The sequence below is a fragment of the Ambystoma mexicanum genome, chromosome 13, assembly GCF_040938575.1.
Source record: "Ambystoma mexicanum isolate Mex_15411 chromosome 13, UKY_AmexF1_1, whole genome shotgun sequence".
In the NCBI taxonomy this organism is placed as follows: domain Eukaryota; kingdom Metazoa; phylum Chordata; class Amphibia; order Caudata; family Ambystomatidae; genus Ambystoma; species Ambystoma mexicanum.
The window spans coordinates 376252068-377405500 of NC_090938.1; the positions used below are offsets into that span (position 1 = coordinate 376252068).

The 1153433-nt window shown below is 47.5% G+C and overlaps 1 protein-coding gene across 1 annotated transcript; it reads right to left on the bottom strand.

The window, feature by feature from the left end:
• Positions 1–129476: 129476 nt before the first annotated feature.
• On the bottom strand, positions 129477–708826 carry LOC138521228 (ciliated left-right organizer metallopeptidase-like). Its single transcript, XM_069633917.1, has 14 exons — positions 707880–708826; positions 618484–618577; positions 610343–610394; positions 545062–545211; positions 425266–425350; positions 351387–351526; positions 250693–250873; positions 248519–248588; positions 248037–248133; positions 209018–209140; positions 208756–208884; positions 171394–171677; positions 171042–171221; positions 129477–132043 (listed from the first exon to the last, which is right to left on the bottom strand). The coding sequence occupies exons 1-14, from the start codon at positions 708181–708183 to the stop codon at positions 131881–131883; spliced, it is 2052 nt and encodes a 683-aa protein (XP_069490018.1). The 5' UTR covers positions 708184–708826; the 3' UTR covers positions 129477–131880.
• Positions 708827–1153433: the final 444607 nt, after the last annotated feature.

Below are 1153433 nucleotides of genomic sequence, written 5' to 3' on the forward strand. Positions count from 1 at the left end.
ATGTCCAACTCATGTCTCCCACCGCCCTCACCCCCAGCCACCAGGGGCAGCCTCCACCAGGCCCCCACTCATGTCCCCTGCACCCCCACCCCCCAGCAGTGCAGGGGCAGCCTCCACCAGGCTCCACTCATGTCTACCACCACCCCCACCCCCCAGCAGTGCAGGGGCAGCCTCCACTAGCCCCCCACTCATGTCTCCCACCACCCTCTACCCCCAGCAGTCAGGGGCAGCCTACACCAGGCCCCCACCCATGTCTACCACCACCCCACCCCCCAGCCACCAGGGGCAGCCTCCACCAGGCCCCCACTCATGTCTCCCACCACCCCCATCCCCCAGCAGTGCAGGGGCAGCCTCCACCGGGCCCCGACTCATGTCCCCCTGCACCCCCACCCCCAGCAGTGCAGGGGCAGCCTCCACCAGGCCCCCACTCATGTCTACCACCACCCCACCCCCATCCACCAGGGGCAGCCTCCACCAGGCCCCCACTCATGTCCAACTCATGTCTCCCACCGCCCTCACCCCCAGCAGTGCAGGGGCAGCCTCCACCAGGCCCCCACTCATGTCTCCCACCACCCCCACCCCCCAGCAGTGCAGGGGCAGCCTCCACCAGGCCCCCACTCATGTCTACCACCACCCCCACCCCCCAGCAGTGCAGGGGCAGCCTCTACCAGGCCCCCACTCATGTCTCCCACCACCCACACCCCCCAGCAGTGCAGGGGCAGCCTCCACCAGGCCCCCACCCATGTCTACCACCACCCCCACCCCCCAGCCACCAGGGGCAGCCTCCAACAGGCCCCCACTCATGTCCCCTATTACCCCCACCCCCCAGCAGTGCAGGGGCAGCCTCCACCAGGCCCCCACTCATGTCTCCAACCACCCCCACCCCCCAGCAGTGCAGGGGCAGCCTCCACCACCCCACCCCCAACCACCAGGGGCAGCCTCCACCAGGCCCCCACTCATGTCCAACTCATGTCTCCCACCACCCTCACCCCAGCCACTAGGGGCAGCCTCCACCAGGCCCCCACTCATGTCTCCCACCACCCCCACCCCCAGCAGTGCAGGGGCAGCCTCCACCAGGCCCCCACTCATGCCCCCCTGCACCCCCACCCCCCAGCAGTGCAGGGGCAGCCTCCACCAGGCCCCACTCTGTCTACCACCCCCCCAGCCACCAGGGGCAGCCTCCACCAGGCCCCCACTCATGTCTCCCACCACCCCCACCCCCCAGCAGTGCAGGGGCACCCTCCACCAGGCCCCCACCCATGTCTACCACCACCCCCACCCCCCAGGGGCAGCCTCCACCAGGCCCCCACTCATGTCTACCACCAACCCCACCCCCCAGCAGTGCAGGGGCAGCCTCCACCAGGCCCCCACTCTTGTCTACCACCACCCCCACCCCCCAGCAGTGCAGGGGCAGCCTCCACCAGGCCCCACTCATGTCTCCCACCACCCCCACCCCCCAGCAGTGCAGGGGCAGCCTCCACCAGGCCCCCACTCATGTCTCCCACCACCCCCACCCCCAGCCACCAGGGGCAGCCTCCACCAGGCCCCCACTTATGTCCCCTATTACCCCCACCCCCCAGCAGTGCAGGGGCAGCCTCCACCAGGCCCCCACTCATGTCTCCCACCCCCACCACCCCCAGCAGTGCAGGCAGCTTCCACCAGGCCCCACTCATGTCTCCACCACCCCCTACCCCCCAGCAGTCCGGGGCACCCTCCACCAGGCCCCCACTGATGTCCAACTCATGTCTCCCAACCCTCACCCCCCAGCCACCAGGGGCAGCCTCCACCAGGCCCCCACTCATGTCTCCCACCACCCCCCACCCCCCAGCAGTGCAGGGGCAGCCTCCACCAGGCCCCCACTCATGTCTACCACCACCCCCACCCCCCAGCAACCAGGGGCAGCCTCCACCAGGCCCCCACTCATGTCTACCACCACCCCCACCCCCCAGCAGTGCAGGGGCAGCCTCCACCAGGCCCCCACCCATGTCTACCACCACCCCCACCCCCCAGCCACCAGGGGCCGCCTCCACCAGGCCCCCACTCATGTCTACCACCACCCCCAACCCCCAGCCACCAGAGGCAGCCTCCACCAGGCCCCCACTCATGTCTACCACCACCCCCCAGGCACCGGCCACCAGGGGCCGCCTCCACCAGGCCCCCACTCATGCCTCCCACCACCCCCACCCCCCAGCAGTGCAGGGGCAGCCTCCACCAGGCCCCCACTCATGTCTACCACAGCCCCCCAGCCACCAGGGGCAGCCTCCACCAGGCCCCCACTCATGTCTCCCACCACCCCCACCCCCCAGCAGTGCAGGGGCAGCCTCCACCAGGCCCCCACTCATGTCTCCCACCACCCCCTACCCCTAGCAGTCAGGGGCACCCTCCACCAGGCCCCCACTCATGTCTCCCACCACCCCCTACCCCTAGCAGTCAGGGGCACCCTCCACCAGGCCCCCACTCATGTCTCCCAACCCCCCCACCCCCCAGCAGTGCAGGGGCACCCTCCACCAGGCCCCCACTCATGTCTCCCACCACCCCCACCCCCCAGCAGAGCAGGGGCACCCTCCACCAGGCCCCCACCCATGTCTACCACCACCCCCACCCCCCAGCCACCAGGGGCAGCCTCCACCAGGCCCCCACTCATGTCTCCCACCACCCCCATCCCCCAGCAGTGCAGGGGCAGCCTCCACCGGGCCCCCACTCGTGTCCCCCTGCACCCCCACCCCCCAGCAGTGCAGGGGCAGCCTCCACCGGGCCCCCACTCGTGTCCCCCTGCACCCCCACCCCCCAGCAGTGCAGGGGCAGCCTCCACCAGGCCCCCACTCATGTCTACCACCACCCCACCCCCCAGCCACAAGGGGCAGCCTCCACCAGGCCCCCACTCATGTCTACCACCACCCCCACCCCCCAGCAGTGCAGGGGCAGCCTCCACCAGGCCCCCACCCATGTCTACCACCACCCCCACCCCCCAGCCACCAGGGGCAGCCTCCACCAGGCCCCCACTCATGTCCCCTATTACCCCCACCCCCCAGCAGTGCAGGGGCAGCCTCCACCAGGCCCCCACTCATGTCTCCCACCACCCCCACCCCCCAGCAGTGCATGGGTAGCCTCCAGCAGGCTCCCACTCATGTCTACCACCACCCCCACCCCCCAACCACCAGGGGCAGCCTCCACCAGGCCCCCACTCATGTCCAACTCATGTCTCCCACCGCCCTCACCCCCAGCCACCAGGGGCAGCCTCCACCAGGCCCCCACTCATGTCCCCCTGCACCCCCACCCCCCGGCAGTGCAGGGGCAGCCTCCACCAGGCCCCCACCCATGTCTACCACCACCCCCCAGCCACCAGGGGCAGCCTCCACCAGGCCCCCACTCATGTCTACCACCACCCCCACCCCCCAGCAGTGCAGGGGCAGCCTCTACCAGGCCCCCACTCATGTCTCCCACCCCCCCCCACCCCCCAGCAGAGCAGGGGCACCCTCCACCAGGCCCCCACCCATGTCTACCACCACCCACACCCCCCGGCCACCAGGGGCAGCCTCCACCAGGCCCCCACTCATGTCTCCCACCACCCCCATCCCCCAGCAGTGCAGGGGCAGCCTCCACCGGGCCCCCACTCATGTCTCCCACCACCCCCACCCCCCAGCAGTGCAGGGGCAGCCTCCACCAGGCCCCCACTCATGTCCAACTCATGTCTCCCACCACCCTCACCCCCAGCCACCAGGGGCAGCCTCCACCAGGCCCCCACTCATGTCCCCCTGCACCCCCACCCCCCAGCAGTGCAGGGGCAGCCTCCACCAGGCTCCACTCATGTCTACCACCGCCCCCACCCCCCAGCAGTGCAGGGGCAGCCTCCACTAGCCCCCCACTCATGTCTCCCACCACCCTCTACCCCCAGCAGTCAGGGGCAGCCTACACCAGGCCCCCACCCATGTCTACCACCACCCCCACCCCCAGCCACCAGGGGCAGCCTCCACCAGGCCCCCACTCATGTCTCCCACCACCCCCATCCCCCAGCAGTGCAGGGGCAGCCTCCACCGGGCCCCGACTCATGTCCCCCTGCACCCCCACCCCCCAGCAGTGCAGGGGCAGCCTCCACCAGGCCCCCACTCATGTCTACCACCACCCCACCCCCCAGCCACCAGGGGCAGCCTCCACCAGGCCCCCACTCATGTCCAACTCATGTCTCCCACCGCCCTCACCCCCAGCAGTGCAGGGGCAGCCTCCACCAGGCCCCCACTCATGTCTCCCACCACCCCCACCCCCCAGCAGTGCAGGGGCAGCCTCCACCAGGCCCCCACCCATGTTTACCACCACCCCCACCCCCCAGCCACCAGGGGCAGCCTCCACCAGGCCCCCACTCATGTCTACCTCCAACCCCACCCCCCTGCAGTGCAGGGGCAGCCTCCACCAGGCCCCCACTCTTGTCTACCACCACCCCACCCCCCAGCAGTGCAGGGGCAGCCTCCACCAGCCCCCCACTCATGTCTCCCACCACCCCCACCCCCCAGCAGTGCAGGGGCAGCCTCCACCAGGCCCCCACCCATGTCTACCACCACCCCCACCCCCCAGCCACCAGGGGCAGCCTCCACCAGGCCCCCACTCATGTCTCCCACCCCCACCACCCCCCAGCAGTGCAGGGGCAGCCTCCACCAGGCCCCCACTCATGTCTCCCACCACCGCCTACCCCCCAGCAGTCCGGGGCACCCTCCACCAGGCTCCCACTGATGTCCAACTAAGGTCTCCCACCACCCTCACCCCCCAGCCACCAGGGGCAGCCTCCACCAGGCCCCCACTCATGTCTCCCACCACCCCCACCCCCGGCAGTGCAGGGGCAGCCTCCACCAGGCCCCCACTCATGTCCCCCTGCACCCCCACCCCCCAGCAGTGCAGGGGCAGCCTCCACCAGGCCCCCACTCATGTCTACCACCACCCCTCAGCCACCAGGGGCTGCCTCCACCAGGCCCCCACTCATGTCTCCCACCACCCCCACCCCCGGCAGTGCAGGGGCAGCCTCCACCAGGCCCCCACTCATGTCCCCCTGCACCCCCACCCCCCAGCAGTGCAGGGGCAGCCTCCACCAGGCCCCCACTCATGTCCCCTATTACCCCCACCCCCCAGCAGTGCAGGGGCAGCCTCCACCAGGCCCCCACTCATGTCTCCCACCACCCCCACCCCCCAGCAGTGCAGGGGCAGCCTCCACCAGGCCCCCACTCATGTCTACCACCACCCCCCCAGCCACCAGGGGCAGCCTCCACCAGGCCCCCACTCATGTCTACCACCACCCCCACCCCCCAGCAGTGCAGGGGCAGCCTCCACCAGGCCCCCACTCATGTCTCCCACCACCCCCTACCCCCAGCAGTCAGGGGCACCCTCCACCAGGCCCCCACTCATGTCCAACTCATGTCTCCTACCACCCTCACCCCCCAGCCACCAGGGGCAGCCTCCACCATGCCCCCACTCATGTCTCCCACCACCCCCACCCCCCAGCAGTGCAGGGGCAGCCTCCACCAGGCCCCCACCCATGTCTACCACCACCCCCAGCCACCAGGGGCAGCCTCCACCAGGCCCCCACTCATGTCTCCCACCACCCCCATCCCCCAGCAGTGCAGGGGCAGCCTCCACCAGGCCCCCACCCATGTCTACCTCCACCCCCACCCCCCAGCCACCAGGGGCAGCCTCCACCAGGCCCCCACTCATGTCTCCCACCACCCCCACCCCCCAGCAGTGCAGGGGAAGCCTCCACCAGGCCCCCACTCATGTCCCCCTGCACCCCCACCCCTCAGCAGTACAGGGGCAGCCTCCACCAGGCCCCCACTCATGTCTACCACCACCCCCACCCCCCAGGGGCAGCCTCCACCAGGCCCCCACTCATGTCTACCACCACCCCCACCCCCCACCCCCCACCCCCCAGGGGCAGCCTCCACCAGGCCCCCACTCATGTCTCCCACCACCCCCACCCCCCAGCAGTGCAAGGGCAGCCTCCACCAGGCCCCCACTCATGTCCCCCTGCACCCCCACCCCCCAGCAGTGCAGGGGCAGCCTCCACCAGGCCCCCACTCATGTCTACCACCACCCCCAGCCACCAGGGGCAGCCTCCACCAGGCCCCCACTCATGTCTACCACCACCCACACCCCCCAGCAGTGCAGGGGCAGCCTCCACCAGGCCCCCACTCATGTCTCCCACCACCCCCACCCCCAGCAGTGCAGGGGCAGCCTCCACCAGGCCCCCACCCATGTCTACCACCACCCCCACCCCCAACCACCAGGGGCATCCTCCACCAGGCCGCCACTCATGTCCAACTCATGTCTCCCACCACCCTCACCCACCAGGGGCAGCCTCCACCAGGCCCCCACTCATGTCTCCCACCACCCCCACCCCCCAGCAGTGCAGGGGCAGCCTCCACCAGGTCCCCACTCATGTCCCCCAGCACCCCCACCCCCCAGCAGTGCAGGGGCCGCCTCCACCAGGCCTCGCTCATGTCTACCACTGCCCCCACCCCCCAGCCACCAGGGGCAGCCTCCACCAGGCCCCCACTCATGTCTCCCACCACCCCCTACCCCCAGCAGTCAGGGGCACCCTCCACCAGGCCCCCACTCATGTCCAACTCATGTCTCCTACCACCCTCACCCCCCAGCCACCAGGGGCAGCCTCCACCATGCCCCCACTCATGTCTCCCAGCACCCCCACCCCCCAGCAGTGCAGGGGCAGCCTCCACCAGGCCCCCACCCATGTCTACCACCACCCCCAGCCACCAGGGGCAGCCTCCACCAGGCCCCCACTCATGTCTCCCACCACCCCCACCCCCCAGCAGTGCAGGGGCAGCCTCCACCAGGCCCCCACCCATGTCTACCCCAGCCACCAGGGGCAGCCTCCACCAGGCCCCCAATCATGTCTCCCACCACCCCCACCCCCCAGCAGTGCAGGGGCAGCCTCCACCAGGCCCCCACTCATGTCCCCCTGCACCCCCACCCCTCAGCAGTACAGGGGCAGCCTCCACCAGGCCCCCACTCATGTCTACCACCACCCCCCACCCCCCAGGGGCAGCCTCCACCAGGCCCCCACTCATGTCTACCACCACCCCCACCCCCCAGCCACCAGGGGCAGCCTCCACCAGGCCCCCACTCATGTCTCCCACCCCCCCACCCCCCAGCAGTGCAGGGGCAGCCTCCACCAGGCCCCCACTCATGTCCCCCTGCACCCCCACCCCCCAGCAGTGCAGGGGCAGCCTCCACCAGGCCTCGCTCATGTCTACCACTGCCCCCACCCCCCAGCCACCAGGGGCAGCCTCCACCAGGCCCCCACTCATGTCTCCCACCACCCCCTACCCCCAGCAGTCAGGGGCACCCTCCACCAGGCCCCCACTCATGTCCAACTCATGTCTCCTACCACCCTCACCCCCCAGCCACCAGGGGCAGCCTCCACCATGCCCCCACTCATGTCTCCCAGCACCCCCACCCCCCAGCAGTGCAGGGGCAGCCTCCACCAGGCCTCGCTCATGTCTACCACTGCCCCCACCCCCCAGCCACCAGGGGCAGCCTCCACCAGGCCCCCACCCATGTCTACCACCACCCCCAGCCACCAGGGGCAGCCTCCACCAGGCCCCCACTCATGTCTCCCACCACCCCCATCCCCCAGCAGTGCAGGGGCAGCCTCCACCAGGCCTCGCTCATGTCTACCACTGCCCCCACCCCCCAGCCACCAGGGGCAGCCTCCACCAGGCCCCCACTCATGTCTCCCACCGCCCCCACCCCCCAGCATTGCAGGGGCAGCCTCCACCAGGCCCCTACCCATGTCTACCACCACCCCCACCCCCCAGCCACCAGGGGCAGCCTCCACCAGGCCCCCACTCATGTCTACCACCAACCCCACCCCCCAGCAGTGCAGGGGCAGCCTCCACCAGGCCCCCACTCATGTCTACCTCCAACCCCACCCCCCTGCAGTGCAGGGGCAGCCTCCACTAGCCCCCCACTCATGTCTCCCACCACCCTCTACCCCCAGCAGTCAGGGGCAGCCTACACCAGGCCCCCACCCATGTCTACCACCACCCCCACCCCCCAGCCACCAGGGGCAGCCTCCACCAGGCCCCCACTCATGTCTCCCACCACCCCCATCCCCCAGCAGTGCAGGGGCAGCCTCCACCGGGCCCCGACTCATGTCCCCCTGCACCCCCACCCCCCAGCAGTGCAGGGGCAGCCTCCACCAGGCCCCCACTCATGTCTACCACCACCCCACCCCCCAGCCACCAGGGGCAGCCTCCACCAGGCCCCCACTCATGTCCAACTCATGTCTCCCACCGCCCTCACCCCCAGCAGTGCAGGGGCAGCCTCCACCAGGCCCCCACTCATGTCTCCCACCACCCCCACCCCCCAGCAGTGCAGGGGCAGCCTCCACCAGGCCCCCACCCATGTCTACCACCACCCCCACCCCCCAGCCACCAGGGGCAGCCTCCACCAGGCCCCCACTCATGTCTACCTCCAACCCTCAGCCACCAGGGGCTGCCTCCACCAGGCCCCCACTCATGTCTCCCACCACCCCCACCCCCCGGCAGTGCAGGGGCAGCCTCCACCAGGCCCCCACTCATGTCCCCCTGCACCCCCACCCCCCAGCAGTGCAGGGGCAGCCTCCACCAGGCCCCCACTCATGTCTACCACCACCCCTCAGCCACCAGGGGCTGCCTCCACCAGGCCCCCACTCATGTCTACCACCACCCCCAACCCCCAGCAGTGCAGGGGCAGCCTCCACCAAGCCCCCACTCATGTCCCCTATTACCCCCACCCCCCAGCAGTGCAGGGGCAGCCTCCACCAGGCCCCCACTCATGTCTCCCACCACCCCCACCCCCCAGCAGTGCAGGGGCAGCCTCCACCAGGCCCCCACTCATGTCTACCACCACCCCCCCAGCCACCAGGGGCAGCCTCCACCAGGCCCCCACTCATGTCTACCACCACCCCCACCCCCCAGCAGTGCAGGGGCAGCCTCCACCAGGCCCCCACTCATGTCTCCCACCACCCCCTACCCCCAGCAGTCAGGGGCACCCTCCACCAGGCCCCCACTCATGTCCAACTCATGTCTCCTACCACCCTCACCCCCCAGCCACCAGCCTCCACCATGCCCCCACTCATGTCTCCCACCACCCCCACCCCCCAGCAGTGCAGGGGCAGCCTTCACCAGGCCCCCACCCATGTCTACCACCACCCCCAGCCACCAGGGGCAGCCTCCACCAGGCCCCCACTCATGTCTCCCACCACCCCCATCCCCCAGCAGTGCAGGGGCAGCCTCCACCAGGCCCCCACCCATGTCTACCTCCACCCCCACCCCCCAGCCACCAGGGGCAGCCTCCACCAGGCCCCCACTCATGTCTCCCACCACCCCCACCCCCCAGCAGTGCAGGGGAAGCCTCCACCAGGCCCCCACTCATGTCCCCCTGCACCCCCACCCCTCAGCAGTACAGGGGCAGCCTCCACCAGGCCCCCACTCATGTCTACCACCACCCCCACCCCCCACCCCCCAGGGGCAGCCTCCACCAGGCCCCCACTCATGTCTCCCACCACCCCCACCCCCCAGCAGTGCAAGGGCAGCCTCCACCAGGCCCCCACTCATGTCCCCCTGCACCCCCACCCCCCAGCAGTGCAGGGGCAGCCTCCACCAGGCCCCCACTCATGTCTACCACCACCCCCAGGGGCAGCCTCCACCAGGCCCCCACTCATGTCTACCACCACCCACACCCCCCAGCAGTGCAGGGGCATCCTCCACCAGGCCCCCACTCATGTCTCCCACCACCCCCACCCCCACCCCCAGCAGTGCAGGGGCAGCCTCCACCAGGCCCCCACCCATGTCTACCACCACCCCCACCCCCAACCACCAGGGGCATCCTCCACCAGGCCGCCACTCATGTCCAACTCATGTCTCCCACCACCCTCACCCACCAGGGGCAGCCTCCACCAGGCCCCCACTCATGTCTCCCGCCACCCCCACCCCCCAGCAGTGCAGGGGCAGCCTCCACCAGGTCCCCACTCATGTCCCCCAGCACCCCCACCCCCCAGCAGTGCAGGGGCCGCCTCCACCAGGCCTCGCTCATGTCTACCACTGCCCCCACCCCCCAGCCACCAGGGGCAGCCTCCACCAGGCCCCCACTCATGTCTCCCACCACCCCCTACCCCCAGCAGTCAGGGGCACCCTCCACCAGGCCCCCACTCATGTCCAACTCATGTCTCCTACCACCCTCACCCCCCAGCCACCAGGGGCAGCCTCCACCATGCCCCCACTCATGTCTCCCAGCACCCCCACCCCCCAGCAGTGCAGGGGCAGCCTCCACCAGGCCCCCACCCATGTCTACCACCACCCCCAGCCACCAGGGGCAGCCTCCACCAGGCCCCCACTCATGTCTCCCACCACCCCCACCCCCCAGCAGTGCAGGGGCAGCCTCCACCAGGCCCCTACCCATGTCTACCCCAGCCACCAGGGGCAGCCTCCACCAGGCCCCCAATCATGTCTCCCACCACCCCCACCCCCCAGCAGTGCAGGGGCAGCCTCCACCAGGCCCCCACTCATGTCCCCCTGCACCCCCACCCCTCAACAGTACAGGGGCAGCCTCCACCAGGCCCCCACTCATGTCTACCACCACCCCCACCCCCCAGGGGCAGCCTCCACCAGGCCCCCACTCATGTCCCCCTGCACCCCCACCCCCCAGCAGTGCAGGGGCAGCCTCCACCAGGCCTCGCTCATGTCTACCACTGCCCCCACCCCCCAGCCACCAGGGGCAGCCTCCACCAGGCCCCCACTCATGTCTCCCACCCCCCCCCCCACCCCCAGCAGTCAGGGGCACCCTCCACCAGGCCCCCACTCATGTCCCCCTGCACCCCCACCCCCCAGCAGTGCAGGGGCAGCCTCCACCAGGCCTCGCTCATGTCTACCACTGCCCCCACCCCCCAGCCACCAGGGGCAGCCTCCACCAGGCCCCCACTCATGTCTCCCACCACCCCCTACCCCCAGCAGTCAGGGGCACCCTCCACCAGGCCCCCACTCATGTCCAACTCATGTCTCCTACCACCCTCACCCCCCAGCCACCAGGGGCAGCCTCCACCATGCCCCCACTCATGTCTCCCAGCACCCCCCACCCCCCAGCAGTGCAGGGGCAGCCTCCACCAGGCCCCCACCCATGTCTACCACCACCCCCAGCCACCAGGGGCAGCCTCCACCAGGCCCCCACTCATGTCTCCCACCACCCCCATCCCCCAGCAGTGCAGGGGCAGCCTCCACCAGGCCTCGCTCATGTCTACCACTGCCCCCACCCCCCAGCCACCAGGGGCAGCCTCCACCAGGCCCCCACTCATGTCTCCCACCGCCCCCACCCCCCAGCATTGCAGGGGCAGCCTCCACCAGGCCCCTACCCATGTCTACCACCACCCCCACCCCCCAGCCACCAGGGGCAGCCTCCACCAGGCCCCCACTCATGTCTACCACCAACCCCACCCCCCAGCAGTGCAGGGGCAGCCTCCACCAGGCCCCCACTCATGTCTCCCACCACCCCCACCCCCCAGCAGTGCAGGGGCAGCCTCCACCAGGCCCTCACCCATGTCTATCACCACCCCCACCCCCAGCCACCAGGGGCAGCCTCCACCAGGCCCCCACTCATGTCCCCTATTACCCCCACCCCCAAGCAGTGCAGGGGCAGCCTCCACCAGGCCCCCACTCATGTCTCCCACCCCCCAGCAGTGCAGGGGCACACTCCACCAGGCCCCCACTGATGTCCAACTCATGTCTCCCACCACCCTCACCAACCAGCCACCAGGGGCAGCCTCCACCAGGCCCCCACTCATGTCCCCCTGCACCCCCACCCCCCAGCAGTGCAGGGGCAGCCTCCCCCAGGCCCCCACTCATGTCTACCACCACCCCAGCCACCAGGGGCAGCCTCCACCAGGCCCCCACTCATGTCTACCATCACCCCCACCCCCCAGCAGTGCAGGGGCAGCCTCCACCAGGCCCCCACCCATGTCTACCACCACCCCCACCCCCACCCCCCAGCCACCAGGGGCAGCCTCCACCAGTCCCCCACTCATGTCTACCACCACCCCCACCCCCCAGCCACCAGGGGCAGCCTCCACCAGGCCCCCACTCATGTCCCCTATTGCCCCCACCCCCCAGCAATGCAGGGGCAGCCTCCACCAGGCCCCCACTTATGTCTCCCACCACCCCCACCCCCAGCAGTGCAGGGGCAGCCTCCACCAGGCCCCCACTCATGTCTACTACCACTAGCCACCAGGGGCAACAGGGGTTGAGGTCAGATACTTCGTCCAACCCGTCATTGCTGGCTTTAGCAGCTCAGACTTCTAGAAAGAAAATGATTCATGACCAGATTTAATCACCCAAAAAAGTGGAACCATGTCTCTATTTGGTGAGAAAGAAAAACACCTGCTCCCTAGTTTTTCACTGCTCAACAAAGTACTAGCTTGCCATCTTGGGAATGGTCATGTTTATTCATAAAGCGCCTATACACAAGGCAAGTGTTTCAAGGCGCTCACCGTTTTACATTGGTTGCATCCACTCTCCAACAGTGTTTAAGTTTATCTCTCGCCTCGGCAAGGCAAACTTACAGCTAAAGCCCAGAAAAGGGCTCCAGATATGAAAACATGCCCGAGGGGACTACAGAGCATATTTCCATTGGTAAAGCGGCTGGGACCAGTACTCATGTACTTGTGTGCCAGCCAAATCTATGAAACGTCGTGATTGGAGGCCATGTAGTATTGCAGGTTTAAATATCTCTCATCCTCAAAGTCAAGTTCATTGTGGCATTTACAGCCGATAGACGTGGAATCACGAGGCACTACACGTGCAGGAATCTTTCCGTGGGTTTCACAGGGACAAACCTACACTAAGGACTTACACTGGCCACACTTAAAATGGTAAAAGGCTATCATCTCAAGCAATTGATCTTATTTCATTTATTTTCTCCAATCCCAACCTCTAAGGTGGAAGGCACCTTACACATATTGAACCATAAGAGTCGTTCCCTACTACTTACGCCCTGTGAAGGTCTTCCGATCCAAAAGCCAGGGCTTTATGGTCTCTGGTAATGTCAGCGAAGAACCACCAGTATCCAAATGGCACTCTGCCAAATGGATTGAGAATTGGCAGAGCTGTGCTACCAAATAAATCCAAACCAGCCTATTTATTTTTTTTATTTGATTGGGCTGAGTAAATCATCCTTTCAGGTGAAAAGAAACAGAATACAACTTTTCAACCATTACCAAATTGGCAAAAACATTCAATTCAATTTTACACAAATTTAAACCTAAAAGAAAAATTAAAATAACAGTAGAGCATTTTTCATGATAGTCAAGTTTACATCAGACTTTACATTTTTAGTTCATTTGGTGCGGAATCACATTCCCAACAAATTGAGCCAGAGCAATCTGAACAGAAGATGTGGTGTTAGTCAATAAGTAATTCCATATTTCTTCTGTAGTATGAAATAGTTGAAAATTACACTTTGTATGAAAATATTTTTGCCTCAAGCAACTCAAGGCTGGACATTCGACCACTATATGACACAATGTTTCAGTTTGTTGCTGATTGAGGCAGTATCTACAAAATGTTTGATCTTGGGGCACCAAATGTCTTCTTCCCAAAATCTGCCTCGTCAAACATAAGTTCAAATGAACGCGTAACATTTGAGCCCTTACAAAATTAGAAGCACATTTAATTAAGTAGGGTTCAGGGCAATGCATTTTTTTGTGAGATGATTTTACCGGTCCACAATCCACATATTCTAAACATTGCATGCGAGTGATTATCCAATCAAAACGAAATAGTTTCAGTTTGGCCTTCGTTGGATTCATCAATAATAATTCTAAGGAAATATCAGCCTTAATTAGAGTGTCTAGGACACAATCAACCCATTTCTTTGGAAATTTCATGTTAGAAATTATCAAGTAATTAGCTAATACGCCCAATATGTTGGGAGTTGAAGCACTAATTAAACATTTCCTATAAAGTAGACAGAATTTCCACAGTACTTGGGTAAAAAGAGAAATGATGCCCAGTTCATAACAATACAAAAAAGGTAGCAGGCGCCCCTCTCTCGAAAGAACAAGGCATGATAACCTGTTCAGTGGTTATTAACCACATTGAGAGTTCGCAGCCATTGCTTTTTGCTCACTGTACCTTCACAGATGGGAAATATCCATTTGCATATCAGTCTTTGTCCCGCCCACAAGGGCAGTCCAGCACCGAAATGCTATGGCAATTCCTCTCTGAACAAGAGTACCATCAGCAACCCCATACACGTGTTTCAGCCTTGTTGGGCATCATCAGTGAGGTGAAGCTGAGCCTCTCTAAGCACAGTGAGCAGGGAGCCCACGTCTGGTTGCCCCCAGGTAACCTAGGGTGACCAACCCCAAGTTCCTTTCAAAAATACAAAAAAGGTAGCAAGCGCCCCGCTCTCGAAAGAACAAGGCATGATAACCTGTTCAGTGGTTATTAACCACATTGAGAGTTCGCAGCCATTGCTTTTTGCTCACTGTACCTTCACAGATGGGAAATATCCATTTGCATATCAGTCTTTGTCCCGCCCACAAGGGCAGTCCAGCACCGAAATGCTATGGCAATTCCTCTCTGAACAAGAGTACCATCAGCAACCCCATACACGTGTTTCAGGCTTGTTGGGCATCATCAGTGAGGTGAAGCTGAGCCTCTCTAAGCACAGTGAGCAGGGAGTCCACGTCTGGTTGCCCCCAGGTAACCTAGGGTGACCAACCCCAAGTTCCTTTCAAAAATACAAAAAAGGTAGCAGGCGCCCCTCTCTCGAAAGAACAAGGCATGATAACCTGTTCAGTGGTTATTTACCACATTGAGAGTTTGCAGCCATTGCTTTTTGCTCACTGTACCTTCACAGATGGGAAATATCCATTTGCATATCAAAACTCCCTTCCAAAACTGAGACTCAAGACGGTCCCAAAAGGCTCTAGGTTTCGGAGCCACTGTTTCTGCCCCATAAATGATTATGGGGATTACTTTCTGTTGGAAGAAAGTAATAATATGGACCAATGTAAATTTCCCATATCTGAACAGTAGTATTTTAGCTTGAGATGTTAGTGAGCGAAGTTTTGCATCTAAGAAAAACGGAATAAATAGTCATTCATAGTTTCTGTAAAAGGAAGACCCAGATATTTATATTGTTGGACCGTGGTTAAATCTTGATTGTGAAGAGACCAGGTAAATTTACATGTTCTTTTTATAGCAGTTTTATGGCAGACTACTACTTGAGTTTTTTTCAAGATTAATAGATAGATTATTTTCAGTAACATATTCCTGAAGTTTGTCAAGAAGATTTTGTAGTCCACAAGGTGTACATGATAGCAACACAAGGTCATCGGCGTATAAAAGCCAAGTGACCTTCTGGTTGCCTAGTTTAGGTGCCTCTGCTATTGCATTCTCAAATTTGATACCTATGTCCAACAGAAACAAATGAAATAAAGTGGAGGCTAAAATGCACCCCTGTTTTAAGCCTCGTTCAGTTGGAATTATGGCTGAAAATAGCCCCTCTATGGACAATCTCACTTGCAAAGAAGTGTGAGAATGCAAAAGTATGATTAGTGTGAGAATCGAAGAGGGACAACCATATTGTTGAAGTTTTCGAAAAAGAAGTTGGCGATCAATCGAATCAAATGCAATACTAAAATCAACAAAGGCAACGTAAAGATTGTGATTTCCGTCAAGATATTTATGTTTAATTAGGTTGAGCATAAGCATGTTAGGGGCAGTGCCAATCCCGCTGACAAACCCAGATTGAAACGGGTCTCGTTTCTGTTCACATATTGTCCATTCATTTAACTCCTGTAAAATAATACGACTAAACAATTTACATGGGGCATCTAGTATAGCAATGGGACGGTAACTTTGTGGTTGCTGACAGTCACCCTTTTTAAACAGTGGTATAATAATAGCATGTCTCCAAGAGGCGGGGATGGTTTGAGTAAAAATTATATTTTGAAAGATTTGAAAAAGTATTTCCGCCCCTAAAATAGGATTGAGCTTGAATAGCTTGTTCGAAAGCCCGTCCTGCCCTGGGGCTTTTGATTGGCTTACTGTGGAGATAATGTGCAGTATGTCACCCTTCGTAAAGTTAAGATGGAATGGTTCCCTACTTCTACATTCATTCCCCTCATATGCCTTTGTAGGTTTTGCATATATCTTAGAAAAGTGATCAGTCCAGCTCTTCTCAGAGACATTATGAGATTGTACCATAGTCTGAGAAGTGAGTGTGGCCGTATTTAATATACTCCACATCTGAGCGGTATTTTGATTACGGGTTAAAGACAGCATGCTCTCACCATCCCTTTGAAATAGGATTGTTCGATGGGATTGAATCCAATTTTTGTATCTTGTTTTAATTTTAGTCAGAGCTGTTAGTCTTTGGTGTAAAGGGAGGAGGAGAGCATTACGTTTCTGAGCACGAAATTCCATTTTCTTTTTTTTGACCTGTATGTCAAAGACGTGATTTCTCACTACTACCTTCCTTTATTTTTCTAACCACTAGGTACAAATTTCTGCATGAGATCATAATAGCAGACATTAGGATGTTCATTGCTTAGGGAACTGGCATATTGGTGGATTGTTTCCTCGCACCACTTAATCCGATTTAATTGGACATGTGTTCTCATAACACCAGAGTAAGTTGGTGCTGGCTTTTGAGTTACTGCCACATGCGTCAACCATTGGCTTGTTAACAATTGCTGGTCACTTTCATTTGCAGGCATTACTCTAACGCTAGACGCTAGATTCCACAATCTTAGATACCACTGGGTCAGTAATAATATTTTGAAAAAAGGGTACTGCAAAATCGACATGATTTGTGTCGAGACTAAAACAAAACTCTTTTTTAGAATTATCAACAGTAAAAGGAGAAGAGGCTCGATCGCTATACACAGTTCTTGGGGGCGACGTGGAATTAGATTCCGCCAAACCAGTGGCCTTTACTTTAACAAGTTGGACAGTAGTTTGCCAGGCTATAATTGATGCGATCTGAGCGCTTTGAGTGTTTAGCGTTTCATTAAGCGAATCAAACAACTTGACCAGAGTGTTCATAGTAGTATTCATGGCTTCTAAAGCTAGTCCCATGACTCTACTACTACTCTGCAGAGACTGAGATTCTCTGTCTGAGGTTTGTCTAGTTTGGATATCTCTGTTTAGTGTGTGTCTGGGAGTGGGTTCTAAAAAAGATGAAGAGACATTAGAGCTTGCAAAGCTTACATCAGAAAACATTTTGGGAGAAAAAGATCATTTTTCAGAAATTGTTTGCGCTGAATAGCTGGTATGCATAGAGTCCAAATCAATCACCACTATGTCTGTCAAGTCTCTGGCAGAAGCTTTAACACCCTTATGCAGGCAGCTCCCCTGGACTTCAATTTTCTTTGGTGCACTATCAGGATGCGTCAAATTACAAACAGTGGGACATGACGTGTAGCTTGTTCGCACTGGCGCGAGTTCGCCATTTTCCCCTTCACAGTCGGGGAGTTTTTCCTCATGATGTTGAAGAGGCAACTTGTTCGATGCAGCTGCTAAAAGTCCCAGGTAAAAAGTCTGTATATCTGCAATTGCCATAGCTTTTGATGTCTTGGCTGTGAACAAGCAAGGTGGCTGCATGTAGGCACTATTTCGGCGTGGAGCAGTTTTTGGAATCAAAAAAGCTTTTCAGGGACGTAGTTCGTTGTTTGGGCTCAGACGGGACATTTTCACTCCCAACAGGCTGTGCCTGTGGCATGCCTGTGAGTAACGTATAAAGGGTCCGAGTCATAAAATGTGCAAATTAATTGTATTTCTTTAGCAAGTGAGGTTTGGGCTGGCTAAATATAAACAAGAAGTCACCGGCCGAGCCCCGAGCGACGCCGCGGCAAAGCGGGACTCACCAGGACTCCTCGGGTGCACGCATGCGTGTGCACTGTTTTATACACACATCCACTGCTTACACAACAATGCCTAAACAAAGAAACAAAGTGTGTAAGTACTCATTCAATTCAATAAAAGTAAATTCTGCGATACTTTGCAGGTTATCACCTTGTGGGGGAGGTAGTCCAATGTAGAACGTAGTAATGCACATTTGGAAATCCAAAAACGATCAGAGCGTTCGGGTAAACCGGGACTCACCTGGACTCCTCGGACCTCGGGTGCCCGGTGCGCGCGCGTTCGCTGTTTTATACACACGCCCACTACTTACACAACAATGCCTTATGGGGGAGGTAGTCCAATGTAGAACGTAGTAATGCTCACTTGGAAATCCAAAAATGATCAGAGCGTCCGGGCAAAGCGGGACTCACTGGGGGGACTCCTATACCCAACAGGCTTCCAGCCAGAATCTGCAAGAGAAACAGAAGCAACGTGTGCACTACAGTGCGACTACTTTCCAAAAGGAATCAACCAGATGCCAATACCCGCATTTTGAATGGGGTAGATATGAGCACAAAGCATGGAAAAAAACTTTCCACAGGGATGACTGCACCCCCTCCATCCTGATGAGGGTGGCAAGTGTCCATGCATGGAAACTTCTCACCAGAGTTTCCCTTCAGGGTTCTCTCATTGTGCAGGGACACCTTATGACCGCATGCAGGGAATCACCATTCGGATCCCTTTGCGCCAGCTTGTATACCATTTAATTATTAATTTATTGTGAACTAGTTAGGCACTTATACAATAAGTAAATTGTTTTTCAAAGCGCCCACATGGCAACAGGGAGGGAACATGGGATTGAAAAACAAAATATACACTGGAGGATAAAGACGAACCTACTATGCCTTGAGAGTGTATTCAGAACGTGCAAGTGCAGAGAGGGAAGAGGGGAAGAGTGAGTGGGGGTAGGTGCTGGAGTGTCCATGCCTGTGGGTGAGCAGCAGATGTAAGTGCCAAGTATAGTAAGTGCTAGGGAGCGATGAGCTGCAATAAGCGGGTAAGTGCAGTAGAGTGTGCCTGCTTTTCCAACACAAGTAAAAAATCAGGCCGAACTCTATTAAATAAATAGCACAATGACAGCTGCCCCGTTTCTCTTGGCAACCCCCATTGCACATGATTGCTGTGCACATGGCAGGGCATACACAAGACTCACCACATGCGCCTCTGCGATCCATGCATGCAGTGATTCAACAATCACATTGTGGCTGGAGGAGACCACCCCCTGGGATGCGCATTCTTTCAGCCAGACTCTCCAGGCTCATTGGTGTGGCCCGTGCACAACTTCACAAAACAGTACTGCCTGAACACAAACGCATCAGCGGTGTAGGTGGGCACGTTTTCCAAGCGGTGCTCAGGAACCTTTTGACATGATGAACTAACTGAGCCTCATGTGTTCCCAGGTAACCTTGCAACTACAGCTGTGTCCTACTCCGCAAAAGCATGCACTTCTATGCAAGTTCCAGTACTAGTTACTTACCTGCAAGTGTGGTGTCCATCAGACATGCACATGTCATCTGTCCTTCTCCCTAGAAGTTCCACACCCCCATGCTTTGGGGATTTTCAGCTTGATACCCAGGAGGTATTCAATCAAACCCCCGAGCATGACGTATGAAAGAAGCCAAGGCTGAAGAGCTACCTGGACTTGATGGCAAGTCAAGTATTATGAAGTGAGGGGACTGCGGCTGGTGGGTTTCGGCCATTGTGCATTGGGCAGCGCTTAACGGCCCAGCGTGTGTCTCTCCCACACACTGTTTATTCTAGAACAAGATCTAGCCTTGAATTTGTTCTTAGCCTTTATTTGTTCCACCGTCCCGCTCTACCTCCACACGAAGGCAGGTAGCGAAAAACTGGGCAGTCCTAGATAGCTGCCTTTGTATTTGTGATGAGTAGTATAAGTTTACCTCTTGCAATGCTTCTTGTTTCCGGTTGCTTACACCGTTGATAACAAAATTAGATGCATAGCATAAAAACATTAGGTCACAGAAGGTAAAGCTAATAGGTGGTTAGACTAATAGTGTGCCTGGTAGGCCTAAACATGCAGACAATAGAAACATTTGGGATATAAAAACACAATAAAGGGTACCAGCAGGGACCACACTCGCCCTTTTCTTGGTGGCCCCAGTGCTATTGCTGTCATCTTTCCCTGAGTGTTTAAGCTATCGTTTGGTCTGTCTCGCTATCTATTACATTTTAATGTGAAGATGCTTTTTTTATTGCTTTTTAATTTATTTTGAACAGGCAACAAATCCCCTCCCTTCCTCACGCCAGCTTTAAGGATCTACTCCATCTCATGCATGCCCTTCCTGCACCATTAATTAATCATGACGGCCTGTACATGACCGCTGGGAAGATCACCCCCATGGTTCTAGGTTTGAAGCGGTTCAGACTTGCCGATGATAGGTGGGGGATCAAGGCTCCCCACGATGCTTTGTATTTTGCTGATGTACCTCTGTTCAGGGCTGTTAGTTTCTCCATTGCAGCTATCTCCGAAGGTCTGTTCAGCCGCTGGGCCGTTGAAGAGGGCTCCTTTTCGCCCACATAGCAGTTATCACCAATTTAGATGCTATCAAAATAGCATTGAGCAGTCTGATGTGTACCCCTGATCTTCCCGTTCCTAACTTCGGTGCATCCCCAGCAGGACGAATTCTGGTGTAAGTGGTGCAGGGCACCCACCCACTTCAAGAATTACCCCTTCAATGACACGCCACAGGCCTGATAATTTCAGGCATGTCCCCATGATGTGAGTTAGGTTGCCTTCCTGCACTATCTGCAAATCTGTGTATCTTGCCGGGTGCATAGTACCACCTGGGCATAATTTTAATCTGCTGTTCCCTATGCTGCATGCATATAGCGCCCTGCCACGTCATGCAATATACCTCTCCCCATTCCTCTGGTGGGAAGGCCCTTCCTAGTTCTTCCTCCCACTTCGGCTTGAATGGCTAGTCCACCTCCCCTGAGGCATCCACTATACTTTTCTACCAATTAGCCCTTTCGTTCCTCCTCGACTCACAGCACCTTTCCTAGGACCGTGAGTGGCCTTGTGGCCCCCTCTTTAATGCGGGGGTCATGTACCAGTGCCGAAACTGGTCACGCTCTTCCAACCCTAATTTGAAGTCCTGAAATGAGATCATCTCATCTCCTCTTACCACGTCCCCTATCTTCGTACAACCCTTCCCCTGCCATCTCATGTGCCTCCATCTCTAAGTACCGGGATGAGGTCCTCATTTCCATGAATTGGTGTTAAGGGAGAGGGAAATGGCAGTAGATTACCCCTGCTACACACCATATCCCATGCAGTCATAGTACCTCTAGTAATTATATTCAGCACCACCCCCTTTGCCCTGTGATGCCTGGGAAGCCACAGATGTGTCCAGAGGTGTTGTCTCACCATTACCTGATCTATAAATAACCATGGCTTCTCCCTCTCTAGATGTTGCCATTCTGTCACTATCCCCATCTGGGCGGCTAGATAGTAGATTAGTATATCCGGGCAGGCTAGACCACCACTCTCCTTAGAGTCCTTCACCCTTCTGTTACCTATTCGAACCTTAGCTCCATATAAACTCCTGCACGGCTTGTTGGATGCCTTTGAGCTTCTTTATCAGATTGGTGAGAGGCACATTCTGAAACATGTAGAGAAGCCTTGGTAGTATGTTCATGTTGAGAGCGGATAACTTTCCAAACCATGTGATATAGAGACCCTTCCATTTAAATATGTCCCTTTGAATCTCCTTAAAGAGAGGGGGTGTTTGGCTCCGTCCAAATCGGCCCCCTTTTTTGTTATATTAGCCCCGAGATAGCACAGCGAGTTCCCCGCCTGTTTGAATAGGACAATCTGGGTTATCTCGTTATCTCCCTAAGCATAGTTTCCAAACCTGTGAGGTTTAAGATTTCAGAAAATTAACCTTAAAACCTGAGACTACCCCCAAAGCTTTCCACCTCCTCCATCATAGCTGTAACTGAGTCCAAAGGGTTCGAAAGAGTGAGAGAGAATCACGTCCTCCACGAAGAGACTTATTTTATAATCGCCCTTACCTACCCTAATCCCCGTAATTTAGTCTGACTGTCGGATTTGTTCCACGAAGGGCTCCATCACTAAGGTGAACAAAATGGGGGACAGTGGGCACCCCTGCCTCATTCCCCTTTCTAATCATGTTCGTAAGCTCTCAGTTTACGAAAATTCTAGCTTTAGTAGAGGTATAATTCGCCATAATCATGGCAATCATTTTAAAGCACAGATCTATTTTCTCCAACACCATTTCCATGAAGGACCAGTCCACTCGATCAAAGGCCTTTTTGGCATTGAGGAAGATGGGCACAGTCTGGTCCTTCCCGTTATTAGCTCTTTCCACCAACAGGTCCACTTTCTTTATGTTATCCCTAGCTTATCTATTGGGCACAAACCCTGTCTGGTCCGGATCCACTAATGTTTGCATAAAGGGGGCTAGTCTATTTGTGATAATGTTGGTAAAAATCTTTGCTTCAACATTTAATAAAGATGTGGGTCTGTATGATGCACATCTTTTACCCGCCTTAACCTGTTTAGGTATCAGAGCCACTTGAGCCTCCATCATGGAGGCAGAAACTCTGCATCCTTCCTCCTGGAAAGATTTGAAGAGGGCCAATAGTGGTTCAATCAGGATGTGAGACTTAGCCTTATAAAATGCCAGTGCAAATCTGACCGGTCCTGGGCTCATGCCAGAGGTCATCCCCTTTATGGCTTCTCTTATCTCTTGGGCTTTTATCGGTCTCTCCACCCTTTCCCTGTACATCTCTTGGATACTGGAGAGCTGCACCGTTGCTACGTATTCACATAGCTCCTGCCTCGACACCTTTCACCCTTTATCTAAAGCCTGATAGAAGCTCTGGAAAGCCCTCTATTTATGTGCCTCTACCCCTCTGTCTATTCCCTTTTCATCCACTATACTTTGAATGAAGGCCCTTTCTTCTCTAGCCCTCAGCCTATTTGCCAGGATCTTGTCAGCCTTCCCCCCCTTTCTCATAGAACCTCTGCTTGACTCTCAGCAGAGTCTGTCCCACTGGATCTACTCTGTGTGTTGAGGTCTCCCCTCTTAGCCCTATAAGGAGCCTGTTCTCTTTTGTTTTGTACTGGTGCTCCAGATCCTCAACCTCTGCCAGGAGGGCCATCTCCTGCTGCTTCCTAACCTTGTAAAGGGCTGCTGCGGACAATATTGTGCTTCCCCTTGCTATTGCTTTCAGGGTGTCCCAATGTTTTCTCAATGAGGTGTCTGCCGGGTCATTGTGATATATGATATGGCATTTATAACGCGCCTGTACACAAGTGTTTCTAGGCGTGAAAGATCTAGATGCTCTCAGGAGGATAGCTCAGGGGCAACGTGCTTGCTTTGGAAGCAAGATGACATGGAGCAACACAGGTTTGATCCCCGGGTCTGTGCTTAGAAACCTCGGGGTATTAAGCATGTTATAAATAACCTATCATATCATGGGCCTCATTACGAGGCTGGCGGTAGCCGTGCTTGTAATACAGGTACCGCTGCCGCCGGTATTTTTTTTTCCAGCCCCCAGGAATGGGCAATTACCCCTTCATTACAGCCTTGCCGGACCCGATAATTGCCCATTGCTGGGCACCGGAAAACATTCTTCCCCATTCGCATTTGAGCCCCACAGGGCTCAATGGGAATGGGGAAGCTGGATGCACCAGAACCATTATCAACGGTGCTGGTGCATCCGACATGCTCTGCTCGTGGGTGCCGGTACGGCCGCCAGGTCAGACCTGGCGGCCGCAATGGAACAAAATCGATAACTACATAGGGGGTTGCTAGGCTGCTCGCACAACATTCAACAGCCTGCCACTCAAGAAGTGTAACACCTAAAGCAGGTTCCAATACCCAATTGCTGAAGACTGCAAATATGTTACGGCAAGGCCCCTCATTAAAACTACTAGCATGGCTAAAGGTTGCCACGATGCATAAGCCCAATCTGAAAAAAAAACAAGCATGAATCTAATGAAGGATGACAAGAGACCAAAAGTTGGATTAGTGCTAGCTGATAACAAACGCCAGATGTTGGAGCGAGTGGCCTTAAGGTCAGCCTCCGTGACTGAAGGAACAGATGATGTCTGGACCCACGTAGATGCTTGGAAAGATAGAATTGAGTCGCAATACCACACTCAGCCCCCCTGCCGTCGAGACTCTTTAGTGATTGCCGACCAAGTGATAAAAACCTGGTAGCGCTCAACTCTAAACTAACACAACCTAAGAGAGTACCTCAATCAATTACTTGTGGAAGAACAATGCCTCAATCTGGGTGGTTGCACCATAGGGATAAGAGCATTCGAGAGGTGATGAGCCTAGAATCGAACACGCCATCCTTTGAGGCCCGAAATGATGAAATCTTGGCCTCCCAAAAAAGGACTAGGTGTGCCGAAAGCTCAGAAAAGGAACCTTGCGGAGCCAATAAACGTTTCAAAGGTTGGGTCAAAAAGAATAAAAATCTGAGTGAAATGGTGAGTGAAGAGTCAATGGCGAAGAAAGTTTGGGAGGAGATTTAATGGTTATCCTCCTCTGTTTCAGACGATGAAGACAGCTCTCCAGAGAAAAGAAGTAGAAGTCTGCAAGGCACAAACACCCCACGACTGAGGGATTCAAGAAGTCACCAAGCAACATCTAACCTCTCGGAGAATATAATCTCAAAATTAAGCCCAATTTTGATGTCTTCTACCACAATGGTGGTCGCTCCACTGATGAAACTGTATGAGAATCTAAACGAGAACTGTCGAGATCAAACGACTCTGATCGCTCTACTTAATTCAAAAATCCTAAAAATGGAAGCAGATCTGGTGGAGATGACGTCACAGATTGTGTCAACCAGAAGAGGCAATGACATCTCATTAATAGCTTTGAAGGAGTCTCTAAAAAACAACTCAGAAGACAAGAGACTCCTGGCGGAGGTCACAAGACAAGCACTGCTTATACTCCAAAAAGAACGAGAGCGAATGGATGCAACTGACCCTAAACAAATTCGAGCCACAAGTCGGCCCCTCACTGAAACAGTGATTGATCTGGAAGTACCTGATAACACGCAAAGCCTAAAAAGAAACAAACGGCAGTACGACGAAATGGCAGTAAAGCCCAAGAAAAAACGGCAACAAAATTGCTGTTACGAGAAAGAACTAACAATTAGCTTTGACAATAAGAACAGTCCAATGAAGGAGAATGAGAAAGAAGACAGGTCTCAGACAGTGAGCGTGAATGAGCACAGTGAATTGCACAAGTCACCAGCAATCGATGAGACATCAGATGCTCCGCCAAATGGGAAAGAAAAGGAAACGAATCAACATCAGATGGCACATTATACCGTTGGACCAGAAGTAAGTGAACCCCAAATTGCATCACCCGAAAACAAGCACTCATCCTCTGAGACAAACAGGAAAGATGTTGAATGGTTTGACATATTTGAAAAACCAAAATCGCAATTGGGACTCACAAAAATAAATAAAAGCTCAGCTGCTGAAATAAAGCAAGGCAAATGCAAAAAAAAAAAAACCTGCAACCACAAAAGAATAAAAACTCTCGAAACTGCAAACTTCTTCAGAAACATTAAAGCTCTGAACATTACTGTTAATAACACAGAGCAAATAGAAATAAAAATAGAGAAGCTATAGCAGAACCCGCTGTTACTGATCCAACCGAAAGTCAAACAAATGTCAGCAGACAAAAGAAGGATAATACAGACACCTTAGTGATCGAAGATGATGAGGATGAGACTGAGGAGTGTTGAACATGTCGACTTACAGTAGTCCTGCAGAAGACGAAACGGATGAGGACAATTTGACCACTACAAAGCAGATAAATGAGAGGAAATCTAGTCTGCCTGAATACGATGGTGGTCAAATTTCAACACTGTCGTCACCACCAAAGCGAGAGCATGGAAGAGTGGTGAACCAGACGGAGAAAAGAGTAATCTCTTGGCCAATAACGCCAAAAAAAGATTGCATTAAAATTCCGAGTGAAAGTAAAAAGGCGGTGGAAATTCAAACTTTTCGTACTTTAGAAGAGAAACGTGGGATAAGTTTACAGAAAATGGAAGTCAAGTCCTGCAAAGTCAAAGAAAGCTCCAAAGCGCCAATTGAAGTTCCATCACAAAGCAACACTATCAATGACTCACAAAAAGAGAAGCCGAAGCTCCACGAGAACACCAACGAGATTTACATGGAAAAGATAAAGGAGAGAGTACAGCAGGAGATGAACAATTCCCCTTCGACTTCAAACACCTCAATTACGCTTCAGCCATATAGAATTTTGGTTGAAGAATGGTGAACAGAAGAAATGATGCACCGTTGAACAGACACACCATATTACAGCTATTTCAATAAATCCCTGTTCTGAGAGATTTAAAAACCTCGCGATTTGAGCGTGTTGAAATCATCGCTGATATGAATCAAAAATGTGTCCTATTACATATAGGCGACAAGAAAGATGTTTAAGCGGTAATGATGTGCGAGCGACAGATGCTAGACGCTGGATACCAAGTATATGAGGTGGACAATGCTATGCCGACTCAGGAGCCACCAAAAATCATGGATCTAAACTCCCCAATCAAAAATGGAAAGGTAAAAATGCCCACCGATTCGTCATTGATGAAAGGGAGATGCGCTGACTCTGCGAATGCAAAAATAATTCCTGAAGAAACAGTGCTTCAATTATCATTCTCAACTGAGGAAATAAGGCAAAAGAAAATCAAAATCACAGTAGAGAACGCCCTGCCTAGAAAAATAGACGCAGAACAGAAAGAAGCAGCGAAAACTACAGAAGATGAAATAAACAACTGGGCATGGATAGCAAAATCTCTAAATGCCCCAACAAAGAGTTAAAGCCAAGACCAATTGCATAATGTTGTGCTCGCCACTTGGAATACGAGAGGCTTTTCGCCTCTCCTTATCTCCATTCCTGAAATCTTAGCGACGGCCGACTTTATATGCTTGCAAGAAACTTGGTTAGTAAAAATTCCATGTGTTGAGGGATACGATGTCGCCATAAATCCAGCCATTTGCAAAAAAAAAGGTCGCCCAATGTCGGGCCAATTGATCCTCGTCAAGAGAAACTGTGGATTGAGAATCAAGTCATCCGAGATCATTTCTCCCCATCTCCAGATGGTATGTCTTGAACCAGTAGAACAAATGTCGACGACCTTGGAAACCCTTCATTTGTTAAATGTATACTGGAATACAACTCCAACAACCTATCAAAAATTTGAGGATGATCTCTTAGATTCTATTGACAACATTCTAATAAAGGATCCAAATGCTCAGATTGTAGTATGTGGAGACTTTAATATGAAGCTGATCGAAGTGGAACAATCGAAGGTAGTGGTAAATCATAATGAGAGGTCTAAAAGCGAAAGATGGCATGAAGAAATAACAAGTAGAAATCTAATAATGCTGAATGGTACGATAAGGGGAGACATCCCTCCGATGCCGACCTGGGAAAGAGGCTCCCAAAAATCTATAATAGATTATATCTTTGTATCTGAAGCATTGGCTCAAGAAATTGGACTTCTCAGAGTCATAAAGACCAAACAAAGTGACCACAATGTAGTGTCAAGGTGTGGCAAAAGAAAAATCCACTACATCGTAAACAACGGAACCAACAAATTGCTGTTGAACCTGGCCACAACAGACTACGATTAAGAAATGACGATATTACAGCAATAATAGAAATTATGAGACCGAAACATGAGGAATGTCAAATGGATTCAATAGAATACCATCATCTATTTGAAATTTACAAAACAAAAAAGAATGCTCAAAATAGACCTAGCTATCAAAAACACCAATATGATCCGGAGGTCGCACAAAAAAAAAAAAGAGAACTCAGGAAGGCCCTAAGAGGAATCCTTGCCTCTAGGGAGTCGGACCGTAAGAGTTTAAGGAAAACGAAAAATAGATTCAACAACTGGTGTAAAGCGCATAGAGCAACGCTTGAGCAGAGAGATGCAGAGACAATGCTGACTGCGCTAAACCACAGAAACTTAAGAGGCTTCTGGACAATAATAAATGAGACAATGAATCCTGAAAAGGCTGTACTAATGAATATGGTAAACAAAAAAGAGTGGGAGAGTCACTTCACAAATCTATTCAAAAAAGTGAAAAAATCACTCTGTCCGAACCTGCAAACAATTCGACCGTGGGACCTTAAGATCGACCGAGAGGACATTCACTTATCTATCAAAAAAAGTAGCACCTCTAGAGCAGCGGGGCCAGATGGCCTCTCGAACGCCGATCTGAAAGATAACATCGATGAGTGGACCGATTTCTGTGATATCCTGTTTCAAAACATAATTAAAGAAGGACGGATTCCATCAACCTGGAAAATGGGTATCATAGTACCGATATTCAAAAAGGGCATCCGCACAGACCGCGCAAACTATCGGCCAATAGCCCTTCTGGATGTGGTGAGGAAGGTTTTTGCAAGCTTGTTGCTTGCACAACTGACGACATGGATCGGGCAACAGAAGATCTATACGAGCGTCAGTCTGGCTTCACTAAAGGAGTGGGTTGCAGCTTAAACCTCTTTATCCTAAACCTGCTGAAAATAGAAGCCATCAGAACAGGTTAAAAAGTTTACCTAGCGTTCATGGACATGGCAAATGCATTTGATGGTGTAGATCGAGAAACGGAAACGCTGTGGATAAAACTTAAGGAAAGAGGATGTAATGCCAGCCTAATTCAAGCTATTAAAGAACTATACTCAGGCACTCACATAAAAGTACATCTGCACAGCTCAGGAAACTTAACAAACCCCATACCAACAGAAAGGGGGGTGAAGCAAGACTGCCCCCTTGGAGCCACTCTCTTCAATTTTTACATATCAGAAGTCGGACAAAAACTAGAGAGTTTGGTGTCATTTCCACCAATGGTAAATGGAATCCATCTAAATCACATCCTTAATGCTGATGACATGGTCATTTTAGACCGCACACCAATTGGCCTACAAAGAAAACTGGCAGCTTTAGAAACCTACATTGAAGAACTAGGGTTGGACATTAATGTAGCCAAATCAGAAATTCTAGTTCTTGAAAATAAACGAGGAAGGACAAAGAGTAAGATCAGGTCAAGTTGGGCCCTTGGGAAGAAGAAGTTGAATACATTTCCACACACACGATACTTAGCAACAACCATAAATTCCAGCATCAATGATGAACCCATGAAGAAAAAACTTCTAAGCAACTGCAAACAACTGACATCACAGGGAATTATACTACAAAAAAGATAATGGAAAATGTTCTTACGCTCCGGTAAGAACATTTTACCAAAGTAAGGTTATTCCTATATTAACATATGGAGCCAAGAACATGTTTGGATTCGACTCTAAGCTTTGGTCAAGATGTGAAGGATCCTTTTGGAAGTAAATCCTCCAGATCCCGCAAGGCACCCCAAATGCGTGCGTATTGTACGAAGTGGGAATCTCCACGTTAAATGCTAGAATAATATGGAATAAGCTAGCATTATTCAGAAAGACCAATGAAGAAGCAAATCTGCCACCTTTCAAAATACTAATTGAGAGGAAATCGCAAAGGAAAACCGTATTGGTAGAATGGAGACAACAATGTAAAGATATCTTGAACCAGCTGGGTACTGAGGAAACAACATTATGGAATAACACAGATGCAGTCAAAAGAAAGTTGCTAGAACTTGACTGGATTGAAATTGGTGAGCGAAGATCAACCCACAAGTCTATGCAAAACTTGCTAACTGAAGCGAAAAGACTTAATAGTCTTCCAAAATATCTGACTATTGCACCCTGTAAATGCTTAAGAAGACTATCTGAAATTACGTCTAAACATTTTCGAAACTAAAGAAATTGAGATATCGACGAATGATTACATCAGGAAATGCGAATTGCAGATTCTGCTTAACAGAGGAAGAAAACTTAAAACACTTAGTTCTGTCTTGTGGTAACCTGAGAAGCCCAACGCGACAAATTTCTAAGGAAAGAATTGGATAAATAACCTGACTTACAGCACAGAAGATTGGTGGAGACAATTCCACAACAGCGAGTGTAAATCACTGATGATAGCAGTAATGAGGTTCTTAGAACAACTGCAAAAGATGCTTGAGTTGGCGTCAGCTACCAAGTAATGAAAGAGAACTCATCTAGCAGTGAACAAGAACTGATGGCTACAGTGCTGGTCTTGTGTTGTTTTTCTGTTTTCCCCTGCACCTTTCAATGCTCTTCTTCTTTTGATATTATCGGTAGAAAATGTAGTTTAGGATTTGGTATCTTTTGAGTACAGTTCGAGTGTATTTGTTTTGGAGTTTTAGATTTCAAAGGTTTGTGTAAACTGTATGAAATAAAAATACATTTAAAAAAAAGAAATTGACCCCAGAGGCGGCAAAGGAATTGGATGCCCCTATTACAAGAGATGACATTGCAACAGAAATCTGTGGGTTGCAACTGGGAAAGGCGCCAGGGGAAGACGGGTATACCGCAGGTTTCTACAAAACGTTTGCGGGCATCCTTGCTCCACAATTGGTCAAAGCATTTTCAACCATATCATGTAAACTGGAAGGGCCCCCAAAAGACATTTTTGAGGGTTCTCATAACGGTGATACATGAAGAGGGTATGGACTCCAGGGTGTCTGGGTTGTATTGCCCGATTTCGCTCCTTAATGTGGATGCAAAAATATTTACCAGAGTCAGGGGTGCTGCTGAGCAGCCAGCAAGATGGCTGCCTAGTGTACAAGCTCCACACTTAGTGCCGGTAGGTACCACACTAAAACTGTGTCGGCCCATCAACTCTTCAGCGCTACAATCTCCCGAGCCGGCATCCCACACGGCAGGGAATATTCTGTGCAGGTGGTGAAGGGAATTGGAAAGCACGCACCGTGCTGCACCAAGTGACGGAGGCACGGGGGAGGAGCCGCTGTGCCGAGTGGCGCCAAGACCTGGCAGGAGGCTGTGCCCGGCCTCAGCGCCTGCTGAACCGGAGAAACACACAGTGAGGGAACACCACACAGAGAGCAGATGCCGAAAGAGCACACAGCCATAACTGGAAACCCCTGACCCCTGATCCGAGAAGCGGATACACCTCTGCGCTCCTACCGTCACATGCAGCGAGTGCCCGGCTCTCTTTGCTAGAGCGCTGCCTGCAAACCCCCAACAGGCAGAGCCCGAGCACACTACACAACAAAACAACCCATGCTCTGCATCTGTGGTCGCATATGTGGACGGCGTGCTCTCCCGGACCTTGGGCCCCGCGGCAACTGTACAAACGTGTGTGCCCAATGTGAAAATCTGCATACCCAACGGTGAGGCCCTCATCTTGCAATCACCTGGGCACCTCCTTTTGATCTTGCGCCCCGGACCGGGAGGGCTGCTGGCACCGGGCCCGACTCAGACTCTTTCTCACTCCTGTATCCAAGCACAGCCATCAGGTGAGCTGGCGGCCCGGAGTTCCCCCTGTGGACCCGCTGGGACGAGCTTCCAACTTCCTGGGCAAAACCAGTGCCAGCCTGGCCTACAGTGACCCGCCTGCGGCTCCCAGACATCCTGCGACCCTCGCATCTGCGCCATTTTGATAACTGGGCTCCAGCAACTAGTGAACTAGGTGGCGGGCCGTCCTGGGACACCCCCAATGCCCCATGGTACCTGAAATTACTAACTGCCCCAGCTTAAAACATTTTAGGGGCTTGCAGAGGGGTGGGCAAAAATCTGGGAACCTATTTGATTGATTGATTGATTTATAGAGCGCTTTACACCAAGGTGCTGTACAATGGAACAACAAAATACAGAGTAATAACAACAAATAACATTGTGAGCAAAATTACAACTTGAATCATTCAACAACAAAACAGTGCAAAGAGCAATTGACTGAGAGGGGGGAGAAGTGGAGTGGAAACAGGAGTGATGAGGGAGGGGTAGGGGAAGGATTGAATGAGTGTAAAAGGAAGTGAGAGAGATTGTAATAGAGAGAGGGAAGGTGGTAAGGGAGGAGAGGAATTAAAAGAGGGGAAAGACGGGGGGAGTAGAGAGGGCAGCGGGGGCTTCAAGGTGGGGAATGGAGGAGGAGGGATTTAAGGGAAGTGCGAAATGAGGTGAGGGTAGTAGAAGAGCGGATTGAGAGGGGGAGAGAGTTCCAATGCAAAGGAGCAAGAAGTTGGAAGGAGCGGAACCAGGAGGAAGCGCAGGGGGAAGGAGGTACAGAGAGAAGGAAGTGGTCAGCGGAACGAAGGGAGCGAGAGGGGGAGTAAAAAGAGAGAAGGGAGGAGAGATAAGGAGGAGCAAGACCATGGAGGGATTTGAAAACAAGCCAGAGAAAGTGGAATTTTAGTTGTAGGTGGAAAGGTAGCCAGCCAAGACGAGAGAGCGAAGAGGAGATGGAGTCACGGGTGGTAAGGAGACAGAGGGTATGAATAGCAGAGTGGTATATAGATATACTGATGACGCACTTTTATTTGCGCCCCACTGGCACCAAGGGGCCTGCATCCATGAAGACCTTTGAGGACCTATAACCGGGACCTGATCTGCAATCCCTTGACTCTCTGGCTCACCCAGACCTCCTTGGGGCTCATGGAGTGCAGAGGAGGGCGACAGACAAACCAGGGTCTGTGTCAGTGCCACTGGCCACCTATCTGGGCAACCTGCTAGCCAGGGGTTCCCTCACTGAGCCCTGGACCCCCCGGACTTGGCGCAGACTGACCGGGCTAACTACCAACCTTGAGGGAATCTACACACAGTCATGGGCACCGATACGTGCTGAATTACAAGTGGCAATTATTGGAGGCTCCCTGCTTGCGATACCGGGGCCTACCTCCGTGATTGCCTCCCCGCCCATCCAGCATGACCAATGACCAGGGGCCCAGGCAGTGGGAAGAAGACAGGGGCCATGGACAAATTTGCTAAGGTTGTCTCACGTGAGGACCCCGGACCCTCAGCTAGCCCCCATTTGGATCAGGTGCAATCTTGCATGACCCCACCGCCAGATCTCACTCACATGATGGAAGCCATGGCTTAGGGCTTCGAGGTTGTCCACGAGAAATTGGATGACATAACGGCCCACGTGGCATCCATGAGGTCACAGCTCACAAAAAGAATCAGTGCGCATCACTGAGGCAGGGACAAGGATCGGTGCGACAGAGGATACCGTGCAGGGCCTCCAAAATACAGTTGCAAACCCGGCAAAGGAAATGAAAGTTGTGAAAACCAAATGCGATAACCTTGAATCTCGTTCCAGGAGGAATGATATTTGCATTGTGGGGCTCCCCAAGGATGCACTATTTTGGGGCATGGAGTAGACCGTGGAAAATATACTCAAGGATATGCTTTAAGCACCTACACTTTCCCCCTTCTTTGCTGTGGAACGGGCCCACTAGGCTCTTGCCCCCAAACCAAAACCAAGAGATTTCCACCACCCCATCATCGCAAAAATCCTGAGCTTCCACAACAGAGATAATCTTCTGTGTCTCGCCAGGGGGAAAAAGGAGCAATGCCTGGGCTCCTAGACAATACAGATTTGTCCAGATTTTTCAATGTCCGCTCAGAACGAGAGACGTCAATTTATCTGAGTTAGGAAAATGCTCCAGGCCTGTGACATCCAGTATGCAATGCTTTTTCCTCCCCACCTGAGATGACAGTTATGTGGCAAAATATACTTATTTACAGTTCCAAGCGAGGCAGTAAAGTTTATAAAGGCCCAGATAGCGCTCCCGGACCACCAGGAAGCCAATGAGAACTATCAACTGTTGATTTGAGGGAACTGGCCAGAGCCGCACTACAGTTGTCTCTGATTCACTGATGAGTGCATAGCATCTGATGTGTAACCTACTGCTACCACACGTACATTTAGATAAATGATCCTGCAACGATGTTGTGCGGGCCGAAGCAGCAGCAGTTCACCCCATAGCAGCTGCTTAATAAATATTGTGTTGTGGTTGTACGTTGTGGCCGTGTTTGGGTGGGCCATGGGCGGGGAATGGGGAGGGGAAGGGTTTCACACTGCTAGGTTGGGGGGCAGTGAGGGTGGACGGGTTGGGGCAGGATCTGTGCCATCATCGGGTCCCTTTAACTGTTTAAGGGCCAGTTGCGTGACTAGGGCATGTTGGGATGAAAAGTGGGAAAATGATTTGGCAGCAGTGTACAAGATTGGAACTGGTCCAATTTGCAAAGATGGAACTAATAATAACAGGTCTGTGGGGTGCCCATCTACTGCAACAGAATTGAAAGTGATGTGCTGGAACATTACAGGGGTAGAGAACGTCACCAAATCGCATAAGATCATGGCCTATGTGAATAGACATGGGCTTAAGGTTCTTCTCCTTCAAGAGACACATGCTAAGGAGGGGGCGTCTACAGGCATTGCACCGACATGAGGGCAAACAGGTTTTTCACCTCATACTCATCCTAATCTAGGGGGGTCATGACACTAATTCACAAATCTGTGAAATTTTCCTTAAGAAATACTTGGATATGTTATCCTGAACTGCTTCATAGATGAAATCGAGTTGCTACTGGTTAACACTTATGGTCCAAATATTGACTCTCCTGAATTCTTTGATGAAGTGGCATCGATACTTACTGGCTACATTGGGTTACCATCTTGTTGGGAGGGGATATGAACCTAATCCTTGACCAGACTGTGAACAGGACTGGTACGGCCCACAGACCACTGTCACGGGCAGCCAGAAACTCCTGGCCCACATGGAAAACCTAGAATTGAGTGATACATGGCGGTTACTGCACCCACAAGAGCGACAATACATGTTCTATCCCTCAGTGCATGACAGTTCATCACGTATAGATATGTACCTGACATCTATCTCATTGATCAGCAGAGTAGGGGACAAATCAATGCTACCTTGCACCCGTTCTGACAACTCCCCAGTGGTTTTGACCCTAAAAACAGACAGGCCCCCTGTGTCAGGTAGCACCTTGCGTTTCAAATCTGAAGCTCTAAACAGATGTAGTGTGCAAGGCAGAAATCCTCTCAGACAGAGACATATTTAGCCTGTAATGAGGCGGGTATGACCTCCACTAGGGTAGGTTGAGAAGGCTTCAATGTCTACACCTGTGGACTGTCGATCTCTAGGGACGCAGGGGTACTAAAAACCATTAGGAGTGACCTCCAGCGCTCCGAAACCAAGCTCAAATCCCCAGAACAGGAATACTCTAACCACTCGAACCCACAGGTGCTGGCACAGATACGCTCCAAACTGGAACTGGAACAATACGAGGGCATGCCCTTAGGGAGGTGCGCTACTTCTCGCGTCCACAAGCAGCCAGGGAATACGGGAGGGGGGGAAGAGACCAGGCAGAACACCAGCTTGATTAGCCAAATCAGAGAGCGGGTGCACCCAGGTGGACGGCATTAACGATATACGGGGAAACCTCCAATGGTAAGACCAGGTAATTCTTAAAGTTTTCTCTGACTTCTACAGTTCCCTATACGCTTCAGAGCAACAGCAAGGTGCACAAGACATACGCTCCCTTCCCTTATCGCGACTGATCCAGAAATCGGCAAGGGCCAGAGCAAGGGTAACAGTTAATTTGCCTCCAGAACTTTCCCCTCCACTCTGAAGCACTCCCTTGTGCAGCCTCTCCTCAAGAAACCCACAGCTGATCCCTCCTGTCCGGCTAACTATCGCCCAATTTCAATTACTCCCTTTTTGGGGAAGCTCCTGGAAAAGCTGGCCATCTCTCAGCTTAACCTTCATTCAGACTCTGTTGGCTCTCTCTACGAGCACCAATCTGGCTTCAGAGCTGCCAGAAGCATGGAAAGTGCTCTCCTAAACATCCGTGAAGACCTGCTCTCCAACCTTGACTCTAACATTCCCTCTGTGCTCATCCCACTTGATCTCTCCTCTGCTTTTGACACGGTCAACCATACCATCCTGCTCAATCATCTCCGTGACAACCTGGGTATCACCGATCAGGCTCTGGCCTGGCTGACCTCTTTCCTTTCTGATCGACCCTCCCAGGTACAACTTGGGTCCTCTTCCTATCCTCTATCTCCCTCTCTACCTGTGGTGTTCCCCAGGGGTCTAACCTCTCGCCTTGGCTTTTTAACCAATACCTGTCAACGCTCGCCTACTGGATTTCCATTTTCTGCTCAACCTTCCAGCGTTATGCTGATGACACCCAATTCATTTTCAGGCTTCCCTCAGACTCCTCCTCTCCTTCCCTCATCTCTGATTGCCTAATCGCCATTCAAAATTGGTGTGCCGCTAATGATCTTTGTCTAAATTCCAACAAGACTGAGATCCTCCTCATTGGTAAACCTTCACCATCCTTTCCCCTCTCTCGCTGGCCGGCCTTCCTTGGCCCTCCTCCTACCCTTACCTGCGAGGCTAAGAATCCCGGAGTCATCTTTGACTCCACACTCTCCTTCTCCGCACACATCTCTGACATCTCTAATAAGTCAAACTTCTTAATGCACCTCCTTAGAGGTACTCTGCCTTTCCTCTCCTTCCCCCAAAAGCTCATTGTCTCCCAAGCTCTGGTTCTCTCTAGGTTGGACTATTGCAACAGCCACTTTCTAAATCTACCTGCCTTCACTCTCCGCCCTTTACAACTAATCCAGAACAGGACTGGGAGACTTGTCCTTGGCCTCAAGCCCTGGGATTGCATCTCTCCATCTCTGAAATCCCTTCATTGGCTCCCAGTGGATGCAAGGATTACATTTAAAACCCTCTGCATTGTCCATACGGCTTTCTCGGGCATGGGTCCAAAATACCTTCAACTATCCCTCCGTAAATACCTCCCCTCTCAAGCACTTTGCTCCTCTACTTCTAACTCCCTTAGGGTCAGTTGTTTTTCTAAGAAACATGCTGGGGGCAGATCTCTGTCTTCGGCTGGGGCCTCCCTTTGGAACAGCCTCCCTGCCACCTTGAAACTTGAGGAGAACCATCTCCGGTTCCGGAAGCACCTCAAGACCTTCCTCTTCGCTTCTACCTTTGCCCATCTTCTCCCCTGCTGATCTGTGCTCTCTCCTGGCACTGTGCACCTGGCCACCCTCTGTTCTCCGGGCCCAGGTACCTGCTCACCCTGCCTCCCTCCTGCACTGCCTCCGGGCCACCCCTTGCACTGGCATCTGTAACTGTACCCCTACAGTCCCCCTTTTTCTTCTGCACTTATCAGATATACCCTATCTGTCAAACCATGCTCTTGCCACTAGCTGACTGCACTACCATGTTTTCAATGCCTGTATTTATTTACTTAGTGCACTTATTATTTATTCTGTTCTCTCCTCTGTTCCGCACTTTCCACTTCTCCCACCTCCACGCACGTTCCCCCTTTTCCATGCACTTGCACGTTCTTAATTTCACTGGGCCTAGTAAGATCGTTGTTATTTTTAATTCTCCCTTGTTCCCCTCCCCTTGCCTGGTCGCACTCTGAAACACCTGTGTATGAGCGCGATATAAATAAAATATATTATGCCCAAACCAATGAAAGTTTAGAAGCCCCCTGTTAAGATGGATTTCTGAACTCTGACCTGGTGGGCAGATGTTCAGAAGGCCACCCTAGTTTCTTGGAACAGAGTAACCTTCTGGACAAGCCAGACCAATTAATGCAGCATTGGCGGCGGTCAAGACTAGGTCTCAGGAGGGGTGAGAGTGAATGAAAGATCTCAATGTGCACACAGAGCAAAGGACACTTACAAATTACTCCCAGACAGGTGAATATATATTAAAAATATATGAACATTTTTTCAAGGCCTTTGAAGTTTAACACACAGTAATAATCACAGCAATACTTTTAAACCAACACAATCCTACTAAAATACATATTTAAAAAACCAAGTGGCCTAAAGGGTTAAATGCACAGAATTGGTCCACAACCTAGAAAGGGAATGAAGCAGGCAGGGCAAAGAGTCTTTAGGCAATTCTGCAGTAATCACAATCCTAACTGAAAGTCAGTCCAGTCCCTAAGAAGAGGGGAGCCTATTGCTCAAATGTACTTGCAATGCTGGCACACGCACTAGTGCAGATGGGCGAAAACGGGTCTCTTGCAGGGTCCGTAGCAGCTCAGGCAGGTGGGTAAGGTGATGCAGAATAAGTTCCCACTATTCGTGAAGGGTTTCCCTGAGAGGTCAGAACAGGTGCCAGGAGTTGGGAATAGTTTGATAGCTGATGCTATCTGTGGAAAGGAGAGGGGCCACTTGTGTGTAAAAATGGATGGATGTGCTAGGGGCCACCGGTGAGGGTTGCAATTACTCACCGACCCCTGGCGCACTCCAGACCAAACTTCAGCAGTCGAGTCCACTTCGGTTGCAGGTTCAAATGCGGCAATTCTGCAGCTTTCAGCGACAAAGTTACACCGTTGATTCCAAAATGGGACAGTGGCGATTTCTCCACTCCTGGTGGATGGATCAAGCCAGTTTCACTGTAGCAGGCTTCAGGGCACAGAGGGGCACAGCTGCAAGGCACCTGCAAAGTTTGTCACCACGGCTGGGCGACACAGTAACTGTGTGTACTCCGGTTCGGGCGCTCTTTATCCCAGACCTGGGAACGGCAAGTGTACAAAATTCGGTGTGAGAGTGCAGTGAACACAGAGCTTGTGATAAACCAAGTTTCAAGGGCCTTCTCGAAACAGCGGCGGTATCAGAGCAAAGGTCCTGCATAAGCTGCTCAGCCCACTGCTTGGCCCAGGGACACTTCCGAGAAGGCTTACTTGCAGGGTTTGATGAAGGTGCTGAGAACAGTTAGTCCCACTATTTCAATTGGTCGAAGCGTCTTCGCAGACCTTCTAGTTCGATCAGATGAAGAAGAGTCCAGCGGGACGACAGCGGGCTCAGGGTGCCAAACCTTCCTGCGAGTCACCAGCGGTTCCTTGACCCAACTTCTTAGTTTCCGGATACTTGGATCCTATCCTTCGTTCAGTGAGAACTCAAGAGATGGACATGGTATGGGTGTTTGGAGCCTTCTCTTATTCAGAATCTCCTTTGTGCCAAAACAAAGAGGACCCAATGGGAGATCTGCTCACATACAGGCACACCATACATGGACCAATCATGGACCATGGTGGTCCCAGGCATTAACAGCACACCAGACTCTCTGGCACCAGCCAGTCCAACCCACAACCTCGAAGCACACACACAAGGCATGCAGAAGCATGGTGTTTCGCGGGAGAACGCATGCCCAAATAAGGACTGACCTGTGTCAGCTCGACCTGGGGAAGGTGAAGGGGTAAGATGGCCAAAGGACAGGACAAAGAACCTTGTGACATGGCCATTTTGGAGCCAGGCCACCTATTCGTGCCACACGCGGTAAACGCTGTTTACCTGGAAGGAAAGCGTTACAAATACATGAAAAGATAAGCTGCCACCAGCCCTGTGCAAGGCGCATCTGCACTTCTCTTAAAAAATCCTTTGATGATATCTAGGGCATTTAGAATAACAGGAAGACCCAAGTGCACTGTACTGTAAGGTACATTGTGTACTTGCAGCATGTTTCAGAAAAGTTGCAACATTGACAAGGACTAAGGGAAGCTAAGTCTCCCAGTACTGACCATCTTTAAGGGCATGTCAGTTTCCACATAATAAAGTGAGCGAAAAGCCCAGGGGAGTGCAGCTGAAGGCTGTGCTCCTCTGGCAAAGTCAGACTATGGTGTAAAACAGCAGCAAAAAGTTGGGGGGTACAAAACTGGAGGGAAAACTTCACATAAATGGGAATCTTTCCTAACAGCCCCTATCTATGGAAGAGCTCCTTAAGGTAATGACCAACCTACCAAAGGGCAAGGCCCCTGGCCCAGACGGACTCACGTCTGAATTCTACCAGGAACACGCGGTCCTACTAATTCCTTGCCTGCTTGAGGTATGGGTGGAGGTGCTTTGCAACGCCATCCTGCCTACTTCCTTGCGCGAAGCCACAATAACTATCCTCCTCAAACCCGATACGCCAAGCAACACACGTAGACACCAAAATATATGGCAAGGCTCTCGCAAATGGACCTCTCCCACTGATGCCCCACATTATACATAACGACCATGGGGGCTTCGTCCCAGGCAGGTCAACATCGTTGAATATTTGACATAATGGCAAGAATTGACCCGGCGGCTGAGCCGGTGGCCATGACACTTGACGCCCAGAAAGCATCTGACATGGTTTTGTGGGAGTATCTATGGGTGGTTCTTGAAAAGATGGGCATCGGCCCCCAAAATGCTTCACTGTATTAAACTCCTATACAAATGCACCACAGCCTTAGTGAACTCTTATAAATCTGAACCCTTTGTGCTAAGCAGGGGCACACAGCAGGGTTGCCCACTCTCTCTGATCCTCTTTGCCCTGGCCATCGAAACAATGGCAGACATGATCCGTGCCCGGCACGGACATCAGGGAATCTGTTTTAGGGGCACGACGAGATAGTTTCACTGTACACAGACGATTTCCTGCTATATGTAAGGGACCCTCAGAGTAATCTTGATCCCATACTTCGGGATATAATCCACTTGGGAGACTTCTCCGGCTTCACAATAAATTATACTAAATCAGATGTTCCCACTCACCAGTGGCACTAAGCAACCGAGGAGCATATACCCCCTCCGCCGGTCCCCCAAAGGGATTAGATACCTAAGAGTGAGGGTATTGGGGGCAAAGATCTCCCTCTTGAAGGAAAACTATGGGGCAATGGATGACTATGTGGCGGGCAAGCTGACCAGATGTAAGCACTCAAACATTCGATGGCTAGTAAGCCATCACTAGTAAAGATGATCTTAGTGCCCAAACTCTTATACATATCTGCCAAAGTCCTGGTCTGGCCCTTCTTTTTCAAACTCCATGGACTCTGCACGCAATTCCTGTGGCACTCCGGTGCGGTCCAGAAGAAATGGTTGGACATGACCATACAACAAGGGGGTTTTGACTGCCCCAACCTTGAACTAAACTGGATAGCTACACAGGCCCAATATGCCTCTTACTGGTATGGGGAAAAGTTACAACCACCTCATGTCAAACTTGAGCGCTTGACAGCCGATAGATCGGACCTCAGAACGCTCCTCATAGACCGGAAATACAAAGATGACTGCCCGTTTAACCCAGTCTCCTCTACGCTGTTGGCCTGGCATCATGTATTAGCTGCAAACTCTGAGGTATATCCATACTGTAAATGGTTACCGCTGTGGAGGTTCCCCTGTACTAGATGCCACTTGGGAAAACCTCACTGAAGGCACATCGGGAACGGCTTGGCTACTGAGCACTTACTGACCTGTTTCCGGATGGGAAATTCATTACTCCACAAACATGGCGGCATGAACACACCAGCTCAGGGATAGAATTTACGCAATATTACAGCAAATGAGCGGCTATCCAATCACGGTTACCATGCTACCCACTGAAACCCCCAGAAAATGCTCATGAATAAACAACCCCTCCTTACCCTAAGGGCAAGCAATAGTTGGTCTGAGAACTCGGGGGAGGATCTATCTGATGCCCAATGGAAACGCATGTGTGCACACACTAAGCAGGTCTCCTTAAATTTCAGATTCTGGTGTATGCAATATAAATTGTTGAATAGGCTGTATTACACCCCCCCCAAAAATCAGTAGAATTTTCCAAGGTGCAGCGCTCCATTGCCCTAGATGCCGGTCTAACCCGGCTGATCATATGCACATGTTCTGTTCCTGTGTTCGACTGGAGTCATTCTGGGACAATGTACCAAACTCTTTCTGATGTTTTGGACACTCCTCTCGAGCACTCCCCTCTGGGAGTCTTATTTGGTATATAGCACAATCTACCGAACAAGAGACTCCGAACATTTGTAAATATAGGTTGCAGGATTGCCAAAATATGTATACTGCTGGGGTGGAAACAGGCTGCACTGCCCAACACCAAAACTTGGGTGGCAGCACTAATCTGGGCCCAGAGCTGCGAAGAGATGTATGTTAACTCACTAACCCTCACATCCCGCTCCAGAAACGTATGGTCAGAGTTTCAAACCTACCTATCCAACCTTCCCCCTGATGAGTAATCAATAGCTATTACAAGGTAAAGCCACTGATTAAATGTCTCCAGCGAGAATCGCAATATATGTACATCAGTTACCTCATGTCTGGAACATGTTGTAAAGTACTGTGTCTATGCCTCCCTGCCTGTCTTGAAAGCTAAATGTAACATACTTTACTCTGTCAAGTTTGCCAAATAAACAAAAAGTAAAAGAAATATATATATATTTAGCAGAGTCCTAGTGATGAGAATCGACATGCATATGTCAAGGTTGGTCCATTCCGATCAGGTGGGCTTCATAAGGGGGAGACAAGGGGCCGACACGATGCGTAAATCCTTGTACTTGATCGGAGAAGCCCGTTGAGGAGGGGGTAACCCCACGCTCTTATCTGTTGATACAGAAAGGCATTGGACAGTATGAACTGGGGCTTTTTGAAGGCAACCCTGGTTAAGTTTGGATTGGGAGCGGGTTTAAGGGGTTTCATGTCTTTATACTCAGACTCAAAGGCGTGTGTCACTGCTAATGGGAATTTCTCACGTTGGTTTGAACTGGGTCGCCGCTACTCTTTGCCCTCTCACTGGAGCCCTTGGCTCAGAAACTGTGGGGCGATCCTTTAGTGTAAGGGATTCTTGTGGTGGGTATAGAATAAAAGCTGGGCTTGTACACAGATGACATTTTGCTGCACCTTAGAAATCCAGGGTCCTCGGGTCCCCGCAGTAATTGAGATAGTGGCGGAATATGGGTCACTTTCAGGCTTCCTAATCAACAGGGGCACATCCATCTAGTTCCAGTTGGACCAGATGGAATCGAGTGATAGGCAGGGCCTAGATACATTGGGGATGAGAGTAAAGGAGGAACAGTTGCGCTACTCCTAGCGAAACAGTTTGAGGACTTGGAGAAATTGACGATTTCCTGGATGGGTCAGTTAAACACCATGAAGATGAACTTCCTCCCAAGAAACCTCTACTTATTTCAAAGGATCCCGATCCAAATCCCCTGCGGCTAGGTTCTGTGAAATTAAGGGCCGTCTTATAAGATTCCTGTGGCAGGGTAATAAAGCGAGGGTGGTTTATGAGTTCCTGGTGCTTCCAAAACAAAAGGGAGGGGTGGGATTCCCAGACATATTCTGCTGTTACAAGGCAATGCAGATGAGGGTTCTGGTATGGGAACAGAGGGATTGTCAGTGTGTGGAGTTGGAGAACTCTCATCTCAGACCGGCGACTGTAGGAGAATGGATTTGGGTGCCGAGAGACAAACTTCTGAGGAGGATTAGGGAACATCCCATTTTAGGAGTCATCTGGTATCTATGGCAGAAGGGACCGGAGAGTAAAGGGGTGATGACATGGCCCTCCCCTTTGCACCATCTGTGGGCTCTGGGGTTAAGGGACTGGATCCCGAACCCAAAGAGTTTCCAGACTTCGTTTAATGCCGGCCTCACAAGGATTGGTCAGTTATGGAGGGCGGGCCAGTTTATCTCATTGGTTGACCTGAGGGGGAACTGGGAATAGGAAACTTATCAGTCTTTTCATACTTGCAGTTGAAGGGTGCTCACGGCCGACGACTGGAATGACAGAGGGAGCTAACGCCCTGGTAGAAGGTCTTGGACTCGAGAAGTGTTATGAAATGGTTGATCTCAGCCTTGTATGGGGCCTCGGTGGAGGGGGGCAGGGGAAGTACAGAGAAACTCTGGAATAGGTGGGAAAAAGATGGGTGGGGAAGTAGACGAAGCGCTATGGCAGAGAATGTTCTATAAAGTGTACAAGACCTCTATTGCTTGCCAGTATAAACCTCATGCAATACAATTGCTCCATAGGTGTCAGTGGGACCCAGTGAGCCTCTCTAAGATGTTCCCAGAGACAAGTCCTTTATGTTGGCATGAATGTGGGGAACGGGCTGATTATTGGCATATGTGGTGGGGGTGTGCCAAGGTTCAAATCTACTGAGATGAAGTTCTTGGGTGGATCAAAGAGGTGGAAGGGGTCCCCAAACTGAAAACACTGCTCCTGGTTCTATTTGGTTTGGAAGCAAATGAGGGGGAATACAGCAGCCTACCTCACTTGTTGTTGACACTGTTACTGGCGTTAAGGGCCTGCCTGGCAATGCACTGGAACAGATCGGCCCTCGTAACTAAGAGTGAATGGATAAACACGGGGACGAATATATACGTGATGGAAAGGATCACAGCTGCATGCATGGTAGGGGGACGAACCTCTTGGTGGAATGGGCAGAATTCCAGAGTAGATATATCCATGTGGAGGCATAAGTAGTGAAATACTGAGGTTGATCAGGTGGGGCAGGGGAGGAGAGGAAGGTGTGCGGGTGAACAGAGGAAATTGTGCAGAGGTTTGACATAATCATATTTTTTTAAATGAGCGAGACATTCAACAGACATGGCTTTCCTTGGGCCAAGTGGTGGATTGAGAGGGGGAGGGAGGAAAGGGGGACAGGATGACGGACAGGACTAAAGTTTTTGTAGGCCAGTAGAATGTTGCCTTTTTTCTTGTTCATGTTCCGCGATGGGCCGTAATGTGTTGCATAACATTGTTAAATGTCAATAAAGCTGAATTACAAAAAAAAAAAGAAAACATTAGGTTCTCCCTCCCCCACCCCAAAAGCGGTTTCACTTTTTGCTCTGCTTTTCAGCCTGTATGTAATATACTTCTGAACATAGATTCTCCTTCACTAAACTAAAGATTATTATTCAATTTTTACCTTAAATTATATGCCTACTAGCTTTTCGCCATGGTTCTCTTAGGAGAACTTTGCCTCCATTCATCTGTTTTTATATTACAAATAAACTGCGTTCTCCCAGCCTTTCAAAATGGTGTACCCTATATCCTTAATTAGCGTGATGACTTAGCACATATCTATGTGAAGATGTCATTCGCATTTACAATTTAGTTCTCTTGAACATCATCTCCTGACTCGATTTCCTCCAAAGCATCCTGGATCCGAGGAGAGAGATGGAAGGATAAGGAGGACACCAGAAGAGGGAGATGGTCATATAAAAAGAGGATAATCCTTCAATCAAAAATTTTAGGAATGTGGAGGATCGCAATAATAAGGACAGAGATCAACCAACCACAAAAAAAGCATGAAGGACAAAAAAGCCCTAGAAAAAGATGTAGTAGACCTTCAAGCTTAAGGTAGCCCATCATAACCATTAAGAAGATATGTGGCAACAAAGATTGTGAAGAACTAAAATACCAAACAATCCATCCCTTGCCGTTACATCCAAGATTAGAAATAGTTGGTTAAGGGGTAAAGAACAAGAATTGAAGCCCATCGCGAGATGGCCCTTAGACAGTATTGAAATTCTGGAAATGAAGATTGAAACCATTAGGTTATGAAGGTAGTTATTGTATAATGTAACAATCATGTACATTTAGGAAATTATTAGATAAAGATGTAAAAAAACAAGTAATATAGTTGAAGAGATGTTTTGTATATTGCCCGACATTCTTTTTTTTTTTTTTTAATGATATAGTATATTATAAACTTTTCTTTTACAAGTATTGCATTTTTCTCATTAAGATTTGCTCCGAAATAAAAGGGAAATTCCTATTCTCAGATTGTAATACCGCAATGAATCAAGTAGCAGTCCAGGAACCCTCCTTGTGGTTCTCCAGTGTTCTGTTGTCCAGTCCCAAAATATTCTGCAGGAATTGCACAACCGTAAAAATGGGTTTATTTTCTTGTCCATTCATTAGTAATGTCCATCGAGCGTCCGCATCCATATGTTGGGCTGAAATATTCAAATGTTTCCCAAAAATAAGCCTTTTTTGCATCAGTTCTAGACACACCATTAGAAGATGGTGTATCGTTTCTGGCACCTCACTGTTTTTAAAAAATTGGCAATATATTGTTCTGTCTTGGAAATTAGTTGTGCCATAGCTAATTTTTCTCTAGTGGGTAGTGTTTTGAGGCGGATTTCCATATAAGTTGCGCGCACCATGCAATCAGGAAACTTTTCCATGTACTTTGGTATCTCATTAATAGATCGTATGTCAGTTTGACATTGGAGATTTGTACAGTACAAGATTTTGGTATGGCACGTCTTGATCTAGTTATTTTCTGCAAGTTTCTTTTTTGCATGCTGAGGTCTTTTAGTGAGCATTTCGACTGATATGTCTTCGTTGATGAGGTGACGTAATAGATATTCTTTCCAGGTTTGAAGGACTGCATTATTCATGGCTGTAGGGTTGCATCTCAAAATTTCAATTGCTGGTATTTTCTCTTCAGTCAAGAGTTTGCGCAGTAAATCTAGTTGCTTCTGTGCAACTATTGATGTTAAATATTGTGTAGGAATTTCATGCCGAATTCTCTTCATTGGATACGAGGCAGGTAATCTAAGGATCTTTCTCCAGAATATTGCCTCTAATCTTATCCAGTTCTTAGGTTACATGTGGAGCATTGCTTCGCTTCCATAGGTGATTGCAGGAATCACTTTCTGTCAGTAGAATGACAGAATAGGCTTAAACGAGAATTTGCCAAACTTCCGGTGGAGAACACATCCTTGCCTAGCTAGGCTTTGCATTTTTCCCTCCAGGCTGGTAAACCATTGTTTTTCTATTTTCGATTGATTTATCGTAATGCCTAGATATTTAAATGTTGTCACTTCATCAAGGGATGTTTCACCAGGGCCATCACTTTTGTTTTAGAAATGTTAATGCGTAGTTCATTTGCCTTCATAAAGACCCCCATGAGATGAAGGCTCCGTTGTAACCCTGAGGTTGTTTTTTCCAGTAAAATGATGATATCAGCATACATCAATGCTGGAACTGCGATGGAATTCAGTTTCAGGGGATTCAAGGCTGTGTTTGTTAGATGTTCTTCAAAGTATGCAGTATACAAGTTGTACAGTGTGGCTGACAGGGGGGAATTTGGTTGAGTTTGTTTGTCACCGCTAGTAATTGTGTCATGAAAGTGATTCAGAGCTTAGCATTCTGTTTTAAACTTGCATTCGTCAGACCGTCCGGTCCCAGGGCTCGAGAGGTGTTCAGTCTACGGAAGATCTCTGCTAGATCCTGCTTGTCGCAGTGGATATCCCATTTCTTGGTCGCCATCTGTTCTATACTGGTCACGGCTGTGGGCTGGTCACTGTACATGTCCGCAAAGTGTTGGGTCAATTTCTGTTGCGTGTCATTTGCCGTCAGGGCTAGTTGTTTACCATCGTCGTTGTTTAAGAGATTCCATAGAGCTCTTGGGTTGTGGCTCTCATATGACTTCATAATGGCTGCAGGACAGTCCATTCACATTTTTCAGGTTGCATATGGCTTTCCTTATCTCTTTTTATTTTCGTGCAAGTTCGGCATTATAAGGATGCTTATGCCACTTTGTTCCACTCGTCTTGTTCGGTTTTAGGAAAGGGATCAAGAAACCTTCATAGTTGAGTTTATCTACGTCTGTCGTCGTTGGTTGTTGCATACGGTTCGTTACATCCCAAGTTTGCGCATAGGTCATGCGTAATCTGAGATTTTTACCAGTAGCTTCTATCTGTGGGCATGGACCCAGCTTGCTGGGTTCACTCAGACAGTATCCTTTAACTGTTAACTGATGATGGTCGCTTCTTGTATTTGGCTCACTCGTTACTCTCATTATTGATTCCATTAGCTCTGTTGATAGATATATGAAGTCTAATATCGCTGCTGATTTGCCTCGTACCCACGTTGGTAAGGTTGCATTCAAATGATCTTTAGGCTGGTCGATTTGTCTGAGGTTTTGCATGCTGATTTCTTTCTGCCACCTCTTGGCGCTGATGATAAGTCTGCATGCTCCATTCGTTCTCCATGGTTTGTATATAAGAGGATATTTAAATCACTACAGATGATGAATTCGGCATGTTGGAACTCGGCAATTGTTTCATCAATAGTAAGAAATACCCCGTCTAGGAAAGTGTTATCATTCAAATTTGCGGGGTTCCAATATAGATTCAGAATGGATATCAATCGGTCAATTTTGCTCAGGCTATCGGTGCACTCATTTTGCTGAATTTGGACTATGGCGTTTTGCATCCATGGGTTGATGTTTTTTTTGCTAAGGATAGTCCATTGTGGTGGGATTTTAAATCAGGGTCAGAAGCCCCATGGAGGCTCTGCCATGTGTTCCTTTGAGAGCAGGGTTCAAAAAAGTTATGAACCCATCACAACTCGGTGTATCCATCAGCCATGTTTCTTGTAGGCAGACAATATTGGTTGATTCTAGTTCATGCAATGGCTGGTTGAATAAGTGGCAATTCCCTCTTGTATTCCAGGTGCAAAGTGACCAGTACGTTTTATTTTTCGTTGTTGGTTATGACAGAGATGATGCATCTTGCATAATGTTAGACGAGACTTCGTCGTATTCACGGTTTGTATATTGCCCGACATTCATTCTACCTTTCAAAGATCACGTTAGGTTACGATTTCAAAATAAATGAGAGAACATGTCAGAACCTAGAGAGAGGCTTAACCACAGAAGGGTTAAACTGTAATCAAATATGACACTTTTGTGTAGAACAGAAGCATTTCCCTGTGCTGAGCTTAGATGAAAAAACATGGTTACAAGAAGCAGTAGACTCAATGAAAACAAGGTTATTGTGGCATGTTGGCAGCAGAAAGGAATTAGGAAGACATTTGGATAAATATATTAGTTAAATCAAGAGTCATTGTGCTAGAAAAAAAATATTGAACAATATGACAAATGTGTACGAAGGAGAGACGGTGATTGGATGTACAGATCTGTATTAAAAAGATAGGCAGATCACTATGAGAGCCCTTCAGAGACAAGAGAGGACGAATTTGGACTTTGAGAGAGCAGAACAAAATAATAGAGAAGCTGCCTGCGTTTGCGACACGCTGGGCTGCATTCAGACTTGAAAAAGACAATTCTTCTGATATTAGAAGGGCCTGCATTCATTCTTTATTTATTTTTATTTATTTATAACAGACTGGAACCCACAGGAATCAGGATGCACAAGTACACAGAAGAGACAACATTATAATGGGACAGTGGACCAGGAGAGGAGGAGGAGGGTTGAAAGATTACTCAAAGAGGAAGGTTTTAAGTGATCTCCTGAAAATTCTAGTATTCGCCTCTTGTCTTAGGGCCAGGGGAAGAGTATTCCAAACTCTGGCTGAGCAGACAGCAAAGAATTTACCTAGGCCTTTAGGTACTTTGAAATGTGGGCAGCTCATCTGCGTCAAATTAGATGTTAGGAGCGATCTTGATGGCTCAGAAAGGACCATTAGTGATTTCGTATAGATGGTGGATTTGCTGTCTCAGAAGGGACCATTAGTGATTTCATATGGATTGGGGGGATTTCACGTAAAAGTATCAATGTACCATAGTGGCTGCCTTAAATTATACTCGGGCCTTTATAGGGAGTCAATGCAATGCTTGTCTGCAAAGAGATGAACAAGTTACTTACCCCTGGTAACGTTCTTTTGACTGGGTGTTCCTCCAACTTATTCCCCATCTTTGACATGTAATGTCCACCTTCAGCTGCTTTGGAAAACTTTTTTGGCAGAGGGCACTGTGCGTCGATGGCATTGAGTCGATGTCCCTCAACGGCCTCCGTCGAAGGCGGCGTCCTCAGAGATCATATATAGCATGTGCGGCGCCCGTTGGCCTCAGTTCTGTTTTTCCTCCTCCTCATGCAGCAGAGATGCCCATAAATACGGGCATGACAGTACTCAACCTTGGTGGAGCGGAAGCTGTTATAGCATGGGAAATTCTACCGAGGAGTAGGATGGGAGGACGATGAGGAATGCAATGGAGGAACATCTAGTCAAAAGTATGTTACCAAGGGTAACTTGTTCTTCAAATGGATTGTGTCCTCCAACGTATTCCTCATCTTTAACAGACTCCCAAAGCAGTGTTTATAATTGGAGTAGGGAGTAGAATTCTGCATATTATGCCTTTTGCAAGGCAGAGCAAATTACTGCCTTGCCAAAAGCAAGATCTTGAGAATGGGAAGCATTCAGGGCATAATGTTTTGTGAACGTGTGTATTGTTGAACACGTTGCAGCGTCGCAAATATTACTAATAGGAACTACCCTTTGCAGGACTGTCGATGTGGCCATGCCCCTAGTGGAATCAGTTTGCAAGCCTTCAGGAGGGTCTTTCCCTGTAAGCCTGTAGCACTCAGAAATTGCCAAAATGATCCACCTAGATAAGGTCTGTTTGGTAAAAGCCTGACCTAGTTTGTGTCCAGTATACCCTATGAACAACTGATTGTCAAACCGCATTTTGGATGTTCTTGAAATGTAAAAGCTTAATGGTCTTCTAGAATCTAACCTATGAAGTCTTTCTTTCTCCTTACCAGGGTAAGGTGGAGGGTAGATGGAAGGCAGGACCATTTTCTGGTTCAAATGAAAATTCAAAATGATTTTCGGTAAGAATGAAGGTTTGACCTTCAAGACAACCTTGTCCTTGTAGAAGACTGTAAAGGGTGGCTTTACTGACAGTGCCTGCAACTCGCTCACTCTGCGTGCTGATATGAAAGCATCCAATAAAATGGTTTTAAAGGTTAACAACCTTAGAGGAGAGGTGTGCAAGGGTTCAAAGGGTGCACACATTAAGAATTTTAAAACCAAATTTAGGTCCCAAGCCAGAACCTGGAAGGGAGATGGAGGATACACATTAGTGAGTCCTTTTAAAAACGGAGTCATTAAAGGGATTTTGAAATAAGAATATTCCTCTGATGAGTGCTTAAAAATGGATAGCGCAGCCAGATAGCTTTTAATGATACCAATCTGGCGCCCCAAATTGGCTAAGGATAGAAGAAAGGACAGTACATCCGGTGTTTTACACAGGGAAGGATCCACAATCTTTTCCTTGCACCAGTTGCAAAACTTGTTCCAAAAGCACAAAGATTTTGTTGCTGGTCTTCTAGCCGAAAGCAACACCTCCATAACGTCATCTGGGAGGTCCCAATCCTTACATCTCAACCGTTCAGAAACCAAGCGAGAAGGCTGAGAATATTGACCTCTGGATGGAGAACCCGACTCTCCTCTTGTGAGAGAAGATCCTCTCTCTGGGGAAGATGCATCAGAGGACAGATGGACATGTCCAGAAGGTCTGGCTACCACTTCCTCCTGGCCCAATCCGGGGCAATTAGGATCATGTGTTTCCCAAACTTTCCCAACTTCCCGATCACATGAGGAATGACGGGGACTGGAGGAAAGACGTGCAAGAGTGGAAACTTCCAGTCCACCCCGAGCGCGTCTCCTAGAGCTCCTCTTGGGGGAAATTCCCTGGAGCAATACAGTTCGCACTTTCGGTTGACACTGGTTGCGAACAGATTCACTTGAGGGGTTCCCCAAAGGTTGAAGATCTCTTGAAGGACTTCCTGAGCTCGTTCGCACTTGTGAGAGATTGTGCTCTGCCAGCTCAGAGCATCCGCTGCTGTGTTCTCTCCAGCTAGCTGAACAGCCGATAGAGATATTCCTTCTTAAATTGCCCAGTACCAAAGCTGCATTGCCTCTATGCACAGTGGTAGTGAGCCTACACCGCCTCTCTTGTTGAAGAAATACATAGCAACCGTGTTGTCTGTCATTATCAAGATGTTCTTTCCCCGTACAGAGGGCAGGAAGGCCTTCAGAGCTAGTCTGATTGGCCTCAGCTCCAAAAAGATTGATATGTAGTTTGGACTCCGATGGAGACCAACGACCGCTGTCAAATTGTTGGCATGGGATCCCCATCCCGTGAATGAGGCACACGTCACTACTGTAATCTCCGGCCATGTCTGACAAAAGGGTTTTCCCTTCAGAATATTTGCCTTGCAGGCCCACTACAGAAGATCCTTTGAGAACTTGGCTGGAATCTGAGGTTTGTCCGACATCTTTCCTGAGAATTGGGACCATTGTGTTCTTAGACCACATTGAAGGGATCTCATTCTCAGGCGGGCTTCTGGCACCAGAAAAATGCAGGATGCTATGAGGCCGAGCAACCTCAAGAAATCTAAGGCCGGAAGATTCTGGGCATTTTGAAATTTGGATACCATCTGAAGAATGTCTTGCTCTTTCCCAAAGACGGGTCTAACATAGCCCCAATGTATTGGAGCTGTTGGGAAGGTGTCATATGGGACTTCTTGTAATTGAGGGAGAAGAACAATCTGTGAAGGGAGTGGCAGGTGACTCAGACGATCCAGGGGTTGTTCGGGAGAACGCGCCCTGATCAGCCAGTCGTCCAGGTAGTGGTAGACGTGAATTCCCCCTCTCCTGAGATTTGCTGCCACTACCACCGTCAGTTTGGTGAAAACCCTTGAGGTGGAGGTTAGCCCGAAAGGCAGAACTCGAAACTGATAATGAGAACTGCCAACTGCAAACCTCAGGTATTTTCTGTGTTTGAGATGGATTGGCACATGAAAATAAGCATCCTGGAGGTCTAATGACACCAACCAATCCTGGAGTTGGAGGGCCTGGAGGATCTGGGAAAGTGTGACCATCCTGAATTTGTCCTTCCTGAGAAACTTGTTCAAGTATCTCAAGTCCAAGATGGGTCTCAGTCCTGTCTTTCTGTCTTTGGGGATCAATAAACATGGGGAGTACCATCCCTTGTTCCTCTCCGCTACAGGTACCGGTTCTATAGCACCTTTCTCTAGCAGGGTTAAAACTTCCTGCACAAGGAGCGGATCCGGAACCAAAGAGCAGCTCCCCAGTGGATTGTTTTGAGGTCTTCTTATGTTATGTTACTTGGTATTTATATAGCGCCTTATGTATCATTGGTATGATCTCAAAGCGCTGGTAGGTTGAACGCCCTCAGAAGGCAGTAGCGAGAGAAAGAGTCATAAGGTGTGGCAGTTGCACTTTAGCTGCTTCTTAGCGGTAGGTGTAGCGGTTGGGAGGTCAGGCATATGTGTTCATTCTGGAGGGATGACGCCCAGACTGATATGTGGTTGCGTTAGGCCTGAGGAGACGCTTAAGCTAGCGGTATGCTTAGCTGATGTTTATTTAGGATGATGGGGAGTATGTGGCGGGTGTTAGTATGAGAACAGCTATACCGAATGTGTCATAGTATTGCTGTGTTCTAGTTGAGTGTTGGTGTATAGGAGTAAGCGTGGTGGTGTAATAGGGTGGTTATCAGTTATGCGCTTGAGATTGAGCACTCCATCTGTACCATCTATTCTATCCGTTTTATTTACTCTGTCCATTCATTCCACTTTGTCGGATCATCCATTTTGTCTGTTGCATCCATTTGGTTATCAGTAAGGCGTTTAGAAACGGGCATTCCATCTGTTTCATTCATTTTGTTTATCCCGTCCGTTCGTTCTACATCTGTTCATCCATTTCGTCTGTTTTATCCATTTAATCTAATTAATCTTTCCATTATTCCAACCACTCAACTCATCACCCACATAGCTCACTCCATCCATTCCGTAGACTCATTTCATCCTTTCCATCCTTTTAATGTGTTCAATCTGTTTCATCCTTCCTATTCATTCGATCAGCTCTGTGTGTTCCACCCATTCAGTCCGTTCCATCCACTCAGTCCGTTCCATCCACTCCATCCACTCCATTTGTTCCATCCATTCCATCTGTTCATCCGTTCCCTCTGTTCATCCGTTCCTCTGTTCATCCGTTCCTCTGTTCATCCGTTCCTCTGTTCATCCGCTCCATCTGTTCATCCGCTCCATCTGTTCATCCGCTCCATCTGTTCATCCGCTCCATCTGTTCATCCGCTCCATCTGTTCCTCCGCTCCATCTGTTCCTCCACTCCATCCGTTCCATCCACTCCATCCGTTCCATCCACTCCATCCGTTCCATCCATTCCATCGCCGCCATATGTTTTATCAACTCTACCTGTTCCATCCGCTCTACCTGATTCCATCCGCTCTACCTGATCCCATCCGCTCTACTTGTTCCAACTTATACCTCATAGTGAAAACAGAGGAGGGGCAAACTGATTCAAACAGAATTGTGCACTCCTCCTGTTGTTCCAGTGTCAGATCAGAAGAGAGATTGACTCCTATCTTCCCATCTAAAGGTTGTCCCCTGCGGAGGGCAGGTAGAGGCTCACTCTCCTCCTCCTCCTCTTGAGCAGAGGCTAGAAGCAAATCTCCCAGTTCTGGTCTAGAGACTTAGGCCTTTAGGCGGTTGGTGTGACCTTAGGATTGCCCAAGTCCACCAAATAATTGACCTTTCCAAGTTTTCCCACAACCTTGAAGGGTCCAATCCATTTGTCCTGCAAGGCCTGCTGCCTTGTAGGTACCATAGCTAGAACTAGCTTGTCTTGAGTAAACTCAACCATGTTGGCCTTCTGGTCATGCCTATGTTTGACCAGAGCCTGACCTGCTTTCAAGTTATCAGAAGCTTCTGTCATCATTTGCGTCATTCTCCTTCGGAGACCTAACACACAGTCAGTGACTCTCACTGGCTTGTGGGAAGGAGCAGTCTCCAACCCCTCCTTGATTAGGGCCAATGGACCTCTAATCGGATAACCATAGAGAAGCTCAAAGGGGCTGAAGCCAACCCCTTCTTGAGAGACTGCTTTATAAGCAAAGAGAAGGTCCCACTTTCTTCTAAGGGGTTCTTTTAAAGCACCTATCATGCACTTCATTGTTCTGTTAAACCTCTCTACTAACCCATTGGTTTGGGGATGGTAGGCTGTTGAGAACTTGCAGGTCACTCCACAGTTTTTCCACATGGCCTGCATGTAGTCGGACATACTATTGAATCCCCTGTCTGGGATAACCTCCTTAGGAAAACCAACCCTGGTAAAAAAAAATACCATGAAGGGCCTTAGCCACTGCCTGAGCACTAACAGTCCTCATAGGTATGGCTTCAGGATACCTGGTAGCATGGTCTACCACAACCAATATAAATCAGTTGCCTGAAGATGTGGGAGGGTCTAAAGGACCAACAATGTCAATTCCTACCCTCTCAAAAGGAACTCCCACCACTGGGAGAGGCACCAAAGGTGCCACATTCTTGGCTCCACTCTTGCCAGAAGTCAGAATTTATCTACATCAGACCCCATCTTGGGCCAGTAGAAATAAAGAGAGATCCTTTCCTTGGTCTTCTTAAAACTTAAGTGACCAGCTAAAGGAATCTCATGGGCCAACTGTAGAAACTGGGGTCTCACCTCCTGAAGCACTACAAGTCTTCTGTAGTCCCCTGAGGTGGACTCTAAGGATCACTGTAAAGGAGGCCATCCGCCCAGTGTGCTTCCCTGGCTCTTGCCCATCCAGCTAGGAAGCTGCCTGTTGGCGAAGTCCTTCAAGAGTAGGACACTCTTTGACCTCTGCTGAAGTCTGCCCTACAGGGTCCACCTTCTGAAAGAAAAGTCTGCAGCTGAGGATGGTCTTTAGGATCCAGATCTCCAACAGGGGGAAGGTCTTCTTCCAGTTCTGTTTCACCAGTAACTGTTTCACCACCCTCTGGTTGGTCCTCTCACTCAGCCTCAGCTGGTGGAGGGGTCACAGGTGTGACCTTGGACTGTCCTCTCGGGGATGTCCTTGTTTTGTGCACAGGGGTGATACTTTTCTTTCTTCCTAAGACCTTGGGTTTCCCCTTTGTCTCTTTCTTCTTGAAATTAGAAGTGTGTTCTTCCTGTGGACTGGTTGTTAAAGGTACCTCTGCAACAACCCTTTGAGAGTCATCTAAAGTGAGCTTTCTGGTCTTCCTAGTCTGCTCCCGTTTCCTTTTACTGTGAGGCCTGTGGGTGCTTGATACAACTCCAAGAGCTTTTAAGTCATTCCCCAACAGGACTCTCCCTGCCACCTCATTCTGAACACTGACAGGTATTCTTACAGTCATATTGTTGCACTGGATGACAGCTGGTAGTATTGAAACCATCTGGACTGGGCATCCAGCAAGCTTAGTGGGACCTTTGGGTGCCTTGGCAACATCCTCAGGTTTGAAAAAGGCTTTGTCCACTACAGTAATCCTGGACCCAGTGTCTCTAATGGCACAGATCTCCTGTCCATTAACAAGTACGCTGTCCTTGTAATATTCTTTGGTGTTTTCTGGAATAGAGTTATACACATCTACATTCTGCTGTTCCCACAGACCCAGGGAGGACACTAAAGAAACACTGGCTGGGACTCCAATGCGGTCTTCAGCGAATAGATGAAAGTTTCCACTTGCCATATGTACTTCTCCCTCAGAGATGAAGGCTAAGGAGGCAGTGTGGACCCCTGAAGGTTTACCCTTGCATCTTGGATCCCCCTTCACATGGTCAGTAGACCCACAGGCCTAACATTTACCAAATGTTTTCTGGAATGGGGGTTTCTGCTGACTTCCCTCTGGTGTGGCACCAGAGGTTTCACTAGACTGACCTGGGTTTCCAAATGGTTTACCCTTTTTATGTTTGTGGCCCTCTTTTTGGTGGGAGGTCTTAGAATTATCTTTGTTATCCTTCTTGTGCTGCTTCGCCTCATCCTTTTTATGAGTGGCCCCAGACTCCTTGGGAGTAATCTTCAGCAGCCTTTGCTAGTTTCTTGGGAACAATCTCCTTTGAGTCAGCCAAATGCTGTCTCAGCTCAGGAGAGCAGGCATCAAAAATAGATTCCAACAAAAACAGATTTCTCATTCCTTCAAAAGTAGTTACTCTGTAACCCTTAACCCATCCATCTACATTTTTCAAACATTCACACACCCAGGTAGCCCAATGGGTACCATCAGTCTTTTTGATGGTCCTAAACCTCTTCAGGTTCTGGGAAGGAATTTTCCCAAATCTAGCTATCGACGCTAGTTTCACATTCTCATACTTCATTCTTTCAAGTTCCCCCACCTCCATTACAGCATCAGTTGCAACCTGGAGAAGCCTAGACAAATGCCAAGGGATCAACTGATTCCCTGTGAGACCCTGAATCCCATGATTGTATTCAAAAGCACTCAACCAATCCAAAATATAATGTTTTGCATCATACATGCTCACTGCTTCTTTGGGCAGGTAAGACCTCTTTGGACTGGAAGACTAGAGGACTCTGTGATAGAAACATTTTCAAGAGACAATTTTCTCATTCCAAGAGCATCTTGCATTTCTAGTTCCCTGAGTTTGATGTCCTGATGTTTGGCTTCAGCTTGAGCCTGTACTCTTTTGAATTCCAACTCAAGTCTCATTTTTTCAAGCAACACATATTCTGGACTCAGTGATGGACCTTGTGGGGTCCCAGTGGACACAGGTTGAGGCAAAAGGGCAGGCTGAGGTATTAGGGTTTCTATCCTGGACTCCTCCCCCTCTTCTGACTCTAAGACGTGAGACTCTGAATTATCATCCTCAATACCAAATTTCCACATTTTCCTGAATAGTAGGAGTTACAGGCCTACTATCCAACCTTTAGTGATCTAACGACCTTGTAATCAATTCATTTTTCTTTCCATTAACAGGGAGATTCCTGTCTTTACAAATTTCTTTCAGTTGTTCTACTGTTAGAATAAGCAGCGATTCCTGCTTGAAGTTATCCATACAAGGCATGTTACAATTGCTATTTCTAGTGGAGCTTAGCCTCGTGAAGGTTTTTAGTTGAACAAAAGTAAAGCAAACACTCTACGTAACAACTCTACAATAGATCCTCACCGCTTGCCACCTGTGTTAGGTAAGAGTGTATGCAGTAACATTTGGGTGCACTACAATAACCTTGGCCTCCTGCCAATAGGGACCCAACCTTTGCTATAAGTCTGAACTACAAGTGGGTAGTGTGGTCAGGTCGAGCAGCCAGGCTTATCTCAAGAGGGGTCAATGTGAGCAGTAAGGTTGTGACACAGAGTTTTACAAATACATTTATCCAAATAAACACTGACACTCAAGGTTTCTTGATAAAACAATGATTAATTTATTTTGCAGTCAGTTATATAAGCCTTCTTCAGAAAAGGAGCAAAACATGTAACACTTAAATATACTTCAAACACACTCTCAGTTTCTCTAAATCAGATGACACCCATTGGGGATGGCACACAGACACTTCCTACACCCTCAGGTGACTTAAATAGCTAGGACACTGTGGACATAGATGTATCACTGGTACCTTTAGAGCAATTCTGAATTAGGTGTAAAAGATAGAATAGGGGAATAAAACAAAGGTTAACAAATAACTCATAAACAGGCAAGCACTTTTAAACGCTGTTAGGCAGAAACCTGTGCAGTTCCCTTAGGGACCACTGCAAAAAGTTTAAGACCACAGGAGTAAGCAGTAAACCCAACTGGTAGCAGTCCGCACCACCCAGATTTACCTGGTAGCTGTGGCTGAGCAGTCAGACTTCTCTCAAGAAGAGTTAGGCAGTATATAGAGTATACACAATAGGGCCAAAAATACAATAGAACAAGCAAACACTGACCAGAGCTTTGGTATTAAAAGTATATAATTATTTATTTAACACACTTTATGGAAATACACTGGCACTAATATATCAAGCAAGTTCCAACACAGTCACTATAAGCATATACACCTCCCTAGTTAATTATTCGACAAGTCTAGGTTAACACACCACTTATTAACAACACAGAGGTGAGCATGTAACCTTAGATGGCACTCCAATAATTCGTTAAAAAGGGAGAGAAAAGGCAGAGCATGGAAATAACACAGTACCAACACTTTTAAGAACCCCCAACAAGGCAGGAAAGGCATGGTCTACTGTAGAGCCAAAGTTCATAGGCCAGGCCCACTCTTAGAGAAAGCAAGGCTGAATGTGCCCAAGATCACACAGTGGAAATGCACTCAAAGTCTTTGCAGAAAATGTCAAAAGAGGTTGGATCAGTTCAGAAAGATAAAGTTAGAAGGTTTGGAGGCCAACCCAGTTGGAAAGTCAAGGATTTATGGGACACCTTGGACAGTCCGTTGCAAGGGAGGCCAGGCGGGACACAGTACCTTAAATGGGGAGAACGTTCCAGTGGGGGCAGTTGTTCCTGGCAGCAGGTGCAAGTCGTGGCTTCGACCAGAGGAAGAGATGATCTCGACGAGGAAGAAAGCTGGAAGTCATTGCACTGCCAGGGATGAAACCAGCCGCGGAGTTCCCGATTAAAAGGTACAACCCTTTTATTCGCGGTCAGTGGTGAAGCGTGGCTATCCGGCCGCCGGGGTGCTTGGCACGGGCGATTCGACCACGAGACGTCCTGTAAGGCAAAAAAGGCGAACTGGTTGGTCCCACCAGCTCAAAGGGAAGAAGACTCTCCTGGAAGAAGATCTCCTCTGTCGTTGGGGAAGTGGTGAGTTCTTTACAGCAGGGCTCCACCGGTGGTGTCGTCGTTGTAGATGGCTCAGCTTCTCCCCTCTTCGGATTCTTTAGGTCCTGTGACGACTTCTGAAGTTCCAGTCCCCAAAGCCCTGCTTTTATGCAGAAAACCCCCCATTCAACAGCCTAGCTGTCACTCAAACATGACAAGTGGTGAGCCGGGCGGCTCACCACTGGGCCAATCACACAAGAGTGCGACTTGAGTTGCTGAGGCAACTCAGTCCAGGGTGCCTAATCCCCCTCCCACACATCCTGTAGATCCCAGACAGAGTGGCACCATTTGGAGGGCTTCTGTGCAGAAGCCCGCCAAAAAGTGGAACAAAGGGCTCGACTTGGGTTAGAGTTTCAGAGGCGAATACAAACGCCATTTTAAAACCGAGACCTGGCAAAAAGACCCAACCGGGGAATTAATATTAAATAAATAACCCGGCGGTATTTTTAACATTGCACCAAAAAGTGGTGCATTTAAAATCAATGGGAAAATCCCATAAGAAATATTCCGGTGGAATATATGGCGTGGTAGCCACTGCCACCAGCCAGAAACTCGACAAGGGGGGACTGGGCAGTGCCCCCTTGGAAAACAGACCCAGCGGCAATCGAATTACCCCCACCAGTACTTCCACAATATGATGGTTTGTACTGGTTCTGTTCACAATTTGAGACTAGTAAAGCCAATGGTGACTTTACATGCCCTGGGAGACAATAGTCAGTCCCAGGGTATGGAGTCTATGTTTGGGGCTCACTATGACACCCCTGTGTTACTGCACTGGGGGTGCTGTGTAACACACATACCAAAAACACATGAAGCCCTATGGAGAAAAAGACCCCATAGCCCATAAAACACATTCACAGTCAAAGGACATTCTCAAATCATGCCTAAGAGTGGGATAAAAAGAGTCTCACTCTTAGCAGGAGAAAAAAATAAACCCCAAAAAATCCAGCAAAGCTGCTGGGGGACTCACTAGGTTAGGGAAATTAGCCTTAACAGAGAATTCTCCCTAACAAACGCCTTCCAAAGCACAAAGTCAGAGGTAAAGAGGAGTCTCTCAGGGAGCCAGGACAGAATGTTAATTGCACAATGTCAAGGGGAGCTGGAGATCTTCTTTTGCAGGAAGGTAACAAGTCTTGCACAATGTTTTTGAAAATGTTTGTAGAAAGATAGAACACTTGAAGGGCCACAAGCAGATAGGCTTGTGAGGGGCAACACTTTAGCAATTCTGCAAGGTAACCAAGACAGATCTCAACTGAGAGCAAGTAAGGCTACACAACAAGAGGTGAGTTCCCTTAGACTTTACAGTACCCCTGGTTAGAAGAAATGGTTCCAGCTGGCTTCTGTACCTGTGCAGCTCTGCAGATCCTGTTGTTCCTGGGCCTCAGTCGTGGGGACAAGATGGAGGACGTCTGGGGACTCCTGCTCTGCAATGAGAAGGTCAGCGCAAGCAATGGGCAAACGTCAATTCAGCGGTCCTTCGGTGTTTCAGCTCCTAGCGTCTGACAGCAAATAGCAACACTGCGGTTCTCAGATACCACTTCAGACTTTACTTGCTTCTGGGGTCCAGCACTCTGTTGAGGTGGCTCAGGCTTGGTCAGTCCTGCACCAGGGAAGTCCAGAGGATCTTCTAAGCACTCCAGTTTGACTTAAAAGCAACGAACACAATCTGGTGTTCCTCTCCCTGGCTCTTCGGTTCCAGCAGCAACTGCAGTGGAAATGCAACCAGCTTCGAGAGGATGTTCAGACAGGCTTACTTTGGAGTTGATTGGTCAGACCAACTCAAAAGGGAGAAGTCGTCCTTGCAGGGCTGCACTAGTCGAGGTGAATTCAGAGCTTCAGCACTGCAGCAGGGCTTCACCAGGCAAACCAACTGTCCAGGAGTTGCAGCAGGCGTCTCTTCCAAGTTCTTCTTTGGATTCCTTCGTCCAGTGGTCGACTCTGCCTTCCAAGCCCAAAAGCCTCGCCTTTTATGCAGGTTTCTCCCATTCATTCCAGCCTAGCTGTCAATCACACAGCAGGGTAGCTGTCCTTGCTGGACAGCCAATCACCTTTGGGTGCATTCCTGTAACCAAGGAGATTAAGGACAGGGAGTTTTGGGCACCTCCCTCACTTCCTGCCTCTGCCAGACATACTGGTGCCAGAGGCGGGCTTCACTCGTGAATCCTGCCAAACACAAAACGAACAGAGACCGAACCTGGATTGGCACACAGAGTAAATCTCAAGAAGGACCTTCCTGACAAGAAATGGCAAAAAAAGACGACCGGGGCCATTTTGACAAAATGGGCACCCATGGGTGCCTTACCGTGGCTGTGAACGCAGCCCGTTGTAAAAATACACAATGGTACTAAAACGTAAACCACTGCCACCAGCCATTAATTGTAGGAAGGGTAACATAAAAATGTTACCTGAGAAGCTAGACAAAGGGGATACTAAGTAACCCCTCCAGCACCCTAAAGTTACAAATTGTAAGTAAAGTCAATTTCACTTCACTGCTCTTGGAAACAGTAGTTTCACCAAGAGAAGGTATTTAAAACTTTGGGAAATCTGAGAGACTTCCCTGTGCCACTGCACTGAAGGTGCTGGGTGACACAATGTAAAGATGATGCCTATGGAGTTTGTTAGACTCCAAAGTTAAAAAGAACACAGAAATTCTATGACAAGACAGGAGGCTCGCATTATGCTTTACTTTCTTTTATTTGCTGCCACACCAGCACTTTAAAACTTAACTTTAATACTGCATATTTATGTTCTTACAAAACCACAGTTATGGAAAACGAAAATGGACCAGTTTAAACGTTTGTTTCATATCTGAATGTGATCACTGTAATCACCAGGGAACTACTAGTCCCATGATACTCATGTCTCTGGTAGTCCAATCCTCCAAGCTCTGCACCTATCAGAGGGCAGCCTCCTGTATAGGAACCCTTGTGCCCAGGTCCTTTCCTCTTTGTTTTTGCTGCCTGAGATAAGGGACATATTTCTCTATCTTTGCTTATAGAAGGATTGTTAGTCACGTATATATTTCTATAATTTCTATGATATGTGTATATCAGTATGGCATTACACCGTAGCGCGCATGGAATTAGTTTCATTTCCCCTCAAAAGAGTTTGCCTTAACGCGTAGCGCGAGCGTTGCGCAGCGTATCACATTCAGTCAGCGCTCGTTAGACTTCTTTCACTAAACGTTTGAGTTGTGAAGAGCGGGCGAGGGGCCGGAGCCGCGAGCAATTCCGCTCGCTTCAGGCTGCCGAGCCCCGCGCTCTGTAGTAATTGGCGCCGGCGAACTCGGCGGCTGTTAGGACCCGTGGGAGCGGGACCTCCTCAGGTTTCCCAGGGATTCTAGCTTCCGCTCGCATTGCGCCTGCTGTCGCGTAGGAGGGAAGTAGTTAACCAGAGCTCCAGATTAATTTAAAAAAAAAAAAATATATATATATATATATATATATATATATATATATATATATATTTTATTTTTTTTTGGAATACTTTATAAATCGCAAGAAGCGATTTACAGGCACACACTACATTAATCCTCAGCAGGTGTGTAGAGCCTGAAGAGCCTCCATCTGCTGACTTCCACGCAGTTGGCCCAGCCAACACCTCGATTATGGCTCAGTTTGTCACCCCCACTAACACCCCTTCCACTTCTCCGGAGTGGAGTCAAGAAGAGTGGGAAGAGGATCCTTCACAGCAAGAATCAGACTTGTCACAGAGTTTTAAGAAAGTACTCGGAGACTCCTTGCAGCAGGCGGTCTATCAAGGGGTGCAGCCCATTACAAAGAGATTGGAGACTCCGGAAATGATAATGGCTGAACAACAGAAACAGATCACAGCCAAGAGAAGATGGGCTAGTAGCCCTGATGAAGGAACGTCAGCAGCACACCCCCAAAGAGGGGTTGAGAAGAAGGGGTTTAAAGTAGCCCGGAAGAGCAAGCACTCTCTGACCCCCCCCGGGCAACACTGAAAGGGTTAACACTGTTCCCCAATTGACAGGCGACCCTGTCGCCAGGCTTAAAGAAGCCTTTCTGGCAAAGAACAGAGACGGCCAGGATAGACCCCCTACCCCAGGGGTGTACAACTTAGGGGATGATGACGAGGGCTATTCGCCCGATGATGAAGGGAGCGAGGAAGAGGAAGACATCAGTAAAGGTGTGGAAGACCCCCAGAACATAGAAGATACAGCCGACATGTTCGACCCCGAAGCCATCCGGCACCCTAAGTCGTCAGAATGGGTACCCTCCCCTAGAGTGGCACTTTACATGGCTCAGCATATTAGAAAACCTCTAGAAAGAGAGGTAAGATTGAGAATGAGATCCGAGTGTCCTAGACCAGAGCTGCTGAATAAACTAACAGAAACCCCTGACTTAGATCCCAAGATGGTTACGTTTGTGACCAAAACAGCTAGAGATGTCAGGAAAGGTGTAGACCGAGCCCGGAAAGGATGTCAGGATAAGCTCCTAGACATTTCGGGTCCATTAGCCAAAATTATGGACCTCGCTGAGAAATCAAAAGATACAGGTACACCAGTAGACGCAACCGTCCTGGGCAACTGTGCACAAAGGGCATTATGCCTCTTTCGGTCTGTCCTCCGCTCCATGGGCCTTCACCAAGCTCATGAAACCGGTGGCAGCAGCCATCAGAGAAAGAGGCATACGTATCATCATCTATCTAGACGACATCCTCGTCTGCGGATCAGAAAAAGCTACTCTAGCAAAGAACGTTCAATGGGTATTCTCGCTCCTCACCTCACTAGGATTCCTAGTGAACCTAGAGAAATCTCAACTACGTCCTGTCCAGAGGATAGACTTTCTGGGCTTTACAATAGACTCAGTGAAAGCCTCCCTCGAGCTCCTGGGTCACAAAGTAAGAGCGATCAAGAAAGAACTCAGAGCAGTTCTAGCTAAAGCGACTATTTCCCTTCGCAAACTGGCCAGGGTAGTAGGTCTTCTAGCAGCCTCCATTCAGGCGATATTCCCGGGTCCTCTTCATTATCGAGCACTGCAAAGGCTCAAGATAAAACATCTCCAAGGAGGTCTGTGATACCATCAATTGGTGAGTTTTGACTGCGAAGCCCTCACAGAGCTCAACTGGTGGCTAGAGAATATGGAGGCCTGTTTCGAGTTGTTAGCGGGCTCCTTCGCAGTGCACGCTTTTACGAAAGACAAGGTGAAATGTTGCATACTGCTCAAGATGGACAACATCTCCGCAGTGCGATACATAAACAAATTGGGAGGCACAAAATCCAAAATGCTAGCCGAGTTAGCAGAGAATTTCTGGCATTACTGTCTCCAAAACAGAATCTCTGTATCAGCGGAATACTTACAAGGGAAGCAGAACGAAGTAGCAGACTGTAATTCACGTTATTTTGTGGACTCCAGCGATTGGAAACTACATCCCCAAGTCTTCCAGCGATTCAGCGATTACAGAATCTATGGGGGCCCCTACACATAGATCTGTTTGCGTCCAGACTGAACGCCCAGACACCAAGGTACTTCAGCTGGAGAATAGACCCGGATGCAGCGGGCACAGATACCTTCCTGCAACCTTGGACAGGGGCAGTACATTATGCCTTCCTGCTGTTCATTATGATCACGAGAGCTCTAGCGAACGTTTGCAGAGACCAAGCAGAACTTGTGATGGTGCTCCCCCTACGGAAGGCACAACCTTGGTTTCCAGTAGCGATGGAACTTTCTACGGATTTTCCGAGGATAGTGCCTCAGCTGCCGGACCTTCTTCTCGACCCATCCAGCCATCGTCACCCGCTAGTGGCAGCGGGCTTGCTACATTTGATAGCATGCAGGGTTTCAGGAAAAGATGGGACTTGCCAGGAATTTCACAACTCGCTGCAGATTGCATCAGAGACTCCTGGGCGCCTTCCACCCTTCGGAGCTATAGTGCGGCATGGAATGGGTGGTCCAGGTGGTGTTTAGAGCACGAGTTGGATCCCGTTTCAGCCCCTTTAGTAGAAGTCCTCAACTTCTTAGCTTTTAAATTTCAAGAATGCGGCGCCTTCAGAACGGTGGAAGTTTATAGGTTAGCCATTTCAGCGGGCCACGATGAAATAGAAGGTACCGCGGTAGGCGAGCACCCAGCAGTTGTACGTCTAACTCAGGGGGATGAAGCTCAAAAGACCACCTATGCCCAAGTACAAAGTGTTGTGGGATGTCAGAGACGTTTTTTCGCCTCTTTCTTACATGGCCCGATAACGAGAACTTGTCCCAATCACAGTTATCAGGAAAGCTAGCCATGCTGCTTTGCCTTACAGCCTGTAGGAGAGTTTCTGATGTTAAAGCTCTTGAAATCGATAGGAAAATATTCTATCCGGATGGCATATCTTTTACCATTACTAAAAGGACAAAGACAGATTCGAGAGTGATTGACTACCCGTAGTTCACTAGTAATAAAAAGCCTTGCGTAGCGCAATGTATCAAGGATTATGAGCAAGCAACAGCGCATATTAGGCCACAGGGAGTGTCCCAGCTACTCATTGCACGCAGGAAACCCTATCATGCAGTAGCATCAGCGACCATTGCTAGATGGGTGAGAGAGATAATGCATTGGGCAGAGATTGACTTGTCTCTTTTTGGCGCGCATTCGGCCAGAGGGGCGATGGCTTCAAAAGCTTTTACTACAGGGGTGTCTCTACAAGACATTATGAAAGCAGCAGATTGGTCCTCTGAGTCGACCTTCAAGACATTCTATTTTAAGCCTGTATCTGAGATACCTAATAGGGTGGTAAACAGCCTTGAACAAGCATAATGCGAGCCTCCTGTCTTGTCATAGAATAAAGATTGCCCACGCTATCAGCTCAGGAAGTCTTCATTCTATTAAAGACAAGGAGGCGAGCATTATATCCCACCCAGAATAGTAACATATCAGTTGCATTGTCATGTGGTTAACTTTGTAACACTGTTGCTCATTCCCACCCTCATAATGACTCTCCATTCCTTTTAGGAGATGACCAGAAAACTACAGGATGAAGAAACTCGCGAAATTGAGGAAAGTCAGTTCAAGTTGGTCGCGTTTGACCTTAAAGCCTACAGTTCCGAGGATTGTTAACAGTTCATCCCGAGAGGATCGCTTCATTGGCGAAGAGACTATTGAGTTCAAGGGCCAGACACAAAGAATGAGGAAAGGACCCGGGCACAAGGGTTCTTATACAGGAGGCTGCCCTCTGATAGGTGCAGAGCTTGGAGGATTGGACTACCAGAGACATGAGTATCATGGGACTAGTAGTTCCCGGGTGATTACAGTGATCACATTCAGATATGAAACAAATGTTTAAACTGGTCTATTTTCGTTTTCCATAACTGTGGTTTTGTAAGAACATAAATGTGCAGTATTAAAGTTAAGTTTTAAAGTGCTTGTGTGGCAGCAAATAAAAGAAAGTAAAGCATAATGCTCGCCTCCTTGTCTTTAATAGAATGAAGACATCCTGAGCTGATAGCGTGGGCAATCTTTATTAAATCACATTAAAATTACATGAGAGATAAAAAGTCCTAAAGTCCAACAAAAGAGTTGAGGGTTTCTAAGGTGAAGGGAATTGGCACATTTCTGAGAATTCTCCCTAACATCTGTAAATGAATTGGACGTAATAATTAAACAACAATGATGTCCACACTGCAATGCTCATTAAAACCTGCCCTCCACACTGCTAACTGCAATTTGCAAGTTTGTAAATGCTTTCTTTGAAATCAGGAACTGTTCCCCAGGATTTTAAAAAGGCCTGGTTTATGCCTATTCTGAAAAAAAAACAGGTCTACCAGCTGATCACAAATATAGGCCCATTACAAACACTGCCCTTCTCCTGAAAATCCTGGACCGAATGGCCTCGGCCAAAATCCGAGCACCTAAAAGCTCACCCTGTCCTTAATGACCATCAATCGGGCTTCCGTGTGGGTTTCAGAACGTAGACGGCTCTTTTAGAGCTTAAATCAAAATTACTAGCATGCATGGATAAGAATGAAGCTTCCTTATTGATGCTGCTTGATCTCTCAGCAGCGTTCGACCTGGTGGACCACTCCATCATGTCTACCAGGTTGAGCGAGGTTGCACATTTTTCACCTTTAGCTATCCACTGGATCACTTTGTTCCTTGTTAATCAAGGAAGCAGGGTCTTATTCAGGGAAGCTGAATCTGCTCCTATTAATGTTTGTTTGGGTGTACCACAAGGCACATGCACTTCGCCTTCGTTGTAAATCATTTTCACTACCCCCTTATTCGGCATGTTAGCTCACGAGGGTGTGATATTTACCAACTATGCCGACGACACACAGGGGTCGATTCATGGAATTAATGTGCGCCGAAAATTCCCGCGCAGAGGTGCCAAAACGTGCGATTCGCAGGAAAAGTGCGAAAATCGCAGTGCAAGTGCGAAAATCGCAGGAAAACCAGCGCACAGTGATTCATGGAAGTCCGTGCGCGAGAAAAACATTGGATGTGCGCTAAAAATGTGCGCCGCGCACGCCGGCGCACAGGTCATCCAACAGCGTGTGCCACGGCCACTGCGAAATCGCACATAGCGCGGCGCACATCACAAAAGTAGGCGGAACACGGGGCGTAACACTCGGAATGGGGAACAACGCGTGAAAATATGGGCGTCACGGGGGAAGTACAGGAGGCAAGTGCACGGAACGCCCACACGCTCGCCTACAACCGGTATTCATGCAATCGAATAGGGCAAACCAGCGCACGGTCAAAGACGCGCACAGGGCCAAACAAGTACGCCACAAGAAAGCAGGCGGTAGCGCCCCTGAGACTGAAAAAAATGTGCGCCAAAATGTGCGCTAACAAAAAGCACCCATATAAAGCCATGATGAATGGCCCATACAGTGGTCCTCTAGGACAAATGAGGTGCAAAGGGGCACCGTCAAACACGGACACCCACTGTGTGAAAAATAGCGTGTGCGCGTGTTCCTGGGTGCGCGGGAAGTTCCACACGCGATTAGCCTGGGTACGTGTACTACGGGGTGCGCGGGAAGTTCCACACGCGATTGGCCTGGGTAGGTGGGGGTGCGCGGGAAGTTCCACACGCGATTGGCCTGGGTACGTGTACTTCGGGGTGCGCGGGAAGTTCCACACGCGATTGGCCTGGGTACGTGTATTCCGATGTCTGCGGAAGATTCACACGCGATTTCTGCAGGGTACGTGTATTTCGGTGGTGCCGGGGAATGCTACACGTGATTTGGCCATGTGGGTCCCCCCATGTGTTCCCTCTACACCCTCCACGGCCCCTGCAGGCAGCCCACACCACAGGGTACTACCCTGCACCCCTGCTCATGTCCCATAGGCAACCCATCCACCATGGCCATGCCCACCAGCCAACCCACATGTCACCTTGCACTACTGATCACCAACACATGTCTCCCACCACCCCCGCCCCCCAGCCACCAGGGGCAGCCTCCACCAGGCCCCCACTCATGTCTCCCACCACCCCCACCCCCCAGCAGTGCAGGGGCAGCGTCCACCACGCCCCCACTCATGTCTACCACCACCCCCACCCCCCAGCCACCAGGGGCATCCTCCACCAGGCCCCCACTCATGTCTCCCACCCCCCCCACCGCCCAGCAGTCCAGGGGCAGCCTCCACCAGGCCCCCACTCATGTCTCCCACCACACCCACCCCCCAGCCACCAGGGGCAGCCTCCACCAGACCCCCACTCATGTCTCCCACCACCCCCACCCCCCAGCAGTGCAGGGGCAGCCTCCACCAGGCCCCCACTCATGTCTACCACCACCCCCACCCCCCAGCCACCAGGGGCACCCTCCACCAGGCCCCCACTCATGTCCAACTCATGTCTCCCACCACCCTCACCCCCCAGCCACCAGGGGCAGCCTCCACCAGGCCCCTACTCATGTCTCCCACCACCCCACCCCCAGCAGTGCAGGGGCAGCCTCCACCAGGCCCCCACTCATGTCTCCCACCACCCCACCCCCTAGCCACCAGGGGCAGCCTCCACCAGGCCCCCATTCATGTCTCCCACCACCCCCACCCCCCAGCAGTGCAGGGGCAGCCTCCACCAGGCCCCCACTCATGTCTACCACCACCCCCACCCCCCAGCCACCAAGGGCAGCCTCCACCAGGCCCCCACTCATGTCTCCCACCACCCCACCCCCCAGCAGTGCAGGGGCAGCCTCCACCAGGCCCCCACTCATCTCTACCACCACCCCCATCCCCCAGCAGTGCAGGGGCAGCCTCCACCAGGCCCCCACTCATGTCTACCACCACCCCCAGCCACCAGGTGCACCCTCCACCAGGCCCCCACTCATGTCTATCACCATTCCGTAGACTCATTTCATCCTTTCCATCTGCTTATTTGCCACCTTACTACTGTTAAACTTGTTTTTGCACTCTCTGCGCGGTCCAGTGTTGTTCCTCCTCCTGCTTCCTGATCTCGGCCCTGTTACCTCCTCCCTTCCCGCTGTCCTCGTCTGATTGGTCAGTAGACACTCTTAATACATTCTCCCAGGGCAACCCATCTGCCTGTGCAGCCCCTTGGCTAAGGGCCCAAGGCAAAGGGGCAGCTCCTAGAGTGGCGGCTCCAAACCGTGTCTGCAGGGGAAACAGCCACCCACTAACAACCCAGCCTAAACTGCCACCTGCCCCCTCAATCCTCATTTACATATATAACCAAACCTCCCCCCCAACCCTGCTGTGCCCCACTACCCAGTCTCTCCTGGACTATAAGCCAAAGGAACAGGACCAGCAATGCTTCTGCCTAGTTCCCTGGGCACAGCAGCAAGCTCCACCTATTTCCCCAAGCAACAGCCAACCTGTTCCCTGCTGACACCCTACTCATCTAGGTGGTTGCCAAGACATAATTCCACCTACACCCAGCAGCAGCAGCTCGCAACAGTATACAGACGTGCAAAACGAGAAACAAACTGCCATAAACCAGCACCAACGGACAAGGTAGGCACAACCACTGGTAATAATAACCAAACCAACATTCACTCCACCCAACACCTCCACCATTTACAATAATTACACCAACCAAACGCATCTGTCACACTCTGTAGGAAATCCACCATGAACACAAATTATTTAAAAACATCTTGTATTGTGAAACCTAGGCCTTTCTACCACTATACAGCAATCTCAAATCTAGGCGCGTTCTCCCTCATCTGCATATTGTATTGTACTGTGAAACCTAGGCCTTTCTCCCACTATACATGAATCGCAAATCTTGCCGCATTCTCCCTTATCTGACTATTGTATTGTACTGTGAAACCTAGGCCTTTCACCCACTATACAGGAAACTCAAATCTAGGCGCATTCTCCCTTAGCTGCATATTGTATTGTACTGTACTGTACCGTGAAACCTAGCCCTTTCTCCCACTAGACAGGAATTGCAAATCTAGACGTGTTCTCCCATATCTGCCTATTGTATTGTACTGTGAAACCTAGGCCTTTCTCCCACTATACAGGTATCTCTAATCTAGATGTGCTTCCCCCCTGTGTGCACCACTCCCTTCCTCCAGCAACCCAACAAGACCACACCCACAACGTCCTACATCACAACCACTACCAAGAATTCCAACCTGACAAAAACAGCGGCACTTGCAGAAAACGTCTGTCAACCAAACCCTGCCACTCACCACGCTACCTCAAACTGCGAAGTCAGAGGCATACTCTGGCGCTCCATCCACAAGGCCCAAACCCCCACGACAACACCTGCAACTCCCCCATAAACTCCACCCCCAACTCCTCAGTCCTCGCAGATCTGCTGTCATCATCCCTGCCCACATCAGCAAGGACCCCACTCAACTCTGCATCCAACTCTGAAGCCAGAGGATCATGCTGGCGCCCCTTACACAACCCCCATATCACCACCATTTCATCATCTCCTCTACCCAAAATCCCACCCCGTAGATCACTGCCAATGCCCTCATCCCACCACACCTCAGCCAGATACCTGCAGAACCCCCCTCCACCCAAACAACAACAATCACTCTTACAGTGAGAGGTCCATGTCACCCCACTAACCCCATCATCCCACCAATACAGCCACCCTCCGACTCCAACCTGCCTCACCTCCCACCACTAGCCGGCGTGCCGCCAGCACGCCCCACCGGCTTACACTGCCCAACCCCTAAATCCTCCCTCAGACAAACCATCTTCGCTCTCCACCGGATACTAAAATACTCCAGCCAGAACCAAGGAAGCCAAACCATCTTCACCCTCCTATGGCTATGCCCATCCTCCCACACACACACAAACACCGCCAGCATCCACTCGCCTGCCATCGCAAGACATTCCCCCTCAACCCCTTTCCCTTCTCTCAACATGGTACAGCTTGCTCTCTCCAGAACTATTGCCTCCCCCCATTCCACCCCTACACTCTCTCACACACCCCCAGCACCAAAACGCTATAAATACATGAAAAATGTCTGGCACCCACCCGCAACTCTATTTGCCTTTCCCCGCCTACATCAGTCCTCCCTCCCAACCACCCATAGCCCAGCACCAGCAACTCCCAGATTGTCCCTCTTCACACACAACCTCTCTCCTACAACTTCCACACCTACACTTAGCTTCAGTCCTGCAGCCCATCCACCAGCCTGCCGGCACCCACACACCACACCAACACCACCCTCCGCCCACCACCCCATATCCTCCCACCTACCTCCATCGCATACAAACCAGCGACTGCACACTCTTCTCTCTCCAACCAAACCTCACTGCCCATCCACACCACCAAACATCTTCCCTGCCTATTCAAACTTTTCCACTCTCTCCTACCACCCAGCTTGGGACTGTTCCCGACCACTCCCCACCAGCCACCCAGTCCCACCAGGCCTATCCGGCCACCCACATAATGAGAACCTCCTCCACTGACCAAGTCACCTGCCTCCTATTCAATGCCTGCCCCGTGGCCAAAAACCAACACAGCATCTTCGACCTACTATCCTCTGATAAACCCAATCTCATCTTCATCACTGAAACATGTTTTAAGGATGACTTTAAACCAATTGCACACAAAGCCTTCCCTCCTGACTACACTCTCATCACCCACAACAGAGCCACCAGAGGTGAGGGAATAGCCATCCTTCACAAGCACTACATATCCATCTCACTCAACGAAGCCCAGTCATGCACAGCTAACTGTGAATCTCTACTGGTCAGACTGTCGCTGTTACACACTATCTCTCACACTTTCCGTCTCATTTACAGGCCACCAGGATATGACACACTTTTTTCAAACAATCTCTGCGACTCACTAGCTAGCATTCTGCTCAACCGTACTTCACTCACCGTACTGGGGGATTCACTATCTGGTTCGTTATTCCCAACAACCCCATGACACAACCTTTGGTTTACCGCCTATAGGCACTCAACCTCTCAAGGCATACCACAGGCCCTACCCACACTGGCGGCCACACCCTTGATGCAATCTTCAGCTCCTCTGACCTTATCTCAGTGCCCAGCCCTAAACCACTCATCTGGACAGATCACTCGGCCCTACCGTTTTATATCCGCACTCGAACCACCCCCCTACCAGCTCCCTCCCCTACAATCCCCCTGGTCTCCTCCAATGACCACAAATGCTGGAACAGGGTCAAAGTACTACCTGACTTAGCTGAAGCCTTGCAGAGCTCACTCCCATCTTCAGATAGACCTCTACCTATTGAATCCCTTGACTCCTGGCTCAACAATGCACTCCTCCAACCTAAAACCCTCAAAGGACCAATTCCCAAATGGTTCACACCCCACCTGAAGACCATCAAAAACCATAACCGCTCCCTCAAGCACAGATGGCGATCATACAAAAAAATACCTTAGCAGATCCCTGTTCGCCGACCACCACCGTAACTATAAATGCGAGATCCGAAAAGCCCAAAAAAACGACTATAATAATAGAATACTGAGCTGCTGCAACAGTAGTAAAGAGCTCCACAGGATAATCTCGGAATTCGTGAAACCCAGTTGCACCACTGACCCCAGCACCCCCACGCAAGCGCGGTGCAACTTGCTCTCCCATCACTTCTACAGAACAGCACTGGACAGGAAAGCCAACCTTAATGCCAAACTCTCCATTCTCAAACCCCCCTACCGCTGGTGCTCAAGACCACACCCTCTCCCCCACGGCACCAACCTTCAACTCCTTCAAACCGATCTCGAGCGAGGAATTCCATAAACTACTGTCCAGCAGCAAACCCTCGGGATCCCCCCTTGACCCCTGCCCCGCCTCCCTCCTCAAAGAAATCTTCTCCACCTGTGCAGGAGAACAGGCCAGATCCATACTCAATCACTCCTTCACCTCTGGCTCCTTCCCAGGCGCATTCAAGATAGCGCACGTCAAACCCCTTCGGGAAAAGCCAGGCCTCGACCCCTCCCAACCATCCAATTACAGAGCCATCTCCAACACCAGATTCCTGGCGAACTCATCAACCGCTCTGCCTACTCTCAACTCAACCTCTTTGCTGAATCCAACAATTTACTAGACCCCGCACAGTCTGGCTTTCGGCTTTACAATAGAACTGAAACCACAGTGATCTCGATCTGGGACATCCTCAAGGTCACAGCAGACTCCGAAGGATGCGCCGCTCTGGTTCTCCTTGATCTCTCATCTGCCTTTGTCATGAACTGTCGTCTACGTCCTTTCTGGTCCTCCTGGTCCCTGACTCACTGAGGATTGCATGCAGTATTCCTTCCAACATGGCCTCTCGGAACGGAACGCTCTGGATCGGTCTATGCGTTCCACGCTGCTCATCCTCCACCCCCACCCCCGCAGCCACCAGGGGCAGCCTCCACCAGGCCCCCACTCATGTCTCCCACCACCCCCACCCCCCAGCCACCAGGGGCAGCCTCCACCAGGCCCCCACTCATGTCTCCCACCACCCTTAACCCCCAGCCGTGCGATTTGCCTGGGTACGTGTACTTCGGGGTGCGCGGGAAGTTCCACACGCGATTGGCCTGGGTATGTGTTCCTCGGGGTGCGCGGGAAGTTCCACACACGATTTGCCTGGGTACGTGTACTACGGGGTGCGCGGGAAGTTCCACACGCGTTTGGCCTTGGTACGTGTACTTCGGGGTGCGCGTGAACTTCCACACGCGATTTGCCTGGGTACGTGTACTACGGGGTGTGCGGGAAGTTCCACACGCGATTGGGCCTGTGAGAGTGGGGTACATGTATTCCAGGGGTGGGCGGGAATATTTACCCGCGACTGTGCCTGTGAGAGCGTGCTACGTGTATTCCTGGGGTGGGCGGGAAGATTCACACGTTCGCCTACGGCGTGCCGAAAAATAAATGGTCCAATCCTGAGACACGTACGCCAGCATGAAGCAGGCGTACGTCGACCCGCGCAGCATAAAAGTGCGTGCAAACAACAAACAAGCTCATACGCCAGGATGAATATACCATTCCTAGCAGCAGTGGCCGTGGGTTACCAAAGGAGGAGGAGAAGGATAGTGAGGGCCCGAATTTTCACTCCCAGAACCAGCCTTTTTGGGATGCCTGATGACCAGGTGTATGGGAGGTACAGGTTTCCCCCACACATAATACTGGACCTGGTCAGTGAGTAGGAGGATGACCTCACATCACCCACCCTGTGCTCCCAAGCACTCAGCCCCCTGGAGAAGGTCCTCAATGTACTGCACTTCTTGGCCACAGGATCATTTCAGCGGACAAGTGCCATAGTGGGTGGGGTGTCACAGGCCACGCAGCCTACACCAGGTCTTGAACATCATCACTGCACGCCCATCAGTCCGTAGGCACATATACCTGCCCAGGACACCTGCAGAAAGGCAGGCTGCCACCCTCGATTTCTACGGTGTGGCACAATTCCCAAAAGTGCTAGGTGTCATTGACTGCACCAATGTGGCACTACGTCCCCCCAGGGCATCTGAGGACATCTATAGGAATCGCAAGCACTGGCATTCCATCAATGTGCAGGTAGTATGTAATGCTAAGGGAATCATCACCTCAGTATATGCCAACTATCCAGGGTCCACCCACGACAGCTTCATTTACCGAATGTCTACCCTAAGCCGAGACCTAGAAGCTGGGCGGCATGGCGATACATGGCTGCTTGGCGAGTATGAATGCCACTGCACATGCATGCATGTCAGATGCAGAGTTATGTCACTACCCCACTAATGATACCCATCACCTCCTCACCAGGGGACAGTGCCTACCCTCTGAGCACCCACATGATGACGCCAATTTCGGAACCCCATCACGCCTCCAGAGGTAAGATACAACACAGCCCATATTGCAACCCGGGGCATAGTGGAGCGCACATTCGGAGTGCTCAAGTCACGCTTTCGCTCCCTTGACCGTTCTGGCGGGCAGCTGTTATATGCGCCCCCAGTAGTGTGCAGGATCATAGTGGCAGCATGTGTCCTGCACAATGTTGCAACACGCCGGGGCCTGGCTGTGGACATGGTGGTGCCCCCACATCCCCAACCACATGCACGCCCGCTGCGCATGGGAGGGGAGAGGGCACGGGGTGAGGCAGCCCGTACGTAGCTGGTGGCTAATTACTTCACATAGAAATCACCCCCCAGTGGAGTGCACACAGGCCTGGCACATACCATCTGATAAGCAATGATGACTCGACCTGACAATTAAGACGAACAAAGGACTGTCAACTGTCAGAACCATAGCAGCCTGAGATTGTTCATGTGGAAGTGTCACAATGTGTGCATCCCTACCTACACAAACACCACCAATGCAGTGTCATGAAAAGACACTTCCATGCTGCAGAAATGAATACCCACTTGCAAAATACTACATGAAAACAGTGCCATGTCACCCATCCCCTCCCCGGCACGGCCACACAACACACCATGGCATCAGTGGCGCCCCCAGCCATTTTTCATAGGGGTGGCCTGATGAGGCCACATGAAATCTTGGGGTCGCACACCAAAACAAACACATAACTGAATTTCAGGAAATCTCTTATGGTGATGTAGTATATAGTCCAGTTGAAAACTATGTGTATATGAGAGAACGAATTGCACGTCTCCATGTATTATTTAACATTTAACTAATTAATGTATCTGATGAGCATAGACTAATACCAGTACCACATTCAAGCATGCGCACAATCCCAAAATGCAGCCCACGAGACACCAAAATCTAAATATCCTTATGCTACAAGCAAAACACTCCACACACACATAGACCAGAAAATAAACTAAATTATAACAACGCTTGCTACCACTAATAGGGAATCCACATCGTTTCTCCTCTTGTATTCATGCACAGCCCATCCAAAGTGCAAAGAAATATGATATGCCATATGTGCAACTAGTCAACGTGAATTCACTAAACATAACGCAAAAACATACAGATGTTACATGTTGCTACCACACCAGGAATAGACCAGCCAAATCTGAGTGGCTACTCAAGTAGATGTACTTAGTCTACAAATTAAGTGTGGCGCCACTAAAGACCCAGCTAGCAGAGAATGTTCCACGTGGAGTAAAGATTGTGGAAGAGAACAGCTGAATTATCCTGTTTTGTGGAAAGGGACAGTTGTAGAAAAGGAACAAAGAATGGCGAATCTGGGAATAACACCTCCAGCCAAGTTGTTGGACAGACCGGGAGAACCCATTACAGAGTGGGAAGACTTGTTCAAGTTTTATTTACTAGCAATGGGTGGCAACACATTTTCGGATGGACCCAAACATACCACATTAATGAACTGTTCGGGCAAAGAGGCAGTAAGTAAGCCTTATTAAGAATACCTTGGATCCACTTCCAGCAGCGCAAGCTATAAAAGCAGTGGTGACCAAGAAGAACAAAGCTCCAAGTGCTCGAGGAAGTCCATTAGTGGGAACAAGCTTCAAATGTGCTTGTTTCCTGTATGAATTCATAGGTCACATGGTGTCGGACCCAGGTTGTTCAGCAATAAAAGGGGTGTGCTGGAAATATAGCAGGAGAGGACAGTTTGCTAAAGTGTCACAATCATATTATTCAGGGAGGAAGAAACCCGGACAGAAAGCTCGAATAAACATGGATGAGGCAAGAGAATATTCTATGGTGGTGGTCAGGGGAGTATCCAGCAATTGCAAGAGTGGGGGTGTGAGCCACTAAAAAAGTCCTGCTACTTCCCCCCCAAATGCAGTGCGCGCAATTCTGTACGGACTCATTCGCACCCCCAATCCACCCACACCTGCCCCAATCTACTTTTTTGGTAACATTAGTGGCAGATGGCATTTTAACACAACAAAAACAAGAAAATTGCAGAATCATTACAGATGCAGGGAACTCATCTATTAGAGCTCTGTCCAGGCTCTCTGGGGCAAAATACATGCAAACCTCCAAATGTGCATAAGGATTGCACCAATAGAAATGACTTGACAGAAATGGAAATTTCAAGGAATATCATCAGTCTTTGATACTTGGAGGCACCATGGAAGTTCCTTTAGAATAAGGTGCCATAAGCAAGCACTTGCAACCACACCAACAGATATCCACATCATGACAGCCCTGCTGAAATGGAAAGAACTGTACTCATGTTTGTATTAAGTAAAATGCATATCGTTGTTACAGAAACACTATTTTCAATTCAACAACAAAATAAAACCTCTACCTTTGGCGATGGTGAACCGAAGACGTAAACCACTGGCCAGACCCTGCACAATTGTTCCTAAAAGCCTTTTGCGCACAACAACCTACATGCAGTCTAGTCGAGGATGGAAACTCGGAAAATAAACACAGCCTGGCTGGAAGCATGAGCCAATGCAGAAATGCGCACATCCAGGCTCAGGATGTGTTTATTTCCGGGTGCGCATGCTGCCATTTTACTAAGGCCTGCGGTCTGCTTGTCTGCGATTCTGCAAGATGAGTGCCCGTTCAAGTGTTCTCACCTTTCGGCTTTGTTTAGTGTCACAGTGGCCTCTCATGTTCTGAGGATCTAGGTATGCACAGTGTGCTTATTCAGATACTTATTGGGAAGCATTGCAGGATAGTGGCTGTCATGGGTAGGCATTGCATGCACAGCCATGTCTGCAGTGAAAGCAAGGCTTGTTTCCTGCAGCCATCTGTGGGTGGAAGAGCAAATTCACAATTTTGAGATATACTGTACAGATGTTCCAATTTTTAAATGGAATTGAATTGAATTGCTTTATCCCTCTTATACATCTTAACCTGTGTTTGGGTCAGTTATTGCTTATAAATAAATCAACAAACATACATGCATTTTTCCTAGTACGTGCAGTGCAGACGCAGCGTGGTAATAAACATGTTCTTATAGTGCTCTCAGCATCACTCTTTGGTTCCAGCTCTGAACTGTTTTCACTTGGGTTCCCTACCCAAACCAGTTAAAGAATTAAATATCCATTATCCTTCATGATGGACAGGTACTGCATATCTATATTGTTTGGGGGATAGGAAAAACTCTATAGTAAAATGTACTTTTTAGTTTTCATGTAATGCTTGATACAGGGTTTAAGTTATTTTGAATGCTCCCAATTGTGCCAATTTAGGGGATGTAGGACAAGCGATATAAGGTGATTTGCCAAGAATCACACAAATTGCTTCAGTGGAGCTGGCATTAGAACTCTGGCCTCACTGTTCATACATCAATTTAGCAGCCCTTTGTTGAGTAAAGGTACAAATAGGAGACATCAATGCTATCATTTACATAGGCCGGGTGGATAGCTAAGGGGCAACTTGACAACATACATAGCAACACAGGTTTGAATCCTGGTCTTGCACTTAGAATACCTCTCTGGTGTAAAGCGCGTTGTAAAAGAATAATTATAAAGATACCCTGGTAACACATGCTCCCCACAGTCACCCAGGGATCTTTTTATTTTCCCAAGGGTATCATGAATTCAGCTATGGTATACATTTTGTAGATAGGTAGGTGTACAGGGGCCTTCACTACATGTTGAGTTGTAGTATTCGTGCTGAAGAATCTTTATGGTCCCGTTTGGCAGGGTAGATTGCAGTTTTCAGTGCTTGTGACTAATGGTGCCTCCCCTGTTCAATGGGCTAAAGGTTTGCACAGCTGAAGCAATGACGACCTGCTCAATGCGTGTGCGTGAGTGTTTGGGGGCAGAGGTGCATGGGGGTCTTCACTTTTAATCTTTCCTGCTATAGTCATTTCATAATCTTTCCTGCTATGTTTTAAAAAGATAGTTTAAAACCTGAGAGGGAAATAGTCCACGTGGCCGTGGTGCTTGCGCCATGCAAGGGCCTGTGTCTAGATGGGATGACAAAATGGCCTTTCGCCTAGAGCAACAACAAAAACGTTCACTGCCACAGCTCCAGTGCTTATTCTCGTGTGAACTCAGTACTAACAATAATGTGTAGCGTGGAGTGAAGGGTTTCATGTTCATACATCTCTATGTAGTGGGCTGAGAGAAAGAGAGTGTTCTGGAAGGACATCATAAATTCAAATCTCAGCAAGTTTTTTGCTTGTTTGTTCAGAATATAGAGGGACCCAACTCAAAAGGAAAATGTAACTAATTTAAGCCGTTACTTGGATGGAGTGGGGACAGTCACTTTCCCTGCTCGTGCTTTCTCTCCCCCCCGCCCTCTGTAGTCGCTGAATACCCAGTCCACTTGCTCTTGCTTCCTCCCTCTCATCATCTTTTGTGTCCTCTCTCCCACATGATGCCTTTCTACTTCTCCACCTCAGGCCCTCACTCGGGGTTCACTGACTGAGCATGTGAGATCAGTCAGTAATGGGGGGGCCACCATCATACGTGCCACTCTAACCCTGTGGCAAAAAAGCAAAAAAAAAAAGACATTTCTTTTCGCACCGAACTGTGCATGTTATTTGTCCATGCACAGTTCAGTGTGGAAAAAAAAGTATTATTTTGTTTGCTTTTTTGCAGGGTGGCCAATGGGGGGGCCAGCATTTTTATAAGGGTGGCCATGGCCCCCCTTGGCCACCCCCTGGGGGCGCCCCTGCTTGGCATGTCATGCAATGTGAGAGGAAAGAAATTATTCCCCACAACATGCCCCAAGTGTCAGCAGCTACAGTGTCCCTAATGGAAACATGTCCACACATGAAATGCTCACAGTAATGCAGGACCTACAACCCACATTACCAAATACTTACCAAGAATACCAATCACCTACACAACCTCCAACCTACCTTAAACATGACATTACAGACTTAAAAATTAGCTAGCCTCACCACCTGATGATGACAGCCCTCCCAACACTTCCAAGTATACAGTGTTAGCGCCACGCAAGAGTGTAGGTGCACTGCTTACAACATGGACTCCAGTTCCAAGGTGGACCGCATTGTGAAGACATGAGGAATGGACCTGCAAATATGGAGAATGAGATGGATGCAGAGGCACATATCAATACACCACGCAGTGTACAATACAACAACAATATGCACTATGAATGTATACACAGTATTGACTACAGACTGCCCACACAGCTCATGGGAGTCCAATGTCACCATGTACGTCAATGTCACTTGGGCACACCCTTTGCAAGCCCATGGAAACGGGAAGCAGGAGGGGTGTGTGTGACAAAAACCCAAGCATCTGAACCAAATCCATGACAAGCCTGCATGTGCCCAGCCACAATGCAGCGTATTCCCACGGGAGCCACACAAGGCAACACACTGTCCCAAAAATAAAAAAAATAAAAAAATAAAAAATCAAAAAAATAAATAAATAAAAAATGGCCATTAATGGGCCCGGGGGGTTGGGGAGGCCACCCAGGAGGTCCGAGGACAGGGTGCACACCAAAACCCACCTGTGTGGATCTTGCGAAAAAAAAACACCTCCATGGGCTCATGGCCTACATGGCTACCCTATTGTGGGAGTATCACTGCTGTCGCTATCCTCACCCTCTGCAGCTGCATCCGGAGGTGGTGGCACTATGGGAGGCAGCCCACGCAAAGCCCTAGTCTGTTCCTCCATGGCTGCAAGCATGCGGGTGTGGTAGGTCTCGTTCTGGAGGATAAGTGTGCGGAGGTCCCCATGCAACAACTCACGGGATGGCCGAAACTCCGCCCTAGTTGCCTGCATCTCAGCTGAGAGCGTACGGGTGAGACGCTCCAGCTGTTGTTCTGTCCTTCGGTTTGTTGAAGCCTCAAGCTCAACAAGAGTCGTCCTGAGGTGAAGGAGTTTCAGCCTCAGGGCTTTCCTATGGCCCTGGGACTCTATGGAGATGGCTTCCTGCAGAGTCGCCAGTGCTGCCCGCCTGTCCCTGTCGCACGCCAACATGTCCTCCCTGTGTGACTGGCAGATGGAGTCGGTTTCCTGCTGTAGTCGCTCCATCAGCCTTTCGGGGGGGACAATGGAAGTGGCCACCCTATCCATGGCCTGAGCCATCATCTCTGATGATGCTGCCTGTTGGGTTGCCATACCGTAAATGGATTGCTCCCATGCGGTATTGCCAGGTGGCGTACGGCCACCACATCGGCGGGCACCACACCTGTCTGGGGCAAGGCGAACTGCGCCTTGCTGTGCCGGCACTGCCTGAGGCTGCAGGACTGCATTCCCCCACTGATCTGCTGGCCCAGGAACATGATCAGATGTCGGGGAGTGTGACCCTGCATCCGTAACCACCAAAGGTGTACCTGCCAACACTGACATCCCCATTGAGGGTTCTAACCCAGGTGCAGGTGGGTCGGACAGAACAGAATCCCTCCCAGGAACACTCACCTGCGACGGCACGTAGGTCTCATCATCCAAATCAACACCTGAGTACAGCTCGGGGGAGGTGCAGCCAGTGACACCCCTTGAGAGCACGACCTGCAGCAGTTGTGGGTTCTCACCCACCACCACACCACGTCCCTCACTGGTGGTCGGTCGGCCCTCAGACCCCTCCTGGGTCTGCACCATCTCCACAACCCCAGCAGTATCAAGTGCGTCTTCCCCTGCAAAGACATAAAAGAAAACAAATGGAAACAGGCATAAGCACCATGGCACACAATTAGGGCTGAGAGGCTACAGAAACAGTACTTGATTGACACATGTCCCACATGACTAAAACACTCCCATGCATGCACCGTCACTGCGTGTGATGGGGAGGCAGATGGCACACATTGATGACACCAAGATGGAAGATGAACACATTTGCTGCATGCTGCCTAGCAGTGGCATCACACATTGGCCAGTGATTGGCAGGTCAAATACACATGCCATAACACAGATGGCATGTACCCTAGCCATGAAGTGAAGAGGGAGAGGAGGTCACCAATTGTTCATTCAGTCCAGTTTGTTCATATAATTGATTATTTTCATTGTAATGGTTCAAATGTTTAACCTGCAGCTGCCAGTCAAAAATGGTCCTATAGCACAGGGACATGTCCAAACTAATCATGTCCACGAAACTGAGCCAGTCCACTGTACCATAGCCATGTCAGACATGTGACAATAGGACTGAGAAATCCTGAGTAAAAGTGGTGGTATGCAAACAATCTGCCTGAATAAGCAGAGGTAAATAAGCAACAGTGTTGTGGCAAGATGACACTCCAAGGGCAACTGGCGTGGTGTTGGGCTGGATGTCTAATGTTGGCCGAAGGGATGCTGCTATACCCAAATGCTGTTGCCAAGAATGTATAGGAAGAGGCACATGGGTGAGCCGAACCACTCAGGCACACACACCCTCCCCTGGCACCCAAACAGAAGCCCTCCCACACACACCATGCACATGGATGACACACACGAATGTGCACTCACCGGACAATGCCTCGTAATCTGCCACTTCTCCCACGCCTTGGATCTGTTCCTCCATGACGTAGGTCCCAGCAACCTGCTCATGTGGAGTGAGTTCTATGTCGTCTGCTGGAGACCCACCTCCAGTCACTAGAGTTGCGGCATGACTTGAAGCCAGCTTATTCTTTGCCCTGCGCTTCAGGTCATTCCAGCGCTTGTAGCATTCATTAGCTGTGCGCCTCACGATTCCAAGGGCACTTATGATGTCCGCAATGGTCTGCCAGTGTGCCTGACGTTGTGCTGGTGTGGTCTTGGATCCTGCAACAATCACCATTTTGCGGTCATGTGCGGACACATACTCTACAAGTGCATTCAGTTCGGCCTCATTGAAGCTGGGCTTCCTTGACGGGCCGGACTGTGTAGCCGTGTCTGGGGCATCAGCCTCTACTGGACGAGCACTCTTCCTCTTCCGCTTGGAAGGTGGTGGGGATCTGGAGTGTCCCGCGCCGCTCTGGACACTAGGGGCAGGAGCGTGGGATTGCACACTCAGCATGGGAGTTGGTGCAGGCATTACCTCAAGTGTGATGGTGTCAAGGGGAATGTCAGCATGATGGACTTGGACCGACACTGTCCTGGATGGGTGTGTGAGAGGTGGGGTGGATGGAGCCGCAGCTGCTACTGCAGCCTCCCCAGCCTGCCTACGCGGGGCAGCAGATGACCTAGCTGCCCCTGATCCACGTGGCCTGATGACACCAACGTTCACCGGCGCACGTGGCCTAGACCTGCTGACCTGGAAGTCAGCCATGGAGTCACCCTGTGCCAGGTCTGGTTCCACAGTGGGCTGGTCCAACAAGGGCTGAGCATGGATAGTGTCAGCCACGGTAACCTCAACCAGGGGGTGGGGCATGGGTGTCCCTGACTGCTCCTCCACACATGGGGGGCTAGGGGCACCCTGCAAGTCACGGCCACGTCCCCTACCGGATCCACCACGGCCACCACTTGGGGCTCGGCCACCTTTGCCACCCTTATGGCTTGTTCGCCTCCCAGCCGTGGCACTGATGTTATTGTGCGTATGGGGGTCGATGTGAACTATTGTCCTGGGCAATTGGGGGGTCAAAGGGGTTGGAAACCAGATGGTAATTGTACCCTAGTGCTCTAGCAAGGCTGTATGTCACCCCTGGGGAAAGAGGACGGGTCACGCAACGCACAGGCACCCCAAAAAAGCGAAGTAAGGTGCACGCAAACCCTCCTAGACCACGTGCGTGGAAAAATAAACCTGCACTACGCTGTGGCACCCAGGAACACAAGAATGAAGGTATGCGTGTCACACGCAGCCTAGAATGACCTCTGAAGGGGTACGCGACACACGGGGCAAGCACAGATGTTAAATACGTGCGCGACTCACCGTCCGCCAGGAACAAAATCGTGAAAAATATGCGCGTGTGCGCGTTGGCAACACCCCCGCCAAAAGAAGAATTGTACGCTGTCTGAGGAGACAGGACAACAGTAGTAGGGAACGCTGTTTGAGGAAACAGGCCCAGGAAAAAGAGGAAAAGAGAAAAAGCTGTCAGAGGTAATAGGGAGTACGAACTGGAAACGCCGTGAAGTAAATTGCGTGTGAACCGACAAGAAGTACAGATTTCCCCCACTCGCTCTCCACGAAAAGCACGTACAAGGAAATAGCGTTCTACACGTACCTTTTATACACACGTCACAGACGCGCATACGCGATGAGGCCATTTCCACCAATTACGCGCTTTGACACTAGGACGTGTATCTCTTCATTTTTACACACGCCATTCTCTACGGCCATGCGCTTGACGTCACAGCTGCGCATGGTGGCCTTTGGGCCAATGAAATCGCATATGCGAGCACACGTGGTAAAACTGCACGTCCGAGTGTCATCGCGTGTAATCGGAGGGAAGTGAGCGTACATGCGATTGGCCTGGGTACGTGTATTTCTGGGGTGCGCAGGAAGTTCCACACGCGATTAGTGGAAATCCACGTGTGCTCTGTCATCACGTGTAATGAGGGAAACACCCATGCGCCTCACGTCACAGACGCGCTAAGGGCCTTTGGTCCAATGAAATCGCATATGCATGCTGACGTGCATACGCGCTAAGGGCCTTTCCTCGATTTACACGCAGACGTGCAGGATTTTCACGTGCCAAATCACTCCGTATCAAGCTGGCCACGCGTAAGCACACAGAAGACCACGCTCCTGCCCAAAAGGCCAAATTACTGCCCCCCAGAGCCCCGAGCAGCCTCCCACGAGCCATCTGCTGCTGCCTGCCTGCCTGCTGCCACCGTGCCCTGCCATTTGGTGCCTGCACATCAGCCATCTGCAGGGGTCCATTTGCTGTGTCCACCCCTGCTGGAACAGAAGACTCCCGACTGGAATACCATCGCTCCACAGCCCAGCCCCAGGACACAGTTGCCCACCCACTCCTGCCTCTGGGGTTGCCATGTCAGAGACTGCAACATCTGGCACCACTGGCAACTCCCGGCCAGAGAGGCAGAGGGGCACCAGCTCCACTGCCACCGAAGTTGGTGTCCTGGTGGAGCAAGTGCTGGGGCAGTATGATGCCCTCTTCGGAAGTAAGCGCGCCAACAAGGAAGGACGGACTCGGATCTGGACGGACATCGTGACTGCCATCAACGCGGAGGGGGTGGCAGTCCGCGACTACCAACATGTCAAGAAGCGCTGGGATGACTGCAGGTCCAGGACCCTCTTGAAGGCCCGGGGCCTCGTGGAGGGGGGTCGGGGCCGCATGAGTACCATCCAGATGAGGGTCCTGGAACGCGTAGGCCCAGCGCTCCATGCCCAGATCCTTGAGAGGCAGACCCGTCTGGAGTTGAGCGGTAAGTGGCCAAGCATTGCTGTGTGAGACAGGGCATGTCGCAGTGTGCTGGTTGTCTGATACTTGCCTGTATGTGTGACATAGGCCATGTATGCATGTGTGTGTGTGTGTGTGCAGGGACGTCATGCATGTGAGACCAGTAATGTGTGAACCACACGGTTGGTGCATGTGTTCAAATGCAACATGGGTTGCCCTATGCGGAATGGCCACATGAAAGCATGCCAGTCTCTGTTCCTGGACATGGGTGAGGGATGGGTGTTGATGCCATGTACATGTATGCTGTCCATGTCTGTGTGTCTGACCTGCGTGTCTGTGACTTGTGAATGCCAGGGATGCATGACACATGTCTGTCGCAATGTTCAGGTTCACTGATGCAGCCTAGTCATCCTTGTATCCACTGTGTCTGTGGTGTACGAGGCCAGATGGATGAAACTAGGGTGAAGTGTGTGCATGTGATAGGCATGGCACATGATGCATGTGAGTTCCAAAACAACAGTGTATGTTTCAAGAATCACGTGGACATGTATGCTAATGTCCATAGCATGCGCCATGCCTGTTACCGCATGTGTTTTACCTGCACTGAGCCATGTGTTGTGGAGGGACATGATGGAAGTGATCTTTGACAGTGCCACTCATCTGCTATTGCTTCCTGTCTAGGGGACCATTGTACAGTACCCTGATGCTTGTGTTCTATGTCTCCCTCTACACAGCGCCACGTGAAGAAGAGGGCGGAGACGGCTCTGTGGAGCAAAGCGACGGGGATGCCCCCACGGCTGCAGCAGAAGGGGTGGGTGAGCCCCCACAGGGGCTTGCAACGGCGGAAGACGGGGTGGAGCCATCCAGGTTGGTGGTTTCCACAGAGGAGGAGGAGGCTGCTACTGAGGCGCACATGGGGCCTGGTGGGGGCATCACTGCTGGTGCAAGTGTTGCAGTCCAGGGGCAGGGGCAGGAGGCAGCACAGGTCGCCGTGGAAGGGCCTGTGCATGTCACTGGCCCTGACACTGACTGTACCACCATGCACCAGCAGGGATGCCCCATCCCAGGCCCGTCCGCAGGTAGGGGGGATGTCCATGTCATCTGACTCCCCTCCACCTGCGTTCGAGGGGACCCCTGGCCATATGGAGAAGGTCCTGATTGGTGTCGCGTTGCGCACAGGTGCAATTCGTGATGAGGTGCGTGCTTCCCGGGAGGAGCATGCACGTCATCATGGAGAGCACCGTGCCGACGTGGCCCAGTTGGGAACGGCCATGGTCGGGGGTTTCCTACATGTGTCGGCCAATCTGGCGACCCTCTCCTCCTCTGTGGAGACTATGCACCAGTCGTTCTCCATGCAGTCTTCCGGCCCAGATGCCACCAGGGCCCCCTGTGGACCTGCCCCGACCAATGCAGCCGGCTCGGTGGGGATCCCATCCCTGCCACAGTCAGGAGTCGGAGGTCCAGCAGGGGTGGACACAACAGCAACAGGACCCCAGCAGATGGGAGGATGTGACGGCATCATCGGGCAGGGCACGTGCACGACGGCGTCGGTGGATACCATCAGCCTGGAGGCCGTCGTGCTGGCAGAGGCAGTTGCGTCGGAGACAGCGGCAGGCTCGACGTGGGAGGCATCATGGCTCGGGGCCATCAACATCAGGGGTGCAGGCATCGGCCGGAGGGCAGGAGAACCCTGGAATGGGAGTGGCTTCCGTGTGGGAGCGGTTGGGCCAGCAGTTAGGTGTGGAGCGGCAGCGGGCAGAGGAGGAACGGCTCACAATGGTCAGGGCGGAGAACTCCATGCGATGGGCGCTGAGGCGGGCTGAATGCCTCGAGGGTCTTCGCAGGGAGTTGGAGCTGGACACTGCTTTATCCCTGCGAGACCTCGGGGCCAGGGAACATGCCCGCCTCCAAGCCATTGAACAGGAGTTTGATGATGCCCTGGCCCATGACATCCAGTGAGCCGTTGGACTAGCCCGCTGCCCATGTAAATAGTTATGTAGTTAGTGTTAGTTTTCCTTTGTTTTTGCATTTTCTTTGGACCTTTTGGACAATGGGCCACATTTTTGTATATAGTTATTTTTTATTAGGTAGTGTTGTTAGATAGGTTTCATTTCTTTTGTTGGGATCATGGACCCTGGCTTGTTCACCTGTACATAGTTCACTGTTGGATTTTCTTTTCTTTTTACAATTTACCCATGGAGCAATGGCTTTCAATTATAATTTCCCATTGGATTTTCTTTTCTGGACTGTGACTTTGGACACCATTGCTTTGGATTCTGATTTTTGGTTTTGCATTTTTTCATGGACATGCTTCTTTTTACTTTTTTTACATTCCCATTTCTGTTAGTTTATTTTTGATTCAATTCATGTTTTCTTTAATACATATTTTTTTATCAAACTTCAATGTGTAGTATCATCTCATTGGTTTCATGCATATCATGATATGGGTTTTGAGATTCACTGACACCCATTGGGTGTATGTGAGGGACATGTGTTCGTTTCCAAACTTGCAATTGCAGTTCTATCATTTTATTGCCATTTCTGAGTGGGTGGATGCAATACTCGGGTGGGTGTTTTGCATTTGGAGGCTGACCATAGGGACCAGGGATCTAGATTGTGATGACATGTTGGCTGGGGAACATGAGTTGGACATGAGTGGGGGCCTGCTGGCAGGTGCCCAACAGTGATGGGGGGTGGGGGTGCAGGGGAACATGAGTTGGACATGAGTGGGGGCCTGCTGGCAGGTGCCCCACAGTGCTGGGGGGTGGGGGTGCAGGGGAACATGAGTAGGACATGAGTGGGGGCCAGCTGGCAGGTGCCCCACAGTGCTGGGGGGTGGGGGTGCAGGGGAACATGAGTTGGACATGAGTGGGGGCCTGCTGGCAGGTGCCCCACAGTGCTGGGGGTGGGGGTGCAGGGGAACATGAGTTGGACATGAGTGGGGGCCTGGTGGAGGCTGCCCCTGCACTGCTGGGGGGTGGGGGTGGTGGGAGACATGAGTGGGGGCCTGGTGGAGGCTGCCCCTGGTGGCTGGGGGGTGGGGGTAGACATGGGTGGGGGCTTGGTCGAGGCTGCCCCTGCACTGCTGGGGGGTGGGGGTAATAGGGGACATGAGTGGGGGCCTGGTGGAGGCTGCCCCTGGTGGCTGGGGGGTTGGGGTGGTGGTAGACATGGGTGGGGGCCTGGTGGAGGCTGCCCCTGGTGGCTGGGGGTGGTGGTAGACATGGGTGGGGGCCTGGTGGAGGCTGCCCCTGGTGGCTGGGGTGTGGGGGTGGTGGTAGACATGAGTGGGGGCCTGGTGGAGGCTGCCCCTGCACTGCTGGGGGGTGGGGGTTGGAGTGGTGGGAGACATGAGTGGGGGCCTGGTGGAGGCTGCCCCTGGTGGCTGGGGGGTGAGGGTGGTGGGAGACATGAGTTGGACATGAGTGGGGGCCTGGTGGAGGCTGCCACTGGTGGCTGGGGTGGTGGTAGACATGAGTGGGAGCCTGGTTGAGGCTGCCCCTGCACTGCTGGGGGTGGGGGTTATAGGGGACATGAGTGGGGGCCTGGTGGAGGCTGCCCCTGGTGGCTGGGGGGTGGGGGTGGTGGTAGACATGGGTAGGGGCCTGGTGGAGGCTGCCCCTGCACTGCTGGGGGGTGGGCTGGTGGGAGACATGAGTGGGGGCCTGGTGGAGGCTGCCCCTGCACTGCTGGTGGGTGGGGGTGGTGGTAGACATGAGTGGGGGCCTGGTGGAGGCTGCCCCTGGTGGCTGGGGGGTGGGGTGGTGGTAGACATGAGTGGGGGCGTGGTGGAGGCTGCCCCTGCACTACTGGGGGGTGGGGTGCAGGGGGACATGAGTGGGGGCCTGGTGGAGGCTGCCCCTGCACTGCTGGGGGATGGGGGTGGTGGGAGACATGAGTGGGGGATTGGTGGAGGCTGCCCCTGGTGGCTGGGGGGTGGGGGTGGTGGAGGCTGCCCCTGCACTGCTGGGGGGTGGGGGTGGTGGGAGACATGAGTGGGGGCATGGTGGAGGCTGCCCCTGGTGGCTGGGGGGTGAGGGTGGTGGGAGACATGAGTTGGACATGAGTGGGGGCCTGGTGGAGGTTGCCCCTGACTGCTGGGGGTAGGGGGTGGTGGGAGACATGAGTGGGGGGCTGGTAGAGGCTGCCCCTGCACTGCTGGGGGGTGGGGGTGGTGGGAGACATGAGTGGGGGCCTGGTGGAGGCTGCCCCTGCTGGCTGGAGGGTGGTGGTAGACATGGGTGGGGGCCTGGTGGAGGCTGCCCCTGGTGGCTGGGGGGTTGGGGTGGTGGTAGACATGACAGGGGGCCTGGTGGAGGCTGCCCCTGCACTGCTGGGGGGTGGGGGTGCAGGGGGACATGAGTGGGGGCCTGGTTGAGGCTGCCCCTGCACTGCTGGGGGGTGGGGGTGGTGGGAGACATGAGTGGGGGCCTGGTGGAGGCTGCCCCTGCACTGCTGGGGTGTGGGGGTAATAGGGGACATGAGTGGGGGCCTGGTGGAGGCTGCCCCTGGTGGCTGGGGGGTGGGGGTGGTGGTAGACATGAGTGGGGGCCTGGTGGAGGCGGCCCCTGGTGGCTGGGGGTGGTGGTAGACATGGGTGGGGGCCTGGTGGAGGCTGCCCCTGCACTGCTAGGGGGTGGGGGTGTTGGTGGACATGAGTGGGGGCCTGGTGGAGGCTCCCCCTGCACTGCTGGGGGGTGGGGGTGCAGGGGGACATGAGTGGGGGCCTGGTGGAGGCTGCCCCTGCACTGCTGGGGGGTGGGGGTGGTGGGAGACATGAGTGGGGGCCTGGTGGAGGCTGCCCCTGGTGGCTGGGGGTGAGGGTGGTGGGAGACAGGAGTTGGACATCAGTGGGGGCCTGGTGGAGGGTGCCCCGGACTGCTGTGGGGTAGGGGGTGGTGGGAGACATGAGTGGGGGCCTGGTGGAGGCTGCCCCTGCACTGCTGGGGGTGGGGGTGGTGGGAGACATGAGTGGGGGCCTGGTGGAGGCTGCCCCTGCACTCCTGGGGGGTGGGGTTGGTGGTAGACATGAGTGGGGGCCTGGTGGAGGCTGGCCCTGGTGGCTGGGGGGTGGGGGTGGTGGTAGACATGGGCCTGGTGGAGGCTGCCCCTGGAGGCTGGGGGTGAGGGTGGTGGGAGACATGAGTTGGACATGAGTGGGGGCCTGGTGGAGGCTGCCCCTGGTGGTTGGGGGGTGGGGTGGTGGTAGACATGAGTGGGGGCCTGGTGGAGGCTGCCCCTGCACTGCTGGGGGGTGGGGGTAATAGGGGACATGAGTGGGGGCCTGGTGGAGGCTGCCCCTGGTGGCTGGCGGGTGGGGGTGGTGGTAGACATGGGTGGGGGCCTGGTGGAGGCTGCCCCTGCACTGCTGGGGGGTGGGGGTGGTGGGAGACATAGGTGGGGGCCTGGTGGAGGCTGCCCCTGCACTGCTGGGGGGTGGGGGTGGTGGTAGACATGAGTGGGGGCCTGGTGGAGGCTGCCCCTGGTGGCTGGGGGGTGGGGGTAGACATGAGTGGGGGCCTGGTGGAGGCTGCCCCTGCACTGCTGGGGGGTGGGAGTGCAGGGGGACATGAGTGGGGGCCTGGTGGAGGCTGCCCCTGCACTGCTGGGGGGTGGGGGTGGTGGGAGACATGAGCGGGGGCCTGGTGGAGGCTGCCCCTGACTGCTGGGGGTAGGGGTGGTGGGAGACATGAGTGGGGGCCTGGTGGAGGCTGCCCTTGCACTGCTGGGGGGTGGGGGTGCAGGGGGACATGAGTGGGGGCCTGGTGGAGACTGCCCCTGCACTGCTGGGGGGTGGAGGTGGTGGGAGACATGAGTGGGGGCCTGGTGGAGGCTGAGGAAGACGTAGGTAGCGTAGACCCGGAGGACTGGATCCGAATCCTAATGCACCCCAGGGAAATTGCAATCTCTTCCAGGCTCCGTCTAGTCCAACTGAAAATCCTACACAGAATATACTACCCCAGAACCATGATATACAGATGGGGGCAAGCTCCAAACCTGAATTGCCTCTGATGCGGGAGGGAAACTGGAACATTTATACATATCCTTTGGGAATGCCCCCGAATCCAGACTTTCTGGGGTGAATGCTGTGAGGAGCTGTCCACAACACTGGGTCGTAACATAGTACTAGACCCCCAAATTCTGTTGTTGGGTAAACCCAAGGAAAACACTGCAAATAAATGGGAGGGGTTGCTCCTGGCAACGGCTGCAGGACTGATGAAACGTAATATCGCACAGAAATGGGGTGCCCCGGAAACCCCGACGTTGGATCAGTGGGCAGACGATATGGACTCCCATTTGGATTTAAGGTGATGGAGTTCCGGAGTGGCGAATGAGGCCATGACGTTATACAATGTGGAGGTACAGTTGGTGGGGATGTATGCCAGGAGTATGTTGTGTTCTATGGGTGTGCTTTCGGGAATAGCAGAGTCTGACTGGATATGTATTCATAGAGCATGAGCCAACTGAGTATAGTGATATTGTTCAGTTGTTGGGAGCTGGAATTTTATTCGCAGTGTTTCGAATTAGGCGATTTCCCCGCCCTCTAGGACGTCCCTGATTTTAGTGATACCGGCTTTCTCCCATTTGGGCCATGGTTTGAGTTTGCCAAGCTCGTTCAGGTTACTATTATGCCACAGGGGTTGTGCAGTGGTGATCTCGTCTTTCCAACCTACAAAAGCATGTGCCCGTTTCCAAACCATAGTAACATGTGCTGCCATTGTTTGTGGGGGGGGGGGGGGGGTTCCCAGGGGCTGATAGAGCAAATGTAGTGGTTCTGTATCGTGCAGGGCCGCTATTTCGTCCCTTATGTGTGGTAGCTCCCGGTCCCCGTGTAGTAGGTCGTTGACCACAGCTAATTGCGAGGCCCAGTAGTATGCTCGAGGGCGGGGCACGCTGATTCCTCCCTCCCACATCGATCTCTGCAGTGTGGCCAGTGCAATGCAGGGTTGACCCTCCCACCCCCATATGAGTTCTCTAAGGAGATTATCGAGGCGGTTGAACTCGGAATCTTGGATTTCAAGCGGGGCATTCTGTAATACATAGAGAAATCTGGGAAGAGTAATCATTTTAAAGAGGGCAGCCCTGCCCATGAGTGTCAGGGGGAGAAGTTTCCAGTGACGGACATCGTTTCTAAAGCGCTCCATGATTGGTTGGAGATTATGGGACGGGTAATGAGTCAAGTCCTCCGATATCCAAATCCACAGGTATCGGAATCCGCCTGCTTCTACTTTGTACGGGCAATCTTGGGGGATGACTTGTGTACCGCCCTTCACCGGGAAGAGGACAGACTTGCTCCAGTTAATTTTCAACCCGCTAAATTCGCCGAAGCGAACAAGCATCTGCGTCACTATAGGGCAGGTTCGTATCGGGTCACCCAGATAGATCAAAAGGTCGTCAGCATAAAGAGACGCCGTATCCTCATGTCCCTACGGCCATCTAAATCCAGTCCATTCTTTGCTTTGGCAGAGCCACAAGGCGAGTGCCTCTTTTGCCAGAGCGAAAATGAGGGGGGACAGGAGGCATCCTTGTGGTGTGCCTTTGCCGATGGGAAAGGGCTCCGAGGGCCACCCGTCTACCTTCACCTCTGACTGTGGATCTGTGTAGAGGAGTTGTACCCAGCCCGGAAAACACTGGTAAAAATAGCTCACGAAGGGCATAGGGGGATTGAGAATACCAAGAAAATCTTAAGAAACCACATATGGTTCCCCTACATGGACATCATAGTAGAGGACATCCTAGCACACTGTGGACCCTGCCAACAAGCGGCGAAAAGTACAGACCCAAATCCGATGCGACCAATACCACTTCCAGAAAGGGTCGCAATGGACTTTTATGGATCTCTAGAGGAAGGAGGATACCTACTTGTAGCAATTGATGAGTACTCACTATTTCCATTCATCAAGCAAATGCCATCGACATAGTTCTACGAGACAGCACCAATCATAGATGAACTATTCAGCGAATGGGGCATCCCAACCATTGTAAAGAGAGACAATGGTCCCCCATTTCAAGGACGTGAATTCGCCAAACTAGCAGACCACCTTGGCTTCCGTCACCAAAAGATCACGCCACTCTGGCCCCAGGCCAATTGAATGGTGGAACGCTTCATGGCAACCATAAAGCTAACCCGACAGAAGGCTCTTGCAGATCAAATACCACATACACAGGCAATGTGCTGCATGCTCAGGAGCTACCGGAACACCCCGCATGATGCAACAGGACAAACACCAGTGAAACTAATGGTAAAGTACAAACCCCAAACCCGCATCCCTCAGTGGGAAGACTATACCCCGGAACAAGATGCAGCCATAAGAGTATGAGATGCTGAGAAGAAATCAATGGCCAAAGAATGGGCCGACAAGAAAAGGAACGCGAAAGAATCACAGCTCGAGTTAGGGCAGACAGTCCTAGTCCGACAAAGACAACTGAAGAAAATGGACACTCGCTACAGCCCAGAACCCCGAGTTATCACTGCTATAAAAGGACCCATGATAACAGCAAAGGGAGAGCCAGGCGAGATAACCCGGAATGCATCATTCTTCAAAAGACTGTACCTCGAGGACTCAGAAGCACCAGAGATCATGATCGAGGGCCCCGAACCTGAAGAAAATGTAAGCCCTCCGACTGAAACAACTGGTGAAACCAGAGAGTCCCCGGGCAGACCCCAAAGAACTGTGAGTAGACCCGCAAGGCTCATTGAGCAAATGTAGACTCCTAGCTTTCATGTTAAGCACGGGAGAGATGTTATGAGTGAATAAAGGGAGGCGGCTCCTTTAAGGGGTGCAAGCACGCCAGGGCGGGAAGATGGCGGAAGGGGAGTGACAAAAAGGGAAGTTGAGCAGTTATGTGTTAGAGCGAATAAAGGAAAGTTGGAAACACGCATGGCTCCTGTCATCCTTGGGCCGTAGTATGCGGGAGCGAATGAAGTGAGTGTGAAGCCAACAGCAAGGATCTTGAGTATCGTTCCCGGTGAGATAACCTGAGGATCAGATTTCTGAAGGAGGGAACAGAAGGAAATGACATCACGGGCTGCATGGTTGAGCTGTTTGCGTTGCTGGCTGACGACTCTGCAAGCTCCCCGATAAGGATTGACAGAGTTCACTGGATGGGCATGAGAAAGAATCCTAAGGACATCTTGGCCAAGTTGCATGACTTTACAACAATGATAGAAGCCCTACTTTGTGAGGCAAGGAAGCAGGATCCTATAGACTTTAAAGACTCTAAGGTACAAATCTTACAGGATGTGTCACAGATCACCCTGGCAAAGAGAAGCATCATGAAGCTGATTACAGAAAAACTAGTAGAGATGGATATCCGGTACCAATGGACTTATCTATTGGCCTCCAATTTACATGAAAGGGAAAAGTGGTCATGCTATTCAAGCTGGAGGAGGAGGCAGCTTTACTGTATCTTGCCCTGGCAGGGAACGCTGAGCTTAATGGCTCCAAACTGTCTGATCAAACATAGGGGGCAGAGGATGGAGAAAGCAGCCGAAGGGCAAGCGGTGGTGAGAACTTATAGGAAGCTTGAATTGGGAATGGGCTGATAATCTTTCATGCCCGCTGCCTGGTCAAGGGTCATTAGCTGCCTTGCCTTTATAAACTCGTATACATTGCCTCCTGAATGCTTAACCTGTTCGGCGGTGTCGGATTGTTTTTTGTGTTGTTTATTACCTGGTACTATGCAAGGGGGATGCTGCCAGAGGAGGATGGGGGACTGTTATAGGGTAGTTTTGAAGGGAATGGGATCATTGGTTGCGTGAGGGAATGTTAAGAGCGCACTCGTTCTTCTATTTCGGGGTAGGGGCAGTTTGGGTTGGGGAGGGGTAACGGGTTCCACTGCACCAGTGAGGATAAGATTGCTCACACAGCGAGACATTGTAGATCAAACCTCCATGCATGGCCCAGTTAAGTGACAGACCCAGACTGGTCAGGGAATGTAAGGGGGGCAATACTCTGAATAAGAGGATACCGCTAAGAGAGTTGAAGATGGAGAGGATAGATATTGTGGCATACAGATGCTCTGCACCAGGGCTTTCTCGTTCAAGCTGTGACAATGGCGGTTCTTTTGCCAGGAGAAATTGGGGGGGGGGAATAGTTTAGAGAAAATTACTGCACCAGTTTAATAGAAAGAGCGTGTTCTTTGAATTTAGGATGGCACAGCCCAGAGGTGAAATATTGGCATTTTCTTTTACTCTATGGCATGGAGGCCTAAAGCGTACACTCCCTACCCCCGCTTTGCAAAATTCGTCTGTAACGGGCCTCGTCCTAGCTTCCACTCAATCCATTGGACCTCTGTGGGCAGAACGGTGCTCGTTCATCTGAGCCGTAAGGCGATTAAAAGGTATAAACGCCTTGAGTAAGACTTCAAGCCCTCCAATCACTCCGCAGCTCATCTTCAAGCATTGGTGTGGTGGAGGGGCAGAACACGACTTGCGTTTCCGCCACCACCTTCCTCTCCGCCAGAGGTTTTGCTAAGGGTGGGGTGGGGGGCTATAGCCGCGGGTGTTTTGGTTGTAGCCCCAGATAGAAGCTCAGGGGTTACAACCAAAAAGGCTAGCTAGCCCCCAGTCCCGACAGTCCCAAAATGAGCGTAGCCCCGGATCTTTTCCTGACCTAGCAACACCCCTGCTCTCTGCCATAAAAATGCGCCAGCATCAGCACGGATTTGTTAACATAGTGTGTTACCAGCACGGCCTGGGTTCAAATCCCTAGTAGGGGAGAAGTTAAATAAATAAAGGTGTCCTTCTCTGCTGTCCCGGAATGGTGCTCTGGGTTGAATAAGGTAAGGGAATGATGGCTGATTTCCCCAAAAAGTAAGGTAATGTTGTACCCTTTAGTTCCCTCGACTTTGACTTCTGTTAACACCTTTCAATCATGTTATGGCTCTGATGAACATGAGCCCCATAGTAGAACATGAGCTTCTTAATGCCCCAGATGTAAAGTGCTGCTTGAGAGCCCACTTCCATGGCACTGGGCGTCTACATAAAGGGGAAAGGATTCAACCCATCAATGATTGCGGATGTGGAAACTTTAAGAGGATTATCCCTCTGAAGTCTGACTTACTTTCATTGAATAACTTGTAGGAAAGCTTTAAAGGCTTTGGTAACTGCTTTGAACACCATGGCATTGACGTAAAGTGGCCTGCTCCTTGACGAAAAGTGCCCTGCTCTGTGGGCTTCCATGAACCCACCTTCTCAAAATTCATATGGGAGCTTCCTGTGAGGGGGCATCAGAGTTTATAGTTGATGGATTGGTTTCGGAATTGGAAGCAGAGATTTGCTTGTGTTTATTGAGCGTCTTCTAGCGTACACTTTCATTTGAATTGTCCCGCTGCCCACCACCTTGGAATGGCACAACCAGTTGTCTAATTCATGTAACGTTCAAATATACAATCCGCAGTGAGTAACAAGAAGGATGCAGGATGGCGCCATGCCTGTAAGAGCTTTTTTATATCCGCAGTGAGTAACAAGAAGGATTTAGGATGGCGCCATGCCTGTAAGAGCTCTTTTATATTCACAGTGAGTAACAAGAAGGATGCAGGATGGCGCCATGCCTGTAAGAGCTCTTTAATATTCGCAGTGAGTAACAAGAAGGATGCAGGATGGCGCCATGCCTTAAGAGCTTTTTTATATCCGCAGTAAGTAACAAGAAGGATGCAGGATGGCGCCATGCCTGTAAGAGCTTTTTTATATCTGCAGTGAGCAACAAGAAGGATGCAGGATGGCCCCATGCCCGTCAGAGCTTTTTTATTGTGTAACTAGCATTCTTTTAGATGGAGGAACTGTCCTCTGCATCATGAATTTGGATCCAGTTTTCCACCAAGGTTACATTGTGGATGGTGCTATTGAGTTCCTTCCCTTTAAAAATGCTTTAATAGGCAGTGAGCAGACTTTTCAAAATTAATTAACACATTCGCAAAATCGAGAACCACCGACATTCAGGAAGGCCCTTAAAACCTGGGTCATCCCAATACTCAAATATAGAAAATATGTAAGGGGCGCCTGCTTTTGAGTCTGTGGTCTATCAGGCAAAACGATAAGACTAATGAAAATTAGACCATCCAGACCAGAGATGACAACTGATTACTCTTTCAATTTGTAATCGTTAGCTATTTATTCTGCAACAACCCATATGTCAAATTACACAATAACAAATATGTTCATATAAAATATGGCTCTTGGAACTTAGAAAACAAACACATCCCTCAAACAAACTTCATTCACAACTTCTTCATGCATTCATCACATTCACAAACGATAGAAAAAATCATATTTTGTTCACATCACAATAACAATGGCAATTAAAGCGTTTTTTGGTTTAACACTCGATTAATTTACAATGTGTCCATCTGTCAACATTCAGAGGATAGAAAAACTGTTTGTCGACATGTTTCGGTTGAGTTCTTAAGGTGGGCAATGACTTCCCTTTGTGTATTATGTTCAACCTTCTTCAGGACAAGAGACGATCGCCAAATCCGCGTGGTCTCATAGAAGAGTGGGGGTGTGTGAAAGGCAAAGGGGCCTAGGTCTAAAAAATAAGAAAAAAATATATAAGGTGTCATCTCCGTTTCATAAAAACCCAGTACTTGAGTAACAGCTAGCTACTAAAGCTGTGTGTGAACCGGCTCACCTCCTCTGATTTTTTCAGTGGCTGACGTGTCGGTTCGGTGGAGTAAATCCCGGCGTGAGAGATCTCGAATAATGAGTTTCACGTCGTACGTCCTACAGAATAAAGGACATATAAACTCGTAAGTTTATAGGAAAAGTACAGCATACTATTAAAAAAAGAGCATTAATGAATCGGTACTCAGTAGGCGTAATGGGGCTCGCAAAATTGTCCGAGCTGTCGGTTCAATCAGACTGCAGGGGAGGAGACAAAGTGTAAGTGCTTCCGAATTATACACCCATTTGTCACGTAACTATTGTCACAATATAAAGCTTGCTTTAGGAATTCTAGTAGATGTCAGCATTGTGTGATGGGCCCACAAAAGGGAGCCATGAGTCTACACAACTATACATCAGAATGTCTAAGTCCCTGCGGTGAACTCTAAACCACTCATAAAAAATAGAAAAAATGAAGCTTACTTCTTAGGTTCTCTGTAATGAATCCCTTGGAAGAGAGTACCCGTTGCTGGTCAATCACGGGTCAAAGAGTCACGAAAACTGTAACAACAGTGCATGGTTTCAGATAGGGAGCCGAAAGAGCACGAACTGGCATAAACTCTATCTACTGCTGTCTACTTACTCGATGTTTGCCTCGGCTCTGTCCGTCAGTGTATGAATCTGTTGGCGCTCCTCCGCTAGTGATCGCGGCGATCCGGCGTACGTTCCAAATAGCACCAATGGACGCACGGCCGCTCGGGATTCTGGGTGGTATGCGGCTGCTCGGCATTCTGGTCAAAGTATTTCCAGAACACCGGCGGAACAAGAATGTACGTCTAGTTACCAAACAATGGTGAATATGCCGCTATGCGCGCTCACTGGGCGTAACAGGTGGTCCAGTATGCCAGTGCCCAGTTGCTGGAGCTAAACACTATGGGATATATCAAAAGGCCTCATTAGTTGTTATTAAGCTTAAATCATGAGACCTCTCTTCCCATGTCGCAGGGCTATGAAAAAAAATTACAGATGGATGTAAAAGTCTAGTGCTCATATTCGGCCACCATAGTGTTATGTACTATTTAGGATGTTCCATTCCACCGAAATATTTAACCCATGGCGGACCGTGTCTAGAGAATAGATCCACTTCTGTTCCAGGCGGTGTAGGGCACTGGCCATATCCCCGCCTCTTGTTTTAGTGCATATGGTTTGTAGTACAAACCACTTGATGTCTATATCTTTATGGTGAAGTCTGTCAAAATGGTCCACCAGAGGTTTGTCAGCTGTATGGTTTCTAATACACGAGCGGTGTTCCCCAATACGTATTTTCACCTCTTGTGGTTTTTCCAACGTATAGTAAATTACACGGACATGAGATGACATAGATTGCATTTTTTGTATGGCAGTTGGTGTGGTTCTTCATCGTCCATGTATTGGTCCTGTATTGAAAAGTATGTTTGGTCTCAGTAAAGGGACATACGCTGCAGTTCCCGCATTTGTAGTGTCCAATAATGGGTGGAAGTCCCCATTGATTCAGAACTGAGTTCTCTTTGGGTTTTTCATAATAGGTGTGCACCAACTTCTGTCGCAAGTTGCAATTTCGTTTGAATGCAAACATGGGTTTCTTAGATAATGTACCCGGGTTCTTGATTAGATCCCAATTCTTATTGATGATCTTCTTGATAGCATTGCTAACAGGGTTGTACGTTGTGACACAGACCAGTCTCTCGTGGATCTTTTTTTCTTGAATCTGTAGAATGAGAGCCCTGTTGGTATTGGCTGCTCTCTTCATGTTCCTTTTTACCAATTGTTTCAGGTAACCCCGTGTGTCCAGTCTTTCTTTGAGTTGTGTGGCGTGTGTTTGATAATCGACCCTATCTGTGTAGTTGCGTCGAATCCTCAGAAATTGTCCATATGGTAGATTAAATTTCAGACTCTCCGGGTGAAAACTTGAGTAATGTAATAGGGTATTCTTCTCTGTGGGTTTCCTGTAAAGTGAGGTGACCAACGCATTCCCTTGTTTTCTAATCAGTAGATCTAAGAAACTGACTTGATCATTGTTCCATTCGATGGTAAATTTTATATTGGAATCACACGTGTTGAGCAACTTGTGGAAGGTGAGTAGAGATGTATTGTCACCCCGCCATATGAGGAACACGTCGTCTATATAGCGGCGCCACATCTTTAGCTGTCCATGCGGTTGTGTTCGTAGAATGTCATCAATGTTTCTTGATTCGAAGTTGGCCATAAATAAATTGGCCACATGTGGGGCAAAGGTGGCACCCATACTTACCCCTTTTTGTTGTTTAAAGAGCTGTTTTTTTAAAGAGAAAGAAATTCTCTGTCATTGCTAGTCTCGAACACTCTAGTATAAATCATGTTGGTGGTTTATGTGGTTTACTATGTGTGTCGAGTACTTCGGCTAATACTTCTAGACATGCCATTTGGGGAATAGACGTGTATAATGCTTCTACGTCCATTGTGACCAGCAGATGTCCTCTTTCAATTTCGACATCTTGAAGAATTCGAATCATGTCCGTAGTGTCCTTAATGTATGAAGGCATTGCCAGGACAAAAGGTTTCAGGAAAAATTCACTGTAGATGGACAGAGGTTCCAATAGAGAATCTATTGCTGACACGATTGGCCTCCCTGGTGGATTCTCGAGGCTCTTGTGCACCTTAGGGAGTATGTAAAAAGCCGCTTTTTTGGGGAATTTTTTGTTCAAAAATGTAGCCTCGTCTGGGCAGATCCATTCTTCTGTCAGGGCGTGTGATGTAAGGCTTTTAATCTCTTCCTGTAGTCAGGCAGTTGGATCTTGATCCAATTTTTTATAAGATCTCGTATCATTGAGCAGTCTCAGGCATTCTTTATCATAGTTGTGGCTGTCCATGAGGACTATCCCTCCACCTTTGTCAGCCGATTTGATGGTTATCTTTTCTTGGCTGCTTAGATTTCTGAGACTCACTCTTTCGTCTTTTGTCAGGTTATCTGTACGATAGTTTTTCTTCAGACTCGAGAGCACTTGTTGCGTCACTCGGTTCTCGAACGTGATAATTTCCGGCGGACAAGTATGTGCCGTGGATTAAAATTTGACTTCATTTTCAGCCCGGTGATGTTAATATCTGCTGGGTCTTGGTCTTTATCCCCCATATTGGTTTGATTTTGACTGGGTAAATATATTTCAAAGAAGTGTTTGAGTCTAATATTACGGAAAAACCTCTGTAATTCTAATTCAATGCTGAAAGGATCGGCTTTGGTCACGGGGACATAAGATAATCCTCTCGCCAGGAGGCTTTTTTCTGCAGGACTCAAAATGTATGAAGAGAGGTTAAAGATCGGCAAGGTATCGGGATTCACTGATTCGAATACCATTGCCGGGTGCGTACCCCCTGTTGATGAGGTCGTTGTCGTGATCTTCCTCTTGGGCCCCCTCTGGAAAAACCCTCTTGTTGTTGTGGGAAGAAACCCTGTCCTCTTTGGGGTGCCCCGGATGGGCCTGCTGAAGAGGGGTCAGATCCGCTAGACGAACCAGACGAATTGGAAAAAGTCACTTTCCTGTTACGTCTCGGGTTCTGATTTGGGTTATGAGGTGGATTAGTGAAGAATCCTTCTTTCAGATACGGATAGGTTTTATCTTCCTTGTAGCCAGCAATATCTTTTTGCAATTTAAATACTTTACGATCTAGATTCAGTTGTTTGAATGTCTTGATCTCAATTTCTAAATTTTCCAGTATCTTTTTAGCGTCTTGTATATTTTTATTATCCAAGAATTCTTTTTCCAGGGTTGCTAGCTCATCTCCCTGTTTTTTTGTTTCCTCCTCTGCAGTATCGATTATTAATATAATCCAGTCCCGAGAGCAGCGATTACCGACACCACTAAAGTTTTTTGAAATGTAGGGTTATCAGTGAAAATACACGGTATGTGTATTTCTTACTTGGAGACCTTCCGGAATGATTCCAGCCCTGAGGTATTCAAGCATCAATTTGCCATGTAGTTCAGTACGGGTGATCTTTTTCTTTTTTTGTAAAATTATTTCACTTTTGTTTTGTTCACCACCTGTTGTTGTTTCGGCTATCTTTTCTTTTGTTAGCCATGCGGGTGTCTCTAAAAGTTTTTTATAGTGATCATCTGTGAAAGAAAAAAGGTGCACATTATCCATTTCTTCGTGAAACCTTCCAAAGACTAATAAGCCCTTTCAGCCGTGGGCTGTACTTAAATATAGAAAATATGTAAGGGGCGCCTGCTTTTGAGTCTGTGGTCTATCAGGCAAAATGATAAGACTAATGAAAATTAGACCATCCAGACCAGAGATGACAACTGATTACTCTTTCAATTTGTAATCGTTAGCTATTTATTCTGCAACATCCCATATGCCAAATTACACAATAACAAATATGTTCATATAAAATATGGCTCTTGGAACTTAGAAAACAAACACATCCCTCAAAACAAACTTCATTCACAATTCTTCATGCATTCATCACATTCACAAACGGCGGGGTGACAATACATCTCTACTCACCTTCCACAAGTGGCTCAACACGTGTGATTCCAATATAAAATTTACCATCGAATGGAACAATGATCAAGTCAGTTTCTTAGATCTACTGATTAGAAAACAAGGGAATGCGTTGGTCACCTCCCTTTACAGGAAACCCACAGACAAGAATACCCTATTACATTACTCAAGTTTTCACCCGGAGAGTCTGAAATTTAATCTACCATATGGACAATTTCTGAGGATTCGACGCAACTGCACAGATAGGGTCGATTATCAAACACACGCCACACAACACAAAGCAAGACTGGACACACGGGGTTACCCGAAACAATTGGTAAAAAGGAACATGAAGAGAGCAGCCAATACCAACAGGGCTCTCATTCTACAGAGTCAAGAAAAAAAGATCCACGAGAGACTGGTCTGTGTCACAACGTACAACCCTGTTAGCAATTGCTATCAAGAAGATCCTCAATAAGAATTGGGATCTAATCAAGAACCCGGGTACATTATCTAAGAAACCCATGTTTGCATTCAAACGAAATTGCAACTTGCGACAGAAGTTGGTGCACACCTATTATGAAAAGCCCAAAGAGAACTCAGTTCTGAACCAATGGGGACTTCCACCCATTATTGGACACTACAAATGCGGGAACTGCAGCGTATGTCCCTTTACTGAGACCAAACATACTTTTCAATACGGGACCAATACATGGACGATGAAGAACCACACCAACTGCCATACAAAAAATGCAATCTATGTCATCTCATGTCCGTGTAATTTACTATACGTTGGAAAAACCACAAGAGAGGTGAAAATACGTATTGGGGAACACTGCTCGTGTATTAGAAACCATACAGCTGACAAACCTCTGGTGGACCATTTTGACAGACTTCACCATAAAGATACAGACATCAAGTGGCTTGTACTACAAACCATATGCACTAAATCAAGAGGCGGGATATGGCCAGTGCCCTACACCGCCTGGGACAGAAGTGGATCTATTCTCTAGACACGGTCCGCCATGGGTTAAATATTTCGGTGGAATGGAACATCCTAAATAGTACATAACACTATGGTGGCCGAATATGAGCACTAGACTTTTGCATCCATCTGTAATCCTTTTTCATAGCCCTGCGACATGGGAAGAGAGGTCTCATGATTTAAGCTTAATAACAACTAATGAGGCCTTTTGATATATCCCATAGTGTTTAGCTCCAGCAACTGGGCACTGGCATACTGGACCACCTGTCACGCCCAGTGAGCGCGCATAGCGGCACATTCACCATTGTTTGGTAACTAGACGTACATTCTTGTTCCGCCGGTGTTCTGGAACTACTTTGACCAGAATGCCGAGCAGCCGCATACCACCCAGAATCCCGAGCGGCCGTGCGTCCATTGGTGCTATTTGGAACGTATGCCGGATCGCCGCGATCACTAGCGGAGGAGCGCCAACAGATTCATACACTGACGGACAGAGCCGAGGCAAACATGGAGTAAGTAGACAGCAGTAGACAGAGTTTATGCCAGTTTGTGCTCTTTCGGCTCCCTATCTGAAACCATGCACTGTTGTTACAGTTTTCGTGACTCTTTGACCCGTGATTGACCAGCAACGGGTACTCTCTTCCAAGGGATTCATTACAGAGAACCTAAGAAGTAAGCTTCATTTTTTCTATTTTTTATGAGTGGTTTAGAGTTCACCGCAGGGACTTAGACATTCTGATGTATAGTTGTGTAGACTCATGGCTCCCTTTTGTGGGCCCATCACACAATGTTTTCTATTCTATAAAGCTGACATCTACTAGAATTCCTAAAGCAAGCTTTATATTGTGACAATAGTTACGCGACAAATGGGTGTATAATTTGGAAGCACTTACACTTTGTCTCCTCCCCTGCAGTCTGATTGAACCGACAGCTCGGACAATTTTGCGAGCCCCATTACGCCTACTGAGTGAGTACCGATTAATTAATGCTCTTTTTTTAATAGCATGCTATACTTTTCCTATAAACTTACGAGTTTATATGTCCTTTATTCTGTAGGACGTACGACGTGAAACTCATTATTCGAGATCTCTCACGCCGGGATTTACTCCACCGAACCGACACGCCAGCCACTGAAAAAATCAGGAGGAGGTGATCCGGTTCACACACAGCTTTAGTAGCTAGCTGTTACTCAAGTCCTGGGTTTTTATGAAACAGAGATGACACCTTATATATATTTTTTCTTATTTTTTAGACCTAGGCCCCTTTGCCTTTCACACACCCCCACTCTTCTATGAGACCACGCGGATTTGGCGATCGTCTCTTGTCCTGAAGAAGGTTGAACATAATACACAAAGGGAAGTCATTGCCCACCTTAAGAACTCAACCGAAACATGTCGACAAACAGTTTTTCTATCCTCTGAATGTTGACAGATGGACACATTGTAAATTAATCGAGTGTGAAACCAAGAAACGCTTTGCCATTGTTATTGTGATATGAACAAAATATCATTTTTTCTATCGTTTGTGAATGTGATGAATGCATGAAGAAGTTGTGAATGAAGTTTGTTTTGAGAGATGTGTTTGTTTTCAAAGTTCCAAGAGCCATATTTTATATGAACATATTTGTTATTGTGTAATTTGACATATGGGTTGTTGCAGAATAAATAGCTAACGATTACAAATTGAAAGAGTAATCAGTTGTCATCTCTGGTCTGGATGGTCTAATTTTCATTAGTCTTATCGTTTTGCCTGATAGACCACAGACTCAAAAACAGGCGCCCCTTACATATTTTCTATATTTAAGTACAGCCCACGGCTGAAAGGGCTTATTAGTCTTTGGAAGGTTTCACAAAGAAATGGATAATGTGCACCTTTTTTCTTTCACAGATGATCACTATAAAAAAACTTTTAGAGACACCCACATGGCTAACAAAAGAAAAGATAGCCGAAACAACAACAGGTGGTGAACAAAACAAAAGTGAAATAATTTTACAAAAAAAGAAAAAGATCACCCGTACTGAACTACATGGCAAATTGATGCTTGAATACCTCAGGGCTGGAATCATTCCGGAAGGTCTCCAAGTAAGAAACATACCGTGTATTTTCACTGATAACCCTACATTTCAAAAAAACTTTAGTGGTGTCGGTAATCGCTGCTCTCGGGACTGGATTATATTAATAATCGAGACTGCAGAGGAGGAAACAAAAAAACAGGGAGATGAGCTAGCAACCCTGGAAAAAGAATTCTTGGATAATAAAAATATACAAGACGCGAAAAAGATACTGGAAAATTTAGAAATTGAGATCAAGACATTCAAACAACTGAATCTAGATCGTAAAGTATTTAAATTGCAAAAAGATATTGCTGGCTACAAGGAAGATAAAACCTATCCGTATCTGAAAGAAGGATTCTTCACTAATCCACCTCATAACCCAAATCAGAACCCGAGACGTAACAGGAAAGTGACTTTTTCCAATTCGTCTGGTTCGTTTAGCGGATCTGACCCCTCTTCAGCAGGCCCATCCGGGGCACCCCAAAGAGGACAGGGTTTCTTCCCACAACAACAAGGGGGTTTTTCCAGAGGGGGCCCAAGAGGAAGATCACGACAACGACCTCAACAACAGGGGGTACGCACCCGGCAATGGTATTCGAATCAGTGAATCCCGATACCTTGCCGATCTCTAACCTCTCTTTATACATTTTGAGTCCTGCAGAAAAAAGCCTCCTGGCGAGAGGATTATCTTATGTCCCCGTGACCAAAGCCGATCCTTTCAGCATTGAATTAGAATTACAGATATTTTTCCATAATATTAGACTCAAACACTTCTTTGAAATATATTTACCCAGTCAAAATCAAACCAATATGGGGGATAAAGACCAAGACCCAGCAGATATTAACATCACCGGGCTGAAAATGAAGTCAAATTTTAATCCACCGGCACATACTTGTCCGCCGGAAATTATCACGTTCGAGAACCGAGTGACGCAACAAGTGCTCTCGAGTCTGAAGTAGAAAAACTATCGTACAGATAACCTGACAAAAGACGAAAGAGTGAGTCTCAGAAATCTAAGCAGCCAAGAAAATATAACCATCAAATCGGCTGACAAAGGTGGAGGGATAGTCCTCATGGACAGCCACAACTATGATAAAGAATGCCTGAGACTGCTCAATGATATGAGATCTTATAAAAATTGGATCAAGATCCAACTGCCCGAGTACAGGAAGAGATTAAAAGCCTTACAACACACGCCCTGACAGAAGAATGGATCTGCCCAGACAAGGCTACATTTTTGAACAAAAAATTCCCCAAAAAAGCGGCTTTTTACATACTCCCTAAGGTGCACAAGAGCCTCGAGAATCCACCAGGGAGGCCAATCGTGTCAGCGATAGATTCTCTATTGGAACCTCTGTCCATCTACAGTGAATTTTTCCTGAAACCTTTTGTCCTGGCAATGCCTTCATACATTAAGGACACTACGGACATGATTCGAATTCTTCAAGATGTCGAAATTGAAAGAGGAGATCTGCTGGTCACAATGGACGTAGAAGCATTATACACGTCTATTCCCCAAATGGCATGTCTAGAAGTATTAGCCGAAGTACTCGACACACATAGTAAACCACATAAACCACCAACATGATTTATACTAGAGTGTTCGAGACTAACAATGACAGAGAATTTCTTTCTCTTTAAAAAAACAGCTCTTTAAACAACAAAAAGGGGTAAGTATGGGTGCCACCTTTGCCCCACATGTGGCCAATTTATATATGGCCAACTTCGAATCAAGAAACATCGATGACATCCTACGAACACAACCGCATGGACAGCTAAAGATGTGGCGCCGCTATATAGACGACGTGTTCCTCATATGGCGGGGTGACAATACATCTCTACTCACCTTCCAAGTTGCTCAACACGTGTGATTCCAATATAAAATTTACCATCGAATGGAACAATGATCAAGTCAGTTTCTTAGATCTACTGATTAGAAAACAAGGGAATGCGTTGGTCACCTCACTTTACAGGAAACCTACAGACAAGAATACCCTATTACATTACTCAAGTTTTCACCCGGAGAGTCTGAAATTTAATCTACCATATGGACAATTTCTGAGGATTCGACGCAACTACACAGATAGGGTCGATTATCAAACACACGCCACACAACTCAAAGAAAGACTGGACACACGGGGTTACCCGAAACAATTGGTAAAAAGGAACATGAAGAGAGCAGCCAATACCAACAGGGCTCTCATTCTACAGAGTCAAGAAAAAAAGATCCACGAGAGACTGGTCTGTGTCACAACGTACAACCCTGTTAGCAATGCTATCAAGAAGATCATCAATAAGAATTGGGATCTAATCAAGAACCCGGGTACATTATCTAAGAAACCCATGTTTACATTCAAACGAAATTGCAACTTGCGACAGAAGTTGGTGCACACCTATTATGAAAAACCCAAAGAGAACTCAGTTCTGAACCAATGGGGACTTCCACACATTATTGGACACTACAATGCGGGAACTGCAGCGTATTTCCCTTTACTGAGACCAAACATACTTTTCAATACGGGACCAATACATGGACGATGAAGAACCACACCAACTGCCATACAAAAAATGCAATCTATGTCATCTCATGTCCGTGTAATTTACTATACGTTGGAAAAACCACAAGAGAGATGAAAATACGTATTGGGGAACACTGCTCGTGTATTAGAAACCATACAGCTGACAAACCTCTGGTGGACCATTTTGACAGACTTCACCATAAAGATACAGACATCAAGTGGTTTGTACTACAAACCATATGCACTAAATCAAGAGGCGGGATATGGCCAGTGCCCTACACCGCCTGGAACAGAAGTGGATCTATTCTCTAGACACGGTCCGCCATGGGTTAAATATTTCGGTGGAATGGAACATCCTAAATAGTACATAACACTATGGTGGCCGAATATGAGCACTAGACTTTTGCATCCATCTGTAATCCTTTTTCATAGCCCTGCGACATGGGAAGAGAGGTCTCATGATTTAAGCTTAATAACAACTAATGAGGCCTTTTGATATATCCCATAGTGTTTAGCTCCAGCAACTGGGCACTGGCATACTGGACCACCTGTCACGCCCAGTGAGCGCGCATAGCGGCACATTCACCATTGTTTGGTAACTAGACGTACATTCTTGTTCCGCCGGTGTTCTGGAACTACTTTGACCAGAATGCCGAGCAGCCGCATACCACCCAGAATCCCGAGCGGCCGTGCGTCCATTGGTGCTATTTGGAACGTACGCCGGATCGCCGCGATCACTAGCGGAGGAGCGCCAACAGATTCATACACTGACGGACAGAGCCGAGGCAACCATCGAGTAAGTAGACAGCAGTAGACAGAGTTTATGCCAGTTCGTGCTCTTTCGGCTCCCTATCTGAAACCATGCACTGTTGTTACAGTTTTCGTGACTCTTTGACCCGTGATTGAAAAGCAACGGGTACTCTCTTCCAAGGGATTCATTACAGAGAACCTAAGAAGTAAGCTTCATTTTTTCTATTTTTTATGAGTGGTTTAGAGTTCACCGAAGGACTTAGACATTCTGATGTATAGTTGTGTAGACTCATGGCTCCCTTTTGTGGGCCCATTACACAACGTTTTCTATTCTATAGAGCGGACATCTACTAGAATTCCTAAAGCAAGCTTTATATTGTGACAATAGTTACGCGACAAATGGGTGTAGAATTCGGAAGCACTTACACTTTGTCTCCTCCCCTGCAGTCTGATTGAACCGACAGCTCGGACAATTTTGCGAGCCCCATTACGCCTACTGAGTGAGTACCAATTCATTAATGCTCTTTTTTAATAGTATGCTATACTTTTCCTATAAACTTACAAGTTTATATGTCCTTTATTCTGTAGGACGTACGACGTGAAACTCATTATTCGAGATCTCTCACGCCGGGATTTACTCCACCGAACCGACACGCCAGCCACTGAAAAAATCAGAGGAGGTGAGCCGGTTCACACACAGCTTTAGTAGCTAGCTGTTACTCAAGTACTGGGTTTTTATGAAACAGAGATGACACCTTATATATTTTTTTTTTATTTTTTAGACCTAGGCCCCTTTGCCTTTCACACACCCCCACTCTTCTATGAGACCACGCGGATTTGGCGATCGTCTCTTGTCCTGAAGAAGGTTGAACATAATACACAAAGGGAAGTCATTGCCCACCTTAAGAACTCAACCGAAACATGTCGACAAACAGTTTTTCTATCCTCTGAATGTTGACAGATGGACACATTGTAAATTAATCGAGTGTGAAACCAAGAAACGCTTTAATTGCCATTGTGATATGAACAAAATATCATTTTTTCTATCGTTTGTGAATGTGATGAATGCATGAAGAAGTTGTGAATGAAGTTTGTTTTGAGGGATGTGTTTGTTTTCTAAGTTCCAAGAGCCATATTTTATATGAACATATTTGTTATTGTGTAATTTGACATATGGGTTGTTGCAGAATAAATAGCTAACAATTACAAAATGAAAGAGTAATCAGTTGTCATCTCTGGTCTGGATGGTCTAATTTTCATTAGTCTTATCGTCCCAATACTCTCCTAAGTCACTCCAGCCGTAAATACACCATTAATAAAATCCACCGCTTTGATCATATTTCAGGGGCCGGCAGCTCTCGCAGCGTCCTCTCCTGACACACCACCACCTAATGCTCAGCAACACTGATCACTAGAACTCCAGGTACGCCAGCAGCTTTCATTGTGGCATTCCTGATCCACCATCACCCCTCCCACAACATCATTCCAATCCCTCAAGCACCCGAGCTAAGCCAGCAGCCTTCGCTGTGGCTACACTCGCATCCTACTCTCCCCGACCCTGCCCACCAGACCATTTGAGAGGCATATACAATTAGATGAGTGGCCCCCCACTAACCTATCTCCGAAAGCCAGGCTCAACAAACCAGTGATGACTGTCCATTACGGATACTTACTATGCAAGAGGCTGAAAACACACAGCCTATGGTGTGGGCCTTCCTTCAATGGTACAGGATTCTCAGTTCCTGCTGCGGATTCTCAAGGCCTGGTACCCAAATTGAATGGTTGGGAGTGGGCCTCACTCACACCATACGGGACTCTCAACTCTAGCTGTCCTTTGCCCTTATCCAAATATACACTGTTGGGGTGGGCCCCTCTCCCACTGGACAGGTCACTGATATTTACTCACAATGTGCTGTGAGGTGCAGGCCTGTATCCAAATATGCACAGTTGGGTGTAGGCCTCTCTCCCACCATACAGCATGCTAATATCTGGCTGTGCTTAACCTCTTACTTAACCTCTTACTCCCACTGTACTGCAGCTCTCTCACTATACAGGACTCTCGAATTCCAGGTGTAGCCTCCATCACAGCTCAATATATGCAGATATCTACCACATTATGAAAGCCATGCCCCCCTGGTACAGACCTGGAGCAACACCGCAGCCTAAGGTACTTATATCTCACACCACTAACGTGGATATGGGCCGCAGGCACGGCCAAGCATCCATTCATGATAGAATACGCCTACGGCAAAGCACAACCGGTCTAGTGCACACATAGCTGTCCAGACCGAAACATCTGACGAACCGCAACACCTCTGCCACTAGCATACGGCGACCACCACCTGAAAGGAACTTGGTATAGCTTGCCACACATAGACTCTCTCAACAATAGCAAACTATCTCTAACCCCGACCAGCACCCACCCATGTGTCTGTCCTCTCTTGGGCTGCTTAGTCGCGCCTTGCCAGCCACCCAAGTCATAGAACGGCAACCTGCACACACGCATCTATTAAACTAAACCCCCTAGAACTTTCCAACCACACCGACTACGGTCACCAAGGGCGTTCAACCGAGGAAAAAGCACATTGAGGCCACACAAGTGGGGAAAGAGCGATTATATAAATATACAATACAATCCCAAAGCCTGAGGAATGTAGAGTTAAGAGGCCTTTGAGGATTACAGCAACAGCCATTAACTAGTCAGAATATACTTCTACAAGACAATTTTCACTACACATAGATAATTTCCTTCGCTCTGGCATAAGTGACCAATGGAGTAACTTGCTGTGTGAACATTCTTGGAGCTAATGTCAGCCCAAATGGTGGGATACAGAGCTGATAGTAATTGTCTTGTGCATCAAGTGTTATACTTTCCTTGCTTGTAAAGGTTGGGGATTTGAACCTAGACCTCTTAAAGATTCAGTACACGTATAAAGTTGTGATGTTGAATCGACCATTGCTAAGCTGTTGCAATGTAAAGTGGTGTTATAGAGGCCAATAGCTGCCGTTTTGGTGGCTTGTTTCTGGAACGGAAGGGGGGGCAGGCAGGCAGGCGCTTATCCTGAGGTGTTGATGGATGCAGACCAGAAGTACCCGATTCCTGTGTGCTGGTATGTTTCTAGGTGCTTCTGACAGTGACATGTAAAAACATGCCTATCCAAAGGTGAGAACCTAGGTTCAATTTGCTACAAGCAATTGCATACGTGCAGAGCCACTGATCCGGAACATAGGGATGTGTGTGTGGCAGGGGGGGTAGCCGTTTTGCAAAGTCATACAGAGGGTTCTGCAATTCCCCACTGTGCTTAATGTTGTGTTAGGCGGCAGAATGGGGATCAGTATATGCAGTGAAAGATGAGAGGAGGAAAAGGTGAATAGGTTCTTGGGGAGGAGTGAGTCCTGGGCCGATGTAGTTTGTCAGATCAAGGGGTTCAAACAGTCCTTTGTTTTAGCCTTCTGATGATTGTCGAGCCAGTCTTACATCAGGTATGTTTCAGTTTCCTCGTCCCCACCTGATGATTGCTGCAGGGAGGCTCTTTGAAGTCCCATGCCCATGGTTGATTGGCAAGACCGAGCTGCAATGGTTTGCCCAATTGTGTAGGCATAATAGTATATTGCAATAGTTGAAAAGACTTTATATCCTGTTTCTGATGTGAAAGGCACTTAATGAGACTGGATAGGTTGTGATGGTCTATGTTATGATTGTCGTAGCCCCAGCCTGGCCCTGTTCTTGGTTGGCATTGATAATCCCTCATCCCTGTTATGGTGGATGCTTGGATGAGACTAACTTTGGGAGTGTGTGTTTTCACATCTTCCCGTCACTCAGAAAAAGCTGGTGTACAACGCAGAGGAACGAAGACTGCCTCACTTCAAGCCCTCACATTGCATGCACAAGGGACTCATCACTTAAGTCATAACTTCATATTACTTGTCAACCATCTCAGTGGTCGCTAAGAGGGGCAAAGCTCTGATCATGGCAGTCAAACTAATCCAGCAACCTGGTAAACCCTGAGTGTACAGATAAGCGCAACACTATTAACTTTATCCTCAAAAAGATGGATCACCTACAACAGATCTGTGCTGCAAAATCGGTCGCCCTGCCTGCTCTTGAATCCATGGCGCATAACACATACCTGGACTGCCTTAATCCCCTGCCACCGCCCCCTGCAGGATCTTGTTTACATCATTGCGTCACTTAAACCAATGGTATGCAAAGATGGTGTCCTGCTGCCAGGCAAATCAAGGGGGCCATCTTGCTCAAAATAGTAAATGCCCCATTTCCACAATTCATCTTCCGAAGCACACCAAAAACAGGACTAATCCATCTTCTCCACAAAAATCCCACCTTGAATTCAGAAGATCTCGCGACTGCTGATCAATCAATAGCCTCCAATTCATTAAGAAGATAATCATCAACCAACTCCATAATCAGGTTAACCAACATGCATGCATGCTCAATGATTACCAATCTGAGTTCAGAACAAAAGGTAGCTATAAATCAGCCACCATCCAGGTTATAGATGACGCTCTTCAATTCATAGACAAAGGCGACTCATGCCTCCTGGTCCTCTTCCTTATGTATACTGCATTCAACACAGTTGACCTCCTCACACTGACTAGCCTACTTCCGAAAACAATGGGCTTCTCTGGGTAGAGTTCTCAGCTGTTTTGTGTACTACCTCTTGGACAGGCAGCAAGTCATCCAGATGGGTGACGTCAGGTCAGAGCACCGGCCGGTCACTTGCAAAGTCTCCCAAGGCTCAATACTTTCATTGGTGAGCTTTGAGCTATTTATTTATTTATTCGCATTTGTTAAGCGCACATCAGACCGAAGGCATCGTGGCGCTAGTTACAGTGTTGCTTATACTTGGTTACATACAATTCATGTCCGTGCGGTTACATTGGACGAGATATACTTTTTTTACAGACATGCAAGATCAGCATAAAGACACGTGAGAATGGGGTTAGTTGAAAAGGGTAGTTTTGAGCTTTTTTCGGAAGGAGAAGAGAGAAGCATCAGCTCTGAGGTCCGTAGGTAGGGAATTCCAGAGCTTAGGTGCCAGGAAGGGGAAGCCTATGCCTCCTGCTTTGGTTCTGTTGATGCAAGGTATTGCTAGTTGGTTTGTGTATTGAGCTCTTCTTGGTCTTGTGGATTGATATTTACCTATCGTGTCAGATAGGTAAGAGGGAGCTGTGAGGTTGATGCATTTATAGGTGGTTGTGAGAATTTTGAAGGAGATCCGGTCTTTGACTGGGAGCCAGTGAGCTGCCTTTCTGGCTTGTGTGATGTGTTCTCTTTTTGGTATGCTAAGGGCTGCTCTGAGGGCGTTGTTTTGGGTTGTTTGGAGCCTAGATAGGTTTTTTTGGGAGGTGCCGGCTAGGAGCGCATTTCAATAGTCTAGTTTAGCTCCTATAGTTGCTCGGGCGATGGAGAGGCAGCCCTCCTTGGTTAGGAAAGGTTTTATTGCATTAATGAGTTTAGTACTCAGTGCTGCGGCCGAGACTGTGGCGCTGACTTGTTTGTCCATGGATAGTGTTGCGTCTATGTGAACCCCTAGTGTTTTGACTGAGGATAGGACTGGGATGATACAATTATCTATATTGAAGTTGGTGTACAGTGGGTTGAGGTTGGAGAGGGTAGATTTCTGTCCTAGAATGAGGATTTCGGTCTTGTCCCCGTTCAAGCAGAGGCCGTTAGTAGCCATCGATGCTTGTATGGTAGAGTAGATTTGCTGAAGGATAGAGGCGTCTTGGTGATAATTCCCTGTCAGGGGGAGGAGAACCTGCGTGTCGTCGGCGTAGTTTGTGTAGGTGATTCCCAGCGAATCTAGTTGATCAAATAGTGGCTTAGTGAAAAGATTGTAGAGCGTGGGGGCGGTACAGGAACCTTGTAGCACACCACAGTGGATGATGGAGGGTGCTGCATGTGCTATGTTGGAGAACACTTTCATCGCTCTTCCCTCTAAGAATGATGTTACCCAGAATGCTGCGTCCTTTGAGAAGTGTGCGGCGTGTGTCAGGTGACTGGTAAGGGTAGTGTGGTCTAACAGGTCAAATGCAGCTGAAAGGTCAAGGAGAAGGAGGAGGGCGGGCTTGCCTTTGTCTAGGATGTTGGTAATTTCGTTTTTTAAGTCTAAAAGGGCGGTTTCAGTTCCGTGTCCCTTGCGGAACCCAGATTGTCGTTTACCTAGGATTGCGTTCGATTCAAGGTAAAGTTGAATCTGTTTGTGGGCGGCCTTGTCGAGTAGTTTCAGGAGGAACGGGACTGTGGTTATGGGTCGGTAGTTATTGGGGTTAGCAGGGTCTAGCGTGGTTTTTTTTAGGAGGGGGCGTACCCAGGCCTCTTTGAGGCTGTCCGGGACTATGCCCGTTTTGAAGGATGCATTGATGAAGGCTGTGAGAAGAGGGGCGAGTGGTTCTGCGCAGTCTTTGATGACTTTAGGGGGGCATATATCACCCTTACATTGTGAGGGTTTGAGACGTCTGAGAATGTCAGTGACTTCAGTTTCGGAGATTTCGGTAAATGCAAATTTGGGCACTTTTCTTGTTTTTACATTAGGTTTTATCTGTGCATTTGCACTTTGCTTTGGTAAGGTGTTGAAGTGGTGGGATATTTTTTTTTGGAGGAGAGTTATTTTTGTAAGCATGGCTGATTGAATGCCTTCACACCATGCCTCGTCTTTGACGATCTCATCAGGGCATGTAGGTGGTACGGTTAGCTCTTTGAATATGTTGAAAAGTTCTTTAGAGTGGGAGTTGGCATTAGAGATACGGTGGTTGTAGGCTTCAGATTTGGCAAGGAAGATTGCGTCTTTGTATTTTTTTGCTATAGATTTAAAGTTAGCTTTCGTAGTGTCGCATGGGTTATGCTGCCAGTTTTTTAGGGCTAAGCGTTTGTCTTTGCGCAGTGTCTGGAGTTCCTCTATGAACCATGAATTGGAGTGGAAGGATTTTTTTTCTTTTTTGTTTTCCAATGGGGCAAGAGTTGACAGCAATAGTGATGGTGTCTTTGAATATTTCTGCGAGGGTGTTGGGGTCGGCGGAGAAAGGAGGCGCTAGGCAAGGTAGATTGAGAAGTGCGCTGATGTTGTCTGCAGTGAGTTTTTTTGCGCTTCTGGCTAAGGTCGCTGGTGCTTTAGTAGGCACTTTGGTGCTTAGTACGACAGGGATGTCAAATAGGAGAAGGTTGTGGTCTGTCCATGGGAGGCTCGTATTGGATGTGATGGTTGTGTTACAGTTGTGGTCTATAATCCAGTCTAGGATGCGACCTTTAGCATGAGTAGGCGAGGTGCTCTTTTGGGAGAAGCCTAGGTCTTGGAGGTCCTTGGCTAGAGAGATAGCAATTTTGTCTTTAGGGTCGTTGAATCCTAAGTTAAGGTCCCCTAAGAGTAGTGATTTTGTGGATTTTTTAAGGTTGTTTCCTAGGAGGTGATTTACTTGACCTATGAAATTAGAGGTTGGGCCCGGAGGACGGTAAATGGTATGAATATTTATTGTGCTATTTGGAGAGAGTGTTAATTTGACTGATAGGATGTCAATATTATCTTCCTCTTGGTGGGGTACGGTTCTGATGGAGAGTGTTTCTTTATGAATAATGGCTACCCCCCCTCCTGTTCTAGTTATCCTGTCTTGCCTAAGGATAGAATATCCTTGTGGTAGGGCTAGTGAAATGGCTGGGCCGGAAGCTTCGTTGAGCCAAGTCTCTGTGATCGCGAGTAAGTCTAGATTTTGGGTAGTTATTAGGTCATTTACTTCTAATGCGTGGGCATTGAGTGATCGTACATTGATTAAGGCGCATTTGTATATCGTTGGGCATGGGCAAGAGATTTTTGTGGGTATGGAATGGGTGTCTGTTTTAGGTATAGTAGTACAATGGGAGTCCGAGTTACTGTTCTGTGTCGTAGGTGTGTGTTTGGGTTTGTGGCATATGTAAGTGTTATCACGGGTGTGGAGAGTGTGCACTTTAGGGGTGCGTGAGCTAAGTCGTGAGCTAAGTCTGCAGTTTCTGTGTGGTAAGTGAGTAGGTGTGGCACAGCTATACATTGAACCTTTAGGATCGCTTCTCCATACCCCCAATATCTCACTCCATAATATGTGGATGATACCCGATTGTACTTAGAAGTCAGTGGTTCCAGGACATCTCATGCCTTAGGAATTGCCTTGCCTCCATTATAACCTGGATGTCGAACACTTACTTGAAGCTAAATCCCACAAAGACGGAATTTGCCCTAATCTGTTACCCATTCAATCAGGATACCAATCAAGGGTGGCTGAAGGATATTCACCTTGACTACTTCACACCTCACCCTGCCCGACTACCAAATCACTGGGGTTACTACAGACAGCACTCACTCCTTCTGACACCATATCAACACAGAGGACCACATTGCTTGGTAACAGCTAACCCCCTCTGGAAGATAAAACACTTCCTTGCACCCAAGGGCTTCAGAACCACAGTCCAGGCCCTGCTAATCTCCCACATTGTATGGGGGGAAATTATTAAACCTAGGTGTCACCTAGGCTGCTTGGGTTCCCTCATTACATCTCACTCACGTTGCCGGAACGTACTGTGTCACATATTGTAACCTCCCCTCTTTACCTCATATGTTTCCCACAACAACATGTACAGTGCTCTGTTGCTTCCTAGCTAGGTTTGTGTTATTTAAAACCCCTATACAAATGCTAATTTTCAGTTTATCTCAAGAAAAGGTCTTGGAGTCCTGAGTGCATAGTGGGACATTTGAGTTATAGCATCCCGACTGGGTCTAGTATTTGGAACATGCTTAGAAATATATATTTATAAAGATAGTTGGAGGGTCTTTGACAGCGCAGATAGCGTTGTATTTTATGTAAACATTTATCTTGATCAATCCTCAACCACTCCTTAACATCGGGAACCTTCCCGGAAGCCTTGAAAACCTCAAGCCCCTCCCCAAAAAACCTCCACTCGACCCACTCCTCCCCCAGAATTACAGGCCCATCTCCAACACTCCCTTCATGGCCACACTCATGGACCGCACAGCATACAAGCAGCTCAGCCATTTCACTGAAGCCAACAACCTCCTGGACCCTGCCCAATCTGGCTTCAGACCGCTCCGAGGAATAGAGTCCTCCCTAGTGTCCGTCTGGGACGACCTAAATAGAATGGTGGATGCAGAAGGTTGTGCTGTACTCATTCTCCTTGACCTTTCTGCTGCCTTCAATACCATCGACCACACCATTCTTTTAGACAGGCTCTTTAGGAATCAAAGACACTGCCCTCTCCTGGATCTCCTTTTTTGCGGTATGTGTACTTTGCACTACATCTGTGGACACAGGCCGCAGAGACGGCCACCCATCCATGCACTCTAGAATGCAGCTATGGCTATGCTTGTCCGTTGTAGCAGCTTGCATAGCCGTCCACACTGAAACCCCAGACCTACCTCACCACCTCTGCTATTAGTATACAGAAACAACCTATGAAACGATTTAGGTCTCTGGATACACATTGAATCTCTGGCACTAACATTCTATCCTAAACCACCAACAGCACCAGCCCACGTGCCTGACCTCCGGGCTGCTTACTGGAACCTAGCCAGCCTGCCTAACTCCTAACCTGGAAAAATGCACAGACACATCTTTAATTAACTCTTAGAATCCCTCACACATGGACTGCGGTCACCAAGGACTTTCCAACCATAAAGCGCATGGAGGCCATACAAACGTGGAAAGGGCGCTATATAAATGACCAATACAATACAATGTGAAACTAAAGGGAAGGCTCCAGCAGGAAATGGGAACTTGGAGAGTCAATATGTACACAGGCGGGGGGTGTTCCCATTAGACATAATTTACAAAGAAGAAATCACCAAAGAAGTTTAACATCAAGAGAGAGTTGGGTGACAATAAATCACATTATTTAGGGTATGCATGTGCCTAAATAGCTGAGAGCTAGGAAAATTAAACATTTAGATGATTTGGTAAAAAATACAATGATTTATTCAAACATAAAATTGCACAAATACAAGACAGAGGACCTTCAATGAAAACATGATCTAGACAAAACAAAAATATGGAATGCCTATATACAAATGAATGCAAGAAAAACAGGGTGCCAAAGAGTAGTACAATTCACATTCCCTAGACCAAATTAGACAAACTGACAAAGACAAAAAGAAAAAAACACAAATCCGTTCTTAATATAGGTAACGATTACAAATCAAAAATTGCTAAATTTAAATGAATTCATTCTCAGAGCATTCGTCAGATAGCTTTAGTCATCACATCGATCAAGTTGATTTAGACATAAATGAAAAAGAGTGACACTGCACTTGGACACAATTAATCAATAGTGATGGTTAGGGACAACGCCAAAGGAGAAGAAGATTTTCAAACACTAGCATAGTAATCGAGGCGTAGCAAGAATACATGTTGGCGTTTCGGCACAATGGACAGGTTCACCCCCTTCTTCAGGACCGTCAAACCACTATTGGACCCTAAAGAACTAAATGAAACATTGTCTCAGTCTAATTTGAGAGTGACATAAACCCAAAGGAGTTTATACAACCTGGCACATGCAGCCAAACAAAGGGAATGAATCACCAGAGAACGAGGAGCATCAACTAGTGTCACCTCCACCAGATAGACCCTATGCACCCAGGCACCAAGTTAAAATTGAATGAAAGAGTTACCTATAGATGGAGAAGGTGAACAAGAGGAAGGTAGCTGAGACTGCTGAAAAGGAAAAGGAAGGCAGAAGGAACAGCCCAATATGAGCCATTACTGAGCAAACCTTAAATTTCGAGGGCGGTATGCTTACCTCAGCACAGAAGTCAGAAGTGTCTGTTCTAGAAATGCTGCCTGCAATCAGTAACATTGCAAAGGGACTAGGCAGAGGTGCAGGGCAACAACCATATAAACATGAAGAACAAGGAGTACAGCAATAAATGAAAGGGCACAGGCGGGGGCATGAAGGCCAACCTATATATCGAAACAGTGTGCCCCCAGATAGTTCAGGTGCACGAAAAGAGCAGGAAATAGTGATGCCTACCTTGAAGATTAATGTTGTATGTAAATCTTGAGGCCTTTTAGTGAGACAGAAGCAAACCCACGTCGGAAGAGCTTGCTCAAGTAAGGGATAGTACAAACTTTTCCAAGTGTGCCTGCGTGATGTGCAGCCTGCTGAATGGGACTGAGAACAAGAAAAAAGAAAAACATAGAGGCAGAACCCCCTGATTTATAAAGTAGTTGTAAACAGTGCCCAAAGAGGCGGAGGGTCCTCGACGTGGGCTGCGTAGATATAGGTAACTGGGATTATTATGAATCAGGGTAGCGGGGCAGTACTAACCTGCAGTTGTGGTGAAGAATTTGCCAAGCAAATAGCCAGGTCAGAGTTAAGTAGAAAGGTGCCGTTCACAAGACCAAGTGGAGCATTGTGGTCACCGCTGGCCGGCAGAGCTGAAATAAGCGGGGGACCCATAAAAAGAAGAGAAAGAAAGAGGACTGGTTGATCCATGGACTATACTGGTAAGTGAGAAAGGGCTAGAATGCCATGGACTTTGCTGGTAAGCATGCAACGTGGGCGCCATCTTGGAAATAGAGGGGGCGAAGGTTCTGCCCTAAAAAAGGGATAATAAATATCCACAGGCAGGGTGCGGGGGGCGCCAGAGAGCCAAGTAAATCTGTGCTGGAAGGTGAAGCTCAGGATAAAGAATAACCTGACTCAACATGAGCTGACAATTGTCAGTTCAATTTGGCAATGGAACAAAATGAAAATCAAGTGCAACAGTCGTCAGGGAGAAGGATAAGAGTGATGCAAAGGAATTACCAAAACGGCATTGCATTGTTGAGGTCATGCTCAATGGTATTAATCATGAATATCCAACGGGCCTCTTTATTTGCCAAGATAGTGTGAGGGTTGGAAGCCTTTTTGACAGTGTCAACCACCCACCAGGTTATGTCATCTGCTGTGTGGCCATGCTCCATATAGTGACATACCAAGGGGGCTGTGGCATTTTTGCATCTAATCTGTGACCAGTGTTCAATTATACGAGTGTGTACTGGTTGTGATGTCTGGCCCACATATCTAAGGCCACAGGGGCATTGGATACAGTATATGGCCCATGTTGTCCTGCAATTGGTGTGTTGGCGGAGTTGCCACATTTTGCCCGCCACATTGAAAGTTTTAATTTTGCAAATGGAACATGTGCTGCATGGAAAATGTTACGAATCATCTTTTTGACTGCTAATGTGTCTGGGCTATATAAGTGAGCACACAGACCAATTCATCTTGTTTGGTATTTGTTCTCGATTGAAAAAGAGTATCTCGTGGGGTGAATCTAGTAAGCTTGAGTGAATGGTTGACCAGTTATTTAGGGTAGCCTCGCACACAAAACCTGGCTGCTAGTTGTTCTGCATTATAGTCATAGTCAGACAGGAGGGTACAATTACACTGAATTCTGAGAAATTGGCCACATGGTAGGCTCTCCCTCTGACTATGCGGGTGAAAGCTTGTGAAGTGCAGTAATGTATTTCTGTCAGTGGGCTTTGTGTATAGTGTACAAATGAGTTGGTTCTGATGGTGTTTAATAGTGAGATCAAGGAAATTAATTTCCTGGTTGCTGGCTGTCATGGTAAATTCGATGTTGGCATGGCATTGGTTCAACCATTGTAGAAACTCATTCAGGAGTTCAGCTAGGAATGGCGTAAAAAGATGGAGTCGAGCCTTGATTAGTATTAAGGAACATTGCTTCATTTTCTGTGAGACATTCACGTTGAAGTGCATAATCAGCAATTTCTTGGATTGTATTTTTGAGATCGACAGTAGGATCTTTATGCAGTTTCAGATAACTGCCTGGTTCGTTCAAGAGGTCCATCACCATCAGATGGTACTGGTCTGGATTCATGACTACAATGCCGCCACCATTGTCTGCGGGTTTAATGATAACCTCTTGGTTGTTGGCCAGGGAGCAGAGTGCATTCCGTTACGGCATTGGGTAGATTGAATCTCATAACATGTTGCCTCCTCTGTAACTTCCTAAGTTGTTGCAGGATGCATTTTTCAAATTTGAGAACCTTCCCTGGGCATTGTGTTACCTTGAGGCATGAAATTAGACGAAGGAAGGAGGCCTGTGTCACTCTAAGGTTCTAAAATGTCGTGGTCTTTAAAGAATGATTTGAGCCGAATAGATCAGAAGAATTTCCTGATGTCAGTTTCTGTTTGGAACCAATCAGTGGGACTAGTGGGAATAAAGGTCAAACCTTTCGATAAGACATTGGTTTCTACAACACAATAGCACATTTTTGGTGACCATAAAAATGCTTTTGGTAGACTTTCGAATAATCACAAAATGATCTTTTTAATTTCTGATTTTGCTTTTAGTTGTTTTTTTTCCTTAACATGTGTATCATTGCTAATCTGACTTCTTCTTCAGGATGAATATATGCAACAAAGCTGCATTAAATTTGCAACTGAAAAAAGGAAAACGGCAAGAAAATTAGGGCCAAGAGAGAAAAATAAACAAAAACAATTTATTTGTAATTTCAGACAACAATAACATGTTAAATCATACATGAGTCTTCAAAGAAGTACATTTGCATTTCCAGAATACCCCTCAAGAAACTGTCACACTAACAGCGAAAAGAGTCGAGGAACCAAATAACAGAACCTAAAAATTAAACATATCTAATTTATTGATTATAAAAGACAGAAAGCAGCTTTTCAATGATCGCCAAAAATTGGCAGTTGGATCAAGGTGAATATTTACCTAAAAATCTGAGCAATATGTGCAGTTCACAACTGTCTAAACATCTCTTTGCAAGTTTCTTTCTATCCCTAGTTAAGCTGAAAAACTGTGTTGGACGAGAGTGCAATGTATACTATCCTGTCATAAAATATGGAAGAACCCGGACGACACTTGGCTTGCTACCTTCTTTTCTATAGAAGTTAATTTGATGTGTATCCTCAAAACATTCTGTTCTGTCTTAGGGTGAGCCTCCGCGTGGAGCTTCTTGGCTCTGTGGGCATTTGGCACTTATTTGAGAAATACAGTGGGGATTACATTCTCGGGATGTTTTGGGACGCATTTGGAAAGGAGAGAGGAAGGAAGTACATTTAATGTCAATGTCCCTTTGTTTTGTTTGGGAACTGAGTCCTGGGTTGTCTTCTTTGTCTCTGCCCTCGTTGGGGAGATTTTTGCACAACCCTCTGGTGAGGGCTTTGTAACCATTTAACCTGAAACTAGAACTGTTTTACCGCCAACCACCCACCCACCCCGAAAATGGACTGTAGGATTAGAGCAGTCAGGCTTACTCGAAGGGAGGAAGGTTAGCAGAGAAGTATAGTTATTCCCAATAGATATCCTCAAAAAATACACCACACAGGTATACTGAAAATATACACCTTCATAACAAGGTCACGCATTTAATGTCTTTGAGATGAAAAAAGTACTCAGGGTGAACACAGCACACAGTAGAGCACAGCATAGTCTGATAGGGTCATGGGTCTGAGACACTACAAGTTGCACCTGTCCCAATGGCTAAGACCCAGATGGGAACAGGAGGAACAAACTGGTTGCCCTAATGGACATGAACTATCCTTCCCCATTCAGGAGTTCATCGGGGGACCCAACACCCACCCGAAAATCCCCAGACTGGCTACAGGGGAGCAGTGGGGCAGCCGAACTGGAACTAGAAAGAGATTGCACAGGAGGAGGGGAAACCCAGGAACAGTCCTTAACCATGTTTGAACAGTGACTCCCCAAGGACAGAAGAGAAACAACTACCGAGACTGCATGGCTGGCTGGAGGACAATGGAGACTGAGAAGGGGGCTAGACTAAAGGCCCTTATGAAAACATACATGCAAAGTTCCAGCACATAAGGGAAGGTGATGGGAAGAGTTGGGGTAGAGCATAAAGAGATTGTCCTATCGACGTTGTTTTGGACCCGCGCACGCATGCCCCACTAGGATGTAGCGGTATAAATGCCCCGCCCCTGCGGCTCCCTTCAGATTTCAACCCCTCCAAAGCAGAATGGGGTGAAACTTCGATATACAAGACGATTGCATTCCAGGGGAGGCCGGCGGGCGCATGTGAATCCATGAAAGATACCAATGCTGGTGAAATGGAGTTACAGGTAAGAAACTATTCCCTTCTCCAGCATTGGATCTTTCATGGATTCACATGCTTAGAATAGAATGCACAGCAGTGATCCTGAAAAAGAGGAGGTGTGAATGCAATCCGGTAACCTCCCAAGCATATGTATAGCGAACCACGCTTATGTAGGATGCCAATTTAAAATGCGTAACAGTACATGCACAGATCAATACCTATATACACACAAATATAAATAAATATATATATACATCCTTATATACATCCACATAAACATATGTCAAATTAAGCACAGACCCTTCTTGAAAAGGGCTTACCTTATTGAAACAGATGGCGCAAGACTGCTCTTCCCATTTGTATTTCGTCCGCATGCTGCCGTTCGAGGCAGTAGTGGCGGGTAAATGTGTGAGGCACGGACCATGCAGCTGCCTGGCAAATGTCTGTCAGCGGGATTCCTGCCCACAACGCAGTCAACGACGAAGTTGCCCTTGTGGAGTGAGCTCTCGGACGCCCTTGAAGCGGCTTTCCCGCTTTTGAATGACAGAAGGCAATCGTCGACGATACCCATCGGGCCAGTCCCTGCTTTGAATTTGCTTTTCCGTTTGCCGAAGTACCATATGAAACGAAGAGTTGTTGCGTAGATCGAAGTTGCTGAGTTCAATGAAGGTAAAAGTTTAGAGCTCTCTTGACGTCCAAGGTATGCAGGACTTTTTCTGCAGCCGATGAGGGAGTCGCAAAAAAGGTGGGCAGGACAATAGAAGAGTGCTTATGATAAGCCGTAGGAACTTTTGGAATGAAACGAGGATTCGTTGACAGAACCACTTTGTCCTTAAAAAACCTTAGGTACGGAGGGTCTATGACCAATGCTTGCAACTCCGAGATTCGCCTAGCTGATGTTATAGCTATGAGAAAAGCCACTTTCCATGACAAAAACCTCATCAACAACGTGGCCATTGGTTCAAAGGGTGGTTTCATTAACCCTGCTAGCACCATATTCAGGCTCCACGTTGGTGGAAAGCGTTTAACCCGGAGGGAACGTCCGGAACAAACCCCTCATGAAGTGCTTCACCAACCTGTCACTAAACAAGGGAGACTACTTCCTTCTCCTCGTGAACCTAGAGATGGCCGCCAGGTGCACCTTTATTGATGAAAAGGATAATCCGCTCTTCGCTAGGTGTAGCAGATACGGCAGAAGCTGCTCTAGAGTATTCCTTAGAGGTTGCACTCCCGTCTGTCCTTGACACCACGTACAGAACCTCCTCCACTTACACTTGTATGACTTGTTGGTGGAAGGGGCTCGCTCTGCCTGCAGGAGTCTCCGACAGTCGGACGAAATGCTTAAGGCACCAAATTCTGAAAAGTCAGGAGCCAAGCTGTGAGATTGAGACTGTCTGGATTGTGATGCCACACTGTTCCCTCGCTCCGGGACAGGAGATTGGGAACCTTTGGGAACGTTATTGGTTGATCCACTGACAGGTGAAGCAGGTCGGAAAACCACGGCTGCCTCGGCCAACACGGTGCCACTAGGATGACCCGGCACCTGTACCTGCGTATCCACTGTAGAGTTCTCTGTATCAGAGGGAACAGAGGGAAGGCGTAGAGAAACTTGTCCGTCCACGGAAAGGAAAACGCTTCCCCCAGTGAGCCTTCCTGTGGCCACCTGCTGGCATACGTTTCGCACTTCTTGTTCCTCTTCGTCGCGAAGAGGTCCAGCGGAGGCGTCCCCATTTCTCAAAGACTTTCGACAACTGAACGCTGTCTATCTCCCATTCGTGAATTTGGTCCATATTTCTGCTGAGCGAGTCAGCTTGCTCGTTCCGCAACCCCGGAAGATGATGAGCTTTGATGGATATATTGTGTTTCAGAGCCCAGTGCCACACCTTCTGAGCCTCGGTGGAGAGGATCGCGTGCCTCCTTGCTTCCTCAAATAAAACATCGCCGTCGAGTTGTCTGTCAATACTCTCACTATGGACCCTCTGATGTGCGGCAGGAACGACTTCAGGGCCCAGCGTACTGCTCTCAGTTCCAGCAAGTTGATGTGTAGGAGGGATTCCCTCTGGGACCAACGACCTTGCGTTTGTAGAGTGCCCATGTGTGCTCCCCAGCCTGTCAGGGACACGTCCGTCACTATGGTTAGCCGAAACTCCGGCTCCTGAAGGGGTACCCCTCTGGATAGATTCTGGAAGCTTCTCCACCACTGAAGAGCTAGTAGGAGCTTGTCGTCGTCGACGGTCAGTTTGTCCGACCAGAGGCCTTGGGCCTGCGTCCATCAGTCCGCCAGAAACTCTTGCACCGTCCTCATGAACAGGTGGCAGTTGCCCACCACATGAATGCAGGACGCCATAGCGCCCAGAAGTGACATATATTTTCTCACTGACAGTCTGGTATGGATTTTCAGCTGACTTGCCAATCAATTGAGTTTGGTGATTGTGTCGAGAGACGGCCTCACTAACCCTGACTGGGTCTCGAACTTGGCGCCCAGGAACACCAAGCTTCTCGACTGCGTTAACGAGGATTTCTCGAAGTTTACCGCAAAACCCAGCCGTTGTAAGAGGTGCGTGGTGGCCTGCAAACTTGTGTGAGTCAACATAGGGGAGGACCCCCTCACCAACCAGTCATCGAGATACGGTTATACATGATGGCCTTGTTTTCTCAGCCAGGCTACCACCGGGGCCAAGCATTTCGTGAACGTTCTGGGAGAGGATTTCAGCCCAAAGGGAAGTACTGTGAACTGGTAGTGAGTCCGCCCTACCACAAACCTTAGGAACTTTTTGTGTCCCTGACACATCGGTATGTGGAAGTACGCGTCCTGCAGGTCCAGAGACGGCAAAAAGTCCCCTTCTTGGACTGACCGTATCACTTCTTGGAGTGTGAGCATCTTAAATTTTAGGCTTTTCAATGATTTGTTTAGATCGCGCAGGTCTAGAATGGGACGCCACTTTCCGTTGGGTTTTTTCACCACAAAGTATCGGGAATAAACTCCTTGACCCCTCTGTGACGATGGAACCAATTCTATAGCACCTTTTTGTAGCATAAGTGCTACTTCCTGCTGCAACATGCTCAGATGGGGTTGAGCTACAAACGCCGGTGGAATGTGCGAAGGGTTGCTTTTGAATTGCAGGGAATGTCCGTATCTTACAGTGTCCAACACCCATTGATCCGTTATCTGCTCCCATTCGTTGATGTAGCACGAGACCCTGCCTCCCAGAACGTTCCAACGCCCGTCATTGCTGGTCCTTGGTTTGCTTATCCCTCGCCGACGACAAGTAACCTGTTCTCTTCTTGGGGGCCTGGTAGTCCCGGCGTCGTTTTGCCGCTTGAGAAGCCGTCTGTCCCTGGGAGGGGTATGCTGGCCTGCTGAAGGATCTGTCTCTCGATGCCGAGAATCTGGAATTTCCCGATGCTCCTCTGAAGGGACGAAAAGACCGGAAACTTCAACCACTTTGAAGGGCCCCCAAGGAACGCGCCGTGTCGGAGTCCTCTTTCATGCCCTTCAGGGCCTCGTCTACCTTCTCACCGAATAGAAGGTCTACCTCAAAAGGCATATCTAGCACCTTGTATTGCACCTCTGGTCAGAAGTTGGTGCATTTCAACCATGCCTGCCTTCGGAGAACCACACCGTTATTCACCTGCTTAAACCCTGATTCCGTGAGGTCCACCGCGATGTTTTATGGCATGATTGGAGGCCTCTTCACCCTCTCTGACCAGTAACATCGCCGCCTTACGATGTTCTTCCGGAAGATGCTCCAGCATAGGAGCCAGTCGGTGCCACGTCTCCCTGTTGTATCTGGCTACTATAGCCAGGGAATGGGCCGCTTTCACTGTGGTAGCACCTACCGACAGCACTTTTTTGCCGAAAGCATCCTGTCGTCTGGCATCACTTTCCGGGGGAGTCGTGCACTTGTGCTGGGCCCTCGTCTTTCTCGCCGCCACTGCCGACACCACTGAGTCAGGAGTTGGTTGGGAGGAGAGACACTTGGGGGTAGACTCCGGAGCCTTGAATTTTTTCTCTAGCCGACCTTTTATCGCTGGTTCCGAGAAAGGGTGGCGCATGGTCTGAAGCCCCTCTTGCCACACATGATCCAGGATGGGTACTGAAAACACCGACCTTCTCTTTCCCATGTGGTCGAAAAGAAAACAGTCCTTTTTCTCCTCTTCCTGGGCCAGGCCGAATTCTGTACAAGCCTTGGCCATCATGATGTGAAATTACCCAATATCTTCCGGGGGAGACGGCTGAGCTGGGCTTCTCAGGGCTTCTAATTCTGCTTCGGACTCCCAGGTTGGATCCCTGGAGGGGGAGAGCGAGACCTCCGATAAGGCTCTACTGTCCGAGTCTGAATCCATCAGCTCTCCTTCCTCGCGGCGTGGAGCCGAGCGGTCTGTAACCGCTGGCAATGCCGTGGGGGTTGACTGATGTGGCCGACGAGGTGGGCCCGGGTCGTCGATGGTTGACCTAGCCGGAGTTGCTTGAGGTAGTCTGTCGTCCAGTGTCTTCAGCAATGTTTGCAACGTGGATAAGACCTCCAGCGACAAGAGCGACTGTGGATTGAGCCGAGGGGTAGACCCCTGAATGCTCCCGGAGAGAGGCCTGGTAATCCCTCGCAACCCGAGGTCTGCAGGGCCAGCTATTCACACATCCTCCTCTCCAGAGGACACAGACAAGGCCTCTTGTTGCAGTAGTGTCTCCGGCAAAACTGGGTCGTAAACCTCTGGTTGCCAAGCCTCTTGCAGAATGTCTGTCGACGAAGCAATAGCTGGATTCGTCGTCGTCGTTTGCGGCCCAAGAACGGTTGAGGCCAATTGTGCCAGTGGCAGAGACGTGGTCGATGACTGCCCTGCCGTCGTCGTCGATGACGGCGGCGGTCGTGCCGGTCCTTGAGGCGTTCCCGCCTTATCTGAACTCGACCTGCGCTTCTCTGCATCTCGACTCGAGGTCGACCTATGATGATCGCCCGAGGAGGATTTAGATTTTTCTTTCCTGTCTTTCTTCGTTGAAGATGAGGATGACGTGGCTTTCTTCGACAAAGAGTCTTTAGAATGTCTTCTCGATGATTCCTTCTCCGCCAGTCGTGATTTCTTCACCGGGGGTTCCGACGATGTCGAGAGGCGCGGGGCCCCTGAAGATTTTGACACTGAGGCCACGCTGCGCGTGGAGCCCACCTCCGAAGGCGGGTATGCCCCCGCTCCATTGTTTAACTATGCCACAAGTCTCCGACTTCGATCTTTAAGAGTCTTCTGGGAGAAGCCCTTACATATGTCGCACTTGTCCGCCGAATGATGAGGGTGCAGACAATATATGCAATCCATATGTCCGTCCCCCTCGTACACCTTCAACCCGCACGTAGCGCACGGGCGGAACAGCGCTTTTCCTGACATCAGGAGAAACTCCACAGCACAACCTAGACAAAATAGTAGACTACACAAGGTGCTCCCACTACTTTGGAGACGGTTGAAATCTGAAGGGAGCCGCAGGGGCGGGGCATTTATACCGCTACGTCCTAGTGGGGCATGCGTGCGCGGGCCCAAAATGACGTAGATAGGACACAAAAGGCTTTATAAGTGTACCAAGGGTTCCCAGTCTGTCGACGGGGAATATTCTAAGCATGTGAATCCATGAAAGATCCAATGCTGGAGAAGTAAGTGTTTCTCATATTCGTTTCCCTCATAACAAATTGCCCCTTTGTACAGCTCATTATATACAAATTAGTAATTTGGTGGCGGCAAGTCGTTACGTGTTGACATACATGTAGGTAGCTCCCTGCCGCCACTTTTTGTCATTTGCTCAGTAAAGTGCAAAAGGCAGTGTGTATGCCGCCTTTTGCCCTGCACCTTTGCACTCCGCCGTAGCACGCAGCATTTACTTTCATTGTGAGCGCTGCTTGCAATTAAACCCTGCCCGATCAGGGTTTAATTGTGAACATTGCTTAAATTAAACCCTGCCTGACATGTGAGCATGTCAGGCAGCGTTTAATTTCAATTGTAAGCGCTTCCTGCCATGTGTGGCAGTCAGCGTTTACAATGAAATCCCTATACAGTTCCATAGGGATGTCCGCATTTGCGACGGCATGAAAATCCATGCCAGTGCAAGTTGCGTTCCACCCCTCCTTGCTCCCTTGCAAATGAATGAAAATGGGGGTAACGTTAATGGAAGGTGTAAAAGTCCCATTGAAACTCACAGGATTTTTAACCCCCTTTTGGAAGGAAGGCAATTTGAGGCCAACTAACAAGGAACTATGGGCGCTCTGAGGGATACTCTTTGTACTGCTTCAGGTGTTGTATCACAGAGGTCTGCCCCTCAAGACTTCCTTACCCTCTTCTCAGGTGACCTCATTTCATTGGGTGAAAGGGAATGCTGCCACCGTCTTTTTTTTTTACTGCCAGCATTTATTAAGTGGCAAATGGGTGCCCAAAGCTCTTTCCTGGTACATTTTTTCTGTCCATCTTTGCACAGAAAGTTTAAAGGTTATGAAAAGATCCAACACTTCAAAATGTCTCCTTTTCACTGAAGGATGAAAAGCACTCTGCATTTTCAGCAAATGTAAGATCTTTGAAAAGGAAGCCCATATCACATTTTTTTCCTCGTGAATAAAGAACCGTAGACTGACTGGCTACCTTTGCGAATGCCACATTGTGAACGACCACTCCCCTCACCCCCAACACTCCTCCCCAAAAAGTTTTAAAGTATGCTTGTATTTTGGTCAATTATTACACTGAACTGAATAAACTGAACTGTTTTTCAGAATGTCATCTTAAACAATGGCAAAGAATCCATGCAGTATATAAACACATGCAAGAATAAAAGGACAAGGAAGATGAACAAGACTTTTGTTTGAATCCTCGCTGGATGGCATCAGTCCAAAAATGTTTAGTCCCCCAATTGTTTCAGCAATTAAATGGTTGGTGTCTTTATAGCAGAATAATGTGTTGCTCTTCTATTGAGAGCGGAATTAATTGTTCTTCAGTGCAATGCTGCATCTCTCCTCTCCCATATCTCTGTGAGTGTCTCACGCCTTTCCGGTTCACAGAAGCAGGATTACCTGTGCACTCTACTAAAGACATTAAACTGATCACCAACAGCACAAATCAGGAGATCACCTTTTAACACGTGGGACAGGAGAGGGAAAGGGGTGAGGTGACGGTATTTGCAGGTATTTATTAATAAAGGGAAGAGCATTGAACTAGGCTCCAGAATGTGTGAAGGACAAATACACCTTGAAAATAAGTGTGAAACCTTTAGAGAAACTGGATCTCTAAACAACTTGACCATTCATTTTGAACACTCTTGCGCCTCTTGTAACAAAGTCCCATGCCTTCGGAAGGAGCATGGATGTAATCTTATGGGGGGACAGGGGTGTTTGACCCCCCCAACTTTCATGGCACACCATTTTGTCCCCATTCTTTTGGCTGGGGCACCTTTTGTTCAGATGTCGTGTCCCCCCAACATGTTCCGCAAAGTAACTCCACTGGCCAGGAGCACCAAAAGCCAATGAATATAGACATTATGTGATGCCAAGCTGGGAATTATCAATCTTTTCATAGTCCAGTGTGCACACTTTACAGAGGGATAACTTGCCCACAAAACCGTGTCCTTCTGTGATGAAAAGTGTGAGAGCGTCCTTTGCTTTGAGTGAACTCTGTGCTGGTTCCGCTCTAGAAGTGGCAGGGGAGTATTGTCTGGTTGTTCTGGGATTGGCTCCTGAGCTTAGATCAGATCTGGGAACAAAGCTCGACAATGATGTCCCTGGCACGCTCCTCCTTCCATGTGGGTTTTCTGATGGTATCTGGAGATGCTATTTCCATGGGTAGCCTTGTCTGAACACTATATAGTTTGCGCACTGGGAAGGAAATGTAAAGTGGCTCTCGGATTAATCTTAGCAGTCCTTGAATTCAAGAGTCGGAAAAGCATACAAAGGGGAATCCCTAGAGGTGCAGCAGGAAACGTGGGAATGTTAATCGGGTGCCCTCCAGACATCCTGGACCCGAGTAGGGGTCCTGTGCTTGCGGTGAATGATGGCACCAGCTGTCAGGAGGACCACTGCACCCAACCCCAGGCCTAGAATGAGAATGGTGAGGTGACCTGGGTCAGCCGACAGGTGGGCATTGTTGGTAAGCCTGGGGAAGAGAGAAAACAGTTGTTAGGAAAGCAATCCCTGCTGCCTACATAGGCAGTCACAAACAGCGAAAATGTGGATTACGTCATGCAGGTGGAAGAAATAAGTTCGCCTCAAACTAGTTTGCCTCAAACTATGATCCTCCATTCATAAATGTACCTGCTTTTTTTTTCACTATTGCGTGTAGTCTGGGAAATCCCAGAATTGTTCAAAAAAGAAGTATCACATGTGTGCCTTAACTTGTCCTGACCTATATCTCCCCACGCCCCCACATGGCACACATCATAATCCCCAAATAGGTGTACAGTCAGCAGAATGTATTGCAGAACATCAAGGGGTAGGTGGAAGGCACATGACAATCTATGAAAGACGTGAACACAACGGGACATATATAATCATCTATTCTTCTCCAACCTTGGATTTTTCATAGATTCAATATGCTTGTAGAGAGTAGGCATTTCGCAGTTAAACAATTAATGACTATCCTTTTTTTGGGATGGGGTGAAATTAGACTTTTGCTTCACCTGAAAAGGTTTGTCAGTACTACCTGTGCAAGTTTATGCTTCCAAGCAGTCATTCCTGATGATTACTTACTGCGAGTCAACATTCCTCATAGTGTGTTATGGGGTCCAACTGTTGCATATAGTTATAATGGGTCAATGCTCGTCTCATTGTCTTATGTATAAAGAAGGCTATTGCCCTGAGAAATCAAGATATCATTGTCAAAGTTCCTCTTAAAACTTCCACCTGGAATGTGTCAGTAGGGTGTTCCAAAGATAATGGGATTTGATTGTTAGGGTACTTGTCCCTCAACCTGACTGGGAAAGGATGCCACTTTCTTTTGGCCCCATCTATTCCATCCCCCTTTTTATATGTTTCCAAAATAATGTCCTGATATATGGGAGAGGTCAAAGGGAGCATGACCTTATGTTTTGAAGGCATTTTACGGAAAGATGATTTTCTCAGTGAAATCAAGGAAATAGAATCTGAGGACTAGAAAATAACTTATGTCCACTCGGGTTAGGTAGAATATTTGCAAAATGTGTGCAAAACCTTTTGGATCACACTCCAAAGATGTGCTTTCTGAACAAGATGAACATTCCGTACATATAGATCCCTGAATGTGATTGTGAGTTTTAGAAAGTGAAAAGGATGATTGCAGTCGCAGCTAGAGCCCTGATCCTATCCAGGCTCGACTACTGTAATGCCCTCTACATTGGTGCCAACAAATCCACCATCCACCAAATCCAAATCCTACAAAACAATGCCTTGCGAGCAGCTCTTTGCGTGTCTAAAAGATCGCATATATCCAAGATCAGGCACCAAAACAATTGGCTGTCTACCCAAAATAAAATTCACTTAAGGTTGCTTCCCTTGTACACAAAGCTCTGAACAATGCTGCACCGAGTTACCTCACGGACAAATTCCTAAAAAGAACTTACACCCGGCCAGCAAGAACTGCCAATGCCAATAGCCTCATCGTACCAAGATTCAGGCTGACAAAGGTTGGGGGAGGTAGCTTCCAGGTCCGAGCGACCCAACTATGGAATGCACTACCCCACCCACTACGCGAGGCACAGCCCTTCGTGAAATTCAGATCCAACTACATCAATCCATTGAAGGCTGCCGATGACTAGCCTGCTAGCACTAATTTCACTCCGTGACCTCCCAGTGTAGATATGTTTTATACCTACCTATTTGCTGTCCTTGTGTACATACTCCCATCTCTGGCCAGTGATTTAATGTACCTTAGTGCCTGTATATACCCTGTCTCCTTGTATTCTGTTATTGACTTTCTTTGGACTGTACATGCTTCTGCCTTTATGTATTCTGTAACAACTGTCTGCACTCATGCTCCTTGTTTGTAATATGTAACTCTGTAATTTATGCTTCGCATAATCTGTACTGCTGCGCCCGGCTACCCTGGGGTTTGGTGCGCATTATAAGTGAATAAAACAAACAAACAAACCTTTTAAATCTAGATTTAATTTTGCAAATGGGCCATGGTATTATATTCAGATGTGAATGATATTAAATTGAGCATGGCATTGTGCCAAATACAGAATGGAGAGGAAAGCTTTTGCTTCAAGAGTTCTAAAGTGGGTATATTTGAGGTATGCTGTAATAGAGAAAGTGGAGTTGGTTATTTGTGGGCCACAATGACATTTCTGTTATCAATTTCAGGAAGTCTGAACACCACCAGCTGTTTGCTGCAGGTTTATCAGTGAACCCCCCCCCCACCGTCAAACTTGTAGTCTCCTGGTGCAGTAAAAGGGCAGCTGCTGGAATTAGCAGCACTTTTACTGGCATGTTTCCCACACCAGGAAACGTATAATGAGGGCCAATGTAATTGCAGATGCGTTTCCACATAGTTTTCTGCTGGTAAGGGTTTGGTGAGTAATGCTCTGAGAATGTTGAAAAAGTCTTTGGGCCTCATTTCTAGTTTAGCAATAAATATGCCAATTTAAGGCCAAACTCTTTTACCGTTACTGCCACTTGGTCCTGTGATTTTACCACGAGATTACGAGTGGTTGTAGGGGATCGAAAATTCTCATTTTGTTTAGTCCATAGGACTAAATGGGGATTTTTGGTGGATTTATCACGAGCAGTAGTACCGTGCAGTAAATCTGCCGAATATGGGAGGTAAAGTAGAGTATTTACATCCAACTTTTTCTGGAGGTGAATTCTCCACCGTACCTCCAAACTCATAATTCAGTATTGCAGTAAAAGTGGCAATAATTCAATTACCGGCAAAAAAGTGGCAGGAATGGAATGACTGCCACTTTCTTACCACGCCGCCAAACTCGTAATGAGGACCTTTGCTTTGTCAAATGTTGTGGACCATTGGGAGTAGATGGGCAACAAGTTGAATCATTTCAACTAGTTAGGAATAAGTGCATCCTAATGAAGATTTACCTGATTGACCAAATAAATACACGATGGAACGTGAAGTAGCAAGGTTGCTTTGTAATGAGTAATACTTGTCTGATGACACCTCTAGTAATTAGGAAAAACATTTTAAGTTGGCTCATGAAGGTCATTTGGGGACCACAAATACCAAGGCTATGCTATTGGTTGATCAGTGGTGGCTTCAGATGGATTCCTCAGTAGAAAAGTCAGTGAAGTTCTGCAAGGCTTGTGCTGATATTGACAAGACTGTTCAAGGCAAGTAAACAACCATTTGGTGTTCAAAAGGTTGACTAATAATGGTGTGCAATTTGTCTTGCAGGAAATGGAGAGGCTTTTGTCATTCAATACAAATGTAGTCCTTATCACCCATAGTCTAATGGAGCCATAGGGAGGTTCAAGAGAACGTTAACGGACAGTGTAAACATGGTTTTGAATACTGGGAATGATTGGGCTTCTGAGTTGATGTGGTGATGAGTGGCATGTAGGCTAACCCATCATTCCATGACAGGAAGGGTATCGCGGCCTTAAGAGGACACAAACCTTGTGCCCGGGCTTGGATGAGTGGGGCTCGAGCAGTAGAGTGGAATGATTCTCGCTAGACAGACAAGGTTCAGCATGCACAACTTCAAGTGCAGCGGAGATTTGAGGAAACATTATTGTGTAAGGACAATTATGTAATTGTTGGACATTCAGTCAATCTAGCCATTCATGTTCCAAAGAGATCCTCAGTTGATCTTTAAAGTATTTAAATTGCAGAGTGCCAACAAATATGCAGCTAAATGGAGGACAGAAAGGTTTGGAACAATGTGCAGTTGTGAAAATATCTTAATGTCTGTATTTGTGTTGTAGGAGAAAAGAGGGAAGATGTTCAGGCAACACTCATGTAATTGTCATATGTGAAAACAAGTTTATCACCCTGCAGAATCGTGTTGAAGGTTCTGCCTTGACTATTGCGGGCAGAGCTCTGTAGATCCTGGGATTTCAATGTTAGGGCAGTTGCACCTGGACCCAACTGGGGGAGCAAGTTGATTTAATGTGGGGATTTTTGTACAGACTTGCTCTTCTGGAATAAAAGATCATGTGATACCTCCTTATTGCCAGAGCAGAATATGCCAGCACTTACTTCTTCGAGACAAGCTGCATTCCCAAAGGCAGTTTCAAAAGTTGTTACTCTTTTAAATAAACAACATAACAATGTACACTCTTTCATCCGTGGTATAAATATCTTCACTTACCCACAATCCTCATGTATTGTATCCATGTAGTCAGGGTAATCATACTCCATGGTGGGCTTAAGTACTGGCATGAGCAAGAATAGGCCTTGAAGTAATGAGCATTACTGTTACAAGTGACAGAATTTATTTCCATAGTGCAGGGTGCCATGCTAAGCATAACCCAAAATATGGAGACCAGCATTCCTTCTTAAAAGCAGTGTCTGAAACTATTTGGAGGAACAGTTGTTCTAGGATTGTCTTGCCCAGTCCTGGGCCATGTGAGCAGAGCTGCTGAGGATGGGTACAGTTTGCATACCAGATGTCATATGATTTGTAAATGGACTGCACCAGTTCATTGGAAATACTTCAACCTCTGATCCCTTTTATTGTTTTCAAGAACTTTGATACCATTTGCTTTCTCCGGTTTCAAAAGGGACATCTATTGTATGCCCATGTTTTAAAGAATGTATCCACTTGCTTTTGATGAAGTTCCTTCTGACAAAATCTGCTGCTTAACTTTTGGTTTAGAAGGTAGGCTGGCCCAAGGGGTCTGTTGCCACAACGCGATGTTGGACCCTGGGGTGGTTGGGGTGGTGTGGGCAGGAACCCCTGGCCAACCCTACTATTCCTGGGGCATTTGGCAGGGACTTGTCACATTGGTTTACCAGTTCATCTAAACCTATCTGAACAGACTTCAAATCTAATTTATCTGACAAAGTGACTTAATTGTCATTGTCAAATGGGCCTAGAATTGTTCTCCCTGGGTCATTGAGATCGCTGTATCCACAGGCCAAGTCACTCAGCCCAGTTTCAAAAGGCCAAACCCCAGAATCCATGACTCCAATATTCCACCTCTCGGGTGTATGGAAAACTTGGACTGGATCTATTAGTCAATTGCAGATTCAGGAGGCAGAGACTATGGAGGAATCAGTTGCAGGACTGAAATGTACGTGGGATTCCCTGGAACCAGTTTGAACTGGGAGACTAGCTGTCCCCCTGGTTTCAATGGTGGGCTCAACCAGTTTTCTTGCACACAAGGTGAGAGTCCTGGAGCTGAACCTCAGAGTCGACCACTGGACTTAAGATCCAAAGAGGAATTCATAGAAGGACATCCCAGCAACTTCCAAGCGACCGCCAGAGCCATAGAGTGACCACTGAAGACCCGACCCCAAATTCAAAGCGACAGGGAAGACCGCTTGAAGACTACTTCTTCCGCTGGACTGGTGGGCCTAGCCAGTCTGAAGACTACCTGCATTTTGCGTCATCGCAGGCTGCAAACTCCCTATACCCTGGGGCAGGGGTGTTGCTAGGTTTGGAAAAGATCTAGGTCTAAGCTAATGTTGGCACTGTCAGGACCCTCCCCCTTGCAACGAGTCTGTCCTGGGACCTGGGCCATTTTGCAGTGCACTATCGCGTGAAGCGCAGATTCGGCTGTAACCTTGTGGGCATCCTTCTGGGCTTGAGGCAACAATTTTCCACTCTTTGAGGTCCCCTCAGGTGAGTTGTGGACCGAGAACCGAAGAAGGGCCCCTAGGATGACAACCAAAACCTGTGAACGGCTCCAACACACCAGTGCCACAACGATCCACTGCTGGGCATCCCACTGCTGAAGTGCATTCATCTGTTCCTTTCAAATTTCCTTCTTCAGCCATCCAGGCAAAGAAATCTGAATCAGGGAAAACTGTCGCCTCTCCTTGGGGACCAACCCGTGGAACCAAGTTCTTCACTGAAAAGATACTGTCTTAAGCCTAGGCACTTACCTTGGTCTTGCTGCGTTGCTCAGGTGTTCTTGGAGGGCTGCAATTAAGCTGTTATTTGCACCTCCCTCCAGGACACCCTGAGTCCCATTGGAGTGAACAACCTATTGGGCTCTAAATTGCCAAAACTAACTATTACTTACCTGTAAACCTGACGAAACCGTCACAGACTATGCTTTGCCTCTTTCCTCCTCAGCCCTTGGTCACTGGACCCCCACTGTTGCCCTTGACTTTATGAGACTCATTTAGTATAGGATTGGACTTTTGAAGATTGTTTGGGCACGGGTCAACTAAAGTTGCAAGAGTTTATCTAAGTTTGCTTATTCTTATCAGTAGTTGTCTCTCACTTTTGTGTTGCTTTACAGCTGATTTAAATTGTGCTACCTTTTATTTCACTTTGATATTACTGTATGAATAGTACTTATCGTACCTTTTTCTAAAAGCTTTAGTGTATATAAAATAAATAACTAATTTGATATAATTGCTGGTGTGTCAGTGTTTCCTTTAACTGATTGTATGCTCCAAGTACTGTGTGCCTTACTACAGCCCTTCCTCCTCCTAGACTAACCCTGGCTGCTCAGCCATTGCTACCAAACCTTTGGGTAGTTCTTGCTAAACCTAAGGGGTTACAACCCTGTCACCGAAGGTGGGCTTTTCCAAGTTCTGTCAAAGACAGCAACTTCGGTAAAACCCCCCAACAGATATCCCGAGTTCTCCTCCATCCATTGTCTTCCTCATGAGACTGTTTTCTTTCTGGTTGGCTGGCCCTTTTGCTCCCTGATCCAACTAGCAACTTTTGCTTGGCCCTGCAGAGTATTATGTATGTGTCATGATGCCTACCCCCGGGGACCCAGACCAAGTCCAGCAATCCCGGAAGCAGGCATCAAGTTACCCCAAGCAAACCCAACAACCCCCGCTAGGGGCTATTTGGCTCATATGGAGATTCAGTCCTGGCGCCATAGGCGCCAGGCTCATAGATTAAAACTTACCTGATGCAGACCATGCTGCAAGAGCTCCAAGCCAAACGAGGCTTGGAAGGGACTATTTTACCTAGGGACTATTTTTTTACTCGGGTGGGGCTGGGGAGGAATACTTACCTGGGACTACTTTGGAGGCTATTTAAACCACGCTCGAAGAGCAGCACATGCTTCGCGTTATTCTGCATCCAGCAGCGTAACGCTCACCGTGCCTGCAAGTCTGCATCCAGTCTTCTGCCACGCCCGCCTCGAGTTTGGAGCTCCTAGAAAAAGGGAGAAAGAAAGAGAAAAGGTTAGAACAAGAGCAATACCTTTGATCCTTACCTGAATTCCCGATCCATCGCGCCTTCGAGCTGGAAGAAAGAAGTTATTTTATGCGCGTCGCCTCGCCTGCTGCAGCGCCGCGCTGAACTCACCGGCCTTCGCAGCATCTTCACATTTCAGTCTTCTTCACGGGTCGGCGCAGCTTCCACTGCATCCTAGCCGAACCCCGGCCCCTAAGGGGAAACAAAAGGACAGCAAGGTGAAACAAGGGCCTAAGAAGGGGAACCCTCCTCACCACAAAAGACTTACCTAATTTTACCGCCAGAGGCATTATTCCCAGAGACTTCATACTTTCTCTCAGCACCTGAATAAGGGAGAAAGCATAGGTTACATATGGACATTATTTTATCGAACTGTGTTGGATAATACAAATCCTTACCAGAACATTACCGGTTGCCACGAGGAACTCTTCAGTAGGGTCAAGCTGCAACCTGCAAGGAATCGGACAAGAGTGAAAGTCAGGCATTTGAACTCTTACGAACTACATACTTGCGGCGTCTTGCCGGGAATATCGGAGTCAATATTGTCCTGGAACTCACCAATTCCTTCGAGCCACTGAAGCAACTGGTTATCTACGCGCCCTGCACTCAATGCAGGATGGAGAGCTCATCTTTTCAAATCATCAGGTGAGACTATAAGAGGGAACATCCAAGGTGATCAGTGGGGAGAACAGCGGGGTGGGAGGATTTACGCTCAACTCCACGGGTGGTTAATTCCCTTTCTCCACTTGCAGAAGAATATTCCTAGGGGCCAAGCGAAGGAAGCTAGGTGGGCCAGTCCAGTCCATCATCTCGGCCCTACGCGTCACATTGGTGGAGACCGCAGCAGTCCAGTCCAGATCGACGCCTCTGTGGGAGCCAGGTGAGTGTAACAGTATGCTGCTGTCGCTGCTGCCATGTTCTTTCACTCGTGGGTCATCTTTCCAAGTGCCTTCATCATTGTGATTTTGCCTGGATCTGAACTGGGTGTTGGTTTGAGTCCTTCTGTCTGGAGACCCCAACCGCTGCTATCTGGACCTAATGCTGACTGGAAAATGTACCTGCACATCCGCCGATCAAAGGGTAGTTTTGCAGAAGCCAATGGTGTGATTATCTGTCCATGGGTTCTTAGAACCTGATCTCAAAGCTGCTTCCATTCTCCAAGGTCTCCTACGTCAGGGAGCAGTGGGGCTTTCAAGCCCCCTTCTAAAGTGGATCACAAACCTTGGCCTTGCACTGCTACCAGTTTTCCCTGGACTTCTGGTCCTCAAACCTTGATCTGGTTTTTTCTTCGGGGGTCCCTCATGCTCCCCATTTTGCCAATTGTTTCTACTGATGCACCTGTTGGTAAAAGTAAGAATGTACCTAACTTTTCATCCCAATCATGGACGCCTAATCGGTTTGTGTGAAAATCATTTGGAAGCTTCAAAACCTCCAAAAAAGGTGCTTACTTGGACATAGACATAGTTCCTGTCAACCACCACTCGTTGCACCGCTGCCTACTCCCGCCATAACTGTCGATGCCTTTGATTTTCATGAACTGGTATAGAAGATAACCAGTGATTTTATTAACATTTTAATAACTGCAGTTCACTCTTGTCCATAGCAAATAATGGTGATTGTTAAGATGGATTTCTGAACTCTGACCAAGTGGGCAGAGGTTCAGAAGGCCAGCCTAGTTTCTTGGAACAGGGTAACCTTCTGGACAAGCCAGACCAATCAAGGTAGCTATGGCAGCGGTCAAGACTAGGTCTCAGGAGGGGTGAGGGTGACTGAAAGACCTCAATGAGCACACAGAGCAAAGGACACTTAAGTTGTCCCACACTTAGGTAGAATTATAAATATTATAAATAATTAGATGGCCTGCGGTAGTGGCCATGTAGTTATGGTTAAGGTGCTAAACCCATAGGAAGAGCACTTTTTGGGCAGCTTATAACTTCGCTCCCCCCTGGATGAATCCTCACTAAACTTTGCAAAAAAAGTATATGGCCCACTCTGAATGTCATCTTTGATGTCATAGGTGTTATTCTTAGCAGTGCACGGTGGTGGCGCGAGTTATGGTTGCTTAGCTTACCATAGCTGGCGAATTTCAGGGTTTTTTTCGGTTTTACTTGTAACCATAACGTCCCCTCATCAAAGTTTTTTCACTGAGTTTGATAGGTTTTTAGTAGCGCAACTTAACCATAACGTCCCTTTAACAAAGTTTTTTCATTGAATATAAATATAAATATTAGCGCGTACCACACTTGGATGGAATTGTAAATATTAGCATGTGCAACACTTGGACGGAATTGTGAATGGTAGCGCGTACCACACTTCGATGGAATTGTAAATATTAGCATGTGCCACACTTAGAACTGTAAAATTTAGCATGTATCATGTGCCACACTTGATGGAATTGTGAATAGTAGCGTGTGCCACACTTAAATGAAATTGTGAACATTATCCTGAGTCGCATCTAGATAGAAATGCAATTGTCAGCATGTCCCACACTCAGATACAACGGTGAATGGTTGTATGTCCCACACTTAGGTAGAATTGTGAATATGGGTGTGCAGTTATATTTTCGAATGTAATAATTGCGAGTCATAATGTCGAAAATATTTCAAAAATATGTCGAATATACAAAAAGTCGATTTTATTTTCGATTTGTTTTCGAATAAATGTCCATACAAGGTAAGTGTTTATACATTTCAATATTTTATTAATCAGTAACATTGGTTTATATTTAATTATAAATACTTTAAATATAATAACATTATATTATAAATATAATAATATATAATAGCATACATATTTTATTAAAGATTACTACAATAAATATTTCATTAATAGATAAATAATTTTATAAATAATTACAAGTGTATTTTGCAGCTTTGAATAAACAGTATATGTTTTCACTGCTAGATGGTGCTATTGGATCACAAACGGTAATGTAGATTTTGTTGTTATTTGTTATTGTTATTTACGTAACGTAGCATAGTGTTACGTTGACATGGGCGCCATTTTTAAAGACCAGTTCGGATCCGTTTTCGTTGCGTTTGAGTCTCCGTGCTGCGTGTTCCTGGATTTTTTGGCCTTGGATGTTATTTCTTCTTGGATTTCTTGGACTTTATGGATTTTTTCATCATATGGACTGTTCCGGTTGGATCGTGTATTCCTTCTTGGGCTTTTTGTATTTTTACACTTTTTCTGGCTGGATCTACCTTTTTCACCGTGGATTTGGATATGTTTTTTTTTCTTTTTTTCCTTGGCTGCCGTTTTGACTTTGATTATGGATTTCGACTTTTTCTTCGGTGGATTTAATTTTTATTTTCCTTCAGACTGGGATACGGATTTCGGGATCGTTGGATATGCTGGGTTGGTGTCTTTGGTTATGTTTGGATTCGCTATGCCGGATCGTGGACTCTTCAAAACCATGAGTTTTTTAACATTTTAAATTGTATGCAATAGAATCTAAGTAGTTTTGTTTGTCTTCTGGGTTAAACTGTTTCATTATTTGCTCAATTTTTTGGTCATAGTCCCGGTATTTTCTCCTTTTTAAATGGGTGTTTGCAAGCGAAATGCTCTGTGATAGTCGAAATTCTTGATGGGATTGTTCACATATTAAGTCCTTTAAAAAGTGCCACAAATATGTTTTTTTTTGTGTTAAAAGTCTTGTTAATTCTGTTATGCATCCCTCGAATGTATTATTAGTTTTTGGTCTCCCTTCCAATACGGCTTGGTAGCAATTCCACCATTTTATGTTATATTTAGGTCTTCGTCTAGTGCCACTTCTTGTCAACTGTCCCAACCAAGTGTTTTCCATGTAGTCCAACAAGTCTGAATTTTCCTCTTCATTATTTTTTAAATATTCACTGTCTATTAAATGTTCGTAAAATTGTATAATGTTTTCCTCCTTTACAAATGCTAAAGCGAAAAGTTTTTTAATATTGTGTTGATATGCGCTCTCCTCTGTGTATTTTGAGTGGAGTCCTAGTTTTTGCAGTTTTTTCCAAATGGCTTGCGTGAAATGAAAAAAACATCCCTGTATGCATGTGTCTTCATATACTGAAGAGAAGGCCTTAACTTGAGCCATTTCAAAATCCATGATGATATTTGTAGGTGTTGTTTCTGGTAATGCGTCCTTAACTTTTTGAAACACAATTGTGTAGGTAGCTTCAGTTTTTTTGGGCATCAAGACGTATACTAGTGGTATGAGATGGTTATTTACGGATCCATGTATAGTAAAAAACTGTTGGAATGGCTGGGGGCATGTCTTGAAAGTCGCGTCACTTTGCCACATTTCGCATTCACTAAGTTGTTTAAAATTGCTTGCTGTTGAAAATATTAAAATGTTTTCATCTTTTATTTCTATTGTTGCATGATGAAAATGTTCTCGCTTTTCTGTTGCTTTTCAGCGATATAAACATCTGGGATGTTTATATCGCTGTAAATTCTGGGTGCTGGTGGAAGATTTTCTTTCTGTTGCTTTGTCCTGTTCACTGTACGCTGCATGTGCTTTTCTGCAGGCATTTGTGCTGAGATGTGTAATGGCATTTTGTCACAGATTCTCGCAATTACAGACCTGCTGGCCTCAGTTGGGTTTTCTACTGCCTTTCTCTTTAGTTCATTCAGAGTTTTTTAAATTATTATATTGGTTCTATCTGGAAGATGGTTGTGTTCTCCTTTTAATTTTATATTGGAAGTCTCAGTTATTACCCTTGCTGTACATTTTGTTTTCCCATATTCCGTGCACTTCCAACATGTTCGTTCATTTTTGTGGGATTCCTTATTATAAACTTATCCATCGTAAATTAGTTGTTGTCCTCCCTTCTGCGAAGTTATACATTCAACGTTTTCTGTCATTGTAAATCTGAAATAACGAAAAAAAACGTTTCACTATTTCTGTCACACATTACGGGTAGTATACTTTTCGAATTGACTATTTAGTTACATATTTGTTATGGTAATATTACCTGTATTTGCCTGAAGTAGTTGCACTGATCGTCCTTTAGTGTGCTCTGACGTTAGGTTCTGTCAGGTAGTGACGGTTTGGCACAACCATCATCTGTTCCTTGGTATCTAGGTAAGGTTCTTTACTCTTGGCTTTCATTTATTCGTTTAACCCTTACTAATCCCCATTTTGTGGGATTTTCGTTATTCATAATGTATTATATTCACGGATGGCGACACGGTTCTGTGGGGGGGGGTGGCTGGGGGGTTCGGGTGGAGGGTTTGGGGGGGAACACCCTCCCATAAAAACATTACTATTTCTGACATTTTACATTGGTATGTTAGCATTGCCTTTGAGTTTTTTCTTGACATTTTATTTCGTATAAGTGTCTTTTTCTATTGTATGTATATGATTTCTTTTTTTTCCGACATTTTTTGTTTTTCGGCATTATGTTTTCGATATTATCACTATAAACCGTGAATATGAGCATGGGCCACACTTAGAATTGTGAATTTTTAAACATGTCCCACTATTAGATGGAACTGGGAATGGTAGCAGGTGCCACACTTAGATGGCAGTCCAAGATAGGACTGTTATTGTTAGCAATGCCGTACTTAGCTGGAACTGTGAACTTTAGCCTGCCAGGACCCATATTAGATTATGAGTGTTAGCAATGCTGCACTTAGTTAGTTAGAACTGTGAACATTAGCCTGCCCAGTCCAATACTAGGTTGTGAATGTTATCAATGCCACACCTGGTTGGATTTGTGCACAGTATCCTGTGTCGCTTCTGGATAGGATTGTGAATGCTAGCAACCCTGCACTTAGTGGATTTGTGAACATTGGCCTGCACTTGACGCGGACAGGATTGCGAACACTGGCAATGCTGCACTCAGTTAGAATTGTGAACACTGGCCTGCACCAGACCGACAAGATTGTGAACGTTAGCCTGAGTCGCTTCTTGATAGAGATGCAAATGTTGGCTTGTCCCACACTTGGATGGAGCTGTGAACATCAGCCTGAATCACATCTGGATAGAAATGCGAATATAAATGTTAACATGCCCACACGTGCATCACTGTGTACCCTGCTTTCCTGTTCCCTATTCTGTTGCTTTATAGCCGCCCCCCCCTCCTGTCGCTGTAAGCCCAGCCCCCTGTCTCTGTGTCCGTGTCTCGCTCTGTTCCTTGCCATCCTGTTCACATGGCTGGTCTCGGGCGCTTTAAAGATAACCATCATATCACATCACTACGCTTACTCTCTACTATACACCATCATTCAACTAGAACACAGCTATACCCCTGATTAATTCGGCCTAGCTGTTCACATACAAACACGACCCCATGAACACCTCATCACCCTATAAAACGCAACTAGCCGAGCACATTCCGGCCTAGTTGCTCACATATGCGTCCTTCAGGCCTAACGCAGCCAAAGCCCAGTCTGGGTGTCCACCCACCAGACTGCACACATCCAACTGATATCTTCAGCACCACACCTAACACTAGGATGCAGCTACCATCCGGCAATCACATCAGCTGCAAACATATCTGGTGCACCCACGCAAACTACAACACTAACTACTGACCAGTACTACGGTTCCCGAGGGCGTTCAACCTACCAGCGCTTTGAGGTCATACCAATGATATTTGAGCGCTATATAAATGCCAAGTAACATAACATAACATAACAAATCACTCCCAGTCAGGCGTATATATATTAAAAATACACATACATTTATTTCAAGGCCTTTGAGTTTCAACACACAAATCAAATCACAGTAATACTTTTAGGCCAACACAACCCTATCTAAATACATATATACAAGACAAATTGGGTCTAAAGGGTTAATGCACGAAATGGGTCCACAACCTAAAAGGGGAAGGAAACAGGCAGTGCAAATAGTCTTTAGTCCCTTCTGCATCCAACACACTCCCAACTAAGAGGCGGTCCAATCCCTAAGAAGGGAATAGTTTCTTACCTGTAACTCCATTTCTCCAGCATTGGTATCTTTCATGGATTCACATGCTTGGAATATTCCCCGTCGTCAGGCTGGGAATCCCCGGTACATTATATAGACCCTTTCCCGTAGGAAAACTTTTTCGACGCTTATGCGTCCTATCCACCTCGTTTTGTATCATGCGTGCCCGCGCCGTCAGGACGCCATGATATAAATACAGGACGCGCCCCCGCGCTCCCTCAGATTTCGGCCCCCAAAGTAGTGGGGGAACCAGTTTGCATGGCCAGGGTTGGCAGGCGGGCGCATGTGAATCCTTGAAAGATACCAATGCTGGAGAAATGGAGTTACAGGTAAGAAACTATTCCCTTCTCCAGCATTGGATCTTTCATGGATTCACATGCTTGGAATAGATTACATAGCAGTACCATCCCGAAAAGAGGAGGCGTGCATGCAAACTCACATACTTTCCTCACAATGCCCGTTCCCTATGGTCATGTACCCATCAGCAATTGTTAACATAGAAAACGAACAATATTCAATCATAATTGCAACAAGATCTAACCCCTCAACCGGGGCTTACCTCATTGGAATAGGTGTCGAAGCACCGCCTGTCCCATCCGAGTATCTTCGGCATGTTGTTGTGACAGGCAGTAATGGCGGGTAAAAGTGTGTGTAGCCGCCCAGGTAGCCGCCATGCAGATGTCCCCCAGAGGGACTCCAGACCACAGCGCCGTCGACGATGCCGCCGCTCTAGTTGAATGAGCTCTTGGGCGTCGCAGAAGAGGCTTCCCAGCCTTGGAATGGCAGTACGAAATGGTAGACGATGCCCATCTTGACAGTCCTTGCTTTGAAATGGCTTTGCCTTTAGCACCCAGACCATAGGCCACGAACAATTGCCTCGTTTTCCTGAAAGGTTGCGTGCGATGAAGATAAAACTTGAGAGCCCTCTTCACGTCTAATGTGTGTAAAGTGCGTTCCGCTCCCGAGCATGGCTCTGGAAAAAACGTAGGTAAGACAATAGAGGAATGTTTATGGAACACTGAAGGAGCTTTCGGTATAAACTGTGGGTTAGTGGCAAGGACCACCTTGTTCTTAAAAAATCTTAAGTATGGTGGGTCTACCATTAGAGCTTGGATTTCCGAAATACGTCGGGCTGAAGTGATGGCCACCAGGAAGGCCAATTTCCAAGACAAAAACTTTAGAGACGACGATGACATTGGTTCAAAAGGAGGTTTCATAAGAGACGCTAACACCAGATTGAGGCTCCACACCGGAGGAAATCTCTTCTCGGGAGGAAAACTCCTGAACAGCCCTTTAAGGAAGTGCTTAATCAGGCGGTCGCTGAATAATGGTGCGGAATGTCTTTGACGTGTAAACCTGGAGATGGCGGCCAGGTGTACTTTTATCGACGACACCGATAAGCCCTTTTGAGCTAAGAACAGCAAGTATGGAAGGAGCTGTTCCGGCGTAATCGACTGCGGAACCAAACCTGGTTGATCCCCACACCACTGACAGAAACTCCTCCATTTGTACGAGTATGAAGTGTTTGTGGAAGGTGCTCTTGCCGCTTGCAGAATACGACGACACTCCTCCGGAATCGTTAGCTGGCCAAATTCGGCGAAGTCAGGAGCCAGGCCGTCAACTTGAGGCTGTCCGGGTCGTGATGCCAGACGATACCCTCCTGTCGAGACAGAAGGCTGGGGATCTTCCTGAACCTCATTGGCTCCGCCGCCGCTAAGTGCAACAGGTCTGAGAACCACACCTGTCTGGCCCAATACGGGGCCACCAGAATCACCCAACATGGGTACTTGAGGATCCATTGCAACGTCCTCCGGATAAGAGGAAAAGGAGGGAATGCGTACAGGAATTTGTTCGTCCATGGGAAGGAGAACGCATCCCCCAGTGAGCCCTGCTGAGGCCATCTGCTTGCATACTGCGGGCATTTCCTGTTGTCCTTCGTCGCGAACAGATCGATGGAAGGATGTCCCCACTTCTTGAATACATGTTGTAGTTGCTGGTCGTTCATCACCCATTCGTGAACTTCGTTCATTTCCCTGCTGAGGGCATCTGCCTCCACATTTCTCACACCTGGCAGGTGGAACGCCAAGATTAGTATGTTGTGTTGCAGGGCCCAATGCCAGATTTTCTGTGCCTCCGTCGACAGGGACCTGGAACGTGTTCCTCCTTGTTTCCTTAAGTAAAACATTGTAGTCGTGTTGTCCGTCATGACACGGACCACAGAGTCTCTCAGTTGTGGAAGAAAAGATTTTAGAGCCCACCGCACTGCTCTCAGTTCTAGCAGGTTGATATGCAGGGAGGACTCTTGTAACGACCACCGGCCTTGTACCTGTAACGTATCCAGATGAGCTCCCCATCCGCTCAGCGATGCATCCGTCACCACCGTCTTCTGGAACTCCGGTTCCACCAGAGGCATTCCTTTCGTTAGATGAGTAGAAACTCTCCACCAACAGAGTGCTTGTACCAGTTGTTCGTCGATGACCAGTCTGTCGGACCAGCGACCCAGGCTCTGCGCCCAACGGTCCGCTAGAAATTCCTGGCAAGGCCTCATAAACAGATGGCAGTTGTTTATCAACGGAATGCAGGATGACATGGTCCCTAGCAGGGACATGTATTTGCGCACCGACACCCTGGTACCGCATCTCCATTCCGACGCCTTGCTTTGTAGCTTCTGTATTCTTTCGCTGGATGGTCTTACAAGGCTTGTGTGCGTACGAAACTCCGCTCCTAGAAAGACCAAGGTCCTCGAAGGCTCTACGGAGGACTTGCTGAAGTTTATCGCGAAGCCCAGTTCCTGTAAGAGGGACATCGTGGCCCCCAGACTGTTTCGTGTTTGTTCCATGGACGAGCCTCTGACCAGCCAGTCGTCTAGATAAGGATAGACATGGTGACCGTCCTTCCTTAAATGGGCCGCTCTGGGGGCCAAGCACTTGGTGAACGTCCTGGGGGAGGATTTGAGACCGAACGGGAGGACCTTGAACTGAAAATGCTTTCGCCCGACGACGAACCTTAAATATCTCCTGTGTCGTGGACGTATTGGGATATGAAAATATGCGTCCTGAAGGTCTAGCGACGACAGATAATCCATGGGTTGCACTGACCTGATAACCTCCTGGAGCTTTAGCATTCTGAATTTTGAGCTCTTTAGCCATTTGTTGAGTACCCTCAGGTCGAGAATGGGCCTCCATTTTCCATTTGGCTTCTTGACGACGAAGAACCGGGAATAAACCCCTTGTCCTTCCTGTGCCACAGGAACCCGTTCTACCGCTCCTTTTTGTAGCATAATCACCACCTCTTGTCTTAGAACTCGAAGGTGGGGCTGGGCCGAAAACACTGGCGGAAGACTTGGAGGCTTGTTTTTGAATTGCAGCGCATGACCCATGCGAATCGTGTCCAGAACCCATCGATCTGTGGTGATGCATTTCCATTGGTCGATATGATGAGAGACTCGACCCCCCAGGACGTCCCGAAGGCCGTCATTGGTTGCTGGTTTGCTTGTCCTTCGTCGACGAGGGACCCGAGCCTCGTCGTCTGGAGGCTTGATAATCTCTGCCTCTACGTGCCGACTGGGATGCCCGTCTGTAACCTTGTGAGGAGTATGAGGGCCTATTAAATCCACGGTCCCTAGAGGCTCCAAAGCGGGAGTTTCCGGAGGCACCCCTGAAGGGGCGAAAAGAGCGAAAACTTCTACCTGTCTGGAGGGCGCCAAGAGACCTAGCGGTATCCGTGTCTTCCTTCATCGCCTTCAAGGCTTCATCTACCTTGTCTCCAAACAGATGTTCTCCTTCACATGGCATGTCTAGAACTTTGTACTGGACTTCAGGTCTAAAAGTAGCACATTTGAGCCACGCTTGTCGACGAAGTACTACGCCATGATTGATTTGTTTGAACCCAGACTCTGCTAGGTCCACCGCAATATTAATTGCATGGTTCGAGGCCTCCTCGCCATCCCGTACTAGCAACATGGCTGCTTTGCGATGTTCTTCCGGCAGATGTTCTAGGATAGGGGCTATTTTATGCCACATCTCCCTATCGTAACGTGATACAATTGCCAAGGAGTTGGCTGCTCTTACCGTCGTGGCGCCGACTGAGAGCACCTTTTTCCCGAAGGCGTCCTGTCTCCTTGCCTCGCTTTCTGGTGGGGTTGAACATTTTTGCTGTACTCTGGCCTTCCTAGCCGCTGCCGCCGATACCACAGAGTCTGACAGTGGCTGTGATGTTAGACATTTTGGAGTGGACTCTGGAGCTTTAAACTTTTTCTCAATACGCCCCTTAATAGTCGGTTCCGAGAACGGATGACGCATCGTCTTGAGGCCTTCTTGCCATACGTGGTCCAGGATTGGGATGGTAAATACCGACTTCCTCCTTTGACCCATGTGATCAAAAAGAAAGCAATCTTTCTTTTGCTCCTCAGGAATTAAGCCGAACTCGGAACACGCTTTTCCCATCATTGCATGGAAGGCTCCCACATCATCCGGAGGAGATGGTTGTGCCTGGCTCCTCGTAGACTCTACCTCTACATCCGAATTCCATGTTGGGTCTCTCGACGGTGACAGGGAGATGTCCGACCCTGAGTCACCTCGTATAGAATCGGACTCCGATAGCTCACCCTCCTCCTGCGCTCGAGGACGATCCTTCACCACCTGGGAGGCCGACGGGCTTTTGGTCGTTGAGCGCGCTGCTTGAGCTTGCTCGTCGACGGAAGGTGCAGAAAATATCGACGATGAAGTGCCAGGCTGAGGGATCTGCGTATCCAGACGCTGCAGGAGCTTCTGAAGTGTATTAAGCACATCCAGAGACAAAACCGTCTGGGGGGTCAGCAACGTCGAGGATATAGGGACCACACCCCCACTCGCACTCGTCGTCGACGTATTGGAAGGGCGTAGGCCCAAGTCCGACGGCTGCATAACCATGCCACATTCTCCTTCCACCGACGACCCCGGCAAGGCCGTGTCTTGCAGCAGGACCTCAGGGGGGGCCGGGTCACAGACCTCTGGCTGCCAGGCCATAGATTGAGTTACCGTCGACAAAGGAATCCCCACCGCTGCTGCCTGAATAGTAATAGGCATCGTCAGCGACACCGGGGTCGACGAGCAAGTAGCCGGCACCGAGCCTTTAGACTTCGTAGCTGATTTCGTTGCCGACTTCCCTGCTGAAGCGTCTCGACTCACGGAAGACCTAGGACGGTCCCCTGAGGAGGATTTTGATGCCACTTGCCTCTCCGTCTTAGAGGATGAGGAGGAGGAGGACTTCTTGTGTGATGAGGAAGACCCAGCATGCTTCCCCGTATGCTTGTCCGCAGGGCATTTTTCGACAGGCCGCACCTTCTTCGAGGGGGGTTCCGACCTGCTCCTGGAGGCCGTGGAGCCAACTCCTGATGCCGGATAGGCACCCGCTCCGTCGTTAAGCCAGTCGACCAACCTTCTTTTCCGGTCTTTAAGGGTTTTTTGGGAGAAAACCTGGCATATCTCGCATGTATCCGCCGTGTGGTGCGGGTGGAGACAGTAGATACAATCCATGTGGGCATCACCTTCATAGAATTTTTTGAGTCCACATGTCGCACAAGGACGAAATAACGCTTTTCCGGACATATTTTCTTCAGAATGTAACGTCGCCGAAGCAAAAATACAACCTAATTTCAATTAGCAGTAACCACGAGGATCCCACTACTTTGAAAGACGGTTGAAATCTGAGGGAGCGCGGGGGCGGGTCCTGTATTTATATCATGGCGTCCTGACGGCGCGGGCACGCATGATACAAAACGAGGTGGATAGGACGCATAAGCGTCGAAAAAGTTTTCCTACGGGAAAGGGTCTATATAATGTACCGGGGATTCCCAGCCTGACGACGGGGAATATTCCAAGCATGTGAATCCATGAAAGATCCAATGCTGGAGAAGAATGGAGCCTATTGCTCAAATGTACTTGCACTGCTGGCGCACGTGGTAGTTCAAATGGGAAAAATTGGGTCTCTTCAAGGGTTTGTAGCAGCTCAGGAAGGTTGGTGAGGTGATGAAGAATAGGTTCCCACTATTCGAGGAGGGCCTTCACTTGAGGGCAGAGTCGATTCCAAGAGTTAGGAATAGTTTGATAGTTCGCATTAGCAGTGGAAAGGAGAGGGGCCCTCACGGCCCACTCATGTGTAAAAATGGATGGATGCGCTAGGTGGCCACCGGTTAGGGTTGAGACTACTCACCGAGCCCCGGCGCTCTCCAGACCAAACTTCGGCAGTCAAGTCCACTTCGTTTGCAGGTTCAAATGGGGCAATCTTGCGGCTCTCAGCTATGAAGTTACAGCGTTGATTCCCCTACGGGGACAGTGGTGATTTCTCTGCTCCGGGTGGATAGATCAGGCCAGTTCCACTGTAGCAGGCTTCTGGGCACAGATGACCAGAGCTGCAATGAACTTGCAAAGTTCGTCACCACGGCTGGGCGACACGGCAACCATGTAAACTCTGGTTCGGGCGCACTCACTTTACTCCAGACCTGGGAACGCCAAGTGTACGAAATCCGGTGTGAGAGTGCCGTGAACACAGAGCTTGCGATGTGCCAAGTTCCACGGGCCTCCTCGAAACGGTAGCAGAACCAGAGCCCAAAGTCTGCCAAGCTGGTCAACTCACTGGATGGCCCAGGGACATTTCTGAAAAGGCTTACTTGCAGGTTCAGATGAAGGTGGCGAGAATAGTTGGTCCCACTATTTCAATGGGTCGAAGCAACTTCGCAGACCTTCTAGGACGATCAGATGCAATGGGGTCCAGCGGGACAACACCGGGCTCAGGGTGCCAAACTTTTCACCGGGTCACAAGCGGTTCCTCGACTCTGCTTCGTAGTTTCAGGATACTTGGATCCTATCCTTCGCTCAGTGAGAACTCCAGAGATTGACATGGTATGGGTGTTTGGGGTCTTCTCTTTTCCAGAATCCCCTTTGTGCCAAAATGAAGAGGACCCAATGGGAGACCTGGTCACATACAGTCATACCATACGTGGACCAATCATGGACCACGGTGGTCCCAGGCATTCACAGCACTCCATACTCTCTGACACCCAGGATGTATATTGGAACCAGACGTTCCAGCCTACATCCTGGGGGCATGCACACAAGGCATGCAGAAGCCCACGAAAGCTTGGAGCTTTGTGGCAAAATGCTTGCCCAAATAAGGACTGACCCGGGTCGGCTCGACTTGGGGAAGGTGAAGGGACAAGATGGCCAAATGACAGGACAAATAACCTTGTGGCGTGGCCATTTTGGAGCCAGGCCACCTAACCGTGCCAAATGCGGTAATCGCGATTTACCTGGCAAGAAAGGGTTAAAAATGTGTGAAATGATAAGCTGCCACCAGCCCTGTCCGAGGCACATCTGCACTTCTCCTAAAAAATCCTTCGAGAGTATCTAGGGCCTTTGGAAATGACTAGACCCAAGTGCAATTGTACACTTGTTACATGTTGCAGAAAAGTTGAAACATGGACAAGGACTAAGGGAAACAAAGTCTCCCAGTACTGTTTGTCTTTAAGGGCATGTCAGTTTCCCCATTAAAACTGAGTGAAAAGCCCAGGGGAGTGCAGCAGAAGGCTCTGCTCCACTGGTAAAGTCAGACTATGGTGTTCAGACATCAGGAAAAAGTTGGGGGGTTCACAACTGGAGGGAAAATTACACATGAAATGGAAATCTTTCCTAACAGTGATTCTGTAGAGAGTTGTGGTTACATGTTTCGTTCTGGTTTTGTTGGGTGAGTTGGGACCTCTGTGCTCAGTCTTGTACGTCCTGAGTTGTTTAACTTCTTCATCCTACCTCCTTTTTAAAACTACAGAAGAATAAGTTACTTACCCCTGGTAACGTTCTTTCGATTGGACGTTCCTCCCACGTATTCTTCATCTTATGATAATTATCCTTCCAACTTCAGCTGCTTCTGAATTTATTTTCGACAGGGGGCGCTGTGTGCCATCTCATCGAGTTGATGTCTCTCGAGGGTCTCCGTTCGACTGTCGATGTCGTCATTAGTATAAAATGGTGCACGCAGCGCCCATTGGCTTCAATTCTGTTTTTACCCTCCTGTAGAGGAATTACCAAGCGTAACATAAACTGTAGGTCCCAGAAAGCATAAATTGTAAAGACGCATACATTCTATGGTGGGGTAGGCTGGGAGGGGGGGGATGAGGAATACATGGGAGGACACAATCCATTTGAAGAACAAGTTACTTACCCCTGGTAACATTCTTTGAATTGGATGTTCCTCCCACGTATTCCTCATCGCCCCTCCCAGCCTACCCCATCATGGAATTAATGACCGACTCCCAAAGCAGTAATATTTTGGTGGTGGGAGTATGAATTATATGTTGTCTTAATTGTTATCATGGACTGAATGAAGGACCGCTTTTCCAAATTGTCCTTCTTGACTGGAAGATGAATCAAAGCAGTAGTGTTTCACCAAAGTGTGAACAGACGACCGACCAAGTGGAGGCTGCACATATGTCTTTTACTGGAACACCTCTCTGAAGAACAGTAGGGGTTGCCATGCCCCTGGTGGAACGTGCTCTCAAACCTTACGGCAGGTCTTTGCCCGCTAACCTGTAACATTCCCCAATAGCCAGAATGATCCTTCTGGATAGGGTCTGTTTTGTCACTGCTAAACCCAAATAAGAGCCTGTTTAGCCAATTAATAATTGGTCATTTTGACGAATTCTAGCCCTTCTTGATATATAAAAACAGAGCCCTCTTGGGGTCCAGCCTATGTAATCTTTCTTCCTCATTTCCAGGATGAGGAGGTGGGTAGAACGTTGGCAACATGATCTTTTGAGACAAGTGGAAGTCAGAGACTACCCTTGGTAGAAAAGAAGGTTTTACCCTGAGAACAACCTTGTCTTTATAGAAAACCGAATTTGGAGGTTTACAGGAAAGTGCCTGCAACTCGCTTACCCTGCGGGCTGACATTATTGCTATTAGTAACAGTTTTCAAGTTAACAGACTTAATGGGCATGAATGTATTGGCTAAAAGGGGTGCATGTTAGAAATGTTAACACCAGGTTAAGATCCCATATAGGAACTTGGAAAGGAACTGGTGGGAATACGTTAGTAATACCCTTTAGGAATTGAACAGAGGGATTTTAAAATATGAACGCTCCTCTGAAAGCTCTTGAAGATAGACAGCGCTGCAAGGTAACCTTTAATTGTTCCAATCTGCAGCCCCAGATTCGCCAGATGTAATTAAAAAAAAGAGTACCATAGGTGCTTCACAAAGAAAAGGGTCCACATTCTTATCCCTGCACCAACTGCTGAACTTGTTCCAATGGCAGCGGTAAAAAGATTTTGTTGCTGGCCTTCGGGCTGATAGCAAGATCTCCATTACATCCTCCGGGAGGTCCCAATCCTTGTATCTCAACCTCTCAGAAACCATGCCTGAAGGTTGAGTGTCTTGACTGCCGGATGGAGAACCTGACCTTCCTCTCACGAGAGAAAGTCCTCTCTTTGTGGAAGACGCATTGGAGGGCAGATGGACATGTCCAGAAGGTCTGGGTACTATGTCCATGTCCTCCTGGGCCAATTAGGATCATGGCTTTCCTGAACTTTCTCAACCTCCTGATCACGTGAGGAATGACTGGGTCTGGAGGAAATGCGTACAGAAGTGGAAATTGCCAGTCCACTACGAACACATCCCCTACAGCTCCTCTTCGGGGAAATTCCCTGGAGCAGTACAGTTCGCACCTCCGGTTGACACTGGTCGTGAACAGATCTACTTGAGGGGTTCCCCAAAGGGTAAAGATCTCTTGAAGGACTTCCTGAGCTAGTTCCCACTCATGGAAGACTGTGCTCTGCATGCTCAGAGCGTCTGCTGCCGTGTGTTCCTCTCCGGGTAGTTGAATTGCTGATAGGGAGATTCCTTCTCAAATTGCCCAGAACCAGAGCTGCATTGCCTCTCTGCACAGTGGTAGTGATGCTATGCCTCCTCTCTTGTTGAGGTAGTACATGGCCACCGTGTTGTCTGTCATTATGAGGCCATTCTTTCCCCATGCAGAGGGCAGGAAGGCCTTCAGCGCTAGTCTGATTGTCCTCAGCTCTAAAAGGTTGATGTGTAGTTTGGACTCTGATGTAGAACAATGACTGCTGATTGTCAGATCGTTGGCGTGGGCTCCCCACCCCGTGAGTGTAGCATCCGTCACTACTGTTATTTCCAGCCATGGCTGCCTAAAAGATTCTCCCTTCAGAATGTTGTCCTTGTAAACCCACCACAGAAGATCCTGTGCGACTCTGCTCGGAACTTGAAGGTGGTCTGACATCCTGCCTGAGAATTGGGACTATTGTGTCCTGAGAGCCCATTGGAGGGATCTAATTCTCAAGCAAGGTTGTGACACCAGGAAAAAACGGGATGCCATGAGGCCGAGCAACCTCAAAATATCGAAGGCCAGAAGATGCTGGGCACTCTGGAATTTGTTGACTATCTGTAGAATGTGATGAGCTCTCACCTCAGGTGGCAAGGCTTTTCCAGAGGAAGCATCCAGGACTGCTCCAATAAATTGAAGTCTTTGAGGTGGTATCATGTGGGACTTCTTGTAATTGAGGGAGAAGCCCAGTTTGTGGAGAGAGTGGCTGGTTATGCTGAGATGTTCCCAGGCTTGTTCGGGATCAGCTAATTGCCCTGGTAGGGTTAGATTTGAATCCCCCCCACTCCTGAGACTCGCGGTCACCACCACCATTAACTTGGTGAAAACTCTCAGGCGGAGGTCAGCCCAAATGGCAGAACTCTAAACTGAAAATGAGAACCGCCAACTGCGAACCTCAGGTACCTTCTGTGCTTGTGATGGATAGGCACATGAAAGTAAGCATCCTGAAGGTCCAATGACACCATCCAGTCTTGGAGATGGAGGTTCTGGAGGATCTGAGAAAGGGTAACCATCTTGAGATTGTCCTTCCTGAGGAACGTGTTCATGTTTCTTAAGTTGAAGATGGGTCTCAATACTCCATCCGTTTTGGTAATTAGAAAATACAGGGAGTACAAACCCTTGTTCCTCTCCGCTCCAGGTACTGGTTCTATAGCACCTTTCTCTAGCAAGGTAAAGATTTCCTGCACAAGGAGCGGATCTGGAATTTTGACAGAGCTGTTCCCCGGTGGATGATCCTGAGGCCTTTTTAGAAAAGGACGGCAGTAACCTTGGAAGCAAGACGATACGGAGCAACACAGGTTCGATCCCTGGGTCCTCTGGGTACTAAGCGCGTTATAAATAACCAATCATATTATATCATATCACATCATAACGATGGGCTACCGTTTCCAGTGCCCAAGCATCTGAAGTAATAGCCCGCCATTCTTTCAGATGCTGATAAAGCCTGCCTCCAAGAGGGGTCTTGTGGGTTAAGGCCTCAGAGGGGTTTTGAGGTGGCTGAAGCAGCGGCCGAAGGTAAAACTGCCGCTGCTTCAGCTGACTTAGCACCTCTCCCTCATCCACCACGAGGCAGCCTTTTCTGACATCTATGACTGGTTTGTCCTGTTCGAACTGACGAGTAGAATTGAAAGGACTTACCACTCCAAGATGATGAACCGGGGTAAGAGTGTTGAGGCTGTCTAATGGAGGCAGTAAGAGATTCAGCTGCCACTTTCGAGGTCTGCAGCTTTTTCAAACTTTCATCAGCCTTGCTGCCAAACAGCCTCGAGCCGTCAATGGGCATATTGAGGGGTCTAGACTGCACATCCAGTGCAAATCCAGACTTCAACCACGCAAATCTGCGCACCACGTTGCTAGTTGCCATGGACCTGCTAATGCTATCTGCAGTATGCAGACGGGACTAGGGGCCTCCTTACAATCCTTGATGATGGCCAGTAAACCGTCTCTTTCTTCTCCTTCTGTGATGTGGTCAGCCACCATAGCTACGCAGTCCCACAGGGTAAATGTAAACTTTGACAAGGCACAAGTTGTGTGAGTTGATTTTAAAGCCATACCTCCAGCAGTAAATATTTTTCTCACGCAGGCATCCGCCCTCTTATCATCCCTTTCGGGAGGGATAGAAGAGTATTCTGATTGCTTGGTTGATGTAGCAGCCTGAACCACCAAACTCTTTGTTGTTGGGTGCTTAGTTAAGTGCTCTGGGTCACTGCTGGATGGCCTATATTTCTTTGCTAAATGTGTATTTACTGCAGCTGCAGTCCCTGGTGTTTCCCAATTAGATTAGACCCTTTTTTGAAGGGCAATATGAAGGGGCAAAATTGGATCTCTCTGGGAACCCTTAAAGAGGAAGTGTCAAGTATTGCCCCCACAACAGTTGCCCCCCTCATAGTGCCCGGTACTTTCACGCAAAAATATGTGACGTGTGATGAACAGGTAAACCAGCAGAGAGCAGCACATGGGCTCTGCCCAGTACCTATCAGAATAACAGCACCTATTGAAGTACCGACACCTAAGAAAACATGGACAGTAAGGTATCCATTGAGAAAGCCATATTCACAGTCAAGACAATATGACGGTTGTCAAAAAGGAATACCTGAAAAAGCGAAGAAGATAATGAAGGAAGATGAATGGTGACGTCATGAGAAATCAGACTGACACACATATAGAAGAGATAATGACCTGAGAATGCTGACAAAAGATGAGACTATGGATGAATGACATCTTGAGTCCGCAATGAAGAAGTTGATGTCAAAAAATTAAGAAACTCATGCAACATACATGATGAAGATATTCAGTCCGTTTAAACGTGTACAGATGCAAATAACCGCAAGAAGCTAAGAAGTGGTGATGCTTGCTTATGCTTAATAGTAAATAGACTGTGGCAAGTGCCAACATGTACGAGCATATACATCAAAAGCACTTTATGTATAAATATAATTTCACTACGCACATGAACAGAATTGAACAAAAGGTTACTAAAGGCCTCAAAGAACAAGTTACTTATCAACTGGTAAAGTTCTTTCGACTGGATGTTCCTCCAACATATTCCACATCTTTGACATGTAATGTCCACAGCTGTGCACTTCTGAAACTTTTTCAGCAGAGGGCGTCCTGCGTCAATGACGTTGGGTCGATGTCCCTCGAAGGCCTCCGTCGAGGGCGACGTCACCGGATGTTACAAATAGGACGCACGCCTCCTGGAGATCACGATCCCAGACTCCTACCCAAGGACAGGATGGAGAGCTGCGCTGATAACCCAACCCCTGCTGGCAGCCAAAATCACTGTGGCACGTACCTGAAGTCCGTGGAGGGCCCCAGACAACCCTTTGGTGGATCAAAATTTGGGACATCCTAATTGCTGAAAAGGTCACTGCAGCCAATGCGGGCCTGCTCCATCGCTTTATGAACGCTTGGGCACCGCTATTAGACTATGACCAGAACTACCCGGCCCTGACTCATAAACCACGCCTGATAGCGAGAGCCCTTCAATCACCAAGCGAACATTCAGAGCCTGGCCAGACCCAAGAACATTGAGAGATAAGACCTAGCGTGGGATAAAGGCGTGGGATAGGGGTAATGCCAACCTATATGCATGATATGGGGTTGCATACAAATGTCAAGCTACATGTTCTCCTTTGCGCTGTGTTATAAATAAACAAATAAAAAAAAACAAATAGGATGCACGGCGCCCGTAGCCTCAGTTTAAGTTTTTTGCCTCAGAACGTGTGGCACCAGTCTCATGCCTGCTTGACTGCACTTAGCCTTGCGGAAACAGAAGCTGCAATCGCATAGGAAATTCTCCACAGGGGCAGGCTGGGAGGGCGATGTGGAATACGTTGGAGGAACATCCAGTCGAAAGAACGTTACCAGTTGGTAAGTAGCTTGTTCTTCGAATGGATTGTGTCCTCCAGCGTATTCCACATCTTTGACAGACTCCCAAAGCAGTACCAGTAAATGGAGGAGGGAAACATTTTAGAGTACCCAATTAGATTGCAGAATAAAGAACCGCCTTCCCAAAGGCCATATCCTGACCATGGATTGTATCCAAGGAATAATGTTTAACAAAGGTGTGGATTGAAGCCCATGTAGCAGCATCACAAACATTCCTAATAGGAACACCGCGCTGGAGGGCGGTGGAAGTAGCCACGCCCCTAGTGGAATGAGCTTGCAACCCTTCAGGAGGGTCCTTACCCACCAATCGGTAACACTCCGTAATGGTGAGGATAATCCACCTGGACAAGGTCTGTTTGGTAACAGCCTAGTCCAATCGGTGTCCAGCATATCCTACAAAGAGTTGATCGTCCACTCTGACCCTGGACATCCTAGAAATGTAAAAGCTCAGAGCTCTCTTAACATCCAACCGATGGAGTCACTCCTCTTCCTCATCAGGATGAGGAGGAGGGTAGAAAGATGGAACAACCACTTTTGATACAAATGATATTCAGACACTACCTTAGGTAGAAAAGGGGGATGTACTCGCAGTACAACCATGCCCCTGGGAAACACAGGAAAGGGTGGCTTTGATGAAAGTGCCTGCAATTCACTCACTCTGTGAGCGGAGGTAACCGCAACCAAGAACACAGTCTTGAAGGACAGTAATCTCAAAGGAAAAGAGTGCAAAGGTTCAAACGGAGCACCCATGAGAAATTTCAAAACCAAATTCAAATCCCAAACCGGCACCTGGAAAGGAGACGGCGGGAATACATTAGTCAGTCCTTTAAGAAGCTGATAACTCAAAGGAATCTTAAAGTAAGAAACATTCTTCAGAGGAGCGATAGGCAGCACCGCCAGGTAACTCTTAATGGTACCCACTTGAAGGCCCCTGTGGACCAAAGAAAGTAAGAAAGACAAAAATGGAGCACTGAAAAGGATCAACATTGTGACCTCTGCACCAGTCGCAGAACTTATGCCAACGGCAATGGTACAGGCCGCCTGGCCGAAAGCAACACCTCCATCACGTCATACGGGAGGTCCCCATCCTTTTACCTCAACCTTTCAGATACCAAGCGTGAAGATTGAGAGTTTTGACCTCTGGATGGAGAACCTGCCCCACCCCTCACGCGAGAGCAGACTCTCGGTAGGGAAGACGGCGTAGAGGGCAGATGGACATTTCTAGAAGGTCCAGGTACCATGCTCTCCTGGCCCAATGCCGAGCAATGAGGATCATGTGGGAACCGAACCTCCAGATCCTCTGCAACACTTGAGGAATGACAGGGACTGGGGGAAACGCATACAGCAATGGGAATGACCAATCCACCACAAACGTGCTCCCAAGGCTCCTCTTGTAGGAAATTCCCTTGAGTAAAATCCCTCGCACTTCCGGTTGACACTTGTGGCGAAGAGACCCACTTGCGGGTTTCCCCAAAGGGCGAAGATCTCTTGAAGGACTTCCTGAGCCAACTCCCAGATGAACTGCCGAGATCGAAATCTCCTGCTGGATGGCCCAGAACCAGAGCTGCATTGCCTCTCTGCACAACGGGAGTGACCCTACTCCCCCTTTTTTGTTGAGGTAATGCATGGACACTGTGTTGTCCGTCATGATTAGGACACTCTGTCATCCGCCAGGCCGGCCGTAGCCGAAATTGGCGGTTGCTACCGCGTTGGAGCTGGAGGCGCCGAGGTAGAGTTTAGTCCCCTCTTTGTTTCCGCGTCTCCAGCGATGCAGCACCGCGCGGCCGGTCGTATTTAAGGCCCCGCCTTCCGGCACAACGCTGCGTTGCAACCCTCCTCTGGATGTTTTCCTGCTTCCGGGTTAACACGCTGTGTTGTTTCTGTCCTCTGGCTTCGGCTTTCTTACAGAAACCTACCTTTGCTGTTCGGTGCCTCTGCTTCCCTCCTGTTCTCTCCGGATCCTCGCAGTCGGCACCTTCCTTCTCCCCGCTAAGCGGAGCCGGGCTCTGCCGGTCTCTCTCTCTCTCCTCCGCGGCTCCTGTCGCTTGTTTTCTTTCTCTCCTTTCCCCTCCTTACCTGGCCGCTCTGCTTCCATGAGACTCTTCCTCTTCCAGCGGTCTCAAATCCAGGCCTAGCCTTCCTCTCTGCCTCATTCTGGTCACTCTGGTCGCAGCTTCCCGTACTTCGACACTCCTGGCATCTGGACCATCCCTTCACTAAGACACCATACTCTGCCTCGGATTCGAACATTGCCAACGGTCCACACCGACATCTGGATTGAAGAGCGTCACTGCTCTACTGCAGGGTTTTTTCCTCTTGGGGGTTTTTCCCTGATTTCTGGCTTGGTTCCGGAAGGGAGTCGCGGGACAGTTGTTTTTACAGCGGTCACTGTGGCTTCCCTCCGTGACAAGCACCATCTTCCCAAAAAACAGAAGGGTTACCTAGCCAGAGGGAGTTGAAACCCAGGTCTGGTGACAGGAGAGGGCCTGGAGTCCAAAACAGGCCGCACAGACTTCGCCGTGGCCTTCCTAGGAGGATCCACCACATAGGGGTACTCCAAAAGGTAGATTGCGGGCAAAAATACCTGAAGGCGTCGAGAGCGCCAAAGGCTTCATCGTCGAAAGCATCGACAACCTTGATGTCATGAACGCTGCAAGCTTCGGCGTCTAAGTAGACACAGGTGCCGATGGCGCAGTGGGCTGATACAATGGCAAATCGTCGACATCCGAGTCAGACGGACATGGTGCCGACCGAGTCGACGCAGGCATTGAGCCCTCGGTAGGTTGCTGCGGTGTCGCTGGGGATGTGGACCAAGACCTAGAAGCACATCTCTTGCGACTTTTTCGAATCCTTGTCCGTATGTGAGTCGCGTTGTGGACCCGAGCCCGAAGGTGTGCGAGCCACGGTACAAAACCGATCCTGCCCGGCTTCGTTAGAAGGCGCGACCGGACCCGTGCCCTGCGATTGAAAAATCACTAACATTTGTTCTTTAAACGCAGCCCATTCCTCCGGAGTCGAGGACTTCGTCGGGCACGCTACCTTCCTCGAGGCACCATCCTCTGAGGAGGACGGGGAAGGCGATCGGTGACAGCGCTTCCTAGAGTGCAGGGACAAGGAAGAAGAAAGGCCGGAACCACTCCAGGACCGAGATCCCCGGGACTCCTTCCGATGCGGAGAGCCACCCCTCGAATCATTGGTGGAAACGCCCTTGGATTTAGATTTGATTTTTGGGACTTAACAGGCTTAGATCCCCTTCTACGTGGAGCTTCCCATTCTGCAAGGCCTTGGCAGTCAGCAACTGGCATTTCGAGCAGTCGTCGGTGTCGTGTGACTCACCCAGGCACCACAAACAAATGCGATGCAGGTCGGTGATCGACATTTTCGGCTTGCAGTCCCGTCAGGACTTGAAGCCAGACCGCAGAGTGGGAGGGGTTGAAGAAAAAGACATTGCAATGATGAAAACACACGAGGCGTGCCAAGTTTAACGAAGCAACACGTTCACAGAAAAAAATGGAACTGAGGCTATAGGCGTCGTGCGTCCTAGTTGTAACATCCGGTGACGTCACCCTCGACTGAGGCCTTCGAGGGACATCGACTCAACATCATCGACGCAGGACGCCCTCTGCTGAAAAAGTTTCTGAAGTGCACAGCTGTGGACATTACATGTCAAAGATGTGGAATACTTTGGAGGACACAATCCTTTCGAAAGGAGTGTGTCGCAGTAAGAAAATCAAGAATCGAAGCAGCACGAAACCCAGCTGAGGATGATCATGCCAAGAAGCTGAGGTCTTATCTGGCTAGAAAAGGCAGACATTGGATACAATTAAGGAGAAAAGAACAGATGATCCTGTTCAGAAAGCCAAGATAAGCCACAGATGGCAGAGGACTGGTAGAATTAAATCAAATATACAAAAATACACAGAGAAAAAGTAAATTTCACGGTAACCAGTCACTTGACAAGGCAGGCTGGAAGAGTGAGACTTTCACACCTATGTATGGATCCCCGCCATGCCCATACTCCTTAAAAGTTCTCAAGACCACAGAGCAGACTCAAGGCCAAAATACAAAGCAGTAATTGACACATGGCTACTGAAGTGATGATTGATTGTAACATAATTGGTGGGGAGCTGGGGTGAAGGCCTATGTTAAAATTACCTTCCTATAACCAATCACGTTGCATGTTAGGTTTTTACGAATTGCCATGTAGAATGTTGTCAGCAATGACGAATTATTGCTATAAATACTGTGTTTGTTCTAAAAGTGAAGAGAGCGAAAAGATCGAGCGGTTGCTGATGCTCGTTGTACTCCCCGTTTTATGAACTTGTCATTAAACAGATTCCCTTTGCCAAACTATTGAGTTGTCATAGTTATTTGATGCATGAGTATGAATCTGCATCCCCATCTATCTTGAGGGTACTGTTACTCATCTTAAAGGGCTGTTTGAGAGATCATCCAGTTCACTTGGTAGCAAAGATTGATGGTTTGATTAGATAAGATACCCATCGGCCGTCAACATAAGTAACTTCGGGTCCTCAGCAATATCACGAGTCCTTTGCCATCCGGCTGATAGAACGAGAAGCTCCCCGTAGATAGTGGTTAGATTAATTGAAAACCATGCAGGTTAGGTGCGACTGGACCTTTGCTTTCTCCCAAAAACCCCTCCCACATCTACGAGTAGCGGATCAGACGAGCAGCACGGAGAGGTTGTAACAAAGGCGGTGATCCCGAGTGTCTGTAAATTTAAAACATGCGAACGGTGAGTAAAAAAGACTAAATGTTTTGGCAAAGCTTGCATGCCTTAAAAACAAGTAAAGGGAAGGTAACAGAGGTAGGCGGGACAATATATAACGACAGAGTAAGAGTGTAACATAATATATAGAGAAGGGAAAAATATTGACTTGAGCGTGGCCGAGTAATATAAAGAGCTATCGTGAGTTAGGCTGCGATAAGAGTATACACCCAGTGCCTAGGTTTTAAAGAAAGCTAGCAGAAGCCTTCATCTTGGGTCCTGTAAACAGGATGACATAGGAGACCGGAATCGATTAAAGACGATCCGAAAGAGATGGGCTTAAATTCCAATTTTGGAATAAATATAGGGGCAAGATGCGCCTGAGGAAGCAGACGGCATAAAATGTGTGTAGCCGGCCAGAGTCTGTCTGTTTGTTTTATGTATTTATTTATTTATTTATTTGCATTTGTTAAGCGCGCTTGCAGCCCATAAGGCATCGAGGCGCTGTTACAGAGGATAAGAAAACTTAGGATTACAGACAGGTGCCAGGAGGGCTCTTAGTTACAGATTGGTAGGCATATATGCAGTGGACGATACAGGTTCAGGTTAAACAAAGAGTCTGGTTTTGATAGCCTTACGGAAGGCTAGGTGGGATTGAATGAGTCTTAGGTGAGGTGGCAGAGCGTTCCAGTGCGTGGCTGCTAGGGTGGGGAAGCTGGAGCCACCAGCGCGCACTTTCCGAGTAGTAGGCGTGATGATTGTGTTGGCATAGGGGGACCTGAGAGGTCTCTTGGCGGTGTGCCTAATAATTCTGTTGGTCAGGTAAGGAGGGGCAAGTTCGTGAAGGCATTTGTGTGTCAACTCGTGACGTCACAATTGAAAACTGTATTTGTGGAAAAAAAAGAGCATGAAAATTGCACGAATGTAAAGGGAAAATGTTGCACGGCATTGAATGATGGTTGTTTTTTTAGCAAGATTAAAATAAAAATATTGTTGAAATAATGGGATTGGAGCTTGCAACGATTGGTGCTCGCTCATACTGTTGATTTTTTAAACGCAAATATAATAAAGTGATATATAAAGAGGAGGTAACATGTTAAACATGGAAGACATTACTCTGCTGATACACTTGTGCAAACAGCTGCCGAAACATGCACCAAAACTTAAACAGTACAGTGCGGAATGGGTTAAAGGGACCACAGACAAAATATTTATGCCATGGCCCCAAAGTGGATCGCTATCTAAAACGGTCCTGCAGCACATGACGACATATTGGCATGCTACATACACTGGTAAAAAGTTAGACAAGCGCCTGGCTAGTTTAGAACTTTGGAAGATGTACCAAGAGGAAAAGGAGGAGGTGCCGCCGTTAGATTGGATACTGAATATATGCAAAGAGGGGGGTGAAGAGCCTTCTGCGCCACCCGCCCCGTCCGAAATAAAAAACAAAGTTAGTAAAGACGAAGGAATGTACCCACTAAGAGAACTTAAAGCAGCAACAGGATATAGCAACCCGTCATACGAGTCACCTACGCAGAGTAGTGATGAAAGCCCAGAGAAAGAGAAGGGAAAATATATCACCTCCAAAGTCCCGAGGGACAAGGAGAGACACGAAAAGGAAAAAGGTGCTCAAACGCAAACAGGTACATCTCTAGGTACAGGGGGAGAGGTAAGGAGATGAGAATAGAACTGATGAGATAGCATTCACACAGAACGAATGGATGGGAGGTCAGATTTTATTGAAACTCGATGGTAAAGGCATTGAGGACATGAGACAAAGGGGAGAACAAGACGAATTAGAAAGAAAAGGAAAGACGATTAAGAGACGAAGGGGCAAGGAAAAAAGATAGGCAGAAACAAGAGCAGTTATATCATGACGAGCAGGTCAGACATCAGGAAAAGGCGGAAGAGCAAAGAAAACGCGATAATAAGCAGAGAACAGCTGATGATCAGGATAGAATAGAACAAAGGACAATAGAAGAAGAAGAACAAAAATACGAGAGAAGAGAATAAAAAGAGAGATGAGGAAATGTGAAGGGCAGATGAACGAAGAGATGCGAGGAAACAAGAGGAAGATAGGTTTAGCGAGGAAGCGTAGAGAATTTGATGATGACATAGAACGTAAGTGAAGACAGAGAGCGCAGGATCTCAAATATCTGGAAAGAGGTTAAAAAACCTGATACAGTAGTAGAATGGGGAGATATAGAAGAATTATTTCCTGAGTACAATTCAGTACCAGGCACGCCTAGAGTAAATCTAGAAGATGATGTCGACACCAGAAGTATCGGAGAGAAAATCGATAGAATATACAATGAAATTGGACTAGAAAAGATACACCAAGGGAAGGGAGAGGATGAGCGTCTTGAAAGCACTCAGTTGTACGATACCGAGTATGCTTCCTGATGCGGCAGACATAGAGAGCTGTCCTTAAATAGGCTCACTCTAAATAGAAATGAGTAGGATGAGAGAAGCTGCACGAGTTGGGCACAGACAATATCAGATGCAGAGAGAGAAGAAAGAGAAGAAGAGAGAAGTCGCGAGAGACGCTTCTCTAGGGGAAAGGGAATAAGATGGTCGGATTCTACTGGGTCCACACCTAAAGCACCAGACTCAGTAATACAATCAGATCGGCATGAAGGATTGTCACACGGTCAGATGGGGGTGTCTCCACCGCCATATGTAAGCAGGTTAAGGACATTGCCAGGTAGACGGCGATGTGGGAATATTACCCCTGCGATAGACAGAAAAATGATGAGAAGAAAAAGAGTTTAGTGTGTTACAGTTCCCCTTATTAGAGAAAGGAGGAACAAGGCCACAATATATACCTTGGCCACAGATGGATAGAGAAAACCTAAAAAAACAAGCTCCCAATGTTGACATCTGGAGCTGGAAAATGGATACACGAGTTAGAAAAAATGACGGGAGGAAACACGCTGGCTATAGGGGATATTAAAGGTCTTTTGATCGCCATACTTTGTGATAGAGCTAACGATGTTTGGATACGTGCAGATTACCCTGGTGTGACTACAGTTAATACTGCGCATGACGGAGCACCGTTTAATTATTGCAGAACAGTGGTATGGCAAGCGCTTCAAGTGCTATACCCGGACATTTCTGATATGGGAGCTAAAATGACACGCAAGATGAAGGAGGGAGATGATCCATTGCTTTACTTTCAGAATTTCCAAGACGCATGGGTGCTGGAAATTTGTGAATCTTGGGGGAAATCTATACCAGTGTTTTACCATATATTATGTCAAGGGCTGCCAGAACAGGTGCAGAAGCAGTTCAAGAAACTGGTAGGAATCAAAGCTAAACCCTAGTCAGAAATACAACTGACCATTGCGCATTATTGCAGGCTGCTGCAAGAGAAACATCGCAAAAAGGATTCTGTAAGAAACGGCGAAGAGGCTAAATTAGTGCTGAAAAAACTATCAAAATATGCCCTTCAAGGGGCAATGATAACTAGCACAGACGGATCAAATGCACAGCAGGTCAATAATCAAAGACAGTTTGATCAAAGCAATAATGTGTTTAACCCAAGAGGAAGAGGCTTCCGAGGAAGAGGGCGGCAAAATAATCAGCGAGGCTTTCAAAATATGCAAGGCGGAAATCAAAATATGCAAAATGGGCAAATATTCAGACCACAGCCAACGTGTTGGACGTGTGGGATGACAGGGCATCTAGCACGTATGTGCAGAAGTCAAGGTATGATGCAGAACGACCAATTCACAAGAGGGGGGATGATAAATCCACCTGCGTTCTCACAGCAGGGTGGAAATGGAGTTGCGCAGAATCACACTGTACAGCAGTAAGCACCAAGAGCACAGCAAAGCTTGCAACTGCTGATGAATGTGACCAATTTTCCACAAGGACAGGCTCAACAGTCTCCAATGCAACTTCTACAAACAACAGGCACAGGACAGGTACTGAATTCTGGAATGGGAAATACCACTGGTGATGGAGGAAATCCATTCACTAATTGTGGGACAAGATTATATATGGACTAGGACAGCTCACTGGGAGACCTGATGTGTTCCGTCCTATCAGCGACACCAAACCCTCACGAGGAACCAATGGTAGATGTCTCTATAGGGGTTAAAGAATATTCGTTCTTAGTCAACATGGGTGCGACACACTCGTGTATACGTGAAGGCAAGTTTTCTTTGACCGGTGACGCTATGAATACTCTGGGCTTTACAGGAGCAACAAGTTGTGTTCCTTTCACAAAAGAACTTCCCGTTTTTATAGGAGAGTGTGACATGAAAGTGCCACTGCTGTATTCGAGACTGACTCCTGTAAATATATTGGGACGAGACTTGATGACAAAGTTAAATATGACGATCTTGTTCATGAAAAGGCCATAGTATGTTCAACTCCAGGAATGCATTATTTAAACTGTGCGAAATGATTGGAGCATACGCATGACAAATGGCTATGAGAGCTATTCCATTGGAACCTGAGTTATTCGCATATGGAGTGCGCATATTAATATTAGGGCTACCAGGCCTTGCAGACAGAATAATGAGAACACCAGATGAGTTTCTGTTCAGACCAAGAATACCTATGCATGAGGAAAAGGAACAAGTGTTTCCCGTAGCAATACAAGCAGTCATAGTGAAAGGTGAAATGGCTTTGCTTGATGGATGTGAGGATGAAGGCAGACAATGGTGTGCAATAATCGCCATTGGGGAAGTTTACAGATTGACATCACTGATGACGATCTATTTGAAGAACAAATAGGTGAGGATGAGATGAGATTTGAGGTAAATCTCATTTATTGGGTGGAAATGATTAAAAGAGAGGTGCCTCAGAGAATGATGCTGGCACAAAAATGTCCAGAATATTTTGATGACGACATGGCAAATGTGCCTGTCTCAGAATGGACTACAGGCCCGTATGACATAGGCTTACTGAAAGGAGTCGGAGAAATGAAGATTAAATTGAAACCAGGAGCAACTTTACCAAAAGCACAACAGTATCCCATGTCTGGGGGAGGAGATGAAGGAGTTTTTAAGACAATTTCTGCCATGATGGATCAGGGCATCTTAGTGACGTCAGAATCATCATGTAATACTGTGGTTTATCCGATTAAAAAATAAAAGGGAGGGTCTTGGCGTTTAATACAAGATTTAAGGCCAATAAACCAGATAGTCGAGGCCGAGTTCCCTCTAGTCCCTAACCCATCTACAATTCTATGTGACATACCTGTTGAGGCACAGTATTTCACGGTGATTGATTTGAAAAATGAGTTTTTTTCAATCCCATTGCACAAAGACTCACAGGATTTGACATCATTTACATTCAGACAAGTTCGTCTGAAAAGTACAAGACTGCCTTAAGGATATTATGAGTCCCTTTCAATTTTCAATGGGGTCCTGCAGATGGGCTTGAGCAACATTGCATTGGAGAGTGTTGTCTTGCAATATGTGGATGACATTCTGATTTGCAGCACAACAGAGGAAGAGTGCAGATGCGATTCCATTCAGCTATTGATGATACTTGCTGAGAAAGGATATAAAGTTGACAAGGAAAAGTTACAGTATTGTCAACAAGAAGTGTTGTACGTAGGCCAACTGATTTCACATGAAGGGAACAAGGTCACCCCTGAAAGAGCTGAAGCCATTTCGAAAACAGCTAAGCCACACACAATAAAACAAAAAGCAGAGTTTTCTAGGATTATGTAATTATGTCAGTGCATGGGTCTTTGACTACAGCTCTTATATCAGGCCCTTATTACAAGCCTTAAAGAAAGCACAGACAATGAAAGAGAAAATTGTATGGACTAAGGCCATGGAGGAAGGGTTTGATGAACTAAAAAAGGCCATTTGCTATTTTCCTGTCAGGCATTGTCTTCTATGTCTTTTTTTACTATATACGTCTGTAGGTGTTAGCATATGTCTGAAAGTATTTTTCTACAGCTTTTATTTATCTTAATGAAATAATAAATACATTATGTATATATACTTTTGCAGTATCGTAAGTGTTATGTATTTCATTGTCCATGTGTCTGCGGCTTCTACGAGTGTAGCCTTACTGTACTTCCACACTACCAATTCAGAGAGTTTCAACTAACATGAAGGAGGCACTGTTCCGATGGGACTGGGTTTGATTTCTAAAATACATCCCCAGAGCGTTTCTGAAAGATCTCTATAACAGGCAGAATGTGATATTAAAGTGACATTACTTACACATGCTTCTGGAATATTGACAAAAGCATGAGAATTGATTAAAGATCAAAGGTAGAGAACTGGACAAGTCCCAAATTTCAGGATATATGAATATAAACTAACCCAGCAAAACAATACAAGCCGTACTACAGCATCAAATAACATGTGCCTTCAGAGATACGCATGTGACGCTGTGTTGTTACTTTGTGCACCAGGGGCTTTGTGATGGGTAGACGTCGGAAACAATTATTCATATTCTTACCTCACAGGGATCAGTGCGAAGTCTGTGCCATTGAAATCAACCATGATCTGTGCACTGTGGAGGCTGCTCTGAAGTCTGTGAAGGGTTACCTCATCCAGGGAGTCAGGACAGGTGTTGGGCTGCCACAGCTCCACAGTGAACTCCAGCCTGGTGTCCAACACCAGTCCCTCAAAATGGCAGCTGAATGGAATAAGTATGTGATAAGTCACTACTGAAAAAATGAGGGGTGAGACACATTCATACCTTCACAATCCCCTTCCATACACCGCAGCACCAACATTCGGTAAGAGGGCTAGTCAATTATTTACTGTGGTTATAACTAAAAAGTTGATTTGCTATAACCAATACTCACCTAGTGACCCCAGAAAAGTTGGCAAGCGCCTTGACTGCCAGGTTGGCCAAGCGAGATAGCTCAGTCTCTGAGATCCTTTGGTGGGCTTTGCTCGCCTCCAGCTGTCCTTGCAGTTTGAAATGCATTGTTCTTTGGGTGGCAGTCCCGTTGGGTGTGCTCATGGAATCGATCATAGTTGGAGAGGGGCTGGTCACCCCTTCATTTAGCTGTGAGTCTGTGGAGCGTGTAGTGTTCTGGCAAAACAGACCAGTTGGACAGAGGAGTCGTCCATAGTATCCTGGTACCTACAGAAAACATCAAAGTGGTGCAGTTGAGACATGTGGCGGTGCATATAGGTTATTAGTGTAAACAGAGGTCAAACCAGCGGAACATAATTATTAGCACTCAAAAGGACGCAATCTGACCGCCAAAACAGGGAAGGACCCCTAAAGGTAACAACACAGATCACCCTACAAAGGACAAAAAGTCATTTAAAATACTATATTTATTAGAATTTGTACACATTAAAATCAGTATTAAATCGTCTGGAGTTCATGTGGAATATATACGCAAAAATGTAAACATTAATATATCAATAATAAAGTGCATCATGTAAAGTGAAAAAGTGCTAATTTAACTGTTGGCTGCAAGTAAGAGAGTCAGTGAAATAAATCACAGTGGGCCTAGATGCTACTAAATTGATCCCAAGGAGGGTTTCCCATACGAGCGAAGGGGATCACTCAAGTAGGGAAACCCCAGTCACCTATTCAGGTCTAAAGGCAATGGGCCAAAAATAAATCAAAAAATAAATCAAAAAGAGCAATCTGGTCACTAATAAGTCATGCACCCAACCGCAATAATTAGTTACAATAACGCAAATGGGATGGAAACACAATCATAGAAAATGATTGCTAAAATTAGCCAAGGCATGCTGTGCGTCAACTACTCATGTGTCAGGACAAGGACAATATAGCATACAATAGAATAGGCCTGACACAGTTAACAGATAGTAGTTTCGTAGGCTTCATACATCTTTGGAATTCATCTGTGTCTTTATATACACAATGTATTTAGAAAGCAAAGCTAAGCATTTTACAATTTATAAAAAACCACACAGTGATCTCTACCTGTAAGGCTGGTCCCGGAATCCTGTCGATAAGTCTAAGAAATATTAATCGGGCCGTGCCAAAAGCAGATCTCTATAAATTATACCAGTGGACAACTGGACAAAATCCATAGAGTCAAATCGGTTCCAAATGTAAGGTTTTTCTGGAATTCAGAGAGGGTAATATGGTATAATCAGCGTCCAAATTGGTGCCGCAAACGTCGCCGTTTCTGCTTTCGCAATGGAGGTCGACTGCGTTGAGCCTCAATGTTCCAGCTGGATTTCAAACGTATGACGTGCACTAGCGGAAACAGGCTGGAAATGCCAAGCATATAGGTTATAGCTGGATTTGAACAATAGCTTTCAGTAGTACACTCTGCTATGAGGAGTGTAACTGTGTCATGCTCTTATGCTTCTGTGATGTGCAAATGGGTGTGGATGATGATCATGTAACATACTAAATTATTTGCGTAAATAATTTACTCAGTTTGCAGGTTGGAAGAATATTACTGACCAATGCTCCAGACACAATTTTGAGATGGAAATAGAATAAGTCTATTTTTAAATGTTGGGAACAACTTTTTTATAGGAGTAAAAAAGGAAATGCTATTCTGTGTGGTGGTTTTGTTCTTAGATCAATATTCGGGAATGGGAACAGCATGGACTGCATTACACAACACAGTCTACCAATATGTGCTCAGGGACAATGGGTGTCTTTCTTGTTCTGAAGACATGGAAGTCTGGCCAGTTATTTTAGTAAAATGTGCTTCAGATTATTAGACACTGCAAACTCCCCATACATTGTAGACTGCCCTTTCGTAGACACAGGAGGCATTGTAAAAAGATGGGGCTGGGGGCATGGGGATGGTGTTGTTAAGGTGTTTCCAGATTCGGTTTATTTGTTTTACTAAGCATGCCCCATAAAACACATGTCCGGCAGCAGAGGTTTCACAGTGTGGGCGAGGGAAAGATGGAAAGCAGGAAGGATGTGTCTGCTGACATTTCGAGGTGACAGTCCTGAGTACTGCCTCTGTCACCCTTTAATTGTAAGTTCTATCCCTAAGGGTGAGGATGATACCTAGGGACGGTCAGAATTTATAGCATTAGAAATGTGAGTTACTCTGTCCTTAGATACTCGCGGGTATTCGGACTGGGCAAAGGAAGTAGAGCCTAAAAACTAAGACCTGCCATTCTCCCACCCCCCCCCCCCCCCCCCCCCAACATAAGGGGGAGGATAGCACGCCTCACTACTGTGAGCACTCAATCACTTGCCTTTGAACTCCTAGTGGCTCATGTTCATCAGAACCATAAAATAAATGGAAGGTGTAAAAGCCTTGAGTACACATGTGTACACTGCCTTTTGCCCTGCACTTTTGCACCCTGCCGTTTACGTTGCAGTGCCAGCATAACGGCTCCCAGCTGTCAAATTACGAATTTAACAAACATAAGCTCAATCCGATCAGACAATCGCCACTGATAACTACCAAGTGAGCCATATGCCAACTCTCAAGTGCAGTCTCATCTCTTTTAAAAATAAAATATTCTATTAAAAAGCATTCACAAGTGTCTGTAAGGGAACATGTCATGCTCAACAAAACTAAATGTCTCAACAATAATAAATGAATATTGAAGGGCCCCATTATTGGTGCAGTGCATTCTCTGATGTTCTGAGGCCCCGTCTAAAACTAACAATAGGTCGGACAATGACCACACCAGTGCAGCCCATGTTCTGCACTCCTGGAGCACACACTAAGGTGGTAATAAAGTACTTGCATTGTGGTCACACGTTTTTCAGCTGTGGGCTCTGCATAGGTAGGAAAGAAATTCAATTAGGTAGACACATACATTGATCTTTGGTATACAATTCAGACCATAGCCAACATCAAATAAAAGTACCTATTATAGCATAACTGCATAGTCTAGCAAAACGTCTATGTGATATAGCTTGGTATTGCATAGAATTGCATAGCATAATTATGAAGACAGAATTCCCATTCAGGGAATTATATGGTCACTTTTTAAGGTCCCTTTAACATCTTCCTAATTTTTAACTTGGGATCACATGCCTACTTTTGGTGGCCACAGGGACTTCCATTGAAGTCCCCCTGCCATTGCAACCCTTTCACTCATTATGAGTATATGGTCTTGGGTTGCGCATAAGGCTCCCAGTGTGATGCTGGAAATGCATTGGAGGGACAGGGCCTCCATGTCCGTGTCCTGTACTCCCTTATCATGTGCGTTCTGTGTTTTCTGCCCATGAGTCCAGTTGGGACCCCTGGCAGTAGAGCTCTTCCTCTTTTTGGTTGTGGTGAACAGAGACCCTTGGGATACTCTTATGGCAGCCATTGGTTGGCGGTACAATCCTGTACCACTAGTGTATGTTTTTGGGCACCTGTGTGTTGCCCACAGAGCAGGGTATGGGCTGGTGGCAGCTTCATGCTGATATGACAGGAGCTCCGAGTATCCTCCATTTTGGGATACCCAGGCCCTGCCATAGGAATAAGTGGATTCTTGATAGACGGCAAGATGGCCCCTGGGGCCTCTTGGTTTCTATTGCCTGTTACCTTGTTTCCCAAAGTCCTGGGAAGCCCCGACTCTGTCCCTTCCCTTGACAGGATGTTGGGTGGAAGAACCGTATTGTGGGGAAGTCCAGGCCAGACTGGCTGGAGCCTTCCCAGTGACTGTATGATGTGGGTACAACCTTGCAGTGGGACCTAGGTGAATAGAGGGTGTGACCAATATGCCTTCTATGTTATTGGTGTTTGGTTTCTGTCTGTGTGACACAATAAATGAGACAGTCCCGCCTGAAACCGACATGAATACAGTGTGGTGTTCTAAAAAAAAAAAGGCTGAGTGCTTCCACCCAATACACATTCCTTGTTACGGGTGTCTGGGTGGAAGTGAATAGCCTGAATACCCGAGAGCCCGATTGGCTGCCTGCCGTGTGATTGGCTGACTGAACCTGGCTCAGCCAGAGTGAATGAGGGACAGATGTGTATATCTGGGGACCCCTCACTTACCAATTTGTTCAGAAGCTGAAGTTGAAACTTGAAGCTCATCCTTGAATCCCAGCTAGAAGAAGGAGGATTGGTGCTGCATTTCCTTCAATGAAATCTAAAAGCTGTCGAGTCTGCCGAGGACTGATCCTAGAGAGGGCCTGGCTAGGAGACCTCTCCCCGAGCTACCATCGTGCAAACCCTGCTGCTCTGCATCGAGTCACCCTGGAAGCCAGTCCTGAAAGGCTGTCGACCGGAGAAGAGGTTCTCCGAGAATCTTGAAGAGAAGCGCTGGTACATCAAGGCCATAGAAGTCCATTGCCGTCGACCGGGGTTCGGAAGATTTCCATGACCGCTGAAAGCCAGTTGAGTCGTGTCAGCCAGAAGCGGGGACACCTTGATGCCATGCTGCTCGACGACCGGAGTTGCGAAAGCTCCACCTTTGCCTAAGAACATTTGACAGTGGGCTCCCTTGCCATCACTGTCAAACGCCTTGTCCCGCTGGAGAAAGATGAGGTTGTTGGTTACCGAGGAGAGTCCGCCGGTGAGTTTCCCACCACCCGAAGCCGACAAAGACATCTCAAGGACACTGACGGAGTGAAGATATGAGGTCCAGCACGTGGTCGAGTCCCGATCGGCGAAGCTATTCCGAAGTATGTGCTGCGGCTGCAGCACCGACAGACCAGAGTGACTCCCGACACCTGCTGCCGAACCTACATCCATCACGAGTCTTCTTTGCGGCACCGAACACTTTGCATCGAGGTGGCCCCCAAGCCTCATCTTCCCAGGTCTTCCACGAACAATCGTCTAAGAGCACCGTGAAGGTCGAAGATGCTGTCCCGACGCCAGTGTTCCACTTTTCTTCGAGGATCTCGATACCCTGTGGCTCCTGCTTTAAAGGGAGTCCACCCATGAAGGATCTGTCGACAAACCGTTGAAGAAACTCTTCTATCTCAGGTAAATTGGGGTGGTTGAACTTTTTGACCAGCCAGGAAACAAGACTGATTAAACATTTATGGACTGGGCTTGTTAATACTTATTACAGGTTGCCCAGGTGGGGGGATCCTCACTCAGAATTGTGTCTTTGTAGCTAAAGAAAGCATTCTGCCATTGTTTAATCGGACCTGCTTTCCTTCCTATGATCTATGTTGATACACCTTGCTGCATGATTTGTATGCCACATAACTGTCAGCAGTGGATGCATTTTAAAGGAATCTATAGCCAAGTGTGGTACCACATAAACATTGTATATATTTGCCATATTAGAATTGCCAGAGTAAAGTGTGTTATTAATTGTGTATATATCGCTGAATGTTATTTTTATATAAAGAAATGTGTTATCACATAACAGTGTGTGGACATTCCTTTGTGGGGGCTTGGGGACTCACTGTACTTAAGAACCAGCCTGCATCACCTCCTCAGAACTTAAGCCTTGGTTGCACGCCCATTGCTACCACATAGAGAACCTTGGCTGGGGTGCTCTGTGCCTCCGCTCTGCCATATAGAGGGCAGAAGTACAGATACCTCCTCCAGTGTTTACACCCAGTCCCACCCCTTTGTGCCCTCAGGTGACTATATCACTTAACATTGATTTAAGAGGGTAGGCTGGTGGCAGCTTTTATTTAGTTTTGGATTCACTAGAGGTGTAAGCCGATTTACTACATTGGTAGCCCAATTTACCCATTTAGTAGCTATGGGGACATGTGACAAATCCAGGGAATTTGTCCGTGCCCCCGCCTCTCAAGGGGAAGCCAACCCCTTTGGGACCAAGGAGATGACCTTGTTGTTATTCCTGGACAGACTGATCTATCCAGGTCAAGAAAGTAGATCCTTGAAGAAGGGATACATTTCTTTACTTGTTTGATTTCTTGAGAAAGTACATTGGGGAAGTTGCCACAAAGACTTTTGAATTGCTTTCTTTTGGTTAATCATAGGAAATCCTATTGAAAAATAACATAAGGGCATTGTTAGGGTGCAGGTGAGAACACAAGCCACCACCAAGTTTATAAAGGGGGAGTAACCCTTTTGACTAAGCCGTGACTCAGTCCATCTTTGTTTCTTTGTTTGTTTCTTTCTTTTTCTGAATGGCAGGTTGGAAATGGGCTAGAATAGGATTATGACAGAGGACAGTATGTGTTTTGTAAGATGCCTCGTGAGCACCAGTTTTTTATTTTGTAGTGTAGGGAATTCATCTTAGAATGTAGGGATTAGATTAGGTTTGCTTTTCTTTAAGAATTTCAATAAAATACTCTGTTCAACCAGGTCCTTTTGTCTGTCTCCTATTACGGACCTACCAAAGACACCAATGTATTTTTTATGTCCTACTCTCGGCCATCTTGTTTTAGGGTGTTTCTTTGTTCAGGGCAATCATGAGGCAGGCTTTGTGAGCCCATTGAATTAGCCTCCATTTTGGTTTTTACTGGTTTAGACTGGTCTCAGTCTGTGTGTGTGTGGGGAACGTCCAGTTTTAGTGGAAGACTCCGGGGCCGGTCAGATGGTGTGACCTTCTTGCCCATTGTTCTTAGAACCCTATTCTGATTGGTGAGCTGTGTTAGGCCAACCTCTGTGAGAGGTGGCACTTGAGGGCAATCCCTGCACCTAAGCTCAGTTGTTACTGACATTTTCAGAAGAGTATGTCTACTTACGTCTAAAGAATTTCCTTTCGTTTCCCACCATTCCTGCAATTTAAGGACAAGATGTGGCCATACTGCTGATCCCTTGGCTGGTCTCTGGATTGGATTTTTGACTTCTGGACATACACCCCGGGCCGCCTCTGTCTTCCTGCTGGCCCCACGTGTGTGCTTGGTCAGGCCTTCTCTGCTAAGGCCATCTGCAGGCTGTTTTACTGCTGCTACCCACTATTTATCGCTAAGGGTCTCCGTCTTGGTTCTGTTCGCTGCTGTCACCCATAAGAGTGTTGGGACTCCCCACCTCATCTACTCTTGAGGGACATCCTGGGTCACCCCCAATGCAGCCTTCTTCGTTGAGCCGGCTTCTGCTGGTAGGCACCCTTTCTTTGTATTCAAGCCACTTAAATCTACTGTGTCTGGTTATCCCGTCTTTACAGAGTCTTCCTTGCTGCTGCTTTTCCTTCTGGCTTGATGGGCTGCCAATTGGGAAGGCTGTTTGTTCTTCTTTTCAGTCATTTGAGCCATTGGCTCTGGGGTTCAGTATCTGGGAAGTCCTGAAAAATTGCACCTTGAAAAGAAGCCTCATACTTACTGGGCTGTTTAAATTTCCTGGAACCGATTTCTGGAACACAAATGCTGTGAGTAAATACCTCTGGGTCCTAGGGTGACCCCTCAGGGTCCATGCCAAGGAGGTTGCAGACTATTTGAAGGTGGGTCTTAACCCCAATTTACCCATTGGTTTCCATTTTTTGCTGTGCTGAAACATCTTATGTGGCTCTCGATTCTGGAACTGACCTTTGGAACTGTTCTTTGGGTTTTCCGCTGATCCTCCTTGGGGTTATTTTCTGCCAGATCTGCACCTCTAGGGTAGAACTTGGACTTACCTGCATTTTTCCCCATACACATGGATTGCCTATTGACTTTGTCCTGTTGATTGCTATGGGAGCTTCCTACTCACCAGAAACTTTTCCCAAGTGAATTTCGGGTTACCTGTATTTTTACTGCATCAAGTTTGGGTCCAGTGAGTTTTAGGCCCAGGACTAGAATTTTAGCTGTTACCTATGATTTTTACTCGATTCTGTGAAGTCATACTCTCCACATGTGAATCGATATTCACACAAATTATTTTTCCCTCAAGTGTAATGTCTTAGTAATTTTTGCAAACATGAATACTATGCATTATGTGACATTGTTATCATTGAGAAAGAGTTGATGTATGACTATTTTAACTTATTTAATGTCTCTTCTCCACCTTTGTCTTTATATGTAATGTAGCAAAACAAAAAGAGTTAATGGCTGGAAGGTTTCGAATAAATCTTGACCTCTGGCATTGGTCTGGGCAACCCTCCAGACCATCGCTCTTCACCTGCCAAGAAGGGATGTGGCCTAGCAGTTCAGGCTGTACTGCGCCTTTTGGGCTGGGGCCAAGCCTGATTTGCATATGGTCTTTCCCCTTCTGTAATGGCTTGGCAGGCAAAGAACAGTGGTCTGGAGGGTTGCCCAGAGCATTGCCAGTGGTTAAGATTTCACCCCGAGTGGGACGGGTATGCCCAGACCTGGGTCCCGTGCCTGCTGGGCCTAGAGACCCAAGCTACTCCTCACTGATGAGCCCCAACAAGGGTGAAACATGTTTGGGGATGCTTGTGGTCTCGTGCAGAAGGGATGTGGCCTAGCAGTTCGGGCTGGATGGCCCCTTTTGGGGTGGGGCCAAGCCTGATTTGCATATGGTCTTTCCCCTTCTGTAATGGCTTGGCAGGGGAAGAACGGTGGTCTGGAGGGTTGCCCAGAGCATTGCCAGTGGTTAAGATTCATTCCAAACCTTCCAGCCATCACCTCTTTGTTTTTGCTTTATATGTAATGTGCCTAACACCAGGTAGTGGACCTACAATATAGTAGAGTGGTGTATTGTGTCTTTATAGTATTTGCTGTTTTTATAATGCACTAGGTATTTTTATCTGTGTGTTCTATTGGCAAAGCAGTTATTTTTCTAAAAAGAGGCCTATATATGTTGTGACTGATTGGCCTGCTATAAAGAACCACACCGAATTGCACAGTAGTTCCAAGGATCTTTATTGGAACTGTACAACAGATAGGATGGCTGTAGATGATAGTGGCTCGCAGGGTCTACCGGGTCTTTTAGAAAAGGATGGTGCTAAGTCCGTCCCACTCTTCTTTTCTGACTTGGCCTTGACCCTGCCTCCTTAATCCAGGTGTCTGTAGTTGGAGGTTAGTAACTAGCGTCAGGTGACCCCCCCCTACTGTTTATCGTTCTTCCTGGGACTAAGTCTGGCTTCTCTAAGAGGGTGCTTACCTAACTCCTTCAGGTATTTTCTAACTTTCCCTGAATTACCACGCTTAGTAGTCTAGAGAGTTAAGGATGGTGCCTTCTTTCACCCGGTGTCACTCTCACTTCTCTCACACCCGCTTGTACCCGACCCTTCACTATAATGGTCTCTTAAGATGTTCTCCTCCCACCACTTCACTTTCCCTCTGATCTCCGACTCTGCTTTTCCACCTCCACCCTTTGGTCTTACTTCTCTTCTTCCGGTTCTTGAAATCGGTCTTACCTCAGACTACCGCTCTATGTCTATCTCGACTGTTATCATCTCTTCCCTCCTTCCACCCACTCTACTTCCTTTCTTCCTGCAATTCTTCATTTTATTCTCTCTGCCTCACTCTACCCTTGCCACTAGCTACTCTCATTCTCCCACTCCACCATGTGTCTTCTCTTCCTCTATTACTGTTCATATGCCATTGCTAACACTATCCCTTTACTACCTTTACTTCCCACTACTACCAAGGACCTGTACTCCTTTGATGGGCGGTGTTGTGGGTGTCACAGCACCCCTTGTTGCTGCACGTCCCATTGCTGCGTCCTCTGGCGTTGGGTGGCCGGTGTTGTGCCACTCTCTGTGCCCCACAGCAGGATGCAATCTGCTTCTCCTGGCTTCACATTGGTGCTGTAGGAGGGGCTGTTTGTCTCCCTGGGTCCTGTTGCGGCCTGGAGGCCACCGTTTGTGAAAGTAAGGTGGGGTAGGGGTCTGCCCGTGTTCGGACAACGTGGGATGGTTGGGGTGGGCTCCCCCTGTCACAATGTGTGACAGGGCCAGAAGAAGAAGAGCTAGCATTCACATAATTTAAAGATAAGTCTTCATTTATTCCTCAAGATAGCGACATGTCACCTGACGTCCTTGCCTTTGAAAAGTGTGTATTAAGAGATGTTCATAAGATTTTCCATATGACATTTAACCAAGGGAGAAAGGTCAGCTTTGGCCTCTCTCAAAATCAATGATCAATTGATCATCAAACCGGCCAACAAAGGCGGGTGCCTAGTTGGTCAAACTATATCTCAATATGAGGCTATGGTTAATGAATTTCTGTCAAACCAGTCACACTACAAAGCATTAGAGACAGATCCTAGAGATGACATGAGTTGTATACAAGATTTATGTGAGGATGCAATACAACAAGGTTTCCTCACAGAAAAAGAGGCAACATTTCTAACCCCAAGGGATGTGAAGGTACCACGTATGTATGCGCTCCCTAAAATACACAAGAACATTAACCAACCACTGGGGTGTCCCATAGTGTCTCTATGTGGTTTGTTTTTACAACCCATAGGACAATATGTTGATTTTTTTTCTGAAGCCGCTTACCTTTAAAGCAAGAGCGTTCCTCAAAGAAACGAGGGCCACCACTCAGTTAATTGAAAATTGTAATTACCATCCAGAGCAAAACCTACTTGTAATGCTAGACATGACAGCGTTATATACAAACATTCCACAAGAAGAGGCACTTGAAGTTGCAGAGCCAGTTTTAAATTCCAGGGAAAGACCACACACTGTCCCGAAAGACTTTTTAATACAATTATTGATAATAAAATGGAGTAAATAAATGTTCATGTTCAGTCAGAAACTATTTTTACAGATAAAAGGAATGACCATGGCGGCTGCATGTGCACCCAGGATAGTCAATCTATTCATGACAACCTTTGAAGAAAAATACATCTTCCAACAACACTGCTACAGTCAAAGTATCCAATGCTGGCGACGTTAAATTGATGGCGTCTTTTTAATTTGGGCCAGTGACAGTGAAAGCTTGCAGCAGTTAAATATTTGGCTCAATAGTCTTAATCCTAATAAAAATATGTTGCCATGAACTGGAATGCACTTGAGATTCCATTTTGGACCGGACCATATATTCAGTTGGCAATACACTAGTAAAAAGTCTTTTTCGTGAGCCAACTGGTAGAAACACGCTTTTACAATAGTATAGCCAACACCCCAGACCGCTAAAAGATAATGTACCCACCCGCCTCTCACCAGACCTCCCCTGCTGGCCCCTCCCTCCCCCTACTCTATCCCCACTCACAGACCCCCCCTTCATACCCCTTCCCTTTTCTGAAAGTAGCTCGTCTCGCCCTTTATAAAACAGTTGCTTCATCCTCTTCCCCCCCTGACCCTCCTACCCTCGCTCACATTCCTAAGGCACCAAAATCCACTAAACGGCGAAAGAATGACTGGTCCTCTCCCTCAACCCAACACACCTCACCACTACTCCATCGGTCCAACCTCCCAGCCATTCCCTCCCCTATGTTCAGACTCTTCCCCCCCTCCTCTCCCAGTCTCCACCCCCTTGCTCTTGACTTCTCATCCAGCACCCTGAAACTCAGAGGCACCCCCCAGACTCAAACCAGAATCAACCTGCCTAAACCCCCTCACACCAAGTTCTCCACTCACCACCCTTCCATTCCCCGATCCTCTCCACCTCGTCGCTCACATACCTACCACCACCCGCCTACTCTTCCTTTGTCCCCAGACGTAACCCTCTCACCCATCACCCAATGTGCACAGGCATCCAGTCCACCCTCTAAACCCCCTTGACTGTTTCTACTACCCAGAATGACCCTTCCACAGCCTCTTCATCGTCCGGCACCCATGTCCACCGAACACCCCCTGGGATGAGCGCCACAAAATCCACCTCCCCTCACAAAGTCAGATGCATCCTTTTTAATGCCGCTTCGTACCCCATTTTTATCACCAAAACCTGGTTCTCTGATGATTTTGCGCCAGTCGCACACAAGGCCTCCCCCCCTTGCTATCACCCACAACAGACCCTTCCAGCTGTGGCGGAGTGGCGATCACCTACAAACCCCATTTCTCTGTCCCACTCGTCGAAACCCAGACATGCAATGCCTCCTGTGAATCCCTTCTGGTAAAAACTCTCGCTACCATCGACATTCACCCAAAACTTCCTAAGCGTATACAGACCCCCTGGATACGACAGACTTTTCGCCAATAATCTCTGCGACTCAATTGCTACCATTCAGATAAAACACCCATCCCTTACACTCCTGGGAGACTTCAACATCTGGTTTGATATGCCCAACAACCCCATGGCCCATTCTCTGATCAACAGTCTTGATGCACTCAACCTCTCTCAACATACAACTGGTCCGACTCACTCAGGAGGGCAAACCCTTGACGCGATTTTCTGCTCCTATGACCTGGTCTCTATATTCGGTCCCAAGCCACTTATCTGGACAGACCACTTTGTCATCCCTTTCTCAATCCACACACCAGCCCCATCACCTACAGCTCTCCCTGCCCCCACATCTGTACACACATGCTGAAACAAAGTCATGGTACTCCCCGACTTAGCTGAAGCCGTGCTACTCCATCCCCCTGCAACACTGCCCTATGGTAGACCCTTAACCATGGAATCTTTCGACTTCTGGCTTGAAGAATCACTATTTCCGCTCACCTCCTCACGCCTCGCAACCTCACACAAAGGACCGTCCCCCAAATGGTTCAGGCCCCACCTGAGCACACTCAAAAAAACAAAATAACTCTTGAATGCAAATGGCGAGCATCTAAAACCAACCCCAGCAGATTCATGTTCGCCCTCCACCACCGTAATTACAAATCCGAGATCCGTAAGGCTAAAAAAGCCTATTACAATAAACAAATTTTGAACTGTGGCAACAGCAGGAAAGAACTCCACAAGATCATCTCTGAATTTTTTAAACCTGCTTGCACCTCCGTCCAATCCACTCTCACACAATCACTCTGCGACTCCCTCTCGCTACATCTCTACAGCATCTCACTGGACAGGACGGCAACCCTTCACTCCAAATTGCCCTTGCTGAAACCCTACCCTACACTGACCCCTCCTGATCCCATTGTCCCAACACCCACTTCACCAACCTTCGAGTCTTTCAAACCCATCTCCAGAGACCAGTTCCTTGACTTACTAACAGCCAGCAGACCCTCCGGATCACCCCTCGGCCCCTGCCCGCCTCTGTTCTGAAAGAAATATTCTCCTCTATCTGTGCAGGAGAACATGCAAGGGCCATACTTAACGACTCCCTCAGCTCTGGCCTCTTCCCAGAAGCCTTTAAAACAGCGCACGTCAAGCCACTTCTAAAAAAAGGCATCCCTCAATCCACTTGAACCTAAGAATTACAGACCGGTCTCCAACACCAGATTTCTAGCAAAACTCATTGACCGGACTGCATACTCCCAGCTCTGCTTTGTAGAATCGAACAATCTCCTTGACCCCGCACAATCAGTCTTCAGACCTCGACATGGAACAGAAACCACTCTAATCTCAATCTGGGATGATCTCAAGGTCATGGCAGATTCTGAGGGATGCGCAGCACTGATACTCCTTGATCCCTCTGCAGCCTTTGACACCGTTAACCATTCAATCCTTCTTGACTGCCTTCACTCCCCAGGAATCTGTTGCTTGGCATTCAAATGGATTGCCTCCTTCCTCAGCAACAGGAAACAAACCGTCTTCCTTCCCACTTTTGTCTCAACTGCTCGCCCCGTCAACACTGGAGTACCCGAAGCTGCATGCCTCTCTGCTCGCCTCTTCAACCTCTATCCGACCACTCTACCAGGAATCATCTGTGCGCGCAACTACGCCGACGATACCCAAATGATCCTAAGAATCCCTAAGACTAGCACCAACCCACCATCCTGACCTTGAAGATTGTCTCTGTGATATTGACCGATGGATGACTTGTAACCACCTCCTTTTGAACCCTGATAAAACCGAAATCATGGTGTGCGGCAATACCGCCCTTCTCCCACAACTGCTCCGATGGCCCCCCCTCCCTCGGCCCACCTCCTGCTCCCTCCGATATAGTCAAAAAAATAGGCTGCACTATGGACTCAGGCCTAACCCTCTCCCGTCAGATCAATATTGTTTCAAAATGCTGTCACTATCACCTCAAACTTCTAAGACGCATTTCTCCTTACCTCTCCTACCCCAACAGACTTGCCGCTGCTACATCTATTGTTATGCTGAGACTGGACTATGCCAACTCCTTATACCTGGGAGCACCGACATACCAACTACACAAACTGGAAGGAGCCCAAAGCCCTGCCGCCAAACTCCTCCTCGTCCTGGAACAGAAACCACATCTCTCCCGCTCTTTGAACCCTCCACTGGCATTACCCACCGAACAGTGCACAAGACCGGCCCAACGTCCCTACAAGAGAAGATAAAACCCTACCTCCCATCATGCACCCTAAGATCAAGCACTGCCCTCTTTCTAGAAATTCCAACCTCCAATTCTGCCAGGATTGGAGGATCTGCTTTTTCAACCTTAGCCCCTACTCTGTGGAACTCACTCCCCCCTCATATTCGACACACCCACAACTACATGGCCTTCGGCAAAGTTCTAAAAACCTGGCTCTTTCCATAATCCCGATCAGGACCATCTAAGACTTCTGAGACCTTGCAACCTGATGACAAATGTTCAGAAAAATCCAGAGCAAAAACGACACTAAATGAGGCTATTAAATTACAAATAAGTTTACTCTGAACGCGGCAAACACAGACCTTAAATCCGGAACAGCAAGATTGTTAGATCAAATCCTCCTCTCATACACTCACCTCTCATATCGCTATGCTCACTCTCTTCTCTACACTAACACACAATTAGAACGCAGCTACACCCCTCGATCAATTTCGGCATAGCTGCTCACATACGAACAATACTTCATGAACACCTCAACACTCTGATAAAACACAGCTATACCCCTCGAATTCGACCTAGCTACAAACATAAGCGTCCTACACGGGCCTAACGCAGCCAGAACCCAGTCCTGGTGACCATCGCCCAGACTGCACACATTCTACTGATATCAAATACCACCACACCTAATGTTAGGATGCAGCTACCATCAGGCAATCGCTTCAGCTGCACACATAATCAGTGCACTCAAGCAACCTATGTCACATTACTCTCTCAACTGAACGGGACTACGGTCCCCGATGGCGTTCAACCTACCAGCACTTAGAGGTCATACCAATGATATACAGAGCGCTATATAAATGCCAAATAACATAACATTCAGCCAGTTGTTGCGTCTTTGGGGCAATTGCACTAACAAACGGGACTACCAGATACAGGCAGAAGAAATTATTATCACATTTCGAGAAAGAGGATATCCCGGCTGCCTATTAAACAGTAAATCAAGGGGGTTCTGGGAATCCATCTACCGGCACGAACACAGCCCATTGACCTGTTCTTGGGTGGATGGCCCCCGGGAGAGTCTCAACCAAGTCTTTAGCTCACTGTCCCTTTCATAGAGGAGAAATATCCCTGCATATCATCTTTGTCCTGTCCAGGGGCAGTCCAGCACCTAAATGCTTGGCAATTCTCCTGTGAACAAGAGTACCAACAGCAACCCCAGGCACGCCAATCGGCCTAGTCGGGTCTCATCAGTGAGGTGGGGCTGTGCCTCTCTAAGAACAGTGAGCAAGGGGTTCATGTCCGGATTCCCCTGGTAAACAATGCAGAGGGTTTGGCATATTGATAGGGAAACTGCTTAATACAACCAAAGAGACAGACAGCAATTCAATCTGTGCTTGTGGCACCACATTCTCTCGATTCACTCTAGCCTTGAAAATGTTAGTCTGAAAATATTGGACAACACTTAATCTTATTACAATACCGGAGTCCCATCTATTGTTTGCACTTAACAAAGGTTACAACCTCAAAGATAAACTAGTTAGAGCCCCCATCAAACAAAAAAACAGGTCGCAAAACATTATTCTAACATTGGGGTGTCAAACTATAATCGTGAAGGGCCACTACCCTTGTGTGTCGTGTACGTTCATAACTAAGACAACTGAATGTTTTTAAAATTTCCATTGGACAATGAAAAATACGTGTGTGAGGACGCAGCCTCGGGAGGTTACCGCGGCCACTGTGATCTCGCCAGACTGCAATGCGCATGCGTGCTGCTCGTGGCGCTGGAACGGAGAGAAAGACTGCGCGATCGAGGGAGGAAGCGGGCCCTCCTGGCCACTCCGCCCTCTGGCGCGAGTGCCTCTGCAGATCCGCGGGTGGAGCAGCTGCGACAGCTCCCCACAAGAGTGTTTAATCCGGGCGGTGGAGAACGTTTTCTCCCGCCGACGGCAACGCCTGGGAGGCCCAGCCCACGCACGTTGAAACATCAGCGGGTAGAGCAGAGACTCTCCGTTTGCACATCCCGGGCGGTAGAGGAGCACTGACCTCCCGCCAACTGCATCACGCACAGTCGAGCGGTGGAGGCCCGAACCTCCCGCTCCAACGGCATACTTCATAGGGGTAAGAGCAAGCCCCTCTCCTCTCCACCACAAGTCTTCACGAGCCACACTACGCACCCGCTGACACGCGGCACGGTGCTCTTCCTTCCCCCACCAACTGGCGCTCATAGTTGCAGAGCATTGAGCAGGAAAGGCCCAAAAGAGACTCCCAACCCACTACAGCACCCCCTGCTGGCACCAAGGCGCCACCGCGCTAGGCAAAGGGAACCACCATCCAGCAAACCATTACAGCACCCCTGCTGGCGCCAAGGCTCCACCGTGTCTAGGCAAAGGAACCACCATCCAGCTCAGCCACAATAACACATATGAACACCTTCCCATGAGCAATTCAGAGGAAAACTCACTGACCATTCCAGTGACTCCAATCGGCACAGGCCATAGGAAAATGACGGACAGCCTGTTAACCCAGCTGCCAGCAAATTTCGACCTCACTGACACCGGCACTCTTGGATCAAGGTGGAAGAGGTGGCTGAGGGACTTCGAAGTGTGTTTGAAAGCGGCAGGTACTTTAGAAGACGAACAAAAGCTCAACCTCTTTAATCACGCCATAGGACCAAATGTGCGAGACATTCTTGAAGAAATACCTGAGAGCAACATAGACATGTACATCAAGTTAAAAACAACGCTCACGGAATATTTCACACCTCACACAAATGTGGACTATGAACGGCACATATTCCACACCACCAGACAGCACAAAGGTGAAACCATAGATGCATTCGTCATGAGACTCCGAGCAAAAATGAAACACTGTGATTTCAATAATTACTCCAATGAGGAGGCCCTCAGGTCACAAATCATAGTGGGGTGTGAAAGCGCTGATTTTCACAAACGACTGCTGCAGCAGCCGCGCAACCTAGACGAAATCCTACGCCTGGCGCGATCTGGCGCGGCCCTCGCCGCACAAGTTGAAGGTCTGGACGACATAAAGATCACCCATGGAAAACACGAAAGCCTCAACAAACTGGAGGGGACAGCAAGAAACAGTGACCCTTTCTGCTACCGGTGCGGACATGAATACCCCCACGAAGGAACGTGCCCCGCAATGGGTCAGAACTGCTCCGCGTGTGGTGGAGAAAACCATTACAAAGCTGTGTGTCTAATTTTCCGCAGCAAAATGAGAGGAGCAGGAAGGAACTACAAGTCCATGCCGGAACCGGAACAAAATCAAGTAACACCCCACCACCATCGGGGATCACACCAACCCCATGAACAAGGGCGCCACAAACACCACGATGAACAAACGGAAAGAAGGCACGACAGGAGAGAATGGAGGGAGAACAAGACCCCACTTCCCAAGGCAAGAAGAAGACCACGAAGGTATGTACGGTGCCTCATCGAACAGTCACAGTCTGACAGCGTGTCAAGTGCATCATCCGACGAAAAAGCACACCAACTGGAAAGACACCGGGAAACGCCAAGAAAGAAGGGATACCTATACACCCTAGGAAACAGCACAGCAAAAGAACATAGCCCAATACTCAGAATACAAGTGAATCAGACGGCAGCAGAATTTCTAATTGACACGGGGGAAACCGTGAACGTAATCAGTGAAAAAGTCTATAAAAGCATACCAAATGCCCCCCGCCTGCAACCAGCTCGAACACTCATTTTTCCATATGGATCAAAGACCCAGCTGGCATGCAAAGGGTTCTTCATGGCATCATGTCAATATAAGGAACATGAAAAGAAGATCCCCATGCACGTCCTGGAGGCAGCTACTGAGAGCGGATGCATACTGAGCTATCAAGCAGCAATAGAAATGGGACTAATCTATATATTGTACCGTCTCATGTTACACAAATAGCTAGACCCCACCGTAAGCATAGACCAAGTCTTCCCATCACTATTCAAAGGCCTCGGAAAACTGAGGGACAGGCAGATAGAACTCCACATCGACACCAATGTCCCACCCATAGCCCAACACTACCGAGGAATACCAATCAATATTCAAAAACAAGTTGAAAATGAACTGACAAAGCTGCTGGAGGCAGACATCATTGAGCCCGCGGAAGGACCTACCCCATGGGTCTCTCCAATTGTACCCGTGCCCAAAAGAGACTCCCAAGACATCCGAATATGTGTAGATATGAGAAGGCCAAACGAGGCCATATTAAGGGAACGCCACCAAGCCCCTAGAATAACCGACATGGTACATCTGTTGAACGGGGCAACCGTGTTCTCAAAACTGGACCTCAACAAAGGGTATCACCAGTTGGAACTCGGCAAAAGCTCCCGATATATAACCACTTTCGCCACCCACCTAGGACTCTTCCGCTACAAGCGGCTAAGTTTTGGTGTGTCGTCCACGGCCGAAATTTTTCAAGCAGAAATTCATAACGTCATCAAACATGTACCAAACTGCTTGAACTACAGTGACGACATCCTGGTTTTCGGACAAAATCAAGAGCAACACGACGACACATTAATGAGAGTGTGCATGGCCTTGGAAGAGGCACGGCTCACACTAAACAAGGACAAGAGTGAATTTCGCAAGAAAACACTCCGTTTCTTTGGTCACATATTTTCTGAGAAGGGAATGACACCCAACCCGGAGAAAGTCAGTGCACTCCGAGAAACCAAGCCACCCGCCACCACATCAGACCTCAGGTCATTCCTGGGCCTTGCAAGTTACTGCACCAGATACATAAGAGACTTCGCCTCCACCAGTGAACCCCTCCGAGCACTCACCAAGCTCAACACAGACTTCACATGGACACCACAGTTCCAAGAAGCGTTTCAAGCAATCAAGGACCGTATCTCCGACGCCCGAAACATGGCATATTTCGACCCCAAAAGAACGACAGAACTCATTGTCGACGCTAGTCCAGTCGGCCTAGGCGCCATCTTAACACAACTTGATGACAGAGAAGAAAGCAGAAAACACATAGTATCCTATGCCAGTCGAAGCCTTTCCAAAACCGAGCAAGCCTACTCCCAGGCGGAGAAGGAAGGTCTGGCTGTAGTCTGGGCCTGCGAACATTTTCATTTGTTCCTATATGGGAAACCTTTTGTAGTCGTAACGGACCATCAAGCCCTCATCTTCATCTATGGCAACCCTCAGGCAAAAATGCCACCACGAATAGCTCGATGGGCACTCCGACTACAAGACTATCAATTCTCCATCACTCATAGACCCGGAAAGGAGCAGAACCCTGCAGCTTTCCTCTCGAGACATCCAAAGGACGCGTGTGGACCAGAACCATCCATAGCTGACCAGTACATAAGATATGTTATTCACTGCAACACGCCGCAAGGACTGGACATGGATCACATAACTCGTGAGTCAAACAGGGACCAAGGGATACAAACTATCCTCCGATGCCTAGAAACAGGGCGATGGAAGCACGCCAAACAAATTTGAGAGACGATGAACGAAGACATCAAGCAGGACATCACATGCTTCTTAGCTGTGAAAGAAGAACTTGCAAAATCAGACGAAGGAATGCTGCTAAAAGGCACAAAGCTCGTGATACCGCGCAGCCTGCGCCAGAAAGTACTAGAACTCGCCCATGAAGGACACCGAGGGATCGTATCCACCAAAAGGATGCTAAGGCAGAAACTATGGTTCCCGCAACTGGACACTGCAGTAGAGGAACTATTACAAGACTGCCCCACCTGTGCACTTGTAAAGCCACACACCTCCCCAGAGCCCCTAAACATGACCGCACTGCCCGAGGGGACCTGGGAAGAAATAGCTGTGGATCATTTTGGGCTCATGGAAGGGGGAGAATACATTCTGGTGGCCGTCGATGAATATTCAAAATACCCCGATCTACAGATAGTCCCGTCAACATCAGCACATCATACCATACCAGCCCTAGATCGAATGTTCGCAACATACGGAGTACCTAAAGTAGTAAAGACCGACAATGGACCTCCATTCACCGGACAGGACTTCCAAAGATTCGCCGAATTCATGGGTTTCAGGCACAGAAAAGTGACACCCCTATGGCCACAGGCCAATGGAACAGTCGAGCGGTTCATGAGCAACATCAAACGCACTACACAAATTGCTCGCATTACGGGAGAACCTGTCGAGAAGCTATTATACCAACTAATGCGAGACTACAGAAATACGCCACGCAGCACCACTGGGAAAACACCTTCAGAAGTGATGTTCGGGCGAACGATAAGAACACGAATACCTCACGTGGCCGTTGAGGAAGATCAATACGAAAGGGACGCAGAAATGAGGGAGAAGGACAAACGCATGAAGGAGAACATGAAAAGAGCTGCGGATACCACACGACGAGCCAAAACAAATGATTTGGCACCAGGAGACATGGTGGTAGTCCGCCAGCCCCAGCATCGGAAAAACATAGCACCATTCAACGAGGACCCTCTCCTCATCATCCACAAGAAGGGGTCACTTATCACTGCGGAAGGAGACGGCAAGTCCATAACGAGAAACTCATCTCGCTTCAGACGGGTGTCGAAGGCCCCAGTTTTAGGTGACACAAATCTGAGTGATGAGTTCACTCCATGGGACGTTCCATATGAAGGAGACAGAGAAGACTCGGAAGGAGATGTAGTTTCCGAGACCTGGACAGACCAGTCGACCAGGACCAAGTGTCGACCAACGAGAACGAGAAAGAAACCCCATCGCCTCATCGAGGAAATGAACTGAGCCGGACTTAAGGTTTAGTGACGGGAGGGTGTGATGTCCTCACTCTCATCTCTTTTGGACGGAAGTCCTCCGTTTGTGTTTGTGTTTATTCGCGGGCTGCGACCTGCGTGCGTTAAGGGGCGGGGTTACTGCCAGAGGGCAGTTCGAGCCTGGGTTCACTGAAATAAAGACGTGTTGCACCCCAGCTCTGTGTCGGCCCTCTCTTGGCGTGCATGAGTGCGAGTCCGACAGCAGAGCGTGAGGAGGTCCATGTGTGAGCACATTACACTGTTAAGAGGCCTGGGTCTGATATGAAATAAAGACAGAGTCTAACAGAGAACAATTAAGTGACTCCTGCAGCAGTGAAGCAATTGCTGTATATGCTCAGTATAATCCGACAGGCAGTGAAGTAACTGCTACATGTACAAGGTTATATAAAGTGTCTCTGATTAAACAAACCAATCACGCCAACCACTATGTTATTTCTTATGAGAAGCCACAACAACGTGTCGGATGAAAAATGCAATGTATGCAAAAATTTGTCCATGTGACCTTTGGTATATTGGCAGAGCGTCGGTCTAAGATCAAAAATGGTAATATGCAGGCTCCACTTGTAAAGCACTTTAATGAACAATCTCACAATGAACACAATTTATTTTGGTTTCAGTATTGAAAGGGTACATCCACACTCTACTAACTACTCAGTGCCTAACCGGCTATACAAATTGGAACAGCACTGGATTTTCCGTTACATGCTGCAGGACTGAATGAGCACATAGGTTGGACAGTTGTATTACCTACGTAAATACCGTCTGTCAAGTCCCTTAAACTAACATCAGTCCAATGGGGCAAACTAAGACAACAGATTATTTTTCTGCGATGTTGGTCTGCCTGCGACAAAAACAGAGCTTTTCGTGAGTTTCCTTTTAAAAGACTATTGCAGGCAATCCAGTTCCATTGCTATCCATTTGTTGTAATGCCATTTCGGTCTTTCTTCCTCTGGGAGGGATATTTTTCCCCAGCATAACCTTTCCAATGAATCCTTCAGCACATTAGGGCAACACAATCCTTTCTACGGAGGTGTCCCGAGATAAACAAAACATGGCTTATGTTTTGATATTTTCTTTCAGCAAAATTAAATTAGGGCTAAAGCCTTTTTCATATTTTTAACATGCATTATATTACAATGAGGGCTGATCCAGATTACCAAAACATGGTTATGTCTTTACCAATCTTTTTGAAAAGGGAATCAGGGCAATACGCCCTCTTTTCACAGGTTCAGCATACTACTACCTTTCATTCAAATTAGTAGACTCCATCGGCCTCATTACGAGTCCGGTGGTAGCTGTGCCGGAAAAACCGGCAGGCTGCCGCTGGACCCAAAATACTATTCCGTCTCTGTGATTGCCGGAATCACTGGGGCATAACAACCCCGGTGACCCGGTAATTTCAGAGGCGGAATTCCGTAAATCCCCATGGAGTCCCACAGGACTCCATGGGGATGGGGACAATGGAAACACCGGTTCAGTCTATTGCATGTCAGCTGATTGTTCTTTTGATAATCCTAGTTCCGGCACCTCCAACTTGGTCATATTTATTTCAATCCTGATATCGGCTCTTGTTCCCTTAAGACTGTTACTAAGGAGGTAATTGATATTTCTGGTTGCGTAAGCGTCAGTAGCATGTCATCGGCATATGCTGCCGTTTCATGCCTCTCGCTGCCAACTGGTATACCTTTAATGTTTGGTCTGCTCTAATATTGGCCAGTATAGATTCTAGGTATATTGCGTATAAATGGGGGGGGGGGCATAGAGGGCATCCCTGCCTCGTGCCCCTTTCTTTCTGAATTGTCTCAGAAACTTGCGTATTAATGGATAGCCTCATCGATGGGCCTTTTAAGCTCGTTTCCACCATCTGAATATAGTTCGGTCCAAATCCCATTTGTTTCATTACTTGGAATAGGTACGGCCATTCTTCCCTATTGAATGCCTTTTTGGCATCAAGGTAAATGAGCACTGCCAGGAGGTGCTTAACTTCGGCCTTCTCTATGAGATGGATTACCTTTCTAGTGTTGTCCCATGTTTGTCTTCCAGAGATAAAACCCGACTGGTCCTGGCCGATCACCTTTGCTAGTATATTCTTCATTCTATCAGCCAATATCCCTGTGTATATATTTTAGCGTCTATGTTCAACAACGCTATGGGCCGGTAAGAGCCACAATTCAGTAAGTCTTTATTTGGCTTCCCAAAAAGTACTATGTTCGCCTCCAGCATGGAGCGGGTTATGCCCCCCATTTGCCGGAATGAGTTATATAATTGGGTAAGGAATGGTGTGATATCCTTGCTCGGGGTTTTGTAGAAAAATGCAGAGTATCCATCTGCGCCTGGTGCTTTATTATTGGGGAGGTGTTTGATCATGTTTCCTACTTCTTCAGTTATTTCTCTTTCATGTGTATCCCTATCTTCTTGTGTCACCTTGGGCATCTGGAGTATATCTAAGTAATTTTGTATGGTTGAATGGTCTGGTTTTTCCAAGGAATATAATTGTTTGTAGAAGGTCGAGAAGGAGTCCATTATGTCATTGGACTCTGTAGACATTGCGCCATCTGGCAGTCTGATGCCATCTATGTTGTTATTACTGCTCTGTTTCAGGAGACTGGCTAGCATTTTGTTCGCTTTATTAGCTCTGATGTAGTATCTCTGTTTTAGATTTCATAGCGCTTTCTCTGCCCTACTTGTTCGCAGGAGATCCAATGGTCTCATGCTGTCTTTCACTTATATAATTTGTCTTATTTTTTGTCACTGCCAGTTGTCTTTGGGCCTCCCTCAAATCCTCCTCTAGCTTTTTTTCTGATCTATATTTTACTTTTGATTTTTATGCGCTAGGAGAGTTCATTTCTCCCCTTAGCACCGCATTGAAGGCATTGAAGGCATCCCACACTACGTCTAATGGCGCCCTGTTTGTGTCGTTAAGTTCAAAGTAGGTTTTAATTTCCCCCCTCCATGATTCCTGTGTTACCGCATCATGAACTACCTCCCTAGGCATCTTCCATGCCCAACCTCGGCTTTGTGGCCTCATCCCTTTCAGCTTGAACCATATGGGGGCATGATCTCATAGGGAGATCGGGTCTACCTTTATCTCCGACATTGCTTCTAGCATCCACGGGCTTCCTCACACATAGTCAATCCTAGAGACGTGCGATGGATGGTTATAGGTTAAAGGTTCGAATCAAAAGGTTTGAAATACAATAGGTTTGAATGCAAAGGACCGAAAACAACATTTTTGAAACTTTTTTTTTTTTAATATATTTTTTGGGGGGTGGGGAGGCGGTCGCCCCTCCCCAACCCCCGTTTTTGTGGTAAAAAACACTTTTTTACCTAAACGGAAACCCAAAAAAAAAATATAATAAAAAAAAATTCAAACCTTTTGTTTTCGGTCCTATTGACCCGATCCTATTGCATTCAAACCTTTTGTATTCGCACCTTTAACTGGACACCGCGATGGACATGGGAGAAGCATGCATATCCCGCCTCAACCCCCTTTTTTTGCTCTCCATTGGTCCCTTAATGCTAACTCTGTGAACTTGTCCTTTAGGTTATTAGATGGGCCGAGCCCACTAGTGGGTCCTTGATTACTCCTATCTTTGTCAGGGTCCCAGGCCATGTTGAAGTCCCCTGTCAGTAGAACTTCGGCTTCTACAAAGCCTTCCAATTTCCCTAGCACTTGTTGTTGGAAAATATCCTGTCCCGTATTATGGGCATATACTGTGCCTATTGCGAATGTCCTGTCGTCCAGTCATATCTGGATAAATACATATCTACTGTTGGGATCTGCTAGGGTGCGTATTACTTTAGCCCCAAGTGAATTCCTAAATCCTAACCAGAATCCAGCAGTTGGAATTTTGGAAGGAGCTTGGTAGGTTGTTGCAAACTGATGTAGATTAATTCTAGAACTGTCCCCTTTTATAACGTGTGTCTCTTGTAAGAGGATAATGTCTTCCTCTCCTTTGTTAATTTGGGCCTCATGTTTTTACGCTTCCTGGGTGTATTTAGACCTCGAATGCTGTGTGATAGTATTTTCAGTAGTTTCCCCCCACCCATGGATCAGATGTGTTTGGGGTCCGTCCTACTGTCACCTCATGTGGTTCCTCCTGTATCTCTGTGTTCCCATTGATCTTCCGCCCCACCTTTCCTGTGCCATCTTCAGTAACCTTGTCTCTGACTTCTGAGTAGGTTTGTTATCCAATTGCGGGCCCCTGCTCCGGCTACTATGTGGCTTTAGACACTGCCTCCCCCGCCCACCCTTCTCCCGCTTCCTTTCAGCCTCCACCCTCCAATTCCCTGTCCTCCCTACCCCTATCCGGTCAAGGCTTGGTATCGTGTGATACATCCCAACTTCTTTTGGAAACCAGCCTCTGATTCCCCAGCAAAAATATTTTTGGTCCATTGACCTTTTGTGGATTCCAAGTGGTGCCTTCCCAGGTCCTCCGCTTGGCCTATTTTAAGAGCTTGTTTCTACTTGGTCTCTCATTTTGCGCTCCATGTCTTCTGCTTTCCCTCTCTACTCCATTGTTTTCCATTTAGGCTGGCCGTGTATTATTTTCTTTTCTTTCCCCACCCTCCCTGTGGGCTGTCGTGCATCCACTTTATTCTTTTTCTTCCTCTCTCCGTTTCCATCGGGGGCCCTTCAGTTAATCGCTTCTGTTCCCTGTTGCGGAGGACCAGTCCCATGGCCTTGTCCTCTGTTGGGATGCCCCTCTCCTGTTCTCTCTGGGGTCTGCATCTTCTTCCTTCATTCCTAGTACTGCAAGGCCTTCTGTGCTTGTGGTGACCCTCTGTTGTTTTCCGTCCCCTGAGAAGAGGAGGCCAAAAAGAAATGTCCATTTGTATGGAATCGTTTTATCTACGAGTACCTTCGACAAATGACCCAGCACTCTTCTTTTCAATAATGTAGATGCGGCTAAGTCCTGGAATAGGGAGACTTGCGATCCATTTTGGGCAATAGTTGTCTGACCCCGGGCTGCTCGCATGATTTTCTCTTTCATCTCATAGGAGGTCAATGCTGCTAGCACATCTCGGGGTCTGTCACCCGGACCCGACCTTCTAGGTCCCACCCTATCTATACGATCGATGTGTATATTCTTTGAGGAGGCCTCTGTTATAAGGTTTGCAAAGCATTGCTGTACAAGTAGCTTGAGGTCTGCATCCTTGTTAGTTTCTGCCATGCCTTTTTTGATATTCAACCTTCTGGAGCAGTTTTCGAGGTCCTCTGCCTTGATCTCTAGATTGTGTGTCGCTGTTGCAATTTGATCTAACAGTTCTAAGTTTCGCCTAACATCGTCAGAGAGTTCTGATAGCCCCTGTTCACTGGTGTCCACCTTGTTGCCCAGGGTATTCATTTCCTCTCTGACCTCTTTTAGGGAACTTTTTAACTCTTCTTTTAGGGTCACCATTTGTTCTTGAAACAATATCGACATTCTTTCTTCCATGTCCCTTACTAAGTGCCATATTGTATGGGAGGATAGGTCTGTAGGACCCCCTCCCCCACATTCCCCACCTCTGTGAGGCTCATGACTCGTCAGCGGCCCCCCATGCACCTGGGCCCGGGAGGCAGAATGGCTGCTGATCGACACATAAGGCTACATGACCCGTACTGTAACATATCATAGACACCATTTTGAAAACGCCAACACTCCATTTTAGATGTACTGACCAAAGCCCGAGCGAAATAGCCTGCATGCCCAAGCTGTAGCTTGGCCCCCACTAACCGCGTACAGAGAGCCACGCACTTCCCCCGCACCTCCACCCCATGGCAGATCTGCTGAAGGCCCGTTCTCACGAGCAACCAGACACAAACAAGTATCAGAACAAACACTGTATCGTTTACCTTTGGCAGTACATCACTGCCCTAGAAGTGACCTGACTTGTAGCTGGAGTCTGGAAAATAACAAGAACCATCCCAATCAAACCAGCCCCGACCCTGCATCTAACCCCCAACATTTAAAATATATAGTGTCCATGACCTCTCTCCATTAACCCCCGCCCAGATCACCCAGATCGAGTGCTAACTACACACACCAAACCCCAACGGCTCACAGGGCTGTTTGTAACTGCTAAAATGGATGGTGGGAAGGGATGCAACTTATAATGGTATTAAAGCAAGGATGACCCCCGGCCGCCGCAAGATCTTATGTGCCCCAAAGGTTTAATGAAAGCTCTCCCTAGACCCCACCTTGTGCTAATTAATGATTGCTGTTAATGTACATAGGACAAAAAGAGAAGCAATATATAGAATGCTGTGTATAATGTAGCGGAACAAGTTTAAAAGTGTATGACGATCCTCAAAGGTGTAGAGCTAGTGTGTGCTATAAACAAAACTGTAAACAAACATATTGCGTCTATGCTCCTGAGTACACGACCCAACCTAACACTACCTCATGTTGTTATTCATCTGCCTGTCCTATGGATTACAACTATGTGTTCAAACAACGTAATGTATTATATGCGCTATAGCCAACCCCCATTGCTATGAATGCCGAAATGTATGAAGTTTTAAGCAATAGAAAGATGTAATCATTCTAACGTTACTAACTTTAGCATCTGTCCCCTCTTATGGTATATTGTGCAGTTCAGTGAATAGAGAATCACTTGGAGCTACAAGGTCGTCTCCCCCCCTCCCGCCAAGGCCCGCCAGGGCTTGCTGGTGTTCGAACAGCACAGCCTCACCTCCCCACATTCCTTCTGGACCCGCTTCAAGTATTTACCTCCCCCATGTCCGAGGCCGCCATGGCCAAGCCAAATTAATTATGTGCTACCTGGTCCTAAATCCCACTGCCTTCGAGGGGCCAGAGATGTGCCCCTATTGATCCAAGAGTACTCCAGTTCACCCCAAGTTACTGGGCCGTAGAGACAGTTATTCACCCCTGTACTAACATATCGTAAAACAATCCCTCACCACATCTAACAGAAGAGAATGACAAGGCAGCTTATCCCGTGCCCTCTGACAAGACACCTGGACTTATGACACCTGGCCATTAGGTCAAGATAATTGTACACTGATGTATTGGTGAAGCTTCATATTGCATGCTGTCTCTCCTGTCGCTCATGTGATCGTAGATTAACCTATTGTAGGATTTGCAGGACAACTGGAGTCGTATAATGTGATGAGTGTTTGTGTGTGTGGCCACAAGGGCAAAGTGTTAGTGCAGCTACCAATCATTGACACAGACCGCGTCCGGCCTGGCAGCTCCACCCAGACGAGCCCAGCTGACCCGTCCACCTCACGTTGGCACCACGCAGATGTCCACCAATCCTGGAGCAGCTCATCAATTCGCCACCTATAGCTTAGTCAACACCACCCAATCCCCGAGACTTTGTGCCCCCTATAGTTTACAGCATTTATGATGTAGTTTTGTAATAAATATGACTGTCTTTGCTATTGTCAGACAGAGCACTCTCGGAGCTTGCAGAGTCCTTTGCATGCCCTATATTGGTTTTCATAAAAACCCTTTTACTTCACCCGCACTTGGTCCTGGTCTCATTCCCTCCTGGGGTGTGTCCTTTATTGCATCTCACTGATGGGGGGCTTACTGCCTTATGGGGGACGCTTGCTTTCAATATCTATGCCGACCTGTATATCTTCAGGCTCCTTGGGTTGGGCTCCTGGCACGTTTTCTGGGGGCTTCTATTGGGTTCCGTAACCAGCACCTTTCCAGATGTGCCCTTTTCGTGCCTTTGTTAGCACCTTGTACACCTGGTGTTTGTTTCCCCTGAGGTTTTGGCATCTGAGTGTATTGCGGGGCTGGATGTTGACAGAGGATGTGTGCTGTGGCCGAGAGGCAATCTCACTGTCCTTGTGGCCTCCCAGAGGGGCCAACTGTTGGGCTGCGATTGGCCTCCTGAGTAGCGGATGTTGAAGAGGGCGTTTGTCCACCTCAGATATGGTTTTGTGGGTGTCCCTGCAGGTGGATATCCGGTGGTGGAGTAGTCTCTAAGGCCACGTACTTGTCTCCCAATGTGGTACCCTGTAAACCTGGTGGGGGTCTATTTCTTTCCCTTTGCCCTCCATGCTGTTAATCTCCTGTCATCTTGCGGGGGCCCTCTCAGGGAGCATTTCTTGTGGCTGCACTTTTTATATTTATATTGGGGGGTCATGTGCTTGTTTTGTAGCCAAGTCCGTTAGGTTAGTTTATGCGTTCCAGAGCGGGAGCCTTCTTTTCTCCCTCTCAGGGTTTAGGCTGTACCAAAGGGCTCCCTTATGTTTGGGGCCTTCATTTTGGCAGTTCTTGTTGGTTTATGGCTGTCCCTCAGTGGCCTCCTCCCCATTACTGTCTTTCTGCTGTCCCATCCGCCAGGCCTCCGCTCCCCCCCCCCCCCCCCCCCCGTGCCGGCTCACCTTGCTTGAAGTCTGCACTTCCTCCAGTCCCCGATTCCCTCCCTTTTGTGTTTTAATGGTCGTAGCTTCATTGTGTATTCTGAGTACACTCCGGTGTTGTGTTTCAGATTTCTTTTGCACGATTTTGACATTCATTGTCTCTGCAGAGTAGGTGCAAATGTTTTTGTATGTTTAATATTGCATATATTGTTTTTTCGACATACGACAGTGGACTAGGTCAATCTGTAGGAAGTCAGGCCACATGTATCTAATGCTAACATTTTCAGTAATTTTACAATAACACCATGGCATTTTGTGATGCCTGAACCTTTTGAAAATTGTGCACACATTTCTGTATCATTAAAAATTGATATTTGTATAGGATGTTCATGTTGAGAAAATGTTTTTAAAGATACATTTGACATTGTTTTCTACAAGGGTATGTCCTTTGCATCACCTGTCACAATGTGTAACATAATACATGTGTATGTTTTTCAGTACCTCCAGTGTGGTGTATTTTCTGGGGATAAGTATGTGGACTAATTGTACCTTAGTCACCCTACAAACCTTCCTGTAGCTAAAGTTGACTGCTCTGCTACTCTTCTATTTCAAGAGAGGTTTAGCTTCCCATTTGGAATGGGTGCCTTACTCCACCTTAAGGTTTATTGTTGTATAGCCCTCACCAGAGGCCTGTGCATAAACTGCCTTAACAATGACCAAACATGCATATGGCCTTTCCCCTTCTATACTGACATGACAGATTCAAAAATATAAAAATCGTTGTTGGTGGGTTGCTCAAAGCAATTCCAATGGTGATCATTTATTCAGACCCTTCCACCCATCACTCTTAAGTTTTGTTTGTCATCCTAATTGGGACAGGAATGCCCTGACATTTGTCCTGAGCTTGCTATGCATTGAGACCCAAGCTACACCTTACTGATGAGCCCAATGAGGCTGAAACATGTCTGGGGCTGCTCTGGTCACGCACGGAAGGGATGTAGCATAGCAGTTTGGAATGGCTTCCCTTTGAAGGTGGGACCAAGCCTGAATTGCATATGCTCTAACAGTGGTTTGGAGGGTTGCTAAATCCCAATGCCTAAACATCCAAACAAGTAATCATAGCATGAACAGATGCAATCTCTTTTAACAGCAAGGAAATACGGTTCCATGTCATTTCATCGCAGGATGTTTTTTCCGCAGATTTTTTGTACTAAAAAACTCATCTTTTTTTTATTTTTCCAATCCCCCCATTCGCTTTAATTTTTTTTTTATATTCCCGTACACCCACACCCAATTTATATATTTTTCAACCCCCCCCCCCCCCCAAAAGAATTCGATGAGTTGTTTTCGGGAAAACAAATGCGATAAAAAACCCTGCGAAAAAACATCCTGCGATGAAAGGACGTCGTACCAGAAATACATACTAGGTGGACACATCAAGGTCAGACTGTGCAGGGTTATATGTGCTGTAGATGTGTAAGTGTGCAGTGTTTGTAATGTGTATTTAACTGCATAGGTATGTGTGTGTTATACGAGTGTTGCCTAGCAAGGGAATGTGTGTTCTTGAAGTTCTGCATGCAGAGAAGGGTGTGTGTAAACACACAACCCTTTGGGGGAATTACAATCACTGAACGTAATGGGGGCTAAAACACCTGACAAGAAAGGAAGCCAAACCTCTCTTAAAAGTGTGTTATGTGGGCAGAGCAACAAGGCTAAACTCTCAGGCAGGGATAGCAGGCTGAAAAAAAGGCGCAATTAGTTTACATACTTATCTCTAGAAAAAAACACAACACTGATGCATGGAAAAATACCTACATTTATTATGTTACACATATAGATCTCTATCGGGTCCAAGAAGTACTTAACACATAATAAGCAGTATTTAAAAGACTTAGTATAATATAAAAAGAGTAAATGTCTAAAAGGATTGTCGTCACTCCACTAGATACTACTATCCCAGATAGGCACCCAACATAAACAGAGGAGGGGGTGCAGAGCAAGGGCACCACACAAACTAGAGGAGGAGGTAAAATCCCCTTCGGGCCTGCACAATTAAGTAGTGTCCTAAAGATATAACCCACCCGTTATATATGATGGGTCCTAGACAGGGGACAGGACCATACGCATTTAGGAAAAGTGTAGGCAGAAAAGGGAACCCAGCATTTTAAACCTACCGGCAAAATAGTCCTAAAACTGCACACATGATGAAACACAATTCCTACACAGAGCACAAGGCTTCCAAGAATTCGGGATACATTTTAGCAAAAACATTCACTCACAGGAAAACCCTTTACACAGTCCCCAACATTATGCACAGTGTAGCCAGCATTCACTTTTACAGGACACAAGAGTAGAACTTTTAAAAATGGATGCCAAGTGCTAAAAATCCAGTATTTGGCCTGGAACCGCTTGTATGGATGTAGTTCTGTTTTACCCTCCAGGTACGGATTCTTCCGCAAACAACCTCAGGGAGGACCAGAGGAGACCTCAATTGAAAGACAAGAGAACGAACGAGCACCCTTGGAGGAAGGTGCAGAGCAGGAGCACCCCCAATGTAAGCCTATGGGAAATGCGGTTCAGACTTGCCTCCAGAGAATCTTAACCCCAGACCAGAGGGACCTCTGAGGGTTTCTTTAATAATCGTCCTCCCAGGACTCCGAGATAAGTAATCACATCAGATTCATCAAAAAGGGCTCCAGCACAGAGAAACAACCCGGGTAAGTACAGGCTTCTTTCCTAGGTGCAGTATGTGGTGCACAGGGGCTTGAACCCAGAGCCAACATTGACCCTAATGACCCAGAAAAGGAACAAACAGCCTGCCCACAGCATCCATCTTCAAGCCTGGAGCAAAGAATCTTGCAAGAAAGACTCAGGGAATTCGCAAAGTTGGATTCTGGCAGCTCAGGTCACAAACTGTGCCATCTCAGCAGAAAACTATCCCAGGTTAGGGATTATTGGGACATATTTTCATGTTGCTGCTTTCCTCCCATAAACCTCTATGGGACACCCTTCCCTTTTGTCCTGGCTGTTTGGAGGTAAGTAAAGCCTTTTGTTTCACTTTTCAGGTCTTTTTGTTCATTCTTATAGGGAATCTGATCAGTCCATAAGACATTAATCAGAGAGATTGTCTCTGTTAGTGAATTTCTTGTATTGCTACAATTGCACAAACCATTTTACAGTGAAGTGCAGTAAGGATACTTTGTATCCTTATAACTTTTTATGTAGTGGCTTGTTGGTAACATTTACAATGCGCACAGGACCAGCTGATTGCAGCGGATACTTTTCTACCATGTTTTAAACTTTTGCCTCTTTAACGCAAATGCCTACTAAAGGTGGCTAGCACTGAAGGATGGCTGTGCCACAAGGTTTTTGCTTGTTCTTTGGCCGTATTGTTCTTTTGACTATTCTGAAGCCCTTTCCTAGGGAAGGCTGCTGCTTACCTGGGCAAAAGGTCAGTGTGTGTGTTTGTGAGGCAGTACACATCCTGGTGCCTGAATGTCTGTTGCTTGGGAAAATGTTGTTGCAAGTGGCTTTCCCAAGATTGGATAGTCATTGCCAGTTTAATTGGTGCAGACCCTTACCATTGGTGGCCCTGGGCGAGCTTCCAGTCCAGATCTTGACAAAAGGAGGACTTTCCCAACCATTCTTCAGATCATCGTTGGAGCCAAGTCCTTTAAAAAGAAGAACAGCCCGTTGATGACCTGAGCACAACCCCTGCAGCTGACCAGCACCAACTCCAATGGAGTCCCGATGAAGCCCTGCTCCTCTGCCTGATTCCAAGACCACCCTCATTAGTACTTTGACCCATGGACCTGTGGAAAAAAACAGCATCGACCCAAAATCCAGGGTGGATTTTGGAAATCCATCTTAACCAGGATAATTCACCCTAAAACCCCAGCAGATAAAGCAGAGTGTTGGTGTCCCAGCACACAGAAGATCCTGGTGGTAAACTGCAGGAAACGGTTATGATATGCAAGGCTCGACAGATGAAGGGAGGCAGCAGGAGCATTCAGAAAGGCCTAACTTGACCTTCAGAGGCAGACAGCCCAAAGAGGGACTACCCAAACCACTGTAAACCCCAGTTTGGCCAGCCAAAGATTAAAAATGGTAAAAACAGCAGGAATTGGCAGGAAAAACATCTTCGGCAGGTCGGCAGTAGCAAGTCATTTTGCCGCAGGAGCCGGTTTGCCGTGGTCGGTTCCGCGCAATTTCAAAGAACAGGGCTTCGTGACTGAACATTGTACCTTTTCAATTAACAGTGCACACATTGCCATTTTAGTAAAAAAAAAAAATATACAATTAGGGCCGTCGCCAACCATGGCCTGCAGAGCTGCGTGATTGAACAGTTACCCGCAAGGCCATAAAGATCTTATCGATTTTATTTGCAGCAGTTACTTGTATTAGGCGTTATGACCATAACTTATTCTTAATGACCTACGTTAACATAAGTAACTGGTGCATTTCAAAATAATAAGATCTCGATAGCCTGGTGGTTAGCTCTACGGTCTCGCAGCCCTGCAGGCCACGATTTGCGACAGCATCAATAATTTTTTTAATGTATTCAACAAATTGTACTGCTGCTATGAAACATGCTGGCGCCAAAACATCCATGCGTCGGACTGGTTTTGCCTAACAGTCCGTGCCAAATCGTGATGTACCTTGCAGGGACTAGGCATGGCATTCAGTACCACTGCAAATAGGGGCTGGCCAAATGCCAACCCGCAATCACTAGAGACAAAGGTTCAGATGACCAACCATACTGGTTGGTCCATAGGACTGCCACTCAGCCTAGACTACACCCACTGGAAGTGAGAGGGAGTGCTCGGGGACCCACACCCGCCTAAACCAGTTTAAACCAATATGGAGGCTGCCATGTGGACTCACAAAGAGCTCACCTGGTCCGGACACATTTTGTGTCTTCCTTGTGATTGCCCTGAATAAAGGGAGCCCTAAAACACAAAATGTCTGAGAGCAGGACTTCAAAAATATGCATTGGTGCCCCCAATGGCTTCAAAAACATTGCATTGGGCTACCAATGCAGTAGAATGGGGTGCGCCCTTGATGAGGTCAAATCCAAGGTACAGCTGTGTGTGCGCGTGCGTGCGACCTATAGGAGTCAAGCTGGGATGGAGCGAAAGTGCACAGCTCTTTGTCATAGGTACGTGGCTGTTACTGCACAGTTGTGTGTGTGCGCTTCGTATGGGAATGTTACTGCACAAGGAAGTATAAGTTAAAGAAGTATAACTTTCACACAGCTGCATGTGTATTAGACAATTCCTTGCATACGAAAACGTTGGTTTGGTTTAGTTATACATTTAGGTGTTTTGCATAAGGCTACATGTCTTTCTACCTAGTACACATAATCATATTGGGAATCTGGCTTTGTGTGCTTGCCTGATTAATCTGAAATATTTCCTCTAGAGAAGGAAAGGCTAGCACCCAGTTGAGTATTCTCTGATTGGTGGAGCTCAGCCGCCTGGCTGGGAATGAGGCTTGGTCCTGGTCCTGTCTACAATATGTTAAAATCTAGACTTCACTTCCCCTGCTTGAAAAGCAGTTAGGACAGTTGCCAGTGCAAGCACAAAGACAACAAGGGACCACTCCTCACCCGACATTGCTACTAGACTCTCACCATCCAATGCTGGGTCCTGGCAATGCCCAATACAGAGCAAAGTAAATTACAGCATACTTACTACTTAGGCCCTGAATGGGCAGGTTTTATGGAGAGGAAAGATGGAAGGAACTACGGACACGCTCTCAAAGGAGGGTGGCCTTGACGCCCCTGTGCACAATGCCCTTTCTGGGCTGCTTGGAAGTTCTTGATGCCTGCTGCAGCGTTTGCTATATTGACGTGGGCAGGCTGGATCTCCCCATCTGCATAATGCAGCCGTGCCCATCCTCCTCTGCCTTGAGTGCAGTTCCATCCAGCTACTAAAAGAAGGCAGCAGGATGCCGCGTGGTCCTTGCTGGTATAGAGTGTGTTTACCAGAGAGAACTCAGGGGTGGGGGGAAGAGAGTGTGGGGTGGTACTATATTCTGATGAACTGCTGAAAAGCAATGGGATCTTTTAATGTAATGAAGTCCCCAGCTTCATCTTATTGGTAGATGCTGGCGTCGAAAAGGGGCTGGGTGATGCCACAAGGCAGATGATGCTGGGACCAGTGGCAGCCTAGGCACTAGCCCTGGCTACCCCCGCCACGCCACATGTGGGAGATTTGTTGATTAGGAAGATACTGTCCCTTTAAGGGAATCGGTTACTGGAGGCGACCCTGCAGAGCGAGTATTGCTACCTGCATGTGCAGCTCAGCATGGGACACAAACGAAGACAGAAAGCGTGTGCAGTTAAGCAATCCCCTTACAAGATCGCCACACATGTAAACACAAGGCCTGATAGGTGAAGGGATTCCTCCCAAATGGCAAAGCCAGCAGAGAGAGGAACGCACCTAGGGAGGGATTAACAAACTACAAGTGGCAATTCAACACTATAAGCGATCAGAGAAGATGCTAGGGGAAGCCTATAGTGGGTGGAAGAAGAAGCCTGAGGGGAAACAGAGGAGCTATAGAAGAAGCAAACGGACAGACAAAAAGAAAGGGCAGGAATAAGAGATGGTCCCCCTGGTATGAGTTTGTGGTGGGATGTCGGAGTGAACGGAGGATAGCACAGGGGCAACGCGCTGGTCTTGAAAGAAAGACCACACAGTGCAACAGAGTTTCGAATCCTGGATCCATGCTTAGAAACCAAACTCAGGTATGGTATTAGGCGCTATAAAAAACAATGAAATAAATAAATATCGAGGAGGAGACCGTTTGGATTGTAAGGCCGTAGAACCCAGACCCAGAGTTATGGAGGTGGTGAGAGGCCTAGAGAAGATCCTGGAAAGACTTTATGGTGGCTTCCTGCGTACCTTTGGTTCAAAGCCTTAGTTTAAGGCCAGCTTCACTGCAACACCAACTACAGAATCAACCATCATGCTCCAGTACAGATGATTCTATATCATAATCCCAACTGTTGAATGCCACACTGAAAAATGCTGCTTTCTCTTAGTCTGATTTTGCGCGGCCTTCAATGGCCGTGATTATGACATTTTTAGGGGGTTTCACACCACGAACCCTCTGGAGGATGCTCCCCATCCTCCCACACCTTTTTTCAATAGGGGGGGGTCACCCCGAACACCCCTTTGCTTCCCTGCCAAGAACACTGCGACAAGGCCCCCCCCAAGCCCTAAGGTACAGGCACGCAATTACCTGGTTGCATCGCCCGTCATTATCATCTTCCTGCCAGGCTGGGCAGGACAGCCACTGCGCCCACTTGTAAGCGGTGAGAGTCGTGGCAGTCTTTTTTTGCCCACAATCAATACAGATCACGGACAAAATACCTAATATTCTACAGACCTGAAACTCTGAAGTGAGGGAAACTCCCCACCATATACTAGCTACACCAGAGCATCACATGGGAGAGAACCAGAGACAGACTTTGCTGCAGACTAAAACGACTAGTGTGAGATACATTTTTCCTGGAATTCATTATGCTCTATTGAGCTCATATGTCCACATTTGATTATGTTTGTGAAAGTTGCTGGGAAGGAGCCTGGCTGACCTGAACAAGAACTGAAAGAAAATTTGCTTTGGACGTTTGTGAACCTTCCCGATAGAAATCTTTGTACATTCTTTGATGCACAACCATTATGATCATAACTGAGTTACTTTTCTAACACATTTTTTAACCTGAGGTACTTGATTTAGTGCAGCCTGGCCTATAAAACCCTATTAAAAACTGGGTGAAAACATATTCCATGTCTGGCCTCTGTTTGAGCCTTATACATTTGTGACGGTATGTCCAATAGTGACTGAGCTGTCAGAAAAAATCTATATTTTCTTAAAGGCTCATCAACTCTTCCTTGTGCTGGGCACAAATATTAGTTGTCTGCAATAGTGCAGCTCTGCAGCACAGCATGGCGTGACCGTGGCCTAGAGCATATCGCCCTAACAATAGAAACATTTAGTATTTCCAAAACACGTGTGGTGACCCTCCTGCCCTGTTTCGACCCAATATGAAGGACCAACCTGGATGGACATTCCCACAGGGCAGCTAAGCCATGGTGACCCAGCCACTTTCACCTCATACTGATCTCTTCCCATACATCGGTGAAGGTAACAGCATCCCTGGAATGTCTCGGACATAGGAAGGGAGCCCTGTGGAAACAAAACACAAAAATGGTCATTAAGTTATCTTGCTGATCCTTCTGCCTCAAGGCCTCATTTTTCGAATTGATGGGTCCTAGAGAGGGCCATATGCCCCACTAGTTAGAGGGGGTATAGTAAATACCAGCAATAGCAGATCTTCCTTGGCAAGTGTGGAGAAGAAGCAGCGGCTGTCAGAATGGTAGATTTCCCCAAAGCGGTTCTCTCGTGCCGTATGCACACTGTTGCCACTGACCCAACACTCGCTCTGTTGAAACAAGAGTGAAAGAGTGAAGAACACATGTCTAGTACATTCAAATTAATTCTAAGCAGCATCATAGTGAGGGAATAGGGGAGAACAGGCAAAAGGCGTTCAATCGCACTATCTAGAAACATTGTTAGGACAGAAAGTCACTTTTCCTCACATGAGCAAGCCTCCCAATGCATCATTTCATTTTTAGCTTGCTTATTTTTTTTTTATTGTGTATACAGTTTAAAAACTATTACACATAAATAGCATATATAATAAGAAAAAGAGACATCAATTTCATTCATTTACAGAAAACAATCACCAGACTAACTCATAAAAAAAGAGTTATTACATCTCATTTCAATCTACAAACATTTCAAGAATAAAAACAAATAAAACGCAAAATAAACACAATCAACATACTGCTAATAGAGGGTTGACAGAGGCCAAGCCTAACAGTCGGCAGTTATAGAATATCTGACATAGCGATCAACAATTTTAGAGTTCCTCCACCGATTTAACATCATCTTCAAACTTACGCTGTAGCTTATCAACGCATTTCCATACCTGCGTTATGGCAATGATCTTGCTACGGCTATAGCCTGACAAACATAGTAGCCAGAATGATTGGTTGGCTATATCATCCAGAGCATCCACAAATTTAGAATAGTATTTCTCACAGGTAGATCTCACCTCAGGACACTTAGTGAGAACATGTCTAACTGACTCTATTTCCTGTCTGTCAAAGCAGATTCTACATGTTCTTTCGTGTTCAGGTATTCCTGCCCAAGAGCCTCTGATTGGAAGTAAATCAAGGCGATTCAGCCTGATATTCAAAAACATCCTGTGTGTTACCATAGATGGGAGAAGTATTCTTGGGGCTTCTTATATTTAAAGGCCATCATAGAGAAGGTGCAAAGGGACTTCATTTTAGCTACCTTCTCGTGACTATTGATCTGTTTCTTGTGCTGTTTTTGTCCACGGTGATACTTTAACTTATTTTTATTTGCATTCAATTGAAAACACCTTTTTAGCAAAAGAAATCACCATATGATACAACAAGAAAATAAAAAAGGAGAAGAGAAATCCATATTTCCACCAGGTCTAGGAACCATTCTTTGATGTTTACCTTAAAGTAGATTAGTTGACTACCGCTATTAAAAATTTGGGCTTGCTTCCTTCAATCTGAGTTCTCCACCAGACTTTTGAGTCAAGAATCTGAAACTCAGATAAGAAAGTGCCGAATTGAGATGTACGTGCCTCGTTGCGGGCCGGACAAGACGTTATGAGATGTTTCAAGATTTCTACCATGGAGTCGTCTTTACAGTAACGGCATGTGTTCTCTTCTGACAAACGTCGGATTGCCCGAATCTCGTGATACTTTTTTCCAAATCTTCACTGATGACTGCAACTCTTTTTTTGACGTGCTGCCCAGTAGCCCATAACGAGTTAGCTAGAGTGGGGTTACTCCCAAAGTGCCCTACATTGTATTGGGTGAGGCTCCACACCCAGAAAGTGTGTCCATGTCACAGGCGCATGGCATCAATATACATTTATCTTAATTGAAGCATACTGTGGCCTTTTGACCTCTAAGGTAGACACTTGCTCCCCTAAAAGAAGCAACATTGTTTCCTGGTATTTAAAGCACTAAGACCTAGCCATTTTGTTTGTGGTCCTTCTTGTATGAATTCCACAGTTCAAACGGAAATCCAGGCTGTTTGCCTATGTGCTTGCAGGCTCAAGAGTTTACAACCTCAATCAACATCACTGTGAATAGCTTCACTGTTGACAGGGATGTGGGAATGAGCTTGCCACCACTGATTGGAAGGTCACCAAACTTTGTATGTAGCATGGATTGGGATTGGAACCTGTGTCTATATTGTTAATATGGATTTCCAAAATCACCCAGGGGGTTGACTTCTGGGAGGCCAACCTATTATGGTGAACAGGGAAGCTACTGAAGGTCAGCCAAACACAATCAAGGTAGGTGGAAGAGCAGTAAGGCTTATACTCGGGAGGGGTGAGAGTGGATTAGGGATACAATGGGTCCATACAGAACACCAGTAATTCCAGTAAGTACAAACATATACAATGATTTATTAGGCCTTTAAAATACACACTAAGCAAATGAAACCTTCAGGCAAATATTGTCACACTTGTCTTGCTGGGCAGCTGGCAAACGTCTCAAGGCAAAGGGCAACCCCTATCCCAGCTGCCCCTGTTTCCCTGTGGAAACCGGACAGGACATCCTACAGCGACAACGGGCTAATGTGGTATGGGCAGGGAGCACAGCCATTACTGTGCTACGGTAAAATCCAGCCACTCCTACATAGCTACCACCTACTCTGAACATTTTATTGATATGCACTGTGCTCTTCAGTTTGCCTTAGCGTTGCCAATGCATTGCACCTAGAAACACTGCGAAGGGTAGCCTATGTATTGCACTTAGAAGAACTGTGAAGGGTAGCCTATGCATAACAACTTGGAAGTACTGCGAAGTTAGCGAAGGTATTGCACTTAGAAGAGCATAGAGAGTAGCCAATATACTAACAACCATGGCTCCTGCTTCTCTACCGCAAATACCACACATGCCCCATCAGCCAACCAAACCACACACAAAACACACATCAACATAACAAACATCCAAAATCAATTAACATTCCCCAAAACTGGGCCTTACCCCTCTGGATACAACAAGCCAGCACATCAAACCCACTTAGAAAACAGACGTGCACAGAGCGCCAGTTTCTCCTGGTTCTGCACGCTTCAACAGAAGAGCAAAATTTCTATCCTATCCCTCACTAACCCACACAGCCCTCTGTTTTACAGAGCCATGTGAGCACCTGGAGACTATGCCAGTGGGTAACAATGTGCGGTATTAGACAACGTAGCATAACACTTACTATAAAAACACAAAATATATATATATATATATATATTTAAAAAAAACCCATTACCCGATCCGTGATGGAAACGGGATAAGGTTAGCGGAATGCACTCCCAAAAACAAATAGAGAAAGCCAAAATGACCCTCGTTACAGAGGCAAAAAAACCATAGTTCGTCCAGACTGACATACCTTTATTTTAAAGTCAGCATGGATAAGAAAAAAGCACAGAATACAACGCGTTTCACGGTAAACAAACCGCTTGGTCACGTAGGAAAAGTGCAAACACAGACAAGGTGACTATCTATAAATTCATACATCTCTATCCCAAGTGCTCAGTGAGGAATGTCTCCAAAGCAATTAACTACTGTCACGATTCCAACAAGGCAGACATCTTAACTTGCACAAAAGCCTGCCGATTTACCTTGATTTAAACATGTCAAACTTATTTTGAACACTTTGCATGATAACGTTGGCAGTTTCGGTTTACATAACCTGATACCAAAGTTTCTAAACAGTTACATTAATAGAAAATATAAATGCATAATGCAAAGAATTTCTCGAAAATGCATAATTTCGAAACTGTTTGTCAAGCATTTATGCTCTATGCATGCCTCCAGTGTTGTCATTTCAGCATGTTTTTTCAATAATATGCCCAAAAAATATATGCGGGCAGTGGAACTCTGAGAATTGCTGTTCAAAAATGTTGCTCTTTAAAATATAATGCAATGCCATTTTGCCCGTTTAGCCCGTAATATTGAGCAAAACATGAAAGCTTACAAAATGTGAAAGCACTGGAGGCATTGATGGCCCCAAAATGCATGCTAGCTCTGATATCGTTCAAAGTTAACCAATAATAGTGGACGGGAGGATATCCATGGAGGAAAAGTCTCTATTACTGGCATGGATAAATAAAGTGTCTATTGTATGCAGGATGACGGTAACTGCCAGCTTCCCTGTGCAAATATGCAAAGCAGCATCATCATGGATATAATCCACAATTTTGTTGTATCCTATAAAGTGCATAGTGCATATACATTATAAAGTGCTTAGTGCATGTAAACATATGGTCAGCAACAGACAATAGACCTGTACAAATAAGCAACCAAATATATAATGCCTATTTTTATAATAAACCTGGATTCCTGTCTCAAAGCAATATTGACATAAGGCAACATAAGCAACAAAGTTACATGGTCCCACAGAATCAAACACAAGTGTGCACAGGAAAAGCCTGCGAATGTAGTGGAATCTGAGAGAGAGAATTATAAACCAAGGGAGAGAAGACAATACCAAAAAACAATATGTCCCTAAAGGTTGTGAGCCTGTGTGCACTAATCCAAAGAACAGAAAAGTAAATTCAATGTTAAAATGGGACACAACAATGTGTGTCCTAGTTTTAAAACCTAAGCTTCATATTTTCCTCTGTTATACAAGAAGTTTGTCAAAAAATATATCATAAACCAATAATCACAATAAGCCAACCTAGGATATAAATCAAAGAGGTTACTTAATTACATAAACAGTGTAATCACTTGTAAACCCTCCAGTATTGAAAAACCTTGGCGGCCCAGGGCAAGGAGACAACTAGCCCAACTTGAAGGAAACCAAAAAGAGAGAAAGAATAAAAGAGAAAAGAAAAAGATAGAGGTGCATGAAATGTACAAAATATACAAATTGCAATAATAGCCCAACATTATGACTATCAAACCTCTTAAACACGCACTTCAACCAAAATTAATATGTACAGCTAAATGATAACCTGTGCATTTGAAGTAATAGAATGGTAAGTGTCCAAAGGAGCATCGTACAAAAAGTCAATCAATCAATAAAGATGGAACACAAGAAAATTGATTTGCTCATCCAATGATTATCAAAATCGCAAAGGAAAGTGCGTAGACCATATGGTGTCTTATAGGGAGAAGAACATATATGGAAAACATAATTAAGTTCCTAAAAATGTATAGAGCTCTTCATCCAAATTGTGACCTCTTGGCTTTTTAGTTTCTAGGTCCAAAATGCATTTAGTTTCCAATGGTCTCAATACCAATTCTCTGTTTCCACCTCTAGGGTGTTTAGCTATGGTATGAATGCCAAAAAATGTGAAACCATCCAGTTTACTGTTGTGTACTTCTTTGAAATGCACAGCCATAGGGTAGGTAGCATCCACATTCTTAATAGCCCTGATATGCTGTAACATACGCAGCTTAAGTCTTCCTATGGTACTACCAACGTACCACTTGTCACAGGGACACTTGAGCACATAAACCACGTACTCAGTGTCACAAGTGATTCGTGTCACGATTGGAATAGTCTTGCCCAAAATGGGATGTTGGTAATTGGAGACATCTGTGGCATACTGGCAGGCCTTGCATTTCCTGCATTATATATATATAATACGTTACTCACCGTAATCTTATTTTTGATGCATGTATCGGCTTAGATTCACATGCTCTGCGCAGGCCGACATCTAGAGAAGCTGCAAAGTATTGCACATGAGGTTTTTCCAAGTTCGAAAAGGGACATCGACAGAGCGTGTTTGTAATACTATCCCTTGCCTGATGTACCCTGTACCCATGATCCCTCATGCATTGAGGATTATTTGTTTCTAACAAGAGGAGGTGCAAGTTGTAAGCATGGCGTGTAGGTATGTAGAGACCATGAGGTGTGAAATATCTATGTTTTTCTCAAGAACCTTCAACTCCAAGAGGGGAGGAAGGGCGGGTGCATGTGAATCTAAGCAGATACAAGCATCAGAAATACGATTACGGTGAATAATGTATAGCTTCTGAGGCTTGTGGATCTGCTCAGAATCACATGCTCTGCATAGTTTAGCGAGCAGTATTAGTAGGAGGAGGTGGGTTGTTTGAAGGTAGCGCTGCAAAGAGATTTTTCAACACCACTTGTCTCTCCAATGTATCACCCTTAGAATGTGTGTCTAGACAATAGTGTTGGGTGGAAGTGTGTACTGAATTCCAAGTGGCAGCTTTGCAGATGGCATCTATGGGCACATTTGCTATGAAGGCTGGAGTTGCTCCTGTGCCTCGGGTTGAGTGTGCTCTGGGTTTAAATGGCAATGTACTCCTGGCAAGAGAATAGCAAAATTGGATGGAGTTGACAATCCATTTAGAAATTGCTGCTTTAGAGATAGGGTCCTCTTCTCTTTCAGCAGCTATAGATAAACAAAAAAATGTTTTTCGGATGGGTATGGTCTTTTGAAGGTAGAACATGATAGCTTTCGTGTATGACGGATTTTTTTCTGCTGCATTTGTCGGGTTTTGGAAAAACGCAGGAAGTTCTATAGTTTGGTTCACATGAAATGTGTCCTTGTGTATAATTGCAAAGGGATCTTGTACTGACAGAGCCTGCAGTTCACTGATCCTTCTAATAGATGTAACGGCTATAAGAAAGGCTGTTTTTATGTCTCAGATGTTTAAGGCTGGCCTTGTACATAGACTCGAAGGGGGTCCCCATGAGCCCTGTGAGTACGATATTGGGGCCCCAGCCAGGAGTAGGATTAGAACCTGTGGGTATAGTTTTATAACACCCTCCATGACAGCTTTAACTACTGGTACCTTCCACCACAAAATTCTGCTTTTGCAATGTGATGTAAGCAGAGAGAGCCGCCAAGTGTACTTTCAGTGAGTTAAAGAGTAATCCTGAGTCAAGTAGGTAGTTGACTATGTTGGACAGTGAACAGTCCATTGTATTGGGGAGACTGTTCTGCACATAACACAAACCGCTTCCATTTGTTAAAGTAGCAGTTTTGTGTGTTAGGTTTACGTACCTAGGAGTATTTCCATGCACCTTTAGTCTAGGTTTGGGTGACCAAACTCTATGACCTTAGGAGCCAAGCTGCTAAATTCAGTGTTTGAGGGCATGGGTGTAGCTTTATCCCTTGATTCGGATAAAACAGATTGTCTGGACAAGGTCGTTTCATGGGGAGACACAGGGACATTGTTTGAAGGTGGGAGAATCAGGTCTGCTGTGCCCACATGGGAGTTATTAGGATCAGTGTTACTTTTCCCCAGGGTAGCTTCTGGACTATTTTGTTGAGGTCTCAGGGAGGGGGGGGGGTGGAGGGTGCCCTTTTCTTCTGGGGAAACCTGGATGCATAATCTTGGCATTGTTGGTTTTCCAGAGTTGCAAAGAGGTCAATTTCTGGGAACCCCCAGTTGAGAAGAAGCAGTTGAGAAGAAGCTGTCTAGCATGTCTGTGTTTAGTTGCCACTAGTGCTCTGAGGGGAGCATTGTGCTCCAGCTTAGCACGTCTGTCAGATAATTGGGTTTCCCTGGAACATGTTGCGCCACTAGAAACATGTTGTGATCTAGTGCCCTCAGCCAGATGTTCTGGGCTAATTTGGACAGCCCTGGAGAGTGTGTTCTCCCCTGTTAGTGTATAGAAAACATGGCTGTGGTACTGTCCGTGAGGACTAGGACTGTCTTATGTGCTAACTGAGTCTTGAAGGCTTGAAGTGCTTTGAGGACTGCTAACAGTTCCAGAAGGTTGATAGGTTTTCTGGTAAGCGCCTGTGTCCTCACCCGATAAGCAGTGTGATAGAGGAAGTGAGCTCCCCACCCTCTCATTGATATGTCTGTTGTAAGAGAAGCTTAGATCGCTGGTGTGTTGAAAGGCTTTTCCTTTAGCAGATTGCTTCTGGTCCACCGTTGTAGCGATTGAACCAGAGGTTGCAAAACTACCACTATATTGTCCCACAACCTGCTTGCTTGCGACCATTGTTTCGTTAGCCACTCCTGCATTGGACGCATGCACAGTTTAGCGTGTGGCACTATTTAGATGCAGGAAGCCATCATTCCTAGCGGGGGCATTGCCTTTTGTACCGCCACCTGACGACCAGCTACATACTAAGGTGTTTGAAACAACATATTTTGAAACCTCTCTTCGGAGGGGAAGACTAGCCTGTCGTTTGTTTTGATTAGTGTCCCCAGAAACTGCTTTACTTGGCTGGGCACCAGACTTGACTTCTTGTCGTTTATTGCATGTTTTGTAGGCACCTGTGGGGCATGTAGAGGAGCAGGTAGAGGCCTCTTCTCTAGTCCCCGCCCATTCACCACCGTCCTATTGGAGTAGCAGACAAAGGGCTACAATTGGGAATTCATGCATGAGTTTGTGACATGTCCATACTGCATCGATTGTACAAAAGACAATATGCACTCAGACAGCCATTCAGAAGGTACCCTCAAGTTGAGACAATGGAGGCAAGTTAGCAAGAAGGATGTCCACTGCCGAAGTGCCAGCAAGGGGCTATAGGAATCATGGATAAACTCTAAACAAAAGTCGTGTGACAGCAATATGCAGTCAAAGAAGATATATAAGCCTAAGCCGAAACAATATGAAAATACTGAAGACTACCGATATAACAGATGCACTAAGAGAAACATGTACCAAAAGATGCAGTTATCGTGAAAATAAGAAATGAAGTAACTTGCTGACCAATAACTGAAAATACGCTGTAATGCAAGGTAGTAAAAGCATATGGAAACTTGCTAAAAAGAGGTGTATATATATAACTTTTAGGACATCAATTGGAAGAAAATGGATGATGGTCTGTGTTAAAGAATCAACCCAGCAACCTCAAAACGAGCCTAGGATTGCAAATTGAACAATTAATGAAGAAACTGTTTTCATGTGCAGAATAAGTGAGTACGTTGGCCTGAAGTCAAGGAGGCTATTTCGAGAGATGGGTGCAAGGCACAAGAGGAGTCGAATGAACAAACCATGTACGTGAAACATATTTCTGCTAAGATTAGGAGGGCAAGGACATTTGCTGATGCCAGGTATTGGACAACCACGAAGGCAAAATTCTATGTGAGGTGGAGTGAGCAAGTCTCTAAAGGCCAGATGGTGTAATGACACCCTGTTTAATAAAATCAAATAGCAGTAATTGAGAAATGGTGGTCTCGTAAAATGTGATGAAGAACTCAAAACAAGGGCTATTCATTAGAGCTTTGAGTTAAGATAGTGGTGTGCTCACACTCCCTCGTATGTCCCTGAACAGTGAGCAGACTACAAGGCCAACTACAAACGATAGACCTTGGCTAAGGATCAGGTCGATGACATATGATGGACTAATTGGAAAACCAGAGAATAAATTGATGCAGCTTGAACACCTAGGTTTCGTTCTGGTCACATGCTGCTAAGACAAGCTGAAAGTCCAAGGTTGGATAGAGTTGCCAGCCAACCAGAAAGCCTGCCACGCACTTTCATATACAATGTTGCAGTTATTAGCCCACTGCCATATTCTCTGCTCTAAACAGTATGCAACCTACGTTAGCTGGGGGCATGTCCTACAGACAACGGACAATCAATGAGATATTAACACTTATATAATTCTATAAGTAGATATGTTAACCTAATCCAATCCCTCCCGGCATTAGGTTTTTATGAAATGCCACGTTGGATGATGCCATGAATGACGTATGTAAAAATATATAAACTCTGTGCAGGCACATTTAGGTGTGAACATATCTAGCATCTATTTGATAGCTGTATTTCTCCCTACTTTCTTTCACTGAGATTAAAACAGTATTTTACCCTCTTCCGTTGGTCTGTCCCATCATTTGGTCTGTGATAATTAATGGTAAATCCATCCAGCACAACAGGGACACTTCAAGGTGCTAAAGCACAGGCGTGTCCCCGGTAATTAGCCAGTCATCTATGTAAGAGTACACTTGAATGGACTGTCTTCGTAAGTGGGCTGCTACCACTGCTAGGACCTTTGTGAACACCATGGGTGCCGATGCAAAGCTGAATGGTAGCACTTTGAATTGGTAGTGCTCATCTCCCGATTTGAATCTTAGGTATTTTTGTGCACTGGCAACATTGAAATATGAAAGTATGCATCTTTCATGTCCAATGTTGCCATGTAATCCTCTAGTTTCAGTAGTCGGATGACTTTCTGCAACATTCGCATCCTGAAATGTTGGGGCTTGGCATACATGTTTGCAGGGCGCAGGTCCAGCACAGAGCACATTGTTAGATCTTTCTTTGGAACAAGGAAGTACACTGAATAGATACCTCGATTCTCTTGCAGAAATGGAACCAGTTTGATTGCTCCCTTTTGGAGCAGTATTTCAATTTCTTCTTGCAGGATCTTGAAATGTTCTGAGGACATTTTTCTTACTCGAGGTGGATGGTGGCAAGGTGTTTCCAGGAACTCCACAGAGTATCCCTTGGCCAATCGCCTTCAGCATCCGTCCGCTCCCAGCACTTGTGCCACCACAGGCCTACAGTTAGTATTTATTGGCAGCAGACCATTCACCTAGGCACTTACAACTGCTCACTCCCTAGCACTTCCCTCTTGGTACACCTAGCACTTGCACTCCATCATCCCTTCTCCCTCTGCACTTGCACGTTCTGAATGCTCACAAGGCCTATTAGATCCGCCTCTATCTTTCATGGTTATATTTGATTTTCACTCCCATGTTCCTTCCCTGTTGCCCTGTGGGCACTTTGAAACACAATTTACTTGATGTATATGCCTTACGAATGCACAATAAATAAATGAAATAAATCCCTTGGCCCCTTTGTCGAGTACCAAGCGGTCTGAAGTTATTCCCTCCCATTGCTGACAAAGAGTGTTATGCAACCCCCGACTGGGGATGCATGGGAGGGAATGTGAATCGGCCTGTCATTTGGCAGCAGGGGTTTCTGTATTTCTAGAGGCTGCAAACCCTGCCTCGCCCTTTTCGACGACAAAAACCTTGCTGCTGGTATTGGTAGGACGATTGACCCTGGGGGCTGTAGAAGGAGGCACCAGATGTTCCTGCGTCAGATTGGTTCAAATTGCTGAAGCCTTGCGGGCGTACAAAGGGCGTGCTTGAAATTTTACCAAGTGTTTTGATGGTCTCATGTTCTTTCTTGGTAGTTTCCAGCTGTTCATTCACAGCTTTACCAAAAAGGACTGCCTCTACAATAGGCACTTTAATGAGGGCTGCCTACGTTTCCAGCTTAGAGCCTATGTGTCTCAGCCATGAGTGCCTCTTTAGGAGTGTTCTCTCTGCGATAACTCTACCCGAGGTGTCAGCAGAGTGTAGAACACTCTTTAGAATATTCTGTGGCCACCCTAAGCAGGTGTGATCGTATAGGTTCTGGCACAGTCTAGGTGTTTAACAACGTGATCACAGCTATTCTGGTCATGAATGCGCCAGAGGTATTAATATGCTTGCCCTGTGTGTAGAGCCTTTTCCATTCCTTGTTCGGACGTGGAGAGTGGAGAGTGGAACATCAGCTCTCTTCCTGGTGGTAGTGACCAGCAAAGAATCCGGCTTTACTTGTCCCATGATATAGCGAGGATCAGATGGCGATGGCTTAAAGATCTTCTCCACCCTTGGGTCGACTCCCCTGGTGTGAGTGAGGGGGATCGACAGAGATAGACAGACCCTTTTTTGTATGGTTTCAAGAAGAAGAAAAGCCTGACGGATGGGTTTTTTTCTCATTGAGAATGTCCTCTACAAAATCAATTCCCTCAGGCATTGTCTCATCTGTCTGTATTCCGAAATGGTGAGCTGCATTCTTTAGCAACTCATTGGGCCTCATTATGACTCTGGTGGTCGCTGTGCCGGTGTAATTTTTTTTCCTTCGCCAATGGGGATTTACGGCCCCGGTAATTGCCCATTGCCGGGCGCCGGAAAACATTACTCCCCATTCCCATTCGAGTCCCATTGGACTCAATGGGAATGGGGAGGACGGTAGCACCGGCACCATTGTGAATGTTGCCGGTGCTACCGTCAAGGTCTGCGAGCGGGTGCCGTTCCGCCGGCTGAAAGGCACCTGCTCGCAGAACTCAGAGTATGCCGGTCTGGTAACAACAGTGCTGGTAGCATACCGGCACCGTTGTTACCGGACCAGCATACACATAATGAGGCCCATTATATAACAGCTGGTCGGTGATGGGTGCAGTAGGACCACTCTAAACTGGTGTGGTGTCATGTTGACTTGTAAAAGGTAAGATCTGGGTCATCCTGGTCTTGTAGGTAGGTATCGTCGGCATCCTTGTTGGGATCATCCAGATCGACGACCCAGCTGTCCTGCCCTGCTTGATCCCACTGCAAGTCACCCTGCTGAGAACCCTGAGAGACCTCCCGGAGTGTGATGGCAAGAAGATCCGTGGGTGACGGGGGGTGTTGGGGCTGTGTAGGCCTATTGGCCCTGGATGTTGTTCCACGGGTTATTGTGGAGTAGGCAACTTACTCATAAAGACGACGAAGAATTATATTTTTCCCATGGTTTCCTCAAATTTCGCCTGAGACCATGACCCAGTAATTGGTGTTTCTGTAGGGGGGAGCTTCACCACATCAGCGGTTGCCCTGGGGGTCTCTGTGGGGCCTACTGTAGGACAGTCAGCCCTAGGAGTATCCTTGGGGCTTTCCCTTGAGCATTTTTTTGTGAAGGGGAAATGACAGAGATGACAGAGATGAAGGGCCTTCTTCATAGCCTTCAGAGGCACTAGGAGTCTGTTTACTATGAGCATGATGGCTCCTTGTGATGTTTGTGATTTGTGTCTTTTGGACAGCTGTTTCGGCATCTCTGCCTCATCCGTCAAATGGGATTTATGCATGCCCGATGCCGCAGTGCCTTCAAGAACGCCTTGTTGTAAGCGCAGGAGCAGAAACACAGCAGGACTAGTCGGTAGTGGATTGGTAGGTCGAGAGACACCTACTGCCGACGTGAGGCCTTTCCTTGAGAATTCCGTAAAGGAACGGCTCTGGGGTGTGTGCTTTAGGATAGGTGTGTGTGTGTGTGTGCGTACATGCATGCCATCGTCACCAGAGGCCTTCCTTAAAGCAGTGTGCTGCAACGGTCTTTTCGAGGCTGGGGACAGGCACGTGGGAACCAGAGTGTTCCTCAGTAATGTGTTCGAGCTCCGAATCAGAGTCTTGGCTGCCTCGGGCCTTCGTGATCTGATTAGAAGATTCCGGCAGCTGTCTCCGACCCTATGTGTGCGGCCCCCCACTTTGTTCGGTGCTCCTTGAGGGCTTTTGGCCTAAGGAGCTTGCAAGATGTGCAGCAGGGCTCTCGAGTGATCACAGTGAAGGCAGTGGTTACACACCCTATGTTTGTCTTTCCACTGGAACTTCCAATTGTGTTTAGGTCAAAATGTAAACAGAGTACGTTCCTTAATGACAAGTGGGCAAAGAGGCAGCAAGACAAAGGCAGTAGGTGCAGGGAAAGGGGGCAGGCATTCTCTAGACAGAAAGTATCAGTTCTTCCCCATCCCAGCTCTCCCAACTGGTAGGCCGAAGCCAGGTGTAGTCCGAGGCCCGTTGTAGGAACAAACATCTGTCTCTGTGTCCGGAATCAGGCATCGAGATGGTTCCTGTTAGGAAAGATTTCTTAATTGTGGGTAATTTTCTTTCCATGTGGCAACCCCTAAACTTTTTTCTGCTGTTTTCACCACGATCTAGACTTTGCCAGAGAAGTGCAGCCTTCTGCCGCACTCCTCTGGGGTTTCGCTCCATTCTTACGGGGAAACTGACATGCCCTTAAGACAGTCAGTACCGGGAAACGCTGTTTTCCGTAGTTTCTTCATCATGTTGAAGCTTTCGTGCAACATGACACAAGAGGGCACTGTAAAGCTAAGTTACTGCTCTCTTAGGTCTCTAGCCTTCTACAGGCCCTAGATACTCTGTTTGGATTGTAAATGATCGGTGCAAGTGAATCACGGACGGGAATGGTGGCAGCGATCGTTTCTTGTGTTTTTGAGCTCCTTTTGGCATTTTAAGCGCGTTTCTCGCACTTAGCCCAAAATGGTGGTCCGGCTCCCAAAATGGCCAGACCACGAGGCTCCGTTGTCCTGTCCGCTGACCGTCTTGCCCCCTTCACCTTCCCCAGGTCGAGCCGACCCGGGGCCTTCCTTATTTGGGCATGTACTTTCCCGCGAAACACAGATGCTTTCGCGGGCTTCTACAGGCCTTGTGTGTGCCTCCAGGATGTGGGCTGGGATGTCTGGTCCAATACACATCCTGGGTGCCAGAGAGTCTAGTGTGGTACGAATGACTGGGACCACCGTGGTCCGTGATAGGTCCACGTATGATGTGAGTGTTTGATGAGCGGTCCTCCAATTGGGTCCCCTCCGTTTTGGCGCGAAGGGAACCGTGGATAACAGGGGGCTGGAAACGCCACTACCATGTTGATCTCCTGAGTTCTCACGAACAAAGGAATACAGGAGCCAAGAATCCTGCAACCACAAGGCTAAACCGAGGAATCGCTGGTGACCCGCTGAAGGACTACTCCTCTGCACTGCTGTCGCTTTGTGAAACCCTTTCTACCTCTGATCGAACCAGAAGGCCTGTACTGGTACTTCGACCCTTGGAATTCCGGGAACAGCTATTCTCGGCATCTTCACCATCTCCTGCACGTAAGCCTTCGGAAGCGTCTCTGGGCCATCCAGCAGACTGACCAGCCTACCCAGGAGTCTTGCTCTGTAACCGCCGTCAGGTTATGTTGTATTTCGAGCCCTTGTCACTCTCACACGATTGGTACACTTGGCATTCCCAGGTCTGAAGTGAGTAGTGTACATTTGGCTGAGACACACACGGCCGCTCCGTTGCCCTGCTGTGGTAACAAACTGTGCGGGTTCACTTCGTTTGGGACATCTTTAACTCAACTCTGCTGCTGCAGAATCTACACGACGACGAGACGTCCCCTGCTCCCCTGAACCTGCCAGCACTGAAACTGACGCGGAGAAGCCTGGGTCTGCTTGCATCGGGGACCGGTGAGTAGCATAGCTAGGAACTGGTCGCCCTCCTGCAGGAGCCCATAGCTTTTCCCCGCTGTGTCAAACAGCACGCCTTTCCGTACTCGCGCTCTGCTTCTGCCCACAGTGGAGGCTGCGCTTGAGTCGCGGAACTCTGTTCTTCTTCATTTGTGCACCAAACTGAACTGCCTGATTCCCTCGAAGAGACTCCCCTTTTTGCCCGTTGGCACCAGCGTGTGCAGGTACTTTTGAGCACAAGGCTCCACCCTTCGTAGGGCTTGGACTTCCTTTTAGTTAGGTGCCTCTGAAGGCGGACTGGGTCTAATCATTATTTCGCACTGCCTGTTTTCCTCCCCTTCTAGGTGGACTACACATTTCGTGCATCTAACGCTTTAGACTCGTTTGTATTTGTATGTATATTGTATTGGTTTGGTATGTGTTGGTTTACTAGAGTTTTATCGTGATTTCTCGCTACGGTCATTGTTGCAAAGGCCTTGGAATAAATGTGTATATATTTTTAATATAACACCTCTTTGGAGTAATTTGTAAGTGTCCTTGCTTTGTGTGCTCATTGCGGGCTTTCAGTCACCCTCACCCCTCTTGAGACCTAGTCTTGACCGCCGCGATCGCTACCCTGATTGGTCTGGCTTGTCCAGAGGTTACCCTGTTCCAAGTAATTAGGTTGGCCTTCTGAACCTCTGCGCCTCCAGGACAGAGTTCAGAAATCCGTCTTAACAGTTCCAAAGGTCAGTTGTCGAGAAGGTGCATCGACCGATAACCGGCAGTTGAAATTAAATGGAATTAACTCCAAAGTACCTTTCGCTACGGGACTCTGCGATAATACAACTATCCACGATGGTGGGGAAAAAATTATGTGAGGGACCTTGATGTGTGAGGGATCATGGGTACAGGGTACGTCACATTAGGGATATTATTACAGACACGCCCTGTCGATGTCCCTTTTCAAACTTCTAAAAAGGTAATGTGCAATACTCTGCAGCTTCCACTAGATGTCGGCCTATGCAAAGCATGTGATTCTAAGTAGATCCACAAGCCTCAGAAATATATATATATATATATCAAAGAAACAAAGAGGAGAAAGGGAACCGCACTCTCCGCGGGCCAGATGGAGAATCCATACGAGTAGAAGTAGCACAGCTCACAGCAAAGTATTGGTCAAAAATGTTATGTTAAATACAGCAAAAAACATAGATAAAAAACACGTCCGGAAAGGCAGTAGCAACAACAGAGGCAGGACACCTGTAAGCACGACCGTGTAGTTATGTTTAAGTTGCTAAACCCATAGAAAGAGCACTTTTTGGGCAGCTTATAACTTCGCTCCCCCTGTACGAATCCTCACCAAACTTTGCAAAAAAAGTATATGGCCCGCTCCGAAATATTTTGGCAGGTTTGGTGAGGTTTCGTCAAGGGGAGGCATAATGGAAAAAGTTTTACTCACACCTACAGCCCAAACAGCTGGACGGATTTTCACCAAATTTGAGCCAAGAGCAGCAGCTTTGTCCCGAAAGCGTGCTTTTGTAAATTTGGTGTAAATCAACATTTTTAGATGGCTTATAACTTTATTGCTGTTTGACGAATGTGCACAAAAGTTTTCAGAAAGATATAGACCCAACCCTCAATGATTGTGTAAAGTCTGAACGAATTTTGTCAAGTGGGGGCTAAGTTATATGACTATTGTATGTACATACATTTTGACATTTGGAAAAAATAAAACATGGGCGGATTTCAAGCAAACTCGTGTAAGGAGCATTGGCAAGGACCATAAAGCATGGTTTTGCAAATGTGCCAGAAGGTACAAAAAAAGGTAATATACCGTTGGTGACTGAGGTATAGCCTGTGGCCATGGGCAGTGGCCTGATCGTCTGGGTGATGGTATAAGGTCATGACCCGGACAATCTGGCTACTGGCCATGACTGCGAGGGACAAAAAATGGTGTTAAAGTGGCCATGTCCACCTGGGACCGGCTATGTGGTAAAGTTATTCGAAAGTAGGATAGGTTTGAATGGAAATAAATTGTGCTTGTGGTAATATGGACATAGGGTTCTGACTTCGCCTTCTGCAGGCTGCCATGGAAAGGGAAGAGGGGCTCTGTACGGAGGCCCGCCTTCTCTTTCCATGGTGGCCATCTTGGAAAAGGATTTTCCTTCCCCCGAGTTCCCGCTTTGGGAACCAGGGGTGCTAATGGTCTTTATCCCCCATTGCATGGGCAGCAATGGAGCATAATGGTCCGGAGCCCTTGTTATTTCTTTATTTATTCATAACGGACCGAGGCCCTCAGGCATCAGGGCGCACACAGACACTTTGCTTGGGCTGATAACTTGGGCTGCCGGGACGTTATCCCCCATTCCGGTCCCTGGAACGGGGGATGAACGTCACATTATTCACATTAGCATAACACAAAATGCTAATAGAAATGTTGGAAAAAGTATTGCGTCTATTTACTTTACTGAAAAAGTAGATGGAGTCTATAAGATTTTTTTTTGTTGTTCTATTTTTAACTGTGAAAGGTGATTCCTACTTGCTAAGAAAGGAACAATCTTAGTTGGATTTGGTGTAACAGCTCATGGAGGTGGTCCCGTAGGAGTAATGTCCAGGTAGTCCGCGACTGAGTTCAAAGTTGCACTCACTGTACTTCACTTTTGTAGCTTTAGCCTTTGGTACATTCCCAACAGTGGTAAAGAACTGCCACACCCATGATTCTCTCTGGGTGGTAGAGGTAGGCACTTATTCTACCTCATCTCCTTGGTCCTCTTCATTGTCTTTGGAAATACTGTGCTTTTTTGGTTGTGTGGGCCGTCCAGCTGGTGGTGTCTCTTCCAGAGGAGGGATGGCAATAGCTGATGCCATTTTTAAGATAAATAGCAGTTTTTCTACTATTCTTCCAAGTATGTGCTTTGTTCTAGATTGTTAATGGATAATGAGTAAGAATAGGTGTAGGAGTTGTGCAAGGGTACATTTTGAACTTGAAAGTTTCTAGATCAGTAGAAAATGCAGTTCCGAATTGTCCTCGAAGGAAAGACCTGAACGCGAAGTGCAAAAGCGTTCATAAACACGTCATCATGCCACGCGCTAGCGCATGGTCACGTGGCACTGTATGGAAGGTCCACAATGACGTCAGATGTTCGCGGACGTCAACGGAAGCAAAAACAGTGGGGAAAGTATAGAAGTGTTAAAAATGATGCTAGAACGTGGAGTTTTAAGGTGAAACATTGTAAATTGGACAAAAACGTTGCTACATTGGCCTAAGTATGATATTAGTAAGTTGTAGGAAAATAGCATGCACTGGTAAAAACCCATGGAATTCTGTGAAATAAAAGTTGTTAAACAGACGTTATGGTTAAGTTGCACCAATACAAACCTATACAATTAAATGAAAAAACTTTGTCAAAGGGATGTCATGGTTACAAGTAAAACCAAAAAAAAATTAAATTCGCCACTTATGGCAAGCTATGCAACCATACCTTGCGCCACCACAGTGCCACCACAGTGCACTGCTAAGACTAACACCCAGGACATCAAAGATGACATTACAAATGTCTCCACCTCTCCCCGCTTCCATGTACTTTCTCCCTCTTCCCTTTCCCATGCACTTGCGCGTTCTCAATGTCACTGGGCCTAGTAAGATCGTTGTTTTGTTCTCCCCTGTTCCCCTCCCTTTGCCTGGTCGCGCTCTGAAACACTTGTGTACGAGCGTGATGTAAATAAAATATTTAATTCCCTTGATGACATCACTGATGACATCACATATCTGGCCCACTTGTTTTTATTCACCGACATATCTAGGCAAGGTGGTTTTGTTCACTGACAGTTAGAATATTAAAATTCAAAAGGTGCTGTATATCTAGACGTTAGCCTTGTCATATGTTCTTAAAGTACTTTCCTTAGGGTTTCGTCTCAGGTCATGGTTCACGTACATTGGGCAATAGGCAGGCCTCAAACACACAATTAATTTGTATACATGAAGATAGACTTTAATGCTATTAACATTTTCTGATGATGCTGTTTCTTTCTTCCTTACTTTAGTTTCCCTGTGTGTGACTCTGATGTGTATAAATTGTGGGTCCTCATATGTATTGTTTGTACTAGCACAAGTGTGTGGTAAGTCTTGAATTGTTAGCTAGTTATTACATTTAACATTACACAATCACCCCTGACATCTTGTTACCAACATTATAAACACAACCCCTTCTAGGGACTTTTCATCAAAATAAATTTCACATGTGATGTCATCAATGACATTTGGGATGTCATCTTTGATGCCCTGGGTGTTAGTCTTAGCAGTGCACGGTGGTGGTGAGAGTTATGGTTGCTTAGCTTACCATAACTAGCGAATTTCTGGGGTTTTTCAGTTTTACTTGTAACCAACATCAGTTCCAAAGTTACACTTTTCAGGAAGGTTTGCTACATGATTGAACAATGCAACTGGTTATGGTTCAAAGCTCAAAAAAGATAAGGAAAGTTTGTGTAAGTATCTCACTAAATCCCAAAACACTAGGCTAGGCCTAGGGAGGGATTCCTGAACAGGTTACCACCAACCAAAGTTAGGGAAGAGTGAGATAGGGATAGGACTTTACACCCATGTAACACTATAGAAAATGGGGGCAGGCGAGGGGGATCAGGCATGTTAACTTACCCCCTGGCTGTGGTTTCTTCAGGGACCACGGCTGAGGTTCCAGATTCCTTTGGGGACAAAATCGTCTGTGCTTGGGCCGGTTGAGAGATGCCCTTGGGTTGCAGGTGCAAAGGTCACTTTCGGTGTCTGGATTTGGTTTCGGTTGGTCGTGGTTCTTGGAGCTCAATTTCAGACACCTTGCAGCAGAACACTGTCATGATGCGGAGGTCAGCACAACCAACGGCGCAGGGCACTTAGAAGCTTCTGTGGCATCTCGGACACCATCGAACACGCACCGGACTGCATCACCCAAGGTCCCAAGCATACCGTGCTCAGCATCTGCAATCAAGTCATCACGGTCTCTCCACTGTCGGCGTTCATTCAACCCGGAAGGAGACGAGAACGAAACGCTGCTGCAGAGATCAGAACCCACTACCTTATAAGCCAGATAAGACCTAGCACTCGCGCCTCACAGCTGTGCTCTTAGCCTGTCTTTGGCACGTATCCATTTGGATTACTACTCTATATTTTTGACCCCTTCTTCTGCATTTGACCTGCCTATTGGGTTCTGTTTTGCGCAGGTCTTTTTGCTTTGGCTAAGGATAAGTCCTCTTCTTCTCTGCCCACTCGACCATCGGATCCATCATATACAAGGTAAACAGGGGTATTTAGGGTTGGGGTGCAGGATGGCATTTGTGATTGTATTGACTCACCACATGTGCTATTATTCTTTTACAGCTCCTGTACTGATGTGCGGGTGCACTTCCCCAGTCTTTTGCCAAATCATCCGGTTGGAAAATACACCTGGGAATGAATCAGAGAGGTCTGTGTGGCTTGACAAAAACCAAGGCGAAGAAAAGATGAAGACTTCTGCTGAGCAGGCAACCTCAGGATACCTCCAGAGAGGAAAGAAGACTGTTAGGAAAGATTTCTCTTTTGGAAACTTTCCCCCCATAGTTTCTATGGACCCCCAATCTGTTTGCTTTGTTTTTTAATCTATTCTGACTTTTTGATGGAAAGTAAAGCCTTCAGCTTCGCTTCCTCTGCCTTTTGCTCATTTTGTTATCGGGAAACTGATCAGTCCTTCACACTATCAGTACTGGGAAACTAGCTTTCCTTTTTATCATTTACATTTGTGTATCTTTTCAACATTGTACACAGCATCTTACAATGCAGTGCAATGGGGATACTTTTGTATCACCCTATCTTTTAACACTTGGGATTTCTGGTTACTTTTATATGTGCCTAAAGACAAGCTGGTGGCAGCAGATATATTTTTACCAGTTGCGTTATTTCTAATGTGCACATTTGCGTTTACCACGATGGCGACTAAACGTGGCTAGTGTACTAAAATGGCCATGCCACGAGATTTTTGCTTGTTCTTTGGCCAAATTGTTGTGCGGCCTTCTTTCTGCTATGCCAGGTCCGGAAATACCATATAAGGTCATGCACTTGCCCGGGAAAGCTGCTGCTTTCGTGGTTTAGTGATGCCTTTGTGTGTATGAGGCCCAGGAAGTAGTGGCCTGTCTGGTCCCACTCCACATCTATGGTCCCAATTGAGTCTAGGTGTGGGGCATGGATGAAACCAATAGCTGTCCTTGTTTAGACAACTACTGGCTGTTTCAATGGTGCAGATCCTTACCATTGTTGGGCTTAGACTCCTGCATCCATTTCTTCAGATCAGCGTTGGAGCCAAGAATCTCTCGTAGACAAACAGCCGACTGAAGATCGGAAGAAGACTCCAGAAGAGGCCTGGTATCCCATCCTGCTTCCGGCCCGGTGAAGCCATGTTGAACTACCTGATCTCTGAAGACCCGGAGTAGTGCTTCAGCCCTTGGATTAGTGGGACCAACTAGTCTTGCCGCCTTCTTGAGGATCCAGCCATCCTGAGCTTTCGGGATGTGTCCCTGAGCCACCCGGTGGACTGATTAGCTCTTTCGTGGGTTACCTTACCGGAAGCGTCGCCATTCTGCATTTTCACCCGGAACTTTGGTGATCACCAGCTTGTGGTACAAGTCGCTTTCCCTGTGAATTTCAGCCTCCCAGCCTCATGGGATCCTGTCCTGGAGACGCTTCTTCAAATGCGACTGGAAGGATGCCTGCCGTCATCTCTCTTTCTTTCCCCCACCCTGTGAAGTGTCCTCCCCCCGACCCAGTCGACCCAGTCGACCCATCAAGTCATGTGAAACAAAATCTGAGTTCCGGTGGGTATGTATGTGCAAAGCATTTGTCTCCCCCGTGTCTTCCATAGGATAACATTGAGAACCAGTCTCTTTGGATCCTAACATTATTTCCACTGCATATTGGTCGTGGGAGCTAGTAGTAACATCTAAAAGATGACGCATTTTACTTAACTTGTAAGTTTGTTGCATCTCTTCTTTTGAACCATCACCAACACAAGTAATTTACCTGCTACAAATACATTCTGTGGAGAAGCCTTTCGGCACCTGTGACCTTTGGGCACAAGGCTCCATTATTCTCAGGGATTGGACTTCTGAAGTTAGTTAAAAACACTTGTGACTTGGTTCCATCTTTACTGCATTCATTTACTTACCTCTTGTAGTGTGTTTAAGTCATTGAATGCATTTCAAAAACCCACAGGGAATGTATATATGTTTATTATTGAGTATTGTGCGCTAATATCACCCGTTTAATTGTTTAGCGTGTATTTAAGGCTTAGAATAATTTTGTATTTTTATACATTCCTGTCTAAATTGAATTATTGTGTACTTCACTGTGTGGACCCGACCCCACTCACACTCTCCCGAGAAGAGCCATGACTGCTCTCCACGTTGGTATTGTATGAAATTACCGAATGCAAAAAGTCCGACCTCCAAAAGTCCAACCACCATTTTTCCCAGATATATATGTGGGGGGGTAAAGTTAATAAAAATGTATAGGGGTAAGGTGGGAGGTTGTGGGGGGTCTCCCCCCACATATATATCTGCAGAAAAATGAAGAAAAAAAAAAATCGGACTTTTGGTAGTCAGACTTTTGCATTCGGTCATTTCACGCAGATCCCTCCACGTTGACCTTGATTGGTTTTTGGCTAACCTCTCAGACCTCCCTGTTCTCTATAACTAGGATGGCCTCCTAAAATCTGTCCACCAGGCCAGATTCTAGAAATACATCTTCATAAAGACGAGTTTCAGCGGGAGCCACCATACAGCTGGGCAAGCCCTGTGGGACTCTGGACATCACAAGCCCCACCTTGGGCTCTGGCCTGACCCCGCCCCCAACCCGCCTTTATGCCAGGCCTGCCCAAAGCAGCAGCTGGCCACAAGCCCCACTGGGTGCTCACCCACTCTTTAGATTATTTAAAAAAACAACAAAAAATAAACAAGGTCCTGTAAATGTGCTGACAGCACTTACCGGTGCGCGTCTGCCTGTCTTCCAGTCCAGGCCCTCTGGTTGCCAGTCCCACCCCAGCCACTCATTGATTTGTTGGGGCAGGACAGGAAGTCAGGCAGACGTGCTCCTGTAAATGCTGCCGGCACACCAGGAGCACATCTTTTTTTAAAATGTATTTTTTTGCCCCAGCCACGTCATAACTGGAACACTTCCTGGTGGTGCTGTGAGGCAGCATTGAATTCAAAAAGGTAAGTGAGACCCTTTGTTTCTCCTGCAAGTACCCTTTATCCCCTTTTGATGCCCCAACCCATTTAGCTGCCCCAGGTCCGTTTTGCCCCTTTCCTTGACCCCCCAGACCCATTTAGCCACTTTCTGTGACCCGTAACCCACTTAGCTGCCCTCCAGTCCCTTTGATGTCCCTTAACCCTTTTAGCGGCCCCAGGCCCATTTTATCCCTTTTCTTGACCGCCCAGTCCCATTTAGCCCCTTTTGTTGCCCCAACCCGTTAGTGTACCTTTTTTAATCCGTTATTGCATTTTCTAGCCCCATTTTGTTGCGCCCAGACCCTTTTGTTGCTCCTTTTGTAGCACCCAAACCCTTTAGCCAATTGTTGCCCTCCAGTCCCATTTAGCCCTTTTTGTTGCCCGTAGCACCTCTTCTTGCCCCGGTCTGCCTCTGTTTTTGGCCCTTGTGGCCCTCAGCGCCCTTTAGCCAATTGTGTTGCCCCCAGTACTGTTTATCCCATTTTCTTGCTCCCTTCAGCCCCTTTTCTCACCCCTTTCCCTTTTTTTGCCGCAAACTTCTTTAGCTTCTTTTATTGCCCCAATCCCTTTACACAGCCCTGTTTTCTTGTACTCTGACACAGCCGCCACCCTGTTTTGCACAGCCATTTCCCAGGCTCGCCTCGTGTTGGGCCCTAAAAGTCGGCCCAGACCCCCAGGCTCACCTGACCCAAGACATCTGTGGCTCCCCTATGTCTAAGTCACCACCGCCAGGTGGTCCTTAACGGACAAAGGAACGGGTGGGATTGGCTGTTTGTGTTGGAGACCCTGAACCTTGTGCAAGCAAGTCTTTCTATTGTGTTTTTCGTTTGGGAAGGAGTGGCCAGAATCATCAAAAGTCTATCCATTCCACGGAGCGACATGTCTGTTTGTGCTGTTCGTGTCTGTTGTGTTCAAGAGAGATGCCAAAATACAAAGACTTGTCTGAGCCAAATAATTTGGAAGGACAACAGAGGACGCGCAGCCAAGCACGAAACCACAAACATGGTGAGTCCACATGTAGAATCATATCTGCGACTGAAAGTGAGCGCCACCCTCCAACTAACCATAATGTTAAGGAAAACACTATTGTTATCAACATTGCCACAAAAGTGCCTAATATGCCTTCTAGTGAAGGTCATGAGGAAATAACCAGTGCATTTAATCCTGGTACCCCACCTTCGGACCCACCTTTGGACCTAGAGTACACCTCCTTCTCCTCTCCCTTAACTTTTGTTGATGTCCCGGAATTGGAGCGAGACGGCTTGAACGCTGTGCGATTTTCGATAGAAGATCCCTATGAGTTGGGATATGGGGACGCTGCTGCAGAGCAGTGCTCTGCTGGTGCTTTGAAATCGGCGGACTGGAGAGGACCCGGCAGTGTTCTGCCCCGCAGCTCTGCTGGCTTTGCCACTGTCGAAATTAAACTAGCACTCTCAGAGAGTGACGGAACGTTGAAGGCAAGCCGGTGGGAGCTGACGAGTTCACGGAAGCAGTTGCTGACACCTGTGATTAATTCGGCTCTCCCTGTGGGCGACGGAACCGTGAAAGCAAGCTGGTGGGAGCAGAGTTTACGGAAGCAGATACAGAATCCCAGAGTGAAGCCTGAGAAGACGGGTGCAGTGATGTACTGTAGTGATGTTCCTTTGTGTCCCTTTGCTTCTTGTTGGTTTCCCTAGGGAGGGAGAAGTGTAGTGATGTAACGTGGAGTGTTATGATGTCAGTCTATGTGGAATGTGGGGCACTGAATGTTCTGTGAGAGACGGTTGGTTTATTAGAGTGAGAGTGGCTACATGGGTGTGGGGCAAGCCCGGTGTTCCTCATCTGTATCGTGTCTTGTGGATCCTACCATCCCTGTGTGTGTGTACTATGGAAGATAAGTGCTGAGCTAGGACATTAAAGCAAGCTGAACTTACCCGCTTCCCTCGACCTCACTTTGTTACAACGTGCGCATGCCGGACTCTGGGAGGAACGTCTGACCTCTAGTGGAGCTAGGCTCCACTGCATGTAATGCATGCATAGTCACGTCCCACTTGAATATGCTTGGGAATCAACACAAAACCTAGCAATACCCTCTGTTGTAAGTGAAGCGGTGTCAGAAATAGGAGAAACATGCGCATTAAAGGAGCCAGATGTATACAAAAACAAATTGACAACTGACTACATTGGCACAAGTGAAACGGTATGTGATAAGTCAAAATCAGATCAAAATGGCAACGAGCAGGTTAAAAATCATGAAGAAGTACAAGTAGTATAAGAAAATGAGCTATATGAAGTGTGCAATATCGAACAACAAAAACTAGCAAAAACATCTAATAAGATCTCGCCAGAGACGTCACAAATGACCAGGAGAAACGAAATGCAGCCATGTCACAAAGTGATGCCTAGACAAACATCAAAATCGAATGCACAGCGTGATCAGATCCTGACTGCAACTAAACCAGGATTAGACTCTCGATCCTGGAAAAGCGCTGCACAACTGCACTGCAAGAAGAAGAACACACCCAGTGTTGTCCGAACTCATTCATTACACATTTTGAGCATTCATCGATCCAACAAAATTCTATAACTAGGGACACAATTTCAAAATCTACATTGGCCCCGCCAGATTGTTCCAATAAAGTCCACCAAGCTCAGGTGAAAAAAAGCTCAGTCCCTCAAAAGTGTCAAGAAAAAGGCGATTGGACACTACAAGTAACTCTGATTCAACGGATTTCACTGCAGATTCAAATATGGAAGAAAGAACCTGCAATAGATCAGCCTACCTTCAAGGAATCCGACATTTGAAGCATTGGCACCAGAAAATGAGAGATAAAGCTATTGATAAAGTGTCTCGTAATTCTGATAATCTGCAAATACAAAATACCATAACGTCAACACTTACCATTGCGTTAAACCCCTTTCTGAAAATATATGAATCCATGCTTGATAGCTTCAAAGACCAGCAACCTTGTTCGCTATGACACAGACAAAAATGATACACATAGAAGCTTTTGTAAATACATTACAGCAAAGGTTGCACAGGGAGGTTGAATCGGAAAGTCTGCCTCAAAAACTCTTGCCCGACCATTTGAGAGAAATTGGAGCAAACAAGAAGATACAGCTTGAAGTGGCTGAAGAAATTTTAAAATGGGGCAAAGAATCAAAGAAAACTATTTACGATATAGAAACAATTATACAAACAAACCAAGAACTATTAAATCAGAAATCTAAATCCGCAACCTTTAACATCAACACACAGCAAGAAGAAATGCAACTAATAGCACCAGCACTGGCCCCCAAAATTGTGAATGAATCTCATAATTTCCTCCCAACAAATTTAGAAATACCTAACAACAACCAATCTGAAGCACATCTACAAATGGAATCGATGATAGACCTAACATCTATTGCAATAGATGAAAGCACATCAGTCAGCTTAATTGATGTAGCAAAGTTATCGCAATTACCAGCGAATGTAAAAAAATACAAACATCGATGTGAGTGCTGAAAAGTCTACTAATGACCAGCAGGAGAGTGAAGCCAATTATGTATGACATGTTTTTACTCCAGAAAAAAGGAAACAAATGGTCAAAAACAGCGCCCGTATGCAAACAAAAAAAATATATTGTTTTGCAACTAATCAAGTAAGCAAACCAAGTGGATCAAAAGGATTTATCCACAGCTTGAAAATTCCTCCCACTAGAAACGACCCAGGGCCATTGCCCGGTAAACAACTGGCGAAAACCAAAAGAGCAGAAACAAATGACTCATTAGTAGTAGAACATCAAAAATTAACAAATAAAAACATTGAACATACGGAAGTGTCCAAACACCATATAACAGAGATTGAAGAAATATCATTTAATGAAGAAGGGTCAGAAAATGGAGAAATGGCGCGCCTGCTCTCAAAGACAACAGTCTGTATTACCCTCTTGAGTAAGGAACAGTCAGTTGGGTCACATCAGCCAGTGATCGGGAAACAAGACACCCAAAAAATACATGTAATACAGACACTTTTCGGACCTTAGAAGAATCCCGGAAAAATGCAATACGCATGTTTGAGGAAAATACAACTCACTCAACAAGCGACCAAGCAGAACGGAACGCAAACACAGCTGTTATTCATACAAATACAGTGTTGCCTGATATAACAGTGTTAAATCAACTGCACTTCAAACCAATGACATGTAAACGCTGGCATGGAAATCCACCTGCAGAAGAGTTTATACCATCTAATCTGAGTCATAATATCAAAAATCAAGAAAGAGATGCTGAAGAAAACAGACAACATAATGAACACATCATAAAAAAAATCATGTGTCTACTTGTAACGACTTCTACCATTAAACAATGGTTTGGCACTAAATCGTACCAACATTTTCAAACTCTTCAATCTGATTCAACAGCTACGTAGCCTAGAATCATTCGATATTGCAGCCGTAGAATTTCCAATCGCCAGCCAATTTGATTGTGCTTGTTGGCGTATCGATTCAAAAATAATAAGAACTTTACTTTTGGAAGAAGCCATGACTTTGTGGCCATTAGGCTTCGATATAAAAGAGGAGAATACTGCCTCCACATGCGCAAATAACCAAATAAGATCAACTAGTGGGGAAACTATTAAAACTTGTGCAACAACAGCCACGAAAATGGTAAATTTTACGTCTAATCAAACATACAAACCAATATTGCTGGGGCCGACAAGGCAGGGAAATGCAGATGAAAAAGCGCCTACACCTATAAAAATAATGCTGAACAAATCCCCTACTAGCAAGCGAGAAATATGCATACCTGCTACTGAGAGCACGTAAGGTTCGGCTGACGAAAATTGGGAATGGCTCTCCAAATGTCTAAATTCCAATAAATACCAATAGCATCAAGAATTGGTGCAGCGAGAGACACTGAAAATAGGAAGCTGGAATACTCGTGGTCATAATCATCTCTTCAACAACAAATGTGCAAATCTAAAAAGATATCCTTTGCCTACAGGAAATGTGGCTGAGTATGGCTTTGCTAGTAGATGGGTACACACTTTTAATCAACCCCGCCAAAAGAAATAAACAAGGTAGACCATCCTCGAGGCTAATTATCATGATCAAAAATGAGTTGGGGTTTAAAATCTCCAAACATCAGACCCCAAATCATTCAATGCAAATGGTAACTTTAGATTTAGAATCCACATAAACATCCTGTGCACCTAAATATTGAATCTCAACTGGAACCCAATCGAATTGGACAATAAATCCTTCATAGAAGAAGTAACCACGTTATTAGCTAATGAGAGAATTGACCATCCAACTGCTTGGGTGATTTTGTGTGCCGATTTGAACATGAACTGCTTGTATCACAATCCAGAGGCCAGACTAAATGCAAACAAAAACACCCTAGACATCCCTCAAGAATGCTCAAATGGATGAAGATGATACAAGTAGAAGTAGATTTCGCCTAAAACCTAAACAAGTCCAAGTGGTGACTCAACAATACATATCGACTGTAACAATAAACGCATCAGAGTGTGATTACACACCGTTTCTAAACGCATTCAAAATCACTTCCACCTCCAACTTGAAACCCCACTTCAAATTTCTCCACAAATACAATGAAGAGATTTTCAAGAAAAAGAGGGAATTAAAACAAAGATCTGAGACAGTTAAGAGAACATCATGGCTATGCAATTAATAACCAAATCAGATTGCGCAAACAAAAATATTGAAAATGGCTAAAGAATCACAAATGCAGTATCGCCCAAAATGATGCTGAACAGATGATAAAAATCATTGAATCAAACAACCTTGAAAGTTTATTAAGGCTATTAAGCTGTGCAGTCGAAGAAACAAATTGGATACGATTCTTTAGCAACCTCTTTGGTCAAGAATCCAGCGTTTTGATGGATGTGATCCATCAGACGCATGATAAATGGGATTTTCTGGTGGAGAGACAAGAAATCATTAAGCATTTAAACAGTTGGAACTGCCCAAATTTTATCTTGAAACCAATCATAGCCCTCTAGTCTAGCACCTCGATCGAAACCAGATTAAATAACGAAGGGCTGCTCAGCAAAAGTATAGCTACCTACAAAGGACTAAACCAAGGTTTCTGCTAGCTGCTTAACTATTTGAACTATATATCTCTGATCTGGAACATTTGTTAAATGCAGCTAAAACATTTCCACCAAAAATAAATGGTCAAAGTATAAATTGGATGCTGTATGCAGATGACCTTGTGATTCTTGACCAGACACCGATTGGTATACAAAGATCACTGCATGCCCTCCATGAATATACAGAGAAAAACCCTCTAAAAATAAACCTTAGGAAATCAGGGATTCTAGTCTTAGAAAGATCTGGAGGAAATAGAAAGAAAAGACAGATGACTTGGAGGGTCGGGAATATACCCATTGAACAGATCTATTGCATGCGATACCTTGGAATAAATGTAAATCCAAGTATAGGCGATAAGCCGCGTACTGAAGAGTTAAAATCTCGCATGAAAAATTTAACAGAACAGGGAACTATAATTCACAAAAAATATGGAACATTTTCACTGATACCAACGATAAAATTTTACAAGCAGAAGGTCATCCCTACCCTGACTGATGGGCCGAAGCCATGCTTTGCTTTCCCTGGAAAGAATGGGCAATCTTAGAAGGGATGTATTGGTGGAAAATCTTACATCTTCTGAGCTGTATGCCTATCAGTCTGATAAGGTATGAGTTAGGCCTGCAGTCAATCTATTCCATTGCCGCATGGAAAACCCTCTAATTTTACAGAAAATGCGTCTCTAGTCCTGCTCCTATTCAATTCTATATGTTTTCCAGCGAGGCACTGACGAAAAGCAATGAAGTGCTCAATCAATGGCTTGAACATTGCAAGGCTATAATGTCTGGAGCGGACATAGATATACAAACAATAAAAACAAACCCAGATGCAGCAAAAAATAAACTTTGTGAGTGGGATTGGATTGAGACAGAAACAGAAAAAAATTGTTATAAGCTCCATATCGATTTACAAGGAGATATAAGAGCGGTTAACAAACTACCAAAATATCTCAGCAAATTCCCCTACCCGCACTCCGAGAACTCTTTCTACGATTTAGACTGAACATAGTTCTAACAAATCAAATTTAGAAAACAAGAGGGAAAAGTGATGACGGAACTGAAAAGTTCAGACTGTGTGGAGCACCACCAGAGATATTGAAACATCTAGTCTTAATCTACCCTAAACTCAGGGAATTTCAGGCGAATCATCTAGGAGCGTTAATATTGAGCACTACAACACTCAGTATTGATGAACTGTGGGAACACATAAACCAAGGATGAAACGTTAAATCAATAATAGCCTTGACAGCATATCTGGATGCCATATTCCCCTGTGATTCAGCAGATCGCCTGCTAACATATGGATAACAACTGTTCTGACTCACGTAATTAATCAATGAATTTCTTCTTATTGCTAATGTGCTGAACTTGCAGAAAGCAACAGCGATTTAGACAATAGCTAAATTGCTACACATTGTGTTGTTCTATGGACATATTTGAACTATTTTGTATTTTAGTGCATTTCTTTCTTCCTTGATTTTCTTTTCTTTTAATGTCATAAAATTGTAGATGCGAGATATAATATGAGGTCCACCAATGGTAAGGATCTGCACCCTTCAAACCTTGAGTGGCTATCCAATCCTGGATAGCCACTGGCTACATCTACCCAGCAACAGACATTCAGGTACCAGGATGTGTACTGGGACCAGACAGTCAGAGCTCCCACATTCAAGCCCACTCATAAACCACCTCTTTCGCAGGAATGCAGCAGCTTTTCCCCAGGGCTTCCCATATATGGCAATTCTGGAAGCGAGAGGACAGGAAGACCAAAGAACAATATCCCGGACCGATAGCTCAAGGGGCAACGCGCTCGCCTTGGAAGCAAGACGACACAGAGCGACACAGTTTTGCTCCCCGGGTCCGCGCTTAGAAGCCTCTCGGTGTTAAGTGCGTTATAAATAACCTATCATTTCATATTATATAACAATATGGCCAAAGGACCGGCGAAATCCTTGTGGCACTGCCATCTTAAAGTGGAGCCACTCTTAGTAGACAACTGCAGTAAATACAACAGTGCACAAGTAAAAAGTATAAAACACAAAAATATCCATTGCCACCAGCCCATTGTGAGAAACCGGTCAAATATAAATCACCAGGGGTCTGTCATCCAGGTGGCCAAGGCATGACAATCGCTATTGGATCCAGTTCCTGGGGGTGGACCAGTGCTGATCACCTGAATGGGGGGTTCCATGGGAGTGGAAGTGGGACACCGATGGGTGGGACGCGGTATCCCCTTCTTATAACACCCTTTCCCCATCCTACCTCGTGGGATATTCAAACACTCTACCCCCTCTCACATTTTCCAACTCTACCATTTTCTCACATCATGAAAGATGACAGACAAACACCAGAGCTGTTTACCTGAGGTGTCCCAACACAAGGGTCAGGCAAAGACAGGCAATTGACCAGAATCACATACTCCTGACGGCCCTTCCCCTTCCCCACAGGGATAAAAGGTGGAGCACTAGAGCACCATACGAGCAAGGCAGACCGCACGACAAGACAGCTATCCAGGCACAGCAGTGCAGGAGGAGGCGAAAGACAGCATGAACAAAGAGGGTGACAAGGAGAGAAGCGAACTTCCCCTTTCCGACCAAGGCCTGTGAGATCTCTGTGGAAGGAATTGTAAGACCGCAAACAATAGCCCAAGTGTGTTGCAGCAGATGTCAACGGTACACGGAGCGTGCCTATGCTGATAAGCAGGAGAGAGGGAGACACCTGCTACCGTGGTACCTGCTTTGACTCCCGATACGAAGAAAGCCAAGCAGTTCATCACAGCCGATGAGTCGAGGGGAGGATCGATAAAGAAACTGAAACGGGTTGAACTAAAGTAGCAAACGGCTGATTGCAGAATGTACAAAGAGCAGCTGATGTAAAAGGGAAAGCCAGCTGCAGATCAGACAGGCACCACGTGGGTGCTCACTCGAGAAACTCTGTGCAATTACCCGATTGTTGAAACTACTATTGCCAGAAGGCCTTGGGAAATGCGAGAAGAGGGTCAAAGTGGTCATACGTGGGTCGAGTCAAATTCTCTGTTCAGTCGAAAGTGTTTGTCCACCAGATGATAGAGAAGAAGGGAAGCGAATCCCACATCATAAGAAAGTAGAAGGAACTGTGAGATTGGCAAGAGTGAACCTGAAAGAGGGATGCCGATGAAAAGGGTCAAAGTCTAAAGTCCCATAGGAACAGTGTGTAGACAAGAGTGAACCCGGCAGAGAGTGGTCCACACTGAACTGTTTTGAAAAAACATTAAGATTCGAGAATATAAGCAGAGGAGATTGTGTCGAAAGCCATAGTGAACCTGACCGAGGGAGGCAAACAGTTGAGAAGGATCTTCGCCCGGAAGAGGGGGATCCAGGGGTAAGAAACTCACACCTCAACAACACGTGAATGCAACTGAGAAATTGTTTTTGAATACAAGCCAAAATGAACCAGACGGAGGGAGGCGGATATTCGAGAGGGGTCTCAGGCCCGGAAGAGCGGGATCCAAGGGGTGAAGAATCAGCACCTCAAGTGCAACACAATAAGAACTTTTTTGTTTGTTGATTTTGAATCGATCAGGCAATTGGATCCAGGAAAGCTAACCTCCGAAGGTCCTGATATCGTTAAGAACTATTTGGGGATCTGAGCCAGGAAGAGGGGGAATCCCAAGGTGAAAAGTAATCACTCAATGTACATAGTGAGAGTAACTTTTGCTGTTATATTGAATACATGAGGCCCTCAAGGGCAAGAGACTTTTTTCAGGGCAAGAGACTTGGCCATCGACGGTCCTGATAGCTGAGAGGAAACCTCCATGCAAGGGAGAAACCGGAGGAGCAAGGGAGCACAGGAGAAACCCATGCAATTACCTGTTATGTAGAGGGTAAACCTCTAAAGTCAATCCGTGGAGTGTCCTGTAAGGAATCACTCGCAATGCGCACAGCGTTCATCGTGTGACTGTGCCCGCCCTTTTATATATTGATAAATACTGGTCTGATTACATCCCACATTAGCGACGTACAACATCATCACGTCCCAATGTATACATGGGGCGTCGTGATTAGTAATATCGCACTGCGAAATCCAATAGTTTCTCCATGTGGGTAGAACGTGTGCATTTTTTAACTACTGTAGACAAATATGTATACATAGTGTGACTATCCTACCACTAGAAATATTGATGAATATATTCTAATTTATCCTTTAGATACTTTGGAAATCTGAAGAAGACTAATCAGCTCCCGAAGAAGGGATACTCCCGAAACGTGTTCAGCTAATTTTATGTTGGAATTATTTGTTTAGAAATTTAGTTTTATTATGCTTCTTAATAATTAAATACGATTTTGATCTTTTGAATATTATGCTTCTAGAATGATCTTTTAAGAATCTGTACTAATTATCCTGATAGATGATCATTATCAAAGCATTGACTGCCTTTATAGAAGGTATCACAGGTATGCAGGGGACGGGAGTGTCCATCAATATAGGACACTGTTAATAATTTCTAGTTTCAGGAAGCAAAAGAGCGCTTTACAGTCATCAGAGGAAGAACAAGGATAGGGAGCAGAGACCACAGGTGAGGGAAGGCAATTGTCAGCATTGGCTCTACAATTAACCAGGGGAAGCAACAGTGGGGATCAGATCACCCAGTCTCAGGTATGGTGGGGAGTGGACGGTGCATGGACCTAAGTGTTAAGGGGGAGCCATTCCTTGCAGAGGAGGGTCTTTAGCTCTTTCCTGAACTGTGAAAGTGAGGGATGAGTCGGATGTTGATGGGGAGGAAGTTCCAGAGTCTTGGGGCATAGACAGAGAAGGCCCGTCTTCTGTTTTTTCCTTCCTGCACCAGCGGAGTTTAAGTCTGCACAAGCCCTTACTTCTGGTGGATCATGGGCCTTCAGAGATTCTGAGTTTCTCATTGAGCTAGCTTGGGGACTTCAGAGTGACAGCCTCGTAGATGATGCAACAGGATTTGAAGGGGATATAGACTTGAGGTGGAGCCACGGTAGTTCGATGAGGGTCAGGACACTTCTCAGGGGTGCAAGGATAGCCACTGGATGGACTTCCTAAAGGGCATTGCCACAATCCAGGTTACAGTCAAAGATAATTTGGGTCTTGTGACTCCCAACCTGTCATGGCGTCATTCTTCCATTTTGGAGTCAGGTATTGGCACTGTTAATGCCTTTCATCGCCTTAGACTTTGCTGCAGACTTCCTTCAAAGGGCCTCGGATCATTAGTCCTGGGTCTGGTTCTCCCTTGAGCGGGTCCTCCTTCATCAACAGCCCAAATATTGTCTTGTCTGCAGCTCCCCTGTGATCCTGTTAGCATTTAACCTTCAGTCTCTCCTAATAGGGAGATGCCAATGTGCTTCGCCCCATTAAAGCCTATGTGGAAAATATTCAGATTCTTTAAAAAGTTTGACAAAGGATTGATATGATATTTTATTCATAGAGTGCCTATACACAAGTGTTTCATTGATAAGTTATGTGCCTCTCAAACTGTTGCATTTTGGATTTCACTGTTACTCTGTCTTTTAGAGACACGTTAACTTTTGTTACTATGTATCCCTGATTTTTAGTGCTTACCTGCAATTGTGGGTGTTACCTTAAAGCAAAACTCTTTTAAAAAAAGGGTGTATTTTCTGTTTGTATACTGTAGGGAATACTAAAGTATTTGTGCTGATGTATGTAAACCTTAAGAATTAAGCCAGCCAGCCAGCTAATCCATAACAGATATCACCGAGAGGTGTGGGGGAAGCGATGTTGGCACACACTGACAGACATCACAGAGGGGGGTTAATGTCCAGGGCCTTTGAATATGCTGCTGTGCATCACAGTGAGATGACAATAAAAGACAAGTTTGAGGCGATCATGCACATCACTGAGAAACATCACATCACAGTGAGATGGTGTATGAAAACGATGAGGCATTTAAGCACACTGCTGTGGGACCTCCTAGGTAGATGGGGAGGTGCTGGGGGAGAGGACAACACCATGGATTTCGTACATCCACACATACTCGAGCTTCAGGGGAGGGATGTGTTTAGCATTTAAGTATATTAAGTAACAATATGAGCTTCCTTTTGGAAATGGCGATAAAACAAGGGGAGAGGACATGGCCAGAGCAATTTAGCACATTTCTTAGGTACATAATGGGGGGATAGAACAGGGAAATATCTTGAGCATTATTTCACACTGCGGAACATCACAATAGGACAAACAGAAAAAGAGAGATGTCTGGGGTGCTGCTCATTGCTCAAGTACATCGGTGAGTCTGAGGCACCAAAATAGCATTCTGATTTCTTTTTGCCTTGCTCAGGGAAAATCATGGATGATGTCCCTTGGACTCTGGTTCTTGGGGACATGGGGGATGGATGGAAGGAGGAGAATGATATGAATGTTGTATGCCCCACTAAAAAGGACATTACAGAATTATGATGGTAAAAGGCCAAGTCCAGGGCATTCTATCACACTGCTCTCTCATGCCATTGTATCAGTGGTCTTTTACACCAGTAGCTATCTGTAGAGATGTACCTCCACCACAGGTAAGACACAAGCTCCAGGTAAGTACAATAATAGTTCTGCTTTATTGACCCTGGTCCTCCCAACATGTGGGATAGTTACATAAGAGACAACACTCAGTTAGATGATAATGTACAGCAAACACTGGTCCCCCTCACCCTCTAGCCAGCTCTTCCTCCAACTGCCTGGACCAACCGTCCATCTTAGAACCCCAGGACCATAACACTCAAGACGCACAACATTCCATGCTGTGACACCAACCCAGTCCTATAACTCCAAGACCAAGTCACCACATTTCTCCCCCAGTTACCGTTACCACAACCATGAGAATGGAACACCAAAGATGACCAGCAGCCCCCATCTCATGAACACCATACACCCCGAACAACTCCCTAAATTGTGGCCACCTAAGTAGGAAAATGCCTAGGAGCCCAATAACCCAAAGGAAACCATAAAAGGATTACAACCTTCGAAACGCCAAGAAAACAGTAGGCGCACAAATAAAATGTGGAACAACAAGATTAAAGTAACCCATCTTGGCGTGAACCAAAACGTGAGTTAACCAGATGTAGACAACACCTCACACAAGCACCTACACCAAAATTCCAAAAGGCAAAAATACGCAAAGCAAATGCTCACAACCAGAATACCACACAGTGAGTTGCCCCCAACCAAACCTCACACAGAATGACCCGAGACCAACACCACTCTCTCCTAAACCTACCAAAAATAGGAGCAATGACAGAAAAATGTCCACCAAAATAACCAGAATACCACACAGTGAGTTGCCCCCAACCAAACCTCACACAGAATGACCCCAGACCAACACCACTCTCTCCTAAACCTACCAAAAATAGGAGCAATGACAGAAAAATGTCCACCAAAATAACTAAAGGACATCAAATCCGCCACTACGCCCCACAGAATATTCACCAACCACAAGAAAATAAAACATCCTTTTGCTCTGGGCTGCCCCCAGGGCCTCAGACCTGCCATGTCCAAGCACAAACTTCGCTCTCCCCCGAGCAAAAAAACAACCAACGTACCTCCAATGTAACTGAGCCTCCTTCTGCTTTGGACTGCCACTCCCAACGCCTCAGACCTGCCACGTCCGAGCACAAACCGAAATGCTCTACTATGAGCATTTCAGCAAACCCGAAACCTGTGGGAACTCTTTAAAAGAACACAACACAACAACCATTGCCTGAAAACCAAACAACTTCAACTCAGGGCACAAAATATGCATGACTGAAGAGTAGAAATGCAGATAACAGGCAAATCAAACTCCAAACCAGTAACACTGAAGCACACAAATTAAACAGATGACCCCAAACACCAACAAAACCGCAGGAAAAACCCGGCAAAAGACTCATCACTCTGGTAATGCTAAAACCCCAAAGAAAATCCCCTGCACCAGCAGTCCTGGAAACACCTGGCAGAAAACACAACCTTGTGCTAAAGCCCAATACATAATCCATGGTACCAGCTGTGCTGGAACAACTGGTAGAAGGCACATCCTTGTGCTAAAACCCAAACCAGCAAATCCGCCAAACCAGCAAATGCCAAACCAGCAACTGCTGGAACCAACCCGGCACATGGCATGTACTAGTGCTATGGACATAAGGAAAACCAGGAAACCCGCCAGGAAATGTACCTTATCCCCAGAACAACAGATTACAAAATGACATGACAGCAGATGATACATTTGCCAATCACCCCTAGTCATGACCTCCCACCCCCCCACCACACCCACATAACCAGAAGTGTCCCAAAACCGACAAGTCCAAAAACACCTGTAAGGAAAACAGTTTAAAACCTACAAGTTCAAATTCACCTGAAAAGGAAAACAGTTTAAAAGGTACACATGTTCATACAGCCCTATGCAAACCCCACACCCTCATGTACATGAAAAATAGCTAAAACATTTTTTTTAACCGTACTGATTTACATAATCACGACTCCTGTGTGACCCCACACCCTCATGTCCATGGAAACCACAAAATAGTAATACCAGGATAAACCTCAACCTAAACAACAAAGGCCACAACAGACACAAGCAATTTCACACACCACTGGCCTTGAAACTAAGCATAGCCCCAGGACCATGCACATGGAACTTCCTAAACCCACTAAAAAGGGCCACTACACAGAACACACAACATAAAACATTGGCACAACCCTAACACAACTAACCACAAGAAAACTTGCACTGACCACAGTCATACCTGCCAGGGTCCGTGATTCATAGCCATAGATCAAAATCTAGCTCCTTCATCTTGGCAGAAATATACTGACACATGTTGCAGACTTCTGCGGCAAACCAGTCTCCTTCCAGGCATACACCACAGCCCAGGGAAACCCGCCGCTCCTCCACTGCTTTCCCAAACCAATCGATGTAGAAGACTAAACTTCCTGTGATGTAGAACACTGAACAATATCCTGTGATGTTAATCTGAACCTCCTTTAGTCCTTGTGGCATGAGGCATCCTCATCCCCACAGAGGCACTCCAGTGGAACTCCCAGTTACGCTTAAAGTACTTGCGACAGGTGACGTATCCCTTGACCCCTCCCATAGTCCTGTGCGCGGCACAATGACCGCACGCACACCAACATGCCTGCAGATGACATTGCTGCGCTCCTCCCGCTCTGCGTAACTTCATAATTCCTATATAGGCAGTGGGATCGTATGGGAATCCCTGTCTTTCGATTTGCAGTCGCCTGCATGCCACAGCTGCCAGCCACCTGAATGCCAGATATCCCTCACTCCCTCAGGGCGGCCCAGCTCGCCAGATATGGCTGCTTTCGTTTTTACTACACCTCCAGCTGAATCTGTCCGGCCGTCCAGCCACAACAGGTATGCCCCGCTCCGTTCATTGACCTCCAACAACTCCACGGTGGCCAGCCCCGTCTGGCCAGCCAGCTACAGGGAAGTCTGGCTCTGCTCCTACTGGCGCACAAACTGAGGGATTTGGTCCTCCCAGCAGCCTACACCACCCGGCCTGTAGATGCTGAGGGCCCGGGACCACCTCCTCCGTTTCAGGTGCAGAGTCACCACCTCAGGGGGCAATGTCTACCCCCCCCCCCCCCGCCACTCCCTCAGCAGTCCTTGAAGTCAGCTTGTCACCAAAATGTAGAGCTGTACCTCAACCGCAGGTCAGACACAAGCTCCAGGTAAGTGCAATAATAACACTGCTTTATTGCCCCTGGTCCTCCAAGCATGTGGGATAGTTACATAAGACACACCACTCAGTTAGATGGTAATGTACAGCAAACACTGGTTCCCCCACATTCTCTAGTCAGCTCTTCCTCCAACTGCCTGGATCAACCATCCACGTTAGACCCGCAGCGGCAGAACACTCCAGACACACAACTTTCCACGCTGTGAGACAAACCCAGTCCCATAACTCCAAGACCAGGTCACCACACTATCCCCATCACCTCAGCATTCTCTTGCTCCATTTGCAGACTGATCATATCAGTCAATCTTACCCCATTGTCGACCGGTTTGTACATTCTGCAGCCATCCATAAATGGATCGGTGCTGCAGTGCCCTTTGTGCAGATGCAGATAATGGCAGCCGGAGCCACTGCAGGAAAAATTCAAATGAAGGGAGAGTGATAACACAGAAAACATTTCCCTATCGTGTCCCTCCACACCCCCTTCCTCTTCTCTGCATCCTACCCTCTGAACCTCTACTGCCTCACAACTACTCTTCAATGTCCTCCCGCTCTACCCATCCACAAACTCCTCTAACTCCACAACGTCCCGAATGTATTCCCATATCCTAGTCTCTGTTCCATCACAGCCTTCTCTCTGATCATGCCCTTCAGCCCACCTCCTCGTATACATCCTTCCTTCTACTCATCCCCAAGTTCATGTCTGCTCCTCTCCATTTACTTTAGCTCACCTTCTCTGCTACCCCTTTTGTTCCACTTCTTCTTCCGCCACTCTCCTCCTTTCCCAGCACTTACCTTCCTGTGCAGAAATACTTGGAGGAGTTGCCTCTACAGGTTGAGGTGAGGCCGAAGTCCACTCCTTCCCCTGAGGAGAAAGGCAAAGAGGTTTGCATTGAAGCTTTTTAGTGCACTACCCTCCACAACTTCCCCTCTGCTCCACCACACACTCATCCTCTGCTCCTTCACACTATGCATTTCTCTTTACCATAACCCCCCTTAGCTCCACAACAACCTCCTCCTCTGCTCCACCACATCCACCTTCTATCGCTTTCCAAATGGCCATCTGCTCTTAAATATCCTTCCCTGGCGTAATGCCAATCTCCCTTCTGCTCCTCAGCAATCCCTCTGCTCCCAATCAGAACCTTCATAGTGACCCTCCTCAGGATCCCTTCTTGTTCAACGCAAACTCCCGTTCTGCCGTCCAATATTCGCTCTGCTCCCCTCCAGTGTTCCTCTTCCCCTGTACAGTATGTCCTCTGCTGCTTCACAGCCTCCACTCCTACATATCTTGACCTTGTTTCCTATGCAACTTTGCAGAAATTCCTATACCGTATCCTCACACTTTGTCACTACTCAGCCTTCGCTTTGCTCAGACATAGCCTGTCCCACCACAATCTCCTCTCTGGTCCCCCAAACACTGCATTGCCAGCTAAGTCTTATACCAGGGGGACTACCGGGAAAAGCTACTAGACTAGATTCTACCCCGGGTTTGACTGGGTTTTCATTGCAAAAATCATGTGCCCTATATATAGCAGGAATCTTTGAGCTAGCCATTATCCTATTACACAGAAGTTTGCAGACTAATGGCGACCAATCCCTTCCTGCATCTGGTTAGTTCTTCCCTCCAATGCCAACCACCCCTCTGCCAATGAGTGTGCAGTTGACAGTCCAAATTAAGTGCAGCATGGAAATGAGCACACATTTTTCACGTGCACTGTGAGAATCCATGTGGCATTCAAAGAGCGCAAGAGAAACAGAGGCAGGTGCACTGACAAGAGCACATAAGTGGGGACGGGCGTACTGGACTGCCTGACCTTTATTAATGTGCAAGTAAGGATGAGTACTGCTGAACTGAGTAACACAGCATATGTACTGCATTTCTGTGTACTACGCATTGCAGAACACCACAACTGGTGCACTGAAGCATGAACTGGACTTCAGAATCTAGCACAGCCAGGGATGTATGCTGCGCAGTACAGTGTTTGTGCAGCACAGCGTTCAGAGTAGTGCATTACACCACAGACCGTGTTCGGTGCAGCACACCAATGGCTATGCAGTGCGTAGCAGACTGGTGCATCAGGACTGCGACCTGAGATGTGCGGTGCTGCACAACGAATTCCATATCCAGCAGGTCATTCTAGTGCAATGGAAGGGTAATTTTTCAACATTTGTCTGCCAGGTGTGGCAGAAGAGAACACATGGTAGCCTTGCAAGCAGCCGTCTAGGAAGCAACGCCTGGGGAAAATGACATTGCTGTCCCACCACATGCCGCTTAGTTTTATTTCCACACAAATGATGTTGTTATTCTATAAATGTTTCCATGCCCTAAGCACCAGATTATGAGCAAAACTGTATCTGGATCCTAGATGAAAATAGTTCCAACACTGAGATGGGATGGACAAGAGACAATGTTCAACTGCCTCTAAGTTTGTCCCACACAGGTGCAGGGATCAAAATAAATATTTGATGGGCAGGAGAAAACAATAACTTCTGGGTATCAGGCATCAGGAGCTACCCCTGAGGAAAGAGGGGCTAGTACACAGAGCGCAACATACGCACATGAAATGCAAACTGTACATTTGTGATCATTATATATTACATAGTGTGTTTTAAATGTCTTCTTATCGTGTTCTTATGCTCCCGTAGAGACATTCCCAAATATACAGAGCTAATGATACACAGATATGCATTGTATGGAACAAGGTGGCTTGGGGAGCTATAAGTTGTGCCTGGTAGCTAGTAGTGTTAAGTTAAAAACTCTTCTAGGTTACAAGCTGGAGCTAAACTTCGCCCTGCAATTCCGATCCCTGCTATTGCCCCTTCAGAATCCAGCCTGCCATGTTGAAGATGCTATTACAGTTTAACATGTCCTTCACAGGAACTAATTTATTAAAGAAATTAGATGTTGGCTCTAGACCAGTTTTCATTTCCTGGTCTATGTCTTAGTGCGTTGTGGCGGGCAAGCCTACCTTGGCCCCAGGTCAGCTTTGTTCCGGCACTGTCATTCACCCAGTACCACCCTGTGTCTGCAAATGCTGCCAGGGTGATTTGGTCCAACTGTGTAAGACGCGCATCAGGGAGAGAGGCAGTCATGATGGATCCCTGCAACACCCGTGCTTCCCAGTGTGAGGATGTGAGACCCGACTTGTCCTACAGAAAAAAAGAGAGGAGAGTCAGAGGGTACCCTGGTGGAGAATGGCCAGGTCCCAATGCCTGCAGGCAGCTAGGTCCTTGTTCACCACCTTGCTTGTGCATGGAATGTTTTTCAAATTCACAAAGAATGCAAGTTACTTGCTAGGCCGATCTGCTCAAGATACAGTTTGCACAAGTACTCTCAGGAGGATGAGAAAACACACACATGCAGCCCCCTTCCCTTGCTATCAGAAACTCTGTCTACTACTGAGGACCTAACAGCCAGGTTCTCAGAAGTTCAGAAATTCTATCAAGATAGTGTGACTGAGTAGTAAGACTTAAGACTTGTGGAAGAACACAGCCTTTAGCCAAAGAAATAAAATAAACAATAAACTGATCATAGGATGGGAAAACAATGACATGAAGGGGTGGGACTGAGTCTGCCATTGTAGGTCATAAGTACAATGAAATGTTCAACCTGTGAGGAGCCAGGAATGAGATGCAAACACAGAGGAGTCATGTTTTTTACTACAAACCTGTATTAAAACAAATGGGGGAGGAAAACACCTCACTATCCCTAGTCTAGAAGGAATGTCCCTATCTCAACCAAAATTAATGGGTCGGTCTGGTGTCAAGATGTCCAACAAAAAGTATGTCCTATGCCATAATCCTATTCTGGCCCATGCATTCTAAATAAACTCTAAGGTGAAAAGGATATTGTCTCTTGCTTTTCAAAAGTGCCCAAATGTTCAAGTTCAACAAAAAAGTTCAAATCCAAGTTCCCAAGAATAACTTTGTTCCCCAAATTCCTGGTTCCAATATCACAAGTTCAAAAAGAATAATTAGGTTCCAAGAGGATTTCTTGGTAACTTTGCTTTTCTTGGGGAACAGTTCCCTTCCCCAGGCTTTCTCTTCACCTTTTAACATGTTGCAAATCCTGAAGATATGGCTCTTACTAAGGCCTTTATATCTTTTCACAACAGTTCATAAACCCAAGGACATTACCTTCCTTGAGGTTAGTTCATAATCCTAAGGGCATTACCATCTGTGTGATTCTTTATAACTTATCTCTCTATTGATCTTCAGCTGGCATACTCTCCTGCCAGGACTTGTTACACAAACACTTAATTTTACCTTCACCTGGTACACCTTCCCACCAGGAGTTTCTTACACAAATTCTTAGCTTCACCTGGTATACTTTCTTGCCAAAATTTTATCACACTTATTACTTTCTCTCTAAGGATGGGATTCAATAACCCACTCATCCTTTTATTTCTTTAGCGGTTTTGCTTTTGGCCTCTCATTGTGTTTTCAAGAAGTGACTAACTTTATTAGGGCATCCGGTAACCCACCTGTGCCCCCCGGGGTCATCTGTAACTTCTGGCCTCCCCTCTCTTCGGTTCCCTTCAGTCTGTGTTATTCCTATGGAGCGGTACACATGCCCCGACAACCCCGCTGCTTGGTATCCCTCTTATTCTCTCCGGGCTTACCGGTTGCCTCCAGCGCTCCTTCGCTCCCGTCTGCTTCAGTCTACTGGCTTTGTGTGCGCCCAGTTAAGCGCTGTACCCTTGCCATCTCTTTCCGTGCTGCGCCTTTTCCACTGCACTTTCTCTCTATGGTGAGCCGCCCTCACCCAGGCTTCTCCTTTCCTCGTTTAGATTCGCCTTGACGTTGCTTGCCGCAGCGTGTTCTTACCCAGCGTGGTATTCAGCGTTGCTGCGGGTCGTGCTGCGGTTCAGCATCTGTTGCTCCCCTTTCTCCTTCTCACTGTCAGGTGTAACCAGGCCATACTTAAACTTCCAGGCTTGATTATTCATCTTCCACCAACTAGACCACTGCGTTGGTCTTCCGGGTCTCGTACATCTTCATTACTCTGTGACTCCTTCTCATGTCAGTGCTTCATATACTATCCCTCTTGGCAGTTTGGGTAGTAACAAAAGTAAATCTACATAGAGGTTGGGGAGGAGTGTAACAGTATGCCATTATGGCATGGGACATAGAGAAAACATCACTTGAAGTGGTGGCTATCTCAGTGAAAGGAGTGATGACCCCATGGATTCATCGCAAACCCTATCATGCCATCATCCCGTGCCCCTAACCTTAGTGTTTATTATTTGCTTTTGAACTTCTATTGGACTTTGGTTAGGTGTCCCTTTGCCCTTATTTGCTTGAGGCATTACTTGCCTACCATGAACTGGACTAAGTTTGTGCGCCCAAACCGCTGACTGTGTACTTTATAGTCTACCTGGTGTTACTGGGATAAGGATGTTGAACTAAAGCCAACGGATCATGCCGGTTCAGACCGGCATACACAATGGACCTCTCCTCAACAATGAAAATCGTCATGGGGTGTGACACCTATGTCCCCTCGCCTTTGGAGGACGAGACCAGAAGTGTGAATGAGCAACCATGTTTATCTGGAAGTGCAACACCATGTGGTATCACTTGCTGTAAAAACAAATAATGCATTATTGCTTTAAGCGGGAGGTGGGAATAGCATACCAGAAGGCCTGATAAAGTGGCTCTCAGGTATAAGAATTGCAGATCCGGAGGGCGGGATAGTTAGTTATTTGGGAATGGGTTCACAGAAGGGATGCCGTCCATTCGTATTGCAAGCAAACTAATACATCATTTTGCTTAATCATTACCTGAAAATCTAAGTCAATTCTTTTTGATGTTCACAGATTGGCACCATGACTTAGACCTGTCTTACAACAGGTTACAGTGTCAGAACAGTGAGCAGCCTCCTCCTGAATACCGCATGTGCACAACAAGAAAAATGAAGAGTCCTTGTTAAAAACTCCAAGAGGAGGATTGCCAGGTTAGTTGCTGTTGTGCATGCGAGGCCGCTCAGGGTAGTCGAGGGTTTGTATTAATATGAATTAGAAAAAGGAGGATTTATTTAGGGAATCTGCACACTTGGGATGGACATTTTGGGTTAGGTACAGTATTCTAATAATTGCTTTTGCCTATTCTATTGCAGTTGTCTTGACAATTGTGTATTTCTTCTACCCTGAAATAGATCTGGCAAAATACTGGTAATGGTAATTTAGTTAGGCTTGTTTGGTAAAAAAAAAATCCTGCAGGTATCATATATATGCATTTGGATTTCGCCTGAATGCATTCTGACTCTGGTAAAAGCAGGAGCTCACACTAGGCCTCTCTGTTACCTGTACTTCTGTTTAAATAGGGAAAATAACAGAAGACTGGAAAAAAGCAGATATGGTGGAACTGTAATGCCCAGCATTTAAACAGGGAGAGGCAGATGCTTGCAGTATGAGTGCCCTATAACCCTTTCAGGACCACTCCATGAAGCCTCTGGTAAAATCTCCTTTCCTTCTCAGGACCGCAAGGGAATCGAGTCAAAGAGTGAGTGGTACAGGAGAGACTGAGCACAGGGCACCTAAAGATAAAACCAGAGACAGAACATGGGCAAGAGACAGTCAAGAGAGGCGGAAGAGCTTCCTAAGGGCTTGCCTGCACATTATACGTTAACCAACTTTGACAGTACTACTTCAAAGAATACTGCCCTTATCTGACACAACTTACCAAGCACAACCAATTCTTTATAGAGGGAACATTTAATTTGGAAAAAGTAACAGTGCTTTAACGAAATTTGGAGGTCTGGAAGGGTAAAAAAATCTCCCTTAGATGAAGCGACAACTTGATACTATGACTAAGATTCGGGTTTGAGACAGGGACAGATAAAACTCCTAAGGGCCTAGGATTTGTCAGAGATATCGACGCACGTGTGCCAGCAGATCGTGGAGGTAATGTCAGCTACAGAACAGGATGATTAGGACAATGAGACAGCCAAAGAATTTATAGAGTTTTTCACCAATGAAAATGGGATGAATACAAGGGATAGGGGAAAAGAAGGCCACGCCCTGGGCAAATGGGACCAGTAGGGCAAATGGGTGGCCCACAAAAATATTGGGGCCAACAGGACCAACACAGACAGTGGGGTCAGCAGGACCAGCAAAGAAAATGGGGACCACAGAGACTGTAATGACAACTGACAAACCTGCTGAAGTGTAATTACTATAAGCAAGTTGGGAATTTAAAGAACGAATGCCCAGATAGACCATAACGACCATCCTTTCAGGGTAGTTTGGGTGCAAAACAGCACCCAAGGTCCCCCTTTAGACAATCCTGCGCCCTTTCTAGATGCAAACCAGAGAGCCCCAACTCCCTTCTGAAACCTTAACGCCCTAGCCTTTGCCCCGGACCACTATCCTTCCTAAGAATGATCAAGGCCTATTCTGACTAAAGCAGGAGAGAGGTTTGATGGAGCCCCTAATCCCAACAGATGAGGATGCAGCGTATGTACAATGTAGCATGGAAGGAATATCTGTACATTGCCCAGTGGGCCCAGGGAGCAGTAAGTCAGCCCTGTGCATGGACAGTTTCCGTGATGTGCTACTGTCCACTGATACCGTAAAGCCAGTAGTAATATCCAGTACCGTAGTCATAAACTCTGTTTCGGAACCCCTTACGATCACATTGGAACCGATCACTGACACACATCCTTCCTTCTGAGCCACTCAGCACCTGTACATTTGTTAGGTAGAGATCTTCAGTGTTACACCTGAACGCTCCCACCAGCTCTGGTGTCTGTATGGAGCCATCCTCAAGAAAGAGAGCTCTTCAGCATGGGCATACAACCTTAACTGCAGCCACGCTTCATGAAAAGATGGCTGCCACCATATAATCGGAAGAAAGGGCGTACTCTGGCTGTGGAGCAGCCCTCAGACTAGCCTCCACTCTGAGCCCGATTGGCCCGGGGAGGTCCCATCACCAGGCCCCTGCATTAGCCGGCAGGCAGAGATGGCCGAGATCACGGCTGAATTTGAAGGCCTGATTATTATTGTCTGGCCTTGTCCGGCGGTTTGCGTCGCTACGGAGCAATAAACCCTGTCAGCCGAGACTGACAACTATAACAACTGCATTCATCATCCAGACATAGACCCTCATTCCGAGGTTGGTGCTAAGGGAAAAACGATGCTGGTAAAGGAATACTGGCATCGATTACCGCTACGGTATATTCTGACCAACCAGACCGCTATTAAAGGCATCGTAAATTACGATGTTGTTAATAGCGGTCTGGTCGCACGCACGTGACCCACCATGCCGGCATTAGCGGCATGCCATAAACCGGAGTAGATCACAAGTGAGGCGGACATGCGAATAATGGCCTCATGAAGGCGGAAAAAGTGCTTACCGGCACGCCGTAAAAACTGGCATCGCCGACATGCCGTAAAAAGGCCTGAGCAGTGTTCCAAACTGCCACATGTGCACACAATCAGCACAGGTGGAAGCAATGGAGTCAGGCCCAGTACAAGAGGAGCACACCCACACACCACACCCCCTCCCACACCAAGATGATTCCAATAGTAGTAGCATTACTGGAGCTGAGGACTTGCTAGCATTGCCACAACATCAACAACAACAACAGGCGTCACCACACAGGAGAGGCAGGATGAGAAGGAGGGTGAGACAGGCCCAGCATCCCCCACCATTGCAGCCACTGTTACCAAGCGCCAGCCCCCAATCCCTTGCATCACAGCCAGTCCTTTCAATCTAACCCCTGAGAAGATCCACACCCTGTACCGGCGGACCGGGACACCATCACCACCATAGTGGACCTGATACACAACGACATAGGGAGCCTCATTGAAATACGCACAGCCATCCCCGCTCTACTGAAGGTAGTGTCTGTGCTCCACTTCCTTGCCACAGGCACCTACCAGCACACAGTGGGCCACATGCATGGCATATCACAACCCTTATTTTCCCGGATTCTGAACCAAGTGCTGGATGCCCTCCTCAAGCACACAAGGGACTACATATCCCTCCCACGGACTCCCCAGGAGATATTTGATACAAAAGTTGGCTTCCATGCACTGGCAGGCATGCCAAATTGTGTAGGTGCCCTCGACTGCACCCACGTGGAGTTGGTGGCCCACATGCCATGGAGATGGTGTACCGCAACCACAAGCAATACCACTCCATCAATGTGCAGATGGTATGCGACGCCAGCAAGATCATCACACATTGTTGTGCCTGATATCCCGGATCAACTCTTGACTCTATGGTCCTGCGGAACTCCTGCTACCACGCTTCATGGAGCGACATGATGGACGACGTGTCTGGCTGCTTGGTGAGTTTCCTGACTGGGCCATGGCAGTGCATCGCGGTTGTGAGTAGAGTGGATGCATACTCCACCTGGGTGGGAATGGGGGGGGGAAGCATACTCCACCATGCTGCCAATGTTGATGTGACTGCACAATGTGCACATCACCGAACACTGTGCCCCAAACCATCACAAACAGTACATGACACCCAAATCCCATAGTAATGAAGTAAGGTCGACACCTATCACTACATGACTAACAGGAAACCACCCCACATCCCACAACACATGCACCACTCATCAGCGGCCCTCACCCTCCGTAACACCATCCTGCACCATGCAGCGCATATGCTCTATGTTGCTGTCTCCAGCATATCACCACACAGGACAATCATCCCTGGGAGTGCATTAAACTGAACCAACTAGGGAATCCACAGTGTGTCACCGGGTTGGCACACCCACAGGAGTGCTGCATGTCACCATGGGAACGAGCAGCGCTGAATGCCCAATATTGCACAGACTACTGCCAACGCTCCCTCCAAGTAAATCTCACAGAACACAACACATCACTAATTTGACTCCAACACTGCTGTACGCATACACAATGCATGTGCAACAAGATGTCAGTGCACACCATGTATCATCTTGAAGATGCAACCCACACCATTAGTCCATGGCACAGGACACACTGACGGACTTAAAATGGGGTCAATGCATCCATGTGGGCAACGAATACCTGCAGGCATGTGTGACTAGTACCAAACAAAAACATACAAATCTCCGGTGGGAGAGTTGCACAACCTCCTATGATTAATTCTTAGAAATGTAAGCGTGAAAACGCTGCATAATCCCTTCCAATGCAAACAGCCCTATTTAAAGAGTGTGTACTTTGGACATAAGACAGTGTGTCAGAACTAATTTTTTAAGATTTATTTATTCATTTTAAATTGTAAAAAACTTTTTCAAAAGAACATATCAAATACATTAATATCACATCTATAAAAAATTCATCAATTGTCAAGAACACATATTTAATCACATCAACAGAAAAAAGCTCACATCATCACATACCATCACTTACATACTCTTTCATCCCCATATATACATAAGACCACTCATACTTGTGCAAAAAAGCCGCAGTCCTAATATTTTAGTTCTGTGTCTCAGAACGTCCCATCCATATGGGTTTCAATGTCTGTTCTAGTAACAATGTGCAATTAGAAAGTGCGGAGGCATCTTTTAGTTGTTGAACAGAACACAGTGGTTCTGTTCTTGGAAGCAAGCTGCACACAGGGGAAGAGTCACATTCCAAGCTTTGCCATCTATGAGGTACTATTCGTGTCCTGGGAGCCGACACACTCTAAAGGGTTTTGCGAAGGGGGCCGTAAGAAGAGCATAATTCAAGCCTTTAGCTGCTTTATTCTAACATATTCTACCACAGTACGAGACTGGCTGGCAGCTGTGAAATGATTAAATGCCCTGCAGCTCTCCCTCAAGGCTACAGAATGGGAGCGTGGGCATTCCTTTCTGGGCTACTCATGAGGAGTTTCAACAAACTCCTCAGTCCCGCGACCTTGCCCTTTCATATTCAGACAACAATGTTAACAGTTGAGCAGAGTAAGCAGAATTCGCAAGAATTGCAAGCTGCAAAGCAGTTTTAGACAGAAAGCAATGAGCAATGGTTAACAAGCAAAATGGCGATTCTTGCTACGTTTAAAATGGCCGCTTGTTGGTCAAGCATAGCAGTCTGTATTTCTATAATTCGGTGCATAAGACGGTTGGCCTTCGGCCATCAAGTTACGTCTGTCATTCAAATGAAGGGTATTCACTTTTCCAGATTGACAATTTTAATACTTAGAAATGTACCTGTTTAACAATTTTATTTCTATCAGAGGGATAGAGATAATGGGTAGTTATTCCAAAATAGTTGTTCGTGGAACCATAAAACTGTGACTAGTACAGATGTCCATCATGATTTGCCAAACATCTACCTTCATTCCCCTCTCATGCAGGTGATGGTGGCTATCCCTTGAATCCGTGGCTCGTCACACCTGTCCAAAACCCACAGAACAGGCACGAGGAGGACTACAATCGTTACTATACCCGTACACGTGTGGTCATCGAGCAGACCTTTGGCCTGTTGAATGCATGATTTTGCTGCCTCAGCCGGTCGGGTAGGGCACTCCTCTACAGGCATGAGAAGGTGGCGAGATCACCATGGCATGTGTAATGCTGCACAATATGTGCATCCGCCGGAACGTGCCCCTGCCCCGACATGGAACTGCTACCACCTGATGATGATGAAGGGGATGAGGAAGATGTGGCAGGACAACATCACGGTGGCGATGCACAGGAGGGACGTGCTGTGCGCCAGTCAGTTATCGCACAATATTTCTGACACACATGTCAGCAGAGGGTGACATAATGTTTGGACATAGGGCAGTGGGTGTGGGGGTACATGTACACTATGCACTGTGAATGATTAAATGACACATGCGCAATGATGAATGTCCACTCTGGTCTTCTTTTTCACACAACCGGTGTATTGAATGTAACAATATTAACGTAAGTGACTAAACCCTCTACCACCCTCACCCCTCTCCCCCTCCCCCCACAGCTCCCCCACACACCCTCACCCCCCTCCCATTCCCCCACAACTCCCCCAGACACCCTCACCCACCTCCCCCCACAACTCCCCCACACAAGTCCCATTGAGTCCACGAAGCCTACATGAGGCTGCCATAACATTCACTTGGCACTTCCAGAGCCAGGGGGTGGCATGTCCCGTCGCTGCAGTGCACGGACCGACCGGCAGAGCGGGCTGGTTTGGGTTGAACTGCTGGTGGATGGTGTGGCCTCCTGTTCAGGTTGTGGGGCGGGATGACCTGCCTCCAAGGCATCAGCGATGCGCTCTAGCACCTGCCGGAGGGACGAGACCTCCTTGCAGAGGCGGTTGGTGTTGTCCGTCAAGGAACGGCCCAGTGCTGACAACTCTGTACGCCACTCCTCTCTGGCCTGACGTTTGTCCTGTACAAATTCTCTGATGAGTGCAGTGAGCAGGTCAGCCCGCTGTGGTCCTGCAGCTGCACCTGTGGCTGTGCTCGGAATCTGGCTGGCATGCCCAGCTTGCTCATCCTCCCCAACACTGAATACTGGACTGATATGTCCCTGGGTGTGGTCATGGCCAGACTGCTCTGGGGTGTTGGTGTTCACGGTATCGCTCAGATAGCTGGGGGATGCAATTTGGGTTGGGCTATGTACCACATCCATTGTATCATCCTCCATTGTGTCCCAGATGTCATCCGGGCTGTTTTCCACTGTGAGGGGTGCCGTGGCTGCCACCTCCCCAGCCACAGTGGACTCCTCAGAATGGAGTGTCTGACAGGTGTCTCAAGCCTGCTCATCCTCCCCAACACTGAATACTCGACTGATATGTCCCTGGGTGTGGTCATGGCCAAACTGCTCTGGGGTGTTGGTGTTCACGGTATCACTCGTAGATACCTGGGGGGATGCAATTTGGGTTGGGGTATGTACCATATCCATTGTGTCATCCTCCAGTGTGCCCCAGATGTCATCCGGGCTGTCTTCCACTGTGAGGGGTGCCGTGGCTGCCACCTCCCCAGCCACACTGGACTCCTCCGAATGGGGTGTCTGACAGGTGTCTCCAGCCAGAACAGTGGGTGGGGGGGTGGGGGTTCTGTGCCCTTCACGGGCCTTGGTGGTACAGGTGCTATGTGTCCCTGCGGTGGCTTGGTTGCTGGGACACGGTGCCCCCTGGCTTGTCCCCTGGAGGTTGACGGACGGTTTTTGTCCTCCTGGGACCTCTTACTGGGTGTAGCCTGTGCAGAGGTGGTGTCCTGCTCTTTGCTGTCATGCTCACTGCCTGTGGGGGTGGAAGAGAGGGACGGCATGAGTGATGTTTGGATAGGCATCATACATACATTGGGACAATTGCTCATCCACACAATTGTGGGTAATAGGCATTTATGTTGGGAAGGGCACGTCATTTCATACATGGGTGGTAAATGCAGCCATATGTCAGAGTCACTCATGTTGGCCAGGAACAGTGCTGTCTGGCATGCTCACTATTTTGGTCATGCACGCTGTGTGCCTCATGGAAATTCCTACTTTGTGCGGTATGTGTCATGTACGATATAGCCTTGCAGCAGGCAACAGCATGTGTCTCAGTTGCTTCAGCCTACTTTATAGGGAGTGTGTTTGTTTTGCCGACCATGTCGTGACTCTTTGGACAGACATTGGCATTGACTTTCATCACATTTGGCTTAGCCGTGTTTACTTTGGACACTCACCTCCATTGTCAGATGTCGTGGCGCCATACTCCATCTCACCTACGCCTTCAATCGATTCCGGCCCAATCATGCTTGCACATGTCTCCTCCCACGGGGTGAGCTTTATGGGTGAACGAGGTCCTCCTCCAGTTCCCATGGCCTGGGTGCGATTTACCGATAATATGTTGCGCACCCTTAGGCGCAGATCATCCCACTGCTTACGGCAGTCTTTCACCGTGCAGGGTGTGGTGCCCACTGCACTAACCTTCTGGGCAACAAGTGCCAGATCTCTTTTTTACGCAGCACTGCCTCTCTCCTCATGTTGCTGCTGAAGACTGTGCCTGCATGCTCATGCAAAGTGTCCACAAGCATCTGCAGTTCGTCCTGGTTAAATCTCTCCTTTCTGAGGCGGGCAGATCCCTTCTTCAGAGCTTTAGGCATTCTTGGCTTGTAGGTGGTACTTTTCAGTCGATCAGTAGTGTCCCAGGGGTCCTGTGTACTGAGGATGGCAATAGATTGTGTTTTTAAAGATGGCCGCGGTGCTCCTTCCCGTTCCTGTAAGATGACGATATTTCCGGTTCCGCTATTTAGCGGTGACCGTAAATAGCGGTGTTCGCTAATTACGGTCACCGCTATTTATGGTCACCGCTAATGGCGCATTGGACTATGTCGGAAGTGTAATCTACACCTGGCTTGATGCCGGTAAGGGCTTTTTGGGTGCCTTTTGCGGCATGGCGCTAGGTACCTTACCGGCATGGCGCAAAGCTTGTGCCTGCGAAGTCGTAATAGTCCTTTATTAGTGGACTGGTGGCAGCACGGACACGCTATTTGCGCCATGCCGGTAAGGGACGTTACTTACCTCCAAACTCGGAATGACCCCCATAGACTCCACGAGGAAACCCCTGGACTATCATCCACTCCAAGGTAATGAAGTCATAAACTCTTCTGACTAGTCTGCCTTGCGTACTTATCATCTCACACAAAACCCCTGCATTGGGTCACTCTTGTTGCCCTGATTCACTCTTAACCATAATAAATCTCTACATAAAGACTACTCCACCATTACCATTGATGGAACACCCATCCCACTTCTCAGCCAAGTGAAAACACTGGCTGTCCACCTAGACTCCAACCTTACGCTGACCAAACATATCAGTGCCCTCTCTTCTTCTACGGCCTACACGGTTAAACTGACCATACTAAGTCGCCAATTCCTGGCCCCACAAAACTGCCTCACACTGGCCCAAGCCCTCACACTATCCAAATTAGATTACTGCAACATCCTCCTTCTAGGAACCACAAAAACAAACCTATCAAAACTCCAACTGTTGCTAAACAAAGCCTTACGAGCAGCCTTTGGATTAAAAAGAAACAAACATATCTTTTTTTTTTTTTTTTTATTTATAACGTCAGCCTGAGGTGTCACATTGCGAGCAATGTGGCATCAGACTTTTATTACAAAGTAACAGCATTCATCAAAATTCATCCAGCCAAAACCAATTCACGGTGCTGCATAGATAGTCTAAAAAGAAGAAGATTCAATTTCATTGAATCATTTACAGGTCTCCAAGATTCAGAGCGTCTATGTAGTCTATTACCGCACAGCTTAATTTTATGCTGTGCCCGGCTACAATGTAGGACCACCAGGCTCGAGTGTTACAGTCTACTGGGATATGTTCTCTTAGGTGATGCATCCTCTTTGAGGTGGTCTTCGTGCATTTGGTGATAAGATGTTCTAAGGATTCTATTTTGCTATGACAGAAGCGACATAGATTGTCCTTAGCTTCTTTAAAGTGACGAACCCACATCATTTCCTTTGTTTTGATTGCATTTAGTCGAAGTCTTAGAAACTGCTCACGATGGTGGCGAGATGGACAGTTCATTAGGTATCTACTTGTGACATTTAGTTTGTGTTCTCCGATTCCAGAATCTAGAGTGGTCTTCAACTGCAAACGTCGCTCGTTGTTCTTTATCCAGCACCATTGTTCAAATTTAATTTTTATGGATTGTGGTCTTGTCACCAGATCATACAAGGTCAGGTCGGCGTTTGTTAAGGTTGATGTCATTATTTGTTTCCACTCGTCTAGCAATTTCGAATTTCCTGTGGTTTTTTCCCCGGCAAAGATTTCAAATGCTGGCGCTCTAGGGGTTAACTTCATTTTACGTAGTGCCGTTAATGATTTCCACATTACGTGAGTGTGTAAAGAGTTTAAGGAAAGTTCATATCTTATGTGTATCATCGAAATGTACGGGGGGAGCTGCAGAACTCGCCGCCAGTAGATCCCTTCTAGCTTTTGCCAAAACAGGGCATCGATGTTCCAGCCAGCCTTTGAACCAAAGGTAATTGCTGGAATTACTTTTTGGATGTAAAAAGTCAAGGCTGGTGCTAGGGTGAACTTTCCAAAGTTTCTATTCAACAGCTGGCCTTGAATGCTGTATTGAATCATTCTGTTGACCATGTCAACCTTCCAATGATGTTCATGCACTGAATTGTTAAATGTTATTCCCAAATATCTGATCGAATGGACTACCTCAAGTCGATTGACGTTGATTTTCCACGCAAAGGCTTTTTGTTTATTGGTGTATCGCTGACCCATGATGACTATCTTGGATTTTTCGATGTTTAGCTCCAAGTCATTTTTTTTAAAATAATCGCAAAGATTTGTTAACTGGCGTTGCAGGCCTATCTGTGTTTGGTCCAACAGAAACACATCGTCAGCGTAGATTAAGCATCCTATTTCATTATTGTTCAATTTCGGTGGAAAACAACGCACATCTTTACGATATGCTGGGAGGTCAGAAATGAACAGTTTGAAAAGTTCGGCTGCTAGTGGGCATCCCTGTTTCACACCGGAGTTTGTTAAGATCGGCTTGGATAGTAGGCCTTGATTGTTTAGTCTTATTTTGATGGTAGTCTCCGTGTGTAGGGCTCTTATTGGTGCAACTACATCACTCGGACACTTCCAATTTATTAATTTTTGCCACAATTTGCTGCGATTTACACTGTCGAAGGCACCCCTCAGATCAATGAATGCCAAGTATAGTCTCGACTTTGCTTTTAGACTTTCGAGTTTTAATATATTTATTAGCAGCAGGTTTACCTCCACACCTACGCCTTTTGTAAAGCCTGTTTGCTGGATATCAATTATTTGCTCTTGTGTAGACCATGCCGTTAGCCTTTGTCGCAAAAAGGAGGTGAAGATTTTTCCTATGGTGTCCAGCAGGGCAATCGGGCGATAGTTGGTTGTATCAGCCCGGTTGCCCTTTTTATAAATTGGCACTATGATCGCCACACGCCAAGAGTCTGGTATCGTCATTGAATTGGACAGGCGTGCAAATAATTGTACAATAAAGATAGCCCATTGTTGTACGTTCTTCTTCAGCATCATGTTGGATATTAGGTCTGGACCTGCTGCATGCGAGTTTTTAAGAGCCCGTATTGCAGCTCTGATCTCTTCCACAGTTGTTTGGAAGTTCCAGGATGTTAACTCATTTATGGGTATGTTTGAGTCTTCATGAGATGGTTTGTTAAAGATGTTAGTAAAGTGTTGTTCCCATGTATCGGCATCGATCGTGTTGGATGGTATTTGATGATGTCTCGAATTGCCTGTATTCAGGATTGTCCAGATTTCCCGTAGATTCTTCTGAATTAGATGTTTCATCAGCTGCTCAGCTTTGTCTTGCTCAATTATTAGTTTCTGAGATTTCAACCAGTTACGGTATACTTGGCGACGCGCACGTATTGCAGCTTTAATTGCAGTTGTCGCGCTGGCTGACTTATCAGACTTCTTTAGGACTCTAATATCGCGTTGCATAGTCTGTTTAGCTTGAGTCAAGATCAAGGACGAAAGATGTTTGTGGGTTACGCCCATTATGCGATTAGCAGCTTTTGTTGCAGTAAAGTCCAAGAGCAAGGGAGCGTAGTTCACAGATCACTGTCCTGACAAAATTGTTGGCGTAGTTTTTCAATCTTAGGGCTGTCGATTCTAAGTCGATTTCCGCCAGTATTTACGGAGATTGTAGGTTCGTAGGATCTTTGTTCGAATAACGATTCTACCGTGCAGGCCAGTCTGAGAAGCTTGTGATCGCTACTTGGCATAGTTCTTGTTGACAGTGTCAGATCGCTTTCAAAAAGATGTTGGGATATCCAGAAATAGTCAATTATTGACTGCGCATTCCGAGATGACCAGGTTGACTGAGGGGGTTGATCCCCTGTAACTTGACCATTTACCATATAGCAGTTTTGATTCCGTAGTGCCTGTCTCCACTTGAACTCTCGACTTTTTTCTTCATCTCGAGTTAATCGTTTGAACGTCTTCGCGGTAAGATCGTGTTTAAACCATGAACAGTTTAGATCACCTGCACAAATTATAGATAAATTCTTATTGACAGTTAGTGACTTGTCAATGCAAGTTGTTATTGCGTTTATGAAGTTTTTAGTGCTGATTTTATTTGGATTCCAATATCCGTTTAAGACAAGCAAATGTTTCCTTGTGTCTAAGTTTTCATCTGTTGTTTGGAGCAGTGCACTCTGTACAAAAGGATTGGGATTAGAGGACTCAACAAGACTCCACCTGGTGTTTATTTTAATCATCATTAGTAAACCAGAAGATGGTCTCCTCTTTGGGTTTTTGATTGCCGGGTTTAATAATGTCAAAAAGCCATCTCGTGACGGAGGGTCACATAACCAGGTCTCCTGCAGACAAATGACGAAGACTTTTTCTAGATCGACGTCAAATTTGTTGAACAAGTGAACGAATCCTCGAGTATTCCAGGAGATGAATTCACGAGTGCACTTGTTTCCAATCCCTAGTGGCTAACATCGTTCAGCATCCTTATTATGGTAAGTAATTTTGGCAGAGTGGTTGTTGTTTAATCTTGGGTTCTCCTTGGTGGTCATGGCTCTGCGTAGCTCGGCGCATCTTAGCTTTTGCGTTTCTTGAGAAATTTTTTGTCTGCTTGTGTTTGACCTATCGAGTCTTGTGCTCGTAGGTTCCACGGAGATGTCGAACCCAAACGCTAACAATTCCTCTGAGGCTTTCACAATAGTGTTTCGAACTGAGACCGAGGTAATATGTAGTAGCACCTGGTCGCAGCGGTTTTCTGTTGCATATTCAACAATTCGTATGTCTTCAGATAAAATCGTTCGTAGCGATGGTATACAGGCAAATAATTTCAATACGTTGTTGCGATTCAGGTTTAGATCACAATCTTCTCGATTTAGATTTTGTAGTCTCAATTTACTAATCATCGGACTTGAGCTGTTTCTTAGAGATGAGGAGGCATGAGAGATGAAGCGAGCTTGCTTCTTTTCCTGGGAGCGTGTGTATTTGGGATTCAGCCGCGCTAGCCAGTTGGAGGATGGCCTCGAATTTGGTAGCCCCTTTTTTTGGTTCATGTCTTCGTCCACATCAGGGTTTGTTCTGTGTGGCAATTCATGAAGAGCATCATCAGGCACCACAATAGGGCCAATTGTGGGGTTACTGGATACAACATCGTCGGAGTAGGTCGAAAGATTGCAGAGATCGATTTCTTCGTCCGATGACTTGCTCGTTCGGCTTTCACGGTCTGATTCCGCTCTTTGTCGTTTGCTCGCTGGAGCAATAAGACTCCCATGACCTCCAAGATCGTTGTCCGCATGAGTAATGTTTTCTTTGCTGGACTTTGGTAATTCTGTTCTGCTTGATGAGTTTGACCTGTTTTCTGGCATTGTATTTCTAATGAAATGCTGTAGCTTCGCATTACTAGCACGTTTTTTAGTAACGTATGTTTTCTTTGCAAAGGCTGATTGGCGAGCATGTGAAAGCAAGGCTTTTTGATCAGTGGTCGTAGAGACCTTTATGGCTTTTGCCGCGCCTTCGAAGATTCCAAAAGAAGTCAAAGGCACTTTGGGTAGCACACTTATAGCTGAATAGGATGCTTGGTCGCTCAGCGTTGGCGCGGGGGCAAGTGCAGGCAAGGGCGCAGCCAAGTTCCTTTCTCCATTGTTAGCAGCCGAAACAATGGAGGGTGTTTCTACAGCTAGAACAGCATCGTTTATGTTTTGTAGTCGTGTTTGCGATGGTATTGAGGCCTTGGTTGATCGTATGGATGCTTGAGGGATTACTGGGACGGTGTTTGAACACATCATAGTTGATGAATGTCTCATCCATTTCACAGCTTCAAGTAACCCATCAGATAAGGTGTCATTTTGACAATGATGCCGTGCTGCCAGATCACTCAAAAGTTCTTGCCATCGCATCGTATGTTCAGCTTCTTGAGACAGTTGTGATTGTAAAAAATTTGTCACACTGTCAAATTTGTCAATTTTTTCCTTGAGGGATATGATCAGTGATGTCTGATCTTTATAGGCCTCCTGCAGTGACTCATACATCTTCAAAAACGGAAGCAGAGCTGCAGAAGAGGCTGCTAGAACGTTGTTATAAATCTGCATCGCTGCCGCTGAGGAAAGACTTGGTTTTGAGTCGGTGGTGATTTTGCCCGCCGGTGATGAATGTGAGCAATTTGTATTTTCTATTTGGTGCTCACTGGAAGACGACGTATTCACTGCTGCAGTGACAAAGATGTTCTGTGGGAGTTGTGAAGGTTTTGACTGTAGATTCACATTTCTTGGAGTACTAGAGGAGGCCATATTGGAAGTGTGAAATCTCGTCTTGATATGGGTTATGTTGGTGGTGCTATCGTCTGCACCACCAGTAATTCTTTTATCGCATGATGTCGGACGCATTTGATTTCTTTTCCCTGTCAGGCCACAATCAGGAGTTACACGTGATCTGTGCAAGTAATCACTTGTAATGTCGGAATTGCGACTAGGTTGATAAATTACGTGAACTTGATTAGCATGACAATTCGTCAGCTCATGAGGAGGCTGGATGATGCCTGGCATCGCATGTTCCTTTGCTTGTTTTGTCAAAATGCAATCCGGGAAACTGTCTGGCGTTGTTGCTTTCGTCGTCCTAGAATTGACAGTTACAGTTTTCGGTTCCAGTGAGACACTCAATTGAGTTTTTTGTATGTGACGAGTTTCAGCTTCAGCGAGCAAGGAGGCGTTAACCACAGCCTCAGGATCTTTAGTCAAAGGCATCGCACTTCGCGTTAGCCCATCGAGTGCAGTCAGGTTGTCTATTTGTTCCTCGTCTTGCGAGGCTTCCATGATTTCTGCGTCTGTAATTTCAAAAGGCGTAAAAAATTCCTCAGTGTTTTCTATTGAGATTAACGTTGGCTGAAATGTGTGATTAGGCTGAGATGATAGTGAGGAATCTAAGAAGAATGGAGGTAGGTTGGTTAGGGTTAGTAGTGGTCGTTGTGGGGGAACGTCTGAGTGCCCGACATCCTTCGCAGTGAGGGCACTCGCTTCTAATTTGTCAGGCACAAACGCAGCCACAGACACAGGCGTGGCCTCCTCTGCATTGGGTTTGGGCATGATTTGTGCTGCCACAGGAGCTGCTTGGTTGATTACACACTCAAACAAAGGTACGGATTGCCCACCAGCGTTAGAGTTTTTGTGAGCAGAGATCGATTGTAAATCGGTGCTCACAAGCTCTACAAGGGTCGCGGCACAATCTCTCTTTGACCGTTCCGCGCTCTTCGCTCTGGCATTTGAGCGTGACGTAGTTGCAGTCAAGGCTTCGGGGTCACCGAGGGAAGAGGTGGTCACTGCGGTCTCAAGTAAGGTCACAGTAGTAGATACGGGTGACACAGGCGGCACCGGTGCTGCTGGTTGGAGCATATCAACCATTGGATCTATAGTTACTGGTGATACTTTAGACGCGGGTCTCTTTGAGGCAGCACTTACCTTTGAAAACGCAGGGGCAGAGTCTGCCTTCAAGGCTGTCCACGGATTCTGCATCCGCCGTTGTTGTATTGTTTTGTGCCTTGTTTGGGGGCCCCCATGGGCAGTTTGAGCAGTCATTTCACAAAACTTTGTGCACGGAGCTGCCAGTCGCGGACTCGCGCGCGCTCCGCGCTTAACGTGGAGTTTTGTAGTCGCCGCCCACAGCCCGCACCCAGCTAGGTTAAAGCAACAGTGCTTAATTTAGTGCGCGTAGCAAAACACTTGACACGTAGCTGCAGCTCCTCACGACCCAGAAAAGGCAAGTGGACTGACGCAGACTGACTCTACATATCTACCATGTCTACCATGTCCGGAGGGAAGCTCATTGGCTGCCCATACATTCCAGAATCCTTTTCAAAATGCTCTGTCACCCATAAATGCGTTACCAAAGTAGCCCCACCCTACCTCAACAACACCATTTTGCAAAAAAGGGTCCACCAGAACCCTTAGCTCTGATGCCAACACTCAGTCGTCCCAAGATTTAAGACCACAAGGGCAGAGGAGAACAGCTTCCCAGTAGCAGCACCCAAGATCTGGAATTCCCTCCCTTCCCACATCAGTAATGAGCTCTCAAACCAGCTTCTCACGCCAGTCTCATTAAAACTTGGCTCTTTAACAAATTCTAGCTTGCTATCTGCTCTTTGTGCTAACACTGCATTGCATGCATAGTAACCTCAAATTGCTTTCCTTACTTGCCTGTATAACCCATATGTAACCCAAATGTAACCATGTGGTCTACGCCATTACCAATGTTAATTCTGCCCTAATTGTAAATACTGACAGTGTATTCCTCTTACCCTGTAACCAGATAAGTATGCACTCTGTAACCTACTCTTTGACACCTCTGGGTTTGGCCGTATAACAAATGCTATAAATAAATAAAACCAACTCTTAGTCCTTCTTCCTCTTTAAATTTGCTTACCTAATGTGTTTAACAGAACTGGCTGCAATTACAGTCAGCCACGCATGTGTCGAAAAGAGCCCTCCTTTACCTGCCTCTAGTACCGTCTGCCGTTTGCAGAACTTTAGCTAGATGCAATCCCCATTTCCAGCGGCAGGTCGCCCACACTGCACCCTATGCAACTCGTAAGGTGCAAAATGAGGCAGCTATACTTGAATTTGTTTGCATCTTACCTATCTCGCTCTACCGGATCGGACTGCAGCACAGCGCTGTCTCACAACCATGTGCTGTATATGAATTTGTTCTTGCCCTAAATATCCTAACTTGCTGTTAATTAGCAGATTGACGTGCAACCCTTGGCTGGCTATGACTTGATTCTGCCCATGCCGGACTTGATGTGCATCTTAGTGTTGTATAAATATCTAACTTGCCTGTAATATTGTCAGATTCTATGTGTGTACTCTCAGATTCTGTGTGTGTTTCCTCCTCCGTCTCCTCACCTGGTTCTTCTGTGGGTTTGTCTGGTGATTCCTCCTTCTTTCTCCTTCGTGGACATTTTTTCTTGTCCTTTTTCCTGAAGAGATAAGGGCGAGCTCCCCTGGAGGCCACTTTTCCTTAAAAACAATCTGCCAGGCAGTGGGGCATCCGGGGAGCCAACCACAGCCCAGGGAAAAGCTTGTCATGCAGAAAAAGCCTGGTGGGTTTGAATGGTGCAGGTAAGTTCTTAACTGACTGTCTTGTGGTCCAAAGAAAAGGGTTCAGGTGGTATGCAATCCGAATTTGCATCGGAGAGGTAGAGACCAACCATACACCACGGGATGATAGACAACAATGGGATCCAGCAATGGGTAAACAGAGTCCCACTAGGCACGCACACAGCGTGTGAGATAATCCAGAGAACTTGACGAAGCAAAAGGAAACAGGACTTCAGGTACCAGAATGCAACTGATGGGAGATAACAGGTAAGAGGAGAGGAGTGGGCGAGGAGAAGAGGGGAGAGTGGTCAGCGACCATAGGAAACAGCCCAAGAGGAAGAGTAGCAGGGCAGCCCTTAGATGGAAACTGGAACAGGGCAGCACTGCTTGTATAAAACGGGAGTAGTGGAGTGTTGTCGGAAATGAACCAACGCTGACAAGAGAAAGCAGGAAAACCGCAGCCAGAGGCTACGAGAACGGGAGTGAGAGCAAGAAGCCAGAAGCTCCGGTCCTGAGACGAGAGGCGGAGCAAGGGTAGGCAAACTAGGGAGCGGTTCAAAAGGCGAACAACAGAGCGTAATTCCTTTGCAAACTGCAAGGGTTGCAACGCACCGACTGAGGACAAGGAAGCCAGTATAAGCATGGTGGCGGCCATCTTCGTTGGAGCACTAGACTGCAGAAACATGTTCTGAAAAGGGACGTGATGGGAATGTCAGCAGAGTCGGCAGCGACTCCACAGTTTCCAAGGCTGCATCATGACTAATATACACATACCTTATTGCATATCTGTATACCTGATGTAGCCCCCCCCACACCATGAGACGTGGCTTTGTCAGACTATGCACTTTTGTCTTATGCGTATCTATATTCCGGAGGTAGCCCCCTGGGACAGAATATGCATCTACCCTAATTTTGTCTTTTGCATAACTGTATACCTGATGAAGCCCCCGCACCATGAGGCGGGGCTTTGCCAGACTATGCACCCACCCTAATTCTGTCTTTTGCGTAACTGTACACCTGATGAAGCCCCCCGCACCATGAGACGTGGCTTTGCCAGACTATGCACCTACCCTCATTTTGTCCTTTGCATATCTGTATATCTGATGTAGCCCCCCGCACCACGAGGCTTGGCTTTGCCAGACTATGCACCTACCTTAATTTTGTCCTTTGTGTAACTGTATACCTGATCTAGCCTCCCACACCATGAGGCGTGGCTTTGCCAGACTATACACCCAGCCCTTTCTTGTCTTTCATGTGTATCTGTACACTGGCAGCAGCCCCCCGTACTATGGGGCGTGCCTCTGCTAGATCATGCTTTCAAGTACCCTCATGCTGTAACCCCCATGTGTGGTCTTGCACTGGTATAATGTCACTTTGCGCTTACTGTAACTAGCGCCTATATGCCTGAGGATTTTGTGCACCGCTATAAATGTAAAAATAAATAAGCTTATTATTATTATGGTGTTTATTAGTTTAGTTTATAAATTTATAACACGCACCAGAGGGCTGAGGGCATAAGGGCGCACACAAACCAAACATATTGGACAAGATATAACTGAGGCGACCACCCACCAGTAACAACGATACTGTCTGCAGATACACATTATGTGAACATGAAGTAATCAAGCACTGTTTGAATAGTTCATTGGATTTGATCTTCCTGAGATCTGGTGGGGTCGAGTTCCAAGCTATAGGAGCTGCTGCAAAAATACGCACCCTTACTGACCATGGTCAGCTTAGTCCTGGGCACCACAAGGAGATTGTCCTTGTAATCTCAGGTATTTTTCTTAGACTTTCTGAAAGGTAGGAGGGGTTCTTGCCAGAAAGGCAGTTGTAAGTGATAGACAGTAGGTGAAAAGAAGTTCTCGCCTCTTTCGGCGGCCAATGCAGCTTTTCTGGCTTCGGACACATGCGCTCTTTTGTTAAGACCTACCAAAGCTCTGACCACATTGCACTATTGAGCGCGCCCTAGCTTCAAGAAGCTACAGAGCTCTTTACAGAGGTATACAACAATACAGATACACAACGGAGCGCTTTTCAGAGGTAACCACAGAACAGATATACAGCGGGGTGGGATACAGAGGGGCACAGAGGAGGGGTACAGCCGTACCGGGTGGCAGGGAGGAGAGGCTTAGATGCCCTATATTTTGCACCCCGGATGGGGTGTTTCTAAATTACCCGCAACTGAAGACAGTATCATCAAAAACTCCTCGGAAAAACATGAATCCAAGAAATAGAACAGTAGATAAACACAGCACAATCAACACCCTTTCACATCAAGAGGCTGGAAAAAGACACTCCATTGGGCTCACAGACAACAATCCAGGACATACGGACACCGCTTGTAATCTACCAGAACTTTTCAACAAGGAAACGGACACCATTTCACTGAACACTACAACGCTCAGCAAGACTCAATCTGTGAGCCCACACCCCAAGGGCTCACACCGCCCTTTCCATTCCAAGAACACACACCAAGACTCCACCTAAAAAGAACACAATACACTGCAGCCTAATCAATGTACGCTCCATGGCAAAGCACAAAACATAAATCTATGAATTTCTAAGTGAAGGTGGCACAGGCATCCTTATCCTCACAGAAACGTGGCTACCGGATGACTACAAAGTAATAGCTCATGAAACCCTCTCTACTAACTTTTACAAGCAAACCGACAGGGGAGGGGTGGAGGAGTCTCGCTGTGGCTTACAAAAATCACATCACAGCCTCACCCTTACCATCAACAGACATTGAAGATTATGAAATCGCCCTTCGTCACCTTCAAACATACTTTTCCTTCAGATATACAGACTGCTCAACAAACAACCAAAACTTCATGAAGAAACTTACAGACACCATAGCCAGCCTAGCTGTAAAACACGACAACATTAAAGTGCTTGGAGACTTTAACATCTGGTTTGAGCAAGAAAATAAAACCTCAAAAAACGTCCTCAGTGCACAGCTGGCAAACGTTCACCTGAAAGAAATGCTCAACGGAGCCACAAACATGGCCAGACACATACTAGATGCAATCTTCTACAGGGATGGACTACACCTCCATTCCGGTCATCTGGAGTGAGCATCACCTTATCCCTTTTACCATCAATATTTCAACTCGCAAACTAGTGACAACTGTAAACCAAGCAACTACAGCCAAAAGAAACTGGAAAAGCTATATTTAGATAAACTTAGCCCAATTTAAGGAAATCTCCAAATGATGCCACATAGCTTCGAAATTCCCTAGATCGACTGGCGCACTTGAAATCTTTTAACCCATCACAAGAAATGTGCACCGCGATGGTTCATGCCAGAACTCAGAACACTCAAGAAAACCAATCGAAAGCTAGAAAAAGTGAATAAAACAATATTGTGAAACAGACAAAGCAGATCTGTCTTTACAAGGCATCCATGTTGAAAGCCAACCAATACACTACTCCAAAAGGGTAAGATCAGCAACAAACCCATAAAAGGAAATGTACAAAATCATTGCCAAAATTAAAACATACATTTATAAAAGCATTTGAAGCAGCAAAAGTGAAACCCTTTAGAAACAAAATACAACAGGCCATCAATGCAACTACCCCAAAACTACAAGACACAGAAAACCCAATAGCACAATCAGACCTCAACTGTTTCAGACCAATTACAGAAGAAACCTATAACAAAGTGGTGAGAAAGTGGTAAAGCTGGATCAGAAAAAGACCCTTGTTGGACAGCTGTGTACAAAAACCTACTCAATAAAGAAACCATGGCCGCCTACTTCCAAACACAGATGAACCAATCACTGGAAACAGGAATCATACCAAGAGGCTGAAAAAGCAGATGACGCAACCAATGACAAGCCCATATCCAACACACCCCCTACCTGGTCAAAAAACTGGAATATATATATATCACTGACAAAAAACATTGTTAAAGGGACATTATGGTTAAGTTGCACTAGTAAAAACCTATGCAATTCAATGGCAACGTTGTTACCCACAAAACCCACACCCGAACCCACAACAAACCCACAACAAACACCCACCCACAGCCCCAACACACCCCCACCCACACCCTACTTACCTTTTAAAACTCTGTGTCCCAACAGCGCCAGTTCCCTTTCACTTCTGTGCTCGGGAACCGGCGCCGCAGGGTCCTTTTCATTCTTTTTTAAAAAATGTTTTATTTTTTGGGCAGCTGCAGGAGTTTCCCCCCGCAAACTCCTGTTCACTATACTGTGTAGTATAGTGAGCGGAGTGTTGTGGGGGACACCCCCGCAGCCCTGTTTTTTTTCTCTGGAGTGCAATAGTACAGAAGCATAACATGTCTTTTTGTAAAGCACCTTAGAGTGGCAGGAAGAAAATTTCCCTCATGATGCAATGACTTTCTATAGTAACACTATTGGTACGCACAGTGCTGTGAACCATAAATTATATAATATATATTGCTTCATGTACACCAAATGCATTCTTTTTTTGGCAAGAGAACATATTGGAAAGAAAAGAAAGGCAGTACAAGCGGCAACCCTTCCACAGCAGCATATGGGCATAGGAAAGGAAAGAAACTCTACGCTCTAAAGATTGTGTACAAGGATATATTTTCGACAAAATGAAACAGCACTGGCACACTTGCACGTGTACTGCTTCCCCATATCGGAGCCCGCCATTCCCTCAAAAACCGTTTCATGGGAGACGTTGCGTTAATACATCAATCTCTTCCTCCCCTCACAACCATTTCCCCACACTAAGTATCCACTTCTGCTACTCCTTCCCTTTCCAAATGGGGTGTATGCATGTGTACAGGTAAACGGTAATAATGAGAATGTTTGCAAGTGTTTGTGTGGTATTTTTTACCTGAAATGGGGTTCTGAATCAGCGGCACACAGTGCTCGTTGCAATAACCGCAAGTAAGAAAAAGGTAAGTGTCCTACAGACACTGCTGCTGTTTGGCCTATCCACAATGACAATGGAGGCATCTGTACGCCGCCAGCAGGCTCTGCATGTCCGCATGTTGTCCACCACCTATCAATGCGTGTGGGAGCACACGTTTGTGCATAGTGCAGTTACACGCATGTGTATCTGTTCCTCTGTGGCCTGGTAACATCGCCACTGTGCAGCATATGCGAAGGAAAGTTAAAGTTAATTAGGTTGGGGCGGCTACCCACACCCTACAGGTAGCTATAAACATAAACATCCCACATGCTGTACCTTATAAATAGCCAGCGTCACCCAAAATGGCTGACGTACGTCTGGCGCACTTTTACTCAGTAGAGAAGACACAACGGTGTGCATAGGACACCCAAGTACATATGCACAATGCATTTTGCCCAAAATTCATCCAGCGGACAGCCGTCCCAAAGGAGAACATTGGCGACATCACCATGCGACCGCACCCACGCTGTGCTTGCACCCTTATTTCGGGGACAGCAGCCAGACCCTCGAACACCAGCAAAGTGCAGGGTTCAGCAATGTACGGAGTGTTTTTTTCCAGAAAGTACACGCTTTAAAACTCACCACAATGTACCATTGCAAATGTATGTATGTTTTGGAACAATGTAGGCCTGCTTTCCGGGTGGAAGTTGTCCACTGCAACCCCACAAAAGGGCACACCGCAGAGGTGCTGTGCAATCTGTTTGCAGCTTTTCAGAACAGAGTAGCAGGCCACATAGGTTTGCCCTGTAAGTAATGGTGCACCAAATCTGTTGTGCTACAGTGCCTCTGCAACTAATAGCAACCATGTCAGTCCAGCTGAGTACGCACAGTATGGAGAAAATTATTAATGAGCCTTGCTGTGACCCACACCCGCAGCTGCGATAGTCCCCATTGTCCCAATGTCCTGGGTAGGTAGCGGCAAAGGGGAGCATGCGCACGTGCATTTCCCCAAAGACGGCGAGGGCTGTGTCCCAATGAAGCAGAAACATTCCTTCTTCTCTTTCCAGTGTCTTGTTTGCAGCACACCATCATTGCGTACTGTTAAAAAGTTCTACATGCTTCCACCAATGACATTGAAGAGCTCTCCATGTAACAGTATCAGTTCTGTACAACAGTCCTCTGCGTATACACCACGCCCAGAAACGTTGATGCGCAATCCCTGTGGCTCCACAGTTCCATTTCCATGGGCGCCATCCTGAAAATCCCTGGATGTGGCTTTCGTGCTGCATGCAAGCGTGGAGGAATAACTTGTAACCAGATTAGGGGGAGTTTGTTGTAAGATGCGGCTCTCAAAAGAGCTTTTTTTTTTTTTTTTAGATGCTTCTAAAGGAACACCTTTCTCACTTTTTATTTGCTTTTTTTTGTTTTCTGTGCGGACATTGGTACAGTAAACTTCTCATTGCATCGTGTAGACGGGCAAACAAAACAGCATTACCAATGGGCAACAAAGAAATGCCATTTGCTTGGAAAAATTCTGCATTTCCACAACCAATGAGGTCATTGTTGCAGAAGAACATCCCAGCAGTGGACCAAAAAGTATACATGCTTCTGTTGATCAGATACCTTCCTGCCTCTGGCTCGGAAGAACTTCCAGGAGCAATGTCTGTTACGCTCACCTGGTATCCACGGGGACGCCATCCAGCCCTGGTTGGATGATTTACACTCTCGAACCCTCTCCCAGTCCCTTGGTAAGGCGCCTCTGGTTAAAGATGGGTCTGCAATATAGGAGAGCTGGATTCAATACCAGATTGTCTTTATGTTTTCCCACCTCCCTTGGCCTCAACTCCTTCCTCCCCCTTGGGCCTTCTCCTCATCTTAATATTGTAAAAGGTATCCGTCCTGCCCCTCGTGGCAGGGGCACGTAGATGCGGGGGGCGAGCAGCAACCAAGTTACTTCACTGGTGCAAGCCCCCCTGTGGGAATCCAGGCCTGCTGCGACTCTGAAGGTTTGCTGCTTTACAGTCTTTATATGCAGTTCTTATGTTCCTCTTAGTTCGAATAATAATGTCTTGCTTCTTTCCTTTTAGGTATGGAAAGGTATTTTGGTTTTGTCATGCAGTTTGAAGATGAGCATGGGCCGGTAGGCGAAAGCGCGGTGTGCGCGATGCTGTCCGGTGAGTAATGCGCGGTGTGCGGTGCTGTTTTGCCTTTTATATTGCTAACCTGTGTCTTTTCTCTCCTTGCAGGTTGCAATGTTCCTCGCCGAGCGCCGTAATGTTCCAGCAATGACACTGACCTGGAGATGACTACCCAGGTAAGAATTGTGTGGCTTTCTTCATTCGGGAGGAAACGTGAGTAAACGCTTACTAATGATGTCTTTCTTTCTCCTCTTTCCAGGTTGTGGTATTCCAGGATGCATGCGGTGCCGGATGATGGAGTTCGTATCTTCAGGTGAGTGGAACTGAAGTCGGCGATGGATTGAAGACAGGATACTGTTCTAGGTAAGTTTCGTAGTGTTCTTTCTCTCTCTGCAGGTCCTTGGTTTCAGATAAGATGGCATCAAAGAACTGGACACAGTGAGTGTTACGCTGCCCACAGCAGAATAACGCAAAGAATGCTCTGATGTTTGGGTGCGGTTTAAATAGTCTCAGGTAAAGTAGTCCAGGTAAAGTAGTCCCAGGCCTGCCACACCCAAAAGACTAGACCGCATAGCTCAGTTCCTTGTAACTGAGCTATGTGTGTGCCTCCATGTTGGCTGACCCCCCCCCCCACCCAAGTTAAATAGTCCCAAGTAAATAGTCCCATTCTAATGTGTGTCTTGACTGGATTCAGACATTGGACAAAGCCTCAGAAAATAAATTAACGCTTCATCTGCCTCCAAATATAAAAAGATTGAATGACCTCCAGGGTTAGGTAAAACAATTCCCGAACAGGCAAGCAAGAAACTGCCTTTTAAGAGCTAGGCTAAATCTGCTTCCAACAAACGAGATCAAATTTATCAGAGGCTTATCAGTTACCAGCGACTGTAGACTTTGTAAAAAGCCAAGCGAAAAGGAAACAGTAAGGCACCTTCTCCTCAACTGCACAGAAATTGGGAAAGTTAGGTCTAGCTACATGCAACATTTTGCGTCTGATCTAACGCTTGAATCAGAACTATGCTGGTGGTCAAGGATGATTAGTGGAGATAGATCAACCTGGCTAACCGCGACTACTAAAATACTTCAGTATGCTCTGAGTGAACTAGAAACCAACTCAGCATAAGACGGCAAATTCAGAGGGCCACTAGTTGGCTGAAGATTCTAGTGAATTCGAATAAAAACTTTTAAATCTTAAAACACAGAAGATAACTTGACACATCGACAAAAGAAAAAGTTTTGTAAAAATCATTTGTTTGATTAAAACAAAAAAAAAAACAAAAAAAATAAAAAAATAAATGTGTGTCTTCATGATGGTTATGAACCAGGACTGACTCCAAGAGAGTCTTGGATGAGGTTTTAAGGCCTTTGACCTGGCCCTAACTGGAAGGCTGACTTGCCAGTGAGGGCCAGGGGCAAGGGTCATGACAGCGTCCCATACTCTTCGTGGTTGTTATGGATGAGAAAAGCACAGTGGCTGTGGGAAAAGGCTCTTCACTAGTTTTAGCAACCTCTTCAGTCGACGGAACAAGCCTAAACAAGACATGTAACCCATATGCATGCCACCGTAGTGGATGAGGATAACATTGATTCCAGCAAAAGTGGCCAGGTCTTTGCAAAGTGCATCCATGTCGGTGAAACTGCGCTCGTAGACACCGTTCCACAATGCGACCACTGCTTCCAATCCGAAATTGTCAGCAAAGTTTCTTTCCAGGGCATACTTGTGCAGATCTAGTAGAAAAGCATCACCTATAGGCAACACAATGCGTTTCGCCATGTCAGCCAGCCTCACTACACAGAGTTTAATGTACAGGAGTTTGCCCGCCTCTTCCTATGAACCACACCCACAGTACCTCATTGGATAATCCCGAAAGTCTGATGTCCATTGGCCAGCAAGGTAAGAAGCACAGATTGTGGCACGTGCAGTGCCCAAAGAACCGCGAGGGCCGCACCCCAGTAAAGCAGGAGCAGTTCTTCTTCCCTTCCCACTTCCCCTTGTCCAGCACAACCTCATTGGGTATGGGTAAATGGGCACACATGATTCCACCAATGCCATCCAAGATGTTACCCTCCAACACTGTCAGTTCTGCATAACACTTCATAGGTACCGTTACAAATTCAGCCTGCTAGTGTGCTGTCACTGGACAGCACGTCCAGTAGAAAGTTCAGTAAAAGATTGCAAGATTTGTGCATCCACATTCATCCACTTGCGCACCCATCTTCACAAAAAGGAGGTACGGAAACTTTTTCTGCACTATGTGTATGACTGTGTTATAAGTACCGCTGCACGGCCACAATGTTCTTTAAAAACATACTGGTTTTTTCCCATCCCCTACCATGAAGTGGCACTTCAGTGATATGTGCTTGCAACGTTCTCATTTAGCCATATCATACAGGGTAATATCGAAACAGGAACTCTCTGCTTTCCTTCCGACAATGCTACGAAATGTTTTCCCCACTAACCCACCTCCTACATAAATCGTAAAAAATGCCACCAATAGCAACATTGAATGTATGGTACCAAGCAAAAGCAACTTTCCAAAAGATCACTGTCTGCACAGCTGTACTTCTGGCTACGCTGCACTATTACAACAGGCTCTTTTTAAATCTGCCCCCTTCTACTGTCTGCCCTCTGGAACGCATCCAGAAGAGGAGTGCGCAAATTGGGATGGTATCTCTCCTGCACTGAAATGTCGCCAATAGCTCCCAGTGGCTGCGAGGAATAAACTGAGAAGACTCTGCATTATGCAGAAGGCCTTCTGTCCCCTGGGACCTCAATACCTTCAACTGCAACTCCCTATATATTTGCATACGCGAGCTCTTCCCTCATCCGTCTCCAATTCCCTCGGGGTCAGGCACTTCTGCAAAAAAAACAGTTGGTGGTAGTTGTGCTTTTTCGCCTGCGGCCTTTCCTCTGCAACAGCCTCTCCTCTGCAACAGCCTCCCTGGCTCCCCGACACTTGAGGGGAACCATCGCCAGTTCTGGAAGCACCTCAAAGCCTTTCTCTACTCCTCTCCCTGGCTAACTGGCTGACGTAAACTGATTCTGCACTACTTGCCTGGCGACTCTGATGTCGGGCCCATGTCACTTCCCCCGGCAGGCAAACCCCTGCACTGTCTTTCTAGCAAACCTTGCACTTGAGGAATGTTTTCTGTATGCGTAACAGTGCATCCACCACCTGGTGTGTGCACTTATCCATGCACTTGACACAATAAGCCCTTATTTTTACTTATTGTCATTTGTTCTTCTTGCCATGTACTGTACCTTCCCCTCCCTCCACCCATGTGCGTGGGCGATGTAAGTCACACCTGGTCTAGTAGGGTCGTTGTCTGTGTCTCCCCTCTGTTTCCCCTCCCTTGCCTGGTTGCGCTTTGGTAGACGTGTGTGTAGGCGCATTATGAATGCCATAGCATACAATTGCACATCATGATATCATACGCACAATGCATGCACCACAGTAGGATGCCTGACACTTACTGTGTACACTGCCAAGTTGTTTTTTGTTTTCCGCAGTACCCCACTTACTGCACACTTAAAAAAATATCACGCACACGGAGCACTGCTTGCATGTTACTAACTGAAAATAAATACATACAGTTCATGCATACACCCAGGATCCTGCCCCTTACCTTGCAAACGTCCACCATACCCTTCTGCATTTATTTGTGCAAAGAGACCTTCTGGCACAGTGTTTGCGTACACACCAGACCCACCAACCTTATAGAGCAGTGTCTTTTGCTCCACAATTTCCTTTCCATGGCTCCCTGTTAGGAAGAATTCTCCGAAATGTGCTAATTCCCTCTACCTTAGAGACCCCCATCAACTTTGCTGGATTTTGAGGACTTGATTTTTTTTACCTCGAGAGAGTGGGACCCTTTTTTCCCCACTCTGTATTTTTATGTGATTCTTGAACACTGTTTCTTTTGGTTATGGAGTCTGACAAACTCCAGAGGCATTATCTTTTACATTGCGTCACACAGCACCTTCAGTGCAGTGACACAGGGAAGTCTTTCAGATTTCCCAAAGTTTTTAATACCTTCTCTGGGATAAACTGTTTCCCAGAGCAGTAAAGTGAAATTGACTTTACTTACATTTGTAGCTTTCTAGACCCAGCACACACTACCTTACAATAGGGTGCAGGAGAGGTTACCTAGTATCCCCTTTGTCTAGCTTCTCATGTAACATTTTTTATGTTACCCTTTCCTCACTGAATGGCTGGTGGCAGTGGTTTTGTTTTAACTACGGTGGTGTGCATTTACTGCGGGCTGCGTTCGCAGCTGCAAGGGTGCCATTTTTTATGTTACCCTATGCAGTTGAACCCTATGCACTGGTACACAGCGACTTTCTCACCAGAGCACTCAGTGGACACACCGCAGAACTGGTCACTCCATAAGCTCCTGCCATGCACTGGCAAATGTACCATGTGTGAACAATGAGCACACCCATACAATCAACAATGCATGCACAACTCACAAACCACACAGAAAATGTAACAATCTGAGGAGTAGTTGCAAGCAACCCACACAGCTGTTCGTGTAAGGCTTCCAGCCATGTATTCAAGATGTTAGGCCCTCACCACACACATCACTCCCTAGTGCACCCCACGTTGTACTCCTCATGTCACGTGTAATGCATTCCCCATCTGCAAATGCGCCTGCCACCTTTCACCCTGTCCATATATTTGAATGCATGGCTCCATGACGTTCGGTTGCCTGCGCTGAACGGTATGTGCGTGCCTCTGTACATTGTGTATATTGCAACTTTCTAGTGCTGCTGACTTCCTTTTATGGGGCAATGTGGTCAAACACTTTCTCAAGCAAGGGTCCTATAAGGGCCTAACCATTGCAAACGCAAATGGTGACATGTGGCTCCCTATTCTGCAACAGGGGCAATGGTGAACACCATATGCTAATGTACGCATAGCAGCTCACTTCTGCTGTTATACCAAGGGTACAATGTCCTCCGCAACCATTGTGTGCTACTCACCAACTTCAAATGCATGCAGAGTGACAACTGCATCGCTGCATTATGTTGCGGTAGCTGTGATGAAGGCTAGGCTGCTGGGTGTCTCATGGCCTACGGCCTTCGTCCATGCACCCAACAGTCTAGGCCTTGGGCACACTCACCACAATATAACAGAGCCATGTAGGCGACCATGTAGGGATGTGAGGACGGAGACTAAATTGCAAACCCAGTCACACAGCCACTCTCCATTGTACCCAAACCGCGTTATGAAATTAATTGTTGAAATGTTCAAAATTATTAGAACCTAATATATAAATGGAACATGGCAAATTTCAAAAATTGTCAGAGTCCTTGTTGTGTTTCAAAAAATGATATTTTATCAAAGACAATTCTTTCCAAGCAAGGTCATTGATTCTTAGTGAGGAAGCAGCTAGCACATCTCTTGTTTAAACAGACTTATTGCGCCAATGCATTTCGGAGAGTGTTCTCCTTCGTCAGGGCAAGTCTATGTTATTGCAAACATATACAGTGTACATCAGTGAAAACAATCAATGTAATAAAATAAAAATAAACATAGTAAAATACCAAACGTGGGTAGATTCAGGCGAGGATTGGAATACCGAAGGACAAGAGAACAGAAGAGAAGTAAAAATCAAGGACAGTTTGCCTGTTGGCCAGTGTCTAATCAAATAAGAATGCCGTTTACCTGAAGAGTGTCAAGCCCGTAGGTAAAGAATCGGTACTAATGCCGTACGTGTAGTCACAAAGTGCGTTCGGGAGAACGCCAGATTAACACAGGGAAGGAACGTGTGTAACGTTCTGTGGATAGATATGGAGTATGGATCAATAAACCGTTCCAGCGCTGGGTGCTGGATTCTCAAAAGTAAAAAAGAGCTGCGTAATGTATACCTGTCGTGTCTGTGCTGCTTGCAGAGCTGCGGCCGACGGCAAGTCGGTCAATCGCAACGCTGTGTAGCGCTGTTGCCATGGTAGCGTTGCTGTTAAAGCCTCGTACTCGTATCGCGTCAATGTTTGGCGCGTTACGGTGCAACGGGGACTGATCACTGCAAATGCAGTAATTCAGCGTCTGATTGCAAAGGAAAATAATGATCAAGTACTGTAGACGGATCATGAAAATAAAATGAGTGTAATCCTGGAACTGGAAAAAAACATGAACATAAAAGAAATACTCACCTGGCTAATGCGAGCCGGTCAGAGTCAATCACGAAAGGAAACTGAATGTAAGGTAGAGTCTCAATGTTAGGTAGGTGCAACAGTAATCGAGAGGTATCCAAGTCGCGGGAGGTGGCATCACATGGTGTCACCTTGGTTCCCAAACAGAATGTCCGGGATCTGCGACCTAGGTACCTTTACTTAACTCATATGGCAACAATATTTGTATACACAAGAAACCATCATAGTAATGTAACAAGAAGTGAAAGAGACAACATAAAAACATACAAGAGGGTCAATATATGCGTAAATGAGAGAAAACTAAAGCACATCAAAAGATACATATACATTCAAATATAACAGTGATAATTAATCTCCTCATTGAGACCGTTTGGGACCAAACTCCCAAGCCTGTCGATCCAAAATGTTTCTCTCTTGTTGAGCCGTAGGCCCAGATCTTCATGTGGGTTGACTTTGGTCAGTACTTCAAGGATCAAAAACCTGATTTGTGTCAAGTTATGCCGTTTTTCAATCCATTGACGAGACACTGCTGAATTCGGATTCGCATTCCGGATGCAGGATCGGTGCTCATTCCAGTGAATTTTTGCTGCTCTAGTGGACTGGCCTACATAATATTTTCCACATGGGCGCTTTATGCCATAAATAATGTTTATGTTGTCGCAAGTACCAAAGGTTCGCAGGAAAATCTTTTGGCCTGTACCTGGATGGTATACAGCGTTACCCTTGATTACCATATTACAATTACTACAATGAAGGCAGGGGAATGTTCCGGTTCTTTGTGTGATCAGTTCTTTCAAATGGGGTACATTTACGAACCAGTTTGTCTCGCAGATTCCTGCTGCGCTGCATGGGAAATACTAGGGGTTGATCAAATAGGTTCTGTACCCTTATGCATTTCTAAAGATGTTCCAATGTTTCTTGATGATGGTTTTGATCTTGTTACTCTGTACAGAAAATTTAGAAACATACACTGGCGTTTTCAATTCTCTCTTGGTTTTAGTGGTGCCTGATAATAGGGTGTCACGATCAAGCGAATTCACCCTCTGGGATGCTGAGTCGAGTTCTCCTTTCTTATAGCCCCATGCCTAAAATTTCTCTTTCATCGCTAATTGTTGCGCTAAGCAGTCTTCAGGGTCACTGACGATCTTTTTAACTCGCAGCAACTGGCTATAGGGTAAATTCTTAAGTAGACTGGGTTGATGAAAACTCATCCGGTGTAGCAAAATTATCAGGGATCTTTATAGTGACAAGAAGATAACGATACGCCCGGCTGACAAGGGAGGTGCCCTTGTCATCATGGATACAGCCGACTATGATACAGAATGTAGAAGGCAACTACAAGATCAAACCATCTATGCGCTTTTGGACCATGACCCCACCATGGCTATCAAACAAAATTTGGAAACACTATTGGAGAAAGCTGAGGTCCTGGATTGGGTCAATGAACACACCCGCAAATTCTTGAATAACAACCACCCCAGAGTTCCTAATTTCTACACACTGCCTAAAATTCACAAGGATTTAACCAAACCCCCAGGAAGACCAATAGTGGCAGGAATGGACAGCATCAATCAACCTCTGGGTATATTTACATCGACTTCTTCCTGCAACCGTTAATACAGAGCACGTCCACCTACACCAGGGACACTACACATTTCCTACAAAAACCTAAATCCATAACTCCTCAACAAGACCATCTCATGTTTACCATCGACGTCAAGAGCTTATACACATCCATACCCCACGATCTTGGCACAGAAGCAGTTGAATGGCTACTGCTACAAACACCCGTGGTACGAGCACAAAAGGAATTTATATTGACTCTTCTTCAATTTATTGCCGGGAACTCATATTTCCAATACCGCAATCAGTTCTTTCTTCAGATCTCCGGGACATCGATGGGTGCCACTATGGCACCTACATATGCGAATTGTTTTATGCACAAATTTGAATTAGATCATGTATTGAACAAACAAGAATGGAGCCAAAACATTCACTTATGGACATGCTACATCGATGATATTTTTGGAATTTGTATAGGCACAGAAACAACATTCAACAATTTCTTTGATTACCTCAACAGAATTGATAAACAAATTCAATTTACCAGTGAAATATCCAATGATACAATCACTTTCTTGGATGTCAAAATAGAGAAAAGGGGTGGCAGCTACAATACCACCCTGTTCCGAAAAGCGACTGACCGAAATAATCTGCTACACTGGATGAGTTTTCATCAACCCAGTCTACTTAAGAATCTACCCTATAGCCAGTTGCTGCGGGTTAAACAGATCGTCAGTGATCCTGAAGACTGCTTAGCCCAACAATTAGCGATGAAAGAGACATTTTTGGCACAAGGCTATAAGAAAGGAGAACTCGACTCAGCATCCCAGAGGGTGAATTTGCTTGATCGTGACACCCTATTATCAGGCAGCACTAAAACCAAGAGACAATTGAAAACGCCAGTGTATGTTTCTAAATTTTCTGTACAGAGCAACAAGATCAAAAACACCATCAAGAAACATTGGAACATCTTTAGAAATGACATAAGGGTACAGAACCTATTTGATCAACCCCCAGTATTTGCCATGCAGCACAGCAGGAATCTGCGAGACAAACTGGTTTGTACAAGACCCCCTTTGAAAGAACTGATCACACAACGAACCGCAACATTCCCCTGCCTTCGTTGTAGTAATTGTAATATGGTAATCAAGGGGAACACTGTATACCATCCACGTACAGGCCAAAAGATTTTCCTCCGAACCTTTGGTACTTGCGACAACACAAACATAATTTATGGCATCAAGTGCCCATGTGGAAAATATTATGTAGGCCAGTCCACTAGAGCAGCAAAAATTTGCTGGAATGAGCACCGATACTGCATCCGGAATGCAAATCTGAATTCAGCAGTGTCTCGTCACTGGACTGAAAAACAGCATAACTTGACACAAATCAGGTTTTTGATCCTTGAAGTACTGACCAAAGTCAACCCACATGAAGATCTGGGCCTGCAGCTCAACAGGAGAGAAACATTTTGGATCGACAGGCTTGGGAGTTTGGCCCCAAACGGTCTCATTGAGGAGATTAATTATCACTGTTATATTTGAATGTATATGTATCTTTTGATGTGCTTTGGTTTTCTCTCATTTACACATATATTGACCCTCTTGTATGTTTTTATGTTGTCTCTTTCACTTCTTGTTACATTACTATGATGGTTTCTTGTGTATACAAGTATTGTTGCCATATGAGTTAAGTAAAGGTACCTAGGTCGCAGATCCCGGACATTCTGTCTGGGACCCAAGGTGACACCATGTGATGCCACCTCCCGCGACTCGGGATACCTCTCGATTACTGTTGCACCTACCTAACATTGAGACTCTACCTTACATTCAGTTTCCTTTCGTGATTGACTCTGACCGGCTCGCATTAGCCAGTTGAGTATTTCTTTTATGTTCATGTTTTTTCCAGTTCCAGGATTAGACTCATTTTATTTTCATGATCCGTCTACAGTACTTGGTAATTATTTTCCTTTGCAATCGGACTCTGAATTTCATTTGAAGTGATCAGTCCCTGTTGCACCGTAACGCGCCAAACATTGACGCGATACGAGTACGAGGCTTTAACAGCAACGCTACCATGGCAACAGCGCTACACAGCGTTGCGATTGACCGACTTGGCGTCGGCCGCAGCTCTGCAAGCAGCACAGACATGAAAGGTATGCATTACGCAGCTCTTTTTTACTTTTGAGAATCCAGCACCCAGCGCTGGAACGGTTTATTGATCCATACTCCATATCTATTCACAGAACGTTACACACGTTCCTGGCCTGTGTTAATCTGGCATTCTCCCGAACGCACTTTGTGCCTACACGTACGGCATTAGTACTGATTCTTTACCTACGGGCTTGACACTCTTCAGGTAAAGGGCATTCTCATTTGATTAGACACTGACCAACAGGCAACTGTCCTTGATTTTTACTTCTCTACTGTTCTCTTGTCCTTCGGTATTCCAATCCTCGCCTGAATCTACCCACGTTTGGTATTTTACTATGTTTATTTTTATTTTATTACATTGATTGTTTTCACTGATGTACACTGTATATGTTTGCAATAACATAGACTTGCCCTGATGAAGGAGAACACTCTCCGAAATGCATTGGCGCAATAAGTCCGTTTAAACAAGAGATGTGCTAGCTGCTTCCTCACTAAGAATCAATGACCTTGCTTGGAAAGAATTGTCTTTCATAAAATATCATTTTTTGAAACACAACAAGGACTCTGACAATTTTTGAAATTTGCCATGTTCCATTTATATATTAGGTTCTAATAATTTTGAACATTTCAACAATTAATTTCATAACCCGGTTTGGGTACAATGGAGAGTGGCTGTGTGACTGGGTTTGCAATCTAGTCTCCGTCCTCACATGTTTTTTTGAGTCAGAGTGTCTCCAGACTCATCATAGCCAGCTCCTGGAAAACGTTTTGATTTATTACGAAGCAGAGATCTCTTATATATGAATTACTCGACTTGAAGTGAATTTACCAGGTGGTGCCCGCTTACTCTTTGTTTGACCATGTAGGCATGTGCCAGAAATCACAAAGACAACATACGCACCAGCACTTCCACCCTGTTAGGAATCCAAGGGTTTCCTGGTCAGTTTGGCAGCGTTGGAGGCGATGCGGTCGGATTGGTGTATCTGTTTGTCATTCCTCCAAGATGGCGCCTTGTATTGCCGGTACCTTTCTAGTTTCAGACTGTCTTCCGCATGAAGCTCTGCCTACTGCTCCAAAGAGATTCTGCTATCAGTTTGGCAAGCCCTGCAGTCCCTGCATCATTTCTCTTCTTGTCAGACACTCCAAGTGTACGATTACTAGGCTTTTCTCTGCTGTCCTATTGCATTGAATCTAATCTATAATCTAACTCTTTTCCTGTCAACAGAGCACCCATATCGCTTCTCGTTCCCTTCTATGCAAAGCAGGTTGTGAGGCTCAGTGTTCCGGGAACGCCACTCTGTTACCCGGCAACGGTAAACATTCTTCTCACGTTGAACAATAATGGCTACGCGGTTTGCTGACACATAGATTTATTGGTACATATCTTACAGTTTGGAGCCGTGGATCAACCTTGCATCATTCGGAAATCAGGAAGCAGGCGCTAATTAGCTTCATTCTTAGACTTCCATTTGAACAAGGTAGGAAGTCGTAAATCTAATAACCGGCAGCCTTCTATAAAACACTTCCCGTATTAACTAAAACCACTGTGCTTAGTCTCACCAAATACAGATCTCTCTCTGCCAAACAAAATTGTCTTAGCAGGGAACACCAAGCGCCTTAATAGATTTTCACAAAATGAAGGTAAAAGGCTTACTAGCTACATCACATCATTTTCAAGTAGAGCTCTGTTTCATCTCCTCTGTTTCCCTTTCAAATAGATCCAGTTCCGCACCTTAATTGGGAAAGAATGCTCAGCCAAATCAGATGAAGACGACCAAAGTACTTACACTTTCTACTTTCCAATTTCTGTCATTCTTCTTTACAAATCCTTATATCAAGTGTACATATCTACTCTCCAGGTAGTCATCAGGAAGCTGAGAATCTGGTGAATCGTTGAACAACTTGCAGCCAATACCCGAAGTCCACGCCTGATCAGGGTTTTATTCCCTAGAGGGTTTCCCTGTGGGAACTGAGCATTCCTACACTGTTTACCAGTGGGAGGAATCCAGTCCCAGCAGGGGGGTTCTTACAGCACGCTGTATTTACCATAAATATCCAGGTTAGTCATTTGCGTTTATTCTACCGTTACAAGAGATATCAGTATTGTCACGTATAACACACCCAACCGCCGCACCATAAAGCAGGGAGGCAAGGACACGTGTTCCACTTACCGTAATGCAGAAACATATTGTTGTGTTTGGCACTGCTACCTACTTCCAATCACAAAGCATTATAAGCATGCCAACCAAACAAGACAATCTTCACAACACTGGGCCTGCTCCCAACACTCTAGTATGTGCATAGAACCATTGGTGCGTACTGCACTGCAACACTTCCTAATCTGCGCAAGGCAAACTACGCAAGCACATATAAGAACCAGTTGCACCATGACCTCTTCCATATGTACACTATTCTGTAAGTGCACCCAGTGGACACAGTGCACGACTGGTCACGTCAGCATCTCCACCCATACACCGACAACTGTAGGTTGTTCTACCAATCACCACACCCATGCAACCAACACTACCACACACAAAAAGCAACAATGTGGCACCTACTTTCAACTAGTACACATACCTCTTCAACCAGGGGACATGCTTTTCTGTGCTAGGGCTGCAGCCATGCATCGCTGGGGCTACGGACTTACCTCACACAGCACACCATAGTACACTCTATGTTTAAATGCTCATGTCTTGTGGAATGCACTCCACTTCTGCAAATGTGCCTGCCACCACTCATCACAGAAAGACATCGCTGCTGCAGCTGCCATGCCATAACGAAGGCTGCCTGCAATGACCACATAATATTGTTACCTGTTGAGGTATCCGCGCATTGGCTGAGCATGCATGGATAGTGCTGGCACACCACCGTCTTCTTCTGATGAGATGTATGACATGAAGCACTTCTCACTGCTGCACCCCTTCTGTGCCTTCTTCCCACGTCCAGATGCCGTACACCATGGTTTTCAGTGCCTAGCCCTCCAATACAACATGCCGCTGTCATGTAAGACTTTTGACACACATATCGTCACCGCACACTGCGTTGCAATCAACATTTTGACCGTGTGGCGAACAGGGAAGTGGGAGGCCAGAGCGGACCCAGATATGACTAGTTTTACTGCACGCACTGCTACGAACAAGAGGCCCACCCATGCACACAATGGTTAGAGCCTTGCCACACAAACCACAACACTGTCCTCCGATACACCATGGCGTCCAGCCAACCACGTCCAATGTTTGCCGACAGCACGGCGTACCGCAGGCCAATGAGACTTCGGTCCGCGTAGCGAACAGGGAAAAGGGTCCGCAGAGCGGACCCAGGTATCACACATTTTTGGGGACATACATTTCAGTCCTTTACAACAAAAGTACTGGCCCCATTTCCACCAAACACACAAATGCATGTTTTCTGACCCAAGCCCCCGCTCCTGCTGAAAATGCTGAAAAAAATAAATTTGGGACCGCCCCTATAACTTTGCATCCCCTGCACGAAACCTCACCCAACTTAGCAAAAAGATCCAGAGTCGGCCATATACTTTTTTTCCAAAGTTTGGTGAGGATTCCTCCAGGGGGAGCAAAGTTATAAGATGCCAAAAAAGTGTTCTTCCTATGAGTTTAGCAACTTAACCATAACCGCACGGCCGCTACTGCGGGCCGTGTAATATATATATATATATATATATATATATATATATATATATATATATATATATATATATATATATATATATATATATATATATAGAAAAAGCGGCCACGGTAGAGGCCGTGTAGTTATGGTTAAGTTGCTGTTTCCATAGGAAGAGCACTTTTTGGGCAGCTTATAACTCCGCTCCCCCTCGACGAATCCACACCAAACTTTGCAAAAAAAAGTATATGGGCCACTGTGAATTTTTGTGCAAAGTTTGGTGATGTTTGGTCCAGGGGGGGAAAAGTTATAGGGGGGGGGTCCCAAAACGTCTTTTTTTTCCCATTGACTGAATGGGGGAAAAACATTGCGCACGGCTTCAGCCCAAACCGCTGGATGGATTTTCACCAAATTTGCGGCAGGAGCTTGGTCCCGAAAGCATGCTTTTGTATGTGACTCTAAGCAGACACAAGCACCAGAAATACAATTACGGTGAGTAACGTATCCCTTCTGGAGCTTGTGGATCTGATTAGATCAAATGCTCTGCATAGATTAGCGAGCAGTATCTAGAGAAGGAGTTGGGAAGTCAGAAGGTAAAGCAGCAAAGAGATGTTTTAGAACCACTTGTCCCACCTGTGAATCTGCTTTAGACTGAGTGTCAATGCAATAACGCTGTATGGATGGAACTCCATGTATCAGCTTTGCAAATGTGGTCTAGAGGGACATTTGCAATGAAGGCTAAGGTAGCTCCTGTACCTCTGGTAGAGTGAGCCATGGGAGTGAAAGGTAAAACTATTTTGGAGAGGGAATAGCAGAGCTGTATGCACTTGACTATCCATTTGGAGATTGTGTTTTTTGATATGTGATCGCTCTCTCTCCCAGGTGCTATGGAAACAAAAAGAGTTGGTCTGTTTTCCTTAGAGGTTTAGTTTTGTTCACAACAAGACTGCCCTCCGTACATTAAGTGTATGGAGGCTCCTTTCAGCTGAATTGGATGGATTTTGAAAGAAGGTAGGAAGTTCTATGGATTGATTAACATAGAACTTTGAGCTGAACTCAGATGAAAACATAGGGTGTGTTCTGAGGACAATCTTGTCCTTGTGGATTGTGAAGAAAGGGTCTTGTAAGGACAAAGTCTGTAGCTCACTGACTCGTCTTATAGAGGTGATAGCTACTAGGAATGCAGTCTTGTAAGATGTTTTAGGCTGGCCTTGTGCATAGGCTCAAAAGGTGGACCCATGAGCTTTGAGAGCACAACATTAAGATCTCCACCCAGAGGAGGGTTGGAAATTGGATGGCATAGCCTCTTTACCCCTTCCATGAATGCTTTAAGGACAGGAACTTTCCACCAGGATACCTTGTTTTGTGAAGTGGTTTAAGCCGATAGGGCCGCCAGATGTACTTTAATGGAGTTGAATACTAGGCCGGAGTGTAGTAGGTAAAGTATGTAATGTAGAATGTTAGCTGGGGAACATAGGAGTAAACTGCCAAAGTGTGTGCGTGTATATATATATATATACACACACATATACACACACAACACTCCTCCTTACATATAAAGTACTGCTCTTTTCCAACCACTACTATAACACACCAAACACTGCTCCAATTACAAACTGCCTTTCCATTAGCAGTAGGCCACAGTTTCCCTATTCTTTGAGAACACTGCAACACATTACAAATACAGCATTCACACTCTTTCTAGTGTTATCTAAACATTATTCTTCATTCAATACACCAACAATTCCTTAATGCCTAACACATCCATCTCTCATCAACTCCTGTACCAAAATGTCATTTCCTTACTCTTCCATACCCCTATTACTAACACACATCAACACACATACACACACTTCCTCACCCCCTTTTCAATTACACCCTCACAACCCTCGTACATATGCACTAAATCACACCAATAAAATAAGCACTGTTTTCCTCAAAACATCATAATGATCCTACTTATTCCATCACACCACCACCCCCTTACATACTAACATCAGTAGTGTTCAACATATTCTACCATCAATAGTTTATTACCCTTTCCCCATCACATAAATATACTTACTGTATACATCACAGTCATTGTTACTGGAATAGTTCTTGCAAAATCCAATATAGTTAGAATACGCCAACAAGTATCTAACTACTTTAAGCGTACTCTTAATTGCATCACACTTCAAACACACATCATATCACACTTACACTCACATAATATAGCCATGCTACTACACACATGTATTTTGTAACATGTATATTCTTTAAAACAATGTAAATACCAAATACTGTATGTAAATAGTCTTTTTTTTATCCAATAGGAATTTCTTTTCCCAATAACCCAATGATTATTTAATGTTAATACAACAACCGTGTTACCACACACTAATGTTGTACCAAACATAGTACATAGAAGAACAAGTTACTTTCTTACCTGGTAACGTTCTTTCGATGGGATGGTCCGGCGACGTATTCCATATCTATGACATGTAATCACCACAGCTGTGCTGCTTCGGAAACTTTTTTCGGCGTCTGCGTCCTGCATCGATGACGTCGATGCGCCGTCATCGAGGACCTCCTCTGACTTCCGATGTCATTCGATGTGATAAGTAGGACGCACGACGCCCGTAGCCTCAGTTGTAGTTTTTTCCCCCAGAACGTGAGACATTAGTCAACTGCCAGTCAGACACAAAGCCTTGCGGAACGTAAACTGCAATCGCAAAAGAAATTCTGCAGCAGGGAAGGCAGGGAGGGAGCGATAAGGAATACGTCTTCGGACCATTCCATCGAAAGAACGTTACCAGGTAAGAAAGTAACTTGTTCTTCGAGGGGATTGGGTCCTCCGACGTATTCCATATCTATGACAGACTCCCAAAGCAGTACCAGAGCAAGGAGGAGGGAAAGAATTTAGAATCAAAATTTAGAATTGCCAATCAAATAGCAGAGCAAAGGACCGCCTTGCCAAAGGCCAGATCCTGTCCTCGGATGGAATCGCGGGAATAGTGACGTACAAATGTATGTACCGAAGCCCAGGGGGCTGCATCACAGACTTGCAGGGCAGTAGATGCAGCCATACCCCTGGTAGAATGGGCCCGCAAGCCAGCCGGCGGGTCCTTACCCGCCAAGCGGTAACACTCCGAGATGGCCAAAATAATCCAGCGAGACAAAGTCTGTTTCGTCACAGCCTGTCCCAAACGCTTTCCAGTAAAGAGTTGATCGTCCACTGTGACCCGGGACATGCGTGAAACATAAAAGCTTAAAGCTCTCCTAGGATCAAGCCTATGGAGCCTCTCCTCTTCCTTACCAGGATGCGGAGGAGGATAGAAAGCCGGAAGAACAACCTTCTAGGCCAAATGAAATTCAGAAACCACCTTCGGAAGAAAAGAAGGACGAACTCTAAGGACAACCCTGTCCTTGTGAAATACAGTGAAGGGTGGCTTAACTGAAAGTGCCTGTAACTAACTCACTCTGCGAGCAGAGGTAACCGCAACCAAAAACACAGTTTTCAGAGTTAACAGCCTCAAAGGGCAAGAGTGCAAAGGCTCAAACGAAGCACCCATAAGAAACTTAAGAACAAGGTTCAAATCTCACCCGGGGACCAGGAAAGGTGACGGAGGGAACACATTAGTGAGCCCTTTCAGAAACTGTGAAATCAAAGGGATTTTAAAGTAGGAACACTCTTCAGACGAGCGCTTAAAGATGGACAGCGCCGCCAGGTAAACTTTCATGGTACCCACTTGCAAGCCCCTGTGGGCCAAAGAAAGTAAAAAGGACAGAACCATGGGGATGTCACATGCAAAAAGATCCATATTCTGAACTCTGCACCAGTCGCAGAACTTACGCCAACGGTACAGAGACTTTTTTTGCTGGCCGTCGGGCCGAGAGCAACACCTCCATCACGTCTTCAGGGAGGTCCCAATCCTTATACCTCAACCTTTCAGAAGCCAAGCGTGAAGGTTGAGGGATCTGACCTCTGGATGGAGAACCTGACCCCCCTCCCATGAGAGCAGATCGTCTCGGTAGGGAAGACGACGTGGAGGGCAGATGGACAAGTCGAGAAGGTCCGGGTACCACGTTCTCCGAGCCCACGCCGGAGCAATGAGGATCATCCGGGAACCGAACTTCCGTAACCTCCGCAGCACTTGCGGGATGACGGGGACTTGAGCAAACGTGTACAGCAGCGGGAACGACCACTCCACCACGAACGCGTCTCCTAAGGCTCCTTTTGGAGGAAATTCCTGCGAGCAGAACCTCTCGCACTTCCGGTCTACACTGGAGGCGAAGAGATCCACTTGAGGGGTCCCCCAAAGGGCGAAGATCTCCAGGAGAATCTCCTGAGCCAACTCCCACTCGTGAGAGATCGTGCTCTGCCTGCTCAGAGCGTCCGCCGTCACGTTTTCATCTCCGGCCAGATGAACTGCCGAGATCGAAACTTCCTGCTGGATGGCCCAGAACTCGAGCTGCATTGCCTCTCTGCACAGAGGAAGTGACCCTGCCCCCCCTTTTCGTTGAGGTAGTGCATGGCCACTGTGTTGTCCGTCAGGATCAGGACATTCTACCCTCGCACAGTCGGCAGAAAAGCCTTCAGGGCTAGCCTGACGGCCCTCAGCTCCAACAGATTGATATGGAGTCTGGACTCCGACGGAGACCAACGAACGCTGGCTGTCAGCTCGTTGGCATGAGCTCCCCATCCCGTGAGGGATGCATCCGTCACGATCGTCACCTCCGGCCAGGGAAGCCAAAATGGAGCCCCCTTCATCAAGTTGCCTTCAACAGCCCACCACAGAAGGTCCTGGGCGACCGAGGGCGGCACCTGACCGGGTCCGACATCCTGCCAGAGGCCTGCGACCATTGCATCTTGAGTGCCCACTGCAAAGATCTCATCTGCAGGCGATCCTCTGGCACCAGAAGAATGCAGGATGCCATGAGGCCGAGCAACCTCAAGAACTCGAACGCTGGGAGCGTCTGGGCATGCTGAAACTTGTGCACCATCTGCTGAATGTGAAGAGCCCTCACCTGGGGAGGAAAACACTGCCCCAGGGAAGTGTCGAGCACTGCTCCGATGTACTGGAGCCGCTGTGTTGGCATCAAATGGGACTTCTTTAAATTGAGGGAGAAGCCCAGTCTGTGAAGGGAGTGGCAGATGACGGACAGATGATCCAGGACTTGCTTGGGAGAGCTCCTCCTGATCAACCAATCCTCCAGGTAGGGGTAGACGCGAATCCCCCCTTGCCTGAGATGCGCTGCCACCACCACCATGAGCTTGGTGAAAACCCTCGGGGCGGAGGTCAATCCGAATGGCAGGGCCCGAAACTGAAAGTGCGAGTCGCCAACCGCGAACCTCAGGTACTTCTTGTGCTTCGGATGGATCGGCACATGGAAGTAAGCATCTTTGAGGTCGAGAGACACCAACCAGTCCTGAAGCTGAAGGGCCTGGAGGACTTGAGAGAGAGTAACCATCTTGAACTTGTCCTTCCTGAGGAGTTTGTTCAAACCGCGCAAGTCCATGATGGGTCTCAATCCCCCGTCTTTCTTTGAAATCAAAAAATAAGGGAAATACCATCCCTTGTTCCTCTCCGCTACAGGCACCAGTTCTATGGCGCCTTTCTCCAGCAAGGCTTGAATTTCATGCGCAAGGAGCGGATCCGGACTCTGCAAAGAGAGGTTCCCCGGTGGATTGTCGTGAGGCCTCTGCCGAAAGGGAAGACAGTAGCCGTGGGTTATGATCTCCAGAACCCACACATCTGAAGTAATGGCACGCCACTCTACAAGATGCTGCGCCAGCCTTCCCCCAACCGGCGAACCATGGGACATGGCCTCATGACTGAGTGGTAGCGGCTGCGGCGTTACCTGAGGGCAAAGAGGCAACTGCCCGAGCGGCCTTGGCACCACGGGTACCCTGTCGTCCACCTCTGGTACCCCTGCACTGGCCTCTTTGACTGCCAGCTCCTCTCGCTTTACTGAAGGACGAGTAATAGCGAAAGGAACCACCCCTCCATTGTTGTCCCCTAGGACGAAAAGGCTGAGGTTGGCGAACTGCAGCGCCCAACGACTTCGCTGCAGCTTTGGAGGTCTGCAACCTCTCAAGGCTCTCGTCAGCCTTTCTGCCAAAAAGGTGTTCACCGTCAAAGGGCATGTTGAGGAGCCGGGACTGCACATCAGGCGCAAACCCGACTTCCGCAACCACGCAAAACTGCGTATCACGGTGCTCGCCGCCATGGACCTGCTGACGCATTCAGCCATGTCCAAACCCGACTGAACGGACTCACACATGGCATCCTTACCATCCTGGACCATAGCAAGGCACCCATCCCGTTCGTCCCCTTCAGGAATATGTTCAGCCGCTAACGCAACACAGTTCCACAGAGTGTGTGTGAAACGAGACAAGGCACAAATGGAGTTGGCCGCCTGAAGCGCCATACCACCAGAAGAAAACACTTTCTTCGCCCAGCCATCAAAAAATTTGTCGTCCCTACCAGGAGGGATGGTAGGGTACGACGCCTGCTTTGCCAGGGCCGTGGCCGCCTGCACCACCAAACTCTCCGGAGTGTGGTGCCTGGTCAAGTAGCAGGGGTCACTACTGGCTGGACGGTATTTTCGCGACAAGGACCTGCCCACCGCCGGGAGACTCTCCGGAGCAGTCCAAGTCGGCGCCACCCTTCTCTGTAGAGCCATATGAAACGGCAGTACCGGGTCAGTTGGGGGACCAACATCAAGGATGTCCGTGAGATCATCCTGCACAAACTCCCCTGGGGGAGCAGACCATCCCAAGTACTCGGAAACCCTAGCCATAAGCCGCCGGTACGAGGAATCGGCATGAGAGCCAGGCTCAGGCCTACAAAACTCTACCTCCGGAGAGGTGTCCAGCCCACTGGCATCATGCAGTGACTGCCTCAAATCGTCAAACTGACTATGGCCCGAGACCATTTCATCTGGAACCTGACTAGGAACCAGGCCATCAGAATCCTCATCCACCTCCGAAATATTTTCCAGGTGGCGAAAAGAAGGCACCCGAGAGTGCTTGCTCTTAACCAGAGCCTTCCTAGGGGGTTCCCCCGTGCCACGGGGTACCTCCGACACCCCGGCCTCGAAAGGTGTCGAGGGCGTCGAGTGAATCGGCGCCGGCGCCGAGAGGATCGGCGTCGACGTCAGATGCAGCGCCGCCAGCATCGACGGCGTCGACACAGTGCTCGAAGCCGGAGCTCCGAGCGTGTCCTTCGACGACCTGAGCGTCGATGGCTTAGACGACTTCCTCGGAGCCGGAGCCTCGAGAAATCCTGTCGACGCCCTCGACGCCTCAGGCGTCGATGTCTTCCTCGAAGACATCACAGGTGCACACTGTCTCGAACGCGTCGAGGACCGGGACCTGGAACGGGTACGTCGAGAACGAGTCCCCTTGTCCGAACGGGACCTCTCCCGTGACTCGTGCCGACCACTCTTGCGAGTGGTGTCTCTCGACCTCTCACGGCCGACCCCACTCGGGGGCGCGGACGGTTAAGTACCCTGCGACTCAAGAATCGCCAGCATTTTCTTCCCGAAGGAAGCCCATTCCTCCAGCGTCGCACGGCTGGTGGGGTAAGCGACGTGCCGGGCAGAGTCCTCAGAAGAGGACCTGGAAGACGACCACTGTTGCCGCTTCCGAGAATGCCTCGAAGAGGCCGAGGAGTGGCGAGACCGACTCCTAGAAGGAGACCCACGAGACTTCCAACGATGACGCAGAGAGTCACCTCTCGAATCATCTGTCGAAAGCCCTGCAGACTTCGACTTTTGGGGCTTGGACACCCGACCTACCGACAACTTCTTCTTACGTTCCCGTAAGGCCTTGGACGTGAGCGACTGGCAGTCGATACAGTCATCCGTGTCGTGGGCCTCCCAAAGGCACCAGAGGCAGGCGTCGTGCGAGTCCGTCACCGACATCTTAGACCCACACTCCCTGCACTTCTTGAAGCCCGGACGCGGGGTCGAAGACGAAGTAGAAGACATCTTCACACGAAGGATTTTCTTCACAAAAACGAACAGGTTCGAAGAACCGAGAAGAACAGAACTCCAAAGAGTCGAGGCGTAACCGAGATTCACAAAGCAACACGTTCGCGGTAAAAACGGAACTGAGGCTACGGGCGTCGTGCGTCCTACTTATCACATCGGATGACTTTGGACGTCGGAGGAGGTCCTCGATGACAGTGCATCGACGTCATCGACGCAGGAGGCAGACGCCGAAAAAAGTTTCCGAAGCAGCACAGCTGTGGTGATTACATGTCATAGATATGGAATACGTCGGAGGACCCAATCCCCTCGAATGTACTATTTATGAGGATAAAAAAAGTAAATTTGTATGCACAATCGTATGCAATTAAAGGTTTTAAACTATCTTGTTTAACACCATATCACAAATACTGTGTAGTCCCCTTATAGTACCTATAATTACTATACACATATTACTATAGTGTGTGTGGTCAGTGGCCACAACCACAATAGAATTAAACCATAAAACAAGTACGTACAATACACCCTCAATTATCAGACTCACCCTGAACCTCGCCACTCCCAATGACTTCCGCAGACAGTAAAATTGAGTGCGGACTCAGCGGCACCTGCACTGCTTTTTCACCTCCAGAAACAGCTCCCTATCAACCTTTTCCCACTCCCCACCCTTTCCAGACCCTCTTGCAGCCACAAAATAACCCCAAATGTAATTTCAAAACATTTTTCTCACTGCGCTGTCCGCGGACCACGGCCCTGGACCGTGGATCCAATATAGCGACCGTTTCAAAAACTATGACGCACCTCACATTTTTGAACATCCAATCAGCGTGCGTCTTGGATGTCTGCGGACAGTAAGGCACCCCCTGATTGGTCCAAAAGCATCCGCGGACTCCGAATCAGCAAATGAGTCCGTGGACCGGACCCAGAGATCATTCATTTTGTTTGACCTACTTTTTGCCATTTTTGTTAAAAAAAACTGCTGGACGGATTTACACCAACTTTGCAAAAGCATGCTTTCGGGACCACAGCAATGCTCCTCGTGCAAGTTTGGTGAACATCCGCATTGTGTCTGAGGATTTCAAAAATGTTTGGACCCCCTCTATAACTTTTCCCCCCTCAACCTCCAGACAAACCCACACCAAACTTCGGCAAATCATTCCAAGGTGGTCATATACTTTTTTTTGCAAAATTCAGTGACGATTCGTCGAACGGTGACAAAGTTAGAAGCCGCCCAAAAAGTTCTCTTCCTATGAGTTGATCAACTTAAACTTAACTAGACGGACGCTACTGCAGGCCATATATAGGTTGTTGTGGCAGCAGAACGCGTGAACGTCTCTGCAAACGGATTGTTGCACTTGGGAGGACCTGTGTACTTTGGACATTTTTCGATTTTAAAAGGATTTTCATGTTTTGTACTACACGATTTTCCCTGTAAGAAAAATAAAGGAAGGTTACTCTGGTTAACAAGGTGTGGATCCGGCAGTTGATATTTTTTCCAATTGGGATTGATTGGTCTGAAAATAACTATGGAGAGTGCAGCTTGAATCATCTGCATGAAAATCGCAGCATTTTAATATATATATATATATATATATATATGATACATTACTCACCGTTATCGGATTTCTGATGCTGCTTGTATCTGCTTAGGTTCACATGCTATGCATAGGCTGACATCTGCTGGTAGTCGCAGAGTATTACATTATTTGTTTTCGAAACTCGGAAAGGGACGTTGACTGGGCGTGTCAGTAATACTATCCCTAGTGTGACATCCACTGTACCCATGGTCCTTCACTATCCTACTGAGGAGTGGTGTCGGGGAGGGGTGTGGGGGGTAAGCATAAGTACATTTCCCTAACCAGCTCATCCACAAGGTTTTCCCCGCGGACTCTGGTTGGGGAAACCTGGATGCAAAGTCTGGGCATTGTGTGTTTAGGTTTGTGGCGAACAAATCTAAAGGGGGATAATCCCACAGGGAGAAGACTGCGTCTAGAATGTCTCTGTTGAGTTGTGGGAGAAACCTGAAGGTGTCTCACCTGCTAGTCCCCGGTATCTGTCATCCAGGTGGCCAGGACACGGCCATCGCTTTTGGATCCAGTTCCTAGGGGTTGACCAATGCTGGAGGATCACCTGAATGGGGGTCTTCGGCGAGTGAAAGTGGGACACTGCACGGCTTAGCATGGTATCCCCTTCCCTATAACACATTTACCCCATCCTACTAGGTCAATTTCGCCATGGATTGAACACCCCATTTTATTTAATAGTCGCAAACTCTTACTTTCCTATGTGAAAACAATTATTTTGTGTCAGAATTAAAGGCCCTTGCCTTCAAGTGGGCCATTACCCATCTTAGATATTACCTTCTAGGAAGAAAGGCCACACTCGTCACGGATCATTCTCCCTTCGTTTGAATTAGCCAACGGAAAGATTCTAACCCTCGAGTCATGTGATGGTTCTTAGACCTGCAACCCTACTGTTTCACTGTGGAGCACAGAAAAGGCAAAGATCAAGGGAACGTAGATTTCCTTTCTCGGTTCCCTTGTGAAACAGATGCAGCTAGATCGCATAGGGGAAGGGTATGTGAGAAACCTGAAGGTCTCATACCTGGTAGTCCCCAGGAATCTGTCATCCAGGTGGCCATGGCACGGCCTTTGATTTTTGATCCAGTTACTGGGGGTGGATCAGTGCGGTAGGATCACCTGGATGGGGGGTCTTTAGGGAATGGAAGTGGGACACCGGACGGCGAGACGCGGCATCCCCTTCTCTATAACACCTTTACCCCATCCTACCAGGTAGGATGCTTGGGGATTCAACTCCCCTTTTTCCAACATGAACACTTTCTCACAGACAACTCTCAGTGAGGGAAAATTGACTAACACCCAAGGCATATACCGGACATGTCCCAATACGATGGTCAGGCAATTACTGATCATTACACAAATCTGATTTCCATCGCACTTCCCCAAATGAATAAAAGGCGGAGCACGAAAGTGCACACTGTGCGTGGCAAAGCACACAAGGAAGCAGCAGTTCCAAGATGGCAGTTGAATACAAGGAAATAGACGGCAAGACCGACAAGCAATACAAAGGAAGAGCCCTTGGCCTTTTCACTGAAAGACTAACTTTTAAAAGCCTTTGAGAATAGACAACGTAAGATCTAGAATCAAAACTGAAGACTCCTGAATTGTCTGTCAGTGGTATCCGGGGCTCTCCCACGTCGATAGTCAAGGTGGGCAGAAGCGGTTGCTGCCGTGATACGGTCACAGATACTGTAAACAGAGTGGCCCGGCACCACATGCGTGCTCATTCGAACGTCTCTCTTAGGTATCCAAACCCAAAGGGGACAAATTTAAAGAGAAGGAATGGTAACATCGAAGTAGTCCTGCAACGGGTCAAGCTAAACCCCATGTACATTCGAAAGTCTTAAATACTTGATTGAAATTGGTCCGAGCCCGGCTGAGGGAGACTTATTGTGTTTAAAAGGGAATCTGTGCCTGGCTGAGGGGGATCCGAGGTGAACCGTGAGTCACCCGTAAGAAATCCTGCAAAAACTGTACTAAAGAGATCTGAGCCCGACTGAGGGGGCTCAAAAGGGAATGAACATTGTACTAAAGAGATCTGAGCCCGACTGAGGGGGATCACGATGAATAGGGGATCACCTAAAGCGAATACTTGTAGAAATCAAAAAAAGAAAATAACTTATTGTTTTGTTTGGTTACATCAGGCCCACTGAATGAAGAGACTTTGACGAGTAAAGAATTGCATACAGAAGGTCCCGATGTTATGATTGAACTGTATCCTCGTGCTAAAGAAGCAGAGACTGTGCTTTGCTTGAGTGAATCGGCTTGTCCAGTGCAAAAAATGTAGGGAGGGAGGCCAACGGCCTGAACATCCTGACTTATAATTTTAAACACTTCTTTCTTTTTGTAACCTTATTCCCCAAGCTGTTTGTATTTAGAGGTAAGGGTTGGCAATAGTTATTTTTAGTATAGGCCTTTTTATTTTGACAAGGCACCACTCAGACCGTGTTATTATTAGTTGATGGTTGTAGCTTGCTCCCATCTGTAGATGTAAGATTAGATAGGAGTTTATCATACATTTATTGAAGCTCAATAAACGCCCTTGAACTGTGGTCACTTGTCCTCACTTGTGGTCACTTGTATCTGTCTTACTGTTGACACCCTGCCTTCCTTAATGTTGCCACTCATGCTCCTCGGGTAGAGGGCCTCTGCTTAGAGTGTCTGCTAGAGCATTGAGTTCCCCTGGAATGTGTTGAGAAACTAGGAACATGTTTCGATTGAGTGCCCACTTACAAATGGACAGTTTGGACAGAGCTGGAGAGTGTGTGCCTTCCTGCTTGTTTGAGTAAAACACAGCAGTGGTGCTGTCTGTGATGACTTGCACTGTCTGACCTGCTAGATGCATCTGAAAAGCTTGTAGTGCTTTGAGTACCGCTAGTAGCTCCAAAATGTGTGGTTTGGGCTGTGATCTGTGTCCACTGGCCATGTGCTGTATGGTGAAGGTAATGGGTCCCCACGCTGAGAGTGAGGCGTCTGTTGTAACTATCGCTTGAACTGGTGGATTGTGAAAGGGTTTTCCCTTGCACAGATTTCAGGAGTGTGCGGGACATGTTTTTTAATAAGCTATTTCATTTTGAAGCTAGTGGAAGGGGCAGTCGAAGCTTCTTTGGACGCACGTTCTCCGGCACCCAAAAGTTGGTCAGATGTATTTGTGGTGTCAGAAACAGACTTCGACGTCTGTTTTGGAAACCTGTTATGCGGCGAACATGGACAACTTTGAGGACCTTCCCTTTGACACTGCTTGTGCCTCAACAGTCGACGAAGCGGTCGATTGTCAGTCGTGGGGGATGTGCTTTGTATGGCGTGCAGTGTGGGTGCTTGAGCTGCTGGGTGTAGTCTCTGTAGCAGGACCGCCAACCTAACCCCGTGGAGTCGGGGGCTCGTACGCGGGAAACAGTCAGATCCTGATTACCCTCGTCACGTAGGACATAGACGCTGCCATCGCTGGATGCTCCCTCCATGTCCATAGTGGCTTCGGTCATAATAATTTGCAAGACTTGTAATGTTTTTCGGGGTGATCCCTGGGGAGACACTGGTTACATACCTTGTGCTTGTCCTTCCAAGGGTATTTCCGATTACAGGAAGGACACCATTTAAAAGGTATATATTCCATAATACGGAAAGATGGCAGCCCAGCAATGGAAAAGGATGAATAGGGAAGGAGCAGGCATTCTCTAAAGAGAAGAAAGTTATGACCTCCCCCCACTGTTAAGGGCCGAGGCCCGTCGAGGCCTTCGTAGGCCGCAGTCAAAGTTTGTCAAGACGGTACAAGTTGTCTGCCCTCGAAAGCCGTAACCAAAGATCTTGTGGTGGCACGGCCATCGAAAGGAAAGAAAAATCTAAATTTAAACTTGAATAATCAAAGGCGTTAGCCAGGAGAAGGAACTCCGCAACTTGCGTCCAACTATGAAGGCGGAAAAAAACAATCTGAGGGACCTTGACCCGTGAAGGACCATGGGTATAGTGGACGTCACACTAGGGGTAGTATTACTGACACGCCCATTCGACGTCCCTTTTCGAGTTTTGAACAAATAAATAATGTAATACTCTGCAACTACCACTAGATGTCGGCCTGTGCATAGCATGTGATTCAAGCAGATCCACACGCCTCAGAAATATACATGTCACCATATCCTTGGAGGCAACGCAAGAAATACTCGCACGTCTAAAAAGGATAATAAATCACCGCACTCCACTGATCTTTTAAAAGTTTCTGGGTTGAATAGATTATTTTCATGCTTGAATCACCAAACCATGACAGATTGAAAACCACTCATTGAGCAAAAACCGCCACGCGTTCCACCCCAAGCGGGATTAGTTCGGCTGCTATTATATTTTGATTAACAAGCGTTCTATTTAAACACTGTTGTCAGAGAACATTTTGAAACAAATCAAACATAGAAAAGGGAGTGGTACATTGCACTGGTTCCTGCTACTAACATGAGTGCCATTTTAACCCTATGCTCATTACACGTATTTAGTTACATCCTGATCAAAACAATCTTCAGTAATAAAAAACCTAGAAATACTCATGGGCAGCTGACTCGCACTGGAATCACAGGTCAACACAATAGTGTGCAAATGATTCTATCACCTTCCTCAATCAGCTGCATCCTTCCATAGCAAAGTTCCCACACCAGACCCTCACCATAATCTCACAGATACTGTCAAGAATAGATTATGCAGGCCACCACAACAATATCCCCACTGTGCAATCCGACACCTCCTCGAACGAACCACAAAGCCACCACCACTCCCAGAGAACACATAACTCTTACATGGAAAGTATATAGAATCAGAAACAAATCCTGAGAACAATGTAAAATAAGACAACAAACCTAGCTCAACAGATCTCGAATCAATCCAATTAACAAACAGCCTCACTTTTCAAACGCCACCACGTGAGTGAGAATGATCAGATGATTTGAAGGCATTGATTAACTACATACCTGCTTCTTCGCGGTACACCCACGATAATGAGGTAGGATACATTCACACTACTGAACCCATTAGGATAAAGGTTGATCCTTTTAAGAAACTACCACACATTCCCCCAATACCCTCTAAAGGCTGAGGCAGAGTTGCCAATTACTCCCGTCATTGAGACTCTCCGAACCAAGATGTAATTGTCCAAATCACTAATCCATGCAACACAGATATTGCCGGTCAAAAAGCATGGGAAGACTACGCACCATTTTGTTCAAGACCTTGGGGCTATGAATGCTGTGGTAGTTCCCTCGTTCCCGGTCGTACGAAACCCGGCAACAATACTGCCATTTATCCCTCCCAAAGCTACTCATTTCACTGTAGTGGACCTGTGCTCAGCATTCTTCTTTGCCCCATACACAAGGATAAGCCAGTATTTATTGGCATTTTCATGCAGTGCAATTCAGTATACCTGGACAAGATTACCACAGGGGTATACAGAGCCCCTACTCTTTTCTCCCAGCAACTGAAGGAAGATATAAAATTCACCAGAAAATCAATTTTACCCCAGTACATGGATGACTTAAAGATAGCCTCACCATCCTAAAAACATGAAAGCAGGGCACATGGACCTTGGTGACCACTCTTGCAGAGAAAGTATACAAGGATTCTTAGCGGAAATTGCAGTTATGCAGGCAGAAAGTTCACTATTTGGTTACAATGTTATTAAGGGCCTCCGGTTAATAGCCCCCTCCCGAAAAGCAGTACACAAAATTCCAAAACCCCAAACTATGACACAAATGAGTGCATTTTAGGCGTAGTCCGGTACTGCAGGCAGTGGATCCAAGGGTATGCCAAGATTGTTAAAGCCCTGCAACAGTAAACCAGAGTTGAGCCCATCTAGCGACTAAAGTGGACTCCAGAGTATTTGCCAAGATTAAAAAAAACATTCTAGCCAGGGCACCTACATTCAGATTTCCTGATACAAGAATGTGTTCACCTTATTCTGTGATGAAAAAAATGTGCCTTAGCAATGTTTACCCAGAGACATGGCATTCATCACAAACCTGTGTCTTATTATAGCAAAGAACTAGGCCCTGTTGCCCCCGGAATGCCGCCTTACTTAAGACCAGTTGCAGTAGCCACAATAGTAGTGCAGCAATGTGAGAATAATGTGTTGGGATCTCCCTGGGAGGCTACAGTGCCACACTCAATTGTCTGCCTTTTGCTGAAAACCAAAACACAGCACATGTCTGTATCTCAGCCTAGCAAATATGAAGTCCTTTTGAACTCCTTCAATGTTACTTTAACCATTTGCCGAGTGTTGAACCCAGCATCTCTGGTCCCCACTCTCCAAGATGGTGAACCGCATGATACTGAACCCCATGTTTGTGTAGCTATTGCAGATTTCTTAATAAAACCCCAAAATTACTTAACAGGTTTTCCACTTCCTAAGGAAGACTTGATCCACTTTGTTGATGGGTCGCATTACCAAGATCAAAATGGAAGCTTGTTACAGAGTACCTGGTCTGTGAGCATAGGGAGGTGGTAGACAGTGGGAAGCTACATCAGATCAATTCTGCCCAGATTGTAGAGCTGGTGGCACTCCGAAAGACGTGTACATTAACCGCCCAACCAACCAACTGTTACTATCTGTACTGATTCAAAATATGCCTTATTGCTGGCCCACAGAAGCAGAGTGGATTCCTAACATTGACAGGATACGCTATCAAAAATAGTTAATATTTGAAAGCCCTCTTGGATGCCATCATGTTACCTTAAAAGATAGCTATAATCAAGTGTACCACCCATCAGTCCCTAGATGATGCCAATAATTTCACAGACAGAACAGCTAAATTGGTTGGCTGCTGTATCCGAATCAGAAGGTGAATACACTCACTTCTAAAACCAGTCCTGACCACTCAGTATATAATTTATACCACAATTTGGGGGATGAGTTTTGTGCCAACTGTAAAACTTTCCATGCGACTGGTTTTTCTTACAATTCAAAAAATGTTGCAGTGAGTGTGGGGCAGAAAAAAAGGGGGAACTTTGGACCCCAACTCCTTGAGAAAACAGTTACAGTATTGCTCCACACTTTAGAAAACTGTGCCACACTTGATGATGCTAGTAAGGTAAAGTATCTTTAATGTATTTGCCTTATATGGATAACACATGTTTCGACACACCAGTGTCTTTTTCAAATCATGGCTGATAACGTAGCTAAGTCAAAAATAAGTATATCATTCATGTGGTTGAGTTCACAGAATAGGCATATGTTAACCATTAATAATGTAGACATAAATCATATACAAGTACAAAGCATAATGAATACAAATGAAATAAAATGATCACGTAATGAGTTCACAGAAAAGTAGGAGGGGGAAAAGGGAGGAGGTGAAGGTAAGTACAAAAAACAAAAATCACATTAGTAGATATTAGAAAAAAAAAACATAAAAAATGATATATGACGATCATACCACCAAAGTACAAGTGATGGGCCTTACCTATGTTCCAAGTCTAATTTTTGCAATTAATGGAAACATGAACAGTCACGGGTTGAATCCCCCTGTGGAAAATAGTGCCAAAAAAGCCCCGAATTGGGGATCAGTGAAGTTCCATGTAGTTTGAATCCTAATATCTTATATTTAGGTTAGGCAAGCAATGATATTTCTGCCCCACATTCACTGCGACATTTTTTGAATTGTAAGAAAAACCAGGCGCATGGAAAGTTTTACAGTTGGCACAAAACTCATCCCCCAAATTGTGGTATAATCTGTTTTCAAGTAACCAACTGTCTGTGCGGCCTTGACTTTAACAAATGGCTCAATATATCATGAATCGGGAAAGAGATGCTTCTAACCTTTTCTCTAAGAAAGGCGACACTACACATGGTTTCCAATCCTCTATACCCAGAAGAGAAGACTTACGGTACAAGTTTATCAAACTAGAGAGAATATCAAGAAAGGAAATTGATAAATTCTGGGAAATTATTTCCCTCAAGAACTACCTGGAAAATGGCTTTATACCTCGAGGCCTAAGGATATTGATTTTTCCAGACTTTTCGAAAGATGAGGATAAAGACTTAGCGGAAGACTGGGAGAAATATTTGAATATTAGTTCCACTAAAATGCTTGAAATCCTAATAGAACATGCTACAAGAGAACAAAAACGAGCGAAAGAACAAATAGATCTCATTACAAGAGAAATAAAGGAAACACAAGCATTGGAGACCACCAAGGAGAAAAATTTCAATAAAATATATGAAATACTTATTGAATTCCAAGATGAGATTAAGATCCGGAAAGTGTGAAAATTTTACTGAGATGAACGAGATTATCGTGAAGACAAAGTGTACACTTTTCAAGAAAAATATAACAAATTACCAAAACCATCTTCTAAAGAGAGCACACCCAATACCTCACCAGGTAGTTCTGATGTCGATTCAGAAACTGACAAGGAAGAACCCAAGGAAGGAGAACACAATATTGCAGGTTCAGGTTTTTTTAACCAAATTAGACGATTCAAGAAGGGAAGTAGATTAATCAATACCAAGCAAGTCCATTTTCAAACCAACCCACCAACAAACCCCAAATCAATACCAACAGGAGGAGAGGAAGGAGGGGGGGTTCAAGACAGCGGAAATCCAGAGGCTCTGGAAGATCACAGACGCCTGACAAGAGCTACGGGAACAAACCCAACAATGACCTTGTGATGAATATTTCATCTAAAGACCTGACAATAGATTAAATAAAACTACTTAACAAAGGCCTTTCCTTTGCACCGATGTATAGATATGATCATATTCAAACACAAATTGATCTCTTTAAATTCACAAAGAGATTGAAATTGAAAAAGTTCTTTGCTACGCAGGTTCAACAGTATCGTCCTACAAAAGAGAAGCCAGTACCAACATCGCTATCTATCCAAGACATTGAGAATATCCATTTATTACGCAGTCTTGAATCAGAAGAATTGGAAATACATGAAACACTACATGACCTTAAAATCCAATCTATAGGTATAGCTACCAAACAATTGAAAACTAAATCCAAGTTCACTCCCCAATTGAGCCAAGACAATATGATCGACGCCTTTCATAAGGTAGTCCAAATGGATATCAACACCTTATTTGAACGCAAGAGAAAATCCAGCTACAGATTCAACACTAAACAGAACAATCTTACCTTAGAGGAGACGAAAGCTTTGAATAACTTACAAATGGACCAGTCCATAGTAATTAAAGAAGCCGACAAAGGGGGAAAAATAATAATCATGGACCGTACAGACTACATACAGATGGCCTTGAATCATTTAACAACCCCCCTTTGTTATGAAGAACTTCGATCGAACCCTACTGTGGAAATCAAAAATCAGATAGCTGAACAGATACAATCCTGGGAAAGGCAAGGTCTTATTACTGCTGATGAAAAAGCTTACTTATCGGTCTCGCACCCTGTGGTCCCGACCATCTATTTTCTACCCAAAGTGCACAAAACATTTGATAAGATACCTGAAGGAAGACTGATCGTTAGCAGCATAGGTTGGGTCACAGAGAAAATCAGCAAGTTCATCGACAACATACTCAGTCCACGTGTACCTGCAATCAGAGCTTTCTGTAAAGACACTACCGATGTAATTAATAAACTTCAACTTATCGATTGGAAGGACACATACAAACTTGTCACCTGGGATGTCCAAGCCCTATTTACTTCCATTAGACATGAGGCAGCTATTCAAACTATCGACTACACCTTTCGTGGGGAAACAGCTTCACATTATCAGTATGTGACCATGTTGAAAGAAATGATGATAATAACGTTGGAAAACAATATCTTTTTGTTCAATCAAAGCTACTATAAGCAGAAGCAGGGAATGGCTATGGGCGTTTGTTTGTTTGTCTGTTTGTTTATTTGTAATGCGCGAGTGTACCCGGGGGTATCAGGGCGCAGCCTTTACAAGAATATTCGAAGCTTGGTTACAGTACATAGAATATACATAATACAGGAATAACTACACCACTGTTATATACAAATCAGTGGTAGGCCTACAGGCCATTATATACAGGTAGGCAAGGCAGACAAGCAGGTAAGCAGGAAGGCACATATAGTTACAATTTGTACAGGTGGTGCTGGGCACTTCATGGTCTTAGTGGGTCTCGCTTTTCTACCATGAGATTACCAGTGAGCGGAAATTCTGGTAGGGCATGTCAATTCTAAGGTTTGGAGGCAATGAGTTCCACAACAAGGCAGCTTTTACCGGGAAGCTATTACCCCCTATGGTGGACCGCTTGAAGTGGGGAACAGTTAGACAGTTTTTGTATGCAGTTCTGGTGGGTCTTGAAGAGGACTGTCGGTGGAATCTGTTGGTCAGATAGGTTGGGGTGGCATTGTTCAGAGACTTGTGAGTGAGTGATGCTGTTTTTAATAGAATTTTATTTTAAGTGGTTAGCCAATTATTCTGTAGGCTATAGTTTGTAATGTGTTCCCTTCTGGAAATGCTCAGAGCTGCTCTTAGCGCATTGTACTGAAGGGTTTGCAGTTTGCTGGTGGTAACCTTAGTAGATCCCAGGTATAGGGCATTACAGTAGTCAAGGCGGGACAGAATAAGAGCTCTAGCGAGTTTCAGGCAGCTGGAATCCGACAGGAAGGGTTTAGCTGTGCGGATTAATTTGCAGGTGTAAGCCGTGGAGGATGCAAGGGAGCTCACTTGTCTTTTAAAGGAGAAATTGGAGTCAAGATAGAATCCCAATGTTTTGACCTCCTGTCCGACTTTGATGTTGTTTCCATCAATCATGAAGGAATTGTAGGCCGGGCCGAGCTTCTTTATATTAAGTGAGGTATCTAGAATGATGAGTTCTGTTTTATCATCATTCAGGCATAGTCCATGAGTGACCATCCATGCCTGGATGATGATGTACACCCTATTTAACAAGGCCAAATCCTTTCCATAATCTCCAGAAAGCGGAAGGAGGATCTGAGTATCATCTGCATAATTAGTGTAGGTGATACCGAGATGATCCAAATCATCGAAAAGGGGCTTGGTAAATATGTTGTATAGTGTGGGGGAGTCACAGGAGCCCTGAGGGACACCGCAGGTGATGGGTATGGGGTCTGCTGCAGCTGTGGGGGAGAAGCCCCTCATGGTCCTGCCGTTAAGGAAGGATGTGATCCACGTGATGGCCTCTGTTGAGAAGTGAGCTGCAGTGTGGAGGTGTGAACATAGGACAGAATGATCGACCAGATCGAAAGCTGCAGATAGGTCAAGGAGAAGGAGTAAGGCAGCTTGCCCATTGTCTCTGAGCGAATCGATCTGGGCTTATAAGTCAATGAGAGCGGTTTCAGTCCCATGTTGTTGCCGGAACCCAGACTGTCTAGATCCTAGGAGGTTGTGTTCTTCCAGGTGCTTCTGTATTTGTACATAAGCAACCTTGTCTAGAATTTTTAGGAGAAAGGGAACGGTTGTTATGGGTCGATAGTTTGTGGGTGTGGCAGGGTCGAGGGTGGGTTTTTTCAATAACGGGAGTACCCAGGATTGTTTTAGATTCGTGGGGATAGATCCGGTGGTAAACGAGGCATTGATCAGTTTAGTGATAAAAGGGGAGAGGTCCCGGGCAGCATCTTTGATGAGCTGAGCAGGGCACAGGTCACCCTGGCAATTGGACGGTTTCAGAGATAAGATGATTTTTTCCACTTCCAAAATATTGACTTTGGCAAACTGGAAAGGGGCTAGGTCGGTGGGCATGGGTTTGTCATGACTTTTTGAATTGAGAGTGTTAAATGCGCACCCGCTCTTGCAAACTTATTCATGAGCCAATTTGAGGACAAATATGTTTATACAGATCTTAATGCACAAGATAAGATTGTTATGTGGACCAGATTCATTGACGATATTTTGCTTATTTGGAATGGTAATGAACAAGACTTAAATGAATTCAAGGATCGACTCAATAGCAACACAGAAGGGATTTTCCTCTCAGGACCATCAAGCGACACCAGTTTAGACTTCTTGGACCTCACCATATATGTGTTGGATGGCCATTTATTGACGAAAACTTTCCGCAGAGCAACTGAGGCAAACTCAACCCTTTTTGCATCAAGTTGTCATCAGCAATCAGTGATAAGAAATATACCGAAGGATGAGTTTGTAAGAGCCCAGAGAAACTGTGACAATACCAATGATTTCACTCAGGAATGTGATCTTCTTTAACATAGATTCCGCCAGGCTACAGCAAAAAGCATATAGAAGTGGCACATACAAAAGTCAAGAATATGAGTAGGGACACAACCCTCATACAAAAAGATCGCCAAAGAACAGAGGAAAAAAACAAAATAAGCTTTATTACGACCTTTTCACACAACAACTTTGAAATTAGAAAAATACTGAACAAAAACTGGCATCTATTAAAACTTGATGATCATCGCAAAGACCTCATTGATGAAAAACCCAAATTAATCTTCAAAAAAGCCAGATCTCTTAAAAACATCCTTAGCCCATCCCTACTGCCGAAGTTACCAACACCCAGACTAGATATGTGGTTACCTAAACCATCACCAGGATTTATGAAGTGTGGATCGTGTGCAATGTGCAAAATGGCGCACAAGGATACGGAGACCTTTACTGATTCCAGAGGAACTACTTTTGTGATTAAAGACACTATCAATTGCCGCAGCAAATACATAGTTTATGCCATAATATGCACATGTGCACGTATATATATTGGTAGCACTATCAGGGAACTGAGATACAGAATACGAGAGCATGTGTATGCAATGAGCAAATCTGATTCAACACTACCGCTTGCCCAACATTGGCAAACCAAACACCAGTTGGACGATAAAATGAATGTGAGATTTATTGGACTTAGACAGGCTTCTCTGGGTGAAAGAGGCGGGGATAGAGAAGTCCTCCTATGACAGATAAAAGCCCGAACCATTTGTAAATTTCGAGCTACAGAGTTTGGCCTGAATCAGGACCATGAGATGGCATATTTTCTTTAGAAATACTCTTGTGTATTTTCACTTGCTATTTACACTGATATTCCCTGGTGTACTTCACACGTAACCAATATTCTTAAACTTTATTCTTAGTGATATTAATCCAATGAGATATACCTTACTGCACCTGATAGCGCGATCCAGCGCTAACACATTAATTACCCGTGTTTCACAACACCCTCTGTTTCAGACTACACAGTTAGGATATGTGTGTTTTCTAAACAGCACCATTTAAGATGTATATCCTGTAATGTGTCCCTCACTTCCCCACTATTTTCCCAACATCCATCTCCCATCATGCATGGGGATTTGTATTTAATCTGAAGTTCTTAACTACCAACCTGTAACGTTTTACGCATGGGATAATTGCAGATTATCCTAATTATTATCATACACTACATCCATAGCCTTTGTTCTATTTAATATAGTATGCAATTTCGATCTCATTTAATATTTGTACCATTCTTATTAACCCATGGGACCACTACCTCATATTCCAAAATCAATGTTATTCATCACAGTACTATTAACACACCTTAACATGGCGCTTGTTCTTTTGCCTGACCTTCCATTTGGGACCCAATAGAAATGGTCGTAGGACTAGGGTTGCCCGGGCAACATATATAAACGCTAACCTATTGGCATAGCGTTTTCAACAGATGGCAGTAGATTGTGTACGTGGTGTAAGGTAAGCTCTTGAACGTATAATTCTGTGCACCCAAGTAGGCATTATTTCTTCTTGCTCTAAACTATCTGCACTATCCGAGCACGATCGTACGATTACTGGTGTCACGATCGCACTGGCGTGTCAGTTGTCTTGCTGCTACCTCTGGGAAACCAGCATTTTAGAAACATACGCGCAAGGCAGTAATGAAATGGCGCGCTGTATATGTTTTAGTAAAACTATAACATTAGTCATCAAAAATCTCTACACTAAACTGTAGCCACGAACACTCGCATGTTTTTTTCCCTTGCTGCTACCTTTGGGAAACCAGTATTCTTGTAAATTACGCGTAAGGCAGAAATGAAACGCCGCGTACTAAACCCCAACATTAGTCATCATTAGGCTCTTTATGAAACCATGATTACAAACAGCCCGGTGCCAAATGATACTATTCTGTATTAGAACGTTTCCTAACTTTATTAGTCATGCAACCAAAGTGATATCATTGCTTGCCTAACCCAAATATAAGATACTAGGATTCAAACTACACGGAACTTCACTGATCCCCCAATTCGGGGTTTTTAGTCATCAACTTTATTAGTCATGGGACCAAGAGTGATATCATTGCTTGCCTAACCTAAATATAAGATATTAGGATTCAAACTACATGGAACTTCACTAATCCCCAATTCTGGGCTTTTTTGGCACTATTTTCCACAGGGGGATTCAACCCGTGACTGTTCATGTTTCCATTAATTGCAAAAATTAAGACTTGGAATATAGGTAAGGCCCATCACTTGTACTTTGGCGGTATGATCGTCATATATAATTTTGAATGTTTGTTTTTTCTAATATCTACTAATGTGTTTTTTGTACTTACCTTCAACCTCCTCCCTTTTCCCCCTCCTACTTTTCTGTGAACTCATTACGTGATGATCATTTTATTTCATTTGTATTCATTATGCTTTGTACTTGTATATGATGTATGTCTACATTATTAATGGTTAACATATGCCTATTCTGTGAACTCAACCACATGAATGATATACTTATTTTTGACTTAGCTACGTTATCAGCCCTGATTTGAAAAAGACACTGGTGTGTCGAAACATGTGTTATCCATATAAGGCAAATACATTAAAGATACTTTACCTTACTAGCATCATCAAGTATGGCACAGTTTTCTAAAGTGTGGAGCAATACTGTAACTGTTTCCTCAGTATATAAGACTCTAAGACTTAGCTCAAATGCAATAAAATGCCCCCTCAAGTGAAAAGGATAACTGGATAAGCAAGGGTTGTTGATTACATGACGACTCAGTATGGCACGATGACCAAAGTCGATTAGTGGCCCACAGATGATATTGTCACACCTTGTTATGATGTACCATGACCAGGTTCATGTCGGGGAGGAGGGGATGATTATGTCGCTGAATAAGTCCTGCTTCCCCCACCCCCCAATTCCCTAAAATGCTCAAGAGTACTGTGGGTGTTTAAGATGGATTTCTAAAATCACCCCTGGTGGGCAGATTTTAGGAGGCCATCCTGTCATGATTCCTGCCCCTCATGTCCCCAGCCATGTCAGGGTGGAGCCAGGCCACGATCACCTACATGGCCCTTAAGGGCCTCTCCATCCCTACAAAGACCCACTTGGAGTCAGACTTGGCGTTTGTGGCACCATACTCACTCACTCCCATAGGATAACATTGGGGATTGGACTTGTAGTGCATTGATGGGGATAAGATGGATGCCCCCACATATTTCGGTTCCCAGAACTGCATGTGCGGTCTAGTCTTTTGGGTGTGGTTTAGCCCAGAGGCACCTGGGATACCCAGAGACTATTTAAGCCACACCCAGGCTGAGAAACATGCTTTGCGTTTTCTGCACCTGCAGCGTGACACTCACCGTGTTCGGATCGGTCTCCAGTAGGCCTTCATCTTTCTTCTGCGCTCAGCTCCTGCAAGAACAAGAACACTGTTAGGAACAGCCTTACCTTGCGGCGCTTCTGCCCATCAGTCATCGCTCGGCGGTGTCATTCCCATCCCGGCACTCCGCTTCCTAAGGAAAAGAGAAAAGAACAGAAAAAAGGCACTAGTAAGCATTCTGCAAATCTTCGCTTATTTTTAAATACTGTACGAGCTTCAAACGCTTACCTGAATCCCAGCCGCTCTGGGGGAACTCTGTCTCCGGAACTTCTCATCCATCTGCAAGAGGGAAAAGACACTCCAGGTTAGCGTGGAAACATCTAGAGGCGCCGCATACCGCGCTTACCCACCGCATTTGTTCTTCATAACCGGCATCCACGCTGAAAACGTTGCAGCACCTAAAAGACACAGAAAAATAACTCAATTCAATGCAAATACGAAAGGGGTGCATTGCGCTCTCACTCACCTTCAGCGTTACCCATCTAAGCAGCACACCGCCATCCCCAGACTCCGGCCATCATCTAAGGAAGGAAAGGAACAAAGTTAGAGAACTGTTCAAAAGACTCATTATACTTACCTGTCGGACTCTTGCCAGTGAAGTAACTAGGCAGCAACGAGCCTGCATCAATTAACGCACCCATGCGCCGAAGGCAGGGCGGAGAGCACACTATCCAAGAAAACAAGGTGAGCTGTGGATGAAAGGGAAGGGTTGGACCCCGGGGAAGAAGGGGTTCAAGCACACAGAGACAGTAGGGAGTTAAACTCTATCAATCCTGTGTTTCAGGCCCAGTCTCCAGTCGAATAGCTTCCAGGGAAGGGTTTGAGGTCGTAAGAGGTCAGAACAGACTGAGTGGATACCAGGTGAGCGTTACACATCCTAATTATGTGGACAGGGAGACTCAGTCTAGCCAAAACCCAATCAAGGTAGCAATGAGGAGCAGTCAAGGCTTTGTCTCAGGAGAGTGAGTGTGTGGTCAGGGGCCCTCAATGAGTACACATAGAAGAACACACAATAATTCAGATTAGACAGTTACTAAGAAATATAACACAATACCATATAAAACAAATATATACAATCGCCAGTAGGCTCACTTACAATACATCACTAAATAACTAACCATGTGAAACAGGCTCAGATGTAGTTAAAATTATTAGAACCAGTCACAGGTACAATTCCCTATACTTCAGAAGTCCAACCCCAAGATGTATGGGGCCTAGTGTCCAAAAGTCACAGGATCCAACACAAGGTTTCTCATATGAAGTTGTTTTCTAAAGGGGTGCAATGAACTTGTGGTGTTGATTTCAAACACCATTCGAAACTATTTCAATGTTCAGCAACAATTTATCAGAAGACAGGTAAGCTCTCCTCTCTTTTCCAGACCCAACACTAACCCAGGGGCAGGATATATGACCCATGTTTGACGACCAAATGTAAGTAAGAGAGAGATAGGAAACAAAGGGCTTTGTATCCAATTTTATCCTATGGAGCACAGGGCGGACAGGCACAGTTTTACTTACCGCCCAGCCCTCATTTTCCCAGGGGTCACAATGGATCGTATGGGGATTGCTGGGAGCCTTGTTCTGTTCTTTGTTCGGGTGAGAGATGGCCAGGAGTTGCAGGTTGGAGTGCTCTTCCGGTTGGGTGCAACTGCAAGATGCAAGCCCAGTCAAGGAAGAATTTAACACCTCTTCAGGACACCTCACAGGATGGAGGAAGGAGAGTTCAATCGACAATCACCGTTTGCAGGCGACAACAGGTGTCCTTCCAGTTGTGGTCAAAGAAGAAGCTCCATGACAGGTTCCCTTGATGCTAGGAAGCTGAAAATTCAGTAGGATGCGACTTATAGCACAAGCTGGTGACCACCAAAGGTCTGGGTCTGAACGTGGAACGGCGACGAACGGAACTAGCAGGTTAGCCCATGAGGGAGCTGACGTTGAGACTAGTTGGTCCCACTTTTCCAAGGGCAGAAGGGAAGGGCCTTCGGGGGATCAGGCAGAAGAGCAGGGCCTCCCACGGGCCAATCAGTGGAGAGGATGCTGGTCCACTGCAGAAGTCACCCTCGGTCGTCAATGGGCTGCTCTTCTTCGAATGATTCTTGGATCCAACGTAGATCTAAAGAATGGCTGCAAGAGTCTCTTCTTATCCAAAACTGGAGCTGAAAGCAAATCCAAACCCACCAATTGAAAGGATCTGCACCATTCAAACAGCTAGTAGTGATCCAATCAAAGGCAACTACTGATTTCACATCCGCCCCAGCAGCAGACTTTCTGGTACCAGGGATTTGTACTGGGACTACGGTCCCAGGACCCTTCCCTTCCTGCGCGCCACACACACATTGCTGCGAGAGCAGCAGCTTTCCCTGGCATGTGCATGACCATATATAGGATTTCCTGACCTGGGAAGGCAGGGAGAAGGCCAAACTACAAGCGAAAAACCCGTGGCACAGCCATTTTAGGCCATATACGGTAAACACAAAGGCACACACAAAGAAGAATGCAAAAACAGTAAAAATGCAACTGCTGAAACCAGCTTGTCATTAGGCACATATAAAAGTAACCAAAAATCCCAAATGTAAAAGTTATGACGATACAAAAGTAGCCCCATTGCAATGCACTGTGAGGTATAAATACAATTATTCAAAAGGCAAACAAGGTTTCACAGTAATAGTCAGTTTCCCCATAACAAATTAGCTGAAGTGAAGTGAAGCTGAAGGCTTTAATTTTTCTTAAAGACGGGTCAGGATCAGAAACAAATCAAAAAGAATGGGGTTTCATTGAAAACTATGGAAGGAAAGTTGCAAAAAGAAAATCTTTCCTAACAGTGTTGCGCCATGTGCTCCCAGAATAATGTGGGGAAAAATGCACCTGCCACCCACAGAGCACACCCTCCTCCTTATGACCCATTTGTTCTCTGGGTGGGTTGATGCATTCCCATGCTGAAGGGCAGATGCTGTAACAGTCATTAAGAGACATTAAGATTAAGCACTCCCGACATCCTTGAATGTTCAACACTATCCACATTCAGCAGCTGCAGTCAGTATTGAAACGCAATGGTGTTATAAAGAATACGCTAATATGTTGTTAAAGAAGACACAAATGTTGCTAAACCAACCCCAGCTTCTGCAATGTACCTGAACTGTGTCATGTCTCAGACCTAGAAAAGAAATGTTGAAAATCATATAGTGATACCGCTATTTGACGAATGCAATGTTGGTGGCGAAAGAAAGGGAGCGATAATGAGAGCAGAGACACTGATACAGTATCCCGACCTAAAGGTGTTAGTGTGGTTGTACTGGGATATATGTGAGGAAGGTATTGCATCAACAGTAAGACAACAAACAAGGGGGGGGTCCTGGGAGTCCTTCTGCTGGACATTAGTCCCGGTTATGAGAGACTTACCCAGATTCTATAGCTCACAATCTTTCACAGAGGAGAAATATCCAAAACATTGTCAGTCTTTGTCCTGCCCAGGGACAGTCCAGCACCGAAATGCTAAGCAATTCTCCTCTGAACAAGAGTACCAAAAGCAACCCCAAACACGTGTTTCGGTCTGGTTGGACCTCATCAGTAGGGTGGAGCTGTGCCTCTCTAAGAATAGTGAGCAAGGGGTCCATGTCTGGATTCCCCTAGTAACTCACAGTGAGACCCAGAGTTACTTAAATTATGCAAAAACAAGGGGTCCTGGGAGTCCCTCTGCCAGCCATTAGTCCCGGTTATGAGAGCCTTACACAGATTCTTTAGCTCACTATCTTTCACAGAGGAGAAATATCCAAAACACATCAGTCTTTGTCCTGCCCTGGGGCAGTCCAGCAGTGAAATGCTAGGTAATTCTCCTCTGAGCAAGAGTACCAACAGCAACCACAGACACGTGTAACTTTGGGTCTCACCCTAAGTTACTAAGGGAATCCAGTCGTGGACCCCTTGATCACTATTCTTAGAGAGGCAGAGCTCCACCCTACTGATGAGGTCCAACCAGACCGAAACATGTGTCTGGGGTTGCTGTTGGCACTCTTGGCACAGCGGCCGGTGCAGCAAATCAGCTTTGGTGGGAGCTGGACTGTCACAAGGTGTTCCCAGGACACTTCTGATGGCTTCTAAGGGCAGGATACCTGAGAAGGGGTCGAGACTGGTTGTTCCTACCAGTCATGGGTTTAAAGCACTGATGAAGGGTTTCAGGAGATCAGACAAAGGAGCAGGCATTTGCCGGGACTTAGAGGCAATGTTGGAAGCCCACTTCTACCCTTACCAAAACCCAGGCCCTCCTTTAGAGAGGAGATAACAAGAATAAAACCCTTCTTTCTGGATGCAACTACCTGTTTTCTCCTGTGTGGAAAAAGGACACTTTGCCTGGGCTTGCCCCAAAAACATCCCGTAAGAACCTATGGAGGTAGGATGATTAGAGGCCGAACAATGGAGTAGGGAAGAGATAGAGTTAGAAGACGTTCCTGACAAGGACAAGAGCTGTTATTGTACACCAGGACCCTTTCAGCTGCATGAAACCATACAAGTTTAGTTTAGTTTATTATTTGTAGAGCGCACCTAATCCCGAGGTATCTGGGCGCTTGAGTTACTGGCATTTGGACTAAAGGCCTTATCGACCCAGGGAGTAAACAGACGATCATACGAGCAGGCCAGAAGTATCCCGAAGATCTCCAAGGAGAACAAGCCATCAGGATTACTTGTGTCCACAGGGACGTTGAGACCCATCTAAGGTCCTGTTAATGTTCAATGTCAGAAGTCAACCTACTAAGATAAAACTGCAGCATTCCACGGCCTACCAGAAGAGTTCATTATCGGAAATTACTTCCCAACCTTTTTGGAGCTCTTACATCCTACACTAAATCAGGTTGCTGCCGACAATTATTCACCCACCCATGCTACTTGAACCAAGACTTTTAAGACACCATGACACCCCTCCCTCCCTGTCGTGGTTTCTAGTTTGTTTCTTGCATTCGCTGTACTCTGTATTTTATTTGTGTCTCTCAATTTAACTAGCGCCTAGATACCGAAGGGTTCTGTGCGCTGCAACAAATGCAAAAATAAATAAATGCCGAGTTATTCTTGCTACTCATTGCAAAGTCTTCAGATGATCTCCCAAAAAAGGGGTTTGGCCCTCTTTTAAAGCCAAATGGTCCACAGTGATTGGTGTAGGCTAAGCCTACCTTAATAAACAAATCCTGGGTCCCCACCAACAATCTCCTGTATGCATGAGGTCATAACCACAGAGTGCTTTGCAACAGAAAAGGTAAAGGGGTGAAAGCATGTAATGCTCCCACCCATCTTCCTGTCTGTTGTAGATCAAATTGTCTATCTAGTTAATGAGCTCTCTGTGGTTCCGGATTATAGCGGCAGGTCTCCCTTGAAGCTGCGGTAGAATCAGACTTTATAACTCTGTCAAATCACATATTCGTACCTTCTGAATGGGTTCCCCATGCGGGGTGACTACTGCAACATGCAGTCCAAGACATGATATTTCACTGTCCATTGATATGAAGGGCGGAAGCTGGCTTCAGGTTGGCACAGTGCATATCAAAGGTTTTTGGGGTTTCCTGTCTCCTTTGTTAGCCTCTGCAGCCAGGCCTCACTCGGGCCTGTTTGAATTACAATGTGATTAGTATGCAAAGCTGCCACCAGCAGCAGAGCTCACAAAAGGACAGAGTGGATCCATGGAGCATTTTTTAGTTAATTAGGCTGGCCATGGCAGTGGGAATGTTTTGCCCCCCCCCCCTTCTGAGAGGACATGGTGTAATCTTGGCTGTCACATCCTAACTAAATGTGACGGGTGGCCGGCGCCTGTAGGCTGTGTCCACTCAGAGTACACAGATCTATGTGTATGTAGTGCGGTGAGCATAGGGAAATGTGTGTGGATTAGCCCCATACATATTCCGAAGGTTCATCTACCATCATTCAATTTCTTTTAAAACATTTAAAAAAAACCAGGCGAGTGCACACCCACTGTGCGGATGGTCAAATTCCTCACAGGTACAGGGGTGTGCTGGAGGAGCGGGGGCCACCGGGAGGTCAAATAATTAAGCAAAGAAACTATAATTGTGATAAATGCTTTAAGGGAAGAACAAGTAAGCAGAAACAGATATCTGAGGAAATATTTAAAAGCATAAAGCAGGAAAAAAAGTTGTTAAGCGTTAAGAAAGTTGAAACAACTATCACGGGGAAGAGAGAAAACCCCAAGAAGTGATTTCAAGAGATTAAATTGCTAAAGAGTTGGGAGACCCCTATAAGAAAAGTTGTGACAGGAAAAAGGTTGTGAAGCGTTAAGAAAGTGGAAACAACTATCAGTGGCAAGAGAGAGAAAACCCCAAGTAGTGATTTCAATAGAGACAATTGTTAAAGAGTGTCGAGACCCCTGTAAGGAAAGTTATGAACTGTATTGTGAATTAGGAGTACCAAGTGAAGTACACCAAGAAAGAAGGAACATGGTAGAGCCGACGCAGAGGTCGGGAACTTTCAAAACAAATTATTCAGAGGAGCATCCCAGAGCGAAACAAAAGTGTTCAAGAGACTATATTCAAGAGAACAATATCAAGGGTCATTTGCTCAGGAAAATATGACCCATGGACAGTTGGGAAGAGCTGCAGGAGCTCATGAAAAAGACATGTCAGTTTCAGAGAACATCATAAAGAGTATTTTTGTGATACAAGAGACATTTACACATTACAGACTTGTACGGATCCAGAAGACCCTGGGAGAAGCTGCAAGACCAAAAGGCAAAGGGGAGGACACCAGGAGAGAGAGATTATTATGGGCCCAGTTTAGTTACTATTATTAGTGGTAGGATTAGATAGGTTTAGGTTTGGACCGAGGATATTTCGGATTTCCCGGCCACAGACAAGCACCTTAGTTTAAGTTAGGTTGGGAATTCCCCTATAGTGAAACAGCAAGCTAGACCTTTTCTGTTATTAAAAATAAAACACTTAAAAATGTCTGTCTTAATTTTGACTTTTTCTTTTGATTAGACACAACTCCCGATTGGTTATTTGTACCGCAAGTTGAACCAAAGAGTACTCAACTATGCCATCATTGAAAAAGAGCTCCTGGTCATAAAAGGAAGCATTCGAGAAATGGAGGCACCACCTTCAGGGAGGGCAATTTCCTGTTACTGTGTGTACAGATCATTGGAATCTCCAGTACGTACAGACCCAGCAGTGTAAGACCAGCAGACAAGCCAGCTGGGCATTCTTCTTTTCCCAGTACAATTTCGCCATCACGTACATCCCAGGGCCTTCTAATCGACTGGTGGATGCCCTTTTCCGCTCCTTGTCCATGAAAGGCCCATGTAAACCCTCCCTTAAACCCATGCTTCCCGCAAAGCATTTCCTTGGTGTCGCTCATTCAGGATTGGACTCAGTACGTCAAACTACAATTGCCAGCCTCACTGTTACCAAATGGGAAAAAGACTACAGATGTACCCACAAAGACAGATTACCATTTTTCCGCAACAGACTATACATCCCCACACAAGAATAACGGCAGATCATCCTAATCAGTCACCATGAAATCCGTATTGCATGACAGAGGGATACAGGCCACTACTGAATTGTTTTCCAGATGTTTCTGGTGGCCAGGGTTAGCTAAACAGGTCCTTAACTATGTGGCCACCTGCCCAGTATGTGCTCAAGGCAATGACCAGCAGGTTTGCTGTGTCCTGTGGAATGTCCCCCCGTATCCCTGGCATACCATCTCAACACAGACTTTATCGTGGACATACCCACTTCCTATTGAAACACCTGTATAATGGTGGCTTCTAAACTGGCCAATTTCATCATGCTGTCAGTCTTGCCAAAAGCTACAAAGATGGAAAATGTGTTTTTCCATGATGTTGATCGTCTGCACGGCCTACCAGAGAAGAACAAGTTACTTCTTACCTTGTAACGTTCTTTCGACGGGATGTTCCTCCGACTTATTCCTTATCTTTGATAATACGTTTCCAGCTTGCTGGCCTCGGAAATTTTTCCTGTAGAGGGCGCTGCGCGTCGACGTCCGCCGAGTCGATGTCCCTCGACGGCCACCGTATCGGCGCCGACGTCACCATGCCCATAAATAGCCATGCGCGGCGTCCGTTGCTCAGTTCTGTTTTGTAGCATAAGAAAAGTCATGCCTGAATTGGTTATTGACCTTGAAGTAAGCTGCAACCACAAGGGAAGTATTACTGCGGGGATGGATGGGATGGGGCAATAAGGAATACGTCGGACGAACATCCCGTCGAAAGAACGTTACAAGGTAAGAAGTAACTTCTTCTTTGAAGGGATTGTGTCTTCCGACGTATTCCTTATCTTTGATAGACTCCCATAGCAGTGGCGTGTAATTGGAGGTGGAAGTAAGAATGTCATGTATCCCTTTAGGGATGGACCGAATGTAATACGGCCTTGCCAAATCTGGTCTCTTGACTAGTGGAGGAATCCAGGTTGTAGAATTTTGTGAATGTATGTGCGGACGACCATGTGGCAGCCACACATATGTCTCTGACCGGTACCCCTCTTTGGAGGGCCGAAGAGGCTGCGATACCCCTGGTTGATTGAGCCCTAAGATTTTGGGGTGGCTCTTTCCCTGCCAGTTTGTAACATTCCAGAATGGCCAAAATAATCCACCTGGAAATGGTTTGTGTTTTGTTATGGGTAATCCCAACTTGTGACCTTAGTATCCTACAAACAGTTGGTCTGCTTGCCTGATCCTAGCCATTCTGCTGATGTAAACGCTTAGAGCTCGCCTTGGGCCCAGCCTATGTAGCCTTTCTTCCTCTTTCCCAGGATGGGTAGGAGGGTAGAACGAAGGTAAGGTAATTTTCTGAGTAATATGAAATTCAGAAACCACCTTTGGGAGGAAATTAGGCTTCACCTGTAGGACAACCATGTCCTTGTGGAAAATTGTATGTGGGGGTTTACAGGAGAGAGCTTGTAGCTCGCTCACCCTCCTAGGGGATGTTAGTGCTACCAATAGGACAGTTTTAAGCGTGAGAAATCTCAGCGAACAAGAGTGAAGTGGTTCGAATGGAGTGTCCATTAGGAAGTTTAAGACTAAATTTAAGTTCCATAAGGGAACTTGGAATGGTTTTGGAGGATAAACATTAGTTAATCCCTTGAGAAATTGTATCATTAGAGGTAGTTTGAAATACGATGGTTCCTCCGCAGTGCGCTTGAAGATTGAAAGCGCTGCAAGATAGCCTTTTACAGTGCCAACTTGAAGGCCTGAGTTTGCCAAGTAGAGTAGAAACTATAACACCGTTGGTGTACCACATGAAAAAGGGTCGATACTCCCTTCTCTACATCAGCTGCAAAATTTGTTCCAACGGCAGCGGTATGAAGACTTTGTTGCTGGCCTTCTGGCCGAAAGCAACACCTCCATGACGCCATCAGGGAGATCCCAATCCTTGTACCTCACCCTTTCAGATGCCAAGTGTGAAGGTTGAGGGTTCTGATGTCTGGATGGAGAACCTGACCTCCCTTCTGCGAGAGAAGATTCTCTATGAGTGGAGGACGGATTGGAGGGCAGATGGACATATCTAGAAGGTCCGGGTACCACGTTCTCCTGGCCCAGTCCGGGGCAATTAGGATCATTGTTTTCCGGAATCTTCCCAACCTCCTGATCATTTGAAGAATAACAGGGACTGGTGGAAACGCGTAAAGGAGTGGAAACTCCCAGTCCACTACGAACGCGTCTCCTAGAGCTCCTCTCGGGGGAAATTCCCTTGAACAGAACAGATCGCACTTCCTGTTGGTGCTTGTGGCGAACAGATCCACCTGAGGGGTTCCCCCAAAGGGCGAAGATCTCTTGAAGGACTTCCTGAGCTAGCTCCCACTCGTGGGAGACTGTGCTCTGCCTGCTCATAGCGTCCAATGTCAAGTTCTTCTCTCCGGCTAGGTGGACTGCCGATAGAGAGATTCCTTCCTGAATTGCCCAAAACCAGAGCTGCATTGCCTCTCTGCACAGTGGCAGTGACCCTACTCCTCCTCTTTTGTTGAGGTAGTGCATGGCCACCGTGTTGTCCGTCATTATCAGGACATTTCTCACCTGTACTGATGGCAGGAAAGCTTTCAGCGCTTGTCTGATCGCTCTCAGCTCCAATAGGTTGATGTTTAGTCTGGACTCCGATGGAGACCAACGACCGCTGATGGTCAAGTCGTTGGCATGGGCTCCCCACCCCGTGAGTTAGGAGTCTGTGACTACTGTTATCTCCGGCCCTGGTTGCCAAAACAGTTCTCCTTTCAAGATGTTCTCTGGATAGGCCCACCATTGAAGGTCCCGGGCTACTTTGTCTGGAATCCGGAGGAGATCTGTCATTCTCCCTGAGAATTGCGACCACCGAGTTCTCAGTGCCCATTGAAGGGATCTCATTCTCAGACGAGCCTCTGGCACAAGGAAGATGCAGGATGCCATGAGGCCTAGCAACCTCAAAAAGTCGAAGGCTGGGAGACGTTGGGCATTTTGAAACTTGTTGACCATCTGCAGAATATCTTGAGCCCTCACCTCTGGTGGCGAGGCTTTTCCCAGGGAAGTGTCCAGGACCGCTCCAATGAACTGGAGTCTCTGTGATGGTATCATCTGTGACTTCTTTAAATTGAGGGAGAAGCCCAGTTTGTGAAGGAAGTGGCAGACATAATCTAGCTGGGTCTGAACTTGTTCCGAAGATACAGCCCTGATCAGCCAATCGTCCACGTAGGGGTAGACGTGGATCCCTTCCCTCCTTAGACTCGCAGCCACTACCGACATTAGCTTGGTGAAGACCCTCGGGGCGGAGGTCAGCCCAAATGGCAGAACTCGAAATTGATAATGAGAGTCGCCAATTGCGAACCTGAGGTATTTCCTGTGTTTGAGATGGATTGGCACATGGAAATAAGCATCCTGAAGGTCCAGAGATACCAGCCAGTCCTGGAGCTGGAGGGCCTGAAGGATCTGAGAGAGAGTTACCATCTTGAAACAGTGGCGTAACACAAGATCTGGGGGCCCCCCTGCGAGCCATGCTGAGGGGTGCCCCTCCAACTCGGCAACAAATCACGGGTCGTGCCACTCTCTGAGCCGGCTTAGATTACCACGCTAGCGCAATACGCACAAACGTGCTGCTGAAGGGGTATGCCGCACACTGCACTAGGAGAAAGATATAATATGTGTTCTAATGCAATATACAGCACACTTTCTGAGAAAAATGTGCTAAAAAGCAAGTGTTTGCTATTGTTTTGGAGGGTAACACCAATCCAATACATGCAAGTCACCAACAGGGCACAGGAACATTGCTTTTAAAAATGCCATGCCACAATGAAAACATGTCCAACTAGCTGCACAATGTAGACCAGTGTAGACATGTAATAAAAATTACAGTAAAGCATGACATGCCACATTTAGACATACCTAGACTGATTGCACCAAAATGCCAGTGGAAAGAATTAAGACTTATCAAGAAGAGAGCACACATTCAAGCCTGCGTCTCTGCGGCCTCTGACAACACAGCCAAACTTATTCAAATCTGAAAGGAACTGGCCAATCCTGTTGCTGTCCCTACCTCTCCTGTTCCCTCAACAGGCCCTCTGTACGGCTTTGGCCTCTTGTTTCTCTGCTGAAACTCAGGACATCCTGTCCACTATCTCCTCTTCCTCTCCCTCTCTCGGCCCCCCTTTGGCGATCTCTCCCTCTCCTCCTCCCTTCTCCTCTTTCTCTGTAACACCTGACGAGGTTTCTAGACAAGTCCCATCTATTGAAGTGTCGTTGAAACAGGTGCTCGCCCGCTCCTCCAGAATCATCAAGGACCATATTGATACCCTTGCTCCAGCCTTGACCGATTTCTGTAATCATTATTTTGCCACTGGAATTTTCCCCTCTCCCAAACTTTTGGAAAAGTTGGACATCTCCCAGCTTACTCTCCACACTGAATCTGTTGGTTGTCTCCATGACCATCAGTCTGGCTTAAGAGCTGCCAGAGGCATAGAAACTGCTCCCCTGAACACCTGTGAAGATCTGATCTCTAACATTGATTCCAGCATTCCTTGCAATCGACTCCGTGGGAACCTGGGCATCATGGATCAGGCTCTGGAGTGGCTGACCTCCTTCCTCTTGGGCTGCCCCTCCCAGGTCCAACTTGGTCCCTCTCTCTCCACCATCTCTCTCTACCTGTGGCGTTCCCCAGGACTCTATCCTATCACCCTGGTTTTTCAACCTCTACTTGGCCCACCTAATCTCTACCTTCTCCTATAATTTTCAGTGTTATGCAGATGACACCAAGCTTTACTTCAGGCTCCCCTCAGCCTTCTCTCCTCTCTTGCTCATTCCTGGTGTTATCTTCAACTCCACCCTCTCTTTCTCTCCTCACATCTCGGACGTCGCCAAGAAGTCCCACTACCAGCTGCACCTCCTCAAAGGGACTCTTCCCTTTCTCACTTTCCCCCAGAAGCTCACTGTCTCCAGAGCCCTGGTTCTCTCTAAGCTGGATTACTGCAACAGCCACTTTCTCAATCTGCCTTCCTCTACTCTCCGCCCTCTGCAACTAATCCAGAACAGGACTGCGAGACTTATCCTTCGCCTCAAGCCCAGGGACCATATCTCTCCAGCCATCATGAAATCTCTCCACTGGCTCCCGGTGGCTGCAGGGATCAAGTTCAAGAGCCTTTCCATTGTCCACAAGGCTTTCTGGGGCTGGGGTCCGCACTACATCCAACGTTCTCTTCCAAAATACCTTCCTTCTTGAGCCCTAAGGGTTAGATGCTTTTCCAGGCAAAGAGTGGGGGGTAGATCTCTCTCCTCTACAGAATGCCTCCCTGCCCTTCCCAAACTTGAGCCGGACCACCTGAAGTTCTGGAAGCAGCTCAAAACGTTCCTCTTCTCCTCTGCTTTCTCTCTCTCCCTCCCCTGCTGAACTACCTGTCTGCTGTACCAACTGGTTGCTTGGCTACCCTCAGTGTCACTGAGTCCAGGCTCTTTCTTGATCAGTCCCCCTTGCATTGCCTCTGGGCCTACCACGCAGTTAAGGGCTGTAACTGTAACCCTACATTCCCTTGTTCTCCTTGCACTTACTCAGAGCATTGCTGCCCTGTTCTCCCCTCCCCTCTCCCTTGCACTTCCGCGCTCCCTTTCCCCTTGGACTTCGCTTTCTCGCACTTGCACGATCAGAATGACACAAGGCCTAGTAAGATCATTTGTCTTGTCCTCCCTTTGTATTCCTTCCCTTGCCTTGTCGCACACAAAAACACTTGTGAACAGGTGTGTTATATATGACTTATCATATCATATAATTTTATCACAGATGCCCATAAAAATATACAATGCTGCAGTAAGAAACGGCTAGACTGGCAGAACCCAAATGCCAGTCTAGTCAGTTAATTACACTTCGCATGACTGCTTTACCAGAAATGCCCCATTAAAAAAGTCATACCAAACTGAGGAATTACTAGACTGGCTGCACCAAAATGCCTCTCTAGCCACTAATACCACATATCATTCCTGCTTAGCATGGACATGGACGGCCATTATGATTTATTGCACAATCCTGCCCCCCACACATCCCCTCTCCTTCCCACCCCTTACCCAACCTCCAAAATCAGCTCATTGGCCCAGAATTACCCCCACGTCCCTCTTCCTTGTCCCAGTGCTTACGTATGAGGCTCCATGCCTCATAGGTAAGTACTGGGATGAGGAAGAGTGGGACTAGGAGCAATGAATATTACAGGTAGCTAAGTCAGGCATTTCCTTCACGTACCTCTGGTTCATCCCAGTACTTGAGTATGTGGCATAGTGCCTCATACACAAGTACTGCCTCATACACAAGTACTGGGATGAGGAAGAATACGGCTAGGCCTAATGAAGATTACCAATAAGTAATCAAGGCATTAAACACAAGTAGTGGGGCAACGCCATTGAGCTAACTGGGCTTCAGCACTCCCCCCATGAAATTGTGGGCTATGTTGACTTGACCTGGCTGACCTACAGGGCATTTGCCGGATAGAAAAGGACACAGATGTTAAACAGTACCTGGGTTTTGCTGTTAACAAGCTCCAAGCCCAGCAATTACTAATGTACAGCATTTCACTGTTAGTACCTGCATTCAAATGCCACATTTTTTAGGCAATTGAAATAGTGATGTGGGTTTAATACTTGCGTGCCAGGGGAGTGATTGGAAGGGTTGAGAGGGAACAGGAGACCAGTCATTCTCACAGCAGTCCATAAGTGGGTGCTTTCAGACTTATAGGAGAAAGTTAACTGCTTGTAACATTGAAGCTGCAATAAAATAGTCTTGTTAAAATGCGTAAAGAAGTTTGATGCCTCCACACAAATATGTGTGTTCCTCTCCCACCACACATGAAGTTAGCGCCTCTCCCAACATTTGAATGGTTAGCCCCCTGAAATGTAGGTTTTGTTGCGCCCCTTAACACAAGCATACACACCATTCACAATATATACACACACACACACCCAGTCATCCATACATTTAAGTGTGCACCCTTTAACAATACAGGCACAGCCAGGCATCCACCAGTACATTTAAGAGTGCACCCTTTAACAATACAGGCACAGCCAGGCATCCACCAGTACATTTAAGTGTGCACCCTTTCCTCATACAGGCACACACACACCCAGGCACCCACCCATACATTTAAGTGTGCACCCTTTCACCATACAGGCACACCCAGGCAGCCACCTATACATTTAAGTGTGCATCCTTTCACTGTACACGCACATCCAGCCACCCATACATTTGTGTGCACTTCCACCATACACTCACACAGACAACAGTCACCAATACATTTAAGTGTGCACCCCTTCACCATATAGGCACACCCAGGCAGCCACCCATACATTTAAGTGTGCATCCTTTCACTGTACACGCACACACGCTTACCCAGCCACCCATACATTTGTGTGCACTCTTTCACCATACACTCACACATGCACACGTCATGGGGTTGAGGGGAGCCATAATACTTCAAAAATAAATTGTTGCTTTTTGAAGTCACTATGACTTCCTAAAGAAATTATTTCCGTTAAGGATTGAAGCATAACAGAAATAGTTTTTTTTATGAAGGCAGAGTGACTTCAGAAATAAACTATTTATTTTTGAAGTCATAGGGCTCCACCTACCCCATGACATGGAGGCCTCCAGCCTAGGGTCTTCATGTCATCGGGATGGGGTGCGGGTCGCCCCCCAACTTCAAAAAGAAAGTATCTTTTTGTATTCACTCTGCCTTCATAAAGAAATTATTTCTGTTACAGAAATTATTTCTTTATAAATGCAGTGAATTCAAAAAGGAATGTAAAAAAAAAAAATTGAAAACATTTATTTTTAATTTTTTTTTTACTTCAAGTGGGGCCCCCTCCCAGGACATGTGGTCACGGGGCCCCCTGCACCGCGGGGGCTGTCGGGGCCCCTGTTACGCCTGTGTCTTGAACTTGTCCTTCCTGAGGAACTTGTTCAAATCTCATAAGTCCAGGATGGGTCTCAGTCCTCCGTCCTTCTTTGGTATGAGAAAGTAGGGGGGAACACCAGCCCTTGTTCCTGTCCACTACAGGTACCGGTTCTATGGCACCTTTCTCTAGCAGGTCTATAATTTCCTGCAAGAGGAGCAGATCTGGAACTTTTAGAGAGCTGTTCCCCGGTGGATGACTCTGAGGGATGTGTAGAAAGGGTAGGCAGTAACCCTGGTCAACTGTCTCCAATGCCCAAGCATCTGACGTTATAGCCTGCCATTCCGTCAGATGGTGAGTTAACCTGCCCCCTACAGGTGTCTTGTGTGGAAAGACCTCAGAGTGGTTTGGGGGCGGCTGATGCAGATGCCGAGGGTAAAGAGGCACCTGCTGCTGCTGCGGCCTTAGAACTTTTGACCCGTCCACCTCGGGTGGATCTCCTTTGGCCTCTTTGAGCCGGCTGTCCTCTGCCTTTCCCGAGTGCGAAATAATAGCAAAAGGACTTCCCTCTCCCAGAGGTTCCTGAGGGGCGAAAAGGAGTTTGGCAGATAGCAGCTCCTAAAGATTTTGCTGCTGCTTTAGATGTCTGCAACTTTTCCAGACTGTCATCAGCCTTTTTTCTGAATAATGAAGAGCCATCAAAGGGCAGATTCAAAAGTCTGGCCTGTACATCTGGAGCAAAGGCAGACTTTCGCAACCACGCATGCCTGCGGATTGTTGTACTTGCCGCCATGGCCCTGCTGATACTGTCAGTGGAATCGATTCCAGTTTGAAGTGACACGCACATGGCATCTTTGCCATCTTTAATAATGTTAAGGAAGGCTTCCTTTTCCTCTCCTTCGGGAATGCAGTCAGCCACTGATGAAGCACGCTCCCACAGTGTGTGACTGAACCTGGCGAGCGTACAGGTGGGGTTGATGGACTTCAACGCCATACTACAAGCAGAGAAGACTTTCTTTGCCATAGAATCGTACCTCTCGTCATCTCTATCCTGTGGGACAGTAGGGTAAGCGGTCCTGCTGCTTGATGAAGTTGCCGCTTGGACCACCAGGCTCTCTGGAGTCAGGTGTTTCGATAAGTATTCAGGGTCAGCTGCAGCTTCCCTATACTTGGCTGATAATCTTTTATTGACAGCAGGGATAACTTCAGGAGTTTCCCAGTTAGATGTAATCTTTCTTTGTAAGGCTGTATGGAAGGGGACCACAGCATCCTCCTGTGGACCTTTGTCTAATACGTCTGTCAGGTCATCCTATTGAAAAACAGGCGAAGGCGCAGACCAACCCATGAATTCAGGGTTCTATAGGGTGTTTCGGCATGTTCCCCTAGGTCTGGCTTAACAAAATCCACTTCTGGGGAAGTGTCCAGACCACTTGCCTCATGTAATGACTCCTGTAGGTCTTTCAACCTTCTTTCCTCAGAGGTGAAATCCTCTGAAACAGGTAGTGTGGTCCTCTGCAACCCGAAGGTTTCCTGGTCGGAATCTTCCCCTTCTTCATGAATTGAAGCTAATCCAGGGTACTCTGACCTCTGAAATGGTATAAAACCCATTTCTGGGTTTCCACACAAGACAGAGGCAGAGGGAGCCGAACTCGTCATTATTGGGCGAGAAAACGTCGATGCCGATGTGACAGGCTTCGAAGGCGCAGAGAACGGCGTCGAGAAAACTGGAAGAGGCCTCGAAGAACTCGAGAGGATCGGGATCCTACTCGAGGATGTCGACGACGTTCTCGGCGTCGTGCTGGAGGCTCTTGGAATCACAGTTGACTGTGGAGTAGCCGTGGTTTTCTCTTTCATCGGCGTCGATTTCGGCGTCGAGTCGATCGACCGATGCGTCGAAGAACCCTTCTACAACGGCGTCGATGGCGCCGATCCATGCGTCGAAGGGATCTTCGACGATGGCGTCGAAGATGCTGCCTTCTTACCCGATGGCCCGTGGCGCTCTCAGGTAGAATGTTTCGCCGGGTGCTGCGACTCGCTGCGTTTGATTTTTTGGGTTTTTCACCTGGGGTATCACCCTCAGCTGTCTTCGAGGGGGTCGTGGCCGCTTTCTCGAAGACGCTTAACATTTTCCTCCTGAATTCCTTCCACTCAGCCTGAGAGCTGTGTTTTGTGGGGCAGGAGACCCTTTCTGGGGAAACAGAAGACGACGAGGAAAGGGATCTTCGACGGCTCTTCTTTGAGTGTCTAGATCCCAACGAATTGTGGGAGCTACTCCGAGACCTAGAATGGGAATGTTTTCAACGGCGAGGAGACAAATGCCTCGACTCAGCCGAAGAAACTTCCGAGGAGGTTTTGACCGACTTACCTCTCTCGAGCTTCCCCTTGCGCTCCTTCAAGGCTTTCGCCATCATGGACATGCAGTCCTCACACTCCGAACAATGGTGCTCGGCTCCCAAGCACCACAAGCAGATCCTGTGTGGATCCGTTATCGACATTTTTTTACCGCAGTCTCGACATTTCTTGAAGGCGGATCGCGGCGTTGTCGGTTCCGATGAAGATGCCATCGAGAACAAGTTGGTATATTCGAGTAGATGTAGATTAGATTATCTGACTGAACTGAGCCACGATGTTCCGAGGCCCCACGAAAAACGGAACTGAGCAACGGACGCCGCGTGTGGCTATTTATGGGCATGGTGACGTCGGCGCCGATACGGTGGCTGTCGAGGGACATCGACTCGGCGGATGTCGACGCGCAGCGCCCTCTACAGAAAAAATTTCCGAGGCCAGCAAGCTGGAAACGTATTATCAAAGATAAGGAATACGTCGGAGGACACAATCCCTTCGAAGATCATTTCTGACAGGGGGACTCAATACCTGTCTCGATTTTTATCCCAACTGTGCAAACATATCGGCATACATCATGGATTGGGTTCAGGGTATCATCACAAATAGACAGATATGTCAAGAGGACCAACCAAACCATGGAGCAATATCTTAGGTACTATTCTAATGCCCTACAGGACAACTGGGACTGTTATCTGGACACTGCAGAACTGGAAAATAACATCTGGCAAACCTCCATCCAATGCTCCCCCTTCTGGGTTACTTATGCTCAACACCACAAACTGTTGCCCATACACACCGTTCACAGTGGTGCGGTCCCGTCTGCAGATGACATGGTTTCCAAACTCCTGGAAATTCATTACCAGACACACCAAGCCCTGATAGACACCAAGCCATGGCAGAAGAAACATGCAGATCTAAAAGGAACCCCTTAAACCAGACTATCAAGTGGGCAAACCCGTATAGCTGTCAGCCAGGAATCTGCCCTGCGTAACCTGCGCACCAAATTGGCCCTGCCATTCCTGAGCCCCTTTGTTATCCTGAAGAGAATCTCACCTACTTTCTGTCGCATCCAACTGCCACGAGTTGGCGAGTGTGCCCTATTTTTCATGCTTCCGTCCTCAAGCCCTACGTACCTGATGTCTATGACCATGCTCCTCCTCGGCCCCCACCTCTGCAAGCAGATGGTCAGTCCGAATACGAGGTGAAGGACGTTTGTGACTCTTGTGTCCGACGTGGCTATCTGTACTACATCGACTGGAAAGGATACTCTGCTTCTGACATAACCTGATAACCTGGGAACATGCCTTCCATGTACATGCCCTGCTGCTGATACCTCAGTTCTACTGACAATTGCCTTGGAAAGCTGGTGGCCTGTTGGAAAGAGGGCAGTGTGTCATGCGACACGCGCATGATGCTGCGCAGCTGCTAGCCACACCATGCTTACTTGGTGGCCTTCTGGGGGCTGGCACCTGTGTGCTTGTTGGTGCCTCCATAGCAAGGGATGAGGGAGATGCATTCCATGCCTCTGAGGAGATGGTCCTACGCTGACCGTCATGGGCACCGCCATCATCTCGTGAGTGCGCAGGCGCAAGGGGGAGTGCCCAATGTAACGCATGTGCAGCACCCTTGTTTCCTGGGCAAGTGCCGTCGCCAGCATCAGCCCTGCCCTAATGGCGGAAGGCTATAAAGACTGCTCATTTGCAGCAGTCGCTGCGTCTTACTGTTGTATCGACTTTCGGTTTCCTCCTGCCTTGCCTTTTTTTATTTTCCTTGCTGCACGCTCCCCTGCCTTTTCTTACCATTTCCTTCCCTGCAGTCCACTGCTTTTGCTCTGCTCGCTCCCTTCCTTTTCTTGATAGGGGTCCCCTGACCCTTTCTGTATCCTGCTCCATCTCCCTCCTAAATCACCTGCTGGCACCTCTCTCCACTTGCCTTCTGTCTTTCCTGGATATTGAAGTACAGCTCGGACCACCCAGCCCAGTGCTTGAACGCTCCCTTCTCCACGCCTTTCCTAGGAGGTTGTCCCATGGTGTAGGGATAGAGTCTCGGTCACCTAAGAGAACCACTTCTCCTGGGCCAATTGGGTCCGGTTCTCTGCACTGCCTGTTCATCAGGAGGCAGGGCACCCTCGACTTCAACAAAACAGGCATCAGGCGCAGGAGAGATGCACATCTTGACAAAAGCAGACATTTGGTGGATCAGCATTCTCCTGCATCTCGGCAAAACTTTGGAACTCACTCTCCAAGGAAATACAACAAAAGAAGACCACCTAAAATTCAGAAAATTGCTAAAAACATGGCTTTATTTTTTTTTGTGAAAATTTTGTTTTATTGGAGTTTTACAATTATGACATAATTCAAAAAAGAATGCAAATATTGATATATATCAAAGTGAGGTCACAACTTGCCCCCCCCACCCCACCTCCCACACCCCCCCATCCCATGCCATGGTTTAATGGTCGATAACAACAACAGGGTCCAGCACATCATCTGAAGATGCAATGCGAGCATAGGGTTGCTTCCGAAAGAAAGACGGTGCTCAAAAAACAAGGTCCAACATATAAAAGTCACATTTCCTGTAACAATCGATCTCTTCCCACTCCAAGGGGGTTGCCCCGATAGTATTGTTCCCATCAAGAGGACCATCTGAGCTGATTACTTATGCCTCAGGCTATTTTCCCATATTTATCAAAAAATGGCAGCCATAGCGCCTCGATGTTAGATTTGGATTCATCGATCAGGTGGGTTAGATACTCCATGTAATAGATTGCCCATGTTTTCGTTACCCACTCCCCCTCCCCAGGAGGTCGGGGTGATTTCCATTTTTGGGCCCAGCAGCATCTAGCCGCGACTAGCATGACCTGCAACATGTGGTCGTGTTTCACCTTGGGGCCCCCCTCAACCTCAATGCCGAACAACACCAGCCAGGGGGACAGAGTTCTCACCATTCCGTCTACTCCTCTTATCCATGACAGGACCTCACTCCAGTAGGTCTGTGCCACCTGGCACTTCCACCACATATGGACATAATCCCCCTTTTCAACGTGGCATTTCCAGCAGTGGGGGTCGTAACCTTTTCTCATTCTGGCTATCCTCTGTGGGGGGTAGTGCCATCTGTGTATCAACTTCAGGGCCTGGTGGCGGTATTGGGGTGCAGTTGTGGAACGGAGTGCCTGCCTACAAATCTTGGTCCATCTTTTTTCCGTTATCGGGGTGCCTAAGTCCTTCCCCCATTGTACCTGGGAAGATGGGGGGGTCCCGTGGGGTAGAGAACAACAAAAAGCTATAAAGCCGCGATATCACCCCCTTGGTACCTTTGTGTGTTATGAGGAATTTCTCAAAATCGGTTAGGTCACGCCTAAGTGTGTCACCCCATCTGCTCTCTGTAAGGGCACCCTTAAGCTGTAGGTATCGAAAGGGGGAGAGGCTAGGGAGGCCCAGGGCGTCCTTCAGGTCACCTAGAGATATAAACACCCCATCCACCCAAAGCTGTCCGGCCCTACAAAGACCCACCTCGTACCATTGCTGGAAGGCTAGTGGTTCGTTGATCCCTTCCCAAAGTGGCAGAGCCCAGATGCAGCTCAAAGGTGAGGGCCACGTTGTGAGCCATCTTAGTTAACCCCCTTCCTTCCAAATAGACCACAGCACTCCCAACACTGGATGTTTTAAAACCCTTCTCGGAATAGATGTCTTGGGGACCCATAGCCACTCGTCAAATGTGACCGGCGAGAAGAGTGTGTTATCCAATGTTACCCATTGTTTCTTTGGGCCAGTCGTCAAATGATCAACAAGGACGCGCAATTGTGACGCCTTATAATAAGTGTTTAGATCTGGGAAATTAACTCCACCCTCATCCTTGGGTCTTGTGAGAGTGTCATAAGCAATCCTGTGGGATTTACCGGCCCATAGATAGCGGAGAAGGGCCCGCTTGATCTCTAGGAGAAATTAGTTCGGTATCTGGGTTGGCAGCATTTGAAACGGATATAAGAATTTGGGGAGGATTACCATTTTGATGGAGTTGAGGCGAGCCATCCATGAGAGGCCGGATTTTGACCAGCGTCCCAGGTCGTGTTTGATCGACCTCCATGGGGGCGGGTAGTTTACCTTAAAGAGATCCTCTATGTGTATTGGAATTTGGATCCCCAGGTGAGAGAGTCCCTCTGTTTGTTTACAGAGCGCAAGGTTATCGATATATTGTCTCTCGGTCTCGTTGAGCTGGCCTGCTGGGAAAGGAACTGATTTATCTACGTTGACCTTATAGCCTGCCAGGGAACCATATCGCTCTAGACTATTCAACACCTCTGGGACTGATTGGGATGGTTTAGAGAGGTCCAGGAGGACATTGTCGGCAAACAGGGTTATTTTGTAGTCAGTTCCCCCTATTTTAACACCCTGGATCTGATCGTTAGTCCTGATTGCTATAGCCCAAAGTTCCATCACCAGGGCGTATATGAGGGGAGACAGTGGGCATCCCTGTCTTGTCCCTCTCTCTAAAGGAAAGGACTCCGACTCTCCTCCATTGACCACCACTTTAGCGGAAGGACGGGAGTAAAGGGCCGTCATCCATCCCCACCACCTGGGTCCCATCCCCAAGGACGACAGAACCCCCTCCATGAAGGCCCAGCTCACCCTGTCAAACGCCTTCTCCGCGTCTAGAGACAGGAGAAGGGCACCGTCAGATTTCACTCCATTTGAGCTCAGTATGTGCAGGGTTTTGCGCATGCGGTCTGCTCCTTGTCTATTTACTACAAAGCCTATCTGATCGGGATGGATCAGTCGGGGGAGACACCTTTCTAGACGTGTCACCAGGATCCTGGTGAAGATCTTGGCATCTGTGTTCAGGAGCGAGATGGGCCTGTATGAGCCGCACTCCGCTGGGTCTCTGCCCGGCTTAGGGATAACTGTGATTATGGCCTGCAGGAATGTCGGTGGAATGGTTTCTAAGGTTTTCATTCGGTTAAATAATTTGGTCAGTGGTTGGGTTAGTTCGGACTGGAATTGTTTATAGAAATCCGCTGTGTACCCATCTTCCCCCGGGGTCTTGCCTATTTTAAGCTTTTTGATGGCCTCTTCCACCTCCTCCTCCGTTATCTCTTTGTCTAGTGTCTCCCTCTCTAGGTCTTTGAGCTTGGGTAGGGGGTAGTCTTCAAGATATTTTCGAATTTCATCCAGTGATTCATCCTCTTGTTTAGTGTAGAGGGCCCTATAGAAGGCCGTGAATGATTCGGCTATGTGTTCAGTTTTTATCTGGGCATTACCCGACCCGTCCTTGACCTTTTCTATGTGTCTGCCCGCCCTGTTTCCCCTCAGCCTATGTGCCAGAAGAGTTCCAACCCTGTCACCCCTCTCATAGTATCTCTGCTTCGTGTATCTCATTTTTTTAACTACCTCTCCAATCAGGATTGTATGCAGAGCTTGTCTCTTCTCTCTCATTTCACTCAGGAGGTTTTCACGGTCTATGTTTCCCTTGGTGAGCTGTGCCCTCATGGCTCGCAGGTCTTCCCGGATTCTGGATTCTATCAGGGCCCTCTCTCGCTTCTTGCTCGAACCCTCTGCGATGAGGAGACCCCTGAAGGTGGCCTTCGCTGCCTCCCAAACTGTAACCATTGGGACTTCCCCTGTGTCATTTGATAAGAAGAAGGCTTCTATTTAGTTCCTAAGGAATTCCCTAAACACCTGGTCCCTCATGAGGGTATCGTTACAGCGCCACCTACGTGATTTCACGGTGGCTTGCAGCTGCCATTCCATAACAAGGAGTCCATGATCCGACCAGGTCACAGATTCAACCGTGGGGTTTCCAACCTCTCCCCCTCCCTCCTCCGACACCAGCAGCAAATCAATTCTGGTATATGTTTGGTGGGGAGGGGAGAATAACGTGTAACCCCCAGGGGTTTGCCAGCATTTGCGCCATACGTCAACCCAGTAGTACTCTTGTAGGAGGTCCCTCAGGGCGAGATTATCTTTTGTGGGGGCTTTTGGTATTGTCCCTTTGGCCGACCACCAGTCAAGATGGGGGTCTGTAATGAGATTGAAGTCTCCGCCCAGGATTGTGGCTCCCTCGGCCCACCCGTCCATGACCCCAAGAACCTTGTGGATAAACTTGACTGGGCCGGCGTTGGGCGCGTACAGGGTGGCTAATGTGACTCGAGTGCCCTGGGCCGACCCCTTGATCGCAAGAAATCTACCTCCAAAGCCCCTTTTCGTCTCCACATCAGTGAGATGCAGCGATTTACCCAAGAGGATACCCAATCCCTCCTTCTTTGAGGATTTGTGCGAGGCCCAGAAGTTTCTGCCTATCTCCTTTCCTTTGATCGTTGACTCGGCCCCCCTTCTATAGTGGGTTTCTTGTAGGAAGAGGGCCAGTAATTCCTGTTTACGGAATAAGTTACTTGTGAGAGACCACTTGTTTTACGAGTTGAGACCTTTCACTTTGAGCGTACCGATCTGACCTTCAACTATGGTCGTCGCTATCCTTGCCCTGTGAAGCCTCAGTGAGTGCCCCCGTTATTATCCGTAGACTTGAACCCCAGAACCATGGCATGGCGTTCCCCATTTCTTTCCCCTCCCCCCGGTTCCCCATTTCCCTTACCCATTTTGGTAGGCATCCGTCTCCATCGCCCGACATACATCTGGTTTAGTCAACGAACCACCAGGGCCGCTGCCCAGGCCCCAAGAGAGAAATAGTGTGGATCGTACCTTCCAGGTTATACCTATAGGAACATTTTACAGGTTTAGTCGGAGTCCAATCCTTCTACAGGACCGCCCCCGCCCCAGCCCCCTCTACTCCCGCTGCGTGACTTGTGTCTCATAGGGGCTGGGTCCAACCGTGAACTAGCTTCCAGTGTGAATCGGGGGGAGGGGGGTTTCAAAGGTCTTGGGGGACGCACCTGGCCACCTTCTGACAACCGAGAACACCACCACTCCGTGTTTCAGACAGGTGGGACCCGAAACCTTCAACCATCAATTTCGGCATAAGCCTCGCCAACCGTTGCAACATCACAATACAACATAACACGCCTCCAAACATGGAGGGGCCCATGAGGGCCCTGCGGGCAAATGCAATACAATACAATACAATAACATCACATTTCTTAACTTTCTCCCCTTCCCTCTTAATCATTCGGATCCATTGCGCGGGCCTTGGCATCAACAAAAGTGGAACGAATGTTTCTCCTCAATTCGCCAACGGCCACGGAGGGCAAGTGGCGAATGAACCACAACAGATCGGCGCTGCATTCCTTTTAACTTCTCCTCTGTCCGATAATCATGCGGGTCCTCCACGTCCCTCCGAGGGGTGCCTGGTTTTTCTGAATTTCCGGGTGCCCTTCACTTTGTGTTTCCCCTGGATGAGGTCAAGGCCCAGTGGGGCACGGCTCGGGCCTCCGTCAGATCTGCCGTTCTCCCCCGAGGGCCCAGGGGGGACCCCGATCAGTTCGTCAATGCCTCTCTGGATGTCCTCTTCTGTAACATGCTGGAAGTTTCCCCTTGCCATTCAAAGGATAGGTAGAATGGGTGTCCCCAGCGGTACCGGACCCCCTTCTCCTGCAGCCACCTAGTGAACGGACTGCATTTTTTCCTCATTTGTAGCGTGAGGGCGGATAGGTCCTGGTAGATTGCCACCCTGGAGTTGTTGTATTGTATCTCTCTTAGGGTTCTAGCTCTTTCAAGTATTTTTGCTTTGTCTCTGTAATAGTGGAACTTCGCAAGCACGGAGTGTGGGCCCCTACCACCTCCGCCAGCTCGATGAACCCTATCAATCAGGATGGTTTCCCCGGAGTCAGTTCCCAAGACAATCCTAATGATCTCCTGCACTTTGCCCTCCAGGCCGGTCTGGGTCTCCCCCTCCACCTCCGCCAGGCCGAAGAATCGCAGGTTACATCTCCGTTCACGATTTTCCATGTCATCCACTTTGAGGCAGAGTTTCCCCTCGCGCCGCTGCATCTCTTTAAACCTTGCCTCCATCTGAGCCTCCAAGAAGTCGGTGGACGCCTGGTTATTCTCTACCCCCTCCATTCTGTCCTCCAACGTGGAGACCTTGGCGGTGAGGTCAGCCAGCTTGGCTCCCATGTCCGTTCTCATCCCCCTGATTTCGTCTAGGATTGTCTGGATATTGTTCTGCATGGTGTTCATGGCGTAGGTGGGGAGTTGATCTCCATCTCTTGTTTTCGGGGAGTGAATTGGTATCCTGCCAGAGTTTCTTTCCAACTCATGGGGGTGTCTCCACCTCTAGATCTTCGTGGTTTCCCAGTGTTCCTCGAGGTGTCCCCCCGGGGCTTAGGGAGACGGTCCCCCCGGTTCCGTACTAACTCCGATGGAGTGTGGTGGTTAGGACGGGCAGGTCGGGCCCCAACCCCCTCCCCCCCCCCCCCGACAGCCAGTACTCACGGTTAGTCCGACATGGGGCCGGTGGGTGCGTTCAAAGGTCGCCGGGGTGGTAGTCGCTGTGGATGGCAAGTAGTAGGCCCCTAAATAGGGTGGTGAACCCCACGATGGGCCCGACACTCCGCAGAGGGGCCCAGGCGCGCTCCCACGTCAGCCCGGGCCTGTTAGGTGTAGGCCTCTGAGGGTTGTGTCGCAGCAGCAGCCGGGGGGGAGGGGACCTTATGGTAGTTGTTGCAAAGATATTCCCCACCGCCGGGGGCCGAGGAGAGGAAGGGCCCCGGGCGAGCTCCTGCGACGGCCCGGGTCGAGATACACAGACGTGTGTGCGGCAGGCCGGGGTCCGGCCGCGGAGGCCCGGGGCATACTGTCGTCCAAAACTGCCGCAGCGGGAGCTGAAGGTGGGCTCGTCGGACGAGGGCTCTGGTCTCCGAGGGGCTTCCACGAGCTTTCAGCGATGCCGGCAGAGGCGCAGGGTGTCGATTCCTCAGATTGATCCCGGCGCAGCGCCCATCCGCGGAGAGGAGGGGCCCGACCACGGAGCTTCACCTCGTGCGCGGCACGGGCCTGGAGGGTGGAGGGGGAGCGCGGAAGCTCCAAGTCAAATATCTCTGGGACCCGGGCACCCCCAGAACTCGGGAAGGTATCGCCGGAGTCCCCAGGAGTTCCCCCACTTGGATTCAGCCTTTGTAGGAGGATAACGTTCCTTTTATCTCAGTTTACTCCATAAATCTCTCGGGGCTTCAGGGGAGCCGAACAATCAGGCAGCCATCACGCCTGCGCCCCCTGGTAGCCTTGAAAAAAACATGGCTTTTTTAACTCACCAAGCTAAACAAGAAATGCCATCAAACGGAAACAGCCAACACAACATCAGAGAAACACCCAAAACAACCAAAGACTGATGAACCATAACCTGGATGCCCCAGGAAATGATGCATTTTAACAAAAACCACCAAAGACGGATATGAACCCTGCCAGACCAACATAATCACTGCACAGAAGTGCACAGATTACTAACATCACTAACTAACCCTACTAAAAACATTCAGAAATCCTGAAAACCCAATGTCAAACATCAAACCAAACCCGCACATACCTCTAGTGCAGCAGAAACATAAAACCACCACAAAATGCACACACTCAGCAACAGGGATGTTGCTAGGTCTGGAAAAGATCTGGGCTATGCTAATGTCAGGGCTGCCGGGACTCAGGGCTAGTTAGCCTTTTGGTTGTAGCCTCTGAGATGCTATCCAGGGCTACAACCAAACGACCTAGGACTACAGCCCTCTAAGCCCCCCATTGCAACGCCTCTGCTCAGCAACACCAAACTAAACACAACACACTACAGAAAACTAAACCAACTACACACAAATCATCCCACACACAATGATACAACAAACACCACCTAACCCTTACCACCTTAAACCAAACCCAGCAAACAGTGACCAGTTCTTCCAAACTTAAGCTACCAAAAGCACATCAAATCTCTACAGCGCGTTCTCTCGCTATCCCAATAACTAAGCCCTCCCAGCCCTCCTTCCTTTTCAGATCCACCAGAGCATCTGGAGACCATGAAAATGGTAGCGGTGCATGGTATAAATCACAATAACATAACTAGCAACAGGTAAAACATTTTTCCTAGCTTGTTGGAAATCTATTAGTTTCTGCACCAAATCAGAGGCAGGCAAACCTTTCTCTGCACACAACTTAGTTCTCAAATTCAACTTTGTGCCTAGCAAGAGTAACACTAGTGTATGTTTTCATAGTGTAATATAGGTTAATAACCTTTATAGGCCCAACACTTTAAAATGCTAGAGTTCTGTGTAAGAAGAACTGTGGAATCACTCTAGTGAATTTACACTTAGTGCCAAAGACGTAATCCCACCGCTGAGCACCAATTTGTTAAGATGGATTTCCAAAATCAACCCATGGGTGGATTGAGAGAGGATAACTTATTATGGTAAACTGGGAGAACTGAGAATAGCCAAACCCAAGCAAGGTAAGGTAGCAAAACAGAAGGGCTTAGTCTCGGGAGGGCTGTGGGAGTGGTCTAGGGCCACAGCGAGTCTACACAGGACAATGCCATTTATTCAAGTTAGACAGGTAAGTACAAAAATATACAATTAGGCCTTTAAAATACTCACAAAGCAAGTAAAACCTCTGGGCAAATATTGTTACACACCTACTATAATATATATTTATATACATATACATACACATTCACATACACATTCACCCTTAGGAGAAGAAAGAAAGCATACGATTCAATAGCCAGTGAAACACAGGTAAATACTAAAATGCAGGAGATTCGGTAAGGACACTTTAGAATAACCACAGAACAGTTTCCCTAACACTTAATGAGATAGTTTGGTGCCTTCTGCCCTAAAGACATCAGTTCCAAAGGTATACCTTTCAGGTAGGGTTATTAAGAGATTAGACAAGGTCAATGGATATGATTAAAAAATTCAGGTAAGTAAACTCACTCAATCTCAGACAATAGTATAAGCCTAGGGAGGAATCCTTTACCAGACCTGCACAGACCAAAATCAGGAATGAGTGACTTGGGGACAGGATATTACACCTATGCAACACTTTGGAGAACTTGGGGAGGGGCAGAGGGGGAGAGAAACCGGTATGTTAACTTACCCTTGTGATTTTGAATTATTCAAAGACCACTGCTGAGGTTTTGGAATCAATTGGGGACAGTCTTCTGTGCTTGGTCCGGTCAAGGATGGCCCAGGGGTCTCAGGTACAGAGGTCACTTTCAGGTGCAGGATTTAGTTTCGGACTGTCGCAGCGCTTCAAAGTCAGTTCCAGGCACCTTCCGGCTGAACACCCAAATGAAGAAAAGATTAAAACATCTGCGGAGCAGGCAACCTCAGGACATACCTAGAATGTGAAGAAGGCTGATTGCAATGGGGGTCACCACTGTCAGGTGGCAACAGGTGATCATCCAGGGCTGAACAAAGGAGCGGGTCCTACACATCTTCCAAGAATCCAAGAAGGCAGAAAATGCAGGAACAGCTGTCTTTTTGTACAAGTTGAAGATCCTGCAAGTTCCAAGGATGCACTCAGAATGGCAATGACTGCAGCAAGATAGCCCAGGAGAGAGATGATCAGTCCACTGGTTGGTTCACTGACACTTTAGAAGGCTTATGAGGCATGGATCCTCGAGCAGGGTTCAAGACTGGCTGCTCTCACCGGTCCATGGGTCAAAGCACTGAAAAGGGTTTTCTTGAGGTAAGGCAGAGAAGCAGGGCTTCACTGGAACTTCACTGAAGTTGGTGCTGGTCAGCTTCAGGGGTCGTCCTCAGATAGTCAACAGGCTGCTCTTCTCCGTAGAGTACTTCGCTCCAACAATGATCTTAAGAATGGTTGCTGGAGTCCTCCTTTTTTCCAAGACATGGACTGGAAGCTCACCCATGTCCACCAATGGTAAGGTTCTGTACCATTCAAACTGGAGGGGCTATCTAATCATGGATAGCCATTGGCCACAACATTGCTAAGCAACAGACATTCAGGCACCAGAATGTGTCCTGGGACCAGACAGTCCCAGCCCCCACATCCGGGCGCACACACAACCCGCCTCTTTGCCCAGGAAACTAGCAGCTTTCCCTGGGAAGGGGCTTGCCATATATGGCACTTGGGACCCTAGCAGGCAGGAAGAAAGCTGAAGCTCAATATGCCAAAGGGACAAGCAAAAATCTTGTGGCACAGCTATGTTAGGGCGCTAGCAATCTTTAATAGCCATTTGCGGTAAATGCAAAAGTGCATGAGTACAATGTTTAAAACACGGTAGAAAAATATCTGCTGCCACCAGATCATCCTAGGCATGTTGTAAAAGTAACATTGCTCCAGGCATTCGACCGAATAGACAGGGCAAAGCTATGGGATAAACTATCTTTCTGGAAATGCCCAGGGTCAGTATTGAAACCACTCAAAGCACTGCACAAAGACACTAGCTTCAGAGTAAGATTAAATAAAGAAGGATTTCTATCAGAAGCAATTCCAACTGCAAAGGGGCTGAAACAGGGTTGCCTGTTGGCCCTGGCTCTTTTCAATCTCTCCCTGACAGACTTAGAAGGTACACTTGACCAGGTAAAATGCTTTCCACCTACATTGGGCGGCATACTGGTCAGTAGGCTTTTATATGCAGATGACCAAGTATTACTGAACCAATTGGAGGTGGGGCTGCAACGCCAGTTTAACAAACTGGAGGAATATGTTAAGATAAATAATCTCCTGATAAACACTGGGAAGACCAAAATCTTAACCCTGAAAAAGCTGAAGGACAAACAATTAAATGCTTCGCATGGAAATTGGTAGCTAAAAAATAGAACAAGTCAAAGTATATAATTACCTGGGTGTCAACATGAACTCAAGTAAAGAAGAGCCTCCACTAGGGGAATCCCTTCATAGTAGAACTTTGATGCTAGCAAACCAAGCTGGCTTGATAGAAAGGAAGTTCGGGAGGTTCTCTTTGCTGCCAGTCTTAGAATTGTATAAATCAAAGGTGATCCCATATGTGTCTTATGGAGCGGAATCACTGTTGGGCATAAGGGAAAACCTGTGGTCACTTTTGGAGGGGGTCTTAAAAGGGTTTTGAGAGTTCGGAAGGCGATCCCAATTCAGGTCTTGCGACAGGAACTGGGCTTGACTTGACTTCCTTGGGGGCTATCGTGCACTGGAAAAAGCTAGAATTGTTCATGAAATGCATCTTGGAAGACCCGGTGAAGATAAAACGAAATGGACAACAGTAATAATTAAAAGTTAAGATCATGGGTAGTATCCTTTAAAGACAGCCTGGAAAGTTTGAATGCATCAGAGGATGAACTAAAAAGAATCCCGGACAAAGTAAAAAACAAATTATGGGAACAAGACTGGATAACAACCCTAAAGGAAACAAACAAATACAAGCTGTTGTACCACTCGAGGCATGAGGTTAGGGCTGTGGGCAATGTCCCCAAGTACTTAATCAAGTTTACTAATAGTCACTTTAGAGGGCAGTTCATGAGAATTCGATTAAACTTGCTGCCAACCAAGGAGATCACATGTGTAAGAAATTGAGAAGGAGCAAGAGACAGGAGTTGCCGCTTTTGTAGTGACAGGGAGGTTGTAGAATCCCTACACCACATTCTGCTTTTCTGCACAGGGCTAAGGGAAGTGAGAACAAAGTTTTTTAGTACATTTTTAGAGAGCACAAGCACTTTAACACTGACAGAATGGTGGGAAGTCCTACTAAGTGGCGAAAGAACCTCACTGGTTTAACAATACTAAAATCCTTAAAACTTGTCTTGGTAGAAGGAGATGGGAACCTGGTCAAAGGTTTTTAGAATTGTAACCCCTTTTGTAGAGTGACATCGATTGGAAATTGGTGGAAAACTGGGATATGAGAAGTGGTTGATTGGGAGGCGAGGGTTCGAGGTTTCTTTTGATCAAGACAATAGAGTTTTATTTGTTATGATTGTGTTTTGAAATGGTATTAATGTAATTTTATAGATTGATTTTATTTTGCTATAAGATTTGTAATTAACTAAATGCAAAGTAACAAAAGTAATTATAGAAAAAAAATATAAGAATACAAAGTATCCTAATCGTACTTCACCTTAAGGTGATGTGTGCAAGTTTAACAATACAAGAAATTCACTAAGAGAGACATATGGCCTCATTATCGGTTTGCCGGTATCCTGCCGGTAAATCTGGTGAGATACCGGCAAACGGTAATACCATTACCGGCACTCGGAATGCCAAAATTACTGGCATATTCCAAGTGCCAGCAACGGCAGTAATTCCCCATTCCATGCCTCCATGGGGGGGAATTGCTGGTATTGCCATTTACCAACATTTTTTGGTGGTGCGGTGCCAGAATTACTGGCATCTCAGAGCTGCTTGTAAATTCGGCCACCCCACAACCAAGCTTGTAGTTTGGCGGTGTGGGAAAAGTGGCGGTAACAGAATTCCTGCCACTTTTTTCCCATGCCAAATGAGGCCCAGAGTTCTCTCAGTACTGATAGTCTTATGAACAAACCAGTTTCCCCATAAGAATGAGCAAAAAGACAAGTGAAGTAAAACAGAAGGCTTTACTTATCTCCAAAAAGTCAGGACAGCATTCAAAACAAACAAAAGGAAAAGGTGTTCCATAGAGGTATATAGGGAAAAGCTGAAAAAAGAAATCTTTCAGAACAATTGTGATGAATCCGACCAGATTCTCACAAAGCCCTTGGTCGGAGACTCCTCATGTGACCAAAACACGGTAAACACCTCCTGATCCAATCCGTGGCGGTGCTGCTATTAGAGCAGATCACATGGGAGATGGGAGATGAATCCGGCCATGGGGAGTGGGAATACAGTTTTCATAATAACCCTAATGTCTTAATGGGCTATGGTGCAACTACAGAGTTGGATAAAAATAAATACGTCATTAGGGACTTTAAATCCCAGAATCCTAATGGTACTGTGACAAGGAGGAGTGAGGCAGAGACACGAGAATGTCTATTGAGGTTTAACAGGCTACACCTGAGGAGACATGGATAGGATAAAAGGACTCCTCGGGTGAAAGCAAGAGAGAGAGAGAGAAGCTGAAGAAGTCAGGGTGTCGGAAGGCCAGTGCGATGCAGCAGCAGCTGTAACTAATCTGCAGCAGAGGAGGCGTGGTGATGATAGAGGCTGTGGCAGACAATTAATTACCAACTGGTAACGTTCTTTTGATTATATGTTCATCCAACGTATTCCACATCTTTGACATGTAATGTCCACAGCTGTGTAGTTCGGAAACTTTTTTGGCAGAGGGCGTCCTGTGTCGATGGCGTCGGGTTGATGTCCCTCAAAGGCCTCCGTCGAGGGCGACGTCACCGGATGTTATAAATAGAACGCAAAGCGCCCGTTGCCTCAGTTTATGTTTTTTCCTCCATTACGTGTGGCACCAATCCAATGCCTGCTTGACTGCACATAGCCTTGCGGAAACGTAAGCTGCCATCGCATAGGAAATTCTCCAGAGGGGCAGGCTGGGGGGGCGATGTGGAATACGTTGGAGGAACATCCAATCGAAAGAACGTTACCAGTTGGTAAGTAACTTCGAATGGATTGTGTCCTCCAACGTATTCCGCATCTTTGACAGAATCCTAAAGCAGTACCAGAAAATGAAGGAGGGAAAAGAATTTAGAGTATCCAATCAGATAGCAGAATAAAGAACCGCCTTACCAAACGCCATATCTTGACCATGGCTCGTATCCAGGGAATAATGTTTAACAAAGGTGTGGATAGAAGCCCATGTGGTGCATCACAAATATTCCTAATAGGAAATCCCCGTTGTAGGGCTGTGGAAGTAGCCAAACCCCTAGCGGAATGAGCTTGCAGCCCTTCAGGAGTGTGCTTACCTGCCAATAGGTAACATTCAGTAATGGTGAGGATAATCCACCTCGACAAGGTCTGCTTGGTAACAGCCTGGCCCAATCAGTGTCCAGCATATCCTACAAAGAGTTGATCGTCCACTATGACCATGGACATCCTAGTAATATAAAAGCTCAGAGCTCTCCTAGGATTCAGCCTATGGAGTCGCTCCTCTTCCTTACCAGGATGAGGAGGAGGACAGAAAGAAGGAAGAATCACTTTCTAGCTCAAATGAAATTCAGATACTACCTTAGGTAGAAAGGAAGGACGTACCCTTCGTACAACCCTGTCCTTGTGGAACACAGTAAAGGGCGTCTTAGAGGAAAGCGCCTGCAATTCACTCACTCTGCGATCACCATTAGCAGGCGACGACAGGCGTCCTTCTTGTCGCAGTCAAACTAGTAGCTCCAGGACAGTTTCCCTTGAAGATAGGAAGCTGCAATGTGGGGAGAAGGTGACTTGTGGCACAAGCTGGCGACTACCAAAGTTCCGGACTTGAACGCAGAACGGCAATGCTTCTGGCGAGGTAGACTACAAAAGAGCTGTTCAGTCCCCCAGGCAGTCCAGGGACACTTCTGAAGGCTCTGCAGGGTCGGATCCTCAAGAAGGCAATGAGACTAATTGGTCTCACTAGTCCAAGGCCTGAAGCACTGCAGAGGGTCTTTGGAGATCAGGCAGGGGAGCACGGCTTCGGCGGGCTGGTCACCAAAGGGGTTGCTGGTCCACTGCAGAAGTCGTCCTTGGTGGGCTTCTCTTCTTCAAAGGATTCGAGTCCAAACCCACCAATGGTAGGATTCTGCACTATTCAAGCAGCCGGTAGTTGCCTATTTATGGACAAACACTGGTTTGACATGCTCCCCAGTAGCAGACTTTCTGGCACTAGTGATGTGAACATGAACTAGACAGTCCCAGCCAACTTCCTGGGCCAAAGAAACACAGATAAAGGCTCACTAGCCTGTGAAAGCAGCAACTTTCCCGGGTGAGTGCATGACCTTATAAGGACTTTTCTGACCCGAGAAGGCCAAACTAAAATACAACCCTTAATGTTAATCCTCATCGCCAAAATGATATCTTCTGCTTCTGGTAGTTGGATACAGTAAGCATACTGGAGCCCCGTTTTCATATTCCATTGTTTTTTATGATACAAGAGTGAGCACCCATGGCTCAACCGCCACTGTTGGGATGCAGCAATCAGCTGACAAACATGAAGCACTCACTCTGCTTCACTTCAAACACTCCACATCACATGACAGCACAAGTAACATAAACACACATCATCACATACACGCCTGACAGGACAACATAAGAGTGTAAAAGATCATTGGTTTACAATCAGTGTACATATCAATGTTTTAATTCTCTGACAAATACACTTTTATGCCCATTCTTGGAGGTGATATTTGAGGAAGTGTTTCCAGTTTCTCTTCTGTTTTTTGTGGGAGGTGCTTTACCTCACTTGGTTTTTGAAGCAGGCCCAGCTGCACACTTTTTAAATTTGACTTTATAGTTCTAACGTGCACCATTGACCCGGAGGCTTAAGGGCCACACAGGTTTATTTGATTTAAGGAGGGAGGCACTTGTTTTAAGTGGGTCTCTTTTTCTCGCTTGGGTTTTGGGGAACATGCCTGGTTCTTTGCTGTGTTTGAAGGGGAGCATGCATATCTCACCTGGTTTTCTAGTGGGGCTCCAATTTCACCTCCTCCAAGGTGTTCCTTCATTTTCTGCATCACAGCTGGCGTAAAGATCCGGACCTGTCCACCTTCGTCTGTGTTTGTCACTCTTGTGCGAGATGAACAGTTTACACCAACTAAAAGTCAGAAGAAACACCCCACATTTTAAATAGCATCACACTAAGTTGCAGCAGAGGCTGAAGGGCCTCCGTAGTGTCCAAAGTCTCAACAGCCTGGGACTTTGACACAAACAATATGGATTTAAATTGCTGAACTCTCGTACATCACTGTAAAAGAAACTCCAGCACTCAAAAGGGGATGCTGCCACACAGACTGGAGTGTTTATCAGAGAGAAAACATAACAGAGTCGAAAGACACAAACTGCAAAACTGAGGTACCCATGATTATGTAGTCTTACTGCTAATGTACATGAAATGGCAGATCACTGGTGGTTTGGTCCCTGTCTAGAGGTGGGACTAATGAGCATGGCGAGTCGAGTGCATCGAGGTGATCGCTGGCCAATTTGGAAAGAGGCAAATAGGAAAAGGCCTGAAGATTAGGCTAAACAAAGCATGTGACAGGCACAGTAATGTGAACAAGGAAGTCATCCCTAGAGAGGTGACCCAAAGCTCCATGGAAAATACATATATGGACATCATCAGGGATTGAATATCAGAATGTTTTTTCTCACACCACTGTTCAAGGGGTAGGAGGCAATGATTAACAGCTGCATGGCAGGGTTACCCTAAAGCTTTATATTAACAAAGATTTTCTTTTTGCTTCTATCATATCATATCTATCATAGATACCTATGGAATCCCCAACGTTTTGCTTTACCCGTCTCGGCTTCTGGAGGCAAGTGAAGTCTTTTTACTTCCCCTGACCTACTAAGATGATCTATTTTGGGGAAACGAATCAGTCCCCATGGCTATCAGTGCAATCAGTCCCCATGGCTATCAATGCAGGAGAACTCTGTTCTCCATTGTGAAATTCTCTATTTTATACTGCACTATTCACCTTACTGTGAGTTTCAATAGGGATACTCATTATGAGTTTGGTGGGGGGGCCAAAACGGTGATAATGCAGTGGTAAAAGATTTAACACTGCATTAATACTGCATTATTACACTGCCGAACTATGGTTTTGGAGGTAAAATGGAGCAAAACCTTCAGCAGAATGCTGGAGCTAATTCCTCTGCCATACTGCCCAAAAACAGCGAAATCAGCAGAATTTACACTAGCAGAATTAGCGTTGGAGGTAATTCCGCCAAAATCCCTATAGAGTCCTATGGACTCCAATAAATGGGGACTAACAACGCCTACGATCACTTGTAATCCGGCAGTAATTCTGCCAGACCAAGTGACGGTAACAGTAAATCTGTTTGGTGGTATTTCAGTGAATCTACAGCCGAAATACAACCAAACTTGTAATGAGGCTCTTTGTGTCCCTATAACTTTGTCTTTCGTAACTTTGTGGTTACTTGCATGATGTGTCAAAGACAGAATGGTGGCAGTGAATTTTCTCTTACCACTTTTCTTTTAATTGCCTCATGTACTTTTGCATTTTACCGCTTAATGAGTTTTAGAGTACCATATAGTCGAATATGGACGTGCCATGAGATTTTTGCCTGTCCATCCATTATTTTTGGCCTTCTTGCCCTTACAGGGCCGGATTTGCCATATATGGTAATCCCTTCCGCCAATGTATGTCTGTTGCTGGGCAGATATGGTGGCTTTAGGCTGTCCATAATTGGACAGCCCCTGTCACTTTGAATGTTGCAGATCCTTACCACTGGTGGTCTTAGAGTCGACTCCAGCTCAAATGCTGGATGAAAAGGATGCGAAAGTAGTGAACAGTGCAGAGGGAATAAATGCTTCAGTTACAGATGGAGCTGTGAAGATATATGAACGAAAGAAAGGCAAGTGGTGCAAAGCATAGCAAATCTGCTAATATTGAATAACGAATTGAAAGAAAGCAGCAAACCTGTCAATATTAAATAACGAACTGACAGAAAGCAGCAAACCTGCCAATATTGAATAACAAAATGAAAGGAAGTAGCAAACCTGCTAATATTGAATCATGTACTGAAAGAAAATAGTAAACCAAGTCGAAGTAAGGCCTCAGTTGAAGTCAAGTCTGATAAACTGTTTGTTTTTGAAGCTACATTTGTAAAACTATTTTTTTGTTTAATATCAAACTGATAAAACCCTAAAATCGTGCTTAAAGGACAGTAACCTATGTACTTGGAGGAAGCTTAGCATGAAAGGGGGGTAAAGGGTCACCAGAAATGAAGTGTGAATAAGACCCCGAAAGACATGGGCTTCATTACGAGTTTGCCGGTCCAGATACAACGGTACCGGTATGCTTGCTGGTACCATTGTATCCGGACCGGCAAACTCAGAGTTGTGCTCTGGGTGCCTTTCATTCCGCCAGGTCTGACCTGGCGGAATGAAAGGCACCCGCGAGCACAACATGCCTGTAGCACAGGCACCGTAATGATTTGTGCCGGTGCTACAGGCATCCCCATTCCCATTAAGGCCTGTGGGTCTCAAATGGGAATCACCCGATTCTGGTACCCGCGAAAGGGCAATTAACGGTCCGGCGGGCCCGGAATACCCCGGTAATCGGCCATTTGCGGGTGCCAGATTTTTTCTCACAAGTTTGGAGATAGCCTGCCTGTATTACAGGCATGGCTACCTACAAACTTGTAATGATGCCTATTGAATGTGTACAGAATAAGGAAGTCAAACTAAGGAACTTATTTTTTTTTAATTTTTATTTTCATTTAGTTTAATCAAACTTTTGAAAAGGATCTTGTCTTACATCGTCTTAAAAGGCAGAGCAGAGGATAACAGCAATGACACAAGGCACTCAACGAAGAAACACAAAGGGGGTCAAACCAATTATCTCAGTGATCGGCTGCATGCCAAATTCATCCCAGTTCTAATCAGCCTAACAATTTTTAGATGGTTCTCATACTTTTGAGGTCTCCTCCAAGCGGTGTCCATTGATTTCGTTTTTCCACTTGCTTATCAACTGCTCTGCCTCTCAGGTACTTTCCATACCTTGGGTTAGCCTCGTTTAATCCCAGATAGTCAGCTTCCGTTCGAGTTCTTGCAGAATGTTTGTCAAACCAAAGACATCCTTTTCTCTTGGGTTGGCAAATTTAAGCCACATCTCTTCTGCAGATAAGGTGTCATATTGGTTGACTACTTGACCTAAGTGCAGTGTTCTCAGGTCTTTTAGACCAGGGCAAAACAGCGTAAGATGTTTTAGGGTCTCAAGATGTTGATTACAGAATCGACTATTGTCTGTCTCATTTGAGCTTCGTAATCTCAGAGTTAGGCTTCTTTATGTGTCATAAGAATTGAGTCTAAATTTTAGAAGCATCCTTCGGTGCCTGGCATTCGCTGTTTTCACCAAGTATTGCATCTGTTGTTTACGATATTTCTCTTCAATTGCGGCATCCTCCATCAATTTATAACGGTTTCTGTTGTCTACTGTTGCACACCAATCTCGTACCCATAGCTTATTTTATTACCTGATTTGGGTTAGCTTTTAAAGTTTCAGGGTCCGTACCTATCTCAGCAAGATTGTTGTTGCATTCATTTGCCCATTTTATCGAAAGTGATTCCTGGTTTCCTTTCATAGCGTCTCGTAGTATGGAATATTGAGGTGTACACTCATTAATGATTATTTTCCTATACACAGATAGCATATTCCACAGTACCCGTGCTTTCATAGATATTAGATTCAATTCATAGCGTAGGCACGCACTGGGAATACCTTTTTGAAGCTGTAGCACTCGTCCCCAATACTGGTTTTCTAGTTGACTCCAGAGATCGGAGGTTACTCCTAAGGCACATTCTGCTCCGTAGATTATTGTTGGGACTGCTTTTTGGTTGTAATGGGCCAAAGCAGGCAGCAGGGAGAACTTTCCATACTTTTTGTTTATAAGCATACCCTGGCATGCTAGTTGTTTGCATTTTAGTTTGGCATTCTCAGCCCACGGAGCATCATTTATGTTGCTATTGATCCACATACCGAGATATTTAAGCTTTTTTACACAGATCAGGTTTTCATCATTCAATCTCCATGTAAACTTGTTTTTACTGGTTTGGTTTTTGCTGTGAGTGAAGTCTTGAAGGATTATTACTTCTGATTTTGCCGGATTAATTCTCAATTTGTTTAACACATATCCTTCCAGGGCTTTAAGCTTTCTTGCTAGACCAATTGGTGTTAGGTCGAGTAAAGCAATATCGTCCGCATATAGCAGCCAACTTACACTCATGCCATTTATTTGCGGAGGATGAGAATTCACTGCTTCTATAGATTCCCCGAAGTCAGATAAGAAAAGGCCAAACAGGGTAGCTGCCAGTGGGCAGCCCTGCTTCACACCTTGATTTGTCTTAATCGACTCACTAAGAGTTCCTCTGGCGTCCAGTCTAATCTTAATCTCAGTATCCGTGTGAAGTTCTTTAATGGGCTCGAATAAGCTTTCCGGACAGTTCCATTTCTTCAATTTAGCCCACAGCATCTCACGATCAACTGAGTCAAATGCACTTGAGAGATCTACAAATGCTATGTAGATCTTTTTGTTTTGCCGTATAGCTTCCATTTTTAGAAAATGTATGATAGTGAGATTAAGACTGCAACCAACACCCTTAACAAATCCTGCTTGTCGGGGATCATATCTACCTGTTTCTTGTATCCATTTCAGCAGTTTTATTTGAAGCTGGGTGTCAATGAATTTCCCCACCACATCGAGTAGGGCTAGTGGGCGATAGTTCTTTGGATCTGTCAGTTTACCCTTTTTAAAGATTGGTACGATGATAGCACTTCGCCAGGTGGTGGGGGTCTTTTCTCTTGCAGAATCGCAAGAAATAAGGAGTGACATAAGGCCGTCCATAGCTCTGGTTGTTGCTTTAGAAGTTGGTTTGTTAGCCCGTCGGGTCCGGGGGCTCTCGACGTGCTGAGTCTTACGATGTTGTGGTATATGTCTTCTTTGTCGATTGTTATCGACCACTCGTTTCTTGGATTCGTTGGACTAATACACTTTGCATTTTTGTTGTAGAAGTTATCCGAATAATGTTACACCCAAGCTGATTCAGGAACCATGTTTTTTATCACGGCCCCTTGTGGTGTCGATACATTATTTAGATAGGCCCAAAAGGCACTGGTGTTCCGTTTTGCAAGTGTTTCCATCATTGCTTCCGTATCTCATTGTAGCATTACGTGTTTGTGACTGATCAACCAGTTTTTGTATTTTTGTTTGTGATTTTTTTTCCCTTTCATGGTTGCCGTTGGTGTTTTTTCTCAGATTTTGTAAGGCTTTGTTCAGTTCTTTTTTCTTAACCATGATCTTGATATCCCAAGCATGTATTTTAGAAAAATCCGGCCTCGACCTTGCAGTTTGCTTTTCTCGATATGTTTCTAAGAAAGTTGTATAGTCAATTTTTCCATTGACTGAACTTTCTTCCATTGACGTTAGCAGCGATGTGACCTTATTTTGATTTAACCGTAACCGGTTACAACCTGGTATAACAACCAAATCATTACATGCAGTAATTGTTTTCTTTGTTGTCGAGTATGAGTTCAGGTAAATGTTTAGTATACAGTGGTCACTTGCGTTTGTTTCGATAATTTTTAGGCATGCGACCTCTTGTTTCATTTTTTCAGTTACAAACATGTAATCAATAGTGGATTGTTGATGGTTTCTTTGCCAGGTGAAATGTGCTGGAATATCACCGGGGGTGTCACCATTCAGTATTTTTAAATTCCACGCTTTCATTTCATTCATCCATATTGTAGTTGCTTGGATGTTGCTACTTTCCCCATGTTCAAGGCAATTTATGTTAAGATCACCGCAAAACAGAATCTTAGCCTCTCTCTCATTTTCTTTAATGTCGCCGATCGTTTCTGAGATTAGCTCCATACAATTATCAAGTTGTGTTGCAGTATGATGCCAATAGATGTTGATCAGCATTAGTAAGTTCTCCACATTGGGCAACATTGTTGGGAGTTTAATCTTGACGACTTGTATGTATGGCAATATGTTTTTTGATGCTAGAATACGCAGACCGCTTGCGATTTTTAGAAGAGTCAACAGACCAGATGTGGGACGTCCCTCAGATCCTTTGAGAGCTTGATTGTAGGCAATCTCGTAGCCATCCGCTATCTGTGGATTCATAAGCCATGTTTCTTGTAGACATAAAATGTCTACATCTTCTAGGTCAGATGGAATGTCGCCGAACAGATGCATGTGACCTCTAATATTCCAAGAGGTAATGCATCTCTTTCCCGATTCACAAGTCTTTGGGCATTAGCTTTCTTTGTGACTATTGATGGTTTGGGTGACCCAGGTCCAATCCTGGATATTTTCAGCGGGGAAGCTGCACTTCTTAACTGCACAATCAGCCTTCGCAATTGTTATTTTAATCTGTTCAGTTTCGCGGTCACACTCTTTACTGCAGGGTCGGCCAACCTGTACACTTGTATTGTGAGTAGCCTTGTTTCCTTCCACTTGCTTAGCGGTATCATTAGGAGCTGAAGCTTCAGAATCTGATTATAAGTAGCTTTCCTTAGACTTGACTTGCCACTTAGTATCGCAAGTTTCATTGATGTCGAATCCTAAGGAATTCAGGATCGTGCCGCTGTTCATCAATGAGTCGTGAATGATTTTTGAAGCTATGTGCAGTATTACACAGTCGTTTTTGAATCCATTCTCGAATTCCACGGTTTGGATGTCTTCGGAAACCACAGTTCTTAGTTGTGGAATGTGATGAAGGAGCATCATCACATTCTTCCGGTTTAATATCAGGCCATCTCTTTCTTTCTCAATACGCTCCAGCCGTAGCAAATATTTCCGAGTTCTTTTTTTTAGGTCAACCTGATGTTGGTGACCAGTTTTTTGGCCAAAAGAAGCGTCAGCCTTTCCATTTTTCTGGGCGGCCTCAGTTCTAGGTTTATAAGCATCAAAGTTTATTTTTCTTGTTGGAAAGGACCATTTGTATGAATAGTGAAAATTTCCTTCTTGTTTTGTCACCTCGTTATTCCGGTTCTCTGGTCTGATAATGGTACTTTCGTGGGACATCCCCTTATCGGTTAGAGCTCTTTTAGACTCAAGGGTCTGGAATTTCAGCTCATATTTCATCAGATCATGGTTATGCATTGCCTCTTCAAGTTCAACAGTTAAATGTTTTCTGCCAATAACAATTTGGTTCCTTTTGTCCTCCAGCGTGAGAAATTTGACAGACGAGTCAGCTAGATGCTTTGGATTAGTCTCATCCGTTTTTTTGGCTTCAATAAATGACCAGTCTATGTTCACATAAGGATGGTTCATTTTTGGTAGGGGCTTCAGATTTCCCCGTGATAGAATCGTTTTGTTTAGCATTGGCCGATATCTTTTCGTCTTTCTTGGGTGCCCCGGAGTCGATGTTTATATTTAAGTTGGCAGCATCCAGTTTGAGGATCTTCTTTGTGTTTGCGGCCCCAGTTTTAGACTGATCACATACATCCTCTTTGACATTCTCGTACGTTTACGTTGAGAGATCCAACAGCTCTCCTATACTGCAGGCAACACAATCAGCGCGCTGTCGCAGTTATTTCTAGTAATGTATGTACCTTATAGGCTCCTCCAGCGCCAAACAGCCGCACAACAGCCCGTGGCCTTGACCCCGCTGGGCTTAACGCCGCAAGGGTGGTTCACTCTGCGTTATGAAGGAGAGAGGTATCACATGATTTGTCACGTGCTTCGGCTAGCTCCGCCTCCTCCAGGAAGCGAGCTATGGTCAGCAAGAGCCCCTTGACAGCTCGCAATGCCGAGATGGAATCCGCTGATAAAAACGCTTGTTTTCAATTAAGAAGCACTTCTCCTTAGTCCAATAACACTTATGCCTATGTGTGAGCAGAAAAACTAAGGGTTCCTGGTTGCGTGACCTGTGATGGGTGGACCGTATGGTCTGACAACTGTACCAAGACCAGAGAAACCCTACGTGTTGACAAGGAAACCTACTATTGTATCAAAAGGAAAACTAGTATTGGTGCATTTAAAGCTTGGGGAAAGGAGCCTTGTGCGGTTTTAGAATTGTTGGAACTTATCTTAAAGACGGAGCCTCAAGATACTTCCATTTGTGATAACTGTTACATTGAACTTGGGGAAGGGACCCCTGTGACTTGATGCAATGAAACTGCATTGAACTTGGGGAAGGGAATCCTGAGAAAGGTGTGGAACTGTATGACCTTAAATCCAAGAGAAGGTAACTTGAACACTGAGGTGAACTTGCTGGTATTTGGGGAGGAGGAGCTGAAGAATAAGCCTGAGCTGGAAATAGCTCAGAACTTTACATTTGGAACACTGTTTAGTTTATGATTGACATCCATACACATTGTTTTGTTTTAGTTGTGAGGGCAAGCATAGGTTTTGGACACAGACAGACTTGTAAATTGAACTTACTGACACAGACTATCCTTAGTTTCTTTAGGTAGGGAAATCCCACCTTAGCATAAGGCAAGTGGGGCCTTACACCACCCTGACATTTAAAGTAATAAAGGTATTTCTGTTACATTGAATCTACTGTCTGTGTCTCCTTCCATGATGCCAACCTCACAAATGGTGTCAGAGTGGGATGCGGCTCAACCGATACACGTTGGGGAACCCTAAGATTTGAAAAGTTAAAACCATCAGTTACCACACTTAAAGATGCCATCTCGCGGGCCACTGATGAGTTGCTTCCTCATTCCCAGTATAGAATGGGAATTCTTTTCCAACCCCTCTTCCACCAGGCTATTTTACTGGTCAGGAAGAGTGTAGAGGGCAACGCCTATTACCTTTTCTGTCCTGATAATTGTTTGATACCAGGAAGGGACAAGGTGATAATGTCTCTGAAATTACGGATAGAGTATTCCACTAGTTGGTGCCCCTACATGTTACAGCACCAAAGAGGAAAGTTGAACATTTTACCTCTCCTCTCTTATGGAGAGGAGTTGAAATTTGGTTTTCAGAATTTCACTTCAACTCCAGTGAAAATCCACAATGTGGAAAAAGTAGGAAGCCTACTATACGAAGTCCCATGGGATTCATCCACTGGGGAGAGTAAGTTAGAACAAAGGGATACCCAAACCCCAGAAAAATGTTCTTAGCACCTAAAAGAAAAGGAAGGAAAACCAGTCCTAGGAGAACCTCTTTTTAGGGACCAGACCCTGTTACCCTCGGAGATACCATCTCTTTAGTTAAAACCTGCCTCTGTAATATCGACGATAGATCAAGATATCCTACAGGACAGCCACACATCTGATTCTCCATTGGAGCAAGGAAGGAGAAAACCTCTCCCTGGGTCTCCAACTATCTTCCCAGATCCTCCTACTTAGAACACAGTTTATTTTGTGGGGATTTGGGCCATGAGATGGAGTTCTGTTCCCAGAACTTAGCGGAGGAATTGATGGAGCGACGAAAGAGGAGGGACAGGCCTTGGCCCTGTTCGGACCTCCTTGTGAGTCTCCAGTCCCAGAGACGCCATCTTCGAGGTCCTTGTCCCTTACTGACAACGGGCCAGATCCTTTGTGGGAAAAGTTGGAACCCTCTTTGGGATGTGTTCTGGGAGATCAGGAGAGTAAGAATGTATCCACCTTAAAGACACCTCGCAATAAACTCCCAGAAGTAAAGATACCTGTGAATGAGCCAGATATGGGACTAGTAGAAAATGAGCATATCACAGCCTTCATCGAAGACTCTAGGGATGAGGACTCTATAGAAGAGATGACCTGGGCTCTTCACCGGCACAAGGTAATACCTAAAGGTGGGACACTCTTATGCCCCATAACTTCTATTTTAGTGTCCAAAGATTATCCTGAGCAGGGATTAAAACAGGGCAGTGAGGGTGATCCTGACTCTTTTGAAGAGGATTATGGATCTCCTGCAGAATATGCCTCCCTAGAACAAGAAGGGAGTTCATATACAAGATTGAGACACATCTTAAAGAACAGTCCAATCCATGAAAAGGAGGGTCCTATTCTAGAATATGAACAGCAATTAGGGCAGAGAAGTTAACCAGATCCAGAAATACCATGTGGAGATATTTTTTTTCACCCACTTCATGGAAGTAACAACTCCCTGAGAAACCAGAGGGACGAATACTTTCCACCTCAAAATGCACATGTGTTAAGGTGAGAATCACAGGAGAGTTGCGTACCTGAATTCCTGGTTGATCTCGACGGGGCAGCCAGACTGACGAGAAGAATTGGTGACACTAGCAACCAGCCTCTCCTCCACCCAGAATGGGTACTGGGTAGAAGATGGGCCAATTCCCAACGCCACAAGCTGCTCTCTCCTGGTTTCAGTGACGTCGGGACTGTCCAAGCACAGACAGGAGAAGTTGAAGGAGCGAATCCTTGAGGTGGCGAGGCTCCAGAGTTTCAAAGTAGTCAGGGGAAAACCCCATAAGAATGGCGCTGGATGCTATGGTGATTGAGAGTCCAAAGAAGAGAGAGCAGTACTCTTGTAGCTGGCACTGGATGCTGTGGTGATGAGAGTCCAAAGAAGTGGGAGCCGTACTCCCGTAGCTGGCACTGGATGCTGTGGTGATGAGAGTCCAAAGGGGTGGGAGCTGTACTCCCGTAGCTGGCACTGGAAGCTGTGGTGATGAGAGTCCAAAGGAATGGGAGCCGTACTCCCGCAGCTGGCACTGGATGCTGTGGTGATGAGAGTCCAAAGGAGTGGGGACAACCCCAAGAAAGGCACTGGTGGTATACCACTAGGTACAGGCTTGACAAGGGAGGAGAGGAGAGAGAAAAGCAGGCAGGAGCACTGGGCAGGCGAAGGGAGAGGAACCAGAAAAGAGAAGGGAAATCTAACTGGGACCAGTGGGGAAGGAGAATTGCTGGGAGAGAACCACAACTACCCCATGGGGGAGACCCAGAAGGCAGCAGGAAGGAGGAGAAGGGAATACAGAAGCAGGAGTCAAGGGCAAGGCAAACGCTGGACAAAACAAGGGAGAGCGAGTACACGATCCGGAACAGAACGCGTTGAGACGCGATCTGCTCCCGATCCCCTCTCTCCCTTTATGGGCCGCCGGCGCCCGCGAGGCCTGGAACGCAAGCCTGATTGTCGCCAGGCGCTGGCGGACCCAGAGCGAGGCTTGAGCAGCAAGCTGCTCCAATCCTGGGCAACCGCTCCACGGCGCATGCGCGGGACCTTGACCGCGGTCTCCCGCGCACGCGCCGAGGAGCTGCAGCCCATGTCCCCGGAGCTCTCCCCCTGGCGCCTCCCCAAGCGCGAAAGCGCGAATAGAGGCGCCAGGAAGGAGGAGCGCGAGCAGCGAACCCCAGTCTCCCGGTAAGCGTGACAACATGCTATTCTTGTAGAAAGGCTGGTCACCTGACAAGGTATTGTCCATTAAACCAAAAGAAAGGTGTCCCAACTACACCCAGGGAAGAATTATACCCAAACAAATACCACACCTTTTTATACACCAGAGAGACGACTACCTCTAGAGTTCCGGTCACCTTACAAAGGAGAACAATCTGGGCCCAACTAGATACTGGAAGCAAGGGGTGTGCCATAAGAACAGATGTATTTCCACAGGAGTGGCAGGACCTTGGGAAAAAAAGTAAATAGATGGAAACAGCTCAGAACCTTTACCTTTGACACACTGTTTATTTTATGTCCGACTTCCCTACACATTGTTTTGTTTTAGTTGTGAGGGCAAGCATATGTTTTGGACACAGACAGGCGTTTAAGTCGAACTTACTGACTCAGACTATCCTTAGTTTCTTTGGGTAGGGAAATCCCACCTCAGCATAGGACAAGTTAGGCCTTGCACCATCCTGACATTTAAGTTAATAAAGGTATTTCCATTACATTGAATCTGTTGTCTGTGTCTCCTTCCATGATGCCAACCTCACACCCTGCACACCAGAATAGGGTGTCCTCTCAGCCTCTGTCCACAGGCCATATTCTGAACATCTATCTTAATACTGCCCGTTTCAGAAGTCAAAGTCCACTGTTAGGAAGGGAGCAGGGTAATTCAATATAGAATAACATAATATTAAGTAGGAAAATGGCCACACAGAGGTGATGTTAAATAACACTTTATCTGCTGTGATTGTTGTGGACATTTTTGTAAAACCTGTAGAGGGATGTACAACCAATAACGCTTTGGTGGAGAAAATGCACACAGCCAATAAGGAAACCAAACCAATCTTAAAGGTAAGTAGCTTGGCAGGGCAGTCATGCTTAACTCTGGGGAAGAGGTAGCATGCTAACAAAAGGTACAATTAGCCCACACACTTATACATACAAAATACACCATGCCGATATGATGAAAATATACACATTTATCATGTTACATACCTGTCAGGCCACATAAATACTTCAGCATAAAAATGCAAAATATATCAGAAAAATAGTAAAGTCAATGAAACAACTCATTACCTCTATATTTAAATGTGGGTCCACTACATAAAGTTAGGCACACAAAATATATTGACAAGCAGGAGGGGGGTTGGAGAAAGTAAACCAGACATTGGGCCTCATTACGAGTTTGGAGGTAGCCATGTCGTTTTTACCGGCATGGATACCCCCAAACTCAGGTCCAAAAAAAAAAAAAAGGGAATTACCGGGCCATTCCGCCCTTTGCAGGCCCGGTAATTCCCATTTGCGGGACCCGGACCCGGTCCATTCCCATTCCCATTTCAGCCCCCATAGGGCTCAATGGGAATGGGGGGCTGGAAACAGCGGTAACGTTAATAACGGGACCGTTGCTACCATCCTGTTCTGCTAGCGGGTGCCGCTCTGCCCGTCTGGTCTGACCAGGCATACAAAGCGGCCCTGCAAGCAGAAAACGGAATGTTGCTGCGAGGTAACAACGGCGCCGGTAGCACTACCGGCGCCGTTGTTGCCTTACCGCAACACTCATAATGAGGCCCATTGTAAATATAGTAAAAAATCCCTGGTGTCTGCAGAATAGCAGTACGTTGTCCTAAAGATGCAACCAACTCTTGTGTTATTTTGTCAGTCCACTAACTGGTGTTAGGCGCATAACATTAAAAGACAAGTGGTGAGAAGAAAATGGCACCAGACATTCAAACACACAGTACAAATAGTCAACCATGATCCCAATGCCAACACCAACAATACACCAGAGTCATTGTAAAATACAAATATCCATATCTCAGTCAAAAACAAGGCCAGAGGATAACAAATATTCTGGAACACAGTCAAAGGCCTCCAGAAAATCCAGATACATTTCAGGTACAGTTATCTATGCAGAACACCTCATGGAAAAATAGTTAGTGGTATTCATAATAGACTATGTATTCCCATTTAGAGAAGTGGGTAGCATGACTGTAAACATACACACATACTTTAAAAAATCACTATTAAGAACTAGCAATTCTAGTTCTTGGCCTAGAACTCTATAAATACAAACTGGGTATAGGAAGAATGTCCAGGCACAGGTAAGTGCCTTCATAGGCAATAATGGGCCACAGTCAGAAGGCCATTTGCGTGTATGGGGAAAATAAAGATAAGTCTCAATTCTATTCCACAAGTGCAGATTTGGTGGAAAATAACTCTGGGGAGGGCCAGAGACCCCAATGAGCCCCAGAAGAAGCTGCAGCACAGCTGTAAGACCCGCAATGTTGATCAATGGGAAATGCAGTAAGTACTTGCTGCAGGCTGAATACATTTTCTTGGAATATGATATTACAATTATCACTGCTAAAATTGAACTATGTAGTCTATGCATGTTTTGGAAAATAATGAATGCACATTCTGGCACTTTGCAATGGTCACTTAGAGATGAGCTAATTAGCAAAGGTGCTTACATGAAGTCTAGTACCATTCATAGACTTTGCTATCATGCAAGAGTGTGAAGAGCATGACTCTGAACAAAATCTTGTAGAACTAGTGGGTAAATCTACTGCTGAGCAATATGTTGCATATTATCTAGGGTGTGTGGGTACCCCTTCTTATATTGACCATTTTCTGTTGAATCACTTAGCATGTACTTACAGAAGAATTCGATTCAATTGTGCACTGACTCTCGAAACCTTTGGAGCATGCAGTGGATTCTCAAGGAGTGAAAGACAATGTTGTCTATGTGGAGATAACATTGAGGCTGTAAAACATCTAATGTAGATTTGTAAAGCATTCAAAGGAATTAGGAGTACGTATATGCAAGCTTGGGGTGTACGTGAACAATATAACGAGAATATCTGGGACACCTACATTGGTAATAATGATGGATTAATTTTGTACTTGACGAAACTTTAGATGTTTATTTATACTATATTGGGTATTATGAATTTTTTATTGTGAAATGAAATTGCCATTTCTTTTCTTTTCAAGAGACAGAGAGCATTAAATGTTGACTAGATTCCAAGATGGCGGCCGAGATTTAAAGACGCGAGTGTGTCAAGCTCCGTCCATGCTGAGGCTAACAATATCAGGATGGGCAAACTGCGAGGCATGGCTGCATATCTGCAGACTAACAAACTCACAGAGGCACTTGCAAAGGCCCCGGGAGCTGGTTGATTCCTGGGAGAAGCAGGATCCAACAAGGTGGCGTAGGACTGCAGACAACGTCCTTCCTGGTAGTCGGGGTGACAGCGTCAGTCGGCCATGCCGAAGAGCTTGGAGGTGGCCGCCAGAGGCGGGCCGGCCCCGAAGAGAAGCAGCGATGACGGCATCCCGGAGCCGGGACACCCAGCTGATTGTTCAGGCGGGTTGGCGCAGAGGAAGCAGGCGCCGTCGGGGGGGGAAGGAGCGCTCCACCCGCAGTCTGGGAAGTGCAGCAAATCAGGACGGAAACCAGAGGAGAAGCGGGCGGACCTTTCCTGCCCTGGTCTACACATTCCTGTAGAAAGGCCCGGTGGCCAGGAGCAGAGGTGAGGGTCCCAGGCACTTTCGGAGGTAACCAGCGAGAGGGACCAGGAAGGCAGCAAGGTACGTCCCTGCAGGCTCAAGCTAAACACACAGAGCAGGGAAAGAGCCACTTTGGATGGCCTGGGATACTCTGTGATCAGCGCTGGTCTCCACAGGGCCGGTTAACCCCCCCAGTTACCCCTGCGGGTAAGACTGTCCATTAATTGCCATCTATCACAATTGGTCCCATTGAGTAGAGGAACCAAACAAGGATGTCCCCTATCACCACTGCTATATGCCATTCACCTGGAACCCTTCCTGGCTAAAATAACATCGACAGACTTCATCAGAGGCATTCTTCTCACGGGAGGTGGGGGGGTTGACCATAAAATAATGGCATATGCGGACGACATGCTACTATCCCTGATGGACCCAGAGGACTCACTCCCAGCGGTAATCCGGGAAGTGAACATGTTCGAGGCAGTAGCAGGGCTAAAAAATAACATTAATAAATCCGAAATCCGAAACTTGTCATTAGAGGGAGAGGGCCTGAGGAGAGTTAAAGCAGCCACAAGCTTTAGATGAGTCCAAAGTGGCATCACATTAGTAGGGGTTACTCTACTGCAGATCCTTGCAATCTCTAATGTGCCAATTATACATCACTGCTAGGGAAAAAAAAAGCGAGACTTTGAAGTCTCAGGGCAAGGCGTTGACGCTGTTGAAATTCCAAGATAAGGACTGCATTGGCTTTAAGTTTCAATTGTCATCAGCCATGATCTGTGATACAGTCACTGTGCCCTTAGCCATATCCATGCCGTGCAGACTTTGCCAGAAGTCCCATGTCTGGACCTAGCCCGAATAGCTGCAAAGGTAAGTGGTCCTTTTGGAAGTCTTTATTTTCCATGCATGATCATTTTCGAGTGGCAACAGATCATTTCTCGTTCTATCACTCATGTTCTCACTGTGGCCCTCGTTAGGCGTAGGCTGGTAAGGGTAAAACTATGAGGGAATTCAAATGGCACCCTATTGTCGGTTGGGATTGCTTGGGATATTTACCATATAGGGTAAATGGAAGATACAGCATAGGGTAAATATGGGTCTTCCCTTCCCCCCTCAAGCACTCCCTTGTGCACCCCCTCCTCAAGAAACCCTCTTCCGACCCTTCCTGCCCGGCCAACTATCGTCCAATCTCCATTACTCCCTTCCTGGGCAAGCTCCTGGAGAAACTGGCCATCTCCCAGCTTAACCTCCACGCTGAATCTGTTGGTAGTCTTCATGACCATCAATCTCCCTTCAGAGCTGCCAGAAGCACGGAAACTGCTCTCCTGAACACGTGAGGACCTGCTCTCGAACCTTGATTCCAACACTCCGTGTGTTCTCATTCTACTCGATCTCTCCTCTGCCTTTGACACTGTCAACCATGCCATCCTGCTCAACCGTCTCCGTGATAACCTGGGTATCACTGGTCAGGCTCTGGCGTGGCTGACCTCTTTCCTTTCCAATCGACCCTCCCAGGTCCAACTGGGGTCCTTCCTCTCTGACATCTTTTTCTCCTCCTGTGGTGTTCCCCAGGGATCTAACCTCTCTCCCTGGCTTTTCAACCAGTATCTGGCACTCCTTGCCCTCTGCATCGCCGCTCTCTGCCCCAACTTCCAGTGCTATGCGGACGATACCCAGCTCATTTTCAGGCTACCCTCGGCCTCCTCCTCTCCTTCCCTCATCTCTGACTGTCTGTCTGCTATCCAGGAATGGTGTGCCGCCAATGACCTTTGCCTTAATGCCAGTAAGACTGAGATTCTACTTATCAGCACACCCACTCCCTCCTTCCCTGCAGCTCTCTGGCCGGCCTCCCTTGGCCCCCTTCCTGCTCCTACCTGCAAGGCAAAAAACCTCGGGGTCACCTTCGACTCCACACTCTCCTTCTCTCCTCATATATCAGACGTCTCTAAGAAGTCACACTACCAGCTGCACCTCCTCAGAGGTATTCTTCCCTTCCTCTCCTTCCCCCAGAAGCTCACTGTCTCCCGGGCCCTGGTTCTCTCAAAGCTGGACTACTGTAACAGCCTCTATCTTAATCTGCCTGCCTCCCCTCTCCGCCCTCTGCAACTCATCCAGAACAGAACTGCGAGACTTGTCCTTGGCCTCAAGCCCAGGGACCGTATCTCTCCAGGACTGAAATCTCTACACTGGCTCCCAGTGGCTGCGAGGATTAAGTTCAAAACCCTATGCATTGTCCACAAGGCCTTCTGGGGCCTGGGGCCCAAATACCTTCAACTCTCTCTTCCTAAATATCTTCCTTCCCGAGCCCTTCGCTCATCCGTCTCCAACTCCCTCAGGGTCAGCCGCTTCTCGAAGCAACGAGCTGGGGGTAGATCCCTCTCTGCAGCAGGGGCCTCCCTCTGGAACTACCTGAAACTTGAGGAGAACCACCTCCGGTTCCGGAAGCACCTCAAAACCTTCCTCTTTGCTTCTGCTTTCTCTCTCCCTCTCCCCTGCTGAACAGCTTTTATTCTTCACTGAATCTGCTCTGAATCTGCAACTGGGCCACTCTCATTGACCTCGGTCCAGGGCCCAGCCACTCTCCACTTGCACTGCCTCCCTGGCACCCCCCTGCACTGCGGGACTGTCACTGTATCCTTACAGCCCCCCCTTCCCAGCACTTGTTCTGCATCTACCTTGCACTTGCCACCAGCTGGCCTTATTTATTATTTTTTACGCTACTTACCTTGTACTGCACTTCCCCCCCTCCCCTTCCACTTTTCCCTTCCCCCCACCCCTGCACTTGCGCGATCTGAATGACACCTGGCCTAGTAGGATCGTTGTCTGTCTTCCCCTTGTTCCCCCCCCTGCCTCGTTGCGCCTTGAAACACTTGTGTATAGGCGCGTTACAAATGCCATATATTATCATATCATTTACCCCCTGCTGTACTTTCTATGCACCCCATGCAACCCTTAATGAGGTGGTATTTTAAAGATAAATGGTATTTAAGTTACCACATGTTATTAATATTCCCACAATACTCATGATGAAGCCCTATGTGTGTCTGTTCAGCCTGTTTACCCTTTTGAGGTCTGTATGAGTTCTGTGGTTATTTGTGCCAGCGGCTTAGTGTTCGCTTACTGTATATCTCAGGCTTACTTTGTTAATTCTATCATCTGGTGTGGTGGCTTGTGCTGTCTCTTGCTTAAGTCTTTCCTTAATGTTGCCGCAATATATTACTTACTAAATGCTACTTTTATTGTAAGGAATATTGTTGTATGCAATAATGATTAATTGCTGAGTATGTATGAAATGTGTGGCTTGCATTTTTGAAAACCTGTTTTGCAAACCAATGCAACTAAAATGAAACCAGAGTTAGACTTCACAGATCTTCTGAAGGAGACAGTGCTTGTGTCCTCACGTAAATGACCTTTCATTCTGCTTAGGACCATCATTGGGTGTTTATGATCATTCTTTTTGGGGGCTTGTTTTCTTCTTAGAGGTCTGTGAATCTTTTATGATGTCTTTTCTTCCTTCCTCCTTTCCCACTTGATCATCTCTGTAACCTCATGTGAATCGCGGTTCCATCCTTTCTGTTTTCCATCTTGGGTCTACTTGAGAAATGCTACTGCTTTGCTATGGGCAGTCAGGCATTTCTGTCATCTTTTTTCACCTTTTTTCCTCAGTATCCAACCTTCTGTCATATATTTTATATTTGTGGCTCTTCTCCCTTAACATAGCCTGCAAGCATGGCTCCTGTCATTTCCCACTGCTCATACACCCCGGATGTATTTGAGAAAGAAAGCAGTCTAGTATTACCTGTGAGCTTCGTTAGTACCCCTCGTTCAGGGTTTTTAGTGCCCCAAAATAGCAACTGGGACAAAGCCCCCTTCCTGACCTTGCTAGGGGATGGGGGGAGGGTCACCAGACAGGCCCATTGGCGCCACAAACCATGTGATGGTGGTTCAAGGGGTGACATGGGGAAGATCCCCTGATTAACCCGAACAGGCCATGAAAGGGAGGCAGGGGCGCGTCACATTGCTGTAATAAAAAGCCTTTAACTTTTAAGGTAACCGATTTATATGGAGAAGTAGCAGGGAGCCGGCAATGCCTGGATCTCCTCACGCAGGTACAGAAATCACATTCAAAACGGTTGTGCCTCCCTGCACGGCGTAACCATAGGGGGATTGCACTGGACACAAACCATGTCAGAAAGCATTCAGCTTACAAGATATCCAGACATATACATCGAAGACCTGTGAAGTAACTGGAGTACACCCAGGAGGCTGGGCCAGGGTGTGGCAAGCAGAAAGGTGACCACCCATGGGGATAGATTAACCAACCTCAACCCCACAACAAAACTATAAACTATACCCAGGGGATAAGTGAAGAGAAGTGAAGAGATAGAAGGCTGGAGAAGAGACCAAGCCAAGTGGGGAAGGCAGGGAGTGAGAATAAGGAGGCGGGGAAAAGAGAGAGGGAGGCCCCAGCAGATTGGGGAGAGATACCCAGGGGCCAGGGGAAAGAGAGGGGTCCAGGAGGCCGGGGACAGAGAGGAGCCCAGGAGGCTGGTGGTAGAGAGAGACCCAGTAGGAAAGGAAGAGAAAGAGGCCCAGGAGGTTGGAGAGAGACCCAGGAAGCAGGGGAGAAGGCAAGGTCCAGGAGGCTGATGGGAGAGAGACCCAGGAGGCAGGGGGGAGAGAGATAGAGGCTCGGGAGGCAAGGGAGGTAGAGACAGGCCAAGGAATCAGGAGAGAGAGAGAAAAAGGCCCAGGAGGATGGTGGGATAGAGAACCAAGGGGTGTGGAAGTGAGAGGGGCCCAGTAGGCAAGGGAGACAGAGATAGGTCAAGGAAGCAGAGGAGAGGGAGACACAGGAAGTTAGATGAAAAAGATTGCAATGTTAGCTCTTGGTATAGAGGTGTCTAAGGAGGAGATGGTGAGAGAAGTTGAGGAGTTGGTGGTAAAAGCTAAGGAGGATAAGAGAATTTACGGAGGAGGTAGCTAGAGAAGTTGAGGTGAGAGAAGTTAAGGAGGTGGCGGGAAAAGCGAAGGAGGAGGTGAGAGAAGTTAAGGAGGAGGAGATGAGAGAAGTTAAGGAGGAGGAGATGAGAGAAGTTAAGGAGGAGGTGGTGAGAGAAGTTAAGGAGGAGGAGATGAGAGAAGTTAAGAAGGAGGTGGTGAGAAGTTGAGAAGAGAAGTTAAGGAGGAGCTAGTAGTAAAAGCTAACGAGGAGGTGGTAAGACTAACAATAGAGGAGGTCGTGAGAAACATTCAGGTGGTAAGAGAAGCTAATGAGGAGGTGGATAGAGAAGTTAAGGGAGAGGTAGGGGAGAAGTTAAGGAGGAGGTTGTGAAAGAAGTTAAGGAGAAGATGTTGAGAGAAGTTAAGGAGGAGATGGTGAGAAAAGACATGGAGAGGGTGGTGAGAGAAGCTAAGTTGGAGGTGGTAATACTAACCATGGTGGAATGGGTGAAGAAACCACCCCTAAATATGAAGGTGAACAACAAAGGGGTTCCTAAAGGGAAGGTGGTAAAAAAACAAGGGGGTCATGGGAGTCCCTCTGCCGGACATTAGTCCTGGTTACGAGAGCCTTACCCAGAGTCTTTAGCTCACTATCTTTCACTGAGGAGAAATATCCAAAACATATCAGTCTTTGTCCTGCCTTGGGGCAGTCCAGCACCAAAATGCTAGGCAATTCTCCTCTGAACAAGAGTACCAACAGCAACCCCAGACAAGGGAAGGTGGTAAACGGGGACGGGACAATTAAAAAGAAGGGAGATGGGGTGGAACGGTGAAACAGAGAATCACCTGGAGATAGCAAAAGGAGGAAGAAAGGAACATCAGGGGAGAATAGAAGAGCAGGAGAAACTCAAGACGACTGAGAGAAGGTCAAAGGGCAAGCCTGGAGCGGTTGAAAGAATGAGCTTGAGGCGAGGCATCAAGGAGGTGCAGGATCCTGAGGACAGAGTGAAATGGAGGGATGGGCAAGGCAAGGTCCCTAGCTAGGAGCTCCTGCCGGGTGCGATTTTAAGGAAGAGGGAGAAAGTTTGGGTTGGGAGGCTGCAGAACCATCTACCCTGGCCAAGGAGGTTGTAAAAGGCCCGAAGAAGACTCTGTAAACACCACTTAGTTTCAAGCCACTTCCCACATGCCTCTGACTAAAGAAGCAAGTGTTAGACTCCAGTGCAGACTTGAGACCGGGGAAGAGGTCTCCCCACTAGACACTAGCCCCCCAATTACATTGTTAAGATTCCGAGAAAGGGAGGCTCTGCTTATGGACCGAAATGGAACAAATAATAGTGTGAGACACCTTTCTTGAAATTCTTTGTTTTATCTGGGACACTCGTCATTCACTTTACATTTGGTTTTGTCACATTATGTTAAACCATCGAGAACGACCAGCAACCTGCCCTAATGAAAACTGATCACATTTTTGCTTTGGATCTTTTTGAATTGTCCCACAAGACCCTCAGGCATACTTTGGTGTTTAACCTTCCTGACCACTATTCAATTACTTTCATGCATGTTCTTGGCCCATAAGAGATTGATTGATTTGATTTGACCTAAGAAGAACCCTTATAATGAGGTATTGGGAAACATATGCAGGTTTTGTGACACAAACTATTGATGCTTTTGTAATGTTGTTTCACATCTAGCCCAGTTCATCGCCCCCAACTCGTGAGGATACTTTAGACTCTTTCCTTTGACTATCATATGCTGCTTCTTTTTCACCCTCTATGCCTTTATTGTGAGGTTAAAACGGTACCTCTGGCTGGCAAGAGATTTCTGTACATTTTGCTTTCTCCTTGTCTGGTTTATAACTGTATTGGAGTGGGGTGGGGGGTTGTGTGGCATCTCCTATGTTTCTTCATTCATAATTTTCCATGGACCCGACTCTGGCCTGGCATCTCATGGAATCTTCTGTGCTTTTTTTCTATGTTGGTTCTGCGTCTTTACTTGGAACTGCTTACCTGGTGCTGGACCCTGGATTGCCTTGTTCTTTCCTTTGGATTCCTTTACTGGTCTTTGGAACTTGGATTGTCCCTGGTTTGCTGGCTTCTTCCCTTGTCTACCTGGACCGTCTTCCTTTATCTGGTTAGCCACCTGGTCTGCCCTGGGTGGTCACTCCTTCCTGCAGCTGGTCTCCTGACCCTTTTCATTTCCTGTGATTCCATCCTCTGCTAAGTACCCTGGGATGTATTTGTTATATAATATCCATACTGGGAGTAGTTCCTAATCCATTGTATTTCTTCCCCTACAACTTGGAGAAACCATCAGGTTCCCCTCCAGATATTTCACCCAATCCTGCGTTTCTCCAGTGCCCTTTATTTGTAGAACTGCAGCATTGGGAGTAAGACCCATAATCTTTACTTGCCTGATTCGCTACGCTCCTGCTCAGACGGGAACACTATTAGCCCCCTACTTGAATCGGACACCAGACTTCTCAAGCAATCAGAGGGAACAGAGGAACCAGTATTCCCTTTCATTGATCCAGTAGGTACAGTCAAGTCGAATGCCTCAATGATGCCCGGCTCCTGGAGAAATTTGTACAACTGTTGCTGCATGGACCCAACATGAACAGGCAGGAGCACCAGACACATCCCGAGGCCTGTCGGTTTAAAAGCAACTGAAGAACTTCGAAAGAACTGCTGAAACTCTAAGAATATCCGGTTCCAGCTCACTTGCAACTTTTGGACACCCACTGTATGTTGCAGTAACTGGAACTGCGATGTCAGCCACTGCACAGCATCACTGCTAACCAGCACTAATGGGTCACCTTCTTTCCATCTGAGCTCCTTCTACAGATGCTTTTCTGAAGACTGATTTGCTTGCAGATGTTCACAGGAGACATGGAAACTCCACCACTGACTTTCAATCTTGTAAGGACCTGTACTATTAGAGACCAACATCCGAAAATAGCATAACATTCACAACTTTGAGATTTCCCAGCATTTAGGTCCCTCCTGAAAGACACCTGAACAACTCTGTAACGTTGGGTCTATAGTTAACATTGGGGCCCACACCTAACGTTGTGGGTACTGCAACTTCAGGATGAGTATTCTGCTTTGCCAATTGTAGGCGATCAGACTCTCCAATCAAGTCCTATGTAGCTAACTTCTGATAGAGTCGATAAATGTCCCAACCTGCCCCGTAGGTACTATAAAAAAAAACTTGATAACTTAACACTTTATAAAAAATCTCCTTACCTGTAACCTGCGCACTATTTTACTTATGCTCACTATTAAGACAGAATTTCTATTTTTGAGAAAAATAGGGCCCCTTTTTAGGATCCCTCAACCTTTTCCCCCATTTTTACGTTTAAATCTCTAACCAATGTTTGTTGGTCAGGGGAAATTTTACTGAAACCCCCTGCCATTACAACTATTTTTCACTCATTAAGATTATATGGACCAAAGTTGCTCATAAATTTCCCAACCCCAGGGGTGCGTCTTAATCCAGCCCCAGGGCTGCTTCTTAATCTTATCACCCTACATTGGTTTCAGGGAGCAGGCTGGTGGCAACTGTAATTTACTTTTTTAAGACCTTTTACTGTATGGGTTGCCCTACGTATCTTTTGGTAGGGATTGGGCTAGCAATGTGTTTTTTTAAGTCCAGCTTTCAGCATTTTTTTCAGAGGCTTTTTTTGTTCTAGGAAAACACAAGTCAGGCTTAAAATGGCCGTTCTGCACACATGGGCTCTTTGTGAGCCCACATGTCAGCCTCCATATTGTAATTTACTGGTTTAGACGAGTATATGTCCCTGGGCTGTTCCTGTCACACTCTGTGGGGTGGTCTTAGATGGTTAGCGGTTGGTAACCTAACCCGTTTGTCTCTGGCTCCTTCTTGTGATTGGTGGGCTGGCTTCAACCAGGTCTACTTACTGCTGGGTCAGAGGGTGGGTGATTATTCTTGATACTCTCAGGGGTCTCTCTGTTCTGGGATAAACAGTTTTTTAAATATTTTGTTTATTTAATTATTATACAGCATGACACATAGTCAATGTTTAAAAAAAAATCTCTTTATTGGTAGTTTTATGAAACAGGAAACAAACCAAAAAACGTACCCCTTCCCCACCGTCCCCTCCTGCTGCCCTCTCCCCACCCCCACCCTATCCTGTGAGCCTACCGGGGTAGCAGAATTGTGTCTGTATTGTTCAGATAATCCCCAAAATGCATAGTTTCTGTGGGCAGTAGGGTTCTCTATAGTCATTTTGTTGAAAAGTTAACACCGACTCCAATTCCATTGTGAATTTATTTTGATCTCCTTGTATCTGATACATGACCCACTCCAAAGAGAAAATTCCATATGTTGGAAAGACATTTATGTTCCTCTCGGGGTCTGGCGATTTCCATTTCTGTGCGATTACTAACCGCGCTGCCAAACTAAGGATTACATAAACTTTACTCTTGGCTTTTGACCATCAGACATCTGTACATTCCCTCAGACATAATAAACTTTCCTTGGCTCCCCTTTCAGTGTGGGATCCGAATATGCTTTGAATATTCCCATTTATTAGGTTCCAAAACGCTGTCAATTTCGGACATTTCCACCAGACCCGCCTGCAGTTGATGTAGGCGCTCAGGAATATAGTGCTTGTACCAGCATTCCCTGATTCGTAATGATCGTGTGAGTTTAGGAATATCAACACAGTCATTCCCACTTGTCCTCTGAGATCGGCGCTCCTAGTGCTGTTTCCCATTTCCCTTTATATGTGTGGTCATTGGAGGGGAGGAGAAGTGTCTTCTGCTAGTAATTTACTAGTTTATATAGGGTGGAGATAAGATGTTTTTCCCCTGGATCCAAAACAATTTTTCTTTCAAATTCAGTGAGGGGGTGCGTGGCTGCCTGCCTGTTGGGGGAGCCATCAATCAGTGCTGCACCTGAAAGTACTGCCACCTATGTTCCTCCTTTAGACCTTATTCCAGTTTGCATTGTTAGTTCGATTTTATTTCATCCCCTTGGAACATGAACCTCAGTTTTTCATACCCTGCCTGCTTCCAACAGAGGAACGATCCCTTTTACCCGGTATGATTTGCAGATTACAAAATATCGGGGTAAATGGGGAGGGAAAGGAGGTAATTTGGTAACATCAGACTGCCTTGTCCCATGAGGTCTCGACTAATTTTGTGATTGTGCTTTTGTGCATATTTGGAGGTTGTTCAGCTTTGGGCAACCTGAGGGCTTCAGCTATTGAGGACTCCACAACTGCTTGCTCCGTGACGAAAACTTTGTTTTGTTGTAAGAAACATGTTTACATCAATAAAAAGTAGTCATGTGGGCTGGGATGGAAAGGTTCCTGCATCTACAGGGCAATTATGACATGCTTTACATTGATATCATGCACCATAAGCAGACATTCTAATGGGAAGAGGGCTGATAAAAAAGCCTATTAGGAGTGAGCTGGAGAGGGGCTGATAGTGACTTTGGTGTACTTTGGTGTACGAGACAGTCCTGGTTTCTGTACCCCTGTATTTCAAGACACCTCGACACTCCCACAATGTCATCTGGTCTTTGGGGGCGAGGGGTGGGTTTGGGATAACCCTTAGACTAGTGGCCTTTAAACTGTGTGGCTGAAGGATGCCCAGGAGGGGCGTGATGCTCTTTAAAAAGGGATTACGGTGACAGTTTATAATAGAAAATATAGCAGATATGGCTTCTAGCGGACCCTGCAACTATATTTTTACTCAAGGGGTGGCTTAGCAGCAATATATTTACTCAAGGGGGGCTCGACAGCAATATTTTTACTCAGGGGGGACTCAGCATGACAAAAATTTGAATAGCTCTACCTTAGACCCTATATTGACAGATCATGCCAGGGAACCGGAGCGTGAATCCTGCAGGAGTAAAGAAATTGTTGTTTATCAAGCCATATCATCTTTTCCTGACGAATTTCAAAGTTGATGAAAAAACTCGGACACTTTTCTGACCACATTTCTGTTTAACATGTGTACGGGTGTCGAAGAAGGATGCTGACACAAGGGTGGCATTTTGGTTGGTAAACACTTTTATTCATCAAAATGAAGAAACCCTTACCATCCTGATCTTCTAAGAGGGGTTTCCCTGCCTCAAGCTAATACTAAAGGATCTGTCAGAATATCAATCGAAATCCACGCCCACCGTCGGTGTCTTAACCTACTTCTATCCCTTACACCACAACTAAAGAATAAGCCAAAAGAAAGTTCCTTCTCCAGGAGGATGACTAATTTCTCCTGGTATTTGGCTGGAATTCCCAGAAATGTTCTTTGGCAAAAGGATGCCAGGGGGAATTACTCGCTTCCCCTGGCTTGTGGTTCCAACCAACCTTTGCACCAGTCAACTTTCAGAACCAGGAGAATGACTCCCTTCTCCTGGTATTGGTTCACATACTCCAGTATAGTTCACACTAATGCCAGAGGGATAAGTCCCTTCCCCTGGCCTCTCTTGATCAATGGCCTTTCAGTTTCTTCAACTTTCAAGACCAGGATAATTACTTCCTTCTCCTGGTTTCGTTTTGCATACTCCAATATCATTCACAACACAGCCAGGGGGATTGACCTCCTTCCCCTGGCATCCCTTGAGTGTATCAAAAGGACTTTCAGTCTCTTCACCAGGAGAAGGACTCCGTTCACCGCGTGTTTGAGAGTTCTTTTTCGTATCTCTCAACTTGATATTTCTTTCGCCCCTTCTCATGGAATTAGCAAAGTCCCAAATCCTTCTGGGAACATCAGTGGACTTTTTCCTGCCACTGCGACGAGGATGCTTTCCTCTCATGTTTAGTTCACTTGCATTAGGGTCCCAGACCCTTCTCTGGTGGCCAGTGGGCTTGTTGCTGCCACTGAGACAAGGACGTTTTCCTCTGATGCTCGATTCATTTGCGTTGGGATCCCAGACCCTACTGTGGTGGTCAGTAGGCTTGTTGCTGCCACTGCGATGAGGAAGTTCTCATCGAATGCTGGATTCATTTGCGTCACAGTCGCAGACCCTTCTATGGTGGTCAGTGGGCTTGTTGCCACCACGGCGATGAGGAAGTTCTCCTCAGATGCTCGATGCACTGGTGTTGGGGTCCCAGAACTTTCTCTGGTGGTTAGTGGGCTTATGGCTGCCACTGCGATGAGGAAGTTCTCGGATGTTCAGTCTACCCTTCCCAATAGTTTGATTGTTACTAATGGGCAGGTGGAAATCTGCTTGAGCCTCTCTCTTCCACCGCAGTGTCCCCTCTGGGTCTCTTGTACCTACTGTTACTTTCCTTGGGAATTTGGTATGCCACTGGGTCTTCCTGGAACTGGGGCGTGTCTCTCCGGATCCAGGGGCTTCTCTCCTCCACCTGCGCAGTGGCTCTGAACTCGAATGGACTGCTTGGCTTTATCTTTCTTCTTCGTGTTCGGGCCTGCTCCAGCTGTACCCATGGAGAACTCCCTCTGCGATTCGCTGGCGTCCTTTGCTCTTTGGGATCCCTGGTCAGCCGACAGGATTTTAACTCCTGCTCTGGATGGTCTTCAGACCTGCTGCCTCTCCCGGCTGGGCTTGACCAAATCTTCAGTCCTTCATCTCTTGTTATACATTCTTGCCAGTCCTGCCCTGGTAGATTGTCAAAGTCCTTTGTTGTTCTTGATAGGTTGATCTTCATGCATCCTCGGGCTGCCTCGTAGCAGTACTAGCACAGTCAGTAATCTTCAGGTCTTCTGTGCTCTTCTTTGTCCTGGTACCTTTTTGTTTTGGCTGTTTCTCCTACACTACAGGTAATCCTGGGTCTACTCTCAAGGAAGTGGTTTGGAATGGGGGGGGCTAGGCAAGGGTGGGTTGTGAGGTTGGCCAATGGGCAGTACCCTAGGTGATCGTCTTTATCCCCAGAGGGGGAGTCCCTCCCCATAAGATCCTCCTGCATTAAATCTCCCTTAGGGGGCCTATTGGGTAGCAGCCACACCTTCCTAGCCTCATGGGAAAGGGCTCCCCCTTGGGGAGAAGTGATGATACCTGGTGAATCGTCACACATGGTAACTTTGTCGTCAAATGTATTCTTTTGTGTTTGTTTCACTTTTGTAACTTAATGGGGGGTTACTTATTTAATATTCACCCTCTTGCTTGTCGCACCACTTATTTTTTTATCGACACTGGCTGGATGTTTTATACCCTTGCTGACAGTCCTATTACTTTTTTCTCAGGTTTTCTCATCTCTTTACCTGGGTACCCTCTGATCTCGGGCCCAGGTCCCCTGCTCTGCCAGTCGCACACCTGCACTGCCCTCCTGGCAACCCCTGCACTTGGGGGCTGTTTTCTGTATCACTACAGTCCCACTACCAGCACTTGACACCTGATGCCTGCACTTACCTTTACCCTTGCACTTGCCACCTGCTGGCCGTACTTTACTATTTGTTATTTATTCTATTATCCCATGTACTGCACTGTCCCCTCCCCTTCGCCCCTGCACTTTCCCCCTTGCCCCTTCCCATGCACTTGCGCTATCTGAAAGTCACCTCTCCTAATAGGATCGCTGTCCGTCTTCCCTCTGTTCCCCCTCCCTTGCCTCATCGCGCCTTGCAACACTTGTGTATAGGCACGTTATAAATGCCATATCATATCATTTTGAGTAATTATTTTTTTAGTCAGTCTCCCGTTTCTTAACTTCTTGAGAGTTTATGGCACTCCACTTTAAAAAAAAAATGTGTTTTATTACACTAGCATTCTATTCTATGATACACGTTTGTGACTCATGGGTTACTGGTGTAGATTCACTCCCCTCTAGTGGCCTTTGCCAGTGTAGTGCCTCATCCAATAATATTTTTACTGTTTATAGTTAACTCGCCGTTCCCAGAGTAACATACGCCATTCTAGCATATCTTAAAGGTCAATATCGGTCAGTAATTCATTGGGTCACTTCTGTTCCCCTTCTTAAATATCAGAATTACCACTGTTCGCTTCCAGAAGGGGGCGTAGGTCCCTGTGACTTATTACGGCCATTTCAAAGGCTAAACATATCAGATGGAATGAGAGGTTTAAGAAAAGTATCGAACTTCCATCGATCACCCAGACCTCTATGGTTTGACTTTGTAGACACGTAATTGTCGATCTTGTTCCATTGCAGAGTCCCTGTGATGGCATAAGATTGCACAGCAGCATAATTACAGCACCTACTTTCAGTTTTAGCTTGTAAGGAGGTATTTGTCCTACAGCGTTTCACTTTTTAGAGACTGAAACGTTGAGCCAGTAATTAACTGTTCATCGACACTGGAACCGTTGTGCCCTGTGTGAAGAGAAGTGGAGGTGGAAAGAAGTAACTTCCGAATGTTTGCCATAGTGGAAGGTGAATGGCAACCCAACACTGATAAATTGTATCCGTATATTGAAATGATAGCTATTGTTGAAGTGGGCACACTTTGCCATTTGGACAGCGGAGGGCAACCTAACACTGATAAATTGCATCAGCTGAGTATGGAAACATAACTAAGGGCCTCATTACGAGGTTGGTGGAATGGGTTTACCGGCACCGGTAATGGTGCCGGAAAACGCATTCCGCTCTATTTCGAGGTTCCCTTGCAGGACCTGCTCAGAACGTCTGGTCAGACCAGACGTCCTTTGCGGGTACCGCAAGGGGACCAGGGAGCTAATAACGGGCCCGTTATTAACGGGCCCGTTATTAGCTCCATCCCCATTCCCATTGAGCCCTATGGGGGATCAAATGAGAATGGGGATGGGTTTTTTGAATGAGGAATTACCAGGTCCTCCAAGGTTCGAATGACCCAGTAATTCCTCATTCAAGGAACCCAGACCCAGACACGATTTTGGAGGCAGCCATGGCGCTAATAGCACCATGGCTACCTCCAAACTCGTAATGAGGCCCACAGATTCAGTCTTCGTAGAACATTAACACAACCACGACTTATTTTTTGAAAAATATTTTGTTTAAATATTTTTTATACGTTTATTGAGTTTTCATACAACAGAAAAGAATGAAACAATCCTGCATCCCCCCACCCCCGGTACACGGACGGCGTAGTTGAAGATCAAGAGTCTATGAAATGTTCAGGATATCCTCAGCAGGCGTAATCTGTGTGGGCAGTACTGTTCGACCTATTCACTGTGGAGAAAGTCCAGTATTGTTGTCCATTCTGTCGTAAATTTGCTTTGTTCACCTTGTATTGAATACATACGCAGAGTGGACTGGAGCGCGCGGGACGGACTGGAGCGCTCGAGCGGGCTGGAATGCATGAGTGCGTGGATCGGACCGGAGTGTATGGAGCAGACTGGGGTGCATGGAGTGAATAGGAGTGCATGGAACGATTGGAGCGCATAGAATTGCGTGACATATATAGTATGGTTTGGAATGCAGAGAATGTTTTGAAAGAGCATATAATCCATCATATCACACCACCACGCTTACTCTCTCCTTTACATCACCACTCAACTAGAACACAGAGATACTATGACACCATTCGGTGTAACTGTTCTCATACCAACATCCGCCGCTCACTCCACATTATTATAAATAAACACTGCTGGTTACACCCTCCCATCCCCCAGCCAGGCGTTCTCCTCAGGCCTAACGCAGCCACATCCGGTCTGGATAAATCCGGCCCGAACGAACACATACTCCTGATCTCTCAACCACCACACCTACCTCTAAGAAGCAGCTATTACACGAATATCGCACGAGCTGCACACATACCCGGTGCTCACACGCACCTTTTGACTCCCTCTACTCTCTCTACTGATCTGAACTTCGGTTCCCAAGGGCGTTCAACCTACCAGCGCCTTCAGACCATACCAAGGGTATATAAGGTGCTATATAAATGCAAAATAACATAACATAACGCATTCCATTGAGACAAAGTCCCAAAGATTCCGTATCCAGTCCAGTGCTTGTGGATGATCTGCAGACTTCCATTTCCTGGCTCTTACCAACAGGGCTGCTACCCTGAGAATAGTGAAGGCTTACCGACGATATTTCGGCCAAAGTCTGTTGTCTGGCCCAGCCAAGCCCAGAAGGGTTTCAGCTAGGGGTCTCTCGTTAGTGAGGCTAAATATCTTTTGCATATGTCCCCCCACTTCCTCCCAGTACACTTGTATTTTTGGGCAGGACTGCCAGATGTGTAGCCAATCCCCTTTATTCCCACATCCCATCCAGTACCTCTCTGATATGGGCTGAGACATCTTATGTAGTCTTGTCGGTGTACAATGCCACTGGAACATTATTTTGAACCAGAATTCTCTGATTTGGAGAGACTGTGTCAGCCATGGGATATCAGACCATATTGAGGTCCAGTTTTCTTCCTCAAGGGGCGCTCCCACTGTTTGTTCCCATCCAAGTTGATAGGGAAGTCTGGAAAGTGGGGGCTCATCTAAAAGAAATGTGTACAGGCTGGATATCAAATGTTTATCTCCTGGGTTAGAAGTTAGAAATGTTTGAAGGGTGTCAAGGGTCGTGTGGTGGCTAGTCTGTTCAGGGGGCCATCAGCCAGTGGCGCAGCTGAAAGTATTGAAACCACTGTGATTCCTGTAGGCCTAATTCCTCTTTACATTGGATAAAGGGTTTGATGTCATCTCGCTGGAACATATCGCAGAATTTGGTGCAGTCCGCTCTTATCGACTTTGTAAATGTCGCCTGCTACATGCCTGGAGTGTAGTGGGGGTTGGCGAATATTGGGGTGAGGGGAGAGGGAAAGGTTGTGATGTGGTGTTGTCTAATTGCAAGGTCCCAAGTGTCTTCCACTATTTTCGTGATCTCACTACAGTGAATGTTCGGTGGTCTATCTGACCTATTGAGCCACAATTTTTCTCCATCCGCTGGCCTATTAGAGATCCTTCTATTTGCCACCACCTTTTGTCTGTGTTCTCTGCAAACCAGTCTTTTATCACTCTTAGTTGTGCTGCCCTATAGTATTCTCAGAAATTTGGGAGACCCAGGTCTCTCTGTATGGGGGGAGCATTAACATTTTCAATGCTATTCGAGGGGGTTTGTTCTTCCGAATGTTTTTGGATACCATTGTGTTCAGGATACAGAAGAAAGTTGATGGTACCTTGATGGGGAGGGCCTGAAATAGATAATGAATCTGGGGTAGGATAACCATTTTAATGGAGTTGACTCTTCCAACCACGTTATCGTAAGTGGGATCCATGTTTGTAGTTGGGTTTGGGTGAGAAGGTTTGGAAATTCGCCTTGTGCAGTTCCTCCAATGAACACGTGATAGGTCCCTCTCCAGAGGGGCACTAAGGGGGACCCCAAAAGCATCCAAATCCGATAGGATTTGGATGCTTTTGGGGACCCACATCAGTTGTGTCACTTCCTTGGCGCTGGTTAATTTGTCTCGCTCGACTAATAAGTTCTGAATTTCTGATTTCGAGACGTTGATTTTTATTCCGGCGACCTGGCCAAATCTTTCTAGTTCAGACAGTACTGCAGGGAGTGAATTAACCGGGTCCGTGATGGCTGGGAGCATGTCGTCCACGTAGGCCATTAGTATGTGTACATCTGCGCCAAAATGTATACCATTAAAAGCTGCTGATAGGCGGATCTATGTCAGGAGGGGCTCTAGGTGTAGTGCATAAAGGAGGGGGGAGAGTGGGCAGCCCTGCTTAGTGCCCCTCTGGAGAGGGACCAAGTGGGACTTGGCATAGTTGGCTTGCACCATCGCAATGTATTTGAGCCCAAAACCCATTGTTCGCAGGGTGTTGAAGCGAAACACCCATTCCACCCTGTCAAATGCTTTCTCTGCATCCAGCGAGACCAGCACTGCAGGGTCTCCTTTCTTATATACTTTTTCTATTAGGTAGCATATCCTCTGCAGATTGTCGTGGGTTTTTTGGTTTTTTATGAATCCTGTTTGATCGGGGTGAATTAGGGTCGGCATCAGGTGTTCAATATGCAGTTAGCTAGGATCTTGGTGTATATTTTTGCATCCAAGTTTATGAGTGCTATTGGCCTGTGAGACCCGATTTTGTCCAGGTTCTTGCCCGGCTTGGGGAATACAATTATCTTAGCTCCTCCATAGTGGGAGTTATTGTGCCCAAGGTGGCAAATTAATTAAAGATATCAGTAATTGTAATTGAAATTGGTTATTTATAACGTGCTTAATACCCAGAGGTTTCTAAGCGCAGACCCAGGGATCTAACCTGTGTTGCTGTGCGTCACCTTGCTTCCAAGGTGAGTGCGTTGCCCCCGAGTTATCCTCCCGAGACGAGTGAGCTTGGGAACTAAGGTGGAGCCTCATTTCTTTTATAGAAGGATGCAGGGTAGCCGTCTGGGCCGGTGATTTGTTTATGGGGAGGTTTTCAATGGCCTTCTGGACTTCCTCTCGAGTGATGTCTGCTTCTAACCGGTCCTTGTCAGAAGTCAGAATAGTTTTCAAGGTGGTTGCCTGTAGATATTCGTGTTGGAGTTCCAGGTCAGGGTGTTCTGATTTATATAGTGTTGAATAGAAAGCGTAACATTGTGCAGAGATTTGGTTGGTTGTCGTTATCTTGGTCCCCTTTGTGTCTTTCACCCCAGGATAGTTTGGGCTGAGATTTTCCCTCTCAGTTGTCTCGCCAAAAGTTTACAAGCTTTGTTTGCCTTGATATAGTATTTCTGCCTGAGGAAGAGCAAACTTTGTTCAGCCTGTTTTGTATCTATGAGATTCATTTACCCATTGCATTCCGATATTTCCTCTGGAGCCGCAAACTGGTATCTGTCTCCATTTGTTTCTTTGTGGCTATCAGCTCTGTTTCCAGATCAGCTTCTATCTTTTTCCCTTAGTTTGCCGTGTGGACTGCTGCCGCTATGAGCTCTCCCCTTACAGTTGCCTTAAAGGAGTCCCAGAGAACGGCCGGCCTAATCACCCCGCTGGAGTTGGAAGAAAAGTATTCATGTATTTTCTGGTCTCCTCACAGAGGACCTGATCTGCTAACAGTCCAAATTTCAAGTCCATAGTGCATTTCTTATATTGTGGAGAGTGACAGAGTGTTATCGGGGCATGGTCTGAAATGGTGATGGCATGTATAGAAATGTTGGAGATATGGCCTAATAGTGTGGTCGAGGCCCACATGTAATCTATCCTGGAGAACGACTTATGTACATGAGAGTAATGTGTGTATGCAACGTCATTCCCTCTCAGTGCCGTCCACACTTTCCTAAGTGCCAGTTGCTTGAATTTGGTGTTGAGTTTTTGAAGCTGGGGCATGTGCATCTTTGGTACTAGTGCTCCTATCCCATGTGGGGTTCCACGCAATGTTGAAGTCCCCCAGCAGGATGGTCTCGCCCTCCCCAAAACTTTCTAGGTGTGCGAGGACCGGTTTTAGAAAGCTCTCTTGGCCAGTGTTCGGGGCATATATTGAAGCCTCCCCGCAGGGTGATCTGACCATATTTGATAAGTATGAAGATATAGCAGCCATCTTTGTCAGCGTGCGTTTTCAGTATTGACACTTGGGGACCTAATTTGAATGCTAGGAGCACCCCTAATGTTTTCCCCTTGGCATTAGCTTGGATGATTTGGGGGTAGTGTCTTAACTTTAGCCTATGTCGGTCCTGTAATCTAATGTGCGTTTCCTGAAGGGCTAGTATGTCCAGCTGTTGAGTGGAGAGAAGGCATTCTAGTTTCCGCCTTTTTACGGGGGTAATGTTAAGTGTTAAGCACTGGAATGTCTGGGCTGTTCAAAGAGCGCCCTTTGTTGGGAATTCGATCTTTACTATTCACTATTGTATTCATGAACATGCCCTTGTGTAACCTTCACCCAAACCCTTGAAGAGAACCCTGTTCCCCTCCCTCGCTGCCCCCTGCCCATGATGCCCTCCTCCTTCCTACCCTGCCTGGTGTAGGTTGTCTTTACTAAGCCAACCATGGATGAAACCTTGGAGGCAACCCAGTATATAACCCAGGAAAACCTATGTGCAGGAAATCCTAAAACCCTTTCCCTTGCTCCTAGTTGGATTCCAAGGTGAGCTCGTAGCGACCTGAACATTGCTATGGATAGTATTTGTGTCCCGACGTGCCTATTAATTTGTTGCCTGTCCCTTATATTGATGGTGCTTCTCTGTGAGGTGGAGTCGCGCCAAGAGTGTTTTGCAGAGATTTCTTTTGGAGCTTCCTTTGGGTTCGTTCCTTCGTTGTCCATTCCCAATGGCGGCGGCCCTTGGGAGTGTACCTGTTTGTGGCCGAAGGACCAGGCTGATCATCCAAATCGATTAACATTATCCTTGCTCCCTCCTCTTTGGTAGTTATTCTATGAGTTCTGCCATTTCAGCTAAAGAGGAGGCCGAAAGGAAAGGTCCACCTATATGTGATCTTTTTGGCTTGCAGGTGTTCCAGCAGGTTTTGCATGTCCCTGCTCTTCTGCAGGGTTAGCTGAGATATGCCCTGACATAGTTGGATCTCATTGCCGTGGTATGAGATTGGGGCTGCCTTCCTTGCCACCCTAAGGATCAGTTATTGTTGTGGGTAGGAGGTTAATGCGGCCAGGGTTTCCCTAGGGCGATGTTAGGCAGAAACCTGTGCAGTTCCCTTAGGGACCACTGCAAAAAGTTTAAAACCACAGGAGTAAGCAGTAAACCCAATTGGTAGCAGTCTGTACCACCCAGATTTACCTGGTAGCTGTGGCTGAGCAGTCAGACTTCTCTCAAGAAGAGTTAGGCAGTATATAGAGTATACACAATAGGGCTAAAAATACAGTAGAACAAGCAAACACTGACCAGAGCTTTGGTATAAAAGTATATAATTATTTATTTAAAAACACACTTATGAAAATACACTGGCACTAATATATCAAACAAGTTCAAACACATTCACTAAAAGTATATTCACCTCCCTAGTTAATTATTCGACAAGTCTAGGTTCAGACACCACTTATTAGCAAAACAGAGGTACTACTACTCTGTACTACTCTGTTGTATGCCTGTGTCACTCTAAAATCTAGTGCTGCGCTAACTTGCAAACATATGCTACCTTGAATCTAAATGCTAATCTGCAAACCTGCGCTATTCTGATCCTAGGTGTTACTCTAAATCTAGGCGCCACTAAGTGATCCTATGTGCTTCTCTGGTCATAGATACTCTGCATATGCTACTTTGAATCCAAATGTCAATCTGCAAACCTGCGCTACTCTGAATCTATGTGTTTCTCTGTATCTAGGTGTTACTCTGAATCTAAATGCCACTAAGTGATCCTATGTGCTTCTCTAGTCCTAGATGCTTTGCAAACATATGCTACTCTGATTTTAAATGCTAGTCTGCTCACCTCTAGGTGGCCAACACTATCCACCTACACACCAAATGCACACACTGCATCTTACCCACCATACACAATGTTCCTCCCAGGCCTTTATTCTATACTACTGAGAATCGTTCTCCACCTCATTAATTCTGTATGCCTGCCCAGCCCACCCCACCCCTCAACTTGATCAGCCCAGGCATCACATCACCCACCTTCACTGAGCCTAGCTCCAGAATCATGCTTACCCTACTCTCTCCCCCCTGCCTCTCGGACAGGCTGACCAGATTACGATCCAGACTCCCCAAAATACATGAGCCCAAAGCCAGGGACTCCACACAATCCAAACTCACAAACCGAACCTCCATTAGCACCTGCGCTAACCTTACGCTAAAAAACCCCAAACTTAAACACCTCAACACCACCACAACCACTAAGAAAGCGCTCATCACAGCAACCACCCATACCCCTGCCAAAACCACTACCCCACCTATAAAAGCTGCTCTCATCAACGCTCGCTCCATAATTGCCCATGCCATGGACATCGCTGATCTCATCTTAGCTGAAGATCTAGACCTCCTAGCCATAACAGAGTCCTGGCTCCATGCAGCTGCAGGCCCAGCACTTTCGCTAGCCATCCCCATTGATTACACCATCATCCGAGCGGACAGAACTGATGCTAGAGGTGGAGGTTTGGCCATCATTGCCAAGACTTACCTTAACATCAGACTTAACTCCGCTACACACCTCCCATTATGCGAATCACTCACAGCCAAGCTACCCACTGCCAACTCCCAAACTATATCCATTCACCTATTATACAGACCGCCTGGACCTCTGGGATCCTTCGAGGAAGACCTCAGTGCCATCCTTACCGACAACCTAAAAAACTCCTCACAATGCCTCCTCTTAGGAGACTTCAATTTAGGTTACAAAGACCCCAAAGACAATCAAGCCACCCTCATCAGTAACACTTTGTCTGAACTAGGCTTCACACAAAAAGTATCCAGTCCCACTCATAACAAAGGGAGAACCCTTGACTGGATAGCAGACTACAACTGTGCCGTATCGATCACTAACAATACTCCCCAATCCTGGACTGACCACCACCTCCTCTCCTTCTCTCTCGAGGCCTCAAGCCCCATGTCCAACATGGCACTAGCAGCAGCCATCCCCACGAGAAGCAAAAAAAACATTACAGTGGAAAAACTGATCCCGCTCATCCTTCCTACGCTTAGCCAACTCCAAAACTCTAATCCTTATGACCTCATAGAAGGCTATAACAACACCATGCGCACAGCCTTAGACGCCATTGCACCACTGAAACTCAGAAAATGCAAACCAAAAAAGCACCTCAACCAATGGTTCTCCAGCCATCTTAAAACCTTTAGATCAGAAAAGCGTAAACTGGAACAAGTCTGGAGACAGTCTCCGACAGTCCATAACAAACTACTGCTCAACAAAATAACGGCCAACTATAAAAAAGAAATCATAGCGGCCAAACAAGAATCCTATAACCAGAGAATCTCACATTCCAATTCCAGCACCAAAGAATTATTTACTATTCTGAAAGAATTGGAAACACCGGTACTAATCCCAGATACCTGCATTAAGAATAAACAATGGTGCACCAGCGTCCAAAACGCACTAAACAACAAAGTCACCGGCCTTCAAACTAAAATTAAAAACAAGAAAGACTCCCTCACCAAACTAACCAATCCCTTCAACGCCCACTCTAGCCCTCCACCCCCACACCAGACACCCAACACTGCTCGCGTCAGCTTCTCCAAAGTCTCTTCTCTCGAAGTAGAAAAAATAATTCTTGGTCTTAAACCCTCCAATTGCAAAGGCGACCTCTGCCCCTCACAAATCATTAAAGATACGGCAAGAGACCTCTCGCCATTCATCACCAGACTCATCAATGCCTCATTCTCCTCAGGGACAGTCCCCAGCAACCTCAAAGAGTCCTGGGTCCTCCCTCTTCTCAAAAAACCTTCCCTCGACCTGTCCATCCCGACCAACTACAGACCGATTACCAACAGCAAACCAACAAATCCAAAAATATCTTGAAACAAACCACCTCCTAGGCATAAGACAATGAGGCTTCAGACCCCAACATGGGACTGAAACCGCCCAGATAGATCTGAAAGCCCAAATAGATGCCCTTAGAGACAACGGGAAAACCGCATTACTACTCCTGCTAGACCTCTCTGCGGCGTTTGACCTAGTTGACCATAAAATCCTCTGCAAGCACTTAGACTCAGCCGCCCACTTCTCCCAAGAAGCGATCAGCTGGATTGAGTCATTCCTCAACAACAGATCCATGCGCGTCTTCTCCTCATCTGCTGCCGCCGACCCCACGTCTCCCCCACTCTGTACAACGTGTTCATGAAGCCCCTGTTTGACGATCTAGAAGGTCTGGGTATCACCTACACCAAATATGCTGATGATACACAGATCCTCATCCCGCTGACGGGAGATTACAACCAGGATTTGGTCTTGGTGAACAAGGTGTATCTCATCATCCAGGCATGGATGGCTTCGCACAGTCTATGCCTGAATGATGACAAAACTGAACTCATCATCCTAGGTTCAACCTCCAACCTAACCAAACTCGACCACAACTACTCCAACTTCATCATAGACGGGAACCTAATCAAGGTTTCCAAAGAAGTGAAAACTCTAGGAATATACCTCGACTCCTCCCTAACCTTTCACAAACAGGTTAGCTCGATGGCATCCTCCATGGCCTACACATGTAAGCTTATAAGAGCAGCCAAACCCTTCCTTTCCACTCAGAGCTGCATTACACTAGCCAGAGCCTTGGTATTATCCAAACTTGACTATTGTAATGCCCTCTACATAGGAGCCAGCAAGCAAATCACCAACAAAATTCAGACGTTACAAAACAACGCTCTTAGGGCAGCGCTCAACATTCCCAGGAGGGAACACATCTCCAACATCAGGAAATCCCATAACTGGCTCAGCACAACAGACAAAATCCTGCTTAAAGTAGCATCGCTCACCCACAAATGCCTGAACAACGCTGCCCCACGCTACCTGGCAGACAGAATATGCAAACACATCCCCAACAGACCCGCCAGAACCCCCAACACTAACCCGCTCACTGTCCCCAGGTTTAAACGCACCAAAATGGGCGGCAACAGCTTCCAGGTGAAAGCACCTCAACACTGGAACTCCCTACCACCATCTCTCAGAACACCCCAATCTTACTCACTTTTCAGACGCAACTACATCCATTGGATAAAGAACACGAACCATTAACACCTCCTACACCACACGGTTGCTTTCCGCTCTGTATGCCTATATGTAAATTTATAAAATATATGTAATTCTATAAATATATGTACTGTATTATCTCCCTCCTGCCTGCCTAACTGCACACATGTCCTTCATTGTCACACTGCAATTATGTAATGCACTGTATAAGCAACCTGTAACCAAGCTTTGAATAACCTTGCTGCTCATGCGCTCTCATACCCTCGGGTCTGGTGCGCAATACAAATGAATGAACTAAACTAAAGAGGTGAGCGCGTAACCTTAGATGGCACTCCAATCATTTGTTAAAAAGGGAGAGAAAAGGCAGGGTATGGAAATAACACAGTACCAACACTTAAGAAACCACAGCAAGTCAAGAAAGGCAGGGTCTACTGTAGAACCAAAGTTCATAGGCCAGGCCCACTCTAGGAGAGAGCAAGGCGGAATGTGCCCAAGATCACACAGTGGAAATGCACTCAAAGGGCCTCATTACACAGATGGCGGTAATGGTTAACGGTCACCGTTAATGGTAACGGTGATCGTTAACCATTACCGCCTTACTACGAGGTCCCTTAGCGGGTTGGTGCTTTAATGCCTGCTTTTTGCAGGCGTTAAAAACCAACCCGCTAAGGGACCTTGGTGCTAATTACGGCACTGCAAAATTGCGGTGCCGTAATTAGCATCTTCCCCATTCCCATTATACCCTATGGGGCAAAAATGGGAATGGGGAAGGGCAGTGGTGGAAGGGGGAATTACCGCCCCGCCAATCTTGGAATGGGGTGGTAATTCCCCCTTCCACCAAGGCAGTGCCGGTATTTTACCTTGGTCCATGTGCTAATACCGCCATCCGTGTAATGAGGCCCAAAGTCTTTGCAGAAAAATGTCAAAAAGAGGTTGGAGTAGTTCAGAAAGGCAAAGTTAGCAGGTCTGAGGTCAACCCAGTTGGAAAGTCAAGGATTTACGGGACACCTTGGACAATCCGTTGCAAGGGAGACCAGGCGGGACACAGTACCTGAAATGGTGAGAAAGCTCCAGCGGTGGCAGTTGTTCCTGGCAGCGGGTGCAAGTCGTGGCTTCGACCAGAGGAAGAGATGATCTCAACGAGGAAGAAAGCTGGAGGTCGTTGCACTGCCAGGGAAGAAACCAGCCGCGGAGTTCCCGATTAAAAGGTACAACCCTTTTATTCGCAGTCAGTGGTGAAGCGTGGCTATCCGGCCGTCGGGGTGCTTGGCACGGGGGATTCGACCACGAAACGTCCAGGAAGGTGAAAAAGGCGAACTGGTTGGTCTCAACAGCTCAAAAGGGAAGAAGACTCTCCTGGAAGAAGATCTCCTCTGTCGTCGGGGAAGTGGTGAGTTTGTACAGCAGGGCTCCACCGGTGTCGTTGTAGATGGCTCAGCTTCTCCCCTCTTTGGATTCTTTAGGTCCTGTGGTGACTTCTGAAGTTCCAGTCCCCAAAGCCCTGCTCTTATGCAGAAAAACCCCCATTCAACAGCCTAGCTGTCACTCAAACATGCTAAGTGGTGAGCCGGGCGGCTCACCACTGGGCCAATCACACAAGAGTGCGACTTGAGTTGCCAAGGCAACTCAGTCCAGGGTGCCTAATCCCCCTCCCACACATCCTGTAGACCCCAGACAGAGTGTCACCATTTGGAGGGCTTCTGTGCAGAAGCCCGCCAAAAAGTGGAACAAAGGGCTCGACTTGGGTTAGAGTTTCAGAGGTGAACACAAACGCCATTTTAAAACCGAGTTGTGGCAAAAAGACCCAACCGGGGAATGAATATTAAATAAATAACCCGGCGGTATCTTTAACATTGCACCAAAAAGTGGTCCGTTTTAAATCAATGGGAAAATCCCAAAAGAAACATTCTGGTGGAATATTTCGCGTGGTATCCACTGCCACCAGCCAGAAACTCAAAAAGGGGGGACTGGACAGTGCCCCCTTGGAAAACAGACCCAGGGGCAATCGAATTACCCCTACCAGTACTTCCACAATATGATGGTTTGTACTGGTTCTGTTCACAATTTGAGACTAGTAAAGCCAATGGTGACTTTACATGCCCTGGAAGACAGTAGTCAGTCCCAGGGTATGGAGTATGTTTGGGGGTCACTATGACACCCCTGTGTTACTGCACTGAGGGTGCTGTGTAATACACATACCAAAAAACACATGAAGCCCTATGTAGTAAAAGACCCCATAGCCCATAAAACACATTCACAGTCAAAGGACATTCTCAAATCATGCCTAAGAGTGGGAGAAAAAGAGTCTCACTCTTAACAGGAGAAAAAAATAAACCCCAAACATCCAGCAAAGCTGCTGGGGGACTCACTAGGTTTGGGAAATTAGCCTTAACAGAGAATTCTCCCTAACACTCGCCACCCCAAGACTAAGGGACAGGAGGATTTAATCCACTCCTGGATGAATCTCATACCTCTAGTCGATGACATACACCCGAGAGAGACCATCAGCATTTTGTTGGGGACACCCTGACCTGTGCTCAATGGTGAAATCAAACCCTTGAAGGCAGATTGACCATCTCAATAGTTTTGGATTTTCCCCCTTCATTTGCATCAACCATCTCATGGGTTGGTGGTCAGTCTGAATAACAAAAGTAGAACCATACAAGTATGGCCTGAACTTCTTCAGAGCCCACACAATGGCAAAACACTCTCTTTCAATTGTTGCCCACCTTGTCTCAGGATCCTTCAGTTTTCTACTGATGAAGCAAATGGGGTGCTCCCTACCTTTCCCATCCAGTTGGCTAAGGACTGCACCTATACCTACATTTGAAGCATCTGTCTGTACAATGAAGGTTTGGTGGTAGTCAGGAACTCTCAGTACTGGAGCTTGACAAAGAGCTTTCTTCAGGTTTTCAAAGGCCTGATTGCACTGCTCATTCCATCTGACCTTTTTAGGGAATTTTGGAGAGGAAATCACATTCAGTGGAGAAGCTATGGTCCCATAGTTCTCTATGAAATTCCTGTAGTACCCAGTGAGGCCTAAGAAGGCTCTCACCTGGGTCTGAGTAGTAGGTGTTGTCCAATTTTGCACAGCTTCAATCTCACTGAGCAAAGGCCTTATTTCTTCACCTCCTACCTCATGCCCAAGATAGACCACTTTACTCTGTCCAATCTGGCATTTACTTGCCTTTATGGTCAGATTGGCCTTCTCAAGAGCCTGCAAAACATGTCCTAGGTGGTTAACATGCTCTTCCCAGGAGTGGCTGAACACTGCAATGTCATCCAAGTATGCCATGCAGAAGTCCTCCATCCCAGCCAGAACCTGATTTACCATCCTTTGGAATATAGCAGGTGCATTTTTCAGTCCAAAAGGCATAACCTTAAATTGGTATAAGCCAACTGGGGTAGAAAATGCAGCTTTCTCCTTGGCATGGTCTGTCAGGGCTATTTGCCAATAGCCTGACGTTAGATCAAATGTGCTGAGGAACTTGGCTGAACCAAGTCTATCCGCCAACTCATCTGTTCTTGGCAAAGGGTGGGCATCAGTCTTAGTGACTGCATTAAGAGCTCTATAGTCCACACAGAATCTCAATTCTTTGGATCCTGCCTTTGGTACTAACACAACTGGGCTAGACCATGGACTAGTAGAGGGCTCTATTACCCCGAGGTCAAGCATCTTGCTGACCTCCCCTTTGACGTGGGTCCTTACATTCTCTGACATTCTGTATCCTCTGCTTTTGACTGGCAGACAGTCACCAGTGAGTATATCATGCTGGCCCCAAGGGGTCAAGCCTGGTGAAAGTGAGAACAGGGAGGCACACTGATTTAACATAGATTTGCACTCCTCTTGTTGCTCAGGTGTCAGATTTGAAGAGAGGTTAACTCCTTCAATCTTTTCATCCAAGGGTAAGCCTCTGAGGAGATCAGGGAGAGCTTCACTCCCTTCTTCCTCTTCTGATGAAGCTAGAAGCAAGGCTCCTACTTCAGGCCTAGAGACACATGCCTTTAGTCTGTTGGTGTGGAAGACTCTGGGAGCCTCCATGGGATTGCCCAAGTCCACCAGATAGTTCACCTCTCCAAGTTTTCCCACAACCTTGAAAAATTGGGAAATTAGCCTTAACAGAGAATTCTCCCTAACAGGCGGCCACCTGGGTGTTTGCGTATCGGTCCTACGCAGTGAATCCTGTCTGGTGGAACATCTGTTTCTCCCTCCATGTCCAACAGGTCCTTGAATATATTTGACACCTGCTCTTCGACCTTCTCCCGTACTGATTCGGGGAGGTTTTGAATGCGGATATTGGCACGTCGTGACCTGTTCTCGAGGTCATCACATAGTAGCACAATATTGTGGGTTGTCCTGGATAGATGATCCAAAAGCTCCTCTGATTTAGAAGAGTCCTGCGCCAGGTCCTGTAGTGCCCTTTCATCAGTGTCTACTCTCTCACCCAGGGATGCAATGTCTTTGCACATATCTGCGAGCTCTGCTTTAAGTTCTGTGGTGAGCGTGTGGAATTGCATTTGAAGGGAAGATGTGAGCTTGTCCTGAAATGTCTGGAGACAATGTTCCATATCCTCCTTTGAAGCGGCCATGTCGTCCCCAGCTGTGTGCGCTGCACCCTGGGTGTTTTCTGGGTCGCTGGGTGCCCCCTCAGTTCTAGACCAGCACCCCTGCAGTGGGTTTTGCTTGGGAGTAGGTTGCAGCTTCCATGCTACTTTCCTTCCTTTGGTGCCAGGCATTGACCACTGTTCGCGTGGGAGGGTCTCCACAGGTCCTTGCTGTGTCCACGGCATGTTGTGTATCAGGTTCTGAGCAATGGCTCTTGAACTTGAAAGCACTAATGTAAGCCTTTTGTTAATGGGCGGGGTCCCCTGAGTGGGTTCTATGTGATCTGTGCACTGGATGTCCTTGTCTGTTGTGGTAGGGTGGTAGCTGCACCCCCTCTTTTGTCTGAGGCTTGGTACAGCCGGGTCGTGGAATGAGGTGAGAGGAATGTTGATTTGCGCACTGTGCTAGGCTTTTGGAGGGAACAAATGACTGCTTTGATAGTCCAAATGAGCTACTCGCTGGGTCCCTCCACAGTCAGCCTTCTGCAAAAGGCTGTGGTGCTATGCTTTTCTTGTGGTCTCGGGAGTCGGGAGCTTCCTGGGGTGGCCGCTACGGATGTATGGTGTGCGCAGTGCAGGGTGAAGTCTCTGGTGTGGGGCAGGGGATCCCTGTTTCTCGGATGTGCTGGTTGCCGTCCCTGGGGTGAAACCGGGTCAATCGATCCAGACCCGGGTGCTGCCGTGTTGGGCCCACCTGTGCCCTGGTCTGCATGTAGAGAGGGTGAAAGTGGGTGAGCGCGCTTCTGGTGCCCCGCGTTGAGCAGGGTGTGGAGTTCGCTGGGGACAATGAGTCCAGCCCGCACACACCGGAAAGTCGCCAGGCCGGATCTGCAGTTTATACCATGGGGGATCGACGGGGTGCACAACCACCTCTTGTCGGTTCCCTGCACGTCCTGGCACGGGGGTGATCTTCTTTTTCGTCTCGGCAGGGGTGCCACAAGTTGCGTTTCAGAGGCATCTGTGCCGCTCCTGTGTCGGGAAAGATATTACGGGGTTGGAGCTCAGCAGGCCGTGACTCTACTCATCAGCGGCCATCTTGGAATCTCAACCACAACTTAATAAAGGCAATATTGTAACAGTCTCGATCCTTGATCTTGACCTAGGCCAATGCCCGCATAACAGCAAACAAACGCATGAAGCTCACATCCATTCGGAAATAGAATGCAACATATTTAACGGCGAAAGCAGCAATATTGATGAAAGTTTGAGGATACATATAACATGTTTGTAAGGACAGTTTTTCTAAAGTCCACCCAAAGGGATTCTATAAAACTATACGTTGGGCAATACAGAAACTACAACTCGAAGTACAGGCCTGTTACGTCAGATCCACAATGTAAAAACCAACACAATACTACTGGTACGTAAATCAAAGTATATAACACATTTTTTAGAATAGCAGTATGCAGTTCAAGGTGAGTAAAACCACATTAGACTTTTAGAATGTCAGTATGCAATTCAAGGTAAGCAGAACCTATTGGTACTAAACGGTTAAACTTATTCTGTTTCAAGCAATACTACAGTCATACTACTAAAATTAATTTCTGGAATAGTGGAACACAATTCAAAGGTAAGTAAAGAACCTTGTAATACTATTCAGAATTACAGTATGCACTTCTAAGTTAAGGAATAACTTTGTAACTTATTCTATTGCAGTTACAGCACCGACACATATCAAGTAAGTACTTGGCAAGAATTCCTGCACAGATGCCTTATGCTTTAACAGTCCTTCCCTAATCTAGGGCATGAGTGTTCTCAGAGACAGAAGGGGATACTAGGCGTCCAGTGGCCAGCAGTAGACAGAACAGGAAAACTGTAGGAAATCAGATTTCCAGAGGATATCAGTAAGCACAGTACTTTAGAATCAGTAAAAGGGTTTAGGGACTTTGTAGAAGGCTTCCTGAATGCGTTCCAGCATTAGGCCAGGGCGAGCAGTATGGGCGAACTCCCAACTACACAAATTACCACCCTAGCCACACAGGAGCAACAATAAGTGTAGTAATTGGGACCACAGGAAGGACAGCAGAACGCAGGAAACAGGCAGGGCCAAGGTAAGTACAAAATGAATGTACTTTATTTGTTACAGGTCAAAGGTAGAAGTTAAACAGGAGGGCAGGCTTCAACATACTTCCATGTCCCAACTCCCATCTAGGCCTCTGGCCGAGTGAACGTTAAACACAACAAAGCAACATACATACACTGCACCAAAACCACCACAACCACCCACATGACCCACAACAAGGGTATACAGTTCTTTTGCCGCAGGATTTTTCGTCACGGGACTTTTCATCTCCGTTTTTTATCGAAAAAAAAATCATGTTTTTTATTTTTTGGGGTGGGGTTTAAAAATAAAATACATTTTTTGGGAGAAAGGGAATAATTAAAAAAAACAAAAAACGGGGGGTTTGTGGGGGTAACCCCCCCATAAAAACCAAAAACGATAAAAAAACAGCGATGAAAAGTCCCTCCTGGGACGAAAAATCCAGCGGCAAAATAACGTAGAACCCACAACAAGCCCATGCAGCCAACTCCAATTGCAGGGCAAATGTAAAAGACTCAAGAGGGTAGTGGTGATCAGGCACCACCCTCAGCACTGCATATTAAACAAATATTTTCTAAATATAACATGCAAACACATTAACTTTCCGGAAAGAAAAGGAAGTCATGATGGTAGAAATACATGTTCATCGCAAGCGCAACCAGCGCGGGGAAGATAGGTCCAAACTTCATGGGAGCGGATCTGAGCAGATACATCATAATGCCTCGCACGCAAAGGCATCCTTTCTTCTAATGTCAGAGAGAAGGATAACGGGAGTCAGGTCAGTTTTGTCTGCTTTCCAGCCCAAATGCAAGGCTGGAACGCAGGGGCTCTGGAGGGCGCGCGCTGCCCACAGCCCCAAAGGATCCACCCCATGTGCCCCAAACTCTCTTCTACGGACCTCTGCTCCCCATACTGATGCTGCGGCATCACAACAGCATGTTAAAGACTTCATGTTCCATAATGCACCTTCTTTTAGGAGCGCAAGAGCGCTAAAAACAGCAGTGGAATTTCCAGGGCTCATATAGGCACACCTTTCTGTTGGCACATTTCTCCTGAGGTGCATCTCATTGTGGATTTTGACTCCATCTCACTTCTGTCAGCCTCTGCAATGCTCCAGGACTGTTTCTCACACTTTTTATCAGCTGGATCTCTCATGGGCTGTTCATAAACATCAACAGCATCTCCAATGCCTGCAGCAATTGATCACTTATTGCTGCTTCCTCTTCAACCTCTGCAGCAGCTTCTCCCACTCTTCCTCATATGGCTTCTTTAAAATCCTTGTCGCCAAAATGTAGTAATTGGGACCAAAGGAAGGACAGCCAGGATGCAGGAACCAGGCAGGGACAAGGGAAGTACAAAAGGAATGTACTTTATTTGTTACAGATCAAAGGTGGAAGTTAAACATGAGAGCAGGCTTCAACATACTTCCACGTCCCAGCTCCCATCCTGAAGTTCCTTCTTAACCACCAAACCCAGAACACCGAGACCCCTTGCATTCCGCATTCCCTCACACATTCCAGGGGCAACTCACAGTACAACCACCAGAGCATGCAGGATACCACACTAAGGCTTTAGGCAAGTAGTACCTCTAGCCACACAGTACCTGAACAGTGAATGTTAATGTTAAAGGATATTTGTACCGCACACTATCACCACTGGAGTGGTCCCCTGGCGCTCTCGCGTATCTGAAAAGGAAAAGGGGGTGGGGTGAAGTTAGTGGGAACGAGTGGGATAAGTGCAAGAGAGCAGTGATGTGCTGTTGACATCTTCAGTTCAGTTAACACTGTTCGCTGAGCTTGGGGGTGGTTTACCGGTCAATAGCTGTTGTGTGCTGTTGTGCGAGGCTATGTGTGATTTGTTTTGTTGTTGCGGTGTAGTTAAGTTTGTGCGGTTTATTGTGCTTTAGGGTTGTAGTTGTGTTTGGTTAGAGTTTAATGCAGAGGGGTGAGATTGTTAGTGGGTTGGTTATTGGCCTCGCTATCTAGAGGGGATATGTGCTAAATTTCCAAGTTCTTTCTAGGTGTGGCTTGTGAAGTTTCTGCATTTGTATCTTGATCTGGCACTGGCTAATTGATCCTGTCTAGATGTGAATCAAGTTAGCATTCATATTTCTATCTAAATATGGCAATGATAATATTCCCGATGCAGTCTACATGTGGCAGTGGTTGATATTCTCTAATCTATCAAGATGTGGCACCGGCCGAGTTTCATAATCCTGTCTACATGTGACGCAGTTTAATGTTTACAATTCTATCAGAGCTTGGTACCTGCTAACTTTCACGATTCCATCTTGGTGTGGCACTTGCTAACCTTCCCAATCCTATCCAGATGTGACGCAGGCTAATGTTCACAATTCTATCTAAATTTGGTACATGCCATCAATTACAATTCTGACTGCGGCTGGCGCAGGCTGATGTTCACGATTCTATCTGAATGTGGTACTTGCTATCATTCACAATTCTATCTGGGTCAGGTGCAGGGCAACATTCACAATTCTATCTAAACGTGGCACCCATCAACATTCATAATTCTATCTAAGTATAGCATTTGCTAATGTTCATGGAGTGGGTAAGGTTTTTGTGAGGTGTTAGATGTGTTTGATAATTATGTCATCATGGGGTTGTCGCTTGTGTTCTATTCCACATAGCGTTGCCTCTCTTGGTGTCGACTGAGTTTCCATTAGTGGGTTCTGCATGTTATCTGTGCCATCATACATTCCGTTTATCTGTTCTTTGTGTTTCCCGTTTGATAGTTTAGTTGTTTCAATTTGGTTCTGTGGTGTTGAGGAGCCAGGATTTTAGAAGTTTTCTAAATTTAAGGTGGTCTTTGGTGTTTATTTCTTTTAGGATGCTGTTCCATGTTTTTGCGGCCAGGTGGGAGAAAGAGGAGCCCCCTAGTTGTTTCTTGATGTATGGTTTTGGTTCCAGGCGGATTTCATTGCTTGATCTGAGGAGTCTCGTTGGCTTGTAGATTGTTATTTTCTTTTGTAGGAATTCAGCTCCCTGTCCGCTGATTGCCCTGTGTGTTATGCACATTGTTTTGAATGTGATACAATGTTTGATTGGGAGCCAATGTAGTATTTTTAGTGCTGGAGTGATGTGTTCTCTTCTGGATAGTTTGAGAAGGAGTCTGGCTGCTGCATTTTGGATGCGTTGTTGTTTCTTCAGGAGGTATTCTGGCATCCCGTGGTAGAGGCTGTTTGCGTAGTCAATTCTTGGCATGATGAGAGCGATGATTGTCAGGGTTTTGTGGGTGAAGGAGAGGCAAGGTAGGATTCTTCTTGTGTTAAGGAGGAAGAAGCATTTCTTGATTATTGTGTTTACTTGTGGTTCTAAGGTTAGGGCTTTGTCCATTAGGACTCCCAGATTTTTTACTACTTTACTACCTTAGATGGTGTGGGCGCGTATTGCATTTCTGTCGGCCAGGGAATGTAGGTGTTGTTCTTTTGGTTTTTGGATATGATCATGATTTCTGTCTTACCTGGGTTGATTTTCAAGTTGTTGGCGTTCATCCAGTCAAAGACCTTTTAGACATTCTATTAGGGTTGAGTGATCGGCTTGATATCTTCGATTTTGTAGATGATGTGTGTGTCGTCTGCGTAGTTGTAGCATGTCATTTTGATTTTTTGAAGATCCTGATTACTGGGGTCTGGTAGATGTTGAAATATGGTGGTGACAGTAAGGATCCTTGTGGTACTCCACAGTCATTAACTCGTGGAGTAGATTTGAAGGGTTTCATCCATACCGTTTCTGTTCTGTCTGCTAAGAATTATTTAGTCCAGAGTAGTGCCATGTCTGTTATACCTATATCGTCCAGTCTTTTGGTTAGGGTGTCATGGCTTACTGTCAGAGCCGAGGTTGTGTTGGACTATGCGTCTGTTTTTAGGTCATCCCAGATGGAGGAAGTGCTGATTCTGTTCCTCTTGCGGGTCGGAAGCCGACTTGTGCTTGGTCTAGCAGGTGGTGTTTTTCTATATGTTCTTGGGTTAATTTGTATAAGTAGGTTACTAGGAGTTTTGCCGGGTAGAGAATGTTTGAAATTGGTCTGTAGTTGGAAAGGTCTTCCACGTTTTTAAAAGCGGTTTAATATATGCTGATTTGAAGGATCGTGGTACAGTTCCAGTTCTGAGTGAGATATTTAAGAGGTTTCTGCAGTATTCTGATGGCGTTCCTTGTGCGAGGATTGATTTGTAGATGTCAGGGGGGCATGGATCCATGGGTGATCCCGCTTTCTTGCTGTGTTTTACCATCTTGATGAATGTCTCTGCTAATCTTTCAGGGAAGTTTTGGAGTTTGTGCTGTGGCTCTTCGTCAGGTCCGGTTAGTTGAGTGTTCGGGTTGGTTGGTCTGTTTTGTATGATTTGTTGGATGTCGTTGATTTTGTTCTTGAAATGGTCTGCCAGGTCGTTGCATAGTTTCTTGGAGGGGGTTGGAGTATTGTTGCAACCAGACGGGTTTCTCATTTCTTTTATGATGTTGAATATTTCTTTTTGTGTGTTGGTGGCATTGGTGAGTCTGTCATCATAATGCCTTCTCTTTGCCTTGCAGAGCTTGCAGACGGACACTTTCATGATGCAGCAGCACAGGACCCAGTCTTTGGATTCTTGGCCGTGGTGACGAAAGAATGGACACTGAATGGGAAATTAGAGCAGCAGTTGAGAGGAAAGGCTCCCAGCAGAGGGTTCATCGGTGCTTCTCACGGCTCTGTAGATTTGGCACCCTTTTCAAGGTACCAGATGAAGAATGGTCACCTTCTGATCGATTCACCTCACTATCTCGGTCTAGCACTCTGGTGAGGGGACTTCAAGGAGTAGAATCTTCTTCTGGAGGTCCAGCAGGAGTGCACTGTGGTTTCATTGAGATTTGTTCAGAGGAAGATGATGCACAGCACTGAGCCTCAAGGTCCCGGGGTATTGACGGTTTGCAGCCTAGGAAGGTCACAACACATCGTGGGATGGCTCGAAATGCAGGTGTTCTGAAGACTGATTGGTCCCACCAGTCCAAGGGTTGGAGTCGTCGTCATCTTTGGGACTCCCCTGTTGCATGGAAGAAAGGGTCAGCACAGGCCGCGGTTACACAGCAGGCATCTCCGGTCGCTGGAATCAGCTACAGACCTCTTCCCTTCTTCCTCATCGGATTCAGCTCCAGTGGTCGACTTGTCTTCAGCTTCCAAATCCAGGCCATTTATCCAGGAACCTAGCCAATCAGCACACATGCACCATTTAAACTTTGGGGGGGTGTCTGTCCTTTTACGAGGTAAGTAAAGTATTCTGCTTTACTTATCTTGCCGGTTTTGTTCATTCTTATGTGGAAACCGACTAGTCCCTGTCTCTTTATGAATTCTTGTATTCTTACAATTGCACACATCACCTTACAGTGAAGTGCAGTTGGGACGCTTTGTATCCTTATATCTTTTCATATTATGGCTTTTTGATTGATTGATTGATGTATTTATTTATAGAGCGCTTTACACCAAGGCGCTGTACAATGGAACAACAAAATACAGAGTAATAACAAATAACAATGTGAGCAAAGTGGCAACTTGAATCATTCAACAACAAAACAGTGCAAAGAGCAATTGACTGAGAGGGGGGAGAAGTGGAGTGCGAACAGGAGAGTAAAGGGAGGGGCGGGGAAGGATTGAGTGAGAGTAGAAGGAAGGGAGAGAGAGTGTAAAATAGAAAAGGGAAGGTGGAAAGGGAGGGGAGGGATTACAAGAGGGGGAAGACGGGGGGTAGAGAGGGCATGGGGGCTTCAAGGTGGGGAATGGAGGAGGAAGGATTTAAGGGAAGTGCGAAATGAGATGAGGGTAGTGGAAGAGCGGATTGAGAGGGGGAGAGAGTTCCAATGCAGAGGAGCAAGAAGTTGGAAAGAGCAGAACCGAGAGGAAGCGCAAGGGGAAGGAGGTACAGAGAGCAGGAAGTGGTCAGCAGAACGAAGGGAGTGAGAGGGGGAGTAGAAGGAGAGAAGGGAGGAGAGATAACGAGGGACAAGACCATGAAGGGATTTGAAAACAAGACAGAGAAAGTGGAATTTTAGTTGTAGGTGGAAAGGTAGCCAGCCTAGTCGAGAGAGCGAAGAGGAAATGGAGTCACGGGAGGTAAGGAGACAGAGGGTTCGAATGGCAGAGTGGTATATAGATTTAAGAGGGGCAAGCTGAGATGAGGGAAGACCGAAAATTATAGAGGAGCAGTAGAAGAGGAGGGAAAAGATGAGTGAGGAGATTAGGAGTTTGGTAGCATGGAATGTGAGGGAGGGACGGATTTTGCGAATATTGTAAAGGTGGTATCTGCAGGAGCGGGAGGTGAGCGAAATGTGTTGCGAGAAGGTGAGAGAAGAGTCAAAAAGAACACCTAGGTTGCGAGCATGAGTGGAGATAGGGAGATTGGAAGGAGGAAAGTGGAACTTTTTTTTTGGTTACTGTTCATATATCGCCAAGAAAAGGTATATGATATGATATGCATTTATAACGCGCCTATACACAAGAGTTACAAGGTGGTGGCAGCTGTGACATAATTACTGTTTGTGTGTTAATTTACTTGTGCACTTTACTGCAAATGGCTACTAAAGGGGGCTAATACCCTGAGACGGCCCCTGCTTGTTCTTTGGCCATATTATTGGGTGGCCTATCTGCCTTCTCAGTACAGGAAATGCCTTATATGTAAATCCCCTTCCCCGGGAAAGCAGTGGCATTGTGTGTGTGAGCCAGAGAAGGGGGTTGGGGCTGTCTAGTCCCAATCCACATCCCCGGTGCCTGAATGTCTCTTGCTGGGCAGACGTTGTGGCCAGTGGCTAGCCATGATTGGATAGCCACTATCTGATTGAATGGTGCAGATTCTTACTAATGGTGGGCTTGGGCATGCTCCCAGATCAAATCTTGGATAGAAAGAGGGCTCCTGTAGCTATTCAACATATCATCTTTGGAGCCAAGACTTCTACAAAGAAAAGCATCCCATTAACGACCCAAAATCCACTCCTGCAGTGGAACAGCATCGACTTCAGTGCTGTATCGGTGAGGTCCTGATCCTCTCTCCTGATCTCAAGAAAGCCTTTGTTGAGGCTTCGACCCCTGCATCAGTGGGAACAACCAGTCTCGACCTCAGCACAAGGATCTGTGATGGCTGAGACTTCAGATATGGCCCTGGACCATCCGGTGGACTAACCAGCTTTCTCCTGGGCTACCTCGCTGCATCCAATGCCATTTCGAGCACAGCCTTGGAACTTTGCAGATCTTCAGCGTGTGCCACAATTCACCAGCTCTCTCATTTTCAACCGTCTCACTCCAAGGGAAGTTGCACTGGACCTGCTCATGTGTTTGCTGCCTATGGATCGCCTGACCAAGGTGAGTCTCGTTGCAACACTCCTTCAATTCTGTGAGTGTACAGAGGGGGACTGCACCACAGAAGTATTCATCTTTCCTCATTTTGGGTCTACTGGAAGCTGTCTGGAACAGATTCCTGTGCACCGCAACCAACCGAAACTAAATGCAGTTGCCGAAAGTCACCCCTGTACCCGCAACCTCTGGGCATTCCTCGATGGGACCAAACGCAGAAGATTGTGTCCCCAATTGATTCTGGAACACCTACACAGTGGTCTCTGGAAGAACTGGAGTCAAGAGGGTAAGTAAACATACCGGTTTCTGTCACCCTCGTCCTCTGCAGGGTTACATTGGCCGTAAAGTCTAGACCCTAACCCACTTTAACCTGACCTTTAGTGTTGGAACCTAGGTTAAGGATCCTTACCTAGGCCTATCCTCGTGTTTTGAATTGAGTGGAGTACTTACGGGAACTTTTGTCTAACTTTGGCACTTTTATTATTCATAACCACTGGCACACCTTGCTGAGACCAAGCCTCAACTGCTGTTACCTTTCTTTGATAGGGTTTGGCTAACCTCTGTATGGGAGGACAGGTCTTTAGGACCCCGCTCCACCACATTGCCCACCTACGTGAGACTCATGACTCATCGGCAGCCCCCATGCACCTGGGCCCGGGAGGCAGGATGGCTGCGGATCGACACGTGAGGCTGCACGGCCCGTAGTGTAGCATAACAGACACCATTTTTGTAACACACCAAGACTCAATTTTGAGCACACTGAGCCCAGACCCCAGTAGAACAGCCTGCGTACAAATGCTGCAGCTCGGCCCCTACTTGACCACGCACAGAGAGTCCTGCACTTCCCCCTTCCTCCCCCCATGGCAGATCCGCTGAAGGCCCGTTCTCACGAGCAACTAGACGCGAACAAGTAACAGAACAAACACTGTATCATTTACCTTCCACAGTACATCATTGCCCTAGAAGTGACCGGACTTGCAGAACAAAAGTCATCCCTATCAAGTATACCCCGACCCTGCGCCTAACCCCCCACCCCGTGCTTGTGATATATGGTGCTCATGAACCCCAGCCCCATTCGTATAAAACGTATAATGCAAGTCACCCATATTAAAGTGAGGTGACCCCCGCCCACCACAGAGACACCTCCATGTTCTAAGGCCCAGTGTACGACCACTCGAAAATCCGCTTCGTACCAACTAATGTTTGCTGCTATTGTAACAAAGGGTAACGGAAAACCAATATATAAAATACTTGTGTATGATGTGATGAAATATGTTGTATTGCATGTAAGCCACCTAGGGCATTGAGCCAGTCCTTACTATTATCGAAATGTTAGATTAACACATTACTTTCTTGTCCCAGAGTATGTAACCCAACCTGATACTACCTCACGTTTGTTATAAGTTCACCTTTCTCATGAATTGCAAACATAAGACCGACTAACGTTGTATAATGTATATGCCAATGAAAAACCTCCATTGTTATGAACCTAGTAATGTAAACACATGGAAACGGCAGAAATGTGTAATTTACCTAATGCCCCCAGCCCTAACATCTGTCCTCTCTAATAGTATTTGTGCAGTCCAGTGAATAGAGACTTGCACAAAGTTACAAGGCCATCTCCCCTCCAAATGCCAAGGCCCGCCGGCGCTTGCTGGTGTTCGAACAGCACAGCTTCACCTCCCCACATTCCTGCTGGACCCGCTTCAAGTATTTACCTCCCCCATGTCAGAGGCCACCATACAACCACTGTGTACTGCCATGGCCAGGCCAAGTGAATTATGAGCTACCCGGCCCTAAATCCCACCGCCTTTGAGGTGCCAGCTATGCGCCCCCCCTTGACCTAATGGTATTCCAGTTCACCACAAATTCAACAGACCACGAAGACAGTTATCCGTCTTTGTGCAAACATCCCCAGAGCCATCATTTACGGCATTTTACAGGATAAAATGAAGAAGGTAGCTTGACCTGTGCCCCCTGATAAGACACCTGGACCCATGAGACTGGACCCTTTGTTAATGACAACTTTACGATGATGTATGGAGGAAGCCTTTTATTGCATACTGCTTTCCTGTGTCCCCACCCAGGTATTAGATTGATGTGTTAGAAGTTTTACATCATAACCTGGCATATATGAGTGTGATGAATGTATATGAAAGGCCACAAGGGCAAGTTTCTAGAACCAAAGTGGTGAATCTCCGTTGACAGCCAGTGCCCTGGAGCTCCACCCTGACGAGCCCAGCTGACCCAAGCACTTCGTGATGCCACCACGTGGATCCCCGCCAATCATGGAGCACCAAGCATATAGACAACATAGTAGCTAGACGTCGCCATCCAATCCCCAGGTCTATGTGGCTCCTATAGCTTAGCTCATGCACGACGTGTATTTGTAATATAACTGACTGTCTTTGCTATTGTCAGACAGAGCCATCTCAGAGTTTGTAGAGTCCTTTGCATGCCCTGTATCGATTTAGATAAACCTTTTCATTTCAACCGCACTTGGTCCTGGTCTCATTCCCTCCTGCGGTGTGTCATTTATTGCCTCTCATTGAGGGGGGTTAAATGCCTTATTGGGGGACGCTTAGTACCGCTCGCCGGAGCCCCGGGCGGCCATTGAGTGTGAGGCAGCGCCGCCTGGATGGACCGCGTCCGGAGAATCTCGGAAAAAGACAGGCACGTGAGTATTAAGTGCGAGTGACAATAAAAGGAGGGGGATAGAGACCAGAGTGTACAAGGTCAAGTGAGGTAAAGAAGGGATTTTTCTTAGGGGTAAATCGACTGGTACTGTATTACATTAATACTATTCTCTTTCTCTGCATATGGCCATTAGGATAATAAGGTGAAATTAAAAAGAAGACAGGAACCTAGCTCTGCAAGGGGGTAGAAGGCGGCGCTGCATAGTGCTATCTTGACTAGTACTGGGAATAAGTAAAATAGTGGAAAATAGAAATAAAGGTGTCTGAGAAGAAAGAGACACGGTGTATAGATTAGAAAATGCTTTTTTCTTTTTCTTTAGTCTGGGTGAATTAATATTAGGGAATATTCTATAAACTTCAAGGGTTGAAGGGAAGCACTGGGTGAGGGACAGAGGGTCTCTTTCAAAGAAAACTACAGGGCAAGGAAAAGGAGGGTCTTTGTTATGTGTTGTACGTTAAATGTTTGTTGGATGTCTATTGTGAGTTGAATATGCTGTGCTTTTTCCAGTCAAAAAATTGCAAATGCAAAGTAATAATGTTAAATTAGTGGTAACAGGGGTTTCTGTGAAATGGTCATTGTAAGTGTGAACCGGTAAGGTTCAGGGCAGAGATATTGTGTAGAAATATTTTAGTATTTAGGAATTGTTAGTGCTAAAACACACGCACACACGAGAGAATAACATGGGGCCTAAAAGTCTACCAGGCTATGCAGAACGCATAACCAAGTATCATGACCAGTGGGTCACGGAATTGAAGGGAGAAGGGCTACCCCAGGTATGGCCCCAAGCAGGGTTGTTAGATAAGAGTGTCCTGGACATGGTAGCCACATGCATATTCATAAAATACAAGGGAAAACAATTCCATAATAGAAGAGAGATACTAGATTTAAGGAGACTATTTGAATAAGTGCCCCCACTCAAAACGAAAGACATAGCGCCAGAGCAGCCCACCACTACCACCATTCCCCTAGCAGCAAACGAGAGTGAAGGTGAGGGTAAGGGGAAAGAGGGGTCAATAGAGGTAACACAGTTGTACCCCTTCCTAAATAAGCCAGTGCCCGCCGAGGGGTATAGTGATCCCATGTGTGTGTCCACACCTACCCCCGCAGCTGCCCCACGACCCACTGCACCGCCACCATATGATTGCCCCAGGACTAGCGGGCAGGTAAGTACTCCCACAGTAGATATTGAAAAATTAACAGAAGACTTATATTCCTGACTCTCAATGGCCTGGAGTGAGCTATCTAGAATACGAAACAGATGTGAGCAAGGTGGAACGAGCATGTCAAGAACAGAGCAAACGCCTAGGACACAAGCACGTGACAATTCCCCCGAGGAAGGGTGGGAAAAGGGGGAAATACCATTTCGAATACACGAAGAGCCAACTAGAATAATAAAATTGGAACCACATGCGCTCTGAGAAAACACAGGGGAGGAAGGAATGGCCACTGGGGGAAAGGAAGAGCTGTGGTGTGACATAGAGATGATGAGCTGGAAGCTGGAAGATTGGGGGTAGCAGCAGGGGGAAGGTCGGAAAGGTTGGATGAGACTCCTCTGGGGAGGGCCATGGAAGAAGAGTGGACTGGGAGGTTAAGAAACAGGATGGGAAGAATTGCCACGTTGGGGAAAAAATGGTTGAAAGTGAGTATTGTAAAAGGAATTAAGAATAAACTACAGCTTCCACTGATCCATAGAGGAGGTGGGAGGCCGAATTACATACCCTGGGCTCAGATGGACAAGGCCAACTTATTATTATTACCCCTGCTGTCGGGAGGAGCAAGTAAGTGGATGTATGCATTTGAGAAGCATACAGCGGGGGTGCCATTAGCAGTGGGGGATGTCAAAAGTTTGTTGGTATCAGCAGTGGGTGTCCAAGCAGACAGAGTTTGGGCAAAGGCTGCTTTCCCGGGAATAACATTAGATTGCGACCGTCATAATGGAGCCTCCTTCAATACAGTATGTGCGAGGGTCTAGGATGCCTTGAGAGACACCTTCCCAGACACGCCAGATTTACAGTCAGTAATGCAATGTACAATGACTGATGGGGAAGATGCCATGGATTTCATTTTACGGGTGCAGGAGATGTGGAGAGCAGAGACAGGTATGGCCTGGGATCAATCAACATCCCTATTTTACTTTATAATAAAGAGAGGGCTCCCAAAAGAAGTTCAGAAAGCACTGGATAAAATAGCAGCGATTGAAGCGAAAGGCTGGCCCGAAATTCAAAGTATAATAGTACACCACTGCAAGAGAATCAAAGAAAGGGAGAAGGAGATAGCACAGAGAAGGTTGGCAGACGAGGCAAAGTTAATACAGACGGAACTGGTGAAGGTCGCCGCAGCTGTAGCAGCACTCCCCACAGATAGGGATGAGGAGGAGGAGGGATCAGTAGTGATACAAGGAAGGATGGCAGCAAATTGGGCAGGCACAGTGGAATGGACAGGAGCAGTACAGAGGACCGCAGTGGCAAGTGTAGAGCCCCCGGGGAGGAAGAGGTGGGTACAGAGGGCGCAGAGGGGGTGGTCCGGGGTATGGAGGAAATGGCAGGTATGGGGGGCAAGGACCTAGAGGAGGACAAGGAAATTGTTGGAACTGTGGGAGATGGGGGACACTTCTCACGAGAATGTAGAAGCAGGCCAAACAATAATTACCGAGATGACCAGCATTATGGTCACCCACACCCAGGGAGCCCATACGGGTTACCAGTGGGAGGAGGGCAAGGACAGCAGGAACAAAGGTGCCCAGAACAACACAGGGACCAAACACATAATGCCCAACAGCACTCACAATTCCGCAAAAACATGCCATACACACAGGGAAACCCCTTCGCCACGACAGCAAATGGTGCACCTGCACCATAAGTGGGAGTGGCGGTGGTATCAGGAAATGTTTTCAGCCAAGGGGGGACCACGAGACACCCAGCATAGGACAGCCCACAGAGCACTTGCGTGTCCAGTACTATCGACGTCCCTTGATGCAGCAGAGGAACAATTGGTAGGGGCGGAGATAGGGAACAAACAATTCATTTTTATGGTGGATTCGGGAGCTGAAAAATCATGTCTACGTGGGGGCAGGTTTCCGGTATCTAATCGTAAATTGGAGACGCAGGGGTTCTTTGGGGAGGTGGTCGAAGTTCCTTACACAGAAGAATTTGATCTAACAGTGGGGGGTATAACAGTACGAGCACCCCTATTGTACTATGAACAATCCCCGATTAACTTATTGGGGAGGGATCTCCTCAGTAAGCTTAACATGACTATCTCCTATACAGAGAGAGGAATAGTATGCTCAACACCAGCGAGTGATGCTGGTAGTGCACGAACGAGCAACAGCGCCTGAAGTGCCCGGCATACCAGTGGATCCAGATATGTTCATCCAGGGGTTAAAAACATTGGCACGGGTGGTCCCAGAATTGAAGCGCATAGAATGGAGGGTGCCTGCAGAGTTTGTTTTCCGTCCAAAAGCACGCCCGGAGATAGTGCCCGGAACCGTGATGTCATTAGATTTACATGCAGTCTCAGCCCAAAGAATAGCAGTAATTGCAATGGACATACATGGCTGCGAGTGGCACAGTGTTGTGCATCAACGCTGACATTGCACTGCGAGATTTATCAGATGAAGACCTCTTCACAGATTCTGATAGTGATGGTGAAATAATAATGGAAATAGCAATCCCCTGTGATATAATGATACAGACAAGACAAGTGCCAGTGCAACTAATGGCAGTGGTAGGAGCACCACCTTCATTTTTAATGATGACATGCAGTCGGTGCCGGGTGACCTGTGGACCACCGGCCCCCATGATGTGGGACTATTGCATGGGGTGACACCAGTTAAGATAAAGCTCAAACAAGGAGCCATACTGCCCAGGGTAAAACAGTATCCGCTGTCTGGGGAAGCAGAAGAAGGGATAAAAGAAACAATCACCGCATTATTAGCACAGGGAATAATAGTGCCCTCAAACTCACCATTTAACACTTGTATCTACCCCATTAAAAAAGCAAAGGGAGGGGCTTGGAGGATAATCCAAGATCTACGCCCACTCAATGACATCATCCAAAAGGAGTTCCCCCTTGGTCCCCAATCCTGCATCCATCCTATGCAGCATCCCGAAAGATGCGACTCACTTCACAGTGGTTGATTTGAAACACGCATTCTTCTCAGCACCATTCGCGAACAGGCAGCACAATTATTCAGTACGTGGATGATTTGCTGATCTGCGGAAAAAATGAGGAGGAGTGCAGGAAAGATTCTATCACACTGTTGACATTGTTGGCCCACAAAGTTACAAGGTAGATAAAGGAAAGCTACAATATTGTCAGCGAGAAGTGTTGTACCTGGGACAGCTAATTTCAAAAGACGGTAAGAGAATTATACCAGACAGGGTAGCTGCCATCACAGCAGTAGGCAGACCAAAAACAGTGAAGGAAATGCTAAAATTTCTCACCATGTGTAATTACTGCCGAGCATGGATATTAGATTTTGCAGCATACACAAGGCCATTACTGCAAGGACTCAAGGAAGCTCAAAGAGAAAACACAGAAATACAATGGTCAGCAGAACTAGATGATGCTTTCACATCACTCAAAGAACTAATTTCAAGCGCACCAGTACTCGCAAACCCAGATTATGAGCGCGAGTTCTATCTGTTCTCACATTGTAAAGGGTCCCTCATGACAGCAGTACTGACACAAAAGACATCTTTGGGACACAAGCCCCCGGCCTACTACAGTGGCACACTGGATGCAGTAATGCAAGGACACTTCGCCTGCTAACAATCTCTCGCAGCCGCAGCGTTCGCCATTGAGAAAAGTGCAACGATAGTGATGGGATGTTCCGTGACACTGTTCGTGGAGCACTCCCCATTCGCAATCCTGGAAAGATCAAAAAGCACACTCACAACACAAAGAGCCACAGCGTATAAAATAATTCTGTCCAGCGCAAACATACACATAGTGAGATGCAAGACAGTGAACCCTACAAGATTCATTACAGACCATGCACAGTGGAGGACAAGCAAGTGCACGATTGTGCAACATACAGGGGTGAGGAGGGAGAAACCACCATGGAGAGAGAAAATGCACTAAATGAAGGAGAGGTATTCTTCATGGACGGGTCAGCATCAATAAATTCAGAGACAGGAGAAAAACACGTTGGAATAGCTGTCGTAAATTTAGAATAAGGGGAGTACGAAGTGCTAATACAGCAGCGCCTACCCGCCCATTACTCAGCACAAGCTGCAGAATTAATAGCACTTATTGAAGCACTGCATGGAGCAAAGGGGTGTGCAGTTACAATTTACACAGATTCAGCTTACATGACTACTACTGTGCATGGGGGATTGGCAAGATGGGGACGGAGAGGGTTCCACAGAGCAGATGGGTCACCTATACAGCACGCAGAGCTTCTAAAAGAACTCAGAGGCATTAAAAGATCCCACCGTAGTAGCTACAGTGAAGTGCCAGGCCCATACAAACAATACAGATATCATCTCTTTGGGGAACGTGGCAGCGGACGCTGCTGCCAAGGAAGCCTCTTACTTAGTAAAAGAGAAAACAGGTGAATACCCAATACGAAAACATGTAGAAGAAGATCTCCCAGATGGCTATAATGCCATGCCCGTGTCACAAATACTGGAGCTGCAAGACGGGCAACAAAAGAGGAAAAAGAATTGTGGGAAAAAAGAGGGTGTAGCCAGTCAGCAACAGACCTCCTACGGCGTCAAACCAGCACAGGTAAAGTAGTAATGCCAATCAAACTATTAGAAATAGCTTTTCAACAACTATATTTTCCAGCACACAATGCGAAACAACATATCGCCGCAAAAATACAGGAGAATTGGTTTGTCCCAGGATTGCAGGAGCTACTTTCAAAAATGGCAATGGAATGTACAACGTGCCAAATATATAATTCAGGAATGACACTAAGGACATTACAAGGAACAATACCAAAACCGACAGGCCCCTTCAGAGAGCTGCACATTGATTATGCAGACATGGGAGAGAGGTGCAATGGTGCAATGGGCCACGGTAAATGATAGTAGTGTTTGTCCATTTTCACGATGGGTTGAGGCAGGACCATGTGAACATCCGGATGCCAAGAGTGCTGCAAAGTTCCTGGTGAGCGAGGTATTCCCGCGCTGGGGAATTTGCGACGTAATTCGCTCCGACAATTGCACACATTTTGTCAATGACTTCTTCAAGGAGAGTGGCCCCTATAGCTTAGCTCAGGCATGACGTTTATTTGTAATATAACTGACTGTCTTTGCTATTGTCAGACAGAGCGCTCTCGGAGTTTGCAGAGTCCTTTGCATGCCCTATATCGATTTAGATAAACCTTTTAATTTCAACCGCACTGGGTCCTGGTCTCATTCCCTCCTGGGGTGTGTCCTTTATTGCCTCTCATTGAGGGGGGTTAAATGCCTTATTGGGGGACGCTTACTTTCACCTCTCACCTCCCTGTTCATCATAATAGGGTGGCCTGGGATGACACAAGGGGGCGCAGAGATGGGACTTGCCCCTCGTTAAGCTCTGCCGTCGAGGGCCATTTCATGGGTTGAGCCCCACCACGATGCCCCCACCTGAGCGAGCCAACCCCCCATGGGTAGCGTGACTCCTAAGAGCGCACCTTGATCCGACTCCCAGGGTCCAAGGAAATCCTCTGCATGGGGCCAGGGAGGAGCAGCGGTTGACAGCCCTGCCCCAATCCGGAGCAGAGAGCCAGGAGAGAAACCGGTGACGCCACGGGCGGGAAGTGGCCTGCCCACCCCGTGGATCTGGGTGCCCCCCCAGAGCAACAGTCCACTCCCCCTTGGAGGAGGGGTGTGCATGAGGGCACTGGGGGCACCAGGGGGACCGCGACAATAAATGGCCTGAAGACCCACCCCCAGCAGAGTGGACTGATACCGAAGGTGCCCAGGGGGCCAACTCCATGCCAGAAGGGGTGAGCGGGGCCAGAGAGTGGGGCAACACCGGGCCGGGAGCACCTGCCATGCCAGCAATGGAGCCGCGCTACGAAGAAAAGTTGATGTAACTCCCCCTTTTGGTTCTGCACATGGCAGGGAGTTTGGAGGACCGCTGTCCCTCCCCGCTTGAGTCTAAGGCCCATACGGAGCTAGGGCTTGTGACCCGAGTACAGAGGTGGTGGTCTCTCCCAGGGCACAGGGACTGCCCATATTGAATGCTGAATAAGCTAAAAAATAAAAAGAACCGGACTGAGCCCCCCCCCTCATTAGAGCCCAGTGGAGCGAGATAAGGCGAGGGCCCCCAGGTCCTTACCGGGGGCGTGTGCCTGCCTTGGGGAGGACTTCTCACACTGCCCCCACCAACAGAGGACCCCAGCCTGACAGTGGAAAAAAATTAAATAAAGAGGATACCGCAAGGGGGAAGTACTGGACCAACGCCCCCCCCCCAACTGTCCGGGGGGGCTCCATTAGAGCCAAGTGGAACGGGACAAGGTGAGGGCTCCCAGCGTCCCTACCTGGGGCATGTACCTGGGGCATGTACCAGGCCCACTGCGCTCACCTCATCCACATCCATCCCCCCTCCGCTATCAATGGCTGTTCGCACTTCTGGGCTTGCGCTCACAGGGGTGCTGCAGTGGTAGGATTGAGGATGACAAACATTGTCATAGCGGCCTGATGGTGTGAACAAACATGTCAGACATTCACATATACACCCACTGCTGTAATCCTTAATAAACAATGTGGGGGTTAACAAGAAAACATCTCATATCACCAGTTCTCCACGTTTTACTTTTCTTGCTGAGTCGGCTCATCTGTTCATCCAAGTAACGGTTAGTCAACTTTTACTATTGTTTTATGTAGTGTCAACATTCTCTGCTAGGCCACTTTCTATTGCTTTATACTCAATGTACACCCTATTCTCATTTTACTTTATTCAAAAAGTCTACACTATTATATTATTATATGGCATTTACAACACGTCTATACACAAGTGTTTCAAGGAGCGACGAGGCAAGGGCAGTGGAACAGACGGAAAACAGAGACAACGATCTTACTAGGCCAGGTGACATTGAGATTGTGCAAGTGCATGGGAGGTTGGGAAAGGGAAAGTGCAGTGGCAGTGCAGTACATAGGATCAACAGTACAAAATAAATAGATTAAATAAAAACAATAGGTAAAAGTGCAGCCAGCTTGTGGCAAATGCAGGGGTGAGTGCAGATATTAAGTGTCAGGAGCTGATGGGGACTGTAGGGATACAGAAACAGCCCCTAATTGCAGGAGTTGCCTGGGAGGCAGTGCAGGTATGCTGCTGGAGAGGGAGGGAACCTGGGCCCATTATCAGAGGATAGCCAGGTGATCAGTGCAGTTTCAGTCAGGAGCTCAGCAGGGGAGAGGAGAGAAAGCAGAAGCAAAGAGGAAGGTCTTGAGGTGCTACCAGAACCAGAGATGTTCTCCTCAAGTTTCAGGGGGGCAGCGAGGCTGTTCCAGAGGGAGGCCCCAGCCAAAGAAAGATCTAGCACCAACTTGTTGCCTGGCGAAGCGACTGACCATGAGGGATTTGGAGGCGGATGTGCGAAAAACTCGAGAAAGATGATATTTAGGAAGAGAGAGTTGAAGGTATTGAAGCCCCAGGCCCCAGAAGGCCTCGACCTCCTGAGACCATAGGACCTATGAACTGTCCTATGCATTTTTATCTCTGCAATTAGCACATAACATGACAGAGTATTGTTTCCAAATGTAATCTTTTGTAGTGCATGTTTTCTCACTGATTTACTCACTGATACTTTTTCAATAGTAATATTTATTTATATTTCTTTAACAGATCATAGGGACAATCCAACAATACCTTCTTGTATAGTTTTGGGTTGCACTAATAAGAGCCATGCTAAAAGTCAGAGTACAGTCCTGCATGTATTTCCAAAGGAATTCAATTTAATAAGAAAATAGCTCTTAAGCTGCAGAATTCCAGTGTCCGAAATTGAAAGCAGAGCCAAGGATGTGTTCGATGACGTGAGGGGCAACATATTCCGCATCTGCAGCATGCACTTCTCACATGATATGCACGAACAATCACAGTACACTAAAAAAGCGTCACCTCAGATCCCATTGCAAATTACTTCCCAGTGCAGTTCCAACTGAATTTCAGCAGACGCTGACCCAGGTGAGTAGTGGACAGTACATTTTTAACTATATTTTACCACTTTTAAAATTTGGTTGTATAATATGTCTTATAAATAACCACTCAATATATTGAAATAGTTTTTGAACAGGTAACATAATGAACGGTTTTTCAATTTTTGGGGAATATTTTCATTGATATTTTATCACACAAGTTTCTGTTGTGAAACAATGTACTGTGGTTTGTACATTTGGAACTTTAAATTACTTTGTGTATCCCTACTTTAGAGATACTCCAATAGTTCAGTGCAATGGCAGTCTTTCCAAACACACACATTGCACACTGACCATGGGCTTCATTATCAGTTTGCCGTTACTACCGGACCGACAAACTATGGGTTGTGCTCGTGGGTGCCTTTCTGTCCACCAGATCTGACCTGGCAGGCAGAGCGGCACCCTCAAGCACAACTTGTCGGATGCACCGGCACCATTCATGAATGGTGCCGATGCATCCGACCTCCCCATTCTCATTGAGCCCTAACGGGCTCAAATGGGAATGGGGAAGAACATTTTCCAGCGCCCGACCTCCCCATTCCCATTGAGCCCTAATGGGCTCAAATGGGAATGGGGAAGAACATTTTCCAGCGCTGTGAATGGGCAAATACCGGGTCCGGCAAGGCCGTAATTACCCGGTAATTACCCATTCACGGGCGCCGGAAAAAAAATTATGCCAGCGGCAGGGCACGGCTACCGCCAGTATCATAATCAGGCCCCATGTATGTCTTTACGTAGACTGCACTGATGGAATTACAGACCGTTACCATGCAGGAAACCACAGGCACGTCCATCATCCTAACGGTGAGGCCAAGCAACTTGCACACAAACTTTTTTTTAATCTTTTTTTTGTTGGGTCTAAAGTATAATGCTAATGCCCATTTTCTATTGAACAATGGTATGAATATGTACATCGATTAAAGGACTGTGTGCTACATGAACCACTATTCTGGAGTTAACAGCAACCTCACTCACCTTTCAAGTAATTTTTTTAGAATATTCCTTCAGATGCAACTATACAAAATATGTATTTGTTCAAGTTCAATTTTAAACATATTGATTATTTTTATATATAACATTAGCTTTTGATACAAACTGGCTTGCATGCTTCTTTGTCAATATCAACCATCTTTTACGTGTCATTTTTGTTGTTGTTGATTTTACTTCTTTATTATTACAATTACTGTTATTCTAGGCGGAGCCTGGAACTTCAATAACATACTATTCTTCTACTGCAACCGGTCTGGAGGATGAGGTATGAGAATTGATAATTCATTGATTTGTACTAATTGTTATTTATTAACAATATCTTTTTAACATCTAAGATAACTTATCTTTTTGATAATTTGCAATACTGTCAGCAAATTGCAAGACATTAGATCAACAACCTTGATGTATTTATCGCAGAAACACATACAACAATGAAAGTAAATCTTCAGAAAAATGTACGTCGTCACTGAATAACATAGGCCCTTTCACTATATGAATGGTGTATGTTTTTGTTTATAAACTTTTAACTACTTATTGAAAAATTTAATCAGTGAAACAAAATAACATTACAACGCATTAAGGGGGCCACAATTTAATCAATATGTTTTGCAGGATGATCTCTCACCAACTCAGTGCGACATCTATGAAGGCTGCCAGTTACAGTTTTCAATTATGTCTTTTTAAAATGTTACATGTACACAGTGTTCGACTTTATGTCAACACTAATTTAAAAAATGTAAATCAGACAATGACCATATATTTTTACAGAGTTTAACTGATATTGTAATGTTGACAATCATTAAATCAACTTTCTCAAGATGTACTTTGTGAGATCAAAAATTTTAACATTAAATTGTTTAACAATTTAATCAATGTTCTTTGAATTTGCTATGTACAAATAATGTACTACTGAAGAGGTCGAAATTGAAGAGATACATGGACAAGAGGTATACATAAGATATTGTAAAATATCAGTTATCCATTTTAACTGTGATGTAATAGTTAATAGGTTTTCATGGTTTCCATAGTGACATTTTGTTATATATGAATATATGATACTTTAAGTGGAAGAACACATTTCAAGGTTTATACAATTTCAAAATGCAGTTTTTCAGCTTGGTCTGGTGGTCGGCAAATCCAATTGGACTGTTTGAAGGAAAATTCGGAAAACAAGGGTACATAACAGAACGTTTAAAAAAAAGTGATTTATCAGTTATTTCATTGATATTACATTTTCATGTAATAATTGATATATTCTGTATGTGCGCTATAAATTAAGCATGTTTTTATGATCTTCGATTAGAGGCCTAGGAGGAAGAGGAGCATAAAGACTCAGACAACTACACAAACTAATGATGTCGCTTGCCAAACCGTTGTCACTTGGGAGCAGGTACATTTTGAGGCTCAGCATGATCCTCGCAAGATTCAGTGTTGTGATGCAGATGTTCAGTGGCCGGAATTTGAATTGAATGTCAGCAGTGACCCTTGGAAAGTAACCCTGGATCATTGCTACAGCACTGAACATCACCCAGAAGAAACAGACAACACAGAAGACATTTTAGAATGGCTTGCAGAACCGCTCACACAATCCACACCCTCTAAAAAAATGCTATCTAAGTAACAGAAAATGTTACCCGTTTCCCCAATACATGTGGACAAATTGGAAATATCACACACAGAAATAACCGAAGCATCTTCGCTACCGATTGTCGATTGTGCTTGTGATGAGGACTTCACTCCACAAGCATGGAATCACACACCACTGTACTTCTGAATGATTGGCTATTTAAGGAACCAAAATACATTGTGTTCAACTGCTACCTGATAGAGATTATGAAAATGATTAAATGTAATAATAAATTGCATAGGAGGATTTGTGGGGAGCCATTGGTGAAGATTACTCATGTAGTAAAAGGCATCTACCTCAAGATCAAGGGGAGCTGTGTACAGCACCAGAACTAATTTTCATGGTCTGCTAAACCTAAACTTGGGAAAGTGCCTGCTGGAAATGTACTTTGTTCATCTGCTTTGTTGTTTAGCGGATCAACGTACAGTACAATTTTAAGTTTCTCTAACTTTGTGGGACTCTAGTTCCTTTCAAAAACACAATACTACAAATATCCAAAGGATTTCTTGTTTCCCGCTATTAGCTAGACATGGACACTCAAACAGTTGTCAATGGACAATGCTCACACTGGCAAAAGGCTCTGGCTTACTGGCGAAGGACAGTGAGACAGTCCAGGTTTTTCTGCTAAATACTGCACTTATAACTTCCAAGACATGGGAACCAAAAAATAGTGAGTTTAATTGTCGTACATTCAAAAAAGTATCTGAATGTACATAGTCTGTTGACACGGAAAAATATGGTTTCATTAGATTCATTCAATTTCTGCAGTCCAGAGGAATGCAAATAGACCCGATAGCCACTGACAGGCACGTTTCAATAGCCAAGGCCATGCAAGAGCAGTTCCCAGACATAAAGCATCGATGTGATCTATGGCAGGTCACAAAATCAATTTCAAAACAAATTACAGCTGCTGGAAAGAAAATACTACAGAAAACATTTTAAATTGGTCAACGTCTATCAGCAACCATCTTTGGGGGAGCTCCAAAACTTGAGATGAATCTGTAGATATTCTGCTTGAAAAATGGCATTCATTGATGCACCATTGTTCTAACATACACTCTTCGACAGAAAACTAGCATTTCCATGAATGTGTACATGGACCATTGAGCAAGCACCAGGAGGGTAAGAAAAGGTGGTTGGTTCCAGGCTCCCCTCCTCACACAGCACTTGAGAAGATTATGTACGGCAAAACGCATTCAAGAGACACACCGGAGATTTGTAGGTGTTCCATATCATGTGCCGAAAGTTTGTTTGTTTGTTTATTCACTTATTACGCGCACCAGACCCGGGGGTAATAGGGCGTGACAGAATGAAAATGCAAGGCTTACATAGTTATGCAGTAAGTTCTTTTATTTATGCCTAGGGCTGCTCTTAAGGCATTGTTTTGTAGTATCTGAATCTTTCGGATAGTAGTTTTATTAGCACCACTATATAAGGCATTACAATAGTCAATTCTAGAAAGTATTAAGGCTCTAGCCATGATCAGACAGCTATCATCAGAGAGGAATGGCTTGCCTGCTCTTAACAACTTGGAAGTGTAAGCTGTGGATGACGTTAAGGATTTTAACTTTTGTCAAAAGATAATGTAGAATCCAAATAGAAACCGAGGGTTTTTACTTCCTTGGAGACTTTATTGGTATTACCATCAATGTTAATTGAGGAGAACTCCTTGACTAATTTTCTGATATTAGCCTGTGTACCTAAGATTATCAACTCAGTCTTGTCGTTGTTTAAACATAGGCCATGAGTGGCCATCCATGCTTGGATGACAAGGAATATCTTGTTCACCAACTCTGTGTCCTTACTATGATCCCCAGAAAGCAGGAGGAGAATCTGAGTGACATCTGCACAATTCGTGTAGGGGACACCCAGATGGTCCAGATCATCGAACAAGGGTTTGGTGAAGATGGTATAGAGAGTTGGCGAGAAACATGAGCCCTGCGGAACACCGCACAGGATGGGGGTCGGGTCAGTCGCTGCCGAAGGGGAGAAAACTCTCATAGTTCTCTCACTCAGGAAGGATTCAGAAAGTACATGCCTAAAAGGTTGCATTTTGGCATAAATGGTATGGAGGCCAGAACAAGACTGGCTGTACACAATGAGAACATTGGAAGGGAACAAGCAAAAACGGCAGGAATTTTTGGGATGCCTCGTTACAACAAGGAGTTTACCAAAAGAAGCAAACAGTGGGTGGCAAAGTCAGTCTCCCAGCAGATGGATTTTGAATTTGTGAAAGATCCGACATTGAATGTGCTGGCTATGCAAATGCATGGAATAGCTCCAGATTTTGTTTCCAAGGCCCAGTCTATGCCACAGAACATTGCGAAAGAGGTTTGCCCTCGCATACTTGAACTTGTTGAAAGGTTGACTTCAAGATTCGAATGTGTGGCTCTCTTCACAAAGTTTAACAAAGCCTGTAACACGCTTTTGTACAGTATTTGGAAACTGTTTTCATTGTACAATAAATGGAGTAGTATGTCACCTGAGATGTAATTCGTAAATAATGAATTTTTAATTAATTACTGTTATGTCAGTCTGATTATTTTAGAAGAGACTGGTGAGCTCCTTGTTCCATAGTGATAGCTCCTGGTGACCGGTTACTGCCGGATAACCAGGCAGTGCTTGCAATTTCCCTGGTTGCAATTTCTGACTTATCCAATACCTAATTTCGAGCCCTGTTTGTAATGAACTCACAATAGTTGAAGAATCTAAGATAAAAATTGGCGCAGCAGACATACAGAAACTCAATGTCTCCAGAGCTCTGGTCCTCTCCAGGCTGGACTACTGCAACAGCCTCTTCCTCTGCCTAAATGATCCCTTTGCCCCCTTCCACTAATCCAGAATAGGACTAGAAGACTTATCCTGGCCTCAAGCTCAGGGTCCACGTCTCTCAAGCACTCAACTAGCTCCTGGTGGCTGCAAGGATGAAGTTCAAGACCCTCTGCATCATCCTCAAGGCTTTCTGGGCCCAGGGACACCACTAGATCTGACTCTTTCCCTAAATACCTCCCTCTTGGAGACCTTCGGTCATCTAGCCGCAATTCTCTGCAGATCAGACACTATTCCAATCAGTGAGTTTGAGGTAGAACTCATCTCTCGGCAGGAGCCTCCCTCTGTAATGGCCTCCCTGCCCCTCTCAGGCTTCTGCCTGATCTCCTTGAGTTCCAGAACATTCTCAAGACCCAACTTTTTTCTTCTTCATTACCCCCCCCTACTAATGCCCGCTTGTCGCACTGACTGGCTGCATGGTCCCTTCTGAGCTCCACAGGGCACCAAGCCCTCCACGCCCAATATACACCAGTACCCTGTCTTCCTGCCCCCCACCCACAACCTGCACTTGCCATTTTCGGGCCCCTTTCTCTTGACAAGGCTGGCGGGGTGTGCATCCCTACCGAGCCTGGTCTACCCCGTACCCCCCCGTCCTCACGCTTTGCATGTGATCCTCACTCCCTGCTTCACCTGACACTTGCCCAACTGGCCTCCCATTAGCACTTGCCTAGCCCAATTGGCCCTCTTCTTCCGCCCCCTCCTCCTTCTCCCCCTGCATGTGTTTACCTATTCTTGACCCGCACCTCCCTCCCACCCTAGCATTTTCCCTTCTGCCCTGATCTACACCGCCTCCCCTCCCACTCCCTCCTCCCTGCACTTCTTGTTACTGCTCTTTCATGATCCTGATTGACAAGGCCTAGTAGGACAGTTATTAGTTTTTTCTCCCCCCCCCCCCCTTGTCTTGTCTTGTGTCACCTTAAACACAGTTTTTTGAATAGGCGCTTTACAAATAACCAATAAATAAATAAAATAAATTAAGTCTAACTTTGCTGGAAAGTAGGAATAATGATAAGTGGCTGCAGATAGCAATAGACAAAAGGTTTATGTGTGACAGTGTAAGGCAACATTGAAATAACGAGCAAAGGAACATGTCTTCCCAATGTGCACAATGAACATGCGCCTGTGGCCTTTGCACATTTACATCTTACTGTGGAGGATCAATGCAGAAATCAATATGGTTGCTGGAATAGATATACACAGAAGCCAGTAAGCCTTTCAAAACTGCGCTCATTCGAGGCATGGTGGAATTTTTGTGATGTAAAATTTCTTTTCTTTTTAGTATTAGTTATTGCACACATTGCCATGGGTGCAACAGTCCACCAAGCCCGGTGAGAAATCGACCCCCCTCCCTCCCTCCCTGGCCCCTCTGTGCCGTCTCTATATAATAACACACCACTTTTGTATTCAAACTCTTTATTTCAGAAAAGAAGTGGCCCACTTTGGCACAAAAAACTGCCCCACACTATTAATTTGTTTTTTTTTCTGGCCATTGCCCATTTGAAGTATAGGGAAATCCGAGCCTTTCTGCACCTCCCCCAGGATGATCTTTAAAAGAATGCTTACATGTTGAGGGACCAGGCGCATTGATACAGTTGAAATGGAAGTAAATATTTTCATATGTGAGATACTTGATATTTTTCATTGTTTTTTACTGCACAGCTTGCCATTCATGTTGTTCAATTTTGTGGCATGTGTTCCCAAAACGAAACTCCCTCTGACACGCTGTGAACAGTATATATGTTGCATTGTTATGTGTCCTTGAATCCACTGCACTTGAAGGTCAAAATGTGTCGAATAGCTACAAAGAAGTGATACGATTCACTATATTGAAAGATAACATAGGAATGTTAAGTTTCTATTTCTGAGATATGTATTTCGAAGCGGTTGGTCATCCGTCACATAGGGAGAATGGAAACACTAGACACAATGTAAGCAAAGTTTTAAATAATATTTATGCAAGTGAGGGTAGCAAGTGTGCTTTATGCTACATGATTTACATTGTGACGGATGAAAGTTCAATTTGACGCAAATAATCGTACATGTTAATTGTAACTTAAGCTGAGTTATCATAAGTATGTCCTCTGTATATACAATTACAAATTGGGTACGGAAATACGGTTTTGCATTCTCGAATTTCCATACTTATACTATACCGATGTGCCCCTGTCACGGGCACAGTTACCCGGTCGACGGCCTCTTTAACCACAATTGGACAATATTCATCAACAACTCATTTGTGATAACCATTATCTGGGATGATAGCAAGTCACCAATCTGTCCTTTTGTGGTTGCAGTTATAAGGGGCAATATGGCAGCCTACAGGTTCTAAATACATGCATATGTGAAAGTGTTGCATTTGAAATTTAAGCCACTCATTTCTTCTCTATAATGGAACGCCATGTGCGTCGATCAAAAATCGGCGATGGAAGATAAAAACTTTATGTGAAGAGTGCAAAGACTGGGATTAATTGATCCAAGAATGGAATCAGCATTTACCTCTTTTCATGTGTTATGCCAAAATTAAAAGTACGCCTGACTATTGCTGTTTTCGTCAAAATAAACTGTTTTTTTATCATGTTTGTGAAAAGAAACAAAAGTTTTGCGTCTGTTTGTGGTTATGCGTGTTTATGTTCCTGGTTCTGCGTTCGATAACATTATGACATTGGTGATGACAGGATACGTTTGGCTACGCTGCCCACAAACGTCATTAAAATAGGTGGAGCTCATGGTGAACATCTAGTGATGTTAGCTTGAGGGTCGGGTGTTTTGAATTAGTGCCGCCAGGGCACTTGAACTTAGGGCGATGAATCAACGGATAAGATAAACACAAGATGGCGGTACCCAAACTGTCGTTTTTGCATATGTTAAAGTGAGAATAACTCAGGTAAGTTGCATTGGAATTTTGTTTAAGAATGATTGATGTATGCTCTAAAATACATGCACGATCGATTGGGGCAATTACATTTCTGATGGAACTACCCCTTTAAAGGAAGTGGAGGGGGTAAAAACCAAACATCAGAAGGAGCATAATATCATGATCTTATCCACAGGTAGAGACATCAGTGGAAAGAGGCCGTGGCAATGGTGAGCGCTGCACTTAACAAATGCTTGCTGGCATAACATGTAGAGTATGTGCAAACATGCTGGAAACCCTCAGTAAAAACATACATATTGTGCTCTTTCTCAACAGAGTGAGGTTTGTGGCTGTGAAAGAAGGGCTAAGGGCCGGATTAGAGAAAGTGAATAAGGGAGCGGTGGGAAAAGGGTGAAAGAAGAAGCACAGTATATGGAGGAAAACCTTAATTAAAGGGTGTCTTGAACCTGAGCCGGCTTTCCAAACACAAACACACACACACACACACACACACACACGGCACTCACCTGCTGGGGCAGTGGTACAGTCCTTCCACTTCTCAAACAGGCTGCGTGAGAATCCTAGGGCATGTAGCAACTCATGGAGCGTGACCTGATGGAGAACAGGTTGGAAGATCGTCAGCGATGAGGCCATACTTGACAAACAGGTAAAAAAACAAGGCAACACCTGAGGCCCAAAGAGAGTGTGAGTGGCCACCAGAGGACAAGACACTTGCTGCACCACCTGAGGACCCCGTGAGAAAAGTCCCTTCCCTACATGTCAACATGCTTGCAGGAAGGACTCAATACCTTACTCTAGGCCCCACCTACGCTCCTTGTGTTCCCTTATCACACACTCTCCCATGGTCAGAACATCCCATGCCACATATTGTAATCCTCCCTCCCAACCTCATGTTACCGTCAACATGGATGTTGCGCCGTAGCAGCCTAGTGAGGTTTGCACTGTATAAAACCCCAAACTACAAATACAGAATACAAGCTTGCAATATTTGTTTGGTGTGGCTTGGCTGTTGATTCAGCAGAGGAGTAAATGCTGCATGCAAGGTTTTTCCTCTTTTCACAGTTTGAAAACAAAGGGCCAGAACATGGAATTTTCAGTGTGGTAAATAGGGATTTTGCATGGCCAAACTGCATGCAAAATCCTGTTTGTCGATTCATGGAATCGACAAACAGGCCTTTTTCGTACTTTGCGAGGACAGAGCATGGGCGTGGCCTGCGCAGAGGCCAGAGTAGGGGGCGGAACATGGAAAATGGGGACGAACATGGGAAAATATGGGTATTACGAGGGTCGGGACGCAGTCCGTCCAATGCAAGCCCATAAATGTGCGGAACATAATGTACTCATGGATCGGACCATGCAAGCTTATGTTGGGGAAAGGCCCACACAAAGCCCTCAATCTAATTGCCACCCGAAGGCAGGCGACCGGACACCTGCGCATAGGAATCACCTCTGCACGTTCTGTTTGTTTGTTTTTATTACTTATATTGCGCACCAGAGCCTGGGGTAACCGGGCGCATTTTATAAGACAGCTCGAAGCTTAGTTACAAGATCACATGGCAAATAGAGCAACAAGAATAATATACAACAAAATATAAAGGAATATACAGCAAGTAAAAAGTGTAAAAGCATGTATTTACAGTCCTAAACAGAAATTCCTCGGCTTGAGTAAGTCCAGGCAGTAGATGGTATAAAGTGTGTCTGCATTTTTGATCCACATTATAAGGTTGTGTCGGAAAGTGAGGTAGGGTTGGTCAGTCTTCAAGGTGGATGGTAGGGAGTTCCAGAGTTGAGCTGCTTTCACCTGAAAGCTGCAGCCACCGACTTTAGTCAGTTTGACTCTGGGTATAGATAGCTTATTGGAATTAGCAGATCTAGTAGGTCTTGTTGGTTTTAGTTTGGTGAATCTAGCAGATAGGTACTGCAGTGCGGCTTTGTTAAGGCATTTGTGGACCAAAGAGGCAACTTTTAGTTGGATTTTCTCCTGAGTAGAGAGCCAGTTGTTAGCGCGTCTGAGTGCGGTGATGTGGGTTCTCCTGGGAATGCAAAGTGCTGCTCTAAGCGCGTTGTGCTGCAGAATTTGAATTCTTTTTATGACTTCCTTGTTAACCCCAATATAGAGTGAATTGCAGTAGTCCAGTTTTGATAACACGAGCGCTCTCGCGAGTGTGATGCAGCTATCGTTTGATAGGAAGGGTTTGCCTGCTCTTATCAATTTACAGGTGTAGGCGGTTGCCGAAGCAATCGCATTGACCTGTTTTTTGAAAGAAAGGGTGGAGTCCAGGTAGAAACCCAGAGTTTTTACCACGTGGGCGGTTGTGATTTGGTTGTTGTCGATATTAAACGAGGAGTAGTTGGGGGCCAGTTTTTTGAGGGTGGGAGGTGTGCCCAGGATGATGATTTCAGTTTTGTCATCATTCAGGCATAGACCATGTGTGGCCATCCATGCCTGGATGATGAGATACACTCTGTTCACCAAGGCCAAATCCTTGTCGTAATCACCGGTAAGTGGTAGGAGAATCTGTGTATCATCTGCATATTTAGTGTAGGTGATACCCAGAATGTCCAGTTCATCGAAATGCTTCTTAGTAAAGATGTTGTAGAGTGTAGGCGAAACACAAGATCCTTGGGGCACACCGCATGTGATGCGGATGGAGTCTGCTGCCGCAGTGGTGGAGAAGACTCTCATTGTCCTGCTATTGAGGAAGAATTGGATTCTGAGAAGTGCGCGGCTATATCCAGGTGCCTGCAAAGGACCTTGTGGTCAACAAGGTCAAATGCGGCTGGTAAGTCCAGGAGGAGGAGTAAGGCTGGTTTGCCTTGATCCCTTAGCTCATCAATTTGCGCCTTTAGGTCTAAGAGGGCAGTTTCGGTTCCATGCTGGGGACGGAAGCCAGACTGCCGTACTCCTAGTAAATTGTTGTTTTCAAGGTGTTTCTGTATTTGTGAGTACACCACTTTATCTATGGTTTTTAAGTGGAATGGCACAGTGGTGATTGGGCGGTAGTTCGTGGGTATGGCAGGGTCTAGCGTCTGTTTTTTAAGCAAGGGGAGTACCCAAGATTCTTTTAGGTTACTTGGTATGGACCCTGTAGTGAATGAGGCATTATGGAGTTTTGAGATAAAGGGAGCCAGGTCTCTAGCTGCGTCCTTTATCAGTTGATGTGGACATTGATCCCCCTGGCAGTTCGATGGTTTGAGTGACAGTATGATTTTTTCTGTCTCAATAATAGATACTTTGGAGAATTTGAAGCAAGGGTAGTTGGTGTTATTTTTAGGCGGGGTGATAGCTGTTTTGGGCTTAGTGTCGAGACTGAGCGAGGATTTTTTCGTGGCAATTTTAGATTGGAGAGTTATTACTTTATTAGCTAGGGCTTGCTGAATGTTGGTGCACCATGTTTTATCTTTGACACAGTTGTCAGACACTGGGATGGGGGATTCTATTTCCTTTAGGATAATGAAGAGTTCCTTCATGCTAGAGTTGGCTTGGGCTATTCTGGTGTTGTAAGTTTCCCGTTTGGCCGACAGTATTTCCTTTTTGTAGAGGGTAGATATATCTCTCAGGGTGCTCTTATTTTCTTCCGATGGTTGTAATTTCCATGCGACCTTGCATTGTCTTTTTTTGGTGCAAAGAGTTTTTAGGTGCGGGGTGTACCAGGAGTAGAGGTGGGCTTTGGGTTTGCTGCGTCTCACTTTGAGTGGTGCAATTATGTCCAAGGCAGAGGACATAACTTTGTTGTACTCGTTCACTAGTGTTTCAGGGTCCAGGCTGTCTGGTAGTGAATTAAGTGTGGGGAGGATGAGCGGGAGTAGGTTGTCCGGGGTGATGTTTTTCTTGTTCCTGGTTGGGATGGATGGTGCTGGCTGGACTGAGGTGGTAGTAGGTCTGATCGTTTCTAGAGCAAATGTTATAAGGAGATGGTCTGTCCAAATTAGTGGGGAGATCGATAGGATGGAGGCATTGCAGTTATGGTCTGCCACCCAATCGAGTATTCTACCCTTGTTGTGGTTGGGGTGAAGTACTTTTTGTGAGAAGCCTAGCTCAGATAGTAGGTTGGCTACTCTACTTGCCTGTGGGTCATTTTGGTCATTGAAACCTAGGTTAAGATCCTCAAGCAGGATGACTTGTGATGATTGTTTTAGGTTATGCGATAGGATGGTAGAGATGTCCTCCTCAAAGGTTCCAATAGGGCCTGGAGGTCTATAAATAAGGTGGATAGTGAGGGTTTGGGAGTTGTTAATAGCTAGTTTAGCTGTTAGGCTTTCGCATGATTTAGTGTCGTTCGAGGGCGCTAGCCTGATGGATAGGTTGGATTTAATAATAAGGGCCATGCCCCCTCTGCGGGCTTCGCCTCTGTCTGCCCTTAGGATGGTGTAGCCGTTGGGGGTTGCTAACATAATGGCTGGTCCTGCGGCGGCGTGTAGCCAGGATTCCGTGATGGCCAGGAAGTCAAAATGTGCACCTTTTAGAAGTGGGCTGGTGGATGGGGGTGTGCATGTCTTTTCCTGGGTTGTGGCAGAAGTGTGCATACGTGCAATCTGTCTCTTTGGGTATAGACTGTGTGGTTTTTCTATGCCCCTATTAGGTATGGGTTTGCTACGGTTGGATGCGGTGAGTGTTCTGCCGCATGGTTCATATAGCTTTGCAAGTCTGGCTCGGAGTCTAGCATTTCTAGATATGGCATTGCATGGTTTAGATTCGAAGGTTCTATGTTGTTGAGGTTCTTCAGTTTGGTCATTGCGACTCAATGGTTGAGGTAGAGTCTGTGTCATGGCAGGGGAGTGAGCTGAGCGTTGGGGGGTGGTGTATTCAATGGTGGGAGTGAGTCTGGGTATGTGGACTAGGAGTGTTGTTAGAGTGAGAAGGGCTAATGTGGCTTATAAGGTTTGCATCTTGTGACATCGCCGTGGAGGGTGGCAGATTGAACTAGGATAAAGCTGTGTAATCCGGCCTGATCAGGGTTGGGGCCTGTGCGGATAAGGCAGATAACTCAGGTATAGTAGATGGCGTCTAAGTTTGGGACGGTGGCAATTGACTAGAGTACAATCAGCAGTACAGTTGACTCAGAGGCAGTAGGCTGCACATTAGTGCAGGTGGCTCAGAGCAATGGGGCAGATGACTTAGGTGGAACATCTACATTTGATGTAGTAGCAATTGTCTAAGAGTAAACGCAGCTGTCATGGGCAGGTTAATGCAGTTATCATAGGTAGGCTAAATGCAACTTTCAAAATACAGCTTACAAAGGCAGGCTAAATGTAGCTGTCATAGGCTGAGTGCAGATTATCATAGGTAGGCTAAGTTCAGCTTTCAAAGTACAGCTTTCAATAGGCAGGCTAAATGCAGCTAACATGGGCAGGCTGAATGCAGCATGATATCATAGGTAGGCAAAGTTCAACATTCAAAGTACAGCTTTCAATATGTAGACTAAATGCAGCTAACATAGGCAGGCTGAATGCAGCATGATATCATAGGTAGGCAAAGTTCAACATTCAAAGTACAGCTTTCAATTTGCAGGCTAAATGCAGCTATCATACTTGGGCAAATTCAGCTTTCGGCATACAGCTTTAAGAGGACAGGCTGAATGCAGCTATCATAGGCTGGCTGAATGCTAGATTCACTTTCAGAGTGCAACTTTCAGGAACATACTAAGTGAAGCTATCATAGGCAGGCTAGATGCTGTTGTCAAGATATAAGATGTTATAATGGCAAGCTAGAGTCAACATTCAGGCAGCGTACTTTAACGTTTAAGTTCAGCTATACTGGGTGCAGAGTGCAGAAAGCAGTGTGCAAGTGGGTTGGAACAGTTGTATCACCAGGGCGCAGAAGGAGTTTTTAAGAGGTACAGCATGCAAAGAGCAGTAGGTGTCTAGCGACCAGTGTGACAGATCAATGCACATATGGAAGGCAAAGCAGGATGCTTATGAACTGGTCAGTATTGTCTCTGTGCAGTGTGAACATCAATAGTAGTGGGTGTGGGATTGTTGAGGGTGTGGCCTGAGTACTTACTGCGAGTGGCAGGTAAGGAGACGGTAGCGGCAGCGGCCCGTCACGGACAGGCACAGACAGACCCTTTTATCAGCGGCCCTTCGAGCAGAGGTCCACTGCCGGGTCTCGCGCCTTCTGGTGGTGCAGAGACCGTGATCAGGAGGGCTACAGCCAATCAGCTGGCTGTCTGGAGGCGTTGATGTGTATTGGGTTGCTTAGCAACCGAAGGCAAACATGCCGGCGGCCATTTTGGCAGCGTCGCTCGGCGAATTCTTGCGGATCGCGGAAGCTGGGCTTTTTGAATGGAACCAGCGCCGGGGACATAGAAGGGGAGCAGAAAGATTCTAGGTGGGCCGCATGGCCAGTGGAGGTGAGGAACACCCGGATGTGTTCAGTTTCTTTCCGCGGCGGTTGCGGCCTCGTCGAGTGGGGGAGGGCTCCTGCTCTCCGCGCTCAGGAGATGGGGGATGATGACGGTGAGATCACATGTCGGATTAGGGGTGCGTGCTCACAGACAGGGTTCAGAACTAACATAGGAGTGCACGTATGCAGTGTAGCAGGGTGCATGAACGGTTTACAGGTGTTCACATGCAGATTTTCTGGAGTTTTACCAGAGTTATGGAAATTGGTATGCATGTTGTTGGGGTGCCGTTAATAGTTACGGGAGACCCTGTGCGGTGTCCCCGAGGTGCAGACCTGGTTGCGGGAGACCCCACGCTCTGTTTCAAGGATGCATGTGTTCATGCCCGAGGAGCATGCAAAGCTAGCCGCATCTGGCTCTTTTTGCTTTGCAGGGTGCCATCTGCGGGCTGTTCTGGCCAAGTCTTGCGTGTACGGTCACTTTGCGTGAACAATTTAATGAATGCACGGAGCATGCAGAAAAACATCTGCATGCAGGCTCGCGCAGAGGCGTTCTCGGCACGTGGCCTTTGAAGGATCTCTGCGCACTTTTCCATGAATCGGGTACAAAGACTTTCCAACAGGGATTTTAGGCAGTCTCGCAACCGCCCAGCAAGGAAAAGGTAGTTGCAAAGGGAACAAGCATTGCATCGCTGTAAGGACCCATGCATAAGACTAGGTATCTGAAACCTTTAAAATATTTGTATGGGATAATGAAGAGCAGTTCTTAGGATATACCCTATAAGAAAGTAAATATTAACTTTATTTAGTCAGCCACTACAGGTCTGGGAGCGTCAGCTGGCTGCTGGTATCCATGTGTTTGGTCACGTTTCTGTAGACCCTACCATCATTTCAGAAAATAAAGCATCATGTCACTTTGCACTGGGACAAAAGGAAGAGCCTACATGCCTGTTAATTTTCATTTTTGTAAAATGTTAGGGACACTTTTCAGGACCCCTTAAGATTTTGCTTTTTGTCTATTTTTATTTTTGTATCACCGATTTATTTTTGGTGGTTAGCAGGAATTTAGTAGAAGTTCCGCTGTCATTGATATGATACGATATGATATGGCATTTATAAAGCGCCTATACACAAGTGTTTCAAGGCGCGACGAGGCAAAGGGGGGGTACAAAGGGAGGACAGACAATGATCCTACTAGGCCAAGTGTCAATCAGATTGCGCAAGTGCATGGGAAGGGGGAAAAAGGAAAAGTGCGCGGGGAAAGTGCAGTACATGGGAAAAGTGGAATAAACAAGAAAATAAATAAACAGCCAGCTAGTGCCAAGCAAGTGCAGACAAAAGTGCTGGTAGGAGGACTGTAGGGATACAGAACAAAGGTCCCCAGGTGCAGGGGTTGCCAGGGAGGCAGTACAAGTGGGAAATTGGCTGGGCCTGAGCCACAGATCAGAAGGGTGGCCAGGTAACCCGAGCAGTTTCAGTCAGGAAATCAGCAGGGGAGAGGGGGAGAGAAAGCCGAGGCAAAGAGGAAGGTTTTGAGGTGCTTCCGGAACCAGAGATGTTTCTCCTTGAGTTTCAGGGAGGCAGCAAGGCTGTTCCAGAGAGAGGCCTCAGCCAAAGAGAGTAAACTGCCACCAACTCGTTGCTTGGAGAAGCGACTGACACTGAGGGAGCTGGAGGCGGATGAGCAAAGAGCTCGAGAAGGAAGATTTTTTAGGAAGAGAGAGTTAAAGGTATTGCGGCCATAGGCCCCAGAAGGCCTTGTGTATAATGCAGAGGGTTTTGAACTTAATCCTCGCAGCCACTGAGAGCCAGTGCAGAGATTTCAGTCCTGGAGAGATACGACCCATGGGCTTGAGGCCAAGGACAAGTCTTGCAGTCCTGTTCTGGATAAGTTGCAGAGGGCGGAGAGTAGAGGCAGGCAGATTTAGGCTGTTACAATAGTCCAGCTTAGAGAGGACCAGGGCTCTGGAGACAGTGAGCTTCTGGGGGAAGGAGAGGAAAGGAAGAATACCTCTAAGGAGGTGCAGCTGTTAGTGTGACTTCTTAGAGACGTCAGAGATGTGAGGGGAGGAGAGAGCAGATTCGAAGATGACCCCAAGGTTTTTAGCCTTGCAGGTGGGAGTAGGAAGATGGCCAAGAGAGGCCAGCCAGAGAGCTTCAGGGGAGGAGGGAGTGGGTGTGCCGATGAGTAGGATCTCAGTCTTACTGGCATTAAGGCAGAGGTCGTTGGCGGTACATCACTCCTGGATGGCAGACAGACAGAGATGAGGGAAGGAGAGGAGGAGGTCGAGGGTAGCCTGAAAATGAGCTGGGTATCATCCGCATAGCACTGAAAGTTGGGACAGAGAGCGGCGATGCGGTGGGCAAGGAGTGCCAGGTATTGGTTGAAAAGCCAGGGAGAGAGGTTAGATCCCTGGGGGACACCACAGGTGGAGAACAGGATGTCAGAGAGGAAGGACCCCAGTTGGACCTGGGAGGGTTGGTTAGAGAGGAAAGAAGTCAGCCATGCCAGAGCCTGACCAGAGATACCCAGGGTATCACGGAGACGGTTGAGCAGGATGGCATGGTTGACAGTGTTTCCGTGCTTCTGGCAGCTCTGGAGCCAGACTGATGGTCATGAAGACAACCAACAGATTCAGTGTGGAGATTAAGCTGGGAGATGGTCAGTTTCTCCAGGAGCTTGCCCAGGAAGGGAGTGATGGAGATTGGGCGATAGTTAGCCGGGCAGGTGGGTCTGCTGGGGGTTTCTTTAGAAGAGGGTGCACAAGGGAGTGCTTCAGGGGGGAGGAGAAGACTCCAGTGCAATGGTCCTGGGTTGCCCCTAAGGCTCCCCAGTCCCAGAGGTGCTTCTGCCCTTTTGTGCCCTCGGGTGATTAGATTGCCCTACATGGGTTTTGTGGAGCAGTTTAGTGGCAGCTCCTTTTTTCTTTTGGCTTCACCACAGGTAAAAAACATTTTCACTCATTGGTAGCCCACTGTACCTTTTTAGTATCCATTGAGGTGCCAACGTATTTTTTAAGTCCTGCTCTTGGCCATTTTGTCTTAGGGGCTTCCTTTATTTAGGACCACCATGAGGTAGGCCTAAGAGGCAGTCCTGCACATGTGGGCTCTTTGGGAGCCCACATGTCATCCTTCATATTGTTTTTTTTTTACTGGTTTAGACCAGTCATGGTCCCTAATATGTCCATAATTACAGTCACATCCTATAGAGGTGGTCCAGGTTGAGTGGCAGATTTGCAGAAACAGGTAGTCGGCCTCCTGACGCTTGGTCCCTAATCCCCTATTGTGATTGGTGGCTGTGCCTCCGCCCTCTCTCTTGCTACTGGAATTTTGCGAAGAGAATATTTACTTACCTGCTGGAGGATTTCCCACTGTTTGCCTCCATTGTTGCAGTTTAAGGACCTCATTTGGCCATACTTCCTGAATGCTGTGTCCTGGGCTGATCTCCAATTATTGTTTTTTGCTTCTGGATGCTGTGAAAAACCTGATGGTATTCTCCCACCTACTTCCCCGGGATCTTCGATTCAGGAGGCCAGGGAAGGGCCATCACTTTTGGATCCCAACCCTGGGAGTGGACAAGCAAGGGAGAATCACCTGAGTGGAGGGTCACGGGGGATTGGGAGGAGAATAACCAAGGGCGAGACATGGTATTCCCCCTTTCCCAATTATAGCCCAACCCACTCTGCTCAGCCTTCATGGGGTATTTCCAGTCACACCCCATCTCGCCCTCCCCATTTCCAACAAACACTGGGAAGAGGAAGATACAACTAACAACAATGAGGATTACCCTTTGCAAAAGCATCGGGAAGCAAGACAGAGCCTACTACAACCTACCACTAGGTTGTCCCACTAATAGTCAGGCAAGGTCAGGCACTCTACTCCAACTGTGCACACTTGACTCCAATTGACTCTTTATACCAGTATAAAAGGTGTGGTTTTGCCAGAGGCAATGAGCGAGCTGGGGTTGCCGATATTAGCTAGGCATGGACTCTCAAACAGTTGTCAATGGACAATGCTCACGCTGGCAAAAGGCTCTGGCTTGCTCATGATGGACAGCGTGACAGTCCAGGTTTTTCTGCTAAATACTGCACTTACCACTTCCAAGACATGAGAACCAAAAAATAGTGAGTTCAGTCGTCGTGCAAGTATCTGAATGTACATCATCTGTTGCCATGGAAAAATATGGTTTCATCAAATTCATTCAACCTCTGGAATCAAGAAGAATGCAAATAGACCAGCTAGCCACTGACAGGCACGTTTCAATAGCCAAGGCCATGCAAGAGCAGTTCCCAGACAAAGCATCAATGTGATGTATGACAGGTCACAAAATCAATGCTAGGCAATTCTCCTCTGAACAAGACTACCAACAGCAAACCCAGATACATGTTTCGGCCTAGTCGGGCCTCATCAGTGAGGTGGAGCTGTGCCTCTCTAAGAACAGTGTGCAGGGGCTCCACGTCTGGATTCCCCTGGTAACTTAGGCTGAAACCCAAAGTTACTTAATATGCAAAACAAGCGGGTTCTGGGAGCACTATGACTATTTTTTGATTGTTTAAGGCACTTGGGTTTAGTCACCCTAGGTTTCCTAGGGTCATCCAGACGTGGACCCCTTGCTCACTGTGCTCAGAGAATCCCAGCTCCCCCTCACTGATGAGGCCCAACAAGGCTGAAATGCGTGTTTGGGCTTGTTTTTGGTACTCTTGTTCAGAAGAGAATTGCCATAACATTTCGGTGCTGGACTGCCCATGTGGGCGGGACAAAGACGAATATGCGAATGGAACAAGTTACTTACCTGTAACTGTTGTTCTCCAGCATGGGTCTGGCATGGATTCACATGCTCATGAATATTCCCCGTCGTCAGGCTGGGAATCCTCGGTAAAGAAAAGATTCAGTATCAGTTTCGTTTCTGATCTGTCTTTCTTAGTAGTCACCAATAACTAATCTCTGGGTCATACTGCCCCCAGCCAATGACTGCCCTCTCCCTAAGCCCCACCTCTGGCAGCCATCCTCAGATTTGGTAGCACGCAAAGTGGCAGTATGACCAAGTGAAGAGCCGCAGTGGGGCAGGCGGGAGCGTTCGCTTGTGAATCCATGCCAGACCCATGCTGGAGAACAACAGTTACAGGTAAGTAACTTGTTCCTTCTCCAGCATGGGGTCTGGCATGGATTCACATGCTCATGAATAAAAGAATACATAGCAGTATACACATGCACAACCACGGGAGGTGGCAAAGGCTCAACATTAAGCATTACATCCAAAACTCAACATTAAGCAATTCTTACCTCCTCACCAGGCTCACCTTAGGCGAACAGGTTGCGCAGCACTGCTTGGCCGACCCTGAACTCCTCCCTGGAGTCCCGATCGACACAGTAGAATCTTGTGAAGGTGTGCGTCGACCTCCACGTAGCAGCCCTGCAGATGTCCAGCAGGGGCACACCAGACAGGAACGCCCTGGTAGCAGCGATCGCTCTGGTCGAATGGGCTCACCAACCGGTGACAGTGCATGATGCAGCCGGAGAGCCATCTGGAAATGGAAGTCTTCGAGAGAGCCTTCCCTTGATTCACAGACCCAAAGTTCACAAACAGCTGTGACGTCTTCCGAAAACTCTTTGTGCGGTCCACGTAGAACTTCAGCGCTCTAGCTACATCCAGCGAGTGCAAAGTCCTCTCGGCCGGCATCGAAGGCGACGGGAAGAAAACTGGTAACACCAAGGGCTCGTTGAGGTGGAAGTCCGACGGCACCTTGGGCAAGAAGGAGGGGTGCATCCTCGGCACCACCCTCGTGTCATGAAAAGTCAAGTATGGAGGCTTGCAAGATAGGGCCTGGATCTCTCCCACTCGTCGTGCGGAGGTGATGGCCACAAGGAACACTGTCTTCCATGACAGGAACTTCAAAGGCGCCGAATGCATAGGCTCGAATGGGGCCCCCATGAGCCTGGTCAGCACCACATTAAGCTCCCACACCGGGGCAGGAGCCTTCACCGGAGGGAACGAGCGGAATAGTCCCTTCATAAATTCCTTCACCAGGCGATGAGACCACAAGGACACCCGTCCCGTAGTCCTGCTATATCGGGAGATGGCAGCCAGATGTATTTTGATGGAGGCGTGAGCCAGTCCAGCTTTGGCCAGCGACAGTAGGTACGGCAGTACCTGAGGGGCCGTAATCCGCAGAGGGTTAATCTTCTGTGCACGGCACCAGACAAAGAACCTCTTCCACTTATGACCGTAACACTTGAGAGTTGAGGGCGCCCTGGCTTTTGCAAGAACCTCTCTGCAGTCAGCCGGGATATCATACCCTCCAAACTCTAGTGCTGCAGGAGCCAAGTCTGCAAGTTCAGAGACTCTGGGTCGTGATGAAGAATGGCGCCTCCTTCTCTGGAGAGAAGACCCGCGTCTGCCGGCAGCTTGACTCGGGGGACGTTGACAAGTCCAGAAGGTCTGGGAACCAGATCTGCCTCGGCCACGCCGGTGCAACGAGGATCATTCTACACCTGGACTTCTTGAGCTGGTTGATGAGGCGGAGCAGCAATGGCAACAGAGGGAACACGTATAGAAATAGGCCATCCCAAGGGAACGAGAAAGCATCGCCCATGCTCCTCGGCTGCGGGTACCTGCTGGCGAACCTCTGGCTCTTGGAGTTCGTCGCCGTCGCGAAAAGGTCGATCCGGGGTTTGCCCCATCGTCGAAAGAGCCGATCCATCTGGTCCTGACGTAGTTCCCATTCATGGCACGAGCGCAGCTCCCTGCTGAGGGAGTCGGCGATGGTGTTTTTTATTCCTGCCAAGTGGAAGGGAACCAGAAACATCTCCTGGGCGATGGCCCAGTGCCACAGATCCTGGGCCTCCTTGCATAGGGCTGGGGATCTGGTGCCTCCCTGCTTCCGTATGTAGAACATTGTGGTGGTGTTGTCGGTGAAGATCCTCACCACTTTGTCCTTGACGGACGGAACGACTTGAGCGCCCAGAACACTGCTCGGAGCTCCAGAATGTTGATGTGGAGAGACCTCTCCTCCGGGAGCTAAAGGCCTCTTGCGTGGAGATCTCCGGTGTGGGCCCCCCAACCCACCAGAGAGGCGTCCGTCGTCACCGTCGCCTGAAACGCTGGGGTCTGAAAGTGCGTGCCTGTAGTGAGGTGCGCACGGGTACCCCACCATAGGATCGCCCGACGGAACTCCTCGTCGAGAGGGATCCTGTCTTCGAAGCAGCCCGTCGCCTGAAACCAGCAGGCGTCGAGGAACTCCTGTAGCGGACGCATCCGAAGTCTGCAAAGGGGGACAAGATAGATGCACTAGGACATCATCCCGAGGAGGGACTTGATGGACCTCACCCTGGCCACGTCCGTGGCTAGCAGGCGCCGCACCTTGCCCAGAATGGCCTTCGTCTTCTCCGACGGGGAGGCCAATTACCCCACTGTATCGAGCTTCGCTCCCAGAAACAGTGCTACTTGCGACGGAACCAGGTGGGATTTGGGGTAGTTGATGGCGAATCCCAGTTCCGTGAGCAGCCGGACGGTCCTCGCTGTGTGTTCGACGGCGAATTCTCTTGTCCTTGCCCGGATTAGCCAGTCATCCAGGTAGGGGTAGACGTGGATCCCCTGCAGGCGCAGCTGCGCCGCCACTGGTGCCAGGCACTTGGTGAATACCCTGGGTGCCGACTTTAATCCGAACGGCAGGGCTCTGAATTGGTAGTGGCGTCCCTGAACCACGAACCTGAGAAACTTTGTGTCCTTTTAGAATGGGGGTGTGGAAGTAAGCATCCTCCAGGTCCTACGACGACAGGAAGTCACCCTCCTCCAGCTGTCCTGCACGTGCTGGAGGGTGACCATCCTGAATTTCTGCACCTTGATGTATTTGTTTAACCGACACAGGTCCAGGATGGGGCGCCAACCGCCTGTCTTCTTTCTGACGAGGAAGTACCTTGAGTACACTCCGGAGCCCCGGAGCCTCCTGGGGACGAGCCCGATGGCACCTTTCTTGAGCATCGCCCTTACCTCCAACAGCAGTTGAGGGACGCGATTCTCCTTCCTGGCTACGGGAGGAATGCGAGGACACTTCTTTTGGAATTCCAGCGAGTGTCCGTTGGCCAGGGTGTCCAGCACCCAACGGTCGGTGGAGATGGACACCCACACGCTAACAAACTTCGTCAGCCGGCCTCCCACCGGGGTGCTTCAGTGTGGGCCCGACGCCACGGCCGGGTCAGTCTTGCTTGGAGGAGGCCTTGCCGCCTTGGCCTCCTTGACGACGACGGCGGGATCCCCCTTGCCGCGACCTCTGTAGGCCTCCTGGGACGAGGAGCGGCCCGCCTGGCGGTAAGTAGAAGAGCCACCGCTGGATCCCTTGGAGGCACCCTGTCTGCCTCCGGAGCTCCGAAAGGGCCGCCGTTGTTGAAGTACCCATAGGGCTCGGGCCGTCTCCGAGTCGGTCTTGATGGCCTGGAGCGACTCGTCCACCGTCTTCCCAAAAAGGTTGTTGCAGTCGAACGGCATATCCAACACTCTGGTCTGGACGTCCTGGCGAAAGTACGTCGCCTTGAGCCATCCTCATCATCGGAGGCAAACCCTGTTGCCCAGTTGGCGAAAGCCGGTATCGGCAATGTCCGTTGCCACCGTTATGGCGTGATCCGACGCCACCTCGCCCTCCTGTAGAATTTGTAGGGCCTCCGCCCTCTTGTCATCCGGTAGGAAGTCTAGCAGGGGAGCTATCTTGAAGCAAAGCTCCCTGTCGTAGCGAGCCACGATCACTAAGGCATTGGCCGCCTTAATGGTCGTCGCCGCCAACGAGATGACTCGTCGTCCCATGGAGTCCAACTTCTTGCCCTCGCTTTCCAGCGGTCTAGCAGGGGCACACCAGACAGGAAGGCTGTAGTTGTAGCGATCGCTCTGGTCGAATGGGCTCTCGGATGGCCAGGCAACGGTCAGTTTGCCAACCAGTGACAGTGGTTGATGCAGCCGGAGAGCCACCTGGAAAAGGAAACCTTGGAGAGGTCCTTCCCATGGCTCACTGGGCCAAAATTCACAAAAAGTTGCGATGTCTTCCGAAAATTCTTGTGCGGTCCACGTAGAACTTCAGTGCTCTAGTCACATCCAGTGAGTGCAAAGTCCTTTCAGCCGGCAATGAAGGCGTCGGAAAAAACACAGGCAACACCAAGGGCTCGTTCAGAGTAAAGTCCGACGGCACCTTGGGCATGAAGGAGGGGTGTGTCCGCCGCACCACCCTTGTGTCGTGAGAAGTCAAATAAGGTGGCTTACAGGACAGGGCCTAAATCTCACTCACTCGTCGTGCAGAGGTGATGGCCACGAGGAACGCTGTCCTCCACAACAAAAACGTCAGTGGAACTGTCTGCATAGGTTCGAATGGGGGGCCTATGAGCCTAGTCTGCACCACACCGAGTTCTCATGCCGGGGCTGGAGCCTTCACTGGCGGGAACGAACGGAACAGTCCTTTAATAAACTTCTTAACCAAACGGTGTGACCATAACGACGACCGTCCCGGAGATCTGGTGTAGCGGGAGATAGCCACCAGATGAACTTTGATGGAGGCATGAGCCAGTCCTGCTTTGGCCAATGACAGCAAATATGGTAGTACCTGCGGGCCGTGACTTGTAGAGGATCGATCTTCTGTGCACTGCACCAAACGGTGAATCTCTTCCATTTATGTCCGTAGCATTTTAGGGTAGACGATGCAATGACCTTGGCAAGCACATCCTGGCAATCCGCTGGGAGATCGTAGCCCCCGCTGCAGGAGCCAGGCCTTCAGGATCAACAATCCAGGGTCGTGGTGCAGAATTGCGCATCCTTCCCTGACGAGAAGATCTTCGACCACCGGAAGCTTGATTGGAGGGGACGCTGACATGCTGAGAAGGTCCGGGTACCAGATCTGCCTCGGCCACACTGGTGCGATGAGGATCATCCTGCACCGGGACCGTCTGAGTTGATTGATGAGCCGAAGAAGCAACGCCAACTGAGGCAACGCATACAGAAACAGGCCGTCCCAGGGGAATGAGAATGCGTCACCCATGCTCCCCGGCTGGGGAAACCTGCTGGTGAACCTCCAGCAATTGGTGTTCATTGCCGCCGTAAACAGATCAATGTGCGGAGTGCCCCATCTACGGAACAGGTGATTCACTTGGTCCTGCCGAAGTTCCCACTTGTGGAAATAGCGTAGCTCCCTGCTGAGAGGGTCAGTGACTGTGTTCTTTACTCCTGCCAGACAAAATGGAATGAGGAACATCCCCTGGGCGACGGCCCAGTGCCAAAGGTCCTGCGCTTCTTTAGAGAGCGCCGGGGATCTGGTGGCCCCCTGCTTCCTGATGTAGAACATTGTGGTGGTCTTGTCCATGAAGACCCGGACCACCTTGCCCTTGAGGGACGGGAGGAAGGACTTGAATGCCCAAAACACTGCCCGCAGCTCCAGCACTTTGATGTGCAACGTTTTCTCCTCCGGTAGCAACAGGCCTCTTGCGCGAAGACTTCCGGTGTGAACTCCCCATCCTTCCAGGGAGGTGTCTGTCGTGACCATCTCCTGGTGCGGTGGGGTATGGAAATCCGCGCCTCTGACAGATGAGCACAAACTCCCCACCACCTTATCACTCGAGAGAAGCTCTCGTCGAGCGTGATCTTGTCCTGGAAGCTTCCAGACACTTGTATCCAGCGGTCGTTGAGGAACTCCTGTCGCGGGCGCATCCGTAGCCTGCATAGTCGGATGAGGTTGATGCATGATCACATCATGCCGAGCAGAGACTTGATGGTCCTCACCGTGGCGAACTTCAGTGCCAATAGCCATTGCACCTTGCCCAAGATGGCTGCTATCCTTTCCTCTGACGGAGAAGCCAGGCACAACACTATGTTGAGTCGGTATCCCAGAAACAGCGTGCCCTGCGATGGAGTGAAGCAGGATTTTGCATAGTTCACCGAGAACCCCAGCTCCGTCAGTAGGCAAACGGTCCTCGCTGTGTGGTCAACGGCGATGTCCTTCGAACTGGCCCGGATGAGCCAGTCGTCCAAGTAAGGGTAGACGTGGATCCCCCGCATTTGCAGCTGCGCCGCCACATGGGCCAGGCACTTGGTGAAAACCATTGGTGCCGACTTCAATCCGAAGGGAAGGGCCTTGAACTGGTAGCGCTTCCCTTGAACCACGAAACGCAGAAACTTGCGGTGTCCCTTGTGAATGGGGATGTGGAAATACGCATCCTCCAAGTCCAGCGACGACAGTAATTCTCCCTCTTCGAGCTGCCCGAGCACGTGCTGAAGAGTGACAATCCGGAACTTTTGGGACTTGATGTATTTGTTTAATCAACGGAGGTCGAGGATGGGCCTCCATCCTCCGGTCTTCTTTCTCACGAGGAAGTATCTCGAGTACACTCCAATACGGAGCCCCTTTGGGACGAGCTGTATCGCGCCTTTTCATAGAATGACCCGCACCTCCAGCAGCAGCTGAGGGATGTGGTTTTCCTGCCGGGCCACTGGTGGTAATCAGGGATACTTCTGTTGAAATTCCAGGGTGTGTCTCTGGGCGAGAGCGTCCAGCACCCAACGGTCGGTGGAGATGGTCTTCCACCCCTGAAGTTCACCAGCCAGCTGCCCACCGGGATTCACGGGTGGGGGTCCAACACCAGTCTTTTCAATCCTGCTTGGATGTCGAAGGGCCACCTTGGGGGCCCTGGCGATGACGAAGTTCTCCACCAAAGGCCTTGGAGCAGCCCCTGTTGGTTTCCTGGGCCGAAGAGTGGGAGGGTTGGCCACAAGAAGCAGAACCCCTGCCAAAACCCGTTGGGGATCCTTGGGAATTGCCGCCTGAGGGCCGAAAGGACGGGCTCCGTTGCTGAAGAGTGCCCAAAGAGAGGCACAGCTTCACCTCACTGATGATGCCCAATATAAAAGGTTAGATATAAGGGCTGCAACCTAGCCCTGTAAAGTATTCTTCTAATGACTGCTAAAATAAGACGTCTCTCAAGAAACAGACATGCATGCTAGGCCAATGTGAATATGTATTGAAAATATTCAGCCACACAAGCTGGAGGAAAGGAAAGTATACAGATTTAGGGATCAGCCACTCCGCCTTCTCATCCAATCCGGCTGCAGATGCGACACAGGCGCTTCCCCTGATGCTGCCGGTATTGCGCCTCCCTCCTCAAGGGCTGACATTTCACAGAGTGGTTAAGTTATGTCTTCCTTGAGCTTTTCCACAGTATTTTCAGTTATGTTGTCTCACCTCTTGAGTATTATTTAGGATATACAATACTCCATGGAGCCGATTCCTGCTTGGATAATGCAGCAATGAGCTTGTCAGAATTGCCTCTTTGTTAGGGATATTTCAAAGATTCACCATAAAGAATGACGAAAGGGATGAAAGATTAAAAAAACATGCAAATCAGGCTTGCCCCTCCCAAAGGCGAAAGTCCGGGCGGGGCACATTCGTTCTGCAAGCAATCACACAAACACCTCACTGGGTGTCATTGGTAAGGTGTTTCTTGGCAGTGTAGGCACAGAAATGTGGGATGTACGCGCTTGGAAATACATGTGCCACTTTGCATGAGAAAAAGAAATATGCAAATCAGGCTTGCTCCCACCCCAAAGAGGCAACCAACTCAGCCTTTGCCTCCCAAAGTGAGAACATGTATATGCGGAAGGGGGTCCCTTGCTCTGCTCGCTGTGCCAAAGAACGCCACGCTGCACCTCAATGATTCGGCCCAACAAGGCCAAAACACCTCTGGGATTACATGTGTTCTCATGCAGCAGCAGGGCCATTTTAAACAATTTTGGGGCCCTGGCACAGACATTTTAGGGGCCCCCCTCCACCAAACCAAAGGAATTAAGTGATCAAGAATATCTGCCCTGCCCCCCCACCCCGATCTCAACACATAGGTTGATATGCTATATGCTGCCTCACAGCTTAAAAATAAGCATGTTTAGTCCCTTTAAGTCCCCTTACCCACTTCATTCTTGTTCTAATCAGAATGATAAACACGTACCATTTGAAGGCCAACATTATCAGTCTACGAAGAGGTTACTTCTGTTCTTGCATAGATTCGGGAGACTGTTTATCAATAGAATCCAGGAAGGTATGCAGCCTGTAGCATTAATGCAGGGTAGTATGTAAAAGGTACATGTAACCCAGAATAGACAGAGAACTCACATTTGCTGCCTCACGGTGCTCAAGCATGGATAGAGGAGACCAATTGGGAGGAAGGAGAAAGCTACACATACCATAGCATGAATAGTGGATGCAGAGAAGAAGCTACCAGGAATGAGTCTGTGTCCAGACAGATAGATTATAAGTGGGACATGGTTTTCAAATAGTGTTGCCGTTAGAGAGCAAACAAATAAAGTGCCTGTGATGTGCAATATATCAATGCTCACTATTACAGTGGATGGAACACTACAACCAGTGAAACCATGAGTGAGGCTGTTTTGAGGATCATTCACTCTGAAGGGCTGACAATTTTGAAAGGTTTAGGGACTGGCAATTTCTTTTTTTTTTTTTTTTTAAGTATCTCATTTATGAAGGAAAAATATGGAACGCTTCACGAATTTAGGCTAGGCAATACAAGATGCCCAGCATTACACAAACTGGTTAAGGGGTGAATCAGGGATTTGTGGCAACTGTGCAATTTCTGCATTTGAACACTTTCAGTAGCAGTTCTTACCATGAACTAAAATAATCTAATTTTATAAAACTGACTTGGAAAGTACACCAATCACATTACCAAACATGATTTTTTTTTCATTCTCTCCATCATCAAGAGAAGTATGTAAGTACCAGCATACCAATCAGTGTGATTGAACAGATTTAATCTGGGTTTGTCTTTTGTATTTTAAAGCTTTACATACTTCCAAAACACTGACTTGTAAAATTGTCATTTATAAACGTGCAGAAAACCCTTTGACTTTTACAAAAATGCAAAGTGTTTTTTTGTGTCAAATGAGCAGACATTAAAATATGCTTGCCCGAGTCCTGCACCATCTGGCGCGCTCCCTTTTGTCTACTACCCCTTCCACTCAAATGGCCTACTTAAGAAGAAAGATCAAGTAATGGGCTAAACAATGCCACCAGCATGCGAGAAGGCAAACTTCTCAGAAGACAGTACAGTAATGTATGAGATATTAGATGATTTGACCAGGATCATTGTATTGTCTGCTGGCAAATCAGAACACAAGCATGAATGCTTTGGTTCCAAATTTGGATACTTTAATATCTTGGACTAACAGTTTATGTTCATCGTTGGAGGTGATTGCCTAGGTTTAACAACACCCCATCTGAATGAACCAATTTCTAGACCTTCACCATACGGATGACATGTTCATTTTTATTGCAACCCCTATCTGGTGCTGGCAAATTGCTAATAATAGCACCTGTTGTGCTGCAAGACCAAGTACGTATGCAGGCAGTTTTATAAACTTCAGACATAGGAAAGGCTCAGCCAGCCTTACAGGAATGTGCTATTCTAATCTTGCATGGGAACACATATCATTGCAATGTGTGCTTAACACACTGAGCTAACTTCTGAACCTTTGTGGTACTCAATTTACCAATACGCATTTCAACTTTGGCTATTGCACATGATCAACATAATTCCCACAGGAAGGAAATAATGCTACAGGAGTTGTGCCGCATGGAACATACAAACTTTACATACCACATTGAACACAGAAAGCATTACATGATGAATTGATCAAGGCAGAATTGACTTGCCAAAACAGACAGGCAATAGGTTTAGAGCCTCAGCAGCATGCCATAAAATATCATGATGTGTGCTATTTAAGTCTAGTGAACAAAGGAGTCTTACTTCTTTAGATCAGGCAGCTTTGTGGGGGGCCCCTCCAAGGTGGGGGCCCTGGGCAAGTGCCCCTTTTACCCTCCCATAAAAACATCTCTGTGCAGCAGCACAGTGGTCTAGCAGTTCTACTGGCATAACCAAGGCTGATTTGCCCATGGCTGGCTTGTTTCTGGATTGGCACATAACAGACTAAAATCAATGTTTCCTAGAGCCAATGCTGTGGTTAGGGTCAATTCAAAATCATCCATGCTTTCATAACATTTGGTGTTAGCTTGTCTGAAAAAGTGTGCGATGTTATGTCCAGATGTGGGTGCCTTGGTCGCTGTGCTATATGAAGCCAAGCTGCACCCCGCTGGTGAGGGCCAACAAAGTCGAAAAACGTCTGGGGTTGAGCAGAGGGGTCGCAATGGTGGGAGGATCAAAACTCAGGTTCATATCTGCTTCCCTTCTGCAGTGATGCAGATGAACTTAAAAAAAATAAGATATGGAAGGCTGCCCAGAGCAATGTTAGTGGTTATGATTAATTAAAAACCTCCAAGTCATCACTTTTTTCCCCCAACATGTCCCACCTTAGGTGGAGTGGGGGTGCTTTCCTAGTCATGGCATACAGGTTCGTTAAGCCACTATTAAAGAAATGCCTGCTGATTTCCAGACCATTGTCCAATTTTTATTATATCAATATTCTCCCTGCACTGTCCAAGGTACTTGAAAATACAGTACTTATGTTGGCCAGTTGCACTACCATCGTGACCAAGCAGGGATTTTATTTTGGGGCAGCCAGAATTCAGAACTTTACATTGAACCGAGATGCAATTGCTGGAAATCTGTGACACCGTTTTGGATTTCATTGAACATGGGTACGAAGAGAGGTTCCCAGGAATGGCCCTTATGTCCCCTATGTGACTGTCAACCCGCAGAATGAAGTATGAAAGGTGTACTTGCTCTTTGGCCAGTCACCGACTGCACCAATGTATCACAGATATGACAAGAGATATTTTCTCAAACAGCCATTTAAATTGTATCCAGTTGATGGTGTTCAAGGAGACAGAGCTCTCATCAATGGACCAGATCGACTGACAACAAAACCAGGTATTGAGGACGTCATTAAAGACATCACGACATAGCCACATTAGCCATGAAGCAAATATGCATCCATTCATGAAGCTACAGACATGCACTAGTTTATTGCTTGTAGACATAAAAAACATGCTTATAACTCCTGTAGGTAGAGGACGTATACATTTACATAAAGCTAAAATCCTTTCCTTTCTTTCGCCAAAGGAAAACAGCAAGAAGCAGAATATACGTGGACCAAGCTTGCATATGCTTTACTGCAACTAACCATAAGAGACCATGAAAACATATAGGGAACCTATAGGGTGACTGAAGTGAATGAATCAGGTTAGAAGGACAGGCCTCAGATACGTGGAAGGGGAGACAAGATCTGTGTAGCACGAGGCACAGAGCGGATGTTCGCAGAGCTGGTGGAAAATTCCTGGTTCCTAAGGCAGCAAGCCACCTGCAAGAATTCTGAATAAAATCCTCATAGTTGCTGACAGAAGGGCTTCACTTTCCGGTCCCCTCACATGTGTCCCAGCAGAACAGGACAAAGCTCATTTACTCGTGGTGGGAAGAGAAGCTGTTCCCAGCGAAACAGAGTAGAATGATACAAGTGTTGCCCACCAAGACTGCAACCTGCAGGCACTCACGCAGGTTAGGTGATCAGACCAGTGGCAACAATATAGAACACACAGCCCTCCATATTCCTTCCCATTACCTTAAAAAGGTACACTGAGCTCTGGGACCAGAAAGGGTACCAGGCCTAGGAGGACCCGCTCTAGCCAATCCAGATGCTCCATTTGTGAAGTGGTATAAAATGTTGCAACGGGCAAATGGTCTTCCTGTGACCTTGCAACAGTGTAGTTTGTAACTTTTAGGGGTAGTCTCAGGAAGAGTGCCACCTGATATGGGGGACTAATAAACAGACCAAAGTATAGTTTTTATATACATAGGTGGCCCAAACTGACCTATAAGGACACCCTGTAGGTTTTTGGGGTGGACACAATTTTTGTGACGTCGCCCATGCATAAAACTGTGTGGCACAAGCTCAGAAGCAGAGAATGCTGGGAGAATGATTTGTCCTGTATGATCCCCGTCTGTGTTGGATAATAAAGACAGTATATTTTGACCCATGGCTGAGTCTTCCGTTCTTGCGGCCGGGAGTCTTTGATGGGCCCAAGTTCCTCTGGAAGGCATCTGGACAAATGCTGTGAGGCCCCATCCGCAAGTCCTTAACAGCTAGTAACAGAGAACTGTCTCTACGTTCGATCAGCAAGAGGCCATCTCGTCCCGCTGGAAGCCTGCAGGGCTGTGAGGTGACCCACAAAAGTCGAGAGTCACACGAAGGTGCACACCATGAAAAGGTCCTCAGGAACCACCATGGCAAAATTCCTGCCTGCTCTCCGTGGGACGGCCAGCAGACAGGAAAGGCTGGGTGGCAGGTTGTGGGAGAGTCTGTGCTCGAACAATGTCAGCGGACCACGGAGTGTAAGCGTAGACTCAGCTATATCGCAAAAATGGGAGGGAGTGGACAGGTTCCACTTGATGTTTTGGTTTGGTGAGGAGCAGTGTTTGACTTTTGTTCTTGGATAGGGAACATTCGGTCTTGGGGAGATCAGTATAGGCAGTCAGTTTAGACAACGGATTTAAGAGTATGGATGACAAAAGGTATGTAAATATTGGATTTGCTGTGGTTTGAGCGTTGTAGCTTGGATCATGGATGATGGTATTCCTGTGTATAGGGTTTAGCAGACAAAGCTGGCTTGTATCACGGAAGGTGTTCTCCTGGTTAAGTCTCGCTGAGACGTTTTATCTATAAGGCGACGCTATAAGTACAGGTAGATCACGTGAATTATTGGTTTTCCCTGATGGTTAGGCAGGAAGGTGGGCACGCGTATAAGTTATTTATTTTATTTATTAATTGTTGAATTTATTTCAGCACACAAAACCTTGAGGCATCTAGGCGCTAGTTACAAAAATTGCAGAGCACAAGGTATAGTTCGCAAAAAGTGCAAGAATACATGTATAGGTTACAGTGCGTAACTGGCTCAGCCTCACCTCATGGTGCGGGGGACTGCAGGCAAACATAAAGGACATAAGTATGAGTGCGCATTTTGGCAAAGCCTTGCCTCATAGTACTGGGAGCTCCTTCAGGTATGCAGGTAAAGATAGGTGAAACAAGTTGGTAAAATTGCATATACTAAGGTCATTATCAGGGAGGTAAGAATTGCATGAGCAGCACAAGGCTGGCAGGGCAAGTCAATATGAATCAGTGTAACCGGGGACTACGGTCATAATCCGGTTGGTAGAAAATACATATGCGAAGGTCATAATCAGGTACTAGCGCAAGGCTGACAGGACACATCAACATGGTTACTGGCAGGTAATCAGTGAAGGCAAAGGCTAAAATACTTCCAGAACGGAGCAATAGGATGAAGGAGTGGGTACAGAGAAGACCAGGCTGCAGGTTGCAATTAAGACATGAAGTTAATGCAGCAGTGTACTAAAGAAATCAAAGTTCTGCACAGCCAGATTCGATTTTGAAACAAACAGCCAAAATACAGCAGTTTGGTGAGGCCAACAGAATGGGAACAGCTAGATTCTATTTAAAGCAAATGGGCAATGCAGCATTCTGGTGAAGCCTGCAGTGTTATAACAACCACATTCGATTTTTAGAGCATAGAGGCACATGCAGAAGCTTGATTCAGTTTTAAATACAAAGGTAAATTGCACAGCAAATTTTGTGTGGGAGAAAGTGAAAGCGTCCAGGAAACCATTTAAGGTTAAAGCAGGTGGGAGGTTGCAGCAGAAGTTCATGGGAGAATTAGAAGAAGCGCTGGAGGATGGCCATATGAAGCTGTAACACAGGGCGGTAGGGTAGGCCCTACGGCGATAGGGAGCAATTGAACTCAAGGGGGAGAGACAGTGGGTGATGAGCCCGCAGAGGGGAGGGTTGCAGCCCGGATCAGTTTGATTATAGAATCGAAAGGATGCATCACAGGACACAGTAACGGCAATAGGGACAGGTAGCAGTGAGGATCGCAAAGTGAAGCGGGTGGGAGCCAGGAGGGGAGAGGAATGCCTTACCGGCACGGAGCGATGTGAAGCTCAGCCCACAAGATACTAGGCAGTCAGCTGATTCAGGCCACTTCCAGGCCCGGACAGGGCCAGACGGGGTCAGTCCCTGCCCTTTGCTGCGGGCCCTTCGATGGGGCCGGCGTTCGCCTACCGGCTCCTGGGCCATCTGCTGCTTTGTGTGTGCCTGCAGCCAATCAGGGGGCACAAGAGAGGCTGGTGGGTGCCTCAGGAACGAGGTGCCGCCTCGCCAGCCATGATGGAAAGGCCCAGGATGTAGAAGGCTGATGCCGACCTCGAGGCCCCAAGTGCTTTGTAGGGAAGGTGCCTTTTCAAAGAGTGAAGAAAAGTGAAGGTTGTTCTGTTAGGTTTGTCACTGTGTTCAGGCATTGAATAAGTGATAGATTGATGGGGCAGGTGTCTGCAGTGTCTTCCTCATTGTAGAGGTGACCTCACCAACACGGTTGTTGTGTAGGAAGTGCACGAGAGGTGCAGAGCTTTTAGGTGGCTAAAAGCTGTAATCGCGTTTTGATACAAGGGTCGCGCCTTCTGGGCGGAGCGTGGGAAGCGCATTAGCAGAATTGTCAGTTGAACCTTTGGGGAGGAGATCTGCAGAAAGCTAGTGCACTGAGAACACACGTGGTATTGGTCAAGAGCCGGAGAGACTGAGGTTAATGTAGTGATTTCATGGGTCACAAGAGGCATTTGTTACCCGATGTCAAGGTAAATGAAATTTGAGTGTATATTAAAAGGTGGATGTGTCAAAATCCCAATTTGAGGTCAAGTAAGTATTGATAAATGATGTATTCAGGTAAAAACATGAGGGACACACCACTTCAACATATGTGCAAGTCCCTCTCATGATAGAAGGATAAAATCTGTAAATATAGCATGGAATGGACCTGCAGCAGAGAGGGCAAATTGGCAAAGCCCTGGCCAAAAGAGGGGAGCTTTTCCAAATGTGCGCAGCAGCAATTACACACGTACATACACAAAGAGAAACAGAAAGTAGAAGCACAAGTGCGAGAGGAGCAGGAAGCAAGAAGACAGAGAGAGCTTGAGGACATAGCAAAAAGAAAGGCACAAGAAGAGAGGGAAAGGCAAGTGCAAATAAAGAAGGAAAAGAGGGAGTTAGAAGTCGAACGACTCCTTAAGGAGCGACAGCACAAAGAAGAGGAGGGACGCTCTTTTAGGGCAGCACAAGTAAAGATGGGTTTCGCACGTTTTAGTGGCAACTAAAAGGAGACACAAAGGAAGAGAGAACGAGACAGAAGTGGGAAAAATAGCAGGGCTTGCCCACGGATATACAGTGATGAGATCGATCTCTCCATGAGGGGGGGAACGCAGAAGTATAGGTCAATCAGGAGGAAAGCAGCGGGTAGACAGTTTTGAGGAGGCTTACCTTTCAGGAGGACATTGACAATACTGATGGGAACGCAGGGTCTGATGATGATTTATTGGGAAGTGAGGACAACAAAGAGGAGAGACACTCTCGCCGCTCCAGAGGGGCAAGCCCAGATAAAGACACAGTATGGGGAGACGACAAAGCCATGGACGGACTAAGGGAAGACGGAGGGGGACGACTACAGCGTCCTAAAGATATATTGCGCAGGACAGGCAATATAACCTCATATGCACAGAGGCTTAGAGATATGCCTGGGCGGAAGAAAGGAGAAATGACAAGGGCATTTACCGCCACCAAAGACATCAGGAGACAAAGCGGGGGATAGGACTGACACAGTGTCCACTATTAGAGAAGGGAGGAGGGCTAGTCAATATATACCATGACAGCAGATGGACAAAGATAATTTAAGATGCAAGTTACCGTTGTTGACTGCTGGGGCTGCAAAGTGGATATATGAGCTAGAGAGACTGACAGCAGGGACGACATTAGTGGTGGGTGACATGAAGAGTTTGCTTTCAGCAATTCTCAGGGAGGTTGCAGACGATGTATGGAAAAGAGCCTGTTACCCCAGAGTAACAGTACAGAACACAACACACAATGGATTGCCGTTCAATAATTGTCGAGCAGCCGTGTGGTACGCTCTAAGAGTGCAGTACCCAGATACCTCAGGCATTAGAATAATTATGGCAAGCAAAACAAGGGAGGATGAGGATCTATTTCAATATATTCAAACTTTTCAAGAGAAATGGAAGTTGGGGACGCGTGAACTGTGAGACAAAACAGTAGCATTATTTCATTATATATTGTGTCAGGGGTTACCTGAACAGGTGCAAAAACAGCTTAAGAAATGAGTGGGGATGGAGGCCAGACCCTGGTCAGAAATTTAGCTTACTATAGTACACTATTGTAGTCTAATGCAAGAGAACGCAAGAACAATTGTGAGGACAGAAAACAGGAGGAAGCAAAGCTAATGCAGAAGAAATTATCAAAGTATACAATGGAAGGGGCCATGTTAACCAGAGGGCACGGAGCAGGCGCACTGCATGTGCAGTACAGACCACCACCCAAGGGGAGAGGCTTTGCGGGGTGGGGAGTCATGCACCAAGGGTTTAGAGGGAGAGCAGGAGCACCCAGGGGAAGAGGGCATGGACATCAAATAGAGCAAGGACCAGAGGGGCTTCAAGGGGGCTATCAGAGACCAATGGGGGGACCACCAGTGTTGGGTGTGAAGACAGATTGTATTGTTTGTATTGTTTATTCATTTATAGTGCACGCCGGGCCCATAGGCATCTGGACGCAGAGGAAGTTAGATAGTTACAGGGTTACATTTATAAAGACAGGATAACAAATACAGAGTAAAGAATAGAGAATATATGCAGTGTGCAGATATATACAGATATATACAGGTGAATGTGGCATCGAACTACATATATACAATAGATGCCTTAGTTACTGTTTCTTGTTTGGGTGAGGACTACAGAGAGAAGTAACTAGAAAACAGACCAGGGGTCAGCAGTCTAGGGAGTGCAGCCAATTCTTGATGTTATTCTTAAAGCAATGGAAGGGAGATATAGCTCTTAGTGAGTCTGGTTCCATAGTTGCACGGCCAGGAAAGGAAAGCTAGCGACTCCCGTTTTTTTGGGCTTGAACTTGGGTATTCTGAGACTGTTGGATTGAGCTTTTCTGATGGGACGTGTTGAGATGTGTTTGGTAAATCTGTCCGTGAGGTGTAGGGGAGCCTTGTTGGACATGCATTTATGAATGAGGTTGAGTGATTTGAGCTTGATTCTGAATTCATGGAAATCCAATTGGTCTCATGTCTCACGTGAGAAATGTGGTGTGATTTAGGCATGCCTAGTGCTGCTCATAAGGTATTATTCTGGATTGTCTGTAGTTTAGTGGTGTTGCGTTTGCTGGTTCCTAGGTATATGGCATTGAAGTAATCCACTTTGGATAGAATTAAGGCCCTTGCAATTGCAATACAGCTTACCGTGAACAGGAATGGTTTGCATGCATAAATCAGTTTGCATGTATAGTTGGTGGAAGCCGCTGTGGCGTTGATTTGTTTATTGAGGTTGAGAGCCAAGTCTAGGTAGAAACCTAGGGTCTTGACCTCCTTAGAAACTTTGGTCTTAATTCCATCAATGAGGATAAAGTTATACAAGGTGGACAATTTAGTCTTTTTTTGGGGACCCAACAATTTTCGTCATTGAGACATAGGCCGTGTGTGGCCATCCATGTTTGAATAATTCGATACATTTTGTTTGGTTAATCATGGTTGTGTCTTTGTCATAGTCACCTAGGATCGGGATGAGCATCTGGGTGTCTTCTGCATAGTTGGTGTATGAGACACCCAGATTGTCAAGTATGTCAAATAGTGGCTTTGTAAAGATATTATATAAGGTTGGGGAGAGACAGGAGCCTTGTGGTACTCCACACGTAATAGGTACTTGGTCTGCTGTGGAGGTGGGAGAAAATACTTGCATGGACCTGTTGTCCAAGAATGAACTTATCCAGGTGGTGGCTTCCTTAGAGAAGTGGGCGGCTGTGTGAGGTGGTTGCATAGGACTTTGTGGTTGACGAGGTCAAATGCGGCGAACAGGTCTAACAAGAGAAGGATGGAGGCTTCACCTTTGTGTTGCCGGTCGTCTAATTGATTCTTCAGGTCAATGACGGCTGTCTCAGTCCCATGTCTAGGCCTGAAGCCTGATTGACGTGTACCCAGTAGGTTGTTGATCTCCAGATAAGCTTGAACCTGGAGGTAGGCAGCTTTGTCAAGAATTTTGAGAAGAAAGGGTACGGTTGTGATTGGCCTGTAATTAGTGGGAATATTGGAGTCTAGATTAGGCTTTTTTAGTAAGGGTAGCACCCAGGCATCTTTGAGATTGGTGGGTACTGAGTAGGATCTGAAGGAGGTGTTCATAAAAGTGGAGATGAACGGGGCTAGGTTTTTTGCGGCTTCTTTAATAATAGGTGCTGGGAATGTGTCCCCAAGGCATTTAGACCGTTTTAGGGAAATTATTTTCTCGGCCTCAGCGGTTGAAATAGATTCAAATTTAAATTGGTGACTGGGTCTGGTTTGCTTGGAGGTTTTTTTTGGAGAATGGCCTCTTGCGTTTCTAAGGCAATCTTATGTAGGGTGGTTTTTTTGGCATTCATTTATTTCTTGGAGCAAGGTGATTTTGTTCCATAGGGCATTTTAGATGTCTGTACACCAGGATTTGTTTTTGATGCAGGTGTCCCTGGGAGTGACCAGGGTTTCCAGTTCCCCAAGGATTGTGTAGATTTCTCTGGCGTTTGAGCTGGCTTTTTCTATTCTATCATTAAAGGTGTCTTATTTTGTATGAATGATTTCTTTTTTGTACTTAACGGCCAGTGATGTGAGAAGGAGCTTGTTCTGAGCGGTTGGGTTGTTTTTCCATCTGTTCTCAGCAACTCTTTTTTCAATGCATAAGGCTTTTAGGCTGGGAGTGAACCACATGTTTAGGTGGGCTATGGGTTTCTCTTTGCTGAGTTTAAGTGGTGCAATTGTATCAATAGCTGATTTCATGGTATTATTCTACAGGTTGACCAGATCTGTGGGATTGGAGGGTAGGTTTCCAAAGTTGGTGATGGGTTGTACTAAGGGCAGGAGGTTGGGGACTGTGAGGTTTTTTTCTGTTTCTAGTTAGGGCCGACGGGGACATGGGTCTAGCTGAGTTAGTTTGAGGACTGTCTTGGATGGTGAATGAGATCAGCTTGTGGTCTGTCCATACGACAGGTTCAGAGTTTGTTATGGAGGACAGGCAGTTGATGTCTGCGATCCAATCCAGGGTGCGACCTTTTGTATGGGTAGGTCCATTGTTCCTGAGGGTGAGTCCTGCTTCTGTGATGGCATTGGATAGGATGGTGGCATTTGCATCATTCGGGTCATTTAAACCTAGATTGAAGTCTCTGAGTAGGATAGTTTGAGAGCTGTGTTTGGTGTTGGTATTGAGGAGGGTCATAATGTCTTCTTCGAATGTCCCTAGTGAGCCTTGGGGGCGGTAAACCAGATGCATGGAGACGGTACGGGGTGCAGATAGTTGTAGTTTGACTGATAGCAGTTCGGCTGAATGAGACGGGGTAGATTCTGTTTGTCTCATATCGAGGCTGTATTTGCAAATGAATGCTATGCCTCCTCCTTTAGAGCTTTCTCAGTCTTTTCTGATAATGGTGAAGTTGTCAGGGATAGCTAAGGAGAGGGCAGGGCCAGCTGCTTTGCGGAGCCAGGTCTCTGTGACGGCAAGGTAATCGAGCTGGTTAGTTGTAATGATGTCAGCGATTTCGGTGGCGTGGGCTACGAGAGTTCTGGTATTGATAAGCGTGCCGCTGATTTTGTGGGTTTCCTTAGTCTTTTTGTTGGTGTTTTTTTTTGTTCAGTGGGTGAAGGATTAGCAGGTTCCTGAGTGGGTTTAGAATGTGATTGGTGGTGCATGAATTCAGCTTAGAGGCCGCCAGGTTGGTGAATCTGGAGCCTAGTCTGTGATTTCTCCAGTTGGTGGAGTAAGGTTGGTTTGGCTTAGGCTTGCTTGCGAAGCGGAGGATCCGTTGAGCTGGTGATAATATCTCAGATGTGTGTTGAGTGTTTTTGCTGATTGGGTTCACTGTCTGCTGTGTAGGAATAATGGCTGGTAGGAAGTGGGTAGGCCTGATCTTGTCCGATGGTGGTAGTGTTTTTTTCATGGATAGGATTCTGTGAGTTGAGTTGGTGATGGTCATAGTGGTGGTCATAATGTCGCAGGGTGGCGAGTAATGATGATGCGGTTTGGGCGTGGGGTAAGTGCTGGTTTTAGCCAAGAGATTTATCATTAGGATGATAATCATTTTGGTTAGGACAGGATTCATGGCTTCTAAGATAGGCACTGTGGTCTGGCTTTAGTTGTCTTGGAACAGACACAGTGGGCTAGTTGCTGGATATACATTTCCAATATGGGGCGTAGTGATGAGGCACTGTGGGCTATATACAGGAATACAAGTTGCTAGTATGAAGCACAATGATAGGGCACAATCATAAGGTACAATCATTAGGTACTTAGGTCTAGATACAGTTTGCCAGTATGAGGCGCAATGATAAGGCACAGTCAAAAGGCGCAATGATAAGGCACAATCATAAAGGGACAATGATAAGGCATGAACATAAGGCACAATGATAGGTACTTAGGTCTGAGTACAGTTTGCCAGTATGAGGCAGTTATAGGGTTCTGAAGGCTAAAATGCAGTTTTGTTTTGTTTTCTAAAGTAGGGCGCATTGATGGGCAGATGCAAAAGTCAATATTTAAAAGGGCAATGTGTGATAGGTGCGCTAGATATTATATTCTGCAGTAGGCCTGTGCAGATTACTTAGTGATTTTATGTAGTAGGTGAGATCCCAAAAAGTGCAGTGCTCAGATTTATCAAGTACCATGTCAGCGCTCAGAGATTGCAACAGTTCTTCGGGGTGTGGCTGGGTTCACTGCCGATAGGATGGGTCGAGCGAATTGCCTCTGGGGATGGCATGCACAGTTATGCTGCCGGTTCTCATTGGATCGATAATGAAGACTGGAGGGGGGTGACGAGCTGTTGCAGAGAAGAGGTCGTAGTATTGTTCCGAGTGGGGGCTTGGACGTACAATGCTGCCTTGGTGCTCGGTCTGGATATGCAAGGCGAGGCAGGGTTATTGTTGTGCTTATGGAGAGCGCATGTTCGTGATCGGTGATATGTAGATGATCACGCTGCTAGGGGGAGTGACAGATAATGGTGGGTATGGGGTAGAGGGTCTGACTTACTGTGTGTCTGCCTCGGACAGCCTCAGACATTCAGGGGCTTCTTCCTGCGGGCCTTTCCGGACAAGGCTGGCTTCCGCCTGCTGGATTCAGTGATTGGCGGCAGTAAGAGACTGCGGGTAGCCAATCACGGCGCTCCTCAATCAGCTGTTGCTGGTTGTTTTGCTTCAATGTTGTTGCTAGGGCAGCAGGCCAGTGGCCATTTTTGAGACATCTGCAGCAAACGGTGCTCAGTGGGACTCTAGTGCCTACACAGGGGAACACAAACCTTAGGCAAGTTTCAGGGCGGAGAAGGGCGCTGAATTCTCGTGGGTGTCGCGGACAGTAAAGTGGATAAGAGGCACATGTGATTGGGCACATTTCTCGAGTGTGTAGAAGCAGAGGTGGGATGCGACAGAATATGGGAATGCTGCACCAACCCACATAACAGGCAGAACAGACTATTATGCCCAGGACCAAACACATTGACAGGCACAGACCCAAGACGCATGCATGCAAGCATATCAGCCTATGACACAGGCACCACAAATGCAAGGACTCGTACAGCCATACCCACAGGCACCAACTGCACAGCAGATGCAGAGACACATGTAGCCACCTCAAGCAGTACAGCAGGATGGTGATACACCGACACTTGCAGACTCCATGGGATTGACTCCCATTCGGAAGTTAGGGGGGCGACTGTTGTGGGGGGTAGCCCACTCACGGTGACAGGGATGTCATTATACTCACAATAGGACAGCCCACAGACAGACTTGATGTGTTCAATCCTATCGGTTACACCCAACCCGGCAGAGGAACCACCTATAGGGGTCACGATAGGTGACAAGACTTTTTCCTTTCTCGTGGACACAGGGGCAACTAGATCCTGTATCAGGGAAGGGAGATGAAGGATTTGGTATCTTTTACAGAGGAAATGTCACTCTCTATATGGGACCATGACTTAGCTTTGCCACTATTGTATTCCCCGACAGACAGCAGTGAACATAATGGGAAGAGACATAATGAGTAAGCTCAATATGACCATCTCATTTTACGGCCAAGGGGATAATGTGTTCAACGCCAGGAATTAATTACATGAATGTGAGAGAGATTATTGAGGCATATTGTGGGCACACAGTACAGAGGGGGTGCCAGCAGACATTGAACTGTTGCAATATGGAGTGGAGGTATTAATAGCATGGCTTTCAGGGATTCAGGGAAGGCTATGGCGAGTACCCAATAAATATATATTCAGGCCAGAGGTTCCATTAGATGAACCTGGGGGGAAAAGTGGTCCCAATAGTTCTTAAGATGGTAAAAGACAGGAACACATTACATGGGGCAGATGACACAGGACGATCCTGGACGACAGTGATTGCAGTAGGGGAAGGGTACAGGTTGACTGACGAATAACTGTTCCAGGACGATCGATCAGATCACAAAGGGGTGTTTTACATCAGCATTACATATTGGGTGAGAATACACTATAGAGAAGTACCAAAGAGAATGGCTATGTTGCAGAAAGCACTACCACCGTTTCTGGAGGAAGACTTGGGAAGGGTACATAGTGTTTTATAGACCACAAGTCCCTATGAAGTACGGCTACTGAAAGGGATAGGGGCAGTAAAGATGAAGCTTAAATCAGGAGCAATTTTACCAAGGGCAAAACAGTATCCCTTAACAAGAGAGGCGGATGAGGGCATCTATGAGACAAATGCAGCATTAGTGAAACAGGGCATTCTAGTATCATCAGAATCACAGTGCAATACCGCAGTGTACCCTGTGAAAACGGCAGCAGGTGGCTCATGGCTTTTTATACAGGACTTTCAGCAGAATTTGCTTTAGTTCCAAACCCAGCGATAATTCTATGTAGCATTCCTACGGGAGCTACCCACTTCACAGTAATAGATTTGAAGAATGATTTCTTCTTTATACCACTTCACACAGAGTCCCAGGACTTGACTTTCTTTCTATATATAAACCGGAAGTGGAAACACACTAGGCTCCCACAAGGGTACTGAGTTACCTTGCATATTCAATAGGGTCCTCCAGATAGATCTAGGCAACGTACAATTGGAAAGTACTGTCATACAGTAGGCTGACAACATTTTGATCTGCAGCAAGTCAGAAATGCAGCGCAGAAATGACTCAGTGCACATGTTGACAGTATTAGCAGAGAAAGGGCACAAGGTAGATAAGGCAAAATTACAGTATTGCCAGAAGTAGGTCCTGTACATTGGACAGCTAATTTTGCAGGAAGGGCGGAGAGTGGCACCACAAAGGGCAGAGGCAATCCGTAGGACGCTGACACCCACGACAGAGAGACAAATGCAACAGTTTTTAGGTTTCTATAATTACTGCAGAGCTTGGGTATTGACTACAGCACATACACAAGGCCTTTAAGTGCACTAAAAGAAGCACAAATCCAGTACCAAAGAACTGTTCACTATCATCAAAGAGTTGGAAACACCCATCTCTATCCTTGACACATGTGTGAAAGATAAACAATGGTGCACCAGTGTCCAAAACACCCTCTCTAACAAAGTCGCAGGCCTACAAATCAAAATTAATAACAAGAAGGAATCCCTAACCAACTCCACTAACCTCACTAATACCCTCCCGCCCGACTTCCCATAACCCTACAGCCAACCAACCTGCCCGCTTCAGCTTCTCTAAAGTCTCTACACTAGAAGTAGAAAAAATTATCCTCGGCCTCAAACCTTCAAACTGCCAGGGCGACCCCTGCCCATCACAGATCATTAAAGATGCGGCAAGAGACCTCTCACCATTTATCACCGAACTCATTAACGCCTCCTTCTCCTCAGGCATCATCCCCAACAATCTTAGAGTCCTGGGTTCTCCCTTTACTCAAAAAACCCTCCCTAGACCCATCTATTCCCAACTAATTATAGACCCATCACCACCGTCCCCTTCCTGCTCAAAATATTAGACAATACGGCTTACCTACAAATACAACAATACCTTAAACCACCTCCTGGGAATCCGACAATCTGGCTTAGACCATAGCACGGGACAGAGACTGCTCTCATCGATCTGAAAGCTCAAATTGACACCCTCAGAGATAACGGGAAAACAGCTCTACTACTTCTACTTGACCTCTCTGCAGCATTCGATTTAGTAGATCACAAAATTCTCTGTAACCACCTAAACTCGGCAGCCCACATCTCTCAAGAAGCCATCGGTTGGATTGAGTCCTTCCTAAATAACAGGTCTATGCGTGTCTTCTCCACCTTAGCTTCCGATGACCCTATCTCCATCACATGCGGGGTCCCCCAGGGATCATACGTCTCCCCTACATTGTACAACGTGTTCACGAAGCCCCTGTTTGATGATCTTGATGGCCTGGGCATCACCTACACTAACTACGCTGATGATACCCAGATCCTCATCCCGTTGAAGGGAGATTACAATAAGAATTTGGCCTTGGTGAACAAGGTGTACCTCATCATACAGGCATGGATGGCCTCCCACAGTCTATGCCTGAATGATGACAAGACCGAACTCATCATCCTCGGCTCCTCCCCTAACCTAAATAAAGTGGATCACAACTACACTAGCTTCATTATAGATGGCAACCCCATCAAGGTAGCCAAGGAAGTTAAAACTCTAGGAATCTACCTAGACTCCTCCCTTTCCTTCCGCAAACAGGTTAGCTCCATGGCCTTCTCCACAGCCCACACTTGCAAACTTATAAGAGCAGCCAAACCTTTCCTTTCCTCCCAGAGCTGTATCACCTTAGCCCCGCATACTATCCAAACTGGACTATTGTAACGCCCTCTATGTAGGAGCCAATAAATATGTTACAAACAAAATCCAGACTCTGCAAAACAATGCTCTTAGAGCAGCGCTCAGCATCTCCAAGAGAGAACACATATCCAACATCAGAAGAGCCCATAATTGGCTTGCTACCTCGGATAGAATCTTACTCAAAGTAGCCTCTAACACATAAATGCCTCAACAATGCAGCCTCCCGCTACTTAGTCGACAGAATAAAAAGATACACCACCAACCAACCTACCAGATCCGCCAATGCCAACTTGCTCTCAGTCCCCAGGTTCAAACGAACCAAAACGGCCGGCAACAGTTTCCAGGTGAAAGCAGCCCAACACTGGAACTCCCTGCCTCCTTCCTTAAAGACTCCTCAAACCTACGCCCACTTTAGACGCAATTACATTCAGTTCATAAAGAATAATGACCAATAACTCACCCTGCCCACCCTATGTATACTACCTACCCACGTATATTTGTAAATATGTATATTTTGTAAAAAGTTTTTCACTGCATCTGTCGTAACTGCTCTAATCTATGTACACACTGTAATTACTGTACAGCTCTGCAACCAAGCTGAGAATATCCTTGCTGTTCCTGCGCCCTTATACCTTCGGGTCTGGCGCGCAATATAAATAAATAAATAAATAAATAAAATAAAGAGGGGAGGGCACACTACAATGGACAGAGGAGATAACAGACACATTTGTGGAGCTGAAGAAAGCAAAATGCACAGCTCCTATGTTAGGGATCCCAGATTACCAGGACACATTTTATTTGTTCTCACACTCCAATGGAGTAGTGATGACTGCGGTGCTCACACAGAAGACTACTTTAGGACATAAGCCATTGGCATACTATAGTATTGAATTTTTGAATTGATATTTATTTATATTGCGCTCATACACAAGTGTTTCAGAGCGTGACAAGGCAAGGGAGGGGAACAGGGGAGAACAAGACAACTATCTTACTAGGCCCAGTGACATTGAGAACACGCAAGTGCATAGAGAGTGGGAGGGGAAAAAGTGCAAGGAAGGGTGGGGGAGTGGAAAGTGCAGAGCAAAAGGAAAACAGAATAGATAGATAAATAAATACATAAATAAATAAAAGCAGCAAAAGTGGTAGTGCAAGTTTAAGGCAGCAGACAGGTAGGTCAGATAAGTGCAGGAAGAAAAAGGGGGGGCTGTATGGGTACAGATACTGACCCCGTGCAAGGAGTGGCCCGGAGGCAGTGCGGGAGGGTGGCAGGGTGAGCAGGTCCCTGGTCCCGAAGGACAGAGCGTGGCCAGGTGCACAGTGCCAAGAGAGAACAGATCAGCAGGGGAGAGGGGGAGCAAAGGCAGAAGAAAAGAGGAAGGTCTTGAGGTGCGTCCGGAACTGGAGATGGTTCTCCTCAAGTTTTAGAGTGGCAGGGAGGCTGTTCCAGAGGGAGGCCCAAGCCGAAGACAGATCTACCCCCAGCTTGTTTCTTTGAAAAACGACTGACCCTGAGGGAGTTAGAGGTAGAGGAACGAAGAGCTCGAGAGGGGAGGTATTTGCAGAGGGATAGCTGAAGATATTTTGGACCCAAGGCCCCAGAAAGCGTTGTAGACAATGCAGAGGGTTTTGAATTTAATCCTTGCATCCATTGGGAGCCAATGGAGAGATTCTAGAGCTGGAGAGATACGATCCCAGGGCTTGAGGGCAAGGACAAGTCTTGCAGTCCTGTTCTGGATTAGTTGTAGAGGGCGGAGAGTAGAGGCAGGTAGATTTAGAAAGAGACTGTTACAATAGTCAAACCTAGACAGACCCGGAGCTTGAGAGACTGTGAGCTTCTGGGGGAAGGAGAGGAAAGGCAGAGTACCTCCGAGGAGGTGCAGTAGGAAGTTTGAATTTTTAGAGACATCAGAGATGTGGGTGGAGAAGGAAAGTGTGGAATCAAAGATTACCCTGAGGTTCTTAGCCTCACAGGTGGGGGTCGGAAGAGGGCCAAGTGAGGCAGTGGGAAACAGTGGATAATTAGATCCAGTAATGAGGGGAAATGACCCTTGTTAGCAAGCACTGGCTGCTGCTCCATTCGCAGTAGAGAAGTCAGTGAGTATCACAATCGGGTGTGCACCACCCTTTTTGTAGAGCATGCTCTCTTTGTACTTCTCGAATGGCCCAACAGTACTCTGACCACACATAGGGCTTCAGGGTACGAGGTAGTACTATCGAATCTAGCCATAAAGATAGTAAGATGCAGGACCATGAGACCAGCGACATTTGTAGCCAAATCAATAGAGGAGTGAGACTAAATGCACGATTGCACCACATATATGGCACAGTATGACAACCTTTCCGAGAGTAGGAGAAAAGCCACTTGTGGGTGGGGGGTGGTGTGCTTTACATTGATGCTTCTTTGACGATAGACCAGACCACGGGGAGAGACACACTGGGACAGCGGTAATAAAAATAAAGGCAGATTGGTCAATTGAAGTAGTAGCAAGCGCACAGTTACCATCACATTTTTCAGCGAAAGCAGCAGAATTAGTGGCTCTTATATTGGCATTAGAGCAGAGCAAGGATCAGGAAGTGATCAGGAAGTGTCAGTCTATTTGGACACTGGCTACGTGATGTCTACAGTACACTCTGGGTTGTCACGTGGCAGAGGAGGGGATTCAGACATGCTGACGGCATGCCAGTGCAGCACACGCCCCTATAGACTCAAGAGGCGCTTCAACTCCCAGTGGGCATAGGGATAGTGAAGTTCCAGGCCCACACGCGGGGGGTGTACCCCGTCTCCAGGGGCAATGAAGCAGCAGACGCAGGAGCGAAGCACGCACCATATTATGTTGATATTTCAGACTTTGACACTCCATCCCACACACATATTTGTGTTAAAGGAAGGGTACAGTGTATCTACCTGTAAAGCAGATAATGGGGTTACAGGGAAGTACACCCAGGGAGGAAAAAGAAGTATGGATGAGAAGGGGATGCTCTATACCTCCATCAGATGCCATATGGCGATAGGAAAGTACAGGAAAGCTGGTGATGCCACTGTCGTTATCACAGACTGCACTCATACAACTACACCATCCTACCCAGATGGGGAAGGATGTACTTGCTGCTCACATTGGGAAAAGAGTGGTCTTGTCCCAATTTAGCGGAACATGTTTATTTATTTTTTTTTTTTATTTGTTGTTAGCGCTCAAGACCTGGAGGTATCACAGTGCTAGATTACATACGCAAGAGTACATTGGCAGTTACATGGCATGAAAGTGATGGTCACAAATGGTACAAAGATTCATGCAAATTTGTTGGAGAGCAGTTTTGATTGGTTTGCAATATATCACGAAGGCAGATTCATCTCTGATAGAGGGAGGGAGGGCGTTCCACAAAGTAGGCACAATGACAGTGAAGCGTGATCTTCCTTCTCTTTTTCTGGTGATTCTGGGGGTGGTTAGGTAGGTGGAGGAAGAGGAGCGCAGGTTGTACAAGCAGGACCTTTTGGTGATGCGGTGGGTAGGGTAGTGAGCAGTAGAGTAACTTTGCTGAAAATGTTGATGGGGAAATGACATCTGAAGAAAAGGTGCCCCAGGCAAATGAATGGGGGAAAAATGGTGTGCCATGAAAGTTGGGGGGGGTCAAACACCCCTGTCCCCCCCTAAAATTACACCCATGGTAGTGAGGGCGGTGTTGTGAGGCACCGATGAGTGATGGATAGGATTTTGAATTTAACGCATGCCTTAATAGGAAGCCAGTATGCTTTGCGTCTGATTAGGGAGATGTGATCTGATCGTTTGAGGCCCCACACTGCTCTGATGGCGTTGTTTTGCGCCAGCTGTAATTTATTGAGGTTTTTGGAGGAGGTCCCTGCGAGGATGGCTCTGGCTAAAGTAATGCAGTTGCTAGGGGTGAGGAACTTTCTGGAAAGGTTGATGTGTGGTTGATTATACCACGGATGAGGCTACAGCTTTCACATCATATGATATGATATAATATGGCATTTATAACGCGCCTGTACACAAGTGTTTCTAGGCGCGACAAGACAAGGAGGGGGAAACAGAGGGAGGACAAAACCACGATTTTACTAGGCCTTGTGTCATTCAGATTGCGCAAGTGTAGGGCAGTGGAAGGGGAGAAGTGTCAAGGGTGGGAGGAGGGGAGGGCGGAGAAGTGCAGGTAAATCAGAAAGTGCAGCCAACGGGTTGCTCATAAGTGCAGAGAGAAGGCACGTTAGGGTTACAGAGGCAGTGCAGGGTACAACTGGACATGCAGGGACCAGGGACCTGGGCCCAAGTTCAGAGGGTGGCCAGGTGACCAGTGCTTTGAGCAGATGGGTAATCATCAGGGGAGAGGAGAAGAGAAAGCGGAAGCGAATCAGGTCTTGAGTTGCTTCAGGACCCGGAGGTGGTTCTGCTCAAGTTTGAGAGAGGCAGGGAGGCTGATCCAGAGGGAGGCTGCAGCCAAAGATAGCGATCTGCCTTCAACTCTCTGCTTGGAAAAGTGACTGACCCTCAGAGAGTTGGAGGTGGATGAGCGGAGAGCCAGAGAAGGAAGATGTTTAGGAAGAGAGAGTTGGAGGTAGTGTGGTCCCAGGCCCCAGAAAGCCTTGTGGATGATGCAGAGGGTCTTGAACTTGATCATTGCTGCCACTGGAGCCAATGAAGATATTTCAGAGCTGGAGAGATATGATTCTGGGCATGAGGCCAAGGAAAAGTCTTGCAGTCCTGTTCTGGATAAGTTGTAGTGCTAAGGAGTTCATCATTACCTGAGAACAGCTTGGTATGCTATCCTCAAGACTCACAGCAATAGGCTCTACACTTCAACTAAGGTAATCAAGTTATTTATTTTGTGTTACCAACACAAGTCGACATACAGCTGATTAGTAGGCTGGATTAATTACATATTTCACAGTCTTTTCGCATTAGAGGATTCTCCCACGAATTTACCGGTGGATTCAATGCAGTGATTGTTTGCCCCAGAAACATCACAGGGCAGGTCCCCATAGCACCTAGAAAACACCCTTCACACATACAGGGTATTTCTAGGGGGTGACAAGAGTCTCGCAAGAAGAGAGGCAAATAGAACGTATTACTGATCTGGTAAAAGGGAAAGGAGAGTCCTTAAGGTTGAAGAGCGTTGGCATAATAATCAATGACAGATCACCTCTATAATGTCCCAGAATAGATCTAAAGAACCTTTGGAGGGGGCTCCTACCCATGAGCTCCAAAAGAAAAAGCAACAGGAAGGGGCTATCTCAAAATTATGGCGTAAAGAAGGAGAGGTGCACACTAATGAAATTCTGCTGAAGTCCCAACAATTAGGACCCGTAGCAACACTGAAGGTACCAGACCAAGACTCGACCACCGAAATAATAAAACAATGTTTCAATGACTTTAAAGATCAAATGACAGAAACACTTCAAACACAACTCGCCATCAGAAGAACCGAATTAGCAGTCTTTGCAGGAGGTGAAAAATTATATCATCAATCTAGATGAGGTTGTGGAAACTAATGAGACTGCGATTCAAGAAATATCAGAAGACACTGGTAAAATAGATTTATTGACTGATCAGTTGGCAATTCCGACTCAAAACATTGAAATACAAATGGTAGATCTTGAAAATAGATAAAGGAGATCTAACAGTCATGTTAAATTACTCTCTGAGATGATTGAGAATCAAGAATGAAAAACAACAATGCAAGAGGTGTTTGCTGATCTATTAGACTTGGACAAAAGGTGAGGATGTCTCGATCGATTGAATTCACTGTGTAGGTCCTAAGCACAAAGATCTGGGAGCAAGGCCCTGAGATGTAATCACTGCTATCAAAAAGTATGGTCAGAAAGAGGCAATTTTGCGAGCAGCATGGAAAGCAACTCCCATCAAGTTCCACGGATCAGAAATTCAACTGTACCAAGACCTGGCGCAAGTAACGCTTTTGAAACGAAGATTCATGGGTCCAGTAGTACACGTTTTAATTTTAAAAATCAGGTTAATTACAGATGGACATTTCCCTTTGGACTCTTTTTTATAAGGGAGGGACAACAACACAGGGTTACTTTGTGGAAGGTTTGCGGATATTGAACATAGAAGACGGGCATCATCAGAAGGAACCTCGAAAAAACCAAGAAAGAGGGAGATTCAGGAGATGGGAATGGACTAAAGCAACTCGGGACAAAACACAGTGAGACGAAGTTCAAGGAACCGTTGACCGACCATGACATCCACGGTCGTCGAGAGGGTAAACATGAACACTATTCTATCATGTTCAAAAATCAGTAAAGTATGTGATTGCTGTAAAGGGGTAATAGTTGGTAATTTCATGGGGGACAAGAACTTGCTTGGCACTTGGAACCAAGGGATGATGGGTACAGGTAGACCCACAAAAATAATCTCCGGGTGTATAGTAGGCTTGACCTCCACGGCTTAATGTGTGGGAGGAAGGGGAATAGGTTGGGCTCAACCGGGGAGAAGGGAGGGAATGGGTGCGTTTGGGAGGGTTTGCAGGTTTTGTGTTGGGGGCAGGGGGCAGTAAGCTACCAAAGGTATCAACTGAGTAAATGTTGTCCCATGGAAGGAGTAAAAACACTACTAGTCCTATCTTTAAATGCTATGGGATTAAATTCCCCAATCAAAACACGTAAAGATGGGTGGTATTTGAGATGGGAAAAACCAGATGTAGTAATGTTACAAGAGACCCATGTGTCAAGAAAAGATGCTAATCAGCTGAAATTATATGGCTATCCACATATTATACAATCGAATGATAAAGCCAACAAGGGAGGAGTTTTAATAGCCTTAAAAGGACTGGTGGGTCAGAGCATTCTAGCACAGGAATCTGACAAGGACAGCAGATATTTATCTATTAAATTACAATTGAGAAGAACAAGTTACTTACCCCTGGCAACGTTCTTTTGACTGGATGTTCCTCCCACGTATTCCTCAACTTTGATATTCGATATCCAGCTTCAGCTGCTTCCGAATTCTTTTTTCGCCAGAGGGTGCTGTGCATCGATCGTTTCGACTCGATGTCCCTCGAGGGCCTCCGTCTCGAGGATGATGTCATTGAAGGCATATATAGCAGGTGCAGCACCCGTTGGCTTCAGTTCTGTTTTTTCTTACAGGAGAAATACCCGTAAAACCATCTGAATGACCGTACTCAGCCTTGAAGGAACAAAAGCTGTAATAGCATGGGAAGTTCTACTGTGAGGTAGGTTGGGAGCGTGATGAGGAATACGTTTGAGGAACATCCAGTCGAAAGAATATTACCAAGGGTAACTTGTTTGTCGAATGGATTGTGTCCTCCCACGTATTCCTCATCTTTGATAGACTCCCAAAGCAATGTTTGATTTGGTGGAGGGAGTAGAATTTAGTTTTTAATGGTTTTCATGAACAGAGTACAGGACTGCTTTTCCAAAGCTCCCATCCTGACCGAGGAAAAGTTGCAGGCAGTAATGCTTTGTGAACGTGTGAATAGTAGACTACTTTGCCGCTTCACAAATACTTTTAATCGGTACACCCCTTTGCAGGGCTGTAGAGGTAGCCATGCCCCTCGTGGAATGGGCCCTTAAACCTTCAGGAGGATCCTTCCCTGCCAGCTTGTAACATTCCGAGATAGCCAGAATGATCCCTCTGGATAAGGTCTGTTTCGTAACACCCTGACCCAGTTTGTGGCCGTATACCCAATGAAAGGTTGATCATCAATTGTTTTGACAGTTTAGATATATAAACACTTAAAGCTCTGCAAGGCTCCAACCTATGTAACCTCTCTTCCTCCTTACTAGGATGAGGTGGGGGATAGAAAGAAGGTAAAATAATTTTGGGTTCAATGTGGAAATCAGATATGATTTTGGGTAAAAATAAAGGTTTACCCCTTAGAACAACCCTATCCTTATAAAAGATTGTAAAGGGTGGCTTGGACCAAAGTGCCCTTAAACCCACTCACTCTACGGGCTGATGTGAGATGGGGGGGGGAACACTTTAGTGAGCCCCTTTAGAAATTCTGCCACAAGTGGAATGAACATTCCTCCGACAAGCGCTTAAAAAAGGACAGCACTGCCAAATAGCCTTTAATAGTACCACTCTGGAGCCCCAGATTTCCTAAAGATAGTAGAAAGGATAAAACATTACATGTTTTACATAGAAAAGGATCTACATTATTTTGTGTGCACCAGTTGCAGAAAGTATTCCAACGGCAACAGTATAAAGACTTTGTTGCTGGCCTTCTGGCCGAAAACTAAATCTCCATTACGTCATCCAGAAGGTCCCAATACTTGTATCTCAGCCTTTCAGAAACCAAGCATGAAGGTTGAGTGTTTTGACCTCTGGATGGAGAAGTCAACTCTCCTCTCGCGTGAGAAGGTCCTCACTTTGTGGAAAACGCATTGGAGGACCGATGGACATGTCCAGATGGTCCGGGTACCACGTGCTCCTGGTCCAATCTGGGGCAATTAGGATCATGTGTTTCCCAAACCTTCTCAACCTCCTGATCACGTGAGGAAGGACAGGGACTGGAGGGAACGCCTACAGGTGTGGAAACTCCCAGTCCACCACAAACGCGTCTCCTAGAGCTCCTCTTGGGGAAAATTCCCTGGAGCAGAACAGACCACACTTCCGGTTGACACCGGTCACAAACAGATCCACTTGAGGGGTTCCCCAAAGGGTGAAGATCTCTGGAAGGACTTCCTGAGCTAGTTCTCACTCGTGAGAGACTGTGCTCTGCCTGCTCAGTGCATCTGCCATCGTATTCTCCTCTCCGGCTAGGTGAACTGCCAATAGGGAGATTCCTTCTTGAATTGCCCAGTACCAGAGCTGCATTGCCTCTCCGCACAGTGGTAGTGACCCTACACCTCCTATCTTGTTGAGGTAGTAAATGGCCATTGTGTTGTCTGTCATTATCAGGACATTCTTTCCCGGTACAGAGGGGAGGAAGGCCTTCAGCGCAAGTCTGATTGCCCTCAGCTCCAAAAGATTGATATGTCGTTTGGACTCCGATGGAGACCAACAACCGCGTATTGTCAGATCGTTGGTGTGGGCTCCCCACCCCCTGAGTAAGGCATCCATCACTACTGTTATTTCCGGCCATGGTTGCCAAAAAGGTTCTCCCTTCAGAAAGTGGCCTTGCAGGTCCACCACAGAGGATCCTGTGCTACCCTGCTTGGAAACTAAAGTAGGTCTGACATGTTTACTGAGAACCGGGACCATTGAGTTTCGAGAGCCCATTGAAGGGATTTCATTCTCAGGTGGGCGTCTGGCACATGAAAAATGCAGGATGCCATGAGGACGAGTAACCTCAAAAAAAGGCCGGGAGACAATGGGCACTTAAAAATGTGGTGACCATCTGTAAAATGCCTTGAGCCCTCACCTCGACTGGCGAGCTCTTTCCGAAGAATGTATCCAGAACAGCTCTGATGAACTGGAGTTTCTGAGAAAGTGTCATAAGGACTTCTTGTAATTGTGGGAGAAGCCCAGTCTGTGAAGGGAGTGGCAAGTGACGTTGAGATGATTCAGAACTTGTTTGGGAGACCAACGCGCCTTGATCAGCCAATCGTCCAAGTAAGGGTAAACGTGAATCCTACCCCCCCACCCCCCTCGTCCAGAGACTCGCTGCCACTAACGCCATCAGTTTGGTGAAATCTCTTGAGGCAGAGGTCAGCCCGAATGGCAGAACTATAAATTGATAATGAGAACTGCCATCTACGAACCTCAGGTATTTCTGTGCTTAAAATGGATTGGAACATGAAAATAAGCATCCTGAAGGTCCAATGACACCATCCAATCTTGGAGTTGGAGGGCCTGAAGTATCTGAGAAAGTATGACCATCTTGAACTTGTCCTTCCTGAGAAACTTGTTTAAGCATCTCAAGTCCAAGCTGGATCTCAGTCCTCCATCTTTTTTTGGGATTAGGAAATAAGGGGAATACCAACCCTTCTTCCTGTCTGCTACAGGCACCGGTCCTATAGCACCTTTCTCTAGCAGGGTTAACATTTCCTGCACGAGGAGCGGATCTGGAATCCTCAGTAGTTCCCCGGTGGATTGTTCTGAGGTCTCTGTCTAAAAGGAAGGCAGTAATCGTGGACTATGGTTTCCAAGGCCCAAGCATCCAAAATAATGTCTCGCCATTCTTCTAGATGCTGAGAGAGTCTGCACCCCCCCTTCCCCACTGGTGAACTGTGACTCAAGACCTCAGAGAGGTTTAAAGGTGGCTGATGCAGTGGCAGATGGTAAATATGTCCGTGCTTGAGCTGGCTTCGCACCTCTCCCTCGTCCACCATGAGGGTATCTTCTTTGGCCCTTTTGACCAGCCATTCCTCTCGCCCTTCCAACTGAGGAGTTACTAGATCCATACCTCCGAAAAGATCCATACCTCCAAGGTTGTCAACTAGGTTGAAAAGGCTGAGGTTGCCCTCAGATTTGGCTGCCGCCTTCGAGGTCTGCAATTTCTCAAGACTCTCGTCAGCCTTGTTGCCAAAAAGGTGAGATCCATCAAAGGGCATGTTGAGAAGTCTGGATTGCACATCCGGTGCCAAACCTGACTTCCTCAACCACGCAAATCTGTGCATAATGGTGCTAGTTGTCATTGCTCTGCTCAGGCCGTTAGCAGAATCCAGAACTGACTGAAGAGACTCAACCATGGCTTCTTTACCATCTCTAACTATGGCTAAGAACCCGTCTCTTTCATCCCTTCGCGAATATGCTCTGCCACCATGGAAATGTAGTCCCATTGAGTTTATGTAAATTTTGCAAGGACACATGTGGAGTTGGCTGATTTGAGTGCCATACTTGCTGCAGAAAATACCTTCCTTGCCCATCCATCTACTCTTTTGTCGTCCCTATCTGGAGGGAGGGTAGGTTAAGCCACTTGCTTAGAAGTTGCAGTAGCTGCCTGTACCAGCAGACTCTCTGGAGTGGGGTGTTATGACAGGTTGTCTGGGTCACTACTGGAAGGGCGGTACTTCCTGGTCAAGTTTTTATTTACAACCGGATTGGTTTCCGGTGTTTCCCAATTCGTCGCCGCCCTTTTTCTCAGGTATGAGGGGTTTTATGAACAATGAATTCGACGGTTGAGGAGCTGTCAAAACTTTTTTATGGCGCCATAGGTTTTGGTGGGGTGCTCGGTGTCGATGGAGCAGCTGGCAATGATGGCGCAGCTGGCGTTGATAACTTCGTCAGTGAAGTTGACGGTTTGGCTGGCGTCGAAGGCGCAGCCGGCGTTGAAGGTGTCAATGGTGTCGATGACCTCGACTTGTGCTTTCGGCTCGATGGATCCTTCTATGTTACGTCTTTGGATCGAGGCCTCAATGGGTCCCGATGTGGATCAGGCCTTCGTCCCGGGCTCGCAGGCGCGCAGGGTTTAGGTCACGCCCTTACCTTCCCAACTTCTTTAGAAGGTGCTGGCAGCATGGCTTGGAGGCTTTTATTTTTCAAATATCTTGAGCATCTCCACTCCGAAGGCCTCCCACTTGGGCAGAGTGGATTTTTTTAGATGGACAAGATACCCTCTCAAGGGAAGCGTCTGGCAATGAAGTCGAAGAAGGCCACCTATGGTGCCTCTTCTTAGACTTCTTCGACGAGTGGAGGGAGCCACTCCTCAATCACGACCGCTTAACATTTTTCTGAGGACAGTCACCTCTCACCTTGACAGTCGAAGGTTTTTTGATCGGGGTAGGCGATTTTGGGTTTCGACCTACCGTCAATTTCCCCTTTCGTTCCTTTAAGGCCTTTCATGTCATCGACTGGCACATGGAACAGTCCGAGGTGTTATGGTCTGCCCCAAGGCACCACAAACAAATACGATGAGGCTAGGTCAATGGCATTTTCAAACTTTTTTTAACCCAGTCTTCGCGGTTGTTGGTGTCAATGAAGAAGACATTCTCAATTTCTCAAAATAATTAAGTTGTCACTAAGTGAAGAAGCGTGCCGTATTTCTCAAAGCGATAGTATTCGCGGAAAAACTGAACTGAAGCCAACGGGCGCTGCGCATGCCATATATGCCTTTGATGACATCCTCGAGACGGAGGCCATCGAAGGACATCTAGTCGACCCCATCGATGCGCAGCGCCCTCTGCCGAAAACATTTTTCCAAAGCAGCTGAAGCTGGATATCGAATATCAAAGATTAGGACTACGTGGGAGCACACAATCCATTTGAAATACGATTGCTACAATCTATGCCCCAAACTCGGGACAGGATGTTTTCTTACAACAAATATTAAGTAAATTAGAACGAATAGCACAAGGAAAAATTATCCTAACTGGAGATTTTAAAATGGGTTGCGACCCCCAGATCGACAGGCGTAGTGTAGGTCAGACAGCAGGACTCCTCCCAATGAAAAAATTGAAAATGACCATGACCAACCTATCATTAGTAGATGCTTTGAGAGAAATTCAACAGGGGGAAGAGGGATATACGTTCTAGTCATCAGTCCATTGAACGTTTTCAAGGATTGACTACATGTGGGTTTCGATATCCTTATTGGGGAGCATACAACAGATTGAAATAGGCCCAATTACTTTATCAGACCATGCACCACTAAAGCTGACAATTACAGTACATAAGGAAGGGTCACGTCTATGGCGATGGACATTTCCAGAACAGGTAATTAACGACCAGGAAATGGGCAAAGAAATCTGTGACAAAATTAAAGAATTTTTGAACTAAACAGGGCTCAGGATACACCTGAAAGACGGGTTTGGGATGCTTTCAAAGCAACCATAAGAGGAGAACTAATTGGAAAAAAAGCCCAAAGAGACAAAGTATTAATAGCAATCCAATTGGACCTGGATGGAGACCCAATTAGAAGTAATCATGAAGGAGATGGAAACCAATCAAGGGTCACGGTTACGCAAGAAACATAGGCACCTGAGGGGACTGTTCAATCTCCTACAGAACAAGCATGCCGAGAAGGCACTGATATATACTTAAGACAGCAATAAGGCTAACTCCCTGCTGGCACATCAAGTTCGAATGAAAAACAAAACTAGGATCATCCGTACCCTAGAATCTGCCCATGGTAAAATTAGCTCATCCTGCCGACACATATTAGAAGCATTCACAAAATACTATTAAACTTCATATAGCTCTGATGGCCCAGACTCTTAAGTACAAATGACCTATTTGCAACAATGTCAGTTGAACAAATAAGATCAAGCTGATAGGGAAGGAGTGGAGGGTGAGATAACATCGGAGGAAGTACGAGAAGCAATCAAGTCATTACCCCTTCATAAGGCTCCGGGTCCAGACGGTTTCCCAGCAATATTTTACAAAACGTATATCGAGGACCCGATCCCGGTGTTGAACTCTTTGTTAACTCCTTTCGGGGAGGAGGGTACCATTACATTCTCAATGGAAGAGGCAAAGGTGGTGCTCTTACCAAAGCCAGGGAAAGATAGGACTCAGTCAGTCAGAAAAGTTTATTTCGGATTCAAAATCCATAAAACACATAAATCCAGACAATACATACAATTGATAAAACCCTTCCCTTAAGAACATCCACTGAAACCACATTATCCATCTGAAAAAACATTCACACAATAAAATACAAAATAAAGTACAATATAAACGGCCATTACCGCAACAATATCAAATCTAAAATTTGAGTAACCTTCCCAATGTAGCTAGACCGGGGAGTCAACAACATTCATTGCCCTGTAACCTCAATAACCCTTTTCTAAAATACATCGCTCTTTTCAAAAAGGTAAGTAAAGACCATGCAACCAAAACAGAGTCTGCACTTAAAAGAAATGAAATAGCCTCTCTGTAATGGCGAATCTTATTTTCCCTAAGGACTGGAATTATTCTCGCTCTCCGTATCCCTATGTACCCCAGGCAAAATAGTAACAAATGCACAAAATGTTCAGTAATGTACCCACACACCGGACAAACAGCGGTATCTGGATAACCTTTCCAGTTCGCTGTGTTCCCCCGCAAAAGGAGACAATCGAACCTTGCCTGAGTGATTAGCCAACAATCTTTTTTATAGGAACCCCAAATTAAGTAGGGTTGAATCTCCAAAGGCCGACTAATCATTGCATGCAATTTAACAGTATTATTTTCGTACTCTAAAAGTATTCTCTTCCTGGCAAACACTTTGCCCAAAACAGGTTTATAACCATTTACTTGTGCTTTAGTTAAAAAGGGCAGCTGGAAGAAAAAGAAGACGTAAATTGGCCTCTCCTAGGGCTTTATCTATATAATCAAGCCATGGAATTCTTTGCCACCCCGTCCTCCACAGTACATATCTAATAATAAAATTGCAGAGAGAGGCATGTACATTCGCCCACATCCGGACCCAGAAGAGTATTGGGGCCAACGCCCACTGATCCTCCCAAAATTCCAGACCCATTTTTTTGTGGTTAGAAATACTCGCTGAAGAATTAGAGAGTCCCAGTAGTCTCCTGAGAAATTGGTTCTCCTTGACCTGTAGCTCATCTGCCTTCTGGAAACCCCACAAAGGTGCCCTATATAGTGTAACTGCCTTTGCTTGTGCTACATATATCTTGGCTAAAACATCAAGCGGTTGACCCTCACAACAGGACATAAAACAAAAAATGCCCCCTATTTGTTGGCTCAGTTTAGCCAATTGTTTGATTAGATGCGACTTCCCAGTGAGCGCTTCCAAGAATCTGATCCCTAGGTAATCGAAAACCTTCACTCTGGGGATGACTTCTCCATCACATATCATGGGTCGCATTAATGCCGGACATTTTCTACCCACACAGGCCATTACAGCCGATTTGTTAGAGTTGATCTTTAACCCCAAATTGCTCATAAAGGCTGCATATGTGTTAATCAGGGTCTGCAATGCTCTCGGGGTCCTGGCTAACAGCACGGTATCATCCGCATATGTCAGCACAGGAAATGCCCGACCCACCAGTACCAAAAAGTCCACCAAAATGTTTAGCAAATCCTTCAAGAGGCTGTTAATATAGAGCAAAAACATATTGGGGTCAGGACACAGCACAGGACTCAATTTGGCGTGGAGAAGTGGGTGGTTAAGTGGTCCTCTGTGGTGCTTGTGAGTCTTTTTTTCCTGGAGACTGTTTACTGGAGACGGAGCTTTGCAGCAACAAGCAGGAATCCTTTACTACAAAGCGCCATTTCTCGCACGGAGCGCGCGCGTGGAGAAGTGGGTGGTTAAGTGGTCCTCTGTGGTGCTCGGGAGTCTTTTTTCCTGGAGGCAGAGCTTTGCAGCAACAAGCAGGAATCCTTTACTACAAAACGCCATTTCTCGCGTGGATAAGTTGGTAGTTAAGTGGTCCTCTGTGGTCACCTGTGGGCTGCGGTGGGCTGGGGACCCTATCCCCTCCAGGATCTACACAAGTGCATCTTGCCCAGGAACGATAAGGAGATTCACTTATAAACAAATCGTTGTGACTATTAATTTTAGGACGGGAGACTGCGGAGGGTGTATTCCCTCTTTGATCCCATCCGGACGTCAATTGTACTTTTGTGAACTGTAAAGCGCACCGAGTGGGCGTCCACATTCATATAGGCTGTGCTCGTATATCAGCATTTACCCCACGCCTTTGCCACGGCCCACTGTGTCTGCACGGGATTAATTTATCGGGGTGTTGACCAAAGCAAAATGAGTAAAACAAAACCTGTGAAATCCAAGTACAACTTGCGTAAAGGCAATTCGGAAAAAACGGCAAAACAACCCTCCAAAGCCGCAAAGAACGATATGGCGAAAGGAGCGGGAGGGGTACCGGACAAAGGAACTATCCCAGCTATGTTTGGGAAAAACACCCCTAAAGTGATCCCTATCGTGGATAAAGCAGTATCTGAAGATGGGAACCTCTCTTCTGCACATAATAACAGCGGAGCTCTTGATTCCACTAACTTTAATGACATTGATAATAATTCACTATTGGATTTATATTTATCCATTCAAAAATCGATGGCAACATTAAATAGGCCCCCTACGCCAGCAAAAAAAAAGCTCAATAGTGGTAAAAGCGCAGGTTTTGATTGCCGACCATAATGATCATCAGAAGGCAAGAGAAACCCCAAGCCCCAAACAAACGGGCAATTCGACCACAAATCTGTCAGGTATACACCCCATTCACCCCACCCCTATTTCACCAGTGGTACCAACCCTGGGGCGACTATCGGCTTCTCCAAATCTTTATATCGATCCAGAAGAGTTGGAACATACTGATAGGGGAGGGAGTGGGGCCATCGAAGCCTTAAATAGCACAGCTATAGTTGAACTGCAGGCATCTATGGCATCTGTACAATTTGCGCTAAAACTTCTACTAAAACTGTGCGGGAGGATACATACCAACTCCATTATCCAGCTAGGGCTCACTAACCCGAATGGGGATATGGAACAGGCTCCGCGACCACCCTAAGCCCCAAAGGGGGACCTGGATCTTGAGTCCCCGCTGGAAAAGGGTCAGCCGGAGGAGCCGAATGAGGCCTGTGAGAAAGCACCACTGACTAAAAAACAGCGTCAGCAACAGAAACGGGAAGCTGCCAAAAATGCAGTGATCGAAATTGCCTCTCCCTTACCTGCCACAAATGCGCAGCCTGCTCGATCTAAAAAAGCAAAAAAAGGGGGCCGGAAAACTAAGAAGCGTACGAAAAATGGGTCGGGGACCCTGACAAGCTGGATTATCCCTGACAAAACACAGGACGCTACAAGTACGGTCCTGGAAGATGCGGAATCAGAGCTCTCGGCTAGCATAATTGGTGAATCTACAAAATGTTCAACACCAGGTAGGAACGGGAGAGCTGAGGAAGAGGATCTTCGAGAACCTCTAGCGGCAATGAAATTAGACGACCCCAATGCAAGTAAAATCTGCATCATTAAAAATCTAAATCAGAAGAAAAGGGACAAGTGGCTGTCAAGAACTGAGGTATTACCCAAATTACAACTGATTCCACAGCTGCGTGTCATACGCTCGGAAGACTTCTCCTTTGTGGAACCTCTTAGGGTGTGCAACCCTAACGTCACAGCCCTACATTGTTGTGTCCTGGCTTCGGCCCAACTGATCCGGACTCATAAGAAATGTCTTATGCAGGTTGGTATTGAAGTTGATGCCAGTAAAGAGAAGGAAGACCCCTCATTTCCCAGTGAGGATCATACGGCATCCAAGAATAAGGGCGGTAGACCCGCCCAACCATCGACAAAGAAGGTGCAGCTGGCGGATATTCAGAACACTCGGAAATGGCTGGCCGACTCGTTACCTATAGTATTACAACAGCCATGAGATTATTCTTTATTGAGTTGGAATACTCATGGACACCAGCATTTTATTACGGACAAGGGCTCCCTCACACTTATTAACAGTTATCCCATTGTTTTGCTAAGAGAAACTTGGCTGCTGTCCCCCACGGCCATAGATGGTTATTCTATAAATCACACCTTGGCTCAGAAAGGAGCGCGTGGGCGCCCTTATGGGGGTTTACTTATTGGGGTCATAAATAAGATCCAAAGTAAAATTATCCCTATGGGTAATAACAACTTTATTTGTGCAGTGGTAGTATCCCTCAGGATAAAAGCTTTATGGTAAGAAATGCTGCTAATAAACATATATAACCCCCCTGGTGCAAAACATAGAGACCGCATTCAAGAAGCCCTCCATGAACTTCTGGGTAAATGGAAATTAATTAATGAGAAATATTTTGTTATTGTGGCTGGGGATTTAAATTGTCGGATTAATTGTGGGGGTGGCACAGGTAATAACCCACAATTATGTAAAAATAGTCTCTGGAAACATACATCTAACGATAGTGAGGGGGATTGTTGGAGAGGCTTCTTTGAGTGTTGGGATCTTGAAATAATTAACGGGCGAACTAGAAGTGACAGGCCTGGTAATCATACCTGGAGCAACGGGAGGAGCGGAAGTACCCTTGATTATATCTTCACCAGTGCGGAGGTTGCATCCATTGTCCTAGATATGGTGGTTAAGGAAAGTAAATGGAGTGACCACGATCCCCTGATTATGAGTTTGGGGCACTCTGCCCAATTGGATGATGTGGCAAATATGGGTGATTTGATAGTCAAACACTCATTAAACCGCATCTCCTGGTCGGAGAAAAATGTACTGAAGGCCTCTAAGGCTACTGGTGAATGGGAGTCAAAACAGACCAATCAGTTTAACCAAATGTCACCTGAGCAAATCGAGAAATGGATAAGTGACTTCTCTGGTCTACATGGTTCTTGTAAAGCACGGTTGATGGTGGGGAAGGTACCGAAAGAGGTCACCTATGACCGCGCTATTAGAGATAGGAAGCGTAAACTCAGAAGTGATATTCGATCTGTCAGAAGGGGTTTCCATTCTAGGGACGTCATAGCCATCAAAATGAGGAAATTGAAATCTAGCTATCAATTATGGCTAAAAATTCACAAAAGGCATAGGAAACTGGAGAGATGGCAGCACACGGTCGGAACCCTATGCAGCAAAAACACCCGGAAAATCTGGTCTGTATTGGGGGAGGTTAAAGGGAAGAAAACTACTTATACGGTGAACCCTATATGTAGTGCCGAATGGACTGCCTATTTGGAAAACCGGAATGGTGCAATAAGTAATAAGATCTATAGTCCCATCTTTACTAAACCTTTACTCCCCCCCCTTTGGGGTTTCCATCGAGGAGCTACAAGGCAGAATTGAAGAATTAAATACTTCACATGCCCCAGGGCCAAATGGCCTCTCTAATGTGGTGTTGAGAAATAACCCCCCTTTCTGGGCCTCCCTCCTCCAAATACTGTTTGGTTAAATATTGGCTGAGGGTCAAATTCCTACATCTTGGCAGGCTGCCATCCTTATAACTGTTTTTAAAAAAGGCAAAAGAACCGGACCTGAAAACTATCGGCTGTTGTCTATGTTGGATTGCACCGACAAGATGTTTGCTGCTTTCATTCTTAAAGAACTGCAAAAATGGGCTGAGGGTGCGGGTATATTAGACCAATTTCAAAGTGGCTTTAGAGCTGGATATTCTACCTCCCATAATTTGTTTATTATGAATGCATTGAGAACTAAAGCCCTAGTACATGCTAATCCTCCGTTATACGCACTTTATGTAGATTTCAGGGCAGCCTTTGACTCAGTAAACCGTTCCCTTTTGTCGAATAAACTGAGGAAACTGGACTGCCCCGAATCCCTGCTATATTACCTAGAACTCTTACACACGAACAACACGATACAAGTGTGGCTTGACAATCAAGGAGCCGTGACCAAACCCATCCCTCAGATGGGAGGGGTAAAGCAGGGGTGCATGACTACCCCCACCCTTTACAATCTGTTTGTATCTGATGCGCCTGAATGTTTGCACGGTATTAATAACTGTCCCCCAAAGATAGGCACCAGCCACTGCCCTATTCTGGCGTACGCGGATGACTTAGTGATCCTTGATCACACCTTCAATGGGATCCTAAAATCCGCGGAGCAGCTATGGCGATATGCTGAGGCCAACGAACTTGTCATCAACCACAGTAAAACCTGTTATTATATTCTGCAGGAAGAGTGGCTAGGCCTCGCATGATGGTGGGACTGATTGAAATTAAATATACTCTCTTGTACAAATATCTAGTGGTAGAATTTGACCACAAAGGAAACTATTTCACATGCATCCAGGCGCGCAGAACTAAAGCCGCCCAACTCACAGCATTAATATATAAGTTCACGCGCGAACAGAGTGGTTTTTCAATTTGGGCGGCAGCCAACTGTATATTCAATGCCTGGTTCCTATGGTCGGTCATATACGGTCTAGACCCTCTTATTAATATGAATTTAGGTTGGCTGCAACTTGTGGAGGGCAAGTTTTGGAGGAAAATCCTCTGCCTGCCTCAATGTATCCCTATGGCCAAGATCAGGCTGGAGATTGGAATCACCTCTCTCAGGGCTATAGTTCTGAGAAAGCGGGTGGAATTTTACATCTGGTCTAATAACAATCCTACAAACAGGCTCCTCATGACCATAAAAGAGGATACCGAAGCTGGCAGACAGAAAAAACTTGAAACACAGATGAATGCCTTGTTCGAAGAAATTAGTTGGTCCACTGAATGGAGTAGGGAAAATGAGCTTTTGTTTACCAGTATGCGCAGACGCTTAAATCTGTGGGACTGGCAGAATAACTTAACCCACCTTGAAAGCTTGAAAAGCTACAATTTCGTTACATATGTCCTTTACACCTTTATGAAGGCGCAGCCCTACTTAAATCTTTGCCCGTCGGACCAACTGAGGCGTTTTATTCTACTCCTACGCTTCAATCACCTGCCTGTTTTAGCGGCTAGAGGTCCGGAAATGGGTTTAGTTGTAGCAGAAAGGTATTGTAGAATATGTGAACTCTCCACTGAATCTGAAACTGCCCGCCATGTTCTAACACTATGTCCTAGGATGAGAGTAAAATGTATTAAACACCTAGGTGAATTTGTCCACAACCCAGAGTTCATAGAGCAGGCAAACTTTTGGAATCAGTGTGTTAACACCTAAACTGCATTTAGCACTTTTTCAGATGTGGCGCGAGGCTTCTATTCGTATGAAAATAAGTACCAGGGTGGCCCCTTGTGTTTAGAAATTTTCTATTTTCTATTTTAGTAAGTGGATGTGAAAATCCATAGAATGTGAACATGTAAATCTGATTATGTTTATGGGTGTGTTCTTGGCTGGTATGTATGCCCATTTACTTGTTTTTACTTGATGTATATTTATGTATATAATGGTCTTTTGTATATATTTTGTATATCTTTGTATAGTTTTGTATTTTTACAATGTATTGCTGTAAATATGTGTAAAGTTTTGTATGTTTGTAAAAAACTGTATCACATTAATAAATATATATATAATGTGGTTCCTACCGACCTATAACCCTTACCATATCGATGCTTAGCTAAAGGTTTTAGCAACTAGGCTAGGAAGGCTAGTGCCCCGTCTGATTCACCTAGATCAATCCGGGTTTGTAGCGGGTAGGCAAACATTTGATAACACTAGATGTGTGAGTCATCTGATAGAGAAAATGAATAAGGAGAGATTAACGGCAGGGGTATTAACGCTGGATGCTGAGAAGGCGTTAGATCAGGTTCAGTGGTCTTTTTTTATTTCTAACGATGGAAAGTATGGCATTCGGACCTGGGTTTTTGAAAATGGTAAGAGTCAACTACAAAACCCCCACTTTACAATTAGCCATTAATGGGGAACTTTCTTATGAGATTCGAGTAACTGGGTGGGGGAGGCAAACAGGAGTGTCCACTATCTCTGATGCTGTATGCATTACATCTGGAGATACTGTCTAGAATCATGGATGAGGAGAGAATCAAAAGGAATTCAGTTTGGGGGAGAAGAACATAAAATAATGGCTTTTGCAGATGACGTATTGGTAACACGGACGGATGCTTCCTCCTTGTTAGTAGTATTGACATCAGAACTGACGCAAGTTAAGGAGGTGGCGGTTCTAAAAGTGAACATGCAAAAATTACTATTTATGAAAATCCAAAATGGCCAAACAATAGGAACAAGGGAAGGCCTTGAAAAACAAGGTATACCAACGTTACGGGGCATGCGATATCTGGGTATAAAATTAACAGACTCCTTGAAGTCAATGTATCGAGCAAATTATCACCCTCTCCTGTCAAGTCAATTAGGCAATGGCTGAAAGTACGTAACTCTTTAACAACATCGTTGATGGAAAGAATCAATGTTATAAAATTGATGGTTCTCCCAAAGGTGTTGTATGTCTTTCAGGCACTACCGATAAAGATTCCCCTTAAATTCTTCAAGAAGCTAAGTAAGATACTAAAGGACTACATCTGGCAGGGCAAAATGTCAAGGGTTGCATGGAAGTTAATGATGACACCCAGACAAAAAGGCAGGATGAGGGTACCAAACTTCCAATTATACTACCAGGCCGCCCAATTGCGGGTCATTAGGGAATGGTTTAATGGGGACTTGGAAAAATGTGGGTTCGCATGGATCGAGCAGTAGTTGGTAAACCCCTACAGGAAATGTTATGGTGCCAAAAACTGGATCGTCCCATTAGTATGTACAAAAGCAAAATAACAGCCCTGGTGGCACAGATATGGGATACTGTGAAGTGATTGCGGATCACTACTTTTCCCTCTCCTTTCACCCCTCTGTTTCGTAATCCCCAGTTCACTCCAGGATTAGAACCAAAAGCATTTAAGAACTGTGAGGAAGCAGGATGTTTAAAGATGGGTGACATGTTTGAAGGTCATGAGATTAGAACATTTCAGTAATGCAAGAAGGGGTTTAAATTGAACGAAAATGAAAGATTAAGATATGTTCAACTACGCCACTGGCTAATGGTAAATAAGCATTCTATATTAAGTGATTTATCCACATTCGAGAAATATATTACAGCAAACTCAGGTGACTGCCATATGGTTGGGGTATTGAATAAGATATTTACAGGGTAATTCATAGAATTTCGCACAAAAGTGGCGCACGCGGCTGGCGCACAGTGTGCGCGTGCGAATGTCTGCGCCAACCGCGTGCGCTAAAATCGATTTCCGAGCACAGCGTATTCATGGATTTTAGCCTCCAAAACCAGCCGTGGCGCAGAGTGGCGCAGCGATCCTGCAGCAGCGCCAGTTACGCCCCCAAGAACGCCCTTGCGCAAGGAAAAGCCATCAAAATTCCCAATTCAGCGCAAAGGGCTGCGTTAACCCTGGACCAGTTTACAGGGCTGCCAAACAGCAAAGCCAAGCGGGGAACGTGTATTACTGGGGTGCACGTGAAGTTTCACACGCGAAAGGGCCTGTGCGAGTGGGGTATGTGTATTCCTGGGGATCGCGTGAAGTTTGACTCGCGAAAGGGCCCTGTGCGAGCGGGGTACTTGTATTATGGGGTTTGCGGGAAGTCTCACACGCCATTTCAGCAGGGTACGTGTATAACTGGGGTTCGTGTGAAGTTTTATACGCGAAAGGGCCCTGTGCGAGTGGGGTACATGTATTCCTGGTGTTCGCGTGAAGTTTGACACGTGAAAGGGCCCTGTGTGAGTGGGGTACGTGTATTACAGGGTTTGCGGGAAGTCTCACACGCAATTTCAGCAGGGTATGTGTATTATGGGGTTCGCGGGAAGTCGCACACGCCATTTCAGCAGGGTACGTGCATAACTGGGGTTCACGGGAAGTTTGACACGCGAAAGGGCCCTGTGCGAGCGGGCTACGTGTATTATGGGGTTCGCGGGAAGTCTCACACGCCATTTCAGCAGGGTACGTGTATAACTGGGGTTCGTGGGAAGTTTTACACGCGAAAGGGCCCTGTGCGAGTGGTGTACGTGTATTCCTGGATTTTGCGTGAAGTTTTACACGCGAAAGGGCCCTGTAAGAGTGGGGTACGTGTATTCCTGGGCAACGCCCATGTGCAACACGTCACAGACGCGCAAAGGGCCTTTGGTCCAATGAAATCGCGTACGTGTGCTGACCCGCTTACACGCTAAGGGCCTTTCCTCGAATTACACGCTGACGTGCACATTTTTCACATGCCAAATCACTCTGTATCAAGCTGGCCACGCATACACACACGGAAGACCACGCTCCTGCCCTGAAGGCCATTTTCCTGCCCCCCAGAGCCCCGAGCACGCTCCCACCTGCCATCTGTTGCTGCCTGACTGTCTGCTGCCCACGTGCCCTGCTATTTGGTGCCTGCACATCAGCCATCTGCAGGGGTCCAGTTGCTGTGTCCACCCCTGCTGGAACAGAAGACTCCCAACTGGGATACCATCGCTCCACAGCCCAGCCCCAGGACCCAGTTGCCCACCCACTCCTGCCTCTGGGGTTGCCATGTCGGGCACCTCTCCATCTGGCACTACTGGCAAACCCCAGCCAGAGAGGCAGAGGGCCACCAGCTTCACTGCCACCAAAGTTGGTGTCCTGGTGGAGCATGTCCTGGGGCATTATGATGCCCTCTTCGGAACATCACGCGCCAACAAGGAAGGATGGGAGAGGATCTGGGACGACGTAGTGGTTGCCATCAACGCGGAGGGGGTGGCAACCCGCAACACCAAGCACGTCAAGAAGCGCTGGGACAACTTCAGGTCCAGGAACCTCCACAAGGCCCAGCGCCTCGCAGAGGGGGGCCAAGCACGCATGAGTAACATCCAGATGAGGGTCCTGGAACGCGTAGGCCCAGCGCTCCACGCCCAGATCCTTTGGAGGGAGACCCGTCGGGAGTTGAGCGGTAAGTGGCCAAGCATTGCTGTGTGAGACAGGGCATATTGCAGTGTGCTGCTAGTCTGATGCTTGCCTGTATGTGTGACATAGGCCATGTATGGATGTGTGTGTGCAGGGACATCATGGTCATGCATGTGAGACCAGTTATGTGTGAACCACATGGTTGGTGCATGTGTTTTAATGCAACATGGGGAGCTTTATGCGGAATGCACACATGAAAGCATGGCTGTCTCTGTTCCTGGACATGAAGGGGGGGTGAGGAATGGGTGCTGATATCATGTACTTGTATGGTGCACCTGTGTGTGTGCCAGAGAAGTGTGTGTGTGACTTTGAAACGCCAGGGCTGCATGTGACTTTGAAGGCAACATCTTGGTTTACAGGGGCCCTTCTACATGGATGTTGATGTTGATTGCAAGCGCCGGGACTGTTTCTGCATGTGTGTTGAGCTACTGAGCTGCACATGGGGCCTGGTGGGGGTAGTACCACTGGTGCAAGTGGTGCAGTCCAGGGGCAGGGGCAGGAGCAGCAAAGGTCACCGTGGAGGGGCCTGTGCATGTCGCTGTCCCTGACCCTGTGACTGCACCACCATGCACCAGCAGGGAGGCCCCGTCCCAGGCCCGTCCGCAGGCAGGGCCGAGTGCCATGTCATCTGCCTCTCCACTACCTGCGGACGAGGGGTCCCACGAACGTATGGTCTCCGACCTGTTTGGTGGGTCCCTACATGTGTTGCACACTCTGGCGGACCTCTCCTCCTCTGTGGAGACTATGTGCCAGTCGTTCTCCACACCGTCTTCCGGCCCAGATTCCACCAGGGCCCCCTGTGGACCTGGCCCGACCAACACAGCCAGCTTGGTGGAGCTCACATCCCTGCCACAGTCGGGAGTCGTTGGCCCAGCAGGGGTGGACACCACAACTGGAGACCAGCTGATGGAGGATGTGCAGGCACCATCAGACACGGCACATTGACAGCAGCAGCAGGAGCAGGCTCTAGGTGGGAGCAATGATGGCTCGGGGCCTTCAACATCGGAGGGGCAGGCATCGGCCAGAGGGCAGGAGGACCCGAGACTGGAAGTGTCTTCCGTGTGGCAGCGGTTAGGCCATGCTATAGATGTGGAGCGGCAGCGGGCAGAAGAGACACGGCTCACGATGGTCAGGGTGGAGAACTCCATGTGGAGGGCCCTGAGGCGGGCCGAGTGCCTCGAGGCAATTCGCAGGGAGTTGGAGGAGAACATGTCGTCGTCCCTGTGAGACCAGTTATGTGTGAACCACATGGTTGGTGCATGCGTTTTAATGCAACATGGGGAGCTCTATGCGGAATACACACATGAAAGCATGGCTGTCTCTGTTCATGGACATGAAGGGGGGGGTGAGGAATGGGTGCTGATGTCATGTACTTGTATGGTGCACGTGTGTGTGTGTGTGTGCCAGAGAAGTGTGTGTGTGACTTTGAAACACCATGGCTGCATGTGACTTTGAAGGCAACATCTTGGTTTACAGGGGCCCTTCTACATGGATGTTGATTGCAGGCGCCGGGACTGTTTCTGCATGTGTGTTGTGTGCATTGACCCATGGGTTGTGGAATGACAGGATGGAAGTGACATTTGACAGTGCCACTCATGTGTTATTGCTTCATGTCTATGGTATTTTGTACTGTACCCTGATGCTTGTGTTCTATGTCTTTGCCTCTATGCAGCGTCAAGTGAAGAAGAGGGCGTAGACGGCGCTGTGGAGCCAAGCGGCGGGGATGCCTCCACTGGGCGGCGACGCAAGGCCCAGCCACCCTCCCAGGAATTACCATCATCCAGGACCGAGGGGGCTGGTGCTGCGTCTGCCACAACGGCTGTGGCGGAAGGGCCGGGTGAGCCCCCACAGGGGCTTCCAATGGCGGAAGACGGTGTGGAGACATCCAGGTGGGTGGTCTCCACAGAGGAGGAGGAGCCCGCTACTGAGCCGCACATGGGGCCTGGTGGGGGTAGTACCACTGGTGCAAGTGGTGCAGTCCTGGGCCAGGGGCAGGAGGCAGCACAGGTCACCGCGGAGGGGCCTGTGCATGTCGCTGTCCCTGACCCTGTGACTGCACCACCATGCACCAGCAGGGAGGCCCCGTCCCAGGCCCGTCCGCAAGTAGGGGAGAGTGCCATGTCATCTGCCTCTCCACTACCTGCGGACGAGGGGTCCCACGAAAGTATGGTCTCCGACCTGGTTGGTGGGTACCTACATGTGTTACGCACTCTGGCGGACCTCTCCTCCTCTGTGGAGACTATGCGCCAGTCGTTCTCCACACCGTCTTCCGGCCCAGATTCCACCAGGGCCCCCTGTGGACCTGGCCCAACCAACACAGCCAGCTTGGTGGAGCTCACATCCCTGCCACAGCCGGGAGTCGTTGGCCCAGCAGGGGTGGACACCACAACTGGAGACCAGCTGATGGAGGATGTGCAGGCACCATCAGACATGGCACATGGACAGCAGCAGCAGGAGCAGGCTCTAGGTGGGAGCAATGATGGCTCAGGGCCTTCAACATCGGAGGGGCAGGCATCAGCCAGAGGGCAGGAGGACCCAGGACTGGAAGTGTCTTCCGTGTGGCAGCAGTTAGGCCATGCTATAGATGCAGAGCGGCAGCGGGCAGAAGAGGCACGGCTCACGATGGTCAGGGCGGAGAACTCCATACGGAGGGCCCTGAGGCGGGCCGAGTGCCTTGAGGCAATTCGCAGGGAGTTGGAGGAGAACATGTCGTCGTCCCTGCGAACCCTCGGGGCCATGGAAGAGGACCGCCTCCAGGACATTGAGCAGGAGTTCGATGATGCCCTGGCCGGGACATCCAAAAGTGAGCCGTTGGACTAGCCCGCTGCCCTTGTAAATAGTTTTTAGAGTTAGGTTTCCTTTATGTTTTCCTTTTATTTGTGGTCAATGGACAATGCCCCCCAAATTTGTATATAGTCATATTTTTAGGTAGGTAGGTAGGTTTCATTTGTTTGGTTGGGATCATGGACCCTTTACATCCTTGGACAATGGATTGTATATAGTTTCATCATGTATCCTTTTTTTGTTTGTTTTGCATTATGGACATGGAGCAATGGATTTTTTTTCCCCAGACAGTGGATTGTAAATAGTTTGACAATGGATTGATTTTTCTCTTTTTTTTGGTTATGAACATGAAGCAATGGATTTCTTTTTTTTTTTTACATTTCCTTGGGATTTGCGTTGTTGGAGGCTGACTTTGGACTGTTTTTCGTTCAAATTCGTATGGATTGGTTGTCATTTTCATTCAATCATCATTTTCACATGCTTTTCATTTCATGTTTCATATTTTGGTATGCTTTCATTTAATTTTTGATTTGATGTACATAATACATTTTCATTTTTTAGTTCCATGTGTGGGATTCGCCCATTGGCTTGATGCATGTGGAAATGTGGGTTTACACAAGCAATGCCAACCAGTGTATGTGTGTGAAGGACATGTGTTGATGTACATAGTTTTGACTTTTGGTTTGTGTCATGAGATCAGCATATCACTGCTGGGAGGTGGGGGTGCAAGGGGACATGAGTGGGACATGAGTGGGGGCCTGCTGGCAGGTGCCCTGCACTGCTGGGGAGTGGTGGTGCTGGGGGACATGAGTGGGGGCCTGCTGGCAGGTGCCCCTGCACTGCTGGGGGGTGGGGGTGCAGGGGGACATGAGTGGGAGCCTGCTGGCAGGTGCCCCTGCACTGCTGGGGGGTGTGGGTGCAGGGGGACATGAGTGGGAGCCTGCTGGCAGGTGCCCTGCACTGCTGGGGGTAGGGGTGCAGGGGGTCATGCGTTGTTGATCAGTAGTGCAAGGTGACATGTGGCTTGGCTGGGGGGCATGCCCATGGTGGATGGGCTGCCTGCGGGACATGACCAGGGGTGCAGGGTAGTCCCCTGTGGTGTGGGCTGCCTGCAGGGTCCGTGGAGGGTGTAGAGGGAACACCTGGGAGGACCCACACTGCCAAATCACATGTAGGACTCCCATGCACTCCTGAAATACACGTACCCTGCTGAAATCGCGTGTGAGACTTCCCGCGAACCCCAGTTATACACGTACCCTGCTGAAATGGCATGTGAGACGTCCCGCGAACCCCGTAATACACGTACCCCGCTCGCACAGGGCCCTTTCGCATGTGAGACTTCCCACGAACCCCATAATACACGTATCCTGCTGAAATCGCGTGTGAGACTTCACGCAAAGCCCAGGAATATAGGCCCTGTGTGAGCGGGGTACGTGTATTACGGGGTTCGTGGGAAGTCTCACACGCGATATCAGCAGGGTATGTGTATTATGGGGTTCGCGGGACGTCTCACACGCGATTTCAACAGGGTACGTGTATTATGGGGTTCGCGGGAAGCCTCACACGCGATTTCAGCGGGGTACATGTATAACTGGGGTTCACGGGAAGTCTCACACGCGATTTCAGCAGGGTACGTGTACAACTGGGGTTCGCGGGAAGTCTCAGAACTTTCACACGCAAAAGGGCTTGTGCGAGTGGGGTACGTGTATTACGGGGGTGCGCGGGAAGTTTCACACGCGATTGGCCTGGGTACGTGTATTTCAGGGGTGCGTGGGAAGTTTCACACGCGATTGGCCTGGGTACGTGTATTCCAGGAGTGCGCGGTAAGTTTCATACGCGATTGACCTGGGTACGTGTATTTCAGGGGTGCGCGGGAAGTTTCACACGCGATTGGCCTGGGTACGTGTATTTCAGGGGTGCGCATGAAGTTTCACACGCGATTTTGCAGTCAGAGCGGGGAACGCGTATTTCGGGGGTGCGTGGGGAGTCCTACATGTGAATTGGCAGTGGGGGTCCCCTCTACCCCCTCCACGGCCTCTGCAGGCAGCCCACACCACAGGGGACTACCCTGCACCCCTGGTCATGTCCCCCAGGCATCCCATCCACCATGGGCATGCCCCCCAGCCAAGCCACATGTCACGTTGCAATATGATCACCAACTCATGTCTCCCAGCACCCCCACCCCCCAGCAGTGAGGGGCACCTGCCAGCAGGCCCCCACTCATATCCCCCAGCCCCCCTACCCCCCCCAGCATTGACAGGCACCTGCCAGCAGGCCCCCACTCATGTCCCCCAGCCCCCCAGCATTGACAGGCACCTGCCAGCAGGCCCCGACACATGTCCCCCAGCCAACACATCATCACAATCCAGATCCCTGGCACTTATGGCCACACAAATCCCACCCCACGCCACCCCAGTCCAAACACCCAACCAAGCTTTACATCCACTCCAAATTGAAATCCCCATTACATGATAGATCACAAATAAGCAGTATGCGCATGAGTACAAGTCTGTCAGACCCACACAATGGCAACACATGACTGAGAAAACCCACATTGTGACATGCATGAAACCAATGACAGAAGACCACACATTGAAGTAAGAAACAAAAATGTATTCAAGTCAAAATAAAGGAAATTAAATCAAAACACACAATAATGCCAATAATAATCAAAATGCAGCATGTCCCAAAAAATGATAAATAAATAAAATGAGAATCCAAATTAATCCAAATGAAAATGTGTCCAAAGTCACCGTCCAACAAAGCAACCAAAGGGAAAGAAAAGCGTAATATCCATTGCTCCATGGTGAAAAAAAAAAAAAAGATGAAGGAGAAAAATCCACTGTAAAACTATGTACAAATAGCAAATCCAGGGTCCATGAGCCCGACGACATAAATGAAACCTACAATGAAACCTACCTAATTACTAACTTTATACAAAAATGTGGGGCATAGTCCATGCGCCCCAAATGAAAGAAAAAAGAAATGAAACTTAACACTAATGAACTATATACAATGGCGGCAGGCAAGTCCAACGGCTCATCGAACTCCTGTTCAATGCCTTGAAGGCGGGCCTGTTCACTGGCCCTGAGGTCTCGCAGGGATAACGCCATGTCCACCTCCAACTCCCTGTGAATTCCTTCGAGGCACTTGGCCCGCCTCAGCGCCCTGCGCATGGAGTTCTCCGCCCTGACCATTGTGAGCCATGCCTCCTCCGCCCACCGCCGCTCCGAACCTATCTGCTGGCCCAACCGCTGCCAAACGGAAGACACTCCCATTCCAGGGTCCTCCTGCCCTCCGGCCGATGCCTGCCCCTCTGATGTAGATGGCCCCGAGCCATGATGCCTCCCACGTTGAGCCTGCCGCTGCCTCCGACGCAACTGCCTCTGCCAGCACGACAGCATCCTGGCTGATGGAATCCACTGACGCCATCGTGCACGTGCCCTGCCCGATGATGCCGGCACATCCTCCATCTGCTGGGGTCCAGTTGCTGGGGTGTCCACCCCTGCTGGACCTCCGACTCCCGACTGGGGCAGGGATGGGATCCCCACCGAGCTGGCTGCGTTGGTCAGGGCAGGTCCACAGGGGGCCCTGGTGGCATCTGGGCCGGAAGACGGCATGGAGGACGACTGGCGCATAGGAGGAGGAGAGGGCCGCTAGAGTGGCCGACACATGTACAAAACCCCCCGACCATGGACACTCCCAACTGGGCCACGTTGGCACGCTGCTCTTCATGATGAAGTGCGTGCTCCCTCCGGGAAGCACGCACGTCATCACGAAAGTCACGCGTGCGCAACGCGACACCAATCAGGACCTTCTCCAATACGTCAGGGATCCCCTCGTCCGCAGGTAGAGGAGTGTCAGATGACATGGACATCCCCCCTACCTGTGGACAGGCCTGGGATGGGGCATCCCTGTTGGTGCATGGTGGTGCAGTCACAGTGTCAGGGACAGTGACATGCACAGGCCCCTCCACGGCGACCTGTGCTGCCTCCTGCCCCTGGACTGCACCACTTGCACCAGTGGTACCACCCCCACCAGGCCCCATGTGCGGCTCAGTAGCGGTCTCCTCCTCCTCTGTGGAAACCACCAACCTGGATGGCTCCATACCGTCTTCCGCCGTTGCAAGCCCCTGTGGGGGCTCACCCACCCCTTCCGCTGCAGCCGTAGTGGCAGACGCAGCACCAGTCCCCTCACTCCCGGACGATGGTAATTTCTGGGAGGGTGACTGGGCCTTGCGTCGCCGGCCGGTGGGGGAATCCCCGCCGCTTTGCTCCACAGCGCCGTCTCCGCCCTCTTCATCACTTGCCGCTGTGTAGAGGGAGGCATAGAACACAAGCATCAGGGTACTGTACAATGGTCCCCTAGACAGGAAGCAATAGCAGATGAGTGGCACTGTCAAACATCACTTCCATCATGTCCCTCCACAACACATGGGTCAGTGCAGGCAAAACACATCCAATAACAGGCATGGTGCATGCTATGAACATTAGCATACATGTCCAAGAGACTCTTGAAACATACAATGCTGGTTTGAAACTCACATGCATCATGGGTCATGCCTATCACATGCACACACTTCACTGTAGTTTCATCCATCTGGTCTTGTACACCCCAGACACAGTGGATACAAGGATGAGTAGGCTTCATCAGTGAATCTGAACATTGTCACAGACATGTGTCAGGTATCCATGGCATTTACAAGTCACAGACACGCAAGTCAGACACACAGACATGGACACCATACATGTCCATGACAGCAGCACCCATCTCTCACACTCCATCCATGTCCAACAACAGAGACAGGCATGCATTAATGTGTGTATTCCGCATGCTGCTCCGCATGTTGCATTGTAACACATCAACCATGTGGTTCACACATTACTGGTCTCACATGCATGACCATGATGTCCCTGCACACACACATACGTACATGGCCTATGTCACACATACAGGCAAGTATCAGACAACCAGGACCCTGCAACATGCCCTGTCTCACACAGCAATGCTTGGCTACTTACCGCTCAACTCCAGACGGGTCTGCCTCCGAAGGATCTGGGCGTGGAGCACTGGGCCTACGCGTTCCAGGACCCTCATCTGGATGGTACTCATGCTGCCCCGGCCCCCCTCCATGAGGCGCCAAGCCTTTATGAGGGTCCTGGACCTTTATTCCTCCCAGCGCTTCTTGACTTGCTTGATGTTGCGGGTTGCCACCCCCTCCGCGTTGAGGGCAACCACAAAATCGTCCCAGATCCTATCCCGTCCTTCCTTGTTGGCGCGTGATGTTCCGAAGAGGGCATCATAATGCCCCAGGACATGCTCCACCAAGGCACCAACTTCGGTGGCATTGAAGCTGGTGGCCCTCTGCCTCTCTGGCTGGGGGTTGCCAGTGCTGCCAGATGGTGTAGTGCTGGACATGGCAACCCCAGAGGCAGGAGTGGGTGGGCAACTGGGTCCTGGGGCTGGACTGTGGAGCGATGGAATCCCAGTCGGGTGTCTTCGGTTCCAGCAGGGGTGGTCACAGGAATTACACCCCTGGCTGATGTGCAGGCAGAAAATGGCAGGGCACATGGGCAGGAGGCAGTCAGGCAGCAGCAGATGGCAGGTGGGAGTGTGTTCGGGTCTCTGGGGGGCAGTAATTCGGCCTTCTGGGCAGGAGCGTGGTCTTCCGTGTGTTTTTGCATGGCCAGCTTGATACAGAGTGTTTTGGCATGTGAAAATCTTGCACGTCAGCGTGTAATTCGAGGAAAGGGCCTTAGCGCGTAAGTGCGTCAGCACACACACGCGATTCCATTGGACCGATGGCCCTTAGCGTTACATTACGCACGCAGGCGTTTCCCTCATAGCACGTGATGACAGAGCACACATGGAAAAACTGCACGTCCGAGTGTCATCGCGTGTAATAGGATGAAAGCGCCCGCGTACACGCCTCTCTGACGTGTACGTGTGGGCCGGTTTAAAAGCTGCGTGTAGGATGACATTTCCTTGTATGTGCTTTTCGTGGAGAGCGTGTGGGTGAAATCTGTACTTGTTGTCGGTTCACACGCGATTACTTCACATCGTTTGTCGCTTGTACTCCCCATTACCTCTGCCAGATCTTTTCAAAATTTTTGTTGGGCCCGTTTCCTCAAACAGAGTTCACTTCTCCTTTTGTCCTGTCTCCTCAGACAGTGTACAATTCTTCTTTTGGCGGGGGTGTTGCCAACGCGCACACGCGCATATTTTTCACGTTCTTTTTCCAGGCAGACGGTGAGTTCCGCACGTACTTAGCAACTGTGCTTTCCCCATGTGTCGCGTTCCCCTTCAGAGGTCATTGTAGGCAGCGTGTATTACGCGTACGCTTATTTTTGTGTTTCTGGGTGCCACAGCGTAGTGCCGGTTCATTTTTTCACGCATGTGGTCTACGAGGGGTTGCGTGCACGTTTATTTTTGATTTTGGGCTGCCTGTGCGTTGCATGACCCGTCATCTTCCCCCAGGGGTCACAGACAGCCTTGTTAGAGCACTAGGGTACGAATTCCATCTGGTATCCTACACCTTTGACCCCCAATTGCCCAGGACAATAGTTTACTGCAACTCCCATACGCACAACATCATCAGTGCCATGGTTGGGAGGCGACCAAGCGGTAATGGAGGCAAAGGTGGCCGACCCTCAAGAGGTAGGCGTGGTAGGCGCAGTCGAGGACGTGCCCGGAATTTGCAGGGTGCCCTTATGCCCCCATGCGTGGAGGAACAATCAGGGACACCCATGCCCCCCCATGGTTGAGGGAAACGTGGCTGACACCATCCAAGCTCAGCCCCTGTTGGACCAGCCCATTGTGGCACCTGACCTGGCACAGGATGACTCCCTGGCTGACTTCCAGGTCAGCAAGTCTAGGCCACGTGTGGCGGTGCAAGTTGTTGTCACCAATCCACGTGGATCTGGGGCAGCTATGTCATCTGCTGCCCCAAGTATGCACGGTGGGGAGGCTGCTGGGCAGCTGCAGCTCCATCCGCCCCAGCTCTGACTCTCCCAGCCAGGACAGTGTCAGTCCCAGTCCATCAAACTGACGTTCCCTCTGCCAACATTACCCTGCAACCAATGCCTGCATCAAGATCTATGGTCATTGTGCATTCCCACACTCCTACTACCCAGTTCACCAGTGATTTTGCCCCTACTGACCAGAGCGGCGTAAGCCACTCTGGCTCTGCTCCACCTTTAAAGAAGAGGAAGAAGGGTGCTCTGGCACGACAGGCTGAGACCCCAGACACGGCTACACACTCTGGTACCTCAAGGAAGCCTTGCTTCAATGATCCGGAACTTGATGCACTTGTGGGCTATGTGTTGGCACACAGCCACGAAATGCTGGTGACTGCAGGGTGCAAGACCACACCTGGTCAACGTAAGGCACACTGGCAGACCATCGCTGACCGCATTAGTGCCCTTGGATTTGTGAGGCGCTCAGCTGATTGCTACAAGCGGTGGAATGACCTGAAACGCAGAGCAAAGAACAAGCTGGCCTCAAATCATGCCGCTACTCTGGTGACTGGCAGTGGGTCTCCACAAGAGGACAACAAACTCACTGAACAGGAGTCTGTTGCTGGGGCCTTCGTCACAGAGGAACAGATCCAAGGTGTGGGAGGACTACCTGATTATGATGCATTGTCCGGTGAGTGCCCATGCATTTGTGTGTAATGCATGTGTATGTTGTTTGGGTGACGGGTTCTGATTGAGTGCCAGGTGAGGGTGTGTGTGCCTGAGTGGTATGGGTCACCCATGTGCTTCATCCAAAACATTCAGCGGCCTTGGATTTGGGTGTGACAGTATCCCTTCTGCCCACATTAGTAATTTGGCTCAACATTACGGCAGTAGCCCTTGAAGTGGCATCTTGCAACAACATTGTTTGTATTTTTCAGTGTTCGTTCAGGCTGATTGTTTCAATTCTCCCACTTTTGCTATGCATTGCTCAGCCCTATTGTCACATTTGTGACATGCTTCTGTCATTGATGAACCCCACATTGGACCACATGTGTTACCTTGTTAGATGAATGATTTGACCATTCAGGCTATTGAGTATTGGCCTGATCACAGGAATTTTTGGGGCCTGTTTGAATGTGGATCATGATAGTTGTTTCCTGTCATGTTGAAGTGACAAACCATTGATGTGTACATCGGCCTGCAATCACTGTATTTATGTACACTGGATGTGTTGCAGTGTGTGGCACATGCCTATTTTGTCACACTATGTAGCATTTTTCATCTCATCATGTCAATCCCACATGGATGGCTGACAGTATTCATTCACTGACATATGGATGTACTTGTGGAATGTACCATGGCTATGGTACATGCCATCTGTGTGATGGCATGTGTCATGTATGTGTATTGGACATGCCACTCACAGCCCAATGTGTGATGGCAGTGCTACCCAGCATGCAGCAAATGTGTTGCTCTTCCATGTAGGTGTCATTAGGGTCTGCCTTTTGGCTCCCCTTCCAACTCAGTGACTGTGCATGCATGGGAGGGTTATAGTCATGTGGGACATATGTAAATCATGTACTGGTTCTGTAGCTTGTCAGGCCTATTTGTGTGCTATGGTGCTAATGCCCGTTTCCATTTTTTGTCGTTCATGTTTTTGCAGGGGATGACGCACTTGGTGCTGTTGAGGTTGAGGAGATTGTGCAGACCCAGGAGGAATCTCAGGCACGACCGGGCACCAGTGGGGGACGTGGTGTGGTGGTGGGTGAGACCACAATCTTGCTGCAGACCATTCTGTCGAGGGGTGCCTCTGGGTGCACCTCCCCAGACCTCTATTCAGGTGCTGATTCGGATGATGAGACCTATGTGGCGTCGCAGGTAAGTGTTTTTGGCAGGGATTCTGTTCTGTCCAACCCACTTGTACCAGGGGTAGAACCCTCTATGGGGATGTCAGTGTTGGTAAGTCCGGCTTTGGTGGTTACGGATGTAAGGTCACACTCCACAACATCTGATCTTGTTCCTGGGCCAGCAGATCAGAGGGGGAATGCAGTCCTGCAGCCTCAGGCAGTGCCGGCACTGCAAGGCGCAGATCGCCTTGCCCCAAACAAGTGTGGTGCCCGCCGACGCGGTGGCCGTACCCCACCAGGCAATACCGCATGGGAACAATCCATTTACGGTATGGCAACCCAACAGGCAGCATCAGTTGAGATGATGGCTCAAGCAATGGAGAGGGTGGCCACTTCCATTGTCCCCCCTGAAAGGCAGATGGAGCTACTACAGCAGGCAACAGACTCCATTTGCCAATCACACAGGGAGGACATGTTGGCGTCCAACAGGGACAGACGGGCGGCACGGAGACTCTACGCCAATCGATATCAATAGAGTCCCAGGGCCACAGGGAAGCCCTGAGGGCAGAACTCCATCACCTCAGGGAGACTCTTGTTGACCTTGAGGCTTCCACTAACTTGAGGACAGAACAGCAGCTGGAGCGGCTAACATGTTCGCTCTCAGCTGAGATGCAGGCAACTCGGGAGGAGATCCGTGCATCACGTCAGGTGCTGCATGGGGATCCCCGCACTATAATCCTCCAAAACAAGACCTTCCACACCCGCATGCTTGCTGTCTTGGAGGACCATACCAGGGATTTGCGTGGGCTGCCTCCCATAGCACCACCACCTCCTGTGGCAGCACCACCTCCTGTGGCAGCAGCAGAGGGTGATGATAGCAACAGCAGCAGTTCTCTCACATTGGCATAGCCGTGCAGGCCATGAGCCCATGGAGGTTTTTTTTTCCCCCAACATCCACACAGGTGGGTGTTGGTGCGCACCCTGCCCTCGGACCTCCTGGGTGGCCTCCCTCCCCCTGACCCGCACATGGCCATTTTTGATTTTTGATTTTATTTTTGTTTTTTTGCAGTGCGTTGCCTTGTGTTGCTCCCGTGGGCATCCACTGTATTCCGGCTAGGCACATGCAGGCTTGTCCTGAGTTTGGGTTAGATGCTTGGGTTCGTGAGACACACACCCCTCCTGCTTCCCGTTTCCATGGGCTTGCAAAGGGTGTGCCCAAGTGACATTGACTTACACAGTGACGTAGGACTCCCATGAGCTGTGTGGGCAGTCTGTAGTCAATACTGTGTATACATTCCTAGTGGATATTGCTGTTGAATTGTTCACTGCATGGTGTATTGCTATGTGCTTGTGCATCCATGTCTTTCGCCTAATTTGCAGGTTAATGCCTCATGTCTTCAACAAGGCCGTCTACTTTGGAGGTGGAGTTCATGTTGTAAGCAGTGCACTTGGACATTTGCATGGCAGCAGCACTGTACAGTTGGAAGTGGCCTATGTGCTGTCATGATCAGGTTGTAAGACTACCACTACTTTAACTTAGTACTGTCATGTTTATGCTATGTCTGAAGTTGTGTAACTGCATTGTATTGTTAGTAAGTATTTGGTCATGTGTGTTGTTAGTTCTACATTACTGGGCTCATATTGTGTGTGGGCAGTTTCCATTAAGGACACTGTACTTTGACACTTGTGTCATGTTTTGGGTATTACTTTGTTTGCTCTCACATAGTGTCATGATGCCTACTCCCGGGAAGCCAGTTCAGGGCCAGCGTCCCCGAAAGCAGACATCATGTCCCCAGGGAGGGACCCAGCAACCCCTTATAGGGGCTCTTTGGACATTGTCCTGGCGCCTTTGGCACCAGGCTCATAGAAGGCATCAGTCCTGGCACCATAGGCGCCAGGCTCATTATGGGCGTGCTTGGATGGACTTACCTGATGCAGACCATGCTGCCGGATCCAGACCTCCTCGAGGTCTGAAAGGGACTATTTTACTTATGGGACTATTTTACCACTCGGGCGTGGCTGAGGAAGAATACTTACCTGGAACTACTTTGGGGGCTATTTAAACCACGCCCAGACAGCAGCTCACGCTTCGCGTTGTTCTGCATCTAACAGCTGGACGCTCACCGTGTCTGCTCCTGCATCCTGGCTCCAGCCACGCCCGCCTGCAACCTGGAACACCTGAAAAGGAAGGAAAGGAGAGAAAGGTGAATAATTGAACTTTACCTACCTCCATCCGGAGTCTGGAACCATCACTCCGACGATCCTGAGAAAAGACATTATTTTTAGAAGCGCATCGCATCGCTCGCTGCAGCGCCGCGTTCCACTCACCTTCACGAGGCGCCCTCGGGCTCTTCAGCCACCATTGGCACCATCCGTCGCCTTTCAGCGCCTAAGGAGAAAAAGAGACAAAACAAAGGTGAGCGAAGGAACAGATTGAGGAAGGCCTGATTCTTCCACCTTAAGACTTACCTGATTTTTGTTGGGACAATCTTTCCACACCTCGGTTCGGCGCCACTTCTTTGGCACTGCCGTACCCCAGCCCCTAAGGGGGAAAAAGAAACAAAACAAAGGTGAGCGAAGGAACAGATCGAGGAAGGCCCGATTCTTCCACCTTAAGACTTCCCTGTTTATTGTTGGGACAATCTTTCCTCACCTCGGGTTGGCGCCGCTTCTTTGGCACTTCCGTACCCCAGCCCCTAAGGGGAAAAAGACACACGCATTAGTGGGTGAAAGCAAGATCACTAAGGGAACCATCCATCAAAAAGACTCACCAGAGTTACCTTCGGCGAATCCATTCCACGCGGATTCTTCATCCTACATCTGAAATAGAGAAAAGGACAACGGACAATTAAGGCTTGAACTTTTGCAACTGAATACTTACGGCCTCATATCGGAAAATTCAAGCGGAGTTGAATACTCACCAAACCCGAGATCCAGTGAAGTAACTGGAAATCAACGCGCCCCTGCATCGGAAGTATGATGGAGAGCTCGTCCTTTCAGACTCTAAGGTGAGACTCTACGGGGAATCGCGGAGGGGGTTCGAGGAGTGTGAGAGGGGGAAGGGAGGGAATCCGACACATTATCCAGCAGACAGTTAATCCCCTTTTCCATCTACAGAAGGATTCTTCTACGGGCCAGACAGGCGAGGTTTGGGGGTCCGGTCCAGTCCGTCTTTTGAGTCCTGCGCATCACCTTAGAAGAGGTCATAGCAGTCCAGAACAGATCGGCGCCTCCGTGGGAATCGGGTGAGCGTTACACATAGCATGCCATGCCATGGTGTGTTGGGTGGCGGTGCTGGGGAGGGGTTGGGTGACATGGCACTGTTGTCATGTTGTATTTTGCAAGGGGGTAATGATTTTTGCAGCATAGAAATGTGTCTTTTGATGACACAGCATTGGTGGTGTTTGTGTAGGTAGGGATGCACACAATGTAAGACTTCCAGGTGACCAATCTCAGGCTGGTATGGTTTGACTGTCCCTTATGTCATCATCATTGATTGTCAGATGGTATGTGCCAGGGCTGTGTGCACTCCACAGGGGTGTGATTTTAGGTGAAATAATTAGCCACCAGCTGCGTACGGGCTGTCTCACCCCATGCCCTTTCCCCTCCCATGCGCAGCGGGCGTGCATGTGGTTGGGGATGTGGAGGCACCACCATGTCCACGGGCAGGCCCCGGCGTGTTGCAACGTTGTGCAGGACAAATGCTGCCACTTTGATCCTGCACACTACTGGGGGAGCGTATAACAGCTGCCCGCCAGAACGATCAAGGGAGCGAAAGCGTGACTTGAGCACTCCGAATGTGCGCTCCACTATGCCCCGGGTTGCAATGTGGGCTGTGTTGTATCTTACCTCGGGTGGCGTGGTGGGGTTCCGAATTGGCGTCATCATGTGGGTGCTCAGAAGGTAGGCACTGTCCCCTGGGGAGGTGGTGATGGGTATCATTAGTGGGGTTGTGACATTACTCAGTATCTGACATGCATGCATGTGCAGTGGCAATTATACTCACCGAGCAGCCATGTATCGCCATGCCGCCCAGCTTCTAGGTCCCGGTTTAGGGTTGACATTCTGTAAATGAAACTGTCGTGGGTGTACCCTGGATAGTTGGCATATACTGAGGTGAGGATTCCCTTGGCATCACATACTACCTGTACGTTGATGGAATGCCAGTGCTTGCGGTTTCTATAGATATGCTCTGATACCCTGGGGGGACGTAGAGCCACATGGGTGCAGTCAATGGCACCTAGCACTTTGGGGAAGTGTGCCACCCCGTAAAAATCCTGGACGAAAGCCTGCCTTTCTGCAGGTGTTCTGGGCAGGTATATGTGCCTGCGGACTGATGGGCGTGCAGTCATGATGGCCAAGACCTGGTGTAGGCAGCGTGACTGCGTGGCCTGAGACACTCCCCCACTTTAGCAGTTGTCCGTTCTAATGATCCAGTGGCCAAGAAGTGCAGTACATTGAGGACCTTATGCAGGGGGCTGAGTGCTTGGGAGCACAGGGTGGGTGATGTGAGGTCATCCTCCCACTCACTGACCAGGTTGAGTATTATGTGAGGTGGAAACCTGTACCTCCCATACACCTGGTCATCAGGCATCCCAAAAAGGCTGGTTCTGGGTGTAAAAATTCTGGGCCTAACTATCCTCCTCCCCCTCCTGCGGCATCCCACGACCACTGCTGCTAGGAACGGTATATTCATCCTGGCGTCTGTGCTGGTTTGTTGTTTGTGTGCACTTTTATGCTGCGCGGGTCCACGTACGCCTGCTTCCTGCTGGCGTATGTGTTTCCTGATTAGCGCGTCTTTTTTGGCACACACCTTAGCCCCGTTCAATTCCATGAATACGTGTTTGAACGTGCGTGTGGGCGTTCCGCGCACTTGCCTCCTGTACTTCCCCCGTGATGCCCACATTTTCACGAGTTGTTCCCCATTCCGCGTGTCACACCCCCTGTTCCTCCTACTTTTGTTGTGTGCTCCGCGCTATGTGCGATTTCGCTGTGTGCCCAGCGCACGCTGTTTGGAGACGTGTGTGCCAGCGTGTGCCACGCAGAATTTTGGCGCTCATCGTGGGATTTCCACGCGCACGGACTTCCATGAATCGCTGTGCGCGATTTTTGCACTGGCACTGCGATTCGCACGCTTGCGCTGAAAATTTCAGCGCACATTAATTCTATGAATCGGCCTCTTAATGAGAGTTCCAGTCAAATGGAATGGGGATACATGAAGTTATGGGAGAAAGATATAGGTACTTCAATGACAGAGGTCCAGTGGCTGGCAGTTTGGAAGGGGATACCAAAATTGATGCAGGCATTAAAAATATGGGAAATGCGGGTGAAGGTGTTGGTACAATGGCATCTAACAACGGAGAAGCTACATAAGTACCATAAGAGCGTTTCTGGTGAATGTTGGCAAGGATGTAAAGAAAAAGGAAAATGTGTTCATATATGGTGGCAATGTCAGAAAATAAAAGATTATTGGGGAAAGGTGAATAAAGCAATGAGTGAGATTTTTGGTTTTCAATTACGCAGGGGCATACGGGAAGCAATGTTAGGCTTGGATGTTGTTCTGAAGGCTTTAACTGAAAAGAAACAACAGAAAGCATATATGATATTGTCGGTGGCAGCAGTTTGTTTTATAGCCCAAAAATGGAAAGAACCAGGGGCCCCACCAGAACATGAGTGGCTAATAAAAACATCTATTTGAAATGGGTCACATATGTGCTGCAGGTGGAACAGAAGAAATTTAAGAAAGATTGGACTATCTGCAGAAAGACTTCCATGAAAATTGGTGCCCACAAAGAATACGGATTTTAGACTGGTTTAATTAAAACTTGAACCATCTGGAATAAACGCAATGGTTGCATCAAAGTGGTAGCTGCTGGGGGGGGGGTAGTGTGTGGGCCCCCACCAAGGGAAAGGTGTGGCTGTTGGGGACGGGGTGGAGAAGGTAGACCTTGTTGATTTCTGTATTATGGTTGTTTTCTTTTTGATTCTGTTTCCCCTATTTTAACAAATGAAAACATTAATAAAAAAGAAGAATAAAAAAAAGACTTGCTGTGAAGGGAAACCACCTCTAGAATCTTATATGTGTATGTTGATTAAATGAAATTACTGTATTACTTTGTGGGTGCGCGTTATTACCAATAGTACAGTGGACCTGTCAAACGCCTGTAACAATAGTGCACGTTCAGCAACTACCAACTAAGAAGTGGCCTTTTGAAAGTATTGTAAAGTGTACCTATGTGTGTTGGTTTATTGTGCTAAGTATTTAACAGTGATTCTTGTGTAAATATAATGAATCTATATTTTAATATAAATGTGCATATGTGTTTCTATGATGTGGTTACTAATTGGGTTCAATGTAGTTACCTACAGCTCACATCTTCTTAAAATAAGCCTGACTGCTCTGCCATTCTACCAAGGTCTCCGAGTAGTACAGACTGATACTAAGAGATTGGTTAGCTTACTAAAGTCTTACAAGAGGACTTTAGGAAAACTCCCCTAACAATGACATTTGGAGACAAACAGAATATGCGAATACGACAGCACAAAACACGACGGAGCGCCATTTAATAATTGCAGAGCAGACGTATGGAGGGAATTTAAGAGTACAGTATCCTTGTATGTCAGATATGAGCAAGATCATGACAAGAAAAATGGGAGAGGATGAAGATCCTCTTGCTTATATTCAGGAGATTCAAGAAAGTAGGCGTCTTGAGACGAGCGAACCGTGGGATAAAACAGTAGCATTATTTTATCATATTTTATGTCAGGCACTGCCTGAGCCAGTGCAAAGGCAGATGAAAAAACAGGTAGGGATGGAAGCAAAAGCATGGCCAGAAATCCGGTTGACTATCGAACATCATTGTCAATTGTTACAAGATTAGAATAAGGAAAAAAACGAGAATAGGAAGCTTGAGGAAGCAAAGTTAGTTCAGAAATGTGTTTCTAAATTCGCCATAGAAGTAGCAGTACTGAAGAGTGGTGCAGGAGTGGTTACACAAGAGTTACCGTCTACACTGCCAATCGATGCAGGGTACCCAGTAAATCAGGATGGGTACAATGTTGGCCGCATGGTAGAGGGAATAGACCTAGAGGATGAAGCGATAGATTTAAAAACCCTCAAAGGGGAAGAGGATTTAATGGCAGACAACTGCAGCAATACTGGAATCGTGAGAGAATGGGACATATGGACCGCACATTTAGAAGTAGAGGGGGCATGCAGCATAACTGGCAAGCTCCAAGAAGGTGGGGTGGGCTATTTACCACAGTATAGTACAGAACCACCAAAGTATTATGCCCAAGATCACACACAGTATCAGATACGTGTGCCGCAAATACAGCAAACGCAGCAAGTTCCACTGCAATCACAGCTCCCACAAGGGCAACCACAGCAAGCGCCTATGCAAACACAACAAGTACAGACCCAACAGTACACTTCGACACAGCAGGCAACGATATCACAATGGAACGTAAATACAGGAGCCGCACAAACACCTACACCCAGGATAGGGAGTGTGACAGTGGTGGGAGGAAATCCTTTTACAGGTACAGGGATGAATTTATATCCACAATAGGAAAGCCCATAAAGTGACCTGATGTGTTCAGTACTATCAGGGACACCAGATCCCAAAGAAGGAACCAAAAGTCAGGGTAATGATAGGAGGCAAGTCATTTTTGTTTCTTGTAGACACGGGAGCAACTCACTCCTGTGTTCGGGAGGGGAAGTATCCAATGTCTGGCATTGTCATGAATGCACAGCGATTCTCTGGGCTATGAGTTTAGTTCCATTGACGGACAAAATCCCAATTTTAATAGGAGAATATGATATGCCTATGCCACTTTTGTATCCTCGGCAGACACCAGTTATAATATTAGGATGTGCTGACAAAACCTAACATGACGGTATAATTTAATGACAAAAAGATAATGTGTTCCACTCCAGGGATACTTTACATGAATGTAAGATAGTTTATACAGGCATTCACAGGCCAAAAAGCATTACGAGGTGTCCCCTTCGACCGAGAAGTATTTTTGTATGGAGTAAACATTTTGTTGACATGGCTTCTTCGATTGATAGGTAAATGACGGAGGATATCTGACAAATTTTTGTTTAGGCTAGAAATACCCATGGATGATGAGGAAGGACAGGTTATTCCCATAGAACTATAGGCAGCAGAGGTAAGAGAGGAAAGGGTGGTTGTTCATGGGACGGACGACGAAGGAAGAGCATGGAGAACAGTAATAGCGCATAACGAAAGATATGGACTAACTGACTTGACAGATGAGGAGCTGTTCAGAGATGATTATTCAGACGATGAACTAGTATTTTTCATAAGCCTTACCTAGTGGATAAAAGTTGAGAATAGGGAAATTCAACAGAGAATGGCATTGGTAAAAAAGAAGCTGTCATTTTTCCAAGAAGATTTATAAAAGGTCCCAAACATCTTATGAACCAACAGTACATATGCGTGGGTCTATTGAAGGGAACAGAAGCAGTTAAAATTAAGCTTAAACCAGGGGCAATTTTACCATGAGCAAAACAATACCCCATCTCCCGAGAAGGCAGATGAACATATATTTGAAACCATTTCCACTTTAGTACAGCAGGAAATATTAGTACCATCAGACTACACATGTAACACGGCTGTGTATCCAGTAAAAAATCAACGGGTGGTTGTGGAGATTTATTCAGGATCTACGCCTCGTAAACAATATTGTCGAAGCAGACTTTCCTTTGGTTTCCGAATCCAGCTATGATATTAGGTAACATCCCAGATACAGCTAAATATCCGACAGTAGTAGATTTAAAGAATGCCTTCTTTTCAGTTCCCTTTCATGAGGACTCATTTTCGTATAGAAATCAGCAGGGATACTGCGAGTCCCCATCAATCATTAATAAGGTTCTTCAGCAGGACCTAGGTAACATACAACTTGAGAGCCCAATAATGCAGTACATAGATGACATATTAGTTGTGCAGCGAAACAGAAGAAAAATGAAGAGAAGACTCAGTTCAGCTACTGACAGTATTGGCAGAAAAAGGATACCAAGTGGATAAAGAGAAACTACAGTTTTGTCAGGAACAAATTCTGAACATAGGACAGCTAATCTCTGAAGAGGGGAGAAAAGTGACACATGAGAGAGCAGAAGCAATTATGAAAACTGAGATGCAGCAATTTTTAGGCCTATGTAATTATTGTAGGGCCTGGGTTTTTTATTGCAGTACAAATATTAGACAACTTCTGAAAGGACTTAAAGAAGCATAGATAGGTAAAGATGACATAACATGGTCAGACGAGATGACAGAAGGATTTGAAGGGTTGAAAAAGGCGATTTGTACAGCCCCTTTGATAAGGATTCCAGATTTTAAAGGGGAGTTTTATTTATTCTCACATGGGAGGAAGGATAGCTCAGGGGCAACGCGTTTGTCTTGGAAGCAAGACAACACAGTGCAACACAGGTTTGAATCCTGATCCCGTGCTTAGAAACCACTTGCTGGTATTAATCACGTTATAAAAGAACAATTATAATCATAAATTCAAATGGAGTGGTAATGACAGCAGTTCTCATGCAGAAAACAACATCATGACATGGACATAACCATTGGCCTATTTCAGAGGGATTCTAGACCCATTAATGAGAGGGTGTTGCCCTTGCGAACAAGCATTAGCTGCTGCTACTTTTGCAATTCAAAAAGTTGCAATTATTACAATGGGGTGTTCAATTAAGGTATTTGTCGAGCATTCCTTATTTACCATTTTGGAGAAACCTAAAAGCACGTTGACTACAGAAAGAACGTCAGGATATGAGGTGATTATTTTGAACTCTGTGATCAAACGTTTAGATGTAGAGTAGTGAATCCAGCGACATTTATAGCAGAACCTGCAGGAAAAGAGGACTATGTACATGATTCCATATGGTATTCTGAATTTTCTGATGATATGCCCCACGCTAAATAAAACGCTCTAGAAGAGGGGGAAATTCTATTCATTGATGGCTTTTCAAAAATGTACCAAACAATAGGAAAAAGGCATATGGGATCACTAGCAGTGAAGTTAAAAAATAATGGTGAATTGCCTTCACATTGTTTAGCACAGGCTGCAGAATTAGTGCCACTTATCGCAGCACTTCAGAGATATGAGGATGAGGAAGTGACAGTGTACTCTGACTCCGCCTATGTGACGTCAACCGTACACGCAGGGTTGTCACGCTGGAAAAGGAGGGGCTTCCTCCGTGCAGATGGCACACCAGTGCAACATGCACCGCTATTGGACAAGCTTAATAAGGTACTAAAGCTCCCATTGGCTATCGCCATAGTGAAGCGCGCAGCCCATGCTAAGAGGGCAGACATGATTTTGCGCGGTAACAAAGCTGCAGATATTGAAGCGAAAAGTGCAGCATATTTTCCAAATATTTCTAATTTTGAAGTAGAAAGTGTTAAGCAAATGTCAGAACGTTCCATGATGATGAAAGAAGGCTTTAATAGGTTATCCACTGTACAGTTATTTAAGTTGCAGGGCCGAGCTCCACAAGAGGAACCAGATTTATGGAAATGATATGCGTGTTCTTTATCCCCCACAGAGGGTATATGGAGACAAGATAGTACTGGAAAGCCAGTTATGCCTCTAACATTCTTGAGAGTTGCTCTGGATCAGTTTCAGTATCCTGCACATACAACTAGAGATGATCTTGCTGCCATGATTGCAGAAGACTAGTTTTCGCCAAATTTATTAGAACACATTGCACCATTTATTATAAAATGCATTGTCTGCCAGAAATTCACAGCAGGGCATACCTTGCGAACAGTGAGAAGCAATACCCTGGCCTAATGATGCTTTTCAGCATCTACATATAGATTATGTAGATATGTTGCAGACATGCAGTAGTTACAGATATATGCTAGTAGAAGTGTGTCCTTTTTCTCGATGGATTGAGGCAGGTCCATGCACGCACCCAGATTCCACATGTGCTTCCAAGTTTCTTGTACGTGAGGTGTTTCCTAGATGGGGCTCATGCGAAGTCCTGCAGCTGAAAATGGGATGCATTTTGTAAATGAGATGTTCGAATAAATTACTCTTCTATTAGGGAAAAAGCATATGTTTTCATCTGCTTACCACCCACAAGCGAATGGTATTTGTGAGCATTTGAATGGACTCTTTAAAGAGAGGATAGCCAAAATTAAGTTGACTCTGAAGAAGGGATGGCAACATTGCCTACCCCTTGCCTTATTTGCCCTGAGAAACCAGCCTGGCTCAGATCACCACTTGACTGCTTATGAGTTGGTGACTGCATGTTGCATGGGAGTGCCCCTTGTTCTTCCCACTCAAATAGAAACGAATGCCCATAGTGTAGCAAAAACATTAGGGGATGAGATGCATGATGATTTGACAAATATGACTACTAGTATTTATTTTATTTTCCAACAGATCAAAAATCGTAGGGAATTGTCAAAGTAGATTGAAGAAGACATCCAAACGATAAATCCTGTAGAATTGCTAAAGCAACCTACTTTGTATCAGGGGACCAAGTGCTTGTTTCGTTCGCACTTGGAATAAGCCCCGCTTTGAAGGACCGTACCTAGTAGAGGGGGTCACTCCCATTGCCATGAAGATCCAATGAAGACAAGCTTGGCTACATGTGAATGACATAAAGCCCTACAAAGGAGAAACCTTTACCGCTCTGGCACCCATTGACAGTGAAGCAGGAGAAGAAGCTCCATGAATGCAGACCAGACTGGCTACCAAGAGCCAACAAGACAGATGAAATAAAAGCAATTTGAACAGTCAGTTATTCCCATGTTTAAAGGGAAATTAACAAACATTGCAGTGTTTACAGAATTATTCCTGAAAGCTTAAAGAGAATGTTTTGAACACAGAACATGAAGAAGAGCAAAAAACACTTTATGTTGCCTATAACGTTACACACATTCTTGTATGCTGTTTTCACTTATATATTTCGGTCTTTTTCAGCTCTAGTGAGATGAAACGTTGACATTATCACTTTTTTGGGGAAGCCTAAGACAGCTCCTATTATTCAAAGCATCATCATTGCAATATTATTACAATTTCTGTTATAAAAAAGTTGATTATTATAAAGAATAACAGGAACTATACATTGGTAAAAGAGAAGGGAATTTCCCAGGTAATAAAAGACACATTGCTAACAAGAAAACTATTAATACACAAAATACAGTGAGATGTACAGATTATTTTGCAATATTTCTTGTAACTCCTTTTTGTACAATGTGCCGTCTTATTTCCTTATTATAGCATTTCGACAAATGATGCTTTATAATATAGATGGAGTGTTTAGCAATGTGACACCTATTTCTATCCCTAACAAAAGCACAAGTGATATTTTTCCTGATATTTCCACGACTTAAGAGGGATGCTGGAGAAGATCAGGAGGATATAAATACATTTGTTTATAATTCAGCCCATTTAAAGAACAACATGTGGTATCAGCACACGAAGGAAGTAGGGAGAATAACGTCAGATGATAGCTGCTATGTATGCTCTGTCATCCCTTATGCCATGAGCACAGTCAGAACATTTATAGCAAGAGAAATACCTACACATGATGTGAAGTGTCTCAGTCATCTAGCAGCATGCATGACGAGAGGACAGTTTGAAGGAAGATGGCCAATTCTACGATGGATGTCAAAAAGAACTTTCCATATGAAGATGCATACATAAAAACACAGAAGATGGAAAAAGGGGGGCGCTGTTGAGCAGCCTGCAAGATGGCTGCCTAGCTCTCTTGCTCCGTGGCCCGGCTTTCGACCATCCGCCTAAATCAGCGGTTCCCTGCTGCATCTGAGGCTGAAACCGTGGGCACTGTGCTACTCATTGACTTTACTACGTGCTGGTCCTTTCCGGGGCGAAAATCGGAGCTCTGAAGCCGCGCCGCCCTGTGCCTGATAGGTGAGGCCTTCCTTGCCGCGTACTCCAGCAGCGGCCCCCACCCTCGTGGGTTCTCTGAGAGTCGGCTCTGCATCCCTGCTGCCTGCCCGGCCCCTCCGCCCTGCCGTGCTGCGTGGGACCGCTTGTAGCGGCGGGCCGGGTCTCCTCTTTGGCTGCCCTGCTTTGTGGCCTGGCCCTCGCGCACCTCCGTGGCAGCGCTTCCCTCCTCTGACCGCTCTCCCTGGGGCTGGGTGCTCACGGCCTGCCCGCACGGCTCCCTTCTACGTCCTTGCCCCCGGATTGTCCGCGGCAGAGCATCACTACTGCAGCGGGCGGGCTGCCTGCATCGCATTGCGGGGGCTGCAGGAGCGGCCCCCCGCAACGAGGACCGAAGACATCACAACACTGGGGCCGCGTACTCCAGCTGTCCTACGTGAGGCGGCTCCTCAGCGTGTGCTGGCTTCCCCGGTCCCGTAATTCTTGCGGCCGGTGTCGGCGGCCTACCCGCGTGGCTCCCTGCTCAGACCCGCCCCTGGGGAGCGATTGTGACGGCGACGTCGCCCTTGCAGCGGGCGGAATCCCTTCGGTGCACCGCAGGGGCCGCTGGAGCGGTCCCCCACAACGGAGACATCTGGTCGGAGCCTCCTGCCCTGGTGGAGAGGGCCGGATGCTCCGGATCCCGCAGTGACGACGTGGCTCTCCTGCCGGTGCCTCGTGTGCGGCCCGCCGCTCCTGGTTGGGGGTCGGATCCGGCTGCAAACGCCGCCTGCATCCGCTGTTGAACTACATACAGGTGAGGAGCTGCAGGCCTGGGACTCCCATGCACTGGCCCTTCTTCAGGCTGATATTCCTAAGGGCTGTGCTCTCCTCACTACATAGGGTGCAGCTGCCCACACCTTCACCGGCCTTCTCCCCGGCTACGCGCCCTTAGCTCTAGCGTGGCGGTGCAGCCCCCCTGGTGGTCCTTGTGGCTCCGCTCTGTTCCTGGTCATCCACCACCGCCCTCTTTCCACCGCCTTGCTGCTTGTGACACCTTGGCTGCTTTCCCGTACGTGCATCCGGCTGCCGGCGCCCTGCACTCTCTAAGCGTCTGTTGACGGTGCTGCCCCCTGCACCCAGCACTCACGGCCTGTGGCCCCCCCAGCCCTGGGGTGCGCCCCGCCTGACAGTGCCCCCTCCAGATCACACTGCTGTTTTAGACTGCCTAACAGACTGTCCGCCCTTGCACGGTTGTACTGGTGCCCTGAAACGCACCTGCTTATTGGGCATCTCGCCCCTGCCTCTACACTTCAGGCGATCCTGTTCTATATAGGAGGTTGAGGCCCTCCCTTCTCTTCTGACCCTCTTACCCTCTGGGGCCCCGACCCTTTGTGCCTACATCCTACATACAAAGACTGTCCTCTGAGATCTCAGTGTGTCCCCGAACATGTCCTGCAAATCACGCGGGGCCAATAAAGCGGGGGCGATGGACAAGTATGCCAAGACGCTCCCTAGACAGGAGCAAGGGGGGGCGGCCTTGCCTCAGGACGACCCAGACGCTCCCTCTGGTTCCCCTCAATCGGACCTCACTACTCTGATGGAAACCATGGCTAAGAACTTTGCGTCATTTCATGAAAAACTTGACATCAATGCCAGTGTCGCCTCAATGCGCACCAATCTAGAACAGCACGGCGCTAGGCTGGTTGAGGCCGAGACCAGGATCGGAGCCAACGAGGATGAGGTGCACACACTTCAAAACACGGTCTCAGACCTGGTGCGCGATATGAAACAAGTCAAGGCGAAGTGTGACGACTTAAAGAGTCCAGATCCCGCAGGAACAATATTCGCATTGTGGGGGTCCCTGAGACGGCCCTAAAAGGCAAAATGGAGCAAGCTGTTGAAAACCTCCTGAGGGACCTCTTAGGCAATCCCCAACTCTCCCCATTCTTCACGATTGAGCGGGCCCACCGGGCATTGGCCCCTCGCCCCAAGCCGGGCGATTTCCCCAGGCCGAATATTGCAAAGGTCCTCAGTTTCATGGACAGGTATCACATTCTGCGCTTGACCCGGGAGAGGGGTGAACTGAAACTGGAGTCTCAGACTATCCGAATCTTTCCCGACTTCTCTATTAATGTTCAAATGGTGCGCAGGCAGTTCAACGGTGTCAAGAAGCTGCTCAGAGAAACGAAGGTGGAATACGCCATGTTGTTCCCCGCAAGGCTGAAGCTCACCCATCACAATAAGCTATATTTCTTCACTGTCCCGGATGAGGCGGTAAAATGTATTCAATCCCATATTCCCCTTCCTGGCCCTGTGGACGTGCCCTAGGACAAGGGTTGATGTGGCCAATCTTGACCCCCGTATATGTGACTCCTTCTGTACTACTGGCACTCTTTTCATCTGTACTTCCTTGCCTACTCATGGATCCTCTATTTTGTATATCCTCTGTTAATCGTAATTTGTTGTGATGTCTCCTTGAAACTTAACATGTGTTACCGCTGTACGATATACGGTGTATTCCACCGATCAGTCATTTAAGTCGGGTCCACGGCAGCAGCGACCCCCGCTGCAGTTGCAAAGCCGAGTTTGGCTTGTTATGATCACTGGTTGCGCCCCAGTTGGGCGTGCAGGCAAGTGTTGCCCTGTTGGGTTTGGCACGCTCGCCTCGGATCTTTGGGTGGGTTTTTGGGCACTGCTGTGTTGGGGGAGGCAGTGAGGGAGGGGGGTACAGTTGTGGGATGTTATAATAAAAATGGCGAGGCAGTAGTGGTTCTTGGCGCGATGCAGCGTGTCATTGTATTGTTAGCCGGTACTTATTCAACAAATGATGCCACACGTTACTGGGATGCCCCCTGAATGCTACTGAATGGCTATTAGGCTAATGTCTTGGAATATCAGAGGGCTCAGCAACTTCACGAAGGCACGCAGGATTACGGCATATGCCCAGAGACACGGGGTCAAAATACTTCTCTTGCAAGAAACCCACGCCCTCACACACCTCTCGTCCTCTCTCGCCCCGGCATGGGGCCCCAACAAATATTACACAGTGTACTCCTCAAAGTCTAGAGTTGTCCTCACCTTAATTCACAAGTCCTTGGATTTCTCCCTGCGCACCAGCCACATTGATCGTGAGGGTACGTGATCCTCCACTGTTTCCTTGCTAATACAGAATTCCTTCTAGTTAACACATATGCCCCGAGCATAGATGCACCTGATTTGTTTTACCACATTGTCGCCATGCTCCAAGGATATGTTGGGGTTCCTATTATCTGGGGGGGGACATGAATCTCATTCTAGACTCCAAATTGGACAGATCCGGGGCTGCACCCAGAATAACGGCCAGGGCCGCTTGCCGCTTCCATGCACACATGGTCACTGCTGGTCTGGTCGATGCCTGAAGAGCGCTCTACCCACTGTCTAAAGAGTTTACATTTTATTCCTCGGCCCACGACAGTCATTCCAGAATTGATCTTTTCCTTCTTTCTGCTGGGCTCATGGGCAAAACACTCGACACGCAGATTCTGTCGCGCACGCTGTCCGACCACTCCCCGATCACATTGGACATCGCTTTGCACCCAGCCCTCCCTCATCACTCCAACTGGCTTTTTAAGTCAGAGGCACTTCATGATATTGTCTTCAGGGCCGACATCCTTGCAGACATCACCTCGTTTTTTGATAATAACAAACGCCACGACACAACAGATGGGGTGAGATGGGAGGCATTCAAGGTTTTCATAAGAGGCATGTGTATCTCCAGGAAGGCTGGGGTCCTGAAAGACATTAGGAACTCTTTACGCCGCTCTGAGTCTAGAGTTAAGGAACTTGAGCGTGAGTATGCCACAGCCCCTTCTCCACCCAAGCTAGCACAGATTCGAACTGAACTGGACACATTCGAGTCCCTCACCCTCAGGGAGATAAGATACCTTGCTCGTCCAGTCGCGGCCCGGAAGTACGGCGAGGGAGAGAGGCCTGGTCGAACCCTTGCCCGTCTGGCCAGGACCGAGGGGGGCAGAGCCCGGATTGATAGTATCATCGACAATAACGGAGTGCGGCATTGGTCCGACCGGCCCATTCTCGAGACCTTCGCAGATTTCTATGCAACCCTTTATGCTCAGCAACGGGAGCACAGCCCGCAAGATCTGAATAACCTCCTTGACCGCATCCCAATGTCCCTTATATCTCAAGCCACTAAAGAACAATTAGATACACCCTTCACCCTTGATGAGATCGCCTCGGTCATCTCGTCCCTCCCTAAAGGAAAAGCTCCCGGTCCAGAAGGCCTAACTGGCGAGTTTTATCAAGAGCATGTCGCCCTTCTTGCCCCGCGTCTGTATGAAGTTTGGGATGAGTCGCTACGCCTTGCTACCCTCCCCCAGTCCCTGCGTGAGGCTGTCATCACCGTGCTCCCCAAGCCGGGTAAGCCTCTGGATGAATGTGGCTCCTACCGACCTCTGTCCCTCATTAATACCGACACCAAAATTTTCGCCAAGATCATAGCAAATAGGTTCCTCCCCATCATGAAATATTTGATCCACCCGGATCAAAGTGGTTTTGTCCCTGCCCGCTCCACTGCCTTAAACATTCGGCGACTGTTCAATGTCATCTCTAGGATTGACCCCAAAGCCAACGTGGTTGCCGTGACACTAGATGCCCAAAAGGCGTTCGACCTGGTCTCATGGCAATACTTGCGGGCGGTGCTTGAGAAGATGGGAATTGGCCCACGCATGTTGTCCTACATTAAACTGCTATATACTAACCCTGTGGCCAAAATCCTGGTTAACTCTCATTTATCAGCTTCCTTCTCCCTCCACAGAGGGACACGTCAGGGATGCCCATTCTCTCCCCTACTGTTCGCGATGGCTATTGAGCCCATGGCGGATAGTGTAAGAGACAACCATTCACGCAAAGGGATACGCTACGGGACACCACCGAAATTATATCGCTTTATGCGGACGATGTACTTCTGTACATTAGAGACCCCTCTGTCCATCTCGACCCAATCATTCGTGAAATAATCAAAATTGGCACATTCTCGGGCTTCACTATAAATTACACTAAATCGGAAATCTTTCCCCTCACACCCGCAACTTCCCAACCTGCATGCAAATTCCCGCTCAAGTGGGCCCCTGAGGGCATCAAATACCTGGGGGTCCATGTTTCCCTCTCGAAATCCTCTCTATTGGCTGATAATTATGGGGCTGCCGCGCAATATACTGAGGCCAGGATGAAAAGATGGTGTAACCTCCCCCTCTCACTATCAGGGAGGCTGTCCTTAATCAAAATGATCATAGTTCCAGAGCTCCTATACATATTTGCGAACGTTCCACTCTGGCCCGGGAAACAATACTTTGTGGACTTGCATGCGGGGTGCGCTCGCTTCCTATGGCATTCTGGTGCCGTTAGCAGGAAGTGGCAACATATGACACTACCCTATGAGAAAGGGGGCTTCAATGCACCTGATCTCATCCAGTACTGGATAGCCGCACAAGCTCAGCACGCTACACACTGGTACCGGCCCCAGGACCCTCCCCCGCATGTTAAGCTTGAGATCCTTGCGACTGGTGAGGTAAATGTCATGTCCCTGATCCTTTTCCACTCATATCGCTCGGACGACCCTGCTGACCCAGTGGCCTCTACTATCAGGGAGTGGCAACAGGTTCTGCTACCCCAATCTGGCTCCCCCCGTACTACAAATGGCTTCCCTTGTGGTCATTCCCGGGCCTTGCCCCCACACAGGATAAGCTTCTTATGCAACGCTGGTTGGACCTGGGATATCAGTCATTCTCCGACTTGTTCCCCGATGGGAAATTTATCACCCCGCAGACGTGGAGGCCAGGGCACTCCAAGTCCTCACTGGAGATGCTGCAATACTTTAGACTCAGAGCGGCAGTCCAAGACATGTGGCCTTCGTATCCGGACGAACCCCTGGAGTCCCCCGAGATCTGTTACATTGCGAATTCCACAGGGGGTAGGGGCATAGTGTCCGCCCTGTATAAAATGTTGATGGCGCGAGCTGTAGATCCCCCCCCCCCACGCTGTCCGAGATGCTTGGAGCTAGGAGCTGGAGTTAGACATCACTGATGCTATGTGGGCCAAAATGTGCATACATACACGCAAGGTTTCCCTCAATTCCAGAGTTAGATGTATTCAATACAAGTTACTCAATCGCCTGTACTACACTCCTTACGTGGTTGGGAAATTTGCACGCGATCACTCCCACCCCTGCCAGAGATGTAGATCCACTGATGCAGATCACGGCCACATGTTTTGGTTCTGTGGTGCATTGGCTCCATTTTGGGAGGCGGTGCTTGGGGCCCTCTCGGAGATGGTGGGGTTCCGGATTGACCCTGACCCCCTGGCTCTTTTGTTCGGGCTCTGGGAGGGGACTGAGGCAAGGCGGGTCGCTAGATTTCTGAATGTGGCGGCGATAGTGGCCAAGAAATGCATCCTGCAGTGTTGGAAGCATCGATCCCCCTCCCCCCCACACTGGAGATGTGGTTAAAAGCCCTTACCTGGACACAGATGTGTGAGGAGGAATATATCAACACGCTGCCTGTGAATGCTCGACCTAAAAATGTATGGACTAAGTTTTGTAGCTATCTGATCAGCAAGGTGGACTTGGAGCTTCCGTCTTCTCCCCCATCCCCTGCGCAGGGGATTGATCAAGCTATGCGGTGAATGGCCTTGTTATAATTAACCTGCTTTCATGAATATATGCGATCTTCTGTAGAGTCTTTGCATTGCCGTCCACTCTTCAAAATATGTAATGTGTGTTGTTGTTGTAATATGTAACGCGCCGGCCACTGCTTCTTGCCAATAAAGAAAAGTTTTTTTAAAAAAAAGAAGATGGAAAAAGACCTAGGTTGAAAAAGCAAAAGAGATTGAATTGTGCAGATACCTGGGAAACACCAGGATTGCAAGGATGCTGGGAGAGACTTTAGCTATTGGTATATGGACGAGTAGCAAACCAGTACAGGATGAGAAGAAGGAATGTTAGCATGCAGTGCACACTAATTGATGACAGCACCAGTACAAATAGTGCAAATAGTGAATGATGAATGCCTTAAGAATTGGTCCAAGTATTCAAAATGATTAACATTGGTTGAAAATGAAGCAGGGCCTCTGTCAACACTGCCAATGAAGAATGTGACACTGTTTCAGAAACAGGGGACTGACCAGAGTTGGAAAAACAAAGAATGCAAGCAAATAATTGATGTGCCAGGAATGAATGGCGTAACTGCTGTATTGATGGACCACTACTGGGCCTGTGGATCCAAAGCTTACATGAAACTAACCAATAATTGTGGAGGAATATGTTCCATAGTGGTAATTTCCTATATTAGTGATCCCCAAAGTCTTCTCTACATCACTGACTTTCTGAACATGTATGCATACCAAAGGAAGAAGAGGTCGCTCAACCTCATCTGACAGAAGAGAGAATTATTTTTTGGCAAAATCCATAGAAGCTTATCATGACATCCCAGTTTAGCACACATTTTTCAGTAGAACGGCAGTGATATTCACAGCTATACTTATGCCAGGAATGCAAACTGCAGTGAATGCCAAGTGGTTACAAATCACCAGAGAGTAGCTGCTACAAATAACTAACATGACAATAAAGGATTTATTGCGATAAGAGAAGAATTGAGGCCCATCAGACTCATGACCTTCCAGAACAGGTATGTCCTGGACTTAATTACAGCAATGGAAGGAGGCATGTGTGCCAATATTGGGCCGTCTTGCTGTACATACACAACTGCTCATGATGGAGAAAATGGAACCCTGACAGAAGCAATAACTATGTCGTCAACTCTGCATGTACAAAAATGATGGAAGGGGTAGATGAGACCGAAGATGAAGATTGGCTTTCATCTGTATTCTCTTTCAACTGTATTCTCATGGGTTCCAACCTGGATGGCAAATGTCTTCAAATTGTTCAGCGCAATAACAGTGTTAGTGTTGCTGGGATTTTGTCTTATAAAGAATAATAAAAGGACAATGCAAGAAGACAGCGAAGAAAGCTTTTGGTATGAAGATAATGATCAATGTGAATGCCGTGGCCGACGAGCACACGCAGACTGAAAAAAACAACTGAGAGCACCTGAAAGGAAAGTACTGTGGCACCTACAGGAACAAAGTTTTATTATCCAAAGGATCATAAGAACTATGTGGGAGGTTGGGTGTTCTGTCAACTGACTGGGGCGTGCTGCCATATGACCTGAAGTGTGGATTAACATATAAAGAATGCAGGTGACCTGAGGGGGTTGACAAAGATATGGATTCTGAATGAATCGAGGACTCGACCGCAGTGGGAATTGTAGAAAAGCAGATGTGCACGTCATCTATAGAGCCCACCCCCTGCCTTCCGTCATATTGGAAGAACAGCAAGAAAACACTGTGCATGACACCTGGTATCATCCCAATACCACACTGAAGGTATGAAAGACGTTATGTACTCAGACAACCGTACTGAATGTACCCTCACACTGAGCCAGTAGACATGAGTCTGCAGACACCACTGGACATAGACGAGCTATAATAAAAGTCAGACAGGAGAGGAGTGACGGCATGGAAATAAAAGATGCATAAACACACTAAATCTGATGTATGAATGTCTGAAGAATGAAGATGTAACTGAAGCAACAAAGTAAACATACATGCGAATATGAAGAAAACCATATACACATAGAAGATAAGTGACAAGAGATGCAGTAGATGTATAAATGCAGAAACGCAAGGTAGATGAGACAACGTATGTCAATGAGTCTCGGGAGCATAGCTCAGGGGCAACGCGCTTGTTTTGGAAGCAAGATGATGCAGGGCATCACAAGTTTGATCCATGGGTCCGCACTTAGAAACCTCTGGGTATTAAGCGCGTTATAAATAACCCATTACAATTACAATTAACGTAGAAGCTTGCTAACGTAGGAAATATAACACAGTTGGGTGTACTTGGGTGTAATTTCGCATTTATTTGAAAGTCAAACTTTGGTTTAATTTTGCATCTAACTTTGGCCATTGAGCGTAACCTGCTAGCCCAGTGACTGCTTCAATACTGCTTGCTTGCCTAATCCTTCCTCTGCCTCCTCTCTTTACCAATCATGACACTTTCTGTTTCTCCCATCTATTCCAACTGCTATTTTATCAACTATCCTTCCCTTCTCACTAAATCTGGAGAACATTTTTTTAAAAAGGATATCTTGGCCTCCAACCCTAGTCTCCCCATTGCTGATACCTATACCAGCGCTTCCTCCAGACAGACCCTCACCGAGATCCTCTTTTTTGTTCCTTTGCCGGTTATGGTCCAAGGTCCTCAGTCCAATCTCCTCCTCTTCGATAGACATTTTCCTCGCCTCATCAACTTCCTCACATCTCCAGCTGTCCCCTCATCTCACTCCTTGGCTACCCTGCCCACTTTTTCCTCCTCTACCACTCTTCAGCCTACATCCATAACTCTGCAGGGCGTACCTCTGATTTGTACCCCTCCCCCGGAAGGTCTTTAAGGCTGGCAACCTTCTTCATCCAGCCACTCTCAAAACTCGCTCTGCTGTCAAACAATCCTCTGACATCTGCCACCTCTTTGAAGAACTGGACCTAGATGTCCTCGGTTTTACGGAGACAAGGTTTACGGCCAGCTCTGTCACGAGCTTTGAGACACTACTCCCTGATGGCTACAAGACCTTCTCTGCACCCAGATCTACTCAACCTGGACGGGGCATAGCCCTCATCTTTCCCGAGTGGATTCCTGCCACTATCATTCACACTCAGATTTACTCCTCTTTTGAATGCCTTGTCTGCAGGCTCACTATCTCTCCTAACTACTCTCCCACTGTTTCTACGCAAATCTCCTCTTTCCTCTCTGAGTGGGCTGACCTCTCCTCCTCCCTCCTGGCCTCTACCACTCAACTCCTCCTCATTGGTGACCTCAACATCCACCTTGATTCTCCTTGTCCCTCATCTTTGCTCTTTCGAAACCTCTGCAACACCCTGTCCCTCTCTATCCTTCAACCTGGCCCGACGCACTCTGCTGGACACACACTGGATGTCACAATCTCTGCTGGCCTCCCCATCTATATCCTCGGACCACTCCTCTCTCCTGGAGTGACCACTGCCTTCTCTCCTCCCATCTCTCACTCTCTTACCCCCAAGCCAACCCCACCCCAACACTGCCACCTACTTTCTCGGACATCCATCCTACGAAGCGTGTGTCAGCTGAGGCTTTCGCTGCCACCTTCTCTCCCCCTCTGGCTGACTCTCACCCCAACACAACCCTGTCCCTTCTGTACTCTTCTATTTCTGATACTCTTGACTCTCTTGCCCCTATCATGAGGATCAGCTTTAAGTCCAAAGCCAAGTGCAACTCCTGTTATGACTCCGACCTAGCTACACTTAAACGTAAGTGTAGGGCGACTGAGAGGAAATGGGGGGCTTCTTGATCATCCTCTGACAAACTGGCCTGTCACCTGCTCCAAAAGGCAAAACCGACTCTCTGTCCGCACTTAGAAGAGAGCTCACATTCAAGCCCGTCTCTCTGTGGCATCTAACAACTCAGCCGAACTCTTTAAAATTTGCAAGGAGTTTGCCAACCCTGCGGCAGTCTCCACCCCTCCTCTTGCCTCCCAGGCTCTCTGCAATGCCCTTGCCTCGCACTTTATCTCAAAAACCCAGGACATCCTGTTCACCCTCTCCCCCCCTGCCCCTCCTATTCCCCCTCAGTCTGTGCTTGCAGACCCCCCTTTAACCACCCCCATCATCCTCTTCCTTTCCGTGTTTCTCTCCTGATGAGGTTGCTAGACATGTTCGATCTATGAAAGCCTCGTCAAAACAGGTTCATCCCTGTTCCTCTAAAACCATCAAGGACCACATTGACACCCTTGCTCCAGCCCTTGCTGATTTTTGCAACCACTCCTTTGCCTCAGGATCCATCCCCTCACATCAGAAGCACTCCCTTGTGCATCCTCTTCTCAAGAAACCCACAGCTGATCCTTCCTGTCTGGCTAAATTTCCATTACCCCCTTTCTGGGCAAACTCCTGGAAAAGCTGTCCATCTCTCAGCTTAACATTTATTCAGATTCTGTTGGCTGTCTCCATGACCACCAGTCTGGCTTCAGACCGGCCATAAGCACGGAAACGGCTCTCCTGAACATCCGTGAAGATCTGCTTTCCACCCTGGACTCTAACATTCCCTCTGTCCTCATCCTTCTTGATCTCTCTTCTGCCTTTGACATGGTCAACCACAACATCCTGCTCAACCGGCTCCGAGATAACATGGGAATCACTGATCAGGCTCTGGCCTGGCTGACCTCTTTTCTCTCTGATCGACCCTCCCAGGTCCAACTCGGGTCCTTCCTATCATCTATCTTCTTCTCTACCTGTGGGGTTCCCCAGGGGTCTAACATCTCACCCTGGCGTTTAAACCAATACCTGGCAGGTCTTGCCCACTGCATTTACATTTTCTGCTCAAATTTCCAGTGCTATGCCGATGACACTCAACTAATTTTCCAACTGCCTTCAGCCACCTGCTCCCCCTCTCTCATCTCTGACTGCCATTCAAGATTGGTGTGCTGCCAATGATCTTTGTCTGAATGCCAGAAAGACTGAGATCCTCCTCAATGGCACACCATCTCCATCCTTTTCCCTCACTCCCTCGCCTGCCTCCCTTGGCCCGCCTCCTACCCTTACTTGCGAGGCTGAGAACCTCGGGGTCATCTTTGACTCCACACTTTCCTTCTCCGCCCATATCTCTGAGGTCTCTAAAAAAGTCCAACTTCCTACTGCACCTCCTCAGAGATACTTTGCCTTTCCTCTACTTCCCTCAGAAGCTCACTGTCTCTCAAGCTCTGGTTCTCTCTAGGTTGGACTATTGTATCAGCCACTTTCTAAATCTACCTGCCTCTACTGTCCGCCCTTTGCAACTTACCCAGAACAGGACTGCAAGACTTGTCCTTGGCCTCAAGCCCTGGGATCGTATCTCTCCAGCTCTAAAATCTCTCCATTGGCTCCCAGTGGATGCAAGGATTAAATTCAAAACCCTCTGCATTGCCAACAAGGCTTACTGGGGCCTGGGTCCAAAATATCCTCAGCAATCCCTCTGCAAATACCTCCCCTCTCGAGCTCTTCGCTCCTCTACCTCTAACTCCCTCCGGGTTAATCGTTTTTCAAAGAAACAAACTGGGGGTAGATCTCTATCTTCGGCTGGGGCCTTCCTGCCACTCAAACTTGAGGAGAACCATCTCCGGTTCCGGAAGCACCTAAAGACCTTCCTCTTTGCATCCGCCTTCTCTCCCCCTCTCCCCTGCTGACCCGCTCTCTCTTGGCACTGTGCTCCTGGCCACCCTCTTTCCCCTGGGTCCAGGTACCTGCTCACCCTGCCGCCATCCTGAACTGCCTCCTGGCCACCTCTTGCACTATATGGACTGTATATGTACCCATACAGCCCCCCACCCCATTTTCTTCTTTTCTGCACTTATCAGACTTACCCAGTCTGTCGCCATAAACACAGAACTTGCCATTTGCTGGCTGCACTATCACTGTTTATTGCCTCTATTCTATTTGTATTATTTATTTATCTACTCTCCTCTGCTCTACACTTTCCACTCTCCCCCTTCCCTCTCCCCATGAACTTGCGTGTTCTCAATGTCACTGGGCCTAGTAAGATCGCTGTTGTTTTGTGTTCTCCCCCGTTTCCCCTCCCTTGCCTGGTCGTGCTCTGAAACACCTGTGTACAAGCGCAATATAAATATAATATCATATCATATCATTAAAGCAGCCATGTTGAGAAAATGGTTGTGCGCATCGTAAAATATTAAGCGAGAAGACCCGAGGAGAGAAACCAAGGCTACAGAACTGACAAGCACTGGAATACAGTTTTGCGGAAGAACAAAGGGTATTTGCTTGGCTCAGGATCAAGGATGCCACAGCAAAAAGCAACTGCAAGGAACAAAAGGAGTCAAAGAGGATACACCATGTACTATAAGAAAGGCATGGCATCAATAGTAAGACAGACACAAGTGACCACAGTTCAAGGGTGTTTATTGAACTTTAACAAGGGTGTGATAAACGCCTATCTCATCCTAAATCTACAGATGGTAGCAAGCTACGACCATCAAATAATAATAACAATGCAGTCCTAGTGGACTCTTGTCAAAATAAAAAGGCCTATACTAACAAAACCTATTGCCAATCCTTACTGCTAAATACAAATACTGTAGGTAGTGTTCATGAAAAAGAAAGAAGTGTTCACAAAATGATATGTCAGAATGTTCGGGCCATTGGCATACCTTGCCCATGTTTTCAGCATGGGACAAAGCGGTTCACTAGAGCATAGCACACTCTGGCTTCTTCGGCATGAGGACACAGTTCCATGACCAACATCAGAACCTTCTGTGTCCATGTATTTTAAGTTATCAAAGTCTCTTGATGCAGAGGGCCTCATGTACCAAAAGAAACAAAAAGTTCCTTTCCTCTTACAAGCACTCAAGTTAGGTGATTCACTCTTCACCCTGGATCCCCGTCAGCCAGGCACAGATCCCTTTTTTTTTTTTTACAACAATCGTTACTTTGGATCCCACTCTTCTGGGCTCAGATTCCCTTTGCCAATGTTCAGAGAATATTGTTTTGCAGGTGACTCACGGTTCACTTGCTTGCTTGCAGAAGGTGGACCCTATAGGGCAGACTTCAGCAAGGGACAAAGCTTGCTCTTCAAGCTTCCCTACTTTAAGGGCAAGATCCTGGTAAGCACATGCTCTATTGGGAAGATAGCCTTCTATATAGTGAACCTATAGAGTCTCTCCCAGGGGGCCACAGAAGACTGGTGATTCCCCAGGCAGCGAGACCTCTGCTTTTTCAGTTGGCTCATGAGGTGCATCTTTCTGGATACTTGAGTACTAAGAAGACCAAGGAAGGGCTCTCTCTCTGTATTTCTACTGGCCCCAGAAGGGTGCAGCAGCAGATAAATGCTGCAGAAATGGCCACACTTGTCAGGTGTCTGGCAAAAGTGGCTCCAAGACGATGCATCCTGTGAGGTAGGGATGGTATCAAAAGGTAGACACAGACACGAGGAAGCACGTTTGTAAAACCTTTATTAACTTGAAAGGGGACTGGAGGCTTCCTAACTGGCCCCATTTCTAAATGGGATTAGCCTCTACCATTAAACTAAGTCAGAAAGTAGTCAAATGTCTGTTGGTCAAAATAATAAAGATGCCTGTGTGTCAAACCTATACTTGCCCTCACTTTCTTCTGCAACAATAATATGTACGGGATTGGATCAAAATAAAATATTGAGTCAAAATAATATCAGGATGGCAATGGAGCTGTCCCACAGCTCTCTTCTCCAAGCTTGAGTTGCTTGGGCTTCAACAAATGTTCCTTGGATTCAAATAGTTCGCACAAAGTTCCTTCAGGTTTCTAAGGGCTTTCTTTCTCCAAAGACTTGGTAGCCCTTTTTGTCACCTTCTGTCAGGAATTTCACAGTACACAATATTTTACTTTTACAAGACTCTTTCTAGTTTCATCAAGGGTTTCCTTCCCCTACAATTTCAACAACTTGATAGTTCAATGGTTTCTCTTCACATCAGATTCTCTTGTTCCCTTCCCCAACACTTCGACAGTTCTTAACTCAACAGCTCTTCATATCAGAGACTTTCGAGAGCGCACAGTTTTACTCAGCCCTGTGCGGGACCACTCGAATACCTTGGCATCATGGGATTGTGCCCCCGGCACGCTATCGCTTTTATCACAGTTCACAATTAGAGTTGTGACCCAGGCACTAGCTTCTTTCAGGGTTTCAACTCACTCTTCCTATCGCGCGCAGCTCCCATCTCAGGCTTTCTAATTTGCTCCTACTTCGAGCTTTGCATAGCTCCCATGCACTTTCGGAGAGTGATTCAATTTCAACAGGGTCTTTCGACAACGTGTAAACGTACACGCAACCACTCTGTTACTTTGTTTCCTTCGCTTTCACAATTCTCACTTTTACATTACAGTTCACAATGGACAATTAAAGCTTTCCCTTCAGCGCGCCTTTCATCCTACGCTTCTCCTTCACTTGCAACAAATTATCTGTTGGGCTTTGCGTCGTTCACCAACCAGGCTCCCATCTCACATTGAACTCCCCGGTTGTGATTACCTCAGCGTAGCTTTTGCAGCTATGTCATGTCGAGGTCAGGGGCTCCTTGCCTGCCCCTCAGACACTTCTGGGCTGCTCGCTGGCTCAGGGGAACAAGCACCTCTTCAAGGACTTCCCTTCAGTGATCAGCATACCTCACAATCACCTTCTGGCTCCTTGGAGACACGGCTCCCTCGCCACGCTTTCTCTAGCCTTCTCAAACCATGGGCTCTCAGCATGCCATTCTCCAACAGCAGATCTTGGGTTGCTCTGGCTTTCCCAGTTGCCTGTTAGCTCATTCTCTGACTCAGAATCCTAGAATCTACTCGGGCTCCAACACGTTCTGTCTGTTTCTTGCAGCTACTCCTTTTATACACCTGTGGAGTATTAACAAGGTTTAGGTGGATACAGTCTTTGCTCAGTGCCTGACTTCGCCTGAACTTGTTAGTGGGACATTCATAAAAATAGTAGAGTGCCTCTGAATGTAGTTTTGTTGTTTTAATGGCACCATGATGTTTTGGAAAGAGAATACTGATGAAAGGCTCCTCTTCCTTGTCTCAGTCCTTTCGTCAAAGGAATGGGGCAAGTAGTTGGTGCCTGGGAACAGTAAGCCATATAGGCTGAGGGAATGTCGGCTAGAGGGTGTTTGAAAAGGGAGGATAACATGTCTAACCTTTGGGTAATTCCTCCCCAAACCCAGAGGACCCTCTAACCAGGTGATACTCCCTTGCTAGTCCGCCACCAGGGTCAGGATCCAAAAAGCAATAGCCCTTCCCAGGCCACCTGTTTAGAGGATCCCCCGGGAGTGGGAACAGAAAAACCCCTTAGGTTTTTCACAACCCTTAGTGCCTCTCTCAGTTGTGGGAACACCATTTGAGAGGGTTGCGTGAGGTGTCAGTAATGGGAGGCAGACAACTGCTTGTAGTTTTCTCAGTATTTGATATTTTATTTTAAACAGAAAATGCAAAGAAAACTAACTATGCCTACTATACCAGGGAATTCCCTACCTAGACTAGGATCTAAGGGAAAATCTCCTAGCATACACAAAACTGTCCCTCACACTAAACAAAAAAACATTTAAAACAAAGCATAAACAACATAAATAAAAGATTACCAAATAACAAGTGACTTGGATAACTTCCACTTATCCTGGTTAGATCCCGTTCCTAGAAATGTCCAAAGTCAATTTCTCCCAGAGAAAAGTAAAGTCTGAAATCAATTCTTGAAAAGTTCCAAAGAAACAAAAGTTCAAACAAAAATCCACTAGAAAGAAACAGTTCCTTCTCCGTTGGTTGAAAAGTTCCCTTTCCAATCTCCACAAAGAAAACAGCACCAATGTCAATCATAGGCAACCTCTTTCCAGGATAGGATTGACAAAGTTCTAAACAGAAGTACCACTTCTGCTTCAACAACTGTCTTTTTTGTAACATGTGCATTGTCTTTGGTATAACTTGTCAGGAGGCTTCTTTCAAGGGGGGAACTCTCTTCATGACATCTCCCTGCTGCCAATGGTACTGTGAAAGCAAGCTCCTTAGCTTCACAGTCTACTATTGCTTCAAATACATTCCATATAAAGTGCTCTGACCCTTTTTGTAGACAACCACAGTTCTATTGGTTCTACTGCAACTTGATACTTTAAGAATGTATCAGGCAACTTAGACAAGACTCTTTGACCTCCACAGGTAGGCAAGGCACTCTTCCTTCCTATACCATAAGAAAGGGCAGCCTCTTTGACTCGTCTGTCTCTCTTACAGCTACCACTAGAATCTGTCTTGGCTTCTAGACAGCTTCTCCTTCTCAGCTTCAACAGTCTCAGTACAACACAGATTGTTGATCAGTTCTTCTAACAAGCACCCATCTCCCTTCCCCAGCTTTATACACACCTTCTTGTTTCCAGTAGTTACCCAAAACTGCATTGCCACTGTTCCAGCCTTGGATAACCATGTCGCCCTTGTATCAGAGGACACTGGATGTATAAAAACTTCAGCAACTTCAAAATATCAGTGATTAGGTCTTAATAGGGCTGGTTTATTTATTGCTTTTTATTTTAATAATGCGCCTATGCACAAAGGGCCTCATCTGGGGTTCGGCGGAGCAGTAAAAACGCAGCAGTAACACTACTACCACACTGCCCAATCCTGCGTTTGGGCGGAAAGTAGCGGATTTACCTCCAGCTTTGGGATGGAGGTAAATCTTGTCACTTTCTGCCCAGTTACGGCACTATTAACGCCGGCAGTAATAGCGCTGATACTGCCCCATAAAGTCCTATGGAATCTTAACAAAATGAGGAGTAACAGCCTTACCACAACTCGGGATCCAGCACTAATACCACCTGACCGAGTTGCGGTAAAGCTATTTGCGTTGGCGGTATGCTGGCAGATTTACTGCCAGGATACTGCCAAACCTCTGATGAGGCACAATGTGTTTTCACATACCAGAAGAACAAGTTATTTATCCGTAATAATGTTGTTTTCGACTGGATATTTATCCCACCTATTCCTCATCTTAGATATCTCCAATATCCAGCTTTAGCTGCGTCTGAAAGAAAAATGTCAGCAGAGGGCGCTGTGTGTTGATGCAGGCGACTCAATGTCCCTCGAGGGCCTCCGTCTTGACGATGATGTAATTGAAGGCATATATAGCATGCGCAGCGCCTGTTAGCTTCAGCTCTGTTTTTTCGTGTCATTCTCAAGTTGAACTACCTGCATCAACATTGGTTTGACCGTACTAGGCTCTGAAGGAGCAAAAGCTGTAATAGCATGGGAAATTCGACCAAGGCTGGGAGGGCGATGAGGGATACGTTGGAGGAACATCCAGTCGAAAGAACATTACCCGGGGTAAGTAACCTATTCTTCTAATGTATTGTGTCCTCCCACATATTCTTCATCTTTGCTAGACTCCCAAAGCAGTGTTTGTTTTGGTGGAAAGAGTAAGAATTTTGCTATCAATGGTTTCGATGAACGGAATGGAGGACAGCTTTTCCAAAGCTTCCATCCTGACTTAGGGTAGAATCAAGGCAGCAATGGTTAGGGAAAGTGTGTATCGTAGACCACGTAGCTGCCACACAAATGTTTTTAATAGGAACACCTCTTTGCAGAGCAGAAGAAGTAGCCATGCTCCTAGTGCAATGGGCCATCAAGCCTTCTGGAGGATCCTTCCCTGCCAGCCTGTACCATTCTATAACAGCTAGAATAATCCATCTAGATAAAGTCTGCTTTGATACAGCCTGACCTAGCCTGTGGCCCGTATAACCTATGAATAGTTGGTCATCCGGATGAAGTTTTGGCAACCTTGAAATGTAGAAGCTCCGAGCCCTACGTGGATCGAGTCTGTGCAAACTCTCCTCCTCCTTGCCAGGATGAGGTGGAGGATAGAAAGTGGATAACACAATCTTTTGTCCTAAATTAAAGTCTGAAATGACCTTAGGTGGAAAGGAAGGCTTAACCCTCAGGACGACCTTGTCCTTGTGAAATACTGTAAATGGTGGTTTAGAGGATAGTGCCTGCAACTCCCTCACTCTAAAGGGCTGAAGTTTGGGCTACCAACAAAATGGTCTTGAACGTTAGTAACCTAAGGGGACATGAATGGAGTGGTTCAAATGGTTCACACAAGAAATGTTAACACCAGATTAAGGTCCCAAACGGGACCCTGAAAGGGAGATGGAGGGAATACATTAGTGAGTCCCTTCAGAAATTGTATCACCAATGGTATCTTAAAATATGAAGTTTCCTCAGACGAGTGCTTGAAGATGGATAGTGCCGCAAAATAACCTTTAATAGTTCCAACCTGAAGCCCCAGATTGGCTAAGTATAGTAGGAAAGACAACACCTCCAGTGTTTTGCATTGCAAAGGGTCCACATTCATGTCCCTGAACCAGCTGCAGAATTTGTTCCAACAGCAGTGGTACAAAGACTTTGTTGCTGGCCTTCTGGCCGAAACCAAATCTCCATTGCACCATCAGGGAGATCCCAATCCTTATACCTCCACCTTTCATAAACCATGAGTGAAGGCTGAGTGTCTTGACTTCTGGATGGAGAACCCGACCCTCCTCTCGCGAGAGAAGGTCCTCTCTTTGTGGAAGATGTATTGGAGGGCAGATGGACATGTCCAGAAGGTCCGGGAACCACATCCTCCTGACCCAATATGGGGCAATTAAGATCATAGATTTCCAAAACTTTCTCAACCTCCTGATCTCCTAGAGCTCCTTTTGGGGGAAATTCCCTGGTGCAGTATAGTTAGCACTTCCTGGTGACACTGGTCGCGAACAGATCCACTTCAGGGGTTTGCCAAAGGGTGAAGATCTCTTGCAGGACTTCCTGAGCTAGTTCCCACTCGTGGGAGACTGCTCTGCCTGCTCAGAGCGTCCGCCGCTATGTTCTTTTCTCGAGGTAGGTGAACTGCTGACAGAAAGATTCCTTCTCGAATTGTCCAGAACCAGAGCTGCATTGCATCTCCGCACAGTGGTAGTGACCCAACACCTCCTCTTTTGTTGAGGTAGTACATGGCCACTGTGTTGTCCGTCATTATCAGGAAAATGTTTTCCCGTACTGAGGGCAGAAAGGTCATATCAACCTTTTGGAGCCGATTGTCCTCAGCTCCAAAAGGTTGAGATGTAGTTTGGACTCTGATGGAGACCAACGACCGCTGATTGTCAGATCGTTGACATGGGCTCCTCACCCCGTGAGTAAGGCATCTGTCACTAGTATTCTCTGCGGCCATGGTTGCCAAAAAGGTTCTCCCTTCAGAATGTTGTCCTCACAGGCCCACCGCAGGAGATCCTGTACGACTCTGCTTGGAACCTAAAGTAGGTCTGAGATGTTGCCAGAGAATTGAGACCACTGTGTCCTGAAAGCCCATTGAAGGGATCTCATTCTCAGGTGAGCCTCTGGCACCAGGAAAATGCAGGATGCAATAAGGCAGAGCAACCTCAAAAAGTCAATGACTGGGAGATGCTGGGCACTCTGAAACTTGGAGACCATCTGCAGAATGTCTTGAGCCTTCACAATGGGTGACGAGCTCTTTCCAAGGATGTATTCAGTAGTGAGATGGTGTCATATGGGACTTCTTGTAATTGAGGGAGAAGCCCAGTTTGTGGAGAGAGTGGCAGGTGATGTTGAAATAATCCAGGACTTGTTTGGGAGAACGCACCCTGATCAATCGTCCTGGTAGGGGTAGACGTGAATCCCCCCTCTCCTGAGTCTCGCTGCCACCACCGCCATCAGTTTGTTGAAACCCCTTGCGGCGGAGGTCAGCCGAATGGCTGAACTCGAAACTGATAATGAGAACCGCTAACGGGGAACCTCAGGCATTTTCTGTGCTTGAGATGGATTGCCACATGAAAATAAGCAACATGAAGGTCCAATGACACCATCCAATCCTGGAGTTGAAGGGCTTGAAGGATCTGAGAAAGCGTGACCATCTTGAACTTGTCCTTCCTGAGGAACTTAAGTGTCTCAAGTCCAAGTTGGGTCTCAGTCCTCTGTCCTTCTTGGGCATTAGGAAATATGGAGAATACCATCCTTTGTTCCGCTCAGTTACAGGTACCGGCTCTATAGCACCTTTCTCTAGCAGGGTCAACATTTTCTGCACAAGTAACAGACCTGGAACCTTCAAAAAATGGCTCCCCAATGGATGGTTACGAGGTCTCTGAATGAAGGCGAGGCAGTAACATTGGGCTATGGTTTCTAATGCTTAAGCATTCGAAGTAATGTCTCGCCATTCTTTCAGATGCTGAGACAGTCTGCCTCCCACAGGGGCGTTGTGACTCAAGACCTCAGAGAACTTTTGAGGCGGCTGAAGCAGTGGCTTTTGGTAAAGACGCCGCTGCTTGAGCGGACTCTGCACCTCTCCCTCGTCCACCACGAGGGAATCTTCTTTGGCCTCTTTGACCATCCATTTCTCTCAGCCTTCCAACTGAGGAGTAGTAGCAAAAAGGATCAACCCCTTGAAGATGGTCAGCTGGTGCAAAAAGGCTAAGGCTGCCTCATAGCAGCACCCAAAGATTTTGCTGCAGCCTTCGAGGTCTGCCGTTTCTCAAGGCTTTTGTCAGCCCTGCTACCAAAAAGATGAGACCTGTCAAAAGGCATGTTACGGAAGTCTAGACTCCATGTCTGGTGCACATCCAGATTTCCTTAACCACGCAAATCTGCAAATTACGGTGCTTGCCGCTATGGCTCTGCAGATGCTGTCAGCAGAATCCAGACCCGACTGAAGAGTCTCACACATGGCTTCCTTGCCATCCTTAACAATGGCCAAGAAACTGTCTCTTTCCTCCCCTTCGGGTATATGCTCAGCCGCCATAGAAATGCAGTCCCATAGAGTGTATGAAAACTTTGCTAAAGCACATGTGGAGTTGGCTGACTAAAGAGCCATGCTCCCAGCAGAAAATACTTTTCTTGACCAGGCATCCACCCTTTTATCATCCCTATTACGGTGTGTTGGGTGGATAAGGTAGAGGCTGCTGCCTGCACCACCAGACATTCTGGGGTAGGGTGTTTCGATAAGTAGCTGGGGTCACTACTTGATGGGTGGTATTTTCTTGTCAATTTCTAATTTACTGCCGGACTTGACTCTGGTGATTCCCAATTGGCACTTACTCTCTTCTGAAGAGCAATTTGAAAAGATGAAATGGGATTGAAAAGATGAAATGGGATCCTTTTGAGTACCTTTATCTAGGATATCTGTAAGGTCATCCTGTTTAAAGGGAGGGCAGGTCTGCTCCATCCCAGGTAATCCACTACCTTAGACATCAACTGCCTGTAAGAGGCATCTGCATGCTCATCTGTTTCAGGCTTCCAATTTCCAATTCCGGTGAAGTGTCCACTCCACTGGCTGCACATTTTCATATGGGTCTTTCTGTCTGGATTCCTCTGATATGAAACTATCAGGGACATTTGGTTTGCCACACTGTAAATTAAAGGGCGCATCATTATCAGATGGCTCACTGTCCTAATAAATAGAGGTCAAAGATTTAAAGTAATCCTTTCTTGCTAAAGGAGTGAAGGTTTTCTCTGGTAAAGGCGTTGAAGGCTTTGAAAATTTAGAGCTCGATGCTCGAGTAGTCGTCGGTGTCTTTGATGAAGACGTTTTCGACAGCACCGAAAGCTTCAATGGCGTTGATGGCGCTGCTGGTGTCGATGGGCCCGCTGGCATTGATGGCGCAGCTGGCGTTGACAACCTCAACTTGTCTTTCGACTCGAAGGATCCCTCGATGATTTGTCATTGTGTCGAAGCCTCGATGGCCCTCATTGGGATTTGGCCTTCGTCCCGGGCTAGAGGGTGCATGGGATTTGGCTCAAGTCCTTTCCTTACCGGCTTCAGAAGACACAGTAGGAGCACGGCCTGCCTGCTTCAAGGGTTTTTGGCTCCCGAATATTTTAAGCAGCTCTTGTCTGAATGCTTCCCATTCGGCAGAAGCGGTGGCCTCAGTGGAACAGGAAATGGCTCTCTCAGGAGAGGAGTCTGACAATGACGTCAAAGTAGGTGATTTATGGAGCCTCTTCTTCGACTTCCTTGATGACAGTGAGGAGTGGTGGGAGCCACTCCTTGACCTGGACCTTTTTGCCTTCTTTCTTCGAGGAGAATCGCCTCTCGCTTCGTCAGAAGATTTTTTCGACTGGGTAGTCGATGGGGATTTCTCATGGAATCTACCTACTGCCAATTTCCCCTTACGCTCCTTCAGAGTTTTTCCGATCATTGATTGACACTTTGAACAAGCCAAGGTTTTGTGCTCCACACGTAGACACCACAAGCATATTCGATGAAGATCGGTCAGCGACATCCTGGCACTGTGTGGTATCTCTTATGTTATGAGTGATGTCTGTGTGAGTGCAAAGGCCTTGTGGAATGCTAGTGGAGCTTGGAGTGTTGGGACACCTGGGAGTTTCACGGATGACGGTTGGCGACTTGGAGCTGGGCAGGGAACCAGGGTGGAGGCCTGTGACTCTCTCTCCTACTTCATCACCTGTACTATGGAACATAAGTAATAAACTTGTTTCCTTTTCCACTTACCTGGGTCAGCCTGGTTCCTGATCCTTGTGTGTTACTGGCCCTGGGTACATCCTGCAGGAGGCAGGATACATCATTTGACGACGAGGATTACTGGACCCCGAGAAAGTGGATGTAGGAGAGATGAAGTAGAAACCATGGAGAAGAAATGCCGGCAGTGGGGGTGTTTTCCAAGAAGCAGACCGTCAAATATTTCAGTTGATGCCAAAGCAAGAGTTGGATGCAGCATTTTGGCATCAAACAAACCCTGGAGGCCCATCCATGGGACTGGAGGCGATGTTTAGGACAATTGTGGTGGCCTTTGTGTAAGTTTTCAAGATTCGTGGCTACACTATTTTGGCAGGTGAGTTAGCCTCTGTGGGGGCGGTTTGGTTTGTGCTCAGGTGTGGCAGACCTGAGGCCAGGGGTGGCAGTCTTGGCGGAAGGTGTTTTGTGTAGGGGTGTTGTTGTCTGTAGTTTTGGTTTTGTTGTCCATTGAGATAAGGTTTGTGCTTGGTGGTGGCGGCACCGAGACCCTGGTGTGGCAGGCCAGGGTGGAAGTAGTAGTAGTACATTTTTGGTTGTTAGACCTAGCATGGTTGTGAGGTTGTTTTGCCTTTTTGTGATTGTTTAAAGGAGGGGATGTGTGGTATCTCTTATGTTATGAGTGATGTCTGTGTGAGTGCAAGGGCCTTGTGGAATGCTAGTGGAGCTTGGGGTGTTGGGGCACCTGGGAGTTCCACGGATGACAGTTAGCGACTTGGAGCTGGGCAGGGAACCAGGGTGGAGGCCTGTGACTATCTCTCCTACTTTATCACCTGTACTATGGAACATAAGAAGTAATAAAAATGTTTCCTTTTCCACTTACCTGGGTCAGCCTGGTTCCTGCTCCTTGTGTGTTACTGGCCCAGGGTACATCATGCAGGAGGCAGGATACATCATACTGCAGTCTTGACACTTCTTAAACCCAGTCTTCAGGGTAGTCGGTGTCGAAGATGAAGACATTTTCAGATATTTCTCCAGGAAATACTGAAGCGTGCCATAGTTCTCGAAACGTAAGCTTTCTTGGAAAAATGGAACTGAAGTCAACAGGCGCTGCACGCGCTATATATGCCTTCGATGACATCATCCTCGAGACGGAGACCCTCGAGGGACATCGAGTCGACTGCATTGACGTACAGCACCCTCTGCGGAAAAGAAAATCCAAAGCAACTGAAGCTGGATATTGGTGATATCAAAGATGAGAAATACGTGGGAGGAAACAATCCATTTGAAAGGATCCGTTTACTGACTTGGGAAATGCTTGTTTTTCTTGTGGGATCAGCAACTTCTACAACTACAAAGCATTTATTCTGAATGCTACAAGTGTCAGGTTACATTAGAGAAACAGAATTAGGTACACATGACCACTCTTTGATGAATAATTTCAACTTCTGCTACCTCTCGGATGATTATCAGCAACATTCTTCCTCTTAATAGGAGACACAGGACCACTCTGTTAAGGGTTTTAATACAACAATGGAAAATGAATGACTTTCCCTCTTCCTGAGCACTTTAACTTGTGCGAAACACGAGTGGGATACATTTCATTTCCTTTGTTGTGCAGCTTTCCCATGACAACAAGCTACTTTTATTCACTCCCCCTTCTACGCAAGTGTTAATTTAGCTGGTTACAATTACCGCCAAGGAGTTTCTTGTGAATTGGAGAACAGAGCTTAATTTACCAGCTCCAAAATCACAGCGTTGCGGGCGGCTTGCACGTCCCAACTTTCTTTCTGCTAATACTGCTTCAGGCACTCTAGGGACCCACACACCTCTGTAGTACATGTGTCTCTGATCCGTCCTTGACCACAGAGAGTTTCTCTCCTACTTCCCTCGGCTTGTTTCTGCACACAGCTGCACAGACTCAGCTCAGCATTCAGAGCAATTAGGCGCAGCTGGAAATACTGCTAACTTCTCCCAGTCTCTTCCAATGCAGCCACAGCCAAACAGATTTTGTGAGCACAGGACCAACCCAGAATTGCAGATAAAATCTGCTCCCCTTTTATTCTTGCTCCGCCTAAGTGGTCACACTTCCTTGTGAACTGCCAGCCTCGTGCTCTGCTTCTTCTTCTTCTTCTACTGCCAATCTTCCAGCTCCTGCTCCAGCATCTGTTAACTGCTCCTTCCTGCTGCAGCCTTTTATGCCTCTAAGGTGGGGCAATTGGCTTCGGGTTCAGGGCCTTAGTATTAATTGCCTGAACCTGGCAAAGGCTACTAGGCCTGCTTGCCTGTCTTTTACTTCTGTATGCCTCTTCAGCCCTCTTTGTCACAGTTCGAGGGATTCTGGGACATGTAGTCCACTTTAAGGAAATTAGGTTTCCCCATGTCCTTTCTACTTTTAATAATGGTTTTAATTCCCTTCATGTTTTTAGAAGAGGGATTGTGGCTAGCGATATAAGGTGCAACACTTTCACTACTCTCTGTAGTATCGAGGAGGGCATTTAGAGATAAAAAGATTTGTTCTTTTGATGTGATTTGTTTTATCCTAGGTTTTCTTACTTTAGTTTTAACCATAGGCTGAAACCCATTAGGACGGCTACAGACTATAACCTCTCTCGGAATGGTATTAAGAGTACCCCGCTCCGAGGGAAAATACTAGGTTTCATCCCATGAAATCTCCTGCCTACCCTGGGCCATGTCCCCACCCAGGTGATCCTCCCGCAGTACACCACCCCCAGGTTTGGGATCAGAAAGTGTCTGGCTTCTCCAGGCCCCCTGAGAGGAGACTCTATGCAGGGCTTTGTTGAGGGGTCCACAGGATTCCCCACAGTTGGGGTTCAGATTGTTGGTCCCATTGAACCTCCCACTTCCAAGGCAACAGGAATATCCTTGTTGTAGTGGACCATGCCACCGGTACCCTAAAGACATCCCAATGAGAACTGTCACTGTTCAGGTAGTTCCCATTACCATACTAGGTATCTTTACCCGAGTAGGATTTCCCAAGGAAGGGATCTCTGATGGGGGGGGACAAGCTTTATGGCCCACTACGTGCAAGCCATGTGAAAAACCTGTGAGTAACAAGTTCTCAACAGCCTACCATCCCCAAACCAATGAATTGGTAGAGAGGTTCAACCAAACCTTGAAGAGCATGATGGGAGCTTTAGAAGTACCCCTTTGCAGGAAGTGGGACCTTCTACTGCCATGCCTTCTCTTTGCTTACAGAGATGTACCTCAAGCAGGTGTGGGGTTTGGCCCCCTTTGAACTTCTCCATGGATATCAGGTCAGAGGCCCTTTGGCTCTGATAAAAGAAGGATTGGAGGCTTCCAAGCCAGCGAACACCACTGACTTTGTGCTAGGCCTGAAAAGAAGGAAGGTACACGTGATGCCTGAAGCCACAGAGAACCTAAAAGCTGGTCAAGCCCTGGTGAAACACTGGTATGACCAGAAGGCTAGCATGGTGGAGTTTACTCCAGACCAACAGGTTCTTGTGATGGTCCCAGTACTGCCCAAAGCTTTACAATGTAAGTCGACTGGACCCTTCAAGATTCTAGGCAAGCTTGGAGAGGTGAAATATCTGGTGGACTTCGGCAACCCCAAGGAGGACCATAGAGTCTTTCACACAAACTGTTTGAAGGATTATGTCCCCAGGGCAGAGATAGGTGCTTTGCTCCTAGCTTCTGAGATAGGTGCTTTGCTCCTAGCTTCTGGACAAGAAGAGAGGAGTGAACCTCTCCCAGATCTTCTAAAAGGACACCCATCAGATGGCACAGTAGAGGGAGTTAAACTCTCCCCTAATCTGACTCTGCAAAAGCAGGAAGAGTGCAAAGCTCTGTTGACTCAGTTTGCCCCCCTGTTCCCTACTACACACGGCCTGATTCTTTGGAGCCAGCATTACATTGACATTGATGAGTGTTCTTATGGAAAGCAGGGATTACAGAATGTCAGATACTGTGAGAAGACACATCAAGACAGAGGTCAACAAGATGCTTGACCTTAGAGTAATTGAACACTCCAACAGTCCATGGTCTAGCCCAGTGGTGCTACTACCAAAGGCAGGAACAAAGGAGCTTAGATTCTGTGTCCACTACAGGGACTTGAATGCAGTTACAAAGACGGATGCCCATCCTTTACCCAGAACAGATGAGCTAGTGGACAAGCTGGGCTCAGCCACATTGCTCAGCACATGTGATCCAACCTCAGGCTTTTGGCAAATAGCTCTAACAGGCCATGGAAAGGAGAAGACAGCATTTTCTACTCCAGACGGCCTCTAAAAATTTAGAATGATGCCTTTTGAACTGAAGAATGCACCAGCCACCTTCCAGTGTCTTTTGAATCATGATATGATATGATATGATATGATATGGTATTTGTAACGCGCCTATACACAAGTGTTTCAAGGCGCGACGAGGCTGGGAGGGAGGGAAACAGGGGGAAAACAGACAAACGATCCTACTAGGACAGGTGTCATTCAGATCGCGCAAGTGCAGAGGTAAGGGGAAAAGGAGGAAGTGCAGGGGGGAGGAGGTGGGGGGAAGTGCAGTACAAGGTAAGTAGCGTAAAAAATAATAAATAATAAATAAAAAGGGCCAGCTGGTGGCAAGTGCGAGGTAAGTGCAGAGCAAGTGCTGGGAAAGGGGCTGTAGGGATACAGTGACAGTCCCACAGTGCAGGGGGAGCCAGGGAGGCAGTGCAAGTGGAGAGTGGCTGGGCCCTGGACCGAGGTTGCTGAGAGTGGCCCAGATGCAGGTTTAGTGCTGAATTCAGTGGGGAGTTAAGCAGGATTAGCAGGGGAGAGGGAGAGAGAAGGCAGAAGCGAAGAGGAAGGTTTTGAGGTGCTTCCGGAACCGGAGATGGTTCTCCTCAAGTTTCATGTCCTAAATGGGCTAGAGAACATCTGTATCGCATACTTGGATGACATTGCAGTGTTCTGCCCCACTTGGGAAGAACATCTTTCACACATCAGACAGGTGTTGCAGGCTCTTCAGCAAGCCAATCTGACCATCAAAGCCAGCAACTGCCAAGTTGGCCAGAGTTCAATGGTCTACCTTGTACATGAGGTAGGAGGCGGTGAAATCAAGCCCTTACCCAGTAAAGTACATGCAGTACAAGACTGGAAGACCCCCACTACTCAAACCCAAGTGAGGGTTTGGTTTTCTTGGGACTCATGGAACACTAGCAGCACCCCTGACAACTATATTCTCTCCAAAGTACCCCAAGAAGGTGAAATGGACCGAGTAGTGTCAGAAGGCCTTCCAAGGTCTAAAAGATGCCTTGCGCCAAGCTCCAGTCTTGAGAGCTCCAGACTATTCAAAGCCCTTCCTTGTACAAATTGAGGCATCAGATATAGGAATTGGGGCAGTTTTTAGTCATGTGCATGAAAAAGGAAGAGAGCACCAATCTGTTTTATCAGCAAGAAATTAAAAGATGGAGAAATGAGGTGGGCAACCTTTGAATGTGAATGTTTTGCCATTGTAAGTTTAGACCATACTTGTATGGATCTACTTTCAAGATTCCGACTGACCACCAACCTCTTAGATGGCTGATGCAAATGAAGGGGCAACATCCCCTAAACTGCTGAGGTGGTCTATACGCCTCCAGGGGTTTGACTTGACCATAGAGCATAGGTCAAGGTCTCACCATCAGAACGCTGATGGACTCTCCAGAAGGTATAACTGCCTGGAACAAGAAATTAATTCCAAAAATAATTAGATCCTCCCGTCCCTTAGTCTGGGGAGGAGGGGGGACAAGTGTGAGGGTAGATTTCTTTCTTTGTCTATGAGTCCCCCAGCATGGCTCTGCTGAACACCTGGATCTTTTGCTAATTGTTCTGAGTGTGAACTTTTTTCTCCACTCACTCTCCTTTTACTCTGGTGTATGGAACCATTTTGGCCACCGTTTGGTGCTTTTTTTTTTTTTTTTTTTTTTTTTTAAATGTTCTTCTTTTGGTGCTTCTGCTTGGAGTCCTGCTTTCCTCCAACTTTTGGCACCTACATTTTACTAAAGTAGCACACCACACATTCTGTGCAGTGTTGCTGGAGGCTCCTAGAGCTTCCCCTCCACTGTTTCTTTATTTTCCTGACTAGCTCCTAAGGCTACCAGGGCAAGAGGATACTTTTTTTTATCCCTTATGTGTTTTATTTTTCAAGATCAGCACCGCTCACCATAAGTGGAGTGCTAAAGGAAGACAAGGTATCCCTTTTCTCAATTCTCCAGTAACAAATTGTTGCTGTAATAGGTTACTCTGTTCAGGTTGGTGGCAGTGTACCTTTTTGTTAACTTATATCACAGGCTGTCTTCGCAGCTGCGGTAGGTTAACAAGCGACACCATTTACCTAAAATGGTGGTCTTACTATTTTAAGCCCTGAACAAGATAACTTGTCCTTTCTGGGTCCTTCTTCTATCTTTCTGGGTGGGGGGAGGATTCTCTTGTCCTTTAGTCTTTGCCAGGCTTCCCAAGGAAAACCTGCAAAGGGTCTTTTAGTGGATGGCAAGACAGAGTCGGGGAGGTGACCGAAAATCCCCTATCCTTTGTCTTGCAGTGTGCCTGACTGAAACCAGTTCAGACTGGGAGGTTGGCTGTGCCTATTGGACAACCACCCCCTAAGTTAGTGCATGAGACATTATTGGTGGGCTCAGCCAGTGTTCCTTGATACATTTTGAGGTGCTAGTGCTGAAACTCAGAGTCGAACACTGGGACAGAAGATTCCGAAGAAGGACAAAGCAAAATGCCACCAGCAATTTCCAACAACCTCCAGAGCCCGTTGAGTAACCGCTGCTGTCCTGACCTCCTTTTAAGCAACTGGGAAGATCCCAAGGGGACTTCCTCCCCTGGACTTAAGGGCCTAACCAGCCCCAAGATGAACTACAATTTGTGCCATCAATGGAAGAGCTGCGACCTCCTCAACCTGCAAACTCCCAATGCCAGGGGTATGCTTTGTACATCATTTTCGGAAGCATAGTTTTCCTTGCAACTTCAAGGGCATCCTTGTAGACTTGCATCACTTGAATTGGCTCCAAAAAGTCCCCTCTCACCAGAGGGGAGGACAGAGAAACAGAAGAGCTGACTGCTGCAAACACTGTTGCTCCACCAAGCTTGAAAAAGGCACCAACAGGCCAGAACCATGAAGATCCTTTGCTGGGCATCCATCAGCACGAGAGCTATCGCCAGATCGACCAAAGTCCCCTTCTCCTGTCACCAAGACAGAGAAACCTAAGACTGGCTTTGCTGTCGTCTCACTGTTGGAACCGTCCTGCTGCAATTGCTTCTTCATTCAAAGGTACGGTCTCCCTCCTGGTACAATTTACCTGGAGTCAGCTTGCCTGATTCAGTGACTGACAGACGCCAATAGCTTGTATCTTGCACCCTCCCAGGTCCCCATGGAGGTCCTCATGCAGAAAAACCGCCTACCCTCGGACACTCGTCCTTGGGGCCAACCTTCAGGGGATCACTATAACCCCCTGAGCTTCTTTTTAACCAAACATTTTACTTACCTGCAACAGTGGTGAATCCTGCTGGATACTACCTCTTTGAACACTGCCTTTTCCCTGCCTAACCCCTGGTCACTGGTGGCCCGTGTGACCCATCTGAATATTAAGTTACTCAGACCAGATAGGGTTGGAATCTTAAGACAGGCTTGGGTCAAAGTTACAAAAAGTTACTATGAGTGTTAAAAGTTTGCGTACATGTTTCAAGTTCGTTGACTAAGTTATTTGTTATCCTAAGAGCTATTCTGAACATACTTACCTGTGGTTTATCTATTCTGAGAATATTGCAAGTGATATTATACTGTGAATATATGTATTTTCACTTACCTGAACCTAGAAGTATAACAGTGCCCCTTAGTGTATATAATAAATATCTATTTTATATATAACTCTACTGTGTCAATTGTTTTCTTAAACCAAGGAGTGTTCCGACTTTTGGTACCTACTGCAGCCCTCCTCCCTCCTTAGACTAAGCCTGGCTGCTCATCCATTGCTACCACACCTTTGGGTAGATCAGCTCAAACCTAACAAGTGTTCACCCAGGGTGGGCTTTCCCACGTTCTGCCCCAGGCAGTAACTTTTGTAAAACACCCTAACAGTATTGATACGGGTTTAGCAAAACTAGCGATTCGCCAATAGTTATCTAGATCTCTTCTGCTATGCTTCAGTCCGGAACTGGACTGAGGACATTACAATCAACAGTTTTTCGACAGATGCTTAATGCGTCTTATGTGTTTCTAATACCTCTAGCTTTGAACAGGGGCTTCAGACACTGTTTCTTTAAAATATACAGGAGCATGATAAATCTGGACAGTTCATTACGAGGGGAGCCCTTTGAGGCTAGGGGGGTGAGCCCGCCCAGCAAGACCCTCCTTAGGATTATGGGCAAGTGGGACCTCACTGGGATTGACTCCCAGCTCAGGGACAAATACTCACATTTTGATAAGGAATTCCCAGTCCAGCGTACATTATCGCCTACATGAGAATTAGAAAGTCTGCTATTACTTCTGTTTTGAAACCTCCGGATATTGACATTTCTTCAACCTCTTTGGCTTCAGGTAATGCTGGATCTTCCCTGAACACCATAGTCAAAGGAGGACACACCCTTTTTGTTTCTGATGACATATATAAAAAGAAGAGGAACTTTGAATCGAAGAGAAATTCCTATGCTATGGGTGGAGAGAATCCTACGCAGAGGCGATGCTTTGACAGGAAGACGTCCTGGAAAGCCAGAGCTAGGCTAGACCGTGGAGCGAGCGGTAGCATGCAGAGCCGGAAGGCTGGCGGCCTGACGGACCGAGAAGCCAAGGTCGGGAGAGAGACAGAGAAGTAACTGTCTCACCTGGTGGCGCAACCACATGGAAACCGACAACCGATGCAGAGAACAGACTGCAGAGGGCAGCCTGGATCTGCAAGCTTCACACCACAAGTGCATTTGAGGCTGAGATGAGCAACAGAAGGGAAACAAACGCTTCAGAGGAGAAAACACAAATGAGAGGTACGAACATTGGTAGTCAAGGCTGGGGAAGCCGACTAGGTTTTAGGAGCCGAATAAACCAAAGCAGAGAGACAGTGAGCCTATCAGAGGGCCATAGGGCTTCAGAGCCCTAAGAAAATCGAGAACCTTCAATATGCAAGGCTGGGAAAGCCACAAGGTTTAGGTGAGCCAGATAAAACCCAAACAGTGATAAAGCAAGGCTACCAGGGAGTCCTAAGAAATTGAGAAACTTTGATATCCATGGCTGGGAAAGCCACAAGGGTTACGGGAGCTAGATAAAACGCAAACAGCGATAAAGCAAGGTTACCAAAGAGCCAGAGGGCTTTGGAGAACCGTAAGAAATTGAGAAATTGAAGAAGTCTGACTCTTAACGCACAGAATTGGGAATAGAGTGAACCTGGAGGGTTCAAACCTGTAAGATTAAGACAAGATTACTGTCAGTCACCAAAGGGTAAATGGTATAGTTACATAAAAGTAACCTTGTTGTGCATGAGAAGAAGGAAACCTTATGTCATGACTTGAGAAGCTGACATTAATGGCCAATGCAGAGGCTTGAGAACTGTATTATACAGCAGTATTGAACATTAAGGAAATTGTGATAAACGTTCCGAAGAACTCTTTTGGAACTTTGTGAAACTGTTAAGAATCCTGTTTCCTGGGAAGAAAGACTCCAAGATTGATGAACTTTCTAAAAACGTGCTTGAAGAAGGAATCCAAGGGTTAGGCCAGGCAGAAGTTCATGGCAGAGGCCCTGTCCTGCTCTCCTTTTTTGTTTGGTTTTCTAAAGTGGTAGTACCAGTTATTTAGTTAGGATTCAGACTTTTTACTTTGGAGTTTAACATGCATCCTTAGCTTTAGTTTATTAGCTAGGGAACGTTCCTCATAGAGGTAGGGATAGTTAGGCGTTTTTCTTTAAATTAAAAAAAAAACCTTTGAACATGTGATTAGCTTGTCCGACTCCTTCTGGTTCACCACAAGGGGACACAGCACCATAATATGTGTTAGCATTTCATCATGTGTCAAATAATACTGGCACTTCGCAGAACTTTTTCCCCCATCCAGCATTGAATGCTCGTACTGTAAGAATTCCATAACAAGCTAGGACATCCCCGTAAGCCGGGTAACAGACAGTCTACATTGTTAACCGGGCTCCCTCCCAAAGGCTCCGCATTCTGTCACAACAAGTTGAAATTCATTTGATTTATTTCACAGAATTGTTTTAGAATTTCTTATCCCCACGCAGGGAGAACTCATTAATGTCCTCTTTTCACTCTGAGACGGATCACAGACTGAGAACTCACAAATGCTTGCCGTCGGGCTATAACATCCTGATAGTGTCACTTGATGGAAAAAGTGTGCCATGCGGTAGTCTGACACCGAATTACCCGAAATAACTTAACGTCCCTCCCTTCCCTTTTCTCCCACAACCCAGGTGAGAGGTCAGGTTCTAGATATAACTTACCTGCACGATTCCTGCATGCCGGATGGTGACCTGCCCCAGATGGGCAGGGCAGAAGACAATGGCGCCTGCCACAGGTCGGTCGGTGTGGTCCAGTTGGCAGTAGGAAGCATAGGCGATGACAGAGGGCTATTAGGAAAAGAGGAATAGAGAAGGTACTCACAGACATAAGCTGAGCAAAGGCAACCAGCCCTTCCAAAAGACCCAGGCAACAATGCAAAACGTGGTTTTAATTTCCACCATTAATTTGATCGATGGGACTATGTCTGGTTTTGCCATGATAAGGCTGTTGGTTTGGCCGCCAATGCCACAGGATGTGATTCCTCTCCTGGTAAAGGAGCGAGATGGGGAGGAGTGGCACTGGATGTGTTATCTCCATGGTGTTCAATATAGTCTTCTTCCCCCATTGCACCCTTTTAGGTTTCACATATTACACAGGTTTTAGCTGGCTGTAATAGGGCACCTAGTAAACAATTATTGTGTATAAGTGCAGCTCTCGAAGCTGAACACGAGAGCAGAAGGCCAAGAATGGAAGAAAATTCAGGGCTGGCATTAAGAGAGTAATTAATCCCAGACAGTGAAAGACAGGCAGGGGCTTCCAGAGACCAAGAAATCATCCACTAAACTTAGCTCAACAGAAACAGATCACCACACTTTAGCTCCTTTGTACTGTAAACAAACTCACCTGTCAGTCAGAGAAGTCACCCAAACTCACTGATCATTAGCATCAGAATTTACCAAGGGCTCTGCTCAGTCGAATATAGAATCATTTCACCTCTTGAAGGGAATTTGGATTGGCAGTGAGGCATGCAAATTCCAGATTAAACACCCTTTGCAGTTGCATGTGGGGGCTCTCTCCTCACGCGTAAGAGGGGGGAGCCCCTTGAGTTCAGCAATACAACAATTCTAGTCCATGGGCATATTTGTGGGACCCCTTACCAAAACACTTGCTTCTTTCAATCTACTGCTCTCACACACATAACCAAAATCCTGTCAAACGCTCAAAGGGGCACATTTTTGATGAGCTGTAACTTTAATGGAAGGGGTAAAATCCCATTAACATCATTAACATCACAGCTCCTTTTCATTCATTTGTATGGCGGGGAGGAGGGGGCGGAACTCAACTTTACTTTCCGCCGCTCCTTTCCTCGCAACCATACAAAATCTCCAGTATGTTCGCTGCCATGCATTTTCATGCTGGCGCAGCTGCTGGGGTTTCCTATAGTTTGCCAACTTTTTGCAACAGCAGGAGTGCAAAAGGGCAGGGCAAAAGGCGAAGTACATGCTTGTACGCCGCCTTTTGCCCTCCCCTTTTGCACTCCTCCATGCACATTACAAAAATTTGATGGGGATCCGGCTACGCTTCAGTGCAAACTTACCAGGTCCCTCCCGTCAAATATTGTGATGCATCAAAATGAGCTCCAACGTGTTTTACTTTCACAGGCCTTCACACCTGTCAATCTGCATACACAGTCCCAGGTAACAAAATGCCTAAATGCAGAGCACTGTCCCCTACAACAATGAATGCCACAATGCAGACCACTGGATACCAGGCAGTAGCCTTCAATAAAAAAATAAAAGAATGAATTGAAGACAGCCACACAGATTCTGCCCTCAGGCACACTTTAAATAGGGGGCTAGAGATGCATTTCTTTGAAATTTCTGAAAGTGAAGGTGGCAGGTGAGTGTGAGTGAAAGAGATGTTAGAGAGGCAAGGAAGAGAGCGTGAGAGGGAAGAAAGAAAGCAAGTGGGAGGAAACGGAGAGGGGCACACATGGACCAAGGATATGTTTTTAGCTCTGGAGTTGCTTTGTCCTCTGGCACCATATTTGCTCTGAACCCTGTAAGGAAGTTTCTTTGAAGATGAACAGTCACGCTACAGTTTGTTTCATGACACAATTGTTGCTTATCGCTATGGGCTGCTTTTCCTTTGCTTAATGGCATGGTCTATAGTTTTGGGAATGGCACTTGGTTTGCTTTGCCCTCACCTCAATATGACATTTCTCTGTGCTCGCCACCTTTACGTAGAGGATGAAGTCCGCTTCAGTGACCCCTGCCCCGTCCCTCTTCATGACCTCACTAGGTGCGTCACCGTACTCGGGCCAGACGGCGTACCCTTCCAAGTGCTCGTCTGGAATCTAAGAAGGAAAAGAAACAAGTAAATATTGCTTCTTTGTGACATTAACTATTTGAGAATACTCTATGTTCAAATAAGAACATTCTGAAAAACTTCTGTAGTTCATGTTGTACATTCGTTAGCTAAGGGTACCATCACAAGTAAATAACCACAGTTTATTGCACCAAAGGTCGTTTAGATACTTTTGTTTTTAACCCTCATGCTTTTCAAGAATGAGACTTGCATTTTTATTAAAACTCAATCAGCCCATGTGATAAGCCATCCCTTCACCTCGATCATCCAAGAGTAGATATCCTTTAAACCAAGAGAGTCAACCCTTGTCAATAGACCCAATAAACGGGAGCTCATAAGCTGGCCTAACCCCCTCAATCTGCATCCTGACTTTGGTAAAGCACCCCATAGATCTTGTAAATTACATTCAGAATCAAGACAATCATTCTGAGACACTGACCCATTCAGCTGGCAATTACCTTATTTCATTGTTCATAAAGTGCTCTGTTTTATATTTGAAAAGTGTGACAGACCCAGGGAATTCGTCCCCTCTCCCCTAGGGGAGTCACCCCCTTTTGGACTAGGGACGTGAACCCACTCAGCTTAACACCCCACAAGGGACAGGGCAAGATAAAATCCCATTGGGGTTGACCCCCTCTTTGAGGAAAGGCGATCCCAAAATAGGGATAAGTATCGTCCTCCCTCGTCCCAGGTTTCTCATGATTATATGTGTTAATGCGTGTAATTACTTACTGTTTGTTGTACTGACTGCTGGCATTGTTTCGTACCCCTTTCAGGGAACCATTGTATGACAGAGGTACTGGTGGTTGGCCCCTCCCCAGGTCCCCGCTCTGGTCCCTCTGCTCCTTCTATTCTCTGGTCTCCTTTGTGTTGCACACTTGAGCTGGGTTCCCGTCCTATACAAGTCTCTGTGGTAAAAAACCTTGGCTTTAAAATCTCTGCACCTCTGTCCACCAAGGCACAGGTTAGCTCAATGCGTAAAACCGGCTATCTCCGACCAAGGGTCCTCTGTAAGGTTCTGCCTTTCCTCCCCTTCCACCTTCATGCTCAAGTGGTGCTACCTTAACCTAAGCTGTAACTACTACTTGAATTATTTGTTTCTTGCACAGCCATTGTAGCTTTCTCGTCGATTGCAGCTTCTTCAAAATCTTGCGGCGTGGATCGCCACAGACACTCCGCATAGCTCGCATGTCCCTCTGATTCTTAGCTCGCTGCATTGGCTACCTGTCCAAAAACGTGTCATGTTTAAGTCCCTCTGCACTGTTCACTGTGCCTATTATGGCTGAGGAGCAGAGTACTTGCAAGAGAGGTTTCTACCTTACCGTCCAGGATGCACGCTACACTCACAAGACGCTCATCTGCTTTTTGTTGCACGCTTTCAGCTCACTAGGATAGGTGGTTGCTTCTCAATCAGTGGTAAAACTCTGGAACGCTCGCCCACTCTTCCTCTGGGCTACGAAGGATCACTTTACATTCCACTGCTTCTTGAAAACCCATCTGTTTTAGGTTTGGGCTGGCTCTGTTGTACCTCGTAGTGCCAAGATGCATCTGGCGAATGCAAGCTTTATAAATGTATTTAACATAACATAACATTGTATATGCAGGCTGGAGAATGGGAAGAAATCCACCCCCTCACTGCATGGAAGATAAGAAATCCAACAGCGGCTAAAGAGTGAGAAAAACCTGCAGGGCTGGAGGGGGTGCGAGCGCTTCCGAAATGAGACAGCCCGAGAGACCTACTTTGGGGAGGTCTGGGAGGGGGCGGAGCCTACACGCCCGGCGTGGAGAATGGAAGTGCAGAGGAGACAGCGGAACACATGGCTCCCTTGCTGAGAGCCGGACCAGAGAAGCTTGGTCCCAGAGGCTTTCCCACAGCAAACAATGCTCAAGCACTGACTGAGTGAAACCCTGAAACGCCAATGTCGAGATCCTTCCGAAACGCAGCAGGAGAGGAGCCACGTTGGCCAAACAGAATGCCTGCCTGGAGGAGCACCACAGAGGGAGAAGCGTTCCCGGTTGCCCTTCAGAGCCAGAAGTTGGGTGGAGAAGCAGGGTGGGATCAGAGCCAGAAGGGCCCAGAGTGGGCCAAGAGAGATTCAACTCCAAGAAGGGCTGTGCAACGCGATAACTCATGGTGGAGTGAGATCCAGAAGGGCCCAGAGTGGGCCAAGATAGAACCAACCCCAAGAAGGGTTGGGCAACCAGAAACTCCAGGGCGGGGTGCGAGCCTGAAGGGCCCAGCGTGGGCCAAGAAAGTAGCAACACCGAGAAAGGGAGAGAACCAGAGGAGCCCAGTGTGGTGTGAAAGCTGTCCACCACCAAGAGGATGTGTGAGTCCCGAGAACCCAGGGCGGGGTTGAAATCAAGTGGTTCCGCACAAGGGCAAAGAAGTTAATTTATCCTGGAAGGAAAAATTAACTCTGTGGATCACTTGATTCAAACTATGCTATGGGTTAGGAGCCCTACAAACGCTTGCATATAAAGACAGAACTTTGGCTGAGCCTTGATTCGAACTGTATACCGGAGAGGAAGCCCTAAAGACATTAGTTGACACTTAATTTGTTAACTGTGAACTGGGGCGAGAATCCCAGAGACATTTTGCTGGTGACCTGACTTAACCGAACCTTGGACAAGAAGCCCCTTCTTCTATAAAGACTTTACAGTGGGGGTCTGACCAACCAGCCACCCTTCTAACATTTCGGTAGGGTAGCAGACCTACATGGTAACTTTCTGTTTCAGTTAGGTTCTTTTTTCTTTATAGTAGTAGTAAGGCCAGATGTCAGGCTAGGATAGGTTTCTAGACGGCAGACAAACTATCTTTTGTGCGACATCCTGAAGAGCACCCTTTTGAACTCTATTTTCACTTGGCATTGGGACTTTAGCTGTAGGGATAAGATAGAGTTTTGGTATTTCAATAAAGCCAATGTTACGAAACACAATGAGTTGTCTGTCTCCTGATTCTGACTTATCACACTAGTTTAAAGTCTTTGCTAAAGCAAGCAACTGCAGCCACAACAAGGCAATTATTTCCTTTACATAGACATTTCATGGCCGATACACTGTTATATACAGTATAAGCTTTGTTCTCCTTCACCTTATTATCAGACGGTTCTGGCAGCATTTCAGGTGTTAAAATGCTGGCTAACATAGTTTAAAAATTTGAATAACAGATTCCAGGTTTGCAGAGGTCCTGGAAAATGCATAAAATATTTATAAAGCTTTGTTAATGGCCAGGCCTCCAGGGAAGGGTCGCACCAGGCCTTTCTATGCATTACAATCTTGTAAAATCTTGTAAATACAACACCTTTGGTCTTTCTATGTGTATAGTTTATGCATTAGTTGAGAGCAGAGGGCAGTACAAAGGGGAGGTGACTTTTACAGAAATCAGAACATCTTGTTTTTTACTTGCCTGGATTAAATTAAAGGTGAAGCAGTCTGAAAGCAAGTTTGCCGGTCAGGATACAACGGTACCGGTAAGCTTGCCGGTACCCTTGTATCCAGACCGGCAAACTCCGAGTTGTGCTCGCAAGTGCCTTTCATTCCACCAGGTCTGACCTGGCGGAATGAAAGGCACCCGCGAGCACAGCTTGCCTGTAGCACAGGCACCGTAATGATTGGTGCCGGTGCTACAGGCATCCCCATTCACATTGAGCCCTATGGGTCTCAATGGGAATGGGGATCACCCGATTCCGGCACACGTGAAAGGGCAATTACCGGGTCTGGCGGGGTCGGAATACCCCGGTAATTGCCCATTCGTAGGGTGCCAGACTTTTTCACAAGTTTGGAGGTAGACTGCCTGTATTACAGGCATGGCTACCTCCAAACGTGTAATGAGGCCCACTCTCTAAGCTGTGTACGTTGGCCTTTCAGGAAGAAACAACACAATATGATAACAAATGGTTTCTTTCTGTTCAACTTCTGCTGTGTTGTGTGTCATTAGATGCCAATGCAGAGGAGCATTATGCATGCATATTTATTTTCCTAGCATTTAAGGGTCCTATCAGCAATAGGATGGAAAACCTAGTTAGCATTGGGGAAATTTGCTTTGCAACAAACACATTATGCTTTTTTTCAGTAAATATATGCTTGCATTGCACAAACATATTTTTCAGAGTTTCTGCGTTGTGTGCATTTATAATCAAGAGGCATCCGTGGTGTGGTCATACAAATTAATATGTAGGAGAAGAATTTCCATGAATGTTATACATTGTTTGAAGCCAGACATCTTTGCTACACAACTTTGTTTCTAATGTGTTCTATTCATTTTCAAGGTTAGTCATGTTTTGGTTGCCTGTCGCATTCATTTTACGCTTTTGCAGAGGCAAATAATGTTTACTCTTAAAATTTCATTTTACACTCAAATTATAAAATGTGTGTAAAATACTCCCCCGCCTCAAAACCTTACATGAGGCACAGACGAGTATGGGTTGTCTAGTTTAAACATCCACCAACCTTAAGTTGGAGCCAATATGGTAAATGTATTATAAATGGTTAGTGGAAAGAAAATAATACAGACGCACACCAGAGCCTTCAGTGAATATATCTCATTTGCAGCTATAGTGAGGTGCGGGGGGAGGGGTGTGTATAGCAACCCTGACACTAGGTTTCAGTTATCAAGAACAAAAAGAAACGGTGTCCACGAACTGTGGAACACTCGCGTCCCCTGCACACTCTATTTCTTATTGTAACAGGACAACCAAAGTTATATAAAAAGAATAATAATCTTAATTAGTCCAGCGGTTTCTAAGGTGTGGAGCGGCCGCATAAATGTTTCAAGCACATTATTAAAATCATTTCAATCGTTTTTTGATTTAACAAATATGAACTTTTAATCCATGATCATAGTTCTTGGAAAATTTATAGTGGATTTTATGCAATATTCAAATCATATCGCATATATATATATATATATATATATATATATATATATATATATATATATATATATATATATATATATATATATATATATATACACACACACACAAAATGAATAAAATAATAACAAATGACAATGAGCTCTACGTGTTTCGGATTAAAGATCCCTTCGTCAGGAGCAATATTCCATTTGAGTTTCATAACAATAATCCTTCACTCGTGTTCATTTTTCTGAGTTCAGTCTGCACTCTCTGTATCACATGTAGTGAAAGAGAATAATGAACAAAGTGCCTATTAGATATGCTTAATTGATTAGTGGTTAACATTATACGTATACCATTGTGATGATATCCTACCTCTCATGCGTGCCGTTTGGAGCATCCTTGGGGGTAATATATTGGGACTTCTTCCAATATGGTTCATTGGCCGTGCCCTGTCTTCTAACTGAACCTGTCCTAAAGAGCTGTGAAATAATATAAATGGTTCCATGGGTCTATAGTATTATTATGCTGTCCTATAGTGCTTTAATGTTGCCGTCTTATGTCCACAAAATTGTATTAAAGTGTAAATGTTTCTCTGCAAAAGTGCATGTCCCCACCCGGGCTTCAGGCAGTGAATCCACAGATCTCTTAAGAGTCAAAGCCCCTTCCCTTCTGTTCACTGCATCAAGTTCTGCATGCATAGGACAAATGGATTAGATGGATCCTGTTCTTCGTTTTCTAAAGGAGATGGAAAAGATAATCTATCTCGTGTTCACAAAGCTCCCCCCAGTGCATTTCTACTACTTGTGTTCGGGCTGTGATTCGGCGCGCTGCACTTGCCTTTCTACTTAATTACTTGCCGGTCTGTAGAGGTCTTGACAAAAGACAGGACACAAATTGTGCTTACAGGTGTTTATTGAGACACCTCTTATGATATCAGGTATGTGGTATTTGTAGTTCTGGGCAGGACTGGATGTTTACTCAATGTAGTTGGCTTCACTACATGCGAGTGTGCTAGCACTCACACACTCAGGTTAGCCAGAGCACCCAGGAGACTACCCTTAGTCTTGGCATTACGCTCGGGCTAACTGGGGGCCCTGTGGGCAGACTCTGAACCAGCTGTAGTCTTTCATTAGAAGGAGCACAGGGGCTGACCTGCTTCAGCAGCCTCCAGCGGGTTCTCTTTGTCTTTCTCGTTTCACTGGCTTCTGGCTCCGCCCCCTTTTTGCTCCACAAATCTCACGAGATCTTGTGCGTGATCTCGCGAGATGGAGTCCCCCACACCTTCCTTGGTGGGAAAAAGGCGGACGTTAATTCATGACAAAGTCAGTGAACCTGGTGGGTCTTCTTCTCTCCCTTTGGGGTCTCTCCAGGTTGGGGATGACGCCTGGGTCTTGGATGGTGATGTGTGGCACGTCAGGTGGTGTGAGGTCCCTTGGGGTTGTCTCCCATTGTGGTTCTTGGGACTGGGGTGGGGGGCTGAGGTGTGCATGTTCTCTTTGGCCCTTTTCTCCTGAAGTGTCGATTTTTGAGTGTTGGTAATCGCTGACCGAACCCCATTGGTCTTGGTCGCTTCCAGCTCCCGTGGAGGGGTGGTTTGTGGATCCTCTCTAGCGGTACACTGACACTCTTTCTAGGTTCCATCGTCTTCCGTCGCTGGTGAGGATATGATTGGTCCCTTTGTTGGTTACTTCCAATGCCCTGCTATATTTGGAGCCGGTAGTGGTGTCTTTGTGGGGCAGGCGTATCTTTACTAGGTCGCCTTCACTGACCTCTGTGCGATGGGCCACCCAGCGTTTGTCACCCTGGGACTTCATTGCTTCTTTGTTCTTTTGCATGCAGAGCACAATGTCTCTCATGTCTATGTCTTGGTTGTCTCTGATTTGATGTAACCACAGGGGTACTTAGCGTGGATGCAGCCCTTCCCCCCTCAACAGTTGAAAAGGGGATACCCTGGTGATTGCACTTGGCATCATGCGTTGGGCTGCCACAGCCTCTTTCACTATCTTGTGTGGTTCTAGGCCTGATGTACAGGCCAGCTGCAGAACGCCTTTAATAAACCAGTTTGCCCTTTCTACTAGTTAATTTGCTTGTGGATGGTACAAACTTGCCCTTAGTTGGCGAATGTTGTGCTTCCTCAGGAAGTTTTCCATTTCCCTAGAGACTAACTACACACCATTGTCGGTTAAAATCTCCTCGGGGAGCCCCTCCCTCTGAAACACGGCGCTGAGCACCTCAATGGCCGTGCTTCTGGTGATGTCTGGCACAAATTCGACCTCCACCCTCTTGGAAAAGTAGTCCACCATTACTACTCCATATTTGTGGTCTGGCGACATGCCATCTAGCGGGCCGATGAAGTCCAATCCTAATTTGTACCAGACGCTGTGTGGTATCTCCGTGGGAACAATGGATGCCCGTCTTACTATGAGCCGCTTGTCACTATTTGTACACTTGTGGCACCTTTCAATCATCGCCCTTATTTCTTGATCCATTCCGGGCCACCAATAGGTGTTGTGTACTCTGCGCCTAGTCATGTTGCTGTCCAAGTGCCCCGAATGTGCTCTGCAGAGTATCACTTTGCGGATGCCTGTCGGGGGAATGACTCAGTCACCTCTCAGTACCAAACCGTTCATAACAGTGATCTCGTCACTAACTTTCCAATACGGGCGGAGACTCTGGGGGACTGCCCTCTCGTCGAGCCATCCTTCACAGACCCACTCTGCTACGCGGCACAGTGCACCGTCTTGTACCATTTCTTCTTGCCAGTGTTGCTCACCCATCTCCATGAAGTCTCTGTTTCTCAGGTCGCTTATGGAGGCCACTGCGAATTCGTCTTGGAGGAACGTGGTCCCTTGGGTGTTTTGGTCCAGTAGCCTGGACATGTAGTCTGCTTGGGCATTTTTTCCAGCCTGCAACGTGGGTAATTTCATAGGTGGACTCTTGGAGCTTCGCTGCAATTCTGGCCATTCTCAGGGTGGCTGTTTTGGTGCCGCCAGGGCTCAGCATGTGTATCAAGGGCTTGTGTTCAGTGATCAATCGAAATTTGGTGCCCCAAACATATGACCTGAAGTATTCCACGGCCCAGGCGCATGCCAGAATCTCTCTTTCCACAGTGAAGTAGTTTTTCTCGGAAGTAGGAAGTGCTTTGGACGCGAAGGCCAAAATATTTTCTGTGTCGCCCCTTTTCTGGGTGAGGGTGGTGCCAAATCCATAGTCGCTGGCGTCTGTCATGATGCATGTTTCCCATTCGGGATTGAAGGGTTTGAGACAAGGTGCATGCAGGATCCTCCTTTTGATCTCTATGAATGCCTCATCTTGTTGACGTTCCCATATGTAGGTTGCACCCTTTTTTAGGAGATCCCTCAGGGGTGACGTGGTTTCGGAGAACCTGGGGACGAACTTTGCATAGTATTCAGCAAGCCCCAGGAAGGACCGAAGTTCGTCCTTTGACATCGGGGCCGGGGCATTGGTTATGGCTTCTAGGAGGTTTTTCTTGGGCCTTACCCCTTTTCTCGAGATGCAGTAACCCAGGTATTTAACTTCTCCCGCATTGAAAATGCAGTTTTCATGGCGCAAGTGGACACCCGCATCTTGCGGTTTGCTTAGTACTTCGTTCAAGGCTTTGTTGTGAGTGACAGTGTCCTTGGCGTAAACCAGGATGTTGTCCTGGAAGTACGAAACATTAGCAATGCCAAGCAATACCGAGTTCATCATCCTCTGGAATGCCGAAGCTGCTGAGGATAGGCCAAACGGCATGCGTGTGTATTGGTACGTGTCGAAAGGGGTGATGAAAGCAGTGAGCGGGCGTGAGGACTTGTTTAAGCTAATTTGATGGTATGCATCTTGCATGTCAAGCCTTGTGAATATGGTTGCTTCTTTCATCATGAGCACCATTTCATTGATGCTGGGAAGCGGAAAGCTGTCGGTGACCACCTCCAAATTCAAACTGCGTAGGTCTATGCAGACTCTCAGCTCGTTGGAAGACTTTTTCTTGATGAAACCACCGGGCTCAGCCATTCTGAGGATTCTACTGTCTCTATGGTGTCTTCTTTGAGCAACTTCTTGAGTTGAGCTTCGAGTGGTGACCTTGCTGTGGCTGTAACTGGTCTGACTTTGTGCTTCACTGGAATAGCATTTGGCTTGAGGCGAATCTTGTGCACATAGTCTTTTACCTTCCATGGCGTTTCGGAGAACAAATCGGGAAATGCTTTTCTAAGGTCTGGCGCTCTTTCTGCTGAGACCAACAGAACTTGATCGGGGGTGCTGGGATCTAGCTGTATGCTTATCTTATGTTGGTCGTCCCATCCAAACACGGCTGGACGAGAAATTGACTTTTTGGTGGCGGTTCTGTCCTTGAATTCAATTTTCACCTTTATATATCCTAGAAGGTCCACTGTGGCCCCTCCGAATACTGTCGGTTTCTGGCTGGTGCTCCTAATTTTGACTCGGTCCCGTCCCATCATTTCTTTGTTCGTCTGGATAGGGAGGATGGTGAGGTCCGACCCCGAATCTGCCATGACCCGCGTCTCCATCCCATCCACTTTCACGACGCAGTGGGGATTTTCCTCTCCTGGCTCAGGATGCGTTGACCATGATCACTATGGGCTTGTCTTGCCGGTCGTTGTCACTAGAGTCCCTGTCGCCATCAACATGAGTGACGGCCTTCCCCCGCTATGTACAGGCTGCAGCCAGATGGCCGAAATGTCTGCATTTGGAACAATCTTTGTTCCTGGCTGGACAGTCCGTGTCACTTGCCATGTGCTTGATGCTGGTGCATCTACAGCACTATGGTGCTTCTCTCTGCCTGGGAACTTTGTCCCTGGTGGGATCGCAGGGCTCTCTGTCCTTGCACCCTCTCCACTGTAGAGCAGTAATTTCCGGGACTGGTGAAGGCCCTCCAACTTCTTTGCGCCTGCTGGAGGTTTCCTTTTCGGCCCTGGCGATCTGTATTGCCTTGTCCAGGTCAACCTCTTTTTCCTGAATGAACTTGTCCTGGACTTTCCTGGAATTCGTGTGGACTACCAGCATGTCGCAAATGACTTGTTCAATGTTGTCGCCGAACCCACGATGCTGCTAGTTCCCTCATTCTGGTGATGTAGTCGTCTACCGGTTCATTGCCCTCTTGTTTTCTGGTGTAGAATTTAAGTCTGTGAAGCACTACATTTTCTTTATTTGTGAATCTCTTCATGATGCGCCGGACCGCCTCCTTGTAGACCTCATCGTCGTCGTCCGACACAGGCATGACTTTAAGCCCTGCAAAGAGGCGCTGTCCCTCCACCATGGCGTTTAGCAGCATGGCCTTCTTCCTGGCAGGCACGTAACCAGTACTGCCTAGAGCCTCCAGGTAAGTGGAAAACAGCGGCTCCCATTGCTGCCATGGTATGGCGGGGGAGCCCAGTGAGGGGAGGAATGCGTGGGGCGGCGTAGCGTTCTGCATTGTCTGCCCGGGTGAGCTCTAGTCCTCGTCACCAATTATGGAGAGATCTTGACAAAAGACAGGACACGAATTGTGCTCACAGGTGTTTATTGATACACCTCTTATGATATCAGGTGTGGGGTATTTGTAGTTCTAGGCAGGACTGGATGTTTACTCACTGCGGTCCAGTCCAGGCATGTAGCTGGCTTCACTACATGCGAGTGTGCTAACATTCACACACTCAGGTTAGCCAGAGCACCCAAGAGACTACCCTTGGTCTTGGCATTAGGCTCTGACCAACTGGGGGCTCTGTGGACAGGCTCTGCACCCGCTGTAGTCTTTCATTAGAAGGAGCGCCAGGGCTGACCTGCTTCTGCAGCCTTCGGCTGGTTCTCTTTGTCTTTCTCTTTTCGCGGGCTTGTTGCTCCGCCCCCTTTTCACTCTGCAAATCTCGCAAGATCTCGTGCATGATCTCGCGAGACGGAGTCCCCCACAGGATCCCTTCAAAAGTGCGGTATCGTGGGTGAAAAACGCCAGACAGTCAGCAGCGCACCATTAAGAAACGGGACGCAACCAGTCTGCAGACTAATTGTAGAGAAGAAAAAAAAAAAGAAAAGTGTGGAAAAAAATGTGCCTGCCGTGTCATAACGCCCGCATGGTGACGTCACACTTAAACAGATGACATCACTGCGCGGCGGCGGCGCACATACCGGTGTATTATCCCTAATTGTGCCATCTATGTAGTAAAAGTGACATAGTACATAGGGAAGTAAGGTGTAGAACGAAAAGGTTGTCCAAATGGCACCCATGCTCACAATCTCCACTTTACATTATCACCAACGTTTCTGCATATGATTCAAAGTATGGACAAACAGGATAAACAAGATGCAAACAATGTATATATAAGTAAGCTCACTGGGGTTACTTTGCATATATCTACAAACTCCACTGCTGTTAGCCTGGCGGTCCTCATACATATACGATATATTCACATCACAATTTTTCTGTTATCTTCATTATTGGGTATGAATCACACTCCATATACTTTTACAAGTCGCTTTATAAGCAAGTTCTATTATATGCCAGTAAGTATGACCACTGTTGTGGAGCCAATGTTATTTTTTACATTTGAATAGGAGAGTTTTGCTGTCATGTGAGAGGCACGATCAGTAATTGTGTCTAGCCCCCTTGAAGGGTAGAGTATTCCATATGTAGTGGTACTCTATAGGAAGGCCCCTAGATGAAATTCCACATTCATCACATTTGGGTTGAGACTGTCAAGCTTGTCTATCCAGCAGAGTTCTCTCTGGTTGAGTCTTTTAGAGCAATCCCCTCCTCTTGGTGACCTCTGGACAATTTCTAGTATCTTGTATCTAATTTGTGCCACAGTGTTTCTCTTCTCCTTAAAGTGTCTTGCTACAGGTGAAAGGGTGTTATTTGTCCTGATGTTGCTTTTGTGTTCACTATACCGTTTTATTTCTCTCGTGGTCTGGCCCACATAAAATATTCAACAAGGGCAGCTCGAACCATACATTACAGATGCAGTGTTGCAAGTTGCAAAATGTCTTAGTTTGATTTTGGCACCCGTCTGTGGGTGTCTCATGTAGCTTCCTTTCATTATATAATTGCAATTGCTGCAATGTAAGCAGGAAAATGTGCCCACTTTCTTTGTATGTAATGTAGATTGTTTTGCCCTGGCAGCGGTTCTACTTTCACTAGCTGGTCCCTTAGGTTCTTGCCTCGCTTGTATGCGATTAATGGTGGTTTCAGAAAAAGTTCCTGTAGTTGAGGATCCAGTTGGCTCAGTCTCCAGTTTTTCTTTATCAGCCGAGTGAGCTGGTGACTCTGGCTGAGTATTTTAGTGTCTAGAGAAATAGGATCTCTGTCTCCTCGTCTTTATTTTTAAGAGATCTTCGCAAGATGTCAGGGTTGTTCTTTCTCTTGCTGCTTTGATGATCCGTTCTGGCTACCCTCTCTGTGTATTTGGAGGTCATTTTGTCCATTTCAATTGACAGCATATCCTCTTCTGAGACAATCCGTTCAGCCCGAAGGAATTGGCTATAGGGGAGGTTATCTTTTAGGTGCTTAGGTTGCTGACTCATGTAGTGCAAACTATTGTTCACATCTGTATGTTTGTGAAAAAGGTTTGTTATTATCCTGCCCTCTTTTACTTCCAGTTCCACATCCAAGTAATGTATTTTGGGTGTTTCCACCTCCATAGTAAATTTATACGATCATTTACAAAGTTGAGGTATATCAATAAGGTATCTAGTTCTTCCCTCTCTCCTCTCCAGATTATGAGGACATCATCAATATATCTCTTCCAAGTAATTTGTTTCCTGGCCCAGTATTGATGGTTAAGTATTAGTAGGGCTTCTAGATGATGCATAAAAAGGTTTGCATAAGTTGGGGCCATGGCAGAACCTATGGAGGTGCCAGATGCCTGTAGATAGAATTGCTGCCCATAGCTAAAGAAATTATTATATATAATTATTTTTGTCAATTCTATTATGAAGATTTTAGAGGCTTTGCAGTTATCTTCCCTCAACAGGGCCCATTCTAGTGCTTCGAATCCTCCTTCATGGGGTATAGCTGTATAAAGACTCTGGACGTCAAAGTTTGCTAGTAGGTCACCTTGCCGAAGGTCCCTGATGTCTTGAAATGTATTCAAGAAGTGTGTTGTGTCACGCAAGTAGGTGGTTGATTTTTGTACTATAGGTTGAAGAATTTTGTCCAGATAAATTGCCAGCGGATCGAAAACACTGTCCGTACCTGCGGCAATCGGTTTAAGTGGTGGGTTCCAGAGTTGTTTATGGACTTTGGGGAGTCCATAGAACACTGTAGTAATGGGATTTCTTTTCAAAAGGCATTTGTGTTTATTGGGTAATCCACCCTTTGTCCAATGCATTTCCCAATGTGCTTTCAATTATTGTCATGATTGTTGAAGTTGGGTCCCTATCTATGGGAGCATAGCTATTGGTGTCATTAAGAAGTGTCAAACATTGGGCATTGTAAAATGCAGTGTCAATACAAACAATAGCTCCCCCTTTATCTGCTGGTTTCAGTGTAATGGAATGGTCATCAGCAAGGTCTCTTATTAGTTGGCTCTGATACTTCCTTATATTGTATCTACTGATATTACTGTAGTTCATCTTCTTCAGGTCGCTGAGCATCTTTGCTTCAAATAATTTTACAGCCCAGTTGTTGATGTGAGGATCAAATGTACTTTTAGGTCTCCTCTCCAAGAACTCAGTTGCTAGACGTTGTTGAAAAGGAGGTTGCATTTTAGTCACATCTTTCTAATGAGTCTGAACAGGTTTGTTCTTTCTTCCAAATGAGTGGTGTTTTGTGTTGGAGTGAAAGATAATCCCAAGTTCAACACTTCTAGTTGACTTTGACAAATGTTTGGATGATAAATTCACCACTAGGTGTTTCCTTGCTTGTGCTTCGATTTTAGGTTTCTTGCATTCGGGCTAGCTAACCTACAGGCTGCAGTGCACATTGTGGCAGCAGTGGGGCAGAGGAAGAGGAGGAGGAGGAGGCGGCGCAGGCGGTAAATTGCGAACCCGGTATCCATACCAAACATAAATGTGCAGCCGGCACAACCCTGCAATACCCGGCATCAGGGCCTCACCCTGGAACCTGACCCCAGGGAGATCCACACATTATACTGGTTTGACCGTCCATCAACCATGTCCATTGTCACCCTGATCGAGGAGGACATCAGCAGCCGCATTGGCATCTGGACTGCAATTACCCCCCCCCCCCGCTTGCTAAAGGTTGTCTCGGTACTGCATTGCCTAGGAACTGGAACATATCACCACACTGTTGGTGAGCTGCATGGGCTGTCACAACCCTGTTTTTCTAGAATACTTGACCAGGTATTGGAGGCGCTGCTGACCCATGCAGCAGAGTACACTGCCACCAAGTTGGCCTTCCATGCCATTGCAGGCATGCCAAATTGCATAGGTGCATTAGACTGCACCCACGTTGAGTTGACAGTTCCACATGCAATGGAGGCGGTGTACCGCAATAGGAAACAATTCCACTCACTGAATGTCCAGATGGTATGCAAAGCTGGACAAGTGATCACCCATTGCTGTGCACGTTTCCCTGGGTCAACACATGACTCCATGGTCTTGCGGAATTTGACATTGACATGCTACATGGAACGCTATGCAGTACAAAGCACATGGCTATTGGGTAAGTACAACTGCCAATGCATGACCCCTGCCTAATGCCATAGTCACCTACCACACATGAATTCATGGGCATCGACCTGTGTGCAACAAGTCGTTGCCCAATTCCAATGGACTAATGTGGCCATCAATGTCCCCTACATGGTTTGTCCTCCAAGTATGATCATAAGATGCCCCATATAACAGATTCACAAATGGCCCATAATTGTACTGCATCTGATTCGGACAGTGAACCCACAAACACTAACATGTGCCCTTGCTTTCACTCCCATGCTGGTGATGCAGGATATGCACTCACACCATGGCTGATGACGCCCATATGAAGGCCGAGGAACAGGCATGAGGAGGCCTACAACAAGGCACACATACGCACACGTGGCATGATAGAGCGTACCTTTGGATTACTCAAGGCCAGGTTCCGCTGCTTGAGCCAATCTGGAGGCTTGTTGCTGTACAGCCCAGTCAAGATGGGGAAAAGAGTGGTGGCATGTGCCATGTTGCACAATCTGTGCATTCGCAGGAACATTCGACTGCCCCCGGACACAGAGGATGAAGATGATGATGCTGACGACGATGGTGAGGATGATGATGGGGATGGGTGCACTCCCTGGCAGGGGTGCCCAGGATGGACAACATGCACGGGCAGCACTCATACAGAGTTTCTTCTGAGAGACTTCACATGCACATCATGTCCCGCATGTTATTGCACAACATTGAATCGTTTGAATGCACATGAAATAAAGGATGTCCAATTGTCACTTGCATTTTCATAATAGTTTATTCACAACAAAACAGGAGTGTGGGGAATTGGATGGAAAAGAAGTACACCCATGTCCACCCACCTCCCCGGCGTGCCCAGCCCCAACCATGTCCCAACCGACTAACCCCACTAAGGACCACCCCCACCTCCCCAACATACCCACCCCCATACAACAACCCCATCCCAACTGTGCGGATGACAGTCCAATGTTAGTCACACTATTTGCGACCACGCTTGTGGGCGTACGAGTTCTTCTCGGAGGGTCCGGCCAGCCGGGAGGACAGCCTCAGTGGGCTGCTTGCCACCGAACTTGAGGGAGTGCTGCTTTTAGATGGCGCTGGTGGTGTTGCAGCTGGCACATTGTCCATGAACGCCTGTTGGGCCACTTGCATAGACTCCGCTATGGTCGACATTACATTGGACCCCTCCCTCACCCACCGTGACAGAACCATGTTAGTGGTTGCGAATCTGCCTATTGCCCGAGACAGCCTACGCACAGAGGTGGCAGTGCCCTCCCTCTGCATCCTGGATTCCTCACACTGCAGCCTGGCCTCCTCACGTTGCAGCCACGATTCCTATAGTTGTTGCCCTACTAGCTGTGTGAGGCTGGCCTGGTGTTGCTCAATGCACAGGAGGCGGGTGCTGAGTTCAGTGATTGAGGGTGTGGGTGAGCGCATCGGGCTGTGGAGTCTTGTTGGACTGAATACTAAGTCCTGTAGGGCAGCGATGTCTCCCCCCATCATCCTGATCCTGTGGTGCGTCAGCACACTGTTCAATCGGTGCACTATTGCCGCTACATGCATCCTCCTCAGTGGTTCCTGGACGGGCACTGATGGATGCAGCAGATGTGGCTGCAGGTGTTGTATCTGTGGGAACATGCTGCCCTGGGGGGATGGGGATAGGGTGTCCGTAGCCACCATTGGCAGTGCCGATGGTTGTGTTGCAGAGGTGCTGGCAGTGGCATCCTGTGACAGAGGGGTACGTTGGCTCTGTGCGGTAGTAGGGGTGTGGCCTGTTGCGCTGAATCACTGTTGCTTGATGTGCCTGTGGAGAGATGCAGGGCATGCTGTTAGTTGTGTGGCAGGTTGTGGATGGGTCCATCACATGCAACATAGTCCTCATACATTGTCCACTTGCATGTACACACATTTGACAGGTGATGCACTCAGGTGTGTTTATCTCAGCTTGCACTCAGTTGCACACTGTCTGCCTGTCCTGGGGGGCATGTCTCATGTGTGTGTGGGGTGTAGTGTGGGTCATTGGTGGATGTGTTTGGTCACGCTGGGCCTGGCAGGGGCAGAGGGGGGGGGCAACATTCACACTCATGGCTTTCAACTCTGTGTATTTACCGCCATTGCCAGGTGAGCTGACTCTGACCTCTGAATCCCCTACGCCCTGGATCCCTTTGAGGTGCAGGACACTACTGCACCTCTCTTCCCATGTCTGGAGCTTCAGGGGTGATGCAGGCCCTCCGCCTGTGCTGGTGCTGTGTTGGCTGTGTGCTGCCATTAGGTTGCGCATTCGCAGCCGGAGATCATCCCACCGATTGTTGCAGTCTTTGACTGTGCACACAGTCACACCTACTGCAGTGCACTTCTGTGCGGCTGCCGCTCGGATCTCCTTGCGCCGCTGTGGAGTGCTGCGCCTTTGGTCAGCACTAAACAGCATAGGGGCGTTTTCTACTATGTGCTCCACCAGCAATGTCAATTCATTCTCACTGAAGTGTGGCTTTCACTGGCGGGTGGCAGGGATGTGCGATGCCATCTTCTTTGTGGTGTGTTGCAGGTCCCAGTGCAGCTAGGCTCTGTGGTTGCAGAGGATGGCAGAGGATTGTGGTTTAAGTAATGGCCGCCGCTCTCCTTTCGGTTTTTGCGATTACCGTGTTTCCGGGACCGGTATTTCCGTATCCGTGAGGGCGGAGGCGGATATGGATGTACCACTGCCATGTTTCACAGTACATCTCTGCCCGTGGGTGTTTTCGTGAATGCGGTGGCAGCGTTTCCCCCGATCGTCTGGTGCGCGCGACCGCCAACCCGTAATCGCCCCTTGTTTCCGCATGCTTGCGGACGCAGTAACGGTGTCACCGCCATCATGGAAACAACAGTTTCCGGACCGGCGCACTCGGTGTGAATAGTCAAGAGTGTCTCATCTAAATTTTCACACCTTACGTTGCTTTATGTCCCTTTTGTAATGATCTAGTGATGTGTTGATATCTTCAATATGGTTTTGAGTTCCTCACTGCTTTTAAGGACTCCCAGTTGTTGACTAAATTCTTCAATTTCTAAGTCCAGTTTAGATACTAATTTGGCCGGTTCCTCAATAGTTAATAGGATCAAATCCAATGAGCACTTGTTCAGTATCTGTTCCCACTTTTTACAAAACCAGGTACTTCCTTGCATAGGGTGGGTCGGAGATAAACTCTAAGTGCTAAGGTGGTTGCATGGAGCTTTTGGGAAATCTCCCTCCGAAATTAACTTCTCCAATTGTAAAATAATAAGTTCTGGATTAGTTGCAGTCAGTGTGGTAATTTCAATTTCCTTGATCAGACCCAATATTCGGGTAGCTTCCTCCTCATTAAATGCAAAGGAAGTTGCATGCTTCTCCGTGATTCAGTTAATCTTTCAGAATGACATGTTCTATCTGTCCAAGTAAAGACATGTTCTATCTGTCCAAGTAAATGTTGGGGGCTCTATCGTATGTTTGTGTCACAAACTCCAAGAGTGGTAAAATAACATATGGAAAGAAAATAGAGACGCACACCAGAACTTTCAGTCAAAATATCTTATTTGCAGCTATAGTGAGGTGCGGGGGGAGCGTATAGCAACCCTGACACTAGGTTGCATTTATCAAGAACGAAAAGAAACAGTATCCACAAACTGTGGAACACTTGCGTCCCCTGCACACTATATTTCTTATTGTAACAGGACAACCAAAGTTATATATAAAGAAGAATAATCTTAATTAGACCAGCGGTTTTTAATGTGTGGAGAAGCCACATAAATGTTTCATGCACATTACTGAAATAATTTCAATAGTTTTGGGATTTAACAAATATGAACTTTTAATCCAGGATCATAGGTCTTGGAAAATATATAGTGGATTTTATACAATATTCAAATCATATCGCACTATATATATATTATATATATATATATATATATATATATATATATATAATACATTACTCACCGTAATCGTATTTCTGATGTTTGTATCTGCTTAGATTCACATGCTGTGCATAGGCCGACATCTAGTGGAAGCTGTGGAGTATTACAGTTTGTTTTTCGAAACTCCAAAATGGCGTCAACACAGGGCGTGCCAGTAATACTATCCCTAGTGTGACGTCCACAGTACCCATGATCCCTCACGCGTCTAGGACCCTCAGATTGTATTTTTTCTGACATGAGGTAGCATGAGGAGTAGCGTGAGTACAGATAATCCAAGCAGATAGATAGAAAGATAAGACTAAAAGCATCCATGCGCCTTCTCTCAGAGGGGAGGAAGGGTGGGTCGTATGTGAATCTAAGCAGATACAAGCATCAGAAATACGATTATGATGAGTAAGGTATCCCTTCTGAGGCTTGTGGAATCTGCTTAGATCACATGCTGTGCATAGATTAGCGAGCAGTGTTAGAAGGAGGTGGGATGTGAGAAGGGTCATGAGCAAATAAATGTCTTAGAACCGCTTGTCCCATTTGAGTATCTGTCTTGGAATGGGTGTCAATGCAGTAGTGCTGAGTAAAAGTGTGAATAGAGGTCCAAGTAGCTGCTTTGCAAATGGTGTCAAGGGGTACATTTGCAATGAAAGCCAGAGTGGCCCCAATGCCTCTTGTAGAGTGGGCTCTTGGCGTGAAAGGCACAGTTTTTTCAGAAAGGGAGTAACACAGCTGGATACAGTTAACAATCCACTTAGAGATGGCACCTTTAGAGACGCGATCTCCCTCTCTGCCTGTAGCTACCGAGACAAAGAGCTGGTCTGTTTTCCTTAGCGGTCTGGTCTTGTTTACATAGTAGAGGACCGCCCTATGCACATCTAGGGTGTGTAGTTTCACCTCAGCCGAGCTTTGTGGGCCTTGGAAGAAAGCCGGAAGCTCGATGGACTGGTTCACGTGGAATTTAGAAATAAACTTAGGTGAGAACCTAGGGTGTGTACGTAAAACCAGTTTATCTTTATGAACTGTAAAGAATGGATCCTGCACTGACAGAGCCTGAATTTCACTGACCCTTCTTATAGATGTAATTGCTACTAAGAAGGCCATTTTAAAAGTCAGGTGTTTGAGACTGCTTTTATGCATGGGCTCGAATGGGGGGCCCATGAGTTTAGATAGCACCATGTTAAGGTCCCATCCTGGTGGTGGGTTTGAAATAGGAGGGTGAAGTCTCTTTACCCCTTCCATGAAAGCTTTAACCACTAGTATTTTCCACCACAACACTTTGTTATGGGAGGTGGTGTATGCTGACAGCGCTGCCAGGTGTACCTTCAGTGAGTTAAATACCAGTCCTGCATCCAGCAGGTGGAGCATTTATGTGACAATTGTGGAAGGAGTGCAATCAACCGGGTTGATTTGCTTATTCTGGCACCAGATAACAAATCTTTTCCATTTGTCAAAGTAGCAGTGCCTCCTGTTTGGCTTCCTAGATTCTTTTAGGATGTCCATACATCTCTGTGGTAATTTGAGATGTCCGAACTCTAGGACCTCAGGAGCCATGCTGCCAGGCTCATTAAGTTGGATTGAGGAGGCACTGTTTGACCTTGATGCTGGGACAGTAGGTTGTACCAGCCCGGGAGTTTGATGGGTTCGCACACCGCTAGTCTGCGTTAAGTGTGGGAACCACAGTTGTCTCGCCCACATGGGAGCAACTAGGACGAGCATCATTGATTCTCGGTTCATCTTGTTGACCACCTTCCTGATGAGAGGTGTTGGTGGAAAAGCGTACGCAAACATCCCTGACCAGTTCATCCACAGGGGGTTCCCCTGGGAGTCTGGCTGGGGAACCTGGATGCAAATCCTGGGCACTGTTTTCGCTTGTGGCGAATAGGTCTATAGTGGGGAAACCCTACTGAGAGAAGATAACTTCTACGATTTCTCTGTGTAGACACCATTCGTGTTCCTCTGGGAGGGGATCTCTGCTCAAAGCGTCCCCCAGAGAATTGAGATCCCCTGGAACATGTTGAGATGACAGGAAGATGTTCCGTCTGAGTGCCCATATCCAAATTTTCTGGGCAAGCTTGGACAGATTTGGCGAACGAGTCCCTCTTTGCTTGTTCAGGTAAAACATGGCTGTAGTGCTGTCCGTTCGGATCTGCACTGATAGTTTCAACAGGTAGGGCTCGAACACTTGAAGCGCTCTGAATACTGCCAGAAGCTCTAGCAGGTTGATATGATTCTTGGCCACTGAGTGAGACCAGAGACCGCGAGCTGTGTGGTGGAGATGGTGAGCTCCCCACCCTGCCAGGCATGCATCGGTTGTGACTACCGCCTGTATCTCAGGATCGTAAAAGGGTTTCCCCTTGGACAGATTTTCTCTTGTCCACCAGTGAAGGCTTTGTACAAGTGTTGGCGAAACGACCACTAGATCGTCCCACTGACCACTTGCCTGAGACCACTGTTTCGCCAACCATTCCTGCATGGGACGCAGGCGCGCGTGGGGGAGCGGGCAAATACGTGACGCCATCATGACCAGCAAACGCATTGCTTTGCGCACTGTTATCTGGCGACCGGTCTGATGTTGCGGAATTTTCAGCAATATATTCCGAAGTCTTTCCTCTGATGGAAAGGTCAACCCCTCTTGCGTGTCTAGGATAGCTCTTAGGAACTGTTTGGAGGGACTTGGCACCAGAATTGACTTTTTCTTGTTTATTGAGAAACCTAATTCGAAGAGGTCAATCGTTCTTTGAATGTTTGTTCTGCAAATTACTGGGGTCTCCCCCGTGATGAGCCAGTCGTCCAGGTAAGGGTACACCGGGATTGCCTCCCTGCGTAGGTGTGCTGCCGCCACCGCCAGTACCTTGGTGAATACCCTTGGAGCCAAAGCTATCCCGAAGGGCAGTACCTTGAACTGGTAGTGCCGACTGTCGACCTTGAAGCGCAAGTACTTTTTGTGCGCTGGGAACATGGAAATATGAAAATAGGCATCTTTCATGTCCAATGTTGCCATGTAATCCCCCCTTTTTAGGAGGGGGATTACCTCTTGGAGAGTCGTCATGCAAAATTTTTGGGGCTTGACATACTTGTTTGCAGGGCGTAAGTCCAATACTGGGCGCATTGTCAAATCTTTTTTTGGCACAAGGGATCAAGTTGAATAGATACCCTTGTTTACCTGGTGTCCCAGAACGAGTTCTATCGCGTCCTTTGCTAGAAGATTGACGATCTCCTCAAGGAGGATCTTCTGGTGGTCCAAAGAATGTATTTTTTGTCGTGAAGGGTGGTTTTGGGGACGCTCTAACAGTTCGATGCAGTATCCTGCAGACACTGTGGACAGCACCCATCTGTCTGATGTGATCCATTCCCAAGCTTGGGTGAAGTTGGAAATGCGTCCCCCTACTGGGGATGCGTGAGAAAGGACCCTGAACGGAGCGTCACTGTTTCGGTGGAGGTGTGCCGCCGCCTCTACTGGGGCTGCCTCTACCTTTATCACATCCTCTCTTATTACCCCTGCCATAACCCTGGGTAGACTGCTGGTTTTTATTGTTCCATGGTGTACCCTGCCCCTGGGAATAGTTTGATCCTCTCTGGGAATTTTGTCCGCATGGGCGACGAAAATATCCATTCCCTCTTTGGTTTGGGGGTTTATTGGTTAGTTGGCCTACCGATTTGAGTGTCTCATACTCGTCCTTGGCATTTTTCAGCGTGTCCTCGACCGCCTTTCCAAACAATAGATCCGGCTCCACCGGTTTATCTATTAATGATGCTTGGGTTTCGGGTTTGAACCCAGATTGCCGAAACCAAGCATGTCTTTTGAGAACAGTACTTTCTGCTATCAATCTGCCGGCGTTATCCGCGGCATCAAAGGTTGCTTTTAAAATGCAACCGGACACGGCTCTTCCCTCCGCCGAAACTCGTGCCAATTGACTTTTTAAGGGTTCTGGGGCAGAATCTATGAGTGCCGCGACTTCTACCCACTGGTGGCAGTTGTAACTCGCCAGCAGGGTGGTGGAGTTGGCAATCCTTGCCTGGTAGGCGGAAGTGGAGGCTACCTTCCTGCCCAAGCCATAAATCTTCCTGCTCTCCTTGTCAGGAGAAGCTTCAGACGATGACAAGGGTGTTCCCGCCCTCTTACGGGTGTTTGTAACTACCAGGGAGTCCGGTTTCAGATGCCCCCTTATGTACATTGGGTCTGATTGGGCTGCCCTGAAAAGCTTCTCAATTCTGAGGTTTACTGCCCTAGTGAGATTGGGATTAACAAGGGAAGGGTCTATTCATCTTTGTATAGACTTAAGGATAGGGATGGCCTGGGCAACAGGTCTCCTTTCTCCCACTAACTCCTCGGCAAAGTCCCTCTCTTCTTGAGCACCTTGGGTGTCAATGTGGAAGTGTTCTGCCGCTCTGGACAGAACTTAATTCAAGAGAGCCTGGTCGTCGACAGGGGAGTCGGTAACCGGGGCTTCTTTATCTACCGGGGAATCTACCCTGTAGGTTTCTGGGTCGTCCTCCTCCTCCTCCTCCTCTTGGTCCTCATCATCCCCATAGTAGCCCGTCCCAGTTTATTCTTCCTACATGCCCAAATCTGGATCCTCACAAAAGGATGGATCTCCCTGGTATTGAGAATAGGGCTGTATACAGAAGGGGTCTGAAGACTGTGTTGGTGCTTCAACCCGGGACTTCTTACTTGGGGGTATTGGATCCTTAGAGCCTGAGGGTTCTGATCCGTCGGGGGTATAAGAGAGAAAGTGTTCAGGGTTCTTGGCGTAGAAATCTGCCAATGATGACATCCTTGACATGACTCTGTCTATGTCATCACTAGACCATTCTCTTGAACTGGGAATGACTCTTTCTTGGAGGGCTTTCCCTGTTTTATCTTGACTAGACATACTGGTTTGAGCAGGGGTCTTTGGGATAACAGAAGACTGAGACTTGTCCATCTGTTTATGTGGAGTAGAATGTTTTTGAGGTGTGGAAGGAGGCTGAGACTGCTTCCTCCGTTGTTTTCCCCCTTCCCTGTGGGTGGAAGAGTGTTTACCTTGTTTTTTCGCCCCTTCGGAGCCTTTCGACGTCTGGCGCCGAGGTTTGGGGGTAGTGTCCCTATCTCTCGAGCGTGGAGGTTGGGACTTGGGAACAGCCGCTACGCGGCCTGCTGACGCCAACTCCTGGAGTGCGGTCTGGGGATAGAGGTCTGCTTCGTCTTCCGACGATCGAACCTCCGTTACCTTGGGGAGCAAGGCACTCTTGGCAACAGTAGATGGTTGCCTGGAGTCATGCGGCGATCTAGATCGAGAACGCCCAGAGGACACCGATTCGGACCGTTCTCTATGTGCCTCTTTCCGAGTACTCGACGTGTGCGTCGAGTCTCGGATGGACTTCATGTGTTTTGTGGAAGTGCTGTGGGTAGCGCTTGTGTCGCCGGGGGTTTTCCCCATAGCCGCCTTGCCGGACGACCGGGACTTGCGCTTGGCTGTCTCTTGACGCCACATTGCCCTCGCCGTCCGAAAGCACGGCGCCGCTGCCATCGCTGAAGGCGCCCTCCGCTGCCATGGCCTCTTGACGCCTGGCGTGGTGGGCCTAACGCTTGATCGAACGGTCCTTTTGTGTTTTCGGTTTGAACCTACTACACGCTCTGCAGTTCGCCTCGGGGTGGTCCCTCGGCAAGCAGAGATTGCACGTGGCGTGTCTGTCAACCCAAGGGTACTTGCGGTTGCACTTGGGGCAAAATTGGAAAGGGGTACCCTCCATACGCACCTTATGGCAGCGGGCTATAAGTGTAGGAATATATAAGAATGTACCTATATACCAAAGAGTGTAGAGTATGTCTACCCCCCACTCTCCCGACTTGCAGGGCCGAGGCCAGAGGCCTTCCAAGGCCCGGGCCGAGGCCAGAGGCCTTCCGAGGCCCAAATCCGTCGTGCAGCTCTCAACGGTCGATTACTTCTCTGGGCCGGCGTCGAGTGTGGAAGTTCGGTGACTCGACGTTGGGGTGGAGAATTGGGGCAATAACAATATTTTTGCAGAAGTATGGCTAAGGCCAGGGAACTCAGCGGAATGCTTCCAACCAGTATGGCGGAAAAAAACAATCTGAGGGTCCTAGACATGTGATGGATCATGGGTACAGTGGACGTCACACTAGGGATAGTATTACTGGCACGCCCTGTGTCGACGCCCATTTTCGAGTTTCGAAAAACAAACTGTAATACTCCGCAGCTTCCACTAGATGTCGGCCTATGCACAGCATGTGAATCTAAGCAGATACAAACATCAGAACTATATATATATATATATATATATATATATATATATATATATATATACACAATGAATAAAATAACAATGAGCTCTACGTGTTTCAGGATAAAGATCCCTTCATTGGGAGCAATAGAGTTCAGTCTGTACTCTCTGTATCGCATGTAGTGGAAGAGAATAATGAACAAAGTGCCCATTAGATATGCTTAATTGATTAGTGGTTAACAACATTATAAGTTTAGCGTTGTGATGATATCCTACCTCTCATGCGTGCTGTTTGGAACACCCTTCGGGGTAATATAATTGGGACTTCTTCCAATATGGTTCACTGGCCGTGGTTAGTGCCAGCAGGGCCCGTGCTCAAGTTAGAGTGATTGTCATTACACCAATCACAGGGGTCAAGCCTCTTTCAGATCTTCAAGACTACAATTCAAACCCTGACTCTCCAGCCAGCACAAGTGCTGTTACAAAACAAACAAAAATAAAATGGTTACCCTTTTCACTGAAATAGAAACTAAGCAAGACATGTTCCTGCAGAGGTAACCCAGATGGGTGTTTAACTTTATGGACTGATTCATGAAGGCTTCCTTCAACTTCTAAGCACTGTGATAATTATGGCCTCAGTCAATAATTTACCAACCTCAGAAGGTTGCAGAGCTAACTAACTGTCCAGCCAACATCAGGCAAGCTCAGAGTGTTAGTGCTCCTCTGTTCCATTAGTGAGAAGGTGCCACTCTGGGACGCATTCTGAGTTAGGCAATGATGACAGCAGTAATTCGCCAGACGGAATTACTGTTACCGCTGTGATGACCGGTGGAATTACTACTACATTACAAGTTGACGGGAGCACACACACAACCAACAGTGGTAACACAAATTCTGTCTGGTGGAATTACCGCTGTTAATCAAGTTTGGATGGTAAATCCACCCAGAATTGGTGGAATTACTGTTACTTCTGGTCAACTCAGTGCTAATTCTGCCAGGGGAATTGGCATCATTGCAGGAACGGGAAGTGACTGCAGCCATCTTTAAAAATCAAATCCATGCCCGAGTCTCCCTGTTGCCATCCGAAAGGCAGGAGTCCCAGGGAACATGACACAGGGAAAAGGGCAAAGGCAAGGTGCTGGATGTGAGGCTGCATAAGGTGAAATTCAGCGAGGGTGAGCTTCAGGTGCCTGCTGATCAGATGGTGGCTCATGCTGATGAGCTCTATGTCACCAGACACCAGAGGACCTATGGCCAGAGGAAGGCTGTATCTGGGCCAGCATCAGGGATAAGGTTGTGGCAGTGGACAGGGTCCCACAGGACAGCGAGGACTGCTGCAAGCATTGGAAGGACCTGAAGGCCAGTGTTTGAAGCCTCATTGCTAAACACAGGTGTGAAAGGCCCATGTCCTGACCCCACGGAAGAAGAACACCAGCTCCATCCTCCACATGGAAGGGATAGAGGGCGTTGGGAGTGCAGAAGTGGGAGCAAGCAGACAAGGTGATGCTGGGGAGTACAAGTATTCCCTCTCCCATGAGAATGTAATGGCCAAACGCTCATCCCAAGCATAGTTCACCCAGCGTAAAGGTGTCCAATGGACAGGGGAATGGCCAACTACATTGCAATGTGTACAAAGGCACTGCCAACACATGTGTGTGCAAGGAAAGGTGGGATACTGTACAAATACACATGCACTGTAGGTGAAATCTGGATGTAGGGCCCTGCAACCATGAGAAGCACCCATGTGTTCTGTGAACGTCTAAGTGGCAAAGTCTACCCTCTGTGCCACCACACGTACACGCCATATTGCCAGTCCAATAGAAAATGAGGCCCTGTATGTGACATGTATATCCTCAGCAGACACTACTCCCACCTTGCATGAGCTGTTCTCATTGGACTGCAACCGTCCCTGCCCATCAGGCGAAATGTATGTAGGATGACCAGTCATCATGTTGATCATGTGTATTGCTGATCCAAGTATGCATGATGACTGACAACATGTCATTGTCCACCAAACAGGTTCACAGTCGACTTCGCCTGAAGAGGCAGGACCCACTACTTCCCAAAGGACCTCCACTGGCGGCTGCACTTCAACCTCCACCCCTGGACAGGCCATCCATGGCAAAAGTAGATGTAGAGAGCATGGGAGCCCATGGGAGCCCTAAGGCAGTTGTGCCAAGTGGTGCGACAGGCACAGTCCCCACCAGTGGCCCTGCCACCAGCAATGCACATGGCACAGCACCTGATGGAGATACGCCACATGCAGCTGCAGCACACCCAGCAGCTGCAACCACCAAACCACAGCCGGCCCTGAACCTGCACCTACCCATCTGTCCGACTCCCCCTCGTCACCTGAGACAGATAGCCATTGACATCAACAGAGAGTGATGGCAGTCAAACACCCGATACAGATTACACAGAATTTAGGTTCTCCTGCTTCAGCCAAGCCCTCTCCATAGCCCACAGGCTGTGTTGCAGCATTCAATAGATGCCATCTGGAGGAGGCTGGACACCATGCAGCGCCACCAGATGAACAACAAAAACATGGAGGAGTTGTAGGTGCAGCATCTGCAGGCCATAAGGGACTGTGCAGGATTCTTTAAGAGGAATAGCCAGATCTTTGGACCACAAGTGCTGCAATTATCAATGGCGACTGCTGCAAACACATGCGGGCCCAGGAGTCTGATCCTTCCACCTCTGTCATCCCCATGGAGGGTTCATTGGCTGAGAGCCCACAGCGCCGCTCCTAGCACAATGTGGCTCGTACACTGCCGGAGCAGACTGGCAAGGGCAAGCAAGAGGCCACGAAAAGTACACATAATCTTGTCACTATTTCACTGGGCACAAGGGAGGGGATGGGTATGGGTTTTAGGGCTGGAAGAGGCATGTCCTCATAAGGGGACAGGGGGATATTTTGCCTGAGGCAGATGTTGTGCAGCATGGCTCAGGCATCAAAAATGTTGGAACTTTCTCTGGCCTGTACATCAGTGCCACATCTGGCAAAGAACTTCTGAAAATGTGTGCCGAGACATGCCATGCAGCATCCCCACAGTGTGCTGGTAGGTGCCAGTTGTAAGAAAATGAAGCACTGACACCAGCTTCAGCAGTGGGGGTAAGGCAGTTCTGTTGTTGATCCTGCTGTGGTGGTCCCCCTGTACAGCCAGTGCAGGTTTATCAGCTGGACATCAGTTAATGCCCATGGTGAGGGACAGATCCGGGAATGGGCGTTCACCTTGCATGCGCCTCCCCCTTCTCTCTGCTCCATGTGCTCTGTGGTGCTGTACTTGCTTCAGCACCTTAATATACAGCCGGAGGCGCTGCATGTTTCAATTCGCAACTGCTAGTGGCAGTATGGTGTTGGAAAGTGTGTTTGGGGCAGGTGTGGGCCTTTATTTATATTTCCAGAGTGGATTGGGTGCACCCAAGACTTGATTTTTATCACCCGTATGCCTTTACCTCCACCTTTTGGGTGGAGGTAACTGCATTGTGTTTTTGGTGGGATTATCACCCATTTTCTGGAGTATTTCAGTTGTATTTCAACATGTAATACGGCGGAAAAACCATTTTGCATCTTGCCGCTATTTCCACTAGCGGAATTAGTGCCATAGCTAATTCTGCCAAATGTTGGCACTAATTCTGAAGCCGCCCACACCTAATTTCGACGGTGTGGTAAAAGTGGAGGTATTTCCGTTACTGCCACTTTTACTGCATACCGCCCAACTTGTAATGAGCACCTTTATCTGTTAATTATGAGAGAAACCTGATTTTCTGTCACAGTGTGCCTCTATCCTTCCTATGCAGGCCTACTCCTTCTTTGAATGCCTGGTATGTAGGCTTTCTCTCTCTCTCCCCCGGCCATTCTCTCACAGTGGCTACCATCTACCGACCACCTGGTCAGATCACCTCCTTCCTCTCCGAGTGGGCAGATCTCTCTTCCTCTCTCCTGGCCTCGACCACTCAACTCCTCCTCCTAGGAGATTTCAACATCCACCTGGATGCTTCCTGTCCCGCCACAGGACTCTTTCGCAACTTTTGCGACTCTCTCCATTCTTCCCTCTGTGCCGACTCATTCTGCAGGGCACACTCTTGATGTTCTGATCTCCTCAGACCTCCCCCTCTCTAACCCTCTCACCACTTCTCTCTCCTGGAGTGACCACTTTCTCCTCTCATCTCTTTCTCTCTCTACCCCTCAGCCCAAGCCAACACCCACACTGCCACCCACCTTCACAGTCATTCGATCTATGAAGTGTGTGTCAGTTGAGACTTTCGCCGCATCCTTCTCTACCCCTCCTCCACCTCTGGCTAACTCAAACCCTGACACAGCCCTTTCCATGCTCCTATCTGCTATCTCCGACACTTGCCCCTTTCATGAGGAGTCGAATGAAGCATAAAACCAAGTGCAACTCCTGGTACGAATTAGACCTTGTCACCCTTAAACACAAGCTTAGGGTGGCTGAGAGGAAATGGTTGACATCTTGTACATCCTCTGACACACTAGCCTGCCGCCTACTCCAAAGGCAATACCGTCTCTCTGTCCTCACTAAGAAGAGAGCTCATATCAAAGCCTGCGTCTCTGCGGCATCTAACAACTCTGCCAAACTCTTCAAAATCTGCAAGGAACTGGCCAATCCTGCCAGTCTCTACTTCTGCTGTTCCCTCCCAGGCCCTCTATACAGCCCTGGGCTCTCATTTCATCTCTAAAACCCAGAACATACTGTCCACCAGTTCATCGTCTCCTGCCTCTCCCTCCACTCTCTCCTCTTCCTCCGGCCCCCCCTCCTCTCTTCTCTGCCTTTCCTCTCTTCACCCCTGACGAGGTTTCTAGATAAGTCTGATCTATGAAAACATTGTCAAAACAGGTACCTCAAGGACCATATTGACACCCTCTCTCCAGCTTTGGCCGACTTCTGCAATCACTCTTTCACCACTGGAACCTTCCCTTCCCCTCTGAAGCACTCTCTTGTGCACCCTCTTCTCAAGAAACCCTGAGCCAACCCCTCCCTTCTGGCTAACTATCGCCAATCTCCATCACTCCTTTCCTGGGCAAACTCCTGGAAAAGATGGCCATCTCCCAGCTTAATCTACACACTGAATCTATTGGTGTCTCCATGACCATCAGTCTGGCTTCAGAGCAGCCAGAAGCACAGAAACCGCTCTACTGAACATCTGTGAAGACCTGCTCACTAACCTTGATGCTAATTTCCCCTCTGTCCTCATCCTACTTGATCTCTCCTCTGCCTTTCACATGGTCAACAATGCCATTTTGCTCAACTGGCTCCATGATAACCTGGGTATCACTGATCAGGCTCTGGCCTGGCTGACTTCTTTCCTCTCTGACCAACCCTCCCAGGTCCAACTTGCGTCCTTCCTTTCCTCTATCTCTCTCTCCACCTATGGTGTTCCCTAGGGGTGTAACCTTTCTCCCTGGTTGTTCAACCAATACCTGCCACCTCTCGCCCATTGCATTGCTGCTCTCTGCCCCAACTTCCAGTGCTGTGCGGATGACACTCAGCTCGCTTTCAGGCTGCCCTCTGCCGTCTCTTCTCCTTCTCTAAACCCAGACTGTATGTCTGCAATCCAGGAGTGGTGCGCCACCAATGATCTCTGCCTGAGTGGCAGTTAGAGATCCTCATCGGCACACCTGTACCTTTCTTTCCTGCCAGTCTCTAGCCTGCCTCCCTTGGCCCTCTTCCTGCTCCCACCTGTGAGGCTAGGAACCTCAGGGTCATCTTCGACTCCACACTTTGCTTCTCTCCTCACATTTCTAATGTCTCTAAGAAGTCTAACTACCAACTGCACCTCCTCAGAGTTATTGTTTCTTTCCTCTCCTTCCCACAGAAGATCCCCATCTGGAGAGCAGCTCTGGTTCTCTCTAGGCTTGACTACTGCAGGAACCTCTTTTTAAATCTGCCTGCCTCTACTCTCTGTCCTCTGCAACTCATCCAGAACAGGACTGCAAGACTTGTTCTTGGCCCCAAGCCCAGGGACTGTATCGCTCCAGCCCTGAAATCTCTCCATTGGCTCCAAGTGGCCGCAAGGGTCAAGTTGAGGACCCTCTGCATTGTCCACAAGGCCTTATAGGCCCTGGGACCACAATACCTCCAACTCTTTCTTCTGAATTATCTTCCTACTCGAGCTCTCGCTCCTCCCCCTCAAACTCCTTGAGGGTCGTTTGCTTTTCCAAGCAATGAGTTGGGGCAGGTCTCTATCTTCGGCTGGCACCTCCCTCTCGAACAGCCTCCCTGCCTCCCTGCCTCTCTGAAACTTGAGCAGAACCATCTCCTGTCTGATACTGCACTGGTCACCTGGCTACCCTCTGAAACACAGGCCCAGGTCCCTGGCCTCCCAGTTGCACACCTGCACTGCCTCCTGGCAATCCTGCACTTAGGTCTGCATCTGCATCCCTACAATCTCCTTATCTGCACTTATCAGTCACTTGTTGTCTGCACCTAACCTTTCACTGCCACCTGATGGCCACATTACTTGTTCTTTGACGTTTGATCGTGTGTCTTGCACTTGCTCCTCCTCCCCTTCCCTCTCCCCTGCACTTGCGCAATCTCAATGTCACTAGGCCTACTAGGATCATTGTCCTGTCCTCCCTTTGTTTCCCCTCCCTTGCCTTGTCGTGCCTTGAAACACTTGTGTATAGGCGGGTTATATCATGTAGAACAGAATAAAATGATATCTATGCTAGAATTCCCAGCCTTCACAAAGACACAAGCCAATGTAGTATTTTGGGGACGCTACATAGACAACATCATCATAATCTGGGATGGTGATGTCACGATCACCTGGGTTTCTACGGGAGCAATGGAGTCCTCCGGATCCTTCCTCGCGTAACCCCGGGACTGGGAAGCAGACCTGCCAAGAGAATAGGTGTTTAGAGAGGGGTTGATGAATAGGCTTCTAAACCTCCCTCCGCCCTCCCTGTGTCCCTGTGGAGTGTCTTCCCTTACTGGGGTGTGGCTCACCTTTTGTATTAGAGTGGTGCGCTCTCCATCTTGCATCTGCAGGGGCGCTGAAGTCTGGGATTTAGAGCCAATTGCAGGCAGCTGAGTGTGCAAGGTGCACTTTCTGGAGTTCACCCAGTTCCAGCCCTGGGTATGTCCGTAAATTCAATGAAAGACGAGCCCACAGATAAGTCCAACTGTGCGTGGCAAGTTCAACCAGTTGCTTCACTGGATTGTGCGTTGTCTTTGTAAGGTGGGCGGTTGCGTGAGAAAAGCTGAACGTAGCAACGCTGTTTATTGTCTTTCACAGGTTTCAAAGTGGTCTGCTAGCTGGTTGCAGGAGTAGAAAGAATAGTTCCGCTAGCCACAACTCAAAAGGTAAATTTTGTGATTGCGCGGGAGGCTGATGTTTTATTTTGCATGCATGCGCTTACTTGTACTGACTTTTGTTCCCTTATTTCTTCCGTAGGGCTTATCCGGCGCTCGGAAGAACTGCTGAGCGGGTCCGGAGCACGGAAGAACTGCAGAGCGGGTCCGCAGCGCTGGAGAACTGAAGATCGGGTCCGGACGCTCGGAAGAGCGAAGATCCACCTGATCGCGAAGAAAAAACAGCCGACGGTGATCCCAGGATATCCGGGCGATGAGAGAGGAAACTAGTAGGTTCGCTCTAAGCTGCAGTGCGGCTGAAAACAGGTAGGTATCCAGGCGGCGGTGAACGTGTGCACGAGGCAACAGAAGGCACACGAAGCATGGACCCAATCTTGGGTGTGGCTTATATAGGCAGCCACACCCAAATACTAGAGTGTGCCTTACAGTTCTCACATTTCCTGGATGTTCCTAAGCAGCGATGTTGAGGGTACAGCAAGTGGATGGGAAAAAACAAGCCCCTAAGAGTGTGTTCCTACTAACAGTTTCTCAGTGCATGTTTTGCTTGCCAGGCCCTCACACATCTAGCCCCAGCTTGTGTTACAGGCCTGATCCCACGTGTTTGTGTTCCCATGCTGGTACCCATGACAGGTGATCATCAATCACTCCATCAATATGTGACATATTTGAATTCAAATGATTATAATATCAAATTAACTATGAATGACAGTACTGAAAGAATGAGCTTTTTGGATATAGAATTATATGTCAACAACAACATTATTATTATTTATTTAATGTGATTTAGTCTGAGAAAAACTCAAACTTTACACATATTATACAAAAAAATAAAACAAAACACTATACAATATATTTGCAATTACTTAATCAAATATGCTAAAACAATAAATCACATAATATTTAAAACAATACATTAAATCAGCGAAATATGTGTATCCTGCATCTGCTAAGTGGCCACCTATCGTCACACTCAACCATCTACCTATGACCACAAAGCAGCTCACGCGACTTCCCAATTCCATCCCACTTCCCAAGACTAATCAGATTTGTCACCTTCTTCTCAAAAGCCAGATTGAACTCCTTCTTTAGAATACCTCAATTTAGCATTTCTACCTTGAGTTCCACCTTAAGCCATACATTATAAAGGGCAATTAATAGACTCATATTCCCCGAGTTTGTACAGTAACATCAAAAGGACAGATCTTTCAAGAATTCCATATTATGGACATATTTCCCAAGTAACAAATGAATAGTATTAACCATTACTTGACAATCGGTTAATAAATGTCTAGCTGTCTCCAATTTGTCTATTTGTTTGCAGAGGCGGCAGAAACGATCCTTAATCGGGATCTTGAGTCTACCACCCAAAATCATCATGGTTGGTAACTGTTCCATTCTAAAAAGAATGATAAATCGTCTAAGACTTTTAGCTGGGCATAGGTTTAAATAGGTTTGTGGTTGCATAAAAGTATAATTTCTATTTTGGACAATTGGTATCTCTTCAATGAGCTTAAATGGGCAAAATTCTCGAGCCAATCCCATAAGGCAATTTTCTTTCCAAGAGCGTTACTAACTGGCTTTGAGAAGTTGGCTCCTGTGTGGTTCCAACCTATCTCCGCTAAGAATTTCATCATAGGTTTAAATACTTTACCAATGAAATAACTTTTATTTAATTCCTGATAGATTGCAATTAGAAGGGAATTGGAACTAGAGATCATCATTCTTAGGAAGAACACAGTACACTTTTTTAACACAACTGCTTTTAAAGAGGGAAGTCCTAGTTCTAATCTGATAAGTGCCATCGGCACTCCCGGAGGCAATCCCAACATCCGTCGCCAAAATTTACCTTCAATGACTTGTAGCCAAGTCAAATCGAAGGTTAGCAGAGCCTCCAGCCCATAAGTAATCATAGGAATGAACACTTGAACATATAATTGTCGTGTTGCCCACAGCGTAAAGCCTCCCTGCTTATGAGCACAATTTAGATATTTACCCCACAATAGCTGCATACAAATGTAATTATTGCAACATTTGAAAACGTCTAGTTCCTTGCTTAAGATTTACTCTTAAATATCACATGTGAACAATCAAAGATTTCTTTAATATGATTTTCATATACACTAAATATTATACAATTCGAAAGAAAAGATCGCTTTATATCATGTTCTCACACAATTGAATTGTTATCTTTTATGATCCTACACTGCACACAAATAGTAATTTGACAAGGTTGACCACTATCAACTCAATGCCAACCACAAAATGGGCATCATTTTGCGAGAATCACGATGACGTCATCATGCAAAGGACGCATGCGCGATGACATCCTATGCGCATTGAAATTAGCGGCCATTTTAGAATGTCGCATCCCAACAGGATCGGCAGACAACCAGCTAGCAACAAATAATCCAGCGTTTTCACAAGCCAAGAAGGGAAGATTAGCAAACAAAGATTACAGAGACTTTTAGGTCATAGGGGTGTTATTTTGAGCCTCTAAGTTGTACAACTAGGCAAACCATGACTAACAATATGCAATTGTACTCTCTAGGGGCATTTTCACCTGACCAAGGAATCCCCTCAACTCTTATAGGCATTACAATGCTTCAAACACCTATGGGTGAGTTACTTAAACTACATACTACTTACGATTTTGAATAATAGAGGAATTTAATGTGTTAAACATTTTCTGATAGACGTGTATTTTTCTTTTGTTTACAGACAACATAAAGTCAAAACCAATACCGAATGTATTGTATACAAAGTAGCATTGAAAAATGTTTTCCTCCTGAAGAGCCCATCATACAGGATGGTGAAACACGTGTAGAGGAAAATAAAAACCTAAGGAGAGTAAAAACTGAAGAGAGTGAATTCAGGCTTTAAAAAGCTGCAAATAAAGGGACATTTGAAGAGTACAAGAAACATTTAAGAGGTTAAAACATTAGACAACCCACCAAAAATTAAAAGGAGCAAAATCTGATTACCTAAGAAATGATTATAAAGAAAAATTGATTGAACAGCATGAAGCAATAAAAAGTGGCTTTTCAAAACTGTAACACTAGTAGAATCTTATTTGCATTGCTGCCTTCTATATACCAATACATCTAGTGAAAGCTGCAGAGTATTGCACATGACGTTTTTGAAATTCGAAAAGGGGACGTCGACAGGGCATGACTGTGACCCTGTTTGGATATTTTCCTGTGGGAATTACACTTATTCATATTTTCGTGCTAATATTTCAGTTGGCCACTGTCTGGGTTTCATGATGTACCCTGTAAGTACTGAGATTGAATGCCCTAAACGTGCTGCTTCTTATACTGCTTTATCTTCTCACTGCAATTCTGAGGTACATTTTCTCTCTGAAGCTGAAGTGTAAGCTTTGGCCATTTCCATTATTGGGATTTGGGGTTTAGCAGCTGGGGGATATAAAACCATGGTCAAATTATCCTGTCTGGTGGTTAAAGGGCTTAATGAAACCTCACAAGCTTTAACTGAATTGTTATTAGACCATCGACATTTTAGAAAAGCTATTTTGCAAAATAGAGCGGCTATAGAGTATTTGTTTTTAAAGCACAATTTGGGTTGTGAAACAATGGAAAGTGGGTGATGTTTTGACCTCGGAGACCATTCCTGATCTATTGAAAAGCATATTAAAGGCATTAAGGAGCTGGGTGCTCGAGTAACACAAGATCAGGATGGGGATTGGTGAGAAAATGTGTTTGCATCGATTCCTGAAGCACTACGTTCTGCATTAATTTGGATGTTTGGAATTGCTGTGGTGGTAATTTGTTTTTGTTGTTGTGCTTCATGTATTCCTAATTTGTGGAGAATGTTCTGGCGAATTTGGGTTTCCCCTGAACACCTGTTGGGCTATGGTAGTTGAGTTTCCAACGGGTGGAGTGTAATGCTTGTGCGAAATGCGAGCTAGAATAACATGGCATCGATGCACAGCCATTTTGGACACTCATCTCCCATCACGGTAATAAAAGCGTGCGTCTTCGCAGGCCTCGCCCAATAAAGGAGCATTTCATTAGCGAAAGCAGAGCAAGGTCAAGTAACGACAAATATTATTGCTGAGTAGACTTGCTATGGAGAATAGTTATGGTATTGTCCACTGAAGGACGAATACGTGAAGGGAGTTGGAGCGTCCTGCAGGTGCATGATAAGGGGTTCTGGGAATTAATGCGAGGAGAGGGGCGCTGGGTTTTTCCACTCTCTGCCCCTTCCACTTGTGAGCTGCTCTTCGGCCGAGGGCAGACCCAACTGAGACGGGTAGGGACATGGCCCCTTAAAGAAGAGGGCATTCTGTGGAAGAGCTAGTTGAATTTGGACCCCTGGGTGATGCAGTCATGCTGACAGGGAGGACGCTCCGCCTCAGAACACGTTAGCATGAGTGATCTCTTCGCCTACCTGCTCAGGGACTATGCAGTGTCGTAGTGGCCAAGATGAAGGTGTCTCCTACATCTTTACTAACAGTGATACAATCTATATCTATCTTTCTATATATCTAAATGTATGTTTGTTTACGTATGCTAAGTTCATATATACATATATTGTGTGAATAAAGGGCCTATAACGAGCCATTTGTTTTAGTATAACAATTAGTCTATGTGTGATTTCTTGCCTGTCTGAGTCCAATAACTTGTTTTGCCTGGGGCTGGGGAAACGTAAGTGTAAGTGTTCTCCTCACGTGGCCAAGCAAAGCAAAACACAGGGGTCATAAATTCTGGACAAAAAGTATGTGTTTGCATCTTATGTGGAAGTTAGATTTGTGGAAGGCTATGTACAAGCTCCTCGTTCCCCAGTGGTAGCTCCTGGTCACTGGCAAATGTTGGATGCCAAGGAGCTACCCTTAGCTTCTAATTATCCAATTGTAATTTCTCCCCCTGGCGTAGAACATACATAAACACAAGTAATTTTGTTCACAGGGTATGGTTAAAAGCATATATATATATATATATATATATATATATATATATATATATATATATATATATATATATATATATACACACACATACACCAGAGAATTGGTTTTACTTTTTTAATCATATGGGGTGAAACCTCTTCCTGTACTTACATGAGGATAGTTTACGTTTTTGGATGGAGGGACCCTTTTGCAGTTTTGTTACCCAGGAAGATAACCCACCTGGCAGAGGCAGCAGCAGCAACAGAGAAAATACCAGGAGCCCAGAGGAACCCACTCATGGGCTCAGGTCAGCTCAAAGTGCCAAGAGAGGCAGCCAGCCAGGAAGGAATGCCCTCCATTGGGAGCTACGGCTGGAGGTGCAAGGCATACATTAGTTTTCAAAAATTGATTAGCAGAGTTTGCTAATTAAAATGTTCTTGATTAGCAAACAAGCCCATTTGATTAGCAATGCTGTACTAATATGTTTAATGTCGCCAGAAGTTATTTTTACCCAAGACATAAAAGGAGCAACAATACAGCATGTTTGTGTACCGCTGGTGAAGACAGACATTAGTGAGATGTGTCGGGGCTTGCGACTTCAACATTCCACTATACCTGCAGTTCAAGTAACTTAGTTTACCAATTTGACCTAAGAGAAATGCACTCGACCCACAGCAATGGTTGACAAAAGATTGAAATGCACTTTCTGTTAAATGGTGCATGTCACTACAGACACACTTTGTTTGGCGCACTGCGGTCAATGAGAGGCTAGCCATGCATAGTGCAACTGTTATTTGAGATTTACTGCAAACAAAATAAATGTTAACTAAAAGTGTCAACATTGCCTGGAAATGGTACTCGTCCTTCATTAAATTTACTCAATTATGCAAGTGGGCAAGTAGGCTTTGAAATCCCTGGATGAGTGCATGTACGAAATAAAGGGTTAGCTGCATGAATGGACACATAAATAGATATAATAAAAAAGACTCTAAAAACAGTTTGGCCAGCTCTCCCACAGGTGCTAATATATAATGCAATCATAATCATAGAGCAAAGTGAGTTCTGGAGGCTAACAACAGTGTATGTTATTGCAGTAGATCTGTAGATGTAGCGAATGGATTGAACTATTGATCACTGCTTTGGAGCAACATCTACTTAGCTTTGAGTATTCATTATGTAAGAGATAAAAAAGTAAAAGATGAAGCAGAGTGGATCGCATAGCAGGAAGAGAACTGGGAAAACTAGGTGGAAAATTCTAGTTGGCGGCTATCTCTCTTTCAGGTTAGCTGGTATAAAGCAGCAGAATGTTAAGAAAGAATGTCAAGGAGTTTGGGGATCAGCTCATGGGTAGAGTAGCAGTTTCACAGATGTATGCAACCAGCATGTCACAGAACTGGGGTTGCCATCAAAGGCATTTGGCCGTATGATCATGTACATTTTCAAAAGTGTTCATGTGTCAACATGATTCATTTTTCCCCAAAAAAATGGAATATAGTTGATATTATAAGATTTAGATACACTAAACTTTACTGTAAAGCATGGAGACAATGCAGTGTTTTACATTAGCAGTACTGTAGTTATACATTGTGTAACAACTTACATTTTTAGGAATGGAATTGCATGACTGTCTTAAAAAATAAAATAATTCACACATACTGTCAGACAGGATATAGTTAGCTTAATAGAAATTCTTCTGGTTTACAATTATTTGAAAAATAACAAAACCTTGCCTAGCATTCCCACGTAGGCCTTTGGCACTTAAGAGTGGAGCAGATTAATACTGCTCCACTTTGTCCATTAGCTGATTTTAAACTTGCAATGAACAAAGAAAAGAGGGTGGAGAGGGCCTTGAGGGCGAGAGAGGAATTCAGGGTGAGCTCTGTTTTCATTGAACAGGGAAATTTAAATAGCCACGCCCACAGGAAGTGCCCTTCATAAGCAGTATCCCGCAACCCTTGTGGCGTGAAGCCCGCGGTGGAGTCAAGGGTGCGGCTGTTTATTGCTGTGCGGCTGGGCGGATATCTTTCTTTGAACTTGCCCGAACTCGCCTGATTGAACCAGGAAAAGTGCCTCTGATACTCGGAAGCCCCGCTCCGACTCGCATCAGTCTGCCGGCAGGAGCCGACAGCAGTTGAAGCAAGCGGCTTGCTTCCTCATCACGTGACAAGCGTCGCCTGACTTTCTTGTGCCACGCCCACAGGAAGTGCCCTTCATAAGCAGTATCCCGCAACCCTTGTGGCGTGAAGCCTGCGGTGGAGTCAAGGGCGCGGCTGTTTATTGCTGTTTGCGGCTGGGTGCGGCGGTAAGTACTGGCTATTCCATCATAACAGTACATTCTAACTATACATTCTTTAGTGCTTGTACTCCTCTTTGCCTAAACAAATACTCAATGGAACCTACAAAACCACGAACCCGACTTCAAGGGAAATTAGAAGAAACAGTAGCGTTGGTCGACAAAGGCTTGATTCCAACAGAGATAAAAAGAAAGCAAACACCCAAACCAAATTCTAATCCCCAGGTGATTATGACGGCAGAATTACATCAATCAGAAGACCAGGTAGTGCAACCATTGGAAATCTTGCCATAACCTGTACACATACTACCAACAGTGTCTATATTGCAAAATATTGAGCCTGAGGTCCATCCACCGTCAGCTCAATTAAATCATGTCCTTCCTCTCCACATCTGCCCTACCTCTACTTTTAAATTGTCTAAAATTGCAACCCCCATGGATCTTTCTCAGACAGAAATGAAATTGAATATCCAAGGCAATGCGTATAGACCAACATATGATGTCCTCCCTGATTCTATATCATCAGACTCCTCCAAACAATCCTGTACCGCTACAATGCATCCTCGCCAACCTATTGAAACAATTTGTAAATCCAACCTTGAGGATGCTTGTTATACACCATCTCTTCGAGAACGAGCCAAAGCAGCCAAACAACAATGGCAATTGACATACCAACCGACAGACTCGACTAACTGTGAAAATTCTAAACCATTGTCAGTTCGCATCGCACGTCTCTCGCTTGACATAACCGAGATTGATGCGATTATGGATTCTCGGGACAAAAGGGAGGAAGTATTTGGGGAGATCCTCAATAATATTCCAATCCAAAAGATCAACACATCGACACCTATTGCACCTAAAGGATCTCAGGTGCCCTTAAAAAGCCCCCCAAAGTCCACTCAAGATCTAGTGGAGGGTGAATCATTTTCTTCATATAAGATCTCTGAAGCATCGAATAACTCCCCAGAGGTACCAGAAAGATTACCAACTACGATGCTCGACCTCCAAAACTCATTAGTAGCTGTACTATCAGTAGCTATGATACCTTTTCTTAAAATACAAGAAGGGATGGTCGATTCGACTAAGGATCAAGCTACTCTCCTAGCCATTATCATAACTAAGCAAACCCATTTGGAAAGCTTCATTGGAACCATCCAGGAGCGTTTGAAATATGAAGCAGAAGCTTCAAGATCACTGCAAAGTCGACTGGCGGAAGTTGCAAGAGTTGACCGCGCGGACAAACAAAATTTGATGGAGACAGTATCTACAATCACTAAGAAAATAATGGATGAAAAAGTCAAAAAACATTCTCAGGTGTCACCACAGCCGCCTTAGACAACAAAACAAACCCAAACTGCAATCACTACACAAACAGATGTTCTCAAAATAGATCAGTGGACTCAATATGAAATTCAACCATACAACAGTGGAATATTGGAACCTGTTCAAATACTGAGCAAGACTAATACTGAACCGGCAATATGTACCCCGTTTGATATTTTTGTTCATACCAAACGAGGCCTTGTGGGAAAGGAACTTCAGACCAAAACATATAAAAGAAAAAAAAAAAAAAAAAACTCAGACAGGCATTTCTGAGAAAAATGCAATCTGTGCAAAAATCTTTGACAGAGAACATAAATAAAAATGCAACAAAAATGTCTGTAAAGAGCTTAAGTCCAGTAGCTGTTTCTGCAACTATTCCAACTGTGAAAGTATTGAGCACGACAACTGAATACGATGAGCAGACACAGCATGAACCATTAGATACTTTGCTGGCGGTAATTAAGCAAGACATCTCCCCTAAAGCGACTAAAACCTCGCTAGTGATCGATAGTGGCACTGAGGACGATTCAATCAATGATGACTCCATCTCTACAGACCCCCAGGACGGTGTTTTAATTGTCCTTGATGAATGTAACGAATCATTCTCTGAACCTTCATATATGAGTTCTTCCACTCAGGATTCAACAAACAACTTTTCTCTGGCATATTCAGAGGTGTCAAATGAGGAATTATGGTCAACTCCAGAAGTGGAAAAGAGTTCTAATACTAATGAGATCCAACCTGCGCAATTAGATCCACCCTTGGTAAGACCAACTTTTCTCAAGCCAACAAAAACATCCTTTGCTTTCAGAGTATCTCTAACTCCAATTGCGACAAATCCTGATGAGCCTGTAATATTGAACAGAGCCAATGTTCTGCATCTACTAAATGCAATTCCACAATTGGCTCAGATTGGTTCCCGAGACATTGAGGTGATCCTTTTCCCCAACAAACAACAAATGGAAATAGCACAGATTGACTTCTATACTGAAGATATAATGCATCTTGTACTCTCTACCAAGCAGCAATTAGCGACGTTGGGTTTTGTAGCTGATGAAATCCTTGTATCAAGTTTAATGGCTCGGGGAAAATGCAGCACTAAATTTGTGACGTTTGATTCTCAACAGAATAATAAAACAAATAAACAACAATTGATACAAAATTTACAGAAGAATTCCAACGATTCGGCTTCAAAGTGGCGATACACTGACGAAGAAAATTATTCAGCACACACAAATGATTCCTTGAAGAGACAAGCTATATGGCGTGACCAATATTGGATTCCTGAAAATAAAATAAGATCCAACATGAGAGATGAACAATGGAGTCAAAATAGGAAAACCTATCTATAACAATCAACAGGAACAACTACCAAATTGAGTATAGCGTCTCTATGCACCTGGAACACTAGAGGTCACAAACACCTCTTGAATGAAGGCTCACCAGCTCTTGCAGAAACCGACATAATTTGCTTGCAGGAAACCTGGTTAAATGAAGATGTGGCTTGTGAAGGATTTATAACCTTGATGAACCATGCAATTACTGCACAACAAGGCAGACCAGCATCAGGAATGTTGATCCTCATGAAAATCACTCCTTTGTGGTCAATAATATCAAGGAAGAACATTCACTCTTGGGCACAATATATGACCATTCTCATACCTACCCCCAACAAAGATCCGGACCAATGTTCAAAATACACCTACGTAACCATCTTCAATATCTACTGGAATCCGACTGCAATGAGTGACAACAAATTCTTAAATTCCATATGTGATGAAATCGATAATATAGCTTCCAACAACCGAGCTGAATTTATCATTGCAGGTGATTTTAATATGCACTTATTCAGTGGAGAAGGACAAAAACTAGATTCCCAAGCATTGTCAGACAGAGCTAGAAAATGGGTTAAAGAACTATCCATGCGCAACATATCATTGATTGCGCCTGCAGTGAATAATAAAGGTGTGCCTCTTCCGACATGGTCTCGAGAAAAACCAACATCAATCATCGATTACATTTTCACATCGGAAGGTATACGGAACCTAATTATCTCCATTGCTAACGTGCCACAGCCTACTAGTGCCCATCACCAAATATCAATCACATGGGACACAGTAAGATCAAAGTATCCGCGATTAACTTTACCAGCCCTGGAGATCAATAATGGTCTCAATAAACTATGTATCATAAGTCATCAAATACCTGGTTTAATATCAGCATTTGAGGAGTCTTTGCTTCAGGATCAATTAAAATTGAATTACGGATGGATACTGGAGAAATACCATCAACCATGCCCCAAGAGCATTAAAACAAAAAATAAACAGACACCAGTTTAATTCAGAAATTATGCTGAAGAAAAAATATCTCCAAAAAGGGAATACAGCAGTTAAAAAAAAAAGAACCTGAATTTGAAATTGAAATAAAAAAAAGAAAAACAAAAATATTCAAATGCAATCAAAGCTCTAATACAACAATCCGATGCAGAAGCAATTCTAGCTGCGCTCAAACAGAAAAATACGAGGCAACTATGGTCATTGCTAAGTGATTCACCAAAAGCATCTCTTATGATTCAAGAATTTGAAGCTCAGGAATGGATTAATCATTTTACAACTCTTTATAATCCAAATCCCAATGTCCCTGCAATTTATTTAGTGCAAGAAGATGATGCTTGGAATTTCAACTGGGACATATTAGACCTAAGAAACACCATCATGGCCCTAAATCCATCTCGGGCCCCCGGACCCGATGGATTATCAAATGCTGACCTCAAAGCAGCTCCAAATGAATGGGCGGCCTTCTTCATCCTTCTTCTTCGGCTTATTGAAAACACAAAGAAAATACCTCACAGTTGGACGTTGGCTGTGCTGATTCCAATTTACAAAGCTGGTGATTGTAAAAATCTGGTAAATTACAGACCTATAGCATTACTGGATCCCTTAGGGAAACTATTCGCTGGCTATCTTGTAAAAAAGCTTAACACCTGGGCAGAGGAGAATGCAAGACAAGAAAAAAGACAAACTGGTTTTGTCAAGAAAATAGGAACGAATGTCAACCTCCTGTTATTGAATTTGATAAAATGTGTAGCGATCAGTAAGAAACATCAAGTATACGCCGTCTTTATAGATTTAAAGATGGCATTTGACTCGGTTAACAAGCAAAAGCTTTGGTCTAAACTCGCAGCCTGGGGATGTCCACCTTCTATTCTGAACCCGATCAAACAACTTTATTCAAATACCTCCGTCAGAGTCCGGTTAACCAACGACGGGATGGTGACAAACCCCATTACTACCTGTAACGCTTGAAGCAAGGATGCCCCTTGGCAGCCTGCTTATACAATCTGTATACTTATGACTTTGGTGAAAAAATCCAAAACATAGCGGCTAATCCTCCAAAGATTAACAACGAGCCTATTCAAATGTTAATATACGCCGATGACATCATTATTTTAGACAAAACTGTATCAAGACTACAAAAATCTCTAGACAAAGCTCAAAGTTAAATGCTGGAAAATGACCTGCTGATAAACAGCAACAAAACTAAGCTAATGAAACTTACCTCTCAAAAAAATAACAAAACGCGACATACCTTAAAGATTTTTCTAGAAAGAGAAGAGATTGTGATAACCAAGGCAATTAAATATCTGGGTGTAATGATTAATCCGTCCTTAAATGAACAAGAATGGAAGAACCATATTGAGGGAAAAGCTAGATCTCTGGCCAGACAGGGCTGTTTCTTCCATAGAAAATACGGAACGTACTCAACAAAAGCTACAATTGCTTTGTATAAGCAAAAAGTAATCCCGATTTTGACGTATTCCACCGAATCACTGATCAATCAACAAACAATGAATTGGCCCAGGTATGAAGCGTTATTTTGGAGGAAAACACTATCTCTTCCTAGGTCATTTCCAATGCCAAGAATCCGCTATGAATTAGCTATCCAATCCATCAAATCCATAGTGCTTTGGAAGCAAATGGATCTCTTCAGGAAAATAATTTCCGAGGACAAAATCCCAGCGTTGGAAATCCTGAGAGAAAAGAATTCAGCATTTAGAAATCAAGCTGAAAATGCAAGCTGAAGATATCTCGGAGAAAATGCTGATCAACAGGCCACAGTATGCAAAGCGTAAAATACAGACCAATGACTGGATCAAAACCATCGCTGAACAAAGTAAATACAAACGATATTTAAAATGTGAAACTGAAACAAGAGCGCTCAACGACTTGCCAGGTTACTTAAACTATTTTCCAGACCGTAACATACGTGATCTGTTTTTATGTTTCCGGCTTAACATCTTACCAACCCGGGAATATCAAGCAATGACGGACAAATCAAACAAAGTAACTTCTGATTGTGGCTTTTGTAAAGCTATAAACATCATGGAAACTCTATTTCATCTGATCATGATCTGCCCGGCACGGAAGGATCAAAGATCCTTGTACAGAGACTACTTTGGGATATCGCATAAACAATTGACAACTCAAGAAAGATGGGACAATTTATTAAGAGGACAAGACAAACGTCTAATTTTGACAATAATCAAATTCTGGCTGGAAATGAACCAAGAAAACAAGCAGAACGAGTGAAACGCAAGCGAATAATGTTTTCTGAATAATGTTCTCCTTTTCTTTTTTTAATAAAGTAATATATCTGCAAAACAAAAGAAAATGAAAGGTTTGTAAAATTCAAACAAAACATTTTAATAATAAATAAATAAATAGCTAGTTTTTCTACACAAGTTTCAATTTAATTAGCAAACCTACAGAATTCCATAGTAAATTGCTTTACGACACTGCTTATTTTATGTCTTCAGGTGACAAAGGATGGACCAAGATGTCCCACCACTCGTCCAGGCCAAGAAAAGGCCAGGAAACAGTACTAAGATGGAACAGCCAGCCACTCCAACCAGCAAGTCGTACTTGAGGAAAGATGTGAAGAGCACAAGATGGCTTCCCAGCAGCATTAGAAGAAACTGTGAGCAAGGACAAAAAAGCCAGTCAAGCCAATATGGCTAAACCAGGTCCTTAGCAGCAGCAGTCCATCTTTAAAGCAATTATCCAGCAATTCAGGTATTAATCTGAAGACTGCACAGTGTCTAGCACTGATAATCCATTTGCTATGGGGCTGGCCTACACTGTTTAAACAACTTTAAAGGGTACAGTGATGAGCTCAGAGGGATCCCACAAAAGCAGCCATTTGAGGCCTTTCTCGTGGTCCACACAGGCAAAGGGATGGCCAAAAGTGAAATACTTATATCTAGCAGTTCATTAGTACCCAAATGGCTATTTGGTTACTAATGCAGTACAAATTGCTAAAACCATTAATGAAGCCAAACCTAAATGTAGCTACCAACAACCTACACCACAGTACACTTTCAAGGTGACAGCCACCATGGGATCAACACGAGGTACCTAAAAAACAACCCTCCCATGGCAGCCGTAAGGGTTACAAATGCAACATATCAGAAAAAGGGTGGCAGTGACCAGGGAACTTTAGCTGAAGACCACTTTATCAAAGAAATAAAGCTAAGGAACCAGCAAAAATAAAGCAAAACCTTTAGGGGTCACCACAAAGTAGATCTAGAGAATGCCAAAAAATGGTACTCTTGGCTAACAGACATCTGGGAGAGCCACAAATTGCCAGAACGGGGTGCCAAACAAAGTATGCCTGGGTATGCTCTGAAATGAGCCTACATTTTCAGAACAGCGATTTTGACCATCTCACATGGTCCAAACACAGAAAGACCACAAAACAAAATGGCCAGGTGTTAGGGGTTTTAAAGTGCATGGGTAGCCCAATGACCCCATATATGGGCCTCAGGCTACCAATATCGCAAAAAGGCGACATGATGGTGTAGCCAAAAATAACAAATATATCTGCCACCTAATTACTCCCCGACACACTATGTGTATGAAAACTCTCCCACGGAAGAAACTGGGTGATCATGGAGACAATAGAACGGAAGTATCCGGAAAGCTCTGATGCCTTCGTGCTGCTTCAGAACTGCTCATATAATCTCCTGACTACCCTTCTGTATATATAGGACCCACCAAGAAGCCACCAATCTCCAGGACTGCAGACATGCACTTCAAGTCGAGAGCAATCCTGCACCAGAGCTGCGGCCAGACATGAGAATCTAGGAGACCCTGCCAAGTCTTCAGTATACGATACCAGAGCAGAGGGTGAGCATGAGGCTGCAGAGGGCCTTTTCCATCTCACAATGTCAATGATATCTTATATAATGCAATGAGGGAATCAGGGCAGAGATCGATGCCATACAGCAGGGGTGAATCATGATGGCCGACAAGGTCCCTGTCAGGTTAATATCCTACAATGCCACCAATAAAGCACTAATCGGAGCAGTGCAGAACTCCTGTCTTAAATCCGGATGTGAGGCATGAGGGTTTAAGAGGTCTCTGACACTTCTGCATTAATTGATAATATCAATACATGTTATGATGTATAATCAGAATCAGCCCCTTGGACAGATTGTGAGAGGCCACCCTATTCTGAGGAAATGGTGTAGCCAGTCGATTATAAGAGATGGACAAGAAGACATGGGTCAAACTTTTTTTTAAAGGCAAGCATGCCGCACCTATTCCTGCAACTACGATGATGGGATTCCCCCAAGCTTTAAAAAAAATGGTGCTCATACACTGGGATCTAACCCTACCACTAATGAGAAATGAAGCAAACTTACTGCAGGAAAATATGAATTCCCCCCTTTTCTTGGCTTGTGGTGGTTGGTTCCTGACTGCCACACATTTGTATCTTTGGTCCTCTCCTTCTCCTTCAGGCTTCGGCCTGTGGGTACCATTAGAAATAAGTCCTTTATCCTTTCTGTCATTCTGGAATAGAGGACTCCAGACTTCCACACAAATGTCTGTCAGTTCAAAGAGTTTGTTCTTCAATTGGAGTAACTGGTCCCATAAAGTGGCTCCTTGTGTTGTACAATAGGCTCTCAACGTCGGTTTAGAATCAGTTTTTTTGAAACACCTTGGAGGGGTAAACATCTCTCCTGGGTTTTTGTATCCTTTAGCCCGCATGGGCCTTCTAGCTCTTCAGCATGTCTCAGCTTGGCACTGTTCTTACTCCTCTATGGCTTTCCCAGTTTCTCAGCCCTGAGTGAGCCTCCCAGACACTCAGACTGTCAGTTCCTTGTTGCTTTCACCCCCTCATGGGATATTTTGTGGCTCAGTCCGAGGTGGGCTATTTGGCCCCTATGGCCGTCTGGCTTTCGTATTGCTCTCAGCCCCTTGTGGGGTATCCGGTGGCTCAGCCCAGCATGGAGTATCCGATGGGTGGCTCAGCTCGTCTGGCTTTCATGTTTCTGGGGTGTGGTGGATCCCACCGGCGTGGGTTTATTCACCCTCTCAGGCCAACTGGATTTTGTATTGCGCTCACCCCATTGTGGGGTATTTTTCGGTACCTCATAGCCATCCTCTGTCTCCTCTCTGTCAGCCGCATACCTGGTTCTTGGCAGTGATGCTCGTTGGGGAAGGCGGTTTCTCTGTTTGCTGCTGAACCGCTGTGCCAGCATCTACGTGCTTGGGTCTTCTACTATGGTTCCTCCTGTCTGCGAGACACAGGACTTTGGTGTTGTTGCTGCTGAACACTGGTAAGCTCTGGATTGTTCGACAGTCCTGAGCTTCTCAGGCTAACCGCCTTCCTGAACCCAGCAGCATTCTGTGGGCTATGGCTTTCCACCCTCTACCATGCCATCTGTGTGGCCCTGCCTCAGGATCAGACCTCTTCTCCATGCTTCAGCACAGACTTCCATTTTGCTCCTTCAGGCTGGCTCTCGCTCACTCTGCATGGACCTCAGCTCTCTTATGCTCCTCCCTGGAACGGGAGAGGAGACACCATTGGACACCATTGGTTCTGCTCTTCAGTCATGGAGTCTTACAGAGTGTGGTGAGAAACCAAGCCATTGGGCCTCATTAAGGCTTTGGCGGTAGCCATGCCGCTATTGGCTGCATGGTTGGCACCAAAACCGGGTCCGGGTTCCCTGAATGGGGAATTACCGGGCCATTCCGAGTTTGGAGGGCCCGGTAATTCCCCCTACAGGGAACCCGGGCCCGGACCTTTCCCATTCCCATTTGAGCCCCCATAGGGCTCAATGGGTGCAGGGAGCTAACAACGGGCCGATTACGACCGGCCCGTTGTTAGCTCCCTGGTCCCCTTGCAGGACCTGGTAATGACGCCTAGTTTTACCAGGTATCCTTACCGGGTCCCGTGAGGGGACCTCGTAATTTTTCAGAATGTGTTTAACGGGTCCGCCGCCATTAGCGCAGCCCGTTAACCCATTCCGCAAATCTTGTAATGAGGCCCATTCACTTTTAAAGTGCCGGGCATAGTATTGCTCTGTTCAATTCCAACATTTGGGACTCAACTTTCAAGGGAAGTGTAGTAAAACTTTTACCTGGGGATTCCTTGCCCTGTACCCTAGTGGTGATAAGTGTTACAAGCTCACCTCCACAGTCCCAAAGGGGGTGGCTCTCCCTTAGGCAAGAGGGACGAATTCCCTGGATTTGTCACACTGGGTAGTGTGACTGAACAGCAAGGCTTAGACTTAGGCGTGAGAGTGGTGAAGGGTTCAGTTCAGCACACTGAAATACAAGTTAGTCAGAGTGCCCAAACATACAGTTATTTATTTAAGCTTTAGACAGCTCTTATCAATTAAAGCCCATAGGTATGGAAATCACTAAAACATTCAGTATTATATATATACATTCACCTTGAGGTGCTCTGCTAAGAGCACTAACACTTTACTTTTAAACACTGTTAGAAATACTTTTCAAGATACTGTAGTGTAGTATAGTGAAGCAAGTGAATTAAGGAATAGAACCAGGTAAGTAATCAAGACTTTGAGAACTAATAGGCTTAGACGAAAGACGTTAGTAAATACCATAACATACCTTAGAACTAAGGCTCTAACCTTAGAAAGTTCTTTGCTAGCTAGAGGTCCTTCCCTAGCTAGTGCCCTTAGAGTCCCTGGCCCCAAGAAAAGTATTTTCAGGGAGGCTGGGAGGCTCTTTTAGGAACTTGAAGAAATGTTGGTTTCAGCCAACAAGTAGTTTTAAGCGTCTCAAAGTTCAGTAAAAACAAGAGGGATGTTTTTAAAAGACCCTCTCTCAATCCAACCACCTTTGGGGAGACCCAGGGGAGGATACTAGGCCAGAAAACCACTGTTCCGGGCTAGGCAATGGATGAATAGGAATTTACACCCATACAAAATCATGGTGAGAGGGGGGGGCAAAACAGGCATGTGTTCTCATATACTGTAATCTGATGCACTCAGGGACCATCGCAGAAGCTCCTGAAATCACTGCACCTTTTGGATCTGTGCCTTGGTGCCGTTGGAGGAAGCCCATGTGTTGCAGGTGCTCAGGTCTCTTCAGGTGTCAGGTTCTCGAGTCTGGCTATTTTGAGGTTTGGTGCTCCAATGGAACGGGTTCTCGACAGCTGGACACTCAGGACACACCGGCTTTGGTACCACCACTTCTGCAATAACCTCAGGAGGTGAGCAGCGATGGCCACTTGAACAAAAGGCGAACCCTGTGATGAGAAAAAAGAAGCTGGCCCTGCAAGGATCCTCTTCGTAGTGGAGAGCTGCAACTTTAGGGAAATGCTTTTTGTTCTATAAGCCGAGGATCTGCAGAGTCCCATGGCTCAACTCGGGATGGGGACCAATGCAATGATGTAGCCCAGAAGGCCATTTAGCAAGCCCACAAGATGGTTCTGGGACTGTTCTGAGCACTTTCAGTGGCTGGATCTTTGAAAAGAGGTCGGGGCTGGTTGTTCCAACTGGACCAGGGATTGAAGCCCTAATGAAGGTCTTCTTGAGATCTGCAAAGAGACAGGGCATTGCTGGGCATGAGAAGTAAGGGCTGATGACGATCTCCCAAAGACAAATTATGGGTCTTCAGAAGCCGTTCTCCTTCATAGGGTTTGCGGCTCCAGCAATGATCTGAAGAGCGGCTATAAGAGTCCTCCTTTATCCAGGATCTGGGCTGACTTGCCCCCAAGCCCACCAATGGCAAGGATCTGCACCATTGAAATTGGCAGGGGCTGTCCAATAGCCAAAGCATCGACCCAGTAACAGGCAACTGGCAAGGATGTGGACTGGCCCCAGACAGACTGAGCACCCACAATTCGGGCACACACACACACACACAGACCGCCACTTTGCCCGTGAAAGTTGGAGCTTGCCCTTGGAAAGGGTTTACCATGTATGGAAAATCTGCCCACTCCGGTGCTGGAAGGTCAAAAGACAAGATGGCCAAAAGGACAGGTGAAAATCTCATGACACAGCCCTTTTAGAGTACATGGTTCTCTATGTGGCATTAAGTGGTAAAATTAAAACATGTACGAGACCACAAAAAAGAAAACACTGTAAAAGTAGCCAAAGCTACCAGCCCATCCTGGAGAAATCATGAAAATAACCAAAAAGTAGTTAAAAACAACGTTACAGGGACACAAAGTTCTTCTAGCGCACCTCACTGAAGGTGTTGTTTAACCCCAGGCCCAAATGGTGCCCTTTTAGGTATGAGGTTATAGATAGGCATAGGGCATAGTGTTAGTGGGGTTGTTAAAGGATAAGCTAGGAGAAAAGAAAAACAGACACATTCAAGGGTTTTAAACAATTCGTTATTAAAATGTAAGTGTTTTGACAGAGTTTATTGGACTTAGCTGATTGTACTAAAGTTTCCCCATCACAGGGACATATTGAACCTTTGGACTGATGACAATGGGCACGACACTCCTGGCAACAATAATCGACTTACCTGTGTGCAGATTTTAGGAGAGGATTTAAAAATAACACAGTTAAAAAACTGTTGGGAGAAGAGAGAGAACAGGGAAGGAGAGAAGCAAAGCTTGTGCCCCCTTACGAGGCCCTAACCTCAGACAGCCCCCGCAGGGCTCAAGAGAGCCTACTGGCCAAGGTGTGTTTGCCAGCTGCAGCCTGGCAGTGTGCAACCCACCGGCTACATGTTGGGCGCAGCCCGGGTGAAATATAAGTTTGGTTCCAGAGCTGCGTCACAATGAACATGCCCAGAACCAGGGCATGGCTCAAGGTCTATACGGACCGCACGAGGGCCAACCGGGCTGGCTGATGAAGAGCAAAGCCCTGAGCCGCGCGAGGCCTCGGTGAAGAGGTGCCCAGCCTGGTGTTATGTCATTGCGGAATCCTCAGGCAAGTGGCTTAAACTGGGAGGCATACTTCTGGCCTGGGGTCCAGACCATGTAGACCACAAGAGATAAGTCCCAGGCTGCATAGCACGTGGCATGGTGAAGATCGAGTGGCCGACTGGGGGAAGTCCACCCGGGAGCTGGGCCTATGAAAGATAAAGAACAAATGCACTACGATGGAGGAAAATAATAAATGGCACTGTCATGGAGGAAGAAATGATCATTACACCGCCACAAAGGAAATTTGGGCTGCTTTAGCCCCATCAGACATAATGACACTGCCACAGAGGAAAATGGGTTGGTAGTAACAGTCATGCAATGCTCCACAATGGCATATTATTGAACCTGTGAAAGCCACCTGTGGCAGAGCGGGAGCTGCACCGGCAGAGTCATAGCGCTCAAGTGCTGGAAGGTACTGTTCATTGAACTGTTGTATCTAGACAATGACTGACACATCAGGCCTTAAACTAACACGCAAGAGTAGACCGCAGTTGCCACTGTTATTTTTTTTTTAAAGGAAGGTGTTGTGGGAAAAAAGGGGAAGCATTGCAAAGAAGGGGGAAGACCAGAGGAAGAGGTGTTTAGGAACCCGTTCAATGTTCATGAGGTGCAGAGTTTGTCTGAAAAGGGTATCCTTTACCCTCAGTAGTAAAGGGGCCAACAGCATGTGGGATATTGAAGGGAGCGAACCGTGTTATGACAAATGGTTTATGCATTCTGTTATGTTTTATAATATAAGCGCCAACAAGGGCTAACCCCCTCCCTCCTGGTGTGCTGTGCCTTATTTGTTATCTAGAACTCAGGTGTGTGGCCTATCTCCTGCCCCTAACTTCGCTTACATTGCAGGTTACTCAGCGCACTGTCCTCGCCAGCTGATTTGGGAGGGTCGAGTGGTTCCAGTGTGGTACATTTCTGGCTCGGAGAAAACAATTGGATGCGCTCCCCCGGACCAGGTCCAGATAATTAGGGGCTACAGATGTGTGAAGGAAAAATAAACAAAAAACTTTACAATGGAAAACAGAGTTACCCTGCACTGATAGCGACTGGGACTGATCAGTATCCCCAAAACAGATGAGCTTAGCGTAGAAAAAGGCTTAGCTTACCTCCAAAAGTCATTAAAGGTTCAAAACAATACCAAAAAGAAGAGAGCCCCTGATGTCTTAGAGAGGGAAAGCAGCAAAAAGTAAAATCTTTCTTAACAATACAGCACTAAGGGGAGCTATACAGAATTCCTGCCCCACAGCATGGGGTAGGGCACTACATCTCGGAATGCCCATTGCTTCCACTTCAATATCTCTCAATACCCTATATACAGTACTGAGTAAAGAAATAAATATATCACTGATCCACCACATAGGGTGGGGCATGAGGCTCCAGGAGGTTCTTTCACCCACATTGAATGAAACCCAATATGAAGCCCTAAAGCAGCACAGAGATCCTTCGGGGTGGAGAGCTCACGAAATAAGTGCTTGCTTCAGACATTGGGCAGCCTGCAATTTACTAGTTTGAATCGCGCAACTAGGCCTACTCTGCCATTCATCCTTCCGAGGTTGATAAAGTAAGCATCATTAAATTGAATAACAAGAACAGCTGTTGTTATAGTGCTTAGAAGTGGCAGGAATTTGCCATGAAAAGATATAAAAGGATTCAAATTATTAGTATTATCCCAGACTCTACTAGCACGGGGGCACGATATGAAACTCAAGGAGGTGGCCCTTTAGATCTACGGTCAATAATACCTAATAAAAAGCACTGAATTAAACAGTACAGAGAACACCGCCCTACAGCAAGGGGTGGGGCATGAGGGATGACAAGATCGCTGCCAGTTCAACATCCTTAATACCTGAAATATAACACTAATGACAGCAGCACAGAAGTCACTGAGGGGGCGAGACATGAGAGTTCAGGGGGTCCTGTGGCTCCTCATCCTTTTGTGCCCCCACACAACTCAGAATTCAATAGCAAAGACATCACCTCACCCTGTCAGGAGCTGTGCCCTGAAGGAATGTGAGATCCCCAGAGCTATACCTACTATTTTACTATTGTTTTAAGGATTCTGTAACATTTGGCTCTCCAGATGTCTTGCACTATAGCTCCCATCACCCCTAGCCACCATATTCAATGGTGAGGTATTGTTGCAAGTCGTAGACTGGAATATCAGGAGAGCCACAGGTTGCAGATCCCTGGTTTAAAGCAACAACTCTGTCTGAACAGAATCAATCCTAGGATCCAACCCTACCACTAATAACAAAGGAAGCAAACTTAGCCCAGGAAAATATTATTTCCCCCCTTTTCTTGGCTTGTGGTGGCTGGCTCCGGACTGCCACACATTTGTATCTTTGGTTCTCTCTTTCTCTGAGTGTGCAGTATTTGTATTTATATTTATTATAGAAGCAGGATGTACTTTCGAACAGAAATGACATACAGAGTGGACAGAAACATGGGGCTTAGGATGTTCCTGGATAGGGCGCCCATTGAAGCGAGGTAAACAGATTATGGAGGTAAGACTGTAATCACCTGGAGGGCGCAGGACCATCACCTCCCTGTTCTCCCAAAGCAACTCCCACCAGTTCCAAAAGCAGTACATTACACACTCTGCTTTGAAACTGGTGATATCACAGCATATCTCCCCCCTACAACAATGTGCACAACAACTTGTACATACAAAGTGATACCAAAAAACAATGTGAACTAAACAACATGGACAAACATATCTCAATTTGGTAATTAAACATTCTACCTCATGGTTACAACACAGTTAACATTAAAATGATAAATACCTATTTACACTCCCCAATGACAAACCCAACAAACACAATTGAAGATATTCCATCCCAATCTAATGTACTCAAGAGAGAACATAATCTTGATGCCAGTTCGGCTGAGACTTCTCTCGCGAGCTTGTTGTCTTGACATCACTTCCACTCGCCACACTTAACTTTGCCTATCTGCTACTTCATCCCTCGACACTAATCTTCCAATTGACCAAACCTCTTCACCCACCACAATCACCACACCATTCCTTATTGCAGTAATCTTCTTGGGACTAAGACATTCGCTATCTTGGCCTTTCTGCCCCACTCTGGTATTCAAAATGAACGCTGAATCACCTACAGCCTATTCCCTCACTGTAACCTTTTCTCATAATCAAGCACTTTCTAACGTAGCACAGCTAGCCAGTTGAAGCCCTCCATTGACAAACCGATTCATCCATTCCACTAACCCATTGGCCCTAGGGTGGTAAAGTGTGGTGTGCATGTGTTTTTAATGGAATACTCCACCAAAACGTTCTCAACAACTGAACAAAATTGTGCGCCATTGTCAGTTATAATTTCCTTGGGAAATCCCTCTCTGAAAAACACTTCCTCGAAAAACGTGGAAATCTCCACAGTAGTTGCCTCTTTCATACTTTTCCATTCAACCCATTTGTACTAGTAATCAACCATAACAGAAATATACTTGCAACTCCAACCTAGTCCTTGTATGGGCCCCATTACAACTACTGCCACTTTGACACGTGGCTGGGATGGAACATTAACTGGAATTAGGGGTGTCTGTCTAACAACCTTGCATTTATCACTGCTGGCACATGCCACACACACCCTGGCCATCCTCTCTACACAACTATCCATGGAAGGCCACTAATAACTCTTTCTTAATCTTCTCTTAGTACCATGTATGACCTTGATGAGCCAAAACCACCAACTTTATTTCAGTCCTTCAGGACATATAATCTTGACTCCCTTCCTAAACCTCCCTTTAATGATAGTAAACCCATCCTTAACTTCAAACCAAATATCAAACTCCCTACCTAAGGTTGCTTTTTCAGGCCAACCAGACACAGCCCATTCTTTGACGCATCTCAAGATCTCATAACTCTCTTCAGCCAAATCCCATTCCGACACACAGACTGCTTCTTTATCAACACTCGCTACAACCACTTCTTCAGTTACTTCTTCCTCTCCAGGTACTTCTGTGTCCAACGGAAGATGCAACAATGAGCCACTGCATTATTTCCCCCTGCAAGTAACATACCTGGAAATAAAATGACTGCAATCCTAGCAACCCTTTTGAAATCCTTGGTGATACATTCCTCCAACCTACACTTGAAAACATTTCAATCAGAGATTTATGATCAGACCTCACTTTAAAGTGTTGACCCCACAGAAAGAACTAAAAAGACAGGACCAACCAATATTATAATAATAATAATAATAATAATAATAATAATTTGGCATTTATATAGCGCTATGAACCCTCAGGTATATGAGCGCTGCTTATTATTACCCACGGTGTGCGGTGCTCATTTATCGACCTCGGAAGGATGAAAGGCTGAGTTTGGCCCCGCTGGGATTCGAACCTGCGTTAGCAGGCTCTGCACGGATGTCAAAGCGAGCGCTCTACTCGCTGTGCCACTTGACCGGCTAAATATACAACCAACGCCTCCATCTTAACCACCAAGTAATTCCACTTAGCCCACTTCAACGGCCTAGAAGCAAAAGCCACTGGATGCTCCACTTCACTGTTTGTACATTGGAACAGGGTAGACCCCAAACCCAGTACACTTGCATCTATTGTTACACTCGCTACATCCACTTCTTCAGTTACTTTTTCCTCCCCAGGTACCCCTGTGTCCAACGGAAGACGTGACAGTCAATCAGCCACCACAGTCGTTCCCTCTGGCAAGTACCATATCTGGAAATCAAACAAATACAACCATAGAAACCATCTTGAAATCCTTGGTGATTCATTCCTCCAACCAACACTTGAAAACATTGGAATCAGTGGTTTGTGATCAGACCTCACTGTATAGTGTTGACCTCCACATAAAGAACTAAAAAGACAGGCTCAACCAATATACAACCAATGCCTCCTTCTCAACCACCAAGTAATTCCTCTCGGCCCCCTTGAAAGGCCTAGAAGCAAAAGCCACCAGATGCTCCCCTTGGTACATTTGGAGAAGGTAGCCCCCAAACCCAGTCCACTCGCATCTACCGTTAAGATGGTGCTACCTCTCGAAAGGAATTTCCCTAGACAAGGTGCACTCACAATGCCCTCTTATCTGTACAAATGTCTGTCACATACCTCAGACTATTCAAATTGTGACCCCTTTTTTAAAAGAGGCCGAAACAGTGTCGGCTTGATTGCAAAATCCTCCACAAACATGTGATAATACTCAGCTAAACCCCAAAAGGATCTAAACTGCTCCTTATCTCCAGGAGCCAGTGCATTTTTTATGTCATCAACCAAACTTAACTTAGGACTAATTCCCTTGGAAGACATCCTATGGCCCAAAACTACTTCCACAGCACACATTTTACACTTGCTCGTTTGAACAGTCAATCCAGCAGCCTTTAAGTCTCTTTAAAACATTCCTATACATGCAATCATCTCAACATGCAAAGCATACACTAAAACAACATCCTGAAACACCAGAGTGTTGGACATTCCTTCGATTACTTTCTCCATCAGCCTTTGGAAAAATGAGGCGGCAGATGCCAGTCCAAAAAGCCTTCTGCAAAACTTAAATGCACCGTCTGGCGTTATGAACAACATTACATGTTGACACTCTTGGGATAATGGAGCCTGATGATACACAGCCGACAGATCCATAACAGTGAAAAATGTGGCCTCACCCAAGGTCGATGATACATCTGATATAATGGGCAACAGATGTCTGTCCACCAATATGCTTCTATTTAAATCTCTTAGATCTACACACACCCCGAGTTTGCGGTTTCTTTTGGTGACAAGAACCACAGTCGATAGCCATTCTGAAATCTCAATCCTTTCAATTATCCCCTTCTGAAGCATACTGTTGAGCTCTTCCCTTAGGCTCTACCTCATGTGATGAGGCACAGACCTCACTTCATGTACAATTGGGTTGGCTTTGTCTTTTAGTCAAATGTGATCTGCAAAATCCTTTAGTTCTCCCAACTCTTCCGAAAATAACTCTGGGAATTATCTGGCCCATTTGTCCTCCAGCTCAGCCAGTTACTGGTTCCTTCAATCACACCTATATGCAAATTCTCAACTCTGCTTGCTCATCGCATCCAAGCAAAGAAGATCCTTTATTAGCCACATAAATCCATGCCCAGCACCTTCTTCCCTTGTACTCTATCACTGCCTCAAATTTGCCAAATAAGTCTGTTTTCACTTGACGTAGGCATATGGCATGATGTTGTGTTCCTTCAGTTCACTTAGGCTTCTTCCACACACTTCTACATAGTTCTTGGCCAATACAATGTTACACGAGGACGCACTATCCACTTTGATAGACATGACATTGTCATTTACGACATTGTCATTTACCGTGAAACTATCTATAGGGACCTTTCTTTTTCCGGCGAGGGCCATTATTTCAAATAAGTGTGTCCTTTGATTCTGCACAATAGGTTGTATCTCCTGTTCCTACCTCTCACTGATAGAGATACTTTCTACATTGCTTACTGTATTCTCCTTGCAAATGCATGCAAAATGCCCCGCTTTAACATTTTAGAGAAGCTACACTCTTCGCCTGACAAAATTAGTTTGTTGCTACATGTCTATTGCTACCACATCTGAGACCTTTCGTCTCCCCACGTAGATCCCACTCCACTCAATTAAGAACGGCAAGATGGAGCGAGGGAACAGAGAACATCGCCCCCCGGAACATACCGGACCACACAGTGAGCAATTTAAAACCACCATCACACACCAATCCTGCCACCAACCACTCAACCCCTCCATCTGGCCAAACAATGTAACACCTCAAACTTGCGCGTCCCCAGCCTCGGCGCAGCAAGGGCAGCTGTGGCCAAACCCCCAAGCTCCACAGCCCCTCCCACCCTCACCCACACCTCTTGGACTGCCCACAAATCATCAAAGTCACTTTATGCCCCTCCTAGCATCACCATTCTCCAGCCCAGATCGCAAACACTATCACCACACTATAGGACCCAAACCTCCCCACCCACACCCAATCTGCTCCAAGCCATATTCCCCTCTTCCCCATTCCTGTTGTTCCATTCTCACCACAGCGTAACTCCCCACATCACCCTGCTCCACCGTCCCCTCTGTCCCCCTCACTTCATCCCCCCCCCCCAACACTCACAACCCTACCCACCCAGCATCTACAAGGACACCCCAACAACTATCCTGCATACTCATCAACGCCAGGTCAGTATCCAAAAATACATTTCACATCTCTGACCTCATCACAGAAGAAAACCCAGGCATTCTTTTCTTCACTGAGACCTGGTTTGGTGACAACTACGAGCCCATCGCGCATTAGGCCTTCCACCCGGCTACAACCTTACGGTCCGGAATAGATCGCAAAGGGGGAGGGCTAGCGGTACTACACGAACAGCAATCCCCACTAATAATTAAGGACACCTCAACTAACACCACAAACTACAAATCTCATGGTAAAACTGCAACTCTCACCCTCCACCTCACACAGCTTCCTACTCATCTACAGACCGCCCATGGCTACAACAAATACTTTGCAGACACACTTGGTGAAGCACTGGTCACTAACCTCATCCTAGGGGGTTTGAACATATGGTTCAACTCACCCTCAAGCCCTATGACCCGATCACTCACAGACAATCTAGAATCACTCAACCTGACACAATACATCGCCACATCCACGCACACGGGAGGTCACACCCTTGATGCGATCTTCAGCACGACAAACATATCTACCCAGCCCCCCCACCCCCTATCATGGACTGATCACTCAGCAATGTTCTTCTCCATACCACGGAGCACAGCGACTGGTAGTCAAGGACACACTCGGCCAACACCAATCACCTCCCCTCTCATTCCACTATGGAATAAAGTCATAATCTCCCCAGATCTAGCACACTCACTCCTCAACTCTCTTGATACACTTTCCCTCCAGGAAGGACCTCCAGTGATTGAAAACCTTCAACCTCTGGCTTACAAATGCCTTCACAACCCTCACTCCAACTTAACTGACTTCTCAGAGATCGGGAGCAACACCCAGGTGGGTCTCCGCCAAACTCAAATCACCAGAAACCCTCAAGCACTGTCTGGAACGGACCTCAAGAACCGACCCCACAGCCCAGAAAAAAACAACCAGAACATACAGACTGCCAATCATGAAAAGCAAGAAAACATTCTATGGGAACAGAATCCTAAATGCTCAAAACCCGAGCAAAGAGCTACACAGAATCATATCCAAAGTCAAATCCCTGGATGCTCAAACCACCCCCCACCAGTCTCCCAAGCCCTATGTGACACCTTATCACTGCTCTTCCAGAATGCCGCCAATGACAGACACATCGCCATCATCTCTAAATTGGAACACGTGCCGGCGCCCCCAACCCACCCACAGACTGACTCTCTTCAAACCCCCCATACAAATCTTCGACTCTTTCTCTCCCCTTTTACACCAGGAGTTCTAATTGCGCGTTACAGATAGCCACCCTTCAGGCTCCCCGGAGGACCCCTGCCCACCCATACTCCTCCAAAATATCCTAGCCTCCACCTGTGCAGGTAGTATCGCACGCTCAATCCTCAACCACTCACTCACATCAAAATCCGCTCCAGAAGCCCCAAAAACCTCTTACATCACACCCATTCTCAAAAAACCAACACACGACCCACTCCTCTGTCATGATGCCTACCTCCAAGGAGCTGAGTCCGACCCAGCAACCCCAGAGGCAGGCATCATTTCCCCCCCCCAGGGAAGTGCCAGCGGGCCCAAGCTGGGGCCCTTTGGACACAGTCCTGGCGCCTTAGGCGCCAGGCTCATGTTGGACCCCTGTCCTGGTGCCTTAGGCGCCAGGCTCATAAAGCTAGACATGTGTTCAAGTGTTTCAATGTGCACTTACCTGATGCAGACCATGCTGCTACATCCAGGCCCTCTTGAGGCCTGAATGGAACTACTTTACCTGTGGGACTACTTTCCACCTGGGTGTGGTCAGGGAAGGATACATACCTGATCGGTGGAAGGATACATACCTGGAACTTCTTCCAAAGCTATTTAAACCACGCCCGATCAGCAACTCTTGCTTCGCGTTGTTCTGCTCCTCGCAGCTGGACGCTCACCGTGTCAGCTCCTGCATCTGGACTTCAGCCACGCCTGCCAGCATCCTGGGTCACCTGCAAAGGGAGATAAGAGAGAATTGGGGAGAAAGAAGACCTTACCTGGTAAAGCTGTATCACGGAGACATCACACCGACGATCCTGAAAGGGAAGACATCATTTTTAAAAGCATTTCGTTTCGATCGCTGCAGCGCTGCATTTCACTCACCTTTCCTGGGCACCTCCATCTTCAGCAGCGATCATCCGGATCCGCAGCCACTTCCCAGTGCCTAGAGAGAAAAAGACAAGAACACAAGGTGAGAGAAGGAAGGGAATAGGAAAAGCTCAGTTTCCTTCTAAGACTTACCAGTTGGGTCATTCCCATTTCATTTCGGGTCCTGCCGCTTCCTGGCATTCCGGACCCCGGCCCCTATGGGGAAAAAAGACAAAGACATTGAATGAGCGAATGCAAAGACATTACCCGAACGCTCATCCAGAACTTACCTGTCATTTATTGGAACTGCACGTTTCACTTCGGGTCGGCGCCATATCTCCGGCATTCCAAACCCCGGCCCCTAAGGGGAAAAAGACATAAGCGTTAGCGCTTGCTGCAATAAGACAATGAACATTATTATTAAGCTTGAACTTTTGAACTTGCAACAGAACTCTTACAGCGCCTTACCTGAATAGTCAAGCTTATTGAACTTCCATCAAACCTCAATCCAGTGAAGTAACTGGGTTTCAACGCGCCCCTGCATCAGAAGCAGGATGGAGAACTCATCCTTCCAGACCCTAAGGTGAGACTTCATGGGGAATCGTGGAAGGGTATCATGGAGGGTTGGAAGGAAGTGGGAGGCTTGAGCATTATTCCGTCAGTAGGTAATACTCCCTTTTCACGCACAGGGGAATATTCCTACAAGCCAGAGAAGCCAGAGTAGAGGGGCCCTACCTGTCCATCTTCAGAGTCCTGCGCTTCACCATTGAAGAAGCATCAGCACTCGAAGCCAGACCTGCGCCTCCGTTGGAATCAGGTGAGCGTGACATCCTCCCCCAGAACTACAGGCCAATCTCCAACACACGCTTAATAACCAAACTCATGGACCGCGCAGCATACAAGCAGCTTGGCCTTTTCACCGAAGCCAACAACCTCCTAGACCCTGCACAGTCGGGTTTCAGGCCATTCAGGGGAACAGAATGCTCTCTAGTTTCCGTCTGGGACGACCTAAACAGCCGATGCAGAAGGCCGTGCTGTACTCATCCTACTGGACCCCTCTGCAGCCTTCGATACCATTGATCACACTATCCTACTAGATAGGCTACAAATACTAGGAATCGGAAACACAGCCCTTTCCTGGATCACTTCTTTCGTCACTAACCGCTCACAAATCATGCACCTCGACCAGTTCACATCCACCTCGCGACCAGTAAGAAAAGGTGTCCCACAAGGAGCATCCCTATGTTCCCTAATCTTCAACTTCTACCTAAAACCCCTGCCCGCAATCATCAGCTCATACACTTTTACTTGCTACAACTACGCAGATCATCCTTAAAATTCCAAATTCGCAAAGGCTCTGGCAGTCCAGACCGGTCGTCATGCCTCTTGGATATTGACTACTGGATGATGACCAACCAGCTCATCCTCAACCCTGGGAAAACTGAAATCCTAGTCTGTGGGAAAACAGCCCTCCTTCTGCGGAAAGTCTGAGGTCAAAAAGACCTACTACCAAAAGTCTGACATTTTTAGTCTGACCTTTTTTTTTACCCCTTCCCCAACCAATCCCGTGGCTCAGTCTCTAGGACCAGCTCCGGCAACTTCAAACGTGGTAAAAAACCTTAGGTGCATATTAGACACAGACTTATCCCTCACCAACACACCACCTCTGTATCGAAAACCTGTTTCTTCCACCTACGGAGTCGTCTTAGATATATTTTCCCTTACTTCACCTATTTGCACCACTTCTCGGCCATCAACTCCATCATACTGTCCCGCCTAGACTACGCAAACTGTCTCTACCTAGGCGCTCCAGCGTTTCAGCTAAGGAAACTCCAAAGAATACAAAACTTAACAGCACACCTGCTCATTAACCTACCCCCCAGAGAACACATCAGCACTACACTAAAAATCCTCCATTGGCTCCCGATTGGTCAGCGCACTACCTTTAAAGCCATGTGCATCACACACTGTGCCATCCACAACACAGGTCCGGAATTCCTTCAAGACAAAATCATGCCCTACCAGCCCTCAAGGAATCTCAAATCATGCACAGCATATCACCTTGTGATCCTACCTTACAACTCCTCCAGGATGGGCGGATCCACATTCTCCGTGCAAGCGCTGACTATCTGGAACTCCCTATCCCTACACATTTGCAGCACTGAAAATCACCTGAAATTTAGAAAGGCCCTAAATACCTGGCTCTTCCCATCAACCTCCTGAACTCCTCCCACTCTATAAAACTACACCGCTGAACCCAACATTCCTATACAACTATTACAGCACAGATGCTGACAGCGTTCGCAGCGGCTCACCTCGACAAACTGATGCCCCATGCACAACAACAGTCCTACCCGATAAATACTGCATGGAAGCCAGCAGCATTTGCTGTGGCACACCACAATCAACCTTACCCCTCCCCCAACTACAGCACAGATAACATTGCAATTCACATCGGCTCACCTTGACAAACTAACGCCCCATGCACAACACCCCTACCCGACAAATACACCAGGGAAGCCAGAAGCATTCGCTGAAACACACCGCAATAAACTTCACTCGCCCTCGCCCCTCATACTATCACTCCAGAGAGACCACGAATAAAGAGACCTGGCCCCCCCATACCGGACAAAGGACGCTGCACCTGAACTACATTAAAGCATACGGTACGTATACCTTACACCACGTCTGTGGACACAGGCCACAGGCACAGCCAAACATCCATGCACCGTAGAATGCAACTATGGCTATGCGAATGCGGTCTAGCAGCGCACATAACCTTCCTCACTGAAACACCTGATGTACCGCAACACCTCTGCACTAGCATACAGCGACTACCAAAAAAAAAGAAAATTCAGTATAGCTGGGCACACATCGAATCTTCAACAGTAGCACTCTATTCCAAAGTGCCAACAGTGCCCACCCACGTGCCTGACCTTGGGCTGCTTAGTGGATCCTAGCCAGCTACCTAAATACTATGCCGGCGGAATTGCACAAAAGCAGCTCTTAAACTAAATCCTTAGAATCTCCACCACATTGACTGCGGTCACCGAGGGCGTTCCAACCACAAAGCGCATTGCGGCCATACAAATGGGGAAAGAGTGCTATAGAAATAACCAAATACAATACAATTCTGCTTTGGAACTGGTGGCATCACAACAACGCCTTCACTAGAAGCATTGTTGAAATGGACAAGGTAGACTTGGTGATGAAGTGGTAATATAATAAAATACACAAGGGATATGCACAAGAGGACAACAGATAATCTGACATTACGAGAATAGGGCCAGTATTTAGATAGTTACAAAATTACATTGGGTAATTCTGTGTGACGAAAACAAGGAAGGTGGATTGGGTGGTCAGTTCAGATAAGAAGTAGGGGATGGGTATGTTGTGTTGTATCCTTCGAATCCTAACAGGCATAGTTTAAGTCTCATTTTGAATAATTCCCCTTATGAAATGCCTTTGATGGCTGAGGGAAGAGCAGTCTTATGATGGGGTGCAAGTGGAGAAAAGGAGCAGAATAGGGAGGAGGCACAGTGGACAGACAGGTTACAGAGCGGTGAGTTGAATGTTAGAGCAGAAGATTATAGTCAGATGTAGTCAGCAAGATAGTGGGGGGTGCAAGACCATGAATGGATGTAAAGAGGAGGACCAGGACCTTTTAGAGAGAGATTTTGCAGGGACAGAAATTTAGCAAGATGTTGGTGGGTAGCAGTGGGGAAGTCCTGGGCAGGTTGAAAAGTGAGTGTGTTGAGAACTTTGTTGAGAGGAGCGAAGGAGTAGAGGGGAAGACCAAGAAGTAGGTGCGTGCAGCAGTCCACTTTGTTAAAACACTAGAGTAGAGATTAGAGTTTCAATGGTGTTTAACATGAGGTACTGGAGGATTTTTCTAATGTTTAGGTGGTTGTGTCTGGCTGTGGCGACAGTGGCTGTGATAAATTGGAAGAGTTTCAAGTCACTGTCAAAGAGAACTCCAAGGATGCAAGCCATGCGTGAGAGGTCCAGGGGAATGGAGATAGAAGCGAGAGTGGGATTGGCATGTTAGGGGTGGAGAAAGGTACCTTTGAATACAGTTTAGATGATCCTTTTCGCTCTTCATCCTGTGATATCCTAAGCAACAGGGGCATTCCACTGAACAAAGTGGATCCACAGACCCATGCTACCCGAACCACCACTATCCTCCTGTCCCTAGGAGTCTCACCGTAACCTCCAGGCACCTCTCTGAATGGTATGCGATGTCCGCGAAGCCGCACCTGTGGGGCACGAAGAGAGCAAAAAAACATCAGATTTGTGAGGGAAACGACACCTTCCCCTGAGCGGACGACATGTGAATGAATATTTTCTCCATGCAGTATAAAGTGGTTTTAATATGGGCATAACTTCAATAGCAACATTTAGACTAGCATTACTTATGCTGTTGAATTTTTTCTTTTTTCTTACAATTGTGATGTTAATTTAATAGCAGAGCAGAGCTGGGAAAAATTGCCACACAACCATCGCAGACCTCACCACACAACCATTGCAGACCTCGCCACACAACCATCCCAGCCTTCGCCACACAACCATCGCATTCCTCGCCACACAACCATCGCATTCCTCGCCACACAACCATCGCATTCCTCGCCACACAACCATCGCATTCCTCGCCACACAACCATCGCATTCCTCGCCACACAACCATCCCATACCTCACCACACAACATCTTTATTTGTTTGCTTGTTCGGTGCTTATGCAGCAAGTAAAATACTGTTTCAAAGTGACCACAGGGCGAGCGGAGGGAACAAGGGAGTGAAATACATTGCAAAACTCAATAATTAATAAGAGCACTGGAGGCAAAAGGTGGAAGGACAAACCTACCATGCCTTGTGAGTATTCAGAAAGTGCAAGTGCAGTAAGAAAAAAAGGGCAGAGGGCATAAGTGCTGGGGAGTCCGGGCTAATGGGTGAACCACAGATGAAGTGCTTGGGTTGATGAGTGCTACATGGCCAGGAGCCACTTTAGGAGTAAGTGCGAACCTCCAAGACGGAAGGTGTGACAAGGCAAGTGCTGAGGGTAGACAGGGAGCTGGACAGATTGGGTTTGGGAGGTCAGGGGCCCCCGAGTATGAATAAGGGCCCCGGACATCAATCACAGCAACTGTGGTATTAGCAGAGAAGAGAAGAAGGGACGGAGGAGGTGAAGAGGTAGGTCTTGAGGAGCTTCCAGAATTCGAGGAAGTCCAGCTCGAGGCCTACCAACTATCAGTGGTTCCCCCTTCCTCCCGGGAGGGTATTATGTTTCTTGAACTTCCGTGTTCTGGGAATCCTTTGTCTATTGTTAAGCTGGTCAATGCTGCATGCTCCTTCCATCACCTGCCCTGGGCTCTGTGGTGGGGGTATGGAGTCTCCCACTAATTCAGTCTTCCCCCTCTGTATGTCATCCGATATCCTCATGTCCATTTGTGTCTCCAAAGTGCCAAGAGAGGTTTGATTGTTCTCCAGGCCTTGAACTCTCATCTATTAAGCCCATCCTCTGGTCCATTTTTTTCTAACCAGAGGCTCAATGCCTACTGCATACCCCCGATTTCCTCCAGCAAGGAAGCTATGTCCTTCTTGGTGGACACAGAGCCTCCTCCAAATTTCCAGGGGGTGGGTGTTTTCAGGCACGTACTCGTTGGGGGCGGGGGGGGCTTGGTACTGACATTTCTCTAGGGCATCCTCCAACTCATCCGTTTCCTAGCTCCCCAGGCCCACCGCCATCCCCCAAATGTAAGGCCGGATTGTTTCCCGGGCCGGTCCCTAGGAGCTGCTCTTGCCCACCACTGATCAGCCCTAGCGACAGTCCTCTCTTCGGTGTGCCTCCAAGGCCTTCTCACCTCAGTAGCCCCATCCCACCTTGCCTACTCGTCTCCCCTTACACTCACCAGCTAGGTCGAGGGGGTCGATCCGGTCACTGGTCACTATTCGCCTTGTTCCGGGGACTCCAATTTGTTCTCTGGGCTCTGTGTGGACCACCACTCCCCCACGTCAAGGCGCTCAAGCACTCTCACTCGTCGTCCCCCAGCACTCTCCAGTGGTAGGTATTCCGACCAGAAATTTTACTTGGAGCGATTATGCTCTGGACTCTTCTCCTGGGGGGCAAATGTCGGATACGCACTTTGGGGGTTAAATGGGGGTCTCAGTACCCCCTTTACGTCATTCAGTCCGAGAGCATGGAGATTAGTCAGCCTTCCTCCATGCGCCCCCTGGTGGGCACCCGTTAAAAGCACTTTTGAATGCCAAAACAAGTGCTTTAGAAAACCGAACAAACTGTTTAAGCCTTCAAAAGTGCTCATAACTCTCAGATACTTTTGAATACCGAACAAATTGAAGAGATAATATGCACTTTTGAATGCCGCACAGAGCAAAAGCAAGTTAGGAGTACTTGTAAATTGAACTAAAGCAAGCTAAAAGCGTTCAAGGAACTGCAGGTTAAGAGAAAACCTATTTTGGCAAGAGCCAGAAGGATACAGAAGGTGTAACAAAGTACATGGGGTCAACCAAGCCAAGGTAAAGTGTTGCAAGAGTTTGGCACTGATGAAACAGGCAAGCTTCAGTGGCAAAGGAAAGCAGTGGACAATTGTAGATGAAAAGCAGATAAGATGGGGTATCAGTTGCGTGACCTGTAATGGGTGGACTGTGTGGTCCGACAACTGCACCTAGACCCAGTGCCCCCCTTTATTTTTATTTTTTATTAGTTGTGTTTATCTAAGTAAATAGATTTTACAAGAGTTGTGCGTTGAAGTGTGTTCGAAAAGAGATTCAGAGGTATTACAGAGGCCAAACTGTGTTTCTGTGGGTGTGGCTCTTTTCTTTATTATCGGAAGAGAGAGGCAGCAGTGCTTTCGCTTGACAGTTTGTTACATTCTTCTAGTGCTGCTTGAAGGATCTTGGCTGTGGCGATTGTCCAAGATGTTTTGCCACCGCTGATTAGGGGCGGCCACCACTCCTCTTCTTCCGCAGAGGTGTATGTTTCAAGCACCGGTCGTAGGTATGCAAGTCATATTTCGGCCATCGCCTTGCAGGTGGTTAGTAGGTAACAAACTGATTCCGTTTGGTCACTTCTTTTGCACAGTCTACAAGTTTTTGATGCCGATTGGCCCTTTGATTTGAAGAATTTCATTGGTGTGCAGAAGATTGAGGCGCGCTCTCAGAAAGAATTGCCGTATGGGTTTGCTTGGGAATCTCTTGAGGATTTGGGGGATTTCTTTCAGTTTCTTTGCCTGGACTGGTAAATGTTCCAGGAGTTGGTTCTCGTTAGCTTTTTCCAGTGCTGTGATTCAGTCCAAGTCTGCCAATTTCTTTTTGACTTTACATGGGTTGGTGATTAGGTCATCCTCGGTACAGGCAATTTGGACGAGCTGTTTTATCATAGTCGCCCAGTTAGTTAGCATTTTACACTTGCCTGTGGTCATTTCCGCGTTTATCAGTTGGTATAGCGGAAGACTTTGAGGGAGGATCTTTTTCCTAAATAAGGAGATGTTGTTGAAGTCTACTGTGGCTTTAAGAGAGACAAGGCCCAACTCTCTCCTTATTGCTGACATTGCAGTGGATTTGGGAAGGTTCATCACCGATTTCCAAAAGTAGCCCTCTATTTTTTGCCAAAGGTTCTCCGGAACTGAGGACATGGCTTCGCCTCCATAGGGCAATGCTGGGACGACTTTAGCCTTGTAAAATTTGAGTCTCGGGATCAGGGAGAAGCGTTCAAATTTCTTTTCCAGAATTCGAGTCTGTGTTGTTAGTGATTTAGCTTTCGTCCACAGATGGTTTTGCATGCTAATTTCCGTCTTTGTGCTGTCGACGATAACACCCAGATATCTGATCTTGGTCACTGTTTCGATTTGGACCTTTTCAAGACTCCATTTGAAGGCGCTTGCTCTTTTCCAAGATAACATTTTTTGTTTTGGTCTTGTTAATCTCTAGATTTGATTGACTGATGTAGTCTGACAGGTGGTTTAATTGTCTGTGGAGACCGATCTGGGTTTGGTGAGTGTGATATCGTCAGCGTACACTAGGCGCGGAATGGGGGTGCCCCCTATTTTTGGAGGGAAAGCTCTAACAGTAGAGCAGGTGTGTTTAAAGTCTCCCATGAAGGCCACAAAGAGTGCTGGCGCAAGCGGGCAACCCTGCTTGACTTCTCTGCAAGTAGGTATTTCCCCCGATAGGGTTCCTTTGATGTTCAATTTTACTCGCATGGTTGTATCTGTGTGTACTGCTCTGATGGGGGCTAGAATGCTTTGCGGGCATTTCCAATGAAGGAGCTTTGACCGTAGTAGGTCTCGGTCAACGAGATCAAAAGCTTGAGTCAAGTCTATGAATGCCACAAAAAGTCTGGTGGAGCCTTCTAGGGTTTTACTTTTGGCTATGCTTAACAGCATAAATGTTTAATGTTTTAGATTAATTCTTTTTGAAGCCGGCTTTATGGAAAAGGCCCATGAAAGTATCCATAAAGAAGCTTGTGTTTTGCAACAGCCGCTTATGTGATTTTAAAGTCAAGAAAAAAACTTATCAAGAGAGCTGGGAAGTGTCCTAAGGAAAAGTATTGTTTTGAAAACCTGGGGAAATGGATTACAAGCCAGGAGCTAAAAGTTCAGAACTTTATTTCTAACGCTATTTCTTTTGATGCTGACGCCCCTACACATTGTATACGGTTAGTTGTGAGGGCAGGTATAGGATTTGGACACAGTCTGTTATTTGATTTGGACATTCTGACAGACTATCCTTAGTTTTCTTTAGGTAGGGAAATCCCACCTTAGCATAGGGCAATTTAGGTATTACTCCATCCTGCATTTTAAGTTAAATAAAACTTTTGAGTATGAATTTGAATTGGTTGTCTGTGTCTACTTCATGATGCATTAACATGGTACGAAGTTCCAGATGCAGAAAATACCCGAAATTTGTTTGAATGCAGTCAAGGCAAAGTACAAATTCAACACCCAATAAGAAGAATGTTTGAATGAAGACAAGGCAAAGTACAAAGGCAAACCCCAATCAAGTACAGATGTATGAGATGCCAGTGTGGGGGAATGTTTGAGCAAATGTTACCATAGACAGATATACCAAGCACCTTGTGGTTAAATGCTATTGTGGTATAGCCTAGGAACTGTGAAATGCATAAGAAGTCCTGGCAGGCGAGTACACCAGGCAGCTGAAATTGTATAAAGATTCCTGGAAGGGGAGTATACCAGGAGTTCTGCAAAGTTACAATAAACACAACAGAAAACCTGTTACAGAACCTACTGTTTAAACAAGAACTTTTGTGAGTCCAGTGAAGACACAAAGAAACTGTTAGCTAAAGAGACATTTTTGCCATCCTATTCAAGAATCCAGGGGAAAGGAACCACCCTGTGGATCTAAGGGTCTTTACCTTGGAGAACACTTTCATTGGAATCATTCTTATACTTTTGGTTTTTAGCACTTTTCCCAACATCAAGTTAGAGACATCTCCGTGCACCCCTTTGTTTTTTTGTTTATAGTGCGAGTGTCAGGATAGGACTTTTTGGACACAAGGACAGCTTTTTAGTTACTGACATCCTAACACAGACAGATCCTTAGTTTTTGTTTTCTAGGCAGGGAACTCCCTCTTTAGAATAGGGCCAGAGAGGCATTTTCCCCAATCCATTTTTATTTAATAAATGTCTTTAACCAAAAACATGAAAATTATGTGTCTGGCTTTCATTTCTGACTCCTCACAGAACTCTGACTTTGTCACGTTACTATGCTAACATGATATACAACCAGCACAGCCCTCATACATACAACCAACCATTCCATGACATTCAGCCATCCCAGCCCCCATCACCCAACTACAGCAGGTCTCACCAAAAACCCAACCAGGCCTTGTCACATGACCATTCCAATCCACGTCACACTTTGATTCCAGCCATCAACCATGCCTCCCTACTCAAACTCGTAAAGAGACTGTCAACCACCTTGGACTAATTTTCTCCCAGCTAGCAAGCCCAATGCCTTCCTTTGACATAAGTGGTACACCCTCCAAACAAACATCAACCTACAGAAAGAAATGGTTTATAACCCTTGACACCAAAGGGAACACCCATCAATAGCATCAGACTTCCTCCACCTGGGAAAATTAACCACTTGAGAGACAGGCGCAGCCACAAATTCACCCGATCATTCATTGCTAAACAACCCAAGCCATCAATTTATAAACATACTATCCTATCAAACAACCACCCCATCCCTCATCATACGGCCACCAAAAAGCAAACAGATAATAACTAGCTGGAGAAGCCCCCATCAAACAACCACACCAACCCTCAATGTACAACCATCCACCCCATCTCTTGTCATACAGCCATCTCAGCCCCCATCACCCAACTAGAGCATGTCTCATCAAATAACCCTTCCAGGCCTTGTCCATACGAACCCATGTCACACATTGATCCAAGCCCTCAACCATGCCTCCGTACTCAATTTCATAGAGAGTGTCAACCATCTTGGACACAATTTCACCCAGCTAGCAAGCCCAATGCCCTCCATTGACATAAGTGGTACACCCTCAGAACAATTACTAATCAACCTACAACAAAGGGTTATAACTCTTGATACCAAAGGGATCACCGATCAAAAGCATCAAACTTGCCCCGCCTTGCAAAATGAACAGGTTGAGAGACAGGCCTCACCAGAAAATCATCCGATCCTTCATGGCAAAGCTACCCAAGCCCTCATCATACAACCATCCTATCCCTCATCAAACAGTCACCACAAAGCAAACAGATTGTTGCCAGCTGGAAAAGCCCTCATCAAACAACCACACCAACCCTTGTCACACGAGCATTACTGATTCTAATCATTTCATTGATGTTTTGCATTTGCATCTTTTACATTAGCATTTGCGCATTTGCACAATGTTTCTCTAAAAACAGGGGCAAGCCACCCCACAGCCCTCAACCCCTTTTTTACCATACCCCCTTTTTACTATATCTCAACATTTTATACATATGTATTGCTTGTACCCGACGAAAAGGCAAAATGGTGCAAATGCATCAATGGTTGTTTGTTTGTTTATTTATTTGGTAATGCGCGCCAAACCCATGGGTAGCCGGGCGCAACAGTTTACATGAAAATCTAAGCTTGTTACATTGTTTGGCAAGATTATATACAACACAACGGCAAAAAGGCAAATATATGTAGGCTATAAACAAGCATGTGCCTATAGAACATAAACGGCAAAAAGTAAAAATATACATAAGTATATACAAACATATGCCCAGAGGTAGAGCATGTCTTGGGGGGTGTCCAGGCGGAGGGTAGGTAATAGCTAAGGGAGTAAGCTAGGTGTAGATCAAGTTATGTGTCATTGGCGTGCAGCCAATTGATTATCTTATGCCCGAATTTTGGGTATGGTTGTTCAGTTCTAAGGTCAAGTGGTAATTTGTTCCAGCAGTGAGCAGCTTTGTCATGCAAAGTCATGTTTACCAGACAATGTCACACAAGCATTTAAAACGTCATTACCCAACTAACACTGTCCTGATAACAAACCAATTCAGCCGTTCACACACAACCACCCAGGAGGAGCCTGCAATCTAGTTCTACCTCAATACACTTTACATAATTACCCCAGAACATAGCACTATGCCAACCTTCTTCACCCAACCATCGCAGCCTTTGACATGCAACCATTTCTGCCCCATCACTGAACTTCACAAGCATTCATTGTAAAGCCATTTCAGATCTAGCCCAATATCCACTGCAGTACATGTCACACAACCACTTGGTGTCATGTCACTCAGAGAAGCCAACTACACTAGGCCATGCACTTCCATTTTCAGAGGCCTATGGCCAGCCCCTACAGATAAGGAGTGTATAGGCCACTTTTACTCGCTAAAAATGGCCAAATACCCCCAAAAAATAAAAATAGGGAGTGAAAATTCTCCCAACTAAAAATTGGAAAAAGACACGTAGAATCTTGCACCCCTGCTTTCACCCTCACAGCATCATGGATATGTTTGGACAGTAGTGCATTTAGTACCACAAGACAAAACTACTGTCTTAACTACTTGATTGGAAGAAGTAAACATGTACCTTTTAATGTGAATGATTAACTAGGTGCAAAGAAAGAAATATTTAAAAAACATTTCTGTTTTTCCAGTTAAAACATATTTTTACTCGCTCATAAAATACTCTCATTGGGAAATTGACTTTCATTTTTACTCCCTAAAAATCATTTTACTCCCAACTTTAAAAAATAGGGAGTAAAATGGGAGTAAAATACTCCCACTTTCATATCCTATCTCAAGCACTACCCATGCCCATGAATTTTTGGAATGAATGCAGTTAAGATGAAAAGTGGGCACTTACTTGTTGTAGTTGGGGGAGGCTGGGTCCCTCCAAACAGAGCGGCAGTAACGGTTCAAGTCTCGGCTCAGGAGCAAACGTCCAGGTACAGGGTGTACTGGAAAGAAAAGGGATATGTGAGGTCAACAAAGTAGGTTTGGCTGGCTCCAACTCTATGCAGATGAAACGTTTCTCCAAGCAGTGAGTGGGATGTAGATCCCTTTCCTTGACTGGCTCCTCCATCTGCAAAAGCCTCCCTTGCCCCCTCAAACTTGAGGCAGATCTTCTTAAGTTCCAGAAACATCTCAAGACTTTCCTTTTCTCCTTTTCCTTTCCTCTCGCCCTCCCATGTGAACTCTCCATCTGCTGCTGGGACTGGGGCCTAGTCCATTCAGAGCCATACAGGGGCTAGACCACCAACAACCAGTCCGCCCAGTATCCTTTCCCAGCACCAGCCCTTGGGCACCCTTTGCCAAACTAGCCCAACTTGGTCCTCTCTGTCCACCACACTCACACCCCCCCCCTCTTACCCTGGCACTTGAAGCCTTGGACCGCCCAGCACTTGCCTGCCTCCACCCCTAGGGGTACCCCACTCCTGCACTTCTCCCTCCACCCCCTCCCCCTGCACTTACCACCTTATCATGCACTTGCACAGTAAGATTGTCACAAGGCCAATGTAACTATTTTGATTCCCATGTCCCCCACCCCTCCATCTTGTCTTGTGGAGCCTGGAAACACCTGTGTATAGACGCCATACAAATGTCAAATAAATAAAATAAAGTTGTTTTGCGGTCCACCATAATACTTGGTATTTTATGGAAGGCATGGTATCAAACAGTACCACAGACATACGTAATCACAATTCATGGGTGTTAATTAAACTTTAATTGGGTTTGAAAAACACCCATCTAATCCTAAATCTAAAGATGGGAGCAAGCTAGAAACATAACAACAACACAGTCCTAGTGGTGTCTAGTCAAAATAAAAGGGCCTATATTAATAAACCTATTGCCAATCCTTACTTCTAAATACAAATAATGTGGCAAACAATGTTATGCAAAAGAAAAGTGTTCAAGAAATGATATGTCAGGATATTTGAGATATTGGCTTCCCTTCCCCACGTTTCACCTAGTCACTTGTGCCTGAGATATTTTGAGTGTCCCCTTCACCTATTCACCTGTGCCTGAGATACTAAGTGTCCCCGTCTACTATTCACATGTGCCTGAGATACTAAGAAACATCCCCTGTACAATCATCCACCTATGCCTGATATGCTAAGAGTGTCCCCTTCACCTATGTATGAGATACTAAGTGTCCCCCTTTACTCCACGTGTGCTGCAGATACGAACAGTGACCCCTTTAACCCCTGCACCTATACCTGGGATACTAAGAATGTCCCCTATACAATCAGGCACCTGTGCCTGAAATACTAAGACGATCCCCTTCACCTATTCACCTGTGCCTGAGATACTAAAACGGTCCCCTCCACTAATCCACCTGTGCCCAAGATACTAAGAGGACCTATCCACTTGTGCTTGAGATACTAGGAGTGCTCCCTCACTCATCCACCTTTGCCTGAGATACTAAGGGTGCTCCCATCACCTATTCACCTGTGCCTGAGATACTAAGAATGTCCCCTATACAATCATCCACCTGTGCCTGAGGTACAAAAGGGCCCCCCTTTCACCTATTCACCTGTGCCTGAGATACTGAGATGGTCCCCTCCACTCATCCACCTGTGTCTGAGATACTAAGAGGACCTATCCACTTGTGCTTGAGATACTAGGCATGCTCCCTCTACTCATCCACCTTTGCCTGAGATACTAGGGGGGCTCCCCTCACTTATTCACCAGTGCCTGAGATACTACGAGTGTCCCTTCTATTCAGAAATTGGGGTTGGAACTCTGGCTTAAGTGGCGCTGGATATGGCAGTTGTCATGCGGTATGGTAGTACCCAAGAGAACAGCTCCAATAACTGCTGGACACAGATGTTAAAGCTGGTCGATTTTAATGGTGTCTTGGTTGGGGCACAATTGCTGCCCTGGTTTGGCAGACACACTTGTGTACATTTGCATGTTAAATGTATGCCATTTGCATGTCAAGAAAATGGCAACAAGTGTTTGACCTAGGCTGTTTGTCAAGGCGTGGATGAGCAAGCCTGGTAGGTCCCGTTAGCAGAAGCTGAATAGCTTCTTTAGCCCGGCGGGGCTGGGGTGAAGAGTAAGTGGCTTAGTTTACTAAGAGTGTCCCATTCGCCTATGTATGAGTTACTAATAGTGTCCCCTCCACTCATCCACCTGTACCTCGGATACTAGAAGTGCCTCCTGTTGTATCCTTGTTATTCTAAGTAACGACGGCGCCCTGGGTGCACGAGAGAGAGTTTGGAATGTTGATGTTTGATTGTGGATTCGAGGAGAGCAGGGCGCCGGGTCTATGAATGTATATAAATAAACCTGCTTTGTGTTTCACACAGTTTCCGACCTCGATACATGACCTTCCTTGACCCATTTACCGTTACCTGAGAAGCTAATGGTGCCCTCTTCCAATTGTGTGTGTACTTTAGAGACTAAGGGATTCCCCCTGCACTCAATCACCTATTCCTGAGATATTAGGGGTACCCCTTCCATGCACTCTCTTGGTCCAGAGATACTACGGGGATAGTCTCCACCTACCCTGCTGTGCTAAGATACAAGGGAGCTCCCCGGCTACTTGCCCACATCTGATTGGGGATACTAAGGGTGCCCCTCCACCTACTTACTCACCTGTGTCTGACATACTGCAAGTGCTTCCCACCACTAAACCAGGTGTTCCTGAGAAATGAAGACGGTCCCACTTCCTCCCACCCACCAATGCCTGAGATCCTAAGAGTGTCTACCGCCTGTGCTAATACACTAAGGGTGCCTCAGACCTCTCACCATGGTGTGCCTGAAATACTAGATATGTCCCCGCTTGACTTGCCAGCCTTTGCCCATGATATGAGTGATGTCCCCACTCCACCCATGCACCTGTGCTTGCAATCCAAAGGGTGCTCGCTCACGCCTTGATTAACTGACCTGTGCCTTAGATAGCAAGTGTGCCCCTTTAACTCACCCACCTATTTGTGAAATACTCAGGGTACCACATTCACTCAACCTCCTGTACATTAGATTTGAAGATACCAGAGAATAAATATGGTACTCCCCTCTACGCACACGCCTATGCGCGAGAGATGCTATTGGTCCTTCCCTCCATCCTCCCATTTCCTACGGCTCCACTCATTGACTGGTGCCTAAGAATACAAATGGTGCTTCCTTGCACTTATGCTTGAAAGATCCTAAGCGTGTCTCGCTTAACCCATTCACATACCAGCGCCTGAGGATTCCCCTCCACTCAGTGTGTGCCCGAGCTATACTAAGGATTCATGTATTTATTTAAAATTCTTGGAAATAGGGCCTCATCACAGGTTGGGTGGTATCCCGGCTGTAATACAGCCAGACTGTAATAGCCTTAGCACCTACTGGTCCGGCGGTATTACTGCCAGATCACAGGCTGGGCGTGAACGGTAAAACCCCATTGGGTCCATTGGTTCCAATGAGACATTTTCAGCACTTATACTGCGGGCTAATACAGCCGGCGGTTATACCGCAGAAAACAGGGATTTTCACCTCCAGAAAAGGTAAAACATCCCATTTAGCGTCCAACTCGTGATAGGGCCAGCCCTTAAATGCAGTGGTAATACCATTACCGCCGCATTTAAGGGCTACAGCCCAACTCGTGATGAGGCCCATAGTCTGGACCCTATCCTCGAGAGTCTCAGAATGCTGTACAAAAAATGACATAAAATAAACATGTTATACAAAATACTTTAAGGATCATAACAGCTGAATACAAAATACATTTTTTTTTTAAACTAAAAAATACAGCACCCGGAAGCCTAGGGAAATAGCCTGACCAGAACGGACAAGGGAAAAAAAACAGTCTCATCGAGCCTCATTCCGAGTTCGGAGGTAACCACGCCGCTATTTGCGGCATGGCTGCCCCCAAACTTGTCCAAACTCCGGCCTGGTGAATGGAGTAATTACTGGTCCATTCTGAGGTCGGAGGGACCGGTAATTCCCCATTCACTAGGGCCATTCCCCATTCCCATTTGAGCCCCCATAAGGCTCAATGGGAAGGGGGAAGGCGGCAATAACGGTACTGGAGTCCCTTTGCGGGTCCCATCCTTAACGCCTGCTAAAAGCAGGCATTAAGGAAGAACCCGCAAAGGGAACTCGAAGTAGGGCGGTAAGGGTTTAACGGCACTGGTCTCGTTACCGGTGACCGCTAACCCTTACCGCCCTACTCGGAATGAGGCCTATTGCTACCCGTAGTTAATCAGAAGTGGAGAAAGTCTTCTTAAACAGAAATGATTAATTGGAGAGAATGAAAAAGGTCTTGTGATTTCCTCATGGCTGGAAGCAGGAGGGAGGAGTCCCATGTTGCCACTCCCTTCATTAATATTAAAGGGAGAAACACCAACACCAAACCACATTGTAGGGCAAAAGATTTTGGAGCCTCCCCACCCTGAAAAACAAATGCTCACCACCCATATTTATTTATTTATTTATTTATTTAATTAATTAATTGTTTATTTATACCATGCTTTTACACCGGTGAAGTGCTTCCAAGCGCTTCAAGGCGGGAAGGGAATACAGTAATCATTCTTAGGCCTTGAAGTTTCTGAATGGTGATGGTCTAACATAAAAAAAACGAGCATACTAGGCCTGAAGGCATTTCTCCTAATGCAAGTGCATGAAGTGTTACAGTTGGGACCAAGCTGGGGGAAGGGGGTGGGGGAGACAAAAGAAAAGGTGGGGGTGAGTCGGGGTGAGTCAGGGCAGACGGATTTACTCGTCCTAGTACATTTAGGTCATGCATGCGTACAGGTGGAGGTGTGAGGAAGGGGGCGTGGGGGAGGAGCAAAACACGTCCAGTCCAGAAGGGCCCTGCGTAAGTGCAGGGAGGTTGCCCCTCGCATGGAGCGTAAGCTGAAAGTGCAGCAAAGCAGAAAATAGTGCAGCGGCCCAGTGGCAAGTGCAAAAGGCTGGTGGGGAAGCCTGGGGTCTGTAGGCTCTGGAGGTGAACCAGGCAGCCAGTCAGCAAAAACTGACCAGAGTTAGGGAGGAGGAGGAGAAAAAGAGAACGGAGGTTAGCAGGGGAGAGGGAGAGAGAGAGAAGGAGGAGGAGAAGAGGAAGGTCTTGGGAGTTTCTGGAACTTAAGGTGCTCAGGCTCAAGAAAGAGGAAGGATGTTCCAGAGGGAGGCACCTGCAGAGGATAAAGATCTACCCCCAAATCTCTGTTTGTGAAAACGGCTCACCCACAGAGAGTTGAAGGAGGACTCTACAGGGCGGGTTTTTAGGAAGGGAGCATTGTAGATAGTGCGGGCCACGGCCCCAGATAGCCTTGTGGATTATCCAGAGGGTCTTGAACTTCATCCTTGCTGCCACAGGGAGCCACTGGAGGGATTTCAGCGCTGGAGAGATGCAGTCTCTGGGCTTGAGGTCAAGGATAATTCTTGCGGTTCTGTTCTGGATGAGTTGTAGAGGACGGGGAGCAGAAGTAGGATGATTGAGCAAGAGGTAGTAGTACTGGTAATACTGACGAATCCCGGGCAGTGGGGCACCGCCCAAACAGAGTTAGGCAGTTGGAGCAGCAGATGCAACCCATTCACTCGTAAAAACATTCCAGAAGGTGGATGGACCATTTGAAGACTTCCCCCAAAAAGTTGTGACTACAAAGCATCATACCCAAAGAACATGCCCAGACATGTCACATGAACTCTACAGCCACTCAAGGTGAGGACATTCAACCCAGCTCTATATAAGGGCTGTCTCCCTGGACCACAACGGAAGGGACTTTGAAAGTGAAGAGCAGGCGAGACACAGAGTGGGAGTTTGAAGATGGCGAGCAAAAGGCGGAGATTGGAGAGGACGGAGGCTGGAGATGATTGAGAAGGCAGAGAAGGAAGATATTAAAGCATGTGTTCTGGAAGCCCCATAAAAACAGAATTGCCGTAGTCCAGGTTGGGTATAACAAGAGCCTTGAACACCATTTTGAAATCAGATGGAGTGAAACATTTTTTTCAACTTTCTCTGCCACTGAAATGGACCAGATTTAACTGAGAGAGTAACGTGTTTTCCAACATGAGATGGAAATCGGAATTAACCTCAGAGACTTCACAACTGCCACAAATTTCAGCATACAACCAAACTCAGTAAGCTTATGTAGCCAAAACGGAGTATTGTGAGATTATTTCGGGGGTACCATAACCCCCATTAACTCTTCTAGGGATTAGTCTTGAAAAAATGACCAACCATCTCCCCTTTTGAATGGAATTTTACGATCGGACTGAAAAAAAAGGTCAGACTGTCCAAAAAGTCTGAAACTGCATGCCACCAAAGGTTCGAACCTTTGGTGGCATGCTCTGTAGGTAAGTATAGTACAGTATAGTGAGCAGGGGTTGTGGGGGAAAACCCTGCAGCTGCCCGTAAAACGGAAGTGAAAGGGATCTGGCGCTGCAGGAACACAGCGTGAAGAAAAGGTAAGTAGGGTATGTTTATGTTGGGGGGTGTTGAGGGTGTGGGTATGTAGTGATTTGCAGTGTTTGTTTGCATGGGAAATGTACGAATCTTTGGTGGTCCGTACATTTCCCATGCAAACTTTTGCGTCACAGACTTTTCTGTGAGAGAAATATCACGCAGATCCTTTTTGAATAACCAGAAGCACACAAAGGCTGCATCCATAACCTGTAGACACCAGATACACACACACACACAATTATGAATCAGCCACAAAAGGTTGAGGGAAACCATAATAATAATAATTAGATTGGATATTCGTGTTGCTCCATGCATAAATTAAACATGGATGTCAAGTCAGAACCTTGTGGGGACGCCAAAACCTATGTGCTAGAGAGCGTGTAAGATGTACAAATTTTGATCATTAATACAAGCCTCGAACCAAGCCAAGCCAGCAACCACAAAATCCATGCACTGTTTAAATGTCTTCATAAGGCTCCTACGGCCTACCATGCCAAAAGCTGCTTGGAGATCCAACAGCACAAACAGGGTGATGCTTTCGCCAACAGTGATGGACGGAAGGTTACCCAGGACAGGGTTACGAAATTGAGGGGAGCTGGGAGGTATTTAGCTCCTGTTTCTAGCATAGTAGAGCCTGGTTAGCTTAAAACCAAAAGCTACCTGGAGCTACAGTTGGCTCCTAGAGCCAACTGCTGTCTTCCAAACATATAAATGTGACATTAACTAAGTATTTGAGAATGTTAATTAAGAAGAATTGGAACACATCTAATGCACATTTAAACCCAATGGTTTGTACAAAATATACAAAACGTTACAGGGGTAATCGCTGGTAGCTCCTGCTTACACGGTGATGCCCGACACCCAGGAGCTAGTTTTAGCTCCTGCTCATCAAATCTCAATTTCAAAACCCTGCAGGGTGTGTCTAAATGTAGTTTCAGGGGTACATCAGGGCCTAAACCCAGCTGAGTCTCCAGGTAAGTTATTATTGGAGATTTGTTGTTTCAGGATGGCTGCAACACTGCACTCTATCACTAGTCCTAAAAATGGATACTACCGACCACAGGCTCATTATTCCACATGGTATGGACCTGCCCGAAAGCCGAACGATACTGGAGAGAGGTAATCAAACATATCAAAGACATCTTTGGCCTATCCATCCCTTGGGACCCCGGAATCATCCTACTGGGCGACACCGGCGAGGGCGCTCTCCCACTCTCGGGCCATATCCCTTGGCTATGCTCTCACCTACTTCTAGAGGCGAAAATCGCAATGGCCAGTGTTTGGAAAGACAAAGAAGGGCCCTTGGTGGCACTCTGGTGGGCGAAATGCTGGGACATAGCAGTTGCCGAAAAAAAATCACAGCAATCTGATCTGGCTCTCTGAATAGGGCTTTGAACATATGGGACCCATTTATGGACTACGCCGCCAGATATCCGGCTCTCACCAGAAGACCCCCATTAACCAGATGGCTCCAAATCAACCTACTTCACTGACCCCCAGTCGCGGGCCACAGAAATCCAGCTCGCCAAGGACCCCCGCAGTAGCCAAGGGCAGTCCGGCCCACAGACGTGATCACTCACCGCTCCTACTAAGAGACACTGACACTCGACCATGATTTACGATCGTTGATCTGTTGTTCTTGCACTTAATGTAATGCTCACTGATGTAAACCCAATAAAATGTTATGAAAAATGGATACTACCCTGTAACTCGCCTGTGCCAAGCTATAGGGTGATTCCACACCTCTGTACCTGATGAATAATAAGAGTGATGCCCCTGTACTCGATGCCAATGCCAGAGAAATACAAAGGGTGCTCCTCTGCTACTCACAGTGTGTCTGAGGGATACTAGGTGTGCCTTCACTTAACTCCTCACCAGTGCCCAAGAATTACCAAGGCCGCTCCACCTCCACTCACTCATCTTTTCTTGAGATATAGAATAACTCGCAACCTTTTAAAGTTCTAATTAAAGTTTTCTGACCTTGACATTCTTGTCCAACTTGAACATTCCATTGAAAGACATTCTACTGAAGGAATACATTTTGCAGAGTCACAGCAGAGAAGTGGTATTTGTTTTCTTTCACTTTCACCAGAACTGATTGTGATCATCCAAAGGACGGCCACCTGACAGCTATTTGCTGCTACGGGTGGTCCCCATCACTGATCTAAAGAAAAGCTTCCACTCAGACTTTAATCTTGCGCTAGTTCCTCAAAACACCACATTACATCTTCTCATGTTTCTGGGCACATCTTCCATTTTCTGAGCTTTGCTCACAGAGTCAGGGCCACCATGGCACTAATACCACCTCACTAAAAGAACCCAGAAAACTTCCTTCAGAAACAACAGCCTATCATCTCTGCCGCCAGACTACTGCTATATCTCGATCCTTGGGGACAATCGCACCAGTATTGCAGGAGCTCCACTGATTACTAGTTGCCCGCTGTATCTCATTCTAAGCCCTAGGTACTGCTCACACCAGCCACTCAAGGGCATTGGCGCCAAATGTCTACAAACCTATCAACGGATATAAAGCCCACTTTCTAAAACCCAATTATGGATGGAAGTCCAAATTTCATTGAAATCCCAACTGGGCAGTGCTTCCTTCTATGTACAACCGGTAACCTCTGCAACTCCCCCAGTCCCCACTGCCATATCTGTAAGCTTGAGAACCACCACACTTTCAGAAAAGCGAATGAGTGGGACGAGTCCTCTACCCTTCAGAAAAGTCCTTAAAACTTGGCCGCTCTCCATAAAGCTATGGAGAGAGGCCAAGCTGGTGTTGGGTGGAGGTACACCTCTACCCATCATCAGTTGACCCCAGATTCCCTCATCAAAAGTCTGCCCAACCCACCAGTAATAAACTGTAGTCCATGCTATCGCCCCCATCATCCGACAACTCTGCTAACTTGACACGTGTGCAGACAGCAATCACCTGCTGCAACATACACAGACACGAAGATGCTGGTAAGTGTGAACAAATCCTGCATTGCAAGGGGTTCAAGTTGGACTTTGTCCTGCAGGTCTCATATACCCGACCACAATGATATGCTTGTAGCACCACGACCAGAGCACATTTCTGGTATAATTTTCCACAGTCACTAATACCACATAGGACACATCTGCCTTTTCCACAAAGCTTGTCCAGCAGGATGTGTCTGGCTGGACTGAGACCACCTTACGTTCTGGAAGCAACTCAAGACCTTAGTTTTCGCTTCTGCTTTCTCTGTCTCTCTTCCCTGCTGATGAACTTTGTCTGCTGCGCTAACTGAACCCTCTGAACCTTAATGGGCACCAGGCTCCTACACGACCAGTAGCTCCCTTGCACTGTCTCCGGGCTATCACGCACTTAGGGACTGTATCTGCAACCCTACAGTCCCCTGCTTCCTAGCACTATTGCAGAGCCGGCCATCCCAGCAGCACTTACCCGAGCTTTCCCCTATTGCACTTCCCCCCTCTGTCCTCCTAGCACTTCTCCTCTCCATTCTCCCTGCACGATCTGAATGACACAAGGCCTAGTAAGATTGTTTGTTTTGTCCTCCCTTTGTCTCCCCTTCCTTGTCTTGTCACGCCTAGAAAAACTTGTGTACAGGCGCGTTATAAATGACTAATCATATATGACATTCCTTATCCTGCTCCTAGCATCTTTTACACATGCAAAGGCACACATTCTACGCTGCATCAACAATGCAGAACTGCGGTGCCACATTGCTGGCACTCACCCACCAGAAACAACATGATCTGCACACAACACATTCAATAATGCACACTTCCATCCACCCACTGAAGCTCTGGCCTGTAAACTCCAGACAGGCCAACAGCACTACCAGACCACACTAGTTGTATATATGCACTTTAAAATGATTGGATAACATATTGGAAGTGTAATACTGTATCTGATATCCTTCCTCAAAGAACGCAGGCAACCAGATGAACTCCCTCAACCTCGCCCCACCTATCCAAACCAGGAACTCCCGCAATATAACAGTTGCTCCCTCTACTTTAACCAATTCTTAATGCCTCAAATACAAAACACTCAGACCCCACGATCCTAGTAGACTTATTTAACCAAACAGTACTGAACGCATTAAACACCATTGCCCCACTCAGACTGCGTAAAGCAAAACCACTTGCCCATCTAAACTCGTGGTTCACCCCACACATGAGAGTTCTGCGCAAAGCTAAAAGAAATGCAGAAGCACTTTGGAAGTCATTCCCCAGCCTCAAATAAAGAGAATTTCCCCAACGGCCTTCCTTACCTAAGAAGAAGCAATGTTACAATGCAAAAAGAAACGTACAACACCCGCATCATGCCAACTAAATTGAATACGAAGGAACTCTTCAATGTACTCAGGGAACTAGAATCGCTGCACCTTCACCAATCACCTGTATCAAAGACGCTTCATGGTGTTCCAACATTCAGGCAGCGACCATGCTGCAGAACAAAATTGAGGCCAAAAAATGTCTAATCCCTAGTTACTGCCGCTAAACCCTCGACCCTGACTCCTCCCTCTAAACCGTGCAAACTCTTCAATTTCTCCCCTCTCACAACTAAAATGGTAGAGGACATAATCACCAAACTAAAACCCTCAGGGTGCCAGGTAGACATCTGCCTGGCGCCCATCATCAAGGAGGCTGCCAAAGAACTGGCGCCTTTCATCACATCCCTCATCAACTCGTCCTTCGAAACAGGCATAGTGCCTAACAATCTCAAAGATGCCTGGGTCCTCCCACTACTCAAAAAGCCAACACTAGATCCTACCATCCATACAAACTATAGACCCATCACCACCGTCCCATTTCTTCTGAAAATCATTGATAGAGCAGCAAACATTCAGATTCAGGAGCACTTGGAAATCAACAACCTCCTTGGCCTCAGGCAATCAGGCCTTAGGCCAAGACATGGGATGGAAACGGCCCTTATTGACTTAAAGACTCACGTTGAAGAGCTTAAAGACAAAGGCAAACTAGCCCTCCTCCTATTACTAAAACTGTTGGCAGCGTTCGATTTAGTAGACCACAAAGTCCTCTGCTTGCACCTCACATCAGCGGCACTCTTCTCTCAAAAAGCCACAATGTGGATACAATCATTCTTAGACAATAGATCCATGAGAGTCTTTTCTCCCATAGCATCAGCCAACTCAGTGCCTTTCACATGTGGAGTCCCACAAGGCTCTTGCGTGTCCCCCATACTCTACAATGTATTCACTAAGCCCTTGTTTGACAACCATGACAATCTGGGTGCCACCTACACAAACTATGCAGATAACACCCAGCTACTCAAACCGGTCTCTAGTGATTATGATGTAGATGCTAAATTATTGAACGATATCTACAGCATCATCCAAGCCTGGATGGCTAAACACAGACTCTGTCTCAATAACGAGAAGACAGAGCTCCTCCTCCTTGGATCCAAACTGAAACTGAACAAACTAGATAAGCAGTTTGACGCCTTTAGCATCGACGGCAACACTATCAAGGTTTCCAAAGATGTGAAAACTCTCGACATTTACATTGATTCATCATTAAACCTAGCAAGACAGGTTAACGCATCAGCCTCCTCCACAGCTTATACCTGTACGTTAATTACAGCATGCAGACCTTTTCTATCCACACCTAACTGCATTACTATAGCTAGAGCACTAGTACTCTCCAAGCAAGATTACTGTAATGCACTCTAGCTTGGAACCAGTCAGCAGAACTTGAACAAAATGCAAGTTCTGCAAAACAACACGATCAGGTGCGGCCCTGAACATCCCTAGATCCCATCATATTTCTGAGGTGAGACACATCTGAATTGGCCCTCAATCAACCAAAGGATCGCATACAAAACACTGTCCCTGACACACAAATGTCTCGCCAACCCAGCCCCTAGTTACCTAACCAAAAAATTAATACGGAGCACTGCTGACCGCCCTGTGAGATCAGCGCAGACACACTGCATTAAAGTCCCTGGCTATAAGCTTCAAAAAGCAGGAGGAAGCAGTTTCCCAGTACTGGCAGCCAAATTATGGAATTCCCTACCTCATGCGCTTAGATCTGAACCTGCCTTCCTTCCTTCCTTCCAGAAAGAAACCTGCCTACTGGCACAAGAACATTAAACCCCTCTTTACACTTCTGTAAATTTCGTTCTCCGCTTTATGAGCTGCACAATTATGTTCTTTATTGTGTTTTGTTTAATTATGTTAGTCACCAGTTCTCGTCTGACCGCGCCTGTGATTATGTAAATTGATGTATATATATATATATCTGTGATTCGACTGCAAATTCTTGTAAATATGTGCAACCCTTTATTATGTCACTGTAACCTGTGTAACCTTCTATGTGAGTAATTCGCCCAGATGCCCACCGGCTTGGTGGGCTACACAAATAAACAAATCAAATACAAATCAGTGGTGGAATATATTGAAGTGAAGACCTTTAACCAGCTCAGCTCCAACTAACAAGCACTGCCCAGGCCCCAAGTCACGGCCAGACTGAGAGAGACACCACGTGTGGGGTTAGGATGCTAACTCCTGAACGACCTTGAAAGTACTTGTGTTATCAGCAGAGCCTTTCTTATGCATGATGGACATCACGTGGAAGATCCGACACAGCAGCAGTTATCCTGCAAATATGTGCCCACAAGTCAGTTAAAATAACAGAATATAGACCCCTTTAAAATATGTGTTGGTATACATGTCTATAAGCTTGACATCCCAACAATGTTCCTTTATGTTAATATGTTCTGACATCATGCATATCAACGAGCTGGAAGCTTGTGCCAGAGACTTTCCATACCTGAGTTTATTGCACAATGTGTGCATCTTTAAGTGGAGAAAAGCTGTTTCAGGCTTACATTATTTTACACTCAGGACTCACAATTCTTCTTATATATGGAAAATAAAGCTATAATGACATTCTTTAGGTTTTACATGTTGTTATAAAGATGTACATGTCAGGTTGTTTCAGTGTATGGATTTTGTAAGTAAGCGCTATAAGACAGTTTTGTAGTAGGCCTTCAAATCCAAAACGTGCATATCTGTACCAAGCAAAGCTCTGAAGCTGTGCCGTCAAGTACTTAAATGTGGGTTAAAATCCCTGCTTCACTGTTTAGTCAAAGTGTGTGATTCTGGACACATTATTTAATCTTACTCTGACTTCACAAACGGGACTGTTTAAAAGTGATTATGCTAGCACTATTCGTAAAAAGACACCCATACAATGGGGCACATTTAATGATTTTATTGAACATATGGTGTGCCCTCATGCTTCTCTGCGAGTGGGCACCAATAGAGTTACCCAGAACTGAATTATTGTTGAAATGGGCCTCCCTCTGTCCCATATCACTTGGGCCTCCCTCTGTCCCATATCACTTGAGTCTCTCCAGCCATCCAGGTCCCAGAGATTCTAATTTAGTGAGGATACCATGGGAGAACACCTTTTAATTTCTTCACCTGCTACAGTCATTGACGTTGCTTGCGCTGTCCACAGCTCTGCCCCAAAGGGACATTAGCAGATCTCCCCTATGCCCGGTTATACCATGCGAATCTTGCATAGCATGCATTTTGCTATTTACACTGTTTCTATGAACTCCAGCTACTGCAGAGGTAGGGAAGGGGATTCGTAGAGTAGCAGGTGAAGCAGGGGCTGGTTGGCTGCTTTATTACAATGAGTGCAGATCTGAAAAGATGTGCCCACTGTGGGGTGTAAGTGTCAGATATTGTGTGAGCAGTGGTTAATGTGCGTGCAAGTTTGTGTTGTAAGTGGTGTCTGTCAGAGCAGTGCTGGGCAATGCAGCAGGGCCGCCCAAGGCGAGGCAGGGTAACTGATGTTACCATGTGGCAGGCCTGGGAGAGGGGCAGCCCCCCCCCCCCTCCAAGCCTGCTCCTCTCCCCCCCCATGGACTTGGAGACACGCAGTCTCCAGCATACAAAAGCAAGGGAAGGGTGAGGTGTGAACAAACAAACAGGAGGTTCGCTGTGCACTCAGTGTCCTCCAATCGTTGTTTCTTTACTTTAACACGTTTGCCGTGCACTCAGCATTGTGTATTTCTTGACTTCTGGTGTGGCCCTCTCCCCCCTCACCCCAAATGGAGGTGGGGTGTACCTCACGCAGCCGTTTGGAGGAGGCCCAGGGAGGCCTGCATAAGGTGTGTCCCCCAGCCATTGGGGGTGGGGTGGGGGGGGGGCACCCCAAAAGGTGGGGCAGGACCCCCAATAGATGGGGCAGTAGGGTTTGGGCACCCTGGGGGCAGATAGCCACACTAATGGGCCCATCTGCACCAAGCCAAGTTGGGTAAACAAAAAAAAATATACAAAATCACAGGCTGCTTTTTAGGGGGGGCTGAGGGCCACCCTGAATTGGCAGCGCATGATGTACCGCAACGGGGGGTGGCCCTCAACCCCCCCCCACCCCAAATGGAGGGCCCCACCTCATGCAACCCTCCCTGGGCGCAGATAGGGGGGGCCTCACCTCATGCATCCCTCCCTGGGGTCAGATGCCCCTTCCTAGGAGCAGATATCTGCCCCCAGGGAGGGTTGCATGAGGTGGGGCCCTCCATTTGGGGTGGGGGGGGTTGAGGGCCACCCCCCGTTGCGGTACATCATGCGCTGCCAATTTAGGGTGGCCCTCAGCCCCCCCTAAAAAGCAGCCTGTGGTTTTGTATATTTTTTTTTGTTTACCCAACTTTGCTTGGTGCAGATGGCCACATTAGTGTGGCTATCTGCCCCCAGGGTGCCCAAACCCTACTGCCCCATCTATTGGGGGTCCTGCCCCACCTTTTGGGGTGGCCCTCTCCCCCCTCACCCCAAATGGAGGTGGGGTGTACCTCACGCAGCCGTTTGGAGGAGGCCCAGGGAGGCCTGCATGAGGTGTGTCCCCCAGCCATTGGGGGTGGGGTGGGGGGGCACCCCAAAAGGTGGGGCAGGACCCCCAATAGATGGGGCAGTAGGGTTTGGGCACCCTGGGGGCAGATAGCCACACTAATGGGCCCATCTGCACCAAGCCAAGTTGGGTAAACAAAAAAAAATATACAAAATCACAGGCTGCTTTTTAGGGGGGGGCTGAGGGCCACCCTGAATTGGCAGCGCATGATGTACCGCAACGGGGGGTGGCCCTCAACCCCCCCCCACCCCAAATGGAGGGCCCCACCTCATGCAACCCTCCCTGGGCGCAGATAGGGGGGCCTCACCTCATGCATCCCTCCCTGGGGTCAGATGCCCCTTCCTAGGAGCAGATATCTGCCCCCAGGGAGGGTTGCATGAGGTGGGGCCCTCCATTTGGGGTGGGGGGGGGGGTTGAGGGCAACCCCCCGTTGCGGTACATCATGCGCTGCCAATTTAGGGTGGCCCTCAGCCCCCCCTAAAAAGCAGCCTGTGGTTTTGTATATTTTTTTTTGTTTACCCAACTTTGCTTGGTGCAGATGGCCACATTAGTGTGGCTATCTGCCCCCAGGGTGCCCAAACCCTACTGCCCCATCTATTGGGGGTCCTGCCCCACCTTTTGGGGTGGCCCTCTCCCCCCTCACCCCAAATGGAGGTGGGGTGTACCTCACGCAGCCGTTTGGAGGAGGCCCAGGGAGGCCTGCATGAGGTGTGTCCCCCAGCCATTGGGGGTGGGGTGGAGGGGGGGCACCCCAAAAGGTGGGGCAGGACCCCCAATAGATGGGGCAGTAGGGTTTGGGCACCCTGGGGGCAGATAGCCACACTAATGGGCCCATCTGCACCAAGCCAAGTTGGGTAAACAAAAAAAAATATACAAAATCACAGGCTGCTTTTTAGGGGGGGCTGAGGGCCACCCTGAATTGGCAGCGCATGATGTACCGCAACGGGGGGTGGCCCTCAACCCCCCCCACCCCAAATGGAGGGCCCCACCTCATGCAACCCTCCCTGGGCGCAGATAGGGGGGGCCTCACCTCATGCATCCCTCCCTGGGGTCAGATGCCCCTTCCTAGGAGCAGATATCTGCCCCCAGGGAGGGTTGCATGAGGTGGGGCCCTCCATTTGGGGTGGGGGGGGGTTGAGGGCCACCCCCCGTTGCGGTACATCATGCGCTGCCAATTTAGGGTGGCCCTCAGCCCCCCCTAAAAAGCAGCCTGTGGTTTTGTATATTTTTTTTTGTTTACCCAACTTTGCTTGGTGCAGATGGCCACATTAGTGTGGCTATCTGCCCCCAGGGTGCCCAAACCCTACTGCCCCATCTATTGGGGGTCCTGCCCCACCTTTTGGGGTGGCCCTCTCCCCCCTCACCCCAAATGGAGGTGGGGTGTACCTCACGCAGCCGTTTGGAGGAGGCCCAGGGAGGCCTGCATGAGGTGTGTCCCCCAGCCATTGGGGGTGGGGTGGGGGGGGCACCCCAAAAGGTGGGGCAGGACCCCCAATAGATGGGGCAGTAGGGTTTGGGCACCCTGGGGGCAGATAGCCACACTAATGGGCCCATCTGCACCAAGCCAAGTTGGGTAAACAAAAAAAAATATACAAAATCACAGGCTGCTTTTTAGGGGGGGCTGAGGGCCACCCTGAATTGGCAGCGCATGATGTACCGCAACGGGGGGTGGCCCTCAACCCCCCCCCACCCCAAATGGAGGGCCCCACCTCATGCAACCCTCCCTGGGCGCAGATAGGGGGGGCCTCACCTCATGCATCCCTCCCTGGGGTCAGATGCCCCTTCCTAGGAGCAGATATCTGCCCCCAGGGAGGGTTGCATGAGGTGGGGCCCTCCATTTGGGGTGGGGGGGTTGAGGGCCACCCCCCGTTGCGGTACATCATGCGCTGCCAATTTAGGGTGGCCCTCAGCCCCCCCTAAAAAGCAGCCTGTGGTTTTGTATATTTTGTTTTTGTTTACCCAACTTTGCTTGGTGCAGATGGCCACATTAGTGTGGCTATCTGCCCCCAGGGTGCCCAAACCCTACTGCCCCATCTATTGGGGGTCCTTCCCCACCTTTTGGGGTGGCCCTCTCCCCCCTCACCCCAAATGGAGGTGGGGTGTACCTCACGCAGCCGTTTGGAGGAGGCCCAGGGAGGCCTGCATGAGGTGTGTCCCCCAGCCATTTGGGGTGAGGGGGGAGAGGGCCCCCAAAAATGGTGGGACAGGCCCCCCCAGTGGGTGGGGCAGTAAGGTTTGGGCACCCCGGCGCCAGATTGGCACACCAATGTGACCCTCTGCACCAAGGGGAGTTGGGTTACCAAAGGAAAAAAATGAAAATGGTGGAACGCTTTTTAGGGGGGGCGGTGGGGCACCCCAATGGGTCAGGGAATTTTCTAATGGGATGGGGCGTTGACCCCCCCCCCCACCCGCAATGGAGTGGGTGCCAAGTCATGCAGCCCTTCCTGGGACCAGATATCTGCTCCTAGGAACGGACGCCTCAGCCCAGGGAGGAGTGCAGGACAACCCCCCCCCCCTATCTGCCCCCGGGGAGGGCTACATTTTGCTGGTGTGACCATAGGTAACACATGTTTTTTGTTTTGTTTACAGCTTTTTCTACCCGAGCAGCTGCAACGTTATGTGAGTACTGTTTTTTATTATTCTATGGTTAGGGCCCACTGTCAGTGGGGTGGGTGAGACTGGGGCTGGATTGTTGGTGGTGTGGGTGGGAATGGCCCGTCTGGGCAGATCACCTCCAACTGTCCTGGAGTTGCGGCTTGGCTGCATTACAGCTTTTCCCTTCGGGGAGGTATTGGCACACTGCCGAGACTCCTTGGTGGGGAGAAGCTGTAACGCAGGGCAGCCAGGGCTCCAGCAAAGTCGGCGGTAATATCCCTGGCCTTGGGCACCCTTCTCCCATGTGGGTCTTTGCTGGTGGTTCTGGGTATTACATTCTGGGCCGATTTGCGTAAGTCAGACCTCTGTGGATTCCCACGGGTGTCCTCTTTTGGGAAATGCATGGGGTTCCCTGTTTCCCTTGCTGGCTGCGACACCCTAGGCCCAAATCTGTAGGTTGCCCACATGAACAAAATGGGCAGTGGCGAATGGCTTGGGGTTCCCAGTCGGTTACCCTTTTCCTTTTGCGCCCCCGGTAGGTGCACCCACACATGTGAGGTACCGTTTTCATCGGGACACGTGTGGGGACACGGGAAGGTAGGCCACGTGTTGTGGGGGGCGTGTTTCGATGGGTGCGGCGAGCGAAATGTGCGGAAAAAGCGTTTTTTTCCCCACATTTCCGACTTTGCAGGGCTGTCTGGGTAAAAAAATCTGGGGCGATGGGCGCAAATCACACCTCTGCGGATTCCCACGGGTGTCCTCTTTTCGAAAATGCATGGGGTTCCCTGTTTTCCTCGGTGGCTTGGACACCCGAGGCCCATATCTGTAAGTTGCGCCGGTCGGCAGAATGGACAACAGACTTGGGGTTACTTGTGTTTTAGGCTTTCCCCTTGGCGGCCAGGTAGGTGCACCCACACATGTGAGGTACCGTTTTCATCGGGACACCTGTGGGAACGCGGGACGGTAGGCCATGTGTTGTGGGGGGCGTGTTTCGATGGGTGCGGCGAGCGAAATGTGCGGAAAAAGCGTTTTTTTCCCCACATTTCCGACTTTGCAGGGCTGTCTGGGTAAAAAAATCTGGGGCGATGGGCGCAAATCACACCTCTGCGGATTCCCACGGGTGTCCTCTTTTTTCGAAAATGCATGGGGTTCCCTGTTTTCCTCGGTGGCTTGGACACCCGAGGCCCATATCTGTAAGTTGCGCCGGTCGGCAGAATGTCGGAGATTTCCATCTGACAACAGACTTGGGGTTACTTGTGTTTTAGGCTTTCCCCTTGGCGGCCAGGTAGGTGCACCCACACATGTGAGGTACCGTTTTCATCGGGACACCTGTGGGAACGCGGGACGGTAGGCCATGTGTTGTGGGGGGCGCGTTTCGATGGGTGCCGCGAGCGAAATGTGCGGAAAAAGCGTTTTTTTCCCCACATTTCCGACTTTGCAGGGCTGTCTGGGTAAAAAAATCTGGGGCGATGGGCGCAAATCACACCTCTGCGGATTCCCACGGGTGTCCTCTTTTCGAAAATGCATGGGGTTCCCTGTTTTCCTCGGTGGCTTGGACACCCGAGGCCCATATCTGTAAGTTGCGCCGGTCGGCAGAATGGACAACAGACTTGGGGTTACTTGTGTTTTAGGCTTTCCCCTTGGCGGCCAGGTAGGTGCACCCACACATGTGAGGTACCGTTTTCATCGGGACACCTGTGGGAACGCGGGACGGTAGGCCATGTGTTGTGGGGGGCGTGTTTCGATGGGTGCGGCGAGCGAAATGTGCGGAAAAAGCGTTTTTTTCCCCACATTTCCGACTTTGCAGGGCTGTCTGGGTAAAAAAATCTGGGGCGATGGGCGCAAATCACACCTCTGCGGATTCCCACGGGTGTCCTCTTTTCGAAAATGCATGGGGTTCCCTGTTTTCCTCGGTGGCTTGGACACCCGAGGCCCATATCTGTAAGTTGCGCCGGTCGGCAGAATGTCGGAGATTTCCCTCTGACAACAGACTTGGGGTTACTTGTGTTTTAGGCTTTCCCCTTGGCGGCCAGGTAGGTGCACCCACACATGTGAGGTACCGTTTTCATCGGGACACCTGTGGGAACGCGGGACGGTAGGCCATGTGTTGTGGGGGGCGTGTTTCGATGGGTGCGGCGAGCGAAATGTGCGGAAAAAGCGTTTTTTTCCCCACATTTCCGACTTTGCAGGGCTGTCTGGGTAAAAAAATCTGGGGCGATGGGCGCAAATCACACCTCTGCGGATTCCCACGGGTGTCCTCTTTTCGAAAATGCATGGGGTTCCCTGTTTTCCTCGGTGGGTTGGACAACCGAGGCCCATATCTGTAAGTTGCGCCGGTCGGCAGAATGGACAACAGACTTGGGGTTACTTGTGTTTTAGGCTTTCCCCTTGGCGGCCAGGTAGGTGCACCCACACATGTGAGGTACCGTTTTCATTGGGACACCTGTGGGAACGCGGGACGGTAGGCCATGTGTTGTGGGGGGCGTGTTTCGATGGGTGCGGCGAGCGAAATGTGCGGAAAAAGCGTTTTTTCCCCCACATTTCCGACTTTGCAGGGCTGTCTGGGTAAAAAAATCTGGGGCGATGGGCGCAAATCACACCTCTGCGGATTCCCACGGGTGTCCTCTTTTAGAAAATGCATGGGGTTCCCTGTTTTCCTCGGTGGCTTGGACACCCGAGGCCCATATCTGTAAGTTGCGCCGGTCGGCAGAATGTCGGAGATTTCCCTCTGACAACAGACTTGGGGTTACTTGTGTTTTAGGCTTTCCCCTTGGCGGCCAGGTAGGTGCACCCACACATGTGAGGTACCGTTTTCATCGGGACACCTGTGGGAACGCGGGACGGTAGGCCATGTGTTGTGGGGGGCGCGTTTCGATGGGTGCGGCGAGCGAAATGTCCGGAAAAAGCGTTTTTTCCCCACATTTCCGACTTTGCAGGGCTGTCTGGGTAAAAAAATCTGGGGCGATGGGCGCAAATCACACCTCTGCGGATTCCCACGGGTGTCCTCTTTTCGAAAATGCATGGGGTTCCCTGTTTTCCTCGGTGGCTTGGACACCCGAGGCCCATATCTGTAAGTTGCGCCGGTCGGCAGAATGGACAACAGACTTGGGGTTACTTGTGTTTTAGGCTTTCCCCTTGGCGGCCAGGTAGGTGCACCCACACATGTGAGGTACCGTTTTCATCGCGACACCTGTGGGAACGCGGGACGGTAGGCCATGTGTTGTGGGGGGCGTGTTTCGATGGGTGCGGCGAGCGAAATGTGCGGAAAAAGCGGTTTTTTCCCCACATTTCCGACTTTGCAGGGCTGTCTGGGTAAAAAAATCTGGGGCGATGGGCGCAAATCACACCTCTGCGGATTCCCACGGGTGTCCTCTTTTCGAAAATGCATGGGGTTCCCTGTTTTCCTCGCTGGCTTGGACACCCGAGGCCCATATCTGTAAGTTGCGCCGGTCGGCAGAATGTCGGAGATTTCCCTCTGACAACAGACTTGGGGTTACTTGTGTTTTAGGCTTTCCCCTTGGCGGCCAGGTAGGTGCACCCACACATGTGAGGTACCGTTTTCATCGGGACACCTGTGGGAACGCGGGACGGTAGGCCATGTGTTGTGGGGGGCGTGTTTCGATGGGTGCGGCGAGCGAAATGTGCGGAAAAAGCGTTTTTTTCCCCACATTTCCGACTTTGCAGGGCTGTCTGGGTAAAAAAATCTGGGGCGATGGGCGCAAATCACACCTCTGCGGATTCCCACGGGTGTCCTCTTTTCGAAAATGCATGGGGTTCCCTGTTTTCCTCGGTGGCTTGGACACCCGAGGCCCATATCTGTAAGTTGCGCCGGTCGGCAGAATGGACAACAGACTTGGGGTTACTTGTGTTTTAGGCTTTCCCCTTGGCGGCCAGGTAGGTGCACCCACACATGTGAGGTACCGTTTTCATCGGGACACCTGTGGGAACGCGGGACGGTAGGCCATGTGTTGTGGGGGGCGTGTTTCGATGGGTGCGGCGAGTGAAATGTGCGGAAAAAGCGTTTTTTCCCCCACATTTCCGACTTTGCAGGGCTGTCTGGGTAAAAAAATCTGGGGCGATGGGCGCAAATCACACCTCTGCGGATTCCCACGGGTGTCCTCTTTTCGAAAATGCATGGGGTTCCCTGTTTTCCTCGGTGGCTTGGACACCCGAGGCCCATATCTGTAAGTTGCGCCGGTCGGCAGAATGTCGGAGATTTCCCTCTGACAACAGACTTGGGGTTACTTGTGTTTTAGGCTTTCCCCTTGGCGGCCAGGTAGGTGCACCCACACATGTGAGGTACCGTTTTCATCGGGACACCTGTGGGAACGCGGGACGGTAGGCCATGTGTTGTGGGGGGCGCGTTTCGATGGGTGCGGCGAGCGAAATGTGCGGAAAAAGCGTTTTTTTCCCCACATTTCCGACTTTGCAGGGCTGTCTGGGTAAAAAAATCTGGGGCGATGGGCGCAAATCACACCTCTGCGGATTCCCACGGGTGTCCTCTTTTCGAAAATGCATGGGGTTCCCTGTTTTCCTCGGTGGCTTGGACACCCGAGGCCCATATCTGTAAGTTGCGCCGGTCGGCAGAATGGACAACAGACTTGGGGTTACTTGTGTTTTAGGCTTTCCCCTTGGCGGCCAGGTAGGTGCACCCACACATGTGAGGTACCGTTTTCATCGGGACACCTGTGGGAACGCGGGACGGTAGGCCATGTGTTGTGGGGGGCGTGTTTCGATGGGTGCGGCGAGCGAAATGTGCGGAAAAAGCGTTTTTTTCCCCACATTTCCGACTTTGCAGGGCTGTCTGGGTAAAAAAATCTGGGGCGATGGGCGCAAATCACACCTCTGCGGATTCCCACGGGTGTCCTCTTTTCGAAAATGCATGGGGTTCCCTGTTTTCCTCGGTGGCTTGGACACCCGAGGCCCATATCTGTAAGTTGCGCCGGTCGGCAGAATGTCGGAGATTTCCCTCTGACAACAGACTTGGGGTTACTTGTGTTTTAGGCTTTCCCCTTGGCGGCCAGGTAGGTGCACCCACACATGTGAGGTACCGTTTTCATCGGGACACCTGTGGGAACGCGGGACGGTAGGCCATGTGTTGTGGGGGGCGCGTTTCGATGGGTGCGGCGAGCGAAATGTCCGGAAAAAGCGTTTTTTTCCCCACATTTCCGACTTTGCAGGGCTGTCTGGGTAAAAAAATCTGGGCGATGGGCGCAAATCACACCTCTGCGGATTCCCACGGGTGTCCTCTTTTCGAAAATGCATGGGGTTCCCTGTTTTCCTCGGTGGCTTGGACACCCGAGGCCCATATCTGTAAGTTGCGCCGGTCGGCAGAATGGACAACAGACTTGGGGTTACTTGTGTTTTAGGCTTTCCCCTTGGCGGCCAGGTAGGTGCACCCACACATGTGAGGTACCGTTTTCATCGCGACACCTGTGGGAACGCGGGACGGTAGGCCATGTGTTGTGGGGGGCGTGTTTCGATGGGTGCGGCGAGCGAAATGTGCGGAAAAAGCGTTTTTTTCCCCACATTTCCGACTTTGCAGGGCTGTCTGGGTAAAAAAATCTGGGGCGATGGGCGCAAATCACACCTCTGCGGATTCCCACGGGTGTCCTCTTTTCGAAAATGCATGGGGTTCCCTGTTTTCCTCGGTGGCTTGGACACCCGAGGCCCATATCTGTAAGTTGCGCCGGTCGGCAGAATGGACAACAGACTTGGGGTTACTTGTGTTTTAGGCTTTCCTCTTGGCGGCCAGGTAGGTGCACCCACACATGTGAGGTACCGTTTTCATCGGGACACCTGTGGGAACGCGGGACGGTAGGCCATGTGTTGTGGGGGGCGTGTTTCGATGGGTGCGGCGAGTGAAATGTGCGGAAAAAGCGTTTTTTCCCCCACATTTCCGACTTTGCAGGGCTGTCTGGGTAAAAAAATCTGGGGCGATGGGCGCAAATCACACCTCTGCGGATTCCCACGGGTGTCCTCTTTTCGAAAATGCATGGGGTTCCCTGTTTTCCTCGGTGGCTTGGACATCCGAGGCCCATATCTGTAAGTTGCGCCGGTCGGCAGAATGTCGGAGATTTCCCTCTGACAACAGACTTGGGGTTACTTGTGTTTTAGGCTTTCCCCTTGGCGGCCAGGTAGGTGCACCCACACATGTGAGGTACCGTTTTCATCGGGACACCTGTGGGAACGCGGGACGGTAGGCCATGTGTTGTGGGGGGCGCGTTTAGATGGGTGCGGCGAGCGAAATGTGCGGAAAAAGCGTTTTTTTCCCCACATTTCCGACTTTGCAGGGCTGTCTGGGTAAAAAAATCTGGGGCGATGGGCGCAAATCACACCTCTGCGGATTCCCACGGGTGTCCTCTTTTCGAAAATGCATGGGGTTCCCTGTTTTCCTCGGTGGCTTGGACACCCGAGGCCCATATCTGTAAGTTGCGCCGGTCGGCAGAATGGACAACAGACTTGGGGTTACTTGTGTTTTAGGCTTTCCCCTTGGCGGCCAGGTAGGTGCACCCACACATGTGAGGTACCGTTTTCATCGGGACACCTGTGGGAACGCGGGACGGTAGGCCAGGTGTTGTGGGGGGCGTGTTTCGATGGGTGCGGCGAGCGAAATGTGCGGAAAAAGCGTTTTTTTCCCCACATTTCCGACTTTGCAGGGCTGTCTGGGTAAAAAAATCTGGGGCGATGGGCGCAAATCACACCTCTGCGGATTCCCACGGGTGTCCTCTTTTCGAAAATGCATGGGGTTCCCTGTTTTCCTCGGTGGCTTGGACACCCGAGGCCCATATCTGTAAGTTGCGCCGGTCGGCAGAATGGACAACAGACTTGGGGTTACTTGTGTTTTAGGCTTTCCCCTTGGCGGCCAGGTAGGTGCACCCACACATGTGAGGTACCGTTTTCATCGGGACACCTGTGGGAACGCGGGACGGTAGGCCATGTGTTGTGGGGGGCGTGTTTCGATGGGTGCGGCGAGTGAAATGTGCGGAAAAAGCGTTTTTTCCCCTACATTTCCGACTTTGCAGGGCTGTCTGGGTAAAAAAATCTGGGGCGATGGGCGCAAATCACACCTCTGCGGATTCCCACGGGTGTCCTCTTTTCGAAAATGCATGGGGTTCCCTGTTTTCCTCGGTGGCTTGGACACCCGAGGCCCATATCTGTAAGTTGCGCCGGTCGGCAGAATGTCGGAGATTTCCCTCTGACAACAGACTTGGGGTTACTTGTGTTTTAGGCTTTCCCCTTGGCGGCCAGGTAGGTGCACCCACACATGTGAGGTACCGTTTTCATCGGGACACCTGTGGGAACGCGGGACGGTAGGCCATGTGTTGTGGGGGGCGCGTTTCGATGGGTGCGGCGAGCGAAATGTGCGGAAAAAGCATTTTTTTCCCCACATTTCCGACTTTGCAGGGCTGTCTGGATAAAAAAATCTGGGGCGATGGGCGCAAATCACACCTCTGCGGATTCCCACGGGTGTCCTCTTTTCGAAAATGCATGGGGTTCCCTGTTTTCCTCGGTGGCTTGGACACCCGAGGCCCATATCTGTAAGTTGCGCCGGTCGGCAGAATGGACAACAGACTTGGGGTTACTTGTGTTTTAGGCTTTCCCCTTGGCGGCCAGGTAGGTGCACCCACACATGTGAGGTACCGTTTTCATCGGGACACCTGTGGGAACGCGGGACGGTAGGCCATGTGTTGTGGGGGGCGTGTTTCGATGGGTGCGGCGAGCGAAATGTGCGGAAAAAGCGTTTTTTTCCCCACATTTCCGACTTTGCAGGGCTGTCTGGGTAAAAAAATCTGGGGCGATGGGCGCAAATCACACCTCTGCGGATTCCCACGGGGGTCCTCTTTTCGAAAATGCATGGGGTTCCCTGTTTTCCTCGGTGGCTTGGACACCCGAGGCCCATATCTGTAAGTTGCGCCGGTCGGCAGAATGTCGGAGATTTCCCTCTGACAACAGACTTGGGGTTACTTGTGTTTTAGGCTTTCCCCTTGGCGGCCAGGTAGGTGCACCCACACATGTGAGGTACCGTTTTTATCGGGACACCTGTGGGAACGCGGGACGGTAGGCCATGTGTTGTGGGGGGCGTGTTTCGATGGGTGCGGCGAGCGAAATGTGCGGAAAAAGCGTTTTTTTCCCCACATTTCCGACTTTGCAGGGCTGTCTGGGTAAAAAAATCTGGGGCGATGGGCGCAAATCACACCTCTGCGGATTCCCACGGGTGTCCTCTTTTCAAAAATGCATGGGGTTCCCTGTTTTCCTCGGTGGCTTGGACACCCGAGGTCCATATCTGTAAGTTGCGCCGGTCGGCAGAATGGACAACAGACTTGGGGTTACTTGTGTTTTAGGCTTTCCCCTTGGCGGCCAGGTAGGTGCACCCACACATGTGAGGTACCGTTTTCATCGGGACACCTGTGGGAACGCGGGACGGTAGGCCATGTGTTGTGGGGGGCGTGTTTCGATGGGTGCGGCGAGTGAAATGTGCGGAAAAAGCGTTTTTTCCCCCACATTTCCGACTTTGCAGGGCTGTCTGGGTAAAAAAATCTGGGGCGATGGGCGCAAATCACACCTCTGCGGATTCCCACGGGTGTCCTCTTTTCGAAAATGCATGGGGTTCCCTGTTTTCCTCGGTGGCTTGGACACCCGAGGCCCATATCTGTAAGTTGCGCCGGTCGGCAGAATGTCGGAGATTTCCCTCTGACAACAGACTTGGGGTTACTTGTGTTTTAGGCTTTCCCCTTGGCGGCCAGGTAGGTGCACCCACACATGTGAGGTACCGTTTTCATCGGGACACCTGTGGGAACGCGGGACGGTAGGCCATGTGTTGTGGGGGGCGCGTTTCGATGGGTGCGGCGAGCGAAATGTGCGGAAAAAGCGTTTTTTTCCCCACATTTCCGACTTTGCAGGGCTGTCTGGGTAAAAAAATCTGGGGCGATGGGCGCAAATCACACCTCTGCGGATTCCCACGGGTGTCCTCTTTTCGAAAATGCATGGGGTTCCCTGTTTTCCTCGGTGGCTTGGACACCCGAGGCCCATATCTGTAAATTGCGCCGGTCGGCAGAATGGACAACAGACTTGGGGTTACTTGTGTTTTAGGCTTTCCCCTTGGCGGCCAGGTAGGTGCACCCACACATGTGAGGTACCGTTTTCATCGCGACACCTGTGGGAACGCGGGACGGTAGGCCATGTGTTGTGGGGGGCGTGTTTCGATGGGTGCGGCGAGCGAAATGTGCGGAAAAAGCGGTTTTTTCCCCACATTTCCGACTTTGCAGGGCTGTCTGGGTAAAAAAATCTGGGGCGATGGGCGCAAATCACACCTCTGCGGATTCCCACGTGTGTCCTCTTTTCGAAAATGCATGGCGTTCCCTGTTTTCCTCGCTGGCTTGGACACCCGAGGCCCATATCTGTAAGTTGCGCCGGTCGGCAGAATGTCGGAGATTTCCCTCTGACAACAGACTTGGGGTTACTTGTGTTTTAGGCTTTCCCCTTGGCGGCCAGGTAGGTGCACCCACACATGTGAGGTACCGTTTTCATCGGGACACCTGTGGGAACGCGGGACGGTAGGCCATGTGTTGTGGGGGGCGTGTTTAGATGGGTGCGGCGAGCGAAATGTGCGGAAAAAGCGTTTTTTTCCCCACATTTCCGACTTTGCAGGGCTGTCTGGGTAAAAAAATCTGGGGCGATGGGCGCAAATCACACCTCTGCGGATTCCCACGGGTGTCCTCTTTTCGAAAATGCATGGGGTTCCCTGTTTTCCTCGGTGGCTTGGACACCCGAGGCCCATATCTGTAAGTTGCGCCGGTCGGCAGAATGGACAACAGACTTGGGGTTACTTGTGTTTTAGGCTTTCCCCTTGGCGGCCAGGTAGGTGCACCCACACATGTGAGGTACCGTTTTCATCGGGACACCTGTGGGAACGCGGGACGGTAGGCCATGTGTTGTGGGGGGCGTGTTTCGAAGGGTGCGGCGAGTGAAATGTGCGGAAAAAGCGTTTTTTCCCCCACATTTCCGACTTTGCAGGGCTGTGTGGGTAAAAAAATCTGGGGCGATGGGCGCAAATCACACCTCTGCGGATTCCCACGGGTGTCCTCTTTTCGAAAATGCATGGGGTTCCCTGTTTTCCTCGGTGGCTTGGACACCCGAGGCCCATATCTGTAAGTTGCGCCGGTCGGCAGAATGTCGGAGATTTCCCTCTGACAACAGACTTGGGGTTACTTGTGTTTTAGGCTTTCCCCTTGGCGGCCAGGTAGGTGCACCCACACATGTGAGGTACCGTTTTCATCGGGACACCTGTGGGAACGCAGGACGGTAGGCCATGTGTTGTGGGGGGCGCGTTTCGATGGGTGCGGCGAGCGAAATGTGCGGAAAAAGCGTTTTTTTCCCCCACATTTCCGACTTTGCAGGGCTGTCTGGGTAAAAAAATCTGGGGCGATGGGCGCAAATCACACCTCTGCGGATTCCCACGGGTGTCCTCTTTTCGAAAATACATGGGGTTCCCTGTTTTCCTCGCTGGCTTGGACACCCGAGGCCCATATCTGTAAGTTGCGCCGGTCGGCAGAATGTCGGAGATTTCCCTCTGACAACAGACTTGGGGTTACTTGTGTTTTAGGCTTTCCCCTTGGCGGCCAGGTAGGTGCACCCACACATGTGAGGTACCGTTTTCATCGGGACACCTGTGGGAACGCGGGACGGTAGGCCATGTGTTGTGGGGGGCATGTTTCGATGGGTGCGGCGAGCGAAATGTGCGGAAAAAGCGTTTTTTTCCCCACATTTCCGACTTTGCAGGGCTGTCTGGGTAAAAAAATCTGGGGCGATGGGCGCAAATCACACCTCTGCGGATTCCCACGGGTGTCCTCTTTTCGAAAATGCATGGGGTTCCCTGTTTTCCTCGGTGGCTTGGACACCCGAGGCCCATATCTGTAAGTTGCGCCGGTCGGCAGAATGTCGGAGATTTCCCTCTGACAACAGACTTGGGGTTACTTGTGTTTTAGGCTTTCCCCTTGGCGGCCAGGTAGGTGCACCCACACATGTGAGGTACCGTTTTCATCGGGACACCTGTGGGAACGCGGGACGGTAGGCCATGTGTTGTGGGGGGCGTGTTTCGATGGGTGCGGCGAGCGAAATGTGCGGAAAAAGCGTTTTTTCCCCCACATTTCCGACTTTGCAGGGCTGTCTGGGTAAAAAAATCTGGGGCGATGGGCGCAAATCACACCTCTGCGGATTCCCACGGGTGTCCTCTTTTCGTAAATGCATGGGGTTCCCTGTTTTCCTCGGTGGCTTGGACACCCGAGGCCCATATCTGTAAGTTGCGCCGGTCGGCAGAATGGACAACAGACTTGGGGTTACTTGTGTTTTAGGCTTTCCCCTTGGCGGCCAGGTAGGTGCACCCACACATGTGAGGTACCGTTTTCATCGGGACACCTGTGGGAACGCGGGACGGTAGGCCATGTGTTGTGGGGGGCGCGTTTCGATGGGTGCGGCGAGCGAAATGTCCGGAAAAAGCGTTTTTTTCCCCACATTTCCGACTTTGCAGGGCTGTCTGGGTAAAAAAATCTGGGGCGATGGGCGCAAATCACACCTCTGCGGATTCCCACGGGTGTCCTCTTTTCGAAAATGCATGGGGTTCCCTGTTTTCCTCGGTGGCTTGGACACCCGAGGCCCATATCTGTAAGTTGCACCGGTCGGCAGAATGGACAACAGACTTGGGGTTACTTGTGTTTTAGGCTTTCCCCTTGGCGGCCAGGTAGGTGCACCCACACATGTGAGGTACCGTTTTCATCGCGACACCTGTGGGAACGCGGGACGGTAGGCCATGTGTTGTGGGGGGCGTGTTGTGCGGCGAGCGAAATGTGCGGAAAAAGCGTTTTTTTCCCCACATTTCCGACTTTGCAGGGCTGTCTGGGTAAAAAAATCTGGGGCGATGGGCGCAAATCACACCTCTGCGGATTCCCACGGGTGTCCTCTTTTCGAAAATGCATGGGGTTCCCTGTTTTCCTCGGTGGCTTGGACACCCGAGGCCCATATCTGTAAGTTGCGCCGGTCGGCAGAATGGACAACAGACTTGGGGTTACTTGTGTTTTAGGCTTTCCCCTTGGCGGCCAGGTAGGTGCACCCACACATGTGAGGTACCGTTTTCATCGGGACACCTGTGGGAACGCGGGACGGTAGGCCATGTGTTGTGGGGGGCGTGTTTCGATGGGTGCGGCGAGTGAAATGTGCGGAAAAAGCGTTTTTTCCCCCACATTTCCGACTTTGCAGGGCTGTCTGGGTAAAAAAATCTGGGGCGATGGGCGCAAATCACACCTCTGCGGATTCCCACGGGTGTCCTCTTTTCGAAAATGCATGGGGTTCCCTGTTTTCCTCGGTGGCTTGGACACCCGAGGCCCATATCTGTAAGTTGCGCCGGTCGGCAGAATGTCGGAGATTTCCCTCTGACAACAGACTTGGGGTTACTTGTGTTTTAGGCTTTCCCCTTGGCGGCCAGGTAGGTGCACCCACACATGTGAGGTACCGTTTTCATCGGGACACCTGTGGGAACGCGGGACGGTAGGCCATGTGTTGTGGGGGGCGTGTTTCGATGGGTGCGGCGAGTGAAATGTGCGGAAAAAGCGTTTTTTTCCCCACATTTCCGACTTTGCAGGGCTGTCTGTGTAAAAAAATCTGGGGCGATGGGCGCAAATCACACCTCTGCGGATTCCCACGGGTGTCCTCTTTTCGAAAATGCATGGGGTTCCCTGTTTTCCTCGGTGGCTTGGACACCCGAGGCCCATATCTGTAAGTTGCGCCGGTCGGCAGAATGTCGGAGATTTCCCTCTGACAACAGACTTGGGGTTACTTGTGTTTTAGGCTTTCCCCTTGGCGGCCAGGTAGGTGCACCCACACATGTGAGGTACCGTTTTCATCGGGACACCTGTGGGAACGCGGGACGGTAGGCCATGTGTTGTGGGGGGCGCGTTTCGATGGGTGCGGCGAGCGAAATGTGCGGAAAAAGCGTTTTTTTCCCCACATTTCCGACTTTGCAGGGCTGTCTGGGTAAAAAAATCTGGGGCGATGGGCGCAAATCACACCTCTGCGGATTCCCACGGGTGTCCTCTTTTCGAAAATGCATGGGGTTCCCTGTTTTCCTCGGTGGCTTGGACACCCGAGGCCCATATCTGTAAGTTGCGCCGGTCGGCAGAATGGACAACAGACTTGGGGTTACTTGTGTTTTAGGCTTTCCCCTTGGCGGCCAGGTAGGTGCACCCACACATGTGAGGTACCGTTTTCATCGCGACACCTGTGGGAACGCGGGACGGTAGGCCATGTGTTGTGGGGGGCGTGTTTCGATGGGTGCGGCGAGCGAAATGTGCGGAAAAAGCGGTTTTTTCCCCACATTTCCGACTTTGCAGGGCTGTCTGGGTAAAAAAATCTGGGGCGATGGGCGCAAATCACACCTCTGCGGATTCCCACGGGTGTCCTCTTTTCGAAAATGCATGGGGTTCCCTGTTTTCCTCGGTGGCTTGGACACCCGAGGCCCATATCTGTAAGTTGCGCCGGTCGGCAGAATGTCGGAGATTTCCCTCTGACAACAGACTTGGGGTTACTTGTGTTTTAGGCTTTCCCCTTGGCGGCCAGGTAGGTGCACCCACACATGTGAGGTACCGTTTTCATCGGGACACCTGTGGGAACGCGGGACGGTAGGCCATGTGTTGTGGGGGGCGTGTTTCGATGGGTGCGGCGAGTGAAATGTGCGGAAAAAGCGTTTTTTCCCCCACATTTCCGACTTTGCAGGGCTGTCTGGGTAAAAAAATCTGGGGCGATGGGCGCAAATCACACCTCTGCGGATTCCCACAGGTGTCCTCTTTTCGAAAATGCATGGGGTTCCCCGTTTTCCTCGGTGGCTTGGACACCCGAGGCCCATATCTGTAAGTTGCGCCGGTCGGCAGAATGTCGGAGATTTCCCTCTGACAACAGACTTGGGGTTACTTGTGTTTTAGGCTTTCCCCTTGGCGGCCAGGTAGGTGCACCCACACATGTGAGGTACCGTTTTCATCGGGACACCTGTGGGAACGCGGGACGGTAGGCCATGTGTTGTGGGGGGCGCGTTTAGATGGGTGCGGCGAGCGAAATGTGCGGAAAAAGCGTTTTTTCCCCCACATTTCCGACTTTGCAGGGCTGTCTGGGTAAAAAAATCTGGGGCGATGGGCGCAAATCACACCTCTGCGGATTCCCACGGGTGTCCTCTTTTCGAAAATGCATGGGGTTCCCTGTTTTCCTCGGTGGCTTGGACACCCGAGGCCCATATCTGTAAGTTGCGCCGGTCGGCAGAATGGACAACAGACTTGGGGTTACTTGTGTTTTAGGCTTTCCCCTTGGCGGCCAGGTAGGTGCACCCACACATGTGAGGTACCGTTTTCATCGGGACACCTGTGGGAACGCGGGACGGTAGGCCATGTGTTGTGGGGGGCGTGTTTCGATGGGTGCGGCGAGCGAAATGTGCGGAAAAAGCATTTTTTTCCCCACATTTCCGACTTTGCAGGGCTGTCTGGGTAAAAAAATCTGGGGCGATGGGCGCAAATCACACCTCTGCGGATTCCCACGGGGGTCCTCTTTTCGAAAATGCATGGGGTTCCCTGTTTTCCTCGGTGGCTTGGACACCCGAGGCCCATATCTGTAAGTTGCGCCGGTCGGCAGAATGGACAACAGACTTGGGGTTACTTGTGTTTTAGGCTTTCCCCTTGGCGGCCAGGTAGGTGCACCCACACATGTGAGGTACCGTTTTCATCGGGACACCTGTGGGAACGCGGGACGGTAGGCCATGTGTTGTGGGGGGCGTGTTTCGATGGGTGCGGCGAGCGAAATGTGCGGAAAAAGCGTTTTTTTCCCCACATTTCCGACTTTGCAGGGCTGTCTGGGTAAAAAAATCTGGGGCGATGGGCGCAAATCACACCTCTGCGGATTCCCACGGGGGTCCTCTTTTCGAAAATGCATGGGGTTCCCTGTTTTCCTCGGTGGCTTGGACACCCGAGGCCCATATCTGTAAGTTGCGCCGGTCGGCAGAATGTCGGAGATTTCCCTCTGACAACAGACTTGGGGTTACTTGTGTTTTAGGCTTTCCCCTTGGCGGCCAGGTAGGTGCACCCACACATGTGAGGTACCGTTTTCATCGGGACACCTGTGGGAACGCGGGACGGTAGGCCATGTGTTGTGGGGGGCGTGTTTCGATGGGTGCGGCGAGCGAAATGTGCGGAAAAAGCGTTTTTTCCCCCACATTTCCGACTTTGCAGGGCTGTCTGGGTAAAAAAATCTGGGGCGATGGGCGCAAATCACACCTCTGCGGATTCCCACGGGTGTCCTCTTTTCGAAAATGCATGGGGTTCCCTGTTTTCCTCGGTGGCTTGGACACCCGAGGCCCATATCTGTAAGTTGCGCCGGTCGGCAGAATGTCGGAGATTTCCCTCTGACAACAGACTTGGGGTTACTTGTGTTTTAGGCTTTCCCCTTGGCGGCCAGGTAGGTGCACCCACACATGTGAGGTACCGTTTTCATCGGGACACCTGTGGGAACGCGGGACGGTAGGCCATGTGTTGTGGGGGGCGCGTTTCGATGGGTGCGGCGAGCGAAATGTCCGGAAAAAGCGTTTTTTTCCCCACATTTCCGACTTTGCAGGGCTGTCTGGGTAAAAAAATCTGGGGCGATGGGCGCAAATCACACCTCTGCGGATTCCCACGGGTGTCCTCTTTTCGAAAATGCATGGGGTTCCCTGTTTTCCTCGGTGGCTTGGACACCCGAGGCCCATATCTGTAAGTTGCACCGGTCGGCAGAATGGACAACAGACTTGGGGTTACTTGTGTTTTAGGCTTTCCCCTTGGCGGCCAGGTAGGTGCACCCACACATGTGAGGTACCGTTTTCATCGCGACACCTGTGGGAACGCGGGACGGTAGGCCATGTGTTGTGGGGGGCGTGTTTCGATGGGTGCGGCGAGCGAAATGTGCGGAAAAAGCGGTTTTTTCCCCACATTTCCGACTTTGCAGGGCTGTCTGGGTAAAAAAATCTGGGGCGATGGGCGCAAATCACACCTCTGCGGATTCCCACGGGTGTCCTCTTTTCGAAAATGCATGGGGTTCCCTGTTTTCCTCGCTGGCTTGGACACCCGAGGCCCATATCTGTAAGTTGCGCCGGTCGGCAGAATGTCGGAGATTTCCCTCTGACAACAGACTTGGGGTTACTTGTGTTTTAGGCTTTCCCCTTGGCGGCCAGGTAGGTGCACCCACACATGTGAGGTACCGTTTTCATCGGGACACCTGTGGGAACGCGGGACGGTAGGCCATGTGTTGTGGGGGGCGCGTTTCGATGGGTGCGGCGAGCGAAATGTCCGGAAAAAGCGTTTTTTTCCCCACATTTCCGACTTTGCAGGGCTGTCTGGGTAAAAAAATCTGGGGCGATGGGCGCAAATCACACCTCTGCGGATTCCCACGGGTGTCCTCTTTTCGAAAATGCATGGGGTTCCCTGTTTTCCTCGGTGGCTTGGACACCCGAGGCCCATATCTGTAAGTTGCACCGGTCGGCAGAATGGACAACAGACTTGGGGTTACTTGTGTTTTAGGCTTTCCCCTTGGCGGCCAGGTAGGTGCACCCACACATGTGAGGTACCGTTTTCATCGCGACACCTGTGGGAACGCGGGACGGTAGGCCATGTGTTGTGGGGGGCGTGTTTCGATGGGTGCGGCGAGCGAAATGTGCGGAAAAAGCGGTTTTTTCCCCACATTTCCGACTTTGCAGGGCTGTCTGGGTAAAAAAATCTGGGGCGATGGGCGCAAATCACACCTCTGCGGATTCCCACGGGTGTCCTCTTTTCGAAAATGCATGGGGTTCCCCGTTTTCCTCGCTGGCTTGGACACCCGAGGCCCATATCTGTAAGTTGCGCCGGTCGGCAGAATGTCGGAGATTTCCCTCTGACAACAGACTTGGGGTTACTTGTGTTTTAGGCTTTCCCCTTGGCGGCCAGGTAGGTGCACCCACACATGTGAGGTACCGTTTTCATCGGGACACCTGTGGGAACGCGGGACGGTAGGCCATGTGTTGTGGGGGGCGTGTTTCGATGGGTGCGGCGAGCGAAATGTGCGGAAAAAGCGTTTTTTTCCCCACATTTCCGACTTGGAAGGGCTGTCTGGGTAAAAAAATCTGGGGCGATGGGCGCAAATCACACCTCTGCGGATTCCCACGGGTGTCCTCTTTTCGAAAATGCATGGGGTTCCCTGTTTTCCTCGGTGGCTTGGACACCCGAGGCCCATATCTGTAAGTTGCGCCGGTCGGCAGAATGGACAACAGACTTGGGGTTACTTGTGTTTTAGGCTTTCCCCTTGGCGGCCAGGTAGGTGCACCCACACATGTGAGGTACCGTTTTCATCGGGACACCTGTGGGAACGCGGGACGGTAGGCCATGTGTTGTGGGGGGCGTGTTTCGATGGGTGCGGCGAGTGAAATGTGCGGAAAAAGCGTTTTTTCCCCCACATTTCCGACTTTGCAGGGCTGTCTGGGTAAAAAAATCTGGGGCGATGGGCGCAAATCACACCTCTGCGGATTCCCACGGGTGTCCTCTTTTCGAAAATGCATGGGGTTCCCTGTTTTCCTCGGTGGCTTGGACACCCGAGGCCCATATCTGTAAGTTGCGCCGGTCGGCAGAATGTCGGAGATTTCCCTCTGACAACAGACTTGGGGTTACTTGTGTTTTAGGCTTTCCCCTTGGCGGCCAGGTAGGTGCACCCACACATGTGAGGTACCGTTTTCATCGGGACACCTGTGGGAACGCGGGACGGTAGGCCATGTGTTGTGGGGGGCGCGTTTCGATGGGTGCGGCGAGCGAAATGTGCGGAAAAAGCGTTTTTTTCCCCACATTTCCGACTTTGCAGGGCTGTCTGGGTAAAAAAATCTGGGGCGATGGGCGCAAATCACACCTCTGCGGATTCCCACGGGTGTCCTCTTTTCGAAAATGCATGGGGTTCCCTGTTTTCCTCGGTGGCTTGGACACCCGAGGCCCATATCTGTAAGTTGCGCCGGTCGGCAGAATGGACAACAGACTTGGGGTTACTTGTGTTTTAGGCTTTCCCCTTGGCGGCCAGGTAGGTGCACCCACACATGTGAGGTACCGTTTTCATCGCGACACCTGTGGGAACGCGGGACGGTAGGCCATGTGTTGTGGGGGGCGTGTTTCGATGGGTGCGGCGAGCGAAATGTGCGGAAAAAGCGTTTTTTTCCCCACATTTCCGACTTTGCAGGGCTGTCTGGGTAAAAAAATCTGGGGCGATGGGCGCAAATCACACCTCTGCGGATTCCCACGGGTGTCCTCTTTTCGAAAATGCATGGGGTTCCCTGTTTTCCTCGGTGGCTTGGACACCCGAGGCCCATATCTGTAAGTTGCGCCGGTCGGCAGAATGTCGGAGATTTCCCTCTGACAACAGACTTGGGGTTACTTGTGTTTTAGGCTTTCCCCTTGGCGGCCAGGTAGGTGCACCCACACATGTGAGGTACCGTTTTCATCGGGACACCTGTGGGAACGCGGGACGGTAGGCCATGTGTTGTGGGGGGCGTGTTTCGATGGGTGCGGCGAGTGAAATGTGCGGAAAAAGCGTTTTTTCCCCCACATTTCCGACTTTGCAGGGCTGTCTGGGTAAAAAAATCTGGGGCGATGGGCGCAAATCACACCTCTGCGGATTCCCACAGGTGTCCTCTTTTCGAAAATGCATGGGGTTCCCTGTTTTCCTCGGTGGCTTGGACACCCGAGGCCCATATCTGTAAGTTGCGCCGGTCGGCAGAATGTCGGAGATTTCCCTCTGACAACAGACTTGGGGTTACTTGTGTTTTAGGCTTTCCCCTTGGCGGCCAGGTAGGTGCACCCACACATGTGAGGTACCGTTTTCATCGGGACACCTGTGGGAACGCGGGACGGTAGGCCATGTGTTGTGGGGGGCGCGTTTAGATGGGTGCGGCGAGCGAAATGTGCGGAAAAAGCGTTTTTTTCCCCACATTTCCGACTTTGCAGGGCTGTCTGGGTAAAAAAATCTGGGGCGATGGGCGCAAATCACACCTCTGCGGATTCCCACGGGTGTCCTCTTTTCGAAAATGCATGGGGTTCCCTGTTTTCCTCGGTGGCATGGACACCCGAGGCCCATATCTGTAAGTTGCGCCGGTCGGCAGAATGGACAACAGACTTGGGGTTACTTGTGTTTTAGGCTTTCCCCTTGGCGGCCAGGTAGGTGCACCCACACATGTGAGGTACCGTTTTCATCGGGACACCTGTGGGAACGCGGGACGGTAGGCCATGTGTTGTGGGGGGCGTGTTTCGATGGGTGCGGCGAGCGAAATGTGCGGAAAAAGCGTTTTTTCCCCCACATTTCCGACTTTGCAGGGCTGTCTGGATAAAAAAATCTGGGGCGATGGGCGCAAATCACACCTCTGCGGATTCCCACGGGTGTCCTCTTTTCGAAAATGCATGGGGTTCCCTGTTTTCCTCGGTGGCTTGGACACCCGAGGCCCATATCTGTAAGTTGCGCCGGTCGGCAGAATGGACAACAGACTTGGGGTTACTTGTGTTTTAGGCTTTCCCCTTGGCGGCCAGGTAGGTGCACCCACACATGTGAGGTACCGTTTTCATCGGGACACCTGTGGGAACGCGGGACGGTAGGCCATGTGTTGTGGGGGGCGTGTTTCGATGGGTGCGGCGAGCGAAATGTGCGGAAAAAGCGTTTTTTTCCCCACATTTCCGACTTTGCAGGGCTGTCTGGGTAAAAAAATCTGGGGCGATGGGCGCAAATCACACCTCTGCGGATTCCCACGGGTGTCCTCTTTTCGAAAATGCATGGGGTTCCCTGTTTTCCTCGGTGGCTTGGACACCCGAGGCCCATATCTGTAAGTTGCGCCGGTCGGCAGAATGGACAACAGACTTGGGGTTACTTGTGTTTTAGGCTTTCCCCTTGGCGGCCAGGTAGGTGCACCCACACATGTGAGGTACCGTTTTCATCGGGACACCTGTGGGAACGCGGGACGGTAGGCCATGTGTTGTGGGGGGCGCGTTTCGATGGGTGCGGCGAGCGAAATGTGCGGAAAAAGCGTTTTTTTCCCCACATTTCCGACTTTGCAGGGCTGTCTGGGTAAATAATCTGGGGCGATGGGCGCAAATCACACCTCTGCGGATTCCCACGGGTGTCCTCTTTTCGAAAATGCATGGGGTTCCCTGTTTTCCTCGGTGGCTTGGACACCCGAGGCCCATATCTGTAAGTTGCGCCGGTCGGCAGAATGGACAACAGACTTGGGGTTACTTGTGTTTTAGGCTTTCCCCTTGGCGGCCAGGTAGGTGCACCCACACATGTGAGGTACCGTTTTCATCGGGACACCTGTGGGAACGCGGGACGGTAGGCCATGTGTTGTGGGGGGCGTGTTTCGATGGGTGCGGTGAGCGAAATGTGCGGAAAAAGCGTTTTTTTCCCCACATTTCCGACTTTGCAGGGCTGTCTGGGTAAAAAAATCTGGGGCGATGGGCGCAAATCACACCTCTGCGGATTCCCACGGGTGTCCTCTTTTCGAAAATGCATGGGGTTCCCTGTTTTCCTCGGTGGCTTGGACACCCGAGGCCCATATCTGTAAGTTGCGCCGGTTGGCAGAATGTCTGAGATTTCCCTCTGACAACAGACTTGGGGTTACTTGTGTTTTAGGCTTTCCCCTTGGCGGCCAGGTAGGTGCACCCACACATGTGAGGTACCGTTTTCATCGGGACACCTGTGGGAACGCGGGACGGTAGGCCATGTGTTGTGGGGGGCGTGTTTCGATGGGTGCGGCGAGTGAAATGTGCGGAAAAAGCGTTTTTTCCCCCACATTTCCGACTTTGCAGGGCTGTCTGGGTAAAAAAATCTGGGGCGATGGGCGCAAATCACACCTCTGCGGATTCCCACGGGTGTCCTCTTTTCGAAAATGCATGGGGTTCCCTGTTTTCCTCGGTGGCTTGGACACCCGAGGCCCATATCTGTAAGTTGCGCCGGTCGGCAGAATGTCGGAGATTTCCCTCTGACAACAGACTTGGGGTTACTTGTGTTTTAGGCTTTCCCCTTGGCGGCCAGGTAGGTGCACCCACACATGTGAGGTACCGTTTTCATCGGGACACCTGTGGGAACGCGGGACGGTAGGCCATGTGTTGTGGGGGGCGCGTTTCGATGGGTGCGGCGAGCGAAATGTGCGGAAAAAGCGTTTTTTTCCCCACATTTCCGACTTTGCAGGGCTGTCTGGGTAAAAAAATCTGGGGCGATGGGCGCAAATCACACCTCTGCGGATTCCCACGGGTGTCCTCTTTTCGAAAATGCATGGGGTTCCCTGTTTTCCTCGGTGGCTTGGACACCCGAGGCCCATATCTGTAAGTTGCGCCGGTCGGCAGAATGGACAACAGACTTGGGGTTACTTGTGTTTTAGGCTTTCCCCTTGGCGGCCAGGTAGGTGCACCCACACATGTGAGGTACCGTTTTCATCGGGACACCTGTGGGAACGCGGGACGGTAGGCCATGTGTTGTGGGGGGCGTGTTTCGATGGGTGCGGCGAGCGAAATGTGCGGAAAAAGCGTTTTTTTCCCCACATTTCCGACTTTGCAGGGCTGTCTGGGTAAAAAAATCTGGGGCGATGGGCGCAAATCACACCTCTGCGGATTCCCACGGGGGTCCTCTTTTCGAAAATGCATGGGGTTCCCCGTTTTCCTCGGTGGCTTGGACACCCGAGGCCCATATCTGTAAGTTGCGCCGGTCGGCAGAATGTCGGAGATTTCCCTCTGACAACAGACTTGGGGTTACTTGTGTTTTAGGCTTTCCCCTTGGCGGCCAGGTAGGTGCACCCACACATATGAGGTACCGTTTTCATCGGGACACCTGTGGGAACGCGGGACGGTAGGCCATGTGTTGTGGGGGGCGTGTTTCGATGGGTGCGGCGAGCGAAATGTGCGGAAAAAGCGTTTTTTTTCCCACATTTCCGACTTTGCAGGGCTGTCTGGGTAAAAAAATCTGGGGCGATGGGCGCAAATCACACCTCTGCGGATTCCCACGGGTGTCCTCTTTTCGAAAATGCATGGGGTTCCCTGTTTTCCTCGGTGGCTTGGACACCCGAGGCCCATATCTGTAAGTTGCGCCGGTCGGCAGAATGGACAACAGACTTGGGGTTACTTGTGTTTTAGGCTTTCCCCTTGGCGGCCAGGTAGGTGCACCCACACATGTGAGGTACCGTTTTCATCGCGACACCTGTGGGAACGCGGGACGGTAGGCCATGTGTTGTGGGGGGCGTGTTTCGATGGGTGCGGCGAGCGAAATGTGCGGAAAAAGCGGTTTTTTCCCCACATTTCCGACTTTGCAGGGCTGTCTGGGTAAAAAAATCTGGGGCGATGGGCGCAAATCACACCTCTGCGGATTCCCACGGGTGTCCTCTTTTCGAAAATGCATGGGGTTCCCTGTTTTCCTCGCTGGCTTGGACACCCGAGGCCCATATCTGTAAGTTGCGCCGGTCGGCAGAATGTCGGAGATTTCCCTCTGACAACAGACTTGGGGTTACTTGTGTTTTAGGCTTTCCCCTTGGCGGCCAGGTAGGTGCACCCACACATGTGAGGTACCGTTTTCATCGGGACACCTGTGGGAACGCGGGACGGTAGGCCATGTGTTGTGGGGGGCGTGTTTCGATGGGTGCGGCGAGCGAAATGTGCGGAAAAAGCGTTTTTTTCCCCACATTTCCGACTTTGCAGGGCTGTCTGGGTAAAAAAATCTGGGGCGATGGGCGCAAATCACACCTCTGCGGATTCCCACGGGTGTCCTCTTTTCGAAAATGCATGGGGTTCCCTGTTTTCCTCGGTGGCTTGGACACCCGAGGCCCATATCTGTAAGTTGCGCCGGTCGGCAGAATGGACAACAGACTTGGGGTTACTTGTGTTTTAGGCTTTCCCCTTGGCGGCCAGGTAGGTGCACCCACACATGTGAGGTACCGTTTTCATCGCGACACCTGTGGGAACGCGGGACGGTAGGCCATGTGTTGTGGGGGGCGTGTTTCGATGGGTGCGGCGAGCGAAATGTGCGGAAAAAGCGGTTTTTTCCCCACATTTCCGACTTTGCAGGGCTGTCTGGGTAAAAAAATCTGGGGCGATGGGCGCAAATCACACCTCTGCGGATTCCCACGGGTGTCCTCTTTTCCAAAATGCATGGGGTTCCCTGTTTTCCTCGCTGGCTTGGACACCCGAGGCCCATATCTGTAAGTTGCGCCGGTCGGCAGAATGTCTGAGATTTCCCTCTGACAACAGACTTGGGGTTACTTGTGTTTTAGGCTTTCCCCTTGGCGGCCAGGTAGGTGCACCCACACATGTGAGGTACCGTTTTCATCGGGACACCTGTGGGAACGCGGGACGGTAGGCCATGTGTTGTGGGGGGCGCGTTTCGATGGGTGCGGCGAGCGAAATGTGCGGAAAAAGCGTTTTTTTCCCCACATTTCCGACTTTGCAGGGCTGTCTGGGTAAAATAATCTGGGGCGATGGGCGCAAATCACACCTCTGCGGATTCCCACGGGTGTCCTCTTTTCGAAAATGCATGGGGTTCCCTGTTTTCCTCGGTGGCTTGGACACCCGAGGCCCATATCTGTAAGTTGCGCCGGTCGGCAGAATGTCTGAGATTTCCCTCTGACAACAGACTTGGGGTTACTTGTGTTTTAGGCTTTCCCCTTGGCGGCCAGGTAGGTGCACCCACACATGTGAGGTACCGTTTTCATCGGGACACCTGTGGGAACGCGGGACGGTAGGCCATGTGTTGTGGGGGGCGTGTTTCTATGGGTGCGGCGAGCGAAATGTGCGGAAAAAGCGTTTTTTTCCCCACATTTCCGACTTTGCAGGGCTGTCTGGGTAAAAAAATCTGGGGCGATGGGCGCAAATCACACCTCTGCGGCTTCCCACGGGTGTCCTCTTTTCGAAAAATGCATGGGGTTCCCTGTTTTCCTCGGTGGCTTGGACACCCGAGGCCCATATCTGTAAGTTGCGCCGGTCGGCAGAATGGACAACAGACTTGGGGTTACTTGTGTTTTAGGCTTTCCCCTTGGCGGCCAGGTAGGTGCACCCACACATGTGAGGTACCGTTTTCATCGGGACACCTGTGGGAACGCGGGACGGTAGGCCATGTGTTGTGGGGGGCGTGTTTCGATGGGTGCGGCGAGCGAAATGTGCGGAAAAAGCGTTTTTTTCCCCACATTTCCGACTTTGCAGGGCTGTCTGGGTAAAAAAATCTGGGGCGATGGGCGCAAATCACACCTCTGCGGATTCCCACGGGTGTCCTCTTTTCGAAAATGCATGGGGTTCCCTGTTTTCCTCGGTGGCTTGGACACCCGAGGCCCATATCTGTAAGTTGCGCCGGTCGGCAGAATGGACAACAGACTTGGGGTTACTTGTGTTTTAGGCTTTCCCCTTGGCGGCCAGGTAGGTGCACCCACACATGTGAGGTACCGTTTTCATCGGGACACCTGTGGGAACGCGGGACGGTAGGCCATGTGTTGTGGGGGGCGCGTTTCGATGGGTGCGGCGAGCAAAATGTGCGGAAAAAGCGTTTTTTTCCCCACATTTCCGACTTTGCAGGGCTGTCTGGGTAAAAAAATCTGGGGTGATGGGCGCAAATCACACCTCTGCGGATTCCCACGGGTGTCCTCTTTTCGAAAATGCATGGGGTTCCCTGTTTTCCTCGGTGGCTTGGACACCCGAGGCCCATATCTGTAAGTTGCGCCGGTCGGCAGAATGTCGGAGATTTCCCTCTGACAACAGACTTGGGGTTACTTGTGTTTTAGGCTTTCCCCTTGGCGGCCAGGTAGGTGCACCCACACATGTGAGGTACCGTTTTCATCGGGACACCTGTGGGAACGCGGGACGGTAGGCCATGTGTTGTGGGGGGCGCGTTTCGATGGGTGCGGCGAGCGAAATGTGCGGAAAAAGCGTTTTTTTCCCCACATTTCCGACTTTGCAGGGCTGTCTGGGTAAATAATCTGGGGCGATGGGCGCAAATCACACCTCTGCGGATTCCCACGGGTGTCCTCTTTTCGAAAATGCATGGGGTTCCCTGTTTTCCTCGGTGGCTTGGACACCCGAGGCCCATATCTGTAAGTTGCGCCGGTCGGCAGAATGGACAACAGACTTGGGGTTACTTGTGTTTTAGGCTTTCCCCTTGGCGGCCAGGTAGGTGCACCCACACATGTGAGGTACCGTTTTCATCGGGACACCTGTGGGAACGCGGGACGGTAGGCCATGTGTTGTGGGGGGCGTGTTTCGATGGGTGCGGCGAGCAAAATGTGCGGAAAAAGCGTTTTTTTCCCCACATTTCCGACTTTGCAGGGCTGTCTGGGTAAAAAAATCTGGGGCGATGGGCGCAAATCACACCTCTGCGGATTCCCACGGGTGTCCTCTTTTCGAAAATGCATGGGGTTCCCTGTTTTCCTCGGTGGCTTGGACACCCGAGGCCCATATCTGTAAGTTGCGCCGGTTGGCAGAATGTCTGAGATTTCCCTCTGACAACAGACTTGGGGTTACTTGTGTTTTAGGCTTTCCCCTTGGCGGCCAGGTAGGTGCACCCACACATGTGAGGTACCGTTTTCATCGGGACACCTGTGGGAACGCGGGACGGCAGGCCATGTGTTGTGGGGGGCGTGTTTCGATGGGTACGGCTGTTAGGGAGAATTCTCTGTTTAGGCTGAATTTCCCTCCCTAGTGAGTCCCCCAGCAGCTTTGCTGGATTTCTGGGGTTTAATTTTTTCTCCTGCCAAGAGTGAGACTCTTTTACCCTCACTCTTGGACATGTTGAACTGTGTTATCTTGGACAAACCTTGTGTTGAATGGGCTATGGGGTCTTTTACTCCATAGGGCCTCATGTATTTTTGTGATGTGGGTTACACAGCACCCTCTGTGCCGTGACCCAGGGGTGTCCTAGGGACTCCCCAACATAGACTCCATACCCTGGGACTGACTACTGTCTCCCAGGGCATGTAAAGTCACCAAAGACTTTGCTAGTCTTGAATCCTGAACAGAACCAGTACAAACCATCATATTGTGGACGTACTGGCTGGGGCAATTCGATTGCCCCAGGGTCTGTTAGTCGAGGGGGCACGTCTCCGTCCCCCCTGATCGAGTTTTGGCTGGTGGCAGTGGAAACTACGTTTTATATTCGACCGCGAATATTTTCCTATGGGATTTCCCATTGTTTTAGGCTAACACATTTAATTATTTATTTACGGTAGCCTTAAACATACCACCGGTTTATATATTTATTTTTATAACTCCGGTTGGGACTTTTTGCCAAAACTTGATTCTAAAATGGCGTTGGTGTTCGCCTCTGTAACTCTGACCCAAAGTGGAGCCCTTTGTTCCACTTTTGGCGGGCTTCTCCACAGAAGCCCTCCAAAGTGGTGCCACTCTGTCTGGGGTACTTAGGAGGGGTGGAGGGGGATTTAGGCACCCTGGACTGAGTTACCTTGGTAACTCAAGTCGCACTCCGTCCTGATTGGCCCAAGTGGTGAGCCGGCCGGCTCACCACTTAGCATGTTTGAGTGACAGCTAGGCTGGGTGAATGGGGGTTTGCCGCATAAAAGCAGGGCTTTGGGGACTGGAACTTCAGAAGTCGCCACAGGACCAAGAATCCGACGAGGGAAGAGCTGAGCCGACCTGCTTCGACGACACCACCCGGTGGAGCCCTGCTGAACCGTCTCACCACTTTTCCCGACGACCGAGGAGAACTCTTAACGGAGTGGCTCCTTCCCTTGACTGGTGGGGACAACCAGTTTTCGCCTTCTTTTCGCTTCTCGAGGTATCTCGTGGCCGCCTTGCCAGTGCCAAGCACCCCGGCAACCGGAACCCCACCACTTTTACCCCAAACCACGAAAGTCGGTACAACCCTTCAACCGGAGGACTCCGCGGCTGGTTTCTTCCCGGGCAGTGCAACGACCCTCTTCTTCTGCTCTTCAGCGAGAACTTCTCTCTCCCCTGACCGACGTCGAGCCCAGCTGCCACTGCCTGGAACAACTGCCACCGCTGGAGGATCCTTTCCGCTTAAGGTACCGTGTTCCGCCTGGCTTCCCTTGCTACCGACTGTACGGGGTAGATTTAGCCCCCGGCTTTCGAACCTGGGAGTGCCTGGAACACCCTGGCTAAACTTTCTAAGCCACTCTAACCTCTTTCTAACTCTTTGCAAGACTTTGAATCCCTAATAACAGTGTGATCTTGGGCACATTTTCGCTCCGGCTACTCTAAGAGTGGGCCCTGCCCAGTGACTTTTGCTCACCTGTGACTTTGTGCTTCTTTGAGCCTATTGCAAGTGTTCTGGACCTTAGAGTGGTGTGTTTAACCCATTTCTGCTTTTTCTCTCCCTTTCTTGGAAACTACTAGAGTGTCATCTAACGTTAAGCACTCACCTCTGTTTTAATTAAGTGGTGTTAACCTAGAGTTGTCTAGATAGGAGAAAGGATTGAATCTACTTTCGTTATAACTGTGTTTGAAGTGTTTACTATATTTTGCTAGAGTGTTTTTAACTTATGTGTATTTTAAATAAATAACTATATACTTTTGAAACCAAGCTCTGGTCAGTGTTTGCTTGTGCTATTGTGTTTTGGTACATATTGTGTATACTTTGCATACTGCCTAACTCTTCTTGAGAGAAGTCTGACTGCTCAGCCACAGCTACCAGGTAAATCTGGGTGGTACAGACTGCTACCAAAGGGGTTTACTGCTCTACCTGTAGTCTTAAATCTTTTGCAGTGTTCCCCAAGGGAACTGCACAGGTTTCTGCCTAACACTGGTGTACAGCGGTGGGATTTGTATTGAGTATACATTTTATTGTGCTTTAGATACCTTAGTGCAACTAACCACAAAGCTTAGCACTGAAAAAGTAAAACCTCTAACATGTCAGTTATAGAAAGCTATAGTCAAGAGTCCCTTGCAGCCAAAACTGCTGATTGTTTAAGAGTGCTCTGTAAACATAAGGATCTCCTGACTAAGGGCAAGAAAATGGAGCTGATTGAAAGATTGTTAGCTAACCAAAGTCTGGGTGATGGTTCAGAGGAACCTACCACTCCAGCAACTGTAGATGACAGTGTTGAAGTTAACATGGAGCAAAATGTTGATGATTCTGAGGAAGAGTCAGAAGAGGAGGGTGAGGCTGTTGTAACTGTCCCCCCTAGGCCTCTGCCTGCTCTACCTGCTGTGCCTACTGGACCTTTACCAGGTCCCACATTTAGTCCTCAGTACTTTGAACTGGAGAAAATGAAGCTAGAATTGGAGTATAAGAAACTTAATGCTCAAACTGACAAAGAACTAAGGCTAAGGGAAATGGAGCTCAAGTATGACTTAGAAATGAAGAAATTATCTGTTGAGAATGTTTCTCTCTCTGGCTCCTCTAGAAGTTCCAGTCCTAAAAGACCCCGGATGCCTAAAGAATTGGTTGGTATGTATGAGCCTAAGTTGGATGTGTTGGATTGGTTGTCTCTGTTTGAATATAATCATGGGCTCCAGAACATCACAGGAAATGACTTACTCACCTGGTTGTTCTCTAGGCTTCCCCCTGTTGCAACTGATGTGGTAATGGAGATGGGGGAGGAAGATAGGAAGGACTATGAATGTGTGAAACTAGCTTTGATAGCTAGGTTTGGGAAGACCCCTTCCCAGTATCTTAAGAGGTTTAGGAACCTCAAAAAGCATGATGGTACCCCTTGGGCTACCTGGGTGAGTGAATGTTTGAAAAACTTAGAGGGATGGATTAAGGGTTACAAGGTGAACACTTATGAAGGTATGAAGAATTTGTTTATGTTGGAGACTATTTATGATGCCTGCTCTCCTGAGCTCAGACAACACTTGGCTGATTCCAGGGAATTGGATTCCCGGAAGCTAGCTAAGGCTGCTGACTTGTGGGTTGCCAACAGGGCCACTCACAAGGATTCTGGGGTAACTCAGAAGAAGGATGGGGAGAAACAGTCTAAAAAGGACTCCAAAGAGAATTCTAATACTACAAATTCCAAAGAGGGCCCCAAACAAAACTATAAGGGTAAGCCACAAGGGAAACCAAATCAGGCTAGTGTACCTTCTGGTCCCAGACCAGAAGGAGGTCAGAACAAGCCTCCATTCCAGCGAGCCTTTGGCTCATGCTTTGTTTGTAAGGCTACTGACCATGTGAAAGGAGATCCCAGATGTAAGGGTAAACCTTCAGGGGTCCAGCTTGCCTCCTTAGCCTTCGCTCCAGAAGAGGAAGTACAAATGGCAAGTGGAAACTTTCTATTACTAGCTGATGAACCCACTGGAGTCTCAGCTAGTGTTTCTTTAGTCTCTCTGGGGTTGTGGGAGCAACAGAATTTAGATGTCTATAACTCTATCCCAGATAATACTAAAGAGTATTATAAGGACAGTGTCCAGGTGAATGGTCAGGAGACTCCTGCCATTAGGGACACTGGAGCCAGCATAACTGTGGTGGATGAATCATTTTTCAAGGCAGAGGATGTTGCTAAGGCACCCAAATGCCTCACCAAGTTAGCTGGTGGGCCTGTGCAGATGTGTCCCCAGTTACCAGTTCTCATCCAATGTAATGATATGGCTGTAAAAATACCTGTCAGTGTACAATGTGAAGTGCCAGGTAGGGTTCTGTTGGGTAATGACCTCAAAGCTCTTGGAGTTGTATCTCATACCCCCAGACCTCCTAGCAAAAGGTTCCAGGAACTCACAAAACCTGCAAGGGAGAAAACCCTGAGAGGGTTATCTCAGGAGATGATGACAGAAATCACTCCTCTACCACTGGAGCAACTTACTGCAGTAACTACCAGATCAGGAGCAAAGGGGCAACCCAAGACTCCTAGGAAAAAGCCAGCAGCAAGCACTCCAGTGCTTCCAACAAGGACTTCCCCTAGGTTGTCCAAAAGTACACCTGTAACTCCACCTCCAGCTGAGGCTGAGAGGGAGGTACAACCCTGTGTGGTTGAGCTAGACTCTGAGGAAGAGCTAGAAGGAGGCCCCAACCTTATTGGAGATTTGGACCCTGAGGACCATCCTGAGCTGCAGTCTTTACTGGCAGAAGGTGGGCCTAGCAGGGCAGCTTTTCGTAAGGGGCAAAGAGAATGTCCAACTCTGGAAGGTCTCCGCCACCAGGCAGCTTCTCAAGCTGATGGGCAAGAGCCTGGGAAGTATAGGTTGCACTGGGAAGATGGCCTCTTCTACAGTGAACCCACTGAGTCTGAACCTGGAGACTACAAACGCCTTGTAGTCCCACAAGAAAACAGACAACAGTTCTTACAACTAGCCCATGAGATACCTTTGGCTGGCCACTTGAGTTTCAAGAAGACCAAGGAAAGGCTCTCACTCTACTTTTATTGGCCAAAGATGGGGGCTGAAGTAGATAGATATTGTAAGAGCTGCCATACCTGCCAGACTTCTGGTAAGGTTGGTTCCAAGAATGTGGCACCTTTAGTGCCTCTCCCAGTTGTGGGAGTCCCATTTGAGAGGGTAGGGATTGACATTGTTGGTCCCCTTGATCCTCCAACCTCCTCAGGCAACAGGTTTATCCTTGTTGTAGTAGACCATGCTACTAGGTACCCTGAGGCCATTCCTATGAGGACTGTTACAGCTCCGGCTGTGGCTAAGGCCCTCCTTGGTATTTTTACCAGGGTTGGGTTTCCTAAGGAGGTAATCTCTGACAGGGGGTCAAACTTTATGTCCCACTACATGAAGGCCATGTGGAAAACCTGTGGAGTTACCTACAAGTTCTCAACCGCCTACCACCCTCAGACAAACGGGTTGGTTGAAAGGTTTAACAGAACCATGAAGAGCATGATAGGTGCTTTGGAAGAACCCCTTAAGAAAAAGTGGGACCTTCTACTACCATGCCTTCTCTTTGCTTATAGAGAAGTCCCTCAGGAGGGAGTAGGTTATTCTCCCTTTGAGCTTCTCTATGGCCATCCAGTCAGAGGTCCATTGGCCCTGATTAAGGAGGGGTTGGAAGGTGCTCCTCCCCTCAAGCCAGTCAGAGTGACTGACTATGTGATAGGTCTCCGGAGGAGAATGTCACACATGATGGCAGAAGCAAGTGACAACTTGAAAGCTGTTCAAGCCCTGGTCAAACATTGGCACGACCAGAAGGCTAACATGGTTGAGTTTACTCAAGACCAGCTAGTTCTAGTTATGCTCCCAACAAGGCAGAGGGCCTTGCAAGACAAATGGATGGGACCCTTCAAGGTTGTGGGAAAACTTGGAGAGGTCAACTATCTGGTGGATCTGGGCAGACCCAGGGAAGCTCCTAGAGTCTTCCACACCAACCGACTAAAAGCATACATCTCCAGACCTGATGTAGGAGCCTTGCTTCTAGCTTCAGCTGCAGAGGAGGAAGAGAGTGAATCTCTCCCTGATCTCCTCAGAGGTGTACCTTTAGATGAAAAAGTTGAAGGAGTCAATCTCTCTTCAGACCTGACACCTGAGCAACAAGAGGAGTGCAAATCTATGTTAAATCAGTTTGCCTCCCTGTTCTCACTGTCACCAGGCTTGACCCCTTGGGGCCAGCATGAGATACTCACTGGTGACTGTCTGCCAGTCAAAAGCAGAGGATACAGAATGTCAGAACATATCAGAGCCCACATCAAAGGAGAGGTCAAGAAGATGCTTGATCTCGGGGTAATAGAACCCTCTACTAGTCCATGGTCTAGCCCAGTTGTGTTAGTACCAAAGGCAGGATCCAAAGACTTGAGATTCTGTGTGGACTATAGAGCTCTAAATGCAGTCACCAAGACTGATGCCCACCCTTTGCCCAGGACAGATGAGTTGGTGGATAAACTTGGTGCAGCCAAGTACCTCAGCACATTTGACCTGACGTCAGGCTATTGGCAAATAGCCCTGACAGACCATGCCAAGGAGAAAACTGCATTTTCAACCCCAGTTGGCTTGTACCAGTTTAAGGTCATGCCTTTTGGACTAAAAAATGCACCTGCCACATTCCAAAGGATGGTGAACCAAGTTCTGGCTGGGATGGAAGATTTCTGCATGGCATACTTGGATGACATTGCAGTCTTCAGCCACTCCTGGGAAGAACATGTGAACCACCTAGGACATGTGTTGCAGGCTCTGGAACAGGCCCATTTGACAATCAAAGCCAGTAAGTGCCAGATTGGTCAAAGTAAAGTGGTCTACCTTGGACATGAGGTAGGAGGTGGAGAAATAAGGCCTTTGCCCAGCAAGATTGAAGCTGTGCAAAATTGGACAACACCAACTACTCAAACCCAAGTGAGAGCTTTTCTAGGCCTCACTGGATATTACAGGAATTTCATTGAGAACTATGGGACCATAGCTTCTCCACTGAATGTAATCTCCTCTCCCAAATTCCCAAAAAAGGTAAAATGGAATGAGGAGTGCAATCAGGCCTTTGAAAAACTGAAGAGAGCTCTTTGCCAAGCTCCAGTATTGAGAGCTCCTGACTACCACCAGCCTTTCATTGTACAAACTGATGCTTCCAATGTAGGTATAGGTGCAGTTCTAAGCCAACTGGATGAGAAGGGTAGGGAGCACCCCATTTGCTTCATCAGTAGGAAACTGAAGGATCCTGAGACAAGGTGGGCAACTATCGAAAGAGAATGCTTTGCTATTGTGTGGGCACTGAAGAAGTTTAGGCCATACTTGTATGGTTCTACTTTTGTTATTCAGACTGACCACCAACCCTTGAGATGGTTAATGCAAATGAAAGGGGAAAATCCAAAACTATTGAGATGGTCAATCTGCCTGCAAGGGTTTGATTTCACCATTGAGCACAGGTCAGGGTGTCACCATCAAAATGCTGATGGACTCTCTAGGATGTATATCATCGACTAGAGGTATGAGGTTCATCCAGGAGTGGATTAAATCCTCCTGTCCCTTAGTCTGGGGGGGGCGAGTGTTAGGGAGAATTCTCTGTTTAGGCTGAATTTCCCTCCCTAGTGAGTCCCCCAGCAGCTTTGCTGGATTTCTGGGGTTTAATTTTTTCTCCTGCCAAGAGTGAGACTCTTTTACCCTCACTCTTGGACATGTTGAACTGTGTTATCTTGGACAAACCTTGTGTTGAATGGGCTATGGGGTCTTTTACTCCATAGGGCCTCATGTATTTTTGTGATGTGGGTTACACAGCACCCTCTGTGCCGTGACCCAGGGGTGTCCTAGGGACTCCCCAACATAGACTCCATACCCTGGGACTGACTACTGTCTCCCAGGGCATGTAAAGTCACCAAAGACTTTGCTAGTCTTGAATCCTGAACAGAACCAGTACAAACCATCATATTGTGGACGTACTGGCTGGGGCAATTCGATTGCCCCAGGGTCTGTTAGTCGAGGGGGCACGTCTCCGTCCCCCCTGATCGAGTTTTGGCTGGTGGCAGTGGAAACTACGTTTTATATTCGACCGCGAATATTTTCCTATGGGATTTCCCATTGTTTTAGGCTAACACATTTAATTATTTATTTACGGTAGCCTTAAACATACCACCGGTTTATATATTTATTTTTATAACTCCGGTTGGGACTTTTTGCCAAAACTTGATTCTAAAATGGCGTTGGTGTTCGCCTCTGTAACTCTGACCCAAAGTGGAGCCCTTTGTTCCACTTTTGGCGGGCTTCTCCACAGAAGCCCTCCAAAGTGGTGCCACTCTGTCTGGGGTACTTAGGAGGGGTGGAGGGGGATTTAGGCACCCTGGACTGAGTTACCTTGGTAACTCAAGTCGCACTCCGTCCTGATTGGCCCAAGTGGTGAGCCGGCCGGCTCACCACTTAGCATGTTTGAGTGACAGCTAGGCTGGGTGAATGGGGGTTTGCCGCATAAAAGCAGGGCTTTGGGGACTGGAACTTCAGAAGTCGCCACAGGACCAAGAATCCGACGAGGGAAGAGCTGAGCCGACCTGCTTCGACGACACCACCCGGTGGAGCCCTGCTGAACCGTCTCACCACTTTTCCCGACGACCGAGGAGAACTCTTAACGGAGTGGCTCCTTCCCTTGACTGGTGGGGACAACCAGTTTTCGCCTTCTTTTCGCTTCTCGAGGTATCTCGTGGCCGCCTTGCCAGTGCCAAGCACCCCGGCAACCGGAACCCCACCACTTTTACCCCAAACCACGAAAGTCGGTACAACCCTTCAACCGGAGGACTCCGCGGCTGGTTTCTTCCCGGGCAGTGCAACGACCCTCTTCTTCTGCTCTTCAGCGAGAACTTCTCTCTCCCCTGACCGACGTCGAGCCCAGCTGCCACTGCCTGGAACAACTGCCACCGCTGGAGGATCCTTTCCGCTTAAGGTACCGTGTTCCGCCTGGCTTCCCTTGCTACCGACTGTACGGGGTAGATTTAGCCCCCGGCTTTCGAACCTGGGAGTGCCTGGAACACCCTGGCTAAACTTTCTAAGCCACTCTAACCTCTTTCTAACTCTTTGCAAGACTTTGAATCCCTAATAACAGTGTGATCTTGGGCACATTTTCGCTCCGGCTACTCTAAGAGTGGGCCCTGCCCAGTGACTTTTGCTCACCTGTGACTTTGTGCTTCTTTGAGCCTATTGCAAGTGTTCTGGACCTTAGAGTGGTGTGTTTAACCCATTTCTGCTTTTTCTCTCCCTTTCTTGGAAACTACTAGAGTGTCATCTAACGTTAAGCACTCACCTCTGTTTTAATTAAGTGGTGTTAACCTAGAGTTGTCTAGATAGGAGAAAGGATTGAATCTACTTTCGTTATAACTGTGTTTGAAGTGTTTACTATATTTTGCTAGAGTGTTTTTAACTTATGTGTATTTTAAATAAATAACTATATACTTTTGAAACCAAGCTCTGGTCAGTGTTTGCTTGTGCTATTGTGTTTTGGTACATATTGTGTATACTTTGCATACTGCCTAACTCTTCTTGAGAGAAGTCTGACTGCTCAGCCACAGCTACCAGGTAAATCTGGGTGGTACAGACTGCTACCAAAGGGGTTTACTGCTCTACCTGTAGTCTTAAATCTTTTGCAGTGTTCCCCAAGGGAACTGCACAGGTTTCTGCCTAACAACGGCGAGCGAAATGTGCGGAAAAAGCGTTTTTTTCCCCACATTTCCGACTTTGCAGGGCTGTCTGGGTAAAAAAATCTGGGGCGATGGGCGCAAATCACACCTCTGCGGATTCCCACGGGTGTCCTCTTTTCGAAAATGCATGGGGTTCCCTGTTTTCCTCGGTGGCTTGGACACCCGAGGCCCATATCTGTAAGTTGCGCCGGTCGGCAGAATGTCAGAGATTTCCCTCTGACAACAGACTTGGGGTTACTTGTGTTTTAGGCTTTCCCCTTGGCGGCCAGGTAGGTGCACCCACACATGTGAGGTACCGTTTTCATCGGGACACCTGTGGGAACGCGGGACGGTAGGCCATGTGTTGTGGGGGGCGCGTTTCGATGGGTGCGGCGAGCGAAATGTGCGGAAAAAGCGTTTTTTTCCCCACATTTCCGACTTTGCAGGGCTGTCTGGGTAAAAAAATCTGGGGCGATGGGCGCAAATCACACCTCTGCGGATTCCCACGGGTGTCCTCTTTTCGAAAATGCATGGGGTTCCCTGTTTTCCTCGGTGGCTTGGACACCCGAGGCCCATATCTGTAAGTTGCGCCGGTCGGCAGAATGGACAACAGACTTGGGGTTACTTGTGTTTTAGGCTTTCCCCTTGGCGGCCAGGTAGGTGCACCCACACATGTGAGGTACCGTTTTCATCGGGACACCTGTGGGAACGCGGGACGGTAGGCCATGTGTTGTGGGGGGCGTGTTTCGATGGGTGCGGCGAGCAAAATGTGCGGAAAAAGCGTTTTTTTCCCCACATTTCCGACTTTGCAGGGCTGTCTGGGTAAAAAAATCTGGGGCGATGGGCGCAAATCACACCTCTGCGGATTCCCACGGGTGTCCTCTTTTCGAAAATGCATGGGGTTCCCTGTTTTCCTCGGTGGCTTGGACACCCGAGGCCCATATCTGTAAGTTGCGCCGGTTGGCAGAATGTCTGAGATTTCCCTCTGACAACAGACTTGGGGTTACTTGTGTTTTAGGCTTTCCCCTTGGCGGCCAGGTAGGTGCACCCACACATGTGAGGTACCGTTTTCATCGGGACACCTGTGGGAACGCGGGACGGCAGGCCATGTGTTGTGGGGGGCGTGTTTCGATGGGTGCGGCGAGCGAAATGTGCGGAAAAAGCGTTTTTTTCCCCACATTTCCGACTTTGCAGGGCTGTCTGGGTAAAAAAATCTGGGGCGATGGGCGCAAATCACACCTCTGCGGATTCCCACGGGTGTCCTCTTTTCGAAAATGCATGGGGTTCCCTGTTTTCCTCGGTGGCTTGGACACCCGAGGCCCATATCTGTAAGTTGCGCCGGTCGGCAGAATGTCAGAGATTTCCCTCTGACAACAGACTTGGGGTTACTTGTGTTTTAGGCTTTCCCCTTGGCGGCCAGGTAGGTGCACCCACACATGTGAGGTACCGTTTTCATCGGGACACCTGTGGGAACGCGGGACGGTAGGCCATGTGTTGTGGGGGGCGCGTTTCGATGGGTGCGGCGAGCGAAATGTGCGGAAAAAGCGTTTTTTTCCCCACATTTCCGACTTTGCAGGGCTGTCTGGGTAAAAAAATCTGGGGCGATGGGCGCAAATCACACCTCTGCGGATTCCCACGGGTGTCCTCTTTTCGAAAATGCATGGGGTTCCCTGTTTTCCTCGGTGGCTTGGACACCCGAGGCCCATATCTGTAAGTTGCGCCGGTCGGCAGAATGGACAACAGACTTGGGGTTACTTGTGTTTTAGGCTTTCCCCTTGGCGGCCAGGTAGGTGCACCCACACATGTGAGGTACCGTTTTCATCGGGACACCTGTGGGAACGCGGGACGGTAGGCCATGTGTTGTGGGGGGCGTGTTTCGATGGGTGCGGCGAGCGAAATGTGCGGAAAAAGCGTTTTTTTCCCCACATTTCCGACTTTGCAGGGCTGTCTGGGTAAAAAAATCTGGGGCGATGGGCGCAAATCACACCTCTGCGGATTCCCACGGGGGTCCTCTTTTCGAAAATGCATGGGGTTCCCTGTTTTCCTCGGTGGCTTGGACACCCGAGGCCCATATCTGTAAGTTGCGCCGGTCGGCAGAATGTCGGAGATTTCCCTCTGACAACAGACTTGGGGTTACTTGTGTTTTAGGCTTTCCCCTTGGCGGCCAGGTAGGTGCACCCACACATATGAGGTACCGTTTTCATCGGGACACCTGTGGGAACGCGGGACGGTAGGCCATGTGTTGTGGGGGGCGTGTTTCGATGGGTGCGGCGAGCGAAATGTGCGGAAAAAGCGTTTTTTTTCCCACATTTCCGACTTTGCAGGGCTGTCTGGGTAAAAAAATCTGGGGCGATGGGCGCAAATCACACCTCTGCGGATTCCCACGGGTGTCCTCTTTTCGAAAATGCATGGGGTTCCCTGTTTTCCTCGGTGGCTTGGACACCCGAGGCCCATATCTGTAAGTTGCGCCGGTCGGCAGAATGTCGGAGATTTCCCTCTGACAACAGACTTGGGGTTACTTGTGTTTTAGGCTTTCCCCTTGGCGGCCAGGTAGGTGCACCCACACATGTGAGGTACCGTTTTCATCGGGACACCTGTGGGAACGCGGGACGGTAGGCCATGTGTTGTGGGGGGCGCGTTTCGATGGGTGCGGCGAGCGAAATGTGCGGAAAAAGCGTTTTTTCCCCCACATTTCCGACTTTGCAGGGCTGTCTGGGTAAAAAAATCTGGGGCGATGGGCGCAAATCACACCTCTGCGGATTCCCACGGGTGTCCTCTTTTCGAAAATGCATGGGGTTCCCTGTTTTCCTCAGTGGCTTGGACACCCGAGGCCCATATCTGTAAGTTGCGCCGGTCGGCAGAATGGACAACAGACTTGGGGTTACTTGTGTTTTAGGCTTTCCCCTTGGCGGCCAGGTAGGTGCACCCACACATGTGAGGTACCGTTTTCATCGGGACACCTGTGGGAACGCGGGACGGTAGGCCATGTGTTGTGGGGGGCGTGTTTCGATGGGTGCGGCGAGCGAAATGTGCGGAAAAAGCGTTTTTTTCCCCACATTTCCGACTTTGCAGGGCTGTCTGGGTAAAAAAATCTGGGGCGATGGGCGCAAATCACACCTCTGCGGATTCCCACGGGGGTCCTCTTTTCGAACATGCATGGGGTTCCCTGTTTTCCTCGGTGGCTTGGACACCCGAGGCCCATATCTGTAAGTTGCGCCGGTCGGCAGAATGTCGGAGATTTCCCTCTGACAACAGACTTGGGGTTACTTGTGTTTTAGGCTTTCCCCTTGGCGGCCAGGTAGGTGCACCCACACATGTGAGGTACCGTTTTCATCGGGACACCTGTGGGAACGCGGGACGGTAGGCCATGTGTTGTGGGGGGCGTGTTTCGATGGGTGCGGCGAGCGAAATGTGCAGAAAAAGCGTTTTTTTCCCCACATTTCCGACTTTGCAGGGCTGTCTGGGTAAAAAAATCTGGGGCGATGGGCGCAAATCACACCTCTGCGGATTCCCACGGGTGTCCTCTTTTCGAAAATGCATGGGGTTCCCCGTTTTCCTCGGTGGCTTGGACACCCGAGGCCCATATCTGTATGATGTGAGAGTGTGACATTTCCGGTGTGAAAACAGACTTGGGGTTACTTGTGTTTTAGGCTTTCCCCTTGGCGGCCAGGTAGGTGCACCCACACATGTGAGGTACCGTTTTCATCGGGACACCTGTGGGAACGCGGGACGGTAGGCCATGTGTTGTGGGGGGCGTGTTTCGATGGGTGCGGCGAGCGAAATGTGCGGAAAAAGCGTTTTTTTCCCCACATTTCCGACTTTGCAGGGCTGTCTGGGTAAAAAAATCTGGGGCGATGGGCGCAAATCACACCTCTGCGGATTCCCACGGGTGTCCTCTTTTCGAAAATGCATGGGGTTCCCTGTTTTCCTCGGTGGCTTGGACACCCGAGGCCCATATCTGTAAGTTGCGCCGGTCGGCAGAATGGACAACAGACTTGGGGTTACTTGTGTTTTAGGCTTTCCCCTTGGCGGCCAGGTAGGTGCACCCACACATGTGAGGTACCGTTTTCATCGGGACACCTGTGGGAACGCGGGACGGTAGGCCATGTGTTGTGGGGGGCGTGTTTCGATGGGTGCGGCGAGCGAAATGTGCGGACAAAACCGTTTTTTTCCCCACATTTCCGACTTTGCAGGGCTGTCTGGGTAAAAAAATCTGGGGCGATGGGCGCAAATCACACCACTGCAGATTCCCACGGGTGTCCTCTTTTCGAAAATGCATGGGGTTCCCTGTTTTCCTCGGTGGCTTGGACACCCGAGGCCCATATCTGTAAGTTGCGCCGGTCGGCAGAATGTCGGAGATTTCCCTCTGTCAACAGACTTGGGGTTACTTGTGTTTTAGGCTTTCCCCTTGGCGGCCAGGTAGGTGCACCCACACATGTGAGGTACCGTTTTCATCGGGACACCTGTGGGAACGCGGGACGGTAGGCCATGTGTTGTGGGGGGCGCGTTTCGATGGGTGCGGCGAGCGAAATGTGCGGAAAAAGCGTTTTTTTCCCCACATTTCCGACTTTGCAGGGCTGTCTGGGTAAAAAAATCTGGGGCGATGGGCGCAAATCACACCTCTGCGGATTCCCACGGGTGTCCTCTTTTCGAAAATGCATGGGGTTCCCTGTTTTCCTCGGTGGCTTGGACACCCGAGGCCCATATCTGTAAGTTGCGCCGGTCGGCAGAATGTCTGAGTTTTCCCTCTGAAAACAGACTTGGGGTTACTTGTGTTTTAGGCTTTCCCCTTGGCGGCCAGGTAGGTGCACCCACACATGTGAGGTACCGTTTTCATCGGGACACCTGTGGGAACGCGGGACGGTAGGCCATGTGTTGTTGGGGGCGTGTTTCGATGGGTGAGTCGAGCGAAATGTGAGGAAAATGCGTATTTTTTCCCACATTTCGGACTTTGCGGGGGTGTCTGGGTAATAAATTCTGGGGCGATTTGGGCATATCATACCTCTGCGGATTCCCACGGGTGTCCTCTTTCCGGAAATGCATGGGGTTCCCTGTTTTCCTCGGTGGCTTGGACACCCGAGGCCCATATCTGTACATTGTGCCGGTCGGCAGAATGTCTGAGTTTTCCCTCTGAAAACAGACTTGGGGTTACTTGTGTTTTAGGCTTTCCCCTTGGCGGCCAGGTAGGTGCACCCACATATGTGAGGTACCGTTTTCATCGGGACACCTGTGGGAACGCGGGACGGTAGGCCATGTGTTGTTGGGGGCGTGTTTCGATGGGTGAGTCGAGCGAAATGTGAGGAAAATGCGTATTTATTCCCACATTTCGGACTTTGCGGGGGTGTCTGGGTAATAAATTCTGGGGCGATTTGGGCATATCATACCTCTGCGGATTCCCACGGGTGTCCTCTTTCCGGAAATGCATGGGGTTCCCTGTTTTCCTTGGTGGCTTGGACACCCGAGGCCCATATCTGTATGATGTGAGAGTGTGACATTTCCGGTGTGAAAACAGACTTGGGGTTACTTGTGTTTTAGGCTTTCCCCTTGGCGGCCAGGTAGGTGCACCCACACATGTGAGGTACCGTTTTCATCGGGACACCTGTGGGAACGTGTGACGGTAGGCCATGTGTTGTTGGGGGCGTGTTTCGATGGGTGCGTCGAGCGAAATGTGCGGAAAAAGCGTTTTTTTCCCCACATTTCGAACTTTGCAGGGGTGTCTGGGTAATAAATTCTGGGGCAATTTGGGCATATCATACCTCTGCGGATTCCCACGGGTGTCCTCTTTTCGGAAATGCATGGGGTTCCCTGTTTTCCTCGGTGGCTTGGACACCCGAGGCCCATATCTGTACATTGTGCCGGTCGGCAGAATGTCTGAGTTTTCCCTCTGAAAACAGACTTGGGGTTACTTGTGTTTTAGGCTTTCCCCTTGGCGGCCAGGTAGGTGCACCCACACATGTGAGGTACCGTTTTCATCGGGACACCTGTGGGAACGCGGGACGGTAGGCCATGTGTTGTTGGGGGCGTGTTTCGATGGGTGAGTCGAGCGAAATGTGAGGAAAATGCGTATTTTTTCCCACATTTCGGACTTTGCGGGGGTGTCTGGGTAATAAATTCTGGGGCGATTTGGGCATATCATACCTCTGCGGATTCCCACGGGTGTCCTCTTTCCGGAAATGCATGGGGTTCCCTGTTTTCCTTGGTGGCTTGGACACCCGAGGCCCATATCTGTATGATGTGAGAGTGTGACATTTCCCGTGTGAAAACAGACTTGGGGTTACTTGTGTTTTAGGCTTTCCCCTTGGCGGCCAGGTAGGTGCACCCACACATGTGAGGTACCGTTTTCATCGGGACACCTGTGGGAACGCGTGACGGTAGGCCATGTGTTGTTGGGGGCGTGTTTCGATGGGTGCGTCGAGCGAAATGTGCGGAAAAAGCGTTTTTTTCCCCACATTTCGGACTTTGCAGGGGTGTCTGGGTAATAAATTCTGGGGCAATTTGGGCATATCATACCTCTGCGGATTCCCACGGGTGTCCTCTTTTCGGAAATGCATGGGGTTCCCTGTTTTCCTCGGTGGCTTGGACACCCGAGGCCCATATCTGTACATTGTGCCGGTCGGCAGAATGTCTGAGTTTTCCCTCTGAAAACAGACTTGGGGTTACTTGTGTTTTAGGCTTTCCCCTTGGCGGCCAGGTAGGTGCACCCACACATGTGAGGTACCGTTTTCATCGGGACACCTGTGGGAACGCGGGACGGTAGGCCATGTGTTGTTGGGGGCGTGTTTCGATGGGTGAGTCGAGCGAAATGTGAGGAAAATGCGTATTTTTTCCCACATTTCGGACTTTGCGGGGGTGTCTGGGTAATAAATTCTGGGGCGATTTGGGCATATCATACCTCTGCGGATTCCCACGGGTGTCCTCTTTCCGGAAATGCATGGGGTTCCCTGTTTTCCTTGGTGGCTTGGACACCCGAGGCCCATATCTGTATGATGTGAGAGTGTGACATTTCCGGTGTGAAAACAGACTTGGGGTTACTTGTGTTTTAGGCTTTCCCCTTGGCGGCCAGGTAGGTGCACCCACACATGTGAGGTACCGTTTTCATCGGGACACCTGTGGGAACGCGTGACGGTAGGCCATGTGTTGTTGGGGGCGTGTTTCGATGGGTGCGTCGAGCGAAATGTGCGGAAAAAGCGTTTTTTTCACCACATTTCGGACTTTGCAGGGGTGTCTGGGTAATAAATTCTGGGGCAATTTGGGCATATCATACCTCTGCGGATTCCCACGGGTGTCCTCTTTTCGGAAATGCATGGGGTTCCCTGTTTTCCTCGGTGGCTTGGACACCCGAGGCCCATATCTGTACATTGTGCCGGTCGGCAGAATGTCTGAGTTTTCCCTCTGAAAACAGACTTGGGGTTACTTGTGTTTTAGGCTTTCCCCTTGGCGGCCAGGTAGGTGCACCCACACATGTGAGGTACCGTTTTCATCGGGACACCTGTGGGAACGCGGGACGGTAGGCCATGTGTTGTTGGGGGCGTGTTTCGATGGGTGAGTCGAGCGAAATGTGAGGAAAATGCGTATTTTTTCCCACATTTCGGACTTTGCGGGGGTGTCTGGGTAATAAATTCTGGGGCGATTTGGGCATATCATACCTCTGCGGATTCCCACGGGTGTCCTCTTTTCGGAAATGCATGGGGTTCCCTGTTTTCCTCGGTGGCTTGGACACCCGAGGCCCATATCTGTACATTGTGCCGGTCGGCAGAATGTCTGAGTTTTCCCTCTGAAAACAGACTTGGGGTTACTTGTGTTTTAGGCTTTCCCCTTGGCGGCCAGGTAGGTGCACCCACACATGTGAGGTACCGTTTTCATCGGGACACCTGTGGGAACGCGGGACGGTAGGCCATGTGTTGTTGGGGGCGTGTTTCGATGGGTGAGTCGAGCGAAATGTGAGGAAAATGCGTATTTTTTCCCACATTTCGGACTTTGCGGGGGTGTCTGGGTAATAAATTCTGGGGCGATTTGGGCATATCATACCTCTGCGGATTCCCACGGGTGTCCTCTTTCCGGAAATGCATGGGGTTCCCTGTTTTCCTTGGTGGCTTGGACACCCGAGGCCCATATCTGTATGATGTGAGAGTGTGACATTTCCGGTGTGAAAACAGACTTGGGGTTACTTGTGTTTTAGGCTTTCCCCTTGGCGGCCAGGTAGGTGCACCCACACATGTGAGGTACCGTTTTCATCGGGACACCTGTGGGAACGCGTGACGGTAGGCCATGTGTTGTGGGGGGCGTGTTTCGATGGGTGCGTCGAGCGAAATGTGCGGAAAAAGCGTTTTTTTCCCCACATTTCGGACTTTGCAGGGGTGTCTGGGTAATAAATTCTGGGGCAATTTGGGCATATCATACCTCTGCGGATTCCCACGGGTGTCCTCTTTTCGGAAATGCATGGGGTTCCCTGTTTTCCTCGGTGGCTTGGACACCCGAGGCCCATATCTGTACATTGTGCCGGTCGGCAGAATGTCTGAGTTTTCCCTCTGAAAACAGACTTGGGGTTACTTGTGTTTTAGGCTTTCCCCTTGGCGGCCAGGTAGGTGCACCCACACATGTGAGGTACCGTTTTCATCGGGACACCTGTGGGAACGCGGGACGGTAGGCCATGTGTTGTTGGGGGCGTGTTTCGATGGGTGAGTCGAGCGAAATGTGAGGAAAATGCGTATTTTTTCCCACATTTCGGACTTTGCGGGGGTGTCTGGGTAATAAATTCTGGGGCGATTTGGGCATATCATACCTCTGCGGATTCCCACGGGTGTCCTCTTTCCGGAAATGCATGGGGTTCCCTGTTTTCCTTGGTGGCTTGGACACCCGAGGCCCATATCTGTATGATGTGAGAGTGTGACATTTCTGGTGTGAAAACAGACTTGGGGTTACTTGTGTTTTAGGCTTTCCCCTTGGCGGCCAGGTAGGTGCACCCACACATGTGAGGTACCGTTTTCATCGGGACACCTGTGGGAACGCGGGACGGTAGGCCATGTGTTGTTGGGGGCGTGTTTCGATGGGTGCGTCGAGCGAAATGTGCGGAAAAAGCGTTTTTTTCCCCACATTTCGGACTTTGCAGGGGTGTCTGGGTAATAAATTCTGGGGCAATTTGGGCATATCATACCTCTGCGGATTCCCACGGGTGTCCTCTTTTCGGAAATGCATGGGGTTCCCTGTTTTCCTCGGTGGCTTGGACACCCGAGGCCCATATCTGTACATTGTGCCGGTCGGCAGAATGTCTGAGTTTTCCCTCTGAAAACAGACTTGGGGTTACTTGTGTTTTAGGCTTTCCCCTTGGCGGCCAGGTAGGTGCACCCACACATGTAAGGTACCGTTTTCATCGGGACACCTGTGGGAACGTGGGACGGTAGGCCATGTGTTGTTGGGGGGCGTGTTTCGATGGGTGAGTCGAGCGAAATGTGAGGAAAATGCGTATTTTTTCCCACATTTCGGACTTTGCGGGGGTGTCTGGGTAATAAATTCTGGGGCGATTTGGGCATATCATACCTCTGCGGATTCCCACGGGTGTCCTCTTTCCGGAAATGCATGGGGTTCCCTGTTTTCCTTGGTGGCTTGGACACCCGAGGCCCATATCTGTATGATGGGAGAGTGTGACATTTCCGGTGTGAAAACAGACTTGGGGTTACTTGTGTTTTGGGCTTTCCCCTTGGCGGCCAGGTAGGTGCACCCACACATGTGAGGTACCGTTTTCATCGGGACACCTGTGGGAACGCGGGACGGTAGGCCATGTGTTGTGTTTGTGTGGTTTTCATAACGTTTTGACCCATTTGCTGGAGCCCTTTGTCTCACAACCCTTTCTTTTCCCAAATGTGACCTACATTTAGTCGCTGCTTTAGCCACCATACACTTTTGTAACCTGCACAAGTCACCTACCCTTGAAAAGGTCTGCCTGTGCTCTTTCAAAAAATGTATGGCTGCCGTTCCTCACCACATTGGTTTTCCCAATTTACACATGCTAAGTGCGTCTGGTCAGGCCGTGAGCGTAAAACTCCTGTGTACCATGGCTCAGTGTTTGGCTTGTGGTATTGCTTGTTTTGTACAAACACTACAAAAATGGTATGCTCTCCTAACTGCAAGAGTCGGGGGAATGTAGCGGAGCATTGCTTTTCTCAAAATTCATAGAAGCCATTGCCGTACCAAGCCAACCATGTCCAACACATACCTTTTTTTTCAGTCATTTTCCCGCTTTTCCCCCATTCGATGGCAGTTTCCCCTACCTAGTTGTTGCCTGACCTATACAAATCACCCCTTCCTAAACTTGGAATTTTGTCTACTTTTCAGAAATATATGCCTTTCTGTCCTCCAATTTGGCTTTCCTGCCCTTTTCTTCCATTCCGTCCATGCATGTCCAATTGGCAAAAATGGCAAAAATCGCCTACCTCTCACAAAACGGTTGATATCCCCATCAAAATAATTTTTTTCCATTTCCACTCAACCTGTTCCTGAAAGCCAACACATTGGGGAACTCAGCACAGCAAACCATTTGTTCCTAGCTCTTACAAGGAAAAAACCACAGGCTTCTTTGTTCATCATTTTATTGGCATTTTTTGAAAAAACCCAAAATTTTCGCACATTTTCCTTATTTTCTCTCACCCCCCTACAGCAACCTGGGATTCCTGGGTGGCGTTACGACCGCCTACATGTGGGAAAAAAAGGAGCCAAATTTGGCCGAGATATCTCATGTAACAAAAAAGTTACAAGCCATTGAATGGCCACATACCAAAATCACCAAAAAAGGCTCTGGCACTGGGGAGAAATACCCATGGCACTTAAAGGGTTAATCTATCTTCCTCTTTCAGGTCGTTTCAGGTCGTTCTGTCCAGGAGGCGTGCAGATTCGAGGAAGCTGTTCTCAGTAGCTGCGAGTGTTTAAAGATGAAGACTGCAGGTAAGATGCTGCTGCTAATGATGTTCCTTTTGTCTCCTTGCAGGTTCTGCTTCTCCGAGGTTCGAGGGAAATAGCTGGACACGATGAGCGTCACGTTGCAAGCTGCAAAGTAACGAAAAGTGTTGTCTTGCTAGGGTGTGGTTTAAATAACCCCAACAAAATAGTCCAGGTAAAGTAGTCCCTAGGCTACCACACCCAAAACAATAGACCGCATAGCTTGGTTCTTAGGTAGCTTGGTAGCTATGTGGATGCCTCCATGTTGGCTGAAAATACAATAAAGTAGTTCCCAAGCACATTGTTTTTCATGGTGTATGAGCCTGGCGCCAGGACTGGCCCCATGAGGGCTTTTGAGGGAGGGTCCTGACAGCACTCCCCCCTAAGGCCCCTCCCATGGTGTTCCTTCTGTCTGGCCCAGGTTTGGTTGGGAAGTTCCGATGGAATTTCCCGATTAGACGTGGTGCGTGGATATTCTCCCTGGGCTCCCAGGATCTATCTTGTGGTCCAAATCCTTTCCAATCGACGAGATAATATAGCTTGGTCCTAGAGTATTTATATTCCAAGATATCTTTGACTTCGAATTCTGGTTCTCGGTCAACAAGTATGGGCTTAGGTGGTGTCCCAATCTGTGTGCCGAGTTGCATTGGTTTCAGGAGGGACACATGGAATACCAGGTGGATGTGTAGATTAGGTGGTAAATCCAATTTTACGGCTGCTGGGTTAATAATTGCCTTAAATGGTATAGGGTCCTAAGAATCTGGGATGAAAGGTCCGGGTTCCCTTGATGGGTACGAATTTAGCGGCTAATCAAACTTTGTCTCCTACTTGATAATCAGGGGCCTTTTTCCATTGTTGGTCGGCAAATCTCTTTTGTTTTTCTTTGGCATGAATAAGGTGTTCCTTTGCCCTTTTGAAAGCCCGAGTAATGGTGGTGTGTAGAGTCTTTACCGCTGGCATTTCCAAGCTGGCTAGAAGGTCTAGTTCAGAGGTACGTGGATGTCTGCCATAAAGGGTATAGAAGGGCGTTTGTCCCGTGCTTGAATGCAAAGAATTGTTATATGCATATTCGGCTATCCATAGTAGGTCTTTCCAATTCCTTTTTTCGTGGTGCAGCATGCACCGTAAATATTGCTCGAGTGTCTGATTGGTTCTCTCGGTTTGGCCGTCGGTTTGGGGATGGTGACTGGTAGATAGCCGAATGTTGATCTGCGCCATTGCACAACATTTTTACCAGAAGTTTGAAACAAACTGGCTGCCTCGATAAGAGACCAGAACCGAAGGGAAGCCATGTAGCTTAACCACACCTTCCAGGAACACCTTTGCTAAAGTGGCTGCGTCTGGGAGGCCTTTGAGAGGAATAAAATGGGCCGTCTTCGAGAATAAGTCCACAACTACAAGGATGGTGTTGAACCCTTGGCTTGGGGGTAGAATTAGTGATGAAGTCAAGGGAAAGAGTGTGCCATGGAACTGGAGGAATGTACAATGGTTGTAGGAGACCAGATGGTTTTTGTTTCTGTGATTTATTTTGTGCGCAGACACCGCAGGACTGAATATACTGAATGATGTCCTTACGCCAGGTAGGCCACCAAAAGTTCTCTTTCACCTTAGATAGGGTTTTGGCGATCCCAGGATGCCCTTCGATCAGTGAATCGTGATAGTTTGAAATATATATATATATATATATATATATATATGCTGTTGTAATTCCTTCTTGGGTACATATAGGCGATCCCTAAAAAAGGGTAGATGGTCCTTGATGGTATATTGTTCTCCTCCAGTTGGCAATGTGAGATAGGCATCAGGATTCATTGTCCGTTGGATTTCTTTTCGTAGTTCTGCTTGTGTTAAGTCTGTCGTGATACCCAAGAGTCTGTCTTTAGGTATAATACGTACTGGGTCTGGAGTTGTATATACTATTTCCTCTATGCCCATGCGAAATAAGGCATCCGCCTTTCCGTTTCTGACTCCTGGTCGAAATGTGATTACATAATCATATTCGGCAAAGAAAAGGGCCCACCGTAATTGGCGCGAGGACTGGGCCTTGGCTGTTTTGAGATATTGCAGGTTTCGGTGCTCTGTGATGACTGTAATGGTGTGTCTGGCCCCCAGAAGGTAGTGCCTCCAGGCTTTAAAGGCGGATTTGATAGCCAGGAGTTCCTTGTCCGTGATGGCATAATTAATCTCTGGAGGTGAGAACTTTTTCGATCAGAAGGCCACAGGATGTAGCTGGCCGGTTTCCGGGTCTCTCTGTGAAAGGACAGCCCCCATTGCGAGACTAGACGCATCAGTTTCAACGACATAAGGGAGGTCTGGACGAGGATGTCACAGGATTGGAGCGGAGGTAACCCTTTGTTTAAGTTCCTGAAAGGCTTCTTCTGCTTCTTCGGTCCAAGCAAACTTTTTGTTGTTTTTTTTGTAATAGTACTGCAATTGGGTGCACAACCTGAGATAAGTCTGGGATGAACCGACGGTAGAAGTTCGCAAAGCCCAGCATGCTTTGTACCCCTTTCAGAGACGTCAGTGAAGGCCATTTCAGAATGGCATCTACCTTGTGCACGTCCATTCTGATGCCTCCTGGAGTAAGGATAAAACCAAGAAATTCTACTTCGGTGATGTGAAAAAAGCATTTTTCAAGCTTTGAAAACAAGCGGTGTTGACAGAGCTTGGTGAGGACTGAACGAACGTGCCCGACATGATCTTGTTTCGAGGCCGAGTATACTAAGATGTCGTCTATGTACACTAAGGCGCACACATCAATTAACTCCCTTAAGACGTCATTCATGAAATACTGGAATGCCGCAGGAGCGTTGAATAACCCGAAGGGCATGACTTGATATTCAAACAAGCCATACTTAGCACGGAAGGCGGTTTTCCATTCATCTCCTTTTCTGACTCGGATCAGTTGGTACGCTCCTCGAAGGTCCAATTTGGTATAAATCTGGGCATCTTTAACTTGGGCTAGCATCTCAGGGATAAGTGGCAAGGGGTAGCGGTTCTTCACAGTGATCTGGTTCAATGCGCGGTAGTCAATACAGGTTCTCAAGTCTCCTTCCTTTTTCGTTACGAAGAACAAAGGACTGGCTGCGGGGGACTTCGAAGGACGGATAAATCCGTTTGCAAGGTACTGGTCTAAATAGGATTTCAAATGAAGGTTTTCTGGTTCTGAGAGAGTGTAGATCCTGCCTCAAGGGATTTGTGCACCAGGAACAAGGTCGATCTGACAGTCATAGGGCCTGTGCGGCAGCAATGTATTGGCTTGGTCCTTTCGGAAAACATCCTGGAAATCATGGTATTCACTTGGCAAGGTATTAGTTGCTCCCAGGGTTGATACTGTCGCTCCGGGAGTCATGGGGATACAGATGTCGGGTTTCTCCTCTTGGTAATAGCAGGCTGGGGAGCAGTCACCGGGGAACGTTAATTTTCGTGCCCGCAAGTCTATCAAAGGGTTGTGAGCAACCAACCATGGCATCCATAGTATTAGCCTGAACTGTGGTGCCTTGATGAGATCGAATGAAATAGACTCCAGATGTTCGTCCTGGCACAGCAAGGTTACCCTGGCTGTGCACTGGGTTACTGGTCCAGAAGCGATTTCTGACCCATCCACGGTGGTTACCTTGTCCATAGTTGGCTTAGAACACAAAGGAAGCCCCATCTCTGCTGCCAGTTCTTGATCAATATAATTTCCAACTGCTCCGCTATCGATGTATGCTTCAACGGCATGCATTCTTGACGACTGTTGGTGGTTAATTAAGATCACTGGTATTGCAAAGTGCGAGGTCAGCAACTCTTTCTTCTCACTCGACAAACTGACCTCTACGTTTGTCGAGCTTGGTAGTTTTCCGATTCCTTAGCTTCATCCTTCTCTGTGGCCCCGACTGTTCTTCTTGGGGGTTTTATTGGACAGTCCTTCAGGAAATGTCCTTGTTTCCCACACTACAAACAAAGCTGTTGCAGTCTTCTTTTGTTCCGCTCTTGTTTTGTTAATGGAGGCTGTATCCCTCCAATCTGCATGGGTTCTACAGCATTTTCAGGTACACGGGGTGTGTTTTCCCTTGGTCAAACATACACGGTCCGAGGGTCTGCCTTAGACCGGTCTGCCTTTCGGTCCTGCAACGGTTGGTCTAGCTGCACAACCAGATTTATGAATTCTAAGGCAAGACAGGAGGCTCATATTATGCATTCACAATCTTTACTCTGAACCACAGCAGCAAAGAAGTATAACTTTGTGAAAAATCGACATTTTTGTAAACAAAACAACGTTGTCTGAACAATGCATAAGGGAAACATCCCAGTCCAACATGGTGGGCAGGTCATGCCCTGGAGGTATCCAATGGGCTGCGAGTCACGCCCATTTAGGTCAATTCCTCTAGCACCACCTCCTCTTTCTTTGCTGCTGTCCCACAGCCAAGTCACACCTCCAGTTTTGCTTAGCGTGTACACTGTTACATTGTAGCATTGCTTAATATCATTGCTTAATATCTTTGTTATACTGGTAGCAGCGTTCGCTTGAGAGCGCGTTTCCTTTGAATTGCTTATTTGCATATTTCTTTCCTCACGCGAGTGTGGCGTTACTTTATTTGGGGCCGCTTCGCTTCTGGTATTATTGCGTGCCGCCCGAGGGCGTTGCGTTTCCTCACATGCTTTGAAGTGTTTCTGGCAATATTGTTGCGAACGCTTTCAGCGTTCCATTCAGACTCGCATCCCTGTTCAGGGCCGCAGCGTTCTAATTTGTTTGTTGCGCGCGTCGGCCAGTGTCGGGAAGTTTACCTTCTGACTGGCTGCGCGCGTCTTCACACAGAGCTCTCTGGCACACGCAGTAAGCATGCTGTTTGCTCTGTATAAGGTTAGCGGTTCGAGTCTGCTATCCACCTTGTGAATTTATGTGTGGACATTAATAATTTTCATTGTATTTTATGTTATAAATAATTACAATTGTATTTTGTTGTAACAAGGGTTTTTCATATTTGTCCTCTCACGCGGCTCGCGTGATTTTGTCTGCCAGACTACAGGCATTGCCTGTGTACTGCCTAGGTGGCCCTTCCCTGAAAGTTTTGCACCCTGTTGGATTGAGGGGTTTCAGCCTGCTCGGCTTTGAGTGTTACAGCAACTGAACCTGCTGTTTATTGATATAAAATATATATATATATTTACCAAGGGAAATATTGTTTAAGTGCTGTCATGGATAAGGGGGTGCTTCCCTCCTTTGCAGATGCCAGCACTCAAGTACGTACTGCCAAAAAAAGTAATAAGTTGGGAGACAATATGGGGGGGATCAATCCTGTCATGCCCAGCCTTCAGTGGTGCAAGCTATTCAGTCCTCTTTAACACCTTGGCGTCAGCTTTTGACAGATTAATTACCTGCATTGCGGATTTTCATCCCTCCCAAGATGCTGACCCATCTGTTGCAGTCAAGGCCCCTAAAAAGTGCATGGCCAAAACTAAACATATCCAGGGACAACTCAGTCCCCCACATTGCCATATCACATATTTCTTCCCCTAGAATAAACCTAAAGCGCGTGTGGGAAGAGCCCCGTCAAACTATATCTTCCACCCTGTGGCCAGTCCCCGCGCCTTCCGCGCCGGTGGAACCCCCTATTGCTGTCACATCCTCAGAGAGTTCAGATGATTCTGATTCGCCCCCAAAGAGGCGGAAAAGGAAGGTGACCTCAGTAGTCCCTCAGGAGGGTCCCCTTCTTGATGTTAGTGGGGTCCCATTCTTTGATCCTGCCCTGATACAACACCCCAGGTCAGCCGAGTGTCAGCCCTCTGAGGAGGTTTCCTCTTTCCTTAAGTTCTGGATCAGACGCCCTATGCCCAGAGAGGAACGTAATAAGTTAAGGTCGGAATGTCCCGGACCTATGCTTGCCGACAAGGTGGCTTTAACGCCAGAAATAGACCAATCTATGGTGGCTTTTCTTTCCCAGAAGGGGAAAGACCCAAAGAAGGGGGTCGACAAAGCGTGGCGTAGCTGTCAAAATAGACTGTTGGACATCCTAGGTCCAGTCACACAGATTTTTGAAATGGCAGAAGAGGCGGCGTCCTCTAATACCCCGGTGGATGTTAACGCATTGAGGGGGTGGATCCAATGCACAGTTTGCCTGCTCGGCAACGCTAATGCCTCCATATCCAAGGAGAAAATCATGAGGTTGGATTCAAAACTGGCGGACATGTCAGAGAGGGAAGGGGGCCCTTCGGCTCAAGGTAATTTATTTGGGGATACTTTCCTCAAGGATCTATCGGCATATGTGCATACATTTACGGCGCTGGACAAAGCGCAAACTAATATAAAAAAGGTATTTGCCCCAAAGGTTTTTAACAAGGCTGGATGAGGTAGGGCCTGCTCCTCCAGCCGGTTTACCCAGGGCTCCTCCCGTCCCCGCCAGTTTGCGCCTCGGGCACATACAATCCCTCCTCTGCTCGAGGAGCACACAACCAGTTTTACCCTCAACAGAACTCGAGTTGGAGAGGACATACTGGCAGAGGCGCTGGAAGATCAAGAGGGGCATCGGGTACTTTCTCAGGTGTTAAAAGTTTTTTCCCCTCAAAAGTCTAGGGGGCAGACTAGCCAGATTTCCTCCGCAGTGGGAGGCCCTCACTTCGGATCCATGGGTGTTACAAACTGTTCAAGGTTATCGGATAGAATTTTACGCCCCTCCTTGCCAGTTGTCTTATCCCCTTCCTTTGGTGTTTGACGGGGTCAAACAATCCCTCAGATGTGGAAGCCAGGGATCTCATCTCCAAGGGGGCGGTAGTCCCGGCCTCTTACAAGGCCTCTCAGTTTCTGAGTACCATTTTCCTAGTCCCGAAGCCGGACCACGGGTTTCGCCAGTATTCAATCTAAAAGCCCTCAACTCTTTTGTGGTATACCACCACTTCAAGCTGAAAGGGATTCATTTGCTCAGGGACACCCTTCTCCCGGGGGACTGGATGGTCAAATTAGACCTCAAGGACGCTTACCTAGTGGTTCCAGTGTTTCCCCCGCATCAGGAGTTTCTTCAGTTTCAATGGAGGGGTCGAGTGTGGCGGTTTGCAGCCCTATCGTTTAGTCTGTCCTCTGCCCCATGGTGTTTCACCAAGCTCATAAGACCTGTGATGGCTCTCCTCAGATCCAGGGGGATTCAGATCATAATTTATCTGGACAACATGCTTCTCCTAGCCCAGAATTTTCAAACTTTGTGCCCTCATCTGAAATTCACTGTGACCCTTTTACAGGATCTAGGTTTTGTGATAAATGTCAAAAAATCCATATTGAAGCCTACGCAATGTATCCAGTTTCTGGGTTTCAATATAGATTCAAAGCTTTGCATCCTTCTTCTCCCGGACAGCAGACTTTCTATGATAAAGAAGGAGATTTGTCTGCTCCTCAGGAGAGGGAGGATCTCTCTCAGGCATTTAGCCAGGGTTGTGGGAATGCTGTCGGCATCCATTCAAGCTATCTTGCCTGCTCCCCTACATTACAGAGCGCTACAGCGTCTGAAGGCCAAGCATTTGCGCAAGTGTCTCTCTTACTCGCAGATGGTGGAATTGCCCCCAGAGGCCAGGTTGGAACTCCTGTGGTGGCTCAGGCACATGGAAGCCTGGAATGGCAAAGCAATATTTGGTCCATCTCCAGACGTCATTCTGGAGTCAGATGCAAGCAGAGCGGGTTGGGGAGCCAGATTGGGTCAGGGTTCCACAGGGGGGAAGTGGTCGGAGTCAGAGAAACAACTACATATCAATTGTCTAGAGTGGGGGGGCGTGGCTAGGAAGCCATGTGAAAGGACGTGTCTGTACGGGGGCTCCCGCAGATCCGTACATTATCCGACTGAAAACCGTGCAAGGACCGATGTAATTTGGCTGAGACTGATATGGCTGCGTACATGAATCTCGGGTGCATGTGTGGACACATTTTGATACGGGCCTGCACCGTGAAAGCGCAACAAGAAGCTAAGAGAAGACTTGGAGGCGAGAGTGCGATGAACGAGAAAATGGCCGCCGCCGCTTAACGAAGGAACAAAGGAGTGACTGATCTGGGCGCCTGACGATCGCACTGGAGCGTGGTGGTAGTGAAGGAGCATGACTCGGGTGCATCGTGGTCATTAAGGACACCCGGGCCCGCGAGGCCGACGGCGTGGACCTGGAAAGGGAGCAGGGCCTGGCCGAAGGTACTTTGTAACCGGACATGCGGATAGCAGGGGAGCGTGCGGTGTGACCTGAAACTGTGCCCGACTCTTCATGGCCTAAAGTGCGCTTCAAAGGGTGAGACGTGACCTGGCCTAGCTAGGTAGTAGACAAGATGCCCGGGGGAGCCGGAGGACAAAGGAACTTCGTGTCGGAGATGTGGCGATAGCGAGGGGACACCCGAAGAGCGCACTGTGACACCCTGCCCCAGATCCGAGCGGAGATAGAAGGACGGGAGACATGTCTAATAAGCTCCTGAGAGCGAAGAACAAACAGCCCACGCTCGACGAATACGCTAAGACGCCACCCGGCCCAGACGGAGCCAGAAGCAAAGGTAAAACTCAGGCCAAGGAAATGGCCGCCGGAGGTGCGAACCAGGAGGTCCTCGCTGCGATCGCGGACCTGAAAGCGACCTGGGAGACTAAGCTCCAGCTCGCTGTGGCTGAACTGAAGACCGCAATGGAACTCCAGGTTGGGGCGGTGCAGGAGGACGTGAACCTCCTAAGGCAGGACGTGCGTGCTCTGGCAGAGCGCACAGAGACTTTGGAAAAAGAAATGGGCCCTGGTGCAACGTGTGGGCAATTTAGAGAGTAGGGCGGAGGAGGCGGAAGGACGCGCCCGGAGGAACAACATCCGTATCGTGGGCCTGCCGGAGGGAACTGAGGGCCATAATCCCACGGAATTTATCGAGAACATGCTACTGCAGGAGATCACAGGAGGCACCCTGTCGCAGGGTTTTGCGGTGGAGAGAGCGCACAGGGCCTTAACTAGGAAGCCACTGCCGGGAAACCCGCCCAGGCCGGTGATCGCCAAGATCCTTAATTACCGGGACCGGGAAAGGATCCTCGAACACTTCCGCAAGGGAGGCACAATACAACGAGGAGCGGCGAACATAACTGCCTATCCCGATTATACCCTGCAGGTACAGCGCAGTCGTATGAACTTTGGATCGGTAAAGAGGAGATTGCGGGAAGCGGGGTTTAAATACATGTTGCTCTATCCGGCCAAACTGAAGGTTTTCTTTAAGAGCAAGCTGCTGTTCTTTGACACTCCGGAGGATGCCATGGAGTGGCTGGATGCGCAAAACTGCCCTCAGGAGCCAGATGTTTAGACGGCTGGCGAAAAAAAGACGAGATAAGTAACGCTGTGGGCCCGGTCGGGTTACGAACATTGGGACTTGAATATAGTCATTGAACTCGCTGGAGAACATGTGCGCGTCAGTGGTTATGAAACATGGTCCGTGAGCACGGACATGGTTGCGAGGGAGAGGAGCCTCCAGAGGCCGCTCTTTACACCCCTTTTTTGTGTTTAGTTTAGTCACTGTTAGTGGGGTGACACCCTGTCGGGTTCTCTATTTGGGTTTCCCAGAGAGGACCGAACACAGGGATGCCTGAGATCCAGGGATGGAGCTGGGCAGTTGTTTGGGTTAGGGGTTTGGGGTGTTTTAGTTTTTGTATGAGCCTGGGAGTGAAATCGGGATTGGGTGTCTGCAAAGTGGGGAGGGATTGCCTCGGATGGGGGGGGAGGAAACTACTGATAGGCCATGGGGGACCTTAGGATATTAACGTGGAACGTTAGAGGGCTTAACAGTTATCTGAAGCGAAATAAAGTCATGTTGTATCTTAAGAGGCAAAAGATAGACGTAGCCCTGTTACAGGAGACGCATCTAAAGCGAGAGAAACTGGAGCTGGTAGGGAGGAAGTGGAAGGGGACAGTGGTAGGATCAACGTACTCCGCTTATGCCAGAGGAGTGCTGGTGTGAGTGGCGCCACATGTCCCATTTAAGCTAATTGAGGAGGTTGTGGAGGCGGATGGGAGGTTGGTTATGTTGAGGGGGCTGGTAGAGAACAAAGTAGTGTGCATTGTAAACACATATGCGCCTAACCAGGACACAGCAACATACTTTAGGACGCTGTGCACCAAGCTCAGTGTCGGGATGGGGGGTACGGTGATTTGGGGCGGCGATTTCAATTGTGTATTGAATCCCAGGGAGGATAGGTCGGATGACAAGATGGCTAAGCCCAGCCCGGCGGCCAAAGTATTGCAGCCGCTGCTGGCGGATTTTGGCCTGGTAGATGTGTGGAGAGCGAAACACCCGGGCAGGAGGCAATACTCGCATTATTCGGCCCCGCATCTACTGCACACGAGGCTTGATTACTTCTTCGCCACGCCAGACATAGTCGCGGCGTGCGATCATATAGACTACAGGGCGAGAGTCCTCTCTGACCACTCGCCCCTGGTCATGCAATGGCAGCTGTATTCCCCACGAGCGCGTATACCAACATGGCGCCTCAGGGCGGAGGCGCTCAAGGACCCTGCCTTCAGAGAGGATATGAGGGAGGAGATAACTGCTTATTTTGAGGTGAACACAGGTAGCGTTAAGTCGGCTGGCACCTTATGGGAGGCCTTTAAGGTCATAATGCGGGGGATCGCCATTGCGAAGTCCAAGGGGATCTGCATAGAGCTGAGACTGAGCTGGAGGAGGAGCTGGAAGGTGGTGGGATAGATGCGGAGGCGGTCTCTAAATTGCAACAGAAGTGTGCGGAACATTGGGACAGGCTCTGTAATCTGAACTATAGGAAGTATATTGAGAGACTGCATGCGGGGGGAGACAAAACGGGCCGACTTCTAGCTTGGCTGTACAAGAGCGAGACCCCACGATCCCCGATCAGATTGGTAATCAATGAAAAGGGTGAGGAGGTGGACACCCAAGAAGGCGTAAACAGGGCATTCGTGGAATACTATAAGGTCTTATACGAAGATTGTGAGGGGGCAGCCAGGAGGAGATAGACGAAGTGCTGGAAGACGTAGGCCTGCCCAGGGTCAGTGACGAGGAGCGAGAGGAGCTGGATGCTCCGATCACCCTGGAAGAGTTGAAGGAGATTGTGAGGCAGTTACCCACCAGCAAGGCCCCAGGGGCGGATGGGTTCCCCAGTGAATTTTATAAAGTATATGCGGAGGAAGTGCTCCCGCCCATGCTGGAAATGCTCAACGAAGCGTACGAGGTGGGAAGGCTGCCGGAGTCACTCAGGGAGGCGATTACAATACCGCTCCCCAAGCCAAATAAACCGGGACACGGTTGTGGCTCCTACAGGCCCTTGTCGATGCTGAACCAGGACAGCAAGATCCTGACAGCTGTCCTGGCTACTAGAATGCGGAGAGTGATCAGCAAGTTGATCCACCCTGACCAGACGGGCTATGTCCCAAACAGGAACATTACTCACAACCACAGACGCCTCCACAGGGTGGTCGAATGGGGATGTAGTGACGATGGCGATAGTGGCATTGGACGCGGTTAAAGCGTTCGACTCTGTTCGGTGGCCGTGGCTGCTGGCGGCTCTGAGATGGTATGGGATGGGACCAGGTTAGGTGGGCCGAGATGCTATACAGTGCACCACTGGCCAGGGTCCGCACGGGTGCAGTGGTGTCAGAGAGATGGCAGTTGGGCAGAGGCACTAGGCAGGGGTGTCCCTGGTCCCCAATGTTGTACATCCTGGCCCTAGAACCCTTTGCAGTTTACCTCCGGCAGCAATATGACCCGGTCGGCATCGATGTAGGAGGAGAGTGTCACCTTATATCCCTGTATGCAGATGATATGCTGCTGTACCTGAGATATCCAGAAGAAAATTTGCAGTATGTCTTAGAGGTGATGGGGAGGTATGCCTGGTTGTCCGGTATAGCAGTAAACCCCCAGAAATCCACTCTATTTCCGCTGGGTGGCTATGTGGGGACTCCGGTGGAGAGGTTGCCAGTGTTGCAGATCCCGTGGGCGACGAGCTCTTTCCGATACCTGGGAATAGACGTGTATCACACGACTGAGGAAGAACACAAGCACAACACTGAACTTGCTGTGGGGAAGATCGAGAAATGCATGAGGTTCTGGGAAAGATTGCCATTAGCGATGATGGGCCGGGGAGCTATGCTTAAAATGGTGGTACTGCCCAGGCTTTTGCATTATTTTAACAACATCCCTTATATGATACCTAAGAAGTTTTTTGTGAGGCTACATAGTGTTTGCAGGGAATTCCTGTGGCACGGCACGCTTAACAGTGTCGCACTGTGGAAGCTGCAGAACTTCTACGAGAAGGGCGGAGTTAAACTGCCGAACTTTGAGGCCTATTATGTGGCAGCGCAGCTGCAATGTGTCCAGGTGGCTCTCTGACGACGAGACCCCCTGAACACAGGCTGTTTGGGAGGGACTGTTCCCCTTTTTATCTGCGGGAGGTGATCTGGGTGACTAATGCATGCATGAGGGAACGTCCTAGAATGCTAGCTTTGGGACGGAACATGTGGCGACGGGCCTGCCGGATGATGGGTAACCCTTTGCCGTGTGTGCCGCAGTTACCACTGGTCGCACTGGCGAAGGGAGACGGGCAGCTCAGAGCAATCATCCGGACATACTGGGAGTCAGTGGGGTTGGTCACCATGGGAGATATTTGGCAGGATGGGACCATCATGGAGTTCGAAGAACTAGAGGCAGTGTCGGGATTGCACAGGGGTCAATATGTAACATATCACAGGATAGTGCAGGAGATCCGGAGTAGGTGGCCTGAAACTACCTTGGCCGATGAACCGGACGCCACGGTGGAGATACTATACGACACATCGGAGGACAGGCATGAGGTCTCTAGGTTGTACGAGATGTTGATGACAAAGGTTGGGAGTGATTTAGTGCACTTGAGACTGGAATGGGAAACAGAGATGGGGGCCCCGATGGCAGATGGGTTGTGGGAGCGTGCCTTGGGGTATCATAAAAAAGTGTCGAGGAATGCCAGGTTTAAGCAAATACAGCTTTATATAACGCACAGGGCATACATGACCCCCTTGAGAATATCCAAATTTCGGGACACTGGACGCCAGGCGTGCCCCAAGTGTGACGAGGAGAATGCAGACATGATACACATGTTCTGGGCGTGCCCAGTAATTGCAGGTTACTGGGGTGAAGTGGCGCAGAAGCTGGCAGGAAAGGGTATCACGCACAAAGTGGATTCAGCCTGGGCCTGCTTACTGGGGGGATATCCCAGAGCGCGTAAACTCAGACATGTTGAGAAATTGAAAGATTTGGCTTATGTGCTTGCTAAACGTAGGATTGCCATGGGATGGAAGGAGTGTCATAAGCCACGAGTGGAGGTCTGGTGGAGGGATCTCCAAAAATGGGCGGAGGCCGAGACGGCGGTGTGGCGGGATACCAGTATTGCAGGGGAGGAGGAGGAAATGTGCTCCCTCGCGGCATGGAAATTGATGATAGCCGAGCTGTTTGGAACAGGGTTGGCTCCAATTGACTCTGAGAGCGATGACACCCCTCCGCTCGCAGCGGATACCGATGGCGGACACCATACAGGCTCATAGGGGGGAGGGATGGGGATTGCAGTGCTTTTGTTGTTAAATGTGTTTATTTATGTTCTGTTGTATTGTTGTTTGGTTTATATAAAATAAAAATATATTAAAAAAAAAAAAATCAATTGTCTAGAGTTGTTAGTGGGGTCCTTTGCTGTTCGAAGTCTCCTCAAGGATCAGGGAAATTGTTGTGTTCTCCTCCGCATGGACAACATCTCTGCGGTGAGGTACATCAATCACCTGGGGGGCACCAGGTCCACAGCCCTGGCAGATTTGGCAAGAGAGTTTTGGCACTTTTGCCTCGACACGGATATTCTTTTGAAAGCGGAATATCTCCCGGGAGTCAGCAACGAGGTTGCAGATTGGAACTCCAGGCACCTGCAAGACAGGAGCAATTGTATGTTGAACAGGGCTCTCTTTGCCCGCATAGCGTCCCTCTGGGGTCCCCTTGTGATAGACTTGTTTGCCTCAAGACTAAATTGTCAGGTTCCCAGGTTTTACAGTTGGAGACCAGATCCTTTGGCTCTGGCCACCGACGCTTTCCTGCAGGATTGGTTGGGTCAGTTGGGGTAGGCCTTCCCTCCTTTTGCCATGATAGCTCGGGTTCTGGTTCAGGTTCGCAGACAAGTGGTGTCTCTGGTTCTGGTTACCCCCTTTTGGCCTTCTCAGGTTTGGTTCCCGCCCTTTCTGAAATTAGCAGTAGATGTTCCCCGTCTTCTCCCTCTCGATCCCCAGTTGCTGGTGGATCCGGGGGGTCTCCCTCACGAGTTGGTCCTGCAGGGACACCTTGCCCTTATGGCTTGGAAGATTTCAGATCTTCCTGGTGCTTCAGAGGACTTTCGTAAGACTCTATGTCAGTCATCAGGGACTCCTGGGCGCCCTCTACTAAGTCTGGGTATTCCTTAGCATGGAACCGCTGGGTTAGCTGGTGTGTGGCTAGGCACCTCAATCCCGTTTCTGCCTCTCCTGTAGAAGTGGTTAATTTTCTAGTGGAGTTGTTTAAGGAAGGGAAAGCCTACAGGACTGTTAATGGTTTTAGGTCAGCTATTTCAGCGGGTCACCTTTTGGTTAAAGTAGGGCCTTCTAATATATTCGTATTAAGGTTCCACCAAAACCAAAGTATTCGGTTCTTTGGGACATTAATATGGTACTTCAGCTCTTCAGGTCCTGGCCTCCTAATGAAGATCTGTCCTTGCAACAGTTATTTTCCAAACTAGCTATGTTGCTATGCCTGGTGTCTATTAAGAGGGTGTCTGATATCAGGGCTCTGGATGTGGATAAGATGTTCACCCCTCAAGGGGTTACTTTCTTTATCTCACGAAGGACTAAATGCTTGACTTCCTCAATATCCTATCCAACTTTTCCTGAAGATTGTAAATGATGTGTGGTCAACTGTTTGAAACGTTTTGAGTTTAAAACTGAAGGTTTTAGGCCTCCGAGTACCTCTCAGCTGCTGATTTCCTACAGGAAACCCCATAAGCCAGTCTCCCCTTCTACTTTGGCCAGATGGATCAAGTGGGTTATGCGGAAAGCGGGAGTTGACACGTCCTCTTTTGGTCCCCATTCAGTCCGAGGCGCTATGGCCTCTAAAGCAGCCTTCCTTGGGGGTAGTTTGGAGCAGATTCTTAAAGCAGCTGACTGGTCAAGGGAGTCAACTTTCAAAACGTTTTATCATAAACGTATTGCTCATGTTGCTGTGAATGTAATGCAAGGGCTTTGAACTTGCATAATATGAGCCTCCTGTTTTGCCATAGAATACCTAAACCCCCACACTAGCGTGAGAAGGGGGTTTAGATTCTATAGAAGACAAGGAGGCAAGTATTATCCCTCCCACCCACCCTTACTGGTGTTTGGTTGTCGTTTCAGCTTTCGGTTGAGGAGTTAGTCTCAGGAGGAAGCAGGATACTCTATTACAAGTTGCAGAAGGTGCTTTCGGTTGAGGAGTTCGTCTCAGGAGGAAGCAGGATACTCTATTACAAGTTGCAGAAGGTTTCAGCTCCCGCAGTTTTCCATTGGAATGTGTTCTTCGTTCTGCGTGGAGAGAGTGTTCGGTGGAAGTGGGAAGAAGATCAGCGTCAGAAAGAGGAGGTGGTGCTAGAGGAATGGACCTATATGGACCTGGCTCGCAGCCCATTGGCTACCTCCAGGGCATGACCTGCCCACCATGTTGGACTGGGATGTTTCCCTTGTGCATTGTTCAGACAACGTTGTTTTGTTCACAAAAATTTCGTTTTTTCACCAAGTTATACTTCTTTGCTGCTGTGGTTCAGAGTAAAGATTGTGAATGCATAATACTCGCCTCCTTCTCTTTTATAGAATCTAAACCCCCTTCTCACACTAGTGTGGGGGATCAGGTATTCTGCACAGTCTCTGGGTGGATCAACCACCTGGGCTAAGACATCCTTTAATTCGCCTCGTAAGCCTCGATGGAATAACGTGGTTCATTTGTTTTCTGGCTACCTAGCTTCGGCAACCAGTCTGCTGAAGGTAGCAATGTACGTTAACAAGTCCCGATTCCCCTGTCGGAGGGACAAGAGTTCATTGTCTACTGCTTGTTCCTGGGTATGGCGAGCAAAAAGTTTTTCCATTTCTCTCTGGAACCTCCCCAAAGTCATGTAATAGAGGATCGTCATGGGTTACCAACGGCACCGACCAATCTGCTGCACTACCACTCAGGTATGATAAGACAAAAGCTACCCGAGCATGATCGTTTGGGAATGCTCCAGGCCTACAAAGAAAATGAAGGCGGCACTGATTGATGAATGCCGCATACTTCCGTGGGTCGCCCGAGAACCTTTCTGGTGGTGCCAGGGGCACTGTTCCAGGTAACGTGATCTGTACCGGAGTGGGTGGTATGGCTGGGTTTTGCATCGTTGGATTGCTTCCAGGTAGAGGCGTCTGTCCTGCCTGTGATTGCAAGTATTGCCTGCTAATCTCTTCAGTGCATTCTTCGATCACTATTAGGTCTCTCCGGAGGGCATTAGTCTCTTGTCGGGCAGAATGAACCTCAGCACGAAGCTCTCCTAGTAATTGGGCCAATTGGTCCATTTCTGATGTCTCCATGGCGCCCAGGTGGATTTATTATGGTAGGGTTTGCGTTCTGTTAGGCTCACCTGGTATCCACAGGGACGCCACCCAGCCAGTTTACTCGCTGGTATGCTCCTCAGCTTACCCTGATGTAGTCTGCAGGGAAGGTTCTGCCTGAAAATACAGGAGGACTGTGTTCAGGACTGACCGACTGGGGTAAGTATCCTCCCTCCACCCCCGTATGATTTTAGTCCGTCTGGCGCCCTCTCCTCACCTTGTGGTAGAATTAGGCGTGCTCTCCGTCCTGCCTTCTTTGCAGGGGCGCGTTATCTTTCATGGGCGAGTGCGGTCCAGTTACTTCACTGACGCCAGCCTGTTTGATATTGTTCAGGTAGGTCTTATTGCTGTTCTTTAGTTTTGTTGCTATCCTGCATGCCTTTCTTTGTTTAAAATGTCTTTTTTCTCCCTTAGGTATGCAGAGCTTCAGCGCGGCGAACTGGCTTGGTTGAGCCCTGCTGGTAAATGATGGCGCATTAAGAGCGCTATGATGCGGTAAGTAAGCGATATGTGCAGCGCTGCAAAGTCTTGCCTTTGCTAACGTGTTTTCCTTCCTTGTAGGTTGCGGTGTTCTTCAGCGCGAGTGGAATGTCCGGAGTGGTGCCAGCCGAGAGGCGACCAGCCAGGTAAGCCTTTTGAGCAGTTTGTAATTTGTAAATGTCTCAACCGCTTTCTTTAATGTTGCCTCTATCTTCCTCTTTCAGGTTGTTCTCTCCAGGAGGCGTGCAGATTCGAGGAAGCTGTTCTCGGTAGCTGCGGGTGTCTAAAGATGAAGACTGCAGGTAAGATGCTGCTGCTAATGATGTTCCTTTTGTCTCCTTGCAGGTTCTGCTTCTCCAAGGTTCAAGGGAATAGCTGGACATGGTGAGCGTCACGTTGCAAGCTGCAAAGTAATGCGAAGAGTGTTGTCTTGCTCGGGTGTGGTTTAAATAGCCGCAACAAAATAGTCCAGATAAAGTAGTCCCTAGGCTACCACACCCAAAACACTAGACTGCATAGCTTGGTTCTTAGGAACCAAGCTATGTGGATGCCTCCATGTTGGCTGACAATACAATAAAGTAGTTCCCAAGCACATTGTTTTTCATGGTGTATGAGCCTGGCGCCATAGGCGCCAGGACTTGCCCCATGAGGGCTTTTGAGCGAGGGTCGTGACAGATGAATGATTAGTCACATGTTCACAAAGACAGTTAGGTAACCGCACAAAATTCAAAAGGGAATAAAGTATTTACAATTCTTTTACTTAAACAGGCAAAGAATAATGGCTCCCAAGCGAAAGCCACAGGAACCCACAACACCACCACAGAAGACCAAATCACCCTACTTATTGGCGGCAATAGAAGCAGCCGAGCATTATGGCTGGGCCTGGGTTAGGGAAAACATATATACGGACTACCTAAAGAAGGGGTAAGCTTGCCACCAGGCCTGGAGAACGACCCACCCCCAATAAAGAAAAGAAAGCCGACAGAAGGCATAGGAAAAGGTAACACAAAAAAAAAACGGTCTCAATTATGTGTAAACATGAGTGAAATGCAACAATTTTTGCTTGAAATCAGGGGTCAACAGCCACCTCTCCCAGGCGGGACCGTTTCCCCAAGCCCCACCACTCCACTTGAACCCAACATCATTATAGACCCCCCCACCGCCCACAACAATATTAACAACACCTATGTCACCACCTTTAACAGCGCCCCTGCCGCTATCAACGACAACACCAACAGCAGCCGCTACAGGTCCACTTGCGCCAACAGCGGCATCACCAAATCCGACAGGTGCACTGAAAGCATGGGCAAACCCCAGTGCAAACACGCCGGGGCAGACGGGGGGAAACAGCAACAACCCAGCAGACATGTTAATGATCAGCAGTGCCCAACTAGACCTAAAGCTGAAATCCTTCCAAGCAGAAATCCGGAACAGATACAAAAGATGCCTGGCATGGAACATTGACATTACAATCAAAGAAGCCATTTGGGCAAAAGAGTTAATCGAAATCTTTTCACTTATAGAAGCCCAACACAAGGGCAGAGATGCTTTCAGGGATCCCAAAAAGGAGGAAAAAGCCATAGCTAGGAACGCCCAGGTAGAACAGAACTGGGACAACTGGTTACGATCTTTCGCCATCCTAGCAACCATCTATGAGGAAAAATTCCCCAGGGATGGTAGAAAACTATGGGCATACATGGACAAGATCAGAGAAGTAAAAATAGCACAAAGGGGAAAAACCTGGCTAGCATATGATATTAGATTCAGGCAGAGTATGTCAGAGAGGCCATCCATAGAATGGGACGAGGTACAGAATGATCTATACATGCTAAACGCTGAGCCTCCATCAGAGGAAGAGGCCAACCAAGCAATACACAAAAACAACAGAAATTCACAGGGCCCCGGAAATTCTGAAAATGAAAACTACAAGAAGGAGAGCAGCCCTTTCGGAAGAACCAGCCATGGATGGCTAAGTTTAATGCCCACAAACAGAACAAAAACCACCCCACCAAAGCCAATATCCCATGCAGGAACTTTGGGAAAAATCTGTGCAACTGGGGGAAGGAATGCTGGTACAAACACAAGTGCACCAACTGCAACGGTGACCATGCAGCAAGCAATTGCACCAAACTCCCAGCCAAAAATGCAAAAGCCTAGCAGCAACACCCCCGCCCCCCCCCACCAATCCCATTTTTAGAACCAGGGAGAACGCCCATCAATCCTAACAACTTTAGAGATGCGCTGAGGAACTACCCAGATAAAGAAACCAGCAGGGCTATCCTGCAAGGTTTCACCAATGGTTTCATCATCCGTTTCAAATGGACAGGGACACAAAAAATCCCCAAAAACCTGAAATCAGCCATGGACAACCCAGAAATGGTAGATACCAAAATTGAGAAGGGACTACCACTAGGCAGGATTGCAGGCCCATGGGACTACATGCCCTTCACGGAGTTCACAGTCTCCCCACTAGGCTTGGTCCCCAAAAAAGAACCCTGAAAAATGAGGCTAATCCACCACCTGTCCTGCCCAAAAGGCCAATCACTGAACGGTGGCATCCCGCACACAGAATCTGCGGTATCCTACATACACTTCCAAGAAGCAGTGAGACTCATACAGGAGTGTGGTACGAACGCCCTTATGGCCAAATTGGACATAGAATCTGCTTTCAGATTATTGCCAGTCCACCCAGACTCTCAGCAATGGCTAGGGTTCACTTTCAAAAACAAATTCTATATAGACAGATGCCTCCCCATGGGATGCACAGTATCCTGCACCCTATTTGAACAGTTCAGCTCTTTTTTCCAATGGGCATTCCAAAAACAAAGACCAGGAGCCAAAATAGTTCACTACTTTGATGACTTCATGGTAATGGGACCAGCAAATTCAGAAGAATGCAGTAGAGCTCTGGCCAAGTTAGAGGAAATGGCTGCACAGTGGGGCATCCCCCTGGCAACAGAGAAGACGTCCAAACCAGCCACCAACATAATCTTTCTGGGTATTGAAATAGATTCTGCACGGGGCCTATGCAAAATTCCAAAAACTAAGATAGCAGAACTACTGGAAAAAATACAAGGCCACAGTAAAAGAAATCCAGTCACTGGCTGGAAGCCTCAACTTTGCAGCCAGAATAATCCCTCAGGGGAAGATATTCTCCAGAAGTCTGGAACTAAAAATCAAATCATACACCAAACCCCATTTACACATCCGGCTAGGTAAAGAAGTAAAACAAGATCTGGAAGTTTGGGGGAATTTCCTCCTTAACTTCAACGGGACCTCACTTTGGCGCACGCCATTGAATACATGGACAAAAAGGGTCCTTTTTACTGATGCAGCCGGGAGCCATACTTGATGCAGAATGGGTAGCAAGACACTGGCCCAATTCATGGCAAATGGCAGGGTGGACAAAAAACATCACCCTCCTAGAAATATTTCCCATTTGGCTAACCATACACATCTGGGCAGACAGCTAGCTAACATGGAACTCTTGGTCTGGTGTGACAACATGGCAGTGGTAGGCTCCATAAACAGAAGATCTACCAAATGCCATTTAGTGCTGAAAGTACTATGAGCCATTACAGCAGTCACACTGCAGGAAAACACTGTGGTCAAAGCAAAACACATCGCTGGAGAAGACAATAATATTGCAGATGCTTTATCTTGCTTTCAGTGGCCAAGGTTCCGGGAGCTAGCACCACACGCCCGAAAACAGATGACGGCAATACCAGCGGAATGCTGGTCAATAATGGGAAACTAAAAAAACGGCATAAACGCCAGCGCCTGAGAGCCCAAGCCAGGATGCCCAACAAGAACCAGGCACCTCAAAAACAGGTGCCAACATCACGCTATCCACACAGAACATGAACCCTGGCACGGGGTTCCTAACAGAAATGGCCGTGAAGTCACTGGCAGGCACTACCGCAGCTCAATACAGTAAGTGCCTACAAACAGTATTCAAAGCTACAGGTTTAAACCATGTAGAATTAATAACGATCAAAGACATAGAAATATTTTTAAAATGGGCTCACAACCAGGGTTTCAAGAGGGACTGGGCAAAAAGACACCTGGTAGCAATTTCATATTTTTCCAAAATATGTGGAGACTCAGAACGCTCTGATCTCCTACGCCATGAAAGGTTGGGCAGAACAGAGGGACCCCAGGTAGACACCCGCCGCCCCTTAGATTTCAACAAACTAGTAAAAATAGCGGAGCAACTGGAGGCCATATGCTGGCACCCCTATGAGACCATGCTATTTAAAACAGCATTTTTTCTAGCGTACGTTGGGGCCTTCCAGGTAGGGGAACTCATCGCCTCCAGCACAAAAGCCAACAATGGGTTAGGCATGATGGAGGCCAGGGTCAGACAACACAGCGTCAGCATAGACATCCAACAGTCCAAAACAGGGGCCAAAAGAACCATCAATATCTGCTGCATCGACGATGCAGAAAACCGCCCGGTGTGTATCACCAACCTTTACTACGCTCAAAGGCCAAAAGTGGGGGGGGGGTTCTTAATCCACAGGGATTCCTCGGCACGAAGCCGCTACCAATTAAAAGGGGTGCTGATGAAAGCAATCAGCAAAGCAGGATGGGACGCTAAAGATTTTGGCACCCATTCTTTTAGAATCGGGGCCGACACCTCAGCATGGCAAGGAGGCCTGGCACCAGAACAACTAAAAAAACATAGGGGGATGGAAGTCAGATTGCTACAAAAGAAACATCAGACCACATCTAATATAGCCCCCCCTTTTCTCTTTCTCTCCACCCCTCCAGAAACAACTGCCGGGGAGAGGACACCACTCCGATCAGCATGGATAGTCGGCCACTAATTTGTCTTCAGGACAGGCCGATGAGCAGAAGAAACTAAAGAGGGTCCACCCTTTAGGAACACCATAGCTTCCTGGTGGGGATATAGAGGTCTTCTCTGGGCCGACATCCACGACACACTAGCAGAGCTGGTCGCATACAGAGACCCACCAGAATTCCTGATAGTACATCTAGGAGGCAATGACCTAGTGTCTGCAGGAAGGAGAAAACTACTGGAAGAAATGTGCTCCTCCTTAGCTGGCATTTCGCATAACTGGAGGGACACAAATCTACTTCTCGGCCATCCTGCCCAGAAAGAAATGGCAGGGGCCAATTGTTACTAATCAATAGACATTTCTAGATGAAAACTGAACAGGGGGCTGGAAAAATGTATAGCACGAGGCCTTGGTTTCATAAAACACCCGGCCATCACGTTAGGTGACCCAGATCTGTTTCTTAAAGACGGCACCCACCTATCAAACCAGGGCATGGAACATTTCTTTCGAGAAATCACAGCTACCCTAGCCTCCAGGGGTTGCCAGTAGACATACTTTCGGGAGAACACGGTCAGTCGGCAACCTGCCAGTGTGTGGTGGCACGGGCTAGAGGGGGTAACCTCTGGACCCGGCGCCCAAAAGTATGATGATATTATGATATGTGATTATTGTTATTCAATAACCATATGTGCACAATAAAATCCTACGGCCTTTTCTTGCCAACACTTGACAAATGTGTGCTCTTGCTTATTACTGGTGAGGGTAAGGGTTCGGCCCACACAATTTGCCTGTATATTGGTTCAGCAGTTATGGGCAATACCGCAGGGCCGCCCAAGGCGAGGCAGGGTAACTGATGTTACCATGTGGCAGGCCTGGGAGAAGGGCAGCCCCCACCCCCAAGCCTGCTCCTCTCCCCCCCACGGACACGGAGACACGCAGTCTCCAGCATACAAAAGCAAGAGAAGGGTGAGGTGTGAACAATCACCTCACCCTCCCACCAAGCAACAAGGTGCTAAGCACCAGGAAGGTAGTTATCAGGCAGGGCGCAGGGTCAAGGACCTGCCCCCCCACCTCCTGGGGGCATAGACAGTCGGCTACACCGGCCTGGGGGCTGGACTACAGCTCCCCCACCATGCACATCAAAGACCCGGGGCTCCCCTGTGTCTTATAAATAAGAGCAGCATGCTCTAAGAAAACACTACTTGTTTGTGGACCCTGAACGGGGACCCAAACAAACAGGAGGTTTGCTGTGCACTCAGTGTCCTCCAATCTTTGTTTCCTTGCCACAAAACCCACCCACCCTACAAAAGAAGGGAGAAGAATGAAGAAAAAACGAAGAAGGACACTGTATGGTGACCACTACAAGTCGTGGGACAATAAGGCGGCACAGGCCAGAGGGGGTAACCTCTGGACCCGGTGCCCAAAAGTATGATGATATTATGATATGTGATTATTTTTATTCCATAACCATATCTGCACAATAAAATCCAACTGCCTTTTATTGCCAACACTTGACAAATGTGCGCTTTTGCTTATTACTGTTGAGGGTATGAGTTTGGCCCATACAATTTACATGCATATTGGTTCAGCAGTTATTTAGGAGTGTGGTGAGTGATGTTGGTTTATCTGTGGAGGGATAGTGTGGCTTCCATGGAAATGTAGTGCACCTTCTGGAAGTGAACATTCCATTGTGTGAGCTGTGTTGTTTCAGTGGAGGGGCTGTTGGCCAAGATGGGCTGCGGGTTACGGTGAGAGGTAGAATTATTTGAATATCGTAATTGTTACCATGTCTTTCTCAAATCAGTGCTGACTTTGACTGCATGGACATATACTGCAAGCATGGGAATTTGGGGCTTTCAAAGGGCACGATAGGCAGAAACACTGCCCAGGAAAGGGATGTGTTTTGCTTCTTTTTCTGTTTGCCAGTGACACACCAAGTAGCCAAGCACCAGAAGGGTGATGGAGGCCAACTTCCAAGGACCAGGAGGGCATCGGACCAGAGCAGCCAAGGACCAGACGACAGACCAGACGAGAGTGACTCACCAGATGATGAAGGACTAATAGGGGGTGGACACAGAGGAGCACCAAGGGACAATGGTTACCAGATGACTCCAAGTCATGAGGGATACCCTGCTTTGCTCCTGGGATTTAGTCCATTTTATTCAATTGAAGTGACTGCAGCCAGGTGATTACAGTGTATTGAGTTGTAGGTACAGGTATGGGTTTGCCCAACGCAAAGAATTTCTGTTTTGCTCAATGAGTTTTATTTATAAAATTACAATGTTTTAGAAAAAAAGAATACTGTAATAATATAAAATGAAATTCAAAGCATCACCTGTTATAGTTTGATTGACCTCCTGTACTATGCTTGAAGGAAAATTACATTGCACTTGCGCGTTCTCAGTGTCACCTGGCCTGGTAAGATCGTTGCCTCTGTCCTCCCTCCTTTCCCCCTCCCCTTGCCTCATCGCGCCTTGAAACACTTGTGTATAGGCGCGTTATAAATGCCATATCATATCATCTGTATCTATGGACACTGTTTACAGCCATATGCAGCTCCACTGTAATACCAATCACAATATTTTTAAGCTCTGTTTGTAATTGTGTGTTTTGTTATAAATATGATGACTGACAGATAACATTAATAAACATGCTCTAAAGAGATCAGTGTGTCAAATAGTATGTTATTTAATTTGCATACACAGTTGGATAACATGTTTCTACTTATTAATATATTATTTGGCTCCAAAATGCATCTAGTGCCATGTTTCATTATTCCTGCCTTTGTCCGCTTAAGCCCAAATGCAACAAGAGCAAATAAGGATTGTAAGGCTAAGGCCACGCCCTACCCTCTGCGTAACCTCTCACCATCTCCTTCCACCCCTTACGCCATCCCACTCCCCCCCACTCCCTCCTTTTTGCATAGCTCTCAACCATTTGTGTGGCAAAGGCGGGTGAAAACACCCGATTTTATTTTTGGCGGGTGAGCGGCCCATTGATACAAATGGGCGTGCTGGAGGCTTGGCGGGTGAGGCAGCTGTTTACAAGGCGGGTGACACCCGCCAAAAGCGTGTGAGTTGAGAGCTATGTTTTTGGATGCAGGCAGAGTACCACTAGTACCTTTTCTCCACTAAGCATAACCTACTTGCACTTGAGACACCAAGGATGCTGTGTTCCCTCCCCACTACCCCCCACCAGAAAGTGCCTGTTCCCCAAACACTTGCTTCCTTATTCCAAAATGCATCCAGGGTACTGAACTCAGCAACCAGAAAAACCTCAAGGATGCTCCTTCCACTCACCTGCCAATCAATGTCTGAGAGAACTTCTAAGGGTGCTCCCCTCGCCCATCTGAAATAAATAACGGTTGCAGTTTCCACTCAACGGCCAACGCCTGTGAGAAATGGCCAACCGTGTTTCGCGTGAAGCAGATATGCCATGGTGATCGCCATTCCCCAAAATTACCCCTCCACTAACACACTTCGACCTCAGGGTCACTGGTCACGTCACCACTCACTCTCCCAGGAAGGCAGATATGCTAAAGGGTAAGAATCTTCCACTCAACCACCTGTGCTACTGCGTCGCCCTGTACTCACCCGCCAATGCACGCGAGATCTGGAGAGTTGCCTCCCCCACTGCGGCCTCCAGCTGCACGGTCTGCTCCAAGCTCAGTAGGGCGCTCTCGGCTCGCAGGTACCAAGCCCGGATGCGGATGGGTTTCAATGCTTCCGGGGCTACGGATCGTGGCTTCCTGAGAGATGGGAGCCAGGGGTCGGTATGGGCCACCCGAGCGCGGAGTACTGGCACGGCGGACTGCACTGCATCGTGGATGCATCGGGTCCAGGAGAGGGGCATGCAGAGGAAAAGGAGGCATCCCGCCGGGGCCACGACCCAACCCATGTTAGAGTGGCATGTCCCGGGCCTTCTCCAAAATCGTCAATCCGGCCTGTTCGCTCTGACCCTTGCCACTGAATTCTGACACGTACATTCGGATCCCGTTTTCACACTGACCTACTTACTTAACACTGCGTTGCGGGCCGCCCCCCCCCATCCCATCTCCCTGAAAGTCTCTCCCTAACCCCGAGTCCTCCCTTCCCTCCCGATGGAGAAGTATCCTGCCTGGCCCTCTCTCCGCGGCAAGTTTGGCCCCACTTGTCTCTCTCTCCACGGTCTGACTGATATCTTCCCTCCACCCTAGTCTTTGCCAGGCCTCGGATCAGTGACCAGAGTGGGAGTCCCTGGCAGCTCGTCTCCTGGGCACACAGTGATCTCCAGGAAGTTAATAATCAAAAGACTGGAGGGGGGCTGTGATGGGCCCTTTCCGCGTGCCCCCTCCCCCTGAGAGCGCGGGAGGGAAGGAAGAAGAGCAGGAGAACCCCCTGTGGATCAAAACACCTTCTATGCCTGAGAAAAGTGAACAGGCGCCGCCCGGGACCCGGACAGCGCGCACACTGTCGCACAGCAGGCCTCACCCGTGGACATTCGTTCTTACATGTCATACAAACTGTCCCCTTTGCGCAGAAGGGGTGTGCATTTTCTTTTATACAGGCTCTCTGGATGACTTTACCGGCACAACGCCTTCCATATATAGTCAAAGGCATTTTGAACCATAGGCCCTTTATTAAAAAGGAGTGGTTTTCAAAGCAATTTGCAGATTCTATTCTTTTCATACACACTACGCCCAAAGCAGTTTACAGGCGTACTGCCGGTGGGTGCTTCGGTGTACCGTGTACGCCGCATTAGTAGCCACGCACACACACACCGCCCCTGGGGGTCCAGCTCAGAGCAGAGGGCATAGGGATGCCCTGGGACCACAGCAAAGGAGTTGTAAGGGGAGGGGTGGAGCTGCCGTTCAGGAACATGAATGTTTGGGGGTGACAGGCGTACCAAGAAAAGGGCAGGGCTAGTTAGGGTTTATATAGGCTCCACTGGAGCAAATGATTTTCTGCTGGTGTGCAGCTGAGAGGAAGGAAAAGTCTTCATGTGGCAGTTGGGAGGTAAGTGTGGGGGTCAGGGAGGGGCAGGGACCGGGCTCATTCCTTGTAGTGTGTGGCCTTTGTGGAACACCCTCCCTCCGTTTGCCTCGTTGCTGGACCATATGGAGGGAGGGTTTGCAGAGCTGGTGCAAGGTAAGAAGAGCACTACCCTTTCGGGAAAATCCAAACGTGTCTAGTACTTCTCGCCCCCCACCTGGCAAGTTACATAACATCCCGTTGTAGCCCACCTCGGCTAAATAACTGAGACCAGACCAGCTTTTCCTCATTTGTGGCATAACCAGGCAGCAGTTTTTTAAACATTTCACACTATCACTTCCAACCAAACAACATCTTCAATCCATTACTACTATCCCAGAGGATTGGCAGCACCTTTCCGTTTACACATACATTGGCAACCCCCGTTTCACCTTTCTCTGTTCCTGCATTTTTTTACAGTCAGCTCTCTTTTACTTATCCATTCCTTTCCAGCATCTTAGGCCACCACTCGCCGAACCTAGAGCCTCTTGGTCTAGGTGAAACACATTGGCCGGTGCCGCTGATGGGCTGCAGGGAGTGCCGTTACTTTTACACCAGCCCAAGTCGGAAGATGACTACCATGCAGGTGCCCCTCCTCTTTACAACATGCGCCCCCACTGTGTTAGGCTACCAGGGGGCCAGTGACCCTTGGTCCTTTTAAACCTCCCTCAAGTGGTTAGTTTAGGCACTGTTCGATCGCCTGAGTTACTGCCACAGCAAAAAAGGGTTTCTGCCCCTTTGCCGCCCCAGTCATGCCGAAAACTGCCCTACTATTCTCATCCTCGCCTTCTCATGGCATCTACCCAGCTCTGCAAAAGAGGTACCAACCCATTCCCGACAGGTGAACCCCCTCCTTTTCGTACTATCCAGGCACTCCTAGAGACCTCAGCCAGAATGAGCCTCCCTCCCCGTGACACTAGGAATAATTTCTGACCAGGTGAACTCGCAAGCCCCATGGCCTTGCTCAATGCTCACTTTGTACTGCACATATCGTGCAACAGTTGCCTTCTGCCCCATCATGCCAGGTCATTCCCCCTAGGTGGATTCTTGCTGCCCCTCTTCCTTGATCATTCCCCCCCAACATTTTCTCCAGTTCCTCCCCTCTCATTCCTTCCATACCAATCAAAAGAGAGTCAGTCTAACCCAACGGCCTGTTCCCTCACTCCCCTTGACCCGTTTCCCCCGATCCATCATTGCCCCCTAGCCAGATGGTCTTTTCCTTCCTGCTGCTGCTCTTTGTCATCTTCCCTAAGGTCACCCCTCAAGAGTATCCCGGATGCTCCCCGTCATAAAACGAGTCCGGTAGAGGCCACCGTGTCCTGAGCATGAAGAGGGTTGGGGCTGTTTCCCTCGCCCTAAGTTCCACCTCCCTTCTCCTTCGCTTCCCCCTTCTGCTGGGGGGCTTGTTGCTTCTTCTACACCGGGCAGCCATGTGGTCTCCGCCGCATATGCTGCATGCATGCCTGAACCTGCACTTGGCTCCCCACGTGCAGTTCCCTTTTTTGAGTTTTCAGCAGGAGGTGTGCCTCCCCAATCCGCTGTCCCTAGGTCAGGCACCACCCCCGCCCTGAAGGGGTTGCCTTCTGCTCTCTCCATTCTGATAACCCTTGTCCACCTAATCCGGGTATTGACTCCTGCCTGGCCGCTGCTCCCCCACCGGCATGCTCTTGTGCCCATTGCTATATATCTTCTGGATGTATCCTGACACATCCTCGTTGTCTCAGTTCATGCTCGGAAACATTTGCATCTTCAACCTGAAGCCATCATCGTATCTGAGACAAGCGCCACCCCCCCATACTCCTCATGTGCCTCGTGGATGCGCTGCTCATATGTGATGAGCGCTGCAGCGTCACCCGGGTACTTCTCCACCATAACAGAGGTGTACATCCTAAAGGCATATAGCCAATTCAAGATGTTCCTTTCCTTCCACACTCTCTTCCTGCTACCCTCATGTTGTCCTCCTTTACTATGTCCAGCAATGCTATGTTTCTGTCCTCCTCCCCCCTTTTAAAAAAAACAAAAGATCTGTGGCGGGGAAGATGGGTGCAGAGGACCATCAGTCACCCTAGCCTGTGTGTGTTTCTGCTTCCACTTGCACCTTCGTGTTGTTGCAGCACTGCTGACAAGCACCCTGCTTCTCTCTATTTTGTGTCTCTAATACCAATTGAATGAATTGCTTTAATTGTCTCAAAGGTAGTCAAACATTGTCCCCATGTGCTACGGTCCTCCTTCTATTTTCTGTTCCTCTGCTGCCCCTTTCAGAATGGGCGCCACACGTGGCTCATGTTTTTCTAAGGCCTTTCCTCTATTCTCACTTGTCCTAAACACTCGCCCCCTCTTCTGGATGCGCTCTTTTGTCCGGGGGCCTGCCAAGCGGTGTGCACTCCCCACGCTACTTCAATTTCCACTGTCGGGATCCCGCTTCGGAGATGCTTTCAGACACGCGCCTGCGTCTCCAAAGCACCGGCCTGGAATTGCTCTTGAACTTAGGCACCAGGCAGGGTGGGGGTGCTCGGCCCTTACACCCTGTTATGCCTTGGTGCTTCAAGCCCCTTTGGGGCGGAGCCAGGTGCTTCTCTGGGATAGAGACAGTCCTGCGTGTGCAAAAAAAGTGTAACTCATTATGAGACAGCCACCTTTTCCAACGGTGTCCCCATTTTACCCAAAATTGATGAGCACAACTTTTTGATCCAACTACATAGTTTTTTTTATTTTTTTTAAAGAATTTTAAAGAATTTTATTAGTTTTTCAATACAACCAATAATACAAACCAAACACACAGTGCAATCCACAATTATTACATTAACATCAATTAGTCTTCGTTCACTGCCCCCCTGTTCCCACCCCCCTTCACGAGCCTGTTTGTCCTTCGCACTCAGTATCTGCTACACTCGGCAGGGCGTCATTTTCATCAGATTCCTCTGGATCTAACATTGTTCCAAATAGACCAGATATCAATGCTTTCCATGCCATCAGGGTACCCACTTCTTCCTCCCAAGACATGCTACTTGCCTCCTGCCACACCATCGTTTCAGCCTCCGCCCATTTCTGTAATTCTTTCCACCACACTCCACCCGAGGCTTATGACACTTTTTCCATCCAATAGCTATCCTTCGCTTTGCAAGCACGTACGCCAAGTCTTTCAGCTTCCCAACATGCTTCAATTTTCGTGGCCTAGGAAACCCTCCCAACAGGCAGGCCCGCGCCGTGTCTACGGTGAGCGTGACCACTTTCTCTGCTAGCTTTTGTGCGACTTCCCTCCAGAAACACTCGATCACTGGGCATGCCCAAAACATGTGTGTCATATCAGCATTTTCCTCATCGCACTTAGGGCACGCCTGTCTCCCAGTATTCCTGAATTTAGATATTCTCAGCGGGGTCATATACGCTCTATGCGTTACGTACAACTGTATTTGCTGCAATCTGGCATTCCTAGATACTTATGGTATCCCAGGGCCCGCTCCCACATCCCATCCTCCATTTGGGCTCCCACCTCTGTTTCCCAATCCAATCTCAAATGTGTCAATTCCTTTCCAACCTTAGTCATTACCATCTCATACAATCTAGAGATCTCATGCCCGCCTTCAGTTGTGTCATATATCATCCCCATAATGGCATCCGGTTCCTCCGCCAACACAGTTTCAGGCCATGTTATCCGAATCTTCCGCACCAGCCTGTGGTACGTAACATACTGGCCCCCATGTAGTCCTTCCTCCTCTCCAAGTCCTTCAAACTCCCTGATGGTCCCCTCCTGCCATATATCTCCCAACGTCACCAGTCCCACCGCCTCCCAATAGGTTCTGATAATCACCCTCAGTTGCTAATCTCCTCCCGCCAAAGCAACCAGAGGTACCTGCGGGGAACACGGGAGCGGGTCCCCCATCATTATACATGCTCGTCGCCACATTTTCCACCCAAGCCTCATCATCCCCGGGCACATATTTATTTCTGACTCAGGCAACCAGATAAATTCTTTCAGGTAAAACGGGGCACAGTCCTGCCCAAACAATCTAAGTTCAGGAGTCGCTTCATCGGAGAGCCATTTGGCCACAAACTGTAATTGACTTGCTATATAATAGGCCTCAAAATTAGGTAGCTTGAGACCCCCTTTTTCATGAAAGTTCTGCAACTTCCAGAGCGCTACTCTATTCCGGGTACCATGCCACAGGAAGTCTCGACACATACCATTTAATTGAACAAAAAACCCCTAGGGAATCATATGTGGGATATTGCTAAAAAATGTAGGAGCCTAGGCACAACCACCATCTTAAGCATCGCTCCCCTCCCCATCATCGCTAGGGGCAGTTTCTCCCAAAACCTCATACATTTGCGGATTTTCTCAATGGCCATCATGGTATTACACCTGTGTTCCTCCTCCGCTGTATGGCACACATCTTTTCCAAGGTAGCGGAAAGAGCCCACCGTCCACGGCACCTGTAACACCAGCAACCTTTCTGCAGGAATTCCCTTGTAACTGCCTAGCGGGAAAATGCTAGATTTTTGGGGATTCACCGCTATGCCGGACAACCTCGCATACCTTTCCATCACCTCCAGAATATACTGAAGATTTTCTTCCGGGTATCTCAAGTATAATAACAAATCATCTGTATATAGGGATATCGGGTGCCGTTCTCCCCCAACCTCAATACCTATCGTGTCGTATTGCTGTCTAAGGTATAGTGCCAGGGGCTCCAGAGCCAGAATGTACAACATCGGGGACAAGGGGCACCCCTGTCTAGTGCCTCTGCTAAGTTGCCATCTCTCAGATACCACTGTTCCTGTTCGCACCCTGGCTAGTGGCGCACTATACAGCATCTCCGCCCACCTAATGTACCCCGGCCCCATTCCATACTCTCCCAAAGCCGCCAGCAGCCCCCCCATCTGACCGAGTCGAAAGCTTTTACTGCGTCCAAAGACACGATTGCCATTTCTCCTTCATTGTCACAGCCCCATTCAATCACCCGATGGAGGCGCCTGTGGTTGTGGGTAATATTCCTGTCCAGGACATAGCCCGTTTGGTCCGGGTGTATTAATTCGCTAATTACTTTCCGCAGTCTATTCGCCAGGACCGCCGTTAATATCTTGCTGTCCTGGTTCAGCATCGACAACGGCCTGTACGAACCGCAGCTATGCCCAGGTTTATTAGGTTTAGGGAGCGGTATTATGATCGCTTCTCTGAGCGACTCCGGCAATCGCCCCACTTCAAACGCCTCATTGAGCATTTCCAACATTGGGGGGAGCACTTCCGCCCCTTATGCTTTATAAAATTCACTAGGTAATCCATCTGCTCCCGGGGTCTTACTAGTAGGTAGCTGCCTAACAACCTCCTCCAAAGTAATTGGTGCGTCTAGTTCTTCTCTTTCTTCTGCGCTTATCTTGGGCAATCCTATATCTTGCAGAGTTTCCAGCATCTCATCCCGGCTGCCTCCTCCTCTATCCTCATATAGTTCTCTATAATAATGCTTCAAATTCCCTGTTGACTCCCTCTTGGGTGTCTGCCACCTCCCCATCTTCTCTGGTTATCGTCCTAATCGGGGGCCTAGGGGTTTCACTCTTATATAGCAACGCCAATAGACGGCCCGTTTTATCTCCGCCCGCATGTTGTCTCTCAACGTACTTTTTGTAATTAAGGTTGCAGAGCCTTTCCCAGTATTCCGTGCACTGTTGCTGTAGTTTAAGCACCAGCTCGGCGTCTATGCTTTCACTTTTTAGTTCTCTTTCTAAGTCCCCTTCCACCCTCTGTAAATCAGCCAGGACCCCATCCTGCAGGCCTTTCGATTTAGCGATGGCCACACCCCGCATCACCACCTTAAAAGCCTCCCACAGTGTCACTGCAGAGTCAACGCTGCCTGTGTTCACCTCAAAATAGCTAATGATCTTATCTCTTATATCCTCCCGAAAAACCGGATCTTTGAGCGCCTCCGCACAGAGGCGCCACGTCGGAATCCGTGCCCTAGGGCGGCTGTATTGCCACCCCAGAACCAGGGGCGAGTGATCCGACATGGCCCTCGCTTTATATTCTATGTGAACGATCTCTATCATTACATCTGATGTGGCAAAGGCATAATGAAGTCTAGTGTGCAGCTGTTGTGGGGCCGAGTAATGTGAATATTGCCTCTCATTAGGATGCTTTGTTCTCCACACATCTACAAATCCAAAGTCGTCTAACAACGACTGCAATGCCCTAGCTGCTGGGGCCAGGCCTGACCATCCGTCATCCAACCTGTCTAATACGGGGTTTAGCCCACAATTGAAATCCCCTCCCCAGATCACCGCGCTACCCACGCACAAGCTCAGGTTGGTGCACATAGTCCGGAAGTACTCCGCCGTATTTTGATTAGGGGCGTACGTGTTTACAATGCACACCTCTCTATTCTCCACCACCCCTCTCACAATGACCAAACACCCCTCAGTGTCCACCGTTTCCTGTATCAAGTGAAACGGGACGTGCAGCGCCACCCAGACCAGCACACCCCTAGCATAGGCCGAGTACGAAGACCCCACTACAATACCTTTCCATTTTCTCCCCACCAGCTCCAGTTTTTCCCATCTCAAATGCGTCTCCTGTAACAATGCAATATCTATTTTCTGCCTTTTCAAGTACAGCATGACCTTATTCCTTTTCAGGTAGCTATTGAGTCCCCTGACATTCCACGTCGCCATTCTAATTTCCCCCATGGCTCGTCGGTACTCATCTCCCTCCCTCTCAGCCATCCCCATCTGCCTGCGCAATACAGATACAATTCTAGGGCTGTTCCCTGTAGGCTCGTGTTTAAACTCAAACCCCCCAAAACTATATACACATCGAACTCTCCGCCTCCCTTCCCCAACAACTCCCTCCCCAACTGTTGCCCAGCTCCATCCCTGGATCTCAGGCACCCCCACATCTAGCCCTGTCTGGTACGATCAGAGCTCAGTAGGGTGAAGTCGCCCTAATGGCCACTTAACTATTAATACTAAATGGGTGTGTGAGGACTAGCCCTGAAAGGCTCCTTAATAAAGCAACAGTCACCGTGCACACAACGCATTATCTATCCTACTCCGGGCCCGTCTACGAACAGGCCACATCAATGAATATAATCAAGTCCCCTAGTCTTAAGCCGCACCATCTCCCTGTGCTCCCATTACTCATTACTTAACTCTTCCGCCTCTTTCTTCCGCCAGGATGTCAGGCTCCTGGGGGCAGCCCTGCGTATCAAGCCATCCCATGGCATCCTCCGGAATGTCGAAAAATAAAATTTTATTTTTATGAAAGACCTTCAATTTCGCCGGGTAAAGTAGCATGTATTTCTGACTCGCCTCCCTCAGTCTCCTCTTAACAGCCCCGAAGTTCATTCGGCTCCGCTGCACCATCAGGGTGTAGTCCGGGTAGGCTGTTATGTTTGCCTCCCCTCGCTTGATTGTTCCACCTTTGCGAAAGTGTTCCAGAATCCTTTCCCGGTCCCGATAGTTGAGGATCTTGGCGATGACTGGCCTAGGCGGGTTGTCTGGCGGCGGCCTCCTTGTCAGAGCCCTGTGCGCTCGTTCCACGGCAAATCCTTGAGACAGAACTCCTCCGGTTATCTCCTGTAACAACATGGTTTCGACAAACTCTGTTCCTTCCGGTATACCCACAATGCGGATATTGTTCCTTCGGGCGCGTCCTTCCGCTTCCTCCGCTCTACTCTCCAGGTTGCCCACTCTTTGCACCAGGGCATGCAGTTCTGACTTGTGTGAGGCGCAGTCCGCTGTGTTCGAGCTCTCTGTGCGCTCCGACAGGGACCTCACATCCTGTCGGAGTAGATTCACCTCCTCGTGCACTTCACCGACCTTAAGGTCCAACACTGTTTTCAAGTCAGCCACAACTATTTCGAGCTTTCAAGTCCGCAATTGCAGCCAGCACCTCTTGATTTGGACCCTCGGCGCCCATGCCACCTGCGGGAAGCTTGTCTTTGCTCCTGGCGCTGTCCGGGCCCGTCGGTGTTCTGGCAAATTCGTCCAGCGTAGGTTGCTTCACTTTTTGTCTTAGAGGCTTATTAGACATGACGCAGCAGCCGTATGTTGTGTGTCCCCCCACCTCTTATGCTCCACAGTCAGGGGGAGAAGGGCGCACAGTCTGTTCCAATGTCCAAGGCCTTACCCAGGCATGGAGGCCTCAGAACCCCAAAAGCTCTGCCGTCCTCCTCCCTCCGTGGCATGCCCTATCGGCCTTTGTACACACCAAGATGCAATGTCTCAAGTTTCCTCTCGTTGGAGGCGCGGACTCGCCTACTTTCACTCACTGTGTACGTTACAGAGCATCCACCATAGCCTTTGCTCTGATTGCCTCAGGAACACATCTCATGCAGTGCGTCCGCGCGATTGTTTGCGTAGTTCCAGAGGGGCGGCCCGGTGCTGTCTTCCGTGTTTGAGGCGGCTCCCACACCAGCGTCCCGAGCCTATTTCTCGTGTGCCGCAATGGATTGTGCTCTCCCACGTAATTAGATCAATCCTCCACTGGGGTACCTCATAACACTTGTCCGGATCACTGACAAGTAACTGTAGTAATTGAAGACACCAGTCTCAGCCATCAGGCGCCATCTTCGGGTCTAGTCGCCTCAAGCTGCCTCTTGGGTTCACTAGTTTCGAAGCTTATTGCCCAGCCAGCACTCCACTCTATGTGCGAGCAGGGAGGCGCACCCTTAGTCTCAATATCGCCCGCGCCACCCAGTTTATGGGACACCGACACCGTCGCGGCACATCCGGCCAGTCCTAGGCGGCATATAGTGGCCCGTCAGTCCGCCTTCCTTTCTTCGCTCCTGCCGGGTAGTGTCAGGGCACCAGAGGTGGTCACACGTGTCACTGAGGAAATTGTGCCCCTAGAAGTGCCCTTGTTGTGTTTGGGATTATCCTGGAACTATTTTATGTGCGCTCTAATTTCTATGCAGCTTTTTATTCACGCATTCTCCTGCTGCAGTAACAATGACCCCGCTCAAGCAATCTGCCTCCTACCTGGGGGGGTCGGCGCCAGAGTCTGCATCAGCTGTTTGGGGCGCCGATGCTGCAGCCCGTGTGTCTTACTGCAGCTGGGTTAGCGAGTCGTGGTCCTTGGCTGTTTATGGGCTCTCTGGTGGGTGCTTCAGGTCGGGTTCTGACTGCTCATTCACGCTCCTCGTACTGGACTCAGCACTGCACCGGTGTACCCCGCCGTACTGTCTCTGTAGTGCAGTTTATTATCCCCGCTAGTCTGAGCATCCCATCATGAATCCACCTTACAATAGCCACCCTTTAACACAGCGTATGGGCTGCACCACGGCTTCCAGCAGACCATAAATCCAATAAAGTGTTGCCGGCTCTCCCCTCCTGTCAAGCTTTATGTTCACACACAGCCACACTTCAATTGAGGGCACGGGCACTGAAGCTACAGTGTATCATAGGTTGCGCCTGGTGTTAAGAGCGCCCGATACATTTGTTGCCCTCCGGGAAGACCCGTGTCGGTGTCAGGGCTCAGTGTCCCAGCAATCCTCCGCCCCTGCTGTTGCTAAAGACCGGAGCCTTCTGTCAATTACAAGGCTCACTCCTGTCGACCCTCGTTGCACACAATACAATGTATCACCGATCAGGCCCGGCTCGGTCTCCTCCCTGCTCTTCTCACGTCCCAGCTGCAGGCTGCTTCAATGCCAGCTCAAGCCCTGGAGCCACAGCCCACAGAGCCACTCTCTCACACTGGCTGCCCTCTTCCAGGGCCCCGAACAGGGTCTCGGATGCAGCGCCCCAGCTAGCAGCTGCCTCAGTGACAAGTCGGGTCCCAGAACCGCGGCTCTTGGAGCCGCTTCCTCATGTAGGCTGCACACCTCTGGGGCCCTGAACATGGTGTCTGTCAGATGTACACAATGTCTTTAGCCCCCACGGCCAACACTTTATTCGCTCCGTGCACCTTTACTGCAATCGTGCATGGAGTCAAGTAGGTAGGCACCCGATCCAGCCACGTCTTTGTTCTCTTTGTCTGTCAGGCGGCGGCTATCTTTTTCTTCGTAGCAATCTCGCCCAAAATCTTCCGCAGCCTTCGGCAATGTTCTTAATGCACGGGTCCATGCCACAGAGTATCCACACGTGCTCCTAAGCTTCAGATGCACGATCCTTCTAGTTATAGCAGATTTATTTCAGTCATTGCGCGGTTATCAGCTGGATCTTGTACTGATCTGCAGGAGCTCCAGTATGGACACGTCCTCCTACATGGCTTCCCAGCCACGCCCCGATCCAACTACATAGTTCGGGTCCGTGAAGGGAAGCAGGGGTGTTGATAGGTTTGGAAAAGATCGGGGGCTACACTAATGTTGGGACTATTGGCACTCGGGGCTAGCTAGCCTTTTGGTTGCAGTCTCTGAGCTTCTATCCGGGGCTTCAACCAAAAGACCAGGGTGTATAGCTGCCTCAAGCAACGCCTCTGGAGGGAAGGAACCCAACCTTGTCCCTGGGGCTTCAGGGGCTTTATTTTTGCGAATGAGCACGGCTGATCCATCTGGAAAACTGCCCTGATTCCCTTGTGTGATGCCCCCACCCCCCAGCACCTTGCAACTTTCCATCTGATTGCTTGCAAGAGCAAAGAGCCCCTGTAGACAAAACGGGGGGTACAACGTGCTTCCATGTCCATTGTGGTTTTTTTATTGTGAGTGCTTGCACCCTCTCCCCACTGTGCATTAGTGCAGTACTTAAAGTGTTATATTGACGCAACACAGACCCGCCGATGGAAAACCTAATGAACGTGCTGGTCTTCAAATATGCCAGGATCACTTGTAGATCGTGAACGGTTCATATTTGGCGACTTTTGCATGTTTTTGTCCCAAACTGCGATGAAAGAATAGGCTCAGTCTGGGGCTCATCGAGGAGAACTGTATGCCGTGTCCTGCCCCAAAGGTGGAAACCCACACCGCCAAATGTGCAGTTTACCAAGTGCTAGTCCTAGACTTTCTAACAGCTGTAAAGCGCTGCAAAGATGAACCGGGTGCAGGAAGGCAATACTTTTGCAGTACATTGTAAGACATAAAGTTCAGTAAGGGTTAAATTGTACCTGGGCCAGTGATGAACAAGAAGCAGGTACCAGGCTGACCCAGGTGAGTAGAAACGGAAACTGCTTTATTCACTCTTACATAGTGCAGGTAAGAAGGTAGGAGAGAAAATCAACACACCTCTGCCCTGGTTCCCTGCCCAGCTCCAAGTCCCAACCGTCACCCTGTGGAACTCTTAAGCCTCCCACACTCAAGGCTCCACATCAACATTCCATGAGAGCCTGCATTCACTCAGACATGACCAGATCAATCAAACTACAACACATAGGCACTAGGTAACAACAGTTAACATACTTAATGGCAGAAGAGATTTAAGAAGAATGACAGCGGTTTGAAAATCCGTAGAAAAAAGACGTTTTATTGTCAATTTTAAAAACCCTACTTTCCCAAGAGTTATAGGGGCTTGGTTTTTGTTTTCTTTTGTGCTGAGCACCTCTCAATTTGCATGCCAGAAAAGGAAACCGAAGTAAAGTCAGCATGTGGCAATTGGGAGGTAAGTGTGGGGGAGTGGCAGGTGACAGGCTCGTTCCTTGTAGTGTGTGGCTCCTGGAGCCCTTTTTCCACTGGGACCCGCAGGGACAAAGCCCCAGCACATCGCCCGGCAGTGGAAATGAAGGGAGAAAGTGTCTCTCCCATTACAAAGGGAAAGGGCCAACCAAAGGGCCAATTTCCTTGGCACCAATGGGTGCAGGGAGGTGACCGGGCGAGGAAAATGGGGGGGGGGGGGGGGCAGCAGACTGCCGGGCTCCCAGACATAGAGGAAGGTGGCATGGCAAGTAACACTTATCTGACAGGGGCACACATGTCCCCATAATAAAAGAGACCAAAGGACAGCCTCCAACTGGGCTGGTTGGGCCACCAGCCTCACAATTACCACACAAGGTGTCTCTCTGCCCTCAGGCTAATTGTTGCCCATAAGAAGTGAGAGCAAGAATCCTCTCGGCATACTTCACTCTCAGCTCGACGAAGCAGCAGAAGGAACACGACAATTGCAGAATCCGGCAACGCGGCTCCTTTTTTCAGGGATTCCTACTATCTACAAGGTCGAGCATTGTGGGACAGCAAAGTAGGAGCTGGCCACAAGGAGCGTCCAAAGAATGCAAGAGTGCCATACAGCTGCAGAACCCAGCAGCATTGTGCTCGGTTTTCGCTTTTTGCAAAATGAATTGGGAACTGGCTGCAGTGAGCTACCACAGCCCCCTGTTTAGGGAGAGAGGAAAAGCGCTGCAGGGCATTTTGCGCGGATAGGACTCTGATGCTGGACATTTACAGAGCAGACAGCTGATTGCCGTCAGTGTCCCCAGGCAGAAGTGAGAAAAGCTGCGGGGAGCGGCGAAAGCGAGGGAGTCGTAGGTAGGCATTGGTCATTAGCCTGGAAGTGTTTTAGTGGGGGGGGAGGGGCATGCAGGGTGCGACAGGTGACAGTATTGACAGTGCCATAATGAGACCAACCAAAAGGTAAGGTGGAAAAACTTTGTCCACAAGCGTTATGGTACATGAGCTATGGTGTGAAAGAAAACCAACCATAATAAAACATAATGAAGAAACATAAATATTTTGGGGATCAGGTGAGCGGGGACCCTACTCCCACGTAGGACCAACTCGAGGCTGATTCCGGCCGCCCTTCATACAAAAAGCTTGTGGCGTTTGGTAGACCCAGCGTGTGAGCTGTGTCTGGTGCATCTTCTTTGACTTTACAGTTGAACTTCCTCTGCATTCTTCCTATTTTTTCCATGCAAACTGGAGAGGTATATGCCTTTCATCCACCGTTGTGCACCTTTCCACGCTTTGAGGCATGTGTAGACCTTCCTTTAGCTCTTATGACCCACTTGTGATGTTGCCCCCTGAGGGGCGTTATTAATTTTTTATCCTCAGAGGTGGATTCTGGAGCTTTCGCTTGCCTTCCACAGGCTTTCAGTTTTGGGGATTGTTCTTTCCTTGCATCCCTTGTGGTAGGCGTTTTGCCTTTTCCCACTGTATGTAGGCATTTCTTTTGCTCTCTGATCCACTTGGGATAGGGCCCCTTGTGAGGCACTATTCATTTTTATCCTCCGAGGTGGGTGCTCGAGCTTCGTTGATTTAACTTTTTTTGTTGTGTATTTATTTCTTTGGGTTTTTTTTGTTTTTGGGATTGCACTTCCCATGAACCCGGGAGAGGCATTTTGCATTTCTCACCTGTTGTGCGCCTTTATTCCTCGTTCTGAGGCATGCGTCAGTTTTCTTTATGCTCCGTGATCCACTTGGGATTTGGCCCCATGTGAGGCGTTATTAGATCTTATCCTCAGTGGTGGATTCTTGAGCTCCGCCTTTCATCAACTTACTTCAAGTTTGGCAGCCTGTCCTTTGTTTTTTGGTTATTTTCTCGATTGCTTTATGAGGCGTTTGCCTTTTAGTTTATCTGGTGCCTTTTCTTCTTTGGTGGGTCATTCCTAGGCTTCGTCATTCATCAAAATTCCCCAAGCTTTGGCAACCTGCCCTTGTGATTTAAATACTTATTTAGATTTATTGAGTTGTATGATAACTTCTTTAGTTTGCCTATTCCTGTGACCCTATGTCTTTCAATTTGGTGCCTGTTCTATCTTGAGGGTTTTTCTATTTTACCATTATTACCTGTCCTATTTGATCCCTGATTATATGTCAATATTACCACTATTCAGTGGGAGGGAGGGAGGGTTTTATAATCGCTGTCCTGCAGCTCCAGTCACTGCCAGGACAGGGGAACAGATGGCTGGAGGCTACCTTGCCCACCTTAGTTATAGGCCAAAACGGCCTGAGGGCAAGGTAGCCCCCTTTGATGCATCCAAGGCCCCTTGTCTCTGCATCCGTCCGGATGGGAGGGGGGCTTTTGGTGTGGGGTGTCGGGGGCAGGCACTACCTGTTGTCACCTGCCCCTGTCACCTCCTTGCCGTTTTTGGGCGCCCAGAAATCATGTCCCTTTTGTGCTGGGACCCGGTGGCCTACCCCAACACCCACGTGATAAGTGGGACAGCAACTGAGAGGTGCTGCCCCCGTCCGAGCCCACGACAAGCCCACCTCCCAGCTTATGCCCCTGGGCCTTCCCGGCTTATAGCCATGGGCCCTCCGGAACTGGAAATGTTTTAGTGTGGGGTGAGCCATGCAGGGGGTGACAGTATAGACAGTGCCATAATGAGGAGGCCAACCAAAAGGTAAGGCGGGAAAACATATTTGGCCACAAGCTTTATTGTACATGAGTTAAGAAAACCAACCAACCAACCATAATAAAACATAATGAAAAAACAAATATTTTGGGGAACAGGATTAGGTCAGCGGGGACCCTACTCCCACATAGGGCCAACTCGAGGCTGATCCTTGCTTCCAACCTGAGGGGGTGCTGCCCGGCAGCTCCTCGGGTCACCCCAAAATAGGAAATAATTACTAAGAACAGCCCCTCTCTACCATTGACCAGAAAATGTCCCTTGTAAAGATGTCCATACCGTCTATGGAGAGGTGGACCCTGTCATTGCGAAATAGGGCTTTGTTAGGCACTGTGATCCCGTGTTGTAGGAACCTGGGTCCTGAAAATATGCCAAAATTGCCCAATGCTTTGTAAATTTAGGCCTTGAAATTTCTATTGCCTTGTCGGACTCGGCCCCTTGCCAATGTTAGCGCAGGATTATTTCAGGCATCCTAAGCTCGGTTTATCTTTACACATGTGCAATGGTTCTGAGTGAGGGGCACATTTCTGTCAGCAGCAGATTCCTTTATATCTGGGCCAACTCGTTGCTCCCCAGGTGGATGGTCAGGAAGTCGGGGGTGGGAGGGTAATACCGCCAGCCCCTCCTCTGAACTCGTATTTTTGGATTTAATTTCTCCAAATCTAATCTTAACCAACTGGCTTCCTCACCCTGGCCAGTTTACCATGTCTTAATATTTTGTGCTTTGTGAGGCGTTTGCCTTTTGGTTATTTAGGCCTTTTCTTCCTTGGTGGTGAATTACTGGGCTTCAGCCATCATCAAATTTGACATCAAGTTTGGCAAACTGCCCCTGTGGTTTGGTTATTTGCTTAACGCTAGTGAGGCATTTACTGAGTTTCAGCTTTTTCCCAACTTTTACCTCGAGTTTGGCAACATGCCCTTGTGGTTTTGTTATGCAAATAACTCCAGTGAGACATTTACTGGGCTTCTGCTTACCTCAAACATTTACCGCCAGTTTGTGCAACCCTGCCATATTGTCTGATCACGTGACCAGGCCCGTATTAGTCCCCTTATATGTAAAGTACCAACAATATGGGGAATATTTTCAGCAAAGTACTGTTTTTGGTCCAGACCTAGCTCCCGCCAGCCGGGGGCTGGGGGGCAGTGGCCTGCCCACCATTTATTGCCAAAGCATATACCAAAAGCCCCTTGCCCCCTGAGGCGTCAGTGAAGAAGGCCATTATGGCAGTGTCATTCACAGGTTTGCGCCATATTACTTTTCCATTAAAGTTCCCATACATCTAAGGCTTTGTGTTTCTCTTTGCCCAGTCATGTGGTGATGCTGCTTGGTTGTCCCTCACATTCTCATTGCAAGGCTTCTGTTGAAAAAAGCGGCCTTGTGGCATAATTCTAGTTGTTGCAAAATTGAACTTCCCTGCTATTGACTGTATTTATTTAAGGGTTGCTTTGTTTTTACCTGTCATCCCAGGTAGCCCTTGGCAAGCCCCTAGCAAGTCCTGTGAAGAAAAAATCATCCAAATAGTGAACTACTCTCACCCCTGGCATGGCCTTTCGCAGGGTCCATTGCAGAAAGGAACTTAATTGCTCAATATATGCACAGTCAATGGTGCAACCCATGTGGAGGCATTTGTCAAAAATAGCATTTATTTTCCAAAAAGAAAGCAAAGCCACTGGCATGCGCTGTCATGGACCTGCAACAGCCTGAATGCTGACTGGATGTTGGCTTTGCCATGAGTGCCTGTCGCCCTGGTAGTCTCACCAAAACCACAGCATCCTGAAAGTTGCTGTAGGAAAACTGCTGCTTCCATGGCTGGGATGCCATCATTAAAAGAACTCCCTGCTGGGTCGGACAGGTGGTGGATCCTTCTAAACTCCCCCTTCTCTTGTCTGGGCACTAGACCAAGGGGGCACAGGGGGATAGCATAACATTTCTGGGAGGGGGTGGGAAGAGTCAAAAGATCCCTCTATCCTTCCCAAGCCTAGTTCTTCTCCTATCTTTACCCTGATTATTGTAGGTAAGGAGAAGACAGATTTCAAAATATTGGGGATGTGCTGGGACCCATGTCCATGAAATCCCTCTTTAAAGCATTGTCCTAAAGAGTTTTTGCCGCTATGTGCGAGGTAATCTTGCAACATTATGAAGTTTTTCCACATTCAATGGAGGAGCCCCCCATTTTAAATTTAGTGAGTGTTTTTACCTTCAGTGACTTTGGGGCATGACCTGGCAGAGGGGGTTTTGGTGTATTTAACACTGCTGTGTTCTCTGCCACATGTGTTACATTGGTGTCTGAACCTCCCTTTTCTCTCCCCAACTTCCAGGCCATTTATGTTCCAATATAGGGTGGGTGTTCCTCTTGATGCGCCCGAGTTGTGGGTGATTGTTTGCCCCTGAGTTTGCTGCCTGGGTCTCTGCCCCCCTGGGGCAGGCCTCCGCAAGGAGTGCTTTGTTTTATGTTGGGCTACCTCTCTGGTACCTGCTTGAGTTGCGCTGCCTGTAATTCCCCCTTCTATTACTCTATGACTCGTGCTGCTTATTATATTTGGGTATTGTGAGCTGAGTGCTCTTTCAAGACCATCAAAACATGTACAGGTTGGGATCCATTACTGGGCTTCAACTTTCACGAACTTTACCTCAGGTTTGGCAACCTGCCCATGTGATATGGTTATTTACTTAACTCCAGTGAGGCATTTACTGAGCCTTATCTTGCATCGAAATTGACCTCAAGTTTGGCAACCTGCACAAGCAAATGGTTGATTGTCGTCCGTGTCCCCAGGCAGCAGTGACAAAAGCTGCAGAGAGTGGCTATAGCGAGGGAGTCGTAGGTATTGGTCATAGGGGCCCTACGAGGAAACAGGCGGTCAAGGAACATAACGCCAGGACTGATGGGGAAACCAGGACAAACATTTGGGCTGCTGCAAGCAGGCGTGGCAGCGGGAAACGCACTTGCCGCGCCGCGCCAGAGGTCAATAGTGCAAGGAAGACAAATCTATGACCATGCGCTATTATGCACATTACAAAAGAAACATTTGCATGAACAACTGAGGGGCAGTTAAAAGTGTTAGGAAAGCAGGGTACACATCTCAGAGCAACAAAGATCGCGAGGCGGGTGACGTGCCCACCGAATGACAGGAGCAAATAATGGGAAAGTTACGAATCCCGTAGCATGCGCTGAAGAAGCCACGAGCTGTTTTTCTTTTTAAGCACCTTATAATATCTTTTTCCGTTGGGCTGAGACAATTTATTACAACCCAACAGCATCTACAAAAGCATGTGCAGTGCAACAAGCGAGAAGAAACGGCTGACACGCCGCAAGATGGCAAATACCCTTAGTCTAAAGGTGAGGCTACTCCTGGAATGGGCTAAGGAGGCAGCATTTGGCACACGTAATGGTTGGGGTGAGGAAGAGCTTGCTGAAGTTACCCCTTGGGGAGGAATTGGTGAAACAACCATCAGGTTGGAAGCTGACCGAGAGGAGGAAGAGGACCATGAGGAACACAAGGAGCAGACAAGGAAAAGGATGCACCCAGACGTGATCAGCATGCCAGTAAAAGAAACTCAAGCAAGAAAGAAAATGAAGGAAAAACCAGGTACTGTGCAGAAGGATTTAGGTGCAATATTGGAGCCATTGTTACTGTGGCATAAAGAAGGGGGGCTGGGGCTGGCAAAAGTAAAAAGAAAGGTAGAAGGTACAGGGACCGCTCCAGTAGTGAGGAGGAATGTTCAGAATCTGAGTCTGACACCAGCAAGGAGGAAGACCAGGACCATTTAACAGCATGAACATGGCCTGTAGGAGTGCAAGATGGCCCACGGCCAACAAATACCAAATTCGGTAGACGGATGTTGGGCAGAATTAATTCGGTAGACGGATGTTAGGCAGAATTACATGCAGTACCCTTTGGGAACACTACACACAATTAAGACTACAGGTGTAAGCACAATCTCGCCTTTGGTATAAGTCTGTTCTACACAGTTTTGTGGTAGCAGGGCAGCGCAGCCCGGCTTATCTCAAGAGGGATGTGAGCAGTACAAGGTGTTACTCAAAGGACTTGCAATCACAGTGGTTCAAACACTTACTCAAGGTTTCTTAGTAAACCAAAATACATTTATTTACACAGTCATTTAGAAAACATTCCACTAGCAATAAGCGGCTCAATATCACGCTATAATACACTCCAGTACCAAACCAATATGTTTCTGAACAAGTTAAACTCCCTGAAGTGGGAGCAAAATGGCACTTCAGTAACTTTTAAAAAGGGGTAAAAAGACACAGGTTATAAGAATAACACAAATACTTTCTCAGGCAGGGCAAATAGTTTCAGTTCACTACAAGAGGCAATTCAATTCAATAGACCTGGGCCAAAGTCAATGGATCAGTGTCTTGGATGTGATGGCACAGTTCTGGTAGTAAACGGTTAAGTCTTTGCTAATGTTCTTAGAAGTAGTTTCCACGAAAAAGTTATATGTCGGATTAGGAGCGAACAAGACTCCAAAGTTGGGAAAGTTTCACAAACTTTCACCGCGCCAGAGAGGATTTCTCAACTGTGTTTGCACAGTACCTCTGTAATGAAGAAAAGCTGTAGCTGAGGCAATTGTTACTGGCAGTTCCTGCAGATCTCGCGTTCCTGGGCCTGAGTCGTGGGACAAGAGGGAGGATGCCAGGAGGCTCCTTCACTGTATGGGGATGGATCCACCAGCTTGGCAAAACGTCAGTTTAAGGTGTGAGTGCCTTAAAGTCCACAAACTGGTATCCTTCTCACTGGCTATCCGGTTTTCAACAACACACTGAAGAAAATTCGACCAGTATGGAGATGGTTTCCAGGTGGCTTGCGAGTTGGTTGTTCCCACCAGCTCAAGGGAAGAAGTCGTCCTTGAAGGGGCTTCTCTGTTGTAGGAGTTTCAGGCTATTCGGACCTGCAGCAGGGCTTCACCGGGCAAATCAATGGTCCAGGAGTTGCAGCAGTTGTCTTCCTTCAGCTTGTCTTCGGTTGTTTCGTTCCAGTGGTCGACTCTGCCTTCCAAGTGTCAGAGACCTGCTTTTAAACAGCCTGGCTGCCACTCTCCCAGCATGGTGGCTGTCCTTGCCAGACAGTCAGCCAGCCAATCACGCCAGAGTGCATTCAGGTTTCCTAGGAGACTAAGCACAGGGAGTTTCGGGCACCTCCCTCACATCCTGTCCACCCCAGACACTCGGGCACCAGAGGGAGGGCTTCAGTCCTGAAGCCTGCCAAAGGCAAACAAAGGGACCGAGCCTGGTTTGGCGTGCAGTGACAAACACGAGAAGGACCTTTCCAAAAAGAAATGGCGAAAAAAGTCGAACGGAACCTGTTTTTACAGAGGGGGCTCAGACGCCATCTTGAAAAACATGGCTCCGGTGGATTTTAGCTACCGGGGTCACGGTCGGGGAAAATCATGGTAATACCACTGCCACCAGCCATTCTGAGAAAGGGTAGCTTTTGAGGGCTACATGAGTTTTCTAGGCCCTCCATCACTCTGTTGTAAGGCAGTGTGTGCTGGGTCTAGCAATTTAAAAACACTAGCAAAGTCAATTAACCTTTACATTCACTGGGAGACAGTAGTCGGTCCCAGAGAAGGTGTTTAAACCTTGGGAAGTCTGAAAGACATCCCTGTGTCACTGCACTGAGGGTGCTGTGTGACACACAAGAAAAAGATGATGCCTATCGAGTTGTCTAAAACTCTGTATCCAAAGAACACAAAAGTAAAACACACATCAAAATTCATGAAAAAGTGGGGACAAAAGGCTCACACTCTTTCCAGGTAAAAATTAAAGTCCTAGAAATCCAGCAAAGTTGCTGGGGGTCTCAAAGGTAAGCGAAACTAGCACATTTATGAGAATTCTCCCTAACGGGCAGCAGGGAAAATCCACACAAAAAGATAAAAAAAGACAATCGTCTGGCACATAGAATCAAAGGTGAAGAGAAGGATTTGGAAAAAGCAGTTCATTGAGATATTTTAATTACTAGACTATGAGGAGATTGGTTATATCGTTAAAAGATAAAGGAAGGAGGAAAGGGGAGAGCTAAGAAACCAAAGGTGGAAAAAACCTTACAAAACTGGGAGGCAGCTTTTCACACATTGTGGGGGAAGCTTGGTTACATTATGAAAGATAATTTAAGAAAGGGAAGCAAAAACTTCCAGACTTGGGATGGGAAGAGGAAGATTCCGAGTTATATATGTTTCATTTATTAAAGGAAAACACCTCACATATCACACACAATAACAAGCATGTGAATGATTTTCAAGGCCCCAAAGGGGGTTGTACGAGATGCTGCAACACACAGAAAATGGATGAGCGGAGAGCTCGATAAGGGAGATAATTAGGAAGAGAGAGTTGGAGGTAGTGCAGACACATGCCCCAGAAAAACCTTGTGGACAATGCAGAGAGTCTTGAACTTGATCCTTGCCACATTTGGGAGCCAATGAAGAGATTCCAGAGCTGGAGAAATACGATCCCTGGTCTTGAGGCCAAGGACAAGTCTTCCAGTTCTGTTCTGGATAAGTTGTATCGGACAGAGAGTAGAGGCAGGAAGATTTAGAAAGAGACTGTTGCAGTAGTCTAGCCTTGAGAGGACCAGAGATCTGGAGACAGTGAGCTTCTGGGGGAAAGTGAGGAAGGGAAGAATACCTCTGAGGAGGTGCAGCTGATAGTTTGCCTTCTTAGAGCGTCTGAAATGTGAGGAGAGAAGGAGAGGGGGGAGTCAAAATGACCCCAAGGTTCTTAGTCTCACAGGTAGGAGAAGGAAGAGAACCCAGAGTGAGTGGCCAGAGACGGAGGAAAGGAGGGAGCTGGTGTTCCGATGAGGAGGATCTCTGTCCTACTGGCATTGAGGCAGAGATCATTAGCGGCAAACCACATCCGGAATTGCAGACAGCCGGTTAGGAATGAGGAGGAGTAGAGGCAGCCTAGGGGAGCCTGAAAGAGTGCTGGGTGTCATCCGCATAACATTGAAGGTTGGAGCAGAGAGCAGCTATGTGGTGGGCGAGACGAGCCAGGTATTGGTTGAACAGCCAGGGAGAGGGGTTAGACCCCTGGGGAACACCACAGGTAGAGAGAGAGATAGAAGAGAGGAAGGACTCCAGTTGGACCTGAGAAGGTCGGTCAGTGAGAAAGGTGGTCAGCCAGGCCAGGGTCTCATCGGTAATACCCAGGTTATCACGGAGGCACTTGAGCAGGATGGCATGGTTGACCGTGTCAAAGCAGAAGAAAGATCAAGGAGAATGAGGACAGAAGGAAGGTTAGAAGCTTGGAGAGCAGGTCTTTACAGATGTTCAGGAGAGCACTTGCCATGCTTCTGGCTGCTCTGAAGCCAGACTGATGGTTGGTGTTAAGGTTGAGCTGGGAGATGGCCAGTTTTTCCAAGAGTTTGCCCAGGAAGGGAGTGATTGAGATCAGGCGATAGTTAGCCGGAGAGGAAGGATCGGCTGAGGGCTTCTTGAGGAGGATGTGCACAAGGGAGTGCTTCAGGGGGAGGGGAAAGTTCCAGTGGCAAAAGAGTGATTGCAGAAATCAGCCATGGCCGGAGCAAGAGTGTCAATGTGGTCCTTGATGGTTTTGGAAGAAAAGGGAAGAACCTGTTTTGACGAGACTTTCATGGATCGGACTTGTCTAGAAACATTGTCTGGGGTGAACAAGGGTAAGGAAGAGAAGGTAGGAGAAGAAGAGGCCACATGCGTGGAAGAGGTGGAGGAAGAGAGGGTGGACAGGATGTCCTGAGTTTTAGTGATGAAATGAGACGCCAAGGCCGTGCAGAGGGCCTGGGAAAGGAACAGGAGAGGTGGAGACTGCAGCGTGGTTGGCCAGCTCCTTGCAGATTTTGAAAAGTTTGGCCGAGTTGTTAGATGCCGCAGAAACACGGGCTTGGATGTGTGCTCTCTTCTTGGCGAGGATTGAGAGTCTGTACTGCCTTTGGAACAGGCCCCAGGTCAGTTTGTCAGAGGGTGCGCCATTGGCCTTCCACTCAGTCACCCTGCACTTGCGTTTCAGGCTGAGTCATACCAAGAGTTGCATTTGGATTTAGGCTTCAAGCATATCCTCATGATAGGGGCAAGTACATCAGGAGTGTCAGAGATGGAAAGATGGAGGTTGGAGAGGGCTATGTCAGGATTTGAGTGAGCCAAAGGTGCAGAAGAAGGAGAGAAAGCAGCAGCAAAAGCCTCAACTGACACACGCTTCATGGGTCGAATGACCAAGAAGGTAGGTGGCAGTGCTGGGTTCGGCTTGGCCTGGGGGAATAGAGAGAGATGGAAGGAAAGGAGAAAGTGGTCACTTCAGGAGAGAGGAGTGGTGAGAGGGTTGGAGAGGAGATCAGAACATCCAGGGTATGCCCTGCAAAATCGGTCGGGCCAAAGGGAAGAGTAGAGAGACAGAGGGAGTCACAGAGGTTGCAAAAGAGTCCTGCAGAAGGACAAGAAGCATCCAGGTGGATGTTAAGGTCTCTGAGGAGAAGTTAAGAGGTAGATGCAAGGATGGAGGAGGAGAGAGCCGCCCCTCAGAGAGGAAGGTGGCTACCTGGCCGTGTCGCCGGTAGATAGTGACCACAGTGAGTGAAAGTCCAGGAGAGAGGCAGAGAGCCTGCAGACCATGCATTCAAAGGAGGAGTAGTCCTGCGAAGGAATGAAAGGAGGGATCCACTCATGGAAGATCAAGGCTACACCCCCACCCGGGACGGTTGATTCTGGACGCAAAGAGGATCTTGTAGCCATCAGGAAGGAGAGTGTCAAAGCTTGTGACAGAGCTGGCTGTGAACCACGTCTCGGTCAGACCGAGGACATCCAGATTGAGTTCTTCCAGGAGACGGCAGATGTCCGAGGAGTGTTTGATAGCGAGGCGACGGTTGAGAGTGGGAATGTGGAGCAGGTTGCCACCTTTTGAAAGACATCCTTGGAGGGGTACACGTCGGAGGTACACCCTAAGGAAGTGTTGGAGGCGCACAAGGGTGGGCAGAGGAGGAAGGATGACAGTTCAAGGTAGCCAAAAAAGAGGAGGTGGGTGCCCAAGGGTTGGCAGAAGCAGGAGGCAACAGGGTGGCCGGAGAAGCAGCAGGGGAAGCTGTAGAAGGAGGAGGCCGAGGAGGAGGGAGAAAGAGAAGCCAAAGAAGGGAGAGAAAGGACAGCAGGAGAAAAAAGGAAGTTGATAAGGTGTGGGAAGCATATTTCAAAAGGAGGGTGGCCTGAGGGCCTTGGACCAAGACAGTGCCATTTAGGTAAACATTAATGATGGTCTTGGAGGAGTGAAAGGGGGTCAGGAGGGCCTTGCATCATGTGCCACTATTAATGGGTGAAGAAGAAAAAGGAGAAAGAACATACAATTGTGAAAGGGGAATAGGAGCGCCTCCCATCGGGTGCCACCATTAATGGGTGAAGGGGAAAAAGGAGAAAGAACATAAAATCTGCTTTTAGGCTGTTGCCAGTGCACGAGTGCTTTGCCGTGGCTTTATTTCCAATTTGAGTCAATTTTATTTTGATAAATGCTTCTCCATGGGCTGTGCCATTTCATGCTCGAACTTTGAACAAGTGAATTACTTTTTACAGTGGACTCTACAGAAGTCCTTGCCAGGGGTTTTATTGGTGCCTTATTTAGACAGAATTTTTGTTTGCAGGCCCGGAAGGATCCGATTTGCACAGCACAACCCTTAAAAAATGTGAGGAAATCATGGCAGGTCTAGGGATCCCATTAGCAAGTGACAAAACTGTGGGCCTACACAAGAGCTGTGCTTTCTAGGGATTGAAATGGATTCCAATAATAATTTTTAAAAAGGGAGACCCAGCTCGTCCAGAAAATTATCGGCCAATTGCACTTACCGACGCTGCTGCTCAAATATTTTCTATAATAATCATAAATCTTCTTGAACAACACATAGTTACCCAAGATCTTTATTCAAGGTTTCAAATCGGTTTCTGTAAAAAGGAATGAGTATGTCACTTAACGCGACAGTTATGGCTCATCTTCTGGCAAATCCTGTCTATATGGCCTTTATTGACATTACTTCAGCTTTTGATACGTCATCAGGGAAGTTTTATGGTGCAAAATGACTAGCTTTGGGATCCCAAAGGAATTAATATCATGGAACATGTAGCTACATATAGGTACCTCATATAAAATCAGAATCTCTCAAGAATGTGCAACAACCCTCCGGATTTCAACTCAAATTGGATTAAAACAGGGTTGCACCTTGGCTGCAACCCTTTTTTTTATCTCTACCTTAGTGATCTGGACCTTCAATGGGCCTCTCCAGAGATGTATGCGGTTAGGATCGGATCAACTAGATTACATTGGCTTGCTTTTGCGGATGACGTCATCCTTTTTGACGCCACTCTGTATGGTCTTCAAAGGAAACTGGATTTGTTTTCAAAGTTTGCCAATGATCATAATTTAAGTGTCATGATCTCTGCTTCCAAAAGGTCAGGGTTTTCCCAACTCCCTTGGAAGCAGATCCATAACCCAGGTTCCGAGTGCCAACAAGTCCCAATTGGGACCTTTTGGACCCAGTCCTGGCGCCAGTGGCACCAGGCTCATAAATATGCCCAGTCCCAGCACTGGAAGCGCCGGGCTCATAATGCTTGGGTGGACTTACCTGCAGCAGACCATGCTGTTTACTTGCCTGCCAGTTGAGCCTCTGATCCTCTTCTGTTTGGAACTACTTTTCCTGTTGGGTGGGGCAGGAGCCACTCCCTAGATTCAGAACACTGGAACTCTTCTGGAAAGCAGGAACTCTTTTCTTACCTAGGCGTGGCTGTGGAAGGAGACACCTAAGCACTACAGGAGGCTATTTAAACCACACCCGATGGATGAATCTTGCTTTGCGTTATTCTGCATCCTCTGTAGCAGAACGCTCATCGTGTCTTCTGCATCTGATCCTGGGCCTAAGGAAAAAGGCTTACCATCCTGAATCCAGTCTTCAGCAACACCTATAAAGACAAGAAAGAACAGGTTAGCATTACGGTCTTCAGTGACAGCTCTTCACTTACCTGGTCCATCGGCTGTCACCAACGCCTCGCGCTGCATTCCGGCATCTGAAAGACAAAGGCTTACCTACTCTTCGTGCGCTCCGGAGGTCTTCACACTGCATTCCGGCATCTGAAAGACAAAAGCTTACCAACTCTTCGCACGCTCCGGAGGCCTTCGGCGCTGCATCCCGCATCTGAAAGACAAAACAAGGTGCGTTTAAAGACATTGGGGAACTTTAATACTCACGTGCCATTACTCCTTTCCACATCTAACCCAGTGGGTATTCCGGCACCCTGCAGCCGCTCCGAACTTGTACCTGCAAAATAAAAAGACAGTTAGAGCGCATCGTGAAGCAGGCAACAAGCGCTTACTTACGTGCTTCCAGGCGCTTCTATTCATCACACGGGCTCCATCTTCAACTCACTTCAGCCCGTCATCCGCCATCGCCGGAACCCTGCAAAACGAGAGACATCATTACTAAAGACTTTAAAGACATTAGAATTACTCGAAACTTACCGTTCGTGCAGTAAACGACGGACAGCAGTCCTCTGAAGTCAAGAGGCCTGCTCCCCTTATCCAGTGAAGAAACTGGTTACAGCACCCTGCCCCGAGGCAGATGGAGAGCACAGCGTTCACTTACCTAAGGTGAGAGCGTTAACCTTTGGGGTTCTACAGGAGAAGAGAAAGGGAAGAAGAGAGAGACATTCAATAACCCAGTTCCTTAATCCCATATTTTCTATCTGCAGACATCTTACCCTTCGAGTCAGACATACAGTGCACAGAGGTCCAGCCCAAAGAGCCAGCCGTGTGTTACACATCACCTTTGAAGATACGGTATACGCCCAGTCAAGACCGGCGCCTCTACGGGAATCAGGTGAGCGTTACATTAAGTCTGAATGTTGAGAAAACAAAGATGCTTCTATTTGTGGCAGGGAAAAAAAATCTAATATTTTACTTGGACGATTGAAAAGGTGCCAATTGAGAGATGCAAGACTATGACCTATTTAGGTTATATTGTAAGCCATCTGTCATCCTTTAAGCATTGGTCGGACATATTGAACTAAAAATCTGACCTCTACTCTCGCAAATGAAGCTGATCTTTAACATATTTTTTTAAGTATTCAATATTGCTGATTATTGATTTTTTAACAAAGAAAGTGGAAGTGGTTATCTTATATTGTACAGATGTATGTGTATCTGATATCTATGAATGCATGAATAGGCTACAAGGACGTCTCTTGAAAACCACATTACATTTGGCTTTGTCTATACCAAATGTTGTGATTCGCTACGAATTTGGTCTCCTAGCCTTGGCAAGCCGTCTAAAATGGTGATCACTATGCACTTATGCTAAGATTTTGGAACCCCCTAAGAACTCCCTATATCTAGACCTTAATATAATAGCCTCACAAAGTGGCCTGAAATCATTAACCGCATTCATTAAAAGTATTAATGATATACTTTTAGACTTGGGTGTTACACAAGTAAATCTAAAGTCTCGTCCAGACTATGTAAAAAAGAAATTATACAAAACAGATTGGCTCATCTCTACTGATTTGTTAAGTACATATAAAACCTTTAAGGAATATGCTAAATACAGCAAGAAAAGAGTGCCACGTAGTAATTATATCCTTTCCTTTCCTTGTCGAACTACCCGAGATATGTACATATGTTTTAAACTTAAACAATTTCATACACGGGAGCGCATGTTACACTGGTTGGATGCGAACGGTATTAGTTCCACCACGACATGCAGATTCCCTAACTGTAATTAATGGGCTTGTTGAATCTCTTAAATATCTTACTTTGGAATGTACACATTTTACGGTGCAGCGACCAATCTATTTGAACACATTTGTGAATCCTGCATTTGTGGATTCCTACGACCATCTATGGGCGAGAAAGATGTTAGGAATTCACAAACCACTGATTTTTGCCCTTGTTCAGTTGCTCCGAATGATTGAAATAGAACAAAAAAACTCTGAAGAGAAATGTGTATAAATAACACTGAGTTGCTAATGAGCCACAATGATACTGAAGACTAATGGTTGCCAATTTGAAGATCATAGGTATTCGGAATTGTATGAAAATGTTTATTTTAGCTCTTTAATTGAAAGAAGCTTTGTTGTTTTTATATTTGTACCATCTTACTCTTTTGCACAACTGACAACTTATAATTAGCTTGAATTTTGCTTCCAGCATTGAGGAGAAAATGTTTGCACAATGTAGTTTGCACAGTAATATAAGTTAAAGCTATCTTGCATAGGAGAAGATCTATAATTGTTTACTAATTATTTTTCTTTTAACTGAATAAACTATTCTCTAAACTATAAGGTAGTCTGTGTAAGTTTTAATATTGCTCTTCTCTATATTGAACTTGGTTATTGATTTTGTCATGAATTTTGTACTTTTTTGTGTATTTTGCATGATCTTGTTTTTATTAAATATTGTAAAGGTTTTAACAAAACTATACACAATAAATTCATTTTTTTAAAAGCACCATCACATAAGGCTAGGAAGCAAAATCAGAAACAATGTGGAAGTTTGGGAGAACATTTAGAAAAATGTAATGGTAACGTCATCTGGCGCACGCCTTTGAATGAAAGCAGCAAAAGAGTCCTATTCACTGATGCTTCAGGTGACAAGGGTTTGGGGGTTTCCTTTGCTAACAAATGGTGCTCAGGGCTTTGGGCCACCCCCTGGCGGAACAGAAGTTGGACAAAAAACAATACTTTGTTGGAAATATGTCCTCTAGGGATGGCTATCTATATATGGGGCGCAATGCTAAGAAATGCGGAGTTGATCACCTGGTTAGACAACATGACAGTGGTACATGTTCTAAACAAGGGGTCCACTTCATATCAGCTTGTACTGACAGTACTAAGAGAAATACCTAAACGTGCTTTGAAGTACAACATAGTGATACAAGCCTGACTTATTACTGGCAGGAATAATGGCGCTCCTGATGCATTCTCGTTTTCAGCTAAAAACCTTCAGGACATTAAGTCCACAAGCAGAGTTGCTGAGGACAACTAAGTATGGAGGATATTAGAAGAGGTCATGTGAGATTACACACACACACCGGACAAGAGAAAGTGTGGAGCAAGGCACAAAACTGCACATGACCGCACCCAATGCACAGGTGCTGCAGGCACACCTGCAATCCATCCAGCAGCACCAGGTGAGCCCACAGGCATTTTGGGTGATCTGGCAAGAAATGCATTGGGCCAAAAAGCCAAGCTATACAGTAAATGCCTAAAGGAATTTGGGGAAATAACCAAGGTATGTAACATAAGAGATATCAAGGAAAGGCACATGAATGATTTTCTTGAATGGTCATTCAAACAGAATAAGAAAAAAGCTTGGGCATCATCCCATTTGATGGCTGTTAAGAAAGATTTCCCTTGGGTGCAATTTTCCCCCATTAATGGACACCCCCACACTTTTTGCTTTTGTTTGGCTAACCTAACCTGACTTTCAATGGCGCACAGGCTTCAGCTGCGCTCCTCTGGGATTTTGCTAATCTGTTATGAGAAAACTGACACGTCCTTCAGACTGTCAGTACTGAGTAACAATGTTTCCCTTAGTCTTTGATTATGTTGCTTTCTCTTGGTACGTTTTTATTTATGTGCCAAGAACCTTACAGTACCGTGCATAGGGGCCCTTTTGTTTAATGGCCCTAGAGACACTCTATGGATTTTTTGGTGATTGTACAAGTGTGCCTAGGACGAACTGGTGTCAGCAGTTTACTTGTATAGTATTTTGACTTTTTTTTTAACAAATCTTATTGCGCTTATTGCATTTGGCTCAAGACTGTGGCCAGTGCCGAAAATGGCTGTGCCACAAAGTGTTTTGTTCTGTCCTTTGGCCATTTTGTCCCTTTGCCTTCCCCCATGTTGAGCTGACCCGGGTATTCCTTATTCAGGCATGCAACCTCCCGTGAAAAACGCATCTTTTGCGGGCTCCTGCATGTCACGTGTGCTAGTGCCCAGGAAGAGGATTGTCACTGTCTGGTCCCAATCCACACTACTGGTGCCAGTATGTTTGGTATGCCTGAATGACTGGAACCACAGTGGGCCGTGATTGGACCACACCTGGCGTGAATGCAAGAGAGCAGATCTTTGGTTATCCCAGATTTGAGCGCAAAATGAATCTTGGATAAGAGATGGGGCTCTGCATCGATTCCAGGTTGATCACCTGAAGTTCACACCAAACTACAGAAGGAGCCAAGTATCCTGAAACGCTAAAGCAGACCTGTGGAACCGCCGGAGACGTGCTGGAAGGTTTGGCACCTTGAGCCCGCTGTTGTCCCGTCGGACCCCTGTTTTTGCATCGATCACTGAAGGCCTGCAAGGGCACTTCAACCCTTTGAAGTAGTGGAAACAACTACTCTTGGCATCTCCTGATAACCCTCTATTAGAGCCTCTTCGGAAGTGTTTCTGGGCAAACCAGTGAACTGACCAGCTCAGACCCAGGGTGCCGCCTAGGAGTGCTGCCATCCCGAGTTGACACTCGAGACTTAAGGAATCGCCAGCTTGTGGTCCTGGGACCTTTCCCATCAAATTTTCTAGTCCTAGCTCCCGTGGGTCGCGATTTAAGAGTGTGCGCCACACCGAGAGAATTTGCAGTCCCTGTGTCGCCCTGCTGTGGTGATGGTCATTGTAGAAGCCCTGAAAAGATACTCAATTTAGTTGGGCTAGCCCACTGTCCCTTGCTTTTCCTGAAACTCGAAAGTTTCTCTTCCTGCAAGGGTAGATCCTCCTTGAATAGTAGGACACTGTTCTTCACCTCAAGCCCCTTCCTGAATGGCTACAGCTCCCTGAAGAGGACCCACTTTCTCTCATACGCACTACCGTGTGTTTTCAACGCACTACTGCACTTTTGAGCATAAGACTCCCTCCTTCGTTGGCCTGAACAGCTTAAATTAAGGATCGATGCTGAAGAGCTGCCTAATATGCTATATTTGTGTTAACGTGCCCTTCTGTTGCAGGTTGTGGTTGTGTTTTCCCCTTTACCGTATTAGACGAAACGTAATTGTATATATGGTAATTTGTCAAAGGTGTGTGTGGTAACTGCTTGATATTACTTTGGTGTATTCATGTTTAATTATTAAGGCCTTTCATAAATGTATATTTATTTTTTATATAGACTTGTCTACGCCTATTCTGTGGAGTTTTACTTGTGTTCTCATTGTGGACTTCCGATCACTCTTGCCCCTCTTGAGAATAAGCCTTGACCGCCATCCAAGCTACCGTGAATGGTCTGGCTTGTCCAGAAGGTTCCTCTGTTCCACATAACTAGGGTGGCCGCCTAAACTTCTGCCCACCTGTTCAGAGTTTCAAAATCCATCATAACAGCGGCAGTCTCCTATTATATTAAACTAGCGGTGGGGGGGAGTTGGACCCTACTCGGTGCTCGCTTACAAGGTATGTCCGAAAAGGCTGGGCCAGATTGGAGGGAGTCAAGAAAGACACAAAGCACCCCTTAAACTTCTTTGAGGAGGTAAAACATTTAATAGACATCTTACATAAAGAATGCAATGACCCATAAGGAACAGCATTATTCAGGGAGGCCTTCACGCTAAATTATTTCGGGACATTTAGGATCAGTGAAATAGTGGCGGAAGAGGAAGGCTTAGCATTAGGTATATTAATTTGGGCAAAGAACGACAGGTTAGCAGATCTGTTAGGGACCAGGGACCCTCCTCCAGAATTTCTGATAATACATTTAGGAGGCAATGATTTGACACAGTTTGGTCGGAAGGAACTCTTGGCTGAAATACGCTGTTGGATGCAGTCAGAGGTCATGATATACAAAATACTACCTAGATATCACTGGCAGGGAGCCAACTCAAATAAAGCGGTGCACATTTCCAGAAGGAAATTGAATGAAGCATTAAATAACTTTTGCAAATACACCAGTCTCAAGTTTATCAAACACGGGGCACTTTTTTAAATAACAAAGATTTTTTCCACCAAGACCGATTCATCTTTCGATAGCGGGCATGGTATTCACGAGAAACATTGTTTGGACATTAGCAGAAAGAAGATGTATATATGGTACTTTTGGAGGTACCGGATAGCCCGGGTACCCTCTCAGGAGTGGTGGCATGGATCAGCCTCTAGTTGGCGCTACAATGGAGAAGGGCCCCCGCTCACCTGATCCCATGATGCCCAAAAGCATATATTACATTTTTATTATGAGTATTATGCTTGGCACCATAAAGCTTACGGCCTATGTTTTCCCACCTTATCTCATTTATGGGGTTATTACAAATGTATGTATTTTTGTATTTATAGAGCGCACTACAGCCCACAGGCATCGAGGCGCTATGAGGAGACGTAAGCAGGCTTGATTCAGGGTTACAAGAATGCGCCCAACACAGAAATATTTAGTACAGAGTGCTTGGTTACAGTTATTTAGGACAGTTTCAGGCAAAATAATGAAGCAACATATGGAACAAGAGTATTGTCACACAAAGAGCCTAGTTTTGATGGCTTTCCTGAAGATTGCATGGGAGTGAATGCATGCCATGTATGGTTGAGGGGGTTTACTTTTTACATACACCTTCATGCTCACTATAGTTTCCTGCACTATGCCGCTTCCAGGCTTAGTGTAACACCCTCCTCCCGCTTGCCTCGTGGCTGGGCCATATTGGGTGAGGGTTTGCAGAGCGGGTTGCTTGTGTTTTGTGGTGTGCTGGCTGTTGGCCATGCGTTGCAGTGTATGCGAGACAGCGTCCCGGCAGCTGTGTGTGCACATGGCCCAGTGATTGGTTTGTAAGGGGGGGGGGCAGGCAGGGCCAGGGCATGCCTGAGATGCTGCATGCATAATGAAGGCACCAGTGAATCTTCTCCCCGAGAACATGACCTGAGGAAGCAGTCGTGAAAAGCTAGCACTTGGTGTAGGGCAAGCGCTGTGGGTGAAGGGGGGGTGGGGCTAAGCAGTCTAGTTTTCCTCTTCCATGGCGTAGCAAGCACACTCCATCCTCCATGCAAGAAATGCTATGGAAAGCGGGAGCATAGGATGGCTCGGGACCGACTTCCAGCGTTCGCCTGGTAGGTTTCGAGATTGTTACTGTGATGGCCAGTATATGAATTGTCAGTAGTAACATGTACCTATGTGGCAATATCAGGGGTGGGCTAATATGCAGGACTTGCTCGTCCGCTCATAATTTCCCCTCTTCAACCCCATGTCTGATTTTCAACAATACTCTGTCTTATAAGATGACTTGAAAGGTACACATACCATAGCAAAGTACCACTCAAATAATCATTACAAAAATATGTTAAGCAAAAGTTGTACAATGTAGGCATTATTCCCCCATCTAGACAGAGAGACTTCAAATACCAGAATGCAATGGGGAAAATGCAAAAATGGCCTTTGGATTTTGGAAATGTATTTTCAAGGTGCACAGCAGCTTGTATTGCCTTGCAATCTGGGACTTGTAGTTTGCCATTCGTGGTTTGATAGTTGCCATTATTTTCTTTTGACTTATGTTCCTGTAGGGATTTTACATGTTGTCACGTGGCTTTATTATGCATTTGTGATTTTGTGAGTAAACTATATGGGCCTGATTCATGGAAGTGTTTTATAATGGGGCAATCCCATGGGAAAACGTTCCATGAATCCGGCCCTATAAGACATTATTACTGGAGGCCTTGAAATCCAACTATTTGAACTGAGTCAATCTGGGAAGGCATGTGGACACATTTGAAGAGTGGATTAGGATCCCTGCTTTACTGTTCAGTCAACGTTTGTGATCCTGGCCCCCCACCCCAGGGTATATACCTAGCAGAATAGTATAAAGGGCACAGTTAACACAGAAAATATTGAATGAGGACAGAATAGAGGAGAAAAGAAGGATGCCAGCAGCAGGGCGGTGTCTTGATATTGGGCAAAATCTTCCTCGGGGCCAGCCCTTTGAGAGCAAAAATACCCAATTCAGCCCAAAATACAGGTTCTATTGTGCTGAGCAGTGATCTCATGCTAGTGACAAATGACACCCTCAAAGCTTTAGCATATTTATTCTAAGCAGTGAATTTCATATACATTTGGGATTCAAGTTACAGAATATTACAAAGCATAACACTTAGAGCAATGCAAAATATAGTGAAACATGGAACTTAGATAAACATAGAGAAACATAGAGAAATATAGAGAAACATAGAGAAACACAGTCTTACGTCCCTTTAATCAGCACTGGGGAGACCTTGGGCCCTCATAAGCTAGCTGTAAACAAGCCCCGCTCAGAGGACAATGCTGAAGGACACCGTATGAGCCAATGCCGGGCACCTGTTTCTGCACGAATCAAGTCCACAGGCGATCTCCCTCTGATCCATGTGTGCATGGATATTTTATAACTTCTTGCTGTCAGTCACCATGACGCACAGTTCCAGAACTTTCCCTGTGCAACTGGCTCATGGAAAAAACCCAGCTCTCTCTGAGATGCTCCCTGCTCGCTCCTACCCCCTCCCTTGTTCCCATCTGCGCTGGCTGAGGAATGTCTTATCAGTACCTTCCCAGAGAAAAGGAAGATTAGCTTGGAGCCAGGGCTAACGTTAGTGAGGCTGAATATTCTAAGGGAAGCAGGGATGTATTAACCCCATCTGCAAGCTCTAAAAGGCATGCACTCATAGCTTAGTGTTTATAGCGCTTAAGACTGGCTATCTAAGCGCTATATAGGTGCCATGATGTTCCAAACACTCCAAAAACCTATTAGCTACATAGCTGGGGGCCCTCCCTGCCTGTCATATTCCTTGTAGCTCACTACTGCATAATGGAAGTGCTACAACAGACTACTGTCAGCATTTTTAGCACATACTTTGAATACACTATTGGCTTTCAGCGGCTAATGCTGTCATCTAAAGCCCTGATTGGCAAGGTTGCAATTTCGTGTATCACTACAGGCGGTGGACGTGCCCAAGGTGGTGGGCGTAGGTAACCCTACACAGCATGGTTCCAGAAACGCAGACTAAGATGAGCTTGGACAGCCACAGTGAAATGCATGGCTGTTGTTAAATCCCATCTGGTGTTTGACATGGTGACCTCCCTTAGCGGCTCATGGCATTGTTGCCAGGTTGGGGATGAACCTCCCGCAATAGGTTGCCATCCCAAAGAAACTGCGTACCTCTGTGGGTGTTGTCAGGGGGATGGGGAGGTCTCCTTTATGTCCGCAACATTTTGTGGGCCGGCCGACACTCCCGCACTGTTGAAGACATACCCGAAGAATATTATTTCCTCTTTCAAAAACTTGCATTTGTCACAGTGGATTGTTAGGCCTGCGGTCTCCAGCCTACTGATCCCCATTTCGAGGCGACGCATGTGTTCCTGCTTGTCGCTGGCGTGGATGAGGATGTCCTCACTGACATTCAGCGCCCCTGGGATTCCCTGGATTACTTCCTGGATGGCTTTCTGGAACACCTCTGCTGCTCAGGAGATGCCAAAACTCAGTCTCTTGTACCAGCGTAGACCCAGGTGTGTTGAGAAAGTGGTAATGTACCTTGAGTCGCGGTGTAGTTTTAGCTGGTGGTTAACAGCGTTCAGGTCGATTTTCGAGAAAACTTTCGACGCTGTGAGGTCCATAATTATCTCATCTAGCGTGGGGGTGACATGACGCTCCCTTTTGTTTGCTGCATTTGGTAGGCGCATGTCGATGCAAATTCTTACTTTCCCTGGTTGCTTCGTCTTCTTTGTTGCCACCATAGGTGAGACCAAGGGTGTTGGTTCTGTGACTTGCTCAATGATGCCTGCCTTTTCGAGTTCTCGTAATTCCTTTCCGGACAGGTGCCCCTTCTGGCTCACCTTCATCTTCTGGATCCTCCTCGCCAGACCCTTCAGGTTGCCCCTTGGGCTCTCGACTCGGGGTCGCTTCTCCCCTGTTCTGGTGGCTCGCAACGTCCGGTGGCAGCTCTGCCTTCGCCTGGGACTGTCTGTCTCCATCGTCCACATTTGTCAGGGCACCCTCTTGAACCACAAAGCATTCCTGGTGGTCCACTGGTGCCCTTGTGCCGCTGTCACCATAGTTCCTTCCGTTCGGGTCACTGTCCAGGGTGCACAGTCTTATCGTGTTTCAAGTTTGGTCTTTGTGGGGTTTCGCAACACCAAAATGTGATCACAAACCTTGTGTCCCGACCTTCTTGCGTGCCTCCTGACACTCATGTGTTCGTTTGCGTCCTACGTTGAGTGAGGTCGCTGTCAAAGGTGACTACTCCTCTGCTTGGGTGGTGTGGTATAGACGAGTTTGCCAATGTCCCGTACATGAGGCCACCGGGGGTAAACCGGTGGAGCTGTGGGGCGTCACTCGGTAGTTCTGCAGGAATTGATATAGATCTGCTTTCCAGGGGCTGGTTTGAGCCCTGGATATGCGTAGCACCTTGTTGGTCCGCATGAACCTCTCCATGTCCCCGTTCACCTGTGGCCACCTGGGCATGATGTTGTGATGTTTGATGGGAAAATCGTCCAGGTATTTCTTGAGCTCCGTCCCCTGGAATGGCGGTCCATTGTCACTCTTGATACTTCTTGGCAGGCCATGTGTAGCGAACATCTTCTCAAGTGCAGGTATCATGGTCTCCGCTGCTGTCGAGGACTTGGTATCATGAGTGGTTGTCGATGGCCACCAGCAGATAGCTTCCTTCATGTACCATGCAGAAATCGACGCTGATGGTGTCCCACCTTTATGACCCATGCTCCGCTGACTGTATAGATTCAGGGTTAGGAGGTGCTCCTGTGATTTGGCAAGGGAGGCAGGATGTAATGATCTGCTCAACCTTGGTGACAATGTGCCGAAACCACACTCAGTGTCAAATCTTAGCTTTTGTCCTGACCTGGCTTTTGTCCTGACCATACCCTAGTGTCCTTCGTGCGCCAGTGCCACGATTCTGTCTTGCAGGCTGCTGGGGATCACGATGTGGGCTCGCCTCAGGATCAACCCTTCGCTGGTGATGGACAATTCCTGTCGTACTGGGAACATGCCATTGAGGAAGTCTCTGGCTGCCGGTGTGCGGTTGTGTACATGGCGGAGGAAAGACTTCCACTCGCCCGACATGATGGTGTTCTTGACTATTTCGCAGCAAGGGTCACTGTGCGTGGCTTCCACAATGTCTTGGATGCTGACTGCCTTGGGCTTCATGGTGTGAATGATTTGGCATATGTGCTTTTCCGTCTCCTCTGCTTCACTCGCTTCCCTTAAGGTCGCGGCCCTCGAGTGCCTGGATAGGAAATCCGCCGGATTGTCCGTGCCCACTTGGTAGGCCAACTTGAACTCATATTGCGGGAGGTGGAGCAGCCACTTCCCAATTCTGACCAGAGGGTGTGATGCTGAACCTGTGAAGATCTGGATGAGTGGCTTGTGATTTGTGTAGGCCTTACATTTCTGTCCATAGAGATAGATGTGGAAATGGTGGCAGCCCCACAGCACTGCTATGGCCTCCTTCTCGATGTGCGAGTACTGCTGTTCATTGGGCGTGAGGGCCCGGCAGGCATATGCGATGGGCTTTGTTTCGCCTGTCCGTGATATCTGAACGAGAATAGGCCTAAGGCCAACAGGGCTGGCATTGACGTATAGTTCCGTTGTCATCGTTGGGTCATAATATGCCATTGTTGTTTTGGCTGACAGGGATGTCTTTATCCGCTCGAATGCCTCCTGGCATTCAGAGCTCCAGTCCCATTTGGTATTCGACTTGTTGAGCTCCCTTAGCATCCCAGACATTGTTGCCAGGTTGGGAATGAACCTCCCGCAATAGGTTGCCATCCAGAAGAAACTGCGTACCTTTGTGGGTGTTGTCGGGGGAGGTCTCCTTTATGTCTGCAACCTTTTGTGGGTCGGTCGCATTGTTGAAGACATACCCAAAGAATATTATTTCCTCTTCCAAAAACTCACATTTGTCCCGGTGGATGGTTAGGCCTGCGGTCTCCAGCCTGCTGATCACCATCTCGAGGCGACGCATGTATTCCTGCTTGTCACTGGTGTGGATGAGGATGTCGTCACTGACATTCAGCACCCCTGGTATTCCCTGGATTACTTCCTGGATGGCTTGCTGGAACACCTCTGCCGCTCAGGAGATGCTGAAACTCAGTCTCTTGTACCGGCGTAGACCCAGGTGTGTGGAGAAAGTGGTAATTTACCTTTAGTCGAGGTGTAGTTTTAACTAGTGGTAACCAGCGTTCGGGTCGATTTTCGAGAAAACATTCGCCCCTGCGAGGTCCGTAATTATCTCATCTAGCATGGGGGTGATATGATGCTCCCTTTTGATCGCTGCATTTGGTAGGTGCATGTTGATGCAAATTCTTACTTTCCCTGGTTGCTTCGGCATTCTTCGTTACCACCATAGGTAAGACCCAGGGTGTTGGTCCCGTGACTTCCTCAATGATGCCAGCCTTTTTGAGTTCTCGTAATTCCTTTTCGACCAGGTCTCTCATGTGAAACAGAGTTCGCCTGTGGCATACCGCCCAGGGCTGTACCGTCTGGTCGATGTGAAGCTTAATGAGTTTGACTTTCAAACATCCGATGCTGTTGAGGATGCCCGGGTACTTCTTCAGGAGGTTGGTGATGTCCGTTGAATCTGTAATGTCACAGATGAAACGGATAAGTCCTAGGTCTTCTGCTGCATCCCCACTAAGCAGGCATTCAATCCCTGCATTGACAAAGTATATCTTCAACAGGAGGAGTCTGTCACCCCTGCTTAGTGTCGTTCTGAAACGTCCTTCCACTGGTAGTGGTGTCTTGCATCCATAGGCAAACGGGAGTGTTTCCGTTGGCCTGAGGTCAGGTCGGGGACGCAGTGTCCAGAACATAGTTGACAGCATGACATTCACTGATGCTCCGGTGTCTATTGTCATTTGTGTCTCCTGGCCCTGTATGGACACAAGGCATTTGTGTCTTCTCTGTTTTTTTTTCTGGCTCCATCGTTCTGTGTTCAAGTGCTGAGATCAAATGGACTTTTCTTCTTTTTCTCGTTGCCCATGTCCCCGCATCAGTCGCTGGGTCGCCCTCATCATCTCCGGATTTGTCTGTCGACGAGTTAGCGGCCTCTATGCGGCGTGTGTGTGCTTGCTTCTTTTTCTTGCAGAAGGCTTTAGCTTGTTGCGATTGGGGTTGTGGGTGTTGCGGCTGCCCTGAGGATCTGCAGACACGTGCGTGGTGGTCCTTCTGGCCACGTGCCCCACACATGGTTCCTTGCGCTGGGCAGTTTCTCCTTCCATGGCGTGGACAACCACACCATTCGCACTCAGTGGGACCTGGGATCCTCGGTTGCCCCCGTGGTGAACTGTTCATCTCATTGTAGTCTTCCCTTGGTGTTTGTCGGTTGGCGATCTGTGCCATCATTGCTGTCGGTGTGCCAGTTGCAGCTTCTGTAGCGTGGTGCCCATGTGTGCTGCCCTCGTGTGTGGCAGCTCTCTTTGGCACCCATATTCAAGGATCCTGGCTATGGGAATGCCCTTTTCGGCCAACAGCATCCTGCGCAGTTTCTCGGAGTACATGCCGTTGATGATCTGGCACCTTATTTCCTTCTCGACATTGTCGAATTCACACGAGTGCAAGTTTCCTGAATCTTGTGTGGTAGGTGTCCAGTGTTTCATCCTCCATCTGTATTGTGTTGCAGAAATTGAAGGTTTCGTAGTCTGGATTCAACTGCGGCATGAAATGTGCTGTGAGGGCGTCTTTGGCCAGTTGGTAAATGTCCACCCCATCGCCAATGACCAGTGTGTAAAAATGCACAGGACGTCGTCGCCCACGTTGACCAGAAGACGTGACCTAATTTTCCTGGGCATTGTAATATCCTTATAGTCCATCGCCATCTTGAACATTTGGATCCATAGCATCCAGCAGGGTCCCACTGATGATGGATCAGTGTAGGGGTCAAAAGGTCCCAACACAGCTGTGGTCCCACCATGAGGACGAGGGAACAGCACTGGTGGCGTCAGCGAGGCGGCAATCCTTGATGTTGTGCTGGGCCTGGGAGTGGAAAGGCCAGTCACCAAGATGTTCTTTCAGGTGGCGCAGTGGTGCTCCTTGTGCTGCTTGGCGTGAAGTATGAGGAGCAGAAGAAAACACATTCCCCTGTGACATCCACTGAATCTGGGTACACTCTGTGGATGTTTGAGTGTTTTGGGAGGGGAAAAATGTTTTCTTTTTTTTCTTCTTTTATTTGGGTGGGGAATGGTGCCCCCACCTTGTCCCCAAAAAAGATTCGCCCTTGCCCTGGATGTGTGAGCTGAGTTACAGCCTGGGAAACTAATGCTGCTGTGCGTGTAATCAGTTCCTCTTCGCCAGTATTAGTTCCCTTCCTGCCGGTGCTGCCAGCAGAGGAATAGAGGATTAGGTCCTGCGTCGGGCCTGGCAGAGGAGCGGAATAATGGACACGACACGCTTGCTCTGGCTTGTCCCCGGAACTGCCTGCCTTCCGGCAGGGCGAGCCCTTTATTGTTTGTGCGCCTCACGTCACTGCGCATGCTGGACGTGAGGCGTATGTAACAGCGGTGACACGAGGCATCATAGCTGTAGAACCGAAGAGTATCAGTTGCAGACACGAATTTGGGGGGAGGACGCATTAGTACTAGATCCCTTTCTCCCCAAGGCAAAGAATCTAAGTGATTTGCCCTCAGCTGAAACTACCGCAGGCAAAACGTTCGCATGAGAAAGGTGCAAACTACCAAAGGTTTGCACCTTTCTCATGTGAACACATACATACTAACACCCCCCACCATAAACAAACCCCACTTACCTTCATCTTCACTCTGGGTTCCTGCAGCGCCAGCTCCCTTTCACATCCGTGACCGGGAACCAGCGCTACAGGGTCCTTTTCTTTTTTTTTTAACTGAGGGCTGTGGGGGTGTCCCCCGCTCACTATACCATAAAGTATAGTGAGCAGGGTAATGCGGGGGACACCCCCGCAGCCCCTCTTTCTTTTTTTATTATTTATTTTTATTTATTTATTTTTAAACGAAGGCTGCGGGGGTGTCCCCCCCGCAACCCCTGCTCACTATACTATACTATGAAGTGTAGTGAGCGGGGCGATGCAGAGGACAGCCCCGCAGCCCATGTTTTTTTTTTCTTCCAATGCAACCACCAAAGGTTCAAACTTTTGGTGTTCGAACCTTCGGTGGTAGCATTTTTAGAACTTTTGGTCCTTGCGACCATTTTTTTACAGTAAAATCGTAATCGTCCTATACCAAGGCAAGTGTGTGCAGAGGAGTGGGGTGCTCTGGCCGGGGCGACTAGGAGGGGGGGTGTGGAAGGCAGTGGGGCATGCGCAGAAGTAGGAACGCTTTCTGCGCTCAGTTGGTAGTGACTCCAAAGTACAGAGGATGAGAAGGAAGGTGAACAAAAGTGGGGGGAAAAGGATACTCAATGGTACCCGGACAACGGAAGGAAGCGGTGTCGGCTTCCCAATGAGTTTAGGGACTTTCTGGTCGAAGTGAAACGACTAAGGTGAGGAGGGTTCACCACCAAGGGGTGTGGCTGGCTTGGGGCAAGCAGGTTTGGCGCACTAGATGCCCGATGTTCTCCTAAGAGCAGAGGATTAGAAAGATAACACAAATAGGGTAACGTGCTAACAAGGTGGTGAGGGGGTGATCATGGACTCCATGTACTTGGTAAAACAAATGATCTGAGGGAACGCTATTAAACGGGTGGTCAGCTTAGGGCAAACCACTTGGCTGGCTTGGGGCAAGCAGGTAGGGCACACTAGATGCCTGATGTACTGCAAGGAGCAGAGGATCAGAATGCTGACACAAAGGGGGTAATGTGATAACAAGGTGGTAATTATGGACCCCATGTGCTACATAAAACAAATGATCTGAGGGAAGGCCATCACAGGGCTGGTCGACTTGGGGCAAACGGAATCGAAAAGGAGTGCGTAAGAGGGCAAGGGACCTGAGGGAAAGGAAGAACTGTGTAAGAGATCAATGCACCTGGGAAATGGGGAATTAGCTAAGTGGTCAAGAGACCTGGGAAAAGAAGAAATGAGTAAGAGGGCAAGGCATATGGGGATATGAATAAGAGGTGCAGGAGGGCATGCCGCCGGGGCAACCAGGAATTGTTTAAGAGGCAATGGGGGATGGCGTAATAGGTTAAGAGACCTGGGAAATGAGGAACTGAGTAAGGGGTCAAAGCACCGGGGAGAAGTGAATGGTGTAGGTGGTCAAGGGACCCGGGCAAGGATGAAATGAGTAAGAGGTCAAGGTACCCAGGGTAACGAATAGCTGTGTAAGAGGTCAAAGCACCTGGGAACGGGGAATCAGGTAAGAGGTCAAGAGACCTGGGGAATATGTAAAAAGTCAAAGCATGGCTGCTGGAAGACCCAGACAGAATTCGAGTCACTACGTGGCAATAACAGGCTTTCTAATAGGGCAGATACTGCGTGTGTCCCCCGTCGAGTTTGAGGCCGTGGCTGGAGACTATACCCGGATGTTACATTGTGGATGAGCGGGGAATGCAGGGGGCGAGAAACGGCCTGTGACACTGCCAGATACAGGCTTAATAGTGAGTTTCATGCAAGTACTTGCGAGCCCCAGTGGGGGATATATATATGCCATACTGCCTAAGGATGGCCAACTGTCCTGGATTTCGCAGGATTGTCCTGCAATTAGGGGCTCTGTCCTGCGTCGAGACAACCTGCGTCCCGCACAACCACTCTGCAAACTGAAGTGGCCATGTACACAGCACGGCGCTGCCGCCTGCTGCTTTCTTTCTCGGGCGGCTCTGCAGCCCTAGCTCCTTTTGAGCCTCCAGGTCGAGCTGTAACGCTCTGACACCTGGCTTAATTGAAATGCTAATGCTTTGTTCCTGGGGTCATGATGGTCATGTTTGCAGTTAAAAAACATGACCATCACCTCCCAAGGACAAACCATTTGCATTTCAATTAAGCCAGGAATTAAGAGCCATTAAAAAAGAATTTACATTTAAAAAAGGGGCGGCCAAACGTGAATGACATGATGTCATCACCGCCTTATGGGCAAGTGTCCCGAGACAGACTATCAGAGAGTTGGCCACCTTATAATAACTGCTGCTCACCATTGAATCGCAGCCCTAATAAAAGCACGGGACAGAAAGCATTGCCGGCTGGAAACAAACGTGCATGGGCCGACTTGAAAGCGGCGAGTTGGAGCTAGATGCAAACGTGCACTTCGCTGACCCTGAAGCGGTGGGTGGGTGGTGTGTAGGACTGAGGTCGGGAGCTCTGTAATAAGGGAGGAGCGGTGAACGGAGCAATTCGAACCAGCCCTTGATATTTCAAGACACATCCCATTTGATGCCCTGATGGTCCCGTGGGACCTATTGGATTGTGCAGCTCTGGACAGTAAACAAAAATAGCACTTGTTTGAAGCGAGACACTTTTATTGTTGGATGGGATACAGCGCAGTGCCTTCAAGAGGAGGAGCTACCTTCAGAGGCCCAAGTGTGACGTGGTAGGGTATAAGTGTCTCGTGAAGGCTGAGGTTTGGACAGTAAGTGCACCAGCAGGAGAAGTGTATAATGTATAGATGCAGGTCAAAAAAGTGCAAGGAATACAGTGCTTAGAAGGTAGTGCTTGAAAGGGGGAGGAGACAAATGATTACCAACTGAACATAAGCCTATGGAGCCAGTAATATATATGCTGCTTTTAGTTGAGCACTAAAGTGATTGATGGTGGATGTCAGCAGTGGAGCGAAAGAAGGAGATGATCAGTTTCAGTCAGGTATTGGGGGCACCTTCCTCTAAAACAAGCCACCGAGGAAGGTCAACGGATCAAATATAAAGCAAAGGTGTTTGGGTGCAGAATCTGAAGGTTCAAGCAACGCAGAGGTGTGATAAGATAGCCTCTGACAGTGGGAGCTGGCGGCGATGGACATTATAAATAACGGAGTGTGTGAGTAGTTGATAACTTACTGCAAGCTAATGCCAAAACCTAAAGACAACGGTACCCAATCTAAAAGGAGGCAACCGCATGCTGAACAGGAGGGGCAGCTTGAGAGGTGCTGGAAACAGAGTGGAGAAATGGAAGTAGGACCTAATAAGAAGGACCTTGCAGAGGGGGCAAAAGGGGATACTTCGGAAACAAGTGAAATGGCTTTCAGATGCCCTCAAAGAATGTCTACGACAGATGCAAGAGAGACTAACGGACAACTTTTAGAAGCAATTAAGGTCCTTGGGGGAAGAATTGAAATTTTCATTAGCGGAAGTCAAGGGGGAATTGAAAGAACTGGGTGAAAGAATTTATGTTACTGAGCAAGGCATGTCAGAGACAACGGGGGGTCTGGCAAAATAGTGAACTCCTAGAACAATTAGCAAGAGTCTCACACAACTTAGAAATACAAACTGAAGATTTGGAAAATCGTTCAAGGAGGTCTAATATCCACATCAAAGGGTTGAGTGAGACAATCGCAGATTCTGAATTGAAAACTATGGTTCAACAATGTTTTGGAAATTTGATAACAGGGGTTCAGCCGGATGACATAGGGATTGATCATGTCCATAAAGTGGGTCAGAGGAGGAGAGTATCTGGTGCTAGGCCCAGAGATATTGTCGTTGCAATATATTCATATGCTTTGAAAGAGAATATTCTACAAGCAGCAAGAGAAACAGAAGAAGTTAAAATAAACGGGATGCAAATCCAGTTGTATCAATACTTGGCATTGGTGACGTTACAAAAACGAAGGACTTGAGTCAGGTAACACGTGCTTTGGTGACGAAGCTGATTCGGTATATATGGACATTTCCGTTTGGGCTGTTATTTACTTTGGAAGGGATACAGCATTGCATAACAACATGTGCTGAGGGATTGGCATTGCTGAATATCGAGGAAGACGAGAGGCATGGAGAGAGGCGAGCAGGGCCTGCTACTCAACGAGGAATGCGACAATGGGATTGGTCCATGGTAACGGAGAAGATGGGTAGTCGTGGAGAAAATGTAAAAGGTCCTCGGGTGAAAGGACAAGGTGGAGGGGTGGAAGAGAGGGGTGAAGGCACTTCCTGAAAGCAGAAATACATGTTGAATTAAAGAAAGGGTCGGGGTAAATTTAGACAATTACTGGTTTAAGACACGACTGGGGTGGGGGAAAAGTGGAGGATGTCTTGGAATCCAAGGGAGGTGGTAGGATACTCCTGAGAGGGGGTGTCCCCAGGTTTTACATTGGGCCTCAACTCGGGGGATAACTCCGGGAGATATCATAGAATAAGGGTCCTGGGAAGGGAAGTGGGGGGGTCAGTTAGGGAGGTGGGATGGGGGTAAAGGCCGGGAGGGGACAGATTACTAATGGAAGGAGTAATTATACCTGTGGGGGAAGTACCTGAAGTTGAGAAGGAACTTTGTTATATTTTGTACATTCTAAGTTATAACGTATAATGTTAGGGGGTGGAACTCCACGGTGAAGAGGAGAAAGGTAGAAACTATAATCAAAAAAGAAAAAGTGGATATTATAATGCTACAAGAGACACACATTAGGAAGGTAGATAAGTCAGATGTTTTCTAGAACATACCAATCCAACGCAGTGGGGAAGACCTTGGGGGTAATGATGGGACTTAGAGACTCATTAAAGGTAACGGTAGTGTGACATAAAGTGGACACAGAGGGAAGATATCTGTTTGTGGTACTGCAAATGTCACATAGACTGATCAATTTGGCAACGGTGTATACGCCGAATACGGGTCAAGAGGCATTTTTGTGGGAAGTTGTAAGTAAGTTGTAAGATTTTGCAAACGTGGAAATAATACTAATGGGAGATTTAAATATGGACTGGTATGCCAAAGTGGACAGGAGTGGAGGTAGAGGGAAAGGAACAGTACAACTATCACAAGTATTGAAAAACTGTTTTGTAAATATAACATTGCGGGATGTATGGCGGATGTTGAGAGGAAATGAAAAGGGATACACGTGTTTCTCACATATATATCAATCCCTCTTGAGAACAGATTACGTATGGGTATCGGCAAAATCGTTGGGAGAGGTGAGAGAAATAGAGGTGGGATCTATAGCTTTGTCAGATCATGCTCTCCTAATGGTTCAGTTTAGACGTTTCCTTGGGAATTAATATCGGATGAAGGAATGGCTGAGAAAATAAGAGGTAGAATAGAAGAATATTTCTCCATTAAAATTACCCAATCAGTCCCTTTTGAGGGAATCTGGGATGCTTTTAAGGCAGTGCTTCAGGGAGAGCTTATAGCACTTAAACTTCAGCGAGAGAAAGAGAGGGCTAAGTTAGATCTGGACCTGGAGACCCAAGTGCAGGATATTCAAATAGCTATAGCTAATCATAGAACAAGGGCTCTTTCAATAAACTGAAGGACTTAAACGCCCAATTGAACTTACTCAGGACTAGGAGTGCAAAGAGATCTTTATTGTATTGCTAACTAAAAAGTGATATTATGTCCACGACGAATAGACGAGATAGATTGCTAGCCTGACAATTAAAGGGAATAGAGGCTGCAAAGCTGGTACAGTGAATACCACGGCCAGATAGGTCAATAGTTACTGAGACGCAGGAAATAACCAAAACGTTTGCTCAATATTATGAATTATTGTACATGTCAGGTTATCCGCAGAGTCGAGAGATACAACACTATATGAGTGAGATAAATGTACCTCGAATAACAGAGGAGCAAGAGAACTTAGATAGGGTAATAAGTGAGGCAGAAGCCATGGAGGCAATTAGGGTGTTACCTATAAACAAAGCACCGGGACCCAACGGGTTCCCGGCAATTTCCTATAAGAAATATGCCAAACAGCTGGTCCTGATATTAAGAGAATTGTTCAATACGTTAGGGGTCAATGGGGCAATGACATCAACAATGTCGGAGGCCAAGGTGACGGTTTTTGGGAAGCTTGGGAAATACCCGACGAAATGTGGTTCGTATAGACCTATCGGCCTGCTAAACATTGATGCAAAGTTGTTTACGAGCATATTGGCAGCAAGATTGGTGAACTGTTTGCACAATCTGATACATATGGATCAGTCAGTGTTTATAATGGGTACACAGACATCAGATTACAATAGGAAGGTTACCCACTTGATCGAAAAAGTTAATATAAAACAGATTCCAGCAGTTTTGGTATCTTTAGATGCGGAAAAGGCATTTGATCGGGTAAAATGGGCCTATTTATTTTCAGTGACGGAACAGATGGGAATGAGAACTAAGTTTGTTCAGATAGTGCGAGCTAACTATCAAGCTGCAGTTGGTCATAAACAAACAAGTTTCCTGAAGCATTAATGTAGGTAGAGGCCCCCAACAGGGGTGCCCACTTCCGCCTCTCTCATATGCCACATATCTGGAATCATTTTTGCGTATAATTAGAGCTAGGTATACCATACAAGGTATAATGTTTGGAGGTGAGGAATATAAGATTGCGGCATTCGCAGATGATATGTTGCTGACATTACTGGAACCCGAACGGTGTTCCCAAGATGGGGTGTGTGCAAGGTCTTGCGGTCTGACAATGGGCCGCATTTTGTAAATGAAGTGTTTGAACAAATAGTTCTTCTATTAGGTGTTAGGCATACGTTTTCCTCAGCTTGCCATCATAGGTGAATGGTGTTTGCGAGCAAATAAATGGACTATTAAAAGAGAGGATTGCAAAAATAAAAATGACCTTAAAGAAGGCATGGCTACATAGCCTACCCCTTGCTTTATATACCCTAAGAAATCAGTCTGGTTCACATCACCATCTAACTCCTCATGTGTTGGTGACTGGACGCCGCATGAGAACCCCCCCCTTGCTCATCCAACTAGGTTAATAATTGCTGCATGATTACCTAACAACAATGACTACAAGTGTTTCTTTCATGTCTCAACAGTTCACAAACCGGAGAGAGGGGTCAAAGAGAAGTGATAAAGATACTCACCCATTGATTCAGAGGGTTTATTGAAGCAACCCAGTCTATACCCAGGGGATCAGGAGCTGGTATGAAAGTTTGTACGCACTTAGAATACGACCCGTTTTGAAGGACCATATGAGGTGAAAGAAGTTACCCCCAAAGCTGCCAAGTTAAAAGGAAGGACGAGCTTGGCTGCATTTGCACAACATCAAACCATATAAGGAAGAAACCGCAACCTCTCCTGCAGCTACCGACGGTGAAGCGAGAGAAGACGTTCCGCGGATGCAGACTCGTTCAATTAGCAATAGCAAGGATAATGAAGATGAAGAGCACAGAAACACTTTAAATTAAGGCCTAATATCTTTCAACATTTGATAAGGAATAAATAGACATGCAGTTATCCTGGAACTTTTTTTTACATAGGCCAAAGAGACGATGTTTGATTGCAGCCGAAAGAAAAAAAACACACTTCATTTCTTACATTACCCATTGTAGTAACGATACACACATTCTTGTATGCTGTTTTTACATATATAGCACAGTCTTATGCAGCTTTAGTAAGAAGACATGTGAATATTGTAACGTTTCTCAGAAACCCTAAGAACATTCACATTATTTTCAGAATAATTATAGCAATTACCTTGCAGTTCTTGATCTAAAGATGTGATCCATAAAGAATTACAGAGTTACATATTCAGAGTCAAGAAAAGATGAGGTGGTTTCAGAATATAAGAGGCTCACTGACATCAAGAAAATCGATGAGTTTTCATGGAATAATAATTGTGATATCATTCTGTATTATGATTTGTGTTTTCCTCCTGATTGTCATAGCATTTACTTCTCTGGCACACAACTGTATATATGTGATATTTTTGATTAGTCTTACAATCAATGTGTTATCTAACAGTCCCTAAAACGAAGGACACCCTTTCCCTACATGTGGGTGTCTGTCCCTAGGTTGCGAGTGGTGGTCCGCCAATCTAATAGGAATAGGCAAAAAGAGCAGTCCCTAGCTCTACAATGTTTTTGAATTATTGATAAAAAAGCAAATTACTGTCTAGTTCAGTAACGCAACATTTCTGGGAGGACCTATTTCTCAGGGCTCTTTGACCCACTATACTTTTATTCGACCTTCGAAGAAGTGTGTTGGCAGTTTACTGTAGATCAGTTGCTTGGTTACATAGAATTATAAAAACCTTTTCAGCAAGGTAAGCTAAATATGAGCTGAATAAAATCTAATTTTTGCCAATGGGAATAGTATTTCATATACACGTGATTTGTAGATGTCAGTTATGGGTCTTGGCTGTACAGACAACTTTGTCAACTGGTGAGGTGTGAAGAAGGTCCGTCCTTCACTCAAGGGTATTGTTTTTTCCGTATCCCATGTGTCTTCGGGGATATTGTCCGTCCGAGTGGTCGACTGGTTTCGATGATTGTCACAAGTGTATCATCTTCTTCAGGACCAATACGTTTCCCTCTGTCTGGTTCAGATCAGTGTTCCCAATGGATATGGTGGTTTCTCACCACATCTACCTAGGGAGACATATTAAAATCTAATTGTAGTGTAGGTTTGTTAGTCAATTTCTTTTAACATATGCAAAATCGCTTTTGATTTATGATTACTTCAATATATCTGGTAAAAACCTAATTAGTAACTAGTGCCGGCTCTGTCCACCACCTTCAAGTGCTCCCATACGGTCTAGATATCTGCTGGCTTGTATCCAACATAGAATAAACTTTACCTTCAACCCACACGGTTGCCTTGTGTGTGGGTGATGGGTTCACAGGGTCCTGGTGCTTGGATCAAGTGTTCATGGTCCAGGAGCTTCCTGTGGTGGTCTTGGGTCCCCTAGAGTGGGAAACGGGTTGATATTATATTCTTTACCCTTCTGGGGCTCTGTACACAGTTCTCCCTATGGTGGAAGTGGGTCTGTCTTTTGGTTATAGTGGGCTATCCACCATTATGCACCTAGATCAAAGCGCAGGCATACAGGTCATATTTATGTAAATCCACACTCTGGTCTGCTTTTCAATTGGGTGTTTTCACCTAGGCGTGGCATATGCTGGATTGAACGCCAAGTGGCTGCAAACCACCAGATGTGAGTTGTTACAGACGATCAATGCAACAATAACAGGATTCAATGTAATTAGAGAAGAATTGAGAGCCATCAGACTGATGACTCTCCAGAACAGGCATGTCATGTATCTAATTACAGCAATGCAAGGAGGCATGTGTGCCAAGGTCAGGACTTATTGCTGTACGTTTACACCATCCCATGATGGAGAAAATGGAACCCTGATAGAAGCAATAACTATGCTGGCGACCATGCATAATAAGATGGAAGATGAAGACAGCGGAAGATGACTAGTTTTCATGTCTATTATCATGGAACCCAACCTGGCTGGTAAATGCCTTCAAAATACTTGGAGCAATAATGTGTTGAGTTTGCTAGGATTTTGTTTCATAAGGATCATCTTGGGACAGTGCCAGAAGACAGCCAAGAACGCTATTGGGATGAAGATAATGATTGATATAGATGCTGAAGCAGATGAAAAAACAAAAATGAGGAAAGCACCCATGAGAATATAAAGAAAAGTCCCCTGGCACCTCCAGGAACAACATTTTACTACCCTAAGTATCATAAAAAACATGTAGGACTGTGGATATTCTGTACAAAATCAGGAGATTGCAGCCACATGACCTGGAGTGTGGATGAACATATAAAGAATGCAGGTCACCTGAGGGGGGTGACAAATATATGGATCCCAAAGAAACAACAGTATGAAGAGAAGATGAAGGAGATTGAAGAGGAAAATATGGCAGGGGACTCTTTCAGAGGAGGGAATGTAGAGTAGCAGGTTGATTCATTTTTCCTAGCTCCCACCCCCTCACTGCCGTCATATTGGAACAGCAGGAGAAGAGCTCTATGTGGGACCCCATGTCTTGTCCCTATATTTATTTATTTATTTATTCAGATTTGTAGAGCGTGCCTCAGCCCGGGGGCATCGTGGCGCTTGTTACAGACATGTCTTAGTTACATAGAATACATAGTTCACACACAATAAGTTATTTTCAGTGGTAGATATGAAATTTGTACAAATTTGCGATGCAGTGCATTTACATAGGTTGATGATTGACATATCTTATTGGGCAAGGAAAGAGGTCTTTAGTTTCCTACGAAATCTCGGGAGTGAGGTTTCCGCTCTAATGTCTGCAGGAAAGGCATTCCAGGTCTTGGCGGCAATGTAGCGGAAGCTTAGGCCACCGGCTTTGGCTTTTTTGATGCGTGGGATGTAGAGTAAGTTTGTGTATTGCGTTCTGGTGGGACGGGAGGGACGGGAGGAGGAGGGTTTGGAGATAGTCTCTGATAGATAGGACGGGGCAGAGAGAGAGAGGCATTTGTGTGTAAGAGTGAGGATTTTGAGCGTGATCCGCTCTTTTACCGGGAGCCATTGGGCTGAGTGTCTGGCATGGGAGATGTGCTCTCTTCTTGGGATGCTGAGAGCGGCCCGGAGAGCATTGTTCTGAGTGACTTGAAGTCTGTTTAGGTTTTTTGTTGATGTGCCTGCTAGGAGGGCATTGCAATAGTCCAGTTTGGCTCCAATGGTTGCTCTAGCTATGGAGAGGCAGTTGGGTTTAGAGAGGTATGGCTTGATGGCGTTTAAGAGTTTGGTGGTATGCGCCGAAAAGGAGGTGATTCCGCTGACGTGCCTGGTCATAGATAGTGAGGAGTCTAGATATACTCCCAGTGTCTTTACTGCTGAGGATACGGGGATGGTGGAGTTGTCAATGGAGAAGTTTGCGTACAGTTTGTCCAGTTTGTCCAGGGGGCTCTGTTGACCTAATATCATGATTTCAGTCTTGTCTTCATTTAGGCAGAGGCCATTAACTGCCATCCAGGCCTGGATGATGGAGTAGATTGTGTGGAGTGCCTTGGCGTCTTCGTGGTATGAGCCTGAGAGGGGTAGAAGTACCTGTGTGTCATCTGCGTAGTTCGTGTATGTGATACCGTATGAGTCCAGTTTGTCAAAAAGAGGCTTAGTGAACAAGTTGTAGAGTGTGGGTGCAGTGCAAGATCTTTGAGGGACCCCGCAGTGGATTGTCGTGGGGGTGGCGTTGGCAATGTCCGAAAAGACTTTCATGGCTCTTCCCTCTAGGAAGGAAGAGACCCAGACGGCTGATTCTCTCGAGAAGTTGGCAGAGTGAGTAGGCTTGGTTCCTGTCTGTTGGGGTAGTAGTTTGCAATGGTCTTTGATTTTCTTTTGGAGAAGGTCAATGTTGTGTAGTATGGCAGCTTGAATGCTGGCACACCAGGCTTCATCTTTGGTTATTTCCTCCGGTTTATTAGCGGGGGAGATGAGCTCGTTGAAAATGGTGAAGATCTCTTTAGAATGTGATTTGGCATTAGAGATACGTGTATTGAAGGCGTTGTCTTTGGCAGTGGTGATGGCTGTTTTGTATTGGTGAGAGATTGAGTTGAATATGTTTTTGGAGCTACTGCAGGGGTTAGATTGCCAGTTTTTTAGAGTGGCTCTTTTTTGGGAGCGTATTGAGTGCAGTTCTTTAGTAAACCATGAGTTGGAATGTAGTGATTTCTTTTCTTTTTCCATTCGAGTGGTGCTATTTCATTGATGGCTTTAGTAACGACATCTTTGTAGATGTCAGCTAGAATATTGGGGTCATTAGTGAATGGGGGTGCTAGTTCGGGGATGTTGAGGTAGGGGCGGAGGTTATCCTGTTTGAGTTTTTTTGAGCTTCTGACTTGTGCAGCGATGGCTGGGGTCAGAGTTTTGTGTTTTTTAGTGATGGGAATAGAGAATTCGATGCAGTTGTGGTCGGTCCAGGGTAGTGGGGAGTTAGAGGTGATCGTGGAGAGACAGTTGTGGTCAGCGATCCAATCTAGAATGCTGCCTTTGGTGTGGGTAGGACACTCTACTTTTTGGGTGAAACCTAGGTCACTAAGTTCTTTGGTGAGGGTGACTGCAGATTTGTCTTTAGTATCATTGAATCCTAAGTTGAGGTCCCCTGGTAGAAGGGTTTTGGTGGAGCTTTTGATGTTATTGCTGAGGATGTGGGTGATGTTTTCCTGAGGGTCTGGGCTGAGGCCTGGGGGGCGGTATAGTAGGTGAATGTTAATGGTGCTGTTGGATGATAGTGTGAGTTGGGCCGATAATAGGTCGGAGTTGTTGGTGGAGGAGTGATTGACAAGTCGGAGCTGGAGGTTCTCCTTGTAGATGATGGATACTCTGCCTCCTATTCGTTCAGGTCTGTCTTTCTGAGTATGATGTAGCCGGGTGGTAGTGCAAGTGCTACGGCGGGGCTTGATGCTTCATGTAACCATGTTTCCGTGATGGCTAGTAGGTCAATGTTGTTGTTGGCTATGAGGTCATGAATATCAGAAGCATGAGCTGGGAGGGAGCGGACATTGAGGAGGGCACATTTGATGTGAGGTGTGTGAAGTTTGTTTGTGGATGCGTGGGAGGTGGATGTGTCTGTCGTGTTGTGTGTGGTGATAATATGGGGGGTGATTTGGTTAGTGGGTGGTTGTTTATGTTAAAGGGAGTATACGGTGTGCGGGATGTATTTAGGCATGATGCGGGAGCTCAGTCTATAGTTTCTATATTCTATGGGAGGGGGTTGTGTGCTGAATTTAGTGGTCTGTGTGCAAGCTCTGAGTCTATCCAGTCTATACATTGTTGCAGGTCTGAGTGCAGAGGGTGCGTCTGTGCGAGGTGAGTGAGTTCGTGTGGCAGAGAGTTGTGTGGGGAGTGGGCTAAGTGGCGTGGGTGCGAAGGGATGGATAGATATGTAGAGTTGGAGTGCAGTGAGTGTTGCAAGGAAAGTGAGTAGCGTGGTGGTGGTAGAGGCGAGCTTGCAGGAAGCTAGGAGCATGATTGTATGTTGGGAGGGGTTGTGGGTGGTGGGGTGCACAGTCAGGTTGGTTAGGGTGGTCCTGGCCTGAGGAGGGCAGGAACAGGTAGGTTCTGAGTAGGCTAGAAGGCATCCTGGGATCCTAGGGGATGTCAATGTAACTGGCGAGTAGCGGGAGGCAGAAGTTCAGGTGAGCGACCAAAAGGTGCAACAAAATTACAATGTGGTATCTAAGCGACCATAAGGCACAGCAAGATTACTAGGCGACCAAAATGTGCAACAAAATTACAATGTGGTCTCTAAGCGACCATGAGGCACAGCAGGATTACTAGGCAACTAAAATGTGCAACAAAATTACAATGTGGTCTCTAAGCGACCATAAGGCACAGCAGGATTACTAGGCGACCAGAAGGTGCAACAAAGTTACAATGTGGTCTCTAAGCGACCATAAGGCACAGCAGGATTACTAGGCGACCAAAAGGTGCAACAAAATTACAATGTGGTCTCTAAGCGACCATAAGGCACAGCAGGATTACTAGGCGACCAAAAGGTGCAACAAAATTACAATGTGGTCTCTAAGCGACCATAAGGCACAGCAGGATTACTAGGCGACCAAAAGGTGCAACAAAATTACAATGTGGTCTCTAAGCGACCATAATGTACAGCAAGGTTACTAGGCGAACATAAGGCACAACCAGGTTGCGATGTGATCTAGGAGCGACCATAATGCAGCAACTAATAATTGCGCTTTTAATGATAATACTTCAAGTTGGTGGTAGTTGGGCAAACTAGTGTAAACACTGTAGGCTAACAAGTCAATAAGCAGAAAAGGCAGGCATGAGGCTCAATGGTATAGTTTCAGCAGAGGCACAGCAAGTACAACATAGACTTGTTAGGCTGAGTTCAAATGGGTTCAGTGGGAGGAGCATTAGGCTAAATTCAGCATTGTCATAGTAATAGGGAGATTAAAGTGTAGCAGCTTGCAAGGTGCAGTGTTGGTGGCATACAGTTGCAACTCTGTTAGACTGGTAGTCTCACTCAAATAGACATCTATAGGAAAGTGTGCTTACTTCTCATTGGCTACTCATAGTGCAGTATAGGTGGGCAGTGTGGCTAGCATTAAACAGGCATTGTATGAAGCATTTAGTAACAAGTATACCAAAGAGGAAATACAGTTATGCAGATAACAGACTAGTGTGAATAGTGGGTTTGCATATGGGACTGGTTATGCATTGGGTGGTTGTAGAGAAGGTTCAAAGTACTGTGCGGAGCCTGGGGGTGTTACACGTCGGCCGATGATCAGGCATTTGACGTGCAGGGTTATAGTTAGATGGGACGGTTCTCGTAGTTAGTCTGCAATGTGATGGCGGTTGTGCAGAGTACTTACTCTAAGTTGGCACAAGGTGCAGGATATGTGGGGAACTGGGCAGGATCTCTGGCGAAGGTGACTGGTCGCACTGGACAGGCACAGGACAGGCGATGTCCTCACTTCGCGGTCCTCGTATTGCGGTCCATCTACGCCTCCCGCCTCTTGGTTGGTCCAGTTGAGGTGATGGCTGGCCAATCCGGAGTACGGGGAGGGAGGGTGGGTCTCAGTGGTACTCCCTAAAGGTGTTGTGCTTTCCTGGCAGCCATCTTAGGGCGGCGATTCCACGTGCAGCGCTATGGTGGATGCCTAATGCTGCTTGCAGGTAGCAGTTGAAATAAGCCCTCAATGCACGCAAATTGCATGCGGCGGCCCAAGCGGGGGTGAGGCACATATACTGTGCAATATTCATGGAAAAACAGAGGGTTGTTCAGCGGGGCTGGTGAGTAGCCCTATGGCTTACCTCTGCATCTGGCCCACACTGAGCTGCTCCGGCAGGGGTGAGGAGCTCCAGCTCCACAGGCGCACACAAGTCACATTGTATACCACATTGTATACCTATACCACATTGAGTCTATGAGAGACGATATGCACTCAGGCAACCATACTGAATGTACCCTTGTACTGAAAGAATGGAAGGATGTTAGCACACACCAGTGGACAGCATGGAGCGCTGAGTGAAATCTGATGAGGGCAGAGTGATGTCATTAAGGAGATCTACGAGGACATACCGAAACGATATGAAAATACTTAAGAGTAACGATGCAACTGCAATAACAAGAGACACATGTACGAAATGATAAAGTAATCAAATATACAAAGAAGATAAAGTAACTTGCTGACCAGTAAATGTAAATACACAGTAACACAAGGTAGATGAGACATGTAGAAGCTTGCTATCGAGGAAAATATAACGTGGCTAGGATGGCCATGATAGGAAGATAGACGTTGGCTTTTGCTAAGACTCAGTCCAGCTACCTCAGAGACAGACCAGGGAATGCAGAGTCAGGAGGCATTGGAGAAATAGCTTTGTGTGCAGAATAAAGAGTAGTCTATGTTGGTCTCGGATCAAAGGTGCTATTTTAAGGAATAATTGCAAGGCACAAAGAGTGGCAGATGGATTAGCCCTGTATGTAAGACATATTTCTCTTAGATTAAAGAAGAATAATATATTTTCAAGAACCAAGCATTGGACGATTAACAGTGAATAAGGTCTATACAATATGGAGTGAGCAAGTCTCTCGAGGCCAGAACGAGCAAGAACACCCAGTATATGTAAATCAAATAGCAGTAAATAAGAGGTCGAAAGGGGCACATTTGTGGTCTCCTCACACACGATTCTGAAGTCGAAAACAATGGCTATTCATTAAGCTTCAGGTGAAGATAGTGATGTGCTTACACTCCGTGAAATGTGCCAGAACAGAGAGAAGACTACAAGGTCAAATACAGATGGGAAACTTTGACTTACGGTTGGACTGACGAGTGATGATGGATTAATTGGGAGAGTGGGGAGTAATCTGACATGACTCAAGCACCTGGGTTTTGTTTTGCTTATACATTGCTAACAAGCCGAAAGTCCAAGGTTGGGTGAGAATGCCAACCAATCGAGGGTCTATGGAGCATCGTGCTATTCAATGTTGTATAGACCAATCCACTGCCATTTTCTCTGCTATAATCAGTACTATACGTATTCAGAGGTAGTTCGAGGCATGCCCTACAGATAAGGGTCAGCCAATGTAGTGCTAACTCCTATGTGTACCATAGGTACATATGTTCCTTTAACCAATCCTTCCCTTCAATAGGTTTTGCAGTTTTCCACGTAGGATGATGTCATAAGTGATGCATATTGGGGCATGTAACCTCTGTATGATCAAGTTTGTGTGTGAGTGTGCGAGCATCAGTCCGTTGTTCGCCAGTTCGTCCTGCTTTATTGAACTGAGAATAAAGTAGTATTTTGCCATATTTTCTGAGTCTGTCTGTAATTTGGTCTTACATCTTTATTGGTAATTCCGTCTAGCACAAGAGATGCTTCAAGGTGCTAGAGCACACCCCTTTTCCTCAGTGGGTCCTTTTCGTGACCACCCCAACGTTCCCCCATTTAGTTAATACTTTAACTAATAAACCAAATTCTTGTTTTTTTAAAACCATCTTGTCTGTCAAAAACCCTACAATCATCTTTCAGGTTGGTCCCAATTTGGGCTTACTCCTCCGCTGGACAAACCCAATTCGTCCCTCCACCATTTCTGCAATCTACCTGCTGCTCCACACAACCATCCCAACTTGGTGAAGGACACAAGACAGTTTCAGTCTGAGTGCCAATGTGATATGAAATGGTAGTGGTTTTAGCTTTGGACAGGATCACAGTCATCATGGCAGCTGCTTTCAGTACCTGTACAGAAAAACACCGTAAGAGCATTTCACAGTAACAGAAGATAATGAGGAAAAAGGCAAAAATGTGCATTAGGATTTTCACAGCTAGGCTCATCCAAGAAAAAAGAGAGTCCATTGAAGGGCCTTTTATTATTCCTGCCCCGTTCTCCATGACTACTCTGAGTTTGTGCAACGCAGCAACAGTCAGGGTCCCCTACTCTGAATCATTGGGAGGCACAAACATGCAGCAGGTGCTCCCTATCTTCTGACAGACCCCTCCCTCCATAGCTGTTAGGAGGTTGAGGATATACGTGTTCTGCAAGGCTGTGAGCCTCAGGACACGCAGTTCTTCCTTGATGGCACAGAAAGCTGATTGGGAAGAATTGACAAATAGCAGGAATTAATACCGGGTCACCTGGAGCCACTTTGCATTTGCCACAGCTCGGGCAGCAGGTGCCAAGAGGGACAAAAATAACATTTCCATACAACTAAACAACCGATACTGTTCCTGGACGTCCATCAAAGCTTTTCAAGATGCTGCCAAAAGATAATTGGATTGCTTGATCCCTCGCCATAGTCCCTCCTTTCCATGATCAGAAAGAGTCATTGATATGACCATGCATGATGCTACAAGGGACACAAGGGGCACAGGGGACAAATGGGGCATGGATGTGGCTTTGAGCATCGGTCAGGTGGGTATTAAATGTTCCTCAGGAATAATAAGGACAGGCACCCATAACGTGGTGAAACTGCACACACCTCACCCTGCTGGAGGCAACTGCCTGTAGGAGTACTGTCTACAAGTCCAAAAAATGTCCAGAGGCGCAGCTGTACCTCCAGCCAAGTCAATGATGTGAAGCGTGCAGCTGCAGTTCCCATTTGTGCCAACAGACACTGTGTAATCACCATTGAAATACAGAGAAAAATGGGTAAGTGCCTGTATTGTAGCAGGTTTTTCTGGCTCCTTGAGCTATGTCAGATGTTTTAGATATTTCTGCCACACATTTCCACATTCTTGGTTCACACGTGCCACCCCTTCCGAGAATCCCCTCATCCCTCCAGCTCTGCAACTCTTCTCCCCTTGCTCTCATCATTGAATTGATGAAAATAGCCTCTTTTAAACTCAATTGCACTCTTTGAGTACATCAAACATTTATCTGCTCTTTATGATCTGTAGCTGAAAATTCAATTTCAGCAGGTAAAATAGATGGTGTGGCTGATTGCCCTTGGAACTGCACTCGAACCCTGCACAAAGCTAGGTGCACTAGACACAGTGCATCTGCTAACTCTATTTCATCCCCTGGGACACCACAAGCAAGGGGGATGAGAGAGCAGATGTAGCAAGATCCTACAGATCTTTCTCTCCCAATTCTCCTCATACAGCTATACCATACATTATCTGCTGTAAGACCATGTGCATCTACTATTGGGTCTAAATTAACATTGTTCAAGAAATCACCATCAACATTTCTTACTGACCTCAATGATATGACACTAGATAAGATTAAACCATTCACTTCCATACTGTTTGCCATCTTTGAACATGATGACAAAAGAAACAAAATAGATGTATGAACAATCCTTCTAATATACATTATAAATCCAACATTTTCTTCTTCTTCTTCTTAAAAAATGTCAACTACTGATTTTCATTTGCACCCCCCTTTTTCTACTGGAATGAACTGCAAAGCCTTAGGGCATACTTAACTTTGAGCCTGCTCCTGCTCCTGTGCCGGTGGAGGGGCACCAGTATCCCTTCGTACATCACTGATTTGGACCCAGCTCTTGCTGCCCTCCACCTTCACAGCTTTTGGAGTTGCGAAAATCACACTGTGTGGCCAATGGAAACACTGCTTATTCAAGCGTTGCATAAATGTACGAATAAAAATCAGAATACAAAATACGAATAACGGTTGCTTGCGCAGATCATCGGATTCTTTGCTGCTTTCTCCTGTAGGCTGTTGGTAAGAAGACACAACCTGTGAAGGTTTAATTTGGACACTTTTGGTTAAGGCCCTAAGGTACTCCCTAAACTCCTCACTGAGGACTTCTGCTGACTTGTGTGCATCTGATGCTGTACATGCAGTTGAGAGCGGTGTGTATATGCCCCGTCAAGATCTTGTGAGGGCTAAAATGATGCTATTTCCCTGGATGATTCCTCAAATAAAATAAAACCAAAGGCTGACACTATAGCCACTTCTTACTTAAATCACTATATATTTTTGCCAACCCGGACCTTGAGAATTCCGTTTGACCATACCACGATTCTGTTGGCCTGGGGGGAAAGGGGGGTATACTTAACACAACCTGTGCTTGATTCCCAAGAGCAAAATGATTTCTGAGAACAATGTATTAAAAAAGTGGATTCCATTGTCAGACTTTAAACCTCACACATTCACCACCGTGGAAATACCTCCCTCACCAGAGATTTTGCTGCATACTTAGTATCAGGATGTACACAGGGACCAAACTCAAGCCACTGCGAGAATGGGCAAACTACAACTATAAGGTACCTGTAATTGTTACATCTCACAAGCATATCAACAAAGTCAATATGGAGTTCCTGAAATGGCCCAGAGAGCCTAGGCAAAATTCCCCTTACTGACTGCATGGTGTTTCCAGGATTGAATTCCCTACAAATTATGCAGTTTCCTACAAATCTACTTAACTGTTCCTGTTGGTTTGGTATTAACCATCCCTCCTAGAGCTTTGCTGCAATTTGTCATCGAGAACTCTGCAATGGGTAATGAAGTTGCTCTAGAGGCAGCAGTTCTATAGGCATTACTACCTTCCCTGTCAGCTCCTGTCTCCACAGTAAATCCATGGGCGAGAGGGCACATACTCTCTTTGTCCAAAGACCCTGTTCCTCTTGAGGTGCTTGATCTTGGCTTTCTATTATTTGAAGCAATGGGACTGCAGTGTATGGAGCTGGCAATTGTACCTGCTGGGACACGGTTTCCATTTTCTGGGAATCTGTAAATGGCAAATATGCAGCTTCTTTTGCCATCTTGTCTGCTGCATCATTTCCACTGTGTACGCACAGTGGAGGTTGCATACACAGAGTCAGAATAAATAGTGACTGCCTTCCCCATACTCATTTCTAGTGCCTCTATAAGTGCCACTAGTTCCACTACTTGCGTGGAGTAATGCAAAGGCAACCGTTCCCTCAGTCTGTCCTGATCATTCTCATCCACAAGTCTCACAACCACTGCAACCGTACACTTCTCACCAGTTTGATTGATTATCCAAGACCCATCCTCTTCTCCCTCATATGTTGCACAATCATGGACAATGTCATCAGGTTTCACTGGCTCAGCTACAAATGTCGGATTGACTAGGTGATACCGTACAGGATATATCGATGCATTTCATAAAATAACATCATACCCCAAGACTATGAGTCATCAAAGTCGACTTGGATTTCTCCAAGATCACAAAGACTGCATGCTCCACGTACAATGTCACTGGGCCACCAATGGTAATGGTTGACAACTTTTGAACTGCAAAAGCCGCTGCCACTAAAGCTTGCTCACAAGAGAACTGTGTTAGGCAGAATTACATGCAGTACTCTTTAGGAACACTACACACAATTAAGACTACAGGTGTAAGCACAATCTCACCTTTGGTACAAGCCTGTACTACAGGGTTATGTCATAGCAGTGGCTAAGCAGCCAGCCTTATCTCAAGAGGGATGTGAACAGTACAAGATATTACACAAAGGACTTGCAATCACAGTAGTTCAAACAAACACTTACTCAAGGTTTCTTGGTAAAAGAATATACATGTATTTACACATTTAGTTAGAAAACATTCCACTAGTAATAAGCAGATCAAATTCACACTATCATACAGTACAGTACTCAACCAATACGTTTCTGAACAAGTTAGGCTCCCCTGAAGTGGGAGCAAAATGACAATTCAGTAACTTTTAAAAGGGGTAGAAAGACAAAGGTTATACGAATCAAAACACAGTTACTTTCATAGGCAGGGCAAATAGTTTCAGCTCACTACAAGAGGCAATTCAATTCAATAGGCCTGAGCTAAAGTCAATGGTTCAGTGTCTTGGATAGGATAGCACAGTTCTGGTAGTAAAAGTGTTTGCCAATGTTCTTGGAAGTGCTTTGCAAGGAAAAGAGTTATATGTTAGATTAGGAGCGAACAAGACTCCAATGTTGGGAAAGTTTCACAAACTTTCACTGTGGCAAAGAGGATTTCAGTACCGCACTAGCACAGTACCTTATGGATGAAGAAAAGCTGTAGCTGAGGCAATTGTTCCTGGCAGTTCCTGCAGTCCACAATCTGGTATCCTTCTCACTGGCTATCTGGTTTTCAACAGCACTCTGATGAAAATTCGACCAGTATGGAGATGGTTTCCAGGTGGCTTGCGAGTTGGTTGTTCCCACCAGCTCAAGGGAAGAAGTCTTCCTTGAAGGGCTTCTCTGTCGAGGGAGTTTCAGGCCATTCGGACGTGCAGCAGAACTTCACCGGGCAAACCAACGGTCCAGGAGTTGCAGCAGTCGTCTTCCTTCAGCTCATCTTCGGTTCTTTCATTCCAGTGCTCGACTCTGCCTTCCAAGTCCCAGAGACCTGCTTTTAAACAGTTTTCTCCCATTCATTCCATCCTAGCTGTCACTCACCCAGAAGGGTGGCTGTCCTCGTTGGACAGTCAGCCAGCCAGTCACACCAGAGTGCATTCAGGTCTCCTAGGAGACTAGGCACAGGGAGTTTCAGACACATCCCTCACATCCTGGCCACCCCAGACACTCAGGTGCCAGAGGAGGGCTTCAGCACTGAAGCCCGCCAAAGGCCACCGAACGAAGGGACCAAACCTGGTTTGGCGTGCAGAGACAAACACTAGAAGGACCTTTCCAAAAAGAAACAGTGAAAAAAGATGACCGGAGTCTGTTTTCACAGAGGGGTCTTGGGTGCCATATTGAAAAACATTGCTCACCCGATTTTTAGCTACCGGTGTTCGCGGTCGGGAAAAATCATAGTAGTTTGTTCTAAAACCACTGCCATCAGCCATTTCAAGAGGAAAGGTTATTATTTGACTGCTACATTAGTGTTTAGACCCAGGGGATGCTAGGCAACCCCTCCAGTACTCTATAGGAAGATAGTGTGTGCTGGGTCTATACATTTAAAGAGACTAGTAAAGTCAGTTTAACTTTACATTCACTGGGAGACAGTAGTCACTCCCAGAGAAGGAATTTAATCCTTGGGAAGTCTGAAAGACATCCCTGTGCCACTGCACTGAGGGTGCTGTGTAACACACAAGAACAAGATGATGCCTATGGAGTTGTCTAAAACTCCATATCCAAAGAACACAAAAGTAAAACACATGTCAAAATACATGAAAGAGTGGGAAAAAAGGCTCACACTCTTTCCAGGTGAAAATTAAAATCCTAGAAATCCAGCAAAGTTGCTCGGGTTCTCAAAAGGTAAAGGAAATTACCACATTTATGAGAATTCTCGCTAACAAACTGTCCCTGCATCACCGAGTTTAAGAGTGCACTTTAGTATGCTAAAGGTGTATGGGCTGGCGATGTTTGCTGGGTCAGGACCATTGTCATCACCTGCCCATTTGAACGAGAAAATAGATCAAATGGTTTCTTGTAATTCGGGGTCGCGAAGACCGGAGCATTGGTGATAACAGCTCTGAGTTCCTGAACGATAGTCACCATTTCTTCAGACCATTTTATCAGACCCTTTACCTTCTGCGCTTCCTTAAGTACCTGCAGAAAGGGCTTCATGTAACTAGAATAGTCAACAATCCATTATCTACAATAGTTACAGAGTCTCAAAAACTGCTGCATTCGTTTCACTGTGACTGGCTGAGGCGTATTTTGAACTGCATTGGCTCTTTCTGGCATTACCTTCCTTTCTGCTGGTGATATCACTTACCCCACATATACTACCTCTGCCTGCCATTATTGTAATTTTTTTTTATCCTCTTTGTACCTCTTCTCTGCAAACAGGATGACAAGCATTATTGAATCTCCTCAACACTGCTCTTCTGAAGTGCTATAGACTAGCAAATCGTCCACGTACTTAATTACTGTACTGGACACATACATTCCCCAAATCCATTTGAGCCACCGTGTTGAAGACACTTGGAGATTCACAGTACCGCTGGGGCAACCTTGTGAGCTCAAATCTCTGACCACCATATGTAAACGCTGTGAGCTACTGAGAATCGGGGTCTAAGGGGACAGAGAAAAATGCATTCATTAAATCAATCACTGTGAAGTGGGTCATCCCAGTAGGGATATTACAGAGAATGGTAGTAGGATTTGGTACCACCGGAAACTCTGCCTCAACAATGTTATTGAGGGGCTGCAAATCGTGGACCATCCTCCAACTGGACCCCTTCAACTTCTTCACAGGATATTTGTCTGAGTTACATGGGGGCACAGAAGGTTGCATTATGCTTTTCTTCAACAACGGCATAATGGTCTCATAAATCCCTTTTCCCGCCTTAAAGTCAGAATCTTCCAGTTTGAAGGGGAAGAATCCCTGGAGGATACTGGGAAGAAAGTCTTCTCATTCAAGAATGGGGGGATTCCTCCCAAAGAAAAATGGGTGCAAAAATACCTAGACTGGGTAAGTATGGGGACTGACATAGAACCGCCTATCCCTGAACCCCAAAAACGTCACACCAGCAGCTCAGAAATACATGAGGGATGCTCCCCCCAAACCATTTCAAGTGATTGTCTCCAGGAAAAGGGGGACAGTGCAGAAACAGGGGAAAAGGGGATTCCAAAAACCCCAAAACCGGTTTAAGTGACTGTCTCGAGAAAAAGGGGGACAGCACAGAATCAATGGAAAAAGGGGATTCCCAAACTAGCCAAATCTCAGAATGCAAAATTTTGTTTACAGATTCCCGAACTCCGACACAGAAAACTGCCCAAGATCCAACAGTGTCGGAGTCCAAAATAAAGAAATTAACTGCCCAGCTGGCCCAAAATGTGCATTTCCTTTGTCCCCTGGAGGAGAAAGAAGGCAGGTTTTATGCCCCTGTCAAGGTACAAGGCCAGTGTGCATTTGCAGCAATGGTGGATACAGGATTCCAAGCGACCCTTTTATCCAAAAAGACATTTGAGCAACTCAATTTAGGAAGGTGGGAGAGACACCAAATTCCCCCCTCACACCTCTTCCTGGACGAATCCAGAACTTCAACAGGAATTACATTCCTGTTGAGGGGACAGCGGATCTGGAGATTAAAATTGGGCGACACAAGGTGAAACACCCGGTTATAGTCATCACTCCAGAGGGAACACCCTGTCTCTTAGGGAATTACCTCCTTCTGAGGTTGTCACCCTAATAGACTGTGTAAGCAAGGTCCTCTGGACACAGACTAACCGGCCAATAATATTAAAACAGAGCACCAACTTTGTAAGTCTAAACAGCACATGCCACATGGTTGAGCAGCGGTCTGACAAAATTGAGTTCCACTTTAGGAACAATCAAGTCCCCTACATAATTGTAATTGTTGTAGGAGAACAAACTGGTGATGGGAACCCTTCTCCATTCTTGAACATAAACCTTCCTTCCTGGTTCAAGTGACATTCCACACTGGAAGGAAATACCCTGAAATCTTACACTGATCCACAATTTGAGGAAAACCCAAATCCCATGAAAAAAAATGATGAAAAACCAGCTCAAAGCTTGGCTGAGATTCAGAAAAAGGGCGAACATCTGTTTCTCCCCATTCAGGTAAATGAGGAGGGGGGGAGCCTGTTCTTGCCAGAGTATGCCTGAATAATGGAAGCGTTATTCAGGAAAATCCCAAAGATCAGACCATTTCCCCAATTGAGTTGATTTATAAGTGGGAAAGGGGCCTGCAAACTCCCAATTCCCATGCTAAAAATGTCCATTGGTGATAAAAGCATTGAGCATAATTGTTGGGTTGTGCAAGATGTCCCCTCTGCCTTCTACTTAGGCAGTGACATTCTCAATCGATTCACATTTAATTAGGACCTCATTAATTACAATGTCCGGTTCCGACTGGGGTGTAACGCCATGGTCTTAGACAATGCTGAAAATGCATTTTGGTCAGCTGAATTGCTACCGTAGGCAGTTGAAGTTCAATCTGGAGAATAGGTCACCATCCCAGGCCTGGCCTGACAATTCATCATCCCCCAAAAAATTAAGATAGCGGGACTTGTGGCTGATAAAAGAACCCACTGAGGGTAGAGCCCAAGAATTCTCTGAAGAGTACAGGTAAGGAACTGGAACCTGGATGAATAAATCATATATATATATATATATATATATATATATATATATATATATATATATATATATATATATATATATATATATATTACATGGCCACGGTAGTGGCCATGTAGTTATGGTTAAGTTGGTGTTTCCATAGGAAGAGCACTTTTTGGGCGGCTTATAACTTCACTCCCCCTGGATGAATCCTCACCAAACCTTGCAAAAAAAGTATATGGCCCACTCTGAATGTTTTTGCAAAGTTTGGTGAGGAGTCGTCCAGGAGGGGAAAAAACTTTGCGCACGGCTACAGCCTGAACCGCTGGACGGATTTACACCAAATTTGCGGCAGGAGCGGCGGCCTGGTCCCGAAAGCGTGCTTTTGCAAATTTGGTGTAAATCCGTCCAGTAGTTTTTTTTAAAATGACCAAAATGTAAGGCAAAAAAGTTAGTGATATCTGTGTTCGCTTCGCAGACGGACTTTCCTGTTCGCTCCGCGGACAGCACCCCGATTGGCCCATGGCCTTGCATCTTGTCCGTGGACATGTGACGTGTTCGCTGATTGGACGGCGAGGGGCGTGGAGCGTGTCAGATTTTCTGTGGCGCCCGCCATCTTGTATTCGCAGTCGACCGCGTACAGCGCAGTGAAACGTGGATAAAAAATTGTATTTAGTGTCCTGTGTTGGTGTGTAAGAGTGTTTGGGGAGGGTGGGGGAGTATGAGATAGGTTCAATGTTTTGTTTTTTTATGTGCTAGACGTTTTTGTTGCGTTCGATTTGTCCGCGGAGAACACGGCTGTTCTGACATTTTGTAAATAAACTAAATGGTGGGGTGTTTAGAGGACGGAGTATGTGTCATTTTTGTTTGCAAGGAAGGTAAAAATGAACTATGAAAACTCGCGGTGTACTTAATTGTTCGTAAATACACAAACTGGGGGTGTCCTCAGGACGCTGTCCGTATTGTAATATGTCTAGTTGAATGTGTTCTAAGAACACTCGCGGTGTCCCGAAATGGTTGCAATTACACAAAATGGGGGTGTTCTGAGAACGTTGTTTGTATTGTTCGTTGTCAGGGTGAAAGTGTTTTAAGACCACTCCTTTTGTCCGCTAATAGTACAATTTCCTATGGGCGTCAACCGACTTTTTGTCCACTAAAGAAACGATAAAGCCGGCTGGTGTGCGCCGACATTATGTGATAATCCTATGACTGGCGCTATTGACCTGGCTGACTTGCTTTTGCAACACTAAATCATATCTCCCGCCCCTAAGCCTGATATTATCAAGGCATTCATATTCCCCGCCTCTCTCAGTGACGTTACAGGGTGCGTCATCAAACGCGCCCAGTCCTCTCCAGTCCTAAGTGACTTTACACAGAACCCGGAAGACAACATATATTATGTCACAACACAGCGCGCCACAATTCGGAATATGAAACAGTGATTTAAAAGCAAACAGCAAGATTGTAAATTTTGTAAAGTACATTTATTTGACATCAAATGTTTAGAGAATATTCAGCAATTTGCATTTGTCTTTGTTGTCGATCCGCAAAAGTTCATGTTGAGGCACGCAATGTTCCTTTGCGGTACAGAGGGTGTTAGATCAGCTTACAACTCAGTGCGCCACAATTCGGAATATGAAACTGTGGTTTAAAAGTAAACAGCAGGATTGTACATTTGGTAAAGTACATTTATTTCACATGAAATGTTTAGTGAATATTCAGCGATTTGCTATTGTCTCTGCTGTCGATCAGCAAAAGTTTATTTGGAGCCACGCATTGTTCCTTTGCGGTAGATAGGCTGTTGTTTTATGATAAAAGCAGTAAATGGTCGCTCTGATAATCGGAAGGTTGCTCAAAAAACAAGCCATTAGACCACCCTATTGGTTGGTATGTTGTTTGTAGCCGCTAGTACTGCGTAAGAGCATATTGGTCCTTGGCGATTGTCCCATAAAATGGTGAGGGTCATGAAGTTGCATATTTGGACCTGCACCTGGCAGTTGAAGACCCCATCCGCTGGAGTCTGTAAATCGCGACATAGGCAAAATGGGGCCACATACCTGTTTTAAAAAACATAAATTAGTCTCACCAGCCGATGTTCATTAAAAATCATCATTTTATTTATTAGGGCGTGAAACTAGTTGCTATCAAAGATAGTGCAACGCAGTATGTTAATAATAAAATAACAATATTTTCCCATTCATATAGCGCTAAGAACTGTGAGGTATCTAAGCGGTGCTTATTATTAACCACGGTGTGTGGTGCTCATTTATCGACCACGGAAGGATGAAAGGCTGAGTTTGGCCTTGCCGGGATTCGAACTTGCGTTAGCAAGCTGTGCACGGATGTCAAAGCGAGCGTTGTACTCGCTGTGCCATTTGACAGGCTACAGTGAAGTGGCACAGCGAGTAGAGCGCTTGACAGCCTATAGACCGGTTAAATTATTTCTATTAACCCACCCTGTGTCGTCTGCCTTTTTCAGAGCCCTCTAAACAACAGGGGATCAATTCGGCGGTGATAGTGCGCGGTAGAAAACATTATGCCACTTTCAACGAACAAGTTCAACTTGAGCGGTCTTTAATGCTACGCTATTGTAATTATATTTGGTATAAAATAATCTAAAGGGTTACTTACAGTACAATTGCAATTTCCATTGTCTACGAGTGCTGCAGTCCCAAAATACGACTCTGCGTGTGCCAACGATCTTTCGCATAGTGATATAATATATAAAAGTGGTTTCGTTTCAGAAATGTCTTCCTTATCTTCTCTTACGTTTTAGCAACACTCCTTCAAGAGAAGTCTTTCATCACAATGTCTGTCTGTCAAGGTCAAAACACAATACAACCTTATAGTCCGCTTCGTGAGCCTCTCCGGGGCCCGAGAAAAAAATGGAAGCAGCTGACCTTCACTGTGAACAAGCATAAATTCTTACTTTGCAACATTCTGTGTAAAGCCATCTGTGAGAAGTTGGTTTTTGCACGCCATGTTTGTATATTGTTTGCCAGATATTAAAAAAAGTTTGTTTAAGGGACGTTATGGTTCTAAGTACAGCCGAAAGGCCCCTGAAAATCGCAAGTTATGGTAAGCTATGAAAAATAACTCGCGCCACCACCTTGCACTGCTAAGACTAACACCCAGGACATCAAAGATGACATCGCAAATGTCATTGATGAAATCACTGATGACATCACATGTGTATGTACTTTTCATGGAATTTGTGTACTAGGGATTTTTATTATAATGTTGCGAAAAAAGTGTCAAGGATATTGCAATAAATATCATACCGTTATTAGTGCTTTGAACGATGCATTGATATAAATAGCATTGTATTATGGGATTCTATCTAGTATACTGAGCTACTAATGTAGAAACATAGCATTGTGTGCAGAGTACAAAATGAAAGTTTAATATTTGTAATGTTAATATGTTGAATAATGAAATGAATATTGTCCTGAAATGTTCGAAAATTCACAAGATGGGGGTGTTCTGAGGACGTTATTCGTATTGTGTGATTGCTTAGCTGTATGCAATGAGGGAATGGCACAGAGAGTAAAGTGGACGCCGTCCGCGGACACCACGGCTGTTCGTGGACAGGGCGTGCTACATCCGGGTTTTTCCAGGAAATCCAACATGGAAAGAAGACTGTACGGATCAGCCAAACAGATGTCGAGGTTGTGGATTTGTGTTGAAAGAGACTGTGTGTGGTGAAGATGGCAGAAGTGGAGAAAGTCAGGGTGTTGGTGCTCGGAGATAAGTTTGTGCATGGTTTACAGCAGTACGCTGAATGCAGGCATGTTGCAAAGAACTTTGATGTGAAAGGAGTGGAGGTTGTGTGGAGCACTGTGCCTGATTGCAATGTACAGGGAATTGTACAAGTTTGTGAGGATATGGCCACGATGAACAGTCCGCATGTGGTAGTTTTGCACTATGGTGCTTTCAATTTGGGCAACGTCAGTGCCCCTACTTTGTTGGCTGATTTGGAACGCTTGCTTCAAGCCGTAATGAAGATCCTTCCAAATGCGAAAGTAATTTTTTCTGGATTACTACCTAGGGCAATATGGAACAATAGTTCAGTTTTTTGTCCTCAGCAAAACATTGCTAGGTTTGTCATCAACCGAGGCATGGGTGCCTTCATGCTTAGAGCTGGTATGTTCTTCTGTAACAATGAGAATATTGATGCCAGTAATGCTGTTAATTTTAAAGAAGATGGCATTTCTTTATCTTTTACGGGAAATGCCTTTCTATTTTGGAATGTAAGGGTTGCTTTGGAGAAGGTTATGTGAAGATTTTAGGAGTAAAGTAAGAAAAAAAACCAAGAAAAAAATACAAAATAACAGGTGTCTTGTCAAGCATCTGTAAAAAAAAAAAACGTCTCTTTTCAGAGCCAACTTCAAAGGGGAAATGGGGCACACTATTTAAATTTACATTCACCACGCTCAGATTTTCGATATGTCCGCGGACATGGCGGTAGTCCGCGGACATGAAAATCACTACGAGGGGGTTAGTATGTTCTATGTTACATGTATATGAAGTCAGGGATATTATGGTTAAGTTGTGCTACTAAAGACCTATGAAATTCAGTGAAAAAACTTTGTTAAAGGGACGTTATGGTTAAGTTGCGCTACTAAAAACCTATGAAATTCAGTAAAAAAACATTGTTAAAGGGATGTTATGGTTAAGTTGTGCTACTAAAAACCTATGAAATTCAGTGAAAAAACTTTGTTAAAGGGACGTTATGGTTCAAAGTAAAACCAAAAACCCCCTGAAATTCGGCATTTATGGTAACATAAGCAACCATAACTCGCGCCACCGTGCACTGCTAACACTAACACCCAGGACATCAAAGATGACATCACAAATGTCATTGATGACATCACTGATTACATCACATGGCTGGCTCTTCCTTTTTATCCTTTACTGACATATCGAAGCCACATAGTTTTCTTCAGTAACAGTCAGGAAGTAAAAATTGAAAAGGTACTATATTTGTAGACTTAGGGTCAAGTCACATCATATGAAACATATACATAGCGGAAGACACAGGCTTGAAAGAGAGCAATCCTTTCTGTGCATGAAGATAATCATTAGGGTTATCAGCACTTTCTCATAGTTTTATTTTTATTACTCTACCTTCCCTATATATGCTCATATTTGTATACATTATACTCACTCTCCTTTCCTTTGGGTGCAGTCACATCATGTGATACACATACATATGGTAAGTAGCAGCTTTGAAACAGAGCAATAGTTTCTCTGCATAAAGACAATCAGTTAGGTTATGAACTCTTTCTGCTACTACTTCTGCTTTTTTGTTTACTTCACTGTCCCTGTGTATACTCATATTTGATTGTGTTGTTGTCTCTTTGTGTTTTGTCTGTAATAATTATGTATTAAGTGGGTTTTATTATCTACTTATTACATGTTTCACAGTACGCAAAACTCTAATAAGAAAGCAGTTATCATTTCAGTATTCAACATGGCAAGATTATGAATATGGCACCTTCATCATGTATGCTGCACACACTGCCTATGTTTCTGCATGAGTAGCTTAGTATACTGGATAGAACTTCATAATAGAATGCTATTTATATCAATGCATTGCTTAATGCACTAATTAGCTCATGATATTTATCCCAATGATCCTTGACAGTTTTTGGTCAACATTATAAGAATCCCTCCTACAGAGTTTTAATGAAAAGTAAATGCACATGTGATGTCATCAGTGATGTCATCAATGACATTTGTGATGTCATCTTTGATGTCCTGGGTGTTAGTGTTAGCAGTGCACGGTGGCGCGTGTTATGGTTGCTTATGTTACCATAACTGCCGAATTTCAGGGGGTTTTCGGTTTTACTTTGAACCATAACATCCCTTTAACAAAGTTTTTTCACTGAGTTTCATAGGTTTTTAGTAGCGCAACGTAACCATAACGTCTTTTTAACAACGTTTTTTTACTGATATATATATATATATATATATATATATATATATATATCAGGTAATTTACTTGGTGTTATTGTACAAATGGAAAACAGAAAAAAGAAAGGATAAAGAATTGTTTATGAAGCTAGAAGGTATTGTAACTGTAGGATATTGTTGTGTACATTCTTTGTAAATATTCTGGGAAAAATGTGCGTAAAAAGTACTAAAACTTGTTTTTTTATCTTCTATTAGAGAACTAACCTCCCTAAATTCCAGCCTGGAGAGGAGAACCCCGGGGACCTGGAAGGGAAGGAAGAAAGGGGGTGCCGTGCCACAGCCTCCACCCCAAAGATGCAAGGGGAGGCTGGAGTGCCCACTCCCAAAAGAGGGAAGAAAAGGGGGTGCCATGCCATACCCCAACCCAGAGATGGAAGGGGATACTGGAGTGGCCACTATCTGATGAAAAAAAATTACGCCAAAGGAAACCCCACTCTGCCCTACTCTTCCCCAACAAAGATTCATGGAAGAGCAGGGGGGGATTTGTGGGATGCATTTAAAGGCCCCAAACAGAAGTCCCTTTCACCTGAACAGCAGCATTTAAACACTGCAACCAGAAATGGCCCTGCTTTGCTTTCCCTGTCACATGAGTGGCAAGAAGTTATACCCTGCAACCGAAAACGGCCCTGCTTTGATTTCCCTGTCACATGAATGGCGAGAATTTATACACTGCAACCAAAATCGGTCTTGCTTTACTTTTATTTCACATGAATGGCAAGAATGTAAACACTGCAACCAAAAACGGCCCTGCTTTGCTTTCTCTTTCACATGAACAGCAGCCCTTTAAACATGCAACCAAAAATGGCCTGGGTTTTTCTTTTGTGCTTATGTAAAATTAAAGAACCATGTGGAAAAGGGCCTAGACATCATCATCCATGGACAAGCAGCAATGTGAATTCATCCAAGGAGAAGGAATCAAAGAATCCCGTGACCTGCAAGACAGGATTTTAAACATTAAAAGCAAAAAGAGCCTGCACATGTGTTGCAAATCAAAACGACTTTAAAAAAAGCCACAATGGGAAAAGATACCACTGTTCAGAGAAAAATATCAGGGAAACATGATGTGAACACTTGCTTCAGGAAAAACCTGTTTTTGCTGAGGCAGGAACTTCACCATGATAAGCCCCACATCGAGCTTGTTTTCACACATCTCCTCTAAGAATCCTGCAATAAAATGTGAAGCTCCTGAGGGCGTCAAAATTCCCTATTCTGCAGACAAGATGGCAGGAGCTCAGAGATTTCAAAGAAGACAAAATGTGGCTGAACCATGACAAGAAGGTGTGAGTCATTGTAGCACCCACTTCAAAGAGCAAACAGTCAATTTCAAAGGGACTCATAAAAACCTCTGGTCACAGGCTGACCCAGGGGAAGAGATGGCTGTGGGGGATAAGGAGGCCCTCCCACATGTTGAACAAGACACTCTCAATTAATAAAAAAGGACTATTTCAGCTTAGGCATTTTGCACAGCCATCAGATTAAGGATTTATTTCAGTTTCATGCCATTTTTCTTGTCATTTCCAGGCAGTTTTGGGGCTATAAATTCCATTTACCTAGGACTCTGGGAACTGTAATGGCCAGTTAGACTAGTTTTCTGGCGCCATGATTAACGAAAACCGAATATATGTTTCATATGGCAGGGGCTAGTACAATTATGAAGTTATGATCCATAGCTAGTTTTTGTCAAATAATTGTAAGGGGAACAAAAGGAGGATGACAAATGGAAAGGACAGATGATGCTCTAATCCCCTGAACCAATCGTGGCTGGGGGCAGAGAGAGGGATGATAACTTTCCAATCTGAGTGGCATGGATAATTACTGGGTACTCCCTCTAGATTGTAAAGTTAGTGATGTCATTTCTGCTATACAAGGGGTACTGTACTAGGACTCAGGACACATACAAACACCGGGGAGACAGGAGAAGGAGGACGGAGAGAAGGCTGCTGAACCATACCATCTTTGAGAGTGCAGTGACCAGACCCCTTGCCCTATCTGTTCAGAGTGTCCTGAGATCCAGCTGGCTTCCCTCAATCCTAAACCAAGTTTTGCATATAATCCCAGCCCTAAATTGCATACACCCTTCATTTTTGTAGTAGTACATTCAATATTTCCTTATTGAAAAACCCAAATTGTCTGTGTAGTTCAGTCATCTCCCTATAGAAAAAACTCTTGTTTGCCTGTGTATGTTAGCATATCTCCTTTGGAAAACCTCTCAGTTGTCGGTGTAAATCCTTAGTGTTTTTGTAAGTAAATCAATTAATTCCCCCATTGAAATTCACGGTATAGGATTGTTCATTCGAAATCAACCATCTTGTTCCTGGTGTTTTTATTTAATTATTATAGTCATTAAAGTGTTGCCTCAAAATAATTATTCTCCTTGTAACTAAAAATCAAATGTATCCATGTATTGTGTGTATTACCAAACAAATTTCTATTTGCTTCTGTCAGTTTAAACCCCAACTGGGTTCATTAGTGTGAGCAATCCCTTTGCCTAGAAGTCTACCGGTTATGTGCCTCTGTCCTTGTCACTGAAAACCGATATTCTTATTGTAAGCTAAACCCCTTTCCTGAACTGTCTTGCTGTCTGTCATTGTAAGCCTCAGTGAAAACGAATTTCCATTTGCCACTTTATTTTTCCCTTTGCATTTGCTTTGTCTCAAAAAACGATGTTCCTCCTTCATGTCTATTTTGCCCTGGTGTGCTGATTAGTATTCTTTAAAACTTTGCCTATCTCCTAAGTGTGAGCAATACACATTTTCTTCTATTGTGTCCCCTAGCAGTTGTGACAAATAATCAAAACCCCATTCTTCCATCATTTTGCTCCAAAAACGGGGTTTTCCTTTCTTTGCTGGCTTTCCATCTTGTGATGGTGTGATTCACCCCAAATCTGATTTTCCTCCTATATTCTGTCATGATCCGCCGCGACTGGCGTGCATGGAGCCGATGGCGTTGGAGCGGCCATTAGCGGTTCCGCCACGTCTCCGTGCAACGCACGGTCACGGTCTAGTCTTCCGGCCGGCTGCCGGGAGGTGATCGCTTATTAGCCGCTCCTACCCGGAAGTCTGCGCGTTGCAACCTACTCGCGTCAGGCTTTCGGGTTGAAGCGCTAGTAAGTTTTCTCTCCCTCTGTGTGTTGCTCGGCGCCTTTTCTCGGTGCCGGAATTTCTCCCTTCTGCTTTCCCCCTTCCTTTGGGTTTTTCCTTCTGCCCTTGGTCCCGCAGGCTCGCGTCAGGTTTAGCAGGGAGCGCAGCATTTTCCTCCTTCTCCTCCAGTTTTCACTCCCTTTCTCACTTCAGTATTTCTTGCGTTCTGCTCTCAGGTTCGCCAGCCCTCGTATCTCTGCCTACCTCTTCCATCCGGCTTCTCAGACAAGGACTCACCTTCTGCCGATCTCATCTCAGTACTTCACCTAGGGGTTTTTTATGCCTACGGCTTTTTCCCCGCTGGTCTGAACCGGAGGAGGGGCCCCCCCCAGATCTTCTATTCAGAAGTCAGGGTGGCTTCCCTTTGGGGCAGATCCTTTCCACAAAAAAAAGGAAAGAGGAAAGAAGAGCTGTGGAAGAAATGGTTCGGGGGAACCCTACATTCGGAACTCACAGGTGAGGAGGAGGGGGATTGGAGTGAATCGGAAGGGGCGAATGAAACACCGGAAACTGACAGATTGCAACGCCAAAAGATTCAGATGGCTACCCCGGAACAGTTACAAGAGTTGGTAGCCGCGGTTCAGGCTATGAACACAGAACTACAGAACGTCAAATCTGAGAATGCCACCCTGAAGCAATTGTTCACTCACCGAGAAGCACGGGAGTTTGATTTACCTCCCATGGCCTTGTCCTCCGGCAAGTTTGATGGAGCCCCTAAACATTTGAAGGAATTTTTGGAAGCATGCTCTGTCCATTTTGCCTTTCGTCCACAGACCTATTCCACAGACCACATAAAAGTGGGATTTATGGTGTCTAATATGACAAGCAATGCCCTGGCTTGGGCTACACCTCTTGTCACATCCAACGACCCAGTTCTTCGGAATTATGATGCCTTCTTGACTGTGCTGAAACAGACATTCGAACAGCCCGACATAACACTTGTAGCGGCTGAACAGCTACTCGAAGTACAGCAGGGATCCAGCGACCTGCTTTCCTACATTTCCTCGTTTAAACGGTTGTCTACAGAAGCAGGGTGGCCGGAACGGGTTCAGTATACCCTCTTTCGTCGAGGTCTTAGGGAGGAACTCAAGGATGAGCTGGCTCGCATAGCTCGACCCACAACCTTATCAGACCTCATGTCGATAGTTCTGCAGATAGAATATAGACTCTCTGAACGAAAGGCTGAAAGAAGGAAGCAAAGGACCCCAGTCACCCATCCCGCTGGAGCCTCCTCTCTACCTTCCGTCCCATACTTGTGCCATAAGGAAGAACCAATGCAGATCGGAACAGCTCGGCCTCCGTTGACACCAGAGGAAAGAAGACGACGGAGAGAATCTGGCCTATGCATGTACTGCGGTTCTAATACCCATCTATTAAGAAATTGCCCAGCTGTACCACCTAGACGGGCGGGAAACGATCAACCTCGGACCTAAAGGGGACCAGTGTCTGAGGTCTAAACTTTAGTCCCTATGTTTCTGTCACCGTATCGCCCCAAGTCCCAGCAACGGATGCGCGTCTCATGGTAGTAGCTATCCAGTTGAAGATAAGACACGTAGACCTTACCACTATGGCTTTGCTTGATTGCGGGGCCGCGGGGGTGTTCATGGACACTGTATGGGCCAACCAGCAAGGTCTCATCCTCTTGCAACGTGAAGACGCTCAGAAGGTGGAAGGGGTGGATGGTACCCCACTCTCCTCCGGACCAATTACTCAGTCCACGGAATTCCTAACTGCAACCATCCTTCAGCATTCCAAACTGATACAATTCGATCTCATCAGAGCGGCTCATTTCCCTATTATTCTCGGGATTCCATGGTTCAGGAGACACAATCCAACTATAGACTGGAACCGTAACACTATGGCTTTCGAGTCAGACTTTTGTAGACAGAAATGTCTCGTTCAGCCGCAGGCCGACACTGTGCAAATCATTACTTCTGAAGATAAGAACATTTGCACTGTGTGTCGGATCCCCCCAGAATTGTCGGAATACCAAGAAGTGTTCAAGGAAACTCCGGTCCTGGACCTGCCTCCTCACCGGCCAGAAGACTGCGCCATAGAGCTGATCCCAGATGCTCTAGTACCCTTTGGGCGCATGTTTTCGTTATCTATGACAGAGAAGAGGGCCCTTCGTACCTATTTGGACACTCATTTGACTAATAGGCTCATTCAACCTTCACGGTCTCCTGCGGGAGCCTCGTTATTTTTTATACCCAAACGGGATTCTCAGGAACTAAGACCGTGTATAGACTACCGTGGCCTTAATAAAGTCACTATCCGGGATCGCTACCCTATGCCGCTTATTTCAGACATTCTTGAGGCCGTACAAAACGCCTCGGTCTTCTCCAAATTGGATTTACGAAGCGCCTACCATCTCCTCCGTATCAAAGAAGGGGATGAATGGAAGACGGCGTTCAGAACACCTTTTGGTCTGTATGAGTATAGGGTTATGCCCTTCGGACTCGTTAATGCACCAGCCGTTTTCCAGCGCTTTATGGACCGTCTATTCTCGGATTTACTCTTTCTGAATACCATCGTTTACCTGGATGACATCCTAGTGTTCTCAACCTCTCATCAAGAACATACTCAGCACTTGAAGACAGTACTCAACCGTCTTCGTTCTCAACACTTAAAGGTCAAAACAGAGAAATGTCTCTTTAAAGTCTCGTCCGTGCCATATTTAGGGTACATCCTTTCCTCTGAAGGCATCACGATGGATCCCAGGAAGGTGTCGGCTATCCTGGACTGGCCAGCTCCTACTTCCCTTAAGGAGGTTCAGCACTTCCTAGGTTTGGCGAACTTTTATAGGAAGTTCATAGGTCAGTTCTCACAAATTGTTCTACCCATCACCGCCCTTCTCAAGAAGGAATCACGACCTTTTCTCTGGACAGAACAAGCGGACCAAGCCTTTTTTACACTCAAAGAGAGGTTCTGTACTGCTCCGATCTTAAGTCAGCCAGATCAAACCAAACCTTTCATCGTAGAAGCAGACGCATCAGCGAGAGCCCTAGGAGCGGTTCTTCTACAGACTAAAGACGGGTAGGAACATCCTGTGGCTTACCTCTCAAAAACCCTCACTATCAGTCAGAAGAATTATTCGGTGATCGAGAAGGAATTATTGGCATTGAAGGCTGCTTGCGAGGAATGGAGACACCTACTACAAGGAAGTCTGCATCCTTTCACTTTACGCACGGATCATAAAAACCTACGGATCCTCAGGAACATGGAATGTGTGAACTCTCGACAAGCACGTTGGGCTCATTTCTTTAGTCAATACGATTTCATCATTACCTACATACCTGGAACCTTGAATGGTTTGGCAGATGCGTTATCTAGGCGCAACGTCCCCGATCTACTACCAGAACCCACACCTGAGTTTATGTTTCCTAGGAACCGTCTCGTGGGTATGATCTCCGCCTTTCTTTAAGAGGTCAGAACGGTTACTACGTCTGAAACAGAGACTCTGATACCTCGGAACCAACAACACCAGGTCCGATGGTCAGATGGTCTATTGCTGGTGGGTCAGAAATTGTTCATCCCCACCAAGACCCTACAATCTGGGATCCTACGTTGGGGCCACGACCATGTGACAGCAGGTCATAGAGGGATCAAGGGTACCCTAGATCTTATTTCCCGATCCTTTTTCTGGCCCACTCTTGCCCAAGATGTCAAGAGACATTGTAGAGCTTGTTTGACCTGTGCCAAGAACAAAAATCCAACTCATAAACCTTATGGCCTCCTCGAACAATCGGAGACCCCTGTACAACCGTGGTCCCATATTTCTACAGATTTTATTGTAGATCTACCTCCGTCTCAGGGTTGTACCTGTCTGATGGTTACTATAGATTCTTTTACCAAAATGGCTCATTTCTCCCCTCTAACCGGAGTGCCATCTGCCTCGGTCATGGCGGAAGTTTTTCTTAGGGATATTTTCAAGTTACATGGGTTACCTGAGAAGATTACCAGTGATCGAGGAAGTCAGTATACCTCTCGATTTTGGGCGGCACTATGTCAGCGTTTGGGAATCGAACGTGCCCTTTCCTCGGGGTTTCATCCGCAGACAAATGGGCAGACTGAGAGACTTAATGCCTCACTCGAACAATATCTCAGATGTTATGTTAACAGGGTACAAGATAACTGGGTATCCCTCCTACCTACTGCGGAATTCGCATATAATAACTCCTTGCACTCAGCCACAGGTTTTAGTCCTTTTTTTTGCACTTATGGTATACACCCACGAGGACTGCTTCCCTCTTTCAAATCCTTTTCCAATATACCTACGCTTGAATCCCATTTAGCTGAGATAACCACCGCACACAAGTCTGCTCATCAAAGTCTGCTACAATCCCGCAGTAGGTATAAGGAGCAGTCAGATCGATCTCGCCTTCCTTGTCCCGAGTGGAAGGTAGGAGACAGAGTATGGCTGTCCACCAAATATTTACCACGATGGGTTCATCCGAACAAACTTACTCCCCGATTTCTGGGTCCATTTAAGATTGTCAAGCAGATAAATCCGGTGGCCTTTAGACTACAACTCCCCAGAAATATGCACCGGATTCATCCTGTATTTCACTCTTCCTTACTCCGACCGGTGGATTCTGGTACTCCTTGCAAACGAAAGCTAACCTTACCTGTAGCCCAACCACCTTTCCCCGAGGAATACAAAGTTTCAAGTATTCTAGATTCCAGGTATCGACGAGGGCGTCTGGAGTATTTGGTCGCCTGGAAAGGGTTCCCCCATTCTGAGGACTCTTGGGAGCCTGGTTCTTATGTACATGCACCCAGGCTGACTCGGCGGTTTCACCGACTCCACCCGGGTAAGCCGGGGGGTGTGGGCCGTGGAGGGGGGCATACTGTCATGATCCGCCGCGACTGGCGTGCATGGAGCCGATGGCGTTGGAGCGGCCATTAGCGGTTCCGCCACGTCTCCGTGCAACGCACGGTCACGGTCTAGTCTTCCGGCCGGCTGCCGGGAGGTGATCGCTTATTAGCCGCTCCTACCCGGAAGTCTGCGCGTTGCAACCTACTCGCGTCAGGCTTTCGGGTTGAAGCGCTACTAAGTTTTCTCTCCCTCTGTGTGTTGCTCGGCGCCTTTTCTCGGTGCCGGAATTTCTCCCTTCTGCTTTCCCCCTTCCTTTGGGTTTTTCCTTCTGCCCTTGGTCCCGCAGGCTCGCGTCAGGATTAGCAGGGAGCGCAGCATTTTCCTCCTTCTCCTCCAGTTTTCACTCCCTTTCTCACTTCAGTATTTCTTGCGTTCTGCTCTCAGGTTCACCAGCCCTCGTATCTCTGCCTACCTCTTCCATCCGGCTTCTCAGACAAGGACTCACCTTCTGCCGATCTCATCTCAGTACTTCACCTAGGGGTTTTTTATGCCTACGGCTTTTTCCCCGCTGGTCTGAACCGGAGGAGGGCCCCCCCCCAGATCTTCTATTCAGAAGTCAGGGTGGCTTCCCTTTGGGGCAGATCCTTTCCACAAAAAAAAGGAAAGAGGAAAGAAGAGCTGTGGAAGAAACGGTTCGGGGGAACCCTACATTCGGAACTCACAGGTGAGGAGGAGGGGGATTGGAGTGAATCGGAAGGGGCGAAGGAAACACCGGAAACTGACATATTCCTACACCTTGCCACTGCCTTCCATTCAAAGGAATCAAGTTTAATTGAGGTTTGGGGGTGAGTCTTGAAGGGGGGAGTGCTAATCTGTGGTGCTATCACTTTCTGTGGAATTGTTATTTTCCTGTTTTGTCATTATAACCAAAGCGAGTGTAACATTTTATTTCAACCTGATTGTATTTTCCTGTTTGTCATTATAACAAAAGCGTGTGTAACAGCCCATTTCCACTTGGTCGCTCTAGATAGGATATTGCATATGTATTGCCACAATTTTGGTGGCTGCTGCATTTTGATTATTTTCCTTTTTCATTAAACAATAAATGAATAAACATCTTATTGATACACACTGGCCTGGTTCCTAGTCCATTGTGACACAGGGTGTTTGTGGAGGTTGGGTGCGAGACGGGTTGGAGGCCTACTCAAAAAGAATCTGTAGTATATTAAAGATAAAAAGCGTGTTATTGTGCAACACATTCATTGTATGGGAAGAAGTTCCTTAGCTGGCGTGTGCCGTGCAATATCCCGTGACATGTGTGAGGTAATGGCCCGAGGCCAACCTCACATAACCTTGCAACCTGAACCAGTCAAGCCATGCATGCTGGGATGCTAATAGCAACTAACCCCACTATGCAGGCCGGGGGGTTACCGTGTGAGACAATGGCTTGAGCCCAACATTACAGAACCTAGCAACCTGAACCTGTCAAGCCCTGCATGCCAGGATGCTAATAGCATCTAAACCCACTGTTGGTGATGGTGGTTATGAAAATACAGCATTTGTTAGGATACAAGAGCCCAAACAAGGTACTTGCTAAATCCTAGAGCAGCGGATTGGTATATATTGGAAGCCTTGTTGTGATCGTCTTAACTACACTAGACAAATAAGAGACAAGTTCTAATCACGGAAAATAATAAAATCACCAATGCAGCGAGTAGCACAAATAACAATAATAGCAGCAAAAGGTACTGCAGCAGAAACACGTGAAAAACCTTAATGCAAGAAGCAGATTGGAAACACTTTTAAAAGCAACGTTCGTCAACTCCCTCCCCAAATGAAACCGTTCCGCTTCCTTCCAAAAAAATGGTAGCTCCTATAACATAGTTTTCACCATTACTGCATCATAGAGCAATTGATTGACAGCGGATCTCCTCCAACATGCATTTCCACAAGCTCTACAGAGAGCTAAAACATGTTCTATTCGAACCTAAAACATATTAAAACCTGTTAATCTGGCACCGGCTGCCGCAGTCTTGCAGCTTCATGGTGCTGTAAATAACAGATGTTAATATTGCAAACACAGCGTTACTTATGTTTTTTATGGGGGGGTTCCCCTCAACCCCCCTTTTTCTTCATTTTTTTTGTTTTTGTTCCCAACCAAAACGAAAAAAATATATAAATGAATAAATAAAAAAATTCGACCTTTTTTTTCTTCGACCAATTGGTATTCGACCAAATGGTCATTCGATCTTTTATTTTCGACCAAATGACTGGACACCTTACTTATTTTAGCCACCTGAAAGAGGGGAAGGCAAAGCCAAGAGATTCTGTCTGTCACATGTCAAGCACAGTCTCAAATACATTTTATGCCACGACTTAAGGATAGCAATGAAGGGTCAATATTACAAGTGATAACAATTATTGAAGTACTTAACACAAAACGGGCAAATACTTCAAATTCAAACAGAAGGGCAAAACAAGCACCATTCCGTCAAACCTGGACAACGTGGGCTCTTCCCATTACACTGACCGTAGAGGCAACCAATTGCAATTAATGGGCACCAAGGTTGTTCATATTTTGGCAAATTACAATGCCAGAAACGTACAAAAGGACGGAACAACCACGGATCGCTGAGGTGAATGTGTAACGTGTATTCAAAGTCTCGGGAGGATTGCTCAGGGGCAAGGTGCTCGCCTTGGAAGCAAGACGACACGGAGCGCCACCGGTTCGATCCCTCGGTTAAGCGCCTTATAAATAACCTATCATATCATATTCAGCTCCATTTGCTGTCTGCCTGGACACCACCACTATGAATGGCAATAGCTTTGGCTCCACTTAGTGCTGATGGTCCAAAGCCTAAACAGGGAGTTATGCCCCTGCCTTCCCTGGGGAGAACCTGCTGACAAATGAAGCTGCACCACTCTCTTAAGTCAGGCCTCAGCAAGTGGAAGCTTTGCTTTGAGCTCAGGATATCAACCAGGGCATAAAAAGCAAACAGTGCTCCTCCAAAACATGCTCTTACGTTGCGTGGCAGGGGCAAGGCTTGTCTCTGACAGTAATGGTCCCGCACAAATCAGATAAATAACTCCGCTGAAAATCTCCATAACAACACATTGAGCTTTGGAATTGAAAATGCGTTTTTACCAATTCAGAGTTTGAGAACTACTGGTGGTGTTATAAGGAGATGTGTGTTCACACTCCCATGGCCAGACAGCTATCAAGGAGGCATAATGCTTTACAGCAACTGGTTCGAAGGAAATTCAAGTGTTGCCTGTAGATGGATGATAGCCTGGCACCAGGAAAGACTATCAGCCTCGTTCTGTTCTTTCAGGGACAATCCGTGGGGCCTAATGCGACACCTTCTACATGTATCATATTCCGTGCAGATTCTAACGAGGTGGTAATGGCAGCCTGGACTGGCCATAATGGCCCGTTAAACTGCGTTCACAGGCACGAGCATAGTGAGGGCTTTCAACAAGGAGTGCTGGTGATTACTGGCTGTTGCGGCCTGCCATAGCTGCCTTTGTCGCCATCAGCATCCGAGCAAACCGCCTGGGCTGCTTAGAAACTTTTTTTTGGCCAAAAGAAAAGGTTCTGGTAGAGGGCACAGGCTGTTTCTTGTGTCCCAAAGGAATGAAAACCCTGAAAAGTTGAAGTCCGTTTTCCTCTTTATGGGATCACAATGATGTCTAGGCTAGATGAAGGGATGGTACATATGAGTTTGGACGGATGAATATGCAGGACGGATGAGCGTAAACTGGATGAGTGTCTAGAACAGATGAATACGTGGAGCGGACGAGTATGTAGAGCCCACGAGTGTGGATATTGGATGAATGCGGAAGGGCGAAGAGTGTGCAGATCGCCGGAGCAGATGAATGTACAGACCTGGCGAATGTATAGAGCACATGAGTGTATAGACCACATGAGTGTAGGGAGTGGATGAGTGTATGGAGTGGATGAGTGTATGGAGCGGATGAGTGTAGGGAGCGGATGAATGTAGGGAGCGGATGAGTGTAGAGAGCGGATGAGTGCAGGGAGCGGATGAGTGTAGGGAGCGGATGGAGTAGATGTGTAGATGAGCGGAAGTGTAGAGGAGCGGATGAGTGTATGGAGCGGATGAGTGTATGGAGCCGATGAGTGTATGGAGCAGATGGGTGTGCACAAGAGTGCATGCGTTGGGCGGACAAGAGGGCATGCGTGGGGCGGACAAGAGGGCATGCGTGGGGTGGACAAGAGGGCATGCGTGGGGCGGACAAGCAGGCAGGCGTGGGGCGGACAAGAGGGCACGTGCGGGGCAGACTGGAGCGCGCAGGGCAGACCGGAGTTGGACGGACTGGAGCGCATAGAATTGCGTGACGTATATAGTATGGCTTAGAATGCAGAGAGCGTTTGAAAGAGCATATAACCCATCATATCACACCACCACGCTTACTCTCTCCTTTACATCACCACTCAACTAGAACACAGAGATACTATGACACCATTCGGTATAACTGTTCTCATACCAACCAACATCCGCCGCTCACTGCACATCATTCTAAGTAAACACTGCTGGTTTCACACCCCCCAGCCAGGCGTTCTCCTCAGGCCTAACGCAGCCACAGCTGTTCTGGATAAAACCTGCCAGAACGAACACATTCTCCTGATCTCTCAACCACCACACCTACCGCTAAGAAGCAGCTATTACACGAATACCGCACGAGCTGCACACATACCCGGTGCTCACATGCACCTTTGACTCTCTCTACTGATCTGAACTTCGGTTCCCAAGGGCGTTCAACCTACCAGCGCCTTCAGACCATACCAATGGTATATAAGGTGCTATATAAGTGCAAAATAACATAACATAACATGAGTCATGCAGGGTTTGAGAGGGGTGAGCTTTTGGAGCCTGGGGGAAGCAGAGAGCCGGTGTCAGCAGGTGGTGTCAGAGCAGACAATAGTGTGCTTAGAACATAGGCCATATTGGCAATAAAAACCCATTCCACAGGCTTCACTGGTCTGTAAAGGACTGGGGCTCAAAGGCCTAAGCAAAGCATGGGCTTTAAGCCAGGACCCCGGCTCCATTACCAGCTGGTGAAACCTGTGGAGCAGGTTATTATTGCTATTAGCACACAAAAGCAAACCTGCAGGGTACTAAGAGGAATGTAGTTGTTAAAAATAATGGGCCACAGCGAACATGGGATCCATTGTTTTTAACAAAGAAATCCTCATCTAAGATGGCCACCACGGAAATGGTGACTTGTGTTCCATGCAGAACCCCTCTTCTCTTTCCATGGTGTCGAGGACAGGAGGTGAGGTGCCGCAACGGGGTGTGCTAAGTGCCTGGGAGGTTGTGTGTGGGGAGGTGAAGCGGTCTGGGGAAGCATCATGGAAAAAGAGGAAAGATGGCAGGCGGATGCATACGCATAATCACCCGGGATTGTATCGTGAGATTTAGCCTGGGTTGAGAACTACCTGATTGGTTGATATCCCCCCTTCGAGTATTCTACTGGATATTCGCACAATGTGGATTGGGATTTCTCACGTACATGGAGCAACCCTTGGGAAGGAGTGCTTTACTGGTCCACGGCAAAAAGAAAAGATAGGCAAATGCTTTTGAAACCCCTGGCCTACACTGGGGCTACATATGTCCTTAGCATCTCAGAGATGGACCTAAAAGCACATACACACCATGGGTTTTGAAAATGAAGTTTAGTTATTGTTAAATGTAGAGTGTTTTATTTGCTGTATTGCAGGGGAGTTGCTAGGTCTGGAAAAGACCCGGGGCTAAGCTGATGTTGGAACTGTTGGGACTGGGGGCTAGCTAGTCTTTTGGCTGTAGCTCCTGAGATTCTATCCGGGGCTACAACCAAAAGATCAGGGGCTATAGCCCTCTTAGCCCCCCCCCTAGCAACGCCCCTGCTGTATTGAGCAACTTTTCTGTTTCTTTGTAGTAGGTTGTACCACTAGCCAAGTGGACACCTGGGATGTTGGAAAAGGGACAATGGGCAGGTCACCCCTGGGAGTATAGACTGACCTGGTTGGTCTCATGGGAAGCAGGAGAAGAAAAGAAAAACGATTATAAACGTAAGAGGAATGGAGATGAAGGAGCCAAAATGATCTCCTGGGGACGGGAGAACAGCTGCCTCAGCTACCTGGCCGCATAGACTCAGGCCACGGGGAAAGAGAGGGGAACAGTAGCTGTTCCTGGACTGTAAGTGAGCAGCAGGCGGCCTCAGGAAGATATCAGCCAATCATGTGGCCAGACGAGTTGGGTTCTGAAAATCTGGTCATGACAGCATGATATCCTTGAGGCAACATGAGTGGGGCAGCACAGGGAAGAAGCAGCCCAGCATGGAGAGGAGAAACCAGTGGTTGGCCCATCTGGTTGGACGGTGCCTGGTGTGGGTTCAAGGATGCGCTGGAGGAATGAAAGACCCAGGGCTCCTGTACCATCAAGGTTGCCCAGGTGAAGATAATGGCTGTCAGTCAAGATGACGATGTGAAGAGGCCTGAGGTAAGAGAGGACTCAGTGTGGGGCAGTCGGGTCCAGGACATCTGCAGGGGTCCAGGACATCTGCAGGGGTCCTGCCGCGTTGAGCAGTGGCACTGGAGAGCAGCACGTTCCCCATGCATCCCTATTATGGATGACGGAAGCAGAACCGCATTACAGCAAGCGTGGTCCAGTCAGAGAAGACACAGTGAGGTGTCCCAACCCAGCAAAGCCAGTGACCCGGACGGGGCACTGCAGACCCGTTGGGTGTGCGTTTCGGCTGCCTCCCCCACGTGCCTGTATCACATGTGGGATATGGCAAGAAAGTGCGGTTGAGCTTGTGGCACTCTGTGCCGCTGCTAAGATACTGGTAAGTGGGATGCAGAGAAGCGAGACACCTCCAGCTAGCAGTGAGCATTGGGTGGGATCCCTCCGTGGACTGAAGCTCTTTCCTGGGGGTTACTCAAACTCAATCCCCTTCTTATGCTTGCCTATATCAAAAGGGCTCCGGTAATCAGCATCCTCATGAGAGGAGCTAGCCATTGGAATGAGAGCACTTTGTGACATCAAAACCTGTACCTTGTGTGATTTTAAAAGTGGACTATCACAGCGTCAAGTTTTTCTTTGCACCTCAAAAAGGATACTCGAACGTGCAGGAGACAGTGGTCCATCTGCCAAATGAGGAGAAAGGAAGTCCCGCTGGACAGTGATGTTTGTTTTCTTTTTCTGCTTGTCCGTAAAAAAAAAAACAAATCTGACACCAAATGGACTCAAGATTGTAAACCCACTGAAGACCAGCACAAAACGGTATAGAACGAGACTGAGGGGGGAGATAACCTCACAACAAGGCGGAGAGGGTAGATAAATGGCCCAGCGCCACGACTCGACCATTTGCACTACAGGAACTACCAAAAGATATTGAATTCTTCACTAATTTGGAAAAACAAAAAACTCCAGGACTTACACTGAATGACATAATGTGCTGTTCGGGGTCATGGAAGGGTCACAGCTCCTCCTAATCAGTAATCCTCACACCAAACAGTGTCAACACCGAGGACCTGATTGGAGACCTCACCACCAATCTATTATCGGTCGTCAGTGTGGGTATTGCACTTGTGTCACAATGGTGCTAGGTTGGTTGGTAGTTTCCCCTTGATTACAGGTTTCTATGATGTTGAAAAAGATACAAAAGCTCGAAATTTGTGATATTGTAGGAAACCATGATAAGTAAAGACGCTCAATGTTGTAGTATATATTGGTGATTTTTAATTGGCAGTTTAGGCTAAACTACAATTAAAAATCACCAATGTCGAGCTTTTGAATCTTTTTCTACATCATAGAACCCTGTAATCAAAGCAAAACTACTAACCAACCTAGCACCATTGTGACACAGGTTCAATAGCCAAACTTTCTAAACCAAGAAACAAGATGCAAACGCACCATCTCACAAGAACCCAGTCATAGGCAGCTGTGTCACACTCACGAATGCACGGATCTGGTACGGCGCTACTCACATTTTAGGTGCCTTATCTTTCCCCTACCATCAGTCATCAACTTCTCCGGGCATGCATTTACATATGCTGAACAGTCTGTACTCTCAAAGGAGAGACCTTCTGCCATGCCAGAAACTAGAGAAAATTCAAGCTCAAATAATACTTCCATGCGCCAAACAATGAACAAAGGGCTGTCCCAGATTACAGATGCACCTAAAAGCACTCAAACTGGACAATGCCATGGGAAACCTACATAGACTGCCTGAGAAAACATGGAACATCTGACATACTCAACAAACGCCAGGTGACTAAACAGAAACACACCCTGAAGAGAAAGAGGCAATATGAACATTCCTAGCAAACAAGGAACGTATAATAAACAGGTAGCTTGGTTGTGTTCATGTATAAACAAAAATACAAAATGGAGATATACAGACTACTTCTTGACACAATTTATTACATGGAACTTGGTGATGACCCCACCGTGGAGCACAAAAAACCTCTGAAATAAATCACCATGATAAGCAGCACAGAGGAGCACCTCCAACATTTGATACCAAACAATCCAATTCCTGTGACCTTTTATTTGCTCCCAAAGATCCAAAAGCCGAGAATCTGGTCTGTCTGAACAGTTCTGGAGTAAATACATTAACCCAAGCCATATCTGGATATATCTTGGATCATCCTCAGACCTCTGGTGATGGACGAGGAAAAATTTGTACAGGACACAACACCCTTCAAGAGATAGACTATTCACCGCTGGATGCACTCCTGTGCACATTGGATATCACCACGCTTTATTGCAACATTCCACATGAAGATGGAATTGCGGCATGCCAGAAATTCCTGCCAAAAGTAAACACCAAGATAGACACCCCAACCACAGATCTCATGAGTTTCAGACTCGCACACAACAATTTCTGCTTCAATGGAAGACACGTCCTACAAAAGACATGAACGGCAATGGGCAAACAAATGGCACCTCAGTTTCTAACATTTTTATGGTAGATCTCAAACATGAGTTTCTACACCAACAATCCTTGCAACCAGTAACATACCTGTGTTACATGGATGACCTCTTGATTTGGACACAAGGCAAAGGCTCTCTTAATCAATTTTATGAATCAATGAATGGCTTGCACTGATGCGTAAAGTTCATTATGGAGTATTCCAAGAAGAGCACACATTTCCTGGAGTGGCCATCTAAGAAATAGCTGTATTCAAGCAGCCCATTGACAGTAAAAACACCTGCAGAGGGCAGGTTTGCACTAAAGTCACACAAAATGGTACACTATCTACAGCCAGGCCATCCAATACCAATACATATATTCCAACAGGAAGACAAGGGACAATCAACTTGTCACCCCCCCTCAGTCTCGGGAGGATAGCTCAGGGGCAGCGGGCTCGCCTTGGAAGCAAGACGACACGGAGCAACACAGGTTCGATCCCCGGGTCTGCGCTTAGAAACCTCTGGGTATTAAGCATGTTATAAATAACCTATCATATCATATCATATCCTTCTGGCAAAAGGGCCACTCAGACACACCCATTGACAGGGAATGTGTGCATTGAAAATACCCAGATACAGCCTGCTATAATACAGAGACAGCAGAGAGACAGAACAGATACCTGTGCCTGTCTCCTACCATCCATTACTAACACAACTGAATTGGATTGTTACGGACCTACAACAAATCTTTAGCAGGGATTATGAGCTGAGATAGATCTTCAAAGAAGCTCCCCTAATTGCACACAAGCACCTAGAAACCTAATACAGTCTCTGACCAGGAATAGATTTCTAGTAGATAAGGAACAAAGAAGGCCTGTAATATACCCTTGCAACATCAAGAGATGCGAAACATGCGAACATATTGTCATGGCCATTGGGCAAGGGTCCAGGCCTTCATCACCCCCAGAGTCCAAATGGACCCAGTCCTGGCGCCTCTGGAGCCAGGCTTATAGAAAGGTGTGCTTTGCACACCCTGTACCTAAGGCACGTGCATCAGGGCCGGGCGTGGCCATAGAACATCATTGGGAGGCACGTGTCAGAGTCCTTGGGAGGGGCAAGGTGGAGACACAAGGCAGGGCCAAAGGGAGGGGCCAGAGCCAGCCTATATAAGGCCCGCCCAACCACATGCCCTCGCTTTGCGTTATTCTGCTTTGCAGCATGACGCTTACTGCTGTTCCTCACCTTGATTCCTGTTACTCCATCTCTGAAGACCATTTTACCCGAATCCTGCAGCTCCATCGTTAAAGGCGCACCTATCTGATTCCAGCCGCTCCATCGCTGAAGGCGTATCTTACCTGATTCCAGCTGCTCCATCGCTGAAGGCGCCCCTTACCTGATTCCAGCCGCTCCATCGATGAAGGCGCACCTTACCTGTCTCCAGCCGCTCCATTGCTGTGCGTGCATCCTATCTGCATTCCATCGCCATTGGAGTCGGATCCTTTCCTCACCCGATCCGGACTTCCAGCGACGCTGGAGCTTCGCATCTTCTCCTCTTCATCACAGTATCTTCATCCAGCCCGCAGAATTGCCTTCAAGCATCCAGACTCTGCTTCACGCCGTCAGACCGCTCCTACAAGGGAAAGACACACAACAGGTTAGAAATCTTATAAATAACGAACACTTGGTAGCACTATACCTGAGTCTTGAATTCCATTATAATGGCCAGCTTACCTGTTGACTTTGAGAGTCCCATCATCCCCAAGGGAATCCCTGGATCCGCTCCACGCTTCCGATCTACCATCTTCACAACTATAGGGAAGAGCAGAGACATTGCACGAATTATTATTACTTACCATCAAGTCAAAAGACTCATTGCCAAAGACATTATTATAAACAAACAATAACCACAACCAAAGACTTACCTTCCAAGTGTATTGGTCGCAGCTGGTCTGGATCGCCACTTTCATGGGCCAGTGAAGCAACTAGGCCCACTCTATGCGTCCCAGCTGATGGAAGCAGGACGGAGAGCTCAGCATTACAAAATAACAGGTGAGCTTGAATGGGAAAACTTTTTTGGCATGAAAGGGTTGAGGGAGTTTGTAACACCTCCACTCCATTCTCATTGCCTCTCATCTCCTCTGAGGGGCAATATCAGCATCCAGAACAGCATACTCTGCAGCAGCTGGGGAAGACAGTCGATACAGGGGAGCCAAGCCAAGGAAGGGATCCAACCGTGCCCCAACACCCCTGTAGCGACCAGGTGAGCATAACACATATCTGCTCTGGATATGCCATAACAACCCAGCAGAACCCAACAATACAGACACAAGACCATACAGCTGCAGATCATCCATTGCTGTATACCTCATTGTTAGAAGTGATTTCTAAACTCTGGCCTGATTAACAGATGGTTAAGAGGCCACCCTTGTTAGTGAAACAGGGGACACTTCTGGAAAGATAGCCAGACCAATTCACAGTAGCTTGGAGAGCAGTTAAAGCTAGGTCTCAGGACGAGTGAGGGTGATTAGAGGTCTTCGATGAGCACACACAGTGAGACACCAAGAATTACCATTAGACAGAAGTATAGTGAAATATACTGTTTATTTGGGGGCCAAGAATCAACACAAATGAATAATGAGAAAGCAATAGCAAAATATCACACAAGCAACACACTGTGTAAAATATATACAATCACTGGAGCCAATGTGATCAAGTTAATAACTCCACCAAAACCTGTAAAGGAAAATGGAGAATAACCTTTAGAGAATAGAAGGACCCAGAACTAACAAGCCTAAGTCTAGCACTACGATGAATGGATCCTTGTGCTCAATGTTAGATGTATGCATAAAAGCTTTCGGTTGTGGGTAAAAGTCACAAGGTACCTTTTTAGGTAGGGACTTGGAACAAGCGAGGGTACACATTCTGAAGGGGTGAAATGAGTTCCAAGAGTCAGGTGTGGGTCTGCTGCGATGAGCAAAGCTATTCCCAATTTTCAGAATGCTTTAGGAAGCGGAGGCCACCCAAGCCAAAGAGAGGACTGAAAGGGATCCCCTTTCGTAAAAGCATATGGATGAACAAGGGGCCACCAGCAAGTGACTTCAGTACTCACCGCCCTTAGCTCGGTTTTGGTCCAAACTTGGCTGGTCTGGAAGGGGCTTGTCAGAGGTTCGATTTTGCACCCTCGATTCACCTTCAAAGTGCACAGACGCTGCGGTGCAGATGCAGGTCTGGTATGGAATAGGAGCTGTAGTCCCTTTTTGGGTGATGAAGAAAGAAAACACTGATGCAGCTGGTCTCAGGGCACAAGAAGGAACGCAGAAAAACCACCTTCAGCGACTGTCACTGTAGAACAGTGATGCAGGGGCACCTAACTCTCGCGATCTGATGCAGCCTTCTAACTCGCGGCCCAAAGTGGCTGGGACAACAAAATTCAGTGGAAGAGTGCTTTGCAGTGAAAGGTAGCATTCCCCAAAGTCGATGCAGCAACACTCCTGCAGGGCTCCACCGGGACAACAACGGGGTTCGAGTGCCAACCTGTAACGCTCACCTGGCTCCCACGGAGGCGCTGGTCTGGTCTGGGTTGCTGTGGCCATTTCAAGCGTGATGTGCAGGATTCGGACCACCGATTGAACAGGACCCTCAAATCTTGCTTGTCTGGCCCGTAGGAATATCCTTCTGCAGATGAGAAAGGGGATTAACTGTCTGCTGAATAGTGTGCTTGCTCCCCCCTTTCCCCCTTCGTTCTTCTCTGACTTCCTCCAAAACCCCCGGTTTAAGCTCACCTTATGGTTTGGAAGGATGAACTCTCCATCCTGCTTCTGGTGCAGGGGTGTGCGTTCGTCCAGTTACTTCACTGGTTTTCAGAATGGCGCTGGCACATCCACTTGACTTTTCTGAGCGATACGCCGTAAGTATGAAGATGCAAAAGTTCAAGTGTGAGCTTCCTTTTATGTTGTTTTTTCTGTCCTTTATTTCAGGTGCAGAACAAAGGCGATGCGTTGAGGGGTTAAATTGCCGGTGGTAAAATCAGGTGAGTTAGTGATGAGGGCGACCCCTCTAAATGTCATTATAGTTCCCCAGTAATGTCTTTTGTCCTTTCCCCATAGGAGCCGGGGTGCGATGCCTGCCAAAGATGCGGCGCCGACCCGAGATGTGGAATGGTTCACCAAGAAAAGCCGGTAAGTAATATGGCTGAAAATTCGGCTTTCCTCTTGTGTTCCCTTGCTCACCTTTTGTCTCTTCTTCTCTCCCTTAGGTGCAGAGATGTGGCGACCGGTGCTGAGAGCCGCAATGGAGCCGGGCGGCGTCTCGGGAACAGGTGAGTGAAGCGCGGCGCTGCAGCGAGCGACGCAGTGCTTTTAAATGGAAGTCTTCCTTCAGGAATGCTGGCGTGAAGATTTCGGATGCAGGTAAGAAGGTTGAATGAGTTCTTGGTTTTCACCTTTCTCTTCTCTTATTCCCTTACAGGTGTTCCAGGTTCGAGGCGGGCGTAGCAGGAGTTCAGGTGCAGGAGCAGACACGGCGAGCGTTCAGCTGCTGGGATGCAGAACAACGAGAAGCACGTGTGGGTGTCCGGGCGTGGCTTAAAAAGCTTTGGAAGAAGTTCCAGGTGAGTATTCTTCCACAGCCCCACCCAAGTAACAAAATAGTTCCTTCAGAAAAATAGTCCCTCCTAAGCCTCATTTGGCTTGGTTCTTCATGCAGCATGGTCTGCATCAGGTGAGTGTGCAGCATGGTCTGCTTCAGGTAAGTGCACCAAACACTTCCCCTTATGAGCCTGGTGCCTATGGCGCCAGGACTGATGTCCAACATGAGCCTGGCGCCAACGGCGCCTGGACAGAGTCCAAAGAGCCCCTATAAAGGGCCGCTGGGCTTTTACCCGGGGGCGTGATGCCTGCTCCCGGGGATGCTGGGCCTGGCCTGGTGCTCCGGGGGTAGGCATCATGACACAACCGTTGTCTGCGTGTTTCAGGATCTTCCTTTGTTCTGCTCGGCTCTTCTGGATACTTGACTCCATCCACAGGTCGGTTCCGACCTATTGTTGATTTGCAGGCCTGCATTCAGGACCCCTCCTCATATCTGGATGCCCAAATAAGGATGTCCCAGGTCAGGAAGACCAGGGGGAAGACCAGAGGACAAAATGGCCAAAGAAACAGACAAAAGAATTTGTGGCATGGCCATGACGGACACTAGCCACAGTCATGAGCCATGCGCGGTAAGCATGTGATGGCTTGGTAAAATGTAAACATACAAAGAAAAGCTTCTGCTGCCACCAGTCTGATCCTAGGCACACTGAACACTCAACAAAAAAATCCTTACTGGAGGACTAGGGCCAGAAAACGCAAGGACCCCACTGCGGGGTACAGTAATGCAATGATAAACTGCTCCCAAAAGTGGCAACAAAGTCAAAAGACTAATAGAAACAAAGTTTTGCAATACTGACAGCCTGAAGGATGTGTCAGTTTCCTCGTAACAATGATCGAAATCCCAGTGGAGTGCAGCTCAAGGCTGTGCTTCGCTGGCAAAAGTCAGGTCAGGATACGGTAACAAATGCAAAAAGTTTGGAGGGGTCCCCAAATATAGAGGGAAAGTTGCTTTTAGAGAAATCCTTCCTAACACTCATGTAATGCAAAAAATGAATGCAAGGGAATTATGTGGGTGAGACCTGCAAAGAGCTTTATGAAAGGACAAACTTACATGGGCATACCATCTCAAACCACAAAACAGAAACACCAGTGGGTGAACACTTCACAATGGATGGGACTTCATTGCAGGATCTATCGTTGATGGGTTTGAAAGGTGGCCTCTCAAATACCTCAAACTGACGGATGTGGGAGGGGAAGTACCCAAGGTGCTTAATCTAAAAGACAGCAGTCTAAACATAGACATTGGTTTTATGATGCAGTTTGGCCAACTTCGAGCCCAGGGCAAGCAATGCAATCACATCAAAGTCAGAAGACACCAATCCAGTACCATTTCGCGCCAACAGCTCAGACACTACTATTCAGGACCCCGAATGAGTGAAGAACACAGGAAATTGATGACAAAAATCTTGAGTGTCCAAGTCCAAATGGGTGGAACCCATTACCAAGCATGAGACATGCTGAGATAACAGCGAACATTATACCATTAAAAAATGGGTAACGCATTTTTCATTTGCCACACAGTATGCAAGCCTGGAAACCATTGTGAGGCTTGCGGCATCATGAGGTAACATTGGAGACTGTGCCAGTTAAGCCTTGCAAGCATATTCTGTAGTGCCACATTGTATAACAGCCGGTAAACCCCAGCAACTACAATGGAATCACAACAGTGTCCTGGCATTACATACAGGCTGGCAAGCACATTTTTAGACTCTATGTGAGGAAAATGCAAGACCAACCCTGTTTCCCAATTATGTGTTTTCAAAGCTCTCACTTCAATACACCTTTTAAAATAACAACAGCCATTTTAGGAAACTAGCGTGGGTCACTTGAAAAGTGCATGGGCCTAAGTTCAATATTACATGATTCTTTTTGTTCTTTTGTTGAATGCAACTCTCAGAATGTGTACTGTTTCCAAACGGTTACGTGTTCCCAGTTTCCAGGAGGGGTATGGTATTTTAGGTAAGACAGCAGTTCCAGACTCAGCTTCCAGGTGCACTGTACTTCAGCCAACAAAGCTTAAAATGTTCCTTTTTTTCGCTTTGAGAATGATCTGTACTATGACTTTCTTTTACTAATCATTTCACTCTGCAACATCTGATGAATAAGTCTCTGGGACGTCAAAAGCTGTTTTATGCCATCTCTGAATAGTATCTTCAACTAGTCCAATAAAAGGTACAAACACCTGCATCTTGTGTGATAAAATAAATGAATCAACCAAGGTCCAGTCTGGTTTGATTTCAAAAGAGAAATAGCTCTTTTAAACATATCTACAAGTGCACACAGCAAAAATAATCAAACAGTACACTCTCAACTGCTGGACGGTGCTTTGCCTTTGGTCTGTCCTTCTGGAGAACTGCGAGAAGAGTCAACCTGTTCCTTCAGCCACCTTACTCTTGGTGGGGGGGGTCAGGTGTGCAAAGGTGGCCTAAGAACAAAGGCCAGACTGGAGAAAAACCCAAGTGTGGTGTGTAAGGTTAGAAGAAGGACGTGGACGTGTTATTCACATGGTTCACAAGCTCTTTCATAAAGGAAGATAAGGCCTAACTTTCCCTGTCTCCATGGGCGGTCCCTACCTATATTTCTAACTAGGGTGCTCTTCCATCAGTCATGAAAACCCCAAAAGGAAAGGTCTGCTGTCCAAAAACCTCCCTAACTGACCCTAGCATCATGAAAATGAACTTATAGATGGAGAATGACTCTCTTCTCATTAGGCTACTTCTAGTACCAGTCTGTAGGATTCTTCACTGATGGTTAATCCTCAAATAGTTCTTTGTGATGTCTTGTTCCATCTTCAAGTGTGGTTTGGAGTTTTGCCTTCTCCTTCAGGTCCCTTTTGGGGATCTTATATCAGCTATAAATTCCTGGGTGTTGTTTCCGGCATTCCCGGGGAAAATATTTGTGTTTGAACAGTCGTTTTCTTTTGGCCAATTGTTCCTCAATTTACCTTGGCCTACTTTATTCTTGACTTGCTGCACTTGCCTAGTTTCTTTAAACTTGGGTTCAGAATAATCTCTCCTTTTGATATTCTCTTCTTCTTGTACAAGTTGTCTTGTGACTCTCCCCTTTTCTCAGGGTATTGTTATCCACGATTCCTTTCTCTGTATATTGTTATTTTCTCTTATAGCTACATAGTCTTAGTTAATTTCCATCAAGGGGAACTTTATCTTATGATTTCTATTGAGGCAATTTTTTTGCTTAATGGCTTGATCCCTTTTCAGCTGCCCGTATGCCTGTTCTCCCCGTTACCATCTATTATGTGAGAGAGCGTCATTGGGAGCCTTTTTCTTTGGTGATCCTTTCTCAGGTCTTGGACTGGCGTAGCCTGCACTTCATCGGCATACCCCTCAGTGAAGTCTCTCTCCTCTCAGTGGTGTCCTTGTCTTTTGACGAGCCATCGGACAGCCTGTGTACTTTGATGCGCAGTGGTATCGGCTATGTTAGAGGGACTGACTGTCCACCACAGGGCTTCCATGGTCTCGCCACCACCTTTCTTCATGCTCCTGCCCTGCGGACTTCTCATGTGGGGGTCACGCTGTGGTTCCGACATCCCTGTCTCTGCCTTCAGGCTTGTGTCCTGTTACTTTATCATGCTGGGTGGGCGCTGTGACTCACTCTCTCTCTCTCTCTCTGGGTTTCTTCTCTACAGGTTTCTCATGTCGGCTTGGTCCTGTGACTCTGGCGTCCCAGTCTCTTTTTCTGGGTTCCTTCTTGACAGTCCCGTCTCCTGCTTCAGGTGAGTTTTAAACTTGCGGTCCTGTGGCATGTGCTGACTCTGCCTCTCTCGTCTTCTTTCGTCAAGTGTCCATTATTTAATCTGCTCATCCCAGTGGATTGGACACTGGGATTTAAAGGGCCATGTTCTTTCTCTGTAAGATTTTGGTATGCACCTATATCTTCTTCGTACCAGTTGTGATATTCAAAAGCTGCTGATGTTGTGGAACATGTCATGGAAGCCATAATGTGACAGATGTCTGTGAAATAACCAGAAAAAAATAACAAAGTAGAAATTACTTAATTTATTTGGTAGAAAAACAAATTACTTTTGGGGTTTTGCACTTTGGTTGTTAATAATGCGGGCAGTGGGAGACTTCCCCCACCCTCCACTTCCCCCTACCTCAAGTTATACCCTTACCTCACCCCATCTATTTTTGTTGCAAAAATGTCAGCAACATTCAACATTCAAACAAAATAAACTCAGTCAGTTTGTTTTTGTCTATGGATACCAGTGTCTCTGGGGAGTTCCTCATGGGAATGGTAATCCTTGTCTCCAAAGGGGGATTCTCTCCCTGTGAGGTTCAACTTAGCTCAACCCGTAGGGCGGGTGTTGGGGAGCAGGCTCACCTCCCTAGCCTTACGGGATGGGGGGCTTCGCCTTGGGGAGAAGGGAAGAATTACCTCGATTCATCATAGTGGATAAACACACTTGAGTGAGAGTGGACTGGAAAGAGCCAAGACAACCGGACTTCAAAACAGGCAGAGTAGCTGCACTTAACGGAGAGAGACACAGAAAAGGGATGCCAGATGAAGGGATGTTTCAATGACGAACGAGTTGCAACGTGCCTGCCATTGTTTCGCCGCATTGTTCTAATTGAAGGTGTCTGGAACCTGGAAAATTGGGGAGAGACAATCTATCAGTAAAAGGGCAAGTAGATAGATTAGGACTGACAAAGGATCAAGAAAAAACTGATGTTGGTGTCCTTCAATAAGGTTAGATCACAACCCTGATCCAAGATGACGGCTACAAATGAAAAAGAGGCTTGGATAACTCCTGTCTTGTTCTGGAAAGAAGAGAACATAATGTCATTGAGACTTCATATTTAAAGGACCTGGAATTAAACATTGTATCTTTGTAACATGTACACAACCACAATATGTTCCCTTTATGCAATGTTACACCTCTGCAGTTTTTCCAACCCCAATTACGCAAATCCTTGGATACAGAGATACACAATAGATACAAATCAATCTTTTACCATAAAGATTCATGAAATGAAACATTCTTGCAAGGACAACAACACAAATTACATGATTAGACAATTATTGCTAGTCCGCAGACACGTAAACAAGCATTTCTAGTGTGAACATCCATATTCACCACAAAAAAAGAGCTTCTACATTCCTAAAGAAAGAACAATAAATTATAATGGTTTTGAAAAGATTTGTTTGATAATAAATTTGATCTCTCTCTTGTTATGTTTATGTCTGCTCACTACCTGTGTAACCAGCTGAGCGTGTCTGCTCTATTCAATGATTCGCTCTTGAGATGACATTAAAGCTTTTTCTTTCCGGGGTCATCTTCGACTCCACGCTCTCCTTTTCCCCTCACATCTCTGACGTCTCTAAGAAGTCAAACTACCAGCTGCACTTCCTCAGAGGCATTCTTCCTTTCCTCTCCTTCCCCCAGAAGCTCACTGTCTCTAGAGCTCTGGTTCTCTCTAGGCTAGACTACTGTAACAGCCTCTTTTTAAATCTGCCTGCTTCTACTCTCCGCCCTCTGCAACTCATCCAGAGCAGGACTGCGAGACTTGTGCTTAGCTTCACGTGCAGGGATCGTATCTCTCCAGCACTGAAATCCCTCCCTTGGCTCCCAGTGGCTGCAAGGATCAAGTTCAAGACTCTCTGCATTGTCCACAAGGCCTTCTGGGGCCTGGGTCCTCAATACATCTAACTCTCTCTTCGTAAATACAAAAAAGGTAGGAGGCGCCCCTCTCTAGAAAGAACATCGCATGATAACCTGCTCTGTGGTTTTTTTCCCACTTTGAGAGTCCATGGCCATCTTTTTTAGCTCACTGTACTTTTCACAAAGGCGGAGTAACCATTTGCATATCAGTCTTTTTCCTGCCCACAATGGCAGTCCAGCACCGAAATGCCAGGCAAACCTCCTTTGAACAAGAGTACCAACAGCAACCCCATACATGTGTTTCAGCCTTTTTGGGCCTCATCAGTGAGGTGGAGCTGTGCCTCTCTGAGCACAGTGAGCAAAAGGGCCCACGTCTGGGTTCCCCCAGGTAACTTAGGGTGACCAACCCCAAGTTCCTTGCAAAAATACAAAAAAAGGTAGCAGGCACCCCTCTCTCAAAAGAACATGGCATGAGAACCTGCTCTGTGTTTTTTTCCCCACTTTAAGAGTCTGCAACCATCGTTTCTAGCTCACTGTACTTTTCACAAAGGAGACATATATATTTGCATATCAGCCTTTGTCCCGCCCACAAGGGCAGTCCGGCACCGAAATGCCAGGCAAACCTCCTTTGAACAAGAGTACCAACAGCAACCCCATACATGTGTTTCAGCCTTTTTGGGCCTCATCAGTGAGGTGGAGCTGTTCCTCTCTAAGCACAGTGAGCAAAGGGTCCACGTCTGGGTTCCCTGAGGTAACTTAGGGTGACCACCCCCAAGTTCCTTACAAAAATACAAAAAAAGGTAGCAGGCACCCCTCTCTCGAAAGAACATGGCAAGATAACCAGCTCTGTGGTTTTTTCCCACTTTGAGAGTCCGCAATCATCGCTTTTAGCTCACTGTACTTTTCAGAAAGGAGGCATTGTTAGGGAGAATTCTCATTCTATGGCTAATTTCCCTTACCTATAGAGTCCCCCAGCAGCTTTGCTGGATTTGAAGGGTTTGTTTTCTTCTCCTGCTAAGAGTGTGACTCTTTTTCCCACTCTTAGGCATATTTTCTATGTGTGTTCTAGGCTATTTTTTGTGTTTAATGTCTATGGGGTTTATCTCACCCCCATAGGAATCATCTTTATCCACAAGTGTTGCACAGCACCCTCCGTGCAGTGACACAGGGGTGTCGTAGCGATCCCCAAACATAGATTCCATACCCTGGGACGGACTACTGTCTCCTAGGGCATGTGAAGTCCCCATTGACTTTACTAGTCACTCTTTATGAACAAAACCAGTGCAACCCATCTTACTATGGAGGTACTGGCAAGGGTTAATAGTTTTTCTCTTATGTTCATTTTCGAGAGGGTACCGTACAGTCCCTCTCTCAAAAGTTTCTGGCTGGTGGCAGTGGTTACTACCAAAAATATTCGACCGCAAATATTTCCCTATGGGATTTTCCCATTGTTCGAGGCTACCACATTTACTGACAGCCTCTAACATACCGCCGGTTTATTTTTATATTAACTTTACTCTGGTCGGTTTTATTTGCCAGAACTTTTATATAAATTCTTTCTTGTGTCTTTCTCTAAACTCCTAACCCAGGTCGGGGATCCTTTGTTCGTCCTTTTGGCGGGCTTCTGCCAAGAAGCACTCCTTTCGGCGCCACTGAGTCTAGGATGGATTCATTGTGTGGGAGGTAGAGTAGAACCCCTAACAGGGTTGCCTCAGCAACCCATGTCGCACTCTACCCTGATAGGCTGGAGGGTCTCCCGCCAGGATGACCACTCCACTGTGTGAGTGACAGCTAGACTGTATGAATGGGGATCTTTTTGCATAAAAGCAGGGTCCTGAGGACTGGAAGAGCAAGATGTCGCCACTGGAACTAAGAAGCCGAAGAGGAGAGAAGCCAAAGACATCTGCAACGACTGAACCACCGGTGAAGCCCTGCTGCAGCGTCTCACCACTTTTCTCCACATGAAGAGAGAAGATCTTCATCAGCAAGATCCTTCTTCCCTTGAGCTGGTGGGGCCAACCAGTTTGCCAATCGCCTTCCTGGACCTGCCTTGGTCGAATCGCCAGTACCCTGTAGTCGGAGACCAGATAGCCAGGCACCCGTCCGCCTGGACCGCGATTTAAAGGAGCATACCTTTTATTTGTTGGGCAGCACCACGGCTGGTTTCATCCCTGGGCAGTGCAGTAACCCGAACCTTCTTCCACGACGAGAGTCTCTCCTCCTCTGCTGGATCACCCGAACTGCAGGAACTGCCAAGAACAACCATTGCAGGAGCCTCTTCTACATTTCAAGGTACATTGTTCCACCAGGCCGCCCTTTTCACGTGGTAGTGCTAAAGGTGTTTTAAATCCTTTACCTACCTGTTGGGTTGGCCACCCCTATCCTTTAACATTGTCTTTCACCTTCTGCATCCACCTTTTCGAATCGTTAACCAAAGACTTGACTGCAGCTACAAGAACATTTTGCTCCAGGGCCCTTTGCCCTGTACCACTGACTCTGGCACAGGCCTATTGTCTCTGGTTGAATTTGTTAGAACCCTCTTCTCTAGATTGCTTCTCAACTAGAACTGTGTTTGTGCACTCACATCTTATAACCACCTTCTTCTTCCCACTTTTAAAACTTGTGAAGTGCCATTTTGCTCGGTTTTCATTTAAGTATTATACATGCTAAAGTACTGCCTTGCCTAAACTTGTTCACAAACTTATGGGAAGTGTTGCTAAGGTGTCTAAGAATATATTCCTGCATAACTTGTGCTTTCCCTCCCTTGTGAGATATTACTAGAGTGCCATTTGTGTTTGGTTTTCACTGTGCCGTTTTTCTCAGTTTTCACTCTTGCTCAAACTGGTCTACAATTTAAACTAGGGAGTTGTGTATACTTTTCTTGCCTAATTTTAACTTGCTTTAATAACTGTAATTAATGTGTTAACTTAGAAGTGTGAAAAAATAAATATATATATTCTTTTTAATACAAAGTTTTGGTCAGTGTTTCCTTGTACCATAGTATTATACTCCTACTGTGTGAACCCTGAATACTGCTCATCTCCCTCTTGAGATAAGTCTGACTGCTTAGCCACAGCTACCAACTAAATCTTTGTGGTACGGCCTGATACCAAAGGGGATTTATTGCTCATACCTGTAGTCTTAATCTTCTGTAGTGCTCCCTAAGGGAACTGCACAGGATTCTGCCTAACAGGCATAGACATTTGCATATCAGTCTTTGTCTCGCCCACAAAGGCATTCCAGCACCAAAATGCCAGGCAAACCTCCTTTGGACAAGAGTACCAACAGCAACCCATACATGTGTTTCAGCCTTGCTGGGCCTCATCAGTGAGGTGGAGCTGTGCCTCTCTGAGCACAGTGAGCAAGAGGTTCATGTCTGGGTTCCCGCAGGTAACTTAGGGTGACCAACCCCAAGTTCCTTACAAAAATACAAAAAAGGTAGCAGGCGCCCCTCTCTAGAAAGAACATGGCATGATAACCTGCCCTGTGTTTTTTTCCCGCTATGAGAGTCTGCAGCCATCGCTTTTAGCTCACTGGACTTTTCACAAAGGAAGAATATCCATTGCATATCAGACTTTGGGCCTCATTACGACCCTGGCGGTAAGGGGTTTACGCCAGCGTTAGCTGCGCCGACCCCTTACCGCCAATTACGAGGTCCCCTAGCGCCATGGTGCTTTTAACACCTGCTTTTAGCTAAGGGACCATGGAGTTAATTACGCCACCGTAATTTACGGTGGCGTAATTAACGCCTTCCCCACTCCCATTATGCCCTATGGGGCAAAAATGGGAATGGGGAAGGGTAAATGGGGATTGGGGACTTACCGCCCCGCCAAGGTCGGAATGGGGCGGTAAGTCCGCCAACCACCATGGCGTAAACGTAGTTTACGCCATGGTGGTAAAGTCACGGCCCAGGCGGTAACTTACCGCCTGGGTCGTAATGAGGCCCTTTGTCCCGCCCATAAGGGCAGTCCAGCACCGAAATGCCAGGCAAATCTCCTTTGAACAAGAGTACCAACAGCAAACCCATACACGTGTTTCAGCCTTGTTGGGCCTCATCAGTGAAGTGGAGCTGTGCCTCTCTGAGCACAGTGAGCAAGGGGTCCACTTTGGGTTCCCCCATGTAACTTAGGGTGAGCAACCCCAAGTTCTTTACAAAAATACAAAAAAGCTAGCAGGCGCCACTCTCTAGAAAGAACATGGTATGATAACCTGCTCTATGGTTTTTTCTCACTTTGCGAGTCCGCAGCCATCGCCTTTTGTTCACTGTACCTTTTACAAAGGAGGAATAATCATTTGCATATAAGTCTTTGTCCCGCCCACATGGGCAGTCCAGCACCAAAATGCCAGGCAAACCTCCTTTGAAAAAGAATACCAACAGCAACCTCATACACATGTTTCAGCCTTGTTGGGCCTCATCAGTGAAGTGGAGCTGTACCTCTCCGAGCACACAGAGCAAGGGGTCCACACCTGGGTTCCCCCAGGTAACTTAGGGTGGCTTTTTTGAATAGTATGAACGGAATCCTTTCTAGGGACTGCATTGTCCACAACGGTTTCTGGGGCGGGCCCATTCTATCTGCAACGCTCTCTTCCTAAATATTCTCCATCTAGAGTCCTCCGCTCGTCCTCCTACAACTCTATGCGGGTGAGCCACTTCTCCAAGCAGAGACTTGGGGGGAGATCTTTATCCTCTGCAGGTGCCTCACTCTGGAACAGCCTCCCTGCCTCTCTCCATCTCCAGTCGGATCTCTTTAAGTTCTGAAAACTTCTCAAGACTTTACTCTTCGCCTCCTCCTTCTCTCTCCTTCTCCCCTGCTAATCACCTCTCTCTGCTTTCTCTCTCTCTCTACTCTACTTCTGCTCAGTTTTGTTGACCGGCTGCCTGGTGTACCTTCAGAGCCTCACAGGTCCCAAGCTTTCCTCGCCAGTCTCCTGCACTTGCCTCCAGGACTTGCACTTGCCTTAGCACTACTGCAGTATGCTTATGACCCATGAGAGTGGTATCCCTCTGCACTTAACCCATGTTCTGATGGGACTGGGGGCACTCACTTTGTCCCTATTGCCCCCCCTCGCACTTCCTGTTCTGTGCACCTGCAGAATCTCAATGAACCACGCCCAGTAAGATCATTTGTCTTGTCTTCCTTATGTCTTCTCCTCCCATGCATGGTTGCGCTTTGAAACACTTGTGTAAAGCGCATAATAAATAATCAATCAATCAATCAATCAAAACATGAGGAATACTTACTTCCATAGCTATTGTACGTTTAATAAAGCAAACACAGGAGAGGATCTATAGTGTAGACTTGTGGATGGGGAACAGATTTGTTTGGTGTTTTATTTAATTATGTTTTAGCATTCTTTGAACGAATTATTGGAGTATTACATTTATTTCGGGATTTTCTATGACTGTTTTCAGGATTTTAACAATAATTAATTGATTTTGATTGCAACAAATTGCAGCATTTTATGTTCTCATATGGATGTTTGTATTTTGGCAAAGATTTTCATATAAACAAAAACACAATAAATAAATAAATAAATAGCTCTTTGGTTAAGTAATGAAGCTGGGATTTTAACTCACTCTGAAATTTAGAAAGCTGACCACAAAACCTCTGAGCTCCAGTTGGTACAAATATTTGGGTTTGGCTTTCAAGAATTACCATAATCTATCTATCTATCTATCTATCTATCTATCTATCTATCTATCTATCTATCTATCTATCTATCTATCTAACAATATAATAAAAGGTCAGATGTATGTTTGTCTGATGCAGTAGCTTTGACCTGTTGCCACTGCTAGAGGGAGCTGTTGCCTTAGGATATATAGAGACAATGCCAATTTGTATAGCCTTGCCTTTTGTCACCACTAGAGGGAGCTGTAGACTTAAGATGATCAGTGGTCCTTCTATGTCAATGAAAACCTGCCCGTCTACATGGCTGTTCAACTAGTACTACCATATACCATTTACTTGCAAAGGAAGCCACATAATGAAGAAACCTGACAATGTATAAACCTTTATTGAAAAATGGGAAATGAAAAGAGTGTCACTGTAGCTTTATTTTCACATCCTGAGTGGAAGATTGCAATTCGCAGAATGCCAAGTAATGTGAGCTTGATAAATCTCTTGTTTTACACAACTATACTTTCAGCACTTAAAGGCACAGAATAGAAGGAAGTGTGAGATAAGGACACCAGCAAACAAGAATTGTTTGGTGCAAACTTCCAGCTCTTTGCTATACACAGTTAAAATGTGACTGTCTGCAAGCAAACCTCTTTTGTGTGTGTCAAAATAGCAGACATCATGGATGTAAAAAAATCTTAAAAACGGGGTGTTTATTTTGTGACCCACTGGTTGGTAACTGGAGCTCTGTGTGTGCTTTCAGTTGTAGATGTGCCATCACAGTTTCAATAGCTTAATTCATGCTTAAGAAAAAGCGCTGCTGACAACAAAAAAAGGGTGCTGAACATGTCATTGCCAGTCCCACAATAAGGTGATGGTCTCACATAATGTTCTGCAGGTCAGCAAAGTCCCACGAGCAATGGCCCAGAATGTCGGAGTTTCGGGGGACTGAATGCCATTTAGCCCAGTGACGTTGCATGCCTGTGGTCAAAACGTATTGTATTTGCCAGTGCGTGCCCGCCTACAGATGGGTAACATGAGCATCGTGGTATTGCAAAAATAACAACTGTTCTTCGGACCCGATGAAGATGCAACACCATGTCTGCAAATGATACACTAACAATCAATTTATATGTTTGTTTTTGTTTATGCAATCGGGCTATACTCTGCCACGGTTCATTATGGCTATACTCTGCATTAGCAGATTCCATATATATTCCTTTTCTCTCCTGTTCTACGGACGCAGCAGGTAGGTGCAAGACATTGTGCGCCGCAGCCTACGGGTGTAGGCACCTTTAGGCGCGAGTATGTTTCGCGTACCCACAAAGCTTATTGCACAATCCCGTGTCCTCCACAATCCCAAACATAATATGTGCATTTGCAAAAACGGCATATGTTACACTTACAACCCTGCAACTGTGGCGATGTCTGCGATTTTTTGCAGGTGTGAATGCGCAGGAGTAGGGGAATAAATGTCAACCAAGGTAGGGGATGTCCTTTGTAGTGGTGGCTTTTAAAAAAAGCTGTTTTTTAAATAAAAACAACTTCCACAGTAACAACTCCTTTTTTGGGCTTTTATAATGGTTTTTATTTGTTGCTCTGTGCCTCACATTCGTAAAATACCGTCTTCACTGCAGTCTGTAGATTCGAAAACCAAATGTCATTGCCACTGTGTGACAATGAAATGCCATTCCCATTGAGAAGGTGCAGATATCAATCACCAATGTTCTCATTCTTGCAGGAGTACATTCCAGCAGAACGCAAAAAGTTGCACATACTTCTGTTGAGAAGACGCCTTCCCACCTCTGGCTGCCGACAACATTCATTAGAATAGTTATATGCTGGACTTGGTGGTATACATGAGAAAATCACCTTTGCAGTGGCAAAAATGTGCTTCACTTCTTTCATCATCTTTTTCAGTTGACGGTACACACTTGCACAAGCTATTGAACCCAAAAGCGATGCTCCATAGTGCACTACCACAACGTGTACAGTACCTAAAGTGGGCACTCGTCGACATTCTTCAACCAAATGGTGGAAACTACAGACAGGGATACCGCACCACAAAGTCTCCACTTCGTTCAAATTCAAATTGCTATTAAGGCCTTTTTCAACGGCATACTGGAGCAGATCGAGCAGAAAGCGATCACCCACTATGAAAACTTTGCGTTTCGCCATCTCTGCCTGCCTCACTACACACAGGAATTAAACAAAATATGTCAGCCTTCTCCTGTGACGCACAATCTAAGCACCTAATTGGACAATTGGAACAATCGCATTTCCATTGGCCAACATGTTCAAAGGCACAGAATATAGCACGTGCTCCTCACAAAGTACCGTTAGAGCCACACCCCACCAATTCATTAACAGTCCTTCTTCCCTTTCCATCATCCTCTTCCTGCCACGCCCTGATTAGGTATTTGTAAGTACTGACACATGCATCCACCAATGGCCTCCAAGACTTCAGCATCCTACAATGTCACTTCTCTGCAACAGTTCATATGTACCATTACAACATTACATTGCCGTAATTATACATGCACATTCATGCACATAAGCACCCATGACCACAAAAGAAACTGATGGACAATTTTTTAGCATTGTGTGGACAACCCTGTTAGAAGTACCTGTGCGCACAATATCTGCATATAAGTGTCGACTACGTCTTTAAAAAGCATACTAATGTTCCTCCCATCTGCCACCATGAAGTGGCAATTTGTTGGTATATGCTTCCTACATATGTGCTTGCTCCACCTTTTCCCTCATCAGCCTCCTACACCGTCTGGGTCCGTTGCTTGTACATGCAATCAGATGATGGTACATGTCTTTCTTCTGTTGCAGCCTCCCTGTACAACACGTTCTCTGTCTCCCGACACCTTGAGGAGAATAATGGTAGGCTCTCAAAGCACCCGCAAACTTTTCCACTTACTTCTTCTTTTCCCCTCCTGTCCCCTGCTGAATTCCTGGCTAAAAAGTATTGTGCACTGGTTTCTTACCCATCCTATCAGCGTCCCATTCCACCTCCCTCCCTATACTTCCACCCCTGCACTAGCTTTCAGCCAACCCCCGCACTTGCAGACTGCTTCCTAGAGCCCTAACAGTGCACACATCACTTTATGTCAACACTTATCCTTCCACTTGGCAACACCGGCCGTAGTTGCATGTATTTCTATTTCTTATTGTTTCCCATATACTGCACTTTGCCATCCCCCTTCCCATTCACTTCCACACGGTCAATATCAGCTGGCCTAGAGGAATCAATATCTCTGTATGGCCTCTGTTCTGCGTCCCTTTCCTCGGCGCTACTTCACACACTTGTATGTATGCGCAATACAAACGGCAGAAAGTACCATAGCACATTCATTTATTTATTTATTTTAATTCTTATAATGCGCCGCATGCCTGTGGGCCTCAGGGCGCACAAAGAACAAAGACAAGACAAGACAACCAAAGAAAGCCAGTAGGAGTAGAAAGGAGGGGCATAAAAAATTACTCCAGGTTAAAAAGGTGAGTTTTTATGGCTTTTTTGAATAGGAGGTAGTTTTGGATCTGTCGTAGCCCAGTCGGCAGGGCATTCCAGAGTAGAGGCCCTTGAATGTCAAGAGTGGGGCCACCAAGTTTAGCAGTCTTATATCTGGGAGGAGGGGGGCAAGGACTGTGGCAGAGGAGGAGCGAAGATTTCTTCCATTGTTCTTGATGTTAATGCGTTCAGACAAGTAGATGGGGCTGCTGACAGATAGGCATTCATGTGTCGTTGTAAGCATTTTGTGTGTAATACAATGTTTAACAGGAAGCCAATGAAGCTTCTTCCTGAAGATGGAAATATGGGAGCGGCGAGATTGATTGAAAATGGTCCGCACGGCATTGTTCTGAGCCACTTGTATGGATTGAATATTTGCAGCAGTAGTGCCGGACAGTAGGCTGTTGCAATAGTCTAGTCTGGAGTTTATCAGTGCCGTAGACAGAAGAGCACAGTTTCCAGCTGTTATAAATGGGCGGATGTAATTGATTTGCTTATTGATCAGTCTGCAACTGGACCTGATGTTAGAGACAAGCAGCTTCATAGATAATTCGTCGTCTACGACAACTGTCATGATGCCTACCCCCGGGGACCCAGACCACGTCCAGCAACCCCGGAAGCAGGCATCAAGTTATCCTAAGCAAGCCCAACAACCCCTGCTAGGGGCTATTTGGGTCCAGTCCTGGCACCTATGGCGCCAGGCTCATATGGAGAGTCAGTCCTTGCGCCTATGGCGCCAGGCTCATAGATTCAAACTTACCTGATGCAGACCATGCTGCAAACTTACCTGATGCAGACCATGCTGCAAGAGCTCCAAGCCAAAAGAGGCTTGGAAGGGACTACTTTACTTAGGGACTATTTTTTACTCGGGCGGGGCTGGGGAGGAATACTTACCTGGGACTACTTGGGAGGCTATTTAAACCACGCCCGGAGAGCAGCACACGCTTCGCGTTATTCTGCATCCAGTAGCGTAACGCTCACCGTGCCTGCAAGTCTGCATCCAGCCTTCTGACACGCCTGCCTAGAGTTTGGAGCTCCTAGAAAAGGGAGAAAGAAGGAGAAAAGGTTAGAACAAGAGCAATACCTTTAATCCTTACCTGAATTCCCGATTCCATCGCGCCTTCGAGCTGGAAGAAAGAAGTTATTTTATGCGCGTCGCCTCGCCTGCTGCAGCAGCGCGCTGAATTCACCGGCCTTCGCAGCATCTTCACATTCCACTGCATCCTTCTGCATGTTCCCGCCGCACTCTGGCACCTAAGGAGAAGATAAGAACAGCAAGGTGAGCGAAGGAAATACACAGAGGAATATTAGTTACCCCCCCATAGACTTACCTGATTTTACCACTGGGGGTACTATTCCTCTTCACGGGTCGGCGCAGCTTCCACTGCATCTTCGCCGAACCCGGCCCCTAAGGGGAAAAAAAAAGGACAGCAAGGTGAAACCAAGGGACTAACTAGGGGAACCCTCCTCACCAAAATAGACTTACCTGATTTTACCCCCGGAGGTATTATTCCCCAAGACTTCATACTTTCTCTCAGCGCCTGAATAAGGGAGAAAGCAACAGGTTACATATTGACATTATTTTATCGAGCTGTGTTGGAAAATACAAATCCTTACCAGAATACTACCGGTTGCCACGAGGAACTCTTCATTAGGGTCAAGCTACAACCTGCAAGGAATCGGACAAGAGTGAAAGTCAGGCATTTGAACTCTTACGGACTTTATACTTACAGCGTCTTGCCTGGAATCTCGGAGTCAATATTGATCTGGAACTCACCAATTCCTTCGAGCCAGTGAAGCAACTGGTTATCAACGCGCCCCTGCGCTCAATGCAGGATGGAGAGCTCATCTTTTCAAACCATCAGGTGAGACTATAAGAGGGGACATCAAAGGTGATCTGTGGGGAGAACAGCAGGGGTGGGGGGATTTACGTTCATCTCCACGGGAGGTTAATTCCCTTTCTCCGTTTGCAGAAGAATATTCCTACGGGCCAAGCAAACGAAGCTAGGTGGGCCAGTCCAGTCCGCCATCTCGGCCCTACGCGTCGCATTGGTGGAGACCGCAGCTGTCCAGTTCCGATCGACGCCTCTGTGCGAGCCAGGTGAGCGTAACAGAACGCGAAGCCTACCCACAATACCAATTGGCCCAATTACTGGGGGAACTGAGGGCTGAAGTGCATTCCGCCCATCAAGAAACCAATGCTCTTAGGAGAGAACTGATTTTGTCAAAGGAGCGAACTGATGACCTTGCTAGGCAACTATTGCAAAGCCAGGCTGGACAAGCACCCCTACCTGGTTCCGGGGGAAATCCAGCTCCTGTGTTATCGAGTAACCCTGTGCAAATAAACCTACCAGGAAATATTCCATTAGCTACACCCGAACGCTTTGCCGGAGATCCCAAAAGGTTCACCATGTTTATGAACCAATGCCACTTGCACTTTTTATGCAGACCTGGAGCCTTCCCAAACAATCAAGCCAAGGTAGCCTTTGTATTGTCATATCTCAGCGGCAGTGCAGCCGATTGGTCAATTCCACTAGTTACTAAGGATGACCCAATTCTTCGGGATTTTCAGGGATTTCAAACGAGCATCGAAAGCTATTTGCCCGGCACTCCCAAGGACAGGCCCTGGATAACAAACTTTTGTCCCTACGACACGGTAACCAGGACCTTCTATCCTACATCGCAACCTTTAATAGGTTGATAGTGGAAACTGGATGGCCTGAGGTAAAACGAATCACGTTATTTCATCGAGGGTTTCGAGGAGAACTCAAGGATGTCTTGGCTCAAGTCGTGAACCCACCTCAAGACTGCGCTGAATACATAGACTTAGTGGTCCAGTTAGATCACAGACTTCAGAACAGAAAGGCTGATCAAGCCAAGTTTGAGAATCGGGTGTTGGCCAAAACCCACGCTAACCCCAAAGGAGCAGATGCTTCAGAACCCATGCAAATCAGAGGGGTTTAAGGATCCTTAACCCAGAAGGAAAGAGAAAGGAGACGGCAAATGCAATTGTGTCTATATTGTGGAACTTCTGGGCATTTTTTACGGGATTGCCCTGTAAAACCACCCAAGAAGGTGGTAGGAACTGCTGATAAAAGCCAAATGGAGTCAGACTCGGGAAAAGACCACGCCCGACAAGCGTAGAGGTCCGCTTGCCGAGCTGAAGAAGGATACTCAGACCTCGCATTTCATCATACCAATGGTCCTCGTAGATCCAGGGCAGCCATCGCGTATGCACGCAGTAAGGGCATACATTGATAGCGGGGCCATAGAAAACTATGTGGACTATGAATTGGCTTCCAGGATGAATCTACCTCTCTGCCAAAAAACCACCTCAGATGTCATCACCACAGCCGATGGAACTGTAATTGCCTCTGGGCCTGTAACTCATTCCACCGCAGAGATGACACTATTGTGTCAGGATGGGCATCGAGAGACTATTGTGTTTGATCTAATCAAAGCCGCACAGTTCCAAATAATACTGGGGATACCTTGGTTAGAAACACATAATCCTTGTATTGATTGGCGAGAGAAGAGAATAACCTTTCCGGATTGTGCACAAACCTGTTACCCAAAGAAAAGTCAGAATGCAGGCCTGGCCACAGTAACCACAGCAGTCATGCAACTGCCTCCAGAATACCAAGAATTCCAGGATGTCTTCCAAAAAGAACAGGCAAACACCTTACCTCCTCACAGATCGTACGATTGTCAAATCGATCTCATACCCGGTGCACAAACCCCTTGTAGCAGGATGGATGCCCTTACGGAACCTGAGAACCTTCACCTATGACAATACTTAGACCAGTACCTTGCCAATGGCTTTATTCGTCCATCCAAGTCCCCTGCATCTTCAGCTTTGTTCTTCGTGCCCAAAAAGGAAGGTGACCTCAGAACGTGCATAGACTACCACGCATTGAACCAGATAACTGTTAAGAACCGATATCCATTGCCTTTGATCCCTGAACTACTAGACCAAGTGAAGGACGCTTGTATATACACTAAATTAGATCTCCGGGGGGCATACCATCTAGTACCTGTAAAAGAAGGCGACGAATGGAAGACTGCTTTCCGCACTAAGTATGGGTTATTCGAATACCAGGTGATGCCTTTTGGGTTGTGCAATGCACCAGCAGCCTTCCAATACTTCATGAACAATGTCCTTTGTGAACTCATTGACGTTTGTGTTGTCGTATATATCGATGATATTCTAGTATACTCCTCTTCAGAATCTGACCATGTGAAGCATGTCCGAGCAGTCCTTGAAAAATTGCGCCAGCACAAATTATATGCAAAACTGGAAAAATGCGTTTTTCATGCCACAGAAGTTGAATTCCTTGGGTTTATCCTGACCCCAAAGGGAGTCCGAATGGACTCACGAAAGGTGGACGCAATCCTTAAGTGCCCATCACCAAGTTCAGTGAAAGGAGTACAAAGCATGCTCGGCTTTGCCAATTTCTACCGCAGATTCATCCCGGATTTTTCACATGTTGTACATCCCATCACAGCACTCTTGCGAAAAAATAAACGCTTTATGTGGACTGAAGAAGCTGAAAATGCCTTCCAAGAGCTGAAAGCGAAATTCACCTCTGCACCTGTATTAAAGCACCCGCGCCCTGAACTTCCATACATAGTGGAAACTGATGCATCCATTCTAGCCATGGGAGCTGTCCTGTCTTAAACTGAAACTGGCCAGCTTCATCCAATAGCATTTTGGTCCAGAAAGTTCTCGGCACCCGAGTTAAACTATGCGGTTACCGACAAGGAGTTATTAGCCATTAAATCCGCCTTCAAGGCTTGGCAGCACTATCTTCTCGGTGCCAGGCATACCATTACTGTGATCACTGATCACCGGAACTTACAGTATTTAAAGACAGCCAAGGCCCAATCGTCACGTCAACTCCGATGGGCATTGTTCTTTGCCGAGTTTGATTTCATAATAACCTATCGACCAGGTTGTAAGAATGGTAAAGCAGACGCCTTATCCCGAATAGGGATGGGAGAGGCAGAAGTGAACCCAGAACCTGTACCTATAATTTCCGAACAAAGAATTCTTGGCATGACTACTCTACAGACAATAGAGGACATTCAGGTAAAGATCCAGCAACTCTTTGATCCTACAGCGCTGCAGGACTGGGTAAAAAAAGGCCCGGACTACTCTGTCACCAATGATCTGCCTTATTACCACGGGCGGCTATTTCTGCCACACAAGGAACTGCAAGAGCTAGTCATTTCCCGTTATCATGATACCCTAATGGAGGGGCACCCAGGTATTGCAAAAACTGAAGCTAAAATTAAAAGACAATTTTTGGTGGCCCACCTGGCGAAAGGATATTAAATCATTTTTGATGTCTTGTGGCATTTGCGCCCAAAACAAAAGTCAAAAGAAAAAACCAGCTGGACTCTTACAACCTTTAGACATTCCACCTACACCATGGCACACCTTATCGTTAGACTTTATTACTGATCTACCCCCATGCAATGGATTTAACACCATTCTAGTTATTGTGGATCTTTTTTCCAAGATGGCCCACTTTATTCCTTTAAAGGGATTACCTTCAGCTTCAATCCTGGCCAAGGAGTTCCTCGAAAACATTGTTCGCATACACGGATTTCTGTCCATATTGGTCTCTGACCGGGGCAGTCAATTCATTTCACATTTTTGGAAAAAATGCTGTCAATTGGCGCAAATCGATGTGAGGTTATCGATCAGTCACCACCCCCAGACCGATGGTCAAACGGAGAGGACCAACCAGACTCTCGAACAATACCTGCGTTGTATGTTACATCAGACTGAGAGTAATTGGAAAGACATTCTTTGGATCGCCGAATATGCATACAATAATTCAATACACTCTGGAACTGGACAAAGCCCCTTTTATACCTTATATGGGCACCATCCTCGAACCTCAGACCTTGACTCACCCCAACACTTAGAAATGCCCGCAGTGGACCATCTGCATGCTACGATTACACAAGCCTTTAAGGAAGCAACTACACATTTAAAACAGGCGAAAGAAAAATACAAGAAAGATGCTGATCGGCATAGAAGTGATACTCTACAATATCAGGGGACCAAGTATGGTTAGCCACAAAACATATACCTCTAAAGGGAACACAGACCTTTAACCCCAGATATTTGGGACCTTACTCTATTAAGGCCATTATCAACCCGGTGGCTGTCAAGTTGGACTTACCTGCTAATATGCGAATTCACCCCGTCTTTCATGTGTCACTTTTAAAGCCAGTGCAACCAGGGACAAGACTAACCAAGCCACCAGACCCTATCCTTGTAGACAGAGAACCCAAATTTGAAGTTAAGAACATCCTGGACTCCAAGCTGATAAAGTCAAAACTCTTTTATTTAATCGACTGGAAAGGTTACAGACCACAGGAAAGGTCATGGGAACCTAGTGACCATGTTTATGCACCCCGATTGGTGAACAAATTCCACCGAAATTTCCCAGACAAACCGAAACCACAGGGAAGAACGACTTTAGGAGGGACCTTGGGGGGGGGGTGCTGTCATGATGCCTACCCCCGGGGACCCAGACCATGTCCAGCAACCCCGGAAGCAGGCATAAAGTTATCCTAAGCAAGCCCAACAACCCCTGCTAGGGGCTATTTGGTTCCAGTCCTGGCGCCTATGGCGCCAGGCTCATATGGAGAGTCAGTCCTTGCACCATAGGCTCCAGGCTCATAGATTAAAACTTACCTGATGCAGACCATGCTGCAAACTTACCTGATACAGACCATGCTGCAAGACCTCCAAGCCAAAAGAGGCTTGGAAGGGACTACTTTACATAGGGACTATTTTTTACTCAGGCGGGGCTGGGGAGGAATACTTACCTGGGACTACTTTGGAGGCTATTTAAACCACGCCCGAAGAGCAGTACACTCTTCGCGTTATTCTGCATCCAGCAGCGTAACGCTCACCGTGCCTGCAAGTCTGCATCCAGCCTTCTGCCACGCCCGCCTCGAGTTTGGAGCTCCTAGGAAAAGGGAGAAAGAAGGAGAAAAGGTTAGAACAAGAGCAATACCTTTAATCCTTACCTGAATTCCCGATTCCATCGCGCCTTCGAGCTGCAAGAAAGAAGTTATTTCATGCGCGTCACCTCGCGTGCTGCGGCGCCGCGCTGAACTCACCGGCCTTCGCAGCATCTTCACATTCCACTGCATCCTCCTGCATGTTCCCGCCGCACTCCGGCACCTAAGGAGAAGACAAGAACAGCAAGGTGAGCCAAGGGAATACACAGAGGAATATTAGTTACCCCCCCATAGACTTACCTGATTTTACCACCGGGGGTACTATTCCTCTTCACGGGTCGGCACAGCTTCCACTGCATCTTCGCCGAACCCCGGCCTCTAGGGGGAAACAAAAGGACAGCAAGGTGAAACAAAGGGACTAACAAGGGGAACCCTCCTCACCACAATAGACTTTCCTGATTTTACCGCCAGAGGTATTATTCCCCAAGACTTCATACTTTCTCTCAGCGCTTGAATAAGGGAGAAAGCAACAGGTTACATATTCACATTATTTTATCGAGCTGTGTTGGAAAATACAAATCCTTACCAGAATACTACCGGTTCCCACGAGGAACTCTTCATTAGGGTCAAGCTACAACATGCAAGGAATCAGACAAGAGTGAAAGTCAGGCATTTGAACTCTTACGGACTTTATACTTACAGCGTCTTGCCTGGAATCTCGGAGTCAATATTGTTCTGGAACTCACCAATTCCTTAGAGCCAGTGAAGCAACTGGTTATCAACGCGCCCCTGCGCTCAATGCAGGATGGAGAGCTCATCTTTTCAAACCATCAGGTGAGACTATAAGAGGGTACATCAAAGGTGATCTGTGGGGAGAACACCGGGGGTGGGGGGATTTACGCTCAACTCTACGGGTGGTTAATTCCCTTTCTCCATTTGCAGAAGAATATTCCTACGGACCAAGCAAACGAAGCTAGGTGGGCCAGTCCAGTCCGCCATCTCGGCCCTACGTGTCAAATTGGTGGAGACCGCAGCTGTCCAGTTCCGATCGACGCTTCTATGGGAGCCAGGTGAGCGTAACAACAACTCCCAGTGTATGACCTTCCTCTGGACAGTAATGATGTTGTCTGCAATAGGGAAATAGGCGTAGTCAGTATCTAGTTTGCTCCGGCTATTCTTGGAGGATACTATCATTAGTTTGGTTTTATTGTTGTTTAAAGCTAGAGAGTTACAAGCCATCCAATCCTGGATGGCTTTGTAGATGTTATTGATGGCATCAACATCATTTCTGTACTGACCGCTTAGCTGGATGATGACCTGTGTGTTGTCTGCGTAGTTAGTATACTGAACTCCTAGCTTGTTTAAAAGGTCAAGAAGAGGTCGAATGTACAAATTAAAAAGTAATGGCGACAGGCAGGAGCTTTGTGGGACACCACAGGTTTGAGAGATAGGAGTGGAGTGATGACTACCTACGCTAACCCTTACCATTTGAAGGCCCAAGAAGGAGGCGATCCATTTTGGTGCCATCGAGGAACAATTTGCGACCTCTCTGAGCCTTGTCACTAGTAAGCTGTGATCAACCGGATATCACATCATATGATATAATGCACACACTGGATGCATTTCAACATCATGGCTGCCACATACTTTATATACTTCACAATATGGTCTTCCATTGTAATGCGTGTACTACAAATGTCGGAAAAGTGATCCCTTAAAAGCAGCAGGGAATGTATAGTAGCAACGTTACGCAAGTGCGTTCAGTCCATGCATGCAAACATGATGCATGCCCCTTACCATGCACACTTTCACCATAGGCTCCTACATTTATGTGTACAAACAAACCCTCTCTCACAGTCTAAGCCTACACACCACAACCAGTGAGCACATTGCCCAATTGCTTTGCCTCCTCAGTGGCAATGCTATAGCTGCCATCCTAAAAACAACCGGATGTGCCACATGGAATCCTCACAGTACCGCGGATTGCGCAGCATTACCATGCTATACACTAGGGGGGGGTTGAGAGGGTGTTAGGGGTGGTGGGGGATGAAATAAAGGGGTGGGGATTGTGTATTTAGGATGGTGTGTAAAAGCACTGTGGTGGCCTAGAAGGATGACAGGACGCTGAATGGTTTCAGTGGGAGTTTATTTAGACACTAGCACAATAACAATGTGGGGGATTTGGGTATGGTCCAGAGCAGGGCTGGGGTCGGTACTCACTGTTGTGCTGTCTAATGATGCAGTTAACTTCACTGCATCCAGGGTGTCATGGAATGAGACACACCTAGCCAGCAAGAACACCCAGGAAGCTGTCCTCAGCCTTGGTATTACGCTCTGCTGGCTTGGCCTCTGTCACGTGGGCCCTGCCACTTCTCAGGAGGAGGGCCGGGGCTGACTGCCTTGGGCATCTTCCCGCCGAGTTCTGGCGCTCTGTTCTCTTCGCGCTCGTTAATTCTCACTAGATCACACGAGGAGGTGTCCCCACAAACACTTTTTTTTTCCTTTTTGTTGTGTTTTTATTGTGTGCGTGCATTCATACATTTTGTTTTCTTGTTCTTCTGTCTTTTGCTCACTGTCCGTTTCCTTCTCCTCCTGACATTTTTCCCCACTGAAGATTAACCGTTATCTTACATTTCTACAGGATTGTCTGCAAAGCTTCGTGCACAGTGGCAAACACAACAGCATTGCAGATGGAAGTAAAAAAAATGTAATTTCCCTGGAACCACTGGAAGTCTCGCTGGTTATTAATGCTGTCATAGTCTGTGCACAACATCCCAACACTGGACATAAAGTTGCACATGCTTCTGTTTATCCAACGTCTCTCAACCTCTAGCTGTGGACAACTGCCACCGGAATGCTCCCATTTTCCTCTTGGTGTCATCGTTGAGAAAATCACCTTTGCAGTAGGAAATATCTGCATCACAGCTCTCATCAACCTCTTTAAATAAACGAGCAAACATAAACACAACATGTTCCCCAAATGTAGTCCTCCAAAATGCACGACCCCCACATCCACAGTACCAACAGAGGCCACATATTTACAAAGAGGATCCTTGCAGCCAATACCCCACTCATAAACTGTGGCCCAAAATGCCTGCACTCCTTCCAACTGAAAATCAGTATCGAAGCCTCTTTCCACGGCATACCTGTGCAGATCGTGCACAAAGGTATCGCCGACTATAAGCACTCGTCGTCTCTCCATGTCCGCCAACCTCAAAATATCTACCTTTCGGTAAATATGACACCGCCCCTTCAGTTAAACCACACTCTCCAATCCTCATTGGAGAATCCCCACAATTCCATTTGCGAAGGCACCATTCTCATAAAGCCATGATGTAGCGTAGCACATGCCCTTTCCCAGCTACAGCTAGGGCCATGCCCCAGTAAATCACACACAATACTTCTTCCCTTTGCACTCCATTTTTCCAAGAAACCCATCATGTGGCACGTACGCTTTCCCAGCCACAGCTAAGGCCATGCCCCAGTAAAGCAGGCACAATACCTCTTCCCTTTGCACTCGCTTTCTCCAACAGTTCTTTACTGGCGCCTATTAACAACTATCACATTTTCTAAAATGCCTGCACCAATCACATACTTAAACTCTGCATTGCACACTATCATTTCTGTACACAACTCCATATGTCCCCTTCAACATTCTGAGAACGCGTTCCCTTTGCTTCCAAAGCCTCTCCACCAGAAACGTTTCCTACAGCATGCCCTATTTCTGCATCTACAACAATCTGCCGGCGCACCCAGCACACCTTTTCCCATGCACACAACACTCCACCCTTGCGCATACCCACAACAACACTATGAATGCATGCATATGACCATGTACGCAGCTAACATAGTACACAAACGTAACATACATAGCAGCACTTCAACCCAACTCCCTCACTCCATAAAGCACCCATTGATGGAAACAGGTCGTAATTACCACCATCCACAAACATACCATAGCCTCTATCACCCCTACCCACTACCATGCTGAAAATATTGTTTCACTAGCGACCTAACCACAACATTGTCACAACATTTGCCCTACCTCAACAATTCTGCACACATCATAGTAAATAACCCATATAAACTGCACTTCAACCATGCCCTGTGCCATACTGCCAGTATGCACACACTGCACCAAGTGGACATACTGCGTGACTTTTTATTGCACCATCTCCAATCACATATCCAAAACTTTAACATATTCTACCATCCACCTCACCTGCGTAACCAAACATACACACCTGCCAACTAATTTGTACTGCTCTATGTCATCTGCACCTTAATGCACAACCATTCTTTGCAGGTTATCACCGTCTACCAGATGCACAGTCAATATTGCATTAGTGGCGTGGGTTTCCCCAAGTCCTAGGCTCTTCAATCCATGGCCTACAACCTACCACCTTCGGCCATACACCCAATAGGCTACATCTTCAACACAGGCACCGCAACTCCATAGTGACAGTATGCAAACCCAGCACCCAGTGGACACACTGCATCACTTTTCAAAGCACCATCTCCAAGTACACATCAAAAACTTTACCATGTTGTAACAGTGCCCTCACCAGCAAAACCACACACGCAGTCATGGCAGCTCACTTGTCCTGCTCTATTGCATCTGAAATGTGCTCCACACCCATTCTTTACAGGTCACAACCCTCTGCCTGCTGCAGAATCTAAAATGCCTTACTATCGTGTGTGTCCTAAAGTCCTAGCTTCTTCAGTGCATGGCTTACAGCCTTCAGCCATGCACCCAACAGTCTAGGCCTTCAAGACTGTCACTGCTACGTAATAGCATCATCCATTTCACCATTTCACCAACTTCGCCTATCCACATACACAGCAGTCGCACCAGCACTTCTACCTAACCTATGCACTGCCATGGAACTATAGAGCAACAATTTGCACCACTTACCATAATGTAGAAAGAAAACACTCTCTCCTACACCCCTTTGCACTTTCATTCACATACTATGGCCGTCCCCATTTCCATTCCCAAACTATATTGCCACCATCTAAGTAGCCACATTCAGTTTGCAACAGTAGCCTACTGCAATACATGTGCACACACCACACTATGCAAGCACCACCCAGCACTAGATGTACACCCACACTTGCTTTACTGCGGCAGATATGGTAAAGGCCTACGCTCTTCACAGCATGCCCTACGGTCTACGGCCTTCGTCCATGCAGCCAATATTATAATCCTTCCGCAAACCCAACGCAGCTTCCTTACCCCATGCATGCCACAATGTGCCCATGCACCGCATTCCATCCACATGACACAGCCACCCGCGCTCCCACCCAACCTATTCCATGTGCAATTCATTACCCTTCTACACTGTACCTGTCACCACTTAGCACAGAAAGTGGTGGCCGCAAACAGTTGACCTGCACACACATCTACCAATCACATACAGAACCTCTGCATTGCACCCATTCACTAAAACAGGTCGCTATAATCAAAATGCGCAAACAAACCACAGCCTCCACCAACCCTACCCAGACCCATTCACAAAGTATGGTATCACTACCAACCTAACCACAACTGTTGCACAACATTAGCCCTATTGCCACAATTCATCACACAGCATAGTTACCAATCACAATTAAGGTGCACTTCTACCATATCCTCTGCCATATTAACAGTATGCAAACCCAGCACCCAGTTCCCACACTGCATCAATTTTCACATCACCATCTCCAAGTACACATCAAATACTTTACCAAATACTTTGCAACAGTGTCCTCACCAGCAAAACCAAACATGCAGCCATGGCAGCTCACTTGTTCTGCTCTATTGCGTTTCAAATGTGATCCACACCCCTTTTTTACAGGTCACCACCCCCTACATGCTGCAAATTCCAAAATGCATTAGTACCGTGTATGTTCTAAAGGCCTACCCTCTTGAGGGCATGGCCTACTGCCTACGGCCTTCGGCCATGCACCCAACAGTCTGGGCCTTCAACAGTCTTACTTCTACATGATGGCACCATCCATTTGACCATGTGACCAACTTCACCTATCCACATACGCACCACTACCACCAGCACTACTACCCAACCTGCTCACCGCCATGTACCTACACAGCAGCAAATAGCACCACTTACTATAATGTAGAAAGAAAACACTCTCTCCTGCACCCCTGCATACTTTCATTCACATACTATAGCCATCCCCACTTCCATTCCTAAACTGTAGTGCCATTGCGATAACAGTATGCAAACCCAGCACTCGGTTTCCACACTACATCACTTTTCACATCACCATCTCCAAGTACACATCAAATACTTTAGCATGTTGTAACAGTGTCCTCACCAGCAAAACCAACCATGCAGGCATGGCAGCTCACTTGTTCTGCTTTATTGCGTTTCAAATGTGCTCCACACCCTTTTTTTACAGGTCACCACCCTATACGTGCTGCAAATTCCAAAATGCATTAGTACCGTTTCTCTCCTAAAGTCCTAGCATCTTGTGTGCATGGCCTAACGCCTACGGCCTTCGGCTATGAACCCAGCAGTCTAGGCCTTCAACAGTCTTACTTCTACATGATGGCACCATTCATTCACCAGCCTGTAACAGCTGCACATTCCGAAATGCATTAGTGCAGTGTGTGTCCTACAATCCTAGCCTCTTGAGGGCATGGCCCACGGCCTTCGGCCATGCGCCCAACAGTGTACACCTTCAACAATATCAGTGCTACATAAATGCACCATCCATTTGCCCATGTGACCAACTTCACCTATCTACTTACACAGCACTACCACCAACACTACTACCCAACCTGCGCACTAGCATTTACCTACACAGCAACAAATTGAAGCACTTAGCATAATTTAGACAAAAAAAACAGTCTCTCCTACACTCCTGTGCACTTTCCTTCACATAGTATGGTCGTCCCCACTTCCATTCCTAAACTATAGTGCCACCGCCAAAGTACCCACATTCGGTTTGCAACACTAGACTACTGCAATCAATTTCTATACACCGCACTATGCAAACACCACCCTGCACCGTATGTACACCCACACTTGCCGCGTTACTGCGTTATGTGTGGTAAAGGCCCACACTCTTCACTCCATGCCCTACGGTCTACGTCCTTACTCCATGCAGCCAATATTGTAATCCTTCCACTAACCCAACGCAAGTTCCTTAACCCATGCATAACACCATGTGGCCAACTACCACATTCCATCCGCATCAGAAATAGGTGGGCCCAAACAAGTGGCGGCACAATGTATGGGGCCTTTGCGCCACCTGCCTCCAATCTCCACATAAAGTACTTGCCTGTGTAGGTACCCGGCAGTTCACACAGTACACGCCCACAGTACAGGCACTCCTCTGCCTTCTTCCACTTACACACATATTTCACATAATCCACTTTTCACTCTTCCACCCATTCCATACGGTCTATTTTCCACACCCTTCCGCCGCCACGCTGTCCTCTGATACACCATGGCAGCATTTCCCAAAAACTTTAACGCAGAGCATGCTTCCCTCCAGCCAACCACCGCCCGCGTCCAACGTTCGGCGACATCACGGCATACCGCAGGCCAATGACACTGCGGTCCCATATATCACACATTTTTTGGGACGTACATTTCACAAATTTTCCCAAAAAGTACTGGTCAGATTTCCACCAGACACACAAAGCATGCTTTCTGAACCAAGCCCCCGCTCCTGCCGCAAAATTTGACGAAAATCCATCCAGCCGTTCGGCAAGTTTTTCCCCATTCACTCTATGGGAAAACACCCCTGCAAACTTGGAGAAAAAATTCAAAGCCGCTCATATACTTTTTTTGCAAAGTTTGGTGCGATTCGTCCAGGGGGAGCGAAGTTATAATCCGATGAAAAAGTGCTCTTCCTATGAGTTTAGCAACGTAACCATAACTACTCAGCCGCTACCGCGGGCTGTATAATATATGACATATGCATATAATGACGGCCCTGTGCACCTGGTTACCCTCTGATTTTGGACCCAGATGCCTGACCACCCAGCCACACACCCATACTGCCAACTGGCAACCCTTGCACTTGGGTCTGTATCCCTACAGGCCCCTTACCTGCACTTATCAGACACTCCTTGCCTGCACTTTAAACCTTGCACTTGCCACCTTCCTGGCTGCACTACCAGTTGTTGTTGTTTTATCCTTTGCTCAGCACTTTCCACGTCTTCCCCCCTCCCCACTCCCATGCACTTTTCCCTTTCCCCTGCACTTGCGCGTTCTCAATGTCACTGGGCCTAGTAAGATCGCTGTTTTGTCCTCCCATGTTGCCCTCCCTTGCCTCGTCGTGCTCTGAAACACTTGTGTATGAGCGTGGTACAAATGAAATATCATATCATATCAATGTATGCCATATATGTCTGATATATGTGTGCATGCGCGTAGACGACTGAAGACTCTACACTTTGTGTTGTTCTAAAAAGCACTTCTCTTGGTATGTGCCTTTGTGAATGTGTATTCGTGACTTCCATTAGACACCCCTTGGGCCCATGTGATATGTGTACACAGTCCTATTGTGTGTGAGTATAGGACTGGCCATTCATCAGACTTTTGCACTGGCCACGTGCATTGTGCATCATTGTCAGGCTTTGTAATTGTTTCATTTAATAAGAGACCCCTGCCACCCCCACCAGGGTCACGTTGGCATTTTGTAGAAAGTGAAAGCGTTCCTTCTCCATCTTCAAATGTTCTCATCACCGAGAAATTCCGAAATCGGACTCAATCCTGACCTCATATCCTCAGGCGAAAAATTAAGGGGAAAATGATGAGAAAAGATGTGTAATTTAAAAATGCCACAGGTCCTCTTTTTAATTTTCTTTTTGCAATCAAGAGTGTATTTTAGAAAATGTGGCATGCCTTCGTTTTTCATGTACAATCTCTGCGCTGGCTTTGCCTTTGCTTTTCAGTTCTTGCCAGGGGATGTGCAGTCTCTGCGCAGGCTTTGCCTTCGCTTTCCAGTACTTGCCAGGTAATGTACAGTCTCTGCGCTGGCTTTGCCTTTGCTTTTCAGTTCTTGTTAGGGGATGTGCAGTCTCTGCGCAGGCTTTGCCTTCGCTTTTCAGTTCTTGCCAGGGGATGCTTTCGAGGGGATGTGGAGTCTCTGCGCAGGCTTTGCCTCTGCTTTTCAGTTCTTGCCAGGGGATGTGCAGTCTCTGCGCAGGCTTTGCCTTTGCTTTTCAGTTCTTGCCAGGGGATGTGCAGTCTCTGCGCAGGCTTTGCCTTCGTTTTTCAGTTCTTGCCAGGGGATGCTTTCGAGGGGATGTGGAGTCTCTGCGCAGGCTTTGCCTCTGCTTTTCAGTTCTTGCCAGGGGATGTGCAGTCTCTGCGCAGGCTTTGCCTTCGCTTTTCAGTTCTTGTTAGGGGATGTACAGTCTCTGCGCTGGCTTTGCCTTCGCTTTTCAGTTCTTGCCAGGGGATGTACAGTCTCTGCGCTGGCTTTGCCTTCGCTTTTCAGTTCTTGCCAGGGGATGTACAGTCTCTGCGCTGGCTTTGCCTTCGCTTTTCAGTTCTTGTTAGGGGATGTACAGTCTCTGCGCAGGCTTTGCCTTTGCTTTTCAGTTCTTGCCAGGGGATGTGCAGTCTCTGCGCAGGCTTTGCCTTCGCTTTTCAGTTCTTGCCAGGGGATGCTTTCGAGGGGATGTGGAGTCTCTGCGCAGGCTTTGCCTCTGCTTTTCAGTTCTTGCCAGGGGATGTGCAGTCTCTGCGCAGGCTTTGCCTTTGCTTTTCAGTTCTTGCCAGGGGATGTGCAGTCTCTGCGCAGGCTTTGCCTTCGCTTTTCAGTTCTTGCCAGGGGATGCTTTCGAGGGGATGTGGAGTCTCTGCGCAGGCTTTGCCTCTGCTTTTCAGTTCTTGCCAGGGGATGTGCAGTCTCTGCGCAGGCTTTGCCTTCGCTTTTCAGTTCTTGTTAGGGGATGTACAGTCTCTGCGCTGGCTTTGCCTTCGCTTTTCAGTTCTTGCCAGGGGATGTACAGTCTCTGCGCTGGCTTTGCCTTCGCTTTTCAGTTCTTGCCAGGGGATGTACAGTCTCTGCGCTGGCTTTGCCTTCGCTTGTCAGTTCTTGTTAGGGGATGTACAGTCTCTGCGCTGGCTTTGCCTTCGCTTTTCAGTTCTTGCCAGGGGATGTACAGTCTCTGCGCTGGCTTTGCCTTCGCTTTTCAGTTCTTGCCAGGGGATGTACAGTCTCTGCGCTGGCTTTGCCTTCGCTTTTCAGTCCTTGCCCGGGGATGTGGAGTCTCTGCGCTGGCTTTGCCTTCACTTTTCAGTTCTTGCCAGGGGATGTGCAGTCTCTGCGCAGGCTTTGCCTTCGCTTTTCAGTTCTTGCCAGGGGATGTGCAGTCTCTGCGCAGGCTTTGCCTTCGCTTTTCAGTTCTTGTCAGGGGATGTGCAGTCTCTGCGCAGGCTTTGCCTTCGCTTTTCAGTCCTTGCCCGGGGATGTGGAGTCTCTGCGCTGGCTTTGCCTTCGCTTTTCAGTTCTTGCCAGGGGATGTGCAGTCTCTGCGCTGGCTTTGCCTTCGCTTTTCGGTTCTTGTGAGGTGATATGCAGTCTCTTCGCTGGATTCACCTTTTCTTTTTAGTTCTTGCTAGGTAGGGCAACATGTTTTCCCACATTGGACTTGTCCACGGCATACCACCAGATTGATCTACATGTGGAGTCCAGACCTCTTACATCTTTTTTGACTCCTTTTGGGGCGTATCGTTTTTGTCGTATGCCTTCCGGACTTGCTTCAGCATCAGCTGTGTTCCAACGTTTGATGCAAGAGTTGTTTGGGGGATTGCCAGGTGTAGGTTATTTTCAGGATGACATTTTGGTGTGGGGTGGTTGCAGAGAGGAGCATGATACCAGGATTCGACATGTGATGAAAGTGTTGAGAGAAAAGGGTCTGACCGTGAAATGGTCAAAATGTCAAGTAGGGGTGGATAAGGTGACATATTTGGGCCATACCCTAAGTGCTGAGGGAGTAAGTCCAAAGGCGGAACTAGTTCAGACAATGAAATATACCCCTGTGCCCATCAACAAAGGATCAGCTGAGAGCATTTCTAGGTTTAGTGGAATACTATGTAAAGTTTATACCTAATTATTCTGAGAAGACTGTGGCCATGAGGGCTTTGATGAAGAAATGTACCTGGTTTGTGTGGTCGGATAAGTGCGGTGAGGAGTTTGATGCTGTGAAGAGCGATGTAGAGAATGCCCCATGTCTAAGGTCTTTTGACCCCAAATACAAGACCACCCCCACTGTTGATGCTAGCGAGGTAGGCTTGGGGGCAGTTTTGGAGCAATGTAATGAAGGGGAACGCAAACCAGTGGCGTTTGCATCTAGGACATTGAGAGAAGCGGAAAGCAGGTACTGCGTTATTGAGAGGGAGGCTTCGGCAGTGGTTTGGGCCTCAAAACATTTCAGAACATTTCTTTGGGGCATTCCATATGTGGTTAAAACAGATCATAAGCCTTTGGTGCAGGTATTTTCCCCTCGAGGTGTTGGGGCTGTATCTCCTAGGAAAGCTAGATGGTCTGTTGAGTTGCAGGAACATAACTTTACCATGCAGTATGTCCCCGGGAAACAGAATGTGGTAGCTGACTGTTTGTCACAGTTGCCTGTGTCGGAGCAGGCGAGGTGTTCTTGTGATGAGGTTGAGGAAGAGGAAAAAGTACAGGAATGTCAGATTGCTTGTATCATTCGGCTGTGGATAAATCTGTTTGGGACGCAGAGAGTGACAGGGATGTAGAATTGAGTTGGATTAAAGAGGGTCTCAGCAAGAGTTGGGAGGCAGTCAAGGATAGGCCGGAAGGCAGAGGTTATTCCCAAGTGCTGAGTGAGTTGGCTGAAGGCCCATGGGGTGTGTCCGGAGGTGCCAAGTTGGTGCCGCCGGTCAGTTTAAGGGGTAGGATTGTGGAGTTGGCTCATGTTGGACACCTAGGACGTTCATTGACCAAGAGAAGATTGCGAGAGGAGTATTGGTGGCCTTCCATGGATCGTGATGTTGAGACAGTGGCGAAGGATTGTCATGAATGTGCCATTAGCGAAAAGAGCAAAGTGGTGTATCCCCAGCATGTACATCCGGTCAAAATTCCTAGAGAAGTTTGGTCCAAGGTAGCGTTAGATATCATGGGTCCTTCTGAGTGTTTGCAGCCAGAGTGCATGTTTTTGTTGGTTCTTGTGGATTACGCATCCAGGTGGATTGAGGTGGCAGCATTTGGAAGAGTTAGTTCTGATTGTGTTATTGCTTTTATAAAGAAGGTATTCGATAGGGAAGGGACACCAGCTAGTCTGGTCACTGACAATGGCTTACACTTTACCTCCAGAGCCATGAAGGAGTTTCTGGGACAGTGTGGAGTGGAACATCATCGCACAGCCTTGTACAATCCCAATGCCAATGGCCTGGTGGAGAGGGCCAATGCTACCATTAAGGGAGCTATACAATTGGCTTTGGCGAATGGCCTGGATTGGCAAGAGGTTGTATCAGAGTATTTAGCAGCATACCGCAGAACCCTGTCAGTGAGCACGGGGAGGTCGCCCTTTGAACTTATGAGGGGAAGAAAACCTGGTACCACCCTCAGACCTGTGGCTTTGGGAGTGGGTGGTCCGTGTGAGTTGGACTTGGAGAATGTACATCAGAAAATGTTGGCATGCCAGGAGGCCGTAAGATCTTCTCAAAAGAATAGGAAGGAATTGCAAGTTGAGGTGGGTGATTCTGTTTGCATAAAAAATCCCAGATTTGTTCAGAAAGGGGGTAGTGCATTTTTAGCTGCCGGGAGAGTGGTCAAAAGCAGTGAAGGTCATGTACGGTTGGAGGATGGATCCATTTGGAGCAAAAGACGAGTAGTGGTCCTTGATGCCGGTAAGAGGTATGCCAAGGGAGATGTTATCGATGAAGAAGGTGACGTTTTGGTTTTTAATCCTGAGAGAGTGGATGAATTGGTGGGTAGGGCGGTTGTTAGGGGCACGAGTGATGTAGTGGCCGAATGGGTTGTGGATGGCCAGGATTTTAGGGAGGGCAGAAGTGTGCCAGAAGAAGAGTGGGTTGACGGGGGGCGTCCGGCGAGACGTTGTAGACCTCCTGTCAAACTCAAAGATTATGTGTGCTAGGGCACCTGCATGTTATCATCAAGTGGGAGCCACAGAAATTGCCTAGCTCACCAACAGTTACAATGTTATCTTAATTATTTATTGTCTGCGAATATTGCTAAAAAAGTTTTCCTATTGTTCTGTTGCTATTGTTGTTCATTATGATTAGATGTTCATGTTTCTTTCATTGTTTAGTTATAGAAGGGAAGAGGATATGTTGTAATTGGATGTACGTATTGGCGCGTGTGTAATGTTGTTCCATCTTCAGGGATCAACATTCCACACAGGCCAGTTGGTTTCTGTGATACTCCGGAGGCAGCTGCCTGCTCCGGTGGTCCAGTGAATAAAGCCTTTCACACTTACCTGTGTCCTTATCTTCGGCTTACATCATAATGCTTAAATAAAGGACTTTTCTTGCAACTTCCCTGGACTACTGAGTACTCCTCGCTAGCTGCATACTTCAAGTGGTGATGAGTTGGTCTCCAGTCAATCGGTTACCTGCTGTAGAGGTGTGAATTGAGCTGTGTTGGGGGGAGCAGCTAGCCACGGGACCCTCCACTCCCAGTCCCAAGCACGACACACCACCCAGCCTGTGCCTGCTCTCCAAAACAAATGACAGTGCTGAGAGGGGCCCTGGTGAACCGCTCAGCTGTTGCGCAAGGGCCTGGCAGGAAAAGTCCCTGTGAAGCCCGGCTTGCTGTGTTTGCTTTTGAATATGCAGGTCTGCCAGTGCTATCCATGAGGGACTGTTGGCGGCCGTGGTCTATGTACGATACCTGGGTATCACCGAGCAGGCCCTTGCATGGCTGACTTCTTTCCTCTCCGATTGACCCTCCCAGGTCCAACTTGGGTCCTTTCCTTGGGTTTTTCTGAGAAAGAAAGAATCACATAACTCCTTTCTCAGTTTTCCAATGTAGTTTTGAGAGTTTTATTGTTAGAACAGTGCCCTCTGTGATAACACGTGTTTCGACAGGTTCTCTGTCTTTCTGAAATGAAGGCTTATTATTTTTACAAGTTCACAAAATCAAAGTATATTTTTGTAATTTCCATTGGTACTTGTTCTCGTTTCTACCTCTGTCTTTTGTTGCAAGTCACGGGTTAAATCCCAAGCTTCTGTTCTCGTCCTCGTACAAATATGTCCTAGTTGGCTTCTTGCACACCGCATTGCTGCTCTCTGCCCCAACTTTCAGTGCTATGCGGATGACACTAAGCTCATTTTCAGGCTACCATCGGCCACCTCTTCTCCTTCTCTCATCTCTGACTGACTGTCTGCTATCCAGGAGTGGTGTGCCGCCAATGTTCTCTGCATTAATGCCGGTAAGACTAAGATTCTCCTCATCGGCACACCTGCTCCCTCCTTTCCTAACACTCTCTGGCCAGCCTCTCTTGGCCCTCTTCCTGCTCCCACCTGCAAGGCTAAAAACCTTGGGGTCATCTTCGACTCCACACTCTCCTTCTATCCTAACATCTCTGACGTCTCTAAGAAGTCACACTACCAGCTGCACCTCCTCAGAGGTATTCTTCCTTTCCTCTATTTCCCCCGAAAGCTCAATGTCTCCAGAACTCTGGTTCTCTCTAGGATGGACCATTGCAACAGGCTCTTTCTAAATCTGCCTCCTTCTACACTCTGCCCTTTGCAACTCATCCAGAACAGGACTGCGAGACTTGTCCTTGGCCTCAAGCCCAGGGATCGTATCTCTCCAGGACTGAAATATCTGCACTGGCTCGCAGTGGCTGCGAGGATTTAGTTCAAAACCCTCTGCATTGGCCACAAGGCCTTCTGGGGCCTGGGACCACTATACCATCAACTCTCCCTTCCTAAATATCTTCCTTCTCAAACTCTTTGCTCCTCCGCCTCCAACTCCTTCAGGGTCAGTCGCTTCTCTGAGCAGCGAGTTGGTGGTAGATCTCTTTCTTCAGCTGGGGCCTCCCTCGGGAACAGCCTCCCTGAAACTTGAGGAGAATCATCTCCGGTTCCGGCAGCACCTCAAACCCTTCCTCTTTGCTTCTGCTTTCTCCCCTCCTCTCCCCTGCTGAACCCCTGGCTGAAACTGAAACCGCACTGGTTACCCTCTGATCATGGGCCCAGGTCCCCTCCCCCGCCAGTTGCACACCTGCACTTCCTCCCTGGCAACCCCGCACTTCGGGACTGTTTCCTGTATCCATACAGTCCCCTACCAGCACTTGGGCCTGATGTCTGCCATCTTTCTCTATAAGGACTCCACTTTGACATGCGATACTGTGATGCCGGAAATGCATCTGAGGGACAGGGCCTCTGAATCCTTGTCCTTTCTCGGTTTTTACCGTGTGTTCTGTCATGTTTTCTGCCCAGGAGTCCATGAGGGACTCCTGGCAGTGCAGCTCTCTTTTGGTTTGGTGAACAGACCCATGGGATACCCTTATGGCACCCATGGGTAGGGGTACAACCCTGTGCCCCTAGTGTATGTTTTTGGGCACCTGTGGGTGGCCCACAGAGCAGGGTATGGGCTGGTGGCAGCTCCATGCTGAATTTGACAGGTGCTCTGGGTGTCCTCCATTTTGGGATACCCAGGCCCTGCCATTGGAATCAGTTGATTCCTGATAGGAAACAAGATGGCCCCTGTGGCCTCTTGCTTTCTATTGCCTGTTATCTTGTTTTTCCCAAAGTCCTGGGAAGCCCTGACTCTGTCCCTTCCCCCTGACTGGCTGTTGGGTGGAAGTTCCATATATGGTGTTGTTGTAAAGGCCCAGCTAGACTGACTGGAGCCTTCCCAGTGACTGTATGTTATGGGTACCTCCTGTGGGTGGGACCTGGGTGAATGGAGTGTGTGACCAATATACACTCCTTGTTGTGGTTGTCTGGTTTCTGGCATGAGAGACAAAGACTGAGACAGCCCTGCCCGAAACTGGCCTGAATGCAGTGTGTAGTGTTGAATGGCTGGGTACTTGTCCCAATCCACATTCCTTGTTGTGAGTGTCTGAAAGGGAGGAGTGTGGCCTGAATGCACTGTGTGCCTGATTGGCTGACTGACTGCATGAATGCCCTTCTGTGTGATTGGCTGCTGTGTGTGTGCCAGCAGTGTGGATGAGAGACAGAATAGTATATCTGGGGACCTCTCACCACTGGAAATTGTTCAGAAGCATTCAGAAGCTGAGTCTCCACTCAAGAGTAACTGGATTTGCTGATCCTCGACGTCCAGCTGGAAGAAGAAGACTTGCTGTGGCATTTGCTTCGACGGAACTGAAGGTTGTCGAAATCGTCGAGGACTGACCCGAGAGAGGACCTGGTAAGGCGCCCTCTTCCCGTGCTCCGAGGGACCATCGAGCACCGCTGAATCTTCGCCGAAGCGCCCTGGAAGTCAGACCCTCGAAAGGCTGCCGACCCGAGACGGGACCGCCGAGGAGATCGAAGTGAAGCACCCGGACATCGACGCCGTCGAAGTCCATTGCCGTCGACCAGGGTTCGCAGGTCTGTGTAACCGCTGGAGGCCCGTCGAAGTTGTGTGCCCAGCCGTGGGAACCACTTGACGCCGTGCCGCCGACGATCGGAGCCGTCCGCTCCATTGCCTAAGAACATTCAATCGAAGGACTCTCTCGACCGCATCGTCGACCGCTTATCCTGCCGGAGAAAGTCGAGGACGACCAACGCGCCGAGGAGAAACCTGCCGGTGGGTTTCCCGCCACCCGACGACCCCAAAGACTCGGACGACTCGACGCCCTTGCTGGGCTCCCGTCTCTACAATCTTTGCGGTCCAGAACTATTGTCATCGAGGTGCCCCGCACACCTCCGCCTTGCAGGACGCCGACGCCCCGACGCCGACGAGCACCGCTCGGACGGAGCTGCCGCCTCTTCGACAACGTTCGGCCTCGTTTGTCGACGGACGTTCGACGCCCCGTGCCTCCCGCCTGAAAAGGAAGGCATTCAAGAAGGGCCGTCGATTCCCCGTCGCCGAACAGCGAGTCCCTCGACGCTTGTCGACGCCTTTTCGAGGAACTCGACTCCACCAGGTACATTGGGGGGGTAAAAACATTATAGGAGAGAAATAGACTATTGAACAATATCTGGACTGGGCTGGTGTTATATCTCTTTATTTTGCAGGTTGCCCAGGTGGGGGGATCTCCACACAGAACTGTGTCCAGTAGCAAGGGCCAGTATTCTGCCTATTGTTTCAACCCTCTGTTATCTCTCCTCTCTCTATTGCTGGTTTCCTTCTTATTGATCTGTGTGCCATTTCTACAGTATTGTGAATGCACTTTAATGAGGTCTAATATTAGTGGTACCACTTTAGAATTGTAGATATTTACCATTGCTGATTTTCCTGAGCACAAAGTGCGTTATTGTGATAAGTGTACATAACCCTTGAATATTAATTATATAAAGACTGTGTTTTCAGTAATACAGTGTGTGGACATTCCTTTGTGGGGGCTTGGGGATACACTGTACTTAAGAACCAGCCTGCATCACCTCCTGAGAAGCTAGGCCTTGATTGCTCGCCCATCGCTACCGTATTAGAGAATCTTGGCTGGGGTCCTCTGTGCCTCCCCTCTACCATATAGAGAGCAGAAGTACAGACCCCCCCACCGGTCTTCTTTACAAAGCTGGTGGCAGCGGTGGGATGCTTATGGTTTTAAGACTCAGTGTATAACCGTGCCACTTACAAAATATCCGCACTTTATTAGATTAAGGTTTGGGTGTGTACCAAATAACTGCATTACAGGCAATGGAGCCCATTGCAAATGGTAAATTGACTCGGATGAGCTTAGAGGCTCTCCAGAGTGCTTGTGAAGCCAGGGAGTTGGACTTTGTGGATAAGTCTAGGGCTGAGCTGATAGCTGCCCTGGTGGACTACCAGACTGATGGTGAAACCCTTGATGAAGGGGGGGATGCAACCAGTGAGGACTCTGCCCCTGGGGTTGTCGCTGAATCTGTTTCTGGGAATGCCACCATTCCTGCTGCCTCTGTTCCAAACCCCAGCAATTCCATGGAACTTGAGTTATTAAGGATGAAATTGGCCTTTGAATATCGCAAGTTGGAAATAGAAGCTGAGCTTAAGAAAGAGGAGCTGGCACAGCAAGTGGAACTCAAGAATAGGGATCTTGCGCTCAAAGACAAGGACACTGAATGTCAGAGAATCCAGCTAGAGAGAGCTAGAGTGGAGACTTCAGCTAGACCAATTGAGAGTGGCAGGTCCCCAGCCACCAAGTTTATGAAAGATTTGGTTGGTGTGTTTGTGGAGGGTTCAGATATCCTCCAATGGATTGAAGCGTTTGAAATGGCTTGTGCAATTCATGATGTAGATAAAAGAGATTGGGCTAAGTGTTTGTTAAGCAGAGTGCCTCAAACTGGATATGACTGTATTCTGAAGCTGAGTGTGGAAGAAAGGGGTCAGTATGAGTGTATGAAGTCTGCTTTGATTGCCAAGTTTGGCAAGACACCTGCCCAATACCTTAAAAGGTTCAGGGAATTTAAGAAAAGAGAGAATGTGTCTTGGGTTGACTGGGTGAGTACTGCGCACATGAACATGATGGGGTGGATTGATGGATACAAGGTGAAAACTTTTGTTGAGTTGTCCCACCTCTTGTTTTTTGAGCATTTTTCTGAAGCCTGTTCACCAGAGCTGCGTCAGTATGTGGCTGACCAGAACATTTTGGACCCCTTTAAGCTGGCTAGGTTGGCTGACAAGTGGGTCTCCCACCGGGTGTCCCCTAAGGACTCCAGTGGGAAGGACAAGGACAAAGAAAAGGGGGCCTCTCAGAAAGCTGAGGAGTCCCAAAAGCAGTCACAGTCGGGTAAACCAAAACCTTCCTCTCCTAAGACCCAAAAATCTAGTGGGGATAAGTCCTCTGTGGGTGGGAATAAGAGTAGTGGTCCACCTGCTGCAAAGCAGGCTCCCAGTGGTTCCAGTACCGTACCCCGCACTCCTGGCACTTGTTGGGATTGTGGGGCTCTGGATCACAAAAGGGGTGACCCCAAGTGTAAAGGTAAGGCACTTGGAGTACAGGCTGTCAGCCTGACCTACCCTTACCCCGTGTCTGAGGTGGAGGCCACTGTCCTCCCCTCCTCTACAGGAATCACATTTGGTGCTCCAGTAGAGATTTCCTTAGTGTCCCTTGGGGCCTGGGACCAGTACGCAGAAGTACTGGCGACTATCCCACAGAACACCCGTAGATTTTTGAGAAGTGTCCTCTTGAATGGCCAGCCTTCTACTGGTTTGAGAGACACTGGGGCAAGCATGACAGTGGTGGACAGGACCCTGCTCAAGCCAGAGGACTATGAAGGTGCTCCTCTGCAAACCACCAGGTTAGCTGGTGGGCCTCCCAAATTATCGCCTGTAGCCCTAGTCACACTCATGATTGGAGACAAGACAGCAAAGCTTCCTGTCCTGGTTCAGGACAATGTCCCTGCTAACATTCTGTTAGGAAATGATCTAGTAGAGTTGGGGTTGATCTCGGATGGTCTTCCCATGACTGCTGCTGCAGTCACTAGGTCACAGGTGACACCGGGTCTGGCTGTGAGTCAGGTATCCGAGCCAAAGGCGAGGCCTAAGGCAAGAAGAAGGAAGACCAAGAAGGCCACCTCTGTGGAGGGAACACCTTCTCTTCCTGCTGTTCCGACAGCACCCAATGGGATCCATGCTCCGGACGGGCTGGGTCCAGCGGAAAACCCAAACTCAACTCCTGTGGGAGAAGAGACAGAAGACTCTCCTGTGGGAGAGGTTCTCAACCCGGAGGATCATCCCGACCTTCAATGCTTGTTAGCTGAAGGGGGACCCTCCCGGGCAGACTTCTGTAAGGGACAGAGAGAGTGCCACTCTCTCGAGGGCCTGAGGAAACAGGCCCTGTCCCAGGCACAAGGTGAAGTGCCTAGGACATTCAAGATTTATTGGGAGGGTGAGCTCCTTGTTAGTGAGCCCACTAAGCCCGAACCTGGTGCCCGCAAGAGGTTGGTGGTACCCCAGGTTTACAGGCCCTTCCTACTGCAGTTGGCGCATGAGGTGCCCTTGGCTGGTCATCTTGGGACCAAGAAGACTAAGCAGAGGCTCTCTGCCCATTTCTACTGGCCACGGATGGGAGTAGAGGTGGAGTCCCACTGCAGGACCTGCCCAACTTGTCAGTTGTCTGGCAAGACTGGAGGCAGGGTCATTGCCCCACTGCAGCCATTACCAGTGGTTGGCACACCATTTGAGAGGGTGGGCATCGACATCGTCGGTCCCCTTGACCCTCCCACTTCAGGTGGACATCGGTTCATCCTGGTCTTGGTAGATCATGCCACCAGGTACCCTGAGGCAATACCCCTTCGGACTGTTACTGCCAAGGTGGTTGCCAGGGCTCTCCTGGGCATTTTCACCCGTGTTGGATTCCCCAAGGAGGTTGTCTCTGACCGAGGATCCAACTTCATGTCTAGTTACATGAAAACCATGTGGAAAGAGTGCGGGGTAACCTACAAGTTCTCCACCTCTTACCACCCCCAGACCAATGGTCTGGTTGAGAGATTTAACAAAACTCTCAAGGGCATGCTAGGTGCTTTGGAAGAGCCCCTAAGGAGGAAATGGGATCTCCTCCTGCCATGCCTGCTGTTTGCTTACAGAGAGGTACCTCAAGAGGGTGTTGGTTTCAGCCCCTTTGAGTTACTCTTTGGACATCCCGTGAGGGGGCCCCTCGCCTTGATCCGAGAAGGCTTGGAAGCCACCCCTCCAGGTCCCGCCAAGCAAGTGGGGGACTATGTGTTAGGCCTCAGGCGGAGGATGACACAAATGATGGGTCAGGCAACAGCAAATCTCAAGGCCAGCCAGGAATTGAATAAGTACTGGCATGACCTGAAAGCTTCGCAAGTGGATTGGACTCCGGGACAGGAAATCCTTGTGATGGAGCCTACCAAGCCTAGAGCTTTGGCAGACAAGTGGACTGGACCCTTCAGGATCATCTCCAAGATGGGCGAAGTCAATTATCTGGTGGACATGGGAGCCTCTGGGGTAGCCCCCCAGGTATTCCATGTCAACAGGCTCAAGCCTTTCCACAGGCGAGCAGAGGTCTCATGTCTCTTGCTAGCTTCAGGGCAAGAAGAGGATGAGAGTGAGCCCCTTCCTGATTTGCTGCATAGCAACCCTCAGGATGGCTCAGTGGAGGGAGTACAACTCTCTCCCGATTTGACAACAGAGCAGCAGAGGGCCTGCCGGGCTTTGCTCCAGCAGTATGCCCCTCTGTTTTCACTGACACCGGGCCTTACACCGTGGTGTAAGCACGAAATTGACACTGGTGACAGTGTGCCTGTCAAAAGCAGGAGCTATCGTATGTCAGATACCGTCAAAAACCACATCCAGGCTGAGGTCGCCAAGATGTTGGATCTGGGTGTTATTGAACCCTCCACCAGTCCCTGGTCCAGTCCAGTGGTCCTTGTCCCCAAGGCAAGTTCCCCGGCGGGTACCAAGGATTGGAGGTTCTGTGTGGACTACCGAGGAGTCAATGCCGTCACCAAAACTGACGCGCACCCATTGCCCAGGGCTGATGAGCTCGTGGACACTATAGGTGCTGCCAAATTTGTGAGCACCTTTGACCTTACCTCAGGCTATTGGCAAATAGCTCTGACGGACCATGCCAAGGAAAAGACGGCATTCTCCACACCTGAGGGACTCTACCAGTTTAGGGTCATGCCCTTTGGGTTGAAGAATGCCCCTGCCACCTTCCAGAGATTGGTCAACCATGCGCTCAGTGGGCTGGAAGCCTTTTGTGTGGCTTACTTAGACGACATTGCCGTCTACAGTTCCACCTGGGAAGAGCATTTGACACATCTGGATAAGGTGTTGCAGGCCTTGAAAAGGGCTAACCTCACTATCAAGGCCACCAAGTGCCAGATAGCTCAGGGGAAAGTTACCTATCTTGGTCATGAGGTAGGAGGGGGTCAAATCCAACCTCTCTCCAGTAAAGTACAGGACGTACAGAACTGGGAGACTCCCACTACTCAAACCCAGGTGAGAGCCTTTTTGGGCCTCACTGGGTACTATCGCAATTTCATGGCAGACTATGGAACCATAGCTGCACCCCTGACAGCTCTAACTTCACCCAAACAGCCTAGGAAGGTTAATTGGACTGAAGACTGTCAGAGGGCCTTTGATGGCTTGAAAGAAAGTCTGTGTAGGGCACCTGTGTTGAGTGCGCCTGACTACAGCCGACCCTTTATCGTCCAGACGGATGCCTGCGACACCGGAATTGGAGCTGTCTTGTCCCAGTTAGATGACAAAGGGAGAGAACATCCTATCATATTCATCAGTAGACAACTCAAGGGTAGAGAACTTAGGTGGGCTACTGTTGAAAAGGAATGTTTTAGTATAGTTTGGAGCCTTAGGCGTTTTAGGCCCTACCTTACGGGGTCCACCTTCAAGGTCCAAACAGATCATAAGCCCCTGAAGTGGCTTATGCAGATGAAGGGTGAGAATCCGAAATTGCTCAGGTGGTCGATTAGCCTACAAGGGCTAGACTTCACCATAGAGCACAGACCAGGGAAGAGTCACGATAATGCAGATGGCCTTTCCAGAAGGTATGTTGACCGTCTGGATGAGGGTGTCTATCCCGTGGGAGATTAGGCACCCTCCACCTCAGTCTGGGGGGGGCGACTGTGATGCCGGAAATGCATCTGAGGGACAGGGCCTCTGAATCCTTGTCCTTTCTCGGTTTTTACCGTGTGTTCTGTCATGTTTTCTGCCCAGGAGTCCATGAGGGACTCCTGGCAGTGCAGCTCTCTTTTGGTTTGGTGAACAGACCCATGGGATACCCTTATGGCACCCATGGGTAGGGGTACAACCCTGTGCCCCTAGTGTATGTTTTTGGGCACCTGTGGGTGGCCCACAGAGCAGGGTATGGGCTGGTGGCAGCTCCATGCTGAATTTGACAGGTGCTCTGGGTGTCCTCCATTTTGGGATACCCAGGCCCTGCCATTGGAATCAGTTGATTCCTGATAGGAAACAAGATGGCCCCTGTGGCCTCTTGCTTTCTATTGCCTGTTATCTTGTTTTTCCCAAAGTCCTGGGAAGCCCTGACTCTGTCCCTTCCCCCTGACTGGCTGTTGGGTGGAAGTTCCATATATGGTGTTGTTGTAAAGGCCCAGCTAGACTGACTGGAGCCTTCCCAGTGACTGTATGTTATGGGTACCTCCTGTGGGTGGGACCTGGGTGAATGGAGTGTGTGACCAATATACACTCCTTGTTGTGGTTGTCTGGTTTCTGGCATGAGAGACAAAGACTGAGACAGCCCTGCCCGAAACTGGCCTGAATGCAGTGTGTAGTGTTGAATGGCTGGGTACTTGTCCCAATCCACATTCCTTGTTGTGAGTGTCTGAAAGGGAGGAGTGTGGCCTGAATGCACTGTGTGCCTGATTGGCTGACTGACTGCATGAATGCCCTTCTGTGTGATTGGCTGCTGTGTGTGTGCCAGCAGTGTGGATGAGAGACAGAATAGTATATCTGGGGACCTCTCACCACTGGAAATTGTTCAGAAGCATTCAGAAGCTGAGTCTCCACTCAAGAGTAACTGGATTTGCTGATCCTCGACGTCCAGCTGGAAGAAGAAGACTTGCTGTGGCATTTGCTTCGACGGAACTGAAGGTTGTCGAAATCGTCGAGGACTGACCCGAGAGAGGACCTGGTAAGGCGCCCTCTTCCCGTGCTCCGAGGGACCATCGAGCACCGCTGAATCTTCGCCGAAGCGCCCTGGAAGTCAGACCCTCGAAAGGCTGCCGACCCGAGACGGGACCGCCGAGGAGATCGAAGTGAAGCACCCGGACATCGACGCCGTCGAAGTCCATTGCCGTCGACCAGGGTTCGCAGGTCTGTGTAACCGCTGGAGGCCCGTCGAAGTTGTGTGCCCAGCCGTGGGAACCACTTGACGCCGTGCCGCCGACGATCGGAGCCGTCCGCTCCATTGCCTAAGAACATTCAATCGAAGGACTCTCTCGACCGCATCGTCGACCGCTTATCCTGCCGGAGAAAGTCGAGGACGACCAACGCGCCGAGGAGAAACCTGCCGGTGGGTTTCCCGCCACCCGACGACCCCAAAGACTCGGACGACTCGACGCCCTTGCTGGGCTCCCGTCTCTACAATCTTTGCGGTCCAGAACTATTGTCATCGAGGTGCCCCGCACACCTCCGCCTTGCAGGACGCCGACGCCCCGACGCCGACGAGCACCGCTCGGACGGAGCTGCCGCCTCTTCGACAACGTTCGGCCTCGTTTGTCGACGGACGTTCGACGCCCCGTGCCTCCCGCCTGAAAAGGAAGGCATTCAAGAAGGGCCGTCGATTCCCCGTCGCCGAACAGCGAGTCCCTCGACGCTTGTCGACGCCTTTTCGAGGAACTCGACTCCACCAGGTACATTGGGGGGGTAAAAACATTATAGGAGAGAAATAGACTATTGAACAATATCTGGACTGGGCTGGTGTTATATCTCTTTATTTTGCAGGTTGCCCAGGTGGGGGGATCTCCACACAGAACTGTGTCCAGTAGCAAGGGCCAGTATTCTGCCTATTGTTTCAACCCTCTGTTATCTCTCCTCTCTCTATTGCTGGTTTCCTTCTTATTGATCTGTGTGCCATTTCTACAGTATTGTGAATGCACTTTAATGAGGTCTAATATTAGTGGTACCACTTTAGAATTGTAGATATTTACCATTGCTGATTTTCCTGAGCACAAAGTGCGTTATTGTGATAAGTGTACATAACCCTTGAATATTAATTATATAAAGACTGTGTTTTCAGTAATACAGTGTGTGGACATTCCTTTGTGGGGGCTTGGGGATACACTGTACTTAAGAACCAGCCTGCATCACCTCCTGAGAAGCTAGGCCTTGATTGCTCGCCCATCGCTACCGTATTAGAGAATCTTGGCTGGGGTCCTCTGTGCCTCCCCTCTACCATATAGAGAGCAGAAGTACAGACCCCCCCACCGGTCTTCTTTACAGATACCAGTTGAGAATGCCATTAGTTTCTCTTTCCCTTTTATGATTTAAGGAGCTTATCTCTCTTTTAAGTCACATTACATTTTCCCGTAATGCCAAAACAAGTCTTTTAATGACCCATGGTTTTACAGGGCCACTTATGGGGAACACGTTTCTTAATAACAGGATGACAGTGGCGGGCAATACCCTACGAGGGGTAACGCGTTATTTCACAATTAACTTACAAGGATGGTAACGGTGAGTGCAATTAATTTCAGCTTGATCGTCGTTTGATGAGAACATGCATTTACAAATGTCAGATTTGAGCCTTCACCTGCATTTACATTATGTACAGTTTCATCAACAGAAAACCACACGTTGTAGCGCGAAAAAACATGTACTCTAACAAGCTCAAGAACGTTCTCATGGGCAGGCATGTACTGCCGCGCCGAAACATCGATAAGTCAAAAAAATCTGTGCGCCAGACTAGTTGCGCCTAACTGGCCGCGCCGAAATGGGGTGTACCGTCCATGGAGGAGAGAAGGAGATGACACAGACTTTGCTGCCACCCAGTGGCCATCAGTATGGATAGCAGCATGTTTAGCAATCCGTCCCTCCGAAGCTTATTGTGTCTATTAAATCCTCCTGCCATCTTCATCGCCCCAATCGTACAACAAACGAGGGGTGCATGGTATTTGCTTTCTCCCCCTTTCCCTATTAGTGTGTGCTTGCATGGCGTGAGCACAGAGTAAGTGATGTCATGTGCATACCTCTCCACTCACACGCTTTGACTGATGTCACCTGCCCTGTAATCAGTTTACTGACTCACCAAGCCCCCGACACGCCCAGGGCTTTCACCTGCTAAAAATGAAGTCAGGTGTTTTCACCCAATCTGTGGACACACAATGTTGAGGGCTATGCATGTGTGAAATGATGTGCATGGGATGTTCATATCTGTGTGTTCCACTGTTAGGGCAGTTACCTGGATGGCAGGGTACCGGCGGCGAGCACATGTTATGAGTTACTCCTTCTCATAAGGTAATACTTAAATAAAGGCCTTCTCTGGAAACTTCCCAGGACAACTGAGTACTCCTCCTTACCTGCGTACTTCAAGTGGTGATTAGTTGGTCTCTAGTCAGGCAGTTACCTGCGGTAGAGGTGTGAATTGAGCTGTGTTGAGGGAGCAGCTAGCCACGCGACCCTCCACTCCCAGGCAAGACACACCATCCAGCCAGGGCCTGCTCTCTAGAACAAATGACAGGTAGTGCTGAGAGGGGCTCTGGTGCAGCACTCTGGCCTGTGAAGCCTGGCATGCTGTGTTTGCTTTTGAATTTGCAGGGCTGCCAGTGCTATCCATGAGGGACTGTTGGCGGCCGTGGTCTATGTACGATACTTGGGTATGACCGGTCAGGCCCTCGTGTAGCTGACTTCTTTGCTCTCTGATCGACCCTCCCAGATCCAACTTGGGTCATTCCTCTCCTCTATCTCCACCTGTGGTGTTCCCCAGGGGTCTAACCTCTCTCTGTGGCTGTTCAACCAATGCCTGGCACTTCTTGTCCACTGCATTGCTGCTCTCTGCCCCAACTTTCAGTGCTATGCGGATGACACTAAGCTCATTTTCAGGCTCCCTTCAGCCACCTCTTCTCCTTCTCTCAACTCTGACTGACTGTCTGCTATCCAGGAGTGGTGTGCTGCCAATGAACTCTGGCTTATTGCCAAAAGACTGAGATTCTCCTAATCGGCACACCTGCTCCTTCCTTTCCTGACACTCTCTGGCTGGCCTCTCGTGGCCCTCTTCCTGCTCCCACCTGAGGTGCTACAAACCTCAGGGTCATCTTCGACTCCACACTCTCCTTCTCGCCTCACATCTCTGACGTCTCTAAGAAGTCACACCACCAGCTTCATCTCCTCAGAGGTATTCTTTCTTTCCTCTCCTTCCCCCAGAAGCTCACTGTCTCCAGAGCTCTTGTTCTCTCTAGGTTGGACCATTGCAACAGGCTCTTTCTAAATCTGCCTCCTTCTACACTCTGCCCTCTGCAACTCATCCAGAACAGGACTGCGAGACTTGTCCTTGGCCTCAAGCCCAGGGACCATATCTCTCCAGGACTGAAATCTCTGCACTGGCTCCCAGTGGCTGCAAGGATTAAGTTTAAAACCCTCTGCATTGTCCACAAGGCCTTCTGGGGCCTGAAGCCTCAATACCTTCAACTCTCTCTTTCTAAATATCTTCCTTCTCAAACTCTTCGCTCTTCCGCCTCCAACTCCTTCACAGTCACTCGCCTCTCCAAGCAACAACTTGTTGGTAGATCTCTTTGTTAGGCTGGGGCCTCCCTCTGGAAGAACCTCCCTGCTTCCCTGAAACTTGAGGAGAACCATCTCTGGTTCCAACAGCACCCCAAACCCTTCCTCTTTGGTTCTGCTTTCTCCCCTCCTCTCACCTGCTGAGCCCCTGGCGGAAACTGAAACTGCACTGGTTACCTGGCCACCCTCTGATCTCGGGCCCATGTCCCCTCCCCTGCCAGTTGCACACCTGCACTGCCTCCCTGGCAACCCCTGCACTTGGGGATGTTTTTTGTATCCCTACCGTCCCCTACCAGCACTTGGGCCTGATGTCTGCCATCTTTCTGCTATAATGACTCCACTTTGACATGCAATACCAGGTGAGAATGCCATTAGTTTCTCTTTCCCTTTTATGATTTGAGGAGCTTATCCCTCTTTTAAGTTACATTACATTTTCCCGTAATGTCAAAACAAGTCTCTTAATGACCCCTGATTTTACAGGGTCACTTATGGGGAACACATTTCTTAATAACGGGGTGACAGTGGAGGGCAATACACTATGAGGGGTAACGTATTATTTCACAATTACCTTACAAGGTTGGTAACGGCGAGTGTAATTAATTTCAGCTTGATCGTCGTTTTATGAGAACATGCATTTACAAATGTCAGATTTGAGCCTTCACCACATTATATAAAGTTACATCAACAGAAAGCCACATGTAGTAGTGCGAAAAAACATGTACTCTAACACGCTCAATAACGTTCTCATGGGCAGGCATGTACTGCCATGGCGAAACATCCATGCGTCGAAACATCCCTGCGCCAGACTAGTTGCGCTTAACTGGCCGCGCCGAAATGGGATGTATCGGTCCATGGAGGAGAGCATGAGATGACATAGGCTTTGCTGCCACCCAGTGGCCAACAGTATGGATAGCAGCAGGTTTAGCTATCCGTCCCTCAGAACCACTTAATTTGTCTATTAACTCCTCCTGCCATCTTCATCGCCCCAATCGTACTACAAACGAAGGGTGCATGGTATTTGCTTTCTCCCCTGTTATACATAAGCAAAAGGGACACAGCCCCTTTAAGAACACCAACGCAGGAAAAAGCAGGAAGAAAGCGGAAAGGGGGGAGCTGGGAGGGAAAACGGCAGTTATGTGTTAGGAGTGAATAAAGAAGGTTCACGGCAGAGCAGGCTCCGTCTCTTCATTGCGTGTGTGAATGCATGAGAGCGCGAGAGTCCAACACTGGCAACGAAGTCGACAAACCTGCGCGCGTCGGCAGCAGTGGAGGGCTAGCAGCCCAGCAGGTTTGAGGAGCGGTGTGCTCCAGAACAGAATAGAGGCCGCGTGCCCTGTTGGAGGGCCTGTGCGCCCGGCAGCTTGAGAGGGCCTGTGCGCCCGGCAATTGCAGCGGCCCGTGTGCCCTGCTGGTGGGCTTGCACGCCCGGCAATAACGCAGCGGCCCGTGTGCCCTGCTGGTGGGCTTGCACGCCCGGCAATAACGCAGCGGCCCGTGTGCCCTGCTGGTGGGCCTGAGTGCCCGGTAATTGCAGCGGCCCGTGTGCCTGCTAAGTGGACCTGTGCACCCGACAACCGGAAGGGCCTGTGAGCCCCGTTGTACCGCAGCTGCCCGTGCGCCCTACTGGTGGGCCCGTGTGCCTGGAATCCTACAAGGGACCATGTGCCCAACTCGCAGCGACCTGCGCGCCGCCAATGCTGAGGATCGCATTCCCCAGAGAGAAGTAGCAGCCCGGGTGCCTACCGCGGCAACCGACAGAGAGCAAAAGAGGAGAGACGCCAGCGATAGCAGAGCACTTGCCGACGGACTGAGGAAGAAGACGTCGCAACTGCGCCATGGACCAGCTCATCCGTCTCGCCTGCCAGGAGCGCAAGAAAGAAGCGCCCGACGTGGCCACCCCCCCTCCCAACAGGTAAGGAGTTCAAACGGGGACTGGGCAGAAAGGAAACACAAACGGGGATAGCCCTGTGTCTCCCAGAGTGACACGCACGAAAAAAAAAATCACAGCACGAACGGGGATAGCCCCGTGTCCCCCAGAGTGACAAGCACCAAAAAAAAAAATATAAAGAGAAAAATTAACCCCGCGCCTCCCTGTTCCCAAGACTCACGGACGAGGATAGCCCTGTGTCTCTCAGAGTGATATTTACCAATAAATAAACCCACGCCTCCCGCCTATAGACACAAGGAACTCCGCCCCAAGAAAAGAAACTCAGGTGGGAACCCGTGTTTCCCACACCATCACACCATAAAAGGAATCCAAACCCACTGGCCACAGCGACCAGACCACAGGCCCAGCAGAACCCAGTCCGTGCCTCCCACCCTGGATCCCCCACAGCAAAGGCAAGAGAAATTCCGCAACCAACCCTCACCACCAGACGGCCAGCACCAGTGCACAGCAAGGCTTCAACCGCCAGGCAAGCGAACACGACGCTGCGCCTAACACCGGCAGTCACATGCCACCGGTGCCACTAAACCGCACCCCATATCACCAACATGTCAAATCCGGATGCAGCAAACCCCGATGCCCAACCACCTGGGCCACCAGGGACACTCTCCTCTCACGCCAGCCTAATGAGGAGACCCGCACCATTCACACTAAACCCACACCACGACCAGGGCCAACGATGGGAAGAGTGGATGGAGGAATTCGAGGACTTTGTAGGTGCCATAGGCACACAAGAACCTCCCAACATACTAAGTATCTTCGCAAATGTCGCGGGGAGTGAAATGAAAAATATCATACGCACGATTCCCCTACAGGACCGCACCACGTATGCAAAACTCCTGCAAGCTATAAATGAGAAGATTGTCATCTCACCCAATTGTGATTATGAACGGTACACTTTTAACCAATGTGGTCAACTCCCCTACGAATCGATAGGGGAATTTGTCATTCGCCTTCAAAGAAAAATATTGAAGTGCGACTTCGCCAACTTTAATGACGAAGACGCCATCAGACTACGCATAATTGAAGGTTGCGTATCCTCGATGTTTCGGAAACACCTCTTAAAGAAGCCCCTATCCCTAAAGGAAGTATTGGACCTAGCCAGGGTTTACGAGAGGGTGGACATCCAGGCAGCAGCCATTGAGAACCCCAAGAAGGGCGAAGTGATTGCAGCAGTACACCCTTACACCCGGCGCCCAGCTTCACAAACAAGAATGAACCTGAGGTACCCAACACATCGGACACAAAGTGACCGCCAATGCTACCGCTGTCGATTTTAGAGTACCCACACAGAGGACCGTGCCCCGCCATCGGACAACGCTGCATGAGATGTGGAATGGAAAACCACTTCCAGGTGATGTGCAAGGAACTACTACCAGAAGGCAGCTCAACACGCCCGCGGCCTACCAACTGCACAATGGAGACACACACGGAACAGCATCGTCCTGCAGACAGAAACGCGCCATTCCCCACAAATGCCTATCAACGCCTGAACACTGTAAGGGCTCTTGAAGGACTCCAGATTGAACCAGACAGAAAAGGCCATGAACTATATGACATCCACCAATGTGACTTCATGCAAAGGACGGAACAAGACATGACATACAAGAGAGAAACCCCAAACCCCCCCGAACGAGACATTGACCCATACCTCAACTCCCCACCACAATATCAGTCAGGACGAAATGAACACGCTGAATACCTGCAAGATGGCTAAGACAGGGAATATGTCTGCCTCCTCAGTGTTGAGGCTGAAGACACCTCGGCTCCCAGAGTCACAATTCAAATGGGAGACACCAGAAACCGATTTATCGTCGACACAGGCGCAACGGTAAACGTCATGAACGAAGATCTCTACCGTGTAATAGCCCCCTCATATCCCCTGCGAGAATCCACGACACACATCTTTAAATGGGGAGCGGACCTGCCCATGACCTCCAGAGAGAAATTTCAATGTGATCTACGACACCGGGACATCACAGTAACCTCCACGATACATGTTATAAGGAGCCCATCGGTCGGCCGCTGCCTCCTCAGCTACCGTACAGCCAATGCCCTAGCCCTGATCGATTTACGCTGCGACCAGTCGGAAGTAATAGAAGTACTACCATCGCCACACAAATCCATCATGGCAATAATAGAAAGACCCCTGGTGAAAGGAGACCTCAAGAGCCAATTCCCCAAACTATTTGAAGGGGTGGGGATGCTCAAAGACTCACACATCAAGCTACACATTGACAACACCATCATGCCAGCACCGCAGCACCCGCGTAAGGTGGGCTTCCACCTCCAGGAACAGGTGTCAAACGAGATTCAACTTCTCCTTCTCAACGACATCATAGAGAAAGCAGAAGGACCGACACAATGGGTATCTCCGATAGTCATCGTTCCCAAGGACAATAGACGCCTCCGCATATGCGTTGACATGCGCATCCCGAACACTGCCAACCAAAGGGAGAGACATCCAGGCCCGAGCCTGGAAGACATGTTGATCAGGCTAAACCAAGCAAGGTTCTTCTCAAAACTTGACCTCAACCAGGGCTACCACCAGCTCATCCTGGACCCAGAATCAAGACCCATCACTATGTTTGCAACGCACGACGGGCTATTTAGATATAAAAGACTAAATTGCAGCATATCGTCTGCTGCAGAGATCTTCCAAGAGACAATCAGACGCCTAATAGCATCCGAGATGAATGCATTAAACTATAGTGACGACATCTTAATGTTTGGAAGAGACCAGGAACAACACGACAGGGCCCTAAAAACCATCTGCAACATTCTACAAGAAGCAGGGCTGACACTCAATGAGTCCAAGTGGGACATTAACAAGACAAGCCTCAAATTCTTCAGCCACATATTCTCCAACAAAGGAATAACAGCCGACCCGGACAAGATTAAGGCTATCACCGACCTCCAGGCACCTACGACTACCGCAGAACTGCGCTCCCTTTTGGGCATGGCAGGATACTGCGCGTGTTACCTCCCGAACTACGCCACAACGACTGACCCGCTCCGCAACCTCCTAAAGAAGAATCAACCTTTCATCTGGGATGCACCCTGCCAAGAAGCGTTCATGGCCATAAAGGAAAGCCTCACCAACAACCGCCAACTAGCATACTTTCGCCCAGATTGGCACACCATCATCACGGTCGATGCAAGTCCAGTGGGACTAGGAGCAATCCTTGCCCAGACTGACGCCATGGACAACACCCACCACGCGATTGTAGCATACGCCAGCCGAGCCCTGTCACACACTGAAAGGGCCTACTCACAAGCAGAGAGGGAAAGTCTAGCTGCAGTATGGGAATGCAAGAAATATCACCACTTTATTATCGGCCGGAAGTTCACTCTAGTGACAGATCATCAGGCCCTACTCTCAATATTCGGAAACCCCAAAACGAAGATGCCACCCCGCATAGAGCGATGGGGGATAAGACTGCAAGAGTACGATTATACAATTGTCCACAAACCAGGAGGGGACGCCAACCCAGCGGACTACCTGTCCAGACACCCCCTGCTGGACTAAGATGACACCCTAGCCCATGAAGCCACTGAGTACGTCTCGTACCTGTCATCAAATGCCATGCCACCAACCATTTCAACTACAACTTTCGAGGAAAGGAGCAAAGCTGACCCAACGATCAGAGCCGCCTTCTCCCTCACCCGCTCCAACAAATGGAGAGAACGCAATAAAAAAGGTACCGGGGGGGAGGATGTAGACCAAAAGGAACTTGATCGGCTCGCCAAAATACACGACAAACTCATAGCCACTGACCAGGGACTCTTGCTATGGGGGAAGAGGCCGGTAGCCCCGAGAGACCTAAGGAAGACCCTAACAACACTGGCACATGAAGGCCACAGGGGAATCGACAACACAAAACGATTTCTCAGGAACTATGTTTGGTTACCTTACATGGACGTGATAGTGGAAGACATGCTCAGACACTGCAGACCCTGCCAACTGGCAGCAAAAGGGCCAAACCCGAACCCCCTGCAACTAACCACACTCCCAACAAGGCCCTGGCAAAAAGTTGCAATGGACTTCTATGGACCTCTAGAAGAAGGGGGATACCTACTAGTAATAATAGATGAGTACTGGAGATTTCCTTTCATTAAGCAAACGCCTTCAACGTCATTCACGGAAACAGCACCCATTGTGGACGAACTATTCAGCGAATGAGGCATTCCCAATGTTGTCAAGACCGACAACGGATCCCCATTCCAAGGACGTGAATTTGCAGGTTTTGCAAGCCACCTAGGATTCCACCATCAAAAGACTACACCACTCTGGCCCCAGGCCAATGGGATGGTTGTGATGCTGGAAATGCATCTGAGGGACAGGGCCTCTGAATCCTTGTCCTTTTTCTGTTTTTACCGTGTGTTCTGTCATGTTTTCTGCCCAGGAGTCCATGTGGGACTCCTGGCAGTGCAGCTCTCTTTTGGTTTGGTGAACAGACCCATGGGATACCCTTATGGCACCCATGGGTAGGGGTACAACCCTGTGCCCCTAGTGTATGTTTTTGGGCACCTGTGGGTGGCCCACAGAGCAGGGTATGGGCTGGTGGCAGCTCCATGCTGAACTTGACAGGTGCTCTGGGTGTCCTCCATTTTGGGATACCCAGGCCCTGCCATTGGGATCAGTTGATTCCTGATAGAAACAAGATGGCCCCTGTGGCCTCTTGCTTTCTATTGCCTGTTGTCTTGTTTTTCCCAAAGTCCTGGGAAGCCCTGGCTCTGTCCCTTCCCCCTGACTGGCTGTTGGGTGGAAGTTCCATATATGGTGTTGTTGTGAAGGCCCAGCTAGACTGACTGGAGCCTTCCCAGTGACTGTATGTTATGGGTACCTCCTGTGGGTGGGACCTGGGTGAATGGAGTGGGTGACCAATATGCACTCCTTGTTGTGGTTGTCTGGTTTCTAGCATATGAGACAAAGACTGAGACAGCCCTGCCCGAAACTGGCCTGAATGCAGTGTGTAGTGTTGAATGGCTGGGTACTTGTCCCAATCCACATTCCTTGTTGTGAGTGTCTGAAAGGGAGGAGTGTGGCCTGAATGCACTGTGTGCCTGATTGGCTGACTGACTGCATGAATGCCCTTCTGTGTGATTGGCTGCTGTGTGTGTGCCAGCAGTGTGGATGAGAGACAGGATAGTATATCTGGGGACCTCTCACCACTGGAAATTGTTCAGAAGCGTTCAGAAGCTGAGTCTCCACTCAAGAGTAACTGGATTTGCTGACCCTCGACGCCCAGCTGGAAGAAGAAGACTTGCTGTTGCTTTTGCTTCGACCGATCCGAAGGCTGCCGTGTTCGTCGAGGACTGACCCGAGAGAGGACCTGGCTAGGCGCCCTCTTCCCGTGCTCCGAGGGACCATCGAGCACCGCTGAATCTTCGCCGAAGCGCCCTGGAAGTCAGACCCTCGAAAGGCTGCCGACCCGAGACGGGACCGCCGAGGAGATCGAAGTGAAGCACCCGGACCTCGACGCTGTCGAAGTCCATTGCCGTCGACCAGGGTTCGCAGGTCTGTGTAACCGCTGGAGGCCCGTCGAAGTTGTGTTGCCCAGCCGTGGGAACCACTTGACGCCGTGCCGCCGACGACCGGAGCCGTCCGCTCCTTGCCTAAGAACATTTGAATTGAAGGACTTCCTCGACCGCACCGTCGACCGCTTTATCCTGCCGGAGAAAGTCGAGGACGACCAACGCGCCGAGGAGAATCCGCCGGTGGGTTTCCCGCCACCTCACGACCCCAAAGACTCGAGCGACTCGACGCCCTTGTTGGGCTACCGTCATTCACAATCTTTGCGGTCCAGAACTAGTGTCGCCGAGGTGCCCCGCACGCCTCTTCCTCGCAGGACGCCGACGTCTCGACGCCGATGAGCACCGCTCGGATCGAAGCCTGCCGCCTCATCGACGCCGTTCTACCCTGTTTGTTGTCGGACGTTCGACGCCCCGTGTCTCCCGCTTGAAAGGGAAGGCATTCAAGAAGGGCCGTCGATTCCCCGACACCGAACACCGAGTTCCTCGACGCTTCTCGACGCCTCTCGACGATCCGTGACTCCTGCTTTAAAGGGGGTCATTCAAGAAGGATCTGTCGACGCCTCTTCGAAGAACTCGACTCCACCAGGTACATTGGGGGGGTAAAAACATTGTAGGAGAGAATAAGACTATTGAACAATATATGGACTGGGCTTGTGTTATATCTCTTTATTTTACAGGTTGCCCAGGTGGGGGGATCTCCACACAGAACTGTGTCCAGTGGTAGGGGCCAGTATTCTGCCTATTGTTTCAACCCTCTGTTATCTCTCCTCTCTCTATTGCTGGTTTCCTTCTTATTGATCTGTGTGCCATTTTAACAGTATTGTGAATGCACTTTAATGAGGTCTAATATTAGTGGTACCACTTTAGAATTGTAGATATTTACCATTATTGATTTTCCTGAGCACAAAGTGCGTTATTGTGATAAGTGTACATAACCTTTGAATATTAATTATATAAAGACTGTGTTTTCAGTAATACAGTGTGTGGACATTCCTTTGTGGGGGCTTGGGGGATACACTGTACTTAAGAACCAGCCTGCATCACCTCCTGAGAAGCTAGGCCTTGAATGCTCGTCCATCGCTACCGTAATAGAGAATCTTGGCTGGGGTCCTCTGTGCCTCTCCTCTACCATATAGAGAGCGGAAGTACAGACCCCCCCCACCGGTCTTTACAAGCTGGTGGCAGCGGTGGGATGCTTATGGTTTTAAGACTCAGTGTATAACCGTGCCACTTACAAAATATCTGCACTTTATTAGATTAAGGTTTGGGTGTGTACCAAATAACTGCATTACAGGCAATGGAGCCCATTGCAAATGGTAAATTGACTCGGATGAGCTTAGAGGCTCTCCAGAGTGCTTGTGAAGCCAGGGAGTTAGACTTTGTGGATAAGTCTAGGGCTGAGCTGATAGCTGCCCTGGTGGACTACCAGACTGATGGTGAAACCCTTGATGAAGGGGGGGATGCAACCAGTGAGGACTCTGCCCCTGGGGTTGTCGCTGAATCTGTTTCTGGGAATGCCACCATTCCTGCGGCCTCTGTTCCAAACCCCAGCAATTCCATGGAACTTGAGTTATTAAGGATGAAATTGGCCTTTGAATATCGCAAGTTGGAAATAGAAGCTGAGCTTAAGAAAGAGGAGCTGGCACAGCAAGTGGAACTCAAGAATAGGGATCTTGCGCTCAAAGACAAGGACACTGAATGTCAGAGAATCCAGCTAGAGAGAGCTAGAGTGGAGACTTCAGCTAGACCAATTGAGAGTGGCAGGTCCCCAGCCACCAAGTTTATGAAAGATTTGGTTGGTGTGTTTGTGGAGGGTTCAGATATCCTCCAATGGATTGAAGCGTTTGAAATGGCTTGTGCAATTCATGATGTAGATAAAAGAGATTGGGCTAAGTGTTTGTTAAGCAGAGTGCCTCAAACTGGATATGACTGTATTCTGAAGCTGAGTGTGGAAGAAAGGGGTCAGTATGAGTGTATGAAGTCTGCTTTGATTGCCAAGTTTGGCAAGACACCTACCCAATACCTTAAAAGGTTCAGGGATTTTAAGAAAAGAGAGAATGTGTCTTGGGTTGACTGGGTGAGTACTGCGCACATGAACATGATGGGGTGCATTGTTGGTTACAAGGTGAAAACTTTTGTTGAGTTGTCCCACCTCTTGTTTTTTGAGCATTTTTCTGAAGCCTGTTCACCAGAGCTGCGTCAGTATGTGGCTGACCAGAACATTTTGGACCCCTTTAAGCTGGCTAGGTTGGCTGACAAGTGGGTCTCCCACCGGGTGTCCCCTAAGGACTCCAGTGGGAAGGACAAGGACAAAGAAAAGGGGACCTCTCAGAAAGCTGAGGAGTCCCAAAAGCAATCACAGTCGGGTAAACCAAAACCTTCCTCTCCTAAGACCCAAAAATCTAGTGGGGATAAGTCCTCTGTGGGTGGGAGTAAGAGTAGTGGTCCACCTGCTGCAAAGCAGGTTCCCAGTGGTTCCAGTACCGTACCCCGCACTCCTGGCACTTGTTGGGATTGTGGGGCTCTGGATCACAAAAGGGGTGACCCCAAGTGTAAAGGTAAGGCACTTGGAGTACAGGCTGTCAGCCTGACCTACCCTTACCCCGTGTCTGAGGTGGAGGCCACTGTCCTCCCCTCCTCTACAGGAATCACATTTGGTGCCCCGGTAGAGATTTCCTTAGTGTCCCTTGGGGCCTGGGACCAGTACGCAGAAGTACTGGCAACTATCCTGCAGAACACCCGTAGGTTTTTGAGAAGTGTCCTCTTGAATGGCCAGCCTTCTACTGGTTTGAGAGACACTGGGGCAAGCATGACAGTGGTGGACAGGACCCTGCTCAAGCCAGAGGACTATGTAGGTGCTCCTCTGAGAACCACCAGGTTAGCTGGTGGGCCTCCCAAATTATCGCCTGTAGCCTTAGTCACACTCATGATTGGAGACAAGACAGCAAAGCTTCCTGTCCTGGTTCAGGACAATGTCCCTGCTAACATTTTGTTAGGGAATGATCTAGTAGAATTGGGGTTGATCTCGGATGGTCTTCCCATGACTGCTGCTGCAGTCACTAGGTCACAGGTGACACCGGGTCTGGCTGTGAGTCCGGTACCCGAGCCAAAGGCGAGGCCTAAGGCAAGAAGAAGGAAGACCAAGAAGGCCGCCTCTGTGGAGGGAGCACCTTCTCTTCCTGCTGCACCCATTGGGATCCATGCTCCGGACGGGCTGGGTCCAGTGGAAAACCCAAACTCAACTCCTGTGGGAGAAGAGACAGAAGACTCTCCTGTGGGAGAGGTTCTCAACCCGGAGGATCATCCCGACCTTCAATGCTTGTTAGCTGAAGGGGGACCCTCCCGGGCAGACTTCTGTAAGGGACAGAGAGAGTGCCACTCTCTTGAGGGACTGAGGAAACAGGCCCTGTCCCAGGCACAAGGAGAAGTGCCTAAGACATTCCGGATTTATTGGGAGGGTGAGCTCCTTGTTAGTGAGCCCACTAAGCCTGAACCTGGTGCCCGCAAGAGGTTGGTGGTACTCCAGGTTTACAGGCCCTTCCTACTGCAGTTGGCGCATGAGGTGCCCTTGGCTGGTCATCTTGGGACTAAGAAGACTAAGCAGAGGCTCTCTGCCCATTTCTACTGGCCACGGATGGGAGTAGAGGTGGAGTCCCACTGCAAGACCTGCCCCACTTGTCAGTTGTCTGGCAAGACTGGAGGCCGGGTCATTGCCCCACTGCAGCCATTACCAGTGGTTGGCACACCATTTGAGAGGGTGGGCATCGACATCGTCGGTCCCCTTGACCCTCCCACTTCAGGTGGACATCGGTTCATCCTGGTCTTGGTAGATCATGCCACCAGGTACCCTGAGGCAATACCCCTTCGGACTGTTACTGCCAAGGTGGTTGCCAGGGCTCTCCTGGGCATTTTCACCCGTGTTGGATTCCCCAAGGAGGTTGTCTCTGACAGAGGATCCAACTTCATGTCTAGTTACATGAAAACCATGTGGAAAGAGTGCGGGGTAACCTACAAGTTCTCCACCTCTTACCACCCCAGACCAATGGTCTGGTTGAGAGATTTAACAAAACTCTCAAGGGCATGCTAGGTGCTTTGGAAGAGCCCCTAAGGAGGAAATGGGATCTCCTCCTGCCATGCCTGCTGTTTGCTTACAGAGAGGTACCTCAAGAGGGTGTTGGTTTCAGCCCCTTTGAGTTACTCTTTGGACATCCCGTGAGGGGGCCCCTCGCCTTGATCAGAGAAGGCTTGGAAGCCACCCCTCCCGGTCCCGCCAAGCAAGTGGGGGACTATGTGTTAGGCCTCAGGCGGAGGATGACACAAATGATGGGTCAGGCAACAGCAAATCTCAAGGCCAGCCAGGAATTGAATAAGTACTGGCATGACCTGAAAGCTTTGCAAGTGGATTGGACTCCGGGACAGGAAATCCTTGTGATGGAGCCTACCAAGCCTAGAGCTTTGGCAGACAAGTGGACTGGACCCTTCAGGATCATCTCCAAGATGGGCGAAGTCAATTATCTGGTTGACATGGGAGCCTCTGGGGTAGCCCCCCAGGTATTCCATGTCAACAGGCTCAAGCCTTTCCACAGGCGAGCAGAGGTCTCATGTCTCTTGCTAGCTTCAGGGCAAGAGGAGGATGAGAGTGAGCCCCTTCCTGATTTGCTGCATAGCAACCCTCAGGATGGCTCAGTGGAGGGAGTACAACTCTCTCCAGATTTGACAACAGAGCAGCAGAGGGCCTGCAGGGCTTTGCTCCAGCGGTATGCCTCTCTGTTTTCACTGACACCGGGCCTTACACCGTGGTGTAAGCATGAAATTGACACTGGTGACAGTGTGCCTGTCAAAAGCAGGAGCTATCGTATGTCAGATACCGTCAAAAACCACATCCAGGCTGAGGTCGCCAAGATGTTGGATCTGGGTGTTATTGAACCCTCAACCAGTCCCTGGTCCAGTCTAGTGGTCCTTGTCCCCAAGGCAAGTTCCCAGGCGGGTACCAAGGATTGGAGGTTCTGTGTGGACTACCGAGGAGACAATGCCGTCACCAAAACTGACGCGCACCCATTGCCCAGGGCTGATGAGCTCGTGGACACTATAGGTGCTGCCAAATTTGTGAGCACCTTTGACCTTACCTCAGGCTATTGGCAAATAGCTCTGACGGACCATGCCAAGGAAAAGACGGCATTCTCCACACCTGAGGGACTCTACCAGTTTAGGGTCATGCCCTTTGGGTTGAAGAATGCCCCTGCCACCTTCCAGAGATTGGTCAACCATGCGCTCAGTGGGCTGGAAGCCTTTTGTGTGGCTTACTTAGACGACATTGCCGTCTACAGTTCCACCTGGGAAGAGCATTTGACACATCTGGATAAGGTGTTGCAGGCCTTGAAAAGGGCTAACCTCACTATCAAGGCCACCAAGTGCCAGATAGCTCAGGGGAAAGTTACCTATCTTGGTCATGAGGTAGGAGGGGGTCAAATCCAACCTCTCTCCAGTAAAGTACGGGATGTACAGAACTGGGAGACTCCCACTACTCAAACCCAGGTGAGAGCCTTTTTGGGCCTCACTGGGTACTATCGCAATTTCATGGCAGACTAAGCAACCATAGCTGCACCCCTGACAGCTCTAACTTCACCCAAACAGCCTAGGAAGGTTAATTGGACTGAAGACTGTCAGAGGGCCTTTGATGGCTTGAAAGAAAGTCTGTGTAGGGCACCTGTGTTGAGTGCGCCTGACTACAGCCGACCCTTTATCGTCCAGACTGATGCCTGCGACACCGGAATTGGAGCTGTCTTGTCCCAGTTAGATGACAAAGGGAGAGAACATCCTATCATATTCATCAGTAGACAACTCAAGGGTAGAGAACTTAGGTGGGCTACTGTTGAAAAGGAATGTTTTAGTATAGTTTGGAGCCTTAGGCGTTTTAGGCCCTACCTTACGGGGTCCACCTTCAAGGTCCAAACAGATCATAAGCCCCTGAAGTGGCTTATGCAGATGAAGGGTGAGAATCCGAAATTGCTCAGGTGGTCGATTAGCCTACAAGGGCTAGACTTCACCATAGAGCACAGACCAGGGAAGAGTCACAATAATGCAGATGGCCTTTCCAGAAGGTATGTTGACCGTCTGGATGAGGGTGTCTATCCCGTGGGAGATTAGGCACCCTCCACCTCAATCTGGGGGGGGGGCGACTGTGATGCTGGAAATGCATCTGAGGGACAGGGCCTCTGAATCCTTGTCCTTTTTCTGTTTTTACCGTGTGTTCTGTCATGTTTTCTGCCCAGGAGTCCATGTGGGACTCCTGGCAGTGCAGCTCTCTTTTGGTTTGGTGAACAGACCCATGGGATACCCTTATGGCACCCATGGATAGGGGTACAACCCTGTGCCCCTAGTGTATGTTTTTGGGCACCTGTGGGTGGCCCACAGAGCAGGGTATGGGCTGGTGGCAGCTCCATGCTGAACTTGACAGGTGCTCTGGGTGTCCTCCATTTTGGGATACCCAGGCCCTGCCATTGGGATCAGTTGATTCCTGATAGAAACAAGATGGCCCCTGTGGCCTCTTGCTTTCTATTGCCTGTTGTCTTGTTTTTCCCAAAGTCCTGGGAAGCCCTGGCTCTGTCCCTTCCCCCTGACTGGCTGTTGGGTGGAAGTTCCATATATGGTGTTGTTGTGAAGGCCCAGCTAGACTGACTGGAGCCTTCCCAGTGACTGTATGTTATGGGTACCTCCTGTGGGTGGGACCTGGGTGAATGGAGTGGGTGACCAATATGCACTCCTTGTTGTGGTTGTCTGGTTTCTAGCATATGAGACAAAGACTGAGACAGCCCTGCCCGAAACTGGCCTGAATGCAGTGTGTAGTGTTGAATGGCTGGGTACTTGTCCCAATCCACATTCCTTGTTGTGAGTGTCTGAAAGGGAGGAGTGTGGCCTGAATGCACTGTGTGCCTGATTGGCTGACTGACTGCATGAATGCCCTTCTGTGTGATTGGCTGCTGTGTGTGTGCCAGCAGTGTGGATGAGAGACAGGATAGTATATCTGGGGACCTCTCACCACTGGAAATTGTTCAGAAGCGTTCAGAAGCTGAGTCTCCACTCAAGAGTAACTGGATTTGCTGACCCTCGACGCCCAGCTGGAAGAAGAAGACTTGCTGTTGCTTTTGCTTCAACCGATCCGAAGGCTGCCGTGTTCGTCGAGGACTGACCCGAGAGAGGACCTGGCTAGGCGCCCTCTTCCCGTGCTCCGAGGGACCATCGAGCACCGCTGAATCTTCGCCGAAGCGCCCTGGAAGTCAGACCCTCGAAAGGCTGCCGACCCGAGACGGGACCGCCGAGGAGATCGAAGTGAAGCACCCGGACCTCGACGCTGTCGAAGTCCATTGCCGTCGACCAGGGTTCGCAGGTCTGTGTAACCGCTGGAGGCCCGTCGAAGTTGTGTTGCCCAGCTGTGGGAACCACTTGACGCCGTGCCGCCGACGACCGGAGCCGTCCGCTCCTTGCCTAAGAACATTTGAATTGAAGGACTTCCTCGACCGCACCGTCGACTGCTTTATCCTGCCGGAGAAAGTCGAGGACGACCAACGCGCCGAGGAGAATCCGCCGGTGGGTTTCCCGCCACCTCACGACCCCAAAGACTCGAGCGACTCGACGCCCTTGTTGGGCTACCGTCATTCACAATCTTTGCGGTCCAGAACTAGTGTCGCCGAGGTGCCCCGCACGCCTCTTCCTCGCAGGACGCCGACGTCTCGACGCCGACGAGCACCGCTCGGATCGAAGCCTGCCGCCTCATCGACGCCGTTCTACCCTGTTTGTTGTCGGACGTTCGACGCCCCGTATCTCCCGCTTGAAAGGGAAGGCATTCAAGAAGGGCCGTCGATTCCCCGACACCGAACACCGAGTTCCTCGACGCTTCTCGACGCCTCTCAACGATCCGTGACTCCTGCTTTAAAGGGGGTCATTCAAGAAGGATCTGTCGACGCCTCTTCGAAGAACTCGACTCCACCAGGTACATTGGGGGGGTAAAAACATTGTAGGAGAGAATAAGACTATTGAACAATATATGGACTGGGCTTGTGTTATATCTCTTTATTTTACAGGTTGCCCAGGTGGGGGGATCTCCACACAGAACTGTGTCCAGTGGTAGGGGCCAGTATTCTGCCTATTGTTTCAACCCTCTGTTATCTCTCCTCTCTCTATTGCTGGTTTCCTTCTTATTGATCTGTGTGCCATTTTAACAGTATTGTGAATGCACTTTAATGAGGTCTAATATTAGTGGTACCACTTTAGAATTGTAGATATTTACCATTATTGATTTTCCTGAGCACAAAGTGCGTTATTGTGATAAGTGTACATAACCTTTGAATATTAATTATATAAAGACTGTGTTTTCAGTAATACAGTGTGTGGACATTCCTTTGTGGGGGCTTGGGGGATACACTGTACTTAAGAACCAGCCTGCATCACCTCCTGAGAAGCTAGGCCTTGATTGCTCGTCCATCGCTACCGTAATAGAGAATCTTGGCTAGGGTCCTCTGTGCCTCTCCTCTACCATATAGAGAGCGGAAGTACAGACCCCCCCACCGGTCTTTACAATGGTGGACTGATTTATGGCCACCATCAAGCTAACCAGACAAAAAGCAGTAGCAGAGCAGACGCCTCACCCCAAAGCCATCTGCAGCATGCTCAGAAGCTACCGAAATACCCAACACAACGCAACATGAAAGACACCAGCTGAACTCATGGTGAGATACCAACCTCGAACACGCATCCCCCGATGGGAGGACTACACACCAGAAGAGGACACAGCCATCAGGGAACAAGACGCTGAAAAGAAGAGGAAAGCCAAACAATGGGCAGACACCAAAAGGAGAGCGAAGGAACAACAACTAGAAATCGGGCAAACTGTCCTGGTGCAACAAACACAGCGCAAGAAAACGGATACCCGATATAGCCCTGTGCCTCGAATCATCACAGCCATGAAGGGACCCATGATCACGGTGACTGGGGAACCGGGAGACATTACCCGAAACTCCTCATTCTTCAAGAAACTATATCTGGAGGAACCAGAAACACGGGAGACATCCGAAGATAATCCCAGCGAAGTCGAAGAAACAGAGCCCCCAGTGGAAACGACCGGCGAAAGCAGAGAATCTCCAGGGAGACCCCCCAGGACAATAAAGAAGCCAGTGAGACTCATCCAGCAGATGTAACTGGGCTCTCACGTTAAGTACGGGGGAGGTGTTATACATAAGCAAAAGGGACACAGCCCCTTTAAGAACACCAACGCAGGAAAAAGCGGGAAGAAAGCGGAAAGGGAGGAGCTGGGAGGGAAAACGGCAGTTATGTGTTAGGAGTGAATAAAGAAGGTTCACAGCAGAGCAGGCTCCGTCTCTTCAATGCGTGTGTGAATGCATGAGAGAGCAAGAGTCCAACAGCCCCCTTTCCCTATTAGTGTGTGCTTGCATGGCGTGAACACAGATTAAGTGATGTCATGTGCATACCTCTCCACTCACATGCTTTGACTGATGTCACCAGCCCTGTAGTCAGTTTACTGATTCACCAAGCCCCCGACATGCCCAGGGTTTTCACCTGCTAAAAATGAAGTCGGGTGTTTTCACACAATCTGTGGACACACAATGTTGAGGGCTATGCATGTGTGAAATGATGTGCATGGGATGTTCATATCTGTGTGTTCCATTGTTAGGGCAGATACCTGGATGGTGGGGTACCGGCTGTGTGCACATTTTATTAGTTACTCCTTCTCATAAGGTAACGCTTAAACAAAGGACTTCTCTGGAAACTTCCCTGGACTACTGAGTACTCCTCCTTACCTGCGTACTTCAAGTGGTGATGAGCTGGTCTTTCGTCAGGCAGTTACCTGCTGTAGAGGTGTGAATTGAGCTGTGTTGGGGGGAGCAGCTAGCCACAGGATCCTCCACTCCGAGTCCCAGGCAAGGCACACCACCCAGCGAGTGCCTGTTCTCCAGAACAAATGACAGGTAGTGCAGAGAGTGGCCCTGGTGAACTGCTCAGCTGCTGCACGAGGGCCTGGCAGGCAAAGCCACTGTGAAGCTCGGCATTCTGTGTTTGCTTTTGAATATGCAGGGCTGCCAGTGCTATCCATGAGGGACTGTTGGCGGCCGTGGTCTATGTACACTACCTGGGTATCATTGGTCAGGCCCTGGTGTGGCTGACTTCTTTCCTCTGTGATCGACCCTCCCAGGTCCAACTTGGGTTCTTTGTCTCCTCTATCTCTACCTGTGGTGTACCACAGGTGTCCAACCACTCTCCCTGGCTGTTCAACCAATACCTGGCACTTCTTGCCCACCGCATTGCTGCTCTCTGCCCCAACTTTTAGTGCAGTGCGGATGACACTAAGCTCATTTTCAGGCTACCATCAGCCACCTCTTCTCCTTCTCTCATCTCTGACGGACTGTCTGCTATCCAGGAGTGGTGTGCCGACAATGAACTCTGCCTTAATGCCAGTAAGACTGAGATTCTCCTCATCGGCACACCCGCTCCCTCCTTTCCTGACACTCTCTGGCCAGCCTCTCTTGGCCCTCTTCCTGCTCCGACCTGCGAGGCTTAAAACCTCTGGGTCATCTTCGACTCTACACTCTCCTTCTCTCCTCAGATCTCTGATGTCTCTAAGAAGTCACACTACCAGCTTCACCGCCTCAGAGGTATTCTTCCTTTCCTCTCCTTCCCTCAGAAGCTCACTGTCTCCAGAGCTCTGGTTCTCTGTAGGCTGGACTATTGCAACAGGCTCTTTGTAAATCTGCCTCCTTCTACACTCCGTCCTCTGCAATTCATCCAGAAGAGCACTGCGAGACTTGTCCTTGGCCTCAAGCCCAGGGATCGTATCTCTCCAGGACTGAAATCTCTGCACTGGCTCCCAGTGGCTGCGAGGATTAAGTTAAAAAACCTCTGCATTGTCCACAAGGCCTTCTGGGGCCTCAATACCTTCAACTCTCTCTTTCCAAATATCTTCCTTCTCAAACTCTTTGCTCACCTGCCTCCAACTCCTTCAGGGTCAGTCGCTTCTTCAAGCAACAAGTTGGTGGTAGATCTCTTTCTTCGGCTGGGGCCTCCCTCTGGAACAGCCTCCCTGCCTCCCTGAAACTTGAGGAGAGCCATCTCCGGTTCTGGCAGCACCTCAAAATCCTCCTCTTTGCTTCTGTTTTCTCCCCTCCTCTCCCTTGCTGAACCCCTGGCTGAAACTGAAACTGCACTGGTTACCTGGCCACCCGCTGATCGCGGGCCCAGGTCCTCTCCCCTGCCAGTTGCACACATGCACTGCCTCCCTGGCAACCCCCTTACTTGGGAACTGTTTTCTATATCCGTACAGTCCCCTACTAGCACTTAAGACCTGATGTCTGCACTTACCCTTGCACTTGCATCCAGTTGGCCGTACCTTTACTTATTGTTTTTATTTATTCTATTTATCCCATGTACTGCATTGTCTGCACCCCCTACCCCTGCACTTGCACTTGCACGATCTGAATGACACATGGCCTAGTAGGATTGTTGTCTCTGTCTTCCCTCTGTACCCCTTTCTTGCGGCGTCGTACCTTGAAACCCTTGTGTATAGGCGTGTTATAAATGCCATATCATATCATAACCATTTGACATGGTAGCGGCGCTGCACAACTAAGTAGCATGGAGAGCCTTGGTGCCCATGCGTTTGTGCAGATGAATCTCTTTGGTTAAATAAAGCTTGTGCAGCCCCGTGACAGGGTTCTAGTTTGCTGATAGCCCCCTAAGCAAGTTTCCCTGCACCAGGGTCCTGTTTCACAGTTGTATAGCTGTCTCTGAGGATATCCTGTGTGTTCGGTCTGGTGCACCAGTGGTCAGTTCGGTTCCATGATTGGATATTGTGCAGTATCTCACGGCAAGCCACGTGGGAGCTGCTCCTGCATGCACCAGTATTTGCCAGTGTGACCTGTGTGATTGTGGCTGTGTTCTTCCTGTCTGTGTGTTGTGTGTTGGAAGGAAAGGAGATGTGTGGTAGTGTGTGTGTGTGTGAACCTAGTGGTGGGTCCAAGCATATAGTTACTCTTTCTCATAAGGTAAAACTTAAATGAGCGGCTTAATTCAAAACATACCAACCTAACTGAACTCCTGAGTACTCCTCAGCATCTGCATGCTTGGGGGTGTCTGTCTGGCCGCCCCACCCCCAAGGAAGTCAAGGGATGGACCCACTGGGGGGGGGGTACATTCTATGCAGCACCTCCTCTCCTACCTAAAACCTATCTAGGATTGCTTTTAAATCTCGGGTTAGGAGTTATCCCCAAAGCAACCCGACCCTTATGTCTAAACTTTGACAGGCCACTGCCCCATTCTAAAGCCACCATAGCGCCATATTCCCCGTGTGATATCCGCATGGTGGGGGAAGACAGCCTAAGCACACATCTAAACGGCCTTCTGTACCCCATCCAGCTAACACCAGGGAAATGGAACACTCCCTCTTGGCTCAGCTGTGAACCGGTACTTCAAAGACAGGTCTCTCAGTACAAGGCCCTTTTCTTACGAGGGTGCTCTTTACTGGAGTCCTTTTGATGTAGGCAGACAGATAAAGGGGGTGGAGTTTGAGTAGCCATGGAGAGAGTTTCCGTCCACAGAGGGATCCCACCATTTTGGATTTTGCTAGGGCTCCCAAACTCCCTGTCCCGCTCTCCCCTTCCTGCAGATATAGCTCTCTGGGAATGACATCAAAAGGCAAAGAACACATGTCACCCTTCACAGCAGACTTGGCATGGACCAATCCACAGTGGCATTGTATCTATATAAGGGGGGGTGACCCTCCCCTTAGTGGATTCATCTTTGAACTCTGAAAGAAGAAGGATTAATCTGGACATTTGTTGGGAGTACAGTCTCCAAGGAAGAGGAAAGGTCTTCTAGCTAACCATCCCAAGGGAATATTTATGATGATTGCTGTGATCAAGGTCTGTCTGCTGCCTGAGCACTGGAAACAAGATCATGGTTCCTGGAGGTGAAGGATCCCCTGTAGGTGCTCGCTGGAAATCTTCTTCATGTGGATGTGCAGAAGCAAGGTCTCACCATGCCTCTGGTGACTCTGGACTGCAACTCAGAAGCAGCCAAAATCCTGCTTTCCACATTGAGACACATTTGGAGCTGGTTCGACCCTGCTCGATTCACTTGGAGCTGCTACAGGAACTGTGGCACTGCCTTTGTCACTCTAAGTGCTTCAAACCACATACCTGCTTTTTGAGCCTTCTCATCACCAATTTCACCCTTTGTACCTGATCGTATCAACTCAAACAGACTGCCAGCTTGGCTTCCGCGAAAGCAACCGACTCGCCACATCGTGAATGCCGCCTCATCCTAGCAGAAGCATCCTCTCGATGCCGACTCAACCACTGGAAGTCAATGGGCCTCATCATGACTCCGGCGGCAGCCGTGCCGGTAAAACCGGCACGGCTGCTGCCGGAGTAATTTGTTTTCTGGCACCCGGAATGGCCAATTACCGGGGCATTACAGCCCCGGCACACCCGGTAATTGCCCATTCCCATTCCCAGAAAATATTAGTCCCCATTCCCATTGAGTCCCATTGGACTCAATGGGAATGGGGAGGTTGGATGCGACGGCACCATTCGTGAATGGTGCCTGTGCATCCGGCATGGTCTCCTTGCGGGTGCCGGTCCGCTTGTCAGGTCAGACCTGGCAGGCGCGAAAAAGGCACCCGCAAGCAGACCTTTTAGTTTGCCGGTCCGATGACAGCGGTACGGGCAAGCTTACCGGTACCGTTGTTACCGGACCGGCAATCTTATAATGAGGCCCAATGATTAGACACTAACTTCTGAAATGGTGACTCGATCCAATGGGAGCTCTCACTGCAAGTCATCTTTATGCGAGTCGCTATTGGGATGCACGGTTTGACCGCCTCAACTGAAGTAGATCACCCAAAAGCCTAGCTCAAACCTTTTGAGTTCCAAAGACAAGAGAGTGAAGGTGTTTTTGCTGTTGGAATCATTGCCTGAGCATTCCCGTCTACATCCCAGAGTGTGCCTTTATTCTTTAAATTCTGCTTTCTCTATTCCTTCTCTTAAATAGGTTGGTCCTTACTGTTTTTATTACGTGTGTGCAATTTTGTTCGTTTAATTAAAGATCCTCTTTGTATAGAACATTGGTTGGACATTCCTTTGTTTTGATACCGCAGTACTCTTGTTTTTTAGTTTGCTTCCATACCAGCTCACATCCCTCCTGAAGAGTATAGCCTGTCCTCAACATGCTCTACACTAAGGGGCAAAAGATGTATATTTGGGCTGGGCATGTTTCACCTTTTTGATTGAGATCACTGCTCGTTTACTAGTAGTGTGGGGCCGAGTATGCATTTTAGCTCACTACTCATCCCAATACTCTTGCAGAGCAGCAGTCATTTTGTCACAGTGACGATGACCAGGCAGTGAATGGAGGAATGCTGTGTCACTCATCAAGTTGTCAGCCGTCCAAATACTGAGTATGGGGCCATGAGAAAGAAAACATAGCTCCCTACATTTCTGAGCCCCAATCTGCATTCATGTGTCAATTCACAATTATAAAGCAAACATTTTTGAATGCAGAGTGCAGTCAGGTATTAACTACTGTACTGTACCATAATGGTTCCTAATGCAGTTTTTTTTTTACACAATACAGATTTCTAAAATTTGGGAAACACAGCTAATTAATAAATATAGTAAATACTTTGGCATATGCTTTACAAATTAGTACTTGAAATTCCCATTCCAAGATGGCTTTTGAAAGTTGTTCTGCTGTCTGTTTTTGGCAGAGCAGCATGGCAGACAATAAAGAAATTCATTGTGATACAAGTGATAAGCAGCCAATCGCATTGCGTCAAAGGGCACATCATGTATTAGCTGACATTACCTTCTTCTTCTTTCGTTCTGTTTTCTCTTCTTTAATGAAAATATATCTTCCTCTATGTTTGACTGTATTACCATGGCATGTATAAGATTTTAATATTACTCATTAATAGTATGATACTTGATCTATTTCTTTCTTTTTTAAAGGTTTTGTGAAAAACCTGAAAGTGTCTATCTGACTAGTCCCTGGGGATCTGTCAACATTGAATGTTATAAGTAAGCTTTTGGCCAAAGTCAAAGAGCTACTCCACATTACCACCTTGCCAACTTCTGTATACCATCCCCAAACCGATGGCTTGGTAGAAATGGTAGAAAGATTCAATAAAACCCTGAAACAAATTTTAGGAAAATTGGTGGACAAGGACAGGAAAGACTGGGGCCGAATGCTCCCGTGGGCACTATTTGCAGTGAGGCGAGGAACCCCCCCCCCCCACGGCTTCCACAGGTTTCTCTCACTTTGAACTGTTCTATGGAAGAGAACCCAGAGATGCCCTGGACATGCTCTGGGAAACCTGGGAAGAACAAGAGGAGGCCCCCATTCCCATCTCGCAAACTGCCACCAGAATACGAGAACATATGAAATTGGTTCGAGACTTAGTTTGTACTCATATGGAAAAAGCCCAGACCCAAGAAAAATCCACTTATGACAAAAAAGTTAATTTAAGATCATTCTCCATAGAACAAAAAGTCCTGATCCTCCTACCCACCTCAGAAAACAAACTTATCTCCAAGTGACACAGACCTTATGAGATAGTAGAACGAACAGGAACCTGTACTTATAAAGTCGCCAAACCGGACAGAAAACAGAATGCCCATTTGTATCACATAAATCTCTTGAAAGAGTGGAAAGAGAACTCGTCAGCCAACCATGGCAAAGTACTAGCCTGTCTGGTTCCTGAAGAGATAGATACATTTGACTTCATTCCTCCTGAGCTATCTATCCAACAACAAGAATATCTAAAAGATGTAGTGGTCTCATTTCCTGATGTATTCTCAAAAAAACCAGGAAGAGTAAAAGGCGCATACCACTATATTAGAACCACTATATTAGAACACTGAAAGGTAAAGTGGTTCATTTAAAACTGTATAGACTTCCAGAAGCCTATAGACAGATAGTGATCGAGGAAGTCTACTAAATGTTGAAAGCTAATATTATTGAGCCCTCTTCAAGCCCATGGCCCTCTTGTATCGTGCTGGTGACTAAACCTGACCATTCCTGGAGATTCTGCATAGACTTCCATCAAGTTAATGCCACTCTGGACTTTGATGAATATCCCACGCCACTCACCGGTGACCTAATTGATAAACTCGGAGCAGCCACCTTTCTATCTACCCTAGATTTGACCAAAGTGTACTGGCAAGTTCCTGCATATGGGCCAGATAAGGAAAAGGCCCAGTTTTCAACGCCTCTAGTACTATTCCAATTTAAAGTACTTCCTTTTGGCTTACACAGCACACCAGCCACTTTCCAACCCCTCATAGATCAAATCCTACAACCCTATTCCGATTTCTGTGGAGCTTATATTGATATTGTTATTTATAGTAAGACTTGGGAGGACCATCTCTTCCATCTTTATACCATCATGTAAGTCCTCAGAAAAGCTGGCCTAACTGCTAATCCATCTAAGTGCAGATTGGCCCAGTCAGCCATAAAATACCTTGGCTTCTTCATAGGGAATGGGAATGTAAAGCCCCAACATGAGAAGGTAAAAGCCGTATTAGATACACCAACCTCCAAGATGAAAAGCGATCTTAGAGCTTTTCTCGGGTTAATAGGATATTACCATAGGTTTATCCCCAACTTTTTGGACAAAACAGCCTGGCTGACAGATAAACTTAAGAATGCTAAATCCCAGAAACTTCATTGAAATAACAAGGATGAGATATGTTATAACACCTTGAAACAGACTCTGTGCCAGAACCCAATCCTGAAGGTAGTCGACTTCTCTCAAGAGTTTGTATTACAGACGGATGCCTCCATTACACGATTAGGAGCCATCCTGTCCTAGGTTTGCGATGGATTGGAACATCCCATATTGTTCACTAGCCGTATGCTGTTCCCACATCAAAAGAATTATTCTGTGTTGGTACTAGAGGCCCTGGCCATCAAGTGGGCCATTATCCATGTTAGATACAACCTATTAGGATGCAAATTCACACTCGCAACAGATCACTCACCCCTAGTTTGGATTACCCAACACAAAGACTCCAACCCTCAGGTCATGCAATGGTTTCTAGACCTACAACCTTATTGTTTCACTGTGGAACACCAAAAAGGAAAAGAAAAGGGAAATGTAGATTTTCTTTCCCGGTTACCTTGTGAAACAAATGTGGCTACATCACATGGGGGAAGGGTATGTGAGAAACCTGAAGGTGTCTCCCTGACTAGTCCCTGGGGATCTGTCATCCACGGCCACCGCTATTGGATACATTTCCTGGGGGTGGACCAGTGAGGGAGGATCACCTGAATGGGGGGTCCTCGGGCAGGGAAGTGGGACACCGATGGGTGAGGCGTAGTGTCCCCCTTCTTCCTATACCATTTCCCCATCCTACCACGTAGGATACTCAGAAACTCTACCCACCCCCCACCCCTGTTTTTCGACACAAACACTTTCGCCCACCACAAAAGACAACGGACTAACACCAGAGCCATTTACCTGAAATGTCCCAACACAAGGGTCAGGCATAGTCAGGCAAATAAGCAGAGTCCCACACACCTGATGGCCCTTTCCCTTCCCCACAGGGATAAAAGGTGGAGCACGAGAGCACACTACGAGCAAGGCAGACCGCACAACGAAACAGCTATCCCAGTACGGTAATTCAAGAAGAGGAGAAAGGTGGTGAGAACCAAAGGGGCGACAAGGAGATCCGCAAAGCCTCCATGAAAGGAATCGTAAGACCGTGAACAATAGCTAGTGTGTGTTGCAACAAATTGCAACAGTACACAAAGCCCCCCTACACTGATAATCAGGACAGGGGGAGACTCTTGCTACCGTGGTACTGTCCTTGACTTCAGAGACAAGAAAAGCCAATTGATTCATCACAGCCAGTGAGTCGAGGGGGAACCGATAAGAAACCAAACTGTGTTGAACGAAAGTAGCAAATAACAAATTAAGGGAAAATCGAAGAACTGTTGACTCCTAAGGGGAAGACCAGCTGCAGAGGGGTCCAGCACCACATCGGTGCTCACTCGAGAGACTCTTGTTAATTTTCCCCATTGTTGAAACTACAGATACCAGAAGGCCTTGGGAAAGCCACAAGAAAAAGGTATAAGTGGTCATACAGGGGGTCTAGCAAAATCACCTGTACAGTTGAAAGTCTTTGACTGACAAAACATTGGAAAACCAAGGGAAGTGAATCCTGCATAGTAAGAAAGTAGAAGAAACTGTGAGGCTGGCAAACGTGAACCTGACAGAGGGATGCCTGCAGGACGGGGTGAAGCATGATGCCCTGATGATCATTGTGTTGATAAGAGTGAAACCGATAGAGGGATGTCCACAGAGGATTGTCAAAAAGGACATTAAGACTTGTGAATGCAACAGGTAAAAGTGTTTTGAGGAAAGTCATTGTGAACCCAACGGAGGGACGATAGCATTCGAGAAAGTCTGAACCCGAAAGAGTGGAATCCAGGGGTGAAAAGTCATCACCAAATGTACAGGCGGAAAGTAACCTTTTGTTTGTTATTTTGAACACATCAGATCCTCGGAGGCAAGAGACTCTTTGTAGAAAAGAGAGTTAACCACGAAGGCCCTGATAGCTGAGAACATAACTATCATCTCGTGCTGGGAAAGCTCGAGAGTTTGCTGTGCTCAGGAGTCCTGCCTTGTCCTGTGCTCAAAACATGGGGAAGGGAGACCTGAGTTATCATTTGTGAACACTTCTTTCTTTCTTGTGAATCCTATCCCACACTCTTTTTTTTAAATTATTTGTGAGGATTGGCAACATTTCTTTTTTAGTATAGGCCATTTTTATTTTTGACAAGACGCCACTAGGACTGCCTTATTATTATTTGATGGTTGTAGCTTGCTCCCATCTTAGATATAGGTTTAGATTAGGCATTTTTCCAACCTGCATATACAGTTTAATAAACACCCTTGAACTGTGATCACTTGTGTCTGTCTTTACTGTTGCCACCATGAGTTCCTTATAGTTTATACAAACCAATAAAAAAAAAGAAATGACAGATGTCAATGAGTCAATGATAACAATTTCAGATTTGGTGATCACACACATCCATTAATATTATTCTAATTATTATTATTATTAGGAGATTTATTGAGCGTGGAGCTAGCTTCGAGAAGCAACAGAGTGCTTTACAATCATGGGGGAGAACATGGTGAGGGGAGCAGAGATACAAGGGAGTGGGGAGCTAACAACAGTGGAGAGGGCAGGTGGGCAATTCGTCAGCAAGGGATCTGCAAGCAACCAGTGGAGGAAACAGTGGTTATCATATCACCCAGTCTAAGGTAGAGTGGGGAGTGGAGGATCTGTGAACCTAGCTGTTAGGGGGCAGTGATTCCTTGAAGAGGATGGTCTTGAGCTCCTTCCTGATATGTAGAATCATGTGTCATCTCTCTGTCCATGGTGATTGTCTGTTGGCTTTTGTTATCCATCTAGTGCCAATTCTCTGTGTGCTTTGAGTGGCTTGCCTCATCCCTCCTAATACATCACTCACTGTGCTTTCATACGCCTGCACACCAAATCCAGCGGTGCCTCATTGTATGTTTTTATTGGTCTGCCTCACCCATTTTGTTCCAAGGACTTTACATATACAGACTATAGCCATACCAGTAACACAGCTCTGATATTAATAGGAATACTCGGGAATGGGGAGGAGAGACTTTCTTAAGTACCAGTTAACACAGCTGTTTAAGAGGTTGTTACACGTTTATATTCCTGCAGGGACGAATTTGTCTTTACCTTGTGTGGCAAGCCAGAAGAAGGACTCAGACCAAAAGACATACATTTCAAGTATCTTTATTGAACTTAAACGGAAAACGCCTCACTAACCCTATTGCTAAAGGGAAGTTCTCTTCCTATCAAACTAAAGTAAGGGGCTCGTCACTAGTCAAAAGAAAAATAGTACTCTGTTAAAAACTATCCACTAAACTGGCCCTACCACTAGACACAAATAAAATAAATATAAGTGGAGTGCCCTGCACTTAGTGCTGGATACTTAAATATTTCCCAGGGTTTCCTGGAATCTCTCCTGGTTTCAGGATTCTTCAATTTAACAGTTCTCCTTATTTCACAGTTTCTGCCAGTTTATCACATTTCCTCAGGTTTCCAAAGTTTAAGTAGCAATACAAAGTCTTTAAAAACATGTTTAAAGTTCTTTAGATGGAGGGATATTTCCCTGATCCCACTGCATCACCTGTGTTCATCTCTTCCCACTAGGTTCAGGGTTTGGGTGCCTCTGCCCCTGCTCAAGCCTGTTTTATGTTTTCTTTATTCGGTCTCTCTGGCTCCCGGGGGTTTCTTTGTCCCACTACTTGACTTAGCTCTCTGGGGTATCTGCAACCCCACTCTTCTACTTGTGGTTCTCTCTGCTCTTGTGGGGTTTTATGACCCTTTGGGGGTTTAGCCTCCTTGAGCTTGTAGGGTTCTCATCACAAATAGTAGAATCCTCCTCACCGGGCTCTTCTCCAATGTTGAAACCGGAATTCCTTCTTGCAGATCTCCTATCCGTGAAGAGATAACACCTATCTCGGGAGGAAGCCACTATGCCCGCTCAGGTGCCAGCCAAGGCCAGAGACCCCCACCCGGAAAAGACCAATGGAAGGGAAAAAAGCCAATAAGGCAGGAACAAACCTTAAATTTTGCGGCATGGTTCAGTGAAAGCAATGGTAAAAGTGCACTGTGTGTCCCTCTGAGTGCGCGCCCAGCTGGAAGGAGCCAAGGAGGTTGGGTTACTTTGTATAGATGGTTCAAAGAGCGTTGTCTGGGAATGCAGCAGAAAGAGCAGCTGAGGCGTGTGGGGAAATCAATTAAACAAAAGCGCTGTAAGGGGTGGCGCTAAGTACCAACAAGGACTAGCAACCAGCGAGGGAAAGGCGGCAGAGAAATGCCGAGTTAGGAGGACGGGAGCCCAGAAAGACAGATACAGCAGTAGAACGCTGTAAGAAAAGAGTGCAAAGGAAGCAGTAGCCTCTTGCTCGCCGGAGCGGGGCAACCGCGAGAAAGGAGGAAAGCAAAGTCAGCAAAAACAGAGGTGAAGGAAAAGCGTTATGAAAACAGCGTCTTACCCAACAGAGGAAACACGCGCCAAGCATCCTGGGAGCCGAATCTAAAGGGAACGGAGAGCCGCCATGTTGAAAAAAGACTAGAACAGGGAATACTTTCTAGTGGTAATGTGGCGACTCATCAATGGTGCATACCCCATCAGCTCCAAAGACTCCAGGAGGGGCAAACAGTGACACTCTTAACCTTTCTCTTTCTCTTGCGCGGTATTTCTCTCAGGGCCTCTGTGACCCTGTGCATCACTTAGATTTCTTTGTTCTCCCTCGACCTGAGCAACCCGTGTACCTTCCGCGTTGCAGGGCACACCCCAGTGAGGGTGTGTCTCTTTACTAGCGGTGGCACACCCCCATGCCTGCCGGTCTTCCAGACTGGATATGTGCGATTCTCTGATGCCTCCCGTCGTGGCATTCTCTCACCCTTCTGCTTGCTCATTGGGAGTGGAGGATTCACTTCTTCCTCGGCCTCTGGTATTGGCATTTGTTTAGGGGCACTGGGCCAACCGCCTCTTTGGCATGGCTGCGCCTCCAGGTAAGTTTATCTTTGGTTGATCTTGGCTTCTGAGCCTCAGTATGCCTCTGTTTGGGGACGGTGGCTTCTCCCGTCAGCATTTATCTCTCCCCCTTTGGTGTTTGCCTCTATCTGCTCCACAGCCAGTTCCACTGCTCAGCACGGCTCTGTCTCCTGCCGACGTATTCTTGTCAGAGCCTCCCCTCTGCACGCGAATTCCCCTCTTCCACTCAAGGATCATTAGCCTTTTATTCTTGCTCCTGTAATGAGGGTGCTCATAGCATTCACCATAGGCTGTCGAACATTACCTTGAGCCACACACATAGATGCATTATCGGTATTACTGACTCCATTGTAAGAAGATAATATTTGTCATATAGGGAGTTCCCCATGGGAATGGGAGTCATTGTCCCCTGAAGCAGAGTCACTCCCAGCGAGGTCCTGCTTTCCTAAACCCCTAGGAAGGGTTTTGCTAAGCAGGCTCACTTCCTTAGCCTCAGGGGGGTGGCTCGCCTAGGGAAGAAGGGACACAGGCTCCAGATTCATAAAACCTACCAGAGGACAGATTTGGGCAATACCAGCACCTGCTCTTGACAGCACTAAGAGCCATTTTAGTTTGCAGTATCTACAATACGTTTAGTCAGTGTTGAAGATTCTGAGTGAGAGAGGTAATACTAAACTTCAAGACCGCCTGATATACAAAATATTGTCCACTGGGTGGCAGCACACACCACATCATCGCACTCTATGTCCAAGGCAATGGGGAGCACATGGATTTGTATAAAATAAACTAATGCTGAATAAAGCAAGCGGGCAAAGCTGCTTCAAAGGCTGCAATGCCGGCGTTGAAGGGCTGCAATACCAGTGTTGAATGGCTACAATGCCAGCGTTGAATGGCTGTAATGCCAGTGTTGAAAGGCTCCAATGCCAGTGCTGAAAGGCTGCAATGCCAGTGTTGAATGGCTGCAATGCCAGCGTTGAAAGGCTGCAATGCCACTGCTGAAAGGCTGCAATGCCAGTGTTGAAAGGCCGCAATACCAGCGTTGAATGATTGCATTGTCAGCGTTGAATGGCTGCAATGCCAAGAAAGGCTGCCATGCCAATGCTGAAAGGCTGCAATGCCAGTATTGAATGTCTGCAATGCCCGTGTTGGACAGCCTTTTTGTGAAATAAACCATTTACCCTAACTTTTGTTTTAAAGTAGCATTTTGTTGTAATTGGTTCTTTATGGTGGCGTGTGTGGAATGTTGTTCCATGTTCAGGGATCAACATTCCACACAGGCCAGTTGGTTTCTGACAGTTCTCCGGTGCGGCTGCCTGCTCCGGGGGTCCAGAGAGAATAAAGCTACAGTTACCATACTTACCTGTGTCAGCTTACTTCACTGGCGACGAGTCTGGACCCCCATATCCACACGTGCGGGTGTCGGTGCCACTGTGGCACAGATTTGCACGGCAGGAGGTGTGCTGGTACGGAGCCGGACAAGAGGCCTCTGAGTCTGGTCGGCGGTGCAGTGGGGCGGCGATCACCTTCCATCCGGGCTGCTCGGACTGACCGCGGCAATCCGCCAGGTCTAGTCTGGCGTGCCGCCCCCAAGAGCGGGGGAGCGGCAGCAGTCTGGAGCAGCATAATACAGTCTCCCCACGCCGTTCAGGTGGGCCGCGGCAAGCAGCCAGGTCCGGGTGACGTGTGCGGCTTCCAGGAGGGGGCGGCTGCACATTGGCCTGCAGCTGATTAATCTACTGCGTACTGACACGTGACCGTCGGCTGCTGCCGTATCGCATCCGGCCCAAATCAGGCAGCTGCGGCCATTGTTCATTTGAAGGTGACTGTGTCCAAGGGGCGCTGTTGGTTCCGGCAGTCCCGTCGGAGCAGAGTGAATCTGGGGTGTGGCCGGCAGAGACCCGGAAGTGTAGACTTGGCTAGTATTTGATTCGCCCCCTGCTGGAAGGTGGGCGGGGGCTGACGCTGGTGGCTGGTCAAACACGTGGTCACATCTCGGCAAAAGGGGAGTGGCAGTGGGCATCCTTGTTATTCTGCGCACGGCCGCTTTTACTTTCTCTCCTCATTGGACACAATACTGTATTTGAGACCGGAGTTCAATGCTGGGTGAGCTGCCTACAAATACAGTACGAGTGCATTGAATACATCAGGTGAGCGGATATACTTTTTGCAGTAAGTGAAGCTGTTAGTGTACTGGGATTGGAATTGCATTGTGCAAGTGGCCATTGGTACCCTGGTTTCTAAACATGTTGCACACGGCGGCCAGAACCCCACTAGCATTTTTACCGACGCCAGGTGAACCAGCTGCCCCGTGGGACCAGTCGGTTGACTCATTCAAAGTGTATTTTATTTTATTGTTGAATTGTAATCAAAGATTTGATTTTTTTACAACATCCTTAGCTTTTGTTTCTTTAATCGTGTTTGGTCTCTCTAGTTTGAATCTTACGCTTCTGGCGGTTCTGGGTGTTGTTGTTGTAGTGTGATAGATGGAAGATGAAGGTGAAAAAGGAGAAGGCCGTCCAAGTAGGAGAAAAAGATCCTAATTTTCATTTCGCTTCAAGACAAGTTTTTCAATTAGGGTTTGAAGGATCTTGAATGTCGCTAGTTGCCATGATGTGCGATCACCGCTAATCATCCTTTTCCACCATGTCTCTTCATCAGTTATTAACGAGTGTTGGAGGATGTATTTCATGTAGGGAAGCCCAATCTCCATCAGACTTGGGCAAGACAGTAGTAAGTGACGAATAGTCTCTTTCACTTTGTCACAGAATCTACAGATGTTAGTCAGAAAGTGCTTTCTTATATGACGAATTTCGTTGGTATCTAGAAGGTTTGCTCTTGCTCTCATGTTGTGACAATCGGCTTGGGAATTTTTTGATATAATTCTGGAGTTCATCTCGTTTCTTCCATATCGAAGGCAAGTGAGAGGTGAGCTTATACTCAGACGCTGCGTCTAAAGTGCGGATCCAGTCCATCTCTTTTATTTTTTTGGTTATCCTTGTAGGGTTGTTGACCAGGTCATCTTCTGTGCATTCAATGGTTTTTAGTAGAGCTTGATTTTCTTCTTTCCATCGGTTAAGCATTGTGCAGCTTCCGGCTTGGATTTCTTTGAGCACCAGCTCATGGAGAAAAGAGCAGTTTGGAAGAATACATTTCCTGTAGAGCATCAGTTTGTTGCAATCAACAGTGCCTTGAAGGGAAAGTAACCTGAGTTTTCGGCATATCAGTATGATTGGAGTCGAGTCTGGTAGTCCGAAAGTCGTCCTCCAGAAGTAAGCTTCTAGCTTGGACCAAAGAGTCTTGGGTAGACATGGCATAGCTTCTGATCCATATGTCACGATGGGAACCACTTTTTGTTTGTAGAAATTCAGTAGTGGAATGGTGGAGAATTTGCCAAATTTTCTGTCTACTGCTTTGCCTTTTGTTGCTAGGCTTCGGATTTTGTTAAACAGAGATTCCTGCATGGCCATGTCTTTTGCTGAGTTGTCCAGGTTTACGCCCAGGTATTTGAAGTTCTTAAATTTTTCAATTTTAGTTTTTTCTAAGGACCAGTTGAATTTATCTTGGATTTTGGCTGTGCGTTCCATCACCATGGTTTTAGTCTTTTCGATGTTCATTTCTAGATTGTTTTCAGTGCAGAAAATTTGTAGATTGGTGAGTTGGCGTTGAAGGCCGATAGGCGTCAAATCTAGTAGGATAAGATTGTCCGCGTATAGTAATCTGCTGATGCTCGTTTGTGCAATTTTAGGTGGAAAGGATCTGATCAGGGCTTCTGAGTATTGGTAGTCTCCCATGTAAGCGATGAAGAGGGCCGGTGCTAGTGGACAGCCCTGTTTAACTCCTCTTTTTGTGTTGATTCGAGTAGATAGGCATCCTAGCTGGTTTAGCCTCACTTTAATGTTGGTATCCGTTTGAAGTGCTTTGATGGGCTTTAGAATGTTGCTTGGGCAGCCCCAGGCAGACAGTTTCTGCCAGAGTCTGGTGCGGTCGACTCTATCAAAGGCTTTAGAGAAGTCTATAAAAGCCATGTAGACTTTTGGGTGACCATCCTTTACTTTGTTTTTTAGGATGGTTAGCAGAAAGATGTTGATCGTAGTTCCTAATGTTTTTTTGAAACCAGCTTGAAAGTTGTCGTTACATGGGGCACGTGAGGCCCAAGATTGGAATTTGTTCAGGAGGAGAGAACCGAAGACTTTTCCTATAGGGTTCAATAGAGCAATAGGTCGATAGTTTGTGGGATCTTGCTTATCTCCTTTCTTATAAATCGAGACCACTATTGCAGATAGCCATGTAAGGGGAACCGATTGTGCAGCCACACATCTAATGAACACTGATCTTATGAATTTAGCCCATTCGGCGGGATGAGACTTTAAGTCAAAATTGGTGATACCGTCGGGGCCAGGTGCTCAAGATTTATTCAATTTTCTGATAATGTCACAAATGTCATCTAGGTCGTCCAGCTTTATCCAGGCGTCAGCTTGGTTCAGGGGTTTGAGATCGACCGTCGTTGTCTGCAGAAGCACATATTCCGATGGATTGAGGTTCGGCAGCTCGAAGAGTGATCTAAAGTGAGCTGCCCAAGTGGCTTCGTCAATAGTGTTCATGATTTCTGGGCCAATAGGTGAGGATGCTTTGTTCAACAATGACCAGAATTCTTTCGAGTTATTGGAGTAGATGGATTTCAGCATGATTTCGGCATCTTGTTGATGTAATGTCCATCTGTGTCTTCTCACCCAAGATTTGTATTCTCTGGTCGTTTCTTTGATTGCTAGTTTTCTTTCGATCGTAGGAAGTGGTGCTGCAGATCTTTTTGCTTTCCTGAAGGCACAGCGTCTTAGGACCAGGAGTTTGTCATATGAATGGGTGGGCTTTTAAAGGTTTTTGTTGAAATTGCCTTTCTGCGTCCTATATGATATCAGCAAGGGAGCGTAGTCAGTAGCATCGAATTTAGGTATGTCAGTTGGATTTGTGTACCGGTTCGTAAGTTCTCTTATACTGTGTGCTGTGAGGTGCAGTCTGTTTCTTTGGGTATTTTGTTCCAGTCCGACCTCCATCCTATCCTGGTTAGTATATGATGATTTCCAAGTTGTTACCAAGATATTGTGATCGCTAGATGAGGTTTGAAGGACATCAAAAGAGGTTGTTAAAGATAGAATAGGTTTGGAGACAAAGGTATAGTCAATAGTTGACGCTGATTTGTTGTTTGCCCATGTTGGGAGACGAGTATTGCTTTTATATACTGTGTCAAGGTTGTGGAGTTGTCTTGAGTTCATCAGTTTAGTCCACGATTCGCCTCATCGTTCGCCTGGTGTTTTTTCTTTAGAAGGTTTCGGGTTGCAGAGGGCGTTTAGGTCACCACATATTATAATGTGGTAGGTGTTGTAGGTGGTTCGTACTTCGTCGACAGTGTTCTCAATTAGTTTTGATGCCGGAGCCAGACGGAGGTCAAAGCCGTCGAGCGATGGAGTTTTGGTCAGCCAGGTTTCCTGGAAGCAACATAGATCGGCAGATCCCAGATTAACATCACTGGGTGAGGTTAAGTGCTTAAATCCCCTAGTGTTCCATGATCCAAGTTTAAGGTCACAAGAAGCGCTCTTTTGTGTATTCGCCGAGTCTTGAAGATTGATCCTGTTCATGAGGTGCTACTTTGAACGATGCATTGCCAGTGCCTTTGGGAGCCATGCCCAGAAGCTGGATGATGAGGTAAAATTTTTGGTATTGGGCGTTGGGGGTGGGCCTTTTTCTGGATGAATGGTTTTAGTAAGGTTCCTATGCTGGTCTTGTCGTTCTTTGCGGAAGGCTATTTTTGCTTCAAGTTTTTCTTTGTTCGCGTCATCTGCTACCGATCTGGTTGAAGTTCGAGTAGGTTGAGGTAAAGGTTGATTCTTACTCGATGGCGACGCTTTTGAGTTTTGATGCGAAGCCGCTGAGATCTGTCGATATGAAAGTCTTCGTTTATGCAAATTAACGTTTGCGTTATGTTTAGATCTTAAATAGTGAGTGTTTTCGCCATTGTTTCGTGACTTTTTCGGTGTGGGTTCAGTGGTTTTGGAACTTGTGTATTCAGAGGGATTTCTCTGTTGGGACAGGTGGTTCCCCAGGCTTCGGAAGTCTCTCTCTCGGTCCATCAGTATGTTTTGACTCTTCTTGAGGTAATAATTTTCAGACTTTGTAGGTTTGTATTGTGTATTTATTTTGGGGTTTTGATGCTGTGAAGGATAAGAGGCGATATGGCTTGAACTATTTCTTTGTTTGCGAGTTCTCTGTGGTGATTTAGGAGAATATTTGGCGGTAGTTGGTAGGTTTGGATCGTTTGAGCACTCTGGTTGGATGCTGTTGTATCTTTCTGTTCTCGGTTTTCGTTTGTTTGAATCATCTTTTAAACTGACAAGTCTGGGCCGTATATTAGTTTTATTTGGTTCTGTTTTTGTTTGATTGCTGACGAGCGTTCGATCTTCTTCCGGCGTTCTTCCAGGGTTAAGAAAATCTGTGAATTTTCTATTTCTTCAGGATTGGTGTTAATCACTGAATCTTTGGTGTGTGAATCCAATACAGGAGGGCTGATATTGTCTGATATGTGATTGAGATAAAGTGTCCGTAATAGATGTTGTATCCGAGTGCTCTGTGAGGTTCATCAAGTCAGTGTTTGACAGGAAGTCCTCAGTTGTTATTGGTGAGCTCCTGGTGATTTGATTTTTGGATGAGGTTTGAGGACTCGAAGGGTCACAGATCTGTTGAGATGGTGTGCTTTGAGAGGTATGTTGTCTCACAGGTATTGTAGCAGGTTTAAGAGCCGGGTTGGTAGATTTTTTATGTTTTTGAAAGAGGTATTCTGCTGGCAGCCTCTGAGGCTGAGTTTTTGGGTCTCGTTGAGTAAAAAATTGACTAAGGTTGCTCCGTCGCTTCTTGTGCAGCTTTGTTTCTGTTTTCTTCATCGTCGATTACTACGACGATATTAGTGATCGATCCATTTGTAGTTTGGCCTAGAAGCTGGTGGGTTTTTTTAGGGATCAAATTGGTTTTTTCAGCTGAGATACTTTTATGTGGGTTTCCGGCAGTCAAATCGATGAGTGGTGCAGGGTCGCTAGGTGGAATAGTTGATCCATTTGTTGATGATCGTTTTTCTAAATGGTTCAAGGTAGATTCTATTGCCTGGAGGCATGCGTTTATGTCAGCCATATTTGTGCAAGATGTTTTTTTCATGTCTTTTTGAGCAGTAACGTGGCCTTCAAGAAAGATGAGTTTCGTATGAATCATGGCTTGTAGAGCTGTATGATCTTTTAGTGTGTCGTGTAGTGATTCATAGAGCTTGGTGAAGGGACCCAAGGCAATTGTTAGTGCTGACATGTATGAAAGCAGGTCTGGCTTCTTTGAAGGTTTTCATTAGTAGCTGTTGAGGGTTTTCGGTTGGGTCCATGTAGAGGAGTGGAGGGAATATATAAGCTCGATCTGTCGTAGCGTGAATCATGGTCATGATGTGATTTCCTTTTGTCTCTGGGGTCCTGGGGCGGTCTGTTTATGTGACCAGTTTTGTTGAGTTCTCTTTGCTCCTCTGTTTCATGTTGTCGTGGGCTTCGCTGTTCAGTAGGTGAAGTTGGTGGTGGCACTGTCATGTCCTGCGATACAGGAAAAAGTAGTGATGACATTGAAGGGGAGGATGGGACAGCTGCTTGCTTCTTATTGTGAGCAGCGGTCGGAGCGGTCGCGGGCTCCGTAGCATGTTGCGGCTCATTTGTTGCTGGAATTGAGGGGGTGGTCAGTAGAGGTGGTAGGGGGGCTAGGATTTGAGGTAACAGTGGGATTTGGCCGAAGACAAAGTCATCAGGAATCACAATACTGATTGTTTGATCTGGTATAGAACCGCTTTCCAGGTTGGTAGGAGGTGGGGTTTTCTTTTCTGTGAAGGGTAAATTGGTTTTGGGGGATTGGTTTGGTCTTTACATTTTCGTCGATTTTTCTATGTTTACTGAGTGGTTGCTGGTCATGCACTGCGTCTAGTAGTTCAGCTTCCGTGAGTTCTTGCAATACATCTGTGCAGTTTACCCCGTTTAGCTTTTTCTTTTAGAAAAAAATGTGTCAGCGTTGATATGGGAGAAAGTTTTGCTCTTGTCTTTTTTCCATTTAAGGTTCTGCCTTTAGATATGATCAATTTCAGGCTTTTGGTGTTTTTTTGTGCTTTTGAATTACTTCGTATATTTTGAGAATCTGTTTTGCTTTTGGTGTGTCTTTTTCTTTTGCCTTGGGACGTCGTTTGCACTTGGTGTGGGCGTTTTTTTGGATTTGGTGTGCTTTTGTTTTTACTTTGTAGACGTTGCGCCTCTGAGAGGCGTGGCACGGGCTTTTCAAAAGAGTCAGAGAGCTCCTGCTCCGATGACGTTGTGAGGGGCGTGGATAACAGGAGTTCTGGGTCCACAGCAGGCGAGAGCTGGGCCGCGTCCTTCAGCTCCTCGCACGGCTCCCGCAACTCTGAGCCCCCACCCTCTGCATGGACGAAGGCGAGGACAGTGCGAGGGGCTGCGGGTGCGTCACAGCCCACTGGCTCTGAGGCGGCCTGGCATGTTTTCGGATCTCTGGTTACCGCCCCCTCCGCCGAGCCTCGGGATGTCTCTGCGTCAGGGCAGACGGGGGAGCCCGGAGAGTCTGGGGAAATCTCCACCCGACTTCGTTCTTTCGCTTCCATCGGAAGGGACCGAATCACGGACCCATACCCGCAAGAGGTCAGCTCCTCAACTGCAGGCACAGCACCCCCTCTGGGGCAAGCCGGTAAGCGAGTGGGGAGAGACATAGCGGCTAGGGTCGTGTTTGTTGGTCTGAGAGTGTAGTCCGTATTTATTTGGTGAAGAGATGTGTCGGGCATCTCTGGCTCCTCATTTGATTCTGTAAAGGGATCAGTTGAGAGCTGAGTGCCATTTAGTACAGGCCACAGGCTTTTACTTGAAGTCCGTGTGGGTAGTTTGAAGACTTTCTTCCCCACTTTGCTTCCAGCAATTTTAGCGGGTTTGGTGGTGATTGCTGATTCGCTCAGTGGGTTTTGGGCTTCCTCTTGGAGGAGTTTATCAAGGTGTGGGCGAGGGCGCAGACTTCTTATCCACCCATTTTCTTCTTCTAGTGGAGTCAGGGGGGAGGTAGTCACGACAGCCATGACTGCAGGACTGCGACTCTCTGCCACTCCGCGTCCGCTCCGCGGTACCTGTAAGTCTTTATGGAAAGGTAGTTGTAGCTCCTCCTTCAGGTAAGAGTGAACAGGGAAAGCAGACCATAGACTGCAGGACTGCCACTCTCCGCCACTCCGCGTCCGCTCCGCGGTAGCTGCAAGTCTTTATGGAAAGGTAGTTGTAGCTCCTCCTTCAGGTAAGAGTGAACAGGGAAAGCAGACCAAACAGAAAGTAGACTGCAGGTCTGCCACTCTCTGCCACTCCACAATTCAAAGTGTATTTGAGGGCAGCTGGTGGCACCAAATTTAATGATGACGAGAAGGAAGCAGCATTGTTGAACTGCATTGGCACGGAGGAGTTACGAGTTTTCCGTCATTTGCCGGATGAGGATGTGACTGTTCCTGGCAGCGGTGAAGGAGAGAGAGTAGTGAGTGCATATGAAACTGCTTTAAAGAAACTGGAGGTTTGCTTCGGCAAGAGGATTAATGTGGTACTGGAGCGATACAAGTTCTTTTCCAGGGCCCAAGGATCAGGGGAATACATTGATGCTTATGTAACTGCATTGCGCGCTCTGATGGCTACTTGTAGATTTTCAGGGGAACCTGGATGAGTACATTAGAGACCAAATAATGATGAAGACAAGCAACCAGAAGATTAGGGAAAGACTCTGGATCGAAAGCGATCCGCCACTGGAAAAAGTGCTGGAGATTGCTAGAGCCATTGAAGCTTCCAGGGCAAGCGTGCAAATTGTCACTGAAAGAAAGAATTCCAGGGATGGAGTTCAGGCTGTTTTGCCTCGAAATAGGGGTGGAGGTATGGAAAATAAAAAGACGGTTGAAAGGAATGATAATCAAGGGGGAAGATGGCCTAAGGGCAAGGAGCTTTGCAGAAAATGTGGTTGGTCAAGCCATTCTACCGATTCTAAAGTGTGCCCTGTGGATAATGTAGAATGCAGAAAGTGCAAACGCACTGGCCATTACGCCCGCATGTGCAAGTTCAATGGGGTGGCCAGTGTGGTACAGGAAGAATGTGCTTTAATTCAGGAGGTTGTGTCTGTCATGAAGCCTGAGCAAGGTGTGATTCTGCACGTAGATTGGATGGCTCGTAAAGGGCCATGGGTCTCAGTGCTGGTGAATGATCATTCTTTAGACATGTTAGTGGATTCGGGGTCACCATATACATTGGTGGCCCCAGAGGTTTATGTGGGGGAATTGGGAAGGGAGATTTCAGCTTTGCATGCTTTTGATATCAACCCCAGTGCTTACGGGCACAGTCCAATTGAGGTATTAGGGTATGATTGGTCCAATTTTGAATTCAAGTGTCGGCGAACTACTGGCAAACTATATGTTGCTCGCAAGGGTACCAGTATCTTGGGTTGGGATGAACAGGCTGCGTTGGGCATGGAAATACACCCAGGAAAAGAAGTCCCTGTACTTAGCAGCCAGGAGGAAGGGGATGGGTGTGGACAACTTACATCAGAATCATTAAAGGTAGAGTTTTCTGAAGTGTTTTCAGATATATTGGGTAAGCTTAAGGGATTTTCCCATCATATCATTTAAAAAAAAAGGGTGTGGTGCCCAAGATGCATAAAGTGAGGGGTGTCCCAGTTTTAGCAAGGGATGGCCTCAAAATGGAACGGAACAAATTGAAAGATGCAGGGATAATTGAGCCCATTGAGTCTTCGGAATGGTTATTTCCAGTGGTGTTGGTCAAGAAAGGGGATGGTAACATCAGGATGTGTGTGGATCTTAGAGAATTGAACTCAAGCATTTGGGTGGATCGCCATCCGCTGCCTAACATTAATGAACTGTTGTTCACCCTTGGTAGGACAACATGTTTTTCTACATTTGACTTGTCTACTGCATATCATCAGATTGATTTACACATTGATTCTATGCCTCTTACCTCTTTTGTGACTCCATTCAGGGCTTATCGCGTTTGTCGAATGCCTTTCGGCCTGGAGTCAGTATCAGCTGTGTTCCAACGCTTGATGCAAGAATTGTTTGATGATTTGCCAGGGGTATGTTACTTTCAGGATGACATTTTGGTGTGGGGTGGTTGCAGGCAGGAGCATGATGTCAGGGTTCGGGAAGTAATGAAGGTGTTGAGAGAGAAGGGTCTTACCGTCAAGTTGTCAAAATGTCAGGTAGGGGTGGACAAAGTGACGTATTTGGGCCATACCCTTAGTGCTGAGGGAGTCAGTCCAAAGGTAGGATTGGTTCGGGTGTTGAAAGAAACCCTGGTGCCAGTCAACAAGGATCAGTTGAAGGCATTTCTCGGTTTAGCTGAATATTATGTAAAGTTTATACCAAATTATTCCGAGAAGACTGTAGCCATGAGGGCTTTGATGAAGAAATGGGCAAGGTTTGAGTGGTCTGATAGCTGTGACAAGGAGTTTGATGCGGTTAAGAGTGACGTGGAGAATGCCCCATGTTTAAGGTCCTTTGACCCCAAATGCAAAACCATGCTCACTGTTTACGCCAGTGAAGTGGGGTTGGGTGCGGTATTGGAACAGTGTAGTGAAGGGGAGGGCAAACCAGTGGCATTTGCGTCTAGGACATTGAGTGAAGCTGAAAGCAGATACTCTGTGATCGAGCGAGAGGCATTGGCTGTTGCCTGGGCGTCAAAACATTTCAGGACATTTCTGTGGGGTATTCCATATGTAGGTAGAACAGACCATAAGCCCTTGGTGCATGTGTTCTCTACTCAAGGTGTTGTGGCTGTTTTTCCTAGGATAGCCAGATGGTCGGTGGGTTTACAGGAATTTAACTTCACCATGCAGTATGTGCCCGGGAAGCAAAATGTGGTAGCTGACTGTTTATCAAGGTTGCCTGTACCAGAGCATGTGGGGTCTCAGAGTAATGTGGTCATGGAAGAGGAGGAACTTCAGGAATGTCAGATTGCCTGTGTGGTTCCTGCTGTGGACAAGTCCGTTTGGAACGCTGAGAGCAACATTGATGTGGAATTGGGCTGGATTAGAGAGGGCCTCAGCAAGGGTTGGGGTCAGTCATGCATAGACTAGAAGGAAAAGGGTCTACCCATGTGTTGGGTGAGGTGGCTGTGGGTCCATGGGGTGTGTCTAGAGGGGTCAAGTTAGTGCCACCTGTTAGTTTGAGAGGTGGGATTGTAGAATTGGCCCATGAGGGAAATTTGGGACGTTCGTTGACCAAGAGGAGGCTGCGGGAGGAGTACTGGTGGCCTTCCATGGACCGTGATGTGGAGGTAGTTGTCAGGAACTCTGATTGGAAGATCTGGAAACGCTGGAGGCATTGAATGCCTTACGCGCATTCCAGTACTCACGCAAGATGGTCGACGATTCTTTAAATTCTGGCTCCTCCCACAAACCGACGCATCGTATCTGTTTACCAACGCTACGGTTCGTGAGGAAACTTCGTCCTTGCATTCATCTTGCCTTCTCCCTTCTTCAGCTATTTTTTGCCTTCCTAGTGTACCTCCCACGGGCCTTGATTCCCTGGTGGCTCCGCATACTATTTTCTTAGTCTATTTTGTGTATTCTACCTTTGTTTTTCCTCTTCCGCCTTTCTGGCGGCTCTGCCTTTTGTAACGTCTTACCTTCTCTGACTTTCTTTCTTCCTTAATTCCGTGTCAGCCTACCTCTCATCCTCTCTTACAGCTTGGTGCCCTTCCTGTGTAATCTTTTGGTTTCCTTTCCGGTTCCCTGCCTTCTTTGCTTTTGTCCATTTCGAACGTTTTATGTGACTACGGCGCCTTTAAGTATTACGGCAACCTAGCGCCTGCAGCCTATATCGCTTACAGAGTAGTCTCTCACTCTATAAGAATCTTACCTTGCCTTCTATGCTGGTTTTTCTTACGTGCTTTATATCCAAATCTTTCTCTTACTCTGTTCTTCCTTACTGTCTTCCTTTGGCGCTTCCAGTCCTTCCCATCCTTCTGGACGCTGACGGATATTTCCTTCTATTCAAGCCTACTGAGTCTATTCCCCTTTATTAGCTTCTCCTATTTCTACCCTTCCCTGTTTATCTATTTTTATTATTTTTGATTGGAATTTTCCATAATTTACAACTCTCCAGACTCTAGTCCTGGCTCTAGTGGACTATAGAGCTGGAAACAGACTTTCACCTATTTGAACAGGAAATAGACTATCACCTGGTTGAGCAAAGAACAGACTTACACCCATTTGAACCCATCTGGAAACAGAGTTTTTTCCGCCTTTGTGCTTTTTCCCTGAATTTAGGGCTGGCCCCCCGGGGTTCCCTGCAGACAGGGTTCCTTCTTTGCCAAAGTGGCCTCCGGAGGGGCCAGACCCTACCTACATGAAAGGAAGATCCGGACACCCAAGGAAAAGGCTCCCACTAAGCGGAAGGACCGTAAGAAGACAGAGACTGTTCCTACAGGATCCACCTCTGAAGATTCAGGTGAGGAGGAGGGGGAGGGAGTTCCAAATCTTGACAGTAGTGGTGAGGGATTGTCAAGCCTGTGGCATGAGCGATAAGAGCAAGGGGATGTATCCCCAACCTGTTCATCCTGTTGAAATTCCGAGGGAGGTTTGGTCCAAGGTAGCTCTAGATATAATGGGTCCCTTCGAATGTTTGCAGCCCGAGTGTAGGTTTTTGTTGGTCCTTGTAGATTACACGTCCAGGTGGATTGAGGTGGCGACATTTGGTAAAGTCACCACCAATTGTGTCATTGAGTTCTTAAAGAAGGTTTTTGATAGGGAAGGGATACCACCAGTCTAGTGACGGATAATGGAGTACAATTTACCTGCGGTGCCATGAAGGAATTTCTGGGACACTGCGGTATAGAACATAATCGCACGGCTTTGTATAATCCCTATGCCAATGGCCTAGTGGAAAGGGCCAATGGTACGATTAAGGGTGCCATACAGTTGGCTTTGGCTAATGGTCTTGATTGGCAAGAGGTAGTCTCGGAGTATTTAGCTGCATACCGCAGGACTCCGTCTGTGAGCACGGGAAGGTCACCCTTCGAGCTAATGAGGGGAAGAAAACCAGGTACCACCCTCAGATCTTTGGCCTTGGGGGGCGGTGGCCCATGTGAGTTGGATCTGGAGGAAGTCCATCGCAAAATCCTGGCACATCAGGATGCTGTAAAGCTCTCCCAAAAGAATAAGAAGGAGTTGCAAGTTGCGGTGGGTGATGCAGGTTGCATTAAAAATCCCAGATTTGTTCAGAAAGGGGGTAGTGAATTTTTACCTGCCAAGAGAGTTGTCAAAAGTGGCAAAGGTTATGTACGGTTGGAGGATGGCTCAACCTGGAGCAAGAGACGGGTGGTAGTCCTGGGTGGGAGGAAGATGGTGTCAACGAGGATGCTATTGATGAAACGAGTGATGTGTGTGATTTTACTCCTGAGAGAGTGGATGGTTATGTAGACAGTGAGGGTCGTGGAGGTTTGAGTGAAGTGGCTATGGAACCTGCCATGGATTGTCAGGTTTCGGGGGAAGGCAGGAGGATGCCAGAAGAAGAGTGTGTTGATGGGGGACGTCCAGTTAGATGTTGTGGACCTCCTGTCAAACTCAGAGACTATGTGTGTTAGCGCACTATCATTCTTTCATCTTCAAGTATGATCCACGACAATGACTCTATTTCATTGATATGTTCAGGTTCACCTGGGTTATTGTTATGCCTGTTTGCGATTTTACTTTCATTGCATGTTAGTCCTCATTGCTTTTACAATTGCTATATGTTTGTTTGTTCATCAAAATGTTCTTGCGCACTGTATTGTTGTATAAGGGAAGAGAATATGTTGTAATTGGTTCTTTATGGTGGCGCGTGTGGAATGTTGTTCCATGTTCAGGGATCAACATTCCACACGGGCCAGTTGGTTTCTGACGGTTCTCTGGTGCAGCTGCCTGCTCCGGGGGTCCAGAGAGAATAAAGCTACAGTTATCATACTTACCTGTGTCAGCTTACTTCACATTTGCTGCCACAGCCTTGTGGCTTCATGGCAGCGTAAACATCAGTTGCTAATATTGCAAACACTGCGATACTCGTGTAATCCAGCTGAAGGAAGTTAGTCATTTGCAAAGCCAATAGGTGTTGGCAGTCAAGCGCAGCCTCACAAGCTCCTAAAATCCTCATGTCAGGAGAAAAGGACAGGAATATAGTTTAAAGCATTACACATTATAACAATAATTACAGTCCTTAACGCAAAACAGACATTTACACACACAAAAGTAGAGCAAAAATAGCACTGTTCTGTCAAGTCTGGGCATCCCGAGCTAGCTTGCCCACTCCTGGACCGATCTCTAAACACTAGCCTGCGCCGCGACCAGATAAAAGTGTGAATGTTGGCATGATCACACCAGTATGGAGCCCCAATCATTGGCCTGCGCCGCGCCTAGCTGGGAATGCGAGGGCCAACAAGTGCCACTCTCCCCAGAACCGCGAGTACTAGCATTGGTAAAGGTCAGGTAACCCACTAACCAATAAGCTCAAACTCTGCATACTTATCTCACTCAAAAACTCACACAACCATCTCTCGCACAACAAACCGCACGCACTTCACAACACTGCAACAACACATAAACCGGAACAACAGCACACGTGGACTGACTCCAATCCGATACCTGCACCAAAGCTCAGCACCCGGTGTATACTGAGTTGAAGCTGCCAACAGCACACCACTTCTCTCACTATCCTACTCCCTTCTTCAACCTACTAACCCATCCCACCTTTATCGTTTGCAGATCCGCCTGAGCGCCTGGGGACCAATTCCATTGGTGACGGTGCGCGGTACAAATACCTTTAACATTTAACATTTAACATTTAACATTAAACTGACCACAGAGGCAGCCCCTTGCAACTAAGGCAAACACGCATTGTCCACTTTTTAGGAAATTACAATGCCAGGAAGACACACAGAGAAGGAGATAATGACAGGTCACTTATGCGGATGTGAACTCATAAACATGTGACATGTCAGAGGCGTAGCCACTAATGTCTAACAAGTGTGGTCTGCAGCTAATGTACTCGGGCCACCGCGTTGGCATTAACATCTGTAAATGCCCACACAGTGCTGCTGAGTGGGCATTTACAGATTTTCAGCGGTCCTTGCCCACGTAGGCCCTACCCTGTCTACGCCTCTGTAGTCATGTTCTACTTTACTTACCAGTAACCTTTCCTTTTTTCTATGCTTTGTTCAGTGCTTATGGTTGTATGAACAACACTAACAATAGTTGACATACAATACATATTAGTTCCTCATAAAACATTTAATAAAATTAACTAAGTTTTCCTTCATTAGTGTCTGCTAAAGTGACAGCTATGAGACAAAACCTAGAAAGTGAGTCATGCCCCACACTGCAGCACTGTGAGGCTAGAGGCCAGGCCCCGGTAAGTGGAAGGGTTGGTTTGAGCTTAGAGTAGCAGTAGGTCAAACCTCCTGACAGTCTGAGCAGGGCAGGCTCAATGAAAGAGCCATGCCCCCAAAACATACCCTGGCACAGTTTTGGCAAAAGTTGCAGGCAAAATGAAATGATACTGCGGAAAATACCCGCAGACGCATGCCGATTTCTAAAGATACACACCGTCCCTTGTGTTCTCACACTGAAAATGTGTTTTTCCTAATTTTGTGTTTCTGAATTCTTCATATTCCTGTTTGCATGTGTATATGGGATGGACATAGCGTGGACCTATCAGGTAAGCAATGGAGTGCTTGACATGCACAGAAGGCTGCCTGATGTTACTCCGCTGGTTAACAGGTAGGTGTAAACCTCTGCATCAACTGGCTCAAATTAAATTAAAGGATGTTCCCTGCTCAGGAGAAATGACCTGGCCTCAATATAGACTGTGAGCATCATTCTGGTACCCTGAGCCAAATTCTTACAGAACACCCCATGAATGTGTGCATCTTGCCCGGCTGGACTCGATGAGGTGAGGGGAGGCGCTGTACAACTGCCTCCAGCAGGGCGCAGCGACATGTTATCTGGGGCTTGGCTCAATGGCATCCGATCTTCACATTGGGCCTGGATATAAGTGCTCCTCCGCCATGATCAGTTTGGTCCAGTGGGGCTTGGCACTAGGCCCCCAAGCACCATGCACACAGTATTCTCTGGTGGTAGAAGGGGATCTGTGTGTTGCTTTGTTATTGCCCCCCAAAATCACTCCACTGATAGAGGCTAGAATAGACAGTAGGGGCTAGTGATCAGTAGGATTTAGGCTAACCTTGGGTGACTGGGAAGCCTTGGTTAGGGAAGAGGGACCGCACAGGAGTTTAAAGGACAAGTCAGAGAAATCAATTGGACAAATCTATCTGCAGTCTCATAAAGTAATTACTGAAGTCCTGTTAATAAAACCCCTTGAAGCGTCTATCATACTCTTGCGGTATGTAAGGCCATCTGTGACAAGTGGTGTCATTGTGGGGTTGTCCAGACCCCGATAAAGAAGCCGTCCAAGGCACAACAATATGCTGAGAATTGTCTAAATCACTAAGACCACCTGATTTCCTACAAGGGCAACACCAAGAGCCGCCCACTGCGACCTACATAGAGACAAGCAGGTGGTGGTCCTGCCAAGAGGGAAGACCCTATTTAAGACCGGTCTGTGTGAGGAAGTCCTCTAAGGTACTTAGGGAAGAATCCGTACGAAGTCCGGTCTAGCACACAAACACTTGCTAGATGTGGGACCAGATGTCATAGATAAGGACTAGATGGGAGATATTAAGGTAGTCCTCTTTGACCTGGAACAGAAAGCCTATGTGATTAAGCCAGGCCAATCGATTGGCCAGCTGGTATGTGAAAAGATCTTGATGCCGGACATAGAGGCGACTGATGCTGGATTTGGGGAGATGACTGAGACCCAAGAGGAGAGCCAAAACCAGGTGAAATCACTGGGCCCGGCATCATTGGAGTTTGCAGAAGCCCAAAGGGTTGTTCCATTGTTGGAGCAGGCGAGAAAAGCATGTGTTATAGAACTGGAACATCGAAGTCCCCACACTTCATAGCGAGAAGAAGGCTCATTGATGTAAATCCAAAGGCGGAGGTTTCAATTACTACCAACTACTGGTTCCAAAACCTTTCCAGAAAGCTGGACTTGAACTGGCACATCTAAACCTCACAACTGGATATATGGAACTGGAGAAAACGAAAAAATATATATACTGAGTCGATTCTACTGTCCTGGAGTCTATCCGCACATCAAACAGTTTTCGTCTTTTGTCCATATTCCACAAGACCTCTCCTGATGATGTCCCAAAGGCCCTGCTAAAGCCCTTACCCATTATCAACAAGCCCTTCCATGAAATAGGGATGGACATCGAAGGTCCCCTGCAACCCTCCAGAGCCGGCAACAAATATATCTTTGTAATCATGAATTATGCGACCAGATACACTGAGGCCTTCTCGTTGAGAAGCAAAGCTATGAAGGCAACCTTAAAATGCCACCTTGCAAAATAATCAGTTAAATACCTAATGTTCCAGGTCGGGGCCTTCTACTTACTCACAACAGCAAAGTAGAAGCAGTTAAGAGTGCCCCTGTGGTCAAGGACTAAAAAGCATATGAGAACTTTTCTTGGGTTGGTGGAGTATTATCGCTGGTTTATTCCAAACCTTTCAACACTCGCAGCACCATTGACGGACACATTGGAGATAGCCCAACACCTATTTTGAGACAGCAGAGCAAAGAAAGCCATTGAGGAGCTGAAGCCTAAGCATTAACCATTGTGGACTTCTCAGGCCAATTCATTTTACAAATCAAGACTTTCTTGGTAAGTCTGGGGTGATCCTCTCCCAAATAAAAGAAGGGGGAACACCTATCCGGTATATCAGTCAGAAATTATTTCCCCGAGATTACCCCATCATTGAACTGGAGTGCTTGACAGTGAGATGGGCCATTCAGAGCTCATCGTACTATCTGGCCGAGAGGAAGTTCAAACTGTTCAATGATCATGCGCCCCTGGCTTGGCTTACTCCACAGCAAAGCAATACATCCAAGAATCGTGAGATCGTTCTTAGCATTACAGTCCTACCCCCTTACCATCAAACATAGGAAAGGAAAGAAGCAGGCTCAGTTAGAGTGTTTGTCTAGATACCCCAAGATATTTAGTCAACTACTAGAGGAGAGGGACTTAGAAGAACAGGTGGAGGTATGTGTCAGAGTCAGGGGCTTGACCCTGTCAGGGGGAGCAGGGACCCCTCCTGACCTGAGGTAGGCAGCCTACCAGGGAGTATGCCATGGCCGATTCTGCCCCAGAGGCGGGATGAGTGAGTTGGGAGGACCCCAGTCCTTGAACCCCTTCATGTCTTTTAATTGTTGACATAGGTGCCTCTGTCGACCAAGAAATGCTGTGCACTCTTCATTCTGGCCTGAGTTCTCTTTATTGTCTTGCAGCACTAAGGAGACCACAATGCAGTGCGTTAATGGTCAAGCCCAGTGGACGGTAGAAGACTGCCGAGGAGACACTTCAGTGCGTAGGAAGGAGGGTGCTCAGATGGGCTGATACAGGGGTGTTGCTAGGTCTAGGAAAGATCAGGGACTACGCTAATGTTGAGACTGTCGGGACTCGGGGCTAGCTAGCCTTTTGGTTGTAGTCCCTGAGCTTCTATCCTGGACTACAACCGAAAGAGCCAGGGCTATACCTTCCTCAGACCCCACCTAGCAACGCCTCTTTGTTGATATAAACTTGCATTCTAATGACCCAACCCTGGAAAGAAGGACAGGCAGAGATTGGGCCCTAGAGTCAGGTACGACGGGGATCCAATAGGGTCAGGAGGGAAGGATAGAAACAGGAAAGAACAGGTACAAAAGGCTTGATATGCAAGACAGAGTAAAGGTTGTTTGCGCGAGGACAGAAGGTGTGGACGTGGTCCGAGAGATCAGCCAGAGGATGGAAGGTAGAGTGGAGTGCTGAGGAGTCCGTGGAGCAGTTGGAAAGAGGGGGGTTATTGTGTGTGAGAGAGATTGCTACCCAGTGGGAAGGGTGAAGCTGTGAGTGGGAGAGTGTATGTGAGAGTGAGTGGTAGTGGAGAAGGGGGTAAGAGGTAGTAAAGGGGTCGGGACAGAGTGAGAAGGGTGATAGAGAGGAGGGAGGGTTGTAGAGAGGTAAAGGTTGGAGGTAGATTGACAAGTTGGTGGAGGAAGGAACTGGTAGAGATAGAGAGGGAAGGAGTGTGTGAAGACCGGAGGGACAGAGGAAGAAAAGGGTAAGATGGAGGCAGGAAAGAGAGAGGGAGGATGAGAGAGGAGACTAAGTGACAAGATCAGAAGGAGTAGGAGGTGACCGGAGAAGTGGGGGAGAGAAGGAGGAGGAGAGGGGAGAGGTAGTAAGAGGAGAAGGGGGAATAAGGAGTAAGTAGACACTAGATCAGGGAGAGGAGCAAAAGGGAGAAAGTGGAAGAGACAAAGGAAGAATGTGTGTGTGCGAGTGTACAGGCAATCTTTTGAACATGGTTGATAGCCTTTGTATGGGAACACTAGAGTAGAAAGCTCTTAAGAGGCCCTCGAGGGAGTAAGACAGATAATCATCCCTAAGCATCCCCCAAGGTAGAGAGGCAAGAGTAGACTGTAGAGCCTACCCCTATCTAACCACGGGTGACAGGGAAGCCTAGCTTAGGGTGGAGAGAGCCCATGTGAGGTTGAAAGACCAGTCTAAGAAATCCATCGGACAAATATGTCTGTAGTCTTATAAAGTTAATACACAAGACCTGTAATAAAACCCTTGAGCTAACTTTCAGACTTTTGAGATTCTTAAGGCCATCTGTGACAGATGGTACTGATCCGGGCATCAATTTCTCAAGTGATGGGGAGGGCAACTACGTGTACTGAAATGTAAAAATTGATGATAACACCCAGAGAAGGGCAGGCATTAAATTCATCAGAGAAGAGGACGATATACTAGCACTGTTCAAACTACCAAGAAATCACCAGAGGGTGGGGGCAATACCTATACTAAATATATATATATATCAGTGAAAAACTTTGTTAAAAGGGACGTTATGGTTAAGTTGCACTACTAAAAACCTATCAAATTCAGTAAAACAACTTTGTTAAAGGGACGTTATGGTTCAAAGTAAAACCGAAAAACCCCCTGAAATTCGGCAGTTATGGTAAGATAAGCAACCATAACTCGCGCCACTGTGCACTGCTAACACTAACACCCAGGACATCAAAGATGACATCACAAATGTCATTGATGACATCACTGATGACATCACATAGCTGGCTCTCCCTTTTTTTCCTTTACTGACATATCTAAGCCACATAGTTTTCTTCAGTAACAGTCAGGAAGTAAAAATTGAAAAGGTACTATATTTGTAGACTTAGGGTCAAGTCATATCATATGAAACATATATATAGCGGAAGACACAGGCTTGAAAGAGAGCAATCCTTTCTGTGCATGAAGATAATCATTAGAGTTATCTCTCATAGTTTTATTTTTATTACTATACCTTTCCTGTATATGCTCATATTTGTATACATTGTACTCACACTCCTTTCCTTAGGGTTCACTGACATCATTTGATACACATACATACAGTAAGTAGCAGCTTTGAAACAGAGCAATCATTTCCCTGCATAAAGATAATCAGTTAGGTTATGAACTCTTTCTGCTACTACTTCTGCTTTTTTGCTTACTTCTCTGTCCCTGTGTATACTCATATTTGTATGTGTTGTTGTCTCTTTGTGTTTTGTCTGTATTAAGTGTAATTATGTATTAAGTGGGTTTTATTAGCTACTTATTACCTGTTTCACAGTACGCAAAACTCTAATAAGAAAGCAGTTATTTCATTATTCTACATGGCAAGATTATGAATATTGCACCTTCATCATGTATACTGCACACACTGCCTAAGTTTCTGCATGAATTGCTTAGTATACTGGATAGGACTTCATAATAGAATGCTATTTATATCAATGCATTGCTTAATGCACTAATTAGCTCATGATGTTTATTCAAATGATGCTTGACACTTTTTGGTCAACATTATAAGAATCACTCCTACAGAGTTTTAATGAAAAGTAAATGCACATGTGATGTCATCAGTGACATTTGTGATATCATCATTGTTGTCCTGGGTGTTAGTGTTAGCAGTGCACGGTGGCGTGATTTATGGTTGCTTATCTTACCATAACTGCCGAATTTCAGGGGTTTTTCGGTTTTACTTTGAACCATAACGTCCCTTTAACAAAGTTTGTTTACTGAATTTGATAGGTTTTTAGTAGCGCAACTTAACCATAACGTCCCTTTTAACAAAGTTTTTTCACTGAATATATATACCTATACTATATATATATATATATATAATCAGCTGATGTCCACACAATGAGAATGTGCTCATATTTGGATATCAAAATTAATTCACACTTATATGATACAAATACCAATAGTAATGTCAACGAGCCAGATGGGAAAAATTAGGAATTTCATACACATTTAGGTTAAGATCCCATCGTCGTAGTTGATGATTTTTTTGCATTTACCAACAGATGTTCCCCCTTTGATAGGCCTGGATAAAGAACACGTGATTATCCAATAGCCCAGCATGTAAAGAGATTAATTCAACTAGTAATTAATTTGCTACTGAGATGACATTTAGTTCGACATAGTGGCTACCAAACAAAAATGAGACAACAGACCATCAAATAGGAAGGAACACACATGTAACCATTTAGAACCAGGTAAATCTGATGCTTAGCCATTGTGATAATATAAGTAATTATAGTTGTTCTTTTACAGTGGTAATTGGTTATTTATAATGCGCTTAATAGTTTCTAAGCGCAGACCTGGGGATCGCTCCCGTGTTGCTCCGTGTCATCTAGCTTCCAAGGAGAGCGCGTTGCCCCTGAGCTATCCTCCCGGGTCTTCATAACACCTTAATACCGGAGACCAGTTTCTAAGCGCAAGCATGAATATCAGAACAAGATTTGCAGGAACCAAAAAAGAAGGTTTCCAAATTAAAGGTGTTGATTAATGAGTCTACATCCTCTATTGGAGAAAAACAATGCGATCAATATACACATTTGCAATCCAAACTAATTACATTGAGCAAAGATATTGTAGATCTCAAAATTGGGGGAGAGCATGTAAAAACAAATGTGTGTGTTTCTAAGGGGCTGAAGAAGAGCAGACGGGAAACATCTGTTCTTAAAATACAAGCTATTCAGTCTTGTTGTGCAACAACTAATAGTTGTCATGGTTATGAAAGGAGGGTTATGGCAGGGGAAGATGTACAATGGGGGGGAGATGGGAAGGTATCCTACCACTCCAAAATGGCTAACGATTAGAACGACCATCCACAGGAAGTGAAAGACGCTTCCGTGCAGGAAGAGAAAGGTGTTTAAAGAGGTCAGGAAGCAGGTAAGTGTTGCTTGGTGTTAGGCAGATTTGTATGCAGTGCCCTTTGGGAACACCACACACAATTAAGACTACAAGTTCCAGTACAATTTCACCTTTGGCACAGCCTGTACTACACAGTTATAGTGGTAGCAGTAGCAGAGCAGCCAGACTTATCTCAAGAGTAAGTGAGCAGTACAAATAGTTACACAAAGTACAGCAATTACTATGATTCAGGCAAACACTGACTCAAGGTTTCTAAGTAAAAGAATATATATTTATTTACTCAACAGTTGTATAACATTTCACTATTCTAAGCAAAGTCAAAATCACAATCATACGTACACCTCACCACTTCCCTTAAATTCCAGACAGGTTAAGCTCACAAAATGAAGTGGGAGCAAAATGGCACTCCAGCAATTTAAAAGGGAGGGAAAGACAAAGTTATCAGAAATTAGGCAAAACCAACAGGTGAGTATTCTGAGCAGTTGAACAAGAGAGACTACAGTGAGGAGATCAGCTAGAAAAGGCTTAGGGTCAAAGTCAATAGGTCAAAAGTCTTTTGCTTAAGATCACACAGTTCAGGGTAGTTCGCGGTAAAGTTCGTGGAACAGATTCCGTTGGTTGGTAGAAAAGTTATTTCAAAGAGAAGAGAAGGACAAGCTCTCGGATTGGAGAAGGATTTCAAACACTTTCACCGCGGCTGAGCGAAACACACAACCGGGTATGCACAGTACCTTAAAACGGAGAGGGGGCTGTAGCTGAGGCAGACGTTCCTGGTAGTTCCTGCAGGCTCACGGTTCCTGAAGCGAATGTCTGACTGATCAGAAGTAGGAAGACTGGAGGTTCCTGCACTACCCATGGAAGAAACCAGCAGAGTGCCAAACAACGAATAAAAGGTGCGCTTCTTAAAATCCAAGCAGGGTCTGACCTTCCTGGCTATCCGGACCACTGTAGCTCTGTACAGCGAATTCGACCAGAGGAGGGTTCCTGGCTTGTAGTTTGGACAAACTGGTTGATCCCACCAGCTCAAGGGAAGAAGTGTCCTGGAGGATCTTCTCTGTCGTCGGATTTGGAGATTCGGACCTGCAGCAGGGCTTCACCGGGCGGTTCAGTCGTTGAAGGGGTCCTCTTCTTCCAGTTACTCGTTGGTTCTTTTGTTCCAGTGGCGACTCTACTTTTCCAGTCCCAGAGACCTGCTTTTTATGCAGTTTACCCCCATTCATACAGCCTGGCTGTCAATCACACAGCCGGGTGGCTGGCCTGGCAAGGCCAGTCCCCTTAGCCAATCAGACGAGAGTGCGACTTGGGTTTCCAAGCGAACCCATGGCAGGGGTCCAAAGATCCCTCCCTCACATCCTGCCTACCTAGACTATCAGGTGCCTTAAGGAGGGCTTCTGTGCAGAAGCCTGCGAAAAGACAGCGAACAAAGGAGTCAGCCCTAGTTTGGCGCGCAGAGAAAAACACGAGAAAGACTTTAACAAAAAGAAATGGCGACTAAACCCAGCCGGAGCCAAAATATAACATATATGGTCAAGCAGGTTTTATGTTCGAGGCTAATATAATAGCTTAAAACATTACCACGTTATGTAAGATAACTGCGGTAGAAAAGTTAGGGGTGATCCCACTGCCACCAGCCAAGTCGTAATGTTAAGGGAGCGAAACAATGCTCCAAGAGACACAGATAAAAAGGGATAAGAGTTAACCCTTTCCAATACTCCATGTAAGATGGGGTGTACTGGGTCTGTGGTTTAAAGTGACTATATCAAGTTAATGGCAACTTTACCTGTTTCTGGGGGACAGTAGTCAGCCCCAGAAAAATGGAGTCATTGGGAAGTCTTAAAGACAACCCTGTGTCACTTCACTGAAGGTGCTGTGTAACACACACACAAAGTGGTGCACATGGAGTAGGTGAGGCTCCAGTGCCCAAGATCACACATAAAGTAGAAATACACATAGCAAAACACATGCAAGAGTGGGAAAAAGGCTCACACTCTTACCAGGTGAAATCCAGCAAAGCTGCTGGGGGACTCTTTAGGTAAGGGAAATCAACCATTTATGAGTATTCTCCCTAACACTTGGCAATGTCTTTCCAATGATGGCCCTTAAGGCTTTGCTTTCCTGGTTGATTATGAAAGGAGGATTATGGAAGGGGAAGATGTACAGGTAATTGTTGCTTGGCCATGTCTTTCCAATGATGGCCCTCAAGGCTTTGCTTTCCTGGTTGACTTGTGAACACCCTTCTTTGTCAGGTCCTTTACTTGTTCCTGGTTCCTTCTCTTCCCCTTCTGCTCCACGCTTCTCAAGGAGGTCATGCTTCATGTTCCCAAGTGCAGAAGCTTCTGAGGCTGAGTGTTCCCCTTTCCTCCCTTATCCGTAACTTTGTGCATCGTTATCCCTCCAGCACTGGCTGTGTGGTTCGCTATGCTGCCTTGTAGATAGGAGACTGACTAGCATTGCAGCATTAGCTCCAGTGCTCCAACTTGCATGCATTGCTGGTGTCCTTTTGACCACCGCTACCCCGGCACTTTGATCCTCCTCATTATCAGCTTTCCTCCATTTCTCAAATCATTAGCCCTTGCAGTTTGTTAGAGTATAACTTTGGTGTAATTATAGTACGTTCTCTGCACCACTCCACCCATTCTTTGCAGCTTCCATCAGGAGATGTTTACCCTGAGGCTCTACAAGGTTTTCTCCCCCTGAGGAAAGTTTGCCAAATCTGCACTGTGAGCCGAGGACAAGGGGACCTGATGAGGTAAAGAAGTGTGACATCATCGTATTACAGAATCTCTTTGGGGTTTGGCAGGTGAATCTTCCAAGCAAAGGTGTCCCGTTTCCCCAATTTTCCAAGCTCTTCTGAGATCATTTCTCAGATTAGGACTTGAAGCAGGGGCTGAGTGGTTTTGCCTCTGAGCTTGACCACAGTGGGCATGACAGTTTGTAAAGCCAATGGATTAGTACGCCAACCCTTTAGCAAGCATTTCCCAAGCCATTCAGGTAATCCCGGAAGAACTAAAATCAGCCTACACTGATAGGGTATTATCAATGGGTCACACATGCAATCTTCATTCCGCATATGAAAGTGTACTCGATTCTTTATTTCATCATCAGATTCCATACGAACCATACACCCTTTTCTTCAGCCACTCTTCTCAGTGTGCCACGCTCGCTTCTTGTGATGTCACCAACTTCTCCTTCTCTCATCTTCATATTCCTTCGGGATCTCCTCCAAGAGATTGTCATCTCTACTGGGATACATCATATAGGGTCTTCTCAATGGATACCTTTTCCCGAAGGCTCTCTGTGGAATGGACACAATCACTGGTATCGTGCATGTCATGACTTCTGGTTTCCAGCATATAGGAAGCATGGGAGCAAATGGGTAGAAGTATTTCCCCTGGGAAGTGTGAGGGAGGCATCGTATCACAAGTAGATACTGATACGAGAGCGGCATGTTTCAAACCCTTTATTGAGGGTTTTAGAAGAGGTTGGAAAACTACTATCTTGCCCTATAACTATGATGGGAGTATTCTTGACCATCAAACAAAATGAAAATACAGTCCTAGTCAGTCTTTAGTCAAAGTAAAATGGCCTATACTAATAAACCTAATGCCTGCCCTCTTTGTAATACAATAAATGTGTAAAGGGGAATGTATTATGCAAAAAGGAAAATCAGTGTTCAAAAGAAATGTCAGTATGGCTCAGTATACTCCCTTCCTCAGGTTTTGTAGCATGGGGTAAAGTAGCACACTTGGACCTTGCGACAAACTCTGGCATCGGACACAAGGATGCAGTTTGTTTCGTGGAACAGGGCCCACTTGGCCTTCCACAAAAATATTTATTAGTTTGTCTGCTGGACCTCTCGCCCTTCTCTCACTCCAGCCCAGATCACCTCGTAGCGTGAAAAACAGTTAGACACAAAGTTAATTTCCTTCTGATTACCAAAGTTCAGTGTAGGTTTTCCTCTGCCAGGCGCAAACCTTTCAATCAAGCTTCCCTTAGTCGGGCACAAGCCTTGCTTTCAGTTTCTTTTCACTTCAGCCTCGCCGGGCTTCTCACAAATTCACAAGTTGCTACTTTGCTCACGTTTCCCTTTTCACATGGCCTTTCACTTTAAATCGTACATTTATTCAGCACACAGAGTCTTTTGAAAATGCGAACGCACCTCGCAGGACTACTCTGTTGATACAGTATCTTCACTTCAAACAGTCCTTTATATACATGTTTGTTTTCATTACTTCAGACTTCTAAGCGATTCCGCAACCTTCAATGTGTGTGGTGCACGGCCGGCTTCTCTCATCACTCATCGGCCGTGTAGCTGCAGTCTTCCCCGTAGTGGCGCCTGTTAAGACGGATTTCTGAACTCTGTCCTGGTGGCGCAGAAGTTCAGAAGGCCAACCTAATTACTTGGAACAGGGTAACCTCTGGACAAGCCAGACCAATCAAGGTAGCGATCGCGGCGGTCAAGACTAGGTCTCAAGAGGGGTGAGGGTGACTGAAAGCCCGCAATGAGCACACAAAGCAAGAGCGCTTACAAACTACTCCAAACAGTTGTTATATCAAAAATAGATACACATTTATTTTAAGGCCTTTAAAATAATGACCGTAGCGAGAAAATCACAATATCACAATATTAAACCAACACATACCATATCAACACAATATATATACAAATACACAGTCGCAAGCGTTTAAAGCACGAAATATGTAGTCCACCTGAAAGGAAAGGAAAACAGGCAGTGCGATAATGCTTTAGACTCAGTTCGCCTTTAGAGGCACCTAACTAGATGGAAGTCCGAGCCCTGCGAAGAGTGGAGCCTTGTGCTCAAAGTACCTGCCACGCCGGTGCCAACGGGCAAAAGGGGAAGCTCTTCGGAGGAAGTCAGGCAGTTCGGGTTAGTGCACAGCAGAAGGAGAACAGGTTCCGCAACTCAAGCGCAGCCTCCACAGCGAGCAGAAGCAGAGCGCGAGTACGGCAAAAGGGTGCTGTTTTTACACAGCAGGGAAAAGCAATGGGATACTGCAGGAGGGCGACCAGATCCTAGCTAAACTACTCACCGGTCCCCGAAGCAAGCAGACCCAGGCTTCTCCACGTTAGTTTCAGCAGCTGGCAGGTTCAGAAGAGCAGGGAACGCCTCGTAGTCGTGTAGAGCAAAAAGACGTCCCAATCGACGAAACCAGCACAGTTTTGTTGCCGCAGCAGGACAACGGAGCGGCTGTGTGTATTCAAGCCAAATGTACACTCCTCCCTTCAGACCTGGGGACGCCAAGCGTACGAAGCGTGGGAGAGTGACAAGGACTCGAAATACAACACAACCTGGCGGCAGTTGCAGAGCAGGACTCCCTTGTAAGCTGGTCAGTCAGCTGGATGGCCCAGAGACACTTCCGAAGGCTTACTTGGCAGGAGATGATGAAGTCGCCGGGAATAGCTGTTCCTGCTATTCCAAAGGTCGAAGCACCAGTACAGGCCTTCTGGTTCGATCCAAGGAGGAAAGGGTTTCACAGGACGACAGCAGTGCAAAGGAGGATTCCTTCAGCGGGTCACCAGCGATTCCTCGGTCCAGCCTCTGGGTTGCAGGATACTTGGCTCCTGTATTCCTTCGTTCGTGAGAACTCAGGAGATCGACATGGTAGTGGTGTTTCCAGCCCCCTCTTATCCACGGTTCCCTTCGCGCCAAAACGGAGGGGAGCCAATGGGTGATCCGCTCATCAACACACATACCATACGTGGACCAATCACGGACCACGGTGGTCCCAGGCATTCACACTACCCTAGACTCTCTGGCACCCAGGATGTGTATTGGGACCAGACATCCCAGCCCACACCCTGGAGGCACACAAACGACATGTAGAAGCCCGCGAAAGCAACCACGTTTCGCGGGAAAGTACATGCCCAAATAAGGAAGGCCCCGGGTCGTCTGACCTGGGGAAGGTGAAGGGAGCAAGACGGTCAGTGGACAAGACAAAGGAGCCTCGTGGTCTGGCCATTTTGGGAGCCAGGCCACCATTTTGGGTTCAGTGCAAAAACGTGCTCAGAACGCCAAAAGGAGCTCAAAATAAACAAAACGATCGCTGCCACCATTCGAGTCCCTGAATGACTTGCACCGATCAAATACCATCCTAAAAGAGTATCTAGGGCCTGTAGAAGGCTAGAGACCCAAGAGAGCTGTAACTTAGCTTACAGTGCCCTCTTGTGTCGTGTTGCACTAAAGCTGCAACACGATAAAAGAAACTACGGGAAACCACGTTCCCCGGTACTGACTGTCTTAAGGGCATGTCAGTTTCCCCGTAAGAAAGGAGCGAAAGCCCAGAGAAGTGCGGCAGAAGGCTGTACTTCTCTGGCAAAGTCAAGAACAAGGTTAAAAACAATAGCAAAAAGTTTAGGGGTTGCCACATGGAAGGAAAATTCCCTACAATAACGAAATCTTTCCTAACACTCGCCCCTCCCAGACTATGGACAGGGGGAACTAATCCACCCCTGGATGAGTCTCTTGTTCAGGTCGGTTAAACATTCTGGACAACCCATCAGCATTGCTATGTTGGACACCTGGTCTATGCTCAATAGTGAAGTCGAAGCCTTGAAGACTTATGGACCACCTAAGCAACTTTGGATTCTCCCCCTTCATGTTCATTAGCCACTTTAACGGCTTATGGTCAGTCTGCACAGTGAAGTGGGTCCCATAGAGGTAGGGCCTCAGCTTCCTTAGGGCCCACACAACAGAGAAACATTCTTTCTCTACCGTGGACCATCTGAGCTCTCTGTCCTTAAGCTGGCGACTAATAAAACCGATAGGGTGTTCCTTACCCTTCTCATCTACTTGAGATAGTACAGCTCCTATCCCAGTGTCAGAGGCATCCGTCTGCACGATAAAAGGTCTTTGGTAATCCGGGGCCCTGAGCACAGGGGCCTGGCACAAGGAGTCTTTTAAGCCATTGAAGGCCTTCTCACACTCGTCGGTCCAAGTTACCTTCTTGGGTTTCTTCGGAGTTGTGAGGGCAGTCAGAGGAGCAGCTATGGTGCCATAGTCTGCCACAAAATTGCGATAATACCCCGTGAGTCCTAAGAAGGCTCTCACTTGGGTTTGCGTAGTGGGGGTAGGCCAGTCTTGTACTGCTTGTACTTTACTGGGTAGAGGCTGTATCCTCCCTCCACCTACTTCATGTCCAAGGTAAACCACTGAGCCTTGTCCAATCTGGCATTTACTAGCCTTTATGGTCAAGTGGGCTTTCTGAAGAGCCTGGAGCACAATCCTGAGGTGTTTCACATGGTCTTCCCAGGTGGCACTGAAAACTGCTATATCGTCCAGATATGCAAGACAGAATTCGTCCAACCCATTCAACACATGATTCACAAGCCTCTGGAAAGTGGCAGGTGCATTCTTCAACCCGAACGGCATTACCCGGAATTGGTAAAGGCCGTCTGGAGTAGAAAATGCTGTCTTCTCCTTGGCATGTTCTGCTAAAGCTATTTGCCAATAGCCAGCAGTGAGGTCAAACGTGCTGAGGTACTTGGAGGCACCCAAAGTATCCACCAGCTCATCTGTTCGAGGCAAGGGGTGTGCATCTGTCTTGGTGACAGCATTCAGAGCCCTGTAATCCACGCAGAACCTCAATTCAGAAGTGCCTGCCTTTGGAACCAAGACCACAGGACTGGACCAAGGACTACTAGAGGGTTCAATCACCCCAAGGTCTAACATCTTGTTGACCTCGGTCTTAATATAAGACCGTACTTTATCTGACATCCTGTATCCCCTACTTTTGGTAGGTACACTGTCTCCTGTGTCAATGTTATGTTTGCACCAAGGTGTCAAACCAGGGGACTGTGAAAACAGGGGGGAAAACTGCCTAAGCAAACTTTTCACCTCAGCCTGCTGATCAGAAGTCAGGTGAGGGGCCACTCGGACACCCTCAACGGAGCTATCTGAAGGACCGCTTTGGAACAGGTCGGGGAGAGGTTCTGACTCCTCTTCCTCAACATCTGAAGCCAGTAGCAGTGCTGCGATTTCGACTCTTGGGACGAAAGCCTTCAGCCTATTCACGTGGAACACTTTTGGAGCCTGTCCAGGCCTTCCAAGGTCCACTAAATAGTTTACCTCACCCAGGGGCTCCACCACTGTGTAAGGGCCTGACCATTTGTCCTGTAAAGCGCGAGGCCTTATTGGATTCATGATCAGGACTTGCTGACCAGGTGTAAAGTTGATGAGGGAAGCTTTCTGGTCGTACCAATGTTTCACCAGCGCTTGCCCTGCCTTCAATTTATCACTAGCCAAGCCCATCAGAAGTACCATCCGTTTTCTGAGCCCTAGCACATAGTCAACTACATTGGTAGTAACAGGGGGAGTGGGCATCTCCCATCCCTCTTTGACGATGGCTAAGGGTCCCCGTACGGGATGACCGAACAGAAGTTCGAAGGGGCTGAAGCCAACACCCTCCTGTGGTACCTCTCGGTAGGCAAACAGCAAGCATGGTAAAAGAAGATCCCATTTTCTTCTCTGGGGCTCCTCCAGAGCCCCAATCATGCTCTTTAACGTTCTGTTGAAACGTTCCACCAGACCATTGGTCTGGGGGTGATATGCAGAAGAGAACTTGTAGGTGACCCCACATTCTTTCCACATAGCCTGCATATACTTCGACATAAAGTTGCTGCCCCGATCTGACACAACTTCTTTAGGGAAGCCAACCCTAGTAAATATGCCGAGTAAAGCTTTTGCAACCGACTTGGCAGTTACAGTTTTCAATGGGATGGCCTCAGGATACCTGGTTGCATGGTCGACCAGCACCAAGATAAACCTATTGCCCGAGGATGTTTGCGGGTCAAGGGGACCAACGATGTCGATCCCTACCCTTTCAAATGGTACCCCCACAACTGGGAGCGGTACCAACGGAGCTTGGATTGTCGCGCCAACCTTACCAGACAACTGGCAGGAGGCACAACTCCTGCAGTGACTTTCTACTTGCACCCCCATCTTGGGCCAGTAGAAGTGCATGGATAACCTTTGCTTGGTCCTCTTCATACCAAGGTGACCAGCAAGGGGAACTTCATGCGCCAACTGCAGGAGGAAGGGCCTAACAGCAAGGGGAACCACCAACCTCCTATGGTCTCCTTCTGTAGACTCTGTGGGCTCACTATACAGGAGTCCACCTTCCCAATAAATCCTATGCTTCCCAGGAGGTTCACCCTCAAGCTGGGAGCAGGCCTGTCTCCTTAGGCCTTCCAGAGATGGGCACTCACGTTGGCCTTTACTGAATTCGTCCCTATCAGGACCTCCTTCAACTAACAAGTCTTTTAGTTCCGGATGGTCGTTGGGGTCGAATACTTCAGGCATTGCCACCTCCTCGTCAGGCTCGGGCGATTGACCAACTTCCTCCACCGCAGTGGTAGGCGAGCTCGGGGGAATATTCTCTTTCCCCCGTCTTGACTTGTAGACTCCTTTCGCCTTGGGTTGCCCCTTCGGCTGGGGCGGCGTATTGGACTTGGCCAATGCTGCCCGTGCTTGAGACCGTGTGTAGGGTCGTTCGGCAGTGTCTCCTACGAGCCCTAAAGCTCTGAGATCATTACCTAATAAGACCTTTCCCGGGACGTTTCTCTGAATGCTCACTGGAATCCTGACTGCTGTACCATTTAAAGTTAGATTAACAGGGATCACGGGAAACATACGGAGGGGGCCGTCAGCCAACTTAGTGGGCATCAGAGTAGCTCTGGCAACTTCCTCTGAGTCTACCAAGGTAGAATCCACTACAGTTCGACTGCACCCACTATCCCTAAGAGCTGGAGTATCCACTCCATTGATCAGCACACTGTCTTTAAAGTAGTGCTTGGTATTATCCGGAATCCTAGCATAAGCCTCTGCGACTTTAGGCTCCCAGGAACCCAGGGACACTAAAACTACCTCAGCCTCTATTCCGCTGGGAAATGAGTCTGAGGAGAAGGATGCTCCTGTAATCTCTTCTTCCTCGTAGGAGGAGAAGGCCAGATTAGCGGAGTGGACCCCCAAAGGTCTAACCTTACAACGGGGATCCCCCTTCACATGGTCAGTTGCTCCACAAGAAAAACAAGCCCCATTGGGTCTGTTTACGTAGGGAGGCTTATTGTAACCAGAGTTCAGTTTCGGAGGCGAACCTCCACTACCCTGTGAGTTCTCTTGTGTCTTACCCTTGGTTTTCTTTTTGTGGCCCTTATGGGAAGAAGATTTAGCAGATTCCCCACCCTCCATATCTTTGGACTTTTTCCCTTCCTCCTGCTTACCAGGATGAGTTTTGTCCTTATGGGACACTCGATGTGACACCCATAAGTCTGCTGCAATGGCCAGCTTCTTAGGATCTATCTCCTTCGAATCGGCCAAATGCTGCTTAAGCTCCGGGGAAGAAGAAGCAAAAATGTGTTCCAGCATGACCAGATTGATCATGCCTTCGAAGGTAGAAACCTTATAACCTTCGACCCAGCCAGTTAAGTTTTTCAAAGATTCAGCGACATAAGATACCCAAGTACCACCTTCCTTTTTCTTATACTCTCGAAAACGCTTTAAATATTGGGCCGGAGTCTTCCCAAACTTTAAAATGAGAGTCTGCTTTAACATTGCGAAATCAGCCCGCTCAGCCTTCGACATTTCCATAATGGCACTACAGCCAGAATGGGGCAGTCTACTGAGCAACCACGCAATCTTATCAGCATTGTCAACTTCCTGGACTTCGCATGCATACTCAAACGCATTCAGCCAGTCCATAATGTCATTCCTCTCTTCATACACACTGAGCAGATCTTTTGGAAACCGTGGATGAGAGGAAGCCCCAGAACCATGTCTAGGACCCTTGGATCCATTTGCAACCTGAAGCTTGGCCAGTTCCAACTGGTGATCCCTGTCTTTCTGTTTTTCTGCCTGTTCGATTTTTAGTTTGGCTATGCTGAATTCAAGCTCCTGCTGCCTAAACCGCAGCTCTTGCTTCTTGAATTCAAGCATAGCCTCCCCATCAACACTGGCAGAGGAAACATTAGACATTACATCCTCCCTGTCCTCGTGGTCGCGATGGATCAGTGCAGCGGCAGAACCGTCGGTTCTGCCAGTGAGAGCAGCCCCACCACATTCTGCACTGTCCTCGGAAGTTATAGCGTCAAGCTGCGCTTCTTGCCACGCCACGATTCTCTGGATCATTTCCAATTTTGTGCCTTGAGAGGAAACACCTCTCTCTGCACACATCTTTTTCAGCGTTTCTGATTTGGAAGCATTTAAAGTTAACAAGGTATTTGCTTCCATACTGTTTGATAGGACTATGGCCTTTTGAAAGTTATATTACAACAATTCACTACGTGTACTGTTTGGAATAACCTGAAATGCCTTAGTTCGAGCGCAACACTGGATACCTTCAGCCGTATCCCACCGCTGTACACCAATTTGTTAAGACGGATTTCTGAACTCTGTCCTGGTGGCGCAGAAGTTCAGAAGGCCAACCTAATTACTTGGAACAGGGTAACCTCTGGACAAGCCAGACCAATCAAGGTAGCGATCGCGGCGGTCAAGACTAGGTCTCAAGAGGGGTGAGGGTGACTGAAAGCCCGCAATGAGCACACAAAGCAAGAGCGCTTACAAACTACTCCAAACAGTTGTTATATCAAAAATAGATACACATTTATTTTAAGGCCTTTAAAATAATGACCGTAGCGAGAAAATCACAATATCACAATATTAAACCAACACATACCATATCAACACAATATATATACAAATACACAGTCGCAAGCGTTTAAAGCACGAAATATGTAGTCCACCTGAAAGGAAAGGAAAACAGGCAGTGCGATAACGCTTTAGACTCAGTTCGCCTTTAGAGGCACCTAACTAGATGGAAGTCCGAGCCCTGCGAAGAGTGGAGCCTTGTGCTCAAAGTACCTGCCACGCCGGTGCCAACGGGCAAAAGGGGAAGCTCTTCGGAGGAAGTCAGGCAGTTCGGGTTAGTGCACAGCAGAAGGAGAACAGGTTCCGCAACTCAAGCGCAGCCTCCACAGCGAGCAGAAGCAGAGCGCGAGTACGGCAAAAGGGTGCTGTTTTTACACAGCAGGGAAAAGCAATGGGATACTGCAGGAGGGCGACCAGATCCTAGCTAAACTACTCACCGGTCCCCGAAGCAAGCAGACCCAGGCTTCTCCACGTTAGTTTCAGCAGCTGGCAGGTTCAGAAGAGCAGGGAACGCCTCGTAGTCGTGTAGAGCAAAAAGACGTCCCAATCGACGAAACCAGCACAGTTTTGTTGCCGCAGCAGGACAACGGAGCGGCTGTGTGTATTCAAGCCAAATGTACACTCCTCCCTTCAGACCTGGGGACGCCAAGCGTACGAAGCGTGGGAGAGTGACAAGGACTCGAAATACAACACAACCTGGCGGCAGTTGCAGAGCAGGACTCCCTTGTAAGCTGGTCAGTCAGCTGGATGGCCCAGAGACACTTCCGAAGGCTTACTTGGCAGGAGATGATGAAGTCGCCGGGAATAGCTGTTCCTGCTATTCCAAAGGTCGAAGCACCAGTACAGGCCTTCTGGTTCGATCCAAGGAGGAAAGGGTTTCACAGGACGACAGCAGTGCAAAGGAGGATTCCTTCAGCGGGTCACCAGCGATTCCTCGGTCCAGCCTCTGGGTTGCAGGATACTTGGCTCCTGTATTCCTTCGTTCATGAGAACTCAGGAGATCGACATGGTAGTGGTGTTTCCAGCCCCCTCTTATCCACGGTTCCCTTCGCGCCAAAACGGAGGGGAGCCAATGGGTGATCCGCTCATCAACACACATACCATACGTGGACCAATCACAGACCACGGTGGTCCCAGGCATTCACACTACCCTAGACTCTCTGGCACCCAGGATGTGTATTGGGACCAGACATCCCAGCCCACACCCTGGAGGCACACAAACGACATGTAGAAGCCCGCGAAAGCAACCACGTTTCGCGGGAAAGTACATGCCCAAATAAGGAAGGCCCCGGGTCGTCTGACCTGGGGAAGGTGAAGGGAGCAAGACGGTCAGTGGACAAGACAAAGGAGCCTCGTGGTCTGGCCATTTTGGGAGCCAGGCCACCATTTTGGGTTCAGTGCAAAAACGTGCTCAGAACGCCAAAAGGAGCTCAAAATAAACAAAACGATCGCTGCCACCATTCGAGTCCCTGAATGACTTGCACCGATCAAATACCATCCTAAAAGAGTATCTAGGGCCTGTAGAAGGCTAGAGACCCAAGAGAGCTGTAACTTAGCTTACAGTGCCCTCTTGTGTCGTGTTGCACTAAAGCTGCGACACGATAAAAGAAACTACGGGAAACCACGTTCCCCGGTACTGACTGTCTTAAGGGCATGTCAGTTTCCCCGTAAGAAAGGAGCGAAAGCCCAGAGAAGTGCGGCAGAAGGCTGTACTTCTCTGGCAAAGTCAAGAACAAGGTTAAAAACAATAGCAAAAAGTTTAGGGGTTGCCACATGGAAGGAAAATTCCCTACAATAACGAAATCTTTCCTAACAGCGCCATCCTCCTCTCTTGCGAAGGCCTCCACCTATGGACTCTGGAATCCTCCCTCGCTTGGTTCTCGCCTTGAGGAGGGCAGCGTGCTGCTTCCTGCAGCACCAGGCAGGCACCCCCTCTTCTCTCGTTCATGGACCGCTTGAACATTCAGCGGTCATGGGGCAATGCAAGCATCCAGCTGATCTCCTTACATCTCGGCATTCCTGATGATCAGCTCTCTCGATCTCCCGCGTGTCATGTTCCCACTGTAGTGGATCCAGACAAAATGGTCTGCCTGTCACCAGCATAATTAAGATCAAGTGCCTGACCTTGCCTGATCTTATTAGTGGGACATGTCCAATGTATTGAATGGGTAGTACTCCTTACAGCCTCAGATCTCCTCTTGCTCGTCTTAGTGTTTGTGTAGAAAAGGGGGGACAGGGAAGTTGGAATATCCTACAAAATAGGATGGGACAGTGGTATTTTTCAAGGGGGATACCATGTCCCACCATTGGGTGTTCATCCCCCTCTTCCCAAGGACCCCTCACCAACGTGATCCTTCCGCACTTCTCCACCCCCATGGTCTGGGTCAAAAGGCGATGGCCGTGCCCTGACCACCTGAGCAAAGGATCCCCAGATCTAGGCAGTGAAACACCCTCTGGCTTTTCACATACCCGTCCCACATGCAGTGTGGATGGATCTGTTTCGCAGGGGAACTGGGAAAGGAAGTCAATGTTCCCTTGGTCTTTACCCTTTCGATGTTCCACTGCGAAACAGAATAGTTACAAGTACAGGAACGTACACATGACTTGAGGGTTAGATTCTTTCCTCTGACTTATCCAAACTAAGGGTGAATGATCAGTAGTAAGGGTGAATTTCCTTACCAATAGGTAATACCTGAGATGGAGGATTCCCCATTTGATGGCAAGAGCTTCTAATTCTAACACAGCATAGTTTTTCTCTCTGGGAAATAGTTTGCGACTGGCAAATAATATAGGATGTTCAAAGCCATCATGTATTTGAGACAGTACAGCTCCTAGCCCAGTCATGCACACATAAGTCTGAAAAACAAACACTTTTGAGAAGTCTGCCACTTTCAATATGGGGTTCTGACACACTGTTTGTTTGAGGTTGTTATAAGAAACATCATCCTCATCTGTCCAACACATTTTCTGGGGTTCTGCATTTCATAATTTATCTGTCAACCGTGATGTTTATCTTTACATTTTGGGATAAACCTGCGATAATACCCAATCAAGCTCAAGAATGCTCTAAGATCCCTTTTAGTCTTGGGTATCTAACACAGCTTTCACCTTTTCTTGTTGAGGCTGTACACAACCATTCTCCACAAAGAAGCCCAGATATTTCACGGCTGATTGAGCCAGCTTACACTTCCCATGGTTGGCAGTCATTACGGCCTCTCTGAGAGCTCTCATAATAGTGTACAGATGGGAGAGATGGAACTCCCATGTTTTACTGTGGATAACTATATCGTCAATGTAGGCCCCACAGAAATCAAGATAGGGTTGTAGTATTCTGTCCATAAGTCGTTAAAAAGTCACTGGGGCCCCATGCAGACCAAAAGGAAGAACCTTAAATTGGAATAACACTATGGGTGTCAAGAAGGCTGTTTTTCCTTAGCCGGTCCGTACACAGGGAGCTGCCAATGGACCTGCCAATACCTTTCAGGTAAATCTAGACTAGACAAGAACACTGCATTTCCCAGTATATCAATCAAGTCATCAATGCGTGGCATAGGATAGGCATTAAAGGTGGAGATGGTGTTGATTTGCCTAAAATCTATGCAAAATCTCTAAGACTGGTCAGGTTCCGTTACCAAAATGATAGGGGAGGACCATGGGCTTGCAGATGGCTCGATAATATTTGCTTTCAGCATATTCTCCACCTCATTAATTACTATTTTCTTTTGGGCCACTGGGAGCCTGTATGGTTTTACATGAACCACATTTCCTTTAAGGGTTCTGATGTAATGATACGTTCCACATACTCTCCCTGGTTGTTAAAAAAATACATTGGGGAAAGCAGTAACAAGGTCATTTAAATGTTTTTGTTTATCTTTAGGTCATTCTTGGGGAATGAATGCTAAATTATCATTCTCGTGAGGTACCAAACAGGAAAATATGGAAGAGTAAGGGGCAGAAGGATTCTCTTTTTATTCTTTCAGGAGATGTACGTGGCAGAGGCCGGTCTTTTGTCTTCAATCAGGTTGGGCTACCCTTTAATTACATATTCCAGTTTGCTCTAGTATTTTGTACGGCCCATGCCATTTTGAAACAAGCTTATTTTCAGAGGTAGGTAAAAAAAACAGAGCTTTCTGTCCTACTGAAAATGATGTAAGATTTACCTTTTCATCATAGGAAAGCTTCTGGTGTTTTTGAGATTTTTCCATATGAGTATGAACTAGAGTTCTGACTAGATTCATGTGTTCCCGTAAACGGGTGGCTGTCTGTGAAAGAGGTATTGGTACTTCTTCCCTTTCTTCCCAGGTCTCCCTGAGCATGTCTAAGACATCTCTCGGTTCTCTACCATGCAATAATTCAAAGGGAGAGAATCCTGTAGATGCTTGGGGGCGTGGGGGTCTTTCTTACAGCAAACAAAATAAAGGATATTGCGTCCCCTGCACACTATCACAGGCCGAAGAGCATCAGCCAAACCTTCAATTACTTTCTTATGTACATCAATTTCACCGAGTTTAACAGTTTGTGTTTCATGTAATACAAAAAAGCTATTTATCAAATTTGAATTTAATTTAGATCACAACTGTAAAGCAGTGATAATATCATTCAACATATATTTATTTGTATAACCCAACGCGTTTTAGAGAAAAGTCTCTCTTGATCAGAGGCAATTTTTCTAAGATTTCTAGAAAGTAAACATATAGAGAAAATCATCAGTATTGAACCATCTCTTATCGAGCAACCACAAAACAATAATTCTTTTAATTCTAACTCATTAGGATACAATTATACAAATATCTGAATTCTGCAAAGCAATCATGTAGAATAATCATACATCTACATGAGATCCATCATTGTCAAGCATAAAAAACAATTTCCAGCATGATCCCTCCTAACTCAAAATCAGAAATGGTGCGTATTACAATATGATGATTATCTGTCAATTTTACAGGAGAACTGCTAATATGATCTCTACTTGTTCAAAATCAACAATTTCAGAATAAAGCATTCATACCTTAACATTCCATAATAAGGCTTATTGGAAGTGGTATGCATAAGCAAGTCTTTTTGTGTAGTTGTTAATGTTAACTGCTTCCTATGTCTCCTGACTGCCTGAAATAGAAAGGATCCCCTATGTAATGGTGTGTACATGTGTGATATACATGTATTGGAACAGAGTCCTTGAAGCCACTCACCCTGCTGGTGGAGTGCTTGGCACTGTAGTTTATGTCGAGAAGCACAAAGACCCTCTCCATCATACAGTGAAGTGGGTTACCTTCTGGGAATTAAAGATCAATAACATGCCTAAGTCATCTAGACCTGTACCACTCTTAAGTGATGAAATCAAATGTATTAAGCCAAATACCATAACTGGTGATCCACTCACCTCAGTAATAGCCGGTCTTGAAAACAAGTTCAGGTACTCATCTGTGATAGAAAACACTCTATTGAAGCTGGTTGTGCGTCAATCTAAAAGAGAATATACTAAGAGTGGGAATATGCTTGAATTAAATAACCATCATTTAGGAATGAGAATAGAAGCTCTATGATACCTTAAAATGGTTAACTGCTTACCTAAGATGTCTATCTGTGCTAATGGTTGTGGTCATATCTTCACAATGAGAATGCCGATACTTGTTCTAATGGGGCAATCCTATTAGATTCATACAACAGTGCTAGAACCTAAGTAAAAAAGGGGTCTGAAAATATCTAATGTAGTGATAGTATAAATGGGTATGATGAAATTCCAAGGTAACTGCTAACTGGGTTTACCAATAGCATTCCAATATTTTCAAATAGCCATTTTGGTTCCCGTGTGCCTGAATTGCCACTCGGGATGATCTAAAATGGCTTTGTGATATAGCAGCATCCTGGTGGTAACGTCATCACGTGGTGAAGCTGATGACGTCATTGATATAACAAAAGATGTTACTCACGTTGGTCCTGTGTCTTAAACACCACTCAATGGGAATCATTTATTGTGTCCCCTAGTTTATGCAAAACCCATATGAATTGATAAAAATCCACTCATCTGCTTAACATCTAGTAAGATGTGCAAAGTAGGATACAGTGTGTAAAAACCTGAATGTGTTAGGATGATATAAAAAAACTTCTATTCTGTTCTACCCAATGTGGTCATTCAGTTGTTAACAGTCATATAATCTGCTGAATGATGTAACCCAGGCATCAAATCCAGTTCAGTAAACATTGTTCTAAAGGGAAATAACTGTACTAGTGAGCCACTTGTACACAACATAATGCTCAGATCTGTCACTACAAGCTATCTAATTAATATAGAGAAGACAGAATCTGTAATTTCTAGAATTGCATGTAATGTCCAACCGTCTGTCTCCATAGAGTGCACAATCTTCCTGTCATCATCATGAATGTCCAGCTTGATATTGAATAGAAAGGAGCATCTTGATTGTGACCTATGAGACAAAATTAAAAAAGCTAATATCTGGTAACATCAATGTACAATATATCTAATCCCAACATCTTGGTAATTTTGGGGACTGACGCTTTGGAGTTCACAGTCTAAAAGAAGGGAATTCCCTGTTGGTCCATCTAATTTTAATGTTAATAAATAGGTAGAGTAACCAGGTACATGTTGATCTTATTATAATGTATCTATTAGATCCTAAATGTATGAACTATAATGGTGGAAGAGAGCGTTGGTTATGTCATGATCCCAATTAAATATTTATTAATATGAATTAATTCATCTGCAAGTTGTTATCCTTTGAGAAAGTAAATGGGTCGTATCGCACCATATTATGAATTGCTGTGTTTTAGAGGTAATGTCAAAGGTAAAACTCTTCATTGATGCCTAATGTGGTCATTGCATCCAACAGGTGTATCGAATAGAGTTTTCTCTGTTATACCTACTTTTCCATTTCCCCTCCTCTCGGCAAGGGATGTACTGGTTCTAGAATGACACATCTCATTTGAGCTGTGGTGTGCCGGTTATCACTGAAGTGTCTATAAACCGGTGATTATACATTTGCAGTTCTCAGATTGGATTTGTGCTCCGTTCATCTCTCTTTGGCTTTCTGTATAGTTTGTTCCACATACCATTTCCTGCATGGCCATCTCAGTGTGCACATTATGTTTTTGCTGTCACATGTCACATAATTCCTGAGTTTAATTTTCTTCCCAGTGTTTGGATGCCTAATGGGGTCTCATTTGATGATGCGTGAGCAATGTTGACAATTCAGAAACGCAATTGTGCCTGATTGAAGTTTCTGGAGTGTTCTTTGTAGTGACTTTTTGGGCTTCTCTGCTTTCACTAGGGAATCTCTCAAATTCTTGCTCCTCTTGTATGCCATCATTGGCGGGTCCGGCGGTTCTGGGACGAGCTGGTCTAAGGTGGGTTCTAACTTTATCAGGTCCCAATTTTTTTGATTATTTTGCTGTCCCGTTAACTCTGCGCAGAGACTTTGAGTGTATGTATCGACTTTGTCTTTCTCACCGCAAACATGGCCCAAGGGATCATGTGATCCCAATCTTTCCCATCCTCGTCTACTAACTTTCTTAGCATCATCTTGAGGGTTTTCTTAAATCTCTGTATCAATCCATCGGTTTGGGGATGGTACAATGAGTTCCTTAAGGTTTTGCTTTAGTAAGTCCTTTACTTCACCCATAAGCTTACTCATGAAATTTGTCCCCTGGCGAGTTAGAATTTCTTTGGGGAAACCAACTCTAGAAAAGAATGCTAGTAAATGCTTTAAGATTTGCTAGGTGGTGTTATTTCTCATGGGAAAAGCTTCTGGGTACCTGGTGGCATAATCAACGATCACAAGAACACATTTGTTGCCCAACTTAGAAGTTTCTAATGGTACAATAATATCCATCCTGATTCGGGAGAAGGGAACATAAACTATCGGTAGTGGATTTAAAGTGGCAGGTAGAAGAAAATGCAAGCTGGTCTTTTGACATATCTCACATGTCTGAACAAAGTTTTTTTTATATCAGAATGTATCCCCGGCCAATAGAATGTCCCAAGAATTTGAGCTTGGGTCTTAGATTGTCCTAAGTGTCCCCCTGTCATATGAGAGTGTGCAATTTCTAACACAATTTTCTGATGGGTTTTGGGTATTACAAATTGTGTTTTACTTATACCTTCCCCCGAGGTTTCTCTACGATATAGTAGTCCCTGTTTTAGCAAGAAAAAGGGATTTCTCTTTTCTTGGCCTTCTCCCTCTGGAATTATTTGCAAGAAAGCCTCTGCCAGCATTGGGTCGTTTTGTTGGGTGAAGGCTAAATCTGGAAGGATGGTGGGTTAGCCTTCCACTTTGGCCCCTATTTTAAGTTTCTCATCGGCCTCCCCAAAACCTAAGTTACCTCTCTCAGTCTGTATCTCCACCTCAACACAGAGAAATAAAGCATTCTAAAGAATTCCCTGTGCAGTCTTGTCCAGAGGACGTATCTCAAAAGATGTTTCTCTATGTTTTTTTAAGAGTACTTTTATGTCTCCCCTAAAGTCCGGATCTATAACTACTGCAAGTACATCCAGACCAAATTTCCAGACTAAACCAGATATTGGTGCCAGTCTAACATAACAACAAGGGGGTGTATTAGAACTTAGTCAGTGGGAATCAGTCCTCTTTTCCCTAAAGGCGTGGGTTCAAATCCCACACCTGACACCATATGTGATGGAGGCATGGTAGACACTGAAAAAATAGCTCCGAGTTTCAAAACCTTTATTGCGAGTTTTAGAAGGGGTTGGAAAACTCCTATCTTGCACTATAACTAAGATGCATGTATTCTCGACCATCAAACAAAAATAAAAAAGTCCTAGGCAGTTTTTAGTCAAATTAAAATGGCCTATACTAATAAACCTAATGCCTGCCCTGTTTCTAATAAGATACATGTGTAATGGGGAATACATTATGCAAAAAGGAAAATAAGTGTTCAAAAGAAATGTCAGTATGGCTGAGTAAACTCCCTTCAGCATGTTTTGTAGCACGGAGTAGGGTGGCACAATTGGACCATGCAACACACTCTGGCTTCAGACACAAGAATGCAGTTTGTTTCGTGGACCAGAGCCCACTTGGCCTTCCACAAAAAGAGTTATTAGTTTGTCTGCTGGACCTCTCTGCCTTCTCTTACTCCAGCCCAGATCACCTTGTAGCTTGAAAAACAGTTCAACACAAAGCTAATTTCCTTCTGATTATCAAAGTTCTGTGCAGCTTTCCTCTGCCAGGCTCAAACCTTTCAATCACAATGTGTGGGGCTCCCTTCCCCAAGCTTCACTCCCACTTTCATAGGCTTCCCTTAGTCGGGCTCATGCCTCCTTCAAAAGTGTGCTCCCTTCCTCTGTCGAAGACTTTCGCAAATGCGAGACCTTTCTTTTACCTCAGCATTACCACTTTCAACCTCCTTTCTTCAATGTGTGGGGTTCCCTTCCCAAAGCTGCAGTCACACTTTTATAGGCTCAAGCCTCCTTCAGATGTCACTTTTTACACTCTCCATAGGCTTCTGTCTGTCGTGCTCGAGCCTTGCTTTCAGTTCCTTTTCACTTAAGCCTCACCAGGCTTTTCACAAATTCACAAGTTGCCACTTCGCTCACGTTTCCCTTTTCACGTGGCCTTTCAATTTAAATTGTACATTCATTCACCACACAGAGTCTTTCAAAAATGTGAACGCACCTCGCAGGACCACTCCATTGATACAGTTGGCCTCATTACAAGTATGGCGGTAAGGCAACAATGGCGCCGGTATCGCTACCGCCACCGTTGTTACCGTACCGCCATACTTTGAGTTGTGCCTGCGGGTCTCGCTCTGCCCACCAGGTCCGACCTGGCGGGCAGAAAGGCACAAGCGAGCACAACTCGTGGATGCACCAGCACCGTTATGAATGGTGCCAGTGCATCCAAGCTCCCCATTCTAATTCAGTCCTATGGGGCCGAATGGGGATGGGGAGTCCCTTATTGCCGGCAACCACGAATGGGCAATTACCGGGTCCGCCGACCTCGGCATGACCCGGTAATTGCCCATTCGCAGGTGCCGGTAAAATCACGGGTCCGGCGGCAGCTGTGCCTTTGTTACAGACACGGCTACCGCCAGACCCGTAATGAGGCCCAGTATCTTCACTTGCAGACTTCGAAACAATTGCGCAACCTTCAACGTACGCAGTGCATGGCCCGGCTTCTCTCATCACTCACCGACCATGTAGCTGCAGTCTTCCCCATAGTGGCGTCTCCTCCTCTCTTGAGAAGCCCGCCACTTATGGACTCTGGATGAACATATAAAGAATGCAGGTCACCTGAGGGGTGTAACAAAGATATGGGTCCTAAAGAAACAAAAGTATGAAGAGATGATAAAGGAGAATAAAGAAAGGAATGTGGTTGAGGACTCAAGTAGAGGGGGAATGTAGAGGAGCAATTGGATGCATTTTCCCTAACTCCTGCCCCCTAGCCGGCATCATACTGGAACAACAGGAAAAGGGCCTTGTGTGATACTCCATGTGTCATGCCTATACCTCATTGAGTGTACAAGAGACGATATGCACTCAGACAACCGTATTGAATGTACCCTCGCATTGAAAGTGTGGAAGGATGCTGTATGGAAGGATGTCAGCACGCACCATTGGACATCATGGAGCGCTGAGTGAAATCTGACGAGGGCAGAGTCATGTCATGAAGAAGATATACGAAGCCATGCAGAAACGGTATGGAAATACTTAAGAGTGATGATGTAACTGAAGCGATAAGAGAAACATGTACGAACTGATAAAGTAATCATGAATGCAAAAGAAGATAAAGTAACTTGGTAACCAATAAGTGTAAATACGCAGTAATGCTCTAGAGGAATATATAACGTGGCAAGGACAGCCATAGTTGGAAAATGGACGCCAGCTCATATAAATATTCCATTAAACTACCTCAGAAACCAGATCAGGGCTGCAGAGTCAGGAGACGATGGAAGAACAGCTTTGTGTGCAAAACAAAGAGGAGTCAATATTGGGTTGGGATTAAGGATGCTGTGTTAAGGAATAGCTGCAAAGTATGAAGGGATACAGATAATTAAGCCATGGATGAGACAGATTTCTCATAGATTAAAGAAGAAGAAAACGTCTGCAAGAGCCAAGTACTGGACAATTAAAAGGTTATAAAGTCTATACAAGGTAGAGTCAGGGCCGGTCTTTGTGCATCAGGCATTGCAGGCGGCTGCCTGAGGGGGCAGCTGGTGGGGGGGCGCCAGAACGACTCCAATCATGCCTCATTTATTTGTAATTGTACAAAAAATAGAGGTATGAAATCTTGCACTCTGAGCAATGCAGCAGTGACCAGTAGCACAAAAGACCAGCCAAGGTGAGGATAGCATACATATTAAAGGTACTCTGCTTTCCTTGTATAAACCACAGCCAGGAAGAGCCTGTGTAATTATAAGGGAAGGGGCAGTGGTTAATTGAAGAGGACCTTCACCGAGCACCCAAAAACATTTTGCTCACAGGACGTTTTGTACATTGCAAATGAAAATCTCACCAAAGGCTTTTAGCATTTAAAAAAATGCATTTGTACCTTGTGTCATGCCAAACTGCGTAAAATATTTACTGCTTTTCACCTGAAAATACTCACACAAGGGTCAAAAATTACTGTTTGGTGCATTGTGGATTTTCAGTTCTATGGAAATAAAACATTGCCACCCATCACACACAACCAGGGTCTATGGTCTGTCACCTTTGCCGGGAGCGTGGGGACACCTCATTCACACTTTATCCTACCTGTAATATAAAAACCCACACTAACTAATGATCTTTCTTTATGGTCAGTGTCCTATATACACTAATCAAAAGAACACAATGAAAGTGCAGTGATTTCGGTTTCAGATAGTTTGAAGTACATAGAATGGAATTAAATGTGGCTTTTAAACATTTCTTGGCTGTTACTATTAGTTTAAGGTTAACAAATGATGTAAATCTCCACTGGGATACACAGGGGTGGTTCTAGGTATTGTCAGGTGCTGTGCGGCAAAGGACATTCAGGTTGCCCTATTTTGCATATGTATTGACATCACAGAAAATGATCTTACAATGAGTGACCTAATTCTTTCATACTAGAGGCAACAGAGAAAGTCAGTCACATTGTATGCAAGATGTCATCAGTAAACTAAGAACCACATAACTTTTTGATGTGCATTTATAAATTGCCACTGACAAGGGGTGTTGCTAGGTCTGGAAAAGAACTGGGACTATGCTAATGTTGGGATTGTCGAGACTCTGGGCTAGCTAGTCTTTTGATTGTAGCCCTTGACCTTCTATCCGGGGCTACAACCAAAAAACCCAGATCTATTACCCCTTCACCCCCCCATCCAGCAATGCCTCTGGCCACTGACATATACATGAAACGCAATACCATGAATAAGCCTTTTTTTGAATAGCGTACACCATAAATACCTACGTATCTATTCCATTCAACAGATTCTAGTCTAGTCCTGGTTTTCCCCATTATAAATACTGGACTACTAGTCCCAGATTGCAAAGTTAAAAGCAGGACTGGAATTGCATCTCACTAATAGAATGGATAATGTTGGCATGTATGGTACAGCATGAATTCAATACCTTCTAGGCTCTTCTAATGTTGGCAGATCAAATCATGTGAGCAGGATCAAACACTTTGTGGGGAAACTGGGATTTGAGACCATTATGTAACTTCGACACTCAAGCACATATATGCTCATGTCTGATTGGTAGAAATATGTGGCTGTGCCTGGATTTTAAGAATACTGTTTTTTAGAAATTAATAGAAAAAGTTCAACACGACAAATCCATGCATACATATTGCCCATCACAGTTGCAAGTGGTGAGTGCAGCTTTGCCAAATTGAAGCTCATTAAAACGTACCTCCCATCAACAATGAACAATGAAAGCCTGACATAGCTGGCTGTTCTATCAATTGAAAATGACATTGGCCATTCTCTGATTCTATCTGATGTCGGGCTTCCATTTAAAAGGGCAAAGTCAAGAAAAGTTACTTTTTGAAACATAATAACATAATACAGGTAACATTCTCAGATTGTGACCTATGATCTGATGTATGCATTTTGTATCAAATTTCTAGTCATTTGAGTGCCATATTCACAGCATTTGTAACATGCAATTTCTGTTGTCATTTTTGTGGTTGGGGCGCCAAGGATGCTTTCCGCCTGGGGTGGAATCTGGGCTAAGACCGGCGCTGGGTAGAGTGAGCAGGTCTCAAGAGGAGCAATAACACCCAGTATAACTCAATCAGTAGCAGGAAATAGGCTGAAATGGACAAGTTTGCGGTCTCTTCACATGTGACTCAGAAGTCGTAAACAAGGGTTATTCATTAAGCCTCGGATGAAGATAGTGATGTGCTTTCACTCCCTTGAATGTCCTAGAACAGAGAGCAACGGCAAGGTCAACTACAGATGGGAAACTTTGGCTCATGGCCAGTGATGAGAGATGATAGACTAATTGGAAAAGTAGGGAGTAATCTGACGTGATCCAACCACTTGGGTTTCAGTTTCGTTGCGTGCTGCTAGCGAAGCCGAAAGTCCAAGGTTGGGTGAGAATGGCAACCGACCAGTAGTTCTTTTGGGCAACCTGCTATACAATGTGGCATAGACCAATCCGCTGCCATTTTGTTCGCTATAATCAGCATTATACATATTTAGAGGCAGTTCTAGGGTTGGTCTTACAGATAAGAGACAGCCAATGAAGTACTAACCCATATACATTCTATAGGTGGACATGTTCCCCTAACCAATCCCTCCCGCTAATACGTTTTATGGTTTGCCACGTAGGATGATGTTATAGAGGACGCCATGTTGGGGTATAAGACCTCTGTACTCTATACTCACTTGGGGGGATGAACGTGTGGGGGACAGGGTGATGTGTATTTACCTTTAAAAATACGAACGTGCTACCTCTTTTTTTCTTAGAAATATGTAAATAATTACATATTAAATGTGGACATTGTAAAAAAAAAATAACCATTAGAACAATTACTCTTCCAAACATAGCAAATATAGTACACACTTTTTAAAAATAAATACCAACTGTTCCAGATTTGTTTTGAAATGTTTTCTTAAATGCTGTTTTGTGCAACACGGTTTTCAATATAGCTGCCTTCTATGTCTTTCGTGCCATCCCTTATCTTTTCGGCTGGCTGGCCTGGCTGCCACCCTCTAGGTCTTTATGCACGCCCCTTTCCATGCTAAGTCTCAGGTCCTAAATCTTCCTGTGCCATGTGCCTGAGCTTTCACCCGCCCCACGAAATATGCCCTTTCCCCATAGTGTGAATTTGTGCCCTCCTATCCTGCCCTCTTTTCTTGCAGTTCTGCCCTTTTCGCTGCGCCAGTCCTGGATCCTCCTTTTACTGCTGCCCAGAGACGTTGCTTGGAGGGGGCTAAGTGGGCTATAGTCTTTTGGTTGCAGCCCCGGATAGAATCTCAGGAGCTACAACCAAAAGCCTCGCTAGCCCCCAGTCCCGACTGTTCCGACATTAGCGTAGCCCCAGGTCTTTTCCAGACCTAGCAACACCCCTGCCAGTGCTGCCCCTCTTCACCCGCAGTGCCAGGCTGCACAGAAGCATCTTATGAATTTGGGTATGCAGGATTGCGTGGCAAAGGCTCTTCAAGGGAGAGGGGTCTCGATGGGCTACTGCGGATGGCACGTTTGGCAGAGGGTGAGTTGTAAAGGAGCACAGAGAAGATTCTGAGGGGCCGGAGGGAGAAGGTGTTCTTTGAGGGCCACTATGGGTGTATTAAAGAGGTAGGTGGGTATGATCGTCTGTGCAGAGCCATATCAAATGGCACTGGGGGAATTTTTAAATAGCTCCATGCAGCACACAAAGAAAATTATGTACTTGCAGAATTAGTCTATAAAATTTGAGCTTGGAGATGCTTCTTGATTGGGCGGCTGATTCGATCACTCTCGCTTCCAGGAAAAGCACGCACAGGCATCTAGCATCCTTGGACAGATCTTGAGGTGGTTGAAGGCTTTCTGACTAACCATCAAGATGGAGTCAGACTAGGAAACTTGCTTTCACTATGCCCCCGACCTCCTTATGGAGACACTCAGGTCGTTCCGCTCCCACTGCTTCTATATGACACCTACAGGAAATCACCCTGGATCTACTCTGCAATCATCACATCAAATTCCACCCCTTCCTGGAAAACACACAAACCTACCCACGCACCAACAGTGACAAGGATCTATTCCTCAGCCTGTCATGAGGTTTGTCCGCACTCAAGGACTGTACGCACAAAACAGCCTACGGTCAACAATGACCAAAGAGAAATGATTCCTCTTGGTCCCAAAGATCAACTAAAGAAATACCTTGATGCTATGACAGCCCAAACCATCAGGTATTACTGCACCCCCGCAAACCAGGCTGGGTGAAGCCTACCCAAGTGCTGGAACCACCAACAGGAATGTCCTCCGAACAGGAGGCAGACAGCTAGCATTGGAGGGAAGCCCTCAGGAGCATAGGCCAATAGTTAGCATGTTGGATGGGTTATGGGGGCAATACAAACTATAAGTATTTTATCCTAAAACTAACAACCCTTCCTTCCTGCCTGGACCTGGAACCACCCCAATACTTCAGCACCTCCCTAGAAACACAGTTCTGGTAAATGGCACCACTGATGGGAAGTGGCTGGGTTGCTGGCTAGCGGTTCTGCTGGGTCTGGAAGACACTCTTTCCAGGGTTAAAAAGCCAAGGACTGGGAAGAGAGAAAAAAGAAAACAGAAAAACACAGCAGGTCCCGAGAAAGAGGTGCACTAAGGGAGCAGACCACCTAGGGGAAGTACTGCTACGCAATTATGGGGCAAGGTCAGTGCTGGAAGTCCAGCAGAAATGATAAGAAGTCACACACTGGAACACAGAGTTTGCAGACGGACTCTTAAGTAAAGGGGCTTGTAAAAGGACGAGATAGCACCCCACAGGGCAAAGTGCATGGGCCCAGAAAGATAGGATCAGACTAAATGTAAAGGGTGCGATACAGCAGCGGCACATATAGTATCTGCCGGCCAGTGGGGAAACAAATGAGGGAGAGTGCAGCCCCAAAAATGCAAGGAGTGGCTTCCTAAAAGTCTGAAAGCAGAGAGGCAGAAGATGCTTTGGTGCAGAGGCAAACTCCGTGGCTGTGTATACCAGGAGCGGCTAGCGAAAACTGCCGGCCCACAACGGAGGAGGAAGAAGGTACCCAGCGGGGAGTAGACGCAGTAATAGGCCAAAAGTGGCAACCGTGAAGAGAAGAAGCAGCAGGTGGTGGTGGAGCAGGTCTATGGTGTGGGGGAGCCGAAGGCAAAGAGGATGAGGACGTTGCTCCCGCAGCCCCTTTGAGGCCGCACGCTTGGACCGTCTCTGTCTGCGGAGCCACTCGAATGCCTGTGCAGTGGGGGCGCCTGACGTATGTTTCCAAACAGAAATGTTTAAAGCTTTGGCCAACTGAAAGTTCCACAAACTGATACTGGATCTGGTCAAACTCCCTGCGGTGGCCAGATCACTCATTTTTTGCAGCATTTTTTTAATAGCCCCCACACCCTACTTCTAGAACCCGCACCCCTCCCCCTCTCTTGTGAAATCCAATGCAAAACGTACCCTTTCTGCACACCTCATCTAATAAATAGAGTTGAAAAAATGCAGTAAAATGGCTGTTTACCAAATGCAGTGAAACGGCCATGGTGAGTTGGGCAAGTACGCCTTATACTGTCAATATCCAGCCCCAGTCTACAAATAAATATCGCAATTGGTTGCCTGGGCGCAATCTCCTCAGGAGAGTACTCACAGTTCCATCCTTCTCACAGTCTCCTGGCTTCTCCCAAGACCGACCTGTGATCTTTCTCTCTTTCAGACCTTACCACAGTCCCTCTCTTCTCTAGACCTCTCACGTGCTTAGCAACCATAACTCCTACCATCTATGTGCATTGCTAAGACTAACACCCAGGACATCAAACATGACATCACAAATATCATTGATGACATCACTGAATCTAAAAAAGCCGACGTAATCTTCTGCATTATAGCCATACTGGCCAAGTATATGGGTGGAGTACTGGAGTGTGGGACATTCCAAACCCAATAATCGTTATCAGCACACAAATCAATATCTTCTATGGTTTTGCACAATCAGTGCTTTAAGTGTGATTGGAAATCGAGGGGGGGGCCTAGTTAGGGTTGTGGCCTAAGGACATGCCCCCTATCGAGAGCCCACCCCCCTCGGTTAAGGGCAGTGGGCAGCTTGTAAAAGTTGGAGTTGGGGCACACTGGCATTATTACCTTTGATCCGCCCAGTCCCTCCTTTTAAACAAAAGAAGGGGCTGGTGCACCAAAAGGTGTGACACCAGTGTGCCCCAGCTCGCACTCAGCAGGCAGTCCTTTCATTCAAGGAGCCCACTTTAACCACGTGCTCCTTGACTGAAAGGTCTGTATTTGAAACTGGAGGAGGGCTGGCTGGCCCAGTCTCTCCTTTTGTTTTCGAGTAAGTAGTCATCACCCAGCATCATGCTGGATGATGACTAGTTAGTTACTCGAAACAAAAGGAGAGCTAGGCAGTCCCGCTCTGCTCCTGTTTCCAGTACAAACATCAGGCAGTCCGCATTGCGCGGTTACACCTGGGAAGTGCTGTCACCTGCGGGCACCTAGTGTAACCGTGCAGCCTCTACATGGGCTGCCTGAAGTGTCGGCCGGCTGGGGCTAGTCGGGGGTGGGCCTTTTTCCAATGGATGGCCATCCCATTAGAGGTGACCAGATCATCTATATTTTGTATGAGCTTGCCATGTTTAAGTGGTTTGTTATTTGCACACAGCATGCCTCTGGTTCTCCAATTGATCAGGTGCTCCACGAACCTGTTCCGGACATACTCTGAACCAGTGATTATGACCAGTTTGTGGAGTTGGTGTTGCACGGCAGGGAGGATGGCCTGGTGAACTGCCATCAACTCCGCCACCTGACTACGGCAGGGACCGATTTTGTACCAAACAGCGGGCTCCGAGGCATCATTCGCCTAGGCATTCCCAACGCCAGCCACCAGTTCCTTTTCCCCATTGTTGTCAACATGGTAGGAGCACCCGTCCACATAAACTGTGGGAATCCCCTGGCACGTGTCTTCTACTTTGAACTTGTGCGGGGAATTCAGGTACGCCTCCCTGTTGTCTTGGGTTTTGAGACTTTCGTTCTCGAGACAGTATTCTCTGGCACAATCATGCAAGTCAGCCAGACCTTACGCAAGGGGACTCTTCTTGTTTTGGCTATATCTGACCTCCACAGGAAAGCCTTGCATAGACAGAATCCAGGAGGTAATTCTGTAATTACTCAAATTTCCTGCCCGAATTCTGTCACTTTGGAGGTATTGCAAAGGCTGGTGCGGAGTCTCCACTATGATGTGCTCCCCCTGGATGAACGGGCGGTAATTTTTCAATGCCCACACTGTTGCCAGGAGTGCCTTCTCACAATCGATGAATTTTTCCTCCACAGAGGATAACATCTTACTTGCATAGGAGATTACTTTATTGACCTTGTCATGCTTTTGGTATAAAACTGCTGTCAAGCATGTATTCGAGAACGCCGTCTCAAAGAAGAACTCCTTGTTTTTGACAGGGTAAGCTAAACAAGGCGCTTGTGAGAGACTTCTTTTGAGCTGTTGTACTGCCTCGGCTTGTTCTGGACCCCACTCCCACTTGTCCCCCCCTTCAACACAATGACGAGGGGTCTTGTGACCTCTGCGTAATCCTCAATGAACTTCCTACTGTAATAAGTCAGTCCAAGAGGGCTCCTTAGTTCACGTAGAGTTGTGGGGTCTTTCAGTTTTTGTAGTGCTTCCACTTTCTTCACCTTGGGACAGAGACCCTCAGAGGTTATTTCATGTCCCAAGAAGTCGACACAGGTCCTACATCACTGTTCCTTCTGGAAGGACAGTTTTGCTCCGGCAACCCTCAACTGGGTCAGAACATACAGATTTCCGCTATGTGTTCCTCCACAGTTGAGCTTTTAATGAGGGTATCATCCACCTAGGCCCGGTTACCCTTTTCACGCAAGTCGGCATGGGCTTGTGTAGGAAGATGTTGAATTAATTGCAGGAGTTTATGTATCTGAAGGGAGTCTGGGTCCATGTGTACTGCTGCACCCTGAAGGTAAAGGCCAGCTTGTACTGGTCCCCCGGGCACGATCCAGTATCCATTGGTCAGGTCAATGGCGGTGTACACCTTTGACCCCTGGATGTTAGCCAGCCCTTAGTCAATGTAGGGAAGAGGCCATCAGGACATTTTGACCCATTTGTTCAGCTCCCTAAGGTCTGCTCAAAGTCTTCATTGGCCATTTGGTTTTAAAATCTCCAGAACCGGATTATTAAAGGTACTGTGGGCTGGACAAATTATCCCACAGGACTCTAGGTGTTTTATGATTTCGGTCATGGACTCCATAGACGCGAGAGGCAAGCGATATTGCTTCACAAATACAGGAGTCATTCCAGGGTCCGTGGGAATTGAGGTAGTATGTATCTCGGTGCAACCACAGTCATACGAGCCCACAGCAAAGAATTCCTGAAAATCTAAAAACACCTGTTTCAACTTTTGCTTTTGTTCCTCAGTCTCACAGGCATCAGCAAGGTTGACCCGTTCTTCAACCATCTGTCTGAAGCCTGGAAAGACTTCAGGTTTTGCAATCTCAGCGGCCTCCTCCAGCTGCTTTGAGAGGTCTCCTGTGAGGGTGTTGACGTGGACAGAGGGTTTCAGGTAGAAGAGGCAGTCATTGTGGACCTGGAATATCACCTCATCCTTCCTGATGTCACAGGTCACCTCTTCCCCCCTGTAAGGGCAGGAAGAGTACACCAGAAAATTCCCCCTTTGCCGGGTGAAGATCCTTCCTGGCGGTATGTCATTGTCATAGCAGTCATTGGGGATTGGTCCTATAAGTTCATTTCCTAAATCCATGGAAAAATGCTGGTCATCAACCGCCATTCCAATAATGGTGCTTGCACCCAGAGTGCTACCCCTAAGGTCGCTGTTATCTACCCCTATTGGAATGGTGTTGTGTTCTATATTAACTAATTGTGTTGGGTTTAACCCCAACCTCTGCTGTTGGGCATTGAGGTGTACATATGCGTCTGGATTTTGTAGCTTCTCTCCTCTCTTAATTTTAAAGTCAAGTGGGAATTGTCAGGTCCGTCCTGGGATGGGGACCTCCTCTCCAATTTGAACTTCAACAGCATACATCAGCAATTGAGCTGACCGAAATGCCTTTTCAGAATCATCAAAGCCCATAGGGTTACCCCCTAGCCGGGACCAGGCCTTGTAATTTATAAGGTCCAAATGAATTGCAATCCGATTGAGAATGTCACTGCCTAATTATAATGCAGCAAGGACATCTCACATGACCCAACAATTATGCTCTATGCTTTTATTACCTATGGACATTTTTATCATACACCTGCTAGGCAGGAGATGTCTGAAATTGGGAGTTTCCAGGCCCATTCCCATGTATCAATCAATTTAAATGTGGGAATGGCCGGATCTTTTGGGAGTTTCCTGAACAACCCTTCGCTGATTAAGCTTTTTCCATTATTCAGGCACACCCTGGCGGGAACAGACTCCCTCCCCTCATTTAAGTGAATAGGGAGGAACAGCTGTTCTCTCATTTTCTGAAGGTCAGCCAAGCTTTGAGCTGGTTTTTCATCACTTTTGACTACAGAATTTGGATTGGCAGATTGGGGATTGGTATACAGTTTCAAGGCATTTCCTTCCAATTGGAATGGCACTTGAAACTGGAAGGAAGGTTGATTTTCAAGAATGGAGAGGAGTTCCCATCACCAGTTTTGTATCCTACAGTAATTACTGTAATGTCAGGTATTTGATTATTTTGGAAATTAAACTCAATTTGATCAGATTTTTGTTCAACCATGTGGCATGTGCCATTTAAATTGACATAGTTGTTGCTTTGTTTTAATTTTATTGGCTGGTTAGTCTGAGTTCAGAGGACCTTGTTCACACCGTCTATTAGAGGAGACAACCTCCGAAGGAGGTCATTTCCTAATAGACATGGGGTTCCCTCTGGAGTCACGACTATGACCCGGTGTTTCACCTTATGTAAATTTCCGTCGATGTTCTGGAGTTGTCCAGGAAGAGCGGTGAGAGGGATCTGGTGTCCCTCCCCCTTCCTGAATTTAGCTGCCCAAAGGCTCTTTTGGACAGAAGAGTGGCTTGGGATCTAGTGTCCACCAGTGCTGGAAATGCACATTGCCCTTGCACCCAGACGAGGGCATAGAACCTCCCTTCTTTCTCCTCAAAGGGGCAAAGGAAACATACATTTTAGGCAAGGTGGGCGGTTAATTTCTTTATTTTGTAAACTCCGACACAGTGGGGTTTTGAACAGTTTTCTGTGTCGGAGTCTGGGAATCTGTGAAGAAAATTTGGCATCCTGAAAGATGTGGGATTTCGGAATCCCCCCTTTCCCTTAGCTCTGTGCTGTCCCCCTTTACCTGGTGGCAGTCACTGGTACCAGTTTGTGGGGAGGATCCCTCCAGGATCATTATGTTCTCTGGATGACAATTCTGGGGTTTAGGGATGGGCGATTCTGAATCAGTCCCCACACCTACCCAGTCTGAGTTCTGGTCTCTTGGGACCCATTTTTCTTTGGGAGGAATTCCCCCGTCCCTGAAGGAGAAGACATTCTTCCCAGAATCCTCCAAGGATTCTTCCCCTTCAAACTGGAGGACACTGACTTCCTCTACAAAATGAGCCTTTTTTGTTTCTTTGTTTCTCCTACCCACCATCTGTTCTCTGGGTTGCAGATTTTCAGAGGCAAGAGATTTTAGTTCTGGTTCCGGGGTGTCTAGGGGCTTTTCATGGGTGAGGAAGGAAGCTTCCTCTAGGGATTTGCACCCTTCTTCCTCCCGTGCCTCCGCCTCTGGAACCGGTGGGTTATCAGGGTTCTCTCCCTGTCATTGTTCCAGGGCACCAGACCCTTGATTTGAGGTATTCGGAGCCACCATGTTCATCTGAGGGTTCTACTGAGCCCTCAACATGTGACTCAGATCCTGAGTTAGGTTCTGGACCTTGCGCTCCAATTGGGACACCCGCTCCGGCTGGTATGGTGGTCGTGGATCAAATCTAGGTTGTTCTCGGGAGGGGTAACTATCCCTTCTCCCGGAGTACCCAGGGTATTGGGTATTCCCCTGGTAACACTCCACCCTTGGCCTCCCCTCTCCCGGATTGGGTTGTCTGGACTCCTGAAAGTGGGGACAAAAAGGAGAGTTGTCCTGCATGTTAGGGTTTGGAAGGTACCGGGAGAAGAAACTTAACCCAGGATTTGGTGGATTACTGCCCTCCTGAGGGAAGTTAGGAGGGAAGTTTCCTGGGGCAGCACTCACCTGATTGGATTCCCCCCTATGGGCTGGAGGAGGCCACACATACCCCAAGATAGGTCTATTGCCCTTATATCTGGGACTGATGTTATTAGCAGAGTTAGAGGTCACATTTGTGGGGTACCCTACCTGACTAGCACTTGCTTCTGATTGATCAGAAGGTCTTCTTTGCCTCTGATTTGGCTGGTTTTGGGAAGGTGTATTTTTAGGCCCCCCCATTTCTAGGTCCAAGATGAGGGCAACCTTCACCTCCGCCACCTTGGCAGCAGCAGGGTTGTTGGTTGGTTTAAGGGTTTTTTGGTTTGGTTTTTGTTTTCTACAGGTTTTTGGACCTTGTAGGTCCGGGTAGCCTGCTCTATTACCCAGTCCAGGGTCCTGTTACCATGAACATTTCTTACCAGCTGTGTCATAATATATTTTTGGAGTGCATGAAAATAGGTATTTATGAATTCCATACTATTTGTGCGCACCCGCCTAGTAGTTTGCGCAAATGCCTGTTTTAGCTCCTGCATAAATTCTTCTTGGTGCCTGATCTTCTCCATACTGCAGATTGTAGGCCGCTTTGCGGGCCTCCTGGGGGTTTCTGTGTGTAGAGAAGTGCTTCAAGATGGCTGCCTTATAGGTGGACCACCTTGAATGGTTCTGGTCTTTGAGCCCAGCGAAGAAGCTGGAGAACTGTAGAGAGAACGTCCATTTGGCAAATTCTATGCAATTCTGGCTAATTTTAATGTCAAATGAGGTCATCATCTGTTCATATAGCTCCAGATGCTCACAGACAGAATATTTGGCATTTTTGTGATATAAGGTCATTACATTTCTAATAGCTTTAATCTGTTTAATGGGGTCTTTCACCAGAGCTCTCTTTTGTTTATTAGCCTTCTTTTGCCACTTCACCTGAGCCCATTTGCCCTCAGAGCTGCTGCTATTTGGGGTCCCCTCGTTATCCTCTAAGCGCTCCCTGATTCTTTGAGCCTGTGAGTTTCTCTCAGAATGGTGGGACCTAATTTATTCTCCCCTGTTGTACTCTGGGCTCTCTGGGTCACTCCCCTTGGACTCCTTCTTTCGCACAAGAGAGTAGTCTTCTGGCTTCTCCCTGCTTCCTAGGTGGAGGTTTTCAGAATACTCTTTTGGGGAATCAATACATGCTCTTTTTTCTCTGCAAAGCGAACCAAATGGTCCCTTTGTAGGTGATGTTTCTTCAAGCCTAGCTCCCTGAGTTTCTCCTCATAGGAGTCTTCCTGGTCAGATATATTGGGCATAATATTTTGGAATCTGTACAGGGACGCCCGTCCATCAATGTCTGATGGGCAGTGGCCTGCCAGTTCAATCATGCTGATCCACTAGAGTCTGGCTGCCTCATGTTTCCCGGTTCTTGTGAACCGGTGGACATGAAGTCAGCAGTGCCTTGCGCATACAAAGTGGTATATAGGTTTGAGGCCCTTGGTACAGAAGGCATCACAGTGTGATCAGGATTGGCCCTGTCCCTCTCTACTTGTTCGGGGTCCCTCAAGTTTTGATTCAGCCTAGCATACTCTTTTTCTAACAGCTCATGTTTCTCCCTCTCAGCCCCTATCTCCTGATGGTAGGCTAAGGCCTAAGCCTTTTGCTCTGCTATCAGGGCTTGACTGGCCTGCATTACCTTCTCTTGAGTTGCCACCTGGCTCTGGAGTCCCCCGTTCTCATTAAAAAGGGCCTCATTGTCTTTTTGTGCTGCGTGGATTGCCTAGGAACACTGAGACCATTTTTGTTGCAGGAGATACATCTCCTGATTTTGCCAATTTTTAGCTTGGGTGTTCTCTTCTAGATTACCTTCTGCTTGTCTTGTGTGCCCCAATAATTTTTCATATTCTACTTTTAGTTCGTTCAGTTCCTGGAGGTCTAACTCTCTTTTCTGTAGATCTGTTTTTAATTTGCAACCTTCCTGGTATTGGGCACCTTTTTCCTGATACAGGGTGCCAACCTGTTCAGTCAGGTCATCCCTTTGTTGCCTGATAGCATTTAATTTCTGGCATTCTTGATCAAATTCTGTTTGAGATTGGAGTTCTTTAATAATTAACTGATTACTTTCCTCTTCCAATTTCTCAATCTGTTTCTGTAAAGTAGTTATCTGCCCTGCGCAGACTCTGTTATATTTTATTTGATGATTCAGTTTTAGTTGACTCTCTTCTAGAGAGTCAACCTTTTATTGACACTCCATTTTTAATGCGTCTAATTGGGCCTTTTGCTATGAGTTGGTTTGTCGCTGTACTGCCAACTCCTCTTTTAACTGTTTCATGTCATTTTCAAATTCTACCTCAGAATTCTGTTTTTTTGCAATTTTTCTTCTACTAGTTTGAATCCAGTCTGGATTTGGTTTAAGAGCTCAGACTGGTTTTGCGCAAGGGTTCTATTTTCTTTATATTTTTCCTCCATAACCCCCATGTGGAGGTATATGTAGGCAATGAGTTGGACCATTTTAAGCTGTTCTTTTTTAATATTCAGAGTCATATACAACTTAGTCAAGGCTTGATGTAACAGGCCGCTGTCCCGCCACAAATCCATGCTCATGGAGGTGACCTGTTGCATCATGTTGGCTAGCCAGACTTCCTGATCTTGCTCTGCCCCATTCCCCTCTAATGAATAGTTTGGACAGAAGGTGCTGCCTAGCCATGTTTATCTCCAGTGTGGTCATTATGAAGAGTGTTCTTCCTTTATTAAATTATTTATATAAAGACAAATCTGTATTCTGCTTTTGTCTAGTTCAGTGTTAATTTTACTTTATTTTTACATACAGGCCTGACACTTAGGGTTTAAGTTTTGGGATGGTGTTTTTACAGTGTAACACAGTTTTCTAACCACAAAAAGTATCACTACCTTTTCTGGGTTAGCCTGCTGTGTTAAGCTGTCATGGGTGGAAACACTTATCTCAATCCCGGCAAACAAGCCCCACTGTGTAATGGATTTACGACAAGGCACACTCAAGACCAGGACTCTTTATACTGGCACGGGATGTGGCACACAATAAAACGCTTTAAACTTTTTATTTTGGATTCTGCTTCTAGAAGGCACCCAACCCGTCTCACACCCCCCTTGAGAAACATCCTGTGTCGCAATGGGCCATGAACCAGGCAGGGGTGTATTAATGAAATATTGATTTATTTTTAATTCAAATGCAAAATCAAACAAATCACATTTAGGGCAGCAATCACCAGTGTGCTGATAATATACAGCAAAATGTTATAATACAATTAATTTAACTTTCTGACATCAGATGCATACGTTTTAAATGGAGATGAAAGCAAGATCACTTTTTGACACACTCATAGATAGCACTTGTGTTAGGTACTCCCCTTGCAACACTCCCCCAAGCCCCTGCTGACTAAATTCTGTGTGGGTGGAAAGGAGTAGCAAGCAGTCATAAAAAAGAGGGGAAATTGGATGTTAAAATCGACCTACTACCACAGAATGGGAAGCCAAAATGAAAAATTGAAAACCTTGAAAAGGGAGCAAAATGGCACACTTGGAGTTCACTGGATAATTAGAGGTCAGTTTACATGTGCGGAAGAAGAGATAGGATGGGAATTTGTGTGGCTGTACTAGAGAGGCAGGAAGCTTACAAGCTACTGGGCAGGGCTGTCAGAAGATGTGGTGAGGCCCGGGGCAAAACATTTGGTGAGGCCCCCTTACAATTTTTTGCACTCGGCCAGCGGCGGCAAATCCGCAAACAGGAGACTTGAGAAATCTACCCTTGAGTTTGCGTGCAGGATCCCAAATATGGTTGATTACTACAACTCCAAATCAACTACAGCAAAGTTAGATTTCTCCACTGAAGAAAGGTTCATGCCAGACTAACTTTTTTATCATATGAATAAATATATATACGATGGCATGAGCTCTCCACTGCGCCACCTCCAATTCTCTGAGGGTCAGTCCCTTTTCCAAGCAAAGAGTTGAGGGCAGATCTCTTTCTTCAGCTGGGGCCTCCCTCTGGAAACAGCCTCCCTGCCTCGCTGAAACTTGAGGCAAACCATCTCCGGTTCCGGAAGCACCTCAAGACCTGTCTCTTTGCTTCTGCCTTCTCTCTTCCTCTCCCTTGCTGATCACCTGCCTGATCCATGCACTGGTCACCTGGTCAAGCTCTGAATTCCGGGCCAGGTCCCTGCCTGTCCTGTTGCAATCCCGCACTGCCCCTTGGCTCCCCTGCACTTGTGGTCTGTATCTGTAACCCTACAGTCCCCGCTCTTGCTCTTATTCTCCACCCGTTGGCTGCACTTATGACTACCCACATTTGCCACCCGTTGGCTCTCACTCTTGTTTCTCCTTTGTTACTGCACTTCTGCATCCTATCCCACCCTCGGCACTTCTCCCCTTCCCCCTTCCCTGCTCTTGCGCGATCTGGTTGACACAAGGCCTAGTAAGATCTGTGTTTTGTCCTACTCTTTTGTTTCTCCCTCCTTGCCTTGTCGCGCCTAGAAACACTTGTGTACAGGCACGTTATTAATGCCATATCATATCATTAGGGAGCACCCTGCCCCAGTGTGCGCATTAAAACACACATCATACACAGTGACAAATGATGTACAGTGGAGGCTGGTACATTTCTGAACTTAAGAGGCTTAAATGCTTGTGCCAATTAGGCAGGATCAGCAGAGCACAGTGAGGTAGCCCAAACCAAACAAGGGTTGCTTGGGGGGGGGGGGGTTCTCACTCCCAAGAAAATGTTTGAAACATTGGGTTAAAAGTATGCATTTTACAGCACTTCCTTTGTAAAATTGGGTAGAAATCCATACAGTTTGCAATTGGTTTTGTATGGAAGCACATGGAAATTCCCAATAGTTGCAAATCACAAATTGTGCATAGGAATATTTTCCAATAGATTTCATGCTGCCTTTCCACAGCGAGATATGCAAGTATAAAAATATATTCATGCTGGTTGTTCTAATTATGTCGATACAGGCTGCCTCAATATATGCCACTATTACCATGTACGGACTCCCAGCCAGTAAAAGCCATGCCACAGAAAGTATATCCAGGCTGACTGTGTACCATAAGTGTTATTACTGGCTAGATTGGCCTACATTCAATGTGGGCTATTTTAGCCAAGTAGTATGTTTGCTTTAACCTTGATGCATAGTCCTGTGCATCAAGGGTAAAGCAAAAAAGAGCACTGGCAATGCTAACAGTTTGGGCATTCGTGTAGGCATGGGAAAGGCACTTCTGTATTGGTATTAGCTGGCCATTGATAGTGCCAGTGCAAAATGGTTTGAGTACCTGAGCAGCTAATAGCAGTGCCTGGTAAATGTCTAATACTTATACACAAGCCAAAACTGTTGGCTTTGCCAATGCTTATTTTTAAAAGAACTTCAGTGAAAGACACACAGGGTGTTTTTAAATTGAGTGGCCAAAGGCAGACCTGATTAAGACATTCCTATTACACCAGTTACGTGTTTACAACTCCAATGAAGTCATGAATTCTCAGAAGACTCCTTTAAGGAAACACTTACAGGCACATTGAGGGCAACATTTAATGGCAAGGCATGTTTAAAGCTAGCTCAAAGAGTTCCAGTGAGGAGGTGTTTTGGGTGGGGAGGGCAGGAACTGGGTGAGAATTGCCATAGGGATTAGCATGGCCATGAGAAGTCATTTCACTGTTAGCACCTACATTCATATCCATACATTTTTAGGTAATTTAAATTGTGATGTGGGGTTAGCACTTGCATGCTAGGGGAGTAATTAGAAGGGAAGTGGTGACATGAGATATCTCATTCTCACAGCAGTCCTTCAGTGTGACGTTTCAGAAATGAAGGCAAGAGGTAGCTGCTTGTAACATTGAAGCTTCACCAGAATAGTCTAATTCGAAATGTGGAAAGAAGTTAGGTGCCCCCACAAAAGGAAGTTTGCCCCTTCCTCACAGCCTCTGACGTTAGCGCCTCTCCCAACATTTGAAGTGTTAGTGCCCTTTCCCCCCTGACATTTAACCTAGGTGCATCTCTGATGCCATGAACCCACCCCTTAATGAAGTGGCCCCCAGGGCGGCTACATTTAGGGGTGGTGCTGAACACAAACTCACAAAAAACACTTTCACCCATGTATTCATCCACCAGTTACACAACTCAATACATGCATGTATACATAAAACCAAACACAGCATTGACACAAACACCAACATGCACGCATGCATTCATACATACACATATACATACTAATTTAAATACACATACACACTTTTAATTTAAAATAAAAAACCCTTACCTTACCTCCATGCACCCTTAAAAAGCATCCACGCAGCCGACACGTAGACATGCTGCCTGACAAGAGAGAACTCCTCTCCCATCAGTCAGCATGATCACGCTGACAACATGAACACACTGGCTGACAATAGAGGAGTCCTCTCCTATCAGTCAGCGTGGTCATGCTGACCAACGTGAACAAGCGCGTTATAAATAACCTATCATATCATATCATCACTGACTGACAAGAGAGAACCCCTCTCCCATCAGTCAGCGTGGTCACGCTGAGAAACGTGAACAAACTGACTGACAAGAGAGAACTCCTCTCCAATCAGTCAGCGTGATCACACTGACAACATGAACACACTGATTGACAGGAGAGGAGTCCTCTCCTGTCAGTCAGCGTGGTCATGCTGAGCAATGTGAACACACTGGCTGACAAGAGATGACTCCTCTCCATCAGTTTACTGACTGACAAGAGAGAACTCCTCTCGCATCTGTCAGTGTAGTCACGCTGAGCAACGTGAACACACTGACTGATAAGAGAGAACTCCTCTCCCATCAGTCAGCGTGATCACGCTGACAACGTGAACACACTGACTGACAAGAGAGAACTCCTCTCCTGTCAGTCAGCGTGGTCATGCTGAGCAACGTGAACACACTGACTGACAAGAGAGAACTCCTCTTCCATCAGTCAGCGTGATCACGCTGACAACATGAACACACTGACTGACAGGAGAGGAGCCCTCTCCTGTCAATCAGCGTGGTCATGCTGAGCAGCGTGAACACACTGACTGACAAGAGGGAACTCCTCTCCCATCAGTCAGCGTGGTGACGCATAGCAACGTGAACACACGGACAAGAGAGAACTTCTCTCACATTGTTATGCAGAATCCTGTGCAGTGCCCTTAGGGACCACTACACACAATTAAGACTACAGGTGGCAATACAAGTTTTACCTTTGGTACAAGCCTGTACTACTATGTCAGAGTGGTAGCAGTGGCGGAGCAGCCAGGCTTATCTCAAGAGTATATGAGCAGTAACAGAGATTACAGAAAGGGACCACAATTACTGTGACTCAAGCAAACACTGACTCAAGGTTTCAGGAAAAAATATATAAGTACGTTTATTTTTAAACCATTCGTTATTAACACAACACTTCTATTAAACTCAAATAAAAACCACATGTTAAATATACTACAACTAACCAATTCACTTTGTACAGTAAGTCTCAAGATAAGTACCCTGTGTTTGAATGAACCGGTGTTAGGAAGAAAACCTGTTACCGCGAATACGATTGTGATCGCTTTTTGGCAGTTCGGTCTACTAAATAAACGCATATCCGTGACATGAAATGCTACCGGGGCAAAAACACACTTAGCACCTGAGATACCCAGAGGGAGTTGGAGGCAAAAATCATAGGCAATATTTTGGTTAGGCAACCAGAATCAAGAAACACTCAGAGACAGGAGTTCAAAAGTCAAAGGGCCGGAGCCAGGGTCGGAAGACACCGGGGCCTGTTGCCGAAGATCACACAGTCAGACAGTTTACGATTCCACGTAGCCAAAAGCACTTCGATATTGTCAATGTTCGGAAGCAAAAGTTATAAGAAGGAGGGAAGACAAGGGCAAGCCTTGGAAAGTGAAGAAAAGGGATTCACCCAGTTTCCTCAAGGAGAACACAGTACCTTGTTCCAATGGTGCAGCTGGTGCCCTGGCAGTTGTTCCTGTTGGTTTCCCGCAGACCCACGATTCCTGGAGCTTCGTTGTGAAGGAGGACGTCTGAAGGGGGTCTGCACCACACAGGGATGAAGCTGGCAGCAGCGACGAGGAATAAAAGGTGCGCTCCTTAAAAACAGGAGAGGCTCTTCAGGTGGCTATCCGGACCACTACCGCAGTGTGCAGCGATTTCAACCAAGAAAGAGGATCCTCTGGCTGTAGAAGATGAGCTGGTTATTCCCACCAAGCTCAAGGGAAGAAGACTCCGGACTGGATCTTCTCTAAGTCGTTGAAGGGAAGATAGCTCAGGACCGCAGCAGGGCTTCACCGGGACGGGGTAGTTGCAGCAGCCGTCGTTCTCTCCGCTTCTCTTCGGTTCCTTGTAGTTACAGTGGCGACTCTCTGACTTCTAGCCCAAGAGACCTGCCTTTTATGCGAAAAACCCCCATTCACACAGCCTGGCTGTCAATCACCCAGCAGGGGGGTTGTCAAGCCCGGACAACTACCGTGGCCAATCATGACAAAGTGCGACTTGGGTTTCCTAGGATACCCTGTGCAGGGGGTGACTACACCCCTCCCTCACATTCAGCCCGCCTAGACAGCCAGGCGCCTTGAGGAGGGCTTCCGAGCAGAAGCCCGCCAAAAGACAGTGAACAAAGAAGGCGAACCTAGTTTGCCGCGCAAAGTAAGACACAAGAAGGACTTTAACAAAATGAAATGGCGAATAAACCCAACCGGAGCCAAAAGAAAGACGATTTGGTCAAGCAGGTTTAAGTTTGAGGCTAATATAATAGCCAAGAACAGTACCACGTTTATCTAATACAATTGCGGTAGAAAAGTTAGGGTAGATACACTGCCACCAGCCAAGTGTTAAAAGAGCGAAACAATGCTCTAGGAGGTACAGATAAAAAAGGATACGAGTTAACCCTTGCCAGTACTCCATGGAAGATGGGGTGTACTGGATCTGTGGTAGATGACTAAGTAGAGTTAATGGTAACTTTACCCTTTTCTGGGGGACGGTAGTCGCCTCAGAAATGGAGTCGAGGGAAGTCACAAAGACAACCCTGTGCCACGGCACTGAAGGTGCTGTGTGACACACAAAAAGAAGAGGGCTACTGAAGTGGTGTACTTCAGAGTCCATAATCCCAAAAACAGGTAGAAACACATAGGAAAACACAGGTAAGAGTGGAGGAAAAGCTCTCACTCTTACCAAGTGAAAAAAAAATAAACTCCAGAAGTCCAGCAAAGCTGCTGGGGGACTCACTAGGTGAGGGAAATCAGCCATAGATGAGAATTCTCCCTAACACTCGCCCCCCCCCAGGACTAAGGGACAGGAGGATTTAATCCACTCCTGGATGGACCTCATACCTCTAGTCCGTTACAAACATCCTAGAGAGACCATCAGCATTTTGGTGGTGACTTCCTACTCTGTTTTCAATGCTACAATCAAAGGTTTTCCTTTGTAAGCTATATGACCTACATACCCTTGGAGAGACATCTTTCTTTTTGAATCTATAGGGGATCTGGCTGACCAGTCCCTCAGAAGTTGGTACAACTCCTGAACCTGTGATAGGCTTTTTCAAGGGGTCCTTATAAAGGATTTCCTTAGATCTAGAGTGGCCTCCAGGGTTCCTCACTGCCTCTCTTTTGGGAGCAGGTTGGGTCTCAGGCATCTTGGTTGGAGGGGCTGGGGACATGCAAGGTACATGCTTCCCCTTCCTCTTAGATCTAACCTTACCTATTTTTGGAGTTTCTCTCCTAACATTAGGATTTGAGTTGGGGTCGTCTGTAGAAGGTCCAACAGTCTGAAGGTTTTTGGCCTTAGACTTTTCTTTTCTGGTTTTTCACCAGTACTGAGAATTACCAGTTCTCTTAGGCCTAGAGAGGGGTCCGTTTGGTCTATCCACCTCTTCGTCAGAAGCAGGGGGAGTCAGAAACTTTCAAACTGGGGGAACAATGATGGAGCTTGGTTTGGGCTCCCATTTCCCTAACATACTAGCCTGAAATTTGCCTGGGTTAGAGGTCAATATACTAACACCAGTGTTTGTAGTGGGGTTCTCTGTAGAGGTTCCCACAGGCTCCGAGTGGTCCCTTAAGGTGGCCTCCCTAGCCAATTTGGTTTGGTTCTGCTTCTCCATACTGGGAGGCATGGGGGTACTGGATATTACTCCTAGAGATTTTAGATCATTCCCCAACAGGACTCTCCCAGGCACCTCACTCTGAATACTGACAGGGATCCTCACTGTCATGTTGTTATACTGAATGAGAGCTGGTACAATAGGAACCATTTGGACAGGGCCTCCGGCAAGTTTGGTGGGGCCTGTGGGTGCCTTAGCAACATCCTCAGGCCTGAAAAATCTTTCGTCCACAACTGTTCTGCTGGCCCCAGTGTCCCTCATGGCAGAGGTGTCCTGACCATTGACAAGAACACTGTCTATATAACACTCCCTAGAGTTTTCAGGAATTGAGTCATACACATCATTATGTGGTTTCTTACCCAGACCCTTCGACTTTAAGGATACAGTTGCTTGAAGAGCCAAATGTTCTTCAGCAAACAAGTGAAAGAGGGAACTAGCCATCTGTACTTCTCCCTCTGGGAGAAGGCTAAGGAGGTAGTGCTGATCCCTGCAGGGTTACCCTTGCATCTGGGATCTCCTCTCATATGGTCAGTTGACCCACAACTAAAGCATTTACCAAATGCTCTCTGGAATGGGGGGTCTGTCCTGACCTACCTCTGGTTTGGCACCAGGAGGTACACTAGCCCTGTTTGGTTTCCCTTGTGGCTTACCCTGGTTATGTTTGGGGACCTCTTCTGGATGGGAGGTATTGGAATTCTCCTTGTCATCTTTTCTTGGCTGCTTCCCCTCATCCTTCTTCTGAGTAGCCCCAGAATCCTTGTGAGTGGCCCTGTTGGCAACCCATAAGTCAGCAGCCTTAGCTAGCTCTTATGATCTATCTCCTTTGAATCAGCCAAGTGCTGTCTGAGCTCAGGAGAGCAGACATCACAAATAGACTCCAACATCACAAGAATCCTCAAACCTTCATAAGTGTTCACTTTGTAACCCTTAACCGAACCATCTAAGTTTTTCAAACATTCACATACCCAGGTAACCCAAGGGGTACCATCATGCTTTTTGGGGGTTCTAAACCTCTTAAAATACTGGGAAGGGGTCTTCCCAAACCTAGCTATTAATGCTAGTTTCACACACTCATAATCCTGTTTATCCTCCTCCCCAACTCCATTACAGCATTACTTGCAGCAGGGGGGAGCCTAGAGAAAAGCCAAGGAATCAACTGATTCCCTGGGATACCTTGAACCCATGATTGTACTCAAACATTGCTAACCAATCCAACATATCAAGTTTAGTCTCATACATACCAATCATTTCTTTTGGCATACAGGGTCTCTTAGGGCTGGAAGACCTAGAAGACTCTGGGAGAGAAGCATTTTCTAGAGATAGTTTCTTCATTTCCAGGTCATGGTTCAGCTCCATTTCTCTGAGCCTTAACTCTTGGTGTTTCATGGCAGTTTGTGCATCAATACGTTTCACTTCCAATTCAAGTCTCATTTTCTCAAGTGCAATAAATTCAGGAGTAAGTGTAGGAACTGTGGACGTCCCTGTGGACAGAGGTTGTGCATTCTGAGCAGGCAAGGGAGTTGCAGGGTTTCCTAGCAAGGACTCATCTACTTCTTCACAATTAACACTCTCAGAATCAGAAACATCAAAATCCACATTTGCTGGAGGGGTAGGTCCTTCTGACCCACTCTCCAGACTTTTTCCCATTAACTTTGGAACCAGTTCAGATTTCTTTCCTTTACTAGAGATATTCTTATCCCTACACATGGTTCTCAGAATCTCAGCAGTATAGAGTAAAAGACTCTCTTCCGTGTAGTTTTCCATATTTGACATGATTTCTTAGTTAAATAGAATTAGTGGTGTTAGCCTTGTGGTTAGTTGAACCCAAGCAATAGAAGCACTCTAAGTGTAATCACTCTACTTCCAAATCCTCACTGCTGTACACAAGTGTTAGGCAGAATCCTGTGCAGTGTCCTTACGGACCACTACACACAATTAAGACTACAGGTGACAATACAAGTTTTACCTTTGGTACAAGCATGTACTACTATGTCAGAGTGGTAGCAGTGGCGGAGCAGCCAGGCTTATCTCAAGAGTATATGAGCAGTAGCAGAGATTACACAAAGGGACCACAATTACTGTGACTCAAGCAAACACTGACTCAAGGTTTCAGGTAAAAAAATATAAGTACATTTATTTTTAAACCATTCGTTATTAACACACCACTTCTATTGAACTCAAATAAAAAAACACACGTTAAATATACTACAACTAACCAATTCACTTTGTACAGTAAGTCTCAAGGTAAGGACCCTGTGTTTGAATGAACCGGTGTTAGGAAGAAAACACGTTACCGCAAATACAATTGCGACCACTTTTTGACAGTTCGGTCTACTAAATAAACGCGCATCTGTGACATAAAATGCTACCGGGGCACAAACACACTTAGCACCTGAGATACCCAGAGGGAGTTGGAGGCAAAAATCATAGGCAATATTTTGGTTAGGCAGGCAGAATCAAGAAACACTCAGAGACAAGAGTTCAAAAGTCAAAGGGCCGGAGCCAGGGTCGGAAGACACCGGGGCCTGTTGCCGAAGATCACACAGTCAGACAGTTCACGATTCCACGTAGCCAAAAGCACTTCGATATTGTCAATGTTCGGAAGCAAAAGTTATAAGAAGGAGGGAAGACAAGGGCAAGCCTTGGAAAGTGAAGAAAAGGGATTCACCCAGTTTCTTCAAGGAGAACACAGTACCTTGTTCCAATGGTGCCCTGGCAGTTGTTCCTGTTGGTTTACCGCAGACCCACGATTCCTGGAGCTTCGTTGTGAAGGAGGACGTCTGAAGGGGGTCAGCACCACACAGGGATGAAGCCGGCAGCAGTGACGAGGAATAAAAGGTGCACTCCTTAAAAACAGGAGAGGCTCTTCAGGTGGCTATCCGGACCACTACAGCAATGTGCAGCAATTTCGACCAAGGAAGAGGATCCTCTGGCTGTAGAAGATGAGCTGGTTATCCCCACCAAGCTCAAGAGAAGAAGACTTCGGACTGGATCTTCTCTAAGTCATTGAAGGGAAGATAGCTCAGGACCGCAGCAGGGCTTCACCGGGACGGGGTGGTTGCAGCAGCCGTCGTTCTCTCCGCTTGTCTTTGGTTCCTTGTAGTTCCAGTGGTGACTCTCTGACTTCTAGCCCAAGAGACCTACCTTTTACGCGAAAAACCCCCATTCACACAGCCTGGCTGTCAATCACCCAGCAGGGGGGTTGTCCAGCCCGGACAACTACCCTGGCCAATAATGACAAAGTGTGACTTGGGTTTCCTAGGATACCCTGTGCAGGGGGTGACTACACCCCTCCCTCACATTCAGCCCACCAGGCGCCTTGAGGAGGGCTTCCGAGCAGAGGCCTGCCAAAAGACAGTGAACAAAGAAGGCGAACCTAGTTTGCCACGCAAAGTAAGACACAAGAAGGACTTTAACAAAAAGAAATGGCGAATAAACCCAATCAGAGCCAAAAGAAAGACGATTTGGTCAAGTGGGTTTATGTTCGAGGCTAATATAATAGCCAAGAACAGTACCACTGTCAAACTAGAAATTATATCGTGCCTCCTATTGCTATGAATATATGTATATTGGCCTACGCCAAACTGCTAACAAGCTGCTTATAAACTACATGTGAATAAACTCGCATTGCAAGGTTCTGACCTTAGAAACCATGTAAACTGTCATTTTGGGTGAAGCCGCCATTTTAGGTTTTCTTGCTCTATAAAGTCACCATGTGAGCTAAAATGGTAGCCTATGTAATTCAGAACAGAACTTGATTGTCATGACCTCTGTACAGCTAATGTATAACTTGCCTGCAGGCCACTTGTTAGGGTCATGAGCTGAGACCATGTCCTTCTGCTGACCTGGGTGCAATGGATTACCTGTATCACCGAAACTGATCTATAATTGAATGAGAACACCTGCTTAACTATATTGTATAAATTAAGTCCTGCATTGTAATGTTAGGCCTAGAGCATACATTATTACCATTTCTTCTTGTTAATGTATAAACCTAAGATGAACTAGATTTGACCTGGCAAGGGACTCTAGAGCAGTAACTTATTTATGGAATGGTTAACCCAAAGGAGGGCTGAACAGCAGGCTTGAAATGTATAAAAGCCTGACTGTTTCAATGAATATTTGCACTCACTGAGCACACCGAACCACGCCGGAGTTCGCTGTGTTGTACTGAGGGTCGATAGCTATCTGAATTTTGTTCTGTTCTTTTGTAACTGGAGTATAAAATAAAGTGCTTTGTATGTTCCTTTGTAACCTGTGTTTGGTGTGTTTCCTTTTTGGTTACCCTGCCTCATATTATTTCCTTGTTTTCACAGTTGGCGCCCAGTATAGGGACCCTCAAGATTGATGCCGGATTATTGAAGGTTGACGCACGCTATCGGACCGGGATCGGACGGTGTGACATAACGGGCCCGACTGAACGAGACGCAACACCTCAACAGCGCTGCACGATCCGTTCCCTGGACGATAGCCGTGTGGTCTGAGACGGCATCTTGACGAGGGTCAATTTTTTGAGGCGGGCAGATTTGCCGAAATCACCATACACAAGGTAAAATTCGTTAGGTAAGTCCTTTGTAAACCGATCGGTCCTCCTTAGGTTTGGTCAGGTGAGTCATTACCCGACTCTTAATTCAACCTTGACAATTTGAATTTGGCGTATTGTATCTGCAGACACAATTATTGACCAGGTAACACCGAGTATTTGAGAAATGCCTGGGAAATTGTCTAGCTGCTTTAGGGCATTATTCTGCAGCGATAGACAATCTTTGGAATTTAGCCGTCCGGCACCACAGGAGGGGTCACCAGCATGTACTATGTACTATAAGCATGGCATTGGAAGTGTAGTATTTAATAAAATTTGGCACAGACAAACCAGACATGCCTCCGAACTTCAGTGGCCAGTCAATGGTAGTTTTGAGATCCCTCGTATTGAATATTTAGAGTCAGTCTAGTTAAAAAAGAAGGCAAGACCTGCAGCATTTGATGTTTTGCAAAATTGGAAAAGAGAAGCGTTGCAGCAGCTTAAAAGTAGGGAAAAACATGTGCGCCGTCATAAAACAAATGCTGAAAAGGCGTTGTTATATGATCAGGACAAACAGTCTGAGTCGGTTAGGAATATGGACAGGGCTTTCTCACTCGGTATTCAGAAAATCTATCCTTCTAAAGATCTTCATGTTTCTGATGAGTTTATCGACAAATTGTTAAATGAACGAAGGCCTGGTGCCTCTGCACCACCTCCGTATGTTCCTCTTCCTCCTGCTGTACCTCTTCCTGCTGTTATTCCTGCTCTTCCTGCTCAACCTGTTGTTCCTATTCCTCCGGTTGTTGTTCCTCCACCTGCTCCTCTGCCTCTTCCCATTGCACCAGTAATGGTACCTCCATTGAATTTGCCTGCACCCTCACTCCCAAGTAGTTCTGTACCGCTTGTAGTTGATCAGAGTGCGGGGTCGAGGATTGTTACTCGTAATACTGTTCCGACAGAAAAGAAACAGGATTTGTTTGCATGGGCTAAGCTTTGTATGGAGAGAGATGATCGAGCTAATGTTCTTGCCACACTTTCTAATATGGATAATTTTCCTGAGAAAAATGTTTTCATTGAAGGTTTAGGGATTCATTTATGTGTAATGTGGGGTAAATTAAATAATGCAGACCTCCCACAAGGGTTGAGGGACCTGAATACTTTAGCGTTTTCAAGAGACACTGTGGAGAAGGTACATGAGCATGTTGAGAGGATATTTGAGTATAGAAAGGAGTTGGAAAGGTTACGGAATTAGGATGACGAAGAAGAAAGTATGTATGTACAGAAACGATTTCTTCCGTGTCGTAAATCGACATCTGAGGAGGCGCGGATTTGTACAAAAGATGCGATTAGATGGATTTCAGACATATCGATAACTCCAGTTGAGGTATATGACACATACAGTCAGTATACGCTAGAAATGCAGAGGAAAGTGATACAGGTAATGGTAGAGTACCTGCAGGATGAATGTTTAAAGAGAAAGATTAGTTGTCCAACAGAGTTATTGAGCATTTATAAGAGAGCTTTTTCACTTGACACTTCTTCAACTGCTTTAGCGCTCGACTTAGCTCTGTTGCTTAGTAAGAGTTCGGAGTTGCCTACATCTCAGTTGCCTATGAGAGAGGTTCCTCCGACATTTGTCCCAAAGGTTGAGATTCCTGCTAATGCTGAAGCAGGTACACCTGCTGTGGACATTCCTGCACATTATGTATCGCAGTTTGTTCACGTCCCGTTTTCACGACAGGAAGTGAATACTATTAGACAAACTATTCCTGACATTAGGAAAAATCCGACAGGGTTCTATAAAGAGATAGAGTCCGTTTTGCAGTCCTCAGTGTTTACCCTAGGCGACATTGATTTGCTATTCCCTGTACTCCTGCCTGTAGATTTGTGGAAACAAGTTAGAACTATAGACGATGTACCAGGGTTGGGAGATACATGGGCTAACATAGTTAGGCTTGATGGGGAAAGGCCAGCTGGTGAGAGACCACCTCAGGTGATACTAACTTTGCCTGACAGAATCATTGCAAAACTGAAAACTATAATCCCCGAAAAGAGAATTATTTGGGACAAGCTTAAGGCCTGTGTCCAAGGAAAATCTGAGGGTGCTACCGAGTTCTTTAATCGGTTCGAACAGGTATTCTCGGATTTCAGTGGACAAGACTTAGGCACAGAGTCTGGGAAAAGATTATTTGTGGACAAATTTGTACGTGGATTGCTGCCTGACATCCAGTCACAAATTATGTCTTCTGAGAGCGCTTGGCAGGCGAAATCCCAATCAGAAGTACTGCACATGGCTCAGTACTACGAGAACCGTGTCAATAATGAAAAAGATAGAGCTGAGAAGAGAAAAGGTGATTTGAAGACTAAAGTATTGTTACAGCAAATTGTTAGAGGCCCCAGAGGGGATAGTTCGCAGATTAGAGGTCAGTATGTTCCACAAGGGAATGTGCCCTTGGGTCCTGTGAATATTAACCAGTGTGCCTATTGTCGCCAGGAGGGTCATTGGCATGCACAATGCCCCGTCCTTCGACAGAGGTCGAATAACACATTTGGAAATATGGGTAGACGATCCAGAGGTTGCCCGGGTGTAGGGGGCCCTGGTAGAGGCCAGTTTTCGCAGTATCCCCAACAACCTTTTTCACAGGATAATCAGACTTCGAGTGTGGATACTAGAAACATATTTGATCATCCTTCTGCTGCATATCTTTCTGAAGAGCTTCCTTTTGATGATATTTTGTTTCGTTAGGATTGCCCGAAGCAGGGTTTGGAACCTACACCTTTTCCCGTTAATCGGAAAGGTCCCTACGTTGAAATGGTAGTGGGAAATAGGAAACATCAATTTTTGATAGACACTGGAGCACAGAAGTGCTCCATTGATCATTCTCGGGTTCCAAACATTCCACTGTCAGGGCAAACCAATGTTTCTGTAGGGTTTTCTGGCACACTAGTTGTTTGTCCGGTTTCTTCACCGGTACCTATTTCTTTGGGTCCCTTTATGGACCACTGTCCATTTCTCTTGACTTCGAATTGTGGAGAGAATTTGCTGGGGTTGAATCTGTTGAAGGAATTAAATGCGGCAATTCATTGTTCTTCTGATGGAGTGCGTTTGACGATTTCACCACAGCAATGTTCTGTTTTGCAATTCTTGACTAGACCTTTGCCGCCAGAATTCAGTAATGTACCAGAGTATTTGTGGGCAGTTGATGACAATGATGTCGGTGTTTTGCAGATTGAGCCTGTTAAAATAGTTTTGAAACATGGAATTAAGCTGCCCCGTATTCCACAGTATAAGATCTCAGTTGAAGGCGAGCGAGCTTTGAAGAGCATTGTTTCTGATTTTGTGCATCGTGGGGTGATTGAGGAGATTGCAGGAAGTTTGTGCAATAGTCCGATTTTACCCGTGTACAAAAAAGGTGATAATGCAATTCCATTTCGTTTTATAATTGATTTACGTGCCATTAATAAAGTCGTCGCTCCGCAATTTCCAATTGTGCCTGATGTGACGACAATATTAACCATGATTCCAGCTACGGCTACTCACTTCAGTGTTGTGGACCTAAAGAATGCTTTCTTCAGTATTCCTATACATGAGGATAGTAGATACGTGTTCGCGTTCACCTTAGGGGGACATTCATTCACATTTACTCGTGCACCTCAAGGTTATACTGAGAGTCCTAGTATTTATAGTAGGGCTTTGAAAGAGCAGCTTGATACCCTTGAATTGCCCCCTACTTGTACGTTGCTTCAATATGTTGATGATTTGCTTTTAGCCGCTGACTCTGAGAGCTCTTGTAAAGAGGGCACTGTGTTGTTGCTCATCCATCTAGCTAAGCATGGTCACAAAGCTTTGCTTAAAAAGTTTCAATATTGTTGCCAGGAGGTCGCCTATTTAGGCTATCTCCTGTCAAAGGAGGGAAGAAGATTGACACCTGAAAGAATAAAACACATTTCTGGCATGTCTGTCCCAAATACACAAAAGGAAGTTAGAGCCTTGATAGGTATGGCTTCTTACTGTAGGTTATAGATCCCAGACTTCTCACTAGTGATAAAACCGATGTTGGCCTTGACGAAGAAGGGTATTTCTTCGCCATTGCCATGGAATATGGAGCATCAACATTCATTCGAGTTGCTCAAGACTGCATTATGTTCGGCACCAGTTTTGGGCACACCGAACTATGAGAAGGCCTTTGTGTTGTTTGTGCATGAATGTGATGGATGTGCTTTGGCTGTATTAACGCAGCAACATGGAGGGAAGAATAGGCCATGCGGTTACTACTCTTCCGCCCTTGATCCTGTTGCATGCGCTTTGCCAAGATGTTTGCGCGCTGTCGCTGCTGCGTCTGTAAAACAGAGTGAGGGAATGGTCCTAGGCCATGATTTAACCCTGATGGTGCTTCACTCTGTAGATATTCTATTGAACAAAACCCAAACGCAACACCACACTTCCGCACGACTGACAAGATATGAATTAATCTTGTTTTCTCACCACATTCAAATTAGGAGGTGCTGCGTTCTTAATCCGGCTGAACTCCTACCTTTCCCGCAAAAAACTGTTTGCGGTGACGAAGAGTCACATGACTGCCTGTATACTACTGAACAAGATACAAAAGGCAGAGTTGATTTGAGGGACACTCCTTTGGATAACCCACAAGGGGAGCTGTTTTGTGATGGCTCCTGCTTCAAACTACTGGATGGTACATCCACAGCTGCTTATGCAGTCACTACATTAAGTACGGTTGTGGAGACCAAGAGAATTACGCATAACTCTGCGCAGGCCGCAGAGATTATAGCATTGACTCGAGCTTGTGAGCTTTCCGAAGGGCTAACAGTAAACATATATACTGATAGCCAGTATGCCTTTGGGGTGGCTCACAACTTTGGGAGACTTTGGTCAGAGAGAGGGTTTTTAACTTCGCATGGCACCAAGATCCAGCATGGCTCCCTGATAGTACAATTGCTTTCAGCGCTTGCGCTCTCTAGTCAGTTAGCAATCATTAAGTGCGCAGCACATCGCAAGATTATAGATGATGTAGGGAAAGGGAATGCTTTCGCTGATCAAATAGCTAGAGAAACTGCCTCTGATCTCTTCACGGAGATGTATGTTTCAAGGGAGACTGTAGATGCCTATGCAATGGATGAGGGTGTTGGGTCTGTACGGGATATCCAAGCCGATGCCACATTAGAAGAATCCAAGAGGTGGGCTGAGGGCTTGGGGAAACTCGATGATGATGGGTGTTGGGTGGACATGGTTGAAGGGAAATGGTTGCTTCTTAATGCCTATATAGTAATGATGGTTACCATGGCACACGGTCCCACACATGTGTGCGCTCAACAGATCACGAGAATGTTAGAGAAAGTCTGGGTAAATGATAAGATTTCTAAAATTGCCCAGCATTATGTCCAAAATTGCATGATTTGCCTAGAACACAATGTGGGAAAGGGGACAGCAACTCCAAGAGGTAGCTTTGGGCCTCCTTCTGTCCCGTTTGAAGTGATTCACTTTGACTTTATTGAAATGGAGCGATGTAACAATCTAAAATATGTCCTTGTGGTCATTTGCGCCTTTAGTAAGTGGGTCGAGGCTTTCCCTGTTAAAGACGCTACAGCCATGACCACTGCAAAGACCATGTTAAAGGAATTCTTCCCACGGTTCGGTTTGCCGAGAGTTATCTGGTCGGATAATGGTCCGCATTTTGTCGCTGCTGTAATTCTACAGATATGTACGGCATTGCAAATTGACAATTGATACCATTCGGCCAGACATGCTCAGAGCGCCGGATTAGTGGAAAGACACAATGGTATCATAAAAAACAAGCTCGCTAAGACGTGTGCCGGCACCAAACTAAAATGGCCGGACGCCTTACCGATCGTGTTACTTTCAATGCGGACAACCCCTCAAACTAAGACTGGGCTCTCTCCCTTTGAGGTGGTAATGGGGAGACCTGCTAATATTTGGGGTTTGCCTAACAGCTGCGCATTGCGCGATGTAGAAAATGTACTTCTCTCCGACTATTGTAACCAATTGACTAAAAACCTGTTTTCAATTTATCACCAGGTGCGAGAGGCATTGCCGGTGAGGTACGAGTGTCCCGTTCACAGTCTACGACCAGGGGATTGGATCCTCGTTAAATCCTTCGATAGAGCATCTTGCCTCGCACCATGTTTGAGGGGCCCCTACCAGGTGCTCCTGGTCACTGAGACTGCGGTGCGGGTAGGAGGACGTCGCCACTGGATCCACTGCAGCCACACCAAACGGATCCCACACCCAGTGCCATACGATACAGAAGACGCAGAACCCCTTTCCGACATTGAAACCAACGTACCCGAAACGGCAAATGGTGGAGAGAGAGTATCGGAGGCCGTTCCGGAAGTTGTAAGGCCCGACAAAACGGCCATCTTGCCTCCTTGCTCTCCCACTGCATCGTTTGTGGATCATCCATCTTCTGATCCAACTTCCGTTCACTCGCCACCTCCTGTGGGAAGTGACGACATCCTGTCTGCTGATTCTTTTGCACCGGAAACTGTGAAGTATAATCTCCGCCCAAGGAGATAGGTTTGCAATACGGCTTTTGCTGTACAATTGAAAGAATTTGAGGGCTTGCCTTTTTTTGGCCCAATTGCATAAAGGATTCTGCTGGCTAAGGGTTGTGGGAAAAGACATTAAGAAGACGCGCGACCGGAGTCGCCAGCAAACCAACAATTGGTGTTTCTCGATTGAAGACGACAATGCCCGCATTCGTTACCGTTCGTACTGAACTTTTGGACAAAAATGTGACTAGGAAAGACAATGAGCAGATATGTATGGGGGCCCCGAAAACGTTTTGTTGTCTACTGGTGATAATCACGGGACTTTTAGTAACTGTTGGTTGTGGGTTTTGGTATTTGGAGAGAATGTACCCTTTGAATGATTTCCTACCTGTTGAAAATATAACTGTTGTTCCCACTCCTTCTGTGCAACTACATACCTTGTCACCTAGAGATCTTTTGCATAGACGGAATTATCAAAATAACACTCTACTTCTAATTATGAATGCTACCCATGCAATCTTTAACAGAACCAATTGTTGGATCTGCTCGCATTTACTGCAATATGGGGATAAGGGGCTAGGTTGGTATATTAACCCTTTACCTTTGGCAACTGCTTGTTATGCTTCACTTAGAGCACTGTTCTTTGGCCGATGGAACGATAGCATCTCGGGGAACTTTGATGGCACTAATTTGAATAGTTTTGAGAAACGTGTTCTGACTCCCCTGGGATGCTCGCTTTTCGCAAATAGGAGTAAGCTCAATATTGCTTCTATTAGGCCTTCTGATAGACTGTCTCGTCCTTTCCAATCTTTGATTTCCTTTAAAATGGCTCCGATAGGCAATAAGGATGCCGTGCCTCCTTCTTATACTGTTAACCATAGCCCCGATTCAGTTTCTTTCTGCATCCAGAGGAATGGCACCCGGTCAATGGGAGATTTTAAAGGTTGTGCCAACGTTGCAAATTTGACTGGGGAAGACAGACCTTTGTATGTAGACGAACCTATCTATTTTGTTTGCGGTAATGTAGCATTTCCATGGTTGCCCAGGGATTGGCAGGGAACTTGTTATCTAGGAATACTGTTACCTGGGGTGTTTATAGCAAGTACTGTAGAGGTTTCGAAGGCTCGTCCACGGCGGGACGAGAATGGCGACACTCCAGCACAGGTTTTATGAGATGTAGTGAAATCATTCCTTCCATTCTTTGGGCAGATAGCGAATTCCGAGGATATCAGGAAACTAGCGAGAGTACTGGAGAGAACCATCAACAGGACCACAGATATACTCTATAATATGACTTTAGAGCAGAAAGCGATCAGATTGGTAGCGCTTCAGAACCGGATGGCATTAGATGTCATTCTGGCTGAACGTGGTGGAGTATGTAAACTAGTGGGGTCCGCTTGCTGTGTTTTCGTATCGGATTCCTCCCCAACTATTTTTAAGGCAATACAGAATCTGCACATTCTTAGTTCAGAAGTGCATGTTCCCGAGGGAAATTGGGATCTTAGCACTTGGTTCTGGGACTTCTTGCGGTCTTGGGGTTGGAAAGTGCTTTCAGCCTTGCTGATTATTTTGGGAATTCTGCTATTTCTTTGTTGTTGTATCCAATGTCTACCAAGTATATGTTCAATGCTAGTGGGATGTTGCGCTCAGGCGATAGGTACAATAGGACATAAAGGGTATGCCCCGGATAAAACCTCTAAGGAGTATGTACTGAAAGAGATCTTAGTAAAAGATCTAATGACGATAGATATTTCTGACAGCTATTCAGGGTGCATGGACGATGACACATGGAGTTATTTGCAGGGAGATCAGAAGTAGTTTAGCACTTGGCTTAGGCCAAAAGGAGGGTTTGTCAAACTAGAAATTATATCGTGCCTCCTATTGCTATGAATATATGTATATTGGCCTACGCCAAGCTGCTAACAAGCTGCTTATAAACTACATGTGAATAAACTCGCATTGCAAGGTCCTGACCTTAGAAACCATGTAAACTGTCATTTTGGGTCAAGCCGCCATTTTAGGTTTTCTTGCTCTATAAAGTCACCATGTGAGCTAAAATGGTGGCCTATGTTATTCAGAACAGAACTTGATTGTCATGACCTCTGTACAGCTAATGTATAACTTGCCTGCAGGCCACTTGTTAGGGTCATGAGCTGAGACCATGTCCTTCTGCTGACCTGTGTGCAATGGATTACCTGTATCACCGAAACTGATCTATAATTGAATGAGAACACCTGCTTAACTATATTGTATAAATTAAGTCCTGCATTGTAATGTTAGGCCTAGAGCATACATTATTACCATTTCTTCTTGTTAATGTATAAACCTAAAATGAACTAGATTTGACCTGGCAAGGGACTCTAGAGCAGTAACATATTTATGGAATGGTTAACCCAAAGGAGGGCTGAACAGCAGGCTTGAAATGTATAAAAGCCTGACTGTTTCAATGAATATTTGCACTCACTGAGCACACCGAACCACGCTGGAGTTCGCTGTGTTGTACTGAGGGTCGATAGCTATCTGAATTTTGTTCTGTTCTTTTGTAACTGGAGTATAAAATAAAGTGCTTTGTATGTTCCTTTGTAACCTGTGTTTGGTGTGTTTCCTTTTTGGTTACCTTGCCTCATATTATTTCCTTGTTTTCACACCACGTTTATCTAATATAATCGCAGTAGAAAAATTAGGGTAGATACCAGTGCCACCAGCCAAGTCTAAATGTTAAAAGAGCGAAACAATGCTCTAGAAGGTTCAGATAAAAAGGGATATGAGTAAACCCTTGCCAGTACTCCATGCAAGATGGGGTGTACTGGATCTGTGGTAGATTGACTAAGTAAAGTTAATGGTAACTTTACCCTTTTCTGGGGGACGGTAGTCGCCTCAGAAATGGAGTCGAGGGAAGTCTCGAAGACAACCCTGTGCCACGGCACTGAAGGTGCTGTGTGACACACAAAAAAGAAGAGGGCTACTGAAGTGGTGTACTTCAGAGTCCATAATCACAAAAACAGGTAGAAACACATAGCAAAACACAGGTACGAGTGGGGGAAAAGCTCTCACTCTTACCAAGTGGAAAAAAATAAACTCTAGAAGTCCAGCAAAGCTGCTGGGGGACTCACTAGATGAGGGAAATCAGCCATAGATGAGAATTCTCCCTAGCACCCATCAGTTAGCGTGATCACACTGACAACATGAACACACTGACTGACAAGAGAGAACTCCTCTCCCATCAGTCAGCGTAGTCACGCTGAGCAACGTGAACACACTGACAAGAGAGAACTCCTCTCCCATCAGTACCTTTGAAGTGCCTGCCTAGGCCAACCTAGTGTGCTGGTTTAAAACATTTTGTTTTCTTTTTCTCCCTTTCTTTCACAGAACCCAAGTCTTTTTGGGAATAAGTACAATACATTTAAACCACCCCAACCCCACACATATAATACTATTTCTGTGCGAGTATTGGTATGATTTCACATTTAGTTTTCAAAAGAGCCGTTTTTTTGCTTTTGCAAAAACGGATTTACAAACATTCATTTTCTACATGTTGATTTCACAAGATGCGTTTTTCTTTGCATTTGCTTTCTGAAGGCTTTTTATAGCTCTGGTCAGTTTCTGTTCACAGGGATATACTTGAAAAATGGTTTCTTGGTACTTGACGCATAGCAAGAGAGACAGAGCTTTCTTTTGAAGTACTTTGCATGGGTTAATTTGTTTCCAAAGTGAATGCTGGCTGTGCGGACTGAGATGAAATGATCTGCTCTTTACAGACTTTAGCTGGTCCGATAGCACAGCCAGTAGAGCGCTCGCTTGAACATCTGTGCAGACCCTGCTGATGCAGGTTCGAATCCCGGCAGGGCCAAACTCAGCCTTTCATCCTTAATAATAAGCAGCGCTCAGATGCTTGAGGGTTCGTAGTGCTACATAAATGCTAAATTATTATTATTTTACAAACAGTGCTGTTCTGGGAAGGATGGCCGCCTAATTTGCTGGTGTTGGACCTGAAATAGATGGACATGGCTGTGTTTTACTAGAACAAAACTGTGTGATGTTTATTTTAAATGCAGGACGTTTTCTTGTGCAGCTTTGAGTTTTTTTTCTTTTTGAATTGACAGAACAGCAGTGCTGAGCCATTCTGCCTTTGAGATATTTTCTTTGGGTTCACATGAAGAAAACAAAATGCAGCCCATTCTTGGGTTCGCTAAGTTCAATCTCGCCCCATATGTGCTTAGAAGACAAAAGCACAGCCATTTGTTTTGTTACTGCTAAAATGCAGTTTTGTGATGCTGGGGATTTCTGTTGGGGCTGGTAAATATAACCCACAGGCTAGCGCACACTCCTGTGTGGATTGGTGAATTCATCACAGGGGTACAATATGCCACTGACAAGGACTACTTTCCAACTACTATGGTAGTGAGTGGGCTCAGTACAAAAGCATAGTAACGTAACATAAAATCAGGGCTCAAGTCGAGGGTACACAAGCTTGGACGGATCCACCCACTTTTTTCACAGGGTGGACACAGTCCCCCCAAAGCCTTGTGTAAAACGAAAACATTTCCTGGCCTTTGCAATTTATGAGAGTCCTGGGGACTCCAAGTGCGGTCGTCTGGTTGGCAGGTAGGGTACTTTACCCCAGCATCATATAAAGGACCATGAAACAGCCTGATCCTAGCAGTAATACATCTTGCACATATCAGATATGATGGGGAAGTGAACATGCAGCCTCTGAGCGAACAAGGAAGGGGCTTTTCTCACCAGTCACGCTTACGAGGCTATCTGTCAAAACATTTGATCACAGCAATCCCCCAAACCCAACCCCCAAGCCTTGTGTAAAATGTGAAACATTCACTGTATTTTTTTTACTTACACCGCAATCACCAGGTTTGCAGGCAGGGAAACAAATCACTGCATCACATAGCCACACCTAAAGGTGAATATTTCGCGACTGCATATTCCAGGGAAAACTGTAAGGAACTCATGGTGGCAACTGTAAAGACAGACACAAGTGATCACAGTTCAAGGGTGTTAATTAAACTGCAGTATGGGTGAGGAAAATGCCTAATCTGAACCTAAATCTAAGATGGGAGCAAGCTACAATCATCAAATATTAATACAAGCAAACCTAGTGGCATATTGTCAAATAAAAAGGGCCTATACCAAAAAACCTGTGGGATCATGTTCTCAAGAAAATAAATAAGTGCTCACCAAATGATAAGTGAGGATGGTATGGTTGGGTCTCCCTTCCCCACGTTTTCAGCATGGGGAAAGGCAGGACCTTTGAACACAGCACGCTCCTGGACCTCGCCAGCACGAGGTAACAGTTCCTTTCAATGATGCCAGAACCTTCCAGAGACAAACCTTCTGCCTGCCTCTACTCTCCGCCCTCTGCAACACATCCAAAATAGGACTGCAAGACTTCTCCTTGGCCTCAAGCCCAGGGATCGTATCTCTTCAGGACTTAAACCTCTGCACTGGCTGCCAGTGGCTCCGTGGATTAAGTTAAAAATCTGGTGCATTGTCCACAATGCCTTCTGGGGCCTCAATACCTTTAACTCTCTCTTCCTAAATATCTTCCTTCTCAAGCTCTTCACTCATCCGCCTCCAACTCCCCCAGGGTCAGTCGCTTCTCCAAGCAACGGGTTGGTGGTAGATCTCTTTCCTCGCCTGTGTCCTCCCTCTGATACAGCCTCCCTGCCTCACTGAAACTTGAGGTGAACCATCTCTGGTTCCGGAAGCACCTTAAGACCTTCCTCTTTGATTCTGCTATCTCTCCTCCTCTCCCCTGCTGAACTCCTGGCTGAAACTGAAACTGCACTGGTCACCTGGCTACCCTCTGTTCTCGTGCCCAGGTCCCCTTCCCACCAACCTGGCAACACTTGCACTCGGGGCTGTTTCTGTATCCCTACAGCCCCCTACCAGCACTTGACACCTGATGTCTGCACTTACCTTCGTATCATCGCCTGAGCACTGAACACTAAAGGTTGACTTTTTCAATAACACGTTATAAACCTTCTTAATTCCACAGCCTCCATCTTTTCCAAGTTACAGGAGGGCCTCTGACATGGAAATGCTGGTGCAACTTGAACCTTCCATTCGAATGCATTAGAGTGGCTAATGTCCTGAGGGAAAACTGGCCCTCTTTTCTGTACTTGAATGTAAAATGATGGATAGTCAGACACTGCGTATACAGGTCATTTGAGAGCTGTGTATGTAAGTTATCCTAACCAAAAGCAGATGTTCCCCTCCTTCTGTGGCCCGCCATAATACCCGGTAGGACTACTTTCATGGCTGCGCCTGCATACCTGCACCTTAAAATGATATGCCCCCTGGTATCATGACCCTGGGGTGCAAGCAAGCTATTGGATAAACGCCACCAACACAGCTCCATCAGTGGGAGTGGGACTAATCTTCAAGTCACCTCTACCTCCTCAGGGCGAGAGGTGGACTCTCATAAGAGGGAACTCGCGAGATTTCCCTGAAGGCCAGTGCCTCTGAGTGGGTGTTTCCAGCGGTGGACTGGCCTATAGGGAACCCTGGAGATTTCCTGGTAGGCCTCTGCGCTCTGGGCCTCTTTTGTGTGATAACCTATGTTATTTCCACATTTTCTCGTAGGTAAAGGGTTGGCCTTGCTGAAAATGTGTAATATGGGGCCACTTTGAACTTTATTTCCAGGGCATCTTTTGGTTCTCAGTCACCCCTGGGCGCTTTTAGGGTATAAGGTGGAGTGAGAAAGGTGGCAGGGTGTGTTTTGCATCCCTTGGGAGCCAGTACGTCACCACGGGCTAGAACCACGTGCGTTCATCTTCTTCGCGCAGATTGATTCAGAGCAGTTTCCCCAGGCATCAGTCAGGGCCCTTCCCCCACCTGTGTGCCGGCATCGAGTGGAGGCGTATTCCTGGCTGCTGATAACCTCGGGCCCAGATTTGGCTTCGAATAGCGGTGTTTTTCTGGTCAAGGCCAGTTATTCCTACTCTACCCACACCTCAGGGCATCACATGGGCATATGACGCGGGCACCGTCACCTTCCAGGTCCCACACGCCGCGAGCTGAGGGTGCATAACAGGCACACATCTGGCGGGCTGTGGCCGGGTGACTCAGTGAGGCCTACTCAGCGATTTCGACATCACTTCCATCTCGAGCGCGCTGAACAAAACGAGTGCGATTTGGGATGGGAGGGGAGTTTAGTTAGGTTCCCCTACCCCACATTTCCCACTATTTTCAGAGGCTGACGTGTGCCTGCCTGCCCTCTCAGAGAATATGTGCTTTGCCATCTTACCCACTCCCCACAGCCCCCCTGTCAAAGGGGAGGAAGGGATACCACAGAGGGGAGAGAGGTCAACAAAACGGCAAGAGTCAAGCCAGGAGCGCCCGGAAGCCTGACACCGCAGAGATCACGATTCACCAGCCGTTGCGACACTCCTGCACGTGCCACTCTCGCCTGGCGTGGCCTTACGCCGAGGCGCTGTTGCAGCATCAGCATTCGGAGTTTATGAACTTGACGCTGCCCACTTCCCCAACGCCATCCCAATGTGACACCCAACGCACTGCTTGTACAAAATGAAGGGGCGAGAATATGTATTAGGCTCCTGCAGGCATCACAGACATAGCCATCGCCACTAGCACCGAGATGGGGTTGGCGCTCTAAATCCTTTTTTGGCTTGAAATCACGTGGCTAGATAATAAAGTAGGTTCTCCATGTCATTGTTGTTTTTCTGGTGCTAGGCGTCCCCCTTCCTCACCTCCCTTCTTCGTAACAGTCTTGGAGGCTCATTTTGCAAGCCCCACGGATCGTTAAAGAAGGTATTAAGTTAAGAAGTAGTGGGCCATTTAAAAACAAAAAAAAACAGTCTATTATCATTTTCAAGGTAACACAACTGACTGGCAACAAACCCCATGCCACCCCCACACCTCCTGATCCCCCCTCCTTGCATGGCGATACAGTGAGATTTAAAACGAAAGAGTAGTCAGCAAAACTTACGGTCAGCATTAACATGGATACAGCATGTGTATAAAGTACCAGCCTCCATTTTACTTTGCACCCGTTGCCGGGTTTCGAGAGTAGGCGTGGGATCATTGTGAGTGCATAGTTTCGAAAGGGAGACCAATAGTCTAGTGGCCTACTATGTTCTGGGAGGGAGGCTGCATATTGTGTCTCCCTACGTTCGCACAGCGTCATGTAGGCAGGGCCATCTTAAGAATTGGGGCCCTGGGCACGAGCAGCTTTGGGGCCCCCTCCACCAAACCAAAGGGATTACATGATCAAGAATATCTGGTCGCACCGCACACCCTCTCAACGCAATCACAACTCATAGGTTGACATTCTGCAACGCAGCATTCAAAATTAGCATGTTCACACCCTTTAAGTCCCCTTACCGTCTTCATTCTTGCTCTAATCAGAATGATAAACAAGTAGCAACTGAAGGCCAACATCAGCAGTCTACAAAGAGTTACTTAATTTCTAGTATAGATACAGGATACTTTATATCAGTAGCATCCATAAAGGTGTTCAAGCATGGGTAGAGGCGACCAATTGGAAGGAAGGCCAAAGCAACACATACCATAGCATGGATAGTGGAGGCAGATTAGAAGATACCAGGAAGGTGTCTGTATCAAGAGACTGAGATTCGAAGCGAGACATGGTTTTCAAATAGTGTTGCCATTATAGAGCCTGTGTTGTGCAATATATTTATGCTCACTATTAAATTGGAAGCAACACTGTAGCCAGTGAAACCATGAGTGCTCATTTTTGAAGATCATCACCTGAGAGGGAAATCACTCCGAAGGGCAGGCAATTATGAAAGGTTTAGGGACTGGCAATTTGGAGAGGTTAGGCAATACAAGATTAAATGAGATGCCCAGGATCAAACATTGGTCAGAGGGTAAAGCTGGGATTTGTGTCAACTCTGCAATTTCTGCATTTGAACACTTTCTTTTCCAGTTCTTACCATGAACTAAAATAATCTCATTTTTATAAAACTGAATTGGAAAGTACACCAATCACATTACCAAACATGAACATTTTTTAAAACAAAATATTATAAAAGGGTGTTAGCAAAATGGGAAGGATTCTAGCTTCATTCTCTCCATCATCAAGGTAAGTATGTAAGTACCAGCATACCAATCAATGTGATTTAACAGATTTAATCTGGAGTTGTCTTTTGTACTTTAAAGCTTTAAATACTTCAAAAACACTGGCATGTGAAATTGTTATTTATAAGCGTGCAGAAAAACCTTTGACTTTTACAAAAAAGCAAACTGTTTTTTGTGTCAAACTAGCAGATCTTAAAATAAGCTTGGCCTGCAACATCTGTTCCGCTCTCTTCTGTCTACCACTCCTTCGAATCAAAAGGCATACATAAGAAGAAAGATGGGTGAAGCAACGCCACCAACATGCGAGAAAGCAAACTTCACAGAAGACAGCACAGAAGATGTAAGAGATATTAGATGGTTTGACCAGGATCACTGCATTGTCTACTGGGAAAGCTAGGATACAAGCATGAATGCTTTGGTTCCACAGTCTTGAATTTGGATACTTATTTGCATCTTGGACTAACAGTTTATAGTCATTTTTGAAGGTGATTGCCTAGCGATTACAACACCCCATCTGAACAAGCCAATTTCAAGGCCTTTACCATATGGATGACATGTTAGTTTTTATAGCAACCCCTTTCTGGTGCAGGTAGATTGCTGAATTATACCTGTATTATAGCACCTACAAAACCAAGTGCATATCCAGGCAGGTTTATAAACTTCAGACATAGGAAAGTCTCAGTCATCCTTGCTGGAATGTGCTGTTCTAATATTGCACATGAACACATCTCAGCAATGAGTTCTTAACACACTGAGCTAACTTCTGAACCATTGTGGCACTCAACCTATCAATATGCATTTCAACTGTGGCTATTGCACATAATCAAAATAATTCCTACAGGAAGGAAGAAATGCTACAGAGTTGTGCTGTAAGGTACATACAAACTATGTATACCACAGTGAACACAGACAACATTACACAATGAATTGATCACGGCAGAATGTACTTGTCAAAACAAACAGGCAATAGGTTTAGAGCCTCAGCAGCATGCCATAAAATATCCTGATGTGCTATTTAAGTCTGGTGAACAATGGAATCTTACCTCTTTAGATTAGGCAGCCTTGTGGGGCCCCCTCCAAGGTGGGTGTCCGGGGCAAGTGCCCCTTTTGCCCTCCCATAAAAACATCTCTGCATGTAGGCCATCCATTCACGGAATGTTGGGGCTCTGACTTAACCCCAGGATTTAGCTACAACAGTCCTAGCTGTGATCCATACCATTACTGCAAGTTTCTTTTCTGCCCTTGAGCTCCTGTCTATTAGGGCGAGCATCCGGAACTCTGGGGTATCCTGCTGTGTGGTCCCAATCATAGATAACAGTGCAGCACCCACCGAGGACCAAAATGGTTTCACCCGTGGGCAGGACCAGCCAACACGTAAAAAATGGCCTTGTTCTAGAGCACACCTGGCACATGTAGGTGGCCTGTCAGTGTAGAATTTATGCAGTCTTAGCGGAGAGTAGTAACCCTGGTGTAGGAATTTGTAGTGTATTAGTCGTAAACGGTTGTTCAGAGAAAGTGATTTTGTCTGACAACAAATTAGTGACCACTGGGTGTCTGTGAATGTTTGGCCCAATGCTACCTCTTATCGGGGTGAGGGATCCTCTGTGCCCTGATGCCTTTATGTATGTTAGAGACAAGTGACCTAGACGGTGTCAAAGAGGTGATGCTTTGCAGAACTGGAGGTACCACAGGGGCTCTGGGGTAGTATGGCCATGTTAACTTAAGAGCTTCATGCAGCCTGTGATATAAGAACATTCTAACCATATTTGAATCCCCTCAAGACTGTAGGGCCTCCCAGGATATAAACCTCCTTTCAACCACAAGATCCACTACCAAACAAATCCCCAACTTCCCAGACAGTGTCTGGAATAGTGTCTCATGTGTGAGCGACTGACCATAAATTTGTAAATGGCAAAGTAGGAGGAGTAAGAGGTAACAGGCCCATTACGCCAGCAGCTGTCTGCCGTGCTTTACAAGTAACTGCCGGTGGCTGGATTTTGGCACGGTCCCATGTGGGGGGAGATTTCCACAGGAGACCTTTCAAATCGTCTGCGGCCATCATTGCATTTTCTAATGAGACATGTGTTAGGTCGGATGAAGGGACCACCACCAAGTGGAGTATTGTGTTTTAGCAGCTGGGAAATATATGTAAAGATCCAGGTATTCCATACCGCCCAACTCGTAGTTCATTGCCAGTACCCTGTAGGATACCCTGGCCTGGCGACCAGCCCATACATGATGGATCATGTCTCTTAAGTCTTGTCCAGAAGTTCATGGGAGGCCAAATTGGGGCGTTATTGAAGATGTACACGAATGTCAAAAGCAGAATAATTTTGGCTAGGGACATCCAGGCTGCCTGTGAGGTGGGTAACCGGATCCAGGTCTCTACTCTATGTTCCCTTAGTGTTAGCACATTCCTATGATTGTTGTCGAAGAGGGACTGCACTAAGTGGTGACGTAAATTCCCAGATATCTCATGCCCAGCGGGCATCACCTGAAGTCGCCTGTTATAGCCTGCTACCGAACCACTGCGGTCAATGGCAGCACCTCTGATTTAGCCCAGTTGATCCGCAGACAGGATATCGTGCCATTTTGTTGAATGGCCTCTACGACCGGTTGCAGGTTGACCTTTGGATGTTTCAGTTATAATAACATGTCATCAGCATACAGTGACATGATCGAGGAGCCCGATTGTAGTCTCCCCCATGTATATGGTATTCCCTCAGGTGGCAGGCGAGAGGTTCTATTGCCAGGGCGAAGAGGATAGAGGACAAAGGGCACCGTTGTCTGGTGCCACGGGACAGTATGATGCACTGCGGCAGGTGCCTGTTCATGTATATCACTACCTGAGGGGCCGTGTATAGTATTCAGACCCACTGAAGGTATGTCAGGCCCAGTCCTGAGCATCGCAATACTTCAAATAGAAAGGTCCACTCCACTGAGTCGAAGGCCTTCTCCGCGTCCAGAGCGGGAACCACTATGGTGACCCCAGGCTCGACATTATGTATAAGTGTAAATAAACAGTGCATATTGTTCTGTGTGTATCTGCCCGGGATAAAGCCGACCTGTTCCCGGAAGACCCGAGCCAGCATGTGTGCAAGGAAATATTATCAGTATTAATTAGCGAGAGTGGTCGATATGATGAACACTTTGTGGGGTCCTTGTCACGCTTCAAAAGTATCGTTACTATAGCCGAAGTGGTAGATTCTGGTAAAAGCCTGGTCGCAAAGGCCTTCTCAAACATGTGGCGAAGGTAAGGAACTATCAGATCGATATATTCTTTATATATTTCTGCTGTGAGACCGTCTGTACCTGGTGCCTTACTATTTGGGAGAGAAAGTATTGCAGTCCGGATTTCTGCATGCGAGGGAGGTTCATTCAGTTGTTCACCCATCGCTGGGTCCAGCCATTCCAAGGTAACCCTGTCGAGATATTGTGAAATGGAGTCATGCCCGGCATTCAATCGCGATGTGCACAGTTGGTCATAGTATTGCCTAAATATGTCATTAATCACCACTGGGTCTTTGCTGGTGATTCCCTTTGGGCCTTCGATGTCAACGATTTTCGCGGGTGGGTGCTACTGTCAGGGACGGTCGCCTTCCCCATAATTCTCTGCCCTGATAGGGTCTCCCAAAAATCTTTCCTCCCTTTCCATGAGGTGGCACATTTCTTCTTGGTGTAACACTACAGATTAACGAAGAGCTGAGTGTCACCAGTTCCCTGTTGCTTTTCAAATTCCCTAATTTCACGCTCACACCTAGAGATATATCTACGAATATCCCTCAATACCCCCCTCTCCCTGGACATACAACAACCCCTGATGAACACCTTAAATGTCTTTCTAAATCTACCTCCCTCTACTCTCCGCCCTCTGCAACTAATCCAAAACAGGACTGCGAGACTTGTCCTTGGCCTCAAGCCCTGGCATCGTATCTCTCCAGCTCTGAAATCTCTCCACTGGCTCCCAGTGGATGCAAGGATTAAATTCAAAACCCTCTGCATTGTCCACAAGGCTTTCTGGGGCCTGGGTCCAAAATACCTTCAGCTATCCCTTCGCAAATACCTCCCCTCTCGAGCTCTTCGCTCCTCTACCTCCAACTCCCTCAGGCTCAGTCGTTTTTCTAAGAAACGAGCCGGGGGTAGATCTCTGTCTTCCGCTGGGGCCTCCCTCTGGAACAGCCTCCCTGCCACTCTAAAACTTGAGGAGAACCATCTCTGGTTCCGGAAACACCTCAAGACCTTCCTCTTTTCTTCTGCCTTCGCTCCCCTTCTCCCCCTCTTCCCTGCTGACCTGTTCTCTCTTGGCACCGTGCAGTTGGCCACCCTCTGACCTTCGGGCCCAGGTACCTGCTCATCCTGCACCCTCCTGCACTGCCTCCGGGCCACCCCTTGCACTGGGGTCTGTATCTGTACCCATACAGCCCCCTTTTTCTTCCTGCACTTATCAGACCTACCCTGTCTGCTGCCTTAAACCTAGCACTTGCAAATTGCTGGCTGCATTACCACTGTTTGTTGCCTTTATTATTTATTTATTGTTATTTATCTGTTTCTCCTCTGCTTCGCACTTTCCACTTCTCCCCCCTTCCATGCACTTTTCCCCTCCCCCCTGTCCCATGCACTTGCGCGTTCTCAATGTCACTGGGCCTAGTAAGATCGCTGTTTTGTTCTCCCCTGTTCCCCTCCCTTGCCATGTCGCGCTCTGAAACACTTGTGTACGAGCGCGATAGAAATAAAATATCAATCAATCCCATACCGTTTGGTTATCAGGAACTGATCCCACGTTAGTTTAAAAAAAGAGTTGTATATCCTGCCCGATATTCTCATGGAAGAGAGCATCAGCCAGCACACGTCCCCGGAATTGCCATCATGTCGAGAAGGACCTTCACTGGGGAGTGATCCGATAAGGACCGAGGGAGTATATGTCCACCCGAGGCACCGGGGAGGAGGGTCAAAGATATCATAATGTAGTCAATCCTGGAGGAGCTACTGTGTACCCCTGAGTAGAATGAATATTCCTTGGTAGAAGGGTGCAGCGCTCTCCACATGTTATGCAGACCATGGTATTCTGCAAGGTCCAGCCATGTGGTCACAGCCTGGGGAGTGTGGTCTGTTGTGATGCAGACCTATCAAGGGATAAGGATAGGGCCATGTTAAAGTCGCCAACCCAAATGGTGTTAGTCAAAAACTAGCGTAAGTGGTTGGCACATTCTCTAAAAAATTCAGGAGAATGGATATTGGGAGCATATACATTTTTCATTAAGACTAGAAGACCCAATGTCTCGCCTGCCAGAAGTAGGAAAGGGCCTGCTGTGTCACAAATCTGGTTGTGCAGTTTAAATGCTAGAGAGTGATGTATGTAAGTGGCCACCCCCAGTGAGTGTGTAGAGAAAGCCGAACCATATCTGTGGACCCCCCACCCAGGCAAATTAGAAAGTCGAGCATCCAGGGCTAAGTGTGTATCCCAGAGGCATAGGATATTTACATAGGATATTTACACTGTGATTCCTATCGTACTTGGCTATCAGCCTAGTTTTCTTGGGATTGGTGAAGCCCTGTATGTTCCAAGCAAGCATTGTAATGTTATCCTCCATCAGAGGTCGGGGAGATCATGTTTTGAGTGGATTGCCGCTCACTGCTACCCTCGGCCTTCCGTTCAGGGAATCTACCATGCTCTATGGGTTATGTGTGCATACTCATGTTCGAATGTGTGCAGTTATGAGACCATGTATTAATATTGCCATCTGGCCCCCCTTACCCCCCTTTAATAACCCAAATCATGCACCCACCCACGCCAGAAACCACAACATACCAGCATTACCCCCAATAACAATACAGCGTAAACTACAGCTGAAACACATAACGTCCACACTGTCTGCGGAATCGGGGCGCCACAGGCAGCCAACAGACTCCAGTGGCAGCGGGCTCACCAGGTCTGAGTAGATAAGTCCCCATGGGATATAAAAACCTCTTGAGCGGAGAGCATAATATGCAGGACAGACATCCTAGAAGAGGCTCTCAGGTTGATCGAGACAGTGTGCTGGCCAGAGTATGGACAGAGAGATTGCCTTGCAGAGCCATGAGGGCTAGGCAGTTCTATTGCAAATCGTTCTGCAGGGGTAGGGAACAAGTTTGTTTTCCCGTATGTACCACACAGAGTTTAGCGGGGAACAGCATAGCGTAGCGAATGCCCTTGCGTCTCAAGGTTTTCTTTGCAGTTTGAAAAGTCTTCCTGTGTCCCTGCACCTGTGGGCTATAGTCCAGAAACAGACGGATAATTGCTGAGTCCCAGCAGAGCTCGCCTTGCTCTCTGGCCACCCGAAGAAGGGGATCTCTGTTGCAGTAGTTAAAGATGCATGCAATGATGGGTCACTCTGGTGCCAATGGGTGGTGCGCACGCTCCACCAAGAACATTTTCGAGATCGGAGGATCCCCCAGAAAGTCGATGAACAGCTTTTCCACAAATTGCTCCATTTGCTCTATGGGGTGGACTAGGATGCGTATATTGTTGTGCCGAGCTCCTCACTCTAGGTCATCATTTTTAACCGCAATTTTCTTCACAGTCGGCTGCAGGTGGGAATCTTCTCATTGCTGGGTGGATATTTTAACTTCACTATCCCCAATTCTAGTCTCTTCCTCTGTCATGTGGTTACACAGTTTAGCCATCTGTACCACAGATATATCAACTTTACAAGTGAGCGTGTCAATATTTGTGCCCAGTGTATCGGTGCAATTCTTCTGAGCCACTAGGGTCTGGTTCCGAGCAGCAACGTCGAGCTGAAAGAGTTCAGAGACAGGTGGCGAAGAGGCAGGAGGTAAGGGTCAGGCTTCGCAAATTGGTCAATTTTCTGCCTGTTTCTTTGGGGTAACCATAATGTTATTTGTCCCCGAAAAGTGGTGCTGCTCTGTCTCCACGTGTTTTAGAATGCCTCAAAATGGTGGAAGGCCCAAAGTAATCAGGAACGGTAGCCGTACCTGAACCCTGCTGCCCAGAATAGGCAATCCGCCTGTTTTGCGCCTGGCAGGTATAGGGCTGATGGGGTGTATTTATGCGGGTTGGTATCTCCGCCTACATCCCTCCGAGGCACCCCCAGCCCAACTCAGATGTTGTTTGTTGATGTCACATGTTGTTGAATAATGTGATTGTCCCACTTGCAGCCAGTCTCAATCCCGAGGAACTCTGTCGTCTGGTCGTAAACCCAGCAGGCAGATTACTGCAATTCATGGCCAACAAGCTCCAGAGGGGTGCAGGGTCTGGGGCGAGGGACCGTGGACAGCGTGTCTCACCGTACCCTGTGATCTTCATTTCGGATTGCGCGAAGCAGGATCTTGATCAGCGGGTCAGGGGGAAGGCTATGGGCCCCTGCTGGGCACCGATTGGCCACAGCCTATATAGGGAATGGAGCAGAGTGCTGAGCTCTGTGGCAAGTGGGGACACAGCACTCACCACCTCTCCGATCTGTCCCATGGACTCCTTGCTGCTGCAGCCCTGGGGCGCTGGCTTCCCGGTGCTGCAATATTGGATCTTAGAGCGCACTGTGAAGCATGGGCCTGGTCTGCGGTTAGCAGCGGCTTAGCCCTCCGGCCAAGGCACGCCAGGGGCCTCTGCTCTCCGATTCTGCTGTATTTTGGAAAGTTCGTCTCCAGGAAACAAGTTATTTTTGAGAAGATTTGCAAGCCCGCGCTGGTGCACTTTCAGGCCGCGGCCATTCCTATTGTCGCGCAACAGCGCCCCCATAGGAGGGTCATTTTATACAAAGCCTACATTTCATGTGGGGGATCAGCAGCAATAGCCCTTATATGCCGTTGGGTGACCTGCACGCAATTTTAAACCTTTTTGAGGGGGAGGGAAGAATGAAAGAGTAAAAGCGAGGCAGATTTTTTTTATGCTTACATTTTTCCTTTCCGTCTCCTGAAAAAGGCAACCCCCCCTGCAAATACGGTTGGCAGGCAGCGTTTACTAATGGGTTCTGTTGCACTTCTGCCTGAAGTGCTTGCCCCGTGGGTGTGCGCGCTCGCGCAGCAAGGAAAACACGGGAGCCGATGCGCAGTGCTTCTTACTTTATTTCTTACATCGGCGGAACTGCCGAACCCACGTTCCCGTCCCTCCCCTTCCCCTGACGTCACGTCCGGGGCGTCATGTCCGTGGGGCCTCAACGGAGGCTCACCCACACAACAATGTGGGCGACCCGACATCTCCCCCCTTTTTAACATGTAAGCCCTAGGGCCTCACTCTTACCCCATTTCTTCAATGAGTCGCATTGGCTTCATGTGGCTCCTCTGGGGTCACTTTGCCTTGCTCGGGGTCGGTCTTTCTCCGGCGGGGTTTAGGAGGTGTGCTTCTTCTCCTGACTCTTCCCCGTCTCCTTGATACGCCTTTTCACATGGCCTGTCGTCGTCGCTGTCTCTGTCCATTGTCCATTGATCTTCCTGTGCTGGACTGACGCACTTGAAGCGAGCTGTTCCTGGTCACCACCGACCAGTCGTCCCTTTGTGCGGTGACCATGGTGCCTTTCTTGTGCGTCACTATCAGGGGGGTGGACGCAAACGTGGCTTCTTCCTTACGATTCTTGGGTTGCTTGAGCCATACTTCGTCCCTGGTTGCATTATGCTTTCGCAAGCTCTTCTTTTCCTGTCCGTGAATTATTTTGTCTTCTCTTTCCTCACAATGTCATTAGCTTTCGCTTCCTGCTCCAGCTGTGTCGGCTCTTGCGGTCTCGGATCCTCAGGCAGCCTTGTGGTGATCGGCCTCCGGAATAGCAGGTCTGCAGGGCACACTCCCGTCGTGCTATGGGGCGTGTGCCTGTAGTCTCGTAATAACTGATTGAGGGCCCGTTCAAACGGCTTATTTTGAGCATGGGCTATTTGTAAGGTTCTCTTTATGTTGGCCATGAACCTCTCGACCATGCCATTTGCTTGGGGCCATCGGGGGGTTATTCGTCGATGTTGAAACCCCATGTATTTTGCAAAGTTTTGGAAGTCTTGAATTATGAAGGTGGGGCCGTTGTCCGACTTTATGATTTTTGGGATGCCATAGGCAGAGAGCATCCTGTCGAGGGCAGGGATGACGCTCGATGTGGCGCTGCTTTCTACTATCTGAGCGTCCGGGTATCTTGAATGTTCGTCCATGAGTACGACCACATGTGTCCCGTTGTTCAGTGGTCCAAATAGATCTACCGCTAGCTCCTCCCACACTTTGTGCGGCATCAGTGATGACTGTAGTGGGTTTGGATGTGGCGGGGGCGCCACTTGTGCGCAGACGTGGCAGCTCCCAACGATGGATTCTACTAGACGATCAAGCTGTGGGAACCAGGCTTTCTGTCGAAGGAGGCGCTTTGTGGCGACTACTCCTCTATGCCCTTCATGCGCCAGGTGTACTATTCTCTCTCGGAGTGGTCTTGGGATGACGACCTTGTATCCTTTTAGTAGCACGCTGTCTTCCACTACTGTCAGCTCTTCTTTTACTTGGTCCAACCACCTGACGTCCTCCCTCGTTGTTTCCGATTCTTCCCTGGCCTGTTGTCTCATGAGGGTCGTCTTGTTGGCCTGTAAACAGTGCCTTGCAATTCGAAGCGCTGGGTCCGCCTCTGCATCAACAGTTCAGACCATCCTACTGGGAGCGGTTGCAGGTGATGTATGATATAGTTAATGTATGCGTCCGCTATGGACGGCTGTGAGACGGTCGTGGACATGGGGTGTCGAGAAAGGTAATCCGCGGGGTTCTCTTCTTTCCCCGGGCGATGCTGTATTTGAAATCGGTAGTCCTGTAGGCGCAGGCCCCATCGGGCTATTCTCGGCGGCATCCTGGCTTTCGGGCTTCCATATATGGTGAGCAGTGCCTGATGGTCCGTGATGATGGTAAATTCCTTGCCAAACAGGAAGAGGTGGAAGTATTCGCAAGCCCAGACGACCGCCAGGCTTTCCTTTTCCGCCTGCGAGTAGGCCTGTTCTGTGGTCGTCAGGCTCCGGCTGGCATATGCTACCACGTGTGTGATGTGTGGCTCCCTGGGGTCTTTCTGGGTCAGTATGGCGCCGAGTCCGACCGTGCTGGCATCCACGATAAGTTCGGTGTCACGGCTGACATCAAAGTATGCCATGTCCTCAGCTTGTGATATGGCCTTTCGTATTGCCTCAAACGCTGCTTGGTATTCTTGTGACCATATGAATGGCGTGTCTTTTCGGGTGAGTAAGCGTAACGGGTTGCTGACAGTGGCATAGTCTTTGAGATACCTGGAGCAGTAACTGGCTAGGCCCAGGAACGACCTTAAGTCTGTGGTGGTTACAGGGGGGGAGGCCAAGTTGAGGGCCTCAACTGTTTCTGGGTCGGGCCTCATACCTTTGTCAGAAAAGATGTGCCCGAAGAATCGCAGGGATCCTTTTGAAAACTCGCACTTGGATTTGTTCAGGGTTAGTCCTGCGCCATCTAGCGCCTGGCATACTCTGTGTAGTGCCACGTCATGTTCTTCCTGTGATTTGCGGTAGACTAAGACGTTGTCCGAGTAATTTAGACAGTTGGGGACGTGCCTGATCACCTTGTGAATCTCCTCCTGAAAAATTTCAGCGGCCGAGGAAATACCAAAACTGAGTCTTTTGTACTGAAAGAGTCCAAGATGGGTAACAAAGGTGGTGATATATCGGGATTCAGGCGCAATTTCAATTTGTTGATACCCCTTTGTGAGATCTAATTTAGAGAAGACTCTCGCGCCGTGAAGGAGGTGGATCATGTAGGTGATCCTGGGTGCCTGATGCCTCTCCCTTTCAATGGCGGTATAGGCTCTGTGCATGTCTACGCATAGGCGTATGGATCCTTCAGTTGACTTCTTGGGGATGGGGACGATGGGAGATACCCAGGGTGTCGGACCCGACACGGGTGCTATGACGTTCATTTTGATGAGCTTGTCCAGCTCCTCTTCCACTTGGCGTTGGATATTAAATGGAATTCCTCGATAGTGTTGGGCCACAGGTTTGACTTGAGGATTTATATGGAGATGAACTTTCCTGTTTCGCAATTTGCCGAGGCCGGTGAAGAGTTTCGGAAATGAACTTTCGATTGCTTCCGGTTTGGCAAAGTACTTGTGGGCCATCAACTGGTATAAAATGTGCACTAGGCCCATGTTTACCGCTGTCCGGAAACTCAAAATGCATCCGCTGTTGGTCTCCGTGTCCAGGATGTATAACGGAATCTTGGCTGTGTGTTCTTTGTGGGTGCACCATGCCGTGATCATGCCCTTCCATGGCAGAGGGGTAGTGGAGCCATAGGGATATATGTCTACTGTGGCTTTCTTGATTTTGGGTGGCGTGGCCAGTGATTGGTATGCTCGTTCGCTTAAGATGTTGACCGTCGCTCCGGTGTCTACGAGAAATTTCACTGGGGTGTCATTCACTTGAAGTGTCAATATGGGACTGTGCTGAGTCGCCGCGGTATTGTTCTTTAGGGCCCACACGTAACCTTTCTTCCTTTGATCATCCTCTGATGATGGGGAGTCACTGCTGGTGGGGGACCGGGTTTCTACGTATCGTATGAATCGCCGTCTGTGCGATCGTCTTGTGTCCTCTGATGAGCGTTTGTCTTCCCGGGTGTATCGGCTTCTGCGGTCGCTGTCTTCTTTTCTGTTGTGCCTTCTTTCGTTGTCTCCCAATGATCTGGGGAGGCTCTGACGAGTGTATCGGCGTCTGTCCTGATTTCGCTGTTTAGGTGGTGTATGTGTCGGTGCGTTCTTGCACATGGCCCTGTAGTGATCCATTCTTCCGCACGCGGCACATTTTTGTCCTATCGCCGGGCATTCCCCTGTGTGTGGGTATTCGTATCCACATTTGAAGCATGTGGCTCCGAGGTGTTTGTTTCCTTGAGTGGGGTGGGTGTGCAGTTTGTTGATCGATTCAGTGTTTTCACTGTGTTGTTGTAGGGTCACCTTACCCCGACTGTCCAATTGAGATTCCACCGCGGCTTCCATGCGGGCCAGCGCTAAGATCTCTTCTAGCGACCTTTGCTTCTGTAGGAGTTGCTTGCGAAATGGTTGCGAGAGGCACCCCGCTATCACTTGTGACCTGAGCGCTTCTTCATTGGAGTATCTATGGAACTCGCAGTGTTTGAGTTTAATGCGGAGGCGCATTACGAAATTGTCTATTGACTCCCCTTTCTCTTGTCTGGTTATGTGGAACATGTGACGTTCATAGTCGACATTTGTATGTGGCACGAAGTATTCTGATAATTTGGCGTGTAGCTCCCCGTATGTGACTGTGTCAACATTTAACAGTTCTCCTGCAATGTCTCTTACCGCAGGTCCCACTGCCATGAACAGTGTGTTTTTTAGCCTTGTGTCATCTGTTAGCCCAATGGCGCCGGTGTAGAATTTAAAATCTCGGAGCCATATGTTCCATCTGGGTCCCAGGTTTGAAGTGTCCCGTATTTCAAAGGGGTTGGGCATATGTATGACCTGGGATGCCCCTCCCTCATTTTGTACCTGTTGGCCGATATCTTGCGCCGTGTCTGCATTTCCTGGTGCAATTGCCGCTGTTCCCGCCCCTTCAGAAGTGGATGCCGTGGTGCTTGCCGTGTCTGACATGACTACAGACCAAAGATGTACCCGTGTGTGGGCGAGTGAATGTGGTGCTTGTCTTCCCCACGCTCCTGGCTGGTATCACGTGGTGCAGGGAAACGGAGCGCTGTCCCCTGGAGCGCTGTGTCCTTCAGCGTGTGGTGTGGGGATGGCCTTCGGGCGTTCTTCCCCTTGCTCCCGAAATCCACTGGGTTTCTGCGTGCACGTGCGCCCCCTTCGTAGTCAAGGAGGCGGACGCGCGGTGCCCGTGCGCTTCTCCCAGGCTTTTTGTCACGCGGGAGACGGGGCAGCGTTGATGTCGTTTGCCGCGAGCCTGCCTTATTAGTGTGCGCTCCCTCTGTAGGCGGACGCGGGAGGCCCGTGTGCTTCTCCTGGGCCTTCTGTCACGCGAGAGGCGGGGCAACGCCGAATGCAGCTTACCGCTGCCGAGGCGCCCCGACGCGCTTAACTGCCGATTGCAGACTTTGACGCGGCTACGGTGGGGCCCGTACCCGCTCGTCACCAGTGTTGCACTTCTGCCTGAAGTGCTTGTCCCGTGGGTGTGCGCGCTCGCGCAGCAAGGAAAACAAGGGAGCCGATGCGCAGTGCTTCTTACTTTATTTCTTACATCGGTGGAACTGTCGAACCCACGTTCCCGTCCCTCCCCTTCCCCTGACGTCACGTCCGGGGCGTCATGTCTGTGGGGCCTCAATGGAGGCCCACCCACACAACGATGTGGGTGACCCGACAGGTTCCTATGCAATCCGCCTGTTCTTGACCTGGCACAGAACCATTCGTTCTACACCTTCATCAGAATGTTGTGCATGCGTACAGTGAAACCCATTGAAAAGTTTATCAGTCCGTCCAATTTTAAATGAGGTTGTATATGTGTTACGCTTGTCTTAACACCTTACCAATCCGTGGGATTTTCCTTTTGTTTTTAAGGTGGAGTAGAGCCGTGAGGGTAGGGCACTTTCAAATGAACAGAGTACAAAACGAAAGTATAAACGCAAGGCATAATGCTTTTACGCCTTCATTTGGGGTTCAAGCTCATTTGTGTGCCGTTCTACAGCATAGGAGGGTCAGCAAGCAGAGCTTACATGTTCGCTGTGCTTTCCTTCCCCGTTGTGGTCGATCACAGCGTCTAACCCCGGAATGAGATTTTCATGCCAGTGTAAAAGGATTCCTCGTGTATTCACCACGACCACTTCACAGTTTGTATTTACCGTTTGCTTTTCAGTGGAAGAAAGCCTGACACGTTTTCTGTTTTTTTGCAAAGCCTATAGCGCACTTAGGCACAGTTTTTTAGTCCCATCGTTAATAGCAAGTGGTATGACAACAGCAGTGCATGCAGTAAGGTACCGCAAAAAATGTGATGTGATCAAAGTGGTGTATTGTGTATCTACATTTTCTTACACGCGCTTGGTGGATAAGAGCAAAAAACATCAACAAATGCGCCCTAATGGCTTGATTTTTATCTATGAACGTATCAACTTTTTTTAACAGTATTGTGTTTATTCGATATAAGAATTTTTAATTGGAATTTCGCCTGTGCTATATTTTATGATGTGGTGATCCTTTTTTAGAGAGAGAGAGTGACTGAGAAGAGAAAAAGAATGAAAAAGGGACAGAGACTGACATGCAAAGTAAATATATATGGAGACAATAGACTGGGGAACACAGAGTGAGACAGAGTGGGTATTTTGTACAATTTGTAAGGCAAGATGACATTTGTTGAATAAAAGACTACTGAACTGTGTATTTTAAACGTTCAGTTTTCACTACAGTCGTTTTTGCTGATTCCTTTTTTCTAAATGGGGGATCTCATGGCGAGCCCCCCATCTAACCCACTCAAACCACCTCACCATGTCCCCCACCAGCCCCCAATTTCCTACCTCAAACACACACACACATATATATATATATTTTAAAAAATCATCAAAAATGATTGCAGTGAAAACTGCAAGTTTAAAATGCAAACGTGTGAAGAGGCCATGGTGAAAAAACGGCTTACATATAAAACTGATTCCGATGGAATATACATCGGATTAGCACCTACTGGTAATACGCAGATAGATTCCATTATAATCCATTACTAAACGCTGACTGCAAGGCATCATTTGAGGTGATGGTTACTTTTCTACAAAGCAAAGAGTAAAACTGAAGATGAACGGTGGTTTCGCCTTGCTTTACTTATCAGTGTTTGCGAAACGTATTTCGGATTTCCAGCGTGCATTCCTCCTCCGCCTTCAGTAGCCCCCTCTTTTGCATGAGCTTCTACTGCAGGCATAAAACGAGTGGAGTGCTTCCATTTACCACTTGCTAAAAGCAGGTGGGCCCCATAGGAATGCATTTTTAAGGCCATCTGCAAATCCAAATTTGCAGGCGTCACATACGTATTTTAGAAAAAAGAGAGAATATTGGAAGAGTAAAGTTAATTTTGTCTGTTTTTCCATTCTGTTTTTTAAAAGTTGAAAATTGCATGTAGGAGACCCAACAGCACATAAGTGCTAATGGTCGCCATTCCCGCCATGTAATTAGCCTTTTTTGAAAAAATGACCCAATTATAAATGCCTTCTGCCATCATTATTAGCAGGAGGCATTTACACTTTTCCATATATGTAGTGGAAAAATGAGGAGTAAAAGCGATTTTGTCTTCAGGTGGGGGGATAATTTTACAATATATGTTAGTTGCATGCAGCGTTTCCCAACGCTTATACTTTTGGAGACAATTTTAAACACTCACAAAGCGGAGTGAAGTGTAAAATGAGGCAAAATAGCCTTTACTGTTTGCTTTTACTCTCTGCTTTCAGAGAAATAAAACCCTGCCTGCAAATACCCTTTGCAGGCAGCGTTTCATAATGGATTTCCGTGGAATCCATCTACTCTTTAGCAGGTGCTAATGTGAGGCGTATTCTATTGGAATCCGCTCGTTTTACGCTTGCTTGGAAATTTCATGCAGGCCTCAAACAAAGTGCCTTCCTGGGACGGTGGAGGAAAGCAAAGTGAACATGTATCTGCACTTTGCTGCCCTCCTATGCCTCAGGATGGCAGAAAAATTGGCGGGAGTGGAAAAGTGAAAGCATAAAAGCAATTTTACACTTTCATTTTCCGCGTTCACTACAAAATAACCCACTCTGTGTTTTGCATTATTTTTCAACTACTAGATGGAAAATTGCTTTTGCATGAAAGTGCACAGGGACATCTACACAAAGTGGTCTTATGTGAAATTGACCCTCTTGCTTGCTACTTTTCTTAGGGGTCATTTTGTAAGGAACGGAAAGGTAAACCTTATTGTAAAAGCAAGGCATAGGGGCTAATTGAATCACAAATTAATTGCATGCAGGCAGCCACAACACGTGAACTTGCATGCTGTTGGGGCCCCTGTACGCAATGTTCATCTTTCACAAAACAGAGTGCAAAAGTAAAGTATAAAACAAGGTAACATAAGCTTTACAATTTACCTTTACTCTCCATTTTGCAAAAAGAAAGCTGCCTGCAAATTCTGCAGGGCCGAATTTACTAAAGCATTTACTAATGGATTCCTATGGAATCCTCAAGCACATTAGCAGGTGCTGATGTGGGGAGGCTTCGATAGGAATCCATTTTTTAAGGCCTGCTTGACAATCTCATGCAGGTGTAAAATGAAGTGTCACACAGTGTGGAGGAGGAATGCAAAACAGAGATAACTCCACTCCATGCCCCTCGTTTGTCTTGTTTCAGCAGGAAAAGGGGAGTAGAGAGCGAAATAAAAGCGTACAAGCTTTATGCCTTGCTTTTACACTTTCATTGTATGCCCAGTGCTTAATTTGTAAAAAAATAAGTGCCAGTGCCCAAAAAATATTGGCACCATAATGCTGGGCGCGGTGCCGTCCGCAGCGCGGGCGCGGTCCACCCTCAGTGCAGACGCGGTGCCACCCGCAGCGCGGGCGCGCCGGCCACGCAATTTCAGTGCTAGACCTATCTAGATCGGCCCAGCATCAGCCCATCACACTGCTGCTGCTCCATGTCACGTGTTTGGCGCTGCAGCAACTGCTGGCACAGGCCAGTAGTAAATACACAACTAAGACATGCTCCTCCTGTAACTGCGTCTCAATGCCCCCGGGCTGTGTGAGCGCTTTAAAAATGCAAATAAATAAAAAAGCATTCTTTTTCAGTCACTGTTGCACTGCTTTAGGGCCCCTTTCCACCTTAACACATATTAAAAAACTAAATGTTTTGTCACCCAATATTCAGGAGCCAGAGGAGAATGCATACTCGGATACCTCCTTCCCACTGACATGTTCTTGACATACTTCACTAAACTGCGGGGTGTAACAGACACCCACCTCCCTATCTGAGGATTCCTATCTGAGGATTGCATGTGCTCTCATTCGGAGCACATGCTCGGAGCATATTGTACCCAGGTTAAGGGGCCACATCTGGTGTATAAACCACACATCTGGATAGAAAACATGCGCTGGAATTATGTAAAAAAATGACAGCAAAAGACTGTTGAGAATTATACACGAATACTCAGCTAGTGCTTTTATTATGACGACAGATTAGTGGGCACATGCACCATGTTTATCCCCGTCTAGTTTCCATGTGTGTATCTTTAAGCCTGAAATGGCATTTCAGAAGTTTGCCTTTGCATGGGCTTTTCTCGCGAAGTGCAGCCGGTTCGGTTTCGGCCCACTACGTGCACCGTTCGGAGTCCCCTCGCTGAAGCTCGTTTGTGAACTAATGAGGCCGATAACATTAAAAGGAAGAACGGAAACACCCGGGCAAAAAGTCACAGTTCATGTTTCGCTTAGATGAATGCTATCCAGGGTCGGGCTGGGGCATACAATTGTCTTGAGTCGGGCTCGGCACCAATGAAAAAGTGGCCAAAGTTACAAACGACAATTCTTTCCTTTTGTGACAGACACTAGTGGGACCACGCTGCCGCCAGTGCCCCGCCCGGTCCTGAGCTTTGCCCTGCCTTGCCTCAATCACTTAGGCTACCTTCCGTGGGGCCACCACCGCCACGGCCATGCTGAGCCTGATGATGACAAAAATAGTTGCGCGGCACAGCCGCCCCATGGAAGGTAAGATTTTAAAAGAAAAAACTTATATTTGGGCGGATGGGGCCCATCACTTTCGAAGTGATGGGCCACAGCCACCACTCAAAATAAGTTATTTCTTTTAAAACCTACCTTCCGTGGGGTGGGGCCCCGGCCACCGGCCCCACGGAATGTCAGGTTTTAAAAAAAAAAGTAAAAAACATACTTTTGGGCACAATCCACGGGCCCGGCTGCCCGCGGCAAAGTCATCCGACTCAGTCTGCGGTAGGTGGCAGCCCCATGTCACAGAAATTGCCCTGGCACTGACTGCAGTCAGCAGCACACTGCACAAAGGACACACAGACAAAAGCCCAGGCGTGGATGGGCCCCTGGTGGGGTCCTGACTCCTGGGCAGTCAGGACACCACCAGGGGACCGAGCCGCTGCCTGGGCCCCGACCTGGGCCTTCGTTGCCTGATCACTTGACTATGACAACCTCTGGCTGCACCGCACGCAGCAACAAGTGACTTACCTGCTTTGCCAGCTGGGACCTGGTCTCCTGTCGGGGCCTCAGGGTGGGGGGGCGGGGTGCGCACACTGGCACCCGCACAAATGAAAAAGCTGGCAGAGGGGGCCCCAGGAAGCAACGAGGCTGCACCACGCAGTGCAGCAGGGCAAGCTCTCTCTCTCACAAGTCAGGACCGATGACACCACGCCTCGACACCTTCACTTCACAGTAACTCGTGAAATGAAGGTGGCGCCACGCTGCCTCCTGTGGCAACAAAACCACGTCACCATGTAATTTCACTGGCTCAGAAGAACAGCCAATGAAAACTGCACATTCTGTGTTACTATACAGAATGTATCAAATACTGCATAGTAACAACAGAATGGTAGTTCTCATTGGCTGTTTGTACCAGTTTGTTGTTCATTGCTATTGCTGGCTCCTCCCAGGCCAGCCAGCTATGGCCTGCAACCTGCAAGCACGAGAGAGATCGAGATCAGAATGACAAATCCCAATGATTTATAATTGAAGTAAAGTGAAGTGGAAGAACAAACAAAGCAATGGCACGTGTGCTGGACCCGGATGAGTTCCGGTGCCCAAAAAAGAGTGCCGGTGTTGGGCACTGGCAACCACCCCCACAAATTAAGCACTGTGTATGCCCCAACCCGTTTTAAAATGACCGGCACAATGCTTGGAAGCCTTGGTTTACCATTCCAGCCCCTTTGTGCTCCCTTTGAAGGGGGATACTGGGCACGGAGAGGAATTAACACTACTGCTGTGCTTGCCTCCTTCGTCTATAAAGCACAATTTGTTTTACACGTGCATGACATTTTACGGCAGGCGTAAAACAAATGTATTCTTTTAGAATCATTCTCCGTTTAGCACCTGCTAAAAGTGTAATTTGCCGGCAACATTTACATTTTATACAAAACCAAGAGCAAAACTGAAGAGTAAAGGCAACGTCGCCTGACTTTACTCTTCACTTTTAAACCGTCTTGTTATTGTTTAAAATTGCATGCAGGCGACCCAACATCACATAAGTGCTTATGTTGGCATTCCCCTGCATGCAATGAAGATTTCAGCCCCTTCAATGGCTTTGTCTCATGTTGGGAGTCATTTTGAAAAGTAGCGGAGCGGCAAAACACAGCGTAAAAATAAAGCGTAAATCTGTTTACTTCTTAATAAACCAATCCGTTTGGAAAATGCAGTGGAAATACATTTCCACCTTGTACTTCCCACTCTCCCTGCCAACAGTGCTTTAAGTGGGCCGGGGGCAGCCGGGACCGGGCACCGGCAATCTCCAAAAAGTGGAGCTAAGCCAGGGCCCTGCTGGGGCTCCCCGGTCCCACCACAACATTGGCGGGACACATTATCCCGCCGCAGCCGCGACGGAAGATGCGCCTGACATTAAGTCAGGCAGGCTGACAGAAGTACCAGCCAGCCACAGCAGCGCTCTGGCTGGCTGGCACTTCTGTCAGTCACTGTAACTTCCTCTGGTGACCTCTCGCATGAGGGTTCACCGGAGGAAGTTACTGTCCCTTTGTTTCTCCAGGTAGCTGAGGCGTCTTTAACCCTCAGCGAACCTGGGGATTCCTTGACATATTTTGTAGTTTATAAAAGATGGGTTGAAAAGTACAAAATTCAAGCCATCTTTTATAAAGTTTTGCCGACGGACAAAGACGCCTCAGGCTTTGTCCTTTGTCAAAGCTTTATAAAAGAAGGATAGAATTGTGTACTTTTCAACCCATCTTTTATAAACAAAGAAATGTTTAAAAAAGATGGCTTGAAAAGTACGCAAACCATAAGGTATGCACACAAATATTTAGATGTTATATATTTGTGTGCGTACCTTACTATGATTTGTGTACTTTTTACGCCATCTTGAAGTACACAAACCATAGTAAGGCACGCAAACAAATATATACATGTAAGCATTTATATATTTATGTGCGTACCTTACTATGGCTTGTGTACTTTTCAAGCCATCTTTTATAAACATAGAAATATATTTCATATTTCTATGTTTATAAAAGATGGCTTGCATACTACACAAACCATAGTAAGGTACGCATACCAATATATAAATGCTTACATGCATTTATATATTTGTTTGCATACCTTACTATGGTTTGTGTACTTTTTTAGGCCATGCCCATTTTACAAGCCACGCCCCCAAATGACCCCCCCCCCCTCGAGTTCTTACCCACTGTATCAGGTGCTATCCACGGGGCCCTTTGCCTTAAATCTGCCACTGCTTAAAGCCCTGCCTGCCAATCCCCTCCGTTTAACACCAGCAGGATATTTTCATCCTGCAGTAAAACTAGTGGGTTCCTGTGAAATCTTCCTGCAATTAGCACCTGCTAAAAGTAGGCAGACTCTATAGCAATCAGTGCTTTAAATGGGTCAGTGCTACACGTCCCTCAGTACCTGCACGCAGGGGAGCTGATTTATGAATTTCCCGGGGGGGCCCAAATACAGGAAGTGACATCACTGGCAGTTATATGACCCCAAATTTGCATGTAGTCACCAACTTAGTGCAGCGGCGCATGGGGGTGTGGGTGCGTGCAGCGCAGAACAGTGGAAACATTGGCTAGCATGTACTGCATATACTAAAGTCAAGTAAGAAGGAGATTTAAGCCTTCGAGTTGCATTCCGGTAAGCCATCACTGCCCCTACTCCACCCCGGGCTTGCACCCATGCTATCACCAAACATTCCCGCCCACCCCCCTTACCACGGCAGACCTAACAGGACTGACATGCACCCCGGGCTTGCACCCATGCTATCAGAAAACATTCCTGCCCACCCCGTAACCATGGCCCACCTCACAGGACTGGCATGCACCCCGGGCTTGTACCCATGCTATCAGAAAACATTCCCGCCCACACCCTAACCATGGCTCACCTAACAGGACTGACATGCACCCGGGGCTTGCACCCATGCTATCAGAAAACATTCCCGCCCACCTCCTAACCATGGCCCACCTCAAAGGACTGGCATGCACCCCGGGCTTGCACCCATGCTATCAGAAAACATTCCCGTCCACCCCCTAACTATGGCCCACCTCACAGAACTGGCATGCATCCCACACACCCGGCTTTTACACCTTACTTTTGCACTTGGGGGCTTTGGTAAAGGCCCAAATGTTTGCAGAATTAGATTGGCGGTCACCCTGGCCTAGTTCCAAACTGAGCCACGCCCTGGGCCCAACAGGAGATTGGCCAACTCACTGTGTCCAACTCCATGCTGGAAACACCCTGTGCCATTACTTGGTATAACAACACCTTCTGCCAGCACCAGTCTGAGCAACATTTTGCCCAGTAACAGACTGAACAACTCCCTGTGCCAAACAACAGACTGACCAACAGCCTGTGCCCAGCACCACAAAGGGCATGGAGGTATGCCCAGAAGCAGGTCGAGCCGCGCCATGTGAGTATCTCTCTCTCTCTCTCTCTCTCTCTCTCTCTCTCTCTCTCTCTCCCCCTCTCCCTCTTCATTTCCCTCTCGCTCTCTCCATCTCCCCTTCCCTCTCCCCTCTTTCTCCCCTCCCCCTCTCCCTCCCAACTCCCTCTCCCTCACCCTCCCTTTCCCTCTTCCTGTTCCTCTCCCCTTTCTCCTCATCCCTCTCCCCCTCATCTCTCTCTCGCTCTCCACTTCCTCCTTCCTCTCCCTCTACCCCCTCCCTCTCCCTCTCCCTCTCCCCTCCCGCTCCCTTTCCCCCTTCCTGTTCCTCTCCCTGTTCCCTCCCCCTCTTACCTCTCCCTCTTCTCTCTCCCCTTTCTCCTCATCCCTCTCCCCTCCACTTCCTCCTTCCTCTCTCTCTACTCCCTCTCCCTCTCTCCATCTCCCCCTCCCTAACCCCTCTCTCCCTCTCTTGCACTCCCTCTCTCCCCTTCCCTCTCTCCCCTTCCCTCTTTCTCCCTCTCCCTCTCCCCCTCTCCCTCCCCCCTCCCTCTCGCTCACCCTCCCGCTCCCTTTCCCCCTTCCTGTTCCTCTCCCTCTCCCCTTTCTCCTCATCCCTCTCCCCGTCTCCACCTCCTCTCCCTCTACAGTCCCTTTTATCATTGGGCAATAATTGTATTTTCGCTGTGTTGCAACTAATCAACGATCCGCGACCTTGCAGAGATAAGCCTGCCATTCAGTCCACGTTACCTAAATTGGACAAGGAGGTGTATAATATACTTGTGTTTCCAATCTGTTTGGATCCATTCTGGTTTACTAGAGGTGTGGGGCCGATTGATTATTCGAAACCGATATTCATCCCTGGACCACTGGTGCCCCGGAAGTTGATTTGCCACAAGGGAACTCTGGAGATTTCCCGGTAGACCTCAGCACTCTGGACCTCTTTTGTTTTGCATTCCCAAATGTTCCCATAGGAAAAGGGTGGGGCTTGTTGAAAATGTGTGATATGGGGCTACTTTGAAAATTATTTCCAGGTCCTCTTTTGTGTCCCAGTCCTCCCCTGCTTGGAGGCACAGTTTGCAGAACTTTAAAAAAATATGTTAACACATATTTTTCACTATGATCAATATTTTAAACAATAACATTTTTGAGTGAGGGTGCGAGGGGAGGTCCGTAAATGAAGAATAGTAATAACTATACATGCATATATAACTCATTTGTCTGGGCTCTGGATAAACACATCTTGGCTGGCTTGGTTTTCAAGATGGCTGACAATTTTAAACGCACAATGGGGCGATTTTCTTTTCACAGCAAAAGAAAAACTTTGCACACATTTTAAAGTTCAAAATGCGGAAAGGAAAGCCTTATTTCAGCGCCAAATTGATTTTTAGCCATTATTAGACCAATATTTGCAACACAAATAAATAAATAAATAAGTGAACAAAAAGGTGCAACACAACTATCAAGACAACAATTGAGTTAAGCACTCAATGCGGGTTTGAATCCCAGGGAGCTCACACAGGCGTGCAGCTTTCTGTCAATACATTGGTGTGCACACTGGTCTAAAAGTCATATGTACAAAATATGAATTGATAAACGCACCCATACTGAGCTGCTGCTGTTTGTGACTCGGTCATGTTGTAATCGCAGACTCTCAAAGTCCGGTCCACAGAAGACAGGCCTTTTTAAGCGGTTGCCTGAAAAGCTTTGATTTCGGCCGATTTAAAAAAATCAGGGACATAAGCGAAGCCAGGAGTCCAGAAGACATAACTAAATAAAATCTTAGGTAGACCATTCTTTTTGTGGTCATCATAAACTGCTAATCAGAGCATTTGTTTGAAAATCCCTCCCAGAGTGGTTAGAAACTCCCTTGCATGATACTGCTTTGCTGTGCACTGTAGCAGCGAGCACGCCGTTCCCCTTAAACAAAAGAGGACCTGGCTTAATCCGACATTCTCGCGCTTTTACCCGGTCGGAGAGAAGTGATGCAGTACCGATGGAAAGGGCCATCGATGCTGCATCACTTCTCTCCGGCGGGGGTGGGGGGGCTCAGCCCCGACTTGATTTTGTGGGGTGGGGGGCGGGCCCCGGAGCCCCTTGTACTCGGCGCCAGAGGCGTTGCTAGGGGGGGGCTAAGGGGGCTATAGCCCCAGGTCTTTTGGTTGTAGCCCCGGACAGAATCTCAGGAGCTACAGCCAAAAGGCTAGCTAGCCCCCAGTCTCGACAGTTCCGACATTAACGTAGCCCCGGATCTTTTCCAGACCTAGCAACAACCCTGCTCGGCGCCCCTGCCTGCACGTCATTCTTTCACCAAGACAGAGATCCGGGACTTTTCCAAGTTGAAAGACAGTACCGGCACTCCACTATATGGCAGTGAGGAAGATGCGAACACTTTAGATGTTGCCAAGGCTCTTACAGCCTTTCCGGAACCTGTGCTCCCTGGTCTCTTCCACTCGCGCTCAGGCCTCGTCTCGGCTGTTAACCTTCTCCTGTCAACAGTGCGTAAGAAAAAGAGGCCTACGAAGCTGTGCCTGTTAGTGCCATTGTCCGCTGACCTGACAGCACACACCTCCCACTTCACACATTCCATGAACGTAGAGAGAGGACTGGCTCTATTTCTCGTAGACGATGTTCTGTGAAGGATAATCTCCACAGCGTCTGTCTAGAATAAGAAGGGTGACACTCATGTTGTTCACGTTTACTTAACTGTCTATATTGTGATTTATTTAGTGTATGCCACTTCACCTCGGATAACAAGAGAGACTTGCACGGAGAGAACATGATTGGAGGAAGGGGGAGAGAGAGAGGAGAGAGAGGGGGAGAGAGCTAGAGAGAGAGAGTGACTGAGAAGAGAAAAGGAAGGAAAAAGGACAGAGACTGGCATGCAAAGCAAATATATATAGAGACAATAGAAAGGGGAAGAGAGAGAGAGAGAGACACAGTGGGTTGAAGAGAGCATGGCACACATGAAGAGGGAAGCAAATATGGAAAGCGTCAAACAAGGGTGATGGTAACCTGGGCGAGCCAGAGGGATAGTCAAATGGAGAGAGAGAGGTGGAGAGGGACACGGGTAGAGGGGGAAACAAATAGAGACAGAGATGGAGAATGTGAGAGTTTGAGGGACGGGGGCATGGGAAGACAGGCAGAAATATGAGAGAGGGAGAAATAGAGGGAAAGAGGGAGAAAGTGGAAGTGGGGCAGGAAAGAGTTTTACCAGGAGAGAGCAATGGACGTAAGGACAGTGTTCAAGAGAGGGTCAGATAGGAAGAGAGGCATGAGAGAATCGGAGACACAGCAGGCCAGTGATGGGAAAGAACGAGTGAGTGCGCAAAGAACCCTAGAGACGTGAAGTGAGTGATGCACAGAGAGAGAAAGAGAGCACGAGAAAATGTGTAGGACGTAAAGCAAAAGTCATAAGAGGCCAGCGTGCCAAGAAGCGATAAAGTGAAATACCCCAAACAAGACCAAAAGGGAAAAAGCTTGAAAGAAGTCGAGAAAAGGAAGATAGAGAACCTACTTGGGAGAGACCTCCAGTGATGAATAGTTCACAGGAAGAACCAGTGGCAGAAAGGATGGTTGACAGAGACATGCAGGAACAATATCAAAAGATAGAAAGCATGAAAAACACAAAGTGAAAGTAAAAAAGAGAATATAAAAGAGGATGTGTGAAAGGGAAAAGTCTTCTTAGAAAAAGGGCAATGGCAAATGAGAAAGCCAGAAAATAGAAGGTGTGTGAGAGCTAGAGAAAGATCGGGTGAAGAGGTAGTGGAAATCAGAAACGGAGAAGGTGTGTGAGAGCTAGAGAAAGATAGGGTAAAGAGGTAGTGGAAATCAGAAACGGAGAAGGTGTGTGAGAGCTAGAGAAAGATAGGGTGAAGAGGGAGTGGAAATCAGAAACGGAGAAGGTGTGTGAGAGATAGAGAAAGATAGGGTGAAGAGGTAGTGGAAATCAGAAATGGAGAAGATGTGTGAGAGTTAGAGAAAGATAGGGTGAAGAGGTAGTGGAAATCAGAAACAGAGAATGTGCGTGAAAGCTAGAGAAAGATCGGGTGAATAGGTAGTGGAAATCAGAAACGTAGAAGGTGCGTGAGAGCAAGAGAAAGATAGGGTAAAGAGGTAGTGGAAACCAGAAACAGAGAAGGTGTGTGAGAGCTAGAGAAAGATAGGGTGAAGAGGTATTTATTTATTCACATTTGTTTAGCGCACAGGCAGCCCAGAGGGCATTGTGGCGCTTGTTACAGATATGAAAATGACTTGTTGTACATACAGTGAAGTCATTACTTAGTTGCAAGAGAAGAATAGTAGTTACAGGAGAGGAGGAGAAGAGAGGAGAGGAGGAGGAGAGAGTAAATGACACGAAGTTAGAGGAATTAGTTAAACAAGGTGGTTTTCAGTTTTTTTCAGAAGGCAGTGAGAGAGGTTTCTGCTCTGAGCGTGCTAGGTAGTGCGTTCCATAGCTTAGGGGCAATGTAGGGGAAGCTTATTCCACCTGCTCTAGCTCGTTTGATGCGTGGGACCCTAAGTTGGTTGGTGTGGCATTGCCTAGTTGGTCTGGTGGAGTGAGATCTCGCTAGCGTATCAGAGAGGTATGAGGGTGCAGACAGGTTGATACATTTGTGTGCGGTGGTAAGTATTTTGAATGTAAAGCGCTCTTTGACAGGTAGCCAGTGTGCTGCCTTTCTGGCTTGCGCAATGTGGTCCCTTTTTGGTATATTGAGAGCTGCTCTTAGTGCATTATTCTGTGTTGTTTGGAGTTTATTGAGATTGGAGTTGGAGGTGCCAGCCAATAGCACATTACAATAATCTAGTGTGGCTCCAATGGTGGCTCTGGCAATAGAAAGGCAATTATCTTTGGTTAGGAAAGGTTTGATGGCATTAATGAGCTTAGTGCTCAGGGCGGAGGCAGAAACAATGGAGTTCACTTGCTTGTCCATGGAGAGTGAGGTGTCAATGTGGACTCCTAGTGTTTTAACAGAAGGTAGAACTGGGATGACACAGTTGTCTATGCAGAAGTTGGTGTAGAGTGGGTCGAGGTTCGTGAGAGTGGATTTTTGACCAAGGATGAGAATTTCGGTCTTATCTCCGTTAAGACATAGGCCGTTCGTGACCATCCATGCTTGGATGTTGGCGTATATATTCTGGAGGGTGGCGCGTCGTGGTGGTAGAGTCCTGTGAGCGGGAGGAGTACTTGGGTATCGTCAGCGTAGTTGGTGTATGTGATCCCAAGTGCGTCCAGTTTATCAAAGAGAGGTTTGGTAAAAAGATTATAGAGGGTAGGAGCCGTACATGAGCCCTGAGGGACTCCATACCTGATGGTAGTAGGCTCTGTGTTAGCTATATTGGAAAACACTTTCATCACTCTTCCTTCGAGGAAGGAGGTGATCCAGTTTGTGGCTTGTTTGGAGAAATGTGCGGCCTGAGTGAGATGGTTCGTGAGGATGGCATGATCGACTAAATCAAATGCCGCCGAGAGGTCTAGGAGGAGCAGAAGGGCCGGCTTGCCTTTATCTAAAATTAGGGTAATTTGGTTCTTCAGATCTAGTAAAGCGGTTTCAGTGCCATGACCTTTGCGGGATCCGGACTGCATTTTACCTAGGACAGCGTTGTTTTCCAGGTAGGACTGTATCTGCATGTGTGCAGCTTTAGCTAAGATTTTTAGAAGAAATGGAACCGTTGTAATGGGACGGTAGTTGTTGGGTTGGGCAGGGTCCAGGGTTGGTTTCTTTAAGAGCGGGCGAACCCACGCCTCTTTAAGGCTGTCATGGACTTTGCCCGTCTTGAATGAGGCTTTGATGAATGCTGTGATGATCGGTGTGAGGGGTGCCGATAGGGTGAAGAGGTAGTGGAAATCAGAAATGTAGAAGGTATGTGAGAGCTAGAGAAAGATAGGGTAAAGAGGTAGTGGAAATCAGAAACGCAGAAGGTGTGTAAGAGCTAGAGAAAGATAGGGTGAAGAGGTAGTGGAAATCAGAAACAGAGAAGGTGTGTGAGATCTAGAGAAAGATAGGGTGAATAGGTAGTGGAAATCAACATCAGAGAAGGTGTGTGAGAGCTAGAGAAAGATAGGGTGAAGAGGTAGTGGAAATCAGAAACGGAGAAGGTGTGTGAAAGCTAGAGAAAGATAGGGTGAAGAGGTAGTGGAAATCAGAAACGTAGAAGGTGTGTGAGAGCTAGAGAAAGATAGGGTAAAGAGGTAGTGGAAATCAGAAACGGAGAAGGTTTGTGAGAGCTAGAGAAAGATAGGGTGAAGAGGTAGTGGAAATCAGAAATGGAGAAGGTGTGTGAGAGTTAGAGAAAGATAGGGTGAAGAGGTAGTGGAAATCAGAAACAGAGAAGGTGCGTGAAAGCTAGAGAAAGATAGGGTGAAGAGGAAGTGTAAATCAGAAACGGAGAAGGTGTGTGAGAGATAGAGAAAGATAGGGCGAAGAGGTAGTGGAAATCAGAAACAGAGAAGGTGCGTGAAAGCTAGAGAAAGATAGGGTGAAGAGGTAGTGTAAATCAGAAACGTAGAAGGTGCGTGAGAGCTAGAGAAAGATAGGGTAAAGAGGTAGTGGAAATCAGAAACGCAGAAGGTGTGTAAGAGCTAGAGAAAGATAGGGTGAAGAGGTAGTGGAAATCAGAAACAGAGAAGGTGTGTAAGAGCTAGAGAAAGATAGGGTGAAGAGGTAGTGGAAATCAGAAATGGAGAAGGTGTGTAAGAGCTAGAGAAAGATAGGGTGAAGAGGTAGTGGAAATCAGAAACAGAGAAGGTGTGTGAGATCTAGAGAAAGATAGGGTGAATAGGTAGTGGAAATCAACATCAGAGAAGGTGTGTGAGAGCTAGAGAAAGATAGGGTGAAGAGGTAGTGGAAATCAGAAATGGAGAAGGTGTGTGAAAGCTAGAGAAAGATAGGGTGAAGAGGTAGTGGAAATCAGAAACGTAGAAGGTGTGTGAGAGCTAGAGAAAGATAGGGTAAAGAGGTAGTGGAAATCAGAAACAGAGAAGGTTTGTGAGAGCTAGAGAAAGATAGGGTGAAGAGGTAGTGTAAATCAGAAATGGAGAAGGTGTGTGAGAGTTAGAGAAAGATAGGGTGAAGAGGTAGTGGAAATCAGAAACAGAGAAGGTGCGTGAAAGCTAAAGAAAGATAGGGTGAAGAGGAAGTGTAAATCAGAAATGGAGAAGGTGGTGAGAGATAGAGAAAGATAGGGTGAAGAGGTAGTGGAAATCAGAAACAGAGAAGGTGCGTGAAAGCTAGAGAAAGATAGGGTGAAGAGGTAGTGTAAATCAGAAACGTAGAAGGTGCGTGAGAGCTAGAGAAAGATAGGGTAAAGAGGTAGTGGAAATCAGAAGCGCAGAAGGTGTGTAAGAGCTAGAGAAAGATAGGGTGAAGAGGTAGCAGAAATCAGAAACAGAGAAGGTGTGTAAGAGCTAGAGAAAGATAGGGTGAAGAGGTAGTGGAAATCAGAAATGGAGATGGTGTGTGAGAGATAGAGAAAGATAGGGTGAAGAGGTAGTGGAAATCAGAAACAGAGAAGGTGCGTGAAAGCTAGAGAAAGATAGGGTGAAGAGGTAGTGGAAATCAGAAATGTAGAAGGTGCGTGAGAGCTAGAGAAAGATAGGGTAAAGAGGTAGTGGAAATCAGAAACACAGAAGGTGTGTAAGAGCTAGAGAAAGATAGGGTGAAGAGGTAGTGGAAATCAGAAACAGAGAAGGTGTGTGAGATCTAGAGAAAGATAGGATGAATAGGTAGTGGAAATCAACATCAGAGAAGGTGTGTGAGAGCTAGAGAAAGATAGGGTAAGGAGGTAGTGGAAATCAGAAACAGAGAAGGTGCGTGAAAGCTAGAGAAAGATACGGTGAAGAGGAAGTGTAAATCAGAAACGGAGAAGGTGTGTGAGAGATAGAGAAAGATAGGGTGAAGAGATAGTGGAAATCAGAAACAGAGAAGGTGCGTGAAAGCTGGAGAAAGATAGGGTGAAGAGGTAGTGGAAATCAGAAACGTAGAAGGTGCGTGAGAGCTAGAGAAAGGTAGGGTAAAGAGGTAGTGGAAATCAGAAACGCAGAAGGTGTGTAAGAGCTAGAGAAAGATAGGGTGAAGAGGTAGTGGAAATCAGAAACAGAGAAGGTGTGTAAGAGCTACAGAAAGATAGGGTGAAGAGGTAGTGGAAATCAGAAATAGAGAAGGTGTGTGAGATCTAGAGAAAGATAAGGTGAATAGGTAGTGGAAATCAACATCAGAGAAGGTGTGTGAGAGCTAGAGAAAAATAGGGTAAGGAGGTAGTGGAAATCAGAAACAGAGAAGGTGTGTGAGAGCTAGAGAAAGATAGGGTGAAGAGGTAGTGGAAACAAGAAACAGAGAAGGTGTGTGAGAGCTAGAGAAAGATAGGGTAAGGAGGTAGTGGAAATCAGAAACGGAGAAGGTGTGTGAGAGCTAGAGAGAGAGGTAGTGCACATCACTATTTGATCTGCCTATATTTTTGCCCTCGATAGGCTTTGGATTCCATTACAAAGGGTACACCGCGTTCACTGCGCACACCTTGCGACGTTCCACCACCCTTCCCTATTACTGGCCTACATTGGTCAGGAAGTAAATAAAGGGCTAGACCTGCACTCACAGTCCCTGATCCTTCAGATAAAGTATCTAACAATCAAAAAAAGTGGATCAGTAGAATGGGATGACACTGGTTACATTAAATGTATATCAAAATATTTATTTGAAAAAACTCATCATATAGTCAATCATTTTGCTAGAATAAAATTCATAAAAAATCTTAAATCAATTCATGCCTTCATACGTATCCACATTCAAAAATACATTCAAACATCCATAAATAAAACACCCTAGTGTAATAGTAACACCAATTTGTATTATTCCAAAATATTTTCAATTAACATTTCCTATAGTGACCCAGTCCATAATATCAGGTGTCATTATATAGCTGGTTTCGAATATCCCCAGATATCCCTCATAGAGATCAAGTCGACACGTGTTTCGGTCAGAGACCTTCTTCAGGACGTCGGGCAGGGAGCAATTGCTCCGCCCAGTTCTCCACGTATATGGGCCAGTAATAAATCCCCACGTTCCGGCTTGCGGGACGGTAAGTCAGGACAACGGAAATCAATCCTCCATTGGCATCAATATCTATGTGGAGCAAACACAACGTAGCTGGTGGAGACTCCTATAGTGCATAAAGACCCAGGAACACCTCAAGTCCACGTACAGTTACGCCAGGTGGTACATCGGTCAAAAAATTCTCTGTAACACTGAGCGTACTGCACAGCTCCGTGCGTAGTGAGAAACAAATCTTCACGTCTGGTCCTCCTGTTTACACGCAGCATCAACACAGTGACAACAAGCGTGTAGCACACTCTTGTTGTCACTGTGTTGATGCCACGGTACGCTCAGTGTTATGGAGAATACTACCTCTCTCTCTAACTCTCACACACCTTCTCCGTTTCTCCGTTCTCCGTTTCTGGTTTCCACTACCTCTTCACCCTATCTTTCTCTAGCTCTCACACACCTTCTCCGTTTCTGATTTCCACTGCCTCTTCACCCTATCTTTCTCTAGCTTTCACACACCTTCTCCGTTTCTGATTTCCACTACCTCTTCACCCTATCTTTCTCAAGCTCTCACACACCTTCTCTGATGTTGATTTCCACTACCTATTCACCCTATCTTTCTCTAGATCTCACACACCTTCTCTGTTTCTGATTTCCACTACCTCTTCACCCTATCTTTCTCTAGCTCTTACACACCTTCTGCGTTTCTGATTTCCACTACCTCTTTACCCTATCTTTCTCTAGCTCTCACGCACCTTCTACGTTTCTGATTTCCACTACCTCTTCACCCTGTCTTTCTCTAGCTTTCAGATTTACACTTCCTCTTCACCCTATCTTTCTCTAGCTTTCATGCACCTTCTCTGTTTCTGATTTCCACTACCTCTTCACCCTATCTTTCTCTAACTCTCACACACCTTCTCCGTTTCTGATTTCCACTACCTCTTCACCCTATCTTTCTCTAGCTCTCACGCACCTTCTCCGTTTCTGATTTCCACTACCTCTTCACCCTATCTTTCTCTAGCTCTCACGCACCTTCTCTGTTTCTGGTTTCCACTACCTCTTTACCCTATCCTTCTCTAGCTCCCACACACCTTCTCTGTTTCTGATTTCCACTACCTCTTCACTCTATCTTTCTCTAGCTTTCACACACCTTCTCTGTTTCTGATTTCCACTACCTCTTCACCCTATCTTTCTCTAGCTCTCACGCACCTTCTCTGTTTCTGGTTTCCACTACCTCTTTACCCTATCTTTCTCTAGCTCTCACGCACCTTCTACGTTTCTGATTTCCACTACCTCTTCACCCTATCTTTCTCTAGCTCTCACGCACCTTCTACGTTTCTGATTTCCACTACCTCTTCACCCTATCTTTCTCCAGCTTTCACACACCTTCTCTGTTTCTGATTTCCACTACCTCTTTACCCTATCTTTCTCTAGCTCTCACGCACCTTCTACGTTTCTGATTTCCACTACCTCTTCACCCTATCTTTCTCTAGCTCTCACGCACCTTCTCTGTTTCTGATTTCCACTACCTCTTCACCCTATCTTTCTCTAGCTCTCACACACCTTCTCTGTTTCTGGTTTCCACTACCTCTTCACCCTATCTTTCTCTTGCTCTCACGCACCTTCTACGTTTCTGATTTCCACTACCTCTTCACCCTATCTTTCTCTAGCTCTCACACACCTTCTCCATTTCTGATTTCCACTACCTCTTCACCCTATCTTTCTCTATCTCTCACACACCTTCTCCGTTTCTGATTTCCACTACCTCTTCACCCTATCTTTCTCAAGCTCTCACACACCTTCTCCGTTTCTGATTTACACTACCTCTTCATCCGATCTTTCTCTAGCTCTCACACACCTTCTCTGTTTCTGGCTTTCTCATTTGCCATTGCCCTTTTTGTAAGAAGACTTTTCCCTTTCACACATCCTCTTTTATATTCTCTTTTTTACTTTCACTTTGTGTTTTTCATGCTTTCTATCTTTTGATATTGTTCCTGCATGTCTCTGTCAACCATCCTTTCTGCCACTGGTTCTTCTTGTGAACTATTTATCACTGGAGGTCTCTCCCAAGTAGGTTCTCTATCTTCCTTTTCTCGACTTCTTTCAAGCTTTTTCCCTTTTGGTCTTGTTTGGGGTATTTCACTTTATCGCTTCTTGGCACGCTGGCCTCTTATGACTTTTGCTTTACGTCCTACACATTTTCTCGTGCTCTCTTTCTCTCTCTGTGCATCACTCACTTCACGTCTCTAGGGTTCTTTGCGCACTCACTCGTTCTTTCCCATCACTGGCCTGCTGTGTCTCCGATTCTCTCATGCCTCTCTTCCTATCTGACCCTCTCTTGAACACTGTCCTTACGTCCATTGCTCTCTCCTGGTAAAACTCTTTCCTGCCCCACTTCCACTTTCTCCCTCTTTCCCTCTATTTCTCCCTCTCTCATATTTCTGCCTGTCTTCCCATGCCCCCGTCCCTCAAACTCTCACATTCTCCATCTGTCTCTATTTGTTTCCCCCTCTACCCGTGTCCCTCTCCACCTCTCTCTCTCCATTTGACTATCCCTCTGGCTCGCCCAGGTTACCATCACCCTTGTTTGACGCTTTCCATATTTGCTTCCCTCTTCATGTGTGCCCTGCTCTCTTCAACCCACTGTGTCTCTCTCTCTCTGTTCCCCTTTCTATTGTCTCTATATATATTTGCTTTGCATGCCAGTCTCTGTCCTTTTTCCTTCCTTTTCTCTTCTCAGTCACTCTCTCTCTCTAGCTCTCTCTCCCCCTCTCTCTCGTCTCTCTCGCCCTTCCTCCAATCATGTTCTCTCCGTGCAAGTCTCTCTTGTTATCCGAGGTGAAGTGCCATACACTAAATAAATCGCAATATAGACAGTTAAGTAAACGTGAATAACATGAGTGTCACCCTTCTTGTTCTAGACAGACGCTGTGGAGATTATCCTTCACAGAACATCGTCTACGAGAAATAGAGCCAGTCCTCTCTCTACGTTCATGGAATGTGTGAAGTGGGAGGTGTGTGCTGTCAGGTCAGCGGACAATGGCACTAACAGGCACAGCTTCGTAGGCCTCTTTTTCTTATGCACTGTTGACAGGAGAAGCTTAACAGCCGAGACGAGGCCTGAGCGCGAGTGGAAGAGACCAGGGAGCACAGGTTCCGGAAAGGCTGTAAGAGCCTTGGCAACATCTAATAAAGTGTTAGCATCTTCCTCACTGCCATATAGTGGAGTGCCGGTACTGTCTTTCAACTTGGAAAAGTCCCGGATCTCTGTCTTGGTGAAAAAATGACGTGCAGGCAGGGGCGCCGAGCAGGGGTGTTGCTAGGTCTGGAAAAGATCCGGGGCCACGCTAATGTCGGAACTGTCGGGACTGGGGGCTAGCTAGCCTTTTGGCTGTAGCTCCTGAGATTCTGTCCGGGGGTACAACCAGGGGAGTTGCTAGGTCTGGAAAAGACCCGGGGCTAAGCTGATGTCGGAACTGTCGGGACTGGGGGCTAGCTAGTCTTTTGGCTGTAGCTCCTGAGATTCTAGCCGGGGCTACAACCAAAAGATCGGGGGCTATAGCCCCCTTAGCCCCCCCCTAGCAACGCCCCTGGGTACAACCAAAAGACCCGGGGCTATAGCCCCCTTAGCACCCCCTAGCAATGCCTCTGGCGCCGAGTACAAGGGGCTCCAGGGCCCACCCCCCCCACAAAATCAAGTTGGGGCTGAGCCCACCCCCCCCGCCGGAGAGAAGTGATGCAGCATCAATGGCCCTTTCCATCGATACTGCATCACTTCTCTCCGACCGGGGGGTAAAAGCGTGAGAATGTCGGATTAAGCCAGGTCCTCTTTTGTTTGAGGGGAACGGCGTGCTCGCTGCTACAGTGCACAGCAAAGCAGTATCATGCAAGGGAGTTTCTAACCACTCTGGGAGGGATTTTCAAACGAATGCTCTGATTAGCAGTTTATGATGACCACAAAAAGAATGGTCTACCTAAGATTTTATTTAGTTATGTCTTCTGGACTCCTGGCTTCGCTTATGTCCCTGATTTTTTTAAATCGGCCAAAATCAAAGCTTTTCAGGCAACCGCTTAAAAAGGCCTGTCTTCTGTGAACCAGACTTTGAGAGTCTGCGATTACAACATGACCGAGTCACAAACAGCAGCAGCTCAGTATGGGTGCGTTTATCAATTCATATTTTGTACATATGACTTTTAGACCAGTGTGCACACCAATGTATTGACAGAAAGCTGCACGCCTGTGTGAGCTCCCTGGGATTCAAACCCGCATTGAGTGCTTAACCCAATTGTTGTCTTGATAGTTGTGTTGCACCTTTTTGTTCACTTATTTATTTATTTATTTGTGTTGCAAATATTGGTCTAATAATGGCTAGAAATCAATTTGGCGCTGAAATAAGGCTTTCCTTTCCGCATTTTGAACTTTAAAATGTGTGCAAAGTTTTTCTTTTGCTGTGAAAAGAAAATCGCCCCATTGTGCGTTTAAAATTGTCAGCCATCTTGAAAACCAAGCCAGCCAAGATGTGTTTATCCAGAGCCCAGACAAATGAGTTATATATGCATGTATAGTTATTACTATTCTTCATTTACGGACCTCCCCTCGCACCCTCACTCAAAAATGTTATTGTTTAAAATATTGATCATAGTGAAAAATATGTGTTAACATATTTTTTTAAAGTTCTGCAAACTGTGCCTCCAAGCAGGGGAGGACTGGGACACAAAAGAGGACCTGGAAATAATTTTCAAAGTGGTCCCATATCACACATTTTCAACAAGCCCCACCCTTTTCCTATGGGAACATTTGGGAATGCAAAACAAAAGAGGTCCAGAGTGCTGAGGTCTACCGGGAAATCTCCAGAGTTCCCTTGTGGCAAATAAACTTCCGGGGCACCAGTGGTCCAGGGATGAATATCGGTTTCTAATAATCAATCGGCCCCACACCTCTAGTAAACCAGAATGGATCCAAACAGATTGGAAACACAAGTATATTATACACCTCCTTGTTCAATTTAGGTAACGTGGACTGAATGGCAGGCTTATCTCCGCAAGGCCGCGGATCGTTGATTAGTTGCAACACAGCGAAAATACAATTATTGCCCAATGATAAAAGGGACTGTAGAGGGAAAGGAAGTGGAGACGGGGAGAGGGATGAGGAGAAAGGGGAGAGGGAGAGGGACAGGAAGGGGGAAAGGGAGCGGGAGGGTGAGGGAGAGGGAGGGGGAGGGAGAGGGGGAGAGGGAGAGGGAGAAAGGGAAGGGGAGAGAGGGAAGGGGAGAGAGGGAGTGCGAGAGAGGGAGAGAGGGGTTAGGGAGGGGGAGATGGAGAGAGGGAGAGGGAGTAGAGGGAGCGGAAGGAGGAAGTGGAGGGGGAGAGAGATGAGGAGAAAGGGGAGAGGGAAGAGGGAAGAGGGAGAGGGAAGAGGGGGAGGGAACAGGGAGAAGGGGAGAGGAACAGGAAGGGGGAAAGGGAGCGGAGAGGGAGAGGGAGAAAGAGGGGAGAGGGTGAGGGAAGGGGTGAGAGGGAGGGGGAGAGAGGGATGAGGGAGGGGGAGATGGAGAGAGGGAGAGAGAGGGGTAGAGGGAGAGGAAGGAGGAAGTGGAGAGCGAGAGAGAGATGGAGGGGGAGAGGGATGAGGCGAAAGGGGAGAGGAAAGAGGGAGAGGGGGAGAGGAACAGGAAGAGGGAAAGGGAGGGTGAGGGAGAGGGAGTTGGGAGGGAGAGGGGGAGGGGAGAAAGAGCGGAGAGGGCAAGGGAGAGGGAAGGGGAGATGGAGAGAGCGAGAGGGAAATGAAGAGGGAGAGGGGGAGAGAGAGAGAGAGAGAGAGAGAGAGAGAGAGAGAGAGAGAGAGAGAGAGAGATACTCACATGGCGCGGCTCGACCTGCTTCAGGGCATACCTCCATGCCCTTTGTGGTGCTGGGCACAGGCTGTTGGTCAGTCTGTTTGGCACAGGGAGTTGTTCAGTCTGTTACTGGGCAAAATGTTGCTCAGACTGGTGCTGGCAGAAGGTGTTGTTATACCAAGTAATGGCACAGGGTGTTTCCAGCATGGAGTTGGACACAGTGAGTTGGCCAATCTCCTGTTGGCCAATCTCCTGTTGGGTCCAGGAACTAGGCCAGGGTGACCGCCAATCTAATTCTGCAAACATTTGGGCCTTTACCAAAGCCCCCAAGTGCAAAAGTAAGGTGTAAAAGCCGGGTGTGTGGGAATGTTTTCTGATAGCATGGGTGCAAGCCCGGGTGCATGCCAGTCCTGTGTTGTGGGCCATGGTTAGGGGGTGGGCGGGAATGTTTTCTGATAGCATGGGTGCAAGCCCCGGGTGCATGTCAGTCCTGTTAGGTGGCCCATGGTTAAGGGGGTGGGTGGGAATCTTTTCTGATAGCATGGGTGCAAGCCGGGGTGCATGCCAGTCCTGTGAGGTCGGCCATGGTTAGGGTGTGGGCGGGAATGTTTTCTGATAGCATGGGTGCAAGCCCGGGGTGCATGCCAGTCCTGTGAGGTGGGCCATGGTTAGGGGGTGGGCAGGAATGTTTTCTGATAGCATGGGTGCAAGCCCGGGGTGCATGTCAGTCCTGTTAGGTCTGCTGTGGTAAGGATGGTGGGCGGGAATGTTTGGTGATAGCATGGGTGCAAGCCCGGGGTGGAGTAGGGGCAGTGATGGCTCACTGGAATGCAACTCGAAGGCTTAAATCTCCTTCTTACTTGACTTTAGTATATGCAGTACATGCCAGCTAATGTTTCCACTGTTCTGCGCTGCGCGCGCCCCCACCCCCATGCGCCGTTGCACCAAGTTGGTGACTATATGCAAATTTGCGGTCATATAACTGCCAGTGATGTCACTTCCTGTATTTGGGCCCGCCCGGGAAATTCATAAGTTGGCTCCCCTGCGTGCAGGTACTGAGGGACGTGTAGCACTGACCCATTTAAAGCACTGATTGCTATAGAGTCTGCCTACTTTTAGCAGGTGATAATTGCAGGAAGATTTCACAGGAACCCACTAGTTTTACTGCAGTATGAAAATATCCTGCTGGTGTTAAACGGAGGGGATTGGCAGGCAGGGCTTTAAGCAGTGGCAGATTTAAGGCAAAGGGCCCGGTGGACAGCACCTGATACAGTGGGTAAGAACTCGAGGGGGGGAGAGGTCGTTTGGGGGCACGGCTTGTAAAATGGGCATGGCCTAAAAAAGTACACAAACCATAGTAAGGTATGCAAACAAATATATAAATGCATGTAAGCATTTATATATTGGTATGCGTACCTTACTATGGTTTGTGTAGTATGCAAGCCATCTTTTATAAACATAGAAATATGAAATATATTTCTATGTTTATAAAAGATGGCTTGAAAAGTACACAAGCCATAGTAAGGTACGCACATAAATATATAAATGCTTACATGTATATATTTGTTTGCGTGCCTTACTATGGTTTGTGTACTTCAAGATGGCGTAAAAAGTACACAAATCATAGTAAGGTACGCACACAAATATATAACATCTAAATATTTGTGTGCATACCTTATGGTTTGCATACTTTTCAAGCCATCTTTTTTAAACATTTCTTTGTTTATAAAAGATGGGTTGAAAAGTACACAATTCTATCCTTTTATAAAGCTTTGACAAAGGACAAAGCCTGAGGCGTCTTTGTCCGTCGGCAAAACTTTATAAAAGATGGCTTGAATTTTGTACTTTTCAACCCATCTTTTATAAACTACAAAATATGTCAAGGAATCCCCAGGTTTTCGCTGAGGGTTAAAGACGTCTCAGTGACCTGGAGAAACAAAGGGACAGCGTTAGGGAGAATTCTCTGTTTAGGCTGAATTTCCCTACCTAGTGAGTCCCCCAGCAGCTTTGCTGGATTTCTAGGGTTTCTTTTTTTTCTCCTGCCAAGAGTGAGACTCTTTTACCCTCACTCTTGGGCATGTTGAAGTGTGTTTTCTTGGTTAAACCTTGTGTTGAATGGGCTATGGGGTCTTTTACTCCATAGGGCCTCATGTATTTTTGTGATGTGGGTTACACAGCACCCTCTGTGCCGTAACCCAGGGGTGTCCTAGGGACTCCCCAACATAGACTCCATACCCTGGGACTGACTACTGTCTCCCAGGGCATGTAAAGTCACCAAAGACTTTACTAGTCTTAAATCCTGAACAGAACCAGTACAAACCATCATATTGTGGACGTACTGGCTGGGGCAATTCGATTGCCCCAGGGTCTGTTAGTCAAGGGGGCACGTCTCCGTCCCCCCTGATCGAGTTTTGGCTGGTGGCAGTGGAAACTACTTTTTATATTCGACCGCGAATATTTTCCTATGGGATTTCCCATTGTTTTAGGCTAACACATTTAATTATTTATTTACGGTAGCCTCAAACATACCGCCGGTTTATATATTTATTATTATAACTCCGGTTGGGATTTTTTGCCAAAACTTGATTCTAAAATGGCGTTGGCGTTCGCCTCTGTAACTCTGACCCGAAGTGGAGCCCTTTGTCCCACTTTTGGCGGGCTTCTCCACAGAAGCCCTCCAAAGTGGTGCCACTCTGTCTGGGGTACTTAGGAGGGGTGGAGGGGGATTTAGGCACCCTGGACTGAGTTACCTTGGTAACTCAAGTCGCACTCCGTCCTGATTGGCCCAAGTGGTGAGCCGGCCGGCTCACCACTTAGCATGTTTGAGTGACAGCTAGGCTGGGTGAATGGGGGTTTGCTGCATAAAAGCAGGGCTTTGGGGACTGGAACTTCAGAAGTCGCCACAGGACCAAGAATCCGACGAGGGAAGAGCTGAGCCGACCTGCTGCGACGACACCACCCGGTGGAGCCCTGCTGAACCGTCTCACCACTTTTCCCAACGACCGAGGAGAACTCTTAACGGAGTGGCTCCTTCCCTTGACTGGTGGGGACAACCAGTTTTCACCTTCTTTTCGCTTCTTCGAGGTATCTCGTGGCCGCCTTGCCCGTGCCAAGCACCCCGGCAACCGGAATACCACACTTTTACCACAACCGCGAAAGTCGGTACAACCCTTTAACCGGAGGACTCCGCGGCTGGTTTCTTCCCGGGCAGTGCAACGACCTTCTTCTTCTGCTCTTCAGCGAGAACTTCTTCTCCCCTGACCGACGTCGAGCCTTGCTGCCACTGCCTGGAACAACTGCCACCGCTGGAGGATCCTTCCCGTCTAAGGTACCGTGTTCCGCCTGGCTTCCCTTGCCACCGACTGTACGGGGTAGTTTTAGCCCCCGGCTTTCGAACCTGGGAGTGCCTGGGACACCCTGGCTAAACTTTCTAAGCCTCTCTAAACTCCGTCTGAACTCTTTGCAAGACTCTGAATCCCTAATAACGGTGTGATCTTGGGCACATTTTCGCTCTGTCTGCTCTAAGAGTGGGCCCTGCCTAGTGACTTTTGCTCACCTGTGACTTTATGCTTCTTTGAGCCTATTGAAAGTGTTCTTGACCTTAGAGTGGTGTGTTTAGCCTATTCCTGCTTTTTCTCTCCCTTCTTTGAACCTACTAGAATGTCATCTAAAGTTAAGCACTCACCTCTGTTTGAATTATGTGATGTTAACCTAGAGTTGTCTAGATAGGAATAAGGGTTGGGACTGCTTTCCATATAACTGTGTTTGAAGTGTTTTACTATATATTGCTAGAGTGTTTTCAACTTATGTGTTCTTAAAATAAATAACTATATACTTTTGAAACCAAGCTCTGGTCAGTGTTTGCTTGTACTATTGTGTTTGAGTACCTATTGTGTATACTTCGCATACTGCCTAACTCTTCTTGAGGGAAGTCTGACTGCTCAGCCACAGCTACCAGGTAAATCTGGGTGGTACAGACTGCTACCAAGTGGGTTTACTGCTATACCTGTAGTCTTAAATCTTTTGCAGTGTTCCCTAAGGGAACTGCACAGGTTTCTGCCTAACACTGGTGTACAGCGGTGGGATTTGTATTGAGTATACATTTTGGTGTGCTTTAGATACCTTAGTGCAACTAACCACAAAGCTTAGCACTGTAAAAGTAAACCTCTAACATGTCAGTTATAGAAAGCTATAGTCAAGAGTCCCTTGCAGCCAAAACTGCTGATTGTTTAAGAGTGCTCTGTAAACATAAGGATCTCATGACTAAGGGCAAGAAAATGGAGCTGATTGAAAGATTGTTAGCTAACCAAAGTCTGGGTGATGGTTCAGAGGAACCTACCACTCCAGCAAATGTAGATGACAGTATTGAAATTGACATAGAACAAAATGTTGATGATTTTGAGGAAGAGTCAGAAGAGGAGGGTGAGGCTGTTGTGACTGTCCCCCCTAGGCCTCTGCCTGCTCTACCTGCTGTGCCTACTGGGCCTTTACCAGGTCCCACATTTAGTCCTCAGTACTATGAACTAGAGAAAATGAAACTAGAATTGGAGTATAAAAAACTTAATGCTCAAACTGAAAAGGAACTAAGGCTAAGGGAAATGGAGCTCAAGCATGAGCTAGAAATGAAGAAATTGTCTGTTGAGAATGCTTCTCTCTCTGGCTCCTCTAGAAGTTCCAGTCCTAAAAGACCCCGGATGCCTAAAGAATTGGTTGGTATGTATGAGCCTAAGTTGGATGTGTTGGATTGGTTGTCTCTGTTTGAATATAATCATGGGCTCCAGAACATCACAGGAAATGACTTACTCACCTGGTTGTTCTCTAGGCTTCCCCCTGTTGCAACTGATGTGGTAATGGAGATGGGGGAGGAGGATAAGAAGGACTATGAATGTGTGAAACTAGCTTTGATAGCTAGGTTTGGGAAGACCCCTTCCCAGTATCTTAAGAGGTTTAGGAGCCTCAAAAAGCATGATGGTACCCCTTGGGCTACCTGGGTGAGTGAAGGGTTGAAAAACTTAGAGGGATGGATTAAGGGTTACAAGGTGAACACTTATGAAGGTATGGAGAATTTGTTTATGTTGGAGACTATTTATGATGCCTGCTCTCCTGAGCTCAGACAACACTTGGCTGATTCCAAGGAATTAGATTCCCGGAAACTAGCTAGGGCTGCTGACTTGTGGGTTGCCAACAGGGCCACTCACAAGGACTCTGGGGTAACTCAGAGAAAGGATGGGGAGAAACAGCCTAAAAAGGACTCCAAAGAGAATTCTAATACTACAAATTCCAAAGAGGGCCCCAAACAAAACTATAAGGGTAAGCCACAAGGGAAACCGAATCAGGCTAGTATACCTTCTGGTCCCAGACCAGAAGGAGGTCAGAACAAGCCTCCATTCCAGCGAGCCTTTGGCTCATGCTTTGTTTGTAAGGCTACTGACCATGTGAAAGGAGATCCCAGATGTAAGGGTAAACCTTCAGGGGTCCAGCTTGCCTCCTTAGCCTTCGCTCCAGAAGAGGAAGTACATATGGCAAGTGGAAACTTTCTACTACTGGCTGATGAACCCACTGGAGTCTCAGCTAGTGTTTCTTTAGTCTCTCTGGGGTTGTGGGAACAACAGAACTTAGATGTCTATAACTCTATCCCAGATAATACTAAAGAGTATTATAAGGACAGTGTCCAGGTGAATGGTCAGGAGACTCCTGCCATTAGGGACACTGGAGCCAGCATAACTGTGGTGGATGAATCATTTTTCAAGGCAGAGGATGTTGCTAAGGCACCCAAATGCCTCACCAAGTTAGCTGGTGGGCCTGTGCAGATGTGTCCCCAGTTACCAGTTCTCATCCAATGTAATGATATGGCTGTAAAAATACCTGTCAGTGTACAATGTGAAGTGCCAGGTAGGGTTCTGTTGGGTAATGACCTCAAAGCTCTTGGAGTTGTGTCACATACCCCCCAGACCACCTAGCAAGAGGTTACAGGAGCTCACAAAACCTGCAGGAGAGAAAACCCTGAGAGGGTTATCTCAGGAGATGATGACAGAAATCACTCCTCTCCCACTGGAGCAACTTACTGCAGTAACAACCAGATCAGGAGCAAAGGGGCAACCCAAGACTCCTAGGAAAAAGCCAGCAGCAAGCACTCCAGTGCTTCCAACAAGGACTTCCCCTAGGTTGTCCAAAGTTATACCTGTAACTCCTCCTCCAGCTGAGGCTGAGAGGGAGGTACAACCCTGTGTGGTTGAGCTAGACTCTGAGGAAGAGCTAGAAGGAGGCCCAAACCTTATTGGAGATTTGGACCCTGAGGACCATCCTGAGCTGCAGTCTTTACTGGCAGAAGGTGGACCTAGCAGGGCGGCTTTTCGTAAGGGGCAAAGAGAATGTCCAACTCTGGAAGGTCTCCGCCACCAGGCAGCTTCTCAGGCTGATGGGCAAGAGCCTGGGAAGTATAGGTTACACTGGGAAGATGGCCTCTTCTATAGTGAACCAACTGAGTCTGAACCTGGAGACTACAAGCGCCTTGTAGTCCCCCAAGAGAACAGACAACAGTTCTTACAATTAGCCCATGAGATACCTTTGGCTGGTCACTTGAGTTTCAAGAAGACCAAGGAAAGTCTCTCTCTCTACTTTTATTGGCCAAAGATGGGGGCTGAAGTAGATAGATATTGTAAGAGCTGCCATACCTGCCAGACTTCTGGTAAGGTTGGTTCCAAGAATGTGGCACCTTTAGTGCCTCTCCCAGTTGTGGGAGTCCCATTTGAGAGGGTAGGGATTGACATTGTTGGTCCCCTTGATCCCCCAACCTCCTCAGGCAACAGGTTTATACTTGTTGTAGTAGACCATGCTACTAGGTACCCTGAGGCAATTCCTATGAGGACTGTTACGGCTCCGGCTGTGGCTAAGGCCCTCCTTGGTATTTTTACCAGGGTTGGGTTTCCTAAGGAAGTAATCTCTGACAGGGGGTCAAACTTTATGTCCCACTACATGAAAGCCATGTGGAAAACCTGTGGAGTTACTTACAAGTTCTCAACAGCATACCACCCTCAGACAAACGGGTTGGTTGAAAGGTTTAACAGAACCATGAAGAGCATGATAGGTGCTTTAGAGGAACCCCTTAAAAAGAAGTGGGACCTTCTACTGCCATGCCTTCTCTTTGCTTATAGAGAAGTCCCTCAGGAGGGAGTAGGTTATTCTCCCTTTGAGCTTCTCTATGGCCATCCGGTCAGAGGTCCATTGGCCCTGATTAAGGAGGGATTGGAAGGTGCTCCTCCCCTCAAGCCAGTCAGAGTGACTGACTATGTGATAGGTCTCCGGAGGAGAATGTCACACATGATGGCAGAAGCAAGTGACAACTTGAAAGCTGGTCAAGCTCTGGTCAAACATTGGCATGACCAGAAGGCTAACATGGTTGAGTTTACTCAAGACCAGCTAGTTCTAGTTATGCTCCCAACAAGGCAGAGGGCCTTGCAAGACAAATGGATGGGACCCTTCAAGATTGTGGGAAAACTTGGAGAGGTCAACTATCTGGTGGATCTGGGCAGACCCAGGGAAGCTCCTAGAGTCTTCCACACCAACAGACTAAAAGCATACATCTCCAGACCTGACGTAGGAGCCTTGCTTCTAGCTTCAGCTGCAGAGGAAGAAGAGAGTGAATCTCTCCCTGATCTCCTCAGAGGTGTGCCTTTAGACGAGAAAGTTGAAGGAGTCAATCTCTCTTCAGACCTGACACCTGAGCAACAAGAGGAGTGCAAATCTATGTTAAATCAGTTTGCCTCCCTGTTCTCACTGTCACCAGGCTTGACCCCTTGGGGCCAGCATGATATACTCACTGGTGACTGTCTGCCAGTCAAAAGCAGAGGGTACAGAATGTCAGAACACATCAGAACCCACATCAAAGGAGAGGTCAAGAAGATGCTTGATCTCGGGGTAATAGAGCCCTCTACTAGTCCATGGTCTAGCCCAGTTGTGTTAGTACCAAAGGCAGGATCCAAAGACTTGAGATTCTCTGTGGACTATAGAGCTCTAAATGCAGTCACCAAGACTGATGCCCACCCTTTGCCCAGGACAGATGAGTTGGTGGATAAACTTGGTGCAGCCAAGTACCTCAGCACATTTGATCTTACGTCAGGCTATTGGCAAATAGCCCTGACAGACCATGCCAAGGAGAAAACTGCATTTTCAACCCCAGTTGGCTTGTACCAGTTTAAGGTCATGCCTTTTGGATTAAAAAATGCACCTGCCACATTCCAAAGGATGGTGAACCAAGTTCTGGCTGGGATGGAAGATTTCTGCATGGCATACTTGGATGACATTGCAGTCTTCAGCCACTCCTGGGAGGAACATGTGAACCACCTAGGACATGTGTTGCAGGCCCTTGAACAGGCCCATTTGACAATCAAAGCCAGTAAGTGCCAGATTGGTCAAAGTAAAGTGGTCTACCTTGGACATGATGTAGGAGGTGGAGAAATAAGGCCTTTGCTCAGCAAAATTGAAGCTGTGCAAAATTGGACAACACCAACTACTCAAACCCAAGTGAGAGCCTTCCTAGGCCTCACTGGGTATTACAGGAATTTCATTGAGAACTATGGGACCATAGCTTCTCCACTGAATGTAATCTCCTCTCCTAAATTCCCTAAAAAGGTAAAATGGAATGAGGAGTGCAATCGGGCCTTTGAAAAACTGAAGAGAGCTCTTTGCCAAGCTCCAGTATTAAGAGCTCCTGACTACCACCAAACTTTCATTGTACAAACTGATGCTTCCAATGTAGGTATAGGTGCAGTTCTAAGCCAACTGGATGAGAAGGGTAGGGAGCACCCCATTTGCTTCATCAGTAGAAAACTGAAGGATCCTGAGACAAGGTGGGCAACAATCGAAAGAGAATGCTTTGCTATTGTGTGGGCACTGAAGAAGTTTAGGCCATACTTGTATGGTTCTACTTTTGTTATTCAGACTGACCACCAACCCTTGAGATGGTTAATGCAAATGAAAGGGGAGAATCCAAAACTATTGAGATGGTCAATCTGCCTGCAAGGGTTTGATTTCACCATTGAGCACAGGTCAGGGTGTCACCATCAAAATGCTGATGGACTCTCTAGGATGTATATCATCGACTAGAGGTATGAGGTTCATCCAGGAGTGGATTAAATCCTCCTGTCCCTTAGTCTGGGGGGGGCGAGTGTTAGGGAGAATTCTCTGTTTAGGCTGAATTTCCCTACCTAGTGAGTCCCCCAGCAGCTTTGCTGGATTTCTAGGGTTTCTTTTTTTTCTCCTGCCAAGAGTGAGACTCTTTTACCCTCACTCTTGGGCATGTTGAAGTGTGTTTTCTTGGTTAAACCTTGTGTTGAATGGGCTATGGGGTCTTTTACTCCATAGGGCCTCATGTATTTTTGTGATGTGGGTTACACAGCACCCTCTGTGCCGTAACCCAGGGGTGTCCTAGGGACTCCCCAACATAGACTCCATACCCTGGGACTGACTACTGTCTCCCAGGGCATGTAAAGTCACCAAAGACTTTACTAGTCTTAAATCCTGAACAGAACCAGTACAAACCATCATATTGTGGACGTACTGGCTGGGGCAATTCGATTGCCCCAGGGTCTGTTAGTCAAGGGGGCACGTCTCCGTCCCCCCTGATCGAGTTTTGGCTGGTGGCAGTGGAAACTACTTTTTATATTCGACCGCGAATATTTTCCTATGGGATTTCCCATTGTTTTAGGCTAACACATTTAATTATTTATTTACGGTAGCCTCAAACATACCGCCGGTTTATATATTTATTATTATAACTCCGGTTGGGATTTTTTGCCAAAACTTGATTCTAAAATGGCGTTGGCGTTCGCCTCTGTAACTCTGACCCGAAGTGGAGCCCTTTGTCCCACTTTTGGCGGGCTTCTCCACAGAAGCCCTCCAAAGTGGTGCCACTCTGTCTGGGGTACTTAGGAGGGGTGGAGGGGGATTTAGGCACCCTGGACTGAGTTACCTTGGTAACTCAAGTCGCACTCCGTCCTGATTGGCCCAAGTGGTGAGCCGGCCGGCTCACCACTTAGCATGTTTGAGTGACAGCTAGGCTGGGTGAATGGGGGTTTGCTGCATAAAAGCAGGGCTTTGGGGACTGGAACTTCAGAAGTCGCCACAGGACCAAGAATCCGACGAGGGAAGAGCTGAGCCGACCTGCTGCGACGACACCACCCGGTGGAGCCCTGCTGAACCGTCTCACCACTTTTCCCAACGACCGAGGAGAACTCTTAACGGAGTGGCTCCTTCCCTTGACTGGTGGGGACAACCAGTTTTCACCTTCTTTTCGCTTCTTCGAGGTATCTCGTGGCCGCCTTGCCCGTGCCAAGCACCCCGGCAACCGGAATACCACACTTTTACCACAACCGCGAAAGTCGGTACAACCCTTTAACCGGAGGACTCTGCGGCTGGTTTCTTCCCGGGCAGTGCAACGACCTTCTTCTTCTGCTCTTCAGCGAGAACTTCTTCTCCCCTGACCGACGTCGAGCCTTGCTGCCACTGCCTGGAACAACTGCCACCACTGGAGGATCCTTCCCGTCTAAGGTACCGTGTTCCGCCTGGCTTCCCTTGCCACCGACTGTACGGGGTAGTTTTAGCCCCCGGCTTTCGAACCTGGGAGTGCCTGGGACACCCTGGCTAAACTTTCTAAGCCTCTCTAAACTCCGTCTGAACTCTTTGCAAGACTCTGAATCCCTAATAACGGTGTGATCTTGGGCACATTTTCGCTCTGTCTGCTCTAAGAGTGGGCCCTGCCTAGTGACTTTTGCTCACCTGTGACTTTATGCTTCTTTGAGCCTATTGAAAGTGTTCTTGACCTTAGAGTGGTGTGTTTAGCCTATTCCTGCTTTTTCTCTCCCTTCTTTGAACCTACTAGAGTGTCATCTAAAGTTAAGCACTCACCTCTGTTTGAATTATGTGATGTTAACCTAGAGTTGTCTAGATAGGAATAAGGGTTGGGACTGCTTTCCATATAACTGTGTTTGAAGTGTTTTACTATATATTGCTAGAGTGTTTTCAACTTATGTGTTCTTAAAATAAATAACTATATACTTTTGAAACCAAGCTCTGGTCAGTGTTTGCTTGTACTATTGTGTTTGAGTACCTATTGTGTATACTTCGCATACTGCCTAACTCTTCTTGAGGGAAGTCTGACTGCTCAGCCACAGCTACCAGGTAAATCTGGGTGGTACAGACTGCTACCAAGTGGGTTTACTGCTATACCTGTAGTCTTAAATCTTTTGCAGTGTTCCCTAAGGGAACTGCACAGGTTTCTGCCTAACAGACAGTAACTTCCTCCGGTGAACCCTCATGCGAGAGGTCACCAGAGGAAGTTACAGTGACTGACAGAAGTGCCAGCCAGCCAGAGCGCCGCTGTGGCTGGCTGGTACTTCAGTCATTCTGCCTGACTTAATGGCAGGCGCATCTTCCATCGCGGCTGTAGCGGGATAATGTGTCCCGCCAATGTTGTGGTGGGACCGGGGAGCCCCAGCAGGGCCCTGGCTTAGCTCCACTTTTTGGAGATTGCCGGTGCCCGGTCCCGGCTGCCCCCGGCCCACTTAAAGCACTGTTGGCAGGGAGAGTGGGAAGTACAACGTGGAAATGTATTTCCACTGCATTTTCCAAACGGATTGGTTTATTAAGAAGTAAACAGATTTACGCTTTATTTTTACGCTGTGTTTTGCCGCTCCGCTACTTTTCAAAATGACTCCCAACATGAGACAAAGCCATTGAAGGGGCTGAAATCTTCATTGCATGCAGGGGAATGCCAACATAAGCACTTATGTGATGTTGGGTCGCCTGCATGCAATTTTAAACAATAACAAGACGGTTTAAAAGTGAAGAGTAAAGTCAGGCGACGTTGCCTTTACTCTTCAGTTTTTCTCTTCGTTTTGTATAAAATGTAAATGTTGCTGGCAAATTACACTTTTAGCAGGTGCTAAACGGAGAATGATTCTAAAGGATACATTTGTTTTACGCCTGCCGTAAAATGTCATGCACGTGTAAAACAAATTGTGCTTTATAGACGAAGGAGGAAAGCACATCAGTAGTGTTAATTCCTCTCTGTGCCCAGTATCCCCCTTCAAAGGGAGCACAAAGGGGCTGGAATGGTAAACCAAGGCTTCCAAGCATTGTGCCGGTCATTTTAAAACGGGCTGGGGCATACAATGAAATTGTAAAAGCAAGGCATAAAGCTTGTACACTTTTATTTCGCTCTCTACTCCCCTTTTCCTGCTGAAACAAGACAAACGAGGGGCATGGAGTGGAGATATCTCTGTTTTGCATTCCTCCTCCACACTGTGTAACACTTCATTTTACACCTGCATGACATTGTCAAGCAGGCCTTAAAAAATGGATTCCTATCGAAGCCTCCCCACATCAGCACCTGCTAATGTACTTGAGGATTCCATAGGAATCCATTAGTAAATGCTTTAGTAAATTCGGCCCTGCAAAATTTGCAGGCAGCTTTCTTTTTGCAAAATGGAGAGTAAAGGTAAATTGTAAAGCTTATGTTACCTTGTTTTATACTTTACTTTTGCACTCTGTTTTGTGAAAGATGAACATTGCGTACAGGGGACTCAACAGCATGCAAGTTCACGTGTTGTGGCTGCCTGCATGCAATATATTTGTGATTCAATTAGCCCCTATGCCTTGCTTTTACAATAAGATTTACCGTTCCGTTCCTTACAAAATGACCCCTAAGAAAAGTAGCAAGCAAGAGGGTCAATTTCACATAAGACCACTTTGTGTAGATGTCCCTGTGCACTTTCATGCAAAAGCAATTTTCCATCTAGTAGTTGAAAAATATTGCAAAACACAGAGCGGGTTATTTTGTAGTGAATGCGGAAAATGAAAGTGTAAAATTGCTTTTATGCTTTCACCTTTCCACTCCCGCCAATTTTTCTGCCATCCTGAGGCATAGGAGGGCAGCAAAGTGCAGATACATGGTCACTTTGCTTTCCTCCACCGCCCCAGGAAGGCACTTTGTTTGAGGCCTGCATGAAATTTCCAAGCAAGCGTAAAACGAGCGGATTCCAATAGAATACGCCTCACATTAGCACCTGCTAAAGAGTAGATGGATTCCACGGAAATCCATTATGAAACGCTGCCTGCAAAGGGTATTTGCAGGCAGTGTTTTATTTCTCTGAAAGCAGAGAGTAAAAGCAAACAGTAAAGGCTATTTTGCCTCATTTTACACTTCACTCCGCTTTGTGAGTGTTTAAAATTGTCTCCAAAAGTATAAGCGTTGGGAAACGCTGCATGCAACTAACATATATTGTAAAATTATCCCCCCACCTGAAGACAAAATCGCTTTTACTCCTCATTTTTCCACTACATATATGGAAAAGAGTAAATGCCTCCTGCTAATAATGATGGCAGAAGGCATTTATAATTGGGTCATTTTTTCAAAAAAGGCTAATTACATGGCGGGAATGGCGAACATTAGCACTTATGTGCTGTTGGGTCTCCTACATGCAATTTTCAACTTTTAAAAAACAGAATGGAAAAACAGACAAAATTAACTTTACTCTTTCAATTGTCTCTCTTTTTTTCTAAAATACGTATGTGACGCCTGCAAATTTGGATTTGCAGATGGCCTTAAAAATGCATTCCTATGGGGCCCACCTGCTGCCCACCTGGGGATAATTTTCTAAGCACCGCAGAGCAAAAGTAAGGCATCCATGCAAGGCATTAGCTATTTACACCCTACTTTTACACTCCAAGCCCTTTTGCTGCCGTTTGAGGAGCAAGAAACAGAATTAACATTTATACCGTGGAGCTCATTTTCGTGTCCTCTGAGCTTAAATAGTGAGGCTAAAGACAGGCCTAACACCATTACGCCTGTCTTAAGGCCTCCATTCACCCTTTTGGGGGATTTTCCTTGTTTTTGAAGGCGGAGGGCAGGGACAGAATGGAGGTTACGTTTCCGCCTGGCGTTAGCCCTCCGCCTTAAAAAACAACGTGATTTTACGCCAGCATGAGAGTTTCATGCTGGCATAAAACCAATGATTTCCTATAGGGTACGCCTGCTTTCTGCACCAGAAATCATTGTAAACGCTACCTGCCATGTACACATGGGAGGCTGCGTTTACTCTATATGCACTGCAGAATGAAAAACAGACGTGTAAAGAGACTTCCACTGTCTCTTTACACTTCTCATTTGCATTCCGCAGTGCAAATGATGAAAATTGCACAGAGTGGACCTGTTTGCAGGTAAATGCAAATATAAGCGGTCCCTCTAGGGCAATTTATGATTTACAGAAAATGAGCTCCTAAGGGGATAATTATTTTATGGTTTGGAGGGTAAAATTAAAGTGTAAAAGCAAGAAGTAATGCTTTTACGTCTTCATTTTATCTCCAGTCCATTTTCCTGCTGACACAAGGCGAAGGGTGGGCATGGAGTGGAGATAACGTCTTGCTTTGTGTGAGCACTTTGCATTACGCCTACATGAAATTTTCATGTAGGCCTAAAATGAATGGATTCCCATGGAGTCAGCCTTGCATTAGCACCTGCCAATGAGCAGGTGGATTCCGTAGGAATCCGTGAATGCAACCTGCAAAGCGTAGTTAGTAGGCAGTGTTTACTTTTTTTAGAATCACATAGTAAACGTAAAGCGTAAAGGTGATTTCACCTTGTTTTATTCTTTGCTTTTGAAATCCGCCTTGCAAGAGTTGAAAATTGCATGCAGGGAACCTGCAGCATGTAAGTGCAAATGTTGATGGTCCCTTGCATGCAATTTGCATTTGGTCAAAATGACCGTGGATTCTTTTGAAATTTCAAAACTGCATGAAGTGAACACAACAGCAGGTAAGTGCTTAAATTGGTTGTCTGTTAGACCTTCCTCTGCACACCAGAACACTGCTAACATCTCCACAACACCTACCTTGGGTTCCCACACTACTCACTCCAGGGTTTGAGACTCACGATGTGATGTGGTTACCCCAAAGGACCGAAAGCTCTGTACCAGGTACAATGTACGTGCCCGGTTGCAGCCCTTCCTGCATTGGCAGTTGCCATGGAGAACATACAGCAGAAGGGGCGGCGGAACACCTCCGCATAGAACATTCATTTGCTCACGTGATTCAGAGCGGCGTTTCCCACGTGACCATGGTGGACGTCACATGACTCAGAAGCGCACAGTATATAAAGCTTAAGGAACGGAGCACTCACCGCTTCTCAGCTGTCTTTCGACTCTGTTTGGCGCTACGTTAGATATACTCTGTTGGTTTACCTTGATCTTGGATTTTTCACCTGGACTCCTTCGGATTATCCTTTTGTACCTTTGCTTGGAACTGTTTACTCATTGCTGAACCTCGACCCGTCCCTCACCTGTCTTCGGATCATCCCTTGGTACTTTGTTGGGCTTCTACGCCATTGCCCTTTGGGAACTCAAACTACGTCTTCAGTTCTACAGGTGGACTATCCTGTGTCCACGCCTGACTCCGTTCCCTATTGTCCTGGGGACCGCCTCTCATCTGAGTCTCGAACCTCCTTCACTAGGTTTCCCGGGCTTTCCAATCACCGGATAGGTAAGATTACTCAGATCCTTTGATTACTGTGTTATATTGTATTTGCCTGGTACTTAACCTCGTTCTTTCTGCAGCAGCATCGGTGTTCCAGAGGTTCTGTGGATCCGGGAAGTAACATCTCCCACCTGTGGCTCCAAAGGTCGCACAGCAGGTTTCTTTTGGTTCCCCTGTGCGTCACTTGGGGACGGAGGTCTCAACGGTCTACACGACACTCAAGTCAGAACAGACTGAGAAGCCGTATAGTCGTGTTGGATAATGCAGGGGTCCACGGAAGAACCCATAGCTGCTTTAGTTCAGGAAATTACATTATTAAGGGCAGATATGGCCGCCTCAAACACGGTGATTCACCAAAGGCTAGATTCCATACAGAGTGCCCAGCATTCCCTCCCTGCAGACTCTGAATTTGGGGATGCTCCCACTCCAGCTACACCTCCTCCATTGGTAAATACCCCAGCTCCAACCCCAGTGGTCCTTCCAGCCCCTTCTCCCTTGGCCGCTCCTGAACGTTATCAAGGCGACCCCAAGAAGATCAGGACCTTCATCAATCAGTGCAAGTTACACTTCCTGTGTAGACCGCTGGCCTTCCCTAATTCCACTGCTAAAGCGGCGTTTACCCTTTCCCATCTGGCCAGAACGGCTGCCGCTTGGGCTAATCCTTTACTGGAGAACAATAGCCCGGTTCTCTATGATTTCGATTTGTTAGTTACCGAGATGTCCTGAGTCTTCGACACTCGACGCAAGGCACAATCTAGGGATTTGGAGTTGTTAGAACTAACCCAGGGGAGAGGGTCCTTGATAGACTACATCACCCGCTTCAACCAATTGGTCGCCGAAACATCATGGCCAGAAAGCAAGCGGGCGGTCATATTCTATAGAGGGTTGAATAATCCAATGAAAGATGCCTTAGCCGTGATCCCTACTGTGCCCACTCAGTATCAAGAACTAGTGGATCTTGCCCTACAGGTAGATGCACGTCGCTCAGAGCACAGGGCTAAGTTGGGTTTCTCTCATTCTACAGCTGTCAGTACTCCTGCCTCCAGCACTGAGGAACCTATGCAAGTGGGAGGTTTATGTAGTCCTATCACAACATCTGAGAGAGAACGTAGGAGGGTGGATAATGCATGCTTTTATTGCGGCACCACAGGACATTATGTTAAGGAATGCCCTCGACGTACCAAGAAGTCCCAGGTTTTTCGGACAGCTCGACCTTAGATCCAGAGACCAGGTCGAGTTTCCAGTCCTCATCTCCGGGTGCCACTCCTGCTTTCGCTCGTATCCAGCCCATCTTTGTACAGGCCACTCTATGTCCTTCTGCGGGTATCTCTCACGCAGTCACGATCATCATTGACTCTGGTGCCACAGGGAACTACATAGACATTGCTTTATCTCATTCTCTCAATCTACCTTTAGTGGTGAAAACCCAACCTGAACCGATTCAGGCCGTAGATGGCACTGCCCTAGTCTCTGGTCCCGTTAGACACCAAACCGCTCCTCTATTATTCACTATACAAGACATTCACACAGAGACGCTAAGTTTTGACTTGATCACCACACCCCAGTTCGGTATCATATTAGGAATACCATGGTTGCGTGAACACAATCCTCTGATTAATTGGCAAACAGGCAAAGTACTCTTTGAGTCGGATATCTGCCAGAACTTTTGTCTCCCAACCCATTTAGAAACAGATACTCCGTCACGAGCTTTGGGAGCTCTTGCTCAGCTCACATTGAATGATGGTGGACCAGCGATTGTGAATTCCCATACCGTCGGAGGTGTAGTTACCGGGATTCCCTCTGAGTACAAAGAATTCGAGTCAGTTTTCGATCGCGGTTCTTCCGAGGTGCTTCCTCCACACAGATCATATGACTGCCCGATTGAACTAATCCCAGACTCTACCGTTCCTTCGGGCAGGATCTATTCTCTGTCCCCCTCGGAAGAACAAGCTCTGAAACAGTATGTCCAGAACTCCCTACGACTAGGACACATCCGCCCCTCTACTTCACCAGCTGCAAGCCCTATATTTTTTGTACCCAAGAAAGAGGGGGACTTACGTCCTTGTGTGGATTACCGACCCCTTAACGCCATCATGAAAAAGGACAGGTATCCAATCCCTTTGAATACCCCCCTCCTGGACCGATTATCCCATGCTTCCGTTTTTACCAAGCTGGACCTTCGGGGCACATACAATCCAGTGCGCGTCCGCGAGGGCGATGAGTGGAAAACTGCCTTTTTCACCCGTTACGGGTTGTATGAATACCTAGTCATGCCCTTCGGCCTATGCAACGCCCCGGCAACATTCCAGCGTTTCATGAATGACATATTCAGGGATATTCTGGATGTACACATGGTTGTTTATCTGGACGACATCTTGATCTTTTCACGGAATCTTGATGACCATGTACAGCATGTTCGGGAGGTCTTATCCCGTCTGAGGGAACATTCGCTGTTTGCCAAACCCGAGAAATGTCAGTTCCATAAAACGTCTGTAGAGTTTCTGGGCTTCCACATTACCCCTGGGGCACTATCCATGAACGAATCCAAGGTTAAGGCGGTCTTAGATTGGCCGATTCCTCAGACACTCAAGACCTTGCAGGCCTTTTTGGGCTTTGCCAACTTTTACAGGCGTTTTTATTTCTTCCTTTTCTACAATTGTGGCCCCACTTACGGCTCTGACTAGCCCTCAAGTACCCTACCAGTGGCGAAAGGAACATCAGGAATCCTTTGAGGCTCTGAAGACCGCTTTCACCACCGCACCAATTCTTCAGCACCCCAATCCCGAACTCCCATTCATAGTCGAGGCGGACACCTCTTCTTTTGCCCTCGGTGCGGTGTTGTCTCAGACATGTCCTACGACGGGCAAGTTGCACCCGGTGACATATCACTCCCGTAAGTTTTCCAGTACTGTGACCCATTATACTGTAACGGAGAAGGAACTTCTGGCTGTCATGGACGCCTTTCGAGTCTGGCGCCATCATCTCCTGGGGGCTAAGAATCCAATTATTGTCTACTCCGATCATCAGAACCTACAGGATCTGGCCTCCCTAAAGTGCATCAACAGCAGACAGGTCCGGTGGCATCTGTTCTTTTCCGCCTTTGATTTTCACATCACTCATCGTCCTGGGATAACTCATGGGAAAGCGGACGCCTTGTCACGCTCTCCGGGTGGAGTCTCGTTGCCAACCTTCCCCGATACCGTTCTAGGTAAGAGTCACGTGATTTGTCTCTGCACTCCCCCTCTACCATTGTTCGATTCTGTGCGAGCTTGGACGAGCAGTCATTCTGACCAACTGCAGGATTGGCATCCAGGGTATTGTGATGGTTTACCTTTCGTGCATAATCTCTTGTTTCTCCCCACGCCTGACACCTGTAACCTGGCCCTTGAATGGTCTCATGATGCTCCCTTTAATGCCCATCCCGGCCAGGAGCATACCATGGATCTCCTAAAGCGCTGGTGTTGGTGGCCCTCTATGAAGCACGACGTGGAATGCTATGTCAACTCTTGCTCTGTCTGCGCTCAGGCCAAACATCGAAGAGGTTGTCCAATCGGCCTGCTGCTTCCGCTACCGGTACCCCTAAGACCTTGGCACACACTGACTATGGATTTCATGACCGATCTCCCCAAGGTGCGGGGTTTTGATACCATCTGGGTGGTGGTAGATACATTCACAAAAATGGCTCGCTTTGTTCCCTGTAAGGGGATCCCTTCGCATCGGTCCTGGCTGGGTTGTTTTTTGAATCTGTGTTCTCGTTGTTTGGGCTTCCTTCTGTCATTATCTACGATCGTGGGTCGCAGTTCACCTCTCGTTTTTGGAGAGCTTTGACTAAGCTGCTTGGCATCAATACCAGGTATTCCTCGGCCTATCACCCCGAGACTGATGGGCAGACTGAAAGGACGAATCAATCTATGGAGCAGTATCTCCGGTGTCTTATCTTGCAACAACAGTCCTCCTGGCTGAGTGCTTTACAGCTTGCCGAGTTCGCATACAATGACGCGGCTCACTCTGCTACAGGTTTTTCTCCTTCCTATGCCCTCTGTGGCCAACACCCCAAGGTTTTGCCTGTCCCTGATGCCTCTATCTCTTTGAATCCTGCGGCCACGGCTTGTCTTAGGGATCTGTCTGCTGTTCATGATGGTCCATCTTACTGTAGCAAAGGCCTCTATGAAGTCCCGTGCTGATAGCAAGCGCTTGGCTGCTCCTCCCCTTGCGGTGGGTTCTAAGGTGTGGTTGTCTTCCCGTCACCTTCGTCTGGTTGGTTGTCGGAAACTTCTGCCTCGCTTTGTTGGCCCGTATGTGATCTCTCAGGTTGTGAATCCAGTGGCTTTTCGTCTGGTTCTCCCGAACTCTTGGCGTATCCATCCTGTTTTTCATGTCTCTCTCCTCAAGCCCTGCCCTGATTCCTCCTGCCTTCGGGCTCCAGCAGCCCCGGTGTCCCTGGCCTCCCCTGATGTCTTTGAAGTGTCAGCCATTTTGGGTTCCCGTTGGTTTAGGGGTGGGCTCCAGTATTTGGTGGATTGAAAGGGTTATGGCCCGGAGGAGCGCTCTTGGGTTTCCGCCCTGGACGTTAACGCTCCTCGGTTGGTGGCCCGGTTCCATAGGGATCAACCGTCCTGCCCATGGGGACGTGGGCCGTTGGGGGGGGCTATGTTAGACCTTCCTCTGCACACCAGAACACTGCTAACATCTCCACAACACCTACCTCGGGTTCCCACACTGCTCCCTCCAGGGTTCGAGACTCACGACGTGATGTGGTTACCCAAAAGGACCGAAAGCTCTGTACCAGGTACAATGTACATGCCCGGTTGCAGCCCTTCCTGCATTGGCAGTTGCCATGGAGAACATACAGCAGAAGAGGCGGCGGAACACCTCCGCGTAGATCATTCATTGGCTCACGTGATTCAGAGCGGCGTTTCCCACGTGACCACGGTGGACGTCACATGACTCAGAAGCGCACAGTATATAAAGCTTAAGGCACGGAGCACTCACCGCTTCTCAGCTGTCTTTCGACTCTGTTTGGCGCTACGTTTGATATACTCTGTTGGTTTACCTTGATCTTGGATTTTTCACCTGGACTCCTTCGGATTACCCTTTTATACCTTTGCTTGGAACTGTTTACTCATTGCTTAAACTCGACCAGTCCCTCACCTGTCTTCGGATCATCCCTTGGTACTTTGTTGGACTTCTACGCCATTGCCCTTTGGGAACTCAAACTACGTCTTCAGCTCTACAGGTGGACTATCCTGTGTCCATCGCCTGACTCCGTTCCCTATTGTTCTGGGGACCGCCTCTCACCTGAGTCTCAAACCTCCTTCACTAGGTTTCCCGGGCTTTCCAATCACCGGATAGGTAAGATTACTCAGATCCTTTGATTACTGTGTTATATTGTATTTGCCTGGTACTTAACCTCGTTCTTTCTGCAGCGGCATCGGTATTCCAGAGGTTCCGTGGATCCGGGAAGTAACATCTCCCACCTGTGGCTCCAAAGGTCGCACAGCGGGTTTCTTTTGGTTCCCCTGTGCGTCACTTGGGGACAGAGGTCTCAACGGTCTACACGACACTCAAGTCAGAACATTGTCCCCTGCATACAATTACCACTTTGTACAATATTCCCTGACCTTATTTGTATTTGGGACACTAGCAAAGTTCATTTTAATTTAAAACCTAAATTGCACCTCCATTTGCTCTTAAGTGCAAAAGGGCCCCTCTGTGTAATTTTTAACTGTTTCATCACGTAGTGGAGAAGTAAAGAGTAAAACAAAGGCAAAAGTGCCCTTACACCTTCATTTTACACTAGGCTTGTGGACAAGTGTAAATGCCTCTTGTCAATGGATTACTATGGAATCCACCTGCTTCTACCAGGTGGCATTTGTCAGGCACAATGGGAACAGCAGGAGGACATGTAAAGTCCTTTCTGCTCCCATCTCTGCCAGACAAATTGTTGAACATCCTGGAGATTGGTAAACATGGCAGTAATAGCGCACTGCCACTTTTACTCCCATTTTTACCGATCCGCAGACCACCTCAGAAAACAAAGACATCGGAAGTGGGTGGGTACACTTTAGAGGAAGTCCAACAGCAATCGTGAGATGAAAAAAAAGTTTTTAGAATGCTTTGCTTATGCACCAATAATGTGTGGAGTGATGTAGGAAGCACCTTTTTTCAGGCTGGAATGCAACTGTGGGGGATCATCATAGCCATAGAACTAGGAGGAAGGTGCACTTTGCATAACAATGGGCAATGTTTACATGAGTGTTTTTCTTAAGGAAATGTAAAATGACTGGGACAAATAAAGACCTTTTCATTACATTCATTTTCTTAAAGGAATTTTTTTTAGGATCATTTTTTTTAACATGATTCGTCTTTTAAAATCAAAAAATGAAAACATTCAAAATACAAATGGTGAGAATGTTTCTGCTTGTTATAGCTACATGTGCACACCAATAAATAACAAAAAAGCAGTGCAAATAGGATAGAATTTAGGGCCAGGCTTCTGCAAGGGCACAAAATCAGGAAGACTGCAACTTGTGAAAGTTCTTGGAATCCTTCCTTGGCAAATCACCAATGGATACTTAAAATGTATAAACGACTGGAAATCAGGTCAGTAGTAAATGGTGTCCCCTTTTCTCATCAAGTACATTTTGACAGGTGGGAGCGCCCATTTGTGTCTTTGGTCCCGCTCCTTTTAATATGATATTGATATCAATTTTAAAATAAAAAATGTTTGCTATCAAAAAGATATCAAAGTGATATCAAATGTATATTGCATTTATAGAACAGTCTATAAAGTGTGTTTGTGTGTACTGATATGTTTTGATATCAAAAGGATATCATATATATCAGTATGATATCAAGTTTATATTAAAATGATTTGGGAAAGCGTGTGTGCACTGTTAGTTGGTCAAAGGCATAGTGAGTTGTGAGGAGTTAGCCAGCGAGTGTTAGGTGTTGGTGATGCATCGATGCCACAGGAGTGGGTTGGCGCCTTGATGATATGGCATCATCATTTTATGTAAAGCTGGCGGGGATTTCGATAAGCTTTGAATAATTTTATATAAACTTTATATTATTTTTATATAAAGCTGGCAGGCATTTTGATCAGAACCTGAATAATGTTATAAAAATATTATATTATTTCTATTCATAAAAACAAATGTGATATCAATTTTGTTTATATAAAAAAGTATCAATATATCGGAATTGTTTTTATATCAACATTTTTATTTTTAAAACAATTTATATAAAAATGTTTTGATATCAAAATTATATCTTTATTATTTTATATCAAAATAAAAACATTTGATATCAACATTTTTATAGATCTAAATATCGATTTTTTTATATTAAAATGAAAAAGATCAACTATTTTTAATATCAAAATTACAAACATTTGAAAGCAAAATGTGTTGATATCGAAATTATATCAGAATTTCTTATATCAAAATGAAAAGTTTTTGATATCACATTTTTAATATCAAAATTAAAAATCTTGATATCAAAATGTTTTTGATATCAAAATTATATCCGATTCATAGAAATGGCTAACATCAAACATTTTTTATATCAAAATTAACAAAAAATGTATGTCAATTTTTTGGGTGGCATTGTGATGTTGCTGGGGCATGCCCCAACATGAAAGCATTGTGAACATATTATGCCAAAAGCTGCACTATGTTTTTTTTTAAAAAAAAAAACAGCTGAGGTAGACAGCCTGTGAATATATAGTTTACAAGCATTATTTTTGATAGAATAAGAATAAGGGGTTTTAAATGAAAAGTGAAGATCTAATTCCAGGGCTACAAAAAACCTCAGACCCACGCATGCAAAATGTTGGGACACTGGATTCAAAACACAGTGTTCACAGCAACACAGCTGCAGCTGGTCTTTATCTATGAAGATGCTGCAGCAGGGCAGAGAATTCACAGATGATGGCCCGAGGCTAGTGTAATCATGTGACACCATGTGCCTGGTGTGATTAAACTGTATTTGCATGGCCCCATTCATTGTAAAGCAAGCGTAGCCCCAAGGTGCGTGTCATTTACAGCCACCATGTGGCTGCTGTGTCTTAAGTGCATCTGAATGAAACATTGTGTTGTAAAATCCCTGTGACTAGGGGTTTTTCAAAGACCCGCAGCAGACTGCATGTGAAATAGGCCGGATGAGGGAGTGTTCTGCTAAGGGGGGTGGCTGGATGTCTTTAAAACCCATACTCTGTACCCCTGCCAGAACAGCACTGTGGATTTCGGGAGATTTGCAGGCACCTTTTGACCCCAGGCCATCTTCAAGTCCTGTGACGAATGAGGCATGCTACTTTTGAAAAAGTGAGTTGATTTTATGTATTTAATCCAAGCTTCTAAATAAATAGCTATGTTTTGAAAGTGTCAAATATTCAAACATGATGTAAAAACCATTTTATTTAAAAGTGGATGTTCTAGAATCCATCCCTGCATATTTTTGTTTAACGGTGCAAACAGAGATTTTAAAACAAAATACGTGTATTCTTTAGCTGCAGGCATGATTAACTGCCAGCCTACATTTTTATATATGGAAGTGTATTTTTATTTAATGGGGTAAACAGACCATTTAAAATAAAATGTGTTTACGCTTTATGTGCAGGCAGGATTAACTGCCAGACTACATTTTTATATATTTAAGTTAAAGTGCACCTGTCTCTGGAATCTGCCTGGAGGGATAAGGTCCTATTGTAATCCGCATTTTATATTTGTTTTGTTGGAGAGGCTCTTTGGCATGCAGGGTTTTAGGCAATTACATTTTTTTTAAATGTCAAGCTTGTTTACAAAGTTTCCGGCAGTGGCTACATTCTTTGTGTAAATGAAAGCCTTGGGCAAGGGTCTATCACCACATACAGGGCTGACACAGCGCGCACAATAATGCTGGTTATGAACTTCTGTAGATATTCACTTGGTTTTATGCAATGAAACTTTTTTAAATGTTGAGCTCTGACTATCCACAACTGAGGCACTGTGAAGGAAATCCAACTTATTTTTTTTCATGACACATCACTAAAAACAGAAATGCTGCTGAAAAGGTTACAAGTGAGCACATTTTTTGCCATTGACAAACCCAACAGGAATGGCATTTATATAGACACAAGGAAGATTGCTTAAAGCAGCCACAGTTTTATTTTATAACACATGTGTAAAATGTTTTGGTTGGAGAGGGTATTAGGCATCTATAAGTATTTAGAAAGTGCACAGCACTTTTGGTTCTAGGAAAACAGCTGTGCACACACGCTATAGGCTCTTTGAGTGGTGTGGGTTGTAATTGCGGACCCTTGACAAAGTGAATAGGTGTGGTGAGCCTTGTTTAAAGTAATCACAGTGACAAAATGAAAATGATACATGTGGGCCTCATTACGAGTCCAGCGGTTGCTGTGCCGGTAAAACCGGCAGGCTGACGTCGGACCCGTACTGATTTACCGGTGCCAGACTTGCTGGATTAACCAGGCAATTACAGCCATGGTGGTCCGGTAAATCCGGCACTTGCAAATCTGTTAATCCCGATGAATGGGGATTAATAGAATTCCTGGCGCTGGATTTACTGGACCACCAGGGCTGTAATACCCCGGTTAATCCCTCATGTCCGGCGCCGGTAAATCACTATGGGCCTGGCGGCAGCCTGCTGGTTTTACCGGCACGGCTACCGCCGGACTCGTAATGAGGCCCATTGACAAAGGGAATAGGCATCGCTTTTGTATAGTGATGCAGAAATGTATTTTGAAGTAGCGTTTATACCAAATATATTCGCTGCAAGCTCTTTCAAATTTGTTGGAGATCACAGTTGACCAGCACAGACAGTAGAACCACAGAACCACAGAGCCATCACAGACAGCAGAACCAATGCAGTTGCTTTGACACCATTTTATAAATAGGGGCATGGCGGCAGTGATGGTTCTGATGTCTGTGTTGGTTGTGCGGGTGATATTGTGTTGTTTTCTTAACTGTGTGTCATGATTTTGAAATATATCTGCAGCTTTTATAAAAGAATGTCAGTTTTGTCAATGTGTCACAGATCACAAGGGTGGCTGACATTTTTAAGGTCGCCAAGATTCAGGATGTTATATTTTGACTCGGGTGTAAATATTAACATTATTAGACACTGGGACTCATTACGAGTTTGACAGTAGCCGTGCCTGTTTTACCGGCATGGCTAGCGCCAAACTCGCTACCGGCACCGTCACCCGCGATTGGGCAATAACCTGGCCATTATGAGTTGAATAGGCCAGTAATTGCCCATTTGTGGGTGGCGGTGCCAACGTTGACAACGGTGCCGGTGCAATTACGAGTTTGTTTGTTTGTTTGTTTGTTTATTGCATTTATAAGGCGCACCAGACCCAAGAGTATAAGGGCGCAACAAGGATATGCGGAGCTCATGGGTGCTGCACAGGCCGGCAGGTCAGACCTGGTGGGCAGTCAGGCACCCGCGAGCAGAACTTGTAATTCGGCGGCACGGTGTCAACGGTGCCGGTGCCTTACCAGGACCGTTCACACTGTGTCTGCCAACATTATAATGAGGCCCACTGATTGTATATGGTTGGATATTGCATTTTATAAATGGGCCTGTGCAGTCTTATTGTCTGTGGCAGACCCTGTGGGTGCTGCTTTGAAATACCTTATATTCATTTATACATGGGCTTTTTGGAAAACATGTCAAGGCTGAATTAGAGTGTTATTATTTTTAAATATGTAAGAGTTGCACTGTGGGTTTATTCATTGTGTGCCAGGAATTGAGAATATAATTGCACCTCTTATAAAATAGTGCTTTTGCCAATGTTATATATATATATATATATGGATTGGCATTTTCAGGACCCTGTGTTTTGTTGTTAAATGGGTTTAATATGTTGATGCTCACTCTATGTTTTTATGTTTTTTTTTATAGAAATGTCTCTTAACAATTGGATGTTGTAACAGGGAGCTTCTAGAAAAACAGCCTGCTGCAGTGGACAACTGGAGGACATTGCAATGGGGGAACATGTTGTTTCTTGATCAACAAACCTTGGATGTTTTAACAATGAGGACAGGGTCTAACGTTTTGTTACAGCAGCAAGGGCTACTGGATCTGGAGGCCCTGCTGCCACAGATGTCTGTTGTGAGATCATTGCAGGGGCTGCTGGGTTCTGGAGTCTTTGTTACGCCAGACGGAATGTCAGTGGGCCTAATAAGTGATCAAAAAGTCTCCAAGAGACGGGGTGCTTTGTGTGGATCAGCAAATTCTGAATGTTTTGAGAGCACAGGGTTGGGTTTGTCTGTCTCTACTGCATCTCTCACAGGCGCTGGGATGGGGCCTGTTTTTCACAGATCAACAGATTTTGAATGCGTCAATGACCCAAAGATGGGGTCCAACAGTGTTGTTACAGCGGGAAAGCCCAATGGACCTCGGGGGCATATGCCGCAGAGTTCTTTTGTGAATTCATCAACGGGTCCGCCTGGCTCTCTTGGGATCAACAAACCATGAATGTTTTAAACGCCCCAATGATGGGTGATCCAATGTTTTTGGTGCATCAGCAAGGGCCGATGGATTTGGGGGGCCCGATGCTAAGGATTTGTTTTGTAATTTCATCAGTAGTCATGCCTGGATTCCAACTTGCACACATTGGAGTAGGTTTTTGTTGTTGTTTTTGATTCCTCCAAGGGGACCGAGGATTGTCTGTGACCCCCGAAGTGTGGAGTTCTTTTGATTCATCCAGAGAGGCCAGAGGACCCAACGAGCAGAGTTGTTCTTTTATTTTTTTAAACAGGTGTCATGATACAGCTAACAAATGAGAGCCCCATGTTTTTTACAGGTGTTATTAGTATTTTTACAGGTGTGATTGGATGCTATGTTGTGTGTGTGTGTGATATATACTACATGTCTTTTATACAGTTTTCAAGATGTATAGTGCATCATGTTGTTTATTTACAGCTTCTTGTTAGGTAAAGAATGAAAATTCAGTCGAAGTTTCCACATAGTGCTTAAACACTGCATACAAGGGTACAGATATAGTAATGTTTTTGATCAACTTTTAGAAGATTGAAAGGCTAGCCATTCGCAGTGATTTAAACTCACCCGAGACACTCACACATGGATAACTGTACATACTTTGCTACTGCGCAGGTATTTGTCTTTATGGATACCAGGCTACAACACCCCTTTGCATGTGTGCTGGCCGGTTCTTCTAGCTGTGGAAACAGCATCCTAAAACAGCAGCTTAAAGACGTTTGGTTTGTAGAAGGTATGCCCACGAGTATCAATGATGATCGTTTATTACCGCCGAGCATGGTGAATATGATTATTGTGGACGATTTGATGACCGAGGGGAGGTGAGGGGGGGGGGGTTCAGAACGCTGCACTAGAAAAAGCCTTTACTCAATATTCCCATCACCGCAATCTGGGCATATGTTATATTGTGCAAAACTTATTTAAAAATGGGAAGAGTAACAGCTTGATAACACCAAATGCTAGCTATATAGTGTTATTTAAAACCCCCCGGGATAAACAGCAACTAGCCGAGATTTATCCAACCAAAATACATTTTTTCATGGAAGCTTTTGAAGACGCGACCAGTAAGCCCTATGGATGTCTCCTAGTTGATATATAAACAACCACTCTGGAGGATTGTAGATTACACACTGATATATTTCCACCGGCGCTGCCCATTGCTTGTATCCAGAGAAAGACATCTAAAAAACAACATTAAGCGCAATGTTGCGTCAGTACCCGGTCGCGCTTTCACCATGTGAATACGCATACGAAGAAACACTGCACTGTTGAAAATGCTTGTATATGCCACCCTCTACAAGATAAGGCCATTCTAGCAGGGGCCTACGACAACTTGGTGGTCGCTATTGCAGAGATGAATCACTTAAAAGGGAAACGTCCCCCTAACATACTGTCAAATAAGTGTGTTGAAAAAGAAAAAGAAATTCATCAAGAAACTGTGCAATAAGCAAATATCGCTAAGGGCTAAAAGAAAAGTGGTCTCGCAGTCTGGTGGGTTCATAGGATCGCTCGATGGCATAGGCTTACCACTAATCACCAGCTTCCTGGGGGGCCAATTCATGGAACATACCCTAAAATGTATCTCGTGGACAAGTGTCAATTATAAAACCTGATGACTCCCACACCCCCACCAGATTGGGATATACGAAAAGTTGCTAGCATGCGTCTTGACTCGGAAATGAAGGTTGTTTTAAACAGATCTGATTAATTTGTGCATGATAAAGCAACATTATACTTGAATATTCTGCACAAATACTTAAACCACGCCTGACACCGCGATGCAGAAAAAAAAGAAACAAACTTTTCTGCCGCCCAAAGAATCTAGCGGTGCGAGGGAACCACTAGGGATATCTCTGGTTGTGGCTGATGTGGTAAACACTCTTAGCCAACGCTATACACCTAACGTGGAACTATTGCTACATATGATGAAATTCACAGAGCATGTGGCCGTGTGGACCGATTGGGAAGAGTTTATTTATAAAGGTATTGTTTTAAGGGGTTCGAACTTGCATGATCTAGTACAAAGTGTTACAAACTGAAACCCCATTGCTACAATAAATGCACCCATTGGCTGGAACAAGTTTATGCAGGCGGTGGATGATTTAAATATTCTGACTTTGGTCGTGGGTAATGTCACCCAACAACGTTGGGCTTTTGATCTGCTTTTCGTGGTGGGTTTCAGGGGGCCGCACCACAGAGATGCCGGCCTCTTCCTCATAACCCTCCTGCGTGGTTTATAAATGAGGTTGGATCCATCCTGCCTCTGCTTTTTCTGTTGGGCGAGCTGCTCAGTAACCGCCGCTGTCACGCTTTCCACGTCTTTTGCAATATAGCCGGCGGCCGTTTTCACATGTGGTTTAACTAATTCAAAACCGCAACGTGGAAAGGGCATTGCGCGTCTGAAAAGACTTTTAAAGATACCGCCGAGCCCCACCCCATAAATGACAGGGGTTCCTCTAAAATATGGCTGATCGCTATAAGTGGCCTGGACTGGACCATGTAATATTTCATATAGGGACCGGGGTCTCCATAGTTCTTTACCACAGCCATTATGGTGCTGTTTTATTAATCTTTCAGCTGGAGCGGTCTGAAGTGCAACCGCAGCCAGATTGTTCCGTATTTAAATGATACAAACTGCCCTTGGTCGTCTCTTAACTGTATGTTGATGGTGTCAAAATGGTTTTTACACACGGGAACATAGTTGGGTTTGTTGTATTGAATGTTCACTATATCGTTGTTGTTCCCTTTAATCCCCACGGTTCTAAATAGCGGGACTTAGCTATCCCCACCATGTTGATACTCCAAAACATCACTATAGAGCAAAATGCTATAAAAACCCCTGTTAATGTCGGTGCAGGTATTATCCCACCGTTTTTTACTTCCAATGTGTTGCATAGTCTCAACGCCATTGAAAACCTAACAGACGGGTCTGTACCCTGTAAAAAAACTTTACGCTGCTGTGGATTTACTTGTAGCGTTGTGTCCTCATATTCGGGTATGTTTGACACAGCCTTGTTGATGACTCTCACAAGTTCCGATATATTTGAATAATGCCCCTGAGGAAATCCACCTGCCCAGACCCTCAGAGGGTTTGTTCATTTTATAATAAAGGTTGCTTCCCCTGGGGATAAAGTGTCCCATGATCGAACTTACTGAACTTCGGTGAGTGCCACCTTCCACTGCCCCTCCAGATTTACAGGTTTGCCCAGCTTCACTGTGAAATTGGATATTTTGTTCCCTGGAAATGTCTCGGCTGAAGCGTTGCTGGGAGGTATGATATGAAAAGATACAGACTCCATTTTGACCACTGTTACACACTTTTGTCTCTAGGGATCCGACTGACACCCAACTGTTGAATTTGTCAGTCCACCCCAGCCATTTAACTAAATATTGTTTTCTGGCTCCACGGCCTTTACTTACTATTTTGATGTCATGATGCCTGCCCCCGGAAGACCAGACCAGGCCCAGCAGCCCCGGAAGCAGGCATCATGCCACTTGGAGCATGCCCAAAAGCCCCAGTTAGGGGCTGTTTGGGTACAGTCCTGGCGCCTATGGCGCCAGGCTCATAAAGATAAAGTCAGTCCTGGCGCCATGGGCGCCAGGCTCATTATTGATAACTCACCTGAAGCAGACCATGCTGCATACTCACCTGAGGCAGACCATGCTGCATGAAGACTCAAGCCAAATGAGGCTTAGGAGGGACTATTTTACTGAAGGGGCTATTTTGTTACTTGGGTGGGGCTGTGGAAGAATACTTACCTGGATCTTCTTCCAAGGCTATTTAAACCACGCCCGGACAGCCACACGTGCTTCGCGTTATTCTGCTTGCTGCAGCGTAACGCTCACCGTGTTTTCAGCAGCTCCAGTCTTCAGCCACGCCCGCTTCAGTCCTGGGACTCCTGAAACAAGAAGACAAAAGGATAAAGGTTAGAACAGGAGTTTTAACTTTAATCCTTACCTGAATCCTGATCCATTTTGCCACGGAACTGAAAGACAGAAGTCTTTGAATCATCGCTTCGCATTCCTACGGAGCCGCGCTGAACTCACCTGCTTGGCGGTACTTCAGCATTCCATCACGCTCTCTCCATCTCGCAGCCGCCCTCCGACACCTAAGGAGACAAAGACAGCAAGGTGAGCAAGGGAAGAAAGCAAGGACAATACCAGTTACCCTCCACAAAACTTACCTGATTTACCACGGGGGTCTCAACTCATCTCGGGTCGGCACAGTTAACTCTGCTTCATCGCCGTACCCCGGCCCCTAAGGGGAAAAACAGAATAGACTTACCTGAATCTTACCGGGTGCCATTTGGAAATCCTCGAGTGGATTAATCGGCAAACTGCAAGGAATCGGACAGAGTAAAGAGCAGACATTTGAACTCTTATGAACAATTGGACTTTAGAGTCAATACTGGAACTCACCAATTCCTCTACGCCAGTGAAGTAACTGGTCATCAACGCGCCCCTGCGGTCGACGCAGGATGGAGAGCTCATTCCTCTTCTCTTTTGCAGAAGAATATTCGTGCGAGCCAGACAAACTAGGCTGAGCGGGCCAGTCCAGTCAGTCATCTCGGCGCTACACGTCACGCTGGTGGAAATAACAGCGGCCCAGTTCTGGTCGACGCCCCCGTGGGAACCAGGTGAGCATAACAGAACGCGAAGCCTACCCACAAATACCCACCTGGGCGTCATGGAGACCTCGGAACTGATCAGTTGGCCCAATTATTAGGGGAATTAAGGGCCAAAGTGCATTCCGCCTGCCAAGAAACCAATGCCCTCAGGAGGGAACTGATAGTGTCAAAAGAACGAACTGATGAGTTGGCCAGACAACTATTACAGAGCCAGGCTGGACAAACACCTCTACCAGGACTTGGGGGAAGTCCAGCTCCTGCACCATCGAGTAACCCGGTGCAGATAAATTTACCTCGAGCCGTTCCTTTGGCTCCGCCTGAACGCTTTGCCGGAGACCCAAAAGGGTTTGCAACATTCATGAATCAATGCCGCTTGCACTTTTTATGTAGACCTGGAGCTTTTCCAAATGATCAGGCCAAGGTAGCCTTTGTACTGTCATATCTCAGCGGCAGTGTGGTGGATTGGTCCATTCCAGTAGTTAACCAGGATGACCCGATTCTTCGAGATTTCCAGGGTTTTCGAACAAGCATGGAAAGACTATTCGCCCGACACTCCCGAGGACAGGCTTTGGACAACAAACTTTTATCCCTACGTCAAGGTAACCAGGATCTTTTATCTTACATTGCAACTTTCAATAGATTAGTAGTGGAAACCGAATGGCCTGAAGCCAAGCGAATCACATTATTCCATCGAGGACTTTGAGGAGAACTCAAAGATGTTTTGGCCCAAATCGTGAACCCGCCTCAAGACTGTGCTGAATATATAGATCTAGTGGTCCAGCTCGATCACAGACTTCAAACCAGGAAGGCTGACCGAACCAAGTTTGAGAACAGGGTGTTGGTTAAAACCCACGTAAGCTCCAAGGGAGTAGATGTCTCAGAACCAATGCAAATCGGGGGGGTTAAAGGACCCCTAACCCAAAAGGAGAGAGATAGAAGGCGGCAACTGCAATTATGTTTATATTGCGGTACTGCTGGTCATTTTCTTCGGAACTGCCCTGTAAAACCGCCCAAGAAAGTTATAGGAGCAGCAGACGAAAACCCTGTGAAATCTGACTCGGGAAACGACCACGCCCGGCAAGCGTAGAGGTCCACTTGCCGAGCTTAAAGAAGGACACTCTGACCTCGCATTTCACCATACCCATGGTCCTAGTAGATCCAGAGCAGCCATCATGCATGCACACGGTAAAGGCGTACGTAGACAGTGGAGCCATAGGAAATTACTTCGACTGGGAATTGGCTACCAGGATGAATCTATCTCTCACCCGCAAGACCACGGCCGATGTAGTCACCACTGTAGATGGAATGGAAATTGCCTCTGGACCAGGGTTGGACTGGCGGCATCGGCCCCACACTCCCACACCCCATATATAATGTGAGGGGTGAAGTTGTGTTTATTTTGCCATCATTGAGTTTTGAGACATTTCGGAGTCCATGTTAAGCAGATGGAGAAAATAATTGCATATACATTACCATCTATTGTAAAAATCATGACTGATATTTTTCATGTTCAGGAAAAGTTTTACGATTATTCTTCTTGTAAAATCATTGATGCCATAAACAGAGCCTTCATCAGGAGAGCTTGGCTAGTTTGTTGTGGTCCTTTTAATGGACATTTTGTGCAGTTTGTTATTTTTGAGGGGGGGGGTACGTATGCATTCATTTTATCTGTATTTTTAGCTTAGGTGGGGGTGAAAAGGTTCTAAAATTGTAATCTGAAAAAAGCATGTTTTAGAGGCACAATTTGCAAAAGGTCCTTAATCACTGCGTATCCTGTGCGTGCACTCTGCCCGTGGGATATGAAAGTGGGGGTGGGGTGAGGGGCACTGACACAATGTGTACCGTGCCAGGCAGCCACCATGGGGCAGATTCTAGTGCTGCCTCCAGTGTATGTATCGCTGCTGGGGGGCTTGGAGGGGTGAGCAGATGGTATCACACGGAGGCCGACACCCACCACCCAGGCTGATTAGTGATTACTCTCTCATTTTTTCCATGCCCCTCCCATTCCACACTCATTTGGGGTAGGGGGGCACGCAACCTCTGGTGCATTCGAGTGGCCGCTACAGAACGCCTCGTCATACACGTGTTTCGTGTGTCCCTGCCCTGGCGTGGGCCGTGCGGGACTCTTTCTGATGTGGCATAACAGCCTTCCCCTGTCGCTGTCAGTGCACGACCTGCTGCTGGTTGTAGGACCAGCGCAGCACTGCACAAAGCGCACCCGCTCCCAACCGCTCAGATAGAAGCACTCGCCCTTGAACTGAGGCACAAAATCATCTGCGGAGACAAGAGCAGAGAATGGGACCGCAGGGGGCACCCAGGTGAGGGCCGGTGTTTGTACAGACTGACTGCCTGGTTTCCCTGATCCCTCCTTTCTTTCTTTTTGTAGGTCACTGTGGAGTCTTTGCCTCCTTGTCCCACCGCCTCTCTCTCTTTTGACTTCTTGACTTGTGTAGTGTGTGGGGGGGCTCCTGGGGCCTGCAACCTTGCCTCCTCTTTCTTTATAGTTGCGGGGGGTGTTATAAGGCTTGGAGTGGAGGAGCCTAGTCCATGTCTGAGCTAACTCTCTTGTAGATGGGTGCTGAGTGGGCAGGCTCGAAATGGGGCATAGCATTGTCTCAGGCACCAATGAAAAGGTGTCCAGAGCTGGAAATGGCAATGCGTTCCTTTTGTGGCACTGTTTGAATAGTGCCCAAGGCCAGGGGGAGTTTTCTGATAAAATTTGATGCAAATAGTGCAATTTAAGGAACATTTATTATTCCATAACAATGGAAAACACAGAAGTAACTCATCAAACTGGCCCCCTTTGAGTGACTCCCAAATAACGGGCACACACACCACCAGCATTTTGCGTGTTTGGTTTCGGCATTGCCCTATTGTCCTGTAGGACAGTCCGAGCCTGTTGCTGCTGGGGCCTGGGTGGCTAAGCCCTCAGTTCTGCTCCCCCGTTTGTGGGCCCTCGTTTCAATTCTTAGGAGTATGTTGGTGTGCGTGCAGGCTGGGGGCTTGACCCAGCTCTCTCTGGTGGTGAAGCTGTACGGGTGCATACATGCCCCTCCCCGGACGCTGCAGGTTCTTAGTGTGGTTGGCTGTCCAGCACCATAAATCACTGTGCCACCACCTACCACTCCTCGAAGCCAGTGGACTCTGTGGTGATTTATGATGACATAACGACGTGGGCTTCAGGTGTTTCGATGCCGGACCAATCAAGGCTTTTAACATTCTGGGTGAACCCCCGTTCCTTAAAGGAACGGGGGTTCACCCAGAAATGTTAAAAAGCCCTGTGCATCCTTTTAGGCGGCCGCCACCTCGGTGGCTGGTGGTGTAAGCAGTTGTGATATTCTATGGTTGGGGGGTGGGGGGTTCCGTTCCCACCATTCATTTGACCCTTATGGTTAATAATAATAGCGAGTGGAGGCCCATTTTTAAATGCAAGACAAGTTGCAGTTCCTCCCTTTGGCTACGAGTCTGTTCCTATGTCCAATGTTCTGTGTGCATGTGTGTGCTGTATGTGGACGAGCACAGAGTTTGGCTGGGGGCAAGCACCCTCCCTGACTCGCCACAGGGCTCAAGTCGAGGGTGCACGCGGGTGGGGACGCAGACGCAGACCCCCACTTTTTCCAGGATTCCCCTCACTTTTTTCAGAGGGCAAGTTGAAATGATAATTTCCGGTGATGCCACATTCAATTGGTATGTAGCCTGTGTGCATTAATTGCTTGCCACAAAGACAGGCTGAAAAACATCTAAACACCAGGGCATGTCCTGTCAAACAGAGCAACAGCCCCATTGATATTTACACGCTTTTTAAAAAATATATGCTCGTCCTTTTTGCATAGACTTGCTACATAATAGCCTGCTAGTTAAGGGGTTGAGATGCTCAACTTTTCTCACTAAATTCCAATAATAATCAAGTTGATTGTACACATTTAACATGTGAATGCATCATTACTTCAAATATACCTTGCATGTTGTTTACATGCTTTTATCAAAAGTCAAAACCACACAATGTGTATGCAGAGAGAAGCCGTGGGATTGGGGGGCGGGCGGGGTGACAAGATGGTTGTTGGGTTAGTGGGGGAGTGGGTTAGTCCTTCTTTTATGTTGTTGGCTGTCCCGGTTTTCTATCTTGAGGATTCTGATCACTCTGAGCACAAGGGCGAGCACACTGTGCGAGTGCTCTTAGGTATTGTGCGTGCAGGAAGCAGCACACCCAAAACAGAGCATGGTCCAGAACCACATAGGCTTGAAATGCGGCCAAATTTGCACCAGACCTGCAGATGCTCATTTTACTATAGCCGATATGATAGCTTAGTGGGTTGAGCGCTCGCTGCTGTGATGTGTTTGTGATCTGGAGGTTCGAATCCCAGCAAGGCCATCTCAGCCTTTCATCCTGAGGGCGATAAATGAGTACCAAGACAGGTTGGGTGATATTGTATGCATATTTGTTCCATAAAAAAGAGCTTAAGTGTAAGTGCTATACAATAACATATTATCATTTGGCCTTGGACGTCTGCTTGTATTCACAGTAATTTGACAATATGAATCTATACACACAGATATTAATGATACATATGGTGATCCATTCTTGTATGAAATGTATATCACATTAGTGAAATCATAACCATATTTTTCATAGTGTACTTAGGAACAATGCTATTTCATGGCCATTTCCTGTTTTGTCAAGGGGTGAAAGGTAGTGTTTCATTAATGGCACTGATTCTGTAGAAACATCTGTGTTTGCGCAGTGAGAACCATGGTAGGCAATGCATTCCTTTCTATAGCATTGCGCTTTGCTGGGCACAGATTCCTCAGTCAGTGTTCACTCTGTATCAAGTCTCACTCACACACATTGTTTTCTACAAGCCCTTGTAGTTGATGTCTAGTTTAGAGCTTATATTCAAATGACCTTTACCTGTTTACTGCAATCCCAGTTCCCTCCAATAGCACATTAATATCTGGAAATGCTTTAGCAATTTGCATCCTCCAAATGAAACAAGGAATACATCAACACATCACAAATCATCCTCTATTGTTTTTTAGCTCAATTTGTATATAGCCTTTATGGACCTGGATGCTCTACTCCTTTTTTTGTGACAGACTATGGTTTAGCCCCTAGCTATTGGGGGATGCTTCGGTGCCCATCATATCTTTGTTACAAGCCCTGCAGTGTATTTATATGCTATATACTGTGTTTATTGGGTTTTCGTCATCTTTACCTTGTTTCTTTTTGCAGGCAGGTCACTGTTCAAGTATCCACTCGAGTCAGGCCTTAGCGCGGAGCTACCAACAGCCAGCCAGGCAAGCCCATCCCTGTGGGTAAGTAACCACTAGTGACTGTACATATTCAATGCAGTGCAATGTAAGGTGGTCCTGTATAGCACACTCAAACCACTTTGGCAGCCTTTATTGTGCACACCTGTTGTCTCCCCCCAGATGCACGGCCACCCTAGGCTCCAGTCCAGCATATAAGCAGAACAGTGACCAGGCAGAACTCCTAGCCTATTCCTCCTCTTTCAATCTGGCCACGTTTTGTTATTGTGAATTTGCATCCAGGCCTAATGTATGCTAGCGCAAAAGGAAAACCTGGATTATACCTTTCTCAAACACTGGGGTGGAGGGTCGGATGATTACACAAATGTGTGCATTTGTGTGCTTGCAGCAGGCATTCACTTGCTATATGTATGTTGCTGCATGCACCCTTGGTGTTTTTCATAAGTTAATTACAATGCAGCTTTCCTTTTTGGCTGCTATTTTTTTCTGAGACGTCATGCCATAATACAACGTCTAGGCCACTGCTTGCTCGCCTGGAGAAATAAGATGCATGCATCCAGTTCATTTACCATGCCATGGGACTGGATTACTGTTAGACTCAGCATTTTATAGACCCAGCTGGATATTGTTCTCTTTTTTGGGAGGGAGGCTATGGTGAGGCTGGGGACAGTCACATCTGAAACTGCTGACAAGCACTTGTTTCCTCTTACTGAAATTATATTTTGGATGTTAGCACTGGCAGCCAGGTTACTTAGACCTACTGTGATAAAGGTAGGAATCCGATGCACAAATAAGCAAATTTTATTTTTTAGGGGAGAAATGGATTCAAAAAAAAGAAAGGGAGGAGCAGAAAAACTAAGAGAAAAGAAGAAAAGGTGAATTGAAGAGGAAATCCGGCAAAACAAAAAAATTGAAGATCTGTTTACAGGTCAGACCATCAAAATGTCAAGTGGTGTTGCTGGGAGAAAAGTGGATGAGGGTGACCAGCCATCTTCTTCAGGTACAAGTGTTAAACCTGGTTCTTCACTGGCCCCATCAACAAGAGATCAAGATGTGAAAAGACTAGAAGCCAGAGTCTCTGCAGTTATTGGAGACATCTCAACAGAGGCAGATGCTGCAGCAACTACAATGTCAGCAATCATTGAATGTGCCCCCCAAGAGGAAGTGTCGGAATCAAGTCTGCCAGAAATAATTGAGGCTGTCCATCTCGAGGAAGAGGCAGTCGGTGGTGGTACCAGTCTGCCACAAACAATTGAAGATTCCCCCAAGGAAGAAGTGTTGGAATCAAGACTTCCAGAAATAATTGAGGCTGTCCATCTCGAGGAAGAGGCAGCCGGTGGTGGCAACAGTCTGCCACAAACTAGTGAAGATTCCCCCAAGGAAGAAGTGTCGGAAACAAGTCACCAGAAATAATTGAGGCTGTCCGTCTCGAGGAAGTGCCAGCCGGTGGTGGTACCAGTCTGCCACAATCAATTGAAGATTCCCCCAAGGAAGAAGTGTTGGAATCAAGTCTTCCAGAAATAATTGAGGCTGTCCATCTCGAGGAAGAGACAGCCAGTGGTGGCACCAGTCTGCCACAAACTAGTGAAGATTCCCCCAAGGAAGAAGTGTCGGAAACAAGTCTGCCAGAAATAATTGAGGCTATCCATCTCGAGGAAGAGGCAGTTGGTGGTGGTACCAGTCTGCCACAAACAATTGAAGATTCCCGCAAGGAAGAAGTGTTGGAATCAAGTCTTCCAGAAATAATTGAGGCTGTCCATCTCGAGGAAGAGGCAGCCGGTGGTGGCACCAGTCTGCCAAAAACTAGTGAAGATTCCCCCAAGGAAGAAGTGTCAGAAACAAGTCTGCCAGAAATAATTGAGGCTGTCCGTCTCGAGGAAGTGCCAGCCGGTGGTGGTACCAGTCTGCCACGAACAATTGAAGATTCCCCCAAGGAGGAAGTGTCAGAATCAAGTCTGCCAGAAATAATTGGAGACAACATCATCTCCCCAGAGGAAGTGGCAGGTACTAGTCATTCGGAAGAATCTTTATCTGCTTTACAACATACTGAAGACTCAGGGAACGGGGGTATGAAGCACAGAGCACGGAAAGATGATCTACAGGTGGCAGACTACTTGTTTCAACGTCCAAAACCAGATCAACTTTCCTATTTCTTTCAGCACCATCCAATTCAACCTCCCAAACATAGACACATCAAAGCCAGTTTAGCCTTTTGGAGGAAAGATGGGGGAAAACTGTATTGGTTAAGTTACTCTGAAATACAAAAGGCCCTTTTTTGCACAGTTTGTTTAGCGTTTACTAAACGTGGAGAGAGGGGTCTTTTCATCAACGGGATGAAAAACTGGAGGCGTATTTACCAGCGCATTGCAGAACATGAGGCAGGCCAAGGTCACCGGAGGTGCACAGATTCATATATGTTAATCTTTTCAGGGGTCGACATAGACGGTTTACTCTTTCACCGACAGAAATTAGCTCGAAGTGAGCAAATCAGAAAAAGGAGAGACATATTGGAGCGCGTTATTGATGTTGTAAAAGTCATTGGGAAAAGAGGGCTCAGTTTTCGTGGGAAATCAGAGTCCATGTCCGAGCTGGATAATGAAGAGCTGGATCATGGCAACTTCCTTGAAATCCTTCTGCTCCTAAGTAAATATGACAGACCTCTAAAGGAACATATTGAGGTCATTCAAACCAAATCCAAAAAGAAAACTGGGCAAGGCCAGGGTGCTTCTGTGACCTTCATGTCAAAGACTACAGTTGGGTATGTGATTGAAGCCATTTCCAAACTGATCAAAATGGTAATCTGTCAAGAAATAAAGGAAGCAGAGATATTTTCCATTCAGATAGACTCAACCCAAGATGTGAGTGTTACTGATCAGTGCTCTATAATTATTGGATATGTTACTGACACTGTACATGAACGCCTACTAGCAGTAACCAACTGCACTTTGTCTACTGGAAAGGGGCTATTTGAGTTGGTGCAGAGTGTTATTAAAGATAATGGTCTGGACCTACGCAAGTGCATTGGGAATTCAACTGATGGTGCATCCAATATGCAGGGGCAGTACAATGGTCTCACATCCTGGCTTAGTAAGGAATCCCCTGGTCAAATACATGTCTGGTGCTATGCACATGTATTAAATCTTGTACTTGTAGAGGGGACACAAGTATCAAATGAATCCATGGCTTTGTTTGGCCTGTTAAACTCCTGTGCCATTTTTTTCAGGGAGTCCTACAAAAGGATGGATGTGTGGCGTGAGCTGTCTGTGGAAGGCCGCACAATCCAAATAATAGGAGAAACAAGGTGGTGGGCAAAGGATGCAGCACTACGGAAAGTGTTTGGCTCCTTTAATAACCCAAACAAAGCAATGTTCATTGATGTGGTTGTTGCACTCAATAATATTGGCTCAAATACAGATAAATTCAATGCAAACGTCCGTTACCAAGCTTTAAATTTTTCTGAATCTCTGTGCAAATTCCAAACAGTGCTCACAGCTCAGTTATATCTCAGAGTATTTAATTCGACAACTCCATTATCTAAGTACCTCCAGACAAGTGGAATGGACATCCTACAGGCACAAAGAATGGTCTTGGACACTACAAAAGCGCTTGCTGCACAGTCAAGAAATTTTGATTCTGTGTATTCTGCAGCTGAAAAATTTGCAGAATGGGCCAACGTGGGCTTGGAAGAGAGAGGCTATGATAAAAGAGTAGAAACTGCACTTCCAGAGGGGAGAGTGGCCCACAAAAAGAGGATGCCTGGAATGAATGCAAGGGATGAGCCAATCACCTTGGCTAAAGACAGGTTTAGAGTTACTGTGCATAATGCCATTATGGACAACATTCTTCAAAGCCTAACTAGTCGTTTTAAAACCCACTCATCACTTGCCGCAAATATAGCATGCCTGGATCCCAAAAATTTCAATGAAAGTCTACCCGACAATGCTCTTACAAATATGTGCTCCTTGCTTGAAAGACTGGATGACTCCATAACGCTACAGGGGTTAAGGGAAGAACTCTCAGACTTTGCAAGCAAGTGGACTAAACTGAGGAGGACACTACCAGAAGAGTATGCCTTTGAAGCCCTACACAGTGAAGATCTAGCACTACAAGATTTTGGAGAGCTACCTTTAGTACACAAATGCAATAAATGCCGTAACTGTGCAAGATGTTGCTATGCAATTCTAAAAAGGTATGAACTTTTTAGTAGTGCTTACCGGCAATTGTATTTGGCATACAAGTTCATCTTGACCTTATCTTGCACACAGGTAGCATGTGAAAGAAGTTTTTCAAAATTGAAGAATATCAAAACCCGCCTAAGAAACCACCTCTGCCAGGACAACTTCGAAGCCTTTATGCTCATGTCAGTGGAGCGTAATGTGCTTGTCCGATTGCAAAATCCGGACATAATCAACCTGGTTGCACATAAAAGTGCATTGTTTCAGGAACTCTTGATTGAGTGATTTCCAGGATTTTCATGAAGCTGGAAGCAGGATTTCCAGGAGCTGTGGACCCTGCCACAGAACTGTATGCAACGTTATGTTATTTTATGAGTTGTGTTGGTTTTGTGTCATCATTTGGCTGTACTGCTTATTAAATGCAACTCTATTTTCATTACTGGTGTCAACGAGTAGACATGCTTTGAGTCTGGTTCTGCAAAATAAGTATTTTACTAAGTGATGATGTTTTCATTTTTTAAAAAGAACAAAAGGAATGTTATAAAATAATAATAATAATAATTTAGCATTTATATAGCGCTACGAACCCTCAGGTATCTGAGCACCGCTTATTAATACCCACGATGTGTGGTGCTCATTTATCGACCTCGGAAGGATGAAAGGCTGAGTTTGATCCTGCCGGGATTTGAACCTGCATCAGCAGGCTCTGCACAAATGTCAAAGCAAGTGCTCTAATTCTATTTTTTTTTTATAGTGCTTTACTCGCTGTGCTATCGGACCGGTTATCACTTTCCCAGGCGTTTTACATAAAACATAACATGCAACAGACACATGAACCCTCCATAAGTAGCATTTTCTGTTAAGTTGTGAATTGATGCGATTCACGGATGATGGTTTGAGGGCCACTTTTTTGAGGTGAGGGGTGGGCCACTTTTCTGAGGCGAGGGGTGGGCCACTTTTTTTTGTGTGTCCGGGCCTATTTCTAGTCCCAGTCCGACCCTGTTCTGGACCCGTAACTCATTCCACTGCAGAGATGACATTGCTGAGTCAAGATGGGCATCGAGAGGCTATGATGTTTGACTTAATCAAGGCCCCACAGTTTCAGCTGATACTGGGGATACCTTGGTTGGAAAAACATAATCCCTGTATTGATTGGCGAGAGAAGAGACTAACCTTCCCAGAATGTGCTCACACCTGCTACCCAAGGAAAACTCAAAACTCAGTCCTGGCCCCAGTAATTCCAGTAGCCATGAAATTACCTGTTGAATACCAAGACTTTCAGGATGTCTTCAAAAAGGAACAGGCAACACCTTACCACCTCACAGATCGTATGATTGTCAAATAGATCTTGTACCTGGAGCAAAACCACCTTGCAGCAGAATCTATGCCCTTACGGAACCCCAAAATCTTCATTTGCGCCAGTACCTAGACCAGTACCTTGCTAATGGCTTCATTCGCCCGTCCAAATCCCCTGCATCTTCAGCTTTGTTCTTCGTACCGAAAAAGGAAGGCGACCTTAGAACATGTATAGACTACCACGCACTGAATCAGATAACCATCAAGAATCGATACCCACTGCCTTTGATCCCAGAACTACTAGACCAGGTGAAGGACGCTTGTATATACACGAAACTAGACCTTCCGGGGCATATCATCTGGTACGTGTCAAAGAGGGTGTCGAATGGAAGGCTGCTTTTCGCACCAAGTACGGACTATTTGAGTACCAGGTGATGCCTTTCGGACTATGCAATGCACCAGCAGCCTTCCAGTTCTTCATGAACAATGTCCTCCGAGAGCTTATTGACGTTTGTGTGGTCGTTTACATCGAAGACATTTTAGTATACTCTTTATCAGAATCTGAGCATGTAAAACACGTCCGAGCAGTCCTAGAGAAGTTACGCCAGCATAAATGATATGCTAAACTGGAAAAATGCATCTTCCACACTACGGAAGTGGAATTCCTTGGATTTATTCTGACCCCGAGAGGAATCCGGATGGATACACGAAAAGTGGATGCCATTCTTAATTGGCCTTCGCCAAGTTCAATCAAAGGAGTTCAAAGCATGCTTGGCTTTGCCAATTTCTACCGCAGGTTTATCCCGGACTTCTCGCACATTGTACATCCCATCACAACACTATTGCAAAAAAACAAACCCTTTGTGTGGACAGAGGAAGCCGAGAATGCCTTCCAAGAGTTAAAAGCTAAATTCACATCTGCTCCCATATTAAGACACCCGCGCCCCGAGCTTCCCTACATAGTGGAAACAGATGCATCCAGTTCAGCCATGGGAGCAGTCCTTTCCCAAAAGGATCCCGAAACTAACCAGCTTCACCCAGTGGCGTTCTGGCCAAGAAAATTTTCAGCCCCCGAATTAAACTATGCCATAACCGACAAGGAGCTGCTGGCCATCAAGTCCGCCTTCAAGGCTTGGCGGCACTATCTACTGGGTGCCAGACATACCATCACGGTCATCACCGATCACTGCAACTTACAATACCTAAAGACAGCCAAAGCCCAATCTTCGCGCCAACTCCGTTGGGCATTGTTCTTCGCCGAGTTTGATTTTGTAATAACCTATTGACCAGGTTGTAAGAATGGTAAAGCAGAAGCCTTGTCCCGGATTGGAATGGGAGAAGGAGAAATAACTTTAGAACCCGTACCCATAATTCCAGAACAGAGAATCCTTGGCCTGACTTCCATACCGACACTGGAGAACATTCAAAACAAGATCCACCAACTCTTTGATTCCGTTGCCCTTCAGGACTGGGCAAAGAAAGGTCCAGAGTACTCTGTCATCGATGATTTACCTTATTACCAAGGCCGGCTATGTTTACCGCAAAAGGAACTACAGCAACTTGTCATTTCCCATTACCATGACACTTTAATAGAAGGGCATCCGGGTATTGCAAAAACCGAAGCTAAACTTAGGAAGCAATTTTGGTGGCCTGCCTGGCGAAAGGATGTCAAGTAATTTGTCATGTCTTGTGGCATTTGCGCACAAAATAAAGGACAAAAGAAAAGACCTGCTGGATTATTGCAACCATTAGACATACCACCTACCCCTTGGCATACCTTGTCATTAGACTTCATGACGGATTTACCCCCGTACCAAGGTTACAATACCATTCTAGTTATTGTAGATCTTTTTTCTAAAATGGCCCACTTCATTCCTTTAAAAGGGATACCTTCAGCTTCAATCCTGGCCAAGGAATTCCTTGAAAATGTTGTCCGCCTGCATGGCTTTCCTTCAGTGTTAATTTCAGATCGAGGCAGTCAATTCATTTCACATTTATGGAGGAAATGCTGCCAACTGGCACAAATTGATGTTAGGCTTTCGACCAGTCACCACCCTCAGACCGACGGTCAAAAGGAGAGGACCAACCAGACTCTTGAACAGTACCTCCGTTGTATGCTACATCAGTCTGAGGGGAATCGGAAAGACATTCTGTGGATCGCAGAGTATGCGTACAATAATTCCGTACACTCAGGAACTGGACAAAGTCCTTTTTTTACCAATTATGGGCACCATCCTCGAACCTCGGATTTGGACTCACCCCAGCATTTAGAGATGCCCGCAGTGGACCATCTCCACGCTGTTATTACACAAGCCTTTAAAGAAGCAATTATCCATTTGCAAAAGGCTAAGGAAAAATACAAAAAGGATGCGGATCAGCACAGAAGTGAAGCTCCTCAATACCAAATAGGGACCAAGTATGGTTAGCCACTAAGCACTTACCACTCAAGGGGACTCGGACCTTTAACCCCAGGTATTTGGGACCTTTTTCTGTCAAGGCAATTATTAACCCAGTGGCCGTCAAGTTGGACCTACCTGCTCATATGCGAATCCATCCCGTTTTCCACGTGTCTCTTTTGAAGCCAGTGCAACCAGGAACAAGGCTAACCACTCCACCTGAACCTATTCTCATAGACGGGGAGCCCGAGTTCGAAGTCAAGAATATTTTGGACTCAAAAAGAGTGAGATCAAAACTCTTTTACCTAATTGACTGGAAAGGTTATGGTCCACAGGAAAGGTCTTGGGAACCTAGTGACCACGTGCATGCACTTTGTTTAGTGAAGAGGTTCCATCGGGAATTTCCAGACAAACCATGGCCAAGGGGGAGAACGACTTTAGGAGGGGCCTTGAGGGGGAGTGCTGTCATGATGCCTGCCCCCGGAAGACCAGACCAGGCCCAGCAGCCCCGCAAGCAGGCATCATGCCACTTGGAGCATGCCCAAAAGCCCCAGTTAGGGGCTGTTTGGGTACAGTCCTGGCACCTATGGCGCCAGGCTCATAAAGATAAAGTCAGTCCTGGCGCCATGGGCGCCAGGCTCATTATTGATAACTCACCTGAAGCAGACCATGCTGCATACTCACCTGAGGCAGACCATGCTGCATGAAGACTCAAGCCAAATGAGGCTTAGGAGGGACTATTTTACTGAAGGGACTATTTTGTTACTTGGGTAGGGCTGTGGAAGAATACTTACCTGGATCTTCTTCCAAGGCTATTTAAACCACGCCCGGACAGCCACACATGCTTCGCGTTATTCTGCTTGCTGCAGCGTAACGCTCACCGTGTTTTCAGCAGCTCCAGTCTTCAGCCACGCCCGCTTCAGTCCTGGGACTCCTGAAACAAGAAGACAAAAGGATAAAGGTTAGAACAGGAGTTTTAACTTTAATCCTTACCTGAATCCTGATCCATTTCGCCACGGAACTGAAAGACAGAAGTCTTTGAAGCATCGCTTCGCATTCCTACGGCGCCGCGCTGAACTCACCTGCTTGGCGGTACTTCAGCATTCCATCACGCTCTCTCCATCTCGCGGCCGCCCTCCAACACCTAAGGAGACAAAGACAGCAAGGTGAGCAAGGGGAGAAAGCAAGGACAATACCAGTTACCCCCCACAAAACTTACCTAATTTACCACGGGGGTCTCACCTCATCTCGGGTCGGCACAGTCAACTCTGCTTCATCGCCGTACCCCGGCCCCTAAGGGGAAAAACACAATAGACTTACCTGAATCTTACCGGGTGCCATTTGGAAATCCTCGAGTGGATTAATTGGCAACCTGCAAGGAATCGGACAGAGTGAAGAGCAGACATTTGAACTCTTATGAACAGTTGGACTTTAGAGTCAATACTGGAACTCACCAATTCCTCTATGCCAGTGAAGTAACTGGTCATCAATGCGCCCCTGCGGTCGACGCAGGATGGAGAGCTCATTCCTCTTCTCCTTTGCAGAAGAATATTCTTGCGAGCCAGACAAACTAGGCTGAGCGGGCCAGTCCAGTCAGTCATCTCGGCGCTACACGTCACGCTGGTGGAAATAACAGCGGCCCAGTTCCGGTCGACGCCCCCGTGGGAACCAGGTGAGCGTAACATTTGATTCTATAAACTCGCTTTTGGTCTTTACTGACTTTCTGGATCTCCTCCCTATAAAAAACACCTTGAACACCCTTGCCTGAATAATAATTTTGTTTGTATATATAGACACCCTCCCTCTGAGTCACTCCTACTACGATAAAGATCTCGTCTCTGTAGTTCTGCTCATACCTCTTTGCAAAGACGGCCTTGTGTTTTGAAATCTGCACATGATCCACCTTTTTAAGGGGTACATTTTTTGTATTTTTAAAAAGTCTTTCACAGTACCGTTTTTTCCAGACCTCCAGGGCATTCTGTGATGTTACATCAGCAGGGTTGATTTTAATAGATCTTTGATGCGTATTGTTATATACATTTATGAATGCGGGTAGCACCTCCACATATCTTCGCCAGAGTAATATTTTAAATGTTCGTATAAAACGTTCTACAATGGAGGCTTTAACTTCAGAGTGTGTTACAAAGTGCTGCACACTGTGATGCTTTAGAAGATTTAGCAACAGCTTATTTAAAAACTCTTTACCAGCCTCCATCTGCAGTTTACTGCTTTGTTCTTCAAAGCCTCAACATAAGCATATTTGATAGAACGTCAATGATGGCTAGAATATATCGAAAACCATTGTTATCTTCATAAAACTGAAACAAATCCATAATATCTGCCTGACACTGCTGATTGACATCGCATACCAATATCATTCACCGTTTAAAATGTTTTCCGGGCCGGTTTGTGTAGCGTGTAGGCATCCTCCCCTGAAAGCCACATCTTCACTGCTCCCTGTGACACCTTCTCACCATTGCTTCGCAGTTTACGATACAGGCTGTCAACCCCTCCATAACTGCCGACAGCTCCTTCATCATAATATATTTTCGACAGATCCCGGGCAAACATGTTACCCCGTAACAGCTCAACATAAAGACACAGTTCGTTTTTATAAACAACAGATTTTATTTCGCATTTAAAATAGCAATTTTTATTCTAAATATATTCATATTAAAATACTAAAATAATCAGCCCAGTTATAGAATCCATAAGACATGCGAATACGCACAAACACAATGCATGCCGGCGCTTCGTTAAGTGATCGTGTTACACTCCATTACGTGCTCATTTATATATACTTTATCCCCGCCGAACTGGGAACTGCTTTCTCGATGATGTTTCTAACCCCCATCGAACACATGCGTCTAATTTCAAGAGAGGATCATTCGCAGATTCTATACCCCATAATGTTTTAGATACGCATCGTTAAATACCAGCACCAATCCTTATCTGTGTCAATGGCTGCGTCAAGCGCAGCAAATCAACAATGCGTTCAGGGCTCAACACAAAACATATTTTACGTAGCAAATTATCTGCATAAAATAGTTCCAGACATTTGTGAGCATCCTGCTGGAGATCATTAATTTTATGTCTGTAGCACCATCTGTTAAAGTGTTGTTTTAAACACGCCTCAGCCACTATGGCTGTGACCCCCTGAACAGCTGGAATATCGGCGCAAAGTGGACCGCTCTGTCCATGTCAGTCTCCATTAGCGTAAGACAGTCCTTACACAGACTGTTAACCCCCGGGCTTTCAATTTGTTTTGAGCAGCAAGCGCACTGAATAATAGCACTGTCTTTAAGGCTAACGGTCTGCATCAGCAGAAGACAGGTCTTAAACAGGCCATTTTCGCAATAACCTGTGTTTTCATGTTGGTTTGAACAACTGACACAATAAGTGTTAATAGTCTCTGCCACCGCCTGGATCATCCCATCCTCGCACACACCCTTGTTTTTCATCATGGATCTGGGGGCGACATCCGTCTCTGGCATCATCGCTGCATCTGCCTGCAGCTTCATAGGTTCCCAGTCCTCGTCTTCAGAGCTTGCATCGGCTGAAAATGGATGCTCCATAACCGCCTTGTCATTGTCCCAAAACTCTTTGGGTTCATAACCGCCCATTAAATCCTGAGCATCTTCCATCCCCTCATACACCATAAAATCCACCAGGGTTCCTGGGGTTGTTCTCTCCTTGTCGTAGCTATAGCTGATCATAGTCACCATTTTCTAAACAGCCCTTGGTTAGCTCAAAAAGTGCTGTGTTTTCCACCCCGTTGTAAAAAGCTATATATCTGGGTTCTAAAGCCCACCCCCGTGTCACCCTAGCCTTAAGCCTGGCCCTTTCAATCCAATGTTATATTAAAATTATATAAAGTTTATATTAAATGTATTCAGGGTTTATCAACTGTATTCCAGTTTTATATAAACATAATATAAAGTTTATATAACATTATTCAAAGGCTTATCAAAATCCCTGCCAGCTTTATATAAAAATAATATAAAGTTTATATAACATTATTCAGGTTCTGATCAAAACCCCTGCCAGCTTCATATAAAAATAATATAAAGTTTATATGAAATTATTCAAAGGCTTATCAAAATCCCTGCCAGCTTTATATAAAATGATGATGTCATACCATCAATGGCCCAACCCACTCTCGCGTCATCGACGCGTCACCAACACCTCATACTTGCCGGCTAACTCCTCACATCTCACAATGTCCTTGACCAAGCAACAGCGACCCTATTAAAATCATTTTAATAATAACTGTATATCAAACTGATATAAATTATACCCTTTTGACATCAAAACATATCAAAACACACAAACACACTTTATAGACCGGTCTATAAATATGATATACATTTCATATCGATTTGATATCTTTTTGATATAAACAATATTTATTATTAAAATTGATATCAGAATCATATCAAAAAGGGGGTGGGACTAAGGACACAAAGGGGGCATTCCCACCTGTCAAAATGTACTTGATGAGGAAAGGGGACCCCATGTACTAATCCGGTCTTCTGGATGCAAGCACACAAACCAGATATCTAAACTAGGATTACAGATTTTTACATTGCACACATTTGTTTGGAATTATTATAAACACCCTTCCCAATTTGAAATAAAAAAAGTTTTAAAATGTTCAGGTAGAGTTAAACAAAGCAATAGTGAACCATACAATTAATAACATAAAATTCCATTACTGTAGCACTCAACAGTAAGACTAACTTGTGATGCTTAAATACCAGGGGTTATTACTCCCTATTTTATTTATTTATTTGGATTAATAAAGCGCACAGCGGCCCTGGGGCATCGTGGCACTGTTACAGAAAAGATTACTTATACAGGTTTACATTGTTATAGCAGCACAGCATAAGAATAGAAGCAGAAGGGATATGGGTGTTCTGTGGTTACAGAGGAACAGCATAACAAGCCAGAGAGAGATGCAGGTGGCATAGAGACATACCTACGCATAGGTGTTATGCGTGTTCTGTGGTTACAGAAGAACAGCATATCAAGCCAGAGAGTGGTGCAGGTGGCATGAAGATATACTTTATTGAACAGTTTAGTTTTCAACTTTTTGCGGAAGACAGTGGCCCTCATTACGACCCTGGCGGAAAGTGACTGACCGGACCGCAACAGCGTAAATAGCGTTTCCGCCATTGCACGAAGGAGCAAAGTGCGGCCCATTCCGACCCATCGGGCACGAGCACCACGGCATGGCGGAAGTGCAAAGTCCGCGATGGCGGAAATGACCCCAAAACGGCCCACACCGCCGCCGTACGGCGCCCTAGGTGCAATACCGCCACCCATCACAGCGGACACCGCAGAGTGCGCCTACCGGAAAGTACGGTGACCGGAAATATACGGAAACGGAAGTAAAAACATGGGCCCGGAACGGGAAACATCCCGCCGTACACCTATAAAACCACAAAAACCACACAACCACTAAAAACACTACCCCGAGACATACCCCAACCCGTCATCCACCCTAGCTAAACCAAGAAAAATGGGAAAAGTAGCGAAGAAAGCGTGCGACCGCAAGCGGCAGGTCCACTTCTCCCGTGAGGAACTCACCGTGCTAACAGAGACCCTCCAGGAGAATGCTGCCGTCGTCTTCTCCACGCAAATGACCAGGACGGCACTTGCGAACAAGAAGGCCATATGGGCTCTGGTGGCACAGCGGGTAAGTGCGGTGGGGACCGCACCCCGCAACCCACAGCAATGCAGAAAGCGATGGGACGACCTGCGGATACGCGTCCGCAGCATACTCTCTGCCAACCGCAACATTGCCACAGCCACCGGGGGAGGTCCTGAATCACCCATCAAGTTGACCCCCTGGGAAGAAATCTGTGCCTCCACCATCGGAATGGAGAGCATAGAGGGAGTCGGAGAGATGGAGAAAGGGGTGCAGACATCCGAAGATTCAGGTAGGTGGGCCAGATAAAACAATGCTAAATCCACAATGTCCAATCATGTGAAGTACCATGTGTCCACATAGTGCAACAGAACCACATGTCCAGGAGAACGTCCACACACATCGCCCTGATAGCGCACCTTAAAACTCACAATAAATACATAAATAATTAAAAACCCCTAAAACACCCACCACACGTCCAGCAGGCACACCCTAACTGCAGGCTGCCAAACAACTGCACCCTCACTCCACACACAAATGAAAGCACCTCCAAGGCACCGACCCAAATCACCCTCATGTACCACCCCAATGCATGTGATACAATGCCATTCCAATACCCACAGACCCATTAATAACCCTCGCCCTCCTTTACTCCACCACAGGGTCCGATCCAAACGACGACCATCAGGACACCCCTACCAGCACACCTGCAAAGAGGGCCAAGACCAACGGCCAAAGACCCTCCACCTCAGCTGCACGCATCAAGACACGGCAGCTGCACACAACAGGTGGCAGCACAGAGGAGGGGACATCAACAAGCACCCCAGCAGCCAGCATGCCCACAACACCACCACCACAGGTCCCCCCAACGGATGCCACAGAAGGCACTGCCTCTGGTGGCAACAGCACCATAGGTGACACCCCATTGATGGCAGCATGCTCCGACACAGAAGACGGGGATGTCGAAGTCAGATCCATCCATGACCTGTCCCATTCCCCCTGTTTGTCCCATCCCGTACAACATGAGGATACCACGCAGGGGCACCCACAAGACGACGACTGGCCATCCCCCACAAGCCCTGTGGCAAGGCAACATGAGGTCAACAGCCCCTCTGTGACACCCCCGCAAATGGCCATGGCCCAGCAGAGGCAACAGTCCCTCGACCAGTTAATCGTGCAACAGCAGCAACTGGCCACGCTCCTCAAGGACCATGCCGATGAATGTGGGCGCACTAAGGCAGACATAGAAACATCAACTGAGACACTCAGGGCAGAAATGGAGAGAAGTACAGAGACACTAAGGGCACAAATGGAGAGTAGCACCGAGAGCCTGAGAGTCCAAATGGAGAGTAGCACCGAGAGCCTGAGAGTCCAAATGGAGAGAAGCACCGAGAGCCTGAGGGGGGAACTGCATGCGACGTCCAAAGACGTATGTGCCGAACTTGCCGCAGTGCGCCGTGTGCTCACTGAGCTCTCACAAACCCTTAGGGACATGCATGGACGTGAGCAGGCAGAGACATCATCCGTTGCAAGTTCCGTCCAGGGCAGCCCCCAACGTAGATCTGGGAGGAACCTGCGCTCCACAGGCAGGGGTGCCCCTGACACCCGCAGAGGGGGCTTGCAATAGCGACAGCCCACTGACAATGAGCATCTTTGGACACTTGTGTTTGGGGGGGAGGTAGGAGGGGGGAGGGGGTGTGTTGGGCTCACTTGGGTGGCGGGTCGATAGGGTGTTCAACATGATATCACATATGCCATAAAGAGTGCACGATCAACCAATGAGATGTGTGAACAATGATCTTTGTGTACTAGGCCATCATAGGCGTACAGTCCATATTGTGCATGTACCAGACACACACAGTGCCACGAGTCCCGTGTCCATGTATCAGCCACCAGGCGTGAGTGCTAGAAGCATGCATCAATGAGATGCTGACGAATGTCACGGCCCTCCGGTGCCTCGCAGACTCATAGAGGTGCTGCCACATCCCCACCCTCATCATGACCATCATCAGGTGCTTGCAGTTCTGCGTCAGGGGGCATGGGCACATTTCTACGTACGCACATGTTGTGGAGCATGACACATGCCATGACCATCTTAGCAACCTTCTCATGGCGGTACAGGAGTGCCCCGCCAGACCTGCTGAGGCAGCGGAAACGAGTCTTCAGTAGGCCGAATGCCTGTTCAATGACTACACGGGTACGTGAGTGGGCATGGTTGTAGTCCTCCTCATGCTGGTCCCGTGGGTTCCGGACTGGTGTGAGGAGCCATCTCTTCAGTGGATACCCAGCATCACCTGTATATGGACGATAAACGTATGTCGTGGAATGCCATTGCTACGTACGCACACCCCCCCCCCTTTCCTGCCAGGTCATTGCCGCATCACATACCCCACATCATCATGCATGAAATGAGACTCACCGAGTAGCCAGGATCTGTTCCCTGCGTGTCGCTCCATGTAGCGTGGTATAGTAGATTTCCTCAAGACCATAGAATCATGGGTTGATCCAGGGAATCTGGCACAACAATGTGTAATGATCCTGTTGGAGTCACACACCATTTGTACATTCAGTGAATGAAATTGTTTTCGGTTGCGGTACTGGGCCTCCATGGCATGTGGGACGACCAATTCCACATGGGTGCAGTCGATGGCACCAATGCAACCCGGTATGCCGCCAAGTGCATGGAATCCCACTTTTGTGTTGGTAATTTCCTGCTCTGAGCGTGGTAGAGAGATGTAGTCGTCTGCGTGCTGCAGGAGGGCATCGAGCACTTGCAATAGTGTCCGTGAGAACAGTGGCTGAGAAATGCCATGCAACTGTCCGACTGTGTGCTGGTAGGTGCCTGTGGCCAGGAAGTGGAGTACAGACACCACCTTCAGTAGGGGTGGGATGGCGGTTGGGCTATCTATCATGCTGACAAGGTCAGCCTGTGTCATGTCCACAATGGCGGCTATGGTGTCCCGGTCCAAACGGTAGAGGGTGTGGATCTGCTCATCAGTGAGGTTGAACGGATGTGCTCGGAGGCGTGGGATTGCGGGCTGCCTGCGTGGTGGTAGTGGCTGTGCTGGCGGCCCTTGCTGGCCCTGCCTTGGCCTCCTCCTCCTCCTGCGTCTCCTCCGTGCGGCCGGTTGTAGTTGGTGTTCGTCTTCTTCTTGAAGTTGGAGTACTTGCAGTGCTATCAGGTCCCCCAGGGCCAACATCGCGAGTCCTGCCGGTAGCATTTCGGAGTGGGTGTGGTTGTGGGAGGAGACTGGGTGTGCAATTTATGTGTTTTCAGGCTGTATGGCCTCCACCTGTGGTGATTCATTCCACCTGTGCAAGCTGCTCTCCCCTTTGGCCGAGCACGTCCCGCACACGACGCTGCAATTCGAGGAATGGCATCTTGCTATTGTAATCATGTATTTGTACCCGATGGCCGTGTAACATTTGTTGATATGTACATTCGGCTATGGTCCCATGGTTTCACATACAATCTTTGCAGTCGCGAACAGACTTGTGATGGGTCAGTGGAACGTAGTACTCGAGTAACGGTGGGCCCTCATGCATCACTGTACCGAGTTGCAACGACGGGCGGGGCGTCCCATTAGTGGGTGATGGCAGTTGCCATTTTCACACACAGCCGCACTAGATGGATTAATTTGTGATTTCAAACGGCCACAGATGCCTTTTCGACGTGATGTTGCAAATGAGGAATTCGAAGGGCGGCGCTTTCGGTTTTCAGCAAGCGGCGAGGAGATGCCCACAGGTCTGACTGCAAATATAACGTTCTATTGTTAAATGTCCTTGAGACATGGGCCATGGCGAGGAAGCAATGATTGATATGAATAGTTTGGGATGCGCAATAGCGACGTGGGCGATGAGGCCGGACGATCCCAAATACATGTAACTTCACAACACTGGAATTACGGGCTGGGGCACTGTGGATTTTGCAGGCTGCATAACGCACAGACTCAATGGAAATTTCGAATGTTTTGTGAGTAAATATTCAGGCGTTTTTATACCGGGATGAGGGAATGATGAATGGATGCATGGGCAGGTGATTTGATACAGGGTTTGCCATGTACAGGGCTTGTTGGAATCTATCCGCCTCCCCTGCGCTATGTGATGCAGGGCTGCCATAGTGGGACCATCGTCTATCTGGCCTTGTTGAGCCCTCCCTGTCTCGACGCGCCTTCAGACACTTGTGTCCATGCACGTTAACATTCCCATCTGATGGAATCTGTTTTGACAGACGCATGCACAGGTACACTCGTTTGTGATGGTGTTTACACCTCGATATAGATAGTTATGAGTCGCAAGTGGTTTAGGGGTGGTGATGATCCTTTCGAGTGGGCTAGCATGCATATGACTGTGGATTTAGTGTGATCATTGAAGTGAGTTGTTCGAATGTAGTTCTGATGGCCATTCTGTTCTTTTTCTTTTCTTTTGGTTGACAGGTATCTCCTCCCCTTTTGCCACTGCCATCTGTATGCCACTCCTGCAGATGGCGTTTACTCCCGACACCTGCTGCTTCGTGTTAATCAGTGGAGCAGCATTACGATCTTATGGGACGATCGCCAATGGGCCACATGCCCTTACGCAGTACTAGTGGCTCGGATCAACATTTCGGCCTTTCAGCTGGACTAGTGCCTCCCCATTGGGACGGCCCTGCGGTTCTGTGCGCTTCCATGTTGCCTTTTCGTACGTGAATGTGGCTCTGTGTACCATGATGGAACAGGGCGTCACACAAGTAGTAGCTGGTCATTCCTTGCGGATGCAGCCCACAATGGTGATATGTGTTTTGGAGTTCATGGACTAATGGCTGTATGGGCTTGGTGATTTTGTTGTGCATTAAATTTCTATTCTGATATGGGCCGTGTAGCGTTCTTCTTTGCGAGTGATGTGGCATTTTCCTATTTGGGGAGCGATGTATTGTGAGGAGATCTGCATTGGGTTCCAGCTTCGGAGTATAGTTGCGTGGTACTGTGCTGGGCGCGTTTGCCTACGGAGCCCAGTGAGGTCAGGGATGGGGGCTGCCAATATGACTGTTTGATTGTTGTCATGCTCAGGGGCGGGGGATTGGGTTTTGTGTAACAGATGCCGGTCAGCCAGGTGGACTGGTGGAATGTTGTGATTTTCGGATTATTGCTGGTCACAGGTGCCTGTGTTTGCGTGCGTTTCGGGGGGGGGGACTGTGGTCATGTCCATTGGAATGGCTTCTGTATTCGTGCCATCTGTGCCCTGCAGCTCACATTGGCCCCTCTTGTGATTCTTTTGTTCGTTGGCATGCATGGGTGACTAGTACATTTCACTGGTTGCATTGTGACTTCATTGCACCTACGGGGAGTTGTACTTTGTGGGCAGGGAGCGGTGTCCAGGCACTCAGTGGGGCCGTTTACGGTTGATTCGCGATGCCGTACTTCTCACCATGGCGGAATGGTGCTTTCCGCCATGCTTGATGGCGTTAGGTGCATGTCCGCCAGGGTCGGAATTCGCGTACCCTTGCGCCATGGTGGTATTTACGGTTTGGCATGGCGCGCGCGCGCGTACTTGGTGCAGTTAGCGTTGGCGTTCACTACGGTGTCGCTAATGGCTTCGTACTTTGCGGTGACGGGTCATAGTCGCACCGAGCGCTATTCGATGGCGGTATTGCATTTCCGCCATCGTTTTTCGATTTCCGCCAGGGTCGTAATGAGGCCCAGTGTATGATTTTTCATTTCTGAGTGCCGTGGGGAGGTTGTTCCATTTTTTGGGGGCTAGGTGTTGAAAGCTGGAGCCTCCTGCTTTTGACCTTTTGAAGGTGGGGACATAGATTAAAATGGAGAGATGTGATCTGATGGGTTTTGAGGAGGTGTTAGTGGTGATTCTGTCGGAAAGGTATGGAGGAGCGTTAAGAGACAGGCATTTGTGTGTAATAGCCATGGCTTTAAAGAGGATGTGCTCTTTGATCGGCAACCAGTGTGCGTCTTTCCTTGCCTGGGAGATGTGATCCCTTTTGGGAATACTCAGAGCTGCTCTGAGGGCATTGTTTTGTGCCACTTGGAGCTTGTAGAGGTTTTTGGCAGAGGTGCCTAGGAAGAGGTCATTGCAGTAGTCAACCTTGGTGCCTACTGTGGCTCTAGCAATTGATAGTTTTTGATTGAAAGGAATGGTTTAACACCGTTGATGGTCTTAATGGTGAGGGCAGCGGAGGAAGCTATGGCACTGACCTGACGTGTCATGGACAGGGAGGTGTCAAGATACACTCCTTGGGCCTCATTACGACCCTGGCGGAAATCGAAAAACGATGGCGGAAATGCAATACCGCCATCGAATAGCGCTCGGTGCGACTATGACCCGTCACCGCAAAGTACAAAGCCATTAGCGACACCGTAGTGAACGCCAACGCTAACTGCACCAAGTACGCGCGCGCGCGCCATGCCAAACCGTAAATACCACCATGGCGCAAGGGTACGCGAATTCCGACCCTGCCGGACATGCACCTAACGCCATCAAGCATGGCGGAAAGCACCATTCCGCCATGGTGAGAAGTACGGCATCGCGAATCAACCGTAAACGGCCCCACTGAGTGCCTGGACACCGCTCCCTGCCCACAAAGTACAACTCCCCGTAGGTGCAATGAAGTCACAATGCAACCAGTGAAATGTACTAGTCACCCATGCATGCCAACGAACAAAAGAATCACAAGAGGGGCCAATGTGAGCTGCAGGGCACAGATGGCACGAATACAGAAGCCATTCCAATGGACATGACCACAGTCCCCCCCCCCGAAACGCACGCAAACACAGGCACCTGTGACCAGCAATAATCCGAAAATCACAACATTCCACCAGTCCACCTGGCTGACCGGCATCTGTTACACAAAACCCAATCCCCCGCCCCTGAGCATGACAACAATCAAACAGTCATATTGGCAGCCCCCATCCCTGACCTCACTGGGCTCCGTAGGCAAACGAGCCCAGCACAGTACCACGCAACTATACTCCGAAGCTGGAACCCAATGCAGATCTCCTCACAATACATCGCTCCCCAATTAGGAAAATGCCACATCACTCGCAAAGAAGAACGCTACACGGCCCATATCAGAATAGAAATTTAATGCACAACAAAATCACCAAGCCCATACAGCCATTAGTCCATGAACTCCAAAACACATATCACCATTGTGGGCTGCATCCGCAAGGAATGACCAGCTACTACTTGTGTGACGCCCTGTTCCATCATGGTACACAGAGCCACATTCACGTACGAAAAGGCAACATGGAAGCGCACAGAACCGCAGGGCCGTCCCAATGGGGAGGCACTAGTCCAGCTGAAAGGCCGAAATGTTGCTCCGAGCCACTAGTACTGCGTAAGGGCATGTGGCCCATTGGCGATCGTCCCATAAGATCGTAATGCTGCTCCACTGATTAACACGAAGCAGCAGGTGTCGGGAGTAAACGCCATCTGCAGGAGTGGCATACAGATGGCAGTGGCAAAAGGGGAGGAGATACCTGTCAACCAAAAGAAAAGAAAAAGAACAGAATGGCCATCAGAACTACATTCGAACAACTCACTTCAATGATCACACTAAATCCACAGTCATATGCATGCTAGCCCACTCGAAAGGATCATCACCACCCCTAAACCACTTGCGACTCATAACTATCTATATCGAGGTGTAAACACCATCACAAACGAGTGTACCTGTGCATGCGTCTGTCAAAACAGATTCCATCAGATGGGAATGTTAACGTGCATGGACACAAGTGTCTGAAGGCGCGTCGAGACAGGGAGGGCTCAACAAGGCCAGATAGACGATGGTCCCACTATGGCAGCCCTGCATCACATAGCGCAGGGGAGGCGGATAGATTCCAACAAGCCCTGTACATGGCAAACCCTGTATCAAATCACCTGCCCATGCATCCATTCATCATTCCCTCATCCCGGTATAAAAACGCCTGAATATTTACTCACAAAACATTCGAAATTTCCATTGAGTCTGTGCGTTATGCAGCCTGCAAAATCCACAGTGCCCCAGCCCGTAATTCCAGTGTTGTGAAGTTACATGTATTTGGGATCGTCCGGCCTCATCGCCCACGTCGCTATTGCGCATCCCAAACTATTCATATCAATCATTGCTTCCTCGCCATGGCCCCTGTCTCAAGGACATTTAACAATAGAACGTTATATTTGCAGTCAGACCTGTGGGCATCTCCTCGCCGCTTGCTGAAAACCGAAAGCGCCGCCCTTCGAATTCCTCATTTGCAACATCACGTCGAAAAGGCATCTGTGGCCGTTTGAAATCACAAATTAATCCATCTAGTGCGGCTGTGTGTGAAAATGGCAACTGCCATCACCCACTAATGGGACGCCCCGCCCGTCGTTGCAACTCGGTACAGTGATGCATGAGGGCCCACCGTTACTCGAGTACTACGTTCCACTGACCCATCACAAGTCTGTTCGCGACTGCAAAGATTGTATGTGAAACCATGGGACCATAGCCGAATGTACATATCAACAAATGTTACACGGCCATCGGGTACAAATACATGATTACAATAGCAAGATGCCATTCCTCGAATTGCAGCGTCGTGTGCGGGACGTGCTCGGCCAAAGGGGAGAGCAGCTTGCACAGGTGGAATGAATCACCACAGGTGGAGGCCATACAGCCTGAAAACACATAAATTGCACACCCAGTCTCCTCCCACAACCACACCCACTCCGAAATGCTACCGGCAGGACTCGCGATGTTGGCCCTGGGGGACCTGATAGCACTGCAAGTACTCCAACTTCAAGAAGAAGACAAACACCAACTACAACCGGCCGCACGGAGGAGACGCAGGAGGAGGAGGAGGCCAAGGCAGGGCCAGCAAGGGCCGCCAGCACAGCCACTACCACCACGCAGGCAGCCCGCAATCCCACGCCTCCGAGCACATCCGTTCAACCTCACTGATGAGCAGATCCACACCCTCTACCGTTTGGACCGGGACACCATAGCCGCCATTGTGGACATGACACAGGCTGACCTTGTCAGCATGATAGATAGCCCAACCGCCATCCACCCCTACTGAAGGTGGTGTCTGTACTCCACTTCCTGGCCACAGGCACCTACCAGCACACAGTCGGACAGTTGCATGGCATTTCTCAGCCACTGTTCTCACGGACACTATTGCAAGTGCTCGATGCCCTCCTGCAGCACGCAGACGACTACATCTCTCTACCACGCTCGGAGCAGGAAATTACCAACACAAAAGTGGGATTCCATGCACTTGGCGGCATACCGGGTTGCATTGGTGCCATCGACTGCACCCATGTGGAATTGGTCGTCCCACATGCCATGGAGGCCCAGTACCGCAACCGAAAACAATTTCATTCACTGAATGTACAAATGGTGTGTGACTCCAACAGGATCATTACACATTGTTGTGCCAGATTCCCTGGATCAACCCATGATTCTATGGTCTTGAGGAACTCTACTATACCACGCTACATGGAGCGACACGCAGGGAACAGATCCTGGCTACTCGGTGAGTCTCATTTCATGCATGATGATGTGGGGTATGTGATGCGGCAATGACCTGGCAGGAAAGGGGGGGGGGGTGTGCGTACGTAGCAATGGCATTCCACGTCATACGTTTATCGTCCATATACAGGTGATGCTGGGTATCCACTGAAGAGATGGCTCCCCACACCAGTCCGGAACCCACGGGACCAGCATGAGGAGGACTACAACCATGCCCACTCACGTACCCGTGTAGTCATTGAACAGGCATTCGGCCTACTGAAGACTCGTTTCCGCAGCCTCAGCAGGTCTGGCGGGGCACTCCTGTACCGCCATGAGAAGGTTGCTAAGATGGTCATGGCATGTGTCATGCTCCACAACATGTGCGTACGTAGAAATGTGCCCATGCCCCCTGACGCAGAACTGCAAGCACCTGATGATGGTCATGATGAGGGTGGGGATGTGGCAGCACCTCAAGGAGTCTGCGAGGCACCGGAGGGCCGTGACATTCGTCAGCATCTCATTGATGCATGCTTCTAGCACTCACGCCTGGTGGCTGATACATGGACACGGGACTCGTGGCACTGTGTGTGTCTGGTACATGCACAGTATGGACTGTACGCCTATGATGGCCTAGTACACAAAGATCATTGTTCACACATCTCATTGGTTGATCGTGCACTCTTTATGGCATATGTGATATCATGTTGAACACCCTATCGACCCGCCACCCAAGTGAGCCCAACACACCCCCTCCCCCCTCCTACCTCCCCCCCAAACACCAGTGTCCAAAGATGCTCATTGTCAGTGGGCTGTCGCTATTGCAAGCCCCCTCTGCGGGTGTCAGGGGCACCCCTGCCTGTGGAGCGCAGGTTCCTCCCAGATCTACGTTGGGGGCTGCCCTGGACGGAACTTGCAACGGATGATGTCTCTGCCTGCTCACGTCCATGCATGTCCCTAAGGGTTTGTGAGAGCTCAGTGAGCACACGGCGCACTGCGGCAAGTTCGGCACATACGTCTTTGGACGTCGCATGCAGTTCCCCCCTCAGGCTCTCGGTGCTTCTCTCCATTTGGACTCTCAGGCTCTCGGTGCTACTCTCCATTTGGACTCTCAGGCTCTCGGTGCTACTCTCCATTTGTGCCCTTAGTGTCTCTGTACTTCTCTCCATTTCTGCCCTGAGTGTCTCAGTTGATGTTTCTATGTCTGCCTTAGTGCGCCCACATTCATCGGCATGGTCCTTGAGGAGCGTGGCCAGTTGCTGCTGTTGCACGATTAACTGGTCGAGGGACTGTTGCCTCTGCTGGGCCATGGCCATTTGCGGGGGTGTCACAGAGGGGCTGTTGACCTCATGTTGCCTTGCCACAGGGCTTGTGGGGGATGGCCAGTCGTCGTCTTGTGGGTGCCCCTGCGTGGTATCCTCATGTTGTACGGGATGGGACAAACAGGGGGAATGGGACAGGTCATGGATGGATCTGACTTCGACATCCCCGTCTTCTGTGTCGGAGCATGCTGCCATCAATGGGGTGTCACCTATGGTGCTGCTGCCACCAGAGGCAGTGCCTTCTGTGGCATCCGTTGGGGGGACCTGTGGTGGTGGTGTTGTGGGCATGCTGGCTGCTGGGGTGCCTGTTGATGTCCCCTCCTCTGTGCTGCCACCTGTTGTGTGCAGCTGCCGTGTCTTGATGCGTGCAGCTGAGGTGGAGGGTCTTTGGCCGTTGGTCTTGGCCCTCTTTGCAGGTGTGCTGGTAGGGGTGTCCTGATGGTCGTCGTTTGGATCGGACCCTGTGGTGGAGTAAAGGAGGGCGAGGGTTATTAATGGGTCTGTGGGTATTGGAATGGCATTGTATCACATGCATTGGGGTGGTACATGAGGGTGATTTGGGTCGGTGCCTTGGAGGTGCTTTCATTTGTGTGTGGAGTGAGGGTGCAGTTGTTTGGCAGCCTGCAGTTAGGGTGTGTCTGCTGGACGTGTGGTGGGTGTTTTAGGGGTTTTTAATTATTTATGTATTTATTGTGAGTTTTAAGGTGCGCTATCAGGGCGATGTGTGTGGACGTTCTCCTGGACATGTGTTTCTGTTGCACTATGTGGACACATGGTACTTCACATGATTGGACATTGTGGATTTAGCATTGTTTTATCTGGCCCACCTACCTGAATCTTCGGATGTCTGCACTCCTTTCTCCATCCCTCCGACTCCCTCTATGCTCTCCATTCCGATGGTGGAGGCACAGATTTCTTCCCAGGGGGTCAACTTGATGGGTGATTCAGGACCTCCCCCGGTGGCTGTGGCAATGTTGCGGTTGGCAGAGAGTATGCTGCGGACGCGTATCCGCAGGTCGTCCCATCGCTTTCTGCATTGCTGTGGGTTGCGGGGTGCGGTCCCCACCGCACTTACCCGCTGTGCCACCAGAGCCCATATGGCCTTCTTGTTCGCAAGTGCCGTCCTGGTCATTTGCGTGGAGAAGACGACGGCAGCATTCTCTTGGAGGGTCTCTGTTAGCACGGTGAGTTCCTCACGGGAGAAGTGGACCTGCCGCTTGCGGTCGCACGCTTTCTTCGCTACTTTTCCCATTTTTCTTGGTTTAGCTAGGGAGGATGACGGGTTGGGGTGTGTCTCGGGGTAGTGTTTTTAGTGGTTGTGTGGTTTTTGTGGTTTTATAGGTGTACGGCGGGATGTTTCCCGTTCCGGGCCCATGTTTTTACTTCCGTTTCCGTATATTTCCGGTCACCGTACTTTCCGGTAGGCGCACTCTGCGGTGTCCGCTGTGATGGGTGGCGGTATTGCACCTAGGGCGCCGTACGGCGGCGGTGTGGGCCGTTTTGGGGTCATTTCCGCCATCGCGGACTTTGCACTTCCGCCATGCCGTGGTGCTCGTGCCCGATGGGTCGGAATGGGCCGCACTTTGCTCCTTCGTGCAATGGCGGAAACGCTATTTACGCTGTTGCGGTCCGGTCAGTCACTTTCCGCCAGGGTCGTAATGAGGGCCCTAGTGTTTTACTGCGAGGATGCAGTAATAGTGGTATTGTCAATGTTCAAGGTGCTGTATTGGGGGGAGAGTTTTTTGAGAGTTTCTTTTGTGCCTAACACAAGGATCTCTGTTTTGTCTGCAATGAGGCAGAGGCCATTGGCTGCCATCCAAGTTTGGATGGTAGAGTAGATTTTTGTTAGATTTTGCCTATGTCAAAGTGAAAACATAAAATGGATGTCTGGGAGGTTTTGACTGAATCATAACCCACGGCATTGTTCTGGATAACCCTGCAGACCATTGTGTTCAGTCTGCCAAGCCATTACAGAAGTGGAACAAACATATGCAGATCAGGCTTAGTCCCACCCCAAGAGTGGCACTCCAGCCTGAACCGGTAGGTCCCATCCTTATGCAAGAGATCACGAGCAACCCCAGACATATTTCGGCCTCATTGGGTGCAATCAGTGAGGTGTGTCTTGGTGATCATGATTTATTCAAGACCTACAAGCCATCAATCTTCAGCTTTGCCTAAGTGAAATAGAGCGCATTGGTGATTCTAAGTCTAAAGAAATACTGAGGCAAACCTGCCAGTTCCCTTGAGAAGGCACACTAACCTACTGAGTTGATTTACCCACTTGCATCTGTGAAATGGGTTTGAAATGGGATGAAGTAGGTGGGAGTTATGTATTCAAATGCACAATGAAAACATTATGGGGGGTGGAGGGGCACGTAGCCTAAGCTTGACACAAGGGAAGATACACATGGTTTTCTTTGGTTTAAGCAACATTGCAGAATCTTGCAAATAAATGCATTTGTTTTACAAAGGGCCTCTATAACCTAGGTCCCTTTTTATCTGCTGCTCAGTGTTCTTCGGTCCTCACCATTTCACTTCTCTTAGAAGTATGGAATGCTGCTTCACAGGCACTATCCTTAAGGGGGCTATGTGTGAACACTTTACCAGCACAAGCCCATCCTGCATGCTGACTGGCCGCTTCTTAACGACTGAAGACCGCCCAGGAGATGAAGCAATTTGTAGGCATCAGCAAGAATTGATAAGTGCCTCTGATCACACATGTAGTCAAGCGAGGGAGCTGCGATCAGACAGCAAGTTTAGGGAAATCCTGAACACGAGTGTTATATTCACATCTCCACCCTAAGGGGTCCTTAAGGCAGACCACACCAAGCCCCTTAAACACAGCAGGCAATTTATCACCCGCAAAATAGTGGACAGCGTTCAACATCCTGGTGTGGGTCTGTTGCAGTGCACAAGAAGGTGTGACGCATATTATTAAGCCATTGTGGAGGTGAGACACTGGTGTTTCTCAACATCATTGTATGAGACTTTGCCAGTGTACGTGCACAGAAGAATATATTTGTGGTTTGCTTTTAATCTCTCAAACTTAACCTAGAAAGACATACGGGCCTCATTACGACCCTGGCGTTCCCGTAATGAAGGGGGCCGGTACGGGACTGGCCCCCTTCATTACGGGAGCGCCTATTACGAGTTTCCCTTTGCAGGACCTAGATCAGACGTCTGGTAAAACTAGACGTCTTTTCCGGGTCCCACGAGGGGAAGAGGGAGGTAACAACGGGACACTTGTAATGTGCCCGTTGTTACCTCCCTCCCCATTCCCATTGAGCCCTATGGGGGCTCAAATGGGAATGGGGATGGGTTCCTGCAAGGAGGAATTACCGGGTCCTCCTATGTCGGAATGACCCAGTAAGTCCCCATTGCAGGAACTCGGTAATGGAGCCCGGTTTGGAGGCAGCCATGGTGCTATTGCTACCTCCAAACTCGTAATGAGGCCCATAATCTTCTGTTATTAACCTGAACACCATTTATAATTTTCTCATGGAATTTGAAGCATGATCGAGACCTTTATCCCTGAAGTGAGGAATGAAAATGATTCACTGCAGCGAGAAAGCATGGAGCAGACATCACAGCATATTGTATAACAATTGAAGGATAGAAACATCTCACTGGGCCGGGGTGTGCCCCCATCACGTGTTTCCATCCACCTACAGGAGGATCCACTGCAGCGAGAAGGCATGGAGCAGATATCGCAGTATGGGTTATAACCAGACAATGATGGAAATTCCTTCCCGGGCCTGAGTGTGATGCCATCATGTCTTTCCATCCACCTATGTGAGGATCCCCTTCACCGAGATGACATGCAGCAGATATGCCCTATGGGGTATAACCAGGGAAGGATGGAAATGCCTCCCTGGGCCTGAGTGTGCCCCCATCATGTGTTTCCATCCACCTATGCAAGGATCCACTCCAGTGAGATGGCATGGAGCAGATACCACAGCATTGGGTATAACCAGGGAATGTCGGAAACGCCTCCCCGGGCCCAGGTTTGCTCCCATCATGTGTTTCCATCAACCTATGCAATGATCCACTGCAGCGAGAAGGCATGGAGCAGATATCACAGCATGGGGTATAACCAGGGAATGATGGAAATGCCTTCCCGAACCCGAGTGTTCCCCTATCAGGTGTTTCTGTCCACCTTTGCGAGGATCCACTGAAGCGAGAAAACATGGAGCAGACACCACAGCATAATGTATAACCAGAGAAGGATAGAAATGCCTCCCCTGGCCCAAGTGTGCTCGCATCATGTGTTTCCATCCACCTATGCGAGGATCCACTGCAGCGAGAAGGCATGGAGCAGATATCACAGTATCGGGTGTAACCAGGGAATGACGGGAATGCCTCCCCGGGCCCAAGTGTGCTCCCATCATGTGTTTCTGTCCACCTATGCGAGGATCTACTGAAGCGAGAAAGCATGGAGCAGACATCACAGCATATTGTATAACCAGGGAAGTATAAAAATGCCTCACCTGGCCAAAGTGTGCTTGCATCATGTGTTTACATCCATCTTTGCGAGGATACACTGCAGTGAGAAGGCATGGAGCAGATAACACAGTATGGGGTATAACCAGGGAATGATTTAAATGCCTCCCCGCGCCCGAGTGTGCTTCCATCATGTGTTTCCATCAACCTATGCGAGGATCCAATGCAGCGAGAAGGCATGAAGCAGATATTGCAGTATGGGGTATAACCACGGAATGAAGAAAACACCTCCCTGGGCCCAAGTGTGCCCCCATCATGTGTTTCCATCCACCTATGTGAGAATTCACTTCAGTGAGAAGACATGGAGCAGATATCGCAGTATATGGTATAACCCCGGAAGGATGGAAACGCGTCCCCGGGCCCGAGTGTGTACTCATCCTGTGTTTCCATCCACTTATACACGGAGAAAGTTCAGTAAGAAGGCATGGAGCAGACATCACAGTATATGGTATAACCAGGGAATGTTGGAAACACCTCTCTTGGCCCGAGTGTGCCCCCATCATGTATTTCCATCCACCAATGCGAGGATACACCTGAGTGAAAAGGCATGGAGCAGACATCACAGCATATTATATAACCAGGGAAGGATGAAAACACCTCCCCTGACCCGAGTGTGCTCTCAGGATGCGATTTCATCCACCTATGTGAGGATCCATTCGATCGAGAGGCATGGAGCAGATATATCAGTATCGGTTGTAACCAGGGAATGATGAAAATGCCTCCCCGGGCCAGAGGGTGCCCCCATCATGTGTTTCCATCCACCTATGCGAGCATCCAGGTATGCGAGAAGACATGGGGCAGAAATAACCCATGCGAGAATCGCAAATTGGGGGTATAACCAGGGAATGATGAACTGCCTTCCTGGTCTCGAGTGTGCCCCTTCATGTGTTTCCATCCACCTATGCGAGGATCCACTTCAACGAGAAGAAATGGAGCAGACATCACAGTATATGGTCTAACCAGGGAAGGCTGGAAACACGTCCTCAGGCCTGAGTGTGCCCCCATCATGTGCCTCTATCCACCTAGGCTAGGATGCACTTCAGCAAGAAGGCATGAAGCAGGCATCACAGCGTATTGTATAACTAGGGAAGGATGGAAACACCTCTGCTGGCCTTTGTGTGCCCCCATCATGTGTTTCCATCCACCTATGCGAGGATCCACTGCAGCGAGAAGGCATGGAGCAGATATCGCAGTATGGGGTATAACCAGGGAATGAAGCAAATGCCTCCCTGGGCCTGAGTGTTCCGTCATCATGTGTTTACATCCACCTATGAGGCATCCACTTCAGCGAGAAGGCATAGAGCACACATTACACTATATGGTATAACCAGGGAATAATGTGAACGCCTCCCTGGCCCCAGTGTGCCCCCATCATGTGTTTCCATCCATGTATGCCAGAATCTACTGTAGTGAGAAGGCATTGAGCAAACATTGTAGTACGGGGTATAACCAGGGAAGGATGAAAATGCTTCCCTGGGCCCCACTGTGTGTTTCCATCCACCTATGCCAATATCCACTGCAGTGAGAAGGTGTGGCGCAGACATTGCAGCATACGGTATAATAAGTGAAGGATGGAAACGCCTCCATGATCCCGAGTGTGCCCCATCATGTGTTTCCATCTTCCTATGCAAGGCTCCACTTCAGTGAGATGGCATAGAGCAGACATCACAGTATATGGCATAACCAGAAGGGTGGAAATGCCTCCCTTGTCTTGAGTGTGCCCCATCATGCATTTCCATCCTCCTATGCAATGATCCACTTCAGCAAGATGATATGGAGCAGACATGATAGCACACTGTATAACCAAGGAAAGATGGAAACGCCTCCCCTGGCACGATTGTGCTCCGTTCATGTGCTTCCATCCACCTATGCGAGGATCCATTGCAGCGAAAGGCATGAAGCATATATCGCAGTATCGGGTATAACCAGGGAATTATGGAAATGCCTCCCCAGGCCTGAGAGTGCCCCCATCATGTGTTTACATCCACCTATGTGAGGATCCACTTTAGTGAGAAGACATAGAGCAGACATCACCTATGCGAGAATCACAGTATGGGGTATAACCAGGGAATGATAGCAACGCCCCCCCTGGCCTGAGTGCACCCGCATAATGTGTTTCCATCCACCTATACAAGGAACCACTTCAGTAAGAAGGCATGGAGCAGACATCACAGTATAAAGTATATCAAGGGAAGGATAGAAACGCCTCCCCAGGCCCAAGCGTGCACTCCTCATGTGTTTCCATCCACCTAGGCGAGGATGCACTTCAGCAAGAAGGCATGAAGCAGGCATCACAGCATATTAAATAACTAGGGAAGGATGGAAACACCTCCGCTATCCTGTGTATGCCTCCAGGCATGGAGCAGCTTTCGCAGTATGTGGTATAACCAGGGAATGCTGGAAATGCCTCCCTGGCCCCAGTGTGCCCCCATCTTGTGTTTCCATCCATGTATGCCAGAATCTACTGCAGTGAGAAGGCATTGAGCTAACATTGCAGTATGGAGTATAACCAGGGAAGGATGAAAATGCCTCCCTGGCCCCCACTGTGCCCCATTGTGTGTTTCCATCAACATATGCCAGTATCCACTGCAGTGAGACGGTGTGGCGCAGACATTGAGCATAGGGTATATCCAGTGAAGGATGGAAACCCCTCCACGTTCCCAAGTGTGCCCCCATCATGTGTTTCCAACCACCTATGCAAGGATCCACTTCAGCAAGAAGGCATGGAGCAGACATCACAGTATATGGTATAACCAGGGAAGGCTAGAAAAATGCCTCACCGGGCCCGAGTGTGCCCCCATCATGTGTTTCCATCCACCTATGCAAGGATCCACTTCAGCGAGAAGGCATAGAGCAAACATCACCATATATGGTATAACCAAAAGGATGGAAACGCCTCCCCGGGCCCGAGTGTGCCCCATTATGTGTTTACATCCACCTATGCAAGGACCCACTTCAGCGGGAAGGCATGGAGCAGACATCACAGTGTACGACATAACCAGGGAAGGATGGAAACGCCTCCCCGGACCCGAGTGTGCCCCCATCATGTGTTTCCATCCACCTATGCGAGGATCCACTTCAACGAGAAGAAATGGAGCAGACATCACAGTATATGGTCTAACCAGGGAAGGCTGGAAACACGTCCTCAGGCCTGAGTGTGCCCCCATCATGTGCCTCTATCCACCTAGGCCAGGATGCACTTCAGCAAGAAGTCATGAAGCAGGCATCACAGCGTATTGTATAACTAGGGAAGGATGGAAACACCTCTGCTGGCCTTTGTGTGCCCCCATCATGTGTTTCCATCCACCTATGCGAGGATCCACTGCAGCGAGAAGGCATGGAGCAGATATCGCAGTATGGGGTATAACCAGGGAATGAAGCAAATGCCTCCCTGGGCCTGAGTGTTCCGTCATCATGTGTTTACATCCACCTATGAGGCATCCACTTCAGCGAGAAGGCATAGAGCACACATTACACTATATGGTATAACCAGGGAATAATGTGAACGCCTCCCTGGCCCCAGGGTGCCCCCATCATGTGTTTCCATCCATGTATGCCAGAATCTACTGTAGTGAGAAGGCATTGAGCAAACATTGTAGTACGGGGTATAACCAGGGAAGGATGAAAATGCTTCCCTGGGCCCCACTGTGTGTTTCCATCCACCTATGCCAATATCCACTGCAGTGAGAAGGTGTGGCGCAGACATTGCAGCATACGGTATAATAAGTGAAGGATGGAAACGCCTCCATGATCCCGAGTGTGCCCCATCATGTGTTTCCATCTTCCTATGCAAGGATCCACTTCAGTGAGATGGCATAGAGCAGACATCACAGTATATGGCATAACCAGAAGGATGGAAATGCCTCCCTTGTCTTGAGTGTGCCCCATCATGCATTTCCATCCTCCTATGCAATGATCCACTTCAGCAAGATGATATGGAGCAGACATGATAGCACACTGTATAACCAAGGAAAGATGGAAACGCCTCCCCTGGCACGATTGTGCTCCGTTCATGTGCTTCCATCCACCTATGCGAGGATCCATTGCAGCGAAAGGCATGAAGCATATATCGCAGTATCGGGTATAACCAGGGAATTATGGAAATGCCTCCCCAGGCCTGAGAGTGCCCCCATCATGTGTTTACATCCACCTATGTGAGGATCCACTTTAGTGAGAAGACATAGAGCAGACATCACCTATGCGAGAATCACAGTATGGGGTATAACCAGGGAATGATAGCAACGCCCCCCCTGGCCTGAGTGCACCCGCATAATGTGTTTCCATCCACCTATACAAGGAACCACTTCAGTAAGAAGGCATGGAGCAGACATCACAGTATAAAGTATATCAAGGGAAGGATGGAAACGCCTCCCCAGGCCCAAGCGTGCACTCCTCATGTGTTTCCATCCACCTAGGCGAGGATGCACTTCAGCAAGAAGGCATGGAGCAGACATCACAGCATATTAAATAACTAGGGAAGGATGGAAACACCTCCGCTATCCTGTGTATGCCTCCAGGCATGGAGCAGCTTTCGCAGTATGTGGTATAACCAGGGAATGCTGAAAATGCCTCCCTGGCCCCAGTGTGCCCCCATCTTGTGTTTCCATCCATGTATGCCAGAATCTACTGCAGTGAGAAGGCATTGAGCTAACATTGCAGTATGGAGTATAACCAGGGAAGGATGAAAATGCCTCCCTGGCCTCCACTGTGCCCCATTGTGTGTTTCCATCAACATATGCCAGTATCCACTGCAGTGAGACGGTGTGGCGCAGACATTGCAGCATAGGGTATATCCAGTGAAGGATGGAAACCCCTCCACGTTCCCAAGTGTGCCCCCATCATGTGTTTCCAACCACCTATGCAAGGATCCACTTCAGCAAGAAGGCATGGAGCAGACATCACAGTATATGGTATAACCAGGGAAGGCTAGAAAAATGCCTCACCGGGCCCGAGTGTGCCCCCATCATGTGTTTCCATCCACCTATGCAAGGATCCACTTCAGCGAGAAGGCATAGAGCAAACATCACCATATATGGTATAACCAAAAGGATGGAAACGCCTCCCCGGGCCCGAGTGTGCCCCATTATGTGTTTACATCCACCTATGCAAGGACTCACTTCAGCGGGAAGGCATGGAGCAGACATCACAGTGTACGACATAACCAGGGAAGGATGGAAACGCCTCCCCGGGCCCGAGTGTGCCCCCATCATGTGTTTCCATCCACCTATGCGAGGATCCACTTCAGCAAGAAGGCATGGAGCAGGCATCATAGTATATGCTATAACCAGAGAAGGATGAAAATGCCGCCCTGGGCCGCGTGTGCCCCCACCATATGCTTCCATCAACCTATGTGAGAATCCACTGCAGCGAGAAGGCATGGAGCAGATATCGCAGTATGGGTTATAACCGGGGAAGGATGGAAACGCCTCCTGATCCTAAGTATGCCCCAATAATTTGTTTCCATCCACGTATGCAAGGTTTTACTTCAGTGAGAAGGCATGGAGCAGACATTGCAGTAAAGGGTATACCAACAGAATGGTGGAAATGCCTCCCTGTGCCCCAGTGTGTCCCTATCGTGTGTTTCCATCCAACTATGCAGGAACCACTGCAGCGGGAGGGCATGGAGCAGACATTGCAGCATATGGTACAACCAGGGAAGGATGGAAACACCTCTGTGGGCCCAAGTGTGCCCCCATCATACATTTCCATTCTCCTTTGCCAGGATCCACTGCAGTGAGAAGGCATGGCACAAACATCGCAGTAAGGGGTACAACCAGGGAAGGATGAAAATGCCTCCCTGGGCCCGATTGTGTGCCATTGCGTGTTTCCATCCACCTATGCCAATATCCACTGTAGTGAGAAAATATGGAACAGACATCACAGTATAGGCTATAACCAGGGCAGGATGGAAATGCCTCCTGTACCATAGTATGCCCCCATCGTGTTTTTCCATTCACCGAAGCCCGGATCAACTACAGTCAGAAGGTATGGATCAAGGAACTCTGTGCTACATGGAGATGACCGATCACCACTGCCAAGGCCAACTATTACCAAAACACCATTGCCAAGGCCAGCAATGAAAGTAGAGCCCTCTTCAACGCCATCAAGCACTTCATCAACCCTATGCCCGACCCACCCATGCTGAACTCCATTGAGAACGCCACTGCCATCAACTCTTTCTTCATCAATAAAACCAGCATGATCCAGCACATAGCCACCAATGCTTCAACTGACATCACACTACACATCCCATCTCGCAAAACCACAACCACTCTTCCAACCAGAGGTTCAGAAGGCCAGCCTAGTTTCTTGGAATTGGGTAACCACTGGACAAGCCAGACCGATCAGGGTAGCGATGGTGGCGGTCAAGACTAAGTCTCAAGAGGGGTGAGGGTGACTGAAAGACCTCAATGAGCACACAAAACAAGGACACTTACAAATTACTACAGATATAATTTGTTATATTAAAAACATAGACACATTTATTACAAGGCCTTTGTAACATCGACCATAGCAAAGAATCACAATAATACTATAGTAAACCAACACATCACAATCAATACAATATATATACAAGACCAAGGAGTCTAAGGAGTTAGGAGCACGTAATATGTAGACCACCTAGATGGGGAGGAAAACAGGCAGTGCAAGTAATCATTAGGCCCAGTTCGACATCTGAAATACACCTAACTAGGAGGAAGTCCGAGCCCTACGAAGAGAGGAGCCTTGTGCTCAAAAGTACCTGCACGCGCTGGTGCCAATGGACAAAAGAGGGCCTCTTGAAGGATATCAGGCAGTTCAGGAAGGTGAATGAAGCGATGCAGAACAAGTCCCCACTACTCAAGCAAGGCCTCCACTTGTGGGTAGAGGCAGGGTGAGAGTGCGGGATAGAGTCGCTATTTCGCGACAGCCGTAGAAAAGAAACGGGCTCCTGCGCGAGGGGCCACCGGTTGGGGTATGGACTACTCACCGGTCCCCGACGCAGGCAGACCCAGACTTCTCCAGTTCAGTTCACGATGCTGGCAGGTTCAGCTGCGATCATCAGGACGTCTCGACACCGTGTAGATTCTGTGTAGCAGGATGCAGGGTCAAGGGTGTCCCAAATGCAGCGGGCGTGCACAGGTTGTTACCACAGCAGGGCAACACGGCAACCGCGTTTACTCTGATCCGGACGCACTCGTCTCACTTCAGACCTGGGAATGCCAAGTGCACGAAATTCGGTGTGAGGGTGCCGTGGACGCAGAGCAAGCAGTAGACCAAGTTTCGCGGGCTTCCCTGAAACGGCGGCGGTGACAGAGCAAAGCATCCTGCGTAAGCTGGTCAGCCCACTAGTTGACCCAGGGACACTTCCAAAGAGGCTTACTTGCAGGGTTTGATGAAGGTGCCGGGAATAGTTGATCCCTCTATTCCAATGGGTTGAAGTGCCTTCGCAGACCTTCTAGGATGATCAGATGCAGAGGGGTCTCGCAGGACGACAGCAGTTCAGGGTGCCAAACCTTCAGCGGGTCACCAGTGGTTCCTCGACTCAGCTTCTTGTTGCAGGATACTTGGCTCCTTATCCATTGTTCGGTGTGAACTCAGGAGATCGACATGGTAGTGGTTTTTCCAACCTCCTCTTATCCAAAGTTTCCTTCACGCTAAAATGGAGAGGACCCAATGGGAGATCTGCTCACAAACACTCACACCATACGTGGACCTATCACGGACCAGGGTGGTCCCAGGCATTCAGGACACTCCAGACTCTCTGCCACCCAGGGTGTGTATTGGGACCAGACATCCCAGCCCACATCCCGGAGGCACACACAAGGCATGCAGAAGCCCACAAAAGCTTTGGGGTTTTGCAGGAAAGTGAATGACCAAATAAGGACAGACCCGGGTCGGCTCGACCTGGGGAAGGTGAAGGGGCAAGACGGTCAGCGGACTGTCTGCACCATGAAAGGTCTTTGGTAATCAGGGGCCCTGAGGACAGGGGCCTGGCACTAGGATTCTTTTAAGCCATTGAAGGCCTTCTCACACTCTTCAGTCCAAGTTACCTTCTTGGGTTTCTTCAGAGTGGTGAGAGCAGTCAGAGGGTCAGCTATGGTGCCATAGTCTGCCATGAAATGTTTGTAATACCCAGTGAGTCCTAAGAAGGCTCTCACTTGGGTCTGAGTAGTGGGGGTAGTCCAGTCTTGTACTGCTTGTACTTTACTGGGTAGAGGCTGTATCCTCCCTCCACCTACTTCATGTTCAAGGTAAACCACTGAGCCTTGTCCAATCTGGCATTTACTGGCCTTTATGGTCAAGTGGGCTTTCTGAAGAGCCTGTAACACAATCCCAAGGTGTTTCACATGGTCTTCCCAGGTGGCACTGGAAACTGCTATATCATCCAGATATGCAAGACAGAATTCATCCAACCCATTCAACCCATGATTCACAAGCCTCTGGAAAGTGGCAGGTGCATTCTTCAACCCAAAAGGCATTATCCTGAACCGGTAAAGACCTTCTGGAGTTGAGAACGCTGTCTTCTCCTTGGCATGTTCTGCGAGGGCTATTTGCCAATAGCATGCAGTGAGGTCAAACGTGCTGAGGTACTTGGAGGCACCTAAGGTATCCACCAGCTCATCTGTTCGAGGCAAGGGGTGGGCGTCTGTCTTGGTGACAGCATTCAGAGCCCTGTAATCCATGCAGAACCTCAATTCGGAAGTACCTGCTTTTGGAACCAAAACCACAGGGCTGGACCAAGGACTACTAGAGGGTTCAATCACCCCAAGATCTAACATTTTGTTGACCTCCATCTTATTTTTGGTAGGTACACTGTCTCCTGTGTCTATGTTATGTTTGCACCAAGGTGTCAAACCATTGGACTGTGAAAACAGGGGGGAAAATTGCCTAAGCAAACCTTTCACCTCAGCCTGCTGATTAGAAGTCAGGTGAGGGGCCACTCGGACACCCTCAAAGGAGCTATCTGAAGGACCGCTTTGAAACAGGTCAGGGAGAGATTCAGACTCCTCTTCCTCAACATCGGAAGCCAATAGCAGTGCTGCGATTTCAACTCTTGGGATGAAAGCCTTCCGCCTATTTATGTGGAACACTTTTGAAGCCTGTCCAGGACTTCCAAGGTCCACTAAATAGTTGACCTCACCCAGGGGCTCCACCACTGTGTAAGGGGCTGATCATTTATCCTGTAAAGCTCTAGGCCCCATGGGATTCATGATCAGGACTTGCTGACCAGGTGTGAAGTTGATGAGGGAAGCTTTCTAGTCATAGCAATGTTTCACCAGAGCGTGTTCTGCCTTCAACTTGTCACTAGCCAGACCCATCATGAGTACCATTGTTGGGTGTCCTGACCCACGTTTGGACTATTATGCTGCAACATTTGGTGCTGTGGGTTTAGGAAATCCAAGAGGGCGGAAAAGCCCACATTTGCGCCAGAATCCTGGAGAACCGCGCAGTCTTTGCGCACAACAAAATGTTCCCCTGACCTGCCACCCACCAGTGCGAGCGTGATGGGCCAGGAGTGCCATGGGTGAAATGTGTGCCAAAGGAAAAACAGCAGTGCTGGTTAGCTCAGAAAGCGCTTTGAAATCACCTTTGTATCTCTGAAATGCAAGCTAAAAATGCCTATTTTAAACATTGCAAGATATTCAAAAATCTCAATGAACACCAGCAGACATTTGGCAGAAGGTAGACTTGTGTGCATACAAAATCTGGAAAGAGAAAGAGCCCAAAATAATGTTCATAATGAAACTGGCTGAGCTGTGGATGTCAGCAGCTGAAGTGAAATTGTACTTAAAGCCACTAAAATCGAAATGTTTTAAATAAATGAGTGACCTACTGTTGAGTGTCACATAGTTTGCAACTGTTAAATGTCGTAGTTTTGAACTTAGAATCAGCATTCTAGCTGCATGTGTAAAAATTGCAAGTTTGGTTTGAATATGGAAAACTGGGAACCAAAGTGACATTTAGCTGAAGCCTGGCTTAAAGAGATTGAATTCTGCCTGACAACTACCCCCGACAGGAGTTGAAACTTGATCAGCAGCTGTGTTCCCAGGCCTGGCTGCATTCTGCTGCCCCTGCCAAAAGGAGATGAGACCTCTCTGATTGAATCAGGGGAGGAACACCTAGGACTGGAGGGAAACTGAAAAAAGCACTGTCTTGGGCTCAGGCAAACGTTATATTGGGGGGGTCGTAAAATAGCTTCCTCTTGGGAGAAGTGGGAGGAGAAGTGCCTCTGTGAGCAAGTTGAGCTTGGGGGAAGTTGACAAACCAGAAATTCCACCATGTGCTTTGGAAAACCACACCCCTTTGGGGCCAGAGCATAATGTTAAAAAGATGGATAATTCATAGTGCAGACTTGTAAAAATTATATAAATAATATCATCATTCCTGTGATTTTTCTGTGCACATTTTAAGAGGTGTCAGGACTCTGTGGTATGTTCTGGGGAGTAGTAGCGGAAAATAAGGTTGTTACTCCAAATGTATGCATGTTAAAAATCTGACACTTTATCATCTGAAACCCATATCCCTTGTGCACATTTGTGTAAAATCTGGAAAAGTTTAGAGGTCGTTATCTGGATGAAAAGGGCAGGATTCTGTCAAACGTGGACACAACATCTTACAAAGACAGGGATCGGATGGTTTGGTGCTACAGAAAATATGTTAACTGGACAGATACTATTAGAAAAATGGTACATAGATAAATGGGTATTTGGATCAGAAATAGATTTGTGTGCAGTTTGACAAGGGGAGGATCCTCTGACCATAAACCTACCTCATCACTCTGACTCACTGTTCCCTTCTCAAATCAGGTCAAAGAGAAATCCTTGACCTATCAAATCGTGAGTGGGTTGGGCAAAGAAAGTTAGCATCCACACCCATTTTCAAAAGACATAAAAAGAGCCACTGGAAGCCAGACAGGGAGATTCACTTTCCACTTTCTTGCGGGACGCTTTGCCGGGAGGCTCAAGACTTCAAATCCATCAATCTCCAGAGACCAGAACTGAACTCCAGAACTTAAAGCAGAGAGGCCTGGACACCAGCTAAATCCTTTTTCAGCAGGCCTTCAGAATCCAGCCATCAAACCAAATTATCCGACAGCCGGGCGAGCTGTTGGATTCTTTGCCAAGAACTTTTGCCAGAACCGGTAGCAGACCCAGAAAGAAGTGCCGATAGCAGAACCGCAGATCAGACGCAGACCGCTGTGAGCAGAACCGGTGCCTGATTGACCCGCCAAGCAGAGAGAACCGCAGCTAAACCTATTGACCGATCCGTGACGAAGTCGCATTCCTGTCCAAAATATAGTGTGAGTACTCAGCCAGAACTGTGCAAAACCAATCTCTTAGTTTAAAATAATCTAATTCAAACTATTTTAACCTACTGAGAACTGCATCATAGAAATCGTGTCCATCCTGTTGATTCAAAGCTGCAAAACTGTCATCTGTCATTCTGAGCTTTACTTTTAGTTTGAGAATCTACCTTCACAAAATCGTCCGTATCTCTTGAACCGTTTGTGATAGAAGCGAGATTTTACTTTTATTTTAAAGCTGAGATCCTTATACTTCCTCCATAATTGTGCTCGATGCACGTGATGAAATTGCCGCGATTTGACATTTTGCTTCATTCCAGCAACGTGTAAAAACATTTGTCTTTTGCCTCCATTACGGAATTCCGTTTTCAACCTGGTAACCATCCCTGAATCATTGATAGGGCTGGCCTGAACTGATTTAAAGTATCTCTCACTCACCCTGAACCTCTAGAGGGAATTAAAATCATTTTTAGCATATTTTTCCCTTCTTTGCATACCACCTTTAAAATACTTTGCCTGTGTTTAAAATCATCCCTGTTTCTCTGAGCTTGCTGGGGGCGGGGAATTGGAACTTTGTAATGCATTTTTGTTGGTATTCTTGAAGACTGTGTGCTCTCCTTCCATTTCCTTATATTGCATAAAGGGGGGGAGTGAATTGTCAAAAGGAAAAGTGATCACATTATCTCTTGTTGAAATCATATCAAGTTTATCCCTGTGTTGCTTCTTTTCCACCTTGCATTTCCTTGTACCATATAAAGCATTCTCAGCTTCTTTATCCTCTATACTACTCCTAAGTAATTAAACCAGTGTGCTAGTATAACATCATTCATTGTTGATCACTGTCATATGTCTAAGTGTGATATCAAATATTAATTTATCATAAAAGTGTGATATATATCTATTGTTTAATTTTTCAAATAAACCTTTTCAATTTGCAAAACAAACCTACTTCTTGGCTCAGTGGGATCAGGGGGATTCTCAGAGAGGGGCGTGATACAAGGGTTCATCATCCAGATTATAACTTGTCATAAAAATATATAAATAAGGGCTTCCCTTGAGCAATCCCAGACAAGGCACTGACTTAGTGGGAATGCTTGATTGGAGTCATTAACTCCATCCTTTTTCTGAGCCCTAGCACATAGTCTACTGCATTGGTAGTAATAGGGGGAATGGGCATCTCCCATCCCTCCTTGTGTATGGCTAAGGGTCCCCGCACAGGGTGACCAAACAGAAGTTCGAAGGGGCTGACGCCAACACCCTCCTGTGGTACCTCTCTGTAGGCAAACAGTAAACATGGTAAAAGAAGATCCAGTTTTCTTCTCTGAGGTTCTTCCAGAGCCCCAATCATACTTTTTAGGGTCCTGTTAAACTGTTCCACCAGACCATTGGTCTGGGGGTTGTATGTGGAGGAGAACTTGTACGTGACCCACATTCTTTCCACATAGCCTGCATATACTTCGACATAAAGTTGCTGCCTCTGTCAGACACAACTTCTTTGGGGAAGCCAACCATAGTAAAGATGCCGAGTAAAGCTTTTGCGACTGACTCGGCAGTCACAGTTTTCAATGGGATGGCCTCAGGATATCCGGTGGCATGGTCGACCAATACCAGCATAAACCTATTGCTTGAGGATGTTTGGGGATCAAGGGGACCAACAATGTTGATCCCTACCCTCTCGAATGGTACTCCCACAACTGGGAGTGGTACCAATGGATCTTGGATTGTTGAACCACTCTTACCAGATAACTGGCAGGAGGCACAACTCCTGCAGTGACTTTCTACTTGCACCCCCATCTTGGGCCAGTAGAAGTGCATGGATAACCTTTGCTTGGTCCTCTTAATACCAAGGTGACCAGCAAGGGGCACTTCATGTGCCAGCTGCAGGAGGAAGGGTCTTACAGCAAGGGGAACCACCATCCTCCTATGGTCTCCTTCTGTAGACTCTGTGGGCTCACTATGCAGGAGTCCACCTTCCCAATAAATCTGATGCTTCCCAGGAGGTTCACCCTCAAGCTGGGAGCAGGCCTGTCTCCTTAGGCCTTCCAGCGATGGCCACTCACGTTGGCCTTTACTGAATTCTTCCCTGTCAGGACCACCTTCTACTAACAAATTGTTTAGTTCAGGATGGTCATTGGGGTCAAATACTTCAGGTATCACCACCTCCTCGTCAGGTCCGGGTGATTGACCAACTACCTCCACCACAGTGGTAGGCGAGTTAGGGGGATTATTTTCTTTCCCTCTTTTTGGTTTCTTGACTCGTTCAGCCTTGGGTTACCCCTTTGGCTGGGGCAGGGCATTGGTCTTGGCCAATGCTGCCCTCATTTGAGACCTTGTGCAGGGTCTGTCAGCAGTATCTCCCACAAGCCCTAAAGCTCTGAGATCATTGCCCAACAAGACCTTTCCTGGGACACTCCTCTGAATGCTCACTGGTATCTTGACTGCTGTACCATTGATAGTAAGATTTACAGGTATGACTGGGAACATGAGAGGTGGGCCGTCAGCCAACTTAGTGGGCATCAGAGTAGCTCTGGCAACTTCCTCTGAGTCTACCAAAGTAGAATCCACTACAGTTAGACTGCACCCACTATCCCTAAGAGCTGCAATATCTACTCCATTGATCAGCACACTGTCTTTAAAGTAGTGCTTGGTGTTATCCGGAATCCTAGCATAAGCCTCTGCAACTTTAGGCTCCCAGGAACCCAGGGAAACTAAAACTACCTCAGCTTCTATCCCACTGGGGATGGAGTCTGAGGAGAAGGATGCTCCGGTAATCTCTTCTTCCTCGTAGGAAGGCTAGATTAGCAGAGTGGACCCCCAAGGTTTTGACCTTACATCCGGGATCCCCCTTCACGTGGTCAGTTGCTCCACAAGCAAAACAAGATCCATTGGGTCTGTTTACATAGGGAGGCTTATTATAACCAGAGTTCTGTTTTAGAGGCTGACCTCCACTACCCTGTGAGTTCTCTTGTGTCTTACCCTTATTTTTCTTTTTGTGGCCCTTTTGGGAAGAAGATTTATCAGTTTCCCTACCTCCTTATCTTTGGACTTTTTCCCTTCCTCCTGCTTAAAAAGATGAGTCTTGTCCTTATGGGACACTCGATGTGGCACCCATAAATCTGCTGCAATGGCAAGCTTCTTAGGATCTATCTACTTTGAATCTGCCAAATGCTGCTTAAGCTCAGGGGAAGAAGATGAAAAAATATGTTCCAGCATGACAAGACAGGTTTTTTAAGGATTCAGTTACGTTAGATACCCTAGTACCACCTTCTTTTTTCTTATACTCTCTGAATCTTTTTAAGTATTGGGCAGGAGTCTTTCCAAACTTTAAAAGGAGAGTCTGCTTCAACATTGCAAAATCTGCTCTCTCAGCCTTCAACATTTCCATAATGCATGGCAGCCAGAATGGGACAGTCTGCTAAGTAACCAGGCAATTTTATCAGCATTGTCAACTTGTTGAACTTCACATTCATACTAAATGTATTCAGCCAGTCCATAATGTCATTCTTTTCCTCATACGCACTGAGCAGATCTTTGGGAAACCTTGGATGAGAGGAGGCCTCAGACCCATGTCCAGGACCCTTGGATCCATTGGCAACTTGAAGCTTGGCCAGTTCCAACTGGTGATCCCTGTCTTTCTGTTTTTCTGCCTGTTCGATTTTCAGTTTGGCCATGTTGAAATCAAGCTCCTTCTGCCTAAACAGCAGCTCTTGCTTCTTGAATTCAAGTATGGCCTCCCAATCAGCACTGGCAGAGGAAACATTGGACATTTCATCCTCCCTGCCCTCATGGTCGCTGTGGACCCGTGCAGCGGCAGAACTGTCATTTCTACCAGTGAGAGCAGCCCCACCTCCATCTGCACTGTCCTCTGAAGCTATAGCGCTAAGCTGAGCTTCTTGCCACGCCATGATTCTTTGAATCATTTCCATTTTGGTGCCTTGAGAGGAGACACCTCTCTCAGCACACATCTTTTTCAATGTTTCGGATTTAGAAGCATTTAAAGTTAACAAGGTACTTGTTTCCATACTGTTAGATAGGACTATGGCCTTTAAAAAGTTCGACTACGACAATTCACTACGTGTCCCGGTAGGAATAACTTGAAATGCCTTTGCTCGTGCGCAACACTGGATACCTTCAGTCGTATCCCACCGCTGTACACCAATTTGTTAAGATGGATTTCTGAACTCGGACCTGGAGGGGCAGAGGTTCAGAAGGCCAGCCTAGTTTATTGCAACAGGGTGACCTCTGGGCAAGCCAGACCAATCAGGGTAGCGATGGAGGCGGTCAAGACTCAGGGCCTCATCATGAGTTGGGCGGTAACACTGTCGGTATTACCGCCGTGGTATTAGCCCTACCGCCAAACCCCCCGGCGCTATTAGCGCCCTATCACGGGTTTGGCAGTAATGGAATTCCCCATTCCCCACTGAGCCCATTCAGGAATGCCCCATTCCCCATTGGGCTCAATGGGGAATTTTCGCGCTCTTACCGCCGACGGATTTCCCACCGGCGGTAATAGCGCGAATTTTCGGCAGATTTCCCCCCAGCTCAGAGCTGGGGAGAAATCCGCCAAAGCCCTGATTTGGCGGACCCTTAAATCCGGCGGTAATAGAGCGACCGCCGAATTTAAGGGTTACCGCCAAACTCGTGTTGAGGCCCTAAGTCTCAAGAGGGGTGACAGTGACTGAAAGACCTCAATGAGCACACAAAGCAAGGACACTTACAAATTACTCCAGACAGGTGTTATATTAACAATATAGACACATTTATTACAAGGCCTTTGTAACATTGACCATAGCAAAGAATCACAATAATACTAAAGTAAACCAACACATCACAATCAATACAATATATATACAAGACCGAGGGGTCTAAGGAGTTAGGAGCATGTAATATGTAGACCACCTAGATGGGGAGGAAAACAGGCAGTGCAAGTAATCATTAGGCCCAGTTCGACATCTGAAATACACCTAACTAGGAGGAAGTCCGAGCCCTACAAAGAGAGGAGCCTTGTGCTCAAAAGTACCTGCACGCGCTGGTGCCAATGGACAAAAGAGGGCCTCTTCAAGGATATCAGGCAGTTCAGGAAGGTGAATGAAGCGATGCAGAACAAGTCCCCATTACTCAAGCAAGGCCTCCACTTGTGGGCAGAGGCAGGGTGAGAGTGCGGAATAGAGTCGCTATTTCCTGACAGCGGTAGAAAAGAAACGGGCTCCTGCACGAGGGGCCACCGGTTGGGGTATGGACTACTCACCGGTCCCCGTTGCAGGCAGACCCAGACTTCTCCAGTTCAGTTCACGATGCTGGCAGGTTCAGCTGCGATCATCAGGACGTCTCAACAACATGTAGATTCTGTGTAGCAGGATGCAGGGTCGAGGGTGTCCCAAATGCAGCAGACGTGCACAGGTTGTTACCACAGCAGGGCAACATGGCAACCACGTTTACTCTGGTCCAGGCGCACTGTCTCACTTTAGACCTGGGAATGCCAAGTGTACGAAATTCAGTGTGAGGGTGCCGTGGATGCAGAGCAAGCAGTAGACCAAGTTTCGCGGGCTTCCCCGAAACGGCAGCAGTGACAGAGCAAAGCGTTCTGCCTAAGCTCGTCAGCCCACTGGTTGGCCCAGGGACACTTCCGAAGAGGCTTACTTGCAGGGTTTGATGAAGGTGCCGGGAATAGTTGATCCCACTATTCCAATGGGTCGAAGTGCCTTCGCAGACCTTCTAGGATGATCAGATGCAGAGGGGTCTCGCAGGACGACAGCAGTTCAGGGTGCCAAACCTTCAGCGGGTCACCAGAGGTTCCTCGACTCCGCTTCTTGTTGCAGGATACTTGGCTCCTTATCCCTTGTTCGGTGTGAACTCAGGAGATCAACATGGTAGTGGTGTTTCCAGCCTCCTCTTATCCAAAGTTCCCTTTGCGCCAAAACGGAGAGGACCCAATGGGAGATCTGCTCACAAACACTCACACCATACGTGGACCTATCACGGACCACGGTGGTCCCAGGCATTCAGGACACTCCAGACTCTCTGGCACCCAGGGTGTGTATTGGGACCAGACATCCCAGCCCACATCCTAGAGGCACACAAAAGGCATGCAGAAGCCCGCGAAAGCTTTGGGGTTTTGCGGGAAAGTGCATGACCAAATAAAGACGGACCCGGGTCGGCTCGACCTGGGGAAGGTGAAGGGGCAATACGGTCAGCGGACAGGACAAAGAACCTCGTGGCATGGCCATTTTGGGAGCCAGGCCACCTATTTGTGCCAAACGCGGTAAGCGCGGATAACATGGCAAAAAAGGGTTCAAAACACAAGAGAAACGATAGCTGCCACCAGTCCTGACTGTGACACATTTGCACAGTTCATAATAAGTCCAGCGAGAGTGGCTAGGGCCTTTGGAATGACTAGAGACCCAAGAGCGCGGTAAAATAAGTTACAGTGCACTCTTGTTTCATGTTGCACAAAAGCTGCAACATGAGGAAAGGACTAAGGGAAACAAAGTCTCCCAGTACTGACTGTTTAAGGGCATGTCAGTTTCCCTATAAGAATTGAACGAAAGCCCAGAGGAGTGCGGCAGAAAGCTGCGCTTCTCTGGCAACGTCTAGATCCGGGTGTAAAACAGCAGCAAAAAGTTTGGGGGTTGACACATGGAGGGAACATTACATACAATTTGAAATCTTTCCTAATACCCGACAACTTTCAAGACATTCTCTATGGAAGACATTGCTGCCATTCTATCATCAATCTAGGCCACATCATATGTGGACGACATCCTCCCTTCCTCTGTTCTCAAGTCACCTGCGACTGAAGCACTCCTCCCTTACTCGACAATTATCAACAGTTCCCTAACTCAAGGCACTTTCCCCTCGACCCTCAAGACCAGACAAATCCTCCAGCTTCTCAAGAAACCAACACTGAACACTGACAAGCTCAGAAACTACCGCCACATCACCCATCTTCCCTTCCTAGGTCAGATCCTTGAGAAAGCAGTAGCCACGCAACCCCTCCATCACAATGAAGCCAACAACCCCATTCACTCCTACCAATCTGGGATTAGACTCAGATGAAGCGCAGAAACAGCTACAATAAAGGTGATTGATGATGCCCTTAAAATCTTTGGCCTCTCAGCGACATGTGACACAGTACACCACCAGGCACTCATTGACAATCTACATCGCAGTATGGGGATCAGCAAGATGGTCCTCACCTGGTTCAAATCGTGCCTTGCTAATCGCCACTAGTTTGTACAAATGGATTTCTCCAGATTATTACTCTACCCATGTCCTCTGGAGTCCCGCAAGGATCCATCCTCTCCTCTGTGATCTTCAATCTTCAAAAGGAAATGCTTGGAATTCTCCTTGCTCCATAGAACATCCACATCCACCAATATGCAGATGACACGCAGCTCTGCCTCAAGATATCCTCCAACAAAGACATCGACAGCCTCAAGGCCTGCCTCTCATTGATCCAATTGTGGATGTTCAGTGCTTACCTGAGGCTCATCCAACCCAAGACTGAATTTCTACTGCTGACTAACAACACCGAAAACACAGACAACCAGACATGGGTCTCTAGTATGGACCTCGAGGACTTCACACTCCAGCTGGCCATCTGCGCCAAGTCCCTTGAGTTCTACATCGACAGACACCTCTCCTTCAAACAGCACATAGCAAGGAAGACACAAACTGCTTGGTACCAACTTTCTTTCCTGAGAATAATCAAGCCCTTTATCTCAGAAAACAACTTCAGATCTGCTGTCCAAGCCATGGTCCTCTCCCATCTGGATGGTGGCAATGCCCTTTTGCAAGGCCTTCCTGCAACTACCTTGGTTCTACTGACATGTGTCCTGCATACTGCAGCAAGACTCAAAGGACTCTGCAAATTCAACCACATCACCCGGCCCTCATCGAACTACACGTGCTCCCACTGCAAGCCTGTATCATATTCAAATCCTACTGCATCATCTACAAGGCTGTTGCCCTGAAGTCCCCAAGCTACCTCACTGAGAAACTCAGCATGTCCAGAGGTCCGCGATCCACCTGAAGTAAAGACATGTGCAGACTTGAACTCTGCCTTGTGCAGGAAGGAAAAAAAAAGAAGACAAGCTTTTTCTCTCTGTGCCTCAAGACTTTGGAACCTCCTCCCCATCGACATCCGACTCTCCCCCTCACTTTTACAGTTCAGGAAGGCTCACATGACCCTCCTCTTCAAGGAATGTTTTCTTTCTAACACCTGGGTCTTACACCTTCCACTCCCCCACCTTACCTGAGACTGGGTGTTCTGATCCACACTGTTTTCTCCCCTTGTTACTTGTAGCTCCATGGCTATTGCCCTCCCTCACCCCTGTTGGTAGATCCCCATTCCCTTGTTTCTATGCCCCCTAACTGTATGCTTCCCCCTTTGATTGCAAGGCACTCCGTTGCTTCTTGAAGCTAGGCACGTGCTCAATAAATATCCTAATAATAATCACAATAATAATAAAACAGGCATCATACAATAGGGTGTAACCAGTGAAGGATGGAAACGGCTCCCTGGGCACAGTGTGCCCCATCTGCCACACATTGTTTCCATCCACCTGTAACAGTCTCTCTCAATCTCAGTGAAAATGTCATGCTCATGTCTCCATTGGGCCCCAGTGGTTGTAAGGCTCACATTCAAGACACTTTGCATGGTCCTCAAGGCCTTCTGGGACCTGCGACCAATATGCCTCCAGCTTTCTCTTCAGAAGTATCTTCCTTCTTGAGCTTTTCGCTCCTCCACCTCTAACTCCCTGAGGGTCAGGCACTTTTCTAAGCAGCAAGTCGGGGGCAGATCTCTCTCTTCTGCCGGCGCCTCCCTCTGGAACAGCCTCCCTGCCTCTCTGAAACTTGAGCAGAACCATCTTCGGTTCCGGAAGCAGCTCAAGACTTTCCCCGTTGCTTCTGCCTTCTCTCTTCCTCTTCCCTCCTGATCTCCTGTCTGATACTACACTGGGTACCTGGCCACCCTCTGAATCACAGGCCCAGGTCCCTGCCCACCCAGCTGCGCCCCTGCACTGCCTCTGGCACCGCTGCACTGGGGCTGTATCTGCAACCCTACAGCCCCCCTGCTTGCACGTATCTACCCCTTGCTGTCTGCACTTATCCCCCTTGCACCGCCACTTGTTGGCCACACTCTTTTTATATCTTCTCCCATGTCTCGCACTTCTCCTCCTCCCCTTTCCCTGGCACTTTTTTTCCCCTTCCCCTGCACTTGCGTGATCTCAATGTCACTTGGCCTAGTAAGATCGTTGTCCTGTCACCCCCCCCACCCTTGTCTTGTCGCGCCTTGAGACACTTGTATATAGGCGCAGTATAAATAAAACATCATATCATAGCATATCATAGCATATCATAGCATATCATAGCATATCATGCTGGTGTAAATCCAAGTGGTTTTTGGAGGCAGAGGGTAAAAGCGAGTCAGAAACGTAGCTCCCAATTCCGTGCCCCGCCCTCTGCCTTCATGAACCACAAAAACGCCTCTGACTGTAAATAAATGTGTCAAGACAGGTGTAACAACTTTTTTGTGGGCAAAACGGAGCGTAAAATGGAAGAGCAAAGGCACCTTTGCCTGTTTTTACTCTTCCATTTGCTACTTCATTCCTATTAATCTTCTTTCTTTCTCTTTGGCTCCGTGTTCTTGCCTATCTGTATTCCTTCCCTCTCTGTCTTCCCGTTTCTTTCTATCTCTACAAACTCTTTCTTCCCTTCCCTATATCTGTAGTGTGCTTTCTCCTTTACACGTCTTCCGCATTCCTCTCTTTTCTGTAATCTTCTCTCCCTCCACCTCCTTCCTCTCTCTAGCCATCCAGCTCTGCTGTCTTTTCCAGATCTCCCGTATACTCTCTGCGCTTGTCCCCCATCTTCTCATTTCCCCTCATCACCTGGAGACCACTTTAAGCACTTTCTGTTCAACTGTAAAGCTCCCTCTTGTTGTCCTGTCCTAGACCTCTCCCTTCTTTTTCTTCCTCGCTCTTCATTTAATGTTCCCTCTCTCTGAATCTCTCGCTTCTTATCGTTCTGTTCTCGGGAGGATAGCTCAGGGGCAACACTCGCCTTGGGAGCAAAACGAAACAAAGCAACACAGGTTCGATCCCCCGGTCTGCGCTTAGAAACTTCTCGTTATTAAGCGCGTTATAAATAGCATATCATTCGTTGCCCATTTATCGTTTGGCTTTCCCTTCATCCAGCTCCTCTCCCCGCGCATCCTCTTGCTCTCTTTTACCCACCCCCGCCCCGTCCGCTACCTCAGAATTTCATGTCTCTCATTTCCCCTTCATTTTACTTGTTTGTTCTCCCACGTCTTTCCCTCTTCCCATCTATCCCTCTTCCGCTCTCGCGCTATCCCCTCTCCCCATTTTGACAGAGTTCCATTTACGGCCGCAGGGCCTTGTATCGCTCCCTCTTTACTGCGCCTCTCCAGTGAACACACACATGACAGGTTTAATGCACTGAACACACAAGTCCCGTCCGCCTCCGGCTCTGGTGACCCTTTGCGCCCAAAGCCCCTTATCTCTGCCTGTGTTAGGCCCACAGTCAGACATCCTGCTAAGCCGCTTTAGCCGGGAACGGTGACCCCGGACGTGGCTGCTCACTTCCTCCCACCCCCAGCTCTCTGAAAGGGCCCAATCCCCTGACACCCAGTGTGTGCGCTGCCTGTTTGTAGATGTGGTGGGTAGGAAGGCCTCTTTCTCTCCGTGCACTTATGCCATGGGGTGTATTATAGAAAACAATGCCCCAGTGCAATGAACATATTCCTTCAATGTATGTGTACTTAATTGTTCCAGGACAAATGATTACACCTAGGACAAACATTGTCATAGTCGAGTGCATACATGCATGGGAAGTATATATTTGCACTAGGCAATCCTTGCCCTGGTTGCACTTGCATGAGTTTAACGTTTCTGTAACACAGCCTATGATGGTTGAGAAATGCCTCAAGTTTGCCTCTAACCAGTGAGCCTAGACATAAGCACTACTTATAGAGCGAAATTGAGCACTCAGAGGGGTTTCATTGTGCTTAAATAGCACGCTACCACGGACTAGATGCTCTGCTTTAAGTGGGATGAAAAATCAAGGTCCCAAAACAATATTTACACAGGGCCTGCCTAAGAAGTCAAACGCGTATGTACCATGTGTGACCTATGTGGCTAAAGGAATGGTCTGAGTTTGAAATTCATGACAGATCTAGAAAAGATGATGCAAATCAATTGAATTCCCTGGGATTCCCCTGGCGTGAGCACCAACTAAATGTGGACCTGTTACTTTAGCTCCTCTTCCTTGGAGTGGGTCTTGGGACCCTTATGTTGAGTCTGATTCAACAGACTACTTACCTGCACTCAGGTACCACCCACATGGTGTGTGAATCCAGAGGATGGCCTCTGTGGGTGGTCCCATCTTGTTAGACAGCCTCAGGCAGACCACCACACTATCCCAATAACTCACGCCAGGGTACCTCCCATTTACCCCCTTTTTCCCTCTTTTTCTTCTTAATGTCTATATCTATATATATATATATATTGAACTTCCTATGCCTACTAAACCTTTAACTGCATAATATTTCCTTTCTATATAACCCCTTTCTACTTCTCCCTATTTAACAATACTTAAATATATACATTATAGGGCGGCGATGGCCACCCTATAGTTAACTTGAATCAGATTCCCATAGGAACCCCTCAAAATTCTATTGTTAATAACTTTTGATTCGAGTAACGGATTTGACTGAAATTTCAAAAGTGATTAGGGACTTGCAAGCCCCCCAGACTGCAAAGTAATGTAAAGCTACATTAAAATAAGGAAGTTATTGAGAAGACAAAAAAAATGTTTTCCAAAGTTGCAGCCTACTTCCAATAGATTTTCCCATAGATAAACAAGGTCCACTTTTGCCAAAGTGCACAGCCCAAACCAATTGACGGATTTCTACCAGGTTGGAAAAAACATGGGCACAAAGCGTTGACTCGCGATCCGTGCATGGTGTGGGATTATTTCGTGCAGTAGTTATTTAAATATTTGACAGAGAACGGGGTGCCCTCTTCTCAAAAATTGATAGTTATACGTCCTATGGTGCATTGCAGGATCATGGTTTTAAGAAATTAAAAAGCTGCCATCTTGTTTTTCTCTCGATGCGAGAGATAATTGCAGCTGCAGCCGAGGAAATGGAAAAAGCAAATGCACGAAAAAAGCTATTTGTAGATTAAAAACATGCATACCATCAGGCTAGAGGTGGCGGGCGGATAGAGGGCATAAAGTTAAATATGGAAGTTGGATGGGGTCTAGGGACTGAGTTTGGAACACAAAGGTTTCTGTAGCCTCGGCTATAGCCTTGAATAGCCTACATCTCAAAGCAAACTGCGTCATAGAAACAGCAAGTGTTGTGGGGGAAAGGGAGAGAGCAGAGGGGTGAGGAGGCCATTTGGGGAGTTGGGGGAGCTGGCACAGATGAGGGGGGGCATTTGGTGAGGGCCAGGGTGGGCAGCTAAGCATTTATTTTTTCAGTCTTTTTTCCGATATTCGCGGCTATATCTGAGGCTGCAAAGGACTACGGATAGCGGCGGGTAAGAGTGGTTCAGTGGGGAAAAATCCTTGGCCATGGGCAAAGGCCATGGTCAGAGACACGGTAGGTATTTGGGAGTCTTATCTATTTTGGCTGTGTGTTTACAGACTTTCTTACATGTGAGACTGTGGAGAAAAAAAAGAAGAAAATTGTTTAAAAAAATCAATACAAACAGGAACCAACCTACTCTAGTTTTAGATGGCCCATGCACTGTATTTTAGCCTGTGTATTCTCACCCATCCTATTATATTTTGTGTAATTGTACCCATTGAATGCTTGTATCCCCACCTGGTTTACTGTCATGTATGCTCTGCTTTCTTTATCTTCATCTACCTTACATAACTACTTGAGCAGCCTTTTACTGTATTGATCTTTTAACTTCTATTGTATTAGTAATGTCTCTTTTGTCATTCATATTCCATACTTAGACCTTAAATATATATATATATATATATATATATAGATTTTAGCTGCAGCTATACAAAAAGGCGAGTGATTGGTGTATTGAGGAACGCGCCTATCAACAGCAACGACTGGGGGTGTTTACCTGCGATTATCCCAAACTCATCCCACACCAGTGGTTGTTACCCACGGGTATACTGTGCAGCCGCTGCCAGGGAGCAGCCACTGGCGCATCGTGTGTTCTGTAGCCGCGGCTATAAACATTTATTTTTAAAAAATATGCATGTATGTGTAGTTGTCTTGGAATTATTTTTTATGATGTATTGAGTGTAGTATTTTTAAACATTTATTGTAACCTTTTGAATACTTTTTATTCATTAATAATACATACAAGTGTACATATTTTAAAAAGGTAAAACATATGCAAAAACGTTTTTTAAAAATAGGTTTATTTGGAGGGTGAGGTGGTTGTGGGTTTTCTTTTTCTTTTAGTTTGAACACATGATACATCTTCTTCCTTAGCCCAATTACCTGTGTTCTTACTGTCCATGATTTGTCTTAAATTTTGAATGTCTTTTTTTATTGATTGTACTTCTTTTTTAACATTAATTAATAGTTGTTTTAATTCTGTTACCAAATACATGATTAGTTTCGTGGGTAGTTCTTGTGATGCTTCTTGTCTAATTCTTCGTGATACTTGGATGATGTCTTCATCTGTTAGAAAATATTTGAAATACTTTTTAAAAAATTGAAGATATAATATACTTAAAAATCATTGGTTTTGCTTGCATAAATATTTAAAAGTAGTTAGATAAACTATATCTGTTTGGTGACTGAAATTTGTTGAATAACATATTGTTGGTCTCATTTTACATAAATATAAATAATGCACTTACAAAATCCTGAATGTTGCATATTTTCTTCTGGGTCTTTTTCTGAAGCGTCTTCTTTTTAAATGTCTTCTCTTGGATAATTTTCCTCCAGCCATTCCGTGTAGTTTTCCATTGTACTGTGATAGAAAAAAAACAGCTTGTCACCTCAGATATTATAATTATAAATGGAGGAATATTACATGAGGAGAGAAGGTGGCATTTCTTGTATTTACTTTCTGATTGGTTGTTTATTGTTTGTGTTGTGGATAGCTGCCAATAGGATGTTAAGTACCTCGTGTTGTGCTGTTGGCTAGGGGTGCCAGTGGTTATGTTGCCTTTGTGGGTTCCCATTGTGTTGTGGCGTTTGCTAGTGGTGCCAGTGGCTGTGGTACGTTTGTCAGCTACCGTACGTGGCCACATGTTCCCATGTACGCCTCCATTGCCTTGTAGTGGTTGTGGGCAAGGCCTAGGATTTTGGGAGCATGGGCGGAGGCCATAGGCTTCCGCATGTACCCAAGAGCCTAGGCCCTGGGAACAACCCCCACATTGCAATGCGGCCATTTATGGGAGCAATGTGATAGTGGTATGTGGATTGTACACAAATGTATGCAGAGTGTATTCACTTTTCCTTCGCTCATTTGGGTAAGTTGTTATAACCAAACGTTCCTCAATCCCACACACTTTTAAATATGTATGCTACTCAGCTTTGCAGATTGTTTGTGAAGGCAATGATAGACTTGTTACAGCAGCAGCAGTGAAACATGCAACCATTTGTGTTTGGAATGGCGTGGCCGTGAACACAACCTTGCTTTAGGGAGTGCAGTGAGATATTGCGACATGAAAGGATTTTTTCAGCATCCCACTTTTGCAATATGGACCATTTACGCAGCTACTTATATATTCTTCATTGTCAGGTAGCTGCACTTCTGTGGTGAGTGCTGGCAGACTCCATTGGGGATGGGGACTGCATTGCAGAAGATATGAGGATATTTGCATTTGACATACCATATTGTGTTGTGACTGCCAAGCCCCTACTGTCTTGTGTGCATGGCTAGGGCCCTTGGACCTAACAGTTTGGCCACTGGTTGGAAGTAGGTTTGAAATTGTTGTCTTGTTTGGGTCCGTTTCTATACCCATACGTAAGTCCAGTCAGTTGAGGTACGTGGCCACATGTTCCCATGCATGGCTCCATTCCCTTGTAGTTCTTGTGGGCAAGGCCTCGGCTCTTGGGTGCATGGGCAGAGGCCGTTTTACTCAAGAGCCTAGGCCTTGGGCATAACACCCACAACACAATGCAGTCATGCATGGGATCAGTGTGATACTGGTATGTGGATTGCACATATATGTATACAGAGTGCATTCCCTTTTCCTTTGCTCATTTGTGTACGCTATTATAACCATACGTTGCTCCATCCCACACACTTTTAAATATGTAACTGTCCTAAGGTACTCACCTTTACAGATTTATTCTGGAGGACATGTTAGACTTGTTGCAGCAGCAGCGGTGACATATGCCAAAGTTTGCGTTTGGAAGGGTGTGGCCGAGAACACAACCTTGCTTCAGGGAGTGCAGTAAGACTTAGCGACATGAAAGGATTTTTTTACCCTCATACTTTTGCGATATGGACCATGTACGCAGCTACTCACATATACTTCATTGTCGGGTTGCTACACAGACAATTACCTTCTGTGGTGAGTGCAGGCAGACGCCATTGGGGATGGAGAGTGCATTGCAGATGAACCATGTTGTGTTGTGCCTGTAAAGCCCCTACTGCCTAGTGTGCAGGACTAGGGCCCTTGGACCTAACAGTCTGGCCACTCGTTGGAAGGAAGTAGGTTTCAGATTGTTGCCTTATTTGGGTCCGTTCTTATACCCATACGTAATTGCAGTCAGTTAAGGTATGTGGCCCCATGTTCCCATTGTCTTGTAGTGGGTGTGCCCAAGGACTAGGCTCTTGGGTGCAATGGCGGAGGCGGTAGGCCTCTGCATGTACCCAAGAGCCTAGGCCTTGGGCACAACCCCCGAAATGCAATGCGGCCATGCATGGGATCACTGTGTGTTAGGGAGAATTCTCATTCTATGGCTAATTTCCCTTACCTATAGAGTCCCCCAGCAGCTTTGCTGGATTTGAAGGGTTTGTTTTTTTCTCCTGCTAAGAGTGAGACTCTTTTTTCCCACTCTTGGCATATTTGCTATGTGTGTTCTAGGCTATTTTTTGTGTTTAATGTCTATGGGGTTTATCTCACACTCATAGGAACCATCTTTATCCACATGTGTTACACAGCACCCTCCGTGCAGTGACACAGGGGTGTCGTAGCGATCCCCAAACATAGATTCCATACCCTGGGACGGACTACTGTCTCCTAGGGCATGTGAAGTCCCCATTGACTTTACTAGTCACTCTTTATGAACAAAACCTGTGCAACCCATCTTACTATGGAGGTACTGGCAAGGGTTAATAGTTTTTCCCTTATGCTCATTTTCGAGAGGGTACCGTACAGTCCCTCTCTCAAATATTTCTGGCTGGTGGCAGTGGTTACTACCAAAAATATTTGACCGCAAATATTTCCCTATGGGATTTAACCATTGCTTGAGGCTACCACATTTACTGACAGCCTCTAACATACCGCCGGTTTATTTTTATATTAACTTTACTCCAGTAGGTTTTATTTGCCAGAACTTTTATATAAATGATTTCTCATGTCTTTCTCTAAGATCCTAACCCAGGTCGGGGATCCTTTGTTCGTCCTTTCAGTGCCACTGAGTCTGGGGTGGATCCATTGTGTGGGAGGGGGAGTAGGACCCCTGGACAAGGTTGCCTCAGCAACCCATGTCGCACTCTTCCCTGATAGGCTGGAGGGTCTCCCGCCAGGATGACCACTCCACTGTGTGAGTGACAGATAGGCTGTATGGATGGGGATCTTTTTGCATAAAAGCAGGGTCCTGAGGACTGGAAGAGCAAGAGGTTGCCACTGGAACTAAGAAGCCAAAGAGGAGAGAAGCCAAAGACATCTGCACCAACTGAACCACCGGTGAAGCCCTGCTGCAGCGTCTCACCACTTTTCTCCACACGACGAGAGAAGATCTTCATCTGCAAGAGCCTTCTTCCCTTGAGCTGGTGGGGCCAACCAGTTTGCCAATTGCCCTCCAGGACCTGCCTTGGTCGAATTGCCAGTGCCCTGCACTCGGAGACCAGATAGCCAGGCACCCGTCCACCCGGACCGCGATTTTAAGTAGCATAGCTTTTATTTCGTTTGGCAGCACCGCGGCTGGTTTCATCCCTGGGCAGTGCACTAACCCGAACCTTCTTCCACGACGAGAGTCTCTCTTCCTCTGCTGGATCTTCCGAACTGCAGGAACTGGCAGGAACAACCGCCACCGCAGGAGCCTCTTCTACGTTTTAAGGTACTTTGTTCTGCCAGGCCTCTCTTTTCGTTTGGTAGTGCTAAAGGTGTTTTAAATCCTTTACCTACCTGCTCGGTTGACCGCCCCTATCCTCTAACATTCACCTTCTGCAACCACCTTTTCGAATAGTTTAACAAAGACTTGACTGCAGCTACAAGAACATTTTGCTCCTGGGCTCTTTGCCCTGTACCACTGACTCTAGCACAGGCCTATTGACTCTGGCTGAATCTGTTATAACTGCCCTCTCTAGATTGCTTCTCACCTACAAATGTGTTGGTGTACCTAACTCTTATAACCACTTTTTCCTTCCCACTTTTAAAACTTGTGAAGTGCCATTTTGCTCGGTTTTCACCTCAGTATTATTCATGCGAAATTACTGCCTTGCCTAAACTTGTTCACAATCATATTGGGAAGTGTTGCTAGGGTGTCTAAGTGTATATACCTGTATAACTTGCGTTTTCCCTCCTTTGTGAGAAATTGATAGAGTGCCATTTGTGTTTGGTTTTCACTGTGGCGTTTTGCTCAGTTTTCACTCTTACTCAAACCTGTCTACAATTTAACCTGTAAAGATTTCTTCACTGATTTTAACTTGCTTTAATAAATGTGTTGAACTAGAAGTGTGTAAAATAAATATATATATATATATATATACAAAGCTTTGGTCAGTGTTTATTTGTATCATAGTATTGTAGTCCTATTGTGTAAACCGTGAATACTGCTCATCTCCCTCTTGAGATAAGCCTGACTGCTTAGCCACAGCTACCAACTAAATCTTTGTGGTACAGACTGATACCAAAGGGGATTTATTGCTCATACCTGTAGTCTTAATCTTCTGTAGTGCTCCCCAAGGGAACTGCACAGGATTCTGCCTAACACTGGTGAACAGCGGTGAGGATAAAAGTATTGGATTCACATTTTAGAGTGCTGCTAGTACCTTGGATCAATTAACCACAAGGCTAAAAATTACAAAAAGTTTATTTTCAACAAAGTCTAAGTATGGAAAGTTACAGTCAGGAGACCCTCCTTACTCATACTGCTGATTATCTAAGGGATCTGTGTAGACAGAAAGGTCTTCCTGTCAAAGGCAAGAAATCAAAAATGATTGATACACTGTTAGGAAAACAAAGTCTGGATAGTGGGGCTGTAGTGCCTGCTCCTCCAGCAAATGTAGCAAACATTGAGGATGATAATGTTGATGATGTTATTGTTGAAGCAGATGAGGAGGAGGAGGATAACAATGTCACCCCCTCTGGCCCCCTGCCTGTTCATAGGCCTCGACCTGTGGCTACTGGACCATTGTCAGGTGCCACATTAAGTCCTGAATTTATCACCCTAGAAAAAATGAGACGTGAGCTAGAATTCAAAAGAATTAGTGCCCAAACTCAACAGAGACATCAAGAACTAAGGCTCAAAGAACTGAAGCTCAATCATGAGCTAGAGATGAAGAAATTGTTGTTGGAAAATGCTGCTCTCCCCGAATCCTCTAGATCTTCCAGACCAAAAATACCCTGGATGCCTAAAGAGATTGTGGGTATGTATGAACCTAAATTGGATGTATTAGATTGGTTAGCTATGTTTGAATACAATCATGGGCTCCAGGATATCACAGGGAATCAGTTGATCCCCTGGTTATTCTCTAGGCTCCCCCCTGTTGCATCTGATGTGCTAATGGAGTTGGGGGAGGTGGATAGGATGGATTATGAATGTGTGAAGCTAGCTTTAATAGCTAGATTTGGGAAGATTCCTTCCCAGTACCTTAAGAGGTTTAGGACCCTCAAAAAGCATGATAGTACCCCTTGGGCTACTTGGGTGAATGAATGTTTGAAGAACTTAGAGGGATGGGTTAAGGGTTACAGAGTTAGCACTTATGAAGGAATGAGAAATCTTGTAATGTTGGAGTCTATCTATGATGCCTGCTCTCCTGAGCTCAGACAGCACTTGGCTGATTCAAAAGAACTAGATTCTAAAAAACTAGCTAAGGCTGCTGACTTGTGGGTTACCAACAGGGCTACTCACAAGGATTCAGGGATCATTCAGAAAAAAGATGAGGGAAAGCAGCCTAAGAAAGACAACAAAGAGAATTAAAATAATTCCAATTCCAAAGAGAGCCCCAAACAAAATTCTAAGGGTAAGCCACAAGGGAAACCTAATCAGGCTAGTGTACCTTCTGGTCCCAGACCAGAAGGCGGTCAAAACAAGCCACCATTCATAAAGACATTTGGGAAATGTTATGTTTGTGGCTCTACTGATCATGTGAAAGGGGATCCCAGATGTAAGGGTAAACCTTCACGGGTCCACACTGTCTCCTTAGCCTTCGCTCCAGAGGAAGAAGTACAAATGGCCAGTGGAAACTTTCAACTAATAGCTGAAAACCCCATCAGAGTCTCAGCTAGTGTATCTTTAGTATCCCTATGGTTGTGGCAACAACACAATTTAGATGTGTATAATTCTATCCCTCCTAATACTAAAGAGTATTATAAAGACAGTGGGCCTCATCACAAGGTTGGCGCTCCGGTAATAACGGCACCGGTAAGGCAATACCGGCATCCATTACTGGGCCGGTGTATCATGACCCCAGCTGCTACCGGCATCGTCAAGGACCCGCTGTGGCCATGCACCACCGTACCGGCATGCGGGCATGCGCGCGGATGGGGAGGCCGTAATACCGGCATCCCGCAAAGAAAGGGACACCACGAGTCGCACAGACAAGTACATACCGGCAAGAAGGGCCACCATGATGCCGGCAATACCGGCATCGTGGACCACCCGTAACCAGCAAATGGCTGTGTAACCAAGTGCCACAGGTGCACACAATCAGCACAGGTGGAGGCAATGGAGTCAGGGTCAGCACAAAAGGAGCACACCACACCCCCTTCCAAGCCAAAATGCTGCCACTTGTACTTGCCATACTGGGCCTGGAGGACATGCCTGCACTGCTACTCCTTGAGCAGGCAGTACAACAGGAAACACAGAGGAGACGCAGGAGGAGAAGGAGGGTGAGACATGCCCAGCAAATCCCACCAGTGCAGGTAGTTGCTCCCCGCAGACAGCCAACAATTCCACGTATAAGGGTCAATCCATTTGACTTAACCCCATCACAGATCCACACCCTGTACCGGCTGGACAGAGACACCATCACCAAAATAGTGGAATTAATACAGGATGACTTGGTCAGCCTGATCAACATCCGCACAGCCATCTCTCCTTTGCTGAAGGTGGCATCTGTGCTCCACTTCCTGGCCACAGGCACTTACCAACACACAGTGGGCCAAATGCATGGCTTGTCGCAATCATGCTTCTCTGTTGTGTTAAACTAAGTGCTGGATGCACTACTGAAGCACGCAAGTGCCTACATATCCCTACCAAGGACACCACAGGAGGCAAATGCCACCAAAATAGCATTCCATGCACTGGCAGGCATGCCCAATGTAATTGGTGCCTTTGACTGCACCCATGTAGAGTTGGTAGTCCCACATGCCGTGGAGGCGGTGTTCCGGAATTGGAAGCTATACCATTCCATCAATGTGCATATGGTGTGTGATGCCAGCCAAATAATAACACATTGCTGTGCCAGATACCCAGGATCCACGCATGATGCCATGGTGCTGCGGAACTCCTCACTACCCCGCTACATGGAAGGAGACGTTGTACGAAGTGGCTGGCTGTTGGGTGAGTCTGCCCTCTGGGCCATGGGAGGAGAGGGATGGGGGAGGCTACATGCATATGCAAGGTAAATGCCCCCTGGGCCATGGGAGGAGAGGGATGGGGGGAATAGAAGTTTCTTGAGTCATCCGCCGACACACAGTGTTCACATGTGCATACAAAATGCCCCTAGCCAAGACATACATTGGGGGGCCTGGTGGTTTCAAAGCCTAGGACCCTAGGTCGTGTATGTCACCCAAGGCTCCCTCCATTGATTGGCATGCACTGTACAGGGCTGACAGTCATGTGGATGTGGCTGCCATTGAGGAGATTGTGCATATGAACTTGAATGATGTAAGGCTGAGCACACTTGTCAACTAAGCTTCATCCTTACACATACCTCCTTCTGCTCCCATGTAGGAGATGCTGGATATCCTCTGAAGGCATGGCTACTCACCCCTGTCAGGAACCCGCAGAACAGGCACGAGGAGGACTTCAATTGCACACATACACGTACGCATGTGGTCATTGAGCAGACATTTGGCCTTTTGAAGGCACGGTTTCGCTGCATCAGCAGGTCGGGAGGGGTACTCATATATGGGCCTGAGAAGGTGGGCAAGATCATCACGGCATGTGCAATGCTGCATAACATGTGCATCCGGCGGAACATACCCCTGCCACCTGATGTGGAGCTGCCACCACCTGGTGAAGTAGAAGGAGAGGAAGGGGTAGATGTAGGACATAGGCCAGGACGCGAAACACGTGAGGGTCGTGCAGTGCGGCAAATGATAATAGAGCAGTCATTCTGATGTACTTTGATGCAGAGGGTGCCATGTGTTGGGAACTGTGGGCACTGGGTGTGTGGGCATATGTGCACAGTTCACCATGAAGCAATACATTGACAAACAACAAATCATCAATGTCCACTCATGTGATGTTTGCTACACAACAGGTGTTTTTGTGAGATATTTTGTACAACATAATTCAACAATCCACGCCCCCACCACCCCTCCACCTCCCCCCACCCTACTCCACGCCCCCACCACCCCTCCACCTCCCCCCACCCTACTCCCACGCCCCCCAAAACCCCCAGTACTACACACTACACCCACCACCCTCCACCCACCCCCTAACACCCAAAGTCAACTATGGCACGACATGTGTCTGGATGTATACCCAAAGAGATTCTGCAGGGTGGCCCTGCTACTGAGGAACCCCCTTCGGAGGTGGGGGTTGGACCTCTGAGCACCGCAAACTTCGCAGGGATATGCGCACGGGGCTGGTCTGCCTCGAACTCACTGGCGTGCTTGATGCAGATGAGCCAGATGGTTGTGAGCCCAGAGGCAGGGTTTGCCGCTGCTCCATGCTGTCAGCAATCCTGGTGAGGATCTGACCCAAGGCATTGAAGCCATTGCACACTTGCTGTGCTCTTGAGTTGATGGCCTGGATTACGGCCGCAGTGCTGTCCTGGATCATACGGCGTGTGTCTCCCCTTCAGCAAGGTACTGCTGCACATAGCCTTGCATCGCCTCCTGCCGGGCCTCCATCCTGGACAGACGTCCCTCAAGGTCCCATATGGCAGTGTGGGTTGTGGTTGGTGGGTGATGTGGTGGCACTGCATGAATCATGGGGCTGTGCATTGCCGGAGACCACTCTCCATCGCTGCCCTGGTCAGATGAGTCCCACCGAGGTGTGTCCTGTAGGGTGACCTGCGGGCTTGGTGTGTGAACTACGGGCTCTGAGTGGACAAGTCCTGCATCGCCCTCATTGTCCGGGTCAGCTTCCTCATCAACACTATGCTGTGCCGATGCAGCCATCTCCCCTATTGTGCTGGCAGCAGCAGACTGTGTGCCATCGTCCATGCCTGTTGTGTCCTCAGCCTGTGTGGTTAGTGTGTCCAGGGGACACCTGCAGGGGCAGGTGTCTGCTCTTCCTGTGTGGGTGTCTGTGTGGCTGTTTTGGCACTGGTTGTTGACCTGTGTGCCGCTTGGCCCATCCTTGATCCACTTGAAGTTGATGGTCCTATGCCATCACATTGCCTCCTTGGCCTTTTGGCTGCTGTTGTGCATTGTGCACTCCCATGTGCTTCATCACTGTCTGCATCCGTACCTGTGGGGGACAGAGGGTGGCAGGGCATCAGTGATGGTGGTGCTTGCATTATGCATTCATTAGTCTTTGAGCATGTGGCGCCATGTGATCAGTTGCATGCCAGCCTTTGTGGCGGACTGTGTCCATGCAAGGTTGGAGGGTGCATTTTGAAATCGTACAGGTGTTCGCATGTACACCATGTTGGCTGCTGTTGGGCCTTGATGTGTGTTGGGAGTGTCGTCCTGGGTGACACGTGCACATCATCTGTGTGTCAGGTGTGTATTCGTGTATGGGCGCAGCATGCATTGGGATGGGATAGTGATGGACCCAGCATGTGTATATGGCTATGTGTAGGTGTGCATGATGGGCAATGTATCGTCTAGCGTTGCTGCCACATTTGGAGGACAATGAAGTTGATTAGTTGTCGTGTTTTTGTAGGGACACTCACCTTTATCTGCCGATGTTGGCATGCCAAACTCTGCTCCACCGACTCCTTCGATTGACTCCACATCTATGACTGAGCTGCAGGTGTCCTCCCATATGGCCAATTTCATTGGTGAGTGTGGTCCTCCTTCCTGTTGCCAGCCCCTGGCTCCGATTGGCCGACAAGATGTTCCGGACTCTCAGCCTGAGGTCATCCCACCATTTTTTTTACAATCGCGCACTGTGCGTACGGTGGTGCCGACTGCACTTACTTTCTGGGCTACTTCTTCCCAGATGGCCTTCTTCTTCAGCTGGGCTGGACGCCTGAGGTCTTTAGAGAACACCACTTCAGCATTCGCCACTAGGGTGTCGGCTAACATGTTCAGCTCATCGTCCGTGAACCGTGGTTTGCGCAGGCGGGCAGTGCCTTTCTGGGTGGCCTTCGATATGTTGTCCATGGTGGCCTAGGAGTTGTGGTGGTGAAGGTCCAGTATGTGGAGGATGGCAATGGATTGCGATTTTGAAGATGGCCGCCATGGCATTTCCCGTTCCGGCGCGATGAAGTTACTTCCGGGTCCGGTAATGACGGGCCTGTTATTAGCACTATGTTAATACCGGTACCGCTATTTAGGGGTTGCCGAGGGCAGGGCGTTATGTGCGTATTCGTCGATGCCGCTATCTGGGGGTTTGAGGGTCGTTACCGGCATGCCGGTACAGCCGTTACCGGTATGCAGGGGTGCGCGTGCTCGCGCACTCTTAATCGCCCTCTATTTGCAGGTTGGAGCCAAGACGGACATGTTATTAACGGCATGCCGGTACGGGCTGATTTTTACCACCAACCTCGTGATGAGGCCCAGTGTCCTAGTAAATGGCCAGGAGACCCCTGCCATTAGAGACACTGGGGCCAGCATAACTGTGGTGGATGAATCTTTTTTCAAGGTGGAGGATGTTGCTAGTGCACCCAAACGTCTCACCAAGTTACCTGGAGGGCCTGTGCAGATGCTTCCCCAATTACCAGCTCTCATCTAGTGCAATGAAATGACTGTGAGGATACCTTTTAGTGTGCAATCTGAAGTGCCTGGAAGGGTTCTTTTAGGGAATGACCTTAAGGAGCTGAGAGTAGTGTCAAGTACTCCCAGACCTCCCAGCAAAAGATTCCAAGAGCTCACCAGACCTGCAAGGGAGAGGACCTTGAGGGGCTCTCCTGAGGAGATGATGGACAAAGAGATCACTCTTACTCCACTGGAGTTACTAACTGCTATTTCAAAAACACCAGAAGCAAAGGGGAAACCCAAGACTTCTAAGAAGAAACCAGCAGAAAGCAATCCAGTGCTTCCAACCAGGAAATCTCCTAGGTTGTCCAAAATCACACCTGTGATTCCTCCTCCAGCTGAGGCTGAGAGTGAGGTACAACTCTGTGTGGTTGAACTAGAGCCTGAGGACTCAGATCTAGTAGAAGGCCAGGAACTCATTGGAGATCTTGACCCTGTGGACCATCCTGAGCTGCAGTCTTTACTGGCAGAAGGTGGCCCCAACGGGACAGACTTCAGTAGGGGACAAAGAGAATGTCCAACTCTGGAAGGTCTTCGCCACCAGGAAGCTTCTCAGCTTGAAGGCCAGAGCCTGGGAAGTATAGGTTACACTGGGAAGATGGCATATTCTATAGTGAACCGACAGAGTCAATCCCTGGAGACTACAAAAGACTTAGTGTAGTGCCCCAAGAAAACCGACTCCAATTCTTGCAACTAGCCCATGAGATACCTTTGGCTAGTCACTTGAGTTTCAAGAAGACCAAGGAAAGGCTCTCTCTCTACTTTTATTGGCCTAAAATGGGAGTTGCGGTAGATAAGTATTGCAAGAGTTGCCACACCTGCCAAACTTCTGGTAAGAGTGGCTCCAAGAATGTGGCAACCTTAGTGCCTCTCCCTGTGGTGGGAGTACCATTTGAGAGGGTGGGAATCAACATTGTCGGTCCTCTTGACCCTCCAACTGTAACGCTCACCTGATTCCCGCAGAGGCGCCGGTCTTGACTGGGTGAATGCCGTATCTTCAAAGGTGATGTGTAACACACGGTTGGCTCTTTGGGCTGGACCTCTGTGCACTGTATGTCTGACGCGAAGAGTAAGATGTCTGCAGATAGAAAATATGGGATTAATGAACTGGGGTTATTGGGTGCCTCTCTCCTCTTCCCTTTCTCTTCTCCTGTAGAAACCCAAAGGTTAACGCCCTCACCTTAGGTAAGTGAACGCCGAGCTCTCCATCTGCCTCGGGGCAGGGTGCCGTAACCAGTTTCTTCACTGGATAAGGGTGCAGGCCTCTTGACCTCAGAGGACTGCTGTCCGTCGTTAACTGCACGAACGGTAAGTTCTGGGCACTTCAAATGTCTTAAAAGTCTTTTGTAATGATATCTCTTGTTTTGCAGGGTTCCGGCGATGTCGGATGGCGGGCTGATGAGAGTTGAGGATCGAACCCGCGTGAGGAATAGAAGCGCCTAGAAGCACGTAAGTAAGCGCTTGTAGCCTGCTTCACGATGCGCACTAACTGTCCCTTTTATCTTGCAGGTACAAGTTCGGAGCTTTAGAGAAGCTGAAGGGTGCTGGAATACCCACTGGATTCGGCGTGGGAAGGAGTAATGGCACGTGAGTAATAAAGTTGCCCAATGTCTTTAAACGCACCTTCTTTTGTCTTTCAGATGCGGAATGCAGCGCCGAAGGCCTCCGGAGCGTGCGAAGAGCTGGTAAGCTTTTGTCTTTCAGATGCCGGAATGCAGTGCGAAGACCTCCGGAGCATGCGAAGAGTAGGTAAGCCTTTGTCTTTCAGATGCCAGAATGCAGCGCGAGGCGTTGGTGACAGCCGATGGACCAGGTAAGAGATGCGCTGCCACTGAAGACCGTAGTGCTAACCTGTTCTTTCTTTGTCTTTACAGGTGCTGCTGAAGACTGGATTCCAGGATGGTAAGCCTTTGTTCCCTTAGGCCCAGGATCAGAAGCAGAAGACACGATGAGCGTTCTGCTGCAGAGAATGCAGAATAACACAAAGCAAGATTCATCCATCGGGTGTGGTTTAAATAGCCTCCGGTAGTGCTTAGGTGTCTCCTTCCACAGCCACGCCTAGGTAAGAAAAGAGTTCCTGCTTTCCAGAAGAGTTCCAGTGTTCTGAACCTAGGGAGTGGCTCCTGCCCCACCCAACAGGAAAAGTAGTCCCAAACAGAAGAGGATCAGGGGTTCAACTGGCAGGTAAGTAAGCAGCATGGTCTGCTGCAGGTAAGTCCACCCAAGCATTATGAGCCCGGCGCTTCCAGCGCTGGGACTGGGCATCTTTATGAGCCTGGTGCCACTGGCGCCAGGACAGGGTCCAAAAGGTCCCAATTGGGACTGGCTGGCACTCGGACCCGGGGTTATGGGTCTGCTTCCAAGGGAGTCGGGCAAGTCCTGATCTTTTGGAAGCAGAGATCATGACAGCACTCCCCCTCAAGGCCCCTCCCAAACCGGGCTTCTCCGGGGGTTTGGGCTTGTTAGGAAATGTTCGATGAAATCTTTTGATTAGACGAGGCGCGTGGACATATTCTGCAGGTTCCCAGGATCTTTCTTGGGGACCGTAGCCTTTCCAGTCAATCAGCTAAAATAGTTTAGATTTGGAGATCTTGGAATCCAGGATGCTTTTGACTTCAAACTCGAGTTCTCCATCAACTAGAGTAGGTTTTGGAGATGTAGTTAGTCGGGTTTGAGGTTGCACGGGTTTTAATAGAGAGACGTGGAAGACCGGATGTATCTTCATGTGAGGGGGCAAGTCCAACTTGACCGCTACTGGATTTACTATGGTAGTGATGGAATAGGGACCAAGGTATCTTGGGTTGAATGTGCGTGGTCCTTTTAGAGGTAGATATTTGGTGGATAACCAGACTTGATCTCCTACTTGATATTGGGGGGCTTCCTTCCGATGTTGGTCTGCTCCTTTCTTGTATTGTTCTTTAGCCCTTTGAAGGTGAGAAACGGCTTCCTTAAAGGCTTGGGTGATTGTAGAATGCAGGTGGTCTACTGCTGGTGTTCCAAGATCTTGGAGTGGATCCAATTCCCAGGTTCGAGGGTGACTACCGTATAAAAGAAAAAACGGGGTCTTCCCAGTTCCCGAGTGGACAGAGTTATTGTAGGCATATTCGGCTATCCAAAGGATATCTTTCCAAGTTTTTTCAGTTTGTTGTAGCATGCAGTGCAAATACTGTTCCAGAGTTTGATTGGTCCTCTCGGTTTGTCCGTCGGTTTGAGGGTGGTGGCTGGTCGAAAGTCTCACATCAATTTGAGCCGACCGACAGCAACTTCGCCAAAAATGAGAAATAAATTGACTACCTCGATCTGAAATTAGAACTGAAGGAAAACCGTGCAGTCGGACGATGTTTTCGAGAAATTCTCGGGCCAGAGTTGCTGCTGTTGGTAAGTCTTTGAGTGGAATGAAATGCGCCATCTTGGAGAATAGGTCCACGATTACTAGGATCGTATTGTATCCGGAGCATGGAGGTAGATCGGTGATGAAGTCCATAGAAAGCGTATGCCAAGGGCGAGGCGGGATGTCAATAGGGCGTAAGAGGCCGGCTGGTTTTTCCTTTTGACTCTTGTTTTGGGCGCATACTCCACAGGACATTATAAAGTCTCTGATATCTTTTTTCCAAGACGGTCACCAGAAGAAGCGCTTGATCTTTTCCGAGGTCTTGGTCATACCGGGATGTCCTTCCATTAAAGAATCGTGATAACAAGAGATTACCTTTTTCTGTAAATCTGTGCTGGGCAGGTATAACCGTTCTTGGAAATATAATAGGTTGTCCTTCACCGTAAAGTGCTTTCCCTGCAGATGCCAATTCTGTATGTCTGCTGGAGTTACAAGTTGCCTGGCTTTATCCTTAACTTCCTCTATGGATTGTGTGGCGATTACACCTAGAATTCTTTGTTCGGGAATGATAGGTACAGGTTTAGGATTGATCAAATGTTCTTCCACTCCCATCCGAGAAAGGGCATCAGCTTTACCGTTTTTTGTACCAGGTCGATAGGTAATTATGAAGTCAAACTCGGCAAAGAATAGTGCCCAACGGAGTTGCCTAGAGGATTGAGCTTTTGCGGTTTTCAAATATTGCAGGTTTCGGTGATCTGTAATCACAGTCACGGTGTGTCGGGCCCCCAGAAGATAATGCCGCCAAGCCTTAAAGGCGGACTTGATAGCTAGAAGTTCCTTATCAGTAATAGTGTAATTGATTTCAGGAGGCGAGAATTTGCGGGACCAAAATGCCACGGGATGCAACTGATTGGTTACTGGGTCCTTTTGTGATAGAACTGCCCCCATGGCAAGGCTCGAAGCATCAGTTTCAACGATGTAGGGGAGTTCTGGGCGAGGATGTTTTAAGATCGGTGCAGAGATAAATCTAGTCTTCAAATTCTGGAAAGCTTGTTCCGCCTCGGTAGACCATTCAAAACGTTTGTTTTTCTTTAACAAGGCGGTGATGGGCTGGACTATTCAAGAGAATTCGGGGATAAACCTGCGGTAAAAGTTAGCGAAGCCTAACATGCTTTGAACACCTTTTACGGAGGATGGCGATGGCCATTTGAGAATTGCATCGACCTTCTTTGAATCCATACGCACTCCGCTAGGTGATAATATGAATCCCAAGAATTCAACTTCAGTCACGTTGAAAACACATTTTTCCAACTTAGCGAAAAGTTTGTGTTGACGCAATCTCTCGAGGACCATTTTCACGTGTTTCCGATGTTCAGTTTCCGATGAAGAATAAACGAGGATGTCGTCAATGTAAACAACAACACACACATCTATGAGCTCTCTGAGGACATCGTTCATAAAATATTGAAAGGCGGCCGGGGCATTGCAAAGTCCGAAGGGCATGACCTGATATTCAAATAGCCCATACTTGGTGCGGAAGGCCGTCTTCCATTCATCGCCCTCTTTTACTCGTAACAAGTGGTAGGCTCCTCTAAGATCCAGCTTTGTATATATGCATGCTTTTCTGACTTGGTCCAGGAGTTCAGGGATCAAAGGTAACGGATATCTATTCTTAACGGTGATCTGGTTCAGGGCGCGATAATCTATACAAGTTCTAAGGTCCCCTTCTTTTTTTGGAACGAAGAACAAAGCTGAGGAAGCAGGGGACTTGGAAGGACGAATAAACCCATTCGCTAGGTATTGATCCAGGTATTGTCGGAGGTGAAGATTCTCAGGCTCGGTGAGGGCATACATTCTACTACAAGGAGGAGTAGATCCAGGTATCAGGTCTATCTGGCAGTCATAAGACCTATGAGGAGGTAGAGAGTTAGCCTGATCCTTCCGGAAAACATCTTGGAATTCTAGGTATTCAGGAGGTAACTGGGGAGCCTCCAAGGAAATTGCTGCCAGTGCAACACCAGGTCGAGGGTGACAAGTAGAGACACATTCTGGAAACTGAACCGTTCTTGCTCGCCAATCGATCTGAGGATTGTGCTTCTCTAACCAAGGATTTCCTAGAATAATCTGGAACTGAGGGGCCTTGATCACATCGAACACGATCTTCTCATGGTGTCCATCTTGACTTACTAGCGTCACTTCTTGGGTGGTATGCGTTACTGCTCCGGAGGCTATCTCCGTACCATCCACCGTAGTAATGACGTCCTTTATAGACTTTGGACAAAGAGTCAGATTCATCCTCAAAACCATTTCATGATCCACATAATTGCCGATGGCACCGCTGTCGACGTAAGCTTCAATCGCATGTAATCGATCCGGATGTTCAGGGCTAATGAGGACCATAGGTATCACGAAATGCGAGGTCACGGAACTGGTTTTAACGCTCGGCAAGAGGACCTCTATTCTTGTCGGGCGAGGTCGTTTCCCTGCTCAGAGTTTGTGACCCGGGTAACTGCAGCTCCTACTGCCATCTTGGCTGGTTTCACTGGACAGTCTCGAAGAAAGTGCCCCGAGTTTCCGCAATAGAGGCATAATTGCAGCTGTTTTCTCCTTTCCCGCTCCTTTTGTGTTAGTGGTCCTTTCAGGTCCCCTATTTGCATGGGTTCCCCGGAGTCTACTCCTTTGGTAGGAGTTGGTGGTTTGGAAAATACTCGAGCATCAAACTTGGAACGATCGGCCTTCCTGTTCTGCAGTCTGTGGTCAATTTGAACAACTAAGTCAATATAGTCCGAACAGTCTTGCGGGGGATTCACTACTTGGGCTAACACATCTTTGAGCTCTCCACGTAGACCTCTATAAAACAGCGTAATCCTTTTGTCCTCAGGCCATCGAGTTTCTACTATCAGTCTGTTGAAAGACGCAATATAAGCCAAAAGGTCTTGATTACCCTGTCGCAATGAAAGGAGCTCATTGTCCAAGGCCTGCCCCTGTGAATGTCTTGCAAACAGTTTTTCCATACTGAGCTGAAAAGCTTGAAAATCATGGAGAACCGGATCATCTTGATTAACTAGAGGGATCGACCAGTCTGCCGCATTGCCACTAAGGTACGAAAGCACGAAAGCTACCTTAGCTTGATCAGTTGGAAAGGCTGCTGGCCGGCATAAGAAGTGCAACCGGCACTGATTAATAAATACTGCAAACCTCTTTGGGTCACCAGAAAATCGTTCGGGCGGAGCCAGAGGTACATTCCCAGGTAGGTTGATCTGCACTGGGTTTGTAGAGGATGTTGAAGGAAGATTTGACCCTGATGCGGGTAACGGAGTTTGTCCGGCTTGTGACTGTAGCAATTGTCTAGCGAGATCGTCTGTTCGCTCCTTGGAAATAATCAGTTCCCTTCTTAGAGCATTCGTTTCCTGACGGGCTGCATGCACTTCTGCTTTTAGTTCCCCAAGTAACTGGGCTAGCTGGTCGGTATCCGAGGTTTCCATAGCGCCTGGGTGGGAGTTTTGCGGTAGGCTTTGTGTTCTGTAACGCTCACCTGATTCCCGCAGAGGCGCCGGTCTTGACTGGGTGAATGCCGTATCTTCAAAGGTGATGTGTAACACACGGTTGGCTCTTTGGGCTGGACCTCTGTGCACTGTATGTCTGTCTCGAAGAGTAAGATGTCTGCAGATAGAAAATATGGGATTAATGAACTGGGGTTATTGGGTGCCTCTCTCCTCTTCTCTTTCTCTTCTCCTGTAGAACCCCAAAGGTTAACGCCCTCACCTTAGGTAAGTGAACGCCGAGCTCTCCATCTGCCTCGGGGCAGGGTGCCGTAACCAGTTTCTTCACTGGATAAGGGTGCAGGCCTCTTGACCTCAGAGGACTGCTGTCCGTCGTTAACTGCACGAACGGTAAGTTCTGGGCACTTCAAATGTCTTAAAAGTCTTTTGTAATGATATCTCTTGTTTTGCAGGGTTCCAGCGATGGCGGATGGCGGGCTGATGAGAGTTGAGGATCGAACCCGCGTGAGGAATAGAAGCGCCTGGAAGCAAGTAAGTAAGCGCTTGTAGCCTGCTTCACGATGCGCACTAACTGTCCCTTTTATCTTGCAGGTACAAGTTCGGAGCTTTAGAGAAGCTGAAGGGTGCTGGAATACCCACTGGATTTGGCGTGGGAAGGAGTAATGGCACGTGAGTAATAAAGTTGCCCAATGTCTTTAAACGCACCTTCTTTTGTCTTTCAGATGCGGGATGCAGCGCCGAAGGCCTCCGGAGCGTGCGAAGAGCTGGTAAGCTTTTGTCTTTCAGATGCCGGAATGCAGTGCGAAGACCTCCGGAGCATGCGAAGAGTAGGTAAGCCTTTGTCTTTCAGATGCCAGAATGCAGCGCGAGGCGTTGGTGACAGCCGATGGACCAGGTAAGAGATGCGCTGCCACTGAAGACCCTAGTGCTAACCTGTTCTTTCTTTGTCTTTACAGGTGCTGCTGAAGACTGGATTCCAGGATGGTAAGCCTTTGTTCCCTTAGGCCCAGGATCAGAAGCAGAAGACACGAAGAGCGTTCTGCTGCAGAGAATGCAGAATAACACAAAGCAAGATTCATCCATCGGGTGTGGTTTAAATAGCCTCCTGTAGTGCATAGGTCTCTCCTTCCACAGCCACGCCTAGGTAAGAAAAGAGTTCCTGCTTTCCAGAAGAGTTCCAGTGTTCTGAACCTAGGGAGTGGCTCCTGCCCCACCCAACAGGAAAAGTAGTCCCAAACAGAAGAGGATCAGGGGTTCAACTGGCAGGTAAGTAAGCAGCATGGTCTGCTGCAGGTAAGTCCACCCAAGCATTATGAGCCCGGCGCTTCCAGCGCTGGGACTGGGCATCTTTATGAGCCTGGTGCCACTGGCGCCAGGACAGGGTCCAAAAGGTCCCAATTGGGACTGGCTGGCACTCGGAACCGGGGTTATGGGTCTGCTTCCAAGGGAGTCGGGCAAGTCCTGATCTTTTGGAAGCAGAGATCATGACACCAACTTCTTCAGGCAACAGGTTTATGCTTATTGTAGTAGACCATGCTACTAGGTACCTGTAACGCTCACCTGGTTCCCACGGGGGCGCTGGTCTAGTCTGGATTGCTGTGGCCTCTTCTAGCGTGATGCGCAGGACCCGGAACACCGATTGGACAGGACCTCCAAATCGTGCTTGCCGGGCCCGTAGGAATATCCTTCTGCAGATGAGAAAGGGGATTAACACTCTGCAGAATAGTGTGCTAGCTCCCCCCTTTCCCCCTTCCCCCTTCGTTCCTCTCTAACTTCCTCCAAACCCCGGTTTAAGCTCACCTTATGGTTTGGAAGGATGAACTCTCCATCCTGCTTCTGGTGCAGGGGCGCGTGTTCGTCCAGTTACTTCACTGGTTTTCAGAATGGCGCTGGCAAAATCCACTTGACTTTTCTGAGCGATGCGCCGTAAGTATGAAAGTTCAAAGTTCAAGTGAGGCCCCCTTTATGTTGTCTTTCTAACCTGTGATCTGTCCTTTATTTCAGGTGCAGAATGAAGGCGATGCATCGAGGGGTTAAACTGCCGAGGTGAGTAGTGATGAGGGCAATCCCTCTAAATGTCCTTATCATTCCCCAGAAATGTCTCTTGTCCTTTCCCCATAGGGGCCGGGGTACGGTACCTGCCAACGGGAAGGCACCGACCCGAAATGTGGAAGAAAAGCCGGTAAGTATTATGGCTGTTAATCAGGCTTTCCTTCTGTGTTCCTTCTGCTCACCTTTTGTTTCTTCCTCTCTCCCCTAGGTGCAGAGATGTGGCATCCGATGCTGACAGCCGCGATGGAGCTGGGAGATGTCTGAGGACAGGTGAGTGAAGCGTGGCGCTGCAGCGAGCAATGCAATGCTTTTAAATGGAAGTCTTTCTTCAGGGATGCTGGCAAGAAGATTCCGGATGCAGGTAAGAAGTTTGAAATAGTCCTTGGTTTTCACCTTTCTCTTCTCTTCCTTCCTTGCAGGTCTTCCAGGTTCGAGGCGGGCGTGGCTGGAGTCCAGGAGCAGGAGCAGACACGGTGAGCGTTAAGCTGCAGGAAGCAGAACAACGCGAAGCATGAGCTGCTGTCTGGGCGTGGCTTAAATAGCCTCCAAAGAAGTCCCAGGTATATATCCTTCCCCAACTAGGTATGTATCCTTCCCTGGCCACGCCCGAGTGAAAAAATAGTCCCTATGAAAAAATAGTCCCTTTCAGGTCTCAGGGAGGCCTGAAGCGTGCAGCATGGTCTACATCAGGTAAGTGCACAAAACACCTCCCTTTATGAGCCTGGCGCCTATGGCGCCAGGACTGATGTCCAACATGAGCCTGGCGCCAAAGGCGCCAGGACTGAGTCCAAAGAGCCCCTATAAGGGGCCGCTGGGCTTTTACCCGAGGGCATGATGCCTGCTTCCGGGGGTGCTGGGCCTGGCCTGGTGCTCCGGGGGTAGGCATCATGACAGCACTCCCCCCCAAGGCCCCTCCCAAGGTCGTTCCTTCTGGAGGTTTTGGTTTGTTTGGGAAATTCCGATGGAACCTTTTTACCAGCCGAGGTGCATGTACGTGATCACTGGGGACCCAAGACCTTTCCTGAGGCCCGTACCCTTTCCAATCAATTAGATAGAAAAGTTTTGATTTTGAGATCTTAGAATCCAAAATGTTCATCACCTCGAATTCAGGCTCCCCATCTATCTGAATCGGTTCTGGTGGCTTTGTTAATCTGGTTCCTGGGTGCACTGGTTTCAAAAGTGACACATGAAAAACGGGGTGAATCCGCATGTTAGCTGGTAGATCGAGCTTGACTGCCACTGGGTTGATTATAGCTTTGATCGAGTAAGGGCCTAAATACCGTGGATTAAAAGTTCGAGGCCCCTTGAGTGATAGGTGTTTGGTAGCCAACCATACTTGATCCCCTATTTGGTATGGAGGTGCCTCTCTTCGATGCAGATCCGCATTCTTTTTGTATTTCCCTTTCGCATGTTGCAAATGTGCAGTTGCATCCTTGAAGGCTTGAGTAATCGTAGAATGCAAATGGTCCACTGCGGGCATTTCAAGGCTCAGAGGTGAGTCCAAGTCTGAAGTACGAGGGTGATGTCCATATAGGGTATAAAAGGGGCTCTGACCGGTTCCAGAGTGTATCGAGTTATTGTATGCATATTCTGCCACCCATAAAATGTCCTTCCAATTACCCTCCGATTGGTGCAACATACATCGTAGATATTGTTCAAGGGTCTGGTTCGTTCTCTCCGTCTGACCATCGGTCTGTGGGTGGTGGCTGGTCGAGAGTCTTAAGTCGATTTGTGCCAGTTGACAACACTTTTTTTTCCAAAAATGAGAAATAAACTGGCTTCCCCGATCGGAGACTAGTATGGACGGGAATCCATGAAAACGGATGATATTTTCGAGGAATTCTTTGGCAAGAACAAAGGCTGAAGGTAATCCTTTCAACGGAATAAAGTGGGCCATTTTGGAAAATAAATCCACCACGACCAGAATAGTATTGTAACCATTACAAGAGGGCAGGTCCGTGATAAAATCTAGTAACAGGGTGTGCCAAGGTGCTGGTGGAATGTCTAAGGGCTGAAGAAGACCGGCGGGTCTTGTCTTTTGACCTTTGTTTTGGGCACAAACTCCACAGGACATCACGAAAGATTTAATATCCTTTCGCCAGGAAGGCCACCAGAATTGTCGTTTAACCTTTTCCTCTGTTTTGGCAATGCCAGGATGTCCTTCCATCAGGGTATCATGATGACGGGAAATAACCAGTTCTTGCAATTCCTTTTCTGGCAAAAATAAGCGTCCTTGGAAGTAAGGTAAGCCATCCTTGACTGAAAAGTTAGACCCCCTTTTGATCCAATCCTGCAAGGCTGAAGAGTCCAGGAATTGTTTCACTCGTGCTTGAATGTCTTCAAGGGTTTGTAAAGTGGTTATCCCCAAAATTCTTTGTTCGGGAATTATCGGCACAGGTTCTGAGTTTGTGTCTATTTCTTCCATTCCAATTCGGGATAGAGCGTCCGCCTTACCATTCTTATAGCCGGGGCGATAGGTGATTACAAAATCGAACTCAGCAAAGAACAAAGCCCATCGGAGCTGTCGAGACGATTGAGCCTTGGCAGTTTTTAAATATTGTAAATTTCGGTGATCAGTGATCACGGTGATGGTATGCCGGGCGCCGAGGAGATAATGCCGCCAAGCCTTGAAGGCGGACTTAATGGCTAATAGTTCCTCATCGGTGATCGCATAATTTATCTCCGGCGGCGAGAACTTTCTGGACCAAAATGCTACGGGGTGCAGTTGGTTGGTTTCAGGGTCTCTCTGAGACAGGACAGCTCCCATGGCTAAGCTGGACGCGTCAGTTTCGACTATACATGGGAGATCGGGACGCGGGTGCTTCAAAATAGGTGCAGACGTGAACTTAGCTTTCAACTCCTGAAAGGCCTGTTCGGCTTCCTGGGTCCATTCAAAACGTTTATTTTTTCGCAAGAGTGCAGTGATGGGTTGCACCACACGTAAAAACTCAGAGATAAACCTGTGATAAAAGTTGGTAAAACCAAGCATGCTTTGGACACCTTTCACCGAACTAGGTGATGGCCATTTGAGGATGGCATCCACTTTCCGTGAATCCATTCGGACCCCTTTAGGTGTCAGGATGAATCCGAGAAACTCAACCTCGGTGGTATGGAAAACACATTTTTCCAGCTTGGCAAACAGTTTGTGCTGGCGCAGTTTCTCTAGGATGGCCCTGACATGCTTTCTGTGATCAGATTCCGAAGAGGAGTACACAAGAATGTCATCGATATACACAACAACACAGACATCGATGAGTTCCCGAAGGACATCGTTCATGAAGAATTGGAAGGCTGCAGGCGCGTTGCACAACCCGAAAGGCATCACCTGGTATTCGAATAGTCCATATTTTGTACGGAAGGCCGTTTTCCATTCGTCGCCTTCTTTTACTCGTACCAGATGATAAGCCCCCCGGAGATCTAACTTGGTGTATACGCAAGCGTCCTTCACCTGGTCAAGGAGTTCAGGGATCAGAGGCAGAGGGTAACGATTTTTAACAGTTATCTGGTTCAATGCGCGGTAATCGATACAAGTTCTAAGGTCGCCTTCTTTTTTAGGCACGAAGAACAAAGGTGAGGATGCCGGGGACTTTGACGGGCGAATGAAACCATTGGCGAGGTATTGATCTAAATATTGTCTCAAATGCAGATTCTCTGGTTCAGTAAGGGCGTAAATCTTGCTACAAGGGGGTTGTGCACCGGGCACCAGATCGATTTGGCAATCGTACGATCTGTGGGGAGATAACGTGTTGGCCTGTTCCTTTTGGAAGACGTCCTGAAAGTCTTGGTACTCTGGAGGTAGTTGCACGGGGACAGAGGTTACTGATGCTAGATTAATCTTTGGATTTTCTGGGTAGCAGGTTTGTGCACAATCCGGGAAGGTTATTCTCTTCGCTCGCCAATCAATTTGAGGATTATGTGTCTCTATCCAAGGGATTCCGAGAATAAGCTGAAACTGTGGAGCCTTGATTACATCAAACACAACTGCCTCCCGATGGCCATCCGAACCTACAAGTGTCACCTCAGCTGTGGAATGTGTTACCGGTCCAGAGGCAATTTCGGTTCCATCTACTGTGGTGATGACATCTTTGTTGGTTTTAGGACGCAGAGGGAGGTTTATCCTAGAGACCAATTCTCGATCCGCATAGTTTCCTATAGCCCCGCTATCGATGTATGCCTTTATAGCATGCAACTGTTTAGGCTGTTCCGGATCTACGAGGACCATTGGCACAATGAAATGCAAGGTCTGAGAGTTAGTTTTCAAGCTCGGCAAGCGGACCCCTACACTTGCCGTGCGTGGCCGTTTCCCGATACAGAGTTTCCATGGATTTTATCAGCGGCTCCTACCACCTTCTTGGGCGGCTTAACCGGGCAAACTCGTAGAAAGTGTCCAGAGGACCCACAATAAAGGCATAATTGCATCTGTCGTCTTCTTTCCCGTTCTTTTTGAGTTAGGGGTCCTTTAACACCTCCGATTTGCATAGGCTCCGAGGCATCAGCCCCCTTGGGGTTAGCGTGGGTCTTGGCCAACACCCAGGTTTCAAACTTGGACCGATCTGCTTTTCTGTTTTGCAGCCTGTGATCCAATCGGACCACTAAGTCTATATATTCTGTGCATTCTTGGGGCGGATTTACAACTTGTGCCAGGACATCTTTAAGTTCTCCGCGTAGACCTCGATAGAATAACGTGATTCTTTTATCCTCTGGCCAACCAGTTTCCACAATTAGTCTATTGAAGGTTGCAATGTAGGATAGAAGGTCTTGATTGCTCTGTCGCAGAGATAGAAGTTCGTCATCCAGAGCCTGTCCCTGGGAGTGGTGAGCAAATAACCTTTCCATGCTTGTTTGAAATCCTTGAAAATCACGAAGAATCGGGTCATCTTGAGTTACCAGTGGGACTGACCAATCGGCAGCACAGCCGCTGAGATATGACAACACAAAGGCTACCTTGGTCTGATCATTAGGGAAGGCCCCAGGTCTGCATAGGAAGTGCAAACGACACTGATTCATGAATACGGCGAATCGTTTGGGGTCCCCAGCAAAGCGTACATGTGGGGGCAGCGGCATGTTTCCAGGAAGATTAATCTGCACCGGGTTACTGGAAACCACAAGAGCGGGGTTCCCCCCGGAACCGGGTAAAGGAGTTTGTCCAGCTTGACCTTGCAAAAGCTGTCTAGCCAGGTCATCAGCTCTATCCTTTATTACAATCACTTCCCTCCTGAGGGCACTAGTCTCTTGATGAGCGGCGTGTACTTCGGCACGTAAGCGCTGGTCTAGTCTGGATTGCTGTGGCCTCTTCTAGCGTGATGCGCAGGACCCGGAACACCGATTGGACAGGACCCCCAAATCGTGCTTGCCGGGCCCGTAGGAATATCCTTCTGCAGATGACAAAGAGGATTAACAGTCTGCAGAATAGTGTGCTAGCTCCCCCCTTTCCCCCTTCCCCCTTCGTTCCTCTCTAACTTCCTCCAAACCCCGGTTTAAGCTCACCTTATGGTTTGGAAGGATGAACTCTCCATCCTACTTCTGGTGCAGGGGCGCGTGTTCGTCCAGTTACTTCACTGGTTTTCAGAATGGCGCTGGCAAAATCCACTTGACTTTCCTGAGCGATGGCCGTAAGTATGAAAGTTCGAAGTTCAAGTGAGGCCCCCTTTATGTTGTCTTTCTAACCTGTGATCTGTCCTTTATTTCACGTGCAGAATGAAGGCGATGCGTCGAGGGGTTAAACTGCCGAGGTGAGTAGTGATGAGGGCGATCCCTCTAAATGTCCTTACCATTCCCCAGAAATGTCTCTTGTCCTTTCCCCATAGGGGCCGGGGTACGGTACCTGGCAACGAGGCGGCGCCGACCCGAAATGTGGAAGAAAAGCCGGTAAGTATTATGGCTGTTAATCAGGCTTTCCTTCTGTTTTCCTTCTGCTCACCTTTTGTTTCTTCCTCTCTCCCCTAGGTGCAGAGATGTGGCGTCCGATGCTGACAGCCACGATGGAGCCGGGAGATGCTCGAGGACAGGTGAGTGAAGCGTGGCGATGCAGCGAGCAACGCAATGCTTTTAAATGGAAGTCTTTCTTCAGGGATGCTGGCGAGAAGATTCCGGATGCAGGTAAGAAGTTTGAAATAGTCCTTGGTTTTCACCTTTCTCTTCTCTTCCTTCCTTGCAGGTCTTCCAGGTTCGAGGCGGGCGTGGCTGGAGTCCAGGAGCAGGAGCAGACACGGTGAGCGTTAAGCTGCAGGAAGCAGAACAACGCGAAGCATGAGCTGCTGTCTGGGCGTGGCTTAAATAGCCTCCAAAGAAGTCCCAGGTATGTATCCTTCCCCAACTAAGTATGTATCCTTCCCTGGCCACGTCCGAGTGAAAAAATAGTCCCTATCAAAAAATAGTCCCTTTTAGGTCTCAGGGAGGCCTGACGCGTGCAGCATGGTCTGCATCAGGTAAGTGCACAAAACACCTCCCTTTATGAGCTTGGCGCCTATGGCGCCAGGACTGACGTCCAACATGAGCCTGGCGCCAAAGGCACCAGGACTGAGTCCAAAGAGCCCCTATAAGGGGCCGCTGGGCTTTTACCCGAGGGCATGATGCCTGCTTCCGGGGGTGCTGGGCCTGGCCTGGTGCTCCAGGGGTAGGCATCATGACAGTACCCTGAAGCAATTCCTATGAGAACTGTTACAGCTCAGGCTGTAGCTAAGGCCCTCCTTGGTATTTTTACCAAGGTTGGGTTTCCTAAGGCGGTAATATATGACAGGGGGTCAAATTTTATGTCCCACTTCATGAAGGCCATGTGGAAAAAACCGCATACCACCCTCAGACCAATGGATTGGTAGAAAGGTTTAACAGAACCATGAAGAGCATGATAGGAGCTTTAGAGGACCCCCCTTAAGAAAAAGTGGGATCATCTACTGCCATGCCTTCTCTTTGCTTATAGAGAAATCCCTCAGGAGGGAGTGGGTTACAGTCCCTTCGAACTTCCCTATGGCCTTCTGGTCAGAGGTCCATTGGCCCTGATCAAGGAGAGGTTGGAGAGTGCTTCTTCCCCCACACCCATCAGAGTCACTGACTATGTGATAGGACTCCGTAGGAGAATGTCACACGTGATGGCTGAGGCAAGTGACAACTTGAAAGCAGGTCAGGCTCTGGTTAAGCATTGGCATGACCAGAAGGCCAACATGGTTGAGTTCGCTCAAGACCAGCTAGTTCTTGTTATGGTGCCAACAAGGCAGAGGGCCTTGCAGGACAAATGGGTGGGACCCTTCAAGGTTGTGGGAAAACTTGGAGAGGTGAACTATCTGGTGGACTTAGGCAATCCTAAGGAGGCTCCTACAGTCTTTCACACCAACCATCTAAAAGCTTATGTCTCGAGACCAGAACTGGGGGCTTTTCTTCTAGCTTCAGCTCAAGCGGAGGAGGAGAGTGAACCTCTACCTGACCTCCTCAGAGGCAAACCTTTAGATGAGAAAGTAGAAGGAGTTAATCTCTCTTCTAACCTGACACCTGAACAACAGGAGGAGTGCAAAGTTTTGTTAAATCAATTTGCCCTTCTGTTTTCTCTAGAAAGAAAACACGAGGGAGAGTCCTGTCTATTTGATTATATGCAAAAGAAATTTGAGGTGTATCTGATCCTCTATTGTAGCCTTATTTATGCATAGCCAAAGGATAGGTGTACAAACAAAGGAGTAATAATACACATGCACTCGTGTAAATTAAATTAAACCTGAGGGTGGTTTTTATTTTCTCTCCTCAGTCATTAAATCACAGAAAGACAGAAATTGCATTTATACATTGACTTTTGCGGCATGCATAAAACATAACCTGAATGAATGGATACATGAATATGCCGTATGCTGACATTCTTTGAGCAAGACCCATGTACAGGCAGATTTTTCTTGTATTTAGTACATTACTTGTTCTTCTCATAATTCACCTAATATCAACACCAGGTAAGTTACAAATTTACCTCAAACGGATAGAAACAACATAAACAATTATTGCTCTAAACACAGGACCTTGGATAGGTCTGACAAAAGCCAGGCTAGAGGGTGACCAAAGTGGATCAACGTCCCTGACATAAATCGAACCCAAGATTGTAAAGGGGGAGGGGGGACATAACAACAGAAGGTGGAAGGGTCCCTGGATGTTTCGGCTAAACAGTGGGTCACAGCCTTCTTCATGGAGCCAAGGTAATAGATCCCCTGTGAAAGATGAAGGGGAACTATGGTTAATACACCATATGTGATGTCAGGGTGCAGTGTATAAAACAATCAAATATTCCAATGATAAGATACTAAAGGACAAACAAATTAGAAAGGCTCTGGTAAACTCATATTGTTGGTCAAGAACTGACCTTACACAGGACTGGAACCTGGGTGCTAGCCAGGCGGCTGACTTTAAAGAATTCCGACGGAAAACTTTCATGGAAGTAAGTTGTTAGCTTCTCACAACATGTAGCTGCAAGAAACAGGAAAGAGCAGTAAGGCACAAGTGGGTAAATGTTATGTGGAAAATAGGTGAAAGCCAATTGTGGTAACACACCAGGGAAGCTGATTACCTTGGTAAGAGAGCTGATTTCCCAGCGGGTAGGTAACTTGAGGTTTCGAATGGAAAAGAAAAGTGGGCTGAAATGGCCAGTGGAAGACCGGTATAACTCGAGTCTGAAGAAACAAAAACAAACACCCCGAAATATGGTAAGGGTTTGAGAAGGCTGCGAGCATAAGCAGGGGCCTAAAAATGTAGAGCAAGAGCTGCTGTTACCTTGTAAACGCGAGCCGCAGCAAACGTGTGCGTTCGTGAGTGAAGAGCAGTACGGAATGAAGCTGTATGCACAGTGGTGAAATGCGCATGTGCAGAAATGAGAGACGCCGCTTCCCGGCGCATGCACGGGGGGGAAAAGGAAAAGCGGTGTCATAGCAACCAGGTGCTAATTGTAAGGAGGGCAAAATAATACCCATAAATCCGCAAAGACGGCGGGCTTAATCAAATGCTGGAAATGTTAGTATACACGCAGCAAGAATGTGGAGGGACAAGAACTTAGAGAAAGCTACAGCGCTTGGGCTCTGGAGGGGGAGGGTACTGGAGCCTTCAGAGTACACCGTTAAATAATGGGCTGCACTGAGGGGCTCGAGGTTAAAGTAAAATGGGCACATGACCCGAGCTTTGAATGTAATAGAATGTCAAGAGGAGCAAGTCTAAAAATAGTGATGTGGTTCTATTTCATTAAGCCCCAAAGAGGTAGATTGAAGTTTGTACTCCTCTGTTTTCTCTAGCACCAGGCTTGACCCCTTGGAACCTGCATGATATCAATACTGGTGACTGTTTAACTGTGAAAAGCAGGGGTTACAGGATGTCAGAAAATGTAAGAACCCACATCAAAGGAGAGGTCAACAAGATGCTTGCTCTCGGGGTAATAGAGCCCTCTACTAGTTCATGGTCTAGCCCAGTTGTGTTAGTACCAAAAGGAGGATTCAAGGAGTTGAGATTCAGTGTGGACTATAGAGCCCTTAATGCAGTCACTAAGACTGATGCCCATCCTTTGCCAAGGACCGATGAGCTGGTGGATAGACTTGGTTCAGCCAAGTTCCTCAGCACATTTGATCTCACGTCAGGCTATTGCCAAATAGCCCTGACTGACCATTGTCAAACTAACACAGGGAAGATAAGGGACTCGACAACCTCTCCAGAACCACAGAAGCCGAATAGATCGACCCTCCCATCGTGGTTGGCATGGGCGCCTAAAATTGAGTAACAGAGGAAGCCACGTGGCAGCTAATGGGGGAAGACGGAGTTAGGTAAAGGGGGTGGTATGACAAAGGAAAGAAGGGGAAAACAGAACAAGCAGGTACATAACAATATTTACTGTGAAGGACAATACTCCAATACCTGTACCTAAGTCCCAAACACCTAACCTGACCTCCTACACCTGACCTACACCTACTGCATACACCACTTTAAACACAAAGAACATAGTGTTAGATACTCCAACATAACATATTACTGAAGCAACGTTGAAACATTTCACTTGGCACACATAGGTTTGCAAACAAGCAGAATGGCACAAACAGAAGGGGTGTCCCTTGCATGAAAATACAAGATTCATGGTCGACTGGGTACAATGAAGCGACAAACAATAGGTCAACACAAGTACACAAAAACACATGCCCTCGTACTCTGAGGCACTAATGTCCTTATCCCATAATACAAATTAACTGGAGATGCTTCTCTCCTTGCAAATACAGTTCTCAACTTATTGGCGTGTCTCTTCCCAAGCCCCCAGCAAATGTTTGTTCAGGAAAATAAGCAGCCAAAAGAACTCATGCCTTAGTCGCAATACAAATGGGTAGAGCACTTAACTGACGGTCCGGATGCCTCACAAGGCCATCCGGACCCTGAAGTCTGACGCCCAACACGGAAGAACTGGGCGCTCAGGAATCACTGCCACGGCCCGGGCTACCGCTCCTTCATTCTCCAGCTGCTGATAATCACAGTCGCGGCCCGGGGAGCAGCCCAACAGTCCTTCGGCATTCCTACACCGCCAAATATCCTTGCGTCCTTTGCTGCCACCGCCCGTGCTGATAATCTGCAATTACCTGCACTGGGCATGGGCGGCGGCGAACTTTAAGCAGTTCCACTAATTAGCAGCTGGCGTGTCACGCGAATCCCAGAACTACACCATACCCAAGGCATGCTGGGAAATGTAGTTTGTTGGACCTTTAGCACCTTTTTGGGTAGAGAAAGCACCGTCTCTTGCCCCAAACCTTATCCCTGACAGTACCTCCTCTCTCATGGCCCCTTCCAAGTTTCGCTTTCTTCGGATGGCTTAAATGAAATTGGCGCACCAACCGAGGTGCATGAACCGCACTAGCCGGTTCCCATGAACAATCCTCTGGTCCATACCCCACCCATTGAATGAGATACCACAATTGTTTCTGTCTTCGCCTTGAATCCAGTATTCTCTTCACCTCGTATTCTGTCTGCCCATCTTTGGTGATTGCTGGAGGTTTCTGCATGCGCGTCCCAGGAACTGCGGGTTGAAGCAAAGACACATGGAACACTGGATGTATCTTCAATGTTTGAGGCAAACGCAATTTGACCGCCACCTTAGATATACAGTTCACAATCCCATAGGGTCCAATACATTTAGGGGCAAATTTACGAGGTCCTTTCAAAGGCAAATTGTGAGTAGACAGCCATACCCTATCTCCCTCCTTATACTGAGGACCCGGAACACCGATTGGACAGGACCTCCAAATCGTGCTTGCCGGGCCCGTAGGAATATCCTTCTGCAGATGAGAAAGGGGATTAACACTCTGCAGAATAGTGTGCTAGCTCCCCCCTTTCCCCCTTCCCCCTTCGTTCCTCTCTAACTTCCTCCAAACCCCGGTTTAAGCTCACCTTATGGTTTGGAAGGATGAACTCTCCATCCTGCTTCTGGTGCAGGGGCGCGTGTTCGTCCAGTTACTTCACTGGTTTTCAGAATGGCGCTGGCAAAATCCACTTGACTTTTCTGAGCGATGCGCCGTAAGTATGAAAGTTCAAAGTTCAAGTGAGGCCCCCTTTATGTTGTCTTTCTAACCTGTGATCTGTCCTTTATTTCAGGTGCAGAATGAAGGCGATGCATCGAGGGGTTAAACTGCCGAGGTGAGTAGTGATGAGGGCAATCCCTCTAAATGTCCTTATCATTCCCCAGAAATGTCTCTTGTCCTTTCCCCATAGGGGCCGGGGTACGGTACCTGCCAACGGGAAGGCACCGACCCGAAATGTGGAAGAAAAGCCGGTAAGTATTATGGCTGTTAATCAGGCTTTCCTTCTGTGTTCCTTCTGCTCACCTTTTGTTTCTTCCTCTCTCCCCTAGGTGCAGAGATGTGGCATCCGATGCTGACAGCCGCGATGGAGCTGGGAGATGTCTGAGGACAGGTGAGTGAAGCGTGGCGCTGCAGCGAGCAATGCAATGCTTTTAAATGGAAGTCTTTCTTCAGGGATGCTGGCAAGAAGATTCCGGATGCAGGTAAGAAGTTTGAAATAGTCCTTGGTTTTCACCTTTCTCTTCTCTTCCTGCCTTGCAGGTCTTCCAGGTTCGAGGCGGGCGTGGCTGGAGTCCAGGAGCAGGAGCAGACACGGTGAGCGTTAAGCTGCAGGAAGCAGAACAACGCGAAGCATGAGCTGCTGTCTGGGCGTGGCTTAAATAGCCTCCAAAGAAGTCCCAGGTATATATCCTTCCCCAACTAGGTATGTATCCTTCCCTGGCCACGCCCGAGTGAAAAAATAGTCCCTATGAAAAAATAGTCCCTTTCAGGTCTCAGGGAGGCCTGAAGCGTGCAGCATGGTCTACATCAGGTAAGTGCACAAAACACCTCCCTTTATGAGCCTGGCGCCTATGGCGCCAGGACTGATGTCCAACATGAGCCTGGCGCCAAAGGCGCCAGGACTGAGTCCAAAGAGCCCCTATAAGGGGCCGCTGGGCTTTTACCCGAGGGCATGATGCCTGCTTCCGGGGGTGCTGGGCCTGGCCTGGTGCTCCGGGGGTAGGCATCATGACAGCACTCCCCCCCAAGGCCCCTCCCAAGGTCGTTCCTTCTGGAGGTTTTGGTTTGTTTGGGAAATTCCGATGGAACCTTTTTACCAGCCGAGGTGCATGTACGTGATCACTGGGGACCCAAGACCTTTCCTGAGGCCCGTACCCTTTCCAATCAATTAGATAGAAAAGTTTTGATTTTGAGATCTTAGAATCCAAAATGTTCATCACCTCGAATTCAGGCTCCCCATCTATCTGAATCGGTTCTGGTGGCTTTGTTAATCTGGTTCCTGGGTGCACTGGTTTCAAAAGTGACACATGAAAAACGGGGTGAATCCGCATGTTAGCTGGTAGATCGAGCTTGACTGCCACTGGGTTGATTATAGCTTTGATCGAGTAAGGGCCTAAATACCGTGGATTAAAAGTTCGAGGCCCCTTGAGTGATAGGTGTTTGGTAGCCAACCATACTTGATCCCCTATTTGGTATGGAGGTGCCTCTCTTCGATGCAGATCCGCATTCTTTTTGTATTTCCCTTTCGCATGTTGCAAATGTGCAGTTGCATCCTTGAAGGCTTGAGTAATCGTAGAATGCAAATGGTCCACTGCGGGCATTTCAAGGCTCAGAGGTGAGTCCAAGTCTGAAGTACGAGGGTGATGTCCATATAGGGTATAAAAGGGGCTCTGACCGGTTCCAGAGTGTATCGAGTTATTGTATGCATATTCTGCCACCCATAAAATGTCCTTCCAATTACCCTCCGATTGGTGCAACATACATCGTAGATATTGTTCAAGGGTCTGGTTCGTTCTCTCCGTCTGACCATCGGTCTGTGGGTGGTGGCTGGTCGAGAGTCTTAAGTCGATTTGTGCCAGTTGACAACACTTTTTTTTCCAAAAATGAGAAATAAACTGGCTTCCCCGATCGGAGACTAGTATGGACGGGAATCCATGAAAACGGATGATATTTTCGAGGAATTCTTTGGCAAGAACAAAGGCTGAAGGTAATCCTTTCAACGGAATAAAGTGGGCCATTTTGGAAAATAAATCCACCACGACCAGAATAGTATTGTAACCATTACAAGAGGGCAGGTCCGTGATAAAATCTAGTAACAGGGTGTGCCAAGGTGCTGGTGGAATGTCTAAGGGCTGAAGAAGACCGGCGGGTCTTGTCTTTTGACCTTTGTTTTGGGCACAAACTCCACAGGACATCACGAAAGATTTAATATCCTTTCGCCAGGAAGGCCACCAGAATTGTCGTTTAACCTTTTCCTCTGTTTTGGCAATGCCAGGATGTCCTTCCATCAGGGTATCATGATGACGGGAAATAACCAGTTCTTGCAATTCCTTTTCTGGCAAAAATAAGCGTCCTTGGAAGTAAGGTAAGCCATCCTTGACTGAAAAGTTAGACCCCCTTTTGATCCAATCCTGCAAGGCTGAAGAGTCCAGGAATTGTTTCACTCGTGCTTGAATGTCTTCAAGGGTTTGTAAAGTGGTTATCCCCAAAATTCTTTGTTCGGGAATTATCGGCACAGGTTCTGAGTTTGTGTCTATTTCTTCCATTCCAATTCGGGATAGAGCGTCCGCCTTACCATTCTTATAGCCGGGGCGATAGGTGATTACAAAATCGAACTCAGCAAAGAACAAAGCCCATCGGAGCTGTCGAGACGATTGAGCCTTGGCAGTTTTTAAATATTGTAAATTTCGGTGATCAGTGATCACGGTGATGGTATGCCGGGCGCCGAGGAGATAATGCCGCCAAGCCTTGAAGGCGGACTTAATGGCTAATAGTTCCTCATCGGTGATCGCATAATTTATCTCCGGCGGCGAGAACTTTCTGGACCAAAATGCTACGGGGTGCAGTTGGTTGGTTTCAGGGTCTCTCTGAGACAGGACAGCTCCCATGGCTAAGCTGGACGCGTCAGTTTCGACTATACATGGGAGATCGGGACGCGGGTGCTTCAAAATAGGTGCAGACGTGAACTTAGCTTTCAACTCCTGAAAGGCCTGTTCGGCTTCCTGGGTCCATTCAAAACGTTTATTTTTTCGCAAGAGTGCAGTGATGGGTTGCACCACACGTAAAAACTCAGAGATAAACCTGTGATAAAAGTTGGTAAAACCAAGCATGCTTTGGACACCTTTCACCGAACTAGGTGATGGCCATTTGAGGATGGCATCCACTTTCCGTGAATCCATTCGGACCCCTTTAGGTGTCAGGATGAATCCGAGAAACTCAACCTCGGTGGTATGGAAAACACATTTTTCCAGCTTGGCAAACAGTTTGTGCTGGCGCAGTTTCTCTAGGATGGCCCTGACATGCTTTCTGTGATCAGATTCCGAAGAGGAGTACACAAGAATGTCATCGATATACACAACAACACAGACATCGATGAGTTCCCGAAGGACATCGTTCATGAAGAATTGGAAGGCTGCAGGCGCGTTGCACAACCCGAAAGGCATCACCTGGTATTCGAATAGTCCATATTTTGTACGGAAGGCCGTTTTCCATTCGTCGCCTTCTTTTACTCGTACCAGATGATAAGCCCCCCGGAGATCTAACTTGGTGTATACGCAAGCGTCCTTCACCTGGTCAAGGAGTTCAGGGATCAGAGGCAGAGGGTAACGATTTTTAACAGTTATCTGGTTCAATGCGCGGTAATCGATACAAGTTCTAAGGTCGCCTTCTTTTTTAGGCACGAAGAACAAAGGTGAGGATGCCGGGGACTTTGACGGGCGAATGAAACCATTGGCGAGGTATTGATCTAAATATTGTCTCAAATGCAGATTCTCTGGTTCAGTAAGGGCGTAAATCTTGCTACAAGGGGGTTGTGCACCGGGCACCAGATCGATTTGGCAATCGTACGATCTGTGGGGAGATAACGTGTTGGCCTGTTCCTTTTGGAAGACGTCCTGAAAGTCTTGGTACTCTGGAGGTAGTTGCACGGGGACAGAGGTTACTGATGCTAGATTAATCTTTGGATTTTCTGGGTAGCAGGTTTGTGCACAATCCGGGAAGGTTATTCTCTTCGCTCGCCAATCAATTTGAGGATTATGTGTCTCTATCCAAGGGATTCCGAGAATAAGCTGAAACTGTGGAGCCTTGATTACATCAAACACAACTGCCTCCCGATGGCCATCCGAACCTACAAGTGTCACCTCAGCTGTGGAATGTGTTACCGGTCCAGAGGCAATTTCGGTTCCATCTACTGTGGTGATGACATCTTTGTTGGTTTTAGGACGCAGAGGGAGGTTTATCCTAGAGACCAATTCTCGATCCGCATAGTTTCCTATAGCCCCGCTATCGATGTATGCCTTTATAGCATGCAACTGTTTAGGCTGTTCCGGATCTACGAGGACCATTGGCACAATGAAATGCAAGGTCTGAGAGTTAGTTTTCAAGCTCGGCAAGCGGACCCCTACACTTGCCGTGCGTGGCCGTTTTCCGATACAGAGTTTCCATGGATTTTATCAGCGGCTCCTACCACCTTCTTGGGCGGCTTAACCGGGCAAACTCGTAGAAAGTGTCCAGAGGACCCACAATAAAGGCATAATTGCATCTGTCGTCTTCTTTCCCGTTCTTTTTGAGTTAGGGGTCCTTTAACACCTCCAATTTGCATAGGCTCCGAGGCATCAGCCCCCTTGGGGTTAGCGTGGGTCTTGGCCAACACCCAGGTTTCAAACTTGGACCGATCTGCTTTTCTGTTTTGCAGCCTGTGATCCAATTGGACCACTAAGTCTATATATTCTGTGCATTCTTGGGGCGGATTTACAACTTGTGCCAGGACATCTTTAAGTTCTCCGCGTAGACCTCGATAGAATAACGTGATTCTTTTATCCTCTGGCCAACCAGTTTCCACAATTAGTCTATTGAAGGTTGCAATGTAGGATAGAAGGTCTTGATTGCTCTGTCGCAGAGATAGAAGTTCGTCATCCAGAGCCTGTCCCTGGGAGTGGTGAGCAAATAACCTTTCCATGCTTGTTTGAAATCCTTGAAAATCACGAAGAATCGGGTCATCTTGAGTTACCAGTGGGACTGACCAATCGGCAGCACAGCCGCTGAGATATGACAACACAAAGGCTACCTTGGTCTGATCATTAGGGAAGGCCCCAGGTCTGCATAGGAAGTGCAAACGACACTGATTCATGAATACGGCGAATCGTTTGGGGTCCCCAGCAAAGCGTACATGTGGGGGCAGCGGCATGTTTCCAGGAAGATTAATCTGCACCGGGTTACTGGAAACCACAAGAGCGGGGTTCCCCCCGGAACCGGGTAAAGGAGTTTGTCCAGCTTGACCTTGCAAAAGCTGTCTAGCCAGGTCATCAGCTCTATCCTTTATTACAATCACTTCCCTCCTGAGGGCACTAGTCTCTTGATGAGCGGCGTGTACTTCGGCACGTAAGCGCTGGTCTAGTCTGGATTGCTGTGGCCTCTTCTAGCGTGATGCGCAGGACCCGGAACACCGATTGGACAGGACCCCCAAATCGTGCTTGCCGGGCCCGTAGGAATATCCTTCTGCAGATGACAAAGAGGATTAACAGTCTGCAGAATAGTGTGCTAGCTCCCCCCTTTCCCCCTTCCCCCTTCGTTCCTCTCTAACTTCCTCCAAACCCCGGTTTAAGCTCACCTTATGGTTTGGAAGGATGAACTCTCCATCCTACTTCTGGTGCAGGGGCGCGTGTTCGTCCAGTTACTTCACTGGTTTTCAGAATGGCGCTGGCAAAATCCACTTGACTTTCCTGAGCGATGGCCGTAAGTATGAAAGTTCGAAGTTCAAGTGAGGCCCCCTTTATGTTGTCTTTCTAACCTGTGATCTGTCCTTTATTTCACGTGCAGAATGAAGGCGATGCGTCGAGGGGTTAAACTGCCGAGGTGAGTAGTGATGAGGGCGATCCCTCTAAATGTCCTTACCATTCCCCAGAAATGTCTCTTGTCCTTTCCCCATAGGGGCCGGGGTACGGTACCTGCCAACGAGGCGGCGCCGACCCGAAATGTGGAAGAAAAGCCGGTAAGTATTATGGCTGTTAATCAGGCTTTCCTTCTGTTTTCCTTCTGCTCACCTTTTGTTTCTTCCTCTCTCCCCTAGGTGCAGAGATGTGGCGTCCGATGCTGACAGCCACGATGGAGCCGGGAGATGCTCGAGGACAGGTGAGTGAAGCGTGGCGATGCAGCGAGCAACGCAATGCTTTTAAATGGAAGTCTTTCTTCAGGGATGCTGGCGAGAAGATTCCGGATGCAGGTAAGAAGTTTGAAATAGTCCTTGGTTTTCACCTTTCTCTTCTCTTCCTTCCTTGCAGGTCTTCCAGGTTCGAGGCGGGCGTGGCTGGAGTCCAGGAGCAGGAGCAGACACGGTGAGCGTTAAGCTGCAGGAAGCAGAACAACGCGAAGCATGAGCTGCTGTCTGGGCGTGGCTTAAATAGCCTCCAAAGAAGTCCCAGGTATGTATCCTTCCCCAACTAAGTATGTATCCTTCCCTGGCCACGTCCGAGTGAAAAAATAGTCCCTATCAAAAAATAGTCCCTTTTAGGTCTCAGGGAGGCCTGACGCGTGCAGCATGGTCTGCATCAGGTAAGTGCACAAAACACCTCCCTTTATGAGCTTGGCGCCTATGGCGCCAGGACTGACGTCCAACATGAGCCTGGCGCCAAAGGCACCAGGACTGAGTCCAAAGAGCCCCTATAAGGGGCCGCTGGGCTTTTACCCGAGGGCATGATGCCTGCTTCCGGGGGTGCTGGGCCTGGCCTGGTGCTCCAGGGGTAGGCATCATGACAGTACCCTGAAGCAATTCCTATGAGAACTGTTACAGCTCAGGCTGTAGCTAAGGCCCTCCTTGGTATTTTTACCAAGGTTGGGTTTCCTAAGGCGGTAATATATGACAGGGGGTCAAATTTTATGTCCCACTTCATGAAGGCCATGTGGAAAAAACCGCATACCACCCTCAGACCAATGGATTGGTAGAAAGGTTTAACAGAACCATGAAGAGCATGATAGGAGCTTTAGAGGACCCCCCTTAAGAAAAAGTGGGATCATCTACTGCCATGCCTTCTCTTTGCTTATAGAGAAATCCCTCAGGAGGGAGTGGGTTACAGTCCCTTCGAACTTCCCTATGGCCTTCTGGTCAGAGGTCCATTGGCCCTGATCAAGGAGAGGTTGGAGAGTGCTTCTTCCCCCACACCCATCAGAGTCACTGACTATGTGATAGGACTCCGTAGGAGAATGTCACACGTGATGGCTGAGGCAAGTGACAACTTGAAAGCAGGTCAGGCTCTGGTTAAGCATTGGCATGACCAGAAGGCCAACATGGTTGAGTTCGCTCAAGACCAGCTAGTTCTTGTTATGGTGCCAACAAGGCAGAGGGCCTTGCAGGACAAATGGGTGGGACCCTTCAAGGTTGTGGGAAAACTTGGAGAGGTGAACTATCTGGTGGACTTAGGCAATCCTAAGGAGGCTCCTACAGTCTTTCACACCAACCATCTAAAAGCTTATGTCTCGAGACCAGAACTGGGGGCTTTTCTTCTAGCTTCAGCTCAAGCGGAGGAGGAGAGTGAACCTCTACCTGACCTCCTCAGAGGCAAACCTTTAGATGAGAAAGTAGAAGGAGTTAATCTCTCTTCTAACCTGACACCTGAACAACAGGAGGAGTGCAAAGTTTTGTTAAATCAATTTGCCCTTCTGTTTTCTCTAGAAAGAAAACACGAGGGAGAGTCCTGTCTATTTGATTATATGCAAAAGAAATTTGAGGTGTATCTGATCCTCTATTGTAGCCTTATTTATGCATAGCCAAAGGATAGGTGTACAAACAAAGGAGTAATAATACACATGCACTCGTGTAAATTAAATTAAACCTGAGGGTGGTTTTTATTTTCTCTCCTCAGTCATTAAATCACAGAAAGACAGAAATTGCATTTATACATTGACTTTTGCGGCATGCATAAAACATAACCTGAATGAATGGATACATGAATATGCCGTATGCTGACATTCTTTGAGCAAGACCCATGTACAGGCAGATTTTTCTTGTATTTAGTACATTACTTGTTCTTCTCATAATTCACCTAATATCAACACCAGGTAAGTTACAAATTTACCTCAAACGGATAGAAACAACATAAACAATTATTGCTCTAAACACAGGACCTTGGATAGGTCTGACAAAAGCCAGGCTAGAGGGTGACCAAAGTGGATCAACGTCCCTGACATAAATCGAACCCAAGATTGTAAAGGGGGAGGGGGGACATAACAACAGAAGGTGGAAGGGTCCCTGGATGTTTCGGCTAAACAGTGGGTCACAGCCTTCTTCATGGAGCCAAGGTAATAGATCCCCTGTGAAAGATGAAGGGGAACTATGGTTAATACACCATATGTGATGTCAGGGTGCAGTGTATAAAACAATCAAATATTCCAATGATAAGATACTAAAGGACAAACAAATTAGAAAGGCTCTGGTAAACTCATATTGTTGGTCAAGAACTGACCTTACACAGGACTGGAACCTGGGTGCTAGCCAGGCGGCTGACTTTAAAGAATTCCGACGGAAAACTTTCATGGAAGTAAGTTGTTAGCTTCTCACAACATGTAGCTGCAAGAAACAGGAAAGAGCAGTAAGGCACAAGTGGGTAAATGTTATGTGGAAAATAGGTGAAAGCCAATTGTGGTAACACACCAGGGAAGCTGATTACCTTGGTAAGAGAGCTGATTTCCCAGCGGGTAGGTAACTTGAGGTTTCGAATGGAAAAGAAAAGTGGGCTGAAATGGCCAGTGGAAGACCGGTATAACTCGAGTCTGAAGAAACAAAAACAAACACCCCGAAATATGGTAAGGGTTTGAGAAGGCTGCGAGCATAAGCAGGGGCCTAAAAATGTAGAGCAAGAGCTGCTGTTACCTTGTAAACGCGAGCCGCAGCAAACGTCTGCGTTCGTGAGTGAAGAGCAGTACGGAATGAAGCTGTATGCACAGTGGTGAAATGCGCATGTGCAGAAATGAGAGACGCCGCTTCCCGGCGCATGCACGGGGGGGGGAAAAGGAAAAGCGGTGTCATAGCAACCAGGTGCTAATTGTAAGGAGGGCAAAATAATACCCATAAATCCGCAAAGACGGCGGGCTTAATCAAATGCTGGAAATGTTAGTATACACGCAGCAAGAATGTGGAGGGACAAGAACTTAGAGAAAGCTACAGCGCTTGGGCTCTGGAGGGGGAGGGTACTGGAGCCTTCAGAGTACACCGTTAAATAATGGGCTGCACTGAGGGGCTCGAGGTTAAAGTAAAATGGGCACATGACCCGAGCTTTGAATGTAATAGAATGTCAAGAGGAGCAAGTCTAAAAATAGTGATGTGGTTCTATTTCATTAAGCCCCAAAGAGGTAGATTGAAGTTTGTACTCCTCTGTTTTCTCTAGCACCAGGCTTGACCCCTTGGGGCCTGCATGATATCAATACTGGTGACTGTTTAACTGTGAAAAGCAGGGGTTACAGGATGTCAGAAAATGTAAGAACCCACATCAAAGGAGAGGTCAACAAGATGCTTGCTCTCGGGGTAATAGAGCCCTCTACTAGTTCATGGTCTAGCCCAGTTGTGTTAGTGCCAAAAGGAGGATTCAAGGAGTTGAGATTCAGTGTGGACTATAGAGCCCTTAATGCAGTCACTAAGACTGATGCCCATCCTTTGCCAAGGACCGATGAGCTGGTGGATAGACTTGGTTCAGCCAAGTTCCTCAGCACATTTGATCTCACGTCAGGCTATTGCCAAATAGCCCTGACTGACCATTGTCAAACTAACACAGGGAAGATAAGGGACTCGACAACCTCTCCAGAACCACAGAAGCCGAATAGATCGACCCTCCCATCGTGGTTGGCATGGGCGCCTAAAATTGAGTAACAGAGGAAGCCACGTGGCAGCTAATGGGGGAAGACGGAGTTAGGTAAAGGGGGTGGTATGACAAAGGAAAGAAGGGGAAAACAGAACAAGCAGGTACATAACAATATTTACTGTGAAGGACAATACTCCAATACCTGTACCTAAGTCCCAAACACCTAACCTGACCTCCTACACCTGACCTACACCTACTGCATACACCACTTTAAACACAAAGAACATAGTGTTAGATACTCCAACATAACATATTACTGAAGCAACGTTGAAACATTTCACTTGGCACACATAGGTTTGCAAACAAGCAGAATGGCACAAACAGAAGGGGTGTCCCTTGCATGAAAATACAAGATTCATGGTCGACTGGGTACAATGAAGCGACAAACAATAGGTCAACACAAGTACACAAAAACACATGCCCTCGTACTCTGAGGCACTAATGTCCTTATCCCATAATACAAATTAACTGGAGATGCTTCTCTCCTTGCAAATACAGTTCTCAACTTATTGGCGTGTCTCTTCCCAAGCCCCCAGCAAATGTTTGTTCAGGAAAATAAGCAGCCAAAAGAACTCATGCCTTAGTCGCAATACAAATGGGTAGAGCACTTAACTGACGGTCCGGATGCCTCACAAGGCCATCCGGACCCTGAAGTCTGACGCCCAACACGGAAGAACTGGGCGCTCAGGAATCACTGCCACGGCCCGGGCTACCGCTCCTTCATTCTCCAGCTGCTGATAATCACAGTCGCGGCCCGGGGAGCAGCCCAACAGTCCTTCGGCATTCCTACACCGCCAAATATCCTTGCGTCCTTTGCTGCCACCGCCCGTGCTGATAATCTGCAATTACCTGCACTGGGCATGGGCGGCGGCGAACTTTAAGCAGTTCCACTAATTAGCAGCTGGCGTGTCACGCGAATCCCAGAACTACACCATACCCAAGGCATGCTGGGAAATGTAGTTTGTTGGACCTTTAGCACCTTTTTGGGTAGAGAAAGCACCGTCCCTTGCCCCAAACCTTATCCCTGACAGTACCTCCTCTCTCATGGCCCCTTCCAAGTTTCGCTTTCTTCGGATGGCTTAAATGAAATTGGCGCACCAACCGAGGTGCATGAACCGCACTAGCCGGTTCCCATGAACAATCCTCTGGTCCATACCCCACCCATTGAATGAGATACCACAATTGTTTCTGTCTTCGCCTTGAATCCAGTATTCTCTTCACCTCGTATTCTGTCTGCCCATCTTTGGTGATTGCTGGAGGTTTCTGCATGCGCGTCCCAGGAACTGCGGGTTGAAGCAAAGACACATGGAACACTGGATGTATCTTCAATGTTTGAGGCAAACGCAATTTGACCGCCACCTTAGATATACAGTTCACAATCCCATAGGGTCCAATACATTTAGGGGCAAATTTACGAGGTCCTTTCAAAGGCAAATTGTGAGTAGACAGCCATACCCTATCTCCCTCCTTATACTGAGGAGCCTCTCTCCTTCTCTTGTCCGCATATCTTTTATTCTGTTTCTTAACCTGTTCTAAATTGGCTTGTGCCTTCTGTCTTATGTTCAGAAGTAACTGTTTTCTTTCCTGAAGCATTAGAATATTTTCCATATCAGGTAAATGCTCTGGTAACATGTTCTTTGCTTGACCATTTAGGCATTCATTCGGAGCCATACCCAATGATGCGTGTTCTGTGTTATTATACGTGAACTCAGCCAACCACAAGGATTGCCCCCAAGATTCTCGACCATCATTTAAATAACAGCACAAATACTGCTCAAGCGTCTGATTGACTCTCTCCGTTTGTCCATCCGTTTGTGGGTGATAACTGGTGGACAAGGCACAGTCAATTAGTAACATTTGACAGAAAGCACGCCAACATTTGGAAGTGAATTGTGGACCTCTATCGGATACAATACTCTGTGGTAAACCATGTAATCTGACCACATGTTGCAGAAAAAAGCTCTGCCAATTTCCCTGCTCCCGGAATACCTTTGCAAGGCACAAAATGGGCTTGTTTAGATAGGTAATCCACCACCACCCAGATCGTATCATACTGATCATCAGGAGGCAAATCAGTAATGAAATCCATGGATATATGTGTCCAAACCTTTTCGGGAGTTGGTAGGGGCTGAAGCAACCCTGCTTTCTTTGTATGGTCTGTTTTACTTCGTACACATGTTTCACACTCTTTAATGTATTTAACAGAGTCCTGTCTTAAACGTGGCCACCAGAAATACTTCTCCAGCATATATTGTGTCTTTTTACTTCCAGAGTGTCCTGCCAAAGGTGAATTGTGACACCAATGCAACGCTTTCCTTTGTAAGCCGAGCGTCGGTAAATACAACTTTCCCGCATAATAGGGAAGACCATTGCGAAAAGTTTCTAATGGATTCTCCATTCCCCATTTTCTCTTCTCCTTTCTTTTCATTTCTTGTTTCACCTGTCTCAGCAATCGAGTCATCACAGCTCCCACTACTTTTTCCCTTGGAATGATAGTTTTAACTTCTGTCTTACTGCTTTCAAGATTTTGCTGCCTAGACAAAGCATCCGCTTTTTCATTCTTTTTTCCTGGTCCAAAAGTAACCAAAAAATTAAACTCATTCACGTACTGTGACCACCGTAATTGCCTAGGACTCAATGTATGGGCCTTCTTGAAATACTGTAGGTTATTACGATCAGTTACCACCGTAACCTGATGTTTGGCCCCCAGCAAATAATGCGCATCTCCAGAAAGGCTGCTCTAATTGCCAATAGCTCTTTGTCAGTAATAGAATAATTTTGTTCACAGCTAGTAAGCTTACGAGCGTAGAAAGCTACAGGATGCCACACTCCTTCCTCATCCCTTTGAGACAATACTGCCCCAACCGCCATATTGGAGGCATCTGTTTCCACTTGGAAAGGTTTCTCCGGATTCGGGGGTGTTTCAATACCGGAGCTGTCATGAATGCTTTTTTTTAACTCTCAAAAAGCTTCTTCTGCCTCAGAGTTCCAACAAAAACTAGTGGCTTTCCTTAACAATTTTGTAATGGGTGTAATAATTTGTGAAAAATTAGAAATAAAACACCTATAAAAATTAGCAAAACCCAAAAAGGACTGAATATCCTTGATACATTGAGGTGTCGGACATTCAGTAACTGCCTGAACCTTTTTTTTGTCCATCACAATACCAGAGGGAGTCAAAATAAAACCAAGGAATTTCACTTGAGTGGTATGAAAGGCACATTTTTCTGACTTTACATACAACTGATAATCTTGTAATTTCCTCAATACTGCTCTAACATGACCTATATGTTGCTCTTCAGACGATTAATAAATCAAAATGTCATCAATATATACTATAACAAACACATCTAGTAACTCACTCAACACCTCCTGCATAAAGTACTGGAATGCTGCAGGAGCGTTACACAATCCAAAAGGCATAACAAGGTATTCGAACAAATCAAACTTAGTGCTGAAGGCCATCTTCCACTCATCTCCCTCTTTTACTCGAATCAAATGATAGGCCCCTCTCAAATCTAGTTTGGTGTAAACTACTGCTGTCTTAACTTGGTCCAATAGCACCGAAATCAAAGGCAAGGGATACCTGTTTTTCACTGTCACCTTATTCAAAGCCCGATAATCAATACATGTCCTAAGAGTTCCCTCTTTCTTTGGGACAAAGAATAACGGTGACGAAACAGGTGAGGTTGAATGTCTGATAAAACCCTTACTCAACATATCATCCAGGTATTCTCGTAAATGCTGGTTTTCCGTTTCAGTCAAAGTGTAGATTCTACTACAAGGTAACTTAGCCCCTGGTTCCAAATCAATCACGCAATCATAGGACCTATGGGGTGGTAACCTGTCCGCTCCCCCTTTGTCAAAGACCTTAGACAAATCGTGATACTGGTTTGGGATGCTCACAGCCATTGCTCCCACCATTTGAGGTTCTGACACCTTTTCTGCCAAAAATAATGTAGGACTCACCTCCTCCTCCATGTGACCCCACATTTCAAACCATCAAAAACCAGCTCCTGCGTAACCCAATCAATTCTGCGATTGTGCTGAATTAGCCAAGGCATGCCCAAAATGAGTCCAAACTGAGGTGCTGCTATTAGATCAAATACAATCTCCTCTACATGTCCGGACCCACACCTCATTTGAATGGGCTGAGTCTGTTGATAAATGGGCCCAGAAGTCAAGGGTGATCCATCCACTAATTGCACCCCCTCCACCTGAGATTTTTCCCTTAGCGGTAAACACAACCTTTTGGCCAATCCAATGTCAATGAAATTCCCGGTGGCTCCAGAGTCCACCATTGCAGACACAATCTGTTTCGTACAGGCAGAAAATAAAGTCACCAAAATATACAAATGTGAATTTCTTTTCCCTGTCCTATTGGCTATCCAATTGGGGAACCTAGTCTTTTCTGGGCCTGTCACCGAAGGCCAGCCCAGCCCGTTTCCCGCCTCTATCTTGCTTCTGTCCCCACCTGCTCCTTTCTTCGGAGTATTAGGGCAAGTCCTAATAAAATGTCCTGGTTTCCCACAATACAGGCACAAGTTATTAGCCTTGCGTTGCTCCTTTTCTGCTGGAGACAATGGCCCTCTCACTCCACCAATCTGCATAGGTTCTCCTTCTGTGTTCCTATTTCCCTTACCGTGATCCAATCTCGCAAAGGGCATAACTTCTGGTCTTTTCTTATCTCCCCTGCGCTCATTTATCTGATGATCCAACCTTAATGCTAAATCAATCATGGCCGTACATGTATTAGGTTGAGGTTCTACTTGAGCGATAGCATCCTTCAAGTCTTCCTTTAGCCTTTGGTAAAATAACACAGTCTGTTTATTCTCCGGCCAATCTGTTTCAATTACTAACCTGTTAAATTGGGTAACATATGCAACTAAGTCACGAGTTCCTTGTCTTAAGGCTAATAATTCCTTGTCTTGAGCCAGGGAAACTTCCCTGCGATCAAACAGTCTTCCAAACTCCCCCAGGAAACAATCCCAATTATACAATAAAGGATCATCCTTCTGCACCAAAGGTATTGCCCAAGTGGCTGCATCTCCAATTAAATAAGAAATAACGAATGCTGTTCTAGCCTGTATAGTCTCGAAGGCCGTAGGTTTACACAAGAAATGCAGGCGGCACTGTGTCAAAAAGGTAATATATTTCTTTGGATCTCCTGTGAACCTTTCGGGTGCCGCCAACGGCACACTACTAGGGGGCTGCACTATCACTGTAGATGTGGCTCTACCGGTTGGACCCCCTGTAGATGATCCAGCCCCCTCCAGAGGAGTGCTTTGTGCTACTAGACCCTAGACCTGGGCTTTCAACGTACTTGATTCTTGTCTAGCCTGCACTAATTCCACTTGAATATATTGTAGTGCTTTTAGCACATCTGCTAAAGAGGGAGGATTTGTATCCATTTGGCCTGGGTGGTTCAATTACCCCGAAATCGGGGGCAGGTCATTCTGTCAAACTAACACAGGGAGGATAAGGGACTCGACCCCCTCTCCTGAACCACAGAAGCCGAATAGATCTACCCTCCCACCGTGGTTGGCACGGTCGCCTGAAATTGAGTAACACAGAAAGACACATGGTAGCCAATCGGAGGAAGACGGAGTTAGGGAAAGGGGGTGGAAGACATTGGAAAGAAGGGGAAAACAGAACAAGCAGGTACATAACAATATTTACTGTGAAGGACAATACTCCAATACCTGTACCCTAAATCCTGAACACCTAACCTGACCTCCTACACCTGACCTACACCTATTGCATACAAAACTTGAGAAACAGTAGTGTACCTAGCATAGCATAACCTTAATTAGTAGCTTTTTAAGACACCACTTTAAACACAAAGAACATAGTGTTAGATACTCCAACATAACATATTACTGAAGCAACGTTGAAACATTTCACTTGGCACACATAGGTTTGCAAACAAGCGGAATGGCACAAACAGAAGGGGTGTCCCTTGCATGAAAATACAAGACTCATGGCCCACTGGGCACAATGAAGCGACAAACAATAGGTCAACACAAGTACACAAAAACACGTGCCCTCGTACTCTGAGGCACTAATGTCCTTATCCCATAATACAAATTAACTGGAGATGCTTCTCTCCTTGCAAATACAGTTCTCAACTTATTGGCGTGTCTCTTCCCAAGCCCCCAGCAAATGTTTGTTCAGGAAAATAAGCAGCCAAAAGAACGCATGCCTTATTCGCAATACAAATGGGTGGAGCAATTAAGTGACGGACTGGATGCTCAGCAAGTTTGAAGCTGTGCAAAATTGGACAACCCCTTCTACTCAAACCCAGGTGCGGGCCTTCTTAGGCCTCACTGGGTATTACAGGAATTTCATTGAGAACTATGGATCTATAGCTTCTCCGCTGAATGTAATCTCCTCTCCAGAATTCCCTAAAAAGGTCAAATGGAATGAAGAGTGCAATCAGGCCTTTGAAAGCCTGAAGAAAGCCCTTTGTCAAGCTTTAGTTCTCAGAGCTCCTGACTACCACCAACCCTTCATTGTGCAAACAGATGCTTCCAATATAGGTAGAGGAGCAGTCCTCAGCAGGATCAGTCAACTGGATGAAAAAGGAAGGGAGCACCCCATTTGCTTCATCAGTAGGAAACTGAAGGAACCTGAAACAAGGTGGGCAACTATTGAGAGAGAATGTTTTGCCATTGTGTGGTATTTGAAGAAGTTTAGACCATACTTGTATGGATCTGCTTTCATTATTCAAACAGACCACCAGCCCTTGAGATGGTTGATGCAAATGAAAGGGGAAAAACCAAAACTGCTGAGATGGTCAATCTGCCTCCAAGGGTTTGATTTTACCATTGAACACAGGTCAGGATGTCACCACCAACATGCTGGTAGTCTCTCTAGGATGTTTATAACTGACTAGATGTAAGAGACTCATCCAGGAGTGGATTAGATCCTCCTGTCCCTTAGTCTGTGGGGGGCGAGTGTTAGGAAGAATTCTCATTCTATGGCTAATTTCCCTTACCTAGAGAGTCACCCAGCAGCTTTGCTGGATTTGAAGGGTTTGTTTTTTTCTCCTGCTAAGATTGAGACTCTTTTTTCCCTATGTGTGTTCTAGGCTATTTTTTGTGTTTAATGTCTATGGGGTTTATCTCACCCTCATAGGAACCATCTTTATCCACATGTGTTGCACAGCACCCTCCGTGCCGTGACACAGGGGTGTCGTAGCGACCCCCAAACATAGACTCCATACCTTGGGATGATCTACTGTCTCCCAGGGCATGTAAAGTCCCCATTGAAATTACTAGTAACTCTTTATGAACAAAACCAGTACAACCCATCTTACTATGGAGGTACTGGCAAGGGTTAATAGTTTTTCCCTTATGTTAATTTTCGAGAGGATACCGTTAAGTCCCTCTCTCAAAAATCTCTGGCTGGTGGCAGTGGTTACTGCCAAAAATATTCAACCACGAATATTTCTGAATGGGATTTTCCCATTGTTCGAGGCTACCACATTTACTGACAGCCTCTATCATACCGCCGGTTTAGTTTTATATTAACTTTACTCCAGTAGGTTTTATTTGCCAGAACTTTTATGTAAATTCTTTCTTGTGTCTTTCTCTAAGATCCTAATCCAGGTCGGGGATCCTTTGTTCGTCCTTTCGGAGCCGCTGAGTCTGGGGTGGATCCATTGTGTGGGAGCGGGAGTAGGACCCCTGGACAGGTTCGCCTCAGCAACCCATGTCGAACTCTGCCCTGATAGGTTGGAGGGTCTCCCGCCAACATGACCACTCCACTGTGTGAGTGACAGCTAGGCTGTATGAATGGGGATCTTTTTACATAAAAGCAGGGTCCTGAGGACTGGAAAAGCAAGACGTCACCACTGGAACTAAGAAGCTAAAGAGGAGAGAAGCCAAAGACATCTGCACCAACTGAACCACAGGTGAAGCCCTTCTGCAGCGTCTCACCACTTTTCTCCACACGAGAGAAGATCTTCATCTGCAAGAGCCTTCTTCCCTGGAGCTGGTGGGGCCAACCAGTCTGCCAATCGCCTTCCAGGACCTGCCTTGGTCGAATCGCCAGTGCCCTGCACTCGGAGACCGGATAGCCAGGCACCCATCCACCCGGACCGCGATTTAAAGGAGCATACCTTTTATTTCGTTTGGCAGCACCGCGGCTGGTTTCATCCCTGGGCAGTGCAGTAACTCGAACCTTCCTCCACGACGAGAGTCTCTCTTCCTCTGCTGGATCTCTCAAACTGCAGAAACTGCCAGGAACAACCGCCACCGCAGGAGCCTCTTCTACATTTTAAGGTACTTTGTTCCGCCAGGCCTCCCTTTTCATTTTGTAGCGCTAAAGGTGTTTTAAATCCTTTACCTACCTGCCCTTATCCTCTAACATTGTCTTTCACCTTCTGCAACCACCTTTTTGAATCATTTAACAAAGACTTGACTGCAGCTACAAGAACATTTTGCTCCTGGGCTCTTTGCCCTGTTCCACTGACTCTGGCACAGGCCTATTGACTCGGGCTGAATCTGTTATAACTGCCCTCTCTAGATTGCTTCTCACCTAGAAATGTGTTGGTGCACCAAACTCTTATAACCACCTTTTCCTTCCCACTTTTAAAACTTGTGAAGTGCCATTTTGCTCGGTTTTCACCTCAGTATTATATATGCGAAAGTACTGCCTTGCCTAAACTTGTTCACAATCTTATTGGGAAGTGTTGGTAGGGTGTGTAAGAGTATATTCCTGTATAACTTGTCCTTTCCGTTCCTTGTGAGAAAATTATAGAGTGTGTTTGGTTTTCACTGTGCCGTTTTGCTCAGTTTTCACTCTTACTCAAACTTGTCTACAATTTAACCAGGTAGTTGTGTTTACTTTTCTTGACTGATTTTAACTTGCTTTAATAACTGTGATTAATGTGTTGAACTAGAAGTGTGTAAAATAAATATATATATTCTTTTTTAATACAAAGCTTTGGTCAGAGTTTCCTTGTGCCATAGTATTGTAGTCCTATTGTGTAAACCCTGAATACTGCTCATCTCCCTCTTGAGATAAGTCTGACTGCTTAGCCACAGCTACCAACTAAATCTTTGTGGTACAGACTGATACCAAAGGGGATTTATTGATCATACCTGTAGTCTTAATCTTCTATAGTGCTCCCCAAGGGAACTGCACAGGATTCTGCCTAACACTGTGATATTGGTATGTGGATTGCACACATATGTACACAGAGTGCATTGCCTTTGCTTTTGCTCATTTGGGTAAGTTATTATAACCATACCTGGTTCCATCCCACACATATTTAAATATGAAACTGTCCTAAGGTACTCACCTTTGCAGAATCATTGTGGAGGACATGTTAGACTTGCTGCAGCAGCAGTGGTGAGACTTGCCACCATGTGCGTTTGGAATGGTGTGGCCGTGAACAGAGCCTTGCTTCAGGGAGTCCATTAAGACATTGCGACATGAAAGGATTTCTTTACCATCACACTTTTACAATATGGACCATTTACACAGCTACTCACACATACTTAAGTGGCAGGTAGCTGCACAGGTGACTTTCTTCTGTGGTGAGTGCAGGCAGAGCCCATTGGGGATGGGGAGTGCCTTGCAGATGATATCTGGATATTTCCATTCAGTGTACCATGTTGTGTTGTGAGTGGCAAGCCCTTACTGCCTTGTGTGCATGGCTAGGGCCCTTGGACCTAACAGTCTGGCCACTGGTTGGAAGTAGGTTTCAGAATGTTGCCTTCTTTGGGTCCGTTCCTATACAGAGAGTAATCAGTCAAAAAGAGTGGAGAAGCAAGAGGGGAGAGCGAATACAATTGCAGAAGTCTGTAGCAACACATAATGTTGCAAGCCAGGTTACAAGATGAAGATGGGAACAGCATGATTCAGGGCCACCATGAGTACAAGATGCAAAGGAAGTCCAGCATTAGAGTTGGGAAAGGGTGACGCACCGTGAATCAATGAAGTCCATAAAAGTCAAATCCAGCATTGGCCGCAAGACGGTGATGGTGAAACCAGAATGTATCAGGACAGACTCCTTCAGAAGTAGGCTGGAGGTGGGGGAGGAGGAGCAGGGTAGAAGAATCCAGCAAAACAGGCAACACCTTGTGCGAGAAGGGGGTCACAAGGGAACATCACAGGGGACTAGAGGGGGTGGGGATGGCCTGTGGGGAAAGAGGGTGTAAACACATGTTGGTGCATGCTAACCCGCTGTCTGAGCAGGGGTTTGAGCCCTCGGTCCTCCTGGTACGAACAGGTCCAAACAGGAATTGCCCTTTTCTTCATCTGCCCTTTGCTTCAGGCGCCCGGGCGAGAGACGCTCTTGATTTAAGAGTTAAGAGCAGAAAGGAAGAGGCAGGGCTGAGAAGGTGGTTGACCTATTTTTATTTATTTATTTATATGCTTGTAGTGCGCCAAATGCCTGAAGGCATCAGGGCGCGTGGAACACGAAACACATAACAAACAAACAACCTAACATTCCCGCTGGTTGTAATGAGAGTATTCAGCTGACCAGAAGCCAACTCATTTAAACAGGTGGGTTTTCAGAGATTTCCTGAATCTCTGGTAATTTTTTTCCAATCGGAGGAAAGGGGGAAACTTTTTTTTTTTTTTAAATTTCTTTTTATTTTCCAATGAAACAATATAACACAGTGTCATTCTCGAAGCAATTATATGATTACATTAACTCCCCTTTTCCCTCCCTCCCTCCCTTCTTAGACCAAAACCACATAAGTGGGCTGCAGTTCAAACGCGACGGGGTTCAATGCTGGCTGTCTGGGTCCTCTCCGGAGGGGCTGTTATCAATGCTATAGAACAGTGACGTAGTGAGGGCCACCCATTGTAAAGGTCGTCAGAAGTGCCTGTGCTTTGTTGTCGCTGCGCCAGTTCCCATGCCCGTGTCTCGGCTGCGGACCATCTTTGTAGGTCCGCCCACCAAGTCGTGATGCTGGGAGCTACGGGGCTCTTCCAGGCCATCGCGATGCGACGTTTAGCCAAAATGTACATTAGGTCCTTAAGTCTGTTCAGGGGCCTGTTCTTCTTGCTCCTAGGGTATGAGCCCAGAATGCACGCCTTGGGTGATTGCACGTCCAGTATGATGTTTGCTACAGCTGCTTTTTCATTGATTATGGCCCAGAAGGCGTTTATGACCGGGCAACCCCAGAACATGTGGGACATTCCGACTGAAAGTTCTCGGCATTTGGGGCAGGGCACGGCGCCCGTGCTACTGAATCTGGAGATGACGTCCAGGGTGAGGTAAGCCCTATGGATGATGTGGAACTGAATGAGTTGAAAGCGGGCGTTCCTGGATACCTTTTTTTGGTAATATGTTATGGTCTCCCATTCTTTGTCTCCGAACGAAGTGCCGAGTTCCTGTTCCCATTTTGCCTTGCTTTTAAGCTCTTGTTGCGAGGCACTGTTGAGCATGATCTCATAGAGCCGCAAGGTTTCGTGACTGCCTTCTGTCGTGCTCAGCAGGTTCTCAATAGCCTCGTCCCCAGTATTGAGGGTCTCTATCTCGGGCCAACGTTTCTTGAGGTTTTTCACTATCGCTCCATGCAGGAGAAATTGGCCTGGTGGCATTCCTGCAGTCTCTTGCAGTTCCACGAACGGTAGGATGCCGTGATCGCCTAGTAGGTCTCCCAAGGTGGCGATGCCAAGGGGTTCCCATAGGTTCCTGATCACCTTCTGGTCTTCTGGTCTGGTCGACATAGTGGCGGCTATCGGGATCTGGGGGGAGAAGGGGTCGGCCGCGTTGGCGAGCATGCAGGCTCTTCTCCAGATCCTGGTGCCTAGCGTGATTAGGTATGGATTTTGTTGTTTTGCGTCTGGCTTGATCCAGAGTAAGTCCCTTAGCAGCATCTTGGGATCTGAGGGTCGTAATAGGCGTGTGTCCGAGGTGGGGTTATCGGCCATCCACTGGATCACGTGTTTCAGCTGGCCTGCTAGATAATAGAGTTCGAAATTGGGTATTTTGAGGCCTTCTTTGTCGTACGGGCTTTGCGTAATATCTAGGGCGACTCTGTGTCTTCCTTCGTGCCATAGAAATTTTCTGCAGAGTTTGTTTAACTCATTGAAGTATTGCCGGGGGATGTTGTACGGGACATTGGTGAAGAAGTACAGTAGTCTCTGCAATGCTAGCATTTTGAGGAGTCCCGCTCTGCCGGCGACTGAAAGGGGCAATTTGCTCCAGAAGTCCATCGATTTAATCAAGCCAGCTTTGGCGTTCTCGGTGTTCAGTGCATATTCAATTCTGGGGTCGCGGTGGATCCTGATGCCTCGGTATTTAAAAGACGTCGGCTTCCATTTGAGGGTTAGTGCGGGGAGGTGTTCTACTTTGGTGTTGCACAGGGCGGCTAGAGGGTACAGGCAAGACTTGTCGTGGTTGATTTGGATCCCTGTGCATCTTTGGAACCCCCTCAATGTCTCCAGTATGTAAGGTAGTATGTGTTCGGGGTCTTTAAGGTAGAGGAGCATGTCGTCGGCGTACATGGAAGCTAGGTGGGTCACCCCGTTTATTGTTATGCCCCCGTCACCGTACTCGTGCCTGAGGTACGCAGCGACTGGCTCGATGGCTAAAATGTAGAGTAAGGGGGAGAGGGGGCAACCCTGTCGGGTCCCTCTGGAGAGGTTCCATTTGTCAGAGAATGTGTGATTGGTTTGCACCCTGGCCGTTGGGTCTGTGTTGGTGAGTTTGACCCACTTTAAGAAAGCTGGGCCGAATCCCATCTTGGCCAGTGTGGCATGGATCCATTTCCACCGGACCGAGTCAAAAGCTTTGGAGGCGTCCAAGGACGCCACCGCGCATCTATCCGGCCCGTCCTCGGTGCTATAAATGACGTGGTGCAGCTTGCACAGGTTTTCCGTAATGGATCGACCTTGCACGTACCCGGTTTGATCTAAGTGGATCAGGTGCGGGATGACGGCCTGTAGTCTCCTTGCCATTAGTGCCGTTAGTATTTTATAGTCCACATTTAGCATGGACAAGGGCCTGTATGAGCTGCAGTTAGTGCTGTCTTTGTTGGGTTTCAGTAGGGGGATGATGGTGGCCTCGCGCATGGAGTCAGGGAGGCGGCCCACCTCGTACGCCTTTTTGTATACCTGGGATAGTAGTGGTGCTAGTAAATCTTCGTAGGTCTTGTAAAATTCCCCGGGAAGCCCGTCCGGCCCTGGTGTCTTCCCTGAGGGTAGTGACCTGATGGTCGCCGCGACCTCATCTGGAGTGATGGGGCCGTCCAGTGACTCTGCCACATGTTCCTCCAAGTGGGGCAACTCAATGGCGTCGAGGGCATCTTCTATGTCCGTGTCAGTGGGAGGAGTGGGGTCTGAGTATAGGGCCTGATAGTATTCTTTGAACGCTAGGTTTATCCCAGCTTGGGTGTGGGCGTTAGAGCCGTCTATGTTCTTGATTTGGCAGATGGGTGATCTGGGGGTCTCGCGCTTGTATAGCCACGCTAGCAGCTTCCCAGGCTTATCCCCCAGGGCGTGGTTTCTCGCGGTGTAACTCGCGTAGCTCAGTTTCCCCAGCGTCTCCCAATGTGTTAGGCAAGATTGTTTAAGCTCTATTATTTTGTGCATATGGGCCGGGTCAGGGGATGGCGTAGCCTCCAGGACTTTCAGCTCTGTTACGGTACGTGCAAGCAGGGCAGTAATATGTCTCTGGGCTCGTCCGGCGGCAGCAATCATTTCTCCCCTCATTACGACCTTGTAAGCCTCCCATGCTGTGCGTATGTGTTGAACGCTGTCTGTGTTAGTTTGCCAGTAGTCTATAGTGCCTTGCCTGATTTGCTCGTTGAAAGCGTTGTCTAGCAGTGCCTCGCTTCTGAGTTTCCAGGTCGGAATAGGGGGCTTGGGGGTTGTTAGTGTCCATGCGGTAATCAAGGGGGAGTGGTCTGACAGCACCCTGGCCAGGTATTGAGTGTTGTTGAACCGAGCCGTCTGTTCCTCACTCACAAATAGGTGATCGATTCTGGTGTGGACTTTATGTGGAGGTGAGTAAAAGGAATAGGCTCTGGTATCAGGGTGTAGGGTTCTCCATAGGTCTTTCAGGGCGAATTGGTGTGTGAGGGAGTTTAGTATTTTGGCGGGTGGGGAGGGGCTGGTATGCTTGTTGTCCGATCTGTCCATGCAGGGATCTAGGGTGCAATTGTGGTCGCCTCCCCATATTATTATGGCTTCGCTATTCAGGCTCAGGCGGGTGTATAGTGAGCGAAAGAAGACGGTGGCGTCGTGATTGGGGGCGTAGGTGCTGATCAGACAGAGGTCCTTTCCTTCTATGGTGCCTTGCATCAGGGCCATACTGCCTTCATTGTCTATTTTGGTGTGGGTCAGGGTGAAGGGGATGGAAGGTGCGATCCATATCAAGACTCCCCTCGCATAGGAGGAGTACGTGGAGCCTATCAGGGTTCCCCTCCAGGCTTTGGCTAGCGCTGCTAGTTTAGGTGCGTTAAGGTGGGTCTCTTGCAATAGAGCAACTCCTACTTTATGGCGCTTCAGAAAGGAGTGAATGCGGTGCTGTTTAGCGTAACTGTTTAGGCCCCTTACATTCCAGGACATTATTTTGATGTCCTCAGCCATGGTCTGTAAACAAGTGTGTTTCTGTGGGTGGGTCACAAGGCAGCCCCGTGGTATGTTCTAGTTTCTGGGGGATCCTGGGCCGTCGCACGACGATACTGCTGCCAGTGGTCTTGGTCTGTTCCCTGTGTAATTTCAACTGGGTTCCCTGCATGGGGCTCCCTTCCTATGAACGTAAACTTTTAACTCTACTGCTAACAAAACGCGTCTAGCGAGGTTTCCCCCGTTCTGACTTCCCCGTTTCTGCTCCATTAGGCCTAGGCCCCTTGGTGCCCTACGGGCGGGTAAACTACCCAAACAGTTCCTGGGGGCAGGAGTGGTGCAACTACTGGTGGTGCAACTATGCAGGGTCTCGTGTCTGGGTTGGCTCCTGATGAATCGTTATCGCCGCTTTAGTAGCGTGATACAATTACTCTAGTGAGCGCTGTCTGGGGGCGGCTGGGGGGAGTTCCTTCGTGATTTTGATTGTTGAGGTGTGCGCCCCTTCGGTTCAAGGTCTGGGACCTGCTCCCTGTCCATCCATTCACTGGCCTCCTCAGGGGTCTCGAATAAGTAGGCTCTGTTGTTGTGCAGGATTTTCAGTCTGGCCGGGTATAGTAGCATATAACGCAGGCCTGAGTTCTTCAGTTTGGCTTTGATGTGATTGAATTGGGCCGTACTCCTTTGGACTTGTAGGGTGTAATCTGGATAAATGGCAATCTTCGCAGAATCGCGTAGTATGGTGCCGCCCTGTCTTGAGGAGGCTAAAATGATTTCTCTATCCCTGTAGTTAAACACTTTGGCTATGATGGGTCTAGGCGGGTTTCCCGGGGGTGGCCGCTTGGTGAGGGATCGGTGGGCTCTCTCTATGGTGAAACCTTGTGATAGTTTCCCTGCTCCAATTTCGTGTATGAGGAGGTTTTCGACATAATTCGTGGGGTCATTACCTTCGATACCCTCAGGCAGGCCAATAATTCTGATGTTACTTCTACGGGCTCTCCCTTCCGCCTCATCGGCCCTGTCTTCCAAGTTCTTTACCTTCTGTGTTAGGGCGTCAACTTCTTTCTGGAGTTGGGTCTTTGCTTCAGTGTTGACTCGCACCTGGGTTTCTAAGGCTTCAGTTCTGCAGGCTATGGAGCGCACGTCCTGCCTCAGTAGGTTCAGATCGATGGCTACAGCGTCAATTTTATTTTCCATGGTTTTCTGGAGCGTCATGATGGCCTCTAATAGCTGCGAGTTCGCCGGTTCAGAAGTCTCCGCGCTCGATGTCTCCCTGGAGGCAGCGTCAGCATCTGGTCCGGGCGACCCAGTGGCCGTAAAGGATTCCATTGTGGTCTGTCTATGTTTGTTTCGGGCACTTTTGGTTGACATAGCCCTGGGTGTGGGCAGGCCCGCAGGGTCCCTTCAAAGGCTTCTTGGCGGTGGTTGAGGCTGCACACCCCCCCGCGGCGCGGCCACCGGGGCTATCCGGGGCCAGTCAACGACCTGTGCGTCCCTCTATGACAGGCGAGGTGTAGTTTGGTGGGAGCGGTGGGGTGCCTGAAGCAGACTTGGCCTCCGCGGTGTACGTGCCCCGCAAGGGGAGCTCCTTAAGTTCAAGTTGGTGGGGAGGCCTTCAGTATCGGTGCTATTCGAGTTCCCAGAGTGTGCAGGCGGTGTGCTGCACAGTTTTCAAGGTAGCGGCAGTCCCGCAAGCCACTGGGTGTCACTTTGCCTCATGTGCCCAGGTTGCGGGGTGTAATCATAAATTGGTGTTGGTGAACCTGGGCATTTGCCGGAGATGTTGGCGTACTAGCACAACGTGGGGGCTGTGATGGTCGTAGGCCCCACCTCACTCGCTCCCACGCCTCTGTCCCCTTATGACTGGGGTCGGTGGTGGTTGAGGCCTTCCGTGGCGGCCTAGTTGGGCTCTCCGGGCCTCGCGGCTCAACGCTCAATGCCGGTCAGGGTAAGCATTCTCAGGGGGAGCTTGCGGCGGGGCTGGGGGGCCAGCACCTTATGTGTGTAGGCAGCGCCAGTGGTGTCCACGGGGCCCTCTCCTCCCCGCTCCTCACCTTGGATCCGTGGGTCACGCAGCCGGCTCTCTCGGTGGGGCTGCCCAGGGCCGATCGGAATACGCGGTAACTCCCGCCCAGGCCAGTGGAATGCAGTTTGCTGTCCCAGGGTGTGCGCGTCTCTTCTCCAGGGACCACAGAGGCGACGCCGCTCCCGCGACCGCAGGGGTCTGCTCCGCTCCTCCCCGCCTCTCCTCCACGGCCACGCTGCTGGGGTCCGCAGCGCGCAGGGTCGGCGCCGCAGTCACTCCAGGGGAGTCTTGTTGTGTGGTCGAGGCGGGGCCAGGACGACTCCGGCCTCTTTCTCACTGCTTCGGCGGCGGCGAAGGCCGCTCGCCGCTTTGGCACTTCTTGTCCGCGGCCACTGCCGATGGCTTCGGTACCAGCTCGACTCCCCCACGATTCGGCCTCCGCTCGGAGAGGCTGCCTGGTCCGGATCTCCTGATCACAGGTCTCTGCTTCCACCGCGACTCAGGGCCAACAGGGTCGCGCGGTCTCTGTGTGATGGGGAGGCTCCAGCAGAGAGACGGAGCCTTCCGCAGCCGCCATTTTCTGGTTGTGGCTAATCCTTTCTTCACGGCGCGACGGGCTCATGGTGGATCGGAGCGGCATCAAACTTCTGCCTCAGGTGCCCCAGGCTTACGCCTACGGTCGGGTTGATTTTCGGTAGTTTAAGTGCCAGGAAGATTGTAGTTAGCAGGGGGATCACTGAGCGTATTATACGGAGCAGCTTAGAGCACGTCTGTCCTACATGGCAGTTGGCCACGCCCTTCAGGAAAGGGGGAAACTTATTCCAATATTGCTTTGCCTGCACTGGGAAGGCTTTGCCTTTGCCGGTTGCCCGGCCGAAACGGGGCACATTTAGCCAGCCCTGATCTTCTGATCGTAATGATCGTGAGGGAATGTATGTAGAGAATTGTTTCTTTAGATACTTAGGGGCTGCACCTTAAATACACCTATGGACTATAGTCATAGATTTTAAAATGGTTCTGTCCTCTATTCTCAACCAGTGCAATGATTTCCTTCCTTCCGTTATATGCTCTCTGTTCTTGATCCCTTTGACAATATGAACAGTGTTATTCTCCATAACTTGACATCTTTCTATTTCTTTCTTGGATGCCCCTAGCAGCAATGCATTGCCATAATCGAATTGCGACAGGATAATAGCCCTGGCAATAGTGGCCATGTTTCCCTCATTGAGGAAAGGACGAGAGGGTCTCAGTAGGTGCAGGTAATAAGCATTGTTCTTGTGAAGGTATTTAACCTATACCTCAGACCCTACTGATGCTTCCACCATCATCCCTAGCATTTTAACCTGGGGCATAACTGGGATATTTACCTCCTTGATGGCAAAAGCTTTATATTCTGTACCTAATTTAGCTCTAACCTGATGAGTGCCAAAGATCATCAATTCAGTTTTGGTGTTATTCAGACACATCCAGTTTTGTCTCATCCATTTATCCTATAATGTTGTCGACTTCTGT

Coding starts and splice junctions, on each gene's coding strand:
- LOC138521228 (XM_069633917.1), bottom strand. CDS start 708,183: ATGGGTTGGGTCGTGGCCCCGGCGGGATGCCTCCTTTTCCTCTGCATG. Junction 425,351..545,061: donor CAGAGAAATGTCATATTGAG/GTGAGGGCAAAG, acceptor GTTCTCCATCAG/GTCACGCTCCATGAGTTGCT. Junction 208,885..209,017: donor AGGAAGATCTGCTATTGCTG/GTATTTACTATA, acceptor TTGTTTCCACAG/GGCTCCCTTCCTATGTCCGA.